The 1,153,433-nt window shown below is 36.1% G+C and overlaps 13 protein-coding genes, 2 long non-coding RNA genes and 1 pseudogene across 40 annotated transcripts; 12 read left to right on the top strand and 4 right to left on the bottom strand.

Moving 5' to 3' along the window:
- Positions 1–25,340: 25,340 nt before the first annotated feature.
- On the top strand, positions 25,341–29,566 carry LOC148654667 (uncharacterized; annotated as a pseudogene).
- A 13,241-nt stretch (positions 29,567–42,807) lies between these two features.
- On the top strand, positions 42,808–46,417 carry rps16 (ribosomal protein S16). The gene is made up of 6 exons (XM_088647258.1): positions 42,808–42,911; positions 42,998–43,049; positions 43,924–44,025; positions 44,491–44,587; positions 45,541–45,588; positions 46,225–46,417. The coding sequence occupies exons 2-6, from the start codon at positions 43,002–43,004 to the stop codon at positions 46,368–46,370; spliced, it is 441 nt and encodes a 146-aa protein (XP_088503384.1). The 5' UTR covers positions 42,808–42,911; positions 42,998–43,001; the 3' UTR covers positions 46,371–46,417.
- Positions 46,418–49,000: 2,583 nt separating this feature from the next.
- Positions 49,001–126,321, top strand: otogl (otogelin-like). Of its 3 annotated transcripts, XM_088647256.1 has the most exons (58): positions 49,001–49,444; positions 51,810–51,899; positions 52,818–52,860; positions 53,760–53,808; positions 54,792–54,873; positions 55,880–55,972; positions 61,983–62,137; positions 62,912–63,033; positions 64,545–64,750; positions 66,106–66,230; positions 66,927–67,033; positions 70,200–70,306; positions 73,086–73,211; positions 73,724–73,832; positions 74,381–74,427; positions 74,738–74,883; positions 78,102–78,234; positions 80,419–80,596; positions 82,706–82,830; positions 83,049–83,258; positions 84,322–84,487; positions 85,068–85,142; positions 85,612–85,655; positions 86,235–86,406; positions 88,693–88,800; positions 89,765–89,903; positions 91,679–91,813; positions 92,721–92,867; positions 93,729–93,848; positions 94,519–94,635; positions 95,211–95,367; positions 95,815–95,841; positions 96,608–96,775; positions 99,041–99,319; positions 102,837–102,954; positions 103,285–103,364; positions 104,138–105,201; positions 106,048–106,225; positions 108,105–108,247; positions 108,807–108,830; positions 108,917–109,009; positions 109,107–109,296; positions 109,962–110,179; positions 110,910–111,051; positions 111,382–111,567; positions 113,153–113,365; positions 114,384–114,488; positions 115,685–115,792; positions 115,969–116,070; positions 116,247–116,351; positions 116,672–116,712; positions 116,937–117,000; positions 117,463–117,641; positions 117,750–117,854; positions 118,237–118,356; positions 119,349–119,394; positions 125,135–125,214; positions 125,683–126,321. In XM_088647256.1, exons 2-58 carry the CDS (start codon positions 51,824–51,826, stop codon positions 125,881–125,883), a joined length of 7,998 nt encoding a protein of 2,665 aa, XP_088503382.1. In that variant the 5' UTR covers positions 49,001–49,444; positions 51,810–51,823; the 3' UTR covers positions 125,884–126,321. The 3 variants fall into 3 exon arrangements, with proteins under 3 accessions (XP_088503382.1, XP_088503383.1, XP_088503381.1); XM_088647255.1 differs by lacking the exon at positions 49,001–49,444 and having other exon boundaries at positions 51,412–51,899; XM_088647257.1 differs by lacking the exons at positions 49,001–49,444; positions 91,679–91,813 and having other exon boundaries at positions 51,411–51,899.
- A 5,812-nt stretch (positions 126,322–132,133) lies between these two features.
- On the top strand, positions 132,134–220,100 carry LOC148654663 (phosphatidylinositol phosphatase PTPRQ-like). 4 transcript variants are annotated; one of them, XM_088647253.1, is made up of 60 exons: positions 132,134–132,451; positions 133,043–133,129; positions 133,381–133,512; positions 135,681–135,825; positions 136,157–136,414; positions 136,601–136,818; positions 143,566–143,755; positions 144,085–144,381; positions 145,138–145,422; positions 146,015–146,290; positions 146,574–146,834; positions 148,137–148,267; positions 148,366–148,495; positions 148,690–148,843; positions 149,528–149,634; positions 151,174–151,271; positions 154,559–154,724; positions 154,993–155,253; positions 155,882–156,042; positions 156,665–156,776; positions 157,277–157,503; positions 158,228–158,297; positions 158,424–158,623; positions 161,100–161,340; positions 167,222–167,350; positions 171,025–171,171; positions 171,418–171,584; positions 172,032–172,062; positions 172,444–172,551; positions 173,087–173,248; positions 173,373–173,552; positions 173,837–173,944; positions 174,239–174,520; positions 175,416–175,697; positions 183,175–183,462; positions 185,622–185,897; positions 185,985–186,136; positions 186,508–186,649; positions 188,559–188,828; positions 190,319–190,645; positions 192,743–192,861; positions 194,310–194,496; positions 195,217–195,458; positions 196,865–196,931; positions 197,507–197,665; positions 198,368–198,587; positions 199,895–199,968; positions 201,116–201,215; positions 201,868–201,996; positions 206,595–206,639; positions 209,666–209,692; positions 210,620–210,701; positions 213,118–213,208; positions 214,837–214,913; positions 216,527–216,661; positions 216,752–216,877; positions 216,985–217,133; positions 217,788–217,923; positions 218,372–218,495; positions 219,593–220,100. In XM_088647253.1, exons 1-60 carry the CDS (start codon positions 132,410–132,412, stop codon positions 219,628–219,630), a joined length of 9,627 nt encoding a protein of 3,208 aa, XP_088503379.1. In that variant the 5' UTR covers positions 132,134–132,409; the 3' UTR covers positions 219,631–220,100. The 4 variants fall into 4 exon arrangements, with proteins under 4 accessions (XP_088503379.1, XP_088503376.1, XP_088503377.1 ...); XM_088647250.1 differs by having other exon boundaries at positions 172,032–172,551; XM_088647251.1 differs by lacking the exon at positions 206,595–206,639 and having other exon boundaries at positions 172,032–172,551.
- On the top strand, positions 175,706–183,158 carry LOC148654664 (phosphatidylinositol phosphatase PTPRQ-like). Its single transcript, XM_088647254.1, has 5 exons — positions 175,706–178,481; positions 179,113–179,267; positions 179,796–179,938; positions 181,508–181,676; positions 182,380–183,158. The coding sequence occupies exons 1-5, from the start codon at positions 178,429–178,431 to the stop codon at positions 182,616–182,618; spliced, it is 759 nt and encodes a 252-aa protein (XP_088503380.1). The 5' UTR covers positions 175,706–178,428; the 3' UTR covers positions 182,619–183,158.
- A 5,682-nt stretch (positions 220,101–225,782) lies between the features above and the next one.
- myf6 (myogenic factor 6) lies at positions 225,783–227,755 on the top strand. The gene is made up of 3 exons (XM_088647249.1): positions 225,783–226,392; positions 226,638–226,734; positions 227,001–227,755. The coding sequence occupies exons 1-3, from the start codon at positions 225,874–225,876 to the stop codon at positions 227,114–227,116; spliced, it is 732 nt and encodes a 243-aa protein (XP_088503375.1). The 5' UTR covers positions 225,783–225,873; the 3' UTR covers positions 227,117–227,755.
- A 7,739-nt stretch (positions 227,756–235,494) lies between these two features.
- myf5 (myogenic factor 5) lies at positions 235,495–239,071 on the top strand. Its single transcript, XM_088647248.1, has 3 exons — positions 235,495–237,148; positions 238,135–238,210; positions 238,610–239,071. The coding sequence occupies exons 1-3, from the start codon at positions 236,645–236,647 to the stop codon at positions 238,798–238,800; spliced, it is 771 nt and encodes a 256-aa protein (XP_088503374.1). The 5' UTR covers positions 235,495–236,644; the 3' UTR covers positions 238,801–239,071.
- A 25,546-nt stretch (positions 239,072–264,617) lies between these two features.
- On the bottom strand, positions 264,618–327,781 carry lin7a (lin-7 homolog A (C. elegans)). Of its 2 annotated transcripts, none has more exons than XM_088647246.1 (6): positions 327,609–327,781; positions 296,708–296,826; positions 287,954–288,025; positions 280,190–280,399; positions 272,391–272,617; positions 264,618–265,773 (listed from the first exon to the last, which is right to left on the bottom strand). In XM_088647246.1, exons 1-6 carry the CDS (start codon positions 327,682–327,684, stop codon positions 265,749–265,751), a joined length of 729 nt encoding a protein of 242 aa, XP_088503372.1. In that variant the 5' UTR covers positions 327,685–327,781; the 3' UTR covers positions 264,618–265,748. The 2 variants fall into 2 exon arrangements, with proteins under 2 accessions (XP_088503372.1, XP_088503373.1); XM_088647247.1 differs by having other exon boundaries at positions 272,387–272,617; positions 327,609–327,776.
- Positions 327,782–349,982: 22,201 nt separating this feature from the next.
- On the top strand, positions 349,983–448,755 carry acss3 (acyl-CoA synthetase short chain family member 3). 2 transcript variants are annotated; one of them, XM_088647244.1, is made up of 16 exons: positions 349,983–350,632; positions 356,625–356,769; positions 356,847–357,035; positions 358,726–358,860; positions 363,132–363,272; positions 369,957–370,037; positions 370,126–370,221; positions 379,454–379,605; positions 406,128–406,231; positions 430,703–430,798; positions 431,798–431,861; positions 436,537–436,618; positions 438,922–439,044; positions 439,549–439,631; positions 446,552–446,727; positions 447,216–448,755. In XM_088647244.1, exons 1-15 carry the CDS (start codon positions 350,208–350,210, stop codon positions 446,709–446,711), a joined length of 2,076 nt encoding a protein of 691 aa, XP_088503370.1. In that variant the 5' UTR covers positions 349,983–350,207; the 3' UTR covers positions 446,712–446,727; positions 447,216–448,755. The 2 variants fall into 2 exon arrangements, with proteins under 2 accessions (XP_088503370.1, XP_088503369.1); XM_088647243.1 differs by having other exon boundaries at positions 349,985–350,632; positions 439,549–439,648.
- On the top strand, positions 431,869–435,557 carry LOC148654659 (uncharacterized). The gene is made up of 2 exons (XR_015941506.1): positions 431,869–434,034; positions 434,645–435,557. It is a non-coding gene; the product is annotated as an uncharacterized LOC148654659 (long non-coding RNA).
- A 771-nt stretch (positions 448,756–449,526) lies between the features above and the next one.
- On the bottom strand, positions 449,527–757,933 carry ppfia2 (PTPRF interacting protein alpha 2). Of its 16 annotated transcripts, none has more exons than XM_088647226.1 (32): positions 757,641–757,933; positions 735,989–736,243; positions 530,377–530,478; positions 526,237–526,401; positions 523,162–523,236; positions 513,478–513,591; positions 506,811–507,032; positions 506,311–506,457; positions 503,942–504,076; positions 501,959–502,042; positions 501,077–501,208; positions 500,163–500,225; positions 498,663–498,754; positions 496,629–496,770; positions 494,319–494,539; positions 489,748–489,985; positions 485,338–485,367; positions 483,777–483,907; positions 482,790–482,968; positions 479,415–479,508; positions 472,799–472,880; positions 469,418–469,618; positions 464,002–464,064; positions 461,079–461,108; positions 459,952–460,127; positions 459,723–459,820; positions 458,981–459,156; positions 457,305–457,373; positions 454,725–454,884; positions 454,201–454,257; positions 453,452–453,540; positions 449,527–450,917 (listed from the first exon to the last, which is right to left on the bottom strand). In XM_088647226.1, exons 2-31 carry the CDS (start codon positions 736,235–736,237, stop codon positions 453,482–453,484), a joined length of 3,786 nt encoding a protein of 1,261 aa, XP_088503352.1. In that variant the 5' UTR covers positions 736,238–736,243; positions 757,641–757,933; the 3' UTR covers positions 449,527–450,917; positions 453,452–453,481. The 16 variants fall into 16 exon arrangements, with proteins under 16 accessions (XP_088503352.1, XP_088503354.1, XP_088503353.1 ...); XM_088647228.1 differs by having other exon boundaries at positions 461,079–461,105; XM_088647227.1 differs by having other exon boundaries at positions 496,629–496,767.
- Positions 757,934–762,129: 4,196 nt separating this feature from the next.
- LOC148654656 (uncharacterized) lies at positions 762,130–875,172 on the bottom strand. Its single transcript, XM_088647225.1, has 27 exons — positions 875,004–875,172; positions 874,064–874,222; positions 872,944–873,113; positions 868,397–868,507; positions 865,710–865,869; positions 865,242–865,348; positions 847,752–847,879; positions 847,565–847,646; positions 846,940–847,029; positions 843,791–843,917; positions 841,312–841,450; positions 838,133–838,308; positions 836,651–836,718; positions 836,508–836,557; positions 835,619–835,814; positions 828,333–828,443; positions 823,573–823,669; positions 821,380–821,500; positions 806,052–806,115; positions 802,563–802,652; positions 790,682–790,801; positions 788,782–788,996; positions 779,725–779,805; positions 777,878–777,955; positions 773,402–773,565; positions 765,577–765,693; positions 762,130–763,456 (listed from the first exon to the last, which is right to left on the bottom strand). Exons 1-27 carry the CDS (start codon positions 875,017–875,019, stop codon positions 763,362–763,364), a joined length of 3,132 nt encoding a protein of 1,043 aa, XP_088503351.1. The 5' UTR covers positions 875,020–875,172; the 3' UTR covers positions 762,130–763,361.
- Positions 875,173–880,062: 4,890 nt separating this feature from the next.
- Positions 880,063–883,733, bottom strand: ccdc59 (coiled-coil domain containing 59). Its single transcript, XM_088647224.1, has 4 exons — positions 883,475–883,733; positions 882,832–883,135; positions 882,339–882,438; positions 880,063–880,478 (listed from the first exon to the last, which is right to left on the bottom strand). The coding sequence occupies exons 1-4, from the start codon at positions 883,626–883,628 to the stop codon at positions 880,305–880,307; spliced, it is 732 nt and encodes a 243-aa protein (XP_088503350.1). The 5' UTR covers positions 883,629–883,733; the 3' UTR covers positions 880,063–880,304.
- Positions 883,734–883,829: 96 nt separating this feature from the next.
- Positions 883,830–948,514, top strand: mettl25 (methyltransferase like 25). Of its 3 annotated transcripts, none has more exons than XM_088647221.1 (12): positions 883,830–884,175; positions 886,312–886,476; positions 887,206–887,312; positions 887,782–888,408; positions 891,244–891,391; positions 906,616–906,710; positions 907,210–907,239; positions 909,987–910,060; positions 912,158–912,251; positions 914,634–914,708; positions 916,518–916,589; positions 948,101–948,514. In XM_088647221.1, the coding sequence occupies exons 1-12, from the start codon at positions 883,953–883,955 to the stop codon at positions 948,200–948,202; spliced, it is 1,812 nt and encodes a 603-aa protein (XP_088503347.1). In that variant the 5' UTR covers positions 883,830–883,952; the 3' UTR covers positions 948,203–948,514. The 3 variants fall into 3 exon arrangements, with proteins under 3 accessions (XP_088503347.1, XP_088503348.1, XP_088503349.1); XM_088647222.1 differs by lacking the exon at positions 948,101–948,514 and adding an exon at positions 924,276–925,904; XM_088647223.1 differs by lacking the exons at positions 912,158–912,251; positions 914,634–914,708; positions 948,101–948,514.
- A 24,001-nt stretch (positions 948,515–972,515) lies between these two features.
- LOC148654652 (protein O-mannosyl-transferase TMTC2-like) lies at positions 972,516–1,139,811 on the top strand. 2 transcript variants are annotated; one of them, XM_088647218.1, is made up of 12 exons: positions 972,516–972,933; positions 1,044,811–1,045,381; positions 1,081,703–1,082,528; positions 1,088,801–1,088,915; positions 1,090,676–1,090,761; positions 1,092,314–1,092,498; positions 1,095,540–1,095,618; positions 1,098,122–1,098,243; positions 1,105,981–1,106,062; positions 1,111,543–1,111,657; positions 1,122,652–1,122,715; positions 1,135,003–1,139,811. In XM_088647218.1, the coding sequence occupies exons 1-12, from the start codon at positions 972,851–972,853 to the stop codon at positions 1,135,180–1,135,182; spliced, it is 2,508 nt and encodes an 835-aa protein (XP_088503344.1). In that variant the 5' UTR covers positions 972,516–972,850; the 3' UTR covers positions 1,135,183–1,139,811. The 2 variants fall into 2 exon arrangements, with proteins under 2 accessions (XP_088503344.1, XP_088503345.1); XM_088647219.1 differs by lacking the exon at positions 1,135,003–1,139,811 and adding an exon at positions 1,126,478–1,128,064.
- Positions 1,082,795–1,084,070, top strand: LOC148654653 (uncharacterized). Its single transcript, XR_015941505.1, has 2 exons — positions 1,082,795–1,083,640; positions 1,083,687–1,084,070. It is a non-coding gene; the product is annotated as an uncharacterized LOC148654653 (long non-coding RNA).
- Positions 1,139,812–1,153,433: the final 13,622 nt, after the last annotated feature.

Here is a 1,153,433-nt window from a genome sequence, read left to right as displayed (position 1 = left end):
ACTATAGCTCATTACAAGTGTTATTTATTTTATACAGCCTTTCTTGTTCATCTTCATTAAGAGTGCCAATAATATTGGAGGTATGCATGAAAAGGTATGTTCATCCTCTCTATTTGTTCATCTACAAATTTGCACTTAAAGATATAGACCTCACATTCTATATCCTGAATATTGTGCAGTATTAAAAGCTGTGACTGCAAGATCTAGTATGAGTCTTCCAAAAGACCAAACTGTTTCTGTTGTGTTCTGGAATCCAAAATATTCTTCCAATTCAATGTCACACTTTCTCGAGTCCTTCCCTCTGATCTGCCTTTCAGCGCCCAATTTCCCCTTCTCAGCAGATGCCATTAATCAGAGGATGTTCCTGAGCTGCTGACTTTAAGACTCCTCCCAGACACTTTCCATGCCAGGAAATTAAGAGGAAAAGTTCATTAGCCATTACATCTTTCCAAAAGTACAAAGCCTCAAAAATGGGAAAGGCAAGAATGGAATTGTATGTTGTTACAATTTTCCATCATCTATAACGTGGATGTAGAGATCATGAACAGTAATTTACAGGAAAGTTGGAAAGCTGGGGAATTATAAAGCTGAGATATTCCATTTCTGCTAAAGAGCACTGTCTGTCCACTGTCTGTTGTCACAGTACTGTATATCATTTCATTAAGAGTAATTTGTTTTGCTCTCCTGCCAAAATCACATGTTCTTATTTATATGTGTTAATATTTGTACTATTTAATACCTCATAATTGCTGTAATTGCTATGTTTTCCACTTGGGACAGATTATTTACAAAAAGGTGTTATTCAATGAGGCTATTGCGCTGAATTGATTCAATGTATAGACTGTGGTCAGTGCTTAGCATTTCTGCCAATATTAATTACTTTCCATTTGCTTATGTTCAGGATTATAGTTGACACACCAGTTTGATTGACGAGTGTGCATACTTTACTCAAACAAGCCATATGAAGAAATGTCTAGTCTGAAACTCGTCACCGGAGGTTAAAATTATGTGACACCTAAAACATAAAGAAAACCCATCTAAAATGTATCTTTATTCTGGGGTTGAGTTTCTAAAGCATTTCAATGTACTATGGAATCTGCACATATCCAAAATATTGGCAAAAGTAATCTACAAACAAGAGAGTATCCATTCAACTCTCCTTTTTTTCAGTTGGTTTATCTTTGATTGAATATTTCAACAGTACAATGAATCTTTATTGATTGACTGCCATGGGGGAATTCTGGTACAACAACTGCCTTTTAGAAAAACTTTCTAAATGTTAAATACATTGCAGACATAAAGGGAGGATGAAAACACACTAGCACAGGTCATGAATAAATGCAGAAGTCTGACTAATAACAAATGGAAAGCTGGCACTGGGAAGTGCTGATATTTGAGTGTATGAATTAAATTCTTCTGGATGACTTAATAGTTTAAGTCACAGTCTAAATGTCTGAAAAGTGTTTTTCTACATTTTAAGTAAGGCGTATTCTTATCTTGTAAAAATAAAAGTTTTGACAACTTTTAATAGCATATTGCATATTTCATTTGGTGAATTGTTCAAATAAGGCACAAATAGATCAGCATGTCTTTACACAATTTGTGCTGATTAATGAACATTACTGTCATATGAAGACATACTGTACAATAGATGTATCTTACAGAGCAGAAGGTCGTTTCTAAGTAATTATCTTCAATGACTACTGCTCCGAGAAAACACTGTAAGAGAAAAGGTGTGGGAAGCAGTCAATAAATGTGAAAGATAAGAAGTCAGGAAGTCCATAATGTCATGATTGTAGTCCCTCCCCCTTAAGGGCGCTCCGGCTTGTTCACTTTTTAGTTGATTTTGTGCTCCTGGTTCCTGTTCCTGCTTCCCTACAAAAGCCAGACGCTCACTCTGTTCCAGGCTCTGCGTGGGCTTCCTGTACCTGCCGAGCCCAGGACATGGAGCACCTGGACCACGCCCCCCGGGGCACCTTCGTCACGCTCTCCCATCCCCCCCCCGGTTCCTCTATCAGCCCAGTTCCTCGTCTCCTCCCTGTGTGTGTTCACTCCCTTCCGGATTTTGTCCTCTGCATAGGGTCCTGAAAGAACGCTTCGTAACAGATAAGCCTTGTTTTAAAGATAATACTATAAAAAGGAAAAATGAATATTCTCACAACCCGTCACCAGGGTACTGTGCATATTGAGATCAGAGAACAAATGGATATTGGATCTACCCATTGGTAGAGTACAAAACACTTTAGGATAAACAATACCAATAAACTTTGCCATGTCATTTCCTCTTGTTCATCTTTGAAAGGTGTTTCTGAAAGCTTTAATTCAAAAAACCCTATTTGTAATTGTAGACAAGTAATGGTCTAACCAGAATAAAACAACCTAAATGTTTAAATGCCTTAGCATCTATGCAGCCTTACAGTTTTGGAATAACCACATAAGATGGAATGGTCCAGTTTTTCCTCAACAATAAATAATGTAAGAAGGGCTACAGATGAGAAGAGGTCTTAGTTTGAGGATTGCAGGGACTCTGCTTCAGCAACACTGAACAAATTTTTCCAAAAAGCCAGATCTTCCCTGTTTTCAGACCCAAAGGGACACCTTTTTAATTTCTGCTTTTGTCCTCGAGTCCATTTTTCACTCTCAGTCCTATAAGACTCGTTTGGTTTGACCTTTGTCAATATCTTTTAGGATATGAAATGCGTGCAAATTGATTTCTTTTTCACCTTCTTGTGTAAGGCTTTCTATTAACGCCAGGGATTAAAATCTCGCTCACTCATGTTCAAGATGATTCCAGACTAGGAATGACTTTTTGGCAATAAAATTGTAATCGCTGTTATAAATAATTATTATCTTAAGCTAACTCCAATTGATTTCAAATTTAGTATAATTGCTTGTTAGACGTATTCAATTGTTTTACCTCAAAGACTGGATATTGACAGATATAGATGAGATTTTGGCAAGTTTTAGCTTTTTAAAACAAGTGGTAAGGTGAAGGTGCAGAACCAGGTATCGTGCAAGTTTCAGGTGAGACGAGGCCTTAGACAAGGAGATGCGCTCTCATGTTTACTATTCAACTTGGTTCTAGAATCAGTGATAGGGAACATTGATATCAACAGAGGAGGAACATTACTGAATAGATTGGGACAGTGTTTAGCATATGTGGATGACATCGATTTGTTGGGTAGTAACATTTGGACACATAAAGAAAACTTTATTCAGCTGGAAGAAGCATGGCTGGGCTGACCATCAATATGGCGAAGAACAAATACATGGTGATGACCAGGAAGGGCACCATCACCATCGATGCACTGCTCGAAATCCAGGGCTACCAGTTTGAGAAAGTCAGTGCTTTAAATACCTGGGTTCTCTGATCTCCGAGAGAAATGAAAACATCCTGGAAATTAGAGAGAGATGTTTTCTGCAGGAAATCAATGCTACTTTAGTGTGCAGGACCTGATGATGACCAGAAAGACTTTTGTCGAGGAGGGTAAATATCGATGATATATCGAACCGTTATCCACCCTGTGGTTACCTACGCAGCGTAAACATGGGTGCTGACAAACTCCTTAATACGTGGGAGAGAAAGATCCTCTGAAAGATCTACGGGCCAGTCCAGGAAGCAGGAGAGTGGCGAATAAGAACCAACATCGAGCTCTACGAGCTGTATGAGGATCCCTCAATAACCGCTGAGGTAAGAGCGGCACGACTACGCTAGCTTGGGCATCTAGAGCGGACAGACGACACCAGAGGGGTACGGTGAGTCTTCTGTCAAAAGCCGGAAGGAAGGTGGCTTCGGGGGCGTCCCCGCAAGAGATGGATGGACGATGTTGAAGGAGACCTCAGAAAGTTGAGAGTGAGAGGATGGTGAAGACTGGCTCAGGGCCGAGATGCGTGGAAGAGGGTTGTGGAGGAGGCCAGGGCTCTACAAGGGCCATAGCGCCATGGGGTTAGGTTAACATTAACATCTAACTTCCTTTTGTAAGTTGCTTCAAGAGCAGGACCTCCCATCTTGTCTATTTCTGTATGTCCTTCTGTATTTAAAATTTCCAATTCCAATGGTATAAATATCAGCACTGCATTTTGCACAGTGTCTGCATCAATGACAGCATGATGGACAAGGCCAAGCCATGTTTGCTTCTGTTCCATTTCATCCATTCTATTGTTTAGTATTGTATCGTATGTTAATTACATGCTAATTTTAATGACAATGATTGGGATAATGGCAAATCTATAGGCAAATGGTAAGTGCAGAAGATATGAAATATGTACTCTTTTATAACCCCATTTTCAGCTCAGGAGTTTTAAACTGACTATAACGTGTTTTACACCGGTATAAAAAAGTTCTTACTCAGGCTGAAGACTAATCCTGTAGAGCCTGCCACACCATCCAGTGGAAAATTTTAAAGCTATCTAAATCTGTGTTCTATCGTCCCTCTTATTTACAGTGCAACATGGCCAAACAAGGCCCTTTTTTCTGTTGCCATGTATTGCCATCACTCAAGTTTATTATACAGCTGCACCATTACTGAATCCTTTATGACTGCAAAGATAACCAGGATCAAAGGTAGGAATCTACAGTATGTTCTTCTGGTTTCTCTGGAGTCATGCTACCCATGTCTGTGAGGACATCTATTCTGAACAAAGCTGAATGGGCGAGGCTGCTTGTTTTCTCAGTTGTTTGCTGTCCTTTTAGTTCCATTCTCTGAGGGATCAAAGAACCCAAAAACGCAAACCAGTTAAGACAATTGTACCCATGAAATCCCTGCTGTTGGCTGATTTGTAGTAAAGCATTAACTACATCAATTGTACAAAATACCCCCTTACAATACACACCAACTTTTAAAGATAGCTCAGGTGGGTAGCTGCGTCAGCATGCACAGGCTGCAAAGGAACAAGTAATAGGTTTATTCCATGCTGAAAAGAGAAGAAAGAAACACAACGTTTCGACCTCGGAGCCTTCTTCAGTTGTGCCTTCTTCACACACCTAAAGAAGGTTCCACGGCTGAAACGATGTGTTTTCTTTCTTCGCTTTTAAAGATGTGCTTTATATCATATTCTGAACATTGTCCATATATTTCATTCACTTGTTCCTTATCCTGTGTTTTGAGTGATGTGTTGTGTCGTGCTATTGATCCTTGGATTATGATTAGATTCTGTTTTTGCTTTTTACTACTTTCCTTTAAAATTTGTTTTTTGTTTCACACAGCAAGTCCCACAGTACCTAATGATGGCCTTAACTGTTATTAATTCTGCAAACACACAGGCAATCCATGAGATCTGGGTTTGCACGGCAAGAAAGATACTCTGTCTGGCCCAAGCCAGTGGCATCTAGCCAGATGTGAACTGCTGCTCCAAGAATCCTGCCAGCACTTAGCAAATAACACACACCAAGCTTAAACCACACGCTTTGGATTTTCACCATGATGATTAATGATCCATCCCTACGTCCAACCATTTTCTGCTACTTTATCCAATTAATGGTCAAGAGGGAACTGGAGCCCATCCTGGCAACAGTGGGCGCAAGGCAGGACACACCCTGGACGGGATGACATACCATTAGAAGGCATACACAGACACACACACACCAGGGCCATTTTTACCAGATCCCAATTAACCTATCAGTGTGTTGTTGGGCTGTGGAAGGAAACCAGAGCACTGACTGGAAGCCCACTTGAACATGGGATGAACATTCAAACTCCGCTCAAAAAACACATGTTTGGAATTAAACCCAGGGCCCCAGTGCTGCAAGGCAGCAATGCTAACCACTGTGTCACCATGCTGTTTTGATAATTATTTTAGACAAACAGCCATATCACCCTGCAACTCACTTGATGCAATGAAAGTGTTTGTAATACACAGAAGTTGATAGTCCCAAGTAGTCGATGGAGAGGCTAGAAAAAGAAGAGTGGTGGAGGATACGTTGACTTTGAATTTTAGTGAAGGGTGAAATTTGGTGAAATGTACCAGGTATTACTGTCACTGATTGTAGAAGTTGGTACCAGCACTGGCAGTCATCAAGTATTGTTTGTAGAGATAAAAAAGCAAGCCAGTACAGGGGGCAAAAATCTATTCTTGCATTTGGCCGACAAAGATGTTGGTATACCATGGTACTATTTACATACCCATGGCAACTCCACTGACATGTGGGTGGAAAAGGGGGTCAAAATGGTTTGTAGAAATGCATTCAGTGTGAGAACCATTGCAGCTAATCATACAAGGGTATGGGTAGGGGAATCAAGCACTGTGTGTTTTGTAGGTGTGTGCCTGAGGGCTGTGAGATCCTTGTCATGAGGAGTGATGCTACAGAGGGATGTGATGACCATGGTGAAACTTAAACATTCGGGACCCTGAAATTGGAAACTGTCATAAATCTGGTTGGTGTTCTTAACATATGAAGGACACACTTCATAAGGACACACTTCATAAGGCCATCAAGAAAAGCTGGTGGGGCAGGAATGTCTTTATTACTGGTGGAAGTACCCAATTACTGGTGAGCAGTAAGATGGTGGATATAATGTCCTTTTGGTAGTCAGTGAAAGGATCCTGTTGAAGAGGGCAGTATATAGAAGTTTTATTTTGTTGTCTAGAAATGTCAGCGATATAGAAGTCCTTTTGCCACACTACAACAGCACTCCCTTTGTTTACTGCTTTGATGACAATATCATTTCTGTTATGGAATGACTGGCATGTCAGGAGTTCTCCTTTGGTGAGGCTGGACATGTGTTTCCTGAGTGTGGAAAAGGGTTTGGGAGCTTGGTTATTACATTGAATGATTAAGTTGTCCTCTTAAGTACAACAGCCAGCAGGGTGAGTCCAACAACTTTGTCTGGGATTAATGTTGTTAATGATGTCAGTTACTGGGCTGTTGTCAACTGCTGATGAGGGGATTTCATTAGAGAAATGTGCTCTGAGATATCCTGTGGTAAAAAACTTTTTTTGTTTTGCACCACAGGGTACAACGATAAGGAGAAATTATATAGATAGTAGTGCATGATCACAACTAAGTTAGTGGTTATACACTATGCATCAAGAAAAATGTCAGCCATAGTAATCAGATACTAGATATCAAGTGTAAGTAGAGTATCATTTTGATTCTCTTTTAAAGCTTTATAATTTAGTAACAAGCAAGAGCCAAAGAATATGTGCTCTAGATAAGTTCAAACATAGGATTGACACAAAATGTATGGAGCATAGAATTCTTTCACACACCTCGTTCATGCTCAGCTTTATCAAAAGTGTATTAATGAGTTACCATATAGTCTGGCAAAGAAAAAAAAAGAAAGAGTGACAGGCAGTTCACACTTCATAAAGGCACTGTTCTCCCATCTCAGCCCTGTCTATAGCTACAGTGAAGTTAACAGGTCATGTAATACAATGCGTGTTTGAATCACAACTGAACGAATGAAATCTGAGATTCAAGAAAGAAATCAAACAAAACAAAAATAAATCAGCCCTCTGTGAAATTATGATCTTTTCACACTTTGTCTCAGTACAGACAGTCCTACCCAAATTATGTTGCAGTGAGCTTCATTCTAAGAAGGGAGATACGTGTATTTGGCACCTCTTTGGTAGACACAGAGATCTTGATGCCAAAAAGTGCGTGTGTCTGAGCTACCAAGCGCATGATACAATTTCACAGTATCCCCATTGCTCAGGATAATAATAGCATCTTGACCTCCATAACAGTCACATGTGAGCAACTGCCATTACCTTTATTGTAATCTAAATTGGTCCCAATAGAGCCATTTTAGCCTTTTTTAACAAAAACATGGAATCAATCGTCATGAACTTTTAAGGTTAAAATAAGAACATTCCAAAAATCTGCAGTTTATTAAGAAATACTGTACAAGGTCAATGGGTTTATTAAGCCCTGTGTAGCATTGAAAAAGTCCAGTACTGTCTGAGACTGAACTAGTCATCCGAGGTCTGGGAAATGATGCAAACATACACCTTGTACACATTCGGAAGGGAGGCATTCTGCTGAAAGAAGTTGTGGTTAAACTTTGACAGGCCAGGATTGGTTGTCCTGAATCACTTGGCTCTGCTGGCCTCTAACAAAGCAGCCCTTCCAGATTCTGTTTGACTCTCCAGTTCTCACTACCTCTTTGTTGGCTGAACTCAGCGAGTCACCTGTCTCGGTCACAATGCTTGTATAACTCCCTTGCTTGCAAGTCACAACTTTTTTTGCCTCTCGCTTTGTCCCTGATAAGGGCCCTAGCCCTCATCAATGTGAACCCCTTCTCCTATGAGTCATCCAAGCTTTGAACAGAAAATGAGCTCCTATAGACTACGAGCAGAAATACAGGGAGGGTTTAGCAGGTTAACCCTTTACCATGTCTTCAGAAGCAGACATCAGATTCAGCCTTCTACAACAGCAGATCATGGATCTTGCCCACAAATCAAAGAAAAACTCATATAACCAGAAGTGAAACAGTAAGTTAATTTACTGATTAACAACTTAACTTTTTTTAACAGCAAATAGCTCCAGTAATGGGGCGCCACAGTGGTTACATTGCTGTCTTGCAGCACTGAGGCCCAATTCCTATCTGTGGCGGAGTTTGTACTTTCTCCCTGTGCTCATGTGTGTTTCCTGTGGGTGCTCCATTTCCTCCTACAGTCCAAAGACATATTGGTAAGTTAAAAGACTTCTGAGAAAATTGGCGCTGGCGTGAGTGTGTTTGTCTTTGTGTCTGTGCCTGCCCTGTGATGTACTGGTGTACCATCCAGGATGTATTCTGCCTTGTGCCTGTTGCTTGCTGGGATAGTCTCCAGCTTCTCCTCAACCTTTTATTGGATAATTCAAAATGGATGGATGGATAGTTTCACTAAAATCTGGGTCACCATTCCTTCACCCCAGGCCAGTGTTTTTCAAGTCCTTGTCCTGGATTACTCCTGTGTCTTCTGGTCTTCATTCAATTTGAACTTGGTTAGATTGGCTCATCAAACTCTTAAATCAAAAGTGCCAGATGCTGGGCTCCCCCCCCCCCCCCCAACTTCGGTTTCTTTCTTCTGTAACTTGTTTGAACTGGACCAACAGGCCTAAGCAGATACATCAGCAGTATAGTTGTTTTATTTTTTTCAAATTTAACATGATTAAATATGGAAATTATATCTGTATTGTAATTTTACTCAATTTAATGTTTTTCTTTGTTTTTCTGTTACCATGTGCATTGGATTTGGCAGGGTATCAGTACGTTTCTGAATGATACTTGGCTTGGTTCTGCAAAGCATGGACAAGTGGGCACTTCAGCTGCTCCGAGTTAGCGGGCACTGCGTGTCCTTGAATACTTGTCCAGAAGGTACCATATGCATTCTATTGGGTTTATATTAGGGCATAGTGGATCTCAGAACTTTACTTCCTTTGTTTTTCCTATTTCACATGGTTCTCATTTTAGCTGTGTGGCAAGAGGCACTGTTTTCCTGAAATGTATGGGTGGGTAACTATAAACCCCCAAGAAGATGCTTTTGTAAAATAACGCTATAACCAGCTGCATTTTAAATAACTATGAATGGGAAAAATCAGTGTTTTAAACTATGCCCAAAATGCACCCCACACATGACACTGACACCACCAAATTTGACAGCTCTCTGCAAACAAGGCAGAGGGAGGAATTCATTTTCGACATCAATACACATCTATAGGAGCTGAAGATCTGAAAATGGGATTCAATGGAAAACTCTGCTGTCCTCCATTATATCTCAGGATGTTGACTCATTTCCCTATTACAGGAAAATTGTTGTCTTTAATGTTCTGTAGTCAACCACAGCTTTTCTCCTTGCTAAACACCTTTAGTAACCAAGCTTGTGAACCAATTCTCTTACCTGCTGTTTCTGGAACATTTGACAGGCTCTAATAATTGCTGATGCAGAGGAGATCAATTTATCTTTTCAAACTGGAGGGCAGAAGAAAAGTCAAAGATGATACCAAAATCTATAAAGAAATTCAAACCAAGACTAGAAAAAATGCTGACACAGATCCTGTCTGAAAACAGGTAGTTTTTCATAAAAATGTTTAGAAGGGATTTTATGTAAGCATGTGAGTATGTTTAGTCTCTTTCAGTCTCCCGGCTCTTTGCTTCGTGAAGTATTTGGAGGGCCATTTGGCACTCAAAGTCCTACTTGCAGTTGCTATAGTAACAGTGACAACTCTTTCAGCACAGGGGATTCTCTCTGAGAGTGTATTTACCTTTTTATTAGCAACAATAAGTACATCTTCTTTTTTATTTGAAACAGTAAAAACAATCACAGTTACCAACTCACATCAGGTTCTTTTTCCTACATTCTGCTTTGTTTTGTCAATTTTTTGTGCTTTATCTATAACTTGTCATCCATTGGCCATTATTATAATCTTTGTATGGGAATCTTTAATGACATGTAATTATAAGACTAATTATAAATACTGTTTTCAGACTAATCCTTTCTTGCTCTGCAAATGGTTATTTGATAGCCTCTCCATCTTGCTGATTGATGATTCCAACACAAAAACCTATTTTCCTGCAAAAGTTTGAAGGGGGTTGTGTTTTTCCTGACGTGAAATTTATTATCAAGAAGACTTGAAACATTCCGTTATTTAACCTTGTGGACTTTGAAAACGCCATGTTCTTTGGACGTTTCCCCTGCAACACCACATGTCATTTACTGGAGCCAACCTGGCAAATGAGAGACTTTTCGACCTATCTCCCACCATACATAAGCTCCATCTGTTTGTGTTTATTGTGGTTTTTGGGGTGGGGTGTCGAATGACAATGTCAAGATCAAGATGGTGTTTTGAATAAGAGAGATGTTAATACAGTAGATCCAGCCATGGTTTCAAGCAACAATTTGTTGTGATACTGGGCTCAAGAGTCAGTTTGTACATGAGCCTTTTATTGGAGAGTGTTGAAATTTCCTGGCTAAAAAAAGCAGAACTGACTCATAGATACATGATGATTTTAGTAATATTCCGAACTAGGAAATCATAGTTAATACTGGTACTGTACAATGAAAAAAATACTGTGTCAAGTTATTCATCTTTTGCCATTATATTCAGATATTTCAGATGTTATTAGTGGAGCTATCTACATGGTAATATAATTGAAGATAGGTTATAACCTTATTTTGCATTTTAATAAATACATCCGACTTCCCCTTCTAGCAAAATCAGGAAGTTAAAATATGCTATGAGGCTATTCATGTCCTGCAGAATAACACTCCAAAAAGCTGTCATTGAAACCTGTTCACCTATGCAGAACATTGATTCTAATCACACCGGTTGCCAATTTTTGTTTTTGAAATGCAGTCATGCTACCTTTGTATCTTCTTGACGCTTTATACCTATGGAAGCCTGTTTTGAGTCAGAGGTCTTGCCCTTTACACAGGAAGCCTGCAAGCTGAAGCGACAAGTGTCTGCAAGATGAAGCAATTCTCAAAGTTATAAATAGAGATGTCTACTTTCAGTACATTTATTATTGTGTTCACAGTGGCGAAGGAGAAAAGCTGAGCACAATTTCATTATACTGGCATCCTTTTTCTTAAAAGTGTGCAAATGATGGTCAGTTAATGTTAATAATAGTAAAAACAATTATAACAATACCCGGTCTCAAAGGGACACAGAGATATATTAAAGCTAATTCTGTTTAGTTTTGAAAATGGTTCAAGTTAGTTTTGGTTGCTAATAGCTAAGTTTGTTTAGCTAAGTGATCCACGTATAACCATGGGAGAGACATGTGGAGTCACTAATCATTAGAACTCAGATTTATATCGCATTTGAAAAATGAAGCATAATAAGTCAAAATATTGTGTCGTCCTTTTAAAAAATAATAATGGCAGTTAAAGTGAACCAGTGACACAATGAAATGTTGCCCCTTATGAAAACTATGTAGAAAGCAGGACTTCTTTGCTGATATCAGAATATGTTGATGCAGCCATGAACGGTAAAAACACAGAAGCTTATTTCAATCGGCAGATGGAGACAACACTGTCAGATAAAAACATGGTCTCTGTGTGTCTCCATGTTTCCTGTGTGTAGAGGACAGGCTTCATTTTACAACTGAGTACAGAAAAAAACCTAATTGCACAGAAAACCTGTTTTTACTTAATATTATTCTGTTCAGGATGAATATAGACATCAGATCATCCCTGATTAATCATTTTGTTGAAACATCAATTATATTGTTTGTGACATGGCCAAAATCATTACTATACATTACTTATATTACTAAAATATAAGCATAGTACTAAGTAATTTTTGTCTCTCCTGCCCTCCCTCTAGTAAGCATAAAGGAGCATACAGGAACATACTTCAAGATATGGAGACAATTCTCGTGAATGTTACGTCTACCACTGTCACGCACTGTGTTTTTTGCACACTGCTTGTGCTGACTTTTATTTCTTTTGGGTGCGATTTATCTTATTGTTGCTACTGTAGGTCTGTGTATAAGATTGTTGTTTCCTTAATGTCTTTGTATTGGTGTTTACTGTACATACAAATGAGCATTTGTATACATACAAATAAGCATTTAATTGCCATTGTGCATATGACAAATAAAGTGAACTGAATGATATTGCACATTTAAGCTTCTATATTTGTTGAACATTTTATTCAGGTTTTCAGTAAATTATGTTTTAAATTGCTTTAAGAAAAAAAAACTCTCTGTAATCTGTTTAAGAATGGTTTTAAAGTCTGTTTAAGGGAAAGAATGGCAGGTTGTATTATTGATGATATATTTCATTATGATTTTTAAGATGCTGAAGTTCAAGTAGCAAAGCAATCATAAAAGATGGACTGCTAAAATCAAACTAATAAAACTGAACAATTAAAAAGAACTCATTAAACATTAAACTGAAGGGGTGACATTCTGAACCTCATTTCATGTAAATTATCAGGTTTTTATATTACACCTCATACTCTTTGAAACATAATAATTTCATCAAAACAAAAACAGACTTTAAATTATGTACATTTCTAGTAATTGGTTTGAATTATTCTTCTCAATCAGAATTCAATCCTTCTGCAGACACATACAACATGACAGCTATGATCAGCAATAATTAACTTTGAGAACAATATTGTAAGTTGCTTTTATGTGGGAGCACAAGATCTGCAGCAATTCCAAAACATGTCTCTGCCTCAGGCATGTTTACTGTCACTGCGCTATAAATCAGTAATAGTGACTGCATTCAGAAGTCATCCCAGATAAACACTGCACCACTAAGCATCTATAGTATATTGTTTTTGAGTTAGGATTAAAGGTATATTTTTTTAAAAAAGGAATATTTGATCACTTTGTAGTGGCTGTGCTTGGGTGTCTTGAAATTGTTGGTTTCCATAAAGGTCAAGAAGTCATCTTTCCGGTTTTGCATTGTAAAATTAAAGCAACAAAAACAAACAACAAACTCAACCTGCTCCTTATGGTAGAATCCATTCAAGTGAAGGGTAAAACTGCAATACATTGTACAATGCACATGATTATACATTTTGGTCTTCAGTGAAAAGCATCAAGTTTTGAAGATTAATTTGTTGGGAAAAATACCAATAGTAGCAGTGTCAAAAATGTGTATACACTAGAATGGCAATATGCAAAGAATAAAGTTTTTTGGCATTGATTTTTTTTCTCAAAATATTAAGAGTTAGACCTGTACACAAGACATTCTACAGATGATGTCAAAACTTATTTATAATCCTGACATGTTTCAACAAGAGATGTGTTAGTCATGAGTGCAAACCATAGACATCTCCTACACGGCAAAAAATGTAATTTATGGTTTTCCAAAAGAGAAACTGCAGACTGCAGGTGTCTGAATCACTACTGGAAACCAAACCTAATCCACAGGCTCCTGGTTTTTTCAAACTCCAATTCACACTTGCTGCCCTAAATCACCACTAGGATCTCCAAAAGAAGTAATCATGAATTGTGAAAACTTTAATATGGGTAAGAATACTTTTTTGTATACTGCTCTAACCACAGTTTATTTGTTTTAATTTATTTACTTTGTGCAGATTACACCTCCTTCCACGTGTGTTAATATTGCATCTCCTCTAGATAGGCTAGGCTGTCTATTATGTGGAAAAATGAGTACAGTATGTGAGAGAGGCTCTGAATAACAACAGACCATTACAGAGCCAATCTGTCCTGGTGCAGCTTGTTGCTTACGAGTCCATTTCAAAGTGAATCTCGCAGTTGCAAATGAAGAAAGCCAACTGTTTTTATATCTCAATAAAATGTGGTAGTTTTACATACTAATTAAAGTGTCTTACATTCATGGCTTAAAATAAAAATTAAACATTGCAGAAGTGGCATTAAACCGTTTTTTTCTGATTCATAGCATGACATCATAATAACAACGCTAACAGAAGGCGAAAGCTAAAAATAGAAAAGACGTCAACTTACTGGTACATATATGTCCAGAAAATGTGAGCAGCATTCCTAAGATATCTGCAGATGGTTCACAGATTCTGTACTGTGAAAGAACAACAGCCTGCACAGTTTTAAACAGCTCTTGTAAACCATTAGGTTTAGTACTTTATCTATGTTATTGCCCCTGAATCACAATATTGAAGAAAAACTGGTTTAATAATAGGAGCAGCTTAGCTCTGGTTCATCTTATGGATTTATCACCATAAAATGGACTTTCTCTTCAACCCAGGTAGCCTTTTCAGTTTAGTTTGGTTTTCAAAATGTATCTACCACTGTATAATACATCCTCTATGAATGAATTCTGTCTTAGACAATCATAGATTCCCTTGGTTGCTTCAGAATATGGAAACGTAGGCAAAGACAAAAATATTCATCCAATAACAATATGTGGGGGCAATGCGTGACTACAAATTAATTACCAAAAATATTAATTTGTCATTTTGTTAAATGCCTATAGTTTTGCTGAACATTTATGCAAATGCCAGTGAAGGAATGAGTCAACTGACCAATTATGCATAACATTAAAAGGATACCACTGGTCTGTCATTTTTAGAACCAAAACTGAAAGAAAATATATTTTCAAATTATAATTTCCCTTACATGATGTTTCTTCTGATATGAGTGTGTCACATGAAACAGTGCCTTCCAAAAGTATGGGAAAAGTGAAATTCAGAATTGGATTTTTGCTATGAACTAATAATCATTTCTCTTAAAGGAAACAAAACTTGACTTATAAGTACAACTCCCAAGCGGTTTCTTTTTAAATAAAGTCAATTAAATGTTAACACTGATTGTGTGGAACTTCCCTCTTCCAAAGAAGCAACAGCACCAGGAGAATAGGCTGACAGGTGTCTCTTGTTGGTCCAGTGCTTATTATTTGGTAATTATGCACTCACAGAAAACCTGTGGACTTCATTTAAATCTTGCTTTCATTCCAATGTTTAAAAATCTTGCAAACTGAAAATCAAAGTGAAAACAAAGAACTTCCTATTAAAGAAAACCAGACAATTCTGAAACCGAAAGAAAATAAAAAAACCATCAGCAACTTTCAGAATGCGGGGGTAAAGTTTGCAGAAGACCGAGAAAGCCGAATTGGAAAGGCCGCATCACAATATACGAGCCTTTCATCAGCACCTAGAACAGAAAAGCCAGACTGGAGTTTGCCCAAAGGTACAAAGATGAGTCGGGAGAGATAGGTTTTTGGACAGATGAGACCGAGACCAAATTTGAATGATTTTAGCATTTGTTTATATAATCTGCAAAATGATGGAAATTAAGAAAGCAGGCTCTCAAAAGAACACCACCACATCCGTGAAGCATGGTGGAGGTACTGCTAATGTGATCACCTCTGTACCAACTCACTCTTCTTTCTTGATGATGTACAGTAACCAAAAGGCTGGCAGCAGCAGAATTAACTGTGAATATAATTGAACTGAACTAGAAGGTGCAATGCAGAAAAAGTTACATTCACTGTGAAGGTATTTATAGTAGTGTAGACCAAAGGATTCAACCACTCTTTGGAGGGGAACCCAATTTTGCACTCTTTGGTCTCTGCCATTATAGTTTTGAGTGATGATTTCTCCCTGGTATGATATTTTCATTATACAGATCCAGTCAAATAAATGAAGCAAAGTCAAGTAAAATGCATTTAGATTTTGCATGACATTTTTAGAAACCAGACAAGAGCTAGTGACAAAAATCCGTTCTAGATACAGTGCCATTCAATGTTATGCATACCCCTGCTGAAAAAGGAACACAAAAACATCAACTAATGGAATAACTAATGAAAACCAAAGGGTCTGTGGAGTTGTTCATCTATTTTCCCTCTGCATTGTTAGAACCTCATAGTCACTTTTGGAATATTGTATTTCCTTCCAGAGGAGGGGTGTGAATAATTGTGACCATTGTGTTTTCCGGACATAAAATATTTTTTATGGCAAATATGCTTTGCATTTTTATTTTGTTGTAATCAGGAAACAGTATCATCTGTTATTTGATGAAACAATCTGGAGGGCACTGAAATCTTAATATCTTACTGTGTTCCTAAATTGTTGCTTTATGTGACAAATATGACATTTGGGCAGTAAGTATTATTAAAGGTCCAAATCTACTTCACGTGACAGAGAAAAAAAAGAAAGTGGGTACAGCAACAACTGCTTGGGACCCCCAGAAACCTGTTCTCTTCTAGTGAATAGTTTCATTTTACACCATTATGTGCTTACCTGATACGAGGTGGTGAATGTTGATAGTAGATTAAAATGTGTGCATTCCAGTTCAATTTACAATTGAAATCCATTTAACAACTAAAGTGACAATAAATAATGTAAATCCTAAACTATCGAAATCTAACCCTAAAATCCTAGTAATTTTCTAAAAACAAAGAAGTGAGCAAAATAAATTGTGGATTTCTTGTATGACTTATTATCCACCAAAAGGCCTTGACTTGAGAGTCCCAGCTCTCTGCTGTGGCCCTAATGTCACTTTAAAAAAGAACGGCAATGCCAGGCAGATTCAAAGAATGTCACAGACATGGACTGAAATCCGTGTCAGGTCTTGTAGTAGGCCCTATGCGATGCAGTAAGAGCTGGGAAAAACAGGAGGTGTGCTCAAATGAAACACACAGGGGTTTAATAGTGCACAAAATAATAGTAACAATCCGGGGAACAGGGAAGGCAAAGAACGGCATCCAAATCCAAACGGGTCCAAAGGCAGGTCAGGGTACAGTCCGAAAGTACATCAACGAGAAATCCATTCTGGGACGCGACCTGGGTTAAAATCCCCGGAAGGGGGAACACCCGGAGTGACAAGACATGGAGGTCCAAGGGTGACAGGGTGAGATCCTCCAGACCCCGGGCTCAGGAACCGGGAGGTGTCGGGGATGAGGCCTATGCCCTCAGGAGACGGACGTAGGGTTTCCTGGTGCCAGGCGGGCCTCGCGACATCCTTACCCTAATGATGAGCGCCGAGGACTGGAGGAGCTTGTCTTTAAATAATAAAGCTAAGAGGGTACACCTGGGGAGCATAACAATCACAAGGACAATAATGGGAGCAGTGGTGCGCCCTCTAGGGAGGGATGTCGGGCGTGACAAAGAACTGCCCTAATAGACTTTAGTTAAACTCCACTTTAGTTAATTACGACTTAGCTTCAGTGGCTCCATGGTTAGAATGGGAGAAATGGCCTCCTCTCGTTTGTAACCTTTCTTTTTTGTTTGAATTTCGGGAAGAATTGTGGTAAAAATGCAACATTGTGTCACGAAGCGTTCTTTCAGGACCCTATGCAGACAACACAATCCAGGGGGGAGTGAAGAAAACACAGGGAAAAAGGCATGCAAGGGGGCTGGAAGGAAAACAGGGGGCGTGTCCATGGTGTGCTGGTGTTTGAGGGAGGTGTGGCCGAGGCAAACAGTCCAAGGGAGTCCGAGGCAAATCCATGAGTGAAGCAAATGTCCAAGAGCAGGTAATCCATCCTGACAGACAAACAGAGTTAATAGCCGGAGCGGGATCCGGTGGAGGGTCGAGGGAATAAAGGGGGTAATAGGTAACGCTCCCTAATCCCGGACTCAGTAGGTCAGGACCCCGTGATGAAGCCTATGCCGTTGAGTCGCTCCTGGACTCGCCAGAAGGCGGGCTTCTGGAATGTCTGGCTTAAATAGCATGGGGGGCTGGCAGGTGTGGGAGATGAGTATAAAACAAGGAAGACTGGAACGTCCTTAAGAGGAGGGGTTTATGATCGTGACACATTGTCCAAACCAAATTCATTACAAACAAATACATTTTGCAGTGCGTTTTTACATGCGGTGCAGTGTGGGGTGGTGCGGTGGCTCTGTGGCTAAGGATCTGTGCCTGTGGCTGGAAGGTGGCCGGTTCGTATCATGTGGCTGGTGAAAGGAATCCTACTCCATTGGGACCCTGAGCAAGGCCTTTAACCCCAACTGCTCCAGGGGTGCTGTATAGATGGCTGACCTGCGCTCTGACCCCAAGCTTCTCTCCCCGTCTGTGTGTCTCAAGGTGAGCAAGTTGGGGTATGTGAAAAGACAAATCCCTAATACAAGAAACTGTATATGGCCATTAAAGTTATCTTATTATGTGCCACACTATATATCCTTATTATAACTGTTGCAAAAATGCAGTATTAAAATGAAATCAGTGAAGCCAGACACCAGTTAGTGTTTTACTGTAGGCAAAAAGGCACTGCAATCCAAGAAGCAAGGCTCTTCCTGCTGGCCCAGAATACAGTGGTCTCAATGACTCACAGGGAGGACCCTCAATGCTCTATTACCCTGCCAGATCAGCCAGCTCAGATATACCTGGAAAAAAACAATGGAAATGCCCCTTGTGATATATCATCTAGCCTGCAAATCCTGGCTCAACGCCTCCGTTTATCCATGATCATACTTTCAGTGTAATTTTGTAGTCCAAAATAAACCCAGTAATGGAACAGAAATGCAGGGCCTGCAGGAAATTTACAGGTAAATGAGTTTCTGTTCTGATCTCTGATCTCTGTCTGTTCCAGAGTCCCCAGGTTAAAGAAGGTGATGATTTCCCCCAGCTGTCCAGCAATGTGACACACATGGGATCTTCAGGGTCCTAACACAAGGGACTGAAAGGGGATGGGAAAGCTGTGGTTGTGGTGAGAATTTGGGAATTACAATAGAATATTAAAGGAAACCTGATTACCTTTTGATATCACACCTGCCTCATAAACTTATTTATATATGGCCATCCACACTTCAGTATTTAACCCTCCTTGTGAGAAAAGAACACAAGTTTTTTTAATTTATGGTAAATCCTTTAAAATGATGAGGGTACAGTACTCTACATACAGTTCTACATACAGAAGGGTATTTTTTAAACAGTCAAAGGGTTCAAAGAATTCTTGGTTAAGTGGGCTTTAACTATGTAAAAGTGAAACTGTTATGGTTTCCTGTAAAAATGCATGGCTCAGTGCCGAAACACAGTGGACATGGTTCTCCTGACTTATGTATAACCTGCACATGATACTTGTGAAAAAACATTCTTGGAAGAGGGGAGGGTGGGTCACATACAGAAGCAGCACAGAAGTGCATTCTATTTGAATTCCACAAGCTGAGATAGGTGCTGATATTTGTCATATTAATTGTGCATAGCATTTGGGAGACCAAGAAGAACTCAATTTTTTCTTTCCTAGTTATGACAACCTACAGTTTAGCCAATAAGCTTCTGTAAGCACAGCTGTTGCTTTTGCAATATTTCCTTTAATTAAATATGCTATTTTATCCCAGACGTTAAGATAATAACACAAATTGCAGTTACAGTGCCTTGCAAAAGTATTCAGTCCTTTCCTTTGGTGTTTTTTTTTTGTCATTTTAATATTTTTAATATTCAAAACCTGGATGCACAAACTCACGTCTTCTAAGGGTAAGGTACTGTAATTGCCAGCAAAAACCAAAAAAAAAAAATGAAATAGTTGATTGCAGAAGTGTTCAGACTCATGAGCTCAATTTGGAAGCACATTTAGCAGCAATGACGGCTATAAGTGTGTTTGGTTAAGTCTTTACCAACTTTGCACACTGACTTGTTGCAATTATAGACAATTACTTGGTCTATTCAGGTTGCTTGGAGATCTCATATGTACAGCAGTTTTCAAGTCTGACCAGAGATTCACAATAGGAAATAGTCATTCTTATTCTTAAGTCAGCCCAGTATAGCTTTGGCGTTGTGTTTTGAAACATTGTCCTGATGAAAGATTATTTCTGTCCTAGCTTTAGCACTGAAGCAGGTTCCTTTAAGATCTGACAGTACTTTGCTCCCTCTATGTGCCCATCAGTCTTGACAAGCTGCCCAATCCCTGCAGATGAGAAGGATCTACATTATGCTGCCATCACTGTGCTTGACAGTACGGATGGTGTTGACTGAATGATGCATTATGGTAGATTTGCTTCAGATGTCAAGCTTTGCCTTCAGAACAAAGAGCTCCAATTTTGTTTGATCACAAAACCTGTGTTTGCAGTATCACTTATATGATTTGATATGGTTTTTGCATTGTGTTGCGCATCGGTGCGGCATGGCAGAAACACAGGTTGGTTGGGAAGCTTTTGTTCTCAGGTGAATGAGAAACCATCAGTCTAGTACAAATGCCAAGTGGTCCAGCTAACCCCAGGGAAGAAAAAAACAAAATAAGCAGTCAACCCCCTTTCTTGAAGTTGTGCCTTCCTTTTTGTGGACAGCAAGAAAAGTCACAATAATAAAATCAACATATTTCACAGTAATTTACAGCAGCATGTTTAAGTCTAAGATATTATCCATTTGTGCTTTTTATACCCTATTACCTGAAGCCATTATGAAGGTGAAAAATGGTGAGCTTGTGTCTTATACAATAGCCAGAAGAATATGAAACTTCAAACTGGTATAGAGCAAAGGAATGAAATATGATGAAGATAACTAAATCGGGTACCAGAGAAATAAAACACACATACAAGCATTTAGGACCTGACAAAGGGGATTCAAATTAATGCAAATTAAATGGCAACAAGACCGCAGCTTTCAAAGATCAGAATTGAATTGGCTAGCGAGTATGGCAGCCATGTTTTATCTATTGTAACAAACATGCTTGTAATTTATTTCTTCTAATCTTCTATATGTTTTGCCAAGCTGTACGTTGTTAAGCTGCCACATCAGAGTGGAGGCTCAATATGGCAATTCAGGGAGTCTGTACATTTGTGTAACACAAACAGGGGCTATATGATGAATTGCTTTTTTTTGTGCCAGCAGCAGAAAAAGAAAAAAAATGGTGGCTGAACTATTGGGCATTCTCTTTCCCATAAAGGAGTACATGTGCAAAGCCATTCTTGGGTCTTGGAAAGGTAAAGATAGATAGCATCTCTGGAATCCATATACAGATGCATGACTCATCCAAATATTTTCAGTGCCTACCTTTCCCTGACATTTATAAGAGCGCTGCTGAGCCGAAAGTGTTTACAGTAGTCGCTTCAGGAAGGGCCACCTGGGTTGTTTTAATTACTGTCACAGCCATCCTCAAAGCTCAGAAATATGTTTTCATGTGCCTTTAGGTATTTTTATCTTTCGCTGACACCCCTGACTGCCCACACAGCTCACCGCACAGACCCCAAAACAGTCCCCCTGTATTGTGCACAGTCTGAATCATTGTTACAACGAGTCCCTTCCCAGTCCGGCCTGGCACCAGGAGCTGCAATGGCATTGAATGGCATCAGCTGTGGCTGGAGCCAGGTGGCATCTTTCTGCTCCTCTATTTATAGTGCTTTATTCCCGTTAAGGCATACACACCAGGAGCTACAAGCTGCCCTGCCTTTGTTTTGCATCGGAGATCTGCTCCATGTTCTCCCCTCACGCCACTACCCTATCTCCGGTCTAACGAGGAAGAGCAGATCGACTTGGGAGTTAAACCACTGCTGGCCCAGTGGGTTTGAATAAGCAGGAGTGTTTTAAGACCTACTCACTGAAACCAAGAGGTATTGCTTAAGATGTTCGTGAGAGAATAACAGACTGCAAGACCGGAGTAAAGAGGCAGTTATCTATCAAGTGTCGATACCTGGAGCTCCACAGCTGTGAAATAATCATGTGTCCTCAGTCCAGTGGAGGCAAAGATAACATTTCTTTCAAAATTAGTTTGAGACTTTTGCATTTTTATTTATGAAACTTTATATCTATTAAAATGTAAGCAAGGACTGGATAATTCAGGAAACGTGCAGTTACATGCAATTTTGAAAGCTACAAAGTTGAAATTGCTGTTAAGATTTTCTTGTGGAACGTACTGCAATTTTATAAATGATATACGTACATGAGATCAATAGATATTCTCCTTAGAACAAAGGCTGCTCTGAGATTACCCTGTTTGGTCTAGCAAGAACATGTCATATAAAAAACAAAAGAATGATGTTAAAGGTACTAATTTTCTCTGTGAGCGAACTGCCCACTGGATAGAAAATTAATTAGATGGGCAACGTGCCGACAGTAAGCCTGGAGGGGAAATGGAGCCAAAAGACGTTTAAATTGAAAAAGAACAGTATATGTTGGATTTCCTCTCAAACGCTATATAAGACTGATATGTTGTAAGGACTCTCAAGAATTGTACTACACATTGTTAACTAATATCATAAAGGAGCAAGTGGAAACGAGACCTGACTAATCAGCTTCTAAGACTGAAATACTCCTGGAATGTCTTAAGGTGTCAGGACTCACCAAAGACACTTAAGTTTATAAATAGTGATTGATGTACAGTATATGTATATAATGATAAGAAAACAATGTCCATTTGAAATCCAAAGGATTTTCACCTTTTGCTGTATTTTGTAATTAAAGCTTATCCAAAGCTTTTGGACATGTGTGACAGAGAACAGTAGAAATTAAGTACTTCTTGTAATCTGAGTCTTTTGGATTTTAAGAAAATAATATAAAGTTGTGAGGTTTCGTCCTGAGAAATCTGAATAATTGTCACAAACCAAAACAATTGGAACATTAAATATTTTTGACAGGATGTAAGCAGTAGGAATTTACTATGGAAAAACACTGTAGTTAGCTCAGAAGCATTCTTGATCAAATAATTTGACTCAGAAAGAGAGAGCACCAAATAAAATTAAGTGTGATAAAAGTATCATGTTTAATTTGGTTTAGCAAGACTTTCGAAAACCTGGCAATGAGCATGTTTCGTGGAATAGTTTCTTTTGCCCTCTTCAGGCACTTGGCAAATTCTGTACGATAACATTTAGAGAAACAGAATATTTTGACACTTTCCTTGAAATATTGAAGTAGAGTTTATGGCTGTTTTCCAAGGTGAGATGACTGCCTTTGTTTTTTTGTTTTCTACTTGCATTGCACACACAGTTTCTGTATTCATAACTGTCAGGCTCTCGGTACATTTTCCAGACCTTGCAATCCGCCAAATGAAAATGCTCTCAGGTTACTGCTTTGGGTATGGTGTTTCACAGAGGTCTTTGTGGTGTACAGAATTTCTTCCCGCAATATTACAATCTAACTTGTTTCATTAGTAATAAGCTGGTGAAGGGCATTTTGTACTTTAACAACTGAGCAGTAAACCGTATTTACAGGGAAAAGGAAACATCTTGTGGAGAAAAGGCTGAAGTTCACAGATTGCGGTAAATGTCACAAGTAAAACCCTAAACCTGACTAAAATCCTACCATATATGTCTTCTCTGGCAGACTGACTGTTTACACTGAAACACTGAATGGAAACGTATCACCTAGAGCTGTGACCTACCATCCCTAAAGCCACAGTCTTTTACTTGGTTTGGTAACCTGAGCAGGAGAAACTTGTTCCAATTTTACACTGAAGAGGCTGCCTTGCCTTATTAGACTTTGTTTTATTTGACCATGATAGGTTTCATCCTCATTAAACTATTGCTTGTAATTTAGGTTTTTCTTTGTATCTTAGACCTATCATACGTGGGTGCCGTTGCCATGGCAATGTGGAAGCACTCTTTGGGCTGCTTGTGAGCAGAAAAGGCTGCCATATCCCAAGGTGGGTAACTAATGCGGTGTAGCAGTATTAACTGCATCTGGCTTTTTTTAACCGAATCTTGAAGTATCAAGAAACATTATTTGTTTCACTTCGCAAAGTGAAAAGTTCCAATTCAAAAGCTGTTTTGTTTTTTTAAGATAACATGTTCTAACTTAATGAATGAAGTACTTCGTCCGCACTGAACCACTACTCCTTTGTCAGAAAGGGCTGTCAGAAAATACCGTGAGCATGTAAACTCAATGAACTTTTCTTTTGACTTCATGCATTGTTTTAGCGGGGCTTTGTCTTTTTTGTAATGTATGTATCATTACAAAGGCTCCATATGGTATGGAGTTTGGAGTTTGACCCCTGAACATACAGTAAAGAAACCTAATTTAGAATTGACAGAATAAACATTTCTGTATGACTTTGTGTTATTAGTTAATTATTTTGAGATTTTTATTATTTTACATCCTGTTGTTATGGATTACAGACTTCTGCAAAGAGAATTTTAGATGTGGTTTACATACACAATACTGGTTAAACCCACCGTAGATATCCCCGAGGACAGACACGTGGGTTTAATTGTAATGAAACACTGTATGCTAATAGCATGTACTGTAAAGGCAGGACTGGATATTGGACACACAAATGTACTTTCTTTGTATTAAATAAGTACTTAAAACTGTTAGACATTAAAACGGCTCTATTCTTCCATTACAAAGTAAGTAACATTGTGCCATGGCAGCTGTAAATATTGATGTTGACTTTGTGTATGACAGCACATTGCAATAGAATGTGGCCCAGTATTGAACTTGTTGGATATGAGCCCTTCCATTAATTTAGCTATTTTAGCCTACATTCATCTCATTGCAATTCAAAAGCAGCTGTCTACAGAGCCTGCACGCGTGGGTGTTTTGTCTACTGACTTTCATCGACGGTAAATCTAAAATGTATAAGAGACAGGTCTGGTTTAATGTAATTGTATGTCTACCCCCTATTGCTAAATATGTTATATGTTATCCTTGTATATCATGCTTGACATTAATCATAGTCGAGACTGTCATTGCTATTAGGGAAACAAATGAACTGCAAACCTCTGTCTTGGAAAAAAAGGAGAATGTGTATTTTATGTTATTCCTTGTTCTAATTTATTATTCTTAAAACTGCCTTTTAAAGACATGGGGAAGGTAGGGCTAAGTCCTGGAGAGGATGTAGGAAGAAGACATTATTATGTAAAGGAACAAGTAATAGGTTTATTCCATGCTGAAAAAAAAAGAAGAAAGAAAACACAACGTTTCGGCTGTGGAGCGTTCTTCTGTGAGAAAGACAGGGCAGTGGGCAAAGGTAATGTAGCGAGTAATGTAATCTCTTGGTAAAAAAGGTTATTGAATGAGAATGCATTCAGTGTGAGAACCAATTCTGCTACCCACCTGAACTACTACAGCCTACACCCGCTGCGACCCACTATGCCTTCCTCCAAATCGTTTTCTAGATACCTTTTCTTCCTTCCTGGGCCACTTGCCCGCTTCTCTCAATAAACCAGCATTCCGTCTCTTCACAGCTACCTGATTCAAGACCAGGCTTTCTAACCACCTTCTATTCCTTTACAGATGTCGTCGACATAATATCATTCCTAACGGGTTTCACCTGAAATTTAATAGCTTTTCTTTTGACTCTGATACCACCCAGAGTAACACTCAGAGACTTCTAAAACAATTTTCTAGGAAACTAATGCTTTCTACCATTTTCTCTATCAATTTCTACGGCAGACAGCTCCACATCATCTTCCCTTTATAACTAACCTCATTAGATCTCTCAGCTCTAAACTCTACCAGTTTCTCACTACAGAGAAGGACAAAAAACTGAGTCATCTTCTACAGAAGAAAATCATCAACACCCCAAACACTTTCACCAATCCTAACCTTGTTTTCACCATACCTTCTGACCTTTCCCTTTCACAGGATGAGCGATCCCTCCTCAGCAAAGGCCTCAGTTTTGTACCAGTTCACAGGAAGCTGGACATCCCCCAGACCAATGTCGACCTTAGCCGCTTTTACAGCAGGATCCGTCTCAGAGCACATTTTGCTGACGATTCTTCACAGGCAGTTGACAACAATCCGGTTATTGATGCCATTAACAATATTAATCCTAAACAGAGCTGTTGGACTCCCCCCTCTGGCCTTTTTCCACCAGTCGATTATTTCATTTACCAATGCACCAATCATGCTCCCAAGATACTCTCTATACCCAGTAAACACAGGTCCAACCTCACCCAAGTAGAAATTCAGGTGCTCCCATCTCTCCACAACAGAGATGATATCGTCATCAAACCAGCGGACAAAGGAGGCGCTGTTGTGGTGTGGCGTAAGGACCTTTATCCGTAAAAGATGTTTATCTTTGAAGCCTCTATACAACTAACTGACACTTCTGTCTACCTCCCTCTCCAACAGGACCCTACCACTGACTACCAAAAGGAAGTGGTATCTACCATCTCCCTTCTTATCAGCAGTAAGGAGCTCCCCCAGGAGGCGAACCGGCTCATCATTGAACATCTGCAGGTATCTCAATTTTGCCTCCTCCCCAAAATCCACAAACCGGACACCCCTGGACGCCCCATCGTATCAGCATGCAACTGTCTGACTACTTACATCTCAGCCTTTCTTGACAGCCTCATGAGACAGCTCATTGAAGGTCTTCCCTCAAACATCAAGGACACCAACCACGCGCTCCAACTTTGTAATGATTTCCAATTTCAGGGCCCCTAATGCTACATTTTTACCATAGACATCACATCTCTTTACACCGTCATTCCCCATAATGCACAGTGCTTGATCCACCCACCCACACCCTGGTACGCCTTGCAGAATTGGTCCTCACACTGAATGCATTCTCATTCAATAACCTTTTTTACCAACAGGTGAGTGGAGTTGCCATGGGCAAAAGAATGGGACCCAGCTATGCCAATATTTTTGTCGGCTGGGTAGAAGAACACTTCTTCGCTTCCTACACTGGCTATGTCCCTGACCTCTACAAGCGATACATTGATGACAGCGTCAGTTCTGCCACATGCTCCTACGACCAGCTTGAGCGCTTTCTGCATCATTTCACCAACTTCCACCCGTCCCTCAAATATACAGTTAACATATCTTCCACCACTCTTCCGTTTCTAGACATCAACTTCTCCATCAACTACCCCGGACTCTCCATTCGGTTTATTACAAACCCACTGATTCACACAGCTATCTCCTGTATAGCTCATTTCACCCCAAACACACTAAAAACTCTCTCCCTTTTTCACAGTTCCTTCAGCTACGACAATTATGCAGCGATGACATCGACTTTCAGAACCAAGCCCTCGAAATGTACTCCTCTTTCATCAACAGAGGTCACCCCAGCAGTGTTATTGACAGGGCCCTTGCCCGAGCCAAAAACACCCCTCGGAGCATTAACTCAACCAGGAACTCCCGCCGTAACAACCGCATTCCTTTGGTGCTTCCCTACGACCCAAACACACTTCCTATCCCCAGGATTATTAACGACAACTTTTACATCCTACAGGATGATCCCTCCATTGGGGCCCTCTTTTCTGACCGCCCCATCATCTCATATCGCCGACCACCTAATCTGCGTAACCTTCTTGTTCACAGCTCCCTTCACCGCCCTCAGCAACCATCCACACCAGGCACTTTCCCTTGCAACAGAGCTCGCTGTATCACCTGCAAGTACACATCCAACACCACACTCATTCAAGGCCCCTCAGGACAATTCCGGATCACCCAGATGGCATCTTATACCTCTAGCAACCTTATTTACTGTATATCTTGCAGTAAATGCCCAGCCATCTACATTGGAGAAACAGGAAGGAGACTCGGAGACCACTTCAGAGAACATGTTAAGGCTGTGAAGATTCAAGATCTCTCCAAGCCCATTGTTTCCCATTTCACCTCTGACGTCCACTCTAATCTCTCCATCTGTGTTCTCAAAGACAGTTTTCCAAACTCATACATCGGAAAGACTACAGAAACCAAAATTATCCTGTAGCTAGGATCACACCCTCCCCCTTCTCTTAACGACAGACTACTTTTCTTCTAAATTCTCTCTATTCATTGTAGGTTTCATTTCACACCTCTCTTCACCTATCCTGACTTCACACCTCCTGATTGGCCTCTCTTTCTGTGCCCTACTCCCTCCTCTCGCTCCTCCTCTCTTCCAGCTTTTGTTCTCCCCAATTAAATCTGACACTAGTTTATGACAGTAAAAAACAGCATTTTTAAATCACTTATGATGTTCAGTCATACCTGAAATTCAGATGAATAAAATAAGATGTTATGAAAATCACTAAACATGAAAGTAATAGTCCAAAGAATGAAAGTAGTCAAATATCTTTAAATACGTATGGTCACTTCCTAAAGAAAATGTTAAGGAACACCACAAATGGTTATAAAACGTAATTGAAAGTTACTCTGTTATCTATTGTAAAAGTTAGGACTATATTGAAATGTAAGGACTAAAATCCACTTTTTGCATCATTCTGTTGAAATAATACCGTTTTATTGCATAGGCACAGCACAGAGCAGCTGTTAGAGCTCAAGACTCCTGACTGGAAGACTGAGTGCGGTGTCCTTGAGTAAAATAATTTAATCCCTGTTGCTCCAGTCCACCCAGCTGTAAAAATGGCTATCAGTTTTGCTCAGAGTAACTTCCAATGGACCAGCATCCTATCCAGAGGGGAGCTGTGTACTCTCAGACCACTTTGCACTACAAAAACCAGGTGGAGCTCCAGACCTGATGAGTCACTGTTCTGAGGTCCGCCAGAACGTACTAGCTCTAAATGTGAAAATTACTTATCCAGTGCTTTTAAACTGGCACTTTAAAGAAGTAAAAGTCACTTTTGTACATTATTTAGAAAAAAATAACATTCAGTTTTTCAATATTTGTAATACTCATTACATACTACAGACTTCTCTGAAAATCTGACCACATAGCCAGAGTGGACAGCAGGGAAATGAATCAGTGCAGTAGGGGATGATGGGGATTTTCGTTCACTGTTTGTTTTCTTCCTGGGTGGTGGGTAAAAGAGCTAACAGGACAAACAACCCAAAGCCTTAGAGAAAGCTGGTTTTCCACTGTAAAGCTAAAACTTTGACTTTATTTTCCAAATAGGATGACTAATCCAATTATCTGATAAGTAATGTTTTTTTTGTGTGTGATAATGAATAATGAATAAGAAATTACCTAAAAACTGAAAATGGAGTAATTTATAATAATAGCAACGTTTGTTTCTGAAAAACTTGTCATATAATGTTACTTTTTTAATTACTTAAAAAGTTTAATGAAGTGTGTCCAAGACCCATTTATAAGTTGCTTTAAGCATATTGCAGACATACAATATATATATAGTTTTCAGTTGTTTCTTTTTATATTTGTATATTTTTAAATTAATTTCACAGTGGGGTTTTTGTAATTCTTTGTTTTTTTTCCTTTTAGTCGCTATAACATCTTTGATATTGAAATAAAATCTCTTTTCTAATCACTCCTTTTTTTCACACTGAACTACCACTGTTTATACTGTTAAATATGTACAATATGTTAAAAACTGCAACCTGTCATTTAATTTACAACTTCTTTTGTCTTTTTCTTTTTTACAGTGCCAACTGCAACAGGAACATCAAATACGAAGATGGAAGCTTAATCTGCAATACCACTTTTGTACTGGAAATGTGAAGTTGTTTTGGTACATTCGTGAGCCATTCAAACTTTTTTTTCAGATATTCAGATACATTTCCTTTATTTCCAAGGAAATGTATCCATATATCTTGTGTTTTCAGGAACTAAGATGAAAATTTAAGAAATGTATCAGGTTTTATGAGAAGCCTCTGGATCAAACTATGGCTGTGTTCCTCTTTCCTTACAGACAGCTGAGACTGAACAGAGAATGTCTGTGCCAGAAAATTAGGCCAATACATTGCTTTAACCACAGCAGGACTCCTTAAAAGGTGCGGTAGGATGACACAAGGAGTTCTGAAGGCATCTTTTTGTAAAAGAAGGTTTGTAGGCAGTGGAAACTGGTTATCCACTCAAGAAAAATAACTAGCACAACAGTGGTTGTTTACAGAAAGCACGTTCCCTACAGCAGTAGTGTATTATTGGGGCTACAAAGAGTTTCAGAATTGTTCAGTCTTTCCTCTCCATTACCTCTCAGTTACTTCATCAAATCAGTAGTTCCCTTAATTCAAATATAACAGAGTTTGGAATCGGACACTGCTGCCATATAACATGTGAAACATTGAATTTAATGCAGGCATTTATTTAAGAAAAAAACTTTTAAATTGTTTGATAATTATGTGATGATGTAATATATTCCTCAGTATTTCCATACCTGGGTCATTTACTGTTCTTCACACTTTACAGCAGTAGTAGATAGGGGAATATTGAACTGAGTGTTGGCACAGTTGTACCAATAGTGTCAAACTAAACCTATGATACAGTGCTGTTTGGTGAGTAAGCAGTTTGGTACTGTAGGTTTGGCGCTAACTTGATTGATAGAGTAAACGACTGCCTGTCCCTGAGGATAAGAGAGTGTCAAAATCCAAAATCCAAACACCAAACTCTCCTGCACACACACTAGCACACACACGCATCAAAGGAAGGAGGGATATGAAATGATGGATGCTAGGAAAAGGGCACTTGTTATTCATAATGTTACTCAGCTGGGGACTGTAGGGGTTGTCTTTAGCTCTCAAACTTAAAGGCCAGATTCTGGAAAAAAATATTTGAACCTGGTTTAAAAGAGCTTGCTGTTCTGTAATTTTAGGAAACCCTGATTTCTTGTATAGGAATCCGTATGCAAAATAAGTTCTCTCTTGATTAGTGGATGCTTTTTTTGAATTCAGAGATAGATTCCTTTTCGCTTCGGAAGCATCCAGATTTCTAGGAAAAAAGACTTAGCTCTGTGTTGTATTCTGTATTGCTTAGGACCTAGGTTTATCTATCTGCGGGGCCTGTTTAGTACTTAGTACTGGGATAGCAGTCTGGGTTTTTCTGGTTGGTCAGGACATCGGCCTCTGTGATGCCAACTCTCCTGAACACCCCGGACAGAGAGAGGGAGGGACAGGAAGAGAGTGAGACAAGGGGAGGATTTGTTTTATGTTGTATGTTTTATGTTGTGTTTCCTGCTGTTTAGGTTTTAATAAATAATTGTTTATCCCAGTTTACCTCTGATGTATGACTCTTTTTCCAGAGCTATGCCAGAGAACAAAAAAACTCAGGTGCCTCTAAAAGCTTTGAAATATTCTTGGCATTTCTTTAACAATTTGTGGGTTATGATTAGTTGTTTTAATTATTGATTTCCCTGCTTGATATTCTCTAATTTTTTAACCTCTCTATTTGTTACTATATATATGTAATGATATGACCCCAAAAGTTATCAAAATCGTATATGTTGTTACATATTATTTTTGAAGTACTGTATATATATGTATATATTATCAACTGTATACATACATTTTTTGATGAATACATATTTGCCCTTTTAAAAGTAGATTTGCGCAGGCCTAACTTAGGCAGAATTTGGCTCCTAAAACCAAAATCCAGAAATACATTTTTTAGGAAGCCCTTAAGCACTTTGAGATGCTACTTCTAAAGGCTCTATATTAAAGTTGAAAAACTTCAGTAAAAAAAAAACCTTCACACTTTAAATAAAGTGAAAAATAATTTGGCTACTTGAGATTATTTAATTTTACAAAATGCAGACTGGGAATAAAGACGACCACACCGAAGACAGACTTCAGGTCACAGGGTATGCTAATTCTAATAATACTCCTTCTCCTGTCCATGATTAGAATTTTACAAAACATAATAAAAAGATATTGCTGCTTTGGAATCAGTACGAAGAGGAGCAATCAGATGCATTCTGGGATATTAATGTCCTACATGTCAAGGGGGCCGCTCCTGACTCCCATGAAGCGTGTAGTAAAGACCCCATCCGTGACGGTATAATCCAGAAGTGACTGGAAGGACACGGCGAGGAATGGACTGGATGATGAACAGGGGACGGTGTAGACAGTGATCCGGTGCTTGGGGGGGAAAGTCGAGAGTGAACTAGTCCAGGAGGAAGTCCAATAGGGGAAATTCAGGTGCAGTCCGAGGTCCAGGTACCAAACACGGGGGAAAAGGAATCCAGGAACATAGAAGGTTAAAAACATAATGGAGCCAGGCGCTCCGAGCCCCAGGCACAGTGGTCAGGACGCCGTGATGAAGCCTGTGCTCTCGGGCTTCTCCTGAGCCCCGTGATAGACAAGCTTTCGGGAGTCCATCTTCCAAAGCTGAGCACTGAACACCGGAGACGCAAGACTTAAATATTAACAGGTGGAACATGGGACAGGTGCACGTAATGACAAAAAATACAAGGTGGGAGAGCCCTCGAAAGGGGGGATGAACTAAACATTTTTATTTTTAGAGAAGACTATGAGGGGACCTGACACTACTATTCCAAATCCTCAAAGGCATGGACAGAGTCAACACATCAAATTGCTTCAGAATGAGCAGTGAAACTCAAACCAGAGGACATACAGTATGTGGAAAGTACATGGAAAAGCATTTAAAACTGAGAACTAGAGGCACATGTTTACCCAAAGGTTTGGGAGAGTAAGGAACAAGCCATGTGGTTGAAGCCGATCCCTTGACTTCCTTCAGAAAACAACTGGATGAAATCTTTGGTTCAATAAGCTACAGTATGAGCTACCAATTGAACCAGATGGGCTGAATGACCCCCTCTTGTTTGTAACCTTTCCTATGTTCCTGCTACTATGGGAACCTAGCGCATTTAGTTCCAGAAACTGGAAACAACCAGTGGGAACACCCCGAGAATAATGCACAAAGGAACTTCAGAAACGCCAGCCTTCCAAAGCCAGAAACCAGAGGCTGGTTAGAAAGAAACACACTGCTGCCCTGCAGCTGTTTTTTTAGATATTAATGACCAGCTTTGTACCAGCTGCAATCTTTATTATATATAAACGTACAGGTTGTGCAGAATAATATTGCAGAAAAATCCAGGCAAGTAGATTGTGCCTGTTCAGATCAAAGGCGAAAACACTACGACAAAAAAGGAGAAGTTCTTTTCCCCATCAGTGTCCTAGAGTTATTTTTAAAGAAGAGATGGTTATCTGTTCAGGCGTACAGATATATTACTTATCCATGGATTACAGATGCTTCTAAACTTTAGAAAGCACTTCCTGACTAGCGTAAAGGTCGATTAATACTAGTATGGAAAGCCAAAAAACTCAAATTACAAATATATTGTTGTACATTTTCCAACAACTTTGATTAAGTCGCCAAATCTTTTCTGAACATGGAAACACAACTGACAATTGTTTTTGATCAGTGATGATAGCGAGGTGGTGGTGGGATGGTGTGGTGCTTAACATTCACTGTTCTTGCAGCTTGGGTTTGATTCAGGACTGGGGCACTTTCTGTGTGGAGTTTGCATGTTCCCCACATGTTTTCACAAGGTGCTCTGGTTTCCTCTCACCTCCCATAGCAGACTGGAATTTGAAATGTAAATGGTGTGTCTGATGTTTCCCTGTGTGTACAGTATGTGTGCAGAAATGATGCATCATCCCCTAGCCATGTGAGTAGTTCCATGCTGGAACCTTTGCTTTAACAAGAACTGACAGCCTTCTGTTAATGATGGATAATTGTTAAGAAAAGTGATTAAATATCAGTTGTTTTGCCACACCAAAGCGATGTTTGTATTTTGTTTTTAGAATAAGTCGGCTTATTGGAAATCACCAGTTATTTCCGGTTTTATGCCGACCTAATGCAGAATCATTATTTGGTAATGAATTATCAAGTTTTCTTCCTAAACTAGAGAGTGAAGAAAATGAGGACCGCTGCTTTGAAAAGACTCCCGCATTCTCCACCTACTGTATTATACAGATTCAAGCTCTGACACTGCGATCCCACAGTGACTCACAGGAGGGTGAGCATGACTGGTAGACTGAAGAATCTCTCCCTGGCATTTCTGCAAGCTCTCAGGTCCCAGGAGGCACTGTTGAAACAATAAGCTAGAAACAAAAACAGAACACTAGCCCATCCAATGTTTGGCCAGTTGTGCAACACAACTTGGGAAATTCTGGTTATAGCTTGGAAATGGCACAGCTCAGGCTTGAAGCAGAAATGTCGGGGCTACGAGGCACAGCCAACTCTCCTAGGAGATTCACGACCGCGCAGTTTTTTTTAAATAACATATTATACAACGCTAAAAGCGGGGACAGAATAACAGAGTGCAACAAGAGCTTGGGAAGCATAAAAAGTTTTCCAGAGTAGGATGAAACAAATAGAAACATAAAGAGAAATAAACACAGTCAATTTTGTTGCTGGCCAGCGAATGAGAAGAAATAGGGAGCATGCCAAGCCGAATGCAAATAAACCTGAAACCTGATTTGCATACACTGTTCATGGCTAGCAAAGAAAAAAAAGAGAAGAAAGTAAAGAACTCTGCTGCACCATCTAACATGCAGTGAAGTATAAGAGTGAACAGAGCTTGTTTTGATTGCTATGCTTATTTTTAAAGTTATTTTAAATTAAACATTTGATAGTACTGAAAAAAAGTAACACGTAAAGAAAACATGTGAAATGCTTTAGCTAAAGTTAAACAATGCTGTTTGTTTTATGAGTCATAGCACAGGTTTCGTGCTTCATTGTATGGAGGTGCATTTAATGCATCTTACAGGGTTGCATTTACAATATGTGTTTTTTCACAAGAAAAGTTGCAAAGGGGTTTCTAGAGGAAAGCTCAGAAGAATCAAGAAAGTTGATGACATGAGGTCAAAATGAGGATGACAACAACCTTGTATAAATGACTGAAACTTACAGCCTATGAGATTCCAAAATGTATAAACTTTCCATTCCGTTAGTACTATGCCAAACATTTTAAAGAAAGCTCGTCACTGATTTCATTCTAAAGCTTTTACCTCTCGAGCTATCGTAAGCAAAAAATATATGCAGAAGCAAATTACAACCTATTTTTTATTTCACATTTGAAAACCAGCGTATGAACTTAAGATTCAGTATAGAGCATCATTGATATTGGGAAGGCAAAGTCAAAAGTAAGTTTTGCTTTACAGTTATTTGTCATCATTCAGATTAATATGAATAATATGGACATTATTATTTATAGTTTGTTTCTGGGAAATTTAAAACATACATTTAACCATATTAGAACAAAAACGCACTAATTTCGGGTGTCCGTAAGTAAGTATTGAGACACTTTCAATTTAATTTTCAGACTGTGAAAGTCAGTGTTTGGTTGCATATCACTTTTTGGAAATAACAGCATGAAGCCTGAGACCCATGGAGCTTACGCAGTGTTTTGTGTTAACATCTGAGTTGCTTTGCTGAGCCTTTGCTGCAACCACTTTGAACTCTTGCCAGTTTTTAAGGTTCGGCTTTTTTTTCTTCACCATATAAAATGCATACTGAAATGGATAGGATATATTCTATCCTATATAAGGAGATTGACCTGGCCAATCTACTTTTGTTTACGTTTTTTGCTGGTGAACTTGCTTGCGTTGGCTGTGTGTTTTGGGTCAGTGTAATGCAGCACAGTGAAGCACTGCCCGATACATATGGAATCATCCTCTTTTACATAAGAAGACAATGTTTCTAAAACGTTCAGCTAATTAATAATATTAAGTCTAAACTGTGCCCCCTGAGAGCATTTAGACTAGGAAATCTAAAGCGGGGTTTTCACTTTGAAGTCTAATAAAGATAATTAGGCAGTTGTCAAGCTGAAAGAAAATAAAAACCCATTGTGAACCACATCTCAGAAATTGGGCATACCAAAATCAACAATTTGAAATGTACTGAAGAGGAAAGAAGCCGCGGGTGTAATTCAGAATCAGCCACGTGTGACCAACCTGCATCTGATACAGAAAAAAATGATCACACTGGCAAGGGAATACTTGAAACAACTGTCGGGGAAATTGACAACCTCCAGAGTGCAGAAGTGAAGGTAACAAAATCCATAGTTTGCAGTACAGACAGCAGAACTACAAAGACTGTATCACACGATGGAAACCTTTCTACAGCACCGAAATTGTACAGAAATGTCAATTAGAATTGGCTCCGAAGTATAAAGATGAGCCAGTAGAATTCTGGAACAAACTTTTATGGTCAGAAAACACCAAGATAAACCTTTATTGAAGCAAAGGAAAGAGTTAGTGTGGAGAATGAAGGTAGCTGTGGGGGCTCCAAAGACTTCCACCTCATCTGTGAAGCATATGCTATGCATAGTTGCCTCTAGAACTGTTTAATTCCTCTCTTTGGAAGAATGATGGCAGAAGCAGACTTAATTGTAAATTTTACAGACACCTTTTATCTGCTTATGTATTAAAAAAATGCTTCCATAATTATTAGTTGGCTCTTCACCATGTAGCATGACAATGGCCAAAACCTACAGTCGGTACAATCAAGGAGTTCATCAAGAGAAAAAAATGGAAAACATGGAAATGACCATTTATCCAATAATCCAATAATGATTTCAGTTTTCCTACCTTTTTGAAAAGTAAGAATCAGTTTTGTTTTATGTCTTTTAATGACACTGATGTAATTTTACTTATGCCGAACGTTCAAGTTAAGTTAAAGCTACGTTCTAAGTCTATTTTAGCTCTGGGGATAGGTTTAATGCTCAGGACAGCATTAAATGTCTATGAAAATACCTAATACTTATTACTTGCTTGCTTCGTTCCTTCTTTACATAATTTAATACACTTCTGTACTTCTAAGCAGGGTAAAGTATGAAGCACATATTGTGCTTCAAGTTTTACAGCTATGCAAATCCGACTCAAACCCAAGTCATCCGAAGAGTGAGCTAGTTTTTCACAGGCAACGGTCCCATCATGTAACATAATTCTAGTAGAGCCTTAAACAATATTGCTTTGCAATGTTGAATATGAGAAAAAAGGCAACCCAGAAACTGACACAAAAGCAAATGTTATTTATTTTTATATACTGTACCTCTGTATTTAACTTTTAAGGTTAGTGTTAGGATAGGTTGTTAGATGTTGTTTTTAATTATTTTAAAAATGTTAATTATTTGCACTTCGATCTCTGATCAGCTCTTTCTTATTCTTCCTTTAATTTTCTGAATGGTTTGTTTTCATATTCAGTTTTTGGTGAGCAATATTTTTGGTACAGGTGTCATCTGTGACTTGGGTTGCTTTACGTCCTCTCTGTGATATGTCCCAGTAAATTTCCTAGTTGCATATTTCTTTCTCTACCCTGACCTGCTGCGTGTGCATTGTTTCTGTATTATGCTCCGTTATTTAGCTTGAGTAAATCGATGAGCTTTGATATTATGTGCATAGTTTCTCTGTCCAATATTAGACATGTTATGCTGTTCTACTGTTGGCACTTTACTGTGGGCAGGGATGTACCTTTACTTTTGGTGACTATCTTTCTCTCTTATCTTATACAATAGATGGGAACAAAATGACAAAAAATGCAGAAACACCTACAGCATTCCACAGCAGAGGAATGTGAAACTCAGTATTTACCATTCTTCGAAAGAAGCAAGTATTGAAAGGACCAGAAATAAGTAATATTCAGGTGACCCGTCTACCTTCAACACAGTGCAGTTTCATTGGCTCAACTATCCAGGATGTTACGTTACTTTCCCCTTGATGTCTGATACCTGATCCTAGACTGAACTTGAATACATAGTTTATTATTTGCCTTATTCTAGGCTTTGAATTTCTAACAAAGTACCTTGATTTTAAAGTAAAGAGAAGTAGCAAATAGTTGCTTCTAAACTAACAGGGTATATATATATAATGTTTTTGCATACTTCATCCTTGTTACTTCTGTGAAATATTATGTTTTAACATTTTGGTTGTAAGTTTGAAGGATTCCCCTACTTGAAAACATCAGAAGTCATCACAGTGTCCAAAGTCTACTTTTTTACCAATGGTGTATATAATGCTTTTAAAATCTACTTTATTGGAGACAGGCTTATGAACTGAATCGGAAACATTATTTCTTTCCCTTTTAGTTCCCCACTTTCACTGTACTGCAGTGCAAGAACATTTACCAGGACAGGAATGAACGTCTTTATGTGGAAAGAAAGAAGCGTAGCCAAAAAGAAATGATGTATCGTGATTTACATAAGACAGGAAAGCACTCAGAGAAGCTAGTCCAGTATGCACAATTGGAACAAGTAGAATCTTTTTGCTCACATAAGAGAACGAAAGAGAGTCTGCAAAATAGCAGACAGAATCTGTTTACGTTAGTATCCGAACAGTGTGACAGAATGCAGTGTTTCAGAGATACTCTCTGCATTTTCTTTTTTTAATTAAATTAATGCAAGACAAATGGTGTTAAATACTGTGTAGTGGAAAAGGGATGTCTTTGAAGTATGTTAACAGTTTATGGTTCTTCTACAGTATAAAATGAATATAAATATTATACAATATCATCCTACTGTCATCACGGGTTGACTAAGTTCAGAAAATAGATGCTCCTCTGAGGTGCTGAGCTATGGTAGTCATGTCAAAGTTTAATATGATAGGATGCAGTGCAGAAGAGTGTAAGGAATGAAACTCAGGAGGTCCTGTGTTAAGAAGATGAAGAAAATCTTAATTTCTTCATTAGGCTGGGTACTTAAAAAAAACAATGAATAAAGGTCAAATGTGGCCCACTGTATAAATTGATAATATGCAATTGCTATGCCCCCAAAAAGTTTGTCTGGAGTTTAGTTCTTCCAAAAAAAGAGTTATTTGCTTATAGAGACTAATACATTCTTTTGTATCCTTTAAAAACAACTACATCATTCGGTAATATTGCAGGAGACTCGCAAACTCCAAAAGATTCAATGCAAGAAAAAATGCAATTTAATATTTATTTATTAGCCATTATGAGCTTTTCAGTTTGGCATGGCTATGTTCCATATACAACTAAATCACACACATCGAATAACATGCATTTAAACATTCGTACAGTATTTCTCATGATAACTTGGTCGCATACAGACATCTCGCTACTAGGACATGTGATCATATATAGGAACCGGGACTCCATCTTGTGGTTGGCATAAGTAAAACACAAGAAAAAGAAAAAAAAAAGGAACTCCAGGACTTCGTAGCACCATTAGAGTAAAGCAGTATTTGTCCTTACCAGGATGCAATCTACACACATCTTCGTGCCCCATTTCCTTTTCTCTCATAGTACATTGTAAACTTTATAAATGTCCCTCAGTCCGCCCCAGGCTGTGAAAATAATGGTACAATTCAAGTACAGGGAGGACACTTCTTTTACTAAAATTCTGGTGTTGTGGTTTATTTGGGCTCATTTTCTTCCAAATACCACTATACACCCAACACTAAGGGACATAGTAAAATGTACAAACATCTATTTCTCGCAGTTATTTATTATTTTGAGAAATCATACGGTTCTCATAAATTTTGAAGAGTAAATACACTGCAGTAAGGTGCTGCTAGACAAAATCTCTCGGATTGAAATTATTTTCTTTCAAATTTGAAAGTAAGACTAAGGTTCTGTGTAGTCTTCACACTATTCACATAATTGCTTTGTATATAGCGACATCAGAGTGAGCTTCCATTGATATCTTCTACTGCCAGTTTCCGCTAACAAGTCAGAAGAATAAAAAGGGAGACATTTTTGTCAACATTGGCCTGTTTTGGGGCTAAACCTGAATCTTCTGTTTACAACTGCTGTTCTGTTTACAACGGGTGTGCAATAAATGTAAGTGAATTTGCAAGTGATCTATAATTCTGTAATATATATCTATACTTGTGTAATATGCTTGTGGATTGTTCAATATATCTATACTGTGCAATACGTCTTCTTTGGGCACTGTACATTCTGGTTTATTTTGGTATGTTCTGTATTATTACGTTGTACTGTGCTGTGTTGATTGTGCCTGGCTGCTGTTGCACTGCAATTCCCCTCACAGGATTAATAAAGTATGTATCTATCTTGTTTTATCCTTTGCTGTTTTTAGTTTTCACAATTACGGCAAGCAAGAGTTGTAGTCAGATAAAAAATAAACTTCTGTGACACTTTTTGAACACTATTTATATGTAACAGAGTTAAGAAAGTGTGTCATACATTAACCATTAAGACCTTGTAGAGAGCCTTAGAGAAGAAACTGTAAAGGGTGTCTTACCCAAATATGGCAATAAGCAGGGCCAACAGAAATATGTGTAGACACACTTTATTGTTCATCAGTCATTTGAGGAGCAGCTGTGTCTCTTCATTTGCTGCATGTCAGAGAGAACAAGCACTCTCAGGGGCAGGCTGTCTTTGTACTTATCAAGTTCAGGCCAAAACCTCCATGGTTATCCCAGTGTGATGAGTGAAACAAGGTTAAAACAAAGCAGTGCTTAGTGATAGCAACGATCTTAAACAGAAGCACTATCTCTTCATCAAAGACACTCAATTTGTTTTGATGGTAAACATTAGAAAACAGCAGAGTAACATATAAAAATCTGTGCTACGCAACATAGATACCTTTTCATCTTATGTACTACTCATCAATCAGCTTATCTATTACTCATTAAAGACTGTTTACACCACAGTTTCCCAACTCTGGACTTCAGGGTTCAGAATCCCCAGTTTTTCTGATTCTCTTTAAAACATCAGCAGCTGAAAGCTTTGGAGAAGAGATTTAGTGGTCCAGTCAAGCCTTGATTGAATCAATGTACCCCTTATAACTGTTTATAACTCAAGAACACATAGAAAAGTTGCTGGATTCCGGACTCCGAGAGATGATTTGGGGAGTCTGCAGTTTACACCAGGTAAAGGAAGGTACTGAACACCAGAACATAAAAAAGGTTATAAAAGAGTGAAGGCCTTAAGCCCAGCTAGTTTGTTAAAGTGGTAGTAGCTGATCTGTAGCACAGCACCCTGCAACTTGCAACTAGCAACCCACTTAAGCTAAGCAGGTATGAGCCTGGTCAGTACACAGCTGAGAGACCTCCTGGGGAAAAAGAGGTGTTAGTGGGGCCAGTAGTGGATGCTCACCCTGTGGTCTGTGTAGGTCCTAATGCCCCAGTATAGTGACGGGACACTATGCTGTAAAATGGTGCTGTCCTTCAGATGAAATATAAAACTGAGGTCCTCACTGTGGTCATTAACAATACCAGGGAGTTTCTTGAATGAAAAGAGTAGGAGTCTTACCCTGGTGTCCTAGCCAAATTTTCTATTAGCCTTTACCAGTACTGGTCTCCTAATAATCCCCATCTATGAATTGGGTTCTTCACTCTGAAAAAAAGAAGAAAGAAAACACAACGTTTCAGCCGTGGAGCCTTCTTCAGGTGAAGAAGGCTCCACGGCCGAAACCTTGTGTTTTCTTTCTTCTTTTTTTCAGCATGGAATAAACCTATTACTTGTTCCTTTGCAGCCTATGCATGCCGACGCAGCTGCACACCTGAACTACTACAGCCTTCACTCTGTTCTCCTCCCCACTGATAGCTGGTGTGTGGTGAGCGTACTGGCGCACTCTGGCTGCTGTGGCATCATCCAGTTGGGCCTGCCCATTGGTGGTGGTGGAGGGGTGTCCCCATTACCTGTAAAAGGGCTTTGAGTGTAGTGTCCAGAAAAGTAGTATGTAAGTGAAAGGAATTATTATTATTATTATTATTATTATTATTATTATTATTATTATTATTATTATTATTATTATTATTATTGATCCAAGGATCTCATCCTGTCATTTCCGAAACGAAGCTAGGATATTGTCAATAAAATTACTGGGTATTTTGTTCCAGAATCCTATAACACTGTAAAACAGTGCTTCCTTTTCTCAGTTTTAAAAGTAATTTCCCTAGTTTCCTTTCTGCTTCTTCTGGTTCACGTTTTAATGTTGTTCCACGGGCAGTCAGATAGCAAGAAAAGATTGTGCATAGCATTCATATGTTGTATATACAGTACAAAACTCATTTTTGATAAATTAATAACAAGGAAAAGGAACACACCTTCGTGAACACATCGCTCACCGGAAAAGTTGTGATAATACGTACAGTAGATGGTGCTTCTGAAACCCCTGCAATTAGATATACAGTACATTAAGTTACAGAGGGTTCATGGGCATCTGCAAAGTGGGAAACATTTCACTGTCCATGAACGAGGATTATTTAGTTACGAATTTTCTAAAAATACGTATTTTTCTCAGATCCTTGTACTGTACATACAGTAAAACATCTATGCACACTTTTCTACCAGTAATTCTTATTTTGAAGTTATTTAAATATATCTCCACCTAGTGGCAAATATGTTTTCGACTGCATTTTACATGCAATACTCGTATCTCCATTTATGGTACTGTTAGGTTGGTTTTCAGGTAAGGTAGAGTGCGTGATTACGGGTGATTTATGTTTCGAATACTTGATATAATAATGCCAAACCTGTTTTTTTAAATCTTATTTCAAATTGCTATTATTTGAAATAGGTTAGAATACTGCTACCCAGCGAGTAATTGGACAGCACACGAACACAACCATCATTTTCTCACTGCAAGTAGGACTAGACGTTTTAAACAGGCTAAAATGTTGCTTAGGTATAATGTCATCTGGGAATTTTAAAAGATGATTCAGTACACTTAAATTGAGTTTTCCAAGAATTCTATATTTCACTTTTAAAACATTGCATTACATTGTATGAACTCAAATGTTCGCAAAATTAACTGTGGAGGAGTGTAATATGTCTTATAGTGTTAAGTATATTGCTTCGGCTATTATACCACATTTTCATGAAAGCTTATACACAGACCTTTGCACCGTGTTGCCTTTTACAGTTCCATATTTTTATATTCTAAAAAATCTTAAGATTTAGATAACTTCGTCTGTTGTAACAAGGCACAACCTGAAAGGCAGATAAATCCCTTAACGGAAAAAGTCCACAAGTGTCGTACTAATGCCCCCCCTTGCCGTAAAGTAATACGGCAATGTCGCGCTGCAGCCCGTGATGTGTGGGGTGTGAAACCCGCTCGGTCTTTTCCTGCGACTCTGCATCATAACCTGGTATGGCCGATTGAGCGCTCTGTAAAAACATCCCGTTTCTGAGTCTAAATAAGTGAAAAATAACGTTTATGTGTTATTTCTTTTAGGAACATGCCGGCTAAAGGTCCCCTGCAGTCCGTCCAGGTTTTTGGACGTAAAGTGAGTGAAAAAATAGTTTATTCCTTACACGTGTGTAATGAGGATCTCTTCGCTAGGCACCCACACCGATTAAAAATTACTGTTATATTGTACATCAATTAAAAAATCTGCATATTTACTTTATATCAGCTCAAGTGGTATGTGTCGCCAACAACTTGAGCTACGTTATGTTGTTAGAAAACATAGTAATAACGTGAAGTTTGTCTGCGGCCTTGTCATGTTGTAACTAGAAGGGATCGGCTTCTGTGAGCAGCATTGTGTGGCAGATAGTTTACATTTCTGCCACAGTTTGATCCAAAGACGTTTTTTTTTAAAAAAAAAACAAAACATTGGGTTGTATTTTTTTTGTACCTCGGTAATCCGCCGAGTGTGAGCACAGAACCATTAGAAGTATATATCATCGTGGTAGCAAGTCTGGTCATCTACATCGTGTAACAGGTCTGGAATTCATTAGGATTCGGTATTTCATCTTTTGATTAATTCAGGTTTTCGATCTCTACGGTAATCAGAATCTATACCGAAGAGATTTGTAGAATTGGAACCGGATGTTTTAGGAAGGCATCTAATATCCCGTGGATGAGGAGGTTAAAAATTAGCAACCCTGATGTACTGTATCGCTTTTGGTGAAATAACTTAACGGCACATCGGTCACATTGTGGTCGTTTTGTGTAGCACATACCCGGGCCTATTTTGTACAACGTTACTCTATTTTCATTTTAAAGTGTTCTAGGAAGTAATAGGGTTTAAAACAATTACTCAAAATATTATACAATGTGGAAATTGACCCATTTAAATAGCATTTATATAATTCATTTATTAAATGTTTACTTTAGTTTGAAGTAAGTTGTAACGTTCCCCCCCCCCCCCCCAACAGAAAACAGCCACTGCTGTCGCTCACTGTAAGAGGGGTAATGGCCTCATCAAGGTGAATGGCAGACCTCTGGAAATGATCGAGCCAAGGACTCTCCAGTACAAGGTAAGAGTGTTGTTTTAGCACCAGCTGTATTTTGGCCCACTTACAGCTTGTATTGAAGCCTTGGATCATACTGCGTACACGCACCTGGCAGGGAGCTAGCTGTCAAATTTAGTTTCTTTTATCTATGTATGAAGCAGATTTTTATTCTCCCAGTGAACCTGGGCTCATGGGGCATCGTAGAGTAGTAATTCGTGCTCTGGGCCTGTAACTGTAAGGGAGATTGTTCCTGCTCCAGACATAGCTGTATCTTTTGAGCAAGATGCTTTGCTATAACTGCTCTTGTTAACTAAGATATAAAAATGGATACTAGCATTAATAGGAGTTAACCCTGAGTGTTAATTTTTCTCATGTGATTTAAAAAATTATTTTCTAAACATTAGTATTAGTAAATTGGTACTGGAATTACTTGTATTCAAGGTATGGTGAATCCATTGGCATTGTAATGTTAACTGTTTTTCTTTTCAGCTGTTGGAGCCAGTTCTTCTCCTGGGCAAGGAGCGCTTTGCTGGTGTTGATATCAGAGTTCGTGTGAAGGGTGGTGGTCATGTTGCACAGATCTATGGTAATGCAAGCTTGCTTTTTGTTCTTAAAAGTTCAGCATTGCTGTTTGCTTAATTCTGATACATTTGTAATATCACATCTAATTCAAGATGAACGGTGAACTAGCTAAACACCAGAAAATATATTGATTTAGATGTATTGTCTTATGCACTATTTTTTTATTAAGACGTACTTTGTGTTTTGCACTGTTACTTTGTTCCCCAAAGTTCTGTATTGGCAGTATAAATGACGTTTTATGGTTCTGTTACCCGATGCAGTTCAGTGACAATCATTAATGAGACCCTTTTCAGTATTAGCTGGGACTTGTAATTTTAAGGGTCAGGATCCAGTGTTGATTATTGCTGCTTCTGTAGTACCACAGGTTTAAAATGAAGTTACCTGCATGAACAGTAGATTGAATTTGTGGTGGTTGCTTGTCGATATTTGTTGACGCTATTCCTCCTTCATGTAGTCACTAAAGTGAAGTTTATGGAAGAGACCAGGATTCAGAAAGAGTACAACATAGTCCAGCCCACCAGAGATAAAAAATGGATCATGGTGGCTGCCTGTCAGACAAACATACATGACCACCATATAACAACATAACATCACTTTATTAGCCCTAGACAATTTCTTGCATTAGGAATGATCTTTTCGCATACCCCAGCTTGCTGTCCATGAGACACAGAGAGGGAGAGAAGCTTGGGGTCAGAGCGCAGGGTCAGCCATTGTATGGCGCCCCTGGAGCAGCTGGGGTTAAGGGCCTTGCTCAGGGGCCCAATGAGTAGGATTTCTCTGCCGGCCGCCGGATTTGAACCGGCAAACTTCCAGCCACAGGCGCAGATCCTTAGCTACTGTACATATACAGGCAGGAACTTCTAGTTTTTTATTGACTAGCCTTTTGATAAATGTATAGAATTCATGACACTGGATGATTTCATTTTGCTGAAGAATTATTTTCTTTTTCCTTCACAGCCATCCGTCAAGCCATATCCAAATCCCTGGTTGCGTACTACCAGAAGTGTAAGTTTTTCTGTTTTAGCACGGAGTTACCATTACATTCTTTGTAAGTTACAAACTAAAATTCACATTAAGTACATCCCAAGATTCTCAAAATGACCATGTAAAAAACTGCATGTTGGTCAGCAAACATTTGGTAGTTATTTGTATCAGGAAACTAATAGGTTCTTTTCTAAACGTTGCCCACCTAATTCCTTGAATTGGAGTACTTTTTCATTAATTTGGTGGCTTAGATGTTATTTTACTTTGTGCAGATCAGGAATTCTGAGAGAATGCTTTAAATATGGGATTACCCACTGATTTGCCTTTTGGGTTCTGAATTTGTGTTCACGGGCAGATTAATGACATATGTCTCAGTGTTGTCTTCGTCTCTCCTAGTGTTATATAGGGGGTCTAGTGATACTTTCCCATTAACTGGGATTTGGTTCTGAACCAGTGACTATACAAGCCAGTTTTCAATGTTGTGAGTTTTAAGATGTGTGGGGCTTCAGAAATGTTCTGGCTGAAAGGCGTTTCAATTAACGTTAAATTGATGAATGAGAGGACACTTTGTTTAATGCACAGCATTTTGGATATCCCTTTGTGTCCCAGACCTTGAGGTGCCTGACATCTTGTCAACATGGTTCTCTTCTTTTGTAGATGTGGATGAGGCTTCAAAGAAGGAAATCAAGGACATCCTTATCCAGTATGACAGGACCCTGCTAGTTGCTGATCCCCGTCGCTGCGAGTCCAAGAAGTTTGGTGGACCTGGTGCCCGTGCTCGCTACCAGAAGTCCTACCGTTAAACTTTGTGTGTACATTTTCATAAATCAATAAATCTGGATCCAAAACATCTTGCATTCTTTTTATGTAATATTTGTGTCTGTTTGTAATAAAAGAAAAGACCCTTAATTTTAATATTTCGGACTCAAACCAATTTCCTTTTCATTTAAATGCATTTATGAAGTGATTGTCAGTACTGAGGCACAGTGCATAGTATGAAAGTATTTTTGGAAAGAGTGGTGTGTTCAGCTAAATGTGTTCAATACTCATGATGGAAAATGTGTAGATGTTACTTTGATCAAGCAGTTGACCTGATAATGCTGGATGCATAACTAGTAATGGTTGACACCTTTTCAATTAGACTTTCTTAACAGCATGTTGTCAAAGTTAAAATTTGAATTTTAGTGATCCACAGTGTGACATTTTTATTACTGGAATGGTGTTGGGCAGCTTTTGTTTCCCTGGGGGCTCTAAGCAGTCTGAAGACTCAACAGCTTCCCCAAACCACTGATTGAAAATAATATGATTAGCTGGTGTCGTTTGCAGTAATATAAAGAGATTCCTCTGTCTTGGTTTTATAGGCCATGCTTGTTTTTCAACAGCATTTGATCGATTTCAGCAGTTTAGGTACAATGACTTTTTCACTACTGTATAGCTTGGATGAAGCTGAAGTTTAGTTTCTGGCAGCTAGTCAAAAGAAGTGTGGGTGTGAAGGCTCTTGTGCCAGAAACCATTTCATCATTGTTAGACAAATGTTCTTACTTTTAAGGCAGGGACGCCTTGCTAGTACTGCAGAACCCCAGTACAGTTAACCTTATTATCCTAATTCTTAAGTATTTTACTGATCAGTTAAGTGTGCAATTGATTCAGTGAAGAAAACTGGTCAAGAACTTGTCTGTTCTATTTTGTGTTGATGTTATTTGTAAATACTAAGCTATTAATCAGTAAAATAATTACAAATCCTTAGTCATTATTTAGAGGCTCCATATAGTGCCTCATAAGAGTGCACAGATTTTTTAGAATATTTCTTAATCAAAACCCAAATGCTCTAACTACATTAATGGGTAAAATGTAGGTGTGCAAAACCTGCAAATCAAAAATCAAAATACTGATCCAATGAATATTCTGTATCAGTGTTGCACGCTAGCATAGTGAGGCTTTTGCATCCCTGTCTGTTGTATCAATTGATTTCTTTGTGTTTAACTCCATGAAGAAATATGATTTTTTTTGCCAGTTGCTATAACAGTGAGTTTTTCAGAGTGACTGGGATATTGACTCATTTTCCACCCCTCTCAGCCATTGAACTTTGTAGCTATTTAATGTTAGCCTCACAGGTGCATCCCTTACCAGTTTCATCCTGACTTCTTTTGGAGGCACAGCTTGATCTAGGCAGTCCCTGGGTATCTTATAATTCTTAATGACTGACATCACCATGCTTAAAGTGAAAGTATCTGCAATTTTTTTATTACCCTTCTCCTGTTCTGTGCCTTTCTACAACTTTATCCCTAAGCTGCTTTGAAAGCTGCCTGGTCTTCATAGTTGAATCTTTGCTTGAGCTAACTGATGGTGATTACAGAGGTGTATTTATTTTGAAATCATGTGAACCACTATTACTGCACACTGAGGTTAATTCAGTCAGTCATGACCTGTCCATGTTAAGTGCATAGGAACTATTTTATTTTTTATAGCAAAGGCTAGTGAATACTTAACATTTTGTTTATTGATTTTTCTCCAGTTTAGCTGGCATTTAACTCCTTTTGCCCCTAGTAGCGTTCAGTGTGAGCAAGGTTTGCTCACAAATATTCACTTTTCAAAAAGTGGACACCTTATTAGTACTTCAATACAATAATACATATCACCCTGCAGCTCTCAACTGGCTACCTATTGAAGCTAGGCAGGGTTGACTCTGGTCAGTACCTGGATGGGAGACCTCCTGGGAAGCTATGGTTGCTGCTGGAAGTGGTGTTAGTGGGACCAGCAGGGGGCGCCCACCCTTCGGTCTGTGTGGGTCCTAATGCCCTGGTATAGTGGCGGGGACACTATACTGTAGTGGGTGCCGTCTTTCGTTAAACTGAGGTCCTGACTCTCAGTGGTCATTAAAGATCCACGGGCATTTCTTGGTAAGAGCAGGGGGTTATCCCGGTGTCTGGGCCATATCCCCCCTCCTCCATATTGTCTCCATGTATGATTGGCTTGCACTTGTCCTGCGATGTACTGGCGCCCCGTCCAGGGTGTACCCTGTCTTGCGCTTGTTGCTTGCCGGGTAGGCTCCGGCTTCCTGCGACACCGAGCTTTGCAAAATCAGGTTTGGAGACACCTGATCTAAAGTGTTTGCATTGTCCACGAAGTACAGTAGGTAGCCCGTCCCCAGGGAAGCTCTATAAGAAGCGCAGGCCCATTAACTACCACACTGCCTCCTTTCCTGACTCAGTATTAAAAACCCAAGTCAACATTTTTTTATAAAAATATAATCATACGAGATGCGTGGAATGTGAAAGACATTTTTCAGTGTTATTTAATTTTATTATATGTTAAATTTATCTTATTAATTGCCCTTTATTGAATTTGAATGTACGTCTAAGAATATAATGTTTACTTTCACGTTATATTCTAATGGATTTATGAAACACTAAATCAAGTATTTTGGTTACTTCTGACAATTGTGAGCTACAATATCTCGCATTTTTAACATAAATAAAAATAGAAGAAACAGAAATAAACGTAACGACTTGATAGGGATTGTGGGGTCTAAACAGAATTCCAGCTTGCTAGGAGCTATTTTTAAAAGCAGATTCAAAACATGTTGGAATTTCCATCTAGTTCGTGTATCATGTGTAACGTTCCTGTCTTCTGTGATTTTTTTCATAGTAGAATTAAATTGTGTGGTCATTTGGCAGTATTACGACATTGCCATATCAAATTTAGTTGTGTCACTTGAGTGAAGATAAAAATAACCACAGGTAAAATGTGCCTTCCATTGTTGTGACGTCGTACAGAACCCTTGTTATATTTGTCCTCAGACATTAATTAAGATACAGCAAAGTACCCTGCAATGGGCATTTCACAGAACCGAAAACCACGGCATCTTCTACATTCGGTAAGTGCTATATTTGACAACTGCTTCTTAAAAACACGTGTAGTTGGTGATAAAGTGTATTTTGGTTTCTGCTCTTATTGAATTCAGATTAATTTTATGCTCGTCAGTGAAAGAATCTAACTTTATCCTTAATGTTCCTGATAATATAATACCCAGACGTCCAAGACGAATATGTTCTGAGACACAAATGATTTGATCCTCAGACTCATGAGGGCAGTATTTCCAAAGCTTTGCTACCTGTTCATCAGAAACCTGAACCTTTGATTCGAATGCTAACAAATTCAACCTTAGTGTATTTTATTTAGATGTTTTTTTTCCATGCTTAAGTGTCTCTGTGTAAAATTTAAATATTTACAGCTACCAATGACATAATTAGTATATATAATATTGGTATTCTTAAACCCATCATTTTTTGGAAAGCGGTGTTCAACATGCACGTAAGAATATAACATTACTTAGTATATAAGGCGAATCTTATGTGTGGAAAAATACCCTTAAAGCTATCAATGAATTTGCACAATTAAGGCTAACTCAGGCATTGAATACATGTACAGTATTAAATTTTCATGTTTTACTTCCAAAACTATTCAAGCAGTTGCACAGCTTTTTGGAATACCGTTTTAAAATGTTTCCCATGGAGAAAATAGCTTCTGGGAATAAATTATAGATAAATGCTTTTTCTGAAGTTCCAAATTTAAGTTTTCATTTAATTTTGCATGGAGCAGTGATTATGATTCTGCAATCGGACTGGATAGTCGCGGCTTGCAATTCGGGCAGGACTGCTGTTGTAACTTTAAGCAAGAAATTTCACTCATAATTGTTACAGTGAAAATGCCCTGCTTAACAAATGAGCCTTCAGATTGTCATAGTTAAATTAGATTTTTTTTCCCCAGCTGACTTTCATGGTAAAAGGAAAACGATTAAACCTCATCAAAACATAAAATCCGAAAAACAGTTGGACTCACTGAGCCACTTCGTTGGTATGATAGGACTACATTAATGTCTTTAATGATTTTAAATATCACAATGACTAGGAATAAATAATGTACAACACTGCACCAAAAAAACCCCAAAAAACACTTGTGGTTCTTACATCTCCGCGTTTCAACTTAAAAATATTTTTAAAAGATCGTGGGTGTCTCCCTAAGTTCATGTTCTAAAATGTGTCCTTGTGATGTCCGTGATTTATTGTGAAAACGTCGATTGCAAAGCATAAAATGAGCCCCTTAAGCCGTACTGACAATACTTTTTATTTCTATTGATATCGAAGATTAATTTTAATTATTGAAAACAATTAAAATATTGTATCGATACTGTATTGAAATGTGAATTTAGCAATTATTCAAAATGTATTGATTATTTTTATCCACTCTTCTGTGCTTTTATGAATGCATCTCGTGTGACGTTTTCTACTTAATGAGATTGATCTCTGCCTGTTAAATTTATCACCACTGTTATGCTTTCTCGTTTTTATGAGAAGTTAAAGATTTAAGGTGATTTTAACAATAACAACATGACATTTTGATATTTTGAACAACAATATATAATTCAAGCCCTTAACTCACTACTTACATTAGACAGTAATTGGTTTGCCGTGTTCAGTTGCAAAGACAGTAGATCGTAACTCATTAAAAAAAAACTTCACCTTCGAGACAGGAGTTGCAGTGCTTTGTTGAAATTTTACATAAATGTACGGAAAGATATAATGTAATAAGTCCCAATTATATTAAAAAACTAATTTTTGTATTGCAATGTAAAAGTCTGCATATTTTGTATACTATTGTATACTATATAGCTCTCTCACGTTGTCTTTGCATACAACCTTGTGTCATGTATAAAACGACAAGAACAAAAGTGGAAAAGACTTTGACTTTCTTTTGCTGGGGTGTGACTTTTCACACATTATTAGGCATATATGTATTGGAATTAGTTCTTTTGTCCTTTGTCACTTAAAATGCACTTCTATATTCAGATATTTTACCTTTAAGACCAGGATTGGTCGTCTCATTCATAGTTTCATTGTGAAAAAAAGATTGCGTTTTCATTTAGCATGACGCAGCACAATTTTTCAGTTCACAAACACGTTATTTAACCACGAATGCAGCCTGCAAATAAGAACAGATAGACTTTACATGTGTTAAGTGAGGCAGTGTAACTAATCCACCCACAGGTAAACGAGTCACTATGCATTGCTAATGAGAGGGAGAAAAAGTTTTTCATGGAAGATTTGTCAAGTCCTCTGAAGACTGTCGGCGAAAGAGTCTCTGCTGCTGCAGAACAGCTAAACCTGGAACTGCACAACAAAATATTCTGATAAACGAATGTACTAAAATGCCCTCATAATTTTGATTGCTGGTTTCAATAGGACGCAGCCCTGAAATGAACATAAAGAGGAACTTAAAATTAATGATTCCTTGGATCGTAGTATTATTCTGCCAACTGCTTCTTTTTCAAGGTAAGGTATATTTTTTTTTAATTATTGTTCGTTTTCTAAACGTCTTCGCCTAATTGTTGCTTGACCGCATATACATTTGATTTTTGACTAATAAGATGTGAAAAATCCATTACAAGAACAGACGATTTTCATTTTTAATATTTAATTGTAAAGTGTTTTTTTGCCTCTCATTATACTCAAATACAATTTATTTTCTTTAGAAAACTAAGATTTGTAAGAACAAAACTACGCAATATGTTGTAGAATTGAAACTCAGTTTCAATAATTCAGTATAATAATTATTGATTATTATTAAGTTGATGCCTGATCTTTGATTTTATATCAATATCTTTGATATCAGTATTTAAGCATTATTTCACATAAATAAAATATTTCTGTAATTAAGTGGCAATTAGTTATAAGATTAAACTAACGCCGAAAAGTATTCATATTCAATACCATGGACACAAAGCCGTCTGCCGATTCAAATTGAATAATGAAATAAAATTAAAACAACTTTATTATAAAACAAACGTACAGTAATGCCTCCGTATTCTTATGTGTTCAGTATAAAACATTTTACATAAAGCAAAAAAATAAAAATATATGTATAATATTAAAATACTTACCATGCATTTGGCATTTCGTTCTGTATTCCTTTCTGACCCCCTTTGGTCGAAACAAGGCAGATTTAATACACTTGTATTTGTTTGTTGACACTGAATGACATGATTTATTGGTAGAACCTTGAATTGTCAAAGAAATTGCAAACAATGTTTTAAAATAAGTGCGTGTTAAGCTCTCAAGAGACTACATTTTAGTAACGGCAGGATTTTTTTTTCTTCATTTATTTATTGAAAACCATTCCTGTGTTTTAAGAAGTAAAGCACTGCTTCTTGTGCCATGGCTATTAATTTAGGCTGTCTCTATGTTAATCAGGATTTAACTGCCAGTCTACAGATCCAAAAAGTAGAACACAAAGGTAAGTTTATTTGAATTGAACATATTTCCATCATTTTGTACTCTTAATAGATTACCATATTTGTGCAACTTTACTGCATATTTCTTGTATCACATACAATAATTCTAAATGCTACATATGTTAATAAATAATTACTATTGTATAAATTGCAAGTATTATAAAAATATGTGCACTTACAAAAATGTAAGTTTATACCACTATTTAAAGAACCCCATGTACTATCAAAAACATAAATGAGTTGTTTTATAAACATAGTTTTCTTTACTACAGGAATGTGTTCATCCGTAAATTTGTAGAATGTGGGAAAAACTGATAAAGCATCAATTTTACAAAGTTTAAAGTTTGTCACTTGTGTTTTACTGTAAAACTGTTTATTAAGTTGTGGTACCACTTGTTGTATTGGCAAATTATTTGAAAGATAGTATGTTATTTAAACAACTCTGTAGAAGACACAATTCAGAAAAAAATGAATATTATGGAAAGTGGGAGTGGGAACTAATTTGCAGTTCAAGAGCTTTTTAATTAGAATATGACTGATAAAAGTTGTGTATCCTTCCAGGGGTAGGGAGTGTTTTTTAAATCAGCTATACAGTAGTCCCATTTTAGCCTCATCTGTGACTTATTTTATGAACAAATGTAACTGTCCAGACCCTGTTGATCGTAACATCTAGTTCACTGATTTGCTGTGGAACAACATTTTGAAGAGTTCATTGTGTGATCTCTGGTTCAGCTGGAAAATTCTTTTTAAATTTCTTCAGTATCTTTTGAAATCAAAGATCTTCTTAGAGAAGAGGCGGGCATATAGTATGTGTATGATCCATATTGCATGGTAGGTGCCTTAGGTTTCTTAAAAAGCCACCTTGCCCTCGATAATACAAGTTGCTTTTTGTTCCTTCCAGGAAAAAGTTTAATGCACTTCGGCAGAAACGAGATCTCTTCGGAGAAGGGGTAGGTATACCTAAGAGAAAGGAGAAAAAAGGGCACCAAAATATTGAAGCACACCTGATTTTACAAAGAGCTCTTTGTGTGCAGCATACAAATGGCCGAGCTGCTCAAAGGATGGTTCTTGCAGCCAGCTGCCTCATTGCCACTGGTTCCTGGTCAACAGGTGCCTACAGTCATGTTGATCAACTCTCAGATGACAGTTATAGTCTTCGCTCTTGAAAGCTTAAGATGAAGCCTTCCTGAATGGAATCCATGAGAAACGTCTGTGGTACTGCAGTGTTGTCTCCTAGTCATTCCTCCCTTCAGTGCAAAAAAAGACCTCCGTGCTGTTTCAAAGGAGTGGCGTTTTTTTATTTCCAGTTTACATTGACTGCTACGTGCCTCAATGTTGGGTGTTCACAAAGTGTTTTTTTCCTGTTTTGTAGACAGATTTCATTATAAGATATGTCACTGGCTGGTAGTCCATAGCACATGATTAAATGAAAAAAAAACAACTTTCTCTTCAATTGTTTTAAAGGAGCAAATAACAATAACTGTACTAAATAACTGCAACTCTCACTTAAACTCATAACAAAGTTATTAGCATTCCATTTATAGTAATAAGCCAAGTACACATGAGACCAATCTGATATGTCTTTATAACAATGCAAATAACCGCTACTGGGGGTTGTTTCCCGCTGGCTTGCTAGTATTTTATCAATTTATTAATTTTTAATCTTAATTTTATCTCATGATATATGAAATTTCTAAAATTATTTTGCTGTCCTTTTAAACAAAGTGTTCCAAATAAAACATCACAAAAAGCAGAATATTTATCCCCTTTTTCTCTTGTGGAAAAAAAAATGTTTTCTATCTTATTTAGTACAGAACATAGTTGTTTGCTATTATTATTGGAATATAATACAGTATAACAGGTAATATCTTTTGTAAAGTGTTTTTTTTCCTGTGAAATGTCAGTTCCGATTTCTGTCATATTATTATTGCAGACGATAAGGCCACTGCTGTCTGAACCTGCCCGGCAAAGAAGCATCATTCATAACCGGTCTCTGGCTCGCGACGCACCGTCAGGTGTGGTTTTCAACACTCTCTGCTAATCAAGAAATTATTTCATATGTTTGTAAAACCTGAAGAACTTCGTTATGTAAAATATATTTCTCTGTGGCTTTTATTTTTTTCATAATAGTCTGTTAGCTGTGGGCGGTCAATTTATAAGACTAATCCAGCTCCACACCAAGCGACCTCAGGCCTCATCCAATGAGATCACTAATGTATCAGGGATTAGCAGGGAAAATTTTAAAACAAATCTGCTTAAAAAAACAATAGATTTGAGAATCTATATAGCATACTTTTTGTTGTTATTTCATAACATTACAGAAACATTTTACAGAAATACATTAATCAAGAGAACATGTTTTGCAGTCCTCCAGAGAAAACCTGTTCATTAGAAAGAGAGACTCCTTTCGTTTTACAAGTGACACAAAATCAGGAGACAGATTGTGGACTAGAAAGTTAAAAGCATTAATTGCCACTGACTTGCTCTCACCTTTAACAATGACCCTCTTTTTCTAGGTTTTGTGTTTCACTGAGCTCTGAGGTATTTGCTTAGTCTGTGGAGTTATCACTGGAAGCTCATTTGCTTTAACTTTATTGTGTAACAGCAAAAACTGTTTTTGCCATGAACAGAGCTTTTATTTTCTAATTTAATGAAGACTGACTAAACCATTTACCTGTACGTAGGTGGATATAAAGGTTTGAGTGGTATAGTGTATCTCAACTGATGTCATCAGTGACATTTTAATTGCGGGTTTTAGCATACCTGAAGGCATCAGTTCGGTCATCTTAAAAGTCTGACTGTTTGGATAAATTGTTTTCAGGCAAGAGACAGTTGTAATGTGTAAAACATGAAATGCCACGTGGTGTGAAATGAGACATGGTGTATGTGTATTCAAAATGTTGAGAGTAAATTAAGGGTACATTCAAAGACACAATTCGGTTTGTTCTAGAGAAAGTAATGGCTAGGCTCTTGATGGGAGCAAGTGGAGTCTGACAGTCTACTTATTGTACTGCCTTTCAGAATCCTGCAGTTGCCTGAATGGAGGCTGGTGCATGAGTGGTGGTCTTTGCGAATGCAGCCAGTTCCAGGCTCTAGGGGACCGTTGTCAGATCAGTGAGTACCAGTATTCATTTTGTAACAATGAGAGGGATGTACACGAATGCCAAGAACTGCACTTTGTGTAGTACAAAGTCAGCATTTTCCTCTTTGAAAACCGTGCGGTATTTGTTACAATCTTGCCTTGAATTCATTCAGTAGAATAAAAATAAATTTGTGCTGTTGTTAAACGTCTTAGTGATACTAATTATCGTGCAGCCTATTGTACCGAACAAAACAATGTCTGTCCCCATTTCAAAACTTCCTTTTCTCAGAGACAGTAAAGAGTTTATTAAACTGGTTGCATACCTACCCATACTACAGACTGTATTGTCAGTAATTGCGTATTTTTCCTTCAACACAATATGGTAATAATTGCATTGTGGGATTTTGAAAATCAAGTGAAAAATGATGCCGTAGTTTAAAGTGATAATTTTAGATTTGAAACATCCCAATCATGTAGATGAAATCGAGTTTGCAATTAACTTTAAAAGGAAATCCATTACTTGATTTCATGAATAGCTTCAGAAAGCAGCCAAGTACATAATTACTGATCATATCAGCAAGGAGAGCTCCAGAGAGCCGGTGAATATCCAAAGCAATAAACAGAGAACTAATAAAATCTACTTAATGCAGGATAGAATCATTAGATAATTCTGTTGTATTCTCAGATTTTAGGTTATTCCTTTAACTGTAATATAAGTAACAACCTCTTAATATGTATTTAGTGTTAACAATTTCATAGCATTTTAAGATTTATCCTCAGTAAATTGTGTCATCTTAGCCCGTGCGTTTTTCTGAAATGGAAATGGAAATCGTAACATGCTGCTCATCTTCATGAAAGGCCTCATCTTTATTGATGTTTACCATGAGCATTTTCCTTGCATTGCAAGTTTTTCTGCAGTTGTACCATGTTAATACCATAAGTTTGTGTTGCCATAGCCTCCCACATTTTCCAGTGTGCATTGCCATAACACTATATTATTCACCATGCTTTTACTGTGCTTTCACTGTGTTTTTTTCTCCCCATTCTGCTGCCCTGATTTTCACAGTAAACCTTTGTAAGAGTGGTCTTGTGGTAAATTACTTCCTCACAGCAAAAGTGATTGGCTCCTGTATTCTGGCCACCTTTCACATTCAGTCTTTTCAACAGGACTCAGATAATCAGATTGTCTTAGGAAGTATATTCGAAGATTGTTTGTCATCTCAGCACTAAGAACAATCACATCCTTTCTTCAGATCCTTAAGTGCCATTTCCATTAAATGCTAAAAAAATTGTAGATGTGTATTTTGGTCTTGGCATGGCTTGTTATGATAGAGCCAGCATTTTTTAACAGAGACAGCTTTTAGTGTGTTGGCAGAAGAGATTTGTCATTTTGCCGTGCCCACTCTCTCATGAGTACTTATGGTACTGCTTATTCTAGTTGTATTTCTATAGTTTTCATAAGAGCTGGCATGGGCGGCTTGTAAAGAAATTCTTATTATGAGGTCAAACATATTTATTTAATGTATTGTAATACAGTATACTGTATAATTAATGTATACTGTATTGCTCATTCTTTTTTTCCTGTATTTTGTTTCTGGTATTACCTGTGAATATAGGATAAAAAAACCTATTATTTAACAGAAAATACATAGGATTGGTGCTTCCAGAGTTCTTAACAGTTGCTTGTTCAGAGGGTACTAATTGTTGTGTAATCATTCTCCAGGGATGCAATGTCAACCTTCAAGTTTGTTTCTGTCGTCAAACTCAAACCACACAACTTAGTACACCTTGAAACTCTTGAGTTGTTGATTTTTTAAAATATCATGCATTAATAGCAGAGGTAGGTGTCTTATAATTCATAGGTCCGGGGTTCAATTCCATGAGTGTGCGTTGCTGAGTTTTTTTCACAGCACCTTGGATTCCTCCCAATGTTCAAATACATGCTGACCAGGTTAATGCATGCATTTAGTAGGCAAGGGACTGACAAAACAAATAAGGTATAGGTGGCTGGGTGGATCAAGCAGACACCAGACACACTGAGGCAAGCCATGATTTGAAACAAAACACATGTTCAACATTTAAACTACATTTTCATTTTTATTACATTTGCATAGCTATATTTTCAATACAGTGAAAGTGGAATGATAGCCAGACAAACAGAAACTGCTCTGGTAGTCTCTCATACACTACTCCTATCCTCTCCTGCAGTTTCAGCTCATACTCTACTCCTTTCCTCTCTTACAGTTTCAGGTCATACTCTACTCCTTTCCTCTCCTGCAGTTTCAGCTCATAGTCTGCTTCTTTCCTCTCGTACAGTTTCAGCTCATAGTCTGCTTCTTTCCTCTCGTACAGTTTCAGCTCATACTCTGCTCCTTTCCTCTCATACAGTTTCAGCTAATACTCTGCTCCTTTCCTCTCGTACAGTTTCAGCTCATACTCTGCTCCTTTCCTCTCGTACAGTTTCAGCTAATACTCTGCTCCTTTCCTCTCGTACAGTTTCAGCTCATACTCTGCTCCTTTCCTCTCGTACAGTTTCAGCTCATAGTCTGCTCCTTTCCTCTCGTACAGTTTCAGCTCATACTCTGCTCCTTTCCTCTCGTACAGTTTCAGCTCATACTCTACTCCTTTCCTGTCCTACAGTTTCAGCTCATACTCTACTCCTTTCCTCTCCTACAGTTTCAGTTAATACTCTACTCTTTTTCTCCTTAATAAATGTTGTTACTATAATATCTACTTCAAGACCTAGCCAGCAAACCTTATGATCACTGCTATTTCAGTATTGGCTCTCATAACACCTGCTGTACTTTTGTTCAGTCTGAATATTCAGAAAAGTTATGCTATATCATGAACTCATTGTGGCTGACTTGCCACATTGTCTTGTCTTTTTTTACTGAAACTAAATATATGCCAGCATTAAATTCCATCATTTAAAATACAGTGTTTTGGCTTCCTTAATCTTTAAATATTGCAGCAGACAACAAAGGGAGCTTTATCATGTGTATTCTTAGAAAATGAGCAGAGCAGTGCTGGTTTCATTAAATTTGGGTATACCTTACAGATTAAAATGACTTTCAGCCTGATCTGAATAGAGTGTGGCTAAGGTAAAGCTACAAATATTGTATCTCCTTTGCTGAATATAACAGTCCCAGTCAAATAATTACACAAAGGGAGGTGGTTACTACAGGATATCATGAATGCAGAGCGTTGCAAAAGTATTCACTCCCTCCAATGATTTCCAGTTTTGTTAAATTACAAATGATGTACGAGCAAAATATAAAATCCAGGCTATGTATAACAATCTATACAATGCCTGGCAGTTTTTGGCAAAGTTTGAAAGAAATGTATTTACATACTATGTTCAGTCCTTTGACTAACTATTATATAAAATGCCTAGGTATTATACAGTATTAAATACTGAAATTAACTTTGGCAAAGTGTTAGTAAGACAAACAGGCACGTTTTTCATTTTTAATAACAATGTGAATGAAAAAATATATACATAATACTCTTTGTTGTCAACAAATTAGTGAACTATTATTCAGCAGTATATGAAAAAAACTTAAATTAACTGAGACAAAGTATATATTTTTAATATTTCATGACAAAATATGAGTGAAAAATATCGACATAATGGCATGTTTTGCCAAAATATTAATGAGCTGATATTTTAGTCAACTGAATTAAAGAATCAAAATGATTACAAAAGTATGTTTACTTATTGCAGCAAGCAAAACTAGAATGGCATTTGAAACAAAAACATTTCATGGATTGGCCCTTTCTTTTGCACATGCACTTCACACAACCTTGTCCAATCCCCGTATATAGCTGAGTAGCTGCTGATCTGAAAGACATTTCTTTGTCCAAAGGGATTTCCTCTAATCCTAGGAATCCTATCTGATGTTCTGTGAACTGTGATCCTGTATGCAGTTGTTTCTAAACTCCTTGTCTTGCGTGTAGCTGATAAAACCCATCACTCAGGAGCAAGAACAGTGAACTGCTACACTTGACTGAACTGGCAGGAATGGTTTTTCAGATTGTCTTTTCATTTTCTTTGCTTGCTGCTCCAGATTAACCTTGGTATGAACACATAGAAGGCACAAAACATGTGAGCCGTTCCTTCTTTCTCCTCTTCCTCATTAAAATTATAGCCACAGATAACATGAGCATGACGCCCGCTGAGGTGTCGAGCACACACAATAATGAAATCACTTGACGTACTTCTCACAGATGATGCATAGTGTTCTGAGAATTGTTTTTTTTCCGTTGTTGTGCTGGGCTCGGGTTGAGCTTGGGAAACTGTTTCATCCACTGTCTCATCACTGATATTATTCTCTTCTATAAGTCAACAATCTCTTCTAATTCCTCCTCCTATTCCAGATTTTAAAAAAATTCTTGTGGGAGATTCAATGTGTTTTAACACCATTTTATTTTGCAGCCAAAAAGAGCTTCATAAGGTGACCTCTTTTTACCAGCATGGTAGGCACCATTATTCATTAAGTGGACAAAATCTTAGACCTTCAGTCCAATGTCCATTTTATGCATCCTGCATCCTTGTCATGGCCGTATTTTCAATATCTTGATTCACCCTTTTGACACCGCCCTGGCTTTGCTTGTAATGGGGCTTTCTGTGCATAAGTTTCAGTTCAGGTAAGTTATCTTAGTGGCTCAAAGAATACTATTATTCAAAATTCATAAGGTTTTCCAGGTACACTAATGGAATCCATCAGTTTATCTTGATGGGTTTGAAAATCATAAGATTGACTTGACAACATGACAAAATAGGTTGATTGCATAAGTATTCACCCTCCTGAGTCAATACTCAGTGGAAGCACATTTGGCAGCAAGTATGAATCTTTTTGTTTAAGTTAACAACTTTCCAGACCAGGATGGAACATTTTTCACTCTTTCCTCTTTGCACGTTGTCTGGTAATTGACAACAATATTCAGGTCTTGCGGTCTAGACAGATTTTCTATTGGATTCAAGTCAAGACTTTGACTAAGCCACTTATGAACATTTACATTTGCCTTGCTAAGCCAATCCAATATAGCTTTGGCCATGTGCCTTTGGGTCATTGTCCGGCTGAAATGTTTAGGTCTTTAACAGATTGAAGTAGGCTTTTCTCTAGTGTATTTTCCTCCATCCATTTTCCCCTTAATCCTGACAAGCTTCCTTACTGATGAGCAGCAGTGCTACAACATGCTGGCACTACCATGCTTGACAGTAAGGATGATATTGAGTGGGTGATGTGGGTTCTGTGTTGGTTTTGACACAGATGTAAAGCTTTACATTTAGACCAGAAAGTTCCAATTCTGATTTCATCTCACCCTTTTTGTCATTTGTTGGGAACTTTTTTCCAATGTCAGTCATCTGGGCTGCTCATTTTGGAGGGCATTCAAGTTCATCCTGACATTATCTGGGTGACGTGATGTACCTTCCACTTCTATATGATCACCTTCACAGTATTAAAAGGGATGTACTGTGTCTTTGAATTTTTCTATACACTTATCATGATCTGTGCTTTTCTACAACTTTGTCCGTGTTTGTTTTAAAGCTGCTTGGTCTCTCTGGTGGACAATTACATCATATTAAGTTTTGGATTTTTTTTTGCAGTTTTTACAAATAAATTCTTCATAGTTAACTTCACCCATATTCAGTTTGAGAATAGTAGTCTTGATTAAAAATACTCACTTGAAATATTTTTTACACCATTTGTAAATCAATTAAATGAGACTTAAAAGGAAGAAATTTGTATAATTTTACAAGACACTGGAATGAAATGGCAGATTTGATTCTCTTCTGTAGAGTTAAATCCCGTTTTGTTTTTTGCTCCTATTTTTTTAAATCAGAGACATTTGACATCACATACAGTACCTTACATTTTTTAGTAACTGGTAATTGCCATCGCCTGTTAGTATTGACTTTTTCAGTAAATGGTGACATATACAAGAATGCTATTTTCAGTGTTCTCAGCTGCATTACTTTAAAAACGTGCATTGCCAACTTCAGTAAATGTTTTTTTATGTTTTTATTGTTTTTTCCAGTCCCCAACAATGGAGAGGACAGGGATGGCATCTGCAGATCATGGGGACAATACCACTTTGAAACGTTTGATGGCATTTACTATTACTTTCCAGGAAGATGTTCATACATTCTTGCCAAAGACTGCCACACGACAGAACCGCAGTACACGATATGGGTATATCCCTTATAAAGTTGAACATTTTTTGTTTCTAAAAAAAGTAGAATTTTAAAAGCATTAGTAGATTTAATTTATATTTCATATCATTTAAAAAAAATTGCTTGCTGAAGTCTTTTTTGAATATAATGACATTTCATTTTTAACTGAGGTTTAAACATTTGGACAGTTCAAATTGTAAAGCACTGCATTTAATTTTAACACTTAATAAAAGAAGGTACAGTACATGTTTTTTAACGCAGTCAAGCGGGCGTATGCTGAAACTGAACAGATTTACTATGAGGAAATTTTTCCGTGTATTTTGGAAAGAGTCCTTGCTACAAATATTCTGCCTGGGCTTCTTTCACAAGAAAGCGTGAAAGGATTTCTTATTTTTGAGGTGAACAAATTAAAGCTTCTTTATATCCTGTATTACCTACTGATATCTGGATGGAGTATTTCCTTTAAATTTTATTTTTAAAGAATATAATTACATCGGAATTTCATTTAATCTTTAAATTTTGGTTTATACCCTTGCAATTTATTTTTAATAAAGAGATTCTTTTTAGCATTTCCATAATGTTTAATTTAACAGCATAATCGACTAATGCACCTCTAAGGATTACAGCTATGTTATTATCCACATAAATGTTCTGTATATGAAGGATTCAGAATAAGGTGAACCACGCTTGCAGATGTTTTTGAAAGCACATCATTTTAATTTGAGCTGAACTCTAGAAATCCTCTGGGGTCCATGGATAATCCCCGGTAAATTATTTTCTCACTAATTTCCAGGTTCATAACAGCCGGCACTGTGAAGACTCAGTGTACTCCTGTCTCAGATCTCTCAGCCTGTACTTCCCCAACGAGGAGGAGATCCAAATTACCGGCTATGAAGTCAAGAAAGGTGGCATCAGGTGACTGCCAGGGAGAAAAGAAGGAAATGAGGAATCGACAGTTTTAGCAAACTCACAGAGGAGAAGAAAGGAGAAGGGATAAGGGCAGTGGCAAGGGGGTGGAGAAGGCTGTCTTCTCCACTTTTTCATTAAGACAGGATTGCTCAACTCGCATTTCAAAAGTAACGCTATACGTAAAATTACAGGATGAGTTATTTACAGTTCTAACCAAGTTGAAAATTACACAATTCATTTTCCAGTATGGTTAGGCAACCAAATGTTTTTCACACCATTATTGATGATGATGTGCTGAGATCTTTAGTGTTACACACACAGCAAAACTATCAAGTCTCGACTACCTTAATTTAACAATGATCTAATGTTATTCTGTCATAAAAAAACATTTTTATATGTACTGTACATATGCGTCAGTGCTACATATTGATATATATTCTTGTGTATATTAACATGTTTGTTTAATAGTTTGATGCCTCTTAGTATTTTGAACAGGCTCATTAGGTCATGTATGCATGAGCACGGTTTTAAAAGTTCTTTAATTAGCAGACTCAGTATATGCCTGCCAGACCTAGTTTTTACAAAAATAGGTGCAAGATATGGGATTAACCTTCCAGGTATTAAAAATAAACAGATTTATCAGTCTATGGGTATGAACTTACTTCTGTGCACTGAAAAGTGCCAAGATATTTCTTTATGAAAGCAAGCTAACGATCAAATAAGTTGAATTGTGAAGGTGCAGTGACCCATTTTGAAGGAGGTTGAGGATTTCAGTATAACTGTCTGCCCATGGGATTTCTTTGGTCAGTTCATTTTGCTGCGAGTAAGAGGAGTCTCACAATACAGCAGTATTAAAATTCAGCATTCCAAGAGGAAGTGTATACAGGCTTGGGCAAGAGAACAAATTGTATGTTCAAATTCCTCCTTTGACCGTACTTTAGTGAGTGACCCTGTGGGTGTCATTTGATCCCAATACAGAAAGCCAATGTCTTTGCAAATAATTACTGATTTACTCAAAAGACAGGTAAAATATCTCCAGTTATTTCCAAACTCACATCAGGGAGCCTGATGTGGCTTTAGAGGTGCTTGAAATTATAACAGTCACTAATGACTTTCTAATGGTGAAAAAGTATCATGAAGTTTCTTTAATTTACACCTGTTTCCTAGTTTTCTTTGTCATGGCTTCATAAAGTTTATGAAGATTGTCTTGGGTGTTTGTTTGCTCATGAGGGTAATTGTAGTAGTTGAAGTAAAATAATACTAGCGGTATATAGCAAAAGTAGAGGCATACAGTATTTATAGTCAGCTGTATAGATAGCAAATACACACATTAGTGGAGCAATACATGTATGTTACTTACACTCCCAGATTTGTTTTAGAATGGTTTAAATCGCATTACAAGGACTTTAGCAGTGAATTGAAGTGATCTAGTAACAATAAATGTGATTACTATGATTTTTGTGTTACAAACCTGGTAGTGTGGGTGCTTACCCTGTGATGATGTGTGTTTTTGACAGGCTGACATTACCCCAGACCATTCGAAATGTGTTCATTGAGAGACTGGCCGACTACATCCTGGTAAAAAGCACCTTTGGGTTTTCCTTGGCCTGGGATGGGGGCTCTGGAGTGTATATCAAAATGACAGAGGAGCACAAAGGCAGGCCTTGTGGGCTCTGTGGAAACTACAATGATGAGGGAACAGATGATCTCACCACCAGCTACAGTAAGACAAATAGGCCGGCAGTAGTTATCCATTCATTCATCACCAAATTGCATGCGATTATTTCTTTAGTGAGAATTGCTGTTCACCTGATTGAAATCCTGCATTTAAACAGATCATTTCCATTGTCTTTGTTATGTTTGATTGATGGAGGGGAATAGTTTCATCCTAACCCTAGACTTAGGGCTGGGTGATATGGCCAAAAACATTATCACGATAAAAATTTTCATATCAGTCGATATCGATAATTATCACGATAAATGTCAAATAATTCTTTCAAGTTTAATGGCAGATTTTTTCTCCTGAGTGAAAGTTGAAGAAACCAGACAGTTAATTGGTAAATTAAACAACTTTTTATTTTAAGAACACAACAAACACTTGCCAAACAGCAGAAACATTAAACAAATCTGTTAGCTGCCTGGTCTGCAACACGCACGCACACTCGCGCAGTATTTTGTGCACATGCGCATATAATGCACAAAGCATAAACATATATATCAAACATTTATCAAACTTTTGTTAAAATTATATCGAGGAAAATTATATCGCGATAATTATCGTTACTGAATTATCGCCCAGCTCTACCTAGACTTAGTGAAAGTTGAGATTTACAGTTCTTAAAGACATTCAAGATGTTCTTTCTTGAATTAAACAAAACTGTTACAATCAGAAGAGGTAAAACAAAATCATATTAAATATTATAACTTTTGAAAGTCTGGAAAGCAATGGAAATGCATAGTTAAACTGCACAACATTATGGGTTTTGAACAGGAATGAGCATTCATTATTATTATTATTATCAACGCTTGGACGGCACAGTGGGACAGTGGGTAGAATTTCTGCCTTTCAGTGCAGGGGCTCTTGAGTTCTGAGTTCATTTCTGGACCTGGGGTGCTATCTGCGTTGGGTTTGCATGTTCTCCCTGTGTTTGCATGGGTTTTCGCCAAGTGCTCAGGTTTCCTCCCACAGCCCAAATCCATACTGGTCGGTTAATTGTCTGCTGGTAAAATTGGCACTGGTGTACATGCATACGTGTTTGTTTCTGTGCTTGTGCCCTGCGATTGACTGGTGTCCCTTTCAGAGTCTGTCTTGCCTTGTGGGCATCGGTTGTTGGAATAGGCTCCGGGTCCCCTATAGACAATGGATTAATTTCACTCAGAACAGATGAAAGAATGCACAGATGTGAGGGGAATGGTTTCATGGAGATGTGGAAATGAAAAAGGAATGATAATTATTATTATAATTTGAAATAAATACTTTTTAAATGAATTTTCAGCCAGATATTCAGAGCTGAACTTTGTGTCAGAATGATATTTGTTGGGTGATGATTATTCAAAAGAATTAACTTTTTGTCACAGGTGTGCTGACAGAAGACATTGCCCAATTTGGAAATAGCTGGGCTGTGGAACTGCCGCATGACAATCACTGTGAAACCGTTGAAGAAGATTTTCCTAGTCCTTGCAAAAGGGAGTCTGATATGGAAGTAAGCTGTATTGCCTTCAAACCCAATATATTGGCTTTCTCAGTGGTTAAACTGAAATATGCTCAATGAAAGACTTATAGAAAAAAGACATCCCATTCTATTTTGTTTTAAATCTGGAAACTCTGTTTGAATTTATTGCTACTCAGTTTAAGGAGGGCATTTTTGTCTGAAATCTCCATAAACAAATTAGTTTCATTTATTTAGACCTTGTCTACAAAATGAGAACTGTCATTGATTTTATCCTTTATTCTCACTACCAATGCATAATCTTAGAAAAACAAAGTAATGTATTTTAATGTATTTTTTTATTTCTTGATGTAATATCGGGGCTAGCACTGATTATGCCACTGAAGTGCAAAAGATACAGCCATAGATGAAGAACAGTCAGTTTGCAAACAGACTGGTTTGCATGCTGGAACCAATAAAGTCAGTTGGGATGGATCTGAACACAAAAACATTTATACAGTCAAGTAGTATTGAACATCAGTAGTATTCAAGGGCTAAGGGTTCAGAAACCCAATTAATGGCATAACAGTGAGAGTCATCCAACACCTCCTGCAAGTTGCCATGATCATATTTGTAAGGAAACCTTTCAATAATAATGGTTAATCCTAAATAATCATCATCATTATCAATAATGTATAAATCCTTTAATTCTATTATTCAGTACTTGTCTGTTCTCTTGGTTTTGAACAGGATGCTTCTGAGAAGTGCAGTGCCCTCCTGTTTTTCCCCTTCCTCTCCTGTCATGACAACATCGATCCCAACCCCTATGTCGCCAGCTGTGTCAGTGACCTGTGTGTGTAAGTCAACATATTGTTCTTAAGCCTGTTCTTTATGCTTAATATTTGTCCTGCTTAATATTTGCCCCCCCACCTCATCATAGTATTTTTTGAGGGCTATAACTTGTCATAGTAGTAAACTTTAATCTGCTCATTAATTAAAACAACCCATGTCCACCTTGTCACAAATCTGGCTCCACCTCAATGCAGATATTTCCCAGGAGAGCTTTTTCCAATGAAGGGATTATATCTATTGAGGAAAATAATTAAATGGCCTCTTGGGCTGCTTCAAAGCCTGAAATCATAAAGGAATGCTAGTTTGTTGCTGATTGAAACCTTTTCAAAACGTCTGATGGCCGAAGAATGACTGAGAGAACAAAGCATGTGGAATTTGTGCGTAGACGTTTTTGCCATTTATTTAGCCACGTTGGCTATGGTCTGCGTCAAAGGTGTGGCGGCTCACAGCCCTGACAAATGAAAGCAGCCCAGGGCCCTCATCGGCAATGACCTTGGCAGCAATGTGAAGCCTAAATGAAAAGCAGTCAGTTCGTGTGCAAAAAAAAAAAAACACTGCATACTTCTTTGAGTAGGTGGTTCACTCACAGAAGGGAACCATGCAAAGAGAAGTAGAGACAGGTCTTATATCTGCTCAGTGTGCTGTGCCTGCTTTGTGGATATGATCTCAGCTTTTGGTAGTTTCTTAAGCACTAAACTGTATCCCTACAATTATAAACTGACAGATGTAGAATAAAAAATAATACTGATAAACTAGTAAATAATGCAGTACTTAGAGAATATGTGCAGTGTTTTAATCACTAGACTTAAAGGTTATAGAGACTGTCGGTGAAGTTTGTTTAGCACAAGCTCTGAGGCATTTAATAATAATTGCTTGCACTTAGATAGTGCTTTTCTGGACACTCCACTCAAAGTGCTTTGCAGGTAATGGGGATCCCCTCTACCACCACCAATGTGCAGCATGCACCTGGATGATGCGACAGCAACCATAGTGTACCAGTCTGCTCAACACACATCAGCTATTAACGGGGAGGAGAACAGAGTAATGAAGACTGTTAGGCCTGAAAGGCCTGGGGAAAATTTGACCAGGACAGCCCTACTCTTTTCAAGAAACACCCTGGAATTTTTTGTAATAGCCACAGAGAGTCAGGACCTCAGTTTTACATCTCTTCTGAAGGACAGCGCCGTTTTACAGTATAGTGTCCCAGTCACTTTACTGTGGTATTCTGACCCACGCAGACTGCAGGGTGAGCACCACTTACTGTGGTCCCACAGATCCCACTGTGGTCCCATGTTAGTGGGACCACCACTTAGTGGTCCCACTAACATCTCTTCCAGCAGCACCTTAGTTTTCCCAGGAGGTCTCACATCCAGGTATTGACCAGGCTCACACCTGCTTAGCTTCAGTGTGTTACCAGTTGTGAGCTGCAGGGTTATATAGCTGCTGGTACATTTGTAAATGTAGTTCATTTTCTGGTCACATATAATCATGTTAAATGCCAATTTGCTTCATTGCGTTGGTATAATGGTTTGAATAATGGTTTGAATGAGAGGAGGCCATTTGATTCATCTAGTGCATTTGGTAGTTAGTAGCTAATAGATCCAATAATCTTATCAAGTTGTTTCTTGATAGAAACCAGGGTATCAGCTTAAACAACTTGATTGTTTAGCTGGTTCTGTACACTGATAGACTTATTGGTAAAGAAGTGCCACCTGTTATCAGTTTTAAATATACGTCCAAGTACAGTTCTTTTGGTTTGTCAATGTAGGTCATTCCCTTAAGCCCTAAAATGTTGCTGTTCTTTGGACTGATTCCAGAGCAGTAGTGTCTTTCCTACAGTATATTGTGTTGATGAAAATTGTACGCTATTATTACTACTATATTATTACTATTATTGCAACTATTATAGAAACTTTTAGTTGCTTCCCCACATTGCATAGAAGATTTAAACAATGTGTCAGTTATGAACACCTTAGTCTTTTTCATAAACACCTTCTTCTGTCTAAGCATTTCCATTGTATAGTTTATGTTTTTGTTACTTGCATGTAAAACCTTGCACTTGAATGCATTGTGTGTCATTTGCCAGATATTTTCCCATTCTTGGATTGTATTTATTTTTTAATTTTCTTTTCAGCATGCAATACAACTGTGTTTGCTAGTCATTTTAATTTGGCACAAACGTAACTGAACCAAAAATTAGGTCATTGATATTGTTACATCCCAGTGTGTGGTTTGTGTGTTTTTGTTGTTATGTTCCAATCAGACTGCATCTTATTCACTATATAACATGGAGGTTTTCTGAAGGAAGGGCCTTTCGTTTGACTTCGGTCCTGTTTGGTTTTGCTTTGCTTCATTTCGCTTTGGTTATCACTTCGTTTTGCTTTTGCTTCAGCTTTGTTGGTTTGTTGTTTTGCTTTGTGTGTGTGTATTTTCGTATAGCTTCAGCTTTGTTGTTTTGTTGGTTTCTGTTGGTTTCTTTGTACTTTCATTTGTTTGTTTGTGTTTATCCATGTTTTGCCATTACCTTGCCCTAACGTGTTACATGTTCAACCTTTGTGTTCTTTTGTACCCTGTTCCTGTTGATTACTCTCGTTTTCCCTTATTTATATTCCTAGTTCACTTGTGTTTTTGTGTGAACTTTTGTGTATAAGGTTAGTTTAGGTTGTTGGTTACATTCTACACACTTAGTTGATTTTGTATTAGTCACACTAGTTTAGTACGGGTGAGTGCCATTTTGTCTTGTATGGTTTTGGGTAGTCAGTGGAGGTTAGCTAGGGTGTTGAAGAGGCCGAAGACTGTGTGTTTTGGGTTTTCTTTTGTAGTCAGATAAGCTGTCCCTCACTTTCCTAGCCAGCTCCACTTTGTTTTTTTCTTTTCTTTGGCACCACTCTAGTTCCCTTACGCCTGTGTGTTATCGTGTCTTACCAGTCACTTGTTCAACTTAAAATCATCACTTTTGCACCCACCGTTGTCATCACGCTTCCTAGTCCCTCCCCAGAGCCCACCTGCTTCCAAAATAATTATCCTAAATGTTACACCCCTGTACCCCTAGACACTTGGGGTCGTAACAGATATACATTAGGAAGAGCATTGGTACTAGTATAGATCACTTTGTCACACTGCTAAGGACCCCAATTTGAGTATACTAATCTCACAAACTTTTTTTAACAGGTCAGATGATGACGACACATTCTGTCGAGCTCTAACAGAATATGCCAGGGCCTGTTCCCATGTGGGCTATCCTGTGCGCGAATGGAGGGAGAACTTCCCCGCTTGCAGTAAGTAAATCATTCGCCATCCAGTCTGGGAAGACAGTGCTTTATGAACAGAAAGCTTTTCTAATAACTACTTGGTATGAAAAGTAACTTTCAAAGATAATTATTTTGTTGTCCATTGTCTTGCAACTAAAACTAGGGGATGCACATCCTGGCCTGGCAAGTAATAGCTGGTGAGCACTGAGATCAAAACAAAACATGGAGATACTAGCACATTATTTTCTGTGTAAAAAATGTATTTTGAATTGATTTGGTTTGCTAATTGGGTGTCATGGTGGTGCAGTTGTTAGCATTCCTGCCTCACTGTGCTAGGGCTCTGGGTTCTGTTCTGGACTGGTGATGCTGTCTGTGTGATGCTGTTTGTATGTTTGTCTTGTGTTTGCATGGGTTTCCTCTGTGTGCTTTGGTCTTCTCCCATAGTCCAAATATATTTTTTTCTATCAAAATACATTTTATTTCAAAGAAAAACATCTCACAATCAGTACACGTTCTAATAAAATATCAAACTATCATCAAATAAAAAACTTTCCAAATGAGGTGATTGTCCATTATCAATCAGTGCAAGTGGATGATGGAGCTGTGTTTGTGCAATTAAAGAGTCTCTCCAAGCCCTACCACTTGCTTTTGTCCAGGCCATCTGTCCTGGCTCTGAAACTGCAGAGCAGCAGCTCAGGGGACAGGGATTTGCACTTTTGTCCCTGTACAGGGCCCAAAGTCCCTTCCAGCACTCCCTCGCCGTGGAGAAACCCCATTAGGCGATGTCGCACTTCATCCTCCCTCTGAAGTCCGCTCCCCACTCTGTGTTGTGCCTTGTTTGATCAGGGACACCAGCAGCCAAAGCAAGTACTGTGTCCCTTTGTCCAATCTGGTAGGTGCTAGCCCCAGTAGGATGCTCTGGTATCTAAGCACTGTTCTCACTCCCAGGAGTTGCATGGTGTTGTCCATTCTGCCCCACACCGCTTTGACCAATTTCCATCAGCTTTGGTGTCCCGGGGGCAGTGCGGATTCCTGGTGATCGAGTGTCTGTATAGAACCTCTCTGGTCACCAGCCTCTTGTGCACGGCCATCCAGTTAAGGTTCTTTAGTGTGTTGTCTAGTGCTTTCGGCTGCGTCCTTTCCCAGTCTTCTCTGGGAATCCGCAGTCTTTCTCCGGTGACCAGCTGTCCCCTCACCTCCTTGTAAAGCAGGGCTCTGTGGTTGGTGTAGAGCTCTGGCTGTCTAGTGGCCTCGTACCACTGGCTCCACTTGACAGCGTGGGTGAAGGCCTCTGGTCGCCTGTCTGCTTTTGGTCCGGTGTTTGCCCACTGGACCAGGTGCCTCATCGGGAAGGAGAACCACAGCCTGACAAAGTCCTGGTACTTGTGGCTGATGGGCTCCTGCAGCGCCCAGCAGAGGTTGCAGAATAGGATGGTTTCAGGGGGAAATGCGGCACATCTCTTCCCCTTTCCTCGACCGGCTGGCACATCCGGTTTCTTGTGATGTACTCGTACCTGCCTCTCCAGACGAAATTGAAGACCATCCCTTGCAGCGCTAGTCTGAGTCTGGTTGGGAGCGGGTACACCACAGCCAGATCCAAAGATATACCGGTGGGTTAATTGGCTTCTGGGACAATTGGCCCTAGTGCATTTCTGCGTGCATGTGTGTGTCTATGTGTGCAGTGTGATGTGTCCCATCCAGGGTGTATCCTGCTTTGAACCCACTGCTTGCCAGGATAGGCTTCAGTTCCCCGTGACCCTGTATTTAATGAACCAGCAAGACAATGTGTATGGTTTGTTAATTAAAACCACTTCTAATCATGGAATAAATTATTGATTAAACTGTTGATTATTCTGTCTCATTTGGAATACAGCTGATAACTATATTGACAGATCACATCCAAACCTGACTCAAATCTCATCATTCCTCCAGTAATGTCCATTATTATGGATTGGTTGTTTATATTAATTTTCTCTGCTTCTTTGACAAGAGATCGATGTTCTGACAAATATTATCTTAGGGACGTGAATGTTGCCTGAAACCCAGAAACGCAATGCATTTAAGATAAGACAACTTTATTAGTCATATACAATTTCTTTAGTTACGAATTTGTCTTCTCACATTCCCCAGCTTGCTCTCCATGAGACACACAGACAGGGAGAGAAGCTTGGGGTCAGAGCACAGGGTTAGCCATTTATACAGGGCCCCTGGAGCAGTTGGGGTTAAGGGCCTTGCTCAGGGTCCCAACGGAGTAGGATGTCTCTTAGCCACAGTGACTCCACTCCGCTCATTTCAATGAAAAGCAGAAAACATCCAAATCCCAGGTGACGAGGAATGCTCTTCTCTTAAATAAGACAGAGGCCACGTACACAGCACTGATTATGGTGAACATGCAGTTGGAAAATGAACACCCCTAGGCCAGCAATCTTAAATTTCTGTTATTTGCAAGTATTATTTACCTCACCAACCTATCCTGTGAATAAAAATAAACCATGGTACAATGAAAGTCCTTTACTTCAGAGCTGTGTACTTCTGCTGAAATCTATTAGTGCCGTGATCTGAATTTGGCCTGATTCGCTCCAGTCACCTTCTTTGTTATGTGATGTGTTCATCTTAACAGTAATTAGATAAACGTTTGCCTGTGCACTTAAAAAGTATGTTCAGTGTTTTCTTACAAAACCGAGGCGGGGATGCTGGAAATGTTTTGTTAACAAACTGAGCTTCATTTCAGTATGCTACTGCAATACACTATACTATTGGGCCTGAGCATGTGAAATGACAAAGAAATGATCTGTGAATTTTTCAGCGGATGGTTGTGAGGATAGTTTCGTTCACCGAGACTGTATCAGCTGCTGTCCGCCTACCTGCACATTTGAGAAGGAATGCCTGGGAAGCAATCTGCACTGTCTGGATGGCTGTTACTGCCCTGATGGTAATCATATCTCTTATTAACACAGCAATTCATAAATCCAAGTCACAAATATGTAATGTATATACACATTTATTGTGGAATCCATATGTGCTATGATTTGTTTTACATAATTAGGAAGCAGAGGGTTACATACTGTACATATATTTTAGGTGGGTATTTTTCAGTTAGTACCTTCACTCTTTAAAGTTAGTTGATAATTTTAGCTCAACTAAATAGTCTTTGCCTTTATGTGAACCTCAATACAAATGTTCCTACACTGAGAGGTCTTCACTAATACATGGAATTAGTGGTTAGAGTGGAAGCACATTAGATATCCCTAGTATTTGGGTTATATCAGAATTTTATGACTGTTTACAACATCATTGATAATATGTTAATAGTTCGTTTATATTGACAGATATAAAGGAGCATATAAGATATATGATTGCTGTTTAAAAGAAACAGTAAAAGAAACATTATTGATATGGAGAAAACACATACTTATTCCTGGATTTTTAATTGTTTCCTGCCAGGTCTTGTCTTGGAGAATGGGACCTGCATCTCAGTAGCAAATTGCCCCTGTGTGTATCATGGTACTGCTTACCCTCTTGGACATATTTTGGAACAGGGCTGCAGCACATGGTAAGATGGCTCTTGAATGGATCTTGAAGGGATCTTTGCAAAAGCCTTCTTAGAAAAGACCCGTAAAGAATTCATTTGTACTGGAACATTGTAGTCACACAATCACATCTGTATGCTGCAGGGCACTAGGAGAAATATAGAAATTGGACAGGGCTGCAATTTAATGAATCCTTCCAAAACCCCACAAAATTGCGATGGAGAAAAGATATGGCCATATAGGAATGCATTTCTTATTCAATGGGAAAATTATTGATTGTGAATTACTATGTGATTATAATTAGCTAATTATCACATTTGGGGCTGAAATAATACAATAATGCTCAACAAAATATACAGTATTTGCTGAAAAACTAGTCAATAGGAATCTGCTAATCAGGCTGCTGTGCTACAGTAGGAAAGCAAAAAAAATGAACATGTAAAAACATAAGCCTTTTTTTCATACATTTCAGGTGGAAATGGTAGAAACAATCTTTTATGCACACTCATTTTGATTTTAATTGTGATAAATGAGAAATATGGTGTTTTAATCACAAATGTCATGCTTTCAGCGTTTGCAGTGGCGGTGTATGGAACTGCACAGAGAACAATTGCACAGGTAACGAACCTTTATTTCTTTCCAAGTATGTGAATTAATTGGTCCTGTTTTGCGCATAATAAGGTCTCATTATTTTAGAAAACATAAAAGACAAAAAAAGTATTGGCAATCATTGACTAACAGAACCTTTCGTGATTAATCCCAATGAGATTTACTCCCTACAGGCAGAATTGTGAAACAAATGGCAAAAGGCAACTCTCATCTCATGATGCAGTTAATGAATGATCAATCCACTGCAAGCATCTGTTTTTTTTTACGTAGTGTACATATCATAAAAACGTATTACACAGTGTACTGTCTTGTATTGTAGCGGAGTGCTCAGTCACAGGTGACTCTCATGTAACCTCCTTTGATGGGCGGATCTTCATGCTTCACGGTAGCTGTCAGTATGTCCTGGTGAAGAGCTGGAGAACCTCCAAGTTCACTCTGACATTACAGAACATGCCCTGCGGTGAGGTAACACAAACTCATATGATACTATAAGACAAAAAATGTGACTCAGATTCAGACCATTGCAGTTTCAGCTTGTTTGGATCTATTTTATTGTTTCTGAATAATCTATGCTGCTGTAACTAACATTAGTTTATTAGTTTATTGCCAGATGTGAATGTGGTAGAGACTTCCATATGTTATCAGCATTAATAAGCAAATCATGTGGAAAAGACACCCAAATAGACATGTAAGACTAAAAGAAATCTGTGATTTTCTTCAGAAGATGAAAAATAATCATAATTATTGCTTACACTTATATAGCGCTTTTCCTGACTATCCACTTAAAGCGCTTTACAGGTAATGGGGACTCCCCTCCACCACCACCAATGTGCAGCATCCACCTGGATGATGCAACAGCAGCCATAGTGCGCCAGAACGCTCACCACACATCAGCTATCAGTGGGGAGGAGAGCAGAGTAAAGAAGCCAGTTTATACATGGGGGATTATTAGGAGGCCTTGATTGGTAAGGGCCAATGGGAACTTTGGCCAGGATGCCAGTATCAAAATCAAAAAATGATTTTGATACTGGCATTGCAGGCCATCTGATAATTTGTCTGAGGCAGAGGATGTGTTTTTAAATACCAGATGGTGCATAGCCCACAGTGTAACACCAACAAATCAGCCAAACTCATTTGTTAAAATGTTTGCAGACTGGTGAAAACTAGGAACTTTATGTAGAATACTTAACCAAAAGGGAGTGCACACCCTGCAGTCTGTGTGAATCCTAATGCCTTGGTATACTGATTGGGACACTATATAAAATATATAATATAAAATATGTATATAAAACGTGCTGTCCTTCAGATGAGAAGTAAAATCAAGGTCCTGACTCTCCATAGTCATTAAAAATCCCAGGGTGTTTCTCAAAAAGAGTAGGGGCCTTAAACTGGTTTCCTGGCTAAATTTCCCATTGGCCTTTACCAATCATGGCCTCCTAATAATCCCCATCCATGAATTGGCTTCATTACTCTGTTCTCCTCCCCATTGATAGTTGTGTGGTGAGCAGACTGGCACACTTTGGCTGCAATCACATCATCCAGGTGGGGCTGTATATTGGTGGTGGTGGAGGGGAGCCCCCATCACCTGTAAAGTGCGAATTTGTCTTCTCACATTCCCCAGCTTGCTCTCCATGAGACACACAGACAGGGAGAGAAGCTTGGGGTCAGAGCACAGGGTTAGCCATTTATACAGGGCCCCTGGAGCAGTTGGGGTTAAGGGCCTTGCTCAGGGTCCCAACGGAGTAGGATGTCTCTTAGCCACAGTGACTCCACTCCGCTCATTTCAATGAAAAGCAGAAAACATCCAAATCCCAGGTGACGAGGAATGCTCTTCTCTTAAATAAGACAGAGGCCACGTACACAGCACTGATTATGGTGAACATGCAGTTGGAAAATGAACACCCCTAGGCCAGCAATCTTAAATTTCTGTTATTTGCAAGTATTATTTACCTCACCAACCTATCCTGTGAATAAAAATAAACCATGGTACAATGAAAGTCCTTTACTTCAGAGCTGTGTACTTCTGCTGAAATCTATTAGTGCCGTGATCTGAATTTGGCCTGATTCGCTCCAGTCACCTTCTTTGTTATGTGATGTGTTCATCTTAACAGTAATTAGATAAACGTTTGCCTGTGCACTTAAAAAGTATGTTCAGTGTTTTCTTACAAAACCGAGGCGGGGATGCTGGAAATGTTTTGTTAACAAACTGAGCTTATATTATACTGGCTGTATATTGGTGGTGGTGGAGGGGAGCCCCCATCACCTGTAAAGTGCTTTGAGTGGAGTGTCCAGAAAAGTGCTACTGTATATACAGTAAGTGTAAGTGTGAGGAATTATTAGTATCATTAAGAAGCTTGAGCTGCATTGTCATAATAGAACTGCCAAGATAATATTATGTAAAATTGGCACAATAATAAAATATTTTTTGTGAATCAAGGTAGATGAATGGTCATCAACTAAAACCTAAATTATTTTGCAATAAAGAGGAGAAGCAAAACATCTGTGCTTTGTTTGGATGGTTTTGGAAGAATGGAACAAGCTAACCAGCAATGATAGAAAATCCAATACCTACATTTTGTGTATTTAAGAAGAGAGGGGGCAGCACAGTGGTTAGCATTACTGCCTCATAGCACTGGGGCCCCGAGCTCAGTTCCTGTCTCCGTGAAGTGTGTATGTTCTTTCTGTGTTTGTGTGAGTTTCCTCCAGGTACTTTGGCTTACTCCCACAGTCCAAAGACATGCTACTAGGTTAATTGGCTTAGTAGGTTAACTGGGAAAATTGGCCAGTCTGTGCTGGTCCTGCCTCATGTGTGCCGTTATAAAAAAATAGTGGGTTTAAAATAGCAGAGAAACTACAGGTGCCCTAAAGATACAGGGGAAGATATATGCTTGAAATAACAAACTAAAGCAATTTCAGGTCTGTTATTGGTGAAGGTATGAGGAAACTAAAATGGTATTTCAAGTAAGTTTCAAAGTTTGAATGTAAGTAAATCAATCGTCCAATTCAATTTTTATTTACAGATTTCCTACTTTTATAAGTAATATTAAAGTACTTGTTCTACAGTATGTTATGTCAACATTTGTCTTATGAGCTTGGAATTGAAAACTGTATAATCAAGATCACTCATTAATAAGCAACCAGGTTTGTTTTTTATGACTTTCATTTAAACATTTTTTGTCTGGATTATGTAAAATTGTGCAACAATGTAATTGTAGATTTTTTGGAATGAATACAAGCATTTTTTTATGTCTTAACTTTTTTGAAGAATACAGGGTGTGGACATTTAATAATACTAAAGATTTATTCCATGAATAATTCTGTATCTCTTTTGCCTCCAAAATGTGTATTTTAACTGTTTAAGGAAAGGTGAAAGCTTTAATTGAGCCTGAGGTGTATTTAACACTATATAAGATTCTGAACTATCATATATCATGTAAAACTAAGATGTGTTACAAACTCCATGTGATGTAAATGCAGGGAATCAGAGTCAGACTGCTTAGAATGTCATTAATGTCATATACAGTATTTATGGTGTCTTTTAATTTCTGCTGTTTCTTAAAAACTGCTGCTGTTCTGCTGTTTCTTCAAAACTAAAATAGGGGAAGACTTTTCACTTTAAGGAGCAAAAACCTGATAAATGTGATATTTTTCTTTCCTTTCACGCTATTTTGCTTGTTTCGTAGTCTCTGGAATACTCTTGCATACAGTCTATAACACTGGTGGTAGATGAAGATGTGAACAGGCAAGTGACTCTCACCAGAGAAGGCGAGATTCTAGTTGGAGTTAATCAGGCTGCAAACCTGCCCTACTCCGATGGTAAGATACTGCTGTGGCTTCATCCTTTATGGATCACTGTGTCTCCAGTACCCTGCAGTAACTGCAGAAAATGCTGTTAGAGTAATAATAATCTGTTATTCATCACTCTGAGGAAAACACATCATCCTTGAGAGGTCAGAAGTTTAAAATGTGTGATTTTTAAAAAATGAGGTGTTCCAAAAGTAAATACTGTATGCATATTGTACAGTGTATGCTCTCTTCAAGGAGCACCTTCTTCATGTGTTCTGGGAATGTATAGATATTACATTTTACAAATGGGTGTCTGGCTCTCCCCTACTTCTCTCGTTAAGTGATAACTGAAGTCTTGGCCTCATGCGATGGCAGCAACACATTTGCTTGGCTGGTCTCACTGCTGCTGAACAAATGTTGGCACACTATGAAGAGACACCACATTCCCTCAGACATCCCTGGATCCTGCCCCATTTTGATATCTTTTGAATGGAGCTCTCTGCCATGCAGATCCATGGTACCAGGGAGAGATAGCAAAGACTTGGAGTCCTGCTACTGATGTGGTCAAATCCTTATTGCACGGTGCTTCTGTCTTAGCTGTCTGATTCTTGGGCAGGAATGTTATTGTGTAACACTTGGTGTGTTTAACAGTACTGTATATTAGATTGTGCTTTGCTCTTGTTTCGTAAATGACATTAAAAGAGCCCACAATTATGTGGATGCAGACCGATTAATATATAAAAAAAACACAATCGTTTTCTTAAAAGTGAAGAGCATTGAAGTGCTTTTGGATAATGAATTATTTTGGAAAAGAAGTGTTCTTAAAGGAGAAATGTCTTTCTGCTGTATAAGAAAGATCTTCAACCAAGGAGTGCTGTCTGTATTAACATGGTTTTGAAACCTGAATACAAAAAGATACAGAAACAGAAAACAGTTCATAAAATAAATGTAAGCTTGGATCAGTAAGAAGAGACAAAAAATGAAAGAGTTAGAATGCTGCAGAAGAGTAAGTTATTGGGAAAATTTGAGAAATTGCATGTTGTGGCTACAGCTCATGTGGTTTGGGAAAAAAAACTGCAAAAAATGCAAAATAGTCATGTTTATTATGGTAAAAAGCCACAGAAAATGATTGGATAATGTTTTATTTTTGAGAATTGGGGCAACACAGTAGCTTGCAGTTGGTACTGCTACCTCAGAGCTCCAGTACCCCAGGCTTGATTGGCTGAAAGCAGGTAGAGATGTAGGATTACAGCTTATATCTGTGTGGAGGAAGCATGTGATCACTGTGTTTGCCCACCCAATCTTGCCTTGGTAAAATCTATGGACAGTGTTTGGCAAAGATCCCTATAATTCTACATCCCTACCAGTTTTCAGCCATGGATACTTTCTGTGTGTGTACACCATTTCAGAATTTCCCCTTCATTTCCATGATGTTGGGTGTTTTCTGGAAAATCCCCATTGTACAAGTAAAGAGATTAAAATGTCAATTGACTTTGCCACATAGCAAGCAGAATGGATTATTGTTGGACTCAGAAAAAACTGGAACATATCCCAGAAGACCAAAATGACCACAAAAGGTCATTTTTCATTTTTTCTGTGTGATGTCATAACATGAAAAACTGAAGGTGAACCTCCCAGCTTCCCAGTCTCCCTTTCTCTCATTCAGCCTTTGTATTATTTTAACAATTCATTTTGGTGTAATAGTTATAATGATATTTATTAAAACGACACGTGCTGAAAGGAAGATGGCGCAGTGGTTAGCATATCTGCCTAGCAGTGTGAAGGCCCTGGGTTCAATTCCTTTGTGGAGTTTGTATGTTCTCTGTGGGTTTTCTCTGGGTGCTTTTGTTTTCTTCCACAGTCCTAAGACATACTGGGAGGTTAATTGGCTTCTGGGGGAATTGGCCCTGGTGTGAGTGTGTGTCTCTGCCTGCCCTGCAATGCACTGCTGTCCTTTCCAGGGTGTATCCTGCCTTGTGCCTGTTGCTTGTTGGCCGAGCCCCTGGCTCCTCTTTGATCCTGTATTGGATACAGTGTTTAGAAGATGGATTGTTATTGAAAGGACCATCACTCTAGAGATAATCTGTTTTCAACTTTTTAATTAAGAGTTACATGTAGAGGCAGAAAGCAATCAGCCTTTTTGCAGCCGTATTCTGAATCATGATTTTTTATGTAATAACAAAAAAAGACCAATTTGTCTGTTTTCTTGTGCAGATACCATCGAGATACGGAAGTTGACCGCCCTGTTCACACAGCTGAAGACCAGCTTCGGGTTACGGATCCAGTTTGACAGGAGTGGGGGGAGGCTGTACGTGGTGCTTGACAGTAGCTGGAAGGGTGGGACAGTGGGTCTGTGCGGCACCTTCAATGGGAATTTAAGAGATGATTTCCTGTAAGTCCCTTTGCGCTCTGAGCACAGTTTGTGTGGTTTTCATCCTGAGCAACTATAATGTCATTCCAAAAGTGTGAGAACAATGATTGTTTGACATTATTTTGTGTGATCAGTCTACTGCATCAACGATTATGATTTGGTGTTAATCATGGTTTTGAGTTGATGCTTGGAAAGTATGTTCTGTTGGTAAGAAATGACTAATTGCCTTAGCTAATTCTTACCATGAAAATCCTAATTTAGTTAATGGAAAATGTAATAAAGACTCTCTCATAATTCTGCAAAGATAAATATTGTCATTTATCTGGCATGTTAGGCTGAACAGATGTTTTCTGAAATTCCTCAGAATATTTTGTTTTTTACAAAGCAGGTCAATATGTAATAATTATAATAATTGCTTACACTTATATAGAAAATCATAGTCGCCCCCCATAGTTTGAAGCACTTTCTCTTCGCTGTGTGTTATTTGTACAACTTGGTTATCACTGTGTATCAACTGATAAGTGATAAGTGTATTTAAGGTTGATAAGTGTATTTATACAATGTTTGCCACTCAATAGTATGCCTCCATTTTACAGAAACGTGGTACTAGTAAGGTGAGCCTTGTAGTGCAAAAGACAACCTTTTGAACAAATGATTTTAATGATAAGAAACACCTGATGATGAGTCAGTGAGATTTGATTGGTAAATTGATTGATTATCTACATTTTATATTGGCTACTCATACATTGTTTATATTGAGTTGTTGTGAAAAGACTTTGACCAAAGAGAATTATAAATTGCTTAATGACAAACCTATAATATTGATTTTTACAATTCCTCCTAATATTAGTTCATCAGTAGTTGTATTTTTAAAGGACACATTATATCTACTATTTGAAAATGCAACTGGTTGAACTAATGTTTTAGATTAGTAATAAAAAGATACAGGGGCACAAAACTAAGTTGTAGTCCACATATTTTTAAAAGCATTTTTGAAGCATATAACATATTTAAATTGAAACTTGATGAGCTAAATAACTTTGAGGTAAATATTCTGAAAATGGTCTTTGATGTTTTGTGTTTTAAAAGATGCCTCCTTCTAGCAAGAAATTCTAGAGTTTCAATTGCGATTTAAAGCTTTGTGAGTTTCCTGTAGTGTCTCTATTAGTATTGTGACTTTATACTGGAAGTCTTTTCTGTTGTGACTATTATTTATTGCTTTATTTAGTGAAATACATTCAATATTTAAGAGAAGCAATGATCGACTGAAAGTAAAAGAGATATTAAGAAATAGAGCGGAACAAATAAGCTCCAACACCTACATTCTGAAAATGTTAAGCAATTTCTTCATAATCGCATGTAAAATGTTTGAATTGCCAGCAAAAATCATTCTATGATTAATCGTGTTGATTGGAGCAAAATTTAAGCAATGGACAATCCTCCAGATCTAAAAGAGCATTTTGAAAGCTGTAATGAGGAGTCAAAGTGCCTCTTTACTGAATCATCTCCTGGCATGTCTTGGACACTATTCATATCAATGTCTTTGTCATTCTCCTTCAACAGCTCTTCATAAATTCCTCTTGGATTCACATAGTATTTGATTGTCTTAAGAAAATCTGTAGGTCCATCTGGCATTTGCTTTATGTTTTTCCCACCAGTGTATAATACCATACTTATGGCTGAATTCGATCTTGTTCGTAATCCGACTGGTTTTTTAAGTGACTCACATTTGCAGTGGCCAAACACTTAAAAACAATGATAATTTAAACTATATATACAGTATATCTAGTATACTAGATGATTATTATTTCATCCAGAGGTCTTCAGGGTCTGTACTAAATCTCAGCGCACTATTAATGATGAGAATGTGTGAATGTGTGTTTTATGCTTTTTTGAGTGTATTTAAAATAAAAAAAAATCAAGATGTTGTAGAGCTATGCAGCCATGTTACTGAAACTGATGTCCTGATTCTTGAGATCAAATGCCTATTAAGTGTAAAAGCCCCGATTTGTAACTGTCTTATGTTCTAATGTTCTTTAATATTCTTTAATGTTCTTTCACAATACAAGCATTGTCAAATACAGTATGTGAATTGCTGTTAAACATAACTTGTATTTTAAACTGTTTCAGATCACCATCAGGAATGATTGAGGGTACTCCTCAACTTCACATCAATGCATGGAAGGTCTCGTCTGCTTGTACAAGCCCAGTTAATATTCCCATCATTGATCCTTGTGAAATGAACCAGCAAAATGGTACATTTTTAATTGTACTAGGGGAATATGTCTCTTTGGAATAAGTAGTTGCTCTTTCACAGAAGAACTGTTGCCCCCATTTGCTGGAGAAAATAATTTACTGTATATTACAAACATTTTTAATATTGAGTTTATTTGACAGATGTTTTAAGAGAAAGTGGCTTAATGTTAAAATCTTAAGCTCTTAGAAGGCTTTCTAATAGCTGTGTGTGTTGTAGTTTTCTATGCCTCGCAGTGTGACTTCATCAACGAAGACCTGTTCGCCCCATGTCACTCCTACGTCAGTCCCAGCATCTATTTCCAGCAGTGCCGATTCCAAGCCTGCAGATGTGGGAGTAACTGCCTGTGCACTGCTCTTGCACACTACGCGTATGTCTGCGCCAAGCACAAGGTTGTCATCAAATTTAGAGCACACGTCTCTGAATGTGGTAAGTGAAACAGCTGGAAAAAAGGCACAAATTGTGGATTGTGGCTTACCACTTCTGAACCCTTTTTCACAAAGTGAAATAACTAAAAGTGATCTACTGTTTAATTTTGTACTGTTTGTACGTTACTGTTAAACTTTGAGGACACAATCTATATTTCTTAAACTCCTATTAGTTTTTCATCAATTGATTTCATGTTAACCATTGTTCAGGGAAAACTGATTTGGTTTCTAATGAAGAATTCAATGGCTTGTGATCAAACAGCTTTCAAGACTGATGTTTAGCTCCAGCAGTAGCATTCCCACCTTGTAGCCAGAACTCGTCCCTGGTCAATACTGGGAGGGTGGAAATCAAAAGACAACCAGCTTGTTACTGCAGGTGGAGTTGGTGGCACATGAGGTTTTACTATTCGATCTGCTGCAGCAAGATGAACATGTGCAGTAAGAGTTGCTGTCCTGCAGATGAGACGTTTAATTGTTTTCAAGGGTCCCATGACACTTTTCAAAACAGTAGTGGTGTTGTTCTTGGACACCTGGGTAAGCTCTACTCTGATCTTATACAATCTGGCCTCCCTAAACTTACCTGTTAATTCAACTGCTGAAATCTGTCACGTCTGTGTGATCTGTCTGATCTAATGTGTAGGAAGCTGCCGGTGCATTAATGGAGCTTTGAGATTTTTTGTAATGAACAGCATATATTGGGAACTATACAAATACCATTGGTTATTGATTATTATAATAATCTGCTGCCCTGTAGGAGGGACTCAGGTTTTCACTGGTTAGGATGAACTGTCAAAACTGAATCTATTCTTTTAACAGAAGTTTTAATTATATTACTTCCATATCACTGTATATTATTAGTACTTTAGTCTGTTACAGCAATCTGGAGATGTTCAAATGAATAATACTTCATGAAGGGCAATATTTAAAAAGAAAAAGATGGATGCATTCACGACAAGTTGCATAGATATACGCAAGCACCTTTGTTTTTGAACAGTGGACCGTAACTGTTGTTACATTGGGCAAACAGGAATCTCTCTATCTTTGGTGCAATGTTCTGCATGCAGGTATGGTGTGCCTGGGTGGAATGCAGTATCACACCTGCACGTCGACTTGTGGAAAGACATGCCAGTCCCTCTCTAGCGATGACCACTGTGATGAAGACTGCGCAGAGGGCTGCAACTGCTCTGAAGGGGCATACTACGATGACATCCGGCAGCGCTGTGTCACAGTGTAGGCATCTACAGCTTCCACAGAGTCGCCCTCCTCATGTGATATGAACAGTAGTCAATGATGACATCTTTTAAGGGGATGTCACCATGACAGTGGGGCCCAAGGATGTATACTGCTGACAGGAGGCATGTGCTCCGATCAGTGGTTTGTCAAGCATGCTCATTGCTGAAGTAGAGGGTACACTGGTAGGTTTTGTAAAACACTGTTGGATTTAGTTGATAACCCTCTGTTGCAGTGTGTAAAGTTTATTTTTTCATTTGTTTTGTAAGGATCTATGATGACGAGGCCTTTTGAAGACTTTAAAAACGTTAAAAAATGGTTAAAAAAACAATGGAATCAAAAAGAATATGATCATATTATGCCTGTATTTCAATTTTTTTTTCTTCTAACAGCACTTTATGTAAAAACGGTACAGGCATTTACCATTCCTGACAGCATACAGTGTCATGATCATTTTATCTAACCATTTCTTTGGAATAAACGGTGAACAAAATTATTAAAATTACAAAGCAAATTGCATAGCAGTGGAATACGTTTTAATAGAACAGAGCAGAAGCATAATACTTCTTTTTGCTTGCAGTTCCCAATGCCACTGCTACTTCATGGGCTCCGTGTACCAGCCTGGAGAAGTTTCTTTCAGTGCATCCGGCCCCTGGTAATTAATGTTCTTCATGTCTAAAATATGATTTTACTGGCTTCATCCCACCTGTCTAATCTTGAATTGTATTCTATATTATTGAACTTTCTGTCATTGTTTCATAGAGGCATCATATTATTTAATAATTTGAGAATTATTGATGGTTGAGAATACGTTTTCAGCCCATTATTTTAATCACTGAAGTTTAGTATGCTGTGCAAAAGAAAATTGACTCCTAATGTTTACAGACCTAGTTCATTTTCTCATTTTCTTAGAATTGTTATGATGCCATTTACGGTATATGTTAGCACCATGTGTTTCTGGGATGAACTCTGAATTGCCATGTCTCTTACTGGGGATAAGGGATTTTCTAAAAATGGATGGATGGGATAATTGCGATGTCATGTGTTCAATTCTGTTGAGCCTCACACTTGTCTGCAAGATGCTGTAATAGAAAAAAGTAAGCCAGAACTCTTTAAATCAACAGCCTCTGCAGAAATGGCCGGATGGAATGTGCACCTCAAGAACCGGGTAATGTTTTCCCTTAAGTTTTTATTTCGCTATTGTACACATGTACTGTAGCACTATTGTTTTACCCCTGAGAAGTGTTCAGAACCTAAGACTCCATGAATTTGAATCCACCTGACATGACAATGCTAGTATGGCTTTAGGACAACGATAAGAATAAAAATTAATAAATGAATGGCTGTGCATTGATATAAAAATATTACAAATAATGTGGAATATGAGGTGTATTTTAAGATTTATTTGTCCATCTTATAGATTTATTTATTGTTTTGTTAATAGTTGCAAAAGGCAAACAAAAAAGGCACTGATGTCCAAGCAGTATTCTCAACTGTGAGAAAGGGCTGTATAAAGACCTGTGGGTACAGTATAATGAACTGTGAGAAAGGGTTGTATAAAGACCTGTAGGTACAGTATAATGAACTGTGAGAAAGGGTTGTATAAAGACCTGTGGGTACAGTATAAAGACCTGTGGGTACAGTATAAAGAACTGTGAGAACGGTTTGTATAAGGAACTGTGGGTACAGTATAGTGAACTGTGAGAAAGGGTTGTATAAGGTGAATTGAAGGCGCTGGTTGTTGCAGATCCGGAGCCAGGAGAGTGTCCTCCAGGAAAGACATATTTCAACTGCAGGGAGCACCAGCCTGGACAGCCCCGCACTGGCATCGCATGCGAACTGACGTGTCGCAACCTGATGATGAACCTCACCTGCCCGCCCATGACACCCTGTGTGCCAGGCTGCGGGTGTCCACCAGGGTAGGTGCTAGCTATGCAGGCATAGAGCAGTTTCAGTCAGTCGCCAGCTTGATTGCCTGACATGAAGCAGTCACAGTTCTGATGTATTCAGAAATTCAGTGGAAATGAAAAGATAGTCATGCAAATGATGCCAAATGTACTGTAGATGGAATCTGGTTTCTTTAATATAGTGTCCTGATCCTTAAAGGGTTTATGAAAGCATAATACTATTGATCTAACTTTTAAAGGGAATGCAATGCAAATTAAATTTAAATCACAGTCCACAGCACAGGTTGTATACTGTACTTTAGGTTCCAATACTTATTTGTCATGGTTTTATATGCCCTCTCAGCTTAAAAGCTGTGAAGCTGTAGTCATTCTTTATTAAAATTAGTGTCTTTTGTGTTTCATTATAGCCTCCAGGAAATTAATGCTTTGTGAATGCAGGACACTTGTTTAATGTTAAATATTTTTAAATGTGTTTGTGTTGTAGTGTCTTAAGAAAGCAGTCTATAAGCAATCCTTTTTCAAATATTTTTAAATTCTACAATACTTCAATATAATATATATGAAGTATTATCAAAATGTAAGTAGTTTACAGGCATTATAGTGAAATGTTTTCTCTTTCATTTTCTTTTCATTTGATGAGGCATTTTTAAACATTTTAAGAAAATAATGAACAAGTGAAACCTCATTGAATATATAATGCTATTACGCATATATACATACTTACTATGTACCTTAAAAATATTCAGACCCTTCCTAAGCTGTTCCATTTTGTGAAATTACAAAATTATACACATTTATGCCATCTGAAGTTCAATACTAGAATTCTCACACTGAAGACTTCTAGGGGGTAGGTACAGTAAGTTACAGTAAATGTCCACAGAAAATAGAGACAAAATGCATATATTGATGGCATAAGTATTCAGACCTGAAATTTGAAGTGACTTTGTCAGGAATTAGTCTTTTTGGGTCAGTCTCTATTAGCTTTGCACACTGGTCTGGTGTAGGTTTGGCCCATTCTTCTTGGCAGACTAGCTCAACCTCTCTCAAGTTACTTGCTTTCGCTTATGGACAGAAGTTTTCAAGTCTTTCCGCAAATTCTTTATAGGATTCAAGTCAGGGCTTTGACTGGGCCACTCAAGGACATTCACTTCCTTATTCTTATGCGAGTTCAGTGTAGCTTCGGCCTTGTGCTTTGGATTATTGTCCTGCTGAAAGGTGAATTATCACACGAGTTTGAAGTCTTCAGCAGTCTATTTAGTCTGTTTTCATCTAAGATTGGCATGTACTTTTCTCTGTCCTAATAAGCTTTCCAGTCCTGCCTGCTGAGGGGAAGTGTCTTTGTAGTATGAAGCAGCCACCACAATACTGACTGTGGGTGCTGCTTTTTTTGGTTGTGCCAAACATAATGCTTGGAAAGGTCCAGATTGATGAGATGGATTTTCCACTCAGCCTCACAGGTTAACTTTGTAAAGTGACAGGGATATTGATGACCGATGCGTATTTATCCTCTTACTTATTGAACTATAGCTCCTTCCAATTATTGTCGTTAGCCTCACATTGGCAGATATTTCCTTGCCCTACTGCTCAGTGTAAATTGCCAACCTGATACAGGCAGTTTCTGGGTGGTACAATGCACTTTCCATTTCTTGAGTGGACTGTGCTCACAGGGATATTCAGAAGCTCAATATTGTTTGTATCTTTCTCCTGATATGATTTTTTAAACATTATCCCAGACTTGCTATGAAAGGCTCTTAATGGTTGAGTCTTTGTTTGAAATTCACTGCCTGACCAAGGTACTTCATAGAGACAAGTGTCTTTTTAATCCTTGGATCCACTATTATTGCACACAGAGGCCACTCAACTACAGTATGTGGTTTGTTAATGTTATTTTGTGCATTTAAATTAATTGAGGTTTGCCACAACAAATGGTTTGAATCCTTATGCAATGATGATGTTTCCTTTTTTTCTTTCATTTTACCTGTTTACTTTATTCTGTTAGTGTTTAGATTGGAATAGATTGAGTATGGAACAAATATCATGTGTTACTGGGGTAATGAATTTATAATTGCTGATGAGATGGAAAGAAAATAATAGCAAGTTTTACATTGCTGGGCCAGTTTTAACTTAAATCTAAAAATATTGCTCAATTAAGTGTCTCTAAAAATATGTTTGCTGAAAATAATCACTGTACATACAAATTTTGTTTTACAGAGTGGTAAAACTAGTGAGCAAACCGACTTCGTTGAATTAGGTCAGCAGAAATGCCTTTTGTTCTCTGTTGCCTTTTTTTCTTTAAAGGTTGGTGAGGCACAAACAAGAGTGCTATTTTCCAGAAAATTGTCCGTGTGCCTGGCTAGGACAAGAGTATTTACCAGGAGAAATAGTGGCCACACCTTGTTATAAATGGTATGTGCAAACTTACTGTAACAGAAAGTAATGAATAGAAAATAAAAAAATGGATATATATATATATCTGTTTGTCATTAGGTGGACTTCAACTACTAACAAAATTACAAATAGTCATAGTGTTTCTGGAGGAAAGTGTACCCATACTTATTTTCACAATTAGTAGTTAGTAATTTATAGAATAATATCCCTTGCATTAAATTATATTTAACTTGCTTTTATGCATGTGGTTATTGTGAATATGTTCCAGAGAAATAGTTTGTATTTATTGCAGAATATAGCTATATTTTCCTGATTGTAATGAACAAGGAATGACAGAAACAAACCCTGGTATCAGTGAAAAATGAAACTTCAACATGCCTCTTTTGGTATGAACTTTAACATTCCAACTAGACACAATTATTCGATGTTGGCTTTGTTCCTTGCTTTTTGAGTTTGGTGTTTTTCCACATTCAAGTTTGGAGGTCACCTTGAGTCATAGAACTCATCAAGAAAAGACTTGTGACGGAGCACAAGAAATAGTTATCATTCAGTAACTTCATTTTCTGAGCTTCGGTTTTTTTTGTCTATAAAGGCACACTTCTTTTGTTCTTCCCAGGACAATATCATTTTTCCACCACTTAATTTAAAAACTCCTTAGATTCTGTGTGAAATATTATGTGATTGTTGCAAATGTAGTGTATAACATGTCATTTCAGGGTTATGCGATATATATATATATTATATTATAAATATATTTTAATTTCATATTATGTTACCAATATATTTGTGTATGCATTTGTTAAAAAGTAATTTTTAAGAAATCCATACAGAAATGCCCCCAGAATTATATGTAGTCTGATAAAGGTTTTGTTGAAATCTACATTGTTTTTTTATGATGTTTGAAATTTGTTTAAATAAGAGCTGGAATAAGTACAGCAGCTTGTCTCTAACTAAACTGGGAAATTCTTTGTCTTGTTTCCAGTGTTTGCCATCGAGGGTATTTTAACTGCACCTACTATCCCTGCCCATCAGTTTGCACTGTTTACAGTGACCGCCATTACCACACTTTTGATGGGCTGGAATATGATTATGTCAGCGATTGCCAGGTCTATTTAGTGAAGGTAGGCTTTCCTACACAAACAAAATGATGTGTAATTTAAAATCTTTTTACTGTTTTTATCGCTCTGACTTAAAGATTATGGCAGGTGGAATATACATATACTAATAATTTGTTTTGTATTGCACATTTGTGTACCCTATAAAGTTATTTTGTCACATGATAAAACTAAGCTGTACAGAATTGTAGTATTAAACATACAACTAAGTTGTTACCAGTTCTATAGCGTGACGTAGAAGTACTGATGTTCCAGAATATAACATTTTTCTACAGTTAGACATTAACTGCAGTAATTTAATTGTTAATATATTTAGAAAACCCAGATGTCTATAGCTCTTTTCCCATTATTTTAATTTTGCAGAAAACAGGATGTACAATAAAGGGCACATTGTAAGAAAATATGGTGGTTAAGAAATTATTTTTTTCCACTCCTTTATTATTGTTCAGAGATTATTAGTCTATTAGACTATTAGTCTGAAAGCCTGTTTTCTTGGGAAAGTTGGAAAGCAAAACAAAATAACTGAGGTACCTTGTAGTCAAGAGTAACTGGTGGATTCTTGGCACTTGCTTGATTAAACAGTCACACATGCAGCATTCTTAAAGGCATTGTGTGTAAGCATAAGTGAGTTGTGTATTTGTCAGTTTCTTGATGGTTAAAATTAAGTTTTTATTCAGTGCTCTGAATGTAAAGCAAGCAGTCAGGGCATCCAGCACTGTGGTGAGCTCTACACTCTTGATACCTCAAAGCAGTTCTCGGCAGGGTAGATTGAATCACTGGAAAACAGATATGTGCACATTTTCAAAGCCCTAATCTTGGGAAAATCAGAGGCATTTTTAATTAGAACAGGATTGCTGTAATGTAATCCAATGAAATGTCAAATCCATTGGATAAACAGGGCAAAGTCAACATACCAAACAAAGGCGAACTTGTTCCAATCAGTTTGCTGCTTCCTTTATTCCCAGACCTTCGGTGGCACCATAAGAGTGTTTTTAAAGTGCATTTTCAAATATATTATATGTACATTATGAAGAAAAGTCTGGGATGCAATTGAACAGGTGAATTGGTTTTAGCAGAACAACATACATCCATTGCTTTATGGCCGGAGGCTGTTAAATCAATTTATTTTTAAGTAAGCATGTATTCTTTTCATGACAACGGCCCAAGAATAGCCTCTTGTTTCTACTGAATACTTGGCTTTAAAGGCCAGGGGTTCCCAGAAGACCAGACAGATCTGCAGGAATGCCAGTAATCATCACTGATAATATCATTATGCACTAACAAGGCACATGTGACGTTGTACACAGATGACAGAAACAAAACATCACTTAAGACAGTACTGGGAAATTTCAGCTTTAAAGAATGCATCATTAATGCTTCCAAAATCAGTGTATTTTGTTGTAGAATTAATTTCTCTTCAAAAAGTTACAAAATAAATTAAATTGAGTAACTAATTTAATTGGATAATGTTTGTTTAATGTATACAGTACATCAAGCGTATATAGGTAGTGTTTATTGTCCCCATTAAACTGAATTTCTTTAGCTTTTTTTGGGATAGTTGAAACATGTTTCGAAATAAATGTACAATTCTTTCTAGACTATACACATTTCTTGTCTTGCTAGTGTGTTCTATCCAGGGATCTTCATAAAAGGCACTGTATAATTATTTAGTTATTAATTATTATTTTGTCACACCATGTATAATGACTTTTTTAGCTAAAACAGGTGGTATGTCTGACAGTAATTAAGAGTAATATTATTGTCTTCTAAAATGATTCCAGAGTATCAATGGCACAGAAGTCTCCATAACAACTCAAAATAAGGATTGCTATGAAAGCAGAATAATTTGTATGAAATACCTGGTGATTTATGTTGGACTCACAAAGATCTATTTCAGTGACAACTCAGGAAAACCGGTCAGTACCTCTTAAGTGTCATGCACTTGTTAGATGTAGCAATAGATTTAGCAATTTTGAGAAAAGAGGGATAAACCCAAAAAAAGACCTGAATTCTGTTGAAAGGGCTTTCACTGCAAAGTATGCAAGTGTAGACAGTGTATTTTTGTAGTTTGTAGTATATAACAAGTTACAGCTAGACAAACCAAAAGGACAAAAATAAACTTTTAAACTGCTCCGTGCATGAATGTTATTGTTATTTTATAATTAATTAACAATACATGAATCATTTCTACAAATGTGCAGTGTAATATATAGTATTACACTAGATACCACACAATTATATCTTGAGGATGCTGTATTATTAATTTATATGGCACTATCTTCCCATCAATATTGTATTTGACATGGGAAATCAGTTATAAAAATTCAGTGTGGGGGAAATGTGGTCATACTGTAGGTGTGATAACCATTTAACAAAAATACATTGCTGTTCTGGAAATCGTCAAAAATAAAACCAACAGATATACTCCCAGGCTGAAAGAAATGTCTTCCACAAACAGAATGAAAGATCTGAAACTTTTCAGTCTTGAACAGAGAAGAATTCAAGTATTAAAAACCCTCAAAGGCACTGGCAAGGTCACCCTAAAGGACTTCAGAATTAACAGTGAAACACGAACAAAAGGACACTATTGAACACTACAGGAAGGGTCATTTAAAACTGAGAACAGGAGATGCTTTTTTTGTACAAAGAGTTGTAGGAGTCTGAAACAAGGCATTAGATGAAGCAGATGTGCTTGATTTAATCAAACCAAAAATCTCTCAGAAACCTAAATGGGTTTAATGGCCATCTCTCATTTCTATCTTATGTTCATATTTGAGGCCTCTCTCCATCACTTTCTGTATTTTGTGCATGTTTGTGTTACAGAGCTCATCTACTGTAATTGGGAAAGGTTACGAGTTTCAGTTGTGGAAAGCTGGCTACTACTTAGTGGTTCACTTCCCAAAACAGGAGATCACCATCCTGTGGGACAAGAAGACCACAGTACACATTCAGGCAGGACCTCAGTGGAAGGTGAGCATCAACAGCAGCCCTAATTTCTGGTAAAACACTTTATACCTGTACATGTGTGTAGTTAACAAAACTCAGTTCAGTGATTTATGACATCCCGACCGAAAACACAGTCATGCGATCAAAAATTGCCTATGTTTTGTGGGAAACCTAACCCTTTGGATTTGGTATATGTTAGGGTTAAGGTTAAGACTTTCTTTAAAGAATTTGCACAATCATCCACTGCTCTGAGTGGAAAATATCCTTCACTGAATTAATTACTGTCATTAATACTTATAGACTCTCCAATATTAATACATTCCTGGCAATGTTCGGCAAGTATTAATTGCTCTAAGGATGCTGCAGTGGTACAGTGGGAAGCATTACTGCCTCATAGCTCTAGGTCCTTGAGTTCAAATCCTTTGGTGCTGTCTGTGTGGAGTTTGTATGTTCTCCCAACGTTTGGGTTTCCTTCAGGTACTCTGGTTTATTGGATAAGGTAGTTAGAGAATGGATGGATGAATTCTGCTGCATGACCACAAACATATTGCTAGACTGTAGAACATACTGTACATTTTGAAGGGCACCAAATGAATAGTTCTACAAGTTCAGTAGTCATCTTCGTGGGCTTTGTTTAGAGTAAATCTTATCCTTAATAATGGAACAGAAGCAAGTTGAAATGCATTAACCAGAATTTTAAAATGTCCTATATTAGCAAAAAGAAATTTAAAAAAGCTTATTTAGCCAAATAAACTATACTCAGAGTATGCTTTTGTAGCTTCATTATCATATAATTTGGGGCATATCATGTAAAAATTATTATTATTATTATTATTATTATTATTATTATTATTATTGCTACTTACGCTCTATCCTAAACCTTAGGGTCTGCTGACTGGGATGTGTGGTAATTTTGACAAAATAACAGTAAATGACATGACTACATCCAATAACATGGAGGTGAGCAATGCTCAGGCTTTTGGAGACAGCTGGGCCCTTGGACAGGTAATAACCACAATGGACAGAAATACAGTGTATTCTGTGTATGTGTTACAAGGTGATATTAATAAGCTGGGAAACCACACATTTTGGTTTTGCTGTTGGAATAAAAAATAATTAAAAGATGTATTATTATTAATCATGCTTCCATGCAAAGTAGTGTCTTTTACCATGATTATCATAGAGATCAGGTAATACAGGAGTTCAGTTTCTGAGCTGCTCAGTCCAGACAAATTGTGTTCATCTTAAAAATTCTTACAAAAAGGGGCAGTCTATTTTATGTTCTTTAGCTGGCCATCATTGTAACCTGAGTATTTAGTGTTATCATGAGTAAACTGTGAGGTACAGGTAGATCTTGTTCCCTAGACTTCAAATCAACCCACTGATACAAACAACAGGCTTCGCACAGACTCCTAGGGATACCTTTTATTAGATATGAATTTAACAATGTGTTTCTTTTTATGGCCTTACAGTTTAATCAGATTAATTGGGTTTTTTCTCCCCGGAGTGATAACATGTACTTACTTTCTGACATCACTAGATTAAAGTTCTTGCTTGCTCACTTGCTCTTAAGTTTGCTATATGATACCTATAAGAAACTGGATAGCAGGGCTGGAAAGGTGGACTTTCAAAACACGAAATGTAAGAGCTAAATAGTTCATGTTTTTTTTTTCAGTGTGCGAGTGAATTTGTTGTGAAGAGACCATGTGAAGGAGACCTGAGCAGGCAGCCATATGCCAAAAGAGAATGTGCAGTTTTATACAGTGATGTATTTGCAGCCTGTCACAATGTGGTAGGTAGCCTGCTACAGATGTTATATTTCAGAAAATATTTTAGAGTATTTTCTCAAGTATAGGAGCTAAGTAAAATGACATTTTTAAACAGGTTAGACGTACATTCACTTGACCACTAGATGGTAGTATTGCCACAGTTTTTACTTTGTGAATAACTACAAGCTTTAGCCCGTTGAAGTCCTATTGATTGATTGAGCATTCCAACACTTTCCCTTCTGTCAGCTCCCAAAGAAGGCAGAGGATTATGTCAGTTGGTATTAAAATAACATGGGAGAAAAACAGCCTCACTAAAGGTTTCAACACTCTTATTGAGCAAAAAATGAAAACAAACTAATTTTTGTATGCAAGTCTACGTACTAATTTTTATACAAAATTTGCAAAAAGTTAAACAATGTTCTTTTCTACTTATTACAGTTGGACGTGTTCTGTAAATGTAAGAGTTAGGCTAACAAATGGTGGCCAAATTATGGTAATATGATTCTTTAGGTCAAGATCTCAAACTAGTTTGGAAAGCCAAAGATTTGGAACACTGTATTGAGGGTCGACAAGCACAAGTTGATGTTTTGTTTTCCAGGTTGATGTGACATGGTTCTACAAAAACTGCCTGACTGACACCTGTAACTGTAACCGGGGTGGAGACTGTGAGTGTCTGTGCACCAGCATAGCTGCCTATGCTCATAAGTGCTGTCAGCGGGGGGTAGCTGTTCATTGGAGGTCTCCTACTGTGTGCTGTGAGTAGCCTGTCCATAACAAGGCATGTCTGTCCTGTGGCTGCTGTTCTTTGTAAGACAATATACTGTTTCACTGGCAAATTCTGTTCTAACTAACCACATTGATCTGTATATAAAAGAGGGCACCCACAAATACACTTGACTTATTTAGTGAAGTAATTAGGTTGCATTCTGAGTTATATCAGTATTGAAATGAGAAAGTGTTGTTTAAAAGTGCAACTGTGATATCGTGGATGCATTAAGCTGAGTGCTTAATATAAACGGTAGATTTATTGTGATTTATAAAACTGTTCCAATTCATATTTTTCAATAGTGCACAATAACCTGAAGGGCATTTCTAGAGTAGATCACATTGTAATCAATTTGTAATACATCCCTCATGTGTGATGAATGGATTGAATACTCAGCCTTTCTGGATATGTAATTCTCTGATTTATTAATTTGCAGCCTTTGACTGTGAATATTACAACCAAGGTATGTCACAATTATTTGAATTCATTAAAAAATTAAGCTATTATTTGAAATATACACTGTATCTATCAAGTAATATTGAAGTGAATGACAGTTGAAAATCCCCAGTTAACATTAAGTATCTGCATTTGTATAATCTTCTACAATCCAGCAAGTCTCCTAGGTCTCTCAATCAAGTTTTCCAATTGATCTTTGTTGAATAGATAACCTGTGTTAGTGGCAACTAACATCTAAACGTCATCTGCTATCCACATGCCAGGATTTTCCAGTGTGGGAACATATGATGTAATTAGCCTTCTACAGTTAAAAGAATGAGTATACAAGTTTCAGAAATAAAATTGTGCTGTTGTTGCAGATGAATTGCTAACAAGCACAAGGCACACGTTTATTTGTAAAGAGTTAAAAGTAAAAAAAGATATAGTGAGATATAGTGATATAAGGATGTAAGGAACAAAACGTTGTGTTTTCTTTCTTCTCTTTTCAGCATGGAATAAACCTAATATTAAACATGTTTGTTACAGATGTATTCTAAAATGTTTTTAATATTTATTTTCTGCAAGATTAAATTTCCATATTTTAGATGAGAAGTGTCAGCTTCTTTTTATACATTTCTGTTTTTAAATGTTTGTAGGTTTTGCAAAAAGTAGTGAAGTGCTTTTTCTACCACTTTTATATGTGTATTAATATATTTTTTACATTATTAGCCATTTTAAATTTTTTGTGATAAGTGATTCCTCAAATGATTCTCAAAACTGTTCATTGTTTACAGAGCTTGGTGAAGGACCTTATATTTTATTTAATTCTGCATACAATGATACGGTTTTTGGGGCCAACTTGACCAGTGGTGAAGTTTTTCCATTGCCTAAAATAAGTGCTGAAGGCTCAGTTCTGTTTAACTTCATGATAACTGCAGGACTTTATAAGGACAGATTTTCACGCAAGTATAATTTTTTATGAATTTCTTCTTTGTATTCTCAGCAGCTAATTTACTAACATTCAAAGATGCTGTCTGCATTGCAAGATATTACAGATTAACCTAATACCTGTCTCAGTATGTATGGCAGAAGATTCTTTGTTTTTTGGACTGTAGGAACCACATATTTACCCAGCTTTTTAAACCTGTTCTTAAGAGACCCACTGGACATATACAGTAAATATCTATAGCACAACAAATTCTGTTTACACAATGTTTCTGAGCTGTCACATGAAGGTGAAAGTAGTTCCATTAAGCAGTTTTATTTATATTTTTGTATAAGCAATGAGAAGGTGTAAATAGGATCTTGATGAAAGTTATCTTCCATCCATCCATTTTCAATAACTACTTAGGCCAATAGAGGGTCTCAGCGAGTCAGGTCCTCACCCACCCAACAATGCCCTCAAGCCAGGACGCCAATCCCCTTCAGGGTACATACATAGGGGACAGCTTAGAGAACCCAGTTAACCTGCACAGCATGTGTTTGGACTGTGGGAGGAAACTGGAGCACCTGGCGAACACCCATAAGCAGAATGTGCAAAGGCCGTGCAGAAGTCACTCCAGACTGAAATTGAACCCAAGATCTATGAGGCAGCAAAGCTCACTGACGCACATCCATATCCATTTTTTTTCTAAAATTTGAAAAAAAAAATTTGTTCTAAAAGAAAAAAAGAATGGTAATTTGCCGATCTCTTATATAGTTAATTCAAAAGTGCTTTTCTAGTAGTGTCATTTTACTGGGATGACCACTCATTAGTTCTCATTAGTTCATTTTGCAATGCTACTCCTGCATGACTCGTGTCAGGAAAGGCTTTTGTCTGGAACTATGAAATGCTTAAAGAGGCACAAGAAAAACATTGACATAAACTTAAGACTAATTATATTCCTTGTACCTTGTACATTTCCAAGAAACTGCCTTTAGGAAAATTCAGTTTTATTTTTTTTTCCAAGGTTTTTAAGATCAAGGCCTCTGTCTAAACCTAAACAACCTCTCTCTAAATCAGTATGACCCCAGTCAGGTGTCACCTTCCATATCTGTTACTGTGTGGGATCAGTATCAGATATAAAGACAAGTTTTAAATTTCCATGACCCTTCACAGATGGCTGGATAACACTGGACATGTAGAGAATATGCAAGTAGCTCAGCAATTCAGTTTCTGTGCAAGTATTAATTTGATAAAAGAATACCCTCCAACTTTGCACTATAGTTACGTACAGTACATCAGCCACAACAATTCCCTGTGGTAACATTATGCCTCCAAGTGTGGATTAACGTGCCTGACTGCCTCCTCCTGTTACACACGCTGTGTTATTTGGAGTCTTTATCATATTCTAAAACAATTATCACACTGATAAACTGATATGATCGCAAAGGGAAGCCAGTCAAAGTGCTGTTCAGGTATTTTTGTGCCAATGAAACCTTGAAAAACCACCATTACCAACTGTTCAAAAGATGAAGGAACTTTGTCAAAAAGAAAGACAAATGTCATTTATGTTTCCCTGACGTAATAAAACTAAAGTAACATTGCAAGAATGTCTTCCCATATTTGGAACCATTTCAAATATAAATACATTATCCACAGAGTAGTAGTTTAGTATATTACAAAAGTGTAATTACAGTGTTCATTCCTTGGAGTGAGAATGAAATCATGTGATTGAAGGGTTCGTCACAACATGGGTTAAATCACATAAAACATAGTTATATTTATTACACAATATTATAATATATATAATAATATAATTGGATACAGGGTGGCAGTGGTTAGCATTGCTGCCTTGCAGACTGAGAACCTGACTTCTGTTCAGGACCTGGGGTGCTAAATACGTGAAGTTTGTATGGGTTTCCTCCCACAGTCCAAAACAATATGAGTGGGTTAATTGGCTGCTGGTATGTGTGTGTGCCTGTGATTTTGTCTGTATATCTGCCCTGTGATAAACTCTGCTCTTGTCCAGGGTGTACCCAGCCTTGCCTGTTGCTTGCTGGGAAAGGCTCTGGCTCCCCCGTGACCTTGAAGTGGGAGAGGCAATTAGAAAATGGGTGGAGTGACAGTTGGACACTTGAGTAGAGGAATTTATACATGGCGTAAAAGTTTTGTTTTAGGCTGAAGTAAAAATGGAAGTCACATTATAAGACGTTCATCAAATAACTTGGTGAAACATCAGTGTTTAGCTGACAGAAGATTGACACTTGCAGTTTTATTGAGATGTATTGATCATGTCCTCCTGAAGGTCTCCCCATTGTCTCGTTTGAATCTGCCGAGAGACCGAACTACTTCCTGTGCATCTCGGAGAGCAGGACTTTGCGGCTAGAGCAGTGGAGCGCTGGTGAGGAGTTCCGACGGAGAGCCACTTTCTTCCACCACCAAGGCCTGTGGCTCCCAGGCTACAGCTCCTTCGAGCTCTACAGTGAGAAAGGCTTCTTTCTCACTCTCACCCGGACAGAAATAAGAGCAGTGGGCTATGACTATGCTGAGGAGTTCAAACATATTAGCAGCTTTACAGTCGAAGGTAAGCAAGTCTCATTTACTCAATTTCCTTGTACAGTGGTCCAGATATAGGCTTTACAGCACATTAAAGACTTCCTTGTTCTTGATGGCCTTCAGTACCTAACTTAAGACTTTCTGTTCAATTTATTATGAGTATGTTGTTGTATTATTCTTTTGACTGCTTCTTTGCATTTTTGTATGTAGAGTTTATGTAAAGTGCCTTGACAGTGCACTAATGCAAAGGCACTATATAAGAATAAAATTGATTGAAACTGAAATTGTATGAAAGAAAAGAACATGCACAGTTTAGATAACAAGCATTATAATTTTTACACCACGGAATGAGAATTTTGGAAGTTTGTGGTCAGTATAATTTGAATAACTCAATTTCCATCTCAATTAAAAGAATGTAAATGTCTCAATGAGGGCTGTTCTTAATTGTTCTTCACGTTTCATTGAAATGTATGGTGGCTCCTGCTCGATTATTGGCTATCAGTTTTGGGTTAGTCATTTCTTTGACCTCATATGAAGAGAACCGTTTCCCTTATTTTCATTGCAGCTGTTGTTTAGAAGTTAGGATGTGTTGACTGCAATTTACAGAATGATCCTTTTTTTGTCTTTAGCTCTTAATTACACAGATTTCATTAACATGGGGCTCTTGCACAAAAGCCCCTAAATTCGGCATTACTGTACTTTATATCTGCTGTTTGTACTATAGCCTCCAACAGTGCTTTGCAAAAGTATGTATTCAGGCCTTTTTAAGCATTGTCAAATTTAATATTTATTTCAAAACCTGAAAGCTTAAACTGACGTTTTGAATGTCAGAATAAAGCTTAAGAGAAAAAAATTAACAATATCAATTGCATAGGTATCCAGACGCATTAACTTAGTATTTTGGTGGAAACATCTTTGGCAGTAATTACAGATGCATGTTTATTTGGGTAGTTCTCTACCAGATTTGCAGAAGAACTTGTGTTCTTTTTAGCAGGTTTGCTCCATCACTCTAAAGTTTCTTGGGGATCACTTACAGACAGCAGTTTTAGTCTTTACACAGATTCTGAATAAAATCTTAATCAGTGCAGCAGGAGACTTTCAAGGAATCTTAGTGGTGTCACGAATTCGAGTTCTCAGGCCTGTGCCCTCGCTGCTCCCGGCCCAGTTTGTCCCTCACCGCATGGGATTGAACCTGGTCTCTGGGCGTCGCTCAACAGGGGTCCTGCCAGCTGAGCTAAAGAAGACCTTCATCAGCCTGGGGGGCCAAGATCCCTGTTATGCGCAGGGGCGAATTTGTTACAAGTGGGGTCTCTAACCAGATTCCTTATTTTGAAATCTCCTTGTTTTTCATATTTGAATCTTTACTTGAAATTCACTAGCCGATTGAAGGATCTTATAGAGTATTTATTCTGAAATCATCTGATCTACTTTTACTGCACACTCAACAATTGTCTGGGTCGTTAAGGTGGTCTTGTCCACCTGGATTCAATTAGAGTTTGAATACACATGCTATCATGACATTTCAGTTTTTCTTTAATATTAATTATTTCTTCTTTTTTGTTTTTTGAGTGTGTGGAGTAGGTTGCAGTCATGACATTGTTTCAGAATGTCATAATGGAAGTTTCAAAGCAACAAAATGTGAAAACTGTACAAGGTTCTGAATACCTTTGCAGACACTGTATCTCATGTAATGTGACGTTTACCTCACTGTTGTGCAAAAGTACTGAAAAATTGAATGAACAAGTAATTTTAATATAATTATTATTATGGTTATTAAAGAATGCTGGTTTAATTAATCTGGCTGGAATTCCTGCCTTCTAATTTTTCATAAAACAGCTTATCAATCTTAGAAGCTGTCTCTGATCCTCTCAGTTTCTTGCTTTGTTTGGAAAAACCTAAGTTTGTGATGCAGGGAAGCCTATTTCAGTGAATCTGACATTCGGTTTTTCCTGTAGTGCAATGTAGTCTTAGATGAAAATGGAATGAGGAATTATTTTTATTTTTTTTCGAAAATCTTAGCTTGCAAGGGTAAATATTAACCACTTTACTGCACTTGACTCTTGAAAAGTTGAAATCTTGAAAATCTGTGTTGTTTCACATTAGGAAACAACTAAGAAAACTAAACTTTAACTTGAGGTTAACTGGAAATGTACATCTGACCATCATACTGCAGTCCATTTAGATTTGCTGCAGCAGGGGGGCATTTTCTTGATCTAGTCAAGAATAAAACAATTAAACTTGATGTCCTGTAACATTTGTGTGAGATATACGTACAGGCCGTGGCAATGAGCTTTTTGGAAATGAGAAGTCTGCAAAAAGGAACTGGTCAGGCATTGTCCTAAATAATCTAATGCTACTGTGGCATTTTTGGAGATCAGCACCAATGGTCATGCGGGATCTAAAGAGAGGACAGTGAAGTCAGGGTTAAGAAAGAAATATTTGTTTTGGATGAACAGCTTAATCCCTGTCTCTGAACTGGCAGCACTCCATGCTCTGTCAGCTATGAGCTTCATTCCATCTCTCTAAGCTCTACTGCTCTCAGAATGAACTGGGGTGGTGCCAACCATGCCACTGGCACCAGACCCCAATCCAGACATAAGTGCCCTAATCAAGGGCTTCGTTCGCTGGTATTTTAAACCATGAGCGTGACCAATCCAATCATAAGGCAAGAACTCAATTTAAATGAGAAAGCTGCCCACCCAAATTTGTTTTTTTTTTGCTAAGGAACTAGCTAGTCTATATACCTAACATTTCTGTATGGAAAATACTGTTGGTTTTTATAAAGAAGACTCAAATTTATTATTCAGTGTCGCCCTAATGTTGAAACCATTTAAATTGAAAGCGATTAATTTAGCTTTTCTGTTTCTGTAGTAGTACATAGTAAATTGTTACTTAGTAATGTAAATTTACATTCACTGCTTAAAATAATAAATTATTATACTTTATAACATACATTAAATACAATATTTATACTTTACAACTTCTTAACTGAATGTTTAATATATGGAAATCACTAAAAACACATTTACTCAATATTGATGTTTCATCTAAAAATGCTTTTTTCAAGATTGACACTTAGAGCTGTTCCTGGAAAATTTTCCAGATCTTGTATGTTGTATTGAAATATTGGGATTGCTGCTGATGCACAAATCCTGCCATTGGCTTCATAGGTGGTGTCAACATACATATATTCATAGAAAACAACCTCATGAAACTAAGCATAAGAGTCTTCTAACACCATCCTTCATACAAAACCTTTTTAACATGTTAAGAAAACCTTCTAAATGAATCAACCACAGAAACAGTACAAGTATTAACCAAACCAACACTCAGAGAATATGGCAGCAGAAATCGAATACAAAAGTAAGGCAAAATAATGTAAAAATGCTTTGCACATTATAAGGAATAATATGAAAGCTGTGTGCTTTATCGCATTAAAATGACAGCTTTGATTAATGTTTTTAACAGTTTTTAAGGTTTGCAATAACTGCATTTTAAATGTGCTCGGGTATCATGTTATAGATATCTACTCTTTTCTTTTTCAGAGAGCAGTTTTGTTATTCCATACAGGATGATGTGTGAGTGGAAGTACCACCCCTGTGCCAGTCCTTGTGTTAAAACATGCAGTGATACTGATGCTGCCAGTTGCAGTTTTCTTCCCCCGTAAGTAAAACTACCAATATTGAAACTCATTTTTAATATCTCTTTTTGCAAAAATAGAAAGTATTTGTTGTAAGCGGTGTGTAGTGCTATCACTCTGGCCAGTAAGATGTAAGCCAGCTCTTCCATAGATTCAAGTTCTCTATGAGGCAACGTTTAATTAAATTAATGACAAGAATTATACATGTACAGCCAAGCATGTTTAAAATGGCTTAAAATGAGTGTGTAAAAATGTGCAGAAAAAATAAATGCTGGATTACAAAAAAGGCCAAAAATAGACACGGGAGTCAAACTTTGAAAATGTGTTTACAACACTTGTGATTCTTCACACAGGGTAGAAGGCTGCTTTCCACGGTGTCCTAAGAGCATGATCTTTGATGAGGTAACAAGAAGATGTGTGTACCCTGAAGATTGTAAGTATACAATTTTCAGTTTTCTCCACAGAGACAGGCCTTTTCATGTTTTGATTAGCATTGTTATGTAGGCAGTGGGGGATTAACATGGGGTAGATTAAAACCAAAATAAAACAAGTTCCAAGCAGGAAAAAAAAGAAATATACAGTATAAATAGAAGGTCATTCTGTTATCAATGTGACACCCTACTCAGCATGTTGTAACAGGATCTTTGATTGGCAGGTCCAGGAAAGCCGACGCATACAAATACAGCTGTAAGGTTTCAAAAGCTCTTTTTTATTTACGACACAGGGAAAAATACACAGCCACCCAAAAATACAACAAGCAAAACAAAATCTTAGCCACTGACTAGACTCCTTCTGTCCCTATTAGTATTGCCGGGCAGCTAAGCTACTTATTGGCTTCAAAAACAGCTCCTCAACACAAGTCTCTCTCAGACACTCTTCACGAATCACTGTTTCATAGTCCCTTAGTTAGTCTCTCTTTCTGCCTCTGGTGATTTCTTTTTCCCCTGAATAGCAAATCAGACCAACACAGAAGCTCTGCTTCCTGGTTTTTAAATTGTCACCTGACTAACTGCCTTCTCACAAGGTGACAGAGGGCAGCCAAGCTGACTAGACCTCCATCTTTTCTGAACCCACTGCCCTCTCATATCAACCACTGTTGTTATTCTGTTAACATGAAATATAATAATTTTTTGTGTTTCTATACAATAAATGTTTAAAATATTTAAATAATTACATAGGTAATTAATGTTTTTTTTATTTGCGCAGGCATTATTTTACCCCCAACGCCAACCCCTTACATGTTTGTGACAAGATCCAACAGAACTACAGCTGCTTCAGCCACAACATCAGCTGCCACCACTGAGCCAAGCACTCTGGCTAGAACAGACCACCTGACAAATATGACATCATCCACTGAGCACATTGCAACTGACGAACCCACCACTCTGGGCACCATTCCAGTTCCTGCAACTCCTCTGTCGCCGCTGACCACTCTGTCTACTTTGCCACCAGCCCCCAGCACACCGAGTGTTCAGACTTCTGCTCGGACTGAACCCGCTTATACCATTCCTTTCCTTACCACGACTGCTCTCCCAACACTGGCCACTGGACGCACCACAGAAACTACTGAAAAGACCACAGAAGTGACGACAGCTTCTCTGGCACCAGTGACCACAGCCACAAGTCAAGTACTTAGTACTTTGCCAGCTACATCCATGACCACGTTGACAGTCACATATACAACTTCACAGGCCTTATCTACCTTTTCCACTGAAGCACCATCAACAGCTCACCCTGCCCTTAGTGCTGAAGCAACCACAACAAAGATTTTGGGGGCAACTACTACACGTCTGCCATCTCCCTTTACCTATGGAGGCCCTGAGAATGTTACAGAAACCTCTGCTCTTACAAAGGAAGCTTTGACTCCTACCACAATGGCCTTGCCTTCATCCACTGAGCCAAGATCTACTCCTCCTATTATCACAGTGCATCAGATATCTACTGGGGACACAGGATCTACATCAGAGCCTTTGACTCCAACCCTAGTGTCAACTACTGTTCAAACAATACAGACTACCTCAGCTACTTCACCCACTGCCGTAACTGAAACTAAATTACCACTGGCTTCCACAAGCCCTTTGACCACTGCTGAATCCACCCAGTCCCCACTGAACGTTACTGCAGCTGCAGAGACTGAGGCAGCTACTCACGATATTGTGACAACTACACCACCGTTCATGAGCACTGAATACTCAGCTACCTCAGCACCTGACTTAGCCAGCCTTGGGACAGTGATACCTTCAGTGCTGCAGCCAACATCGACATGCACTGTAAGAATCTACTTGATCATACTGTTTGTATGAGTGAAAACAAAGAAGGGGAAAGATACCTGTGTTAGCTGCAGTACACAAGCACCATAATCTGTTTTCCTATACATTTCGGGAACCTTTCTGAGGGAACCCTTGGGTAGTCCTGAAAATTAATTTTTCCCATGTCCCCAATGAGGTGGTCACTCCAGGACAGGAGTTGTAGCACATTAGCAGGAGATTTAGTGTGGGAGCTATTCCTCCCATGTGGTTATACTGAGGGGCTCGGTTTACAGCGCTATCTGACTTGCCCTTCACAGTTACAAAGCAAATATGCCACCTTTTGACATTTCAGAACAAGACTTTCTGCTAGGTCTTAGCGGCTTGACTGTGGTGGTTTTGATCAGCATAGATCAAAAGTCTTTGCTATTAATCTGCATGGCTACTAAGCAGCACTCTGTATGCACAATTCATTATTACTTTGAGCAGTTTGACTACATCTGTTTTAGATCGTAACGAAATAATTACCTGTTGAAAGGTCCTGTAGATTTTGTGACTATAAATCCTCATTGGATAGATATATTACTTCATATATTTCAAGGGAGAAGTCGGGGGAGATAAGGTTGGAATTCTACGAAGCTTAGTCTGTCAATTATGAAAAACAAACCAAAATACAAACCACAATACAGGAAATCAGTCTGCTATGACTATGATACGACAGTTGTGCAACACAGACTGCACAAACAGGAGGCTGATGTTTCAATATACTATACTGTATGCTGATTGAGCTGTATAAATATACAATACATGGATGATAGCTGAATGTAAGACATGTATTTCATGCTGTTGTTTTCTTTTTTCTGACTTCAGCCTCCATATTCTTACCGTGTGGACGAATGCAGTGAATATATCTGTTTCAACGGGCACTTGATGTTCCATAATGCCTCTATGCACTGCCGAAACAATGTATCTCAGCCAAACTGTGGGCTCCTGGGAATGCCAGTTCAGGTCAACAAGGATTACTGCTGCCCTCAGTGGGAATGCCCTTGTAAGAAAATGCTTACTATATATACAGTATATCATACTGGGCTGTGTATACCTGTGCTGTAAAATGTCTTCTTCTGAGCTTCAGTGCCACTGAGCATAAACAATGTTTTTCAGTAAAAATACAATTTGCAATAGTATTTAGACGTTTCCTGTGGTGTCTTATTTGGTGAAATGCCCAAATTATGTAAAAATATTTTGAAACGTAATATTTTATTCAACATCTGAATGCTCAAACTGAAGGCTTCTAAGGGTAAGATAAGTTACAGTAACTGTCAGTACAAACTAAAGAAAAAAATGAAATATGTGGATTGCGTAAGTGTTTAGACTTCTGAACTCGATATTTAGTGGAAGCAACTTTGGCAGCAATTAGAAGCTCAAGTGATTTTAGGAAGGTTTCTACCAGCTGTGCATACTGTCTTGTTGCAACTTTTGGTCATTCTTATTGGCAGATTTGCTCAGGCTCTCTCACCTTGCTTGGGGATGGATTATGGACAGCATTTTAGACTCTTTCCACTGATTCTCAATAGGAGTCAATTCGGGACTCTGACAGGGCCTCTCAAGGAAATTAACATTTTTTATTCTTAAGACACTGCAGTGTTTATTTTTTAATACCAACTCTTCTTGACAGATTTGTTCAAGATTTGTCAAGTTACTTGGGGATCACTTATGGACAACAGTCTTTTCACATCTCAATAGGATTCTTGTCAGGACTTTTGACTAGGCCACTCAAGGATATTGACTTTCTTATTCTCAAGCTGCTTCAATGTAGGCTTTAGTCTTGTGCTTTGGATCACAGTCTTGGGTTTGAAGGTGGTATTCCTCTATAGTTTTCCAGTATTCTGCTCCATCTATGTTCATAGCAAGTCCCTCTGAGGAGAAACAGACTTATAACATAATGCTGCCATCACCAAGCTTGTAGGATTTGTGTTTACTGAGTGATGCACAAGTTGGATATGTAACACTTTGCTTTTAAACCAAAGAGTTTAATTGTTTTCTTATCTGACCACCTTTTACCATACTAATACTTGCGGTATTATATGCTTTTTGCAATTCCATATCAGGCCCTTTTGTGAAGAGACAGCACATAGTTGTTGACCCATGGACCAAAGAGCTTAAGTCACTGGCCAAAGTCACTGTTAGCCTCACAGTGTCACAATTGTCATCCCTCCTCTAGAGGGTGCTCCGACCCTTTTTGTATTTTAGTTTCATTATTATGTTCACCTGCCCCTTGTTCTGTGTGTATTATTTAAACCCCGTTCCTCGGAAACTCTGCACTCAGTTTTGGAAGATGGATGCCACAAGGCTTGCCTATGGATGCCACAAGGCTTGCGGGTACCCCGAGGGCTGGTCTTATTCCCCGGCGTCCTGACCATCTGGGAGGTTTACCCTTGCGTGTTCCTACTTCCTTGTTCCTGTGTTAGTCTCGGATGGATCTCCTGGTAATGGACTTTTGGCTGCTTCCTGGTCTCCCTTTTCGGATTGTTTTGGACTTGTTCGCCTGCGCCACGCCCCCCGAGCACCGGAACACTGCCGACAATGCCCCCCTGTCAGTCATCCCATCCTGACTCTGTCGTGTTTCCCTGTTGCCCTTCTCTAGTCTCTTCCGGATTTTAACGTCTGCATAGGGTCCTAAATACGCACTACATGGGAGTCAGAACCGGCTCCCGTTACACAGTTGCATTCATAGCCAGATACTGTACCTCCTTGTCTGGGGGCTCAGTTTGGAGAGACGGTCTGATCTAAGCAGTGGTTGGGTGCCTTGTTCTTAATGATTGACTTCATCATGTGCAAAGAGATACTAAGGGTTTTTTAAATGTTTTATACTGTTCTCTGTGCCATTATTTAACTATGCTGTACATATATATATTTTTTACTTGCAGGCCGCTGTTCCATCATATCAGATCTTCGTGTCATTACATTTGATGGCAATAATGTTGCCCTTTATGACAATGGGTCTTACATATTGGTTCACCTTCCCAGAGAAAATATTGTGGCTCATATTGAGAAGTGCCCAACCAGTGAGGTAATATTGCTGTTTGTAATAACGACACTCATTAGCATGTTGCTTGATTTATGGTCCTAAAGTCCTGTTTACAAACAATTCTTAAAATTCAAAATGAGGTGCGCAAACACCATGCTTTGTGAAAAATTCATTCAGCCTTAAGTAAGACTATATTCACAAACACAAATACAAAGACAGGGGTAGTTATCATAGAATTAGCACAGCAAAACTCATATTAATAAGAGTTTGGAGACAGCAAAGTGTGGACAGTGGTGCACATGCTTTTCATATGCTGCTCCCCATTCTGATCATAATATTTTATTTGACTCCCCATCCCTCAGTATAAGACTTTAGGACTCAAAGACGTCTGAATTTGGTGAGTCTAGAAATCACTGATTCCTTAGACTCCGTGATATTTTTTGCTCATTCTGTATCATCAAACATACATAGTTGTTACACTGAATAACTACAGTTTACTTCATATCACATATTAAAATAAGAAATATTAAAAATGTCAAGTGTCTTTTCTGTAACATCAGTTGTTTTAATGATTAATTATTATTTCCTTTTTCCATTTCAGAGTGTTAATTATATAAGACGTCCAGTAAGTACATTCTATCATTATTATTATTTTTATGAGTAGTAATAGTAGTAGCAGTGATATAATTATTTTCCTCATTTTCTTCGCAGACACCTACTGGAGGGACATCTGGGCTGTGTTTTAAGAAGCTGAATATAACCACACATTCCTATAAGATTCTCATTAATCGGCTGGACAGAAAGGTGAATAGCTGATGGCCACCCTGCTTAACTCATTTTAGTTTTCATCCTGTTGGGATGTTCCCCATAAAATAACTTGGTTTATTTTTCTTGCTCACAGGTTTCAGTAAACTTCATAAATGCAAGGCTTCCATTCTCACGTCAGAATCTGCACATTGACGACACAGGCACCATGTATTTAATCAACACCCCCGGGGGGGTCAGCATCCAGTGGTACCACAGCACTGGCATCATGGTCCTCCAGTACAGCCCCCCTTTCAACACTACTGGAGGAACTCAGGGCCTGTGTGGTAAGACTGTTTTTAATAAGGGTCATTGCTGATGGACAGTTAAATTGGCTAGATTTCTACATTCACAAGAAGGATATACAAACTTTTCTCCTGGAGGTCAAGATCCTGTCGATATAATGTAAATGAGCCCTGGGCAGCTGGTCCCACTATGCCCTCATACTTGGCTTAATGCTGCTGTTTGGGAAATCCTATTAAGACACGACTCAAGCTTGAAGCCTTGGTAATAGAACTCAACCTGCATTCAGGTAGGGTAAGTGCCTTTATCGACTGAGGCATTTAGGAGGCAGAGCTGGGTAATCCTGGTAAAACAAAGAAAACACAAAAATAATTTAAGAAGTAAGGTGGCCCTCAAAAATTGCTGGAGTAAACAAGTTCTGGTTGTAAAAAATGCTTAATTTTTGCAAGGTTTATTTAGAGTAAAACATTGTGAAATCACAAAATCAGATATACTTAAATGATTCATAATCTTTTGTGACGATTGAGAAGTCATGTTTGTGTATGTTTGTTTTATTCTGTTAACCTCATGGGCATTTTCCTTAGCTCCTAGACGTTCACACATATTCTCCTTTCAAGTTGTTGTGCTTTTTGGGTTTTGCAAGACTGAGGTTGATGAAGTTACAGTATGTAATGATGTGTACTATCACAGTGTTTTTTCTTGTTTTGAGGATGCTGTGATGGAAACCCAGCTGATGACCTGAAGCTTCCTAATGGGACTATCATTCAAAATGTGGAAGATATCCCTGTCTTCTTGTACAGCTGGATGGTCGATACCTCAGAGGAAACAGACTACTTCAGGAGAGTGGGAGATAACTGCACCACTGGCAACTGCACTAAATGCTTCCAGATGTTGAATCAGAATCCTTTCACTGTGTGCCATAAAAAAGTAAATCTGTTTTTTTATCAAGGGGTGTTCAAAATGTTGGAAATGTAGGATAATTTTTCATTTTTAATTACAAGACTTCATTCTATAGTAGATACTGTGAATAGTGTCTTGTTTTCACATATGCTTGTAAAATACTGTATATTTCAGTTTTGATTGTGGTCAAGAATACTGTTTTTTCACCTCTCTACACAGTTTACACATTTGATTAACCTCTGCTTGTTATATGTCTTCAATAAATAGCTAGTTTTATATAGTTTTCAGATTCCTACAATGTATAATTATATTATTATATATAGTATTTTGTTATTTAGTTGAGTTATTTTCATTCCAAAAACTTAAAACCTTAGGACATGTTACAAACATATGAGTAAGATTACCTCTTGATTTACCACATTTCCAACAATTACAGTATCTGTGTTTTGGTATTTACATCTGAAAATCTGAGTAAAATATGCATGTGTTAATTTGAATTCAAAATGAAATCCACTTCTTCTGCCTCTGTACCAGACAGTTAAATTGAAGCCTATATCAGTATTATATTATTGTACAGTCTGTTTCCAAAAAAAATATTCAAAGAATAATTAAGTTCTGAAGCTCAAAATTTCAGTGCAAAATAGATAGGAATATTGATTTCTGCATACCATATGTAGAAATATTAAGTTTTGTTCTCCAAATACAAAATTCATTTCAAATTTAAACTGTGTTATTTTGAATTTTGTGCTATATATAGGTTTCACCAGAGCAGTTTTGTGATAAGATCTGGGCTGGAGATCTTCATTACAAAGATCATGAATGTGATTTCCTCGCTGCTTATGTGGCAATCTGTTACACTCACAACCTCTGTATCAACTGGAGAACACCAGAGTTTTGTCGTGAGTACTATCACAAGAATTCTACCACTAACCAGGAGAGGTTAAAATAAAGGAGTAAATATAAAGTTGTTCAAACAATCTCCAAAGAGCTGGGCCTGACTAGCATTCGTGTAGATATTTTTGTAATTATTGTGCTGGTTTACAGCCTTTAACATTTCATTACTGATAACAATTGAAACAAAGAAACTATTAAGGTATTTTTGTAGCTCTTCATTTAAAGTGCTTAATTACAGTATATTGAAAGTGGGCAAAACAAAGCTTGAATTTTTTAAAATATTGTAGTAAGGACATTGTAGGAATATGACAACATTTTACGTTTACCTCAAATAGCACTGAAGTGTCCTCCAGGAAAGGAGTACCATCCTTGCGTAAGCACCTGTAAGACAAAGACGTGTCAAAACCGAGAATACTACGAGGAATCCACCTGTTCCTATATAAGAGAGGAGTGTGTGTGTAAAAGTGGGACCATCCTTCACCGAGCAGACTCAGCTTTCTGTGTCACAGAGGAACAGTGTGGTGAGTATGTGGTACAGTACTTACATACTGTACAAGTGAAATATCATGACCCATGTTTCTGTTTCAGCTTGACTGCATTATTGAAAGCCTATTGTGGGAAGGATGGTAGGAGAAACAAGGAAGGGATAAGTTAATGCACATAATTTACTTTTTGCTGAATGTTGTAGACATTTTTTTCCATTAAATACTTTATAATATATAATAGTTTAAAAGTCAATAAAGAAAATATTAACAGCCCATCATGCAAATATAGTTTTACATAGGTTAAACCGTAACAAGCTAGCTTAAGACGTATAATAATGACACAGTTATTTTCTGTTTTCTGGACACCACACAGATTAACCAAATGTGAAATAGGCTAAGCTCAGCTGATCCACTTGGTGAGTGAATCTTCAAATGGGTCAGTAGGCTGCAAGTGTTAAATATCCAAATTAAAACTTCCTGAACCTAGAGGATAAAAAGGTCACAGAGTTCAATAACAATGCGCTATAACTAGTGTTCTTCCTTTGAACCAGGGTTGTATGTTCAGGGTAGTGGAGGGCCAGAGAGTCTGTAGGTTTTCTGGGTCTGGTTAACAGAAGCACCTGAAGACTGTGGGGGTCAGGGGGTTAAATTGGTCCAGTCACCCTCTGCATCCGTTTTAGTTCTAAACTGGGTGCCTAAGCTTAGTTCAAATTAAAATGGAATTAAAAATACCAGCCCTCCAGAAAACTGATTTAAATCCAAAACTTTAAATTTTCTTCTGGCTGTTTCACAGTTAAAAATGTGAAACCTATGAAACAAGGTATGCTGCTTTACACTGGTTATCACAGCCACTGGGTACTTTGCCTTATCTAAACCTCATACAAAGTTTACAGGTGACAAAAAATCCGTACTCTTAGAGCCCATTTCTGTCCTGTAGTTTACTAACCGATATATGTATATATTGGTGGGACATTTGTTTTCACCACTTGAATGAGGCATCCACCTATCATTTTAAACAGAATGGAGATGGGTGTAGTATGCAGTAATCACAATTATATTATTATACAATTTTAAATAATCATGAAAAAACAAGAATAACATCCAGTACACAGAGGTAGTGAACAGGTTTTGCTAAATCCAGATCTCACAGAAACTGGATGCTAATTTTATCTTGAAGTTATGTTGTAGTGAAATATACGCCAAATATACTTGAACCTGAAATGTTAACCAAGTTAGTTCACGTAAAGTCACTAGATCATAAACGGACCCTCCAAACTCTGTAACATTAAAGACTTTATCCCTCGTCAACCTCAAGGCTTACAATGGTATTTCATTGCAAATAAAGTATGTTTCTGTGAAGACATTTAATTTAATTTAATTTCAAATCATTTGATTTTATATACAAGGGCTGTGGGAGTGCTCTGCAAGTCTCTACTATCCCCTATTTACCAGGGGATCTAAACTAGACATGTCTCTTCCAGCAGCAATAGCAGTGTTAACTGGCAGACTCACCCGATATCACACATACATGGATTCAGTACTTTGACCTGGTGATATAGAGTTTTAATAGATTTCATTGAAAACTGGAATAGGCTTGTGAATATTGCTGTTTCGCCTCCAGTGTGCACTGACAATGAAGGACGTCCCAGGGCACCGGGTGAGGTGTGGAATGGCTCTAACAAAGGCTGCTGTATGTACAAGTGTATGGAGAACGGGAGCATTATTGCAGTGGAGCCAGACTGCAGTGAAGTGCCCTTGCCCATCTGTGAAAGAGAGGGAGAGTATGTATTAGATGTTATCGAAGAAGGAGCATGCTGTCCAAAGAAAATGTGTGGTAAGTTATTGAAGGTAATGGTATGAGACCAGTGTTAGACAATGTTAGCTAAATTATAGATTTAGATATAGATGTGACCCTCAGATAGCTTGTGAAGGTGTGGTTTGCTAAATCTCCCAGAGCAATTATCTAGAAATAGCAAAAAACATCAGTGCTTAATTTAAATATGTAATATTTTGGATGCCTTTTGAAACTCTTGTTAGTATGTTAGTATTAAGCACCAGCAAACTAGTGGTCCCCACACTGACACTGTTAGCATCTCACTGTTTTTTTATTTTTTTAAATGGTCAGTTGGTGTCTTTCTGAACCCTTCCAGGATTGTAATTCTTAAGTGCTGGTCCTCTCTCAAGTAATACTGCACAAACAATTTACTTGCATTTTACTCTGTTCCACTGACTCACAGCTAACACTAATGATTTATGAACTTGGTTACATCTAGTTTCTTAAGCTGAAGAGTATTCTCAGTATTCTCCCTTCTCAGTCAGTTATAACAAAACAGCTTTTCTCTCTTAATCTTCAACAATCACTAGATCTTCACTAGCAACCATTGCAATTCCAATCAGACTTTCCTAGCTGATCCTCTATAAACAGAACTTGCATCCTTGACAGAGCAGCAGCCAGACTGTTGTTTTCTCATACAGAGTGGGGGCTGTCCTTTACAAGAAAAGGGAGTTTCAGGACTCAACACAGACTGAAACGCTTTTCCTCCTAGCTTGTCTTATAAGGCTCTTAATTAGCTTAGAGGAATGACCAATTACACACTGATTCTATCCCACCAGCTCCCTTCCCTCAGTGGAATTTAACTCCCTCTGAGCACTAATTATTCATTCAGAGCAGCTGTGTCTCATTTAACAGGTTCTCTCAATTAACAGCCGAACACCTTGACATAGTGCCAGTAGATCTGAATATTTTGGATCAACGATATCATAAGAAGAGAAATTAAGAGTTACTTTTTCTTTTAGAAGATGAAAAAGTGATTGATGTGACAGACCAATTCCCCAATTTGTTTTGTTTACAGAGTGCAATTTAACAATCTGTGACAATGAGGTTCCTACCTGTGAAAATGGAAATAAACTTGTGATCGGATACAGCACCATTTCCTGCTGCCCAGAGTACAGATGTGGTAAGCCTTCTGTTGCATAGCTTTATGCTCCAGTTACAACTGAATTATTAGAATACTCCATTAATCATATTTTGGAATAATCATTTCTAACACTATTAATAATTGGTTGAAGGGATAAACTGCTGGACAACAGTTTAGTCAAGAGAACTTTAGATTGTAGACTTTGGCTTAGACTTGGATTTTCAAACCTTGATACTTTGTCTGACAAGTGGGACGGAGGGCAGTATCTTGCCACTCTCACTGGTTGATCAGTCAAGAAATTCAAAATGTTAATTGGTAGAGGCAACATTAAAATCCCTTCTTTGCCATTCACTGGATGTGTTTGCTTATTCATGAATAAATGTGTATCAATTACTCGTTCTGTGGTGTGATGCCACATGTTACAAGTGGAAGTGACCTGACATATATGGTTTGTGTATGCCAATATATGGTTGTATGCAAATGGAAACATGAGCTTTCTACTTGAAGCACTCTTTCCTTGATACTCAAATAGGTACATTTTCATTATGTGTGGATGGAAATACAAAGGAGGCTGTAGGCATAGATGTTAGTATGTAGAGTCAATGGAGTACAGTCAGGCATAGATCCCTGCAAGCCCAGTTCAAAACTAGTGTTAGAGGTAAAGCTAATGTTAGGGCTAAAATTTAGCAAAGGAATCATGACATGGTTTTGTTCTAATAATTATTTGAATGGAAACATATACTATAATCATGCTCGAGTCATTACTTAAACCTCCTAGCACTTAAATCGATCACTCAAGCTCTTCTACTGTAAAATAAGTGTCTTAAAACTGAACTTATCTTTGTTCAGTCAACAACACAGTTTTTGTTTACCTTAGCCAATTTCATCTTCCAATATAATTATGAATAAATGCCTTTAATTGCTATAAAACTTGAAAGTCTCAAAGCATTATCCTGGAATAAGTAATTTTGCAGTTGGTCTGTTTTTGTCTTTTCAGGAAAATAAACAGACATGAAGCCACAACGATTTCAATTACTTTTTTATGCTTGTCTGGCAAATTGATACCATAGAATTTTCATTATTTTCACGTGGTGGATGTCAGTGTATCAAAATGATCAAAATCTTAATAACGGAGTGTATCTAGTATATCTGTATTATTACTTTTTTACAGCTGTTATTTTAGGCATGTCATAAGCGATGTGCTGTTGGCTATAATTAACCTTCTTGTTTAACAGAATGTGATACCATGGCTTGTCCAACTGTGGTCCCCCATGAATGCAGAGAAGACCAATTCCTGGTTGAAGTCAGAGAAGACAAATCCTGTTGCTATTCCTTTCTCTGTGGTAAGTAAAAAGAAGTCCCAATTTAATCACTTAATAAATAAGTAAATGTAAAATTGTTCATTGTTCTGGACTGTTAGTGTGTTAATTTTTATTATATACTAGTTTCAATGTGAGGTTCCACGATCCCAGTCACATTTCTGAAGCCATTCCTGTTAAATATGTCTTATTTCTTACAGTATGCGAGTCCTGCATCGAACCAATTCCCTCATGCAACGATGGCGAAATTCTTGCAGTTGATCTCAATTCCACTCAGCGTTGCTGTCCTCAATATCACTGTGGTAAACCCTTTACCTTCAGATCACTTCCAATTTAATTTTCAAGACTGTTAACTTGAAATAATTATTTAGTCTTGAGTTTTTCCAGAGAAACAAGTTATCAATAAGTTCTGATCTCAATTATGAATTCAGTACATGAAATACAATTGACTTTTACTTCTTCCCTTATTTTCCTTTAGTCTGTGATGTGAATCTGTGTCCAGTAGCTAATATAGAATGCACTCATGGAACTGTTCTGGTGAAGGAGAATGTCCCTGCACAGTGCTGCCCAGAATGGAAATGCGGTATCATTTTGAATTTTATTTTGTAAGAAAATATGGAAAAATAGGGTACTTTTCTAATTATTGAAAGGCACACAAAATGAAAGCTGTGTAGTTTATGGCCAAGGTAAACATTCTGAAGTTGTTTTTGATATATGATCTTAGAATTTATGATTTTATGATAACAAATGACAAATTATATAGTCCTTTTTAGTATTTAATTGCAGTTTTAACTTATGATTTAAAGAACATTTCTGAGGGCTGTTTTTTAATTTAATGAATAACCGTCTCTTTCTTTAAGCTATAAAATATGGTCTTCAGGTCTCGTTGTTTGTTTTTAACAGAATGCAGCTGCCAAAATAGTTCTGTCCCGTTTTGTCAGGTGGTAAGTGCTTGTTTTTCTTTTTTGGGGGGCCTTTCAGCATTAAAAGAAGCAGTCATAATACCAGTTTAACCACTGTGTTATATTAAATTGTATTGTATGAGCACATCACTGTAAAGATTTAAGAAAGTAATAATTAAAAGTGCTGCTTTAAGACTGTCTATATCATCAACGTGCTATGTATTTAAATTAACTTTTGTTTTCTCCCCCCCCTCCATAAAAAACAGGGAGAGATTCAAGTTGAGGATCCTAATTTTACCAGTATCTGTGGCTGCACTCAGTACTTTTGCAGTAAGTTTACATTGCAAGTAAGATCAAGGTTTAGCAGCTGAGCCGTGTTGATCACAGAGGTCACAAACAAAACAGCCACCCCGTCGGCAGGAGGATACATTCTTGCCAGCACAGTGTATTACATTGTGAGACAGCAGTTACTCACTTTGTAATAAACAGAGAGGGATGAAGTGCTATAAATAAATATGTGGTGGAGAGGGAAAGGAGGAAATTGATCAGCCAGGTGTTCAGGCCTCTTGAGTCTCCAGAGTTGACAAATATGTGTTTTTTTCCTCAGAGTTCAATTTTGGATTTAGATTTTGAAAACGCAGGAAAGAGATAGAAAAATCAATTGTTGTTTTGTTGAATTAAGCATAAATCAGACTGAACACACCCAGAAATAAAGAACCGTCTGAACAGAAGATTTGGTACGTGGTCTTATTGAAAGATGAATCAGTTTTGCTGTGTATTTGTTTCTTGCAGAGAAGGCAGATGTGTGCCTGTTTCAGGGAGTCACCGTGCTGAGCCCAGGCCAGTCCATGGTCCAATACTTTGAAGGGGACCTCTGTTACACAGTGCAGTGCTTACAAGCAATAGATATTGCCACGGGTTTCCATGCTATGGACGTGTTCACTGTTAACTGCTCTGAAAAATGCGGCGCTGTATGTTCACATCATTTTACAATTATAGTTTTAAGACTTTGTGCTCTTGATTTTTTGCCCTTACTGTTCTCCAACTACTGTCTTTTCTGACTTTTTCCTTCCTCACAGCACCAGGTTTATGTTCCGTCTTCAGATCCTCACATATGTTGTGGTGGCTGCAAGAATGTTTCCTGCACTTTCGCCAGTGAGAATGGTACAGTTGACATTTACAGGGTAAGATATTTCCCAAAGAAATGTACTGTATATACTGTATATAAAATAACACGCTATAAATAGACAATGCTGTATTGTATATAATGCGTGTTATATTGTATGATTTACTTTATGTCTCTGCCCCTGTTTGCACTTTCATAAAATAAATAAAACTAAAACAAACATGAAATAATTGCTAAGATAAAATTGAACTTTTCAAAGTAATCTCTCATGTTGCCTGTAATGAAATTACAGTATATTTTTCCTTCAAAACAATGTAAAAGTGCCCAGTTGAGTGGAACAAACTTGTTTCTACATTGGTAAAGAAACCACTGAAAAACATTCCTAAAATTAGCAGCAGTTATTCCCCTCTGTAACTCTGTGTTCTTCTTTTGAATTGTAGGTAGGGAGTACATGGGTTTCAAACTGCACTAGATATGACTGTGTGGAGACAGCAGTTGGGGCTGTGGTACTTGGCTCAGGGGTTGTCTGCCCACCTTTCAATGAGTCTGAATGTATACAGGTCTGTACCAAGGCATCAACAGATCATTTGAATTTTGACGGAGCTTCAGTTTTCAAGGTTTTTTTGGACTTAACAATTTCACGGCCCTCTAGCTTGATGATTTGTAATTGCTGTTGTCCTTTGGTTTCTGCTTGAAAAGTATTATTTTGTTTTAATTTGTCACTCCAGTCACTCCTATCCTGTCTTATGTTTTTTCCATTTAATGAAGACCAAGTGGGAGGATTCTAGATACACAGTGTTGAAAAAATATAACTGCTTTCTTATTTTTATCATTAGGAATGTTTTATTTCACAATGTAATGTCTCCTCTTGCCTCCATTTTGATACTACAGTTGTGTATACAAGAAAACAAAATTGGCCAAAAACTTTTGTTTGAGGTGAAATTTTAATAGTGTATCTTGCAGTGCCATCTAGTGTTTAAATATCTTTGAAAGAACTAAACTTTCTAAAAGAAAAACTGCTCATTAGCAGCTGGGAAGGTGTATTGCTTAGCTTTCCTTAACCTTCGGTGAATGATTGAAGAAGACAATAATGCTTTCAGGTTCAATACTTTATTGCCATAACAAGTAGCTGGACTTTGGTTTGGTAACCTCATACAATTAAAAGACATTCAATACAAATATACAGTACAACATAAAGCCAACAACAGATTGCATCCATCCAGCACATCTTCAAATACTATACTCAACGCCCACCAGTAATAAAATAAATAACAGTAAGAACCGATAGAATAACAATGAGCCATGCAAAAATGTCAAAATGAAAGCGCAGAATTCCAGAAGTACTGTAAATCATAATAATGGGCTTTTGTTCTGTCTGTGTTATGTTGTACCTATTATACGTCCCACATAATATTTGCCCGGATACTAGGTCAGAATAAACCAGCTTTTAAAGTGTTAACTGTGACTCCATGTTGAAGTTGGCATGTGTCTTTTTCGTGGCGCTATACTGGCACAATCGTCCTTGATATATCCTCTTATCCTCTTGTTCCAGAATGGGGGCAATGTACAGAGCTACATCGATGGCTGTTGCAAGACCTGTAAGTTACCCAGGACCTTGTGTCCAGCTTGTTTGGCTTCTGGGAATGGAGTGCTGCGTTATAATTAAACTCAGTGGGTGGGAGTTCAAATGAGAACAAAAAAAAAACGCATGTCGCATCCCAATCAAGGGAGGAGTGCAAAAAACACTGACTTGATAAGAACGACATGGCTTATTTGTGGCTGCTGGTGAATGCCTGTTGCAGACTGCTCATGTGATTAGTCTGACCCCCGTTATTCTGGAGTATAACTGTGTAATCATCACCACACGTAAACCATTTCATACTGTAGGTGCTCATTTCAGCTGTATTCCGAGTTTTAAAGACTCTAAACGTCTTCTTTTGGGAAAGAAAAAACATTTGACATGACGCTTGTTCATTTGATGTCTGCTATCTGTTAATATAAATGTCACATATGGAGGATTCTGGTAAAGGAGAGTACAGCTCTACAGTATGACTCTGTAGGTTATAATCAAGTTGTTACGTTCTTTAGGAAGTTCTAATTCATGTTTCTTTTTTAACTATAGTGCAGGGTTATAGGCAAATGTAACAAAACACAGCAAGTATGTCTAATAATTAATACTTTTACATTATTCACAACATCCGCTACCACTCATCAGACAAGTTTTACCCTTAGGTTATCTACTGTCTACTGTATGTTGAGGACATAACCTAGCCCTAAACTGTCTATCTGACTTGTGTATGTTGCATTTCATGCCTGTTAGTCTGGTAAAGGAGATAAAACACCTCAATTTATAACCATTTTACACATCTTACAGATATTGTAACACTTTACCAGGGTCTCAATCATGTTTATTATTAAATGGTTATATCATGTTATTATATAGTTTGAAGCATAAGATTATTATGCAAACATTTTAGACAAATATAAAAAGTGACCTCATTCAAATAAATACATTTAGAAATCTTAAGAATTTTGGGAGGAATGGACAAATAAATGACACCCTGTCTGATGAAATAATGAACTTATAAAGAAAGATTAAGATTCACTTAGAATTGTGAAAAACACAATTAATAGAATCATAATGGACTACAAAGTCCAACTGTAGGGTCATTATCCACTAAAAAATGTCCTGTTTTTGCATTATTTATTATTTTAAATTTTGAATATGTTATATATTATTTAATGAAAATACAATGCACAGTTTTCACTGCTGGAAAAAAAGAACGGTTTGTGTAAACAAATTTTCCTGTTTTAAGTTGAAAAACAAATATAAATAGGCTGATTTTTGAGTCTGTAAATGACTACTTCGTCTTCAAGAATTGGATAAGATATTGAAGTTCAAAATCAAAAGATTAAAACATAGAAAACTCCTTTGAATAAATGCATTTTCATCTATATCAGCATGTTTATATTGAAAGACTGTTATACTTCAGAAAAGGTTTTAGCTGTGGATGCTAGGAATGTTTTGCACTATCTCTGAATCTCTTGCTAACCTGATGTGCTCAAATACGCAATGTTTTAGAGGGGTGCCCCGCAAACTAAAAGCATGTGCTCTTACTGTGAGAATTAAAAATTAAACTTTAAAAACAGAGCCTGAAAACAGCTTCTGCCTTTTGGCATTTTGTGTAAGCAAGAAGCCTTGATTTTAATGCATGCTGGAATGAGCTGATTAATATATTGTGTATCCATAAGTATATAACATGTTTTCTAAAACACTGCTATTCCTGATAATTCTGCCAGGTTCTGGATTGGGTATATTACCATTTACCATTAGCCCAGTAGCCCCAACTGGTAGTACTAATTGTGACACAGGTACTATTACTGTTACTGTATTTTCTCTTTTTTATAATAACAATGCATATTTAAAATGAAGGAATGTAAAATGATTTTATTATGATTTATTATGCCCCGAATTCTAACGCTGACATTAACAACACAGTTTACCACAAAATAGATTTGACAAATTATAATAAAAAAATTATTCAGATGATTCTGTGATTTAAAAATGTAACCCAGATACTTTCTCAGTTACAAAGTTTAAACTCATATAAGTTTTCTCTTGAGTTTAAAACACCTCAGAGAAAGTATTAATTAGTGAAATTTACTGTTAATGCCTTCTAACTATGACTTTACCTCAAGGATCTGAGATATGTCTTGAGCTGGTGTGGTGTTATATTCCTTGAAAGACTAACACACACCTGCATGTACAGTATGTGTGGGGATGTGAAACAGTAAAGGGCCCTCAATATGAAGTATTGTTGTAAATATTTGGTACTCTGGTTTGGAAACTCAAAATTGAGATTACGGCATTGCTCAACAATGAGTAAAATAAAATAACAAAAATGTTTTTGTCACTATCGCTGACCTTCAGGGAAGAGGTACTAAGGAAATTACATTTTGCGATCTTCAAATAATCATATTTTTGCTTTTATTTTGTTGATATGTGTTATTTGGAATGATGGATGTTGTACTCCCTAAAAGATATGGCACAACTAAGCATTTTTTCTTGGAATGACAGATTTAGAATTTACTGCCTTTAAAATATGTAAGATCAACTAATGCTTTGAGTCAAAAAAAAATGTTTTACACCCTAAATGTTTCATTTTTTCACATTGCCCTTTGGAGTCTTTTAAAGATTTAAACATTGCAATTCATTCTTTTAAGAGATAATTAGAAAAGAAAAAGTCGAGCAATAAAAAAGCAAATCGGAAGAGGCACCAAAATCTATCATCACAAGATTGTGAAATTTCTATTTTTCAAAGCACCTGTCTCCATCTAAATGAATACACATTTTAAAAAACAAAAGACACAACAATTTTAGCAGTAACTCTGTTCACTAGAACAATATAAAACATTGGAGATCCCTTTCCATTATTTTCTAAAACCTAGGCATGATATTCTTTACTACTGTAGTGTTCTACAGGTTTTTCTGTTAATAATAATAATAATTGCTTACACTTATATAGCGGTTTTCTGGACACTCCACTCAAACCGCTTTACAGGTAATGGGGACTCCCCTCCACCACCATCAATGTGCAGCATCCACCTGGATGATGCGACGGCAGCCATAGTGCGCCAGAACGCTCACCACCAGCTAAATTACCCAATATTATTCCATTACTTTGGTTAGAGTGTGGCAGAAAAGATCTTGGTGTGTTGTTTGCCCTTCAGTGCCAGTCACATACAGTACTGTACTCTTGTGTCCCCAGCAAGAACTGAAGTGAGAAAATTATCTGAGATCATTTCAAATAATCAAACACATACATCAAAAACGTCCACGCATCAGAGGCTCCCAATGTGTTGCACTGGTAAAACCCTGTCTGACATTACTGTAAAATGGATATACAGTAATTTTAAGTACTGTGGCTCAGAGTGCTGAGTGGCTGTTAATTCGTACCTGTGTTTGTGTGTGCATGTGTAGGGAATAGCCTGGTAGCATGAAGTACAGTGGGGTTTGTGACACCAAGCCACCATAGCAGCTGTAAAGGCCTGTTAAAATCCTCAACAGCTGTGAAGGTAAATAAGTGCTAAGAAAGAACATGATCCCCACTGAGATGAGATGCTTCTTGGTCAGATTTGTGTGATAGCTGGTGTGCCTCAACCACCCCATTTTAAAGAATGTCTTCCACTGTTGGTCTTATACACTCCAATGTATAAAATGTCCTATGGTGACCATTAGTCATGAGAGGACAAAGAGTGAAATTTGGAATAAACCAGGCCCAGTAAATAGGCTTCACTTACAGTATACGATGGTCCATTCTGTAACTCATCTTGTTAGTTCAAATTTTGAATGAGTCAAGAATATAATTTGACAGCAAAACTGTACCTGTGACTAGCTGTCCTCTTTAGAAGGACTCTGTTTACACTGTTTAAACCAAGAAGCAGGGGGCAAGACGTGCTGCTCCAAACATATTAATTCATCATTCATGGACTGGATTATGGATAGTGAAGTCTGGGACAATCAGGACCGCCTCGACCAACCCCAGTAGCAACTGTTCTGTGAACCTTATTGCAATTATTTCAGTGTCCACTAGACTGACCACTACCTTGTCTGTTCAGCTTCACCTTGTGCCTAGAAATATTCAATTCAACCTACAACTCATAGTCAACCTGTGACAGTACTCAGCCATCCACAGACACAGATTGTCCACAGTGCCTGGCCTGATCTACCATCTTGTCCACAATACCTAACACCTGTGAAGAGTCAAACACTGGTTTGACAAGCATGACCAGGAGAGCTAATGAGCCACAAGTACAATACTTTCTTTAAAATGGAAGCATTAATATGTTTCAAAGGAAAAGAAACAGACAGGTACCTGAAGGATGAAATGAGCACCGATAGCATCAAAACTAGATGTTAGGTGGAGAGAAATACAGAAGATCTCACCAATTGGCCCATTCACTCAAGGGCCATTTGTTCTGGGATCCAAAGACAGAGGGGAGCTCATTAAGCATAGAGAGACAATGGCTCCAGGAAAAAAAAAACACTGATTTGCAGTATCTGCCGAATAATCTCTCTACTGTCCGTCAAAGGAAATGTAATTGCTAAAATCTTCCTCAGCAACCTTATCCTTGCTCTCCCTGGTTCTATTGTAATGGGATTCATTTACAGGACAGAAAACTGTTCAATCTCCACCATCTCCATTCCAGAAGCAATTTCAACCTCAGTCGTCAAAGTGCGTAGATGCAGGTTGAGCTTTGCAAGCCTCGATAATGTCACTAGCTGACTGTGACCAGGTTTAACCCCGTGCTGTAGTATTATTGGGTAGGAGAAACCAGGGGTTGGCTGAGATTAAAAGAAATTGGATGGGTACTGGGTAAACTTAATCTAAAAATATATATTTTAGAGAATAAGCCCCACGCTAAAACAGTCTGTTCCTGGTAAACCTGTACCATTTCCAATGAACTATAATATAAGACGAGATCCTGGAATTACTTTTTATATTTTATGTAGCTGCCTATAAATATAGGGTCGTCATCAGTGAGAATGCTACATTAAAGCAATTTAGCTTTAGAAGAACAGACAAATTCTTTAAATGTTCTCAAACGTTCTTGAAAATTACATCAATATTAACTTATTGGAGTCCCTTTCTCAAAATGGCTGAAACTAGAGGAGATGCATCCAGAAAAGCTCTGAGCTTTTGGAGTGTCTTAGACAAGAGTATGTGTCGCACAAGCTACAGAAGGGAGATAAACAACACAAACCATGTACTGTACCCACCAGTCCTGTCAAGCACCACCTGCCAAACCTCTGGCAAGAGTGCAGACTGTAGATCTGGTATAGTGCACGCCAGCCAACTCTGCACTCATAGAACTCCAGTAAAAGCAAGCCTCACTTGGCTTCAATGAAGAGAGACAGACTTACATTCAAAATGTTGTTTTTCATTTAGAAATGGCCTGACATGCATGTTGTGGAACATGGGGGATATACTCTTTCAGTTTCTTGCTGGACAATGCTGGGCAAATGATTTCCGAAATTGGTTATCAATAGGGGCAAATTTAGTGATGGATGAAAAATATGTTCCGTTGACTGAAAATAATTTAAGGGCAGTATATAATAAAGACTGAGTCGTAAGACATTGAATAATCTTTTTTTTTTGTCTATACATTGTGTTATAGTATAGTGCCATGGGTTTTATTTAGATGAATTTATGTTTTTAAGTGAGTTGTGCTAAGATGGTCATGTTCTTTAGGTTCCAGACGTTTTCTTAAGATTTATTTTCCAGCGATAAAAGGTTTTCCTTTTCAGTTAATTCTGTTATTTCTCTGTATTATCAGGTAAAGAGGACGGTAGAGCCTGCAAAAGAGTGACAATCAGAACGACAATCAGGAAAGATGACTGCAGGAGCAGTGCACCGGTGAGCGTTCACACTGTAACATTGACAACGTAGCAATTCTTATAGTCATCAGCAAACACCACAATATTGTAAAATCCTGGGTTCAGTTAGGGTTGTAGGCATTCAGATGAAGGAAAACAGAGCTTTCACTGAACATTACCAAACTTTATTGGGAACCAAAATAAAGAACAGATTAGAAGAAAAAGAAGAAGCATAACTGACACAGCATGAGCATGCATTCTCTTCTCAACCATCCACACCTTGCTTCCCCCTGGGTCAGAAATGAAATAAAACTTCTCTCACGCTACACAAATTACCACAGTAAAAATAACCTACATAATAACATAAAATACAAAATACTGAATATGTTAATTCAAATATGTCTCACAATATGGAGATTTTCAAGGGCTTATTTGTTTGTTAAGGCGATTCACCTTCTTCCCCAATGTGCTCTTGCATTATTTTCATTGCTTCCTTTTTTATTTTCAGATAACTGTATACTCCTGTGATGGGAAATGTCCTTCAGCAACCATTTTCAATTTCAACATAAACAGCCACGCGAGGTTCTGCAAGTGCTGCAGGGAGAGTGGGCTCCAGAATCGCACTGTGCAGCTCTACTGCACTAGAAACAGCACTTTTGTTGACTATGTGTTCCAGGAGCCCATGGATTGTTCTTGTCAGTGGAATTAGTCTTGCAAAACGATTATTTTTTCAGGAGATTGAGAATTGCTGAGGCACTTACTGTTGCTCAGCTCTTATTTTATCTGGGATCAAGTACTACAATGTTACTAATTACACACTTACAGTAGATCTTCAAATATATATATATTTAGCCAGTCACTAAGTTATGGGTAGTATTTTTTTACTCGTAGTAAAATTCTCTAATTTTAAATTGATTTGTTTTGCTAGTATTATCATTGTCAATAATACCGCAGATGCCAAATATTTTTTTAAAATATACTTAATTGCTATTGGGTGTATTTTTAAATGACTTGTAAAAAACTGATCTGCAGCTCTATTCTACAGCCCTATGATATACTGTACTACAATATTACTCTTCCACAATGATGTTTCTGCAATCTTCTATTGGTGTTTCACACATTCTTTCAATAAAAGTCTTCCAATGAAGCTTAATGTATCCTTCTTTTACTTCCTGCTCTGAACAATTCTTTTACATTGTTGGAACTTTTTACTTAGTATTTTGGTATATATAGGCTGTTTTCACAAATATAAACCCACTTTGTTTTTAAAAAAAGCTTTAAAAATTAATGCTTTTGGAATGTTCTTTTATCAACAATATTAATTTCTTTAGACCAAAAGCAAAATTGTCTTAAAAAATGTTCAAATTGTGTGTTTTTAATCGTTTTACTTTTCATTCACCTGTGAATTCATAACAATTTAAATGTCTTTTTCCTGAATTAAAAAATAATGCTTAAATCGATTTCTATCATGTTTGCCAAGGCTCAATGTCCTGCCCCAGTGAAATCAGAAGCAGAGTATATTGTGAATTAAGAGAATGGAAATAAAAGTAAATTCCAATATGCTCTAGTATTGATAATATACTGTAAGTTCTGTGTCATTAAGTCTGCCTTTCTTCCTATGCACCAATATGGACAAAACAAGATTATACTCATGTTTCGGTTACAAACAAAAAAGTAAAAAATGAGAACACTTGCATAGCTGAAGAACATACTTAAGTTCACACTGTAATAGTTCTGACACCTTATAAACATGACCTTAGTATGGTATGGGACAGTCATTATAAACCATTTAGTGTAGCAGCTCATTATCTAATCAGAGCTTAGAATACTAAAGTACTGTGAAAAACACAGCAGAATAAAGACAAACTGGAGTGCTGAGTTAATTAGAAGTACCCAGAAAGTTTTCCCTGCTACACATACAGTAAGTGTTCAAAAGAGCATAATCGGCTCAAGAATGTAAAGACAAGTAAACTCCCCAAAATAAAAACTGACAATAAATAACACAAACAAAACAGGAATTCACATAAACACAATCAGTTACTGTATGTGTTGGGTGCATTTATTAAAAAGATAATAATAATAATTCCTTATACTTATATAGCACTTTTCAGGACACTGCACTCAAAGTGGTTTACAGGTATTGGGGACTCCCCTCCACCACCTAGATGATGCGATGGCACCATGAACTTAGTGTTCAGACAGTACAAACAGCAGATAAATAGAATCTGAGTGTGAGGTGGGGGTGTACTGTAGATCCCCTACATGTACTGTAAAAGTAGTTTGATTAATCTTCAGTTGTATAGGTTTTGCAGGACCAATAATACTTTGTTAAAGTGTTTAACTCACAGGAACAAAAAGCATTTCTGGATAACAACATAAAGAACCCAAATCAGCATAACCCAAAACAACCAGATAAACTCAGAAACAATAATGGGTTAGGTTTCTAGCTTTGCCAATGCATATAACACATTACAAAAACAACATTTTAACTTCTTTTCAAGAGGATAGAGAGGGACCTGCATCAGTGTGCAGGCTCCAAGGCAAGTAGAGGTTACTTCCATGTTGAAGGGTAAAAAGAAAAAAAAATGTTTTTTGTCTGTATGCTGAAGAAGCCTACCTGAATTTCCTTATCTTAGTGGTGTAATATAATATGTGGTTTATATTGATGGTTTTACAATGCGGCTGGATACAGACACGTGGGTGGTGATTGGTCAGAACCCAAGTGCAAGGGACCGGAGACTGGCGGAGACACTTGATGAGATACAACAGATTAGGGATTGTGTGCTGCGGTATGGGGGGAAAATAAAGTGAAAGTTAGTGCTCATAGAAAAATAGAGTACTGTCCAGCAGATCTAATCAGTCCTAGCCAGTCAGTAATGAAAGAGAAAAGGCAAAGATGCAAGTCTGAGAATAAGCTGTTTGTCTGCATCCCAGGCAAAAAAAGCCCGGGATGCTAGCCTTCAGAGAAACTGCCCACCTCAGCCCGTCAATCTTAATAGGGGTGTCGCACTCTTGGCTTCAGAGAGGATTCCTACTGCTGATCTCCCCAAAATGGGGGGTGCTGGATGGCCCTGATGAACTGCATCCCTTAGTAGTATGGGGTGCAAGCAGAAAGACTGACAGACTGGCATGGAGAGAAATTACAAGGGAAAAAAATAAGAAACACTGGCCAGCAGAACAACGATTGACCCACTAGGTCAGCAATTGACAGTCTAGGTAAAGACCAACAACCTACATGAAAAAGAAGATAGATAGATAGATAGATAGATAGATAGATAGATAGATAGATAGATAGATAGATACTTTATTGATCCCGTGAGGGAAATTGCAGTGCAACAGCAGCTTAACACACACAACACAGCCACAGTGTAACGAATTATATACTAATAGTACAATACATACAATACAATACAAGAGTTACTCACAGTCCGGACACACAAGAGGAAACTAGAACAGAACAGTACACAGAAAATCGTATCACACGTATCACAGAAGCCACCACAGATCACCGTTGTGCTGCAATCTGAGGGCTTCACTGAGAGGAGGGGTCTCACCGAATGCCATTGAGGCAGGAAACCCCTGTCAGTGGTTGAAGTGCTTGGAGAGCCCAGAAGCCGGTGATTCAAGGTGCATGCCCCTATGGGGGGTCTCCTCTAAGACCAGGCCAGGCATGTGATGTCAACTTGGTCTTCAGGTTTAATGCTCCAATGGGTGCAGCCAGGTGCTGTTAACACTGAATCCCCAAGAACCTTTTGGACCAACTAGAGCAGATGTCTGCAAGGAGACATTCTCAAGTCCCATCTCATCTTCCAGAGCCCCGGATCAGCAAAGCCATTGGTGGAGTCCCAGTCGGAGACTGAAAGCACAGGAATCCTCAGGGCGTGCAGGCTAATGGGGTATTGCTCTCTCTGCCACGGATCAGATTCCTGCTTCCTGGCTCCCTAGGAAGAAAGGGAAGGGCTCCGCTGGGAGCTGAAGGGTGGCTAAGAAGGAAGGAAAGAATAGAAAAACGAAAAGACAGCCCAAGAAAAGAGGGTGAGAACAAGGAAAGACTGCTCTGAAGAGAAGCCAGAAAGGGGTGGGTATAAGTGCAGTCGAAGAGAAGGTTGGTGTACAGGACACTCTACATTACAGGAATGGGGCTGCTTAGTTGAAGAAAGATGACTGCATGGAGAGAGCCCTGGGGTCCTGGACAATGAAGGCTGTCCCCAAGGTGAGTCAGAACATCGATGAAAAAGAAGATGCCAGCAAACAATAGTCCCAGATTCCATGGCGAAGGCCAGGAGCAGCCATGCAGACTGGAGTGCGGACTGGAGACCTGGAACCGAAGCTGCAGTGCAGAGCAAAGACGGAACTGGAGCTGTAATGTAGAGTGGAGTGAAGATTTGGAGGCGGAGCTCCAGTACAGAGCGAAGACTTGGAACTGGAGCCGCATACAGGCTGTGGTTGTGGTAGACTGCTTGAAGATGTAGTCTGTTTCAGGAGACAAGGGCAAGGGTAGTCAGCTACAAGACCTGGAGTTCAGAAGCCTCGACACTCAGTCCCTCAACCTCCCAGGAAAGGGAGCTGCATGGGTCTGGCATTCCAGAGTGTGATGACTGCCCCTGAAAAGCCACTGAAGCTTCAGCCCGCCTGACTGGAGAATAAGGGCGAGAGTGGTGGCAGTACTGCAACCGGGGAGAACAGTGGAGTCGTGAATGAAGAATGATGACGCGCCGCTAAAGCGGTGCCTTGGCATTAAATAGGGAAATAGAGCAATCGAACAATTGAAATCATAATTGCTCATTAGGGCAGATCATTCCGGTCCGGTCAAAACGCCAAGCCCTGGAAAACTGTGAGCCACTATGAGAATGCGAATGTTTCCCAGGGTAACCACGGGCCGACAGATGCCGCAGGACATGTTGTAATACAGGGTGGCATGAAACCAGAACCTATCCCAGCGGGTAATGGGCACGAGGCAGGGTACACTCTGGACGGGATGCCAGTCCATCACAGGGCAAACGATCAAAAACACAGACACAGTCAGACACTCAGACCTACTGCAGGGCCAGTATGTGTATAAGGAAACCCAACTGAACATGGGGACATACTGTGTAAACTCCAGATTTGGTACCCCACTCCAGAATTGGACCCAGGGACTCAGTGCTGTGAGGAAGCACTTCTAATCACTGCCCCACCATGCCACCCAACTATTCATATTGTAACGCTTACGGCCGACAGGTACTGTGTAAGAGCCGGCTTACCAGAGCGGTGACGTCGCCGCCCTTCCCTGTGATAGCATGACTAAAGCTACTGGGCTGTAGAGAGATCTCTCTTTAGCTCACCGGGCTGGGTCCCTGTTGAGTGACGCGGGAGTCCCGGGTTCGAGCCCCCGACGGTGAGGGGCCGACCTAATGCGGCAAGGGCGCCCGCCTGAGCCCCCGTTGCGTTACAATATGAAGAACCAAAATTCCAATCCCATTTTCCTTTTCAGTTAGACATGGGAAATCCACTTTGCATTCCCTTCTGGAACACTTACAGTAGCTTATACAGTATACAGGGATTTGAGAACTTCTACGGTATTTGTGCTTATATTTGTGCTAGAGAAGACAGCAAACTACTGTATATATGTAAAATATACATTTATATATACCTTACTTACTCAGTTTTCAAAATATCAAAATTATTTGGGGTATTAAATCAAAATAATAAATCCAAACTTATTATGAATAAATATCTTAAAGTTGTTATTATTTTCTGTTATCGCTTTAGGTGCTCTCATATTCTATTGTTTGAAAGTATTGCTGGCAAGTCCATAGCCCACAGCAGGAACTTTGCAAAAGGCAACAGCTGGTTCTTAAAAGTCATCATCCTACACAAACTGACAATTATGCATCTTACTTTCTCGCTGACTTTTGTTTTCAAAAACCTGTAAGAATGCAGCAATGATTCCCTTCCCAGCTCCCCATAACAGAAACGCTGATTCGCGGCAAAAACGAAAACAATCAGCAACATATTTCAATTGATTAATGAGCCCTTGGTTTTAGGAAGCAGAACTAAGAATGCACAGAATTCAAGGCTGTTTGTATAACCTTTAGCGTGTCAATGGGAGTCATTCGCGAAGGGGTTTACTCCAAATGATCAGCACCTAAGAAGAGTGGAGCACCTTTCTAAAAAAAACAATTGAATTTCACATGACTGCTGTGCTCAAAGGCTTTTAAACGGCTTAACTGACGTCAACAGTGCGTTGAAGTAATTAAAATTAATTTATTTGACATATGCATAACATTTAAACAGCAAACAGCGGATTAAGAAAATCGCTAATCTGAATGTGAGGTGCGACTGAGATTTTGGACGGAGATCTTCAATTCTGTATGCTTTGCGGTGTTAAATGATGTTTTACAAGAAGTACTTTAACTTACAAGACAAAATGTTTTCTTGATCACACAACCATTTACTGCGTTAATGATGTATGAATGACTGTCATGGATCCTACGAGATTAAGAAAATTGATGCTACGCTATTGTCTGCGATGTGTGAGAACCAATGTTTTCAATTCATTTGCATGTTAATCGGAAACGTGTAATCAGAATGTTATCAAATACTGCATTTTAATTTGTTTGCATGATATAATCTTAGGATTTAACTTTACTATAATATTCAGTTAAGTTTATTTGTCATATACAATCAGTACAATGAAATGCTTATAATATGAACACAGCATGTGATGGGTATGAGCACAAATGTCTCATATTTGTATACGGAAATTCGTATTGTCTAAAAAAAGTAAAAATTGTTTTAAAAATACATATTTTCAGAAAGAAACATAAACCTTCAGCCAATAAAAGAGGTTAACCTCAATGTTACCCCCTGCACAACGCGTAATATAGCAAAAATTAATAATAACTAGTAGGATAGCCCAAGAGCGAGTGTATCAAACCGCCTTGCCCCCGTTACATTCACAAGCAGCTGGTCAGACACTCCTCCACTTCCCTGCTCTTTGGAGTCCAGTTATGGAGAGGCTGCCTGCTTCAGTCGTCATGACAACCTCCTCTCAGTCCAACAAAGGGAAAAGGCCAGCAATGGCCAGAACAAATTGGGGAGAAGGAAGAGGGGAGAGACCACTTCGAACTGCTGAATGGGAGAAAGACGTGCGAGACAGAAAATCACATGCGCCCACTGCAGCTGTTGGGTTTCTCCAAAATCACTGAACGCCTGTGGGGGAGAGAGCAAAGAAGCGCGCTAAATTCAAAAAAATGAGTTTTACGGGCTCTAAGAAGTTGAGTAAGCCATATCAGGTAACTAGAACGTTTTTACTTTGCACTGTAAGAGTTTCCCCCCCCCCAAATTTTAATGTTACATACAGAAAATGTGCTTTGCTCTTTCAAATGAAGAATTCAGAAGTGCGGTTTTGACACTATGCTGCTGGACGTTCATTCAGTCAGCTTGTTTTATTTGACTAATTTTACGTGCCATTGTTGCTGCGTTAGGGTAAAAACGGTTGGATATTAGAACTGTTATCCTAAGTTTCAGTTTATGTTTGTGGTTTCAAGTTTGTGGCAATAGGTGTGATACTGCAGCAGCACGACGACGTTTCAGAGTTTCAGACACTGGACACGAGCTGGTAAACAACATCAAACATTGCCAAGTCCCATGCGGTTCCACTAAAACTGAGTTTTTCTTAAAGAAACATATAATATTTACAATATCATAGTTTGTATGCGTTATCTATGATTGCAAATTCATGAGATGTCTGTTTTCACCATGCCTTGCTTATCTTTTAAGACACGAGAACTGTGTGGCGCCCTTGTTACTAACCGGTAAAAGACTGAAACATCAGTTTTTATTTTATTAGCATTTGATGATATTTTTTTTTGTTTTTGCTTTAGGACGCATTTGCCCTTGTAGGAATGAAACAAAGCTGCCGCATGGCAAAAGCTGTCCTTCTCTTGCTCGTTTTAGATTATTGTCTGCAGGTAAGAATTTTTGTCCCACTCCAGCTCTTTAATCTTCTCCCTTTGTCTTTCTTCAGACAAAAACAGCATTTTCCGTCACTTTCAGCTTTTAATACTGCGGCAAAAACTTTTAAGTTAAAATTAAAAATTTAAAAATTAAGTTATCTCGGGCTTTTTATTTTCAAAACAATGCAAAAAAAGTCTGTACTGTATGGGGTATATACAGTAAAAGATCTAGGAAAAAAAGAAACTGTTGACTGAATGTGTTTCAGGTTCACAGTCTAACCTGCCTGAAAGAAACCATCTATGCTAACGTGTTTGTGGAATGGAAATGCTTCCCAAGTAAAGAAGATGCAGAATGCTACTCTCTCCGAAACAGTCATATAAAAAACAGCAACCACACGGTGAGAACAACCATTTTCTTGCAAACAGAAGCTCATACAGTTGAAATGAATGGCTTTGTAATTTATTGTTATAATTGTTATTGTCAAGTCAGAAGAAAAGCATTTGCACTCTTCCATAATCTATGCATACCATAATATTGAGTATCGTCAGATTTTAAAAAATGACATCGTCATGCCAATAAAACAATAGTAATAAAATAGACATTATTCCAAATAATAATTATAAAATAAAAAAAAACACTGGATTAAGTTCCAGAATTACAGAATTAATCATTTGCTACCTGTACCTAAATTAAACCAGAGTGTGGATGTTACACTGTCACCCTTTTAGTTGAGATCCAGGTCTATGCCACCATGGTTATGTACAGTATGTTAAATTATGCAGATAGTCCATTTATTTCTGATATACTGTATACCACTTTAATGATGGAAACAGTCTAGGCCAGGGGTTCAAGCTGGATACCAGAAGTGTAGGTATACAGTAGGTGTTGCTGAACCTACCTCAGTTAAAGTTTCCCAGGTGAAAATCAGCTGCTAAATCCATTCATCTTTATTAGAACTATGGCAGAGTTGAAAATATACAGTCACATCTGTAACACATTGCAAAAACTAATGTAATGCACAGATAAAACAGTTACACATTATATTACTGTGATACTAAGTTTGGTTTCTATAATAACGAGCAGATTTGAACAGGTTTTAAATCAAATTTACATTTTTTAAAGCAAATTTATGGGTTTCCTGGTATTCCAAGGAATACTTAAGGAAACATCTCCCCCATTATGTTTCAATATTCAATATGTTGAGGGACGGTGACCAGTATTTGCATCTTTGTTAACTTGGTTTAGTCTTAGTGGTGATGCTGAGGTGTGCAGCTACAGTACACCCAAGAGTTAAGTATAATTTCAGTAAATATTATGTATTAGTCATGTGCTCTTCTCTTTTCAGCATGGAATAAACCTATTACTTGTTCATTTACATTTTTGTCAATCATGCAGAAATGTCCAGTTCAAGAAGCAAGCAAAAACCTTTACATCATTTCTGAGAGCAGATGAACCAGTCACTGTATAACTCTTGCTTTTCTCAATTTTGACTTTATTCATATCAAAGAGAATTTTGATATACTGAAGATGTTTGAGTAGGTAGCTAGTTTATGTCAGTATGTGTAGGCTGCAAAGGAAGAGGTAAAGGTCTATTACTTGCTGAAAGGAAAATAAAAGAGACATTATGTTTTGGTTGTGGAGCCTTCTTCAATTGTGGTATTTTGACATACCAATGTCCTGTACATGGAGTTGATTTTGGGAAGAGACTTGCAACCTGCCTTCTTGCCTGTTAAGGTATTATTGCACTAGATGTTCCAGATTCTGCCAAATACTGTACATCTATCCATCCATTTTCTAACTGCTTTATCCAATACAGGGTCACAGGGGAGAGCCTGTCCTGGTGAGCAATGAGCACAAGGCGGGATACACCCTCAACAGGACACGAGTCCATCGCAGGGCACACATACTGTAGATACAAACACACACGTATTCACACATCAGATGCAATTTTCCCAGAAACCAATTAACTTGGACTATGGGAGGAAACTGGATGATCTGGAGGAATACAGGGAGAAACACAAACTTCAAATAGCACCACATGCCTGGAATTGAACCCAACACCCCAGTGTTGCAAGGCAGCAATGCCTAAAACTCTGCCATCCAGATTCTTTAAAACAAATTTCTGTTACAGCTTATAATGCTTGGATAGAAAAGTGAAATAGTGCCTTTGATCATGTACTGTAAATGCATGCATTACAGAAGTCTCACAAGCTTTCGTTTTCATTTAAAAACATTATTTTATGTAATAACATGTTTATATGTGCTGTAAGTAATTGTGTACAAGCCTGCACAAAAATGAACAACTCCAAGGTTAAGACGAAACTATGGAGTTTTTTTCAATGACTGTGTCCAAAATCCCAGCCAAAAGAGGATAATGTTTTCTGCAAAACCAGCAAGATAAATTTACCTACAGATAATCCTAATATGTGCTGCCCAGTTAATATAATTTATTAAGCCGTTAATAGTGGAGCAATGTTTTCTGCCAGAACACACTATTGTACAGTAACTGTGGTGTTTATTTGAATTATATACTGTACTAACTAACCCTTCTGATTCCTAAAACAGCTTGTGCTGAATAGTTCTGCACTTAATGAATGCATTCCGGATTGCAGAACATATATCAATGAACTCAATGTAAATGAGAAGTACTACATTGATGTGACAGCAGTCAAAAACAAAGACATTCTGGAAACAAGGTCTTTCAGTATTTGTAAGTCGATGTTCAAATTCTTTTATAAAAACTTAGGTGGTATAGTTTGATTAAGGATTGAATGATAAGCACTCTGTATTAAGTATAGTTTGACAGAATCAAACAATTATTAATTACTAATTAAGCATTAGTTTTTAATGCACTAATTAACATTACATGTTGCAGTCAATATATTGAAACACAGTAAACAGAGGTAGAGATGAATGTATTAATATTTTTAAAATTAAAACCATAGTGTACATGTGCCCTGTTCAGAATACTTGTTACTTGCACATTATTTAAATTTTTTTTCATGATTCATCTGCATGAAAGTTTTTTTTTTCTTTTCTAGATACATTTGAAGAATCTATCATTAAAACAGAAACAACAACCACACGTGCTTTCTTCAGGTGGAATCCTCCAGACAGTGAAGTTCAAGTTTCTCTAATGCTCAATACTTTTACATGGCGTGTACCAAAAACTCAAAGCACTTATCAAGTTACTGACTTAAAACCTGGTACACCTCACAATTTTTCTGTGGAATTTAAGACGCAAATCCCAAACATGAATGTGGTAGTGACACAAACACTAAATATTCTTCTTGAAACAGGTAAATAGTGTTGGTTTAATTTAATTTGATTATTTTATTTGCATATAAAGTGCAACTTATAACAACATATTATGTTGTACTTGTGTAAATTATGAAAGAAAAATAACCACTTTAAAATGTAATTAAAAAAAAGAAACCGATAGTGGTAGGACAGTCACATCTTTTTTGCCCGGTTTGTCTTTGCAGCTTTATGCCCCCTAGGTTGGGTGCAGTTTGACAGAAGCTGCTATAAGACTTGGAAAAATGCAAGAAGATGGAGTGATGCTCAGAAGTCCTGTGAATTATCAATGGCAGGTGCTCACCTCGTTGATATTGAAACTGAAGAAGAGTTCCATTTCATATCATCATACCTTAGTACTCTGAATTATATGGTCATGCTTTGGACTGGTCTCAATGACAAACAGGTAAGCTGTAAGAAGCATATTTATATTTTAGCATATTTTATTCAGAAAAATACAAAATTTATAATGTATGTAAATTTAGATTATGCATTTTGATGGTATTCGGAAACATTGCATATCCAAGTTGAATTTTAATTATGTGGAGCTGCTATTAACAACATCAAAAATATTTGACTGTGCTCATGAAAAAACCCCAACATATATTACATATCACCAGCTCCACAACTGATCCATGAGGTTAGAGTATTAAATGTGTTATCTATGAAGAATTTATGGCTAGGCTCTTTGTTTGGTTATATTTACCTATTTCAAGCTATTCTCAATGCTTTTAATCTTTGTATTGAGAACATAATATACATATGGCCTCTTTATTAGTAACTTATTGATCAAAGGATCACAACCAGCTGTTTCTCGAAGGAAGCCAAAGCTTTAGCTTTAACAGTATGGCTTGGTAACTTGTTCCATATTCCCACTTTTCCCTTTGGGTAAAGAAGTGCCTTCTATTCTCAGTTTTAAATGCACTTCCATGTATGTCGTTTCCACTTGTGGTTTCTGGTTTGTGTTTCACTGTTCATTTCGAAGTAGCCAACTTATTGACGTTGCCTCTGTAGATTCTGTAGACTTCTAACAAGTCCCCTCCTTGACTTCTTTGTTCAGGTCTGTAAAGGTTCAGTTCTGTCAGCCTGTCAGTGCAGGAATTCCTTTAAGTCCTAGAATGCATTTTTTTGCTCTTATCTGGACTGATTCCAGACCAGTAATATTTTTTTGGTACATGGTGACAAAAATGCACACCATATGCTAAATGAGGCCTAACTAGTACATTGTATGATCTACACTTTTAACTATATATCCTAACATTCTGTTTGCCTTTTTACTCCCCTAAATTTTCTGGAAGATGTAAGCAATAAGTCAACATATTGTACTGTAAAAGCCCAAGTAGACTTGGTAAACTTTTAAGTAAGTAGCTTAAAAGTAGAGTTACAAATGTAGTAGTAGTAGTAGTAGTAGTAGTAGTAGTAGTAGTAGTAACAAATAAGTAGATTTTTTTAGCTCATTGTTTTCCATTTTGAATCTGTTTTTAATACTGGCATGCAAACCCCTACACCTATCTATGTTAAACATCATTGCCAGATGATGGACCAGTCTAATTTTACCTAAATTTTTTTATGCTTTACATTTGCTGCTTTTACAGTGGTAGTTAGCTAATCCTCCTAATTTGTGTCATCTGCAAACCTGACTAGTGGACCAACTACAGTATACCATAATCTAGATCCTTGATATAAATAAGGACAAGCAGAGGTTTTAGTAGATACCTGTGGTACTACACTAATTACATCACCTCAATATGAACATTTACGCCTTTTCTATTGGAGAAAACTGCAGCACAACACTAATTACATCTCTCCAATTTGAACATTTACTCCTTATCTGTAATCATTATTTCCTATTTATTAACCAATTCCCAATCTATGTGCACACATTTTTCTGAATGTTAAGCACCTTTAATTAGAGAATTGGCAGTGCGGTGGCTCTGTGGCTAAGGATCTGTGCCTGTGGCTGGCTGGCAATCCTACTACATTGGGACCCTGAGCAAGGCCCTTAACCCCAACTGCTCCAGGGATGCTGTATAAATGGCTGACCCAGTGCTCTGACCCCATGCTTCTCTCCCTGTCTGTGTGTCTCATGGAGAGCCAGTTGGGGTATGTGAAAAGACAAATCCTAATGCAAGAAATTGTATATGGCCAATAAAGTGATCTTTTATGGAGAACTTTATCAAAAGCTTTTGGAAAATGTAAATACACCACAACATGCTTTGAATGTGTCCATTACAGCTGTAGCTTAAAGAACTCTTAATTCTGGACAGGCAAGACCTATATTTACTTTTTTTCTAGGATGTTATTTCCATACTGGTGACCCTCTGGTTTAGTTTCAATCATAATATATAATGTAATTGTTTCAATGATTCTACATGCAGTGGAAATGAGATGTATTGGTCTATAATTATCTAGGTCATTTTTGTCACCCTTATTTTGAATGGACACTACAGAAACTATTCTCCAGTCCATGTGTACTATCCCCATTTTGAGGACATGTTTGAAGAGATCTTCTTTATAACACCTCTCTTTTCCTTGAGTACAATTCTCCATAAGGCCCTGAAGATTTATTTAAGTCCATCTAGTACCGGATACACCTTTGCTTCTATGCAAATACTGTTTAATTAGTAACTTCTTTCTGCAGCCTAAGGTATGCTGTCTACTTTTTTCTTAGTGAGCACATGAGTGAAATACTCTTTTAGTACACCTGCCATTTAAATTAGGATTAAATGTACAAGAAACCATGTGGCAGAAAGAAACAATACATTATTGGTATAAATAATTGCAGTTAATTTTGATATTCAATTGACATTCTCAGATTAATCTGCCTTTTCATGTTTAAATGCTGTATTTCTAAATGCAGTATGTCTTGGTTTTTTTTGCTTTTAATAACACTACAGATTGTTAGATTACTTTGAAAATTACTATTCAATGTGGCCCCTCAGATCAGATCTTTTGCTGTTACATTGATTCTAATTACTTAATTAGGGAGCAAGTTGAATCGGAATAGTATAATAGAGCAGATTGGAAGGGTTGCAAGCTAAAGAGCTCTGATTTAGGCTTCTCGTGACAATGGAAAATAATATGTTTTTGATGTTAGCCTAATTACCAAATGTCCTGAGCACATCTTATCGTAATAGGTTAAATATATGGAATTCTAACGAGGGGAGCTGAACTAATTAAGCTCAACTGCCACATCTCATAACTAATCCCGACGTCATTGCCTCAGTTCCCATATATACCACACGTCATCCTCTCCTCTTCCTTGTTCATCTCTTCATCCATCCCATGCTCCATCCCATCACCTTTGCAGCTACCCCTTGGTCACCTTTCCATCAAGCACCTTTCTAGCCTCCCCATTCCATGCGGGTCAAGCCAAAGTTTTCACAATATTCAGTAAACAAATCTACTGTCACACAGTCTTTGGTTGCTGTCATTCCTCATGAATTATTTTTAAAGGTAAATTCCAGTTTTGCAGTCATATTGCCTCTGTTTAAGAAACACTGATAACAACACTCTGTGTTTCTGTGTGACAGTAAAATATATTCACAAATTCTTCTCTGTAAATGATATAGTGTGGGAGTATAGTCCATTTCATAACCATGGTTAATAACTTCATTTCAGTTGTTGCCAAGGGAACAAATTATTTCATGTAGGCCAGTTACTTTAACTTTTGATTCTGAAAAACAAAAACATTTGTATGTGATTTGTCTTTCCCTTTCTAGAAACACAAAATATTGATTGCAAGACTGGAATTACAATACATCACCATAATCAAATACTGTATACTGTAGTTGCAAAGAACACTTGCTTACTCAGTCCTGAAAACAAAACACTGACCTGCCTGAAAATTGTTAATGTTTAACTTGTCAACCACTTAGTGTTTGCAGAATACCATTTTCCTTTGCCCTAAAAATTGATCATCATGCTGTGGGTTTTTAAATTGTGACTGGCAAATGACTTTAATTTTGATTAAATCAAGGGCTTAATCTTTTTACTTAAAATGTATTTGACTGTTTCTTGGAAGTAGACATATTAATCAGTAGATGATAGTAGATGATAATGTGATTAAAAAAGAAGAAAACCTCAAGGCTAAACTGCTAAACTACTTATGGTTTAAAATGGTGTCTCTTTTACTGAGGCTATTTGTCTAAAAAATTCACATTGCCCTTGGAATCCTAAGACTAAATTTTGGACATTTGTAAACCTAACTGTCACATGCAGTTACTTTGCTTTTACCATAAAAGTACACAATGCAATAAGAGTTTTATTTTTGGATGCCATTATTACTGACAGAAAGCTTTTATTTTTATTTATTGTGGGATAGTGGGTGGGTTGATTTTGTCAAGTACAGTATCCTTTTCTCACAGTGCTTTGATTAGATACTTTTTGGCTCAGAAAACACTGAGAGAGTCTTGTGAATCTCAAAGTATAATGTTGTTCCTTCTCCAAAGGGTTCCATGACAAAGTACTAAAGACATTACTGAAAGCTTCCTTTTTTCCTCTGATAGGTTATATTGCCTTTAGGGAGAATTGGGAATACTGTTTTTTCCTGGAAATACTTACAAATGTTAAGAAATCGAGACACTGCTCCAAAGGTTAGAAAAAACAAACTCTAGTAAGAATAAGGTACCTGTGTGAAGCCTGGCTTGCATAGCTAAATCTGATATGTTAAAGAGTCTTTTCTATCCAGCCTTTTAATCTAAAGATAAGAAGAGCATGTATTAAGTTATTGAAAGAGATTGTGGTGAGGTTTCCCTCTTTTTGTCATTTAAAGAGGTAGCACCTGTATTGTACAGCACTGTTTCCATTCCCTGGGGTGAATCTAAAGTTTCATTATTTGGTTATACAGCTGCTAGTTGTGAATTAACAAACCATCAATTTACTTTTGCTAAACATTTAAGTTTTAAATAATAGTTTGGCTTATATGCATATAAAGTTCTGATATTTTGACAAGCGCTGTTAGTTATTTCCCACATCAGTGAGGCAAATTGAATGGTTAACAACCCATTAACATGAGTAGCAAAGGAAAACTTAATTTTTAATTCAATAGTTCTTACAACTAATACTTGATCCATGTCTATGTACATGACGTGCATTGAGCTACTAATATACTGTACAGTTTGTTGGTATACATATATCGGTTGTATTGTCTTGTAATTGAGTATATTTTTCACACTGTTGTGCCGTGTTGTACTGTACAGTATATCAATAATTAAATGTTTGTGCTATGAGCGCTTTGAAAAATTGGAATTGAAAAGTACTCACCATTTGTATTTGTGATTAGTCATCTAAGCTTCAACTATCAGTTTATTGAATACTATACCCATAAGCAGTTTCTGTCAGAATTCATAGACTGTGGCAAAACCTGCAGGTAATTGTAAGTATTTGGAAATACTGGTCCATAGGTTTGAAAGATAAAATAACATTAGAAATCTTTTTAATACACAATGCATAGATTCTCCAATACTACAGTGAATTTTTTTCATGAAAATTTAAATGAAAATGAAAATTTATTGTATTCCATTAACAATTGTTCCATATTCTGCTACTGTCAAGCAAACTTGCTTGAAGTTTTTAAGGTCTGAGGCCCTGCAGTGTTGAAGTGCAATTTGGAATAAATATTAATTTTATTGGCAACATTTGTGAGAGTGTTTTCATGAATGTGAATTAGAAATCATCAAGCAGCTTTACTTTTTTACCTTTACATGTTTTCATGTCAACATATATACATATATAACATCAACCTATACCTCTACAGTCATGGGGTAATAGATGTATTGCTTATTTGGGAAATCTGTAGTTCCTCAAAATTTGTACGGTTAAAATATGTAGTTAGGAGTTAAAGAAAGTTAATGAAATATTGTTACTATTGTATTTTTATGATTGCTGCTGAATACATTCTTCTTGATAGTGGTGTTGGTGTTGTATGGATCTGTTTATTGAACTGAGTTCCACTTACAGCAGTTTTACAATTAGCTTTATACAGTATCTTATACATATCTAATGTCTGGAGTTTGAAAATTCCAGTAATTAAGACACTGATATGAATGCTTATGGTGGAAAATACACTGACACTATTACTACTTATTGTACCTTGTCAAGTTATACTGTATGAGCTTTGTGAGCATATTTTTACCAAAACATAATAACTTTGGATGAGATTATTTTCTGAAGGAATGAGGATTACAGTATGTCAACCCAGTTCCAGAAAAATATTAGGTTTTGGAATTAATCCAAACATTGGTTTCAAGTTCAACCTCTTTGTTGTTTGCAACCAGGAAAAAATATTACTCACAAGTATAAATTAATTCCATGCTATTTTAGTACAGATTCCACCATTTACTAGAAATAACACATTTTAGCCTTGTGTTTCTTCATTTTACATTTTAAAGTGGAATTAATTTAATTTGAACCTTTGTAGGCAACTTATAATAAGATAGCTCCCAGCTCACCTGAATATCTTTTTTAGTCAATTTTATTGTCACCTCAAACTTCTCACTTTTGTTTTTTATTCTGAGAGTACACGTTTATGCTTTTGTGGCATAGAAGGTAGTGTAGCATGACTGTAGGCATTGTGATGATGACCCACATTAAGTTTTAAAAAAGTTTTTCAGTTTTTCATTTGTTCTGCCATATTTTCTATAAATATTTAAACATTTATCAATACAGAATATTTGTCATAGACCTTTGCGTTGTTCCTTGTGTAAGCCTTGTGAACTATATTAGTTTAGTCGGTTTTAAGTAAATTTAATATCCATGCATCCAACAGCCCGGATTCTATTTCAAGAAAAGTTCTATTTCAAGCAAAGGACGAGAGAATACTTAAAAAGTCACATGAGAGACGAGCATCCAATATTAGTGGTAAAAATAGAAGTGAATTAAGATGAGCATAAAAGATAACTTCTTTTCTTCTAAAACATGAGAAGTTTATTTCACTGTGTGTCTTACAGTGAGTTACCTGTGGGTCCATACTTAGATGTGTAGGTACCCTCTTACTGCTCACCCTTCATTACTGTGCCCTGGTGCAGTCTCAAGCAGTCTCACTAGCTATAGCTCCACCGATGGGTAGTACAGTATATATTTTTCAATTTTCCTTGTGAACATGATTGAATTGGGTTACATCTTGTATGCTTGTTCCTGTTGTGTTTTACAGCGAGAAGGAGAGCTTCGCCAGTCTGATGGATCAGTCTCTAATCTGAAGAATGATGTGCCAGAGCCACTTCATATTCTGCCTCCTAATGAGACGGACTGCTTTGCTTTAAAAATGAATGCCACTGGTCCAAACTACTACTACACAGGCTTTTTCTGCTATATTCCACTGCCATATCTTTGCCAGTACACATGTAAATATGAGTCAAGACTTATAGTATAAATAGTTTACATGTTTAAATTATTTTAAAATGTGTGGAACTTTAACTTTTTATTTGCGATAATTATTACATCAATATGTGTTTTAAAACTGTATATAGTGTAGCACTTTTACAGGCTTAGCTCCATCTGAAATTTACACTAAGACGTACTGTAGCTGAATAGATGTTTCCCTCTTCTCAATATGTAAGTTGAAATACTTGCTTTGTATTGTTGAGACCTGTCACACATTGAGAGAATAAGAAGTAAGAGAAATTAAAGAAACTCATTCACAGTCCTTTTGTAACAGAACATATTTTTACAGTTTCCACAGCACCAGCAGATTTTGAATTTGAGGTGGAGGATGTTAAGGAGAAAGAGGCCGGTTTCAAATGGAGCAATCTGGAACACTGGCTGAAGCCAGAAGAGAAGACAAGTTTATTAATTCAGTATGAGGAAGAATTGTCAACAGAGCAGCGGCACACAAGAAGCCTTCCTCTCAATGGCACACGTCTGACCATTTCAGGATTGTCTCCTGGTCATGTCTACCTTTTTTCATTCAAAGTAATGCATCATGGTGGTGCTTCAAGAACCCTTGGCCCCATTCGTAAAGTGCAAACAAGTAAGTTCTACCTGTATATCCAAATATTGAATATTCTGTATATTCTGTATTTTTTTCCAAACAATCCAGTCAGTTTGTTTTTCTGCTTCATGATTTCCGAAAGTGTGTTAAAATTAACAAAATAACTAATTTAGTCAATAATTTCAGTTAGCTTGTCATTTATATATACTATTTATTTATATACAATATGTTTATAAGATATGTATATATATAGCATTTTCCAGATTCTCTTAATGGATTCTTATCCATGTTTTGGTAAAAAAAACACAGATTGCAGATTATACTGTGGTTTACAGACCACCGTAATTTGCTCATAAGGAAATGGTGTTTCACAGTTTAAGGGGACATCATATAGTATTTGCATTAATATATTATCCACATTAATTTAATTGAAATATGTACTGTAAAAGAGAAACACTGCTTGTTTTGTGTAGGGCACTTACAGTAATGTTTACAACAGAAATACTGAGCTTTTTTATAAACTCTTTTGGAATAACAGAGATAACACTATTTTTCTTTCCTGTCATTTTGTCAGCAGTGCACATCATGAGGTTTATTTATTTTTATATGATCTTCACATATACAGTTTGAAACACCAGCTACAGTACACAGTGAAAATGTTGATCTGAAATATGATTTATTAACTGTTTTATTTTCTAATTGAATAGCTAGGTTTGCTACTAAAATGTAGCATTTTCTTCTTTTAATGATTATGAACCTTAAAAGCTACAGTAATTCACATTTCTTTTTTTATAGGACCTAATCCTCCACAAAATATTACAGTAAAGAAAGTAACATCAAAGGAAATACCATTGTATTGGACTGCTCCAGATAACTCCCATAATGCATCATTTGATCATTATTTGATCACCTGTGTGGATGTTGCTACCAGTATGAAAAAGAGCCTTGTTGTTGAAAACTACAAAACATCAGCTATCATAACCAACCTCAAGTCCTTTCACCTCTATAGCATCAACATACAGACTGTGTCAGCATTTGGCTCATTAAGCTGTGTGGATTTACCACTCTTCATAACCACAGGCATGTGATGAATGTGTATTGCGATAAGAATTTTTCACACAAACATTTCTCGTTTCCAGTTACTTTGCTAATTCATTCTTTGCTGTAGAGAAAAAAAATCTCATGTTGATTAGAAACTATTGGTTTTACTTCCAGTTTGCGTAGATAGAAATTTGATGTATTTATCAATAATGTTCATCGTAATCATAAAAGAAGTCAGATAAATTATAAAATTAAAAATAAAATGTTAGACATTTCTTCACACTAAAAAGTCTTAAAGTGGCTTCTTATTTAGAATTACAGTAGGTTGAAGTTAAACAAAGCAGTTGTAGTATATATGTTTTGCAACTTTCCCAGAAATTAGCAAATTACTGCATAACTCAAAGTCGATTTGACCTGAGTTTAGTTAAAGCCTCACCCCACCTGCAAAAGCAAATTTCAAGTATTTCACTTGATTGCTTCATTCTGTGTGTCAGAGAATTATTGGTTTTGGACTTAAAGGTCAGCAGATGGTCTGAGGTCTTAATAAGGTGGTCTTTCAATTATCATATGCAAATATTGATATGGTATGCTGCAGAGTAGAAAAAAGGTAACATTTTGTGCTTTGTTTTAGCTGTCAGCCCCCCTAGCAGGGTTTATATAAACCCAGAAGATGTGGGAGTAGAGAATGTTACAGTGCACTGGGAAGTGGAACAAGAAGAGGATATTGATGAGTATTATGTCCTAGTGAGATCAGTCACTGTTGGAGGTGACACGAAAAGCTACTGGGTAAACAGCTCAAACAGTTTTAAACTTAGCATGCTAAGTCCTGGCATGACGTATGAGATAGGGGTGGCTGCAGTTAAGAGTGGAAACATGAGTGAGATGAAGACTGTCCTACAGACTTTAAGTAAGTTTTCAGTTCCTTCCCTCAAGGCTGGTCAAGCCTTCGTATGCAGAATATTAATTGTGTTACTTGTCAGTTTAAACATTTTGTAGATGTCAGTTAACATAAAGTAATACTGAAAAGACTTGCAGCTGTGTAATGGGAAAATACCTTTTTTGTGTTCACTTGAGGATTGTACAAAACTTGATATTAACAGACTAGCAATATTAGAAAACTACACATCAATTTTAACTGTGCCTCTCTGATTGGTTCCTGCCTTTCTATATAATATATTTTTGTTTTGTAGATCCTGAAAGAGTTCAGATAGTTGTTCCTTATGAACAAAACACACATTCTGTTGTACTTTACATTCAAATGCCACATGCTGGCATATTTGATGGAGTAAATATTACATACAAAGGAGGAAGCCAAAGAAAAATTCTCCCTGACAGTAATGATAAGATAACCATTGAACATCTGACACCTGGAACCAATTATGACTTTTCTGTGTACACAACAAGTGGAAACATGGCCAGTGCAGTCTACCATGTTCCAGACGTAAAAACCTGTAAGTACAGTAGCCACTGTTTTGTTTTTTTCTGGAAAAGGGATATACAGTATGTGCTTTTATAACTGCAACTAACACTAAGTTGGTGTGTAAGATTAACAATTGAATAATGTATTAGCAAAACAATTAGTATAAATGTTATAACAAATAATGGCATTTTAAGAGGAAAACATACAAGACAAATGCTTTTTGCCTTTTAATAATGGAAAATTCCAGTGGTCAATCTGTTACATGGCTTGGTGGAGATAAATAGCTGTCTGCTTCCGTTCCAACAATAATTTATTTTTGTGTAGATTGGTTTATGTAGCTCTTGATTCATCCAAATCCAGTCTTGAGAGGCCAGTTAACATACTTAGAGGTCACATAAGACTTTGTAACATAATTCTTACTCATTTTAAACTATTGTTCCAATATTACAGGGTGGTCCCAAGGGCGTGCTCACACAAAAAATACAAAAGACCACAAAGTGGCCATGAGGCTTTATTTGCAAGCCTTTTCTGGTTTTACAACAAACAACACCACTAAAAAATCCAGAAGGCAGCAGGCGCAATGCGGGGTACACCCTGGACAGGATTTCAGGCCAGACACAGACAGATACATAAACACTCACACCAGGGCCAGTTTTCTCAGAAGCCAGTTAACTTAACAGTACAGTATGTCTTTGGACTGTGGGAGGAAACCAGAGTGCCCTGAGGAATCCCACACAACCATGAGGAGAACAGACAAACTCCACACAGAAACACTAAACAAGAATCATAGATTATACCCATGAGACAGTGTGAGTAAATGCTTAACCAATTAACCAATAATTTAGTCAGTCACCCCAGGAGTGGCTATTGTAAGTAATTTCAGTTTGAATAATGGTGTCTAGTGGCAGTTTACCTGCAACAGTATCCCTTTATTCTGCTGACATGACATGTCATTTGCCATAACATAATATTTGTTAGGGTTAGAAAGTTAGAGATAGGGTTTAGTGTTTGGATTAGAGTTATGGTCATTTTAATTCATTTGGGAAAATAATTAAAAGCGTTATTACAGTGCCTTGTGAAGGTGTGCTTGCTATTTTAAACTGAGATATGATAATACATAATTCAAAAAACAATATTCCTATTTAGTTGGCCTTAATTCTTGAACTCCATAGGGACATGAACACTGCAATATGAAGTGATAATAATAATGTTGACATACTACCCAAATATAGTCACTTGTACTGTATATACTGTATATAAACCAACACATGCATTGAGAGGGTTTACAGATACATCCATTGTTGTAATTATGAATTGATTCTGACTTTTCTAGGTCTGGCTCCACCAACAAATGTCCATGAAGGGAAAGTCTCAGAAAGGTCGATAGATGTTCAGTGGAATAGAGCTGAAGGGAGCTTTCAGCAGTATGAAGTTATATGTATTAACTGTGCTGCCACGTTCACGGCAAGTAAAATTAGTGATGTAAAAAAAACAACATTTACTTTTTTTTTACATGACTGGCAAAACGTTAACCAGATTTATTTTTCTTGGTGTTGTTTAAGGTTAAAAAAATCAAAGATGAAAGAGCCTTGTTTACAAACCTTATTCCTGGACAGATGTATAATTTTTCTATTCGAACTGAGAAGGACAATTTCAAGGACAGCATGCAGGTGCTGCAGCAAATTCAAACAGGTGGGTCCTGCTTCAGGACTCTTTTGAAAAATGAACCAACCCTGACATTTTCAACTCATCCTCTTTTTCAAAATCATATCTATGATAAATGTATATCTGAATTGAAAAGTAACGCCTACTATTACATTTTATTTCTATGTAAATAAAACTGCTATCTTAGAAAATTAGAATCACAACATGTTTTTCTTTTGCAGCACCAAGCCCAGTTGAATTGTTGGACTTCAATAAGAGTTCTAATGCCATATCTGTTAGCTGGTCAGCAGGTCAGCATATATTTGATGGCTTTGTTCTGTCCATAACAAATGGAAGTTTTAATAAAGAAAAAAAGTTCAGTTTTCTTGATCCAAGGTAGGACTTTTCTTTCTGTGTTGAAAATGCAGTGAAAATTAGCCCTTAATGGTGTTCTAACAAGTGTTCTGGAGGAATGAAAACGGCCGGACTAATTAAACTCAGCTGACGCAACCCACAACTCCCGCTGACGTAATCTCTCAAATTCCAATACACCGTATACCACATGTCACTCTCTCCTCTTCCTCGCTTATTTTGCATCCCTCCTCCACCTCACCTCCACCTTTGCAGCTACTCTGTTGGTCACATTTTCACCGAGCTTGGCCCGGGAGGCTGGCCCTCCGCCAAGCAGGTTAAGCCAAGTTTTCACAAACTGCATAAATGATTCTGCTTTCGGACAATCTGCAGTTGCCCTCATTCCTCGTGAAATATTTTTTGCCAGAACTGTACACTCTGTACAAATTTAACATGTTTTCATTATCGAGGTAATGACAGAATGCTCCTATGTAGAAAATGAAGATGTCAGAGTAGTTGACGGGTTAAATTGACTAAATGTAATATTGGTGTTTTAATTTAATTTAAAAACTTCATTATATACATAGTGTACTGTGCATAAATTTAGATAAACATCCAATAAGACATATAGATATATATTGTTTTATAATCTGGTGTATCTTTGTGCTTTCTTTTTAATTATTAAATGTCCTTTTTATAAAAAGAAAATACCTTTTTTTACATTAATAGATATCACCAGTTTAGAGATCTCACTCCTGGAAGCAGCTATAACATTGACATAGTGACCACAAGTGGAACGAAGAGGAGTCTTCCAAATGTTATCCATGTTACAACATGTGAGTTCTCGCAGTATTCATGAAGTGTAATGAGATGTTTTAGCACTAATGAAGTTTTTATCAGCACATTTAAAGGACTGGCTATAATATACTATAACATACTGTAATATACTTGCTTTATTTCTTGTGATCTTTGGATTATGAACTTGTTGATGGTTGTTTTTCCAAAAGGCCAAAGCAGGTGTTCTGTTAAATATAAAGTGTCCTGTATTGTATTTTATATTGTCTGTTTTTTACTAATAATAACCCAGTATATTAGTAAAATCCAAAAGCTACTGACTTGGTGGAAAAACCTAAAAAGAATAACAGAACAAAACTAAAACAGAGGATTTATATGCCAGATGTTTCCATATGATATGAGAGAGCACCTTTCTTTATATTTATTTAAAACTCATCCATGTGTATACCATCGATAGTGGCCTAAACAAGAGAATAACATCATACAGTTAAAATCAGGTATTGCAGTAGATATAAAGCAATGAAAAATAATCACATCAAGAGAAGACAGAACTCAAAATGTCAAAATATCATCCTAGATTAAATACCTACCAATTTAGGTGACTTTGTAATGACAAATGTACAGTATTTCCTTGCACTGAATTGTACCTACCTGTAGCTTTTATTTTTTGAACTGGAATTCATTCAATCTTAAGATGGCTGTTTACATTATTCTCAACACCGAAATATACAATATATTTAATTTATATATTTAATCTATATGGTATATTTAATTGTTAGAAACCAAACTAGAAGAAATGCTAAAAACCTGGATGAGATTTACCATATATAATTTATGTAAATTAAGAAACAGGATAATTCCCCACAGAAAAGTTAAAAGAAAGGGTAAGACACATTTTAGTTATAGGGTCTTTTATTTATTCCATTGTCTAAACATAATTTGATAACTCTTTCTTTTTACGTTTCTGGGTAGAATTTTTTCTTTTTAGTTTACATGCTGACATGCAGTATCCTCAAATGTCTTGAATTTTCTAGTAAACCATTTTAGATTATCTTTCAAATTTTCACCTGGCAACATACACTGCCCTCTGGTGGAAATGGAACAGAAGAGCTTCTTCAACATGTAGTTACAGTATTTTGAAATTATATGACTTCAAAAAATGTACATATGTTTTGTTTTATTAGGACAGAGTAATTATACACAATTAAAAAGTGATAAAATAAAATAATTTAGTAGGTGGTTTGAAAGCAAAGCAATGCGTGCTTTCATCTATATACTGCATTTAAAGGGATAAGTGCTCATTAATATTCATTGCTAGATAAAGGTATTTTCTTGGCCTTTCACTGTAGCATTCTATGGTCTTCTCTTAGTTAATGTTATCTTTTTTCTTCTAGGCCCATTTCACACTACCTGATACTGTATATGAAACTCAAAAGAAAAAGTTTATGTAAGGTGGTTATATAAAAAATAAATTGATTTTGTGGTGCTTTTTAACCTTTTCACCAGTCTATACTGTATGTCATGAATGTGATTAGTTTTAAAAAAGATCCATTGAAATAACAGCTGAGTTTGTATTTTAGATCCAGAACCCCCTGTGGACATACATTTCATTGAGCAAGATGAAAACTCTATATATGTGACTTGGAGTCATCCACGTGGCTATGTTGATGGTTATAAGGTAAATTGTTAAACACTTCAGTGGTGTATTCTAATGTGTATGCTTACTGATAAGAACACATTAATTTTACTGCTTGATAAAGATGTTTCACTCATTACTATCCTTCAAGGCTTTCGGTTGACATAAGATTATAAAAGCTAATATAATGGTTTTTTTTTCATTTAATAGCCATTTTCAGAAACCTTGGGTGCCTAGTACAGCATTAGGATAGTGCACTAGATTTTTTCAGTAATAATATAATATTAAATATTTAATATGATATTAATAATATTAATATAATAATATAATAATAAAAATAATAATATAATAATAATATTAATATAATAATATTTTCACTATCTTCTAAAAATAAGGAGATACATACAGTACCTGTATACTGTATCTAGTTTTTACTTACATACATGAAAGATGGTGAAGAAACTCATCTATTGTTTCTTCACACATCCTAAAACTGAATTAGTGAGAGTTATTTCAAACATTTTGTATGATACAGTATATAATGTCAAGAAAACATTTGTTTATAGGTTGGTATGTATTATATTGTCTATGTCCTTGCCCTAAAATGTAAATACTGTAGATATTAAGTCTTAATAAAATTTGAAGATAATCTGAATAAATGTATAACACAAAGACATAAGATAGATTTGGTATATTTAATTAACAAAATGATCCAGCAATAAATATCCTGATGTGAATAAGTATGTAAACCTTTGGATTCAGTAACCGATGGCACAACTCAATCAGCAATGACTTCAACTGTGACCTTTACAGTTTATGAGTTTTCTGCATCTGTTTCTAGGACTTTTTGCCCATTCTTCCTTGCAGAACTCATGCTTCAAGTCTGAGGGTTAGCTTGCATGAATAGTTCACCTCCTATCCTGCTATAATATTTTAATGGGGTTTAAGCCTGCACTTAAAGAAGAAATATATTTTTTAGCCATTGTGTATATCTGGTTGTTAGTTTAGGTTCATTGTATTGCCTTCTTCACATTTCTTTTGACTCAGCTTCAGCAGATAAATGGATGACCTGACATTTCCGCCAGATTTTAAGACACAATGCCAAACTAAGCATTCTGACAATGATGGCATGCTGTTCAGTTCTTGAAGCAGAATAGTAGCCCCAAATCCTCATACCCCTACCACTATGCTTTAGAGTCAGGATGGAGTTCTTCTGTTGAAAGGATATGTTTGTTTTTTGCCTCACAAAACATTTCTTACTGTGACCAGAAAGTTCAACTTCTGCCTCTGCTGTCCAGAGAATTTTGTTTCAGTTGTCCTGTGGATCATCCAGGAGGTCTTTAGTGAACTTGAAACGGGCAGAAATGATCTTTTTAGAGAACACTGGTTATTTCCTGGTTATCCCATTCCTGTTCAGACTTCATCTAATTGTAGAAGCATGAACACTGACGTTAGCCACAGTAAGGGAAGGATGCAGATCCTTAAATATTACTCTGGAGCTCTTTGTGACTTCCTGGGTGTTTCTTGGGGTAGGTCTTGGGGAGCTTTGGGTTCCTTTTTTCTTCTACTTCATACACCATTGCATTAAAAAAAATATTTGTTAAAACTTTGATTAAACAAAGGTGTCATGGTAAGAAATTTGAATTCACTTAATTCTGTTGGGGGTTCACAAACATTTTCTTGTCTCTGTGGTTTGAATTAATATCCTTCCTTTCTTGATTGCAGCATTCTTCCACCACATGTAAAAATGTTTTATTCTGATTATTTAAGTAATTTTTTTTTTTCTTGGGTTAACAGCTTTGAGAAGAAAACTTTGCAGCTTTTTAAAATGTTTTCATGCAGATATTTTCAAATCAGATATGAAAAAATATATCCATAAATTAATTGCTTGCTATATTCTGGATTCCAAGTATATTTAACATATATGGCTATTTGTTGTTTTTTTTTTTAGTGGAAAATTCCAACAAAGCACATATACTAGGAACTCTAAGATGTATTAAACCTTTTATTTAGAATGATGGGTACAAGTGCCTTATTGTGCTTTTTCATCAATCATGATTTACTTATTTCAAAGTCTATATGTATGGAAGATCTAGAGGTTTATGCACAATTGATTATATATTGGCACTGAAATTAACTGAATTAAGGCAAACATGTCCCACGGGAAACAGCCTGTATTCTTGATCTAACAGTATGCTTTTATTTACAACAAAGTTTGAACTAATATAGTCCTTAATATTATAAAAATGAAAAATGAGCTATTAATGAATAACACTGCTAGAACTCTGCAGAACAGTTCTCAATTTACACCTTCCTGTGTGAATCTGAATGAGTCTTTTATAAAGGAATGAGGCTGCTTGTTAATGTTTCATGACAAAGCATTATTGGATGGGTTGCTTAGCAGAGACAGCTTGCCCAAAAGAGATTGTGTTCCTGATCATTTAAAATTTAATGATCCAGTTGTTACTGGAAAGATCCTGAAAGGCTGAATGATGAAGTACATTTAATGTTCTTTCTGATAAAAAATTATATCCATAGGAATCATACAAATTATGATATAGAATATAGAATATGAGATTTTGTAAACCACAAACTAAAGTACAGTAAGTCTCAGTTTTCTTATCTTTAGTTTTATTACTTTTTGCCCTACTTTCCTCATATGATTTTAGGTGATATAAATATTATATCATTAAGACAAAAAAGTCACTGGGTGAGTCACAGTTGGATATTTAAATGGAATATATAAACATGTGTCTTTATTGCACATACAATTACTTACTATGACATACAGTGATTTTCACACTGTGAAACACAGCAGTGTTGTTCAATTACTGTACTGTACTCAGATGGAGAGGAATTATCCTGTTTTTGGATATAATTTAGTAGGAAGCTCTAAAGCCATCTTTAGTATTTAAGATTGAAATATTTATGATCTATATATTACTTACATAAGCTTACATAATCAATCAATTTAATACATTAGATTATTTCAGCAGTTCAAGAAATAGTGATAATACAAAGTGTTAATGGAAACTGCACTGTGATAAGTAAGGACAGGGACAGTGTTTTAGTTCTCAGTTTAAACCTGACGTTTGCTGAGTCACTATGTGTCACCATCAGGAAGTTATTGCAAACTTCTTGTGCTCAATACACATTTCTATGGGAAATGTAAGATGCAAAGGATATAGAAAACTTAAAAACTAGCTTAACAATTTGCTATGACTGTTTTATTAGTCATGTGTAAGAGAATGTTGTCCGCTTCATATAGCCTACTTTTTGCAATGTGTATCATTAATTAAAACTGCTTTTCTTTGCGTGTCGCCCTGTAGCTCAGCTATGGTTTGTCAGGAAGCAAGGAAACTCTTTATAAAACCACCCTCCGCAACAATACAATTAGAATTAAAGATCTGGCTCCTGGAATTGAGTACTTATTCAAACTCCAGTCTTTAAAAGGATCAGAGACGAGTGCTGCTGTTACCAAAATAGTTACCGCACGTAAGAGTTGATTTTTGTTATTGTTCTTAGGTTGAGGAGAAAATGTTTTTCTCATGTTTTTTATGATTAATTAATACATTTAATGATAGAACTGCAAGTACATTTGGGCTATCTTATGCCTTACATTAAAATATACTTGAATTATTTGAAAATACAAGTATAACATGGTCATTGTATTATTGATTAACAACTGTGATCATTGTATCATTGTTGATTTGATAAGAATGAGGCTCAACATTCCCTTATGTACATATACATCTCTTTCCAGGGCCATCTGGGATATGCTCACTGTCTTTAACATATGTTAACACATCAGCAGCTGGAATAATGTGGAAATCAAGCCCTGGAAAATTTGACTATTACAAGATCAGTATTTCAAACATTTCCTTTATTTATGAATTAAATATCTCAAAAGAGAGCCTAAATTATACAGCCTCAGGCCTATTTCCTGGAAATCTCTACAATATTACAGTGCAGCGAGTCAGATTAGGGATTACTGGGATGGCTGCATTTGTGACGGTAGTGACAGGTGGGTAAAATACACTAAGTACTTTAACTACCATCTGGGCTAAATGGCATTCTCTCATTTGTAACCTTTCTTATGTTGTTTTGTTCTGAAGTGTTTCTTTGAGTTCAAATACAATGAATCAAATCTGTGTTGTGATATATGTATGTTGTGTATGTATATACAGTATATTGTCTATTACAATATGTAATGTAATTTTAATAACTATATGTCATAGAATTTAAGGAAAAACAGAGTCATACAAATTGTAATCATTACAAATATTTGCTTTCTATATAATCAGAAATTAAAGTATTGGTTAAAGGTTAAATTAGTACTTTAAAATACTAATATAATATAATAACTATATTTTCTTCTTCCAGTAGAATTAGTAGTATGTGTAATAAAAATCAAGAAGAAGAGCATGAAAACCCAAATTGATAAATTAGTTTCAGATGACTTTTGTGGTTTACAAACTCTTAAAACTTTCAACCAATTTACCAGGACTTTAGAGGTTCTAATGTGTTTTTGCACTTTATGAGATGTGTGAGTATGATTGAACAAATTAAAAAAGGTTGAATTTTCTGAAATGCTTATCAGATCTTTTTTTGACCAAAACAACTAATATGCAGCTGTTGTCAATGTCTTGAAGAACCCGACAGGCCACAGGATGTGCGAGTTGTTAGTACATCGTCTGACAGATTTTCTCTTCGATGGAGAGCACCCTCTGGGCATGTCGACAGATACCAAGTGGATGTCACCCCTAATGAAGGCACCATTACTGTCACTAACCTCAGTGCTGAGGAGTCACAGGTAATGGCAGGCTTTCCTAAAACAGCTGCTGCCTATACATAGTGCAGCTATAGAGAGGAACTCTTTGTCAACCATGTGATCTATTTGGGAACAGGACCCTCTTTATGTTATTTATTGTCTTACACAGAAAACTTCAATGGCTGTCCCAGGTTTAGAGCTACTGCTAGTACTACAAACATTTTCAGTGGTCTGTTTCTTAACATGTGATCTGCGAAGTGTTGAGTGTAACAAAATAACAAAGGAAGGGCAGTGCTATTGAGTAATAGGGTTCATTATTTATTACTTAGTCCTCTGTCAGGTCTATGTCTAAATGTTTAATGTGATGCATCTTTTTGGAGTTTGGCTGTTACTGAACAGCAGCAAAACCTAGTTGATCATCTTGAAGAGATTAATAATCTATTAAAATGCCTAGTTTTATTGTGCTGCTTATATTTGTTTGGGTGGAATCTGTGTCAGCACAGGTAATGTAACTTTTCATTATCTTTTGTTATACTTCAAGTGAAATTTGAGTTGATTAATGGAGACAATAAAAATGTGTCTTTCAGTGTTTTTGCGGTGAACAGTACTGTATTTTTCTAGGTCTACAGAGTTAGATTAATGCCTTTTATTTTTAAATCCATAGGCTGATGTTTCTAGTGTCACACCTGGGCAGCCCTACACAGTTACTGTCAGTGCAGTTTCTTCATCAGCATACAGTTCACCTGTTAGTAGAATTGTTACAACAAATGAAACGAGTAAGTACTGCATATCCTAATAGCACATAATATAAGGGCTGAATTATTTTTTTATAGAGTTTATGAAGCTTAGATATAAGCCAGTGCGGAATTTATTGTTATGTTTAGATTCTATAGATTATTTAAGCATATGTTTCAGATAAAAGACCTATATTTTTCTAATCTTTAAATGTGTGAAACTTTTGTTAAAAAAGCAGAACATTACAGTGTGTGTCAGAGTTAGTCACACATATCTGAGTGACACAGCAGTTAAAACACTGCTTGGTGTTATGTTCAGAACATCTTGGATGGGCGTATATTCTGTCCAAAATTCTTATCAAGTTCCAGTTATGTCTGTGTTCTTGGAAATCATGCAAAAAGAAGTAATGAAATTACCTCTTTCTTCCCATTTGTAACGATTATGTTTTAATTAAAAGTGACATTTTTAAATAACTGAATAAGGCCTTTCTATAGCTTTACTTATGTAATGTTTACTTAATGTGCTTTAATTATGTTTAAAGCTCCAGGTGCTCCTTTAAATCTTGAAGGAGAGAGGGTTGGCTCAACAGGTATCCTGCTGTCCTGGACAGTACCACCAGAGCCCAATGGAAAAATTCTCTCCTATGCTATTAAGTACAAAGAAGTCTGCCCTTGGCCTGATTCATCGTTTACTCAAGTGCTAACGTACTCTGATATTCCAGAATTTCTTCTCAACACTCTCACCCCTGGATCCACTTACAACATAAAGGTAAAATTGACTGATCAGGAAAAAAATCATGTTTAGATTCAGTATTTACAATAAGTTTGAATAATTATTAAGAACATTAAGTGAGTGCACTTGTAGAACCAACTAGTTGAACAGAGCTAGATAAAGCAACTACAAATGGACCTTTATTTGCAAAGAATTAGCTATAAACCATAGACAGGATTATACATAGAACTTTAGTGAAGGGTTTTTCATAACAGGTACTGGTCTTATCTCATGCTGTTAAGTATTTGCCAACAGCTCCATTTACCCTGATAGTGAAACACATCAGCAGATTTATTTCTGACATAACTAGAAGTTGATCCACATTTCTTTTCTTATAGAAACAACATTACATTGGTAGAATAATATACTACATGAAAATGTCTTTATTCACATTCTACATAGGGTATATCCTCCAGTTCTGTCCCATTTGGAAAGGAATGTACATTATGATTTTTTTTAATAATAATTCATATAGACATCTGTCCACATCCTGGTAGCGTTAACCTTAATCCAGACACTATGAAAAGAGGCTTCACTGTTGAAAGTCTATGGGCTTTACCATGCACAAGATTCCTTTCTGGTATAGAGAAATGTTGCAGTTATACGTTGTAGAAGGTTTGAAGTATGAATTTGCTCTTCTACATATTTGAAAAAGTGAAGTGAGCATGTTAACAATTAGATTTCTTATACTTTTGTTTTCGGGTGATCTGTTTTTCTGCAGGTGGCAGCAGAAAATAGTGCAGGCATTGGAGTTTTTACCAGCTCACTTTACTTCAAAACAGCTGAAAGCCGTATGTATTTCTTTTTAAACAGAACACTTTCTTTTGTTTTGAAAGCTCTTTTGATTTACATCACAAGATGAATTGTTAAACACTCACTTGTGTTTCTATCATGTGTTTTTTTCATTTCTTTTTTAGCTCCTGGCCTTGTTACAAATCTCACTGCTTTTTCATACAATCACTCAACTGTGAAGGTTACCTGGTATCTACCCATACGCACAAATGGACTTATTACTAAATTTTCCATCAAAGTAAAACATGCTCGAAATGGACAAACTGTAAGAAGTTGGGAAGTCAATGCAGAAGACATCATGAAAGGGACTTTACCTCACTGTAATGTAAGTACCTTTGTTTATAAAGTAAAAAACAAATGTATTCACCATATTGCTAAACATGAAGATGTAACATTATCATTGCATAATAAAAATTTAAATTATACATACTGGTAATTTAAGAACTTGTGCAGCAGTGTGAAACTAAATCATGTGAATTGTACATTTTTAATACTATTACAGCATAGAAATGGACCGCATGAGTGGATAAAATGTATTCACATGGTTTAAATCACTATAAACAGTGAGTATATAACTGTCCGGTTATCAGTGATAACAAGAATACACATTTCTGTCTGTAGATTGAATTGTCACATTGTAACCAGAGCAAAGAAACATCATGAGCACCATTCTGATGTAATTTCACAATGGGCCTAAACAAAAAAAATACATGGATCAATGTTTAATAAAGATTACAAACGTAACACGTGCTGTAAAATAAAAAAAACTAAATAATAAAAAAAACCTTTAGAAAAGGTTCCATAAATTCCTTCCCATAACTTACTTCTTGTCTTCTAGGAATGTCCATGTGTTACTGATTTTGTTATTTAGCCAATTTTATTTTTATTTTATATTTATTTTTATTTATTATTTTATTCTAATGGTGAATTCTAGTGGTGAAATTTATTTTGTACAATAAATGATTGCATATCAGAAGTAGATTAGTACCAGGTAAAATGGCTAGGCACTTATTTTTCCATATAAATCTGCAGAACTTCAAAATTCTCCTAAATTTCAAATGCAGGTTAACTTAGCTGATTCTGTCATGCATTGCTTTTCATTAGCAATTTGTGTTTCTTCATGACCAATCTTGAGACATCATTCACATCTTTATCAGTTCACAACTGGAAATCAGTTCAAATTATTTCTTTGAAATGATCATTTTAATCATCTTTAAAGAAATTATAGCTATACATCTTAATGAGTATTAAACAAATGTGTAGTGTCTAAGGCATTAAGCCCTTTTTACTAAATGTATCTCTAAACAAAATAAAGATCAACATTCAGGAAATCAGTGATGCTGTAAAGCAGCACAGTCTTAGACACGTTTAGTGCAGGAGAAACCAGGACACCTCGCACACCACTTCCTTCTGGTTATTCCTTGTGATTGAGAAGTTGTTGAATAATTGGGCTTCGTGATAGTGGGCATCATTACACTGTAAAGGATACCTAGATAGCTGCTGCATATGGTGAAACAGGCTAAAATGTACAGTATAATACAAGTACTGTATCTCCGAGCAGTGAATAAGCTGTCCTCAGAGAAGTGCATGCAGGTCAAGACTCTTGTGAGCAGCACACAGACTGGTTGTGTAGTGTGGTTGCTGGCATATAATGACTTTGGCGTGTCACTTCAGCAGTGATTGAAGTGTGGCCCCTCTTGTGTGTAAAGTGCTTTAAAATTCTTTGGGCTGAAAATCTCTGTTTAAGGAATTATTATTTTCTGCTGCTCATGATAGCTCTTAATACAACTAATAATAATATTAATAAAAAACATGGCACATCATCTCAAGACACTATAAATTTCACACAATTAAAAGCTAGAATATAAAAGTGATTTCCAAACAGTATTGCAAAGTGCTGACTTATTTATAAGATCTGATATTAACAGGGAAATAATTTCAGTCTTGAAATGACAAAATAGACAGCTTGGTCTCTCAGTTTTAGGAGTCTCTTTTTGGGAACAAACAGAATGTCAGCAAAGCACAAACAGTCTATAGAAATATAGGGAGTTAACAGTTCAACCTATTACGAATGTTTGGAAAGATCAGCAGGCATTGCATTAATATAACGGTGTGTGGTGTGCACAGATATGCACATTGAAGATGAAAAAAGACCGATCCACTACACTGTGAACATGAGCCAAGACTCGGTCAAAAATTACCCCAAGATTTCTTATTTGCACAGATTTTGGGAGCATCAGTAGTCAAACTAAGCTTGACATATTTGCAGAGTTGATAAGGAGAGCCAGTCAACACAATTTTGGTCTTGTCACAGGTTAAAGGTTAAATGGTTTTGCTGCATTCATTTTTAACATAATCTAAACACTGTTACAAGTTAAACAGCTCCTTGACAGACACCAATTTAAGTTTTATCGATAGCATAAACATACAGTAAAATCTGATGTGATATATGCGAAGAATATATCATAAGAATATGACCCTGACATAATCAAAACATATAAATACTAAAAGGATATGGACCAAGAATAGATCCTTGCAGAGCACCTGTTGCTCCAGCTTCAATAGCTTCCAGCTTGAACAGCCGGTGTTCTATCGGTTTAGATGTCAGATAGCAGATATCAGGCAAGATTTAAGTCACAACAAAGCAAATCTAATAACAAAAACAAGCTTCTTATCTATCAAGTATCAAAAGCAGCATTAAGGTACAGCAGAACACAAATGGATAAAAATAAATAAGACAATAAATGTTTTGTTTACAAAAGACATTCAAGTCATTTTTATTGTACTTGTATGAATGACAGGATGCGGCTGAAATCCTCTCAAGAAGTACACCCAGCCCCTCTGTGTCCTCTCTGTTGACATCCGCCTCTTCTCCACCGATGACCATATCAGCCATACCTCCTGCATCCTCCTGGGCTAAACCAATCAGCGTGGTGGTGGACCAGCTGAAATCTTACACTGCTTACGTGTTTGAAGTTTCTGCTTTCACCAGTGATGGGGAGGGACAGATTGCAAGTTACATGGTCAGAATGCCAGAATCAGGTAACTTCACAATCATCAATCAAGACATACTGTACATACAACCAAGAAGTAAAATGTAATTTTTCACAGGGATGACTTGGAGAACCAGACATGCTTTAAGGGTTTTATAGGTTGCAGAAAGTAGGCAAGGATTGATGTTTAGGCTGTGGGATTGTCAGGAAGGTCATGCTATTTTCCAGCTATTGTAATTTCAATGAGCAGTGAGTTTAATATGTAAATTGGAAGTGAACTATCCATGAAAAATCAGGGATGAAATGTTATAACATGTTACATAATTGTACTATCAATAATCAAGTTCATTTTTACTCATTTAAAATTCTGAAACTGCTTTATAATAAAAAGAGCACTTCAAGTAATTTATTATTATTAAATATTGAACAGATCATAGAAACATTAAATTTGTTTGTTAGGGGAAATAGAAAGTGAGCCATCTAAAAATTTAAATAAAGGAACTTTCAACAACTACTATTTAAATATAAATAAATGATAATAATAAATATGCAAGAAACATACATACATAAACATTTAAACGTAAACTTTAGCATCCTAATCTTGCTCTCCTTAGAATCCAAGTAGTCACAAAAGCATCATCTTCTAAAGTCATTTTCCAGCATTAATTTGAAACCCAGACTAACAGACAAATAATTTTAATAACACCTCTGCTCTGTGGTTCTAAATCTTACTTCATCAGTCTATTTTTTTACCCTTAAATGAGATAGAAACAGTATTAACCAAATGGGCTAGTTTGGCTAGTGAAGCTGTTAAAGATTTTTAATCCCTCTTTGTGCTCTTGTATATACCTTTTTTGATTTTACAATCGTTATTTAAGAACATCCAATAAGATAAAATGTTTGTAAAAATATATTATATTTAAAATGCTTTTAATTGAAGGATTTCATTAGTATATAGATTACAGTAAGGAATCCTGTCATTTTTACATGCCTAGTTTGAAATGCTTTATTAGTGAGTTTCAGAGCATTGTGTGAGCATATTTGATTCCTTTTTTATTTTGTTGCACTCAATATTGGGAAATATACAAGGCAAAATATCATACCAAGTACAGGCAACAACAGAATATCACTAAGGATTAAAATAATAAAGCACTAAGCAAGTAAATTAAATTATTTCTGCCTTACTAAATACTGTACTACAGTATATGAGCTAGAAGTAATGTAGTTTTAATACTACTATATCTGTTACTTTATTACTTTATTGTTTCATTGATGTTTTCTGTAAAATAGGGGTCTTTTTTCATTTATTCCCAATGTGAAATATATTCCGGTGCATGCACGTATTTATAATATTGCACTTTCTAAAATTACTTGACTTGAACAATCGTGCTAAAGCACAAAATATCCATGATGCCACCGGTTGACATTTAAATGCCAGCCTATGGTGATTAAGCCAAGGAATAAAAAGAACTGGTCAGCTGTGAAGGACAATATCTGACTCTGAGTGAGTGAAATAAGCAGGAAATATCTACCTTATGGGGTGTTCTGTGCATAAACCAGAAACAGGATACCTCTGAGCAGGAATAAAAGTACTTAACCAACACAAAGGAGAAATTCACATAGGATCAACTCATCGAGGCACAAACACTAGGTATGTTGGCAAGCCACAGAGTGTAATATGACTCTGTACTGATATGCTGCTGTGACCCAGCTTGTTGAAGTCTTGCACTATTCATTGCTTGCCTTGGTTAACTGAAGCATATGTCCTACATGTACAGTACTGTACATTTCAATGCGCATTCTGAAGTATACAAAGGACAATTCCTCACATTAAGTCAGATGATTTATGAGTCTTTAGCTGTTGTAGAAATTGGGTCAAATATTTTATTTAGTTTCATATATAAATTGATCTTTCAAGATAGACTTCAAAGAAGAAACTTAGTTCAAAATTGTAGTCCGCAAAGCTGTTATAGTTATATACAGAAAGCATTCAATTTAATTGGTAAAGTATGCCACAAAATCAGTATTAATAGCTCAGTAGTTTACCTGTAGGTTTTTGTTTTTTTAGCTTAACTTTGAAGGTTATCATTATTGTTCCAGAACTTTGTTTTGAAAATTTATGCACAATACACAATTCACTTTAGGAGTCTTAGAGTCTTAGAAAAACAGATGGTGAAATTTGATTACTTAGTTTTGGATTCCCATAATCCTTATATTGACATCTGCTGTTCTCTTTTCCAGAATACCAGTATTAATACTATTGAGTTATTTGGTAACATCTCACAAAAGAGGTTCTTCTACACCCTGGTGTGGTACGTGTAGTCTTCCGGATCCTTATAAGTCCAAAGTAGCTTGCTAAACTCTTCATGAGCCAAGATTTAAAAGACATTCAGATGCACTCATGTGATTTTGTGATTTTTCTGAGAGCCGTCCACAAGCTTATGTCAATATGGTAAAGTAAAAGAGCAAAGGTACTGTTAAAGCTATCTTAGTTCCGATCAAATAATACCAAATATATACAGTAAATCAAATACATAACTAGATAAAATATTTTCTGTTATGTAAGTGCTATAATTTTAAAATATTATTTTAACTAGTTTAACTGTTTGATCTTTAACATCGCATGTCATTTTGCTTTCTGTTTAATATCATTTTGACAACAACATAGATAACATTTTAAACACAAGTATCATAGTTTTAAAATTATTTACTTTCAAGTGTGTGTCAAAGGTTATGAAATTTACCACGTTAGGTACATTAAGACAACACACTACAAAATCTGCATACCTCATTAGAAAAATCACATTTACATCTATTCTACAGTACCTTTTTCTAAAAATAGGAAACATACCTTGAAATTCATAATAAGGACATTAAACATTTTACTAATATGAAGAAAATGAAATGCAATGTCTTTTTCTTGGGTTCAAGATGAAAGTCAAGTGTCTGTTACTTAGAAACAAAAGTTCAGGTAAAGAATGATGATATGTAGTGGATTTGATTTATATTTGACTCCACCGGTTGCAAGGATTTAGAAGCAGGGTATAAAAGTCCTTAAGCAGAGCAAGAGACCAGAAAGTAAGCTCTTCTTACAGGGCTGTACTATTGAGTCTTTTTGAATGAACAAAGCCTTATTGTAAGTGTAGGAAACTTTCTGCATAATGAAAAGTAGACTATTACATTTGGTTTTTCTGAGTATATAACATCAACATAAATTTTTGCCTTATTTGTAGTCTAAATTTTTAGTCTAAATTTAAAACCATAACAATGTGTAAACTATGAAATACTTAATATTATTGTAATATTTTGAGTAGCCTCAGTCAGATGTTCTTCCTAGAAGATTTACCTTGTAAATTTATTGTCAATGAAGCAAATAAAGTAAAATACTGTAGATGTTGAATTGATAGAAAACCTGACAGGAAGTAGATGGAAAATTACAGCATTTGGATTGCACCCACAGATTATAAATCTGACAGCTACTGGCTGTTTATGCACAGAAGAAATGTAAACTAATTTATGAATATTTTTTTCATTCTATTTTTAAGTAGTTTGCAACAAACATTTTAGTAATGATAAAGATAATACTAAGGATGAGACCTTAAAAACTATGTCCCTAATAATTATGATACTGGATATCACATTGGTTAAAGGGCACCTATTCACACAGTTTTCAGACAGTTAATCTGGATTGACATTATGATGTTTAATTTATATGGTTTTAAGAAATTGCAAAAATATTCTTGTATTTTTCTGAGTATGTTTGGGTTGTTTATTTTTACTTCAAGAACTTTACTCTTCCTATTCATTGCTCAAAAATATGTTGAAGTAATCAATCCAGAAAAATCAGCCCAAAAAAATAAAATCACTTAAAAGAGATTCCACATTTATTTCTGTTAGTTTTACTGAAATGAATAAATAATACTCATCTTGTTGATGGCAAATCAAATGAATACGATGATTAACAGCTCAAATTAGCACAACAATTAAGAAACTGAAAAGGCATTGGTTTAAGCATACAAAACATTTCCTTTCAGCTACAGTTAATTTCTCAATATTCTTTGCCAGTCAGATTGGAATTCACATATACAGTACCATTCTACCAAAAACCTGTGATTTTAACAGTTCTCTTTGTTATTATGCAGAGGGAAGATAAAATAAAACACATTAGAAATGTATGTTTTTAGTGTAGGAGAGGAAATATTTCCACACTATGCCCCTGATTCATCTGCTCTTTGACTTTGATGGACAGCACCGTGGCTGTGCTACATATTCATGACCTCTCTGTAGCTAGTGGAGAGGAATTTTTTTCTGCTATGCAAAAGGAAAAGAATGGCATGAATGTTACCACTCACAAGGAGCTCTGGAAATGGATCAAGACCCTTTTAAATTTAGTTTTATGTTTGCTATTGTAACTGTTCTGTGCAGAGAAGGTAAGTAAGCGCACTAGTTTGCCTTCTATGCAGTGCTTACTTTAAGGAGCTCTTTAATGTTTTTATTTTCTGTAGATGAACAGGCCTGCAAGTTCATTTTTGTTTGGCTCATGTCACAGTTGGGTGTATTATGGCTCATGAGTACTGGCCACTCAGTCTTTCTTAATGTGCTTATTCTTTAAAAAATTTTTTCACTAAAACTGCATTGTTAAGATTTTTTTTCAAATAATGTAATGTTAATGTAGAATTTGTTTTCTAAAAAAATGTGTAATTATTTTAAACACTTTACACTTATTTTTGTCCAATATTTAGATAGCATAAAAAGCTACATAAAAAGTTTGAAAGGGGAATCGTAAATGAAAAAGTAATGCAAGCCGATGAGCAATGGAGTTGTTCTACTTTGTGCAGAAGCTACTTAGATATCAGGGAGACACAGTGTGTCTCCAAAGGTTTGCCTGACTACTGCAATCTCTGGATCTCACATCTGTACCACCCATGTGGGATGAACTACACACAAAAGTTAGCAGGATGAGGCCAAGAATGAAAAGCAGCTGTGGGAATACCTGGAATTCCATAAACTTGGAGTACCTTGAAAAAAGTATTTCTTGGGTAGCTAGATTGAATACCTACAATACACAAATATAATTTGGAATAACTAAGCAATAACTGTTTTGGAATTCTTCTTTCATGAAGCCTGTTGAACCTAATAATATCCTTTTAATTTTACTTTAATTCTTAATTGATGATGGTTTCAAACTTTAAACCAGTACATTTTCCCCAGTTAGAAAGAAAATGAAAACTATTAATTATACAGTTGGGTGGCACAGTGGTCAGCCTTGTAGTGCCGAGAACCTGGGTTCAATTCCTAGGATACTATCTGTGTGGAGGTTGTATGCTCTTGATCCCCTTTGGGTTTTTCCTCCCACAGTCCAAAGACATGTTGGCTGGTTAATTGGCTTCTGAAAAAACTGGCCCTGGTGTCAGTGCATACTGTATTTGTGTGTCTGTGCGTCCCATGATAGACCAGTGTCCTGTCTGGTGGGCACATCCCACCTTGTGCCAATTGCTTGTTTTGTTAGGCTCTGGCTCCCCCTGTGACCCTGTACTGGATCAGCAGATCCAGATTTTCACTAACTGGTGGTACCAAAATAAATATAATTAAATGTTTTTATTTTATTTACACTTTTTTAAACACAAATATTTTTTAGGACACTGTATAGATATATACTGTATGTTCTTATAGCTAACAAATACTCAGTCTTTGAGAGTTAATATTACCTTTTATAATATACAGTATGGATACTTAGTACTATGTTCTATTTGAAAGTCCTGTGAAGTATAGTACAATATACAACAGTTTGGCTTGTCATGCTGTATCACTGATACACTACAAAAAAGTGATGCTAACGTTGTTAGGGGGTATTTAAATCCACTTAATATGAACATTTCATTTCATTATTAGAAGTATAATTAATTAAGTTGTAATATTTTTTATTATAGCACCTGAAGACCCACCACAGAATCTCACAGCATGGAATATCACTTCAAAATCTTTCTCAGTGTCTTGGGATGCTCCAACCATTGTAACCGGAAGATTCAGCTATGTAATTGAGCTACATGGACTTTTGGGTGAGTTTAAAGGTTAAGATAAAGTTTAATATGACTTTAGAATGATCGACCATGTAAAAAACTGGACATTTTAATTTGTTTTTCCGACCGTATCAAATATATCAAATGCACATCAAATGCAAAGAAAACTACAAGTTAAACTCAGCTGAAACAAATGGAACTTTTAAGCAGAAGTTTGGGAAGAGGTCAAATTCTAATCTTGCCCATTTTCACTTTCCTATGCATAATTATCTCGCCTCCTATGTAGTGCCACCTATTCACTTCTTTTCACACGTCCCTCCCTGCACCCCAGCTTCACCCTTGCAGCAAAATGTGGAGGGGGGCTCCTGTCTCCCTCATTTTTACAGTCACATTGTCATTCCCTCATCCAGACAATTTATGCCAAATACATTTCCAATAGGTTTTGTGTCTTCGTAAGCCTAGGTAAGGTGCATTCACTTTTTTGTTTTCAAATATGACATACAGTAGTTGAATATAAAGGTTCATTTACATTTAATACATTTGTTTGTTTAGTGATCTGTTATCACTATATTATAATCTGTCAATAGAAATCATTTTCTATTAAAAATAGTACAACTATTATATACTATAATTTAGATTCAACAGGCTTAATACTAGAGTCATAATAATAACTCCTTTTTTAGCCATAACAATAATGACAGCGAATAGAGATAATGTACATTGGATTCTGAGCTTAATTTTGTGGTAGTCATTTCATTTGCAAGTTTTCCTGCCTTAAAGCCTTAAAGAGAACAATAAGAGGAACCCATGTGTCTAACAGCTTTCAGTGTTTTGCAGAACTAAACTGAGATTCTCCAGCCACAATCTTGGACCACATAACAGCCTTGTTACTGTGTAATCACACTCTAAACATTCTAACACATCATGACACTAGCATCTGAGAATGGTGAAGTCTGTGTTTTGTTAGTTTCATAGGCATATAATTATCTGTTTTATTTGTGTAATTGCTGTACAGTTTTTGTTTGTGATCTCACTGCAACGCTTTCATTATTCCACCCCCTAGAGCCTCAGCTTATTTTTCATTTTAGCAGTTGTAGTTTTCATATTGATGTTGAACATACAAATCCATGTCCAACAATTGTGTTGTATCTCAGTTTAAATAGTTTTTTTAAATGTCCTTAATGTGTAGTCATTTTAATTTTCTCTCATTCTTTTCCAAGATGATTCTCGATTAGTATAGTGGTGGTATCCCTGTAAACTGTGACTAAACATAAACTAAACTGACTGACATAAAAAGGATCAAGAGTGATCAAAATGTATTTATTACTGGGTTGTCTTTATTCTTATTTTTAAAGATCATATTGCATTTATTTACACATTAGTTAGTATCTATGTCTTGGTTTTGTTGCTTTCTCTTGCTTTCTGTTATGGAGTCTTCAAACTTTGGCAGCACAGGATCTAACTGGATCATCAATTTATCCACCATTGGCATTATTTTTAGCACCGATTTTCAGATCAACCCAGAATTCAGTCCAGTTTGCTGGTTGGCTCTGTTAATTCATATACAGTGGGGTCTTGACATTCTCTGCACCAATCTCTCACGAATTGCCAGATTCACATATAAACAAGTACACCTCTATATAATTACATAATGTATTGCAGTATTGTTACAAGGCAACTAGGACTTTACTATAGGCTGCACCTGGGGAGGTCAGTTTTCTGTAAAAGCACTCAAAGAGGAGACCAAGGTTGTCTGATCAGACCATCACAGTCACTTGCCACAGTGAGATTGTATGATCTCAGGGTGAGTGAAATCTGTAGGAGGAACTTATAAAAGCTTCACAGCTACATGTACTCTAAAGGAAGTGAAAGTAATTACTTTTCTCATTTAGTAGCAGCCTCGGTCGTTTCTGTGTTTCTGTGTTAGCTTGCTGGTTAGAAAGAAGATGGGCAAGAGTCAGACCAGTCATCAGAATTGACTGGGTGAGGAACTTCCACTGCTACTGGATTCTGGTGGAGTTAAATGTGTGATTAGAAGGGTGACTAACAGGGTAGAAAAGGGAGTGTAGCAGCAGTGCGGTTCCCTAGACTGTTTAACCTCCCATATTTAGGTTGGGTTCATGTGCAGATTCCCTGCTACACTACCATCAAAGGGGTATCTGTTACAAGTATATGGTATGTATGTTTAAAAGACATAAATAACCCTCCTTTATATGATACTTAAAGTACAAATGCATTGGCTTTAAGTAAATAAAAAAACATAGAGCAATTTAAACAACAGTAATCAGAAACTTATAGTAATCACATTCATAACATGAATCCCTCCTCTGCGTCCAACAGATGCCTGCAGTTTCTCTCTCTGCCTCCCAATCTCTGTGATTAGCATGCCCCACTACAGAAAGGTATAAAAAGGGCATTAACATTGTCTGTGAGCCTGTAAGATCATCTGTAGTCTGTCATTCCTACAGTACTGTATGTGGCTGACACAGATCCAGGAGCATTCGTTAGAATGTAAAAACGAGGCAGGGAGTAGGGAGAGACTCACAAACTCGATTCATCACATGGTCCTAGTCTGTTGTGAAGCTAATTTGAAAGATGTGCTTTACAATTTTCTGTTTGGTTTGGGCTCTACTCTTCTTCCATCCAAGACCCCCTTGGCCAGATTATCGCGAATAAAAAAAATTGCAAATGTTAAATTTGCAGTTGTTTCCACTTCATACAGTATTACCTTACGCTTTGCCATTGGATATTGTTGTAATTATGAAGAGATCATGATGAAATTAGTTCCAGTTGAGTAAAATTTCAATAATGGAGTGCAACTAGAGAGGGTGCTCTGTGACATGGCAATTATAATGTCTGCAGTCTAGGAAGGCACTGTTGAGCAAGTCACAATATGTGTCTGTGGCATCAGTATTGTCTATCTTGTTCTTTGATTGCTGCCACCAAGGAAAAATAAATCCTCACCCTTATCTAGTAATTACGAGAAACATATCTCGTAATTATGACTTAGTAATTCTTGCGTACTTTATGTGCTCACGCGATAGCACAATTGTCGTATAATACCTATATCAAGTAGGTAGCTACGTCAGAATTCCGTGCTGAAAAAAAAACACAATGTTTTGGCTGTGAGGGCTTCATTATTATGATTCTGTTCATATTGGCTAAAATTTACAAGATTTCATTATGACTAAATCCCAGTCAAAATCTATACAAAATCTGCAGCGCTGGACACAATCATTAAACCAAAAGTGCCAGCCAAGTTCACCACAACTTCTACATGTGTTCAGTGCACAACGTAACAGGTTGTACATTTGCTGACGTAAGCATTGCTATCTCGTAATTACAAGATAAGGGGGCAATTTTTTTTCCCCTTAGTGGCAGCAATGTGCTTCCGTAATCACAAAACTGTGTCCTGCATCTGAAATGTTGATGTTAATTGTCTATTTATTTGCAACATTTTAAATTTTAACACATACAAGAAAGAATGTCACATCCATTACAGAAGTATTTATTTTTAATTATTTCTTGTGATTGTAATGGTAATTTCACAAACATACACTGAAAATTGACTACCTTTGTAAGAAGGACTGTTAAGAAAAACTTAGTTAATACAAGTAACAGAAAATTATTTTAAAATAAACTAAAGAATGTTTTAAAAGTCAGCAGACAGTATGTATTTGATTATATATGTGCTTATTTGTTTTTCATTTCAGGGTTTATCTTTGAAAACACCACAAGTGATATGAGGTTCTCATATTTTGGACTGACTCCATACACAACATATACAGTGGTTGTCCGTGCAAAATCTGCAGGAGCTTTGGGGCCTCATGCCAACACAACTGTGTTAACTCCAGCTGAAGGTCAGTGTTGGGCTGTCTTTTTTCAGTTATTATCAGTAGTAAAAGTGTTTTCAAGCACGAGATGTTCTCCCCAGGTTTAGTTTAAACTTGAGTGACCCCTTGTGTCCATGAATTTACAAAGATTAGAAATCACCAGTAGATGGCATGAGGAAACAAAGAAAAGTCAAGTACTTTCAAAACTGTTGATGATCCTCTAGTATATTGATTTCTGAATATTTTATTCCCATCATTATTATTTATTTACAGCTCCTAGTGAAGTTATTGGCTTGAAAGCAACAGTCATTGATTCAACATCTGTGAAGCTATCATGGAAAAGCCCACAGCATCCAAATGGATTAATTACCCAATACAAGATTCTTGTTTTAATGAAAGGGCTTCATGTCCAAAGCATCTTTCTTAGAGGAAAAGTGAAGGTATTTCTCAAATATATGTTGCAGTTAGTACCATTTAATAATGATTAGAAACCTCCCTGCTGTAGTTGTGAGCTTATTGAGAAATCAAAGTTAATTATTTCTGATCATTTTTTTAATCTTGACTTGTAATTTTCATTTTGTGAGGTAAGAGTAATCAGTAATTTTCCAAACGTTCACACATACATTTGCATTTATTGCCAGTTGGTTAGGAAAGCATAGTTAAGAGTATTGTTTTGTGATTGTTAACAGAGCCAAATAATTCTTTATGTAAAATAAATACTACTAATCAATTTATTTTATATATTCGCTGATAACAGTAAAAAGTTAGTATTATATTTCTTTACCTTTAACTTTGAATTTGTGAACAATACATTGTGAAAGTAATCAAATACTGTATATTACTTGCTGTGTGCTTTATACTGTATTTATTTTTTGTTTTTGTTTTAGGACTTAAATTACACCACATTAGACAGCGATGGTATGGTAATACAGAATGTTACCTTAGGCAACTCTGATCTTTATGAAGGCACAACTGATTTGATTTCATCAACTTTGTCACCGGTTTCTCCACTTACTTCATCATTTCCTTCATCCGCAAAAATACCGTTTCTCGCAGACAGGCCAAGCACCACCTCTCACACCTCTGAAAGTAGCACAGCATCTTTTGTTACACAAGCTCCATTAACATCATCACTGCCACAGACTTCCTTGCATGCTGGAACTTTGAGGTCATGGTCATCTAATGCTGCTTATTCACTGCCTTACACTGCTACTGACAACACAAAGCCTACTGAAGGAAATGGAGCTACCACAAAGGCGCCCTTGAGTTTCACCTCAACATCTGGATCATTACCCACAGAAACAGCTGCCCCACCAGAGGAGATCTTACGGTTCACTTCCTTCGACTCTAATCCAACACGCCCTCGTGTTTCAGCACGAGCTGCTGTCTTTGCTGATGTTCCAGGAGGTAAATAAGGCTTAGATACGCTGACCAGTCTAGTGCTTGGCAGCTAACAGGTGGAGCTTACCGCATTACATGATGATGTCTTTGGCGCATAGAGCTGCTCTGTGTTGCCAATGTATTTTTACCTTTAGTGACTTTATGACTGTGTAAATGGAGCATGTTGTGGTTATATTGGAAGGATTGAAATATCTTGTTTCCCTTTTTGCTCGTAATATGATCTCTGAAAGCATGTGGTAAACATTTTAATGCAGTGAATGTATTAACACTACTGACAATTTGTGTAAAACAAAAAAAGCTTTTGCTGTTTTTAATATTACTATTTAATTTCTGCAACAAATATGAATTTGAGCTAGAAAGGCAAGTGGCAATCACATTAGTTATGTTTGGTGAAATATAGTCAACTGTCCAATTCAAATTAGTGTTATTTAGATTGTTTCAATGTATCACTAGTTTTGCAGAAGAATAGCTATATTGTCTTGTATGAGAATGTACTGCGAATTACCTTGATGATGAATTACCTTGATTTTGTAATTTACAGTGAAAGTTACAAACATTGAAGTCCCAGATATCTCAGCTGATCAAATCTCATATGTTGTTAAAAACCTCATTCCTTTTACTGAGTACACCTTTAGCGTGTCTGCCTTCACTGCTGTAGGAGAAGGACCACCAACTAAAATATCAGAGAAAACAAGGGAACAAGGTAATCTGTCATTTGAAATTCAAAGATTCACCATTATTTCATAATTTCATAATTTGATCATTTAATTATTCTCAATTAGGTATCTGTCCTGGTTTTCTATCTAATATTATGTCTGTTTTTTTAGTACCAAGTTCTGTACAAAATGTGTATTATCAGAATATAAGTTCGACATCAATTTTGTTGTCCTGGGACCCTCCCCTGAACCCCAATGGCAAAATTATCCATTATACTGTGTATGGGATGGATTTGCTAACAAAGGAAGCTTTTCACAAAATCACAAATCAGACACAAATTATCCTCTCAGGTAAAGATAAATTACTATTTTGCTTATTTACTTTACTTACTATAAATATTACTACTGTATGTTACTATTATGCAAATGTAAATTTAATCATGTTAAGTAGATTGTGAGTATTGTATAAGTCTTGTATAAACTCTCAGGAGTTGTTAATGGTATTCTGTTGTTCTTTTATTCTATTGAATGCATCTACCGTTAGAGTGCTCTTGGCCTGTGATGAGACACCACAGCTTTAACTGTAATGCACTGTACTCTTATGATATAAATTAATAGAAGTCTTTTATATATAGGATTGAAAAAGTACACAGAGTACAAACTGCGTGTAGCTGCATCGACCATTGTGGGAGAAAGCTCCCTTTCTGAGGAAGATGACATCTTTGTTATAACACCTGAGGATGGTAAAGAATAAATCATACACTTCTCTCTTTTGTATGAATACATTTCTGTAGTAGAATTTAACTTAATTAAGTGTCCCTTTAAACTGAAGTACTCCTTCGGTTATAATATTACAAAATGTAACAAAACTCAAGTAGGCCAGTTTCTTTGGGGAATTTTAAAAAAGGAAGGTAAAGTTTAATTACATAAAACCCGTCTATGGTTAAAATTATGTTCAACTGGGAAAAGGTAGAGAATCCTGGAAAAGAGTTGAAACGCCTAACTTTTAAATTCTTTTTAAATCTATTTTGTCACAGAACCAGAGTCACCTCCTACGAACCTTACCGTTATTGAGTTGACTGCTTCCACTGCTATAATCAAATGGTCACCTCCAGAAAAGCCAAATGGAATTATTAAGTATTACCAAGTTTTGTATGAGAATTCTACATCCTGGTTAACAGTGAACAGCTCAACGACAAGTGTCAAGCTTAAAAATTTAAAACCTTTCTCTTTCTATAATGTTTCGGTAAGAGCCTATACCAAATATGGATATGGAAACCAAACATCCACAACCTTAACACTGCTGACTAGTGAAGATGGTACGTTCTTCTTTGTAAATTAGTCTTGAGTGTTTTTCAATGACTATTTAAATACAGTAGATTACATGTATCTTTATAAATCTTGAATAATATCTTCATATAATTTCTGTCCATTTATCTTGTGTCATCACTACTTTCACTGCAGCACAAAAAAGGAAAGTAGGTTAACAGGGAAGAAAGTTTGGATTGCTTTTTTAAGTTTAGAATCACCAATTCTCTTTATCCACAAACACTGAGGTTTGTAACCATCTCTTCTGTGTTTAAGGTCTTGTCTCATGGCTACAAACACCATGATTAGTCAGTCAATAATAATATCTAGGTTTAAACCCCTCAATGCCTAGATCATAGAGCTCAACCTGTCATAAGGTGAGCAATGTTACCGGCTGTGCCACTTAGGACATCGCTGAGACATTTGTTCATTTAGTTGTATAGTTCTACACGTGGAAGAAATTCAAGTACAGTAGGTACTGTAGCTGCATCAGCATGTGTAGGCTGCAAAGGAATGGGTAAAGGAAAAAACAACCACAATGTTTCAGCTGTGGAGCCTTGTTTGAAGCAATGTGTTGATTTTCTTTTTCTTTCAGCATGGAATAAACCTTTACGTGTTCCTTAGTTCTATGAGTGGTTCGAAATACATTTAATTTTGGTCAGATCCTGGGTTCTATGATGAAAATATGTGTACTGTGTAGTTTTTTGTGTAATTACCATATTTATTAAATGTAATGTAAATATATAGTCTTAGTGGAATTTGTTTCAACACATTTTATATGCAGTGTGATTCTAATGATAAAAAGCATATTATTTAAATAATCAATTAACATATGTAAAATAAAGTAATGGTTCCTTTATTTAGGGTCTCAGTTTTGCTTACATTGTTCTTTTCTGCTTCTTTCAGCTCCTGGCAGTCCACCATTTAATTTGACATATGGGAGTATTAGTTCCACCAAGATAACAGTTTCATGGCTATCCCCACTGCATGCCAATGGCATTATACTATCTTACACAGTACAATACTGGAATGCATCCCACTCCCTGAATATCAGCACTAATAGCACTAAAGTCATCATATCCAACCTAAAGAAAAATGCATGGTACTGGATAACTGTGGTGGCTAACACCAAGTTTGGGAGTGGAAACCAGACCAGTGATGTTTTAAATGTGACAACGCTAGAAGATGGTGAGTTGCAGGAAAATATGCAGTTCATTTAAAATTTACAAAAAGTGTTATCCTGTCATTAATGAGCATTCCGACTTTTATTACAAACAAAAATGCCTGTTTTTCAGACAGAATAGGTTTTCACTTAAGGGTTTAATAAATATAAAGGTGGAATGTGTCTTGGGTGGGTGTGTTCTCTGAATTTGTTTTTGCAGTATGTCTAGAATGTGCCATTGAAAGGGATCCTGATGAAGATATTTCTTCAATTTCACCTTAATATTTTGTGAGCAATTGATGAAATAATATTTGATGATCAAGTGTGTTTAGGTGAAAATCTTAATTTGCTGTGTGTGAAATGACATTTCCAAATTGTCAAAGGGTTTATAATTACTTCAGTGGTTTCCAAAGGAGGACATACGGAAAAAGCATGCACTAATATAACATATGTACTTCATTTCCAACCAGTTGCAATGTGTATTTAAGTTGTGTTTCACTTGTTTCTCTGCTTACTCTGTGTTTTCTTCAGCAGTTCTAGAGAAGCCTACCCATAATGCAGTACCTCTTACAACAATACTGACTCCTCTTTGAAAACTTTTTTTTCTCGTGGGTTACCCTGGTGAAAAGGTTATGTTTTAGTGAGTTTATTGGTTGTATTCATCATACTGTACCAATGTGTTCGCCATCTTTACTATTATTGGTGTCCTCCAAAAGTGTATTGTAATAGGGTCCAGACAAGTGGAATGACGGTTAAACAAAAAAGATTCTGTGTCTTTGAGCACCGCAGTGTCAAAACTGGACTGCCATGCTTTCTCATCATATTTATTTAAAAAGAAAAACATTGGCCTTTGCTTTTCAAGAAAGTGAAAAATCACTCTCCTGATTGAAACTGAGATTGAGACTGGTCTGTAAACCCCATTTCATCATTCATTATCAGAATAAGATCTTTATCATAACAAGAACACAAAGTGCTATGTTATTTCACCGTTCACATGATTTGTATTTAAAAAAGTCATACTCACATGCAAAAAAAATTTCTTGCATTTAAGTACTAGTCAGGTTTGTATTCCTGTGTAAAAGCAGATATTTTCCATGTTAGCAAAGTAAATATGCTATAAAATACAGCATTTATAGTGGTATTTTAAATGTTAAACTATTATATTTTAGATTTTTTTACATACTATTTGTATTACATTTTTTAATGAAACCAGTCTGTAATCAGTAACGTATAATACTATAACTCTCTTACAAATTCTAAGGTAACAGTTCAATACATCATTTTGCAATGAATGTAATCTCAGCATATCATTTAACCACTGACTTTTAGAACTTTTCATTTTGCCAAAAAAGAATTTCTAGTGATCTTTGATGGTTACGTTTTCTGCCTCAAACCATCATCTACATATCCACTGACACATTTTCATTAGAGATAATCCAAAAGAACAGGAAATTAAATCATTAGCTTTAAAACACATTTTTCATATTAGGATTTCCTGGAAAATAATTCCTGGCATACTTGGTTTAGATTTCAGTATTGGCAATGTTTTCAAAACAATGTTTTGTCGAGAGATATCTTCCTTGTTATCTTTAACCTTCTGTATTTTATTCTGGTTCTGAATTCTATTTATAACAATTGCAGTCTATTAGTGTAGTATTTTATATTTTTATGATTTTTGAAAATTTTCTCGGATTACTAAATTAAAATGAGGTTGTTCAGTTATTTATGATAGGAAAAAGTCAGTGATTGCACACTTAAAGAAGGTAATATAGTTTAGTATATTTAGATTGTTTATAACTCATATGCAAATGGATTTGAATTCTAGTTGTGATTTTGTTTTTAATGTATACATTATGTTGGGGGTAATTAAAATAATTATGCTGTTGAGGTGGGACAATACCATAATTACTTTCCAGGAACAAAAATGGATCAACAACCATAAGGCACAAGAATGTTCATTAAATATGACATACACAATTCCAGTGATATCCATTAACATCTACAGGGCACTCGAAACTGTACTTACACAAATGTACTGCTCTTTAGGGTGAAAGCAAATTACATACAGTATACTCTATTTATTATGAGATCAAATGGAATACAACCGAAACAATGACATCCCAGACTTTGTGTAGATGTGCTCCTTTTTCTGAATACATCATTAACAAATTCACGTTCTCTGGGAAAAATGTATTTTGGATAGCACAGGCCAATCTGGATGCAGTGGATGTTGGATGCAGTTCACACCCACTTAATTGTGTGGGATACTAAGCTGTTTACAAGACTTCAATGTTCTGCTCAGCAGGGATTGCTGCTCCCTCTAGGCCCATTATTTATTTGCTTCTTTTCTGCTTACCTTTTCCTTTAGCTGTGTGTGAGTCACAAGCATGTTTTTTTTAAGAACTGCAATTTTTTATGGAAAAGGAGTTTGCTTTTCAAAAGCACAAGGATTATAACAGCGGTATGCGAAACGAGTGGGTTCTATTAATTTAGATTACAGTGAAATAAAAATATTTCTTCATAAAAACAGAGCTGATGTCGTCTCTAGAGGGTATCCTGTACTGTGCTTGAATTGTATTTGCTGCTACCTTTTCACAGACTATAATTTTGTATATATTAATGATTTTGTAAGACCACTCATTCACAGGAGATTTTGACCTGTAGAAACTGTATTTCTCATGAGCAACAGTTCCAAGCTCCCCTCCACAATTCCTGACTGTAAAGCAGTTGTCTGATTCTGAAGTCAAGGTGTCTTGGATGCCACCATTACAAGCAAATGGACAAGTGCTGTACTATATGGTTTATGTATGGTAAGACAATCTAATGTTTTCCCAACATTACAATACTGCCTTTTCGAAAATGCTAAATGAAATTTTGATTTTTAATATTGAGACTTTAGTTTTGAAGAGAAACTTTTAAATTCATTGCTCTACTGCTCTAGTAAGAAACCATTTGCAATGTTGTGGGATAGCGTTTGGATAAGATGCCAATGTTTAATATTTCCAGGGTTAACATGACATATCCAATAAAATGTGTGCTCCATTGTTACTTTATGTATATTGTGTTTAATACTTTCTAAATAGAACTTAGAATCTATAATTGAAAGGTTAAATGTTAATGGAAAAACATATGCTGTATTGTTTGAACGTATGTACAGTATAGTAAATACAAAACTTCAATGTTTTAGTTTGTTGTTTTGAGTTGATTTTTGAAAAATATTAAACAATTAAAATGTAAGAGGCATTTTGCCAATGTTGTTTACTTACAGTCCTAACCAGATTTACCCCAATACTTACAGTATTTAAAAACAATGTTGTTAGATTCATTAATAGTAACATAGATGAGATTCAGTCATCATTGTTTTTCATTCATTCGGAATTCCTGAAACATGGTTAACACACGTCTCTTTTAACCTTTTGGAAACCACTGCTGATCTACTAGGAACCAGTCAAGTGAATTCATTATAAATGTGACGGAAACATCAGTGTTATTAAGTGTGGAAAGTGGTAAGGAGTATAATGTTTCTGTAAGCGCCTGGACCAGGCTTGGTGATGGAGGCATTAGAAGTGTAATTACGTTCAAGACTTCTGTCAAAGGTAAGCAAATAAATGGGCATATTACTAGTTAAATTGACCAAAAATGTTTTTGAAATAATAGCTGTTTGCTTCTTGAAACTAAATATAACTATACAGATATTACATGAAGTATTTAATTTGTGTTTTTACCAGAAACTGCAATAGTGTGTAAAGGACACCTTGCAGAAGTTTAATCATACATACTGCATAAACGAACAACTTTCTGCAGTTGAATCTAGACTTTTTTAAATTAAAAAAATGATGTGTATGTATGGCTGAGGGTACAAAAGTAACATTTTTTAGGAATATTTATTAGGATTTATTAGGATTAGGAACAATATTAGGAATATTTGTAGCATCTGTAGTAGCTACAACTAAATGTTCGCACTCACCTATTTCTCAGTCATTTGAGCCTTTTGGTAATTTACTGTTTATTGTAATAACTATAACTGCAATGTTACAGACTTCTCAACATTATTTTGAATTGTGAATCTTTAGTTGTGTTAGTTTATGTAAAATAATATTTAAAATGCATTTTCTATTTTGTAGGCCCAGATGATTCTTCAAGAAACATTTCATATGTTAACATAACGTCCACTTCAATACAAGTGTACTGGAATCCTGCAACATTCGGTGGAATAAGCCAATTCTACACAGTTTATTACAGTAACAGCTCAGGCATTTATAGTCAGGTCAGGCATTTTTAACTATCACATTTTTATTTTATTTTGTTGGTATTGTGACCAAATGTTTCAAATAATTTAAGTGTATCTTATTGATTTGGGTTATCCAAAACTTAACCAAAGCTTTATCTTTGAAAAGTAAATATGTTACAAATGAGGGATGGCTATTCTGTCTATGTTGCTTTTCTGTAATCAAATAATAGAACCATTGTATATTGTTTAATTGGAGCTTATTTAGTTTTCTTCTGTCTTGTCTGAATGGTGTATATAAAGATCATTGTTTTTTGTTTTAACAAACTTAGATGTTAAAACAAACCATGATGTTCTGTTCTTTCTTGAATTGGCATTTTGATTTGAAATACCATTTAACAGCATGCTGCAGCAAGGTTGTTACTAAAAAAGCTTGAGTGACATTCTATACTGTATGTCCACAATATATATGGAAATGAATGCCATTACTTTAGGAGTTCAGAAGAGCTTTGCCACAGCTATATAAAAGATCATTGTTAACAGCTGGAGTGATGCATGTAAGTTATATAAAATAAAGCCATAAAAACATGAATTAAAAAAAATGGGCTTGGTTCAAACAACAGCGCACAAGATTGGAATCCTTTTGTGTTGTTTAATATGAAGTTAAGAACAGGACTGTAAGTTTTTCCGTTGATACAGATACTGGTTCAGGAAGACAAATAAAGCCCTGCAGCAGGAAGGACTTAGTTCCAGCTCTAGAAGGTTGAAACATGAGCCTGGTGTGTTGGGAAAGTGCCCTTTCCTCTGTTCACACCTCGGTTCATTCCTATAACACTAATTACAGAAACAGCAGAGGTGTTTTGTTTGAGTGCATTTTGGTGTTGTTTTCACTAATACACAAACTTACTATCACCAGACTCACTTAAAGGGGATTATTATATCATTAACATTTAGCAAGTTCTCCTGATGTCCCTTTGCCTGATGTGTGTAAATAACAATTGGTTCAGGATGTCAAACATCACAGGACAGTAGCTAACAAACAGATGCTGTGTCAGGTAAAAAAGGAAATGCAGATTAGCCAAGTGACACACCAGTGTTTTTCTTTGAGGGTGTTAATTAGAACCTCTGCAATGCCAAATAAAAAAACAGTCAGAAAAGCAGTTACTGTTCATCAAAGCTATCTGCAGAAGCATGTGGCCCCCTTAACTGTGATTTTATCATATTGCAATCTACACAAGTTAATTCTAGTAATTCCCAAACTTACATATACATAAAAACATAAGAAAGATTATAGACAAATGGACAATGCCCATCTCATCTAACCTAACTGCATATAAAAAGGCTTGTAAGATTGATTTTAAGAATGTAGCAATGTACCAAATAAAAAAGTACAAGTCTAAATGTGTCTTTAAGTTTTAGCTTTATGAGTAGAGTTAATAGGCTTTCCTCCTGTGCGGGGTGTGGTGTATTGACCCTTGTAAGGCTGAGGGTTAAAAAGTCCTGAGACCTATACAGGTATTCATTATTTTAATTTATGCAGATGTTCTTTATTTCCTATTTATTTTTATTGCCTGGTATATGTTCATGCATAATTATTATTTTTTTCAGAACGTTACAGTCTTTGATTCTTATACTGATACTGCAAACTCAACTTATTCCACAATAATTAATGACCTTGTCACATTCAGTCTATACCGTCTATGGATTAGTACAAGTGCTGCCCTTGGAAATGAAAATCTTATGAGTGACATGATATACGTGTACACAGAAGAGGATGGTAGGTATTTACACTGCAACATTCTGAACATATTTGTACTCTTGTGTAGTCTACTCCATTTTTTCTATTTTTATAAATCACATAAAAACTTTAAAACATTCTCAACAATTTTCATTAAAAATTATTTGTCATTATTTGTTTTGTTAAAGGCAAAAATGCAAAAACCTAAATTTACTTTCTAAAATGTATTGGGAAAGGAATAGTAATTCTGTTGGTTTCTCAAAGCAGGAGCCATATTTTTTAACATATAGTAGGCTATAAACATTTTGTTAGCTGAGCTTTGGTCCAGAAATAAAAATGGATATTATAGTGCTGTTTTATTAATTTTGTGTGATGATGTTTTAATCAAATGTTTTACAATATTGTCTTTAAAGTTATCAATTTGCATTGCTTTTGGAGTTATTTTTGTTTTTATTCTGTTCTTCATATTTAACTTAATCTTTACCTCCAGCGTAATAATGAAAATATAAAATTACTAAGATCTATAGTGTTGCTTTTAAAATTAATTTATTGTACTCACTGGGTTTTTATGAGATTTTAGAAAAAAGTGGTAGATGTCACAATGAAACTTTATTTTAATTCTTTACACTCTGCTAAACTCTCTCAAATGAGGAATAATATTTTTACTTTGCCATCTGCTATTATTATGATCTGCTTTGTCTGATGCTATTCTGCCTTGTTAAAGTCTTTTGTTGTGTTCCAGTTCCAGAGGATTTGAAACCTGCCTTTCCTGTTCAGATCATCACATGGGCTCTTCTTTTCTGGCTTCACCCTTTAAAGCCACATGGGCTTATCACTAAGTATAAGCTTCCAGTTGACAGTAGTCAGAGTTTCCATGTTTTCTCTACTGAGATTTCTTCTGTTTTCTACAGTGGAAATGTTTTAGGTTTCTTCAAGTGCAATCATTGTACAATAATTATTTCTTACTCTTCTTATTACTGAACAAAAGAACATACAGTATTATGAAGAAATTGGTTTGTGTAATAAAATCAGTTTGTAACAATAGACATGGTGCAATTCGAAGTGAAACACTTCCAATATGTGAAAATGTGTTTGTGTTTAATGATCCCTGCTGGCAAATAAGAATTGATTAATTAGTGTGATTTTAAAGTGATAAAATGAAGTCAAGTCTGAAAGGGTCAGCTCATTGAAAAAGTGTGGGTTGTCCATGGAATGTTTGAAGAGAGTGTGTGTCATTTGTGCCATTCCATAAAATTCTAGAAATAAGCTAATGTGATGGGTATAAAATACCTTACAGTCCTTGTGCAAGAAGGATGTAATCAAAGTGCTATTTTATAGGTTTTGTTATTTTGTTTTCCTGGTGCTCTTAGATTATCTTGGTAATTACCAACAAGAAAATGGCTTGAAGATGCATTCCACCTTTATGTTAAGCTTTGGGTTATATCCAATTGTATTGTTTTACCGATTGTATAATAGCATCTATTTTGTTTAAACAATTAAAGCAGTTAAGTATTCAATATTATTTTAATATTTGTAGTTCCAGATGGACCCGTTAACAATCTTAATGCCCAAAACATTTCTTCAACGACCATCAGTGTGAGTTGGCTTCCACCAGATTCACCAAACGGCAGAGTGTTTTACATGGTCTCCTTAAGGGAAGCTCAGGCAAACACTCCTACATTAAAACTGACAACCAACAAAACAGTCATACTTTTTGAGAATCTCCAGAAATACACGGACTATATTTTAGAAGTGACGGCAGCAACGGTTGCAGGCTTTTCTGAAAACACTACTACAATAAAATACCTGAGAACCGATGAAGACAGTAAGTGTGTTTTTCATTTGTGCCGTTACGTCCATCAAACTAATTGGTATTTTTTCTGTATTTTATGTGCTGCCTTCACATTGGTTAGATTGTGCTTTCTCCATTAGAATGAAAGGCATCATGCATTTTAAAAATAATAATAATGCAATATATATTTTTTGGAAACACAAATTGTATTTTAATTCCTAATTGTTCATTTTGTGACCCTAACTGTTTAATATGTTGGAATAATATAAGTGCCGATAAGTTCTACAAATGTAAAGCTCTTTGCTTCCTTCTCCTCATTTATACTCTGTATTACCGTTTGGGTACAACAACAAATATTGTGTGATACATGCATCGTAAAAAGAACGAAAGAGGGAGTACAATATATGCAGTGTGGGAATGTTTCTGTCAAGTACGCTGTAGTAAGAAATTGCTGGAAAACTCAACGTCCATCCATCCACTTTCACTAGACTCTAACAAAGTGACCAAGTGTCAGGAAACACCTCAGACTTAACCAGACTTGGTCTACCTGGTGCAGTGTCTCAATGTTAGGGTTATGTGACTCATAGGAACCACCTGAAGGATTGCTTCTAGAGAGGTATATCTGTGACTGCAGGCACAATTGGGTATCATGTAATACCTGGTACCGTGTTTTTGCTGTCAGTGGTAATTTTGTAGCAGATTACTCTTACGAACACTTTTTAGACATACTCTCCACATGTTAAAAATACTTATTCTAACATAAGAGGTGTGTCAAATCTCTGAGTTCAATATATTCAGGAGTAGGTCACATTCTAATCTTGTACTTCCACGCTGTTATGTATAAATACTTGTCAGTTTCTCACAATTCTGTGCACATCTTTCCTAGTGCGCCGCTTTTCAGTTTTCTTGGAGACAAACATCTTATGTACTGTAAGATGTTACCATTGTAAGTTGTCCTACTTCTTCTCAAACAAGGAGCTGTTTAACCTAAAATTAATAGAAAAAAATGTCTTTCTAAACTTGCTGTGCTGTCTATTATTTTCTTCTAGTTACCTGATGTTGTCAACTATCACTGGATTTATGAAAAAATGTGGGCGCTTCTCCCTCTCTCTTCCGCTCTCAATGCTCACTCCACTCTTTCTCCCTTTCTTTCCCCTTTTCTCTCCGTTTCTGGTCAAGGGTCCAGTGGACCACCACTATAACCCCAGGAAATCTTCATTGTTTCATCGCTTCATATTCTTGTCCTGCAGTCCTGCTTTTCTCTGTCTTCCACTGATCTGGTATCCACTCTGCCCCAAGAGTGTGAGCACATAGTGTCAGTCTACACTGGTATAGGGCTCATAATTCGCAGCCCCTCTGTTCCCGGTGCCTGTACCATATTCATGTACCCTGACAGCTATGGTAGCAGACCATTTACTCCCACCCCCTTTGGTGTCAAACTGGTACAATAAGGGTCCTTGAATTTCTCCTCCCTAAGCTTCAACCCACAGACGTAACAGATATTTCTTCTTATTTTAGGGATTCTGTTTGGAATCCTATGTTCCTTTGCTTGTTTCATACAGTATGTGCTTCGTGTTCACTCTATTCAACACCACTGTTCTTCTGAAACACTGCTCATCCACATCTACTTGATCATACAAAGCTCATGCCTGCACCATACAAACTTCTCATTCATTCCAAGCTATGGCACATGTTTTCCAATTGGTTTCTGCTAAACTTGAGCTCCAATAGTTCCTTACTTGAAGAAATCTACAGAACTGTTTTGAGGATCCTTTTGGGTTGTGATAGCTCTGACCTTCAACCACGGCTGTCATTTCTGCAGCCAGGCAAGTTAACGCCCAACACTAAAGGATTAAGTTTCTTATCCCTCAATATTTGTCAGCTCAGTTTGTCATAATTAGAATTTACCTTTACCAATACCATGCAGTTGTTTTTTTAAATGCACCCACAATCATTTCCAGCTGATCTCCAATATCTATAGAAAAGATATTGTTTTTCTGGTGACTAGCGAATGGCAAAGTGACTTTATTGAATTCTTACCCTCTGAGCATCTTACATTACAAATTCCATTATCTTCCTGATAAAAATCACCATTTCTGTTGCACAAATTAATAGGGCAGATTGACAGCTACATACATATTAAATGCCACTATTCTATATGGAATCTCATTCTTATTCTCTTTGTTTTTCAGTACCAGGATCACCACCTTTGATCAGCTCTGCTACAAATCTCTCGTCGTCATCTATTCGGGTTTCCTGGAAACCACCCAATCAACCAAATGGAGTCATATTAAACTACTCCATTGCGCTTGCAGGACCCACTGGACCCAGTATCTCTTTTACTTCTAATACTAGCCTGATTTTGTCTAATCTTACCCCATTCACACCATATAATGTGTCAATTTCTGCTATAAACAAAAGAGGTATTGGCCCTTCAACCTCATTTCTCCTATACACAGATGAAGCAGGTCAGTATGTTGTGAAATTTTTAATAATTAAAAATATCTTTTAGATGACATTTATTAATATTCATGATAATTGTTTTCAAATTACAGAACCATCGTCTCCACCACAAAACCTGATGATATCTAATTATACAGCGAATTCCATGTGGCTAAAGTGGAACCCTAGTCCTGAGCCAAATGGAATTGTGCAGCTCTACACTTTTAAAATATTTGAAAACAAAAGTCAGACCTTATCATATCAGGTATTCAATAAGAATAAATCATTCTCTAATTAATTTGTAGTGGCTTTTATTTTTATTTTTCTTTCCTACACAGTATATATTACAGTGTTTTTTTTATTTTCAAATTTGAAATTTGGAATAGAATATTTTCATGTGTCAGGAATGCACTGTAGGAATATGTAGAATAGGTGGTCTTTAATGGCATTTTTTAAATAAACATGATGTAAGATAATGTAATAGATTTAATAAATGCTTACAATTTTAAATGCTTACATTTTTAAATAAATATAAAGTATATCTATAATGAAATAAGGTTTTAAATGAAATACACACTATGCAAATAGAGGAAGGTTTTCTAATTCTTTGCTTTTTATTTGAATTCTTTTTAATAGAATACATCAGGACGTGTGACAGAAACACAGTTATCTGGATTTAAACCCAATGGCTTCTATGAAATCAGTGTCTCTGCTTTCACAAAAGTAGGAAATGGAAATCTCTTCAGCAATTCTGTTACATTTACAACAAATGAATCAGGTATGTGAATCTTGTGCATAAAACTGACAATGTGAATAAAAACATTTTAGGGGATTTTCTAGCATTGAAAAAAACTTGAGTTAAATAATCAGGTATAAGAAACAAAACATCAGTTCTAAAGAGATTGTAACATACGGTACTTGCGGCATTTTAATAAAAGAGTCAGTGCGTTTTATGAACAGCATAACAATGTTAGTTTGTACTACTTTGGTATTTGAGTGAAGTGACGTCATGAGAGAGAAGAACAGAATGTAATGGATTGAATATTGGGATATGGAATGTTATTTCCAAAAAAATAATGATTTGGAAAGGTCTCATTACAGATAGGCTCTACATTATGTCTCAGGTATTAGGTTAGACCCTATACAAAGTGGAAAGAGCTGGAGGAAACAGGAGACATAGTTTGGGGAAAACACACAGGGGTTTAATAGTGCATCAAAACAACAGTGACAGTTTGTGAACCAGTGAATAGGGGAACAAAGAGAGGCATCCAAGTCCAAACAGGTCCAAAGGAGGGCCAGGGCACAGTCCATGAGTCCGATACCGTGAGATCCATCCTGAGACAACACAAGGTTAAAATCCACAGGAAGGGGGAAAACACGAACATGGGAAGTCCTGGGGTCACGGGGCGAGGTCCTCCAGGCCCTGGGCTCAGAGATCAGAGGATGTCAAGGATGAGGCCTACAGTATGCCCTCAGGCATCCAGCAGTCTGGTGATAGATGGACCTTGTGACATCCGAACCCTAATGCTGAGCCCTGAGCACTGGAGGCACTGGGATTAAATAGGGGGAGACAAACAAGGCACACTGGGAGAACATACAAACAATCACACAGAACTAATGACAAGAGTAGTGGAGCACCCTCTAGAGGAGGGATAACAACCGTGACACGTATCAATTAGATACCTGCGTGGTAGTTCATTTGCCAGGCTCAATGTGACTGAAGTGTGTTGCCGTGGAACAAGCCTAGCCAGCTGAACCAGGGCTAAAAGTAGGCAGTAGCAGTTGTAGGAGTAGGGCAACACCTGGCAAAGCAGCAGCATATTTTCTCCTCATAGCTCAAAGACGGAGGCTTGAGAAGGAGCCTGGAGTTCTGAGTACTACAGGTTTTATCACCAGCAGACAACTGTGTGGTCTCAGTGGAAGAGAATGTGACATTATGTGACAGAAAGAACAACAAACCGGCTGCTGCTATTTCAGGAGAGCAAGTGAAGATGATATTTGTCCCTAGCCAAACAGGATCACCGGTATAGTTATAGTTAAGTGGGCGAGGGTTTTTGAAGATCATACACTTAGGAGGACAGAGAGTAAAGAGTTGAAAGAGCGGAATGAATTAAGTGGTTGTTAGTGTTAAACTGGAGATTGCAATTGGGTGACATAGGGTGAGTTGTATTGAATACTCCAGTACCTGATTGAATTGAGTACAGTGGTTAATGAAGATATGAGTTAAAAAGATTAAGTAAAATCCTGAGAGAAAAAAATAAACAGTAGACTTTACAGAGGGGACCACGAAAACGGTAGCCTGCAGGGGTTCTGCCCACAAGACTTAATGGCAGGTCTCTAAAATGGGGAAACTTAAGTGGCATTTCTGCATTATTATGGTTAATATGTAATATACCACTGATGTTACAGTACCTGAATAGTGTATTTGGTGCTCAACTGGGTATCATTTACCACATAGAACTTGAGAGAAAATGTAAAACAGTATTGTTTGAAATTTGGATTGGCTGGATCACAATTTGTGGTATTTGTAAATGTTATGTAGTTGTTTTAATAGCAGGTTTCTTAATCATTTTAATGTACAGTACCTCTTGGAATTATGAGACCATGTAGAAACAGTAACTGTTAAATTAAACAACACAGATAATGATTTCTGATCTGTATCTGCTTCTTTTTTTGGTTTTCCACAGTTTCAGATGTTGTTCAAAACCTTCATTGTATTGGGACAAACTGGCAGTCGGTCTTTATTGAATGGGAAGCCCCTATTGATCCAAATGGAGTTATCACTCATTATATTATAGAGTTTGGGCATAATGTCCAGGAACTCAAGCCATTTGAACTCAAGCGCACAATTAGAGGGCTACATGCAAACACAACTTATGTCTTTCTTGTCATGGCTGTGAATTCTGCTGGAAAAGGGAAAAACCATTCATGCATTGCCAGGACATTAGAAGAATCAGGTACTACTTTTCTCTCATTTATAGTATTCTTAGATATGCTTTTCTTTCTATTGAAGTATGCTATAAGATGCACATAAGTGATCAAACCTACAACCTACAGTTGTATTTTATAAATTATATTTTAAAATTAGAACAAAGTTGTGTTGATTTGGGCTGTTTACCATTAATTGAGATTGTTACAGGATTTGTAAAATAATGAAAATTATATTGCAGCTCAAATAAAAATGTAGAGATTTGTTCTCAGTTTTTGTTGTATCAGACACTCATATTTGGTATAAAGCTTCAAGTTAATGACCACCTAGTATTAGTCACACTTTTCTAGCCAGCATTGAGTCATTCTCAGTGCATTTATTTCAGACTTGAACTAAAATGAAATTAGTTTCACTACTCACAGTACCAGTCTTTTATTTTCCACAAACATCATTTTTGGTCAAAAGATTAAACTGATGTTTTGCAGAACATGGCCTTAAAGCCATACCAGAGATTATATGAAATAAAATAAGACTGAGTATTTTTACAAGAGGGAGAGTTCTTGATACATGATCCTGCCAGAAGGTCACATGGAGCTGCACATGCCTGGGCTTCCCGCTGTGGGACAACAAGGCTGAGCTCCCGGTGGTCACCACAGCACACTTGGGGCAAAGGGGCCTGTCTGAACTAGAAAGTATTTCTACACATTGGCACAACTGACCTGAAATGGACCAATGCCAATGACATTACTGTTCCCAGTATTTCTATATTATTATATGAAAAAACAATTTCATCATGATGATTAAAATTAGAAGTAGCCAGAACAGAACACTTGGTGAAAAAAAAAGTTTCTGTAGATACTGAAATGGAAAGTCATACCATTAGATTTATTTTCACTCGATTGGAAAAACACAATTTAAACTACAGCCATATTGCTCAGAGTGCATCACCTGAATCACTTTATGTTCCTTATAGCAACATAAACTGCTGTTGACTTTTCCATCGAATATTTTTCAGTTTTGTTTTATTATGCTATAGTTATATTACACTGATTTGAAAACATGGAGATAACTGTGAACTGAAACCTGTGGTTTCCACTGTTTTGTCACACAGAGTATAATAATTACACCTGTAGGCTCCTGTCTAATTCACTTTAACTTTCATAGTTGTGCTGTTTCTAAGCAAGATCCTTAAAATTCATGCTCCAAAAAAAATGCACTCACAAAGATGTGATCTGTTTGGGGTTGTTATAGTATATTTGAGGTTAATATTACAATGTAAGCATCAGGACAAGAAATTTAAGACCATGATCCTGAAATATTTCTCTTGTGTTTCCATGTTGGCTTATCTATCTGTTTATCTAATTTGAAGAAGGTTGTTTGCCTTCTAGTATTAAGTTAAACAGAGAAGCCATGTTTTTATTTTCATTACATTTTAAATATTGAACTGTCTGGAAAGGTATGTTTACTGCTCTTATTCACCACAGATGAACTCCTTCTGTTCTGTTTCCTTTTACTAAGTTCCAAGTGCTCCTCGGAATCTAAATGTCAGTGACATCCAGTCAACAAGTGTGACCTTAAGTTGGTCTCAACCTGACACGATTCCTGGCTACCTGCAAGAGTACCAGATCGTGGTGCAACGTCTGTCCACGTGGTGTAATGATTGGATCACAGCTGAATGTGTCGAAAATGAAGCAATGCACTATACAAATGGCACAGATGAGGTCCTGGAGGTCACAGTATATTCTCTTATGAAATTCAGACGATACAGGTTTCGTGTTGCAGCCCGAACAAATGCTGGTTATGGCAATGCTTCAGAATGGATAACTACAGAAACATTACCAGGGCGTAAGTACAATGTATTACATTGTATGTGCAGTATATAAATGACATTTTCTTAGTTTTCCATTTGTTTATCCCTTACAAAACAGGAAAGCTGTATAAAACATTTTGATATCAGGAATGTATGGGAAGAGAAACTTTAATACAGATAGGGGAAGTGTATTTAAGGTTGAGAACAGGACTCTCTTCCTTACACAAAGAGCTATGGGGGTGTAGAACAAGCTACCCTCCCACATTGTTGAAGCTGATAACCCAGCTTCTTTCAAGAAATTGCTGGATAAGAGATATCACTTATTAGTAACAAGATGAACTAAATATGCTGTGTGGCATATGGAATTCATTTAAAGGTTTATTGGTATAAAAAGCTACTGTGAGAAAAGAAAGCTGAACTCTTTAGAATGTTATCAGCAGTGTGGTTTATGATCAGCAGTGGTTCTCATTTGTAAAAGAGTTTCCATTAGTGAAAAGTCCTGTTTGGGTTTTCAGTGCAGCTATACACAATATGTATGTGTCATTTGGTCTTAAGTGGCAGTCAAGGGGAATGATATCGGACATGTATAATTAAATGGGTAAAAAGCTGATGAAAGGCACAAGATGCAGTCAACTCAAAAGGACTTGACACCCATGTACTCATCTTTCTGCAAGGTGGTTACTTACCAAGAAAGTGGCAGGCGTGACTTTCCTTGTTAATGTGTCTGCCTGCTAGAACTATTGCTTGGAATTGTGTGTGAAATGATGTGTTATCCAGACTCACCTTCCAGCCAAGGCCTTTTAACCACAATCCATGCATCCGGGTACACAGTAAGGAGGAAAGATGACCCTGACCCCTGTAAGACCCACATTCCTGAGGAAGGATGGAAGCATGATAATCGGGAAATGACGGTTATTAGTTACAGAAAATGCATTATTATGGAGGGCTAGAGAAAGGAGCTATGGAGAGGAAGTGTTTGGATTATGTGTGGCTGAGAGAATGAGGACAGGACATTTTTTACTGAGTAAATTGCTGTGATTTATAAGACCCTGCAGTATACTGATACCTTGACAGTACCAAGACTTGACAGCATTTTATTTGAAAATAATCTTAAATCAGTCATTGACAGTCATCAGTAGGCCAAATAAAGTTCAGCAATAAAATTAATTCACCAAAAAATCATAGGCCCAACTTTAATAAGTCTTTAGTGCTTATAGCATAGGCAAGTAAATGTAGGCTGCAGATGTCACTGAATAGATCTGTAAACCTTCCTAAAATACTTTTATCTTCTCCTTGGTTGATTTAATATTAGTATTTTGTTCTCTGGTATTCAGATATTGTTTGATTCATATTTTTTTCATGCTACACGTTTGTGTAGTAAAAAATATTCAAGGATGCTACTTAGTGATGGTCACATTTACTAAAAGAATAATTTATTTTAGAAAACTATAAAACATCCATCAAGTATTCAGTTTTGGTTTAGTAATCTTTTAGCCTGTCAAACTCTTAAAACTCTTAAATCAATTACATTTCAAGGTTATTTTCCTTTTACTGTCTGCAGTATCCATCTTTCATCTATTTGTAGGTCTGTCAGAAAATCATTCTATTTTGCATGTCTGAAACATGCATTTTATTTCAGGATATTTTTACACAAAAGTCTCTGTTTTTCTGTGTAGGAGAAGCATGAACACATTTCAGTAAATGCGTTATTTTAAAGAATTAGTTTAGTACATTGCTTGCAAAAATGCTACAAATTACATTTGGAGAAACAAAAGACAATTAGTTGACTGTTGAATATTTGCAAAGTTCTCAAATCAATACCACAGCTCTTCAATTACACTGCTAGTTCGATGGCAATTAGCATATTCATTTATGTGAAACATTATTTATATCTGTACATTTTTTGCAACATGAAAACATATTTTTCTTTTCAGTCCTTTAGTTTGTACATTGCACTTAAACACTCTCTATATCTTTATCAGTTCTTTGAAAAAAGAATATTATTGTTTTTATACAAAAAGCCCTTTGAATATGTATAGAACCTCACAGCACTGACACCTCAAACTTTAATGACAATTTGTCTGTGAAACTGATTGACATTTTTAGTACGGTATATATACATTTTTTTTCAGATCCCGATGCTGCTCCTGAAAACGTTACTGTGGTAGTTTCTTCCAACAACATGAAAATTAGCTGGGAGGACCCTGAGGTTGTTACAGGACCCACATTTTATCTCATAGACATCACTTCTGTGAGTAAATATTTGGCTTAAGTAATAAACAATAACAATTAAAGTGTCTGTGGGCAATAATTCAGTCACCATTCGTCTTGCACATCTCTGATCTCTGAACATTTGGTAGCAGCATCTTTCAAAATGCTGGAGATGGTTTTCATTTTTTAACTGTATATTTGGAAGCTGCCTTTGCAGTAATAGGAAGTTGTAAATGTTATGACTGCTCATAATTCTTGAGCTTACAAGTCCATATCACCGTGTAAGTTATCCATTTTAAAGGCTTTCTGTAAATGTTTCAATGTCACATTGCCTGTCTTGGAGGTGTGAAAATGAACCATGCTTTTGATTGTCAGTAGAGGAAATTAAGGCCTGTTTAGTGCATCAGAAACTTCAGTCATGGTCAACTCTCAGTTGGGCTGGAGAGACACATCTGTCAGATAGCAACCATGTAACATTATTACACAGCCACAACTTACCTGCTGCTTCAGCAGCTGCATTTAATACAAAACCCATCCAGTGGGAAAACTACTGTGTGACCTTCTGAGAATCTGCACAGAATGACCATTTAAAACTGAAAAAACAGCAAAACTGCAGAGACATACATAAAATAAAAAGAAGCCATCCCAAGAGAAACTGTTTCACAAGAACAGATTTGTTTGGCTCAGAATGAGGTGCATGTCTGGGGCCCTTTTGTGTTCAAGAAAATACTTTATGTTTAATTTAAACAGCTCATTTGTTCATCTCAAATAAGTTTCTAAGAATTTGTCTGCACAAAAATACAGCTGGATAAATACACTAAAACAGTAGCTGTTATGTGGAAGTTCTGTTAATATGGTGTATGGGTTTTATAAAATATTTTAGGAAAATCTAAAACTACCAAAATATATTTTCTAGTGGTGTTCATATTTCCTGAACATAAATTAAAAAAATAAAAAAGTCTATCATATCAAAGATTAAAGAAGTTACTTATGTAACAAATATATACAGTATGTTTATTAATGTTTTGGCCGAGAGAATACCAGTTAGAAGAGACCAGTTAAAAGCAACAAAGAAGAAGTAAAATAAACCAAGGAACACAAAACTGACCCTATTATAAAAAGGACTGATTACAGTTATAATGTAAATAAGTTGTTTTTTTAGTCGTGTACAAACAAAAGGTATGTATTGACCAAATTTCAATGCCACTTAGTCACAATCTATTGTAGAAATTCAACATTTTTGTTGGCTTTATCAATTTCCAAAACAGATTTAGGTTTAAACTCTTTAAGATATAAGCTTTTTTCATTTTTGTCTTTGTTGTTTTGTTCATCACATTTAATAAAAGGAGAAGTAAATTCATTTTAGACTCCAGCTTTCAATCTCACGATTCAACAGATTTTCTGATTTTGGTCTGAGTGCTTTCAATTGTGAATCAACAACGTAAAAAGGTGTTTCATACTTGATAAGTTTGTTTTTTACTGCTATAGGTAGACACTGATGTTTTCAATTACACCTTGGTGAGGAGAAATGAAGAAACGAAGAGTGTTGTGGTATCAAATCTGACAGCATTTACAAGGTACTCTGTAATAGTAACAGCCTTTACTGGAGATGTGAAGGATGCAAGGGTACATGGAAAAGCCAGTAAACCAATATATGTCAGAACACTTGAAGATGGTAAGTCCCCCTTTAATCAGTAACACTCTTTCTGTTTTGCTTCAAATATGAAGCCCCAGTTTTGAAAATTTGTAATCACAACTTTTGCTCCAACAGATCACATCTGAATTATTTTTCACTTTTTCACTTTTGTGAAAAGTTTTTTTTACCAGGAAATGATTAACACAAAGACTTTTAAATTAGTTTTTGAAATTTAAAGGTGAATTCCAGATCTCAATTGAGTAAAACTATACAATTATCTCTCCTATATTTGTAGGTTTTCGTTTTTATTTTATTTTACTTTAATCTGCTATGTTCATTAAATGTTATTACAAGTTTGTATTTTAAAATAACTACCCTTTGCTAGCTCTGCTTTCCAAGAACTTTTCACCATCTGCCTTTGTGTAGGATGGTCAATGTGCAAATCTGAATTAATACTTTTTTGATAGCTGGTATTTAGATTGCTTATTGTTCTCAAATCTGTCTGATATATTGACAGATTGTGTCCATATGACCAAATAATACAAAGGAAAACTTAGGGAAACTGAAAATACTTTACTGGGGAAGAAAAATTGTATGATTCTCACAACAAGCAGTAATAAAATAACAGTAAACATTTCAGAAGAAAAATCTTGAGTTGGGGGACATAGGAGTGATACTGTACATTTTTAAGAGTGTGTTAGTATTGAAAATTTACAGTATTTTTTTTTTACATTCATCCTTTGCGTGTTTTCTTCTCAGAACCTAAGGACCCACCTAAAAATATGACATTTCAAACAATACCGAACAATGTAACCAGAGTTTATGTAACATTTTCACCGCCTGTTGAACCAAATGGAAATATTAGTGCATACTGGGCTAAAGTTTTCAGAGGAGGTACCCTTGACTTTGAAATAAAAAGTCTCCCAATAACTGAAAATGAAAACCATACTTTGACAGCTGTCATAGAGGGATTAAAAGGGGGACATACCTACAGCATCAGAGTGAGTATAAGTAAATCCACATACTTTAACAATTGTGTTTTGGTGACAATTGAGTGATTTGTAGTGCAAACAACTTTAACCTCTAATTATAGCATTTTTACTGTTTTTCATCAAATACATCAAATTAAGTAAGGACATTTTTAACATGGCACTCAAACACTATTTTATGCAAAAGTCAAGCTTTAAGTATTAAAGTCAAGGTTTTATCTTGATATTTTTGTTAGAGGTAATTTTTCATATCTTATTTTATTGGAAAGAAATGGGATTGCTTTTGTGTCAAGATCAAAGACACAAATTCCAGTCCATGAAATGAAAATAATAATTCCTGTATTATATTTCCTTTTTTGTTTTCTAGTATATTACCTTTTATTGTATTACTGTATGTTTTACTCTTCTTCTGCACAGAAGTGGAAAGTGACCAACATTTTTATCCTTGTTTAGTTGTTCCCTTTTTCTTTGCAGTTAATGTTTTTTGTTCTTTTTTTTTGTTTTTTTTGCAATAAACTGCAAATTTAGATAAGCAAAAAATATAACTCAGATCTTGATTACTTTATGTAATAGCACATTAGGACATAAACAGTAGTGCTGTAAATTGTAAATGTGTATTTTAGTTTTATTCAGACTTTTATCCACTTGATGTATTTATGGAGCTGAATTCCAAATTAAATAAAAAAAATAGAATTTGACCTTTAATATCAGATAGAATTTCATTGCTAGCTGGTTATCACCGTTACCACACAGCTCTTGGATCTTGGGTGCAATTCTGGACTGTGTGGAGTCTTCAAGTCCTCCCTGTATCCACATGGGTCTCCTCCAGATGCTCTGGTTCTCCTAAGAAATGCTGCTTAAGCTTGATTGAGTGCATTCATTGGTCTTCACAGGGTTTGACCATGTTGCCGTGAGTCAATTGCATATTGCTTGAAATGTTGTATCATGGTCCCCCGTGACATGCACAGCAGATGGTTCAGTAGTACGATCATAATGAATGCGATAGAAGGACGAAATGCGTAGAGAATATTTGGAGTGACTGCCCAAACTTCCCTTCAGTACTGTGGGGAGTGAGCAAGGGAATTGCTGCTAGGTTGGAGATGGGGATGCATGTAAAGGGAAGTCCTGGGTACGAGAATTATATACTGTACGTAGGTGAGCAGTATAACCCTCTTCCTAAACTTGTTATAAACTCCTTATCTTACAACTAATATTGATTTTAGGACGTATCTTGCCCTTTTTTGCCTCTGCTGTACTAATTTGATGTTATTGTTATTGATTGGTGACTTTTTTCAAATCGTCTATGTTGACCAGTGACAACTGCGGTAAATTAGCCAATTATGCTGTAAAAGAAAGTTTATTGATACTAAACTCTCTAAATATATCATATACATAAACAATATTATTTTATTACCTAGATCTCTGCTGTCAATGGAGCTGGTCCAGGTCCCAGTGCGGAAGTAAAAATTACCATGGATACCTTGGGTAGGATTTTCTTGTAAACAAACACACATTTACGATACTGTATGTACTGAGATGCATTAAAATGCAAAAAATATAGCAACCAGCTTTTACAATCCATTACCATTCATTTAAGCCTCTCATTAATCTAGCCAGTGTACCTTAGGATGGAAAAAATAATTTTAACATTAACATAACACAACAGTTGGAATTCAATAGGAAACAATGATGTCTAATAGCATTGCGTAAAACCGAAGGGAAAGAAAGAACATTTACGGGCTTTTGCTCCAGTGCAAAATATGCTCCACTTTTTCCCTATTCAAATAAAATTGAGACAGAATGCCAAAAGAATATGTAAGTGATAAGTAATCAGCTGGATCTGCACCTTGAAATGTTTAAAAAATACTTCCACCGAATCAAGAGCATTTTTTCTCTTCAGAAGAAATCCTTGAAAAACAAAAAATGTTTCCATGTTGTTTTAAAAATCTGTTGTTAGCATAGTATGTAGAATACGCACAAAATTAGAGAAACATTTTTCCAGAAATGTAGTATCTTGAAGAACAGTTGCAGATTTTAGAACAGTAAATTCTATGTTCTAGCACCACCTGTACCCAGCAGAAAGCCAGTGCCGGCCCTTGACAGAGGTGGAAGTGTCATTACTACATCAAGAACAATTACAATCAGGATGCCTGTCTGTTTCTTTACTGATCATCATGGACCAATTGAGAAAGTACAGGTTATTGTTGCAGAAGCTTCAGGTATGATGTGTATATCCTAGCAATGTAACAGTGTGGTTCATAATATGATACTGTTTATATCATTATTAATTATAACTTGTATTTTTCAATGCATCTTTTTATGCTAGATCAAACTAAGAACAGGCATAATTGTTTTCAACACAATTATTTTTCCTCGCTCATTGGCGAGAGATACAGTTCTACAGTCAGTGCTAACTCTGCTGTAGGCATTGAAGGACATGCAGTGTGAATATGAAGACCATGACTTTCATGGTACATTTGTTCACAGGAAAGCAAGTACAGTCCTCATCTCTCCTGTACTAGTATGAGTGTTACAACAGTTGAGTTGATTTACAGTTCATTGAAAAATCTGTATGTCAGTGGTTGCAAAAGGAAAATAATGTACTGTAATCTAAGATTCAAAATCTAAGGAAAACATACAAACGTAATTTAAGCGCAATCAGTATAATTTCCATTCTTTAACACCAAAATTAATCCTTGGAATAAAAGCCATTTTGTTTTTTTATCTTTTTATCTTGTTTATGATTTAGAAGAGTTTTGGAATCATATAAAATGTTTTTGATGTCTGAAATTGGATTTATTTATTTATGTCTAAAATAGCTTGTACTTACTGAAATATTGTATTAATATGGCATATAAAATCAAACTTTATTTTTTAATACTCTTACGTTTAGTTGTTGTCTTTATTTTTTTGTCCTTTAGTAAGTGATGATAACAATGTAACCACTTGGAAAGAGGCCTTTTTCAATAAACCGAAACCATACTTCACCAGTGAAGGCTTTGGAAACCCTTTGTGCTCTGAAAACACAAGACTGTTTACCGGGGTGGACACTTATGTTATTGGGGCTGAAGATAACTGTTTGTCTATGGAGAAAGACAATAAACTTTGCAATGGTCCTTTAAAGCCTAAAAAACAATATGTGTAAGTATCACTTTTAATAATTTGAAACTAGTAAATACAATTCATATGTGATATCTACAATATCAATAAGAACCATAGATAGAACTTTCCAGTTGGAATTTGGAATTACATTGGTCTACTAGCATTACTTAATCACTAGAAAATTGGCAGGAGTGATTTTAAATAACAATAAATATTCTGTTGTCAGAACGTGTTTCTGTTTTCATCCCTTTCTCTTAGTGAAACCTTCAATTAAAGTATTGGGAAATATGTAAAAATATCACTTTCATAGTCATGGCTGATGCTCACATACGTCAGGTGGAAAACAGCTTTGTAATCTCTTTAACAAAATTATCTGCAAAGTAACTGTGATTGATTCTTCTTGCACATTGTTTGAAAGTTCTTTGCAGGTACAGTAGCATCTTTCCTAGATGATTGGAAGAGAGTTCCAGGTCAACACAAAAACATACACAACAATGTAAATCCTGTTGATAATGGACAGCTTTGCACATGCTCACAACTCAAGGATTAGGCTTTAGCACTGGTCTATAAAATAAATTATACATAATGCCCGTATTCAAAAAAAATATTTAAATCTTTAAAATTTTAAGAAATAAATGGGCTTGGATACCCACATCTCAGTAAAAGCTTATTTTGTATATTGTGTGTGAAGATACTGTTGTATGCACCAATAGACATCAGCAGTGACCAGTGTTGGAGATGCAAATATGAGATTATTTTAATAAGAACCAAGTGAAAAGTGAAAAAATACAATGATGTGGAAAATGAATACAAGTAGGTAAATGATAATAAAAGGGAATTTTCTAATTTATTATTGTTTTACACTTAAATTGCATCCTATAACATGACAAACACATCTAGAGACACTTGGTTACCCAATGCTTGCTTACTAAAATTACAGTGATGTAGTCTGTGTGATTTCTTTGCTGATTTTCGATAAAAGAGAATTCGATTTAATGCATATAACCATAGATGGAACTACTATCATAATCTCATAGTCATGGTAGTGTTTTTCTCTTGCCACACTTTACAAACTATAAAATGTCACAATAAAATTATATTTTTAGCTAAACTGAGTAACATCACTTCCATTAAGCAGTGCTGGGTGTAGCATGTATTCTGTTCTGCCTGTAAGGAGATTAAGCAAGATTTATTTTCAGGATTGTAGGAATAGCCGCCTTTGGATTATAGGTACTTGTCTTTTGGTAACCTCAAAATGATGACATTCAGTGCATTGTGATAATTAAATTATGTAAAAATGTTCAAGAATTATATCAATTAAATAAATATTTTGGAATTATTTTTAGGTTTAAATTCAGAGCGACAAATTCCAAAGGACAATTCACAGATTCTTCTTATTCAGATCCTGTTGTGACTAAAGGTAAAGTATAATACAAGCTACTTATTCTGAAAAGATTTGTCTGTTTTAATAAAAAATGTAATAAATAGGCATCAGTATTTATAACTTGTGAAGTAAGGAATTACAGTATATAAAGAGTATAACAAATACTGTATTACTACATTTCTACATTACTTAGGGTCTAAGTGTGACATCATTCCCTTTTAAATTAGTACATTAAATAAAGTAGCAGTAGGCTGTGTGGATAGAGTTTTCTTGTGCTGAACAGGATCAAAAGCCATGATCATTCACTATTAAACGTGCCTATGTTTACCCTCTGCGCCCTCATTCTGAGAATCCGTATCAATTAAGTGTTTTGGCTGCAGTAAACTTTCTGTGATGTGAAGAGCAGACTTGCCCTTCTCCAGTTTACTTGAAGCACAGTTTGCATTAACATGTTTGTGTAGGGAAGAAGGGCAGGCCTCAAGGGCATTAGTCTTTTTGAATACTTGCTTCTGGCACAAGGTCATTGTGTTTGTTTTTAAACAGAAACCCAGCCTGGACACAGTGTTAACCAACAGGGACTAGTGGACTAATCCTGTTCTTTTCTCTTTTGTTTGATTTGTTCTATTGTCTTTAGTGTTTGTTTATTTACTATTTGTAAATAGTTATTAATTTAAAGTAAAAAAACAATATGTGTATTTTAAATCTGGGTTCTCAGAATTAGCAGTATTAATGATAATTATACCTCCATGATGTACAGTACTTTAAAATCTCCTTTAAATCTAAGATGAAAAGGTTTGATTTGATAAATATATGTATAAACATGCATTAGTGTCTGTTTTTATTGTGTTTTAGAATAGTATATTAAAGCACTACACTCTTTTACCCTTTGTCTGTAAATTGTTTATAAAACAACTCTACAAAATGCATTACGTTCACATAATATGCTTCATAGTACAGTATGTATCATGTGTAAATGTTGATCACTCTATATTGTTCCATTAAAAATGACAGCAAATCGTGTTTAGATGTAAACTTTAGTTTCAGCTCACTGAGAAAATGAGGTTTGGATCCTCCACAACCTTTAAATTACCAAGCTGATACATACTGCACGACTGAAAATCCTTGGTAGATGTTTTTCTTCCATTCTACAAGATGAAAAAAGTTCTTCTTGTTTTCCTTTCAGCTGACCGTTTGTTGAATCGAGATGATCAAATAATCCTCGGTGTGGTTTTGTCCATTGTGTTAGCAGCTTTTCTTGTGCTTGTTATCTATGCTTTTGCAAGGTAAGCTGATATGCTGAGTTTTGTCATTAAACATGTAACATGAACCTCAGCTGTACAGCAGAGCCAAATATTTCCCTTGATATAATGCCGATACTTGATACTGACAATTTCTATAGCCCAATATTTCATAAGGATTATGTGCATGTATATGATTTACATTTTTGTCCTTGAAACTAATTACAGATTTGTATAATGTATCAGATGTTTGTTTTAATGACAAGGTTATATTATGTGATTTTTACTAGTTATTGAGCATGATATGCATGATATAGATTAATGTCAATTGCCATCTGAGATATTGAACCCTACATTTGGGGTTACTTTTGACTTAAAAGTAATTTCTTTCATCTTTCACTGAATGGACCACCACAGCGAAGTGATTCAACACAAACTGACATATAGCAAAATAGAGGACTGTGAGTTTTTTTTCTCTAAAAGTAAACTAAAAAAAAACTAAAGCCTTTCAACCAAATGTACTTATAATACATAAAGTGAAATTGAAGTGTTTAGTGACTTTGGCTTTGCATACTCAAAAACAAATATCTGTTTTGTTTATTTCCAAGAAAATCATTGTGAATGGGATGGTAAATTATCAAAAATTCTTAGTACTTTATTAAGTATCAGGTATTTACTGTTTCTTTTTCCAACAAAGGATCAGGCAAAAGCAGAAAGAAGGAGGAACTTATTCTCCACGGGATGCTGAAATAATTGACACTAAATTCAAGCTTGACCAGCTGATAGCTGTAGCAGACCTGAAAATGAAGGAGGAGAAGTTAAATCGGTGAGTAGGTTTTCTGAGGGTAAAACAGTAGCCCAGACTTTCCCAGCCCTGACCCCTCTGTGACATCTTACCCCCCTTTTTAACCAGTTCTGTATAGCGGGGTTTATTTACTCAGGCTGCTGCACTCCACTTTCAAAGCTGACCCCCTTCCTCCAGTCAGTTCACAGGACCGTACGAGAAAATCCTTCATTTGGAATAATGAGCTTCAGAATAATGAGGGTATGGTTGTCCTACTGTAGCTAGCATTTTTATCGGAAACAGTAGCATATCCACTCCAATATATTACTTTTTCATTCAGAAACTTGACTCCAGTACACTGGATTTCTATAGAAGAGAATAATTGTGTGGCACTCAACTTTTTGATAACAAGACTTGTGATAGAGTGATATTTGCTGGAAAGTAATAATGTTATAATTATGACTAACACTAACACTTTGACATTTATCTGATGAGTCATGGAATCACCGTTTGAAGTTGCGGTATGCTTCAGAGTTTGGTGGTCACATGAATAGAAGGTGGGCATCCTAATGACGGTGTTATGGGCATCAAGGTGTTCCTATACAGGTTGTGTAGAATTCATGACTGGGTTCTGTAAAAAAACATTGAATAACATGTCTTTTCTAGGCAAGTGCTGTTTATTTTATGATATACACAGAAACGTCTGGAGAAATTCACAGGGGTATATGTCAGTACCCATAAATAATGTCTTACCAGAGTTTAGAAATAATGCAATAGATAAATTTAGAGTGATTAAACCTGAAGATTCTTGACATACTAGAGCTTTGCATTGTGGTTTTCCTCTTTTATTCACAGCCATCCTTTGAGAAAAAGAACAGTAGTGTGTACCATAGATGTAACAGAGGGAATAATGTAGCTTATTCATGTCCCACATGCCCCTATTTTTTGCACTTAAATAACCTGGAAAAGAATTAAAACTTTGAAAAGAAATACAGAAGGATAGAGAAGGTATTACAATGTTGAAATATGTTGAAGTATTTTTTCATTCAAACCATAAACAAAACCAATGATTTTCAGTGTTTTATGTTACGGTACTGTGTGTAACTGAAGTGGTAACTGTGTTGCAGTGGCCTGAATTGTAGGGACAACAGAAATAACCTTGGAGGTTTTCAAGTCACAGCCTCTACTGCACTGCATTAGAGCAGTAATACTGTTTTTACAGTTTTTGAAAGACAGAAAAGAAATGGGACTTCAGTACCGTGTCAAAGTATGGGGACCAGTTGCACTGGCAAGATCAAATTAATTTAGCGTCAGATGTGATTGCAGAATTGTAAGATAGAATCACAGATATTGGGAGAAAATATAGTAATGTTTTAAGACTAGCTGTAACTGAGTTCAGTCTTACCATTGGTGAATTTGGGTCATGGCTTGTTTTAAATACATTGGCCTGGGAGCTGTTTGAATAGTATGGTTGCTGCATAAAAGGAAGTTTTCTGGTGACTCTGGATGGGATATTTTCAGACAGGTTGATCACTTGCCATTAGGATAGTTTTGCTGTCCATCAAAAATACATTTAATCAAGCTGCAGTTTCCTTTTTTATGGAAAAATGTGGCAATGGTATGTGTAATGCCCAGCCACTGTCAACAACTCTTGTCAACAACAGTTTTCATCTAGTAGGCTGCTTCATTAAATTTAAATATATTGGTATTGAACATTGCATTAGAATTCAACAGTTTAGGATTTCTAAATGAGTATGGAATGCTATAAAACTTCTGATCTGACTTACACAGGGCATTTTAAAGGAAAACATCAGCTAAGCCACCTCAAATCAATTATTCTAGTTGAAAGAAAATTTACTTTTTATAGAATCATCTTTTAAGTGGAAAAAATGTGAAAGGTAAGGAGAGGTAAAAGAAACATCATATTCAAGTCTGGGTATTCATGAACAGCAGGGCAAGCATAAAACAAGTAGTTATTAAATAAACTGTACATTTAACACAGTATCTGTTTTACTTTGACAGTGACCCCTTAAAAGAGAAAAAGGTTATGGTTAAATACCTGTTACTTTATTTAGAAAGATTATTTGATTTTCATCTGACATGCAAAAAAATGTTTTATCTCTTTACTGTATGTCTTTACAATGTTCTTATTATTTCTTAGGTGATCATTTTTGTCTAGTTAGTAACTAGTTTTCTTCCTTTTGTGTTGCTTTTTCAGTACAGTTTATGGCCTAAAGTATGGGGATGACAGAAAACTCATTGCAGGTTTTCTTGTCATGACTACTGTAGTAGCCTACTGCATCAAGGAACAGTAAACTAAACCCATGCATTTTAGAGTCTATGTTTTTAAAAACAAAGCCTATTATGTGGACCATGACCACTCTTGTGCTAAAACCAGAAAATAAAATCCCATTGTGATACCATTATATAATAAATGGCATGTTCTTAGCATGTGACTTTGTATTATTCTACCAAAACAATTTTGTGACTAAACCTTTGGAACTTCAATGTTCAATTTTTCATATGACTGAAAAGAGGAATTATTTCTCTGGCATCATGTGATATGGATGCCATTATGATAAGCCCTCTCTCGGGACATATAGACTATTGTGGCAATGAATGGTTAGAATGGTAATTAATTTGGGGTTTGAGGCCGAGAATACCATGTGCTAAAATTTCAGTGCCCTGCTGTTGTAAACTGTGGGTGGTATGGAGATAAAGAACAGGCAGTGTTGTTTTGTTTTCCCTTGGTTGTTTTTGTGTCAGTGAGCATCATGGAATACTGTGGTGTGTACAAGCCTGTGCAGGTCTGTGGAACCAGTAGGTTGCCGTTATGTGTCACACAGGCATCAGGGACCACAAGAGGAGCTAAATCAGGGAGGCATCTGCTGCTTTATTGGCAGCCTTGCAACTTGTGTGGCACACATCCACCTGTGCTCACATGTTGTTCAGAGAGTGTCATGTGTTAACTACTGACTGAGGTCAGCCCACTGGCAGCAGGCCTTGGTAGTACATGTTCATTGTCATTAAATGGTGTTACTCATGGAATTTGAAACAAATATCCCTCATTTGCAGAAATCTTTCAGAAATCTCTGTGCAGTGTATGAGCTTTAGTTCCTATTTATTTTTTGGACAGGAATACAATTCAAATATCTATCCTATGATTATATTGTATATTCCATTCATACAAATTAAAGTTTTCAAATGATAATTTGTGTCTTTCATATATATTGTGCAGTATGACTCTTAATTTCCTCCTTAAGTAGCGAACATTATCCTTATATAGATTTTTTTCAAAAATAATATTCAAGTGTCTACTGTCCAACGTTGTTTTAATTAGGAGTTAAAGTTTGCTCTGTACCAAAAACACCATGAACACAGAGCTGCAGTGTTTTTTGTACTGTATGTATTTTATGTACATACTGTTTATGTTTTCCAAGACTGCAGTGATAAAACTGAGCACTATTATATCTGAAGGAGGTGGAATGTCAGCAAAACATGAAAAAGTGAAGAAAATATATATAAACAAATTGATATTCATTGATTATAGACATATTCATCTCTCAAAATGTATAGTTGGTATAAAGATCTTGCAGCATCTGCTGCAGTGGTTCAATTTATATCTCTACAGGCATTGCACATTGGGATGGTAAAAGTACTGCCTATTCTTTCTGGCTCAGTTTGGAATTGCAGCCTCTCACATGTCTGGGTAGAAAGATGCACATTCCATTTCTTAATGATGGACTTCATTGTACCATGTTATGATGACTTATTTCAAAAGCTCCTTGGAATTCATGATTGGTGTGTCATATTATGTGACACATAATTTAGAAGTTTATTCTGAAGTCTTGATTGCACACATGACTTTTTTTTAACTTTCAAATGAATCTTTTGCAGATAAACATATAGAGTTGCTTTAGCAAAGGACTTGATTATTTGTACAATTGAGAATTTTCTAATTTTCTTTGAACATCTAATCTTTTCAAAACTTCAAGCTGTCTCATTTGAAGTAGATTGTGTAAGTTGTAAATATCAAGTCCTGTTTAATAGTGTTATGACTGAAAGCTCGAATGGCAGCTGGAACCTTTGCAGATGTATGATCACTTATGCAAGGCTCTGGATTTGAAAGGTGTCACAGAGGTTATTCTTAAGTTTTAAATGCTTTTGCTACTGCATAATGTGAGACTTTACATAAGATCTGAAGACTAAGCATGATTTAAAAAAAAAAAAGACAGATCTTACCAGTTTATCAGTTTGGATCCCATCAAATTAAAACAGGATAACAAACCTGATTATAAAAAGAAGAATTTTAGCAATAATTTGGCACATTTAACTACAAAGTTTATATACAGTAGCTTTTCTGTTTTAACTGTGCATGCAGCACTTTTTACTTTCACTACTGTAATTATTATTCACATTGAAGGAAAACTAAACCAAGACTATAAAATAACATCATGCAATCTTGTCTGTCTTGCACCTTACTTTGACACATTTGACACGTTTTCTGTTTTCTCTATTAATCAATTTGTGCTTTACCTCTTTTTTTGTTGAGTTTGGATTTTCAAACTGTGCTGCCAATGAAACAAAGCACTGCACTGCTTTCACTGCTTACTAACCAATTGCTGGGTTTATATTTCCAGGTATTCTTCGTTTTTCTTTAGACGGAAGGAAATATTTGTCATCCAGTAAGTTTCCAAAATAGTGCCTGCCATTGATTTGTTTGTGTGTTACTGTGTGTTGATCTAGTGATTTAAGGATTGACATAATTAACCAAAAGTAGCAATCTTTAGATTTACAGCTTGTTGGAAATAAAGGAGTCACTACTTACAGTAGCTTCAGAAATAATAGAAATTGTCATTATATATCCATCAGATCAATTCTTATCAATATATCTCTTTTATATATGCAATTTGATTGGTAACATGGATTTATTTGGAAAATTTGAATAAAGTTCTTTTAATGTGACTTTTTAATTTCCAAATCTGTGTCTGTATCTGCAGAGGTGTTTTGCCATGTAAAGACATTTTTTACTTTTGTAAAACATTTTTAGTTTACTTCAATTTAAGTGAGATTGCTATTTGGCTTCTTTAAATCCAAATCCTAAAGAAATCAATTTAGTAATCTATACAGGAGATAATGACTCAAGGTCAAATGTGCTAATACCTCAAATGATTTCTGGAATACATCAATACTGTAATGCATTGAGAATCCTAGTGTCTTTACTTATTTAAACACCCTTGTATATACATCTGAAAAAAACAAAATTACCTTCCATTGTCTGCATTTTTCCTTTTCATTGAACTTTAATCCTATAACTTATTTTTTATTTAAATTACATTAATTTTAAATATATACGATATAATATGATACACTATATTTTTATTTGATAGTTTTTAGAATGCTAGGTTAAATATTGATTAGTCAGTTTGGGTATGTCATTTTGATATTATTATATCAAAGTTCCCTTCCAAGAGGAAGGAAAATGCAGATAAAAAAATATATGTGCATGGAAGACTCTACAAAAAAAATATCTATATTTAAAAGATGTATAACTGTGTCCTTAAAGAACCAAGCCAGTCATGTTGAATGACTTTTTATTTGTAATTAGTAAGTATGAGTCATCTCCAGCTGGCTATCAATAAAAAGATTCTGAAAAAAAATTGACCATGAACTTACCCACATGTGTCTAAAGATTTTTAAGTAAAACAAATGATCCCAACAACTTCACTACAATAAAAAGTTTAGATCTTTTTCACTTTTGTATTTTATTCAATGTGATGTTGATACATGACTTGCTATTTTTACCCCTCCAAAAATGTTAGAAGATAAACAAATTCCTGTCCAAATGACATTATCAGTAATTATTACAGTTACCAGTTCAAAATGAATGATATTATAGGAATAAACCAAAGCACAAAGTATTTTAATCATTCTGTAGTAAGCAAAAGTCAACTCAGTGCAAGTCCTTGCCTTAATTTTTTCATGATGCAGAAGAGGCATTTTGAAATCAGTGAGACACATTTTAACCTTTTAGAGAACACATTTCAGAATGCCAGCTACTTCTAAAAAATAGTGCTACATGCTTTTGTTTAGAAGACTGTTAGATGTTCTTTAAAATATAAATTATGGATCCAGTTGTGAAGTGAATGCAAAGAGCTATGTATATAGTCAAAAAAGCCTGAGCTGTGTGCTATAAAGAAGGAAAACACATACGTTATATTATTATTAATAATAATATTATGTTATTAATATTATATGATTAATTATTATTATTAATAATAATAATAATCACCCTCTTGTTTACTGTTGTAATGTTAGTGAATGTTAGTCCTTAGTATTGACAACAATTTTACATCAGCCAACTTTACATAAACATTACATAAACCTATATCTGGAGTGTCAAGCAAAAAAATTCTAATATTTCATTTCCACGTCACATTGAATCTTTATTATCAGATGTCAGCAGATGTTTAACTTGAGAATTGAGTTGAGAAAAAGCCTTCTTGAAAGGCCAACTTTAAAAATTCAAGACACTAAAGTACTTTTTGCCTTCAGCATAGTCACTTAACAAAAAATGTTAAAGGGCCCTAGTGCTGAAACCCTATGAAATGCATAGTTCCAAAATTGCATTGCACTGCAAATAATCCTTTGCTTTGAATCTGATCTAGATAATCAGATCTGATCTCGATAGTAAGGTATTCAGATATTTGCTTAATATTAGCATTTTGATTGGTGACATTACTATATCTGTCTAGGGCATTATGTGTTTGAGAGCAGTGCATTTTATGTTGCCATCCAAATTCAAATTGCCCCTAGCAGTTCCCCCATGACTGTAGGACTGTCAACAGAATACATTCCCCTTGGGCAGCAGCATTGGCACTTTGTAGCCAGAGCACATAAGATCTCAGAAGCTAAGCAAGGCTGTCCCTGGTCAGTACTGGGATCGCAGAAATGAAAGGAAAACCCACTTGCTACTTCAAGTGGAATTGGAGGAACAGTAGGCAGTGCTTTTCCCTCTGAGGCAGAATTTCCAAACCAATGTTCCAGTATAGGAAATGGGAACATTGTACTGTAGAAGGTATCATCCTTCTGCAGAGATGTAAATTAATGGTACTGAATGCTTGATTGAATACTAATGATGCCATTGCACCTTTTGAAAAATTAGGAGTTTAAACACAGGGTCTGATAAAAGGGGTTTGAGGTTGTGCAATCTAGCCTTCCTAAACTTCACACTTAATTTAAATGGTAACTTACTCTTAACCTATCCACTTGATCTGTTTATAGTGGGGCTGTTGTACATCACCCAGATAGTTCCTGTTGTACATCACCCAGGTAGTACCACTTCAGTGGTGAATGAAGTGGGGTCCCTTCCTGTACTGTATACAAAGTACTTTTAACTCTCATTAACTAACAGTATGCTGTCGTCTAGTCACCTAAGATGATCAATTCACTATCTTAAGAGTATCTGTAAAATGTTAAAATACCATTGAACTTGATAGTGAAATTAATGGTGTGAGGTAAGAGGATGTTCCTCTTGTATTCATCCTGCTCTCTCTGTGTAGTTTCAGGCTATGAGGTGAATTCAGAATAGTGCACTAACTTGAATTTAACTTGCTTTACAGTTTGAAATACTGTACATGTTAAAAATGCTAATGCCTATTTATGACAATGCTTTTATTTCACTATGCTTTTCTATGACCTTTGTTTTCAGGCTTCTCAGTTATAGAAAGTCACTCAAGTAAGTTGGCTAAAGATTTTACATGTGTGCCTTCTTTATACGTTATTTTTGTTTGGATGTTTAAGTTGGAAAGTGTGACGGTTTTGGGAGTCCATTACTAGGGTCTGCAACCAAGCTCAACATAAATCATAAGGGTGTGACTAATTGCATGGTAACTGGAGAAAGGCCCTCTGTCTCTCTGGGGTGAAACCTCTGTGTCTGTGTTTTAGCTTGGGAAGGAATACAGGGATGTTTAAACTCCTTGGGGTTCTGGAAGCATATCATAATTAAACAGTGAGGTCACTGCTTTATTTTTCTTCTTCTACTCTCCATGTTAAACACCAAACATAGGATGGATTTTGGAGCAGTGGAAACAGATCTCTCATCTTAAAAGATAAAGTGTTACATTTCATAATTTTACCCACCATTATTTCTACTGAAGTATTCAGGCACTGATAAGTTTCTTGACCTTCAGAACAAAGAACCCATTTGTTTCAATCAGATTCCTATCAATACTGTACATGAGAGTGTACAACAATAGTTATTGTGTGTGATTTTTCAGTTTTTCTGAACTGTTAAAAGATTTAGCAATCTTCCCTTTCTCAATTGAATCCCTTCACATGTGCGAGTATGTTGCTATTTTTGAATATTAGTGAAGGCAGTTCACTGTTACATTCCCTGACTCCTTTATTTTGAATTGACTATCCCGAAAACTCAGGTTTAAAATTCAACAGTATTCTGTGTAACTTCATTTTGCTATATTTTAGAACTTTGAAATAGGAAATAATACTTAAACTTGAATACTGTTGTTTTAAAGATGTCTTTAACAAAGCTAGATAATCTTTGGAATGATATGGAAAAGTATTAACTTTGTCTAAAAAACGGAATTAAGAGTGCACCTTGGTCTCAAGACAGCTGATCCAATTTGTTTCTGCTATTTGTTTGTAGACCTGTTAACAAGAAATCATTCCTTCAACACGTTGAGGATCTCTGTGCTAATGACAATGTGAAGTTCCAAGAAGAATTTTCGGTATGTAACCAGCAGTTGTTCCAAGACGATGTTGATACCACATGCCACATGTCAGACCCATTTCACCCATACTAGACCACCGAGAATGCTACCATTAATAATCAATACCCAATTACCAGCCTTACTGTTTGGATAGTAAAGTTACACTGATATTTGTTCTCCACATCATACTACAACCTGTTCTGAATAATTCACAAGTGTGTCAGCAAAGTGGATCCACATGCCACCTCACCATTGTGAGAGTCCACACTGTTTTACTATTGACTGTTTTTCTTGTGGTTTTATATCAAAAACACTGTTTAACTTGATAATTGGTCAAATGTTAACACTTTTTAAAAGTGTACATTATAAGAATATAGAATTTAATACAAATGAATTATTAGTGCATGGATTGTACAATTTTCTTAACAAATGTGAAAAATAAAGTGTAATATAGATTGAAAGGCGAGAGCTTTGACTGTATTGGTCTGTTTTTAAATAGTTTTACACAGATGTTATCATTTTTTTTCATCCTGTAGCTATAATCTCTGTTTTTTCAGTTTACTTACTTTCAAATTAACAATGCCTTTAAATTTAATACTAATATCTTTGATATCTCAAATGAATCATATACTTTATGTTATGTTGTCTCCATTAGGATTAGCAAATGTTAATGAAAGATTTAATCTTTAAAAGCCATTCATATATATAATATGAAATTATGTCATTATAATTTAATGAAATGTGGGAAGACATTATTTTATATGACTTTAAAGCCTTCTTATCTTCAGTGAAAATCTTTAAATTTTATAAAATTGGTATAATATTTCAAAAGCTTTGCACATTAAGCCTCTTTTAAGTTTTTTACTGTATTTTTTACTGGCTGCAGTTTTGTGGCTATCATATTATTTCTTCCTGACCACTTATTTGTTGTTTTAATATTAGAAAGCTATCGTAGCTCACTACACAGAACTAAAGTGTCAGCCATTACACTCCTGGAATCAAACCATCTATCAATCTCCAGTTAGTTTCTTTTGGACTCTTCCATTGAACATTATGGTTTATCTTTCAACAATGCAGGAGCCTGTTGTTTCTGTAATAAATTGATACTTGTATTTAACCAAAAAAAACACAAAGCAAACAGTAAAATAATAGTGCTTTTTGCTGCTTTATTATGCCCTTCTGAATCAATAAGAAATCAGATTTTAATACAGTAGTCTCTCCAGTCCCTGGACCTTAACCCCTCTAAAATACTACATAAAAAACGTAACAAAAAAAGAACAGTTAAAATATTCCTATAGTGAGAGGTGTTAAGAACTGAAAAAAACACAGATGTTTGGTGTTGCACTCCTAAATATTGCATGACAGAATTCCTAGTTTGTTGCTCTGTCATGCAATATTAAAAAGTACTGCATGTACTGTATATCAGCTCATTTTGGGAACATAGAGCAGCTTTTGATGGAAGAATAGTCAGGAAACATATAACAAACATATGTTGTTGCATTTTTTTTTAAATAAAATATATGTGTCAATTTTTGTAGTGCGAATGAATAATTTATATATGAAACGTCCCCTGTCTTGGGTGTGCACAGCAGAAGAATACATTCAATGTTGAGATTAAAAAAATAGATTTCATCTTTTGATTTGCTTATTGTAGTGTACACAATTTATACTTATAGCCTTCAACGTTTAGTGTATATGTTGCATGGTGTCTGAACAAAGTATATAATCTTATTTAGCATATCTGGAATTTTTACCAAGTATACAAAAGTTTGGGCTTAGTACATTTTTTTTTCAGGGGGATCTAACTTGGACAGCACTCACTCACAAAATGTCCATGCAATTTGGCCTAAGCAGTAGTCTGGTTTTAAGAGGCCCAGGACATAATAAGCGTGGAAAGGAGATTACCCTTTCACCTTTAGACTGAAAGAGGGTGGTCCCATTAGGTCAAGGGTAATGGGCATGTACTGGTAAGAGGAGGTTTATTCAAAAAGATGCTCATTACTGCTGGCTGTGTGTAGAATTGACCAGTGGATAAATACAGGGCATCGGTTAATGCAGCTGCCAATCTATCACTGCACTTATAGGAATAAAATCAATCAGGAAAACTAGAATTTGAAAAAGTAATAGTTTTGTTGCATTTTGAGTGTCTGATGTCTCACATCACACTAACCAGTTAAATTACGTACTGTATAAGTAAAGGAAAAAAAAAACATCTTCTCAAGTTTAATTGAACTTTGCAAGAATTACGTTGCTGTATACTAGTGTTATTTCCACCATTTCAACATTGTGATAAAGTTTAATAGGGAGAGAAAGTAATTATTATGCAGCTTGCCTTTTGTAGGTCTTTCAAGAATAAAGTAGATCTGAGAAAAACATTACTGCTGTTAATATCTGATTTCACTCACTGGAATTTTGTTGTTCACATTTGTTTTAGGAACTTCCAAAACTGCTTCTAGATCTTGCAACATCAGATGCTGACCTGCCCTGGAACAGATCCAAGAACCGCTTCACAAACATCAAGCCATGTATGTCCAGCTGAAGTTGCATCAGGTTTACGGTGGGGGGGGAGGTGAAAATCTTTCACTACACTCTCTTTAACAGCTCCAAAGTAAGGCCAACAATCAATACACCACAAACAGCAGATGCAAGAAACAAATCCCTTATATCTATTTTATTTCATTTCAGCTTTGCAGACTGAATATGAAATTGATCACTGTTACTCTCTTCTTTTGCAAATTTGTCAATTCTAATTTGTAAATTAGACTGAGAGGAAATAATTCCAGACTTGTATTAGCCAAATTAGCCATTTATATGCAATAAAAAAGTTTACCAAATACCTTATTCATTTTTTTCCCATCTACAATATACTTGAAAAGTTAGCATCCAAAAACTGTCAAAATATGAGAACAGGTTTATGATTTAAGATAAAATCATAGGAGGCAGAAGACTCTTATTCCTGTTTTCAGTGGTCCTGGTCTTGGTTAATAAGGGAAGACATGCCTTTGTTTTTGTAAGCATTAGCTATGATGTGAGATCAGGGGTGTCTGACATTCCTTTGGTAATGTAACTACATTCTATGATATTAACTTTTTTGAACAGCTGGTGGTGCTGATCCTGGGTTCTTTTTCAGAAACAGATCCTACTACAGCCTGCAGGAACTTTGTTCTTCTCATGTTAATTGAGCTACATTCAAGTTACAAACATAATACTTCACAAACAATCAGCAATCTAGAGGCGCACTCACATCTTGATCTTATTCAAGGACAAAGGTTTTAGCACTAAGGTTAAACCTTGCTGCTTTTTAATTCATTTTAAAAAGAGCCATATAGGGACTCTTCAGAAAACAATTTACATTGCTTATAGATACAAATAAGTAATACTATAAGTATGTTATCAGGATATTTCACTTTAAGCAGTACATCAGTAACATTTGTATTCAAAGAAAAGGATCATAGAAAAATAATTACAGATGTATTAAATCATATGTGAATAATTCAAAATGATCATTTGATAAAGAAATGTAAATGTGCATATGGACAATATTACAATAATGTTTTAACAGATAATAAAATATCACAGTATCCTCAGAAGTAATATGTGTTGTGGCACTAAATGCACACTTATGAGAAAGAAAACCATGCAGCTGCCTTTTGTTTTTCTCTAAAGATTAATGTTCCTTAATGTCTATTTACATCTGGTCACAAAGAGATTAGAAACAAATTGTTAAATAAATTAAAATGATATAAAATGCAGGTTCTAACAATTAAATGAGCAGTTATAAGTTTAAAACATCCTACAGATAGTTTTCTCACTGGTAAGAGCATTAAGGTTACAGTTTTTTTTTACATTTTCACATCAATTTCACACTTGTAAGCATAAAACGTTCCTGTTTATAAATCCTATTTATATTAACTATATTTATTAAACTATGGTGTTTAGGTTAACTTATTTGACATTAATTATTGCACTTTCACATTCCTTAATAAATATTGCATTTGAATTTCTGAAGTCAGTTCTTCAAATCTCATTAAATTACTTTATTTTGTGAAGAATACTGTGAAGAATGTCTTCAAGTGGAACAGAACATAACATAATACATCTCCATGATGTTAGCAGTTTGCACTGTATGAATAATAATTTCACTGTTTCCCAGATAACAACAACAGAGTCAAACTTATGTCTGAGCTCGGTGTACCAGGATCTGATTACATCAATGCCAGTTATGTGTCAGTAAGTATAAACATATTAGTGATGGAGAGATGAGAGAATTTCTCCAAGTTCTGCTGGCAATTTATTGCGACAGTTCTGTAAGCTTGGTAATGCACGGTATGTGACAAAACTCCTCAAAATACACAGTGAAAATAAGAAACTGAGAAAATGAGAGGTCATGAGAGTAAACAATTACTTCAGTCATCATTATTAAAATTCACTGTCTGGGGAGGTTTCATTGAGTTAGTCAGCATTAAATGCCATCATAACTCTTTAAAAACTACACATGTATAGCTATTAATATACTGTAACTGAAAAAGAAAAGGAAGTTTAACAGTTTATAATATCATCTGTTGTACCGCTTTTTGGTCTGAAAAACTAAAAAGTTCTTTAGGAAGAAAAATATGCACGTGACTAGATACCTAGTACTGTTTGTATTTTCCCTGCAGTAGTATCTGTTCTGTAGCATACTAAGATTCACTGGTGGTAAAATTAACTTCACAACTGAGAAGCCTACTGTTTTTTACAAGAATACATGTACAGTAGCTGATAACGTTTTTCTGGCAAATTCTAACAATTTCCAGAATTTTTTCCAAAGTAGATTTAGAACGTTTTTCTATTTAATGCCATAGAATTTGTTGGACACCAAAGAAGAACTTGTATATGGGTTGCTAGAATTGTATATGAGAATGTCTCGTTTGTACAGTGACATAAGCCACCCGAGAAATGTTGCTTGCCATAATGGGTGACAGAGAGGGAGTGGAATGTTCCACTAGAGGTATCTTGTGATTTCTGTGTGGGTTTTTCCATCCCATCTCTGTCATATCTAGAACTATTATTCTGGGTATTGTCATGTGTATTTTTATCTTCTGAAATGTAATCTCCCATCATGATGGAGGACAGTAAAAGTTAGTTTATTAAGAATGTTGTAGAAAGAAGGAAATAAATTGAACAAACAGACCTGGTTTGAAAAGACTTATTAGTGAATTACAATATCATGATTATATACTGTTCATTTAGGAGTTTATATACAGTATGTTTTAATTGATATTTTAGTCCTTTTTATTTTCATTTTCACGAATATAATGATGAATGCATGCTGAAAAGAAATAGAGGAATAAACCTATTGTTCCTTTGCAGCCTATGCACGCTGACGCAGTTACCCACCTGAACTACTATAATGATTAATGACATTATGACATTATCACATACTATATTTCTGGTAAAGACTGAAAAAATTGTTAAATGTATAGTGCATCCAATTTTATTTTTTGCATTACCTCCATCCCCTTACCCTCCAATAGATCAAATATCACTATTAACTTTGTCATTGTAACTGGAGAGGGAGTCCAGTTACATTTCAGTCATATCGAGGGAATGACATGAATTTTCCTGCCGTCAGCCTTCACTTTTGAAATGACCTTTGAAAAAGAATGGCACACTGAGTTACCGTAGATGTTCTTCTAAAGCATAGTATGCATGTGATCTGTTTAGTCAGCATATTTATCTGGCTTTAGGTAAGCAAGCCATAGTTTTTAATGATTAAAGTTAAAAGTTCACACTCTTAAGCCAGAAGTATTAATCCATTGGCTGTATTTACTCTAACTCTGTCCAAATATTTCATTCTGTCATAGGGCTATCTGTGTCCAAATGAGTTCATAGCCACTCAAGGTCCATTACCAGGCACTGTTGCAGATTTCTGGAGAATGATATGGGAGACCAGAACCAGGACTATAGCCATGCTAACACAGTGTTTCGAGAAAGGCAGAGTAAGTCATGGACAAATACTGAAACAAACCCATGACCAATTTGTCTTTCTTCCTCTGTATTTCATAATGGCATTGTGTCTCTTATTCTAGATCAGATGTCATCAGTACTGGCCTGAAGACAATAAGCCAGTTACTGTGTTTGGAGATATTGTCATCACCAAATTGGCAGAGGATGTTCATCCAGACTGGACTATTCGTGTTCTGAAAGTTGAAAGGGTAAATTATTTACCCCCAATTTTTTTAACTTCACCAATAATCTTTTATTACAGTTTTCTCTTCAGCAGTTTTTACTATCCCAGTCTCCCTGCTTCTTTTTTTTCTAGCATGGTGATTACATGGTTGTAAATCACTTCAATTTCACCTCTTGGCCAGAACATGGAGTACCTGAATCTAGCACTGCACTAATCCAATTTGTTAAATTCATTCGCGCTAACAGAGCCCATGATAACACAACTATTGTGGTACATTGCAGGTAAGGCATTCTAAAATATTTCCATAAGTATGTCTAACCTATACTGTTACAGTATTAATCAATTAAAAATGCAGAATTTTTTAGACCATGAAAATGGAAACTATGGTTGCATGCCACTTAAATGTTTAAGTTCTAAAGGCACAAACTTAACAAAAATGTCAGAAAAAAGTGGTGTCACCTCAACTCAAATACACAACACATTATTGGGAAAAAAGTAAGCACTCTGCCCAAAAAACCCTTTCAGGTTAACTGTTTTTAGGCTATTTTAAAAAATAATGATTTTACTCAAAACTATGTAAGGGTGATAATGGAACTAAATATATAAATGTATTAGATTTTACTCTCCTTTCAAATCAAAGTTTTAGATTTCTTCAGATAAAAACGGCACCTTGCTTTCAAAGGAACCATTTGAAAAGAGTTGCTTATTTACAGTAAAATATTAGGATACAATAAACGAACTTTCCACTTCTGATTTTCAAGGTTATACTGTATAAATGTAAATATTAACCAAAAGCAAGTTTATAAAAGTGTGTGAATATATACAGTATAAAATATTAGAAGGTCAAAGGTAAAAAAAAAGTTGAGACTAAATCATGCTGTTTAATAAAGGGTGTTCTAATATATAACATCCTCATTTTTGTGTTTTACTTTTAGTGCTGGAGTTGGAAGAACAGGTGTGTTTATTGCTTTAGATCACCTCATACAGCATGTAAGGGACCATGATTTTGTGGACATTTATGGTCTTGTTGCAGAGCTACGCAGTGAGCGAATGTGTATGGTACAAAACTTGGTAAGAAAAACAGTTTAATGATAATCATCAATAAACCATTCCTTTATTGCTAAACATTCTGTCTCACTATGTTAAGTAACAGTTCCGTTTTAAAGATTGTTCATCTAAATTTAACTTTCTCTGACATATGGTAAAGAATATAGCAAGGGTAACATTGTGTTTATTGTGTCATAAATGTGAGGAAATAAAAAGGTATTTTGTATCATACTGTGTATTGTAAAATGTATAAAGTCTGTGTACAAAATCAGCAAAATAGGAGCACAGCCATTTTTAGTTAAGTGCTTTGATCATTCTGAATGACTTAAAATATCTGTAATTTGAAGAGATGTTGTATGATATTTGTGGATTGGTGTAGTTTAATTTGAGCACTTTTCTGAATTAAAAACTGAATCAAAAAGCACTTTCTAGGATGTAACTTTTACCTTCTTTCCCAATGGATTCTGTACAGGCGCAGTACATGTTTTTGCATCAGTGTACACTTGATCTGCTCTCAAGCAAAGGAAACAGCCAGTCTGTTTGGTTTGTAAATTATTCAGCTCTTGAAAAGATGGACTCTTTGGATGCCATGGAAGGTGACAATTTTTCTTTGAAATATGTACAGTGCATTTTAGAGTTTATTGTATGTGCATACAGTATGCAGTGAATGCTCTTTAAGAATAATCTTATAGTGTACTGGATTTATGATATATTCCCACAACATTAACTGAAATAAACATAGTAAAATACTGGATAACTAATGTAGGAATGTTTTCACAGCATTAATTACGTTTTATAAGGCATAAAACCCTTATACTGTATATGCCTTTTACGTTTCACTTACAAGTTATATGCTAAATATTTTAACCAACAAGCTAGGATTAAGAAGTGCAGTAATAAAGACCTATTATGGTCCTTTTAAAATATGCCCTCAACAATGTGATTTAGGCTAAATCACTTCACTGAATTCTGCTGCTGAACTCATGGCCAGGAAGACATTGCCTGTCCTATTAAAAGTGTGCTTATCAGGCCAATAAAATGAAAACAGAATGTGACTGAATACTTCTGGCAATATAATATATTTTGTTGGAACTAAACCAGACATCTGTTCTGTTATAGAGTTTCTATAAATTAGAAATTCCTTTACCAGTGCTATAATAATACCTGTATTAGGGACATTTTTGAGTCCCTCATTTCCCTTTACCTTTTACTACTGTTTGATGGTATTAGTGCTATAAAAAGAATACAGTAAATCTTTGAAAGAATAATCTCTCAAAGACTGCTACAAGTAAGGTATAAATTTATTGTTTGGGCTCAGTTGTAAATTTATTTAGTTTTTAGTGTTAGTGTGATATAGTTAATAGAAAATAAAAGTAGTTCAACATTTTGACCTGGAAGATCACTGTTCTCTGGAAATACCACCATACGAATTTGGGAAACATTCCTAGTTGATAAACATGCCGTTATGCTACCTTTGTTGTTTCCTTTATTGTTAATCCCTTGTAGTTGCTTAAATTTTGTATTATAGGCTTTACAATTTTCCATAATTGTTGAAGTCTTTGTAAAAGTTAAACTGATCTCATCAAGCATGATCACATTAATTTTCCATCAGCCTTCTACAGTCAGCATGCAGCACAAGATTTCTTCCAATGCAAACTCTTCATATCTCTCTCTCTTCATATTTCTCTTTTAGGTGATGTTGAACTTGAGTGGGAAGAAACTTCAATGTAATTCTGATAATTATTTCATGAGGTTAACTGATTTTCATCAAAGATTATGAAGTTGGGTGGACTTGTTTGGACACTGGGGCCAAAACCTTGTACATAGGCTTTCCCCTGAATTGCTATGCTTACCTCTGTGCCTTTATTTCAAGTCCCACTGTAGATCACAAATGACAATAAGCAATATGAAAATCTTTGCACATGAAGTTGATTGCATTTAAGCAAAATCTTGCACTGATAATTTAAAGTCTCTTTTCTTCTTACTTTAGATAATTGTATTTTTTGTATGATAAATCAAGCCAAACAAGTCTTTGAATCTGGATTTTGTTTTGTGTGTATATGTTGGGTGAATATAACTTGATATGTTTTTTGATGTAAAGATTCTATTTCTTTAGACTAAGTGTTATTTTGGCCTCTGTATTGTTGATGTTTCTTGTGGTTTACTTCCAGTACTGTCACAATAAACCCTATTTAAGTATATGTTCTTTTGCTCTGAATTCTAAGCATTGTGTTTTGTGGCAGAGTATATCATGATCCTTAACAGCTGAAAGTCAACCCTTGACACTGAGGAGATTTATCTAGCACTCCAGAGCACACAGTAGCTCTTCAGAGACTCACGGGAGATTTTAAACCAACCTCTTACTGTCCAAGTTACCTCGACCTTTCCCCTTACTCATGCATTTATGATGTCTTAGAGAAGAAAACATTCCATTCAGTGAATTGCTAAGACACGAGGAACAATTGATGTCGCTTTCCAATAATATTATGTGTGTAATAATTAGAATCCATATGTAATAATAAAGGTTATTTCAAGATACCAGGTTTCACACACCAATTTGTACCTCAACTTGTATAATAGAAGTGGTCATTGCTTTTAATAACATAGTTGAAGAAAATATATTTAACAACTAATTACATTTCACTGATATGGTGCTTATTATACCAAATGTTTAAATTGTTTCATATGCATTATTCATGACTGTAGATATTACATAGATCAAATTAAAATACATAGTAACACAAAACATGCCCTGTAGTGTGAAAAAAAGCTAATTGCCCCTCAAAGAATAAAAATGAAATGATTTATAACCTCTTTTCATAAATATTTGAAAATGCAAGGATTATGCATATATAAGAGTATTTATTTGATAAAATACATATTGTAGCATCAGTCTGTTCTTCACTACTGACTGATATCTCTGGGAATCGAGTGTCTGTGGTTTTAACAGCAATGCTTTTTGAGAATGACCCAAGGCTTAGGGTTTAATGGTGGGTGATGTGTTAGAGTACTGTAGGTTGGACAGTCTCTGTGGAAGATAGGGATTAATGATTTAAAAATGCTTAAAGGATAGCTGTCCAAATATTGCAAAGAGGAACAATTATTATCTACTAAGTTGTTTAACTATATAATTATAAGTTATTTTTGCTCATATTGTAAACATCAGCACAACCCCCTCATACTGGTTTTCAGCAACACACCATAACCATGCTTCACCTCCTTAATATGTCAATGTTGTTTAAAATAATAATTTGAATAGCAGGACAGATTTTGCTTCCATGTATAATTGTTGCTGCTTTTCACTCTCCTACAATAATACAGTGAAAAATATACTGTATACATTATGTTAAAGGGTTTATTTAATGTATTTACCTGTGTGTTTTACTTTCATACATTGTATGTTAAGATCATTGTGTAAAGCAAACTCAGTTTAATGTTTTTTACCCTTAGGTCTTTAATCATGACACATGTAAGAAGCTGTAGAATCTGAATACTTGAAAAGAATAAAATGTGGCATTTGAAGTGTATACAATATGTATAATAATAACAGGTTCAGGTTTAAATGAGTTTATATTATTTTCTTTCTTGATGTGTACTGTATGTATATGCATATATAAACTCACATACGGACACACAGGAAAAAAATATGTAACATTTCCTGATTGTGTTCCTGTCTTAGACAAGTCTAGACATGTTCTGTCATTTTGAAAACATGCTAAATTAGGCGCTGCTCACAACTGGAGTTGTTACAATTAACAAATTAACTTCATTCTTTTTGTTTTACTGTACAGTATATTAGATATTTCAATCTTCTTGGTAACTTTACTTCCCATTCCTGTTCCCTTTACTTCCTTCAGGTCTCATGTTTTTTTATGATTTTGTGATTTAATAATGACATAACTAATCTTTACTTATTAATATTTTTAATAGGTAACCAAATACCTTTCTTCTTAAAATAAATACTTGGGAAGTAAATACTCAATATACTGAAAAAAAAACTTGTCCTATTAGTCTATCAGTGGTAGTAGTTTCTGCATGAATTCAGCAATTACAAATATAATTCAAAGAACTCTTGCCATAACTTAATAGTACAGGACACATATCTTGCCTTTTCAAGTCAGTAAAGATTAACAGACTTTGTCTACGTTTTCACAACACAAGCACATATTGTTGGGCTTCTGTTTAGCTGCACTCCTCCACATTAAGCCAACAGCGGTGGTACAAGAATCCATTTACAAATGGATCCAGTATTCAGAGAGGCCGGACTTATTGGAGAGATTGCATCAAATCCTGTGAAATCCCTTCAGCAGCTGATGCTGCAGAATAGTTCCATTGAAGAAATACAGAAGAGCCCAGTTCTCTTAAACAGGCAGTTGTCAAAAGCCTGTAGTGTTTCAAAATTACAGGCTCAGAAAATTATTAATGGTTCCAACTGGGCAATTTTCATAGAGCGAGGATGGGTCTCAGGGCAATGAGAGGTCACGAGTCGCATAGGGCAATGTTTTATCTATTTGCAAGCCAAGCATGACACTTAGTGCATTTGGCCCAAGCAGATTATTCTGAAATATTTAACATCTCACACAAACACATAAGTAAAACAAGGAAACAGCACATTCATGAAAATGTATTTTTAAGCCTTTATTTAAAATATATTTCCTATGCATTATGGAAACTTTGACATAGTGACATTCAAATATATTTGGAGGCATTAACTTTTAGATATAAGATGGCCTGAGTAAACTTTTTCTCTCCGCTTTTATGAAAATAAAGTCAGGTCAGATTTCCAGTCTTCTGGCCCATTGACACAAATCGTTCCTCTAGTTGTGTACACTGTAACTGTGTGTTGTGTTATCCCTCCTCCGATCCACGGTTTTCTCTGAAAAATACTTGAATGTTTATGCAGAGTTATCCATTTGTCACTACGGGGCCTGACACAGGCATTAGAGCACCTGCTGTTTGAGCCTCTGTTTCACAACCACCCACAGCAAGGTAACTGGAGATTTGAAATGGAATCCTGACATAGCCATTCTCCACTGTTTGCTTTGCAAGGTGGTATGGGCTTTAAACCCAGACTTTGAAATAAATTACTTCAAGAAAATGCTAAGCTAATTGGAGTGTAGGCCTTAGCAAAGTGGATCCATTTATTGCTTAATTAATTGTGATAATATTGTTTGTTAAACGTATTTGTCACCGATGCCTCTTATACATTTATTGAACACTAATCTGAACTAGCAAGAGGCAGAAAGGAAGTTCTAATTACATACAGTGTACATGGCTACAGGGTTGGTGATGTAAGCATTGGCATAATCTAAATCGTAACTACCATCCATCCATTTTCTAACTATCGCTTCCAATTCAGGGCCACAGGGGTGCTGGAGCTCATCTCGGCATGCAGCGTGCGCAGGGTAGTCAGTCCATCACAGGGCACACACAGACACCACCACATTCACACCAGGGCCAGTTTTCCCAGACGCTATTTAACATACAAGTACATTCTTAAACTTTTGGAAGAAACCAGAGCATCCAAAAGAAACCCACGCAAACACAAGGAAAACATGCAAACTTCTCACAGATAGCACCCCAGATCTGGAACTTACCAATGCTAACCACTGCACCTCTGTGCTACCCATCTTAAGTAATATTACATAGAAATAAGGTGCTTAGCAAATGTAAAGGAGGAATAATTTCAAATAGAATTAAATGAATAATATGCTGTATTAAGCTTAATAAACGAATCCATTATTTTATTTAAGAAATAATGCCATTATTTTCATTACTTATGACTGGGATGACATTGCATACAAACAAGGAGATGCAAGGTGCAAGGTCAATATACACAAAAGGGGTGAAAGGAAATGTGCATCATAATTATAAATTAATCTATGAATGCTTTTCAGTAAGAAGCACAACTGAGGTCTCAGGAAATGTTCTCTTTTAACATCCACCCACCTATTTTCATCAACTACTCTGTCCTTGGAGGGTTGTGGTAAGTCAGAGCCTAACCCAGCAGACATAGGGAGCATCCCTGAATAGGATGCCAGTCCATCGCAGTGAGTCACACACAGACATTCCCACAAACATATATGTTTGGAGTAAAATAGGGATCCATATCAATGAAGCTGATACCCTGGCTTGTTTCCTTGGCTGGATGAGATCCTGTATCAATTAAGTACTAACTTCTAAACAGGCTGGACAGACTAAAAGTCTCATCTTATCTGGAACCATTTATTGATCTTAAGACATTAATTAAAGTGGACAGCATCTCTGTGGACTGTGAACATCCATAATAATCAAGACAACTGAAACAAACACACAAGGAACAAGTGAGACAGTGAGAAGCCACCATCCTGCCCTCTATGGTAACAGTCACCAATATGGAGAGGATATCAGCATTAGCTTTTACTTCAATTCCAGTGTCAGACTTGTACATCTACTGTAAGTTAAAATAATCCCAACCAAATGTCATTGTGGCAAAGTTCTAAAAACACTGCAGCTGAGTGGAGAGCATTGTGCCAGGCAGAATTTGTAGACTCCAGTGGACATTGTTGAACTTTCTGTATGATACTGTCATAACCAAAACGAATCATTAACACAATTCTGCTGCAAAATTCGCTTGTGAGATTGGGATTTTTAATGTAGTGATATCTTAGTATCATTTTCTAAAACATACTTAACACATACATGTATTTAATGTGTGTACATCTGTTAAAAGGATATATTGAAATGTCTCTCCTAGTATCACAAAACGTGTCAAAAATGTTAATGTCTTGCCATGAATTTAGAATGCCTAAATCCCAACCTTTCAGGAGCATTTGCATCACTGGATTTTTAACAAAACCAACGAAAAGTGCATTAACAATTAAGTAGAAAATATTTTCATTACCAACAGCAACATTTTTCACTATTTATATTTATTCGATATTTTGCCTTTTTTAATTATCTTTTTTTTCTATAACAAATTACATGAATAAATACTGTACATCACACCACACACACACGGAGAATACCTTTTTGACTCTGAGATACACAGTACATGTATGCGCAGAGGGTATGTCCCCTTTAAAATATATTTGACAGCAGTCACGAGGCCCTGTTTGCGTTTGAAGTTCCACATACTGTACAGTATCGTAAATACAGTCATAAATACTAGCTATGTGTATGTTAGTTTTTATTAATAAATCTTATAGTGCACATTCTGTACAGAGGGCAACAGGTGTATTCTACTTTTCGGGAAACTACATGTTTCCCTTTAAGAATTTGTTTGTGTGTGAAAGTGCTGTATGTTTGTATCACGCCAGAAGATTATATTGTGTTAAATTTATGTGTGTAGGTAACGTGGACAGCAGTAAATCAATCAGTACAGTGAATACACATGAACATGCACTGTACGTATATGAACATATATGTTAATTTGCAAATATTTTTAGTCTCCACAGCTACTTTGTATCATAATCTGAGTTGCTGTTAAATTGTACAAACTTGCATAATCCAGTGGGGTTGCAGTAATATATGTAGATAAATTAAACACTTCATGCTTATAGACCTTCACAATTTACAGTACTTTTAAATTTTAAATACCCCCATCGTCAATTTAAATTCTGGAGCAACAGATAACTCGACAGCAGCCATTGCTTGGTATGTCCCCACAAAGTCCAGTATGCTACCGTTCATCTGTGAAATAAATATTAGGGGCACCTGTCATGTGTTCGAAGTTAAGTTTCACCTTTCATTGAGAGGTGTTAACGTATTTGTTTTTTACGCGACTTATGCTGTATTGGTTATAGTACCCCAAGAGGCTCATTGAAATCAGATTTGGAGTTTGATGCACTGCGACAGCCAAATGGATTGAATTTCACCTGCTATATATAAGCCGTGTGACTTGTGTCATTGGGCTATTTAAATGCTATCGTCGGAGTTGCACTTCTGGTTTACAGCACTTGAGTTGAACACACAGGCCACAAAGGTGAAAGCACCATGATGGATCTTTTTGAGACCAACGCTTATTTTTTCAACGATTTGCGCTATCTCGATGGGGACAGTGGACCCTTGCAGAATTTGGAAATTACCGGAGTGTCTCCTTTGTACCAAGGGAGCGATAGCCCCTTATCTCCAGGACAAGATCAGGTTCCATCCGAGACTGGTTGTGACAGCAGCGGGGAAGAGCATGTCTTAGCACCTCCGGGGCTCCAACCACACTGTGAGGGACAGTGTCTCATCTGGGCTTGCAAGACGTGTAAAAGGAAATCCGCCCCAACAGACCGAAGGAAAGCAGCAACTCTCAGAGAGAGAAGGCGGCTCAAAAAGATCAACGAAGCGTTTGAAGCTTTAAAGAAAAAGACGGTGCCAAACCCAAGTCAGAGACTGCCCAAAGTGGAGATTCTACGCAGTGCAATAAAGTATATTGAGAAACTTCAGGACATTTTACATAATCTGGATCATCAGGAAAAAACGCAAGAAAATGACCCTTTTAACTATAATCTTAAAGAACATCATGTAAGCACTGCAGACCTCTATCTTCATATTTTCTTTTTGCCTTTAGAAAACTGTGATGAATGTAAACATATTTGCCTTTACTTTCCCCCTTGAAGTTAAAATAGATTTTTGCTATGCAATTTTTCTCCTCTTCGCAGTGGGGTGTCAAATGTTATTTTACCATAGTGCGCTTTATGGAGACAAATTGCAAGCAAGGCTGTTGTAAGATGTTTAACAGAAAAATGTTATATATACATTTATTTTAGGTTTCCAGCGTGGAGTCCTATGGAAGAAACACTTGTCATTACAACTGGCAAACAATTTCCGACCATTCTAATTTATCATCTATGAATCAAAGAGAAGGTGGGTGAAGAGCACATACAGAACCTGACTATGGTTTCTATGAAAACCTTAACTGAAAATAACAAAACAGAAAAACATTTAAAAGGCTTAAAATCCATAAGCTTATTTTGTATCTTTATTTATTATATACTGTATTTATGTCAATATAAGAGCTTTTGTGCATGCTACCTAAACGTACAGAATGAAAAATAAAAGTTCACACGTGACAATATTTTAGGTTAACTGAAGTCCAAGAACTGGATGTGTTTTTTTTCCCTTTATGTTAGGATCCGGTATTGAGTCTTCAGCTTCAACCAGTCTCCGTCGTCTCTCTTCCATAGTGGACAGTATATCAAGTGAAGAACGAAAAACAACGTACAGCGAAGATGCCTCTGAAAAATAAGTTTTTTTTTCTGAGGCAAAGCCGCTTTTTCACATTTCCAGTACAGTATTTTCATAAACTTACGAGTATTTCCATTTGCGACGGCAGTGACTTTCGACTCGTGAGTCTGTTAGCCAGCGCTACTGCTTAAACAGAATATCTAAATATTGAAACTTTCATGATAGCTTTTCATTCCCCATATGATTCGTAGTTAAAACCGAATGGTCTTTTTTTCTTAACTTTTTAACGAGAGACTGCTGTAAATATTAATTTATTCATATTTTGTAATTAACAGGTTAAATTATTTTGTATTTTAAAAAATCTCGTATTATCTCTAAATAAAAAAAATACTATCAGTAATTATGTTTGTACATTTTATAGTTCTACTCCTGGTACTTGCCTAATGCATCGACTGAACTAAGTTAATAATGTTTCGAGGTTTAAAATGCAGAGAATATTGTACTGTACAGTATAAAGTTTATAGAGATACCCGAGTATTGCTTAACTTTACAAATACAGTTCAGATTCCATTAAAAACGAATAGTCCGACATTTTATTTCAGGGTAAGATATTTATTGCTTTTTATTGATTTCATTTATCGATTTCATTGTTTGTAGAACTATATAATTAAGATAAAAAATAAACTAACGTCAAGTGAAATACTCTTTGCTTTAGTTTTTATTCTTGGGGGACATTTATGACACCCTTCAATCTATACCCCCTGCCCCACAATTAAAATATTAAACATTACTGCTAAACCAAAACGAACCTCTTCTGTTATTGGGTGTGAGAATTACATCACGACCTATCCTAAAACACTGAGCAATTCTTTTGTTCAATTGTTCACTCGCATGCAAATATTTTATTTTAAACGTTCATCAAAGTTTAGGTTTTTACTAAATATACAAGGAATTGTGCTTAATATATATGCTGCAAGATGTAAGAAGATGTACGATTCAAATTTCATGATTATAAGCAACATTTATTAATAGGCCACATGAATTATAGACACTTTATAATTATGTATTTCAAAATTAATTTTGGGTCAGTTTGTGTTTTTAACTTTAGTTTCTAAACAACAAAAATAAAAGATATTAATTAAAATATATAAAATATATTCGTTTTGACTTAAATTGTATAACTGTATTTAGATTAAAATGGTATTTCTGCTACAATTTGGAGTTCTAATGGGGTCTATTTTAAAAAAGGGTGATCCATAACTTTCCGAAATTAGAGACACATGGAACATCATAGGACAACCAGCACATGATGATCTAATGTATAACCAAATAAAAAAAAACTCTAATCCAATGTCACTTGGATTAGACACAAGTCATTTGAGGGTTGAAACTGATTTGTGCTAAAAAACAATGACACTGGGAATAATTTGAATACTGAAATAATATATGTAATTTAATTTAAGTCATTAAAATCATTTATGCAGTGGCTATTGATTATGGTAGACAGTAAATGCCTCTTTTTTGTCTCATGAAAATAGCATCTGTCAAATACGAATAGGCAGTTTTAGGAAGTCTTGAAACAGTGAATGTCTGCATAGTACCAAGCTACCTGTAGATGTACATTCAAAGTTTATGTTTGTAAATTTAGCTTCATTTTGCAAAATCCCATACAAAGTTACTATATTACAATTGACCAAAATTGTACCACAGAACATTTTTACAAAACATTTTTTTAATGAAATGAGCAGAATTTTGTTTAAATAGCAATTACATTAGCCTTCATTCATTACCCCTACTTCTCATAAAATACAGCCTGATAGATTAATGAATCCATTTTTCTTTTACTCTTTGTTTTTCTCTCTTGCACACAACACACATATCCTTTTTTATATAGCTGCACTTTGTTAATCATTTTGATGGTTACAAGAGTTTCAATTAGCAGTCTGCTTCATGGAATTGGCTACAGCTGACAAGAAGTACTGTACTGCTTTGACGTTTGTTAAAGAAGCTCCCAGCATATCCCAGATTTAAGGCTATTAAAAGACGTAAAATGACACTGTCCCAAAAATAACCTCAGATGCCTCTTTGTACCCACTTGTAATGTGTGTGTAACCCAATTCCCCTGTTACAGTGACTTGCTGCTTAGAGCAATTATAAAAAATAATTCATTTTTGGACAGGTTTAATTAATTTAATGATCAGTTTTGCCGTAGGTGGAACAACAACCCATAAAGAAGTATCTTGATTCCATTCTTTATTATTTAATTTCCCATCATGTCTGCTGCTCTCGTTGAGAATATATAAGATAACTCTGAAGATTCTGAGAACTTGAAGTGGTACAAAATACTTGTGAAAAACAAAAGATGATGAAGATGTTATGTTTTCTTTTCAGGAGATTTAGAAGGTTCAGCAAGAGAGTGGTAAATAGGTTTAGTAAGATTATCCTGGTGTCACATCATTGTTAATGTATCTCTCTCCTTTGGTATGTTCACATGATAAACAAAAGATGGCTCCTACGAAAATCAAAGTGGTGGAGGACAGTTATTCAAATTAACTTTATTATTACGATTTCCTCTTCAGGTTTTACTTACTAGTCAAAAACCATTTGTTCAAATTTTAAACACCAGGTCAAAATATTTCTGCTATTCATGTTGAAATATTTGTTTAAAATGACTGAATGAACATGGAAATAGTTTTTCTTGGGTTTATGCAAACAATTTCCACCACAATTTAGTTTGATTGGCCAATTGTCTTTCCTACGCTTTGCTTCTTTAGCCAGAATTAAAATAATCAGTGGTTCTGTTGTCCTTATTTTCTGTTGCAGCGTCCACACAAGTTATTTGTGACTACATGGCATTTCTAGCCTATCTTGTTCTAAATATTTCATTGACTGTCCTGCCGATGACATATTCAACATCAGGAAAGCTTTCCTGCTGTGAAAGCAAGCCAGCATCTCCTCAGATCTTTGCCTGCGTGTATGTCCGAGCAGACTGACCTGGTCACCTCTTGTCAGCTCTATGCCTCTATATGAGCCACAGCAGCTCTGGCTTCTTGCCATGCGTGCACCATCTGCCTGCTTGAAAAAGAACATAGGCAGGCAGGTAAGAAGCCCTTTTATCAAGTTGACATCACCAAAGTAAAGACTACATCAAGTGCAAAGCTGTCTGTGAGGCATAAGAATGAGGAAGGCTATGAGACATTCAGTGCCTTTGCAAAAGCATGCAGATCCTTGTACGGTCTTCACATTTTGTTACTTTAAAGCTCACAGTCATGACACTTTGAGGTGGCAGTTCAAATTTATAATATTGTAATGCATACGGTCACCATTGGTTGTGAGAGCCGGCTTACCAGCGCGGTGACGTCACCGCCCTTCCCTGTGAATAGCAGGGACCGCAGCCGCCGGTCTGACGGGAGATTTCCCTTTACCTCAAGTGGCTGGGTCCCTGTTGAGTGACACCAGAGGCCAGTGTTTGAGTCCCCGAGGGTGGGGGGCCGACCTGAGGTGGCAGTGGTGAGGGCGCATACCCAGGTGAACCCGAGAGCGCTACAATATACACAATCAGCTACACACATTCAAACCAGAAACGTAAGAAGCAGAAAGAAAGTAGGCAATAAAAAATAGAAATGGACAGCTTTGGCAAACTTAAATTAATTCAGGTGCACAAAGCAACCTGAATGAGCCACACAAATGGTTGGGTGGTCGCTGTCTGCAATAATAGTGGTTCACATGATTTCAGAAGGAATGCACCTATTTTTGTAAGGTCCCTCAGTCAGGTAGCGAATTTCAAGCAAAGGTTTAACAGAGAAGACCAAGGAGCTTACAAAACAACTCGGGCAAAAAGTTGCATAAAGGCATATATTAGGAGAAGTGTATGAAGGCATGATGAAGACCCTTAATATTTCTTTGAGTAACGCAAGGTCAACACTAAATAAGTGAAGGGACAACAGACATTGTGCAAATCAGGTTGTTCCTACAGCTGGTCAAGGAGGAAACTGGTTAGGGATGCTACTGTGAGACCAACATCGATTTTTGAAAACAACTACAGAGGAAAGTTACATTTGAATGACTGAAATGGGAAAAATGATTTACTGTATGAATGAAATCTGGCCTTCTTGGCAGACTGGCAAGAAGGAAGCCAATATTGAAACCCTCCCCCCATCTCAAATCCCATATGGGTTTTGCAATGAATTGTTTATTGTAAGTGACACTGCAAATATGTGGCAAAAGCTGTTGTGGTCAAATGAAACAAAAATAGATCTTTTTGGTCTTAAGTTTTATGTTTATGTTTTTCTGTCAAATTATGCAATGTGTGATATCTGTAAAAAACCCCGACACAGTGTATCAACCAGTCAGCTCCATCCCTACCTACTGTTAAGAATGGCAACATTATGTTATGGGGCTGCTTCTCATCAGCAAGGAACTGGGAAACTTGCAAACTTGAGAGGCAAATGAAGGGAGCCAAGCAATGATCAAAGTACAGGGCTCATAGTTCATTTTGTCTTTCTTGACAGTTGTCCAGTTCCTTATGATTCTAAATTCACATGAAATAAAACGGCCATTTTTTAATTTATAGTAAAAGTACGTATTTTTGGTGCTTAATTAAAATTGGTTTACATTCAAAATGACTAATTATTGAAAAACATTACTTAAATTTTATCTTCACAAATAAAAGCAACAATATTAGTATTGAGTGTAATTTAATAAATGCACATTCCTTAATAATTGTTTCACATCATAATTTGCGTCTTTCAAATGGTATTGACAGGGACAAAAAATTTTATGGAGGTTAACTGCAGGAAGAAATGTGGAATTAAACAGATATCCAAAATAGAAGACATCAATAGTAGTATAGTAGATAGTATTCTTTTATGTTTCAGAACGTATTTCTCATTATATAGAATGTAATGCAATCATATATTGCAAGAAACATTTACTACATAAATTCTTACAGTAGTTGATATCTAAACAAATGTGTTGGACATCTGGGTCTATTCAGAAAAGCAGAAGTTAAAGTCTTTTTAAGGTTTTGTTACAAAGTAAAATTGGTCTGTGGCTATAGAATTATCTTTGTCTGAATATGCAGACAGAGATTACAATATCACAATGACTCATGCACATTATCCTCTTTCTTTTCTAATAGAATGAGATATTTTTCCAAGTTAATTAAAGCCTGATAAATTATAACAGATTGAAAATAGCATACTTCAAAGCGATATGGGTCTTCCTTCTTATTTCTGAGTCACCGTCAGCACTTCATGGAGTGCTTGACTTGAAATCAGATATTATGCAGTATAATGACAATTTAATGAATAATTTTGAAGAATGCTTTATCTCCCATACCCCACTAATGTAACCAGTGCAAATTTTTAAGTTGCTTAGTCTGAGTTGTAGGGCTTTCCATTTATTGCCCTAAATGTGTTTGCAATTTAAGTGTTTGCTTTTGATATTATTAATGATAATCTTTACCTGAGTCTAAATCCCAAGTCAACATGGACTTCTTAACCTTCTCTCAAAAAAACAATAATATTGTCATGAAAAAGCAGGCAGTAATGTAATCCCAGTCTTTTTCCAAGGGATCTGGGTGCGAAGTTATCAGATTTGAACCTAATGAAGGTGATTTTCTACTTTACAGCGATTAAACCGTTGAGCTTTGAGTCACATTTGATAACTCCAGACCCAGACGTTTCTGGTTAAGTTCTGGGCTTCCAGAATTCCACCTGTATTAATTAACTGTTGAGAAGTCATCTATTTATTTTGACTAAACTTAGCTAATTATGATAAGCTTTCATCTCAGTTAGGACATATAATTGTTATGTAAAATGTGTTAATATTTCCTGGGAATGGTATAATAGCTATTTAGATTTCCTTTTGCAGTTTCTTTTGGAACATTGCAATATCATGGAGGTTCTTTATGAAATTCTAGGCCATCCTTGAGGGTGTTTTAAATACCTGTACTTGGTACTGTATATCAGTTGGGATACTGTCATGAAAGAAGAGTCTGATCTATAAAAAGAGCCTTTAATACCCAAAAGTTAAAAAAATCAAACTTGAAAAAGAATCTAAAGAGCAAAAATATTATCAGGACACTTCCTCCCACCAGAGGATACATTGATGTTACATTACTGACAAAACCTGGGAGTTTAGGAAGTGAGACATCAGACATCAGCATTACTCACCTGGTTGGCAGTCTGCCCATGAGGATGAGGCTGACGAGAACTCTCTCTCTTAATGAGGAATGAGCCAGGGAGTAGCTGCAAAGGATGAAAATGTGCAAGACAAAAGCTAAAAGTATGCTTAGAGGTGAGGTATTTGTGTGTAGGAGAGCGGAAGCGGGCAAGATGTAAAATTTGGCCTCCTCTCAGACGTCTGTTTAAGAACACCATTTAGTCTCACTAGAAATATTTGTCCATGTCTTTTAAAGGTGATTATTTAAATAACTCAGCTGATTTAATGTATTTTAGCAAACATTTCTTTTTTTTCCAAGTAGGATAGAAATGTTCCTATCCTCTTCTTAAGTCAAATAATTTCACCGATTTATGGAAGTAAGAGCCTGTGTGGAAAACAAGCCTGATTCCTCTTTGGTATTTGACACCCATGCCTTAAATGAAAGAGATGCCCTAAACGTTGATTTATCGGAATTTCATACAGATCCAGCAATAACACAATTCTCCACAAAGTTTTAGTTGGCAGTGTGGTTCAATTCTGTGCCAGACAAATGGTGTTGCCAATCACTGCTTCTAGGCTTGTGATCTGATCTGAAGCAAAACTTGTCATGAAATACATTATCTCTGTTAACCCTGGAAGTTACAAAAAACTAAACAAAACAAAAATGCAATAGCATCAACAGCAGGGCCTAATGTGAAAGACAATTACATTATGTGAGCAATGTTAGCATACAAGGGTATAGAGACTCCCTTCCAGCTTCTGGAAATCTGCCTCCTACCTTATTCTTAAAGGACACAACTGTGGAACTTGAAGGCTATTGAGCTCCAGCACTGAGCCACTTACAGTGTAGTCTTTACTATTGAAAGGTTTTCGTAAAAATACTTTGTGGAAAAGGGTATAGCTGTTACCTTCTTTAACAGAGTGGGTTATATCCTGAAAGGTACAGTATAATGCTCTTTTGGACATTTCAAAAGCTTTTATAATGTCAGGAAAAGGGGTTTAAAAACAGAATGCGAGCCATGCCGTGATACAGGGATCTGTGAAAGTGGTAATGCAGGCTACATGGGGAGAGTGGATTTTAATACCTCAGAGGCTGAACATTAAAGAGCCCTCCTGCCCCCTACTTAACACAGCCCCTGACCCTTTACAACCCTGGCCTTGCTGTGCTGCAAACAAACTCCTGTGTTCCCAAGAGCTTAAAACAAGCTCTGCTGATTAGACTGCTGGTGTTTATTCTTCTCCCCTGCCTTGGATAAACCAGGAGACTGAGCAGAATGTGGAGACACAGCAGGTTTAGTGCTGAATTTGTTTAGCGGTACTGGCAATTTAATAATATTTTCTACAATTAAAATGGTACTTTCTACTGTAACTCCATAGATTGCTGTATTAACTGCATTTTAAACATTGTAAAAAAGGCTAATGTTAAAAAAGGGGGGGGGGCGGGGTGGGTAAATGTTGTAATATGGAAGGGTAATACCACAGTACCATATGCTTGCTCAATCTTGGGCATCATCAGCAGGAGCTAGCAGCTTTTCTCGTTGTCAGGGCAGTTCACAGTCAATTGCCTTTGATCTCTCTGGCAGCCTCATTGTACAGGCATACCCCAATGTCTTCTTCAGCTGTCTACTATACAAACTCGGCCTGTAATTCAGAGGCAGGTACTACAATGTTTTCTTAGGTGTGCCGAGTTCCCATAGCTGGAAACAGCCAAACGTTTTAACACGTTGTGCGAAATATCCTCTTTGTATCCTTACAGGCTGTCAGCGCAATGCGTGGTAATTATTTGTGCTGACTTAATTGGCAAAGCCACATCAAGTACGATTTGTCTGTCATCTTTATTTCAGACTTGAGCCATGTTTGTTGTCTTAAAATTCAAAAAAAGATGTGCTGCTATATTTTCATTCATGATTAACAAATATGAAATTAATCGCACCAACAGTCCTAACGTCACGCGTTATGTAACATGCTTTATGTTTCAATCATCATATTTGATGACTCTGCTTTCGTTTTCATCCCAATTTTTCAAGTCGCAAAGGTATTTCTTCGCAAAGGTATTCACATGCTGGCTATTTGAATTAGGACAGCTAAATTGTGTTCGTGGGATTTTGTCTGTACGCGCTTTCACATTCTGCACATGTTATAGTCCCACCTTGCGCTGTGTTTCCCTCGTACTGTGGGAGCCGTACTGTAGAGGCCCCGGTTGCGAGTTACCATGAAATAAGAGGCTGTATTATTATTATTATTATTATTATTATTATTATTATTATTATTATTATTATTATTGACAGATATCTAAACTATAATTTAATCCATTTTTTCTGTAACCGATGCTACAATAAATATTTGCATCGTAAAATTGCATTAGTGTTGCTTCATTTCGTAATGCTGGTTCAGCAGGGACATCTGAAAAAAACTATTTGATACAGTATATCCTCGGCCTTATGGTCTTAAAACGATAGTATCAAAGGATGTCACCAAGCTAGCGAAAGCCTTGTAGCAGATTCATTAACAATTTAATGATCACTTGACACTTTCAATGATTCGTAAGACTTTTCAGAGAGCAGTGTGTGAATTTGCCGAGTTTGAAATTTTACACTTTGCATCGCAGCTGGGATACATCTGTAACGGTGCAATTTGTCTCGACCATAAAATTAGCCAAACCCTGGAACACTGAAGACAGCACTGCTTTACCGTTTAGTTTGAAATATCAGGTCGCAACACTTAAATCTTTAATAACAACAAAAGCCGACTTTCCCTTTTCCTGACGATTGCTTTGCATATTTTGCCATAATAATAGTCTGCCTCCAGCCGAAGATGGAAATTATCTTTAAAGACGCAGTCAGATCAAAGCAACTTTGTAAAAAAAAAGACATTCATTAACACGAATTGCTATATTCTCTCCAACCGTTTTTCTTTCATTTGAAATATAGAAAAGAAAATCGGTTGTCTTCAAATTTTATTTAGACCATAACATCCAAGATGCATGGTACACTAAATATTTTTTTTAAAAATAATTTGATTAGGGTCCTTCATTTAAAAATAGTTAACTGATAATGCAAAACGTATTTATACCACACACTGCGCTATGCAAATATATATATATTTGGGGGGACTGGAGAATTATGTTTGATGTTCAGACCTCCAGAACGTGTGAATGCAGATGTGAAAAAACCAACAGGAGCAGAAGTTGCAAAACTGGGAGGGGATTTCCCCCACCCTTCAAGTCAGCAATGGGATATGGTAATTAGAGCTAGCCAATGTGGGCTAGCTACTCCACTGTGAGACATATAAGGAACCCGTTTTGGCAGGGGCTACATCATTTCACTCTGTCACTTGAGAATTGAGAATTTTCCCTTTCCAACGAAAGGTTTCCAAAGCTTCTGTTCCTCAAGGAGCCCGAGAAGTTCAGAATCTCCAACCTACAATGGAAATCTCGGAGAGCTGCCATTTTTCCCCTACGCAGGTCTTTTATGATAACTCTTGCATGTCTTCGCCAGAGGCCTCTGAGTTCGTTGACAGCTTCGACCAAAGGCTGTCTGTTCTGGGGGAGCTTCAAGGCTCGGACGAAGATGAGCATGTGAGAGTCCCCAGCGGCCACCACCAGGCTGGTCACTGCCTGATGTGGGCTTGCAAAGCCTGCAAGAGGAAATCCAGCACAGTGGACCGCAGGAAGGCAGCGACCATGCGGGAGAGGAGGAGGCTGAAAAAGGTGAATCAGGCTTTCGAGACTCTCAGGAGGTGCACGTCAGCCAACCCGAACCAGCGGCTGCCCAAGGTGGAGATCCTGCGCAATGCCATCCAGTATATTGAAAGCCTTCAGGATCTCCTGAGAGAGCATGTGGAGAACTACTGGAGAACTCCAGGTAGCCTGCCTGGAGAGAGCAGCTCAGAACCTGGGAGTCCCACCTCCAACTGCTCGGACGGAATGGTAATTAAGAATTTTCTGCATCTGTCTGTCTAACATCCAGGCTGTTTTGTGTCAGCAAAGATTGGTCAAAGAAAATCTAAACAAATAGATTGTGATGTTGATTTATAGTGTGAAGTCCAATTAAAGATTTTCTCTTTTGTAGGTAGGGAAGGCATCTGTGACTACATTTGCTTTTACCATTATCTTTCTCCAGGCTTTGTTTCTGCCAATAGTGCTCACAGGAGATTTCTCCTGTTGAAGTTCTGTGTTTGATCATAATAGTAGCAGTGACTGTAAAAAATCAGTGAATAACCTAATTTGTTGCAGGAATGCAGAATACCTTTGTTATCTACTGTATCATAATGTAATGAATACCCTGAAAACATTTAACAGCATATTCACCATTCATTAACAGCGTGCCACACACAAGGATTTTAATAGATGGTTTAAATGGATGCAGAGATAATGAGTTTAGCACCACTAGTTGTTTTATAGCCTAATAAACTCTTGAAAAAATGAACTTGCTGAAGTCTGGCAAAGTGTACATGTTGATGCATTCTTTCCTGACTGCATTTTCTATGTTGGTGCCAGGATTTTCTGCAGATTTACCCTGGGAAAGTTTCATCTTGCAAATATCGGTGTAGCTTCCACTGATACAATCAATTCGACATGCCTAATGCGATGCATATCATGGGTGGTGCTTGGCTTTGGCTGTAAGGCTTTTAGGAAAAAGAAATCCTGGGTGCATATACTGTAGCACTTAGAAGAAATTTCTCCCCTTTCCTCCGAACTATACTGTACCATTGACATCAGTGTTGGGTCATTACCAGATACTGTACATGGTCTTATTTCAACAAAATACACACATGAGTGCGTTTTAAATATTTCAAAACTGAACAGCTGAAAAAAAAATCATTTAAAAATCTATGAAAATCCTTTTAGTGTCAACCTCTACAGCCATCTAAAGCTACAGAATGAATGGGCATGTTTCTGGTTTGTTCCCACAGATCGGGTGCAACAGCCCAGCTTGGTCTCGGACGAACAGTGGCCATAGCAACATGTTCACTCAGGAAATACAAAATGGTAAGCCCTCCCACACATTTAGTGTTGTCATTACAGGATAGATTTAAATTGATATAACATGAATTTGTTTTATTTGCATTTGTGGATCATTATATAACAATATTCAGCTAGAAAGAGCTTGTTTTTCATTAGAACTTTGTGTTTTATTAGAAACAGACACCTGGAAAAGCAGATAATACTGGATAACACAAAATAACATCTGATTATTGAATGTGTGGCTTTTTTTGGCAGTATACATAGCTTTCAGGGTTCCATTCTCACTAACTTGAAAAAAGAGAATTTCTGAAAGTTCGTAGATTGCTTTGATAATTCATCTACTTAGAAATGCCAAAGTCTTAAAACTTGTCTCATCAAAAGTGATATTTTACTCAAAGTTTTCTTGTTTTTCTACCCACTCAGTGACCTACAGTGAGAGGGCTCCTATGGTGTCTAGTCTAGAATGCCTGTCAAGTATCGTGGAACGACTTTCTTCGGCTGACCCTTGTGGTCTGGTAACAAGAGATGTATCTGTCCTATCACCATCAAGCCCTGACTCCCAACCCCACACCCCTGGGACCCCTTCAACAAGACCCATTTATCATGTGTTGTGAAGCATCTGTTACCAAACCAGCACATATCCTGATAATATATTCATTATGCTTTCACTGTGTGGTGTGGGTAGTGGCATGTTAAGGAATGCCTATTGCTATGGCTATGTACTGTATATAGGAACTACATACAAAATGTATATAGGTAATGTAAATATACCAGTTACTGTAATCTTTTTATACTTAAAATATATTTAATTGAACAAGCGTTATTAAAAAACACCAAATGCATTTTCATTGTTTTCTAAAATGTTAATAAATCATATTTAAGTCATGCTTGTTTGCTCTTTTAATTTGAAATAATATGGTTCAAGGTGTTTTTTTCCTCTTTCTACTAGCACATTTATTCAACTCACTAGAGGGTGTCTATTTTGTGATGATTGAACTTGGCCAATACAACTGTGACAATGAGACGTTGAGTTCTGAAAAATTGTTGCCGGCACTCCCTCTGAAAACAAAAGGTCACTCTGTCTCACAGGTGGCCACGGAAAGCTGAGTCAGCAGATGGGTGTATCAGTGTGTGAGAGAGCAGGACAGGAAGTGGACTCAGCCAGGGGGGGCGGAGGTGTGTTTGTATATGCGTGAGCTGGGATTTGTTGTTGTGGCAAATGCTGGACATCTTCAACACTTTGGAAAATATTGTTTCAGGCAAATGGTTTGAAGTTGACACTTACTTAAAACAATATTGCGTAGACCTGTACAGATTGAGACAAGTGGTGGGGGGAGAGTCACATCTCCACTTAAATTTAGCACCACAGCTCTGTATTTCTAAAACAATGAATAGGCGGAGATGAAGGATTGGGTGTTAACTGGTGTCCCACAGTATTTTTCATTAGTTTGACTCTTCTCTCTTCTCAACAGCTCATATAATCTTAGAAGACCCCATACTCACTGGCTTATGAAACTGATATTGAAAAATGGTAACATACAATGGCATTTGCAAAGAAAATTAGTAATTATTTGAATTTTGTTGTGAAGATTTGGATACCGAAAGAAAAAAACAGACAAACTTTTAAAATGAAAAGGAAAATGTGTTTATGTACTTTATCGCCAAATTGAATTATAATCAAACTAAAGCTCAATCCAAACTATTTAATTCACCAGAAATGTTTTATGGAAATTCATATCTGTTAACATATACTGTATGTAGAATAGCAACACAAACTGCTTGGCAAGGTCCTCCATTTAGCACAATTCCAGAAAGCTGTCTAAGGTAAAAGATCAGGCAAAAAGTCATTTTAGGAATGATTTATGAGCAATATTACACATTTAACATCCATCCATTTTCAAAGTGCTTCTCCCAATTCAGGGTAATGCGAGAGCTGAAGCCTGTCCCAGCAAGCAACAAGCACAAGACAGGATCCATCCAGGATGAAATGCCAGTCCATCGCAGGGCAAACACAGACACAAGCATGCACACACTCCATGTCCAGACTTGAACCCAGGGCTCTGGTGCTGTGAGGCAATGTTAACCACTGCACCATTAATGCAAATAGAGAGAAAATAGGGGTGAGCCCTCATTCTGAACCATTATTCTCAAAATGCCAAAAACAGGAGCAATGATAGTTCAATAAACTGCATAATTGGAGCTGGAAGAATCTGACCTCATGTAGCCAGTTATGGCTAAATCTGAATGAATTAGGTTGACTGGTTAAATTCCCTAGATGAAGGTGGCGATTCTATTATGCCTGACTGTTCAATAAATCGTACAGTTAAAAAAGCAGCACACAATTCAGGTATTTGAGCTAGTTCTTCCTAATGATGTGAAAGCGATTTACTGAATCTTGGAAACTTGCTACATAATTGTGATGGCTTAATTTTGCCAGACGGTTTTTGTAGATGGTTCTTTTCCACTGATAAATTTGATTTCTTCTGGTTCAGAAAGCCACCTCTTTTCTTATTTTGATTGGATTAGAATAGACCCAATTTATTTTGAGGCTAGGATGTGAACCTCTTCTCCTATGTGTCTTCTTGAAATGAGTCTTGTGTCTATTACTACAGCTCACGTAATGTCTTCATGATTCATTTCCTCTTGATTGTCTATAAACAGTGTAGAAGTTCACTTGTTTCATGCTTAAATGAGTGCAATCAAGTCTGTCAGTCTAAGCTTGACTAAGCTGCTGTCTCTCCTTAACATACTTTGTCTCTTCATAGTAGAACTGTCACAAACTGAAGAACAGTCGTATCGGCCTTACTGAGGAAAACAAAAGCCATAATATATGGAATTAAGATTCAAAGCTATATTTATAAAAGGCAACAGCAGGCAACAGCAGGCTATCCACCTTGTTTCTTTATTCTAGGATCTAGGATCTAGGGGCCAGGACAGAAATTTAAAGTTGCCGTTAAACCAATGAGGTCTTACTGTACATGTTTTCATACTTGAATGTCCTGACTTGATTTACAGTGAACAATATGATAATATAGCAGAAAATTATCTCTGCTAATACTATTTTTATTGCAATAAGTAACCTGTATATTAAAGCTGATTTTTATGTTATTTAATGTTTTGTTGTGACAACTTCCAGATTAAATATTACACACACATCAGCAGTCCAGCATTAGTATTGCTCATTGTCTGTGCAGAGTAATTACACAACAAAATCGAAAGTGTAACAGCGACTCTGCTGTGTACTATTTGTATGTTTTGAGCATCAACAATTTACTCATTACAAGTGCCTTTCTTACTTTTTTAACAACTTGACTGTTATTAATACAGCTTAATTCAGGTAAGAAGATATCAAGTTTGGTAATCTTTTATTCTAATCCTGAAAAACGTAATCACAGCATCTCAGGGTAAAAATACACATTAACAATATAAAGTGTTGTAGTAGCTGATCTATTACATTTACCAATGACTGATTAAATTGTTCCTTATCATTAAATGGAAGTTTAATGAAGTTCAGGAGGGATACCAACAACAAGTCAATTGCACACAGATGCACCTAATCACCATCCTTATGGAAATTAGCTGTATATATTGAACACAAACACCTCCCCTTGTATTTGTCTATAGCATCCCTCCTCCATCCCATCTTCACCTTGCGGCTAACCCTTGGTTCACTCAGTCTGAATGGGGTTCGAGTCTACTCATCCCATAACCAGGAGGCCACCCAATTACCAAGTAGGTTATGCCAAACTGATCTCACCAAATGTTCAAAACATTCACAAAGCATTCATTTCTTAGATGTTGCTCCCAGTAAACTTCATTTTACTCTCATCATTGCTGTAGAGACAGAAATAGACTGTTTTCATTATTGATTTTAAAAGATGTAAGCTGTAATTTGATTTCAGTGTAATATAAACATGAGAAGAAATACTGTGTGATGTCTGGCTGTGTAATCCTAGTCAGTAGTAGGGCAACAAGGAATTCATGTGATGTGTATGTCAAGAATAGATGGGAACTGTGACTTGGTGCTATAAAGGAAACACAACTCAAGAAAAGAAATCATTTTTGATCTAGTCTAAAGACACCCTGCAGCCTCAAATCTCTGAGCTGCATTCATACTGTATCTGTTGTCACAGAAGATTTTAGATACAAGGAGGTTCTCGCTGAAGGAGAGATGAACATTAGCAACATGTCTGCCTCAGTGCTGGTTTCTTTTTGTATTGAGCATAGATTATGCTCCATTGAGGCTTATGTTTCATTATATAATGCTCCAGCCAGTAAAACACAGTTCATTTAAGTCATTTTTCAACTCCAGCAGCGGAGTTCATGATTCATACAGTAAGTCATTCATTCTCAAGAAATGTAAAATATACAGTAAGAATAAGACTTATATGTGTCACCAATAAACAAAATAGTTAATGTGACTTGAAAGGCCCTGTCTGCAATATTATTTGAATGCAGGATGACAAAGAATGCTATTTTGTTTTTCAACACAATCTTTTTGCTTTTTTCACTTAGAATAAATGTGGCTGTGTATTGCCTTAGGGGACTTGAGTTCTCCTATTATTGCTGAGTACTAAGCAGTTGCAGATATACTACAGCCTGGATACATTACTTATATATAGGAAATAGAAACTTCAGGCAATATTTTTTTGTGAATAACTGTGGCATTTAGGTCCGTGTGACTTCACAATCACATTTATTCTCACATCAAGGGAATAAAATTAACTGATTTAATTCACTTTTTGGGGTTATAGATCTCCCCTCCTAAACAAATAAATTGATTGTCATACAGTAGATGTCAATGCCTGCCAAACAAAGATTTAAGTTCTTTAACATTTTACACACTACACAATGAAAGTAACATCATTCTGCCACAAGGTGGCACACAATAATCACCTTGCTTGAATTTTTGGCATATTCTGCGCTTCTGCATTACATTTTACTAAACTATTATTGGAACAAGACTTTGATGGGCCATTAGACTCAGGTCTCTTAATGGTGACTGTTTTTTAGTCAAAGTTTGACATTAAATGCTGGATTGGTAGTTTGCCAGTACCAGGTGGGATTTTTAAAAAATAATCTTAAACTACTTCTAACAAACTTGAAAAAGCACTTTTCATTTGTCAACTAAAAAATTCAAAGAAGGTAGCCAATAAACTTCTTCTATACATTTTCATTAGCCATTTAATCCAAAACCGAGTGGCAGAGAACCAGATCCTCACTCTGCTGGCAATGCAAAGCAAGATAGCATCACAGTGGACAGACACATTGGGAACAATTTGGTGATACACATTAAGATATACTGAATGTCTTTAGCCCATGGCAGGAAACATGACTACCTGTAGAAAATCCCATGAGCACAGGAAGACCTTGCAACCTCCAGATAGAAGGATGTCAACTCAGCTACTGTTCAGTAAATTGTGCGTGGAAGATGATGTTTTCTTTTAAAAAATCTCTTTCAGGAATTGCACAGTGATGTGGCAACTAGCATTATTGTCTTACAGTTCTTGAATTCCTCTGAATTCTTTTGATGCTCTAGTTTTGTCCCAAATTCAAAAGACATGCTGTGTAAGTTGTTTGGCATCTCTAAGTTATTTCTAAATTGTCTTATTGTTTGTGTGCTTAAGCTCCAGTGCTCTATGACCCTGAAGTGGGGTAAGTGGTTATTGAAAACGAACGGATAGAAAAGCCTTCCAGCACAAGTGATGTATATCATGTTGTATCACTTATGACAGCATGTTTTTGCAAGAGAGATGGCACAATGAAGAAAAGCCCATTACAACACAGTTTTCTACAGTGGCTGCGACATTTTATTGAAGGAATAATGTGAAGGAATTATTTAGAGTGGCAGTGCATTAAATGTTGTACATGGTTAGAAAAAAACTGTTTAGATCCATCATTTTATTGAAAAATACAGTAACAATACCCACGACAGTGGAACAGGTGGTGTTCTTGCTGACTAAAATAACACAATTACAATAACAAAGTTGTTTTGCAGAAACTGGCAAAGTTCAGAAATAGGATGTTTGTTTCACCACAGAAATTGTCTCTGTTGTAGTTCGCCTTCTCCTGTTTCTTCTCCCTGCCACTTGTTTCTTCTCAAGCCTTTGCTTGAGCAGAATTTTCCTGTCTGATATCACTACTAATAATGCAAAATGCGAAACAGAATGCTGAAAAACAAACATTTCTTAATATGAGAGAAAAGTCTTCTATTAAAGTAGAAACTCAGTAATACTATTTAAAAAGATGTACTGTAATCACCCATTACTTTAACCTTTACATAGGCCAAATGTCCATTTCCTCTCTCTCCTAAGAAAAACTCTCTCTCCTGCTGAGTACCCTATCTTTGCACTTCTTTCTTTCACCTGGCACTTGCTCTTGCCCAGATGTCAGTTTCTCAGATTCTGTGTTTTTGCTTTTGGACAGAGACAGAACACACCTTTTGCACATTGTTATTCCTTTACGATTCCTCTAAACGGACTCGGCAGTCCAACCACCGTTCACCTCCTCCAAGCAGTCAGAAGTCGATTTTTTTCTGTCCTCCATGAAAAAACAGCTCTTTGATCCCTACTTCTCCTTGCTACAAGTTAAAACAACTGGATCTCCGCAGCCCCTTGTTGCCCTCGCTACCTGAATCTGTCGCCCCCCATGGTAGCTCTCTTTCTTCCTTTTCTGCTTTCCCCTCACATCACTCTCTCCCCCTTCTGCCCCATTTCACGACCAACCCATGACCTCAGGGGATCTCCCCTCCCAAAGAGCAGCATGTCAACCTGTCACTGAATTCACCTCCTAAGGGAATTTGTCTTGCGCATTAAAAGCTCTTAAACATATGACCTATACAACAATAATACGATACAACAACAACTCAATACAAACAGAACTCTTCCAGGACAAAAATGGTTAAAAAATTATAAAATTTATAAAGTATAAAACAATAACAATTAGATACCTATCTGTAAACATTTTTTTCATTATTCAGCAATTGAATGTTTTTTTTTTAATAAAGGAAGTAGGTGCTCTATTAGTCTTTATACAGGGGAATCTGGTACAGTCTACCAGTGGTAGGAGAGTATATTCTGAAAAGAGTGGATGAGGGGGGTCTTTTAAGATTTAATGTATGTCACAATTGTCATCCCTCCTCTTAAGGGCACTCCGACTCTTTCATACTTTACTTTATTACTTGCACCTGCCCCCTGTTTTGTGGGTCATTATTTAAGCCTGGCGCTCTAGCTATTCCTGGCTCAGCATTGGGAGATGGACGGACGGAAGCCCTGCCTACCAGCGGGTCCAGGAGAGACCCAATGGCATAGGCTTCATCACGGCGTCTTGACCATCTGAGACTGAGGTTTGGAGCACCTGGCCTCGTTACCCTCCTTTTATTCCCTGTTCCTGTTCTGGATCCCGTTCCGGATTTTAACCTCGTTTGTCTTGTCATGGATGGATCCCCCGGTTCCTGGAATCCGGACTGCGCACCGGATTTCCCCTTTGGACTGTCTGGATTTGTTTGCCTATGCCACGCCCCCCGAGCACCGGATCACCGCTGTCACGCCCCCCTGTCTTACAACCCGTCCTGATCCTCTACATGTCTTCCCTGTTTTCCTTCTTCCGGATTATACCATCTACATAGGGTCCTGAACTATTCTTCACGGGTGCCTGGACTGGCTCCTGTAAAAATGAACAATATAAATGATACTGTATGTTTCTCCATTAGACGGGTTATTGAGTCCACGGATACGCCAGTAATCTTGCCACCAGGCCTGAACACTTTGTTCAATTTACTTTTGCTTTTCAAGGACAAGGCACCTCACGGGAAGGCTGCTGTTCCTTCAGCCTTAACTTGTCCTTCAGCCAGACAAGTTACGGCAAATAAACTTTCAATCTATTTTGTCTCTGTGTCACATTAATTAGGATTTGGTTGAACTACTGAATTGTAAAATTGAGGAAGACAGTAACACATGATAAAGAGAATTGCATCAATGCATAACCAGTAATTTTATAAGAAACATAGTGTTTGGAAAGGAAAGCCTTGTTTATAAAGTCAGGTTGATTTTTATATTTATCTATGAAGGTCCCCCTTTCCATGGTAAAAAAATCAGGAATCTTTCACAAGACATCATGCTGTAACTAATTACTGAATTTGCTACTAAAGCTATGACCTTTGAATGATGTTACACCTCCACCTTTCCCAATTTTCCTGTTTGCCCAGGATGCTGGCATAGACTAATGTTATATTCATTACCATCGCTCTCTGTTTCAGCAGTTTCAATTATAGCATTACTGCCTGCTAATGCCGTTGTATTTGTATTAAATACCCCTGGCATTTAAATATAAGCACTTAATTATCTGGTTCTTTGGCATTTTTCCCTTGGGTTGTCATTTTGACACTTCTCCCTATCCCTTAGAGATTTTCTTGGGATTTTTGTCATTTTCATTCTAATTGAAAGGTTTTTGAAATTCTTTGAAGATCCTTGCTCCAAGCCGATTGGTGCCCACCCCATTCAGATGTAATCTGTGTCCTCTGTGTAGATAACCTTTGTCATGTAAATGCTTGCAGTTACCAGCGGAGTTGATCAGCCTACCCAACACTCACATGTATTTATTGCTAAAGGACTGCAAAATGTATTACATGTATTAAATTATTTACAGTCCTGCTCAGTTACTGTGCACAAAAGCCTCCTTTTGCACTGGACTGTGTATCACAAAATGTCCAACCTTGACTGTAAAACACACAGTTACAGTAGCTCCACTTCTTTCTCCATTCACAGCAGTCCCAAATGTGAAGAGGCCATCCAGCTTGTTTGGAATTCAGTGGTTAATTGATGGAAGAATGTCATCAACTGTATCTGTTTCTTGAAAAAAGTGCCTCCTGTTCTTGATTTTAAATGCACACCCATGTAGTTTCTATGTGTGTCCTTCTTGGTGTATGTATTCTGTACATAAGGAAGTGAATAAAAATAGCAAGGATACGGTAGCTATATGGTACTATGCACTTTATCCTTTCATTTGCAACAATCACTTAGCCTGATAAAGGTTCATGATGAGCACGAATCTACCCTAGTAGATGATGTGTGCATGGGAGCATACACTTTGGCTGGGACTCTGGTTCATCAAGGAATACACCCACATACATGGATATTCTAATTACAAGAAATGCTTATTAACCTAGACAATCCAGGAATCACAATTCCTGCACATTCAGACAGAACCTGCAGTGCCTTCAGAAAGTATTTAACCCCTTTGTATGTTTTTCACAATTTGTTGCAAACTGAACTAGAAATACATTTACTGTATATCAGATGCTTTGTCACTTATCTACACAAATTACTCTGTAATGTCAAAGTGGAACAAACGTTCTGGAAAATTGTTACATGAAGTATTCACCCTCTTTGATGTCACACTTGATGTTGAGCCCAGATGCTTTGAAATTCCTGGTGAGATCACTCATGAATGTTCACCTGTGATCAGTTCAATTAGCTGACATGATTTCAGAGGAAATACACCTGTCTACATATATAAGGCACCTCAGTTGACACTACATGTCCATGTATACTCTGCTTTGAAGACCTTGTAGCTGTGTGTACAACTCCATGATAGAAATGTTAGGAGCTGCCAGGAGCACAGTCAGGTCCAAATCTGAGCAAATCTTTAAGGAAGAATCCTCAAATCCAGATGTGCAAAGCTGATACATATTCAAGACCTCTTAGAGCTTAAATACAAAGTGTTGACTTGGGGTGAATCATTTAGTAAACAAGATTTTCCATTTTTCATTTAGAATAAATTTTTGTTACACCGCATATTTTTATCCCTTCAAATGTTTCTTATGTTGTGTGAATCATGTGAAAAATAATTTAAATGCATTCGAAATTCTGGTCATAACACGATATTTGCAATCGCCCAGGGGTTCAAATACCTTCTGAAAGCACTGTGCTGTATATGATTATGAGGAAATCTCTAGAGAAAAGCCACCTCAGTCTGGAATGCAACTAAGGACCAAAGATCTGTAAGGCACTAGCACTGTTACTGTACTTCCAATGGTATTGGTGTATGACATAAAATCAAAATACAACCCCTTCAGTCCTGAGAAGCTTCCCAGTCTCTCTCTGGTGTGACACAGCCCCAGAACATACTGTAATACTTGACTGCAGAGATGGTGTGGACTTGGTGATGCACAGTGTTGGGGTTGAGCCAGAAATAACGCTTTTTATTAGCCAAATAAGTTACAACTGTGTTGCATCTTACAAAACTTCTTTCCACATCCTCTGTGTGGGATTTGACATTTCTTTATTTTCAGTAATGGCCTCCTTCTTGCCACCCTGCCTTAAAGGCCATTTAACACCCATTTAACATTGATATTTTCTCTCATCTCAGCCATTGAATTCAATAGCTCTCTCAAAGTCACAGTTGGCTTCATAATAGTATCTTTAACTATTTTCCTCCTTGCCTGGCTGCTCAGTTTGGATGTATAGCCTAAACTAGGCAGTTCCTATTGTAGGTGGTATATTACACTTCCTACTTTTCATTGATTAACTTCACCATGCTTAAATGGATATTCAGTCTCTTTGTAATTTTGCAATACCTTTCTCCTCATTAGTGTCTTTCTACAGTTTCGAAAAATGCTTGTTCTTCATGGTTGAATCTTTCCCTGACATTCACTGCCAGACTGAGGGACCTTGAAGAGAAATCTGTATTTATTCTGAAATCATATGAAGCTCTATTATTGCACACAGACAGAGGCTATTCAACTACAGTAAATGTGTAATTTAAAATCTTATCACATTATTGCATGTTATATATTAATATGTTTCTTGTAAGCTAACTAATACAAGTCATGTAAGTCATGTAACTAATACTGTCATGTAAGAATGTCACTGGCTGTCAGGATGTGGATGTGCCAGACTATACTCCATACACAGGTGTTCAGAAAACATTGCTTCATCGCCCATTGAGACAACTTCCCATTCATGTCTGTTACTGTTTATGACAGACCGCAACCCAAATAACTTGGCTTGAAAGGTTTGAACATATTAAAGACTTAGAACCACTCAGTGGCACACCAAACACCAAAACCCCCATGCTCGGTGAAAAATGAAGAAGGGCTGTCATCTGTCGATAGGAACAATCACAGTTTTAATAAAACATTTATTTCTATACTCTTGTCACACGAGATTTCCTTCCAATGAGACACTATGTTCAATGAAAACCTTACAATGGCATCACTTCACTCTATAAAAAGTATCTACATAGTGTCACGGTCCATGAGAGACTCTATTGGCTCCCTCAAGCTCATGTTAATAAAGTTTATGTGTATAACCCTGGAGGAAGGGGTAGCTCACAGCTGCAGACTTCCGGAGGTTTCCTGACAGTTAAATGGGGTTTTTCCTCCCCCCTTGCTTTGCAGCTTATTCTACATGTGGTACTTTCTCTGTAGACATCCAACCCCTAGAGGGCACTCCACTTCTTTCCTGTTCCTAGTTTCGTGTGATTATACATGTGCCTGCTTTCCTGTTCCTATTTAGTCCCTGCATTTCCAGTGTTCCTCGCTCTAGGGTACACATTAGGGTACGGATGTTGCAAGGCCCGCCTAGCACCAGGTCACCCCACGTTCATGTCCTGAAGGCATAAGCCTCTTTCCCCGACATTGCTTGACCCCTGAGCCCAGGGCAAACCTCTGCGTTTGTCCCATTTTTGCTTCTATGCATAGGGTCTCTACTGCTCTTCTGTTCATTTTCATGGCTGGCCTTTCAGGCGTCCGTGACACATACTGTACAGTAGGACTTGAGATGGAGTGGTACTGTCTTATTATTTGTTGACAACTGACAGCATGTATTTGACAGCATATCAATATAATAAAGTATTAAATAAAATGTAATTTATAACTTGCAATTTGTATTTTGTTTTGTATTTCCGATACTGAGCGTTATGTATTTATAGCATCCAAACATTCTAGTAGATTTGCTTGAAATGGTCTGTATTACTTAAAGTGAGAAAAACACACATTTTATATAGACGTCATGAATTTTCCATCTTTCTTCACCCTTTCAAATATTTCGTGAATGAAATCCAGGTGTTCTTAGTTTTTTCTTGTACAGAGGACGATGCAGACAGTTTGCATGTCCCTAGCTAAGGTTTGCAGCATTCTTTATTTGCCATGATACATTACACTTTGAAATGCACGCTGCTAAAGAATGTACGCCCACGGTGACTGTGACGTGATATTTGGTTTCAAAATAAAGCCAATTAACATGATGATTTTTAGATTTTTGTCTATTTGCTTCGTAAACATTATTGTACAAGTAGATTGAGTATCTTGAACTGGAACATTGCTTGACATTTCTATTAAACTGCATAACCTTGTTTTGAAAATGTATTGCATAAGGAAATCGATATATATCCAGCAATAGACTAGTGTCTCACCCAAGGTGTACTCCTGCCTTGCGCCCTGTCTTTCAAGGATAGGCTTTATGTTGCCTTGACCCCTAACAGGAAAAGGCAGCAATCTGATAATAGAGGGATGCATGTAAATAGATATTTCACAGCAGACCCGCGTTCACATTACTGCCAGCAGAGTTTCCACACAAAGTAATGACATCCGCAAATTCTTTGACATGGTGAAATTATGCTTTAGGCCTCAAAAGGTTTTTGTTATATAGTGTATGTGTCTGAAGACATATCTCACAACAAGGGTTCTGGGAAATTCATGGTTGAACGAGAATGACCACAATAACCTCAATTTCATATCAAAACCTCAAGTTGTCAGCCAATTCAATGAGACGGTAGCTAAGGAATAATGAAATACCATATCAACAACAGGCAATAGATTATTCTAATATATTTTCAGGACCTTTTACCTTACCTGCTTATTCTTATCTTCTGCTCTTAATATCAAAATACTTCACAATGAAGGTTTATCAGCTTGTTCTCTTTTTGCTTTAACAGAGAACAGGGAAAAGTATATTTTCCACAGAACAGTAGTTTTACCTGTAGCAGTTTTATGCAATGAACAATATACTATATACACTGGTGTGGACAAATTTCTGTAGCATCTATATCAAAACATCATACAATGTACTTTTTGTGCAGATGGCTTTCTTTACAAGAGCTGAGAATTATTAAGAAATTAACTTATTTGATTTAAAATATTTTGCTGAATATAATTGGATTTATTTTAAAGGCTGTTGTGTGCTCTTCGAATGTGAAATGTACATGAAAAAGCTCTTCACTTTATTAGAATGTTTTAATCCTTAATTTAAGTGGTGATACAGTACTTAAGTTGAAAAAATATAAAAGAATTACATTATTGCAAATAAAAAAACAACTACCATACTTTATTGGGAAAAAAAAAGGCTTTGAAGAATGGACATTTGAATGAAATTTTAAGTTTAGCTCTCTAAACATTCTCTAGGGGCATAGGTGCCATAGTTATAGCAAAGCTAATGTTTTTTTAAACTTTCTTTTGCTTTCTGTTACTGAATAAATAATTTCCCATCAAGACAATGATGGTTGGCATGAAGAGTCATTGTTTATTATTATTTCTGGATTTAAAAACCAGCAGGAGTGGTCATGACTCATCATTCCAATCTGGTCAGTTCACACACAGTAACTACTAGCATTTACGGTCAAGTGTTCATTAATTCTCGCATCATGGTGCCTTTGTCCTTTCAGAGCACTGTGAAGATGCTGATCTCTATTCATCCATTCCAATCCTTTGTGTGTTTCACTGCAGCTTACCTTCTGCTGGGCAAATTCCTGCCAGCCAGAAAAAGAAAGCCCATAGTATTTTAGTTTATAATATCTACAAGGGTATCTTAAATAAAGGGATGGTCTTATGAATGGCTCCAATGCATATTTCACTGCAAATTTTGAAACGCAGTTGTTTTGTCAGTCTTGGCTATTCCTGCTTATATGGAACAAGTAGTAGGTTTATTCCATGCTGAAAAAAAGAAGAAAGAAAACACAACGTTTCGGCTGTGGGGCCTTCTTCAGGTGTGAAGAAGGCCTGAAGAAGGCCCCACGGCCAAAACGTTGTGTTTTCTTTCTTCTTTTTTTCAGCATGGAATAAACCTATTACTTGTTCCTTTGCAGCCTACGCATGCTAATGCAGCTACCCACCTGAACTACTAATCCTGCTTATGTTACCTTACAGATATTAAAGTTTCCATCTAACCAATTGTAGCGTTCTGTGAATTTACTGGACCAATTTATGCAAACTGCCAACACTGTCATGGCCTATGAGTCAGTAATAGACACAGCTGGTGGCAAACCCCTAGCCCTGTGCTTATCCTCATTACAGGCAGAACTGTGAGTCACTGGAGCAACTCAGTGAAAAAGCAGTTAGAAACCAACAATGCAGTCAATACAACAGATATTATTCTTTATGTTTGCAAAGTTTTTGATCATCTAGATGCTTAACTTCTAAAAATGAGCTCAATGAGTGGCCTGCTTTGGACATAGAAGCACTGGGTTCAAGACAGGAATATTTTTTGGGGGACAAATGAAGCAATGAGATTTACAAGTTGCAATCAGTCTTGATGCAAATGAATGAGTCGGCAAGTGAACGTGTACACCAGTGGTACATGGAGGTCAAATTTATGCTTTGGAAGAGAAAGAAACTGGGAGCAATTTGCTGACATAATCTGAATGTTTAAATTAGTTGTTATCATACTAGGAGTTCTGTGGTCACTTTCCAAATATCTAGAGCAGACTTTGAACGTTGTTTCAGACATCAAGACCAAATTGCATAACTACCTCAAGGGCAACTATCTGGACCAGCCCATGAAGATAAAGTCCACTTAAAAAAGTAAACCTGGATAAAGTCTACAATCTCTTGAAAAGAGACAAGGACAGACAATAAACGTTATGAGGCACTTTGCGTTCAACAATTATGATATTAAATTACTGCTGTTGTTTAACAATTCCTTAGGTATATAAACACTTAAACACACATTTGCATACTGTAATTATTTTGTTATATATAAAAGTTGCACTAAGAAACTCCACTGAGGATGTCCACAAATGACCTGCCAACTGATCACTGATGAGTTCCAGGGCCAGAACCTAGTGTTAACCAGAAACCACCAAGGTATTTCATCTACAGTATATAGATATCTATTATACATATACTATGTCTACTATATACATCTACTATAGCAGTCCAAAGTAATATATTGTTCTATAAAACAAAATTATAGATAAAATGAATTTCCATTTCTCATAGTCTAAAATATTACTTTATATAGATTTCTAAGTGACCACTGTATTGCATTTTTGGTGTCAACAGTACTCCTAAAACCTGTGCCAGTGAGGGCTTTCTGACCTGTAAGAGTAACGTTATTGAGAAAAAGCAAAATGACCATATGGCATAGAAGCAATAGGCACTGCGGGTAGTGTAAACAACATGTAGAATCTTTGCCCTTCTTTTCTTTTATGCCATCACATTTTCTGGCAGCTGATCAGCACTGCAAAATTAATTCAGTTGAACCAACATCCTAAGGGACACTGAGCAACTGTGTGGATCTGATATTTACCAGTAAAGAAACTTGATGTGGGTGGGGCAGTGGTTAGCATTGCTGCCTCTCAAGGCTAGGGCCCTGGGATCAATGCTGCACCTGGGGTGCTGTCAGCAAGGAGTGTGTCTATTTCCCCTGTGTGCATGTGCGTTTCCTCCCACAGTCCAAAGATGTACTGGTAGGTTAATTGGCTTCTGAGAAACCTGGCCTTGGTGCGAGTGTGTGTCTGTGTGTGCTCTGTGATAGACAGGTGTTCCATCTAGGGTGTATCCTGCCTTGTGCCTGTTGCTTGCTGGGTTAGTCTCTGGTGTTCACTATGACCCTGTATTGGAGCAAGTGGTTAGAAAATCAATGTGCTGTATAGAAACTTGAATTTCTTATTTTTAGTCACGATTTTTTTATGTTTCAAATGGATTTGAAACGCTGTTTTATTTTAAAGAAAACCAATAAGTTTAAAGACCGCTCTAACCCAAGGCCTCTACCTACAGTATTTAGTATTCTGCTATGTTATAAATAGCAGTGACCTTCTTCTTTGTGTACACCAATGGCTGCTAGCATATTTATGTACTGTAGGTGTCAGAAAAATGTGACTGCAATTGTTGCAAGCCCTCAGTTCCACATTTCTCTGCCCTTTTTTTATTTCAAGAATTTTTCATTTTTAAAATAAATAGTATGTGACAGTATAATTCCAGGAATAACACCAAATGTTATTCGAGCCACCATAAAGTGAATCCAGGGAACAGGACCAGAAAATGTGGAGCTCCTCATTGTAATTATAGTATATAAACAATGACATTGTTTTTATATTGCTGATAACCATGAATGTATTATACTAATAAGATTGCTAAATTGCCAAATTAGAATGGTTACAAATTAGACAAGACCATTTGATCCATCTATCTTATTTGATAGTCAGTGGTTAATTGATCCAATGTTCTTATTCAGCTGTTTCTTGAAAGAAGCCAGGGTACAGTATCTGCTTCAGCAACATGGCTGAGGAGGTTGTTGCCTCCAAGTCTTGGTATTTAATGCACTTCCACATACTTTCCACTTGCAGCCTCTGGTTCATGTTTCACTGTCCGTTCTGAAGAAAGGATTTTGAATACTTGCATTAGGTTTCTAATACTAGTATGCAATCCCCAAATACTTGTATCAGTTCTCCTCTGAATTTAGGTTAATAACTCTGATAAAAAGTGTGCATAGGTCTGGTATACTGGATGCCACTCATAAAGAGGTATTTATACATCTCACTGCTATGTAATATTAACTTAAATACTCCACTGACAGAATAAAAATCTATATGTAATGAGCATAATTACCAAATTAAAAAACACTTCACTTCATTTTATAATGTTTCCTGTACACTGTTCTTGGAAAAAGTGGGAATGAATATATAAATGTATTTCATAATACAAAACATGAACATGTAGAAAATCTCAGCAGAACAGTCTGCTTAGTTACAGTATGTAGGTAGGTTAATATGTTTTGTTGTCAGAACCTGGCTCATTTAGCTCAGCTTGAAAGTGAACACATTTCAAGCAACTTGTCCTGCATCATTTATTGTTGTTTTAGTTGTTTTAGTATTTTTGACTGAAAATACATCACAACTCTGGGCAAAGATAATAAGATACACTATCTTGCAAAAGTATTTACATCTTCCAGTGATTTTCTACATTGCTGAATTACAGAGGTACAGTATACACATTTGTTTCAAAGTGGTTGCTTTAATCAAGACTTGAATGCTCAAATTGAAAGCACTTCTACTTTTAAGGGAAAAAACATTTAAATATCTGCACAAACCACAAGCAACTTTATTATTTTTAATTATTTTCCCTGATGCATGCCTCCTTTCAATTCTGAGTAACTTTGAAATGTTGATGGGATGGCAAAGATGATTCTGACCAATCTTATTCAAACTAGGTCTTGTCAGACATTAGGTTTAACAAATATGGCCATGTGAGGTAGGGAGAGAGAGCTTTATGAGAAAGCTGTCCTGCAGAATGAGGCACAGTTCACAGGTGTGAGTGACTAATTAGGACTCAGAGTGAATTCCATGACTGGAAAGCAGCAATCAGGACAGACTCTGGGTGTAATTGGTTACTCCTCTAGTCTAATTAAGAGGCCTATAAGAATAGCTTAGAAGAAAGGGATTCAGATTGTATCTAGGCTTCAGTTTGGCAGTAGGGAGAGTGAATGCTTGTTAGTAATAGAGTAGGCTATGTACTATCCTACTGTACTTGTGTTTCTAAAACATTTTGACAGCCAGTCATGCTCCATTCAAAAGTTACATGGGAGTCAGGAATCCAAGCTTCAGTGTTTTATTAAACAAACACCAAGCATGGGACATTAGAATAAGGAGTGTTAAGTCAATGCTTTTGAGTGCAGAAGCATTGTGGATGACGGCAGATCAATATGTTGTCTGCTGACTACTAACTGTGTTCAGTGATAACAAGCCTTCCTGTTACTTCCCATTTCTGTGTTCAAAGTGCAAGTGGTGCTACAGAGTAAATGTTGTCAGTTTAAACACAAATGGCCAGCAGGGGGAGCCAAATTACAAAAACCCTAAAACTGAAGGCAGAATAGGCAGGTTGACAGGCCTATGAGACTCACTGAGCTAGGGATGCTTGAGACAATACATCTTAGTCTGTGTTGATGTGGGTTGCAGGTGCTGGACACAAAGGTTATGTGGTAGTTCATTTGTCAGACTGAGTTTGTGAGAAAAAGGGTTGGACAGTAGAACCAACCTAACTGGACTGACTAGTGGCTTTGGCACCTGGAAGCCTGGCACACCAGTTGGCAAAGTAGCAGTGTACCTTCTCTCCACAGCTGAGAGAGGAGTCTAGATGGCACTGGTTGAGTCCTAAGTATTCTCTAAGCCTTACTGTGGCAGTGTTGGACAGTGTGAGTGGCAACAAACCAGCTGCTGCTGTGAGGGATGTGTGTCAGGGATGAAATGCTGGTTGTGGAAGTGTACCTGGCCAGACAGGATTAGCTGAAGTAGTTAGTAATAGAGAAGAGAGGGAAGAATATCTATAAGAAACTGGGCATCATGGAGCAAACAAGACTGTTATAGTACATGGTGACTAATACGTTGCTGGATGCCTACTGTATATACAGTGTCCTCCAAAATTAAAGCACTTTCTAAAAAAGTACAATGTTTTGTTTTCAGATAATTCTATGCATGTATTTGACCAAATAAGAACAAACATTTTGCATTCAACCTTGTGATTTCAAGCGACTAAGTATTTGGACACCTTCCCATAATAAAAAATTAATGGTGTAAATGCTTGTATGTGATGGCATTTTCTGGAAGTTGTTGTTTTAGCATTTTCCTTGACAATTCTGATCATTTATCATCAGTTGCAGATCTTTTTCTTGGCTAGCCTGGCTCGGCTGATAGGTAGTTATTTTGTTGGTTTCTCTGTGTGTTAGCATATTCTGAATTAATCAGTATGTTTCTGCGATGATTCTGACAGTTTGTTTTTCTCAGTTTCAGAATTGTCTGCTTTATCAATGTTTGTTGGTGCTTATTTTGGTTTTTGAATACAGACTTCAAACACTGAAGTGAAAGTAAGAAGGATGAATAGAATGTTCACACATGTTTTATGAGTGCCTAATTACCCAACAACAAACAGCTGACCAACAAAAGACAGCTGTCAGCCCATTGTCTTAATTCTTCCTCTCTTCAAAAATAGAGGTTCAGCACTGTCACTTTGTTTAATGAACCCAAGAGGGGAGAACGTAATTGATATTAGAGCTTGTTAAAATGGAATTTGTTATTTATCTTTTTATTTTTTTAATGTGAAAATTAGTGGTTTAACTGTCCCTATACTTTTGGAGGGCACTAAGAATTTCATAGTTTTGAAGGATCCAGGAGCCATTTTATCAATTTAAAACTTGTCAGAAGACAGAGTTTCGTTATTGTTTCTGTTATGATTCCCCAGGTTTATTTTCTCAGTGATTTTGTTTCAGGTTTTTAAATACCTGAATATCACCTCATGGCTTTGAGCCAAGTGTCTTCTGTAAGACTAAGACCTGTTTGAATCAAACTTCTAAAGGAAGAATTCCATTGCTCAGTGGCAACAAAGTTGTCTCAGAAAAGAGGCTGTTACACCAGCAGGAGACTTATTAATGTAGTTAAAAAGCCAAAAAATTAATAGAACTGAATTATAAACTTTGCCTTTGGGTTTTCATAGTACATTTCATCGATATCTGGCAGAAGATGTATTTACTGTATGTCATTTGCTTTTGTCTGCAGATTTCAAACCAAATGAAGGGAAGAAGAAATCTGCTGTCCAGTACAATCATGTGTCAAATCTCTTTCAAACCTAAACTTGCATTTTGACAGGTTAATTTTTGTAATGTGCATTTGCTCTGAAATACTTTGATTTTTCTCAAGAACATCCTCAAAAGGTTTAATAGATTTTAAATAAGAGATCATTTTATTTATTGCCCTTTTGAATTATATTGTAGTATTTTTTTAGAAACATAGAACAACAGGGACACGAACTGATTTAAGCACAATATACAGTAAAGAAATGTATATAGATGGAATAACTCTCAAAACACTTGTAATATTCTCATTCTGAATTTCCACATTCATAAAAATGTTCTCATTGTTGTAGCGGCGAGGCTTATTAATAAGGCAGAATTAAGTGTTTCTGAGCTTTCCCAAGTTAGGCCTCATTTCTCTGTTCATCTCTGTGGTGCAGCCACAGAGAAACTATTCATGCAGGCTGATTTAAGATGTTTTCTTTTGATAAGAAACAAGATCCCAAAGGGGGATGCACTTAGCTAAGCCTGGCTATCATGATCAATGGTCATCCATTGGCGCCTATCTGTCTAGGGAGTGCCAGATGGACATCTGGACTGCATTCCTAAGTGTCAGGAGTAAGTGACTCATATCTCACCTTGATCAACCAATCAGGGACTGGTAGGGCCGAGTAACCCACGTGGGACTCTGATGCCCATGGAACTTTCAGCCAATCAACGAGCTGAAGTTCCTCCAGGTAAAAACAGGCAACACAGAGAGTCAGAGAGATTCAGTAAGATTCAGTAAGATTCAGGAGTGGACTTCTGAGACTTTTCTAAAGGGAATTCAAAGGAGAATTCCAGGGCAGGACGGCCCAGGAGCAGAAGGCTCCCAAGGGCAGGACATTCTCGCAGCGCGCCTCCTGACCATCCTGAGACACAGCCCGGACAACCACGGAACGGCCAGTGTGTCCGAGTGCCAGAACTTTCCTTTGTTCTAAGAGTCTAGAGCGGAGGTTGCCAGAGAGTAACCAGAGGATCCACCTGAGGTTAGCACCAGCAGCAGGCCTCGTGAACAGGTCGGAACTGTGGACAGCTGAATCACTATTCAGAACTAGCTCTTCATCAGGAACGAACCGGTCCTCTTCCTGACTTGCTGGGACCCACAGTCATCTTTTCTCCTGTGCACAAACTTTGCTAGTTAAAGCCAACACTAACTAGCCGGTCAGTGAACATCAGCAGCGCACCGTCGCAAACCGCACAGCACAGCCTGGCGCACAGCCAGAGAGCGCGGATTGGACAGCAACAGCCTGCAACTGCTTCTTTGTGCCCGCAGGAGATCTGAATCCCCAAAGATTGGATGAGTATTCAACTTCAATGCATTACAGCTCGAGAATTCAATTGTTATCTGAACCAGTTGATATCAATTTAATTCCTAAGAGTTATGTACTTGTTTTGAGTATCTAATGTAGAAGTTATAACCAAGTTCATTTATGAAACGGTCTAAATGAATGATATACTGAACGTATGTCCTCTTGATATGTGTAACACTTTGTAACTGACTGAATATATACCTTTTGTATTCTGATAACCCTCTCGATAAGATCTGTTAGTTTATATGCATATTCTATGTATTAATAAATGTATCCTCGTGTATTAGCACCTGTGTGTGTGCGTTGTTTGAGTTATGTCGCATGGTTGGATTCTAAAGCCATCAAAAGAATCAACTTTGTGATTTACTGCTACAATTAATAATTGTCTCAGTAAATGCCCAAACCCTACAGAACTGGTGCCTTCAGAGAGCCACTACATTTACATATTTGGCGTCCCTGAACGGCTATGAATCATTACATTGTTAAGTATACAGTGCAGTATATGGGAAAGACCAGGATTAACCAAACACTTTAAAATAAGAATACCAAGATTGTAATGTACTCACATACAGCTAAATAAGATTTCATTTAAAGTACAGTTTATGATATAAATGCTATAAGGGAGCCACAGTGGGTTGGCACTTGGCACTGTGGCCTCATAGCCCTTGGGTTGTGAAACACAGGCTTGGATGCTTTCTGTGTGGAGTCTGCATGTTCTCCCCATATTTACATGGGTTTTGTTGGGGTGCTCCAGTTTCCTCCCACAGTCTTATGATTCATTAGCATCTCTAATTTGTGCCCCATGAGAGTGAATGTGTATGTCTGTGTACCCTATAATGCACTGATATCCCATCAAGGGTGTAGTCCTACCTTGAGAACTGTCAGGTAAGAATAATTCTCTAGGAACTATATTTTTCAAAGGACAATGCTTGTATAGTTTAAGTAATATTAGGACATATTAAAATATACTCCACTATTTGACCTATATACTGTATTTACTAATGAATGCATGTATTTTCTAAGTAATAAAACCTGTCAAATAATACGTTTTACTAAATAGAATTCAACAAAGTCATAATTACAATCCCAGGGATTTGAACAAAAGCACATGAAAAAGTAAGCCATGATACATAGTAGTTTTAGTTTGTGATTATCAAGGACAGAGAGCACTGAACCTTTTCAGCAACTAATCAGAAACCCGGTTAGCACAGTTTTGGAAAGAGTGAAAAGGAGTATGAAATGAATTGTGACACCATAATATTTGGATTAATTTGCACAGGATAAATTAAAGATTGACAACTCTGGCTATGCCAGAGGAACATGTGTGATTGGGTGGATGTTAATTTAGGCAAGGGCTGAAAAAAGAAATTGGATTGTTTCAGTTTTCCATAGACATAAAACATGATTCTTATGTGGTGTGGTTTGGCATTGTAATTTAAGAAATCTAAGAATACAGCAGTAAGCGTTTGTAATCAGGTGACAAGGTGGTAGCACAGGAGTCATGAGAAGTGTCCTTATGCACGCTGGTAGTTGGATCCCTGCTATCAGCTGCAGTGCTGCTGTCCTGAGCCTTCCTGAGGAAACATCTGGAAACCCTCCCATGGGATTTTCTTATTTGTTTAGAAATAACGGGATCCTGAGAGCACTCCTGTCACAACAGACAACCAGTGAAGCCACCAGCGCTAGAAGGGACCGGCAAGACATTACAATAATAGGTAGCTTAGGGATGAAGATGCATATCGGGAAGTTACCTAGTGAGTTTATGGAAAGTATAGTTCCTGTAGTTAATGCAGTGTCTCTTAGCTGTACTAGCTAGTTTCTCCACCTGGTTCAATGTGATTTATGTTAACCTGTGTGTCCAGGTTGGAACCACCTACTAGCAACTGCTGTCTGTTGTTGGGAAGCGTTAAGACAGGGTTACACATTCATACATTTCTAGGATATGTGTCAGGTACTGTATCTTGTATTGCTTTGTTATAAGAATGTATGTTTTCTAAAAATACTTACCTGTATAAAATAAATGATAAAATGTACAGATGGGACTGGACTAATGTCAAAGTAACCTGATGCAGCTAGACACTTAGATATAGTTGATTCGAGAGATGCTGACAATGCCCCAGATGGTAATGTATTTGCATTTAAAGACTGATAAGTATGTGGTCATGTGGGTGAGGCCGTCAGATTATTTTATGAAATGAACAAAAAGGTTTATATTGCAGTGGCAGTGGGGTTGAAACACTGGAAAGTCTGAAAGTTATATATAGTGAGGTGGTGTTACGTGGGCATTAGGATTTGTCTTTCTACTGAACCTTCATTATAAACAGCCTTTAGAAAGTGTCTTCATCCTTGGAAACATTGCCATGCTTGTTCTCAGTAATGAGAAAATACAATATTTAGGTAAAATAACCCAGAAATGCTACAAAGTGAAAGATGTAAATATCAAGCTGTAAGCATCTTCAGGATCACATGACTCAGTTCTGTTTATGGCACAGCAAGTGTTTGCTTGTAAATGGTATTCACTTGTTCACCCAGAACTGTGCATTTGTTTACCAAACCCCATCTATTAAACAAATGCAGAAAGCTGCAATTAAAGCATAGATCTTAGGAATATATTTAGAAAAAAGATGTATTATTGCGAGAACACATAAGCTATTGAGTTATATTTATCATGCTTCTAAAGACAATAGCTAAATCAAAGATTCACTTGACATTTTGCCCCCAAATAAATGACAGTTTAGCTCATGACAAGAACCTTGGTTTTTAATGAGGCATTTCTAACCTCATGTTTTTTCTCACTGCTCCAGCTTGCAGTGTCAAAAGATAAAAACACCTCTTCGTATAGGAGCAAAAGTGAATTTAATTGCTTGTGAAGTACTTCCACGACTTCCAGTTCTTAACCTTAATAGATGGGGGTCAGTGATCCAATTACACTTGTAAAACAAAACTGCGAACACTTAAGAGTAGCTGACTTAAATACACATTATTATATTTTAATACATACTGTACAGCATATCTCTATTTACAAACACATTTAAACAATTGCATAATGCTGAGCAGTGCTTCTTCAAAAATGAAAGTGAGGAAAAAATGGACTAAATAGGTGAGATTAATGTAGCAATATAAAAGGTCATTATACAATGTCTGTGAATCAGACCCCACAGTACATTACAGGGGTATATTATTATAGTATTATTGAAACAGGATTCGTGTTACTGTAGAGAACATATTGTTCCATACCTTTATTTCTAAAAGGTGTTGCAGTTCATATATCCTAATTTTATTTATCATCCATTATATAATAAAAATCAAGCAATTGCATTTTCTATAATTTGCGTACCAAAAACTAAAACTAGTCTTCTTTAGTAGAGTAAACAATATAACTCGTTTTTTCACTGACTTTCAAGATTCCTTAACATTTTTAGCAATCTTCAGTATCATTATTTTCAAGGAATTCTAAAGCTGTTATTTTATTCAGATACAGTATTTTGAAAACTTTTAATTTTGAAAAAAATAATTTTCTTACGTCAGGAATGTAAATGAAATTAATCATTTCCCAGGAAAACTGACCAAGGCATGAGAGCGACTGCTAAGAGAATAAACTCCTCTTTAATATTTGTAATCTTTGAGATGAACTGTACAGTATCTCTTTCACAGATGAACATTAAGTAGTTTTGATGGAGTGATTTTATTGCATACCTTAAAAAGCTTTTTCTATAGATTGGTAGATGGTCAAGAATTATGTGATTCACAACGCTGAAGCTCTCAAATTAAAAGTGATTTTAGTATCAACCAATGTAGTGAATAGATAACAAAATGTAGAAGTGCAGAACTGAGAAGCTATGAGAAACCGGCACATCCCACACGACTGTAATTAAAAAATAAATACTGTAGTGCATACTGTATGTATATTTTATGATGTATTCATTGTAAACAGCATCTATTTGTCTATTGTGTGCTTTACATTTGAGTATTTGCTGTTAGTTTTTCTTACAGAATTTCTAAGAACTATTTCATTGACTTATGATTAAGTGGGTGCACATTTGCTTACCATATGAGATGTTCACAGTCAAGATGTTCCACAGTTTTTCAGTAACAGACTCTAAGAATATACTTCACCTGACACCTCAGCAAAATTGACACACTGTATCATCATATTTCATCTTCTTGATCATTTTCATACCACCCATTTTAGTGCATCTGAAAAGTCAAGTCACAACAACCTCTCACATCAGCAATTCAGCGAAACAGTCAACATCTATGGGCCAGAAGACCACACAAGGGCCCAATGCTCTCCACAGTTTGTGTGAAAAGGAGTAAGTTACACCTCAAGTGGATTATTGTGGAGTGTCCTATTTAGGGAGGTTTTGTGTAGACCATGCCTATGGATGTCAGTGTGTGCAGTGCATATGTGCAGATCAATATGCTAACTATTGTATACAATAGGCCACTTGATATGGAGTTCCAAGAGTGAGAGAGTCTGGGAGCAGTGTTTAGTTCTACAGAATGCCTTCAGTATGGGATCTTACTTATTGCCCTTCCCTTAGGCTCCTCCTACTGTGACAATTTTCTGGCAGGACAAAACACATCCTTATCCTGCTTGTGGAACAATGGTTTTCTTGTGAGACCAGAATGTGACAGTTGTGCCATGGATGCCCTGCTCACCAGACGTGAGACCAAAGAACAGGCACATGCTTTACCAGGGTCTGAGATGAGAATGGGACAGAATCCCACAAGGCAATATCTGCAACAGGGTGCAAAGCATGATGTTGATCAACCCTCTCAAGGATAAGCTTTTTGTCATTTTCCTGATAACTTGTTGCAATTTAAAGTGATCTTTATTTTGATGCTCATTATAAAAACCCACTGTATCAATGTTACTTGTTTATATAAAGTAATATGTGGAACATTTTTTTTCTTCAAAGTTTTCAAGCAATCCAGTTAAAAAACGTTTTGATCTATCCCTTGAACTGTATCCAGCATATAGGACATGAGCTGTGTCTAATTTATCTTCTGAATGCACTTTGCTACAAATAATTTGTAAGCTACAGTATAAGAACTTTATATGTTTTACAGTATGAATATACACATATGTACAGTGTACGTGTTATGTATAAGCTATAAGTAATCGGACTTTAAACAAAAAAAGTCAAAAACTTTAACAAGATGATATTAAGCTTAATGCATAAAGAGTGAATCTCTCAGCCTATTCAAGCTCATTTTATATTTTTAATACATTTATAAATGTGCTTCTTAAATAGGAATGTTGGAATATATTTATATACGTTGAAACACAGAAAAAGCTATAAAAATCTGGCAAGCTTTATTACCTTACTTTTCTACACTAAACTCTCAAAGCATTATTTTATCTTCATAGAACATTCCTCAAAATTTCAACAACAAAAGGTAATGTGGAGCAATGTTTCAAAAAGAAGGGCAATATTTCAACAATGTCATGTTACATATTTTTTCAAATGTTAGAAGTTCTTTTTTTCTTGTTCTGAGCACATTTCATTGATAGGACTGGAAGAATAGACTTTCTAATCTGGAGCAGTCATGGACAAAACCTGACAAACTCTTTGCAAAATGTAACAATTTCACAGATGTGGTGAACAATAAATCAGGCTCATGTGTAATAGCAACAAAAACTGTTAAAAAGAAAATCAGCAATATAAATTACTGCCTATACAAATAAAAGTCACACTTACATTTCTGATTTATAAAACAGATAAACACTTGTATGTCACATGTTCTACAGAGCATATTCTTGTTATTCCATGATATTATAGTTGACTTTTATTGATTAACAAAGCAGTAATCCATATATTTCTTGCTAGATAGAATTAGGTCTGCAGGTTTAGATATAAAATCTAATTTTGTCAATTATACAAACACATGCTACATCATTTAAGAAACAGTTGCATTTATCCACGTTGGAAACAAAATTTAGACACAAGAGGTGACGTCTATTTATATATTTTCAGACATCAACATCAAAAAATGTTCTCAAAAAATAAATACTGTATATATATAAATCCTGGCAAAAACAGTTGTGTTACTTTTAATTAGAAACAGGAACTAAGAAATATCACAACCCTATACAAAATGGAGTATAGTTTGTTGAAAAGGCTGGTAACTCCATCTGTTAAACAGTTCAAATTAATCTTTGAAGTCAAAGCAGGTTATCTGAATTCCCATACTGCTTTGTCTGGCATATACAGTATAATGTATATATATATATTAACGGGTGATTCAAAAAGCACCATTTTAAACATTTTAGGTAAGTGGCATACATTTTCCATTTCACAACTGAAAAACTACGGTTACACAGTAGGTGAATGAAATAGACTCCTACGCAACTATCTTCTAGTTGGTATTTTCACTGAATCTGCTGCTTACGCTGAAGAAACTGCATTATTGGTTGTTGAATGTCTTCTAGGTTTTCTTCTTATGAAAAAAGCTGCAAAGAGAAAATAAAAGACAATCTGAGAGCAACATATTTCTACATGAGATATTTCTATGCCATTAAAATGTCTGCAATATGTAATATTTTCTTTCTTCTCTTTTGTATCATAAATGAAACAAACTAAACTGGCTAATTAAAGAGCAAACAACTCATTTTAAAGCAATTTAAATCTGCTGATGTTTACAGTTTTCAGAACAATATACAGTAGAATCATTACTTGTGTTCTTAACAAAAGTTATTTTATTTTTGTTAAGCTTTATTTTGTTTATCTTTGACTCCATTTTACACTTAATACTTTTGATCCACAAGTTCTAACCTCTACTAAGACTACACTGTAGGAATATTAATATTATGAACTTGTTATGGGGGCATGACTTTAATCAGAATTTTTCAACTCAATCTAGACATATTCTTCAGATGTTTCACTTTTCTCCTCTGTCTTTGAAAGTTTCCATACCTGCGTGAGATTTAAAGAAGAAATGAGAAAAATGTTGTCAAAGATGTACTGAAATTTCATTCTCTGTTATTTTTTCCTACTGCTATACTATTGTTTTTCCTTTAGCACCATATACAGTATAATTGCTCATTCCTGTTCCCGAATAAAGCCTTTAAAAGGTGTTTTTGCTCCTTAAAAATAAAATGTAACATCAGGAGAACAAGGCTAAATACCTAGCTGTTCTCAAAGAAGAATTAAAAAACGTTTCTTCTGTGTTATCTTTATCATTCTGAAAATGAAGAATAAATGCCCACATTAATTTCTATTGATTTCAGAACAGACTAAGCTCTTAGAAGGTCCCATAACTTCAAAGGAAGTGAAGGCTGGTTGATTCATGCACAAGTAGAAATTTGATACATTTTCATTCTGGAGACTAGTTCTTTAATTCTTTAGCTCTTCTTTCATTTCAGTCCTTCTTAAAAAGGTAAAAACATGATAGAAAACTCAAGCCACACGTCATTACTTAACCCACTCTCAAGTGAAGAATACCTTATACACAATGGCCAGACTTTTCAAAAAAGTCTTACTTACTTGCTTACCATAGCTTGATGCTTCATCAGCTGGCTTCCAGTGCAGTGTTTTCTTTAGAAGCAGTAAAGGCCTTTGATTAGCTAGCATGGCCATCAACAATCTTTAGGTTGTACCTAAATATTTTGGCTTTGACCACTCATTTGTCCATATGATCATATGGCATATATTCAGACTGTGTTAGTTATGCTCCTCAAGTTCACTTTCAGCACAAATGTGTTAAGGATACCTATTATCAGCTCTATTGCTTCTCCAATCATTAGAACCAATAGCTGAGGCTATTAGACAGCATGCCAGTCTAATATATTGATATATCGGATTTCCAACATAATACATCACTTTACGCTTTATTTTGCTTCAGTCTCATATTTCCACCTCAGTTCCCAATTTCATGGAATAATGTAATAGCTTTGGAAAATATAGAGCTTCTGGATACAAAATAATGTAGTTGAAATCAGTGTTTATGCCTCTGATCCTGCCACTGGAACGGCTTCTATTCCAACCATGTGCCCGTACAGTCACAAGCCACAAGGTTTCACCTGTTTAAGCATTAATATCTCCTCTAATTTTCATCAAATTCACAAAAAGAATGTCTGTTTCTGAATAAAATCAAAATTGACCCAGTTAGATGATCCTCTTCATGGGTTATAATATATGTACAAGATCTCCATTATAAAAATGAATTCACTACCTTGTGTTATGTTTTATATTTTCCATCTCACTTTCACTACAATACTTAAAAATGACTATAAATTAATTCCATCATACATACAGTAGATCTATCTGGGGGAAAGCAGCTGGGAGTTCAGTTGGCAATCTTACAATGCCCCAGAAGTACCTTATGAGTTTTTAAAATTAATTTTAAATAAAAATATTACATCTGGGCTTTTCAGCTGTAATAATTCATCTAGGACAGGTTTATTCTAAATCATACTAGGCTCGTGGGTCTTAATTAAGCAAGCATTAATTAAACCAATTAGGCACCAGGATCTTTCATTAAATTGCCTCAGTAGCAGGTACTAGAGGACAAGTTTTATCTCCATAGAACTTTTTTTCTCATCTCTAAAACTGCTCTGAGTCATCTTTATATGGGAAACGGTATGATTGTCCAAAACTCCTGCTGCTCAATGCAGCCAAGAGCAACCAGACTGCTTGGCACTATTACAGGTTAGACAAATGTTGTTGTTTTTTTTACAAAATCTGTTTGATATGTCCTTACATTTCCCCTTTTTTGCTTTTCTTTTTTTGCCAGCTGGCTGTTGTCTGTTGTCCTATTAAAACCCAATAAGAATCTGTCCAAAAAGGAAATAACTCAGAGAGTTACACACTTTTCCACAGATATACCCAGACAAAAGTCTGTCTGTCTGTGGATGGAAACTGGAGCAACCAGAGGAAACAGACACAGGGAGAACAAACAAGATCCACACAGATAGCATCCCAGATCCAGAACTGAACCTAGGCTCAAGCGCCTGTGAGGCAGCAATGGTAACCACTGCACCATCGTATTACGTCTTTATATACATCTTTATCTAAATCAGAGGTCTGTAAATGAATGCTAACAAAAATCTTGACTTTTCTAAAGCCACTAAATCATCTGTATCTCTATGGTGTCCTATTATTATACATACTATAAAGACTCATTTTGTCTTTTTAAACCATGGAATGTTAGCTAATTAATTTTCTCTTCAGTTGCACCTGCTGTTGCCACAGAAAAAAATTTTGATTGCAAATAAAATTAAACAAAAAAATGATTTCCACTCCTGGCAAGCCAACATGAAGGACTTGTCATGTTTAATTTTAGGACACGTATGATCTTAATGCAGTACATATTGTGATGAGCTCCCTGGGTGCTAAGTAATATACCTGTACATGTGTCATTTGGCTCATGATGACTTGGCCGTGATTCCTGGTACGATCTCTAGTCACTAATTTTCAGTACAGATCTTTGAATAGTAAAACAGATTTCTTGTTAGTGCTTATAATGTAAATAATGATCCAACACAAGAAACAGACACGAACTGGAATTGCTACTGAGGTGCTCAGAATAATTTGCAAACTTAATAGCTGTGAGATGTAAATAAGTGGAACACTATTGCAGAATTACCAGTTTGTATTGTTGCAGTTTGGGGATGGCTGAATGTTTAAATTTGCCTTTCTTATAAGTAGCAACCCATTCTAAAAAAATAATTCAGGTGGGTAGCTGCATCAGCATGCATAGGTTGCAAAGGAGCAAGTAATAGGTTTATTCCATGCTGAAAAGAGAAGAAAGAAAACACAACGTTTCGGCTGTGGAGCCTTCTTCATAGCTGATTGTGTTTACTTGTTCTTAAAAAAAAAATGGCAGGCTTGAAGAATGCCTACTGTAAATTGTCTTTATTGGATCAGCTCACTGAAGCAGAAACAATGGGTAAATATCCAGGTGACCACACAATCTTCAACTCAAACTAAACTAATTCTGAGTTCAATTAGTAAATCAACAAACATAGAACACACATACAGAAATAAAAGTGAGGATAACAAGCACACACACAGGTACAGAAACAGTAAGACAGGAGAAACCTAGAAAAAGAAGCAATTGCACTGCAAGTCAGTTTCCTCTTTCAGCTCACTAAGAGACCAGAATCTGTCAAGGTAATTTGAACACTTAAAAGGAAGGTACTTTAAGGAAGAGAGTATTTTGACAATATTGATTTCTGGATTTCCTAGTTGTGAAATCCATATGTTCCTATTTAGTTAGAATTCATTTCACAGAGATTTACATAGGTGTGAGAAGCAGCACAGTGTTGCAGAGGTTAGCATCGCAACCTTGTGGGTCTGTTGCTCTAGGTTCAGTTCCTAGGGTACTATCTGCATGGAGTCCAGTATTTCCCTTTACTCTCCATCAGGATCCTAACCTCCTCTTGGTAACTCTCCTTGCTGCAGACGCAAGAGACCTAAGTCTTGCACTCTGCAATGTTCTACAGTCAGTGGGTTACGTAGTTGATAGTGTTTGGCCAGAGGTTGGGATTAGAAATCTGACAATCTCCGACAATCTGACATGATAACCGTCGCCTCCAGCTCTCATACCAGTCTTTCAGTTTTGAGTCTTCCTAAGACTTGTGCAGTACTTGCTGCTCTACAGGTCTTCACCCTGAGGTCGATGACAAGTGTTGTTGGGCTTCACTCTGCTGACAGGCTGGAAAATCAACTCTCCTCCAGTGTTAGCAATTTCTCTGTTTTCTTAATAATAATAACTACTTATGAGTTATTTGTGTTTTATTTTCCTCTTGGATGTACAAATAATCTTGGGCATTTTCTCCACATAAAGAATCACATCTTGGGCAGTAGAAACTATTTTAAATACAACCATAAATCAAACATTTCTTCACTGACATATTAATAAATGTTGTAATGTTTCAAATGTATCTCATCTCTCTACCACAGCATTTTTTTATTTCTGAAGGCAAATTGCGGTAGTATGATTGCATAATCTCAGGTTTTTTAAAGTATTATTAAAGCATTCAATAAGATCTTTTTTGGCATAAATGCAGATGATTGATGGCTAGGTAAGAAAATTATATATTTCTGCTATGATCATGGAGTGTTCATGATAAAAGAGTTTAATATTCCTTTAAGCAGGAGAGAATGGATTCACTCCTCAATGTTCTGTAACAATTCTCTGTACAAATCAATAACCCCCATTTGAATATCTGTACCTACTTTAGAGAACATAAAGATGTTGTAGAGATAAAATCTGAAACAGAGTTATCTCTATAACTACAATAGTTACAACACAACAGTAATGTTTAGGCCAATGGGCCATCTGATTCTCCACTCAATATCTTGCTCTGTTGCATCTCAGGGCTGCAGCCAAACACTCAAGAATATAATTAGACTGCCATTGTAGAAGATGCCTTGAAAACATCTAATTCAGAAGAAGCTGAGATTTGTCATGTTATTCTGTCAATGCTTTACATTTTTTACATCAGTTTGAAAACAAATATGTTCATTCAATTGCTGCTAGCTCTTAATATTTTCTCATAATTTTCCTCCAGTATGACACCTTCATGCTCTTCGTGGGCAACCTACTTCTGCAATCACCCAGTTTCATGTATTTGTCCTTACCTACTGTCTAGACCCACACTCTCCCTTGTAAACGCCATGACATTCCCAAACCCACTCTTTCACGATCTCATTCCTAATCGAACCCATCACATTCTCGCATGCACCAGATTCAACAAAATCTCACTCCGGGACCAATTATCCAACCACATCCCTTTCCCTTCAGTATTTAAAGTTCCCTCACTCACCAACCCACGTTCACTATTGAGAAGCCTCCCGAAGTATTCTCTTGTGCACATTTCAACCTTTTTGACTGATCTCCCGGTTCCTTATCTTTGCTCCTGCCTTTTTTGACCGCACTCCTTGGCTTTAGTTTTTCAGACGATCTTTATTTGATTTCCCTGGCTACTGGACTCATTGCTTCTCCAATCGACCAAACCCCTGGATTACGTGTTTTGGATATTGTTCCTGTGCTATCCCACATTCTGCAGGATTCACGGCTATGCATAAGAATCCTCCCCTTCTACCCATCGGTTCCCTGACACCTACTGGATTACTGTCTTCACCTCTCTGCTCCCTCCCATTCTCAGTCCATTCATTTCAGTCATTTCTTCTTACACCTCCCCAAAACCTGAGCATCTCTGCTCGCCACGCTGATGCTGATGTAGTTGCTCAAGTTCAAGCTCAATTAGTTGTTCGTTCCCTTTTCTCTGCACTAATTTACCTCTTGTAAATGAGGCCCATTAATCTCCTCCATAGGAGAGTTAATGTGGTCAAACTAGATAACTTGGCACGTAAGGATACTTCTAGACATATCTATAAGTAAATGCTACATCATCTTTTGCTCATTGCAATACCTTCTGTATAATATTGATTTATACAGCTACTCATTCCATTACACTATAGAACTAATGCAGTGAATTTTTACAGCTCAGTAGTTTTCAGAAATAAACCAGCCTAGATAAAAGTATACTAATAATATAATAATAATAATACTTTATGAAAAAAAGCACAAACTGTTGCAAATATCTTTTTGAAACACCATTAGCATTGCTGTGTTTGTGTTAGAGCTTGCTATAGACTCACAAGCACTCATAGTTACCTATAAAAATCTGGTGAAAAATAATGGCCTCTGCAATTAAATTAATCTGAAATTCTAGTGTCTTTGAAACTTTGTTTTACAGTCTAATGCCTAAAGAGGTGAGGAGCTAATGCGACGGGTACAGTTCTGTTCAGCTCCTGCCAGGACTCCATCACGGTTGCTCATGGGGTCAGAGCAAACACAGCACTACTTCCTAGATGTCCACTGCACCAAAAGACCAATCATTCTACACCATCTAGTTTTCCAAACAATGCTCAGATAAGTTACACGAATCGTGATTCTAAAGAAGACATTCAAAATGAATGTTCAAATGAGCCCCATCCACTCATACCATGATATGAAGTGCTCGGCCTCACGCTGTCACCTTGCAAGTAAAGGGGGGAAAGGGCTTACCCAAGGGTCTTGCCTTCCTTAGGGGCCAAAGCAATGAAAAGCCTCACCTACGACGTATGGTTCTGCTGGGCCTGTTGCGTCTGCTGCTGCTGCTGCTGCTGCTGCTGCTGTTGTAGCAAGAGCTGCTGCTGCTGTCTGCGCCGGGCCGTCCTCAGCTTCTCAAAGCGGGCCTCCATCTCCTCGAGCACTTTGGGGGTGTACCGCACCACCAGCTTCACAGTGTCCTTTGCAGCCTTCAGGAGCTCCACTGCCTTCTCATGGTGCTCCCCTTCGACACTCTGACATCCCATGAAACAAAAGACACAAAACGCTACAACTTCACTGGCGTCGCTCTGTGTAACCTGGCTGCTACAAGAAGCACAAACAGGTAGCAAGAACAAGAAAGAAAGAACAAACCCGGTACAATTGCTTAGTGAAACACAAATATGTGACCAACAGTCATCTTCAGGAAATGTTCTATTTTACAAAGCTGTAAGGTACCTAAAAAATGCCAAAAGCTGAAAGCGGGTGATTTTGTGCTTTTCATAAGAGTGTTAAAGGGGTGCTGTTAAAAAAATAAAGTCAGATAATTAATTTATAAATGTAAAAAGCAGTATATAATAACACTGACTGATTTATTTCATGTGCTATAAACCCAGTCTGTGGGCACAAGCACTATACAGTAACTTTGAAATCTTTTTGCCCACTTTAAAAAATGTGCTTATTTTTTTCTAACTGCAAATAATCTACGCTAAGTCAAATGTTTATTTCAAATTTACACACTACAATGGATTGCACATTGAATATTTGTATGAGCTCTGTTGTATTTTTTTAAAGCACTTTCCTCTTTTTTAAATAGGGAGGGAACTCATTCTGCTCCAGAGAGATGTACATCACTCATATTGCTGTATATTTTTATAACTTAAAATATAATAAAGCAATTAAGAAAGGTAATTCCTTTTTCCATTTTTTGTGCGATATATGCCAGGGTCCTGTGCAATACATTTATATCTATATTTATATCTATATCTATATTTACATCTATATTTATATTCATATGTGTGATATGATTTTTCTGTGTACTGTTCTGTTCTAGTTTGTTCTTTGTGTGTCCGGACTGTGAGTAACTCTTTTAGTGCACCCCTCACTGTACTGATTGTATTCATTCGTTACACTGTTGCTGTGTTGTCTGTGTTAAGCTGCTGTTGCACTGCAATTTCCCTCACGGGATCAATAAACTATCTATCTAATTCAGGCACATTTGCATCATATTAATTTTATTTCTGATTATCTGTGATTAAAACCCATTGTGCATCTTGATTTAAATCAAGGCTAAAACCATTATGCCAAAGTCCAAGATGACTAGTATAATGACCTTCTGGATCTTGGTTAACCTCCAATAACACAGCTCATTGAGCGGGAATAAAAAGTGATTTAGCAGAGATGTAATGGGAAGAAAATAAAAAAAAATCTTTGAAAATGTCATGTGTATTATTTGAACAAAGGTCCTAAGGGCAAAGGGATATACCTTAGATATGAGATAATTGTTGTCAAACCACATTCCATATAGTATTTGAAAGAGCCATCTTTTGCTGTTCTCAGTTTTATAGGTATTGATTAATTCTTTGATAATACTGTACCCTTTGTATTATATTTCTTAGATTGTACCAGGAAGGAAAAAATAACCTTAATTATTTTTCCTTCTATAAAGTAGTTTTACACGGTCAAAGTTCCAAAACAAATTGATCACTGAATACCCTATGCATTGAGCTACTTCAAATTTCAAAATACAATTATGAAATTATGGAGCAGGCACGAAGGCCAGGGAAGGTGGAGAATGAGGAGTCCCAGCCCAGTGCAGACTTGTGTTCAGGGCATCATCAGCCATGAGGGGGTTTCATTAGGAGAGGGAAAACGAGGATTGGGGAAGGGGGATAGACAAAAATACGGACAGGCTGAGACCTGCGACATGGGTTGGACATTAGATGAAACAAAATGTAGGGGGGAGAGGAAGTGGATGTGGTTGTTCTGGCTTTCCAGGGAGTGGTGATCACATCAGGAGAACTGGAGAAGGGAGGACAGCATAGCAGGTGCAGGGAGCCAGTTGTTTTCTCTTTGAAGAGCTTCTAATTCGTGGGGAGGTGAGAAAGTGACTGCCGTTGTGGTCTGGATGTGGCAAATGGTGGCGAGTTAGAAAGGCAGGCAAGACAGAGGAGTTGAGGAGGTAGAAGACGTATAGGAGTGACAAAGTAAGGTCTGGCAATGCAGAGTGTGAGGAGAGAAATCCGTCTCTAAAAAGACTGGAAAGAAAAAGAAAACACTAAGTGCTAGAAAGATAGGCTCATTCTCACCGGGTGAATATTTACATTTAAGAAAGCAGAACTGTGTGTTTACTATTTCATCTCCTTCAGAACTTGTTTAACATCTCCATTAAGAGCAGTAAGGATTTGTTCCTTCTCCTGCTTCTTTCTCTTCTATCACACATTTCATTAAAGTGAAAAGGTGTATCTAACACAACATCCAACCGTTATATGTTTTCATGTATTTGATAACATAATGTGCCATTATAAAATATACTGACTTAATATCAATTTTAATGCATTTTATTTGCATATTAAAAACTAACGTCTAGTTAATATTTTATTCTACCATATGTTCAGTTATGTAACATATTTTCAGATTGAGCACCAGAAAAAAAATAATACTAATATATTCTATCATTCAAATCTGAAATCAACCACACAGGTAGTGAAACATACCACATTTAAGTACAGAAACTTAATGGTTTCTTCAAACACAAATTAAGAACCTGATTTTAAAGGATGAAATGAAAGCTGTCAGTATAACCCAAATTCTGTTTGAAAGGAAAAAAAGAATTTTGTTTTTCGTTATTCAGCACAATAAAGGAGAGAAAAAACTACAAAAATCTGATCGGGTGTCATTATTCACACAAGGACAAGCAACTTAACTGCAGTGAACTGATAATTAATCAGTTTGAAGGCAGTAAAAAAAAACAGGACAGCACACGTGATAAGACTATAGTAATAGTAATTTTACAACTGAAAAACACAGTCTTTCAGTCTAATTATAAGAAGAGAGTACTATTCTTTTGGTTAACTCAGTTGTTAATGGCATTGTAGCTACTAAGGATTGGTGATGTAGTGGAGAAAAAGGGTAACATGCCACCCACAGTTCAAAAGACATACTAGTAATTTAATTGAGTTCTGGGAAAACTGACTCTGGTGTGAGTATTTTCATGTCTATGTCAGTGTGTAACCAGTGACGGACTGGTGTCCCATCCAGGATGTGTCCTGCTTTGCACCTGTCTGCTTGCTGGTACACTGTAGGGTCTGGCTCCCCTGTGACCCTGTATTGGATAAAGTGGTTACAAAATGGATAGATGGATAAAAACAAAACAGTTTTATGTACCTAACCTCCTAGGGTCAAATTGTGATAGCTTTTGAGAAGTTACAATTGGAGATATATTTGGTTTGCCTTGCTTTTGAAATCTTGTGAGGTAAGTGTATCCCAGTTCTTTTTTGTGTAAGTACAGACTGAACGAGCAAAGCCACTCACACCGATATCACTGTAATCTGGCTGTTGCCTAAAAAAGCGTCACTGTTTCATCAAGAGCTGAGAGCCTTTGCTGACTAAGCCTAACCCTACCTTTGTTGAAAATGTGCCAGTTATGCTACAGTTAATAATATCTTCACATAGAGGTGAAAGTTACTATCAGAGTATAAAGATATGCCCTCTATAAAACACCAGGGAGGCGTTATTCAAAATGTCTACAACCAGACAACAAAAATATTGAATTATTTTTAGAAGAATACATCAATATCTCAATAAAATATATACTAAAGTATATATAACTTCAGGATAATTTCAACTAACCATTATAAACAGTTATAATAATTAATAATTTAAGTAATAAACACAAAAAGGTATGTAAATTATGCTACAATATAGGAAAGTTTCACTTCAAAATATATTTAACATGTCCTGTGCATTCAATCACAATCTGAAGGTGAATGCTGAATTCTAAAATTAATATTGACACCTACAGTACCTGATAAAATCATATAAACATCCTGTTCAACTATCTTTAAACCCTTCATATTACATACTGTGAAGCCATGATGCATGGCCGCCCCATAACAGAAAGAAACAGATACAGCCATATACCCATCATGACCTGTAGGGCAATTTTTCTTTCACTTTCCCTCAATTTACAGGCATTCTGCTCCATGGCCCCCTGTCCGGGGTGTCTAGGACAAGCATATAGTTGCCATGTTCTCTGAGACCTTGGCTTGTGGACCTTCTACTCATACACACCTCTGTCCTTTCGTGATCACTTCGCTGTCTGGACACCCAGGCTCAACAAACCTCACCTCAAGTTCTTTCTCTGTTATGCTAGAAAGTTTTTTTTTCAGAAAGTAGCAGTGGAAGACCCTCGTCCTGGTCGTTCCCTTTTGGCCAGAATCATTCTACTGCCGTCTTTACCTTACCAGCGAGCCAACATGGCGCCTCCCTGTCCCTACCCACCACACAAGAAGCCTTGAACTCCTCTCTCTAATTCACATATGGAGCCTCCAGCTCCTTGATGTACCCCAAAGCCTACTCTGCTCCTCACTCTACTAGCAGTCTCCTTGCTGTTGCAGCCTCCTTGCTCCTAGTTCACACATGAACCCGGGTGTCACACGCATTTCACTCTGAGCTTCCTGCCCCCCTACTGTCACACAATGCTGCTCAACGATGGCTACTGGTATTCTCACTCTCAACCTGTCAAACCTCGGGCATGCAGGTCCACTTCCAGCCACTGACACCACCAGGCTGGGTGTACACACACAACACTTACTACAGTCTCCAGCACCTCACTCTCGCTCTCAGACTTAATACAGTCGCAGTAATGACACACAACCTCACTGACGCCCTAACCTTGTGTCCCAAGCTGTAGACTTGCCGTGCATTTCCCTCGTGCCCAATCAACCCTAACTTTACTCTTAACTTACAGTTTCACCTGGCACATTTTCCCACTCCTTGCCTCGCATTTATAGAATGAGGTTCTCTCCACTACGCCCCTCTCTCTGGACCACTCATTGCCAGAAGCCAGTAGTCCGACAGGACCTTTTCCAATGATGCCCAGACCTTGTTTGTCCCCATGTAGGATTGGCTTGCACCTGCCCTGCGATGGACTGGCCCTCCGTCCAGGGTGAACCCTGCCTTGTGCTCGTTGCTTGCCAAGAAGGCTCCGGCTTCCCGCAACACCGTATGGTATAAAGTGGTTTGGTAAATGACATGACATGTTTCCATTCAAACTATATGACACCATGTTGAATAACAATTGTTGTATTGGGCTCTGGGACAGTGTATTCTGAAAATACTGTATATAAGTACATAACAGTTAAGAGTGGTAGAAATGGATTAGTCAGATGAATATGTCACGAACAGTTCTTTCCGGGCCCTATGCGGACGACGCGATCCAGAATAGTGAAGACACAAGGGGAAAAATATCATGCAGGAGTCGGTCAGGAGACAGGGGGGCGTGTCCATGCAGTGCTAGTGTCCGGGGGGAGTGAATCCAGGGCGAACAATCCAAGGGTAAATCCAGAGGAGGAATCCAAGACGAAAGGTTAAGTCCAAGACCAGGGGATCCATCCGTAGTTAAAACCAGAACCGGGTCGGGACCGGCGGGACAAGGAATCAGGAACATGAAACTAAAACCATAACGGAGCCAGACGCAGCAGGACCCCGGGCTCTCACGACACGGAAATCAATGAGAAGCCAGGACTGAGGTCAGCGTCTGGCTTTTAAAGGGGAACGGGAATAGGGAACAGGTGCAGAGAATGGGAAGGAACGAGGAAGGGCTGGAGCTCCCTTAAGAGGAGGGGTTAGCGATCGTGACAGTACGCCCCTCCTTTCCAGGGCGGCTCCGAAGCCCTAAACAAAAAATAAAAATAAAAAGGATGGAGTCCAGGTACCAATACGCCGTCCGCGGGGCCCGGGTGTTGGCTTCTCATTCTGTCACGAACAGTTCTTTCCGGGCCCTATGCGGACGACGCGATCCAGAATAGTGAAGACACAAGGGAAAAAAATCATGCAGGAGTCGGTCAGGAGACAGGGGGGCGTGTCCATGCAGTGCTAGTGTCCGGGGGGAGTGAATCCAGGGCGAACAATCCAAGGGTAAATCCAGAGGAGGAATCCAAGACGAAAGGTTAAGTCCAAGACCAGGGGATCCATCCGTAGTTAAAACCAGAACCGGGTCGGGACCGGCGGGACAAGGAATCAGGAACATGAAACTAAAACCATAACGGAGCCAGACGCAGCAGGACCCCGGGCTCTCACGACACGGAAATCAATGAGAAGCCAGGAGTGAGGTCAGCGTCTGGCTTTTAAAGGGGAACGGGAATAGGGAACAGGTGCAGAGAATGGGAAGGAACGAGGAAGGGCTGGAGCTCCCTTAAGAGGAGGGGTTAGCGATCGTGACAGAATAATTTATTTTTGAAGCAAGGGTGCAATGATTTTAATAATTATAAACAAGCTTTTTATGCCCCACAATTATTGGTACTTAAATTAAAAGACAAAATTATAACTGCAGTTCATAGCATTATGTACAGTTGAACGGTTGAACTGTACATGTATCTTTTAGTGTGCTGCTCTGTGAGCTGTGATAAATACCATCAAAGAAGTTACAAAATAATTCAATTTTAATGTGCACGATTGTAAGCTTAATGGTTCACAATTATAACAGAATGTAAGGCCAAACAAAGGAACATTCTTTCTCCTTTATAAATGGGAATTACACATCAAATACTTGCTGCGAAAGCCTCGTTAATGAAATATTTACCAATTATATTTTGTGAATGTCAGACATTTTTTACTAAATCCTCTGGGCAGCCTACCATTATTCATTTTGCTAACCCAGAATCACTTTGAAGGAGACATTTAAGTCATGATGGAACATTGTGTGAAAGACAAAAATGAGGCATTCTAAATCTAGATTATTTAATAACTCATATATTTCAAAGGCAGCCATTGATGGTATAGATCCTTGGCAAGGAGAGCAATGTCAAAAGTGCAGATTTCACTTCAGTCAAGTTTATAATAAAACAAATTTAAACTCAAATAAGTCAATTTAATTTTACACTTGGCAAACAGTCCAGCTTTCCAGACTTACTTTGCTCATGTGTTTAACTGTGAGTTTACAGTTCTTTATATCTACAACACATCATTCCAGGTGAAACTGAATTGTGCCTTTATAGAACCATGAAGCCAGTTGAAATCACTACCAGTGTATCTGACTTTGTTACATCCATCATCTCCTTTGTGTCTCGTCACTAATGAATGACTCATGACTCAAATACTCAAACATTTTACAGACCATTGAAAAACAGGACACTTTCCATAAAGATATAAATCATATTGATATATTCTTCTTTGTGTAATGGGGGAAAATATTTTTCTTGGACTACTTTATTAATGCCATTAGTAATTCATTAACTAAAGAAATCAATTTTCAAAGATATTGATTCACTCAATTCATACTGTCCTTATAAATATCGTTTACTGTTAAACTCTAAATGCCTAAATTGATTCGCATTCGGACAACTAAAATATTTACATGAGTTGTAAAAACAGAGTGTCTTTTTCTCCACAGATTAATAATGAATAATCTGTCAGTTTCTAATATGATTTGAAAGGACGTTTAAATATTGAAGCTTTGAATTAAATATTTGTGCAAGGATGTTATGTAGTTTTATAAATCATGAGGTTTTAAATGATTTTAATTGCTGTTCATTTCCTAAATTAATGCTCAGAGGGACAGCAGGAGAAAAGCAGAATACTGGAATACAAGAGTGTAGCAGACCTACCACGCCGTTGACAGACAAGAGCTGATCTCCTCTCTTTAGACCTCCATGTCTCTCTGCCACTCCTCCAGGAATGATGCGCGAGATGTAGATTGGAGAGTTCTGCTCCTTTCCACCCATTACGTTGAAACCCAGGCCTTCCTCTGTCTTAGGCAGCTCAACCACCCGGGGGTGTGAATGACCTTCACTGGCTGCAAATGCAGCTACTGTGGCCTGGGAGGAGGGAATCAGATAATACAAGCCCTTTCATGAAGGAAAATTTGCAAATAAGCAGAGGTGTCCAGGAACAATTATGGGCTAATTACCTGCACTTACATTTCAGAGAATGACATTAACTTATTCACTGGAGGATTTACTGAGAGAGCAAAGATAATTTGTTAAATTCATTTTTTTCCCCTAACTTCCATCTCAGATTAATTTCTCAAAGCTTTACAGATTTCCTTGAAAACACAAGTACCCAAGTGATACTTTTCAGACTTTGGTTCTACCGTAGGTCAAAAAATGTTTCAGAATAAACCATTAGAGTTATACAGTTAGTTACAATAAGACATATTTGTTTGTTGCACTTCTTGGTCTGACCCTACCACATTTGTTTAAATGCATTTATTTATGGCATCTAGGATGGGAATTCAAGTGTCTACAATGCTTGTTGGAAGTGAAACGCTATAGTGACATGTCAGACATTGTAGAGGGAGTTCATAATACTCTGTAGAGTAGGGGGATCTTTTAAACCTTGTTCTGGAGAGTACCAGTTGAGGTATTATACAGTAGGTAGCCTTTCAATAATCAATTTCTAAAGTCCTGAAACAATTCACAGTACATACGATCCTTTAAACAGGTGGTGTGTTCATAAAGTATTTTCGAAATCATGTGGAACAAAAGGGCTGCACAGTGGTGCAGTGGTTAGCATGGCTGCCTCACAGAGCTGGAGTTCTGGGATAACTGGTATGTTCACTGGCTTCTGTGAAAATTGGCCCTAGGTCTGAGTGGGTGTGTCTGTGGTTGTGTCTGTCTGCCCTGTAACTGACTGGCATTCCATCCAGGTTGTACCCCGTCTTGTGCCTGTTATTTGGAGAGATAGGTTCTGGCTTCATCACGGCACTGAATTGAAAGAAGCGGTTACAAAAAGGAATGGGTGAATTTGGAGCAAACATCGTAGTATTAGTCATCATTCAAGGACTAGTTTTCCCATTATTTAAGCATTGCTTGCTTATTTAATCACTTTAACAAGTGTTCCTAGTGTTCAAATAGATACCTCAGGTATTCTAGATGAATTAATGAACTGAGGTCCCCCAGGACCAGGATTGGAGAACCTGCTAGAAAGTCATTAAGCCTAGTAAAAGAAGTCATGCATGTCTTGCTATCTAGTATACAACTGAAAAGATGGGAAATTCCATATGAATACAATGGATATCTACCCATGCTAGATTTTAAGTTATGCTGCATTTTACCTGCATTTAGGTCACAATCACCTCCAAAATGATTGTCACCCTTGATAAAGATGTGCAAAAAAGGCTGAATAAAATAAACAGCACTGTTAGTGAGCTATATTGTAATTTTCCCACATGTGGAATATATTTTAGTTTCTTACATTTTCAATAGAATCAATTAAAATTACACATTTCACAAATTATACATTTATTTCTAAAAAAAGCATCACAATTAAAGGTATTGATACCCCTGGTTTCAGTAATTTGTGCACCCTCCCCTTGCAAGAATAATTTAACTTAGTGTAGCATTTTTCTATACTGTCTTATGAGATCTGAGAACACTTATGATCATATATCTTATTTACAAAACTGGAACAGATTTGTCAAAAGCATTTTACCAAAACATCTGCATTTTTCATATTACTTAAATACAATGTTTTCACTTCACTAAAGCCAGGTGTTCTTTTTCTATCTATTTTGTGATTTGTTTGAAGAAGCTGCAAAGCTTCTCTTCTGACCTTTTTATTTCTTTAAAATGTGAATTACAGTACAAAGCACTTACTCAACTTTCTGGCTATGATGAAAGACAGCTCACTAAGCAATTGGTTAACTGCATTTTTGTTTCAACTCAAATAGGTTGAGTGACCAGGTGCTCCTCATATTAAAGGTCTTATCAACAGTCTTATCAACAGCCAAATCTTGCCAGTTAGAAAGCTGATGTCATTTCTGCTGATGTTATGAGCTTCATAGTTTTGTATAATACTAGATAAAGCATGCTCATGTTTATCACAGGTAGAGGTGTATTTATGACAATTTAGTTTATGAAATTTAAGAGAGCATTTTGCTTTGTCTGTTTGGCTAACAGGTTCATTATCTTCAGGCACAGGTACCAATGCCTTTTCCTGGGACTTATCGCAATGTCTGGGATGAGCACAGACTCCACCCACGTAAACCTTAAGTTACACAGACCAAAAACCATTGTGCATTTGCAACTCCTCCCATAGGAAAAATTAAGTGGACTAGATCCTATAAACACCAGCTCTTTGAGAAAGAAAAACAATTTCCCTCTCAGTAAAGAAAACACAAACCTCCAAACTTGGACATATTACTACAGTATATGAGCAGTAAGAATACAAATGCACATCAATGACTCTTTGGACATACAGTATGTTTTTCACACAGTAAATTCTGAAGAAGATTGGTTTGTTGGTTGCTTGACTAGGACTTGTTTTTTTTTGTCATAATAAAAAATAAACTCTGTCATGTGATTTAAAAAAATGGCAAGTGCTTTGTGATTGCTATTTAAAATTGCCAGAATGAGCTGAATGGTGTGTTTCAAATGACTGAGCATATAAAATGACCCAAGATATCGGTAGAATGTAAACTAGCAGCAGAGCAAGCCTTTCTTACATAGCCTATAAGAAAGAAGGCTGGTGTACAGGAACTGTCCTTAAAAGTGACAAGATTGCTGAAGCATGGTCCTATGAAAGTATCAATGGTTTACAGATAGTGGCTGGCAAATAAAAAAAATCCCATCAGGGATGCACAACTGAGGCTATAAACTGAATCTTGTGAGAAAACAACTCAGCAGTTCTGGTCCTGTGAACAGAACTAGTGGAATCAGTGCAGCAGAGCTGTAATCACTGCTGGTGAACTGACCCATTATAAGGAGTAATTTATTCTTTGTTAAGGCAATATACTATATATGCTTAAAAAGTAAGAATATAAGGGATAAAAAAGACAAGTACAAGAATATGCAGTCTTAGAGGCACATATTTTCTCACTTCAGCAGAGAAACATTAAGAGAATGCCCTGTTAAAGACAAGCATAAAACGAAATACTTGACAGAATAATGAATTCTGGATGGAATTCTCAAGACTATTGAAGCTTAAAGGCAAAATACTATCTTCTTTGATGTGTCTGCAGCTTTAACACATCGCCTTGAGTACCGAAGTATTTATATATAGTTTTGGTCCATGCTAATAAGTTTGTAACAGGTGGCAAAGTTTAATATGCATTAAGAACATAGCACATTTATCATTTTTAAACACTTTCAGGCAAACAGAGGTACTGTACAAGACACTTTAAGGTAGCACAAGCATACCATGGTGATGTACTCTCAATTTTAATGATTAATTCACCTCTTATCTTAATAACATCCATCCCAATTAATCTACCAGTATGTCTTTGGACTTATGGGAGGAACCCCTTACAAACATAGGGAGAACTCCACACAGTTTGAACTCAGGGCCCCAGGGCTGTAGAGCACTCATTCCAACCACTGCAGCACCATGCCACCTGGTTTAATTAGTTCAGGTGGGTAGGTCAGCATGCGTGGCTCCACAGCCGAAACCTTGTGTTTTCTTTCTTCTCTTCAGCATGGAAAAAAAACCTATTACTTGTTCCTTTGCCACCTGGTTAAATGACACCTTTCCTAATAAAGAAAATAAATCTATCTAGTCTGTAATATTTTTTTAACATTTTCATAGTTAATTAAATCTGGTTCCTGTATAAAAATAGGAATAGCATAGCGTTCAGAATAGCATTCAGAAGCTAAAAAATCATAATTTGTTTTGATTTTTTTTACCAAAGGTTTCTGATGAAATGATTCAAGCCTGAATTGTTCAGTGTAGACATTAATTGTATGTGATTACATCACTTTTTTATGTTCAAATACTCCTGCAGCTATTTGAGGGCAGCTGCACAACCTTGAAAGACTTTGAAATGATTAGCAGGCTTATTTGAAATGAAATGTATATTAGTCATCAATTTTCATAAGATAAACTATACATATTCCTGTAATTCACTCTATTCATAATCAGAGCATATTGTATGGTACTCTATATACTGTAAAGCATAGGAATATGGATGTTTAAATGGTTTGGCTTTCTAGAATGAAAAGTAAACCGCGATCTGTACTGCTCCTTAGATAAAACAAATATATTGCAAAGTATAACTTTTATAGCTCCTACAAGTGGTTTTAGACAAGTATGAGCCCAGACAGATCCAAGTTGTGCAGCTTTGGGCATACATGTACAACACATCAGAACACAGCTTGAGGCTAAGGGACATGGTTGAATCACTGATTTCACTGCTCAAACCTCGAGAACAGTGACCATCATCACAGAATCAGAGGCGTACAGTAAGAAGCTTTTTTTATGAAGGGGGTTTATGGTTTTATGAACACGTTTTTATAAAGAAAATTTTAGGAAGTAAGATACTGTTTTGTTGGGTCAAAAAAGAAAACTAATGATCTTTGTTATACATTAATACTTTTTACTTTTGCTGTACAGTATCATAAAAAGCTAATAGCCTAATAAATCATTGGAGTTTCTTTATCATTGTGTGAAGCAGACAATTAATTTGGGCAATGTACAAGTACAGGAGTGTGCATGAGAAATATGCACAGAAAAATCTTTTTTTAATTTAGAATCTGAGATCATAGTTTTAGTGGTGTCCTGCCTGGTTTTATAATCTGTATGTAAATCCTCCAGCCCAAATCATGAGTTTATAATACATAATGTGTTAGTAGCATGTCCATTTACTGGCACTTCAGAGAATGCATGAATTATTGAAATGCTTTTATCATTAACACATATTTTCAACCCAGATCCCAGAATGATTTACATACACTTTTCCTGTTATTGTGTCTCTCAGATGGTCTTTAAAAATATTTTTGAGTTTGGGGAAGGTTTAAAAAACGATTATTGTGCTGCTTTTAGAAAATTATTTGTACTTTATTTGTAGTAATTATTACTGGAAAGGGCTACTGTGAAGTAGAGAGAATTAACTGGAAAAACTCACTGAATGAAAATCTGAATGAGTAATGAATACTCACAGGAAGTGAAATTCCACATAAGGAAAAGAAGCTATCAGCATAGGCTCTGTGTGAAATTAGCCATACCTCTGGGATAATAAAGAGGTTTACAGTATATGAACATCCAGACAACCATTTTCTAAATGCTTTATCCAATACAGGCCATGGCAAGCAATGGACACAAGGCAGGATCCACCCAGGACAGGACACGACTGCCAATTTTCCTAGAAGCCAGTAAATTTAACACCATGCCTTTGGACTTTGGGAGTACTGTGAGGAAACCCATGAGAATGTGTGGAAGAACATACAAACTCCAAGCAGATACCACCCCAGAAACTGAACCCAGGGCTCTAGCGCTGAAAAAGAGCAATGTTAACCACTGCGCCACTGTGCCACCGCTTATATGAACAGTTGGACGGACAATGGTTTTGGTCTGTGTCTCGGCTTCAACCTGCAAGGTGGGAGGGTGAGAGCCATAGAAGGGAGTGCTTACTAGACAATGGATTGGGCTGGCTTACAGGCCGGAGCTTACATAGCGAGGGATATGAGAGAAAACACAATTCAGTTCTGTAATGAGGAGTGTCACAGGTGCTGGAAAGGCATCCAGCTGATAGTTCATTTGTCAGGCTCAATGGGGTTGAAGTGTGCTGCTGACGAAGAAGGCTCGGTAATCTAGTAAGTGTGACGAACACGTGCCATGAAGATGGAGAGTGACGATCTAGTGACTTGTGTGAGAAGAACCAAGCGACCAGAAACTGGGAAGGGAGAGTTACTGTACGGCCTTTCCCAAGAGATAAACAGTGTGAAAAAACTAGCATCCAGGAGGAGATCTCAAAGATAAACACAGGCCACTTAAAATGTGAAACACTGGCAGTGTTGAATTTGAGGTGACATCTGTGCCAGTGGTTGTCAGAGCTACTATGTAAATATTACGTCAAAGGCATTTAATTTGGCAGCAAGCCTCAATTGTGTACTTTTGACTACTAACATATCAATGCCCTCTTACAATAGAGTATTTCATAGAGTACCGATAAACAGTATCTTGTAATATAACTGTTGAGGTACTTTTAATTGTTTGCATAAGAAAGGAAATGTACAAAACATACTTAACAGTAATTACAGACACACTACAACATATTTCAAATCAGATTTTCGACTGTTTACTAGTGCGAATTGGAAATGGGGGTAAATATTCCTTTCTCAGCTGACAGCCATAAGGAATCGCTCTCCCCTGCTCATCCAATACACTATCAAACCACATATAACAGCTTTTTGGCATTTCAAACTTTCAGAAACTTTTTTTGTTTACAGAAAAATGCACCTCACCACTGTTAATCTAAGCCTTTTGCTTTGTGTGTTATTGTGACAGTACAGACACATGCCATAGAGATAAACTGCAGGCTGTTTTACCTTTCAATGTGCAGTAGACAATGTGAATACTATATAATTTGTTTATTCAGTGAAATGCTTTGTGATGTCATTGGTACATCCATTATTAGGTCTCTAAGCTATTTAATGACCATGAATGCTTTATCCTAATCTATTTTTTCTAATTAGTCACAACTTATGCATTGACTGCACAGACTGCCAAGGTGTGCAAAATAGAGAGCCTTAGTACTTCTGTAGTGTGTTCTACACATAATAAATTAGGGTTTAATGAGTTGGGTATAATGTTGAAAGCATTTTTTGGCACGAGCACTCAATTTTTTCATTTTTATTTTTTAAGGGGTGAGTATAGTCAGAACTACATAGTGTAGTATGTTATATTACAGTAGCTCCTATTTTTAATGTGCTCCACAAAAATGATAACCCTGAAACAAAACTGTGCAGAGATGTGTGCAACAGACATCATTTTGATTCTCTTATATTTGTAAAAGCTTGAGATACTGTATTCTGTATTTTAATTAATTAAAAATGAAATCCAGCAGCATTGTACCTATCATGTAATTTCCTTTATACACTTTCTATTTGTCTATCACATTAATATAAGAAAGATAAAAATGTTTGACAGTGAAAAACAGAGAAATTTGTAAATTAATATTTAACAAAAAAAGGACAAGTACTGTACTATATCAACAACAATAAAGCTTCAAACCAACTAGAATAAACACAATTTCACAGTAAATTTTGTGTTTATCTGTTTCCCTTACCTACCGCTTATGGCATCAGATTTAATCATTCTAACATGCATATCCTGATACTAGGATCACATCTAGTATTAAATTTAATTAAAGAAAATCGACATATACTATTATCACACAGTCCTGGAAAAGACAAAACCAAAACTAAAAATGATTACACATCTGTAAGAAACATGCATGATTTAGTAGGCACTCCTTTATTGCTGGGTTTTTTATTTCACAGGCTATTATTGTGCTTATGGTTATTTTACCTGTGGAGCAGCTATACTGGTCTGGGATGTCACTATTTGAGAACACACTTGAAAAAACCTGAAACACACATATGCACAATCAAATATACAACAGACAGCATATCACTTCTGAATTGGAAAGGGCCTACCTTCGCAGTAGCTCGTGCCTGGTATTCTGGGCAGCCATTCACAGTTATAGTTTCATGCATGTACTGATAAACCTTCAAAGAGAAGAAAACAATATGACTTGCAGGCAATGTTCATTCAAATTAAGCCTGCCAGTTAAGTAAAATTTAAGATGTACAGTATTTTCTCACCCTTGCCTCAGAATGTGAACAAGCTCACAATCATAAAATCTCAAATGTCGAGATAGCTGTTAAAATTAGTAATGCCTCCTAGAATGTCTAAATACAGTATAATGTCACTTAGACATGTAACATAAAATGTACAGTAGAAGCATAGAAATATAACAAAATATCACACCCCTGATGAAATAAGAATAATAAACATCAAATAACAGGAGGATTTACAAATTGGATTTACAAAAAGGTTTCTTGCTTAAAATAACGTAAACATTTATACAATAATATTGATAGAACTGCACAGAGCAAAGTCATATTTGTCATTAATATTTTAATCCCAGAAAAAAAGACATCAAATCCCAGTAATCAGAATTTTGTATATCCTCGTATGGCAGAAATTATACAACTCCTGCAATGTTGTATTAGTTCTGGCATTTCGGAGAGAAAATCCTCCATGTAAAATATTCCTCCATGTAAAATTGCTCCTTCAGGTGCTCCATTTTAGGTTAGTGAACTTGAGTTGGGATCGCAAACCTTTAATTGGATTGAGATTTGGAGATTGAGTTGGCCAGTCAAGAACATGTATTTTGTGTGCAGTTTACCACTCCTTTGCCGATGTGGCTGAGCTGAATGCTTTGAATCAATGCCATGCTGGAATGGGCATTTTTGGCCAAGCTTCAGCTTCATGGCAGAAGGAACCAGGAGTCTAGCCAAACTGTCTAGGTTGCACTATTGGACATTGTTTCATGGTCATTTAATTTGGATTACGAATTAATATTTGTTCATTCATAATATATACAGTATATTATGAGTGATATACTACATTATTGGAGCAGTTGTAGCTCAGACGGCAAGGGTAGCCCCTGACCGGAAGGTCCTGGGTTCAATCTCAGGTATGGGCAAGCGATGTACTGTAGCTTGCTCTAATTCCTTCCAGATGGCTCCCAGGTCCACTCAGCCTGCTTTCCAAACGAGTATCTGGGGTTAATCCTTCCGGGGGTAATAGGGTGGCCGGAGTGTGATGCTCACCACATCACCTCCACCTCCAGTGTCGGATGGTCAAGAAAAATGGTGTCCCTTGCCCCCCATTCCTCCATGGGCCTTTATGGCCTGAACAAGGACCTACGTTCTACATTACGATGTATAGTAGAGATCAGCCTGGACTGCTATCTTGGCTTACTGATTAAATGGACTATAGTGGGGAATTCGGGAACTACAGCTTTACATTGACTAAGTAGAAAAACTTTGCTTTTGCAATTGTTCTGTTTGAAAATGCTTTACTATGTTCTGTACTCATGCCTTGATGCCCTGGTTTACCCCTCTCTTTTTGAAGCCAGTAAACTTTTACAGTTCCCTTCCACAGTTGCTAAAGTTGCCACAGTAGCCAAATTTACTATGGCCCTATCACTGAACTGACTTGCTACTGAACCAAGCATACTGTGGACTGTACAGTATTTCTCAAAAAACAGCGGTGAGCGTATGCTGGTTGACTCTTTTTTACTGTTGGAGAGTGAATTGAGGGATAGGATTAAACACATTATATACTGTATATATATATTTTTTAATTTGTGTGACTGACATAATGACTTCAAAATGAAAGTATGACTGTAATTTTGGCCTTTGTGCAGCAGAATGTCATATTACATGCAATAGTTTTGCAAAAGTACAATTTCAGAAACACTTTTTTGCTTAAAGGAACTCAAAAGCCACTTTATATTACTTAGGCCAGTTTATTTTTAATGCTTATTTTTGTAGATGTCAACTAGGATGTTAATCTTAGTAACAGAATAGTGTCTGAGTAAAAACGGTGAAGCCTCACAACTCGTGAAAGGCTGTTTTCATTTCAGGCTTCGTCTCATTTCAGTAGTCAGAGGTTAAAGTTCTTTTATAGGCTTGTGTACGGTTAATTGACATGGCTGCATGGAGCTAGCTCTCACACTGCTTACTGTGTGTTCACACACAGGCCTGTTAGCACTCTGTAGTTTGTGTATCTATTTTTTGCAAACTCATAATTGAGCCCAATGTGCTATATCTCCCTTACTGTTATATCTCCCATATCATTGGCATTGCTATTCACAACTCTAGAGGTAAATGATAAAAATAATTGCAAGACCTTAAATTCACAAAAAGGGTCTAAGAATAGTTTGGCTACAACATTTAATTCACTTAGTATCCCAGAAGAACACAAACAACTTCAATATTCACATATTCTGTTTAATTTGCAAAAGGAAGATACAGGCATTTATCCCTTATTGTTTATGCAAATCACACCTATGGAAATGTCAGTGTCACTTTATTTGTGGGCTCATTAAAAAAATATATCTGGCCATAATTTTTCAATCTAACATAAACATTTCATTTAAAAATACAGAAAAAAAACATAGAAGGAATAAGACATGCTCAAATACTACTGGCTGAAATGCCAAAATATATACAGTTCATATGGATTTTACTGTTTTTCCCTTTTGTGGGGGATACAAGACAAACATATTTTGATAATAACCCAGTGTGTAAATCTATGCTTTACATTTAAATTATTCATATCTGCGTCTGTACTGAATATAATTTCTGCAGCATGTGGAGAAAATTTCCATTTCGATGAAGTATAATCTTTTGTCAGTAATACTATTAACTCTCAAATGTCTTGATCTGTAGTAAGTTATTCTAGTGGCTCTAAATACCTAATGAACTGCTGTCAGTAATTACAGTTTTAGTAATTACAGGACTGGGATTGATTGAAACTACTGAGAAGTGAATTGCTTCTCTAAAAATATAGGTCAAACTGACTGTGCAGTGGGGCCTAATTCTTTTCAACAGACTATAGGCATCATAGGAAATAAACCACATAAAATACACTGATATTTACAATGATTTTGAGCTTCTCCTTTGGTTCAATTTAACACAACTTTTTTAGTCATAAAGAAAACAGTATTGTTTGCAGCAACAATTGTTTTACTTAGCCTCCTATTTGTGTCATACTAGAACATGCTGTATTTTTTAATCATACAGCATTTAGGCAGTCTTAAGTATCATTATCAGTGAAGGAGCAAATAATAGTATCAGATAGCTTATGCTCACATTATATATGACTGTTGACATTTTATATAAGACTATGACTAAAATATATACAAATATAATGAATTACTTAAGTTATGCAAAACATCAAGTAACTTTAATAATAAATGTACTGTTTCATGCCATTATCAGTTTATAATTTGCTTAATTAAACTTAATTGGATGCAAAGACTACTGAAAATCTTACAATGAAGATCTTATTGATACTGTTACAAATTTAAAAACAAACCAAACCATCAATATTCCACTTCAACTAACAATGAATGTATCCTCCACAATCAAAGATAAAAAAATGAAAAATATGAACTAGAATCAGTTCATTTTACTTTTACCTACAGTAACCACCACTATAGTTGTTAATCTTCAATAAATTAAAACAATTACAAGTTTTCTCAAACTACAAGATCTGAATATATACTGATGGAAAAAAGAAACGCAACAATTTCTGGAATGAGTATACTATAGTTAAACAGTAGCTTATGTACCTTCACAAAAAGTTGTCAATTTATTTTAAGCCCTCTCACCAGCAATACAGCCTGTGCAGTGAGGCATTGCAACTTGCCAATCGCACGAAAGCTTGTTAGGTGCACTTTTACCCAACGAAGTCCAGGTGCAACAATGCCTGATCAGGTCACCTTTAAAAAGGCCTCAAAGCTTAGGTCACTGCAAGAAAATGGCCATACAGTCAGTTTTCTGTGCATTCCATAATGCCTCGAATGTCACCAGAAGCAAGGGAGAGGGACATTGGCATGCTGCAGGCAGGCATGTCATGTGCCAGTGTTCCCAGACACTATGGAGTAAGCTGCTCCACTGTGTCCCGACTGCAGAGAAGATTTCAGCAGACCAGCAGGACAGATGACCACCCAAGATCCAGTCGCCCTCGAGTGACCACACCAGAGCAGGACCAACACATCAAACTGGTCCATCTGAGAGATCGTTTCAGATCTGCCACCCGTACAGCTGCTGAAACTGCTGGCAGACACAATGCCCGCATCAGTGACAGGACAGTGACGCTCCATGCTGCTGGCCTTAGAGCAAGGTGACCTGTCAGGCCCTCTCCTCACACCTCCTAGACGTCACACTTGAACAGAGGCTACGATGGATTTGTCAGCAGTGGCATCAGGTCCTCTTTACGGATGAGTTACTCTTCAGCCTGTTCCACGCAGATGGAAGGGCCAGGGTGTGGTGGAGGAGGTGTTGTGTTTCATTTTTCCATCAGTATATATGCAGTAAATATCTGAAATGATGACCCCACAAATACCTGTAAGGAGACTGCTAAGATTTTTGGTTGCTTTTTTTAGATCTTCTTGTTACTACTTTAAGTATGCATGTGGTTAGTTTCTAAGCGTCCTAAAAGCAGACATATTAACACTCATTTCAAGTCCTTTGACCATATGAATGGATTCTCTGACATCCGAACATTAACTTAACCACTTTAAATCTCTAATGTTTGCTTTTATTTAAATTAAATAATTGCGAATCTTTCATTCATTGGCAAGAATGATTTTACCTAAGCAGTTGCTTGTAGTATACAAATTAGCTTAATGACTTACTGAAGTTTTAGCAACACATGTTGTACATTTACACTATCATTGTACATTTACACTATCAATACAAAATATGTGAGGAATTTAAATATGACATTGAAATTACTTAGGAAGATGAATAGAAAATGCTGAAGAAATTGAAAGGAAATAAAAAAGACTTATAAAAACTTTAGGGATGGGCAAACATCTGGCTGATGACATTTAATACTTTTAAAACTCTACTAGAAATATGAGAAGGGAAATGTTAAGCATAAAGAAGCTGCTTATGTAGAAGACTATCATTTTAACTAATGATGTTAAAATCATTTTCATTTTCTAGGCTCTAAGAAGTAATAAAAAGCAAACAGACTTTTAGTATATATACATAAAAGTGTTTAGGATATATACAACAACATTTTAATCAAGGAACTTTAAATTAAGCTGTACAACAGAATAAAGAGAATAATGAAAATGTTAGCTTGGAATCAGTTCAGATAAAAACTGTGTGGACTGAATTTCATGAGTGAATGAAATGGGTCATTTCCTTTGAGGTGAAAAGTGCTGTATAAATGCAAATAATTATTTTAGTTATTATAATTAATCATTAAGTATTCATAATCTGGGTGGCACAGTGACACAGTTGGTACATTGCCGCCTCATAGTGCTGGGGCCCAGTGTTCAATTGTTTGGGTCCTATCTACATGATGTTTGTACATTCTCCACATATTTGAGTGGGTTTCCTCAAAGTGCTCTGGTTTCCTCCCACTGCCCAAGGACATACTGGTAGGTGAATTGTCAAGTTTGTATCTGTGTGTTCTGTGACCCTGAATTGCTTAAAGCAGTTATTGAAAGTGATGGGGATTTATTCATAATCTTCAATGGCCTTGAAATCAATAACATTTTATTTCTTCAGAATGAACAGTGAAACATGTGAAAATAAACTCTGTGTACCATTCAGTGTACCAATATAATACAAATTATGTAAAGCAGCAGTTTGCTGTGTCATAGTTTCTCCACTGAATTGAAACTTTAACAACTTGGCTGTAATTTCACCAAAACACAGGTCTCAATTAGTTTCTTGTCCCACAGTATATTTCTTTCTATTGTTTCTTATAAAATGTCCTTTTGATACAAAGTAGTTTGTCACATTGAAAATTATTTAGATTTTTTTAGGATATGGACAGTGACATTATAGTATTTGTTATTATAGACTCTTTTTAAGATGATCATTTTTACAATATCTCTTCGTTGCAATATAACAGCATTTACCTGCTTTAAAACAGCCTGTCTGTCAAATATTGCTACAGTATATATTTTGCGGCTTCATTATTCACAGAAAATAATATACCCATACTCATGATTATAATACTTCCTCTTATAAACTTGTTGATATCTGTGCAATATTTCTTCACATGTTTCAAAAGCAATAATTCCTATCTATTTAACACGTTTGCTTGCTCACCAGTCCATTAAATAGGCTGATGTAGCTAAGTGAATAAATTAGGTGTGGTTAAATAATATCAGGGTCTGCTGCAGTTGTGTTATACAGTATATGTATTAATAACATTAATGGTTCTGTTTAACCTCTCTGTAATGAATTACTGTCAGAAGTCACATCTTATTCTTTAACTGTTCAGTCCATTCATTTATTATAAGAAACCATCTTAATCCTATTTGGAAATCTGTGTTTTCCAAAACGAATTCAGATAGATTATGCTTACTAGGGGTCTCTGTTCAACCATTTTTAAATACGAAATATGGCTAATATCAATACACTTACTGTACTGTACTTTTGGATACACTTACTGTACTATCCAAAAGCTGAGTTATGTACTCCTTAAGAAGCCAGGGCCCAATATATGTACTTTTTGAGTTGGAAATTGAAAGACACTTTAAGCAGCAGTCAGCAACTGTCCTGAGCCCTAGAGACAGCTGCTGACATCAGACACAGACGGAGAAGTCAAAGCCAGAAAAAAAAAATGTTGCTCTTTATACTGGGATTCCCTTTGATTTGAGTAGAAAGTTTGGATTTACCAACTAGTCATTTGCTTTGAAATCTGAATTATAATAATTTTGAAAATAGCCTAAGCCCGGGCTGTAGTCTTTAGTTGATCTGCATAAAAAACGCTTCAGTACTGAAATGTACTGTACCAGAACAGCTGAGTTACTGAATACCCCATACAGCTTTACAAAGGTCAACAAATGTTGTGTTTTTGCTGAGTTTGAAAGGGGGTGGAGAACAAGTAAAAGGGCAGAGTTATAAATGGTAAGTGATGGCCTAGTGCCAGTGACCCGGGCACATTCCATTTTCCTTAGCAAAATTAAGAAGAACAAGGAGGGGGCTTTTTGTCATATTTGCATAAATGTAATAGCTGTATTGACTGATGAGAAGGAAGAAATCGCTGCAAGAACATTATGGAAAGTTGCTGCACTATGGAGCAGTAAACACACTTGTGATGTAAAGAAAAATTATGCAGATCATATTTGCCTGGTTAAGAGTTTTACTATGAAACCCAATTCAAATCAAATCAAATCAAAGTTTATTTATCAAATGCACAACAAAACAGCGTGCAGCAGTAGTTGCTGGCAATGAAATGTTTTTTTCGTGAGCTCTCAAAAATCACAAGAATCACAAAAATCACAAAATTGAGGTTATGAAAATAAGGTTACACAATAATAGACGTAATAGAAATTGAATAAAACTCAATATGAGTAGAGCTGCTGTGTGTCCATGGTGTATGCAATATATACAAGTAGTGCAGTTATGCTGAATACAGTGAAAACTGTGTGTCCATGTAGCCATTACAGGTGATTTGCTAAAGGAGCTGCAGGTTGGCTATTTAGCAGTCTTATTGCCTGGAGGTAGAAGCTCTTCCATAGTCTGTTGGACTTGGACCGAATGCTTTGGTACCGTTTACCGGACGGTAGGAAGGAAAACAGTTTGTGACTGGGATGACTGGGGTCCTTGAGAATGGACCTGGGCTTCTTCAGACATCTAGCTGAGTAGAATCTAAAGTTAAGAATCCATTATCTTAAAAGCAACATGTTTTCAGCCTTCAGGTTTATGAACTTTAGAGAGCAGTTAATCGTTAACAAGACGCTTACTTTCAAAATACTGTATGTAAAGGTATTATGGCCAGAACCAACTTTCCAAACATTTTTACCTGATTATGTGCATGGAGAGATACCCTGTATACGTTATATCCCTGTGTTAACTTAAAATTGCTTAAGTGATTTTATATAAATTAAACAGAATTGCTGTTTAAATACAGCTTCCTCTGAACATGTTTTGAGCCTGTAGAAGCAAACAGCAATGACATGTGGGTATCGCAGCACGTGAATATGAAATGCAGCTGCTTTAAAGTCCTGCACAGCTATGGTTCCAATAATTACTCTCTTAATAACTGCAATAATTGTAACCTCTAATCACATCCTACACTTTGCACAGCTGTAAAGCATGCCTAGCTTTATGTAGTCCCTTAATCATTACGAATAAAAGCCATCTGCCCAGTGCAAGGTATAAGCCCAAAGCATAATATAACTGGCTCAGTCTCACAGTTGGCTGGCAACCAGTCCTTATTAAGTCCTAGTGGACTGACAACATTTAATTCTGTGTCATACCTAATGATTTATTTTTTCCAATAGCTTTGTATTTTACGTAGCTGACAGAAAAATGGACGTGTTGCTCTGTCACAAAATGTCTGAAAAACGGAAATGTTATCTAGTATATGATAGAAGACTGCATGACACCTGTGAGAATGATTAACTTTACATTTGCCTTTACAGTATTTTCTTTAGCATTCTCGGTTTTACACATTTGTGTGGAGGCCTGAATGAAAAGGCTGAATTTGTTGGTTTCTTATGTTCTGTGTCTTATTCAATATGGAAAAAGACAATGCCTCTGTGCTGCAGAACCTACAGTAAGTGACTCTATCATCTGCACATTCTAACCTTAACATTAAGCCCCTAGTAACATAATGATAGAAGCACATTGACATACCTCTCTGATTGCAGTACAGAACTCACTCTGGAGCACTTTCTTTAGTGACTGCAATTTAGAAACTGGTAAATCCCCAGACTCCTGCAGCTTCTCCAGAAGTTCAATTGCTCTGGCCACATCTAAATGGACAGAAGAATAATAAAGAACATCAATAGGATACATTATTAGAATGTCTTCATGGTGGTGAAAACAAATCAATACGGAGGGTGATGGAATTGGATTAGTTATGCCTGAGGCATAGAATACTATTATTCTGTGATTGAATTTGACCGTGGTAAGCATGAGAATGGGATAAATATGAGAAAATATTGGACGAAGGCAATGCCACAATAGAAGATAAAATCACCTTAGGATTACGAGATGTTATATTTATAAAGTATTGAATTCTACCTTTACATTTGTTTAACTCTTTAATAAAAGTTATTTGGGGAATAACTTTCACAAATACAGTAGCAATCACAATGTTTGTAATTTCTGCAATTCATAGCCATGCTTTTCCTTGTTACACTCCTATCTGCTTTATCTGCCATGTACAATATATACTGTACAAACAAACTATTAACACCATGATACTACATTAGTACCTACGTGAACAAGCTAAATTTTGTTATTATTATTGTTAATTATTTAATTATTAGTAGGCAAATCCTACCAGGTTATTAACACTCTTTTCTAAACCTATTAGGACAAAGATTTTAACCAATGTAGCTTCTAAAGTTTTGGAAGATGTTTGGACATTCAAAAGGACATTCCAGCTGAGTTTAAACTAAATGTAAAAATAGTATATAATCCTTTACTAACACTGGACTGACTTGAGACTTTTGTCCCGACTGCCCACAGTCAGAATCCAACCATACGCAAACAACCCTGCATTAATCCTTATCAGACCTCAGCCCTTTCCATTTCCAAACGCCATCGCATTCATTTATAAACCAACCAGACCTCTCCTTCCTCACCACAGCCTCATATTCCAAAATTACTTAAGCCTTCATCACTTTGACCTCAATGCTCAGTATTGGTTTTCACCTAGCGAAGCTACCCTTCTCTCTTGAGTTCTCCTTGTGACTTACCTGACTCCTGAATTGGCTTCCCAACCTGCGAACCTGTCTTTGACCACGGCATTTGAACTATGATTCGGATAAGTACACTCGGACTTTCTTATAACTCTTCTTGCAGTTTGCATAGCTATCAGTCACCGCATAGGGTCCCATCTGGCTAAAACTGTAATAACCTGCTATGACAAAATATGGAATTTTAAAATGCAAGATGTTGGATATTCAATCATTCAATATACTACTAACAGAAATGAGCCAATGAATGAGTAATTGAATAAAGCAAAGTAATATAAACTTGAATGTTACTTAATGAAAAGGATAACTACCACAGATCCCCTTCACATGATTAGAAAATGTCAGTCTCAGAGTACAGATTTTTGTTTGTACATGTAATGCCTAACAATAGGAGAAAATTATATGGGGTAAATATCCAAGCCTTGTGTTTTTTACAGGCACCAAAACTTATTCAGGTCAGATTTCAACAGATGCCAAAGGTATTAAAAAATTAGCCAAAGCAGGAAAACACGGTAATTTCTATTTGTCTTAAACAAGCTGATTGAAAAAGTGAGAAATGTTAAATGTACAGTATAATACAATATGCATAGGGTTTCTTGATACAATTCTCTGAATATTAAACCTGCACTTCAGCTCAGTATGAAGTTAACTCAGTAATAAACTCAGCATGTAGCCAAAACTATATTTGGACAACTACCTGACATTTTTCTATTAAAAGTCAATTTCAGCGCTACTTACTGTATTAAAGCTGCACTCTGAGAATATTAAACATGTAACCCACTGTGCTGAAGGACCATTCTACAGCTATGATACAGACACAATTGTTTTGTTATTTGTAAAGGAATTCAGAGCCTTCCAATAGTTAAGTATATCTTGAAAATCTTGAAAAGTATGTCTTTGTCATTTATGGCACTGAAGATGGAAAATGCTGACACCAAACTCTATTTTCGGCATGAATTCCCAGCACAGAAAATCCTCTACTTGTTGTGCCTTGAAGGTGATGTCTCTTAAAATCATAATGACCTAGCCAAACATGGCTCTCAAGTCATTTACAGTATGTGACTTGCAATATCCTTAATTCACTGAGCATTTCTCACATGATTTTAATATGTGGAAAAATTGATTCCAGAAGCATGTATCGTTTCTTATGGTAAGAAAAATGGATGTTTCCACTCCGCCTTCAATTGCTTTTTTAGTTTCCACATTTTGATGAATTGATGATCTCTGTGTGTCACTCTGGCTGCAGAGGGTGCTCCTTCTCTGTCCTGTCTCTTGTTTCCGGTGCTTTGCTGTCTTTCCGGTATCTCTCTCTCTCTCTCTGGGGATATATATTTCCGGGTCTTTCATTCTGCCTTGGCTCAGCATTGATGTTCGGATGTCCTGAAACCCGCCTAGCACCAGGTCGCCCCACGTCCACTTCGTGAGGGCATAGGTTTCTATACGACATTCCCTGAACAGCTGAGCCCGGGCTAACCCCCATCTCGCCGCTATGCATAGGGTCTTTTCGCTCTCCTGCCATTCCACGGTTAGTCCTTTCCGACATCTGTGACACAGTGTAGAGAAGAGAATGCTGTCCGGAGCAGTTTATAGCTGGTTGCAGTTCTCTGTAAATGTACTTCCCCCAAACCATACAATGGTACTTTCAATATCAGCGAAAACCGTTTTTTTGGGTAGCATTTATATTTGTGCTTAGTATCTTCATGTTCAAATCTCTCATAACAGATATCAAGTTATTTCAAATTACTTTTTGTAGTCAAGTTTCAATTTAAATTGACTATTTTGACTTAAATCCCGGCTCTAGTTTCCAGGAATTCCGCACAGTGTAAATATGATGTATGAGTTTATCGTACAAGCAATTTTAGACGCACAAAGCAATAGAAAGCCAGTACGTAGCAAATATGTTGTTTCTTTTTCCCTTTTTGTAAATAATTAAATCTTACCACTCATAGTCACATTCACACTGTGTAATACACAAGATCTCTGTGAGAACAGTGTCAAATCTCCATACTGTAGGCTGTAAACTAAAAAAAATGTAAACTATAGTGTTAATGATGCTAATGTTACGATAGAAGTTACAGCATTTTTCTTCTCCCTTTTGTCATTATGTATTAATTATTATTACCGTGCATCTTGTGTTCCTTTCTTTCCCTATTAGCAAAAATAAAACTGCCTGGTCCTTATCACTGATATTGTTATTGTTGCAGATAATACAGATATAGCTTTTCATCACTGTCCTCCAAAGAATTGTCCTTCCAAAACAACTGTGTTGGTTAGCAATGTTTTTTTCATAATTGCAGACTCTTAATTATTGTCTTAGCTCACTGTGGTTTAGGCATGCATCTCCTTAATTGGCAGATGAGGGTCAGCTCACAACAATGTCTCTTCTCTCTTTGCTCAAGCTCATTATTGCCTGAATTAACTCATTTGAATCACATCCTCAGTAAGAACACAGTCTATTAGGAACTTCACATTGAGATAGCAGCATAAATGCATAAATTTGGTGGGATAGTGAACATTAGACTAAAAAAGTCTGGAAAAGATTATGTAAAAAATATAAAAAAGCCAATTCATATTTCACATTACAAATTGTCAATATGGTTGCCCATAAACTCACTAAGAAGTACACTAAAGGAAATCTTTATTGTGGAAAAACTCTCTCAGATACAAAGATGGTTGTTCTTTAAACAAACTACCAACTAATGCCATGATGCCCTTTATTTATATACGAGACCTAAATACACACATGAAAATGTGCAATTCCTAAACAATTAATAATTCATCTCTAATGTAGTAATAGATTTCTTTAATGGCTTCTAGTGGCAAGTCACCATTGTCTGTTTTTCCTAGCTTGCCATACTGATTAATAACATTTGTATAAAAATGAACTGTTAGATCTAACACAGTATAATATCAACATCAACATGATAACTGGTTGTAAGGTATCTCATCAGAATGTGACATACCTACTGTATAAAGGTCTATATAACTGTAGGCAATAATATCATTGGAGTGTTTTAAATGTGTGGTGAGCGCTTTGAAAATTAAGGGAAATAAAGACAAGACCAATACAAATCAAGCTTTATCTAAAGAAGAATCAATAAATTGCAACCTCACATTTACTTGATTGCAGATTTATGAAACTGGTATTGTTTACAACAGAATAGGTTGAGAAAGAAAACCCAAACTATACAAAACCAAACCATCCAATTTTATATGTAGTAGGTGCTAGTCCAGTAGGTAAGTAACAATACTGTCAGTAAAGGAAACTAATGTCTTCAAGAATACTATGATACACATTAATACAAAATAGTCTCAATAGGTATGAAGCTGCTTGTCAAAATTTGCATTATGTGTAGTCTTTGGATTCCTCTCCTCAGTAAAGACTGAATTTATGTGCTATGTTGGGCTGAGAACGGCCAAGTTCTACTGGAATGGCATCTTTAATGTAATATAGATAATTCATACTGAGGAATTTCAAATCAGTTTGAATTTTCATAGATCTCTTCTCTTACTAACAGTACCAGTTTACTACTTCAAACCTCTCTCCAGGATGTTACCTAGAGTACTGAATGAAATGAGTGAAGTTTTTTTAATGTACGAGTTTCCTTCCTAGAAACTATAGTGTCGATCACATATTAAAAAAAAACTCTTCAGTGATATCACCATCAATCCGTACCATACTGTATATAGGATTTGTGGTAATCATCACCTTTTGATAGGTTTCCTGACAAAAGTGACATTAGACCTGGTGACCAGGTCTAGTGCATGTGATCTCATTACTCCTATCCTGGAGTCCTTGCACGGCTTCCTGTCAAGTTTCATGTCGACTTCAAAATCCTTATGCTCAACTATACGGCTCTGCATGGCTTGGCACCTCAGTACCTGTCTGATCTATTATCACCCTACTCCTCATTTCGCAACCTTCGCTCCTCTAATTCTGGTCTCCTAACTGTCCCCCAAGCCCGTCTACATTGTATGGGTGACAGGGCCTTCTCCTGTTATGCCCCTAAGCTCTGGAACTCTCTCACCAAAGCTATCAGAAAATCACCTTCTCTAAACTCCTTCAAATCCAGACACAAAACCTTTACTTAACTGGTTCCATTCTTTACCCCTCAGCTCCTACTGTACTTAGTACCACCATCTACTGTCTCCTCTGCGTATTGTCATCGTGTTTATCATGTTTATTTTTAATTATTGTTGTTGCTGTTGTCATTCTGTAAAGCGCTTTGAGAAGCTTTTAAAGGTGCGACATAAAATAGTTTATTATTTTACAACTGTATGTCAATATTATACTACAGCATATTAGTTAACATTTCAATTTCAGAAAAGAACACTAATAAGGCTTTATTTAGATTAATATCCCAAATTAATCTTTTTCCATAATTATTTCCAGTAATATATATATATTGTGTAATCCTTTTTTTAACATCTAGACTACAAAATATATAAAAAACAAACATTAGTGGTATTGATGGATACATTAGTGATATATTGATAGTGAAACACATTTTGAAGTGTCAAACCAGACACACCAGTGCTGCTTCTGTACTGTAAATAAAAGGACACATCAGCTGACTTGATTGTATCCAATTAACGGTACATTCAAGGTCTTCGTAAACTAGTGTTTAGAATGAAGGTTTCAACTTTTCATTTAATAACGGAGAAGCTTTTGTGACTGTGACTCTGGCATTCAGTTTAGCAACAATTAGTAAGTATGATAAACGATGCATGCATCCTTTCTGTGAAGTAAATGAAGCAGCCTTTAAGTCTGACACCTTTTAATTGTGATAATGGAACCAAAATAATCTTGTCTTAACACTGTCACAGTCTAGAGACAATGCACCTCTCTTCAATATTTCAAAATAAAAGACTAATGGATAAAATAACATTGAATTATGAAAATAGGTCAATGCGATTATTATTGTTATTATTATTATTTGCAAAATAAAAGTTGTATTGCATAGATCTCCAAATATTTTTTCCATGTCTATTTCTTTAATGGGCTTTCTTCATGTGTTACTTGTTGCTTGTTAGACTCCTATAGTATGTTTCTGTTTTCTATTTGTGCCAATTTAAATAAGCCATACATTATGTAAACTGCATTCAAAAGCAAAACATCTCCATTGCAATTTTATTTAGGCTTTTATCTTTCATTCTGAGCACATCGCCAAGCTATTATTTTAAACTCTACATAATATCTCAGCACATGGTACACTACATTACCATGTTTCATAAGAATGTCAGACAGGGTCTAAACCTTTGCTCAGATAGAGCTACTGCATTGTTTTGTTTTTAATAGCAGCAAATTGAACTTGTTCACTCCAAAGGAACTTGTCTATGTTTTGTAATGTTGCCTGGTTGCACTATATATTGAAGCTGAGATACTGTAGTTATAATGAAACCCAGAGGCACCCTCGCAGAAACATTTTTAAATAATGCAGAAGTTATGAAAGGTTTGGTAATGAGAAAAAAATCAATTGTAGCGGCAAATAGAAGTATTCAAGCAAAAGTACCTTACTTTTAATTAATACTACATTCGTTTTAATATCTTCTTAAGTGACAGTTAAAAGTGGTTCATGAATGAGCAAAGGCAAAATCGACCGTATGCTAAAAATAATCCTGGGCTGGCAAGTCTAAACACAGTCCAGTCAAAGGGAAATGGTTTATGTCAATACCATCTTTCATTTAAATCTTTTTACAAGTTTTGCGTTTTATTTTCAAAAATACAAAAGTGAATTTCATTGCTTATTTTATACATTCCCAGTGGAAATCAAACAATTCATACAGTATGTTATTTTGCACAAATAATCAATTAAGAATTATAGGTGACAGGCTGGGAAAACACTTAAATCAGTTCTTGATTTAAACGCCTGTATTGAGGTTACACAATTATAATGTCATAGCATTATTTGAACAATAATTCATAATCTTCTTAATTTAAAACTAATGCTTAATCTGGTCAATCTGAAACAAAATTCAGTTTATACAGGTGGATGACACAGTTAAATTAAAACAGACCAGGCATATGTTTTGATAATGGTTTCTTTATTTATAGAGAAACAGCAATTATCATATAGCACTGATTAAAAAAGGATGGGTATTAAACCAATCTATAATGGTTTGTCCCCAAACAGCATGAAATTATAATGTGACTGATAGATGCAGTTTGTGAGAGAGGCTGTGAATATTATTATAATAGAAGAACATTTTCGGGAGTTTGTATTGATTAATAATCCCATTGTGTGAAGAAATAAAGATTGATTTAGTTTGAAAGAGGAATTTGTCATATGTCATAATGCTTTAATATTTTTCATTCCTAATCAGCCAGAAACTTGCATTTATTTTACAGAGTAATACAAATATTTTCACTTGATTGAATATGTAGAATAACTTGGCAACTAATAAACGGGAAATTCATTGCACAAGTTCCTAAGATAAATTGTGCTCTTTGGATTCTGGACTGAATATTTGAAAACTCATTTTAGCAGGTCTATTTTTGGCTTTTGTATAATTTCTGAATAATTGTGAATAAAAGGTATCAACCAAAACAGCTAGATTTTTGGCCAAACAAATTAAAATTATTGTTTATGAAGTGGCATTCACAAAGCCAGTGGAATTTCATCCACTCAAATCATAGAGATTCATATATTCTATATTTTTTGTTTCCTCAAGGCTGATTATCATTATAATGCTGTACTGCTGAGCATTATTATGTTATTTTTTGGTTCCTTTTATAATTGTGTTATCATTGAAATCCCCCTGTGGTATGCAGTTAATCATTACTGCTGTCTTGTTGATTACACAGATGTTCATTAAATAACTCGACTGTCCACATAAGTAGAATACTGTGCCACACTCCCTCAGCAGCTTTAAGAAAATAACCACAAAGCTTGCACTTCTTTCACAGGTTGGTTTGAATTCCTTAAACTCTTAAATATATTCCAAAATGTAGTATTTCACTCCTTAATTAAGAATTAAAGTCCTTTAGAGTCTGCCATTGCTGAATCCAAAAAAACAACTGATTAACAATCCTCCCTTATCAGTTATTCACCTTTTTGTAATGTATCATGTAATAGAAGACTGCAAGGCACATGTCTTTGACATCATTACAAAGTATTAAAATATTTTACTTTTTTGAATTGGCTCTGTCATTTCCTCTACATGAGTGACATGGTGGTGCAGTGGTTAGCATTGCTGCCTTGCAGCACTGGGGCCCTGGGTTCAATTGTGCATGGAGTTTGTACACACTCCCTTTCTTCAGATGGATCTCTTCTGTTTGCCCCAGATTCCTCCCACACTCAACATTCAACAGTGTAGCATAGTGTTTCTCCATTCTCACAAGAGCACTTTGAGCATCCCATCTTTGTACTCCTGCCCTTCAAATGAGCAAAAACATACAGTTCGAAAGTTACAGTTCAAAAATATGCTTGTAGGTTAATTGACCCTGGTGTGAGTATATGCGTGTCTGTGTGTGTCCTGTGATGGACTGGTGACCTATTGTGTACCTTGCCTTCCACCCATTGCTTGCTGGGATAGGCTCCAGCGCCCCCGCGACCCTGAATTGGTAGAAGCAGGCAGAAAATGGATGGATGTTCTCTGCACATGTCTCTTACTTCTGTATCCTCTATCAGCCTTTCTGAAGTGTTAAGATTGGGAGTTTATACCCCTAGGTAAAGTCATTATGAGAACCATAAGCAACTTAGAACATCTGGACTTAATTATTTAGTTAAGCTTCTGTGAATTTAATGTTTGATGTCAAATGACTGAAAGCAATCAACAAAAAGTACTTGTTTGACTGAGATGCACAAATTGTTATAAGAAACGTTATGCTTGTTCAGATCAATGGATTTCAGGGCATCGTAGGTTCAGGATTATTATGAAGAACCAAAACATACAGTACTAAGTCTTTGAAATTTTGTGCATGGATGAATCATGTACTGAATTATCACTGAAGAGCCAATCTATGTATGTATATACAGTAATGTATATACACTTCAGTTCTACTGTATAGCTCATTATGTTGCTCTGTGATGCTTTCTTAAAAACTTACTTGTTTAGCATTTGATGTCCACATACTACCACAATGTTTGTAGTTTTGTTTCTGAACAATATACTTTGTACTATAAAAACAATATACTTTGTACTGTAAAATGAGTATGGACCCACACTCTTTTTGATAGTACTGTATGTGGCCTTTCTTATTTAAGTGCTATATCAGCTATTTCACGATGACAATAATATATTTAAGCTTCAATGTCTGTAATTATCTCATCTTTAGTAACTTGTAATGTTCGTATCATTATATGCATTGCAATGTCATGTTTAATGTTGGTAGAAGTTAAAAATGATATTTTGAAAATATTGAAAAGGTCAATAATGAGTAGGTAATAAAGTACGTTGTGAACACTGTATACCATATTGGAATAGGTAGAGGTTAATGAAAAATAGAAAGAAAGACAAAACACAACAGGTGAAATATGTTTCTATTTTTGCTTTTTCATTTACAACCTGCATGCTGACAAAGTTCCCCATTCAAAACTATGTATTATATTACAGCTCCTTAGGCTTATGTAACAGTGAAAAGCAAATAAGCAGTAAGACAGTGATAATACAATAAGACAGTACATTTCCCATCTTGAAGGAGCTAGTGAGAATTATAGGCCAAAGCTATTTTAAAAGAGCTCAGGTGGTCGTTCTCTATACAGCACTTTAAGATGGCAAAAGCAATTCAGTTGAAAGTGGAAATCCTCAAGCAAAAGCTGATAAAGCTAGAAATACAGCTACTGACAACATTTATGTGCTTCTGACTCACTGCTGACAAAATGAAGCTAGTTCTGACATTGACTACAAAGGTTTGCCTCAACGAATAGCAGGACATACCGCACTGACACATGGTAAGACAAATATTGGACGTGACATGCCTACTCTAAAAAAACAACTGCCAATTTCATCTAGTTATTTTTCTAATAAAAGAGAGAGCTTTTTATAGGGAATATTATAGTGGTGATGATGTGTCCTCTTTAAATCTAGTTGTTTTCTTAGATATAATTTGACTGCATTTCCAGCTCTGCAGGATGCTCTTAAAATAATTCAATATAGTAGCTGTTAGATTTTATATTCTGACTCTGGCAATCAATGTCAATGGGTTTTTGAAAAGCTTCTGTGATATTGAATATTAACACGTGTGTCACAGCATAAAAAACAAATAGAAAATGATTATTAAAAGAAGACAATAAAAGTATGCAATTGTTTTTTTCCATAAAATAAGATACCCACCTCTTTAAACAATTTGTGAATAACACTAAAACCGAATCAATAAATTTTCAGCAACAGGCTGAAGCATCTTTGAAGATCGTCTTCGTAATTCACATGTAAAGCTAGATGACAAGTATGTTGCAAATATAAAGTAAAATCTTTCCATATTAAGGTTTTGTGGCTTTTTAATGATATCTGTATACTAAAAATAATAGAAAAGAAAACGCTTAAACAATTCTTTACATACATATAAGGGAAATGCAAGGGAAAAGAGCATATTATTAAACAGATGGCCACAAGACTCAATTATACATGTTTCCTTCTGAAGACATTTATACAAATCTGAAAAGAACATGCAAAAAAAAACAAAATTGGGTTGGAAAAAACTCATGAACAATTAATTAAATTATGTGCAACCAGAATCAAAGTATTAGGCCAAGAGGAGAAGAATGCCACCAAATCTAATCATTTTAACATAATTTTGAAACACTGGAATTGGGGCAAATACAACAGACCAAGTTCATACAAAAAAGGTACTAATGATGTTCTGAAGATAAGAAATAGTATCTGACCACACTGAAACAGCTCTTGCACTAGCAAAATGTAATATATCCATAATTCTTAATATTATTTCATAAAATTAATGTAAATACTTGCAAACCTAAGGGCATTTCATTCTCCATCTAAACTCTTAAAATCATTTTTGGCAAAAAGACCCCATTACTGAAGATTGATGATAACTTGGGAGTCATCACTGAGAAGGTACTTTTGAGAACATCGCGAAATAGTCATAACAGTCACATCTGAAGGCTCCCTCATTACCTATACAAAAGAGCTCTATCACAGGATATTTGTAAAATGTGTAGCTGAGGGTACAAGCTTAGTCCTTCAAGATCAGAGAAGGCTGAGAGCAATTTTCATCTAGAATCACTAGTATGGTGTTTAAAAAAAAGGGTTTTTTTTAGAAGAAGGGAGAGCATTGCCTCAAACAATATTTCAATGGGATAAACATCCAGCTTATCTACTTGCAAATCCTATATAAAGGTAATTAATTTTAGACAAGAGAAAAAAGATATATTACAAAAAAACCAGACCTCTTGTAGCTGCTGAATGGTGTCAAACAGTATATGCTGGAACTCTATATGCACGAAGAGCTGAGTGAAGTCTGAGATACTGTACTGTACATAAAATAGGAAAACCATTGAGAACAAGCTTCCCTCAGATCCTGACATTTGTGCAGGCGGTATTCATCAAAGATAGCACCACTAGTATGAACATTTCCTGTAGACACAAATATTGTATGTACACAAGACTTAGACTCTGTAAGAGTTAATTACTTCCGTCTTAAGAGATTTTGAGGGTCAGAAAAATACTTTTCTTTCCTTCAAATGTCAGGAGAGCTTGCAATTATTAGGCCTATTCAAAAGGAGACAGAACAGAAGATCCAGGAATATATTTGGCTTTATTAGGCTTAATTGGGCATACTCCAACTATATCCTGAACACCCTCAACTAAAACGTCCAATATTAAAAATAATCAAAAGCTTTTGAAGCTCTGTAAGGTCATCAGACAGACCTTTGTTCGCTTAGTGAATCCATAGCAGGATTATTTTTTTCTAGATAATCTAGTAGAAGTGAGATAGGGATGGGTGCTACTGCCTCACTGACAGGTTCAGTTTTGGACTGGGGTGCCTTCTTTTGTGAAGTTACCCTGTCACAATATGCAACACTTCTAAAATGGTTCTAAAACGGATGCATTGCATCCTGTATTTCCGGAATAGGCTCCAATTTGCAGTGAACCTTACTAATAATAAGGGACTTTCTCACAATAGGAAGATGGATGATATGGGGATCATGGAAAATAAGAAATTAATGTTCAATTAAATTTTTTTTAATTGAAATTAATATTATTAATTTTTATAGGAAAAACCTTGAGACAGAGGTTCTAATGGAATGCAAAACGTTTGGACAATAAGAGTTGACTGCCTTCTTCATTATCTCATGCATAAACTATACTAATTACATTTCAGGAAGTGTCATTGTAATATTAATGTAGTTAGAGACACCTGAAGAAGGCTCCACGGCTGAAACGTTGTGTTCTCTTTCTTCTTTTTTTCAGCATGGAATAAACCTATTACTTGTTCCTTTGCAGCCTACGCATGCTGACGCAGCTACCCACCTGAACTACATATTACTGTATACTGCAATAATCCATGATTCTATACCGACAAAATCAAAAATCAATCCTTTCTGTGTCGACTCCTGAGCCACAAAACATGCCATCCATTGTAGCAACTGTGGGTAGACAAAAATCATTCTTATGATCATATTTCAATGATTGCAAATCACCATACTAATGGCTACGTGCAATACAAGTCAAAAGTATTTCAGTGATACGTATGGTTACAGTACTTTATTCACACTGTTCTAACAAAAAATAAATATGCAATGAGTTCACAACTTGTCTGTATCATCCAGGGATGTCCACAGAACTGAAAAACCCCCTGCATGACGAGAAATGTTCTTGCACAGTTTGGACTTCAAAGCAGAGGTTCAACAGTGTTGCAAATATATCCAAAAGTTTCAATGTGTCAAGCTGCAGCCAAGTGCGGCACATCAGGGCAATGGGGAATGGTCTCTCTCACTGGAATAACATTTCAAGTCTGCTCATCTATAACCTTCAAACAGCAGAGCGGGAAGTCTTAGAACTAATTGACACTTCAATTACATTTACTGTAGTATAAAAAAATAACCCTTAGGCAGGCCAAAGAGTTCTGGAATGTTTATGCCAGCTTGAAACTCATACCGGGACAATCCATTTTATGTTTCCTGTCCTAAGGTTATTTATTACTAATGATTCTCTGGCTGTACTCATCTTTATTTGAGATGCAATAACAAATTAGATGATGAGATGGCATCCATCTTTATACAATTTGAGCTGTGTCGAACAGTTTCACAAGTTATGTACAATACGTTTTTCTAATGCTGACTCCACTGAACAAGATTACTTCTATGTCTGGCAGTATAACTGAATTAAACTTCATTTACTTTAACTAGATACATGCGTAAAGGATAAGACACACATTTCTGGTGAAATGTACTGACTCTGCACGAACAATGCTGGTGTAAAATTAAATTTACTGTGGCTCACAGAGAGGTGTGCATTACCAAATTAGGATGTATGTTATGTATTGGTTTTGTTCTTGACAGCAGGAGATTTAATCTGTTTTTCATTTCCTTAAAACACAAGTAGAGAAAGCATATGAAAACTGAGACTGAATGTAGAAGAGGAATGATGAAAATGTCCTACATTACTTTGAACAGACTATTCTGTGAATTCGGGATATGGAGCTACAGTAAAGTTAAAGCATTGGACAGGAAGAACCCAATAAGTAAAACAGGATCCTTCCAGCTTGCGGGTGCTTTACAGCTTACATAATATCATGTTGAAAACATTGCAAACTTAGCAGCAGGTGTTGTACAGTATAACCTCCTTGATCAATAATTAATACAATACTGGCAGCATAAACCTAGTCATCATGCTGTAGTGGGATGTTAAGCCACTCTTCCTGTGAAGCTGCAGGCAGATGTTGAACGCTGGTCAGTCCTGCTCTGTTTATGGCATTTGTTATGTCCATCAGCAACGGTAAACGACCTTTTGCTAAACCAACCACAGCTATGGGTAATTCCAGCAAGCGCCAGCGCACTGATCAATTATCCAATCACGACACCACACTAATTACCAAACCCTCCACTTCCCAGGATATTTAAACCCTCATTTCCCTCAGGTCTGTGCTCGGTATAAGGCTCTATCCCTGGAGCTCCTATCTCGCCATTGTTATAGAGACATTCTCTTTTGGATTGTTACTCAGGTCTTTGAAATATCTTCCTTCGTCCCTCGACTCCGACTACAGCTTTGCGATTTGGATATCTAGCCTTCGACCTCCTCTGACGGAAACCCTGGTCTTCGCCATTGAACCTTCGTGCCTTGACTCTGACTTCAGCCCAGCAATTTGGAAAAGTAGCCAACAATCTCCTGAAAACCTTCAGAACAATGCACAGGGTCCTTCCTTTACCAAACACAGTGTCCATTACAGCTTTGTTGACTTGGTAAGACAGATGTTCCACACACTTGTGTTAGGAGAGAAATCCAGACATGACAAGACCTCAACATCGTTTTTCTTATGTCTTGTTTTTAGTCATAGCACAGTATGGTCTTGCATGTTATACATTATTGTCTTTAACCTAGTCTGTCATCAGCTAGATAGCATTCATCAGTGTGTAAAACACTCTACCACCCTTAGTGCTGCCAGCTCAGATGTTCTCTGGCTCACAGGCAATAACAATTACGTCTTAACACGTTAACCCTGAACTGCCTCAGAGCATGCAGGTCATCCACATGAGTCTCTTCTTTCAAGAGTTTCTTGTACTGGAGCCACTGCAGTCTGAAAATAATTATGCAGATAAGGCATCACTGGACAGGCTGCTGATTGTTGAAAAACAACATTCTCTTGGCATGGTCTCTCTCAAACAGACTGCTTTCCATCATATCAATAGCAACCTACTGTGACAATGGTGATCCTCATTAGTCAAATGGGTCATAGTAGTATTTCTGTTATTCTTGTAACTCATGTCTTTTGAATGGCAGATTGGCAAAATATACAGATTCTTGATTCAGTCATTTTGGTCTTTTCAATTGAACTCAATCCTAAGCTCCTATAATTTTGATAAAATCCTATTATTCAGGTCAGAATTTCATTTTTCCAAAAAAAGAGTACTAATCAGCAGTACAATCAACAGGTCTACTATTTTAGTAAGACTTCCAGTTTAAAATGTAAACAAAATTATGTACTGGTATATGTCCAATGAGCTACTAAAATACAAAAAATGCCCCATTTAGTTTTCACTGTGCATACTGTAGGTTTATTTGATGGTTTTGCCAATATAAATCAGTTTCTACGGTACTAAAATATTCATCCTGAACTAAGCACCCTCACAGGGACTCACATTTTATCAAGAACCTAGCCTTTGGTTCTACTACATTAATGAAAATGCCATTAGATATTTCAGCCCTGATTGTTCATTACTTAGATACCCAATTTCCAGTGAATGTTTCTATTGAATATCAAAGTCAAAAAGAGCAAGGTATTTTTCTGCATTTATTAATATATTTCATTGCTATCTATAAAGTACTGGACTTTAACACTGATTTATTTTGCGTTGTCAAAATATATACAATGATTATTATGACATGTCTGTAGTTATTATCATTTTACCTGTTTATATTTTTATTTTAATTTAGCAAATTAACTACAAATTACTCACAAAATGTACAGTATGTGAGAAATCATATATGACATTATTTAACTTTCCTTCATTAAATATACTTTTCCTTCATTGTTATATATTGTTATATATTTGATTATTGCATTATGCAAAGTGTTAATCAGCATTAGTTATATAAATGAAGAACATTAAATAACTTAAAAAAAAGATTTTCAACACTCAACTGTTTTGATTTCTCACTGTAAAATCAAAATGTTGTGCTTTTAGATTTTCTGATATTGCTTTTTCCATGCTTGACGTTCTTTATGAAACTCAACAAAATCAATTGTTTTACTCCTGTGGCGCTCCACTTAGAATTTTTGTCAAAAAGAGCTCATCGCCAGGCACAATTCCAATAAATTAAGTCTGACAGAAATCAAACCAGAGAGGACCCAGACACCACGTTCCAAGTTTAGTCATGTGATCTACCATCCTGGCATGGAGTGCCACTGGCAAGAACTGTGCCTTCAATATTAATTACTTGCTGACTATGAGCATAATACATTTTTATTCCCCCCTCAGCTACTTTACAGTATCTTTAAGATTTACCACATTTCTAATGTATTCAATTAGACTTCAAGTATTCTCTTCAGCATGATGATAATTCTGAGATAAATCATGATAACATGGCAACGCACCTATCAGACAGCATGCAGCAGATGCTACAACCCTAGAGCTCACTGAACACCAACGACTCACAAAGCACGAGGCAGCTCATTTTTTAACTACACTAATTATATACCTGAAGAATGATGCATTGTTCTTTATCATCATTGCAACAGAATTGGATGTTGATTATTTTGTGCAAAAGGTAAATGTTCCTTTTTTACCTGATTACAAATGTAATAATGTTGTATTTTGTATTAATAAATCCTTGTTCAAACATTGTTAAAAAAAATCAAAAACCACAATCATTATCATCTCTGTATTTTACAAAACATCTTCAATATTAAACATCCCAAAGCACTGTATGTAAAAATAGGAAACAACAGCAAAAGCGTATAAAATGTAAAAGAAAAAAGTATTAAATACTGTACAGCTGCAAGCAGTAACCATAGGAAGCCAAGGTAACATACCTTTTCATGGGGAACTAAGCTATTAGACATGGCATGAACAGCTTCCTCTACTGTACCTTTTGTAGTCCAGAATAACCAAGTTCTTACTCTATAGGCATTGTATAGGTATGAGAAGATTTTCCATATGACCTTTAGGAAAGGCAATTTTTACTAGAGAATATGAGGATTCCTAAAATAAGAAGGTAAAAGGATTTTGATTGTGACCTTCAGGAAAAATCAGAGGTCACAGGGATGAGCTCTTCATTTGCTAGAGCACTTACTGTTCCTATTAGTGTTATAAGAAACTTGAACTTGAAACCATGTTCATATGTATCCTTATTGTGGTTTTAAAAGCAAAATTTTAATATGAGTAGTATGATACTTCAAAGGTCTTACCAGATCATCTGACCAATCAGATTTAGGTGTAGACTGTAACTATTTCATTTTGATTATCACATGCCTGATGGTATTCTACTCTCTTTTTAAGCAAACAAGATGTGCTATTGAAAAGCTGTCATCAAAGCTCTACTAGCAGTTCCTTAAGACAGAAATAATATCAATTGGCTGAAAAATTGTTAAAGTAGTGCCCAGACATAGAAAAGATGGCAATATTGAACCAAGCAATAATTGACAATAATTAGAACTAATCTAGATGTAAATGGGCACTTAGGGAATAAACATCATAATATTAGAAAAGGTAGATCTAGCTTAGCTTGAAATGTTGGGAGTCCTTTGAACAAGCAACTACAGTAATGAGAACACAGGGCAGATAAAGTTCTTTGTAAAATTTTCATAATTAATCAATTTCAAAGATTGCAGGCCAGCTTTCAAAAATATTGTGTGTGTTTGATTGAGAACTGGCAATTGGATATAAAACAGTAAAGATAAGCAGTCAATGCATTTATTTGGGTGATGTAATCTGTATCAGGACCATTGCTCTTTCTGATTTTTACCAATTAACTCAGTTTACACCTGGCAGCTGACACGAACAAGTGCAAGGTGTTACAGGCAGGTTGAAAATTAGATATAAAATAAATTGAGAAAGTTCAAACATTGAGTTTGCAACAGCTAGTTATGCAAGACTTAAGCGTTTATGTGGAAACATCACTCACATCTTCTATAAGACAATGGGGAGAAGCAATAAGAAATGCAAATACCATGTTTGGGTAAACTAATTCCTCATTTTAAAAATGGTTCCAGGTACAATTAAAGTTTTTCACTACAAATAAATCTTGCACTAATCCATGTACTCTATATTACCAGCCCAGACTATCATCCCCTCACACAGCAAGCCGAACACAGTCATGTTTGAATTTTATTTTTTGTTGTGTATTGTAGCATACTCAGAGGGCAGCTATGTTTGTGACATTTTCCTCAAAAAATGTTGCCCTCCATTACGCCTTATGAGAGCTCATCAACATCACCTGCTAGCTCTACAAGTAAGAAGTCTAGACAGTCTGTAAGTCTTGATACAAAAGCAAGACACTGTGAAAAGAAATTAAAAAGGTCATACTTTACAAATATAGCACAAAGCCTCAATCTTTTACCTTCGATTGGTCATAGCATTATCAACCATATCAACAAAATAAACAATAAAAATAAATACAGTACACAGGCATTGCATTGCAATTAACATCAGTGGAAGACACAACGACAAAGCATATGTACACAGTTTGTTACAGAAGAACAAACACACGAATGTATACTAACTATTGTAAATACTGTAGTTATACAGTGTTTTGCAAAATAATTCTGACCTTTGTACAGTTTTCACATTTTGTTGTTTTAAAGTGTGAAATCATGACACCTTGAGGCGCCAATATTTTTTATACACTGCTTACTCCACACATTCAAAGACAAAAATAAACTGAAAAAATAGATAATTAAAATGAAAGGCAAATAAAAAGTCACGATTGCATAGCTATTCCAACTTATTGCTGTAGCAAACCTAAGCTAAAGGAGGAGCACAAAATTCACCCATTTAGTAGAATAGTCTCTGTGTGCAATCATAGTGGTTCACATGATTTTAGAATAATTACACATGTATCTATAAGGTTCTACAGCAAGGTAGTGAATTTCAAGCACAGACTCAACTAAGAAATCCAATGAGCTTCCAAAACAACTCAGGGATGAAGTTGAATAAAGGCACAGATCGGGAGAATGGTGTAAAAAATCCGTAATATCCCTTTGACCACGGTGAAGTTGATCATTTAGAAGTGGAAGGTACCCAAACAGTATTTAGATCAGGTTGTCTCTCTAAACTGAGAAGTTGGGCAAGAAGAAACATAGTTAGGGAAGCCACTGTGAGGGGTTTAGAAGAGGTTCAAATTGCCTATGGTCCAGCAATATCTCGGTTATGCCACAAAGCGGATTTGTACAGTACATAATTGAAAAAAAAACATTTCACTACCTGCATGGGGTTTGCTACAAAGGACCGAAAGTTATACTGCAAACATATCAGTCAACACCATCCTTACCACTAAGGTTGGTGGCGGCACCATTATCCTATAGTTTTGATTGTCATCATATAGAACATGTCAACATAGATGGAGAAAAGTACTGGCAATTCTTAGAAGAAAACCTCCTTCAGACCTATAACTGGGACAAAAATTCACCTTTAGGGACAATAATCCAAAACACAAAGGAGACCTACAATGGTGTCGCTTAAGAATAAAAAAAAGGAAATGTCCTTGAGAGCCCCAGTCCTGACTTGAATCCAATTGAGAGTCAGTAGAAAGATATAAAAACTGCCCTCAAGCAATGTGTGAAAGCCTGAGCTAATTTGCACCACGCCAGGGTGCAAAGCAGGCTAAAACATTTGAAACATCATTAGAGGCTGCAACTGCTGCCAAAGGTGCTTGCACCAAATATTGAGTTTACAGGTCTGAATAATTTTGTAGGAAAATGCATGAATACTATACTGTATACCTTCCTTTACTGTTGTTAATATACAGTGTGTATTATACAAGCTCAATGTATCTATAATCATTAGCTTTAGTTGATTAATGGGAAATTATTTTTTGTAATGAAAAACAAGCAATACTTCCTTTTCAGAAAAAAGGAGTGTTGATGTATAGCGCAGCACATTGGCCCTGAAGAAAGGCAGGTGGTTCTGGGAGGGACAACCTTGGGTAGAATCTCGGCATGTCATATGAGAATATAAAGCTTCACTGAAGAATATTCGTGTCGAACAGGCTGCAGGTGTGTAGCCACTCTCGAGGTGTACAAACGAGTGCGTGGAAGAGTAAGTCTCACATAGGAAGACCTGACCAAACTCTGAACCAGTGGGAATGAAGAGAGACCCTGCTAGAATTAAATACTGTATGTGACCAAGCTCAGAAAACATGCCAAAGGAGGGAGGAGGGAGTAAGCACTACTTGAGAAATATGTACTAAAAATGAACAATAAAAAACTGAATAACAATAAGGAGCACACAGAGAGAATTGTTATCAGTAGGAGAACACCGGACTAACAAAAAAAGTGAAGTGAGAAAAGAGAAACTGATCTCAATCAAACTCCAAATGGAGCGGGGATAGAGGAACAAAGGAACAGCTCTCTCCTCTGAAAGACGAAGAAAGAGATCTCCATTCCTGTGGGATTGTGTGCATCTTTGAAACAGTGGCTGAGAGAAATAGAGAGGAAAAAGTCTCTGGATGGCATGACTGCCACCAAATAAAACGGGGATCACAAGCATACACTCCTGTCTCACTCCTATCTATTGATATCTAGGGATGGAGAAGCATCCCTAGCAGAAATGTTGGAGCTGCGGGATTACTGAAGAAATTCCATCCACAGCTGACCTAAAACATCACATAATACTCATATGTGGAGAATCGTATGTTGCAGGAGCAACAAAGTTACAAGACATTGTGGAGTGAACTTGCTACAATAGTTAAGAGTCCACTTTAAATGAAAACTTTAAATGAAAATGTTATTCACAGTTTTGGTCATCAGATTAAAAAAAAGTGAACTCAATACAGTATAACAGTACATTTTCAGGCTTAAAGGAATATCCTATCCTGTCAGCATAAAAAAACTGAACCTTCTTGGATTGAACAGAGAAACTACAGACTTGATTTGGTATTCAATATCTATTCAATACAGACAAAGTTAATCAATGGACCTCTTTAGAATCAACAGTGAAACACAAACCAATAAACACAAGTGGAAACTACAGGGAAGTGCATGTAAAGCTGAGATCAAGAGGCACATTTTTACACAAAGTGTCTAGAACATAATACAGGGTGTCTAGAGACCTTCTTATAATAAATGGCTGGATAGGATACTCACATTAATTAGCTACTAGCAACCTAACAAGCTAAAAATGTCATTTGTAATATTCTTATATTCCTACACAATTTTGCTCTAGATGTACTGTATATTGCAACATAGGCAATGATCTTTACATTAATCACACCTGAAATTTGAGTGGATCACAGCAGCTACCTGTATGTTTTTTTAATGTGCCAACCTGTTTAGAACAATCTTGAAAGGATACCTGCCTTAGTTTACCTATAGCACCAGATTTAATTCCAGTCAGTTTTGTGTATTCAAAGAAAATATAATTTGAATGGTTTTGACACATCCAACTTGGCAGCGAGGCCATACAACTAATTCACCTGTCTTGACTTACACTAAATTTTGAACTGGAGGTTTATTCATATAAGTTCTGTTTGATTTTGGGAATAGATCATTTTAAATCAGTAAGTTAAGAAAATAGAAAGGGATAAAAAAATATTTAAAATAAATACTGCTCCCTCCCCCCCACACACAAGTACATTTATGTGAAAGATATACCTAAGTGACAGGAGTTATTTAGGCACTGACAAGGCACATGAGTCCTTTATTCTCTGGCACATTTCTGGTGAAAGTAAAAAATGAGAGACAAATATTTATTAATAACACAATTTAAGCAACACAAAAATGTTCATCTGAAATCCTATATAATGCACAACAAGGCCAAAACAAGGAATAACCTTCATCCTACAAAAAAAACAGAATACAACCCAGAGCTAAATCTGCCTTCCTATAACTCCAAATGCCCAAAAGTGAATGGGGATTTAATGTTCCTCCCCATTCTAAAGACAAATATCCAATTAGGAAAGAACTTCTTTAGCCTGGGGATTTCACAACAAAAGAAATAATAATTTCCTAAAATAAAGGATGGCAAGCTCTCTTAAGCAAGACTCAAACTTCTTAACTTTAATTAACTTTCAAGTTAATTTCTTAGCTTGAAAAGCCTCTACTTCCAAAGGTATTTCTGTTTACAAGAAGATATAAATTGTTATTCAGAATAACACAACTGGAATACAACAATATGTAAAATCTCATTTTCCTAGAAGATGTACTATAATTTGTCTTCTTATAACCTAATTAACTTGGAAAATATTATTTAGAGCATTATATCTCTAAAATTAATCAGACTTCAATTTTGTTGCAGAGGAAAGTCTAAAACATTTTGAATGAAAGGGCATTTTCCAAACCGATCAGGAACTGAGCAGAAAAAAGATTGAATAGACCTCCAGGGATCAGCACTGCAACAGAAACCTTCATCTTGAATTATTCTATGAACAAAGACTTAATCTATGAAATGTAACGTCTTCACTAAGCTTCTACACGATTGACCTGTTTGAGTAGAGATTTAAGTATTGATCACTGAATGTCTTGGCCACATTTTATTGTACTGGGTCACTTCTCTAGACGTCCTTTCCTTTTTTTGTCAATCTCATAAATGTTAGTACAGTCTCTTTCTTTGAACACAGAACTTAAAAACTACTGTGTACTGGATGGAGTTTGGCACACAATAGGAAACAGAATTTCAGTATAAATATTAGAAATAAATTAATGTTATTATTTGCAAGCAAAAAATATTAAAATATTGTTTTACAATTGCAAAGTGAAATACATTATGTGAAGAGAGGCATTAAAAGGCAGCACATGTCATTGGATCCATATGCATTTGTTGTCTTTTTAATGCAATAGGAAGGGTTTACAGATTGTAGTGCTACCCTTTGCTTCCTGTAAATCACAAATTACTGAAGTTCAGTCATAGCATAGAACTTGCAAAAGTGAGTCATAGCAAAATGACTAGGACACTTTTGGACATGGTTGGGGGTGGCCAATGTGTGACACAGTTTTCACTGGTTTGCACTGTTTTTGGTGAGATGGTGAGAACAGTCTATGAAAGTTTACAATATATTACTAATGGAGAAGTTTACTAATGTAATACTAATATTACTAATGGAGAAAAGGTTACAGTTTCAAACACTGAGACTGCAGCTCTCGTGTTTGCAGTATGGAAATGCACATATCCTTTACAGATACCTGTAGTATAAGTCAAAACACTGACTATCTGTGAAGTATAACATATAACATATAATTTAAAATGAAGAAGACTAAAAAGTAAAAGAACACCAATTTATACGTCAATGGATCCAGAAATACAATCTGAGTAACTTAGTGATAAATGTTAACAAGTTCAAGTGTTTAACTGAAGCAATAAAAGTCAGTGGGGAACGTTGGAAAGAAAAATGTTTGTTCTTTTGAAGTTGTACTGTCCAGTGGAAACAACAAATTAGCTCATGCGCTTACATCTGAAGTAAAGAAGGTACATAAAACATTAATGAAATCTGCATGGTCTGTACAGTACAGTATATTATGTTAAACTTTAATTGGATATTAATCTAGCTATGAATTCAAAGAATGACAGTTTTTATACCTGTCTCTTTTACACAAAATCCAATATTTTGCAAGTATTATTTGTGAGAAACAGACTTAATACTAGTGGTCTGAAGCACTAAAAAGTTCAGACAATAAAAAGGGTGACAAATGGGTTAATTCTGCCTTCTGAGACTGTGCTATTTCCTCACACCACAGTATATTACTACTTCCCAGGGGAAATTAATGAACATATGGCCACAAACAAAAGAGATATACAAGGTTATCCTATGAGTGTTTTAGTATTTTTGGAAACATTGTGTTTCCAGTTTAATAAAAAATTGGATTATATTATGGAGAATTGATCAGAAATGTGGAGAAATTAGCAGTATGGAAAATGTTGTTGTCCAGGATGATCTCTCCTACAACAAGCAAGGAACATTCTAACACTGTATACTTATATACTTATGCATTTTTTATGCCTTAATTATTGTGAATACCTGTTTTCCTTTTAAAAATATTTAAAATGTAAATCTTACTCCACTGGGAATCAAATCTTGTTCAACATCATAAACACATAGAACATGTAAAACATACATTATAGGACAGGTAATCATTGCAAAGTTTTTAAAATATTGACTAACTGTACACTTTGATGATGCAATATGTATATGCAACTACATAGTGAATAACAAGAGAACATAAGAAAGGCCGCAAAACTAAGCGGGCCTTTTGGCCAGTCTAGTGTTTTTGGTAGTGTGGCGGAGCACCTGTTTCTCTGAGGGATTGTGGTTCTTTAAGACGTCTGGAGAGTGTTATGATTTAGAGGATCAATATTGTATTTTTTTTTAAAGTTAGAAGAGGCTCTTGGTTAGGGGTATTAGATCATGGTTAGATCAAACGTCTAGTTACGATTTGTTATTTGGGAAGTAGTGCAGGACTGCAGATGGTTTAACCTCAACTTATTTGGTTAAAAGGGTTTGCCAGTTTATGGTCTCTAGGTGTGGGTTATTACAGAAGGGAAACTGGATAGGGAGAATGCCGGTAAAGCTGGAATTCCCATGGGTTGGGAATGCACAGTGCATGGCTGGTAATGTCATCTAAACAGTAAACAGAGGTACTGGACACACTTAACCATGACATGTGTATAATGTACAGGTATCAATGTAGCACACTTTTAACACATTTTCAAACCACTGATTGTCAATAACATGCTAAAAAAGTAAAACATTATTAATTAGCCATTTCAAATACCAAAGACATACTATCATACCTGCTTTTTAGAAACTCTAGAATTTCTGCTCTACAGATTGCATGATATCACATTATACTATACTGGATAAGTAACAGTACTCAGTATTTTGAACATGCTACAGAAGTGAAGTCATCTCCATTAAAACCTAGGCAAGCCTCTGCACAAGAAAAACAAGAAGACTTCAGCTTTTGTCAAAGGACAATTCACTTCTGCCTAGCGAATGGTGCTAAGTCCACCCATATGGCAGGGGTAGAGCAGAGGTACTGTATAATCATTACATGTAAAGATCAGGGTCACCACACGGATGAAAATATGTTTTAAGGATGAAGTCTCATCTTTTTTATTGATTTCATAAAATCATTTACTAGTACAGCTGAAAGCATCACACAATTTAATAACAATGAGTTTCGTCTGAAGCGTTTGCCCAGCTGCATGACATGATCAAAAGGGAGTTTATGGTGGGGTTAATTTAAAATTCATGGTAAATCATTAGAGGCTTCAACAGACAAGAACATAGGATAAAAACATAGGTACAAAGAGTGAAAAGGGGAGAAGGAAATGAAAGAGATACTGTAGAAATAGAGCAGGGACATCAGCACCCTCTTCTTCCTCTAGGTTTGTGCCATGCGAGAGGACCTTGTTCTGACCAGTTCATATTTAATTTTTTTATAGAGAGCCTGTCCTATTTATTTTAGGAAATTTTGAATTTCTTTAATGTTTGTTGGTTAGTTTAGTGATAGATTTTTAGAATATATAGGTAGATTCCCATCCACATCCATGTTGTAGGAAGTGAAATGCAGTGCTAGGTCACATTTAGAATGCAGGTTTTAGCTCTCTTGTTGGCCTGTCAAGGAGCTGCATAGGATTTCAACTTACAGGGCTAGCATTCAGGAATTCTGGGTCTGTAGAACATACAGCAGGTCTCTGGGGTGCATGGTTTTAGATATAGAATAATGTTTAATGTTCTGTGTTGTATAGATTGTGAATTCTTAATAAATATTTGTCTGTGAAAATTTTTTATTGTTTTTTTTTACCAGAGCTATGCCAGAGGATAAAGAACTCATTACTAGTAATGGAGCTGAGGAGGTCACAGTGCATGTTACCCACTCTTTAGCCACTCTTTAACCTTTTAATATGTGCTGCTACAGTAGATTCCTTTTCTTCATGATTAGTCGTAGGTGTTTGTGTTTGATGGAAGTTTTCGTGGTCCAAATGACTGGAAGCACCTGAGTTTCACTACCCAGATTCACATCCTCTTCATGTGATGAATTGTCTGGTGCATCCAGCTCATTTTACACAGGCTTAGCATGAACATTTTCTATCATTATATATCATTAGTTGCAACCACATCAGTAGGACGAATCACACCTGCCTGCAGCTCAGGACGTTCTTTGTTTCTGGTTTGATTTCACACATTTGCAAATTCACAATTAAGCTACACTAGTGTTTTTCTACATGCTTGTCTGTGCTGCTCTTATGCCCCCAATAGTTTTTAATGCTGCAATCTACACTGGCAGCTTGCACAATATATCAGTAGCACAGCAAATCATGATGGTCTATATCCATTATTTTATGCTTCAAGTCTATCTTCACATTTTTTACATTGTAAACCTGCATGTTAAATTGTTAGTATCACAGGGAGATGTGGCTGCAGTGTTCTAAAATTGTCTAAAATTGAAAAGAAGGAGCTGAGTACAGAAAATACAGTATTTTCCTTGGGTTTTGAAGAGACAGGGATTTTAGACATTGCTAGGGGGGAATTATATGGGTGAGGGGAGAAACATGGTTATATGTTCCTATGGTTACATTTAACCACCACCAGATGATCACACTATGAGGAGCCAGATGAGAAAGGGAAGAATTTAGGGAGAACTACAGTTTGCTCTGCCTAATGTACAGTATACTCCATGTTTAAGAGTTACAATTCTTCCTGGAGGTTGCAGAGGGGGTATGTATAAATTACATGAGAATCTAGAAACTATGAGATGGGAGTGGTGCCTGTGACCACTAGGTAAGGTAGAAGAAATCCTTTCATGTTTAGACAAATAAGGAAACTGCTTCGACTAAGTCTTGAGAAAAGTATCAGCAAACCTGACTGCTGCTGTTTAGGGGGCTCTGGGATTAGCTATCGAGAATTGTCCCTGGTCAAACAAGATCAGCGAGGCCGGATTAGGTTAAACAATCGGTTATATTACATGTTAAAGTTACAAATGAGAATGTGGCAAGATTACAGATCAGGGCAGAGTTTTATCTCTCCCAGAAGCGTTTGGTTTAATGGCTCACATATCCTGGAGCTGGTTTGGGCCTCAAGGCTTGTAGACCCCATGGCTGGCCGTGGGGAGGGAGAATGCATCTACAGTATAAGGCATAAATCTACTGGTTATAAATGAGGCGGTTGCAAGGAATCCTTGTGGGGAGGGGGTTGCTAAGGAACCCCGTGGTGCCTAAATCCACTGGTTATAAGAGAGTTGGTACACAAGGAGCACTCCTGGGATGTGGAGCTGAGAAAGGAATAACTTCTGGAAGGACGCCTGGGGAAAGGAAACCCTGTCTCAGTGCAAGAACTGAGAAATTGCCCCAGAAGGGGAAATGCAGTTATTAATAATCCCTGCAGGGATTATGAAGAGAGAAACTGGAATTTGTGTTAAGAAGAAATACGTTCAGTGTGATGGAGAACTGAAGTTCCCCTGGTAACCATTGAACATCAAAGAGTTATCAAAGATATCACGGCTCTGTCTAGAGTATGGGGAACTATGGGTTACAGTGTACCAGAGGAGTGAAGACCACGCAAGAAATAATCTAACCACAGGCCAGGTAAATCACTACAATATACAATCTGCATAGTTGGGAAACCAATAGTTGCAGGTAGAGAGTGACAGGAGGAAGGCTGACGATGTCTTGGGTGGTGGACCTGCTACCTAGGGTTCCTAATCAACAGAATCACCTCCTGCTCTTGGTTTTAAATGTACATCCACACAGTTTCCACTTGTATCCTCTTCATGATTCATTGGTCATTCTGAAGAAGTTCACTGGGCTGACTTTGTCAATGTCTTTGAGGAGTCTGAACATTTTAATCAGGTTCCCTTGTAGTCTTGTCTGTTCAAGACTAGAAAGCTCGTTCTGTGTGTCAATGTGGCACACAGACCCAGGATGCTTCAGGTTGCTCTTCTCTGGACTGATTCCTGTGCCACAATAACATTTCTATAACACGGTGCCCAAACCTGTATACGATATTCTAAACAAAACCTTTTTAGTGCACGGTAAAATTAAACCTAAAATCTCTTGATTTAAAATGCAAACCATTTATATGATATCCTAACATTTTATTTGCTTTTTTATTAATTTTGTAAAAGAAACATAATCTAGAAACAAGCTTAGTACACTAAGATCTCAGCATTCACAAGAGCGTGGTGAACAGAACCATCACAGTAGCCAAATCCACATACAACCCAGTCCACCACACACCAATTATACCATTGTATAATGTACATATGTAAACAAGTAACCCTCCTTTTTATGATAATTAAAGTATTCATGCATTCGCTTTAAGTTAATTACAATAACATGAATCAACTTAAACAAACAGCTGTAATCACAAACTTATATCAGCTAAGACAAACAATATGAATCCCTCTGTGGCCAGAGGAAGCCTTCACTGCATTACCCCACTGTAATAAAAAGGGCTGTAAAACAGTCAGTGAGCCTGGAAAGTTATCTCCAGCCTGTCTTTGCCCATGCTGCCGACACGGAACCGGAAGTGATCGTTACAATAAGAAAAAACAAGACGACACTGAGGCGCAGATTTTGGGTAGTGGGTACTTGAGCAGAGGGTGGGAGAGGCTCACTCAATAGATTCATCTTGCTATCCTATTCTCTTTTGAAATTTGCAGTTAACGATCTTTGGCTTGGTTTCATCCTGCTCCACTCTTCTTTCATCCAAGACTCTGCTGGCCAGACGGCCAGATCAGATCTTAAATCAGCATATTTACAAAATCACGAAAGTTGGATTCAAATGGCAAGACTCTACTGTATTTTCTATGTTGTATATACTGTATAGTTTCTGTCTTTATTCCTGCATGTACAGTAATACAGTATTCAGAATTTCATCATCCCAAGTCACCCCAGCTTCAGCATTCACCACTTTACATTTATCTTTACTCTCTGTTTTCTATTAAGCACACACATTTCACACAATTAATCTTTCTTGAGTTACTTTATCAAATCCTTAATGAACCATACCATATGCCCTCTGTGGGTCTAGTGCTGTTGTTGCTTCTTAATGTAACTCTTAACAAGTTAGTTAAGTAAGACCAATAGCTGGAAAACCATATACTGAAGGTGATCCTCTGATTAAACTCTCTAATTTAGGTCTCATGTAACCTAACCTAATATCTCTGTGTTATGACCAGATTACTACTGAGTTTGACTTATGAATAAAAACACACTACTTCCTGAAACTGGGTTTTTTTACTGCTTATTTTGCTACAATAGTAACAGATGGACACTCATATTAAATGTCAGTCATAAAGCATGTTTATAAAACCTGGTCAAAATCATATATTATATAACTCAATGAGACACAGATCTGTTTATTATTAGACATGCAGCCCTGTTTTATTATGTATGAGAGCAATGTTTTCAAAATGTATATCATTAACAGTTGTATTTCTGCTAACAAGTGTATTTGAGAGCTTTGAAGAAGAGACAGAATTTATGTTCAAAAATGGTTTTCTATTATATTGACCAATACAAGAGGTGATTAAAGGGCTCATAGCTCAGATCAGTGATGAGGGACCACCCCCAAATCTCTCAGTATATACAGTTTAACAAACACATGACATGCAGGACCGTTGTTGCTCAGAAACAAAGTAGGAGTAATGCGTTTTGAGAACACAAGAGCATCCAAAACAATCTCACAGGGTTCCCATCCTTCCTGTATGGTAATTTTGTTCATTTGAACCCAGGATGCTGTGTTGCTGTATGTCCTGTCTCAAGAGGCCAATGATCATTACAGTATACAGTACATAGTCACTGGTTCCTTTAACATGACTGGAATACTGAAGTACAGTATCTCTTTTTGCTCTTTATAATACTCAGCTACATGATGACTGACATACTTTCCTTTACTTTATCTCATCAGTTAGCTTCTTTACAAATTGGTGTCAATGTGGCATGCTTCTGTGTAGTTGTGCGAATTGAATTTTTATTTGACAGTGATTTTGTACAGAAATATAAAACATGAGTTAATATCAGTAAACAGCAACTGTAACTATAGCAAGCTACAGTACTAAAAAAAATCAGAGCTAAGCTGTGGTAAATAATGCGTTAATACAGTATCATTAAACAGCAAGAACTATAACAAAATTAGCTAAATTATAATTCATTTTAATGACTACCTAGAAAATTGAGAGAATATCGTAAGCATGTACATTTCTTCATAATTTGTATGCCGTCATACATCTGGCTCCATCGTTTAACCTACTGTATAACGTTGCGCTTAATGCAATCGTGTATGACAGGCAATAGCTCCTACAGAGAATGTCAAATGACAAAAACGCTGGCGGTGTTATCTAAATGAGCTGTCCGTGTAAGACTGGACAAGCAGATCTTCGTGATTCTAATTATAGTATTTATGTACAGTATGCCCACAGTCGAATTCTATCCTAGTCTTTCACATGTACTTTGTAGGCAAGTGACATGTTTTATCTTGATAAGTGAAGAGCCTGCCGTGCGACTAAGAGCTTCCTTATGTCATGAGTAAATTCAGGAAATTCATCCAACAGTTGTCGTGTGTTTCGACCAATTCTACAACCACATAAAAGTTATCCCATTTTATATTAACGAGCGCGACTATTTCAGCAGTTTGTCTCAAATGGCGACTTTGACTGCTACGTTACGATCAATGCATTTGCTATAATTTATCAACCAAAAAAAATGTCTCGTATTAAAATGCAGTATTAGTTGATGTTTTATTTCTTCGGATAATCACGGTAAAATATTTGGAACATTTTAGAGAGTACAGAGAAAGGGATCCAACTGCCTTCAGTTTTCTTTACTCATCGTTAAAATGCAGTTGCATTTAAATCGTACAGCGCGCATCATTTCCACTTGATACATTTTTCTGAGAATCTTCGTGAAAACATAAGTAGAGGGGGGGGAAAGCAAAGCGATATACGGTATTTGGGTATATGATGAATCATTTGTCTCCCTTGCCTTTCCATGAAGTTTGTCTCAGATAAATATCCAGAAGCAGCAACAATATGCATAAATTGGTCCCAAGCTTACCTCTGTCCAAAGTGAGCGGTTGGACCACTGTCGCCATGTCTGCTGCTGTTGGAGATAAAGTGACTAGCTGCAGCATCAGAAGCAACTCCACGAAAGCGAGCGAGTGAGAGAAGCGAGCCAGTCAATGGGAGTGGCTGGAAGACTCAGGGTTTACAGGATTACCTTTTCAGTCCTAGGTCGTTCCGAAGCTGTGTGCATTTCGCAAAAAAAAAAAAAGATTCCTGAGCATTAGTCGTAGCATCTGTTTTTTTCTGCCGACTGGTTTGTGTATAGTGTTAGGAAGGATATGTAACTTTTTGCAACACTGAAGAAAGCAGCCAAATTAAATAAATAGTAAACATGATAATTTACTAAAAATTCACAATGCTTTTACAGTGACCTGTATTCATGAAAGGCTCTCCGACAATTTGCTACAACAAACACGTTTTAAATAATGATTAGTATGTAAATGTAAGTTCAAATGCATTTTTGACGTGATTTAATTTACGAACGTTGTAGATGTATAAATAATTCTTTATTAACGTTCAATTATAGCCTTCTAAATTATGGCAGTACAGCATTAGCGGAAAATGCTGGTTGAATACATGGCAGTATATTATTAACTGTTATTTTTTTATTATAGAAATTACAGTATGTTACATCCAGTGTTACTGACATTCAGAAATTGGACTGTATGTATGCATAATTAAATATGCATGTAGATAAATAAATATATAAGTGACTACAGGACAGGACAAGTAAAATGGAATACGTTGTGACATAAACAAAAAGATCTTTACATTAAAGTCAAGACTTTAACGTACGTTTTTATTACTTTTAGATTCTTGTAAATATTTTTGAAAACAATTGTTAAACATTGAACGTGCTGCTTATTTTGCCTTTCCTGGGTTTTAAACTGCATATTGAATAATGTGTTTTTCTTGTTACGGTATCTAAAGAAACAACCCTCTGAGTAGCAGAGTGAAGTGGAGGTTAGTACTACTGTACTGGCTCATAGTTCTTTAGCCCAGGGCTCATGTTTAGTCTGGGGTACCTTCTTCGTAGACTTTGCATGGTGTGGGTTTTCTCTGGGTGCTCTTCCTTTCTCCCATCTTCCAAAGACATGCAGGCTATGGTACATGGTCTACATGGTGTGTGTATGCAATGTGGCCGGCATCCTGTCCAGGGTACAGTTCCTCCTTTGCTCCCTTAGCTTCAAGGATGGGATCTGAGTTTCTACAGGCATTATTCTTGCCTTTAGCAAGAATAAACATCTTTCTCATAAAAGATGAATGTGTTGTAATAGAAGCTCCAAATACTAGATTGTAACTCATGATAACAAAAGTGTTAGGGGTGCAGCTGGCGTCAATTAACCCTTAATATCTAATTTCCATTCCGCACCCCTTCCTTCACTATTTAAACCCTCCGTTCACTCCGAATCATCGCTTGGTATTAGGAATCTAATTAGGAATCGGAGCTTGCATCATCCTCAACCCTTGAGATCCAATCTCTCTCTCCCGGACCTCCATTACGAAAGCTCTTCTAGCCTTGGACCTCTCGACAAATCTTTCGTCTCGCCCCTCTCGGATTTGTTTGGCTTGATACTCTCCCTATATCTCTATCCAGATTTGGCCTCACCTGGAACTAATGGCTACTCTGCTGCCTCACCCCTCTCAGACTCGTAAGCCTTCGTCCTCTCTTGGAGACCTGCACAAGGATTCTTAAAAACTTGCCACAACAAATTTAGGATTTGATGTATGTTTTTTGTAAAAATAACAGAGCTGGTTTGTTACACAGAAACACAGGGGCTCTGCTTTCAAGGTATAGATTAAAGTTCTGCCTCTAAGACTTGATTCACAGGCTAACAGGGAAGCACAGTGGGATCTCTGTGCTGGTGCTGCACTAGGCTCAAGAAAGAGCACTACTGATGACAGGTAGATTAATTTCAGGTCACAGGCAATGCAATGTTTTATAAAGATAACAGATCACAGGCCATTATGAACATTTGTGGAGCACTGGGTTCTTATATTAAAACAATGTTGATAAAAATATTCCTCTCTTTTCACCATTAACAGTTTAGTTTGCCAGGGCATTATTCACTTCTGATTGTAAAGCAAGTTTACAGAATATTTCATTGTTATTTGATAACCAGCTTTACTTTTTTTCTTTGTTACTCATATTTTCTATATGTATTGCTCATTTTCTTATCTTTTGGGTTACCTAAAGAAGTGAAAACGCATATACATGTAGGAGCATTTCCTTACATGAGATAACAAGGCCTCTCGCAGTTGAAAACTAATTACATCAGGACAGTCATTTTTGATGAGCAGCAACATGGTGTCCAACTATGCAATTGACATGTATTTGCTCCATTGAAGATATTAATTGGAAACAAGAGGTAAATGAAAATTGCTATCAAGAGCTAAGGAATTCAACATTTCCCATGATACCATGCACAATGTAATCCATTGGCAGCTGTGTTGCTGCAAAGTATTAATCTGCTGCATACTTGCGCATCTCCCCAATGATCATGTTCATCCTGCATGGGGATCTTTCTGCTGCATTGGACCCATTGCCTGTTCCTTCAGCACACTGTTATAGCACATGAAGCATGGGTGCACTGGACATTGAATCAACCACCTCACTGCCCTGATCTGGCCACCCAGTGCTGTTTTTTTCTCTTTAGTCCCTTATAGAACCACATGTACAACATGCAGTTTATAACTGACAGCAAAAAGAAGTATGCAGTATATATTTCCTGAAACCTCAGATGTATATTTGGGATTTTCATTACACTGGGTACAATGCTTTGGTGTCACAGTGCAACACTTGACTGTGGAAAACTAATGTGTTTCATGGCTTTATTATTGCTTATACAGTAAGTGTATGCATGTATTTCTACAATATACTGCATGTAATAGGGTGTTTCTGTAAATAAGTTAGCATTTATTCAGTATGTATGAATAAATGCTAACTTATTTATAGAAACACCCTATTACATGCAGTATATTGTAGAAATACATGCATACATATTGAGACATTTGTGCTGTGCTTGACTGAAATACACTCACTACTTGATATATTGGATTCATCTGATATGAGAAGCTTATTTTGATAATAGGAAAAAAAAGTGTTTTGTATACATTCAGGACTCATCTTTCTTCATCTGGTGTTTAAGTGGTTTTACACAATAGCCTTGTGCTCTTTCTTTTCCTAGATCTGTGTGGTTCATATTGTACATTTACAATACATAAAAAACATACTTAAAAATGCAATACCTTTGGATATGGTAGTCGTAATGATAAGAGAATGTGTATGTTTCTGGTCTACAGCAGCTGACACTATTTTGAAGGCATTTTTCCCATAGTAAGACATTATATTGCTAAATCCTTTAACTTTATTTTCTATTCTCTGATTCCTTTTGATCAGGAGTGTCAGTATGCAGTGGGAACTTAAATATATACAGTATTACTATATATATATACATCACTATTTTGATTTAAACCCCAGCCTTTGATCAGCCTTTGCAATCTACTTCTGTTACAAAACCCATATCAAATAAAAAGTAAAAGTATCACATATTGCTTCAAAATGCAATGGAGCTACTTCTCTGTTTTCAGACTGCGTAATACATCGTGTTAGCTTTGATGTTAGTACTACAATCAATCTCTATAATTGGTATTGATTTTTTTATGGTAAGAAAATAATCTGGAACGTTTGTAGAAAATCATTATACTGTATGTCAGGACAGTTTAAAGAAAATGAAGTCTCTCTCACTTGCCATAAATTTCTGGCCTCTCACTCTCAAGTTTGTGATATTAAACAAAGCAAGCATAGTAGATCTGGAAAAGGGAAATTCTAATTGATTCCAGCAATTTTACAGAAATGGTAAAATACTTACTGAGAAATGTTAAACATTTTTAAACCCCACGCACATTCTAAGACTCAATCGAACACTTATAAGTGTAAACTTTCCATCTTGCTGAAATTCATCAGAACACTGTAAATAGTCATTTTTATGGTACTCCACTTATTCTTATTTACATTAATTATATTTTAAACGATGCTTGTTCTGCTAACTAAGAAGTAAAACAGAAAATCCTTACACAAGTAATAAACAAACTCTGAAACTTTTAGTTCATTTATTTAACAAATAAAATAATTGATAAAAAACATAACGATGGAAACATCACAAACCCATATCTATCCAAGAAATTGCATACTGCATATTAATTCATGTGCCTGCAAAACAGGGCATTAGCTGTTCTTGCAAGAACTAGAAAACCAAATCCATTATCATCAGATTTGTATTATATTGTTAATTAAAGTATTCGTTATTGCCATCCTTCACTTTTGCAGAAGCCAACACTGTTTTTTTTCCATGGATGTGCATCCAGTTAACAGCTGATACAACATTGTCGACATTGAAGAATTAAGAGATGGGTTATTCTAGCTGAATGACTAACAGCAAATGGTTGTCTGTAATGAGTTAGAGAAACTGCTTAGAGTCTGCGATAAAGAGGACATGAGGAGATTAGGTATTTGTGGCCATATGGGATGATGTCCTGGCATTTATAAAACATCAGAGCAACATTTTGTGCTATTTGCATTTGATATTATACAAGTATGCTCATAGTATAATAATTAAATTGGTTTCTCAGTCAAAATGTTTTTAAATTATACCACTCTTGTGACAGTAGGAGAAATTTGCAATATTGCCAACTGCAATATTGTAGATATGTTGTAACAAATGAGCAAATATTAGGAATTAAAGTATTGGTTATGGGCAAAATGACTTGGTCATCGCCCAGTCCACCTGGGCTTTGTCATTATCCACTATGGTAAAGCACAAGTGGCCGAGCACCACCAGGGCTGAGATGACATCTGGGCTAATCCTTGGCTTTCCTCTGGGACTTCATGTATTCAGTGTAGCCAGGGGTGCACTTCTCCTCCAAACATTGTAGATACTCCTGAAAGTCACATTGGAATAGTTCTAGGATATCATTTCTGGAGTTTACACCTTGTCAAATAAATACCAGCAGCCATATCACCCTGCAGCTCTCAACTAGCAACCCACTGAGGCTACGCAGGTGTGAGCCTGGTCAGCACGTGGTGTGGGAGGCCTCCTGGGAAAAACTTAACTTGCTGCTGGAAGAGGTGTTAGTGGGGCCAGTAGGGGGCGCTCCATCTGCAGTTTGTGTGGGTCCTAATGCCCCAGTATAGTGGCGGGGACACTATACTGTAAAAAGGCCCCATCCTTCGGATGAGACGTAAATCCAAGATTCTGACGCCCAGGGCATTTCTCAATAAAAGAGTAGGGGTGTTACCCCTGTGTCCTGGCCAAATTTCCCATTGTGTAAGTGTTAGGAATTATTAAATAGGATTAAATAAGACGTGTATCCCATATTTGGGTGTGTCATTAGAGTGAATGAACAGGTCCTCATTCTATGTGCATAGAAGTAGAAGGTTTGTAGGGATGAAGTTGAGATGCTTAATAGTGTGATTTATATTTGAGGGAAGATTTAAAATAGGGAAATAAAAGGTGATTTAATTGAAAACTGGTGATAGAGACAGATGTTGGAGACTAGTCCACAAATATTAAGTGCCACAACATTTGGGAAGGTTTTGAATCGGTCTTGGGAAATGTAGTTGTCAATTGGTACCCGTTGATCTGTGGAATTATCAACAAGGGTAAAGCCTGTCCTACTCCTGTTCACATTCCTGACTCAGAGTACAGATATTATCTTGTCTTTTTGCCAAGCATATAGCCACGGGTTGAGTTGGGAACTTCATTCGCAAAGGTGTGAACGGATGGAAAAAAGTCTTCCATTATTCCAAATGTATGTATTTGAAGGCAAAACATTCTACTGTGCTTGTTTGAAATTTTCTGAGCACTTCTAATTTTACAAGTGCTTTCTTGAGCACTTGTAAAATTATAATACTGTTAGTTTTTATATCTTTTATATCTAGTTCCTCTAGTTCTAGTTTTATCTAGTTAAATATCTTGTCCCTTGATATTATTATTTTCTGCAACCATTTTTATGTCTTGTTTCCAAGAAATACAGCACATATATTATATCATGATTTCAAAATATTTCTCTTTCAAAGCTTTTTCAGGAGAAATCAGGTTGGAACGCCCCTATGCAACTATTCATTTTATAGACATTCTTAGTAATGAGTAATGTATAGACCTACAGTATATATAGGCAGTTAAACGCTGCCTGATCATAATTCTCAATGTGATGGGGTTCTGAAACCTTGCACAGGATTCATGCTAATTCCTAAAAATAAATAGTTTAATTAAGGGTTCAATAAACTTAATTAAATAAAGGGCTCTTCTGAAATGAAAACCAGAAGACATTGGCAATCCAGGATCTGGACTGGGAACACTGCTCTAAGCAATTGGATCCGTCCATCTACAGTATCGGTGATTCATTGTATCATTCAGTCCCTAGTGGTCACAAGGTAAAATAAATCCAGAACAGAACAAATAAATTCTGATTTCAATTATAATCAAAACAGGTACAAGAAAATATTTACTGTTGAGCTGTCTTTTTGGATTTCAACATAGATTTTTTTATGTACAAGGAACTATGCCCTATATTTTGTATATGCCTTTGTTAAATATATGATTTACTTATTCAAGGACTGAATAAGAAGAGGAGAAGGAGGGATACCTTATTTCTCTTTATAAAGTAGGTGTATGGGAATATATTTTTCACATTGAATGTAAGAATGTATGAAGTAGCAAAAATGATGAATACTGACGAATATCTTGATGTATTATTTTATCGATACACCATATTTACAGTATGCACATTTTGTGCTATATATCAGTTTGCTTTCTAACTTGGCTATGAAAATGTTTTTATTTCACAGGGATAGCTTTCCTGAAAAATAAAACAGTTTTGAAAGGGAAGATTGCTTTCTGTGAGTGCAATCCATGTGAATGAGGTTTTCAATTTCACAACCTGCAAGGTTGTTATGGAAGACTTAGCAGAACTAAGTGTGAGATCTCAGGAATTGGTCTTACAGTATGGCTGCACTGTTTTCTGGTTTCACATGAAAAATCAGAAGCGCTGTAAAAGAAAAATGCTCTGGCCATTAAGGTTTAAGGCTGTCCATCTTTGTTGCAGGTAGGCATCCTTTACTTGAGGCTACATAGTCAGAAATTAAGTTGTTGATAGCTTCTTTTAAGATAATACACAATAGTCACATATTATATGAAATATTATAATCAAAGAAACTGCTGTTTTATTTTATCTTCTATTGCATTGATCTTCTGTTGCATCCTTGATACAGATGTCATGAAGCATCACATTCTTATCTTTGTATCATGGTATCAGTATAAAGTCTAATACAAAGTCACAATTGTGAATATACATACAGTACATTTTTAATTACCACTTAGCCAAAGAAGAGCTAGAGCCTAGCCTGTCAGACAACTGATGCAAGACAGGATTCACCCTGGATGTGACTCTAGTCCATTGCAGAAAACACACACAAAGGATAATTTAAAGACACCAAATAACCTAGACAATATGTCTTTGGACAGTGGAAGGAAACTGGAGCACCTGGTAAAAACAAACACTACTATGGGGGGTCAAGCAAATATCACAGAGAACACACTCCAGGCAGGATCCTAGCCCACAACACCAGAGCAGTGAGGTGGCAGCACTAACAAACTATGCTTCAATATCATGTCTATGAAAAAAAAAACATTGAAATGATTGCATTCTAGTATTTGTCTGGAACACCTTTTCTTCTAGTTCAAGTATCTATTTAAGCATTGAAAGGTCACTTAAAATTCCATTCACCTTTTCAGAAGAAAGATACATTTGTTAATACAATATATAATGTTACTGTATGCAATATTTAAGTATGCCGGTGAAATATATATTGAGGCAGACGCAGTACAAAATAAAAACAGACCCCTCGTGTGTCACATTTGTTGTTTCCAGACTAATTTAAAAGTATATTTGCAGGTGAGCAGAGGAAGGTGTAATTTCTGGTTTAAATCTTGTGCATATTTTCTGTAAAGAATGATGCCTCAGGAGATAAGTGTGCTTTGGCTTGTTTTGAAAGAAACAAATTGAGGTTTTCCAAATGCTCTACAGAAGCAATATGTTCTGGGGTGGATTAATTGCTCAGATTGAGTGTTTTGAAGTGTTGGTGATCACAGCTTACGAGACAACTTTTTCACGCAGAGCCATGTAGGTTTGGATTTTTTTTCCCCTTAATAATAAAAACCTTCATTTAAAAACTGCATTTTGTGTTTACTTGTGTTATGTTTGTCTAATACTTCAATTTGTTTGATGATCTGAAACATTTCAGTGTGACAAACATGCAAAAAAAAAAAGAAATCAGGAAGGGGGCAAACACTTTTTCACACCACTGCACAAGTATGGTTTTATCAAAGAAGAGGACAGATTCTGTAATTTTCGTTATTTGTGCTGGATTTCAACAGAATGTTTACACTAAATAATAATGCTGTACACTTATAACCCCACTGCTCCACTCCATTCTAAAATTTACTCTGTCACATCTCCTTTTATGTTTATCCTTTTAAGAATTATTTTCATGCAGATTATTAAAAAGGCAAAAAATAACTGAAGGGGGAAAAATAGCATTTATAGCTCTCCAGATCCACACACAGAATTGAAAGTTCATGTCATGTTTATATGTTTTCAGGCCAGTGCACATTTTATGCATTGATTAGGATTGAAACGAATAATTGAAAGCTGGAATACTATAAATTGTTTGGGTGTGTGTTGTGAACTGTGTATTAAATAAATAAAGGAACAGCTAGGCAAAAAGTCATTAAGTAAGTAAGACAGGCTTGTAATGAACAACTGAGGAGTAATTACAATGTTCAGCAGAATGTTTACAAGTATTCTACATAGTTATCCTTAATACCTCTAAGACACATACAGTAGCACTGTACTCTGCTTGGTTACATACTGTACCTGTACGAACATATTGTAAGGAGATAACAACATATTTAGAAGATCAACATTAGAAATAGAATAAAAGAGAGAATGTCTTTTCAGACAACTAGCTCATTTGGTTCCTATGAGGTAAGAAAAGTGAGGATCTCATCAATGAATTTTTCAAAGGTTAACAAGGTATAAACCTCACAGATATGGTTTGATTGCTTCTCTAACTTTCTACAACCATCTAAATAAAAATTACTTATTGTGATTGCACACCTTTATCACCTTGGAACCTTTAGTAAGTGGTGTTGTTGGACCAGTAGGTCGCATTCTACCCTCTAGATAAGACTTTCCAGAAAAACAAAGCCTATGCTGGCAGGAGTCACTGTACTGTAGGAGGCGCTGTCCTTCAAATTAGATGTTAAAAATCAAGCTCCAGACTACTGGGTCATCAAAGAGTCTATATCACTGTTCTTAAGAGTAGGTGTACTAACTCTAGTGTCCAGGCTGATTACTACTTCATTACAACTGGTCAAGTAATTTCTCCACGCTCCACCTGCTCTGTGTGAGGCTGTTCGTGCATAATAACTGCACATAATCAATTGCACTTCAGTAGTGGATGAAGTTGATCCTCTCTTGTAAGTGAAGCCCTTTGGGATCCTATGAAATGGAAAGCATTATAAAAAAGTAATATTATGTCTTTGAGGTGATGTATCATTAGTGATTCTTAAGAAGTCTCTTTTGTTGAATTTGTCAGTACTTGAATCGAGTCCTCTCATAGCTCTTCTCTGTTGTAGAATAAAAATGTTCACTTCTTTTAACTGGTGAGTGTAGGACATTATTGAATTGTGCAAATGTACAGTACATGATCACTCCTTTTTGGTTAGGGTAAATAAGAGGGAAATTGATAAAAACCTGTAATTTGTATAACTGTTAAATCGTTGACATGGTAATGAATTCAATTATATGATTAAGCTGTTGGTTAAATCAAAGACATGGACTGACATTTTCAGACTGCATTATCGTATACCCTTTGCTAGAGTTAGAACTAAATTCTTTCTTAAACTTACAAAATTGCATATAATTGAATTTGCAAAATTTCAAATCTTGTTGTGGACTGGGATTAATAATACACTACAGTAGGTTTAGAAATGATAAATATGAAAATATGAGAATTTCTTAACAACAGTAGTGTTATATGTGTATGAGCAAATGGAAATAAGAAACATATAGTGATAATAGAAATAGTTTTTTTGGGAATAGTTTGTGACTATGTGAAAAAAGGCAAATATGTTTATTCTTTCATACTGAAACAAGTGCCAAGAGTTGGAAATAGAAATTGTGGAAAGATTTAATATCTGCCACACTTTTTTATTGGTTCCTAAAATAAATGCAACACTGGGATAAATATATTCATATCAAACAAGGATGCCAAAAAATACAGATTAAAGCATCATGATATGTTTTCAGAATGACACATGGCACACTGTCAAAACAAACACATTTCAAAGTTGGCATCAGGTAGAAACTCCCTAAGCAGAGCACTGACACAGTCCTGGTGGCACTGATGCATAGACCTGATCAGCCTGAGGACAAAGTGCTGTGGAAAATGTCACTATTTCTATGCTTCTGGAGAATGTTGACCAGTCGCTTTTGACTTGTGCAATACAACAGTCAAAATAGCACTCTCCACAAAGTCTCCAAAAGCATTGTTTGTCATAATTTCTATCAAGGGCAGAGCAACCTTCATTGGTGAATAAAACACTATGAAACATTCTAAAAGAAACAGCAAATTCACACTGTCAAATCCTCAACGAATTAAGGTGCACATAATTACTTCAACAAGCCACACTATTAGCTGAGTGGCCTCTGTGTTCATAAATAGTGGCCTGTGAAATAAGAAAAAAGCATGCAAAGGGGCTGGAAAGAAAACAGAGGGCATATCCAAGGTGCGCTAGTGTTTAGGGGGGTGTGTCTAAGGCAAACAAGCACAAGGGAGTCCATAGCAAATCCAAGAAGATCCAATGACCAAAACCGGGAGATCCATCCAGACACAGAGTTAAAAGCCGGAGCGGGATCCGGCGAAGGTTTGGGGGAATAAAAGGGGGGTAACAGGAGCAGACGCTCCAGTCCCAGACCCAGATGGTCAGGACGCCGTTGTGAAGCCGATGCCATCAAGTCGCTCCTGGACTCGCGGATAGGCAGGCTTCCGGGCGCCTATCTTCCAAAACTGAGCCCAATTTGACAGGAACATCTGCCTTATATAGGTCAGGGGGCAGGAACTGGAGGCAGGTGCAGTAGATAAGTACAAAACTAGGAAGGGCTGGAGCATCCTTCAGAGGAGGGGTTTACGAGCATGACAGCATGGTAAGGTGGAAAACTCATCTCATATCCTGCACGGGATTTGAAACAAAGCACCCGAGTGATATTCATGTGGCAATGTGAGAAAGGGTGTTGTGGTCAGATAAGACCATCTTGGAACTTTTTGGTCTAAGTGCAAAGTATTAGGTTTGAAGCAGACCCAACACAGCACATCTCACATTGAGCAGCAACCCCACAGTCAAGCATGATGGAGGCAATATTATTTTATAATTATTCTTCCCCAATGCAGAGACTGGAATGTTTGCTAAGACTGAAGGAAAAAGAGATGGGGAAATGCATAAGCAAATACTAGGGTAAAATATGTTTCAGTCAGCTAAAGAATTAAAACTGGAGCAAAATTAGAACAAGACACTGATCCAAAGATACACTGGAGTGGCTTCAGAATATAAAACAGAATGTTCTTGAGTGGCACATTCAGAATCTTCAGAAGGAAAGACTTGAAAACTGCTGCAATGTGAGAGAGCTTGAGCAAATCTGTAAAACTGGTGAAATCTGAACAAAAACCAATGTATAAATGTGTTAAAGACAGCCATAATGGCTACCACAGTTGCACAGTTCAGAGGTTTGACTACTTACACAATTAACATATTAATTTCTTCTCTTTAGTTTTTGTTGCCATTTGCTATAACTTTCTTATCCTTAGAAGTCTTCAATTTGAGTATTCGGTTTTTGAATAAAATATTAAGTGTGAAAAATGTGTACACATCATTTTGTCATTTCCCCAAGTGGAACACCATAGGAAGGGGTTGAATACTCTTTCAAGGCACTCTAAATAACATCATGCGTGTGTCCAATGAGCTACTGATGTAAAATCTCGACTGTTATATTTTCATTGTGCCTCATGTTAAATTGTGAAACAGAATGCCCTAGATGTGAATTTGAGCAATAAACAATATTTAAATTCCCTCTAAAGCTGAAATGTCAGGGATCTAAGGAAAGTAGGTGATTTCTGTATTAGAGCCACCACAGCTCATTGTTCTAGACCTTACTTGGCAATTAACATACAGTATAACAGGGAGCATATGACTCCCCCACTGGATGTGACACCACTCCATTGCAGAGCCTACCCCATTTAAAACAGCTGGGTGACTGGAGCAATCGAGGCAAAATCACTCAAGTTACAACAGCAGTATTTGCAGCAGAGACCAGAGAGACCACATCCTACTACTCATGAGTGCAGAGATTTACTGTATCTGCTACACTATGCTGGCCCCATCACAAAGGCAGATACAAGAATGAAAATTATGGTAGCATTAAAAAGTTGATCTATGACCATGGCATACATTCATGGCAAATGTAACCTTGGTTCCAACAAAGGTAGACATCTGTGAACTGGATATACCCTGAGCACTCCCATTAAAACTGGAATGAAGTAGCTGTTTCACCTGACCCTTTCAATTTGTGAAGTGTTTATTGATTTGTTTCTGTTCCATGCGATGAACTTCTTCATTCTGCAGTGAATGTCCTCTCATGGTCTCAACAATTCTTACTTTTCTAATGCTTCCACACATAAATCATGGTGAAATATTTCATGTTGAGTAAAAAACCTATAAGCAGAACAGAATTCACATTAATTTGCTACTCAGGGAAAGGTGGTGGGGGGAGATTAACTTAGTGTATATCAACTAGGCTAAAATTTAAGCGTATAGTTGCTTGAATTTAGTAGTTTTCAAATAGTGTCAAAAACAAAAACACACTCTCTTCTTCTATACACTATATGCCATTGCAAAAATGTTAAATGCTGAATGTTTAATCAAGAAATTAATACACAAAAAGAAAATATTTCCTATATGTTTGCTATTTGATATATGAATATTCCTGTGTTTCCACATGAGGTACACATTTTAATTATAATAAGCAAGTTCAATGTATCTTAGAAATATCAATTCAATATACCTATATACCACTGTATTGTATACCACTGTTAGGCAGTCAGTTAAAAAAATTGATTCAAGCAAAAGTGAGTGTAAAAATATATGGGTTCCTTGAAACATAACAGTTCGTAATCAGTAACTAATTTCAAGATTTCTTCTTTCTTAAAATAGCATAGAAAGATAAATTGCCTCTCAGTAATCCTTATGAGATTATGTTTCACAGTCACAGCTGTTTGACTTTATATAGTATATTATCTTCACAATTCTCCCTGCAGGGAACAGAACCATTAAATGTATATTTTGTCAATCAAAATGACAATATAATAACCGATATGTGTGTCCTATGCAGTTTCAGATTATATAGTATTCTGCAGGAATTGAGAATCATTTAAAGTTATCCTCATTAAGTGCTGGAATGGCCTCATTTCTAAACCTTCAGTACCGGCCACACAGATGCAAAACAGGCATGCTTTTGCTTTGTACTTTTCGACCAAAGAAGGCTAAGCAAGCAAAATATAGACTTATTTTAGATCTAATATACTGTACACCCTGTGCTCTGGTTTCCTTCTACTGTCCAAAGACACACTTGTGGGTTAATTGGAAAGCTGGCCCTGGTGTGAGTATGTGTATGTCTGTTTGTGTCTGTGTCCATCCTGTCATGGACTGGAGTTATACCCAGGGTGTATTCTGCCTTGTGCCCATTGCTTGCCAGAATAGGCTCCAGCTCCCCCACTATCCTGTATTGGATAAAGCAGTTAGAAAATGGATTGACTAAGACTAAGAATTCACTCTAAAGCTTCAGAAGTCTATCATGCCTGCAAAAAGAGTTTTTGTTGCCTTGTGTTCAGGTCTATATTTGTGTCAGATCACAAGTACAGAGGAATAAATGATGTGTCTATTGGATCCCCATTTTAATGTCCCTTGTGTCAAAAGACTGGCTGTCACTGTTACTGTTGCTTGCAGGAGGATGGAAATGTACTATCCTGTATAAAGTAGCCAGTCTAGAAAACTAGTTTCATTTTGTTGTACAGAAAGGAATACATCATGAAGTACTGTAGTTCTTCAATACATGCTGTACGTTATTTAGAAAGCTACAAATCCAACATAGCTGACATCATGGATTAGACGTTTTTGATGCCAAAACTAAGGTTTAAGAAATAAATAACAAGGAACCTGGGCACAGATGTTTTCTATGTACAACTGCTGTAGTCTGACTGCAGGGTGTTTGATTAAGTTCATACAGCTTCATTGGGAGAGCCTAATTTACTGGATAAGTTGCCTTCTTGGCCATTTTTCACTTATCACTACTATGATTATGGACCATTTTTTTAGTCATTAGTCAGATAAACATCATGTTGTTCCAGGCATAAACAGGTTATACAGCACTTTAGCTGATTAAAGACTTGAGTTCATTACAGGCATTTTGATCTTATATCCAAATCCTACAACCAAAATATATAGTCATTATCTAATTTCCCCAGGCACTGCAGAATTATTGTCAATTATCTTTAAATACTTCTGGCCTTCATTGCAGATCATCCAGCTTCATCAGTTTAGCAAGATCAGCAGAATATTGAATTCTATTTTACTTAGGGAGGTTTATGTGTCTTCTGAAGTGATCTTTTTCAACCCTTCATGGTCTCGAACAAGTCACAGATTTCTCAAACAAAAGAAGCTTATCGGTTCATGAGTAAGATAATGTTAACTTACATTTTATTGAACTTTTTCCACAACGTGGTTCTGTTATCTGGTATTTATTATTTAATGGAAGGAATATTACTACTAATAACAAATTAGACAGCATGAAAATACTAATTTTTAATACATTTTACAAAGCAAAAAGAAAACATCTTTTGTCCTTAACATCATGGTATTTGAGAATTGTGTTGTGAAATAAATGTTAATTTACAATAAATTTAAAAGTAAAAAACATGACTGTGTAAAATGTATAGCTTTTAAAGGTCGGGCCAAGATTTTTCTAAAAACTGTTATATTCTTTTACTTTTGGGCTGAGCTCTCTATTTTGTTTTAAATACTCTGAGAAAAATATTTTTCCCACTACTGACTGCATTGTATTGTCTTTTTAGTATTTTACCATTATTTTACATGTGTATTTTTAGTATTTTATCTTTATTTATAATAAGGAACAAATAATAGGTTTATTCCATGCTGAAAAGACAAGAAAGAAAACACAATGTTTCAGCTCCATGGCCAAAATGTTATGTTTTCTTTCTCCTCTTTTCAGCATGGAATAAACCTATTACTTGTTCCTTTGCAGCCTACGCAGCTACCCACCTGAATTATTTTATAATATATTTATACATGGAATAAAGTATTTTATTTTTGACACCTTATCTTTGTGTCTATTCTTCTAAGTGACAGACTGTTCTTTCACACCATATCTTTATTCCAACATAAAAGATTTAATTGAACTGTTAATTTTTAACCAGATAAATGTTTACTTTTCTGGGTAGGACTTTTCTCCATTACAGACTTGGCTTTTTTGACAAACTGAATCTTAGACACATTACATTGAAAGAATGCCAAGACACTGTTTTCAGAAACTTGCTGCCACAAGGAATTGTATTACATAGTTTTATTGTACCTCCACCTTTGTATCTTGTGCTAAACAAAAGCACTCACTCATGATTGCTGTTTACAGTGTGGTGAAAAAGTACACCCCCTTAAGATTTTATGTACTTCATACTGTATGTAGACATACTGTATTTGAACTACTGTACTACTCACTAGGTCCTAATAGTAGATTAACCTCATTTGACAATCAACATGCAAATGTTCTACTTTGTGATTATTTTGAAAAAATCAAAATCAATCTAAATCATATATTTGTGTAAAAAGGAAGTGCTAATTGAAATTAGTTCTACCATTTCAATTAAGAGGGTATGTAGAATCAGGTGTACCTAAACATGTGCAAATGATTAGGTAATCATCAGGAAGTAATTCCACCTGTATATAAAAAAATGAAACTTTGTCAGTTTGGTCTTAAGCACTCACGTTTGTGGTAACACATCATGTTCAGATCAAAAGAAATCTGTGACAGTCTTAGAGAAAGAATTGTTACTGCTTATCAGTTACAAAGCCATTCCCAGACAATATGATGCCTATCATTCCACAGTTAGAAAGATAATCTACAGAGACAATTCAAGACTGTTACCAATTTACCCATCGGATATATGATGCTCCTGAAAATCTAAGAGATCCCCAAAGTTGCATCTAGGGACCTACAGGTCTCTCTCACTCTGGTAAATGTTAGAGCTCATGAGTCCACCTTCAGGAAAAGATTGAATAAGAATGGCTTTCACGGAAGGAATGATAGGAGGAAACCCCTGTTCTCCTTGAGAACAAAAACGCAGCTTAAGCACTTGAATGAAAACCAAGACTTATTGAACAACGTGCTTTGGATAGATAAATCAAAAGTGGAGCTGTATGGCGATGATGCAAAACACCATGTTTGGAAAAAACCAAACACTGCCTTTGACCATAAGAACCTAATACCAACCACCGAGTCCGGTGGTGAAAGGATGATGTTTTGGTCCCACTTTGCTGCCTTTGGACCTGGATGCCTTTGTATCATTCAAGTCAAAGTCTAGGCCTAAATCCCACAGAGATGATGTGGGAGGACCTAAAGAGGGCTGTACACACAAGAAAGCCTTTAAACATCACAGAGATGGCGCAACTCTATAAGAAAGAGTGGGCTAGAATTCCTCCCAGGCGATGTGAGACAGATCAGCTATTACAGGAAACATTTAATTCAAGTTCCTGCTTCTAACAGGGGTGCCACAAGTTACTGGAGCGCACTTACATTAATTGTCACACAAAGATACTGAATTTGTAACATAAATAATGACAAAGTAGATTTTTTGTGTTATTTGTTGAATAAAGTTGGTATTACCTACTGGATCATTAGCACTTGATGAGGACTTGGTAAAGATCAAATATGTCTAAATAAGTTAAACCATAAAATCATAAGGGGGTGTACTTACTTTTTCACCACACGTATACAGTATAAGCTACAGTACATCCATCAAAGTCCTTTGACACCGAACCCTTCAGAGTATTCCCTTACTAATAAATGCTAGCAGAGTCTTGATATTTATTTTATTATAATCATTTAAAGGCTGTAAATTGAATGAATTCACATTTCAGATATCCATGAATCATGCATGTTGGGATTCTAAAGTAATGAACTGGGCTGTAAAGCTTTTGGCATAGTACAAACGTAGTTTCCAAAAAAACTCCATTTTGTTTGAAAAACCTATACTGTATATACTGTGGTCCAAATGAGGTATTCATTTTTAAACAGAAAAGGCCTTAAACAAGAAGTGCTCTTGAGAGTAATTTCAAAAGGTGTGATATCCATCTTAAATTTCATGAAAATGTACCTTTTGGAATTAAGGCGTTTTTTTTTTTATTCTTATATTACTTCCTAGTAGCCTTGTGCCTGTAAACTTTCACTTTCAGAAAATGAGAGCAAAATGTGTTTGGGAACAAAAAAAGCTTTGAAATTCACCCCATAGTCAAGTCCCAAGTGAAATGTTTGAATTACGCTTGTCAGAATGTAGCCACTCTTGCATTATAACAAATGATAATTGTAGCCAGCAGCATATATTGAAGGAGAAAACCATTTAATATCAGAGTGTAGGATTCAATACCAGCTAGTGAAAGAATGAATTGCTAGGGACAGGATACAGTATGTGTTTCTGCTTCCTACAGAAAACACCCTAGAGCTCCTTTTAATGGAAAGGCAGGATTTGCGTATTGACCCCATTGATTACTGGGAAGGTTCCACTTGTAAGAACTCAGGCATTATGATGAAGTTGTGTGTCATTTGTTTTAGGCACAGTTGCTGTAAATTCACACTGACACAAAAGGAAAGCAAAAAAAATGTTGGTTATAGCAGTATCAAATAAACCGAATTTAAAAGAATAATGTTAGGTTAATAAATCACAATAGCATTAGAGAAACAAAAATAATATTTTGACCTAATACTAAATTGCTGTGTGTAAGATATGGCCACACAAGTCTCTCTAAGCATCTGCAACCTAGAGAGATTTGCCTGTACAAATTCAATATGAAGTACAATAAAAACCTGTACTTCATATTGAATCCTGTGTAATCAGGAGAACTACTATTTCACAACATGAAGAGGAGCAGTGAGAAAAAGGAAGACAAAAACTTAACTTCAGAACTAAGTGTCACAGTCTTTATCTTTTAATGTTGTTGATGACTGATGCACATTTGGCCCACCCACTATAGTTTGTTCGATTGCTTAGAAGAAGCCAGGGTTTCCATTTAACAATTGGGCTGGGTATCTTGTTCAAGCCCCCCAAAGCAAAAACATGTCTCCTGTTCTCAGTTTTAAATAAACAGCCAGCAGCCATATCACCCTGCAACTCACAACTAGCAACCCACTGAAGCTCTGCAGGTGTGAGCCTGGTCAGTACCTGGATGGGAGACCTCCTGGGAAAAACTAAGGTTGCTGCTGGAAGAGGTGTTAATGGGGCCAGCAGGGTGTGCTCACCCTGCGGTCCATGTGGGTCCCAATGATAGATAGATACTTTATTGATCCCGTGAGGGAAATTGCAGTGCAACAGCAGCTTTACACAGACAACACAGCCACAGTGTAATGAATGAATACAATCAGTACAGTGAGGGGTGCACTAAAAGAGTTACTCACAGTCCGGACACACAAAGAACAAACTAGAACAGAACAGTACGCAGAAAAGCCCCCAGTATAGTGATGGGGACACTATACTGTAAACAGGTGCTGTCCTTCTGATGAGACGTAAAACCAAGGTCCTGACTCTCTGTGGTCATTAAAAATCCCAGGGTGTTTCTCGCAAATAGGGGTGTAACCCTGGCGTCCTGGCCAAATTTCCCATTGGCCCTTACCAATCATGGCCTCCTAATAATCCCCATCTATGAATTGGCTTCATTACTCTGCTCTCCTCCCCACTAATAGCTGATGTGTGGTGAGCGTTCTGGTGCACTATGGCTGCCATCGCATAGGTGGATGCTGCACATTGATGGTGGTGGAGTGGAGTCCCCATTACCTGTAAAGCGCTTTGAGTGGAGTGTCCAGAAAAGTGCTATATAAGTGTAAGCAATTATTATTATTATTATTATTATTATTATTATTATTATTATTATTATTATTATTATTATTATTATTATAGATGCATCAAAAAGTGGAGATGTATGGCAATGATGCAAAACATCATGTTTGGTAAAACCAAACACTGCCTGTGACCATAAGAACCTAATACCTACCACCGATTCTGGTGGTGAAGGGATGGTGTTTTGGTCCTGATTTGCTGCCTTTGGACCTGGATGCCTTTGTATCATTGAGTCTTCTATATTATTATCTGTGTATTTCCCACTTGTTTGTGTTTCACTGTTGATTGTGAAGAAGACTTTTGGATTGAGTTGAGCAAATCCTTTGAGGTTTTGGAATACTTTAATTAGGTCTGATTATATGTCTGTTCAAGACTATAAATGACAGTTCTTTTAGGCTGCATGAAACAACAATATAATTGGCATCATTCTTCCTTGTCATATTTCCTGCTCTCTTTGTCAGGATTGGGAAGTGTTTTCTGATCCAGATGTGTGTGCAATGTTAATCTGCTCTCTGTGTAACCAACCCCTAGTCAAAATTATGATTTGTTTTCCCAAAAGATCAAAGATGTGTAACAATGGATTTAATTAACATGACACCTAATATAAATATACTGGTAGGCTTGAATTATATAAGAATATAAAGTGAGTGCGTGAATGTACAGGCAAGAATGTAGAATATAAATAAAATAAGCCTTAAAACAGATAAAACGCAATTGCATTTTAAATTGCATCAAATTTATTGTTTTGCTGCTAAATCCTGGGACAGAATATAAGATTAGTTACTGTTGTTTTACTGTTATGTATTTTGGCCTTAAAGTTTAACTGCAATAATCTAAGACTAGGTTAAGATATACTGCAGCGCTGATATGGTTTAATGAGTTAGTTGGAACTGAAACAGAACTTGATAACAGGGAACTGAGGTTTCTGTTTGCTTCCTGCTGTAAGAAGAGTGATACATGTATATATATAATTTGAGCATTGCCTTTCAGAAAATGTGGACAAGAACACAACTTTACTCCTTCTAAATTTAGAAGCAGCTATTGTTACAATGTCTTTTTACATGTTAGTGAAAACAAATGCATCCTGTTTTATGCTTTGCTTAATTAAAAATCCAAATTATTGAATAAATGAAGAATACGGTTTCTCTCTTGGCTTTCAGAATACAAGATTATTAATTTATCAGTAAAAATTCTATCCAAAAAAATTTCCAGTGAGCTACAATTATCCTCTTTCCCTCGGACATGTTATGACACTATGACTTGTAGGAAGGTTAAATGTAAAGAGCATTTTAAATTATTACAGAGCCATAGAAGCCAGCATAAATGCCCGAAGTACAGATGAATGGCTATTGACAGGTACGGTGCTATGCACAGTACCTGGCAAAAGAAAGTTAATGGACAGTTTTTCTATTGTGAACTTAAGGCATTATTTTAAAATGTGAAACAGAGTGCTTACAGTCTTAATATTTCTACATTTTTTGTGTAAAGTGTTAAGTTTCCATTATTATTATTTATCCATTTTTGGAATATGAACAACTTTGCATTGTTACAATTTACATGTGTAACCATAGTGAAGGTCTCCTTTTAGATATTTAAATTGAAGCTTAACCTCCTCTCAAGCCTTCAAACTTTTGATTAATGTAATTAGTTATGTGATAACATCAATTAAAACTGTAAATTCGATTAAGATTCGTGAATGTATTGTTCTAATGAAGCAAGGTATATTTCGCATAAATTTTCTTGGATAAAAGCAACATGAAACTGCCAGTAGTACTTTTTCGTAATGTTTGCTCAGTATTTGAATCCCACATTAGAGTTGTTTTAGACTCAAAATAACAGCTGTTTTTTCAATGATACATATAAGAATTATAGCAGTCATCTCATATGTATATTCAGTATAATGCTATAAATGCTGTCCTATTTACGATTAAACTAACGAAAACTTCACGTCTTATATTTTTAATTTCATGTGCATTTCCTTACTTTGAAAGTTTTGTTTCTTCAAAGCAACAATGTACGGAAAACACACAATTGTGCAAAATAATACAATGCTAAAAAAACATTTGTCTTGTGTGAGATCACATTCACCCGTCCCTTGATACTGTATTTCTATTATTTTGGAGATTTTTTACATACAGTGGTGTGAAAAAGTGTTTGCCCCCTTCCTGATTTCTTTTTTTTTTGCATGTTTGTCACACTGAAATGTTTCAGATCAAACAAATTTAAATATTAGACAAAGATAACACAAGTAAACACAAAATGCAGTTTTTAAATGAAGGTTTTTATTATTAAGGGGAAAAAAATCCAAACCTACATGGCCCTGTGTGAAAAAGTGATTGCCCCCCCCTGTTAAAACATAAATCAACTGTGGTTTATCACATCTTTGGAAAGCTGAGTTCAATTTCTCTAGCCACACCCAGGCCTGATTACTGCCACACCTGTTCTCAATCAAGAAATCACTTAAATAGGATCTGCCTGATAAAGTGAAGTAGACCAAAAGATCCTCAAAAGCTAGACATCATGCTGTGATCCAAAGAAATTCAGGAACAAATGAGAAACAGAGTAATTGAGATTTATCAGTCTGGAAAAGGTTATAAAGCCATTTCTAAAGCTTTGGGACTCCAGCGAACCACAGTGAGAGCCATTATCCACAAATGGCGAAAACATGGAACAGTGGTAAACCTTCCCAGGAGTGGCCGGCTGACCAAAATTACCCCAAGAGCGCAGCGACGACTCATCCAAGAGGTCACAAAAAAAACAACAGCAACATAACATAACCCAAGGGTGGCCCAACCAGTTATTAGGTTTAGGGGGCAATCACTTTTTCACACAGGGCCATGTAGGTTTGGATTTTTTTTCCCTTAATTATAAAAACCTTCATTTAAAATCTGCATTTTGTGTTTACTTGTGTTATCTTTGTCTAATATTTCAATTTGTTTGATGATCTGAAACATTTCAGTGTGACAAACATGCAAAAAAATAAGAAATCAGGAAGGGGGCAGACACTTTCTCACACCACTGTAAGGTTTAGCTTGATTTCATTTCCAGTTCATAGGTCAGCTGGAAGAGTATCAGGTTCTCAAAACCAACCTTAAGTGTGTGCCAATTGTCTCCTCCTACTTCCATAACGTCTAAGGATAACACTTTCGGAAAGCTTGTCCAGATCTTTGCAGTTTTGGGATTTCGTAACGCAATTACGTAATTTGCTGTACGCGATTTGCAAGTAGATGCATATGATTACGGAGCGCTGACAAGTTGTAACTCAGCTGAATACATACAGTATATGCAGAAAAGATGCGCTTTTTGCAGTCAAGCATTTTCAATCATTTGTTTGTGAATAACAGAACAGTAACTAAAGCCAAACGTGGGACACATTTTATTCCTTTTAAAAGATCTAAAGGGTTATGTAATGAAAATAGTTTAGGTAGGAAAAGCACGATTTCGCGATCTGTCTTCAGGAGTACCTGGAAAGTAACAACACACGCTGACAGCAGCTTTTCAAGAACTTCGCCCGGACTGTTGCAGTATAAAGTAACCACTCGAAGTACACACAATGCAACAGGTTCGAATCGTCGTTTTGACAACACAGTTTATGATGAAGCCTTCAGAACTTCTCTCCGTGATCCTGCAAACTTTTGGGCTAACGCGGCACAGCGCATAACCTGGTTCAAACCATGGAGCAATATGCTGGATTATTCTAACCCTCCATTTCCAAAATGGTAAGGAATATTTAGCCACTTCAGAGCTACTGTACATCAGCTTCGCGGCCGTTTCGCTGGTCGCTTGGGGATACAATGTATCTTGGAGGTGCAGAATTTTATATCACAGTTTGAGTAAGTAAACACCAATGCATGCTGAGGTTAAACAAATATACCTTATGTGTATGTCAGTTGCGACTGTCGTATGCATTCTTATTGCGAAATGCGAGGTTAAGTTACTGTAGGTATAAAGTATATGTATAAAAATAAAAACGTTAAATAAGAATGTTCTTTTAATATAATTATTTATATCATGCACAAATTATGATTTGATGATCTCATCGTGGCAAAGTCTAATTTTTTTACCTAATTTCCCTTTTTGAACAAGGCATTTTGTAAAAAGAGCAACTTGTACCGTATTTCGTGGAAGGAAAAAAACAAATGTGTTGCACAATGAGCCACCTATAGAATTACTTCCCAAAAGTGCTCTAAAAGCAAGGGTTTACATCTGAAAACGAGCTCAGGCTTTTTCTCCCAGACATTACTGAAGCTGAGTAACTTTAATCTGATCAGTCCTTCATAAACCGGTTGTGCAAAGATTCGGTGTAATACAGAACACACAATGATGAATAGCACTTCTTTGTCACACTCTATTTGTATCTTTTGATTGCTATTGTTTACCTTAGTTGATATTTTATTATGTTAATATTTACCTTAGTTGATATTTTTATTACGTTATTATTTACCTTAGTTTATATTTTATTTTACTTTTCAAATCTCCATAGTTTAATTTCATTACTTACACTGTTTGCAACTAATAGTAAGTCTGTTATTGCCCATATGAGTGTAAAAAGTTATTTAAAGGATTAGACGTCTTTTAGTTAATTGAACAAACAGCCAAATCTATTCTATTATATCTGCTTGAAGAACAGAGCGAATATTAATCTTCTGAATAGCATGCATATCTTTTCAGATGATTATGCTGAACCTGGGCCAGCTACTCAACATCACTTCAGTAAACTTTCCATAACACACAAACAATTATAAAAAATATAGTTGAACATGTTACCCATGCATGGAAATCTGGACTGGTGATAAAAGAGTTTAAAATTTGACTATTAAAACCTGATGATGATGATGATTATTATTCAGATACAATATTTTAGTGGTGTCAAAAATATGTTTTCAGGGGAGTTTTTACAGTTCTAATATAAATACAGTATATAAGAAAGGTTAAAAACGAGATGAGGTAATGGGACTCATCAAGCCTGGTTGGTAGTTAATAGCTAACTGACCCAAAATGTCATCCAACTGTTTCTAGGAAGAAGACAAGGTTTTGGCTTTGGAAATATAGCTGGATAGCTGGTAACATACGCTCACATACCCTCCGTGTTACGATGTGCCTCCTTTTCTTGGTTTTAAGTGCTCTTCTGTGTAGTTTTCACTCGTGTCTTCTGGTTTGTGATTCACTGTTCATTCTGAAGAACTCCACTGGGTTGACTTTGTCAATATTATTGAGAAATTTGAATGCATGTTTCAGGTCTCCTCATAGGCTTATCTGCTCCAGGCTAAAAGGATTCAGCTACTTTAGGCTGTCAGCATAGGATAATCTTTAAGTCCTAGAATGTTTTGGGTTTTTCTTTCTTGAACTGATTTCAGAGTAACCATGTGTTTTTTATAACATGGCACCATGTGCCATCATATGAGCAAGAATCTGTATTGGTAGCATAATTTGATGCCATCATTTTAATTATGTGGTTTCAACAAATAATAATAGTTACCACCAAATCACAGTTGCCATGAAAGATAAAATACATAAAATGAGAATACTTACTAAATTCAATGTGATGGATAAGCACTGAACAAAGATACTTGATCTATGGTGTGATATTGGACAGCTGAATGTACGTATTGGGCAATACGTTTCTGTTTTTTGGAGACAAATCTGGAGTCTTACTCAGATAAATGGTAGAGAATGAAGTGCTTTTAAGAAGAGGTTGATTTACAAGATCTGGGAAGTCATTCTTTATGAGTACTTTTTTAGATACTTAATGAAATTTTAAGTTTTAGGTACTTTTCCTAGCACTTGTTCAGATTGTCACTGTAAACATCTGACTTTAAGTCACTATTGGTTCTGCATTTGAGTTCAATATACTGCTCTGTGATTTTGCTGTTGAAGTTAAGGGCCGTGCTGTTAAATGAATTGCAAATCCAGTCATAATTTTCAGTGTCAGGAGGAAAATACTTATTGAAAGTGGTTTGGAGTCTAAGGATGTTGAACATTATATCACTGTGTTCCTTCACTGTACTATTATTCTTGATATTTTCTCTGAGGAAGGTGTTCAGGGTGGGAAAGCAACGTAGATGACTGTTTCTATACTTGAGGTGCAGAATTCAAGTTTTCCTTTTGTGCCTTTGAATTTGTCATTAGCACAGAAAAAATATTGCGTTCATGCCATGAGAGCCCAAATCATTCATTTCAGTAAATATGCGAAGTATGCAAAAGTTTTCAGCTACATCATATCATTATATTATACCTACCCCCAACAACACAAAAACTCGCAATGAAGTAGAGCAAAAAAAAAACAGGTAACAACAACAAAAAAGCAGCACTAAAAAAAATCCAAGTACCATTATCATTGTGCGGGCCATCTAAATACGAAACTAATTATATTCATGTAAGAATGAGAATATGATATTTTTGGCCCTTCATCAACACTACAGTAATAAATTAACACCCACTGTGGCTATTTACAAAGATTAGTGTTTCTCTAGTGGCATGCCAAGTGTATCTGGAACCCTTTCTTAAGATGGCCTGCAGCAATGATGCAGTCTACAGGACAAATCAAATATGTGGGTCTCAAAAAACACTTCAGTTTTTACTTGAACAATATTACAGCACATTACCTCAGTTCAAACAGTGTAAACCGTGTGTAAAGGTAATGGAGTATGGAAGCTTACACAAAAGCAAATTTTAATTAACTTCACTGACAGGCAGAGAGTGGACAAAAGCTTAAGACACTGCAATGCCTGCTTTTGTATGTTTGTTGCTTCATCAAGTTGAATACAAAAGCTGTACCAAATTTTTAATTCTATTTTAATTATGTCATTAAGGATTTAGCATATTCTCATGTACCATTCAGTGTTATGTTAAATAAGGAAAGCAGGAATGTTAATATCTTACATGAAGCTTTTCCTTCTGCTTAGCCATTACACCTCAATGGCATAGAACAAGTCACTATATTTGGATTCAATTTCTTTACATAAAAAAGTACAAAACTTTGCACTGCAAGCCACTTGAGCAGATTTTATTTTGCACATTTCACAACAACATTACTTTGTCATGTTTCAAACTGCACTACTACGCAGTGCTTGAAGTTGAATGGTGTAGTGTGGTGCTCGAGGTTACAGGTTGCTCAGCATTTTGCATTTTAGTCTTCCTTTGTACAAGTGCTACCAATTGTTTTTTTTTACGTTACTGGGATTCCCATCAGTGGTTAAACCTGCTAATTGCAATAACTTCAAATATCGGGGGAAAACAATGTTGTGATTCAAGTTAACGGTATTCATTTTCTTTTAAAAATGCCTGCTACCAATCAATGCTAACAGTATTTCTAAAATAACAAATAAAATCCTATGGAAATACTTGTTTCACAAGCTATGGAATCATATCTCATTTTACCCATGAGACATTACATTCTCCATTTGCATAAATCCCGATCTTGGAGATTTCAAAGTACCTAATTATCTCAGATACAGAGGGCTTCACTGTATATTCTTCCATTTTCTTACTGCATTATTCAATACAAGATTGCAAAGGAAGCCAGAACCTAACTCGGCAAGCAAGGGGCACAAGACAGGCTACACCCTGGATACGATGTCAATCCATTGCATCCAGACACATACACAAACACACACCAGGGGCTGCTTTCCCAGAAGCCAATTAATCTGCCAGTACAGCATGTCTTTATATGACTGTAGGAGGAAACACCTGAAGAGAACCCATGTGAATACAGGGAGAACATAGAAACTCCACACTGAACCTAGAGCCCCATAGCTGCAAGGCAGCAATGCTAAATATTGTGCCACCATATACATATACAAGTCCAAAAATCCCTAATCCCTCATCCATTTTATATGCAAATCCCTCATTTTGCATTTTACCTCATGCATCCATTCTCCACCCCATCTTCACCTATGGAGCTACCCCTCTGTACAGGGGTCCCAGCTCCCTCATGCTATGGCTAGAGGACTGGGCTTTGGCCATGCAGTTTCTCAATGTACCTAAATACTGAATAAACATCCTGAATCACAGCTAATTCTTGGATATAATTATTCCCCGTGAGCTATAAAATGGACGAAAAAGAGCAATACCAGTTTTTCCTTCGCTGCCTCCTACCTTCTCCCATCCGTCCTCCTAGGAAATAGCCTAGTAAATCATTCCCTACCAACCCTCCAACAGAGCATCCCAAGAAACCCCATCAGACAGGATTATTTTAAGGGTGCAAAGGTACTGTCTGTGGGGCTATGACTAAACGCCTATCCCCACTAAGGGGAGGGGGAGGGGGGGTCAACAAGGTTTTTGATAGCATCTTCTGCCAAAGCCCAGCAGAGGACAGTCTCCCAGTTTTATGCAACCTAATGAAAGGAGAAAGTCTACTGACCCTAGAGAATGGAATGTGAATCTTAGCAGTGCAGTTTAGGGAAATGTTCAGTGAAAACTGAAACCTATCATTTGAATGCCACTTAATGCCTAATAAAACTACATCTGTGTTTTAGAAAACACTTGAAAATCATTAGAGTGATGTTTACAATTGTGACAATGGTGCATCTTCAACTTTTGACAAACAGTTTTGGCTCTCTGCCTGTTACAGTGATCACTAATTAAGTCATTTTCACAACATTTCACAACATTTTGAACTCCTTTTAAACATGAAACAATCCTTAATATGAAATGCAACAATTGTTGAAACAAATGACAAGAAATTAGGGAAGACTTAATCAATACCTTTGAACAGTTTATCTTTGATCAATAGATCTAAATTAACTTTAGTTAAGGTAGGACCTTCAGAGAAAATCCTCTAATTGTAAATATATTAAAAACCAGGTGACGCAGTTGCAGTGAGTGATTGAATGCTTTAGGATGTTATTAATTGTATCATAATATTGTTGTGTTCTAAAAGGGCTTCATTTGGTTGGGTATTGTCCTTTACAATAACTTTTTTGGTGCTTCTTTGTTGCACTTTCAAGTTTGAATCATGTAGTTTTCAAAAGTTTTATTATATTAAAGACCAAACTGAAACTCATTTCAGATCACAATAAAATTATAGTTTTGAAATGAAGTTTTCAGCACCCTTTGGGTGGTTATGTGGAACTGGAAACAACATTAGATGATTAGGGAAAGACCTAACCTAGAGGCCAAGGATTACTGATTATGTTGACTGAAGCTTGGATTAAAACAATTCTTTCGCCAAATGAGTACAGTGCATATAAATGGTGGTTTTTATATTGACAATAATTTAGCCCCAATGGAATCCAATCATCATGTACTATGTTTGTAATTTACTTTTGGTGGGAGGGTGAAGATTTTGATTTAATCTGGGTATTTATGAACTTGAAATTGCTTTCAGACTTCTGTTATTGCTATTAAGTAGTAGTAGTCAGAACTGGGTGAAAGCAATATGTGTTTGTGCTGATTGTTTTCTGAATGAGACTTTCAAAGGCACTGACTTAGGTTATTCACTTGTAATGTATTCATTGCAAACAAATATACGAAACCATTTCAGCTCGTAAGAAAGTAATACATACTGAGGTTTCAGGTATTATATGTAACTTAGTCATTTTAACTTGATTGCGTAGTTGTATTTGGATTTAATAAATAAGAAAGTAAATGCATAAACATTTGTTCAAATCATTTTAACTTATGCTAAGAAGTGTATTTAGAACAGCAAACAGTATTGTAAAAACAGTAATCCTAGCTGTAGTTCATTAACGTCATGTTTATTATTTTCAGGTTTGTCGGTGGAAAGCTGAATATTTGCTATAATGCTATTGATCGTCATTGTGAAAGTGGACGGGGGGACCAGACTGCTATCATTTATGATAGTCCGGTTACAGGATCAAAACAATTCTTCACCTACAGTGAGGTGCTGAAAGAGGTGAGAATAAATAAATGTGTCAATAAATTTCATATCCCACTGCTTCTTAAATAAGAGCCGTTTGTGTTTCTTCCCAGGTCTCCAGATTAGCCGGAGTTCTGGCGAAGAATGGGGTGAAGAAAGGTGACCTTGTTGTCATATACATGCCCATGATTCCCCAGGCCATGTTCGCCATGCTGGCCTGTGCCAGGATAGGAGCCACGCACAGTCTGATATTTGGTGGATTTGCATCGAAGGAGCTGTCTGTTCGTGTTGACCATGCCAAGGTGAAGTGTTTTGCTTTCTGACAGAGGTGGACCAAATGGCCTCCAAGCGTACTTAACCTTCCTTATGTTCTTCTCACTTTTTCAGACAAGTGTTTGTGGGTGTCTGCCTCTAGCTACCAGGGATATTGTTGAAGCGGTTCTTTGGGATCCTTTAAAAATTTACTATAAAGAACATAAACAAATGATAGCTGTGCTTTGGATATAAATTGTAGTTTAAAGAAGACTTAGCCACTTGTTCTGAATTTTCACACTGCTTTTGGTGTTTACTTAAAACAGTAGGTATTGTAAATGTGGGGCATGTGAAGTTATAATGCTATTATTCACTCCAATGTATTATTTTTATGGATAGTTATTGAAGTCATAATACCAGTTGGAGTGTTATATCTGCATTTTATTTCTAACTTTGCAGCAAGAAAAATCGATTTCACTAGAGTATAACATTTTTGTCTGGGATTAAAGCAAGGCACTGAGGATATTGGCATATCATGGTTTTCTGCAGGTACCATAAGGGTGTTAATTCATTTTAAAACCCTCATGTCTAGAGTTATTTTCTACTGCTTACACTGCGGATGCTTACAGTATTGCAGCAAGACCCACATAATATGCAGGTTTGAGGGGTTACGGATGTTTTTACGGATGTTTTCTTTAGTGTTAGAGTTATATTGATTGTCTGTAAGTATCTGGTAGATCTTGAAAAAATAACAGCACTGAAATGAAGACAAGGTGCTCTTAGCACCAGTCAAGGTTGTGGAATAGCAGTAGATATGAAAGACTGCTAGAGAAGCACCTATGCAGACTGCCTGAAATATAAGCATTTGTCTCATTACTGCGCAGTAAAAAATATACATAGGAGTTATCGTTCCTGTTAACAATCCTGTGGATGGTACTGTAAATATGGATAGAACGCACTTGAACAGAGTGTTAAATGGGCCTCGCAAACAGTAGATTAAGAGCTCTCCATTTTCTATATTTCAATGTCTACCTTCATAACCTGAAAAAAACATTTGGAGAACATTTGCCTTAATTTTTCAATATGGCCACTCATATCCCCTGTTGATTAACTGTTAACTGTTGATTAATTATGTTTAATCCATTTTGGAATATACTTGTTTACCTACAAATAAAGGTTTAAATAAATGTCCCTTACTGTGACAGGTGGACTGTTAAAACAGTGTAAAGGTATCTCATATTAGGATGTACTGAAGAGATTGTTTGAAAAGGGAAGGAAAAATAATCATTGAAATGTACACATTGCTCTGAGCCGTTCTTTTACATGGTCAGTACCTTAAGGTGGAAATTTGTATTGCAAGTACTGAAGCCTTATGAATCTTGCAGGGTTTGTTAAATTAATGCCATATCAAGTGTGACTTATTATGGTATATTATGAGTGCGAAATAGAGTAATGTGCTCCATGTCTTTGTGAAGTTCATAAAATGCTGTGGAGTGTACTGTAAATGCATAGCAAGTTTAAAAAATATTCAGAAGTAAATTATTTTACAAAATGAAAACTAATCTAGCAGAATAAATTAGTTTTGCATAGCTCCCCTTATTTGTGACCTGAAACTAGGCTAAAGGACTGTTGTTGATGATAACAAACAAGATGTTTTAAATGAAAAATACCACAAAAAGTACTTACCGTGAAAGTAACATTTGACTCGATATATTATGTGCCACTTACACTTTATTGCAGCCTAAAATGGTGGTAACAGCCTCCTTTGGCATCGAACCTGGGAGAAGAGTGGAATATATCCCTCTGGTTGAGAAAGCACTGGAACTTGGCAAACACAAGCCTGAGAAAGTCCTGATATATAATCGTCCCAACATGGTAAGACCTATTGAATTATTTACCTTGGTATGAATTTTTTTTTTCATTTCAATGGTTAAAATATTCAGAGTGCAGGACAAAAACCTTTACTTTAATGACTTTTGAAATTGCAGCTTTTGAAATTGATCGATAGCCTGTTGCTCAGTTCCAACCTGTTGCTTTCGAATGATTCCTGTTCCATATTGGATGTATTGAATGTACTACATCTTGAATGCTATCTAAAGATAGCTTTATTCTCAAATAGTTAGTCATTACTGTCTAGCTTTATGCACAGAAGAATTTTCAACAGTTTCCAGCCTGACATTAATCCTTACTGCAGATAGTCCAGTGTTTTGCTTTATGTAGGAATCTCTCAATGTGGATTATGTAGTAAAATGCAAAGCAGTCACTACAGAATAATTGGAAATATGTGAACTAGCTAATCAGTTTTATATTAGTACATTGTATTTTAGAAAATTGAGGCATATTAAGTGCTTTCTAATTAAGTGAGACATTCTCAAGAAAGGCTTAACATTAACATCATTCTCAGGTTTTGTGTATTACTGAAAACTCCCATGAATTAGGCAGCAATATATTTGAAGTGATACATTAAGATATATTAATGTACAGTTGCAAGAAAATGTTTGGAATGACCTACAGTAATTTCTTTGTTAATTACTCATAAAAATTTGGTCTGATCTTCAACAAAGTCACAATAATAGACAAACACAATCTGCTTAAACAGATAACACAAAAACAATTGTTTTACTTCTTGTCAGTACTGAACATATTGTTTTAACATTTACTGTCTAGGTTGGAAAAAGTATGTAAACCTCTAGGCTAATGACTTCTCCAAAAGCTAATTGGAGTCAGATGTTCCATTCAATGAGATGAGATGGGAGGTGTTGGTTGGAGGTGCCCTGCCCTATAAAAAGGCACACAAAGGTTGGTTACTGACAGAGTCTGCTCTTCTCAAGAAAGAGTTCATGTGAACCATGCCCCAATCAAAAGAAATATCAGAGGACCTTAGAAGAAGAATTGTAGAGATGCATAAAGCTGGAAAAGCCTACAAAAGCATTTCTAAAGACTTTTACTAGATTTAAAGGGTGTTCATCAATCCACAGCAAGACAAATTGTCTACAAATGGAGAAAATTCAGAACTGTTGCTACTCTCCCTAGGAGTGGGAATCCTGCAAAAATCACGGCAAGAGCGCAGCGTGCAATGCTGTAGGAGATGAAAAAGAACCCTAGGGCAACAGCAAAGCACCTGCAGAAATCTCTTGAACTTGCCAAAGTCTCTGTTCATGTGTCCACTATAAGAAAAACACAAGAATGGTGTTAATTGAAGGACACCATTGAGGAAACCACTGCTCTCCAAAACGTTTGCAAAAGACCACCTGGATGTTCCACAATGCTTCTGGGACAATGTTCTGTGGACGGATGAGACAAAAGTTGAATGCTCAGGCAGAAAAGCGCAACGCTGTTTGGAGAAAAATAAAGCACTACATACCAAACACCAAAACCTCATCCCAACCGTGAAGCATGGTGGAGGGAGCAACATGGTTTTGGGCTGCTTTGCTGCCTCAGGGCCTGGACAGCTTGCTATCATAGAGGGAACAATGAATTCAAAATTGTATCAATACATTTTTCAGGAGAGTGTCAGGGTAGCGGTCCATCACCTGAAGCTTAATAGAAGTTGGGGTGATGCAACAAGACAATGGCCTGAAACACAGGAGTAAATCAACAACAGAATGGCTTAAACAGAATTTTCTGTTTGGCCATGTTTTCTGGAATGGCCAAGTCAGAGTCCAGACCTCAACCCAAGTGAGATGCTGTGGCATGAACTGAAGAGAGTTGTTCACACAAGAAATCCCAGAAATATCACTAAACTGAAGCAGTTTTGAAAGGAGGAATGGTCTAAAATTCCTCCTAACCGTTGTGCAAGTCTCATCAGCAGCTACAGGAAACATGTGGTGGAGGTTATTGCTGCTAAAGGAGGTTCTACCAGTTACTAAATACAAGGGGTGACATACTTTTTCCAACCAAGACTGAATGTTTAAACGATGTGTTCAGTACTGAAGTACAATTGTTTGTGCGTTATTAGTTTAAGCAAATTGTGTTTGTCTATTATTTTTATGAGTAATTAATGCAGAAATCCAGGTCATTCCAAAGGGTTTACATGCTTTTTCTTGCAACTGTATTTAAAGTGATACACTATGCTAAATACTATTCACATTTAGTGTGTTTTCCACAATAAATCTCAATGTCATTTTCATACCTTGCATATTATAAAGCTCCTGAATCTTTCATATAATATGAGAACAAGTGTTAGTTTAGGCCTTCTGTTATACTTTTCCTTGATTGTTTTACGTTTTAGTGCGTTAAGCTTCAATAAACACATTGAGATGTACCACAAATACTATTGTGGCACAATTCTTACTGAATGAAGCATTAACTATGTGGTGTTTGCAGATCCCATGCAACTGTTTCATGAAGGGCACCAGTATGCTTCAACAGTCTAACTGGGTAGCTTGTTCTAGACACAACAGAAGAGATGTCCCACAGTATTACCCTTTTTGCTGTATCCTGAATTGAGATCACATCTGTCTGGCTTCAGCAAAGAGCCAGCTTTAGCAAAATAACCGTTTGTTACTGGAAAGGGAAGGGGGGAGGCAGATAGTGTAATATTAACAAAGAACATCTGCACTAATCCTTTTGAAGAGAAAACTTACTAAAGGATTGTGTGAGTCTAGAACAAGCTAAAAACTCGATTTCCTTTCAGAAACAACTGGACACAATCCTTTATTCAGTCACCTACTAACAGCCAAATGACTGAACTTTTCCAATGGCCTTTTGTAACATTTCTATATTTTTAATGCAGAGCGGGCAGAGAAGATCATACTTGACTAGACAGAAAAGTTGTCAATCCACTCAAACAAAAAGTGTGAATCTCTGCTTTGTTTAAAGTATTTCATATTGCACAGAAAGACTCTCACAAATATACCATACAAATGTCATCGCCATTCTGTGAAGCTGGCTCAAGGCCAGACTGAGTTCAGCCTGACATCTGTATTCACTGGTCAATTTCATTGCAAGCCAGTAGGCAATTAAACTGAGTAATGCATTGTAATTCCAATCCATTTGGGTGATCTACTAGCTGGCCTCATGCTAAGAGAGAGAAAATCATTCCAAAACTGCAATGCAAAATATACAGTAGCTTTACTCTTCTCAGACTCTGACCTTCTTCCATCTGTTTCTGCCATTTGAATTGTTAACACATTCTATTCCATTTTTGCATCTTAAGAAAAAAATATAACTTACTAAGATAAAAAAGCTATTACAATTTAACTTAAATTCAAGTGTCTGCATCAGGCCTTAAATGCAGTGCTGCCAAAAGCTGCGAGATACTATCTTGTGCTGATGTCCGCTTTGTTTTATGTTTAGTATTATATCTGTTGAGGGTGCTCATGTAAATATGGCAATACTCTACATATTCATTTATCTTGTGACTGGAAATATTTTTGCTTTCACAATAACATGCAGCAAAGACAAAAGGACAATGTCCTGGGTAACCATGGAAACTAACAGAAAATGTTTAATTTTTCTTCCTTCTTTTTGAATTTTGTGCTATATTTCATTGCTGACAGTTTTCAAGGGTTTTTAAAAACCTTGGAAGCTGCAGTTGTTTCTTTAATGGAAATCTGAGAAAACTGTGACCAAAAGCTTTAAAGATATGAGATGGAAAACACTCTTTGTAATCCATTACCTGGATCTGAGGATATTCACCCCATTTGCTGCAGGAAAATTCAATTAATAAATGAATTAACTAATAGGTTCTATGAGATGAAAAATATCTAGAAAGTATCTTCAGCTGGAATTGTTTCTGGAAGTGGCTATAGTTCTTAAAGCACAACAGATAAAGGGTTAGGAATGAAGAGAAAATGCATTAATTAGATATGCTTAATTGCCAACTACAAGTTTGTGATTTGTTAAGAGGCAACAAATTCATACACTTCACCTCAGAAAGTTCCTCACGTTCTATAATGTCCTCTGCTAAATGAAGTGTACTGTATAGAATGCCATACAATTTTAAGACATTTAAGCTGTGACCTAATACACTTTTGGTATCACTAATGAGATACTAGAGCATGTGCTGTGGATTGCTTTCAGTTTTGTCCGCTTGATGACAGAATAAAAGAGAAAAATCATATTAAAAATGCATGCACCTTTGATTTAACTGGGGCATGTTCAGATAATGCAAGCTGAAAAACACCATCACTTTTGTCGTACAGGAGACTGTTTCCATGGCGCCTGATATCAGCCTCAATTGGGATGAAGAGATGGCTGCTGCTAACCCTCATGACTGTGTGCCCGTCTCCTCTGATCACCCACTTTATATTCTCTATACCTCAGGAACCACCGGGACGCCAAAGGTACTTTACAACACTTGGACTCAGTCAGTGCTTCAGGATGTTATTTACCACGAAACAAAGTGTATTAATTAGTGACAATGAGAAAAATGGGGCTTGTTTTCTGGTGACAAGAGCCAAAACAAAACATTTTAAAGGTAGAAATTTCTTTCAGCAGAGATTTTGTCTTAATGCCTTACTGAATGGCAACACAGAAACTTTGATAACACCCTTAAATATTGTCATTGTGCCGATTTCTGTTAAATCTAGTAAAATGACTGGGTTTTGCAGAACAAAAGAGGTATCATATTCTGATATTGCATCCAAATAAGCAAAAGCTGTAGCCATGAGAAGAACTTTGGGCAGATTATGAGTAATTAATTTTAAAGACACTTTATAAAAAAAGTACTGGGAGTAAGTAGGGCTCTTCTGCAATTAAATTTCAAAATAATTTAATTAAATAACAGATAAAATAAGTTAAATATAACTCATATAACTCAGACCTGTAACCACTTTTAAAGGTTTCAGATGCTACATTTTGTATCACCTACTTCTCTCTAGACTGGCTTGTCTCGTCAACAATAATAAAGGCTAGATGAAATGTAATCAAAAGAGCACAGAAGTCAAGGCACTGTAACCGAGAGGACACATTCACATTTTTGGAGCCCAAAAATAGACTTTGTACATACGTTGCCTGTAATTTGTCAGAGTCAGAACCAGGACTGTCACCTCCAAGGACCCTAAAAATTCTTTCTCACAAACTCTTTACTCTTTAAACTGTAACTTCTCCAAATTTACAAGTCCCACAGTCAGATGGACAATGCTCTTTTTCCTTCTTGTGCAGGGGCAGTGGCAGAGGATCAGCTTTCTTCCTCAGATAACAGATGTTGACTAACCCTGGAAGTCTACACTTCCTGATTTTATAAAATCACACAATAAATTATCTTCTAATTGTTAATGACCTTCCCCCCTAATTTTCCACCACTTTTCTGGAGAATTTAGTTCAGACAAAGACTTCCATTATGTCTAAGCCTGCATTAATTGATTCTATGAAAGTGGCAGGTGACAATGAGATAAAGTATGTGAAGTTACTGTAGCAGTTACAGTACACGTTATAGTTAGATGTTCATCATACACTGACTCCGTAATTTATACATTGCTATATGTTTACTTCCCATCTGGTTTTCTGACTCATACTGTCTGTTCTCAAACCTCATTCTGGAATAAAAAATAAAAGTAGTAAAAAATAAAAAAGTAAGTAGTTGATAAACTACTTCAGCTTCACCATAAAGGTTTACATCACGTAATAAAACGTCTAGGTGTCTTTTTGGGTTTGACCAGTTCAGTGAGTAAGTATTGATAACACATAATTGCCTGAGTTTATGTTTTTCAATTATACTGTTGAATTAGTGTCTTTCTCGTTCTTATCTGCTAAGCTATTTGCATGTGATAGACACTTTTCAGTTTGATTCACACAGAAGATAGAAGCTCCCAGGAAAACCTCACATAGGATTATCCAAATTTTCATTGGCATAAAGTATTTGTATCAATGTAGTGTTTAATACTTATGTTTCTGTCAGTTTCAATAGAAATTCTTTTGAGTGATTTCAAAATCTTCAAAGCCTTATAACCTACAGTATTAACATTTTTCAGAACCCAGAAGATCTTCATACTGTTGATCGTGTGAGTTCAGTTATTTTTCTTAGGCATAATAATTAATTTCATATCAATTTAGAATAAAGTTGTATGTTACACTTATCCTAACAGGGGATTTAATCAAGGCTAGGCTTTTTTGTGATATTATTTTGGAGTCTATAATTGTTTTTGTTCCAAAAATATATGACGTTAACCACAAATTGTGTATCAGCTAATTTTGCTTGCTGTTTTAAAATTTTGGAATCTTTATTTTAAACTCAGTTTTGTATATTTGTTTCACATGTCACATGTCTCTCACTATTGACACTACAAACCCAGTATACACTGTGCAATACATGCCTAGGGGTGATTGTCCAGTGGTGAGCTCCTTCATGGTGGAAGTTAATCACTTAGTTTATTTAGTGGTCCAGATGCCCGCACAAGCAATTTTTGTTTAAATCATTTTAATGCTGCAATAACTAAAATTGAGTCCTCAGAATGAATATTCTTTTTTATTTCCATTCATAAAACAATTCTCCTGAAAGACCAATAGAACTGCAGACTATCAGTAACATATTGGCATATAGTCAGTATGATCATGTCTCACAACTGAGTGGTATTTATATGAATATGGATTGGATAATGAATGAAAAAAAGCCAGTTATGTTACCATTGCACGAACTTGTTCATTCATTATCCAATGCAGAATAATCACAGTACCAATCGTGTTCCAGCACCTCCATTAATATTAATTTACAGGAGCAAAGAACTGTATTGTTCCCTTTTGGATACAGCTATGTAGAACAGCAAATATCAAACAAGTGTATGTATAAAATTGAGTGCGTACAGCAGGACAATCCCGTCTTGAGAATGCTGTTTTCTGAATACCAGAATATTTTCTTTTTATCAAGCAAGGCTGAAAAACTACAGTTTATTTTAATTATGAAAGCAAATAGCTAAAGGGCACCATCCACCATGTTTAAAACCTGAAACAGATCAAATTAATCCTATTATTAAGTCAATTACAGGTTCAGTTGTGTAACTAGGAGTCATAACAATCAGAACAAAAACCAGCAGGTGTTTAGGCCTCCGGGATCAGGAACTGTGTCTAGAGAAGTATTTGCGAAATTTGTAATTAGTGGTCGGATTTGTGATTTATTTTAAATTAGGAGTTAAAAGTAATGTACATTAAGCAAACATTTATAATTTAATGAATTATTCCAATATGTTGACACCATTGTAATTGAAAAGAAAAGATGTTCTTCACTTTCCAGATGCAGCTTTTTCTTAACATATTCAGATGTTTCCCCTTAATTTAAAATTCAACTGTATCTTGCTGTAGCTTAAATGTTTTAAATATTTTAAATAATATCTATATTTTTAATCATTAAATATAAAATAATTTAAATAGATTATTTTAAATTATTTTTTTCAGATTGTTCATTTATTTATTAACTATATAACTAGCCTTTTTCATTATGCCCGATATTGCTGACTGATTTAACCCTGATGTATATCTTGTATTTCATTAATAGACACAAGCACCGTAAAATAGCAGTCATTCCATTTTATGTGAGAAGAATGACTTTCCTTGTGGATACATGCATTAATTTTGTAGCTTTACCTCTGTATTAATCTCTGCTACGGAAATTTCATTCTCTATATATTAAAGGTGCTTTTGTGATTAAGACAGTGAATTTCTGGCATGTCAGTGTGAAAAGCCATTATGAAAGCCAATGACAGGAAATAAGAAATTATACGTGTGATGAAACACTATAATCAATAAGTGGAGTTGAAGCATGATCTCTTATGGTACGCCTCCTTTACAGTAACTTATCTGATTAAAGGGGAGGTTGATGGCTGGAGCCTTGTGAATACATAAATTATAAATAAATGGTTTGTTTCATCATTATCTTTGGTTGAGATGCAAGGCAAGTATCGCTGGGGTGTCTTCCATTAGAATTTTTAATGCCTTTATTCTAAACTGCTCCACAATATGTTTTTGACTCAGCAATCAATGAATACTTACAGACATTATGTGAAATGTAATTTCACTTCTGCAGATCATTTGTTCTGCGCCAATCTATTTAAATGATTTAAAACAAGTGTAACCTTTGTCTTTATTCTATTTCCTGTCTCGTTTAGTCTGTGTATACAATTAATAAACGTCACAGGAGATTAACGTGTTGTTTGAAGATGATCTGCATTTATATTACTTCCATTTGTCATGCTTATGGGTCTGCTTTAACAAATGGCATCAGAGACATCAACCTCTTCCTTTTTCCAATGAAATAAATACTCAGGCTTAGACAATTTCAGAGAAATAACAGTAGAATATGGGTATCTTTGAGTCTTCATTTACTGGCACACTATTTTTAAACTCAAAACTGTAATAGTTCTCTGTACTCTACAGTACCTTGAAATACCTTCCCATGATATTTTTGCATGATGGTCAAAGTCGACTGAGATCAAAATCATGTGTGATCAGAATTAAGGCTAAAACTTCTCATACCTGTGTACAGGAAATAATGAAAAAATGCAGAAGACAAATTAACTTTGTGCTTCAAGAAGCAAAGAGCTCATTAAGATTAGCTATAATCTTAATTATAATTAATTATAATTAATTCTAAGAGACTTCTAACAGATGTTAAAGGCGAACTGCAGTCCTAATTTCTCAGACCAGTTCTTAAATCTCAGTAACAAAGGAAATTGACATTATAGAAAAAAATTGTGTACTATAAATCGTCATGTTGTCGCAAACTTGCTTTCAAGTTCTCCGTAGTCTCCGTAATGAATAATGTAATTAGATGTATGAGCGAATAAGTACAGGCTGTGCAGCAGGCATTTCACTGCAGAAATGTTCCAACATGAACTGTATGCAGAGTGAACAAGTAAGTAATATTTTTCGGCAAACCTGTCTCGAAATTGAAAATATTTCTATTGGATTTAAAGAGATGTATTCACAAGCCTGCTTCTTTACAGTCTCACAGGGCACCATACATTATTGGAAGTTATTGCCTCATTCTGAAACACATTCTTGGAAATGTTGTATTTTTTGTGATGTAAATTGGAGGTTTTACAAGTTGCTGTGTACACTTTACTTTTATTATGGCTTGAAATGCATCATCAGTCCTGATTCTTCCTAACCCTGAAATATAAAAATAGCATTACAGTTCCCCTTTAAAGATCACTGATCACTTTCACTATTCCTTTTGCATTCTCTATAAATTTACGAAAGCTAGATGCAAGATAGCTGTCTTGGAATTTTTTGAGACATTGATTTATACAGTATATGATCATAAAATTGATTAGTCATAACAGGAGGGTACCTTCCCATATCTTCTGCACAAGACTGGAAGAAGGTGTCATTGTTGGCCACCAGTCAATGGTCTTACTTTAGGAACATGTACAGTAAACCACTACCACTGAGTAATATAAGCTATGCTAAAAATAAAGTGTTTTGTATATTAACAGCAGGAAAGTCTGCTTTTTCAGTTTCTTAGGCTCATACTATTTTAACGTAAAGCCCTTTATACCTCCACTCAGATCTTTCCCATCACCCACTTCAAAGCTATCCAATTCCATTTCTAGATTACTTGCTGCCTTTTCACAACCTCTTATGGACAACTGCACTGTTATCCTTATTTACTTTGCTTTGCAGACTGATTATAACACCTTTCCAAATGCCCCCCCACCCCCACTCCCAAAATAAGTTTTGTGTAGGAAAAATAAACTAAACTAAAAACGAAAATACCTAAGATGACATTTGGATGTATAAGAAGACTAATATTTTACATTGGGGCGCAATTAGGAAGAAGTTAATAGTGGAGGATGTAGAGCTTAGAAACGGAATCCCCTGTTAATATTGTTTCTTTAAGCATTAGTATATGACTCCGTATTAAAGTGAAATCACTCATATCAGAGGTGCTGGGAAGGTGGAATACTATGGGATACTATGGATCTTTGGAATAATATGCTAGTGAAAATGTTACAAGAGATACAGTGCCTGTTTTATTCCTGGAGGTGGATTTGCTATGTGAAGCCCTTATTATACAGTAGGTCCTACCTCTACATCTGAGATGTCTGTTTGTTGAAAGAGTGAGAATGAGTTTTGCCGATTCAGGCCTTCTTTTCAAAATGTTCAGGCACAGTTTGTGAGAGGTATAAAAAAGTGTATCACAGAAAAGGGAATGCAAGGAATTAACCTTTGGAACTTGAAACGGTTTCCTTTTCCTCTTTGTGTTTATGGGCATTTAGGTTTTTATCATTTTTAAACTAATAACAAACAGTATGTGGCAGGCAGCAAAAGAAATACCATTTGCTTTCAATACATTTATAACATCAGACTTGGATGTAAAACTAAGTTTATTCCTCAATATATGGATATGTATTTGTTTTTTACACAATTGTGGAAGTTATGTAAATAAATAATCTGATTTTAAAATATCAACATACAATACAATGAGCTGCTCAAGGTCCTTTATTTAAAATAGAAGTAGGAATACAACATAAAATTTCATACATATTACAATAATAGGGATTTAAAAATAAATTGTGTGTTTCTGTAGAATAAATAAATTTAAATTCTTGTTGTTGCTGACATGAACTGTACCAGACATATTTCAGTAGGGTCATAAATTCATTGTAATAATACAGATACTGTACATCTGTATTAGGAGTCTGTTTCCTTGACCTGAATAATAATAAAAAAATCATACTTTATATATAATGGTAAATTTTGAGCACAGCTGCAAATGTAAAGAATATACAAAGGAAACAGAACTGAAATATACTGTACTTAGTTCTGTAATTTATTCTCCGTTCCTTTCCAGGATAGTTTTTTGGGAAAAAAATAAATCTGTATGTATCTACTTTGTAAATAAATAATGTCGTACTGTACGTCACACTGTAGTCTCTTAATCAATTCAAGGCATGATATACTGCTCACTATAAAAAGTATGATATTTTGTTTGCAATTAATCATTAAGCCCTTCTTGTTATTTATAGACTCTTTTTATTTCATGTGTAATGAATTATAAACTAAAACAAATACAATTTCTTTTCTCTCTCTAGGGAGTGGTCAGAGATACTGGAGGTTGTGCTGTAATGTTAAATTGGACAATGGCAAGCGTGTATGGTCTCAGTCCTGGAGAGGTATCCCTATTTCTAGCTGCGTTTAATCTTTTCTTTAAATTAAAGGATTTTTCATCATTGTGTGACATATGTGATCTTTTATGTTCAGGTGTGGTGGGCAGCATCTGATCTAGGCTGGGTGGTTGGTCACTCCTATATCTGTTATGGACCATTACTCCATGGCAACACCACAGTTCTCTATGAGGTAAGTTACTGCAAATAAATAAGTACCGCTCAGAAATATTCCAATACTTAATGCCCTGAAGGCCTTTAGTAAATGGCCTTCAAGCAGTAAGTATTTCATCGTGAAAGGCATTTATTCTGAGTGAGTAAAAGTACTTAAAACAGGTCTGTATGTGGATCTTGCCTTGTACAGTATATACTGTATAACACACCATTTAGTAGGTCGGAGCCTTTCATCTCACAGACCTTCTATTCCTCTCCAGTCTAACTTCAACCAGCCCATCAGTAATAACCATAACAACTAAAATGTTTACATAAAAGGAGTACAGTATATTGGATTGTCACAAATGGCTCATCAATCACTATGGTAAAGACTGTGATTCTAGAAAAAAACAAATATATTATAACTCAATTATTTAAATATCTAGAATCTAATATTTGTGTTCTGAGTTTGGGCTCTTCAGATGCTTCAAATGACCCACAATTGACCATGAGTAAAGGTCGGCTTACAGTATATTCCAGCATTTGATTCTGGTCAAGTATTAATATAATTAACAAGAAACAATTTTGGGGTGTATAATAGATCAAACAGAAAATCTGCTGTTGTCGAGTTCAGAACACATCAATGACTGTTCACCATAGCCAAATAATTGTTATGTGTCGTCTTGACTATATATCAATGAAGATATCTTCAACTGTATCCATAGAAACAGAAATCACAGATATGTTTCAAGTGAAAATGCCAGTATTATTTATATGGCCAATGAATTGCTTTGTTCATTCCTGATTTTTGTAAAGCTGTAAGCTTTAAAAAGAAAAATACTTTTCTCACAGGGAGATTTTAGTTATGTCTTAGCTATCCAATGCATTGTAGGTGTTTAATTCCAAAGTACAGTTCATTTTTTGTTGTGCTTATTTCTGTATAAATGTGTTGTATGCTAACTAGCGGCATACAAATAAAAAAAAACCAGTAGAGGTACCAACCTGTTTAAAACTGCTCTTCTTTTTGCCTTTAGAACACTATGTACAAGGTCTCAGAAACTGTAACTCAGAAAGGTTGTTGCGTTTTCGTCTCAGTTGTGTTCTATTAAAATCTCTCCCCCTTGCTCTCACCATATAAATAGATGTTTGTTTATTGCGTAGAAGTGTTCTCTAATTTTACACATTCTGCCCTAGACAGTGACAAATTGATGTATGGATTCATTGGTAACTAGAGATTTCAAAGCCTTGCCTATTTTCATTCATTTTTTGTAATACAGGAAAACTCTAACATTCTCGTTCTTGAATCAAATTGCCTTCACGCTTTACTTGACTTCATATTTATTAGTCATGCAACCCTTTGGGTGGTGATGTAAATGTTCCTGCATAACAAATAACTGCAGAAATTGGTGGTATGTTTGCTGAAGCTAAACATGGCCTATCTGTCTAGATCATATTTCTGTTTCTGGTATAAACAATGTGTCATGTATCAGTCATCTGCCACTTAAAAATATGAAGTTTTACAAAATCAGATTTCAGTGCTTTCTTATAAAATCCTTGTTTCATTTTAAAGGCTGGCTTCTAGATACAGTTTCATCTCATTACCTTGAATGCTCTCATTCACATCTGGAAACACATGCATAAATGGTCTTTCATGTTTGTTTGGGCTTTGAACTTACAATGGTTGTATTTTGGGCAAGGACTATAATTTGTGGAGAGCTTTTGGAAGGAAATTTGACACCTCTTTCACAAGACCTTTTTTTCAGATATCAAAGTTCACAGTCAACCTCCTTTGGTGTACAAAAGTTACTGGTAACGTCCAGACTGTCTCTTAAACTCAACATCCTTTTAATCCTAGTGGACATTATTCCAGATGATATCACAATAACCAGACTGTGACAGCCACTGTCAGTTCAAAAAGCCACAGCTTCAGAATGTTGGTGGTTTGATGTGCTACATCTGTGGATGGTTGTTTGTAAACAGCCCTGACTCCACTGGAGAGACTGGGGTCCTCTCACACAGACTGTAGAGAGAGAAGGAAAAGCTGCTTCTTTTTGCTTTGTGTCTTGGCGGAGAATTTTCCCAACCCACCTCATGTGTTGTTGTGTGTGTGCTCTCCAGGGACGTAACAGAGGCAGGGCAGCTGGGTAGCTGGTCCCAACATCACTGGGGTGCAGGGAAGTGGGTTTGTGTGTGGCTGCAGCGCATGTGTTGCTGTCAGCCTGTAAATTCTTTGGAGGCATAAAAGATACAAATAGAATTAGTCCCTGACATCCACCGGGGCTCTGAGGAAGAACACGGTGATTGCAGATGTTCTGCAGCAGAGGCTTCTGGGTGCGATCTCCAGAAATGCATGTGAGTGTGGAAAAAGAGCATGGCAGTATGGATGACGTGGCAGTGCAGTGCCTGGGATGTTGTCAGCCTTTGAGTGCTGTGGAGGCATAAATAGACATGGCTGGAAGGGGCCCATGCTGTCCACTGTGGCTCTGAGAGAGCCCAGTAATCCCAGATTGTAAGGGAACCAGTAAAGGTTTATTCAATGCTGAAAAGAAAAGAGACAAAATGTTTCGGCTGTAGAGTCTTCTTCAGGTGCCTGAAGAAGGGACTCTCTATGTCTCTTTTCTTCTCAACATTAATTCTTCTCAACATACTAATTATTGTCAGCCAGCAGCCACATCACCCTGCAACTCACAACTGGCAACCCACTGAAGTTAAGCAGGTGTGAGCCTGGTCAGTACCTGGATGGGAGACCTCCTGGGAAAAACTAAGGTTGCTGCTGGAAGAGGTGTTAGTGGGGCCAGCAGGGGGCGCTCACCCTGCAGTCCATGTGGGTCCTAATGCCCCAGCATAGTGACGGGGACACTATACTGTAAACAGGCGCCATCCTTCAAATGAGACGTAAAACCGAGGCCCTGACTCTCTGTGGTCATTAAAAATCCTAGGGCGTTTCTCGAAAAGAGTAGGGGTGTAACCCTGGTGTAAGCCTTGGAAGTGAAAAATGAAGTAAAAGTGTAGTGAGTTGTAGGTACATAAAGATCATGTACAGACAGGCCCACAACGAGCTCAGCCAGTGGGTTGGGTCCCGTTCTGGTATACAGACATGAATTGAACACGTTGTTTCTATAGAAGATTATCGCCCTCTGGATTTGTACTGCTGTCTCATACACACATTAAAATTACCATTTCTATTTGGTATAAATATACATGAAGCACTAAGTGCTAAATAGCCTCTTGATAACAGGATGTAAGTTTTATAATCCAGGGTATCTGGTATGACATCTCCTTACCAGGCTCCTTGTACACTACGAACCCTATTGTACACCTGTGTTAACCCAGAGCCTTGTTGTTTTCTTTTTAAATGGAAATACTTTGCCTGTTTCTCCAATGCACAGTAGGTTGAGGAGATCATGCAGTTCTGGAAACATTACAACTAAAAAGTGCACTGCATGTGTTATGTCACTTTTTATAGTTGGAAGGTTTTTCTCTCTTTACTGCAATAATCTCCTTTTGCTCCTGTTTTTGTTCTTGCTTATTTAAATGTCATCCACTATTAATCAAGATATTATTTTTTATAATAATACAACTCAATTTTTAAACATAATATTTCAATCCATGGATTGTGAGCACAGGCTGTCCTTTTTTGTAGGTAAATATGATTTGTGGAGCTCTCAGTTTCTGTGCTACAGTAATGGAGAAACCTAGTGTATATAGCATGACACTGGCATGATTAGTTTGAATTTGGTAAGCTACATTATTTTAAGATTAGCTCTATCCATTTTAGAAAATAAGATGTAAAATGCCATTTAAAAGCAAACACTGCCATAATTGTCAAGATACCAAAACATAAAAAATCGGTGAGCACAGTTTGAAAGAAAAACACATTCTTCAGACTCTTTCAGTTTACAAGTATAAAAATAGTAAACCAGGAAATTGTTAAAACCTCATTCACTTGGTACAAGAATTCATCACATTAGCAAGTGGTCTGAGAATCTATATATGTATGTTGATGAAATTGAGTTCTGTTCAAAATTTTCCTTTTTATACAGGATATTTTATTTCTCTAAAGCCTTCTGATTGTTTAACAGGGTATTGGGAGCTCCTATATAATTTCAAATTCTCACACTCTCATCTTTTTAATCCTGTATGCATCTACCATGTCAGTGTTTGTCAGAAACAATGCAAATTTGTGCATTTTTCCGTGAGTAAGATATTATTAAGGACTGGGTTTAATCTTTGAGTCTTGACTCTTTTGGCAATATAAATATTTATATAACAAGCTAGAAAAACTGAGTGCAGTTCAGTAATTGTCACTGCTGAGATATTCTGCCATTTCTTTTTTCTCCTTTATTAAATCAGTTATTTTATTCATTCCCTTCTAGCTTTTTAGTTAAATTAAAATTTTAACACCGCTTTGAGTTTTAATAGATCTTGTCCAAAGGTAACTCCATTTTTATCAGACCTTTAAATTTGATTGATTACTTTTGTTGATGACCTCTGGATTTAACCTAAATGCATGTGCATTTATGTGCATGCATAATTACTGTACAAAACAAGCGTTATTTAGAACCCATCATTGATTATATGCACATATAAACATGGAACCCTTCATTTTTGTCATTAAACGAAAATAAAAATCTATCAAAGACTGTGTAGAAATGCTGTAAAATAAAAAAAATATATGTGGTGTCAGAAGACACATAATGTGGTTGTTGTTATCATAACACATAGTCATCCAGAGAAAGGGTAGTTCCAGTGTTTGGATTTGCTTTATCTGATGTTCCTTTGAATGAAATACAGAAACAAAATCTCTTTCTTATCACCTACAAGACACAATTGAAGCAATTCACATTTTAATTATTGTTGATTTTAGAACTATTCTCTTGTAGGCTGCTGTGAACTGTTTCCTGTTTTCATTTGTCTGGGAATATAGCAGATAAGGTAAAGACGCTGCAGCTATACAAAATAACCCAGAAGTCTGTGTGCATTGGCCAGATAACTTCGTCCTCTATGTCTGAACATACAATAAGATGTTTTCCCTTCAATAAGCTGCCTTTTGTAGAGTTAATTTAAGTGTGAATGAATGATCAAAAGTGCCGCGTGTTCATTGCATAGATGTACTAAATAGTCACTTCATCAGATGAAAATCAGCTGCTTTGTTTTTTTTTGTAAATTACAACACTGTGTGATCTTTTTACCTTTCACTATTTCTGTCACTTTACTACTTAACTTTTACTTTACTTTGTTCTTACCACTTTACTTCTTTTGTGTCCATCCGTTATCAGGAATTTTTTTTTTGGAGCCTATCTCAGAAGCACAAAAAGGGAGGACTACAGTCTGGAAGAATGACTGTACTCTCAGGGAGCACAGAAGAGAGTGTTACACATTTGAGACACTTGTTTCATTTGTGTGTCCTTAGTTTTAATTCCCCTTCCCAGAGGAATAGAACCACACTATAGACAAACTCTTTTCTCTTTTACCCATCTACTGAAAGCTCAATTCGCTACCCAATACAAAAGAAATTAGAAAAATGGTATTTGACAGTTTGACAGCCGGCAGAGGAATCCTACTCCGTTGGGCTCTTGAGCAAGGCCCTTAACCTCAACTGCTCCAGGGGCGCTGTACAATGGCAGACCCTGCACTCTGACCCCAGGCTTCTATCCCTGTCTGTGTGTCTCATGGAGAGCAAGTATGCAAAAGGATGAATTCCTTATACAAGAAATTGTATATGCTAATAAGGTGACCTTATCTTTTATCGCTTTTAGTAAATGGGTACAGACTTCAGGTTCAAAGAATTTATAAATCTGAAAATGCATCTTCTCAAGAATTTAAAATAAGATCATTGCATTCTGAGTGCTGGTATAAGAATTACTAGTTGTTCATGTTCAGGTTGGCAGTCTCAATGAGTAACACTTTGAACATTCTGTTTCCAGGCACTTAGAGTTGTGTGCCTAGAGTGGCATTAAGAATTCTGAATCACACAAAGGACCCTGCTGTATTTTATTAGTTTGAAAGCTGCAATTTTAAACACCACCATCCAGAGAGCTGTAACCTCTTTCACATTTAAAGTTTTTTTTCTTCTTTTAATTTTGCATGAGGAAACTAATCTTCATTACAGGGAAATCTGGTAATGAACAAAACTTTAACAAACTGTGATTTTTAAACGTGGAATTCATTATGGGAAATAATACACAAAGGCATGGTCAGCTGATATATTGCCTTCACTGTTTATATGATTTGTAATATATTCAGTTTATTTCTTCTGTTGTTCTGTTTTGTACAGTTTTAATTGTGCTTTACGGCATTCATTTATCTTGTAAGAGAAACTATGTGTACAGTATATAGCAGCATTTTTCAACCAGTGTGGCATGACATGGTGTGCATTCAGACAATAAAGGGCGTTCTGTGGCATTTAGGAAAAGTCACATATGAAGAAAAAAAAATTGTTTGTATATTGATTTTAAGGAATAACCTAAGTGTGATATTGACCACGCAGTATATACGCATGAGACAGAGACCATGCTCTAACTTGTACATGATGGGATCATGTGTGAGAAGTTTTTTAAGTTTGACAGACAAACTAAAAACTGAGAATGACTAGGAGTAGGTGAGCAACAGCTCACTATCATCAGTTCCTGCCAGGATAAGGGAACTGTGAATTTTGAAGCAAACTCAGACTTAAAATGTGCTTGAGCTGGTGACATGGTGATATGATGTGGGATGGAAAGCTGGTTTTCATAGATCCCTCATCAATTATTTTGCCATACAGTTCTTGTTTCCACTGGGATATCTCAGTATTTGCACCTTCGGTGGCTAAGGATCTGTGCCTGTGGCTGGAAGGTTGCCGGTTTGAATCCCGCGTTCGGCAGAGGAATCGTACTACTCCGTTGGGCCCCCGAGCAAGGCCCTTAACCCCAACTGCTCCAGGGGCGCCATATATATGGCTGACCCTGCGCTCTAATCCCAGGCTTCTCTCCCTCTCTGTGTGTCTCATGGAGAGCAAGTTGGGGTATGTGAAAAGACATATTCCTAATACAAGAAATTGTATATGGCCAATAAAGTGATCTGATCTTATGATGGTTTAACCTGATTTTATCAACTTCTTTGTCTTATTTATTTGTCATGTGTGATAATCACCTTATCTAATTGAAGATTAAAATGGTTGTGTTTTCATGCTTCTGTGCTTCCTTTTCACTTGTGCTGTGGGGCTGGTGGCAGTGTCTATTTTTGCCTCTACAAGATATTACAAGCCCTGTCACCCTGAGGGGTATCCGTTCATCTCATTAGTTCAAAGCAGTATGTGCCGCTACAATAAAGAAACATGAACTTACAGTAGCTGTGCCATTTCATATTTCAAGTTTATAAAGTGTTTTGAAAAAGTATTCATACCCATCCTATAGTATCCAATTTTGTTAAATTACCAAATGTTGCATACACTTTTTTCAAACGTAATATTTTATTCAAAACCTGAATGCTCAGACCAACGGCTTTTAAGGCTATGATGTGCTACAGCAAATGTTAGCAAAAAACAAAGACAAAAATGAATTATGTTGATTGCTTTAGACCCATGAACTCAATATTCTGTGAAAGCACCTTTGACAGCAATTACACATGCAAGTCATTGGGGATAAGTCTCTGTCAAGTTTTCACACTGACTTGATGCATTTTTACCCATTTTTACCAGTTTTCAAGCCTTTCCGCAGATTCTCAGTTGGATTCGGGTTAGGATGTTCAAGGACATTCACGTGTGTATTCTTAAAGCACTCCAATGTTGGTTTGGCCTTCTGTTTTGGATTATTGTCTCGCTGAAGGGTGAATTTCACCTCACTTAAGTTCTTGAAAGTCCAGAATATTTCCCTGTAGTATTTGCCTGTACGTTGCTTTCTCCTTTTTTAAAATTCCTAACAAGATTTAATCCTAAAAAACACACAAGTGTGTTCTAAGGAAAACCATTGCTCCTGCCACCATGCTTACCTGTAGTGATGATGTTGACTGGAAATTTTGCTATGATGGGTCTGTACCAAATGGAATGCTTAGTATTTAGATCAGAAGGTCCCAGTTTTGTCTGATTTGACTGCAGCTACTATGGGGATTTTATAGCAGGATTATTGAGGTGCTGTGTTGCAAACTTCACGCAGGATATGAGATGGGTTTTCCATTCTGCCATGCATTCCAGCTTTGTGGAGTGACAGGAATGTGGTTTGACTGTTGCATTTTCTCCCATCTTATTGAAATCCCAGAGATCTTACATAGATGTTGTTGGACCCACAGTCACATCCATTACTTGATCTAGGCAGTGTCTGGAGGGTATAATGCACCTTTCATTTCTTGATGATTTGGTAGACTGTGTTCACAGGGATATTCAGTGACTTTGATATTTTTGTACTCTTCTCTTGAGCTGAGCTTTTCAGTCACTTTATCCCTGACTTGCTTTGAAATCTCCTTAGTATTCGTGGTTGAGTCTTTATTTGAAATTCACTGCATGACGAAGAAACTTCACAGAGACAGGTGTTTTCATTCTGAAATCATCATAGTCACAGATAGAGGCCACTAAACCAACTGACTGTGTGGCTTATTAAGGTAATTTTGTGCACCTCATTTCTTTTTGGCACAGAAAAGTTAATAATTATGCAGTCATGAATTTTTCATTTTTCCTTCATATTATCTATTATTTCTTCCTTTTGTTTTATGTTTTGAATATGTTCAGTAGGTTGTGTGTTTAACAATATTCATTTCTACTTTGACATTTAATAATGCAAGCTTCAGGTATAAAGTAACACAATATGCAAACTATGCAAGGGTCTCAGTACATTGCAAGACACTGTACATCATTCATATTAACATTGATGAAGAAGGCATTGTAGATGTTTTTCTCCTTCTTCTAAGACTATAGATCCATTTTTAGCCTCTGTATAGTATATATGATATGGCATATCTCAGCTCAGTTCTAGATGAGTAATGAATACTATTTGTTTAAACAGGCATTTTGAATTCTTATGTCTTTTTTCACGGTGATCATATATTGCATTGAATTACAGCCTTGAATTAAAAATCTTTTCTAGGAAAACTACTAAACAGATCTTGGGCATTACATCAACTTTGACTTATTATCACATGTTTGTATTGGTTCTTGGAGAGCTAATTGGAAAGAAGAATAAAATACTAATTTTCGTGTGCCCATAGCAATCTTTTCCACTTAGTATGGTGTTTGAAAATATGACCTGAGTGAAGCATTTTGCAAGCCATGTTTTCCAAGTTTAATTGCATACTCTCCATAGGGAAAGCCTGTGGGGACCCCAGATGCTGCAGCATATTTCCGTTTGATATCTGAACACGGAGTGACAGCCATGTTCACTGCTCCCACTGCAATAAGAGCTATCCGCCAGCAAGATCCCCAGGCATCCTTAGGGAGACAGTACCCACTAACAAGGTAAGCTTGCAGTTTGTCTGCATTGAATTACAAATGCAGCTTCAGCCCTTTGGAAAAAAAATACTGGGATTTCATTTGTCTATCAGAACTGTCTTTAGTGACCTTACCACAGCAGGCTTCTTATTCTTTTTATGGATGAATTGGAACGTTTATCTGGTCTATTTGATACTATTTTGCTAATTTAGTAGCTTATTGTTCCTATAATCTCATTCGGATGTTTAGTAAAAGAAACCAGGTTATTGGCTTCAACAACAAGGCTGGGTAGCTAAACAACCATTTGCTTAAAGAATCCTTTGTTTTCTGTACTTAGTTTCAAATGCACTTCCACATAATTTCCACTTAGTGTTTGTGTTTCACTGTTGATTCTAAAGTCCACTGGGTTGACTTAGTTAGTACTTTAATCAATACTTGAGAATTTTGAATACTAGGATCAGGTCCCCTGATAGCCGTCTCTGATCGAGTAAACACAATCAATTGTTTAACCTGTCAGTGTAGGACCTTCATCTTAGCATCTAGATGTATTATTTCCCATGTTGTAATCATAAATGTTTTTGTGTCATGCTTGTGATTAACTCTCACAGTGATTCACGTTAAGATATCAATGGGGAAAAATCTTAAAACCAAAACTTTACTTTATCGGCAGTGTATTATGTCACTTCAAAAGAAACCAGTTATTGTTAAAATGTTATTTATACAATTTGAATCAAGAAAATTATACGAGTTCCATATCGGTTTGTTTACAACATTAACCTATGATCTCTGTAATACTGTAGGTAGAAAGTACTGGAAAGTGTATATTGAATAAGTTTGGAGAAAAACAATTACACTTACGGATTGAGTGATTATGTTTTGCTTAAAAACACATTTAAGTTTGATTTTAATTAGAAAAAACAGCGTGGAAAAAGAGAAACTATCTCCATAAATCTTGAAGGCGATGAGGCAAGGAGTGTTTAAAATATATGTCCTCTTCCAAGTAAGGCATGTGAGTAAGGACAGTGGTAATCTTAATGCAAAGTGTGATGTCATGGTACTTTGACTATGGGGGTGGGGAGCGGTTCCTTCTAATTTGATGCTACTTTTTTTAAGTGTAGTATTCTGTGTTAACATTACTGCTTTGTAAATTACAATCAACGCTTAATATCATTTGCAGAGGAAGCTTCAGGCTTTCTGTTCTGATTGAACATACACCAACAGGATATCTCCGAAGCAATTTCCTACCTCTAAATGGGTTTATGTTTCAGCTGCAAATGATGCAAACCAAGAAAATTGATGGTAATTGAATAAAACTATTAGAGCAATTGGAGAAACATTGTTAATAAAGAACAGTTACATGATTTTTTAACCCTTCTTTATAGGTTTGATCCATTATCCTAAACCAGTCCATAACCTCAGGAACACCCTTTCTGTTATCTGTTGTTGCCTATTTTTTGCTAACTATATAATCTAGTTATCTCTCCTGAATAAGGACACTTTTTTCCATGTAGGCCGAATGGCTTAGTGACAGACTAAGTGTTTTAACAGTAATTTTGTATTCATTAAGCAACATCCCAGAGCTTATTTATATTTTAATATATTAAGAATTAATACAACCTCAAAACTTTAGAAAACAAAACTCTTTTGTTTCTTTGATATCTTGTAATATACAAATATGGGTCAGTAACATGCTCACGTTAATCTTAAGTAACAATGTCTTTTGACATATAATTTTAAAAATAGTTTTATGAAACTGGTATTCTCTTTTTGTATTGTAATGTATGTAAGGTGACCAAGTTCTGCATGTATTTTTTCTAAGTGCCAATGCAAAAAGTTCGACTTCATGAATGAAGAAAACAGTTTTAATAGCCATTTTAAAGGTTTCTTCAATTAAAGTTTGGAAGATTATTTTCCTGAGACAGATCTGCAAGTCTGAATTTAAAGAAAAAAATACCTTTTACAGTTTGTTAAAATAGCTTCTAATAATAATCTAGGTAAAGACAGTTACAGACAGTACTGCAGTGATCATTTGGACAAGCAATCCAAAAATGACATACAGTAAAATGAGATTTTGCATTTGCTTTTGACTTTTATTATCTAAATGTAAAACAATGTACTGCATTTTATATTTAATGCATTTTAACAAAACTACAATACAAAGCTATTAAAATTACATACAAGCCAGGGTTATAAGCAACAGATAAGTACAGTAAATTAGTAAATAGAATCTCATTAATCCAGGCCACTAATTTTCCTATTGAATTACACTAAACCAGTGACAAATTATCATCCTTTATTTCTAAACAAAGAAGATTCTATGAGACACTGAATCAAGCAATTTTAATATAGCCAAGAAAATGCTAAAAATAGTAGAAAGCTACAGGAGACAAGTTTTTTCAAATGTTGACAGAACTAGTTGGTTTCATTAAAACTACAGCAGCACAGTAGAGAATTCCTAGAAGTATTAGTAGGGAATTAAAACTATTATAAAACTATGATCCTACTTAGAACTATACAGTATATACACCAGAAAATTATATATAAAGATGGGGATTTGTGAGAATTACTTCGTAAGCGAACAGTTCAGTGCAGTGTTGAATACAGATGTCTAAGCACATTATAAGTACATTCAAACTTGTATGACACAGAGAAGGTGACTTTAGTCCTCGACCCCTTCTGCAGCACAAGACTCAGTTTTAGTACTTGTAAGTTCTGTATTTATGAACAGGCTGAAGAAAATAAATCTGATGAATTTGTACCAGGCTTACACAAATAGGCTTAATAATCCAGCTGGCATTAAAGGTTTGTTAAGTGAAGAATTGAATGGTTTCAAAAAGAGAAACAAACGATCCAAAGGAAGTTGAGAAATGTATACTGAAAATGAAAAAACATCTTATCTCATATGTCTGTCCTACGATGATTACTAGTGTTTAGCTTTTTAAGGTTTGGAAAACTTCAAATTGAGGAGCTATATCACCCTGCAGCTCATAACTGGCAACCCACTGAAGCTAAGCAGGTGTGAACCTGGCCAGTACCTGGATGGGAGACCTCCTGGGAATGCTAAGGTTTCTCCTTGAAGAGGTATGTAGAGAAAACCGGTTCAGGGACGCCAAATATGTAATCATAGTGGCTCTCTGAAGGCACCAGTTCTGTAGGGTTTGGGCATTTACTGAGACAATTATTAATTGTAGCAGTAAATCACAAAGTTGATTCTTTTGGTGGCTTTAGAATCCAACCATGCGATATAACTCAAACAACGCACACACACAGGTACTAATACACGAGGATACATTTATTAATACATAGAATATGCATATAAACCTAACAGATCTTATCGAGAGGGTTATCAGAATACAAAAGATATATATTCAATCAGTTACAAAGTGTTACACATCAAGAGGAAATACGTTCAGTATATCATTCATTAAGACCGTTTCGTAAAGTGAACTTGGTTACAACTTCTACATTAGATACTCAAACAAGTACATAACTCTTAGGAATTAAATTGATATCAACTGGTTTGGATAACAATTGAATTCTCGAGCTGTAATGCATTGAAGTTGAATACTCATCCAATCTCTGGGGATTCAGATCTCCTGCGGGCACAAAGAAACAGTTGCAGGCTGTTGCCGTCTAATCCGCGCTCTCTGGCTCCGTGCCAGGCTGTGCTGACGGTGCGCTGCTGATGCTCACTGACCGGCTAGTTGGTGTTGTTTAACTAGCAAAGTTTGTGCACAGGAGAAAAGATGACTGTGGGTCCCAGCAAGTCAGGAAGAGGATCGGTTCGTTCCTGATGAAGAGCTAGTTCTGAATAGTGATTCAGCTGTCCACAGTTCCGACCTGTTCACGAGGCCTGCTGCTGGTTACTCTCTGGCAACCTCCACTCTAGACTCTTAGAACAAAGGAAAGTTCTGGCACTCGGACACACTGGCCGTTCCGTGGTTGTCCGGGCTGAGTCTCAGGATGGTCAGGAGGCGCGCTGCGAGGATGTCCTGCCCTTGGGAGCCTTCTGCTCCTGGGCCGTCCTGCCCTGGAATTCTCACAGAATCTTGTTGAATCTGAATCTGAATCTCCCAGGCTCTCTGTGTTGCCTGTTTTTACCTGGAGGAACTTTAGCTCATTGATTGGTTGAAAGTTCCATGGGCATCAGAGTCCCACGTGGGTTACTCGGCCCTACCAGTCCCTGATTGGTTGATCAAGGTGAGATATGAGTCACTTACTCCTGACACTTAGTAATGCAGTCCAGATGTCCAACTCGCACTCCCTAGACAGATAGGCGCCAATGGGTGACCATTGATCATGATAGCCAGGCTTAGCTAAGTGCATCCCCCTTTGGGAGCTGTCCTTGGACCTTAAATCACCTTGCATGAATGGTTTCTCTGTGGCTGCACCACAGAGATGAACAGAGAAATGAGGCCTAATTTGGGAAAGCTCAGAAACACTTAATTCTGCATTATTATTAAGCCTCACCGCTACATATCCCCCCTTTTTGAAGGCCACGAGGTCCCGAGGCATTGTTGCCTTCAAAACAAAACAGAGTTAAGTGATGTCCCTTGCCATTAGAACATTAACCTTAAATGTCCACATTACTCCTCGAGAATTCATACTGGAACCAGCATTGGATACAAACAGGATGAATAACATCTGGAGTATGTATAAACACGGTAGGAGACATTATCTAAGTCTAGGAATTACACATCAGGAAGTTCACTGTCAATATCTGATACCTCTGTAGTAGATATTTGGGAAGAAGTAACTTCCTTTCTTTTGGCATGCTACCTTTGACTCATTCATGCTACCCAGAGTACATCTTGATGTGAGACTACATCATTCAGAGTACACTGTCAGTCATGATCCAGCTACCTGGCAGTAGTGTTACAATAACAACAGTACCTGTTCCCAGCCCTCCGATAAACCACAACACCTGTGTTGGGTATCTGCTAGGGTGGTTTGGAGGTTTGTTCCATTAAAGCAAACTAACTACCTGTACCTCTTCAGGGCTTACTGTTTCTTGGATTTCTATCCAATTCAATAGTGTGGCACCTGAAGGCATCCAAGACCTCAAGTTTGGTCTTATATCGTCTGGTTCCAGACCGTACAGTGTTAAGTTACCATGCTGTACTATGGCCTCCTCGGGAACTTACAGGAAAACTGTTTGATTAAGTAGCTGCATTGCGGTAGCTGTATCATGCCCGTCACAAGTCATAGTGTCAGTTAAATGTGGTGTGCTGACCAGCCATTTACTTCCCACCTGCTCTTCATGGGGTCCATTAACCTCCCTCTGCTCGTTAGTAGCTTTACACCCTTCAATGGTGAATCGTTTAGACACACCCAATGGATAGCTTTGGTAGCCATACCCATCTCAAGACTTGGAACCGAATTCAATCTTGGATTGCCTTCTGGGTGAGCTATGAGCGATGGGGTTAATGTCACACACTCCTCTACTGAGAAGAGTGGAATCAAGTGGGTTGGGATTTGTGCCATGGCTAGACTGGCCACAGTGGCACTAAACTCCCTTAACAGGTCTTGTGTCAACATTCTGGCCTGTTGCACACAAGCATAAACCCACTGTATAACACCAACAATCATGTCCACTGTTTGGGGAATAAGGTTTAACCCTGTTGCATAGGAAGTTGCCTTTAGGGTTTTCCCTAAGCTTTCCAACTTTTGCTGCTGTTGATACAGTCTGTCACTACCCTCTGGCATCTCTGACACCTGCCTTCTTGGGGCAGTCAGGGTGAGAGTGCCAGTAGCACACAAACCTACCAGAAATAGCAAATGCACAACAGTGGTGGCAGCAATCAGTCCTCCCAAAAGTCTTTTCGGGTGGCTGATCCCAGTCATCTCCTTCTGAGTGACTGTTGCCTTTCTAAGCTGGCGCAGCATGTACATGGTGTCTTTCTCAGTATGCCCTGTGGCATCTTGGGCACCAACATCCTGGAAATCTGGGGAGATCTGACGCAGCGGCTGATGCTGCTCCTCCGTTTCCAGGGCATCTGCTTTTTCGATTTGTTCATGCCTGTGCTCTAGGAACCCTGCAGGGGGCGGTGCAGCGGTGGAGCATGCCTGACCCTCGGCTGAGTGGTCATCTGGAGCACCTGAGTGATCTGGGATTGTTATCCTATTCTCACTGTTCAGGTCCACCCTGCACACTTCCTGATTGAGGAATCCCTCTATCGGCATGTTTACAATCGTTCGCTGGGGGTAGGTGTAGGACACCTGCTCGCTCCCCCCTTCCCTCGCTAGGGGTTCAGGGAGCTGCCCCAGCACTGGGATAGCTAGTTCACTGTCTTTGAACTTACTATCACTCACCAGGCCCATGTCAGTGCAGGCTGGGGTTCTGACACCCCTCTTTGCGATGTCCTGCACTGGCAGGCGGGTGGCTTGACCATCCAGCTCCAGTCTGGGTGAACCACTGTTGGTCAGACTCAGACTGACAGACTGAGCTGGTGGCTGTAAGAAAACCGTCTCGGCTTTCATTCCCTGTCCCTTCTGGGGGACTGGGTGTGTTGGCAACCCTGCCGTTGAGGCAGGAACAATCAGGTCAGTCTCACTCACTACCTGGTAGTTGTGAGAAATAATGTTACCTGACTGCAGGTTCCCTGGGTCAAAGCAGAGGGAATCGGCATCTGGGATCAGGTGTGTCCACAGCGCAGTAGTCTCAGCGTCGAGCTGGACCTCCTGTCTAACCTGTGAATGTTGCACCAGGGGCACCTGGCGGTGGCCCTGCGACAGCTGCTCGAGCAGATTCTCACTAATAGAGGACCTCTCAGGGCTAAGGGTGAGGGCTTCATCACCAACCTGCTCTCCTGCCATCTGGATCCCTTCCACCACTGCAGGGTGGTGGTCCTGACCCCTCTTGGGTGCCAGGGTGCACAGGGAAAGCTCCTTTTCATCGCCAGGTGGGGAGATCTGCTCCTCTTTAGGGACGTAAAAGGTGTGTGCTTTACCTGGTGGATCAGGCGGCTGCTTGGAGCACCGCTCCTGTGGCATGGAGGCTGTTGGGACCTCAGCCGGGACACGACTTCCCTGTATATCTGGGGAACAAGGAAATATTTTTATTTCTTGTCCAGAGGGAACAGAAGGAATCTTCACATAGGCTTCTGTGTTCGGTGGGCACTGTGTGAGCACAGTCTGCCTCTTGGCCCCCCTTTCCCTCTGTACAGAAGGCTTAGGAGCCTTGACCTGTTTCCACACCTTGCCTTTCTGGTGATCCACCAAAGGTTCCTCTCTGAGTCGCATGCCCTTTTCTTTTTCTACCCGTTTGAGCTTGCCGTGTGACATCAAACACCTTTCAACCTCAGTGTCAATCAGTGTCTCACTGGGTAAGACATCTCCCATGGCAGCCTTGAAGTAAAAGCTTCTTGCTTTTCCTCTGCGTTTTACTGCCTGCTCTGTGACTTCAGGGGTGGAGTCAGCACTCACTTGGGAGTGGCTGACCTTATCCAGGCAGGAACCATTCCGCTCAATCAGATAGACTGAGGGAGGGAGAGGGGGCGGGTCTCCGCCTCCTCCAGTGGAGAGTATCAGCTCATTCACGCTTCCGGCAGCCTTGGGGAACGGTTGTCCCTGTCCTAATAAAGCTTGTTCAAGCCTGGCCAGGCGGGCGGCTACTGAATCCTTTTGTTCAGCCTTTTCTAGCCCTTTCCCTCCCCCGGTGTTCTCATGGCACTTAGGACGCTGGGTGCGGTCCTGTGTGAGTGCTTTGGAACGGGGCTTAGCCAGCTCAGGAGCCTGTGCTCCTTCGAGCAGGGGGGAATTAACCCTGCTGGCTCTGACGGCGAACGCAGTCGCTTTAGCAACTTTTTGCTCAGAGCGACTTTGGACATCATACTCCCAGGCTTTCTGCACGAATCTCTTGATATCAGTCATTTCCATGGTCTGTGCATCTGTATGCATTAAGATCATCTTTCTGACTGACAGGTGGAGATTCGCAATGAATAAACCCTTGAAATGTGTGTTCTCTTCGCAACCCTCATCATTTCGCCCTGCAAAATAAGTTCGTCTAAGTCTCTCGTAATATTCGCGAGGGGACTCTGCTCTCTCGTGCTTAATGTTAAGAGCGGCGGCTATCGCGGCAGTTGGGTCAATAAACGCACTGTATTCTTCGATAAGTGCTTGACATAGCTGCTCAAAGTCATTACAGACTTTCTTCATCTGCCTAGCCATCCACTCATGTACAGCTCTGCTGGTAGTTTTCCTGACCAGAAACACTTTCTCCTGTTCTGTGGCGTTTGGCAGGTACTGCAGGGTATACCTGAGGTCTTGAATATAACTCTCGATATTATTCTCTGACACTGCGGGGTCAAATCTCTCTATGTCCTTCGCTAGCTCTCTCAGAGAATGGAGATTTACTCTCCTAGCTTCTCCGCTGACGGAGATATGGAAGAGATCGTGGTCAGACCTGTCGCTGCTAGAGAGAGTGCTTAATAGCGACTCGAATTCAGACCTTTTAGCAACCATCGTTAAACTTAAAGAGTATTACTTTTAAGTACGAAATTACAGTTTTACCACAGAAAACCACAAGATCAAGTATGCAATCAACCCGGTAGATCGCAAAAGATCACAAAACAATCAAGCACTGCTTAAAGAGCAAGGGGAACTTTTTTTCCTTTCGGCTTTCAGCACACTGTATTGTCGTGTATGAAACCCGCGGCGTTTTATATTGAATTATTCCGCTTGGTTGACTCATTTCAGTCTTGCCACGCCCACCCAGGGACGCCAAAATAAATGTAGAGAAAACCGGTTCAGGGACGCCAAATATGTAATCATAGTGGCTCTCTGAAGGCACCAGTTCTGTAGGGTTTGGGCATTTACTGAGACAATTATTAATTGTAGCAGTAAATCACAAAGTTGATTCTTTTGGTGGCTTTAGAATCCAACCATGCGATATAACTCAAACAACGCACACACACAGGTACTAATACACGAGGATACATTTATTAATACATAGAATATGCATATAAACCTAACAGATCTTATCGAGAGGGTTATCAGAATACAAAAGATATATATTCAATCAGTTACAAAGTGTTACACATCAAGAGGAAATACGTTCAGTATATCATTCATTAAGACCGTTTCGTAAAGTGAACTTGGTTACAACTTCTACATTAGATACTCAAACAAGTACATAACTCTTAGGAATTAAATTGATATCAACTGGTTTGGATAACAATTGAATTCTCGAGCTGTAATGCATTGAAGTTGAATACTCATCCAATCTCTGGGGATTCAGATCTCCTGCGGGCACAAAGAAACAGTTGCAGGCTGTTGCCGTCTAATCCGCGCTCTCTGGCTCCGTGCCAGGCTGTGCTGACGGTGCGCTGCTGATGCTCACTGACCGGCTAGTTGGTGTTGTTTAACTAGCAAAGTTTGTGCACAGGAGAAAAGATGACTGTGGGTCCCAGCAAGTCAGGAAGAGGATCGGTTCGTTCCTGATGAAGAGCTAGTTCTGAATAGTGATTCAGCTGTCCACAGTTCCGACCTGTTCACGAGGCCTGCTGCTGGTTACTCTCTGGCAACCTCCACTCTAGACTCTTAGAACAAAGGAAAGTTCTGGCACTCGGACACACTGGCCGTTCCGTGGTTGTCCGGGCTGAGTCTCAGGATGGTCAGGAGGCGCGCTGCGAGGATGTCCTGCCCTTGGGAGCCTTCTGCTCCTGGGCCGTCCTGCCCTGGAATTCTCACAGAATCTTGTTGAATCTGAATCTGAATCTCCCAGGCTCTCTGTGTTGCCTGTTTTTACCTGGAGGAACTTTAGCTCATTGATTGGTTGAAAGTTCCATGGGCATCAGAGTCCCACGTGGGTTACTCGGCCCTACCAGTCCCTGATTGGTTGATCAAGGTGAGATATGAGTCACTTACTCCTGACACTTAGTAATGCAGTCCAGATGTCCAACTCGCACTCCCTAGACAGATAGGCGCCAATGGGTGACCATTGATCATGATAGCCAGGCTTAGCTAAGTGCATCCCCCTTTGGGAGCTGTCCTTGGACCTTAAATCACCTTGCATGAATGGTTTCTCTGTGGCTGCACCACAGAGATGAACAGAGAAATGAGGCCTAATTTGGGAAAGCTCAGAAACACTTAATTCTGCATTATTATTAAGCCTCACCGCTACAGGTGTTAGTGGGCTAGTAGGGGATTCTGCTGTCTATGTGGGCCCTTATGCCCCAGTATGGTGATGGGGACACTATACTGTTAAAAATGGGCGCCAACCTTCGGATGAGTTTTAAAACCAAGGTTGATTTTCTATGATCATTTAAAATTCAAGGGTGTTTCTTGAAAAGAGTAGGGTATTAACCCCAGTGTCCTGGACCTATTTACCTCTTACAACCTCCTAATAATCCCCATCTATGAATGGCTTCATTACTCTGTTCTCCTCCACCCTGATAGCTGATGTGTGGTGAACGTGTATTGAAGTACAGGTGCAGGTATATTGAAGAAAGTGCCAAGGTGATGATCTGCTGAGAGCTAAAGCACAAAATCAAATGAAGTAGAATAAGCATACAAACATACTGTAAACAGTTCCTATTGCGATTGTCTCTGTGAAACAAAGTGATATGTTTTGGGTGAATCTGAAGGATGTCTTGGCTACCAGAAATTTAGAAATGTGAATATTATAGAGTACTTTGCATAGAAGACTGGGTTAAAGTTTTCCAGGGACAGATGCTAACAGCTACATGAAATATTGCTGCAAAAAAACATTTGTATTTTGTAATACAGGCCTAAAGAGAGTGCAGTGATTACTGAATTGGAACATGCCAATACCTGTGTTCATACAAATCTTTTTTTTTTTTGCAATTGCAGTATAGTTGAAATGTTATATGAAAAGGAAACATAAGGATCATAAATATATGTTTATTGAAAATGCCTGTCTCTATATTAACTTGAAAACCTTCCAGGCATACTTGGTACATAACATGATTGCTTCTCTGTTATTGCTGCTTCTCTGTTATTGCAAGATAACATAATTAACAGTGTTATACTCTGTATTGTAAGTTTGGATCTTTAGTAAAAGTGTTGAAGTGTACAAATACATTTCTATGGATTCTCCTTTCAGAAATTAATTAATTCTGAAATTTTGATTAAATATACATTTTTGAGTATGTACATGTGCAAATATTAATCTAATTATATACTGTAGAGTAGCCTAAAGAATAGCCAAATTCACATTTAACCAAGTCTACCCCTAAACCTTTGCATAATGTAACTAGTATTTATGGGTAAAAGACATTAATAACCCCCCCTTATATGATAAGTATCAATGCAATGGCTTAAAGTTAATTTAAATAAAAATGATCAACTAAAAGAAGCAGTAGCAATGACAACCTTATAGTAATCAATTAAAATAAACAACATGAATCCCTCCTCGGCGGCGAGCCTGCACTTTCTCTCTGCCTACATGAATAGCGTACCCTAGGGTAACGAAACGTGCAATAAAACCGTCAGAGAGCCTGTAAAGTCACCTCCAGCCTGTCTCTCCCCCTGATACTGACACAGATCCCAGAGTGTTCATTGCAATAGAAAAACAAGACCGCACTGAGATGCGAATGCTGGGTTGTAGATATTTGGGTGGATGGCAGGTATAGAGGCTCCCTCATTAGCCTGAGACATCTCATGATCTCAGCCACCGTTTTGTAAGGTGCGGCTTACAACATTCGGCTCGGACTCATTCCGCTCTGCTCTTCTTTCATTCAAGACCCCGTTGAACAGAATGAATCTCGAATGAGCACATTTGCGAAAATAAAATGTGCAGATGCCGAGACCCTACTTTACAGCAAAGCTCTGGTATTTGTGAGGGTTTGGTACCTTAAACTTTGTGCAAATGGCAAATTTGCAAATGCTGGACTTAATACCTTATGGGTTAAATACTGTAGGCCCTGGGTCCACAGCTTGGGAAACAAGCATTTCCATAGTAATATTTTTTTTATAACTGTAACTATTTCAGAAGCAGTGGTAGTAATTATTGGTAGAAAAAAAATGAAAAACGAGTACATGAAAGAATTGTTTTCCCCATATAATTCAAGTTATTTGTAAACAAATGAAATCACTGTTATGATATTACAACTTACCCTATGTTAGAGTTTATTTTTTTATTCTCAGTAGAGTGCATTTTGTTTACTTTTACATCTTGTTTTATTACTATTATAAATGAAGCAAAACTCTAGTAATAGAGTTTGTTACAGCACAGTAAAAACAGACAAGAAAGTAAATTAAGTGTACACACTTCCTTGCTCCCATGGTTTGTCTCATTCTCTTTTAATTTCTTTTTTATCCTTTTCTGTGAGGCACGTGAGCACTGAGACTATGATAACGTAGGGGACTGCTATTTTCGCTGTTTAATGATTCTTTAAATTTGCAGCACAACACATGCAGGCGTTACTCTCATAAAACATGTCCACACAACCTATATCTAACAGCTTCCTGATAAAACTGAATAACTAAAGCATAACCCATGGTGTACTTCTGCATAAACATGGTGACTCTGTTAACCAAGCTGTGTCTTCACTACTGAGACCCATAAAGGTTGGGTAAAGTAGATCCATGAGATGAAGATGTGCAAGTACTGTAGGTGCCCACATTTACTCTCCTACTGCACAACCAGCAAATAGGTACATCTGGTCCACAAAGATGGAAAAATTGCAAATATACAACTTGCAAATACTAAAACTGAATCTTGTGTTGCAGAAGGGGTCCAGGATTCTCTGTGTCATTAAAGTCTAAATGTACCCATAATGTGCTTAGACATCTGTATTCGACATCATATTTTCTTAACTGCCTGTCACATTTTTAGAGATTCCGTTTTTTATTTGGTTCGTTACTCTGAAGTGTTTTTTAAACCTGTCATTTAGCCTAGCTGTTTTAGACTTCAAGCAATCTAGGAGAAGTCCTTTTTTTTGTAATTCCAGTGTTCTATGCGAATACCCATTTCACAGTATCTCTCTGCTGCACATTTCCCTTGTGGGACACCACAGTGAGCAGCTGCTAGTATGTTCTTTCTGTAAACAGGAAGCACTTCACGTGTTGTGCATTATACACACAAGAATGCACAGAACACACTTTCAACAAACAAGGGAGAACAGTGAGTGACTTTCTTCTGTATTACTTCTCTATGCGGATGACCCAATGCTATAAAGGAAGCACTGTTTCATGAAAATGTGTCATTATAGATGCTCTTTTGTGATGTGGCACGAGGGGCTTTTTTCTTATTTTTGTCACTGCTTAATGAAACAAGAGGACATTTCTCCCTGTTTTTCATGGCAGCTGTTTTTTTTAAACCTTTATTGGTTTTAGGTTTCAAGCAGAAAAATCATAGAATCATACAAAAAAGCATCCTATAGGATCTGACGTACAGAAACGGTATAACAGTAGGAATTAGGGTAAATAATGAAATTTGTCTTTTAATATGATAACTCTAGAGTCTGTCTGGACCACAGATTATGGTTTTCTTAATGAGCAAAATAAAATAAAATAAAAGACAAAGTTCATAAACTGCACAGAAATTGGCTATACTAAAATCAACAATTTGGAATATACTGTATTAAAAAAGAAATCATATCTATAATTGCCAATTCACCAAGCCCGGGTTGGCCAAAAGAAACAGCAGCAGTTGATCACAAAAATTATCAAAGTTGTCAAGAAAACTGTGAACTAAACTAAAACAACTGTCAGTGAAATCACCCACAGCCTCCGGAGTGCAGAAGCGAACGTATCAAAATATCAAAAAGACAGCAGAATCACAATGCAGACACATGAGATGAGATGTAAACCAAGAACAGAAAAGCCAGATTAAAATTGGCTCAAAAGCACAAACAAGTCAATATTCATAACTTAAAATACAATAAAGATCTGCTGGGCATTAATCAAGCACTTCATGCAAGAAAAGAAGAATGCTCTGTGGCTAAGGATCTGCACCTGTGGCTGGAAGGTTGCCGGTTCGTATCCCGCGCCCAGCAGAGGAATCCTTCTCCGTTGGGCCCCTGAGCAAGGCCCTTAACCCCAACTGCTCCAGGGGCGCTGTATAAATGGCTGTCCCTGCGCTCTGACCCCAAGCTTCTCTCCGTCTGTGTGTCTCATGGAGAGCAAGTTGGGGTATGCGAAAAGACAAATTCCTAATACAAGAAATTGTATACGGCCAATAAAGTGATCTCATTTTATCTTACATACTTTATCTTTTTTTGGCTCCATCTTCTACAGGATGACTTGCTATGAGGCATATTTGTTGTCGACAGATCTTTAATTCCACCTTATCCTCTGGAGATGATGGGTCAATGTAGATGGTGGTGTACCTTGAACAGAGCAAGCACAAAAGGGCTGAGATGTACCTTGACGCTGTGGAATTATTTGAATGTTTTTTTGTGTCCGACAAAAATGAAAATTGTCTTGTGTTTACGTCCCCAATATGGCTCAGTCTAGGGATGAATGGGGACTAATATATAAGCCAGGGTTTAATGGACAGAAATACACAAACATAAATAACACTTATTACACTATTCTACAACCTAATACCCTCTAAACCTGTCTCCCGCGAAAGGGGTGGCAAAGCCAAAGGAAAGTCTTCCGCAAGCTAACTGTCTACTCTAAACTAAGCTGTAACGGAAAACTAAAAAAAAACATGGATGCCACAACAATCCCAACCCTACACCACAGCTAAGAAAACAAATATGATATGTGTCGCGTTTTTGCCGTTCCTTCTTCTTACACCTCTTTTCAGAGGCTCTCAGGACATCCCGTAATGGCATATAAAACCGAACCGCTCTCTTCAACCAATTCAGAGAGAGACACAATTTAGGGACATGCCCACCTCCAAAAATGGACTCCCGCACAGGAGGGGAGTAAAAAAACAAAACAGAATGTAACACTTGGCTCTAAGAAACTATAGATAAAATATTCATTTTTATAGCTGCACAGCTTTTGAAAGATCAGCAAAATGAATTGCATTGCTTGTAAAATGGGATTACATGTATTTGATTGTTTTTTTTTCACATTTAATAAACATGCTTCTGCCCTTGACAAGATAAAGTGACCTCCTGCACTACATGCTGACACAGGTGCTCCATTTTTCACAGGCAAAATGCTGTGAATATAATAGACTGCAACACCTCTCTACAAAACATCATAATCTTTGTACCTTTCTCATGAGATGAGAAAAAGAAAACTTTTTTAACACTGCCTGAGATAGCTGAGATGAAATGATTCTATTAACTTTTTTATTTGCTTTTATAACACAGCAAGAGTGAGTGTGTTACTATGCAGTATTAATCAGCTACAGACCTTTTATTTGTTTATTTGTTTTCTTCAAGATTCAAGGTACATAATTTAGAACAGCAAAATGTGCATAACAAACCTACAGTACATGAGCAAATATATGGATCAGTTTGCCTTGAAATGAATGGGTGTTCATTCATGTAAATAGGGATTACAAAGATGTTAATCGGGGTTAAAATACATTGACTATAACATCTAATATTGTTAACCTGTTAATTTAAATAAATATCATAGTCAATATTCATATTATCATAAGTAAGTAAAAATTAAGTTATTGTTAAAAATAAATGTATCAAAGGTGTGTGGAATAATATTTTAATTCTCAAGATGTATAATGCAAATTTATACTCATCCAAAGCAATATGTTATCAGAAATTTTCAACGCCTGCAGAGTCTGGCTGCATTGATCACACCTGTCCCATCCTCTTCTGCTGGTTCAGTTTGATCTGAACTGAGTGAGACATAGATAAGGAGAAACTGTTTGCTCAAGGTGTAGCTGCTACAACTGAATATACAATGTTCAGGATTTTCAATAAAACTCCAACTGCATTGACCTTATTGATCAAACTAAATTACAGTTAGCCTGCTAGTCACAAGATTTCTCTTGTTGCAAAGTCATGATCAGAATTCTGATTATGTATGTATTGGTACGAGCCTGGTATCCTGCAAAAGGTTTGTTTTCATGTTTGGACAATAGTGGTCGCAGTCAAATGGTTGGCATTCATGCCTGGTTGCCAGGTTTCAAGTGAGAGAAAACAAGCAAACTTCTATAGTTATGAAATACATTTGAATTTTTGAAATCATAGTTGGTGATTTGTTGGGATTTTATCACTTGGAGTGTTCTTTCTCTCCCCCCCATGTTCCTTGCTGGTTATGGACAAAGAGACACTGAATTTTAGGACCATGTTGCTTATCAGATAGCACATGTAGAAACCTTTCCTTAAGATTTAATGCAGAGGTGACTGCGTGATTAAACTGTATAAGAACTGTAGGATCCTAGATGATAGTAAACTTGGATTAAAAAATAGGTCTTGCTTAACTATCTTGTCAGCAACAGTAATAGAGACAAAGAGCATATATTGTGGTGTATCTACTGTATATTTTCAGAAGGTTTTTGATAAAGTTCCTTGTAAAACATTAATTTGCAAATTACAGGCAGTAGATATTATTATTTGATAAATATAGGAAATGTGTGAAATTGGGGTGATGTAATTAGTGGAGTATTACCAAATCTTCCTAATTTGTATCTGTCATCTAGATTCTTGTATGGTATACTAAAATACTCAGGTTTGCAGATAGCGCTGAAACAGGAGTTTTACAAAACACTAAAAGCAGCAAATTAAATTCCCCCCCAAATTAGATTAAATTCAAGAATGAGCAAACACCTGACATGTAATGCAGACAATTGTAGATTATTATAGGCATATGAAGGTTGCAAAAAACAAACTTTAAATATAAAACACGAAACACTAAACTTGAAGAGGCAATTTATGAAAAAAAACAGCTGTTTACTGTATGGTGATACATGGTAAATCAATAAAAAAAACAAAATGTTAGGATATATAGTAAAAAAGCATAATGTTTTAAAAATATATGCTTGTTATTATTACTTGATCATACATGTGCATCTTTCCTCCTGACCCTGAGGCAGAGCATGTGTGCAGTCTATCATGTCTGCTGGCAGTCATATCAAAGACGGTGTGTGCTGCATGATAACCAATTGCAGCTCCTTACTCACTCCCCTGCTAATCTCTGTAGATACCATGAGATAGTTGGCAGCCAAAACACTGACTGCAGACAAGGAGGCAGTGGCAGTGGTGGAGCCCCATCTGTGAATCTGATTTTCTTGCCTCACTGGGTGAGACCTTGAAACTTGGATTAGGAGACACACTGAAGGTGAAGTCAGGAAGACGGAGGGAAAAAAAGCTTCTTTAGTCCACCTACTGATAATAAAGCCTTCAAGAGTTCATTATAAAATAATCTGGGGCAAAAAGCAAATTATTGAACTATTGAAAAAATCCTTTTATTTTGGTATAAATCTCATTCTTTTTAAGTTGTGCCTTAAAACAAAAGATGGTTTATTGATTTATCATATAATAAAATTATTAATAAACACAAGGGTAAATATCTTTTTTTTAAATGTGAAATCTCAGACATTGCCTTCTCCAAAAAGCTCCACACAAAATATTCTCCCAAATATGGATAGTCATTAGGTTAAACGTAAGACTAGGTTAGTCACTCATTAATAATAAGGTTTATCATTAATGTGGGTGTTTAAAAAAAGATTAATAACTTGATATAATGAACATGCATATTTGAGTTTGCGACATAGAATAATGTTTCTTTCTCAATGTACTCCGAGCATAGGCTTAATGTTTCTATTTGCCATAATGTTTAAATCCAAATTCTGAAATCTGTCAAAATGAGAAAACTGGTTCAATCTAAATCTGTTTCTTGATTTAAAAGAAGTAGGGTCTTGATAGTGCTTCATTTGTCAAATACAATGCCTATGGAAAGTTTACATACTCTTCCTAAAAGTTTATATCACATTTTATATCCTAACAGCCTGAAATCAAGACACATTAGTTTTTTACCTTAGTTTATACATTATAACACACAACCACCAAAAAGGTGGACAAAAATGTTCAAACATTCTGCAAGGTAATTACAGGTGGAAAACCTAGAAAAATAGGTTGGATAAGTGTATTTTTAAATTGCCTTTGGTATAACCAATTGCTTTCCACATCACACAACAACTTAACTAGCCTCCACCTGTGTTCAACTGTAGCAATTCTGTGAATTTCAAAAACAATTCAGCTGTTCCTGTAGGTCTCTGCTGGGTAGTGCATCCTAAAATGAAGAGTCAAAATCTGGGTAACAAGGACCTTTGGGATAAAATTGCAAAAAGGCAGAGAGAAGGAGATGGATATAAAAATATTTCAAAGGCCATAAATATCCCTTGGAACATTGTCAAAGCCAAAATCATTTTTAAAAAGTGGAAGGCACATGGAACTACAAAGACTTTTCTAAGATCATGTTGTTCTCAAATATGGATGACTGAGTTAGGCATAAACTGATCAAAGAGGCCACTAAGAATCTAATAACATCTTTGAAGGACTTGCAGGCAAAGATTGGTCAGTGTCTACATCTCACAACAATACCCCAAACTCTCCACAAGACTGGGCTGTATTGAAGAACGGCAAGAAGAAAGCCAAAACTAAAAAAATACCACTTCGAATCTTATTTAAGGTGGAGATTCAGAAGGTATGGGGAAAAATGTTTTGTGGTCTGATGATCCTGAAATCAGGCTAGATTTTTTTGGGGGCCTAAATGCAAAACATTTTCTGGTGAAAACTCAGTACTTTACATCACCCACAGAATGCTTGTAAAACATGGACAGAGGCAGCATTCTGTTAAGGGAGTGATTCTCTACAGCAGGGACTGGGACAGTAGTCAGAATAGAAGGGGAACTGGACAAAGCAAAAATAAAATGGATTCTTGAGGAAAACCTGCTACCTTCTGTAAGGAAGCTAAATTAAGGATGGGAGTTTACCTTCCAACTTCACAACAACCCTAAGCACACAGCCAAAGCAACAGCGAAGTTGCTAAAGAGGAAAAAGGTCCAATCCAAGCCAGGAATGGGCAAACATTGCCAAATCTATGTGTGGTATGTTGTTGGAAATTCTTAATCAGAGGAGCAGGACACAGTCTTGTGCAGATTCAGTTTTATTGAGCTTAATAAGGACAGCAATCCATGCAGGGTCTGCCCCACAGAACAGACAAACTGCAAGGATTTCCCAGCTTTTACAAGAAGGTCAGAAAGAAGTTTGTCTCAAAATCTGAGTGCTGGTCCTGTTCTTTGATATGTAATTACTTCTTGTCCTGCTCTAGGTTCTGTCTTTTGATATGCAGCAGACATTGATCTGCGTTATCCTGTTCATGGTATGTTTGTGGGTGTTGGTCCTGTCTTTTGTTATGTAGCATTACGCTGGAGCTGCTAAAGCAAGTCAGCTTTATTGCATCTTAGCATAACATTTGTTAAAGGCTAAATTAACAGACCCCAGCAACATCTTCCACAGTGTGATTTAGTAATAATATTGCAATGCTGGATATGCAATAGGTGTTAAAGAGCTACAGTATTTAAAACAGAATTATAGCTGCAATTAAAGCAAAAGGCGTGTCCTCCAAGTACTAATGCATAGGTATACACTTATCCAAGCCATTTTTCTAGGTTTTCATTTATAATGACTACAGAATGTCTGAGCATTTCACTTTTCATTTGGAGGTTATTACAATGTATAAATAAAGGTAAAATCAAAAGGCACTGTATATAATCATGACCGCTATTAATAATAATTTACATAGCTAATGTTTCTATCTTAAGCAACAGTCCATGAAAATTTGGCTCTGCTTCGGATGCATGGTTTTGCTGGAGAAACGTGGGTGTGAAGAAGGGCCAGTGCATACCCTTTTCACATGACTTATGCTGGGGTCTATCATAATCTTTGGTGGCCCACCTATTTTGGTTTTTGGAAAAGTCACATTCTTTGTAATTTTTTATTTAGGTATAGTTATGGTAAATGACTTCATGTATTTATTAGTTGTGTGTTTGCCTCACCTGTTGTGGATCCACTGTCTATCGTTTGTTCCACTGTGTTGTGTCAGGGTTAAAGGGGTCTGACTCCTGGATTAAATGAAGGCCTCCTGTCCATCAGCTGGAATTTAAGAGTATTTAACCTGGCACTCATAGTGTAGCAACTCTTTGTTTTGTCTTTGTCTCCATGTGGTTTACATATTGTACCTGGTGTGTGTTTACAATGTACAGTATGTAAGTTGTTTATATTGTACTAGGTTGTGATTACAAGGCTGGTGTTTACTAACTCTTTTGAGATTGATAGTGGGAACTTTGCTGAAAGGATTGCAGTTTTCTCCTTTTGCCTCATGTTTTCTTAATTTTTTTCTACATGACCACATATTTAAACAAACACCTTTTGCACATTTTACTGTTTTTTTTTCGTGGCATTTGTGACTATCCCTGGATTTCCTCTCAAGTGGTTTTGTCACAGTGAGTAAAGTAACTTCCTCAAGGAGACAGCTGTAATGTAATGTCTGGGATTTGAACATGCAACCCTCTGGTCATTAAATATGCCCTTGAGTGGTCGAACTAGTGGTGGGAGTGCTGTTTTATAGTTCTATAGCTCTGACAATGTTAGTTTAAGACTAGGAATGTTAGTAGTTGACAGTAACTGGTTTTCACCAAGAGGAAAGACGGGGCCTCATGACTTTTGGTTTTTTTCATTACCAAGCTTTAAAACAATTAATGATTATGAATTGTGTGGATACATAACACAAAATAATAAGCAATTTCATATGTTGCAAAACATAGGTTATGACAGGAGGTACTGTTTTTTTTAGTGGAGCCCTTGCTTCAGTTCCAGAACTTGGGGTGCTATCTGTATGGAGTTTGTATGTTCTCCCCGTGTTCGCATGGGTTTCCTCTGGGTACTTCGGTTACCTCCCACAGTCCAAAAACATACTGGTAGGTTAATTGGCATCTGGGAAAACTGGTCCCAGTGTGTGTGTCTTTGTGACTGTGTGTCTGAACTGAGACACACTCCAGACACACTGGACTGGCATTCCATCCATGGTGTTCTCAATCTTGTGCTCGTTGATTGCCAGGATATACTCTGGCTCCTCTGCAACCCTGTATTAGAGGAAGAGGTTAGAAAATGGATGGTTGAATCGATGTTTTCATGTTTCATTTGGCAACTAAATTCACAAAGTACTAATACTGCAGACTTGTAATTTACTTGTTTATGAGAATACACAGAATTTTCCATTCAATTTTAAACTGCTTTGATTGTGTTTTTGGTACATAATTCATTTGTAGGTTTATCCTGGAATGGTTATTGAAGGTTTTATTTAGTGTCTGTTGTCCAGCTGATATCTTGTGCGCAGACACAGGCATTCTGAATCTGCTAAGCTAAAATATAATTAAAATTCATAAAATGTAGTCTTTTATTTATAGTTCTTATGTCTGTGGCCCATTCTGTTATAGTACTTGGGCCATTGTTGTGCAAATGAGATTCTAATCCATCTCACAGCAGTGCATTGTTTGAGTCTCTCAAGGTTAATGGTGATTTTCATTGTTCCTGATCAAAGGTGGTCTCATTATATTCTTCCACCTTTTCTCCCAAGAAGGAAAATCGAAGGTGTACTATCAAAAGCATAAACATGCATCTGGTGCACTATATCTCATTTAAAATTCAACAAGGGCATAATGAGGCAAAGCCAATTATACGTCAGATGCCTGTTTGAGGAAAATAAATCATGTTAACTTGCAAATATGAGGTTTTGAAATGCAGAATTGAGAAGCTAAGAGAAATTGGCAAAACAGAAACATGCGGAATTATTTAAAAAAATGAAACACTGTAGTAGCAGCATGGTGGTGCTTTGGTTAACATTGTTGCTCATGCTGGGGCCCTGGGGTCAATTCTGAACATGGGTGCTATCTGTGGGGAGTTTATATTTTCTCCCTGTGTTCACATGGGTTTTCTCAGGGTGCGCTGTGGGTTCCTCCCACAGTCCAAAGGCATGCTAGTAGGTTAATCGGCTTCTCGTAGGGAAAACTGGCCCTGGTGTGAGTGTGTGTGTGTTTGTGTCTGTGTACCCTGTGATGGACTGGTATCCCATCCAGGGTGTACCCTGTCTTGCCCCCAGTTGCTTGGCGGCATAGGGTCCAGCACACTCCGTGACCCTGTATTGGAAAAAGCAGTTTGAAAATGGATGGCTGGAAATACTATAGTTAGTACAGAGGTATTTACTGGAGGCATTGCATATACTGTATAGTTCTTGAATTTGTTTATATTCAGTACATGTATTATAGTGAGCAGGAAAAGAAGCTTATAATTGTGTATACATGCTTTTAGGAAAATAAAATACACCCATTCTGGATATTGATTACATGTTTTGGTGCCTGTGCAGTCACAGTATATGATCTATATATCCAAATACATATACTCCGACCACAACACTGTGCTTCTCAGGCCGATCTACCAGCCGCTGTTCAAGAGGCTCAAACTGGAGACAAGAACAGTAAAAGCCTGGGACTCGGAGAGCACTGAACGGCTTCGGGATTGCTTTGACTGCACACGATGGGACGTGTTTAAAAACACATCAAAGGACAGTCACGAACTCGCTGTTGTGGTATCAGATTATATTTCTCTCTGCGTCGACTCCATCATCCCTACCAAAAAACATTTAGGCTTTTCCCAATAACAATCCCCGGGTAACAAAAAGCCTTAATCATGTCCTCCTAAAAAAGAAACAAGCTTTTTCTCAAGAGGACATCCAGCTCAGGAAGGAAGTGCAGAGAGAGGTGAAAAGGGAGATCAGGAAAGCTAAGGAACAGTATAGGGTAAAAATAGAGAACACCATGACAACAGGTGACACCAGGATGACATGGCAGGGCATTAAAAGCATGGCCAATATCCCTCAGAAGCGTAGTGGCAGCACTGTACCTCTGTTAAATGGTATGGACGGGCAACAGCTGACCAATGATCTGAATGTGTTTTATACCTGCTTTGAGTTGAAATCTACAACCACCTCAGCTCACAGTGCTATTATCCCTGTATCAGGAGAGGGTTTCTTTAAAATTGACACAGCAGAGGTACGTAGATGTTTTAGGAAAATCAATATTAGGAAAAGTGCAGGTCCAGATAATGTGTGTGGTAGGGTCCTACAATCTTGAGTAGATCAGCTTTGTGATATTTTTAGTTTTCTATTCCAGATGTCCTTAAACTTACAGATCATTCCCTCTCTGTGGAAGAAATAGTAATAATAATAATAATAATAATAATAATAATTGCTTACACTTATATAGCGCTTTTCTGGCACTAATGGGGACAGGTAATGGGGACTCCCCTCCACCACTGTGCAGCATCCACCTGGATGATGCGATGGAAGGCATGGTGCACCAGAACGCTCACCACACATCAGCTATTAGTGGGGAGGAGAGTAGAGTAATGAAGCCAATTCATAGATGGGGATTATTAGGAGGCTATGATTGGTAAGGGCCCATTGGAAATTTAGCCAGGAAACCAGTTTAAGGCCCCTACTCTTTTTGAGAAACACCCTGGGATTTTTAATGACCACAGAGAGGTTTTACATCTCATCTGAAGGACGGCGCCTGTTTACTGTAAAGTGTCCCCGTCACTGTACTGGGGCATTAGGACCCACACAGACCGCAGGGTGAGCGCCCCCTGCTGGCCCCACTAACACCTCATCCAGCAGCAACCTTAGTTTTTCCCAGGAGGTCTCCAATCCAGGTACTGTCCAGGCTCACACCTGCTTAGCTTCAGTGGGTTGCCAGTTGTGAGTTGCAGGGTGATATGGCTGCTGGCAGATCCATCTTTATTCCTATTCCTAAAACTGCCAAGCCGAATGGCCTTAACAGTATCCCTCACATCTCTCCCTATGAAAACTCTTGAGAGAATAACGAAACAACACATCACAAAGAGCACACAAGCCCTCATCCACCCCCTGCAGTTTGCATATAGGGAAAGGAGGGGAGTAGACGATGTAGTTCACACATGGTTAAATCTGGTCTATCAACATCTGGACCAGGGACCTTTGTAAGTATTTTATTTGACTTCTCTTTTCAACACAATACAACCACTGTTGCTTGCACAGAAAATCTCAAAGTACTTCAATCGGAATGAGAACTTGATAGGGTGGGTGCTAGACTTCCTAACTAACAGGTCTCAACAGGTCAAATTGACATTCACTACACATCAATTGGATCACCACAGGGCTGTGTCTTGTCCCCTCTGCTGTACATTTTGTACACTAATGATTGCATAAGCAAACACACAGATAGACATCTCCCTCAGTTTGCTGATGACACAGCCCTGGTCAGTTTATTAAAGGACACAGAATACCGTCATGGGCCCATTCTAAATGATTTTACTAACTGGTGCAACGAGTTCTCCCTAAAGTTAAATGTCTCAAAAACAAAGGAACTGGTTATTGATTTTAGGAAAAATACCACACCCCCTCAACCCACTACAGTTGATGGTCAGCCTATTGAAATTGTCGATGACTATAAGTACTTGGGACTGGTCATTGACAAAAACCTAAAATGGGACAAATGTTGTGACACTATCTATAAAAAAGGCCAACAGAGACTCTTCTTTCTTAGAAAACTCAGCTACTTTAAGGTAGATAAAACAATCCTTACACTTTTCTATAAATTATTAATTGAAAGTGCAGTAACATACTTCTTCACTTATTGGTTTGGCAACATAAGTACCAGTAATTGTATTAGGCTGGGTAAATTAGTGAATATAAGTGGCAAAATAATCAGGAATAATCAAATCAACTTAAGCATCCTTTACAAACAGAGGATGACTAAGAAAGCCAAAAGCATCATGGAGTGTGTGTCTCACCCCCTCCATTGTGAATTCACACTTCTCCCATCTGGGAGACGCATCTGTGCCCCCAGGTGTAAAACCAACAGACTCTTTTATTCCCACTGCAATTACGCTCTTAAACAATGCAAAGTAACTACCTTGTCTCTTGTTTCTTTTCTCCTGTAACACTACTGTATTCTCTTCCATTTCGATGATGTGTATTTGTCATTGTGTTGTGTTTGACTGTGCCGTAAAACATATTTCCCCTAGGGGACAATAAAGCTTGAATTGAATATACACAAAAGCTTTATACAAGTCATTCTGAATTCCCATGTCAAAGTTGCTGGCAAACTAGACACGTGGATAAATGAAGAAAGACACCAGCAGCACATATTCGATTGACTGACACACTCTTGAAAACTTGTATGCAGCTTGTATGTGTAGAGAATCTAACACGGTGTGTGTATATGTTTTGTCTTACTAATCTGTACATTGTATTATCCAGTGTTCTGTGTTTTAATTTAGATTAAATTGATCATTGACTGACCATGATACACTTACGTGACTTAGTTGCATAAGCACTGATCACCTAATTAGTGAGAGAGTTGTATTTATTGGCCAAAGCTGATGGCGTGATTTAAGATGTTGAATGTCAAGCCTGGTGAAAATCATGAAAGTCTTACACAGAAAGGAATGAATATACCCAACGTATCAGGAGAACAATGCCTCTGTGCCACTGATATGTTGGAGGACAGACTAAATCACTGTAGGTGGACTCACCAGCACTGGAAGGAAATTCTCTTGAACAAATTTTATACAGTATATCGATGAAGTGTATGGACTTCACTTGCTGCACTTCACTTGAGCTCATCTTGACATGACAACATTGCACCAGGAAAATCAATATTTTCATGATGCTCATGTAACAGTGACTTTCATGTGAAGATGAGAATGTGACAATAATGCCATAGATACCTTAAACGCCAGACCTGAGCCCCACTGCACCTTTATGAGATGAGTTGGGACTGTGTATGCCCAATGTATGTATGTAACCATGTATGTTGGGACTATGGGATCTTCTAGAAGATTGTGGATAATTCCACAAGACAGCGCCTGCATCCTGGAGCAAAACATGTTGCATATGTACAACCTGTTTTTTGTCCGGTGGTGTCTTCAAATGCCATTAACCTATGACTTCTACTGTCAAAACGCGATTGATCATCTCCATTGGTGACAAGGGTTAATCAGACGAATGACTTAAGCTATGTTATGTCAGGTGGATGATCAGTATAGAAATTTGTGTTCAATTCCTAAAGCACATCATCCTTGAAATCTGGTGTTTTATAACAGAATAAATTCATTTTGGGCCTAAATACTTATACTTCAATTTATGGAAATCAGTAAGGGATGGAACATGTTTTTCATTTTTGAGTCTTTTGAATAAAATATAGATTTTTTTCCCTTTGTTTCTCTATGAGGTTGTGACAGTTTTTATACATAATTTTATCATTTGAGTATCAGATTTGAATCTATGTTAGTGTGGCTGTGGAGAAAATGGTGCATAGTGTGACCTCCCAGCCTAGTATGTCAATTCAGCATAGAGAGGGACGGCAGACACCATAGAAATTGCAGTCTGTATGTAATCTCTAAAATTTCACCGAGTGTATTTTCTTAGGTTGGAGAAGCATACTGTATGATAAAACCAAGGTTAATAGCAATAGTCTTCCAATATGAAACAAAAAAGACTGCATTATATTTTGAAGTACCGTAACTCATATTTATAAAGCGTACTGTACATGTGCTGTAATACAACATTGTAAACGATTGCATAATCTGTTTCTAATATCATATTGGTCTCTGTCTCAGAATGCGAACTCTGTTTGTTGCTGGTGAACGCTGTGATGTGGAGACTTTGGATTGGGCTAAGAAGATATTCAAGGTGCCTGTCCTGGATCACTGGTGGCAGACTGGTAGGTGCATAGTGCTCTGTATACTTTCAAACATACAGTGCCTTGCGAAAGTATTCGGCCCCCTTGAACTTTTCAACCTTTTGCCACATTTCAGGCTTCAAACATAAAGATATAAATTTTTTATTTTATGTGAAGAATCACCAACAAGTGGGACACAATTGTGAAGTGGAACGAAATCTATTGGATTTTTGAAACTTTTTTAACTAATAAAAAAATGAAGTGGGGCGTGCAAAATTATTCGGCCCCCTTGCGTTAATACTTTGTAGAGCCACCTTTTGCTGCAATTACAGCTGCAAGTCGCTTGGGGTATGTCTCTATCAGTTTTGCACATCGAGAGACTGAAATTCTTGCCCATTCTTCCTTGCAAAACAGCTCGAGCTCAGTGAGGTTGGATGGAGAGCGTTTGTGAACAGCAGTTTTCAGCTCTTTCCACAGATTCTCGATTGGATTCAGGTCTGGACTTTGACTTGGCCATTCAAACACCTGGATACGTTTATTTGTGAACCATTCCTTTGTAGATTGTGCTGTATGTTTGGGATCATTGTCTTGTTGGAAGATAAATCTCCGTCCCAGTTTCAGGTCTTTTGCAGACTCCAACAGGTTTTCATCCAGAATGGTCCTGTATTTGGCTGCATCCATCTTCCCCTCAATTTTAACCATCTTCCCTGTCCCTGCTGAAGAAAAGCAGGCCCAAACCATGATGCTGCCACCACCATGTTTGACAGTGGGGATGGTGTGTTGAGGGTGATGAGCTGTGTTGCTTTTACGCCAAACATATCGTTTTGCATTGTGGCCAAAAAGTTCGATTTTGGTTTCATCTGACCAGAGCACCTTCTTCCACATGTTTGGGGTGTCTCCCAGGTGGCTTGTGGCAAACTTTAGACGAGACTTTTTATGGATATCTTTGAGAAATGGCTTTCTTCTTGCCACTCTTCCATAAAGGCCAGATTTGTGCAGTGTAAGACTGATTGTTGTCCTATGGACAGACTCTCCCACCTCAGCTGTAGTTCTCTGCAGTTCATCCAGAGTGATCATGGGCCTCTTGGCTGCATCTCTGATCAGTCTTCTCCTTGTCTGAGCTGAAAGTTTAGAGGGACGGCCAGGTCTTGGTAGATTTGCAGTGGTCTGATACTCCTTCCATTTCAAGATGATCGCTTGCACAGTGCTCCTTGGGATGTTTGAAGCTTGGGAAATCTTTTTGTATCCAAATCCGGCTTTAAACTTCTCCACAACAGTATTACGGACCTGCCTGGTGTGTTCCTTGGTCTTCATGATGCTCTCTGCGCTTTCAACAGAACCTTGAGACTATCACAGAGCAGGTGCATTTATACAGAGACTTGATTACACACAGGTGGATTCTATTTATCACCATCAGTCATTTAGGACAACATTGGATCATTCAGAGATCCTCGCTGAACTTCTGGAGTGAGTTTGCTGCACTGAAAGTAAAGGGGCCGAATAATTTTGCACGCCCCACTTTTCATTTTTTTATTAGTTAAAAAAGTTTCAAAAATCCAATAGATTTCGTTCCACTTCACAATTGTGTCCCACTTGTTGGTGATTCTTCACATAAAATAAAAAATTTATATCTTTATGTTTGAAGCCTGAAATGTGGCAAAAGGTTGAAAAGTTCAAGGGGGCCGAATACTTTCGCAAGGCACTGTATGTATAAGCACTTAAGCTGCTGAATATTACGCCTGGTGGAAAACAAGTAAAACCTAACCCGATAGGAACCAGTCTCCCCCACTTATCAATGTAAGTGTCAGAATTGTATACCAAAGTCTCTTTCATTCTGACTCCTTTACATTTAGGCTATTATTAATATTTTGTTTGGCAAGTCTAAGGAAAATTAGCTTTAAAATTGAGAAAAGAAAGCACTTCCCTCAAAGGGTTGTGGGATAGTCATAAATTAGAATTATGTCAGAAATGTCCAGGGACTGTTGGCAGCTGTTGGTCTGGTGTTTCTGGCTTTTCTCTGATGCCTGAAATGTCTACAATATCTTCTTAAGACTGGGCATCTTTCCATAACCCATTTCACTCCCCCAGAGAGCTGTAATCCTGCCTTAAGTAGATGGTAAATATGATAAAAATGTAGCTTTTGCATAAATACAGAGTACTAGGAATTGCAAATTAAAATCTTGGATTATTTTGAAAACTGTACACAGTCAAAACATGGCGTCTTAATATTTACAGCCTGAATCAGCTCATTAGGAAAAGTCTGTCCTCTTGAACTTTGTTTTGAAAGATTACATTTTTATGGCATTGTGCAAATGTCCTAATTTCTGTACTCACATCCATTAAAAATATTATCTGTGTAGTACAATAATTAATTGCTTGAATTTTGCATGTACCTGCCATAAACGGTAAAGAAAACTTATTTGGAAGGGTTTAATACTTCATGCTTATAATGCATATGTAGTAAGTTGGCCTTTTCAAGTGAAATACTGTGAAAACATGACAATTTGACCATGGTGTATAACTTTTCCTGGATAGTGACAGTACTGTACGTACCAGAGAGCATAACCAGTGTCCACACCATAGAAACTGGAATTATTGAGACATAGTCTTTTTTGAAGAAAATTGTCCGTTTGTAAAATAAAAGTCCAGGGGCATCTTAAAGAACCCTTGATAGATTTTTTTCTTTTGTTGGAAGTCAGAAGTGTCACTGTAAAAGACTGAAATAATTTCTGAGTTAATTCTCCCACACCCAGTCATGCAGCATCTGAAGCTATAGATAATTCTGTATTCGTTCTGTGAAAAAGACCTTGGTTGTTTGAAAAATGTCAGTTCAGGGTTAAGAGTTGTTGTGGAAATACAATCACTGAACTTGCATCAAATAACGATTTAACAGGTGTATCAGCAAAACCAAATTGTTAACACATACAATATGCTTTCTTTTTATTTCAAAGTGAAGCAGTTAATTTATTACAAAGCAAAAATTGTAAATTCTATCTTTAAAACAACTGCAAATTGTTGTTCACATTTTGAGACTTTTTAGGATTATGTTTTCTTTGTTTTTCATTAACTACTATTGTTACAGTATATGTAAAATCCCAGAAATATTTATAGCACTCTCTCTCCCTAATCACCGCTGCTCTGTGGGCAGTGTGGGTGGACATTTGTTGAAGCAGCAGGTGGAAGTTCTTCATGGGATTTTGCATGTGTGTAATTAATGCAGAACCTAACTAACCTGGCATACAGTTTTAATGTTTTTAAGCCCTGACAGTAAACCTTTACAATATAGAGCCAAATGTGTAAAAATGTAAAGCCATATTTGAAATTTGAAAATCATATGCCATAAGTATCGAAATAAGCCTGATAAATACTGGGGGATATAACAAAAGAGCAAAACGATTACAAACAAAGCTTTAGTTGGATGGTAGTGCTTGACCTAAAGTATAACGGTTTATGATGACCTGACTTTGCTCAGTGTCAAATATAAAATCAAGAGTGTGTTGAAAATGCTGCAGTCCAGACATGCATTTTAGTCACATGCTTTGAAAATGTGGAGTAGCTATCTTTCAGCCTTCTTTTAGACTTGCACTACATATAGAAAAGCACAAGTCTCCAAATTCTAGATTTATCAACAGCAGTAAACCAGTAGGTTCTGTATCTTTTATCCGGCAAAGTATATTTTCAGTGCCACAATATTTTAGAAGTTTAAAAAACGGTCAACATTATGAATAAGAAAAAATGATTTGAATGTACTGTATCCAAGTTTGTCCAGGCTACAACCATGGACTTATACAATATGAACATAGATTGCCTTTTTTATTTTTAAGGAATAAAAGGTGCTCCAAATTTATTCATACCTGAAATACAGTATGACCAATGAGTTATGGACTAGGTATTATCGAAAAGTTGCTGCACATTCTGAAAATGCTAAACAGTAGTTCACAAATGGAAATGTGGGTCTGAGAGAACAATCCCCTCTCTGAGTGCCACAACCTTAAAGCACACAATAGGGGAGTAGGGTTTCCAGCATCCAAATTACTGTACCAACCATGTGTAACAGTTTGACCCTTCTGCTTTCTGCAGCTAAATTCTGATGAAAATGATAGCTCTAGGTCAGCACAGTGGTGCAGTGGTTAGCATCACTGCCTCACAGCGCTGGGGCCCTGGGTTTAATTCTAGACCTAGAGTTCTATCAAAGTGTTCTCCCCGTTTTCATGTGGGTTTCCTGTGGGTGGTGATCTTTCCATAGTCCACAGATATACCGATAGCCCGGTGTCAGTGTGTGTGCCCTGTGAGGGACTGGCAAACCATCCAGGGTTTATCCTGCCTTGTTCCCTTGTGCCCATTACTTGCCAGGATAAGCTCTGGATCCCCCACGACCTTGTATTACTGTAGATGAAGAAGTTAGAAAATGGAGGGATGGATGACTGCTCCGTGCAAAGCTATTAAAACTACAATATGTCATGACAGGACATTCAACTCTATTACAGTATATAATATTTCCTTGTCCCTGTCTCATCAACAGGATAGATCGTCTGGAGGGCACTGTATTTCCATTCCCTAGCCAGTGTTGAAAAGGGCAGTAGTACAAGTACAACAGGACCAGTTTCTTTAAAGTTCTTACAAATAGTAAAAGAGAAATATAAGTGAGGTCATTATTTAGACTTCATTCTCATCTTGGAACTTTCCAAACTGGAGTACACAGGTTACATCCCTAGTCAGGCTTCAGGAATGCTGCCATATGTATTTCAGGAAGAAATAATATTACATGCAGGCATGCCACAGAGCTCCAGATCTACCAGATTCTCCATGACTAATCATGTTGATTTGTTCCGCTTGGACACAGTAGTTTGAACAATTCTCTGCTGGGAGCTTCTATTTCTACATAAAGAAAAAGGAGCTGTCGCTCGGCTGTAGGCCAACATAGGAACACCAGCCTGGCCAATAATGAACAGCTCTAGCAGCTTAAGTCAGGAAAAGGTTGAAGAAGCACTCAACCTTATTATGAAGAGAGGTTTTGGGAGTGGGTTAGACATTTCTGGAAGGACTCAGAAAATTGTACAAGCAACCTGCTCACGTTTGTTATTTAAAAGACAGTGTCTGAGAGCATGGTCTTGAGTAATCAGCATGATTACTCTTTGTTTTACCTAAATGTTTGGGAATGGAAAAGCTTGTTTTTCTTGTGTTGAGCTATTTCTGTTTACCTGAAAATACCACCCAGATTGATGGCCATCTGTAATATAAAGTAGTTTTACAGTAATGTGTGCACCTACTTTATTATGAGACTATAATGCTGCAGAGAAATACATACAGTTTACATATTATGAATAGTTCTCTAGAAATAATAAAAATACAAAATCAGAATCTGAAAACAGATGTATGGGATGTTATATAGGCTTTTCTCTACTGTAGAGTATTAAATGATCCTTTAGTAATTTTGCACTTTGACATTTAATGTGTTTTAGTCTGAGTACAGAGAACCGCCTTGTTTGCAGAGGTGCTATAAAATATGTTTTAACATGTTTTGCTGTTGGAAATTTTCAGCAAAGCCCTTATTCTGACTCTGCTTTGTAAACATCTCAATCATGATTTCATTTCATTCTGAGATGGTTGATATGCTGACATTAGAACTGTTTGTTTCTGTCAATCATTCTTTTTGAGAGAGTACATCTTAACTTTGAATTTTTTTTAAGAAAAAAGACAAGACTCATGGTGCATTAGAGTATAAAAAAATCACAAATGAACAGCATGTCCTAGATCTGCCTTTTATTTTTCATAACCAACTTTGTGAATTGGATTTTTTGTGATATTACAATATTGAGGTGCCCTCAGAACATCTCTGCAGGCCTGTCTGTGATTCTGTGATCTTGGAATCCCATTTATAAGTCAGTGGTCTTTGAATTGGTAAGAGGGATTTCAATGTGCTTCAGGTATACTTTGCCTTTTAAAGTACATCATTCTCTTTTGAGTCTTCCATGTCAGTCCTCCCTTCACTGTGTTTTCATTATTGTATTTTATGACATTTAAATCCAGTTGTTTGAAATTATTCTGCCACTGAAAAGCTCTTGCATGCTCAAGGCAGAGAACTCATGCAGTCCTTGATGGAGGAAATATACATGGAAAAAAGCCAAAAGATTTGCTTACAGCTAAAGAATGAGATGACCCCAAGGTCAGGGATAACAGCTTCTAGCCCTGATGGGTCAAATTCCATAAATTCTCTAAAGGAATAAAAAAGTACTATAAGTATTTTTCAATTAGCAACTGATTAGGATCTAAACAGCAAAAGTGGATGATTAGACTTTGTCTGTACTCAAATCGTTAGTTCAATCAAGCAATTAAGATCCATAATGTAAATCGCCTGCAGTCCCTGGGAATCAGAACTGTCCATCCCTGCTGTAAGTGGTAATTAGGTGTGGGTGGATGACAGACTAATAATACAGGGTTAGGTTTTACATAAAGACTCTTTGTTACCTGAAAAAAAAACCAGTAAATGTGTTTGGGATACATGCAGTTTTTAATGTTTCGGGTAAAAATGAAGGAATCAATTGTAATGTTTAACACTAAATTCCGTTTTATTTAAGAGAATGATTGTGGTTTTAAGGACTGTAACATTTTTGCTCGGTTGATTGGTAGCAGGGCACATTATGAAACTTACTTACATGCAAGGTACAGCATGTAATGTCTTTCCAGATGATTACCAATAGAGACAATACACATTGAATAGAAAGAACTGGGTCAGACAGAGGTGAAATCCAGCATTAAAATTAAAGCCTGTGAGTGCCTCTCTGTATGAACAGAGGGATCTCAGTATACGGTTAGAGCACCTTTTATGACTTTTGATGTCATTTGATTTGCATAGGCTCTCAGTTTAATGCCCTTGATGAGCCCAGCTTGGCAATTTTAGCACTTATACTATGTAATAGAATAGAGAACGTCTAGTCTATTCATTGGAGGAAGAAGTCCCCCTGTTTTTAAAAAAGATATTTATTTTGAAGATTTCTTTATCAGCTACGTACGTTCCTGAAAAGATGAGCTGTAAACCTACAATAGGAGGTTTAATGCTCCTGTACAGTTAAGCAGTTTTAAAAATTATATTTGTTATTCCAGTAATGCACAGTGGTAGATGGTCACAAGTATTATTAAGCCATTTCATCTACAGTATGCATCCCATATAACAAGACCAATGAAATTTTATGTCACTAGCATCAGCAACATAGGTCATATTATATACTGTATATATATTAAAACCAATAGTACAAAAACAGTTTCCCATTTTCTTCTTTATGAAACTTTAAGTAATCCATGTGATTAAACCAATTCTGCGTGTATATATTTATTTCCAAGTCTCCTTTGTTTGAAAGATCGGGGAAATGAAACTCTTCTGTATATCCCTGAATCCTCTATGAGGAATACTCCTTCTGTGGTTAATAGGATAATGTTTACAATATTGTAAATGTAGCACATGCAGAAAACATTGAACAAATGTTAATTAAATTAAAATATGTTTTATTAATTAAATCATGCCTTCAGCTTTGTAACAGGAAGGAAAAAATAGCTGTCGGGATTCATATTGAGATGAACTTGCGTTTAGGATGAAGAGAAATTTAAATTAGGTTTCAGTACTCATTTAAAAAGAAACATTTCATGGTAACAGCAGAGATATGTGAAAGGGAGACATTCAGGTCTTTTATACAAGTCATACATTATGAATTTAATGTCTTTTTCTTTTTCTTTGTCATGTGATTTTTCTTATATACTAATGCACAATATAAACAGTGCAATCTAAGTTTATATCAGTAAGTAACTGGTCACATACATAATGTAATTTACAATTTAAATAGCGAGCAGATAGGTTTGTTGAAGTTTTGATTATTTGATTTGAGACAATAACTAAAGCTATATTTCCTTGATGTTTAAACTGACATAAAACTGCCAAAATGCCAAAACTAGATTAAAATATTTTCCACGTACCAATTATGTCCCAACTTGTTGAATTGCAAATAATCATCTCCTTTTTTAACGTCACTCATTTCAATCAAAATTTGACTGAACAATTTTGAGAAGTTAAATGGCAAATGCATAGATTTGATTGTTATTGAGTTTACTCAATACATTGGTAATGAAGATTACCAAACTATTATTGGCATGATTAAACACTGTGAAAGAATTTGCCCAGGGTCTTAAATATTCTGCTTCAACAATTGACAGACTAGTTCAAAGAATCCCGGATACTGCTTCTATCAGGAACAGTCCTGTCAAGCAGGGGGTCACCACACCAACAGAAGATGGTCACATCTGTCTACTATAGTTGTAAAATTGTTTTCAAACTGTAATAGCTACAGGAGGAGACATTCCAGGAAATAATAACCAGTGCGTCAACAGAATGACTTTGGTTCACGTTGTGCATGAATGTAATCTACATGCTTGGATAGGGCCAGGGGCCCCCTCAGTGTACAACACAACTTTTTTTTAATCAGCGTGTTCAAATGAGTGAAACATTCACTGTAATGGCTCTTTCTGTTGCTGTTGGGAATTATCCTAATGTAAGCCTATTCAAAAAGTGACCAATCATAATCAAGTGTGGTATATAACATTTCTGAAATGCAGAAAAAAGGGAGCTAAGCGATCCCATACCAGAGGTACGCCAAATCAAGTTATTGTAATAATGCTTAATACGCCTAATAATGTAATAATTTAATTTGCTTTTGAGTCTGTCAAATCCGTGTAACTGGTGAATGTTAGACAGGCCAGATTTTCAAAATAGACACGTAGACTGCTTGAGGTGTTTTAATGGAAGTTAGCAGATTAACGTTTCCCACAATTCCACAATCCTAAAAATTGATGCTTCCCAGCCAAACGAAAACATGAAAGTGAATATACAGTACAAAAGACGATTACATGTAAACATTACACGTACGGTAAGTGACATAAATCACATTGTTTTCCTTGTGGTTTCCCTTGTATTTCATTAAATGGGGTGATTGTGAAAGCTTGTAGCCCTTCAGATTGCAGTCGCTCTCTCAGTGACAGTGGCTGGAGCAGACAGGAGCTTTTCGAAGCTCTAGTTATTTAAAATATACCTGTGGTCAAAAATATAGGCAAATAATTTTATGAAAAAAACTAATCTGCTCAGCCTTACTGATCTCATTCCTGTTGTTGTGGAGTGCACTTTCTTTTACTTTTTTTGCTTTATTTTATATTGTTTTCTACAATTCTTTTTCTACATAGGTTTCAGTGCATTACTTTGCAAGTTATTATTTGCTGGAATTTTGAAGTAACACTGGTCCTGCTTTTCATTATTAATGTTCCTATATACAGTATTACTTTCAATGTTAAAATACATTATCTTTGTAATATGTGTGCTTCATGTTCTTGTTTATAAGTTATTTATTATGTGTTCTTCAATGCTGGTTAATTAATAGATTAATAAAAAAAATTGTCTAGCTAATTAATTCATTTATTTTATTGTTCTAATTAGTAAGATAAGGTTGTGTTGGGAGCTGATAATAATAGTGTATGTTCAAATCGTGATCCTGAGGGGCCCCTTTCCAAGATCTTGCCCAGGGTCCCCAAAAAGCTAGGGCTGACCCTGTGGTCGGAGACCATTCAGAGGTAAAATGTTGATAGCTGAGAGCTGAAACTGGTGTTTTCTGTGGGCCAGAGAACATCTGAGATTACAATAGGAAGAGTAGTGCATTTTTACCCTTGACAGACTTGACAAAGGACAATACAGGTAGAGATGTTGTGGCGAGCATTATGTGATTAGTGTATGTGTCAAGCCACCTGGAGGCTTTATCCTGACTTGAGTCCAGAAGAACATCTGTGGCATCCACTCACCATTGCCCTCATCAAGAGACAGCCATGACTGGCCAGCTGTAGCCATTTGTCCAGAGACTGATCAGGTTTATTCATCAACACAGCAAGGAGTGAGGTAATGTTTAGGGAGGTCATAGCTAATACTATTTATTATTCATTTTCACAGAGCCACATTTTATACTGAAAAAGATTAAATTCTTTCACCTCTCATCAAAATGCAGTTTTTATTATGTTAAGCATCTCTGTTTTAAATATTTGATTAAGTCCATCAGGCCTGAGGATTATGTTTCTTTTGTGCATGGGTATTGTTACAAATGGTAGGAAGGAAGTTCCTTTTTTCAGGCTATAAAGGCCCATTGGGGAATGGGGGGCAAGGGCCACCATTTTTCTTTGACCATCCACACTGGCCTATTACCCCCAAAAGGATTAACCCCCGTTTCTTACTTAGAAAGCAGGCTGAGTGGACCTGGGAGCCGTCTGGAAGGAATTAGAGCAAGCTAAATCACTTACCCCTACCTGGGATTGGGTAACCGCCGGGGGTAACCCCGGCGTCCTGGCCAAATTTCCCATTGGCCCTTACCAGTCATGGCCTCCTAATAATCCCCATCTATAAAAAATTGGCTTCATTACTCTGCTCTCCTCCCCACTGATAGCTGATGTGTGGTGAGCGTTCTGGCGCACTATGGCTGCCGTCGCATCATCCAGGTGGATGCTGCACATAGGTGGTGGTGGAGGGGAGTCCCCATTAACTGTAAAGCGCTTTGAGTGGAGTGTCCAGAAAAGCGCTATATAAGTGTAAGCAATTATTATTATTATTATTATTATTATTATTATTATTATTGAACCCAGGACCTTCTAGTCAGGAGCTAGATGCCCTAGCCATCTGAGCTACCACAGCTCCTGTTACAGGGGGGTTAAAAATTGGTGAAAATTTGGACTTGATCAAGTGGTTTAGTCAATAAGAGAAATAATTATTCATAACTCTGACTTTCTAGCAATATACTGTAACTGAGTGGTTGGTGTAATTAGAGGCACATGAAGTCTTTGTGAGAGCAGTAATAATCCAGACACACTTGGTTGCATAAATACTTTTTACAATGAGAAGCCACAAACTACACTCCATACAAAAAAAAAAAACATACAACACACAATTTACTCTATGTACAGTATTTACGAGAGGCCTAACATTCTGGTCACCCAGAAAACCCCAGACTGCTACTAAGCATTAAAACTCTTAATGCCTACAGAGGCCACATAAGAGATAAGCCGCAAAATAAATGGAAGCCTATATCCCTTTCCATAAAAATGCCCCCTAAGCAGGAAAGACATTTCTAACTGAAGTGTCTTTTACGCAGGAAACCCAAGTTTCCTGAAAATACAGAATAGCATGTTTTCTAGCAAGGTTCTAATAGCTTCAATTAGATTTGGTTTGGATGATCATGAAGTAGGGGCTCTCGCCTGGCACATGCTTGTTCCACCTCCTCCAGACTCTTCGCTCCTTCCTTTTCTTCTACTGTATCTTGTTCCTTCCTCTCTTTGTGCTCGTAATGTGGTCTTATATATTGTGTGTGTCTGTACTGCTCCTTGACAATCATTAACCCACAACATACCTAGGTATACTAAGGTAAACATTATAATTGTTTCTGCTCAAGTGATTCCCCAGACCTCAGGACACGTCCTCTCTGCTTTGAAGCTAGAAGTTCACCTAACGCTACGAAATATATTTAAGAAAAAAGTCAGTACTTTAACTCCTAAGAAAATCACTTTATATAATTAGTCCAGGAAACTACAGGCACTTAAGTAAAAAAGCAAGGCTCCCAACTGACATGTACAGTGCCTTGCGAAAGTATTCGGCCCCCTTGAACTTTTCAACCTTTTGCCACATTTCAGGCTTCAAACATAAAGATATAAATTTTTTATTTTATGTGAAGAATCACCAACAAGTGGGACACAATTGTGAAGTGGAACGAAATCTATTGGATTTTTGAAACTTTTTGAACTAATAAAAAAATGAAAAGTGGGGCGTGCAAAATTATTCGGCCCCCTTGCGTTAATACTTTGTAGAGCCACCTTTTGCTGCGATTACAGCTGCAAGTCGCTTGGGGTATGTCTCTATCAGTTTTGCACATCGAGAGACTGAAATTCTTGCCCATTCTTCCTTGCAAAACAGCTCGAGCTCAGTGAGGTTGGATGGAGAGCGTTTGTGAACAGCAGTTTTCAGCTCTTTCCACAGATTCTCGATTGGATTCAGGTCTGGACTTTGACTTGGCCATTCAAACACCTGGATACGTTTATTTGTGAACCATTCCTTTGTAGATTTTGCTGTATGTTTGGGATCATTGTCTTGTTGGAAGGTAAATCTCCGTCCCAGTTTCAGGTCTTTTGCAGACTCCAACAGGTTTTCATCCAGAATGGTCCTGTATTTGGCTGCATCCATCTTCCCCTCAATTTTAACCATCTTCCCTGTCCCTGCTGAAGAAAAGCAGGCCCAAACCATGATGCTGCCACCACCATGTTTGACAGTGGGGATGGTGTGTTGAGGGTGATGAGCTGTGTTGCTTTTACGCCAAACATATCGTTTTGCATTGTGGCCAAAAAGTTCGATTTTGGTTTCATCTGACCAGAGCACCTTCTTCCACATGTTTGGGGTGTCTCCCAGGTGGCTTGTGGCAAACTTTAGACGAGACTTTTAATGGATATCTTTGAGAAATGGCTTTCTTCTTGCCACTCTTCCATAAAGGCCAGATTTGTGCAGTGTAAGACTGATTGTTGTCCTATGGACAGACTCTCCCACCTCAGCTGTAGTTCTCTGCAGTTCATCCAGAGTGATCATGGGCCTCTTGGCTGCATCTCTGATCAGTCTTCTCCTTGTCTGAGCTGAAAGTTTAGAGGGACGGCCAGGTCTTGGTAGATTTGCAGTGGTCTGATACTCCTTCCATTTCAAGATGATCGCTTGCACAGTGCTCCTTGGGATGTTTGAAGCTTGGGAAATCTTTTTGTATCCAAATCCAGCTTTAAACTTCTCCACAACAGTATTACGGACCTGCCTGGTGTGTTCCTTGGTCTTCATGATGCTCTCTGCGCTTTCAACAGAACCTTGAGACTATCACAGAGCAGGTGCATTTATACAGAGACTTGATTACACACAGGTGGATTCTATTTATCACCATCAGTCATTTAGGACAACATTGGATCATTCAGAGATCCTCGCTGAACTTCTGGAGTGAGTTTGCTGCACTGAAAGTTAAGGGGCCGAATAATTTTGCACGCCCCACTTTTCATTTTTTTATTAGTTCAAAAAGTTTCAAAAATCCAATAGATTTCGTTCCACTTCACAATTGTGTCCCACTTGTTGGTGATTCTTCACATAAAATAAAAAAATTATATCTTTATGTTTGAAGCCTGAAATGTGGCAAAAGGTTGAAAAGTTCAAGGGGGCCGAATACTTTCGCAAGGCACTGTAGCTTCTCTTTAATAATGCTTCTTTAAATTAGCTTTTGAGGGGTTTCTGTACTGCTCAGTGGTGGATGTTGTAAATGCATCTATTTGCATATATTGGTCTGTATTCCTTGTTTCTATTATTAACTTGTGTTTATATATTTTAATGTTACATTGATGTAGTATATAAAAGATTTAAAAGATTGTAAACAACATAAAGATTTGTTTTTGCCATGATGAACTGGTTTATTCTCAGGCCACCATTAATGTACTGTAATACTTTTTCTTGAAGTGTGTTTTCTGCCTAAATAAAATATTTTTTTCTGAACTTACTGTAGTGAATTGATAAAAATATAGTATTGAAGTTTTATCTTCAAAACATACAGTATGCCTTGGCTGTTATCCAAACACAAACCACAAGCTATGAGGTTATATTCTTAAACTGTGTTTTTGAGAACTTAGTTCCTCTTTCGTTAATTTGTAAACACTTTCTAAACAGATCAGCTTTAGCCTGTAGTGTTTTTTATTTATTTAAACTAACCAGTTAAAAGTATGACCCTGATCAATTAGACACACACCTTGGAACATATTGCAAATATAAGAAGCAGGTCTCTTGCATCAGTTTTCAGTTTATAAACAGGTTTGTATTCTGCTTTCCTGGAATCAGTTATTGGACTGGGGCAACGTCTGTGTATCTTCCCATGTTTGCATAGGTTTCCCCTGGGTGCTGCAGTTGTCTTTCACCTTCCAAAGACAAGTGCCAGTGTTAATTGATGTTTTTAAAATAGTTGTGTTCTTGCATCTGTGTTTCGGGATAGGCTAGGGGTTCTCAAGATCACTATGAAATTAAGCATTATTATTTGTACCTTTCTGACAACAGGAGCACATAGTAATAATTGAAATTTGGAAAACCAAAAACCATTGATTAAAAAAACATCTCTCTCTAGGAACATGCTGGAAAGTTGAAAAGAGAACCAAAGTGCTTTGGCTGCTGAGCCTTTAAGATCTGTGGAATTAACTTTTCATTGTTCCTTTGCAGCCAACACACTCTGACACAGCCCCCCCACTCAGTCCTACAAGTATCTATTATGTGCACTGAAATATTGCTCGGATGTGAAATTAATTTTGGGCTTCACTGAAATCTGCTTTTAATTTTCTATGCTACACAAGCATAATCTGCTTTCCTATCAAGGTAAAAATTACAATAGTTTGATTAGTATGCATGATTGTAGATCTGCAGAAGTGTCCTAGATGTTTCTTAGTTATGCAATTCAAAATGTCTTTTTTTTGCTTTTCTGAGGATTTGCGATAGCGTACAAGTCCATTTGGGCACGTATTAAGTGAATCTGGTTTTATGCAGCTCTGGACTATGTTACTTTTAAATGGTAATGATTTGCAATGCTGTTTTCATCAAGGGTTTTATATACAGTATAATGTGCTGTACATATGTTGATGTTTATGGTCCATATGATCTTGCTACTCCTGTCCTTAAGTATGCCATGGAATTTATTGCTGCATCACCATGATCCTTGTAAAAATGATTATATTAGTAATTATATTAATAACTGCTGACATAAAATTACAAAGTGTTCAGTAAATGAGACATCTCTCCTAATTCATGTGGGAATGGAAGCTGTGTAACAGACTTCAGTGAATATTATTCTCTTATTAATTTAGTTTCTGCAAAAGACTTAGTACTGTTTGTAGTGTTTCTTTACATTGTTGCTTGGATGTGACGTTGAGTTTGAGCTTAATTGAAATCAACGCTTAACTTTCAGGGATGCAAAAGAATAGTCTGTTTTCTTATTAAGGTAAAAAAAATTGTAATGTAAAGTCCTGTGAACTTGCAAGTCTTGGTAAAAAGTCTATCTTATATACTGTATCATATTATTGAATTAAATAAAATGTCCAACATATTTTTTAGACGTAGGCCTAATTTTTTATTACTTTAGAAAATATTTCTATCCTGTAGTTGTCAGGAATATAATTCTATAATTTCTTACCAGTTTATTGAATCTCCCAAAGATTCTGGCTTTAAGTGCTTCCAATTTAATAAAGTAGTTTTTATGTGCTTCATTTCTTTTTAAATCTGCATCACCCTTAAAATGGTAAATCTGTTTTGCTATCTCCATTCAACTTGAGTATCAAACTAAGCCAAATATATTATATTTGTGTATGTTTTAAGCTGAGTGTTGGGTTGGAAATAACCATGACCCCTTATCTGCTTAAATACCAACACTCATTTACCACTGAGAATGGATTAAAAAGAAAAGAAATGGACGAACTGTTTTGAAGCCTGCTGGTAATCTGTGAGCTATTTTAGGATGAACTCTAGGGTGAAAAATGATGAAGGTTGCTGATGTCATTCTGGTTACCCAGCAACCACTATTTTTCTAGTTCGGAGCTTCCATGCTCACAAATAGTATAAACTTACTGATTTTGTTGATAAGTGGAATAGAGAGGTTTTTTCGTTCTGGCCTGTGGAAACAATCCCTTACTATCTTTTATTTGAAGCTATGCTAGGGAATTATGCTGAAAGCTGATAGTCTTTAGTTCATGAAGATTGTGAAGCACAACACATTTCATAACCAAGTAAAGGACGCTGTGTCATTAGCAGAACATATTTCTTATTCATTTAACGTATTTAATTATTTGCAATTATTTGACTGATAAAAATAAAAAATACAATATTTGGACAGTCTCAATCCTCTTACAGTATGCCAGGCAGGCTGAGCAGCAAATAATGCATTTAATTAAAAATAAATATATTCTGAACAATGAGCAAAGGCTGTTGAGGAAACTCAAATGCAGTCTTATGCTCTGAACCAGTGTAATGTGAAAATATTGTAATATTGTCTGACTTAGCTTTGGATTTATGCAATTTATCTGAAGATTGCTACAGTGTACAAGTCCATTTGGGGATTAATTTAGTGTTTCTGTGTTTATACAGCTGTGGACTCTGTACTCTGTGATTTTTAAATGCTAATGCTCTGCAGTGCTCTTTTCAGCAAGAGATTTATATATACTGCTGTTGATGATTCCTCAAAACTACAAATGCCAGGTTGAATTTATTTATGTATTACCTTGATTTTGTAAAAATAAAAGCTGTGGACATTATCACTAATGCTATTTTTACACATTATTGTGCTTATGTCATGCTTTTTGTAAAGAAAAAAAGCATAATTTAGCAACTTATATTCCCTAGATATGGCACCTAATTAGAATATCCATTGTTGCTTAGCCAGAATGAATGAAAGGAATGAAAAAATAAAGACATCACAATGCAAACAACTGGGTTTTGTGTGGTGATAGGAACTAGCACAGCCTCACTGATAACACTCAGACAGAATTGTCTTGCTAGGAGTGGGGTGATTTTACATTGTGAATGGATGATCTCTGACATCCTCCTGCCCAACTCCTGTAGCATGTGACCAATTAAAGTACTCTGCCTGAGAGCTTCTATTTACTGCTGGCTTTCAGCAATACTGGGCTTTGGGAATCTCAGACTAAAGCAAACACTGACTACCACAATTAATCTGTCATGAAGTCACAAATTCTAAAATCAAATGTCAGTTCATACTGTACTATATGGTAGACAACTGTTGCCTCAAAACCTTTTAATGTAAGCATTAGAAAATGCAATTTGTAAAAGGAAAATTACTTTTTGAAATTACTATTGATCTTTAATAATTATTAGGAGCATTATTCATTTTCAACTTGAATGAACCTGAGTTCAGATTCCATAAATCACTCAAATTTAAATGCTACCAGATACTGTGCAGAAGACAACAGTCTTGCAGACATTCAGGCAATGTGGATCCTTCAGAAAAGAAGAATACAGATTACCTCTGTATTCCTATAGAGTCTCTGCCAGTGACTAATGCTATTGCTCAAATACTCCAGTACACTTGCATTACCTGTACTCCTACTTATCATTGTCACATTCATAAACCTACAAAAGCTCTCTTGTAAACTGGATTCAGTGGTGGTCTACTGAAAAGGGATATAAACACATGGCTGGAAGGTTACCAAATTTAACTTAGCCCTGCTGTCGGTTTCTATTAATTGTGTTTATCAAGACTAGCAATTGCTGTGCAACGCTGTTTATATCCATATACTGTATCTACTATATCTACTGTAAAGATCTACCCATTTGTAAGAGAACAAGACTTAAAATCATATTTCTCTGTTGTTTTTTTTAAGTGCCTTGCAAAAGTATTCAGACCCTTACACAGTTTTCACATTGTTGGTTTAAAGCTTGCAGTCATGGCAATTTGAAGTATCAGTTAATAGTTAATAGATACACAATGTACTCCACACACTCAAACCAAAAAAATGAAAGAATACATATATCATGATTGCAAAAGTATTCAAACCTTTTGCTATGGCACACCTAAATTACTTTAGGTACATAATATATTAAGAAGCCACATGATTAGTTGAATGGATTTTGGTGCAATAATACTCATCCACATGACTGCAGGATAAATGCAACTGTCTGAAATTCAAGCAAAGATTTAACCATGAAGACCGATGAGCTTTCAAAACAGTTCAGTTGTAAAGTCTAATAAAACACAGATCATGGTAATGGTATAGAAAAATTTCAGATCCTTTAGATTAAGAAGTGGAAGACACACAAACACACATATACACACACACACTACATACTGTACATCACGTTGTCCATTCATAGTGAGCAGCTGAGCATGGAGGACACTGGTTAGAGGTACCACCATGAAGATAACTCTAACTTCGAAAGAGCTACAGTTAAGTACCTGAGATGGGAGAAAACATCCAGAATGTGTCTCAAAACTAGCCTGTATGTGACGACTCACATTGTTCTCTTTAAAATCCTACTACGCGCACTTGAAACATCACAGCAATCGACTGAGCTCCCTCTCAACCAGTCAGATCATCAGTTCCCATAGTTACTAGATTGTGGTGGAAGTCAGTACCACCTGAGCGTAGTTATATCATTCACTTGTTAACATCACAGTATTTAAGACCAGCCTTAGCAATATTTCTTCACTTAGTTTTAGTCCTTGTCACTAGTCTTGGATTCCTGCTCCATTGTGCCTGTTAGTGGGCTTGTTTTCTCTGACTTTGATCTTGTGTTGCCCCTGTACTTAAAATCATAACCTCCAGTGATTTCAGTCCCCGTTTCACTATTCAGTCTCTTCATTTTCCTACTGGTATCTCAGGAACATCTTCTCGGTTTGGACCTGGTTTGTAACAACTATGGCTTTGGACAGTCCTTAACCGATTGTTTGCTAAATTCTCTAAATCGCGTCACTTAGCCTGGTGAAGGTGTAAGCAGCATGCTTACAGTGGCAGGAAGGAAACCTTAACTAAAAGCAAACTCTCAATTCTGCCTGGAGTTTGCAAAAAACACTGAGTGATCCTGCAAACGTGTGACAAAAAGTGAAGTGGTCACATTCGTTAAACAAACGTGTTGTCTAAATGGCAAGGTGCAGAACCAACAAAGCATACCTCTTGAGTCAACACCATCCCTACAGTCCAGCATCATGCTATGGGGATGTGCCTCCTCAGCAGAGTCAGGAAAGTTTGGTGGGATTGAAGAAAAAATAGAGGGAACAATGTACAGACAATTTCTAAAGGAAAACCTGTTTTAGTCTGCTCAGGACTTAAACACTGGGAGAAAATTCACCTTTCAGCAAGACAGTGATCCAAAGCTGCTATCCAAAAGCAATCACCAAACAACATGACAGAGATTAAGCAAATCTGCCAAGCAGAATGATCACAAATTGCCCCCAAATCAGTGTGCTCACTTCGTTAAGACTTAGCCAAAATATTTTGTGGCTGTAATTGCTGCCAAAGGTGTACATATTGCATTTATGCATCTGACTGCTTATACTTCTTAGTTTTGTTCTGATATTGACTTTAACTTATCTTTAACTAACCCTTAGAATTCTTGAGTTGGAGCAATCTGGTTTTGAATAAAATATTAAAAAACGTGCATGCATCCTTTTGAAATTTCACAAAATAGAACACCATACGAAAGGTATGGATACCTCTTCAAGGCACTGTACATCTCTATTTCTGCTGTGTTTGAGATTGATTCATTACTTTGTGTATCCATCTACAGCTAACTGCCAAAATAAAGGAAACACAAAAATACAATGAACTGGGTGTTTGGCCAGACCAGCTTCAATGCGCTTAGCATAAAGTTAAGTGGACCTAAACTATGTCAGGAAAATGCACCACACTCCATAACAGAGCCAACAGAACCTTTCACTGTGGGAAACAAGCACTTGAGCCTGTAGGCGTCTTTTGGCACGCTCCACATGTGTACTCATCCACTTGGTGAGAACAGGATAAAGAATAACCATATGAAATTTTTCCACTGCCCTGTAGACCACTGTCTGTGGTCTTTGCACAAAGTTATGCTTTAAAATTGATGCATTTGGATATGCTTTAAAGAATAAATATTTAAATAATAAATATAATAAGTTACATGCCTTGAATAAAATGTATGACATTCTGCATTATTTCCTCATTCCCCTAACTATCATTAAAAAGAAAATTGAGTTTTACCTTCTATTGTAAGTTTATCACACTGTCAGTTTTCCTACATTATACAATATATTCACAATCAGAAATGCGTTTCCAAATTGTGTTCTGATTAGAAACCAATGGAATATTTTTTTTTTATAAATGGGTTGATATTTATGACAGAACATCCAGAATATAGTATACTGCTATACTGCATATGCTCTTCCTCATGCAATGCTTATGTTGTATAAGGTTTACAAATTGTCATCCACTGTAATTTGCTGTTCACTCAATAGTAGAAACTCAGCTTCAGAAATTCCAACACAATAACATTTTCAAACCTGCTTTATTTCAAAATATTTTACCCCATTTGTTTACGTTATGTCTGTGTAGGAATGATTATGTCTCCAAATTAGTTTGACAAGGGAAACAGTATGCATTGTAAGCAAAACTGAAGAAATTCTGCTATTTCGAATACTTGTTCTGTGTTGTGATTCTCAGTGTGGTATTTGTATTTGACACGTATATACTGACTTTTTACAACACTCATTCATTTCAATCTATCCTTAGCCTCCTGTATTTTGGAATTTCTTTCAACATAATGTATGGAGCAAAATCACCCAAAATTGTACTTAGCACATACTAGCAAGGAAAAGGTCAATTTTTGCACTTATATAAAATATAAAAGATCCTTTTGACTTAAACTCAATGGCACTTCTGAATTCAAGCCCAGCAGTTTAAGAAAGAAAACCCCTGAAGAAGGCTCCATGGCCGAAACGTTGTGTTTTCTTTCTTCTCTTTTCAGCAAGGAATAAACCTATTACTTGTTCCTTAATTCCATTTAGGTTCACTTTAATTCTATTTTTTGAAACTTTAAATGCCTATTTTGTTCTTTGATATTCAGTGGTTAATTGTATTTAGTTTAAATGTATTTATTTTAATTACAAATAAGCAATACAGCCGTACTCTCCCTTACCTTGTATATGTTGTATTATTTCTGCTGTACTTGTATAGTCCATGTTATGCAGGAAAGTGGACTGCAAAACCTGCTCTTGGTTTGGTCCTGAGAAACGTGCTATACTGTTATTGTATCAAAATAGTAGACCGTTTAGACTGAGCAGTGTGAATGTTCATCAGCTACTAAATACACATGTTGAAAAACATTTTCAAGTGCAAAAAGATTTAGGAGTTCTGAAGGCAAAATTAAGTGAACACTCTTTCTTAATTGAATAGCTGTCTTGAGAGAATTGAGAGAATTCTGAATTTTACAGGCTTTGATTGAGTTCTCAGTTTGACAGGCTTTTTTTGTACCTGCCATGTAAATCTCCTTTCTTCTCAAAATGGCACTTTTCATGAGGTACATGTATTATATTTGTGTGTGTATTATGTGAAATGTTGAATGGCTGTACTAAATATTATTTTCAAACCTCCAAACTAAAACAAATATTGGGTAGTTGTAGACCTACAGTACATTGTGGCTCTTTTTTTTGTTCCATGTGTAAATCATTTATAGCATTGCGATTGACATTTGTCTTTCACAAGTAAAAGAGTGTCTCCTCATTTGCATGTAAGTACAATTGTGCAAGAGTATAATGGAAATCATCTTGTCATACATTTTATTTAGTGTGAAAACCTGATTTCAGAAACTTGTTTTTGTGAAGTTTATTTTGTAAATCTTTAGAACTTGGTATTCATATTAAATATACATACAAACTGTTTGGAAGTCATTAGAATGTTTTTGAAAGTCACCTTAAAACACCCCTTGACAAATTCGCACGTGCTGAATTCAGGTAATACTGTAAACAAATTTAGATACACTAAATGATTACTATATCTAAATGCTATTAGTAGATTTAAGTGATTATTTTCAGAGTCTATTATCCCATGCATGAGCTGTTATTTTGTGGAGTCTCCCTTGTGGGGTTTAATCATTATTCTGACAAACAAATTAAATTGTAAATTTTCAATTACTTCACTGCATATCATTTTATCTTCAGTTTACAATTAGGATTAAATCTTCAAGTTCAAACAATGTGGTTTTCTGGTTTCATATTTTCTGTAGTATTTTCCATGAGCTAAGATTTTATCTCTTCTTACACAATCTATCCAGATTGGTAGCTGTCTGGGTATCACCTGCGTATTCTGAAACAACTATAAAATGTGAGTAGGGTTAATACTTTGTGGTGTTGCTTGTCTAGTTCTGTGTACCACATGCACATTTTACACAATCATTTCTGATCTGGACCAAATGTACAGTAAGTGTAGCATTTACTGTGGCTCAAAATGTCATCATCAACGATCAAAAGTTCCTCTTAGGAAAGTGGTACAGCTCTTGATCACATATTACAGGTGCATTTGATTCTGGAAAGGTAAACACTCAAAGCACAACAGACATGCATTGGTTCTGTCCTTCTGGTTGGAGTAAATTAGAAACAGCATTAGATACTGTAGGTGAGTAAGCAGTACTGTACAAATACCCTACAAATTCGTACAATACTGTACAAATACCCTATTTCTAACAAAACAGTGGATTTTCAAGATGAAGAAGCTCTATAAGTGATTATATGATTGTTTTTAACATTTTCTGAGCATTGCTGTCATAAAAAGGCTGTTATCCTCAAAGATAAAATAATTCAGTAGTTTTACTTTATTTAATCTTACACGGAAAACAGTAAAATAAAAAAAGTAAAATAAATTGATTCCTAAGAGCTATGATAATCCTGAATTAAAATGGAAGAGATCATCTCTTTTTTCCCTGTTAGGAGCTGGAAAGATTAAATTGAGATTTAAAAATCAGAAACAGGTCAAGCATAATCTGGCTGCACTGGAAACTGACATCCAATGTACAGACATAGGTGCCTGTGATGTGTTACATTTCAGTAATCCTTGGCCTTAAATAAAGGGACTAGATTTTCTTTATATATTATTAACATGCCAGTGATTTTCAGATGTGTTTTGAAAGGCATGAGTTAGGTGATTTTTACTGCCAAAGTCACGAGTTTAATTGCTGACTTTGCTTAAAATGTTTATAGCCATTAAGTTGTTGCATTTTAATTACTAACATGAATAGATTTGCTAATTAGAAAATAACTTTAAACTTTCTTTGAAAAACCTAACAGCTTGATTTAAATATGTTGTACTTCAACAATTTTCATGCTGCTTTTTATAGCAGTGCAACTTTTTCTCTGAGTTCTTTCTAGAACTGGATGGATGAGATATTTGCATCAATTAGCAACTAACTAGCAATAAACCAGATGACCCAAATAGTTTTTGGTTACTCATTTGTAACCTTTCTTATGTACTTTTGTACAGTACTGTACTTTTAAATTCTATATAATTGTTTTAAAAGCTGTAGGGTCTGCCTGAAGGAACTTATCTGTTCAGACCCAGTGTCTGATGTGTATGTTAAGGCCTGTGACCAGTTGTCTGTCTTGGTCTTGGTTGGCTAGAGCTGGTTGAAAGATCATGTATTTGATGTGTAACAGTGACTTACAGTATATTGCTAATCTAGTGCTATAGAGACTGAAGGTAGGGGCTGGAGTGGTGAATGTTTTGGTTCATCGAGATAGATATCAGTCCAATTCACAATGATTTTCAGATTCCTAATTAGGATTTTGCAGTCCAAAAAAATGTACTGAAGTATTGGAAATGAACAGCAAACTGTAAATTGAGATTTTGACTGGGTCAATTAACAAATAATGGTGAATCTCTTTATTTTCAAGGGGAACAACTATTAGAGAAATTGTTAGCTGTTGGATAAGTTGGAACTCCTTAAAGAGCTGTGAATTTCTTGCTTTGAAAATGGTGCTTGGGGTCCATAGCTGAAAGTCGCCTCTGAGACTTTAGACTTCTTCAGTTTCCTTCAACATGGCACATTTGGTTAAAACTTCTTCTGTGTGTGTTAATGGAATTCAAGAATAAAAGAAAGAACTCATAGCTTAATACAGAAAATTCCACCTAAATTACTGTATCTTCTAATTCCACTGGAGAAAAAGAAAAATAATTAAGAAATGTTACAAACAAAAGGAGGCTGTTTAGCCAGTCTAGTTCATCTGGTAGGTAATAGCTAATTGATCTCATCCAGAGCTTTCTTGAAAGAAGCCTTGGTGTCAACATCATCAAAATGGCTGGGCAGCTTTTTCCATGTTCCATTGCTTGTTTTGGGGTTTTAGAAATTTCAGAATTTCATCACCTGTTACCACAATTTGCTTACATACTGAATGCACCTAATAGTAACTGCATAATGCAGAAGATTTTTTATAATTGCACGCAGTAATCTTAAAATATGAACCCTGGCCACTAGATTTTCTGTTTTTTCAGCGGGAGACACAAAGTTCAGTTTGTTCATCTGAGATGCAAGCCCTGATGATCACTAAGTACACAGTCTTTGAGTGCCAGACAGCAGCCCCCTCACCAGTCCTCTTCAAGGACATTCCTCATACTACTTGTTATTGGTCTCATAGGTCACATGGGAAAAGTCAGTGATACAAACCCCCCAAAAAAAGAAAATATATATTTTTTTATTTGATCCTCTGAAGTTTAACGTGAAGCAGATTTTTTTGTCTCATACTGTAGCTTTTCAGATCACATTAGTGCTGCATAAGCATTATTGTTTTTAGGTAGTATTTAACTGACAATGTAAACTTTTCAGCTTTAAAGTTATTTTCTTTTCGATTTTCAGGCCTTCTTTTTTTAGGGTGTGCAACGTTCTTTCCTTACATGTATCTTTTTATTTTTCTCATTGATTAGAAAGTGGATCTCCTATAACTGCCTCCTGCATTGGTCTGGGAAACTCATCAACACCCCCTGCAGGTCAAGCTGGAAAGGCTGTCCCTGGATACAACGGTATGTATATAGCTGATTCGTCCACTTCACTAATACAAGAAAAAAATATTTTCTTTTACAAAGGACAAAGGGGACAGTTAAAATTTGGGTAATATAAAAAAATGCTATTCAATGTTATTGAATTTGGAGGATTTCTGAATGTAATGGAAAATACTACATAATGTTAATTACAAGCAGAGGACATAAAGATAAATTATTTCACAATTAAATCCACTGTCTAACTGCTTCGTCCAGTTCAGGGCTGTGGGAGCCTGTCTTGGCAAGCAATGGGCACAAGTACAGTAATGGGCACAAGGCTGGGTCATGTATCAATTTTGACTGGGATGCCAGTCCATTGCAGGGCACACACAGACAGACACAGACATGCACACACTCACACCAGGGGCAGTTTTCCCAAAAGCCACTTAACCTACTAGTATATCTTTGGACTGTGCGAAGAAACCCACACAAACACAGGGAGAACATAGGAACTCCACGCAGATAGCACCCTAGGAATTTAACCCAGGCTGCTAGTTTCGCGAGACAGCAATGTTAACTACAGCACCACCATGCCACCCATGCATGTTTCTAGCATGTATTTGTTAATTCACAAGATTTGTATAAATTAAATAACATTTTTTAAACAAAATTAATAGTTATTTTTATACCAGTATCTGTTCCTATAGATTTAAATGAACATATAAAATGTGTGGTTTATGTCCTCATTATTTTAGTTATCTGTGTAAAATATACATGTTTTTGTTGTATTTTTTAATCTATACTTTCTGGTACACAAATCTTCTCTTTTTCACTTAAGGTCCCACATTATTTTTTTTAACTTTAATATTTATATCTCTTTTGAAAATATACTTATTTCTTAACTTATTACTAGACATATAGGCAGATGTTTGAGGGCATTTACTGATAGTTTACACATTATTTAAATTTAATTTTGTCCCTCACACAACTGTTCTATTGTACATTCAGGACTAACTAAACTTCTTTTGAATTATTTTTCAGTCATGGTGGTCGATGACAACATGCAGGAAGTTAAACCAAGAACTTTAGGAAACATTGTGGTAAAGTAAGAACGACCTTTTCATCTGTTGCAGCAATTGTTGTGCTCTTTTAAATTGCACACCTCACATAATTTCAGGTGAATTTAAATGCAAAGGTTTTATATTGTCCATTCAGGATGTGAAATTTCACTCTTGGGATTTAGAAAGAAGTTACATTTTATATGCCTTCTGTTAAAAAAAAGAATTCTGTTCACATTTTCTTTTTCTCTCTTACTCTTATCTCACAAATTGCAAATTGTAATTTCGTCTCTTTGAAATTTGCATACTAGTTCATTTTATTGAGACCAATACAAAGTCACTTTTAACAACTAAAATGTAGCACTGTAGTGGTGTTACGGACACATCTTAGTCTAGAGTGAGGTACAGGTGGTGGCCAAATAGAAACATCAATATAAAATCATTTAACAGGGAGTTGACTGTGCATGGTCTATATGGCCTGTAGGCAAAGTCCTATGGGGTCATCTAGTTATTGCCAGTATCTGGAATTATGTAGGAGATACTTGGTGACATTCTTCCAATAGAAATTCAATCAAATCACACCTGTTGATAGAGATGGAAGAAGCTGTCTCGAGCATTGTTCTAGAGTTTCCAATAAATGCTTGATTGGGTTTAGTGACTGGTGACTAAGAAAAGCCATGACATATGGAAAACATCAGTGATACCTCATGTTTACTAATTGGGAGACCCCATGTGCTCCGTGGATGAGGGTACTGTCATCCTGGAGTAAACACATTCCAGGAGGAAAGAAATGCTGCAGCATGGAGTGAAAATTATCTTCCATGTACTAAGTAGAAATTAGCATTGGCCTTGACTTCTATGCACCTCAACCATGACAGGAAAATGCACCCTCCCCGACATTATGGAACCACCAGAAACTCTCAATGTTGAAACTAAGCACTCAGTTCTTTTGGTTGGTACACTGGTCACTATGTAAAGGATGATCCATCTGACCACATCACAGTTCTTCACTGCTTGGTGGTCAATTGCCTCTGCTCTTTGCACCGCTGGACTCACGAATGTCATTGCCAGATGTGATAAGTAAGTTGTGTACTGCAACCTGACCATGGTAATCTGCTCTGTGGAGTTCTCAGCAGACTCTTTTTGATTAAATTGGCTGGTTGTACCCCAGGTTTGCAGTCAGATGATTAGCCGTTGCTTGCCTGTGTAGCCTTGCACTTTGAATTATCGCACAATTCTGTTATATGTCGTTTTAATTCCACTTGGCCAATGATGTCTTTACCTCAGATTTCTGTGCTTACGTCATTTTGGACACATGAATCATGAGGACGTTGGGCTGTCTTGGTCACTGAAGCTCCTGCCAAATCACGCCACTTGTCATCCCACTTTCACTAAAGCCACTGAAGTCTCTCTTATCTCTCTTTTAGCCATGCTATCCAGAATTTATTATAATGTGATAATGTGATTTGCTTAGTTAATGCAGGTGCCACTATACAAGTATGTGTTGAAGTCCTTGCTTTCAATATACCTGGGGTACCTCATTTACCCAGGTGTATTTTTTGTCCACTACCTGTACATGTATTAAGATTACATTCCTGCACTTTTAAGGACTTTTATATGCCCTAACAAGATAATTTTTCAGCATACCCTTGTAATGCTGGAATGTTTTGATAAAATATGCTACCATGAGCAGGGATTCATAGATGACAGTAATAGTCATCTGTTACATCATAACAGTTCCAGTGTAAGAGGAACTTAGTTTTATGTCTTTAATTATTAAGGTCTACTAATTGGTTTGTTTTTAGTAGTTCCTCTGTATTAACACAACTATAGCTATAAAATGTCAGATTTATTTATGGGTACAGAATCTTGTAAAGAGAGTGAGTGGTTGATGCAATACAAAATGCTTAGACTTACTTTAAATAGACTGTTTTTTTTATTTGGTACACTACTTGCTGACTGAGACTTTAATTAATTTACAGCAAATGCTATTTTAATCCTTCAATTGCCCTAGATTCTGCTACAGCAACTGATGGAACTCATGGAACTGGGGTCTGACATCATTATTGTTTTTTAAAAATACTTGGTTTCTTAGCTAAACAGACTGTTCTCTCTATGCTTTCTTCCAGTTCATTTGGTGTCATCTTAATGTAAGCTCTGCAATGGCAATTGTGAACTGCTTGTCTTTGAAAACATGTCCTTTTATTTACAGAATGAGAGGTATTTTTGCAGCTCATCATGTTTGTGCTTGTTGGTTCTTGCATAAATTAATTATAATTGGATATGCAATTACATATTATATTCATGTTAAGCGGTCCTTTATTACTTTCTATTAAAGCATAACACGTGACCTGAATTTAGGACTACAATAAAAACAATGGTATAATAAATGGTACAAAAATAATGGTAGTAATAACAGAAGCAACGTCAGTTACTATGTTTCCTACACACTTGTATCGGGGGTAAGATTTAGTTTTAAGCATCCTTAAAGAAGACATTTAAGCAGTATGAAATTAGAAATAACAACAAATTGAATTAAGGAGGTATACTGTACATTTCAAGTTTATCTTTACCTTATTAAAACGTAGTATTAGGAACACATTACAAAATCAATACGGCATTTTAAGGTGAATTTAGTATGTTGTTGCTTGTTTAATCACCATGAGAATGTGTCGGTTCTACTGCTTAAGCTTTAATGAAGGTACAATGACTTTCACCTTTACCCTTTCAGTTTCCCTGTATCACAAATCGCTGTACTTTGAAATATAAGGACTGATTCCAAACGAAAGTAGGCCATTTGGTTCATCTAGCTCATTTTGTTTTTTTGCAGTAACTAATTGATCCAGTGATCTTATCCTGCCATTTCTTGAAGGAATCCAGGGTATCAGCTTCAGCAACAAGTCTGGATAGTGTGGCTCAATACTACCACCACTCTGTGTGTTTCCTTATGTTTTGAATGCACTTTCCTGCTTCCACTTGTGTTGTTTTTGACTTGGCTTTGTTTACACTGTAAAAGCCTGTTTGCATGTGTGTACTGTACTTCATGTGAGTTTTGGAACTGGAATTTATGCAGCTTCTTATAATCATGTATTTGCTCGAGATGTTTTCTATTGCTTTATTATTAAGCACAACCCTCTCTAGATTATCATATGTCTTTCTAGACCTCCTTTCTAGATATTGTAAATATGATTTTACACGAACCTTTTCAAACTTTGTCTCAGGTGAAAAAACATGAAACGAAACTTTATGACCACACAGTAGTTTGCTGTTTATTACCTCACAATAGTCAAGTGATTGATTTATTCAGAATCCTTTTTATTCAGAACTATTCAATGATTATGCTTCATTTTCTAGTATTAACACTGTTGTAATGCATACTAATGGTCAAGAACAAGTGCATTTGGTTTGCTCAGTACTCTAATAACTTGAATTGCATCACTGTGATACTAAGTTTCGATTTTTGAACAATGGCCAAAGTATCTGTTTTCTATAGACAGCTCTTATTCATTTTACATTGACTTTTTCAGTTTTCATTCACTAATTATTTGTAATGCTAAGAATTTGGAATGACAAAAATAGCTTAAATAGTCCATTTTGGAATTTGTTATTGAGGCATTGTATACATCCATTCATACATACAATTAGAAAGAATTGTGTGTGTGTTTGTGTGAATATTTTCTGGTAATACTTTATATAGAATTTATGGACATAAATAGATTGAATATTTGGTGCAAGCAAACAAATGTGCCCATTTCTTCATTTTTGGAACTTTATTGTGCTCTTCTTAAATGAATCAAATAAAATTTAAATAGTCAAATTGGTGTTATGTTAACTAAATGTTTCACTTACTCCTATCAGAAAAACAATCAATTTTAAATTGTCTTGTATAGGATGAAATCATCTCTGTGGAACATTTTTTCACATTTAAAATCAATTGAAATTAAATAGGATTCCAAAAACACCTTTTGACCTATTATATAGAATTTTAAAGCCTCTGACTTTTACATTAAGCTTTTTTTTCTAAAAAGTTGACAACTTCTTGTGTTTCAGATCTTATCCAGCTGGAATTGTGAAACATTTCCTGAAAAAAATGTGCATTGAATAAATGCCATTTTGTTATGAAAGTGAGGCTAAAGTACCTTTCATATTCACAGTATTTGGTATTTTTTGTTGGAAGATTATTTTTTTTAATTCTGGAAATATATTATTTTTAGTTCAGTTTTCTATTTATTAATGCTATAGTAATTTGTAGAAAGAAAAGTTGCAGAAACTGTAACAAAAACACGCCTCTCAGTACTAGCTAGAGTATACAGTTGCTCAGTATCTATGCAGTGTACTCAGAGAAAACAGCTATTTAACAGTGAGGAAACCTGAGGTCAGTTCAAACAGCATAGAGATGATTTCCTAGAATGCTCTTGTGCTTTGAAACATTGTTGTGTTAAATGTACAGGAAATTATATCTTTGTCTTATGTTGTGACATGTTTTTTAAAATTTAAAAAGAAAACCTTAAAATGAAAAATTGCAGAGATCATCTACACATTTAATGGAGAATAAATTAGACTAAAGATGTGATTAATAATAACATTGTGATGTGATTAAAATATTTATTTTGTGCAGTGCTTAAATATTACCACCACCACATTAATAATAATAATAATAATAATAATAATAATAATAATAATAATAATAATAATAATAATTTCTCAAATCTTGTTATATAGGCTTCCTTTGCCTCCAGGATCAGCATCCACACTCTGGCAGAATGATGACCTGTTTGTACAACTCTACTTCACAAGGTTCCCTGTAAGTTAGCCAGTTCTTCTCTACATTATTGTCACTGCTCTTTCAATAACTGCAGAGAGTGTGTGTTTACCAGGAAAGGTTCTTACATATTTTTTCCTTTGCAATAAAACGGCAAAATGCGTTGTTTCCTACGAGTGGTATATTCATACCCTATTCAGAACAGTGCTGCTAGAATGCACAGAGAGCTGTTTCAGGAATGCACATATCCCGATAACACAATACAGTGTTACAGTACCTAAACTAAAGGCATAAACAAAGCATTCCTTAAAATAGACAGTTGTGTTACCACCTTCTATTTGTTAAGGCAGCAGTTAAATAATATTTTCTAAGTCACAGTTTTGCATACCAGCCTCCTTCAAGTTCTGCATTAATCTGGCTGGAGTAGTAGGCTCTTTTGTTTTAAGTCCTTTGGGATCTGGCATGAACACAGCTAATAAATGCAAAAATTGTAAATAAAAAATATATGCACTTCTGTGCAAATTTTGTAGAGGAAAATGCTGGTAGTGCTATTTGCCACTTTTTAGTATTAGCTATTAGACCTGCTGCCTCTAACCTTCTTTGTTGTTATAGAAACAGACAAGCAATAAAAGTACTGACTTTTGTGGATCTTACGGAAAATTCTGGTATTTTTCACCAAAATTTAGTCTGAATATATTTCTTAAGATGTGCCATGTTGGGAAATGAAAATGGAGTACAGTATCATTATTGTGAGTGCCAAGTTTCAATGGGGCTGGGAAAAACACAATAAAGTGATCCTTGTCTTACCTCTCATTTGAAGCTGGTCGAGACTGGGTCTATGCCTGGAGGAATGTGCCTGATAAATTAAACCTTGGTTTATACAGTACTTACATTCTTTTGGGATTTGATTTTGTGCTTTGAACTGGCATGAGAAGATAAGAGCCTATCTTGATAACACGCAGTCTTACAGAAATCTACATTTGCCTTTGACTTTCCCTCTAGAATATACTGAAATGTCAAAGAGAAAGGCTAGAAATATGTGTTGTTTATTTCATAGTGGAGTATGAACTGTGAAATATAACAATTAATGTTTACAAAAGATGTATGTTGTCTATTGGCCTTCCTTCGGGGAACAATGCCTATGGTTTCATATCAGCTGTACTCACAAACATATAAGATGCAAAAGTTGGATTTCTGTTGGCTGTACAGTGACTCAAAAGTAGGTCAGCTGCTTCACGGATAAAGATCACCATCTAGTGGTGTGAATCCTCAGGATGCAGTACTAGTGATGGATTTTTGTGTGTATAAATACAACTTTTGCTAATGTTTCCATTACACAACAGAATTTTAATTCTCTATTTAATGTTAAAAATACAGTTAACCTTTTCACATTAGTTGAGCAAAATTCATGCCAAACAGGGTAACATTGTCTCTTACATTTCCACATGTACTTACAGTAGGTTTTAGACTATGCATTATTGGGAAGCAGAACATGGAATGACTACAGTGATTTATATTTAGCAGTATTTTCAATGCCTTTAGATTCTTGGTTTTATGCTCTAGATTACGGAAAGGCAGAGGAACTGCTAATGGTTCAGTGCAGGGGCAATGGCAGCATCCACACCATGGGGAAACAAAGTTGGGTTTAACAAAGCACAGTGCCCTCTTTCTTAAGAGTTTTGTTCAGGTTGTTCTATGTAGGGTCATGTGTGCCTTTTTCGATTTGCAGCAGGGAAAAGTTGTTTTCTTCTCTCTAACTTTTATCAACTTTTACTAGTGTAATCTTTTCTTGGTTTACACTATAAAAAGTTGTGACTCTTGTTAACTATCCCCATCAAAACTGTTCACATCTACAGGGATGTCTCTCTTCTTTTTTTCTTTTTAGCTTTATCTGTCTCTTTTTAAGCAAGTGTCAGCAGTTTTTGCCTTTACTGTTTTTAGAAATAATAAAACTAAGTTCTTTTGAAACTGCTTCTACATCATCAGCACAACCCATAGCAGATGACTGCAAAGACAAAATTACTACTAATAAAACTAAATTATTTAGAAAATATAATATAGTACAAGTTCAGGTGGGTATCTGCGTCAGCATGCGTAGGCTGCAAAGGAACAAGTAATAGGTTTATTCCATGCTGAAAAAAAGAAGAAAGAAAACAATGTTTCCGCCGTGGGGCCTTCTTCAGGCCTTCTTACACCTGAAGAAGGCTCCACGCCCGAAACATTGTTTTCTTTCTTCTTTTTTTCAGCATGGAATAAACCTATTACTTGTTCCTAATATAGTACAATCTCATTAATAAATGTCTCAAAGTGACAGAAATGGGTGTTGTGATTTTGCTCTTTACCAGGGTTACTATGACACAATGGATGCTGGCTTCATGGATGAAGAACGATTCTTGTATATCATGTCAAGATCTGATGATGTAATCAATGTTGCTGGCCACAGACTATCCACAGGGGCTCTAGAGGAGGTAAGAAAGAATCTTAGATGCTGGAGCTGTTAACCTGAAATATAGCTGATTACTGTAAGTGCTAAAAAATGAAAATACGATAAGTCTATTAGAATGTGAAAATGCATTTTTACCTACAGTATATTTGCATGTGGATTTTTGGAGTTTAAAAAACTCAGTTGTGCTGTAGCTGCTGTACCTGGTTAATGAGTTTGATTTAAGAGGTTCTGAGACTAATTGTACATGTATCATGTTTAAATGTGTACGATGTTGAAAGATGTTATTCTGAGGTAGAGATATACAAGTGTAATGCTAATTTACACAGAATAGGAAATTATGGTAGTAAAACATGCTGTAAATTCTTTAAAGTCCAGTAAAGCGCTGAAGAAAACAACAGGTCTTTTTTAGTTGTACTAGCATCATTTTGTCTTCATTTTATGTGATTGTACTTTTATTGCAGAGTACTCCATCATTTAATGAAAGATCAGTTAGTTATGAGAATTTACTGATGCACCTATTTTCCAGGCTGTCCTACAACACTCTGCTGTGGTGGACTGCGCTGTAGTTGGACTTGAGGACTCTTTGAAAGGCCATGTACCCCTTGCCTTGTGTGTTTTAAGGAATGGTAATATATCTTAGTTCAAGTAGGTAGCTGTGTGAGCATGCGAAGGCTGCAAAGGAACAAGTAAAGGTTTATTCCATGCTGTTACGTCCCAGTGTGTGGTCTGTGTGTAGTCTGTGTGTGCTTTTGTTGTTATGTTCCACACTGCTGACTTTGATTGTTCTCCCTCCCCCATTGGCCCACCATTACACCACTGTTTCCGTATGACTTCATCATCGATCAGCTTCTCACCCAATCGAATCGGAGTGCATCTTATTCAGTATGTAACATGGAGGTTTTCAGGAAGGAGAGGCCTTTCGTTTGACTTTGGTCCCGCTCGGCTTTGGTTATTGCTTCGCTTTTGATTTGTTGGTTTGTTGTTTTGCTTTGTGTGTTGTGTGTGTGTGTGTGTTTCTGTTAGTCTCTTTGTACTTTCGTTTGTTTAGGTTATCCTTATTTTGCCATTACCTTGCCCAAAAGTGTTATTGTATCAACCTCTGTGTTGTTTTGTACCCTGTTACTTGTCTACTTTTGTTTGTATTTGTAGTTCACTTGTGTATTTGTGTGAACTTCTGTGCATAGAGTTAGTTTAGGTTGTTGGGTACATTTTTCACACACGTAGTTGATTCTTGTATTAGTCACACTAGTTTAGTACGAGTGAGTGCCGTTTGTCTTGTATGGTTTTAGGTAGTCAGTAGAGGTTAGCTAGGGTGTTGAAGACGCCGAAGACCGTGTGTTTCGGGTTTTCTTTTGTAGTCAGATTAGCTTTCCCTCACTTTCCTAGCCAGCTCCACTTTGTTTCTTTTCTTTTCTTTGGCACCACTCTAGTTCCCTTACCCTGTGTGTTATTGTGTCTTACTTCATACCAGTCACTTATTCAACTTAAAATCATCACTTTTGCACCGACCCTTGTTATCATGCTTCCTAGTCCCTCACCAGAACACACCTTCTTCCAAAAATTATCCTAAATGTTACATCCCTTTACCCCTAGACACTTGGGGTCATAACATATGCTGAAAAGAGAAGAAAGGAAACACCAAATTTCATCTGTGGAGCCTTTTTCGGGTGTGAAGAAGACTCCACAGCCTTCTTCTACACCCGAAGGAGGCTCCACAGCCGAAACATTGTGTTTTCTTTCTTCTCTTTTCAGCATGGAATAAACCTTTACCTGTTCCTTTGTAATATATCTGAATTTTGTTGCATGCTTTACTTCAGGTTACAGAGCTCCTTTGAGTGACCATTGATTATGATAAACTGATAAACATAACAAGATTATGGCTTAAATGGTAATATTTCTATATTTACTACCCCTCAGTAGTATGACCTCATTGTTTGTGCCCTTTCAATCCAATTTTGTTCAGTTTGCAAATTATCATATCGGCGTTTAAGTTTATTTTAGAAAAGTTTAAAAGAGTATGTGCAAATTCCTGGAGAAATCAAAAGAGTTCTGTTGATCATCTATCAACAAACTCCTGGGTGTCCCCTTGGTTGGTTTATGAACATATAAAATTATTTTCTGTATTTAGTAAATTTGAATATAAATTTTAGAATGTCTTTTGGAAATTGGAATTTGGAATTTTGGAAGTGCATACTGTACATCTAAAATATTGTGCCTTTACCAAATGAAGCATACATAGCTGACTCAGGTACAGATGCAGCCATTCAAAATGCGCGGGCGATACTGCATTATGTTCCGGTACGCTGTACGCAGTCTACCGCAAGTTACCGGTAAATACCGCGAGTTACCGGTAAATACCACTAGTTACCGTAAATTCTCCTATAATACGACAAGCAAAATAATAGTATCCGGAATTTCAGCAAGGTGGAGCAAATAAAGCTCAACCTCTCATGTTTGAGCTGTCGCCATCAAAGTCTTTAATGAAGATATTACTAATAGTATTAATAATGAATGACCTTGGACAAGCTGTAAGTGTAAACTCAAAGTATTGCCCTGGTCAACATTCTTTTTTTCATTGACCGTCTTTGTAAAAGTAACACCACAGCATTTCGCAATCACGCATTTGTTTCCAATCATGCAAAGTACAGTAATTTTTGAGAATCGATTCACCATGCCTTTCACATGCTCATCAAAGAGATTGATTTAGGAACATAAACATATTACCGTATGAAAACTGTACTGTATACAGTATGTATATGTATATTTAATGTCTTAACTGTGCCTGTTTAAGTATTGAATATTCATATGGAATTTTACCACTGAAGGGAAATCTTAGTGCCTGAGCATAAAAAGAATAGGAGCATACTGCAACGCGTGTGAAGGCCATAAACGATATTAATTTTGGAACATAAACATACAGTATATGGCTGGTCTCGGTACTTTAAAGAAAACATACACGAAACATGGTTTCATTATGACCAGAATCAGTCTTGAGATATTTTTAACTTGATTTACAGTATTTGAGAGGTATGTCTTAACACCGATACTACGTAAATACTGCTCACGTATATGTTTCTAGGTTTATATTATGCATTTCATACGGTCAAATTACTTTTGAGCAACTAATAAGAAGCGCGAAACGGTATGCCCAGGGTGTTTTAGTTTTGTTTTGTGCTGGGACTCTGCTTTAACAATGTCACCGTGGATTGATTAGAGATATCAAGTACATACAAGTCATTTTTTAAATGTTGTAGTTCGTCTTGTAAAAATGTTACGAGTACATCATCTGTCAACAATTACACAGGTTCTGTTTCCATATTGTGGATTTTGGTTACGTAATATTATTTTCTAGATTTCACGTTGTGAATATATGATTTGGGCAAACAGAGCCGCAAAGAAGTACATTATGGGTTGTTGTTTTTTTTTTGCAGTTTTATCTAGAACAAGCGATGCTTAAACCTTTGTCTGATTCTTGTGAAACTTTCCACACGACAGTTACAGTACCTAGGAGTTGACTTCAGTGATGTCACTGATGGGATGTTTCTAAAAATCCATCCTCTGTAAAACGTCTTCTCTAGTTGTCCTGCAAATGTATTAGCTAATGAAGCTGTGTGTTCTGAGCCTGGATCTCTACATTTCTGTATGAACCAGCTTATGACCACGGCAAAAGGAACCCTTCTTTCATTTGAAGACAATGAACATACTTTAGCCCTGAATGAATTAATAGCAAACATGGTTTACATAAAAGCCCTTTTAGCCTTTGTCACTAATGAAACAAAGGTCACTAGCCTTTGTCACTAATGAAACCACTAAATAAAGACATAAATATAAAAATCTTAAGATTTTTAAAATACATGACTTTGCTAAAATTTATTTGAAAATAAAAACGATTACAAACGCCAGGGGAGAGAGAGAACAGGGGAGGGATGTTGGTTTTGCATAAGGGGCGGGGCTATGGAAATGAGGTCTGTTTGGGAATGTGGAGTTACATGTTCTGGCTGTTTGTGAATTATCGTTGTTGAGTATGGAGTGTTGAGGTATTGATTTTGTGTAATGCTTTATGTTGAAAATTGAGGTGGATTTTGTTTATGATAAAGAGGATAAACTGGGATGGGAGGAGGGTTTGGTGCATAAGGGGCGGGATTATGATAATTGGAGGAATTTGCGAGAGTATAATGGTTTGATATATTTGATTTTGTATTGTGGTCGTTATCTATGTTTTTGGTTGGTATTATGTTTATATGGTTGTTTTTGTTGGTTGGTTGTTATTATGGTTATTAATAATACGATCTATAGTTGAAATCTGAGCCTAAATAAAAAGAAAAATCAAGTGATTAGGTTTATGAGCAATCTAATTACTTATTCGTTTAAAACGCTATATAAAATAAAGTTTATTATTAATTTGCTGGACAGAGCGGTGAACATTATTATACATAAGACAAAGATAACGATCCTGATCAGTTTAGAAATCTGTGTACGCTGTAAGGTTTTTACTTCTTAAACTTTTAAAATACACGTTTCGAATAGAAAGAAATCCTCTTCCTGGTAATGTCGCATGAAGAGAGAGGTGAAACAGCCCTACACAGCCCTGTCGCAGTACACGAATATAATCATATCGTTATTAAATTCTTTAGATACGCGATTCCATATTATATAAGCAGAAAAGCTTAAAACTAACACTTTTTCACACGCTATTTCACGTTAGTTAAATTTAATTTATTTATATATTATATATTTATATCTCTGACCAAGGGAAACATCTCATTTTTTCAAAGAAATGTTTGTTTGTTGATTGTTATCAAAAATGACTTAGAATCGATCATGTTGTGATATTTTGAAATATAAAAGTCAATTGATTGTCCATAATATCGCTATTCTATTTTTTCGAAGAAATGTTTGTTAAAAGAAAAGTCCAGCACCAGCTGGATTTGAACACACAACCCGTGAGTTGGTAGTCGGGCACGTATACCAGTAGGCTACAAGGGAAGTCGCATGAAGAGGGAGGCGAAACAGCCCTACACAGCCCTGTCGCAGTACATGAATATAATCATATTGTTATTAAATTCTTTAGATATGCGATTCCATATTATATTCCCTATTAATCAAATTCTAAAAGTATGCTTGTTGACTCCGGTATCTCTTTAGTTAAAGACTTCGATGCTTAAAATGTTTAGGGAGAAATGGAATACTGGTGTGTATTTTTTACTTTAAAGTACCAAGATCAGCCATATACTGTATGTTTAAGTTCCAAAATGAATATCGTTTATTGCCTTCACACGCTTTGCAGTATGCTCCTATTCTTTTTATGTCCAGGCACTAAGATTTCCCTTCAGTGGTAAAATTCCATATAAATATTAAATACTACAACGGGCACAGTAAAGACGTTTACTGTAAATCTTTCTACGACAGACCAACGGACCACGAGTGCCCCTGTCGGTCAACCAATCATGTACCGCGGTACCCCGCGTCATCTTGCGTCACGATGCGCGACGCCTTAGCCAATTACCTCCGGTACGTGTCTGTACCGCGCACTTTGAATGGCTGCATCTGTATGTCTTCTAATAAATATAGGTTTTATATACAGTATATAGTATATACAGCATATACTGTATCTCATATAGTATACTTTGCCTAGCCAAATTCTTTCCCTTCCAATGATGTTTTATTTTGTTGAATGAAACACGATGTACACGTTTTTATTATATTTATATTACAAACATGAATGCTCAGACTAAACAATTCTATGGCTTGAAGATGTTAAATATCAGCAAAATTGCAAAGAAAAATCAAACCCTAAAACACGTTGATTGCATAAGTATTCACCTCCTATGCTATGGCAAGCATAAATTAGTTCAGGTAAATAATATTACTTTGACATGTCACATAATTTGTTGAATGGCTACTCTATGGAATATTGATTCACATGATTTCAGAATAAAAACACCTGTTTCTGCCAGGTCTCTCAGTGAGGTAGTGAATTTAAAGCAAGAATTCCATCATTAAGACCGAGGAACTTTCAAAACAACACAAAAAGGCGAAGGAGAAGGTTAAATAATTTCAAAGACACTAAGTGTCTTTTTGGGTATAGATAAATACTTCATGGAACATGTACCATAGAGTACCATACAGTGAAGCATAGTAGTGGAAGCATTATTATATGTCTGCTCTTTATCATCAGGGACTGGGAATCCTGTCAAGTCAACTGAGGGGAAGATGATGAAGCAAAGTACAGGCAGATCTTAGATGGCAACTTGCTTCATTCAGCTAAAGACCTAAAACTGGAATGCAAATTCAACTTAGAGCAGTTAGAGCTATACTGGAATCCTGATTTAAATCTCTTTGAAACTCTATGCTAAGAACTGAAAATTGCCTTGATCCACAACCAACATGACAAAGCTTAAACAAGTTTGCAAAGAAAAATGGACAAATAATTCATCTATAGAATTGCTAGACTTCTCCAAAAAGAAAGTGTTCAGCACAAAGAAGCTGACCTCAACAGACCCAGTCTTCTGGGTGTTTGAGTATACAGCACTGCAGCTGGAGCAGTGAGCTATACTGCCACGAAGAACAGCTGCTACAACAACAGTACTCACCTCTGAATGAACTTCCTTCCTAATTAGAGGGAACACAGGAGCAATGTCCGATAAGAAGAGGTCCATGGATATTTGTCATTTTCTTCAGAAAGCATTTTAAATATAGTCCCTCCCTCTAATACCTCTGTAATGTGAATAAGAGAGGCCTATAACTACACCATTGCACTGAATTGATGAAGTATAGCTCACCAGGTACTATGCACCTGAATTATGTTATTTTGTTTGAAATGAATACTTGTGTATAATAATGCTGTTTCTATATAATTCATCAGCTCAAAATTGACATGGTCTGAAGAAGAAACACTGGTGAAGCTGATCAGTCTTATTAAAGCTGTGAAATATACTGCAAGAACACTATTTAACACAAATACTATATCCTATGTAGTGCATGCTAGTTATATGTATATACTATTATTATACAAGTAATGTACAGTAATTTACACTTCACAATCTCTAAGTAGCAGACACAGGGTGTTAATACTTTAATATACAGTTCTGTAGTTATGCCATGCAGAATACACATTTTCATTCTGGGTCTTCAGTTAGCATACAGTATGTCCTATTGATCTAAACTACATTTTAGGATTAATGAATTCAATGTTCCATGTTATATGTAGAATAAGATGGAGCTGTGAAATACATGTAATATAGTTACACATACATTACAAAATGTATTACCCTTATTTTATTTTTAAAACAGACACTTTTGATTTTGTTTTTTTTCTTCTAATGCTGTCATTCTGGATGCATATTGCACATTAACACAACTACCTATACGTCCCTTAGATATTGAGATGCACTATATATAGCAGAGTATGAAGAGTATGGAAACTGTGGAACAAGATTTTCTGCAGTTGTTTAAGAGGTTCTATTGCCATTTCCAACACCACTATCTTTTGCAGAGAGAAGTACCATTTTTCTCTGTATTTGTCCTAGATCTGCAGACAAAAGAAGAAGACGTTGTGGAAGAGATAGTCAGACTGGTTCGGGAAAGCATCGGTCCTGTAGCTGCATTCAGGAAGGTGGTCTTTGTGAACAGGTTACCAAAGACACGCTCTGGAAAGATTCCACGTTCCACTCTTGCGGCACTTGTTAGCAGAAAAGCCTACAAGGTAGTTGAGAGTTTCTAGAATTCGGAAGAAGACCGACCTTGTTACCTTCATAGTTTTATCTGTCTTCCTTGTTTGTGTTTGTTTCTTGCGGATATTTGAAAAAAAATAATTTTAAATTTCAGAGCTTGCAGACAATATGCATTAGTATATGATGCTTCTTATTTATCCAACTCTGTAATTACTTATCTTTAGACATTTTATGAATATTTTACAGTCTTTACCTATTTGTATGTGATTTAAACTATGGATAATTATTCACTAAGACCATTTTAATGGATTATTAATGGCAGAAGAGTAACTGAACTGTATATCTGATGAAACCAGTCTTAAAAGAATATGAAAGATCACACATTCATTTTTTTTAATTTGGCTTTACTGTATGTGACGTTTTAAGTATATTTAAAAATTAATCTGGCCTTAGTTTGAGATGGAATAAATATGGGGATCTGAAAAATAAAGGTTAGATTTTTTTGTTTTTGTTTTCTCAGATATCTCCTACCATTGAAGACCCTGTTGTGTTCAAGGAAATTGAAGACATCCTTAAAAAGGATCTCTGAAAGTTATATCTGTATACAGTATCTGAACACCTGTATATCAGAAAGCTTTGCAGTTGGTGAGTGCTTCGAGAAAACACTTGTGTAGATTCTGAAATCAAAATTTTCTTTTTTGTATGAGAAATTACCATAGACTCATTTTGAGTACAATTTTTGTGTACAATTTGTTATATTACAAAACAAGAATGTTATGTTTATTAATGTGGTATAGCATGTTCTTCTGCTCATCTACATACTTTTAGGCTAGGCAGCTTTTGACATATTTTTGCTGAGCACAAAATAATGTAATAAAACACCAGCATTATTATCTAGAAGGGTGATATTGGTTTGCTTATTTTAACATGATTATCTAAAACATGAGTTTTTTAAATTTAATAAGACCTTCACATTTAAAGATAATAATAGATAATAAAACTGCTCATTAAGATAGGTAAATTATTTTTCAGAAAATGACAGTTTAATGAACCCTGTCCTCTATTTTAGAAATGTATATGTAATACTGGAGTACATTAAGTAATTCCAAGCATCTTTAATTTTACAATTAACACAGAAAAAGTAGTTGATTAAAACATGCTTAATTTAAATGGACTGCAGAGCTAGCTTAATTAACTTTGAAAAGATTGTTGTAGTATATTATTTACAGAAGAAATGTAAATGTCCAAAAGTACCAAGTGTAGGACCAAGTAAAAATTGCTGTTTGTGTTGTATTATGACTGTAATCATGTGGTAAGAAAGCTAAACAAAAGCACAATAGTTAAGAAAACACTTACATTCTTTTTGTACTGTTGATGGACTCATACAGTTGTCCCTGTACTCTCCAGGTGCCGTCTTTATAAAAACCTATTATATAAAATAATTGAAAGTGTCTGAGCCTGTGTGGGTAACACACACACACGCTTAGATCACTGTAAACTGATGTAAGTCTACAGATGATTGAAATGCAGTCACTTAAACTTGTTTGCACACTTTTTGTAAAAAAGAAATAATCATCATATAAATTAGTAAACAGAAAACATTTTAATGCTGTGAAAATGTGTATACACATTAGAATAAAACCACATAATTCTGTTGATGAAAATGACACATACAGTATGTTGTTATCTACTCCTACAAATGTTCCAAAGATAAGTTTATTTCCTTCTTAAGTAGACATGCCACTAATAGAAACCACTACTCTAGATATTTAAAGAGTGCTTCATTAATGCAGTGTGAATCTCTTACTGTGAATTTGAGCTAACCACACATCAAAGCGATGTTGCAGGGCATCATAAATGTTTAATGTTTTATGATAGATCTGTCAGCAAGTGGAATTTAAAATCAGTGATACAAAAAGGTATTTTGTTTTAACCTTGCCTCACAGGTTTTTTTATTGTTTGTTTTTGTGCTTTTCATGTTACCTTTTCTGATGAAAATGTTTTCCATTGAGGTGAAATATCAATAAAGATCAAATTGATGGAAAATGACGTTAACAGAAGACATTCAGACTCATCTAGCAAGCAAAATATTTAGATATACATGTAGCTGTTACAATTTAACTTTGTACAATAGCTATACTGCTGTGCGTACCGCATGTGGAAAATAAGTGGCCTTTAATCAGTTTTTAAATAATCATCAGGGGAAGGACTGTAAATCAGATTTTGTACAGGAACTTTGTTTTATTTTGAATTACTGCCTCTAAGCTACTCATTTTTTTAGTTAACTTCACACCAAAATTGAACTAGCATAAGGGATTTAGAATTCTCAGCAAGTGCTGCAAGGATAATTACTTAGCGAAGCATTAAAAATCAGTTTCCCTTGACAGATTTCTCTTGAGATACTGTATGCTGTACACTAACAAAGACAATAGTTAACATACAGTGTACCAGAAAAAAACCCTAATTTGAAAAAATAAACAGAAAAATACCTTACATACTATGCAAATGTATTTTATATATTTGATGTATATCGTTCAGACTGTACATTATATATTTTGCTGACAGATAGGGTGATAAAAGAAGTGAAGTGAAGTGAAGTGAGAAAAGTCCAAACATCTTAATGAATTTCACATAAATGTTTAAATGTTTCACATTTTCCAGGAAGATCCTCCTTAAATTATATTTTATTCCTAAATCACTGTAGTTTTGTTTCTATATCTGTGGTGAAAGTAGTCCATAACTGCTTTATCTTCTGATGTGTAATGTAATTCACATATAATGTACTTTGAGGCAAATAACTGCTGGATTGTGCAGAAAAAAAGTACAGTTGACACTATTTGACAGTATTTTATTGACAATGTAAATTTGTTAGATCACCATTTATTTTTGACCGAAAAACAGTCAATAATAAATAAAAATGGACACAAAGTAAAACAAATAAGATTTTCTGTACGTGCAAAGAAAAAAAAACATTGACAAAAAATCAAGAACAAACTACTTGTAGAAATAACTAAAAGACAGGTGTTTTGCTAAGATAAAGCAGCAATGAGTTAGCAACTATGGAAAGGAAAGATTCCAAAAGATCACTCTGAAAACTCATACAGAAACAGAGTAAACAGTCATAGCAACACTAAATAAAGTCACAACAAGCAATAGGTATTTTTTTCTTTAAATTCCTCTTGACTATTACATTTGATATATTCTGTACACACTACAATTTTAGCTCTGTCTTTCAGTTATTTCATTCGATAAAGTGATTTCAGCAGTAGAAGTTGACAGAAAAAAAGACAGCTCAGCTGAAAGCATGAAGATTCAAAGGGTAACGGTGATCCTATTTTATTTAGCCTTTTATTTAATTGTAACATAGTGAAACATTAATGAAAAAGTCCTGTATCAATCTACTGAATCTTACTGTTAAAAAATGAAATTCCATCAAGTGCTTCAGAAAAAAAAATATCTTGGTCCATAGCTAAAGGTGCAAATATTAAGTGTACATTGCTAGATGGAGGGACTAAAAATCACAGTGCTTTGCTGTGTGTTTCCTGGAAATCCTACTTTCCAGTAAAGATTTGTTTCCTTCTGGTTAAAGTTAGCAACAACTCACAGGACTGTACACTACATGGAGGCAGGTTTCACAGCTGAAGATAATGCAGTGCTATGACTGGTATCAAACCAGCTTTAAAAGCTATTTTTCTTCAAGGTGCTATCACTGCTAAATTTGGAAACCTGACCACTATGAAAAACATGACTTGTAAAAATGGTTTAATGAAAAAAAGGTACAAACAGCAGCATCTTTAAACATGGAAATGACATCAGGGTATTCTCACAAACCCCATGTATATATAATTTATATATATAAAAACTGCCATATTTATATTCATTTACAAAGACCCTACATATTTCCTGTAAAGAAATACATACACAGTACATAATATCAACTAGTATGTTACAAGAAAACGGTAGAAACTGCAACAATATGACAGGTCTGTAAGTATCTTTGTAGCACCTTACAGTATGTTGGTGCCCAGTTACATGGACTTGGCTATTAACTGCTGAAAGGACAGTTTAACTTTTTGTCCTGTAGATGGCCCTAGTTTATTTTTTTAGTGTTTCCTGGCAGTGCATCTAGTTTTTTTCAGATGACGATCTTCAAAGTAGGGAGACTTCAAGGAGCCTCATCGAGCAGAAGAGAAGGATCCAGACACCACTGACATGGAGAAACCTACCATAGAAAAATAAGGTTTTGGATTTAAAAACTGGCTAATTCTTTTCCAGAGGTTTCTTATCTATAAAGGTAATGAGCTCTTTTAGTTAGTCTTCCCAATGATAAGTTATCAGAATTTTTGTCACTTAACCTCCTTTTCAGTCTGTTTTTCCCAAAATTTGATTGGCAGTTAAACACATGAAATATTTTCTAATTACAAACAAGGGTATGTTGCTTTTAACCTAATATCTCAGTTGCACGATGTTTCCCCTTATCAATCCCTCCAGCATAGTTTACAGCTGATCACTAACTCCATAGCCTATTCAACTCACATTTCAGTTCTGTACTTTACTGCAGGGTAAAAATAAAAGAAGATCCTATTTTAGACCCAAAAGACAAAGAATAGGTTTTGCTAAATTGGGATCTAGAAAAGATACAATGTCTTTTATGGAGAGGAATTACAGTATATGTTGTTTGCTAACAAACACCAAAACAATGGAATAGTGGAACAATGGAACAATGTTATTCCAATCCAGACATCAGTATTGGTCACCTTTTAAGAGCTGTTAGACAGATACAAGACAGGACTTGCTTAACTAGCAAATGTCTTCACCATAACGTACATGCAGCAATGTAAAAAATGGCTAAGTTCACAAATGGATTAAAGATATCTAATTAACCAGGAAATTCAATTAGAGGGATAAAGTAGCCTTTTCAATTCAGAGCTCAGTTGAAGAATAAATGACCAGACATCGGTTCTCCGGTACTAGGATTGGAAACCACTGATTTATACAAACCCTGAAACTAGTCAATACGTTGAGAGGTGTTTAAAATACAACACATTCAGTTGGCTCCAGTACTCATTCATTGTGCTTATGTACATCTAAGTATACAGTAGAATTAAATCTGATTATTTTTTCTTTTTCTTTGAGCAAACCAAAGATGTCATTTGAAGGAAAATGTAAGGTGCTGGGGGACTCTTTCATCCCTTGAGAAACGGAGCTTTAAAATTCCACGACCTATAGGCATGATTTCTATCCCCTCAGTTCTTTGCATTGCATCAGCTTCATTGTTCTCACCAGCCAGTGGCAGCTGTGTGTGGTGAGTAACATGCCTTGGGACCTGAGATTAAAAAAGATTACATTCATTTTGCTCATACTGTAACATTTTGGAAACGCACTGATATGAGCTGTCAGAAAAAAAAAACAGACATGTCTTTGACTTACAGGCAGGGCTCATAGAAAATTGAATCCCTGCTTTTTATTGCAATTTCCACAGAATGGTAACCCACACAAAAAACTGTGCACTGTTTGCAGATTTCCTTATTTTTGACATTCCATATTTCACCATTAAGGCTAAAAATGTTCCTATCTAGTAACTAAACTGCAGCGCAAAAAAATAAATAAATTCTTATTTCTAAACAGTTTTGAAACAGTTTTCATCTGTTTCATACTGAAAATACTCCCTGAATTTTCATTGAAAACAAACTGATCGACTGATACATCTTTCACCCTCAAACCAGTTTGTTTTCCTTTATATGTCGTTTGCTGTGGCTCAGATGCAGCACGTGATCATGTCACTTACCAGAACCATTTTCCCAATACCTAGGGCTTACTGGAGCATGAAGATGTATCTTTTTTTTTTAATCTTAGGGGAACCTACATTTTCTAGCAAGGGAAACCACTGTAGAAAGTGGAATATTAATTTGAATAGAACATTTCTGGCTAAACTGTCAATGTCAATTATATTTTGGAATGACACCTGAGTTTGTGTTTGCCACCTTAGTCAACCAGGGATGAGATTATTGACTTCATCATGGAAGAATCCTGTTGTATTCCTCCTGCAAAATGCTACAGTAGATACTGGCCATACATAGTGGCCCAGCTCCGTATTAAGTGAGAGTGAAGTGGTATTTCCATTTTCTTTGTCCACTTCCTGTACGTATACATGTGTGTGTCAAGTGTTTTCAACTTAATAACATGAATGTAGACAACACAAAGCATGATTATTCAAAGCAGAATCACTTTTTTAAATCATATTTTAAAGCTTTAAAAGTAAACTTTACATACTGCGATTGCAAAACAACTAACGCTTCCACTGTCTTTGGCTTTAGAAATTTATCTAAATTTATTGTTGCAAAAGAAGAACCATGTACAGTACTTTCTGAAAGGACTGCCAAGGCCTCTAAAGGTGTCAAAATACACTCCAGTTTCCAGCACTTTCTTCATATGCACATGACAGCAAACTACATTTTTTAGATTTGTTAATTATTTTTTTTGCAAATATCTACTGTATGTTGTTTTTACTCTAATTTCTGAATTTAATAGTATATTAAAAAAATTAATTTAAAATAAAATAGAACATATGTACCAGAAAATGTTATTAATTGACTTATTAACCCCCCCATCTTCCATTTTGGATAACGGTTTATGAACTGTATATCTGCAATTGTTTAGGTTTAGGTATAATGTCTTATGAAGAATAATTTCCAAATTGTTTGGCTTCTGTTTAATGATACTGGCCCTCCCCCCCCACACCCAGTCTTTACTTACAACTCAGAGCCATTTTTTTCTGTTAGCACCTCAGCAGGAGTATGTCCGCACAGTTGAACTGTCTAGCCGCTGCACTGCTGATGAGGCAACTGCAAAATGCAAAATGGCTTTAATCCACTGTTATCTGTGACACACCCCATGGACGGAAACTGGGAAAAGGACAGCTGAATGTGGGTAGGGTACATATATACAGTACAACATAACATGATTAGGCAAAATGTCATCCATGTTCTCACTCCAGCCAGAGGAAGTCATAGATTCTGAGAGGGAGAGTGAAGGATCATTCTGAAATTTTTAAGCCATGAATGAGGGGTCAATTTTGAAGTTATTAAAACATGAATCATGGTTTGAAGCTAATCTTTATTTGTGGGGAATCACAAGAAAGGGTACAAGAGAGTGATAAAATGCAGTAGTTTAAAGGACATGGGGATTCACTGAAAACATGTCTTAGCTAGGACCAAGTAGTCCACCTTAGGTTGTTTAGAGAGGTTTGAAGAAACACAAATCCCAAATTTTCCTTTTCCACGTTTACTGTGAACAGCTCTTTGTGAGATTACCATTTCAAGAGCTTACATCAACGATCCCCTATGGACACTTCAACAAGACAGTCTCAGCTCACAGGGCACAAAAAGGACAGATGAGAATATGAAGGCTGATGTCGGAAAAATCTCTGCAGAGACCAAGGGGGCAGAGGTCAGAGGATCACTGAGCTGGAAAGACAGCCCTGGTACTGTGTAGGTATACCTGACCTTGACACCAGTCCATTAACAAGTCTTCAGGACTGTCATCCAACACCTCAAAGAGAACTATAATGCAGCACCAAACCAAAACAGAACAACAAAAACAGAGTCAGAATGCCCTAGCACGATGTACAGATGCTAATCTGAAATCCAGACTCAAAATTGTCAACTATAATCTCTTCGAGCTCACTAAAGGAAATGTTAACTGGTATCATTTTCTTTTCTTTGTTTCAGTTTTCAGGTGACACTGTAGAATAAAAATTGTTTCACAAATCAGTATTGTCATGTAAGCTTTATGCATTACTATATGTTTGCATGATGTCTACATACAATGTTAAGAATGTGTCTTGTAAAGTCGGTAGTTTTCTTTTTTCTCTGTACTATTTGTTTTTTGTAAGTATTATAGTGAACGTTTTTTGTATTGGATTCGGAGCACTAAGGGTTCTTGATCAGTCAGAACAACTTACAGCTGAATACTGAAATTGAACCGCTGTGCATGCTACAACTCAGATGTCAACGCTAACTCCCCTCACCTTCTGATGCCATCTTGCGTGACTGTCCTGATGTGGTGGTCAGGCGGAAACCAGCAGGCAGAGTTTCAGATGATCCGGGCATCATGCTAATTCCATGGACTTCCCGTGGAGGAAACTGTCTTCTCCAAGAAGGTCCTCGTCTAAAGTTCTTGTCATCGCACTGTAGGTGAGAGTCAGAAGTGATATACACATCTCTCCTACATAGTTTCTTTGTTAGAGTCACTGTGTTTGATATACGACTGAGGAAAAAAAAAAAAAGTTTCTAAAATAGCTGTGTCAATCCATAGAGCACATTCTCATTATTACTGAATCTTAGATTTGATTAATTCTGGTGCTGCAAAGAGTGTTACTAAGTAGCAGGTTTTTGGTTATATAAAAACCTAGATGAATACTATGAGTGCTATTTGTGGTTGAAAATATGGCAGTTTATGCTATTCAGTGTAGGTGGGCTGTACTGCAATTTACTTTAGATGTCCTGTAATATGTTGCATTTCCTGATCCTTTTGCATAATTTGTATTTTAAACTCTAAATGGTTTGCTCAGATAACTTTGTTGCATCCTGCCTTCTGCCTTACAGTTTCATTTATCACAATATTTCTATTTATTTTTTCAGCCTACAGTCAGTTGTTCTTGTACTTGCAGATTATAAAAATCTCTGCTATTTTTAACATCCTCTGGTTTCATGTCATATATAACCAGTGTTCATCTGAACTCCAGTCTCATATCTTTCCTGTTAAACCTATAAAGGTTTGCGATGAAAGGAGGCTATTCAGTAATCTGCACATTTGGTAGCTTTTGGTATGTCATTGACCCAGACTATCAGCTTCAACATCATGACTGGGTAACTTGATGTGGTAACCTTCTACTTTCTCTCTGGTCTTCCACCAGATCTGTGAAATTGTCTTGAACTAGACATCGTTTCCACCTATTCTATTTCTCACTTTCTAGACTCTCTAGCCTTCAGCAAAAACCAGGATTTCCTCAAATAATGCAGCCACACCAGCTACCTTTTCTTCATTCTATGTCACTACACCTTGACCTTCTGGACAATGTACTGATGGTAGATTTCTGCTGTCCCCTTCCTGATGTACAATATTTCTGTTGCCCCTGCTTGCTCAACTTTCTATGAGAATCTCATTGTTGAGTTTCAAACTGGGAAAAAGTTCTCACCCACTGCATCAATGGCTCACTGCTTCCTGTCATTTACCATATCTGCCCTTCCATCATAGAGATGACACTGTCAGTCACACTTGCCCAATCTCTCTCCCTTGTACCCATCCTGGCCTTCATCTTGCCCATCTCTCTGGTGCCCACTGACTTTAATTTGTAGTTCATAAAGATCTCATGTACGAATTTGTTCCAATTAGTACATATTAATATTATTTTAAGTTGTCCCATTCATTTACTTTAAGAATGTTGTACAATGTAAAGAAGCACTTCATTCTGTTAATTTGAGTACTTTTATTGATGATATGGATGATAAACATTATTATATTTTATTAGCTTGTATTATGTAAGGTGCCTTTGATAAAGAAATTTACTACATTAATGGGAAAAAAAACTGTACTGTACATATATTACATTAAATATATTACTGTGATTCTATAGGGCCATCAGACTTTCTCAAGAAAAAGTATTTCAAATAGGAAAATATGATTGTGCTCTTGTGAAAAATGCTAAATCTGGAGGGCTCATAAATACATCATTAATACATATAAGACACTTTAAGGTACTTTTCTGAATGAAACACATACAATGCAAATATGGGTGTATATATGTTTCAAACAGTGTCACCAGACATCAGTAGTGCTTTTAACAGGAAAGCATCAATGTTTTAGAAAAATAAAACCGTAAAAACCTGTGCCAGTGTATACTTATATATTAGGTAGATTGTAGGTAAGTGGGTACGTTTAAACTCCATCCTAGAAAACTAGTATATAAGGAAACACTGAAAGTTCTAGTTTTACTTTGTTTGGACTTGATACATACAATCTTAAGACAACTCTAAAAAAATCCTTAGGTTGTTCCTCTAAATAGCACCAAAAGACAAATAAAACAATTTTCTAATGAACTTTTCCACAGCAGCCCAATATCTCTGTGTGTAATGGACCATGAAGGTATTACTTAGCACAGGTTGGCAGTATACTGTTTAACTGTAAAACAATAAACATCTTAAAGCAATATCCTTGTGTTTCTAGCATTATTTGCGTGCATAATGAAATATAAAATATGTGCATTTGTGCTGTGATGTACCAGATACCACATCTCTACTTTGATTTCTTCAGTATTACTTTTCAAAAGTTCTCCAAGACCAAGGGGATATATACAGTAAAACAATAATATTCATCCGTCATTGCAGGTAGTATAGGGGTCTAAAATGCCCTCAGGAAGAAGTAAACGGTTATTCCATGCTGAAAAGAGAAGAAAGGAAACAACGTTTTGGCTGCGGAGCCTTCTTCAGGTGTGTGTTTTTCAGCATGGAATAAACCTTTACTTGTTCCTTTACAGCCAATGCATGCTGACGCAGCTACAGTACTTGAACTTGAACCATTTTGTGAGGATTAATCCAATAATACTTACTTCATCAAGTCTTCTATCTGTCCCTAAAGCCAGTAGATTGTTGTACTCCCTCTCAAGGATTTGTCGTGCCTGGATTGCCAAGATAAAAGGAAAATGAATAAGACCGTGCTTAAGTTTTTAAAAACTTTTTCATCTGGAATAGGCTATTTAAAATCAGAATTAATTCCAAGAATCCATGAATTCGGGAATATATGTATAATATACTCAGAACCCAACAGAACTTAATTTAAGACAGGATTTTATGTAAACTAAGTGCGGATTTCGGCACTCATAAACTCAAAACTCAAATATGGTCATTCTTATCTGGACTAAATAAACTTTAAGGTTTGTGGTTGCATATTAGTGTTAAAATGCTGGAGAGTCAAGAAAGCTTTCTGAAATACACAGTAATCAGTGATCATAGGATCATTTATTTAGCATAACATAACTTCTTGTCATTTTTATAGGTTTGCTCATGTGAACAGGGTTTTTAGAACTATAGTCTCCCATTAAAATCTAAACTAACCATCATTAGAGCTTCACTAAGATGGCTGTTTCCTATAATACAGTGAAATTTAAAGTACAACTGAAATTGGCAATATGTTGATAGCTGGTTGTGTACAACAGACCAGCTGATGGGGGAATCCAAGTGTTATACCAGGGGTGGAAATGTTTAATCATTTGAAAACCTAGAACCCCACTTGCTGTCATTTCTGCAGACAGATCCTGATAGGGCAACATTGCAACAGGAACAATGCACATCCCGTTTATTTAACAACAGCTTTTTTGAGAGGTCCCAAAGGGATGGGACCTCAATCCTCAGACATGAGCCCCATTGAATCGAGTTCCTCAATTTGCTGTGGGATGAACTGAGAAAATGTGCAACATCTAGGATTCTTAAGACCAGCAAACAGGCATGTCCTTATCCAGGCTCTGTGAAAGAATCCCATAACACAGCAATGTTGTGTGACATGAAGTTTTACAAAGTGTGTGTCACCGATGTACAGAGATTATTGCTTCAAACAATGTTCACACATGCAACTAGCCTCTGACCTTCATAGTAGACTCCCTGATGATGATAAGTGTTATAATGAATTTATTTGTCATATCTGCTTAATTACGTTAGTGTACTTGATACAAAAACCTAAATATATAAATATTAAAAAAATCACGTTCTGAATATGACCCAGTCATAACTGACAAGTTCCTCATCATACATTAATGTTTAAATGTTTATTTAAGTCCTCCTTTCTAAGATGGTCTTAAGCAAAAATTACAGGCATCCCCAGTCATAGAAGGAAGGAAGAATTTAGTGAGCTGCCATAAAATGGTGGGTTTGTAACTTCTGACTGCAAGCCATTTTATCTGGGCTTTATTCTGCCTTTATTCTGAACTGTGTTCAGTAAAAAAAACAAAATCAAATTGATTTGACAAGGATTATTATAACTAAAATTTGAAAAGTCAAAGGACACCATGGTTGCCCTGTTGGCAACTGATTGTATCAAACTGAGGGATACAAGCATGAAAGGATGCTTGTGACTAATTCAAATCTACAGGCAAACAAGAAGAAATAATCTTTTTAACCATCACAGATATTAAAAACAACAAACAGTTTTTCAGTCCTATATTATTAGCACAGAGATATGAAAAATGGCCACAGTTACAAGTTTTCTATCTAAATGGTAGTAACCATTTACCTGAGTGTTTTGGTTTGGGATCTGTAGTAACAGTGCTAGACTGCTGTAGTCGAAATTGTCGTCCAAAGCTATAAGGGACCCATGAATGCCACTCTCAAGCAAAGTGTTTGCATAATCCCTCAGCCCGATGCTCTGTACCCAGCGGATCACACGGTCGTTGCTCCACACTAAAACATCTGTGAATGAGGCGTCAAAGATTTTCATTTTAATTACCATTCAGTTTATATGGTTTATGCTGTATTTACTGGCTTGAAGGTAAAGAGCCAAAAAAACAACATGAGCGCACTATGTTTTTATGATATTGTAGCCTATGGTCAAGACTTGTTTATGGACTAGCAATGGAAAAGATATGTAGTTTTCTACAGTACATGTCTTCTAAGAAATGTGAGATCTGACACCTAGTCAATAATGAGCAATCAACTAAGTGCCAGCTATTCTGACCTCAAAATGATATGCACGTTTCGAGAATTAGAGGTTTATTTGGTGATAACTAAAGGATATTCTTAACTATTATTTATACTACTTACTGTATTGTTTCTAAGACCAAATCTGATAGGGTTACTTCAAGTGATGCATATAAAATTTGTAGATTTCTTTTGTAAGCATGACATTATTAAAACTAAAAAAACGGACACTATTATAATACTGTATATATAGATTAGAAAATCAATAGAATTGTAAAAGAAATAAAACAAGGTAAAAAAAAAATATCAGGTCACAAAAAGTTAAACTCTAAGAGCACCTTTCATCTCATGCTGACTCTGCTCTCTTCTTCTTTCCAGTTCTTTCCTATCATAGTTCAGCCTCTTCAAGCACATAATCCCATACTGCAGACTAGTCCTGTTAAATCAGTAATAAAATTCAGGTGTCGGAAATGATGAGCATTGAATAGACATTAAAACGTCAATGTCTAGAAAATCGACAGCAACAAAACCAGGAATCAAAACTACAGTCTGAAAACACTGAGCTACCTGTGGAAACTGTCAACCATTTTTAGATGCACTCTCAAATCCTTCTTGTTTAGATGGTCCAGCATTCTGGCATCCACCAGGCATTCCATGAAGTAGCTGCGATACTGAGGTAATCCTAAACTTGGTAGCCACTCGTTGCCTATCCACTCATGGTTCATGTCACCATAGGCTAGTGTCTGCAAAAGAATGGTACATAATAGTATTCAGTTTCCAGTTATAACATCAGATTCTCTGCAGGAGAAGGGTGGGGACTATTGTCTCCTATTGGTCATTCAGTGAATACACTATTTCCTACAGTTCTACTGAGCTAACTCATTAAAATGAAAAACATCTAATTCAAAACTACTACTAATGGCATTCTATATCTATCTGTCTATCTATTTTGCCTCTGACCTTGGTATAATCCCATACACGACTTGGGCATAAAGGCAGGGGCACCTCAATCTTCTGTTTTCGGTCTGCCTTACCTTTCCCTGGAATCCTCTCCAAGACAAAGAAGGGGAAAAAATTAACTAAAATTAACTAAAAATGCCACAGTGATGTAAAGTTACATTAGTGTATTGGTATTTAAGTAGCAATCTCATCAAGTTCCAGCAAGAGATAGATGATTGGCATAAAGGTTCTAAAAGTGTTTCCTGACAGAGAAATGAAAGTACAGTTTTCCAGTTCAGTCTCATCTATTTGATTGTGAAGTTGAACTGACAACTTTTATTGAAAGGACTGAGAATAGCATACCATGGAACTACTATCAGCATATTTAAAACTACTGTAATCAATTCACAGATTTAAGTCTGACACCTTGCACATGTGTATCATAACTGGCATATTATATTCGATTTAAGAAACTAACATATAAATTCAACTTTTTTAAAGCAGTGTTTTTTAAAGACATCACATGAATAGGGTACTAAATCAACTCTTTGAAAACAAAACATACTACAAAATAAAATGGCGGCGGGCATGGACGCAGCGGCTTCATTCACTGTACTATGCACCTGTGTAAGTATAATGACAATAAAGTTGAATTGAATTGAATTGAAAGTGCCTAACATTTAAGGAAGAAATTACTTTCTTCAGAAGAAAGAAAAAAATAAAAAGGAAATAGCAAAATGTTTGAGGTACATTACCTGAGCCCAGCTTCCCTCCTCTGACTCCTTCTATGTTAGCATTTGAAAAAAAACATTACAGGTGAAGATACAAAGAGAAAAAAATAAGAATAGTTAATAACTACCATCAGCTCAGTCACTTTCCAAATTAATGTTAACACCTCATGAACTCAAATATTACCCTAATATTTCTGCATCTTTTCAGAAGCCTTATAGTTCATATTACATGGCATTTCATTAAAAAAAACATTGTTATTTCAAATATCTAACTTTTTATCTCATTTGGTCTAATGAAGATTTGCATTATCCCCTTTTTTTCTGCTGCACTTCTAAAGTCATTGTGGAACACAATGGATCTTTATAAGGTTAATTTCTAAATAAACAACATCCCCTCTTGTGATCACTAGACAATTCACTTTTGAAAGCTCCATTACTAATGTTCTGGTTTAATATATTACCAAAAATGTGTTGTGAACTTCAGCACTGATAGAAAAGACATTATAGAGGTTCATTTTTTTCATTTTTGTTCTCTAGTACTGTCGAGAAAGCAATGGAATTCTCTCCATTGATGGACCATTGCTGAAACATATTTGCTTTGCATTCTAGAGGTTTTTGAGAATATCAGTTTGTATAATTATATTTCTCATTCTGCTTATGATGGCAATACATTCTTCCTTTTACCCCTTACTACTTAAAAAAAATAAAATAAAATAAGATAGGTTATTAGTATCACGCTCCTGTATATATCATAAAACATTAAATGCTTGTATTGAACAGTCTAGAAATATGAATGAGGAATAAATGACCTCATTGTACTCACACTGTAATAGAAATGATTAATTTTACATACAAGTGATGTAGCCTATCCTGGCAAGCAATGGCAAAAGGTGATTGAACCTGGACTGGACGCCGGTCTCACACAGACACGAAACACACTCACGTTAAGGACAATTAACCTACAGTACCAGTATGTCTTAGGACTGTGTTAGGAAACTAGAGTACCTGAAAGAAACCCATGCGAACACAGGGAGAACATACACACTCCACACAGGTAGCACCCCAGGCAGCAACACACATCACTGCACCAACATGCCACTTTACAACACACCCTTATCTATTTTAATGTTTTCAATAGATTCTGAAGACACAGCTATGTTTTATAGTTTGTATTTGGGAAAACACTTACCTGTTGATTTGAAAAGTACAGTGTATGGGCTCAACACTGTAGGTTTTCTTATCTCAATATACGTATACCTGGATAAATGTCCTATTATAAAGAAGCTCAGGAGACATAACCAGCTGTTGAAATTAGGAATACAATGTATGGCTTTTAAGAATACAATGTAATTTCGCTCATTTTGACTGCAGTGTTTGCTTTATGAAATAAATACTTTTCCTCTTATAGTATTCCAGATGCTGGTAGACTTTATTCCATAGCTCATGCAGACTGCAATGGCCTCACATACAGTAGCTACACCAACACAGAACCCAACATACTCTTTTAATATGAAAATACTGGTCTTTGTTTGGCAGAGGATCAGTTAAGAATTCCAGCTTCAATCTGGAATTAATATGATCCCTGTATGCAACATCTTAAGCCTGTCTTACAGTTTTCAAAACGAATTGAATGAGCATGTATGCCAACATGAACCATAACTACATAATGCCACTGTTCGGGCAAACTCTGTACAGGCTAAATGGAAGAACATCCTTGATCCATACACGATTTGAGTAAAACATTACCTATGCTTAATATATTTTTCAAAGATGTTTATTTTTGGTTTAACAGAATAACTGGGGGGGAGGAATGTCTTATACAGTAATTCAAGAATAATGTTTTTTTCAGCACAAAAACATTGTCCAGAATATATGTACTGTATACTATGTACACTGTATGTGCACTAGATATATTTTAAACAATTGCAATTAACACAGTCAATGAAAATTAATTTTATAATAAATATATAAACTGTATTTCGTAAATGTGTCTTTAGTAAATATACTGTACTATACAGCAACACCCATCGTATGTGCTTATCTCTGTACCATTTGCCCTAACCTATAGGGAACTATTAATATTCATGCCTTTTAGATCTATTTAAGGGTATGTTGTACAAAATATGCCATTTTTTGTTTAATATTTTTGCATTTTACTGTGTCTATTACTGTGGGTAAAGCCCGGTATTTTTGATTTTACAGACAAAATTCCCCTTTAACATATTTTTTCCATTTAATCCAAAGTATGTTAAAGTGAAATCCATTAAACCAAGGGTTTACTGTAATTGCTTCTTAACCTTTTAAAGTGCATTCTAAGATTTAAGACTTTGAGGGCCTCATTCTAAAATATTAGGTAAATATATGCAAAAGATGTATGCAGAGGCCTGGTAATAACCATTACAACCCATACAAAGAAGGTCTCCTATGTGTGCTGTGTGGCAGTCTCTTACAGGAAATATCAGCTCAGTAGATCCAACTTTTGTCCATGCAAATGTGCACACACATTATTTAGGTACACCTTATAGTCATAGATTTTTTTATGAATGTTTCCAATATTTCATAACAAGGCCCTTATTTTTGATTTACGCATTTATAATCACATTAGAACCTTTTGTGAATGAGGCTCTAAGAACAAGAGCATGATGATAATTGCTGGATTTGAAAACTCAACCTGTTTGTAAAATTGTAAGGTTCATGTTGTACTCACTAGCACTTGGTAGAAGTGTCCAAATGCAGTGATTGGTTATAAACTAGGATCACTTTGAACACACCCCCACCAAATGTTTGTCATGATGCTGAAGGAATCATGGAAGAAGACAGGATTTCCCACACTGACTTATTATGACCACAGGACAGCACCAGCAGTAACAAAGAATGCATGCAGAGCAGGATGGAACAATACCAGACCTCAATGAAAGCAGGGAGAGTAGAATGACAATTCACTAACCGTTTTCGTGGGAGCTGTTAGGTTTTCCATTTCCTCGTGGGTCACCCAGACATTGCCTGAAGGCTAGTTGGAGAGCCCACAAGAGACAGCAGCAATCCACAGGAGGCAAGCAGTGTTAAAGAAGAAAGGCAGCACCACTGTAAGCCAACAGTGTTATAGCATCACTGTCAGCAAATTCAGCATTCTTGCCCTAATAGGACATGTAAGTTAATCAACTTTAAAGAACAGATTTCAGTGGCAATGTTTGACTAATGTGTTATGTACATTTAGACATTTACATACTGTTCTATGATATTAAGTTTAACTATTATTTAAAACATTAAAAATTAGCCAGTTTTTTCACATGACACATATCCATAGGAACAGTAAAGGAACTGAGAAAACTCAAGGAAGAAACAGGTGAGTAATTATTAATAAAAGCTTCCAGACAAATACACAAGATTTTAGAGGATTAGGAAATCTGTGCTTTCTCCATGGTACAAGTGTCAGTATATTATTTTATTGAGATCTGATGTGCAACAATAGCTTTCAGTACTGTGGCTTGAAGCAAAGAGACATACAACATTTGTTTTAGACATCAGAAGTAATTTCTTGTAAGAGTCTGTACTGATATGGTTATGATTTGAGAAACCAGGACCCAATATTTTAACTCCTGTCCTAAAACTGGCATTAATTGAATAGATTGTACCCTTTGAATCTCACACTTTTGAAACATCATCAATGCATGCATGCAGATTTTGATAAAATCAGAAGTAAAATCAGATTTTGATAACATCAGAAGTAATTGCTTGTAAGAGTCTGTAGTGATACTGTTGTGATTTGAGAAACCAATCTAATTTTAAAATATAAAAATTAAACTAAATGCTTTGTTACATGTTGCATGTAAAGCATTTTGGAAGCATACTTTCACAGGGAAAAAGACGGGTGTGTATGGCAGATAGGTAAGTAGATTTAAAAAAATATATTTAATTCATACATATTTTTCTGTGTGTTCCCTTTAGTGACTGTTACAAAAGAATGTCATTTGATCATATTTTGTTTCTTCTTTTGTTTTTGGGGAGGTTCACAGGTGCATGGGCTGCCGATGAGTCTCAGTGGAGAACAAGAAAAGAGCTTCCCTTGTCCACTGTTCATTTTTTGTCTCATAAGCAGTTTCCCTGAGACCAAAGGGTCAATTGAGTTCAAATCAAAACTTGGCAGCAGCCAGACATGGAGGTAAGAGACAGATGATCGTCACAGTGGGGCGTTTTATGGTGTTGGAATTGCACTGACAAAGTCCACTGCTCCCTTTTAAAATATTCATTTGCTCTCTCTCTCAGCCAGTTCTAAAAGTCACATCATTACTGGCAGAGCTCACTTTAACACCATGTCTTCATCACAGCGAGAAGGGGTCACGACTGAGCAAGAGGTGAGAAAAGCTAATGTTCAGCCAAGGACGTCTGACAGTGTGGCACAGTACTTTTCTTTTATTTCACAAACGGAAAATAATCAGCCAAAAGCTTATTTTATATTTTTGAAGACCTTGCTGAAAGGCAAGTATTTTACTTAGCAGAATCTCATCAATAGCAGTTAACCGTTAACTGTTGTCATTTGCTTCAAAAATAGAAATAACCAAAAAATAAAAAAAACAAAATTAATTACCAAAGAAATAACTTATTTTTTTACTATATAATATAGAAGAACTGAAAGATCTTTTTTCGACAGGACCTTATATAGCCTTGTTTTTTAAAAACTAAAATGCACACATATTGTAAACCTCAGACCACAGATAAAACAATTACATTCAGCTCCCTTTTTTCCCCTTTGGCAATAAAAAATACAAAAAGTTTAAACCAGGAACATAAAATTCCATCTATTGTATATATCTATACATTACATATTCATTTTATTATATATCATTTTTAATATTAATTATTGCAAAAATGCAGAATAAAATATGGAAATGAACCAAGTTTACTTTAAACCCTTCTTAATACAGACTTGTTGACACGAATTTCTAAAAATAACACAAAATGTACACAGCACCTAAGCATTGCAAATCAGTGATCAATGATAATAATAGGACATTAGTAACTCCTTTTGCATTATATATATATACTGTTTATGCTGCTTCAGTACATTTCACTTTTGCTGTGCTAACAAAAAATAAAATTAATTTGGAGGTAACTGCAATGACTTTGCAGGGACGTTATTATCAATGACACCAACGCCTCATGGGAGAACCATAAATAAAGAAGTTCAGGGAAAGGTGATAAATAACCAATTATTTTAATTGAGCTACATTATCTGTTTTGAATATATGCCGGATATATTCTCTTATGAAGCTCTTCTCAGAAGCTGAAGCATCACAACAGATTGTGATCTTTCAATAGTTATATAAATCATGAACAATACCCTTTAGCATAAAAAACTTTGTGACTTGACATTAAAGGCTTTTACACCAGCTTTTCAAATAGTTTGTGTAATTATTATGTTTTTGCTGGTAACATGGCAAAAATATCCAGATGAACACTATACCTCCAACCCACAAGTGAAATACTGTAACATCATCTGATCACCTGCCTTACAGTAATTTAAAATGTAATTGTAAACGTAAATATAAAGAAAAATATGCACATTTGTAGTTCAAACAGAAATAATATTTAACAAAAAGATAAAAGGTACTGAATATGGAGAGGAAACAAAAGAAAAAAATCATCTTTTGTGTTGAAGTTCTCTACAGCAGTCTTATAATGTACTTTTGATCACAAACTACATTAAATCTTCTGCCCCACCAAGAGCTTTTTGTTCTGAAGAGAATGTGGAACCTATGTCTTTACTTTGAAAAACCAAACCTCACAATAAAAGAGAATTTCTTTATGGGATTTCACTGCCTAGTGTGTACTGCAATATACTATATATAATGATTCTAAAACTCTACTACTCTGTGGAAATCAAGGTTAATTCTGATTATTTGATATACTATTGGGTGGCAAAGTGACAAAGTGAGTAGTGCTGAGGCTCTTGGTTCGATTTCTCGGGGTGCTAATCTGTGTGGACTTTGTATGTTCTTCTCGTATTCATGTGGGTTTTCTCTGGGTGTTCTGGTTTCCTCTCACAGTCCAAAGATATAGTGGTATTATGTTCATTAGCTTCTGGGAAAACCAGCCCTGGTGGGAGTGTGTGCATGTTTGTGTCTTTGTGTGCCCTGCAATGGACTGGTGTTCCATCCAGGGTGTAGCCTGCCTTGCTCCCATTGCTTATTGGGAAAGGCTCAGGCTCCCCTGTAGCCTTGTATTGGATAAAGCACTTAGAAAATGTTTGGATGGATGATATACTATTCACCTCCCCTTTATTTCAATATATACAATATTTAATCTTAACATGTAGAATATATTTTTACAAAAATAATAAAGCATCAAAATGTGAGTGAGTCTAAAATTAGTTGTATAAAAAGAATTAAGCTTTTAGTTAGTCTTCTTTGCTTAAGAGATAGGAAGGAGTAGCAGTAGGGAAATTGCCTTTGCTCTTGAAAGTGCACTTAGTGCCACCTGTAGGTAATAAATATCTCCATGACAACACTAGAAAACCACGATCATTGCCTTTCAATGATCTTAAAGTAATATGACACAAGAAGATAACAACAGGATGAAGAAGATGTGTCTTTAATACCAGCTTCAGTTTGGTATAATACATCTTAAGAGGTTCTCTTTTGGATTTTCCAATTTCTTAATCCTTATCTTACATACTGTAGATAAAAAAGCAAAGCCTATTTTCAATAAAGTGTTTGTCCTCTTAGAAGAATTCTAATGCATCATGCCTAACTTCCTCTGCTGCCAGATGATAAAAGTATGAAATATCAAATATGCCTTGTGGTCTTAGCTACCCCTCACAAATATTGCTTATTGATGATGTTTGGCTTTTCTTAAATTTACAGCAAAATACCTGTCAGAAAACGGAGGAATGAGAAGTAATCCATTTATAGCTTCTTTAACTGCCTGTTTTCCTGAATGATGTTGATGACCTGCCTAAACACTGACTCAAATAAGTCTGTGAAAAACCTCACGTTTGGATCTGAAGGAGGCTCAAGGGTTGCAACACACCTTCATCAACAGTTTCTTTTATCCAATACAGGGTTGTGGGGGAACCAAAGCTTATCCTGGCAAGCAATGAGCACAAGGCAGGATACATCCTGGATGGGATGCCAGTCCATTGCAGGGCACACACAGGTACAGTATGCACACACTCACACAGGGGCCAATTTTTTCCCCAAACCCAGTTAACCTACTATCATGTATTTGGACTGTGGGAGGAAACTGGAGCACCCAGTGGAAACCTACACAAACTTGGGGAGAACATACAAACTCCACACATAGAGCACCCCAGGAACTGAACCCAGGGCCCTAGCAATGTGAGGCGGCAATTCTAACTACTGTGCCACTATGCCACCCAACCCCTAATATCCTCAGTGTAAATTGTTTGAATTAATCTCTTTATCATTATGGAAGTCCTTGGTTCCTTCCATACAGTAAGTAAGCACAGTTAATTCAAGCAAAAATAGCAAGAAAAACATACTTTATTTTTTAAAATACATATAAAATGTCTTATTTAAGCTCCCAAACAGCACAGACATCGCATAGTATCTGAATGACCAGTGACACAAGAGATTGTTTGAATTACAAAAAAATATTTGTCACATTGTTTAACTCTAACCTTGATTCAATGCAGGATGAGAAATGTTAAACATCCTTTTTACTAGTAATTAATTGTATTAGTTTAGTTTTTAGCTTTTTGTGTAACAAGAATATATTATGTTATGAAACACAAACTTTTCTCTAAATTAAAACTGCTGTGTACTACTGAAGTAGCATCAAAACGTTAACAGGAATCCTAAACTGCTGTCACAAAGATACCCTTACAATAGCAAAAGGAACATTACCAGCAGTATATTAAGTAAGAATGAATGAATTCTGATATTAAGAATACTGGTAACAGTAATACATTGTGAGTGTACTGGAAAAAAAAAATAACACAAAGATAAAAACAATTTCTAGAGTTGTATTGTTATCTAACTCTTGAGATAAAAATAGGTTTCCCATTGTACTCTTTAGAGGTCACATGGACAGCTCTTCCAAATTAAGTAGCCAGTATTCATTTTTGAACTTAAAAATATTCAATTTAAAGGTTTAGACTAAAACTGCAGCAATCATAGGTCCACTGAGAATCTCTGACCAAATTCTCTACTCTGAGACTATGCCAGTATTCTGAGCCTTTATTCATAACCCGGCTGCCAACAAACACTTACAGTAAGTACTTCACGATCAGAACACATACAGTATTTGCAAAGGACTGTACTAGAGTGTAGCGACTGATTACCTTGTGTTAGAAACCAAAACCTTTCACCTAATGTTGACTTAAAGGCTAAGGAGTGACTCACTGTTCTGGAGGTGGGTGGCGCCGAAGGGCTGGTAAGTGACACCATTTCCTGGATGGCCAGGCGCAGCTTGAGGCGGTGCAGGGGGTTGCTGATGCCAATCTCTCTCTGAATCTCGGTGTCAGATAGAGCGGACATGATGGCACCACTCTTCACGTTGGCTCTGCAGGCTGCCACGTACCAAGCTGGCATTCCGAGCCAGAGCTGGACACACAAGCCAGAAGCAAAACAGGAGTTAGCAGAAGAACAGTGATGGGATCATATGGCAGATTGAACTCACCTGTAAGTGCATGATGTAGAACAGTATCTGATAAATGTAGTGTAGTTTAAATAGAATCATGCATGTAGCACCAAGAGACATTTCAGGTCTTATGAGCTTCAAGCTCTTATCCATACTTTGCAGATGATACAAAAAAGTAATGTGTGATATTATGCAACTTAAAATATCCTGTGCAGAATATTTTCAGCTATTGCCAGGAGCCATATCACCCTGCAGCTCACAACTGGCAACCAACTGAAGCTAAGAAGGTCAGTACCTGGATGGGAGACCTCCTGGGAAAAACCTAGGTTGCTGCCTGAAGAGGTGTTAGTGGGGCCAGCAGGGGGCGATGTGTGGGTCCTTATGCCCCAGTACAGTAATGGGGACACTATACTGTAAAAAGGCGCCGTCCTTCGGATGAGACGTAAAACCGAGGTCCTGACTCTCTGTGGTCATTAAAAATCCCAGGGCATTTCTCGAAAAGAGAAGTAGTATAACCCCAGCCAAATTTCCCATTGGCCTTTACCAATCATGGCTTTCTAATAATCCCCATCTATAAATTGGCTTTATTACTCTGTTCTCCTCCCCACTGATAGCTGATGTGTGGTGACCCTTCTGGCGCACTATGGCTGCTGTCACGTCATCCAGGTTGGGCTGCACATTGTTGGTGGTGAAGGAGAGTCCCCATTACCTGTAAAGTGCTTTTAGTGGAGTGTCCAGATAAGTGCTTTATAAGTGTAAGCAATTATTATTATTTTCAAGTGTACAGTAAAACGTCAATATTCACAAGTTCAATATTTACTTTTTAGCCTTTTTGGTACAAAATTATTTTGTGATCACTTTTTTCTGCATTCGCGAACCAAAATAAAATTCATGATCTACTCAGCGCGAGTGTACTGTAAATGCAGCAGTCACCCATTTGCACACCTTCATCACATAGATCTGCTTCACACAGCCTGCATTGGTCTCTGTAGCAAAGGCATAGCTTGCTTAGCAAACATTTAGTATATTTATGTAGAAGTACAGCATGGGGTATGTTTTATTCAGTTAACACTTTTCAGTTCAACTGTTTATTCAGCTAACAGTTTTCTAAAATAGTTAACAGTTATAACAAAAATATTAATACAGAAATGTTTGTTTTGTGAACCATAACCCGTAAAATATAAGTCCCCCATTCATAAATTTGCCATTTACAAAGGTTTCTAGTGTAGTTCTCTCACTTGCCTAATCACCTTCATTTATAATAAGTAGATCCAACAGGCTGTACAGATTAAATGGACTTCTCACAATTCATCAACTGGTTATAATCAATACAATGTTCATTTCATCCTAATATTTCATGTCAGCATCCTAGAACCTAGAACATTAATCTCTTTAATAAATCCATTGATGCCTGTAAACCACATACATCTGTACTTTCTTGTCATGAAGATGGGATATTTTACATGAATAACGAACTACAGGACCAGACACATTTGAATGCAGTGACATAGTTTCAGAATTTCAGAAAAATAAATAGGAGATGGTGTTAATATGTGATGTACTGTATTTAAAATGAATGTGAGTTCATCATTCTAACAGACACATTTGTCGTTTTAATGGCATGATTTCACTACTATCCTTTCGTTATATATAAAGCAGGACTATTGCATTCCAGTAAAGTTTAAAATGTCATTGACCACCCTAGACAAACCACCAGGTGTCAGTCTTGTTTAGCATTAAAATTGGCTTGGCAAAAAAAAGATGCTGTAGGTTTTCTGAAACAGTTGTACAGCTGGTTTGGCTAAACTCACAGCTCTGTAACTGCCAAACAGCAGCTGTACAATGTGCCATATTTTAAAGGAAAAAGTTGATGCTAAGCTATTTATTTCATAAAACATGCTTAGCTATCAAGCATTGCATTAGATGGTATGCTAGCATTTCAAGTTTTGAAGAGGTAAGCATACATTAAAAATTACATTTGAAAACAAAAATAAAACTTATGCCTTATTGTAGACTTTCTGTAAAATTTAAAAAAGACAGATTTCTTTCTCTATAAAATGAGTAAGCCTGTTTGGTGCTTTTTGCACACTAAATGTACTATACCTTAATTTCATACAGTATAGTGTATTTGACTAAATTTGTTAATTTGTTCTGTTGATTATCAAGATTTGCTGTATACACGACTTTCAGATGGTGCCATTAATTGACTGAAAGATGGCAGTTTGATCGGTGGAAACTTCTTGTGGGTTTGCTTCTGATCACTAAGACACACAGTTGCCACAAGACCCAATGACACATTTCGACAGCCCTTGTGCATCATTCTAATCAGGGACACTTCTAGGAGATGAGTCCATTTAAGGGCCCCAGGGACTATACACAGTCCTGTGTACTGCTAGAGTACAATATTGTGCTTTGGACATATCTATCTAATGCTTTTTCTTGTTTGTGAAAGATGCTAGACATACTGTACAAATATTAAATGTTTGTGAAACTCTGTCAAAGACAGCGGTATAGATGCATTTCAGTGGGATGTTTTAACCATATTTTTTATGTTTTTTCTAGATGACAGATCATTTACATCATAACTGTCAATACTTTTATTAATACTAACATTAAAACATTGTGCTGATTATACATTTTTTGGATGTTGCAGCACACAGACGGCCCTGATACTGAGGCAACATAATTACAAGTTTAAATATTTTATCAACTCTGAGGACATTTTCTTTCTATGAGTACAGTTCAAATACTGAAAACGATTATTTTAATGAAAATGACATTCCACAATTCTTCTTAACTATTAATGTCCATGAATAGGTTTGAATTAACACATCTGACCTTAAAATTCTCCGCAAAACGAGAGATGGTATTTACCTTGGAAAACTCTGTGACAAATAATATGATTGAACTCAAGATAGAAATGTAATATAGAAATGTAATATTGTACGAGAGAGGCAGAGTTAAATTTCGCTTATGCAAAATTGCTCATTTTGTTTTAGGAAAAGCAATGAAACAACTTTTTAAAGTTGAACGTTTTTTTAAAAAAGAATGAAATATATCCTTTGACTCCCATGACATCTTAAGGTTTAAATTACTCAAAGTCATGCAGTCTCTTTTCTGTTGTCTGTCACACAAGCACTTACTTCCAGCCAAGCCACAACTGTCGGACCATCCCACTGTGCAAAGGGCAAACCCTTCCTGCGGGCCTCCTCTAGAAGTTCATGCCTGTAGAGCAAAACAGATTCTTCACTCTTTTCATTAAGATCCCCACACCACTGAATGTAAACGCCTTAAAAATTATTTGCAGCTTTTCATTTATGGTTCATAACTTGTAACTGAAAGCAGGACATTAATCTTTATCTTGTGACAGGACAGAAAAAATACAGTACCTTTGAAGGGGACAACTGATAATTGTTATGTTATTATTTTCTAAAGTACATACATGGAAATCACCTGCAATTCTACATATAATATCACTTTATGGAGACAGTGATGATGCAGTTCAACACCACCAACATACTGTATGTCATATGGCTAAATTTGTTGCATATTTTGAACTACACACTTCTAGCATTAAGATGGGAAATACACAATTAAAAATGCCCTCTAGTTTGAATTATAGCTTTTATATACAGTAGTAATGTGCATCCTTTTACGTGTACAAAATCATGTTAAGTAGTGAAATATGTATTTACTCGTAGCTTTTAAAATAGAAAATGTTTCATGGAATAAGCTTTCTTTTTGATGGCCCTGTTACTGAGGCAACATAATTACAAGTTTAAATATTTGATCAACTCTGAGGACATTTTCTTTCTATGACTACAGTTAAAAATACTGAAAAATATTATTTTAATGAAAATGACATTCCACAGTACAGATTTTTTAAAACTGTTATCTTCCAATTTTCCACAATATTCAGAAATCGGTAACTAACATTGGTAGTGGATAGTTCCAGGTGATTAAACATGAAGTGTTCCAAGTAATGAGAAGTACAGTATAATATTTTTTAGGTGCACAGGCATTAGGCTTTGGACTCTTCATGGAAAAGTAAATTGGACTTCATCAGAGAAAACAGATAAATGTCTTCTTCCATTCTTCTTGAATGTTGAAAATGTATCATTCAACGCGTTTTCTCATGTTTTAAGAACCATTCCTATAAAGGCATGCTTAAAAAATTAGATTGGATTTTCCCTTATTTTACAAAAAGAGCAAACGGTCAGCCTTACTATTGCAATCCTACAAATAATCTAAGCAGGCTATATATAAAAAGGCATGAAAAAAACTAGTGTTCAGAACACTGAAAAAACACTTGGCAGGAAGACTGTTTACCAGAAACTGATATATGTGTCAACTGACCATTCGCTACCTCATATTCTACATTCCTCAGGATCGTCAGATAATGAGAGTATAGTTAATTCTACTATAACACAAGCTTCCATAAGGCAAACTGGCTGTAACAAGACTGATTTATTAGGGAATGTATTTTCCATAATGCAGGTGCATGTTGGCTACAACGTGACTCAAGTATTCTGGAACCATTGACATGTATACAGTAAAATCAGCTGCCTGGCAGTCTCTGCATAGCAACACACACTTGGGATGCTGGCGTATTCTCTCCATGCATTGGTGTCAGTTTTCATCCAACTTGCATATGCATCACAGCTGTGTATCTGTGCTCAGCTACTATATTTGTATTCTTTGAAAACACTGATATACAGTCAGTATTGTTCTTACAATGAGTGCCAAGGGTATGACGCATTCTACTAGTGCGTGAGGTGCAAGTGAAAAGAAAAAGACAGCTATTAGTCTGGGAAACAAAAGTAATGTTATAGAGCCATATAAGAGAAATAAAAGAACCAATGATATGATTCGCACTAATGGGCTTATTAGTGTTTATTGTTAAAAAAGTTTCTTAGGAAAAACATTGTCTCGCCCTCCTCCACTGCAGAATTTCTCATCGCTATATAAATAGTGATTCATATTATGCCTTATGATATCTGTTTTTTCACTGTTTTCACATATTATGTCGAAGCAATACATTCAAACTTACAGTATAATATGACCAATAGAAATAATGCCTTCATATTTGTGTATCCAAACTCTCTAACCCCGAATCTTTAATTGTCATTGAGCCAATGGTTTCTATAATGTGGACAAACTGTACAGGAAAAACTGTACAGACTTCCTGATACAATACATATTACAGTACATTAACAATGACTCTCTAATGTATCAAATATATTTTGGACACAAGACAAGTTTATTGCTTGAATGCTTAAACTTGAGTTTGCAATACAGAAATGTACCTGTATATGAAGTAAAAAAATAATTGAAATGTTATCATATTAAATGAGATACTGTAGGTTTCTCTAAATTATATTTTTAAAGGCAAAAGGACAGAATACTTTAAATGAGAGTCTCTAACCCTGGTCCTGGAGAGCTCAATTTCAGTTTGTCATTAGAATAGGTCATCCCAAATCTGTCACGGACGTCCAAAGGGACTAACCGTGGGGAGCAGGAGAGCGGAAAAAGACCCATATGCGTAGCGGCGAGACGGGAAAAAGGCCCGGGCTCATTAGTGCAAAGAGTTCAGGAATGCCGTATAGAAACCTATGCCCTCAGGGAGCGGACGTGGGGCGCCCTGGTGCTAGGCGGGTCTCAGGACATCCGAACATCAATGCTGAGCGAGGACAGAGTGCAAGACCCGGAAATATATAGCCCAAGGGAAAGAGAGGGACAGGAAGGAAAGCAGACCGGAAACTAGGGACAGGACAGAGAAGGAGCGCCCTCTGGCTGCAGAAGGCGTGACAGTACCCCCCCCTTCATGGGCGGCTCCCGACGCCCAAACAAATAAATAAGCTGCACAGCACTGGGGGGAGGAAAAACCTCATTTAACTGAAAGGAAACCTCCGGGAATCCACGGCTGAGAGCTACCCCTTCCTCCGGGGTAAAAACCTTTATTGGGTGGAGGAAGGGGGGGTAGAGAAGAGCTCTGGAGACTAAAACAAAAAAGTACACAAGCACAAACACAACAGACAAAAACCTGGGAAAGACCAGGGAGACAAACCACACAAAACAGGTAGGAACCAAAGTTCCGAGACACAGAGAGCAGGGGGGACCAAAAAGGAGGGGAAACCAGGAAGAAAAAAAATCAAAACAAAGGCAAAAAACAAGAAAAAAAACACAAAAACCCCGGGGAAAAATACCGCAGACTGGGCAAATGGCACGTTCACATTCTAACACTGATATCGGAGTGGACAACCTGAGGAAAGCCAGACCGAAGTCCGCTCACAGACACAGATGCCCGGAGTGATATCCAGCAAAAGAATGGAGGAACGGCAAATGGGCACGTTCGCATACTAACGCTGATATCGGAGTGGACAACCTGAGGAAAGCCAGACCGAAGCCCGCTCACAGACACAGATGCCCGGAGTGATATCCAGCGAAAGGCATGGAGGAACGGCAGAAAGCTTACCATTCTATCACTGATATCGGAGAGAGCCAGACCAGGAAGAGCCAGGCAAGAGAACCCGCTCCAGACACAGAAGCTCGGAGTGATATCCAGTAATAAGAATAGGCAAGCCAGCTCAACATTCAATCACTGATATCGGAGTGATCTACCCGAGGAAAGCCAGGTACAGGACCCGCTCACAGGCACGGAAGATCGGAGTGATATCCAGTGATTAGAATAGAGGAACTGAAAAAAAAAAACAGCCCAGAGAACAAGAAAAAAAAAACTGCGGCAAGACAAAAAAAAAACGCCGCTCGCGGGGTCAGTAGGTGGCTCAGCATTCTGTCACGGACGTCCAAAGGGACTAACCGTGGGGAGCAGGAGAGCGGAAAAAGACCCATATGCGTAGCGGCGAGACGGGAAAAAGGCCCGGGCTCATTAGTGCAAAGAGTTCAGGAATGCCGTATAGATACCTATGCCCTCAGGGAGCGGACGTGGGGCGCCCTGGTGCTAGGCGGGTCTCAGGACATCCGAACATCAATGCTGAGCCAGGACAGAGTGCAAGACCCGGAAATATATAGCCCAAGGGAAAGAGAGGGACAGGAAGGACAGCAGACCGGAAACTAGGGACAGGACAGAGAAGGAGCGCCCTCTGGCTGCAGAAGGCGTGACAAAATCACTTTTCTAAGATGAGGTATACAGTATTTGTACATTATTGTTCAAGTAAGGCAACGTCATTCCTTGAGAAACAGAGGGTTTTTGGCTTCTCATTTTAAAATAATAATTGTTTTAACTGATCACAGTTAAATTTTCCAAAGTGTTTAATAGTTACTGTACTTATAAAACCTGGTAGACAGGAGTTCTTCTGAAGCAGGGTTGGAAACATATGCTTTAAACAATTGCCCTGAAAATATTCTATACTGTACAGTATGTGTATAAAATACTGCTTTAGTTTATGATCTTAAGGACACTTTTAACAAGGGTAGAACTTCAGAGCAGAGACATCTTTCTATGTTATCACATAAGCAAAGTTATGTACTACAGTATAAGATGTATTCAATAAAAAAGTTTTAATATACTTTACTATATTCTGTATTTTATATTAAATTAACATTGCTGTCCCAAACCTTATAGTTTGAGTTGTGAAGAGAATTCTAGAATATGAAAAAGACAATAAGAAAAAATGAGGTTAAAAATATCCATAATCAAATATGTTCAATAATTTATATTAATTATGTGTACTTCTAGTTTGTGTTATCATTTTTCATATTTATGTTAGAGTTATCACTATATCACTGTTTTTAGAGACAATGAATCTCACTAAAAACATTTTTTATATAGTACAAGGAGGACAGAGCTTAAGTGTCTTACAGTATATTAAAAATGATGGAAGGTGTATTGTTTGAAATGCTTCAATGAATACTTGAACATATCAGACAAGAAAATCCACATTTTCAGGAAACCCTTCAAATTCACCTTTGACTTTCAGAATGTACTTTTATTTTTTAATAGTTATCTATTATTATTTTAGCTTACTATACAAATGTCAGACCTGCCTTCTCACATTATTTAATACAGTATGCCTTGGAAAGAGTCCTTTAGCTAATAATATTTCATTTGTAACGGGGAAGGAAGAAAAACAAAAGTTATGACAATAACAAGTAAACAGTCACAAGATCCAACAGCCCATAACCAGACATCTGGTTATTTCTTTAGCAGTGACAGACACAAGAACTCTAAGAAAACCAAACAAAGCACACACGTTGAAAAAGGGGAGACATTGTTCAAGAAAGGCAGGCTCGTAGATGGGGTTGAACTATCAAAACAAGAACTGAATCCAAAACGTCCTTCTCCAGCAATGTTTGCACCCTTTACTGAGTAAGAACTCTGAAGAAATGACACCCATTCACTGTAAGTTAAATGAAAGAGGGGGGGGGGGATATAAACAGTTATTAAATATGGCAGCTGCTCCTGCATCGTTTTGGTAACGACAGACATCAAACTTGAAAGAAAAAGAAAGATAAAGGAAACAAACAAAAGGTGACAAGCACATACAGCAGACAGAGAACAACATAGTGCCGACAATGAAGATGTCCAGCAGCCTCAGTGATCGCAACTTACCCTGATGTACTTTTTTTTTCATGTGATGAGAAGAGATTGATGGGAAACAAAAGCACACAAATATTAATGAGCATGTACATGTATGCTGTCAGCACTCACTCAGAAGCAAAAGCAGGCAGGTGATATTCACGGACGGAGGGTACAAAGGGCACTTTGCAAGAACACTTCAGAGGGTGCAAAGTAGGTAGGAAGAGGGATGGGGGCCTTAGTTTGGTATCAGCATCCCAGATAGAAACACTCTGGCAAACATGCACACATTCACACACGTAACCCAGCACTGTAAAGAGAGATTATTAATGCTGGCGTCCACAGAAATCAAGGCTGTTATAAGTTAGAGTGATGCAAGGGATACCTTATACCTATAGGAAATAAGCAGGGAAATAAACATAAATACACATTTTATTCTTAGTTTTTTGTGCTTTGAAATGCATACCATGCAGGATGAAAAAAAAGTAGAAAATTGAGATTGGAGATCTTAAAAGAGTTTTGCTGTTCCTGAGTATCATCCTTTGGATAACAAAAGGAATTGGGTGCTTTAATCCAGGTATAACAAAGCAAGCTGTAAAGGTCACTCGTTAAAAAGAGAAAAGTAAAAACCAGAGGTCGTCACTCATAAATGAAACACTGCACATGGACTTGGCAAGCAAAAACACAGAGATGGCACTTAACATGTCAGGGAGGTATTTTCATATTCTCTGACAAAATGTCAAGATGCATGATGGCCAAAATTCTGAAGAATTCTAAATGAGTTTATCAAGAGTCCAAAAAATGGTTACACTACACAAAACACATATGTAATTAGCAAAGGAAAAAGTCTGTCAAAATCTTAGTTATTCATGTAAAACCTAATGTTCTTGTTTTAGAAATTGTCAGTGCTACTCAATCTTTGCTTTCCTTAAAGCGATTAACTTCACAGTGGCCCCCAGTTATTATCAAAATTTTGGATGCGACAGTATCAACAGGATGGTATTACGAAATACAGGTACACTGAACATTTTCTGTAGTATGTACTGTATAGGGCTTCCTATTAAACAGCATTTTCTGTGTGATTAGAGTTTTTGGAATGAAAAAGAACCCAGCTACCCATAAGCTACTGAAATAGAGATGTTTCCTGTGTTTTCATTTCATTTTATAACCTAATAGTTATCATTACATATTTCAGGAGACATGCCAGCTACAGTACTTACTTCTTTTTTAACCTTCTGTCTTTTTCTGCTTGAGTCCCAAGCTTTCCTAATCCAAGGGAATCCTGGCCACCAAGTTCTGAATCAGACATACTTCCTGTCAAGAAAAAAAGGAGCAAATAGCAAAACTTTTAATTTCACACAGACGTATGCATATAGAGATATGTCATTTTGGTAAATTTAGAAATGATTCCCTGCAAACTACTTTTCCACTGTAAGAATAAAAATAGGCCTTATTAATGTGTTTCTGAATACACGTATTTACTTTAGTATCAATCATGTAAATGTATTTCAGATGAAATACATGTTAGCCACCAGAAAAAAAAAGTATTTCTGCATTTTCTACATATGGAAGAAGTATAACAAGCAATGTCTGAACTTATAGGTTTTTTGTCTTAAAAAGCCACTTAAATTCAAATTGCAGTCTCTTGACAAACAGGGGGAGAAACTATATTACTATAGTCAATTACTGACCGTAGTATTATAGTATAGTACGCTACTCCATTCCAAATAAAAGTAGAATTGATTTTATCCTGATAAAGTCCTTCTTCAAAGAAACATGTTAATGTTACAGTAGAAATGAAAGCCTGTTTAAGAAATTCTAAAATATCTTAAGTAAACCACTAGAAAACTGAAACACCAAATAGCAAGAGCAGATAGTAGTATTTTAGCTTGGGCTAAGTGGATGTTTTTAGAAATAAAATTAGAGAAAATAACACATTACCTAACATATGTTTGTAAATTTTATTCAAGCATGCATTGTAGCACATATTGTCTATATATAAATCCATCAGGCTTCCTTTATGTTCTTTTTATTTGCATAATTTTGTTCTTCACAGGACTGAAGGATCAGAGATCCGTACACTGACATTAATGCATTAGCATTCTTCTGAAGCTCTTCGAGTTGAAGCAATAGCATCCTGGGATTATATGGCAGAGTGTTAATGAGCAACACCCCTAAAGAATCTTATATATCAAGGTTATCTGCCAGGTTTAATGTAAATCTTTCCTTTTGTTCAGTTCACACAGGAATACAGCTAAGATTTGTGGCTCAGCTTGTCACAAAGCAGTCTAAAAAATGATGTTTTACATTGCTGTAGATTATTATTAATAGTATATCTTTCATCAAATAAAGAAAAATAACTAGCTAAAAATACAAATTGTTTTACATGTGAAGTTATGTACCCTGCACTTATCCTACAGTATATCTTAAATAGTTTATACAGTATTTGTGCTGCATCCTTTTTTTCATGGAGTGCATCAATTGAAAATTCAATTTCAAACGTTATCTTACAAACACACCAACTTATCTATCTCTGAAAGCTAAAAGACTATTTTAAAATGACATGATTGTGATATAAGAGGTAATATATGGATTACAGTTAGAAATCCTACGGTATCTTACTCCAGATAAGACAAATGAGTATTATGACCCTCTCCTTTTTTGAAATGGTATTTTAAGTGAGTTACCTACAATGTCATGCATTAGCTGTGAGCTGGGAGACTGCTATTTCTCAGAATGGGAAAGTTGTGTTACCATTAGAAACTACACACTATTATTCGCCTTTTAAAACTATGTTGGACATCACATTTCTATATCATATATAAATAGTTTGCTTTAACATGACAAATTTAAATTGTAGGGTATTTAAAATTATTTTTAAATAAGTTGTGATGGGAGTGATTCAGCAAAGATATTCTAGAGAGCCATATGAAAGTGCAGATAATGCAGCATTATCTGCTGTAGTTAAAACTGGCTATAAAACGTATTCACCTCCCTTTGGATTTTTCCATATTTTAATGTGTCAAAATATGCAATCATAATCATATTTGTTTTGCCACTGATCAATACAAAACACTATAATCTCAAACTCTACAAATCCTCCTAAACGAAATAATAATCAAAAAAAGAAAATAAATGATTGCATACAGTATGTATTCACCACCAATGCTATAACACATCTAAATAGGCTCTGGTGCAACCAATAGTCTTTCAAAGTCAATAAGGATAGTACCTATAATACCTAGTAATACTGAGACATGCCTGAGAAGCAAACATTCCATATCCCAGAGCAGAACTTGAGACACAGTATTTCTCTATATCAACTGGAGGAGTGTTAGATTTAGTTTAATGTGATTGAGTAAGGGCTGACTCAGGGAGAAAGCTCATGAAGGACAAAGCCATGGTATGCCAAAGCGTGGTGGTATAGGGATACCTGAGCTGAGGAATCCACAAGTAAAGGGTTTTGGAAACCTAAACAGGGTAATGGTCAGGTGGAGAAAAATTGGTTCTAAAGAAACATTCCCTCCTTAGTAACATTACTGTACTCTGTGTTCTCCTGGGAGGGAAAAAACCATAACAACTCAGAATCTCAGAGATTAACTGACTTACATCTATGATACAGCTCTCAAATGGAGGAATTATAAGGTATAATGAGAAGCTGAAAATCCAGTCCACAGTCTTCACGCTACAGTCTCTCCAGATTTGTGTAATGACAGAAACATGGGATATTATTCAGTCTCATTCCAGAATTGCAATGATCCTAAATTTGGTAACAGAAAAGCCAAAAGGCACTGGTCTCGCAGTGTGAAAAATGGTGCTGACACAGTGACAAACAGCCACTCTGTTACACTTTTCTTTAACCTATTATAAATTCTTCAGAAATGTGGACTAATTTAGGGAGGGCACAAGTGGAAACTATGTGGAAGTGCATTTAAAACCGAGAACAGGAGGCACTTCTTTACTTAAAGGGTTTAGGAAGTATGGAACAAGCTACCCAGCTAAGTTGCTGAAGTTGATACCCTGGTTTCTTTTAAGAAACGTCTGGATCAGATCCTTAGATCAATTAACCACTAACTACCAGATGCGCAAGTTGAGCTGAGTGACCTTATCTGTAACCATTCTTATGTTCTCAGGAGCTTTTCAGTGGCTTTAATGGTCCCTGGACAATCATTAGCCTTTGTAAAGGTGAGGAATAAATTACACAAGATAAGGCACCTTACTGAATATGAATTATAGCGATTCTGTTTTAACTGGGTAAATTCTGTTTGATGGATGTGTTTTACTAAATTTATTTTTTTGTATACTTTAGCATTATTTTTGCCAATTTTGAATTGTTTTATTTAATTCATTTTTTTGTTGTTGTTGTATGGCATACCAGTGGGTCTTTGTATTTTACTACCACATTTTTAATTGATCAACTTTTGATGATTCTTTGAAATATATTTCAGGTTTTTCTGTAAACCTATTCATTCTTTAAACTAACATCAAGAAAGTGACTAATCATTTCAAATTCACTTTGCTTTCAATAGATACCTCCTCAAAACCATTATTAACAAAATGAAAAGCATGTATTTCTCCGAGGTAGGTACACCCACCTTGTCCTGGCCCCCCAAGCTCTTTGCCGAGCTGTCCCAGCCTGCCCTTCTCCTTTTTTCCAAACAAACGTCCTATTGAAGATTTGATTCCTTTTTTCTTTGGAGCTTTGTGAAGTGAATCCTGGCTGCTGGTGACACTGCTGAGAGCACCGGTTTCTGCCTCCAAAGTTGCTGATAAACTGTAAAAACAGAGCACGACTGAATAGCTACTGTACCACTTTAATGCATTTTCTTAGTTCTCTTATTAAAAGCCAATGAAAACAAATTCACAACTTCACGTGGAGCTGCATACTTTTGAAACCTTGTTATTTTGTATTCAAGCAAAAAGAAAATAACTTGGTGCATTAATCAATTAGTTTGCAATTGTACTTTTAATGTTGTAGTGTCATTCCCTCCAAATTCATCAAGACGGTTAGTGTTCTTAATTCTTTATATCAACATGACTGGACTCATATTTACCAGCTAACATGCTGCTTACAGTACGTACAATTTTAGTAATCAGCTAATACTTCTAAACAAAAAGTTCAGACTAGAGCAAAACGTGTTCCATGGGAAAACAAATCTCTCAGCAGTAAAGTGCTAAGGGTATTTCTCTCACAGTAAAGTTGCAATATTTACAAATCTGTCAGACTGCATGTTTCCACTAAGATGATTATGGTAGCCCATGTTACTGCTGCTCAGGCATGTATTGTGTGCATGTCAGTAATAGTGTGACACCTCTAGAGTGTTACTGAGGTAATGCTTACCTTACAATGATGTATTCAGTTTGGAGTGTGAGACTGTACCCTTTGAAACTTTATAGATCCATCTATCCATCCCTCAATTCCGCAAACAACACAGCAATACAGAATATAAAATCGAAGAGAAAACTGACATGCCAGTTTTCGTGTTCAAACATATCTATTGGGTAGCAATTTGATCTTTAACAGAAAGCAAAGCAACACCACATGCAAAGTAGTTACAAGCAAGATTCTTTAAACCCCTTACCCTCTGGCGTCATTGTGGTAAGATGATGGCAGAGTGTGTGTCATTCGCACCTGTCGGGGTGTGGGAGGTGGTGAAGTTTCACATTTTATAGTAGCCTTGTCTTCACGACCATCTTCATCAACTGCTGCAATCTGAAGGATGAAACACGGTTTTTGTTTGGCTAAATCCCTTCTGAAATAATAATAATAATAATAATAATAATAATAATAATAATAATAATAATAATAATAATAATAATTTTATTTTATAACTTTATATATAAAATAAATAAATAACTTTATTTTATATAGCACCTTTAAAGGTGGCCTCTCAAAGCGCTTTACAGAATGACAACAACAACAATAAAAAAAATACACAAGATAAACACAATGAGAATACACAGAGGAGACAGTAGATGGTGGTACTAAATACAGTAGGAGCAGAGGGGTAAAGAACAGAACCAGTTAAGTAAAGGCTGTTCTAAAGAAGAAGGTTTTGAGTCTGGATTTGAAGGAGTTTAGAGAACGTGACTCTCTGATATCCTTGGGGAGAGAGTTCCAGAGCTTAGGGGCATAACAGGAGAAGGCCCTGTCACCCATAGAATGTAGATGGGCTTGGAAGACAGTTAGGAGACCAGAATTAGAAGAGCAAAGGTTGCGAGGTGGGGAGTAGGACAATCATAGCTCAGACAGGTACTGAGGTGTCAAGCCATGCAGAGCCTCATAGGTGAGCATGATGTAGAAACCTGACAGGAAGCCAGTTCAAGGACTCCAGGATAGGTGTAATGTGATCACTTGCACTAGACCTGGTCAGGATTCTGGCTGCCGAATTTGGGACATACTGCAGTTTGTTCAGTGTGTATTTAAATAGCCCAGCGAGTACAGCATTACAATAGTCAATTCGGGAGAAGACAAATGTGTTGATCAACTTTTCAGCTACAGTTAGTTATAACATAGAGCGTAGTGTCTGAGCAGTTTCCATATTTCTTCAATTTCTTTTTAACCTGCCCTTCAAAAGACATATTGTTTTGCAGCCTGGTACTGTATGTCATTAGATATTGAAGAGGTGAAAAGGATAAAAATAATGAAGAACACAAGTCATAAATTAAAATAAATGGTTAAGAGGGTGAACATTCATGAATCTAGTTTATAGTAAAAATGTTACAAGATGATTCAAGATGTTTTGGTCAAATCATTATCAAAACCAGGTCTGAGGTGCCCATGACAGTCAATAAAGCAGCAAGAATTTACATATTTTCAAAAAACATTCTGGTAGTAAGAAGTAGTAAAGACTCTAGGAAGGTATAACTCACAGCTGCAAACACATATACAGTAAATGGAAGGCCATAAATAATGTTATTTAATATTATATATTTTAACTAAAGTAATATATGTAAAAAACTAGCCATCACTCATATTTCTCATTAGATAAAATACTAGTTAAAATGAACCTGCTATTTTTGAATTGCAAAGGAAATATATATTAGCTATATACAGTACAGAAGTAAAATGCTATATTTATGATATCAATATATCGGAATACATGAAAGTGTACAATTGAATTGTAAATTTAAAAATGGTACCTTTCTTCTGTGCTTCCTTAAATCACTTGGCTGCAATGCAGAAGCAGGAAGAGACAGATAAAAGAAGAAAAAATAGAAACTATTAATCATGGGAAGATATTATAAAAAAGATATTCCTCTTAAAAATACTAAGCCTATAGTAATATAACTATTAGGCCTTTCTAGCCTTAACAAAGGGTAATCAATGAAGCCATGGAGGTCTTCAATAAGGAGGAACAGAGACTGTCATGGCATTTTAATTTTACACAGTACCGTTCAAACAAAACAGTCAAAAGGCATACTGTATACTTGAACACATTAGTACGATGAGATACAAAGAGTCCAGTGTAGTTCAGTGAAGATTTGAAAAGAGCTTTATTTTGAAAAAAAAGGGGACCTCACGGAGATCAGACTGACAGAGTGATTTTCTTCCTGTCTGATCTGCTCACTGTTATTCACGAGCATCTTTTATATTTTTAAATCATCTATTTGTATCCTAAATGGCATTGGAAAAGCTGGTACTCTAGGATCAATATACTTAGAGTTCACCTTTTGATCCTTCTTACAGACTTCTATATGCTGTATGTGAGACAACAGCATTCATACTCAGCCTATTTGTCAGATTCTTTGTGAAAAATAAAAGGTGTCTATACAGCATGTCCTTCACACAAGACAATTCTTCACAGAGAGCAAATCTTACACACAGAGAAAGTCCAACAAGTGGTATCCCATCCCATTTACTGCCAATGAGTTGAACGTGCAGTGCATGGCAAAAGTTTCCAGACTCTTGCACAGTTTTCACGTTTTTTTTGCTTTGACACTTACAGTTATGACAATTCGATGATCGGGTTATTAAGTATTCAAACTGTTTACTCTGGTGAACCTAAAACAATTTAGGTGCCCCAAATTACCACATAATAAGAAAATATAATGAAAATAAGCCACATAATTAGTTGGGTGCCCTCTGTCTGTCTGGCCTCTGTCTCTGTCTGTCCATATGATTTGAGAATAAATAAGCCTGTCTGAATTTCAAGCAAAGATTCAATCATGAAGACCTAGACACTTTTAAAACAGCTCAGGGATAAAGGCACACATCAGAAAAGAGCATAAAACATTTAAAAAACACTGAATATTTCTGTGAACTCAAATCATAAAAAGATTTGTACAAAAGTACCTAAGTGATACTGCAAATATGGCTAAAGGTTTTGTGTTTAGACAATTCTAAATTGTAACTTTGTAAAACAAAGCATTGCATTTACGCAGACCCAACATAGTCCATCACTCAGTAAACACCATCCCTACTGTCAAGCACATTGTTGTCAGCATCGTGTTAATAGTTGTGTTTCTTATGAACAAGAATTGGAAGCTTGTCTAGATGGAGAAAAATACTGGCAGATACTACTTCAGACATACTGTAAAACTGGAAGAAAAATTCACCTTTCAATGACCCAAAGCACCAGGCCAAAGCTACACTGAAGTGGCTTAAAAATAAGGCAATAAATGACCTTCAGTGGCAAAAGTCCTGACTTAAATTCTGTTAAGAATATGTGAAAAGACTTGGGCGTAGATGATCCTCAAGCAACATGAGAAATTTTGAGCAAATCTTCCAAGAAGAATGGGCAACAATTGCACCAAACTTGTGTGCAGAGTTGATAAAGTTTTAGTCAAAAAGACTTGTGACTGTAATTCCTGCATATTTAGTGCTTAAATCCAATATTGAGTTAATGGATTTGAAAACTTATGCAACCAACATCTATTTTGTAATGGTTTTATGCAATATAGGGTCACAGGGGAGCCAGAGAGTAAGTTTTCCCAGACGCCAATTAACCTACAGTAGCAGCATGTATTTGGACTGTGGAAGAAACTCTGAGCACCCAGGGAAGCCCATGTGAACAGGGAGAGAACATTTAAACTCCACGTACAGTATATAGCATCCCAGGACCTCAGCACTACAAAGCTAATCTTGGTACCACTGTGCTTCCCTGCAATCAACATATTTCATTTTTTTTCTTTATTTTTGCTGTCAGTTTCAGCAACTTATACAGTTACTGCATTCAGGATTTGAATAAAATATTACTGTAAGTTTAATCAATGTGCATGCATAATTTTGTCATTTCACAAAATGGAACACCACAGGAAGTATTTGAAAAAACGGTATATAGTGTTAATAAGGAAAAATAGTAGCCAAACTGCCAGTGAAATATTCTTGATACTAATGCATGTATCATGTTTCATTGGTTGTGTTACTGTGGATTTAGATATTGTTAGCACAAGCAAATTAAAATTCTTAGTGAAAAAACAGACATTTACAGTACTAAAGCTGGAGGTCATAGAACTGTCAGAAACTAGGAGGTACCAGGCAACTGAATAACCCATTCTTCTGAACACATTAATTTGCACTGCTGTTCATGTAGCAAGAAAAACAGCAAGGGAATTAGGTTCTATAATTGTAACTGGTTACATATGAAGCCCTAACTTTCTTGAAGGATAAATGAATTCAAATAAAGAAGCCATGCTTTATTTGTTCAGCTTTTGCTGCAATTCCACAGGAGTTTGTTCACTGATATTTACTTTTCTTAAATTCCCCTTCTAGTTGCTTCAGTCTCATTACCAACTTTCTCTGAGCATTTTTCAGACTTTGAAAACATTATAGAACAATTTCCCTTTGATGCTTTCTGTCAACAAAGTGAAAAACAGATTTTTTTACTTTTAACAGTGTTAAATGGAAATACAATTCTTCTTCAAATACCCCTTAACATAAAACCATCAAAATATCAGCACTGTTTTAAAGCATTAAAGCAAACCCAGGAAGTCAGGTATTCAGTGTGAAATTATATTAATTTGTTTCAAATAAAATATATATATATATACACATTTACTTCTGTACACATTAAAAAATGGTTATTCAACTTCAGAAGTCAGTTTTAAATTCTTGCAACATGAATCAATTCAATTTACAAACCTGCACATTAGTCCAAGGTTTGGAAACATTTGAGAAAGACAGAAAGTACGTTCTAAACAAACTACAAAAACAGACGACAGTTTATATATTCATTTTCCCGAATAAACTCAAACAAGAATCAGTGTTATTGGATTTATGATGTTTGAGTAAAACAGAATCAAAGTAAGAATTCCCTTTTTGAATGTTGATATTTTAGTTATGTAAATATGTACCACTGCTCTTTTTTCAGCAAAAGCTCAAGAGGAATCAATAAATATTTCAGCCATGCATTTATATCACCATATAATAAGGAAGAAAAAGGCTTAGGGAAGGTCAGTTTTATCTCAGCTTCTCTCAACAAAGAACATTAATGATTCAGTATGAATTGTTTCACTAAACTCCATTAATCATCACTAAGGGACATAACCCTTTCACCTCTCTAAAAACATGTCAATATGTGCTTTGGGCAATTGTCTATTATCAGAGTCAATTACTCTAAATGTGAATTTGTTCTTTTCACATTGTGGTTTAGTTCCTATTTATACTACACTTATGATTCACATCTCAACAAAAAAAGTAAAATAAAGTATCTGATACACTACATTTAATTACTTTATCAGCTAATGTATAATTAACACTTAGAGAGCATTCCATAAATTCATTAAAAAGTTAACAAGTGTTCATAATGGAAGTCTTGGTACTATTTTTTTTTAGCCAAGAACATTATCATTAAATTAATACAATTTTAGCGTACGTACAGTAAGTACAAAACATTCTTGTATTATTTGACTTTTAATTAAAAGTAATTTTAATTACGTTATATAAAAATTGCCTCATTTATATTATATTTCAAGAGTCGAAATGTGGTGCTTCATCTTTGAAATAATGAATATTCTATTTAATTTTCCTTAATTAAAAATGCATTTCAATAATGACACTGAACTGTAAAGGCAGTCCTGTATTTACCTCAGTACTCCATCCAAGCTTGTGGACTGCTGAAACTTCATGAAAAAAATAACTGCATAAAAGTTACTTTGTTCAGTGAAAATTATATTTTCTATTCCATCCATCCATGTTAAAATATGTTTAACTGGATTTGTTGCTATATATTACCTAAAAAACAACTTCAAATAATAATTATAAAACTAAAGACTGTACTAAGTATTTGTTAATATAATCATAAATCTGATTTTTTTTCATATCGATTGAAACCTCTTGTGAAAAGGTTTTTCATCTTTGATTCCTCGGTTGATCAAACTTTTAATATACTGTATAATCTATACCTACAGTAATTATGTCAACCATTCATACATAATACACATGGAGTATATCTGGTTAGGTATAGTCAATATACAGTACACACTCAAACTATTTATCCTTTGTGTACTGTATACCTGCATATTGTACACAAAAAGCTCCTTTATGTCAGAAATGTTTATTTTTGCTTTTTGATTTTTATAAGGTGTTTCTTCAGGCAGCACATTACATACCAGAGTCATGACCCCCATGCGATCCATTTCTCGGGCAGGACTGCGAGGTGTCAGTTTGGGTGTTGAGTGACCACTTGGAGGTGAGGAACTTGCCAAGGAAGATGCAGTTGCTGAGCCGGTAATTGATGTCCCAGGGTGAACACGAGCTAAATTCAGCCCTTCCAAACTGACGCTGGCTACCCGGTTTTCAATCTCTTCTGCACGCAGCTCTGTTGACTCTTTCTCTTCCTGAATTAGCCTGAGAACAGACAGTAATTGTTTCTAAAAAAACATCCAAATAATTGTCTCCATTGATTTAATGCATAATCACATTTTTGTACATGTCTTCTTCCCATCTCAGTTTTAGTGAAGAAACCAATATTTGAAAGGTCCATGAGGTTCAACATACAGTAAACTCCTTCACGTATTTGGAAACCTAAAGCAACTAAAAAAAATCAATGAGTAAAAAAATTAAGTCTTGGCTATAACGCAAGTTTGAATCCTGCATGCACCTCTCACCCAGGAACCTGAGTGACCTTAAGTGTTAACGTACAAGAACTTAAGGACTGTTATATTGTAGCGCCACGCAGGGCGCTTTGGTCATGCGCACGCAAGGCGGGCTGAGAACAGCGCCGGGGGGGCGGGACTACGGGACTGTATATAGTGGGACGGAGGCTGGGAGACAGTCTCTCCCTTCGTGTGTGTGTGAGTGTGTGTTAGTCTACTGTTGGTGCAGCGCTGCAACCCCTGTCCCTGTGTGTGTACCTTTCCCCGGTTTGAGTTAATAAATGTGTTGTTCAACCCCATTCCCTGAGTCCTACGCCTGCTCAATTCCGTACTGAAGTCCACGATCGTTACAATTAAAAGTGAATTTATATGTAAGTGCCCAGGATTACTTTATTACATTACTAAAGCTTTGTCGGGGGATGGTGAGCACCATATTTTTTGTTTAACCATATTTACATTTCATTATTATATTACATGACTTAATTTAATTTTGTATCATAGTGTTGTTGACCTAATCATTTTGCTTTAGGCTGTGTGTCACTGCATATCAGTTTGTCACCTGTCCGAAAAATCCTCAGAACTGGAAGGAGTTTACTGTATATAGCAGCGTAGTTTGCACCCTATATACAGGTAGTGAACACAAAAAGTAAAATACCTGGTTAAATGAGAGACACCAAGAATATTGAAAACAAGGGCTTCCAAACAGGTGTGGCTCATACGTTAAAGAAGAAAATAATATTCCAGCTTGCTTAGGGTTATGTATCAAAATGCTGGGCAGACCCTGGCTGCCAACTCCAGATCAATTAACTACAAATTTCATCTTGAATTGGCATTCAACTTGAACGGACTTGAATGGACAATTTAATAAAAAATCATCTGCTGAGAACAGAGCTGGATACCACAATTGGGTTGCAGTTCACAAACCACTCATCATACCGCACAATGCACTTTACAAGTCTATTGGTTCACAGAGTAAATATAGTAGACCACTAAGGGTGGGAAAAAATGATATGGTCAGATGAATCATCCTTCACAATGCACTCAAAACAATGAATGTGTGATGCCAACCTAAAGAACTCTGCTGCACTGTTGTATAATGTTGTGCAGTGTGTTTTCCTGATGTGCTTAAGGTGCACTCATTCTCATAGAAGGCAAGGTCAATGCTAATCTTAATGGTACTGAGTGACTACTGTACTGTATGTTCACCCTTTGTTACATTTAATCCTCATGAATGGCAATGTCCCATTCACAAAGCATGTGTGGCTTGGTGACCATAATAATGATACTATTCATCTGCCTTGACCTTCTCAGTCATCAGATCTGAATCCAATTGAGCATTTCAGGGCAGCATTTATGGGATGCCTTCAACCAGGTGTGAGTTGATTGACTTTCTTATGGATGAACGGTGTCCATAGTCCTCCTACAGAATTCAAGAATCAAGTATGCTAAGGTGCAAAAAGGCCATACTAGCTGCACAAGATAGCCCAAGTTCTGTTATGTGACTTTACATTGGCATTCCTGCTTTTTTGTCCATAATCTATACATATCTTTGGTTTAATTGTAGGTTATACCATTTATCAATGCTCTATTCAGTAATGAACTATGTATAACATTTTCAACCTCTTTTTTAACATGAAAATAAAGATGAAAATATGAGCATATTTGGAATCACAAATCAGTAGGTCACACACTAATTTATAATTTTCACTACAAAATGAAACTTTTTCCTAGTCAAACAAATCAAAATTTTCATAATTCCCATTTACAGTCCTTTTACTGTCTCATAATGACTGTTTAACTATTTGTCTTTGTTTCTTGTAAACGTCAAGAGTCTACATAATAAAGCTACAATGTATGCCTAATTGATTTTCCAACATAGTATGAAAGAAGCAATGTTGTACATTGGCATTTAAAAGTGAACAATATCCTTTTTTTGATCTCATCTCTATGAGAACCCTTAGGCATTGCAGTACTGTTTAGCAGAGGTTTATTTAAATGATTGATTTGATTAAGGGTGGATTTATTCATACTCAAAAAGAATTTTAACTTGAACTCTTCTCATCATTTCTACTTAGTTTTATCCACAGTTGCATTGGAAACAGCTTAGGAGACCCAAAGGGCTGTCTAATTAAATGTATAGTAGAAGGAAGAAAAGGGTAAGAAGCTACAGTAGGTCATTTCTCACAACCACACAGGAGATACAGTATTCTTTCTAATGAACTGAAAACGAAATCCCATAGGCTCAATAAAGGAACCTGTTTTTGGTGTTATAATAGTCTAACTCAGAAAATGGCTATATGTAGTGAAAATTTTGTTTTCTATGGACTCCAATTGGATATAAAGTAATCATAAACAAATATACATAATTGCAAGAATATACACACACTTTCCAGCGCTGTTTCTAATATAAAATTGTATAAGCATATGCCAGAACAGTTGTCTAATTGCATCTCCTGGAACATGTTGGCATCAAAGCAGTAGTTAAATTGGATACTGTATTTGGAGAACTTCTCACAGATGTACAAGTCAATAAAGAGAGCATGTTTTGCACGATGAAACAGAGAATCTGGCAACCTTGGAGACCAATCCCATTAAATACTTTCTTCATCGACATTGTCTATAGAGACGTAGGGAAGGATGTAGTCTTCCGCATGTAGAAAATCATTATGATCCCTGATGGTAACAGGAAGTGGCCTAATAAAGGGATCCAAGATCTAATTTTTAGTCCTTTTAACAGTAAACCCACTACTAAAGTGTGGAGAGCATTACCATAACTAAGCCTTCAATTTATTGACCATACAGTTAAATGATGCTAGTATGCTTGGGAGTGCATGTCATGCATGTTTTGCCTAAAACATCTACATTTAAATTACAATGTCCTCATTTAAGTATTTTATCAAAGCATATATTAACATACAGTTGCTTATTATAGGCTCATTATAGGCTTTTATCAAAGCATACAATACTGTACATCAAGATACTGTACAGTACAGTTGCTACTGCAGAGTTGCTATAGTGACATTTTTAGTACTTACTTTCTTACAGCCTATGAGCATTTTACATTACATTTCAGAACTGTTTTAAAATATAATACCTAAATATTGTGATATAGGGATACCTGTTCTAAATTTGATGAAGCATTCTATCAAATGGTAGATAGGATTGTGTCATGAGTAACATTATTTGACAAGGTGTCCCAATATCCCAACTTGGATATTATCCTGTTTATAGGCTTTAAATAACAAAAAACATACTATCTTCATGCCATGTTGATTTTGTTTGTGGAATACACACTGTAGGATTCTAGAGAATGATGCAGTTTTATTCTTTATTCCATCATCATATAATTAAGTATATTTTGGGTTAAGGGTCAATACATAGAATTAAAAAGAAGACCACAATCTTGACCACTCCTCTAACTTATGCTTTTAGCTTCAAGTGAAACTTCAATCTTTGTCTAGAAGACTGATTAATTTCATGAAAAGACCTATGCTCTTGTCTTCTATTATAGCTATTCAGCATGAGAATATTTATTCAGCTGTACAGAATTTCAAATTTTCACAGAAAGCTCTTTGATTGCACTATTTAATAGAACAGTCCCCAGTCAATAAACTGTGAATATGTGAACCAGTATAACCTGGTAAAGATGTACTGCTAATTAAAGAGTCTCAGTTTAATTGAATTTGATTTTTCGCAGAATCTGAAGGCACAAATTGTAATTATCTGACCAGGTGGCATTAGCAGAAAAGCACAAAAAACAAAGACAAATTAGCCCTGTTTGATTCTTTTAACTGCTATGAGTCACCAGTGAACATTTAAATCTCAAAATAATGGCTTGGCTTGAAGGCTAGTATAATGGCACTTTTAAGTAAAATTACTATACAGCATGTGGGGGGATTTAATCTGGAATTTAGCTCAAATAAGTATAGGTAACTAATGTTGCTGAAGGAATAACAATTTCTACAAAGTGTAACAATACAATTTTCCACTTATAATGCTGTATTGAGTTTTGACTTAAGTAATACTGAACAATCTCGATACCCATATATAGTAACTGCACAGATGTTGTGTGTGGAGGAGCTAACCTGATCTCTTTGTTGATGGCGTCTAGCTGTTCTTGCAGCATCATGGCCAAGGTCTGGGCATCAGAGTGGCCGCCAGGTGAAAGGAGGTCCATAGAGCTAAAGATCGTTTCTCTGTCGTCATCATCAATGTCAGACATTTCAGTGTCGCTCTCAAAGTGGTGGCTGCCAAGGACATTGATTGGCTGAGAACGGGCCCACTCGTGTTCCCCCAGCGACTTGGCCTGGAAGAGAACGATGATTTGTTTCCTTTTTAAAGCTGATTTGTACACCAATATACTCTAATAATTCAAGCTCCGAAAAACAAAGAAATGTTTACTTTACACATAAAAATATGTTTTAATGTTGCAAGGTTCTTAACCGTCCAAGGATGTTTACATGAACATCCATGTTTCATGTTTTTTTTCCAATTAACTGGTTTTAAACTAAGCAGAGTTTGAAATGAAGCATCAAATTTAAAAGTCATCATCTCAGTTTTTACATTTAGAGTTTTCTTTTTTGTATTTCATTATTACTGTAAATGCAATGAGTCAACAAAATTTTTAGGGATATTACCTGGGTTAAAAGTCTCTTTGACTTTGCTTGCTAAACAATACCAACTGAATAGGGCATTTTACCTAGTTTGATGGCAGAGAAAAAATGTTTCCTGTCACTTTTTTATTCAATTGTAAATATAAATTAAGGGCAGGTGCTAGCATTGATTCCTCACAGGGCTGGGGTGCTGGGTTCAATTCCTTGGGTGCCATCTACAGTATGCAGAGTTTGTACATTCTCCCCATATTCATGTGGGTTTCCTCTGGGTGTTGTGGTTTCCTCCCACAGTCCAAAAACATACTGGTTAGGTGAATTAGCTTCTGGAAAAATTGGCCTGGATACGAGTGGGAGCGTGTCTGTGTCTGTGTCAGTCTGTCCAGGGTGTCTGGCACCTGTTGTTTGACAAGATAGGCTCTGGTTCCACAGTAAAACTCTGAACTGGAATAGGAGGTTAGAATGGATGGGTGTAAATTAAGACGGCACAAAAGCATTTGCCTTTTATATAAATATTTTTCCTTCTGGACTATGTTATTTCCATTCAAATTCACATGCAGATAAGCAGTGCTGTCTGAGTACATACATACTCTAAATTTCCCACCACCAGCTGAAGCAAAGGATACTGGCAGACTTACTGTTTGAAACTGGTATCAGATTTACGGTCTTCATCTTTATGTTTACTAATGTGGATTATGTTAATATCAACAGCTACAATTTAACCACTGTGTAGTTAAGTGAGTTACTTTTATGGTTTTGCACATCTATGGGGGGAAGGTAAGTTCCATGTATGGATACAAACTCATATTCAAACAGGCAGGCAGTAGGATGCACAGACTTTCAAATGAATATCGTACTGCAATGCTCAAAGTCCAGGTGAATATTTTCATGTCAGAAATCATGCAAAATAAAGGGGTACTAAATTAATCCCCATTTTCTAAATATTTCCCTCCTGTATCATAACAAAATTGTAGTTATATACTGTATTGTAACGCATACGGCCAACATTGCAGGTTGTGCGAGCCAGCTTACCAGCGCAGTGACGTCACCGCCCTTCCCTGTAATTAGCAGGGACCACAGCCATCAGGCTGAGGGGAGATTTCCCTTTAGCTCAACTGGCTGGGTCCCTGTTGAGTGACACCGGAGGCCCAGGTTCGAGTCCCCATCGGTGGGGGGCCGACCTGAGGCAGCAGTGGCGAGGGTGCATACCCATGTGAACCCGAGAGCGCTACATTGGTGTCAGAGTGGGATGTAATAGCCCTTCGCCGAGGACGACGAATTAAGCGGGGGAGAGTGTAACGCATACGGCCACCATTGGTTGTGAGAGCCGGCTTACCAGCGCGGTGACGTCACTACCCTTCCCTGTGAATAGCAGGGACCACAGCCACTGGGCTGAGGGGAGATTTTCTTTTAGCTCAAGTTGCTGGGTCCCTGATGAGTAACGCTGGAGGCCCGGGTTCGAGCCCCCGACGGTGGGGGGGCCGACCTGAGGCGGCAGCGGCGAGGGTGCATATCCACGTGAACCCCGGAGCATTACAATATTATAATTATACAGTAGTTACCATGTACAATGCGTTTTTACCTGTAAAAGTAGAGCAAAATACTATAGTTTGTTTACATCAAAAAGTAGCATTGAATTATATATATCTGCATATTGTATATGTGAAAGTGAGAATGTGTGAAACAAATAAAGAGAAGAGTACATACTGTATGATTATGCTAACATTGAAACTGCCTGTGGAAGAACAGCGCACTAGAACAGAGTGCAGACATTCAAGAGCCCACCTTTTGTTCATCTCTCCGTATACCCATTCGCCCTCTCCTTGGCCTCCTTATGACTTTGGCAGACCTGTAGTGATCAGACTGTGTGTCTGCAAGGGAACCCATGGAGTATCTCAGCTCTGTTGATGCGTCCAAATGAGACCTGCTGAACATTACTCAGGATTAATACAAGAACATTGTATTTGATAGCTTTTAGACACATTATTAGTATTATTATCAATAATTAACTTTGGAGCACAGAACTTTTTGTCTTGACTTAAAGTTCTATATCAAATCTGAAGAAAGGATTTGGCTACCTGCACATTAAAGCACCATAAAAACATCTTGAAACCTCTCTCAACAATATACCAAACTGTATAAATCTCTGAAAAGAAGATGGAAGAGTCTGCTCATGCATTACTCATGCAAAGAGGAAGCATGTCTGTTACACTGGATGATGTTTTTAAAGTGCAGAAGACTAAGTGAACAGAAGTAAAAAAAAAACACAAGCTAACATATTGTAAAAAAATGCAGTAACAATACTGAATAAAACTATATAAAAACACCCATAACAGATAAATCATACTTAAACGCTTGCTGCACATGCAGTACTGTAGCAAATGAAGGCCTCTTACTGTCAGTGTTTTTCTCACACTGTGCATCAAGTGATTTAGGCAGGACACATTCATTACGATTACAGTATATGTTGGAAGATGGTGTTATGATATATGCTGGCTCTGAAAGTTAATCATGGGTTTTTATGTGCTCACTAGAAAAAAAATAGAAAATCTCCACTCATGTTCAGCAGAAGACAAATGAATCAAGAAAAAACAGTGACCAAGGTCACAAAGAAAACTAATTGCTAGGAGCTGACTGTTGATAAGGAGAGCAAGAATAAGCAATGATACACATATTTAGCATAACAGAATATTTATATTAATGACCTTTTATAAGCATAGCAGAACAATATGATAGTCAATTATATACTCACCTGTGATCATCAGATGAAAACAAAATGTTTAGGTATATTTATGTACTGAGATACCATTACTCATTTCTACTCTATAAATGGTTGCCACTGTGCTTTTGATATTATCTGTGAATAAACCATGTTTTAATGACATGGACAGATTCCTCAGCCATCTACAGAATGCATTTGTGATTTTTCACTGTCAAATTTTTAAAGAACCTCACAGGTGACAAATTACTTTTTGGCAAGAAAACCATCTATTATAAATAAAGGGAAGCTGCATGTGGTTAATGTTTTTAACCATGATATCCTAAAGAACAGATATTAAAGCTAGTGAAACACACTCCAGTAATTTGTACTTTCAATTTCCTCAGTTGAACATTTTATTCAGTACTGTTCTTTGTACGCGATCTGTTCAATACTGTTCTTTGTACACTTTGAGTGACCATTAGAATAACAATGCAACATTAATTTTACTGTCTCTAATGAAAGTGAAAGACTAAGGTCAGCCTCCCTTCTTTTCGAAAGGTATTTAACTAGTAGAGAGATCCACCCCTTTCTAACAAAGGCTTATAGAATGTTTATGAACACAGTGTCATCCTTCAACAGAACATTAGAATCTCAAGTTAATAATACTGTCTGTATGTGTGCCTCACTTATAAGATAACTTAATTGGCCATATACAATTTATTGTATAAGGAATTTGTCTTTTCGCATACCCCAACTTGCTCTCCATGAGACACACAGACAGGGAGAGAAACTTCGGGTCAGAGCACAGGGTCAGCCATTTATATGGCGCCCCTGGAGCAGTTAGGGTTAAGGGCCTTGCTCAGGGGCCCAACAGAGCACGATTCCTCTGCCGGCCACAGAATACGAACCGGCGCAGATCCTTAGCCGCAGAGTCACTGCCCTGCCCAGTATCGTACTATTCTAGAAAATTTTGTTCCATTCAGCTTGAGGATTTTGAGCTGTAGGGTAAAACTCACAGCTCTCTGTTCTTTCAACCCATAGTACAGTACTCTAATGTACTGTAATTTGCACTTTATACTGTATGTGTTTTACACTATATTAGAATTCCTTCTATGTACCTGGATAAGGCAGGTTCTGTTAGTGGCCCAGCTCTCATCTTAAATGCTTCAAGTTCACATCTCAGCTTTTCTATATCCTCAGCAAGACGGTCCTTAAAAAAACAGAGGGATGAACACAAGTCATAATTCTGAAAGCAACAAGTGATACCTGGAGGTTGTCACGACTCACACTCCTCCTCACAAACGCCATGGCATTCCCAGACCCTCTCTTTCTCGCTTTCATTCCCACTGAACCCACCACATTCCCCCTGTGCACCAGATGCCACAGATTCTCACTCCTGAACCAATTTCCTAATCACGTCTCTCTCCCTTCAGTATTTAAACCTCTCTCACTCTCCAAACCATGCTCACCATTGAGAAGCGTCCTGTAGGGTTTTTCTAGTGCGCGTTTTGACCTTCTCGACTGATTTCCCGGATCTAAACTCCTTCCTTTCTGACCTCGCCTTTCGGATATCGTTTTTGGATTGTTTTTCTCGGATTTCTCTGGTAACCAGATTCGTTGCTTCTCCTACTGACCTAGCCTCTGGATTACGTGTCTCGGATATTTACCCAGCGCTACTCTGCATTCTGCAGGGTTCACGGCATAGAATCCTCCTATTCAACCTATTGGTTCCTGACATCTTTCTCTTATCCCTGAATTACTAAAATCTTCACATCTTTTAACAAAGTCCATTGTGTGGGTTTTGTGAGAAAACAAATTTGTATCCTTGACCATTAATATTTAACATAAAATTACTAAGAGACAATAAAACACATAACAGAGAAGGAGTGAAATCCTAACTAAAAATGCCACTGAATTTCACAGTGGCTAAACTTCCCTTCACTTCACATTCACTTGATTTGGGGTTGACGCAATTGATTTCTATGCTTTGTGGCTCAAATTATCAGATTTTTCATGTTTAATCTAAACAATACGGCAGTTATGTCATAACTTTACAATAAGTGAACCTCTGGTTTATTTCTCATTGTTGAATGTCTACAGTATTTACAATGAAGCATGAACGAGTACAGTGGATAGCACAAGTAGGCACTACATGAAATGCATTGAAAACACAAAACAGGAAGCACTTCTTTATGCAAGTGAAGTGGTCTCTTGGAGTATGGAAAGAGCTACCCAGCCATGTTGCCAAAGCTTAAATTTACTTTCACAGCTCAATAAGATCTTCAGATTAATTTGTTACTAAATACCAAATGGGCTAGATGGGTTAAATGGCCTCATCTTGTTCGTAGTCTTTCTTATGTTTTTAAATGCCCACATTCACTGTGACTTTGGTAGTGATCATGCCTATGTTATATATATATATCTTTGCTCACAAATTAAAAAAAACTGTACTGCATTCAGTCCCTTATATAATATATACCCATAAACAATGCATTTTGTTGATATAAAATCTACCAAATCACTTCACAAAAACATGTTAACATGTTATATTCCTATCATTAATGTGTTTTTTTAAAAAATAGAAGAAATATTTTAATTATATGGTTCTGGTGACCTACTTTTTCTTGGAGTGACTCCTCAAGCTGTTTTCGAAAATTTTCAGAATCCTGTATTAGAACATTCTGTGAAGAGAGTGATTAAAAAAAAATAATTTATGGCATAATCTCTGGTACAGAAATTGTAGACAAACTTGTCTTTACCTTTTACAGCAGTTATTTTTAAAAGTACATACAACACAATCAATGACCAAGAACACTACTGTAGGAACTCAATATCTGAGGTGAATATAAAATAGCTTAAAAATATAAGAATAAACTTTTAAATCATCTGTCATATTAGGAGATCAGTTTATAAACTACTGTCAGTCATTGTCAGAAATGTCATTTTGATGTTCATGTCTCATTTCTCTAAGAGAATAATGTACAATAAACCACAGACACAAAGAAGAATTAATGTTTTTTAACACTTTCATACAACTCAAAAACTGAAGGGAGACTTCTAATAGCACACAGTTAAATAAAAATAGTTTTGCTTTCATAACTGCTCCATGTTGTGCTTTAAATTTCAAACTATACTGTATATCAGATATCTAATATCAGATGTATTTTAAACATTGTGCAATAAGACTATGGTTAGCTGTGTTTAAATGTACAACTTGGTCAAATATTATTCTCTAGCTTTAAATGAAAATACAGCTTCCTATATAATTATGGATATTCTTTTGTAGAAGGATAGCATTCGCAGTCCAAATGTAAATTGATGTAAAAAGTGCTTAACAGAGTATATAAAACTATACCAAAGTTATGAAGACTCTATAGAATCGGTAATAATTGATACTTACTGTATTTTACAGACAGATACAATTAATTGAGAGATATTGTTGCCTGCAGGCTACAATACTAAAGTCCAAAATGCCACAATGTTGTTGGAGTTTTAAATAAATGTATAAAATATGTACTTTCCCCCTTGTTACCTTTTCTTCTAAAGCAGCCATTCTCTCTTTCAGATGGAGCTGAAGGCGTTCGTTTGATTCAGTAAGAAGTCTATCAACAGTGTCAGAAAGCCTCTTGTTGTGTTCCTCATTCATTTTCTCTCTTTGCCTGGCCTGCATAATTAACAGAGATCAATGCAAGCCTTACAATTTAACCAAGAAAATCAGAAAAACCTTGTTAATCCACTATAATAATGCATACTAAAATACTAAAATAATTATGACAATGAAGGACAAAAAAAGAGCTCTAAGAAACCAGCAAAGCACACATTCTAATCTGATCAATTTGATTTGCATTGCCATGTACAGTAAATAAACATTCCACATGCTACCTTCAACAACGGAAGATTTATACAAGCACAATAGTTCTATAGTCCAGGATGATTCTTTGCATCATTTTTTTCAACTGTCTACATATTTCCAAAAAAGTCACAGTCTATTTACCTATGGTTGGAAAATTTTAAAAAATATTTTCAAAATATGTCTGAAACATTTTTGCTTACATGATTTTATGCAAAATAAAATCAAAAAGTTTGCCAGGCTGGTGGATCTGAACACAGGTTATTAAGATCTCCGCACACTTTTACTAAGCAAAGGCTCATCTTAGAGTTGCACAACTCTTTATCCTGTGATGGAAACAAAAGCTGAGTACTATACTGTACATGACACTATAGCTTATCTAAAGTTCACTTAATTTCAGGCACCAGCTGTAATCAGACAGCTGCCAGCCTGGGTCGTTACAGCCCACATGCAGTGCCCACTCTCTTCACCACACCAAGAGCCAGCCTACAGTACTTGCTGGTTCTGTGGCTGTGTGCTTTACGTCATATTTGTTACATTACATGGCGTTTCAAGGCCACTCACCCTCTGCAGTTCTTGATTCTTTTCCTCCAGCTGCCCCTCCAAATGGCGCATGCGTTCCTCAATGCTTCCATGCCTCTCTTCTGCCTACAGCAAACAAGAGAGAGAACACTTCACATTTAAACCGCAAAGACAGGGAAATGTCACAGAGGTAGGACAAAGACAGACAAGCCGAGCTACTACTTTCTGCAAACTTAAGTTCGAAAAAAAAAAGAAAAAAGAATAACAACTAAAAGTAAAGCATAAGGAAAGAAAGGTCATTCAAACAGGCAGCTGAACAGCACTGCTTGATATGTGTCAGCTCGAGAGGCCTGTTTATGACATAGCATCAGCAACTCGGTCTATGAGCAACGAAAACAGCCAAATGTAGCATGCAGCTTCCATACAGTTTGAACGTAAACTTGCCTTCTTTTGACATAGAAAAAAGCTCTTTAAAGCGCTAAATTTCACAATGGTTGGCTACAACAGAAACAAAAATCTGATGGATTCTAATTAGCAATAGAAAGTAAAGTCCTGTAGGACTACCTTCCTAAGTATGGAGTTCATTTCTTGGAGTTTAGCTTCCATAACATATTGATAATCATCTGATGAGGTAGAAGAGCTTGGATCGGACTAACAGCCCGAGGGAAAGGAGAGGGACAAATCGAAGAATCAGAACTCAAGACATACACATACACACACCCAATTATAGCACAGAATGACAAAAGAAGAGGTAAACATGGCATTTATGTTAAGAACTCATCAAAAAGCATAATTTGTAATGCATATCACAGGCTAAGAAGGTGTTAGATATGAAGATTATTGACGATATGCAGAAGCTTCACTTTAAATGGTGTGGAAAGTCAGTGTTAGTGTGGTCTAGCCAGTAACAATGTCGCATGGAATAGCAAAATAAAAATTAAAAATGGGCTTTTTGTTACAATATTATATGATGATTATACAGTACAGTACATTTCACAAAAGACACTAGAAAAGGTTAGACAACACTTTGATAAAATTCTGGCAAATTTAAATGAAAACAGAAAGCTGAAATTTATCCTCACCGAATTTGAATAATGTGATAGGTATTTTAAGTTTAAGTCCTGATTTTTTTTCTGATAATAACATTGTGCTGGTGTTATTGCTGTTACTAATTTGTATCAAATGTTGCTTTGCACATCATTTCTATCTTAATTTAATAAGAGACTTGTTTTTAAATGAACATTTGCAGATTATTCTATGAAGTTAAATTTTATCCTATAATTCCTGTAGTCAACAACTCCCTAAATATCAGGTACACTGTATCCTGAGTCTCAGATTTCCTAGAACTTCTGAACTCAGGAAAACTGAGGATTGCTCACATGTACCTGAAGTCACCAGCCTCCCTTTGAGTGGTGTTTCTAGTTGATTAATCCAAACTAGCTAATGACTCAAACAATGCCATATGCCTGTTTTTCAGTTATGCCAATGTTTATCCCTATTTCCACTTCCAGTTAAGATTACCTCACGTCTAAACCTTGTCATCCACAATTTTAAATCTATTTTTTCAAGACCAGGTCCAAATGCTAATGGTTGTCTTACACTGCAGATGATTTTAGGAAAGCTAATATTGAAATTGATGAATGCCAGAATGGTAACTTATTTTGAAAACTTCATTTTTACCTCTGGGATGCTGAATACAGAAAATAAGGCCAATACATTTCTTTGATTAATCAGTACCCATCTGCTTTTGCACATTTTGTTACATTATTTTACCTTAATATGCAGAAATCCAAATTTCCATTCAAAATATTTTATTACAGAGAAGCAGCACCGTTTGTTGTTTTTTTTCTCTGGCGTCTGATGTGATCCTATGTGAGAAAGACCAGCAATGAAATCTGATGCAGACAGTGCCGTTTGAAATTTTCTGCCTTCGGCACAGGGAGATAAAGATCACCACTGTTAATCTTCCGTTAGTCCCTGCTCTTTGCAATGCATGTGCAGCGCTGTCGTCTCTGACGTTGTTACCTTTGTCAGGGCTGCTATCCGCTGGGCAAGCTCAGCCTCCACCTCTGGGAGAGTCTCCGCCTTCCTCATGGTCTGCTGTAGCTTCTGTTCTGCAAGCTCCAAACGCTCCTGCAGCTGCCTGTTCTTCTCCTCCATCTAGAGACAGTCGAGGAGTTCCAGACAACACAAAATTAATCCCTAATTATCCAACTCTGTTGAAAGGAAGTAGGCGAACACTCAGACTGTCTATAAAGCACTAAGGAAGCCCACAGGTCTGGCATTGTGTTAATTTACAACATCCTCTACAAGAGGGTTCTTCCAATGGAATAGACCAGCTCTAAGTCAACTACTTGGGGGAGAAGAGTAATGATGTACTCTGAGAAAGCACATAAACACATATCAGGTACTGTAGTTCATGTGCTGAGCACAATACAGAGCATTTCCTAATCTCCACCTTATTGCTTTCTTTCTCAGTTTATTTTGGGTTTTGGATTGATCATTTCACAAAACACTACTTTCCTTTTTTAGAAATAAGGAATTTCATACCTCACAGACCATTAGTGGACCGTTGTGTGTTTTATATTCTGTACATAAAGATTTGCCAATAGCCCTGTGCTGATTGTTGGGCAGAGAAAAATCAATGCCTGCTTTGGAGCAGCACTTTCAGCTGCTAATAAGTGCTCTAATCAGAAGACTGACCACAGCTTTGTCAGTCTTGTGCTATTTAAATTCATGCTGTTCCATTTTGAATAGCTGCTTGAGAATACTGAAATAGCAACAGATGCTCAAGTCTCTACTGCACTGATTCTGGCACAGAAAATGCCCAATTACTATCTGATTAATTAAGGGACCTTAAGTGAAATGTAGACCTGGGGCTTTATCCTGGAGTTGCGTATTAAAGGGCCTATTAAAGACTATCAATCGGAAAACAGAACTCAGGCCAGTGGAGAGAATACAGTACTAGTTCCTATAGTCCCCGGTTTCCTCACCTTGAAACTTCAGCCTCCAGTGATCAAAATAAAAGCTTTTGGCATCCAAAATATGGCAATAAGATCAAGATATCCAATAGTGAGCTAGAGTGAAAAATTAATCAACACTAGACCTTTCCAGAAGCAATGCTATGGCATGTATGTTTTTTATCCAAACAGTCTGACATAAGCCTATTTCACAAAATTAAAAGATTATTTCCAGGGGACCTCCACTGCTCCAAAAAAAAAAAACAGACAAGAATTTGATTAAATGCAAGAATGACTAAGTACGGAATGGTGCCATAAGGTTCAGAATATTCTAGGCCTAATCATCAAGAAGAACATCACTTTCAAGGAATGGTTTTGCCAAAGTTTATTGGAAAACATCTTCTAAGATGGGTCTGGTTCAAGCTTACTAAGTGTTAACAAAACAAAACAAAAACTGCAAAACAGGACTACATTCCACAACTTTTCTAAACAACAGAATTGATTGACTAGGCCTTTTCAGTTTTTTTTCTGCATTCTCAAGATAACCTTCTTTATTTTTTACTCTTTGTTTTTCAAAACCCACAAAGCTGTCAAAATGTTTACTTTTAGAGAAAGTATTTTGCATTAAAAACTGAAACTGTTCCAAGATTGTGTGGGAGTCTCATTACATAATTGTTGGAATAACTGTTTACTGTAGAGGCACCAGGAGTAACCCTGTGGAATAAATGTATTCAATATTGTTGCAAATAGTTAAAAGTTTCAGCATGTTGTATACTTTGATTTAATAAAATAAACATCCCTCCCACACTAACCACATCAATAAGAAGGTGAAGGAACATGTTCAGACTATTACCTAGGTACCGAATATAAGGTCAATATGACATTGAGTAAGTAAAGTAATGATGTTCTAGAAACGAAAGGTTTATTACTGTAAATTGTACATGTAAATTGCAAAACACTATATTTTTATTAGACTGTCCACTATATTAAAATAATGTATATTTAACGTGGTCAGGCTTTGCATTTTGAAACCTTAAAAACTAGGAACCAAATTGTAACATGGAGTTTTGAGATACAGTATAAGACTGAATTGCCACACGGCACCATACCTTGTAAAACTAAGATATTATGTATATTTTACTGTTCATATTCTATATTATTTAATTAGTAAATAATAAACTTTAAAAAATATATACTGTATTCTGAACTGCACTGCATTCTCAGTCCCGAACACATAAAATATTAATTTTGTGAGCGCATTTCAGCCATTTTAGAGGACTGTCTTTTGATCAAGTGTGATTCTTTTTTTTATCTGCAATCCAGAGTGTAAGGTACTGTGTGTTCCTAGCAGGACGGAAAGAGAAAGAAGAGCTGACTGGGTTAGTCTTGAGTAATCTGAAGCAGACCCCAGACATTGAATAGTAGGCTTCAAACCTGCCGCAGGAAGGCCTCCTTGTTGGCCAGTTCATTCTCTAGCTTGTCGCTGATGTCATGCAGTGAGGTGGACTCTCTTTGAGCACTGAGGTAACGCTTTTCCAGGGTGGTGATGCGCTCCTCCATGTCGTCCTTCTGGCACATGGCCTGTGTACAACAAAACATTTTCCCTATTCATCAACTTCATGCTTATTTAAACACTCAAGAGCACAACCCTATTTAAAAATTCTTAGTTGGTTGTGGGAGAAGTTACAAATAATGAAAAGCTCAATATAAACAAGAAATAATAAAGGTTATATAGATGAATTGCATAAATTCACACACATGTATATACTGTACTGTATAGTAGCACAGGTGCAGTATGTCTGATAGAGGCACTTTGAACTATGGTTTTGCTCCAGTCAGGATCTTCCTATCAAGAATATAAAGTAAATGAGACATAGTTACAAACTGATACTCAAGAAAGGTATTTGGGGATGTAACTGGGGCTGATGCATCACCTCTTTGATGTCTCTCTGGTATCTCTGGCTCATCTCCTCAGACTTGATAAGGTCCTTCCTGGCGGTATCCAGCTCCTGCTCCACCTCGGAGACGCGGGAGGACAGGGAGGACATGCGCTCCTTCATCTGAGCCAGCTCGTAGTTCTGCTTCTCCAACAGCTCCTGCAGCTCCACCACCTGGCTGGCCTCATCAGTCGAGTCGATGGAGCCGTTGGACATCCGCTGCTCCGAGAAAGACAGGCAGGTTTGTAAGAAAAGACAGGCCACTCCAGCACAAGTTCCTTCAGGGCCACCACTTGCCTTGAGAGGGCACCTCGGAGCTGGGACACTATTCTCTTTGGAATAACATAAGGAAAAAACATATTTGTCATAGATTTATTCACGTTCAACATCATGACAAAAAAAAACAACTTACAATGTTACTTCTAAACACCTTGTAATTCCAAGTCATGTTTTGACTGATCTCATGGTACAGATTAAACTACAAGCTCCTGAATCCCAGTGAGTACACAATGAACAACAGAACACAATGTACAGGTATACTTTTTTCAACTCTGTATCATCTTCTTTGCTTGATCTTTAATTAATTTAATGTAACCCAGCAGTGCAGTGTAAAATAACTTGACAAATAAGATACACTTACCAAAACAAGATCAGACAATCTAGGTAAAAAAACATTTTTATAGAATTATTACAGTGCAATATACATATATCTGTACTTACATACATGACCTGATACTAGACTTTGGTGTTACAGTGTAACAGTGTACAGTACATTATGGGCCTTTGTGTTATTTTGATACTGTTCATAATTTATCAAATTAACACTATATGGAGCAACAAAACATAGTTTTAATGTAAAGAGCCAAACTGTAAAGAGCTTTTACAGAACAGTTGCATGGAAAATGGGCTCCTAGTGTACGTAATGAATCTGTTCCGGTTATATCACTTTTTACAGAATATCCTCACATCAGGGGTTAGCTTTTGGTGTTTTAAGTCTGTGGTTGTTTGGATTCAGGAAATGAAGCAGCTTGGACATTTGCCTGATAAGGAAAATCAAATCTGGGGTCTGATCGCATACATACCATAACATTAGAATTAAACACAGATTTAATCCAATGGGAATTCTCTGCTTTTTCTTTCAAAATACCATCTCATTTAGATTATCCTTAATTATCCTAATCAGATCTAATCATTTGGGTGATTAACCTGTTCCATAATAACAGATCACAAAGGGGCAAGACAAATTTTTCATGGCACTTTGTTTCATCATTATTGAAATATGCTTCTTATTTCCTGCTACTTACTTTCTCTATTCAAATACAGTAAGAAGTGTTCCTTGCTAAACCCAGAGTAAATCAAAAGTATTACTTACACCATCCACCGCAATTCTGCTTTTATACTGTTCTGATAATAACTTTAGGAATTTGTTGCACTTATACAGTAATTGAGCGTCTTTTGACTACAAATTCAGATGTACAATTCAGAACTGATTCAAATTATTTCAAATTGTACTAGTTTAGTCCAACACAAAACTGTTGGGACAGTTAAAAAGCTATTTAAAAATGGTTATTATTTTTTTAAAATAACTAAATTCAATCCAATTTACTCTGTGCAAGGACATAATTTGGTGTGAAAAGAGATTACATTTACAACTTCACAAGCTTTAGTGATTGATTTTATATGTCTGCCAATAAGGTTAAGGGTAATGATTTTGTGATTTGAAGGGTCTCCTGTGTGAAAAAAGTACAACGCCAGATGCCCAAGATCTAATTTTAAAAATTGTGCATGTACTGTACAGTATTACACTTCTAGCACCTTCTGACAAGCAGATAACAGACCGTGGGCCTGCAAAAATGAACATCATATATATGCTTTAAAAAACAACTATATCAGTCCCTAATACAATGCAACAATTAAGGACTGGTATGAAAGCCTTTTAAGAAATATATTAAAAATAAAAAATAAATAAACTGAATATAAAACCAGCAATTTCAACTGGACAATATAGCAAAATTTGTCTCACTGGTAGAGAGATACTTTTGCACTACTGGGAACCAGAACTTCAGAAACAATATAGTTGTAAGCTAAAAGAAACTTTATAGAAGGTCTCACAAACAAGCAAAACAAAAGCTTTAAATACCAGCCACAATAGAAAAAAACATAGCAGACAGACACTGAAGCAGCAATAAAGTTCTGTGATCGCCCAAACTGAGGGGCAGTGTCACTTGCTTATTAGCCAAGATTGTTAAAGTGCTGAGAATAATTAATTTAGAGGTAGAAGCAGCAGACTGATGTGCCTCATTTACAGTATACACACACCACTTAGACCTGCAGACGAGTACAGGCTGGCCCACGGGAAGCCTGGGCCAACCTCATTGCCAATCCAGCAAGATGTACCGTGCATCAAATAGATCCGCACAAAAGACATCTGGCACAAAGCACAGAGCACAATACCTGGTAGGCAAAATTAGACTCCAATTCAACAGAAAGTGATCAACCAGCTTGGAAAATGAATAATGTTATTAGGTTTTAAGATTTCTGTAGGTCCTGTAAAATAATACCTTGGTTTTGTCATTGTCTTCAAGCCTTGGCCATCAAGGAAACGTTAGAAAATCTATTTCTAGGCCTAAGGAATTTTTAAAGAATTAGAAAGTGAATGTCTCTGTGTGGCCAGGCAAAGCCCTGACTTCAATCAAACTGAGAATCTGTGGAGGCTTGGAAATTGCTATCTGTAAGTGATTACCAAACAGCTTCAGAGATCTTGAGCAAATCTGCCAATCCGGTATGTAAAGTTGGTAGAGACTTACTCAAAAAGACTAGCAGCTATAACTGCTGTCAGTGGTGCATCCAACATTAAATCTCAAGCAGTCCCAATTTCTCAGACCGGATACTAAATCTCAATAATAAATTTATTTCAGATACTGAACCAAAAGTTGTGCTCAAAGAATTTGCCATTCATACCATAATTACCCACAAAAAGTAACCAATGAAAAGAGGATGCAGTCATAGGGTGATATCAGTGCTTGATAGAAAAATAGAAAAAAAAAACTATGTTAAGATATGTATTACTGTACATATGGTTTAACGAGTAAGAGGAATATTTCTAATGGATTCAAAGAGGTGTATTCACAAGCCTGCTTGTTTACAATGTAATAGAGCTGCTTCACTTCAGCGGATGTTTTGTTGCCTCGTTCTGACAATGACGGCAATATGGTGCTGCTGCACATAAATGGAAATGTCAGCTATTTTGTGATGTAAATTGGAGGTTTTACACATTGCCATGTGCAGTACATTTTACTTTCATTGTGGTTTGAACTGCACTCATCAATCCTGATTCTTTCTAACTCCAAAACATAAAAAATAGTGTTGCAGTTCCCCTTTAAGTTCACAGTCTGAATATGTATGGAAGCAACATACTTTTAAGCTGGTGTAAAGCTTTTTCCATTTAAAAAAAATATTAATTTTTATTTTAAACTGTTTAAAGTGCTTAAAACTTTCTTACACTTACGTTTAAGTGCAAGCATCACAGCTGGTGGGGAGAACTCATTGCAGTGCAAGCTGTTTTGCTGTAAACGTCATTCTGTTCTTGCTAAAAATGGATACTGAGAAAGAGAAAGCCTGACTTTCCTGAAGGAAGTTAGGACCTTGTCTTAATGTCACATCCAATGTAGAGTATTTCAAAGGCCACAAACCTTATAAATCATACTATGGCATGAAGTGAATCACAGCCCACAGGAAATATGCCTCCTTCTGGGTATAACAGCACTTCTAATTTGAATCATGAACTCTAGTCAGTCTCCCAGTATCCTGTATTACTTCTTTTTTGTACTTGCATTTTTAAAGTACCTGGGCATAAATTTACTCCAGTTGTAAGCTACATACTGTAACATTGTATAATTTCTATTTTTTATATTTACTTCTGCATTTGTTTCAATAAGAAAACACCAACAATACTCACCAAGAATAATGTTAACATCATTGCCATATAAATCACTTCCACGAATGCCTATTTCCAGTTTCTTTTCTTTAATACGTTTTTACATCCTGTCTGTAATTTCAGTCTTATAATTATACTTTTTTTCCCTTAACGAACGTAAGCTGATGGGCTTTATTAATCTAAATAAATGAATCCTTCCATAACAATTTTACTACTTTCAAATCACAAATGTACTGGATGAAAATGAATCAAATCAAAAAAGTTTCAATTTGAAGATACCATTTAGCATAACTGAGACAGAAAATGTCATTTAGAGAGAATGGGCAGTGCTATGGGAATGTACTGTACACACATTATATAAACAAGGAAAGGTTAATTTCATGGTGAAAAGGTTGTGAAAACAGGAGAAGTAATCTAATTAACCAATCTAGTCCGACTAGAGTTTGGGTTACTGTTAGAAAATGGAAAAGGCTTAGAATTTCCTTAGGTTTGAGAGGAGAAGTGGATTTGCTATCCCCTACGTTTAAAAAGAAAAAGTATGGTTAACTTTCTCAGAAGATTTAAATTGGTAGGGAGATGTGCAGTATACTATCACTTAAGGTCAGGATTTAGGAAGACAGACTCTTGGCTAGCTCTCCCATTATTACAATTACAGTACAACTACAGGGGACCCACTTATGCAAAGCAGGTTATGGACCAAGTCAGGGTGGGATAATAATTGGCAGTCTGGTAAAACTGGCATCTGCCTCAGTTTCACAATTCCCTGCTCTTTATTAGTCACAACTTGTTATTTTACAGAAAATAGGATGTAGGGACTGTGTAACAGTGTGTTCATGTGTATATGTAGGGGATCCAAAGCCAAGGCTTAGGGAGACCAGCTGCAGTCATGTAAGAGACGAAAATATATATGACATACTGTTCTACTGACATAACTGTAACATTTTTTTATTTTGAATTGCCCATTAATTTTCTATTCACCTGATTTGGAATAGGTGATAAATAGTTTGGTTTTACAGCTGCAACACATGTATGGCTACAAAAAAGATTGAGACAAGCAGACATCCTCCTCCTGTATACCCTACTGGACAAAGGCATTAATCATTTTACATGTTGCAAGCCCTACAACATCCTGCTGAAGAATCTGCACTAATTGGAAGCGCAGTATATCACTCACATCATTGCAAGTCTGCAGGTGCATGGTAAGTCACAAGTGTTGGTGCCTAAGAGATCCCAGGCAGATCAATCTCAACCATATAAATTATATATTGCCATATGGGCAATTCTAGTCACAGTTAGCTATTACATGACCTAGACACTACCTGAAATCATCAGGAACTACACCCTAAGCAAGCATATTTGCTAATTTAGCCACTTGAAAACCCTAAACAAATATCAGTTACTGATTTATGAGGCTCCAAGTCCAAGATCAGAAGACCAGCACATTGTAATTCTATTTTTCTTGAAACATGTTCTAATCATAGGCCTCACAATGGTTAGTATTGCTGCCTCGCAGCACTGGGGCCCTGTATTCAAATTCAGACATGGAGTGCTACCTGTGTGGAGATCGTGTGTTCTCCCCATGTTTGTCTGGGTTTCCTCTGAGTGATCCAGTTTCTTCCCACAGTCCAAAAACCTAATTGCAAATAACATTTTCAAACCCCTCCAATCTGGCTTCCAGCAAATTCACAGCACAGAAAGTGCCCTGGTCAAAGTCACTAATGATCTTCTGATAGCTTCTGATTCTGGTTATCTTTATATCCTCATTCTTCTTCATCTCAGTGCTGCTCTCGACACTGTTAACCATGATATCTTACTTTCTCCTTTTGTGATTGTGATTGGAGGTTCTGACACTGTTCTTAAATGGTTCAAGTTTTACTTCACTGATCTCTGTCACTTTGTCTCTCTTGGTTGATTTAGGTCTGAAATTGGACTCGTTAAGTCTGGTGTTCCTCAGGGCTCAATACTGGGTGCCCTACTTTTAAACATTTACATGTTTCAACTTGGTCAGCTTTTAAAGTCACAGGGCATCAACTATCACTTCTATGCTAATGACACCCAAATCTACATCCATACCAAACTTGACACTGATGTGGCTGTCTCTATTCTCTCTAATTGCATCTCCGACATAAAAACATGGATGACTCAAAATTTCCTTCATCTAAATTGTGACAAGACCAAAGTCATGCTTATTGGCAGCCCCATCAACTTTGTAAAGCCAGTGCTATAACCCTATCTGTGGATGGTACTGTACGTGAACTTCAGTCTAAATTGAAAAACTTGGGGGTGATATTTGAATCAGGTATGACATTCGACCCACATGTGCAACATATTATCAAAACATCATTCTTTCACCTCAGAAATATGGTTAGACTACATCCTATGTGTCAGGTTTCATGTTGACTTCAAAATCCTCATGCTCACCTATACGTTTCTGCATGGCTTGGCACCTCATTACCTGTCTGAGCTACTATCGTCCTACTCCCCCCTTGCAATCTTCGAACTTCTAATTCTGGTCTACTACCTGTCTCAAGCCCATCTACACTCAAAGGGTGACAGGAACTTCTCCTGTTATGTCCCAAACCTTTGGAAATCTATCCATAAGGAGTCGGAGTCACCTTCCCTAAACCATGCTCCTCCATGACCTTGAATTTAAAGAAGCAGTTAGGAAATGGATGGATAAATAAATCATCTCTGAAATTTCTTTAAATTATCAGAATGAAAACATACCTTTCCATGGACTTTTTGTCCAGCTTCAGCTCCTTCAAGCAGCTCAGCTTCAGATCCGTCTCCAGATGCTACTTTCCTCTGAATGTGTGCATTCTGCTCACGTAAAGCTACAATCTGGAATGAATAATATGACACATAATTGAATGCCTTTATGCAAAGCAATGCTCAAGTGAACCTGGTCTCCAACAAAAATTTTTATAGAATTATAAATTTAGTTTTTAATTTAATATGAGCTCCATTTTATGCAACTGTTGGAACATATTTAACAAGAATCTCTATCTAAGTGAGAAAACTGAAGAAACTTTTTCTGTTCACCTCTCATGACCATGAGACATTTTGGTATTTATTGGCTTTACATTTTTGCTATGCAACTAATACTTTTTTTCACTTTTTTGAATTTCCTGGAGATTTCAATTTGAGAATAGTTATATAATAAACATATTTTTAATTTATTTGGTTATCGGTGTCCTGAATAAAAACAACTGTAATGTTCTTAAATATAAGAAAAAATAATTCAGAAATCAGTCATGATGTTAAAGTTGATACTCTGGCTTTCAATCACTGGATCTGATGTTCAGATTACTCACCAACTAATAACCAAATGAGCTGTGTGTGTTGAATGGCCAGTTATCATTTGTAACCTTTCTTATTCTTATGTGATATTACTAGTAAAATCATGTAATAATTATTTTCACTAATTTAAATACGTATTCATGTTTTAATACATATTGTACATCTGATCAAAAACAGTGTACAGTACAGTATATCTTTCAGCCCAGCTAACCCATTTGGTAGTGGTGGTGTTTTCTAAATGTTTTTGCTACAAATGCTGAAACGTAAAATGTATTTTGACTAACACTTTTATCCAAAGTAACTTACATTGCACCCACTTTCCAGAGAAATCTGAGTAAAGCAGCTTGTTCAAGAGTAAAACTGCAGTGCCCTATCTGGGATCTTAAGCCAGACATTTTGGAGACTGAGTGGTGCCTCAAATCATAAACTCTCTAAAGAAAATCACTGCAGTCAAACTGAGCACACAGGGACAGATGGAAAATGCTTACTGCAGGTATACTATTGTGACAGATGATGAAAGCAGAAGCTGGTATCTGCTTAGAGTGGAAAGCCAATAGCCTCAAGTACCATCCACTATATAACTTCTAAAATTGATGACTGAAATTTATGGGTCACGTTTTTTTTTAAATTGCTAAGTGCCATAGTATACAAGCAGCTTTTACAAGCACCTACACAATAAAACTGCACTTTGCTGAGCTATCACACCTTCCTTGTTAAAGATACAGCACCACTTACTACATTTTTACTACTACATACTATATATTCAAATAAACACATACAACAAAGGTACACTACAGCAGTGGCATTACCACATTCTAGGTTAATCCAACCAGATCTCTAAAGCTGAGCAATGCTGAGTCTGTTTCGTACCAAGATCAAAGATATCTAAGGAAAAATTGATTACTGCTGCTGAAATCTTTTGCTTGTGTGATATGTAGAGCATCCTGGAAAGACTGCAAAAGACAAAGTACTGTGCAGTATATCTGTGATTACTGCCACCCTAAAAGAAAGGGTAAAGACATTGGAAAATAAACTGAAGGCATTTAAAGGGCTCCAAGAGTGATAAACTGACAAAAAAAACTGACAAAACCAATATTCAAGAAAGTGTGCACCTTGGATTGTCAGGGAGGTAAACTGTAGTAACAGACTGTAGTGGACTGAGATCAATTTCACCTTCTCTTCCAAATAATACCATTAAACATCCGGTCACCATACAACTTTATCCCACTACAGCCTCGGACTCAGATTGGTAAGACATATTGATTGTTAAGAATAAAAAAAAGACAAGTCGTGATTGTTGGATACTCCACTCTCCAGAACATTGCAATTGAGATTTTGTAGCAAAGACCATGAGGCGATATCAGTTGGCTGTCTCACTGGAGCTAAGGTGATTGATATAGTCCTGAGAGTTACTGTAACAGGCTCCTAGCTACAGCAGGCGACTGTCATATTACTGTACATGTGGGTACAAATGACATTGGATTAGACACCGCATCAAACAAATTTGTGGTGTTTAAGGTTAATTTTGAAAGTGTACAGGTTGAGTCCAAAGCAAATGTTTTCCGGAAGAAATTTCTGATATTTGAAAAAATGAGACACACTTTTTAGAGAAGTAAAATGGGATAGGATATATACAGTATATACAGTATGCAATCTGCGGGACATGGATGGCAAAAGTTAAAATAGCTTCTTTTTGAAGCACAGAACAAATCAAAAGACAAAAAACAGTATCCCAAATTATTCAACAAATTAATTAGGTAAATAAAGAGAAAAAAGATAACTTCAGGTTCAGGTCTTTTAAAATATTGGTGTTGGAAATTACATCTCTTTTTATCTTTTTATCTCTTTATGACTACAGTGTATTGCTAACCTTCGTAATTTGGAATCATATGACACCTTGACTAATTTACTAGTTTCTATATACTAAATTAAAGATCACAAAAATTAGGAAGAGTAATGCAAAGTACTGAGTGCTGTGGAATCAATTAAGTATATCAACCCAGGTCATGTAAAAATCATACTCTTAGACCAATGAGCCACATACTGTACAAGCAGTGTACATTTGTGACTAATATTTTGATATATTCACTTGTATTTTTTTAGTTATATGTTTTGTTCATTCAAAGCATTTGTAAGATGTTTAAATTATGTCCTAGGGGAAATTATTACTTTTTAGTAGGAAATCTCATTTTCTTATTATAGTTTTTTTTAAATAAGCCCTGTTTAAAGGTTCTCTACATAATAATACACTGTAAAGTACTGTATGTGTTCATAGGTAAAGAGACCTACCACTTTAGTTTGAACCTGCAATAAGAATTTTGAATATATATATACTGTATTTTTCTACAAAGTCAAACAGTAACTGAAGTTTAAATAAAATGTATGCAATGACATACTTTAGATATATTGAATATTGTATGGCACAGATAAGCTAGAATTAGTAATATTGAGAGTCAGGCATTTCAAATTGTTTCCTGTTGAACACTTGTGAAAACTGAAAAAACTTCTCTTTTATTGCTGTGTACAATACTCAAACCCATCCACACAAAACTCTCTTGTTCATAAACACAGTCTTGCACTTTTTTATTGAGCTGGGGAACTCTCTCACGTTGCTCTGTGTCCCTCTGTTCCTACCCTTCCCTCATAAAACAATAACACTGCTCAGAAGCGGTGTTGTTAAAATTACCAGCCCAACATGATAAATAGCCCAATAAAGCCAAAAGAGAATAATTTTTGCATAGAATCCTCTCGCACAATTTAGTAATGTGTAGCAGTGCCCCAGTTGTATATCAGTCAAATTGTACACAGGAGTATAAATCACATTAGTCCTCAGCAAAGACAACCGCAATCTGTTTACTTTATATAACGTCTGATCTTACCTACAAGGAAAGGCTGTAATCCTACTACATAGGACTACCTGAAGAGGTAAAAATCTGTTAGTTTTATTCTCAATTATTAGTGTGTAGGATCTTAGCTTTGTGCGTGTATTTTAAAAAGATACTTCCACCTACGACAACAGCAATTCATTTTATCTTTGGTACTGTTAACCCACAAAATAAGCTATTGTTTCAGTCTCTCAAATCATTCTTAAGCCTAGTGCAATGTACCTCTTCAACAAATTATCTTTTTAGTTTTAAATTGTATTTTCACAAATACCCTGGGTTATACAGAAGTAACTATACTCATACTGTATGTACTTCTCATGATACAGTCTTTCTGTAGTAACTGTGTAATTTTAAGTTTGCAAATCTGAAACTTGATTGTTACTCTCTAGTGTGTAGCAGAATACCATTTATGAAACCATTTACAGCAAAGCACAGGTTGTCTGTGGGACATTGTCCCAGAGTTAAAGAGCAATATTCAAGCTACAGCTAATGGGACAAACACAATGGCCCAAAGGTAGTGGACATTTTTTTGTGTGAGAAATGTACATTTACAGTAATGTCTTGCCATGCACAATATAAAAACGGTCACTGACAGACACAAAAAATCTGTTCAAGATGTCTGCAAAGGGGAAGACAATACTACCTGAAAGCTGTACCTGCCATCTGTACCATTTACATAATAGCCCAATTTCAGAAAATCAAACTGCACATAAGATTGTTGGTATCTGTCAAGCATTTGAAATTCATAATAACTATGCATTACAACAGCAATATTGTACATTTATGGATTATATTCTTTGGGATATTTGCCAAGCATATTGTGCATAGCATAACCCATAAAGATAATAAGAAATGACACATTTAAAACATGTGCAAAGGAATCATAAAGGCAGAAACAAACAAAATACTCTTCTTAGAAAACACCAATATGACTTTTGAACTTTTGTTATCTGTACAGTTTCATACCATAAATTACAGTTCTAGTGTCATCTCCGCTGTAGTGCTGGATAGAGGCTTCTTTTATTCTGGGCATTATTTTCCTTGGAATCAAGACAATTTTTGCAATGCCAATACTTTATCTTGAATATATTGATTGTGAGTAATAGCTTCACAGCATGCCCTGGGAAGTGTGAACTTACAGTAGTGTTAAATTCAAATTCCATAATACTGTAGCTAATAAAAACAAAGCTTGCTGCCTTTTACTTGGGTGCCAGCTACTGACGATGAGCAGGAGGTCGAGAATGTCTCCAAGAGATATTTTTTTATAGTGGACTGAAAAGAAATGCTGGAACATTGAGTGGCAAAATTGATTCAACAAAGCAAAAAGAAGCAAAAAGGCTTAGGCAAAAGTCCCATCCTACACACAAGTCGTGAGCACAATAATAATAATAATAATTAATAATTGCTTACACTTACAGTATATAGCGCGTTTCTGGACACTCCACTCAAAGCGCTTTACAGGTAATGGGGACTCCCCTCGACCACCACCAATGTGCAGCATCCACCTAGATGATGCAACGACCGCCATAGTGTGCCAGAACACTCACCACACATCAGCTATCAGGCGGGAGAGGAGCAGAGTAATGAAGCCAATTCATAGATGAGGATTATTAGGAGGCCATGATTGGTAAGGGCCAGTGGGAAATTTGGCCAGGACGTCAGGGTTACACCCCTACTCTTTTTGAGAAACGCCCTGGGATTTTTAATGACCACAGAAAGTCAGGACCTCAGTGTTATGTCTTATCCGAAGGACGACGCCTGTTTACACTATAGTGTCCCTGTCACTTTACTGGTGCATTAGGACCCACATGGACCGCAGGGTGAGTGCCTTTTGCTGGCCCCACTAACGTCTTCCAGCAGCAACCTTAGTTTTTCCCAGGAGATCTCCCATCAAGGTACTGACCAGGCTTACACCTGCTTAGCTTCAGTGAGTTGAATCAAACATGATTAAACAATGATAGTTTGCATCAGAACTTTCCCTAAAAAGTCCCAATTTGGCAATTTACAAATAAGTGCATCAACAGTACAGTGAATCTGCTGTTATTCAAAAATGTTTGTACATGATACTGTGATGAGGTCAAAAATAATGTTCATTTAAAGATTTACAAACTCCCTAACTAAGTTCATATTTATCCTTTTTTTGGTCCCTGGAAGCATCTTTTACATAACACAAATCACTCCATAATTTGTGTTTGGTCTTCAGCCAGGTCCATGTTATTCATGCTTCTGAAGTTTTTTAGGCAACAGAAATGTGGGATTTTTAATGGGTATCTGAAGGTGGTACATTTTGGCATATGGCATGGAAATGCGCCACATATAAACTTCCAGAATGGACAAATCTCACTGTCCAGCAGCTATTCTTAGGGGCTTTCAAGTTCTAGTTCCAGATCCAGCAACTATTCTTTCAGGTTCTTTCATGTGAAACAATTGGTGATATTTTAAAAATAGGTATTGTAGAACTTGGACCATGATGTACTGTAGCACTGCTACATGCACCAGTAGCCATTATGAATCAGCAGTCCCTTAAAATAGTGGATTAGGTAGAACACTGACAAATTACTTAATCTACTAAATAGATGGGAAATACCTGTATAAGGAGGGAATACTGTGAAAGCCAAAAGCAGAAATACAGTAAACCAGTACTCCTGGGTAACATACTTTTTTAGACATTGCCATAGTCTTTAATGACAAAATAGTAAGGCTTGTCATATCCTCGTCATGTCAGTTTGTTACATCCTGGTTACTGTACTGGGGCATTGGATGAAACTCCAGTCTAGGTGAACCTACAGCAGCAATCTGCAATTCCTTAAAGATCTTCAATCCAAGTATTAACCAGGCACACCTTTGGTTAGTTTCTGGGTTTTAACAAGATCAGGGTACAAGGTTGTAACTGCTTAAAAATGCTGTAAAAATTGTTACTGAGATAAAACATTGATTTTTTTCACTGAATACATCATTTGAAAGGTGAAATATTATTACTAAATGAATGTCAGATTAAAATTTCAGTAGCCCCCCAAAAAGATTACATGATTTCCTCAATATTCACTGTAAATAATGAGTTCCACTGCAACTGTCTCTTTTCTCTCTTCTGTTTTTTAATTCCAAACCAAGCAAACAGTTTCAATAGAAGTATTTAAAAAAGTTGTTTTATTCTGGTTCAAAAAGCTGGACATTTTTCCAGTTTTCTTCCCTTGATAATGATGCAAGGAAACCTCTGCTTGGGTTTTACCCTTCAATCACAGAAAATATTAAGCAGTTGTGACAGTAATTTCACAAGCCAATAGCTACCATTCACATTCCTTTCAGAAAGCAAAGGAACTGCATCATGTGTCATGTTCCAGGAGGCTTCAAGCAGTGTTGAGACTGTGGTCCAATGGGCACTATGAATTTCAGTTGAACTAGTTGAATCATTTTAAAGCATTTTTCTGATTCCTGGGTATATAAAAATATCACATTTTCAGTAAAGTGCCCCCCTACAGAACCTAAAGACTCAGGGTGTATTTTAGCAATCTTTCTCAGACCTACCTACTTATTTTAACAGAGCTTAAATGTTCCTTTTTCTAGAAAGCCTTGATCTTCTAGTGATTAAGGTCTGATTCTTTTTCCTTTGCTACTTTTCAGAACCTAGTCACAGATTAAACATGCTGAGCTTTACTGCCCTCCCTCACTAGCAGTGTGAATTCAGGTAGAGATTACTGTAGTTCTTTGATCAGGCACTACCAGTGTACGCCTCATTTCTTCATTTTTAAAATGCATTTCCATTTTTTGAAATGACGTCCGAAAACAATTGCAGTTATTTGAAGACACAAAAGAAAGCCACAATGTAAGTAACAGAATCTGTCCATGATGTGCATAATTGGCAAAAGCTAACACTAAAACAATGCACTGACTTTAAAGTTTCAGCTTTAAAAGAAATATGCAATATTTAGATTGGTCATCATAAAAATATATCTTTAATTATATATGAAAATCATTATAACAATTACAAAATATTTCATATAACTCTAATAGATTTGCTTTATAAAATGCTACTTCACATAGTCAAAGTACAACATAATTTTGCAATATGTCACAATACTGTATTTGAGAATATATTCTATGACAAACCATAAAATGAGGACAAATTAGCTTACAATCAGAGTACTTCAATCTAGATGAATTTTTGAAGAAAAAATGAAACAGGCAGGTGAAGTAAGAGTCTCTGTAAAATTAAACTGTACAAGACTGCATAACTGATGTAAAACATCAATACCAATTCATATTTTCTCATTCAGGATGCTTAGCAGGCATACTGTACAAAATTAATGTAAAGAACTGTCTGAGGTGGTATCACATTGCTACTGTAGGTGAGGAGAAGAAACAAATAGGGGGTATGGCAAAAATCAGAACAGACAACAGCATTTTTTTTACCATGCTATTAAAACTCTAAGGATGGCAGAAGGGTCTGGTGAAATTAGCCAGAAAGAGTATATCACATTCTTTAACTTATTAAGATTTGGCTGTATCCACATTTGCAACAAGCATACCATTTACTTCCATATACAATCAGGGGAACAGCACTAAACATCTTAGAAATTATGTCTCACTTATGCACTGTCAATACTCCCATTTGTATTTACATCACAAATACAAAAAACAATACTATGTGGGTTGTAACATAAAATGTGCAGTATGTTATGGTACTCTGATTTACAGCATACTTTCTTCTACCTGTGTGGGACTCTAAAAAAATGAGCCCAAATGTAAAATTTTACTGGTCAGAACTCGTGACATGGGGTGACAATTTCCAACAAAGATTTTGAAAATTATAGCTGAAGGTTTCATTTTCAACTTGACAAGAGAAGTTCTCAAGTTAGTTGCCATTTTTAACTGACCCGATCTCTTGTTTGGAATAGAAATTTAGCAGTGCTCACAACATGAGAACATAAGAAAGGTTACAAGCAAGGAAAGACCAGTCTATCTAGTCTGTTTGGTAGTTAGTAGTTAATTAATCCAAGGATCTCACCCAGCTTTTTCTTAAAAGATTCCCAATTATAGGGTTCACAACATGGCTGAGTAGCTTGTGCCATATCCCAAAAATCCTTTGGGATAAGAAGTACCTCCTGTTCTTGGTTTCAAATGCACCTCCACATACAGTATATACAGTAGTATATGGTTGACAGTTTTGAATTTAAAAAGAATAATTAACAACAAGAAACACCCATGTCATATCTGAATGAATTCAAAATGTCAAATAATTTTAACTTCATTTTGTCTAAGATGCAAGCAATGAGGCAAGTAAGATGTTGGCATTTAGGAAATGCAAAACTATTAATCATTAGTAATGTTTTATGTACACGATTATGGAAGCTACATTCCTATATCACACAAAATCATCTGAAAAGAGAAAAAGCTGAATCTCTTTAATCAATGGCAAGAACCCCATAAATATAATAAGCCCAGTTTGAAAGGTTAATTCAAGACTAAAAATTCTGAAGTCAAACAATTAGCAGGAATTGTTCATATCTGCTGTATGCAGCATTTACATAACTAAATACCACCAAGAAAGTCTTCAGCCAAGTGAAATACAGAAAATCCAATGTTCACACAATACGTTCAATAACTTGTTGGATTGTTAACATTTAATTGAAATGTACTAAATTAAACTGAAAATGTTTTGTGCAAACCTATTACTGTCAGACTGTCAGTATATACTCTAACAATCCTGAAAATGTTTTACCTGTTTTCCTGTCATTGTTAAATTTCATTTACCAGTTTCCACTCTGTAAACAAATATATTATTCCACCAGCAGGAACATGCCAGTCAAACAGGAATACAGTATATATGCCCCTTAAAGCCCTGATTAAACAGTATGCAAGACTAAAATTAAATCAAAACTAAATTTAGTAAAATTAGAACTTAAACATTGGTTCATCACACAGGTTCTTCAGACTCTACGTATGATTCTGATGGTTTCACAGGTTAAATAGTAAAATATATTGAAAGAAGTAATGCTACTACTTGTGCTGAATTGCTAAGTAAAGCATAATAAAATCTTTCAGTCTGTCATTCTCTTCCAGTGCCAACAATTAGATTTTTGCACAAGGTTCTGCCATTTTAAAAATCTTAGGCTGACTGGTACTTTGATGGAACCTATTCCAAAAAAAAAATAAATGCCTCTAAATAAAATTCATCCTTGTTTGGCATTTGCAGTAGGGGAGGTTGGAGAAAATGATGTATTCTTACCTCCTGGTTAGCAGCAGCAAGTTCCTCTTCCAAGGCTGAGACCCTTTCCAAAGACACCCTCAGTCTTTCCCTAACCTAAAAAGAAATAACATTTGTTTAACAAATAATCTTTTGTAACAAAAATTTAATTAAATCCCTTTTAACAGTTAAAAAGTAAAAGCTTTTCACGGAACCCACTAGATGACAGAATCATATTTTTAAAGATTTGGTAAGGTGTTTTTAACTCTTATCTAAAAACGAAAATAAACTCACGGAGCTAAATGGAAAAGAAAGATAAAATGTCCCAGTATTTTGCTAAATTATTTTCTGCATGCCTTTATCAGAACCATTCAAACCTATTTCTGAAAAATAACCATATGAAACATATTTAAAAATATGGATAGTTGTTCATTTCAGTCTTGTCTATTGAAGCAACTGAAATAAAAACCATCAATAATACTGTATACTGTATGTGTCGTGACTAAAGTAATGCATTCTCCATATAAACACATGCTGTAGAAGAAGCATTCCAAAAGTCATTCAATCACATACTATTGGCCATAACAATAGTGTCGGTCATATAAATCATTAAGGCAGCATTCAGACTTAATCCATGTCTAGTTTCATGTTCTTGTCTCAGTCTGTGGATGACTAATGTTATTGAACAATAGAATTTGCAAAACTTGATCAAAGCTTGGTCAAACAATGTTTGGTGCAAGGAAAGGTGCACTGCAAGGTACTGCAGGGATCCAATCTTTTCTAGAGCGAGGAGAAGCTGCCCCTCATCACTCCCCTTTATAAAATAAAGGGATCTTAAGCTTGGCAGATTAGCAATCAAAGATGATGCCAGGCCAGGACAACCCTTACTCCAATCCAGAAAAGATTATGATATCAAAGCACTGACTTAATGTTGCACAATCTGGAAGCAGTGATACCACTATCACTAAATTTCTTGTTGTGTCACAAAAAATGCTATTTAATTGCGTCTACAAAATCTCATCTTGTAAGATTCCCATCAGAGAGTAGAGCCCAAAAGAATTCCAGGTACTCTTTCACAGGACCTGTGGAGTTTGTTTTTGTCAGATTTCTGGTGACAGGTGATGGGTTCACCTTTGGAACACTAAAACCCGGACTAAATTAATGCGATTGATTAGTTTCCACCTCCATGAATTTCTGGTACTTGTTCTCTGCTGTCTATATTATAACTAGCACCTTCAGGGATGCAGATGGTATATTAAAAAATGGATTACATCCCACTCAACGCTGCCATCAGTAGTTAATATTGTGTCTGTTCCATAAATCCAACTGCAAATAATTTCGTGGGATATCGACACAAGGTCTTCTGCGACTGTATGGCAATGTCCATATGCAATTCACAAGGCCGGGATTGCGAACTTTGCCGTTTGCCAGTGTGTGAGATTTAGAAGTTCAATTATTCACACTACAATCCAGACTTAGAACCAAGTTATTTTATTTCTCTATGTCCGAAGTCTGCATTGTGTGGCACACTGTTTCCAAACAATAATTCCTTGCTGACAAGTGATTAAAAGGGAAGTCAGCAGATTTTTCTGATCAGTGAACTGCTAGTCTGAAGAGAGGAGTGGAGCGGTGGCTCTGTGGCTAAGGATCTGCACCTGTGACTGGAAGGTTGCCGGTTCAAATCCCATGGCCGGCAGAGGAATCCTACTCCGTTGGGCCCCTGAGCAAGGCCCTTAACCCCAGCTGCTCCAGGGGTGCCGTATAATGGCTGACCCTGCGCTCTGGCCCCAAGCTTCTCTCCCTGTCTGTGTCTCATGGAGAAAAGCTGGGGTATGCGAAAAGACGAATTCCTAATGCAAGAAATTGGGCTAATAAAGAATCATTATCATTAAAATAAGATTTATGTTAAGTAAAGCCATGGAAAAATGTACCTGACTTGTAAAACTTCATGAATGCCCCTTGTGTGTACTGTATACCATGTACAGTGTGTGTGTGTAAACTGTATATGTGTGTTTAGACATTACTTATAGAGTATATACAGATCTAATAGGGAAATAAAGAAAAAGTGTCTATTCAATACAAATTACACATTATAGCTTAATATATTTTAACAAACTCAAACATTTACCTAAAACAATATTATACTGTCATCCTATGTGTACAATGGCACTAACAGACATCCCACCTAAAAGTATCCAAGGCTTATTTGAGTACAGGTATTTTAGAGCTTTAAATATTCTGTAAATCTTATGGCTCTTGGGAAATAAATCTTACAAGACAAGAGCACAAAGATCAGTGTTTCAGTTAATGTCAGCTGCTCCTAATAAAAAGGTTGCAGCCCAACTTTACTGTCACACACTCCCTTTCTAAGTGATCTTCTATGGGTTTGATGCATGGATAATGCCAAAGGACACAAGGTTGCCTCTGTACAGGAGAAAGTCCAATGGCATTAAAACCAGCCAAAGCAAATCTTAGCAAGAGTCTAAGTAGACAGGTTGAAGCATAACAGAACATCTATCACCTTAGACTTGTGGAGGTGAACTACCCCACAGGTTTATGAGAGTACGTGTTATATACAGTAATATGCTCCCACTTTCTAAGTTCTATTGTTTCTTAAAGGCAAAATGTTCAATTATTTAAATACTTATTTATAGATATATTACAAAATAGACAACCAAACCATCTTACCAACAAAAACATTTATGTATGTACAAGTTTCTCCACTATGTGTTTATTATATATTCCTCAAAATATAATTATTTAACAAGTATTGGGTACTTAACAAATTAATAAATCAATGCAAAGGAAAGCTTAGAGGACTTTTTGCTCTGACTGTGAATATACTGTATGATTATGCACTATAGTGTAGGTGAAACTATCCGTGATAAAAATCAACTATTGGTCATTACATTTTTGGAAAACTGGAATACAATAACAACAAGTCTGGTTTCTCTTTTTTCCTTTACTGGTAATCTGAAAAGCAATGCTGACTACAAAACCACAACATTTCTTTTCAGGGCTCGACACCGCTGCTTGCATGTTTACCAAAATAATACAGAATATTCTGTGCATATAGTATCAGTGCTTGTGTCTGACACATTTCATGCCTCATCTTACCTTCTCATCTAGAGCCTTGTGATGTTCAAAAAGTGATTTGAGAGCTTTGAGAACCTCTACCTCGCTGGAAACCCCTGAAGGTGACTGTGCTTGCCGCTTCACAACTGTCATCCGCAGTGATCGCTCGTGTCTGGAGACAAGGCACTCTAAATGTTCCAAGAGCAGCTATTAAAGTAAGAACACAAATGTATCATCATCATCAGCATCACTACATTACCCAAAAAAAACTTTCTTTAGTAAGCAGTAAATTAAGTGTTTCCAATTAAAGAAAAGAACAATGTAACATTCTGTGAATGTCAATGAAGGCTTCTATTTCTGTGTTAGATGTGTGCAATATAAGATGTCCTATTCATAATATCAAAACGAAAAATCAAAACTATTGTGCTTAATTATGTAGAACAGGAAGGTAATTATACAGAAAAGTAAACACACTTTCATATAGATAGATACTTTATTGTCCAGTACTGTGGAAATTTGTCTTTGGCTTCTCTCATAAAAGTACAAAACACACAAGCAAAACATAAAAGCCACATAGAATCACATAAAGTACATGAAATCACATCAACGGAACGTAATATATAAGGAAATGAATATATATATATCAATATAGTTTCTATTGGGCATTACAGTGTGGAACCCTGTTGATGTGGCAAAAGTTTGGCAGCGCAGCCAAGGTAATCTCTTTAGTCAGTAAAGACATTAATATATTGATGACTGCTGCTACATTGTCACATATTCACCTTCAGGGACAGTGTCATCATTCAGGGACATTGTCATTATTATAGCTAGTTACTTATTTTAACTCAGATGGACAGTAATACAAATACTGTAGCACCATCTACACCCTAATGAAATCACAAGCATGTCATCACTTCCAGACTTTCTGTAAAATTTGAGGAGGAAAATGTCATCTTACAGTCTGGAGGCCACAAGTAACGAGCACATGCAAATACATGTACAGTGCATCAGGGTAAACCTACTGAACATTTTATTGCCAATAATGAACAAAATACTGTTTATATTAAAGCAGCCTGTTTTGCACTGCCACTTGAGGGATCCCATTTCTGATGAGCTTGAACCAGCACAGTGAATGAGCACTTATTCTCATCGAGCCATACACAAACCACAGAAAATTAAAACAAATATATTGTGATATAAAAAACAAGGTAAATGAATACAGTAAGTACTGTATGTAGCTAAAAAGGTATACCACTAAAAAGCAGAGGAAATTCACAGTATAGACACAGCAAATTCATCAATATCAAAGGGTCATTTTATTCTTTCTCAGGATAATGAATCTCTAGATCTCATTTTTTTAAAACAGCTCATGCTCCCTAAAAGAGAAAGAGGAGAATCCATATACAGAGATATGTCTGCTGGGATTGGTTATTGTTTTAACCTTGTACTTTGTTCCCAAAAATGAAAATGGTCTTCTAAAGCTGTGATATTTCCATTATGCAGTTGGTGTCAAACTACACACACTGAAGAATTCCCCTCTCCTACAAAACCCAAGATGTTGCTCTGTGGGAAGCATTTTTAGTCTTTTAAAATAATGGTTTTGAACAAAATCCCCACGGAAACACTGACCTTTTCCTTTCTTCTTTTGTTTTAAACTGAAGCTGTGTTCTTTTTTCCCAAGTTGATAATAAATACCTTTACTCTGCCAGCCAAGCAAAACAAACTAGAGTACTGTGCTGCAAAACAAGAGATGCTTTGTTTTTTGTAATTTAATTTCACCTTTATCAAGGGGTTCTGTTAAGGACAGAACAACATTGATATTACAGAGGAATATAAGTCATATTTTTGTAATAATATTAGGCTGTGTACAGTTAAGTGTTACTTTTAAAGCCTCTCTGTCCTTGTGATCTAACCATGTAAGCTGAACAAAAACCTACAGTACATCATAGTCCCTTTGCTAGCTATATCTCGTAACTTCACTCTTGCTTGGACAAAACAGAAGTCCTGACTTCTATGCAAATTCACTTCTTTGAAAAAAACAATAGGTGTGTTAGCTGTTAAAACAAAGGCTTTGTCTATGTGGATGGATACCTAGGGCTCAGATTGTATCACAAAAACAAAAAAAGGAAAATTAAAGCATGAAAATCAGAACAACATACAAAAACTTTGATTTTTATGATGTGTCAAGATACAATGGAAAATGAAAAACAGTGAAGAATTTATACAGTACATAGCCCAATCTGTAACACACTCCTGGCACCCCCACATAAATGAAACTAGTGTCCACAAAGCACCCCAAAAATTAACTGAGATGCAAAAACATCTTTGGCATTTTAGGATTGTTGGTAGATGCTCCTGGAAGTTTCAATTTTAGAAAATTATCTTAAATTACAGAAAATTGTAATATATTAAGAAAGAGAGATGCTTTTGCAGTTAGTTAAAGATCTTTAAATTCAGTAGTTACTGGTTCATTAACCAAATCTAGCAAATGCAGCAAAGCACATTAAAGCAAATAGCATTCACAGAAGTACTGTAGATCGTCACTTCAATTATGGTTGTAATACTAATGTTAACTAACTCATCACACAATCCCATATTTGCCAGGATCATTTACAAAAAATAGTCTATTGCGAGAATTAATTCTTAACTTTGTACAGTAACCTAATCAACATGTATTATCCAAAAAACACGAGTCAGCAATGGTATGGCTTCTACAGTAGGTCAGAAACTGATGTGTCTTTCGAAAAATATAATAATACTAGAAAACCACAAGTTTTCATCATTTGCTGGAAATAAGAAAAATCATTCTGTCTTTACTGATTTAATATACTTAGTGGAGCAGTTCTGCATGGTAGCACATTCTTTTTATGGCTTTTTAATGAAATTACATTGTGACTGTGGCACAGATCTGTGCAGATTTGAAAAGCTGCTGAAGGAGAATGACTGTGGCTTTGAACCAATAGTGTTTCATTTATGCTAAGAGTGATCTTATGAATAGATTATTTTATTAATATTGTGTTTATTAATCATGTATATAAACATGTGTATAGTTCTAACATCTACAAACACTTGAATAATTCTCTACAAAAATAAAGCAACAGTTCTACATTCATCTCATTTAATTTCTTTCTCTGTTATACAGTATCATTTGGAAAACAAAATGTTTCCCTAGAATCTATCTCTAAAGTCAGACACCCTGACTTCTACAACAGGTGTAGTAGTCTCGAAGCTGTGTGAATCTGACCCTTATTTTTCTGAGCTAGGTGCAGGTTTTGTGCCTTTTTTGGGTTGAGTACGTGATTTTGTAATACATTCAATACGCAATGATGTTATTACATTGTGCAGAGTATTAGAAAAAGCATGAGATTTGAAAATTGACATTTTGTAATTTATGAAAAACAATGTAGCTTTAAACCGCGATGAACCTGGACAGGACACCAGCTAGGATGAACATTTTCTTCCAGAATTTTTTGTTCTGCATCTTCCTCTTCTGAGATCTACTGTATGTCTTTAGACAGCAGACAAATTGACAGGGCTGATCAAGGAAGGCCTCTGTGTCCTTGATCAGATCATAATAAAAACATCAGCCTTTTAAAGCCTTTTTCCTCTGTAGACTGACATTAGTGTAACTCAACAGCAAGACCTTTTAAAATTGTAGATTTTAGTGTAACCCTACTGGGGCAGGACTGAGAGCTGCCACATCTAATACAGTACTTAATGAGATGGACTGGAGCATCCTAGAGAAAACTGACTGACTGGAATGAAAATACAAATACATGGCCGTGCTCTCAGTGTTAAGTCATTGAGTCAATGAGCCTACCCTGGGACTTGCCTCTAGCCACACAAGCAGCTGCCCGGGTAGATACGTTAATAAAAGCATAAGAGCACAATGATAAAAATGGAGCATTTGAGCTACTCCCCTAAATAAACAGAGTTTGGACTGCTGCCTTTTTCCGTCCTGTATGTCCTTATCCCATCATACTCATTATAAATGTATATGCACAATATTAGGACTGTGGGAGAGGGTCATATTATGTAGACAGATGCAGTCTACAGTTTTTATTGGAATCTTATGTTCTACACAAAAATACAATGATACTTCTGTTAGTATTGCAATTGACATGACACGAATGAGCTGCTTTTTTCTTTTGTAACTTTCAACAGGAAGGCTTTGTTACTTACTCTGGTGTTGTTTCTTTCAGCTTTCAGTTCTGAAATTTCCTCTTCTTTTTCCAGTAGTTGCTCCCTACATGCATTTAACTCCTTTGTCAATGCAGCAAACTCCTATTGAAGATAAAAAAGCAAAGTAAGTTTCCAAACCAAAACACAGTAAATCTGAATAGTTACAGTATAATTCAGTGGGCTTTTGTTGAAGTCTGCTAGGGATTTTATCTACCACACAGAAAAAATGGTAATTTACATATAAATTATAAAAATAGAAGCTTGTGAAGCTATGCACTTCAGATATGCAAATCAACAATCCTATCTTATTGAAGAACAATGGATAGCAGCCTTCTGTGTTTGACTTGGAAACATACTGAGGAGGTGAGATTTTCATGTTAATTTCATTTCATTAAGGTAATCAAACTGCATAAAAAGTGTTTTTAATAACACTTTATAAAAAAAGGTGTCTTCTTATGCTAATATGGAATATATGGTGTAATATGCTTGAGAAAAATTATGAATGCATGCTTATTTCATGTATTTCACCTATTTCAATAGGTATTCATACAGCTTTATATTGTGATGCCATGTGGGGTGTTGTTCTTGAAGGACAGTACTTTCCCTGAAATGTTTAATGACAGTTTTGCCTATACTAAAATGGCCACAAAAGAATGCCATTACTCATGACAGCATCAGTTGACAATTGCTGGAGCAGTAAAAAGCTGCATACTAACCTACATAAATTGAATACTGAGCCACTGATGGCATCAGATGTTGTGGAAGAAGTGCAGGATGAGAGAAGGCTGCCGCATGCTAGACCCTGTGTATTGATATAGCATTGCATCGACCTGAGGCTGAAAGGAATATACAAACTATGATAAGAATTGAGAATAAAGGAAAGGCAACCCTAACTGTGGCAAGACCTGAGACTGGAAAGAGAGAAAGTAAACAATGGGAAGACCTTAGACCGAGGACAAAAAATAAGCTACAGAAGAGTGAAGACCAAGGAGCAAATGGAATGGAATACAAACCCTGCTAATGTTATACAGACCGTAAGTGAGGACATTTTTCTTTTTTTTTTGTTAAAACAGTGTTTTCAACAAAAAATAAACATACCGGTGGCAGAATACCTGCCTCTGGTATTTAGTTAGTTATTCAAATATTAGTTAAAAATGCAATATTTTGAGATAAAAACAAAAACTCATTTAGTTTATCATTTTATTTTTCCCTTTATTTTGTGATTCAAATAAAACATGGTTAACTGCCAAACAGCTTCCAGGTGTGTCTGTAAGCTGGGACCCGTATATGTTTTACGCACACATGATGACTGTGACCCCTGCAGCATCACAGAATATAATTACAGTAAGATTACGGGCAAGTTATACAGAAACATGTTAACAGGTTTTCCTTTTTAACATTTAGAATCACCAACAGTTTTATTATATCCCTGCTCTCAGTGACAATCCTTGTACCCATATACAGTAGGTTGAATGTGGAGACATACTCCTCTGTCCCACACACTCAATAAGGCTTTAATGTTTTGACATGCAGTATTATAAGCTCCCAAGCAGCATACAAGAGCTTCAGAACCAATCAGAGATGTGGCACATCTTTACTTGATGTCACAGCAAGCCTACAGGCACCTGATACATCACAAGTTAATATTTTGCTAGAAAGCACTGGGGTGACTAGTCTCACCTGTACTCTTGGTGGTACTGAGCTAAATGTTACTCACTAACTAATGACATGACTCAGGCTAGAACCCATGATTCAATGATGATTCACATTTTTCCTGATAAGGTCTTGTTTTTCACATAAGACCATATAGTCCTCAACACTAGGGTTTCCCAACATTGCCGTTGTTCCAGCTCTGAATTCCTACAACTGTTCACCAATGAAATACATCTTGTCTGCTTATGAAGTTTTAACTCTTTTAGACGTTTGTTTCTTGAAATAGTAAATTGTCGATATTGATAACTGACAATAATTTACACCGGGTGCTTTCTTTATTCACCTGACCACTACATATGGTGAAATATTTCAATTTAAAGAAGATACCAATGTCTATGTATAAAAGTAGAAACTCTAAAGCATGTTTAATAACAACTAATACAAGTATTTCAGGCATTATTACAATTCAAAATCAAATGTGTTGTGATGCCCAAACCCAGTTCTTCAATCATAACAACCATGCGTAAAGTTGTTGATGCGTCACAAGCATGAACCATGCAAAATGTTCACAATCACAACAGTATTCCTGAACCAGAACATATTGGTATATAGACTACAAAATGTCATCGTGAATAACAAGTTGCAAAATAAAGAATGAATCCTCCATCTCTTTACTACCTAATAGATGCATTCTGTATTATTGAACCCCTTGATGTGTTTAGACATCTGTTGGTTACAAGGATTTTGACTTGGTGTAGATGAGAATTTACTAATTTAGACACCTACAGGCTCCTGTGAAAACAAATCCTCCTCCTTGTATATGCACATAACTTTCATTTAGATCTAAATGTGTAGGAATGTCTATAAAAAAACAGTAATTATTAGACTTGGAAACACTAAGTAATTTGTTGAGGCATGCTGCAGTGCAAGTTAAAAGAAGTGGGGAGAGTGAGGAGTCTAGCAAAGTCCTGTAGCACCCAAACAAAACCCACAAAAAACACAGAGAGAACATGCTAACTCCACACAGAAAACAACCCTGGTCAGGAATTGAACCCAGGTCCCCAGCACTATGAGGTAGCAATGCTTATTACTGCACCACTGTGCCACTCTGTTCCCAAGTCTCTGGTTTATTTTTCCAGTCGTGACAAGTATACTGTAGGTCACTCTCAAGAAACAACACAGGGAAAAAGCTGTATTCCAGACTAATAACTAATTGACACAATTACAAGTTAAATCAACAGTAATAATAGATTTCTAGCTGAAGATGAACTACTTATTAAATGCAGATTTCTCATCTAATTAACTTCTGTCTCTTCCAGACTTGTACTGTCACAGAAATATCAGTTCAACATTCAGGGCCTCTCTCTTAGCTGAGAAAATGAAGGGAATACTGTGCTCATTTTGTGTTTCACTGTGGCTCATTATACAGAGATCCAGCATATGACAGTTTTGCACTTGCACTCTGAACACAATTTCTTCAAATTATCCGTCTCCTAGAAATAACACCAATGTCTAACCAATCTCAAAATGATAAGCGTCCAATGCAGAAATATCTACTGAATGGTAAAGTCAAAACCATTAAACTTAATTTAAGATTGACATAATTCTATTCAAAACCATGTAGCATTCAGCTTTTTTGTCTGGGAGGTTTATAACTCAAAATGGTTAAGTGTAGAAGCTCAGAATATATCAACATTAACAGCTATCTACAGTAAGATGAACTCCATTGGAAAACTGCAACTGCCAGAAATGCTGTTTTTTACAATGTCTATTGAATATCCTTGAAATTATATGGGAAAGTCATACTATGGCAAGTTAAAGCTACAGTACTATGGCAAAAGTAATAGCTACTATGGCAAGTAAAATAATAACATAAGGGATATATGAGAAGAAAAGAAATAAAAAGCATAGAATTGTTTGTATTGTTATTTATTTATGTTTTGTCTTGTGAAACAAATGAGATCAACATCTAATGTGTGTACTACAGTATGTACTGTACCGGTAGTTTGTGTATTGTGCACAGTAATTAAACATGTTCTGCAATGGAGTTACTGCTTATCAAAGATGACAGACTGGAATGACTTGCTTCAAGATCAGAATGCAGCTGAATCATGTTTCACTGCAGTATAACAATGAAATTATTGCACATATTTCTATCCATTCCATTTATGACGTTTGTATAACCACTGCATTAATCATATGATTACACTTTAAACTACTGTCTGTTCACATTGGTACAGCATTTACCTGTGTAAAAAGGCAAGGGAGTTTATGGTATTCCCACATATGCTCTTACACTAAAGCAAACTGCAGGTCTTTAAATTCAGTCAAATTTCACTGCGGTTTTAAACACTACTGCTTTTTTCACACTACATTATTTTGTGTTCTAGGCAGATTTGGTGTCACACCATGAAGTTACCCTTTGTAACTAAAGGTCACTTTTAGAGAAGAGCGTCTTTACCTCCAAGACTTGATAATGACTCATGATTTTCTCTGTCCCTTTCATATTACTGACATCATATGTTTTTTTGTCACGTCTAAAAATAATCATTACACCCATCAATAAGCCTTTCATCAACCACTGACTGTACACATAACAGTATCTCTGATCATTCTTTCAAACAATTCTTCATGGTTATGTAATCACATCAGGAATATGACCTCTCTTCTTCATTCTGCCTCTCTGAAGTCCAGTAGCTTGGAGAACACTGTCATCCAGAATTACCATTTGTTACACCATCTTTTTTGAAGGCAAGGGCTACTTGATTCCTTGAAGGCAAACTTATCTGCAGAACTAACATCTTTTGACAGGTATAACTGCATAGTCAGACTGTCCACAGTACCAAATTAATGGTACAACAATGTGGCTTATGCATCTATTGTTATTCCTAACATATTTTGCATTAATTGGGGCAAAGCAAAAAATAAAAATTGAATTCAGAGAGAATATATGCTTTTACTAAAAGAAAAATTGGCTAACGTGTTTGAAAAACCTATACAGGTAATATAAGATTAGGAAGCTTTTTATCAAATTAAATTCTGTTTGAGACTTAAAGTTCTTTTAAAGCATCTATTTACTGTCCACAACTTGTGTGAGAAAAGATATGGAGGTATGTGAAGTGAATGAGGAAGATGTGCTCGACAGAGACAAGTGGAGAAGAGCAACCAAAGCAGCTGACCCCAGGACAGTCTGGGACTAAGGCTGTGAAGAAGAAGCAGAAGAAGAAGAAGAAGAAGAAGAAGAAGAAGAAGAAGATTTACTGTCCACAACTTCACGAATCTGACGTTTCAGAGTGAATGTTACCACAAAGGCAGCATCAAGCAATATTGTAGAGCTGTTCACAGTAAAAATAATATTTTCTAACATTATCCTAGGAGAATAGGGAGCAAGTGGTAAGTATATTCACATAGGATGATCATATTAGGACAAGATGTTAATTATCTCCATTCTTATAACCGAGGAGCTTTAAAGTTGATTTATTTACATCAATTTCTTCAGGAAAATGGCGCTTAATCTAATAATTGGACAAAATAATACAGTAAGAAGAGAAGAAAAAAGTATTTTATGTGGAAAGAGAGGCTAATGCATGGTAATACATGCACAGCTATGATTATTAAACGGGACACTCCTCAGGATTTCAGTGGAGGTTGGCTGTCTCTACCCCTGGGGCTATAAGCTAAGTCTTAATTTGTTTATCTCCCATTGTGCCTAAACAGCTTTGCCAGATTCCAGCCCTATCCTGGCCTTTAATTAACACCTCTTAACAAAAAAAGAAGAACTGAAAACTCCAGACTAATTTATCACACGCTTTGCTTTGCAAAGTATAAGCTTTTTAAATCTACGTTTGTACATTTATGATTCTAGTTTAAAAATATTTGCTGTTTTTTTCTGTTCTCTGTTTAAATTAAATTATAATCTATAAACTAATCACTTGTTCTAGTTCCGACATTATGCATTTGTGATCCATTCGCTTTATATTGTATTCTTTTCATCTTTATATGTACTGAAATAATAAATATGAGCTCTTATAAAGTCTAGACCTTGCCCATGTCTAAAGAAGTAAAAATACTCAAGTCAACCTTCTGCTTAATCATTTTAATAATTAAATTTAATTCATATGTTGGAGCCTTTGCCAACAAAGAAACTATGTGCATTATTGACCATCGGATTGTCTTCCATTCAGGATGGCTATTCCTTCAAATGAAATATTAAATGAATTTATAACCAGTAAGTCTCTTATCCCTGGTGAGGGCTGAAGCAATAAATATTCAATTTAAATCAATTAAAATGACTGGAGAAAGACCCTTTCTCATTCTGCGTATCTGAATAAAACTGTCAAACAGAGCTGACAGTTACATGAATCAGCTTCTGTGATATCTATTGAGACATAAGTTAATGCCGCCACGCTGCAACTGCCATCGAAGATGCACGCACAAGTGATAATTGATTGCCTCTGCTTCACTTCAAAAGACCTTTGCCATCTGTTGTGTTTACTGCAATAAAGCTATGCTGACTGGGGAACGACATCAGTGGCAGCCACATCCAGGCAGTTCTCTGCACAGGCCTGTCAGCAAGTCACTCCTTGTGCAGCAGGAAGCACTGCCTGATTTCACACAGTACTGACAGCCAGCGCTGCAGTCGTGTTCAACAAGATGTTATATGTTAATTAAAGAGCGTTATTAATACATTGCTGCTGATTTGGGAGAGTTTTCTGAGGCAGCTACTTCTACTAAAAAGCTGCATCTGCAGTACAGTACTGTATATCAAAAACAAGCCCAAACAAATCTTTTGGTAAAAATCTGCTCTTAAAAGAAGTAAAAATCTTAAAAATACTTATTGTGGAAACACATAGTGCACAAGTTGTTGCTTCTAGAAAGCATCATAACTGCAGTACTTTTATTACCTTTATGACCTGTTTTATATTATTATAATTTATATTGTTCACAAAAGGTACCACTTCAAACATTTTTGAAGCAACAGAAGGAAACCCTCCTTGCTGATTTTCATAGATATTTCATAGTAGTTTGATGTATATAAAAATACAGGTATGGCAATCTAAAGGGGTTGTGTTATGGAAAATAAAATCTAAAATAAATTATTACAGTCAACTGAACATAATGCAAAATCAATAACAGTGGAAAACATGCTCAGGGGGAAAGCAACAACAAACAAGAAAGAAAGAGCTTTAATATAGAATTGTTCACATTCCATAATGCTTCTTGTCTTCTTTCACAATTTTAGATTTTTTTTATTTATTTTTAAATGCCAATTCTGTGGTTGATCCCCAGTTTGCTCCTTTGTTACCTGTATAACCTGAAATGGCATACAGAAACTTGGACTGGAACTCTAGTACCATATGTTTAGTCTGGGAGATTTTTCATTTAAAAAAAACTACAGTTTCTTTTAAGTGTATAAACTTCATACTCTGAACCTCAGTGCACCACAAACCCTACATGATTAAGAAAGCATTTTGTGAACTGTCATGTGAGCTCCTTTCTTCTCATTAGTCAATTAAATATGAAAAACAATATGTTCTTAAAGTGCTTGGTTTAACAATAATAGATTAGGAATACTTTCCGTTTTGTTCAGGTGAGGTGCTTCAGAGATTTATAAATGTACGTGTATCGAAAGCTTTACAATATCCACAGCGCCTCAGCTGAAAGGAAGCCAGCATAACGAGCAAACAGCATTCTGTACAGATGGCTCTGTCTATTTAAGTCGGTCTGCCATCCGGCACCATATTCTCACTGTCCTGCAAATAAAATGCCACTGAGACTACAATGCAATGCTGACTATTTGCAAGAGTTATGAGTTATTCATATTACTAAACCTTAATCTGAATATTTCATTCCCTATGAGTGTCACAGCAATTCTAACATGTTTTCATTAAGAATAAGGATTTCTCAAGATTTTTGTTAATCACATTTTTTGTTTAATCAGATAAGTCAGTTCTACACTTACAGTATTTTCCTGGCCAAAAGGATGAAGCCATTTTTGTGTAGAGAACAAAAGCAATAAGTAAAGAAAATGTTTTTCAATAAAATGTATACAACATAACTACATAAAAGAACATGTTTATTTAAAAATAAAATCTGAAAATACCCTCAGATTCAAAGGTGGATAGTTTCAGCTCACTCTGCAGATGGTTCCAGTCAATAGCAGTGGAAAATCAAAAGAAACAAACAGTAGTTGCTCTAGGAATTAGATATACTTCATCTTAAACTGTAATATACTGTAGCACATTATTCAACCAAATGCCTAGTTATTTATACAGTATACTGTGAGCCGCTCTTACTTTTTCTTACTTAAAATAAAACTTATGTGATCATAACTAAAGGAGCATTTCTTTTCCCTGAATAGCATATGTTGGTTTTTATAAGGGTTTAGCAGCAAATGGCAGCATAGAGGCAGGCATAAGAGTTGCTAATTATCTGAACAGTATTTTTAAATGCAATAAATAAGAGAGTAAGATCCAGAATAGAAGCCTGTGGGAATCCCTTAGTAAATGAATGTGGTTGCAAAAAATATGACAGTATATATATAGTTTCATAAATACTACTGAAACCACAAGAGAGTTTATATTGAGATGTGACAGACGCCACCCGTACATAATGTAGCTCCAGAGATCTGATCACAGAAAAAACCCACAATGTTAATTCTGGGCAGGAGGATTCATTTCAGAGATAATGGCACTCTATCCAACAAAAAGACTCTGTACTGTAGCAGTTTCCCCAGACTGTTACCAAAAATCCAGCCTCCACTTAGTTCTATGAAGCCTTTTTATATACTCAAACATTCCACTAATTTACCTTTTTTTTCCATGTAAGAATGTAGAATAATTACCAATAACCTAATCAATTAACTAATGACCACCTGGCACTACATTTTTGAAAATTATATTTTCAAATGATAGATCCTCTAGAGGCAGAATGGATGCTTTTATAGTGCCTTCCAAGACAGGCCTGATACACAAGAACTACACCATATAATAATTACAAAATAATTTATTTACTGTACAAAATGCTTTGGACAAATAAAAACATGTATATGAGTCTCATTTTTTTAGAAAGCTATTATGATTTAATTGAAAATATGCTTAGGTTACTGAAACACATCCATGCCCAGAACAAAACACAGACCAAACCTTCAGATAAAATATAAAATCTAGGTATGGCAAGGTGCATATACTTTCTGACTAATCATTCCTTTTGAAAAGAGACAGAATGTAGATCGCCCTCAAATCATCTGGGATTTCATTTGTTTTAAATAGGTGATAGTTAGTAGGTCAAGGGAGCAAATATTAAATGAGCACTAAGTTTTAAAAAATGCAGATGATACATTTTACCCTGGTCTCCAGAAACTGTCTAGATGGGCCAAATGGCCTACTTTTGTTTGTATCTAGTGGAAGGTGTTATAAAGGAAACAACCATACTGTATAAAATAAGGCTCTACTTAAAGAACAGGGACAAGAAAAGGCTTTGAAAGCTAACAATTAGATACAATCCCTTTTCTCTTTAACTTTCATATTTGTGCAGCTTTTACCAAAGAAAAGCTCAAGGGTCAAGACTGTTCTGATAGTGTGATAGAAGAAAAAAAGGTTCCTTTCAAAGTAATTCTTTTTACATTTTTATTGTTATCATTCGATTACTGAAAAAGCATGTCAACCGGGCATTTTGCCCTACTTATCTCCATGGAAACCTGGTACAACACTCAACTACAATACATATGAGCAGCTCTTGTGAGTTTGGAATTGAACGGAAATGCTGTAAGAGCGTAACTGCAAAGGTAATGGAAAAACACTGTCAAAGGCTTCACATTAATCAAATACCTTTATGTCCTGTGCAATCTCTAATGTTTGATGAGAGTATTCCTGACTAACTTAAACATTACTCAGCATGTCAGTATTAAAGCAATTAAGTGTTTAGAAACAACTGGCTACAAACAGTAGTGGATTCTAGTGGGTTATACGACATGGCCTACTTTCCATGAAGTGCTTGATACCATAACGTCTACTCAACATCTACCTCTCCAACCCCAATATTATGAGATCCAGCCTTGTTTGCTTCTGATGTTGATTTCGACTTCTGTCTTATATATTTAAGAAGTGATAAAGGTGGATGAGTGGATTTGAAAAAAAGCTTTCAGCATCTAGTACCAAGATAAACAGGTTATTGAAATTGGTTGGATGCATTATTGTGTTCTTTTGCTATACTGTATTCTTAGAACAGGCAATCAATAGAATAAAAAGTGCATGTAAGCTGAACCTGTAATGTTATACCTCAAGCTGGCTGAGATGCGTGCTACCAGATGAAGGTAGGCATCAGTTGGCAAAGGCGTTCTAGGTTTGGGAAAGAAAGGCAATCTTTGTATTTTGCCAGGTGCAATGGTATCTGTAGATGTCCCATAAAATGATTACAAGGGCCTTGTTTCTTCTGTGCTAAAATGCAGATTGTAATCGTGAGTTGAACGTCTTAGTGCTCAAAGGGATATTCAGTGCTTTTTCACATTTTTATTGTTCTCTCAATCTATGGTTTTCTACAACTTTATGTGTGAGTTTTTTTTTATGTCCTTGGTCTTCATGGTTGAATCCTTGCTTGAAATTCACAACCTGTCTGGGAGACTTTACAGAGATAGCTACTATATATATATATTTATTCTCTAAATTATCTGAACCATATTTACTCCACACAGAGGACACTCAACTACTTGCATGACTTAAGGAAATTTTGTGCACCTAATTGAAATCAATTTTGCCACATCAACCATGAGTTTTCTATTTTTTCTAATGCTTACAGTACATACTTCTTTTGTTTTTTTTTTGTTTTGAATGTCTGGAATAGATTGTGTATATAACAAATATTAAAGTAACTGTTTCATCCCTAACCTGTTTCCTCCTAACACAGCAGTTGCCAATTCTAAGACAGATGGCACAGTATAAAACAGTTAAAAATTCCAGAAATGAAATATATTTTTAAAAACATAACTGAAGGAACATTTACTTTATTATTACTATTACTACTACTAGCAATATAATTGATGGCATGGTTACCTGTTACCATTTTAAGCATAAAAGGTACTCAACCAATTCATAATTATTCACTGCAGCTCACTTCCATAAGTCAACAGGTAAACTCTACCACTGAAAAGTATTCAGACCCTTGCGCAGTTTTCACATTTGAATTCTTTAAAGCTTGTAGTCATGACACTTTGAAGAAGCAATTAAAAGATGTACAGAGTTCAGTGGCTGAGAAGTGAAAAAAATGTGCATTGGTCAACAATCCGAGTCACTCCCCAAAGCCGGCCTAGAGTGGAAAACCTAAATCCCCCAATTCCGCATGGATATTGCAAGAAAGCATCTAAATGAAACTAGTCAGAAAATGATAGTGGTCAAACAAAACAAAACTGGAATTTTTTGGTCTAAATGCAAAACACTACATCAGACACAAACCCAACGTAATATATCATTCAGTCAGCACTATCCCTACAGTCAGGCAATTTGGTGGCAACATTATGTTATAGTTCTGCTTTTTACAGTATCTGCAGGGACTGGGACATTTGTCAAGGCTGAGGGGAACCAAAAGGGGAGCTAAGTATCGGCAAATCTTAGAGGAAAAGCAAACTGTGCAAACTTGTCTGCAAGGTGAGTAGAGAATTACCCAAAGAGACTTGTACCTTTAATCTCTGCCAAAGTTTGCCCTGCAACTCACAACTGGCAACCCACTGAAGCTAAGCAGGTGTGAGCCTGGTCAGTACCTAGATGGGAGACCTCCTGGGAAAAACTAAGGTTGCTGCTGGAAGAGGTGTTAGTGGGGCCAGCAGGGGGCGCTCACCCTGTGGTCCACGTGGGTCCTAATGCCCCAGTATAGTGATGGGGACACTATACTGTAAACAGGTGCCGTCCTTCGGATGAGACGTAAAACCGAGGTCCTGACTCTCTGTGGTCATTAAAAATCCCAGGGCGTTTCTCGAAAAGAGTAGGGGTATAACCCCGACGTCCTGGCCAAATTTCCCATTGGCCCTAACCAATCATGGCCTCCTAATCATCCCCATCTATGAATTGGCTTCATTACTCTGCTCTCCTCCCCACTGATAGCTGATGTGTGGTGAGCGTTCTGGCGCACTATGGCTGCCGTCGCATCATCCAGGTGGATGCTGCACATTGGTGGTGGTGGAGGGGAGACCCCATTACCTGTAAAGCGCTTTGAGTGGAGTGTCCAGAAAAGCGCTATATAAGTGTAAGCAATTATTATTAATTATTATTATTATTAAGTTTTCACCAAATATTATGGTCTGAATACTTACAGTATACATTCAACATACTGGATTTCATTTTTTATCTCTTTAGGCTTTGCTGACATTTACTGTAACATATCTTACCATTTGACGTCTTCAGCAACCAGGTTTTAAACAAAATGTTAAGTTTAAGAAATTGCATGTGAATTGTTTTTGCCATTTCACAAACTGGGAAACCATAAGACGGATCTGAATACATCCGCACAGCACTGAAATAGCAGTCTTTAGGTATTCTGGCAAAGGTCATGTTCTGCTTTTAATATGAACAGATTACTATAGATACTAATCCATGCCATCGGTGTATCTAATATAAAACACACTCTCAGAATCCAAAGAAGCTCAAATACATTTTTACATAAAACAAGCATCAAGTAACCTATAAATTTCTAAATCTGATACAGGCCTCTAGCTGAACTAAGAAAAGGCACCCTTTTACAAGACACATGAATCATTATACATCAGCCATCTGGTATCACAGATGTAACCAAAGGCTATGCACTTTACTGTATTTAAAAAAAAAAGCCAGTGCAGAGACAATACTGACATTGTGAAAGGACAGCTTTAGGAGTTTTACAATTTTGAAATATTTAGATCACAGTATTAACTTCAATCAAAGTCCTCATTAAAATCAATAAGGTTTTTTAAACTTTTAATAATAGTTATGTTTGTCAAAACAGATTTAAACAAATTTCATTCTTCTTGGTCCCACAAATGAGAACCTTTGGCCAATCAGAATGATACATAAAAAATATAAAGTTGCAAATGGTAACAAGTCACACTGTATATCTTACAAACCTTAAAGACAAACTAAGCTGCATTTTCACAGCAGCTATCCTCCACAGCACATACACTACACTAACACATTGTTAATATTTTGCAGCTCAACATATGTTTTAAGAAAAAGCCTTCATTCTTCATTCTATCATTTTTATAATTAAAATAACCAGTGAACTTTTATTTGTTCAGAATAATCTTAAGACCAATTAATTAACCATGTTTAAGTGGACATTTATAATAAACGAAGAATTAAACCATGAGGATTAGAGCTCATTTTTGGAAAGTGAATTAAGCTAATGCTTTTAATTTTAATGGCTTAATGGAATCTGTTCAGCAGGTGAGAATATATTAGGAAAATTAAAATGTATTTTTACATCATGGTTTATGGATATGCTGTGTTCCCGTTTTGTCCAACAAACAGGTATGTATTATATTTAATAGATAAAGATTTCATTATCTGCCAAATTGCAGATACAGTAGGGTCACGATATTTGCAACAGTTCAGGGCAGAGAACTGCTGTGAATAAGCAAATTCACATATAGTATAACCAAGTCCACTGCTATACTGTTGCACAATGTACTATAGTGTATATGTTTAAAAGACATAAGTATCGCTTCCTTATATGATCAATAAAGAGCTAATGAATTGCCTTTAAGTTAATTAAAGTAACATCGATCGACTAAAACACACAAGAGTAATCACAAATGTAATCAGCTAAAATAAAAAAAACATGAATAGACTTTCTCTGCCTCATTGAATAGCACGCCCCACTCTAATGAAGAGAGTAGTAACAGTGTCGGTGAGCCTGTGAAGTAATCTCAAACCTGTCATTCCCCACACCGCCGACACAAATAGGAGCGTCCGTTACAATACAAAATCAAGCCCACTTTGAGATCTGGACACTGAGTAGTGGTAATTGGGCAGGGGGCAGGGAGAGAATCAATCACTAGTTAGATTCCTCTCGCGAGCCTAGTCTATTGCACACCTGACTGAAAGTTGCACTAAACCTGCTTGTTTTCATCCCACTCTGCTCTTCCCTCACTCAATTATTTTCATAAATAATTATGAAAAGGTATAGATAGGTATTTTTATGCTTTTTTAGGAAAAAAATAAACATAATAGTGCATAGGGAGTATTAAGTTTTCATATAGGAGATTTGCTTTGTACTGCCCTTGGTATTATGTTGAACAACATCACATTATGCTGCTGAACATCATTTGTTAAGTGTACTTTCAGAAATCAAGACACACCTGAAACAATGTGTTGTGGGGCACTTTTGAGTCTATATCTAGAGACAGAAAATGCAGAGACTATCCAGAGACAGAAAATGGTATTCAAATGCACAATGATACTATAGATGTCACACTCATGAAATCTGGTGTCGTATGGATAAATTCAAATCTTCAAGGTTCAAGGCTACAGGTTCACCATACTCCATTATATTCTTAATAAAAAGTCTAACTTTTAAAATATATAATATTAATTATATATTAATACATTGTTGGTCAGAACATCAGATTTACAATACAATTCTGTGATGTAACTTTATCAAATGTTCCCCTTTGAAATATCTTAAGGCTAATAGTTGTAATGTAACCTGAACCCCGAAGATTTCCCAAGCTAATCAATGCTTTTCTTGGTCAATACTAGGTTGGGAGACCTCCAAGTGTTGCTGAACTGGTAAATACTGTAGGTGGCACTCTTCCCTTAGGACCAGAATTTCCAAACTAATGCTCCAGAAATGTGACTAGGCATACTGGTCGGAAAGAGGTGTTGTCCTTCAGATAAGACCTTACATTGACATCCTGACTACTTACTGCAGGTATTAAGTGAACACATGACACTTTTTGAAAGAGCAGTAGTGTGAACCTTGGTATTCTGGTTTCTGATTTTAAACCTTCTCTGGGTTTATATACAGTAATCTGGCCTACCTAAATTTCCTCATTAATTCAATCGTTGAAGTAATTTTGCACTAATCAGTCAGATCTTTTGTCCACTGCAACTGCTAGTGCAAAATGGCTGGCATGAATCACCAAAGTGGGTTCTGCAATTCCGTGGTGGATAAAATGGGTTCCTGCAATGGAGCAGCTGTTTCTCTAAGCCGTCTGTGATGGCTTGCACTGTGGGTGTGTGGCTTAGAGTCAAGCTAGACAGAGAAAGAGTGCAGACATTTGTACTAGACAAATATGATCTACTGCAACTGTATTCAATCATTTCTGTCTATACTGCAAATAGAACACAGGTCTAATTGACTGATTGTAAAGTAAAACTAGTTTTAGAGTTTCATTTAGACCATGGAAAATGTTGTATTTCCTATAGCATTAAAGATAAAAACAAGTTTCTCTTCCAAAGGTACTGTAAAAGAAGGAAAAGCACAGTTTCCTTTTACACGTGGTTAAGGTTAATGAACTGGTGAGATTTTTCAATAAAAATATACAAAAGTACACATATTATAAACAAATATATATGCACTTTAATACAAGGTGTTTATAAAGTCTTGCAATCACCTTTGTGATGATTATTTCTGTAATTTAAGAATTTATTTGGAAATATTTGGGTACAAATATGCAATTGTCACTATATGAATGTAATTGGAAAAATACATTCTGCAAGTGATGTTACCTTTCTGTTAGGTCAACTTTTTACAGTATGTGTACACGTCTGTTTGATTATGGCTTCACAATATGCTATGATGCTGCAAACAGCTGAAAAAAGCATTTCTCCCTCTGTGCTTGTGAGAGGGTCCACAGGTGAGAGATCAGGTAATACTATAGGTCATTAAAGGGACTGAACACAAGTGCAAACAGGGCAAAACATGGGCAAAGAAACTGAGTGAGGGAGCCAGGATGTGGGTTTTTCACTTCCAATAATCCAAAGACCCTGCTAGAGGTATTTTACTTTGTTAAAGATGTTACAGTACATTAAGGACCTGGCTTTTAGTCATTAAAAATTCCTAGGTACTGTGCATGAGAGTAGGAGTGTTACTCCAGTGTCCTGGCTAAATTCCATTTTTGACTTGCACCATCAGTCCACCTAACCTTCCTTTCTTAATTCAACCAATGAAGTAACTGAAGTAATTTCTCACATCTCTGCTTGATTTGCTGAATAAGGGGGCTGCTAGTGCATAATGGCTGCCGCATATTAACGAGGTGGTGATGTAATTAAGTGATGTGAAAGTGTTCTACTGTATAAGGCCATATAAATGCAAGACATAATTATCCATTACTCTAAATATAGAAGTGAACAGAATCATTTATTGCCAGATGTATTTATGATAATTTGTAAAAATACAAATACTATTAAAAATAATTTGTCCTAATCTATCCATTAATCTAATCCTAACAGTTTTACTTCAAATAGAACATGCTAACATACATTACATTAACATACATTACTGGGAGTTTAAAGACTTAAAAACATGCTTCCACTGTCGGTGTCTTTATTTAAAGTGCACAGTTGCTAACTGTTAGGCTGGTGTCTGACTTCAGCTGGTGTCTGCTAGGGGTTTAATGGAATGGCACAACAAAGAGCACAGGTCAGGCTCCACTGTCAGAAAAAGAATGGAGCAGACATTCCAATTGTCTTTTAATCAAATATAAACACAGCTCAGCTCAATTATAGAGCCCAATATTATGATGCACAGAGCATTAAGTAACTCTCAGTCAATTCATCAATTTTGATTGAAAAACTGAAATAAGATGCACAAATAATTTGATTTGAATACCCCTTACTAGGAGCTGCATTTTAATAGGAGCTGTCTTTTTTATATTCCTTTTTACGGTGTTTTTTCTTTCCCTTTTTATGTACAATTCAAATTAGTTCAGTCTATGCTGCAACATTTCAAAAATAAAGAAAAAATACAGGAATATAAGTTTCACAGTGCCCGTGAACTAAACATTTAGACTTTCATATATTTAAAAAAAATATTAGTACAATTACATTATTCTTTAGATTATTCTATTCAATCTGTATTAAATTCATTATAGTAGAATTTTTACCTTTTCATAGCACAATATTTCATATTTAACTTTATTGCATACTACAAGCTCTTTTCAAGTTTGTAGTATATCAAGATCAGTTAAAAATGTTTTGAATTCATAGTTCCTTCTTGACAAGATCAAATTGAAATTTTTGGGCTGGAAACTGGTTTGTTTCTTTATTGAGGAGGTAGTCACTGAGGGCACAAAATGGGGAAGTTTTCCATAGCAAGGATATACAGTATCAGACCAATCCTCATGAAAGCCCAAATACTGCAGATTTGCCATCACCTTTTGGTTCTATTCCCCAAATCATGCAGTCATTGCTTCCACCTGAAGTTAATTCTATTCTATACTCCAACCCACTCATCGCCTTTTCTCTCGATTCACTTAAAGCATTTTCTGTAAGGCATGTTGCCACCTGGATCTTCTGTTTGCCAGTCTCTGAGATGAGAAACAAGACAATAATTACATTGGACACAGTTGTCTGGCCTAGACAATCTACAATACCATCCTTACTTTGTAAACACTGCATGTTGTACTGAAAAAAAAGTGATGTACGATCTCTTTAGGGCATTAAAGTTTCCAATTTCAGCTTTGTTCTGCTACAAGAAGTTGCATAGTATCCACTCAGCTTTTGGTGTCTCTGATTACTCCACAGCTTAAAAACACCTCTAGCAAAACCAACCACTCATGACCAACCACTGGATACAGGAATCTTATTATAACCATATTTTGTATCAAAATGAGAAGGCAATCAGAAAACTTAAGTACTTGTCCATATCAATAATGTCTATAAGGGCTATAAACTCAACACTGTACTAGAAGCAGCACACCACACAAGAAATAATTTGCTGGGGAAAACATTGACTCACCAGCTATAGTTTCTCAGCCTATAAAGTATAAGAAATAGGAGTTAACTTCAGTTTCTATCCCTGCAGTTGTTTTAATAATAAATGTGAATAACATACTGTAATTGTCACAAAAGCATATTATCATACCTAATATTAAATAAATTAGACATAAATATCAGATACTCTATATAATCATCTTACAGCATTACTTAGAAATAGCAAACACAAATTAAACATTGCACTGGATAGAGTGATGAGGGTTTTAAAACATAAAACCTAACAAGTTATTTTTCAGAAAAGCATGACTACAGTAGATGCTTGTAAGATGTGTTTAAAATATAACATTATTAATGCAATGTGTTTCATCTTTCATAGACTTTGTATATGCTCCTTAAGCTTTATATGGCATAAAAAACTTCACGATGTGTTTCTGTTTTCCTTGAACTCATAAATGAATATTAAATAAGTTGTACAGTGAAAATATTATTACAGAATATGTAATCAGCAATAGAATGGAAAATATCCTTATCTCTGACTAAATAGATGCCTGAATGCCAGCTAAAATCAGATGTTTTGAAAAAGAGCTCACAATACCTACAGTATATGTTGGTTGTCTACATCCACAACAAGTTAATGCTCCCCCAAATAAAAGGTTATTTTTGAATGACTGGTTGTCCCTTTAATTTATTAAGCATTAATGAAAATAAAAAGGACACAGGAATACTGTACAATGTCTTAATAATGTTTACAATGTGTAAATGTACCCCATGTGGTTCATTCAGTGCCAGTGTGTACTATATTATCCTTACAGCATATGGCACACAGAACTGTTTCAACTTTATTTCTTTTACGTTATGTTTTCTAGAAACTTAACTGTAGCTAAGCCATTTGCAAGATCCCACATTCTAGTTAAATCATGAGTACCTAGGGAACACAATACCATTTATGGATAGCATTCTGTACCCATAGCTTATCACCATCTGTTTCTAAACTTGTATCACATTTAATTGACAGCTTAATCTAACTCCCTATTCACCCTATATTTTTTTTTCTGCTGAGAGTATCTTGTTTAGTTCATTTCGATCTTTTGCAGTCGAGGAAACTGGTTTACTTCACCCAGTCTGGACCATCTCACACCTGCTGGCTTTACTAAACAGTTATCAATGGCATTTACTGTAGATACTTAGAGTGTTCTGCAAAGTTACACTACTGTAGCAGTGCCAAATCTGAAACAATCAACAGACAGCTTGTAAAATAGTTCTTTGAATATGTACAACAACAACATCATTAAATACATATTTAATACATAAACACATAAAACATAATTAAATACAATTTGTTATTTTTAATGAACAGCCACTTTCAAATATAAAATACAATGATTTTTCATCTGTCAATTTATAATGTTTTCTTTTCAACTCATAAATATATATGTATAAAGCAAAAAGATACAACCCTTAAAAACATTTAATGTAGTGGGATCTCCTGAAACTCATATTCCCATGTGCCCAAGTCTTTCCTTAGCTCTCCTCTTGATCCCTGAAGCTCAAGAGAACTGGGGCTCAACTTCAGCCACCTTAGCTTTTCCATAACAATCATTTGGACAATAACAACCCTAACCCAGAAAAGAAAGAAGGCCAGGTTTGGATCCCCTGCAAGGCAATCAGCACATCAGAAATACAAAATAGAGGTGCATGTTGGAACACAACATTACCAGGGATGCCTTCTCAACAATCAGTAAATGGCACCGTTACAATCATCAGCTTCACCCTTGCTGCCCAACAGATCTCAGCAAGGGCTCTCTTCCTCCCCTGAGGACTGAATAAAATTGACAATCCTACTGCTGTCCAATCAGTATAAGTAGAAAAAAAAATCCAAAGTATCAAAGTGCGTGACTGCATTCACTCCATAGAAGTCAGCAGAGTGTGCATTCCGGTTAGGAACAATCGTGCTATTTGACAAAGTAAAATGCGTCCTCTTTCACACATCTTGATTAATAATAAACACATTGTGATAAAAGAATGTAGAGTTCAGAAATCAGCTTCTGTATTTAATGAGATTGTCTTAGTTGATTGGTTCAGTCTTAAAAGTTTATCAAAGTACATTTTGTTTTCTATTGCTCAGTGAAGCAGAATGTAGAGTAAGAATTTTGTCAACTTGATTTGTCAACTCTGCAAGTATTTATTACAATGCATTACAAACTCATCTTTCAATCTTTCAATTGCTCATGTCTAACTTTAAATTATTTTATCAAACTTAAAAAATATACATATACAGTAAATATTGTGAAATAATGATGTAATTTTACCTGCTTGGATTGCTGTATACATGGAGAAATAGTGATCTTTAACCAGAACAAAATGCAAGTATTGTTTTCTAAAGGATATACCCTGTTTTAAGATAAATTGTACTATATTACCATACAATACACCTGGAGTTAAAAAGATCCCTCTTTTAAATTATGTTCAATTAATGTATGAATAGTTAGACTAATATGTAAGTTTAGAAAAATTATAAAAATCACCAATATGGTAGTTTCCAAATCACTTTCCAATACCTTAACATAATAAATCCACAATATTCGTTTTCTGTGATATTTTACTTAATTTTCTAACCTTTAGATCGAGTTCTCAGGAGATGTGAGCAGCAGTCTTGGTAGAGAATCGGTAACTATAAGCCATGAAATTTAACAGCTAAAGTCCAGTGTGGAACCCAGTCTATTACATCTGAAACCTGGAATACAGAATCCAGTGAAGTGCAACCACCGAAGTCTAAGATGAGCTCATTTTGTGCACTAACAGCCCATGACTGGGCATATCAAATACAGTTCAAAAGTCCTCAAAAAGTGAGTCCACTTTACCCCCCTGCCCTTTACTCCAGCTGCCATCAAAAGGATTAGGTGAAATCAGCAAGCTTTAAGGGCACAAGGAGAGATTTATGAAGACCTCTGCCTTGTGAGATAGGTAAAGGCTGTGCTGCTAGAATCCCTGCAGGCAGAAATAAAACTTGGATTAGAAAATTACAGAGTGACAATTTACCACCCTTCATCCTTTCTAATAAGTAATTCTTATCTACTAACATGAGCAATAAAGGCTGCCAGACAAGTTCCAATGTCTGAAGAAGGTAAAATATAGTTGTCTCTTTTTAGTACCAGTAGCATAAGCATCTACAGCCTCTTCTGGGAAAAAGAGGTGTGGGTGTCATGTAGCTGCCTGTTCTGTTGTGTTACAACCTCTAGGACAGCTGCTGAGTGAACACTTTAGACTGGTGATCCCCTCTGATTTTACATGTGGGAAAAAGTTTTCTTAACTTTAAATGGGGCCTATGATGATAGTGGTAAAGGAAAAAGAAGACATTACACATAAGCATTAACATATAACAAGAGAGTTGAAAAGAGAATGCTATTTGGATGTTGTTGATGCCCTAAAAATGAACATATGAGCAAGTCAAAAGTATACAAGAGAAAGTCAAACACCAGTAAGGCGAACGTATATATCACATATAATGTTTGGAGAAAATTAATTTAAAATTTAGAATAAAACATGTTTTTAGCCTTAGGATAACTTCAATATGCTCTGTATTGAGTCAGTATTGGAGAAAATCAGTAACAGCAAGATCATACTCAAATAATGCACAAAGGACTGATGTCGATTGTTACATTTCTTGTATGATGTTGTCTTCAGTTTTCAAGGAAGACAGTATCAAAAGTTTTTCCTCTAATTTGATATAATATAGATAGATATGCTCCAGATATCCTTAATACATCCCATGCACTGTGTCCAAAGGATATATTAATGGATAATTAATAATATTAATAATAAATTAATAATAATTAATTTAGAGCTAAATTAAATGTAGTGGCAAGAATTGTAAAATGCTTACGAAGGATAATTGTAGACAGCACTGCAAAGGAGACAAACCTTTTTTTTTTAAATGCCAAAGGCTTGTAATTTTGATTCAGTAATGGAGAGCTACAAACGTATACAATGTGACAGCAGTGTAACACATTAAAACAAAATTACTGACTGCAAGAATCATGTGTTTATCATAATTCAACTGTGGATAACTGGATGTGGATTGGGGGAAAAGTGGAATTGAAAAAGCAAACAAATGACAGTCGTCTGAAATAATGAAAAATGCATATCTTGGAACATCAGTAGAAATCTCTTCACCTTGAAGCAATCAAAATGAAAGCATAGTTCCGCTTGTCTGGGGAGAGGTGCTACAGACTGAGGCTATGATTTGATACTGTCACCTCACGGAAGTACCCTCCATTGGACCTCATCTTTTTTATTCTCCACTTTAAGTCACAAATGGATGATGGAAAAGAGTCTGAAGTGAATTATCTCACATAAATTCATCTAGCAATTCCCAAGAGTTTTACTTAGTGCCGTCAAACCTATTTCACTGTCAGTTACATGGCTGCTTTTGGCAAGTGAATGTATGACTGCAGCAGCGCTGGCTGTTTTATTATTAGGTGTTGACTTCCTTAGGATATCCTAACCCTTTATCAAAAAGAACTTTCTCCCATTAAATTTCTCCCCCTTCTGTCATATGAAGTGTTGAAAACTTTATATTTGGGCGTTTTAGGAATCATCAGCCCTCTCAGCAACACTCAGCTGTCGAAAACCACTTGTACTTTTCTACTGATGTCATGGTTCTATATATACTGTATGGTACATGTCTGACAGCTAATAAATACCGTAACTGAGCATCTTTTGTTTTTTATTGTATGAAAACTACAGTACATGCATCTATCCTTAAAAGAATGTATCTTTTGCAAAAAAACAATGATGATAGAGTAACACATACTTCATCATTATCATCCACTTATTTGTGTATGTATGAGTGTCCATATTCATTTGACCTAACTAATTCTTTACCACTGCAAATAAAAATAAAGACCATGTAAAGAATAGTTCAGATACAGTATGGTATTCCCATGACATTTAACATTTATTCACTTTGAAACTAAAAATGTAATGGTGTACTGTATATCTGATGTTTTATGGATTGCAAGTGCAATTTCACTCTCTATAGTTTCAGTTTATTTACAAGTCTTAGAATGCAGCAGGTTGACTATGTAATGTAGCATTACATAATTAACAAAGAACTGATGAGAGCATTTTTTTCAGAAATAACGTATTTAAAACATTTTTTTAAACATTCAGCTACTTTTTCTTTGAATAAAACCCTATTTAAACCTTCATGGAATATTAGATCTAGTATCTATCAATCAAGGTTTATTTATCAATGCATGAACAGTACAGCATACAGCGGTGTTGTCCGCAATGAAATGCTTTGTACGCGAGCTCGTTAAGAGGGATAGAAGAGTAGAAGGACAGGAATTTATAGGGATTAGATTAACAAAAAAAAATTGCATACAATAAATCACACAATTGCAATTTACAATACAATATCTAGAGTGAAGCAGTACAAAACCTGAAATTCTACCAATGCAATTTGAATGTGTATTGGACCGTAGTCATTTGAAAGATCATTGATTTAAAAATAAGGCCATGACTCTCTTGGTTTATTTTTTTCCACTATTCAGAAAGGTCAGTATCTCTCTGTAATTAAACAAGGATTTTCTCTAGTATTACCCACGTACACATTTCTATATCATCTCTATCTTTGATTTAACGATGAATCAAACTAACAAGAAATAGCTCTGCTCAGCAAAAATAGTGCAGAGGTTTCAAGTTCTACATAAGAGAAAAGGTCATGGCACAGAACCACCATGTGTGAAGTAAGCACAGGGAAGTGATAATACACGAGCTGATAACACACGCAGCCTACCACCTCAATGCATAAAAAACTACAGTTACACTCCAAATAGAAATTGCAACTTAATAGAGTTAATAATGCGACTACTTGAGCAGCCAGGTGCTTAGAAGCTGTCATGCTCAAAATCGCTGGTGGAGTTCAGGGATCCGTTATCCTGAAGCTCAAAAATGGAAGCTCAATTCATTGATGGTTTCACACATTGAAGAGAGGACATGATGCACAAATTCTTAAAAGCCTGTTACCTTCCCCACAGCAAAACCATAATCGATTCCTTTCTAAAAACAGCACTTTTCTGACAGAAAACCATTGCTGAGAACTGATCTGTGATATTCTCTCTGCTTTGTCTATGGAATATGATTACATATTACATACTGTATAGTGATAAAAGTGAAATAGTCCACAATTCATCTGCAATCAAGTTACCTCTACATAAACGACGCTTTTGTAATTAAATAATTACTTGAAAATGTGGTACCTCAACTATCTACATATACTGTACCTTACATAGAGAATATTTTTCCCTTAAGAAAAGTCTTCGTTCTTCAATCTCTCTACTGTACCTTATCATTTGATTTAATGTCTATTCTAGACTCTAACGTACAGAATTCAATTTTTGTTTGCAGAATATATTGCATCAATAAGTACCCCCCTGACCTCTTGATTCCTTTCATCTTCTGTGTGCCTCTTTTTTAAATGAGGTGTGGTTCTCCTTGGTAACAAACCTGTTTGTGTATTCTTCTCATCTGTGGAACACTCTGTCTCAGACTGGAAAGTTTAAAAGGCTGCTGAAAATCCATTTTTTCAACTTTATTAGGTTCTGGATGATTGGTCAGAATGATGTATTTTCTTATTGCATTTCACTGTGGAATGTGCTTTTAAAACAATTTTAAAATAAAAAATATATCTGTTTACTGATATGAGAAAGATATGATTGAAAATAATAAATGTACGTAAACTAAAACTAAAATATTATTTTGCACCACAAAGGCTCGGCTGAAAGAAAAAAAGTGTTATGTCTATTAAACTCCATCACATACAGAGAAACTGTAAGACTATGCTGGATTTGTTTCTTTTTTAAGTCACTGTTTCTTTTAATATTCTTAGACTTAAAAAAAACATATGACATAATAATTAAGCTGGCAAATAAAATAATAAACAACAGAAACACATACAGGGTATTAATCTAAAGTGCAGACTGACTCCTCTAGCCAGGAAGTTACCATTTCAAATCTGGGACATGTCATTAGTGTAAGCAGGGCATCCAAAGTAGTCCTGTATAATTTGCTTCTAGGGTTTCAAGGGGCAGGAGGCTTGTATATCCTTAGCCATACAACAGCCAGGGGACTGTGAGATTGCAGTTGTTTTTGGTGAAAGGTATCTTTTCTCCCTTTAATACCTTGGCTCTGGCAACAAAGACATGGGAAGCTTGACTGGGTGCATAGTGAATGATATGCCTTTGTCAAGCTCAGTTGATTAAGAACTGGCAGCATCAAACTGAGGGCATGAAAAAAACAGGGACTCAAATAACAACGTTATGGAAAGTTGAAAAGCACGCCTTTGTGAGGACTACTTGGACCTCTTTTTGTTAAGAGCCATCTATAGTATGTGTTTATTAATGTAAATTAACATAAAGATTCCAGAAATAGGATCACAGAGAACAGTAATATGTGCAATGGCATGTACTGTACATTGGTAATGCAGAACTTATTTACAGTATGCTGATATTGATTTGGGAAACAATTGTTACTCAAAGAGCTATAATTATTCAAATCAATGTCATCACTGAACTGGTGTCAATTCAAATTTGCTATTGCCACTTTTTTAATTGCTTTTTCAGACAGCTACACATTGGACTGAATAAAGTTTTATTTCTGTTTTTCTGAAAAGCATATAGCATGCAATGATTGATGCATTATTCATTATACTGTATATCAACAAATAATCTTTTTTTGGGGGACCACTGTCTTGTTACAAATCACAGTAGCATTTAATAACCTGTAGAAATTGCAGTTTGTATAAAATCACAATAGAACGAATGAAGTTAGCGATGTGGATAACTATAAAAAAATATTATTAATAAAGTAATAATAATAAAATATTTTAACAAGCAACAAAAATGACACATTCTCTGGGAAGGGAATGCAAACCTAAAAAAAAATCCATATTACTGGAGTTTCTGTGCTGCGATTTTTAGAGACATGAAACCAATTGGCTTTCTATGAGTTTGTTTCAACACAAAACTTTAATTATCGTGCTCATAATTAATTCCCTTTTCATTCAGATCTCCTAACTCAGTTGTCTCACTTACTCAGAACTGTGCATGTAATTAAGTAAATTTAGTAAAAATAAGCAATATAAACTTAACCATATGACATTTACCCATATGAAAGGGATAAAGTAAGTTTTTGATGCATAAACATAATATGGGTGGCTCTGGGGTTGAGTTAGATTCTGATCTGCTTTATCTTTTTGTGTGGCGCTTGTGCATTCTCCCTTGTTCATATAAGTTTTCTCCTGGTCGGTTTCCCGCCACATCCCATATACAGTACACACTGGAAGTGTATTATAATAAAGTTACAATAAAATTATAATAATTATAATTATCTGTAAGTGATTATAATAACGTTTCCCTCGTTCCTTTGTTATGTGGTGGACAGGCATCCCATCCAGGTTAACAGCAGTCATGTTCTCTTAGCAAGGTTGTGCCCTTTGCTCCCAGAATAGACTCTGGACTAGAGTGAACCTCACCACATAAGCTACTTTGTGATTATGTGAGGACAACATAATATTTTAACTAATATAATATGTCAGGCTAAATGGTAAAATTCTGTCTCATGATACCTTGGAACATCCACTGCAGTTTCTGATATTTACAGTAGCAAGAAAACAACCAGCCAACATATAATTTTGCTTGTTTTACTAACTACAAAGATAAATCATTCAGAGATGAACTTCTGTTTCATCCAGATATCACCAATGTCATCATCTCCCACAAAACGTGTTAATGGATTAGAAGGCAATGCGATGGACACATGTCTGTACTGTGTTTCCACCACAATGATCTGGATTATTAATGCTTTAATATCTTCATATTCAAGTTTTAATTGAGATGTTGGATGGGAATATGTTTCTTAATTATTGTTTCTTTACAGTAGAGTAACCATCTCAGAAGGCTGTGATGAATATACCAGTTATTTTTGTTCGTGTTTTTATAGTTTTAGTTGGAACAAAGGTTTATGAGCAGCGAAGTTTGTGTAATTGAAGGTTTCAGTGTGTGCACATGTGTTAATGTTAGAGGGCTCCTAAAAGACTGTGTCAGCGTTCCTTGTGATGTTGGATGAAGAATTGGCAGGCTACAGAAAAACCACAATGACAGGGTACAGTGCCTCTTTCCCAGAGCAGCACAAGCATAATCTGTTACTCTGTTTTAAAACGTAATCTACAGAATTGTTTCAGTATCAAAATTAATTTAGAATTTTCAAGCAAAAAATATTAATCTCTTGCCCTCTGGGCATGGTGCTCATGCTCAAATATTATGTGCAATAATCTGACACAAAGGAGCCAGGCAGCTATGAGTCAGAGGTGACAAAATAAAACAGTCTAGGAAGCTGAGATTTCCCAACTCACACAGAGCTACTGGCTGGCATTTAGGGCATTAAGTTAACCATTTATACTAAACTCCTTGATCCTGAAATTGATAAATATAATTCCTAGCTTTCATTCATATGTACATAACTTTAACTGCTAAAGATGATTCAAAGAATCGTATTTAGTAAAGTGCAGCAGCACTATGTTATCTGGTACTGCAGTTCCATCTTTCATATGAATAAACAAAATAAAATTGATTTTTTTGTACTGTACGTGTACACATACCGCTACATTTTGTGCACGAAAATCCATAATGTTGTAGTCACGTGATGTTTTTCACTTTTCAACATACAGTATCACTAACATTTATCTTGAGATGGAGCTGGTACAGCACATAACATATTAATGAAACTGAAAAATACAGTATGTTGCCAAGACAAATAAAAGCTTGGAGGACAAGTATTAAATAATTATTAACACAATACAAACCCAAATTCAATATTAAAATCACACAAACATATGTGTGTTAAGTTCTTACAGAGGACATAAAGCTTATCTGAAAATGTCATACAATCTATACTCTACATTAAATGGAACTCAATGACAGTTGCAAATAAACAAACAAGTTGTCTCATAAAACTCTGGAATTCAAATTTCTCCTTGGACAGTAAAATACTTAGAAATTAAAAATAATTATTGTCTTTTTAATGTTTTAACTCATTGCTTCAAATCAAGGTAAATATATTAATATATACTGTACAGATGCAAATTACACAAGCTTTTTTAATGAGGAAGCTTTTTTCCATATTTTGTTGCATAAGCAATAATAACCCTGAATCACAAAAAATCTAGACCCCCGCCTCCTCCGCAAAAAAATAGAATTAAATTTCTGCCAAACTGAACACAGTTTGAAGGTGTTTTTACTATTTGTTTCTTAAACTTTCTTCTATGGGACTATTCACCAACAGAATGTTTCCCATTACATTGCATAGTAAAGGTGCCATCTTTGAAGTGTACCTTGTCTCATTATTTTGGACTCCATGTTAATCAATCAGCAGTATTATGTGTTGTCTATCAAAATACTCTGACTTTGTCAAGAAACTCCCCCCTTAAATTAAATGCCTGGACATTTTGCCACAGTTTTAATAAGGGGAAATAAGGATGTGTTGGCATTTATGGTTGTTCCTTCTTCAATTTTAAAGCTTCAAACTCCAAAACCTCTACAGTTTTTATCTGTATTCATATATATAAATATTTACACAATGTATGTATACAGTGTATATTATATTTACACAATGTATGTGCATAAACACTGTTTTTCTGTCTCATCTGGTGCCTGTTTCACTAAATGTAAAAGCTAGCCATTTTATTAAACCATTTGACTCATTTTCCTATTATGTTGTCAATTTAATAAATTCCTATACAATATTTAACTCCACAAAACCAGGTGCACAATAAAATATGCTGCTTCTTTTTAGTTTCTTAAATTCTGCATTCAGTTTAATATGAATAATATGCACACTGCAATTATACTTTAATTATTGCAGTCAATCACCATTGAAGAAGCGCCAACTGTCATTTGCAAAGGAATGTTTTTATAATCTTACTAATGACCTTTTTGCTACATTCTTCCTATTTTCAAATTCATTGTATTACCCAAAGAGCCCCAGGTCCCTTAAAAGATATTCATGACATCCAGAAAAAAAACAAAACAACTATAAATGTTATAAATGTAAAAATGATGCTGGAACCAGGGATTGTATTTATGAATAAAACCTCTCAGGAGGTATTGGACATATTTTAAACAAGCCAAAGTGTTACTGCCGATAGCCTTAAGGATGCTGTGGGATAAACTGGTTGCTATGAGCTACTAGACTTCCAAATCATATCACTGAAACAAACAAGCTGAAGCTATAGAGAAACAACATATTGTTAATATAAAAATGTTAAGTATGTCTCCAGATAGCAGTGCAGGTTTAGCTACTGAACATGTTGAAAAAGGACTATAGAAATGGATGAGATGACTATTATACTGTAACTGTAAAGGAACAAGTAATAGGTTTATTCCATGCTGAAAAGAGAAGACAGAAAACACAACATTTCGGCTGTGAAACCTTCTTCAGGTGTGGCCTACCCCCCTGAACTATTATAACTGTATTTTAAAACAGCAAGTGGAAAAATAAGGAAAACAGTAGGCACTGGGAAAGCTGTAAGTTGAATGGTTTTGGTCCAATGTACGTTTTGCTTAAGCATCTGAAAGACACTGAGAATGACGTAATTTGCAAACATGTATTTAAAATGGCAACCATACAGTACTTATGTAATCAATTGCAGAGTGAGTGTGCTTTGGATGTCTCTGATTACTTAGTGTGATCATAATAAAGACAAAAGGTATTCAGCGAGAAGCTGGAGAAAAGATAATGTTACCTCTGAACTCATATCCACTGATTAACGATAACCTGCCAGGTTTGAGTCAATGCTGAAAGGTGAGAGATCACGGTTGACATTATTTTAAAGCGTGATTAGTAGTTCTCCTTAGTAACAGCCTTTATTGCAGCTTTTGTGCACCATTCTTATCTGCATTTTCAGCTTGTTTCTCTGTAGACCTAGGTTAGTATAATAGCTCATCCATGATTTCGAAAGCTTTTTAAAATGTTTTTTCTTCACATTAAGTACATTTTGGAGGTCTTGCATTTGTGGTATAATGGGTATCATCATCACATTAGTGTCACAGTGAAATCTACAGTAACACAAGACCAGTTTGGGAGCACTCTGTAAAGACGTATCTGCTGCTTCATCTTTTGGTTTTAACACAGTAAACTAGCCAATAAAACTTTTCACTTTGCAAGGTTAAAATGGTTTTGCGGTGTAATAATAGAAAAGCAATCTCTGTCTTAAATGGTTTTGTGTATGGGTGTTTCCCTTGAAATGTTCTTTGAAATGGGAAAGAAAGCACACCCACAGATATTTTGTATCATGCTTCCCTTAGGCTCATTTCCAACATAATCACTTTGGTGTTCCTTTTTTATGTACACTAAGTATTTTTTTAATGTTGTTAAAGATATTAGGAGGGAGTTCTCACAGAGAGCAAACTAAACAGGCCTCTTAGGGTTTCAAGCGAAGACAAATGTTCATTTGTAAGGATAAAAGAGAAGCAGCAGGATTCCAATACAGAGCCTCTAAGAATAGTTCAAGTTCAAAAATAGAAGCATTTAATTATCAGGAATTACAAGGGCAACCCTTCTCTGCTAAGTAGAAGTTTGAATGGTCAATTCTCTACAGTAGACACTGCTAGTATATCTTACAGCAAGGTATTATACCCTGATTTCTCCATTTAACCAAGCTACGGTATACAGAGGCATACCAGCAATACCAAGAGCAGTGGAAAAATGGCCTAGGACGGAGCCATGTACTCTCACGTCATTTAAAGCTACATAGGCCAGGATAAGCTCTGAACGTATTATTTGCTAGGCGTATTTTCAAGCATGTACCAAGTACTACATTTAGAATAATAATAAAAACCATGGCAATGTGCTTACACAAAACACTATGAATTAAATATTACCCAGTTGACATGGGCTGACAATGTTGTTTCACAAAATTATGTACAGCTAGTACAAAGTAAACCAGCCAGATTTCACAGAAGCCAGCTGATATTCAGCAAACCCAAATGAAGAGTGGGGCATACAATACCTTGAAGTATATCTGTAGTTTCTCTTTAACATTCATTCCCAAATGGCTTGGCCCTTTCATATAACCTAGCAGTCAACCAGTTAAGTCTTGTGTAACACCTGATGTAATACTTCGCAAACCATCAGATATCTTACCCATGCACTTCAGCATGCAGCAAGGGAAATTCATAACTTTAGAAAGGGATTCTCTGTATAAAGTGCTAAATGAATAGTGCTCACATTAAATGGTGATGAAGCTTTTTATTTTAGTGGCGAGTTCTCGGGATGTTTAGACAACAAAGGATAGCAGAGATTCGCTGGCTCTGGACATGGTATAGAGTTAAAAGCCAGAAACCCATTAACTTAGAGCAATAACAAACAATCAGCAGTAACCTACTGGAGGTCACTGCAATGAGACTAGTTAGACGAGACTAACTAGACAAGATCCCATCCAAGTAGTTCAAGTTGCCAGATGCTAAGACACCCACACTGTACTATTATATACACCTGACACCTGAAGAAGGCTCGACAGCTGAAATGTTGTGTTTTCTTTCTTCTCTTTTCAGCATGGAATAAAACTATTACTATTATATACTTTAGCAATCTACATGCCTGTCCCCACGACCTCTCCCTCTTTTCCCCAAGGCTCACCCATTCTTGTCGTTTTCCTTCTATAAAACCAGGGGACAATCTCTGTCCCTGCCTCCGAGCCCAGAGGACATCTGCTTTCTCTCTCTGCCTTCCTAGCCTCAGCTGCTCTGTGACTCGAACACCCCATTGAAATGAAAAGGGCAATAAAACTGTCATTGAAAATGTAAGTCGCCTCTGCCCTGTCTTTTCTAACGCCACTGCCGAAATGGGAGTGTTCGTTGCAATGCATACAGTACAATATATACAGTAATACACGCTATTGACAATACCTTAAATTTTGCAGAGAAGCACCTCTCCCACACATCTTGTAGGTTGCTTTTGTTTTTTGTCCAATTTTACGTAGGACAAGTGTGCAATAATACCAATAAGCAGAATGTCATCAAATGGGAATTTCTAGACAATTTTCACAGAAAATAAGGTTTTCACAGAAGCCAGATGATTGCAATGATAACAATATACAGGAATATAGTAATTAGTATTAGTGCAGCATCAACATTAAAATATCTCAGGGAAAAAAACAAGTAAATATGAAACTGGAACAGCCTTGTATTTTATACTTCAAGTGTCTTATTTTCTCTTCCATTTCACCTTTTTACACTAATGCTAATTACATATTTTTTGAAAACATGAAGAAAGCTGAAAGTACATCTCAGAAACTGATGACTCCTAGGAAAATAAAATCTCAAGTAGGAGGGACATTATATCGTTATTTCATGCATGACCTCCTTTCTAACCCAGATCAAGCACTGGGTTCTACAATGTACTGTATAACAAACTATATCAAAAAGGTGCTATAGCAGTAAATAAATTATTGCCTCTATTCCATAGAATCACGGCCTTAAATTTACAAGCTTTTTCACAGATGTACAGTAAATGGCTTGAGGAAGCAAAAGGAAAACATCCAAGGTGGCTTTATTATTCACTATTTAGATTCTGCTAAAATAACCCTTTTAGCATGCCACTATATGTTAATATATTAAAGGTCTCCAAAACACAGGAAAAGTCCCTTAAAGTATGGATAGGAACTACATCACATCACACTATTCACAGCAACAGGGAACAAAGAATATCTTTGAAATGTCTGTTTTAATGAAAGAAGAAAGTGCTGAGAGAGACACATGCTGGCACGTTATTATTGCTCATTTCTTTTTCCATTGCAAACAATTCTTCTTCCCCTTAACACTTGTCCTCACTTTCAGGTGATGCCCATTTATAATCCAAAGCAGCAGCCTAACAAGAGTAGTTTCCATGCTCGTCTTGTCTTTAGAGGGCTGTACGGGAGATGAACAGTTAGTGCTAGCTGTGCGTGACAGTAGAAAGGGATGCAGTCTTTTTTTAAAAAATCACCTTTGCTCATTAGGAAATTTCAGGGCATCCTTTCATCAGAAATGATAGCCTACATGGGTTGGAAATTACTTGTTTCCCCTTTTGCAATTCATTAACTTTCTTCTTAAGTACATTTGTCTTAAACACCATATCCCAGTTCTCAGTGAATCATGCCCAAACTTCTAAGCAAAGTGAAAATGTTGAAAAGTTGTACGTAAATGCTACAGCCTAAAATAAGTGGTTGATTTGATTAAATCTTGTACTCCTTAAATTAAACAATTTTTTCACATTAGCTGTTGCTTGCTTAAGCTCAATGTCAACATTCATCTTAATTCTTTCTTACAATATTGTGCTATTTTCTCTCTGCCCGATTATTCCCAGCACTACAGAACAGCATATTGATTCATTGTTCAAAAGGCAGCATACAGGCAGACTGTAGTTGCTGCTAATGTGATTGGTACGAGCAGTGAGTGTACACGACAGATGTACTAGAAATATGAAGGAGCAGATGTTTCTCATCTTATCTGTTCTCTGTCTGCCTACACATGCACAATTTCATTCTGAAATACTGTATTATGCAGTGATAGTTTGTCCAGAAGGACAATCTTGAAACCTCTATATTAAGCACAAACAAATTTCCAGCAGCTGATATTACAGTATTGCCTGCTAGTTATAAAGTACTGCCTACAAGGTATAAATTCATAACTGCATCTTTCCTGAGATGAAAATTGATATTTAATGTGATGGTATGATGAAACTTCTTAAGATACTTGCTTTGCTGTTGCTGTTTTCATTGGGCTGCCTGGCTCTCACAACATTGGTTTGAAATATAGCCGAGAATTCTTCTTAATTTTAAAGGGCAACCAGTTCCAACCCATGAATGCACTGTATGCCAAACTTCCTCAAGTTATTCTGAAATCTGCACAGAATTTGGATTATAAACATAAACGTGCAGTAGGAGGGGCAGATCGAAACAGAAGCTTTGACAGAGAAAGGATGATCCCTCCATGCCACTATGAATCTGTCTGTATGGTTATTGAAAGGCAACTTGAACTGACTACACACTAACATGCAGTTCTTGCACTCATTTTGCAAAGTCTGTGTATTTGTGTTTACAACATGGCTAGATGAGACTAAAAAGGATGACAAATTTAAGCCTGAGTGTTTTTTTAAGCACTTCATCAGCTGGACAGAAACAAAGTATCCACAGGTAAACATTATGGTGAAGGGGTCTGTCTGAAGAAACATAACCATTGGTGCCAAATATTATCATCTGTAAGATTACTGTATGTACGGAATATGCTTGAAAGTGAACTGCTACAGTAAGTGTCTCTCTACAGCTTTTTATAATGATTGGTTACATCCATCCTAAAACTAATGTGCAAAGTATTGTGATGTTGTCTATTGTGTATTGTGATGTTACACAGAAACTGCATGCTGCCTCCCCAGACATTACTTAAGCTCATTTTCAAGATTTTTATAGTTGTACATTAAAAAAAGACTTTGTAAATATTATCTATACCGTACATGACCTGACGCAGATGAACAAAATTATTGATTGTTGCCATGGGACCAAATGTGGAAAGCCTACTCATCCCTCCACCAGACCTCCACAGGGTAACACTGATTTCAATACAGTACTTCTCATGTCAATCTATCATACTCTGTTCAAGAAAAACAAGATCTGTCTGGGCCAAAGAAAGCACAGAATGCCTACAGGGTTTTTTCGACTGCACGCAATAGGATATGTTTATAGACAGATCCAAGGATATTCATGAACTTGCTGATGTACTATCAGTTTACATTTCTTTCTGTGTTTTATTTCTACTAAAAGCTTTTAGGTTTTTCCCAATAACAAACTCTGGGTAACCAAGAGTGTCAAAGAAGTTCTCCTTATAAAGAAACATGATTTTTTTCCTCAAGGTGACACAGAGCTCAGGAGGATAATGCAAAAAAGTGGTGAAAAGGGAGATCAAGAAAGCTCAGGATTAAAAGGGACAAAACAGGTCAGGGACAAAACAGTCTACCGTAGTTACAGGTGATACCAAGACAGCATGATCCAGGATGGTGATCCAGGAGAAGTGTAGTGTACTGTATACCAGATCCCCACTTTGACCCTTTGAGACCTGTTTGTTAATAAGTCTATAACCCATTTTATCAATTTACTGTTTAATCTGATTTTTTTTTTTGAATTTCTGCTCTAGCAAGAGTGGTTGTATTGTATTATTGTATTGAAAGCAGATGAAAAAACAAAAAATAAGATTCTTACAAATTGCTTTGCTTGGCCAAGCTGTTAATAGACCATTTTTAGCAATGTGAGTATTGAGTCATCTATTCCCCTCCTTCCTCTGTTAGCAAATGCTAGGGGGTCAGTAAGATTCTGTGTGTTTTTTGTAATGTTGTTTCACTATTATCTCTATACTTTTCACTGGGAGATATTTGAGAGCAACTGGCCTGTAGCTATTAAGTTCACTTGGCCTGACTGTTTTCGGAATGGAAATAATAATAATAGATTTCTTCTTCAGAGAGGGGATGTTTTGTAAGTTTATGGGCATCTGAAAAAGCAAACTCAAAATGTCACAAAGCTGATCTGCACAAGAGTGCATAATCTGGACCTGTGCACTTTCTTATCTTTCCTAAGGTCTACACACCTCAATCTGAATTAACGTTTTGGATCCTGGGAGAATAGTGCTGTTAACCAATGTGGTTGTGGATTTTGATTCAATATGGGTATGAAACATTTAAATTATTAGCCAGTTGTTGCCCATCCATGATAGTTAACACAGGATTAGCATAACCTTTCTGAGACATACTGGCCATGGATTAAATGCTCTAATAAAATAAACTTAAAAGCCCTCTAAAACCGGAGGGTTCTTAAGAAGGTGAAGAGCATCATTCTCTCTATTGTGAAATCATATTACTTTCATCTCGGAGACACCTCTGTGTTCCCAGGTATATCTGTATATCTGTAATAGGCTCAGGAAATCTTTCATCCCGTCTGCAATCTCGCTCTCAAACAATGTAAAATAATTCTCTTGTATCCTGTTACACTGTTGCACTGTATTCTTAGCTGGTGATGTTTTGTCTGTTTCTTTTGTATTGTTGTATTGCACTGTGCCATAAAACAAATTTTCCCCAGAGGATAATAAAGCTTGAATTGAATTGAACTGCTGCTTGCCTCAGTGGGATACTTGGGCTTGTTTCTGAGAAACAATCAGATCAGGACAGGGTAGGATGGGTGAGAGGCTGACAAGCAGAGTAGCATTCAAAGTTGCTTTAAGTTTATTCTTGGTCTTTGATTTTGTGACAGTCACAATTGAAAACCCTGACTCACACAGATCTGCGGCAGTAAAAGGCAAAGAACTTGATTGCACGCTCTGACAGAGAGCAATATTCCTCGGCAGTCCAAATTCAAAATGAAGCAAAATAATATTTTGTGATCTAAAGCTTCAGACTGCTGTCAGATGATAGTTCAATCAGCTGAGTTTCCAGCCCAGTGGGTAAGCCCATGTCTTCAACTGCAGAATCCACTGAGAATGGGTCCAAAACCAAAGGTATCCTGGGTTGCTGAAAGAAGTAGTTTCTTCATTGATTTGTCAGCTGAGTCAAATGGTGGGACACAACTTTGGAGATGTTGATGTGAGAAGAATATTCCAAAATCTTATTTGAGTGTGGGAATTTCCATTAGTCACTCTTGCACATCTTATTCCATAGTGTGAGGTTCTTCTAAAATCCTTCATTTTTCCAAAACCAAAAAGAAACTGTTGTTTCTTCCTTGGATGTGAATGTACGGTTTGTTCATTTGATCTAATACAGTATATCTGATAAGTAGATACTCACTGTCAAAGGAATGCTATGCCAGGAGGGATTTTAGCTAATCAAGAAAGGTGAACACTTCCTTGCTCCGTTGAAAGAGGTTATTACATACCTGCCCACAGGAAATCTATCTTACTTTATTGTGATACTCAATTTACACGTCCTCCCCCCATTCTCTCACAATTTGGCACAATATGTCCATAACTAACCATAGTGTATGTAAAGCCACATCAATTAAGTAATATAGATACTGTAGCTCTGGTAAAATCTTAAGAAAAACCTTTGATGACACTGCTGTTATCCCAAAATTTCCCCCATAAAAGCATTAAAAACAAAGTTTGTTGGATGTTAAAAATGGTAGCCGAGCAAAGGATGGAACTAATTGCATGCCATTAATATACATAAACTTCAAACCCTACACTGCATTAATTCTGACTTTGTGGTGCTTTATACTGTAAGCTGTGATTTAAATTCCAACTGTTATTATAAAAAAGTGAGCATTAAAATTGGTTTAAATGTTAACAAAAGCCTAAAATGGAAAAACAGACACATAATAACATGATAATCATGGCTATTCAGCAAACCATCTACTAAAAACTCATTGCAACCCAAAGAATATTTAAAATCTCTTACCATTTATAATGCATATACAATATGAGATGTCACCTGACAATGTTCACTACCGGATGTGAATATTAATTAAAAATACTGTCTTCTTTTAAGGCTAGATGATAAAGAACAAAGGAATTGTACACAGATCTCTGCCATCCAATACAGGAAGACTGCATAATATATGATTCCACACAGACTTGCCAGTTATAATTAAACTCCAAATACTTTCCATTATATAGACACATTTTCACTGCATCCAAATTCTCCAGTTGATTTGGTCTTTTTATTTTCTCTACAAACTGCAAAAGTGCAGTGCTACAGAAGAAACCGAAAGTACATTTGTTCATTAGCTCCACAGTTGTACGCTGTTTAAATACAGTATATACAAATATACAGTATAAGTATTAATTAAATTTACCTTTAAAGACACAGTGATTATTTTATTAATACACTACATTTAGTCTAAATGTACCTTATATAAAGAAAAAAGAAATTTCAAAATAATAGGGCACTCAAAAAAGCTTTTCTTTCAATGTTGGTCATTAACAACTCTTCTTCAGATATTACTAAAACATCTAATTAAAGAACATTGAATACATGGCATTTAATCTAGGGATGTATTATTTATCATTCTTAAATATCAGCAAGTAACTCTGTCACTATATGTTAAATATGATGTGCAACGATGCTTTTGAACAAAATATTTTAACAACGGCACCTTAACAGTACAATGTAATCAAAATATTTATTTGTTGATAAATTTGCTAAATTAAAAGGTTATTATCTTATAAGCACTATAAGATTAGAAGTACACTGAAAGTGGAGTATGAACCAAGTAGAATTTTTTTATCCATACATTACAAATAAAAATATAAAGTACAATATTTAAGGCAGTTAAAATAATAAAGTAACTTCACAATTCACTGTGCTTTTTATAATTAATCTAGTATGTTAATCTTCAAAAATTGTGTTCAAATGGCAATTTAGTTCATGGAATTTTTGTACTCTTCAAAAATATCTGATGGCAAGAAAAAATTACTTTATCATTCTATGGAAAGCTTGTGTACAGAATAATCTGAAATGTCTCTAAGAAACTTGTTCACATCACTGAGATATTTCGACATTTTCTTCAGTACTTCACAATGCTGACTTCAGATGTATCTGAAAGTGTGACTGACTTCAGCATTATGTCCTTCAGTCTCCAAACCGACTAATAGCTTCAAGTGATGATGTGATATATTGATGTGAAAAATGAGATGATGACACTGCTCAGGATTCCTTGATGAGTTATTAGATAGTACGAAGATAACTCAAGGTGAACAAGAAATGAATTTTGCCATCTACTTGTTGTTCAGGCAGGAATCATATTAGATAAGATATCTTTCAATCCATAAAGGACTACTGTATAATCGATGAGGGAACTGGAATGTTCTTAAGAAGAAAAAATGCAAGTAGACAAAATCCTCTTGAACTTCATAAAGTTCTTGTGGCAAATGCCCTATTGATAGTGCCAGAAATGACATTCACAGCAAATTGAGATGAAGTGAAATATACAGTATGTGTGCAGGACAAACAATTTTCTCCTGAACTACCTCAATTAATTTTCACAAGAATACTAAATTTAAGCAGCAGTGTTTGAAGCCCAAACCACACCAAAATAATTAAGATTCTAAGACATGTGCATGCAAATAAACATAGATTTGCTTCACTAATCCTAAAAAGAAATCAGATTTAAAATTAATTGCAGTTTTACTATTTTATAAATCTAGATTTTAACCAGAACTGCAAAGGCAAACAACCTCAGAATAAAAAAATGATAATTTTCTGTCCCTTTCAGAAGTTCTAATTAGTATAATTAATTCTCTGGAAGACTAATTAAATGTTGATTCGTCTCATATTGTATTATCATATCTTCTTTGAGACCAATTTAATTACTCACTATTCTGCTTGTATAACACAATGATTTTTCTACGGATCTGTCACCTTTGCTTTGTATTGCACTATTTAAATTCTCTCAGCAACTATAGTTGCAATGTCATGCTTATACAAACCTAAACAACTTACAGAAAATGCATCTTTTTCACCTTAAATTGTTCAATTTGATGTTTTAGTATGGCTTTTGAAAAATAAAGTTCTTGCGCTTTCATTGCTCTAACTGAAACATACTGTAAACATAACAGCTCTGAAACTGAAACATAACAGCTACAGTGTTGTTCTAGCATACTGTTTGATGTATTAGGAAGGGACAGTGATAATGCTGTTCTCCGAAAGAGAGATTAAATGTTGATCTTGACTGAGAAGTCAGGTTAAAGAGGAAAGAGCACTTTGAGAACTCGTTAACATAGTGGACACACACTTCTTATACAGTAGGTGACAGCATTGGAACCTTCTGTTAAGATTGGATCTATCTCAACTAATTAGTTAACCGCCCTTATACAGTAGTAGCAAGGCAGTAGGGGAGGATGAGATTTTTAACAAACTGGACAATGTTGTGGTCTCGTGGTTATTGTTGCATGGAAGGGATGTGTAGTACCACCATACTGGCAAAATGGGGAAGTGATTTTCAGGAAGAGGATAATAAGACATAGACTAGTAATGGAGTGTTAGTGGTTTGGAGTCTTCAAGGAGGCACTTGCTGAGTGTGACTTCTAATGTACACTCAAATGTTTTTCTGCTGAATGTGAAGTGGCTGGGATAAGAATCAATACGCCCCAATCGAAATTGTTCTCTGGCAGAAACACAGTAGATTGCTTTCTCCAGGTGAGGGGAAAACAGCTGTCCTTATTGGAGGAGTTCAAAGTACCTTGTAGAACATTGTTCACAAGTGATAGAAGGTAGAAGGATGAGGTCAGCAGGTACTGTACATTAGGCAGTGTCTGTAGTGTTGCAAGAATTGTTCCAGTTCACTGGACAATTTACATCCCCTTCCACACCTACAGTGACTGGATATTGGCTGAAAAGACACGATCACAGGTACAAGAGATAAAAATTAGGTTTCTTTGTAGGGCTGTTGGACATAGTCTCCATGAGGCATTCAGGCATTCAGACTTTCAGCAATTTGGGAGATCCTTGGAGAATAGTCAGTAATCTCCTTTTTAACTTGAACCATTTGTTCAGGCAGTTGTAAAAAAATGCCCTTGAGAAACGTGCTGTTGGAGCTCTAAAATGTATGCCCCACTAGGTGGAGACCTTGAAACTATATCTCCTTGTTGGCCTGGGAATACTTTGGAATGTCCCAGGAGGAGCTAGAATGTGTTGCAGAGGAAAAAGAAGTCTCAATCTGTGTCCTTGACAAGTTGTTAGCGTTTACTTTGCTGACCACCACAAGCAGACTAAAAACTGTTACATAGCTGGATGGATAGTTATCAAGAATTAAGTTTTAAACAGTAGAAATTCTATTGTTTTTGTCACAATTTTTTTTACTTTAGGTACCAACCATATCACCCTGCAACCACAACTGGCAAACCTCTGAAGCTAAGCAGGTGTGAGCTTGGTCAGTACCTGGATGGGAGACCTTCTGGGAAAAAGGTGGCTGCTCGAAGAGGTATTAGAGGGGCCAGTAGTGGGTGCTCATCCTGTGCTCTGTGTGGGTCATAATGCCCCCAGTATAGTGACGGGGACACTATACTGTAAAAAGGTCCTGTAAAACCAAGGTTCTGACTCACTGTGGTGCTTCATGAAAACAGTTGGGGTGTAACCTCGGTGTCCAGGCCAAATTTGCCATTGGCCTTAACCAATCATGACCCCCTAATAATCCCCATCTATGAAGTGGCTTCATCGCTCTGTTCTCCTCCCCACTAATAGCTGATGTGTGGTGACCGTACTATGCAGATTATGGCTGCTGTTGCATCATCCAGGTGGATACTGCACATTGGTGGTGGTGGAGGGGAGTCCCCATTACCTGTAAAGCGCTTTGAGTGGAGTGTCCACAAAAAGCGCTATATAAGTGTAAGCAATTATTATATAAATTATTATAGTTTATTATAATTTATTATAGAATATAAATAATAATTTACTATTAAATATAAAAGAACAATTTATTAAAGACTATAATCTTTGAAATAATTATAATTCTGATTTTATTAGAAAACTTAGACTAGCATAACATTTGTGTATTCTTTCATCACAAACTATGATAAAAATTAGCATCTCTGTCTACTGTACTTCAGCTGTATGTTTTGTCAAAAGAAATAGAAATGCTTGTCATATGAGACCCGCCTTTTGTGCAAATAACCTGTTCATCATACAACTCATTCATTTCAAATACATTTTTATTTTATATGATGTCTCAAGACACAGCACTGCTTAAGTCGTAATTTGAAATCACATACTGTACAACAGGCGCCTGATGCTTCCCGTAAAGGTTAATAATTAAAAAGTTGCTAGCAGACTGTAAAAACCATAGTAATGCACCATAACAAACTGTCAGCTGTTGTAATATGTACATTATAGTTCAAGTGAGTAGCTGTGTCAGCATGCATAGGCTGCAAAGGAACAGGTAAAGATTTGTTCCATGCTGAAAAGAGTGGAAAAGAAACAATGCTTCAGCTGTGGAGCCTTCCTTGGGTGTGACACCCAAAGAAGCCTTCTTGACACCCGAAGAAGGCTCCACAGCCGAAACATTGTGTTTTTTTTCTTCTCTTTTCAGCATGGAATAAACCTTTACTGGTTTAATATGTACATTAGGATACATCTGAAAAGACTGCTATCACTGAGAATTTCTGAAGACATTTATGATCAAGAGTAAGTAAAAATTAACTCTAAATGGTTCTGTATGTACAGTAACTGTAACACCAAACAGAAGCAAGATTTTTTTTTAACTCAGACTTAAATCTTAAGTGAGTCCTCATTATTAGTTGCAGTGTAGAACCTGAATAGCAATGTATTTAAAAAAACTATAGATTGTTATAGGTAAGGCTATAGGTATTATACAGTACTTGTATGTAAAGTTCAACGAGGCTGGCCTGCAACACCAGGATGTTGTCACTGCAGACATTCCAGTTTAAATCCTTCCTTAGGTGTATGCTTGAACCTGAGCATTATGTCATATTAAATGTTCTGAAATCCTCTCTTCAGGTAACTTGGCTTCAGCTCTAAAATGTTCACCATGCACTATAAAACTCAGCATTCATTTTTCCCCTGTAAATTGCATCTCAGTATTACACAATGCCTTCTGACAGCTAATCTACATAACAGCTTAGGGGATATGCCTATGCTACTTAGAAAGCATGATATGCTAATGGTCCTGCATTAACTCGACAGGGAATCCTTTGTACAAGAGCTCCTATTTATAACTCTTAGAAGTTCTCATTTGGTTGTCATTAAAGCTATTGCTATATTCTTTAGATAAAATTTTAATTAAAAGAATATTTATTATACCTAAAAAAACAAATGGATCTTATTATTTCAAAATGAGATACTGAATTGAAAACTAGTGAACTGATAGATTGATTAAGATAAGTTTAACGTAGAGAAAACCTTCAAAGCAAGTTTCTTTTTTCTATTCTTTTTGAATACTTAACAGAAAAAAAATTAAATAAAACTTCTACCTCAAATTACTTTAAGGATCAAATAAGAGTCATATTGAGATTGATTCTGAGAGAACATTTATCAAAATAAAAACTGAAAAATACTGTTCTCAGGATAAAAAAAAACGTATTTTCAAAATGTATAATTGGCTGTCATTGTTTATCGACTTTTCTGTCATAAAAAGTGCACTCCAGGGCACAGTGCAGGACTAAATGGTGGGGTTTTCAATTAGTCATCTGGAAGGAAAATCTTTCAAGTCAAAGCTTTACGTTCAGCACATATTCATCAAATAAAACTAAAGAAGTTTGTCAGCTTTCCATCTAACAAAGAAGGAAGCAGTAAACACAGTATGTAAAACCTAATATGGATTTTCATCTTTCCAAAAAGGTAAATCACTTAACAGAAAATGCACCTTTTTTCTTCCTAAACTGTTCAATTTGTACATCAGTTCTAGCATGGCCTTTGAAAAATAAAGTTTCTGTCCTTTAATGGCTCTGCATGGAAATGCGAAGCAGTAGCTAAGGTGTTATTAAATCTTTATGATATACTGTACTTTATCTTCATAACAGAGGAACATGTTTCAATTTACTGCCTTCAATTTCGTGTCAATCAAAAAGATTCAAGTAAAACATCAATCCATAAAGATAAGAAAATTGCACCAATCTTGGTCAGCTAAAGGAAAAATAGTTCTTTTTTCATATTAAAACATATCATGCCATCACGTTGAGATATGAAAAGGGTTGGATAGGGTTAGATATGTTTTTAATTGTGGAACATTATTATAAACTTACCCTTTCCTAAAATAGAATGGAACATATTTATTTACTATTGAGAATTTGAAACACAAATATAAAAATGAGCATGAATCCAACTAATCCAGTATGTGTCTTGGAGACACTGAACAAGGTACAGTACATCTACAGTATGTTATACTCAACCATTTTTATTTAATAAGATTGAAATTAGCAGGTTTTGCTAAAGGTTTTGTAAGTGTAAGTATCACATCATGAAATAAATAGTTAAAATGTTTGTGTTTTCATTTAAATTAAGTTAATTTGTTCCCAGGATATCTTTTCTGATGGCAGTATTGGTTTCCAGTACTTTCTTTTTGAATATGTAGATACCTGATGGCACACTGACATCACCACCTATCAAGTAACCATGGAAACAGATTCCTGTCATACAGTATGCATTCAGCCTTCGCATATGCTTGCTGCTCTAATGTTCAAGAAACTCATTTCTATAATCTGCATGTTTTAGAGGTGGAAAACTAGTTGTTAGTACAAAGTAGTATGTTTCCTTGTAGCTCTTGAGTCATGGGTTCAAAACTCCAGGTTGCCATAACCCTTGCCAAGAATCAACAGCTTTATGATAATGGATGAATGACCATGTATGGCCAGTGTATTTACGTAAATTCAAACATTATACGTTTTTTTCCACTGTCTTTATTACTGCTTTGGGGTGGTACAGAGAAACAATGATACATGTTTAAGGTTTGCATAAGGAATATATCACACAAACACAAATGTGAGAAGACAATACTTTTATTTTTCTCATGACATTCAACAGATTATAAACTTAGTATATTGACAGTATTGCTTCCCAGGAGACGTAATAAAAACATGAACTGCAGAATAGATTAAGTAAAAAAATGAAAGATGATCCGGGAAGATCATAGTGAGATTGCAAGTCGTGGAAAGAGTTAAGAACATCCCCACCAAAAAATGGATTGATAAATGGTACTTAGCAATTTATGAATATGGAAAACAGAAGAACAAACATGCAATAGTATGATTTTGTGCCTGTTTGTACTAAATTATATCTTATAATTACATGTACAGTATGACAGATCTACAATAAAAGTGTTTAACAGGAACACTGCTGTATATCAAATGTTGAAGCCTACAGTGTATATACACAGACTGGATTTCCTTTAAGTAGACATCAACAAACCAACCAGAAAATACTTGCAAAGATCCCACAGACCTTTCACGCAGCAGAACTTTATGTGCAGTTACTCTCCTTTCCATATAAGAAACTAGAATTACTAGTATGCAATCTTTATTAATATCATAATATTGGAGTATAAAATAGGAGAAATAGGAATCATAGAACATTTTTATAATGCAGATCAAAGTCTGAAGAGAATTAATTTTCAAAAAATGAAATAATGGCTCTAGGGGAGTCAACTCCTAGGGGAGTTGGTTTATGTATAAAAAGGGGCTAAACATTTCAGAAGCAAGGTGCCCTTAAAGTAAACCAGTCTGAGCATGGCATACTAATTTGCTTCACCAGGCACCAGCCAGTGTTATAGCACCTGAACATATAGCTTTGCATCACAGCAAATCAAAGAGATGGGGCAATGGCCCACAAAATCTGTAATATTTGTTTTGTTTTGTTTTTCAATGAAAGGGATATAACATCAATATCAGCATCCCTTGGAAATGAACCTTTCTGAAAGCTAATATGTATCACTTGTCATATACAGTAACAATCAAGAAGGATGAGCCTCCTTTGTTGCTCAACAGGTAAAAGGTACAAAAAGGAAAGAGCAGTTCCAAAATCACTAAACAGTATTGACTATATGAACTCAAAGGGGTTCAACAGATCAATTACTGAAATCAGTTACAAGATATTGTAAATGAGAAATGAACTGGCAGAAAAGAAGACAAAAGACACATAATTAATAACCTTGGATTCTTTCCCCAAGTTCTTAATGGTGGGATCTCTGCCACTGTATAACTCCCCTAATAAAGACTGTATGAAGAAAGTGTTCTTACAAAAAACCTTCGGTGTTATCAAGCTCATCTGCTTATTGAAGGTACTGTTCTCCAGTTCATGCCCAAGCCAATCCTGGGGCTGCACAGAGAATAGCATGCAACAACAGTCAAGTCCTCTTGCATCCATGCTAGGCAACAGGTGCACACACACCTCACACTGATAGCAGAGGGGAGACTCGGGAACAAGGGGGTCTATTTACAACAAAGTCCTGTCTTGGGGTTCTGTGACTATTAAATTTTGTCTTGCACTACACAGCAGATCAGGGTCAATTAGAGAGACTACTGTATGTAATGTGTCATACAAAATATCTTGATGCACCAATCCTGGATGGAAGTCAGGGGTTACTGGCCATTTATGAATGGGGAAACATTCAGACACTCAAATGCACTAAAGAGCGTATTAAAGGAAACACCCTGTTTCAGACTGAAGTTTAGAGTTTGATTAGTTGAAGTGTCATGACCCAAGAACTCATATTTAATAGATTACTTTCTGTAATAATTTATAATGTCAAGTAAATAACTAAACTGTCCACTTGCCATTTGTGTGTATATTGTGGAATGTGCCACCTGTAGATGAATGTTGTGGACACTCATACATGAAAACACCACACTCTTAATACACTACAAAACAGCCATACACAAGTATAGTATGAATCAAATTATTCCTCTGATGATAAGACTACACTAGATTTAAAAACATACTGTACACTAACTGCCACCACTTACAGTAGGTCTAATGACCGTATTCTAAATTTCACTCTAGACATTGAATGACAGCTACTGTGCACCTTGTTTATAGACTCACATTTCACAGTCACATGTAAACATAGGCAGCAATTAACAATTATGGGTTACAAACTGCTTAGAAAGAGTTTTTGCACCAGCTGTTTTTGACAGCTTTTCCTTTGGGCGCTCCAACATTATTGCTACCTTCTTTCTTAACTCAACAGGGGCAACCCATTCATTGAACAGCTTTCATTCGTAGTCAAAGTATGATTGCCTCAAATTTATTTACAGTATATGTTATTTCTATTCCAAAGTATTTCTACACAAATTTTTTAGTGTATCCATAGAAATTTCAAAAAGGCATGAAGTGTCTAAGCACACCATTGCAAGTACCTGTCTTCCGATACATATAAAACTTTAGTCTGTAAGGTACACTATGTACAGTAGGCGTCTAGTTTAAGAACTGAAATGTTTAATTTGTGTTAGGATATAGGGACACTTTATTTTGTTCTATCAAATGTCAAAACATCTTAAGAAACAGCCAGAGTCTCCTCAATGGTCAAATTATAACATAGCCAAAGTTTAGAATGAAATTAACTTTACCTCAAGTGTGGGATGGGGTTTCTAAGGTGAATATTTATATATAAGATTTTTTCAATCAGTACTTCAGAAGTATAATTCATATTGTTTAATAATACTGATTTAACAATAATGCCTCTTTTAGGTTTACTGGACACTCTTCCATCCTACCAAGTGGGAGTTATAATTTCTAAAATAAGTGTGAATTTGTGTGTGTGAGTGTTAATTCTTATTACAGCAACTTCCAGATGTGTATACATTTAATATAGTATTTAAGATTTGCTTGAAGTTAAATATTTCTGTTATGCAACTACACAATGTAAAAAAAAAATATAATCATACCTAAGCAATGGAGGAGAAAGTCTTCTTTCTCCCTCATGGGTAGTCGCATTCATTATAGGCTGTAACTAATTATTTAACTTGAAGCACCTAATTTGTTTGTTTCCATGGAGACCGAGACATCATAAGCTAAAAATGAAGTGCTAAATTTCAGTCTACAGTTGAAAGCTAATAAACTCAAATACTTCAAAAATTCACCTCAGGTTTTTAGATAAGTACTAGATGAAATAAAGTTAGAAATTTGGGAAGAGGCATCATTTTATTCAATTCCAAGTTTACCTTTTACTATAAAATGTAAATATTTGTGTCAAAATATAAATTCAGGTTCCCAAGGAAATTGATCAATCCATGTTATGTTCAATATCAGCTTGAACAGAAGCATGCAAACTGAATTAAACAAACTTTATATACCACAAGATGCTCCTCTGTTCAATTTGGAGGTATCTGCACATACAGTGGGTATATCTCAAAGGTATCTGCATGAATTAGGATTTGGTGATACAGTATCCCATTATGTAAAGGTGATGCCAGATCAATATGTAAAGTCTTGGGTACAGAATGTTCAGCATTATAGTGCAAAATGTTTAAGGAAATATGTTAAGTTTGATGTTACTATAACACACACAATGCACAGCTCCTGAGATGTGGACACGTTTCAGTAATTACATTGATTCTTAAAGTTGTCATTAATGGCACAAAATTCAGTATTTATCATGTATAAATTTAACCTACAAAATGAGAAAATGAAGTGAGATTCTATAAAAGAATACATCTTTCTCCAATATACAGGTGCCTATCATCCACACAGCTAGGAAATTGAGCAGTCCAGTGATGCAGTACAGCCATTATTGTTTTAGAGATGCTTGATGACTGTAATAGGACACATCTGAGGTCCTATTGACATCTACAACAATGGCCAAATCCACTAGAAGCTACACCTGAGGTTGCCCCTCTAAAACTGACAATTGCGTACAATCGGAGATTACACATGGTTGACCATGTCTTATTTGATAATGGTGGCAACTAGCAGCACAGCTACTGTAGATGCCAGTGATGGTTAATGTACAGTACATGTGATTAAGTAATGGTTAATCCTTAATGTCCTTAGTGGCACAATATTGTAATGTTCCTGCCTTTAACCTAAACAGACATGCTCCCCCTCTTCAATGCCAAGCCATAGTTCTATGGTTCTACTGCAAATGTAAACTGGTAAACATGTATATTTCATGTGTACAAACTTCACTTGTTTGCTGTGCATGTAAATCGATAAATGCACAGATCTGACCATGTACTTATCATCAAAGTTTTTGTTGGTTTGGATTTGCCAGTGAAGTCATCTCAAGTACAAAAGGGCAACATGCATTCATCAAGGTTCATACATAATAACATAGTCTAACAGAATAGATTAAGGATTTTTATTATAATTAGGACAGAGAATTAGTTCCATCTTTAAAACTTTATGTTTTGGTAAAAGCAGAGTGAATCTTTCTACCATATACATTTTAAGTGGTAAACTTTCATAAATGTTAAAGAATTTAGAAGAAAAGCATTTAAGGTTGTTCAGGAAAAGGCTGACAAAGTTCCTTGAAATTACAGGAATTAGATTTAATAATGTAAGAATTGTACTTTTACAGTAGTTTCACTCTCAATTCAGCTGCAGCCATACTGTATTGTTTGTGTTAGAATGTCAACTCTCTTCCTCTTACACGTGTATTTTTATTCATCATAGAAACCTCTAATCTAGAGTCATTAATCACCCAGCTTTACCAACATGTTTGAAGAAAGTTCCTGACTAGTTTTTAGTTATCTATTGTTAGTAAAAGCAGCAGGATCAAGAGGTCATCAGTGCTTCTATCTGCCTTTATTATAAACAACTGTTTCTGAGTGATTACCTCTTTTGAACTAGCAGTTGCATTCATGCATTATTAAAACCACCCTTCCGTCAAGTAGTTCTTTCAAAGGGCAAATGTGATTTCGAAACCTCTGCATTGGTACTTCAGTACAATAGCCCAAATGAAGTTGACAAGCTCAGCTTGACAAAAGATCTTCTCCACTACTGGCCTGCCAAAGCAGAGAATCAGGCAGAGTATATGAAGTTTGTCAATGCAGTTCATTATGACTCATCTTCAATATCAAATGCTTTGCCATTTTGTAATTTGATTGATCACACAGCCATATCATTCCCTCAATGTCTCAGTGTTTCCAATCTTTCACAAACCTATCATGCATGTACTGTATGCATATACTGTCATAGACAAATAACAAAGATGGCACCAAATAATTAAATGCGCACAAATGCACTTTTCTGTACTCATTCATCGGGGACAGCAATAGACTTTCTAAAGTTACAGAGAATTTAATTTTTCCTTTTACTGTATAAGCAAGCTTTAATTCTTATAAGGCAAACCATCCCTTTGCATTTAAATTAATAGTTATTACAAGATAGATTTTTTTTTAATTTGCTCCCACATATTGCTGTTTGGCTCTGATCAAAGAAAAGTACAGCTTAAATTATAATAAGTGGAGGCATTAACCATAGCTGCTGCTAAAAAAAGAAAACAGCTGACTAATCTGAACATTTGTGACTGTCCTCTTAAATAAACATCATATAAAATATGTAAAGAAAATCCCCAATAACAGATTTTTCTTCAGCACTAAACAATTCATTTAATTGCACTGACAAGACTTCTAGCTTGTAAAATGTTATGTTGATTGTGCTTAGTCAAATTACCAAAAACATTCTTTTAAAATAATCACCTCTGAAATTGAAAAGACATTTGGTATTATTGCTCTTTGTACTAAAAATAAAAATATAGGAAATGGGAGAAATAACACCAATAGTTTAATGTTCCAAATGACTTTCCCCTTGTAATGGACACCACACTGTTATGACAAACTAATTCCATTTTATTTGGGTAGCTACAGTACGTAAACCACAGTAATAAATGGGCCTAGTTGTTTGACTTAAGCCTACTGCTATTCCTCCATAGTTCGATTGAGCAATCACAAAGCAAAGGAAAATGAATGAAGCTAAATTTTCCAGGTCACCCCTTCCCCTGTGTTCAGAATGCCCATTCAAAAGACACAGAATGGCAGGCTACAACACATTTACATCCACAGGGGTTTTCAGCTAGACTTTGTTCTTCTTAAGCTTTTGATATAACATACATGTGGGTTATTGTCTTTGTCTCTCAGACAGATGGGCTATTAAAATAAGTAAGGGAAATATTTGAACCAATTAATCTATAAAATGCATCTTAACAGAGAATATAGAGTAATAGTATTACTAATACTGTTTATAAATTCCACAATTTGTTGTCAATTTAGGCAGCACAGTGGCAAGCATTGTTGCCTTGAAGCACTGAGGCCCTGGGTCAATTTGTGATCTGGGGTGCTATCTAGGTGGAGTATGTACTGTATGTTCTCTCAGTGTTAGTGTGGGTTTCCTCTGAGGGCTCTAGTTTCTTCCCACAGTCCAAAGACATGTGTCTGTGTGTGTGCCCTACAATGAACTAGACCTTGTCTGCGATGCATCCTGCCTTGCATCCACTGCTTGCTGGAATAGTCTCTGGATGCCCCAGAACTCTGAACTGGATGAAGCAGTTAGAAAACGGACAAAGGGATCCATGTTTTCATTTTGTAACTTAAATTTCACTGGTAACAAGTATACTGTTATGCAAAAGAAACAACTAAGAGCTAATACATGGAATTGAGTACTTTAAATTATTTAACCTTACAAGATGATAGAATACGTCAGAAACACATAAAAGAATCGTGGTAATTTTTTAGCATGAAGCATGACATACTGCCAAAAAGAAAACATCATAAAGTTGACCGCCCTGAGCATTAGCACAATCCTGAAGGACTGGATGCATACTGTAGGTCCGAAAAGCTTTTGCATAGACCTATCTGCCAAAGGTTGGTCAGTCATAGTTATCTTCTGTTGAAGGCAATGGCAATTGGTTCCAAATATGCTCAACAGATTCAGGTCAGGATAAAAAAAAACACACCTGTTATGGAAAAGACCTCTGTCTTCTTAAATTGAAGTCACTGTAATCCTAACACAATGGGATCTTGTGGTGTCTGATAATGGACACTTCCGGATTGGCCTGCAGGGATGGAAAAAACTGCCGGTTGAAGGACTCAGTCCATGTATGTCAACGAATGCATCAAAGCGTCTTATTTCTACCATCTCACTAATTGGCTTGAACAGTCAGCGTTACGCTCACCATGATATCTCTACACCCATTGTTTTCTGTTAGGGCTGTCAAGGGCAAAGCAGGATTCAATGGTGAATAAGGCACTCCACTACTTTGCCACCACCTCAGATGTTCTCTGTTCCAGAGAAAATAGCTATTTAATCTCAGATCTCAGGTGTTAACACTTTACCACTGGACAACCTCCAAGCATGTAGATCATTTTCATACAGTACATGAAAATGAGCTGCCTGACTCCTGGGGTCATGTGGAATAACAACGCCTGATGTTTATTGAGTGTTTAGTCATCAAAGGATTTGGCTTAACATGCTTTTGTACCCCCATCCAGAGTGAGGAGATAACAAAGAAGTAGCTGCAAAAGTGGAGATGGGATCCAAAAGACACATGCAAAAGAGAAAGGAGTTACAAACTGTATGTACAAAGTTTTTTTTATTTAGGAAATGATATCAGGAAAGATTAACTACTGTATACCTGGGTGCTGGCATATTTTTTTAACTCAATTCCTGTAAACTCTACTTCATCCTGTAATTTCTCACGCTGTAGCTACTGCAATCTAAAAATAATTGCACGGATGAATCAGACAGACTTTACTGGCTGGATTGGTGTTTTGGGGTTGGTTTCCCGATTTCTTTGGACTGTGCCAGTCGATGAAGTAAAACCCCTCATTGTCCCAACCTCTTCTGACAGACATCAGGCATCACTATAACATTATCATCTCTTGTGTTCATTAAAATTATAGCTTTTTAAATTGCTATTTGTTTAGGGTTTAGGAATGGGAATAACCCACTGCAATCTGATTAGCAAAATCTTGGCAGTTCATTATTTGTGGAACTGATGAAGACACTGATGAAGTGCTGATGAAGACAAAACAAAACAATGGAAAAAAAACAGTAACATCCAGCTCATTCTTCACACTGATAACCAGTGGTTGTCATGTGGACACACCTTACAATGAGTATCTGAGTTGCACAAAGAAATAGAGGGACACTTGAATGAATACAAACTGTACCAACAGGAAAGCATCCAAAGACCAACTTTATTTTTGCAAAACTTGCATATTTGGTTAATATATTCAGCCTCCTGAAAGATCTGAACATCTTGTTGCTGTGCAATACTATCTGATAACAATCTCATACTAAGTGTTGAAGTCAAGGTTCAGAAAGAACCTCTATAGAAGTGTGGCACACTTAGTTGAATACAGGAATTACCTAAACATTTCAGCTGTTCATATAATTCCTCATTAATTCTGAGGACGGCCTAACCCAAATCAAAGCAGTTTTGAAGTGTAACCTCACTGCTTTTGATACACAATTTAATACCTGCTTCAGGGACAGAGGGGGTGACAAGAATCGGAGGATCTGTCTACCTTTCTGTGAAGATATTCTGCCAAATTTAAAATTCAGCTTCTACTGTAAGTGCAAGATCAACTCACCCTTTGATGGTTGTCTGAAGGTTAAAGGGATTATTAAGATTTGACAGGAGAAGCAATAATGCTATAAAGAAGCAATATTACATCGATTTACCACAATTTACGCCTACAAAACTGGATTCTCTTGCTTGACTGCCATAAAAACAAAATACAGATTACAGCAGTGGCCAGACCATAATATGCACGTCTCTTTATCCACCATTGTTTTTGCAGTAATGAACTGCTGGCAACATTCAATACCTCTTAGTAGTGTAGTAACAGACAAATAAGTACTAGAACCCGAGATGAAGTTTGAGTAACTGAGTTTATTGCATGCAAGGAACAACAAGACTAAAGTATTGTTCGAAATATAGGTACAAAACCTCCAGTTTATATAGCAAATTTCACCCACTTCTGATGCAAATTGTTACCATAGTAATGGGGGGCCCCCTATGTTTGGACATTCCTAAGACGTTGAACACTTTTGATGGTCTGTTTTATCTTTCCATAGGGGGGGTCTTTATCTTGCACTTGGAATTTCATATAAATTAACTCCCATCCTTGCCATAACTCAAAGGCGCCTAAACATGGAATTTCTTGTGTTACAAGAAGTTTTTGTGCAGAAAGAAATCACTTAACCCCCTTTTCACATCTTATATCTTTCTTCAGTAGATAAGATCTATAAAGAGTCAAAACTCTTATACAGTACAGTATGTATAAACACGGATATTAGACATAAAGTGATGTGAACAAATGCATGTCTGTGGAGAAAATGAAACTACAAAGACAGCCACTCCCAACCTTAAAAACAGTTGCAGACTATTAGACTGTCTACAGTGTATGTATTATAAAAACCGACCAAATAAGGGGACAATGGCAAACCTATGATGAAAAGAGGAAGGAGGGGCGTAAAAAGAGATATTAACACAAGTGAGTTATAGCAGTCATCACATCGGTCAGCATCTTCCATAGACTGCAAAGGTTATCTGTTGCCTAGGGGTTAAGAATTTTTTACATGTCAATTAAACGAAAGTTAACAAGTGATAATCTAACTTAATGTGACAACATGATTTAACAGCAAAACAATTTAATTGCCAGTTATGTGTTAACAGAAACCACCACCCACGACCCTGCCATTTCAATTAACTGAGAAGCCACTTCCATCAATGTTGTAGACTACAAGCTTTCAAAAGTCAGAACTTACCATACCTTTACAAATTGATTAAATTCCATTTGCTTTCACCTCTAAGTACTGCATACAATTATAATTTACTGAAAACACTGTTAATAATGTACATTAATGGTATTATGTTTATATCAAAACAAATATACTTTTAGAAATTGCCATACTGCCATTTGAAAATTATGGCTTAATTTGTAAGGCTTCACTAATATTTTTCCTCAAATTTCCAAAAACTAAGGTCCCAGTAAGATAAGTGCAGCATTATGTACAGAAGAAACCAACAGTTTGGAAGGAGTATCAGAAATCCTTTCTTTTTTTAGAAATGACCAAGGGTTTCATTATGTCAAGCAGTATCCTGTAAAATACTCATGGATAAATAATTATCAGCACTGCAAAACAAAAATTCAAATTAAATCTGATATGATTAAAGAAATCGGATATGATTTATTTTTTTGTGTAAAAAGAAATGCTTAAGTTTTTTTCACTGCACGTCTCTTCCCTTCTACTATAAATATCTCAAAGAAATACCATGTTTTGTGCTTTACTTGAGTGCCTTGAAAAGTATTCGGAACAATACAGTACATACACATTTTTAACTGTAAATGTCAAAAAAGATAAAAAATGAAATATGTTTACTGTATTACTATTTGTTGGAATAACCTTTGGCAATAATTACAGTTCCAAGTCTTTTTGGGAAAGTCTACCAACTTTGCATCCTAGCTTGGTGCAACTGTTGCCCATCCTTTTTGGTAGATTTGCTCAGGCTCTCTTACAGTATATGGCTTGGGGATGGATTATGGACAGCAGTTTTCAAGTCTTTCCACAGATTCTCAATAGGATTCAAGCAGGACCTTGACTTGGCCATTCAAGGACATTTGCTTTCTGAATCCACTCCAGTTTAGCTTTGACACTATGCTCATGTGGCCTTATCATTGTGAAAGGTGACATTTTCTTCCAATTTTAGAAGCAGGTTTTACTGTATGATTTGCCTGTACTTTCCTCAATCCATTCTCCCCTTCAGTCTTGACAGTCTTTGCATTAAGACCACAATGTTCCAGTGTTGCTCCCTTTTCCTCCCACAGAACAAAGACATACTGGTAGGTTAATTGGTTTCTGGGAAAACTAGGCCTGGTGTGTGTGTGTGTTTGTGTCCTGCGATGGACTGGCATCCCATCAATGGCATACCCTGTTTTGTGCCCCTTGCTTGCCAAGAGAAAAGATCTCCTGTCACGAAATACCATATTGGATAAAACAGTAAGAAAATGGATGGAAGGATATGTGTTCCAATTATGTCTTGTCTGACTATGACTTCCAGAATCACTTAAATGCTTTCTTGCAAAATCCAGGTATGATTTCAGCTGTTTTTTTCAGTAATTGCTTCCTTGTTGACACTGTCATAAAGGCCAGCTTTAATTTGTGGACATTTTTTCCCCATCTAAGTAATTAAACTCGGTGTTTATAAAGTCTCTCCCATAGTGGCATCCCTAGCCATTTCGTTCCTTCTCTGCCTGCTCACTTTGGAGGGACTGTCTAGGCAGAATACAAAACCTTCCACATCTTAATGATTGAGATTTCCCACACTCAAAGGGACTGTGTCTTTGGATTTTTTATAACCTAATTTAATTTAGGTTTGCCATAGCAAAAGGTTTGATTACAGTATTTATGCTATAATGACATTTTTCATGCCAACAGCCATATCACCCTGCAGCTCTCAACTGGCTACCCACTGAAGCTCAGCAGGGTTGAGCCTAGTCAGTACCGGATGGTTGCTGCTGGAAGTTGTGTTAATGGGACCGGGGGGGGCACCCACCCTACAGTCTGTGTGTGTCCTAATGCCCTGGTATAGTGGTAGGGACACTATACTGTAGTGGGTGCCGTCTTTCAGATTAGTCATTAAACCGAGGTCCTGACTCTCAGTGGTCATTAAAAATCCCCGGGATTTTCTCAATGAGAGTAGGGAGTTATACCAGTGTCTGGGCCAAATTTCCCCCCTCAGCTTTTACCATGGCCTCCAAATTGTCCTCGTGTATGACTGGCTTGCACTTGCCCTGCGATGGACTGGCATCCCGTCCAGGGTGAACCCTGTCTTGTGCTCGTTGCTTGCTGGGTAGGCTCCGGCTTCCCACGATCCCGTACGGTATAAAGTGGTTTGGCAAATGACATGACATGACTTTTTCAATTTTTCTCACAAAACCATGTTTAATCAGTTAATAGATATCAGCTGCCTGAAGGCAAGAGAGCAGATACTCTCTGTTTATCGTCCATAGAAAGAAAAAGAGCTGACAATGGATTGATGAGTTCCTGGTGAGTGTTGTGGGTTTTGTGAACATTTTGTGAAATGTAAAGAGTCTCAGAGAGAAAGTGGCTATTTTGTATTAAAGAATCTGAGAGACTTTCTTTGGAGGTCTGTATACAGGGTAGCTGTTCAAACCATGATAGAGAGGGAACTTCATGAAAAAGTAGTTAGTAGAAAAGCTTAGGCTTTTGTTTTGGTTGGTTGGTTGTTGTATTTTCAGTTATATTCCCCACACTTAAAATTAAAAGAAGTGTTTTGAACCTTACAGTTGAGCATTGTGTGTTTTTTGGACAGAACTAATGTTTTTTAAAGATCCAGTTACTACCTACCCACAAGGTCACAATATGAATATATTTAAATATAATTAATTAATTGTATAATTTCATAAATTTAAAACAGACTTCCACTGGGTCAGAAAATGAAGCACTTGTCTTCTTACCTGTGTCCTTAACACAATCTCTGGTTAGAATCAGATCTTAGCCCTGAAAGTGTATTCATGTTCTGTTTTAATCTGCTCAGGAAAATCCAAATCACAAAACAACTAAGTGATCAAGTCTTAATCTCCATGATAAAGTAAGCTTGAAAAAATCTGAAAGCCCCTCAACAGCTCAAAAAACAATCTCAATTATTTCCTTTTTATGATAATACCTGAACTGACCTTGGGTAAATGCCTTTTTTTTCTCAATTCAATCCTTTTTCTGATTTATTCTTAAGATTTGCATAAACACTGACATTTATTCAGTTGTAAAATGTGAAAAAATATTAACATGAATTGCTGGTTATGGACAAGTGTTTGAGATAACAAGTATAGTTTCTGTACACTTCAGTGGTACTGAAATGGCTGAAGGGTGATGTCTACAAATACAGTACGTGATAATTTGAAAAGTTCACAGCAAAGGTATGTAAAAAGCGGAGGATAAATAAAATTAATGGACTAAGAAGGGTTTAACTGTGAAAATATACAACAGTACTGTATGTGCAGTTTCTGCAAAATACTGCCAAGCTCTGAAACAGTATGATTAAGGATCAAAAAGGAGAAACCATAACTAATTTCATTATAATAGCTGAAACTAAGGGAGTCAGACACAAAGGACAGTAGAAAGCTAGAGATGAAAAATAAGTGTTTAATTTCTGCAATGACTGAACAATTATATTTTCTCTGCGACAATTCCCGCTTACATGTAACCAATCATACTATTGATTTTACAATGAGGAAAAAAACACCTGTATACCTCCAGTATAATGTTTTCAGAAAATCTAGCAATTTTGGCTTTCTTGAGAGGGGGCTCCAATAAATGCAAAAGAACAACCAACTGAAGTCCATTTTCTATTGTGATAAGAATTTGTTTGCCAGACAGCAGCTGGACACAATAATTTGATTTGTTTCCTAAGAAGAAAATTTCAAATTGCATTTTGAAAGTTTTAATGTTGCAGGGTAGGAGATGTTAGTACAGGCGAGAAAGATTGGGGATTGTTAGGAACTAATTTGTATACTAAAGTGTCACAGGAAAAGCTGAAAAGGTGATAACTGTAGGCAGGAAGGCTGATAGCGTGTAAGCAGCTACAGTATACTGTAGCACATCTGAAAAGGAACATCTTTCCACATCATACATTGTATATTCTACATATAATACTTAAAAAATTAGTTTAAACCACGAACCTACAGCTTGTGTGACATGAGGAGCATTCTGCAGAAAGCCAGACTACCTCTGTGGTAAGACACTAAAGAAAAAACAAAAGGAACTCAAAGTGTATCAAGAGATCGAAGAACTGGAAAAATTGACATTCTGGGAGACATTCTGGGAAGACTGCACCCTGGATTGTCAGAGAAAGTACCTGCAGGGAAAGACTGATCTTAGATGGTGAAAGGAAACAAATTTTACTCACCAATCAATACCTCCCAGCATCACATCACTGAACAAATATGCCCCACTAAAAGACCTAATCAGATGAATCAGATGTGAGATCAAAGCCAGGACACTTCCACTGTTAACATGAAATCTCATACTTCTTGACAATATCTACTACCAGTATTACTAAAAAAAGAGTGATGTTTGTTGGAGACTCTGTTTTCTGAAATTTCTGAACATATGTCCAAGAAACTGTGAGATTAACAAGTAACAACAATTATGGATACACACAGAGCATGAAGTTAATCATATTAATTCTCAAATTACAGGCAGTAGGCTTGCATGTGTTTGGAATGACAATTGGTTAATACATGGAAAACAGAATAAAGATAAGGGATGAAAGTTCATTATCTTGAGGTGATCTAATCAGCGGATTACCACAGGAATCTGAATGAGGACCACTGATCATTCTAATTTCTGTCTATGATCTAGATTTTGTTACATTTAGTAAACTAGTCAAGTTTTCAGATGATAGCAAATTAGTAAGATTAGGAAACACCATTGAAGAAGCGTATGAAATTCAAAAGGATTGAAATAAAATTCAAGATAAGGCAAACACTTGAAAGATTACATTTATTGGAGTCAAGTGCAGTGTTTTACTTGCAGGTAGTAAAAATATGAATGATAAATACAAAATGTAAAACACTGAGGTAGGATAGGCTACTAAATCTTAAAGACAATGAGGGGACTCAATAAAAAAAGCAAACAAAATGTTATGACATTTAGTCAAAAGTGTAAAATTCAAATCAAGGAATGCTATGTTAAAACTGAATAATGCCCTGCTAAGACCTCATTTAGAACATCTTATATAATTTTGATCACTACATCTAAAAACATACAGTATACAGTACAAAAGATACTGCTGATCTCGAATAAGTCCAGAGAAGAGCACCCAGATGCATTTCAGAATTTAAAGATAAAGAACTGAAATGTTTTAATCCTGAACAGAGAAAATCCAGAGGATTCAAGTGGAAACTACTGTATGTTGAAGTGCAATTCAAACTGAGAAAAGGAGGCTCTTCTTTATGCACATATTTGTAGTACTACAGAAAAAGCTGTCAATATCCTGGTTTTCGTCAAGGAAGCTGGATGAAGTCATTGGATCAATAAACTACTAACTACCAAATGGGCTACATAGGATGAATAGCCTCCATTTGTTTCCAACCATTCTTATGTTCTTATATTCTGAGTTACCCAGGTCTTTATGTTGTGATAGCTGCAGGCTAAGCCTGTGGGGTAAAAGCCGCAAAAATACAATTTAAACCTGCAATTTTGTCTGCCAAAAAAATTGTGTTAAATGTGAGTATTTTCTCTGTGCTGATTTGCCCTAAACCAGTAAAAAGCTGACAACACAGACTAAATACCCTCATAAATAAAAACGTGTGTGAAAATGCGTGGCAATTCTAGCCTATAAATTAGACAAGCTCTTAGGAAAGTACTTAAAATCAGCGTACATTTGCATATATTCTAGGAGTCCCCTAAACCAAGACTTTTCTGGACAGATTTACTTGGGGCACTGTAGAATATCTTATAAAGGGTAAATTACTTTCAATTTGAGGTTTTATATCTTGGCAAGCTGGATTTTCACTTGAGGGGGTACTGATGAATATCTGTTTGAAAATCTTTTATTTGCAGTTAAAAAGAGGACTGGATAACAAGAAAGTGGCTTCCTCCAGATATGCCAACAATTAATAACTGGACTAAGATAATTAATTAAATCTATATAATGGAAAAACTAACATTTCAACGTATGCATCTTCCTTATTTTAAATGTACATAATTTGGTAAGAACTAAGTTAAATAATTGTAAAATATTAAGGGAACAGATAAGAATTAACAGATAAGATAACTTCAGTCTCACGTACGATGTCTATTTGCAAATCCGTATTGTAAAAGAATGGTGTTGTAATGAAAAAATATTTAAAAAAAATAAAAAAGTGTAATATGAATAAAACAAACATACAATTTATGTACATTTAATTGGACCAGATACAGTTTATATCAATATATTTAGATTTTAGTTTTAAAATATTCCCTCTGAGGCTGTCACTACATCTAAAAGGGAACTACACCATATTAGTCAATAAAGAACATCTCAGGACAGGACTACCTGATTTCAAATCAAATGCTTCTTCACATAATCAAAGTACAAAGACAAATCTGGAGAAGTACCACACATACCACAGAACAAAAATATGACATTCTCATTATTTCTAAGAATATAAATTCTAATTATTTTTGTAATTTGTAATTTACATTTTTCAGTGTATTATTTAACTAATACTGTAGTCTAATACCAAATATAAATTTCTCATATTTTTTTCCAGACTGGTTATGAGAATGCCCTGGGGCTTAAGGATACAGAAGACTTAAATAAATTCTCAGAGGAAATTTATCTGATATGTAATTTTCTAGCTATAATCTCTTACATTATGAGCATGAGAATGATCATGTCCCGAAAGTTTTACACTGGGGTGAGTTTGCAAAAAATTAAGCCTAATTTAGTATAATTAAATTCAGTTGATAAAACTACTTTAATATGCAGATTAATTCTATTCTGGGAAGATTTTTAAATTCACTCAAAGTGTCAATCATGAATGTTACATCATAGACAATATGAGATCAATGTCATTTGGAGTAGCTCAAGTGAAGATTTTATTGGCTCTGAAAACTTGTATTTTCGATTACTCAAGAAAGTTCTTCCCCTTGAATTAATGATGTAGTGATGTAAAAGCATTTCTGTGTCTCATTTTCTGGGAATGCCTATTTTCCCCTGAACAATAAAAATGAAAGAAAATAGGATAGGGTAACATTTAAATTTGCTAAGTGTATTTGGAATTTCACACAATTTAGTGAGAAGAGGTCTCTGAAACACATTTCACAAGAGACAATGAACTCATCATCAGGTTTCACAGATTACGACTCAAGCACTGGGACCTTGTTTGCTAAACTTCCGGCAAGCTCATCATGATGTAATAGCATTCTAGCGGGATCACACGTGTCTCCATACCACTCCTGTAACAAAGACTTTCTTGCAAGATACAAAAGTGACATTTATACCATGTATTGCTTTAATACCAGATTTGAGCTTAATTGAACAGAGAGAACATGAGGCAGCTATAGCTCATAGACCATTACGCAAGCAAATGATTTCAGGACCAATAAGAAGAATGGGAAAGAATTCTACCAGACAGCATCTGTAACCTGGCAAAGAGCATGTGTGACAGATGTACAGTTTGTATTTTGTCCAACTGTAGCCATATACTACTAGTCACTACTGTAATTTTCATAGTAGACCCCCTGTTGATGACAAATGTTAATCAGCACAATTAATTTACCATGGCCATCCCTTAAATGTTCATGCATCTGCTACAAAAAAAATATTATTTTCCTGATAACAACTTTGTGGATTCTTTGCAGTTGTAAGTGATAACTTGTATGTTTCTTATGGTGCTCAGCATATTTCAATTTAAGATTTCAGTTTTGGATACATAAACTGGATAAAATGGGAAAATTATAAAACTTATAGTATTTTGATTAAACGATATGTCTCTGGCTAGGACCCCAAACTGTGTCTCAAACTTTAGTGAGAGTCAATTGACACCTACAGTACAACTCCTTGACCCAGTGATTAAATAGTGAAAAATGAAAAATGACAGCCTTTTATGCTTGCATCTTAGTGCATGACTAATCAACAAAAGCTAATAATAGTTCCATACAATTCTTGTTTTCTCTTGGAAGTGTTTATTTCTATCAATTCTAATGGCATTGAAAGAAGAAATCTATTCCCTTCATCTATAGGAAATATAGCAATGAAAACAGATTTTGAAGTCAAACGTTTCTTTGATATACTGTACAGTACAGTAGGAGATGCATTATTATTTATTTGCACATTTAAAATAACATGGGAAGTAATCCTAAAAAAGGATATAATTATAATAATTAAGATTAAAAGCAACAGCAAAAATTGGCAAAGGCAAGAACACTTTACTACCACTTTACAGAATGTTAACAGACATACGTACTGTATCCCTCAGTGTATGAAGGTATTGTGTTCCTATAAAACTTCATAATGTCTTGCATAAGGAAAGTCCCATTCATTTACAAAAAAAAGCTTCCAATTTGTTTCAGAGTCTTAAAAATCGCACAATATTACTCATTGCTACCTCAAAAGGTATTGATTCCAAAAATAAAATCACATTCCATTGTTTAGAATAGTTAATTAGCCCACTTAATGTACTTAGTCTAGTAGTCAACAAGACAAAATACCTAAAAATTAACTGTTCTACACAGCACAGCTAAGTTCATAGCAATTCAAATGACTTTCAGCCACTTTACAAATTTTCTTTCACTATTTATCACATTTTACAGCCAGTGGGAATGTTTTCTTTATTTCTCCACCTGAAGCACTGGCAACATGTTTTGCTGACATGATATTAAAAATAAATAGGATATTCACATATAAATCTCACTATGTAAGACTGACCAAACAGTAAAAACTTTGGTTATAGCAAAAAAAAATCTTCATACAGTTAAAGACAAACAATAAAATAAAATTCATATAACATTAAACAATCATAACCACCATTAAATCCAAATTTTTAAAAAGTAGTTTTAAAACTCCAAAAGCATCTTTTGTATCCAGCTTTTTTAAGAATAATTCAATTTTTTTTCTACAGATGAACTTTCTAATATTCTGTGCCAGTACTCTGTATTTCCTTTGTCAACTTTAAAGTTTTGCCCCATGAATATTGAAAACACCAACATGTCATACAGTAAAAGACACCTCTATCTCTCAGTTTTTGTTGTCACCTCTCAGTTGTATATTTGAAGCCTTCGATGGATTAATTATTTACCTGATAAGAAGTTACTGGTATTAAAGTTCTAGCTTTGAAATTATAAACCACACAGCACGCTGAAATCTTCATTTCTGGACATAAGGTAAACAGATACAGCCATGTAGAATGCATGCCAAATTCACATCAGCAGAAAGCATACTATGGTATACTACAGTCCTGTCTGGCTTACCACTTTCAGCCCTTCAAAGCTCAAAACAGATCGATAGGTGGCACTTGTGGCTTTAGATGTTACAGAAACGGTAGCTTCATTTAACTGTTTTTTTTAGTCTAATTATTGTATTTCTTGATTACAATATATGTTTATGTTTTATACAAACATTTTAAATGCATAGCCTAGCTACCATTTTAAAATGTAACATGGCTGTACAGTAGTTCAGGAAGGTAGCTGCGTCAGCATGCGTAGGCTCCAAAGGAACAAGTAAAAGGGTTTATTCCATGCTGGAAAGAGAAGAAAGAAAACACAATGCTTCGGCTGTGGAGCCTTCTTCAGGTGTGAGGTACAGAACAATAGTACTGTACAGTAGTTTGTTTTGTGAAAAGGGGATGACATGAAAGGAGCCTGGATTAGACTTCAAGTTTTTACTGTGACTGGTTTCACTGAAATTCTCAGAAAACAAGGAATTTCATGGAGTGACTATAAACTAATCAAAACAACTGACATTGTTAATATTGCAATTTGCCTTTATATTGTTGAAGTATGCACTGACTGAAACATTTTAAATGTAAATATTTGCATTTAGATTAAGGCAGTCTGCAAGGACAGTGGCAATAGGATATTTATGGATTTTACTTCTTTAACTCAATAACCTTTCTCTTACTCATTTTGACATTACTCCATCTGATAGTGTACAGTATGTGGGATGTTGGGAAATTTAGTTTTTTGTCTAGGTACTGTATTTAGCACTTGCTGCTACCAAAAACTGAAAAAGATGTACTGCAATTGCAGAGGTGATTCACACTATTGTGCATCACCATTTGTAATGGGGAAGAACATTTTTTATTCAAATTCAACATTCTCCATATCTTCAATGCATTTTATGGAATGAACTGGGTTTTAAAAAACAGCAAATTGGTGTTATTAAATATGGTCTGCAGCATACACACACTCTCATACAAAGGAACAAAAGCTATCAGGAAGAAAAGTTTAGTTTTTATTGATGGAGAGGTCCTGGACAAACTAGACACTCTGATCAAAAATTACCCTTCTCTACCTGGGGAAAGTTCATTGTAATTCCCGCAGTTAGCCTACATCTACTGTACTGTAGGAACAATGGACAAGGTCCAGGAAACTAGCGCTGGGTTCATTTGTATCTGAAAAAACAGAAACTTGTAGAGAAAGACAAAGGGAAAATGCCTTGGACTGGTAACAGATTTAAAGACTTACAGTAGGAATCTGAATGTTAGAAAGTAATTTTAAATTAAATGTAAACATCACTGTTTTTAATAACCATGTTTCCATAGAGCTTGAGGAACACCCCACTCTGTAAACATATGGCTTTAAGAAAACAAATACTACAACTTTGGTAAATTTCATTATATAAAACAGGCAGATATGTTGTTGCCTCGCAATGTGTTTGTACTTTGAAATAAGGGCGATCACCAGTTAGTGGAATACTCATTGTCTCATAAATTGACCACGGCTGGATCTGGTGGTAAATTAATTACTGTATATGTTCAATGGGTGTTTACCTGGTTTCATGGTACAAAATATTTGTTGGTAATTGGCACAAAATGTTTCAAGTGCTCCAATGCAGATTGTTGCCCTTGTACTGCTTGCCTGTGCTCAAAATCCAGCATTTCTCACTGTGTTTGGGCTTATCACATCTGTGTCTGGTTAATGCTTATTTCATTTGATTTAATAATTTGTAAAACAATAAAACAATTTAATTAAACACAATATCCAATCAAAGTCATTTATAATAAAAAAACATAAAGACTGTGATGATAAAAAGCATGTTTATGTTATTACTGTGAAAATCGGGGCTCACAAGCATTTTTTCAAAGATGAACCTCTGTAGTTTACGTACATTCACATGTAAAACCACATGAAAGCTCATTCTACAAAAAAACACTTCCCCATATCCTTTTTCGCCCCTCTGGGCATAAGCATTGTCAATAAAATTCATCCCTTTTATTCCCAATGCATATTTATATGAATGTAACCATAAGACTTGCCATTTTAACCTTAAACAGTTCACATTAGGACATATTTTCTTAAAAAAACATTTAATTAAAATGTTAAAAAACTATTCTAATGATTTATACAAAATAAATATGCAATTCAAAAAACTTGTATCAGCTACAATGAAACTTACAGTAGGTAAAAAAGTAATTTAAATAACTACTCAAAAGTTTTATTTTAATCTGGTCTCTTTTTTATGTTAATGTTTTAAAAACTATATATTTTAAATCCACTATGTATTTTTTATAATTGAAATAAAAAATAAAATGATATGATAATAATTACTTAGACTTACTGTATATAGCGCTTTTCTGGACACTCCATTTAAAGCACTTTACAGGTAATGTGGATGTCCCCCTACTTCCAACGTAAAGCCCCACCTGGATGATGCGACACCAGCCATAGTGAACCAGTACACTCACCCCACATCAGCTATCAGTGGGGAGGAGACCAGAGTGATGAAGCCAATTCATTAATGGGGATTATTAGAAGGACATGATAAGTAAGGCCAATTGAAAATTGACCGCCGGGGTAAACACCCCTACTCTTTTCAAGAAACACCCTGAAATGTTCCCGTCACTATACTGGGGCATTAGGACCCACACAGACTGCATTAGGCCCCACTGGTCCAACTAACATCTCTTCCAGCAGCAATCTTAGTTTTTCCCAGGAGGTTTCCTATCCAGGTACTGACCAGGCTCATACTGTGACTGCTTTGTTGCAGGGTGACACAGCTGCTGGCAATTTATATGTTTTCTAAATACTATTTATACACAATTAATAACAATTATATATACTGTATGTAATTAAAAAAACAAAACAGTTCTATTATTGTTATTCAGCATTGCGACATATCCCATCTGAAGTTGTAGTAGCAACGTGGTAACAACATCTTGTATTAACAATGTAATCATTGTATTTAATGAACCTGTTTGTCACTAATACTGTAAAGATTTGTCTGAGAACCGCATACAGCTTCAGTACTTTAAGGATTCACTGCGCCACCTTGCAGTTGTAAAAAGTAGTGCAGTTTTGCATCAGAGTATTAGTCTGTGACACCGGAGTATACTGACATCCACCTCGCACATTCTAGATGTCTGCATATGTAATTCAGCAACAATTACTAGCAGTTCAGTTATAAAGTTTCATTTTAGTAATTGAGAGCTAAATGGAAGAAGACATTTCCCTTGTGTGACCTAATTACAATGCTCATACTGTGCAAGTGCTAGAGGCACATGAAAAAAAGAACAGAATTTTTCAGTGACCCTTTTAGAAAAAGGGGAGAAGTGTATAATGTTTATAAATAAAAGTGTTTTTCTTGTGTTTGTGGGCTCTCTTTTAGATTTTCTTAAGCTACATATAGTTTTATACCTCAATAAAACAAAAGCAACCATAAACTACAAAGTACTTTTCTGAATGCATAGTTATATAATATTATTACATAACCTTTTGCTAAGTAACAGACCCAGGAAAGCTGATTTAGGAGCATCCTGTCACTTTTGTATTGAAATTTGAGGATTCCAATAGCCTGAACCTTTATAAATTATACAGTATAAGCTTTTATATGTTTCTGAAGGTAAATATCACTGATTCCAAATATCCAGTGCTTAGAAACAGTAATCATTCTGTTTTCTTTGTTCCAGGCTGTGTTTGCTACATTAACTTAAATAGTAATCCTTTAATTCATCATATCTACCCTCCAGAATCATTTCAGGAGTTTATGTTGTATACAGTATCACAGGAAAAGAATCAGCTGATAATATTGAAATCAGATTGGCACAAAGATGACTAGGGGCATACAAAAACTGGACTCTGTGCTGTCTCAGCATGGTGCCATTATGTTTTGAAAATTCAATGTACTGCAGAATAAACTCTCTATTCCTATTAAAGCTCTGGCCACACTCTCAGTCATGCGTGCCGAAAGAGTTATATTTCTAAGTGTTGTCCATTACCAACATTTGTGTTGTTTTGTGTGAGGGGACAGAAGCGTAAACATGCAGAACACAACATAACCCCATTAAATTGTTCATTCATATGTCTAAATTCAAAGCTCATGATTCACAAATTAGATTTTTTTTACCATTTCGTAAAACATGGTATATCTCAGAGTTCTTCTTAAAATCCCTTACAAATTTGATCAATTGCAGAGTAAATATACTGTACAGTACAGTACTGTAGTTCTGTTAGAACCACAGGATAGCTGGCCCAGAGCAGAGTATTGTGCTGGTGTCAATCAGCTATGCTCTGTAAACTCTTTTCCCTAACAATTCCCATCTCTGTCATTGTGGCATTTCAGTCATAGCCTTAATCAAACTGTGTACTGTATGTTTTAATAAAAAATAAGCCCTTTGGGGTTGTAGGGAAACCGAATTATATCTTACACTGGTACAAATGCTCAAATGTCTGATGAATTATCTACAGTATACAAGTTATTTACTGTATGTGCAGTTTCTTCAATAGCCCAGACTAGTCCTTACATATTTGAACAAAGTCTATCAGCAATACTGTTGAAATCTCTGTCTCTTTAAATGATCAATGGAAGCTTTCATCAACATTCCATTTATTTTACAGAAAAAAATATGTTCAGAAGCAGGCAGAAAATAATACCCCAAATTTTTAAAGATGAATTAAAATTCTGTTCAAAATAAAAAAAAAACATGGGTTCCAGCCAATGTTTTTTCCCCAAATTTCAGGGAACACTGTGATTTCGTCAAGGATGTTTAAATAAATTAAAAATGTATCATGAACATCTGAGAGTCTTCTCCTTTGGTATTGATAAAACAGGCTTATCTTATAACAAAATGCTCACCACCTGCCATCGTTTTGTGTTCTGACTGAATGTGTAACTTTCTGATACAAATCCATTATGTTTGGCCTTCTCTAGCTGAATATGTAGTTGGATCTTGTTACTGAAAAATTATACCATATTCTATAACCAACCCAACACTTTCAAAGTGAAGACTTGACATTGAGTCTGAAGCTGAGGGTAGGATGTCTCAAACATGTGGCTAGAAATGCTATTAATATGTTGTTTTTAAGAGTGTGGCTTAATGTGTTCCAAAGATATTCAGGGAGCAAAAGCAAGTCTACCATGCAGAATTCCATTACTTGTGTTCCATTTTTTAACTAGATTCTCATTTCATAAGCAAATATCAAATTGTTTTAAGTTTTACAGTTTATACTGTGAGTGATTAATGTTGGTCAACAGATAATGAGACGCATCAGCAGGTCAGGATATAACAACAAAATTCTGAGCATATACAGTAATTAGTGAGGAAGTCGATTATAAAGAAATGCCGTGCCAAGCACCAATCCAGATAACACAATGCATTCCTGTACATTGGAACTCAGGATAATAAAGATGCAGTCAATGGGTAAACTGCTAATTAATGAACATTGTGCTTCTTTTGATGTACAAAAATAAACCCTACAAGAGGATTTAAAGGTCTCCTAAACAACAGAACTTGCCAAGAATTACCACATTGGCCAGGTGGGTTGGTGCCAGCAAGGATCAAATTCTGTTTCTTTGCATGTAACTCTGCTTAGTGAGCCCCCTGTTGTCTTCTTGCTGTAAAGGTCGGGATAAATAAATCTGTTTATATAGTTGGCAGTGTCTTATTCATATTATCTGATGGCCCACTAAAGTTTTGCCAGTTTCACCAGACTGGATATGGCATTATGAAAAAAATATATTAATGAAGGTATAATTTCACAATTTGCGACGTAAAACCTGTTCAATTCAAGTGTGTATTAAATAAAAACCGTGAGGTGCCACATTGTTAAACAGTGCACTAGGTTTTCAAAAACATAAGTCCATCCTGCAGTTGTATTCTTAGGGACACATTCCCAATTTTTTATTAGTCTTTCCAATATTAAACGTAATGGTAGTTTAATACACTTATGGCACAAAATGGATTCAGTTCTAAGAATTAAATGGTTTTTGTCTTACAAAATGTCCACATTAATGTGGTAAATCAGTAATGTACAGTAATCTGCCTTGTAATTAAAAATCACATTATAAAGTGTAAGATATTAGTGGGATACAAATTTGGATTGTAGTACAATGCATTTCCTCTACAATACCAATAGTTTGGGCAGACTTATGAAAACTGCATTATGGAAGTTTGAAATATAGGATTAAAGAAAAGTCCAAAACATCTTATTTAAGTTTTCTTCTGAGGAAAACAGGATTCTTTTAGAATAATGTTTCAACATTGTTTTGTAATACATAGTGTTAGTGTCTTTCAGTAAACCATTATTCACAAAGGAAGGTGTAATAATGTCATAATCATATCTTTGATACAATGAGACACAAAATTTAGCAGAGTGCCTCTAACATATTATGTCTAATCATTATATATACTTTATGTATACATTATTTTAGACTTTTGTGTTATTTTGAAAGTACTGTATGTCAATATACTTAAATAGTGCCAAATAACAGGAATTTAAAGGTGTAGAGAACAGTGATTTTTCTAACGGAGCATTTCACAGCTTGCAAAATTATATCTAGGAAAAAATGCAGTCCTATATCTTCCCCAGAAGTACACAACAACAATAAATTATTCATTACATTGGAGCAATAACTCTGGAGATCCATTATGAAAAGAAGTGGGAGAACCACTAAAGGCAGGAATCCCTTAGATTATTATACCCAAACCAAATGATGGCAGTACCCAATTTGTTGATTGGTCCTCCTTTCTAAGAAAAGACAACTTGAATTGATAAGTGACACAACCCAAACCACAGACTGCCAACTTATTCTAAAATTATAACATAAAACTTACAATAGGCCATCATCAGTAAATAATCTTGAATATCACAGAAAGGAAATGAAATTAAACTGAACGAATGAAAACAATTCTTCTTTGGCAGTAATACTAATACTAATACATACAGTAATACTATAGTACTAATAATAAGTGCATAATACTATAGCTCACCATTAACTAATATTTTATATACTGTAAGTCTGGTTGATTTTTTAAAGCTAAAAGTTTAGTTATGCTGAGTAATATCTTAAAACATTCAGTAATGTAGTCATAATATACTCATTCAGTAATGAGCAGCAAGGAATTCAAGAAGACCAGGCCTGTGGAATTTCAATAACCATTTAAAAGGTAGGTTTCATATAAACATTTTCTTTTAAGCATTCTTTATCACATTCTTTAAGATAACTGAACATGGAAAAAGCAAAATAACTTAATATTTAAAAACAAGAAACACTATTGCTATATTTGAATGAATGATGTTGTAGGGGAGCTTGACAAAATTATTAGTTTTTACCCCAAAACCTTATTAAAGCTTACCACATAACAATAATTATCACAGAACCAAATACCCTACAGCTTACACATATAGATGATGGGATTTATATGAGAAAAGTGGGATGTGAGTATGAGAAATGAAAGGGAAATGCAAAGGAAAGATCTGTCTGATGAATGTGTTGCCACAGATGAAATTAAACACATGGGTTTGGGCCCCTGTAGAATAGGTTGGGAGACAAGGCAGACTGAATTCCTCAAACTGTGAGAATGCAGCTGAGTCATATGCCAGTTTCATAATACAAAATCATTAATCTAATTGTACCCATACCAATTGGACTGCTGAGAACCACTGAAAGTCTTGTAAGGCATATAAAGCATCTATTCATGGAGAAAAATGATTCTATTGCCACATATCAACTACTGAATAACTAGATTCAGACACAAAATTAAGTAGTGCCTTTCCCTATACCATCAAAGTACTGTGTATGTCCTGTAACAGAATAAGTATATCTACCTGACCTACTGCTCTATTAGATGTAGACCTTTAAATATTAATATTTGGAAAGATTTAGGCCTTTAAATATGAACATTTTAAAAGATAAATATCCAAACATGAATTAATATATTTTATCTCAAAGAATTACCAGAGTACTGAGAGGGTTTAAAAAACAGATTGAACAGTTTGTTAGACAATGATACAGTATCTCTTAATCACAACAAATGTCAAAATGCTGTGACATGTGCTGTAATACCTAAGCACTAAAAACAGTAGCTTTCATTCCCTTTTCATTAATTTTTTATGTCCAGAATAAAAATATTTCCTTTTTGATTTAATGAAGAAATATATAAAACTAATAATGTCAAGATTTACCTGTCACAAAAAAAAAACTCAATAAGAATAAGAATTGGAAGTCTGATCACAGTTTACCTAGGGGGAAAACAAAGGTTATAATACTTTAAAGACAGAGTAATAGCAGTTCGTCTGTAAATTTGCCTTTGCAGAGATTGAATAACTTATTCTTCTTTTCTTTTGACTTTAATCACAATGGTACTAGAAGACAACTGTAGTTTAAATTTGAAGAGTCTCCTTCATACATTAATTAATTCAGAAAAACATATACAGTAGTCCTTTGCAAGGATTCTGATTTGTAGCAGAAAGGAAGTCATCAGTAACCGTTAATGAATACAGTAAATTGTTTAATTTCAGGTGAGTTCTGTTCACATAAAGTTCTGAAAATATGCTACAGTATGTTCTTTAAAACTGCATAAATATATTACACTAATATGTCAGTATATTGTTGCATACATTACACATACTGTACAAAAATTCTGTTACATCCAAATCCAACTGATGTGTATTACGCTCTTTTGGGCTACTAATACAAAATTTCAAACTTTGCATTAAATTGGATCAAAGTATAACGTAAAGGACAGTACCTGCTTGTTGTTGGCTACTTGTCTTACTTTGAATTAAATAATTTGACTTGGGAAGGCAGACATTCTACCACTTTATTGTTTAGAAATTTAAATTTGAAAACATGTCACTGAAAAAAGAATGGAAAATAATCTGTTCACATGGATATGTATTCCTTATATAAGAGGAAAACAATAGTGACAATAGTGCAGTGAACAGGAGATGGCATACTATACACTATATCATTGTAGTTGACTTTAAAGATTCACTTCTTCCTGTAGATGTTTTCTGTCTTTCAAAAAACACCGAAAAGGCCCTCATCCAAAATATGTTGTGTCTAGGATAATATCAGTAGGAAACTTTAATATATGAAAAAAAACAAGCCATTCAGTGATCTCTCAGCAGTCCACTCCATAGACTTTATCTCTTTTTTTTATATTATTAAATATTAAGTGGGGTGAAATCATCATATCATCTACCACACCTGATTTGAGCCCCAACCTCAATCTAAAAAGTGCCCTTCAAAACAACACAAACTAGACCTTTTTTGCAGCTGTCATCTTGTACCATCAGGGCAGTCCTCTGTTATCTATCCCTTCTGAACGGAGCAGTGAAAAAAAATGTAGAGAAAAGTAACATAATACAACATAAACATGCAACAAAAATAGCATCAAATGACTTTTATCATGTATAAATGGAAGAAAAAGTTTATGAAGAAATGGACAATGAACATTTATATGCTGTATTCCATCAGTTAATGTACAGTATAGTATATTTTAAGGTATTTTTATTGATATCATCATAAAACTTAAAGTGTTACTGTACAAATGTGAAGAAAATATGCATGTATATACACTTTATATTTTCATACAACAAAACAAATCATGATTCAAACACATTCACTGTAAAAAGATGAGCAATATGAGCTTTGAGACAAATCAAGGGAACAAAACAAATAAATACTGTACTGTATATACTACAAACTCAAAAAGAACACCATATTCCACAAAATGTAGATTAATGGAATACTGTATAATTATAAATAATGTGCCTTTAAAATAAACCTTAAAGGTTTCATTAAAGTAAAACTAAATTTATAGGGGAGCAAAAAGTCTCACCATACAACTAATATGTTTACTTACACAGTGCATATTTCAAATGGATAACTAAAACTTATTTAAAAAATATTTAATGACCAAGCCGTTATGTTTGCAAAAATCATATAGCAGAATCATTAAGGAATTTAAATTTTTTAAAGGTGAACTTACGGATGGTAAAATTATAGAATTAAGGAGGTTTCCAATAAAATTCAAATACAAAAAGCATAAGGTCCTTTCACCATCTTGTTAAGCAAAGCAAAAAATATAAAGACTCATCATTTCACTTCAGTCAGAGAATTCTGGGCATTATACTATATGGCATGTGTCTTGTTTCATTCTGTGGAACAGCTCGGTAAGAGTCCCAGACTTGACAGCACAAAAAATATTTATTAACAAGAAATAAACATAACTACAGTATACAACAAACAGATGATGACCCAACAGCTCTATATCTATCCAACGGGATATTTACAGATCTGGGAGTTCCAGTTCCATCCTTCTATTGACATAGACATTCCCAAAATTATATCCTTATAATCTGAATACAATAAAAACCTTAAAAGGCTACATGCACATCCTAACAGACAAAATGAATCTCCACCCAGGACTAAAACATCCCCCTCTAATAGGATGCTCATGAATTAGTGGTAACCAATTTCCCTATTCTAACAATACAGTACATGACTAAAAATAAGAGATATTTTTAGCATGCACATTCCAGAATAAAAGAAATCAGAATATCCAAATAAATAATACAGGAAGCTCTCTTATATAAAACATCTCAGAGTCTGGTACGTTTTCAATTTTAAGATTATCAAGATAGAATTTGTTTTCAAGTCTGTTTCAAAATAAGAGTTCTCTCACGGCACAAGTTTCCAATAAGATAATAATGATGGATGATAATGATAATGTCTGTTCTTCTCCCTGTCCTTTCTTTTTGTCCTGTTCTGAAAACTACTTTGTTCCACAGTCCAGTCCTATAGAGACTAGCTCAATGACCTCACTATGAATGCCTGGATCACTGTTGAATATTTATGCTTTAATATTGTTGACTTAAGGATTTACATTGAAGTTAATTAACGTGAGAAAATCATTAGATTCCTTTGATCATCTGTATCTCGGCCTATGCAGCTATGTGAATACAGCAAAACAATACCCATTGATCCAAACCTACTGAATAAGGTAACTTTGCTGGAAACTCCAGATGTTTCTGACCTTTCTGAAACTCAGATGTCACCCAGCCACAATAGATAAATAATAAATATTTTAAACTATTATATTGGTGCACCCATCCATTATCTCTAAACCACTTATTCTTGAATGTCAAGGCAAGCCAGAATCTATCCAGTCCAGCTGGACGGGACTAACGACAAACAAATGCTCCCATACTGGATTGGAGACCAGTCTATTATACCTATGTAGAAAGAGACAATTTTGAAGAGCTTAATATTTTGAATAGTCAAGCAAACCTAACCTCCTGCTTTCAGGCAGCAGGAGAAAACTGAACACCTAGAGGAAATTCACAAAAACCTTGGGGAAATGTGCAACTGACAGGTAAAGTAGGAACTGAATGCAGAAACCTACAGCAGAGCAGTGCTCTCATGTCACCATGCCACTATAAATTGTTCTGGTTCATATACTGTATTATGTTTTATTATTGCAAAAATGTTTCTTTGAGCTGCCCTACATTGCAATTTGGTACATAATGCTTTTGGTTTACTGATCGTTTTGAAACTAAGTAAGTTTGGATGAAGGTAAATGGGTTGATGGTAATAGAAAACAGGTAATCCACAAAAATCCTTAAAGAGGAACTTGTTACTATACAATATATTTTTAGAATTATTGTCATAAAAATTCCAGTACACTGAGTTTTCATTGAGCAAACCTGTCAGTAAACTTTCAGTAAATCATTTTAAAAACTATTAATAAAAAACTATTGCAGTCACAAATAATACACACTGACAGAGGGAAAGGTATATGTATGCCTGAAAATTGTGCAATACTTACCTTGAAGTACCCCCTGATCTGGATTATGGGCTATGAGATACTGTAGGACATTTGTAAAATAGATAACTAACAATTTCAGTTAAACGACATAATTACTGTCATGCAAAACAGATCTACAGAGAATATACTGGTGCTGTATAATGCATGAAAGACTTAATAGGAAATTGTTTCACAGACATTCCTAGTAATGACACAAAATGTTCATCTTGCTGTATAAATACCTATAGTAAGCAAAGGAAGCCCTAATTTCAGCAGAGAAGCCTTTATGTGAAGTCATCTCTGTGGTGTTCATACTGTAAATGGTTGCTCATTCGACTGAACAGTTTTTGGGATCATTTTTCCATTCATTCATATACTGTAGGGGTATCTGTAATAGTAAGGTTTCTCAGCTCAGAATGGCACATGAAAAGGTGAAAAAAGGTGAAAAGCTGTTATTTGGAAGGCAATAAAAATATCATCCATACTTAAGAGCTTCAATAAAATACAGCTGTATTGGCCCCTCTGAGCCTTACTTGATGTACTTCTCTAGGAAATATTCACAAGTCCAGTCCATTTTCATGCTATAAAAAGGAAAGCACTCTCTGCATTTAAAAAACAAGTCACTGAATGTTCATCTGATGACATGTTAGCTCTTACTGGCCCAGAGTATTGATCAGAACAGAACAGCAGCAGCTGATGCTAATTAATTTGTTCAATTAATGGGTCTTCACAAATCTTGAGAGCATTGCTTTTGCAAGGGAGCTTCTACAATGTTTTCCATGTTTTTTGTAAAATAGTTGGAGGCAGGGATAAAAGAAGCATTGCCCAAGAAAGCAAAAACATTCTAAAAGAAATACAGTATGTAAAAAATAAGAAATAGAAAAAAGAAAAAATAATTAATAACAGTAATAGGAAAAAAAACGAATAATGGTACTATTATTGTGCTTTCAAATCACACTATTTCACTGCTATTTTAAGAAATAACAGTTCAACACTTTGCTGAAAATCCTTAATGGCTGTTGCCAAGAAAAGATTACTTTGTAAGGCCCCTTTCAAAAGGAAACTTTTTGAAACAATTTGTATTTTCAGAACAAAATACAAATTATCAGTCTTAGAGTAATACTACACTACGCAGCCACTCAGTAATGTCACTCTAAATGTGTTTGACCCTGCTTTTTTTCACAAATGTCTGTTTCCTCATCTAAGCTTGCCTGTGTAGCGCAATCCATTTACAAAGGCAACAGTACTCAGTATGTAAACTACACAAATATTAAAATGCATATGGAACATACACCAAAGGCAAGGTCAAAAATCATTTCTTAAATGTTAGAAAAATATAAATAAAATGATAAACAATGTAAACAACAGCTTCCTGTAATGCTGTTGTCAGGAGCATATTTTTTTGTTAGGGGAAGTGGTAAGTCAATATTTATGTTTTGCATTCACATCAAAACAAATCTCCAGAGATTCAAACATGGCTCAACTATCAAAGGCGCCCAAGTGCAGGTAGAGCTCTATAATCCTAGTCATCTACTGTAGTCATGTCACTAGCTGACTTTGATGAGGATTCCCCAAGTTGTGGTGCACAGATAGCCTAATGGCGCCGTCCTTCGGATGAGACGTTAAACCGAGGTCCTGACTCTCTGTGGTCATTAAAAATCCCAGGGCATTTCTCGAAAAGAGTATGGGTGTAACCCCGTCATCCTGGACAAATTTCACATTGGCCCTTACCAATCATGGCCTCCTAATAATGCTCCTCTATGAATTGGCTTAATTACTCTGCTCTCCTCCCCACTGATCGCTGATGTGTGGTGAGCGTTCTGGCGCAATATGGCTGACGTCGCATCATCCAGGTGGATGCTGCACATTGGTGGTGGTAGAGTGTCCAGAAAAGCACTATATAAGTTTAAGCAATTATTATTATTATTATTAATGCCACCAAGGGTTGGGACTGATTAGTTGGCTAGGGCTCTCTCCTTTCACAGCAACAAAGAGACTCCAGTGTCTTCCCAAGTGCTTGCAGGCTAGCAGTGCAATACAATGAGGATTATGAGTCACTTCCAGTTGGTACTGAATCTCTGGCGTGGAACTTTGCTTCCTGTGATGTGTCAGAATTTGAGTGATTTGAAGATAGGCAAGTTGGAGTAGTCTGCTTATATAGTCTTGAGCTGAGCCACACAGTTTGCGATTCCAAACTGGGTGGGTGCACAGCAAAAAAATAATTAGGAATTCCAAATGTATACTAAAAAAGAAAAAAAGGATATACTGCACTCCATGACACAGAAAGTGTTTATGTTAATGTGCACACTATTTAAATCAGAAATAATGTGGGAAAACATAGGCAAATACATTCAACTGAACAATGTAGTGAACTGGGAACTTATTGTACATTAAAAACACATTACAAACTGGAATCATGCTGCATTAAAACACATTATAACAAATACTGCATATACAGTATATCGATAGTTTAACACTGGCTACCAACCTGAATATACTGTATGATTACAAACAGGCAAACAATGCCTCATACACATGGCATAAAGCCAATGGACTACTTTAAGCTCAGCAATGAAACAAAATTCCCTCCAAAAAACTGAAATTTTGCTATGCATAACTCTACAGTTGAATAAAAGCACACAAATGAGAGAAGGTGATTCAGATACTCTAGTTTATTTAGATTTTAGTAGATATTTAATCTGAGCATCATTCAATTATTTCCTGAAGGGGGGATATTATCTCATATTATCAACAATATGGCTGGGCACCTTGTGGTAAATTCCCCAAACCCTTTGTGTAAATAATTGTTCTAGTTTTAAATTCAATTTCAAGTGGTTTCCATTTTTGTCCCCTCATTCGTATTCCAATGCTAATTCTGAAGATGTCCATTGCATTCATTGTCTTTGAGGACTCTAACACAAATATTTAGTTCTCCAATTCAGATAGAGTTGGGCATTTCTTTGAGCCTGAGTGCACTTGGTTGCTCATCTCTGGACTGATTCTAGAGCAACAATATTTATTTTGCATTGTGATAAGCAAAACTATACATAATATTTCATCAGTCACACTAGTTTATGTTACAATTTTAACATTACATCATTTAATTTAAATTCTAAATGTTATCTGTTAACATTCTCCTTTTTAATCGTCTCCCCACACAGCCTAGAAGATGATAAGTATATCCCAACAAACACTTTCATATTTCGAAAACAGATACAGTAGGAAGCTTATTCACAGTGTTTCCCATTTCTTAATTATATTTTATGTTTCTGCTACCTGTATATAACATTCTGCATTTGGTATTTGCCCAGTCTTGAATTTTATCTATGCCTTTGTAAATTCCCTTTACAAAGCTTTTTAAGTGTTTGCCAATCCTCCTATTTTGATATCATCTGTGAACAGTTAATTATGTCAGAATCTATATCACTGGTACAAAATTAGAAAGAGCAGTCGTCCTGAAAACATATCTATGTATTATGCCACTAATTGCATCATCCTTACTAGAACATACTGTATATCTGTTCTCTATCCATCAACCAGTTCCTAATCCAAATGAATGCATTTTGACTGCCTTAAGAAAAAGTTAATAAATTTTTCATGAAAAAAGTTATCAAAAGTCTACATATACCAAAACCCATTCTTTTCTTGTATCCATTACAACTGTTGCTTGTTCAAGGAATTTAAACAGGTTAGTTAAACTAGATCTACCTTTTATAATTACATAGAGATTATCCTCTAAATCTTGTTTCCATAAAAATCTCATTTAATTCTAAGTAGGTACAGTAATAATTAGTGCATTCAGAAGTGTAAATAGGAGGTACTGTACTAATATACAAATAAGGGTCAGGAGTGTTGGGAAGTAACTACACAGCTATCAGATCAGATCACTTAGATCAGATTTGGGGTGAGGTTGCAGGGTGAGAATGCACAACAGCAGCAGGGTGAGAAGTTTTTTTTCATTAAAAAATACCAAACAAATGAGAACTCTACCACTGCTGAAAGCCTTTCATATATTCTTAAAATAAACAACTATTATTGTAATCACCCAAACACTTCTCTGTAATGCGTTGTATAAAAACAGTATAATAGAAGAATTATCAAATTACAGATAGGTATGTTGCTTTTATCAAGATGGTAATGTAGAATAATTTATAGTATAAGGAAAAAAAATGAACACGATGCAACAGCTTTCAAGTTGCAACACTTCATATAGTATGCTATATTTACTGCATACCTGTGTAACACCACCTTAAAAAATAAAAAGTGCACCCATAAAAACAAAGAAACTGCCCATGATTCATTCTACCTTGTGAGTAAATATTTACAGAAACCATTAACTGAAAAAAATCTACATTCAGAACAAGAAAACAAATTTAATAGTCATGATATTTCACCCATTACCACAGATCTTGTAGCAGATAGCTTCAAACTTCGCCAACTTGAGAGAGTCATTGCACAAGTTCTTGCCCTTTCAAATGGATGTATGCAGAAATTAATCACAAAGCTGTTAATAACAACAGCATCCCAGCTGCAAAGAATATCTCTGTATGCCATGTCAAGTATTAAACAACAGAACAAAAGAGCACTGATAAGACATATTCGAAAAAACCCTCACCAGAGCTTGTCAGACGTACAGTAACTTAAGTACCAGGGCATAATGCAAATATAGTAGTGTGTTCTACAGAAGCTTGGAAAACTTATGGCACTATGGCACTATGGAGCGGTAGCTCTGTGGCTAAGGATCTGTGCCTGTGGCTGGAAGGCTGCTGGTTCAGATCCCGTGCATTTGAATGAAGAGCAACCCCTTCTTTTCCAGCATTTGATTTTCTTTGTGTACAGGAGCCATTTATTCTATACAGTACATACATTGTGGTATTCTTGTTTCTCAAGGCTAGACAACCTAAGTAGCACTAGTGAAGATGTGACCAATCTCTCACAATGTTATTTTGAAACATTCAGACCTGCATAGAGCATCTTTGCGATCTTACAAAGATTGTTTCTCAACTGGAATCAGAATATACTTTAAACTACATATTTGGCACAATATAACTTCTTGAAAGTCAATCTGAATCCTTAAACAATAATTCATATTTAAAAAAACAAACTACAGCGTGGTGCTAAAGTATTCAGACCTTTCCTTTGGTGAGCCATTTTGTGAAATTACAAAATGATGTGCATACATTTTTTTTTATCTTAATATTTTATTGACAACCTGAATGCTCAGATTGAAGACTTCTTAGGCTAAAATACAGTATGTTATAGTAAATGTCAGAAAAAAAGAAATACAAAATATCCCAAGACCTCAATATGTGGTGGAAGCAACTTACAATTACAGCTACAAGTCCTTTTGGGTAGGGCTCTATAAACTTTGCATAATTATTTGGTTCACTTTTAGGCCATTCTTCTTGGTATCTTTGCTCATGCTCTCAAGCTGTTTGGGGACTGCTTTTGACAGCAATTTTCAAGTATTTGAACATATTCCCAATACAATTCAAGACACGACTTTAACTAGGCAACTCAAGCACATTCACTTTCTTAAGCCACTCTAATGTTGCTTAGGCCTTGCAGTGTGGGTCACTGTTCGGTGAATTTTCTACCCATTTTTTAAATCTCTAGTTTTGTAGTATCTCTGCTCTAAATTGCTATATCAACTTTTCTTTCAATACTAACAAGCTTTCCAGTACCTGCTGAGGAGAAGCATCCTCATAACGTAATGCTGCACACATCATGCTTGACAGCAGTTAAGTTTTTTTTCAGTTTCAGGATATTATTGACAAATAGACCCTTCTAATAGACATATCTCATTTTTCGTCACTGAACTTTGTAACTCTTTCAAAGTCATAGTTTGCCTCACAATGGCATCCCTTAGTTTTCTCCTTGACTGAATGTTCAGTCTGGAGACATTCTGGTAGACTGATCTAGGGAGTATCTGGGTGCCTTACACTTCTTTGTGATCAACTTTACCATGCTCAAAAAGATATTAAAGGTCATTGAAATGTTTTTCTACTCTTCTCCTCAACTTTATCCCTGAATGATCCTTGGTCTTAAAGGTTGAATCTTTTCAATCAATGTATTTTATGACTAGGGACTAGATAGATGTACTTATTTTAAAATCATGTAAACCACTACCATTCCTCACAAAAGTCAGTAAAATAATTTAACTGCTTATTAAGGTAATTCTGTGCATTGAACTTTAGGTTTGCCATAGCAAATGGTATGAATGCTAGGCATTTTTCTTTTACATTAATTATTTATTTAATGCTTTCCTTTTTATTTAAATTTGTGGAGAAAGCTGAGTACATACTGTAACAAAAATCTAGTTTAGAAAAATAAAAATGGCCATTTCTTAAAGCAGACAGTGTCTGTGTCCTACAGATAACCAAAACACTTTCACAAAACACTTGTTTGCTTGTTTTGTTACACCCCTGTGACCACAGCAACCAGGTCAAACACCTCCCGGTGCCGTGACAACACGTTCAAGGTAGCTGTCCATGCCACCCACCCCCACTTAACTGTAATAATCCCATTGGCACCAGCCCTGTCCTGTCCTCAGTCACACACTCTGTCAATGGGCTTTCACTCTTAGGGTAGTGAATGCTTCTTAACCAAACCAGCCTGTCTGAAAGATATCCTGCAATCTGCCTGAAACTATTAGACCCTTCTGATTCCACATCTGAGCCAGGACCTGACCACCAGCCGGCTCCCTGCCTGCTTTCTGTTTGCTGCACAGCTGCTGACGGTGTATACAGCAATCTCTCTGATCTGCCTAGCTGTGCAGCCTTTCCTGTGCTCTGCCTGGCTGTGCAGCACATGCTCTGCTCTGCCTGTCTGCCCAGCCCATCTTCAGCCTCGGCTGTCTGCTTGCTTTCACCTAGCGGTTGGTTCCCTCGGCCTGTATCACAGCTATGGCCTTCCAGAAGTCAGAGCAGCACCGTAACACAACTGTTGTTAAATATCTGGCAAGATGAATTTCCCCGATATTTCTTCTTTGCTGATATTAAATCAACGATATGCAAACAAGCTTAGCTGTCATAATAATAATGTAATTCAACAGTAAAAGTCTCCTACCTATTTATATTAATATTTAAAAGATCTATGAAATATTAAAACCATGCCATCTTATAAAATATTTAAGAGCACATAAAAGAGACCAGTACAGAATTGGTAAGGAAGATGCGTGAAGCAGAGCACAGATTATATTTGGTGATTTTAGAGGTAGTACACATGAGCACATGGGCAAGTGTGAAGCAAATGAAAAACTGCATACTGTAAATACTGCTGAGTATAGCAATGGTTTTCACTGAACACTGTCCTGCCATCACATTATCATAGGCTATTTCCTTTTTCCTCATAAACAGGATGTTAATCATCTACAGTATATACAGTTGATAATCAGCATAGTGATAAGCTGTAAAAGAAAGCTTTAACAGGGCAACAGTCAAGATTTTATTAGTTTCCTGGTATAATCTAAGAATATTTTAAAAGAAAATTTGAGAAAAGTCTTGCTACATAACTTAAAAGAGTCAGTTTTTCACAAGAAGACTGTAGACAGTATTGTGTTTTTTATATTCATTAAATGGCCATACTGTACATGGCTGAGGTAGATTATTGTTAGTGTGCCTGTTTATACACCTGCCAGGTATTCGTCTAGTCTTAGAATTAGTGTTGTCTTAGTAGTTTCAATATTGTTAGAATACTGTGCACTGTACAATCTAGTGTAGTCAAGTATTCAAAGTCCTCACAGGCATTCACAAAGTCAATCCAATGGACTGTTTGTAAGACAAAAGTGAAAATATGAAATGGAGGACACAATTGGAAAAGGAGGCACTATTATTTCTGACCACCTGGGAGAAAGACTGTGTGAGATGCTGAATGGTTCACCTCATTGGTGTTTGGAACAGGAAGTCTGTGTAATGCGAGTTTCAGTTTGGAAGAGGTTTTTTTAAGCCAATGGGCAGCTTAGCTACTTGGTGATATTGAGAGAAGGGGTCCTGAAGAGGTCAGGCAGTTAGTTTTTTTTTAGTGGAGCATTCCTTCTCCATTTCCCTGAACTAATTAAAGAGCACTTGTATTGTACCTTCTGGCTGCCACTCATGACTGTTTACCTGGGACCAGTTCATAAAAAAAGATCAATTGCTATGCCACTCAAGACCCTGGGGACATCACACTACTAACCTAGTGAGCTAGATGGACCAAATGTCCTCCTTTTACTTGGAACCTGAAATACACCAAAACATGTTCACTATAAGTGAACATGTCCATGTCCATTCTTTAACCATCAAACAGCATGCTACTAGCTATGCAAAACTGGTATAATAGCTGGGAATCACCACTTGCTAAAACACTAAGGGCAGAATGGATTTCAGTGTTGAGGCTTCACAATCACGTACAGTATATCACCACAGAGAAAATTCTGTGCAATCCATATCACCTTTGCTTAATTTAGTATTCTAATACGCTAACTACACTAGGGATAGGTTACTACAGTACTGTGAGTATAGCAGTGATTTGCTGTTCTCTGCAAGAAAAGGAATAGCTGCAATCACCACGGCAACAGGGCCCAATGTTCTGTGTCTGTCCCGCAAGGCTTCCAGCTGAAGCCAAGTGGAAGGACCTTTTCTTACATAGTTTGTGTCTTCTGTCAACATAGATTAGGAAAGGTTAGTTCACACACAGTGAAACAAACATAATTCAGGCATGTGCTTTCTATCATTAATATAATGCTAAATGAGAGCTTAAATAAACGTGCTTTATAGTCCCAAAAAGGAATTATTGTATTAGGCTTTTAAGGATGTCTAACTACCTAAAGCTATCACTAATTTACTGAAACCATTTGTTGCGGAAAAAGAGAGTAACTACAGAATTAGTTGTATTTAAAATTAATGTGAGCCAGAATAAAACAAAAATCAAGAGTGTAAAATAACAAGATGCAATGTAAAACTTCCATTATGGATATGTCTTCTGACTAAGACAAAAAAAGTCACCAAATACTTTTAGTCCAAATGCTTTTCTAATGATCTGGCGATTACAAAAATAATCAAAATTAAATGTTAATGAAATAATAATTATATCTAGGATTTTTTTAGATTCTGTATCAAAAATATGTATTTTCATAGACCCATAAAGTGATTACAGTTTACATTAAGGGACTGTAATCTTTTTTAAATGAAATTACAATCTAGACAAATTATCAAGAAAAAGTCAACAAAGAAACAAACTATCAACAGATATTTATAATAAGTCCCATTCTACAAATTTGATAAATAATACTAGTAACAAATACAATAATATCTCAAATTCACAAAAGACAATCTTCTGTGGCCATGAATTATGATTCTGTGAAGAAATTAAATTATGAGCACATTCAACAATTATATTTTTATGTGATATATTTATATTCTATTTTTTAGATGATAGCAGTACATTCATACCAGAGTGACTTGGAATCTTGCTATAATATGGTTGATATTATTTGTCTTTTTTCTGAATACCTGGAGATTCATATTAGAAAATTAATTTTAAAGTCATATGTTTCTTATAAAACAAAATATACATATGACAGGGCCCTTAACATGCATTTCTGGGTACATGAACTCAAATTAAATCAAATCTCCAACTCAGCAGATTCAGCATTCAATGGATCATTTTAGAGGTCATAAACAGAGATCTTTTTGACAAACAAAAACACATCATTAAGTACTGGGTTTATAAAATATATTGAAAATGCTTTGAAGGTTTGATTTATCTCACACTCCTGTGGGAATTTAGCTGAGACTGACCAGTCCCAAGGTCAAGACCATGGTTTTGCGAGATAGACTTGAAGATAATCTACAATCATCTCAGATGTCATGGATCTTAATTGCACACGCACATGGCACAGTACATAACAGTTCTGGAGATCACATATTCTAGGACTGTTGATTAGCCCTATTGATTTTTCATACCTTGAAGAGCATTTTCATCTTGATAGTCATTTTTATTGGCATTTTCAAAATATAATGTAAAATGAGTTCTAGTGGATTTGCATTTCATGTCATTCCTCTGTCCCATGGTTTTGCCCAGACATAGAGTGTAAATAAAAACATGCATATTACTTTACACAAGTATGCACATTAAAGATATTTATGCTCTGATAAACCTGCTCTTAAGAAAGTTGAGTAGCAGTACAAGATAATACTTAAAACATGTATCCATCTGCAATTTAATTGGAGACGTATAATTTTCTTCTTGTATTTTGCCTACACCAGTCCAATAAAATGGAGGAATATAACTCCATAAGCAACACAGGAAATATACAGGAGTACCAACATAAAAGTACAGAACCCATTTCTTGCCAACTGTGATCATAACACAACTAGAATGTCAGTGAAACTGTTGTTGTGAAACTAATACCTCACATAATCTCTACAGTACATCATCCAAATGCCATTTCGATATAAGTAGTAATTCTGACTCTTAGCCTAAAAAGTTCACAAAAATATGACAATATTGAAATCTATTGCTAATTTCAAATAAACACAAACGTTTTCTTCAAACATATCATTTAGCTTGAATTTGAAATATAATTGCCCAAGGTCAAAACAGACTGACAGTTTAACAAAGACCTGCAGAACATAGAGTGTTGGGTCAACTGTTAACAGACAGCTAGATGAGTTTTTTATACCTTCAAAGCTTATAAACTGTAATCCATTCAATTTATTCTTACTCCAGTGCTTACAATTAATCTTTAAAATAAGAATTAAAATCTTCAATATAAATATCTCAAAGCCCTAATCTGATGTGTTATAATCTGAAGTGAAACTGCATTCTTGTGTCAAAAGAAATAAATCAACATTACTGTACATGTGCATGTAAATTACACTGATGTGAAGACTTTTTTTTGCAAGATGAAGTGCACTTTCACACACAGTTACTGCTAGTACTCAAAAGCCAGTCCCCTAGACAGCTGACAACATTTGTTGTAATGACAACACAAATCAATAATAAACATTAACAGGTACACCACAGGAGGTGGGATTGTTACCGCCACTAGCCTACTTGAATCCACTAGGCATCAGAAAAATACAAGAACGGAAAATATGAACCAGTGAATCATGGAATATCTTTGAAACCGCCACGACACCAGAACATTCAAAACCTACCACCTACTGTACATGGCTCAAACCAAGAAGGCCTTTCCAGACCTTGGTGATCGTCAGTTTTATAATATATTTTTTTATAAGAAAATGCATAATGACCTACAAATTGTAAACAAAATTAAAAATATAACTGCAGACTCATTGAAACATCCACTCCACTTCTATGACATTCCCAAAAAAAGAAGGTTCATCACAAAATTGTGGCAAAACAATGCAATGGACACACCACTAATTACTTTATTACTTTATTAAAAATAAAGAGCAGACATTGTTAAAAGCACAGAGTTTAAATTGAGGGATATGAAGCAAAGATTATATAATGTACTAGTAAGGCGTCATTTAGAATATTGTGTGTAATTTAAGGCATTGTTTTCCAAAATATTGTTGCTCAGTCCAGAATAAAAGCAGACAGAGTTAAACAATGGCCTACACTGACAGGCTAAAAGAAATAAACAAATATTGGTGATTAAGAGTTTGTTAAGAGAAGTAAGTGAAAGTAGCAGAAGCACATGGCGCCATACATACATGGGTTCATACACAAATACAGGAATTAATACATTAAAATGAATAATTATGTAAACTGATAACTCTACAAGATACTTGGCCAGGTAAGGAAAGACCTGATGTCTTTCAATGTACTGTATGAGAACCAGCACCAAACCCAATCTAGTAGCTGACCGCTCAAGATGAACTATGCTCCAAAATATAATTAGCTAGCAATGTAACCTAGCCCTAATAGCTTCAATCCAGACTTTAAGGATCATTTTCTTTGCAGCCATTAAACACACCTATAAAATTTTATATCACATTAAAACGATTCAATGAGTCATCATTAAGAAAAAATATACAGGGATCAGGTCACAAGTGAAGCCTGTAATAAAACCGATCGCAAGACTGAAACCATTTTAGTCTTAAACAGAGAAGACTATGAAGGGACTTGATTCAAGTAATTAAAACCCACAAAGACAATGACAAAGTTAATTTAATGGACTTTGAATCATCAGTGAAACATAAGTGGTATGTACAGGAAAGTACATTTGAGACTGAGAACAGGAGGTACTTTTTACTCAAAGGCTTGTGAAAGCCTGGAACAAAATATTCTGGCTTCTTTCAGGAAACAGCTGGATACCAATACTTGGATACCAATAGCTGGATACCAGAATAAAATTAGCTATGAGCAATCAGCTGGGCTAGATGGACTGAATAGCTTCCCTTTGTTAGAAACTTTCCTTATTTTCTTATGTGTTTCATACTCAAAGGTGACCACCAAGTCATGGGAGTACCTTTACATGCAACAGACTGAGGAAACACTGTTCCACTACACTATAGTGGTAGCTGGCTAATTGTTCACTCTTTAACAATTTCACTTACAGCTTTAAACACAGGTAGAGAGGTAGGATATCTACAGTATCTATCAAAAGTTGGTTCTCCAAACAGACCACTTAAAGTTCTGAGATTTCTAATTATGATAGACAAAAAAAGGGAGTAAAGAGTTACATAATTCACAAAGCCACTTACTGGGTGTTTTTTAATGGAATTTCTCTGAAAAGAATTTAAAATGGAAATATCTCAATGCAAAATCCCTTAAACCTGTTGAATTTAGAAACTATTTTTCAATGGGCAAGCTGGCACTTGCTTCCTCCATAATTCCCTACTGTGATGCTCAACAACTTTAAATTATTAAATTAATTACTTTCATTATTGTACCAGCTGCAATGACACATAAAACAAATATTAAATTATTCCAATGGCTAATTAATTGTTTAAATACATTATAGCTTGATATTATCTGTCCATTCAAAGTCTCAAATGTAAACCCTTGCTGTATTCAAGTAGTTCATATCTAAATGGGTCTGAATCTCGGCACAGCATAAGGGTCATAACATAAAAGTTAAATGCAGCTATCATGACATAGTGACAGAGGAAAAAAATGCCTTTAGTGTTACCTTTAGTGTTTGCATACTTCTGGTCTAGAAATGCCCAGGTGAATATGTTATTTTTGCAATCCAGGTATGTCCATTTATTCCAATCATAAGAACACTATTGTTTCTCTTCTAGGGTTTGGTGTTGCCTTCCAAAAGTTCAAAATATATCCTTCAGTTTTTCAGTTGGATTTAAATCTTAAGTGATCAGACTAAAGCACATTTACCTAATGCTTCCAGTGGGTCTGTTGGTTAGATAAAAAAAAATAAGCTTAAATATTTCTGGGAGCAACATGTGGTCAACTGAACAAAATGAGGAATGGAATTGTTTTTCGTGGAGTCTTCCATAACAGTACTGGCACATATCCTAGAAAGTCTAAGCACAGACTGGGATTTTTTAGGATGAAATAGACCTATGCACATGACAAAAACCTCAATTCTCCACCTGTCCTGTATTCTCCCTGTATTTACTTGACGGCATCTTGTGAGAAAATAAACATTCGCTCTAGTCCAGTTGTTTTCAGTCCTGATCCCAGAACACCCCTGTGTCTACAAGATTATGTTCTAACTGGGCCCCTAATCATCAGTGGTAACTGATCTGCTTGCTTGTTTAGGCTTTGTTCTGCACTCTCCCTAGTTCAACCAGCATCACTACTGGTAGGCACTTTGGCAGCAGAAGAGGACTGGACTATCCAAGTCAGCTGTCTGTTTTTTTTTTCTATGAGGGAAAATATTTCTGCATAATTAAAATACTTCTGATGAAGGTGGAAGGTTGTGTACTTTTGTCCAACTGAGCAATCTTGCTTTTATAAAATATACTGGGTTTTTAATGTTTAATGATTAACATGCTGTAATACACAGTTTAAAATTATTAAAAGTCTAAAGAGTATACAACTTAAATTCTTAATTGGAAAAAGATTGTCCCTCAGCAGTGACCAGGATTCGAAACCGGGTGTTTTCTGGCAATAGCCCAAATGCTATGCGGGAGAGGTTAAGCTTTATTAGCTCCACCTGGCGGTTTTACAAGGTGATTCCGAATACTATCATCATAACTTGCAGTATGATGCAGTATGATGCAGTATGATGCGTTATTATGCAGTATTATGCAGTATTATGCAGTATTATGCGTCGTGATGCGCCACGCCCACCGTGATTTGACACAACGTACTTTGTGCATTTTGAATGGCTGGATCTGTAACTCACACAATTTTCTGTTACAATTTCTCAGTTCTGTTACAATTCTGTTACTATCCATCACTAAAGTCAGAATTAAAAATAACCTCAAAGTTGTAGGCAACTAATTTGACTATAATATGTATATTAGCATACTGAACATGTGAAGATGGAGTCATCTTTGATCTCTAAAAATGCTCTATTCTTAGTGAATGCTGTATTCACTAAGATACTGCACGTGCTTTAACATGAAGTCCTATAATGTTTAACACACACTGTACTGTATGTCTCAAGCATAAAGGTATGTAAAAAATGTCTATGTCCAAGTATACAGAATCAGTTATTTTCCTTTGGAAGTGTTTTTACAATACAAATCACAATTCTTAGAGTAAATGGCTGTAACCTATTTTTAACCCTGAAACTACTTATGCTTAGTGGCCTTATCTCTACCTCCCCTGCCTATAAAACAAACAGATAAATGTCAGGACTAATGTCTCACGTTCCTCATTTGTTTTCATATGGTATACTGCTTTGGCACATTTGTTTTTGCAGGAATGCACTTTTGAATGATTTAGAAATATTTAAAAATGTTTGCAGTGTCAGTAGCCAGAGAACTCTTTTGGCCTTGTCAAATTGGATGACACATTATTGAAAGCTATTTCCAGTGTGTTGTCCTTGTAATGTAAAGACATTTCATTGCCAGCAACTACTACTGCACGCTGTATTGTTGTGCATTTGATATATGAACTTTGATTTGATTTGAAACCTTAATTTGAAAGGGCCTAAATCCATTTTGAAGAAGACAGAAATAGTGTGTTAACAGTTTCATGCCAATAATAAACTGGGCTGTTGATTCCTGGTGTGTTCCCAGGATGATGCCTAGATGTTAATTTTGGTGGTAAAATGTGGCATTTATGTCCTGTTGCCTCACTCTTTTTACGTCTAATTGTTTAGGTCTATTTTTTCTCTCCCTTCTGAATTGTTGCCTGTCTCAACAGATCATCCTGAACTCTTGTTTGCCAGAACATACACATATTCAATTCAATATATATTCAACTACATATATTCAGTTACTTTAATCTGGCTATTCTTTAAATGTGAAGACCAGAAATATTTACTACATTTTCCAAGACCTTCCCTGTAATGTATAAAGTATAGTACTGTGCAGAATTCAGTAATACATGACTATTCACCTACATCAAAAATGATGAAATAATAATACTGAAAAAAAAATTCAAACCAAAAAAACCCCTAATCCATCAGAATAATAATCTTGTGTGGGCGTATAATCTGCTTTCCCTGTTATTTCTAATTTCTGATTTCCTTCCCTCCCTTTGTCTCTAGATATATACACAAAATAGATTATTTTTAATAATTCTGATATCACTCTCTTTATCTCAAGTCCATGGTAAGCCTAAACCCACTCTACACATTTACTCCTTCCACATTTCCACTCTGATCTCTATAAGAAATCAGGACCAAACAGAGGAATCATATCTGAATGCAATTAATGTTTCAGGCCAAAATAAAAACTAGAACCAACAATACACAAAAAACAAAACATCATTTTCACTTCATATAAATCTTTTCAAAATAAGGACGGGCTCAGGATGAACTAATTAAGTCTTCTATCTCCATAAGAAAACTTCTAGATCCTTTATTTTGACAATTGTTATGAGTGAGTGGGAGAAAATGAGTCTAAGAAAAAAACAGTTACACACTCCTACATTATTCACTAATTAGCACACATCTCTTGCTCTCGTTGATATCACTGCTTGAAGTAGAAATTAAAAACTCCCACTATTTTTTTTTAATTTCAAACCAGCATGTGGTAAACTACTTCAGTTAGAATACACTGCAAACATCAGCACAAATATAGTACTGAAGCAGTACTATCTAATACCTACTCTTATGGATGTATTATAGTCCATTAGGCAAGCATTTTCATTAAGTTGTTAACCTCCTAATGCCTTATCCTTCTGGGGAAAGTAAGAGACCTTTAACAAATAAAAACCTTAACTATGAAGCATAAAAGCAAATTATGAGAAACTAGTCTCCACCAAACATCTTTAAGGTCTTATTGTTTTTGAACATTTGCTCTTTTTCAGAAATGATATTCTGTACCACATTTTCTAAAAAATCTGTGTCTAAACAAAGAAATCTTAACTGCTCAAAGACTTACACTAATAAACAATTTACCAATAACTGAATAGCTCTAAGATTTTAATTAACAAACATAAGAATATAAGGATTACAAATGAGAAAAGGCCATTCTGCCCATCTAACTTGCTTGGTACTGTAGTTGGTAGCTAATTGATCCATGGATCTAATGCAGCCATATCTTAAAAAGAAGCTCAAGTACTGACTTAAAAGGAACTGCAGCCCCAGTTTCTCAAACTGGTTATTACATTTCAGTAAAAAAATAAATTCATAATATAGAAAAAAGTTACAAATTTCAAATAAAGCTCAAAATCATGAACTTTGTCAAAGTACTGTAAATCACCATGTTGTCTCAAATCCTTGATCTCGTAATGGGCGAGAGCAAGAGTTCCCACGAATTGTGATGTGATGCTGCCCTTCCTGCTCACTAGTCACTGTACTGACTAATGTACAGTATGTGATGAACAAGTGAATAAGTGCAGGTTGTGTAGCAGACATTTCACCACAGAAAGTTTCTAATGTGATCTGTGTGCAGTTAACAAGTAAGTTCCATTTTAACAATCTTGAAATCAAGAGCAATATTTATATTGAATTAAAGAGATGTATTCACAAGCCTGCTTGTTTACAATGTAACAGGGCTGCTTCATGTTGTAGTCTTTTCAATGCTCGGTAACTTCAACCTGTCAGTGTTGGATATTCCCTGTCTCCCCAGAAAGTATATAATTGCTGTTCTTTGGACTGATTCCAGAGCAGCAATGTCTTTTTTTTTAATGTGATGACCAAAACTATACACAATATTCTAAAAGAAGCCTTAAATTCTATGTTTTAAGTATATAACCTACCATTTTGTTTGCTTTTTAAAAAGCCTCCCCACATTGTCTAGACGTACAGTACATTATGTGTCAACACATACTTCTAAGTAGCCCTTTTCAACTCAGTACTTCCATTTTTTTATAGTTTATGTTTTAGTTCCTGCATGGAAGATCCTGCATTTGTTTACACTAAATGTCATATGACAGCTGCTTGCTCAATCTTGAATTTTAACTAAATCTTTTCTGAATTTAATTTCACGTAGTAAACACTTCTACAGTGTTTACTAACCCTCCTACTTTGGTATTATCTGCATACTTGACTAGTTTATGAAGTAAGTCACCAATATACTTTAGATCAATGATATACTTTAAGAAAAGCAGTGATCCTAGTACAGACCCCTGGGGTACTAAACTAAATCATCCCTGTTTGAGTATCTACTCCTTATATCTACTCCGTTTCATATTTACCAATTCTAAATCCAAACTCTAATGTTACCCTGATTACATACCTCTTACAATTTGAAAATTAAGCATTTATGATGACACCATATCATACGCTCTGTGTGTGTCCATTAAAAATCTAACAAGTTAGTTAAGATAGACCAACATTTTCTAAAGCCATGCTGACTATTCCCTGGGATATTATTTCCAGTTCTAACTTTTTTTTTCCATAACCTTACACACAATAGAGGCCACACTTCTAGGTCTATAGTTTCTTGATTCAGTTTTCTCACCCTTCTTATGGATGGGCATTACATTAGCAATTTCCAATCCATGGACACCAATCCTGAGCAATCATTTCATAGCTACTGCAAACATTAATGAAAAGACCAGAATGACACTCAGGATTACTTGGCAAGAAGAATGGGACTGCATACACTGCATTTCTAAAATGATTTACATGTGAAGAAAAAAAGGAAAGCTCTTGATGTTATTTCTACTATTGTTGTCACCAAGAAAAAAAAAGAGATTACAAACTATAGATCACAGAAAATAAAGTATTATGCTCAAACAATTTCATTGTGATTAAATATGCAGTTTGTCTTGGAACAGTTCTTAACTGGCAACCTTTGCAGTGCGAGAAAGGAAATATTCTCGTTCATCAATAAATAACACTAGTCATAATTCTTGTTTTAACACAGTAAACATTCAGATATAATCTGTTTGTCTACAAGTACTGTATTTGTATTCTGATGTCTTCATAGATACCTTTTCAATTATTTGAAAGCTTCCTTTGATGTAAAATAAATATGCATCTGCATGTGTTCACTAACACTTTGATTAAAGTTTAATAGTACATTGTACCATATATGACAGACATTTTACTGTTTTGTGGTTACTGGTTGATGGAATAGCCATAAAGGTAAATGTAGAGAAAGATCACTGCACTGCGATAGTCGCTCTATTAATTGAACAAGGCAGAATTTTACTACCACTGCATTATTAAATAATACCAGAGGCTATGCCTAGGGAAGGATGAGTGAAATAAAGAGGAGGCAATATATTTCTTCCACAGTCTCATTCCCAAAGGCAATAAGCAAATGGAGGAAAGATCACAGGAGTTACAGCATGTACTTAAAAGTGTTTTTTTTATATTACAAAATGAGAATGTTACAATAGCCATGTTATTAATGGTACGTCTTTACACTTCAACAAAATACAAATACATCAACAACTACTTGTAATAAAACGTATATATAAAATACATAATATATAATTGGACTTTGTTATATTGACTTAAGTATAACCATGGTAAAATACAGTGCTTTGCACACATTTTATACATTCTACACTGTTCTGCATTTTTCTTTATTTACTAACCAGTTTAATCCAATGTTGATCTGTTACTGAAATTTCAGCCCTTGTTATTTTCAGTTAGAAATTCATAAAGTTAGATTTGTATTTTGAAGGACAAAATGTAACCTTTTAGACCAACAAATTGTGTTAATGATGATGAACACCTGATTATACGTCAACTAAATTCGGTTAGTAAATGTGAAGGACTGTCTGTGACAACAGTGTATAATAGTTATTCATTTTACCTTGCTCTGATCACAGGTTTTCAAAGATTCAGATCTATCTGAATTAGACGTCACTGAAACTGAGCTGTATTAACAAAAGTTATAAACAAATAAAACTCCTGGTAGCTTTGAATAAAGTGTTGATACCCATAACATTCAGATACTAACTCATGACTGTGTTTTAAATATTCTACACAGCAGCATACATTATTAAAATGTTGATTTTCACTAGAATTAGAAACCACAATATTACCATTATGGGAGTGGTCTTGAAATTTTCATACAACCATAATATGAGATATTAAAACAGTGAAGAAGCAGACAAGTATCAAATTCAGTTATATATTCATAGTAAGAAACAGAAAATATAGTATTTTAAAGATAGAATAATGTTGTATAGAGTAAACATGCTCTTTGGAGTAATAAGCACTGTATGTGTATTGCATGTGCAGAAAAATCTTTTACTGATCTTTTTTAACCTTGCACTTACAATGAACCTCCTACTATCCTGAAGCAGCCACAGTATACAAGATAATTTCTATTAACTCTGTAGTTAGGTACATCATGTGAAAGAGGGCATGTGAATCTGATAAAATATATTAGATTTACTCTATTTAATTGTGGTGATTTGTATTTCACTGAGAGCATGATTGATGATTTGAAGTATATCGAAGGTAATAAAATATAAATAAAAGGTTAAATCTGAAGTATTCATAACAAAAATCAGTAATAGTTGCACCATTGCCGTTCCCTACAATTACTATAGAAGAATTATTAATTTATTTTATGTCTAGGAACACTGATACTCTTTAGGTTATGTCTTACATGTTTCTAAGTAGACATACACTCATTGATATACAATATCAGAAAGAGTCACTGTATCTTTCCAGAATCATGAAGAAAATTTTATTTTATTTAAAAAGAAAATAAATAATTACTACATATAATGAAGAGCAACACAGAAGCAAATACCTTCACATGATCATGTCTGTCAGTATTAACTTCTTAAAGGAAAAAACAAGTAAAGTGGTTAATTCAAGTGCTCATGAATAAACTTACATTTATTGCTCTGCAATATCCATTTTTATTAAAATGATGTTTAATGCACTTTAATGTTATTTAGAAATAAACGTATTACTGTATATACTAAAATTGATACATCTTTTATATACTGCTCTAAAAAAGTACTAGTACTACACTTTGAAGTCTCAAACTGGGATTTTCACTTTGAACTATAATTTCACAGGAAAAAACTCATAAGTATTCCTGAGTTTTTTCTTTTCAATAAAATTGATTCCAGTCTACAAATCTGAATCAATTAAACAAGCTTATAGTGTTGAACCTCCCTATTTTAAAAGAGCAAAAATATTGTGACAGCTGGCTGATATGCATCTCTTTTTGGTCAAGTATTCCTAGTTGGTTAAGTAGGTACTCATACTGTAAAAGATTAATTGAACCAATCAACCTGTTTTTTTGGCTTCAGTGTTTGGAGTCTTTAATCAAAATGACTTTTGGAAACCAAAGACCTTTCTTTTAAAGAAAAACAGGCAATTCTGAGGCAGAAAGAAAATAAAATCTCAAGCAGATCCTTAGCATACAAATCGGGCAAACCATACTAAAGAAGAAATAAATTATCAAACCTGTAAAGGAAAAACTTTCCTTTTCACTTTCTCAGTGAAATTACTAATAACCTACAGAGTGCTGAGGTGATAGTGTAGGTATCCAGAGTTCACAGAGGATAGCAGAAATATACTGTAAAGTCTACACTGCATAACTGGTCAGCACTGAGCCAGGAGATCTTTGGTACAATGTTTTATGGGCAGATGAGACAAAGATAAACCTTTCTCAAAGTGATTGAAAGGTTTAAGTGTGGTGAATGAAATGGCATGCATGTCTGTCTCTGGAACTGGCTCATTCATCTTTATGGAAGAAGTAACTGATAATGGCACTATGGAAGCCCGTTTCCGCCAGGGAGTAAAAAACAAACACGCCGTGGTATCTCAGAATTGCGACTCGAGCCAATGCAATGAGGCACGAACTAGGGTGGGAGCGGCGAGGGCACAAGCCCTAGAACCCGAATCCGTTACAATAACAAAAGGACAGACAATGAAATGTGGGCTATTTCGAAGTCCCAAATGTGAGATAAAAAGTCGCAATTGCGAGATATAAAGTCGGAATTCTGAGTTACTAAGTCGCAATTCTGAGATGCTAAGTCGCAATTCTGAGATGCTAAGTCGCAATTCTGAGATACCATAGCGCGTTTTTTTTACTCCCTGGCGGAAACGGGCTTCCATAGATGATATCAGCTTGAAAGCAGAATTTTGAAGTTTACTAAAATTGTTTGTTTGCTTTTGTTGAAGGAAGTGCTTCTTTACCTTAACTACTGTAGCAGTGCTCCAATGACCGAAAACTTTCAACCTAAGCAAATGCAACAGGATAAAAAAGTAAAAAATCCAAACTGGCCAAGATAATTTCCAGATTTAAATACAACCGAGAATGTCATTTTACATGCTTAAATCAAAAATCAGAGCACGACTCAAAGTCATTGCAAAAATGGTTTTACGAAGCATCTCAAACAACTACTCAAAGAGATTGATAAGCTCAGTAGTTCATGACTTCATGCTGTTATTGTCTCAATATTATATGCAACCAAATACTGCCTTTTACATTTTGAAGTGCACTTACTGAATGTCCCAATACTCAGTTATGTTTTTATTCTTAAATAATCAAATGTATGCATAGACTTATACAAAATAAATTAGATTATTTTGTACTTCTCATTCATATTACTCTCATGATCAATTACTTTAATATAAAGCAAAAATATTTTTGTCTTTGCTTTAACTATACTTTTGAAGGGCATAGTAAACTGTGCCTGTTGCCTGCCTTCAGGACCTTGGATAGCTCCCTCCCTTTGAAAGGTAAAGATCCTACTCCTCATCACTGTCATAGTGAGTTTATTTTGTTGTTACAAGCACACATCATAAAACACATCAATACAGTTACTTTAACATGAAATCTTGGGTGTACAATACGTACAAAATATTCATGTATATATTAGTTTGTGCCCAAGGCCCTCAGAAATTACTTAATCAACACATGCCCTGGAAGAGTCAATTGGTAATCACTGCACAACACTTAAGAACTGCATAAAATCTCACTTTAGAAACAACGTATTGATAATATGTTATCCAAAACCTTTCCTTTCTAAATATGTAAATACAGGACACACCTGTAATTATAAGAAAACACATTTTCTTCAACAAAAATAAATATAGAACATAATTACTTTATATGCAAGAATTTTAAATAAAAAGTACTTTTTTTACTGAATTTTCCTCAATATTGCCATTTTAATTTTGCATTTAATTTGTAACAAGAGTATTTAACATTCAATTATTTCCAAAGGTTTTAATAAATAATGAAGCAAAGGCATTTCTTCAATCAGGAATTTTCTTGCCAACTCATCTATTGCTAAATATACTGAAAAAAGAAGACAAGCTGACAACAATGATAACGGTAGATTAAAACTGACACATGATGGATAAAACTCTGAAGCTTGTGGACTCTAAACTAGATCATGCAAATTGCCTTGTCATCACAGCACTACAATATTGAAAATAAAAATTAAGACCAGCTTACAAGGAAACCTAAAGGAAGAAAGCATTCCACCAATCTATCCAACACGAGAACAATTAATCATCACAATTCACAGGTTCCGAATACCGTGTAACCCATTCTGACCCAGACTTAAAAACGCAAGCAGAAATCTCACATCATGTTAAACTACTGTGCCATAGCCTTTTAGCAGCCAAGAAGTTCAGACAATATGCAGTGAATCAAAATAATGTTTATTATTGTCATGTACAGTATCTGTCCACATTTTATTAAAAGCAAATAAAAACAACTTTGTTTTCTTAACAATCCACATCACATATCAGCCGTGATATCCTTTAAGACTGTGGTGTTTACTAAAACTATTAACTTTCCAGGAAAATCCCTAGGAATAACCATTCTGACCCATCTAGCACTTATAAATGCACCCTTAAACAAATCCAGAGAAACAAAATGCAGTTGATTCAGATATCACAGTGGAAAGGCCTGACTAATAAACCAGAACTCTTCACACTGCATAGATCTGAACCACAGTGCATTGCACCAGCCTAAGCAACAAACACAAGGGTCTGACCCACTAGCAATAACAGTGTTCATATCATATGGCAAGTTCATAATGTATAAGAGAAATATCTTTTTGATATTGAGTTGTATGCATCAGCCTGAGATGCCCATCCCCCTCTCTTGATCTGATTTGATCACAGACGTAATCTCAGAAAAAAAGAGAGAAATAAACAACACAGCTGGGATGCCTGCCTGTAAGAAGATCAAAATCTGTCAGAGTCTAGTGTCCCTTGCCTACGTTTCTCTCTCCACTTTCAGGTGCAAGATTTATCAGACTATGTTTGGAAATTACGACTGAGAGTGGGTGGGTCATTACGAGGTCTACAGAAAAACATGCGTGAAATATGGGTGAAATCCCAACTAAGAGCATAGCTTGGTATTTGGTAAAGCGACAGAACTGAGCTCCTGAATTCCAAAGCTCATCCCTAATCAGCATGGAATATATCAAACTGGGTCAAACTGTAGTCCCCATCTGCCCAATGGCAGATTTTAATGCTTGAAGGCTGATTAGTAAGATGAAAAAATATATAGGCCACCCTTATAAATACAGAAGTCTACATACTAAGACAAAATGATTTACTAAAGACAAAGTAGGAATATATTTTATATTAATTATTTCCTAATATTTGTTTCATAATTTCAAATTAAAAAGAAAAATGGCAGCCTTCAATTCTCTTTTTTCTCTTTTCAATCTAACAGTATTTTAAATAGCCTCTTGTTCATTCCTTTTACTCTGGCTCCAGTCTATTTGCCATCTGGATAGAATAAAGCAGAAATTAATGTACAGTAAATGGCAGCTGAATATTTGACATACAGTATCATTGTAGACAGCTGCATTTGTTCCATTAAAATAAAGGCAAGCAATGGCTGGAGATAAAAAAGACAACCTGACTAAAATATTTTGCAAAAATAAACTAAACATCAGTTATGCTATAGCTTAAAATCATCTATTTATTTTCTGTTGAGAAACTAGGAGTCTTCATATATAACCGCCAAACCTTTAATCATTTGTACAACAAGGACACAATGGATATGTTCTGAATCTCAACATCCTATGTTATAAAAGTTTATGGCACAGAAATTCCACTAAGAGTACTATAAAATTTGTATTCACTATTGCATGACAACAGGACCTTAGTAAGCAGCATATAATAATCGTAAATAGCTCAATTCTGTCTCAGTTTTAATACACACAAAAAGAATCCCTGAAAATGCAGTGTGCAATAATATGGAGTCATAAATTTGATAAATAAATTCTAAAAATAAATATAATTTATGATTACAGAATGTGTAATTATGACACTGTCATAATTCATAATGATAAAAAAAATGCTGAGGTTGATCTAGAAGGAAACATCAGCGCAAACTGCCATGCACAGATAATTTGGAGTCAACAATAATCACCCGAGTTTCGGATGAGACGTTAAACTGGGGTCCTGACTCCCAGTGGTCATTATAGATCCACGGTCATTTCTTGATAAGAGTAGGGGGTTATCCCGGTGTCCAGGCTATATTTCCCCCACCGTGGCCTCCAAATTGTCCCCTTGTAGGATTGGCTTGCACCTGCCCTGCGATGGACTGGCACCCTGCCCAGGGTGTACCCTGCCTTGCGCTCGTTGTTTGCCGACACCATATGGTATAAAGCGGTTTAGCAAATAATAGTAATAATAATAATAATAATAATAATAATAATAATAATAATAATAACTTTAATTATCATAATTACTTACACTTATATAGCGCTTTTCTGGACACTCCACTCAAAGCGCTTTACAGGTAATGGAGACTCCCCTCCACCACCACCAAATGATATGACATGACAATAATCACAATACTCCAAATATATCTAGCCCTTAAGTGTGCTTTATGTTTTGCTGGTATACCAACATTATGTATGCTAACTATAATGTTCTCCCCGGCAGCTGCTTCGCTGGCTAAGCCAGCAGTGTTATCACAGCTGGTTACGTCATCACCTTCTGGCATCCCCACACTGGTTGCCATGGAAACAGTTCACCTGGAAACCTTGAGCACCTGGGAATGGTTTACCCTCGCACCCCAGCCAGGTGTGGTTTCCAGTAAAGACTTGGATCTGACAGGGCTCGGGCTCCATCTTTGTGTTGTGACACTGAGCCCTTCGAGCTTGGTTTCTGTATTTCCCTAGATTGCTCCACTATTACACTCGAATCTCTCGGATTCCCTATGGCTTGGTATTCTCATGTGTCTCAGATTCCCTAAAGCTTGGTATTCTCTTGGTTCTGATCTCTATGACCACTGGATTAATCCGCTCGGTACAGCCATGTAGCAGCGTATCCGTTTGTCTGCGTGATTGCCCGGCTTCCTGTACAACGATGGCTGTTGGCCTCCTGTTCTCCATCTGAGCGCATGTTCTCTGGCTCACCCAATCTCAATGCGTAGCTCTGAAACCTGGACCCCACCAGCGCGCTGGTGTGCTGGTTGGTCGCGCATACGGGTGAGTGTAGTACAGTCATTGGCTAAGGAGCCTGACTTGGCTGCCCTTCGCCCAGCAATTGGGCTCTTGTCCCTGGATCGTGCTCCAAGTCAAACCTCAGTAGCACGATATCATACTAACAGATCATAATTTTCTTAGAAACAGGCAAACCATGGTATTAGAAAAGTTTCCCACCGATGGACAAAAGCAAATTATAAAGTACACGTTTAAAGTCATTCCCATGGATACATTTATATTCCAAAGCTTTAAACTTGCAGAAGAGTGTCTTTTGATGCCAAAAATGGATTCAGCATCATCATGAATTTCATCATACTGGATCATGTGGTCAAAAAAACATCATGAACATTAAATTGAGTCTAGAAAATGGAGTTTTACATTGACAATTGGCTTTAAGTCTTAAGAAGATATTGCTTATGAAAGATAGATAAAGCTACCAACTATGAAAAAGTCTGCACACTAGATGTAATGACAAACATAACATAATCGTCATTATATCATCCTTTCTTCTCTAAAAATGACATTAATGATTCTTTATGGGTGGTGGCAATAAAAGAATAATTGTAGTTCAATTTAAAAGCAAATACCACCTTCAGGGAATAGCTTGTTTTTTACAGAATTCAGTAATAATGTTGTTATTTTTAAATAATATATGTGCATGAATATAAAATACATTGTAGCATATAGCTTCTGTACTAGCTGGATAACAAACTAATAATTAATTGAAAAGGTGTTAGCGCACCTCTGGTTTAATGGCCTTTGCATATTAATATATATATATATTTCGAAGATGCAAAGAATGCTGAAGGGATCAAAGTCATAATAGAGTTCCCGAACAGCATGTCATCACTCCAGTGAATGAAGGAGCACTATCTGCATTCTCAAGAGGAATTACGGAAATCACTACAACCGGGGGAGCGTTGATTTCCCAGCATATAAGAAGAGTAAAAGCCACAGAACAATTATCAACAACCGGATGAAGAACGGTAAAGTGTGTGACACAAGTTTTAGGAAGACAAAAAACTGTAAAACGGTATGAGAGCTAGAAATGACAGCTATCGTGTCATATTGTCAGACTGTTAGAAAAATCACAGTAAAATTTATTTTAAAAAGTTTAATCCCAATCTCTGGCCAAAAGGTATCTGCAGCATAACCCTCCAGTTTTATTAGGATTTAGATAGATCTCTTGCATTTGAAGCAAGAAGAGTTACCAAGAGTAGGTTAGGAGGCTAATGGAGAGAAAGAGGAAAACACTAAGTACAGTAGATGGAACCCAAACTGGTTAACAAACCTGGCAGTCTAAGTCCAAGTCTAATGAGTAGGTCCTTCAAATAGACACCACCCTCAATAAGGATCTGTTACTGCCTTTATTTCTGAGAGGAAAAGTAAATGTTTGTTGGGCAAAAAAATACTGTATTGAAAAAAAACATACAGTGTCATATCTGCTTGAAAACACAAAAATTATTGCACCATAGGGAAGAAATTATTTTAGAGAAATCACTTTAGGGAATTTAGTAAGGGAATTTACCATTACACTATAGAAAAAGGTGGCTTCTTTGACCAAGTTATTACCTGTATACAGCAGTAAGATTGCACCTCGACTTTGGTAAGGTGTTGGCATTTTGGTTTTATCAGCCTTAAACACTATATTATTAACAGCAGTGGCATTCCAAGCACCCCAATAAAACATATAATTTAATTATTGTTCTCAGATGTACTGTAGATGCTGGTATGGATTCAAACAAAAAGTTACACTTTTAATGAGATAGCCCAGGTTGTCATCCATCTTGCCTGTCAGCTCTATATGCAACTGTGCCTTACCTCCTCCCTAGGCAAGCTTCGGCTTTAATTGCTTTGATCAAGTGTTCACCAGGGAACAGGCTATGAGAATACTTGTGATGATTACAAGCAGTTCAACAAAAGACAGCTGCTTAAATTAGAGAATCGTGTCCAATCGTAGCAAGTGAGATCCGTAGAGGCGGTGAAACTGCTAGATATATTTTAAGTGCTGATTCAAGGCAACACAACTTGATTTGAGCTACCTACTGTACTGCTCCTTTCTGTGATAAATAAGGATTTGTCTTATGATTTTCCTCAGACAAAAGAGGCGGTGTATCAGTGTCCAAAGAAATCCCATACAACAACTGTGCAAAACGTTTTATTGGAAATCTGAGAATACGCATGAATGTAACTGTAAAGGCCGGATAGAGACAGAGAAAATATTAATTTTCAAAAAATCCAGAAAATGGTGGAAAAACACAACTAGACATACTGAAAATAATTGGTTTTCTTCTATAGTTTCCTCTAATACTGAATAGAAGATGTGGGACAGTTCTAAATTAAAAAAATAAATAAACTAGATTAGAAAAGTGTAGACCATATCCAAAACTACAGATATTAACTTCACATCATTGTTAATTAAGACAGAATGTTCACAATAATGCAACATGCAAGAGTGAATATGGGAGTTAAAGGTCAATGAAGTCATTAGATTTGTGAACATATAATAGGTTTATTCCATGCTGAAAAAAAGAAGAAAGAAAACGCAACGTTTCGGCTGTGGAGCCTTCTTCAGGTGTGAGAAAGACAAAGCAGTAAGCAAAGGTAATGTAGCGGACCACTCTAAGCTCTCCGTCTGTGTTCTCAAAGATGGTTTTCCGAACTCATACATCAGAAAGACTACAGAAACCAAAATTATCCTGCAATTAGGATCACACCTTCCCCCTTCTCTTAAAGGTAGACTACTTTTCTTCAAAATTTTCTCCATTCATTGAAGGTTTCATTTCACACCTCTCCACACCTATTCTGACTTCACACCTCTTGATTGGCCTCTCTTTCTGTCCCCTGCTCCCGCCTCTCGCTCCTCCTCTCTCCCAGCCTTTGTTCTCCCGCTACATTACCTTTGCTTACTGCCTTGTCTTTCTCACACCTGAAGAAGGCTCCAAGGCCGAAACGTTGTGTTTTCTTTCTTCTTTTTTTCAGTATGGAATAAACCTATTACTTGTTCCTTGGCAGCCTACGCATGCTGACGCAGCTACCCACCTGAACTATTAGATTTGTGAGCACAGTGCAAGCTTCGAGTTGTTTCAAAAACATTCCAGATTTCACCCTGGAATGTGATACTTCAATTTCCACTGGAGCTGCAAATCCCATTGGTGCCAAGAGTGTTATTGGCATTGTGTGATTGCACCTAACTGAGATGCCATCAGAAGACACTGGTGCAGACAACGACATTTCATCAAATAAATACAGAGATTTACAATGCGGACAAGTAAACAAGCCACAAAGGACAAACAAATCTTGTACAAATGAGTGAGAAACCTTATTTGAAATTTTAAAATAATGGGTAGCAATAACAAATCTATTACAACCCCCTACCTAGTTTTGATGTTATAGCAGTTGGTTTTAAAATAGAAATTTCAGCTGAAACCAGGCAGCTCTTATTTTCAATTCAATATACTTGTCATATAACTTATAAAAAAGGCATTTTTAGCCGACATCTCTAAATTCCCCTTTATCCAAAAGGAGCTAAAATGTCTGAGCCCTTAATAAGGCCTTATGTATTCACGAGTATTCACATCATTCGCCTCATTTAACTATTTGCTAGGCTCACTCCATAATTCGTCAGAAATCTTCCCTCATCTGGTACGTAGAACCCATAGATTCAAACCCATTTATCAAAGTTGTGTCTTTTTTACCATTTAAATGTCTTGCATACCCTGCATAGTTAACCGCAAGATCAAAACTGTTCCAATCCATCCACCTTGAATTTAATCCCAAGCTCTGTGATTAATCAGGTTAGTGCATCTTTGCCAGTGTTACTTGTTCACAGCCTATTAGCTGGCTCAGACTCCATTTGATTGCTATTATTTGTTAATGCATGCAGAACACCAAATCTAAATCAATGACTTCAATCTAAAGCAATGAAGTTAATTTAAGTTCAAACACTGCCTGTATTTAATATATTTAAAGTGTTGAGCTATAGATGTCTAATTAACAATAATAAACTAAGGAAAAAAGACTGAAAATAAATCCCGCTGCTTGCCTTAAGCTCATCTTATTTCATTATTCATAACTTTAATATGTGCTTTTGACAGTAGTTAAGACAAAATACAAAAACTACTACTACAGAATTACAGAGAAATTCAATATAATCTGTGCATAGTATATGAAAAGAACATTTCATTTAGACAGCATGCTAATTTTAACATCAATACAGGCTTTTCAGCGTATGAGATATATCGCTTTTCCTGGATCGGATAAAACCCTCTATCCCTACAGTGGGGATTCAACGTCTTTGAATTTAGTCATTTGGTTTAACTTTGATAATACTGAAGGTCTCTTGTATTTTCCTGTCTGGCATCATAGCACATGCATTTCCTCTTCTCATTAATAAGGCAACCAGGCATTTGGTCTCGCAAACATGAAATCAATTTTAAACTATGATACTGTATATTCAGAATGACAAACGGGACATATGTCCTATTATATTAACTGTACAATAAAATACAATAAAACTGTAACAAATAAAAATATTGTTAAATGACAGCATACTGCACAGTGTCCCCCATAAATATTGGGACAGAAAATACTATTTTTGCTTTACAGTCAAGCAATTTCTATTAAAGATCATGAGATTTCCACACAAAAAACAATGTTTTATTTTTCGTTAATTTCATACATCCATGTGTATATTTGATCATACTTTGTCTTCAACACAGTGATTTCAAGTGATCATACGCATTGGAGCACATTCACTAAGTAAAGTTCAGCATGTTGCCTCATATCCCTTTGAGGCAATATTAGCCACTAAAGCTATCAACTATTGAGCTCACGGAAATCAATATACTCTGAGATGCTCTGCTTAACCTTTGTTGCAGTCTGTTCTTTGAGCTTTCTGAATTCAGTGTTTCTATTGCATGTAACATCGATGCTCAGTTGTATTTATATCTGAAGACTGACTCGGCCAGTTTAGATTTCCTCTTTTGTTTTGTTTTTTCTCCTGATGAATTCTTTGGGTGCATAGCCTGATTTCTTTATGTTACTGTCATGCTGCATGGTGAAGCACTACCCCATAAGTATGGAAGCATTTTCTTCCACAAACTAAATATTTCCTTAAACTTCAGAATGCATTCTGCTGCTGCCAAGATTAGTTATATTGTCAATAAACAGCCATTTCCAGAGGCGGCCATGCATGTCCAGGCCAGGCTTCACAAATAAAGTGGTATTCTTCGGAGCATCTGCAGTTTCTTTCTCCATACTTTAACCTTTCCTTTACTTTGATGAAGGTGAAAATTAATGTAAAATAGATCCAGTATTACGATTACTGGAATTAAATATTACATTCCAGTATTACAATTACAAGAGAATAATTCGGGATACCCTAAACATCTTGAGATATAATTTAGAAACAATTGATAAGAGGAAAAAAGTGTAAAAATATCGAATATTTCTTTTATGCGAGCATTCACTAAAGAAGATAGTGAAAACATGACTCAGGTTGAAATAGAAAAGTGCTTACAAAAGTGTTACAAAGATTCACTTTGAAATAAATAAATAAATCTCTAGGGCCAGATGTCATTATTCCAATAAATGAGGGATGCTATTTATAATCCATTGGCTAGGATCTTTCAATGGGCATGTAAGGCATGAATTGTGTTCAGTGATTGTAGAATTGCAAATGTTGTACATATCCACAAAAGAAGGGAAAAAAACTCCAGATCAGTAAGCTGATGCTCTCTTTTGTATGCATAGTTATAGAGAGGTTGATTAGAGTGAAACTGGAAAACTTTTATATGGTAATAAACTCATTAGGGATAGTCAGCATGAGTTAAGAAAAGGCACTGTTAAATTTGTTCAACTACTTTGAACAAGCAACCGCAGCAACAGATGAAAGCAGTGTATGATATGGTATATTTTGATTTCCAGAAGGCATTCAATTAAGGTTCTGAGGTAAAAAGTTATTGGAATTGAAGGGTGCTATTTCGGGGATCTTTATTTAGGCAGTTCTAGGCAAAACAGACATACGCATGCAGCTGTAAGGTGAAAAAAAAGTGTTCTTTGATGAATTAGTCAGGCGGGCTACAATCTTGTCTGAATCTCCAGTCCTGTAAATAATATATAAATAATTGAGAACTGGTTAGAACATACAAAATAGTGGTAATTAGGGAAGAAACTTTAAAATCGCTGTGATGTAATAATTAAAGTGGGGATCTATATCAAACTTGCTTCCTAATTAATATTAATCATCTTAAATCTGCCATAGTTAGTAAAGATGTGACATAAAAATAGAAGGGATGGCAAACACCATGAAAATAGTGAAGGAAGTACAAACAGGCTGACACATTCAAGTATTGGCAGACAGGTGGGAAATAAAATGTAATGTTAACAAGTGTTAAGTAGTAGATTCAGATATTAAAATGTGCTCTATAAAACTAGTCACTGAAAAAAGCAATGAGTAATTTATGTGGATTTATTTACCCACCAGACAATGTGGAGGAATGATAAAAAAGGCCAATAAAATGCTAGAATAGCTAAAGGCATGTATACAATTTAATTCAAAGCAATTTTAAGGTTGGAGAATTTATAGTAATAGTTAGGCCTTACTAAGAAAACCATGTTCAATACTGGTCACTGTACTACGAAAAGAGCATTGCAGCTCTAAGGTTAAAGAAATAATTCCAGGTCTAAACAGAATATTAAATATACATACAGCACATTAAACAGCAGAGATTAAAAAGAACATGATAAAAAAAGAGACAAAATCTAGAAAGGTACTGACAAATTCAGCCCAATGGATTACTTTATGATCAACCCTGAAATAAGAACAACAGGGCATAACTGAAAGTTAAAAGTCTGAACTTGTGTAAATATACTTAGGAAGAATAATGTACTTTTTTCAGATTTATATTTTAGATTATGTATTTTTAGAGTAAACAGTGAAACATGAACCAGTGGACATAAATGGAAACTATTTGAAAATGCATTTTAAACTGAGGATAGGATGTGCTTTTCAGAAAACGTTGTGGGAGTATAGAACAACCTACCCATCCATGTTGCTGAATACTCTGGCATCTTTCAAGACACAGCTAGATGAAACTTCCTACTGACTACCGTATCAAACAAGCTAGATGGGCAAAATCCTCTCCTTTGTAATTCTTCTTATGTTTTTAAGGACAGGAGGCACTTTTTTACAAGTTATTGAAAGCCTGTTCTTCCAGAACCTTCAAGAAATTACTAGATATAGACCCTACTAGCAATACACGAAGCAGGACAGGTAGAAAAGCTTTTTCTCATTTTAATATTTGTATTTCCATAAGCACATTTGATTACTTTGGCAATAATAACAAAAATGAAATACGGAAACTGTAATGTAATATATATTTTTTTTTACTGAGAACTTCTTAAAGCATCTTTAAATCTGATGTCCTCTTACAAGACTGAAATGCATTACTGCAGCCAATTGCAAAGGCATAACCAGACACAAAATTTTAAAACCCATAACATTTTACTAACGAATATGCTTCACTGTAAACACTGTAAGTCATGTAATTGATAAGGATGTCTATTAATTATATAAACACATTTATAAGATAATAAGAATAATAATGTTTGCTTAGAAGTTTAAAAAAATCATAATAAGCAAGACATATTATTTAATCTTTACAAATATTTATTACACTATATGTACACACATACAGTATAGTGTACTCACATGACGTGAGAGTCATTAAAAAGGCATTTAATCACTCTAAGTGTGACAAAGCAAAGTCATTGTCAGCCATTGGTTATATAACAAACTGTATGTAACTTTTAGTGCCTCACCTGTGAAATACTTTTACATATCAATTAACAATAAAACCATTTATAAAAAATCCATATTGCATTATTTTTGCTTAATGAATTTTAAAAATCAGATATATTACCTACTAAAAAGTTTGTCAGCTCCTTAATGGATTTTGGAAAAGTAATATTCTAATGCCAAAACAAGGCTTTATCAGCTCTGGGTGTGGAATTTGATTAAACTGAATTTCAGAGAAGCAGTGCCAATGTATCACAATCAAATTCCTAAATATCTGTCAAAATAGCAGCTTTAGAAACAGACCAAAAAGTAGTTCAAGTACAGCAGGTAGCTGCGTCAGCATGCATAGGCTGCAAAGGAACAAGTAAAGGTTTATTCCATGCTGAAAAGAGAAGAAAAAAAACAATGTTTCGGGGGTGGGGTGTTCTTCTGGTGTGTCAACCGAAATGTTGTTTCTTTTCTTCTCTTTTCAGCAAGGGATAAACCTTTACTTGTTCCTTTGCAGACCAAATAATATTCCAGTGTAAAAAACAACTTGCCACAAGGTTCTGTCATGTTTAAAATTCTGACAGTCCTTTAGGCCTTCATCAGGGAATCATACCATTTGAGTTCCCCTCCAGCTAAGAAGTTATTTCCCATTGATAAAAAATAAACATGCTCTAATATTCACTCCCAGGCATTTTATTGTTTCTTAGTGTATTAGCCACTCCTACTGTATTATTTTACTTATGTTGTCCTTGAAGCCACATAGTGTAAACAGTTACATTCCATGTAGAATTTGTAGAACAGCAGAGGAGATCTTTCTTTGTGATATATTTTGGAAGAGTTAGACAAAGTCCAAAATAACTCTGTATTTTTTGAGCAAACAGTAACCATGGCAATATGCCTATATACTGGGGTGAACTTTAAATTACATTTTTATCAAATTTATTATGAATTTGATTATTAAATGGCAATGACCACTTAATACAATGTTAAGTACAGTAAGTAACATGCTTGGCAGAATTTTAAATGACCATTTAATATCTGAGAGGACGGAAGTGAAATCCAACAATTAAACAAATAGCAGTAATCCAATCGGTGTACAGTACTTGCATACAGTACCCCCATTTCATTTATGACTTAATGCTTCACCAACATGGAGTTTTCAGCAACATAGCATAAGCTGTGGATTATGAATTTTATATTTTAAAGTAATATGCAACAACATTCTCCTACTCCAAAGAGAATTGTATTTTTTGTTGACGGTACAGCTATGAACTTCACACATTAAAACAGAATTCACACTTCATGCATAAAGAGAAGACAAATTCCTCCTTTAAACCATCTGCTTCATCATAACATTGTTCAGTCACTTTACAACCAGCACACAGACAAACACAGTACAAGGGCAAAGAAAAGTGCACTAGCCCCTTTAAACATGACCAGGACATGTAGACGTTTTAAAATTACTGTGCAACAGCAGTCAGTTTATGCACCTAGTAAAGCACCAGGACTGTTTTTTGACAGCTTTCTGCTTGACTATCATGTGACATGGAAATAAAACAGTCAAACTGACACTGTACTGTTGAAAGGCAAGTGTGATATGTATGCTGTTAAGGCATTCTCTTTCTGTAAGAGTCACATTTACTTATGTAGAAAATACATCAGCAAGAGAGTTAACAGCATACAGTACAGTGTTATTGTGCTCTTTTAAATACTGCACTTACTTCAAATAGACATTCAACATAAAACCATAATGATTTTTAAGTGTTTCCTATATTCCTAAATTAAGTACAGAATCATAACAATTATCCAACAAATTGTAGGTGAATTGTAGATGTATTATCTACAGTACCTCATACAGAATATCAAGGATCTGTTTAAAGCAATCATTTAAATTAATACTAAACAAGTGTAAAGGGAGCAGCATTCATGCCATGGATTTGACTTGTGAAGCTGCAGATTTCAATAATTTATTTAATGACAAGAATTAAAAATGAACTATTTTTTTTGTCTCCGTATTATAGCAATTACATGAGGTAGTGAACTGTTAATATCTTGCCTTTTTTAAATACCGCAGGGACCTGACTCCTTGGCGCTAACGCTCCAATGCACATTTTGTGGTCTCTGTAATGGATACTGCACAAAGTTGTATCGGTGAACTTAAACACAAAGTACTAGTATGCATAAATAATGATTGCACTTTAACTTCATAAAGGGCTGATTATAAAATGACAATAATTAAAAACACTGCAAAGCAAATAGGTAAACAATTACCATAAGCTTGAAAAACAGAATTAAGCCAAAACAACACACCATAATCAAATGCAAACATAGTACTAATGAACAAAACTGGAAAACGTAACACCAAAATGTAAGCATTATGTATTCTGAATTTTAAAACTGTAAATAGGATAATATTGCTAATCTGTTTCAACTACTGCAACATTTGTAAATATGACTTTTTCGTGCTTCGTTCTGAATCAAGTGTACTAATACTAAGATGACATCCCAAGGAGATTTTCATCCCAGGTAAACGTAGCGACTTTTGGCATCAACATAAACACAGCTTTTCTATGTACTGTAGCTCTCAGTGGTTAGTCTCTGTCTTCTGAAAAACTTGCAACGAGAGTCTCTCTTTAAGCCCCAATAAAAAATAAACTATTTAGCCTCTTGTTCCACTTTTAATGCGAATGTATTTTGCACCGAAGCTTTGAAAGCAATCATTATATTTAAAATGAACTATGTTAATAAGCCCAATATGAAATATTGACCTCAAGGAAATCAATTTGTAAATGAAAAGGATACTTGCCTGGAATGTATAATACCGTGTCCCATTGGGCGGGTGTACCTTTGGGGAGTTGGTCCCCGTGTTCATATCTGAAAAAATCATATCTCCTTCGAAGCAATCCAAACGTAGACAGACGTAAAAGCAGGGCTTACTGGTGTTAAATCCTTCTTTTGCATTCAACAGGACGTGGGTTACAGTGAACTCAGATCTGCCCCATCCGACGCTAAGTGCCGCAACACTTTCAGCACAGTGCGCCTACCCACATCAGTGGGCTGAAGTCAAAGGCTAAAATGGCAGTTACCTTCAGAATTCACGTAAAGAACCATACGAAAAGTAAAATCGCAAAAGCAGCTCCCCAGCCTAAGCTAAAGATAGACTGAGTGCAAAGTCGGTGAAATGCACACAGCCCATGAGTGTTTAAGCGCAAACACTGACACTGTCAGTGCCTTGGACCAGCCCATCTGTTCCCCGCGGTAATCACCTCCCTCTTCCACAGCCGTGCACAGTGATTATGCTGAGCATCACAGCCCGGCTAACCAATAATACGGAGCTTTTTTTTTCCAGAAGGCGAACACTGTGGACAGGGAACCTCTTCTGCTGAATAGATACCGCAAGTGTGTGATGTTCATTCTCTGGGATTGTTTTCAAGAATACTAGAGTTTGGCTACCTACAGTATTAAACTACATAGTATACAGCTGTTTTTATTTTATGTGTTGGATTTTTAATTACAGAGTAGATGAAGAACCCAAATACAAAATACCAGTAGCAGTAAAAGCGCCGGAAGTAGTAATGATAATATTTTTTATAATTATAACGTCATTAACTTAATGCATAATAATGGCTGTAAGGGGTACTGTATGTACTGCAAATGCCAGCAGTCATCTGGAGCATTGTTTAATAAGATGCTAATATGCAGATTGTGTTAATGGCATTATCTATTGATGAAATGTTGATAAAGCATAGCTCAATAATTGTTTGTTACAAAGTGGACTGATTATTACTAGATGACTAAATTGGAAAACTGGAGGAAAAAAATAAAATGTGGTGAACTCCTGTGAAAAATCCCAGACGTTTAATTTCAAGTGCAATAAACACACCTCTTCTGGGTTAACAAATTGCACTCCAGATTAAACTGGTAAGCATAAACTCCAAAGAGCTTTATGTAAAGACAAAAGCAGCTACAGCAAATATAGCTATAGTACATGATATGTATACATTTCTTAATTAACAAATAATTCCATTCATATTGCAGTAACGTAATAGCTAACAAGAGCACAAATGTTTCAGCATACCACACCATCTTCAGCAAAAGAATCAGCAATTAATATGATGAGCACAGTTCTCACTATGAAGCCTACTGTAAATTTAGTCTCAAAACACATCAAGTTGCCTATCTGAACAGTGATACATGTTCACTAAACCAAGGAAAAAGTCCACAGAGATCTGTACTTCCCTTTCCCCCACCCCCTTCATATTCATATTCCAGTCCCAAAAAAATCAAGCAGCCGAAGGATATTACTCAAAACACCTCTGGGAACAGGAAAATTATGATTGAACACATGTTTTCACAGACTTCTCAATGGAATCAATAGTGATTATGACTGAATAAAATATATTGAGCACCTAAGCAAAATACAAGCACTCTGTCATCTTTCTTTTCCCAATTTCCAAATAAGGATAATATCCAAGCTACCAACAGCAATAAAATTAATGCTGTATCTAATCCCTGGATGTTTAAACAAGTCATAATGCAGTAATGAACACTATAAACAATTCAGCATTCTAACAAGAAAACAATTTGCCTCTGCAGATTTTTTTTTTTTGCCACACAGATGCGCTTTCCAGAAATGGATTGTGGATATTATCACAGATCATTTGGAAAGGACTCAAAGAGTGAAAGATGAACTCTGCATCTTCCTGTGTAATTCAAATATTCTCCAAGCTATTTTTAAATTGATCTTGTTATTATTTTGCATAAACTACACTAGAATGCAGCGCTATTAGTACACATACTGTACTATTGTTTTATGAAACTGTTCTTGTAAAATGAAAAATGTTTTGACTCTCGGTGTGATCTGACATGTTACTCCAGCAGTATCCAGCAAACCACAAGAAAGGGACAACAGAGATGTTAACCGGTGGAGATTAATACGTGCACAAAACACTTACTGTACTGTTATGTGGAAAAAAGAAAAATGTTCTAGTGAGCACTAAATAAATATACCTGAAAAATGAAAACTGTGCCCTAATAAAACAATCTATTTGTGCCATTACTGAAGAAAATTGTCTGGACCTTTGCAAAAGCTCAGCCTGATATAATGATTTCACTGGATCCACACCAGCGCACTTCCTTGTTACTGCTCAAAGGCAGACAGCCTTTGAGGGGACAAAGAATTTGATATCAAGCAGAGTAACAACAGCTACAGTATTCACCTCTAACCAGGAGACTACAATAAGGTTATTGCATTTCAGCAGGGTAAGCATCTTGGTCTGTAAGGTAATAATAAGCCATACTTTTTCACAGAATTCTACACATGTTTTTTACATTGATTTTGGGTAGTTCTTTAACTGTCAGGCGACTGTCTAGAGCTCCCGAACTTGATTAGCTTCCCAACTTCAAAAGCTGACTTATGCCTTTCCCATACTTGAAGAAACCTTTCTTTTATTCCGACTTAAGGTCACAGTCTTGTCTTACCAGTTAATAACCTGGATAATATCTTACCTTTTCACTATCACCAACAACTGAAATTCTTCAAAGCAAGATTATATGCCATTATGGAAGTTAAATAAAAAGTATGTGTTGACTTATTTTGGGATTTACAACAGCAAACCTCTCAAGGTAGAAATGTGCCTTACTGATGGAACCAATGCTCAGAGCTGACAGCAGTTAATGTCTTCAACCCTGAGGCATTCAGTGAGATCAGAGCTTCCACACACAGGCTTCTTGCCTGGGTTGCCAAATTGGCCACGTCAGTCTCATCTGTGAGGATAAGAGGAGGAGAGATGTAGGGGCACTGATCATTAACACTCAAGTCTGTTAGATGTACTGTGCATAGTGACAGCTCCTTCAAAGGTTTACAACCTGTAGTAATGGACAACAAATTAGTGTCATTAAAAAAAACTTAGTTTTTTTCTTTGTGTTTTTTTTTTCACATGTATATTTACTGTATCTAAATATAGATATTTTAAAATTCACATCTTACACATATGGTCATAGCTTCTTTCATGATTTTTTCCTCACTGAATCTTTCCTTCAAATAACCCTGAATTTCTTCTTGGTTTTGGATTCCTTGGTCTACTTTTATTAAGTACTAATAAAAGTATACCATAAGTAGTCAGTGCACAAAGTAATCTGTGCTACTTCTGTGTGCTAACAGATATATGGTAGTGAGAAGAGTTCCAACACTTTATCAAGCAGAGTGTATGTCTACATTACACTTGATGTAAAAACTGTTTATATTTCCCCTGTAAACAATGGCAGACAATTTATAAGAATAAAAAAAAGTGTGTAGCTGAACAACCAAATTTTTACCAAGTTATGGACAGCAAGACAAGAGGAACGTTTCCAACAGTTCAATTAACCTCAACAAACATTCATACTGTATGTTATGAATAGTTCACTGATTCATAGTACAGTATTTTATGACTCAGGAAACTACTGTAGGTAAAGAAAATGTCCCAACTAATTCCATGTCTAAAATTAATATTTTAAAAGTGAAATAATGTCAGTTCACTGTAAGTCACTTGGCTTTCTTAAGTGCACAATGCTATCACCAATTATTTTAGTGATATTTTTAGATTTTTTGTAATTTTCTTGTGCAAATATTGTTTCATTTGTATGCGTGTACTACAGTTAAAGGGGTAATGGTACATTATTTGATTTGAAATTAAACTATATTTAAATTATGATCTGCCAACAGACAAATTATTATTTTCTTTTTTATTTTCCCATTTTGTTTCGTGCAAGGAGCATGCATTGATGTGCCTTGTAGGATGATACAGTATATTTCTTTTGCAAAGGAGCATGACATTGTCAATATAGAGCAGATATTAACAGTACTGCGTAAGACTACCTGTACTGTACATCTTCCTTTAGTCATTACAACAGCCATGGTTAGAGGCTGATGTTTTGCCATATTGCCTTTATAGTTTTTAAGGTTTGCTGATGCCAGCAATTAAAGATGTGCACTACTCCTCCTTAAATCTTCACTATAGGTTTATTACATCTGGCAAATATCTAACAAAATATTTTTAACAAATTAAAATCTCAGAAATATAGAAATTGCTCTTCTTTAGTACATCACCTGACACTTCTGGCTCATTTGAGACAGGGATGCAACTTGTGAAACAAGAGTAATCCTTTAGCATATCTGGAATCTTGTGTTTTATCATCATGAATCATTTCTTCATTTGCACTCTTATCTTAATCACACAGAATATACAGTGGTGCCTGGAGGCAAACGGGTCTTATGTTTTATTGACAGGACATCTGAGATTGGAATGGGATTGTAATTATATAGAACTTCAAGAGGGCTGCTGGGACAAGACTGACAGAGCTCTAATTCTTTTTTAATTGTTGGGAAATTCTTGTGTTCTAGTTCTGGTTATAGAACGTTTCTCTTTCCCCATTTCTGTATGCTAGAAGTGGCCCGGCCCTCTTCAAAAGGTCATCCATCCATTTTAAGAAACTTTCTAAGGTCTGAGGTAAGTTGGAGTATAAGCTAGTGGTGTCACGCCCTCTGCAGCCAGAGGGCACTCCCACTCTGTCCTGTCACAAGTTTCCTGTGCTTTGCTGTCCTTCCAGTGTCTCTCTCTCTGGGGCTATATATTTTGGGTCACTCATTCCCCTTAGCTCAGCTTTGAGGTTCGGATGTCCTGAGACCCGCCTAGCACCAGGTCGCCTCACGTCCGCAGCCTGAGGGCATTGGTTTCTATACGGCATTTCCTGAACAGCTGAGCCCGGGCTAACCCCTGTCCCGCCGCTACACATAGGGTCTTTTTTCGCTCTCCTGCCATTCCGTGGTTTGTCCCTCCCAACATCGGTGACAAGTGGTGCAATTTCCCAATCTCAAATCAAATTAATTAGTGCTGCATTAAGAGAAAAAAAATGATGAACACAAATTAAGGAAAAGAACTAATCAAGAATGGTGTATATCATATTAGTAGTAACTTGCTGGAATAGGATCTGGCTCCCCCGGCCCTGAGTCGAAAGAAACGGTTAGAAAATGGATGGCTGGATATTATTAGTGACCCTGTTTTTATATAGATATGTACAAAGGTTGGAGGTAACTTCTCTGTTTGTCCACTATGTCCAACTTCCTAAATTCAAACCGTCATATAATTTATTTGCAAACATTTACAGTTATAATTTAGATGTTAGAAATCAAAAGTAAAGCTTGTATCTTTCTCCATATAATCATTTCATCAAGCATGAAACTGTCAATTTATCCATACCACATACCACTCGGATTCTATTCAGGAGTTGTGCACAAAATCCCAAAGGATATACAGCTGAAAAATATGTAAGATATCCTGCAAGATTCCCTCATAGAATTTGTGCAGGATATTTCTGTAAGAGATGCGAGTGCATCTCAGTCCATGAACATGAATAAACTGCATTTGAGATGGGAATTTAGAGATGCCAACTTGATATAACATACTGTATTACCTGAACTGAAGAGAAAACTGAAGCTTTTGGGGCACAATCCTTATGGACACAGGAAGAATAAGCAAACTGCACATGGAAGGCACCCCAGTTTAGAATACAACCCAGGGCCCATAAGCTACCAGACAAGAGCACTAACCACCACTCTGCAACTCTCTCCCCCTTCCCCCAACATGCACAAACACTAAAGAATCTATTTAATAAATGCTACATATGTTTTTGGATTTTTAACTAAATGAAGTAGAAGTGACTACAGTAGATTCTAATAATATAAATTAGCCTTGTATTTAACACCCTGTTATCTAAACTGTATTAAATGACCTATGATTCTTGAAAAAGGACAGCAAACTTTGTTTCTACAATACTTTTCATATCAGCTTATTGACAGCACACATAGATTGCAAGTACTGTTTTAATAGACTAGTTTTCTACAATGGAAAGTTAATCCATTATTTGGAGATCTAGATATATTGAATCATTTATCCCTAATCATTTGCATGAATCAGGCAGTATGTGACAAAATACAACAGCTGAACTGTCCCTGATTATTCCTAATGAACCTGATACCATATGGTCATACACTTCTAACATCATGTGTGGGAATTTGTTGCAGCCCAGAGTCCCATTAGTGAAAGTCTTGATCCAGCAAATATACCTGGACTAGAGGGGTTGTTTCACCCTTGTTGGAAGATACTGTATGTCAGTGTCACCACTTTTCGAAGTGAAATATTTCTCCATCCACCTTGTTGCATCTACTGTATAACAATAGTGGAGCTGTGACAGAGGACAATCGCCACCTCAGGATGATCCTTTGGACCACATGAACACACTCTCAAAACCAATGGTTCCAAACTCTGGTCCCGATGACCCACGCTCCTGTAGGTTTTCATTCTATCCCATCTTAATTAGATAAGTGCAACCTTAATTGACCTAAGAAGTTACTCCATGGGAATATTTGCATTTTGTTTCTAGTCACAAGTTTGAGATTTTGTTTCACTCACAAAATACAATGGTAAAAGAGGAGGGAACGAACAGTTCAAATTAATCTGATCGTTATTAAGTCAATGAAGGGTTTGATTGTGTAACTGAGGGTTCAGCTGGAACCAGGACTGGGAACCACTGCTCTACACAGTAGCTGTCTGGTGGTAAAAAATCTTCAATCATAGACTTCATTACAGTGGTTTTATTAAGGGGTAAAAGAAAACAAATATCAAAGACTCCCTTAGGCGGAAAACACAATAATAAACTTAAGACCTGCAGACAAAAATATTCCACCTTAAACACACACCATCTATCAACCACTATTGTCCTGGCCAAATAAAGAAGGTGAAGCCCAAACCCACACAGAAACAGAAACAGCAGAAGGCAAGGTTAAAGTGATGTCGCCTGTCAAAAAAAAAGGTACACCCAACATGCAGTTCTCTATTTGCTCAATAAGTTTATAACAACAGCATAAAAAATACTGCAGCTATTTCACAAAAATAAAGCATGATGGCTTTTCACTTACTTCTATGAAGACATTCATATTTTTCCTCTTCTCTTTAACCACGTGACTTACTGTATAACCACTCATAAAATAAATAAAAAAAACACAAGGTACAGGTTCAGTGAGACCAATGGTGGTTCAGTAGCCAAGATTTCTCCAGAAACTGGAGAAGGAGTTTGGACGTATGTGCCGGGACAGGCACCTTTCAAACTAGATCTGTGATGTCTTCAATGAGGGTTTCTGTGCTTCAGTAGAAGAACAGAACCATGGAAAGAGCTTGATATGCAAGTGTAATGTAGTAACATCACCACAGGCACTTGCTTCATGTACAGGAAACTCAGGCTCGGCCAAGATGCAAATTGAATCCTTGTCAATGGTCTTTGCCCATGAATCAGGCCCACAGGCCAAACAGAGTCCTGTGCCCTGGAGTATGCAAATGAGGTTATAGAAGTGAAAAGAGAAAGGGGAAAAACAGGCATCACAAAAATATCCAAACATTTTGGAATAAAGTAATAAAGTGGAAATCAAATGTTGGATTTCAGTGTAAATAATGTAAAACATCTAACAAAAGGATGGCATGATACACCCAGAAGACATTTACATAAAAACTGTTGTACACTTGATAATTTGGTAAAAAATTGGGTATTAAGCAATCAATTAGCTGTGAGTCTGAGTCAGAACATAACTCAATAACGCTGAAAAAATATGCATTTCCCTATATTGTGTCTTTGATCGTACGAACAGCAAAATGCATTCTTTAAAAGGAGTTTCATTTGATAAGACCAGTGCATTTCAGTGACTGACATTTCACATAGGCTGTTATAATCTTATGTAATGACATGTCATTCAAAATCTGAAATAATTTTAGGAAATGGAAATGGGCAATTGTGACAACTGATGTATTTCCAAATTCCTCTCAGTCTTCTGGGGGAATATGTCCAAAACTCTGGAATGAATGCCATGTTTCGTCTTAACAAGTGCCTAGGGACTGTCTGACACATTCAGCACAGATGGGATCTCTGATTTACATGTCCTCTGAGACAGAGAACCTCCGGTAGCATAAAAAACTCAACAGACAAACCCAACCCAGGGACACTGACAAATGGAGAGAATCCAGGCTATCCCCAAGAAGAGGTTGATCTTAATTTGACTAATCCAAGAAAAAGCTTGTTTTCTAACTGGCCTCCATCTCTATCAAGCGTTTATTTGATTCCCGATTCTCTTTATATTTTTAAAAATGTGTAAAAATAGTACGGTGATTATTATTAGTAATAGTATTAGACAAGTAAAAGGGTGACACAGTGGCACAGTGGTTAGCATTGCTGCCTTATGACCATGGAGCCCTCCTAGGGTGCTACAGTATCTGTGTGGAGTTTGTATGTTCTCCCCAGGTGTTTGCATGTGTTTTCCCCAGGTACTCTGATTTCCTCCCACAGTCCAGAAAAAACACTCATAGATTAATTGGCTTCTGGGAAAATTGGCTTTAGGTGTCAGTGTGCGCATGTACCCTAACTTGTTGCTGTTGCTTACCATGACCCTGAATAGGAAGAAGCCATTAGAAAATGGATAGATGGAGAAAACCAGTTAGAATAACGTATGCCTGGAGGGGCTTAAAAATAAGAAAATTACCACTTAAATCACTTAAATTGAAACTAAAACAACCACAAAACATAAATTATAACTGGAGGTACTGTATGCACCAAAATATGGAATATTACAGATCTTCAATACCCTTAATCCATTTTTTTAAGAATGCAAATTACAACTAAATATCACTGTTAAAAAGAGCTAAGAGGATCACACACATAACACCCTTGAATAAATCTAGGAGAAAAGCACAATTTGTTTTTCTATTCAACAAATGGCTTTGACTGCTTTTATTATGCACCAGCAAAGGAATTTTAAAGCGAACAAAAATGCATCTGCTTTTGGAACCATTTGAAAATAAGAAATGCATTCATTAAAAATGTCAGTGGCAGAATTTTTTTTCTTGCAATACACACTTTTTACAGAGTGGTAAATGTAAAGAGAGACCTCTTTTTATTAAAAGCAATAATTTGTGCTTTTTTGCCTACTTAGGACAAAGAAATAGTCCTGGCATACATGTATGAAGTAGATCTTAAACTATAGTCATTCATTGTTTATTACCCACTGTTTAGTAATTACTGTACCTAAAATCAGTGTTCCTCTGATTAAGTTAAATTTATAGAGACCGTTCTTTCTATCAAACAATTTTTGAATAAAATAAGGATATATACATTTCTAAAGAACTGAAGTTGTTTATTTGCAGACAGTATACAGGTTTCTTTTTGATTAATTCATTTCCACATCCTGGCAGAATGTGGAGGCACAGAACTGATTAATGTTAAGGACTGTCTAGGTGTCTGTAACCTTTTCTGGTCACCATATTATAAAAAAGGATATTACAGCAGTGGAAAAAGATAACCAGAAAGATACCAAGTCTGGATATATACTGTAGCTGAACTTTTTCACTGGAAGAAAAAAACTACTCTGACGTTGGTTATGCTTGTTTCCATACTCCCTAGAACCTTACAGTACTATTGACTACAATTACAGTACGAGACTATGTGTCAGGGTGGTCTAAATGTAAATTGAATGCAGATAATTTTGATACTAAGAGCAGGAGGCACTTTACATAAAGTTTATTATCGTTCTTTTGAAGACATTGTCAAGACATGTTGTTCATGCTAAGCTACAGTTATCATCCAAAAACGTTTTTATGGGGTTCTAGGAACATAACACTAGTGATAATCTTGTAATCTTGATGGACTGAAAGCAATTGTTTGATTATTTTATCTTTGTATTCTCTACTATAATGACAATATCAGCAAAACCTATTAAACTACTCTCAAAGTATATACAGTATTCAGTGATTTACTTTAGTTTTTTAAGTTCTGGAGCTCACTGTATATTGAGTCATTAGCCTGGGATAACATTACAGTACTACTGATATAATACACACACTCTTCCAACCTGCACCTGTAAATGCACCCTTCACTTATAGACACCTTTGCTACATATAGGGAGTGTTTAAGAATAGCTTTCTCTTTTTATTTTTTGCTTTTGAGTATGAGTGTGCATAATGATGGATTTTTTTGGATTGGATTTTTTTTTGCAATGGATTTTTTAGTCCATTCAACAGGACTAAATACACAAAGTATTGAATTCATATGGGAAAGAAGACAAAAGTATTTAACCTCCAGTACACACTCTTTACTTAACTCACCACTAGCTTTGCAAAGCAACATGGATTTTTTCATAAACTGCAAAATGTTTTAGCTGGGCACTTTGGAAGACCACCTAATTTTATTTAATTCTTCCATCAAGTGCGAACACAAATTCTTTGCTTGTAAATTGCTTTGGTTCAAAGAATAGATTTTTGTTTAAAGACAGTGTTTGAGCATAAAAATGTGCTAATCTCTTTAAGAGGACATGTGTGAATCAGATGCCAAGTAACCACCATGTTCGATACAAGTAATAGGCTTCCTAAACAGACTGTAGTCTTGCTACAAAGCATGACTAATGTGGTAATTAAACTGGAAAGAAGAGCGATTCATGTTGCTTTGTGCATGCTTGTTAGGGGCAGATAAGGCTTCACACACTGAAATTCTCCATTAATGCCAGAAGAAGCGGGCACTTTCTCTGTTACTCACATAAAGCTATCAGAAAAGATAATTTCATATGGGCAACTAAAAAAAAACATACATTCACCCAAAAGTACTAAAGTTTGTCATTAGATGTAATGACCTGCGGCTATCTTTAATTAATCAGTTTAATTCATAAAAACTACACATCTAAAACTATATTTAGATAGGAAAATAAGAATATACAGTAAGACAGTCAAGGGTTGGGCATTTAGCTCACTTGGTTGCTCACAGCTAATTGACTTGAAGATCATACTCAATCGATTCTCATATGAAGCCATAGAATTAGCCACAAAAACAAGAATCGGTCACCTTAACCAAACTCATGCAACATTCTGAACAAAAACGTGTCTCCTAATTTTACTTTTGTATATAGTAAAGAGCTAATTGTGGAAATACAGTGCAGGTCAAATCAGATATAATTCATTCACTGTAACAGTGAAAATCTAAATGAAAATGGGACTGCTATAATTGGATATGATAGTACTGCATGGATATGACAGTATTGTTAGTACTAACTTTCTTTCTACATATCATTTAATGTATTCCTACTCACTTTAATGTATTAACTTATTACCTAATTTATTGACTTTAATAATAAGTCTGGAACAAACTCTCGTACATATTCTTATGTAGGATTTAATGATAGTGCTGTTTCAATGATGAGAAGCACTCAATTATTTCTGACCTGCTTAATTTTTGTTTTGGCCACACAGTTTTGTCCGTGATTGCCCTTAAAATAATCTTCTACAGACCAACTCCAGGCAAGAGCTACAAATTAAAAACAAACTGTAAAAGTTCATAAACATTTACTGTATAAGCAAAAACATAAAAGTAAATAGCACTTCCAAATTAAATCAATTTCCTGCAGTTTTCTTTTGTTGTTGTTGTTGCTTCAAGATTTCCATGGGATAATCCTTTGTAATTGTTGAGATTGAAATTGTTATGACTCTATTACCAAATAATATATTCTGTTTCCTTCCATTATACAACACTGCTGACATTCAACATTAGAACTCAGTTTCATTTAGATGATGATAGCACTGTTAGTGCACAGGGCAGAAAGGGATATCCAGGAGGGAACAGCAGCCTGAAACACAGTAGTTGATCTAGCTGATAAAAGTTAATGTGGTCCAAGTATTAATTTAAAAGCACCATTAGAAGTTCCATTATCTTTGTGGATTACAAACAAAAACACTAATTTGTACAAATAAAATTAGAAAATTAGAATTAGAAAGTTTTACATAAAAAATAGAGTTTGCAAATGTGGAATTATACATTTTACAGTCTTTAACTGAACCATAGAATACAGTGCCACATTAAAATTAATTATGTTTCATTACATCTGTGATATAACATCCACTGAAATAATCTGCCTGTGGTTCTCCCAAGATGGCAATTGAAATCAGGGTTCAAGGAACTTAACACTAAGAGCACTTTAATTCTTTTTTACAGGCAAGATAAATGTTTGAGTGAATCTGTCCACCCTTGTTATAACAAGTCAAATTTAAGATAAGCATTAAACATAGCTAAAAGGATAAACAAAGACATAACTGGAGAAGACAAATATTGAATATTGATATATTTATGCATGGAAATTCATTGTGCTTCTCTGAAAAAAGTCTTGAGACAATTTATTTACAGTACTTTTTAATTTCTTTTTCGAGCTTGGAGATATATTGTACTATTCAAGTTATACACGCATACTGTCACAGTTTATATGCTGAAAATTAAATGTCAAAATTCAATATTGTGCCAAAAATAAACTGACTTATTTCTGCTGCTGCTGTCACATAAAAGCTGGTGCAGAAACCTCAAACCTTCCCCAGATGTGAAACCTGTCCTGAAAAATTATCACTATGAACTAGGACTATGAAAGCATTACATTATCTCTTTTAATTGGCATTATTCTAAAAGAATATCTATCTGTTATAACACAATAAATATTAGGACTAAAAATTGACTCATGCTTCTGAAACTTTTATAGAACATTTTAAATAGTCAAGTCAATTGTTGTCATATTGCCAGCTGTAATGTCCTAGCTTTAACGGAGATACTGTATGAACATTACTAAATTAATCATTTGAAAAAAAAAATGTTTTACAGGCACCTGTATGACAGGGTCTCTGATCATTAAGAGCTTTGACAGAAAATGTGAAAAACCTAAACAAATGTTCTTTGCTTTCATATGGGAGAAAATTCAAACTCCCTCAGTACCTCAATATTCAGGATAACAATGTGTCAGTTTCTCATTCCTTGATTCAGCATGTACTTAAATTATTATTTATTAATGATTTGGATCAATAAGGACCTTATTCCCTAACTTATTTTAATAGATTAGATTGTGAGAGGATCTGTTATTACATTCTTAATGCCAAAACAATTCTAGATAAATACATCAACAAATTTTATTGTAGACAATAAAAGTGATTAATTACTTTTACAAGTTTGTTGATGCTGTGTAGTAAACATTACTTATTCCCAGTACCTTTCAAAAGTAATCAGATCCTTGCACAATATATTGCTTTAAGTCTTGCAGTTAAGACAGTAGATAATACAAAAGAGGGAAAAGTTTGCATAAGTATCCCATTTTTTTTTCTTTGGCAAAACTAAATTTAGCCCACAATTCGTTGAGTGGTCTCTCTCTGTGCACAGTAATAATAGATCACATGATTTCACAATTAATGCACCTTTATCTGTAAGGTCCCTAAATCTGGTTGTGAATGTCTAGCAAAGAGGTAGCCACTTAAACCAAGAATCTGTCAGAGATAAGGCAGGAGATCAGTAGAAATCCATAAAAAAACATTTAAAAAAACACCAATATCTTTCTTGACCATGGTAAAGTTGGTCATTCAGAAGTAGAAAGCACCCAGATACTGCCTAGATGTTGCTGTCCCTACAACTGATCAGCTGGGCAATGACTAAAATGTTTATGGATGTCACTGTGGGCATTCCTATATTGTATAGCTGTGAATAAACTACACAAAGGGGACTGGTATGGAAATAAAAAACAAAACAAAATTAGCTTACGGTTTACATGTGACAAAAGGTTTTGTGGTCAGATAAGACAATATTTATACTTTTTGGTCTAAATCTAAAGCGTAATATCTGATACAAAGATAATATTGTACTGTATATCACTGTCAACATGATCCTTACAGTCAAGTATGGTAGTGGCAGCATCACAAGTGGCTATGGCGATACATGTCCTCAGCATGGCCTGTAAAGGTTGTCAGGACTGAAAAATGGAAGGAGCAAAGTACAGGCACACACTAGAAATAAAACCTTTAGTCTGCTAAAGACTTAAAACTGGGCTGAGAATTCACTTTTCATCAGGACAATGATTCAAAGCTACACCAGAGTGGTGTAAAAAAACTGAATGTCCTGACTTGAATTCTATTGACAATCTTAGGAATGAACTTAAAAACGTATGTCCATAAGCAATCCCAAGCAACTTGACAGAGCATGAGAAAATCTATCAAGATGAATTGGCAAAAATTATACCAGGCTTATAGACCAAATTGGTATCCAAAAAGACCTGCGGCTGTTTTTGCAGCCAAAGGTACTTGCATGAAATGCTGATTTGATGGATCTGAATACATACACATTAAACAATCTCTCTTTAGCTTTTGCTTACATTTATTGTAACTTATTTTACTTTTAGAGGTCTTCCGTTTGAGCATTCAGGTTTTAGAAAAAATAAGTTTAAAAAATGTGTATCATTTTGTATTTACACAAAACAAGATCACAGGAAGGATTCTAACTTGAATTTACTCAGTTCAGACATACAGTACTTGACATTGAAACAGCATCTGATTCACTAAGAAGCATCAGTGTTCAATGCACAGTGCTTAAAAAAATACAATTGATAGTTGTGAGTTTCAGAAACAATGAAACTAAACAATGAAACATAATCAGATCTCCTCCAGGTGAATTTACTCTCTAATTATCCAAGCCACTTCTGGACTATTCAAAGTCCTCACGCCCGCTTCTATGGCGAGCAGTTGTTGTGTTTTCTGTCCCGCTCTGCTCGCCCATTTCCTGGCTCCGTTCTGGTTTTAGTTTTTCCTTGTCCTGCCTGTTTTTATCCATTTCCTTCTGTTTTTGGTCAGACCCTGCTTCTGTTTTCAGTTGTTTGTTCTGAACCTGGCCCCGATTCCCACGTTTTGTTCTGTACCTGATCCTAATTTTCTGCAGTCTGTTTAGCCCCAGAGGATTTTTGTTTCTGGGCTCAGACTGGATCTGCCTCCGACTGCCGTGCTGTTTGCAGTGTTCTTGCAGACTTCGAGAGTAGAGTGGGAAAGGTCTACCTCACCCGTCCTTAGCAGATGTCTCCCTGTGAGGTCTCCCGGGCTTCTGCTCCTAATTGCACCTAGAAGCCTCGGTCTGAGAGTGATCCTGGGAGACCGTGCTGACAGCATGCACCTTGGCTGGTCTCTGAGGAGACCCCCCCTATTTGGCATGTGCCTCTGAATTCCCATCTATGAATTGGCTTCATTACTCTGTTCTTCTCCCCACTGATAGCTGATGTGTGGTGAGCGTTCTGGCGCACTATGGCTACCGTAGCATCATCCAGGTGGATGCTGCACTTTGGTGATGGTGGAGGAGAGTCCCCATTACCTGTAAAGCACTTTGAATGGAGTGTCTAGAAAACCGCTATATACAGTAAGTGTAAGCAATTATTAATTATTATTATTAACTCCTGTACCCCCTGACTGGACCGTTGTATGGGTTTTCCTGCCTCACCTGCTTGGTGATACCCCTCCCCTCAGTAAAGCCCCTTGGGATATGCGCAGGGAGAACCCGAGGAGACTCTTTTCTGTGGGTTGTTCGGCTTGCTTCCCTGGCTACTTGGTGTGCTGCCTCCCAGATCTGTGCAGCCCCCTCCTGCTGAAGGCTCGGTGGCCGGTTCTGTCCCAGAGCCAAGGACCCCAGATTCTGTTCAGCAGGTTCAGATGAGCAGTATCGTAGGGGCTGTCACCTTGCTGGGCCACCGGGGAAGCTGACGGCTGACTACTCCTGGACCAACGCGCTACACTTGTTTTCTCACCTCTCTCTCTGGTCAGCTTGCGCTTGGGCTCTAAGCATCACTCTCATGTGGAAGTTTTCCTCCTCCTCATAACAATTAAACAGTATGGTGTTTTTGGAGTGTTTCTCAGTAATTTCAAGCAAGTTTTCATTTAGAATTTTATACTTCACTGTATGTTAAATATGAAATATTAATAATAAAAGTAGCAATAACATTAATGAAACAGCATAGTGTAGAGCAAATGTGACACCCAGGGCCTGTTTCATAAAACAAAATTACTCAGTCAGCTGGATACATAATAAATAGGTTATTGTATAGTCTGTTGTGACCATTATGTGTTATTTTTAGGTTTATTTGCCTTCTAAAATAAGATGTACTACTAAAAGTTTTAGTACTGTTCTATGTAACTATTGTTACTTTCATTAACTGGTGGCACCTATGGAAACTTATTAGTGCCACAGAGAAAAACATATTTTGGGTGTTTAAATGAGAATATTGATGCATTTTTAAAGGATAACATTGCATTAAAACAAGATACTTATGCGTTGATATGAAATGATATTGTGTTAAAATGGGATATTTAATTGTGAACAATATTGAGTACTGTATTAATATTTGTGATATACTGTATATGCAATACTATTGTCCAATGCATTGACTTTAACAACAGAAGAATATTGCCAAACTCCTCTTTGTGTAAAATAATTAATTTAAAGGAACATGTGTACTGTCTTTTGTAGACAAGAAGTAAAACACCCTGTCAGTGAGCATTCCTGGGTTAAATGCGAGTCATATTCTCCACTTCTGTGAAAAACAGAAATTATTCCAAATGGTTATTTTTTATATGAAACTGCAGAAAAATGTACTGGAAATACGTTTTTGCCTAATCTTTAAAGGTGAACAGAGTACATTTTCTTCTTCTTCTTCGTCTTCTTCTTCTTCTTCTTCGTCTTCTTCTTCTTCTTCGTCTTCGTCTTCGTCTTCGTCTTCTTCTTCGTCTTCTTCTTCTTCTTCGTCCCAGACTGTCCTGGGGTCAGCTGCTTTGGTTGCTCTTCTCCACTTGTCTCTGTCGAGCACATCTTCCTCACTCACTTCACATACCTCCATACAGTATCTTTTCTCACACAATCTATCCATCTCTTTCTAGGCCTGCCTCTTCCTCTGTTACCTTCCACCTCAAATTCCATTACCCTCTTTGTTACTTCCTCAACATCCCTCCTCATGATATGTCCATACCACCGTAACCTCGCCTCTCGCATCTTCTCAACCACATCCCCACCCTACATCGTCTACGGATTTCTTCATTTCTGATCTTATCCTTCATTGAAATCTGCAGAATCCATCTCAACATCCTCATTTCAGTTCTTCTCATCAAGTTCTCTTCCCTCTTTCCAACTGCCAAGCATTCAGCTCCATATAGTAGTACAGGTCTAATCACAGTCTTGTACATTTTGCACTTTAATTTTCTAGGAATTTTCCTGTCACAGATGATTCCAGTTATTTCTCTCCACTTGTTCCATCCAGCTTTCACTCTTTGTTTTACTGCCTCCAGTGTTTCTCCTCCCTTTACCAGTTTTGATCCAAGGTATTTAAAGCCATCAACTTGTTTCAGTTTTCCTCCATTTGTCTCCTCAACATTGGTCATTGTATCTCCTCTTCTCTCCATTACCATTATTTCAGATTTTTCTGCAATCATTTTCAGTCCACCCTTTTCCAGACTCCTCTGCCATTTGAACACTTTCTCCTGTAGTTCTACTTCTGAATCTGCCATCAGTGCCACATCATCAGCAAAGATGAGTTCCCAAGGCACTTCTGTTCTTACCTCCTCTGTCAGTGTGTCAATAATGTTTATGAAAAGGAAAGGACTTAGTGCTGATCCTTGGTGTACTCCAACTGTGATTTCAAACTCTTTTGTCTCTCCCCGTTGTGTTATCATCTTCGTAGTTGCATCTCTATAGGTTGCTTGAACTAACTTCACCATGCTTCCTGGTACTCCTTTCTTCTTCAAGCACCAATACACCACCTCTCTGGGCACACGGTCATATGCCTTCTCCAAGTCCAGAAAGGCAACATACAGCTTTTTCCCTTTCTCTAGTGTCTTCTCCTGTTACTGTCTCATCACAAAAATGGCATCTGTTGTGCTTATCCCCGCTGAGAATCCAAATTGTGAGTTGTGGATCCTGACTATCTTCCGGAGTCTCTTGTCCAGAATATTTTCCAGGATTTTCAATCCATGTTCCAGAAGTTTTATTCCTCTATAGTTTTTACACTCCATTGGGTCTCCTTTCTCCTTGTAGATGGTAACCATACTGCTTTTTGTCCATTCTTCTGGAATTCTCTCTTCCTTTGCAATATTGTTTAGCAATCTCATCAGCCACTGAATCCCCTCTTCATCGAGGTTCTTAAAGTGTTCTGCTGCTATTCCTGATGGTCCAGTCGCTTTGCCCACTTTCATCTCTTTGATAGCTTCTGTCACTTCCTTTACTGAAATTTCTTGGATTGGTCCACACACTACGTCTGCCTCCACTAGGTTCTCCCTCTCATTTTCTACATTTAACAGATTTTTGAAGTACTCCAGCCATCTTTGCTTGATCTGTTCTTCTTTAATCAAGACTCTGCCTTCTCCATCCTTGATTACTGCCACCCGGATAATATCTTTTTTATGTCTCGCTCTATGTTTAGCAATCTTGTAGATTTGGTCCTCTCCTTCCTTTGTTTCAAGTTTCTCATGCTTAGGGAGTACCTGATATGGAACAATGAAGAAACATGCTCCCTCAATTGCATGCACCTCTGGGTGCACCATAATACAGTACTGTTGTTATACAGCTGCTTCAGCATTAGAAAGAAGACAAGGGAGAATTAAGTAATATTTTGATAATGTCATTAATTGATATTTGGATTTTCCCCATGTGTGGAGAATTATTTCAGACAGAAAATCAGAAAAGCTAAGAGGTTAAAATGCTATCAAATTATGATGAAAACACACTGCAATTGCCCTACTCGGTCAGATCACATCATTCATAGATTTTTAAGCATTCATAATTCCTTATGGTCTTTTATGTCTGAGCCAGAAAGGTCCAGTTTCTACATCACACTTTTCTTACTAAAAGTACAAATGCAACAGTTAGTGTTCTTTTCTGTTTTCAGAGAGATGTACACTTATGGGGAGGATTTAGGGGCCGTGATTCCTTTCACCTATCTTGGTGAGATTCAACTGTCAATAACAAATTCCTCTGACAAAGCGATAAATAGGAAACCTACCATGGTTTTCTAGTACAATTTAAATCATTCTTAGCCCACACACTTCCAGGAAAAGAAGGCTATTTCACATACAGCACACATTTGATGCTTATTAAAGGCAACAGCCATGTATTCTGCTATTTTCAAAGAACCAAGCAATCCATCAGTCAGAATGCCAGTCACTTTCATTCACAGTCCCATGATGTGACATCAAAGCCATGTTAGCTGTAATCCAGATCGTGGTTGTTATGGGATGTGACACTCAGAGTCAATTGAATGTGGAGACTGCTGTACCTTTCAAGGATAAAGTTAGTATAACTAGGAGGTTGGCATGTTCAAAACATTAAAATAACCTTGTGCTTTTGAAGCAAGACAATTTGGAGTTTACATTACTTAGTTTGCTATATTTATTTTCAGAGACAGAGTTAAAGTTTTTACAGTTTTACCATATGTCTGGTTGTGGCAGGGCCATCTGTTTGTCATTTTAGCAGTCTCTTAGTAAACACTCATGGAGTTTTAACCTACAGACATTCTTGAGACATCACTGGGCATTGTACAATTGGCCTTTGTAATGCAGTATATACTACTCTGTTTATACTACCCTGTTTATTTTTTACATACTATGTTATTAGTTTGTACTAGGGCAGAGGGAAGACTCTTTTAGAGAATTCAGTAAGTATTTGTAATAAAGTAAATAGTTCTTTACTTTCATATGTAAAACTGATCTATAAGTGTTTTTATTCTAAAAATAATACTCAAGAACACCTGAAAGTGACAAAAGTATGTTAACACATCATTCACTTTTTCAACCTAAATGAATTACTTTCTTTTTTTAAAGAAATTGAAACGAAAACAATATGTTTATATACAGTGTAATATATGTATATAGTATAGATGAAGTGGGATTTTGGAGTGTCTCTGGATGACACATTGGTATGACCCTGCTGTGAAAATATTTTGTTTTTAGTGATTTCAGTCAAGAACACTTCGAGAGCACTAAATAAAGAAAATACATTTTAGAAAGCCATCATTATTATTAAAAATGAAATATTAGAGGACGTTAACAGAAGCATTTGGGGTCCAAACGAATAAAATGTTGAGACAAGTGAACTGTAAAAGGCAGTCCCCAAAGGGATAGATAGATCAGAGAGTGCTGCATCAGCACCAAACGACAGCTGCAAAATAACAGTTGAAACACTGACTCAAAAAGAAAGCAAGAGAACAAACTAGACTAGCATTTTCTCTGACAGTCTTTGCACCTTGGAAACCCAAGGTGGGTAAGTTTAACTTTTTAAATTGTTACTATAGAGACTATATTATTACCTATTACTGTTTCAGGTAGTCTTCAGGCAAGTATCGTTTGGGAAGCTTTCAAATATTTATCAACAACAACTGAAAGGCTGAGCAAAGTGCAATATTATTTTTGTACACCTTATACAGTATCTGAGTTTGAAAGTACTGGGTAAAAATAATCATTGTCACTCTCCCTATAATTTTTATCCAGCCTAAAGAAATAGTTGTTGGCTGTACAGGAACAAGAATTTGCATCCTCTGTTCAGTTTGTTTTATTTTATTTTTTTGTTTTTACTTATTTAGACAAATAAGATAATTAGTCAAATCATAGGAATCAGGACAGGCAACTTTTGAAGAGACAATGTCACTCCTTTTTGTTAAGATGAAACTCCAGTTGCTTTCTTTTTATTAAACTGTATTAAAAAAACGTTTAAAATTCTTTCAGAAAATGGACAGACAAAACACTAAATAATTTCATTTTAAGAATAAAAAGTCTTAGAAAAAAGATAGGATTTCAAGAGAACACAAGATCTACATATTTCATTATTTTACTAAATGTATCATGGCCAAAGGGGCAGATAAAAGATCTCAAAAACCTTCTCAATATTTTTATCCAGCAAAGGGCTTCAACCTTCACTTGAGATTAACACAATTTTAGTCCTCTTTCAATAACCTGCACGTTAATGTGCTACAGAGAGTCCTCACCCTCTTTCCTCTTCTACTGTCTGAACTGGGCTTTTCTGTCTAGTATCAGGAATGTATCAGATCGATTCTTATATTTATTTGAAGATATCACCACCACACTGTTTTAAGAACGTTAAATTTGTAATGAAAATGCAATGGGCTCTACAGTACCTTAAAAATGCTAGGGCTCCTTTTTAAAAGAACACTCTGAAATGTTGCAACTTAATTACTAATTAAAAAGTGTTTTTAGCATTTTGGTTTTTGTGTACTGGATCCTCATGTGTCACTATAAAAGTAAAATGGCTTTGGCATTGGTTTTCTGAAGGTGATCATGATTCATTTGAAAATGCCATCCAGAATCTACAAAGTATTAATCATTATTTTTATTTCTTAAAAAAGCTTTTGTGGTGTCAGTAGTATTTATAAAATTATTACTGGCAAGCTGCACTTAAAGCTTTTTTTTTTGCATAGTTTAGCAAGGTTAATTTAGCTGATACTTTATGCAAATGCAGCATATTTAAACTACTGTGTATAAACAAAAAATTCAGACTTTCTTCATTAAAAATTCTTGCCCATGCATTTTTAACCCCACTTCAATCAAGGCATTTGAAGCATTTAATGGTGTAAGCTGTTTTCGGATTCAGCAGTCACCTTCTCATCTGATTTGCTTCCAGGTGTCCGTAATATCCTCCTGTCCTCTCAATTACTTACAAAGTCAAATGTCTACAAGATCATTTCTTCTTTGTCCCTTGAGATAAGTTTCCTAATGGCACTGATAGAAGCCATACAATTGCAGTCCAATTACTAAGTACTGAACGCACTGCATCAGTGTGTCTTTCCTTACAAAATTTCTAGATTTAAACCATCTTGGAGAATGAACAACTGCAAATGTAGCTATATTTTTGTTTCTCTTACGCTACTTGTGTTGAATAATTTCAAAATTCTGTATCGCACAAATTTAAAAATGTCAATATTTCTCTAAATAAATAATTGGTGTCTAGTGTAACAGAACTGAGTGAGCCACACTATTAGACTTATTTTTATAGGTATGCTGTATTTGCAGTATAAAGTATGGACACATATATTTTGCTATAAATTGTACTTACTTTACTATTTAAAGATTTGTATTATTTTTAATTTTATAACCTGGAGAAAATGACGAATTGTCATACAAAAACTCCAGTTATCACAAATATTCCTAATTTTATGCTTTAACTTGTACATTTGACTATAGAGAATATACAGCAATAATTTATTGTACACCATTTAATACAGAGGTAATTTGTACCTGAGAAATTTCAGACATACATCCTAAAGATAAAGTTTTTTAGGTGACAGTACAGGTACTGTATGAACAGTACAGATATTTAACATAAATAATGGGATAAGATCCATGAAGTGTCATTGCAAATGAAAGGAGGTGAAGATACAGTATCACAATATCTGCACTGGAATATTCATCTCTTTTCACTTTTTTGTCATTAGATGACAAAACCTGAAGTACAAGCGTTATTCATTATCTTGCTGTTGACATAGTTTTAAAAATACTACTGTATAATTACATCTGTGTTTTCTGTGCAGCTTGTACTTATAACTAAAATAGTTAAAGCCATCTACTAGCTCAGCACAGTTTATTAACTGTTTTATAGCTGTGATTTATTGGCTGATTACTTCCAATCTATTACATGAAGCAGGACCATTTCATTCAGCAGCTAACTAGCATTAACAGCTAGTCCCCGAAATGTCAGTGAACGACCTCTTGAAAAGTAATGGACTTTTAATAGAGCAGCGCTAAGGCAGAAGAAAATGTCTATAAGGAATTGATGACTTGAGTTCAGAACCCTGGACAGGTCCCAGTATGAAACTGCTGAAACCGTAAAGCTTTGATATCGTATCGTATTTCCTGGAAAAGATATAATCTTGCAAACAAGTCCTAAATCCTTTTCCTTTTAGATAAACAAGCAGTGATAGCTAGTCAATACATCCCATGTCCACCCTGCTCATAAGAAACCCAGTTCAACTGCTTATTTTTGTGGTGGTATTTAGTGCTAGCATGATAGATGACTAAGGCAAATCACTTTGACTATATGTTACGCAATGAGAGCAAGCCTTGCAACTTTCCAGCAGCCAGTGACACAGTGGTGTCAATGTGACATACACAGTGTGAATAAAGCTAAATATCTATTACTATAGATCTATTATTGTGCTCATTTCATAAGAAAGCAGTGCAGTCCATAAACCATGCAAGTACAAAAATCTTTGTTCCAATCAGCCTTGTTCCTGTCAGCCTCTTAGACCAGATTCTGAAATTTGTTGGATTTCCTGTATAAAAAAATCCCTAGGATAAAAACGGCCTCTCCTGGTTAGTAGATACATTTTTAGAATAGGGTGATTTATTCTGCAGTATCCCAATTTATATACTGTATATACTACTGTATATATAGAGATTGATCTTTTCACCAAAGCTGTACCGGAAAACAAAGAATTTAGGTCCCTGTGATTAAACCAACCTCTGATGTATATTTTTGGGAATATTTTACAACTTGGGGGGGTTATGATTGTTTTATGATTGGTCTATTTCTGGCAATTCTCTCCATTGTAACTCCCTATTTGTTACATTATCATGTTTCACTACTGTTCAGTTTGTGTATTAGATCTATAGACTAATTAGAATTAGATTACTTTTATTTTGAATATCACTCAAACTCAGATCATGATTCAGTTATTGTCTTTCTTTTTAAACCAATTAAAACAGCTTACAAATATATAACACAAAAAACATAATACATTTTAATATATCAGTATTTGAGAAGCAAGCATAAAATAATCAGATGTTTCCACCTCAAAATAAAAAGAAAATATAAAATGTGTCCACCTCAACCTAATAATTGCAAATCAAGCAACATACTATATATAAGATGCCACTTTTTTTGTGTGAAAATGCTTTTTATGTCATTATCAGATGAGAAACCATCTATGCAAGGGTTATGTCCTGACACTGCACCTTCACTTATTTTAATATACTGCCACCTAGTTGAAAATAGTGGTAAAACTCTTAGCCTATTCTTAATCAGGCCTTTCCTGCTCCTATGGTCTCACATATTTAAACTAATAAAAAAGTATTAAAATGTAATATTATATTTAATATTGTTTAATACTTATTTAATAGTATAACAATATTAAAATTACAGCTAATAAAATGTGTAGATTTCAATTAAAGGTTTTGGCATTCTACAATTCCGAAGCACAATACAATAAAGAAATAATTTTTAGATTATTAGTCCAAAATTGTGGGTCTGCAAAAATGAAAAACAAGATGACATTTTTACTTTCAGTTTCATATTCGGGAAGCCTTGATGCAGAGTATGGTTAGGTGTGTTAAAATGGTAAACGTATCTTAAAAAAAAGCAGATTTATGAGAAGGCTGAGAACACATTACTGAATATATGTAAACTGATTTTCTTTTTTTTTAGGGCTAAGACCATAAAGTCACATTGAAAATAAATAAATTGTTCTGCAGTTAACTTATTTTATAGTTTCAGATTGCACTCTACCTACAACTGGAAGATCCATCTCTTTAACAATTATCCAGTATTATCCAGCAGCCATATCACCCTGCAACTCACAACTGGCAACCCACTGAAGCTAAGCAGGTGTGAGCCTGGTCAGTACCTGGATGGGAGACCTCCTGGGAAAAACTAAGGTTGCTGCTGGAAGAGGTGTTAGTGGGGCCAGCAGGGGGTGCTCACCCTGTGGTCCATGTGGGTCCTAATGCCCCAGTATAGTGATGGGGACACTATACTGTAAACAGGCGCCGTCCTTCGGATGAGACGTAAAACCGAGGTCCTGACTCTCTGTGGTCATTAAAAATCCCAGGGCGCTTCTCGAAAAGAGTAGGGGTGTAACCCCGGTGTCCTGGCCAAATTTCCAATTGGCCCTTACCAATCATGGCCTCCTAATACTCCCCCTCTATGAATTGGCTACATTACTCTGCTCTCCTCCCCACTGATAGCTGATGTGTGGTGAGCGTTCTGGCGCACTATGGCTGCCGTCGCATCATCCAGGTGGATGCTGCACATTGGTGGTGGTGGAGGGGAGTCCCCATTACCTGTAAAGCGCTTTGAGTGGAGTGTCCAGAAAAGCGCTATATAAGTGTAAGCAATTATTATTATTATTACTATCACATTCCCAGTTATCTTCAGGACACCACAGTCTCTGTCTGAAAAAAAAAACTAAATTCCCAGTATTGGCACAGAAACAAAGCTAAACATATTTTCATCCATAAGGTCTGAGTCAAAGAACAATTATATTAATCTTTTAAACTTACTAATTTTAAGTTAATTGTAACCACACGATGGTTAATTCCCTTGTTAAATGTTAACAGAAATTTGACAAAAGCTTGAAAAGTTTACAATAGCTTAAAGTTGACAGGAGCTAAACAGTTAACAGCAGTGTTATGTAGACTGAAATTAGTCAAATCACTGGAAGTCTTAAGAGTTTATCACTGAAATAATAAGTTACAGTACATGTAGTCATATTTCTGTCTAAATGTGATAAAACCTTTATGAGAACACCACTTACATTGGTATAAAACAACAGTGGGACAACTGAGCACCAATTACTGTCACCAATAAATACTGTGCTCCACAGAAGTGATTAATGAAACATTTAAGACCATTTAATTTCATCCAAATTCCAAAGCATTGCCTTTTAACCAGATCAAATTTACAGCACGAAACTTAAACTACAGTATGTAAAGACAGTAATGGGCATTGGTTTACGGTGGTGGTCAAACAAACAAGGCAATTTTTAACATATCCAGAGCTCTGAATTGTATTGCGTACATGGAGATGATGACAATATTGAGTAAAATATAATAAAAGTACATGTTTTACTATTAAATATTCAATTAAAATTTCAGATACTGTCCATACAAGAGCGTGGTTGAAAATTATGTTAACTACCCACATGGATCACCTTTTTCACTAGACAAAGCAGTTTCTTTTAAAAGCAAAGAAACTTCCAAATTTTAGCATTTTGATTGTGCTGTTTTGTGCTGGTTTTCCTACTAAAGGCACTCTGAACTACTTAATTGTAGTAGTGATTAGAAACTCATTTCAATTTCCTCTTCTTTTAGGTACTGTTTTTAAACAGTGATTTTCAGATTCTCAATATTTCCAAAAAAACTGCATTAGTAAATTGGGATCCTCATTTTGGGGGCTGAAATTATTACAAATTCTAGAATTAGAATTAGAATGAAAGCTGACAGGTTCCGAAAGCTTTCTGAAGTGGCACTACACCTGACATCACCATACTGTAAATACTATCACTAATGAGTATTACTATTGTGTTTAAAACTTAAACCTTGACCCTCTAACCTAAAGCTAGCATACAATATATTTGAAATCAGAGCTGAGCAAATTTGGCTCCTCCAATGAATGTCCATTGGTCCATTTAATATGTTAATTATTCAAATGATCAGTGTTTAGTCAGCTGTTGGAAATGAATGATATAATTGCTAATTTGGTAACTTCAACCAGAAGAATGGAAAGTACTATCCCCACTTGTCTGCCCCTCCACTGGACATGTAAATCTGAACACTAGACAAAATCCAGTCACTACCCCCGATCCAGTAACAAACCTAATTCTCAACAGTCCTTAAGAGAAATGTTGCCCCACTTCCTACTGTACGCTTAGCCTTTCTAATCTTATTCTAAAACTAAAAAAAAGAATATCCAAGAAAAGTGATCCAATTTTACTTCCGTCCCTATCTATACCTTAAGGTTATTTTCAGCTAGCCCATGTCCAGAATGACTTGTCAGGATTGACGTTTCTGAATATTTCATGGGAGTAGCTAATGTCAGATGTACAGTATAATACCAGACTCTTACCTTACTGTATGAATTTCACTAATTATTTTACCATGATTTTTACCATTTCTTAAATACCCAGTAGTAGTTATAACGACCTATTCTATGATTTTTTAGATGCAATGATGTAGGAAGTAGGACAAAATGAAGGATTAAGAAACAGTGTACAGTATGAGAAAAAAAAAATGAACCCCTGGTTTACTTAGTACACGTAAGGGCCTAATTAGAATGAGGTGGCTAAATTATTAGGTAACAAGTAAACAAAGACTATTGAGAGGAAACATCTAACTGAAGTTAGTACTACTAACTGCTCAAGGTGGTGTCACTAATTACTAATTAGTTTGTATATTCTTGCAGGTTTCTTCTAAGTCCAAAGACATTCTGGCAGGTTAATTGGCATCTGGGAAAACTGGCACTGGTGTGCGCATGTTAGTGTCTGTGGGTGCCTTGTCCAGGATGTATCCTGCCTTGCACTCACTGCTTGCCAGAATAGGCTCTGGCTCCCCTGCAACCCTGTACAGGATAAAATGGTTAGAAAATTTCAAAAAAGATATCAAAAGTAAAAAAAACTGTTACACAGATAAAGAAGTGCACTGCTGTATAGCTTTCTTTCAAAACTGTAATTTGTACAATAACAAAAAACTTCCAAAAAATATTTTCATACAGTATTATCCATATACTGTATGTTAACAATTAAAACTTTAAGAAATTAATTAAAATGTGGAATAGTAGGCTAGTAAACATTTAATAGTAAGATTAAGTGTCTAAATATTTTTCTTTTGAAAATATTGTTTGCTCATTTTGTCTTTAATCTCAAAAGTATTATAATTATGACTTCTCATGCCGAGGAAATGCTGCAATAAACATTTCCAACACAAGATGGTAGTATCATACAATAAAGTGGAGCAGCATAGCCTTAATAAGTGATATGTTAAAATTTGCTTTCATAAAATTGAAATAAACTGTCATGGACAATAATATTGTCAAATTAAACAAAGTGGTTTTCTCAAGATATAGTTCTCTTATATAATAAAAGTGCATTTCTAAATAAAAAAAATATAAATTGTGTCTTGATGGCTTCGAAAATTGTTAATATACAGTATGTCTCAGTTTTTAAACTAGACACAGTATCTGACTCATCTGCAGTCCATTAATATAACAGCTTGTCCAAAATAACTTTTTAGTCACTTGACATACACAACATATGTTTATATTGTAGTTTTTGCACAAAATAAAACACCAAAATAAATTCATATACCAAAATATATCTGCCATGAATTCATACAATGCTTATTAAGGCCTGGAGTGATATTTAACATTTTACCAAAACATGCTACACCTGCTACTGAGGGTGTAGTATGTTTGAGGAATATATCATACAAATCGCTAAAGCAAAAAAACCAAACAAATCACTTTGGAAGCCATTTTGGTTTCATCACTCACAATTGTATACAGTATATAGTACAAGTGCATTACACAATTGCTTTGAACTGTTAAATGTTCCAGCATTTTTTTATGATGTCTGTTGTGAGGTGGAAGCTGTTAATACAAAAAAATAAGTACATGTAAGTCTGTGACAGAACTGGCTTTAAAATGAGCATGGACTGTTGGTCTGAGGAACAGAATGTTCTAGGGAAGCAATAAAAGCAACATGGGTCACTTCCAATGATTTTACTGAAGGTTGCACAATGTCACTGGCTGAAAGCAGACCAAGCTTCTAGGGACCATAATTGAGAACAGCAGGTACAGAGTACGATCAATGCATGTGAGCAGTAATGCCATCTTCAACACACTCTGAGAGAGCCATAGGGATTGGGGTCACTGTGTCTTTTTTTCATTCAGTTCCCATCTCAGGGCTACATCTTACTGCTGTATATCCCTGAAATGTAACTTGTGTTCATCTTTCAGGATTGGAAGTGAAGTCATGAGTCATTGCAGGTAATGGCTCATGAAATAGCAGTCAATACAGCAGTTCAGTCCACCTACTACTCCATTAATTATGCTGATTTTCTGAGTCATCTGCACAGCAAATATACATATACTTTTCATAATATACTGCAGAAACAAACTCTGTCTTTCATTGAGTGAATCTTTGCAATCAAGAATCCTTAAATTACTTCTCATTCATGGCATTTGTATTATTTTAATGACACACATAACACAAACATGACAGAATCCTTGTTTCTAAAACACACAGTTTGTATCTGCAGTAAATACATTTTTCTCATTGACTTGTACAGTATGTTAATAAATAAATACATTATGAGTGATTCAATATCTTTTTGTAAAAGAAAGGTAGGGTCCCATAAATCTGTTGTTTAATTATAAAGCTCCTGTTTGGCATCTATTAACCATATGAATGGTATCTATAAATCATATAAAAATAAATTAAACAACAGAGAATGGAACAGAGAAAACAAAGTAAAGCTCCTGAATCAGATGCCCTTTTCTGTGCCAAAATATCTGTTGCACACTCATTCAGGACAATTGATTTTAACTAAAGTTAATAAATCTCTAAACTTAAGGCATTCCTTCAACTCCAAAACAACTTTATGTGCAGCGCCTTCAAAACTGTGTTGTACAGTTATCAGAGCTAATACATTGTATACAATGTAAACCAAATGTAATGCAAACCTCCATTGGCAAGTCGGGTCAAACTCATTAGCTTCTTCTCAAGATTAGGTTGAAATATCATCAGAATTTTCAGAATCGCCCTCAATGAACCACAGTGGGTGCAGTGTGTTAGGTCATGGTATGAAGTCAAAGTTGTCTCTCTGACACATTGTTCAGAGCATGCTATCAGTTGAAAATGGATCTTTCTGGATGACAGGATTAAATGAATCCATTACTTCTTAGTTCTGCTTACTCACAGTTTGATCTCAGAGATAAGTAATATTCTGTTTGGCAATGACAAATCAGACAGTTGAAATACAAAAGAAGACAAGACAATCAAAATACACTGTTTTTATACGTAGGAATACAGAAAAGGGCATATTAACAGTTTCATCAGCAAATTGCAGTTAAAATGCCCAATAGCATAAATGCCATAAATGACATTACAAATATCATTTTACAGTACTTATTGTATAGTTTTTTTTTTAATTGACAAAATATAAACTATATTATTACAATCTAGTAAGGCCCAGGAACTCTGACTTGTAATCTTGTCTCTTGGTTCTTCATATTCCTCAAATTTGCCAAGTGCATTTCTCTGTTCTCCTAGCCTATTTGTCTTGAGCACTGTGTTCATGGCAAAAGCATTAAATTATTGACTCAGTTCCTTTTTATCATGGCACAAGCGCCAGTTACTGTATTTACACCAATGGTGCCATGATTGGAAATCATTGAGAAATATATGGTTATGCTACCAGAAACGACTCCAACAGCTCACAGTGCCCTGCCTGGATATTTCCAATGTTTATTTTTATTAAATGTCTTTGCCATTTGAGTTCTCCTCTTGGGCTAGCTTTGGAGCTCTGCAGGAGTACCCTTAAGGTTTTGAAAAGGTTGTAGCAGTAGCAAGTATTATTTCATTAAGAAAATGCCAAATCTAACAAACCAATGAGAATGAACGTGGTTCTGAGAATGTATTATTTTTCTTCCGTCAAGATTTAGTCCTAGTAGATAATTTATTAAATATTATATGACACTTAAGTAAAGCTCAGTGGAGAAAAGTGACCTTTATTTGCAAGCTTGGACTGAAAGACCTGACTCCAGAATTGTATTTACATAAAGGACTAAATGAATAAAGTAATGATTTCCTATTGCTAATGGGAAGATAAGCCTGTGATGCTTGTCTGAATTATGCAGGTCAGAGGTGGCGAAGTATTTTTAATCCAAAGCCCGATTGCATATTGATCTTGATTTGTCAAGGCAGATGTTTATCAGGTGCTGAGGTGTAAAGATTAAAGTAGGACTTCAGTGATGATTTGTTACTAGGTCAAGCTCTGTTGCTCTTTCAAAGAGATCTGATAGTCAAAATGTAAGTTCAGACTGTTACAGTAATGTCACCGTCATGGAATCTCAAAAGCCCTGTATTAAGAGGACATCTCTTCGTGTATTGGGTTTAAAGCTGTATGGATTAGATGCAAAGAGGTGCCTGAGATTCCTTAAAGTGGCAGTTCAGTCCTGAAATCTACGTACATGTGCATACTGATAATTTTAATCTTGATTGGTAAATAGCAGTACACAGGCTGGATTTTACAGAGCTGCAATGCTGGGCTAGCTCCAAAGTGCCAGTCCAAAGAGGAAATTAGCCAGGACACTGGGGATAACACCCTGGCTTTTTCAAAAGGTGTGATGAGATGACTCATGACCAAGCAGACAAGAGCTCAGTTTAATGTCTTATTTGAAAAAAGGCACCTTCAAGGGTGTAGGGTCTTCTGTCAGGAGTTGGTGCTTTGGAAATTCTGGTCCAGAGGGAAGTGTATTACCTACTGGCCCACCAAAACCATTTACAGCAGCAAAATATTTTTTCTTAGAGGTCTTCCATCCATACAGGTGGAAGTGTGACGTATTCCCTATGAAACAGGTGTCCAGCCATCTTTCAGGATCTGCACGAAACAACGCAATAGCAAGAAGTCACACGGTTGACTCCTGAAATGGCCAAAGGGGTCATGTTTCCATGTGGTGTTGGAAATGTATTGTATCTGCAGGTGATACAGCAGCAAAAAGTGTCTGGTGTGGATGGTAGCTGTGGATGGTAAAGAGAACTATGAATAAATAAAATAATATGAACAAAAAGTATGTAAGATTAAAATATATGAGATGATGAGTGAGTTTAGAAGCCTTTTTCTACAAAAAAAGATGTTGTAGATTTTCAATCACTAACGTAATCTACAGGTGTTGAGTAACAGCTACAGAACAACTTCTGGGATAAGACAGGAAATTGCCCACACCACAGTCAGCATAGCTTACTGTGGTGAGCTAAAGAACACATGTCCCAGTAGCACTCTACAATATCCTCCTGGAGTCTGACACAGGCACTGGCTTATTCTATAGAACTGGTAAAATTAAAGCCTTCCAGAAAAACTGCTGTTCATCATATCAAACCTTTTGTTCAAACATGTACAATATATCTGTTTGACTGTCTGGTATAGGGCTTGGAGAAAGCTCATTAAGGATGTCAATATTAATAAAGCAGTCATCAAAAAGCTAAATAAAATACATCCAGTCCATCTAAAAAAGATAACTCTCTCTTATTGCATAGGAACGACTAACAAAAGAATAAAATCTTATGCAGGAGGTGTCCACACACAACAAAAGAACAAGTTAATTCCATGCTGAAAGGTAGAAAGAAGAAAGAAAAACCATAATGTTCAGCTGTTAAGTCTTCTTTCTGGGTGGAAAGGTCTCTACAATATAGTTTACAAGATTGAAATATCCTTAAGAGTTACTTATGTATGGTATTTGGAAGCTTGAGATGATGTCAATTTACAAGGAGACTCAATAAATGAAGAAATAACAGTGCGCTGGGAATAGATTAATGAACTGTTATCGGTGATAGAATTTAGTGTGAAATTCCTTGTCACAAAATTGCATAAGCTACCAAATGTATTTAAAAGGTGACTAGTGTTAAAATCAATGAATACCATTCAGTCTTATCTAGTCCAAGTTCACATCAGCATGTTAAGTTCCCAAGCTGTAATGTTCAAAGCATGTCAATTCGCTTTCTGCCTGACAAGCCTTAAAATATTCAAGAATACCTCACTTCCTACTTAAATAATGCCAATAAATATAAAGTATAACCGAAAAACTGTGACAAATTCTCATATTAGCTTCACATTTGAAGGCGTTTCTCAAAGAGTGTCAAACAGACACATTTCCATTTTTTTTCTTAGGGGAAATACAATTACAGTTCAATTAAAAGAATTAAATGCTCTAATAGTGTTTTGTATCCTTGGTTCCAGAGTTGGACAGAATTGGAACAATGAATCATGGTGGATCAGGTCTACTTTTTATGCTATAGACACTACCAAGATGGCATTTTCCTAGCCATTAGTGATGAATCCAACATACTATTTAAAACAGACTTATTACATATTAATAAGTCTGTTTTATACAGTATTTTTTTGTTTTAAGCAACCATCCAGGGAACATCCTACAGTATTAGCCACATGGAAAGCAACACCCTGGACAAAATTTAGACTGCAATTTTGTGCAATTTTTAAATGCTAATTTACCTGGAGAATGTCTTTGGGCTGTGGGAGGAAACCAAATGACCCTGAGAAAATCCATGTGGATACAGGAAGAACATGCAAAACTCATAATGAAAGTGCCCCATTCTAGAATCAAGCCCAGGCCACCAGTGCTGTGAGGCTGCAATGATAACTGCCAAGCCACGTATGTTTTAAAAGTGCATGCTGCAGTTGATTTTTTTAAATCAGTTGATCAAAGTGAATCAGCTCACTGAGTCACTTTCAACAGAAGTCTGGAATTAGGTTATTAGCATTGGAGTGAATTTTATTCTTAAACATACATTTACCTCTTGAGGTTGAAAGACCGTTTTGTACAATGACTATACTCAGGATAACAACCAAAGGGACCTATGCTATGGCCTATTGAATACTACACTTCCTTCCAAATATGAAAACCTTCACTATGAATCTTCATGAAACTTTAAAATCCACAATGGTCCCTTATTTACCGTCATTAATTTTTACAGTAGCTTTGCTATTGCTTTATATACAATTAATAAATGTGTAGTGGTTGACTCTGGTTTCCTGTACTGTAGATTGCTTTACACTGCCTCCCTTATACTCTCCAATCAGGCACTGTGGAGTTCGATGCATAGGCTAAATGACAGGTGATTCTATCAGGTGATATATCTTGTCATATGTCAGGGTCTGGTTCTCTCTGCCTGGTAAAGATGTTGTACTAGTAAGCTAGATTTACTAACAACTGGTAATTCTTAATTGAGGGGATTTAAATTGATTGGTGACTCCAGATTAAATAGATCTATACTGTATGTACTGTATGTCATGTTTGCAGTATATTTCTGAAAACTAAGCGGTTTGAAATGTATTTTTCATCTGTTTCTTAGCAACAATCCAGGAACAAAACTGTTTTTCACATCTATAACAACCTAACCATACCCAGTACATGTGTATTTGTAAATATATGTACAGTAATTAATATTACAGTAATAAACATATTCTGATGTCTAGGGACTTCAGTGTCACATTGAACAAAACTATACCCGTACCTACTGAATTGTAGAATCCACTTATTCTGCCTACACAACTATTAAGACAGCATCTGTTAAAATAAATATACTTATTTATTTAGACCCTCATTTGTGCATGATTATATCAGCGTACATAAGGGAAAATCTTTTTTCTTACCTGAATCCCCACACCAAGAAAAGAATCCCAAATGTCACCGCACAAAGAGAAAAAGAGAAAAAATAAACTATCACAACAAAGCTAATCATTTCTGTGAAAAAAAAACATGCCAAATTCCAAAGGTCAAAACACCACAACAAGATTTTCAAATTCACATATCCAAGGATATAAAAACAAACATTAAAACATTTTTCACAGGATCAGTGTAATCTGGGTCAGTGATCCAAGATGTTGGAACCGATAACAGGCTAATTCATAAACATAGAATGAGTTCTTTAAACATGCTTTAGAATTTATAAAATAAAGGACAACAAAAAAAAACTGGAACATTTCATTAAAAAAACAGCTGTAGGGAAACTGGTTAAGAGCCTGAAACCCCAACCAAGAACACTCTACTAGTCAAAGGGCAAAATGCATTAAAACCAAATAACACTGGGGAATATCACTGGGAAAATTAGTGCTTCTCTAGTTTTGAGATTATCATACTTCATTAATAAAACCAAAATGAACCATTTCATTTATTTCAAATACCAGTACATACGTAAACCAGAATGTAAACAATAATCAAGCTTGCTGCCATGAAAACATGATCTGGGTCTTTACACAATCTATATACCAATTAATAAAACAATTATGACTGGAGTGGAAGGAGGGGCAGAAGATTCACGGGGACAGCTGGCCAGGAAGTTGCCATCCTCCTCAGCCAGATGGAATTTGTGCGCAGATTTTATGGTGTGGTTACATATCCCACCCACCAGTCCACACACAGTCAGGAAATCTGTAGAATTCTGAAAGAAATAGCCAGCATCTTTCTTCAGTGTTTTGCTGATAGAATCAAAGGTCAGCATTTTTGTTGCCTGACAACTTTCATTATTTTGTTCAAATGCGCAAACCTCAAGAAACTGCACACAGAGGGAACTGGAGGTCATTTTACTTTATACCTGATATTGTATAAAACATAATTTTGATGAGGATGAAGATTGTCTAAAACTATATTGACAACTAAGAATTTTCTGAAACATTTTAAAACGGCAATTCATTAGAACTAAACAGAGAAACCTTTTTAAGGACAAAACCTTTGCTTGGAGCAAGTTCTGTCAACATGGGCACACACCACGCATGAACCTTTTCATTATGACATCCTCTGAAGTCATCACATGACTCTTACCAGAATCAAACTACTGTATCTGAGTCATTCACTGCCTTAAAACAAGAAACATTTACATCTTGCAAAATGGCAGTAAGTACATGACCTTTAAATACATGATTATTCATTATAAGAAATATTTCTTTTGCACTAAAAAATGAAGTGCTTCAAAATACTCTTATCTGAAAGCGAATAATATTATATTCATTATTAACAGACCCAATGCTCATTCAGATTTAAGTATAAATGTAAAAATGGTCTGGAGATTTTGACAATGTAATTAATATAAAGGAATAAATGATAAAACAGTAAGTTGCAGAGACTGTCACAAGTTTATCAACTTCCAAATGCTCTCATATTGTCACACTCGTAAACCCCTCCTGCTAAAGACGCTCCAGCCCTTCCTTGTCTTCTACTGATCCCCTGCACCTGCCTTCGGTTCCTGTCCCCCGTCCTTTAAAAGCCAGGCGTTCCTGCCAATCTGGGCTCAGCTTTGGAAGATGGACGCCCGGAGGCCTGCCTATCCGCGAGTCCAGGAGCGATTTGACAGCACAGGCTTCATCCCGGCATCCTGGCCTTCTGAGTCCGGGATTAGGGAGCGTCTGGTCCCATGACCCCCCTTTTATTCCCCCGTCCCTCCGCCGGATCCCGCTCCGGCTTTTAACTTTGTGCGTCTTCGTCAGGATGGATCACCCGGTCTTGGACTATTGCCTCTCATGGATTTGCCTCGGACACCTTTGGACTGTTTGCCTCGGCCACACCTCCCCCGAACACCAGTGCACAATAGACACGCCCCCCTGTTTTCCTTCCAGCCCCTTCCATGTCTTTTCCCCCCGTGTTTTCCTCACTCCTCACCGGATTGTGTTGTCCGCATAGGATCCTGAAAGAACGCTTCGTTACACATATCAGTTCATTGGTGTGTTCTAAAATACAAAGTAATTGCAACCCTCTAGCTCCAAGTTTAGTTTTTTGGCTTTGTAAAAGTCATGTGTGCAGTCTTTATCATTTTTGATAGTGACTTTTATTTTCCCAGGTCTTCTTCCTATGCAAAGAAAACCTGTGAGGAGACATTGGATTTGTAATTACTTGACTGGATTAAAGACTGGACTTTGGACCTTGTTATCTGAATCTACTACTGCATCAGCAAAATCACCCTACAGTATGTACAGTACACTGTTGAACAGGTGATTTGCCTTTTAAAATGCATCTTTCTTCTTCTATTTTATAAGAGTAATGTATTTTTACATCAGGTTGGCAGATTGTCTTGCAAGTGAAGACTTGTAAAACCAAGTATCTTCTTTCAGTACTTCTCTCTAGAAACAGATTTCTCATTCAAGCTGATGTAACTGAGGCCCAGCAACTGAAATGTCATGCTAGCAGGTCATGATTAAAAGCTAAGAGCTTAGTCCGAGGCTGACTGAACAAGCGTAGAGGAGATTGTGAATTTGTGTTTTTACATCAAACTGCACCAAGCCCTTATATGGTTGACTGATCAGGAGAGCAGGCCTTCAGGAAAGAAAATAGTATAAACGTTAATCCTAAAAACTGCCTAGTCATATTCCAATACACTTCCATATCACATTATTTCAAGTTCATATTTGTGTGATCCAATAGGGGTTACCCTAAATGTAATTTTGATATAGTAAATATAGTGATTTAAAAAGACCTTTAGTAAAATATGATAATGCTCAATATCATTTGGTGTTTGTGCATGATGTTTTTAAATGCTAAAAATTCTTAAGTTTAGTAAAATAAAACTATTTGTGTATTTCATAATTCTAAAATGAAATGATAGAATATACAAATTCTCACTGGTATAGCAAAAATACTAGATATAAAACCACTTTTACTTTATGTTTTTCCTTCAAAAACGAATTCTACATATGCTATTGTCAATACCTATAAATCGATGTGACTGCATCACTGACTTGTAGGGCATTGTAAACATTGCTATCATAAACTGGATTTCTGGATTTAACCCAGAATATTGAGTCATAGTGATATTTTTATTTCTGTGTGAAAGTTGAACACAAATGAAAAAAAATGGGAGATTTAGATTGTATTGCTTCATAGAAAAGAATGAAGTACGGTAGAAGCATATTGTCAATAATACACACAATACTGTGACCTCAATAGATCAAGGACACTGACTCATTTTTTATAGATGCATCTACAACTCACAAAGAGTAACTGCATCCTGCCAATTACCGTAAGAGTTCACCTTGAAAATGTATAGACAGCAGCAATAATAGCAAGTTCAGTAATAGAATTATCAGAAGGAATGCTGACAACAAGAGAAAAAGAATGTTTCCTTTTAACTGTGCTGTTTTGTCTCTTGTCTAAAGTTTAGGTTACCAAAAACATTCTTAACGTATCTACCAAGGGACAGAGAACTGAAAAATAGAAGGTGTAACATGTGTAATCCTAACAAAATACTAAATACAGTAAACATATGGAAACACTGGCCTAAGTATGAAATTAGGGGCTAAGGTACTCTGTCTAGATTTAGAATTTGAAACTAAAATAAAATAGACATTCCTAGCTTCTTAATCATTCGGTTTCGCAAGCTAAATTAGGTTCCTTTAAATAGCTCATAATATAGACTTGGGTTAAATATTTTAAATACTGGACAACATTTAGATACTGTGTCTGATATTCCAAAACTGAATCCGAAAAGGATTTCTGTTGGGGATTACGTTAAGTCCTATAGTCCAGACATTGGGGGGGGGGATCTTGGTTTATGACAATAGAAAATGGCGATTGGAACTGCCCAGGCCATAGTGCTCAAATCAGTCCTTAAGAAAAAGGCTGAGCCATTTGAGGGTATGATGGCACTGAGCTGATACTGTATAAAATAAAATCTAAACACAGAGTCATTTCTTTTGCTCTGGTGGTGTGATCTTAAGGACTGAAAAAAGTCACATTAGCTGTTGAAGCATAATACTTTGAATGCTGAGCCTGCAGTCTTGATCACATATCTTTCAAAAAGAACAATTACTGTGTTTGGGGTTCTATTAAACATGTTGCTACATTCTTTGCACTCTCTTTAGATTTTAAATCAGATATTAACTGTGACAAGCAGCTACTATTGTGATTTTGTGCAGTCAGCTATTTGCTGAAGCTACACTTATATTATTATACATCAGTAAGCTAACACTCAGAATTACTGGCTTCTTCTGCAAAAGGGCAAAAACAATGCACTTCACAGTCTACCAAAACAACCATCATTTACTATCTGAATTCTGTGTGGGTGCTTTAAGATAAGTAGCATATGATTACAACCATAAAATCAAATCACAATTACTATAATTGGAATTGCCAATGATACAAAGGAATTGGATTCTAAAAGCAGTAATTCAGGCCACAAGAGTACACACGGTCAACATACAGGAGATTTTAAGTGTACTGTTATATTGAGTGCTGATTCTTTACATAGTAATTACAGCCTCAGTCACCAAGTGTCCACAGATGCTACACATCTGCCCTTCAATGAGATAACCACATATAGATAAAATAGTTATAAGTTAATTTGTCCCTATGGCGGAAGATATAGTGTTGGATCCAGCACAATACTTAATGTTATATTTATTGGTATTATATTACAAAACATATGACAACTCACATACAGTATTTCTGTGGTGAAATGTCTGCTGCAAAACCCATACTTATTCAATCATCCATTGGCATTACTTTACTCATTACAGTGACTAGTGAACAGTAAGAGCCACTTCACATCACAATTCTCGCACACTATCGAGAACATGGTGACTATACAGTACTTTAACAAGGTTTTTGAGTTTAATTCAGAATTTGTAACATTTTGCAATTCCATAAATTATTAATTCTGTTACAGAGATTTAACTACCAGTCTGGGAAATTGGGACTGCAGTTCGCTTTTAAAGAAGTATGGTACAGGACTTGTTTGGAACATACAGTACAAAAAAATGAACAAAAACTTAAAAGACAAATGTTAAGAAGCTAACAAATGATTTATGAATACCCTATTTTGGGGTGAGATATTACAGGTCAGGAGTGCACAATTCATTTTTCATGCAGGCCAATTCCAGATAAAATAACCAGACCTACAGTTACAAACTGCCAATGACCTCTGATCCCTCTCCAAATCCTTCTTACCCCTGCAGTCTCATTTAACATTTACAGTAGGCTTCAGCAGTAGATGACAATACAAAAATCTGAGTGTGTCATACATTACCTTTTCCAATGCAAGTGGAGAAAATGTAAAAAAATGCTAAAATTAAAATAAATACCTGTATAATGGAACTTGGACAGTGGAAGATATTGCACTGATTCTTTGACACCAGCTACTTGATATTGGGTTTCAGTAAAGCAATGGGAACTCTGAGCACTGGAGGCAGGTTATCATCAATGTGTCCTGTTCTCAGGGGAGACTTGTTCAGTTTAATCAGAGAGAACACTTCCTCACATACTGTACGTAAGAGCTTTCAGCATGGACACTAATTTCAGTGCTTCTTTACAGGTTTTGAGAAACTGCTGGTGTCCAGTGACAGGTAAAGTCCCAAGAGGAACACCTGTTGTGGATCTTTGAGTACACTTGCTTGACAACTGCCTCAGGGCCTCCTGGCATGTTGAAGAAGTTGTCAAACAGCCTTTCTTGAGCTGACTTATGAACATACCAGCTTCATTTCAATTCCTCTGACCACGTCAAACATCACACAGATGACTTTGTTGCTCCCCTGCAACTTAAGTTTAGGTCATTCAGTGTCATTATGTCTGTCAAAAATGCCAGATCTGCAATCCAGTCACTATGTGCTATGACAAATGTGTCCCTTGCATTCTAAAAGATTATTTCACTTCCCAGAGCAAACAATTGTCTCAACATACTTCAACTGTTCAACCACTGTATTTCTGCATGACACTGCTGCTCTCCGGAAAAAAACGGAATCCTCAGAGGTTAAGATATTACATTTGAATGAAGTTATGGATACAACAAAGCGATATTTTTTCCACACATAACATCTCCAGTTGGATTATGCAGTGATTGTGCTTCAACATTGCTGTCTGATCATGCCCAAATTGTTTCTTTAAACACCAGTGAAGCTACTGACTCTCCACTCATGGCTGGTACACAGTCTGTTGTCACAGCACACAATTTGGATTATTGCAAATTTACCGTAATCACTCTTATTTATCTTCACATTTCAGTTTAAAAGAAAGATTAAAGACAATAATCCCTATTTCTACAGTATATAGTGCCTTTCAATCTAAAGGATCCCTGTGCCTTACAAATAAGGAGTGGGGCACAAAAATGCAAGGATTAGGCAGTGGTATCATCACCCAACGTACTAAATGAACCTCAGAAAACTTCCAATTTCATGTATACAGATGCAGGCATTCAAAGTGCGCGGCACAGACACGTACTGGAGGTAATTGGCTACGGCATCATGACGCGCGATGACGCAAACTACCGCGGTACGTGATTGGTTGACCAATCGTTGGTCGGTTGTAGAAAGATTTAAATGTCTTTACTGTGCCCGTTTTAGTTTTGAATATTTATATGGAATTTTACCACTGAAGGGAAATCTTAGTAGCTGAGCATAAAAAGAATAGGAGCATACTGTAATGTGTGTGAAGGCCATAAACGATATTAATTTTGGAACATAAACATACAGTATATGGCTGGTCTCGGTACTTTAAAGAAAAAATACACACCGGTATTCCATTTCTCCCTAAACATTTTAAGCATCGAAGTCGTTAACTAACGTGATACCGGAGTCAACAAGCATACTTTTAGAATTTGATTAAAAGGGAATATAATATGGAATCGCGTATCTAAAGAAATGAATAACGATATAATTATATTAATGTACCGCAACACAAGAATAGTCCATGCTGTACATTGTCTGTTGATAATGTTTCTGTAGGGCTTTTTCAACACTCCTTATGAGACCTTGCCAGTGGTGCTGTATGTTAGGTTCCTGACTCACACATTATACGTTGGGTGTTCGAATCCAGCCGGAGCCATTACTTTTTTTTTAACAAACATTTCTTTGAAAAAATAAAACTTTTCCCTGGGTCAGAGATTAAATAAAACTTCACTCGCACCAAACAAATTTATATTTCTAAATATCACAACATGATCGAATTTAAGTCATTTTAATAACAATGAATAGTCACCTATGCGTTACAATATAAACATTTATATTGATTTAAATCACGTTTTGATTTAAATCGCAAACGCGTGTTTAAATATATGTGTTTTCTTATTCACAATCAGACAAATGCAACATAAATTTATATCTTTGTCTTATAAGTATCCTAATAAACTTTCAGCATAGCTTTCTCCCCTTTTAGATTTATTTTTCTTGGGATCTTGGGATCAAACGTGGAAAGAGAAGATTGTAATCGTTTTTATTTTTTAAATACATTTTAGAAAAGTGTAATTTATACTAAAAAGCTGTACACCACTTGCTATTAAGATACATATTGTAATAATTTCAGGTTCGGATAGGACGGACACAAGAACTCAGACTTGCGGAGTTAAAGCAAGTTAAAGCCTTGATTTTATATATCACCTTTAAATATATGTGTTTTTTGATTCACAATCAGACAAATGCAACATAAATTGATATCTTTGTCTACTAAGTATCTTAATAAACTTTCAGCATAGCTTTCTCCCAGTTTAGATTTATTTTTCTTGGGATCAAACGTGGAAAGATTAGATTGTAATCGTTTTTATTTTTTAAATACATTTTAGAAAAGCGTAATCTATACTAAAAAGATGTACATCACCTGCTATAAAGATACATATTGTAATACTTTCGGGTTCGGATAGGACGGACACAAGAACTCAGACTTGCGGAGTTAAAGCAAGTTAAAGCCTTGATTTTATATATCACCTTTAAAAGTGGCATCTCAAAGCAATACAGTAGATGTAAAAACAGTTAAAAGGACCACAGATGTTTTATCTTTGGTTTTGTATTAAACTTATTATACGATAGTCAGATTTAATGTATATTTGAACAATGAAAATATATTTTTACAAGATGCGGGGGAAAGTGCAACAACTTATTACAGTGCTAAATTCAATATTATTGATTACTAATAGTTTATGCTTACACCTAACTTTCTTAATTAGATGTATTTAAAACAGTGAACTACTGTAAGTGTAACATAACATTCAGAAATACAATCGAGAATAGTTTTGTGGTGTTTGTATAGATGAAACGTTCCTAAAATGTATAAGGTAACAAAATTAAAGACTAATCTTTCCATTTGTATGTAATCGGAAAATACAATAAGTTTCTCTTTTGTCTAAGGATGGTATCAAAAGGTAATCTAAGTGGTGAGAAAGCTGTGCTTAATGATAATTAAGGGACTTAAAAGTAAAAAGAGATGCTTCATATTGCTTGACTAATTTTAAAAACTAAGTTATAAATGCAGACGCTCTCTCTGTGCCGCGCCGGGTCTAAATATCAAAATATACATTTGCACTGGGCAGAGACCGAAGAGCGCCCGGCTGGGGTGCGCAGGGAAGAGCAGGACAGGAGTGAAAGTGGTCAGGGCGGGGTTTAGGAAGGCCGCTGACCAGTGCGGCTGTCCCACAGTGAAGCAGGCGTACAGTCTGGGGAGGTATCCGTTTTCCTTGTAAATAGTTCCCTGCTTCTGCACCCCTGGGTCTTACTCTCTCTCTCTTTTCTCTCTCTCTCTCGGGCCAATGTAAATAATAATGTTAATTATGCCACTGTAAACGTCGTATTTACAATTTGTTGATAATACAAATGTTAAGTTCTCTTAAGCTTTGTGATAGTTGACCCAGGCAGCAAAAGATCAGCTGCACTGGTAAGATGCGACACCGAAGCTATGATTAATAACCTTTTAAATCTGAAGGGAGATCTAAAGGGATCCCCCCCCACACACACACAATAGAAGCAGGAAGCAGAAGCAGGGACCGTTGTCAGAAGGGAAGAAGGTGACTATTCATTGTTATCAAAAATGACTTAAATTCAATCATGTTGTGATATTTAGAAATATAAAAGTCAATTAATTGTCCATAATATTGCTATTCTATTTTTTCAAAGAATTGTTTGTTAAAAGAAAAGTCGCAGTGCCGGCTAGATTTGAACACACAACCTGTAGGTTAGTAATCAGGCACTTAGACCAGTGGGCTACTGGGGAAGCCACATGTAGAGAGAGGTGAAACAGCTGTACACAGCCCATTCGCAGTACACAAATATAATCATATCGTTATTAATTTCTTTAGATACGCGATTCCATATTATATTAGCAGAAAAGCTTAAAACTACCACTTTTTTACACGCTATTTCACGTTAGTTAAATACTTCGATGCTTAAAATGTGTAGGGAGAAATGGAATACTGGTGTTTATTTTTTCTTTAAAGTACCGATTCCTGGAATCTGACTAGCTGACATCCTTCTGAAGTGGTTCCATAATATCTGGTATACGGAAAAGAAAGCGTACATAAAAAAGCTTGGATTCTCATGTATCTGTTACACGCATCTTTAAATACAGTCTTTGATGTGCTCTTGAGGATCCTTGTGATATTTTGAGCTCTGGTTGAATGATAAGTGTCGCAGTTTAAATAATTTTCGTAGTTAGAAATTATGAAACCCTCTGATAAAAGCAAGGGAGTTTTTATGTCCGTTGCAGTAAAAGAAAATGCCTGACAAAGTAGGGCTTGGACAGATTCCATGTGCTTGTACAAATGTGTTAAAGAAATTAGCAAAAAAAGTCATTCCTTTATCGTATTGGCTAGCTAATGTCCTGTCCTCGTTAGTTAGATCAACGAAACACTGTGGTGTTTGTCAAAGAAAAAACTAAAAGTATTTTCGTTTAAAATGATGGTTAGAAAGAATGTGGACCACCGTAATACTTTGAGTTTACAGCTTGTCCAAAGTCATTCATTATTAATACTATTAGTAATATCTTCAGTAAAGGCTTTGATGCATTAAATATTTCTGCATAATTAAAATATTTCTGATAAAGGTAGGTTGTGTTCTTTTGTCCAACTGAGCAATCTTGCTTTAATAAAATATACCAAATTTTTAATGACTGATGATTAACATGCTGTAATACACAGTTTAAATTTAAAAGCTCACATGCTATACATGAGAGGTTAAGCTTTATTGGCTCCTCCTGGCGGTTTTACAAGGATTTCCGGATACTTTTTGGCATGACGTCAAATGACGCGATATACCGCGTGATACTGCGTTTTCATGCGACGCCCACTGCGGTATACCGCAAAATACCCCCACGCGTTTTGAATGGCTGCATCCATAGATACAGTATATACAAGAAACGTGTTTACTTTTGTAGAGAAATAAGTGGTTATAGCTTGAGGCTTGATGACATTTAGGGCTTCTTTTGTAGACAAAGATCAGCTATATTCCTACACTTGTTTACCTGCAATAACATTAGGATGTGAAACCAATGGCTGGTGTTCAGAACAAATACAATTTGCTATGAGAAATACAGTATACAGCATTCATTTTTATGCAAACATTATTCCTTATTTATTGCTATGGAGTTAAATATTAAACTTTAAAAAGTGATAGAAAGGTCTGGCTCAAACTGTCTTATGAACTGTTTCCTGCAGAGAGAAATGTTTAAAATGTCCCCAAGAGTCTCACCTACCTATTAGGTGTAATCTGGATTCATCAGCAAAAATACCGTTCTACCAGAAACACATGGATAAAGGGTAACCTGGACCTTAGAGTATATATTTAAACTCACTTACATTTTGAGTAAAAAATTCTCAATTGGAATGTGTTCTGGAAAGGTTACTGACATGAATGAAATTACCGTTGAAATGACAAAGCATTGTCTCGTGACACTTTCAATGGTTTGGACTTCACATTGTGCTTTGGGGTACATCAAATAAGATGACAAAACACACTGAGTAAGTTTCTTAAAGCTCAGACATTTTTAACCCAGCCTTATCAAATGCCAAATGTTGTGTGTGTTTCAGTCTGCTTTATTTCAGAGAAGTGGTGTGCCATACCGTACTAAATAATGACCATTCAATGCTATGTGAAAGCAAATGCATGTAAGGGTTTCACCTGGAAATTCATTGAATTAAATTGAAATAAAATATGCTTGAAGGAAAAACCTGAGCACAAACTAAACATGAATGCTCATATACTAGGTTTTCAAGTGCATTGCATGCACACCATTTCTTAAATAATCCAGTGGTAAGTAAAATTATGTGAGACATGAAGATTTCTAAAAAAAGATTGTAAAGAAAAAAAAATTAGAAATTACAAATCCAGACTTTTTGGATGATGGATGCAAAACACATGAGCAGAATAATCAAAACCCTGTAACTCTCCCCTTATTATCAGAGAGAGAATTATATGATCTTATAATTCTGGCATTTACGGTGCTTCATCCAGATGGACCAGTGGGGTCAAATACATACATTTCCCAATTTTAATTAGTGCATGTTTGCAGAAGCTTCACAGATTTTAAATGTCCCTAGTCATTTGGCAGTGGCTTTTATGGTGTGCAGGACCTGCCAAAAAGATCAAGATGGTAACATGTGGTAGTGACAGGTGCTTTCTTTGTGGAACCAACAAAGTGGTTATTTTGCTGTCATTTTGGTCCCCATACTACTGCATTTTATCCAGCATGAATGCTACATATAGCAGTCGCCCAATATATTCAGCAAGCAAAAGCGGTTGTAAAAAAAAAACAGGTATACTTTAGGATGTGACTTAGATTTAAAGAGTATTGAATTTATCAATAGCATAACTCCAAATTTACCCTGTAAATATGTTTAATATAAATGCTTTGCATTGGTTAGCATTGCTGCCTCAGATCACTGGGGCTCTGGGTTCAATTCCAAACATGGGCTGCTATTTATATGGAGTTTGTATCTTCTCCCTGTTGTCCTGTGGGGTTTCTCCGGGTGCTCCGGTTTCCTCCCACAGTCCAAAGACATACTGTACTGGTAGAGTAATTGGCTTCTGGGAAAATAGGCTCTGGTTTGAGTGTGTACATGTCTGTGTGTACTCTTCGATGGACTCGCATCGCAACCAAGATATATACTGCCTTATGCCAGTTTCTTTCTACGATAGGCTCTGGCTCACTTGCAACTGTATATTGAACAAACCAGTTAGAAAATAGATGAATGGATATCTACTGTAAATTGTAAAGACCTTTACCTTCTGTAAGTCATCTTGGTTATCACTGAGTATGAAAAAAGAACACAGAAGCCAAATACTTAGTATTATTTAATCATGGGGAAAATCTGAAAATATCTGATGATTTAAGATAAAACTAACAAACCTCAGAAACGTGATAGCTATAAAACCATAAGACATCCTAGTTTGTCTGTAATCTCCATAATAAATGGATTTCTTATAATAAAACCATATAAAATCCAAGGATAAAGTTTCTACCCAACCAATCGGAGGACGTAAGAAAGCTTAACCCAAGTCTGTGGTCAGAGAATTGGTGTATGTAATCAACACACAATCAAGGGCAGCAATTAGGAATTTCTAAAATATTTTGACATCATTGAGATACCATGTTTCCAAGAACACCATGGTCAAGGTTGACCTCATGAACCTGGTTCAATAGCAACACAAAAAAAGGCATTTGTCAATTATTAGACACCCTAGTAGACATGTATTTTATTATTTTGTTCTGATTCTAAATATAGAACAAATGGATGTATCTTGGTTTCTGCTGAAAGACTGCTAAAGGTAAAGGTTGATGTCACAGAAATGTCTTACTTTTTGTAAGACAACTACACATAAAACAGTGCTAGGAACTCAGTAAATCAATACAGTTCACTATGTTAAAGTGCATACGGATCTGAAATAAAATTATACTGACCACTTTCCATTGTGGTACGTCTTTTAATATACGCAAAGGTATAGACCGGAATAGTAAAGCCTTAATTCAAACAACAATAAGACCAACTGTCTGCAAGAAAGTATTACACTTGGTGAAATGACTACTTTTAGAAGTACTATATAAAATAGTGTATTATTCCATTTAAAAAGTTTACATTATAAAGCCAAACATACAGTAATTCCTTTACATAATAAAATCAATATTATTAGTTCATGCTAGTTTCACCCAATCTTTTTGGAGTTACTAAAGAAACATTTGATGTCACCATGTACAGTAGGTAGGACAACAAAGATGGCAATATCCCCTGGAATAAAAATGAGGTTCTCTGGGTTACTGACATTGAGCATGGTACAAAAATGTCAAGAGGAAATTCTTTAATACTGTCAGACATTCAAAATGTTTTAAATTAAACACAGAAATGATAGTCTTTTCAATTGCCATCGGTACAAAAAGCACTACCCAGATAAAACTCAAAAAGTAGTTCAGGTGGGTAGTTGTGTCAGCATGCGTAGGCTGCAAAGGAACAAGTAATAGGTTTACTCCATGTTGAAAAGAGAAAAATGGAAACAACGTTTAGGCTGTGGAGCCTTCTTCGGGTTCCCTTACACCCGAAAAGGCTGTACAGTCGAAATGTTGTGTTTCCTTTTTTCTCTTTTCAGCATGGAATAAACCTTTTACTTGTTCCTAAAACGCGTAAAGCCTTACAAGCAAAGACAGAAAGAGACAAAAACCAACAGCTATGGAAGATTATATATTTTACAGTGATCAATATAGAAGAAAAGATCATGAGAATAATGAATTTATTTTAAATGGGGTTAAAAGCTGTAATGGAGTTCTACTAGCTCTTTCAATAAATGACATGTTATAAGCATTAATAACCTTTTGTTGCATCATTGGCTACAAGGCCTTTTAACTTTAAAAGAACCACACCCCTTTTCAGTAAAAGAAAGCTTATTTGCAGTAAAACCACCACCGAAAAACGTTTTACAGCTTGCCCCAAATCCAATAAGCTGACCTAAATTGTTTATTGACACTATAATTGAGGGAACACAATTTATACTTTACTTCTAGGAAGAAGCAAGTATTTAGTTACAAATTAAAATTATTTTAAAACAACAGAGATGGAAAACGTTTGAAAAGGACAAAGTCCGTCCTCAATTTAACTACTGTATAAAACTACTGTTTTAACGGGAATATGCTATTTCTGCAAAGTCTGAATCATAGCTGTCCAGGGAAACATAAATATAACAGATCTGGAATTCAGTAGAGTCCATAAATTCCCTCTCTAATGTAATCTTTTCTGGGTTTTAGGTGCATCTGCTATTTTGTATAGTACCAAAACAAAACCAGTGATGAGCACTGAGTTGTTAAAAGCTCATCGTTAAAAGCCTTGATGTTAGTGTTGCACCATTTTTACCACACTATAGTTGTATCTCTCTCCATTTAGAGCATCCATATTTTGCCCCATTGAGAAAGGAATATGGTCCCTCAACGTGCAAATAAGCTTTTAATAACACAAACTACTGAAGGATTATGCATGACATGAATAAAAACTAATCTGAGCACTCCACTACACAGACATATTACAAAACAAGATATTGCGTTCTCGATATATGTTCAGTAATTCAGTGACAGGTGCCTGTGCTGGACTTATTAAAATTCTACCACAGGAACATCATATACATTTCCAAAGGACTTTAAAAAAATTCGGAAAGTATGGAGTATACTGTAGATTAAACAAGAGGCAAACATTGTGTTTGCTACCAAACCCAAATGCTGCTTGACAAGATCAACACCAGCACAGCATTACTGGCTCAGTTCCCAATGTTTTAATAAGCTTCCGTAGTTTTGTAATTGAAGTTGTTTTTTTTTTTCATAAAAATCAGTCACCTGTACTTCATTCTTAATGTGAAACAATTAGTTCTCTAAAATGTATTTTCATCTGATAGTTGCAGTTACTACATTAGAAGTACTGCACAGTAAGAATTTGACCTTACAGCAGCATTCCAGGCTGCCACTATCCAGGCCTCAGCAGGATGGGTCTAATTGGTAGAGAACTTTATGTAAATAAAATCATGTTAGGCCAGCATCCAAAGATGGTGGCAGCCCAGTGAACCAAATCCATTTCTGTTGGTGTGAGAGGCCAAGAGATTAGTTATCACTTAATGGGAGTACTTGATGACCTTGAGGGCAGCATAGCACAGTAGGCTATAGGTCTGGGGGGGTTTAGGTTCAAGGCCCCACAGTAGACACTGTACCCAGATTGCTCCAGCTTGTGGGCATCCCATTCTTTGTGGGGGGTAGCTTGATGACTATAGAAGGATGATTGCTCAATGAAATTTCTTAATCTGTTACATTTAAATTCGTATTCTAAACAGTGACAGTTACTAAAGGGTTGTATGAATCCTATAACAGAATAACATATACAGCACCTGTACAGAGGAAGCTAAACTGCGACCTATTTAATGAAACTGGACCTGTCAGCCGAGGCTGAAAAGGGTTTTTTACTCATCCATTAAGACTTTGTTGAGGCAAGTGGACTTTTGTGGTTACATAATAGCCTCTTATAAAGGTATTATACAGTACATAGAAACTAAAAGTTATTTTTTAGAATAACAATGTGCTTCTTTTCATTTTACAAACATGTGCTGTGGTTTAAAGATGATTCAATGTTTGTTGGTATAAAAACGCAGAGACAAAAACCAACAGCTATGGAAGATTAGATATTTTACAGTGATCAATATTGAAGAAAAGATCATGAGAATAATTATTTTATTTATTTTAATTGGGGTTAAAAGCCATAATGGAGTTCTACTAGCTCTTTCAATAAATGACATGTTATAAGCACTAATAACCTTTTGTTGCATCATTGGCTACAAGGCCTATCCGTAGAGTCATTTTCTTTTTTCCTGCACCCAACCTCCTCTGTACAATATCAATATTTCCACAAGATTGTAAAGTTTCTTCCAGGAATTGGCAGAAACACAATAAAATTTACAACAGAAATTAGTCCATGTAAAGTCAAGAAACACATTGAAGAGTCTTTTGAAAAACTAGGGTGGTACAGGAATATGCATTTGAACTATTATTTTCAGCATATTATTTCTTTCAAGTCAGTTGAGAAATGAATTAGTAAAAGTGTTGTTGAATAATAAAGCTTTATAGCTTTAAAATGGACTGTGTCAGACTTTTAGAGGAACAGAAATTATTGTTCCCTGGCTGCATCCTAATCATACTGTACATCTTGTCTAGTTCTCCACCCCATACTATGGTAACTGGAGAAGAGGACTGATTCCAGACAAAATTAGAAAGTCACGTGGAAAATGTGACCAGACACCTTGTAATTACTACCAGGACAAATAGATCACATCCTAGGTAAAAAGGTAATGCAGAGTTCCATGCCATACTAAAGGTGCTTAAAGCTGATTGAAGTCTGAGATAAATGAAATACTGTAGGAAAACCTGTGAAGTGATTAGGCTGTTAAAAATTTAACCAGGGGTTTGAATATTTCTTGTAAACCATAGTGTGTAAGTAAAGTGATGTAAGCCTGCCACTAACAAAATGTTATTCTAAATAAGCAAGAGGTTATTAAGATTCAGAAGGCTACCAATCAAGCTATTGAAATTCCTCCAAATTTCCACAGAGTTTTTAATTTTTGGACATGTTAGGAGGGTGGCAGTACTGGGAAAAAAGGAATCTAAACGGACTCTAAAACTTCCTCAATTGGGAAGTCATGTTGCCATTGTCCCTGAATCCAACTCTCATATGAAAAGCCTTACAGTCATATTTTGAATTTCAGACAGCTAGGCTTTGGATCTATGAAGCACTTTGACAAGGCCATTTGACAAGCATGCCTCCATAACTGCCCTGTTTGGAGACAAATACTACACACAGCTATCCTACACACTTGAAATTCGCATTCAGTCTTACTAAAAGACATTTACATAGCGGAGAAAGAAAGAAAGTCACTTACTGTAAGAAAACTAGAAAATTTAGCAATCTGTGCATCCCAGCTGTATCAACTAAAAGTTATTTTCAGAGTAGTGGAATTATAGTTAACAGACTGCGCTGTAACCATTTACCCATACAGTACATGTCTAAATGCTGGTCAATTTTAAATAAAAACGCACAATGTGTAAATTGACTATACAAAAGTTCACAAAAGTTTTCTTATTACATTTGTGCTCCTAGTATTTTCAATCAAAAACCCTTTATCTTCTGGACACAACTTCTACAGGTATCGATAACCTGAAATCCATCTACTCCTAGCGTTGTCAAATAAAGGTTCTCCACCTTACAGACTGACTCTTGTTATTATGGAGCAAACATTTTGTTGTGATTTGTTAAAAATAATGCATGTTTACAGGAGATACTAAATAAGAAAACATTAAGTTCCACTGTGATTCCCTGGTTTTCATTTTCATATTTAACTACTAATGTTCCTTGTGTATTGCATTCTTTCAAAAGATTGGTGCAAAATCTTTGAATAGTGAAAACTTTAAAATTCAAACACCTCTATTTATTACCAAACAATTAATTTTAGGTTATCTAAAATACCTAATAATTTGAAATTCCAAACCACTAGAAGAGACATCATCAGAGAAAGTATTCAAAAATATTGTAGACAAGGTGTACTGCATTTTGTGTTCAGATTAAAAGTGAAAGCAACACAACAGTTTACAATAAAACAAGGATTCAGTGACCTTCTTATAAAAGATTAAGGTAAACATCAGGATTGTTGTTCATTTCTAAAAACTCTTCAGAGCCTCAGAAAGAGTCAGAATGATTAATTAAAGAAGGCCTCATTTAGAAGTAAAAAAAGAGTTAGAGTAAAACTCAAGAGTTTAATACAAGTGTTTTCTGGAACCAGGTCAAAGGCGTAAAGAACTAGGACAGGATCAGAGAGTTATTGCTGGAAATCTTTGTCAATGTACTCCTTCAAATAAGGAATAACAAAAAAAGTCATTACAAGAGTGTCTACATGAAAAATGAATCATTCACATCATTGTTTCTCAGTTCTAAAAAACATATAAATTAGTGTCATGTACAAAAGTCTGGAAGCATTAGAAACAAGAGTAAGGGACTTGGACATAATGAAGGAAAAAGTGTCTAAACCTGGATTAAAAATCAAATTAAACTCTGTACCTACAATAAGGGCATAGCTGGACAATTCTTATAGACTAAGCCCTACATACTGTAGTTCAAAAAAGTGATTCAAATTTTCTGATTACATAGAGAGATGAGAATTAATAAGTGCACTTTAATATTGTTAGTGAGAAGCTGTGACAGCATGTAAGTTCCAAAAGGAACAGGTAGTGGTAAATTTAGCAGTGAATAAGAAAGAAATAAAAAGCCAATTTTGGCTGTGGAAAGAAAATATAAACTGAGAATAGCTGGGTAACAGGGAATAGTGAGATGGAAATTGGAAAGACAAAGTCCATATTATGTAATTTTGTCATCGAAAGAGACACCCCTGACACGATATTTACAGAGCCCTCCACTCTGCTAAAATCAGCCCATTCAAATCAGCTGTAGGAGTAATAACCACAGCCAGAACCACATTCTACATCCTTTCCCTCAGCATCCTATCTATTCCTAGGGCTGTCAAATAAAGGTTCTCCATCTTACAGACTGACTCATCAACCAGAAGCTTTTAGTTCCAGACACTTACAATCATCCCACCAATTAATATATTCAAGCTTCCCATACATTGTTCCCATTATTTTCCAATGCCATTATCCAGACCACTTTTTGCTGCAATATGAGCAGATGTAGCACCATACATATCCAGAAATACTCTTCCACATGGTCCCACGGGCACTGTGCTTTTTCTAGCAACCTCAATTAATGCACTTCTTGCAGAACATATTCTGCCATTAACATCAGTGAGGATCGACAAATACGTCTCCAGAGTGATAGTCCACCATTTTACTTGTCCTTTTATGTTAAAATATTACTAAAATTATGAAACCTACTAACAGGTAATACATCTTCTTTATCCGGTAAAGATAAGAGGAAGCCAGAGCCTAACCAGGCAAGCAATGGGCGCTCAAACAGATAATAATACAGTGTAAAATCATTAACCTAGAACTGTAAACACTGTTCGTTACAATCAAGATTTAATAAACATACAATTTTTGTAAACTTTATGTGCCTTACAACTATATCATCCAATTCATTAATTACCTTTGTTTCTGAAATCCATAATTTCCATTTTATGGCACATACTGTACCATCGTCAAATATAAGAATTTTAAGCTTAATTTTAAATCTAATCTCATTCTTTTTTAGTCCTTACTTACCTCTCTGTGTCCTTCACAGGGATTCAAAGACCTTCCTGCAGTATGCAAGCAAAGCATCAGAGGCCAAAATCTAAATCCTTAGACTGGGTTCAAACAGTGTGCTGGACCTAACAGTAGATGATCATAATAACTTATTTAATTCATAGATCACAGTTTTTCACATTTCACCTTCATCTTAACCACCTGCCATTTTTACCATTCCTTTCTTTGCTTTCACTGCCCCTCCTCTCATCTTCTTTTTTTCTGCCATCCCCTTTCTATAAACCTAAGGAAGACTCCACATCTGAAAATAAATTTATTTTACTTTCCTTAATCTTTGTTTATTCTTTAAATACTGTTAAGTGTTGCCAATTGACCTTCAGTATCAATGATAAAACCATTGACAGTAATAATTCTCCTCCTATCAACAATTACAAGCATCACCTTTGTCTGCAAAAATAATTCATAATTTATTAAATTTTATGAAAATAATTTATTTTCAATGTGTTGAGTTCAAGATGTGCACATCCAAGGATGTAACATTATAAGTTTCTATCAGGGGACATTTAAAATGAACTGACATGGTTTTCTGGAACAATTAAAAGCTGGAACAGTAAATTGGAAAAGTGCTTTTATGTCTACTAGGAATTGGACAAAACAAAAAGCAATATTTGCACACAGATTCAAAGTATGTAATGCACCATTTAATGGACAAAACAGCAAAACATGCATAACAAACCAAAACGAGTTATATTATGCTGTACTGTACATATGTGAAGAAATTTGCCTTGATAAAAAATGGTTGATCACTTACTCAGGGATTGCAAAGATACTAGTAATAGTAGGATTAAAATTATTTAACTATTACCCTTGTTATTGTAAATTAGATACCATATCAGTGTAATGGTGGTGATTTGTCAGAACCCAAGTGCAAGAGACTGGAGAATGAAAAATGAAAGACGATAATGAGAATGAACTACTGGCCAGTAGAGCTAATCAGCTCAGGCCTGTCAGTAATACGGAGAAACATCATTCCCAGGAGGAGCCAGAATAACTGCATCCCTGGAGAAAAGAAAGGCTGTTGAATACAGCCCGTTGGAAAAGGGGAGTCTTATGGAAAAGACCCGGATAGCGAGACACCTGAAAAGGGATCCGAACGGGCTTGGAAAGGTAGCCCTCAAGAGTGCCAAGGTGCAGATTGGCAAACTCAAGGGTCGACGCGATGAGCTGTGAAAATAGAAAGTGAAGAAAAAAGGTGGTGCTGGCTGGAGCGCAGAGCAAAGACTGGAAGCCGGGATGCTGCCCAACAAAATCCACCCGTTAGAAAACAAGAGTCTCGTGTACCGGCAGAACGGAATTGCGAGCTTCCTGGAAAAGGAGCCAGACGGCTAGAAGGACAGACTGGCCACAGAGGCTGGTGCGCCCAGCGATGCTGGAGCTGAAAACTCCTGCACAGAGCAAGGGCAGGAAAAATAAAAGGAGGCCCAAGTATAGAGAAAACCCGAAAAGCAACCTTTCTGCCAATATAGAGAGGCTCAAGTATGGAGAAAAGTGGGATTGAGTGTTGCAACTCCTTCACTTGAGATGTCAATATTATTATGATGTCCTGGTTTGTGTTAAAGGTCAGGTCATGCTGCATATCAGAGCATTCCAAAAGAACTGAATCAAAAGAGCTAAGCTGTGCAAGGGTTGATGTTAACATCAAACAGATAACATATATTCAAATGGAAAAAGACAGAAGAGAAAAATGAAATCAGCCCCACAGTAATATAACAGAAGCTGCTAATTACTTAAATATGCATTACAAAATGTACCCCAAAACATCTATTTCTGAAGCAGCAGCATTATCGCCACACTATCATATCACCCTCTAAGAAGCATAAACAAAAATATTTTCCACAAAATGAACTCCCTGATAAGGTACAGTATGTAGCCTGGAAGTCCGCCAGTTCGGAGCTTCAAACAAAGATGTAAACTTACTCACAGGCCCATAATAATGCACTTCAGACAGCCAGTCCCACAGCAGCAATGTTATAGCATAAAAACAAGAAGTGTTTGCATGATAAAAACATCTCAAGAAATGGACCCGAAGAAGAAAGAAGAAACAGAAGAGTACATAAATGTCCCCAGAACAACAATTGATTTTTATTTTTCTGAGTTAGATCATCTGCTATGCAAATACATCCAAGAATACACTCTAACATCAGGATTATAATATGAATATACTGTATGTAATAATGTAATAATTTAGAATACATTATATATACTGTATTATATACCGCATTCTGTAGATACAGAACTGACAAGTTAAAAATCCATTACCTAACATTAAAGCAGTAGGTGCATCATTGTAAACTCCACACTACTGCACAGTGATACAGTTGTAGCGGCAAGGCTTATTAAAATACAGGAATTAAGTTTTCTGCTCCCTTGCCAGTGAGGCCCCATCGCTCTCTTCAACTCTGTGGCTGCATGCAGCTATTCATGCAGGCTGATTTAAAGATCTGGCTTTCATGATCAATGGTCATCCATTGGCGCCTATCTGTCTAGGGAGTGCCAGATGGACATCTGGACTGCATTCCTAGGTGTCAGGGGTAAGTGACTCATATCTCACCTTGATCAACCAATCAGGAACTGGTAGGGCTGAGCAACCCACGTGGGTCTCTGATGCCCATGAAACTTTCAGCCAATGAACGAGCTGAAGTTCCTCCAGGTAAAAACAGGCAACACAGAGGGCCTGAAAAGGAGAATTCCAGGGGTGCAAGACAAATCCAGGGCCGGACAGCCAAGGAGCAGGTAGGCTCCCAAGGGCAGGACATTCTCGCAGCCTGACCACCTTGAGACTCAGCCCGGACAACCACGGAACGGCCAGTGTGTCCGAGTGCCAGAACTTTGCTTTGTTCTAAGAGTCGAGAGCGGAGGTTGCCACGAGTAACCAAAGGATCCACCTGAGGTTAGCACCAGCAGCAAGCCTCGTGAACAGGTCAGAACTGTGGACAGCTGAATCAGTATTCAGAACTAGCGCTTCATCAGGAACGAACCGGTCTTCTTCCTGACCTGCTTGGACCCACAGTCATCTTTTCTCCTGTGCACAAACTTTGCTAGTTAAAGCCAACACTAACTAGCCGGTCTTCAGAGAGCAGTGCATCGCAGGAACTTCTCTCAGCGCACCGTCGCAAGCCGCACAGCATGGCCTGGCACCGAGCCAGAGAGCGCGGATTGGACAGCAACAAGCCTGCAACTGTTTCTTTGTGCCCGCAGGAGATCTGAATCCCCAGAGATTGGATGAGTATTCAACTTACTGCATTACAGCTCGAGAATTCAATTGTTACCCCAACCAGTTGATATCAATTTAATTCCTAAGAGTTATGTACTTGTTTCGAGTATCTAGTGTAGAAGTTGTAACCAAGTTCATTTATGAAACGGTCTAAATGAATGATATACTGAACGTATGTCCTCTTGATATGTGTAACTCTTTGTGACTAAATGAATATATATATTTTGTATTCTGATAACGCTCTCGATAAGATCTGTTTACATGCACATTCTATGTATTATTAAATGTATCCTCGTGTATTAGTACCTGTGTGTGTGTTGTTTGAGTTATATCGCATGGTTGGATTCTAAGGCCATCAAAAGAATCAATTTTGTGATTTACTGCTACAATTAATAATTGTCCCAGTAAATGCCAAACCCCTACAGAACTGGTGCCTTGTGAGAGCACACTACACAGTATATCTACATATGGTGTGTCCAACAGACAGGACTGGTTGCAATGGATGATCTTCATATTTGCTGGGTAAAGCATGAAACTTCAAATCTTTCAAGCTAGCACTGATTTCTGCAGTGGGGGTGAAATATTTGATGTATATTAAAGTAAGAGCAGAATAATTAATAATATAATAATAATAAACTTTATTTTATATAGCGCCTTTAAAGGTGGCTTCTCAAAGCGCTTTACAGGATGACAATAACAATAAATAAGAAGAAAACAACAATAAATAAGAAGAATACACAAGATAAGACACAATTACAATTACAACAATACAACAATAACAATAGAGGAGACCGTGGAAGGTGGTACTAAGAAGAGCAGAGGGGTGAAGAATGGAACCAGTTAAGTAAAGGCTTTTCTGAAGAAGAAGGTTTTGAGTCTGGATTTGAAGGAGTTTAGAGAAGGTGACTGTCCTTGGGCAAAGAGTTCCAGAGCTTGGGGGCATAACAGGAGAAGGCCCTGTCACCCATACAATGTAGACGGGCTTGGGGGACAGTAAGGAGGGCAGAATTTGAAGAGCGGAGGTTGCGAGGTGGGGAGTAGGGCGATAATAATTCAGACAGGTACTGAGGTGCCAAGCCATGTAGAGCCTTATAGGTGAGCATGAGGATTTTAAAGTCTACGCGGAATTTGACCGGAAGCCAGTGCAAGGACTCCAGGATAGGAGTAATGTGAACACTTGCACTAGACCTGGTCAGGATTCTGGCTGCTGAATTTTGGACATACAGTACTGCAGTTTTTTCAGAGTAGATTTAGATACCCCAGCGAGTAGAGCATTGCAGTAGTCAATTCGAGAGAATACAAATATGTTGATCAGCTTTTCAGCCACAGTTAATGATAGCATAGGGCGTAGTCTTGTGATATTTCTAAGGTGAAAAAAAAGATTTTTTGACAGTATGCTGCACATGTGGGTCGAATGTTAAGCCAGAATCGAATATAACCCCAACGTTTTTCAATTTTGATTGAAGCTCAAATACAGAGCCATCTACAGATAGGATTACAGGACTGGCTTTACAAAGTTGATGGGGGGTACCAATAAGCATTACTTCAGTCTTGTCGCAGTTAAGATGAAGGAAGTTTTGAGTCATCCAAATGTTTATGTCAGAGATGCAATTAGATAGAATAGAGACAGCCACATCAGTGTCAGGTTTGGTATGGATGTATATTTGAGTATCGTCAGCGTAAAAATGAAAGCTGAGGCCATGTGATCTTAAAAGCTGACCAAGTGGGAACATGTAAATGCTGAAGAGCAAGGGGCCCAGTATTGAGCCCTGGGGGACACCAGACTTGACAAGACCAATTTCAGACCTGTACCCATTGAGAGAGACAAAGTGACAGCGATCAGTGAGGTTAGATTTAAACCATTTGAGGGCAGTGTCAGAAACTCCAAACACAGTCTCGAGACAAGAAAGTAAGATTTTATGGTCAACGGTGTCAAAGGCAGCACTGAGGTCAAGAAGGATGAGTATGGAAAGAGAACCAGAATCAGAAGTTATTAGGAGATCGTTGGTGACTTTGACCAGGGCAGTTTCTGTGCTGTGAAGCTGACGGAAGCCAGATTGGAGGGGTTTGAAAAGATTGTTTGTCATGAGGTGGTTATGTAACTGAAGTGTGACAGCACGTTCTAGAATTTTAGAGAGAAAGGGTAAGTTGGAGATGGGACGAAAGTTGTTAAGATTGTTGAGAGCCATTTTAGGCTTTTTTGGCACAGGGGTAATGGCAGCAGTTTTGAGGACCGTTGGTACAATGCCAGTGCTCATGGATTCATGTATAATATTGAGGACAATGGGACAGAGAGAAGAGAAACAGGACTGGAATAAAGTGGTGGGAATGGGATCTAAAATAGATGTGATGGGTTTCATGCGCGTAACTAGTTTGTTTAGGGATGCTGAGTCAAGAAGAGAGAAGCTGGAGAGACGGGAACCAGAGAAGTTGGATGAGGAGGGAGGAGGTATGGAAATGATATGCGTAGTGGTGAGAATGTGATGCCGGATGTTGTCAATCTTAGAACTAAAGAAATCTAAGACTGTGTTGCAAAGTTGTGATGAGGCAGACAATGTGGTAGAACAGTTTGGCTTGAGCAGTCTGTTGATGGTGGAGAAAATATGTCTGGGGTTGTTTTGGTGATTTTCAATGATGTGAGAGAAGTAGGTGGATCTAGCAGACTCTATAGTAACCTTATAATCAGAAGTAATCTCTCCAGGCCTGATAATGTACATTTAGGCCGGAAATTAAGGTAGACCCAGGCTGAATTTCCATCATGTCAAGGTCCAAAGACAAGCTGATGATCAGTACTGTATATTAAAAGAGTTTTATTGTCCCCCTTTGCACCCTCTCATAGACCAACATGACAAGTTAGATTAGCAGCTTCTAACCTTTAATTTTGTCAGATGGAATTTAAGCAGGGAAATATATTTCTCTGCCTTTCTGCTGTTCTGGTGCTACACCATTTGGAACATGTACAGTACATGTACATGTCGGCTTACATTGTCAACAGCTACAATCCTCTCCTCCAACTGCTGAAGACGAGACTGGATGATTCCCTGAGTGGTACAAGCAGCTTTAAGATCGGTAAAGAGATGGTTTTCAGAGTCCCTGAGACAACAATAAAATCCCTCGAGTTGAATAGGATTGAGTAAAGCTGTGCATTAAGTGATGGCTGAGGCAACACTACCTAGTAAAATGCATGATCTGAAAGGGAGGCCTCTGAGGTAAAGTACTGTTTACAAGACTTTCCTTCCCTTCTTTTGTTTTTCTGGGGGATGTCCACCTGTCCATGGACACTGAATCATGCTTCTCCGGGAACTTGAAATTGAATGGCATGGCAAGTACAGTGCTATGCCACCATCTTCCACAGAAACCACCTTCATCCATTCATCCATTTTCTATCCGCTTCTTCCAATTCAGAGTTTGTAGGAGCCAGAGTTCGATGAGATACCTGTCCCTGAACATGGGGAGAATATACAAACTCCACTCACCCCAAGAAGCGCTGGGAGGCAGCAATTCCCTAACACTGCGCCACCTTCATTGATCCATAAAACAACAACAAATACCATTTTAGTAGTATTCCAGCAGAAAAATCATGCTCTTCCAATAATACAGTGATGAACTGGTTTGTAGTCCGCACGCTTACTTCTGTACTACAACAGCATAGCAAGACCAAGGACTGATTGTGCATTAGCAAAAGGTCTGATTCACCAATATAATCTGTGGCACTATTTTCAATCCCCTTGGATTTTAGTAAAGTGAGGCTCCTATTAGGCAGAAGATGCCACATGTGTGGGTGGTGACAGTGAGGTAGCAGTGAAGTAATATGATTATAAAACATAGGGACTCACTGGACTCGCAAAGTATGACACTGAATACGGCATTAGTAGAGATTAGAATACACAACTGAAAAAAAATGTGAAATAGAAAATGACTTAAAAAAAATAAATCTCTTGGGATTACCATCGTATCACATTTCATAAGGGAACCAAAATGATAACAGGGTCAGGAAGATAATTTTAATTTAAGACAGAAAGTTCTGTGCAGCTCCAATTTACATTCTGTACAAACCCTTGAAAACTAAATTGTAGGATATCCTACTTTTGGTCTAGTTCAAATACTCACAAAAAATACAAGCTTTGTATCAGAATATATTGGAATTACCCAAACTAGATAGCCTAAATACAATATCTGTCTTGTTTTTGTTTCTTTTAAATTTAATCCATAAATTGGTAAAACAAAAATACACATTCCACACTATAACTGACCTATCATGTAGGAACCTATCAGGAAGGAAGATGCTGAAACCTATTCGTTTTCTTTGAGATTCATTTCTTAAACATTTCATTTGAGACCAAATGAAATTAATCCTTTTACAAGACACAAGGTGTGACACAAAAAGTACAGTCCACAGCCAGTTGGCTGAGTAAAAGAGTTTAATAAAGCTGAATGTAGAAGTTTGCAAAAAACAAGCTTTAGAACATCACTATATAACGTTATACTAAATGCAGAAATAAGCAGTAACAAGAATAAAATTATGTTTTTGAACAACTTATGTTTTGGATCTGTGACTTCCTTTATCAGGAAATAAAATGTATGAAGTGTACAGGATATCGCAGTTATCGCTTTTATAAATCAACCCCCAAGAGCCCGAATGTTATAGCCTGTAGGAGGTGCTGGTGCCTTGCTGTCATTGATGTCCTGTACAAGATGGCCATAGACGATATTACATCTTCCATTTTCACCACCCATGTAAGGCTATAGGGACATAAAATATAATGGCTTGAATAACTGAAATGTATATAGTGTTTAAGCTTAATAAATTTTTGATTTACTTAGTTTATCTTATACAGTACCTCTCCCCACTTTGCACTCTACACACAGTTTCTATTGCGGGGCATATCTGTTCAGATAGATACTTTATAATGCACTTCTGTGGAAATTTGTCTTTGGCTTCTCCTAAAAAAAGTACAAAACACACAAGTAAAACATAAAAATCTCATTAAATCACATAAACAAACAGCAGTGTGTAATGCATAAATAAAAAGGTAGTGGAGGGACTACATTTACATACATTGATCGAGCCATTTTATTGCACAGGGACAAAGGACATCTTATAAACGTTTTTATTTGTAAAATGTATGTGGTACATACTGTACCTATTCAGCCTAATCATATCAGCCACTCACATTTAACATGTAATGCATGAATATACAAGGTTAAAATGATTACAAAAACTGTTGCAGGACATTTCTTTAAAGTCCATCTATAGCCATATCCTAACAAAAAATGTATACTTATTACATCTATACAGTACATATACAGTATATGTATTCAGCTGCGCAGAGCAGATTTTCTGTATTTTTTTATATACAGTGTATACACTTAATCATAGAATGACCTACATGTGCATGCTGTCCTGTCACAGCCTTTAAAACAGGGTAACATCACTCTAAATTAGGATTCTAGCATGGAAGGCTTCTTTTAATTTCATATTCAGGCACAGTGTAAATCACTTTCTTCAACAGTTTTTTTTGCACAGCAACCAAATATACTTTAACTCCTGATAAATCCAACTTTATATTACTAATTTAAATACAATCTTTGTTAAATTATTTTAGACTTTATTGATATTTACAGGATTTGTTGTTTTATACAATGACAAGATTCAGTTTATCTTGAGAACCAAACTACATTTTTCTAATTCTAGTTCTTGGGATTTCCAAATATATAGTAAGGATCACACCATTTTTGTAAAGCAAAAAGACATTTGTAACTTAATGCATTCTCTGAAATGAATACTTTTACTAATGCATTCTAAGATATAAATAGCACTGAGATAATCAAAAAGACATAACTTGATATTCGTTGTTTCAATATTAATAAGACACTGGCACAATATGTGCCAGACCCTGTGACAAATTAAATTAAAATCAGAGCAATCAAATACATTATACAGTGACTCTCACGATGTGAACAAAGTTACAATGAAAAGAACATGGGCTTGCTTGGTTGTCTGTAGTGTATTGATGAAATGATTACACTTGTTGGAAATTTACATGAAATTGGTTTTGGTTAGGCAGCTTGTTCCAGGCACCCACAACCCTTTATTTACGAGAAGAGAAGTGTCTCCTGTTGCCTGACCTAAATACACTTCATCATACTGTAGCTTCGAGATTGCCCTCATGTTTTTGTTTTGCTGTTGAACATAAAGTGACACACTAGTTTTGTCAGTACCTCTCAGGATTTTTAATACTTGCATCAAGTCCCTTATTTGCCTCATCTATTAAAGACTATTTTTGTATCAGTGCATGAAAGCCCCTTTAGACTTGCAATTACTGGTCTCTGGTTGCTCTTAAACTTTCGAGAGTAGCAATATTATTTTCACGGTGCAACGACCCATACCATTGGTCTCATGTTTTTATAAACCAAGTTCTATGGAGGAAAACTCCCGGATTATTATACTTATTATACTTCTAGAAGTTTCTGTCATTATTATGTTTCCTCTGTACACTGAATGCATTCCAGTGACAATTGGCACTAAAATGATCAGCACTTGTATTGACAGATTCTTAACAAGTACTTGCAAAATTCACATCATAAACTGGTACACAATATTAGGGAAATGGAAATGTTTAATTTAAACACAACAAAAATGAACTTTACCAGACAAAAGGCATTCAATAAAGAAAAATATGTATCCCAAACTTCTGGTAAGGCAAAATACAACTTTAGAAACACTGTGATCTCTCAGAACATTCTTGAATATGTTACATAAGCATGTTAAATATACAGTACATGTATCATGTCTGCACAAGTACCTATAGATGAATCTATGAATGTGTGTGGTATGCTAATATTCTGTAATTGCTGAGTGAACTTTTAGAACTCCTACAATTATTTCCTTATCGTTATTTACAAATTACAAATAAAAACTTAAAGCAAGTTTATATATTCAAGATTAATGAGCAAGTTACTGTACAAGCACACAAAACCAACATTTGCACCAACAAAAGGAAAAAGCTCTTTGACAAATGTTCTACGCTGATAGCTGCCTTACATACAATTCAGGAATGAAAGGCACAGTATTTCACAAACCTTTTGCTGGAAAAGTCTGTCCATAATAAGCACTGTCATGGGTGCACACAGAACAGACTATTACATGAATCACATGCTTAGCTAGGAAACATGAAACACCATCACATGCTGGATGGCCACAAAGCTTGTTTTGTATGAAAAAAAGATCAACACTGTGATTACTAAAGACCTGAGTTCAAAAGACAGAAAGGCAACACAGATAGATCTACAAATAGTACTGTATATAATTTTAGAAACTAACTGCTTGAATTTATCAGAGTATGCAATGCCTGTATAATCCAATTTTTGCTACATTTTGATTAGAGATTAAAAAAATACCAATTGAAAAAAAGAAATGGAAAATGCTAAAATATCAATTTGAACTTGTTCTTTCCAGTATGCCTTAGCTCTGTTTAATAAGGGTCTGTAGTAGGTTGTACTTTTGAAAGATTTATGCATACATCTGAAAATGCATCTGTCTGAAGAATAAAGCATGTTGCCAAGTAATATTATTATCATTCATCATTTCAGGTTTGGCCACCACTGTAAGTGTCTGTGCAGAACTTCTGGAATTGTTCTTGCTGAGACAATGCGAGTTAGCTAAGAAAAGATTAAGCTATCAATATTACTTCTGATTCTATTGGACAGTCATCTGACATTCAGTGTCTCTAATTATTTCAATTTGGAGAAGGTTTAATCAAAAATATTTGCAGTTAGTAAGGCAGAACAATCAATAAATACCAAGAGAATGCTTTAGTGTAAATGTGGTGTTGAATCTGTATGTGGCAGGGTTTTATGTACCAATATTCTGGTGCAATGGTTGATAACCTTGATCCTTCAAAAGCTTATTACCCTGTGTAGGAGAGTTAAATTGCTCCCAGAGAACAGTATAATGGGTACAAAGGCTATGAAAACGAGGTAACAAAGGATCTTATGTCAGTACATTGCCTGATGGACTTTCTTTATGGCTTTTCACTACTGTACATGTGAAATTCTATAATTCAGCAGACACAATGCAGTGAAACTTCAATGTATTTAACACATTATAGAATAATCTAAAATAATCTGAAAGATATTATATTTTAGCATTTAAAAAAATATTTCCCTTGCAAAAATATACAGTAGGTTGTAACAAGATAAGAAGTGCACTTCTGTGCCAATGGTCTTGAATTGCACTAGAGTATATAAGGAACATTACTAAGGTCAGATGAACCATAAAATAGGTACATTGTCCAGTGTACTATCCTAGTACATATAATACTATAGAAATAAAGAGTACGCTCTAAGTTTTGAAAATGCTGCAGTCGTCAGCTGTACATTGTGAACAATAAAATAATTAGCATATACAGTACATATTAATAGAAAGACTCCTTTTAAAAAAAGGTCAAATTGATTTTCTGTGTAAAGGTTAAAAGTAAAAGTTCTGACGACATGTACTCAGTTTATATCCAAAGCCTGGTTATATTATGCACAGTACTACAGTAGGTCTTTTTAGAAAGAAACTAAATTTCCTAAAATACAACTTTTTAAATGCAAAAATTCTGAATGGGAGATGGAGCCTAGAAACGGATCAGTCTAAAGAGCTCCAGAGAAAAAATGAGCAGCTGTGAACTGTGGGTGGTTAGGCCTTGTTTTTTTCAAATAGCTAAGGCTATAATTATTGCTAAACAGAAACAGAAAGATTCAGTAGGAAATCACGCTAGTATCTGGCATAAAGTTTAACCAACTATGCTTTATTCAGTCAAGTAATACCATGCAATCTACTTTAGTCTAGACACTAAAATAATCAAATAACACAGGCAATCATTAATGGATGTCTCTAAACAAAATCAAACACATAAATGAATTAGTTGAGCTTCTTGAAAAACAATCTCATTTTCTAACTTATTATGTTTCTGCCGCCATGCACACACATCAGTATTTGGAATAGGAATATATAGATATGCACCAGTCAAAAAAGCACTGATTTTCAAGAGAAGGAGTCTTAATTTACAAGGCATATGTTTGCAAATTCTCATGTCTTTTTGCAAATGTCAGTGCTCATTTGTGGTTTATTTGTGAATCTGCAAATGCATGCCTACAGTATATTGTGGTTGCAAGCACTGTCTATATTGCACCACTGACTTAATCTTCTGATCCACAGCTATAGAAAGTGATTGACACATATACCTTAACCCTCAAGGTTAGAGCACCCATTGTATTGAATTATAGGATGTAGGATATATTTTTTACAGTAGCTGTGGCCACATCAGACAACATTATCAGCTTTTCTCCCTCTACTGGCCAATATAAATCTATATTTGTTTTAGGATGACCTAACAATGGTATCACTTACTATAGCATTGTATTACTGGAAAACATTAACTTCAAAATTCAAAGACCACTCATAAAAGAATATAATATGGATCAAATATGGAAATTGTGGAATTTTGTACATTAACAAAGATATCCTATGTTTTTTTTTTAAAAGCACACCTACAGTACAGTGCAGAGATTTGTAAATAACAAAGATTGGTCTGTTATCTTGTACAGTAATTAGATCTACGTTTAATTTTAATCTAAATTCTTAATACTATACATACTGTAGATAACCAGATTAAACATTTAACATAAAGACATAAGAAATACCTGAATTATTTAAGAAAATTATGCAGCAGTAAGAAACTCTATATGACTGACTGGTGAGACCTCCTTGAGCAACAGTGACTGCAGCTAGATATTTCCTATAACCATTTCAGCCATTTTTTTTTCCTACAGAGCTGCTTCAAGTTGGTGAGTTTCCTTTGAAGGTTTTGTCACAATATTTCAATAGACTTGTATGGACTATAAATTTGCCTAAAATGCAAAATATCTTCTCCTCTAGCTATTCTATTGTAGATCTGATTATACAGTGTATTTAGGACAATTGCATGACCCTTCTGGCTCAGCTTCAGCTGGATGTCCTATCCTCCAAAACAATTAGCTGATACAATACCAAAATTATGGTTCTGTCAATGATGAAATGTCAACGAAGTCCTGACCCATTGTGCTCGTAGAATTATTGATATGGAAGATGATGTCAAAAGTATGCTGATAGAACAGGTTAAGATGAGCAGATGCTTTTCACTGCAATTAGATGAGTCTGTAGATGTCGTTGATTTGGCCAATTTGCTCGTTTACCTTAGATGGGAGTTTGAGGACTTTCTGTTCTGTAAGCTGCTACTGTACCAACAAGAACTACAGGAGAGCACATATTCAGCTTCTGAATGAATTTATCAACGAGAATGGCATCGACTGGAAAAAATGCGTCGGAGTTTGTACAGACAGTACTAGAGCAATGACAAGCCGACATAGTGGTGTAGTTGCCCGAATTAGAGAGGTTGCTCCAGATATAAAGTGGACACACTGCTGTTTCCACCGCGAGGCCTTGGCAGTCAAGAAAATGCCTGAGGACTTAAAATCTGTGTTAGACTCAAAGTTGTGAATTGTATCAAGGCTTGACCAATGAATTCAAGTCTGTTCGGTGTGCTTTGTAATGTGGCTGGTAACATTAGCTTACCTGGATGATATATTCTTGAATGAGCTGAATATGGGACTCCAGGGGCTCTCTTTAACAATTTTTGACATGTCTGACAAGAGCACTGCTATGAAGAAAAAGCTGCACCTTTTTGTTAATAAAATCAATGCAAGTGATTGCTTTCCCAACTTTGGAGAACTATCTGCATACATTTGTTTGTGATGTGATTGCAGTGCACCTCTGCTCATTGGAAGAACAGTTCTCAGGGTATTTTCCAGTCGAGGCTACACCAGAGTGGATCAGGAAGCCCTTTACCGTTGATGTCGTAGGAATACCCAAGGATCTGACCTGTACTGAACAAGAGAAGTTCCTTGAGTTATCATCTGATACAACTTTGATGTCAGAATTGAAACAACAGTCACTGTTGTATTTCTGGATCCAAAGACAGAGTGAATACCCAGCCCTCTCGTTAAAGGCTGTGCAGTTTTTGATGCCTTTTGCTACTACCTACTGTACCATTGTGAGAAAGGCTTCTCTGCTCTCACTGCAATCAAGACAAAGTACTGCAACAAAATGGATGCTGAGCTAGATCTGCGTTTGAAGCTCACTGCCCTCATCCTTGACATTGCAAGGCTTTGCTCAACTAAATAGGCTCACTCCTCACACTGATATGGTAAGTGCTCAGTACTATTATTATATGTGTGTGTGCGTGCACGCTTATGTTCGTAATTGAGATTTTCTGTGGTTCCTATGAAAAGATTACTATTACTGTAGGTGGTACTTAGATGCTTTGATTTGATCAGGGGTGGTACTTGGTCCAAACAGTTTGAAAACCACTGGTCTAGACAACCTACTAGGTGCTCATTTGCAAGTGGCTATCAGGGGCATTGTGTTTTTTTTTAGAGTGCAATGGTTGCTGAGATTGAATGGTTTTGTATTTTCCTAGATGGTTTGACCAGGTTCCTCTTTGGGAAATCCTAACAGGACAACTGGTCCTGGGTAGAGTAACCACAGTTTTGAATACTTTCCTGTTGCTAGCTATTTGTGTGTCAGTGGATGGATGGAGCTAAGAGTGCTAAGAAATGGTTTTGTAATCTTCTCCAAAATGATGAGCATTGAGGTTCTCTTTGATCAGGGTATTACTGTTTTTATTGATCTGTACCTTGGTAAACATCCAAGGTCAAGAACAACTTTAAATACTACTTGCAATAAATATGTATAAACAAATATAAATAAAAGACATATGTAGTATTTAAATAAGTAGTAAATCCAATTTAACCAGCTAACTGTGCACAATTAAAAAACATTTTTATTTACAGTAACAACCTGGAAAGTACCCATTTACATAGAAGACATTTTAGCAAATGCCTGAATACAATTATTTTATAAAATTAATAGAATTATGTCAATTACTAAATAAATGTTAGTGAATTAAGCATCTGAGAATGTTGTTTGGTGATTTTTTACAACTCATATATATATATGTATATGTATGTTTGTATATTTCCAGATCAACAAACATTTTTTTACAAAGCTGTTTTCAATATTGAGTACTTTTTAAAAGCTTTCAGTTTATTACACTTGCTGTGAAAGATCTGTGTTAATTTCCCTTTGAAACATTCAAATATAGTAGCAACTGGGAAATCAGGAATTTCAGAATTTGAATTACAGATTAGCCTATGAATTAATGTCTAATTCAAGCCAAACATAAGGTGGCATCACATATGGGATATTTTACGTAAACAGATATATTTTAAATAATTGGGTATCACCAGGAAACAACTGCAAGTGATATGTAACACTGTATTGAAATATTGTATTTATATTTTTTTTTATAAATGTACATTAAGCAGTTCTTAACAGATCTAACTGTAAGAGATACAGAACATACAGTATTTACAAGCAATATCACGAGGATTTTTATCAATACCAATATTTCAAACTGTGTTTACCTCACTGTCTTTAGACAAGACTAGTCCTGTTTTCGAAACAATTCTAACATTTTACAAGAGTTTTTGGTTGTACCTTAGAATATTCTTATTTAATAATATTCTGGGGAACAGGGGATGGCACTGGGAAGTACTATGAACCAGTGTGCACTTACATAAAACTCAAATGGCTTACTTTACAGTCAAAAAGTGATACATTTTCACAAATACAATGATGTTGTGTATTTTATCTACAGTATAGAGGTCTATAGTGCCTAGTATGTAGAAGCCACATATAATGTGGCTGCAACTCATGTACAAATTACTGCATTTGGGCTTCTGACTTTGTGATACATTGAAGTCTTGTGTTTTTTATTGCATTGTACATATGCAGGTAGTTTTGTCAAGATGTTCCCAAATTCCCTGAATCATATGTTTAACCTGGGAGAGCAAAAACAACACACTTATCACATTCAGTGATTAAGCTTCACCACCATGTTGATAAAGGCACTATTTGTTGGCAGATGCCACTAAGGCCACTACATTCCACAAAAAAACATATATGCATATTTTGAGCTTCATGATACAGAAAACAGAAAAATAAAAATCCAAGCTGACCTTAAAAAAAACTGAGTAATAATTTTAATTACATTTTAAATTTGATCATGCTCTAGACATATTTTCATTTTTTAATACTAATAAGATCATTAAGTTATGTAGACTGGAAACAAAAACATCTGTATGCTGTTGACTTTAGTGGTGCTACACAAGGAACAATAGCTGGAAAATAATAATTAGTATTTGCGTGGAAACAGTTTGTCATTACAATATCCATCTTGTAAGCAGCCTTTTTTTAATGTTCACATTGTTGACTTGTTTTTTCCTCTGTGCAAACCAAGATATACATCAGCAGCAACAATAGTGATTAACTCCACAGGGTGAATGAAGTAGGGCAGAAAAAATACACTGGAAGCCTGTCTTGGCATGGATAATCATCTGACTGCATGACTAATACCATTAACAAACAGCACTTTCTAAATACCTTAAGACAGACATAGGAGTGCTTAAAGAAATGAAGTTAATGCTGAAATCTGGATCACTTACGCAGCTTCTTTCCTGCATTTATGCTTCACACTTACTATATTCAACAAACATAACAATTCACCACAGTTTAATGTACAACTAAGAAACTCTAAAAAAATGTAAAATAAAAAAATAAAATAAACTTCTTAATAATCTATAGTCACAATACAGTATATGTCCTTTACTCACTAAACGTGGATCTACCAAACACTGAAATGAACACTCATAGTGTTATCATGCTTAAAAAAATACTCTTTTTGAGAATAACTCTTTTATGATCCCAAATCTTAACAGACTCCACAGTCTACTCATCTGTGACTCGAACAATAAACTAACAAATTAAGGTGTAGTGCATAATTCATTAGAACAACCTTGAACAATGATTAATTAGGATGTCACTGCTATTATCTAAATCATTTATAACTATACATAAAAATACTTGGAGAAAGACATTAGCCTTTCAGGCACATTCAGATATAATTAAGATTAATTTCTTTTTATGTATTGCTTTCAGCTGCATGTGCTGAATCACATACTGTATTATAGTGATAACAGTAGCTAATTATGCAGGTCCAGCATTATCCTGTATATAATGTAACTTGTCTTTCACTAAGGAATTCAAAGCTACTACCAAGATTTATAGGAACCCATATTTCTCTGGTATCCTCAAATCCATTCTTGCAATTTATTTCAAATAGGTTTTATGAGATACTGTAGGTGTAATAATGCCAAAGAAAAGCAATAGATTTGTTATGCCTGCTTGTACTTAACAGCAGGATCTGATGTGTTCTTTAACAAACTGGAGTAGGTTGTATAAAATGACAAACTAACAAAAAAAAGAAAAGGAAAGAAAAATAATGTGGCTGAAAAACATGATGAATGGCTGACACATTTTCATCATCTTACACTCTTTTAAAGGTCTCAAGTTGTAGATTCTCAGGGTAACCTACAAGCTTCTTCCATGCTAGAAATTTGCACAAATACAAACACTTGTTTTGTTTTCCCTTCTGCAGAGGTCTAATTGGGTATATTTCAGGCAACACGTGTGAGTGAGGGACACTCTGAAACTCAGAATCCCATTTGAACATTTAAAAACAAAAAGCAAATTAAAAATGTGCCCAAAAATGAAAACTGAAATCAATTAGCCTGTGATTAATAAACTGTGTGGATCAAAACCCAGAAGACATTGTGGTCCCCCAGGACTAGGGGTAAAAACCGATTACAGTATATAGAAGACAGATTCTGAACCTTTTTCACTTAATAGAAATTCTATTCAGTTTCCGCAGTCTGAATTCTGTCAAATGTAGAAGTCTAAGTGTTTTCTTCTCATTTGATTAAATATTGGTTTTGACATACAATGAGTCAAGAAAGTCCAAATAGAAATTCACATCTAGAAAGGCACACACTCAAACTATTCTCTTCCCTACTTTCATTTTAATGTTCCTGTAGTCTAGTGCGCATCACTTAATGACAGGTAATTGCTGACTCTGACATCTGCCGTTCCAAGTAGCAGTTTGCTCCCATTTCCAACACTAAATGGACCAAATGCGCGAGAGCTGTCTGCACTGCTGTGAGCATATGCTCTGGTGCAGTGGGAGAGGAGGGGACTGCCAGTTTCTTTGTCTACAAACGCTGGATCGAATACAGAAGATATGGGCTGAAGGCCCAATTGTCTGGAGTCTCTGCCTGCCAAAATCAATATTTTGTTTTGTCAAGAAAAAACCCCCATAAAATGCAGTGTATGATATTTTTAGAAACTGTTCAAGATACAAGACATGTTCAAGATACTGCTCACAGAAATACACATCTGGTAAAATGTTTAGAATCTGCTTTTCATGATACACAAAATAATGCAGTCACTGTCCCAGCAGCCACAAAAAAATGTCACTGTGCTGCTATCAATTTTCTAAATAAGAAAATATATTTTTTTAAATGTGTTTTCTGTGAAAAACAATAAAATATCAAGAGGTATTTGGCTGTTATACATAAGTATTTATTCTAAACAGGGGCTAATTCAGTTACTAATTAATAATTCTTTCATTCATCTTCTGCTTCTTCTTTGTAGTAGTATTAGCAGTAGTATTATTATATGAAAAACAGATAAAACAACCTGATTCTTATTCCAAAAGACAGAAAATAACTAAAAAGGCTTGATGGTTTTAAAGGGCGAGTAGTGAAATATATTTGTAGAGCAAGAAGTGTATATGTACAATAGCTGCCCGTCACTATAGCCAATACTGTTCCTATAATGATTCTTTTTAGGTTTCACAACCTGGCAAATCTTTAACATTAATGTTAGAAGGTAGTGCTCTAAATTTAAGGATTTCTGCTTTAATGTTTACATCAGAAAAGTGTTATTGAGATGACTGTCTGATAAATATTGATCATTATTATTGATCAACTGGTCTGATAGAAGGGTTCCATGTACAGTATCAAGGAGCTCCATGTTCCCTAACATTTCATTTTTCCAACTGCTGTAGAGATTCTATAGAAAGAGACAATTCTATCATGTTGAAGTATAAGGCAGAGTATCGCCACAACACAATCTAACGTACCCATTCAGTAGATTATTAAATCAATCTTCAGAAGAAAGAAAATAGTAATTAGTAAGTGTGGATTCAGAAGCAAGACTGAATATGCATTTTAAAACATACCTGTATTATTGCACCACATTCATGGAAAGGTCTAGAAAAAATTGAATAATAACTAAAACAAACTCGTGCTAATAAAGATATACAGCTTGACCAGTGTCTCCTGAAATCATTATCTACCTCTCGCTCTTTTAATAATACATACTGTACATACACTGAAATAGAGACTGAAATCGAAGCTCAGGTATTAAAGAGCGTGTGTGTTTTGGAACCATCATTACGGAAAATATGAGTTAACAGCTTGTGATGCCTCCTTCTGCTTATACATGTACAGTATATAACATGCCTACACAAAGTTTGGATTAAAACTGAATTCTCATGCTTGTCACTGCAGCCCATTCTTGAGACATAATGTGATTCAGTAAGACCTGATTAGTGGGTTTATTGGGATTAATCAAGGATAACCCACACGCTCTAATAGTAATTGGTCAGGCCATGAAAGATAAGTCATTCCATGATGCTCTTTCCATTATTGTTCTACACAGGTAATGTAAGATGGGACTGTTTTCATTAAAACTACTGCTTTCTTTGGATAGATGATCAACGGCACAGAAACAATTTTAAGAGGTGCGATTGAATTTTTAATAAATATTTTATTTTTGTGTGGTTCCTAGATGTTTCTACAAATGTGAACAATGTAAAATGACTATAATTTTTTCAAAAATCATGTTATGAGGGACATTTTTTATCAATAATAATACCAATAATACCAAATGAAACTGAATTAAAAATAAAGGGTGTCTTTACACAGCATGTCTCTATTTTCATTTTTGTAACAAAAATGCATACAGGGTGTCTCCTGACAAAAGATCAGATCTGTTAAAGAAGACACAAGACAAAACTCATTTCATAATAATATAGGTTTTTCAGTAATCTTCTGAGTGAGCTATTCCTTATTAATTATTGATGAGAGTACCAACATATGAACAATCGAGCTCCTCTGCATAACAATTAGTTTCTACAGGGAGTTACAACATACTCTATAGACAGTGATGTAGATGATGCGGATGTAAACATAGCCAAGCTTTTTCCACTGTCATGGATGCTCAAACATAGAGTATACTGTATGCAGCCAGTTATTAAAGCATTCTGTACATTATTTGTCATTCTTTCTATTTAGTTGCAGCAATTTAGAGTTTATAGTTTGTGATTCCAACCACTGGTTTGTTCATAGCACTAATAAAACAGGAAACAGGAATAAAGATAACTAATGTTCTGGGAAACTTCCAAACTACCATTAGGTAGCTCTCGATTTAAATCTGTATGTGTGAATTTTAATCAATTGGTAGGACTGATGCTTCACTTAATCCTGGCCAACTCTCAGGTACAATGTTCATTGAGTAACCTTCCAATGGTGCTTGCAAGGCTAAGGTTGTGCCTTGACATCTTACTGTTAATAAGCAGCAGAAAGCTAAGCAAAAGTTGCTGCACAGATCTGAAATTAAACTAATCTGTATAGTTGAGTTAATTGATTGGATTGCATTGTATGTAATGCATTGTAGGTAATAATAAAAACATTAACTTTTACCCTTTCTTACCTGAGATTTGTGGAAAGCTCCAGTCAGACTAATTCATGGTATGCTTTTAAACTTGTAATGTTGCTTTAAAAACTGATTGCACATTCAATATTTTTTATGTCATTTCACAGTAGGGGAGGGGCATATATACCTGTAACATTCCTAAAACAGATTAATGCCAGAGTTCAGGTTTAATAACACGGGTTTATACTTTTTTAAACACCAGATAACATCAGCTTTAATGGGTTCCTGGGTAGGGACAACATTAGCATTAATTTATTGCTTAACTTGGGACTAACAGTTTATTTTGTTATCTCCACAATGTGGTGTCTGCATATGGACTCCAAAATATATACAAGAAAGCAGGTTAAATTGTTTGCCCAGCAACCGACAGGTGCATTGCTAGATGAAAATACTAACCATGGCCAAACTGCAAAAAGATCTGATGCTGTTTATTCCTAGGAAGCAGTAGCATGTGGCACTTTGACAACATTTTCTGGCCATTCTCAACAAAAATTTAGAACACACCACTGACTGTAATTATTTAATACTTTTATTAATTTCTTTGACAAACCTAACTTTAGAAACCCAACAGAAATATGATCTACGCACATATCAGATGTAGGTAAGGCCAAAATCCCTCATTTCGCATAGATTTTTGGACATAGACATTTAATAGACCTTTGTGTTCTCCTAACCCAAGCTTTTGTTGCGACTTGATCCACAGTCCACAAAAGTGCATTTTGATCACAAAAACTAATCATTGCCCCTTTCTTGCTAATTTTTACATTGTGGGTAAAGTACTTCTCAAGCTAGACATAATAAGTGGTTCACAAAAATTTAATGAAAATCAAGTAGAATATTTTTTTTTATTATGTAAATGCATACGGTGCTCTGGATCGAAGTGACTTGTGAGAGACTGGAACAAACTATGCAGCTTTGCTGAGGCTGATAACAAGTCTTCTTGTCAGATACCATCCAGATGAGACCTACAGGTCAATCTGGTACTAGCATCCAATCAAAGTATAAAACCTTGAAGTTTGTTTGCAGTGTTCTTACGACTTCATTATACCACTGATACAGTGAGGACAGTTAATCAATGCCAAAAATGTAAACTTTCAGTAGGTAATATTAAAGTAGTCAAATGAATAAGACCAGACACAGCATAAAGACAGCATAAGACATACCAGCAGCCATATCACCCTGCAACTCACAACTGGCAACCCACTGAAGCTAAGCAGGTGTGAGCCTGGTCAGTACCTGGATGGGAGACCTCCTGGGAAAAACTAAGGTTGCTGCTGGAAGAGGTGTTAGTGGGGCCAGCAGGGGGCGCTCACCCTGCGGTCCATGTGGGTCCTAATGCCCCAGTATAGTGACGGGGACACTATACTGTAAACAGGCACCGTCCTTCGGATGAGACGTAAAACCGAGGTCCTGACTCTCTGTGGTCATTAAAAATCCCAGGGCGCTTCTCGAAAAGAGTAGGGGTGTAACCCCGGTGTCCTGGCCAAATTTCCAATTGGCCCTTACTAATCATGGCCTCCTAATAATCCCCCTCTATGAATTGGCTACATTACTCTGCTCTCCTCCCCACTGATAGCTGATGTGTGGTGAGCGTTCTGGCGCACTATGGCTGCCGTCGCATCATCCAGGTGGATGCTGCACATTGGTGGTGGTCCCCATTACCTGTAAAGCGCTTTGAGTGGAGTGTCCAGAAAAGCGCTATATAAGTGTAAGCAATTATTATTATTATTATTATAAACATTTACAGCTGTGCACAACTACTAAAAGGAACATTCCAATTTTGTTGCCTTGGTGCTTAGTAATTTTTACTTACTATACTGCCAGAAAATGGCAAAAGTAAAATACTGTATATTAACTACAGATGTATCTAGCTAAAATACAAAATTAAAGTAGGGCAGAGGCAGAAGAAATTATAATACCATTAAATATACAGTATACATCACTTCTATATCTCACTCCATCACAAAAAACAATTTGCCCTTTTTAGAAATGTCAAAGTGTAGGTATAACTGTTTTCTTTCAATACTCACCATACTGCTTACTTACTTTGTATCACTGTGGTACCCTTAGTTTGAAATATTCTGGCAGAATGTAATATTATTTATGCAATATTCCAAGTGTGTTCTTAAGATATGTTGAATCATTCAATTTCCTGTATTTCATCTAATGCAAGTTAATGCTATATAATCTGGAGAGGTTCACAAGTGGAGAAATTACAACTGTTCAATTAGAAAGAAGAATCACACACATGCAAAAAAAAAATCAAAAATGTCCCAAGCTCTTGAGTACTTTAAATGCTAGACTAAAAATGACCTAAAATGAACAGTGTATACAGTAGGTTGTTTCAAATAAGACACCCATGACTAATTTAAAATAAAATGATAACTTAATTGTAAGGTTTGTATTGCGGCAGTAAAGGATATGAAAATGATTTTGCCTTCTAAAGTTTTTAGGCCTTTAACATTTTTAGGGTTTTACAAAAAATGACAAAACAGAGAGAACTGCAGCACATGTTACTCAGATAGTACCAGGTGGCAATATCTTTAATACAAGTAGATGAACAGTGAATGACAGGTATTTTAAAAGCAGGAGTTTAAAATCAGAAGAAATTTTACATTACAGTTCTGCTGTACATTAGTATACATGCTGCTATGCCAATAAATTATCTGATACAAGCCAGTGGCTTTTTGGCAGCTTTTGAGAGCTACTCAGGCCCAGAACAACTTCAGTATTAGCAGATGTTAATACCATGTTATAATGCAGTCATTGAACATTTCAGCAATGAGTACCTTATTAAAAGATATGAAGACTTAAAAAAAACAGCAAAAATAGATAATCCTGCTAAGTTAGATTGTAATTACAGTACATATTTTCAGCATTGCACTAGAGTAGAAACATCCGTATCCTGACCTCAATGTAGAATGTCACCATGTGAGGCTTCAGTGGGCTGTGATTGTCACTCCAATCATTGTCACGGTTTATAGAATGTACAGAAGAAGGTTAAGATGTCACATGCCAATGACAGCCCTCACAGAGTGAGCAAAGCTCTGCTTGAAGGCTTCTAGGACTGACAATAACGAAAGACCGCTGCTCCATTGTGCCTTTGTTCAAGAGCTCCGGACTGCAAGGCTGGACTGCCGACTTGTTCGGAATTTCCAAACTGTTTCTGACACTAAGCAATTTCCAGTAATTTAATTTTTCATCTGTACATGAACTGTATGAGTGTATTTTATTTGGAGCCTCCTCTTTTATTAGTAATAGAACACAAAGAGTTATGTAGAATATTGTAGTAAGTTACAAATAGGTCATTGTTGAAATAATATATGCATTGTTATGAATGAGGTGTTGAATCAATGGTAACAAACTCTGCTACCTCTGCTGAAATGTGAATGCTTTTCATCACATACTGTATTCATATTTGATAACTTTACACTCCTAAGGGAAAGTATCAAAAGCTTTTTTCAGTCTCTAAGTAATTAGTTACTTTATTGATCATCATACTCCTTTAAACATTTCACTGTAACTATGATATTAGACAAGATAATTTGACAAACTGATCATAAAAAAGCTTTGTGTATCAGAAATATCAACATAAAGGTCTAGTTTGAGACATCTCAGTTTGCCATCTCATTTTCAGTGGTGCAGAAGAATGCCTGAACAGTAAGGCAATTATATAGAAGGTCTAAGTCACGCTTACAACTACTGTATATAAGAAAATGAACAGCCACTAAAGTAAATTGCACGGTTAAGCTACATAAAACCCTGGGTCTGGAGTTAGTATCAACTACTACAGTACCTTACAAAGAGACGATTCTATCACTGACATGTCTTAAATTTATTTTTACTTGGATATCAATCAGGTGTGTTGCAACTTTTCTCTTTACATTAATCACCAGCTTAATAATTCCTGCTACTGTTCTTACATATACAGTAAATGAAAGCAAGAGAAACCTTTAAAATTAGAATTTTTAATCTTAGAAATATTATTAGAAAGCAATTGCCAACATTCTCTGACATAGTTTTAAATATTATTTTGTTAACAGAACAAAGTAAATCAGCAGAATATGATGAGGGTGTGAAATATAAAGAGTGCAGATTATCTGAAATATTTTAATATATGTGGTTGTGGACAGAAATGTGTAAATTATAGGTACATTTCTTATCTGTGGCAAATAAGGGTTCATAATAAGAAGAAGCAAAGAAAATAGGCAGCTGCATCAGCATGCACAGGCTGTAAAGGAACAACTCAAGGTTTATTCCATGCAGAAAAGAAAAGAGACATTTCAGCTGTGGAACCTTCTTCAGGTGTTTATGAAGAAGGCTGAAGAAAAGTTCACAGCCGAAACGTTGTCTCTTTTCTTTTGAGCATGGAAGAAGCCTTGATTTGTTCCACATTTAATATTAAACTCACTAAAATACTGTTCCTGACACTTTACACAAGATTATGGCACAAAACATACAAAATAGTTAGCATTTCTAGATATAAACCTTGTCCAGATGTGGATAATGACATTGATGAAAAATGCATCTCAAACTACTGAAATCTAAAAAAAATTGTTTTAACACAGTATTCAGAAGTAGCCAACAAACTGCAAGTCTGACTTTAATGTAAAAAAAAAACATTGATAACAGCAATTACTTCACATTAACTGACACAACTTTGTATGTAACTTACAATATTCTGACAGTAGAATACAGTATGTGTTGATTTTGTTGCACCATAAAAATAGAAAATGAAAACTGGTTGTTTCCAAGACCTTGCCTTAATAATATGAACACACCCGAAGGTCAGGTTCCCTTTGTGGTAGATTTAAATGACATTGTAAAAGTACATTTTACTTGTACAGTGAAACAGTCCAAACTCAAACGAAAAAGTGCATTGCCATATGTAATTTTAAAACAATATACAAGTAGTAATGTAGTAAGTAGTAAGTAGTAACATTTCATTGCCAGCAACTACTGCTGCATGCTGTATTGTTGTGCATTTGATAAATAAACTTTGATTTGATTTAATGAAACAAAATACACTAGTGACTAAATGTGCCGATTCACAATATTGAGAAGATCAATCGTCTAACACAAAGGCATTCTAATGTTCCCAATTGTGTCAGTTAATTGCCCTTTAGTAATTAATTATTTTACCAGGTGCAGTTTATTTAATAGAACGTGTTTCTCAAGACAGCTTATGAGCCAATGCAGCTATACATTTTATTTTATCCACTTTTCAAGTGATAATTTTACAAAGCTCTGGACTTTGATGAAGCCTGCCAAGGCTGCCTTGTCTCAAGTGGTACCTAAGACAAAAGATTTTAAACTAGGTTTACAATTGATAGATTTACCGCAGGATTGTTTTAACCAAGACCTGAGTTTTTGTCAGAAATTGAGGGAATGGTCATCCCAGTGTGACATTCTAGTATTAAGTGTTCATCCTACAGATTTTTTAACATTTTTTTACAGATTTTGTATAATGCATTACTTAGAAATTATTTTGAAAATTCTTTACCCTTCATTTAGCACCTATATTTTAGAGAGCACATTTAGTTTGTTTGAGAATGCATGTTCCCTCTTTACCATTTAAAGTGTTATGTGTCTTTATATCAGGGAGAATTCTTTTTTCTAGTGTTGTACTGTAAAAGGCAGGGCTCACAGTACTGTAAATGTAGCAGGGCTCAGTGCACTGAGAGGGTTACAGAAGTGATGTCAACCCCCTCTGAAACCTAGATGGTGTAAAACTCTAATGCTGCAGAAGACCTTATCTTGTGATGCTGAGGAATTCCCCACTGGCTATGGAGTGGTGCTGTGTGGCTCTAGTCCTGCTATTGACTTTGATCAAATCCTGGCAGGGGCAGAGTAGGGCCAAACTAGTCAGTGCTGTCATGTAGAATTCTCACATTGTAGTGGACCTGGGCTTTTGGCGTGGCAGAGTTATCTATTGCATATGGAGTGGCGCTTATGATATGCTCAGCATTCCTTACTACAGTATAATTGTTAAAGTTTAGAACTTGTTTGCATAGCAAGCTGGTGTCTGGACCTGCATGATAATTTACATTAATTTTAGACTTCTAAGTTTGTAAATTATAACCACCTAAAACATTACACAATTGTTCGGATGCTTTTTTGTTGAATAGCCTTTTTGAATCTGCTTTTTGTAATACTGTAATACTGTATACACTCTGATTCTGCAAAGAACTGACTTCTTTTGAAATTCTCCTAAGAGACTCTTTACCTCTGTGAAGTGAAATCATAAATATCTTACACAGTATCTACTTCATCTCGATTCTTAGGGCCATGGCACTTCCCTGCACTAACCTCTTTAAAGCTCTCTGTTTAAAAATAGTGAGCAATTATCTGCAGTTTTATTCCAGATTTTCACATCTCCCTTGCCCTATTATCTTATGTTATGAAAGCTGTCAGCTGAGAGGAATGTAAGCTCAGTCACAAGGCATAATAGTTTTAGAGGAGTAATTTAGGGAAAAACTCAAATGTAGCTAATATGGAAATGAAAGAAAAAACTGTCAACTAGCGATTTACCTTTTTTCTAATAAAATTCACTGGTGACCACATAAGACTGAGCCTACGTAAAGTATATACATTTACATACATGCTAGGTGTACAGTACAGAAATACTTTCTACTTTATCTTCAAATAGATAAAAATTAAGGATTTAACTCTCAGATCCTTTACAATAAATGAGCAAACATAAAAGTACAAAATACAAGCATCCTCCCTGAAGAAACTATATATACAGTAAAGATAAAAAATACATTTATCATTCTATTTAGATAAATTATCACAATCAAATTCATAAGACTGACATTTTTTAGTAAATGCATAGTGGAGAAAGGAAAACTTTAAGTACAGATGTCTTTTTCCCAGTTTACTAAGTACACATCTATATTGATTTTCCTAAAAAAATATTTAAAACAACCAAAGTGAACAAAAACAGACAGTGTTATGACTAGCGCTTCAAGATATATTTCTGCCAAACAAATAATCTCTAATCTGAATCACAATCACAGGACATTTATTTGTCTATACAGCTCCAAAATCAATACACTATTAACATTTCCATTTAAATCATTTTAATAAATTGTATTTTAATACAATTAATTTACATTCAAGAACAAGTATCACGCTCCACAGGTCTATAGTACATAGTTTTGATAAAGCTGTTCCACGTTTATGAACAAATATTCTGCATTATTATAGTTAGGCAAGAATTGGGATTATAGAGTGCATACCTTAGTCCTTAGTCCCTTATCTGCACTGTGAGCCTCACAGTTTAGTTGGAATTGAATAAAGGAGTGATGTGGCTCTTATAGAGAATACTGTAAGTTTCACAGGGACCTGGTAAACCCAGGATAATCTTACCACTTTACGCTCACTCAGAACTGCCAGTGCTTGATTTGAATACAGCTACTCTTATTACGCTTAAACAGGCAAAGTCTTGAATATTGGATCGCCAGCATGTCAATCCCAAAACAAATTCGTAGCTTGCCATCTGTCAATGAGAATCATTAAGCTTTGAACAAACGTGCATTTAAAACACTCACTGTAACTGACACTTGCATTCAAAATAATGTTTTTTATAAACCATACTGTATATAAAGTTTATGGAAATAATTTATATTTATTGTGTAATCTAAGATGTGAGAGTTGCAGTTGTAAAAAAGGGTCAAGAGGCACATTTCAACAACAATCAATGAGTTCCAGAGGGAAGCAGCCTGCACTCAAAAATGTAAGTGAACAGAAAGCTGTATTGTTTATTCTATACTGAACTAGTAAAGAAATGTAATAAGGTAACAGAGGCATCATTTTAATTTGGTTACTTTTTAACCAATAACAAAGCTACTCTTTACAGACAACAACATTGTGAAGGGCACAATGACATTTATGACCAAATATTTTGAGATTTCAAACACCTGTTTGTAGTGGTTTTGATGGGTTTACTGAGACAATTATTAATTGTAGCAGTAATCACGAGGTTGTTCGTCGGGGCTTTTAGAAAATCAATCGTCAGAACAACTAACAACGCACACACACGGGTTCAATACACGGGATACATTTATTAATATAACTGTGCAACAAACATATACTAGTCTGCCTGGATACGAGCGGCAGACCTTACGGTGAGGGTTATCAATATACAAGGTATATAATCTTGAAGAGATGCAAACACAAAGAGATACACAACAGAGAATATATGTCAATATATATCGTTCGGTTACCAAATCGCTAATCAGTGTTATTACCCACTGTTACTCTAAACTCGGAAGTAAATACATTACTCATGAATTAAATTGATAACAACTTGTGTGGAGGTACAATTGAATTCTCGAGACGCAATGTAGAACATGGGGTTTACTTATCCACTGTGTTTGGATTTGGAGTTTCCCGGCACGAACACCAAACTAGCTGACAGGCTCTGTTGCAGCCTCTGTTGCAGCGGTTGTCCAATGGGCGTTGTGACGGCGTCCTCTGGCTACCGGCCAACCAGTCGAGGTGCAGCTCGGAGTAGGACGGGCGGAGGAATCTGACTGCGGCGCGCAGGGCAGTCGTTGCTCCGAGGGGATCTACCAGCAGTCCGGCTGGCTAGTAGAAAGTCTCTATGCACAGAGTGTGACCGCGAGTCCTCACAAGTCACTCTTTTGCCTGGGAAGAAACGGGTTCGTTCCCGGTCCAGCGCTGCTTCTGAATAAGCTATTCAGGTTGTCGACGAGGGTCCAACTGTAGGCTGCCGTTGATCAAGCGGAGCATTCACGTTGGTAGAATTCTGAGTACGTACGGGTTCCTCGGCCTCGCGCTTAGAACAAAGTCCAAGTCCTTTTGCAGACAACAGCAGTTGTCACGTGATTGTCTCTGAGGATGCGCGAAAATGGCCAAGGAGAGCCCAGAACTGAGCTTGCGCTCCCTTTTTGATCAAGACCCAGATGTGTGCTGATTGGTTGAGAGTTTGGCGGGCATTGTAGACCCACGTGGTATTACCACGCCCTGCCAGTCCCTGATTGGTTGGTCAAGGTGAGATATGAGTCACTTAGTCCTGACACTTAGGAATGCAATCCAGATGTCCAACTCACACTCCCTAGACAGATAGGCGCCAATGGCTGACCATTGATCATGATAGCCAGGCTTAGCTTATCACAAGAAAACATCTTAAATCAGCTTGCATGAATTCTTTCTCTGTGGCTGCACCACAGAGATGGAGGGTGAGATGGGGCCTCTTTTAGGAGCATACCAACGCTTAATTCTGTCTTATTAACAAGCATTGCCGCTACATATCCCCCCTTTTTGAAGGTCACGAGGTCCTGAGGCGTTGTTGCCTTCAAAACAAAAACAGAGTTAAGTGATGTCTGTTGTACCCCGGTGGATTCTACCACCCAATATTCACATTACCTCTGGAGAATTTGTACAGGAAATAGTGTTGGAAAGAACATTGCGTATACCTGCTCAGTTATAAGGTACATAGAAATGAGGCATCGGGCGTCATCATTAGCCCTAGACCTTAAACTTCCGGCAGTTCACTATCAGTATCGGATAGCTCTGCAGCAGGCAGACGCTTGGGCGTGGTTACCTGATTTCGGTGATAAACCATTGCTCCCTTTGTCTCATTCAAACTACCCCGCAAGGCTTTGATACAAGAGAACAGCATCCAACACATTACCCCAGCCATGATCCAGCTACCCAGCAGCAGTGTCAAGATGACCACGTTCACTGTTCCTAGCGCCCCAGAGGATCCACAACGACTGTGCTTGGGACCTACCAGTGTAGTTTTTAAGTTTGTGTCGTTGAGAACAAATTCGACTACCTGTACACCCTCAAGACTTACTGTCTCTTGGACTCTCTCATCCAAGTCAACGCTGTGTCCTCTGAAAGCGTCCACAATCTCGAGTCCCGTTTCATACAGTTCTGACTCCAGGTGATACAGTGCTAAATCGTTGAGATGCACTATAGCTCCTTCAGGAACTTGTAGAAAAACTGTTTGGTTGGGTAGCTGCACTTCGGTAGCTGTATCATGTCTGTCATAGGTTATTGTAACCGTTAACTGTGGTGTGCTGACCAGCCATTTCTTTCCCACCTGCTCAACCCGGGGTTCGTTAACCTCACGTTTGCTCGTCACTGTGGCTTTACACTTTTCAGTGGCAGCCCCCTTTCTGATACCACACAACCTCTGAGTTGTGTCCCTAAGGAATGGCTTACTTGGGCATACCCAGTGGATATCCTTGGTTGATATACACAGTTCCAGGTTTGGAACAAGGTACAAATTCGGATCATCCTCCTGGTAAGCTACGAGCGGTGGGGTGGTCAACTTCACATGCATGTCCCCCCTCCAGAAGCCAACGTTCAATATAGACTTGAGTCTATAGATATCCTTGCTACTCACGATGGGAAGGTTCAACAGGAAACCTATTTCCTTGGCTTCGGGGTTGACATGTATGGGAATGGCACTGCCTAGACTGTATGCAAGATGTACTTGCAATGGCTGCACCATCTCGGAAGTGGTTGACTTCAGTACTTCTTCTACTAAGGACAGTGGAACCAAGTAGGTTGGAATCTGTCCCATGGCTAGGCTAGTTACTGTGGCACTAAGCTCCCTAAGCAGATCCTGCATCAGCATTCTGACCTGTTGCACATAAGCATAGTCCCACTGTAACACGTCGACAATCCTGCCCACGGTGTGGAGGGTGTTATTTAACAGTGCTGCATGAAGGTTTACTGCTAAAATTGTGCCCTGTAAGGTTTTCCCTAGGCTTTCCAGCCGCTGCTGCTGTTGATACAGCTTGTCATAAATTTCTGGCATTTCCTTACGTAACCCAGACACCTGCTCTGAAAGAGGTTGACGCACTGGGTCAGCGATATGCTGATACATTTGCCCAATTGCTGGGTCCTGTTTCTGCATTTCCGCAAGATCGGTGTTAAAACCCTGTGACCCAAGCACTACAGATTGAGGGTCAGCTCCGACATCCTGTCTAGCCCTGCTTCGGGTGACCGCCTTGACCTCAGCCACGGTTTCTGTGGGTAGCCATTCCTGCTGGAACTGCCAGGGATCACCCTCTAAGGCGCCAGATTTGGCCAGCCGGTCGGCCTCATCATTCCCGTCTTTGTCGGGTCCCTTCACCTGGGAGTGTCCCTTCACCTTCCTCCAGTAAACCATCATTCCAGCCTCGGTCGTGAGCTTGTCACTGGCCAGGAACAACTCTTTGTTCTTTACTTCCTTGCCCCGGGCATTTTTCATGCCGTTACCCTTCCAATACGGAAGATGGGACACGAAGCTATGTCGGGCGTAGTTCGAGTCACTACAGATGACAAACTGTTTAAGGCCATTTGTCAGGGCCTGCTGGAGGGTGATCAGCACCCCAGCTACTTCCGCATACTGACTAGTCTTTGGTCCTAGCTTATAGCGGGTCGGCCCACAGGGAGTATTGTCTTGCCAGACTACACCTACCCCTGCTAGCACCTGCTGTTCGTGGCGAAAAGAGCAACCGTCAACATAGGCCATGGGTAAGCCCTGGCCCACGTTCTCATCGTAGTACCGATGATTGTTCGGTAGCTCAGCAGCGGGAATCATTTCTGGAGCTTCCATGTCAGTGTCACAGCCGTGACACACTTGGCCCAAAGCCAGGCCCTGTCCCAGGTACATTTTCTTGCTCTGTGCATAACGTACCTCTATCTCATAGCCTTGTAGGGCCATCATCCATGCCACAATCCTGCTACTTGACACCCTGCCTGCTTTCAGTCTCTGGCTATGCAGGAATGTCACAGGTTGGTGGCAGGTTTCGATGATGATCTTTTGTCCCCCAACATAACTACGGAAGTGTTCTACCGACCAGACCGTAGACAACAGGGCCTTCTCGCAGTCCAAGAACTTTTGCTCCACTGGGGTCAGGGCTCGACTGGCATACGCCACCACCCTTCGCTCTTGGTCATATTCCTGACTCAGAGCAGCCCCAAGGCAGTGCTCTGAGAACCCTGCTTCAAGGTAGAAGACCTTATTTTTGTCAGGGTAGGCCAAGCACGGTGCACTACCGAGTTTGCGCTTCAGCTCCATCACAGCCTGTTCTGGGGAAGGTCCCCACTCAAAGGGCACGTCTTTCTGCAACGGCTTGTGGAGGGGCCTTGCTATTTCAGCGTAATCCTCAATGAACTGCCGGGAATAATTACATACTCCCAGAAAGCTGCGCAGTTCAGACAGGTTAGTGGGCGACTTCATATTCTGGATAGCTTGGACTCTGCTGGACTGTGGCTGTATGCCTTGGGCTCCAACCAACAGTCCCACGTACTCCACTTGGGTCCTACACCACTGTCCCTTAGCCAGAGACAGTTTGGCCCCTGCACGGGAGAGCTGGGTCAACACATGCCTGATCTCGGCCATGTGTTCTTCCCAGGTCTGACTCCGCATCAGAATATCGTCCACATAGACCAGGTTGCCCCTGGCGGCTGCATCACTCATGGCTTTGTGCAGAAATATGTTGAACTCCGCTGGGGAGTTGGAATACCCAAAGGGGCATCGATTCCAGGTGAACTGCCTGTTTCCGAAGGAAAAGGCCAGTTTGTACTGGTCTGTCGGTTCTACCTTAAGGGTCCAGAACCCATTGGCCACACCCACTGTGGTGAAATATTTCGCTGTTGTCACCTTGGCTAACTCCTGATCTAGGTAGATCATTGGCCATCGTGACAAAGGAACCTGTTTATTCAGCTGCCGGTAGTCAATGGTCAGACGCCACTTACCATTGGGTTTCAGCACCGGCCACAGTGGGGAGTTATAAGTGGAGTTACACTCCCTTATGATCTGACGCTCTAGTAGAGCATCCAACGTCTGCTTTATGGACTCGTATGCCGTGAGGGGAATGCGATACTGCCTGACATAGGTTGGGCGGGCGCCAGGGGCTGTGGGAATGCGCACTGTGTGCAAATCCGTCACCCCGCAGTCATAGGCATCCCGTGCAAACACCTCCTGGAAATCCTGGAAGATCTGACGCAGCTGCTGACGCTGGCTTTCCGTTTCCAGGGCATCTGCTTTACCAACCTGTTCCTGTACCTGCTCTAGGAACCCCGCTTTTGACGGCATGGCGGTATCCCGGGTCGCACTCTTAGCTGAGTGGTCCGTCGGAACACCTGCGTGTACTGTGTACACAACCATCTCATCCTTATCGCTAAGGTCCACTCTGCACACCTCCTGGTTGCAGAATCCCTCTATTGGCATAATTGCGATCATCCGCCGGGGGTAGGTGTAGTACACCTGCTCGTTTCCCCCCTCCCTGGCCAAGGGACCAGGGAGCTGCCCCAGTACTGGGATGGCCAGTTCGAAATCATAGAAACCATTGTCAATTACCAGTCCCATGTCAGTGCGAGCAGGGATTTTGACATCTTGTTTTGCTATGTTCTGCACCAACAGGCAGGTGGCTCGGCCATTCCGTTCCAGTCTGGGGGTACCACAGACTGCTAGGTTCAGTCTGATAAACTGAGCTGATGGTTGGAAGAAAACCATCTCAGCATCCATTCTCTGTCCCTTCTTCAGGACAAGGCGTACCGGAAACCCTGCTGTTGATGCAGGAACGATCAGGTCCGATTCATTTACAACCTGGCAGGCCTGAGGAATCGTCTGACCTGACCGAATGTTCTCGGGGTCGCCGCTTAGAGAGTGGGCATCTGGGTTCACCCGTGTCCACAGCACACTGTTTACTGTGTCCAGCTGGGCGCCCAGTCGAACCAAGAGGTCTGCACCAATACAGACCGAATTGGTCAGCTGAGGTGCTACCTGGAAGTAGTGAGCAAACTTCCTTTTTCCGATGGAGATGGAAGCTACACAACTTCCTTTGCTCCAAATGGACCTATGAGGTGGGGGTGCCCACCACAGAACCTGTGACTGCGTCACCAGGGTCACCTGACGGCTTCGCGACAGGTCCTTGAACAGACCTTCACTGATTATGGACTTCTCAGAGCTGAGGCTGAGAATTACATCATCAACCTGCACTTCTGCCACCTGGACCCCTCCCACCACCATGGGGTGGTAGTCCTGGTCCCCCTGAGGTACCAGGGCGCACAGAAAGGACTCCCATTCATTACCGGACAGGGAGATCCACTCTTCTTCAGGGATGAAAAAGGGGTGTGCTTTACCTGGCGGGTCAAGCAGCTGCTCGGAGCACTGCTCCTGTAGTTGGGAGACCGTGGGAGTGCTGGCCTGGGCAGGACTTCCCTGTAGTTTTGGAAAGCAAGAAGAGACATTTATTTCTCGTCCAGAGGAACCAGGTGGAACCTCCAACTCAGCTATAGTGTTCAGTGGGCACTGTGTGGTCACAGCATAACCACTGAACCCCCCTTTTTGCTGTACGACAGGCTTAGGGTTTTTGACCTGAGCCCACAATTTTCCACGCTGGCAGTCCACCAGAGGCTCCAGCCTGTCAAGCAGGTCTTGGCCAATGAGTAGTGGCTCTGTTTTAAACCTAGAGATGTAAACAGGATGCACCACATTCATTGGCCCGAACCTAAGTGCCACCCACACTCGGTGTGTGATCCTGGCATGATCCTGGGTATAGCTGGAAATATCTATCTTACACGGTTCTACCTTAAGTCTGATGCCTTTTCCTTTCGCTACTCGTTTGAGCTCGCTGAGTAGATCGGCTGACATCAAGCTAATTTCAGCCCCAGTGTCAATCAGTGCTTCCCAATCTAAGACGTTTTCAAGAGAAACCTTGATATAAATACGCCTTGCTTTGCCTTTCTGGCTGAGATTCCCTAAGAATTGTTGGAAGCCTGCCTTTCCTTTGACTTCAGGGGCGGGGTCAGCGCCCAACTCAGAGTCACAGCCTTCTTTCAGGCAGGAACCCTCCCACCCAATCAGATAGACTGAGGGAGGGGTTTGGGGTGGATCCCCGCCTCCTCCAGTGAGAAGGGGCGTGGTCCCCCTAAGCTCATTCACGCTTCCGGCATTCGGTGCGGAAGGTTTACCCTGTCCTGGTCTCTCAAGCAGGGCTTGTTCAAGCCGGGCCAGGCGGGCTGCAGTCGACTCCCTTCGTCCAGCCTTATAATAGGCTCTGCCTGAGCCCTTGCCTTCCCCGTAGCGCTCACGGCGGCTCTGACGCTTAGTGCGGTCCTGCCTGCCTATTTTGCGCCGGGGCTTATAGGGCTCAGGAACCTCAGCTCCCTCGAGCTGAGGCGAGTCGTCAACCCTGCTGGCTTTAGTGGCGAACACGGCCGTTTTAGCAGGTTTTCGCTCTGAGGAAGCAGAGACTTCAGCTCCCCAGGCTTTTTGAGCCAACCTTCTAATGTCAGCCATTTTCATCGCTTTTGCATCTGTGTGCATCACAATCATTTTCCTGACTGAGGGATGCAGATTAGCAATGAATAAACCTTTGAAATTCACGTTCTCTTCGCAACCCTCTTCATTCCGCCCTGCAAAATAAGTGCGCCTAAGCCTCTCATAATAGTCGCGAGGGGCTTCAGCTTTTTCGTGCTTAATATGGTGCGCAGCGGCCACGGCAGCTATGGGATCGATAAAAGCCGAAAATTCTCCGATCATTGCCTGACACAGCTCCTCAAAGCTATTACAGACCTCCGGTCCTTGTCTGGACATCCAATCGTGTACCGCTCGGCTAGTAGTTTTCCTTACTAACAAAGCCTTTTCCTGTTCGGACGCTCCGGGCATAAACTGCAAAGTATGTCTCAGCTCATCGATGTAGGTTTCCACATTATTCCCTGACACTGACGGGTCAAACCTTTCTACATCTTTGGCTAACTGCCTCAGGGAGTGGAGATTAATTTTTACGGTTTCTCCGCGGGCAGGGGGACGGCCGTGATCAGGAGCAGGGGGTCTCTGCCTGAATTGCATCGCCCTTGCGTCTCGCGCAGGACTCGGCGATCTCCCCCATGCCGATCCGACCACAGACCCTGGCCGGGAGAAACCTCCTCCCGGCGCGCTGGGTGAGCGCTCCGGGCTGCTAGGTGGGCTGGCATGCAAGTGGGATCTAGCCTGTTTTGCTTCCAGTACAAAAGCATCTAACTCCTTTTGCCTTTCCTGGCTGAGCTCATTTAAACTCTCAATTTCTTTTTCTTTTTCTTTCAAGCTCGCTTCCAGGTCTCTCCTAGCTACCTCAGCCGCAGTTTCTCTAGCAGACAGGTCATCTAATTTACCTAAAACTTCCCTGAGTCTGTCTTCACTTTCCTCATTTTTCACTCTCTTTTCTCTGATTATATCCAGCAACTCAACTCGCTCCGCCTTATATCTTTCTAGCTTTCCCTGAAGCTTTTGAAACTTTGTCAGCTCGGACAAAGACAGTTCCAGCTGTTTAGCTAGATTTAAGGCGAAACTCGATAGGACCTGAACTGCGTTCACGGACCCTCCTGTGTTAAGCTGGTTCGCTACTTTAGCTACTAAATCTACTTGCAGCTTCTCAATATCATCAAAGTTCAACTTTTCGATACCGCTCCAGTAACCAGGATTGTCGTCGCTAGAAATAGTACTTATAAGCGACTCCACTTCAGACATTTTAGCAGCCATTGTCATTACGTCAGAGAAACTTTAAGAGTATTACTTTTTTTTCCTTTTGCTAAAATACAGTATGGAATTTAAACACCCGAGCAGATGGATTTCCAATCAGCACACGTTACACTAAACGCTAGAAAACAGGGGGATTTCTTTGCGCAGTTATCAGCACACCCGGTATTCGCGTATAGAAGCCGCGGTGCTGTGCTGAACTTGAACTCACAGCAATATCAGTTATTCTGTGCGATTGATTCTCATTTCATTCTTAACTCCGCCCACCCAGGGACGCCATTAAATGTAGTGGTTTTGATGGGTTTACTGAGACAATTATTAATTGTAGCAGTAATCACGAGGTTGTTCGTCGGGGCTTTTAGAAAATCAATCGTCAGAACAACTAACAACGCACACACACGGGTTCAATACACGGGATACATTTATTAATATAACTGTGCAACAAACATATACTAGTCTGCCTGGATACGAGCGGCAGACCTTACGGTGAGGGTTATCAATATACAAGGTATATAATCTTGAAGAGATGCAAACACAAAGAGATACACAACAGAGAATATATGTCAATATATATCGTTCGGTTACCAAATCGCTAATCAGTGTTATTACCCACTGTTACTCTAAACTCGGAAGTAAATACATTACTCATGAATTAAATTGATAACAACTTGTGTGGAGGTACAATTGAATTCTCGAGACGCAATGTAGAACATGGGGTTTACTTATCCACTGTGTTTGGATTTGGAGTTTCCCGGCACGAACACCAAACCAGCTGACAGGCTCTGTTGCAGCCTCTGTTGCAGCGGTTGTCCAATGGGCGTTGTGACGGCGTCCTCTGGCTACCGGCCAACCAGTCGAGGTGCAGCTCGGAGTAGGACGGGCGGAGGAATCTGACTGCGGCGCGCAGGGCAGTCGTTGCTCCGAGGGGATCTACCAGCAGTCCGGCTGGCTAGTAGAAAGTCTCTATGCACAGAGTGTGACCGCGAGTCCTCACAAGTCACTCTTTTGCCTGGGAAGAAACGGGTTCGTTCCCGGTCCAGCGCTGCTTCTGAATAAGCTATTCAGGTTGTCGACGAGGGTCCAACTGTAGGCTGCCGTTGATCAAGCGGAGCATTCACGTTGGTAGAATTCTGAGTACGTACAGGTTCCTCGGCCTCGCGCTTAGAACAAAGTCCAAGTCCTTTTGCAGACAACAGCAGTTGTCACGTGATTGTCTCTGAGGATGCGCGAAAATGGCCAAGGAGAGCCCAGAACTGAGCTTGCGCTCCCTTTTTGATCAAGACCCAGATGTGTGCTGATTGGTTGAGAGTTTGGCGGGCATTGTAGACCCACGTGGTATTACCACGCCCTGCCAGTCCCTGATTGGTTGGTCAAGGTGAGATATGAGTCACTTAGTCCTGACACTTAGGAATGCAATCCAGATGTCCAACTCGCACTCCCTAGACAGATAGGCGCCAATGGCTGACCATTGATCATGATAGCCAGGCTTAGCTAAGTGCATCCCCCTTTGGGAGCTGGTTTCTTATCACAAGAAAACATCTTAAATCAGCTTGCATGAATTCTTTCTCTGTGGCTGCACCACAGAGATGGAGGGTGAGATGGGGCCTCTTTTAGGAGCATACCAACGCTTAATTCTGTCTTATTAACAAGCATTGCCGCTACATGTTCTTCATTTCCAAGTACAGTTGATCAACTTGGAAGAGAATAAGCATTATCTGTTAACAAGATGAAATGTTTAGTGAGGGATTTAACACAGGTAAGTGGCTTTCGGTGTGATTAATCAGCTGACTCATGTGACACAGCTCAGTTAGCTGTTTATTTAAATGGTGTTTGAAGGCTTCACCACTAAAAAGAAATTCTTGAAATTATTTACTTGAAAGCCACAACCAGTGGGTTTGATATACAAGTATTACAGATAGCCAAGTATTATTTCATCAAAAAGAATGACAATTGGAAAGTTAGTATCAATAATAAATGATAAATGATGGTGCACCAGCACTGCTGGTTTCATTGCAAATTGCTAAGCAGACCCCAATTTACTTTGTTTCTTGAAATACCACTGTATCTTTCACCAAGAGGCAAAGTAATGGAGTTTAATCATCCTTTAATGCACTTCATTCCAGCTGTTAATTTGGCTTCTGCAAAAGTGTTACAACTCTGTGAGTTTGAATCACTCCTCAATGTATTGTTATCCAAGTATAGTTATTTTGTGCTACACAGTGAAGTCCATTGGCTTGGGAAAGGAACTGTCCTACATCAAAGTTTCTCGTATTTCAGAAATAAGAGGATTATTTTTTCATTGAGGATAGACACAAATGCATTACCCAAACACCAGACATCGTATGGCTGCTTGACTTTCGAAAAAAAATATTGAACGGCCTAAGATATGTATTGCAAGGGAAACGGCAAAGATAAGCACAAACATGAACAGAGCAATGAAGGCTTTCAAATCGAAATTTAACCTGTGAGTACAGAAAATGCAGAAGAGAAAAAAGCATTTTTGATATAAAATTGGAGTTACTGAACTAGAACAAACACTACTTAATTGATATACAAGCTTATTTATGTCTTTCCTCTACTAATGTGGATAAGCAAAAAGAAAGATCAAGAAAACGCTTGGTTAGATAATTAATCTTAGAGATAGAGGCATTCACCAAATTATATCAGAAGTTTTTTCCAAGATTACCTACAGGTTAATACAAATATGTGCATTACATGAGTGAAATATTAAGAACAGAAAATAAGGGATTGTTGAAGTCTGGCACAAGATCCCTATCCAATTAGGGAAACTGACTCAAGGTTATCATATAAAAAACACCTTGATTTATTATTACATCATTAAGGTACAGGCAATCAAATGAGCAAGATGGGCTCTCATTCACTGTACTGACTGAACTACCCTAGAATCCTGTAAAGAATTAAATACCTTATGGTGCACTGTCTTCGGCATTTCCTTTTTCAATACTTACCGTAGCTTATCTATATGATGTACACTTAAAGATTAAAACAATGAGCTAGAACAGGAATATTGCTTATCAATGTCTGTCCACTAGTACCACACAAAATGAAACTATATCTGGTGGACACCAGATAGTAGTAACACTCCACCAGCAGTTGGAACATACATTCTTAGGTATATTCAATTTTAAAGTATATCCCCAACATCCTGTCCTGTTCCACATCCTGGTAGGTGATATCTACAACTCTTTCCCAAGTCAAGAGAAAAGAGTGGAATAAAAGCAAGGGAGGAATGTGAAATAATGTTAAAAAAGGGCAGTTTTCTCTCCTACCTGAGGCAGTGCAGAGTTGAGCTGGCGCTGAAGGGAGTCCCGGTCGTAGATGACATCCTGCAAGTGCTGCTGCGCCAATCCCAGGCTCTCCTGTGTCTCTCGGAGTGTGTCCAGCAGCCGGTCACGCTCGTCCAGCATATTCACCATCAGCTGCTCAAAATGGGAGTCCGAGTCGGAGCCGCTGCTCTGAGAGCCCCTCTGACTAATGGGGGTGTCTTCGTTAATGGTCGGCATCACTTCACACATCATTTCTCACTGTGAAAAGATCAAGTCACAAGGATGCGGTACGCTGTTAAACAGATCATTCCATTTCCTAACTGCTTTATCTAATACAGGGTCCCGGGGGAGCTGGAGCTTGTCCTGGCAAGCAATGGGTGCAAGGCTGGGAAGGACACCTATCCATTGCAGGACAAACACATAGAAACTCACACCCAGGCTAATTTTTCTAGAAGCCAGTAAACCTACCAGTATTTCTTTAGACTGTGGGAGGAAACCAGAGCACCCGGAGGAAAGACTACGCAAACATGGGGCCAACTACCAACTATGCACAGTTTGCACCCAAGGTCCAGAACTGTATCCGGGGCCTCAGTGCTGCAAGGCAGCAATCCTAACCACTGTGCCACCCATCCCAGTATGTCTTTCTACAAATATTACACCACATGTTCCTCTAGAATCACACAAGTGTAAAAGCTTTCCAGTGTCCTGTTCTGTGCACAGAGTGAATTCCAGTGATAAATCACAAATGGAGGTCTACTGGTTTGCAAGTATTCAAGTCGGCATGGACTGATAGCCTGCAACAATATAAGAAACCCCTATATAGAGTTCGTTCAGCTTACTACTCTGAACTTATAGAAAGCAATAAAAAATAACCCTTGCTACCTATTTAAGACAATAGCAAATCTAACAAATAAGACCGACTCTATAGCACCATCTAACTTTAGTAGTGATGATTTCATGAACTTCTTTAACGATAAAATTAACACCATCAGACTTCAAACACAATTAAATAGGCTGCAAAGAAGTCTAGTACAGAAACAATATGAGCACCTCTTTAGTATTTTTCAATTAGTTAATGAATAAAAACTCAATAAATTCTTAAGACAAAGTAAACCACCTGTCCGCTAGATCCTATCCCCACCCAGCTAGTCAAAGATTTCCTCAAAGTACTGGCAGGACCTATAATTAGTATAATGAACACGTCCCTTGCATCAGGCGTTGTACCTGATCAATTTAAGGTAGCTGTTGTTAGACCTCACCTTAAGAAGCCAAATTTGGATCCACAAGTTCTTAACAAAAACGTCCCATTTCTATCTAAAATTCTTGAGAGAATAGTTGTTGCCCAACTTCAATCATATCTGGATTCAAATAATATACTTGAGAAATTTCAGTCTGGTGACCGCCCAGGCCACAGCACTGAAACTGCATTAACAAGAGTCGTAAATGATATTCTGTTAGCTACTGACACGGAGAATGCAACAGTGCTTGTGCTTCTACATCTTAGTGCTGTCTTTGACACGGTTGACCACTCTGTTTTGTTACACAGGCTTGAGTTTGAGGTTGGCTTATCTGGAACCATCCTTAAGTGGTTTACTTAATTTTTAAGTAATCGTTTTCATTATGTTCAAATATCTAATAATTGTACTGCTTCGTCAATGTCACCAGTTCAATTTGGGGTACCACAGGGATCAGTGCTGGGACCAATATTGTTCTCTCTCTACATGCTGCAGCTAGGTAGGATAATACAGAAACATAATATTAACTTTCATTCATATGCTGATGACACTCAAATATACATTTCATTTACATCAAACGACAACTCTTCTATTATCACTTTAGTTAACTGCATTAATAAATTAAAGACTTGGATGTGTGAAAACTCTTTGTTACTCAACTCTGATAAAACTGAGGTTCTGTTGTTTGGAGGCAACAATACTGATAGGACTACTATAACTTCAGCACTTAACTCAGTGGATTTAAAAATTTGCCTCAAAGACTTAGCATGTAACCTAGGACTCATATTAGACACAAGGGTCTCATTTAATGCTCTCATGTTAAAAGAGTACCTAAAACATGCTTCCTATAGTTAAGAAATATTGCAAAACTAAGGCAGTTTCTCTCCACTCAAGACACAGAGAAATTAATACATGCTCTTGTATACAGCAGGTTAGACTACTGCAATGCCCTACTATCAGGGAGCACCCACCACTCTTTCAAAACCTTACAGCGAATTCAGAATGCAGCAGCTAGAATTGCTACTAGGAGCAGAAAGTATGACCATATAACCCCCATACTTAGCTCTCTTCACTGACTTCCTGTCAGGTACAGGAAATCAAAATCCTTCTACTTACTTACAAGGCTCTCAGAGGTCAGGCACCTGTCTATCTAATGGAACTGATTAATGTTTACCATCCAAGTTCCCTGCTTAGATCACAGAATGCAGGTCTTCTTCATATTCCATGAATTAAAAAAATAACAGTTGGCGGTAAAGCCTTTAGTTACAGGGCCCCTAGCTTATGGAACAGTCTCCCAGGTATCTACTCCCAGGTAGATACATCTGTTCAGACCAAACTATCCTATTCTCCTCGCCACATATCCGGATGGCACCCGGGCTGGGTACCATCTGAGTTGGATGCTGCATCATTGCCATGGATCCAAGAGGGACATCGTGGATATAGCTATCGTTTAGGAGGAATTTACTGGTCTACAGAGATCTGCATGGAGTACTAACACACAGAAGACATGATGGATGGATGGATTAATACCGTCATTATTTCCTTTTTTTAATTATATAATGTTTTATATAATTATATATTATATATATGGAACAAGTAATAGGTTTATTCCATGCTGGAAAAAAAGAAGAAAGAAAACACAACGTTTCGGCCGTGGGGCCTTCTTCAGGTGTGTGATATATATATATATTTTAATTATATAGTGTTTTTTAAATTTAATTATACAATAATTTTTAATGATAAAAAATAATTGAACTGAATTAAATAAATCAATGAAAAAATATCTTTAGAAAGATATCAAGATAATGATAAATACAAGGATTGAAAATGCTTAAAATTAGATGCAATGCCCCTTACCTTTTTACTTACGGAGATATGGAATACTAGAATATTTTTTCTCCTCAAAATCTGACACGGCTGGACAACAGTATAATTTCCATTAATTAAACTGTAACAACGGGCAATCACAGAGCGAAAGAGGCTACCTTGCTGTAATGAAAATTGTGCCTTTCCCATGTTTAGAAGTTCTTTCCTGTCCTTTTAAAACCCACAGCATTCAGATAAACAGCTCAGAGGAAGATAGCAGTTGAAGTGTAATGAAGACGTGCACAGGCTTATGTCCCTTAGATGTGTGCAAGAATAAGCTGCTTCCCTGAGGTAAGAAAGAAGAAATACATTGATTTCTTCGTACACACTCTTTCACATTGCCCTTTAATTTTTACCATGGATTTTGTTCATGCATGAAAAAGAAAGATCTACGTGTAATGCTTTTGTAACTTTGAGGGGAAGTGTGTCTTTTGTTTGGGAGGATTTTTTTCCTTATATAAGAGGTCACAATTATTATTCACAAGTAGAAATTAAGGGAATTCAGTACAGCAAATAATACTAAGTAATATTAAGTAAATTTGTTTTTGGTTTATTCATTTACCCTCTTTACGCATTGAACAATTTAATACAAACAAAGGAATATATGTTTAACTCTTGTTTTATTTCAATAAACAAGACTAAATGTCCACAGAAAATGGCAGGTAATGCATCCTAAAAGTGGCCTTGTTGCTTTTTTTTTTCAGTTATGGAGACCAAACTCAAAAGCACCAAATCAGAGATGAAAGACAGTATTATGAGTGAGAATACAAATCACAGTGAATCTTGGAGATAAGTGCCAAATTGATTTTTTAAAATATAATAATGATAAAATATTTTCTTCTTGTGTGAAAATATACACATTTTTTTTACATTATCTCAGATCCAAGTTGTAGTCCAGGTTTTCACTCTCCAAGACTGTACAGCCCTATGCTCTCTGTCTTGTCTCTTTCCCTTTATTCCATTCTTGACTATTTCTACTGTACATCTTTCTAACCTCTTTCTTTATTACTAACCCAATAAAACTGGACTATTGCCATGTACTAGGAAACGAACTGAAGCTCACTTTCAGTACATCCTTGTTGATCCATAAAATTTACCTATGAATCTAGTTGTTCTGCTCTCATTTTCTATTCCACATTATTTGAACAATGATGAAATCCAAGTTACCTTCTCAGAAGAAAGTAAACAAATATACTGAACTTTTCAAACGTTTGGAAAGACGTACTATATAATCAAAATAGGAACAATATTGTTCATTCGTCTCTCTGAACAGATAACCATTTTTCTTTTTTCCAAGATACTACAGATAGTGATGTCAAATGTGTCCTTTCATAGAAAATCTGTACAAGTGGGAAGAGTAACATACAGTATACTGTTTTTAATCCTTCACCTTAAATCTGCCAATAAATAATCTTAGTCATCACTCAATTTTAGCCATTTTTAAACTGCTTTAGTACAGTTTCGGACTGTGAAAACTATGGGGTCTAGTTGAGATCCTACTTGAAAATCACACCTGCCAGCTTAATTCTAGCTATGGTCATGGTTGACTTCCAACATTTTAATGACCCTCTTCATTCAGTAATTCCCATTCATTTGATATTTGATATTTACATTCTACACCTATAGCACCATTCATTAAGCCATCAGAAAAAAAAGGTTAAATCATGGATGTTCAACTCGGATTGATGTGGTAATATACTGATAAGATACACTTATTAGATAAAAAACACTTTACTTAAAAATGAGAACTACTTTATCCACCACTGACATGCTGTACTCACCTACAGTATGTGACATGCAGCAGCCACCTGACCCCTGTCCCATCTCAACACCACAGCACAGAAGGACAGGTGAAATAACCATTTGAATTAAGGGTGAACTTTAGGTACACCAGGTTGTTGAAGCCCAGAGTGGAATTAGACATGATACCATGTATTATTGTTATTAACCCTCAGTCTAATGAACAGCACCATGGGATTGTTTTCAACAATGTGGTTCATTCCTCAGATTAATCACCCATCTGAAGTACAGATCCTACAGCACAGTATCCTTTGTCACTGTAGGAGGGAGTTTTTGCAGAAATTTGGTCCACAGGGAAAAATGCCATCTACAGTTTCCCCAACACAACATTTTGCAGTAAACTGGTTGTCCTTGGAGATCCTAGTAAACACTAGCCCTAGTTTTGCTTATCCTCTGAGACTGAAGAAATCAAGCTCCGAGGTGGTAATACTGTAATCGCACATTTTTTTTTCTGAACAAATTCTATGTTTCACTGATTGTTGTGTACATTTATCATTAGAACTTCTTTGAGTTTCCCATACAGAATCAAAATTATTGACATTCTTCCTTTTTAAGAGCAAAAAATGCAAAACGTGCTACAGCTCTCTCGCATCAAAATGAGACCTCCACATACTGTGTACTGGAATTGTCCTGTTTTCCAACCAAACTTTCATGCTGGTTTTATAAATATCAGCCTTCTGCATGAGCACATGCATGACATCAGCATAGGAACAAGAAAACATTTTCACCTTGTTTTTTGCTGCAGGTACATTATCTCTGAGTTAATTCCCTAATTTATAAAACCTCTTAGTAAGTGAGAATTTCAAATTCATCATCATTCTTGAATGCTAAATTCCTCATTATGACAAAACATTTATTACAATCAAGATAGTCATATATTTGACTTATGCATTGTTCTGACAGCAAATTTGTCAAGTCTTTCCTAAATCATATCTTAAAAAGTGCCACTAAATATCTTTCATATTAGATAGGTCAATTAAACAACCATAAATTCAAATTAGAGATGAATAATATTGTGAGCACTGCAGAGAATTAACTGATATCTAGGGAGATTCTTAAAGCCCTGCAAACAAATGGAATTTCACACATAAGGTAGTAGTGAATTTACAGTAAGCAAAATGTATCTATACAGTATTAATCACATGAATACTATAATACAAATGGGTTATAATTTTAAACAGTAGACTTCCTTATGCGCACGTAACACACATTTAATGAGAATGGGAGATTTAGGATGAAGACAGTTACTAATTTGGTATTATGATGTTATCTTCAGATGTTCAAATGTAAAAGTGTTTTGGTGTGGAATGTAGCCTATTAAACATCAAGTACCTCTTTTTCTTAGTCATTTAGGCCTGAAAGACACTTCATAAAATATGCTGCCAAGTTCTTAATAGCATGAGACTAATGGGCACAAAACGCTTGATAATGATGACACTAAAAGCAGTGACCATTAGCACTTCAATACAGTGAAACTGTAAAAAGAGCTGTACATTCATGATTATCTTAATTACATGTACGGCACCTTGTGTTGACAGTACATGTTCTAAGGTTTGGACTGGAACTCTAGCACGTTACATATGTTTATACAGTGCCTTGCAAACAATTCTAATCCTCCCTATGCTGTCTGAATATGTGAAATTACAAAATGATACCTACACATTTTTTAAACATAACATTTCACTCAAAATCTAGATACTCAAACTGAAGACTTTGAGTTTCAGTTCAAGGGTAAGTAAAAGTAAAATTTGAAATATGTTGATTGCGTATGTATTCAGACCCATTAACTCAGTATTTGGTGGAAGCACACTCGGCAGCAATAAAAGTTAAATTAATAAAATTAAAGTCTTTTTGTGTAGGTCCCTGATGTGGTCCATTCTTTATGGCACATTTGTTCAATTTCCCTCAGGATGCTTGAGGATCGCTTATGCACAGCAATTTTCAGGTCCTTCCACAGATTCTCAAAAAGATTAGCTTGCCGATACTGTAGGTTAATTTTCTTAACAGTTTTTGGTCTTTAGCAGACTGAAGCACGTTTTCCTCTACAAATTGCCTGTACTTTGCTCCATCCATTTTCACCTTTGGCTTGACACAGCAATGAAAAGCAGTCACATAGCATGGTGCCTCCACCATGCTTAACAATAGGTTTGAGGATGAATGAGTGATGTGCTGTGTTCTTTGGACTAAATGTAGCATTTTGAATTGTGTCTTTTTTCAACCATACAGGCCTTTGAACTCCAGCTTTTTTAAAGTCACTGTTGGTCTCACAATGCCATCTCTTAACTGTTTTCCTCCTTGCCCAGTGTGGAGGCATCCTGGTCTAGGTAGTGCTTAGTAGTACTCTAAACCTTCCACTTCTTAATGACTGACATCTCTTTCTTAAAAGGGATAGTACGTGTCTTTTAATATTTTTATAACTTTCTCTTAATTTGTGCTTTTCAGCTTAAGTCCTGGGTTGTACTGAAGGCTCCTCAGTCTTCAAGATTGATTTTTTGCTTGAAATTCACTATCTGACTGACCAATCTTACAAAGGTCGATGTATTTATTCTGCAATCATGCGAACCACTATCACTGCTCACAGAGGCCACTCAGTTGTGTGGCTTGCTATGGTTATCTTATGTACCTAAATTAAATTCGCCACAGCAAAAGGCTTGAATACTTACAGTATGAAATTATGACTTTTCCAGTTTTGTTCATATTACCTATTAACTTCTTTCTTTTTATTTCTTGTAATGAAGGGGTAGAGTAGGTTAAATATATAACATCATTTTAAAAAATTAAAGTCATGACTGCAATTTAAAGGCATGTAAAGAAAGGGTCTGAGTACTTTCGCATGGAACTGTATATAAGTGGATTGTTGGTCTGTATAAAGATTAAAACTGTAGCCTTAATCATTTCACATTGAAATATTTGAGATTTTAATGGGTGTCAATGCACTTTTAAAAACAGTGGCAATTAGGAGACGCAAAATCCATTGATTTAACACTATAGCAGCATTGACTTCAACTGACATCGACACATATATTTTTACTAATGTGAGTGTTATGTATGAGTAAAGCACAATTGTGTTTTCAAAGTGTCAGGTGGTCAAGCAAAATGATGTCTTCCTATGTCAAACAGAATTCACTGATGTGCTAAAAACATGGATAAAGGGTGATGACTAGTTGTATGTCAATAAAAGCTAACTGAAGTGTGATATAAAACATCCCACAGTTACAGCAATACATTTTTAAGATTATTTTTAAACTTAAATGTAAGTTTTAGATACAGTCTAATTAAAATATAATACTTTGTTACCCACTTCGGTTGGCTATTGAAATAGCTGTTTAACAGTCTCTGGTTTTAATCTGGCAAAACACTGCATATGCAGACTAGTTATTTTCCCCACCAAAGATAATCATTTTCTTAAACAATTTGTGATACTATCATAGTAATGTAGGAATGCCAGATCCCAGCATCTCCAGTTGTGCAATATATCTTTGTAACCTACTGCATGATACAGTATAGCAACTCCCTGTTTTAAAAAATATACTGTTGTATTCATATAGCATTTCAATAGAAATTGAATGTGGAGCATTAGTATTACTATTATCTTCATAAGGATATTTTTTTTTTTGTGAAGAGCAGAAATGTATACAGCAATCCAGATATGATTCACCTATGGCATTTTTTGTCTTGTATTCTATGCTTTTGGATATGTATCCGAGACCATATTTACCTCTTTGATTACTTCTGTACTATGCCTAGATGCTGATAGTGAAGAACATAGCACAGCTTCTAAATCTCTCTCCCACCGTGCACTTTCTCATTATTTTTTTACCAATGGCATATTTATGCCTTACATTCTTCGTACAAATATCCTGAACTTGCTACATTATATTTGACAGGTACATTGCCCACCAAATGTATTAGGACAGCAAAGTCAAAACTGTAATTTTTGCTTTACACTCAAGCAATTTATATTTGTGATTATGAAATCAATATGATTGACAAGTACAATATATGTTTTATTTGGGGGTAATTCCCTGTACACATTTGATCAAATCAGAACAAAAATACTCTGTGTTCAGGTTTTAAATAACCCTATGTTTTAGGATTTTAATTGAATTTCAGAGACTAAAAATCAGTATTTTGTTGCATATTCTTTTGTGGCCATGATAAATGTTTGTGGTCTTCAAACCTCTAAGCTCAAGAAAATGTTTTGCTTTAACATGCTTTGCCAAGCCTTTGCTACAGCCCCTTTGACATCCTGCCTATTACTGGAGTATATAGTCTTATTTTTTTTATTTCAGCAAACTTAATGTAAAATGCATGCTCAAATGGTTTTAAATCTTGGAAATTCTTGGTTGCACTGGCCATACAGTATGTTGTGGATCATTGTCATGCTTAAAGGTGAAGCACTTCTCAATAACTATGGAGGCATTTTACATAAGTAGGTAAAATAAATCTGTTAACTTCATTGAGAGGTGGCCATGCATGCCAAGGGACTGACATTACCTTTACCATGTTTCATGAATGAGGTGGTGTTCTTTGGAGCAACTTTCTTTCCACACTGCAACCTTTACCAAAGTTATAGAAACATTAATCTTGATATCATCTGTCTATAAAGCATTATTCCCAAACTTCTGAGAAAAGTACAATCTGTTTTTTTTTCTGTTCTTGGTGCTGATGAGTGGTTGATAAGTTGTGGATTTTGCAATTTTGTAATTTTGCGATCTTAATCTTCAGTGAATTGTGAGTTTGATATCTTCACCCTTATACACAGGAGTATGTTCATGATTTTGCTGACAATTGTTTTAAGATTTTCCTTGACAACCCTGAGAATTTGTTGACTCAACTTTTGTAGATGGTTTCTTTAGTACATTCCAATTTGTTGATTTAGCTACACTATACCCATTTTTTGTGATAGTTTTTATTATCTTCTAAAGTGTTGTTTTCATCCATACTACTGAGTACATACTCCAAACACTTAGATAAAAAAAGAGCTTAGTAGTATGTGCACAGCTCTTTTATGATTGCCTGCTTACCCAACTAGAGACATCTGTCAGCCAATTGCACCTATCCTTTTGCTTCTTCAAAATAAAGAGGTTCAACACTATCAATTCTATTGAGCCAAGGTTAACTAAACAGACATTATTAAAACTAGTTATTGTGAGTTATAGTTTATTTTGGGGAAATCATTAGAGTTTATAGTGTTATAGTGTCACAGTTTAAACCCACACTGTAGCAATACTTTTGGAGGGCAATGTACAGTATCTTATCTTTTCTGAATTGACCATGCTTTGTTATCTTTATTGTATTAAAGATGTTAATTGCTCCCCCAGCATCCCCCATATAATCTACAAATCATATGTGAGTGTGTATCAGTTTCTCAAAATGATCCAGGTACTGAAAGCAAATAAATTTAGGTTGTATATACAAGTTCCAAAATCAAATTATGTGGTGTTCTAATTCTTATGTTATCAGAACCTGTCCACCTTATTATTACCCTCACAGTCAGTTTTGAATTTACATGCAGCATCAGTAATTCCCTAGGAATTCCCTAGGCTGAGAAGTGTGATCCCTCTGTAGTTGTAACACACCCTCTGGTCGCCCTTTGGACCACCACTGCAGGGACAAATAGCAAAAATTATATTTCTCCATAGGGCTGCTGGGCTGATTCTCTATGACAGGGTGAGAATCGAGGCAATCAGGCAGGACCTTAAAATGGAGTCATAGCCGAGGCAGTTGAGATGGCTCGAGCATCTGGTATGGATGCCCACCACAGTGCCTCCTGCTGGAGCTGTACCAGGTACAGCCCACTGGAAAGCGACCCTTTTGCAAACCCAAAACTCAGTGGAGGGATTATATCTCTCAGGTGCTTGGTAATGCCTGGGAGTCTCTTGAGGAAGAGCTGGAGACTGTTGCTGGGGAAAGGGAAGTGTGGTCTGCTCTGCTCAACCTGTTATTATTGTCTCTCTCAGCAGGAATAAGCGGTAAGAAAATGAGATGTACTGAGATGAGATTGGTTGGGGAAAGTTTTATAATGCTGCTGATCGGGCCTTTGTTAGATTATTTTAGTAGTTTATTTCAGAGGGTACACTGTGTAGTGTATTACTTCACTTAGAATTAAGAGTTATTGAAGATTTCTAATAATCTTTGTGTGCCTGAACCAAACAGCCTGTTTCCTGTCTCCTACCTGCTGACTTCTTTACCAATCACTAACTGTATTTTCCCCACATAAAAAGTGGTTCCTCTAACTTTGTACCTCCTCTCTCCACTGAACCAGCTTGGCTGACTGACTGACAACAGAACCACATGCCTGCCACAGTTGTCTGAACTTTGGGACTTAAACTTTTAACCCAAGGGCCAAGTTAGGCAGTGAACCCATACACAAAGACAGAATTGTGCCCGAGGTTTAGCCTGTAGCATGACCTTGAGACCAGCTACAGTAGTTATCACCATGTGTTTGGTTGATCAACAGAGAAATACGGTTGGACTTTTCATTGACATGCCTGAATATAGCATTATTCAGCATTAGCCACTACACCAGGAACAAACCGAGTTTGTCTCCATTTTGTCTTACTTGCCTTACTTAATAATAATAATAATAATTGCTTACACTTATATAGCGCTTTTCTGGACACTCCCCTCAAAGCGCTTTACAGGTAATGGGGACTCCCCTCCACCACCACCAATGTGCAGCATCCACCTGGAAGATGCGACGGCAGCCATAGTGCGCCAGAACGCTCACCACACATCAGCTATCAGTGGGGAGGAGAGCAGATGCCAATTCATAGAAGGGGATTATTAGGAGGCCATGATTGGTAAGGGCCAATTGGAAATTTGACCAGGACACCGGGGTTACACCCCTACTCTTTTCGAGAAGCACCCTGGGATTTTTAATGACCACAGAGAGTCAGGACCTCGGTTTTACGTCTCATCCGAAGGACGGCGCCTGTTTACAGTATAGTGTCCCCATCACTATACTGGGGCATTAGGACACACATGGACCACAGGGTGAGCGCCCCCTGCTGGCCCCACTAACACCTCTTCTAAAAACTAAGCAACCTTAGTTTTTCCCAGGAGGTCTCCCATCCAGGTACTGACCAGGCTCACACCTGCTTAGCTTCAGTGGGTTGCCAGTTGTGAGTTGCAGGGTGATATGGCTGCTGGCTACTTATCTTACTTGCCCTAACTGAGCAGTCACCACCCTGTGCACAGACTTTGTCCCAGTTTCATTGGCATGCCTGAATATAGCATTATTCAGCATTAGCCGCTACACCAAGAGCAAACCGAGTTTGTCCCCATTTTGTCTTACTTGCCCCAACTGAGCAGTCACCACCCTGTGCACAGAGCTTGTCCCAGTTCAGCTCAACATTAACCCAGACAATCCATTTGAGAGAATCGACTGTAGAGAGACAGCAGCATCTCTCTCTTCCTGATACCTCGAGCTACTTAAGGACTGGAGTGGCACCAAGCCAGAAGAGCACAGATTGGACAGTACTGCAACTGACCCAATCAGGTGTTCCCCATCTTTCTTTACGAATTCACAGTTGTGGATGAATATAATTCACCTTCTCAAGAATGAAATTGTTATATTAATACGTTATGATGAATTTAATTACTTGAAGCAGCAGTAATTACTTAGGAGTGCCTGAATATTGATTATGTAAATGAGACTGATTAGGAAGTTAGTGTAATTAACGGTATTCTAACAGTAGTATCCTTATTTTTATGTATCTTTCCTGTATCTGCTTTATATTAGGATTTTTTTATGTACATATTATTTTTATGTATCAATTAATGTATCCTATGTGTTTTAAATCCTTGTGAAGACTCCTAATATGCCGATTGATTCCTAAAAACCAAAGTAAACTCATGCAATCTACTGCTATAACTAAACATTGTGCCAGAAAAGTCATTCAAACTACAACTGTGTATTAGTGTAAACACTGTGTTTTTTTGTTGTGTCATAATGTTGTAATTTCTTTAAACAATAAAAAATATATCCACAAAAATGTTTCTGGAATACCTTCAAAGTAGGAGATATTTCTCAAATAACTTCTGTAACCAAGGAAGCTATTGTTGAACTCATAGTTACATTCACAGTTCTTAAACTAATACCGTTAACATATGCTATGTTGATGTTATGAATAAGTACCAACATAAAGTATGTTAATACCAAAATTTACTTTCCATTAAGAGGTTACATTTAAAGAGAGCAACCTTCTTGATAAAAGTAAAACAGGAAATGGAAAAGTGTAATTTTAAAAGTCATTACAAAAACTGTGTGCACTCTATGAAGTCATTACAAAAACTGAATAAAGCTTCAACACTTACTAAAGTTACTAAAGGGACAATTTATTATATCAAAACTTAGTAGGTGTAATTCTATTGACAGTACAGTTAATATTCAGAGAAATGGGATTCCTGCATAAATCACAATGACAACTTGACTGCCACAGTATTCACAAAATTCAGATCACTACTGTCTCTGGTAATGGCTATCTTGTAACTTTTAATGCCTATAATGTTTCATCCCCTTCTTAGTGAAATGCACCACATAACACCATAACTTATCTACAAAATTGTTTTGCCAATTGACTTTTTTTGTAGTTCACCTGCAGTTTAGTGACATTGTTTACAGCAAGTGTGCAGGGATTTGCTTGGAAACTTTCAAAACTACTTCCAATTTTCTACTTTTTATTAGGTTTTATTATTTCTGGAAAAAATGGTCCTGGTATGAGTGTGTGTGTTTGTGTCTGGCATCCCATCCAGGGCGTATCCTGCCTTGTGCCCGTTGCTTTTTTTTAAGTCTTAAAATCAAATTTATTTTAAACTCTGTTCCTTATTCACTTTTTTTCAGGTCAAATTGAAATTCTGTATACACATTTGAAAGGGCCATTTTTGTTATGCTTTTTACTTTAATAATTTAAAGGTGAAATTCAGAAACTAAACAACTGGAAAAAAGGGACATTTTTTTCAATGCAGTCAATGTGATTAGCTTTTTACAGTCACATTGCCCCTTTTAAGGAATACAAATGACAACATTTAATCTCCTAAAAATAAGTTAGACTGATCTTCTTATTCCTTTACTCGAAGAAGTTAGTTTTCATTTAGGAGCCATGAATATCAAGCTTCTTTCCACCAAAAACTACTTCCAAGTATTATTCCAATTTTTAAAAGGAGAAATTCAAAGATATTTAAACTTAATCCATAACAACATCATAATATAGATTTCATTTACCCAATTATTAAACCAATTATGATCAGACATGTCTACAGGAAAACATGGTTTTAGCAGTATTATGTTACAGGGTAACTTCTCTTCATCAGGTTCAAGTTTGTCAAGACTGAAGGGAGAATGGATGAAGCAGACACATTTTAGAGGAAAACCTGATTCAATCTGCTAAAGATCTAATACTTGGATGCAAATTCATCTTTCAGCAGAAAAATTACAGAAGGCATATGGTCAAAACTACAATGGAATGGCTTAACATGCACAAAATAAGAAAGCAGTCGAAAATCTGTGTCATGATTTGAAAATTGCTCTCCATCAAATACACCTAACCAACTTGACAGAGCATGAGCAAGTCTGAAGAAAGAAAGGGGAAAAACTGCAGCACGCAGAGACACTTATCTGAAAAGACTTGCAGCTGTAATTGTTAGCAAAGGAACTTTTGGAAAGTATTGCCTCAGGAGTTGAATACTCATGCAATCAACACAATTTAGTTTTTAATATTTTCTTTGCAGTTTTTGCTGACATTTCAGTGATGAACCTGTTCAGTTTGAGTAATGCATTTTTATGAAAAATTCACTTTACAAATTTTGAATTCAACAAAATGGGACAACATTGAAAGGGGATGGATATTTTTGCAAAGCCCTGTAATTTATCTTTTTCTGTGTTGTTATAGGTGCGTTTTATATTAGAACCTCTAATATGCAACATTTTTCATCCAAATTGTCTATTGAAGGGAAACAGTCTGCTCTATGCAAACAATATTATTAATTTATTTAATTGACACATTTATCCAAAATAATTTATATCTGCACCCATTTATACAGTTGAGTACTTTGCTCGAACAATCTGAGTGAAGTACTGCAGTCAAAGGTACAACAGCAGTGTCTCACAATTTTCCAGTTACAAGTCCAGAAGCCTAAAAACTGTTCCATATGACAGCCTGTAATGTTACATGTATATTATGGGAACTTTGCTCACAACAACATTAATCCCGTTGACTTTTGGTTTTGGGATATTTGGACTATAAACACAGTGTGTGCTGAGGAGCAAGTGAGTCCATGATAATAGCTATAATGTAAGAAAATGATTACAGTCACCAGAGAATGGAGTTGTGTGTTGAAGGATGGTGAACTGACAAATAAATTGGTCTGGTGTAGAACAGTATCAGAGCTATCAAATTAAAATTCAACAATTAGCCCCTGAAATAATCATTTTCCTTGAAGCCATTCCAGAGGTACCCTGCAGAGTAATAATAATAATAATAATTGCTTACACTTATATAGCGCTTTTCTGGACACTCCACTCAAAGCGCTTTACAGGTAATGGGGACTCCCCTCCACCACCACCAATGTGTAGCATCCACCTGGATGATGCGACGGCAGCCATAGTGCGCCAGAACGCTCACCACACATCAGCTATCAGTGGGGAGGAGAGCAGAGTAATGTAGCCAAGAGTAGTATACTCCTGCAATCTACTTACCTATTTTAGAGCATGAGTTTGCTAAATGCCTATAAAATATTTAGGGCAGCACAGGGGCACAGTTCTTAGCTCTGCTGAAGCACAGCATTGGGGCCCTGGGTTCAATACCAGACCTGGGGTGCTATCTGCTTGGAGTTTTTATGTTTTCCCTGTGTGCTGGGTGCTCTGGTTTCCTCCCACAGTTCACCGTCATACTGGAAGGTTAATTGTCTTCTGAGAAAATTAGCCCTGGTATGAGTTTATGCACGTTTGTAACTGTGATGGACTGTTATACCATCCAGGGTCTATGGATGGATAGACCTATGCAATACTGTTGTGGAAAGTGGCCTTCAGCTGATTGCCTTATTCTGAAGTTTCGCAACACTGGATATTTTTTTAATTACAGTATCTACATAGCCGTCCTTGAGCCATGAGGCAAGAAGATACAGAAGATCAAATGAACAGTACTAATAGTTAAATCAGGCTATGTTACTTCAACCTTAAGTCACTAAATTGTCCATATTATAACATCAATATTTAACAATGAGCACACCATTACAAGACCTTCACGGGATTAGTCAGGGGACAAAATAAGTTTCAGTACAAGACAAATAAAGGAACAGACAGAGTGGAAAGGAACAACAGGCATTATCATCACAAGAAGACTGTACTGTGATTTTACCTCTACGCTGTCCGGGTAGCCTAAACCATAAAAAAGCTGAAGATTTAAATAGAAAATTTGTAGCTTTATTATTAAAATGGGTTGCTGTTTTGTTTATTTTTGGAAATGCTCATTTCTTTCACTGTGGAATAAGCATGCTAACAACATCTCTCCTACTGTACGTTAGTGATGGCTTGTGTAGAATGCGGAAATTATTTCCCATTAATTTGCAAGCAGCTTTTTTTAGGGAGAGAGAGATTTAGTCCTGGCTAAGAACCTTTTTATTTATTACTGTAGGATGTGGGTTCTCTCTTTGCCTTGTAAGGCGTTTAGTGTGTAGATCAGGGGTTGACAACCTACAGCAAGCGTGTCATTGTAGACATGCAAAGGGATTTTTAATGGCACATGCAATGAAATCGGCACGTGCAATACAATTCTATAAAACCACTAAGAAATCAAGTTAAAAAACAATTAAAACTATGCTTTACTGTTCTGCAATTCATGCTACCCCATGAATGCTCTTTGGTGTAGAAAAAATATTCACTTGATAATTTACTGCACCCCTGCTATGGTCAGAAACCAGAAATGCTTCATAAAAAGATCATTGCAGCTCGCAATGGCCACCTCATGGTATATTTACATTGTATTCTTCATAAGGAAAATCTCTGTGCCAAGATTCTGAATTATGACCTTAATAATATGATGACTACAGTGGTGAAAATAGTACATTTTATTGTTGCCCAGTGTGCCTTGACTCACAAGGCAGTTCAAATTCTGTTACTAGCCTAAGATTGGAGAACTCAGCAAGGGGAAGGATCACAATAAATGATAAGGGTGCATATTAATATAATAATATCTAAAATTAACACATTTTAATATTTAATTTTTTTAAATCACAATGTATGTAGGGCAACTATTGACACTAACACAAATTTGTAAAAATAAATGCAATGAGCTAACTCTTGGCATGCCCCTTCTGAAAGGCTGTCGACCCTACGGTCTAGATTACAAGGGTAGAATGCAGATCTTTCTATGCCTGTAGAAGTCAGAACTTTGGTTATTCACTGCCCTATAAATACTGTACGTGTTCACAGTGTAATTGTAGTATGTTATGTAATGTTTTGTGTTGTATATCTGCGTTAATACGTTAATAATTATTTGTGCAGTCTTGGTTTCAACCTAGTGATTGCATGTCAAGTAATATTTGGTATTCACTAGATTAAGGAGGAACATTCTTCATCTTTTACAGCAAACAGAGCAAGCCAATATCAGGGCCTAGATTTTGTACATGACTGGATAATTTATTTAATAATTTTACCAACCCCTGTAATGCACCAATTTGTGGCTGCTGTTTTTTACTGCCCTTAATTTAGTCTACAATACAGTACTTTAGAAATGTCATCCATTTCATGTGATCGGACATCCAAACGTGATGGGTAGAAAAGGCAAATGTTGAGTTTGTGCATGTGAAACATGTGATCATGTGAAACATGTAAAACATGTGACCATGTGAGTTGCATTATTCAATACAGCTTCTGAATTCATAATCTAGCAAGACCATTTAGCCTCCATGGTCACTGAATTTTGTTTGTTTGTAAGCTTAGTCACAAGAATGAACTTGGAAACAACCCACTACTATGACATGATTTGCCATAAAAACCATTCCATGTGCCACTTTACTGACAAAATCAATACGGATCCAAGATAAATAAAATGTGCTACACTGTATATAAAATAAATATAATGACAGAAATCTTGTGTTTAGCACCTGGAAAAGATCCTTTGGAAAAGTACAAGTATTGAACAATCCAATATGGGAATCTAATTCTCTTAACACCCTTGACTATAAAATTCCTATAGCACAAAATCCACAGTTACATCACTGATTAATAAATTAATTAAGGAACCAAAACAGGTTACTTAAGCTTTCTGTTTTGTATACGTAGAATGTGCACTAACTGGCAGATGTGCGTCTTTTACTCTTTATCCAAAGCTCATTCTTCTGTTTTTCAGAAAGAATAATCTGTCACAAAAATTGTTTTGAACAGTTGCAATGTTTGAGGAAAATGAACAGAGTGCACTTTTTTTCCACAATATTTTCATCATTTTGTATTTTTAAGGGAATTCAAAATATAATTTCTCTTTCTTAGTGTTCTCAGTATTTGAAGTGCAAAGTCAAATTTGCAGTGCATATTACACAGAAATAAGGAAGTGGAAAAATAAGATTTGACAAAAATCTTTCAACTTGAAATTGAAAAAAACGAAAGCAAGTGTGTATAAATCATATTGTGATCCCAAGCCAAACAACTGATATTTTTGCGTTCTCAAAAATATAATTAGTTTTTAATTATTTGTACGTCTCTACCAAATACACGTGAAAACTGCATTTTTAAAAATGCTAACAGACTGAAAAACAAGCCAGGCTCTCATACTTTAGTTGCTAATTTGCAAGGCAATCAAAGACATAAAAAATACTGTAGATGCATTAAAAAATACATTCACTTGTACAGTTATAAAAATATCTTTGCAGTATAGTGACTGAGAGGGTCTTGTGGAAGGAGAAATTTAGGTTTCATCATAATAAGCACATAATTGATATTGGGTGAATGGAAAGTCTAAACAATAGTAATAGTAAACCACCCTTATATTTGGAGTGCCTTAACTACCTTTATCGCAAGGCAGCACAGTCGTGTAATCCATCAATCGATGAAGATTTAATAAAACACACATAAACAGATTGCATTAAACCAAGCTCAGATCTCATTTGCACTGACCCAGAAGGGTCAGTGAGATATTATTTAAAAAGGCACACCTGCATACATTCTCTTCTGCTTTCACCAAAAACAGACATACATACTATAGCCAATAAAAACACATACTCACATAACACAAACATGTACAGAGAGACATATAGATCCCTACCATAAAAAAGCACTCTTGACAATTAAGTACTGGAACTGTGCAACAGTATCATGTCTTGCAGCAATGTAGATGTTGAGAGGGTTTCATAAAATGCTAATATACGTCAACACATTATAGTCTAAATGGGCATGAAGAGACTGGAAACTATTGCTGAAAAAAAGGAAAAAGGAAGAAGCAAAGATTTCTGAGTAGACATGGGTCTGAGACTGCTTTTTGTGTTGATGTGTATTATAATGCTCTTGAACAAAATGTAACCCCTAATCAAATCATCACTGAGTCCAGAGTTTTATCCTCCAATTCTTCTATTGTCATCAGTATAATAAACCATAACAAAATCACAGCAGCCATATCACCCTGCAACTCACAACTGGCAACCCACTGAAGCTAAGCAGGTGTGAGCCTGGTCAGTACCTGGATGGGAGACCTCCTGGGAAAAACTAAGGTTGCTGCTGGAAGAGGTGTTAGTGGGGCCAGCAGGGGGCGCTCACCCTGTGGTCCATGTGGGTCCTAATGCCCCAGTATAGTGATGGGGACACTATACTGTAAACAGGCGCCGTCCTTCGGATGAGACGTAAAACCGAGGTCCTGACTCTCTGTGGTCATTAAAAATCCCAGGGCTCTTCTCGAAAAGAGTAGGGGTGTACCCCGGTGTCCTGGCCAAATTTCCAATTGGCCCTTACTAATCATGGCCTCCTAATAATCCCCCTCTATCAATTGGCTTCATTACTCTGCTCTCCTCCCCACTGATAGCTGATGTGTGGTGAGCGTTCTGGCGCACTATGGCTGCCGTCACATCATCCAGGTGGATGCTGCACATTGGTGGTGGTGGAGGGGAGTCCCCATTACCTGTAAAGCGCTTTGAGTGGAGTGTCCAGAAAAGCGCTATATAAGTGTAAGCAATTATTATTATTATTAAAATCAAACATACAGCACTGGGCAAAACATAAAATTGAACAACAATCTACGAATAGGACCACCTTTCATAATAGAACTTTGATTCCTCTGCTCTTGTCATGTGAAAAATTCCTTCCCAGGAGCAATAGTGTTCAACACACATTTAATGCTCTACAATGGTATCATTGCCTACAATTATACTGTATAGATCCTGAGGCGGTGTGGCTTTTCTGATGCGTTGCCTGACAACCAGTGACATTGTAGCATATTAATATAATACTATTGTAATTAATATTTCATTTTTATAGAAAAGCAATTAATCGATAATACAGAATTTGTATGGTATATCCACTTTTTTTCCAGATTTAATATCAAGTGTACATGAAAGAAGCCATGAATAAATAAAATATTTTACATTTTAATACTACATTATGCATTTTTCCCTGTTGTTAGACTTGACCTAATATTGTTGTATGCATTTTATTTTCACAGAATTCTAAACCACAAAGTCTATTCTAATTTAATATTTAAGGAAAGTGTAATTACACCAACAGGAATTGTGCTTGTATTTATCTACTTGGCGTTATAATAAAATTGCCAGATTTACAAAAATCACTTTACTGTGCCTTAAATTGCTATAAAATCTATGTATTTTCGGCAATTGTCACTTCTGATTCTGAGCGCTGTATAGGTACAGCAAAGCCAACACCTGTTACAACTCAAACAGCTTTCACCTAAAACATAAAGTATTTGAAAACTGTTCTGTTTTTTTATTATTATTCAGGGCAAGTGTTGGTAAACTACAATTATTTTGTATCTTTCTGCCTGATTTAAAAAAAAATGCTTTCAGGGTTCCTTCTCTGATAATGTGCCTTCCTGACATACCTGTTAAGTTACAAAAATCCTTTTAAAACTGCGAAACGTGTAATTTATTTTTTTTCTTGGAAGTCATTTTGGACACAATTTAATGTGAATGCTCTAATTATTCAGCTTCACACAGGCACGCGCACACGTGCGTACTACAGTACGTATGGTTGTGCATATATAGCTTGAACATTCATTTCACACAAGCGCGATTAATCATCAGCTAAGAATAACGAAAAACAGGAGTGGTAAAAGGTTGATATGAATGCTAATTGATTGCTTGTTTTCTAATGTACACACATCACGTTCACGTTATATCAGTTATTGAAGTAGTAACATCTCTCAAGCTGCGATGCTAATTAAAGGAAAATCCTTGGCCATTGTCTCAGCTGCATTACATCATTATTCCCACCCTTCCCTTTAACTCTTCATCTCTGTCATTTTAACGGTATCACCATTTAATGTTTTCTTTTCACATTAATACATATCGACACACATCACAGAGAAAAAAAAAATGTTTATCCGTCAAATGTGCATTCTCGTAAGCATCGCCCATTCATTCACTACCTTGCACATCTGTAAGAAGTTTCCTTACCACTGTGCAAGCGGTCTTACTGATCACCTTGGAGATACCTTGCATGGGAAGGGTTTCAGAAATAAAGACTGGGTTGTGTGGAGGAAAATCAAACGAAATATTTCACTGTTTTGAAAATACTATTCACTCATACTTACAATGTATTCTTCAACGTCCGCTCCCTCAATAGATCAATGACAACCGCAGTCTCCGTGAGCTAATGGAATCACACAGTTGCCCACTCCAGGATCATTTGTACCCAATCCAGCAAGAAACCTTCACTAGAAATTCGCAACGATGTAAAAGACAATAATCTGTGGATACGCAAACTCGAAATCCACATCTGGCATTTTTAAAAACTTAATAATGACAAGCTTATCGATGCCATTTTATCAAAAAATGTCCATTGCTAAAAAAATGGCATGTTACAATTTCTGCTTTAGGAAGCAGAGCTGGGTATAGACCATTGTTTGTGCCGAAGGAGGGGAGATGGATCTTAAAGTTGCAGCCGTGAATTTTGTGAAGCATCGGGAAAACGTATTGCATTTTATAAAATAAAGTCTTGCACATTAAAAAATTAGCTTTTATTATTTGCCATTAAGGTTTTGTATGCCTCACTCGCAGTTATGTATCACATGTGCAGTTGATTAAGAGATGTACAAATATTAGACAGCATGTACACCAGATGTGGTATTTCTGACTGGCAGGATTCGCATAGTATATCTGGTGATTGATTTTGTTTTATTTATACTTTCTATATAGTGATTTAGTCAATGCAATGTTATAGCAGAAACGAAACGTGGATTTTCCAGTATTATATTGCTATATTATCAATGATAGAAGGGCGTAATGTCAGTATACAGTTTTATAGTATTTCATACTTCATCATCTGAACACCGGCATTCATAAAAATTCCGATTAAAATACCTGCCCACCTATCTTTCCTGTCCTCCCCCGTTGAAACAATGGTTTCCACCAGTCTCTAAATAAATTCTGAAGTAATCACGTCTGCTCTCCCAATTAGGTTTAGATTTCCCTTGATATGTGGTGGTTTTACTATACAGCGCTTTTGATTCCGCATTGGTGAAATGTTTGCACTAGGAAAAAAAAGCCAAAGAGTATGAACTAAGCATCATTTGGGAACTTTAACAGTACCTCATCTCATACGGTTACTCCCTATTGACACTTGGCTGCGACCAGGTGTTGAATAATTGGGTTAATGGTGATGCAGAGAGCTCTGAGTAGAGCATCAGGATGCTAAGGACGGACGTCACACCTTGAGACCAAGCTGATTTCGTATAGGGCGTCACCACGGCTGTGCTTTCAGTACTCAATAGACAGGGTTGTGGGTCGAGTACAATAACTTGCAAATCTTTGTGATTAAGAAACAACAGTTTCTAAAGAATTATTATTAAAACACAGTATTCTACATACTGTAATAAAGGTATGTATGGATTAAATTGAAATTTATTCTGACCGTTTTGAATCCTAATTTAAAGCACACTGAAGTGTTTCCGTTTTCCCTTTTAAAGTGAATGAAAAAAATAGATCAGAGATATACTGTATTGTGAGTTTATGGTTGCGTTATTTCTAATGTATTGTATATACAGTAGGTCTAACGTTGTCGTTTATTTTCCTAAGGGCTGTCTCCACTAAGTCTCCTTTTTATGTAATTTTTATTGCCAGTAATTAATATTTTATTTACGATTTTCTTCCAGACTGAACAAAAAAAAATCCAAACTACATCATGTAACGTGCACATTGAAAATAATATAGTATATTAAAATCGAACAAATTATATATTGAATATATCTACTGTAAATATGATATATTAATACAATAATGTTAAACTACTGTATAATCATATTAACATGTGTTCCCCAGTAATGCACAATCCAAAATCAGAAAAGAGTTCACCATATTAAAGCCCACTGTATTTAGAGTTGGAAATGAAAGTTGAAGAAGCTTGAATGGCGTCCTGTAACTTGATTTTATTCTTCAACAAAAGCATGCACATGCACATCTTCCAAGAATGCATTTCACATACACAGTATTTTAACCAGCCCTATCACATACTGTATACAGTAGGTATACTTCTTTTAATTTAGAATTTTACTAATGTGCGGCTAAATGCACAATTTCTAACAAAAGAAGTATTATAGCAATCATAAATTGTGGTGCACATACTGTACTCAGGCTCTACTTTTTTCTTAGAAAAGTTTATATCCCCACTACCTAATCCTTTAGAAGTTCCTGGCATGCTTATCTCCCCAATGCAGGATTCTGTCTCCAAATGTCTATAATATGCATCTTTACTATGCAAATACACATATCTTAAATGTATGACATACCAAAGGACCAGAATAACCATCACCGTGCTGTGTTTCCATTTACAGCCTTTCCAATTGATCAAAGTTCTGTCAGCTTTATTTTACTTCTTGGCAGTTTAGGAGGTTATTTAATTTGAATGTTTTTTTCCTCATTACACCAGTACAGTGTGTCAAGTGTAAATTAAATACTTCCTCTCCAATTCAGATTTACTGCATGATTTTAAATAATAAAAATAAAGGGCTATGAATTGCCTCAAATAACATTTTTATAATACAACAACGAAGCAGATTATCTAGTCAGAGGTTAACAGAATTAATTTATCCAGTAAGCATAGCAGGTGCACATTCATCTGAATCTGTATCTGACAAACATGTAGTTTATTTTATTTTATTTAGAAAATAGGGTAATTCAATTAAAATTCAGTTACCAGTTCAGCTGCAGTTGTTAGACTATATCAAAATGTCATAAAGATTAAAATGAAAACAACCATTTTATAGGGCATGTCTCCATTATGTGCAAAACAAGAAAAAGCCTTATTTCAGGATTGTAAAAGCTGAAGCACTGCTTTTAGCACACCCCAGAGAAAAATGAAGGACTGAGACTTCTCAATTACCTCTCTTAACCTATCAACAACACAGGTCTGAAAAACTTATCCTTGAAGTAACCTCTGAGGTTACGTCCTTCAGAAAAGAATGACTTGATTGGCTCATTTGAGTAGTTTAAAAAAGTATGATACTGATTAATTCACATGTGCCTTAATATAAGCGATACAATGCAATTCTGTCAGATACTGTATTTCCAACTCTTAAGGTTCCCAGTTAAATCAAAATGTGAGATACCTGTTCAGAAACCAGTCTCTTTTTTTAAATTGTGAGAATGAGGCCACAAGTTACTTGAGGAAGGCCTTAAAATCAATAGTGAGACATTAAATCGAAGGAATCAAAGCTGTTGGATGCAATTTATTTGCTGTTATCTGTAAATGACATTTTTGCTCAGTAAAACAGGGACTCATTCTTTAAAGGATGTACTTCATCCTGCTGGTAATTTTTGCATTCACATTGGTAAGGGAAATTCACCACGATTTCAGTTTGCATCACTATTTCTCTTATTATTACAGATATTTCAAGACTAGCTTAAAGCATTTATTTCACAGTGGCTTAACTCTAACACAGACAGAAATCTGCTACAAGACACATCAGAAACTTAGATTTATGCATTAACAATTTGGCCAGTAACAATAGCGTAACAATAGCGGGTGGCATGGTGGTGCAGTCCTTAGCATTGCAGCCTCAATTCTGGACCTAGAGTGCTGTCCGTGTGGAGTTTATATATACTCCCCTTGTTCATGGTTTTTTTTTGCTGGTGCTCCAGTTTACTCCCCCAGTCCAAAAACATACTGGTGGGTTAACTGGATTTTGGAAAATAGGCCCGAGTATGTGCATGTTTGTGTCTGTGTGTGCCCTGTGATGTACTGAATTCCCGTCTAGGGTATATCTTACTTGCTGGGATAGGCCCCAGCTCCCTGTAGCCCTGTGTTGCATAAAGCTGTTAAAACATGGATGGATGAAAATAACAATAAAGGGAAATAAGAAATCTAGTGGCAACCATAATTTCCTTGGGATGCTCTCTGGCTCTTTTCTCTGCTGAAAGCACTATTATTTTTCGTTTTAATAGATTACATTGATTAAGGCATCCCCAATAGGTTACAATACCTGGAGAGAAAACGCATTACTATGATGGTTTATATAGCGTGCAGTATTGTTTCTAATCATTATTTTTATACTGGTCCTGATGTGTTTGTTTGCATATACAGTAGTTCCAAATATATTTTCAGGGATTTTTCAGCATGATATTTCCCTAGTGATATTCTCACAAGAAATACTGCAGTACAAAACAAGCAACAAAAAAGATTTAAAGAATATCATCAATTAAACTGTTTCCATATCTAGTCTATTATTTTGTTAGTGCATTTGCTCCCAAATGAACAGTGTCAAGTATAATGTAAATAAGAACATTATTATCTACTGTTAGATATTGACAGTGCTGCAATACTGTACTTTATATCAATTGATTATAGACAAGAAAATAATGGTGCAATATAATGTAATAATACCTACCTACAGACAATTAGAAGAATGTATTTACACTATCTTGCAAATATATCCACCCCCTTGTAATGGTGGATATACTGTACAGTAGAAGAGCAAATGATGTCCACACATTTTTAAATGAATGTTTTTTTTAATCAAAACACGATTGCTTAAATTCAACACTTTTATTAGTGAAAAAGAAAAATGCAAAATTAAACAATCAATTTTGAGTCAATATTTGGTGGAAGCACCTTTGGCAGCAATTAGAGCTGTGAGTCTTTTTGAATACGAATCTTTCCGCTTTCTACATCGTGCAATTTTAATCCATTCTTCTTTGCAAAACCCTTGCTCTTTGCACAACTGTGGTTATGTAGAATTGATGGAACGCAAGTTTTAAATTCTGAAATGTGTCTTTTCTTTTGGATTTAATCCTTGACTAGGCCATTCAAGGACATTCACTTTCTACTTGTTAAGCTATTTGTCCTTGTGCTTTGAGTCATTTTCATGCTGAAAGATGAAATGTTCCAAGTTTTAGGTCTTTAGCAAAGTGAAGCAGGTTTGCCTCCTCACATTTCCCTGCATGTTGCTCCAAATCCCCCCCACCCAGTGATGTCAGGTCTCCCAATCTCTGCTGATAAATTCCAGCCCCATAACATAATGCTGCCATCACCATGCTTGACAGTAGGGATGGTGCTGACTGAGTGATGCTTATCAGATGTAAATCTTTGCATTTACATTAGAAACTTCCAATTTTGTCTCATCAGACAACAAAACCTTTTTGCCACATGTTTACAATATCACTTACTGGAAGTGTTCTGCAAACACCATGTGGTTTTTGAGATACAACTACCACTCTGCTGAACAGCACAGCTTTATGTAGTGACCAGGATAATCTATGAGTGGAATTTTATAAATGTATAATTTGTATTACAGATACAATTTCTTTTTAGATTTTGCTGCCTAAAGTGCTCAGTATTACTTTGAGTGTCCACACTCAGACCAGATGGGATGATACTGTACATTTGAATGCAGTAACAGAAACCATTTACACAGTATATTTAAAAGGATACATATTTCTACATTCTGCAACAAATTGATATTATTTTCAAATAGACAGCAATGATCATTTCCTTCAGTTTACTCCATATAATTAATTATTTTTTACTTTTACAGGTCAATGTAATTATGTCTGTATGATTAGTTTTATACAGTATGTCTTTTTTAGGTACTGAAGCATTGAAATCTTTTGGACGCTTTCTTGATAAGGAACTGGAAAAATGATTTGCTTAAATATTTTGTTTCATGACCACACAGAATCTTAAAAAGCTGCTTGACTGAAATCTGTTACAGTCTGATTGCTCTGATCTCTTGTCCATCTTCTGGTGTAACAGAATCAGCTGTTAGACAAAGTAGCTGGGGCTGTGATTTGACCCAGCAGGTAGGCACCTGGGAGGCCTTTTAATTGATCCAGAAACTGCGTGGCTTTGACTCCTCCAGGTTTAACTTTCTGCTGATGCCTCTTACAAGTGAGCGGGTTTGCTTAAGGTCATATGCTGCAAAAATCAATGAATTATTTATTATTCACAAAATATATCTGAAGCAAAATATTGAAATGTTTGCCAAAACTACAAGTATCCATTATGAGGGATAGTAGATTTATTTTATTATGAGACTAGATTTAACACTATTAATGGTAACTGATTTGCATCTCAATACAAATACTAATTTTGCAATACATTTTTCTACTGAAATGCTACTATTGAAACTGAAACATTGCCATCAAAAATGTTAATGCAGTGAATTAACCTGAATACTGAAGGTTTCACGTATTATAGCCCCTTTACAGCATATCACAGTGCTCAAGGTAGACCTCCAACTGTTTTCAACATAAAAGCTTCAACCCATATGTGCTGTGGAAATGTTCATATTTCAGGGAACGTAGGTTATGGACATAACTCCATGTTCTTTAAATGGCAAGATATAACCAACAAGAAGGAATATGTGTTCTAAAGCTGTCATTAAAGAAACTACCAAGTAGTTCAGAAATTCCCTATTTCTATTCAGAAACTCTGCACTGGAACCTGGTGGTCTGGGACTGAACTCCTCAAGGTTTAGATGGGGTACAGGTCTTAAAATGCTGGATGGTCAGAGAGACAACATTTCCAAGATCTTTGAGCTGAAGACAGGCTACTGTGGGTCAACCATATTCAGGTTACAAAACATGTGTTACTATGCCATGGCTTCAAAGAGCTGTCAGATGGCCTCAGAAACATTGTTACAGGGCATCAGAGCCTGAGTACCACCCTTAGTAAAATAGAGTCACTATGGAGAACAGAAGCAGCAGCAGTACTTCCCTCTTCTTCTAGGGATGGAGAACTGCGCTGAACATGAGGAGAACCTGGATGTGGCGAATAAGCTAAACCTACTGCCAAGTTAATTTTGTGAGGGAAACACTGTGCTCAGGGGACACAGAGAAGATCGGGTGGAATGCTGGTGTGTCCCAGGGTGTCACAGAGTGGGGAGACATCAAAACACTGAATTCTAGCCTCATATGTACATTCTTACATTGTAGTGTTGTTTTTATAGTTAACCTGCTGAGCCTAGGTGGCAACAATATGTTAATGTCCAAAAGTACCGTATCTGTCCTGACAGTGGTAAGCAAAGCATAATGTTTGAGTACAGGCCCTACACTAATATAGCACCACAGGAAACCTATACAGTACATATATATTATATATATATAAACATACAAACATACGTTTAAACGTTTAAAAGTAAATACATAAAACAGTGAAGGACCTAGAAGTAAAGGAGAAATTGGCAGGCACACATATCATATTCAGAGTGCCACACCTGTTTAATAAAAGAAGGAAGATTTGCTAACAAGGAGACAGAACAGAATTCTTTAAAGAAAAAAAGTAAAACTATTTTTTGTTTATTGTCTAATGGTTCTCAGATTGTTTTTTATCATTTTCAAGATGATCAGTTTGATCCAGCTTTTCAAAGCTTCGGTGCACTTAATGTATTCTAAAACAGAACAAGGTTCCTGTATACAACATACTTGTATAAATGTATATAATAATGTATACATTTCTCAAACATTTTTTTGTGTCTGTATTATACAAAACACATTTCATAGTGAGCTCTAATCCAGAGTATACTGTAAGTTGTACAAAATGGCAAATTTCTAACATTGAATAAAACTGTCTTAATGTCTGTCTTTTAAAGCAGAAACTGGCATTCAATAGTAGGTCATTAGTTACATTGTATAGCTACAGGATGTTGTAAATTAATTTCACAAAAAATATATTAATATTATCCTAACGTTTTATTCTACATAATAAAGATAAAAAAAAGTACAGTATCTGTCTTTTTTTCTCCAAATGATGCATAATTCATTTGAAGACATAAACAACGTATGTTATTAAGATAAGAGTTAATGTTTTGTTCTAAAATGTCATGTAATGTCTGGATCAGAACAGTGAACATATGGAAATATCATCCATCAGTGAATTGTATGCACCAGTTGCTTACAGTACATCATAGTTATGCTTTTAGCTTACTTCTTCTCTTTTTTCTCCCTTTTTATGCTATACAGTAAGATGCGTTTTTCTTGAACCATCCTATAATACTGCAGTTTCTTTTACTGTATATTACTGTATTGGTACAGTACCTTTTAATAGTGCGTTTATTTCTTCTGTAAACAATCCACTCTTGATCCATTCATCATAATTATGAATGTAGTCGAATGCAGTAAGTCCTTGATTATTTCTGTGCATTACATCTGATCCTGCGGAACAAATACAGTAGTTTTTATCAGGAGTATTAAACCCAAAGCAATCCTGAGTGCTGGTGAAGTTAGTTTTCTTAAAGACACATGGAGAACAGGCTCAGGTATGTTATAATGAGGGAAAACATTACAGTTTGAACAGTACTTCTGGTAACATTCTTTGAAAAGGAAATTTTATAAACTTAGACTCCAGAAAATAACACTGTAAACATCCTATTAAATGAAAATTGATTGTATTTGATTATTCAATGGCCATTGGTTAAGACTTATGAAAGAGCATTCCAGGAACTTAAAAGCATGACACCTCATTTTCAGCTTGTAGGTGAATCTGAATTATTTTTTACAGTTATCAAATTCTTGTATTATAAGGACATGATGACAATCATTATTCAGCTAGTGTAATAGTAGTGTAGTGCATTTGGCACTGATCTTGTTCTGAATGATAACATCACCCTCGTGGAACCTGGATGGTGTTGAATTCACCCATGGCAAGAGGCCTGGCCTTTTGGTATAGGAAATTCCCCACTGTCTCGGGAGTAGTGCTGTGTGGCTTTGAAGCCATGGATGCCTGCTGGCTTTCATGATCAAATTCCAATGAGGAACAGAACTACAATCATAACTACAATCATAAATCACTAGTTTTTTTTTAAAAAAGTTGAAATTTGAATACAAAAAATGTCTCATACAAAGGTGAGGTTTAAAAATCCCATATAAAATACACAGCAAATAATAAGAGAATCAAACTTACTGAAATTTCAGAACAGACTCATAAAGTTTTGATATATATCAAATAGGTAAACAATCATAGGAAGAAGCATTTGACGCAATTCATTTTAACTATGTGAGAAAGGTCAATGTGTTAAAAAATTGCATATAGTCATTATCTATTCTTTCCTCCCTTAGGGTATGCAAATGATCAGATTCTAATTTCACTCCCGTGAATGCTAATTACATATGAAAATTTTGAGAATTTTAGAAAAGAATTAAAGTTAGGGTCTTCAAAAGCAGTAACCAATGTACTGCACATTACTGTTTGAGAATTTTTACAAAGAGCTCTAAAACCCAGTTCTTAATCACCACAGGGTTTTCTAGATCTAATTCTAACTGAAGTTACTTAATTAAGTTAATTAATCAAAAAATCATATATAAACACTTTTGTTTGCATATATCTGCATAGGTGTCTGGCTACAACTTTAAATACATGATGCAGCTACTGTAACTGGTGACATCAGTTCTTTTTGGATAACTACTGTAGGTATTCTGCTCTGCCTAAATACACTCCCATTGATCAAATCGAATTGATCAAAATAAGTGTGCACAGTCTTTTTTAATGTCTCATTATATATTAAAACATATATTGTAGTAGTAGCTCTGATTCTGGAAAAACTAAAAAGCTGTTAAAATAACAATATTTAAGATTCACTCTGACCAAAAAGAGCTTACTATGAAGTCGCATTATTAATGAGAAATGTCCAAACTCCAAACTAGAAACAGTGAAACATCATCATAAAAAATGACACCATTTTGCCAAATCAGGTTCCTCCTCTTGCAACCTTTGTTTAGAGAAATACTGTACATGTGGTAGAGGGCATGGGCTGATAGGTGTACATTGATTTAACTGTGAGACCACTGTCCATACCTGCTGTATTTTTTTAGTATTTTGTTCATTAAAGTTTTCAATTTTGTGGAAGAACACTAAGAATGCAACACTGTAACACCAACACAACCCCACTCTATCCCATGTGTCCTCATGTCCTATCACGCAAAATTAATTTCCTCCTCCCTTCACCTCCTGTGGGCGGCAAAATCATCCCCTCAGCACAAACCAACCTACAGCAGAGTCCAAAGAATCTGAATGAACTAAAAGAAAAAGCTGATGGTAAATTGAATGGTACATTGAAGTTCCAGCCTCTATCTCTTAAGACTGCACAGTCCCTTTCTCCGACCCCATGGAAACACCTACTGTATTTTCTCTCTGCACAAAATATCAAGTCCATTTACATGCTAATTAGGGCAATTCAGACAACAAACACTCCAGGACACTAAATTAAGATTTGACATAAGCTTCAAAAATTAAAACTCAAAGGTCAGAACAAAAAATGCAATACAGTTGTGGAAGAATCAAAGCAGAACAAGAAATGTAGTAAATACAACCAGAGTTTGATTTCTGTATACAACTATATTGTCATATACATTTTCTATATTATTTTTATATTACATTTTCTGGACACGATTTTCTGTATTGTAGTTCTGTCACTCAGTCCACCACAAAAAAAACAAAAACTGTTCCCATTCAAAGAATTCTAACTGACAGAAGACAGGGCAGGATAACTCCCTCCTGTAACACTGTGGAGAACAAAAAGAGATACTAAAACCTCCGGTAACTCCCACGACACAAAAACACTAATCACCATCTATAGCTCCAACAAAAAGCTAGACGGCGATCAACATATCACAAACTGGGCCCTTATCTATCACAGACAAGTAGGATCTCCCTAAATGTCCAGAGTAGGAATGGATTCCATGTGGGACAGATCAGAGAAAAGGGCCTTGCTTGTCAATTGTCTGGGTCCCACACTTTTCAAACATGACAGAAACGACTCTGATGGAGACTCAAACAAGAATTTATCTCCTCCATGTGAGACCCCTGTGCACTACAGGATATACAGTACAAAACATCCTCTCCCTATGCAGTCTGTTGGACTTTCCAGATCCAAATGCTACTGTGGAGCCTCCATGCAGTTACACCCTTTTCTTTTTAACATAGGCATGCCTTAACTGCATGAAACACAGACAGTTTTTCCATAGTTCTAGTGTGAGAACTGAAAAACCTGTTCTCACATCACTTTGTTGAACTGATTCAGAGCCTTATACAAACAACATAGTTAAAATCATGCTGTTTTTGGCTGATTCAGAGCCTTATACAAACAACATTGTTAAAATCATGCTGTGTTGGGCTGATTGAGAGCCTTATACAAACAACATTGTTAAAATCATGTTGCAGATAGTATTGCTACCAAACACCACTCCATGACTGGTGCCAACTTCTATTGTGTTGTTAATTGTTCAAAACACCTTTCATGAGATATAGTGCAAAAAGATCAAGCCACTTTCTTTTTCAAGGCCAACAGGGTTAAGCAAGGCAGTAAAAGATTAATGAATGCAGAATGGAAAGTAATTCTGGTTCGGCAGCCAGATTCCTGACCAGGTCTAGTGCATGTAATCACATTACTCCTATCCTGGAGTCCTTGCACTGGCTCCCTGTCAAGTTAAATGTCGACTTCATGCTCACCTATAAGGCTCTTCATGGCTTGGCAGCACAGTACTTGTCTGAGCTACAATCGTCCTACTCTCCACCTTGCAACCTTTGCTCTTCTAATTCTGATCTCCTATATTTCCCCCAAGCCCGTCTACACTCTATGAGTGTTATGCCCCAAAATTCTGGAACTCTATCCTAAAATCTAGACTTCTTTAGAACAGCCTTTACTTAACTGGTTCTGTTCTTTACCCCTCTACTCCTACTGTATTCCGTATCCCCATCTAGTGTCTCCTCTCATTGTATATTCATATTTTGCAAATCTTCTGTATTTTTTATCATTGTTGTAGTTCTGTAGAGCACTTTGAAAAGCAACCTTTAAATGCGCTATATAGTTAATCATTGTGGGGAAGGAGCTTCATGAATTGTAGCCATTTCACTGTCTGAATAACATAATTTTCTTCTCTGTATCAGTTTTTAGATCACTCCAATGCTTAGTTTGTTTCTAAATTGCTTATACGACTTATTTGTCGTTCATGGTGCTTAATTTTACACAGAGTTTAATTTTAGATTTTGTTATGCATAGCCACTCTCAGTATTGTTCTTTTTTGGAAGAATATTGAAATGTACAGTAACAAATTGTTTTGGCTTTACTCAGCACGTGAATATGCCAGATTATTAGATAAAGGACAGATAGTTATCATCTGCGGTCTGCCTGTATGTGATCAGCAAATCTTTCAGCAAGGCACTGTGGGCCATGGATCCATTTGTTTTTACCTTGTTATTTACTTACACACTATTAAACACTATTTTTACTTCTCCTGTTAGAGTCTTCTGTCATTCTTCTGTCATTCCCCTCAGCCAACTAGTCTTGATGACTCCATTAAACTTCATACAGTATTTACACACCTGGTGGCATTTTAGATTTAATTCTTCATTTTAGATCTGGTTTACACATCATTTATGTTATTACAATAACCCACTTTGCTCCATGGAATTTCGGATGTGTAAACTTGAACACAGATAGACAGACACGGATCTATCTCTTAGTTTGCCTTAAGTATCACAAATTTTCTCTACACTGATTGGAACAAAGTTTGAGATTTTTAGAATGGTAATTGAAGTAGTGAAAAGTAATCCAGTGCAACTGATTACCTTAGCTTTTTCAATCTAAAATTGATGACATTAGAAGTCAAATTTATCTTTAATTTCCACTTTCAAGAAATACACTCTTATAGTATCAAACACTTTTTCATTAAGCAGTTTCATGCAATCTTTCCTCAGTACACCATGATCACAATACATCACAATACATCATACCATAATAGATTAGAGAGTGTTGTTATTAGTGGAAATGCTTCTTGCATAAATCTTTACTTATCTTTAAACATTTACTGTATAATTTGTGTATACCATTGTATTGGCAAAATCAAGCAAGATAATCCAGTCCAGTTAATTTAATAATCCAACTAATTAAGAAATTATGAGCTCAACTAGAACAAAGTAAAGCAGAAAAGTACCTCACGTTACTTGCATTCATGATATGGAAGAGTCATGCCTTGGACGTAAGAGAATATCGTAAGCACAAATATTAAATTCAATGGAAAAAAATGGCAATGGCAAAACATTTTTACAAAATAAGTAAAATGGTTCAAACATTAGAAAAAATAAGTAAAGATATGCATTTATACAATTATACTTTACTCAAATGTGGTATATGTGTGTGATTAACCTAAACTGAAACAATATGATAATGAATAATATATATACTTGTTTTCATTTGCATGATTTCTGAAAAAACCTTTAAAGTTAAATTAGCCATATTCAAAAGTCTCTCAACGGTATTATTGCTGCCTGACAAATAGTTTGAAACCTAGTCTTCATTAATAACTTGAATAAATAAAAAAAGAATGACAGTACAATAATAGATTTCTGAGCAAACATGTAGAAGCTGTACTACATTAGTTATATCTCATGAGCAGTCTTCATCTTTTTTAACTGAGTCTTTCTTTTTTGGATACATCACAGTACTGTAAATTGGCTCATTTGATCATGAGATGAGATTTACTTAGCTGAAGGCAGGGGTATTCCAATGTGCTGCAGGGTGAAAAGAGTGCCGGAACCCAGATACATTTTTTTATCTAATCTTTTTATCATCATACATAAGGAGGTAAAATTATTTTTTATGGTCTCTAATGCTAATCTAGTTCCTTTCCAATAGCAGTGGTACTTGAGTCATAAACAAAGACCATAAACAATGAATACAGAGTGTTTTTGCAAAACTGTAGTGAGACATACTGACAAACAATGTACTAAAAGAATACAGCAAAAAAAGGAAAAAAATTGATTGCTGAATTTAATTAATCATTAGTATTCTAAAGGCTGCAACATTTCAATTAAATTTACATCTCTTTTGACAGTAACTGTTTTATACTGTAAATGACTGGTTATGAGAGGAACCTTAATCTCTATAGTAATTAATATTCACTTCATTCATAATATGGTGTTTATGCCAATAATTGTATACTACTATGCATTGAAGATGCAATACCTACCTGGTGCTGTTGATCATCTAGAATAGGAACATTAAACTACTTTCCTGGTGGGCTGAACAGTCATTTACATGTTGACCCACCCAACCCCAATTTAATTCATTAGTGTTGTAATCTAATTGTAATGAAAATGTAAAACTTTCTTTAACTGAGAAGGTTTTGTAACTAGTGGACCATGAATGAAATGTGTCTTTAAAACCATCAGTTTTTAGAAACCTTGGAACCTTTCTGGATACATTTCAATAACTGAATCAGACATTTTTACATTTTGTGACTTAAAAGAGTTATTATTCCGTGGTCTATAATTCCATATAAAACATGCATTTTCTAAGTTTAGAATTGGTTAAATTGATTAGACTAATTTATCATGTGTGTTTTCTTTCTGTCTCTAGTTTAATTTCCTAGAACCCTAAAGGCTGGAATGAGCCAACAAGCACAAGAGATGCCATTAAATTATATAAGGAACAAGTAATAGGTTTAATCCGTGCTGAAAAAAATAAGAAAGAGAACACAACGTTTCGGCCGTGGAGCATTCTTCAAGTGTGTTCTCTTTCTTCTTTTTTTCAGCATGGAATAAACCTATTACTTGTTCCTTTGCAGCCTACGCATGCTGACGCAGCTACCCACCTGAACCATTAAATTATATTCTTAGTCCAACAACAAAACCACACATTAGTTTTTCTCAGTATTCAAAACTAACACACACAATAACAACTAACAAATTCAGACTATATTTAGACTGCTAAAAACATAATTTTGATTGATATGTATTTTTAGTAGAGTAATTCCAGGGAGAAAAAAAGTAGACCTGTAATTAGGGGGAATTCTCTACCTGTAGCTGATACTGTGACTAATAATAACAGAGTAATTATGCAAAAATATGATTACAGGACACAGAATCATGTGAAAGAATTTCTCAAGGAAACCTTCTGTACACTTGCTAAATAGCAAATACAGTACATAAGCTAACATAAGCTGAGTAAACACAAACATAAACATTAAACATTTCAACATTTGTAATTGTTAAAAAAACATTGATTTTTTGTCTTACTTTTTCATCACTTGTGATTTAACTATCAAACCTTAATTTAATTAGTTTTCTGTTGATTATGGCACATTCCTGAATAAATTATGCATCTTGTCATACAGCATGATGTAAGGATGTCCTACCCCCTTATTAAACTTCTGTAAAACAAACTATGCAAACTTATACAAACCATGAATTATTTAGAATTGATTTATTGACTGCAGAGCAAAATCTTAAATGCACTCATTGCTCATTTCACCAATAACCATTCCTTGTTTAGTATTATGTACAGTTCTGTTAAAATGGACGGTTGTACTATACACAACTATGTATAGTTGTACTATGTATAACTTTGCCTTAATGCTGAAAGACCATACAAACAGCATTTAAAATTATCAGTTGATGACTAAACTAAATTAACAAACCAAATTGCAATTTTTGGATTATCAAGTAAATTTTGTCATTGAAATTTATATCGACATTTATATTAATAAACTGTATAAAACGTAATATATCAGAATACACAGTTATAAAACAAATTAAGATCAATCTTTATCAACGGACTCTTGTTTTTTTTATTTCAGCTGAGTTTTGAGTAACTTGTTTGGATTAATTCCTTTCTTAATTAGTATGATTTAACATGCTTTCCAGATTTGCTCATTGACCTTTTAAGACTATTTTTAAAACCGGTGGGAGTGTGATTCTCTAGGACTACAGCTACTGAACTCTGACACAGATAACAAGAGGCCATTTATAAAAGATATATTTTCACGTTAGAGGAACCATACCTATAGTATAATCTGACCTTCGCATATCCTTAGAAGTATCTGTCCTTCACTGGTTTAGTACTAAATATGAAATGCAGTACTCTACCATTCTTCAGGAGGAAATTGGCTCCATGAAGATTGTCCACACACACTGCGCAGAACAGAGGAGTGCAGAGCTCATCATTGAGTTTGTTAACCTCAGCTCCATGGTCCAGTAGTGATGCTAACAGCTCGTTCAAAACAGGCCGGAGTGCACAGAGATGTAATGCACTGTGAGGAACAGCAGACACATGATTAATCACTGTTTTACATTCAAACTTTGATTCCAGCATTTGGCATTATTCTGTCACTAGTGTACCTTGTCTCTTCCACGTAGCGTTGTTTTCTATGCAGTCAGCCATGAAGGAGGCAGTGCTGTGTGCATGCAGACACTCACTGGGCTCAACAAAACAACCTTGTGAAACTTTATTGTGTGATTTATTACTTGCAAAGAGGCCAATTAATATCTTCTATAAGCCTCTTTTTATTTCCAAGGCCACATTCATGTTTTTTGCATTATTTAATCATTTCAATGTTCCTAGTTTTTCATAAGAAAATCCTTGCTCTCCATTTGTACTTTATAATTCAGCAAATTGCTAACTGTTTCTCTCATATACTCCAGTAATTTCATCTCCTTATAACTGTTTTTCATTACATTACGTTATCATCAAACATTCAGTTTTAAGGGAAGTAGAGCATGTAATACTCACACAACATTCTTATATTTACACACAGTCTGTTTTAAAATATGATATCCTTGAGCTTGTCAGCTTCAGATTGTTCTTTTTTTTGTCATTGTTATTCAGTGGTAAACACAGAGTACATTAAGAAAAAAAAAGGAGGTAAAGGAGGTAAAAAAACTCATTTTGAAAAAACAGCCTTGTTGCACAAACTATATGGGAATTTGGAACCCACTAACTCATTTCGGAGAATTACCTTTAGCTGTAGTCTGTTTGAGCTGACATTCAGTGAGAATTGAATTTCAGGAAAAAAATGTTTATTTACCACAGTCTCCCAGATCTCTGAATTATTTAATTAGGGTGAGAGCCCTTTGAAGTTTCTTAACTGTAATTCTCCCTTTATTATCTAATTGAACATATCCACACTGTCATCAGGTGCCATACAACCTACTTGAAGAGTTGATGCATTCCTTTTACGTTGAACAGTAGATAAAGAGAGAAAAATGTAATAATTGCATTCATGAAAAGATGTTGCCTTCAGTAACTAAATGTAGACTGACATTGTTTTTGTAAAGTTTGCTCAACATACTGTAACAGGAGCTGCTTTTCCACTCTAAAAATTGTCTGTCCATTTTAAAGGTTATTATATATACAGTATATAAAAACGTTTTATTTTGTATAAATGACATAAATTAAATCTTAGACTGATTAAGCTTAATTAAATAAAAGGTAAAAAAGGAAAATAATATTTCCAAGAATTCTGATTGATACCAAAATACCAACGTAGGTTGAAAATGGTGATCTCAACTAAGCTTTGACAGAATAAGAGGAAGGCAATTCTAGTCTTTGAGAGCCAAGCTTTTTTCTGCTTTTCATTCTGCTTGCACTTCAAAGACATAATTGACAGAAATAAGTGGATAAGAAGCCAAATCATTTGTGTTAATCAGGTGTTAATTTAAAGGGTACTTCTCCAACCTGCAGGAGCCTGGCACTGAAGGACCTGGATTGACTATCTCTGAACTAATTATCTTAATCACTGACAACAGGAAGTCACTTGGATATCTTGTTTTCATGCAAATACTTAATCTGAATTAGAAATTCCTGAATTAACCATTTTTTTCAGATTGTGAATAATTTGGATTCTAAGGAACATGGTGAAATTTAGAGTTTTGAGTTTTGAGTTTTTAGTCATTCCTATGTTACATTTTCCCATTGAACAATATATACACCCATCCTTTTTCTACCTGCTTTATTCAGTACAAGGCCAAGTGGGAGTCAGACTTTATCCAGCAAGCAACAGGTGGAAGGGGAGATACACCCCTCGGATGGGATGCTAAACCATCACAGGGCACACACAGACACAGAAATGCACACACTCACACTAAAGCCAATGTCTTCCAGAATGTCCTATAGTGTGGTGACCAAAATGGTACACAATATTCTAAATGAGACTTTACTAGTGCACTAGTGGATGCAGTTTCAACATATCATCTCTTGTTTATCACCAGTCGACTTGGCACACGAATCCGAGAATTCAGAAACATTTAAACTGGAATGAGGATTATAGGAGAAAAATGGAAGAGGGGAAACACCAAAGCTAATTGAAAAGGAAATTATATGGCAAATAAAGACCAAGGGGGAACTAAAGAGAAAAAAATAATTACAGTAAGTGCTTATACCTAAATTCTAGGAGTATTAGACACAAATTACATGAGATAGTAGATAGTAACTATGACATAACCAGGATGTTATTGGAATCACAGAAATCTGGCTTACCAATATTGACGTAGAGGAGTGTAACATTAGTGAATACACTCTGTTGCCACAATAAATGTATTAAAAAGATCACTCAGGTTCAAGAACCTAAGCTGCTGTACAAGAATCAAGAATCTCTGAATCTTTGTGGGTCAGACTAATAAAAAAGCATTTCAAATGTATAGTGTTAGGAGCATGCTTTAGGCCACCAAATGCAGATGTTGAAGCAGTAGACATAGATAATGACAGCTTTCTTACCCAATTTGCCAGATAGCTTATTCGAGAAAATGCTTGTATAGATCTTTTCTTTCAAAACAATCAGGACAGAGTAAAGCGAACGGCGAACCATTAGGAGAAATTGCATGCCTTGAGTGTATTTTGAAACTGCACAGGCTGAATCGAAAACAGAAGTTTCCAGTTTCCAGGAAGCAGACTTTTAAAGACTGAGTGACAGTTTAAGAAAAGTAAAATAGGATAGGACAGATATGAAATCAGTGAAAAACAGATGGCAGCTTTCTAGATTCTATTTAAAGCACAGAACAAATTTGTTCCAAAAGTGAATGAAAAGCTGAAAACCTGTATCCAACAAATCAATCAGAAAGATATAAGGGAAAAAAAGGTACTAGTTAAAGAAATATAGTATAATATAATGAAAACACAGGTAAAAAAAAGGATATCAAGAAGGCCAAGCAATATATTTAAAGTTAATATTGCAATGGGGATTAAAATAAATAACAAGTTCTTTCAGTTACACAACAGCAAAAGTACCATCAAGGATGAAGTAAAATATATCCAGAATAAAAATGGTATCCTTCCAGACAATGAAAGAGAAGTGGCTCATGTACTAAACAAGTAGTTCACTCAAGTATTCACTAAGGAAGATGTCAATGACATGCCTCAATAAATCCCTAGGATTTAATAGTATCTTATCTAATATACTCAATAGAAATGTGAGATCTTATTCAGAAGCTATTGAGCCAGCTTTAAGAACAATAACTTAAGACAGAGATAAGACACAGAGACTGTAGAATTACTAATATAAAACCCATCCATAAAAAGAGTAAGAAAATTGAACCAAATAATTACAAAATGTTAAGTCTGACTTCTATTACATATACTGTACCCTACAGTAATTAAAATTATTATAATAAATAAACTAGAGGATCACCTATGAAAATAATATTCATTGAAAAAGTCGGCATGGATTTAGAAATCGTAAATCTTGCCTGTCCAGCCTGTTACGAGTTCTTTGAACAAAAGTAATGGATACACATAGGGGATATGATAGAATTTTCCATAAGTGATTAATTCTCAATTTGCAGGTGGTAAGCATTCAGAAAAAAACACAAGTAATTTAGATTTAGAAATTGTTATTACATAGTAATAGTAACATAGTAATGTAATGAAATTAAAACAGGAAAATAACTTACATTACATTGCAGTTTCAGATTACCTGACCTGTTGTCAGGAAAGGAGTTAAAGCTCAGACTTAAAATCACAGTCAGGATGGTAACAATGTGATGTTCAACTTGCAGGACTCCAATCAGAAGTTAATTAAAAAGACAGACTGCTGTGGTGTAGTTGTGGCCTCTCACACTCTGCAGATCACCACATGAAGCTAATGGTTTACAAACAGGATAAACCCTGGAGAGTCTACTTTATTACATCGCCGTCTTTCAAAACTTGACCTTCACACAGTTTGAGTTCTAGGCACATATAAGAGCCCTAGTTTAAAAATGCCACTTCTATTCAGGGATAAATGTGTCTGTGCCAAATATAATAAAGAAGCTGGAAAATTAACAGATGGGCATATGTAAAGAGAATTTAGCTTTGATATTTTGTTCTGTTTTAGAAGATAAAGAATCACACAATTCATCCTGTAAAAGACATGCTTTTGTCTGAATATTTGTGTTCCATGGAGCCATGAGTATATACAGTACTTGCAAGTGTATACTGTATAATGTTTTTGCTGGTCTTTACAAAAAGGATATGAATAGTTACTATACAGATGCTTTTTGCACCAATTTCCTAAAACAGCCATTAACACTTTTAAATTTTTTCAATGACAGTACAGTATAATACAGTGATAAAGCATGCACGTACTGTACCTGTCTCCTCCTGTATACACAGCATTGACTTCAACTCCACTTTTAATGAGGAACTCCAGACATCTGACTTTCTCATTACTAAAATACAAAAATAAATACTTTTATTAAAAGAAAAGACGACAATTTTAAACATGTTTTTCCTATATCAAGAAAAGATGTTGCTTAAAACATAAAAATACAACATGGTATACAATGAATCTAAAACAAATCTGAAAGTTAGTCTGCTGTTGGTCATACTGAATATTGTCTTTTTTTTGGTGAGCAAGTAAGTGTGTGAGAAAATGACCACCTGCCTAGCATGATTTCTTATGCTTATTGATCACAGTTTTGTTAAGATCAGCATTGTCCTCAATGGAGACCAATACTTTACTTTAGAATTCAGTTTTGGCCTAAAACGTAGATACAGGACAAAGTTTCAAGCAAACTATTGTGACACTCCGATATGAACCAACAGCTCCAAGGAATACAGTAAAATATTTTAGGAGACATATAGTACAGTAATAGCCTCATGAAAGTTTTTGCAATAGCTTTCATCTTTTAGCGAAAGGCTGTAAACCAACTAATCAAAATGAAATTCTCAAAGTCATATAAAACTTCTATACATAAAATTACAGCATAAACATTATTATTAAAGTTTAGACAGAGTATACTGTATAGCTTCTTTAAAGAAGCACATGGTTTCTGTCAGAAGCCACATATCAATATGCATAAAGAAAGATGCAGAAGGTGATGTTTATCTGTCCCACTTTTCATTTATTGTGTCACTTTCAAGCACTTTTGATAACAGTATATTTTTACAAAACATAAAATTAGACTATTTTCTGGGTAAAGGAACCTAAACCGGTTGTGTTGTTAATATCCATTCATTAATTTCCCATATATTCCCTCCAGCATATCATGGGTCTGCCCCGGGCTCTCTTCCAACTCGGCTGTGCCCAGTACAACCCCACCAGGAGCCACCAGGTGGGAATTCTCACCAGATGCCCAAACCACTTCAACTGGCTCCTCTCCATACAGAGAAGCAGTGACTCTATTCCAGGATCCTCTTGGATTGCTGATCTCCACACTGTCATGGAGAGTAACCCCAGCAGCCCAATGGTGAAACCTTTCTTACCTTGTACCCGTGATCTCTTTCTTCTGGTCACTATCCATAGCTTGTGACTGTCACGGATGTCTGAAGGGACAAACCGTGGAATGGCAGGAGAGCGAAAAAGGCCCCTATGCCTAGCGGCGAGACAGGGGTTAGCCCGGGCTCAGCTCTTCAGGAAATGCCGTATAGAAACTTATGCCCTCAGGTAGAGGACGTGGGGCAACTTGGTGCTAGGCAGGTTTCAGGACATCCAAACCTCAATGCTGAGCGAGGAGCAGAGCAGAAGCAGGAAGTAAATAGGCTACACAACAAGACACACCAGAAAGACATAAATAATCACAGGGAACTAGGAACAGGAGAGAAGCAGAGAACCCTCTAGGTGTACTGGGCGTGACAGTACCCCCCCTTTAAGGGCGGCTCCTGACACCCAAAAAAAGAGCTGCACAGCACTGGGGGGAGGAAAAACCTCATTTGACTGAAAGGAAACCTCTGGGAGTCCACGGCTGAGAGCTACCCCCTACTCTGGGGTAAAAAACCTTTATTGAGTAGAGAAAGGGAGGGCTTTGAACAAGCAAAAAGTCACGAACAACGAAAATAAACCCGGACGGAACAGGGGAACAAATAACACATAAGGGCATGGAAGCCAGACCAGGAGGCATGGGAGCCTGGGACAGAGACAGCAGCAGGAAAACTACATTAGAAGTTTATAAAAAAAACCTTCCTCCTCACAATTCCCAACCCAATTACTGATGCATACATGGCAATCTCCTCCTGAAGCAATCCGTGCAGCAATTCTTCTTGCTCTGCAGGTTTGAAAGTAAAGCTCTTTGCAGCAAGCCTGAAATAGCAGAGAGGGAAGAGAGAGATAACAATGATATATTAGCTTAACTCTCCAGCTCCTGCAGCATTATTCAGTTGAGATTTTAATGGGCTGCAGCCATGTTTTCAAACGATTTACAGAACTTCTAACAATGCATGTGCTTACCTACCTTCTTTGTTTTATTTTGATTTGCATAATCATTCATGAAAGGCTCCAAGCCTTCAACAATCTTATCTGTCACTTGACAATACTGAAAAAGAATAAGCAACATCCAAAGGCAACTCACCCTCCTCCCACCAAACAAACACGAAAATTATAGGATTGTATAGGATGTTTGAATCTAAATCCTTATGAACACCTGCAAAATGAACTTCAGGGAAGATTTTTCAGGTAAAACAAAGGATCCCTGACACATGAAGAATAGTAGCTTCTTAGCACTGAAAGGAATGTCCAGAATATGCTCTTGGTGTCAAAGTCAAACTAAATAAAAACAAAATAAACAGAAAAAAATGTAACAGACAATGTCCAGTATTAAACAGAGACAATTCTATAAAACGTCATCATTTTTTCCCTGCAGTAAGTTAACCTTTAAAAAATCATTAAGCCATAAGCATTTTCTTTAAATATGATAACCATTTTGCTTTTCAGATTATGTTTGACGCATACAATACATACAAGCTATTTATTTTAGCATTTTTTTATAAACCAGTGCATTTTTCATAGTTTTACCAAGCAGTATTTCCAAGGTTGGTCCTGAAAGGTTTTTGTTGCTATGCAACCACCAAGTTGTGCTATTTTTTAATAGTCAGTTTTTAATGAAGAACAAGAAAAACATTTAGAAACACTAGACAATAGTCTTATCACTTCTCATGCTTCACACGTAGAGTGCATGCACCATGAACTTGCCAATCAATAAAAAGTCATCTCAGATGACCTGACAACAGCTGAATAAATGCAATTATATTTTAAGGGATAGCATATACATATATTTATTTACAAACTGCTTGCTGTACTTGCTATTTTACAGTCCACCTACAACATTGATTCACACTTTTCAATTGAAAGTAACTGGTTCCAGGACAAATAACTACTCATCCTGCAGAAGTTTGAAACATTACTCATGTATTAAAAAATGCAACAATTAAAGATAAGATAAGATCACTTGATTGGCCATATACAATTTCTTGTATTAGAAATTTGTCTTTTCGCATACCCCAACTTGCTCTCCATGAGACACACAGACAGGGAGAGAAGCTTGGGATCAGAGCGCAGAGTCAGTCATTTAAATTAAAGTGTTACATCAAATATCATTATGAATATACATATATAATGTTATTTACATTTTAAATAGTGATTACACAGGTTTACAGATTTTTTTGTAATATCATTACTTAGAATAATAACATACGCAACTCAAATTAATTCATGTAATTATTTGAGTTGAGAAGAAAATGCCAAAATGCAATGAATAAGAATCTCTCTCTATATACTGTATATACACTACATATATTCAATAGATATAATTTAATTCAATCTGGAATAGTGAAAGACATGACCATACCCATTTAAGTAATTAAGATTGCCTCGATACTATCAACATTGTTGATGGTGGTCTGTCTTTGAGAGAAATAGCCTGGGGAATTAAATTTTCTGCTTCAACAATCATCCAACTAGTTAAAATTGGGAAATTAGCTCAACGAGAGACAGGCAGCATCCTGGAAAAAAAGGTCACCAAACCAGTCCAAGACCAGTACAGTACATCTGTCTGATCCATTTAGCAAGCTACACAAGACGTTTTAGGAAATTCTAGGAATAAATAACCAACACACCATCAGAATGAGTGCAGCACACAGTCTGCTTGACAATAGTCTGCATATTTAGAGACCACTCAGTTGTGACATGTTGACAGCTAAGAGAGAAAATCAGCATCTTCTATTGTCCAGAGAACATTGCGGTGGTGGCAGAGAGAATACTAGAGTATTTTATGCACTGAAGAATTCCATTTTTTTCTCTTGACAGATCTGAGAAATATGGTGTGAGCAGACAAGTTTAGCATTATGCTTAGGAAGTGATAACTGTTGGGTGGGGGTGGAGTTGAAATGTATTGATGAATGGAGGACTATCCTTTAATACAAGAACTTCTTTGCTGCAGTTCGAAGATGACTTTAGTGCTGAGCAATTCATTGATAAACACATTTCCCATTTTTACAAGCAAAAAATCTGGAATTCTAGAATTATTAAGGCCAATACAGCATCACACAGTGCTAGGACTACAATGGCATGACTTCAAGAGAACAATTCTGAGCTCTCACTGTGACTAGCTTTTAACCATGACTTCAGTCCAACAGAATATCTGTGATACCGACTTGTCAATGACATAAAAAAATGAGCACTTCAAGTCTTTGGCAGCTGCTGCTGTAAAGGAAGGCTAACATCCTACTACAGTATATCCAGAGGTGGATCAGGTCAGTGCTTTAAAATTGTCAAGATGTATTAATGCTCAGAGAGGTTAAAAATGATCCTTTGATTTATACTTTATTTATTTTTTTATTTCTGCTTATAATGTTTCATTAACTCAGACTTGAATGTTGCCTTTATTTTGAGCATCAATATATATATACTGATGGAAAAAAGAAACGTAACACCTCCTCCTCCACATTCTAGCCCTCCCATCTGCAACAAACAGGGTGAAGAGTGACTCATCCCTGAAGAGGACCAGATGCCACAGCTGTCAAATCTATCGTAGCCTCAGTCTGGCCCAAGCCAGTCGGGTGTGACGTATAGGAGGTGTGAGCAGAGGGCCTCTGACAGGTCACCTTGCTTGAAGACCAGCAGCATGGAGCCTCACTGTCCTGTCACTGATAACGGCATTGTGTCTGCTGGGAGTCTCAACAGCAGTACGGGTGGCAGATCTGAAACAATCTCTTAGATGGACCAGTCTGATGTTTCGGTTCTGCTCTGATGTGGTCATTCGAGGGTGACCGGATCTTGGACTGTCATTACGCTGGGCAAACGTCCCGAGATCGAATTCTTCCGCGACGGGGGTACCTTTAAAGCGGAGACGACGGCACCGAAAATTTTTGGCGCGCCCTCTCTTTAAAGCCCTGGCCAAATACGAAGACAGCACGTACAGTTATAATTCAAACGGAATTAAAAACTACACATCCCAGTTACCATGGTGGTGCTTGTGATCATTGCGTTTAACCAACGAAACAGGGCGAAAAATCAGTCACATGACTTTGGGGCAGAGTTTCGAAAGCTTAACCTATCAGCAACAAAGCGAAATTTACACGATAGGCTACCTCAAACTGTCAGTTACACGACTGTGTATGTCGCTTAAGCCACTCCTATTTGGCATTTTAGTTATGGAGGCGAGAAGACGCCCCCCCCCCCCTCTCTGGGTGTCTGATTTGCCGCCATGTTTAACCGTCCGTGTCCGAATCGCAGTAGCTACGCGTACGAAATAAAGTTCATCCCAGCTACAAAACATATATATTTTTGTGGTAAGAGGGCGCAAAACATCAGTATTTACTGCTATTAATTACTGTACGATTTATAGTTGAAATCTGAGCCTAGATATAAAGTTAGATATAAAGTTAAAATCTCGACAAAGCAATGTAGGAAATACAGAGAAAAGAAATCCTTTCTGACATCTAAAATCAGTTTCGATCAAGGTCTCTAAAACGAACAAGAAAAAGAGATCAATAATAACAGTTGTAGGACAAGAAACAAAAGATAATGAAAACTTCTTTAGGCTAAAACTCAAGTTCATTCTACAAATTAAGGCAAATGAAAATTCAGGATGTTAAAGTGCTAGAGGTGTAAAAAATACAAAAATGCACATGAGTAAAAAGTTTTAGAAATGGAGCAGGTGTTGCTTTGAAATAAGCAAACAGAAAAAAAGCCATGACTAAAGTGCAGAAGAGGGATGCAGGAACACTTGCTTAGATATACAAAAAAAATCACAAAAAGGTGTATGTTACAAAAGAACATGCAAACATGTTCATCATGTACATCAATTTCCCTTCACGATCAATAAAGTCTTATCTATAAACATGAAACAGAGTGAGGAATCAGAAAATTAGCATGCATAAAAAACAGCAATTCTGTCAATAAGCCCTAAATGAATTAATAGAAACCATGGTTTCATGGAGGGCTTCTCAGATAGTTGGGCATTCAGGTAGATTGCCAGGTGAAAGGATTTGTAAACATACTTTGTTAAAGCAAGTCAGTTTTTTCTGCAACACATAAAAGACATTTTTCCAAGAAAGTTTAGCCTTTGTCACTAATGAAACCACTAAATATAGAAATCTTAAGATTTTGTTATTCAATGTTGGTAGCAGGATGAACTGTGCTAAGTGTATATTTTGTCGCAGCGCTGCTGCAAGATGTTAACAGTGAAAAAAGGTATTTAGAAATGAGTTATTTCAAGAAGAAAATGTTCAGAATAATTGCAAATCTAGCAGGATAGAGAAAGCACAGAAAACAGGCAGTTAGATTGATCAGATTAGTATGAAAAGTTATTTAGCAAAGGGAATGAGAAGAGTGACAAACTAGTATGCTTTAGATCTTTTTATCTGGACCAGGGAAAACTGATCATGTTTCTCTATAACAATAATAAAAAACTTTATTTTATATATCACCTTTAAAAGTGGCATCTCAAAGCAATACAGTAGATATAAAAACAGATAAAAGGACCACAGATTACAAAGTAAATACATATAAGAAAGACAAGCAGTTAGAGGTGCTACCAAAATTAGAAAATGAAGCAGATACAGACACTAAGTCTTCTGAAAAGAAAGGTTCTGAGGTTAGATTTAAATGCACTCAGGGTACGTGACTGATATCACTGGGAATACAAATTGAGAGCTCTGGGGTGCAGCTAGAGAAGACCCTGTCACCCACAGAATGTAGATGTTCTTGAGGACAGCTAGAAGACCAGTCAGACGGACAAAGGTGGGGAGTAGACAGATAATAAGCCATATACTGTAGGTACTGAATGAGGATGAGGATTTTGAAGTTGACTCGAAACCTGATAGGTAACCAATGCAAGGACTTGAAAACAGGTGTAATGCATCCCTGATAGGATTCTCGCTGTCATATTCTGAACATATTGAAGATTGCTCAGTGTGGATTTAATTTCCCCAGTGAACAGGATGTGCATTTATTAATTCTAGAAAAAAAAGCCTTTCTTGATTTCTCTAGTTCTTAGTTTATCTAGTTCCCTTTAAAATAAACTATTATTCCACAATGCAGAGTATTACATGGACAGTATTTACACATTATATTTGTGATTTAAAGAAATGAACACAAGCAGCTTTTCGAGATTTAAGTGTTGGCTGAGTTATTGCAGGATAAAAAACTAGAGATGTTGGTAAGAAGATAATTTTGGGATAGCTGAGGAATACACTGATAACAAGAACACTTCCTAATGGGGTTAGGCATACTTTTGATGAAGATGATGAAGTTAACAGACTGTATGTTTACATAGATACTGAAATGAGGATTGTATTTTAGATTTTGTGTAGTTGCTAGCATTGAACTGTGTGTTGGATGCACATGAATTGAAGGAATGGGCAAACATCGCTGATGCGGATCCACAGAGCCAGCATATTAAGATGTTTATAATTAGAGGCAATTTGTTTAAATAACTAGGTATGGATACTGATGTGCAAGAGAGGTGGAAAGGCTGTTTACTTAAGCCAGCACTATAAAATATTTTATTCTCAGTGAGATGCTGCCATTTCATAGTGGGTTTCTAACACTGTGTATAGTTCAATCCACACAGTGCCTTTACTTCCATCCATTTCTAATCTCTTTATCCAGTACAGAGGATTTGGAGCCTATCCCAGTAAGCAACGGACACAAGGCAGAATACACCCTGGACATAGCGCCAGTCCATCACAGGACAGACAGACACAAACACACACACACCAGGGCCAGTTTTCCCATAAACCAATTAACTTACCAGTATGTTTTGGAGTGCGAGAGGGAGTCATATCACACATATGGAGAAAAACCATGTAACCCAGAGAGAACATGCAAACCCCACACACACAGGATGGGACCTGGGACCCCAGTGCTCCAAGATAGCAATGCTAACCACTTTGCCACCATTATAAATGGATGGATATCTTAGTTATCTTTCTAGTTCACAGGTTTGCATGCAAAATTTAATTTTGAAAGCCACTGAGACATCAGGTACTACTGTTGTATTTATGAAAAAGAAACAAAACAAAAAGCATACTAACAACTGTGCCATCCTACTCTTTAGTTAATACAATTTATTATTTATAAACAGTTAACATTGTTAGCAAAATTTTTTGAATTATATTTAACCCTATTTTTTCTTTAGTTTTGTATTTAACTTATTATATGATAGTCAGATTTAATGTATATTTGAACAATGAAAATATATTTTTACAAGATGCGGGGGAAAGTGCAACAAATTATTACAGTGCTAAATTTAATATTGATTGCTAATAGTTTATGCTAACACCTAACTTTCTTAATTAGATGTATTTAAAACAGTGAACTAAGTGTAACATACCATTCAGAAATACAATCGAGAATAGTTTTGTGGTGTTTGTATGGATGAAACGTTTCTAAAATGTATAACGTAACAAAATTAAAGACGATTAAAATCTGTAATCTTTCCACTTGTAATGTCATTAGACAGAACAAGAAGTTTCTGCTTTGTCTAAGGATGGTATCAAAAAGTAGTCTAAGTGGTGAGAAAGCTGTGCTTAATGATAATTAAGTGACTTAAAAGTAAAAAGAGATGGTTCATATTGCTTGATTAATTTTAAAAACTAAGTTATAAATGCAGACGCGATCGCTGCCATAAGTGCTCCAGGCAGTAGAACGTTCGTTCTGTACTGCTGAGCTCCGCGCCTCCTCCCTCTCTCGGTGCCGCGCCCCTCTCTGACGGAGCGCAGTGGGCGGTACGCTATTTTCAGAGCCTCTGATTGGGAAAAAAAGACCTGCTGATCAGTTTCACACACCAGGAAGAGAAAAGAATGGGATTTTTTCTCTTCGAAACGTGTGTTGTCTTTATGAAATTCGTGTATTTTAAACGTTTAATTAAGAAGTAAAAACCTTACAGCGTACACAAAGATTCTGAGCTGATCACGAGGAAGAAAAATCACCCATTTTTCGCGCATAAAAAGTGGTTTTTACCTCTCGAAACCTGTTTTTATATGTTTTAAAGTCGTGCAATGTCTAAGTTAAGCAGGAACACATCATTATATCTCATTATTTATTTATTTTTTTTTTAATTTAAAAATCGTTTGCCCAGCCTACACTGTCATCTGTCCTGCTGGTCTGCTGAACCTTCTCTGCAGTCGGGACACAGTGGAGCGGTTTACTCCATAGTGTCTGGGAACGCTGGCACATGACATGCCTGCCTGCAGCATGCCAATGGCCCTCTCCCTTGCTTCTGGTGACATTCGAGGCATTATGGAATACACAGAAATCTGACTAAGCGTGGCCTTTTTCTTGCAGTGACCTAAGCTTTGAATTAAGGCCTTTTTAAAGGTGACCTGATCAGGCATTGTTCCACCTGGACCTCGTTGGGTAAAAGTGCACCTACAGTAACAAACTTTCGTATGATTGGCAAGTTGCAGTGCCTCACTGCACAAGCTGTGCATAACTATAACTATAGTATTCTCATCCCAGAAAATGTTGTGTTCCTTTTTTTCCCATCAGTATATACAGTATACAGTGCTGTTTGTAGACAAAGATGTGCAACATAAAAGTGATCCAAAGTAGTCAGCATAGCACAGCAGATACAGTGGTATATCCTATCATTCCCAGATACTGCAAAAAAACAATGAGCATATTGCTGTTCTTCAGCATGCAGTGTAGAAGTTTGACAAAAGTGGCATTAAAAGAGGTATGGCCCTTGTCATTGTTATACACCTCTGACATATAAAAGTCAGACAAACTCAAGGGTTTATCATCAGTTGTTGAAGGATGAAAAAAAATAGGAAGCAACTGAACAGCTGCCCTAATCTCATGCAGAATTACATTAACTGCTGATAATTATGTGGTCTCATCCCCACCTTTCTGGAACAATCCACACAAACGTAGATCTGGTTAGTGGGAGAATGTCAAGGAAAACCAGGTCTCCACTGCAAGTGGTGCTAATCAACCAGTACGTGTCCTACCGTCTGGACCAGAAATGAAAAAAAAAGCCAAAACTAGACTAGGCAAAATTGTGCTGTAGTAGGTACCGTTCTTCAGATTAAATGATAACAAGATTCTGACTACTTGTTCACTAAAGATCCCTTTTCAAAAGAATAGGGGTGTTAACCTTAATATAACACCAAAATCCTACGCTGGGCTTATACTGTATAAGCTGCACTTTCTGACGCTCTGCCTTAATTCCTTTGTTGAAGTCATTACTCACTTCTCTAAGAGATCTGCTGTTGGCACATCATACCGTATAGTATAATGGTAAATAATATCTGCTGTGCATCAGGAGGGTGTTGCACTTGGTGAGTGATGTGGGGCCCCTACCATATGTAACACACATTGTGAACTGTTGGGACAAAAAGCACTACATAAAAGTAATATATACCCTAATTGAATGTTATTTATAAATTAATGATCATCATTATTGTAATCTAGTGCAATTGTTCCTGCAATTTGATGTAGCTGTAATTTTGCTGTAAGTAAGCTGACCCACAAGATAGGGGCTCCTTTAATATGTTGTTAAGGCAGCATGCAATAGCTCTGAAAATATCAAAATATTTTAACATTAGAGAATGGCTTTTTTAGACAGCCCTAGCATCTTTGTATTTCACTATTATTTTAAAAAATATTAAGATTTCATAATGAATTCCACTGTATTTCTCAGTAGAGTTTTTTTTTAAATGATACCTCTTTATATTTTGAAGCAAAGCAATTTCCTTGCAGTTATCTGCAGACATACACCTACGCAGCAATGAGAGGTGAGTGTCATCCTTATTAAGGATTAAAAAAGTACCTTACCATTCCGCACATTGTAAGTGGCCATTTGCAACTGACAGGTACAGAAGGCTTGGGGAGTTCCTTCTCTTGGTATGCACGATATTCCTTTGGAATTGTCCATCACTACCAAACTGCATTAGAAGCTTAATCACATCCGTTCTGCCTTGGATTGCAGCACAGTGGATAGGAAGCAAACCTTTCTTGTTTGGCTTTGGTGGTTTAGTTGTGTGAGAAAGCTAAACAAAAAGTAAATCACAATCAGAAGTAGTTTGATGAGAATTTCTCTTTACCAGAGCCATCAGATCAGGTCATAACTGCTAAGTGGGTTCAGTCAAACATACTAATTATGGTTTTGACCAATTGGTCACTAAAGATCCCATGACACTTTTTTTTTAAGAATAGAGGTGTTGACCTCTTTGTCCTGGCTAAGTCCCCCTTTGGTTTTGAACACTCTGGCCTTCCTAAATTTCACCCTTAATTCAAATGGTGAAGCCTATACAACACCACATAGCTTAAAATACTAGCAGTTTAGAATTTGATTTTTGTTTAGGTAGCCTGAAAGTCAAGTCATTTCTATGGATGAATATCAGCATTTCCACTTTTTACTGAGCAGAAATATAATTTGGTTTCCCTTTCATGTACTCCCTACTTTCTTTTTAAAACTGAGAAGCATACTGCATTTTACCACAAACTTTAACATTTATACTCTTCAACAATGGATATGTACTGTAGGCATTATGGAAAATCTTTCTGTAGCTCTTCAAGTAAAATGTCTACAGTGTATTATATTTGAAGTTATGTTTGTTCATTTCAGTTTCATGTTTTTATGTATCTTGAGACATGAAGAGAAGTTGTAAAATGTAAGGAACATAACATATAGAAAACTATTTAAGTTTAGTTTAAAAAACACAGAACAGCTGAGGCCTAAATGTGTCTTTATATTTTGCAAGTAATGTACATAAATCCATTGTGCATAAAAAAAACATGCAAAAAGTGAGCATAGTTGTACAAGAAAAGACCCTTATTAGCGCTAAAACCAACAGATCACACACTAAGCATGTGAGAGATACCAGAACCAAACAAGTAAATTAAAACCAGGATTGAATTAGGATAGTTTTAAGGGACATTATTATTTTTATTAACAGAAAAACATATTGTGATAATGAATACAGTATTGACAGATATTTCTGAAAATGTATAGAAACCTAAAGTGAGATGTAAGGTGACTTAATTAGATTGAATGCATTTCTCAGTTGAACTGCAGGCATCGAAATAAATAATAAAATTAAGTTATCTCTGAATAGTACATATCCTGGATTTGTATATTACAGTTGCAAGAAATTGCAGGAAAGATTTCTACTCTTTGACGACTACAACTGAATTCTTAATCAATCCATCACATGACTTGGGTCTGTTTTGTGATAAAATTTCTACCGGAAAGTAGTTTCAGAGAACATACTGTACAGTACAGTACACGTGAGAGCATACCTGGGGCTCTCCAAACTGCATAGCTCTGTAAATACAGTGGAACCACTCAATGAGCCATTTGTTTGACTGTATTGTTTGACCCTGTCATTGAGAAATGGTATTCTGGGAAAATTGTATACAATGTGGAATGGTTATAATCCACATTGGTACAGTATGAAGTCCAACACACAATACAATATGAACAACTTATCTTTTTTTGTTGTTGTTGACTAGTTGTTATCTGAAGTATGGGTGGACGACCTTTTTGAAATTTGGAAAAATGAAACACCTCTATATGTCTGGCTGTATTATAAAATGGACTCTTGAAAATTGATTTCACTTATGCATGACATTATTCTGCACTTGGACAGAAGGACAGATTGATCAAGTCAATTTCTTATCACACTGACTAAAATAAAGTTGAGTTTCCTCAGAATTACTTGCAATAGCTTACCAGAAGTCTTACACAATCCAACTTAGTGTCCTTGCCTGGTTCCCCATAGCATACAACATGTATTGGAGTATTACCATCATCATCTTTTCTGTTTATGTCAGCTCCCCGATCTATCAGAAACTGAAAGAAAGTCAGATTGTCTTTATTTTCAGAGTTAGAGTAACATAAAATGTATATATAACCTCTATAACATACAGTATTTATATGTGTAGTAACATTAATATAGCTCTACTTGTACAGTTTATTTGCTTGCTACTCTCCATTATTAAGTGCTATAAGAAGCTTCTGCATTTTGTTTTCAATTTGACTTAAGTAATTCAAGAGAAAAAACAGGGAAAAAAAGCAACAGCACACACAAAATAAGCATTGATATTCCAAACATCTTCTTTCTTTCTCAGACCTTCTTGATTTAAGGCACACTCAATTGGTCTTGAAAATGAAGAGCTGAAGAACAGTAAAGGCCTTTCTACTGTATTTGAATTTAAGTTCTATATTAGAAGAACATCTGCCCAGAAATGAATAACATTTTTCTTATTAGTTTGCAATTAAAAAAAACAAGCTAAACAAAAGCTTGCTCAGGATTTTGGCTTTTGGTCTATTAGAAGATCAAATGGGCTTTGCTGGTACAGTAGAGTTTGGTAAATGTACGAATTGAAACACTAACCCATCACAACCTCTTCAGAAATCTAACATAACTTTAGTTTGATACCATTTTGCCAAAAACTTACAATACCCTTTACTAAACCCAACATAATTAAATGCAACAATCAGTGCCTCCCAATTTTAGCTGTTCACAAAATAACAATATTGATCTTGTGGTAGAAATACATGGGATACGTGGGAGGTCATGACCTTGACAAACTGGGATTTTAGATTTCAGTTTCACCCATATGGTGAAGTAATAACATCAGTGATCTGTGATCTCACTAGGTGAGCTGATTTTGTGTGTTTCTTAGGAATCTAATAAAATTAGTCTTCTGTTTGTGTACCTAGGAAGGTCAAGTTCAGCCTTTGCTGCAATCAATCGACACTTCCAGGGTGCTTGAACACAGTAGAAGTAAAGGCAAGTTTGTAAATCCAAACTACATCTGACTGAGCTTTGGACGTCTTCAATGGCTGCTTTCTAATTGCTTCTCGTGAGGATAATGTGAGAGAAAATGCCATGTTTAACATTTACTGTATATCCCTGGGTACAAGACTTTTGGAAAGCAGTCCCATCATCAGCAACTTATGCAATGTGGCTGTCATAGTATGCACAACAATGGCTGAGCATCTGTAATTTGAAAGGTGAGTGCAAATATCACCATCCCTCACTGTTTGAGATATTATAGCAAATTAACTTGCAATATCTCAGATATTTTATTTTGTGTGTGCTGTTGCTTTTTTTCCATCTTTTTTCTCTTGAATTACTTAAGTCAAATTGAAAACAAAATGCAGAAGCTTCTTATAGCACTTAATAATGGAGAGTAGCAAGCAAATAAACTGTACAAGTAGAGCCAGGCATCAGAATCAGAGCATAAAATAGTGCTTACCATGAGCGAATTGCACAGTATATGACCATTTATCTCCTGAGACAACAGTTGCTCACCCTGTAGATAGTATGTTTATCCTGCATTGGCCATATCAGTCACCTTCAGGTTCATGGAAGACAATCATTCTCAACCACAAGTGATAGCAAATGAATAACTGAGTGGAAAGCACAGCTAGCAACTATTGCTAGCAAATGCCAAATGTAACATCCTGAGATGTCCAGTTATCAAAAGGCTCCTAACACACCTTCTGCTGGGAAACAATCTCAATATGTGCAAGTTTAAATGCTTTATTAGTAAATTATGCTTATTGCTACATTAGTAAAAATTATTTAAAGTTCAGGTTAGAATAATTTAAAGCTTAAAGTTGCATAATATGCTCTCTGGTTGCAAAAATATTCAATTTTTTCTAAACTAAACCTGTCGGTTACTGAATCTCATATTTTACATCTCTACTCACATGTGATCCTTTTATTGCTGTTTAAGTTTGTTCTTTTTCCTGCTGAATTCTGTCATGAGTTTCTGATGTTGACAAAATGCATAATCATGCTGGGAGTAATGTTTTTTAAATAGATCCATCATATCTGTCAGAAGAAATGTTACTAAGTAGCAGATGTAGTTTCTAAAGACAATTAAATGAGTAATGTTTTATCAGGATATTACAGCCTAAGGAAAAATGCTGACATATTCCAAAGTGGGAAGAGGTTTTATAGCAAAGAGAGATGAAACATTGATTAAGTACAACAGATGGAGGTTGTCTGTTAACACTGCTGTTTCACAGCTCTTGGCTCATTTCAGTTACAGGCCAAGGCAGCTTCTATGTTCTAGTTGTATGTTCTTGCTGTGCTTGCATGGATTTTCTCTGGGTGCTCTGTTTCCTCCCAACTGGCAAGGGTAATGTCTGCTTCTAAATTGTGACAGCATGCATATTTGTGTTTATTATCTGCAATGGATTGACATCCTTCCCAGGGTGAAGTCTCGGCCTGTGTTTGCCGGGTTAAGCTCTGTCTCACTCCCTCCATAAAATAAAACAGGTACCGAAATAGACCTAAATACCTAATTGCACATCTTACAAGTGGACAGTAACGTGGCTGTGGAAATTTCATTTATAATATATAAGGATACATTAAATTATGCTGACAAGATTAATTGGTGTCTCTAAATTAGCCCTGTTTGCATGTGTATGCCCTATGCCTGTGTCTGTCTGGTTAGACACCACGTTTTTTGCAACACTCTATAGAATGAAACAGCTTTGGACAATTGATGAAAGGATACCGGAAGATTTAAATCAGTGCTTTATAGTCTGTACCTAGTGATGTACATGTACAGTATGTGGTCAAAAGAAAATGAGCAGTTAATGTTTTGTTAGTTTTATAGTAAAGAATAAAGACTGTTTTCAGGCCTGTTCCAGGAAAATGTGACATTATAATGGAATCAGTATTCACTGATGTTTTAGTTTGAACATTTTCACGTGCTCCATCTTTCTAAGTAAAAACAATTAGTTGTGATCCCTTCTTTCATTCTAGATCTATATTTATATTCCCAAAGTAATATTTGATAAGCTCATCTTGGCAAAATAATTAAAAAATAAGAAATATTTTTTAATTATTGTTAGGTTGTTCAAACAATAGGTAACTTTTATCTGCAACATATGAATGCTGGTAATGTTTTATAAACTGTTATAAACACGGCAATTGGAACTGTGTCAATATAGTATCTTTCAAGTATCCAGTAATGCAGTTTTGGAAATTCATATAATTTATAATATATGAGGATTAAGACATTGACTAGGTTAACTTATGTTTCTAAATTGTCAGTATAAATATTGTACATGTACAATATAAATATGGATTGTATAAATATTCAGAACACAAGTTTAGTCAATAACATCATGAACAAATATGTGCATAAAGTTTGTTTTCTATGAAAATAAAAAGTTAAAAACATTAGCTATAACAAAATCATGCATATTATACAATTCAACAACGTCACATTGAACAATACAATATTCTGAGCATAAGTAAAATACAAAGGGACTGAAATTATTTGTGACTGTGTACTTAAAGTTGAATATATCTCACATGACACAATACACTTTATCTCATCATTAGGATAATAAAGGTACAGAATTAATCTAATCTTTTGTTTAAATGTTATAGAGTTGGATATATTAGGCCTTAGCCTGCTGTGAATCCAGAAAGGAAAAATGATAAATAATTGAAGAAAAGCCATAGCAGGGTACACAACGTCCTTTGAGACTGGATAGGATTGTGAACAGGCCGACCACACTGATACCAGAAAACATGAGTATCAGCAGATTTGCACCAGTTTGTATTGTGCACATGTAAGGCTACAAGAGTTTAATTTGACTGTGGTTTGTATTTTAAAATTCTCTCTTAAGCGATCCAGTCACTTACTGTAATAACAACAATATAGAAGAGCAGTTATATACTGTACTTAAAACTGTGTAAAGGCAGGGGGTCTTTGTCTCTGTTCAAGCATTAAGAGACTGTTTGCAAGACTTTACATGGGGAACTCTGTTACCTCCCACTTACTAAACTTACTAAGCTAATTTGTGTCTCTAAATTTGTCAAAATGCAAAATACTTATGCTCAGCAATGAACTAACATGCTGTCTAGGGTGAAGTTTCAGTTCCTTTTTCTCAAAGCGACCAAGCGTCTAGAGATAGACAAGCTATTTACAGCATATGAGGGAAAATAAACTCTTTGAAATTACATAGTTTTGACAGAAATTACATCTTTTATCCTCTCTTTTCAAGAAAATCTTCTCATTAAAATATTTAATAATCTGAAACTAACCTTGAAACGGTGAAATCTTGGAGATTATGACTTTACTTGTAAGTGTTGAAGCAATCGGGTACAACACATTTTTATTATTCATTTTCCTCTCTGTAAGTTGAATACAAAATACTGTATAGTGCATCATTGAGAAGGTGTCATCCACTTTATTCCAGCAGCCACATCACCCTGCAACTCACAACTGGCAGCCCACTGAAGCTCAGCAGGTGTGAGCTTGGCCAATACTTGGAAGGGAGACCTCTTGGGAAAAACTAAGGTTGCTGCTGGAAGAGGTGTTAGTGGGGCCAGCAGAGGGCGCTCACCCTGCAGTCTGTGTGGGGCCTAATACTCCAGTATAGTGCCGGGGACACTAAATAACCACTGTCCTTCAGATAAGACTTAAAACCGAGGTCCTAACTGTTACAGTTGCCAGGAAAGTAAAGGGAAATCCTGTGCAGAATGTAATGCCGAGTCCAAAAAACAATCCTAATTCGTAAACCAGAAATACGTAAATCCGAGTTTCCGAAAACCAGTAGATAAGGGAACCGAGCCAAACATGCAATCCAGAAAACTTAGGTCACAAGGAGAAAGACTAGTCGAAACCAGGAAAACAACAGAAAAATAAAGTACACCAAGTATATGGAAGGACAGCTTCCAAAATACTGAGCAGGGATTGAAGAAACCGGACTTCCTGAAACAGTGAAGTGCAGGGTTATGTGGTGACGATACTGGACAGCTGAGTGGCCAGGTGCTAAGAGGAGATCTATGCTTTCTTAAGGGGATAGTGTGTGATTTAACACTTACTCTTTTAAAAAATCCCAGGGCCTTGACTAATCATGACCTCCCAGTAATCCTTATCTATGAATTGGCTTCATCACTTTGTTCTCCTCCCGACTGATAGCTGGTGAGCGTACTGGCGCACTATGGCTGCCAGAGCATCATCCAGGTGGATGCTGCACATTGGTGGTGGAGGGGAGTCCCCATTACCTGTAAAGCGCTTTGATTGGAGTGTATAGACAAGCGCTATATAAGTGTAAGCAACTAATAATAATTATTTATTCTGACTATGGTTGCCACATTATAATTATATTTTTGTCTTCCTTATCTGCCTTAAAATGTGTACTTAGAATTGGTCAAATATGGCCCATTTGAATTAAATCAAAGACAACTAATAATGATTAGTTGACACCTGAAGAAGGCTCCACGGCCGAAACGTTGTGTTCTCTTTCTTCTTTTTTTCAGCATGGAATAAACCTATTACTTGTTCCTTTGCAGCCTACGCATGCTGACGCAGCTACCCACCTGAACTAATAATGATGACACACAAACTTTTCTACCTATACATTCATTCAGAATTTTAAAAAATATATAATCTTTATACTGTCACATTAGGACAAGGACATCACTATCTTTCGTATTGTAAAGATAATTATTCTGTCTAGAGATGAATTTGCTGGGATACATTTTTTTTTATCAAAAGAGATGATTAAGGATAATTTTTTGGGATGTGTAATAGTTCAGAAAAGATAGCAGTTCCACACTGGTGTAGCGGCGAGGCTTATTAATAAGAAAGAATTAAGTGTTCTGAGCTTTCCCAAATGAAGCCTCATCTCTCTGTTCATCTCTGTGGTGCAATCACAGAGAAACTATTCATTCAGGCTGATTTAAGGTTTCCTTTGATAAGGGACAGCTCCCAAAGGGGGATGCACTTAGCTAAGCCTGGCTATCATGATCAATGGTCATCCATTGGCGCCTATCTGTCTAGGGAGTGCCAGATGGACATCTGGACTGCATTCTTAAGTGTCAGGAGTAAGTGACTCATATCTCACCTTGATCAACCAATCAGGAACTGGTAGGGCCGAGTAACCCACGTGGGACTCTGATGCCCATGGAACTTTCAGCCAATCAACGAGCTGAAGTTCCTCCAGGTAAAAACAGGCAACACAGAGAGCCTGTGAGATTTCAGTAGGATTCTGTGGACTTTTCTAAAGGGAATTCAAAGGAGAATTCCAGGGCAGGAAGGCCCAGGAGCAGAAGGCTCCCAAGGGCAGGACATTCTCGCAGCGCGCCTCCTGACCATCCTTAGACTCAGCCCGGACAACCACGGAATGGCCAGTGTGTCCAAGTGCCAGAACTTTCCTTTGTTCTAAGAGTCTAGAGTGGAGGTTGCCAGAGAGTAACCAGCAGCAGGCCTCGTGAACAGGTCGGAACTGTGGACAGCTGAATCAGTATTCAGAACTAGCGCTTCACCAGGAACGAACCGGTCCTCTTCCTGACTTGCTGGGACCTACAGTCATCTTTTCTCCTGTGCACAAACTTTGCTAGTTAAAGCCAACACTAACAAGCCGGTCAGTGAGCATCAGCAGCGCACCGTCGCAAGCCGCACAGCACAGCCTGGCACCGAGCCAGAGAGCGCGGATTGGACAGCAACAGCCTGCAACTGTTTCTTTGTGCCCGCAGGAGATCTGAATCCCCAAAGATTGGATGAGTTTTCAAATTCAATGCATTACAGCTCGAGAATTCAATTGTTATCCCAACCAGTTGATATCAATTTAATTCCTAAGAGTTATGTACTTGTTTTGAGTATCTAATGTAGAAGTTATAACCAAGTTCAATTACGAAAAAATGAATGATATACTGAATGTATGTCCTCTTGATATGTAACTCTTTGTGACTAAATGAATATATATCTTTTGTATTCTGATAACCCTCTCGATAAGATCTGTTAGTTTTACATGCATATTCTATGTATTAATAAATGTATCCTCGTGTATTAGTACCTGTTTGTGTGCGTTGTTTGAGTTATATTGCATGGTTGGATTCTAAAGCCATCAAAAGAATCAATTTTGTGATTTACTGCTACAATTAATAATTGTCCCAGTAAATGCCCAAACCCTACAGAACTGGTGCCTTCAGAGAGCACACTACACTGGGGAATGACATGTCATCCTCAGTCACCTGATTAATTGGTGGAAGACAATTGGTCGGATAACATTAAAAAGCCAGGAAGCAGAAACTTTCACTGGGTTGCTTATCTCTGCTGGTTAGAAACAGGAGAAGGGAGCAAGGTGTTGATTGACCAATGAGCTCATGAATATTGTTCTTGGTGAGACTTCCAAAAAGAACTTGGAAGAGTTTCTTTTTGAAAAGACACTTTTATTTTGTGAAGCCAGTATACAGCTTAGCTCTCTGGCTGTGCTTTAGAAAAGAAAATCTAAAGCTCAGACAGATATACAGTAGATGTTTTTATCTTTTTTTTTCCTGAAAGTGCGAGGAGAGCTTGAATCTTCTTAATCTGTGCTGAAGTGGAACGTTTTTGTGCACAAAGGTCCCTAAGCAACTCTGCCCGAGGCAGGGGTTTTTCACAGATGGAATAAGGAACAGAATCTAGAAACTCACAAAATGACAGGAGGTAGACTTTTTCTTTTTAGGCATGGGGAAAACATGGGGATTGTGCCCTCCCTGAACTCTTTTTTGTGGAGAGTAACTGGATGGATTTACATATTTCTTAGTTTCATTTTTTAAGTATTGGATTGAAAACCATTTAAAAATGTCATCTAGCTCTGGCTATATGTTGGGGACAGCCTAAAGCAGGGCAACAGATCCTGACCTAAACAGGAGGTAACACATACTATCTGGGTTAGGGTCAGTTTATCAGTGTAAAACTGCTCAGAAAATATACAAAAGAAAACTATGGGGATTATTGCATTGTCAGGACACTTATTACCTCACAAACAGAAAAGGACAAACTGTTGCATTACACTACAGCAAGTGTAATGCAAGGAGCAAGGTAATGTTTAAGATCCTGGAAGCTAGACAATATACTGTATGGACCCAGGACTGCCAGATGTACAAGCAGGTTTTAGGAGAGACAGAGGCACCAGAGATCAAATTGTTAACATCTGCTGGATATTGGCGAAAGCAAGGGAGTTCTGCTTTATCAATTACTCCAAAGCATTTGACTGTGTGGACCATAATAAACTGTGGCAAGTTCTTAAAGAAATGGGGATACCGGTGCACCTTGTTTGTCTATTGAGGAATATGTATGAAGACAGTGAAAACCGAATATGGAGAAACCGACTGGTTTAAGATTGCAAAAGGAGTGCGACAAGGCTGTATATTGTCACCCTATTTGTTCAATTTATATGCTGAATAAATTATGCGAATTGCCGGGTTAGATGAATCAGATGCTGGAAGCAAAATTGTTGGGAGAAAAATTAACAACCTGAGATATGGGGATGATGCCACTCTGATGGCCAAAAGTGAGGAGAAGTTGAAGAGTCTGTTGATGAAGGTAAAAGAAAAAAGGGCAAAAGCTGGCCTGCTGCTTAACATAAATAAACGAAGATTATATCAATGGGCCATATTAATCCTTTGCAAACAGATGGAGAAGAAGTGGAGGTAGTGACAGGTTTTATTTTCTTGGGCTCAAGGATCTCAGCAGATGGTGATTGTAGTCATGAAATAAAAAGAAGCTTGCTTCTTGGGAGGAAAGCTATGGTAAATCTGGGTAAGATATTAAAGTGCAAAGATATTACAACAAAGATCTGTATAGTGAAAGCTATGGTCTTCCCTGTAGTAACATATGGATGTAAGTAAGGCTGTACATCAGAAAATCAATGCTTTTGAACTGTGGAGTTGGAGAAAATTAATGAGAGTTCCTTGGAATGCACGAAGATCAAATCAGTCAGTACTCAAGGGAATAAACAGATTGTTCATTGGAAGGATTGATAGTAAAACTAAAACTCAAATACTTTGGCCACATACTGTAATGTGAAGACAGGATTCACTGGAAAAGACTCAGATGTTGGGAAAGATTGAAGGGATAAGAAGGGGGTGGCAGAGGTTAAGATGGATAGATAGTATAACTGAAGTATTGAATATGAATTTGCAAGATCTCAGAGAAGCAGTTGTTGATAGACAGGCCTGGTATGCTAAAGTCCATGAGGTCATGGATAGTTGGACTTGACTAAATGACTAAACTAAACACACAGCATTACACTGTCAGGTTATACAGTATGAACATCCAAGAAGCAAGCATTTTGCAAAGGATGCAAAGGATAATTGTAATGGTAGAAGTTAAAGTGAGTGTTTTAGCGGCAAAGAAACAAATAGCAGTAAATTCCATAATGAAAAGCAAATGGAATTAAGAAAAAAACTGTTTTTATAGCAGAGCGTTCTTAAGCAAAGGTTGAAAAACCTTGGGGTTATATTCGATTCTGGCTTAACATTCGACCCACATGTACAGCATATTGTCAAAACATCTTTTTTTCACCTTAGAAATATCGCAAGACTACGCCCTATGCTATCATTAACTGTGGCTGAAAAGCTGATCAACATATTTGTATTCTCTCGAATTGACTACTGCAATGCTCTGCTCCCTGGGGTATCTAAATCTACTCTGAACAAGCTGCAGTATGTCCAAAACTCAGCAGCCAGAATCCTGACCAGATCTAGTGCAAGTGTTCACATTACTCCTATCCTGGAGTCCTTGCACTGGCTTCCGGTCAAATTCCGCGTAGACTTTAAAATCCTCATGCTCACCTACAAGGCTTTACATGGCTTGGCACCTCAATACCTGTCCGAACTTTTATCGCCCTACTCCCCACCTCGCAACCTCCGCTCTTCAAATTCTGCCCTCCTTACTGTCCCACAAGCCCGTCTACATTGTATGGGCGACAGGGCCTTCTCCTGCTATGCCCCCAAGCTCTGGAACTCCTTGCCCAAGGATATTAGAGAGTCACCTTCTCTAAACTCCTTCAAATCCAGACTCAAAACCCTCCTTTTCAGAAAAGCCTTTACTTAACTGGTTCCATTCTTCACCCCTCTGCTCTTCTTAATACCATCTTTCACGGTCTCCTCTATTGTTATTGTTGTATTGTTGTAATTATAATTGTGTCCTGTCTTGTGAAATTTTCTTATTTATTGTTGTAGTCTTCTTATTTATTGTTATTGTCATCCTGTAAAGCGCTTTGAGAAGCCACCTTTAAAGGCGCTATATAAAATAAAGTTTATTATTATTATTATTATTATTATTATTATTAAGCTTATGGGTGGAAGTCAAGAAAAGAGCAGGGATATGAAGCAAGGGAGTGGGTATGAAGGACAAAGAAAAGAATGTGAGGCTATGTAAGCAAATATTTAAATAGTACTACGGAGATGCAAATCTAGGTGCGGAAAACAGAACGCTGTAAATGATGGAAGAAATTTGGAGAAATGTGATCATGGTGAACGATAAGATGATCATGGCTGGGAGAAGTACATAAAATGGGGAGCTCTTATCGTCCCTGAAATGGACATTTTTTAAGTTTTCTTTCTGTGTCTCCACTGTAAATGTCATTGTGCATTTTGCAACAGATGCAATAATAGGCAACTTAAACAGTATACAAGTAACTCAAAGACAATGAACTTCGATAGGAATACCAGATTCCAAGGTAAAATAGATAATGCTGCTCATAATCATATTTTTTTGTCTCAATGTTAATAAAAAATGTATATTAATATAGCAATTTAAGCCTTTTTATCTAAGGTTTTAGTAATAGTGAATGCAAATCATTTATTGTGTTTTGAAATGTTCAAATTATATTATATGTTAAACTTTAGAAGTTTAGGAAAATATGGTTAAGAAGTCCATATAAAAGGCACTGTACCAATGTCATACATTACATTATAAGGGCATATTTAGATACACTGGTCTTGGTACAAATCGCTGTGAAGAGATGGAATGCTGGTTTAGTATAAGAGGGGGGCAAGTAGCCCAGGGTGGAAGAGAAGGAAATCTAGAAAAAGATTTAAAGGAAGGCATAGTGAGTCGCAGCAGAAGTAGGCTGAAGTTGTTCAGGTGGGTAGCTGAGTCAGGATGCATAGGCTGCAAAGGATAGTAGGCTGCAAAGTAATAGGTTTATTCCATGTTGAAAAGAGAAGAAAGGAAACACAATGTTTCGGCATTACATTATAATTGTCACAGGAGCAGGGTCAGACTCCCGTGAAATGCGTTGTTAAAGACCCTATGCATGACGGTATAATCCGGAAGTGTCTGGAGAATGACATCAGGGAAGGCACAGCGAAGTAAGGTCGGGATGACAGACAGGGGGCAGTGACTGAGGTGATCCGGTGCATGGGGGGAGCGCTGGCTAACGAGTTCAAAGGAAGTCAAAAGGGGTAGTTAAGGCACAGTCCAATATCCAGATGCCCGGAGATCCATCCGAGAAGCAAGCGGTTAAAAACAGGAACAGGGAAGTGGGACCAGGAACACGAAAAGTTAAGAGCATAACGGGGCAAGGTGCTCCAAGCCCCGGACTCAGAGGTCAGGACGCTATGATGAAGCCTGTGCTCAGTGGTAGGTGGGCTTCCACGTGTCCGTCGTCCAAAGCTAAGCCCAGAACTACAGAGACAATGGACTTAAATAAGGAAAAGGGGATAAGACACACCTGAGACTAATGAAACTATGAACAATACGAAAAGGTAGGAGCAGGGCGTCTAGAGGAGGGATGACAAACTTAACAATTATGGCATATTTAGATACATATAAATATAATATCAAAAAGACATTACCTGTATTGTTTCTGCATCTCTAGATCTGTGTAAAGGGGTGGCTCCCTTATAGTCCAGTAAATTCACATCTACTTGCAATGCCAGAAGAACCTGAAATGTACATTGATATATTTATATAACTCTTACGTTATTTTAATCATAATTTGTGTACAAGTAGACTACTTATAAGTATAGAAATGTTTACAGCCATCATGTTAATTGAATGTCAGAAATCCAACCTGTACTGTACATCATCCCACCTGCCTTGGAACTAAGATTTTAGGTAAAACTGGCAATTTAATCTAAAAGTAATTGTATTGTAAACCAACATTTCTTTGATCTATAGTTTAAATGTAAGCACATTGTAAGAAAGAACTTTGCTTTGTGTATGATAATGTAAATAATATTTAATAGATTAAGACTCTCAAACAACTTTGCAATAGGGAATTCAATCTAAAGCACAGAGTACAGGCAGAAATGGCTTACAAAAAAAAAGAGACAACTTTTTTTAAACTGTGTATGTTCCAGAAAAACATGTTCCATATTTGCATTGGAAAATGGGCCACAGTTTGTGTCTGGAGTGTTTGAGTCTTTCTTGGCTGACCGAGGTATTCGACATATTCGCTCTGTTTCTACAACCCAAAGGCGAACGGGGGTGTGGAATGCCTAAACCAGACTCTCAAAAATGGCATCAGAGCCCACCTGTCCGAGGGCTGATCCTTCTCAGCAGTGCCCCTCTGCACTCTCCTCCACTACAGGGCCACACAACATGCCACGACTGGCAGCTCACCAGCCTTCCTCATGCTCGGCCGTAAGCTACAAATGCCCCTGGACAGGCTCTGTGTGTACCCAGCTCCAACCCCTCTGGCGTGTACCCACAGCAAGGTGGCCGAACACCAGCGTCACATGAAATGGCGACACGGGTGCTGTCAGGGTTAAGGCCTGGGATCGCTATCAAGGATTGAGTCTTTTTGGTCTCCTTTACAGGTCATAGAGCAGCTTGGTCCCTCCACCTGCTGCATCTCTGATGGGTCCCGATGGCACGCCAGCCACCTCTGCAGAGTGACAGCGCCTACACACCCTGACATGGAGGCCGAGGCTGCCCCTGCTGGACTTCCAGGAGAGGTCGACATCCCGGTGGAGCCGTCTGTTCCTGTGGTGGAACAACCCATAGCTCCTTCTCCACGACCAGCCAGGGTCCGGACCAGACCAGCCTGACTTAATGACTTTATTACTGATTTTTGATTGCTTTTATGGTGCTTGGTGGCTCTACTTCCAGCAGTGCTTTTCACTGTCTGGGAGAACTGTGTTTGTTTCATTTTCTGAAGGGGGGGAGGGAAATGTTGTGTCACGCACAGCGTCCATTTGGGGTTTACGGCGCTGCTGCGGTTTGGGTTTGGGGGTTACTGCTTTACGGTACTTACGTGCCTTGGCGGGTTTTTGCCATTCTGTGTCAGTTACGAGATATGCACAATAAAGAGTAGACATCTCTAAAATCTGTCTGCCTCAGTCCCTGGTCTTCCGCAGTGTAACATACACTATGTTTCCTTATAATTTTAGAGAAAATGCTTTTATTTATTTACCCTATTAAAATGTCTACTGCCTGTGATATGATAGCACACATCTTCCTATATTAATAATGGATAATCCATCAGACAGGAGCAGAATTTCTGTTCCATAACATTTTTGCTCAGTTAAAATGTAACGTTTTAGAAAAAGGATTACTGAACATGAAGCTTTTGATCATGCAAAAACTACAACTTGAATAATGTCTTTCAACTCTCTGACAGCATTTAATAAATGCTCTTCATATTCTTGGCATAAGTAGTTCAAATAGGTAGCTGCGTCAACATGCATAGGCTGCAAAGGAACAAGTGATAGGTTTATTCCATGCTGAAAAGAGAAGAAAGGAAACAATGTTTCAGCTGTGGAGCCTTTGACACCCGAAGAAGGCTCCACAGTTGAAACGTTGTGTTTCCTTTCTTCTGTTTTCAGCATGGAATAAATCTTTACTTCTTCCGATATTATAAACATATTGCACTTCCCAATATGTACAAAATAAGGAATACAGGGTAATAACCATTAGTTTTACATTATTACTCCATTCAATTTGGAGAAAATACTGCAAGAGTATAACAAAATAACACAATACATATATTTGTATTGTAACTCTTGGAACTCTGGAATTAATACCATACCTAGAAAACTTTTTCACATTATCAAAGTTAATATTGTGTATTCTAGTTTTATTTGCAATCTAGATTGCACTAGAATGCCCCCTGGCTGGGCTGTCAGTATTTGGATTGTGATTTGTCTCACAAACGGTATGCCTGTATATACTGATACATAAAAATAACACTTATTTCCTAAAGGGACTAATGGATTTAATCAAATTCAAAACATTACAATGAAAAATGTGAACTAAAACATAAAACGGTATTTATTAGTTAAATCTGACACAATGTCAAAAAGGAAAACATTGCAAAGTTAGTATTAGGAGTCACCACCCTAAATTAACACAGTCCAAGTTTGCTGAGACCTAATTAGCTTCTGGAATTACTGTGGTGGAATGTTGTGCCACATATTCTGTGGCTCAATGGTCTCCTGTGTTAGTATAGATGAGATGATCCCAAATATGATCTATTAGAGTTTACAGAAATAGCTGGCAACAGCAAGAATTCTGCATTGTTTTTTTTTCCTTTTAAGTAGGGACATTGCATTCTTAATAGGAATGGAAAAAAAGATTGCCTCAAGGACTTGTAAATAACAATAATGTATCCAAGAACTACTGTATAATGTGGTCTTTAATTGGTACAAAAGGTTCAGATAGATTTCTCCCTTCATCATAACACTTCAACCCTTCCCCTAAATGATGTCTCCACATGTCTCCCATCAAGTCTGTCAGGGGCAAAACAGCATCCAATCAAAAAATAACTCTCCACCACTTTTTCTGCCACCACTGCAGAAATTACCGCAGAAGTTCTCTAGTTAACTAAAGATGGCATTTTGATCTCTGGGTTGTCAATGGGTTACCTTTGCTAGTAATCTTGTGGGTTTCCTCTGGGTGCTCTAGTTTTCTCCCCCAGTAAAAAGACATGCTGGGCATGTCTTTAAATATGAAATTTCTTATCTCAAATTGGATTACACCACATTAATTTTACTCTTATTAGGTCTTACAAGTGTAATGTTGTTATATCTTAACTGTGCTTTTCTTGCTGTTATGTCCTTCAAGGTGTTACCACAATGCAAATACGGTATATGCATAATACCTAAACACCATCATGTTTTTCAGATTTGTATTAATTATTGCAAATAGGACTTTGCCCTGCGCAATGCTATATTACGGTACAATAAATATATATATTAAAGAAAGAAACATTATCCAATCTGTAATTCTTTATGTTATTTGATTGTTGTTTATTGGTCCTATATTATCAGAGATATGAATGAGGAGGCACTCTCTGCAGTATACAGTCTATATATATATATCATTGGAATCTGAATACTTACATCAATGAGATTCCTGTCGCCAAAATAAGCTGCTGTGTGTAACACAGTACTTCCATTTATACACCTGTCAGAAAAAAGAAACACTATCTTCATCTATACAAGACATTCTGACTCTTATTTCTTGTTGTACTATAGTTTACGTTTTTACTCCAGAACACTATCCTGGAGGTACACATTTGTTCATGATAAGGACGTACAATTTACTTTTTTCTTTAGACTTTCTCTTATGTTCAGAAAGCTGAAGTACCACATGACACTTGAAATAGCATGTGTACAAAACACTTACAATGAACAATCTAAATAAGAAAGGAATTGTGTAATTTTCTGACAGTACTTCCACTGTTCTTTAGACCACTACTTTCAATATATTCTGCACGAGGATATGTATTTGTTCTGTTGATGTACAAGGCTGTAACCCTAGAAATACAGGCATCTACTGTATAACGGATCTCATTTGCGATTGGTGTTGTTTTGCAGTTCTACTATTTATACAGTACTGAAGTTATTCATTTTAATACGAGTGGTTCTCAACCCAAGGAATCTACTATTTCTTCTGTGTTTTTTTTTCTTAAAGTTCTTAATCACAGGATAAGTGATTTCCACATTTTATCTGGGACACATTTTTTAATTTGTTTTCAGTTTTAGAAGATCAAATGGGATTCTGAGTTTCAGAACCTTCTTCAGTCAGGTCTAAATGAGCAAGATGATCAATTATAGTAATCAGTCTATCAACAAAATCACTACAAACACAGTGGTCCCCCAGGACTGGATTAGGAACCATTGATATATATATAATCCTTATATTATATTAACATTAATATCACAGCTACAACTAAATTGTAAGTATCTATCATAATTAATAATTATATTGTCAACAGGAAACAGTATGTTCTTAGTATCTATTCTATGGTTGACGGAAGTTGTTGAAAATAACAGAACATAGTAAACATGAGCATAGAAACAAAAACTCAGTGTTTGAAAGCAGCACTTAGGAAGCAATTTTGGCTTCAATAAAACCAGTCTGCAACATTTCTTCTTTCAAGGTCAGGTTGTCATAAAAAAATAAAAAGACAGAATAGTAAAGAGCAGCTGAATATATCTGGCATGTTGCTATATCACTTCTGCCCTACTTTTGGCAAGGTTGCTTTCAATCCATTGAATATATAGATATCAGAATTAGCACACTCGTGTACTTTGCTTCATGATTCAAAGCCCATAGACCCCCATTAACAACACGCTAATGGGAGTACTTGCTACAGATCACTTACTGTACATCAATTTAACTGTTAAGGTTTTTTTTATTATCTTGATTCCTAATGTAAGACTTGGCAATGCTAATTGTAACAGTATTAAATTGTAAGTACTTATAGTATGCAGGTACATGTTGCCTAGAAGATTTATCAAAAAAGAAATACACTGGACATCTTTTTTTCAGTTTTGAACTGTATAATATTATAATAGCATCAACTTTTATTTTTAAATAATCAGGGTACACAGTCCTCCGTTTTGTAATAGAAAATAGCAAATAATGCTTTAAGTAAAGCCCACTTTACTTGGGCTCTGTGATTGAAATATTAATCACATTCAACCTAATTGAAATATCTAAATATTGAAGCTACTATAAGTGTAGTAGTGAAATGAAAAAGGATCAGAACAGTATTTTATGGAGATATTCCTGGAAAGGTATATATATATATTTCCTTCAACAGAAGAAAATAGCTGTCAAACAGATAAAGACATAATTGTTATGAAAAATTCCATATTATTTTTCATGTAGCTGGCTTCAAAATAGGTTCAGACATAATATGTAGAGAACAATATTAAGAGGAACAACATCTGGTTTGGGCAGTGGGAGAATAGTATTGCCAATATCAGTGTTTGGGCTTTTCTCTGCTTAAGAATAATATAGAAGAAATGCAAGATTTATACTGTACTTAGTGTATAGGAGAATACTGAGTTCCGATAGTGTGAATGACCTACTCTTATAATGATCGTCCATTTTCATCTGTTATATTTTCTCATCTGCCATTGTAGTTCAGACGGCAAGGACATCTAGCTCCTAACTGAAAGATCCAGGGTTCAGTCCCAGTTAGGGGCAAGTGATGTAGCTTGCTCTAACTCTTCCAGAGGGCTCCCAGGTCCACTCACCCTGCTTCCCAAATGATTACTGAGGGTTAATCTATTTGGGGGTAATATGCTGACCGGAGCATGATGCTGACCACATCACCTCCATCTCTAGTGTTGAATGGTTGAGAAAAATCCTGGCCCTTGCCCCCCCATTCCCCCATGGGCCTTTATGGCCTGAAAAAGGGACCTAACCTACCTACCAACCAACCATAAAGGGAATGAAAATATACAGTATAGAAGAAACCAAGTACAACAATTCTTATAATACAGCGAGATCAGAAATTACTCCATCAATAATACAGCATCTCTATAGTGAGGCAATATACATTTCTAGGTTTCCTTCCCATTTCTACTATATTTGGTATCATGAAGAAAATGATTATTCACAAGATATATATTTTAAAAATCTATTTAGTCTTCTACTAATCTATTAACTCCCATTAGTGACATCAATTTCAAGCAAATGGTTTCCTACAACAATCTCAGGTTACAAAGCACACTGTGTAAAGGTTATTTACAATTACTTTTAAAAAATGTCTGGTAAATTGAATTTGTCAGTTAATCTCAGAAGAAATATAATGCAACATTATGTCTTTTACAGATACCGCTTTCTAAGGGAAGCAGGTTCTTTAAACTGAGATTTGCTTTGCTCTTTCTTTTCATTTCATAGACAAATGGTGCCTCTTGTGAGTGGGTGTTGAGGGAAATGAGGTTGCCTGCTGAGCATCGTCAAACAGTTCTGGAAAATAATCGGTGCTTCTCCCCTGGGTGTTTTATTTCTCTTTGCCTTCACAGAATTCATCACAGAAACTAGAGGCTGTGTATCTGAGCTTCATTCAGAAAAGAAGCCAAGCTTTTTTTTTATCTCTTTAAACATCAAAGAAATATATATCTGTGAGAACTTGTCTTTCTTCCATAATATCTTTATCCACCATAATAAATACAGAAATAATTATATTCATGCTGAATAATGTCATATACTTACTTGATATACAGTATAAGCACATTCTGTATCTGATACTACATTGCATGTCTTTGATGAAAAAATCAAATCAAACCATGACTCAACATTGAACCTTTTTCAGAAAATATTAAAACAATGCTCACAATGTTCAACATATTTACTAGCTACACAGAAGTGTAAACACAGATGTTTACACTTTATTTCTTCTTAATTTATTTCTTCAGGTCTTCAGTCACTCTCGGCAGACCTACAGTGTTGCCATATTTTCAGTAACCTCTGGCCATGTTAAACTTTTAACACTTAGGAAAATACATTCATGAGAGATATTCATTCAAAAAATGGGCTGAGAGCGGGTGAGCAAGTATTCACAAGTATTCCTCATTCCTCTGGCTAAAACAAAGGTCAACAAGCCACGCAACAGACAGCCCAGTACATTGCACAGCTGACTGGCAGTTATTTAATAATCAAAAATACAATAATGTTGTTCAATTCTACTGAGACAATTAAGAGAAAGTAAGGTTGAAGCACGCTACTAAAATACTGTAAGCAAGCAGGTAAAAGACCAGCTTTCACAATACAATTATTTGAAGAATGATATTCATATTGTAGCCAAGTCCTGATCTTAGCAAAGGACTCTGATTTTAGAGGGGTCAATAAAAAAATAAAATGAAGGCTCCTCTGGAAGGACACCTGTTGCCTTGAGTCCTAGACTCAGCAGGTAGGTGACAGTTCCCCAGGGTGGGCACAAGTAACAACAAATACTCTTGGAAGAATATAACTTCTGGCAGGTCCTCACCTCTGTTATGCTAGCTTCCATAAGGTGAAGGGAAACCAAGTACCCACTCCCAGAATGTGCATACTCTGGACTAGGGGTCCTAGACCTTGGGATATTTTAATAAATTGTCCAGCACAAAAACAACCCAGTATGAATTCTCAATATCTTCATTTATTAAAAATGAGTGAAAAGGAAAAGTATAATATTGTCATTTATCAGCCATTTTTTTTTGATAAATAACAAATGTTAAGAACATGCATCCTCTTTCTTATGTCACTTCTTGAGCAAGCTTTGCAAAAGTCGGACAGTGCCCTAATCCAGGATCACTTACAGTGCATTGCAAAGATTTACATCAAGAAGCATAGCAAGATGCTTTTACTATCATCCCTGAACAGCACGGCTACTTACTGGCAGCAAGCACATAATAGATCCAGACCCGCCCAAATATGAGGTGTCATTTGTTCATAGCTGCAGATATGTAAGACACCTCTAAGATGGTCACAGAAAACATTAATGTTAACAATGTAATTTGCACCTCAATACTGCTTACGTCCCTGGATTGTAGAAGGGGGGGGGGGTGTTGTCCCTTTTCTGTATCTCATTTGATGATAGTAGAGCATGTATACTGTACATACTGTAGGAGAAATCACAAAAAGGTTTGCTTCTCATCCACATTGTTTCGATGGTGGGATGGTAATAGAGTGGGGAGCCAATCATGGCAACATTAAGAGCCAGAACGTTGCTGTTTGTAGTAATATCACTGCAATTCACCCTTCAGATGAGACGTAAAACCCAGGTCCTGACTCTCTGTGGTCATTAAAAATCCCAGGGTGTTTCTTGAAAAGAGTAGGGGTGTAACCCTGGCGTCCTGGCCAAATTTTCAATTGGCCCTTATCATCATGGCATCCTAATAATCCCCATCCATACATTGGCTACATCACTCTGTTCTCCTCCCCACTGATAGCTGATGTGTGGTGAGTGTACTGGCGCACTATGGCTGCCGTCGTATCATCCACATGGGGGCTGCACATTGGTGGTGGTGGAGGGGAGTCCCCATTACCTGTATAGCACTTTGAGTGGAGTGTCCAGAAAAGCATGTTAAGCAATTATTATTATTATTGATAACCATATTATGAGACCGCTGCTCAATCCATTGTTACAGCAATACTGCTATTATCATTAACCCATTAATCTCATGACATAAGAATGCTCATCTACACATAGAGTCATTCATTTTCTTTTTTCAAACCTGGATCAAAGTCATGCAGTTTTATTTAAATAGGGAGGAGCCCAGCTGTCATCTGTCATGATCTTAAAGACTGACAGCTGAGTCCTCTCAGTAAGTGATTAGGCTGACTGTCAAAAATGTGGATGCATCATTTTATAAATTTATTAAACTGGTTTAAGGACACTGACACAAAAATTTGTGGAATAATATCACTTCTACTAATGTTTATACAGATAAAACCAGATTTGGATGCCTTATATTAATCTCTATCTAAATATGTGAAAACATCCCCCGTCGATTCTCTTGTATTTCTAAAGTCATTTAGATTAAAGCTATAAATACAGTATACTACTACTCCATAGAAATGGAAAATAAAAAATTAAATTTATTGGAATATAACTATGAAAAATGATTGCCGATGTACCTATTAATGCAAATCGTCTTTTGAATACAATTTCTGCCGAGGAAATAAAACTAAACAAAGACTAAAAGAAAAATGTAGCTTTGAAAGAAATGTTAGAAATCCGAATAATAAAACGTTATGGATGTATAATCTATGGTCTGATACACATTAAATAATGTAGTATAATTCTGGTGAATCACAAAAGTCAAACTCTTTGAAATATATCTAATAGATGAAGATTTCGGTCATTTCTGGGGACATATCAATGGCTGGACATTGTTACATACTAAAGAAAATACACTATCATTAGGAAAGAACTCTTGTACTTTAATATTAATGAATGTGTGTTATGCAAAAGAGGATATAAATAGAAATAAAATACTAACATGCCACCATTGTGGGCTATACATATATACAGTATTATGAACAAAAGGGAAACTATTTAAAATAAAGCAAAATTAAAATTAACAAAATTACTTTCAGCATTTGAAGTGTCATCTGACACAGAATATATTGTAATGCCCTCGTCCGGTGGTGAGGAGGAAGCTCATCTAAGCACTCATAGTACCGTGGAGCAGGCTGGGATTTGTAGCCGGGGAGAGTCTGAGGGTCGGCACGATGACCACCAGCTGACCCTGCATATGTAAATAGTGTCATAGCAGTTTTAGTGTCCGGTGTAGCTATATAAGTGTGTAGCCTGTTGTTAAGGAGGACGCCCCTAACGATGTGTACAGTACGTGTTCCATCAGTCTCCTCATGTGGTATATATCCTGTGATTGGTTTTTGTGTTCTTGGTCAGAAGAATAAAAGCTGTCGCTTGGTTCACTTATCGTGTCTCCACTAGTCCTTTGTCCTGAAAGAACCTGTATACGCTACAATACATTGACACAATAATATTTTACGTGACATTGAAAAATCACAACATGAACACAGTTTAAATGAAAAAATACAGTAAACTTATTTTAGCAGAATTTCAGCTAATACTTACTGTACGCATACAGAACATAGACTGGCCTCTGAATCACAAAACTAAAAAAATGCATAACGAACTCTCCTTAACAATGAGTGACTTGCTTTTCCTGGCCTGTTGTCACAGCTAATCCACCCAATTCAGAAACCCTTGTTTGCATGTCCTGTGACCACATTCTGGTTTCTTATTTCCTTTCTAATTAAAATATTCATGCACTGAGATACTGTAAGCCTGTGAATTAACATAATTTTATAGACCTAACAAAAATAACTGTTTAAGCAATCATTGTTCAGATTTCGAAACAATCTATGACACATAACTAAAGACATTAATTGCACCTATGGAAATGCAATGTTCCAACAGATATGCAAAATGTTATCTGACTGTATCTGGATCTGACTGTATAGGGATCTTTTATATGCTGACAATTCTATGATATGTTCAATACAGTTGAAACACAATTAGACATTCCTGGTGAAACTGGTAAAAATAAAGTGCATACCAATTATCAGAACCACATTAATTTTTGTATTTCACCATGCTATAACATACAATAGGAGTGTAATCCCAGCATCCTGGCTAAATTTTACCAATCATGGTCCCCTAGAATGCCCGTCTATCAATTAACTTCATTACTCTGTTCACCTTCCGACTGAAAGCTTATGTGTGGTGAGCATATTGTGCACACTTTGGCTGCCGTCCCATTCAGGTTGGTGCTATGTGTTGGTGGTGATGAAGGAAAATCCCCTATACCTTTAGAGCGCTTCTTTAAAGTTCTGAAAAGCAGTTTTAGTGGTGTTTTATTCTTACCAGTATACGGAAACTGCCTGGAACTTACCCATCTTATCTTATATCAAACTTCTGTTAACTAAAAAATTTAAACAAAGGTGGAATCAATATGGCTTTGGAAACAGATTCAAGATGTGAATGTTAGAAAGTAATGTTAATTAACTGTAAGTAACTACAGTACTGTATATGGAAGCTGACCTTAAACTACTTTTTAAACAAAGTTGATAACTTTATAAGCAGCTTTCAAAGAAAAACATTCCCCTCAACCGTATATGCTCAGTTAACAAAGTTCAATTTCCAATAATTATGAACTACAGTAATTCTGAAAAAGTAGCTCAATGTTCTAGGGTATGAAACATGCTTGAATGACATTTGATCTTGGATGTAAAGGGATAATAGCCACACCCACACAAAATGCCCAAAATCTACAGTATTTGTTGAAATCTAACTATATTAGGTTAGATGTAATATTTGGGAGTGAACTATTTCTTTTTAAAACATAATTCTATAGTGTTTTGCCAGTGTATCCTCTGAAAATGAATATTCTTATGAGAACAAAATATTTTTTTTTGCATAAAATGTATTTTTTTTTCTCTACAAAAATGAACTTTTTACCCAGTTACATTATTGGAATGCATATTAGAAACATCACAAGGACATCTTCCTCTCACCTCTGTAATGCTGTTCGTTTAAGATGTAACACTGTAATTCTAATACAGTACATGCCTTTATTTTATCAAGGCTATAATTCCAGACTAAATGAAGTATTTTCAAAAGGTGCTAAATAAGTAAACTTCAGTATGCTCAGAATATAGTAGCCTGTGTACTAATTGCCATTACTCTGTAGTAACTCCTATTCCGGCTGTGACATATGGAGTATGTGACATACATTAAAGTTCCTCTTCTGATAAATAAAGACGGAGTAATCTAGTTTAGTTCCATATTATCCTTTGGACTAAATGCATTAGTACTGTATAGCCCAGTTCTTAACCTTAGATCTGCTCATTCTGGATTCTTTCTCAGTCAAGACCAGGATCCCCACAATGGATGACAAAGCCTTTTTATGTGTAGCACCATGCCTGTGGAAATCCTGTGGAATTATTATTACTGCAATATTTGCTTTCATTTTGATGATAAATGTTAACAGAAAGACAGCAGAATTTGATGCAAGTGGTTTCTGACACCACAGGCAGAATAGCTTTTCAATACTGTCTAGTGCTGAAATTTTTATTTCAGCTCTTGGAGTTTCAGTGGCAATCATTTTAGTTTCTCATAAGCTGTTTGGCAATGTAGCAGTAGTCAATGTTTTTACAAGTCTACACATATAGCTTTGAGCCATTTCATTAGTTACAGCTTATTCATGCTATCAAGAATAGCACGGAATAAGCATTCTAATCACATCCCATTATACTCAAATTCAGTATGGTACATCCAAGTCATGTAAAACAGTATTAAAAGTATTCCTATACTGTACATGTTGCCAGCATAATCCATAATGGATGAAAGCATCTTGAATTCCGTCTACTGCTAAACCACATCTTCTTAAAAAATCTCATATATTGAGAAATATTAGTATTACAATTAACATTACAATTGCAAGTTTTGAAATAAGCAAAAAACACTCCTATTGATAATGTCTGTTATATTCTTTTTTCACTCCTATGTGAAGAATTCAAAGAAGAATTGACTGAAAAATCTGTAGTTTCTGATTAAAGAGAATAGAATATACATGTCTTCAAGATTGCTTCTTCTGAATGCCAAATATAACTTAACTGCAAAATTACAGGTCAAAATGGAATATACAGTAGAATATGAGTTATTCCAGCATAAATCACATTTTAAAGGCTACTGTGCCAAGATACTGGAGTGTCAGAATTAATGTAATCATGAAATCAGGCAAATGCTTATGTTATACAAAGGCCTAGTAATGAAATTGAAAGATAGCATAGCAAGAAGGGAGACTGGAAGGAATCAATTCTCCAGATTGACTATTTTGCATTGCAATATTTCTATAGCAGATTTAATGCATGAATGTTCAGTGTTATTTGCGTCTGTTTTTCAGGTGCAACAACATCTATTTTAGTTTTTTAGTCAAGTGATTCATTTGCAGATATCTAGTGATTGAGTTATCATCTGTTCTTTCATGTTGTCAGCCATTGCAGCACTGCGAGTGAGCACAACTGCTATTTCAGTTTTAACAGATGCACTTCCTTATCCAGTGGATGCTGTAGCAAATCAGACACATTTAGCCAGTTCAAGAAAATAAATTCATTTCAGAAGATTAAATGGACTTTCCAGTTGCACAAGCATGCTGGCACTTTAACCAGTAACAAGGATTTTTTATACATACGATGTTGTGCTGACCAATACAAGTTAAATTTCAGAGAATAGCTGTGGTTTCATTGGAAAAAAATTGTTGAGAACTATGCCAAAGATTTCTGTTGCTGTGCTAAGCTAATTATCACACTGAGGCGTTCATGCCTGATTATCAAAACAATAAGATTAAAATGAAGTGAATGACAGAGAAATATTTAATAACTTTATTAAAAATATTCATAAAGTTAGTGATACATGGCTTAATACATAACTCAAAATGTTGATTCTCGAGAAGGCAACCTCCAATTTGTTGGTGTTGTGAAATGCATGATACATTAAAACAGACTGTAAGGATTAGTCTGATATCTTACCACAGGAGTTCTATAGGGTTTTTTTTTTCTTAAATTAGACAGATTTACAATGATTATAAATTATGTAACTAAAAAATTACGGGGTGAACTGTGTCAGTTGTATTACAATAACCGAACATGAACAAAACAGCAAATAAAAACAAGAAGTTTGTCTCCATTAAAAGAGCTTTAAAGAATAGAATATCACCCGTGTCTGCGTTCTGATGCTTTCTCAGCGGCTATTTTTTCACACTTATTTAAGCCAGTAAATGGAGAACTTTAAACACTTCAGAAAAGTCTGTAGTGAGCATTTACGATAATAAGAAAATCAAACATTTAAAATGTATTCATATTATTTTTTTCTTTTTGCTACATAGAGGCATTTGAAGCTGTGATCAGCAACAGTACAGCTGTGTGTGTCTTGAAAGACCTGATTTAAGGCTTAGTGGTAATCTTGTCTGTCAAGAAACCTGGAAGAATGCCAGTACTAAACAACTGCTTAAATTTTTAAACGGATGGAAAATCACTGCCAGTTTTAAAAGCATAAGAATTATCCAGTCCTCCAACCGTATGGTGATTGTATGGAAATTAATTTTAAAAAAGCCCATTAATGCCTGCCTCTTTGTTGAAGCTTAAAACAAAAACTTTGTCAGGCACAATGTTAACAGGTTTCTGGGTTAGGGGATTCATATAATGTGATTTTGTGTGTATTTAATGAAATGGCATTTTTAAACTCGAGACAATGTTTATGCACGCTTGTTAGGTCACCTTTTTATACATTATTCTGTTTAGTTTTAAAATAGAATGCTATACATAATTTTAGATTATTTAGAATGTCAGAAACAGTCATTTCCTTTATCTTGTGGTTATGGGTATTGTAACATTTTAAAAAGCAAATAAAAAACTGCCACCTTAAAAAATGTTCCCGTAAAGCCTTGCTATTGTATTTTAATAGTGAGCAATTTCTTGTATGATATGAAGTTGCATCAGGAGAATTTCAAAATATCAACAAAATATGAAAATAGCAAGCTTCACATTTATAGCCTCCAATATTTTTACTTGCAAATCATTGTGGTTGCCTGGAAATCTCCCATTAAAAACTACAGATGTTATTATAAATTCACCATTACCCAAAGAAAAATAAAATGAGATATCATCTATAAAGAATAAGACATCAAGTAGTAAATAATACAAACTGTGCAGCACCAATGGATATTTGCATTAATTATCTTAGAAAATAATTTCTAATCTGACAGAGAGAGAGCTAACATTTCCAATCTGTATTGCCACTATATAGATATAGTGCATGTTAATATATATACCACAAATAAAACTATTACTATAGCGTATTTTTTCTATTTATTTTGAAGGATCTATTTAATGTACTCAGAAAAGACTTTTGTACATTTTTCTGTTATCTGATAATCTGTTATCGAAAACTTACTGTTCTGTTTGTTGTGAATGCATGTATGAGTGTACTGTATATTCACAGCATAGCAAGATGACTACAGATTCTGCCTTGATTTCTGCTGTTTTATAAGAAATCAGCTAAAAATGTACTTTTTGCAAAGCAAAAATCCACATTAAAAATAATATGGATTGATTTTTCATATGAATTCATTAATACTAAAATAAATGTATATCTTTACTGTTTGTATTACTTTGCAATATATAATTGTAATTTGTTTCCCAGAGAGTACTAAACCAAATGCTTGGGTTATATCTCCTAATCAAGTGCTGTGGACAAATACAGCAAGTGTGAGTCAGTGTGTTTTGAATTCCACAATTCTGTGTAAATATGAAATACTTCTTTATCTTGTTCCCATTCTGTAGACCAATTGATATCTATTCCTTTTGATTCTGATACTACAACCCCTTTTTTCTCTACCAAGGACCTCAGCCTTATTCTTGACCCTTCTCTCTCCTTTCCTTATCACATTCCCACCCTGGCCCTCTCCTGCTGTTTCTTCCTGAGAAGTGCCTTCGATATTCACCCCTTCATCACCTACTTGTCTACACAACTTCTAGTTCAGTCTCCAGCCTGGAGTACTGCAACTACTGTATCTTGTGGCAGACTTTAGTCAGTACTATTCACACTCTCCATCTCATTCAGAACTCTGCTGCTCACCTGGTCTCATTGCTCTCATGCCTGGCTTTTACCCCAGTCCATCTATTGGTTCTCTACAGCTGCGTGTATCATTACCACTCTAACCTAGGCTTATCCTGCCATGACAGGCATATCCGACTCAACAAGTAAATTAGCAGTTAGCATTATACTTTTCATTGCCATAAATAATGCATTTTTAATTGTTCTTAGGTTCCTAAATGTTTGCCATGATGTTTTTTTCTCTTTTGGTTTGTGCCCGTCAATCAAGCGAAGATCATAATTATTCTTATCAGTTTCTCAGTATACAAAAGTGTTCAAAAAGTGCAAAAACACTTTTTCTGTTGCCTAACACCATAAATAGCCTGTCTAGCACTGCCTATAGTCAATGCAAGAGTAATAATAGTGTATATGTTATTATTTTCCTTATTTTTTAAATTTATTTTACATTTTTGGAAGGTGCAGAAAACAATTTCAGGTCTTCACAAAAATGAATGCAGATTTTTTTATATTTGTTCAGTCACCCTCAAATTTTATCTAAGGTAGTAGACCTTTTTTAACTGCACAATTGACATTATCTTAATTTATGTTCTGTGTTGCACAGACTTACTGTTCTGTTTGTTTTGGCATCTATTTACTTTTGACTGCTGAATATGAAAGATTTTTTTGTATTTTGTGCATGCATATATGGATATTTTGTAAGCTATACTGGATAAGACTGCCTGCTAGATTAATAATAAACAAGATACAGATTGCATAAACCCAGACATCATCATTTTTCTGCATTGAAGGAGTTGTACTTAGATTGAAGATAGTTTATTTAGTCAATACGTTTTTGTGAAGGACTACAGTATCTGTGGCAAACCAAGCATGCACAAAATGAAGCTAGGGCATTTCCTGTTTTTTTTTTCCCAAGTACTTTTCACTTTACTACATTTAATTTTGACATCTTAAAAAGGTACTGTGTGATTAACAGCCTTCCATTAAGAACCTCTTTTTGTAAATGACAGATAGGCTTTTAGAAGATAAAAGCACAGAACTGCTGAATAATAAGTAGGTGTCAGTAATAGTCTCACCTATAGGCTGCTATAGTGGCATAGTGCCAATAGACTATCAGGAAGCAATCAAAACCTTTCATCTAGAGTAGTTAACAACAACTAAAGACTACACAACTTGTTTTGTTTTATTTTCTGTCCTTTTTACTTCATGAAACCCAACTACAATAATTGTGAACAGGAAAATAAGAAACATTTATTCATTGGGGATTTAAAACTCAATATCCTTATGATTATCTTGTTTAATCATTCAGTGCTCAATGGCTCATCTCTATGGAGGTGCTTCATATTCATGAAGTATAAGCCTAGATATTACTGCCATTTTCACTGAAATTCTGCCATAAATTCCTTGTTCAATTTTCTCATACACTGAAGACAACTTCTAATGGCTTTAATCTGTTGTCAATAAGTTAGAAAGACTTGTAACTACTAGACGCATCTCAGCCATCTCTACATATTGTTAATCATATTTCTAGTTATTTTACATTTAATATAATTTGGATTAATATTAATAGATTTTTTGCAAAAATATATGATTAAATAGTTTGTATTATTGCAGCATATGAAAAAAATGTTTTCATTATTTAATTTAAATGCAAATAAAAATAACAAATTACTAAACTTAATTAAACTGCTGAAACAGTTTCTCATCTAACTCTGCACTCCAGTTTTTGGAAAACATCTCCCTTTTAATTACTGATTTCTGATTTAATTACTGAAGTTTTCTAAGTTCAAACATGTCTTGCCTGCCAAACTCTTTTAAACTGGTTTTTAAAATCTTAAGAACAGTTATGAATTTATTTTTTTATGGGGACAATGTTTATACTTACGTTACATCATATACTTTGAAATTAATATCTACAAAAAATATATTATTTATATGTTTACCAGTCTGTGGGTAAATCGGAAACAATAAAAAATATTCTTTATGTCTTTTAATTCTGATGTTGCATTTAATGGATGCATATCAAGAAAATAACTAATTTGATTATATTTTTTAATCACTCTGGAATATCCTTTCTCATTCCTTAATGATGGGTTAGCTAAATTGTATCATTTGTAATATAACCACATATCTTTTCAAAATTGCACACAAACAGGAAAGCTGAATGAGGCATTAGATTATCTTAAAAAAAAAACAAAGTATAAGACAATTTACAAAGCAACAAATAAGTCTGTTATATATAAAAGTTCTATTCAATCACTGACGCTCAGAATGAGCTCTCAGCAGGGATCTAGATGTATCATTTCTTGGGAATAATGAGGGGCTTGAAGGGAAGGGTTCCTACTGAGGAGATGAGAAATGAAAGCTGAACTGTCCCATGACAGCACATGGATCTGACCTCAGCACCCCCCTGGTCTCTATTGCCCTTCTTCCTACCAGCAGGTATCACTGAAAAGCAGTAATGTTCTGATGGGAAGATGGGGGTCATGAAAAGGATAATACAAAATTGGAGTCTGGTGTATTTCCCTCTCTTTACTATGGTTATTCTGCTGACAAATTATTTGACTTCAGTTGGTTTATTTTTCATACCATCAATAATCTATTATGTACTGAAGGTTAGCTTCAACCACCAACATATATACTGTACTTACAGTATATGACATTTGTCTGGATTTCACCATTTTATTGTATAGATTAAAAAAAATAAGGGGTTTTGCCCATCTCTAGTTGTTGTTAATTTACTTAAAATGTACTCATTTTGGGCTTAAATAACCCTGGAATTTTCTGTTCTTACAGCGCTTTGTGAACTGAAGGCTAATGTGAACTGAATAAGATCATTGTTCTACAAATATTTAACAGAAAATTATAGGGAGTGAGATATTTCAATTATTTTTGCCTGCAGGATGACTGTCTAATGCAGAATATTTAAATGTACTTAAAAGAAGCATTAACAGGAGATACCTAATCAATATTCTAAGAGATTTGCAGCTGTGTAGAAAAGCTAATGCATTAATTGAAGACCAGAGTAAAAATATAAAGCTGACGCATAAAAAGAGTAACTTGAAGAGAATATGAAAGAAAATAAGAATAAAGCTAGATTTCTGGTGAATCTAAAAAAAAACAATTGTGAAGAAACTGCTTTGTATATGATCAGTGTTTTCCATTGCAAGCCTGTACATGACAATTTATTATAAAATAAAACATTATATATATATTATTTATTTTCTCATCCATTATCGAACATAACCAGCTTTCTGATTACAGGTGGCTGGATTAAGCATTTACAGTATACAGTACTTTACCTGCTTCTTAAACTGGCCATAACCGAATTCCCTTCCATGGTCTTCTGGGCAATATTATATAGAATACTTGTATTGCCTTTCATAATAGCTGGAATGGCAGAAGACCAAAATTTTGCATAACCTAGAAAACAGTAAAAAGAGTTTGTTTTTAATTGGCTGTATCTCATTACCGAAGGGTATACAGAAGAACAAGTACTGCACTGCTACTTCTTACAGAAAATCTAGCTGCACCAATCTGTACAGTAACAGTTACTGCTACTGTACGTAAATGTCTTGTCTGTTTGTGCTTACTGAACTCTTAATCAGTGAAGAGGGACCTGAACTTGAATCTCCTACAGCTAGGCCTCAACTAAACAGTGTTTTGTGGTCATCTTTCCTCTCGAAAAATTAATATAATGTAAAGAGTTTTGTCATTTTACTTTTGTAATTGAGGGTTCCGTAATTTAGCTTTCTCTGGAGCATCATAATAAAACAGACAGCACAGTGGTGCAGTAGTTAGCATTGCTGTCTTCCAGTGCTGAAACCCTGGGATCAATTCTGGATCTGGGAAGTGCTATCTGCATGGAGTTTGTATGTTATTCCAGTATTCACATGGGTTTCTACCAGATGTTCTGGTGTCCTTCCACAGTCCACAGGCTTCTGGGAAAATTGAACCTAGGCGTTAGTTTGTGCATGTCTTTGTTTGAGTGTCTACACTGCAACAGACTGACAACCATCCAGGGTGTACCCTAGGTTGTGGCCATTACTTGCTGGGATAGGTTCCAGCTCCACACCACAACCCATGACAATGGAAAACAGTTAGAAAACTGATGGATGGACCATGATACAACACAACTGTATGCACTGTGTCACAATGTCTATATAAATACATAAGTGCTAAGACACAGACGCAAACAAAATGTTGGCTATGAGAAATATGCTCTACAATCACATTGTACAAAGCACTACAGATCAAAGAATTCTTCAGACTGCTCTCTGTTGTAGGTTCTCATCAGAATTTAAAAAAATGAGCAGCTATAATCAGTTCAATGGGATGCATCCACTTCTAATATAACAATGGTCTCAGGACCACCATAGCAGTCTCTGATCATTCATTTGTGATCATAAGCTTGTGGGCAGTTGGTCTACAATAAATTCCATCTTCAAGGAATTGACCACATACAGTATACTTGTATGTATGGTCGTTGATGTCCTGTATATTCAGTTTTGGTAAATACAGTACATGAGGTGTGGACATTCATTTAATAACAACCATTGTAATATTGCCAGTTCTGATTCATTTTCTAAAACAGAATTGACTGGAAGAGGCTGCACATTGTGTTCATTTAACCTTGAACTGCCAAGCACACACTCTGCATAGCATCTGACCTTCTATACATCCCATTGCCAGGATGCATACAGTATATGAATACTGTATACCTTTCCTTTGTGCTTTTACAAATGCTCTTCTATAGCAATCTAAACTTTGCACTCATTGTAGGGTTAAGGTTAGACATCACATTCCAAATGTTTTTCTACATTATTGCTTCGTATCCATCCATCCATTCATTTCTAACCATTTTATCAATTCAGAGTCACAGGGAAGTCGGAGCCTGTCCCGGCAAGCAAACAGGAGTAAGGCGGGATACAGCCTGGATGAGACACCAGTCCGTGACAAGGAACACATAGCACTAGAATGTATCTGGATGGTGGCCATTTCATTGTCATCAATACTCTGGTTTCTTTGAAGAAGAAAAGTCAAACATTCTAGATAGGTCAAATGGACTTGCTTTGTAGTCTTTTATATGTTCTTATGTTTTATTACAAACATGTTCTACTTACATTTAATTGGGAAATACATCTTTGCATACATGGTAACTCACTTTGGATAAGAATTTTACCAAGCCAACAAGTAAATAAATAATAACAGCAACAAAAATAAGACAAAATTATCGTATCTTTATGGGTTTATGTCTAATTTTGACACAAGTTATGTTGTAACATAAGTAATAAAATAAAGATCATCTGCATTTCAGTTCAGTTTAAAGATGTAAATTGAGATTTTAAAATCAATCTAGTTACTAAATTAATTTCCAATTGGGTGTAATCCACTACTTAAGAGGTACTGTGAATATTTGCTTGAATAACAATAAATCAATCTTCACAAATATTTATTGACTCTCACACATTATAATAAATGAGAAATATATTTACCTAATAAGACTTTGAGCTGTTTACTGTAAAATCCTTCAGAAATCCCTTGACTTTGGAAGACATCTATATGTATTTCACATCCCCATTCAATTAGAAGCTAGGAAAGTAAGTAGGAAAGAAGATACATCAGCTAAGAAAACACGTAAAAAGAAAAGCACTTTGGATTTGCACAGTTAGATTCACAGAACTATAGGCTTTATTAATCAATGGCACAGACCAAGTCTTTAAGAAGACCTGTAGCCCGTTACATGATCAGAAGTGTGAAATGAATATGGAGACACGTTTAGGGATGAAAAAAGGTTATGAACAAAAAAAAAATTCTTGAGTTTGACATAATACCACTCTAAAATCTTTAACAAGTGACTTCATATAAGTTTTGATTACTCGTCACTAACTATTAGCAAAGGACCAAGGCGGGAATGAAGTTAATTTAGCCCAGGGCAGGTGTTTGCCAGCTTCCTGCTCACGTGAGTTATTCTTAAAACCTACGGTAGGTGAGCCTAGAAAATGTCCTGCGTAAAAGAACGTGCTGAGTAGGAGGTTGATGACATAATGGAAGACCACTTTAGACATGGAGAATCATAATGTTGTGGTATTGTTTCTTGTTTCGTTGGGACTGCATTTCTGAATATATCCTTTTTAATTAACACTTAGGTCTGCCTGGACATTTTTGATTACAACAGAGATTGTCCCCGGGATGCATTCTGTCTTCATCAACATTGCTGAATTCCATCTTCTTTCTCTAAATCTTGCTGGATGTTGTTTTACCATTATGATGGAAACATGCTTAATAAAATAAGCTGGGACATCAAGCACAGCTTTGCTGTGTCTCCAAACAAGATTCAGTTGTGATGATGTACAGTATGTTGTAGTTTCCAACGTGGCCTGGTTATTTCCAAATTGTGGAACCCTGATAAAGAGGTGTCCAATTTCATGAAAGTACTTTGTGGAAGGGAGCAACTGGGTGAATGGCTATCGGCTTTACTGCCATTACTTAGGAATTCACTGAACTGTTTGTTTTCATTCTCCGTCCCTGTTTTTTTTATACTTTGTGAAATTCTAAGTTCAAAACAAAAACAAAGTTTGTTTGTTTTGGACAAGAGCAAAGATTAGTGAGGATTTTCGTTTGTTAAACATAGCTTATTGCCTGTTGATAAAATTCTAAACTAACAAATAATTGACAAAATCTTACCACCTTACGAATCTCAGATGTATATATTCTTTATACCGCACCTAAAAAAGCATAAAGTGATAACCATCTAAAGCAGAAAGCCACCATGTGTAAGGGGTGGTCAGAGACACATGGAACTTGTTGCTCCTATTCATTTATATATCCCTATTGTATATAATACTGTACGTACACAATGCAAAGCAAAATAAAATTGGTAAAAATGGTAAAATTGAGCTGCAGAGTGATAACTGTCCGAAGTCTTAGGCAGGACTAGGGCAGGCTCTTGAGGTTTACCGGAGTAGCTCTGAAAGAGAATGGCTGCGTGTAATGATGGAGAGAAATTAAAGTGTCTGAAGGAACAGTGTCTGAAGATATTGAGAAGAAAACAGGCTTCTATGTCTTGGCTAGAGAAAGCAAATAATCGTTAGTTAGCTGTGGGAGCACTGATCAGAGGAGAAAGCTGTGAAATAGGCAGCTTAATGAGCTGATTGAGAACTTGATTGATTGCCTGACCAAAATATTGTCAGACGAATTGAGAGGTGTCCCAATCTCCTGCGCACAGGGTTTGAAGAAGGTTGTGAACTTCTGAGAATGTCCGTGCTACTCCTGGCAACAGCAGGACACAACTCATGTTGTGGGCATGAGATATAAAAAATAATAATGATGATGATGATTCCTTACACTTATATAGCGCTTTTCTGGAAACTCCACTCAAAGCTATTTACAGGTAATGGGGATTCCCCTCCACCACCACCAATGTGCAGCATCTGCCTGGATGATGTAATGGCAGCCATAGTGCACCAGAATGCTCACCACACATCAGCTATCAGTTGAGAGGAGAACAGAGTGATGAAGCGAGTTCATAGATGGGGATTATTAGGAGGCTGTGATTGGTAAAGGCCAATGGGAAATTTAGCCAGTATGCTGGGGTAACACTCCTAATTTTCTCGAGAAGCACCCTGGGAATTTTAATGACTACAGAGAGTCAGGACCTCAGCTTTAAGTCTCATCTGGAGGACAGTGCCTTGATTACAGTATAGTGTCCCCGTGGGTGTAGGACTCACACAGACCACAGGGTGAGTGTCCTCTACTGGCCCCAATAATACCACTTCCAGTAGCAACCTTAGTTTTTCCAAGGAGGTGTCCTATCTAGGTACTGGCCAGGCTCACACCTGCTGAGCTTTAATGGGTTATCAGTTGTGAGTTGCAGGGTGATATGGCTCCTGGCTCAAATATAGTAAGTAGTATTGTGAAAGTTTCCATATATATAAGGCTAATGGATTTTGTTTTACTGAAGATATGTTTAAAAAGTATAACCTCCTGAAATTCAAACATTCAGCTTTAATCTGAAGGCTGGAAATTTTTTATATAGTTTCCTTCATCAACACAAGGCCATGGAAAGAAAGAAAGAAAGTGGATAATCACAGTAGCATGTGTAATATTATTAATTTGATTGCTTTGTTCAGGTTACTCAGCAACACAGTAACACAAAAGACATGAATGGTTTTGTAAAAATGAAAAGTGGATGAGAAAGAAATACACTTACCAGAATTACTGTAGGAATTAAAAAAACAAACAAAAATGCATTCTGCAGTTACAATTTTGTATATGTTAACTTACTGTTTCAACTTTCAAACCATGAAGATAAACTGTTTGGAGATTTCTTAATGAAGACATTAATACTTTAAAATATAAGCAAACAGTAGCCAAGACATGAATAATGTCAAGAGAAAAAGAAAATGAGGAAGTGATCCTCATGTGTTTAGTTACTATGCATTTCCTTGCATCTTTTTCACTACAGGATTACTGACATGCAAATATAAACTTGGTACTCATATCTGAACAAGACAAATATAACAGTTTTTTTTTCTTTGCTTAAAATTATTATATTTATTTTCTGCATATTGTATGTCTTAAACAACAGCAGATTATTTTTAAAATGCAATTATAAAGTTACTTTTACTTCCCTGAACTTTTGCACAGTATTCCATTTGCATCATCTATTTATTGGGGAAAAACAGTGAAACATTAAATCTGTAGTATATAAAATGTAAATTTCTACTGCCTATTTTTATTTCTTGAACACCTACTTCTATCATGAATAATACCTAATAATAATAGTGCTTCAATTCTTGCTATACTGTAATACTGTATCCAAAAACTTGGATGTAAGCTTTGTAAGAAAAAATAACATCTCATTATAACATTTCTATAGAGAAGCAATGAAACTTCTAGAATTGGAAATAAAAAAATAAGTATCTGAAGAAATAAAAACTATGTCAGATAGACAATTGACAGCACTTCATGTACTATATTTGCTTGTCATTCTACCACATTATTAATGCTAAGGAAGCTAAAAAGCTTAGTAGTACTTATACTCTTGCACCATTACATTTCAGATTAAAAGAACTGTAGAGCTCAAACTTATTTTCCATTGCATTAAAAAAGAAACGTATCAATACCTTCAAAGTCCTTTTTTAATTTAATGATATTTGTGTATCTTATCATTTTATTGAAGTGGCTGTATTTTAGTTTCATTTAGAAGCATTACATAAAAGTTGTGTTCTGTATTTTTAAAATGAAGGATTTATCTTTTAAGACAGATATGGGTGACATCAGCTTTGAGTGAACAAGATTTATTGTATTGTACAACATTATTCTTCATAAACATGTTAATCCACATGCCTCAAAACTTTTCTTGTTTTCTGAAACTTTCTGTTGCCATTAACAACAGTATGGATTAAGATGTTGGTACCTCATTCGCTAAAGGATGGCAATATGCTCTGCACGTGGTCAGTTATTTTACTGCTTCTTGAGTACTCCTCCAGTATTACCTGACTACAGCACTACTAGCCTAACAAGTGGACCAATTCCTTTTTCCTTATTCAATTCTCGTACATGTAAGAAAAAAGATCATCAGTTAATAGGCACTAATAGTCAATAGTCACCATATTACTGTATATTACTATTTACAGGGGCGGCATGGTTATCATTCATAGGTACAGTATCTAATTCCAGTGTTCCAGTGCTGACACTGACATCTGAGTGGCGTTTGTCTGTTCTTCCTGTGTTCGCACGGTTTTCCTTTGGGTGCTCCAGATTTCTCCCACAGTCCAAAGTCATACTGGTAGATTAACTGGCTTCTGGGAACATTGACCTTAATGTGAGTGTGTTAATGTGTGTGTGCCCTGTGTTGGACAGCGTTTCGTCCAGGATGCATCCTGTCTTCTACCCCTTGCTTGCCGGGATAGGCTCCGGCTCCCCCGTGAACCTGTATTGGATAAAGCGGTAGGAAAATGGAGAGATCCTATTTACTGCCCAATTCCCAATTCTCTGGTGTACTTTTGTCTGCAAACCCTGTACTGCTTCCTGTACAGCAACAATATATAAATCATACATTTAAATGCTTAATGTGCATATCCCTATCTTAGTGAATACTGGAGGAGATGCTTCATTTTTGCACAGACTGTGGCTTAACCATTCAATGCAGTCATGATGGCATTTACTGTTAACCGCAGATCTGTTCTTTTCAGAATCTTACACCGCAAGAACAATGAACATTAAAAAGTAATGTGGGCCAATATCTCACCATGCACACAGAGCGGTGTTGGCCAGCAGCAGCAAGGAAGAATGGTGTACATCCACTTATATTCTTCAGATCTGCAGAGGCACCACTCTCCAACAGAAGAAGAATGGTTTCCTTTCCAATATGAAGAAGGGACATAAAAACAGAAGAAAGGTTACAAACCAAAGCAAGTCAAATCTTCCCATCTAGGGTGGTAGGGTCCAGCAGCTACTTTTTATAAGATTGTCAATGTAGGACATGCCTTTAAGCCCCGACATAGATCTGATTACTCTTTTCATGTTGTTATAATCTGCTTTCTTGAAATTATAATCCTATGAATTGGACTCTACCTCTACATTGTTTATGGAAAGTGGATGGTTAAGTAGCAAACCTGCCCAAGACCATGACATCAGAAAAAAATAACTCAACAATCAATCCGTAAGAAAAAACTCCTTTCAAAACATTAATGAATGATAAATCAATGTTCATATATAATGTCACACATTTGGATGTGATGAGCTACAACAGATATGATGGTATCAAATTCAATAGGCTATTACGCTTTTCATAGAATGATCAAAATTTAATATCAAACATCTCTGTGATCTTATTGATCACAGACCCCAAATTCTAGGAAAGTTTAAATAGGCTTTGAAAACATGAAAAGCCTTCCCCCAAGGTTATATATGAGCTTTTACTGTAAGTCATATAGGAGCTGCCTATTTGTGTCTTGCACAAAGGCCCTCTAATAGCTTTTCTGAAATGTGGTGAAATGGTAATTGTTTAAACCATATAGTTCTGAAAAATATGGTGTAAAAGTTTCCTTATGAAATGAGAAATGGTTATCACTAGCACCAATCTGGTAAGTGGGTGATTAGACCCTAACTGGTCATAGTTTAACCTTTGCAGTCACACCAGGTATTAATTCCAGTTTTGTTTTTTTCAAGTCTGGGTTGGAAATACAAAATATAGTTTAATACAAATCACTGTTTATAGTATACACCTCTATCAAACTCAGTTTTCTCCCACAGTCCAAAGACATACAGGTTAACTGGTGTCAATGATTCCCCAGATGAGCATGTAAATACATGCATGTGTTGTCCTCTATGATTGGAGTTTTGTTCACTATATACTACCATTTTGTGCCCTGTACATGCTGTGTTAGGCTAAAGAAAAAGTGATTAAAAAAGATAGATGGATGGGTGAATGATATTGATTAATTTTATATACTGCATGTCAAAGTTATTTCATCATGTTATTTGCATCAAAGTGTGATATACAGTAAAAACATTCCTCCTTTTAGAGGTTTAAGGAAATTCTATTGTGTGCTTAACATTTGTTCTCATTTGTCCTTGATTTAACAGAGGTGAGCAATTAGTACTTATATGCTGCTTTTTCATCTCAAGCTTTCTACAGCAACATCTCTTTATTTTGTAAATCTTTAGGTAGATCCTGCTAAGCCAGGAAGATTGCAATTAAAGTTTAGTTTGTAAAGTGGGAGTATGGTTCATTCTCAATCATAAAGTGGCAGAACTGTCCGAATCTGAACAAACTAGGAAACAAGACATGTAAAAATCTGAGAATTGGCATAAAGCTGATGGTTCTTCTAAATGTGATGCTGTCAAGTCAGGGGAGAGAGGCAACCCAGAGTAAAGGGTGGACTACCATACAGCCTTAAAATACAGCGTACAACTAAAATATGGAGGCAGTGAAAGTAGATTTTTAGTATGGACTCTAAAAACAATAATAATCCATCCATTTGTATCTAATTTAGGGTTGCTGGGGAGCAGGAACCTATTCCAGCAAACTACAGGAGCAAGTATACACCCTGAACATGGTGCCAGTACATTGTAGGGCACACATAGACACTAACATGCACACACTCCCACAAGTACTAAATTTTCCTGAAGTCAATTAACCTACCAGTATGTACTTGGACAATGGGAGGAAACCAGAGCACCAGGAGCAAACCCACATGAACACCAGGAGAACCTACTGTACAACCTCTATGCAAATAGTATCCCATGAATTGATCCCAGAGTCCCAGTGCTGTGCAATTCTAATAATAACAATTATTATTATTATTAGTAGCAGTATTATTGTACAAGTAGCAGTAGCATCAGTATTGTTGTAGTAGTAGCAGTAGCATATACCAGTAATTATTAATTCACCAAACATTTTATTTTAAATAAAGTAAATTCTAATTATTTTATTCCAAAGCCGAAAAAGTATTGAGTCAACTGACATGTGTCATGTGTTTACTACTGGATTGTTAGGAACAAATAAAATATGTGTGAACATTTTATCAGTCTGTCTTGCTTTAGCTTCATTGTGTTTGTTATCTGTAGTTGAAAGTCAAAATGATACCCCAAAAACTTTGTTAGATAATTTTGAAGAAGAAACCTTGAAGCTCAGTCTCAGACAAAACCAAAATACAAAATTTGGATACTAAAACTAATGTTTTTACTGAAGAAGACAAAAACCGCAAGTACAATTGTTAATCTGCCAGGACTGGGTCAAGAAAATACATCTGATTTAATGACATCAAACCTTAAAAATACTTAGTAGTCAGTAGAACCAGCAACAGCTTCCAGGGTATAGTGCATAACAACATATAAGCAACTTAAAAAGTCAAAGGTCATTATTCATCATCTTGCGATCCACCAATTGGGGATCTCGTGAGTGAGTAAGATGGATCAACGTCCATTGAGTATGAACTTTATTATTATTCACATCATAGTTTTTGAGTTTTGATTCTCAATTTACAGTTACAATTCCTGGTTGTTACAGCAAATTAGAACACCCATCTCCTACACTTAACAGACTCTGTTAAGTTACAGTCAGGGTCAAACTGAAGACAAGAGCAATCCATAGAGGCTATCTAGCTTTTTACAAGGACCTGAGATAACGTGAAGGAAAGGAAGGATCTGAGAAGCCAGTAAATGGAGAGGTGGCTGAAGGGAACAACCTTTCAGAACTCAAACAATACCAGCATCCAAATAAAGGCTGGCAGCTAAGAACTTGAATTTCATTAGCATTAAGACAGGAAAGGTTCAGTGAACAAGGGACGTTATTTTGTATTAGCACATCTGCTCAGTATATAAGATGACAAGTTAGCAAACCACATGGAAAACTGACATTTTCTCCACAAAGGCAAAACACATTCAGAATGTCCCGATTTAGGCGGTAAAGAATGTTATACTGAATGCCATTATTTAATGTAATCAATAATTTAATTAACAAAAGAAATTAGTGAAGACAATTTATTTGCTTCCTGGAACAATTCTGATGTATCAAATGCTACCCAGTCATGTACAGTATACTGTAGAAGTACTGTACATGACAAGGTGAATGAGGTGTAAGTATATGCCATTAACCTCCCCAAATTTGAGACATTAATTGTCAACATGTCACAGGGAAGACAACCACATACAGTACCAGAGATTCAACAATGATTTGGAGGAGAGGTACATCCCTCACCAAGAAGGAGGTACAGTACCATATCTGCAAGTGCACAGAAGGTAATAGGGATCATTATGTTTGCACAGAGCCCTGGCCAACTATTCCCACCCTACCATCAATAAGGGCTCAGCCTGTTGTGTGTTGCCATATTGGGAATCCTGGTTACAGCTGGCTAGAGACATGACCTAGGCTTGAGACTGGGATCATGGGGCTCAACTTGTTTTTGGGCAAGTGCCTTTTCCAGTTGAGCCCCTTGTGAGGCACCAACTGGGAGGCCCCTACAAATAAAGTGTTGGGGGGGGTGCTGATACGATGGAGCTACATGATGCATCCGGTACACAATGCAAAACTGAATCATCAAGCACTTGTTGAGCTGTTTTGAGATACTGTTGAAAATCCATTAGCCTGGGATTGGAATTCCTTTAAAGTTATAGGAACTCTGCACACCTTTGAGGACCCCAAACACCATATTTCTATGAAATATTTGTGCACACCTATGTGATTCTGAATATTCTGCAAATCAAAACCTGGAAGATTGGATTTTGCATGAATGAAATTAAAAAGACTGTTAATAACAGTATACTGTCAAATAAGAAGTTCTGTGAGTTGAGGATGCCACTGTGTAACGGAGCAGCTGTTTCTTTTTGCACATCAGGTGTGCAGCTTAGAGACCAGTCAGAGAGAGAAAAAAGTGCAGGCATTCACACAAGGCAGGAAGAGAGTTAGATCTGTTACAGCTGTGTTCTCTCATTTTCTCCAAATATACAAAACAAACATAGGTCCAATCATCTAATTGTCTAGTTGTGGAAGACTAGTTTTAGGGTTACTGTTAGAGTAGGGAAAAAAAACATTTCCCATAGGTCCTAAGTGTGATCCAGGTAGCTCTCCTTTTGGTTAAACAGTAGAGCACCCTCCTCTTTCCTGTATGGGTTAGGTTATGCCAGTACCTATGTTGATGATCTTCTACCACTGCACCACTGAGAGCGTCCTTACAAACGGGATCACCGAGTGGTATGGCAAAACACCTCTTTTTGAGAGAGAGAAAGGCACTGCAGAGAGTGGTGAATGTGGCCCAGAAGATCATTGGCTATAGTCTCACAGAGATTAAACAGCTCTTAAACATGAGGACCGCTGCCGTGGTAGATTTCTGGCCATCACAGAGGACAGTCACCACCCCGGGCATGAGCTCTTCACCCCACTGCCCTCAGGCAAGGGGTGTACGGACACTTCCCACCAGATTCTTCAATAGCTTCTACCCACAAGCAGTGCGATTGGCGAACACATTTGGCCATGCCCCTCGGACACACCAACACCTTCTACCTCATTGTAATTTTATTTATTGCAGTCATTGTTTACATGCCTACATTGTTTACATTCAGACTGTTTACTTGTACACTGTCTAGTGTTTGTTTGTATATTGTCTTGGTGCACTGTCTGCACTTTGTGTTTACACTTTCTTTTAACAATCGAGAGACTTCCTGTAAGTAAGAACTCCATTGCACCAGTACATGTACCGGTTTCATATGGCAAGAAAGTTAAAGTTCAAGGTTAAAAGGAGGAAGCACAGCACTGCTCTCCTCTCATTTCAGGTTAGGTTTACAGGGGATTCCGGTGAGGCACAAACAGGTATGGACCAAGTTAGGGTAGGAAGATTTACATCAGGGTTGATTCAGCCTCAGGTCTGGTTTCAAAACTCCTCGCTGTTTATAGTAGCATGTTTGGTTAGCTTATAGTGAGCAAGGACAATATAACAGGCACTTTAAATGTACTGGTCCTCCAAGGCTACACTACCAGTTTAGTGTACACCCTGGCACACACTGCCATTCTAAAAAATAAAATCAAACAAAACTGCATTGTCAATCCAAAAAATAAATATATGTATAATATATGATAACATATATTTTAAATTGTAAGACACAATAATACAAACAAAATGTTAACTGCAGTGTACAATTCTGTAACATATGCCTTATTGTTACATCTGCCAATGTATACGTTTAAAGACCATTTTCAGCTTTAAAAAGAATAATGACCTACCCAAAGAACGTGTCTCTAATATGTCAGTTACTTCACAAACTGAACATCCAAGGGATGTTTAATGACAGTTATAGAATAATATGTACAGAAGGATTGATGAATAGATCTAGTTTACATATTGTATGATATAATGTTATTTTTATTTTTATTTTGCTTGCTTTTAGCTTGTGTGAGTTATGTTAATATTTTAGGTTTTCCAGCATAAAATAATCACCACACACCACAGCCCTCACAGTTCTCGGTCTCCTTGGAAACCAGGTACATGTGCATGAGGAGTCACCTCCACGGGCTGTCCAGATCTGCTGGGGCCAATTGTCCCAACCACCTGATGGGTGCTAATCCCATCAAGCTCAGCATATATAAAGCCAAACTTCCACTGAACTGGTGCTGTGTCATTGAGGTACCTCCAGACCTGGATAATACTCTGAGCATTACTAAACAAAGTCTCAAAAGGACTGTCAGTTTGAATCCTTCCCGAGAATTTGTCTGTCTGTCTGTCTTGAACTCACTCTGCCTGCCTGCACTTGCCAGCCAAGCACCGGACCAGTGGCCAGGATCCAAAGCCATCCTGCCTGGATGAGCCTAGAGACAGTAACTACTATCATGGATCAATCCCATCTGCTACTGCTGTCTGTCCTGCCTCAGCAATCTCCGTCAGTCTCGGCTTTCCATCCTGCTTCAGCCATGTCTGTCAGCTCTCGTCTGTCGCTGGGCCTTCACTGGGCTCTGGCTAATGGCTTCTTTAGCCAGTCAGCAAGACACAGTTTTCTCCATTGTTGCCTTCAGTGTTTCAAACATTTTTTTCCCCATTTAAAAATAAGAGACATCGCCATCAAAACATTCCATCTGCCACACTGAAGCAGGAATTACGTCGTCCTTGCCTAAAATAATAATTTCTCTCTGCAAAGGTTTATAGAGCCCTTTCTATAAAATACACATTGACTTCTCACACACTGTGAGATACGTATATTAGTAGTATAATCAGATGATTAGCAAATAGGCAGAATTTAAATTTGTAGAATGCTGTTCTCTGCATGCCATAACTGTTAGGCTGCTCTAATTCCATCTTAACGATGTTTTACTAAAGAGTCGCTGATGCCACAGAATGCTAACAGCACAGTGTTAGAAGTGCTGAATTGACTAATTCATAGGATTTGTGTACTACAGTAATAACATACAAATTCAACACATTAGTGCCATGATGTACAGTATCAATACAACTAAATAGCTGAGGGTGTAGGTATTTTGCTACATGTTAATATCACAGTTACATCTAGTATGTCATGCTCTTCATAACTTGCATGTTTGGACTGTACTTCCTTGAGCTTATATCTATCCCCTACTTAAAGAGAACTATTCACTATTAAGTGAGTAGCATTTTCCAGGCCAAAGTTCTACAGTTCATGGACAATTTTGTATGACTACGGATTCTGCAATGGGCATGATGCATTAGAATGTCTGTCTACATTGAAAGGTGTAGATTTTACAATAACAGTATGACACTATGGAAATAGCTTGGAGCATAACATTTTCATACATTTGACAATATTTTCTGTGCATCGTAGACTGGTATTTGTAGATCTATATTTTTGGAACTTTTTTTGTAGTTTCCATCTTTAACATACAGTATATATACTACAGTTCTAGTTATAAACTCTACTGAATTTTGTTAAATATAGAAATAGCTGAAAACGTATCAAATATGATTGTTCATTATTGTTCGGCAGCTAGTGATTGTTTTTAGCTTTATCCCACAAGCAAACCCCAATAAAGAAGGAATCACAAAGTTGGGAAAATTTTGTGCAACTTACAAAATGCCCGTTCTTGCTTGCCAAATGAAGAGCTGCATTTCCATTGGAAGGGTCTTGGGAGTTAATGACTTCAGGATAAGTTTTCCTAAGGAACAGGATCACATTTCTCACTGCATCGTAGTCTTTGGATTTCAGAAATTTGAACAGGACCAGTCGCCAATGGTTTACACCTCTAGGAAACACTTGGTAGAGAAGGCTGCAATCAAAAATGTCTTATTACTCAACCTGATTAGGAGTGATCGTCTCACTAAAATAAGTAACATGACAATAAACTGTAGGAGAGGAGAAAATATAACAAAGATTAAAAAAAAATATTTAAAGCACAATACAAAGTTAATCTTATTTGAAAATCTATAAAGGGGGAAAAGTGCACAAATATGAACAGCAATGGGTGCATTTCTGCACTCCTGAGGCACTTGGTGTAACACGGACAGCATTTTATACAAATGTAAAAAATAACAGGTCCAATCTGATATTCCTGGATTACAGTAGCTTTTCATTAAAGCCATTTTAGCATTACAACTTTTCTCAGGGATCAAGTTTGACAAGTTTGACAGCATTTTAATAGAGGAAGTCAAATAATTATTCTACATTACAAAACCTTCATTTATGATACAGTATGTAGGTAATTGTCACGTTGCGCTGTGATCAAAGGTGACATAAAGTGGCATTCTGTATCTTTATAAACACCAAAAATGAAGAATTGTAAAAGTAAATGGCTGGAATATGTGCATATTATTCTGAACACTGTCACAGACATGTACACTCCCACACTCAGACACCCACTCTCCAGCACCCACACAATTGCAAACACTGCCAGCTTGTTACCAGGGAAATTTTTAAACTTTTTTTTAAATAACGGAATTTGACTGACATGCTAAATACTTACACTGTGTTTCTTTTCAAGATTTTGTTCTTGGAATGTATTTCAAGAAATATCTGGTGAAACATGAAATACAGAATTCAGACTTGAAATGTTAAAATATCATATACTAATGAATATTTATTCAATATTTATTTAATGGTACATACCTTATAGAGGTGACTGGGCTTGGAACTGGTATAAATTCCATTACTTTGACAAAGATTTATCTCCTTTCCTTAAAAAACAATTATGGATTTTTAAAAGTTATACAGTATTTATAAATTAACCAATCCATTTTCTTCTGGAAATGTAAAATTTCAGTCATTACAATTATACTGCTACAAACTGTGACTGAAACAAAGAATGACAAAATAAATAAAAGAATGCCAAAACATTAAATCTCCTTGTTATAACACAAATGCTTAAAAATGAATAGGAATTTATCTTCCTGTTCTAAAAATGCATCACTAAACTAGTAGAGAATGTTTCTGTTTTGTACTATATTGTGGAATTTTATTGTGAGAACTCCACAATAAAGGAAATAAAACTAAAACAAATAAGACAGGGAGCTCATTTTATTACAAAGGTTCAAATGACGTTATCAGAAGTAATCTCCAAAACCAATAAGAACAAGGTCCTCTCCCTCAACATGCGGAAGATGAGGGGGGTGATGCTGTTCTTTCTGTCTGTCTCTCTTTGGTTTCCCTGTCTTCCTTTTCTTTTTTCCTCACTGTCACTCTTTGGTTTCTCTCTCTTCATTCTATTCCTCCCTCTCTTCCTGTCCTCAGTGTTTTTATGGGTTTTTTTCTGTGCTGAAATTTCTAATGATATATATAAATGAAACCAATTGTCTGAATAAGGCCTTGAGTACTGCAATAATATGAGATTGGCAAACATAGATTTTATTTTCCCCTCATTCCCTGACAATACTCTCCAAATGATGATATTGATGGTAAAGTGTAATAAAACAATTGTGTATCCTGTTTTTAAGGTTTCCTGGTGAAATGGAACACATGGAATTATAATTCCGGTTTTCAGCAGCAATAGAAATTCCAATCCTTGAATGGAATGGTCAGTTAATCCATAGTCAATTGGTCATCAAACCCATTGTGAATCCTCTAAAATAACTTGGTATTTAAATTTATTTCACAATACCAGCAGACAGCCATATGTCTTGTGAATCAACGCTACAAGAAATAAATATTGGACTCTGGATTCTGACATTTTTGTTGTTGGGGTAATATATTCAATAGTAAACGTACTTAATATGAGTTTATTGAGTAATAAAAACACACACAAAAAGTTCCCTACCATTTTATCCAATAAAAGCATGCATCAAATCAACATTATACATTTTAGTTTTTTGTGCTGTTATTGATCATAGCATAAATCAGATTTGTTAACAAACTGAAATACATGAGACAGCAAAAATGGCATTTACAAAAACTTCAAAGATACTGTTAAACAAATGATTTTCCCCTTATAAGAGGACTTGTGCTTTTCACAAGCCTAGAAGATAATTTATCTAATAATTTATTCCGCAGGCCTTGTAAAAGATAGTGAGAGTAATCTATGTCCAGTTTTACCATACACGCCTGGCTTCAGAATCTATGCCTCAAACAATCAAAACTCAAAAATGAAAAGGTTACCATGTCGTTGGGATCTTGAGGTATCGACAATGAATTCCCCTGTCTCCTTATTCTGAAGTATGGCTCTCCGATTCCTGGGAACAGTATCATTTTCTCGTGCCAGATGAAAGGCAGTCCCTGCAGTTAGACTCAGATTAATTGCAAGAGTCTGGCAAACATTGGCAAGAGTTGCGTTCCTAGAGTGGTGTGGAAAAAAAACAATCACTATTTTAAACAATTACAAGTTTAATGGGAAATAAATAATTTAAATTATTAATTAATTAATTAATTAATTAATTAATTAATAAGAGATCGTGAATGCAACCTTACAAAACAGCAGTGAATGCTTAAACATAATTTTTCTGCTGCATGATCTATAGTACTTGTTATCACATTCTACTTGCAGAACAACCTCTTTACATATACTATAACGTTATCAAAAACATGTCTCAATTTTGAGACTTTAATAAGGACAAAAAGAAAACAAAGGCCAAGTGATATATTCTATATAATAAAATCACAGATGAAGCATAGAAATAAGTAGAGGAGAGCAGGCTGCAGAGTCCAAAAGAGACATGTGATTCGCCTTATCCAAATGTTTCATGAAACTCAGATATAAATTCTGAAATTTTATGAGGGAACGTGAGAGAGACCAACATCTTACACATTATAGAGTAAACAATATAACTAAAACTAAACTCCTTGGGACTAGCAATACTGTTACTGTATGTTATTAAATCAAATGAAACAAAATTACTTATTTGTCGTTTTGCTGTTTATGCGGATCATTTGCATAAATATCTGCAGAATGTACACTTCATTAAAATATTTTGCATATTCTATTTTTTGTTGCATAATTCTGCATTTTCTCTGCTTAAATTGTTTGTCTGACTAATAAATTTGGATATATCTCAAAGCTGATTGCGTGGAAATTTAACAGTGAACTAAATGAGATCTGAGGCCCACTGGTGAAAGATGATGTAATAAAGCCTACAACTGTTTCTTCTCTGTTCCTACAACTCTGTTCATCACTTCATATTTTCAGAAGAAAAACAATGAGATGGCCAAAAAACAAACAAACAAACAAACAAACAAACAAACAAACAAAGGAGTAACAGTTCGAGATTTATAAAAAAAAGACACAGAAAAGGAAACAGTACAAAAGAAAATAAGAAAACCTGAAAAATATTCAAAGAAATCTTCATTTCTGGAAACTATATAACATAGAGAATTGCAACAATGGACAGAATACAGAATACTTCAGATAAAGGACATTGTAGTACCTGAAAGAGTGGAGAGACCAAAGGGAGTTCTAAGTCTATGTAGACTGACAGAAACTGAAAGAGCAGAAGCTTTTGTACATGGAACAAAGAGCACTGAAGAGATCAGCTCAAGAGAGGCAGACAGAGCCAAAGTTTTATTTTGTGTAGAACTGGGAAACGTGGCAACAGTGAGTGTAGTATTATGTCCACAGAATTCCACTTGTTTAAATACAGTAAAGTGTTGTGGGCATGTGAAATGAGCTGCCAGGTCTCAGTGTGAATATTAGTCACTGGGGCACACAGGAATAGCATTCATGCGTTTCTTGGATTATAAAGTGTTCTTATGGCTAAAATAGTGATTTATAGTTCAAACAGGCTCGAGGCACATTGAGACTTAAAGTATCATGATGTTATTTAGAGGTATAAATGCACCTGTGTTTAATTACCAGTCATTAATGGAACCTTGACTAATGCTTCTAGATTGTAATTAAATTCCATAAATTGATGCCATTTGCTACTCACTACAAAACATTATTTCAAAAATTTAAATTTAAATTCTAATTTAATGTGACAATGTTCTTAGAGTTTTCTTCCTTACAGACAAACCAGACCCAGACATTAAAGTGACCTGATATTGCCAACCCAGATTCTAAATTACAGTAATTAGAGCTCAGAAGATTAGATTAATTAGTAGGTAAACATACTCTGCATCACAGAAGAGAAATGCCAGCTACAGTACATCATAGACCTGGAGTTATTTATAGGGGAAAGATTACACTTGTGCAATGTGCAAAGATCGTAGAATAAAACAATAAAACTGTCAGTGTCTTTAGAAATAATGGTTTGACCACCTTCATTTCACATTATAAAATTGTCAACCATAAAACCATAATTCACATTTTCATGAAAAAATGGTAAGGAAGGCTCTGTCCAAGATGAATGATGGCATACATTGAGGAATGTGAGATACAAATCCAGATCTTCGCTAAATTATGAGGACCGTGTCACAATCCTACTGCAGATTAATTTAACTAGGAAAAAAATCCTTATATCACATAAGATATTTCATTAAAAAAGGAAAAAACACCTTATTTAATTTATGTCTTATATACTTTTATGCTGTAAGCATTAATGTTTTCAAGATGTACAAAATGAGCAATGTAATAAAATATTGCTTCCTTTCTTGCTTGAAAGTAAATGCCATAAATTCACCAGGTAGCTCCCATTATATACTTGTATTTATTGTTTCCAAGGGACCTATGCACAGTAATACAATGAAGCATTTCAAGACATCCAGACATGATATGCAATCTGCACTTGTTTTTGCCAATAGCTAATTTCCGTATAGCATTCCTTGTCGGCAGCAACATTTAGCAAGAAACTACAAAAATATGAAGAGAATTTATTATTTTGGCATCTTGTTTTTGTGGTAATAATCAAATACATTCCCTGTAAAAAAACTCCAAGTAATTATGCATAATACACTTCTCTTTAATGGCAGAAGACACACAACATTTTTATTAGGAACTGATCATTTATTATGTATAAAAGTACATTGTGCATACACTTCAAAACTCTGTTCAAATGCCTTTGTGATTTGTCCTCATCATCTAGATGAAATCTGATATACACCTTTAACAACTACCATTAGCACAGGGAATCAAATTCACCTCTTTTCTTATGCACACAAAAAATGCTATCTTCAAAGTAGAGGACTTTATGAACAAATGAGTTTGAAAGTGTTTTGAATGGCTGAATACATTTTAAAATCATTCTAACAGCATGTTTAACTGTATTTGAACCACAGTTTCATACAGGGCATGATTTAATGATGGTTTTCATAGTCAGTTAAACATATCCAGGGAAGAGTTAAAAGTTAAAAGATTAATTAAAAGTTCAATGCAAAGAGCAAAAGCACCAACAATGTTTACATCTTACCTTGGGACTGTCACAGTTTCAAAATGTGTTCTCATATTGTTTCGGATGCACTTCCACATCTTTTTCTGAACCTTTTCAGCATGCGCTGCCCACATCTGACATTCTTCCACATCATAAAAGTTATGGAGTCTCTCATTTTCTAATAACAATAATGCACGTATCAAGAAATAACAATTCCCATATTGACAGCTGCTTTATAGTACACTCTGGACATTCTGAAATTCTGGATAAGTACTCACATTTGACCTCCAATATATTTTGAAAAAATGTAATTAATTTAGTACATTTTTAGAGTATGCTTCACCAATGCAGTTTGTTTTGTCTTTTAAATTGTATATTTACAGAAGAATTTTACAACTATAGGTCATACTGATGATTTACAGATAGTGATCCCAAACAGTTTTAGCTTTCACTGTTTGATCTTGAATCTGTGCTCATATCCATCCATCTTCTAAAAGCTTAGTCTAATTCCGTGTGGTGCAAAGCAGTACATCCTGGTCCTACTTTTTGCACCCATACATCCTGGATGGGTCGACACTTTTAAGTCCCTTTAAATACCTTTCAATGTACACTGCCTCCATCTAAATTGTGGGAAAGGAGTGTTGCATTGCTTCTTTTAAATCTGTCTTTTGAAAAAAAATCCTTAAAAGATGTATTTTATAGCAAGATTTTAGTCTTAATGGAATGTGATGAAATATCCTGGGTTTGTCATTTTCATCAGTTAAAATATGGCTTAAATGGCTCTTTATTTCACCTGTGATAATACAATACCTGCCAAAAGTGCTGTGAAGTTTAAACAGATTTTCACAATTTAAAATTTCTGAATGTAAAAATTTCTCATGAATGAAATGACTTGTAAATTGAATTCCTTAGTGTTTCACTTTTAATAAAGTCAATTAACTTATATAGGTGTCTCTTGTTGGTCACATTTTTGTTGATGTTTAATTAGATCATAAAAGTACTGTGAACATTTTACCCAATTTTACCTCAGTATCTGGGGTCTGTAAATGAAAGTCAAACATTCAACGAAAAACGAAAAGCAATTTCAAATTCAAAAGATAATAAAAACTGAATCAGAATCATAGAAATTGTGAAATATGGAAAATATAGGAGATAAACTAGACAGGTATAATTGTCAGCCAGCTGAGTTTGGGTCTGCCATGAAAACATCTGCATTTGATAATAGTTGTTTTAGCATTTTCCTTTACGACTGTCATATTTTTTTCTGTCACCTACAATTTCCAGAATGTTGGGGTGAAGACATCAAAATTCACAGTTCACACTGAAGATTGAGACTCTGAAATTATAAAGTCTACACCAAAATAAATTAATCCTTTAACTGCACCATGAACAGAAATGCCAGATCACAATTCGATTGGAAGTACAAAGATGAGCAAGAAGAACTTTGGAACAAGAGTTTATGGACAGCTGATCCCTTAACAATCCTTTACTGGTGAAGGAAAGGTTAAACTGTGGAGAAAAAGGAATCCAACATGTTGCAAGGAACACCACTTCATGGTGGAGGTAATTTTATGGACTAGAAATGCATGGCTACCGCAGAAACTGGTTCCTAATTTATTATTGAAAATGTAACTAAGAATGCCATTTATAGAGGTTAACAGAAACATTTTGTTTGCTTAAGTATGTATACCATATATTTACAGTATAATTTACATGGGTATCAAATACACAAACTGTACCCAAACCATAAGTAAAATATAGACAGGAAAAAAAGTTCAGTCCCTAAAATGTTATTTTAGTCACAAGCTGACTAAACAAGTTAAACACTATAAGGTATAAGGAAAGGATTCAGAACTCAAGTTGTACATCAACTGAATTAATTCTGTGTCCTTCAAACCTATGGAGAGGATAGCTTGGCATCCTTTCCAAGGCACTAAACACTAACTTTAATTAGAATATATGGAATACTGTGTCACAGATAAATAATGACACGTGGCATGAGTATGAAATACCTCACAGGCAAAGCACTGACCACAGAGATGCATCAGAAAAACAATAAAATAGGTCAGGACTGTCAAGCAAAATCTGTCGCACTCCAGTGCATCAAGTGCAACACTGCAGTTTTTCATTTCAGCATCTCAAGGCTTATTTTCTGTACTTAGCCAAGATGGTGATACACAACTTGTAAAGCAATGTAAATGTAGAAATATAGAAATTATCAGCTTCGGGTAATGGTAGAAAAGCTAATAAGATGTTATTAATTTGTTCATTTGGGAAGTACATCCTCTTTTAGTTTCTCAGCAGTTGTAAACTGCTGTGCTTTGGGGTTTAATCTGGTGCTTAAAAGAAAAGGTATTGCATAGTGTATACTGTATGTATAATACATCAATGCATTCAAGACAATGGAATCTGTAGTTTTTTGGAGCAACCAGGAAAAATAATTCACAATGAATTTAATTTAAATGTGATTGGTCCTTTAATGTCAAAAAACATATTATAAAGAAGACAATAATCCTACCTTTTTGCAATTCTAATAGCTTCAGCTGTAATTCACTTTTCTGCTGAAATTGGCCCAGCTCCAATATCTCTGGTGGAAAGGTTTGCAAATTGGAATTTATCACAGCTATCTGGGACTTTAGGTTTTTCTACAAAGAAAAAAAACAAACTGGATGTTTTCTCCTGCTACACAACCAGAAGACACAAGCTGCAACTATGGAGAAGTGTTTTTAAAATGGGGAACGCGGTGCACTTTTTTACACACAGGATCGTTTCAGCCTGTAATGTTGTTGACGCAAATGCGGCAATACTGGGATATTTCTAGGTTTAACCAGTGGAGTTCTTCTGAATAAATAGTTATACGTGTAACTGAGAAGTGGGGGTACTTCATTATGAATTAGGCTTGTAAGAGTTTGGAACAAGCTTCCCAGCCAAGTTTCTGAAGCTCATATCCAGGTTTATTTCAAGAAACAGCTTCATGTCATCCTTGAATCAATTAGCTACTCCTAACTGCCAAATGGGTTTGATGGGCCAAATGGCATCGCAGTATTTCATGTTTTCATTTTCAGAGTGTTGGTGTTGGGTTTCCAGCTTATAAACAAATGTCTAAAAAAAGCAAGGTCCAAAGTATTTTCAAGAACAGAAAAATTCCAAGCCTACTGTAGTTAACTTTTGTGAAAACTAACCAATTTAAGCTGTGTTCCTGAACTGTTGATTGATGCTTAATCACTTACCCAGAACTTAATTAACCAAGGTAAACGAAACTATTCCTTTCTTATTCCTTGATCAATGTGTCTCACACCCAACACAACTAAGTAAACACCATACAGTAGTACGATTCTTGTTCTGAAGCTCAGTGAACTTCATATGTTTGCCCTAACCAGGTGTTAACTATTGTATTTAGATTTTTAAAGACACTTCAATAGGCACTTCCAAAGCACCATAACATTATATAAGGAGTGTAGCTGTGTTCTTCCCCTATTGGCCTTAGATTGTGAAGAGCACAGTGCTACACCCTAGACCGCACCTAACTCCTGCTGAGCCATAAAAGTGGTTCTTCTGCCACAGCAGAATTCTACACTGTCTGGGTATCAAGAGGCCGATGTCATTTCTATAAAATGCTCATTTGTATAAACCCCTGTTACATATTGTCACACAAACACCTCCTGTGTGGGGAGCGTTGGCTGTAGGATGTGTTGTTCACAGAGAGAAAAATAAACACAATGGCAAGTCAGCCATGAAACAAACCAAAAGGCCAGTTTTATTGAAGTGTATGCAGCTGGTCACACAAACACAAACTGTGTCTCTTCACCAGGTATCAAAAAATAAATAAATAAAGGAACAATCTTTATAATTTCCACTCACACCTTGCTCTTATTTCTATACTCCTAACTCACTACAACAAACTCTTGACTCCCAACATACCCTAGTGCTCACAACACCCTTTAAATAGGATTTGGGCTATACCATCAAGGATACAATAGGTGTAAAACATAAAATTCACAAGACTAACAACACATAGTACAGTAGTCCGGACTACTTGGACACACAAATACATGAAACCCTTAACAATACATGGGACAGACATTCATTAGATCTTCTATACCTGGTTGCCATTTTTAGCAATACCATTAGGCTCTGATAACCTCCCCTCTCAGCATTCCAGCAATGATATGTTCTGCTAGCTAAGTTTCAGGCATATTACCAGTCTTCTATCTGTTTGCCACCTTTTGACCTTTCTGACGACCCCTTCAAACAAATAGGCACTGGCTTCTCCGCAGGCTGAGAAACAAACAGGGTAAATTGGTGAGAACTGACACACTCTGGTGTTTTAGAAAAAAATAAGTTCTGTTAACTGCTGCCATCCCTGTCCTAGCATGTTCCATTTGTCACAGTGACTGACAGCTCTGTCACTCATACACAGATGCAGCCATCTTGTGGGCGGAGCGGTGGCTCTGTGGCTAAGGATCTGCACCTGTGACTGGAAGGTTGCCGGTTCAAATCCCGCGGCTGGCAGAGGAATCCTACTCCATTGGGCCCCTGAGCAAGGCCCTTAACCCTAACTGCTCTAGGGGCACCGTACAATGGCTGACCCTGCGCTCTGACCCCAAGCTTCTCTCCCTGTCTGTGTGTCTGTGTCTCCATGGAGAAAAGCTGGGATATGCGAAAAGATGAATTCCTAATGCAAGAAATTGTATAGGGCTAATAAAGAAACAGTATTATTATTATTAGAATGTGTGAGGTGTCTATAGGCTTGCTATAGTAGGCACCACAGTGTACAGAGGCTCCTTGTCCTTTCCCCAAGGGTCAGAAGCAGGACTGCAGTATTCTGTAACACTGCCAGGTGGCATAGTGAGGACCTAAACTTCCCAACCACTGTGCCACTGCACTGGTGTGCTTTCAGTTCAGTTCAGTACTGTATGTGTGCAAAAAAAAAAAAAAAATTTAAAATGTATTATTTAAGAAATATAAAACTAATAATAATAATAATTAATAATAATAATTGCTTACACTTATATAGCGCTTTTCTGGACACTTCACCCAAAGCGCTTTACAGGTAATGGGGACTCCCTTCCACCACCACCAATGTGCAGCATCCACCTGGATGATGCGACGGCAGCCATAGTGCGCCAGAACGCTCACCACACATCAGCTATCAGTGGGGAGGAGAGCAGAGTAATGTAGCCAATTCATAGAGGGGGATTATTAAGAGGGCATGATTAGTAAGGGCCAATTGGAAATTTTGGCCAGGACACCGGGGTTACACCCCTACTAATAAATACCTCTCAAAGAAGCTTAATGAATTTAACACTTTTCAGTGTTTATTTTCACAATAGGAGAATGCTTAAACATACACTGTACACTATATACAGAAGGGAATGCTTTTATGTACAGTGCTTGTGTATGTATATAGTATTTACTATACAATATGTGATCTATTACAATGACTTGCTTTTTAAAGGCATTTGGCAGTGCAGAATCCAACAGAATAGGATGTAGCCTTCATAGGAAGAATTGTTTCTGTTTTGTGGAAACAATATTTTTCAGACATTATTCATTATTTGTTTTGTGTCTAGGTTTCTCCAGCTTTTACCAAAACCTTTGCTCTCTTAACTGGTATTGAGAGAAAAGTGATTGAGAGAAAGTCATAGAGTGTATGTGAATACTTACAACAGCTTGTTGTACTGCTTGGTACTGTTTATATTTGTATCCAGCCATGAAAATGCAGCACATATAGGCACAGACAGCAGCAGAATCAGCCTTGAAAATACGGACAAAAATTAAAACCTTCAAAGCTATAATAAGTCTTTCACTTAGATGCACTTTTACTAAAGCTTTCAAGTGTGTAATAGGTACTTTTGTAGGTTTAAAAAAATCTGAAAGGCCTCAATAGGAAAAGCTTTGACCTGTGTCCAGCATTTTCTCCCTATGCTCATACACCAACATAAAAACCTTGACTCTAAATGCAAGAAACTTAAAGAAGGTTGGAAAGGTGAATGCAGGAAATAAGATGGAACAGAGAAAAATCAATGTATAAGAGAGTGAACAAGACTAATGACTTGGTATAAGCATACAGTATATGCTGCCTGCAAATTTCAGTGACTTATAATGTTTTCCATACTTTTCCTTATTTAAGAAAAAACTCAATTGAGAAAGAAATAGAAACAAAATATACTTTACCTGGGAATATTCAATATTCTGTATAGCATCATTGTGTAAAACAATTCTCTGAACAGCAAAATACAGTATTCAAGTACTGTATAACTGAGGATTGTAGCTAAAAATGCTGCATTACCTGTGACAGCCCCTCTGATGTGAATGAAGCAGACACCTTCAATAGATCCTCCATAGTTTTTAGTGCCAGGTTAACTGTCCACCTTTAAATGCAGAATTTGTTCCAAAAAGACTGATAGTATAAAAAATAAATAATAAATTGATGAAAAGAGCTTTCACAGAAGAAATTCCAGTCTCGTTTTCCTTACCTGTCATTCAGAAGAACTTCAGTCGTGAATGTGCCAGGTAGAAAAGAGTTCACCAGGGAACACATTATGTGGCCATCAATCAGATCCTTCAAACTATTTACTTTTAGTTTTTTTCCAGATTCAGCCATCTATAACAAAAGAACATGCAATGTGAGAAACCGACAGTCAACCACAAGTGAACATACTCAATTCATTATTATAATGTGACAGTCACATGGGAACTGTCCTGGTTCACTGAAGTAAGCATGAGCCAGAGCCCACAGTTTTAGTTTTTTTACTGCCCAATATTACAGCCTTTATTAGCTTCCAAACCAAAATAACCTTTTTGTATTCCCTTTTCTTTTCTCCTTTCTTGTGTCACACTTTTTTTACAAAAAGTCAATGTGAGAATTCTCATATTCCAAAACTATCCAACACAACCAGGTGAACAATTTACTGTACATGCAGGAACTGTAAACAAAGTCCAATTAAGTCTCAAAGACTGCCTTCCAGGTGTAATTACAAGTTGCAAAGGCCACCTGCCACAAATAATGAAATTTAACGCACTGTAAAGCATTGTGGCATCCAAAAAATAATAAGACACAATACAAGAAAAATGCTACAGGTACTCATGTTAATGAAAACTAAACTATACTGTAAGTCTTAACTTACAATAGCTAATTGGCTACAAACAGAATGTTATTTGCAGTTTAAAATAGTAAGCACATGAGTTTGTTGGTTGAATACTCAGAGTCTTTGGAATAATTAAATGCTCAAGTAATGTTATTTTATCAACATTATATGCTCAGTGTTTTTTATTTGCTATGAGTTTAACTGTCAAAATGAGCTGTTTAAGATTTTGTACTGTTATTCAAAACATAATTTAAGCAATGGAAGAACTCTAAAAAATACTGCATAATCAACAGACGCACAAAATCAGCAAGGGAATTTAAGTGGAGAGCAGATTATTTACATCCAACAGAATTTTGAAATCATACCAAAGGTATGATGCCAAGAGTTAGACTACCTACCCACAGGAGTTTTTTATCCAACTGCATTTTACTTTGAGCCAGGACTGAACTACCATGTTTCAATCTTTCATTTGCTGCTTGTACGCAGGCAGATAATTATCAGAATATCGAACAAGGGAGACTTCATCCACAGCTCTATTAATGTTTTCTTTAATTTTATGTTAGTTTGCTGCTTGTATCATGTCAGTAATTAAAAGTTCTAATTTCCAACAGCTCTAAAACACGATTTAACAGGCATAAATAAAGAAACATAATTTTTGCATTTTTTTCTGTCTCAATGAAACAGACAGACTTTATGTGACTTAAGAGGAGTCAATGATAGCTAATTGCATTTTAAGCAGAGGTATTGTAAAATGAACATTAAAAACATAAATCACTAAAAATTGTATTATCTAAGTGTTGGGCCTGTTGTGATAATTTATGGTTAGTATGGACCACTTGAAGTACATTTAAATCCAATCTGGTCAGCAAGAGCAAATCACTTTGTCCCACATGATTTGTACTAATTGTGGGTGGACTGGTCCCTATATTGGTCCCTTCTGGCTTCTCTTGGGCACTGTTCACATCACATTCTGAGGTTTTACATCTAAAGCCTTTGCCTTTCTTGCTCCACAACCCTAAAACATTCCTTTTTGATTCTTGTGATACTTTTTTGGGGAAATACTGTAAAATATTTGGGTGTAAAATCATTTCTTTGTACCAAATTTCCCCGAAGCACAAAATCTAATAATTACTATACCACTTCCGTAATGCTGCTTAGCATCCACGTTGTATATGAAGTTTTAATACTCAGCGAACCTGACTTGTAGACACTGTGCAAGGCTAAACTTTTCACATTTTGAAAGCATATTACAGTAATATAAAGACACTGTATTACCCATTTAGCAATGCATTTTAATACATGGATAAATAATAGTCCTGAAATGTTCATGCTTGTAATTTAAATATTTTCCCTGCAAAAACCCAACATTTTTCTCCCCTTACACTAACTGTAATAGTCTGCTTTTCATTCATCTATCACTAAGATTGTGTGGAGGTTAAGGCCAAGATCTTATATTGCAAACACTTCTCTGTAGAGAACGCCTGATTTATACAGTACAAAACATAAATTTACCCAGGCAGACTGTGCAAATGTAAATATCACAGAGCCAATCTGTGAAACCCTTTAGCTCTAAAATCTCAAATGTATTCACCAAATTAATCTGCAGACAATTTATGCAGTAAAGTACAAGCTGCTGCTAAAATCCAGTAAAAACTGTAGTAATGTTCTGCAACACATGCTTGAAAAAGGATACTGAGGTTTCAAAACTCTTAATTTGTAAGAGCAGATTGTGCTCCAGACTTTTGTGTCAATTTTGTGGTTGGGATGTCAGAACATTTACATATCCATTCTCATGCATGTAATGTGATGCTTAAAAAAAGCAATCCATTGCAATCCTTTTTGCAACATTTTGCAACCATAAAAAAATGGCTACAAAAATGACTAAAGATGACAGAATAAAAATTCCACTGTAGGAACAGTTAAAAATATCCCCGACTTGGCTGTCAGTGACCCCAGCTGCAAGATACTAGGCTTGATACTAGGCAAGATACTAAGCTACAGTAGCCCCAGGCTTCCCCAAATCAACAGCTCTGCAAAGACCTGCTCTTGATTAGTTGCCAGCTGTTGGCTTGGCAGCTGCATGCGATTGTCTTTTACCAATCTATGCTCGGAGCACTTGGGTCCCTGATCAGCAAAGCAGACATTCAAACTCATGAATTGCTCTGAGTGACAACTTATCTAGTCAAGCATCTAGCTAACATGTCATTTTGTAACCTTTTATATTCTACTAGAACAGCACAATTCTGAAAACCTATTCAGTAGATTGGAAGTGAAAATGTTTTATAAGCTACAGTACATGACTGTCTTACCAACTAATCTACAATTCAACAATCTACTGTGTGGAGTTAATGTTACATCAATTCTAAATTGGTATTCTAGTTTAATAACCTTGCATACATACGTAAGTGTATTAGCATGTGTATGTACTGTACGTATTTTAACAGTACTGTAGTATTATGAAAACAATAATACAGCCTATACACTACTGTACAGTATACAAAATCAAATTTAATATAGATTAAATTTAATAATAAAACACAGGGAACACAGCAGATGCATAGCTCTCATCTATAGCCTTCTCTCTGCCTCTGAATGCATAATTCGAAGATTCATTCTTGCCATACTGTACATATGTGCCAAACTGGACACCGTCATCCTACCCCTTAACTTATTCAAAAAGGCTATAGAAATCTCCACAGCCGAAAGGTTCTGTCTCTTTTCTTTTCAGCTCCAAATCAAGTACTTTTCTTGATTTGTGTACTTGTTTCTTTCCCCTTCATACTTGTTTTCAGTTTATGAGCAATACTGAGGGCAACACCATACAATAAGAAAACACCAGCATGCAATGGGATCGCTAAGCATAGCTCAGGTGTGTTGCACGCCAGATTTGAATTTGTGAAACATCACAAATTTGATTTTTAATTTATTTTTTTGTCGCTAACCACATGTACACAAATTTCCATAAAAATATTTCATGTACTGTATATCATTGATAAGCTCTTTATGAATCGCTTGGTCAGACCAAGTGAAGAGCTGATCAGTTCATTTGAAATTTGGAGTGTCCCTGTCAATTAGCCTCTGTATCATTGCAAAAATAATATAATATTAAGCATTATTAACCTATTAAAGAGAAATGCCTGCATCACAGGGAAATGTAACACTTCATACAGGAAGAAATCCTAATGATGAAAACAAGAAAAACTAAGATCTGAATTCACAAATTGAATACAATGAATTCTGATGATGTATGTCCACACAACCAAAGCCATTAAAGATGAAAAAATATATTCAACTTACAGATTAAATGAATTACTACATGTCCTTCAAGACAAAATGTAACATTAAATCAAACACATTAAGGATAACAAGGCATAATTTAAGGAGGACAGAAGAAGATGGCAAATGAACCACAAAGGATTGTGGAAGCATAGAACTAGAAACTTAGCCATACTTTGTTGATAATATATTGCCTTCTTTTAAGAAATAGCTGAATAAGATCCTCAGATCAATTAATTACTAAACACTTCCATCCAGCAAAGATGGGTGACGAATATTTGGAATTATATTGTTTTAACAGGTTTGACCAAAAGAGATAATCTTGGGATTGAAACTGTATTCTTAGATAAAAAAGTAGTGTAAGAGTTCAGTAGGCCTAGAATGGAGTGGTGAATATCCTGCCACCCTCAGTCACTTTATCATTTGGTAGAAGGCAATGAGGTTGGTGATGATTTAAAAAAAACAGGAAGCTAAGGCACAACGTTTGCATCTGCTGTCTGTGAACAGAGGGAAGATCCACTGTGCTGCATGGCAGCACTGGCAGAAGAAACAGAGAAACTCAAGAGAAAGACTTGAGTTTAGAAGCTGGTTAGCAGTTTAGATGCTTGGCTACTTACAGCAAGGGACACTTCAGAAGTCGAGTTAGTAACTCAAGGAAGAGTGTAGCCTTTTTGTTTATGTGTACAGTATGTGGTATGGATTACTTTGATTAAACTGGGTATATCACAGTGAGATATTGTAACTGATCCACCATGAAACACCAAATATTTGGATCAGTTTTTGAAAATGTGCGGCAGTTTTAAAATGCCGTTATGTTGAGGACTCAAAATTCAAGAAAACATTTGACTGCATATGCAATGCAGCTGTTCTAAATGCCTCAGGAAAAAAACATTGGGATATTTATGTTGATATAATTATATGAAATGACATAAGAATGCTGCATTTGAAATAAGGCTACTCAGTGGCAGAGAGAACACAGAATTGAGAGAGGTGTTTTCCTAACGGGAAATCCAGTAGTGTTTAAGCATCTATCTGCTGGTGACCAGTGCCTTCCATTTCAAAAAGTCATTTTGAAGTTAACCAATGAGCAATTTAGACCAGTTTCTATTAATAAATAAATATCCAGAACACTAGAAACAATTTGCCATTTTCTACTGGAACCAGCTGCAATTTCCACTGGAGTTGCCAAGGAGGGTTTCCCACAAACTGTTAACAGTGACATTGGAAGAAATTTCAAAACACCTGGTTTGGAACATACTGGGCTATAGATTAATGGAAATTATTTAAAAGATTTATGATTTTCTGCAGGAGTGAAATGAATGAAAATAACCAAATTTGCATTCCAGAAAAGAAAAGTACTTTTGTACCTCAAAAGGAAAACCCTCAGTCGATATGCAATCATATGTATGCACCAACAATTCTCAAAATTCTGAAGTAGATGAAGATGCTTACAGTATTTACACCTTTCTTTCATCACAAAAGCTATTCATTTTGAAACAGACTATTCATTCTAACAGCTGTTTTCCATTGACCTTTATCATGTCTCAAGAACCCAGTCAAGCACATCCTGTTCTCAAGCCCTCTGTTCATTCCCTCTTTTGTTCCTTCCTACTGTATCTTCTGTTTACCTCATTCTCCCAATTAGTAACGGACTTTTTCAGTCATTGTCAGTGCACTTAACTTTTGTGAGTCAAGGCGTAGTGTTCAGACTGCTTGGTCCACTGTATTCAAAACAAAGTAATAATAAAATGGGTGGCATATTGGCCACTGCAGAGCTGGATCCCTGGAAATCGAACCATCCTGTTAGATGCATGAAGGTTACAGTATATGTTCTTCCCATGTTCAAATGAGTTTTTGACGGGAGCTCCTGTTTCCTCTCACAGGCCAAATACACACTTTAGGTTAATTGGCTTCTGGGAAATGTAGTCCTTGTGTGACTGTGCAAGTTTGTGTCTTTATGTGGCCTGCAATGGATGCACATCCTATAAATCCATCCTAACTTGCGCCTGTTGCTTGCCAGGACAGACTCTAGCTGCCCCACAACCCAGTATTGGATAAAACTGGTTATGGCAAAATGTGATGAATTCAGCATTGTACTTTTTGTAAAAGTTTGGTAGTTTCACTGAGTGGTATCACATGTACCTGAAGTGATGTGGAAAACAAAATAGACACCATTCAGTTAATTAATTTCTTACTTCTCCACATGAGGTACTCTGTAGTGTAGCTGCTGGTACAGTATAGTATGGATTTTATCCAGGTTGATGCTGCACTTCAGTGGTAGATTATGTAGATTCCCAATATTGTGATTCACATTTGGATCCTTTGACATGAAAAAATCATACAAATTCAAGATTATCGAAATTAAAACAATCACATAATTTCAACAACTGATTAATTTTGTTTTGCTCAGATCTGAATATGCTGGTTCATATTTTATATTGAAGACAATATTTTACAGCTCTACTGTAAGTAATAGTAAATGAGAATTGTATAACTAGGTTATTTATAGATTCCCAGCATTCAAGGGTAGACAAACCATACTTATCTATGTCCAAAACCTCCTTCTATATAACCCACTCATCACCACCACTAAGTCGGGTTCGGCCATAGTTTGCATGATCCTTAAGGAGTACCTTACTTTCTGTGGCATATTATATTTCTAAATATCTAGGAGGTTTAAACATCCTTTGTTCCTATCCAATGGTAACTTCACCTTTTTAATTTTACGAGATTTCCTCAATACTCTGAGACCTTCTTTCAAAAATTTACTGAATAACAAACTTTCCCAAATAAAAAGTAGTGGAATGGCTCCAATAAGTAAAATCCTTGGATCTTTTCTTTTCTGAAATTTACTGGACATGTTTGTCAGAAGAAATTCCCTCTATCTGTGGTCTAAATAGGCTTATTTTAACAACCAGTTAGGATGCCATATTCGTATATGGTTTCAGTTGGATCTTATTAAGAATACTAATGCATGCTTGGGAAAAATACTGAGACTAGCTGGGATAGTGAGTTTCCCTATAAAGGTCCCTCCTGCAATCAGGAGTTCAACACTTGACCAGTTGAGCAAATCCTGACTTTTGCTGTTTATAAAATAATGCTATAATATATACTTTGAGCCTAGTCAATACTTCTCTAATGCTCTAAAAGTCATATGCAGATACAATTTGGTTAATTGATTTTTATGTAGAGAAACTGCAGGCATGGGAAACAGGAACCCCTGAGAATTACCTATGATTTGCATTAATTTTCTCGTATTACGTGCTTTTTGCCCATGTTTTGGTAAATCTAGTTTAATCTCTGCATATTAAATTTAATAGCAATGAGCCCAACCTTTTTATTAATATCTTACTACTATATGTATATAAATAAACGTAATAATGGAATAGACTTTTAACTTTCATCCAAAGAGCTTTTATTTAGTATTAATAAAATAATTATTGAAGAATGCATTCCCCTTTCTTTCGTGCCTATATATATTTTATATACCAATAATTTGTGAAACACTTTATGATCCATCTTCTTCAGGTGTCTTGGCAATGTATGGATTGCCTTAACCACCTCTATATAAAATATTTTATATTCAAGTGTTTGTCATTTTCTCATAATTTAGAAAGGTTTCTTTGTGAATAAAATAAATTATCCACATCAGTCATAGAGAGTTATTTCACGTTTATAAACAGCACCCCAACCTCACAATTTGAATTAAAATTATTTAGATGTTTCATTAAAATTGTAGGAATTTTTAAAGCCTTTTCTCATTGGATAATACATCTGGGTGTTAGTAAGCGTGTGTATTTTTACTTTCTTTGAGCAATTTCAATAGGATACAAACCACAATTTACAAATGACTTTATATGCATCCCTTAACAGTAAATAAGCAAACCAACACCATATCTACTCTCTATATAATTTTTTTTTCTGTTGCAGCATGTTCTGCAAACACTAGATTTAATTACATTTTTTATTAGAGTTATTTACTTCCCAGCTGGAATGTTTAATGTTCCAGATACAGTGAGAGAAATAAACTGCAACTGGAGAGTGATATGAATAAATCAGATTCTCATCTCTTCCTCTATAGAACATTATGTGTAACCAAGAGTTACCAATAAAACTTAAAATCATGTTATTTATAATTGATCTTCAAACATCATATATTTTAGGTTCTTACATAAAATACCTGTTAGATCCTTTGAAAGTTTTATATTTGAGGGACAAGCCCTATTTGAGCAAAGACTGAACAGCATCACAATCTCTTAAAAGCTCTTAGTTGCATTTCCAGAGTAGCTTGGAAAGAGATTGGCTGTGTATTGTGAAGGGAGAGAAATGATACAGGCAGACAGGAAAAAGACAGTGATTGGAGAACTAAGAAAGCTGGGCGAAGGCTGTCTGAAAAAGAGCTAAAGTCCAGCGGAGAAAAAAGCTCCCTGGTAAGCAACAGCGGAAAAAACTGGAACAGAAGCACTTCAGGAAAAAAATAGGAAAAACCAGCCAGAGATAAATAAAGGAAGCACTTCAGAAAGCTAGTGTTAGTAGCAGGGATGAAGGCAGTGTCAGTACTCTAACACAGTAGAAGAAACAGGCATCTACTGTAGGTATCAATTAGAGAAAGTGGATTAGTCGCTTCAGTATCTCAATGTCAGAGCACTGATCAGTGGAGAAAGGTGTCTTAATAGCCAGGCTAATGAGCTGATTAAGAACTTATTTGACTGCCTGATTGAAAGGGTGTTGGTCGTATTGACAGGCATCCCGACTTTGTGCACATGGATTCAAAGGAAGGCTAGTGTGAAGTATCAGCCATATGATCCCGCAGCCGGCAGAGGAATCCTACTCAGTTGGGCTCCTGGAGAACAAGCTGGGGTATGCGAAAAGATAATTCCTAATGCAAGAAATTGTAAAGGGTTAATAAAGTAATGTTATATATATGATACAACATTCATGTTAATTTTACAGGTCAGGTAAATTCAGGATGTAACAGCTCTATTTTTAACTACTAATGAATGATATAAGCAGTTGTACAATTAAAAAAACAAGAACAACAGCAACAGAAAAAAAAACTAGACACAGTGTTTGCTATACAGAAGCTCCTTATCATAGTGTTTTTATTTTTATATTAATAGATATTAAAATAAATGGAGAGTACTTGTGAGCAGTGCAGTACTTGTTCTTCTGTATACCCTTCGGTAATGAGATACAGCCAATTAAAAACAAACTCTTTTTACTGTTTTCTAGGTTATGCAAAATTTTGGTCTTCTGCCATTCCAGCTATTATGAAAGGCAATACAAGTATTCTATATAATATTGCCCAGAAGACCATGGAAGGGAATTCGGTTATGGCCAGTTTAAGAAGCAGGTAAAGTACTGTATACTGTAAATGCTTAATCCAGCCACCTGTAATCAGAAAGCTGGTTATGTTCGATAATGGATGAGAAAATAAATAATATACAGTGCCTTGCGAAAGTATTCGGCCCCCTTGAACTTTTCAACCTTTTGCCACATTTCAGGCTTCAAACATAAAGATATCAATTTTTTATTTTATGTGAAGAATCACCAACAAGTGGGACACAATTGTGAAGTGGAACGAAATCTATTGGATTTTTGAAACTTTTTTAACTAATAAAAAAATGAAAAGTGGGGCGTGCAAAATTATTCGGCCCCCTTGCGTTAATACTTTGTAGAGCCACCTTTTGCTGCGATTACACCTGCAAGTCGCTTGGGGTATGTCTCTATCAGTTTTGCACATCGAGAGACTGAAATTCTTGCCCATTCTTCCTTGCAAAACAGCTCGAGCTCAGTGAGGTTGGATGGAGAGCGTTTGTGAACAGCAGTTTTCAGCTCTTTCCACAGATTCTGGATTCAGGTCTGGACTTTGACTTGGCCATTCAAACACCTGGATACGTTTATTTGTGAACCATTCCTTTGTAGATTTTGCTGTATGTTTGGGATCATTGTCTTGTTGGAAGATAAATCTCTGTCCCAGTTTCAGGTCTTTTGCAGACTCCAACAGGTTTTCATCCAGAATGGTCCTGTATTTGGCTGCATCCATCTTCCCCTCAATTTTAACCATCTTCCCTGTCCCTGCTGAAGAAAAGCAGGCCCAAACCATGATGCTGCCACCACCATGTTTGACAGTGGGGATGGTGTGTTGAGGGTGATGAGCTGTGTTGCTTTTACGCCAAACATATCGTTTTGCATTGTGGCCAAAAAGTTCGATTTTGGTTTCATCTGACCAGAGCACCTTCTTCCACATGTTTGGGGTGTCTCCCAGGTGGCTTGTGGCAAACTTTAGACGAGACTTTTTATGGATATCTTTGAGAAATGGCTTTCTTCTTGCCACCCTTCCATAAAGGCCAGATTTGTGCAGTGTAAGACTGATTGTTGTCCTATGGACAGACTCTCCCACCTCAGCTGTAGTTCTTTGCAGTTCATCCAGAGTGATCATGGCTCTTGGCCTCTTGGCTGCATCTCTGATCAGTCTTCTCCTTGTCTGAGCTGAAAGTTTAGAGGGACGGCCAGGTCTTGGTAGATTTGCAGTGGTCTGATACTCCTTCCATTTCAAGATGATCGCTTGCACAGTGCTCCTTGGGATGTTTGAAGCTTGGGAAATCTTTTTGTATCCAAATCCGGCTTTAAACTTCTCCACAACAGTATTACGGACCTGCCTGGTGTGTTCCTTGGTCTTCATGATGCTCTCTGCGCTTTCAACAGAACCTTGAGACTATCACAGAGCAGGTGCATTTATACAGAGACTTGATTACACACAGGTGGATTCTATTTATCACCATCAGTCATTTAGGACAACACTGGATCATTCAGAGATCCTCGCTGAACTTCTGGAGTGAGTTTGCTGCACTGAAAGTAAAGGGGCCGAATAATTTTGCACGCCCCACTTTTCATTTTTTTATTAGTTAAAAAAGTTTCAAAAATCCAATAGATTTCGTTCCACTTCACAATTGTGTCCCACTTGTTGGTGATTCTTCACATAAAATAAAAAATTTATATCTTTATGTTTGAAGCCTGAAATGTGGCAAAAGGTTGAAAAGTTCAAGGGGGCCGAATACTTTCGCAAGGCACTGTACAATTACAGTATTATTAATGCCATAAACCATTTCTAGTCTAATAATGAACTTCTCTCTCAATCATGTGAAAGAGAAAAACACCAAAAAGTGCAACAAAAATATGTATATTTATATTTAGTAACATAAATGATTATCAATGAGCAGTGATTTTCACCTAAAAGTAGGGAGTGCAGATTGCAAAAAAGTAGCAGGATACAGTAATATGGCTCTTTAAACAAAAGTCAAGAACTGTACCATCCTGTGACAGACCATATTAATCTTCAGTGCAGGAGTACTGTATGTAACAACAAACCATACATTTCCAACAGCTTCTCTAGACTGCAAGCCAAATGCATTAACCACCAAACACTGTGGGTCCTTTGTATATCAAACATTACAATAATTACACCCCTTTGAGAATGTGATTCTAACCCCCTTACCAATCATCTAATTAATAACCTAGGGCATCTATAAATAACACCATTTTAACAGCCTCTAGTGGCTGGACAATTGTTAGATAGTCCCCTCAAAGACTGGACTGCCACATATTTTTTCACTTTTTATTTCTTCACTTGTCATATGTAGATCAATTTGTAGGTTTCATTGTAGCTGACCCAGCTCACATAAAGGAAGTAAAATAAAGTTAATTACACTGGCTCAATATGCCTTATTTTTTCACAATTTGTCTCCGTATAATTTCAAGATAATTAGGTGACTTGGTGGATTTCCATTGGAAGGTTTCACACTCCAAGCCCTTTCAGACATCAGGTTTCAAGGTATTCTTTCAAATTCTTAATTTAATCTCTTGGTATGTTTAAAAATTTCTTAGAACTTCAATAGTGAATGTCATACTACTGCATGTATCCTTTCCATGCCTTTAATTAAGCAAATCACACATTAATTCGCCCTTATTCACTGACTATCCAAGTCATCTATTTTCCTCTATTCAGACAAGTTATTCTTTACATTGCTTTGGATTACTAACAAGGACAGCAGTTTGTCTTCTAAATCCAACCTACTGTACTGTATATCTGCATTCAGCTTCTGTACCAGCTGTATTAATGTTGTTCTGGATCTGTGTCATTGTTTCTTGTAGAGAATGTGGACTTTAGTCCAGGACATTTTGTTTCTGAAAGAGATTGCTCATGTTTTTGTCACCACCTTGTCATGGGCTAGCTAGTGACAACTATGGACACAGTATAGCAGAAACAATAACTGATATTTTATTGTAATGTAAACTATACTTGAATGTCATCAAAGATTCACATTTATCCTTATATCACCATCAATATTGTGGGTATATATCCAGATCTGTCCAAATGTATGACAGAATTAGCTATCCTTTTTCTGATATATTAAATAAGTCCAAATATTTTGACAGTAAATGTAATTTACTTGTGATTCTTCTAGATTTTTTATATAATGCACCCTTATATGGTTTAAAAACTATATAAACTTTTATTAAAAAAAGCTTTTTTAAACCTCAGGATCTACAGTAGTCTAATATGCTCTATCATGAAAAAGAAAATGTAACCAACAGAGGAAGGGACATACCCACTCAGGGATTGCTGGCAGAGTTCATCCACATAACCCTGACTTTGTCACTCTCCAAGTTTAAGGTACACACTACAATAGTATTTTCATATATTTCTTAAATGAAAATAAAGTCTTGGTCAGCATGATGTAACAGGGATTAGTGCTGCTTTACAGCTCATCTTTTGTGGGTATAATGTGTTTCATATAACATGAAATTCACCAGTTAAATGAAACTATAGGCATAATGGTTCATGGCTACATAAAGACCATATAAGGCATTAATTAGTTTTACTCATGCTCTGAAAGATGGCATCTGCTATCAGACAATACAATATACTTATGTTCTGACATTGGTTTTTGATTTGCAGGGTGAAAGAATTGAGTGCTGCCTAGTATACTTTTTTTCTGAGACATGATTGCATATGATCTTTTTGTTTTTAAAGTTTTATTACTTAATTTCAATAAATACTGAATTTTATTCTAAAAAATTATCACATGACTACATCTTTATGGGCAATCATGTTAACAATCAATTAAAGTAGGAAGTAGACCAGAATGGCTCTCTACATTGTGCATTAGCTGTACACAGACTGATGTTTAGAAAGCCAAAACACACTATGTAATCTAATAACACCGAAAATAGTATTTTGAAAGCCTCTGAGATCCTTATAATAAAATACAACATTAATCTTATGTGAAAGTTTCACTGTAAAAATCACATACAGAAAATAAAATCTACACCCCTTTGAGGTTTTGTTGCAAGATTAGATTATAGATCTATCTTATGAATTCTATTTTATTTAATTCATAGTAGCGCAGTGAAAGAAACTGTAGATGCCACACTGTCTTGTAAAAATATTCAGACTATTGCACATTTTTCATGTTTTATTGATATAAGGCTTGCAGTCATGTCACCTTGAAGTACAAATTAATGTGTTATACACAAGCTACTCCAAACATTCAAACATACTATTATAAAATATTAATATAAATAATATAAAAAACATAAATAGATCATGAATATGTAATAAAATGGAAAAGATGTGATTCCATATGTATTCAAACCCTTTAATGTGCAAACCTAAATTAACGTAGAAGCAAAAAATCTCCTTCTTGACCCAAACAATTAGTTTAGTAGCCTTTATTTACTGCATGTACAATAATAGCAATTCACGTGATTTGACAATAAATACACCCATCTCTATAAGTTTCTTCAATCAGATAGTGAATACAACCAAGATTCTGAGCTTTTTAAACAACTATATAAAGCCAGATCAGCAGAAGGATATAAAAACCTTTCAACATAAAAACCTTAATATTTTATCTGGTGAAACATAACATTAAGAAGTGGAAGGCACCAGACACTGCCTGGGTTGGGCTGTCGCTCCAACTACCTACAGTACAATACATGCTATGATCTATGTGTATATTAGTCCTGATGTAATTAACATCTTTTTAATTCCTGAGTGAACTATCAGCTTGCTATTATTGGCTTGCTATTCATGATTTGGTATTATATTAATAAATGTTATACTGTATTTGCACATCCAAGTGGAGTTAGCTACAGTACTGCTTGTTATTCTGTCCAGTTGAATCCTTCTCATTCTAATTGGTAAGTAATTCAAAACCCTGATATCACAATACTAAACTGTAAAATTGTGCCATTCATCAGCAAGAAGGTTTTGGTAACCACTCACTTGTAATAAAAATAAATAAATTAAATAATTTGAAGAAGCAAATTAATAAAAATGAAAAACCTATAACTATAAACCTAACTATAAAAACCTGAAAAATAAAACCTGTAACAATACTTTTACCATACTTTGTTAAGTAACAGTGTAGTAAAACCTATATTATTAGTGGTGATTATACATAATGACTGTTATCCCAGACTGAGCATACAAGTCTTATACTGTATTTCACAATTAGGTTTTATTAGAGTGCATGCATCTAAACATCTGGACCAGTCAGTATGTCACCCATAGAACAAAGTCCATTGAAACACACATGACTATGGGAAGAAGAAGAGAACAGCCATTTGCTCATCATGTATCATATGAGAGAAAGTTCTTCAGTATTAGGTCTGTAGAAAACAGATTGTGCCTGGTTTGCTTTCATATTATGGAGCCTTTCACTTTACATATGCCCTCAATCATTCCTTCTCTATGTACAGTACAGGTCCTCTATGTGCCCAGTTCTCAGACAGCACAAAGGAACATGTTCACAATATCATCCGTCCGTCAGATGAGACAGAGCTTTGTTTACTTAGTGTTCAACTAAGTCCTGAACTTGCTGCTGAATTACCCTGCCATCTTGATCCAATCTTTACTCACTATTTAGTAGATTGTCTCCTGTTCGTTTTTTCTGCTGGTTTATTCAATGTCCCTACCTTTCCAGTCATCTGTAAAATTCTTCGTTCAGATACTTCCAATCCCAGCTTCTTACTCATGGCTGATACCTCTCAGAATGTTCCTCTAAGAGCATTAACTGCCTGTGTCCCAACTTGTATTTTGCTACCTTTGCTAACATTGATCACACCATTTCCCTCATTAAGACAGCAGGATCAGGTGCCTGGCTTTCCAAAGCCAACATCTTAAGCAACTTCAAAACCATGTGCCTTTAATCAAATCTTTAGCATATCTTCAGTATATAGTGGCAGGGTAAATTTTACATTTCAGTTCACTTAACCAGCAGCCCAAACATTTTCAACATCTCATCTGAGCCCGTTGCTGGATTCTGCCGAATAATTAGAAGCTTTCCTTTCTTCTTTATCTCCTTGATGATTTCCCTACAATAGATTTTCCTAAATCACCCCCTGCCGGTGCCTTGCCCACCCTGATCTCTGTTTTTCCAAAACTTGATCTTGCTAAGGAAAAGACTGTTGGGGCCTCTACAAGCTTAGATTTCTCCTGGGAATCCTTCTCAGCTTTGAAGAGTTTCCTGCCTCCTTGTCTTGCAACAAGCTTCATTTGTATCTCTCCACCTACTTGTCAGCTGTTGTACTAAAATAGGTCTATTGTCCTTTGTGGGACACCTCAACTATGCCAACTATTTTTAAAATATTTGTTACATACAACTTTTACTCCCTACATCAGTCCTTGTGAACCTCCGTATGAATTACCTCCAGATCGTAACTGAATTCACTTTCAATTCCAGGACATTATAACACCATCTGGATTTTACTCTGAACACTTTTGTGGCTATTCATTGCAAATAGGGGCAGTCACAATACATTCCTAATTATCTAATCAATTTACACAATGTTTTTTAGAGGTATACCACACATGCATCAAACCCAATACTGATATCCTCAAAAGTATTTTTTAAGTACCTAACAGCCTAGCAAAAGCCTTAGGCTAGGTCCTGGTGTTTTATTTTCTAAATTCTGCATTGGTGTTTGGGGTCCTGCTTGTCTGAGGCTAACCAAAACTGACGTTATGCCAAAACTCTTTATTCCTACAATAAACTTTTGAATAGATATAAAACATTTCTGATTGGTTGTTATTTCTTGTGAAGATGAGTTTGTAAAGCTTTTCACAAGAGAAAGTGATTTGCACCTCATTGTAGAGGTACACATTTGCACACGTCCTAAAGCTTTGGTAAGTACAGTATGCATGACTTGAGTAGCAAAATATCTTGCTCTCTGCTGAGATAAAGAAAGATACTCTATATGGTGAAGTTTCTCACTTTCACATGAATCCACTGAATGACTACATCTAAACTGAAAATTAGCCTTACTTTTTTGATGTACTATAGAAAATTGGCCTTGTATAAATAAAGTATACCATATATCAGTATTTACTAAACTTAACAAAAGATCTTAAGCTCCTCCCCTTCCTTTGGACAGTATTGCTTCAATTGTTTTTGATGTACTGAGTATTCTGTTTTAGAGATTTTAATGGTAATTAGCAGCAAGATTATACAAGATGATTTCTGAGGCTAATATCTCTGCTAACTATACTTAAATTTACAGTATATTGCTGGGGTAAGGAATGTAAAGGATATTTTCTGATTTAAATGATTGCATAACAAGGTGTTTAATATAGTGCATATTCAGCATGTTTTGTGGTCAACCCCTTTTCATGTTCATATAGCTTATAAAGCGAATGTAATTGTACTTCGTTATCTTTGTTTGGATAGATGAGTCGCAGGGTTAGATCCACATGATCCAGACTTGGCCTGGAATCAAGCCTGCAGCACATAGTGAAGGATTTTATGTCCTGCCAACTTACTGAGTCTTTCAGCATCCTGCTATTTTTACACCTGCCTCCAGCAGTTGAAAGCAGCAGAACAGAAGGTATATTCCTTCGTCCCTTAATTTGTTTTCATCACAGACATTACGGTGCTAGATACTACATCTCATTACACAACAAAACATCTAAAAAAAAGGTTGGTGATTAATTCTATTGGGACACTGTAGATGGCTCATGAGAGTGATATAGATGTGGCTATTGTGCATAAAGCAATTTGTCACACACATAACAGAGGGAATCAGTTTATAAGATGTAAAAAAGAGACAATAGCAATTTATTGACTATTTTGGACTCTTTATCACTAATTTACAAATCCACGTTTCTTTGTCTGTTTTTAAAATTATGTTTTTCTATCTTTTTTATAAGGATGAATTAATTTTGAAAGCTTATGTAATGCAATTTAAAAAAAAACAAAAATGGGGCATATTGCTTGACTGAAGTATTACTATGACAAATGCATGGGAAATATTACAATATATTCTACAAAATAGTAGAATAATAAGCTAAAAAAGCAATTAAAGAAAATATTATTTTGCATATGATTAGATGAAAACAGGTTACGCACTATTATTATTGAAGTAATACAGTACATTACAGGTATAATGTGGCATATTAAAAGACTAGTATTAATATTAATCCTTTAAAATCGCAAAAAAAAATGCATAGAAACAACCCTCATAACATCCAGCATGTTCTTAGAGAAAGAACGATTAGAATATATACAAATGTTTCACGAACAACAGACTCTGGATTACCTGCAAATGTGTGTTTACCATATCCAGAATGCACTGATCTGGTGAGGGATAAGATTTCCAGCTTCGTAAAAGTAACTTGCTGTTGTACGTTTCTGGTAGATCTTGGCCTAGAAGAGACAAAGTTTAAATTAAAATGTTTTGTTTATTTTCTCAGCTCTACATAAAGGTGTTTTGTTCTGCATAACATAATAAATATTATAAATGAGATGAAGGAATTCAGCTAGTTTAGCATTGTTTTTTAACTTGTCAAAATAAGTGTAGAATATATATATTTAAAAATTGCTGATATCTGATATAATTGTAAGCAGGGTACACCTGCTTCATTATGCAAACTTTAAAAGACATATGCAACTGTTTCTGAGCCACTACACTTCATTACATACATCAGAGAATCCACTCTTGGAGTCTAAAATGTTATCATGAGCTAGATTGCTGAAAGAGGTGGGTTCAAAGCTGCCGTAAAATTACCTGGAGAAGGTTCTATTTCCACCTGCTGAGCTGGATCATAACGGTGCAAGAAGCCAGACTCTTCAAGGGACTTAGAAATGTCTGGCTCTCCATGGATTGGCTGTGCCACACCAAGTGAAGAATCTGGCTTTATTCCAGTAGCTGGTGCCTCTGGAGTCCACTGTTAGAAAGTTAGAATTCAAAATGTAGATGACAAGATAAAATACAAATATAAAAACATAAGGAAACAAATATGGAACTGGAAACATGTACAAATATTTACTCAGGGTGTTAAACATTTATAGTACTCAGTCTTTGTTTTAAACACTGATCATTTATTCATGAAGACAAATTTCCAGGAATCGGTCAATAAGTCCTGTCAGAATGGGGATAGGAGTTTCTCTTTGTCCTTCCAAGGTCTCTAGCAAACTAACATCTGCATGAATACATTACTGCAATGAAAAATGTTTTGAGTGGTATAAAAAGAATACAAACCAATTGTTAAAAACTTCATATTTTCAATTCCCGTTCCCCTTCTCCAAAAAGTAAATGAAAAGTTCATTATTCAGTGACACTTTCTAAATACTGTACTTTATGTACACCCCAGCTTTCTTTCTAAATATAGAGAAAGCCTTTAATATTCAGATAGACATTGTAGCCTCCTCCACACCATGCACAAGCTTAGACCCGCACAAAAGGAAAGAGGAAATCTTATTCTTAAAAATGTTAAACTAAAAACCAAAATTCAGTTATCCTGATGTCTGAGACATACTGCATCAATGACAGCATAAGCATCAGAGGAACAGAAATAACAGTCACACTTAATCAATGTAATATGCTTTGTGGATGAGCATCTTCTGACATATATATAATCACACAAGTTTAAAGTAAAGAGTAGTTAAACATTTACACAAGGGTAACAAAAAATAGAAACATCATGTATACAAAAACAGTAGAAAAAACAGAACTAAATATAGGTTTATAGTAAATAATGCTTGTATTCTTCCTGTGCTTTTACAATTACTATAGTATAAACCAACCTCAGGTGCTACGCGGAGGTGAGTGAAGGCAGGGAATTCTCTGGTAGAACTAACTTTATCACAGCACACCAGACATTGAAATGTTGTTTCCTTAGACATACACCTATAACCTTAACCTTGTAGTTGGTTTTAAGCCTGGAGGCCTCTGAGTTGAAAACTTCAGTTTAATTTCAAAACCTCTGCATGTGTTCTGGATGTCTGTAGAGGAAAGTATTTATTATTTTAAAAAATGTTATTGTGCCTTATGGTGGACTGTTGTATTTAAAGTAAGGTGATTGTGATTGTTAAATTAGGTCTGCCTAGTCATGGAGAACTATGGTATTAATGATATCTATGCATGAAGCTTTCACTTTAATCAGAAAACGTAAAACACATTAACAAACATGTTTTTAATATACAGGTACCATATATAAATATTTTCAAGAGGGCTTATCATGTGTTCTTATTTAAATATTTAACACCTGAAGGACTGCAAAAACTAATGACATTTTTACATTACGTATGAATAAGAAATGTTCATATTCCTACATATGAATAAGAAATATTAGAATACTGAATGCAGTATTAATTATTAAACATTTCAACAGCAAGTATGAAGACAAATCAAAAAAGGCTTATCAAAGTCCAATGATGCCTATGCTTAAGCCAGACCCAATTTTTAAAAAATGTTTTTAATGTAATTATCTTGTTTTCATTTATTAATTCACAAATTGCACCTACATAAACATGTCTGGCAAACCTACTGTATACTACGACTTTAGAAAATACAGTATCTTTTTGTTGTTAAAAAAATACAACTACTGTATACCAAAACTCTAGTTATGTCAATCACTTCTAGTCAACTGCTAAACCAGCAATAAGTCACTGAAGAAGCAACTGATATACTGTATTGAGCAAACTGATAAACACAGGATGTACTATAAAAATTCTATCTGTTTATTAAATGACTCACACCTATCCACCCCTCTCATCAGCCAAGGGGTTGGCTCACAGTATCCCTAAGGATAACTCAGTGCTTGTAGTAGTGGCTTCTATTGCCTTGTGTTTAACTGTATTCAAATCACAATTTGTAAACCAAAATGTTTGAATGTTATCCCTAACAGGGTCATACTAAGTAAAGTGTATCTTAACCTTTATAGCTTTGGGATGAGTACTCGGTCCACATGTTCCGTGTTCAATATACCCTATATGCACCTTTGAATTGTTTGCAGGAAAACATGGTTTTGGGATTAAGGGTCACGTTCCTCATCCTGTCATAAATGTTATCTATAAAAACTACTTTTGAAAAAGACAAAAAAAAATGTCAGTTTTAGGTATTCATATACCCTGTTAATACATAATTAAAATTAGTAGAAACAATGTGACAGAACTTAACAGCCCTTTTTAATTTCAGGAATTTGGTCTGAAAATACTACAAGGCCTTTTTCACAGACACATATACAGATAATGGGAATTATTTGATTTTTGAATCCTAAATTGTTTAGGCAGACTGACCTAAAATATTTCTTGCCATTTAAGGTCATCACACTTTCCACTTGAATATAAATCTCGGAAGGGTAGAGAGGGACTGATCTGAAATGTACATTTATAATGTGCAAATGATTAGGCTTATTCTAGTTAATATGAAAAAAGGGAATTTAATATTGTGTCTGTAGATTTACATTTTACCTTGAAGGGAACTGCACACAGCAGTTTGTCATCAGCAAGCAGTGGCTGGCGAGAATACTCCCAGATGAACCAGATGTCATGTGTGATCAACTTCCACAGTAAGTCAAACACCTAGGAAACAAATCAAGAACACCCTCAAAGCATAGACTATAGTGTAATTTCCAATGAAACAAGACCATTCTAGCTTTTCATTTAAACATTTTTCTAGTTTCAGACACCACTTTAGCACTTGCACAGAATAATAATAATTACACTTTTATACTGTAGCGCTTACTGAATGCTCCACTCAAAGTGCTCTACAGGTAATGGGGACACCCATCCACCACCACCAATGTGCAGCCCCACCTGGATGATGTGACGGCAGTCATAGTGCACCAGGACACTCACCACACACCAGCTATCAGTGGGGAGGAGAACAGAGTGATGAAGCCAATTCATAGATGGGGATTATTAGGAGGCCATAATTGGTAAAGGCCGATGGGAAATTTGGCCAGGACGCTGGGGTTACACCACTACTGTTTTCAAGAAACACCCCGGGATTATGTCCACAGAGAGTCAGGACCTTGGTTTTACGTCTCAAGGATGGCACCTTTTTACAGTATGGTGTCCCATCACTATACTGGGGCATTAAGACCCACACAGACCACAGGGTGAGCGACGTATGCTGGACCCACTAATACCTCTTCCACCAGCAACCTTAATTCTTAATTGTTTTCCAATAGTACTGACCAGGCTCACACCTGCTTAGCTGGTTTACTGCCAGTTGTGAGTTGCAGGGTGATATGGCTGCTGGCAACATAATCCAGCAGTTTACTTTAATTCATACACAGAAGCAAAAAAAAATTGTTATACAAATCGGAAGCTCACAAACTTTTTATATGGACTGATTTCTCAGTACTTAAGCAACGTAAATATGTAAATTTGTGCTGTATAGTTAAGTCCACTACACACATGCTATACAGTAGTTGTACTGTACTTTCATTAGTTAAGCAAGAACTACACTTTATTAATCAATGCTGACTAGAATTTACATCTAAATATTGTTTCTACTGTATAAATACAATAAAAGCATACAATAAAATTAAGATTTATTGGCCTATAATCAAGGGAGCCATTGACACAGTGATTAGCATTGTTGCCTTGCAGCGCTGGGAACCTTGGTTTAGTTCGTAGCGTGGTATCTGTGTGGAGTTTTCATTTGTATGTTTTCCCCATGTTTCTGTGGGTTTCTTCTGGGTGCTCCAGTTTCCACCCACAGTCCAAAGACATACTGGTAGGTTAATTGATTTCTGGAAAAATTCGTCCCTGTGTGAGTGTGTGCATGTTTGCATCTGTGCATGCCCTGTGATGGACTGACTTTTCTCATCTATGGTATCCTGTCCTGTGCCCAATGCTTGCTGGGATAGGCTCCAGCTCCCCCACAATCCTGTATTTGATAAAGTGGTCAGAAAATGAATGAATGGATGGAGTGGTACTACTACCAAAATACTTCTGCCTCTTCTGTACCAATACAAAACTTGTACAAACACTGCCTAAGACTAGATGTTAATTTCTTCCCCACTTAGTCTCATTTAGCACATTAGCCATTTCCTTTTCATTGTCTAGAAGTTCCCCCTGATTTTTTAGGATATGGTACATATCACTTCATCCTTTACTGTTAATATAATCTGGACCTTTCTAATATGTTTTACCAATGCAATTCACTGTACTCTCTTTTTCTTTAACTGGACCCTGTTGGTGTTAAATAATTTTATTTATTAAAGTATTTTCTTTTATATTTCTCCTAATCAATTTGTTAAACCATTAAGGATATTATTTTTAAAGTTTCAGCTCTACTCACTCTTGTGATAAATCTTTTTTCTGTACTTCAAACACAGTTGTTTTAAACTGTTTCCATCCTTTCTCCACCAATTTAATTTTACTTTTCCTTTGTCTCATTCCTTCAAAATTTGCTTTCTTGAAATTTCAAACTTTCGAACCAAACCGGAACTTGATACTACTTCGTCTTGATTGGAATTTAATTGTATATACGGTGCAGTACATTGAGACTTAACTTCAAAGATATGTGAAAACATGAGACTTGCTCCCCAGCCATGTTATCAAAGTCAATAGCCTGTCTTCTGCATGAGTTCACATTAGATTTTCAGATCAATTAGTTATTAGCCACCGAATGTGCTAGATAGACCAACTGGCCTGTCCTAATTTCCATCCTTTCTTGAGCTCTTATGTAAATGGTTACTTTATCAGCAGTAGTTCCTAAACAGAGCTACATTTTAGGGGAAGTAGTTTATAGCTTTAACCACAGTAGCTACTGTACATTTTCAAAGCTGATTCTCCAACAAGTCATTATTTTTCTGTTTTTCAAGAATTTTATAGTTTTTGGTTTGAGTGATTTAATGAACTTTCTCATTTCTGTTACATTGGCAGCAGCACATAAAGAGGATATCATACATAATGAAATAGAATTCAATGTATAAAAAAGTAATCAGATGTGACCACATGACAACATTGATTAATCTCCTCTGTTTAGATTTTATAAAGTTATTTTAGGAGTAATCCATTTCTCCAATCTCCTTTATACAGTATATCATTGCCTAAAATATTGTCATATGTAATCAGATACAAACTTACAAATACAGTACTTCATTGAACAAATGAAATGCTCTTCATCCTACAGTACAAAAATAAATGAATTAAAGAATTACCTGTAAATTGTAGCCTTAATTTTCAGCTTTGTAAATAAAATAGCTTCATTTATTTTTGGCATGTTATGATTTGAAGTCTCAACCAGCTCTATCAAAACATTGTTTAACAGCATAGATTTTTTGGAAGAAAATTATTATAATAATATTATCTCATTTAAGATTTAAATGTAACATACAAGCATTCTCAAACATTTAGAGTTTGTATTTCAAGATTAGAAAAACACTGATTATGAGGGGGAAGCTAGTGAAATTAAAACAAATGTTTTCTTTTTAATTTAAATTTTTGTAATCTAGTACAATAGTCCCTCTGTATGTTTTGCAATATGATGTAATTCCTCAGCTAAACAGATTTATGAACAATATTGCATGTGTTTATTTTTGCTGCCTTTGAAGAGTTTTGGATCATCTTGTTTTTGAGCAAGATGTCCCTGGGATTTAACTACAGCGCCCAGGGATATTTTCTAGATATCTACAGAAATCTATGCTTAATTGGATAGATAAAAAACACTAAATTCCTGCAACAGACACTCAGCGTCATTTGCTTTCCAATGGTGATGATAAAGATTAGAAGGATTAATATTGGAATTAATAGTGATATTCTAAAACAGTTAAAATCCTAGCATAATTTATATGCCAATATTTGTTTTGGTGCTGTTAGTTTTGCTTTTTCTATGAATGAATCTCTCATCCGTGCTGGTGTGTAATGCAGCATTTGTTGAGAGCAACCAGGGGTCCCAGCATCTGATTGAACTAAAACAGAATATACCGCGCAGTCACTTGCCACTAGCGCCAGTCTCAGCTGCATCGAATATCTATTTTTAACTGAGTAACCATAGAGAGCACAAACTTGTTTTTTTACAATTTGTGGTTATAGAAGGGCAGATCACTTGGGATTGATCTTCTCAACACAACAACCTTGACTGAAAACTCAGGCTGGGCTCAGCCAAGCAAGTCTCATTGCCACTATTCTCTGATCAAGCTAAGGATAAAAAACTCTTTATACAGCAGGACTGGAGAAACTTTGTTCTGTTTCATCACCTTCACTAGCAAGTAATTTGTGCTTGTGTTGTGGAGCGCACACATACTCCTAAGGTCATGGAAAAATAAAAATATGCATTTTTTCCACTCGGGTGTAAATACGCATAATAGGGGTGGGAACTTTGTTTTTGTTGCTGTGGGTGGCCAACATTTCTTTTGTGGATGAGAAGAACACTTCTAGAGGGGAGAGTTACCAAACTTCTTTGTTCAGTAGAGCAATGTTTTTCATTACCTAGAGAGAGGGAGCGTAGCATATGGGAAACAATATTTGAGGGGTTCTGGAAGTGTCCTAGAGAGAAACATCTTAAAGCAACAGGTAAAGGAAAGAGATGCAATGTTTAGGCTGTGGAGTCTTCTTCAGGTGTAGAAGGCTGAAACGTTGTCTCTTTTCTTTTCAGCATGGAATAAACCTCTATGTGTTCGTTTGCAGCCAACACATGCTGAAGCAGCCCCCTACTTCAACAACGATTTAAGCTGTGCCTCAGTCCCACCGGTGTCCCACTGGCACCAGGTATAAGACATCAGAAGTGACTACATGCCCTTCTCTCTAGAATGTCATGAATTTTAAAATTACCTAAATATTTTTTAATGCATATTATTGTCATTAAAGTTGATTCCTGTTAATTCCCTATTGCAATTTCCCCAAAGGCATTATAATTAGACTAAAATCATTAGTAAAATCAGTTATTCATATCGAACATACAGTTTCTCATGCAAACTGAGAGTGAACACATTAAGTGCTACATTAAGGCCCCAGATCCCAGATATAGTGGTGACTACCTCTGGTTTATTTTCTGTACATACATGTTTGGGTTTTTTTGTGGTAGCTATTGCATAGCAGTTGATGATGTCATGTTCAGGGACGACTCCTGCCTTCTTGAGCTCATCCACAAACCACTCCACTCTGGTAATGACCTGCTGTTGGGTGAGTCCATCCATGCTTTGCATCCTTCTTACTGTTTTCCCAGTATAACCTATAGAACATAGGCAGTTAGTTCTATTTAGTGACACAATACTCTTTTAATCATTTCTTTATAAATATGTAAAGTGGATTTCCTTTTATTTTCTTTTTAATGTCATCCTGTAAGTTTGGTTTTACGTTATACAACAGAACAAACTTGATTATACTATAAACCTTAGAAATACAAAAAAATAAAAATAAAAAGGCCATCTGTGGCAATAAAATATTGAACACAGAATCACTGAATTATGTAAGTTTTATATACTGTATATTTCCTTTATATATATATCACGTATGTACACAATTAATTATACTATAAGACTAAAGCAAATGTCAAAAATAACAGATAAAGTGGGAATGTGACAAACTACTGACAAATGTTACATGAACATAGATTACTGTGCACTGCCACCTAGCCACAGTGTAATGCATTCTCTTTTCAGTGACCATGAACTGAAAATGAATCAACTGAAGATAATTTTATTCATTATCGATTATTTCCCTGTGCATGCATTTTGATATTATCAATTATCCTGCCAAGAATAGTCATGTGAGAAATACCTGATCATAACCATGGAGATCATGTTTTCATTGAGCATTTAACTTTCTTAGGTTATGAAATAAAGTGTTAAAATGACAAAAACCCCAAAATGTATATTATAAATTCAGTGCTATATTTCGTAGTACTTGCACAATGTAGTACAATATATCCATATCGTTTATACTATGCATTATAGTAGTTTAAACATTATACATTAGTGAGATAACACATTTTACCTTTGACGTAAATCACTTATTGTTAATTAAAACGTTACAATAGTATTTAATCTTAAATAGATGACTAATCATATATGAAGGAAACAAGCACACAAACTGCAGTACAATCCTGTTAATCTAAAACATTTCAATCGAAGCAATAAAAAAGTTGTTTTTAATGCTTTTATGAAGAATACAAGAACTTACTTTCTAAAAGAGCTTTCAAATTTGTGTCAGTGAAGAGATCTTTAACCACATTGTTGACATGGTGGCCAGATTCCATCAGACGTATATTAGCCCATGAAGTAAATCCATTTATTTTAGATAGGAAAGCCATCTGAGCGTTTTTTTTGCTAACAGAATTATCTGGAAAAACACAAATTCAGTTTTATGGGTAATTTATTTTAAGGTACATTTATTACAAGGGTGCAAGAGTTTGAAAAAGTGGGGGGAAAAAAACAGAAAAGGCATAATTTAACATCATTATACGCCCTTAAAAATCTACAGATAGGAAAAGATGTAATATTAATAATTAGATAACAGTTTTCCTGGATGTTTATATCCTGTTTTATTAGTGCAAAATCCTGCAGTCCAGGTTGTAACTTTGAAGGATTTACAAATATGCAGATGCATTAATCTAGAGAACCAGCATAAAGTATGAAACTTGAAAGATTCATGACAGGCATTTTGAAGATATTTTGACGTTTATTTTTACCTGAAAATTTACACCAAAAGCAACAGATGGATATGCAATACTCATTTATTCATATTTTCAGAAAAAAACAGAGTATATATTCTAAAAAAAATAAAAATAAATGAAAGACCTCAAGCTCAGTACAACATATCCTATAATTTATTCTAACAGGATTTTCAAATTACATCAGTACAGATGTAAGCTTTTTAACAGTAGGTTAACTATCTTCCACCTTCAGAAGGTGCTGGTCTGTACCGTAAATATTATTACATTTACTTACATTCAACTTAAAAAAGTATCAAGCTGTGTAGCTGAATATCTCCATGCCTTGGGGATTTACCATCTGCAGCAAAAGTCATGTTGTTACCTAGTTACACTGTTGTAAATATCAAAGGTTCTTTTATATATAACGATACTTCCTTTCAAACATACTGTATCACATTGCATACTTACCAATGTCCCCTCCCATTAAAGAAGTGATATCATCTCAACTTTTGTTTCCCTCCTAATGCAAGATTCCTGTGTTTTCCTAAGCACAGCACCATTTTGTTTGTTGTCTCCATAGCAACTTCTTTTCTGCAGACTGCTTGGTGCAAAACAGCTTACAACATTTTTCATGCACTGTCCATAAACATGACCTGTGTTTTTGTTCTCCAGAAAGGCAGAATTATTCTAATTCCTATAATGACCTATAGTCATACTTTCTGTGTCCTTATCCGAGGCTGGAAAGTACATTTGTAGAGTCTTGTTTCACAAGCTATTTTGCTGGGAAATAGCATGGACAGGTGTTAGAAGTTTAAAATATTTCAATTGAAAATAATTTTCAATTTCATTAATGCAGCATTGACAATAGGGAAAAAAACCTGCCAAACCTAAAATGACTTACAATGTTATACAATACTGATTTTTTTGTCCAAAAATAAAAAAGTCAACTTAGACATTGTTATGCATAACCGTAGCAGTAAAGATATTATTTAGAAATATTGTGCAGTCACTGAGCATTCTAATCACCCTCAATTCAATGCAGGCAAAGGAGAGCCACGAAGTGGGCAGACAGTGGACACTTATACTAAACTCAAGTCTTTCTTTGTAACGACTTGAGGTAAAGACACCCAAATATAATATCATAAGCTCAGAAGTGAATTGTCAAGCTAGACTAGCTCAGCATTTTAGAGCCTTGGCCATCATAAGGCTACCTAACTCTAACAATGATGATCTTGCTATGTTAGCAGCTGCCATTTTTTACAAACTAGATTGCAGTTGTTTTGGTATTCTCCTCGAAATACAGTAACATATCAGCCAATTGAAATCTGAAGAGACCTTCAGAAAAGGGGTCTATTTTATTTTTAGAAATATTAGTTTCCTTCTCGAGACATACATCAGACAAAGTATTTTTTTTTTGTTTTGATGTACTTACTTGTTATAGGAAAAAACATTCCCTTCAGTTTAGTAGTAAAACTATTTTCTTTTTCCAGGATTGGGCATTTAATAAGAATGCAGAGCAGGTGTTGATCTACTGTAGTTGGATTCCCTCTACTGCACAACAATATACAGTTACAGACATAAGCACTCTCAGTTCTAGCACTGTTATTTTTCTAAGGTATAATAATAATAATAATAATAATAATAATAATAATTGCTTACACTTATATAGCGCTTTTCTGGACACTCCACTCAAAGCGCTTTACAGGTAATGGGGACTCCCCTCCACCACCACCAATGTGCAGCATCCACCTGGATGATGCGACGGCAGCCATAGTGCGCCAGAACGCTCACCACACATCAGCTATCAGTGGGGAGGAGAGCAGAGTAATGTAGCCAATTCATAGAGGGGGATTATTAGGAGGCCATGATTGGTAAGGGCCAATTGGAAATTTGGCCAGGACGCCGGGGTTACACCCCTACTCTTTTCGAGAAGCGCCCTGGGATTTTTAATGACCACAGAGAGTCAGGACCTCGGTTTTACGTCTCATCCGAAGGACGGCGCCTGTTTACAGTATAGTGTCCCCATCACTATACTGGGGCATTAGGACCCACATGGACCACAGGGTGAGTGCCCCCTGCTGGCCCCACTAACACCTCTTCCAGCAGCAACCTTTGCCAAAAAGTAGTTTGGCAAACTTATTAAACTTAATAATCCAAGCAAGCAGGATTTAGTTTAATTCTTTAAATAAAGGGGGTTGGAGTTCTAATTTCTACACCTCTACAGATATCTGCAGAACTAAACATTTACTCTTAATCTTAGTCTTAAAAAGTTAATTCCCTAGAAAGTGTCTAGGAGCTGGGCTCTGTTCAATACCTATAAAAGATTGACTGAGGAGTACATATATAAAATGTGCTGCACAATATATTTTAAAATAGTATTTTAGGAATATAGAGAGAAGAAATTCTTCCGCAAGTGTTGTACTTCCATTTATACTTCTATGCCATTTTACTTAGAGTCTGAGGCATATACAGCATGTGACTGTATAGCACTTCCTTTCATTTGGGTCATAACATGCTATGGCTGTTGTCAACTATCATCCCAGTTCTTTTCATTTTCAACTTTTGATAAAAAAAACAGAGAGACCTAATGAAAAAGTCATGTTGTAATAGTTTTGTTTTTAGTTGAATGTGCTCATATATCAGATGAAAATCGTATTTGTACAGTCAGGTACAGATAACAGTGTGCCTAAATCTCAAGGTTTCCTTTATAAAAGCCACTTCCTGTAGCCAAGGAAACATGCTGACTCAAGAACACTATTGATCCATAACCCTGCTCAAATGGAATATTCTCACAGTATCATGAGCACAAACAGCACGGGAAGATGACAATTAATTCAAAGGTCATAAGCCTCAGTATATGAGAGTTCTTCCACTGCAAGCACCAGAAATATAATGTTACAAAAAACATTTGTATATGTTCTGAAAACCAAAATTTATTGATATAGAAACAAGACTGAGGGATTTGCAAAGAATTGAAAATTTTAAAAAAGAATCACTATTTGTTAACAACATTGAAACCTAAATTGCCTATATTGTGACTAGTTTAATCTCAGTTGCCAAAGAACAGAAAAACAAAAAATGATTTTTGCACAAATGTTGAATTTAAAACCAGCTGCATTGTACTCTTACCAGAATAGAAAATATAAGGATGACTTGTTTTCTCTTCACCACAAAAGAAAAAACACAGATCAGTCTATAATTCAGTACTTGTTCACAAATATGTTCATTTCCCAACTTTTTTAGCAAATCTGTAGACTGAGATTTTGTTTCTGTTGTTTCACAGATTGAAAATATACATTCACAGATGTAAAACATACAACTTGGAACCCAGGTGTACAGAAACAAAGGTAATGTCTTTACTATTTCTAAGTGTAATTGATCTCTGCCCCAATACTCTCATTTATTTTTTACCCTCAACAGAAGGGTAGATTATTCAAATGTTTAAAGTGACAGCAGCAAATGGTCTTCTGACCTGGTGCATCACCATTCAACAAAACACAATGTCTTCATAGCCCAGGATATTTTTAGGTGTCTTACAATCATGAATCAGCATTTCATTGGCTATTGATCACAGTTTTGTAGAGCATATACAGAATAGCCACAATAGTCAGCTGAAACTGACTATTGAAACTTTGTGGTTCTGCCATTGCATTGATAGAATCTTGGTCTCAACATTCACGTTAACCTACAGTGCTGCCTTCAGAAGGTATCCATTCCCTTTAGATTTTTTTCCACAATTTGTTATGTAGCAAACTGAAATAGACATTTTAAGAGCTTTTTTTGGTTACAGATCTATAACAGTAAGGCATTATTATGTTTCCCATAGCGACATGTTTTGGATTGGTTTTGGTGTGAAGGCTGTTCAGATCTGGTCACTTTTAATTGATTACCTACCTTGTTTCAACTCTTTTGCCCTTCGCTGCAATTGAGAACAATGAGGGACAGCTTTCCCAAACACAACAACGATTTCTTGGAATGCATTTACTCTTCCCTGCACACAAATTGCACATAAAATGTGTTGGCCACATTCTGCTTAAATATTGAAAAGTCCTTCATTCAAAGATATCAGAAAGAATAGAAAAGCATTCATTATACACAGTCAAGAACGCATATTATAAGGAGGACTGATATTGGCACAGCTATATTTAGGAAGGCACAGACAGGTTACAGGAAAACAACATTATGATCATGGAAACACGCATGTAATGTAGTTTTAGCTGCCTCAAGACAGAAGCTTATAAATGCCACATTAATCAACAGACTATAATTTGACTATTTTGTTAAATAATCATTTACTTACAGTAGAATTAGAGCTTTTAAGGGGTAATCTGTTGTAGCTAGTTTTTAACTGAACTTTCTAGCTAGTTTTTCAGAGTATGTCGTTATTTTCATAGTATAGAATACCTACTTTAGGTAAACTTTCTGTAGCGTGATACATCTATTCTTTGGCACTGACAGTAAACAGCTTCATGGCAGTTTTTCATACTTTGTCTTTCTGATCCACAACCAGCGTAAGGCCTTGTACCTTACGTTCATGCAAAACGCTCTGTCACGGCTTGTTTTACTCTGGTGATCTGTAGGAACAATACACCCTGTACAAAACATCAATCTGCCAATTTAATGACATGTTCCTTTTGAGTATTTCTCACATCTCTCCTTCACAGTTTTCTCCTCAACGTAAATGACATCACCATCATTTCCTTCATGCATTGATGTATGCTTCTTACAATTCTCTGCTTAGTTACAACAGATCCTATTGGCCAAGCAAAAAAATGGATGCAGAAAATGTTTTTTCATAAGGAAAGAGAATTCATTTTGCTCATATCTTATACATATATTGGATTTTTCAGGAATTCCCAAACATCTCTAAAAATCGTGTAATTTGTAACATTTAAACAGTCACAGTCTTAGGATGTGAAATGACCCGTTTTTAAATGAATTTAGATAAGAAGAGAAGGAAGGCTACCTCACTGATCTTTGTGATTATTGTGACCTGGGTTATTTCTGATACCCCACTTAACACGATTGGGCTTACTCATTTCCTGAACATGTTTACAATAATTTTGTAAGAATTATTGCAATTATTGTAAATGGTGATCTTGAAAAAAACTTGCAAAACTTATATACTGTAGCTTTAAATATTATTTAATAAATGCTAAAATATTGCTAGAATATAATATATAGAGTTAGAACAACAATAATAATAATTCAGGACTTGTTGTAGTGTATGTAAAGATAACCATTTTTAGGTAGCTTTTTATAGACAAGCACTTATGCTGTAAGCCTTTTTACTTTTGCTCCACTGTGAATGAGAATCACATACTAAACACCAAATGCAACACAATATACCTTAAACATTAACATCTACTGCTCCACTTCACTTTGCTATTCTGTCTTCTGCCAAGTAAAAGGCTCAGACATTACTTTCATACCACTAAAAGCCAAAATAGCTGAAAGAAAAAAAAATCTCAGTTCTTCAAAGTAGATCAAGAGATCAGAATTTGCATGGCAAATATGAGGCCAACCATTGTACAATACATTGGTTTTCTTTTTAATTCTGCATTTTTAGTTATGAAGATATTATATACAAAAGAATATAATATGGTACAAATTTCACTGATGATATTTCCTTCAAGTGTTATGTTATATTTTTGCAAAAGGAATTAAACCAAGAAAAGGTTAAATGACAGGCTCATATTTATCCCATTTTCCCTAAAAGTTCACAAAGCACACTGCATCAATTTAGTTTGTCCAAATTTTAATCCCAAATTATTTGCTCTCCTTGACATTGTCCTGAATTTTCTGAAGCAAGTAATCCATCTGTAAATTTAAGTTTGGCTGGCCTTTTTTAGTCTTCTTTCTTAATATCTGGTAAGTCTCAATTTTCTTTTGTCGGTAAATCCTTAGAGCTTCTTCTCTTTGTTGTTTGTTCTTCTCTGCTTCCTGTAAGGCCAAAAAGAGCGAGAAAACCAATACAGATTATACACCTGTCATCAGACACAATTATATCACTTCCTGCCTCTGTAATTAGTATTTTTCCCATAGTCTTTATCACATCTCCCAGTGTTATAGAATTGGTGAGGCAACATCAACCTTGAGAATTTAAGTTACGACATCCACAAGCAACAACAAATGATTAGGCAACTAGGCAATAGTACAGGTGGCACAGCTGGTAGATTCTGAAGACATGTAATGTCCAGCTGACACCTTATAGTTCCTTGGAACTTCAGGAGGAACTTTAGTCCCTAAGCCATTTTTACAGATAGCAGCACCGAGTTCACTGTGCCCAAGCCATGAGACAATGAAAATAGAGGTCTCTCACAATCCTCTCATTATCCCCATGAAACATGCTCAAGCTATCGGTGATTAGTATCATATTTAGGAATTCCTTGCAGATTGCAAACTGGACAATTTTAAAACAGGTTCCACCTTTTAAAAGATACAAAATGATCACAAGTATAAGAAAGCAGGCAATGACGTAGAAAATTCCAGACATATGTCAGAAAGTGAGACAGCTATTCGTTAAAGAAATGTTCTTAAATTCAGATGTTTTTTTTCTGCATGGTATGATTAAGATAATCTCATCTCTCTAATTAAATTCATCCATCCAACCATTTTCTAATCACTTTATCCAATTCAGAGTTGTGGGGCAGCTGGAGCCTACCCCAAAAAGAAATGGGCACAAGGCAGGATCGTCCCTGAAAGGGATGCCAGACCATTGCAGGGCACACACAGAAATAAACACAAACTCACAACAGGGCCAAGTTTTCCAGAAGCCAATTAACCTACCAGCATGTCTTTGGACTATGGGTGGAAACTGGAGCACCCAGGGGAAACTCACATGAATAAGGGAAGAACATATAAACTCAAAGCAGGGAGTACACTCTGAATAGAACCCAGGCCACTAACAAAATAACCAAAATGATATGTACAGTGGCTTCTAGAAATATTTAGACCCTTGCAGTTTAAATATTTTGTTGCTTTAAAGCTTGCAGTCCTGACAATTATATAATTATGTTTTACTTTTCACTGCTACTCTGCATTTGGCATGACTTTTGTCTTAACTGAATTTGAAAATATTTTCACCTAGAACTAAAGAACATAACAGAAAACTCATCTATTGAAAAGTGTAACACAACACAGTTAACCTTAATGCAAATTAAATGATAAATAGTGGTGTATTATAAAAGTTACATAAAATATCAGTCTGCTGTTTGTAGGAGCTAAAAACTGAGACATGTCTTGTCTTCTTAATTACACATATATATGACGTCAGCTATACACTATAATTTCGGTCCTTACTGAAATCTCTCACAAGAGCCACAAGAAACCTTACTAGTTATCATCTGTACTAAGACGAACAGTATAGATGCATTGATGGTATGATGAACAAGAGCATCATGCTGCACCACAGAACAGTGTAAAATTAGCTGCAATTTAGCCCCAAAATTATTAAACAAATATTCTCTATCCTATGACTTAGTGTGTTCTTATTTGTGCTTCTCTTTGTACTAGTGTGGTGACAGTGCTTGTTGATATGAGGGCTAACCGGGAAATGTTTGTACAGGAGTATGATGATACTAGCAAACAAATATTCTGTCTGTACAGAAATGCATTCTCAACACTTAGAAGGATAAAATGACAACATCCAACATGTAAACTACAAACCAAATACACTACAAAAATGTACCAGAATAGATCCTCTTAGTCCATTTGTTCCAGAATATCTGTACTAGTATCAGTACATGTAATGATCATTGACATCATGGACAAATCATTACTCCACCCCCAAGAAGTCCTTACCGCTCTCTTTTTAGCACGTTTAGCCTGGATCATTTCATACTCTTCTTTTGTTTTTTGATAGGAGGTCTTCTTTTTTAATTTCTTTGGATTCAAACTATTTCTAAAAGGAGAAAAGAAGGAAATGAAAACACATTCTGAGCTACACAATTAATTATTCTTAGAAGACCTAGGTAGATACAACACCTGGAAAAGAGTGAATGTGAAAGCAAAAAAAATTGCTATACATTATAATAGCATAAAGACAGTATTTATGTTTAAATATAATAAAGACCGGCCATTTATTCATAAAGTGTACAAATTATTTTTTTCCAGCTCACAGAAAATACTGGAAATCAATTGATCGGTCACCGTCATTTGGAAAAATGCATCCAGTGTAACCATGAAGTTAACATGTAACTTTAAACCACCTTTGAATGCAGCTCAAAACAACATTTCATGAGAACTCACTCTTTCAGGCTGCTAGAGGAACAGGACATAGTAAAAAAAAAAGTACCTTTTTGATTCTTCGGGTTGAGTTCGGTCAGAAAAAGAATCTGAAGCACTAATATTAACGGTGCTCGGGTCAACTACAGACCCCTCATCCTCCGTCAACCTCTGTTCGGGAATTAATTTCTTTTTCCTTTCCTTTGCTTCCTTTTGAAGGGCCTCTTCCTCCGCCAAGTACAAGTGTTTCAGGTGGTCCGGGTAGCTTTCTGAATACTGCACTTCGCGCTGCGACTCATGTTTTCTTTCCTTACGGAGTAGTTTTTTATATTCATATTGGACTTTCTGTTTTCTTCTGAACGCAAAACCTTGTCCTGAGAAGAGGGGGAACCAACACAAACTGACATCTCTTTTTGACTACATCTAGTCCTTGTACACTACTTTATTATTTTCATACACCCGTGATATATAAAATCTGAAACAAAAACCTGGATTTCTGTATAGAAATAGTATGCAACACGACAGAAACGTGAATGGCTATACATCACTCAACTATTAAAAAGAAACGAGATTTTATTATAAATTGGTTAATACCCATATAAAATAACTTTCATTTTGTCACGCAAATTCTGCTTAAATATATAACGAAAAGCTGTAAAGTCTGTAAACCACAGAATGATAAATTGTAAGATATCTTGCATATTTTTACTTACCTTCTCTCACACTGCCTTCAAAAACCTTTGATTTGTCTGCGACCCATTTTCGTTTTTTTATAAAACCAGGGGAATGCCCATGTGATTTGATTGGATGGGTTTTATGGAAATTGGCTTTTCTTTTTTCATTCTTTACATCAATCACAGATGCCATTATTCAGTTTACTGCTTTATTAATCTACTGTACTTTTGTTACCCACGTTTATTCACAGACAACGCTACTTCTTGTCGCATATTAAATACGTCACAAGACGTATTTAGACATTAATCAGCAAGTTAGAGCAATCGTACAATGACCGTATCCATGCTTGTTGTGGCAAAACAAAATGTCTCCGAAGATCAGACGTGATCTGGTGAACAACCAGCATGTCTTTCTAGTAGGGTCGTTTGAATCTATTCATTTGCATCGATTTTTCATGCCTGGTAAGCAGAGGACTGGTAATACACGGAGTATTTTTACGTTGTAGTTGCATTTATAATGTCTTCGTTTTTAGTAGATGATATACCTCTTGAAGCAATATGGAGTAAATTAGACGCAGTTAAAGAATTCCTCACCATTTCGCTTAAAATAGCAAATGCCCACACTGTAGACTTTTACACTCGAGGTGTTTGGTCTGAATTCATAGCTGTTCCTCCTGAGAGGGTGCTTTCTGTGATGAGCAACAGCCATGAGAGGGCGCCACTGGATGAGCGATTCCAAGGTAGGATGGGTAAATATAATCAGTACAAGTGTGCAGCTATCACTTGGGGTTTTTATAATGCCAAGTGCAAATCCTAGTTAAACGAAATAACAGTTAAGTAATGTGTTTTTTTTTTTTAATGAACAGCTATATAGACCCAGAATGCTGTCCTCTAGTAGCGTTTTAAAAAAATATATATTTCGAAAATCAAAAGTGACAATTGGACACGTAGAGGTTAAATCCACACGGAAGATACGTGCTCCTTCTTTATACTTTTAAGATGGATTAATTTCCACTTGTTCCTTTGTAGCCCACTGGCTCAGTTTCCCACTCGAATTAATTTTTCAACAACTTTTGTTGTACTGGAAAGAATTATTGGAAAATTATACAAATTGCAGTTAAGAGGATTTATATATTGAGACTGCAGGTTCATGAACAGGGATTGTTATAGTCTCCATTCCAAGTCTCTAAAGTTATCAGTGTTAGAAGTTTTTAGCACAATACCATTTATAATAAAAACAGAGTCTGAATCAGTTTTAATTTTAGCTTGTTTTAAATTCTGAATAATCTCAGAATTGTATAGTGGTCTTGTAACTTTTTTCTTAGTTATGTTTGCAGTGTTTCTGCAAAATATCAACAGGAATTCTGTGTAAAGTTACATTACAGCCTACACAATCTTCTATGCAGCATTTAACAGTGCACATTGACTGCCTTATATAAAGGTTTGCCCATCACTGGAACCATGTAACAGTCAGCCTTTAGTCTTTAATTGTCATCCATGATTTGGGATTTCATTTTTGGAAAATACATCTTTAAAATTAAATTGATTTAAAAAATGTTTTAATGATAATTTTCTTTCTATCATTAGGGCAGTTTGTGAAGCTGTTTTCTTTTACAAGGTCGGTGGTCCTTTAAAATGTTTCTGAAAATATTTGGCACCTGGAAATAAAATTTCAGATTTTTCTAATCTACGAATGATTTGAGTTGGAAGCTGCGAGAGAACAGATTTTGTGTCTGGATTATGCTAAGTAAAAAGGCTCGTCAAAAAGTAAATGCTCTTTACCTATGAAACTTTTGACATAAAGTCTTTTAACTCCTGATGTGGTTTTATCAGGAAAAGCAGTATACAGTATAATGGAATTTTGGATTTTGTGTAAGTCATGATTGTGAGCGTGGAGGGATCTCAGATGGCCAGTTTAAATATAAGGTTTCTTTACTGATTGCAAAATGGTGCTTCATACAATGTTAAGAGTCATAGCCGTGTTTCAAGTAGGCCAGTAAAACTCTGTGTTTTGGTATATTTTGCTCCTTTCTTGTAATGATAACAGATCATGGTAAATTTACTCCTGTTTCCATCCATCCACTTTCTAACCACTTCGCCCAATTCAGTGTCTTGGGGGAGCTGGAGCCTATCGCAGCAAGCAACAGGTACAATACAGGAAACACGCTGGACTTGATGGCATTCCTTTGCAGGGCACACATAGATACAAGCACAGGCATGCACATACTCACACCAGGGCCAATTTTCTTGGAAGCCACTTAAGCCACTTGTGTTTTTGGACTGTGGGAGGAGACTGGAGAACACGGAGGAAACCCACACAAACAGATAGAAGATAGCACCCTAGATCCAGAACTGAACCCAGGGCCCCAACACTGTTCTTTATTTTCATTCTGATTTTTTGTTTTATTTTAAGCAAGCAGCACATTGTATAAGAGATTATTTTGCAGATCCATTTTTATAGGTCTTAGCCTAACATTGTGCTATTGAATGTAGCTTATTCACGTTTCCGCAGGTCTTTCCTCCCAGCGGCTGTCAGGGTTTATAGCGCTGCCCTAGGCTAGGACTGTTAGCCTTTCATTTGCTCGTCTATGGACAGCATGTTCCTCCATTGTACTTTTTTTGGACACTCAATCTTTATATACCTGTGCACATTTGGCACATATTTTATTGTTTTTACAGTGACTATGATCGTATTTTGCACACACCTATGTATTTATTTTTATTTTATATTTATTTTGTATTACTGTACGTATTCTACTTTTTTGTCTATTTTGCTTGTCTTGGGCTGAACTGCTGTAACACATCGATTTCCCTCTGGGATCAATAAAGTCTTATCTATTTATCAATCAAAAATGTTTTTCTGTTGCTTCAAACAGGAAGGGGCCAGCCAGATTTTGGTTTCAGCGAGGACAGAAAGCATTTGGTGGATGTAGCAAGATTTCTTCATGCCGCAAAAGCTTATTCCCTACCAAACCTACTAGTGTGCACATCGCTGAATGATCTGATGCAGATGCTGAACGAAGAGGATGTCATGAGCAAAGGTAGACAAGGAAGAAAACTGGAATGTTCACATATCTTTCATTTTTTACAGGCTTGCTGTTCTTGACAAAGCGCCATAATAGCCTTGATTAATCTGTTCCGGTTGAAATAGTTAATTTGATCTAGAGTTTGCAGACGTATTATTTGCTTTATAATTAAGGTTCTGTTCCTGGCCAGTTTCTACCCTCACGATCAAGAGTTTGACACTATAATATCCTGCATGTTTTTAAGGTTTTATTGCAACCAAACCACTAACAAAAAATCAGCATCATCACCTGTTTCCTTGTTTGATTTTTCTTTTTTGCACCGCTTCACATTTTGGAGTTGTGGAATATTTTAGAAATATATAAATGTTTCACACTGCAGTACTAAGTTCTCATGATGTCAAGCTTCTCAAGCTTGTCACTCATAATACTTACACAGTCCTAGTGAAAACACTGGTCTCCTGGCTGAAGCAAAATTAGCTGCTAATGAAAATATAAGAAAATTATCAAAGGATGGTGATCGTTTTTATTTTGTAGTTTGTAAGCAAAAAGAAATGTGACTTTTTGTACCAGGCATAAGAACAATTCTTATTGTACACGCTACCTTTCATCTTTATTTTATTTGGTCACCATCGAAATAATTAAATTCCAGAATAGTTTTAAAATTCTTGCAGTTTAAATATTTTGAGCTTTTAACTTCACTTTATGCCAGCTACATTTCACAAAAATGTTGAACTTTATATTTAGATGAGATCCTGAACACAGATGAGTTTATGAATTCGAAGAAATCACATGAAGTTCAGGTCATGTCAGAGGTGATTGCGGGATTAGCCAAGTATTGTCATGTTTGTCAGGTAAGTAATTCCAATATTTTGGCATTGTGGAATAACAGCATTCATACTAGAACATAAATATTATTCAATACATATCATGTAGCATTAAAAGTACTTTTGGTGAGTCAGAGTGTTGTTTTCAATAGATACATTTTCTTAGTTATAACCCTTTGTTGGTTCCCATATCTCTTCAGCTAAGTAAGTTGTACCCTGGATAAACTAATAATTACATAAAGGTACACCGTTTGTATTAGTACTAAAACACTCCTATTGCTACAAGTTAAAATACATTTAGGGTGCATGGTTTTCAAATCAGAGTCTTTTGAAAACCTTACAATTCACTATTTCCTTGTAAATAGTCTGAAATGCGAAACATTTAATGTCTTTTAGACTTTCTGCGGGTGTTGAAAAATGTCTTGTCAACAGCTTCTTATTGAGTCTCAGCACAGCAATGTTTTAATTTTTCTTGCTCTCTTTTCTCTTGTATTAGGTGATAGATATTGGATCTGGCAAAGGGTACTTGTGCTCTTTTCTGTCTATGCAGTATGGCCTTAAGGTTTATGGGATAGACTCATCAAATACCAACACCCATGGAGCCCAGGAGAGGAACAGGAAACTGAAAAAGTATTCCAAAACCTACCAAAGGCACAGCAGAACAAGTCCCCAGAGACAAGTATCAAAGAGAGAAGAGAAAAAACAGACACAGGAAGAGAATGACAGTACCAGTAACCCCAGATTGAAAAACAACAAAGAAATGGAAGAACTGACATCACTCTTGGAAATGGCTACTTTGGACAAGCCTGCTACCTCATTCAAGCCCTCTGAGGGAGTTTTGAAGGATGAAACTGAGACGAATGCAGACACGCTATTCGATACAATAAACCCGGAATATCTAGAATCTGCCAATTCATTTCTTAGTGTCCTTTCACCTGAAATAGTGGAGTTGCCTTCTCCACGGATACCTCCCAGTGAATTGAGCAACGATGAGAAAGAGAGGAGGAAACATGAAAATGTAAAAAAGAAGGCCAAGAGTAGGAGTGACTACAGCCTTTACTCACCACTGACTTCCTTCGTTACTGCGGAAACAGAACTGCGGGAGATTATAGAAGACATGGAGGTTGTTTATGTGCATTTACTATATTTTTTGCATTACTTGATGTTGTTTTGTAGTCATACATCATTTTTTATGCTACTTCAGTCTTAACTCAGAGCTAATTCTGTTCACTTTTCCATGGATGACACGCACACAGCAGCAGGTCTGTCTTTTTTTCTTCTGTTCTGTGGTTTCAGTTATTATAAGAGTACGCCAGTAGGATTATCTACTTAATTGCTGGCAGTCCATCCATCTATTTTTTTATCTGCTCTATGTAGTATCTGTTGTTGAGGGAGAGTAAGAGCCTATCCCAGCAAGCAACAGACGCAATGCGGGATACACCCCTGGCAGGACACAAGTCTATCGCAGGACACAAGTCTATCGCAGGACACATGCATAGACACAAACATGCACACGCTTACACCAGGGTCAATTTTTCCAGAAACCACTTAACCTACCAGTATTTCTTTGAGCTCTGGGAGGAAACCAGAGCACACATGAACACGGGGAGAACATACAAACTCCACACCCCAGGTAGAACCCCAGGAATGAAACCCAGCGCTTGGAGGCAGCAGTGCTAACCATCATTTGCTGATAATTTATTATGCAAATGTTTAACTGAGTGAAATACGGTACTTAACATACTAATGGAAACAGTAGAAAGGATATGAAATGCATAAAAAAGTGAATTCAGTCGCTTGTATAAATAACGTAGACTTTAGGACAGTCATGTGCTCCTGTAGTACATTGTTATAGTACATTACAGTCTGTCATTCAAGAAATCAGAAAGTGCCACATTGGCTAAACGGCTGTAGAAATATTGATAGTGGTAATTTATATGAATGTATAACAATTGAACAAGTAAAGTTTTATTCCATGCTGAAAAGAGAAGAAAAGAAAAAAAAGGCTGTGGAGCCTTCTTCCTTTACTAATTACCATCTGTCCAGCTACTGAATATTAAATTAACTTGAAGTTTTGTACTCCTTTTGGACACTGACACAGTTAAACCACTGTGTTTTTGCAGTGGTGTTATGTAGGTAAAAAATGACGAGCCATTTCTGTCTTATCTTTGCTCCAATTTACAGTAAATCCACACGTATCTTTGGCTTGTGTTCCCTTTGTTGCTAGATTATCAAAGGTGCATCTGTGTTTTATAAACTCTCTCTCACAATCCTCTAAACTATGTTACCTAATGTATCACACTGGGTTTCTTTTACCCTGAAATAGTGCCTCTTAATGCCTTTTCTGCAGTACCGCTCATTAAATACAGATATAGTTTCTGGAATTGGAGATTTTCAATTGTATATAATAATTTTGTTTATATTTTAAATAGTATAATCTCATTTTTATGTGGAGAACTAGGACTACATGTAGGTTGTTTAATGAAAAGTAGAATGGTGCACAATTAACTTACCCCTCATTTCACACAGCTTAAATATTCTGTTATGCAGATCAACCAAGACAGGATCTTTTAATTTATGTTACCTTTCTTAAACCTGTCTTCGGAGTATAATTAAAATAACTCAACATGATAACTAAACTTATCTTTTTGAATTAATACATATAAAGGTCAAATCAGTATGAAAAATAAAATACTATTCTAACTTCTTTTTTCCTACTAGAACATCTTTTAGTGTCACAACATGTAGTAACTTACAAGGAACTGAAGGTGGCAGGCTTTTACCATTGAAAGTGATCATGAGCACTGAATTCTGTCCAGGCATTTTAACCTCATCCTCACAAAAAGCAGTGCAAACCAATTTGTGTGTGTGTGGAGAGGAGCAGATTCTTTTCAGACTAATGCTTTTAACACATTATTAATTGAACAGTAATTGAATAATTAATAGAATCTTAATATAAATCTAATAAATCTTTTCATAGCCATATAATTACAAGACAAAATAAAGTTACTTCTGGATTTTTCTGTAGTAGCCTATTATCTCTGTGCACAAATGTTACATCTAACAGCTTTCTAAATTCAAATTGAATTCTGTTAGAATATCCACTACAAAAGACATGTAGGTTAGAACCCACTTCATTCAGCATTAAAGTAAAGTATATGGCTGATGTGTGGCAGCAATTATGCACCAGAAGCCTTACTACACAGCATGCAAGTCATGAGTGGATGATATGTTCTTTCACTTTTTTTTCTTATGACAGTATGCCACACATGTGATTAATCATGAAACAGCGAGTTTGCATTAATATCTGTTGTAATGATTTTGCTTTTCTAGGTTTCTATGCCTCTGTTATTTTAGTTTATATTCTTTTCACTATATAAACACCAGATTTTGGCATGATATTCCACGTTAACATTTGGGCAACTACCAATCTCCCTTCCAGCCACATATTTCATTTGTCCTTTGTATTACATGCAGTATGTTAGTCTTTTGCGCAAGATGGCAAGAGAAAGCACTCACTAATCACCTTAGTAGTAGGTGATCGTATTTCACCGCAATGGCACAGAGCCTAAGATTAACCACAAAGCTAAAGGATCTGTGGTACTGTATTAGAGTATTGTTTCTAGTTGGAAATATGTAGTTTTGTGGCTTTCCCACTTTATTTTCTGTTCTGGCTGGTCTGATCTGATTTGAAAAAAAAAGATCCAGATTTTTCACTGCCTGTGCTACCATTAATCTGTAAAACTAACAATAAAAATAACATCAGTTCCTAATGAAAACTTCCATCAGCCTTGCTGAGTTATAATCTGTTATATAGTTTAAAGTTTTAGCCTGTCACAAAGACAAGCATATCAGTTGTTCACTGTATAGTAAATACAAATGTATATAACTAGCACTTATTTCTCATATGGATACTGATATCAAAGTTAATATTCTAATACTTTTTTTTTTCCTATAGGATTCTGTAATGGTCGGTCTACATACATGTGGTGATCTTGCTCCAAGCATGCTGAGAATGTTTGTGTCCAAGTCTGAGCTGAAGGCTGTGTGTAGTGTGGGGTGCTGCTATCACCTCTTATCTGAAGAGTTTGATTGTGCAAGACAAGGTAATTACATGCTCTTTTTTTTTGTTCAAGACTTGAATGTAACCAAATGCTGGATTCTCTGTTGCTGTGCATACCACATTGCTGTTTCTGGAAGCACAGTTAGGGGTTAAGTAAGATTAAATATTTGAATTTTAGGTTAATTCATTGGACAGAGTAATTAAGTAGAACTCTGAGTTTTTTGCTTATTGTAGTATTTTTGTTAGATGTAAGTGCAGAACAGATCCCTTTTACTTCTTTGAGGGGAAAATGTACATAATTACATTTCAGCAATGAATATTCCCACAAGACCTAACCTTTTCATACATATGGTTTGCATTGCACAGCGCATTGCAGCTGTAGTCAGTCTTTAACTTAAGTTTCAGAAATCACAAAATAGTCCTTTTTTCAACTGCAATTTACAATTTAAAAAGCTAAACACTGTCTCTGTATAAAGTGCTGTGCTTTTCTATTTATTAATCATGTGCTGTAAGAGAAAATCAGTGTACAAACAAAAGAAGAACACAGTCTCTTATTTCACTTAATATATTTTACACATTTAAAGTTTTAGGGAATGCTTCATAGGAAAAAGGGACAGATTAACATCTGTATATGATAAACAAGTACAGTTCGATTTTGTCAGATGCTAAGGCACACCAACTGCAAAGTTAGAACATTTCTAATTATCGTTTATCTTGAAAAATACATCAAGTGAACACGACATTGAAAATGTTATCGCTGACTCATGCATGGTTTATTTCAGGTCCTCTTTGTTAGCCTTCCTCCCATGCTAGGTTATCACTGAATTGCACACATTGAGTTGTCCTCACAGATAGTACAACATGAGGGGTCTAGGGGAGAGATTGTGTCCGTGTTTGGAAACAGAATTATTGTGGCTATGTGAAGTATTATGCATGGTGTGTGACAGGATTTGGCCCAGTGTCTCTCTCCAGATAGAAAGTAGGAAGATAATAGGAAATCTGTTTAACACATATAGATTCATACAGTGCATATTATATATACATTTAACTGATAATATTTTGGCTGCATCAACATTTCATCATTTATTTGCATGTTTCTGACAAGAACATTTTAATCTCATATTTAGTATTTGTCATTCCAGTTGGTAATCACCTATATTAGAAGTCAGTACATGGAGAGGCTTAGCAGGCATACAAATGGCACTGCGTACAATGGATCTGATGAATATATTGCATACTGCTTAATGATGCTGTCTCATCATATTTGTTTTACTTATGAATGTCAAGATTCTGAGGTTCTGAGAGTCCTACTGATGACATTTCTTATGGAATAGTCCAAACAACATTCACGCATGAACATTGCTTCATGGGACAACATTATGTGTGTGAAACATTCTGTTGAATTCATGAACACCAGTATCATTTTGTTGATGTTATGTATGATAGTCATGGATACTGTATTCACGCCGAGAGCATGTCATTCATAACCTGTCAGAGAATTCACACAGGCAGTGTGTCATTGATTGAGAAGTAAACATCTTTATTCTGTTGCAGTTGTTGTCACAATTGTTAATTTTGCAATGTCTCATACAATGCCTTGTGAACCATCAGTCCTCACATTTAGGGGTAGACTTTAGATATCTGCTCTGAGTAAATCAGTGCATTTCCAGTTCAACATGACTGAGCCTATTGTGAAATTTTCAGTTCTACAGCTGTATGCCCCTGGGTTCTTCCAGTCTGGAACATTCCTCACACATTATCAAATCAAAGGAAATGTTCTTCAGATTCACTCGTAAGATATACAGTACACATGTTTCTGTGTGCATTGAATATACCAAGATTTTTTGACGACTTTGTGTTATTATCACCCTCTTAAAATATATTGACAAAGATGGAAATCTAAATTGCAACTATTTAACATCCTTGGAAAACTTTGGGAAGTTTCTTCTGACTTAAACAGTCAAACAATATTAAAGAAAAAAGAAGTCATATGGAGTTTGACAGTTCTACTAATGACACCCTTGGCAAATCGAGTACACTTTTTTATCCTTTGACTAATTTACTCTCAAGTTCTCTTTACAAATATCAAGAGAAAGTGAAAACCTAAAACATTATGTTTAGAGTTGATTTTAAAGACTTGCAGTTTTGATATTGATGTTGCTTATTGAAATTCAAAAGAGATTTGAAAACCCATTATGATCAAATTTAAGATTGTTTCAATCTAAGATTTCCATTTTCACATTCTAATTTATTTTTGCCTCTCTAGCTGAAACGTAACAAAGCTGAAACTAAACACTTCTTATTCCATAGACTGGTTTTTGTAGTTCTTCCTTAAGTACAACACAAGCGTGGTGTGCCTGGCTCTGTCTTCATTGTTCCAGTCTCACACTGAACATATCACCATAAACATTAAACTAAAGCTGGACATTTTAAAAAGGGGCCTAAAGTATTTCATGTTCAATGCCAGGCAAATTCTTGTTAGCTCGGCATTTCTTTCCTATTTTGGATTGAAGTAACTCTACATTATCACAACGTGTGCCAACTATTTGCTGGCCAGACTTGATGCACTGCAATATAATGATATAACTGTGTGCTAAATTGTGATCCAAGAAGAAAAATCAAAGTGGGAAGTGCATCATACAGTATGGCCTACAACAGAAGGGAAAACCATTAGTATATATTTTAGTACGGGGGGGTATGTTAGTGCAGCCAATGAATGTTAGCTTTTTGCTAAAGATGGGATACACTGGCATGTCATGTACTATACAGCCAGTTCTGCCCTTGATTCCTTATGTTAAAACAAGCCTGTGACACCAAAAGGTGATCAAGCTGGAAAATACAGAATGGGTGAGATCAGAGTTTTTCCACTCCTGAAAAAATAAAATCAATCATTGTCCACTTCTTTTTTTAATGTACTCATATTTTGTTCAAGCTACCTAATATGAAACAAAAAAAGTGTTCATTTTCTGCCGTACTATTTTTTATAGTTGTGTCTTATTAATGCAGTACACTTTTTTTGACTCATTACTGGTACATTGAAAATAACTATTTCTGTTTGTCAAAACAGAAACAAATGTGGAATTGTAATTGCTACTGATTAGAAGATCCATCACTGCAAAATGAATTTAGTCAAAGCTTTTGGATTCCATCAAATATTCCACTCTGCTAAATAGTCCATTCCAACAAATTGATTCAGTTTAGATGTGCTTACAGTTTATTTCCAATCTGGCCTGTTTAAAGCCCCTATTTATTTAATTGGTGAAACAGTTTCTCATCTCTCAACCTTCAGTGGTAGATGTGGTGTTGCAGCATATGTACTGTTTTACTGAAAATATCAATATAAAAGATAATGTATGTAAAAGATATTTTATTATTTATTACCAACTGAATTGGTAATGGCAATGAAGTTAGGAATGACGAAACGGGGACTGTAATATTGAGTACCTCTGTAACAGTGCCATTACATATGCCAATGGATGTTCTTGACAGAGCAAAAATATTTCAAATACAAGCACTGTTAGTGAAATGTGTTATTGTACGTTAGATGCCTTTATTTAATTTTTATTTGACCTCTACAAGAGGTATATCATATTCTCATGCTGGATTATCCCACTGACACTGGCTATTGCAGATTCTGTTTGCAAGTCTCACTGTTCCTCTTTTCTTGTTCATCATGGACAGAAGTCTGAATATCTTGATAGATTGTATGTAAAAATGAAATCCCAATCTCAATATAATTTTAGGGGAAAAGCAATAAATAGTTGATTTATTTATTGAATTGATCATGTGCCAGTTCAAATATTCCGTTTCATGTCACCATTTCACAGAGACTATATATGTTATTATAATTGTTTTTTTTTCTTTTACTTCTTACCCATAGCAAGTGAGCTATGTTTCATGGTTGACATAGAAGCAAAAATATGTGGCCCACAGTAGTTGGTATGTCTGGAATATTTGTTAGGACTCTTTCTCACAAAAAGCAGAAAGAATACCAGAAATAAGCATCTCTGTATATCTAGTATCACTTAATTTTAATTGATATTTAAGATCAAACCTCAGGCCATTGAGGTTTTTAGTAATGCAATTGTCCAAGGGTAACTGTCCAGTGTGCTTAAAATTTGAAAATAATATTAAATCTGAACAGATTTAAGATGAGCAATTATTTTATCCTCCTGACATGTCATGCCCGTGTAACAATATCTTTATCTTCACCTTTTCTAATGGTAAAATCCAGAAAGTAGGCTTTTAACGAAAGTTATAGAAATGCAGTTTTTTTTATTGCATTGCTGTAGCTTAAACATGCAAACAACAAAAAATGGCATATCTGCATAATACATATTATAGACTATGAGCAGCATTATCTCTGGTAAAGTATGTTTTTTAAAATGCCTGTTTTGTAAAATGTTAAACATGGTACTAGCTGATTTGAACTGACCGTTCTCTTGTTTTGGTCAGCAATTTGAAAAAATGTTCCTGTTCCTAAAGGTATTGTTGTCTAACACAGCAGGTGTTAAACATAAGTTAATCTGAGTGCCCTCCTCATTGGCCTGGCGCATGGAATTATCACTGTGCTCAATAACCTTCTTAATATCCCATACAACAGCTGTAGTAATTATTCTGTTCCCATTTTGTGTTGTGTATACCCATTCTTTTTTCAACAGTATTTTTCAATTTTAAAGTTATTTTGTACTGACAAGCCACTTCAAAATGAATAATTCTCCCCTCATTTCTTCTCCCCTCTATAAATCAGTGGAGATCAGCTCTGTTCACAAGTGTGTAGGGGTTTGCCTCAACGTTGGCTATTTTTCTACATGCTTACCTTTTAACCTTTGCAATTTACTGCCCGAAAGACTTTGACACAGCTCTTCTCATGGTATTTTTGTAAAAAAAATTAAAAGTTTACAGAAATATCTGATCTTGGTCATTTGCAGTGTTTTGAAATCAATCAAATAGAAGAATAATATATTTTAAAAATGTGGTTAAAAGATTAAAACAAATTCTGAAAACTGTGAAAATTAAGATATAAAAAACTATTTTACATTAGTACAGTATACAGTACGCACCTACTATAGGGGAATAAAGAAATTAAAGACAATGATTTCATTTAAAATGCTTTTTAAATCCAAACAAAGTGTTTTAAATTACACAGTAAATGCTTGCAAACATAGATTATTTTTTTAAATGCATTCTTTTGGATTTTGCATATTAATGTCACTGTCTTTATAATAAACACAATAATTGCATAATCTAGTACAGTTCCATCAAAGAGACTGCAACCTATCATACAGTGTGCTGTACTTTACTGAGTGTGGTAACATGCATTGTTCTCAGAACTTTTATTTACACTGTACATTTACATTCTATATGTTATAAAATTACATTACATTAATATATATTTACAGATTCTGCAATTAACTTCTTTTACAATGCTTGCAATACTTGAAAACTTATCATCGCAGTTTCATTTTTATACAATAAGATTTGCTTGATAGATTTTCAAACCTAAAAATGGTGAGGCAGAAAACTGCAGAACTTTTTGATGCCTAAATGGCTTCATAATGCACTACTAGTGCCTACATAGGTCATATGCATTGCATTGTTTTCTACTGTACTGCTCTTGTCTGCAAACAAAAGCAGTTAAATGGAATGGCACATTTCAAAGAACTAAAGCAAGATTTGGAATGTTTTCTTTTGTTAAGATGTTATTTTCCAGAGACTGGATAGATAAATATTCCTCTGAGTTAAAAAAATGTCTGAAATTAAAACCATGTAATTCCAAATCAGCTTTGGTATGTATTGCAGGGATTGAAAATGTTTGATTCAGACATCATTAGAACTTCACATTGAGCATTACAGACATCATCAATAGTGCAGTTCCTCTCTTGATGTGACATTTTACCTTTCATGAAGCCTTCATATTACAAAATGTTTTATTTTCTAACTCTTTGTATACAAATGGCTGCTGGGAGCAAAGTTCAGGATACCATACATATATTATTGTGATGGGAAATAAACGGTTTGTGACTTAACTCACCTTTAAATCTAAAAGCCTTAAAATATTTACAAATGTGGTTTGTAATTTTTCCCCTTTTCATTATCTCACACTCACAGCACAGTAACATCTATGGTGAGCTGAAACACTTTGAACGTGGCATGCACTCTGTTAGGAGTATCGAATAAAATCCATTCTGTAAAGCAAAAACAAAAATAATGTAAAATAAAAGATTTGCATAGGAAGAGTATTCTGATCTATTAATACAGTTTGACTTCAGCCATGCTGTAGGATGTGTTAAAATTGTTGCACCACCAGAGTTCTCTGTTATACTGTCAGTGTTAAAGTGAATGTGAGGGAGTGCCAGATAGTTTAGCTGCAGGTTTTCAGGCTGCATTACCAAGATGGAATAAATCAATGAGATCTGTTGATAGTCTTGACAGTGGAAAACCTCAGTCCAGATTCGTGCTGTAGGAGCTACTTAAATTGCGCCACTGCAAACAGAATCAGCCTACTGTACTGCATGCTCCTGATCTGGAATCAATTCAGTTCAAGCCTAGTTTATTAGATTCTCTTCCTCTCAGCTGCTTGTAACCAAACGAGCAAGATGGGACAAATAGTTCCCCTCAATTGTAACCCATATTACATTTTTTATGAGAAGTAAGCAAGTTTGAAAGATAAGCAGTTCTGTAAATCAGAAAACACTAGTCCAAATGAAAGGTGGAAGGTGGTGGTGTTATGTAATATAGATTAAGACTGACTGGCCCGAATTCTACCGAAGCACTGGAGATATACAATTTTGTAGCTATTACTGGGTTAAGAGTATTTTTCTTTGCATTCGGGTGAATTTTGCAAATACTGATGTTCGAGATTATTTAGTTATGTAGAGTTATCTAGGAAAAATAAATGCATCATGAGCACTCACTGAGATTACCCCCTGACCCTTAATTTCGGGTTTGTACTATCATAGAGTTTATGATTATTATTTTTGTGAAACTTCAATTCAAACACCAACAAACAACATAAAGTCAAATGTTATGAAGAACACATATCTTTGACCCGACAAAAACTGAAATTGCTATTCAATAATGAATAAGTTGACTCCATTGACTTCTTGCCACCTTCCCAGCATGAAGCAAGTGTACAGTTGACCCTAACTGAGGCCATTTTTATATATACAGTAATTTTAAAATGGAATAAGGGAATATCTTTCTTTAAAAAAAATAAATATAAACGTATATCTGTAATCTGTTTCTACCTTTTTGTATTATTTGACATAAAACAATAAACGTTGTTCCTTCAGGTTGAGTAGCAAGTGATCAGAATTTTATTCTTTGTTATCCTTAAATTTGTTTCTGATAGGTCAGTATAGTTTCTCAAGTTTGTTAAAGTTGCTAATGAAGTGATTCATCTTCAGTCTTTAACAAACAAAGTGCAATCACAGCCATAGATTTATGCAGGATTTTTAACTGGAAACACTTAAAGTGAAAAGCTGGGCTGACTTTCTGCCTATGTATAGGAGTAGCTCAATGACTTTTCCAAGATGTTAAGCCAATATAAATAGTTTATTGAGTCTCTTGGATCATCGCATAATATACCCTGTGGACTCATGCAATAACCAGGAAAGGTTTCATTTCTCCATTCTAAATTAATTGAAATACATATACTAAGTAAGAATTCCTGGAGTCCAAAGTTCATTCAGTATGTGACATTTTAAATGAAGTATGTGTCTGTAGTCATTCTAATCATTTTTTTTTAAAGGACTTTCTGTTGTTCTAAATGGATGATTGTGACATCACAAGATATGTATTAAAAATATGTATTTTCCGGATGTATACCTACAGTATATGCTAGTTTTACTAACTTTTTTGTTTCTTAAAAAAAGAGAATCAGAGTGCACATCTTTACTTATGGATATTTTGCCATATCATGTGCTGCATGACTGCTTTCCTGGGCTGAAAACAGATTTCTTTTGATTAAGTCATTAATCATTTGATTTAAAAAAGAATACTCTACAAGGAGTAACATTTGTTTTTTTATTTACCAGGCCTGGGCTGCCCCATGAGGAGTTTCACATTTATTCAGACACTGTAGTTTGTTACAAGCACAGGCTCCAGCCACAGCTTTCATTCTGTGTTAACAAATACCAAGGCACAAATCCCTATCGGGACTTAAATATCAAAACACTACAGGCCAAGTTCATTAAAAGGCTTTCCTCATATCCTTTTTAGTATTATAGTATCCTTTCTGTTTGGTTAAAAACATATTCATGAAATGTAAAGGATAATTGGGCTACTGTACTTGCTGCCAGTAGGCACAGTTACTGCTTCCTCTAGTAGCTTTTGTAGGCCACCGCAGGCCTGATTTGAAAATACTCTAAATCCTGAGCTTTTGTCAAGATGAAATGGATAATTAAGAAATTGTTTCAAAATCCAAGGCTCTTTTTTGTTGATAAGTGGGTGTGTTTTTTCTTTACTGGTGGAAACATTTATTATTAAAATAAAAGTAACTGCTGTTCACAAAATAAGTAAAACGACAAAAAGTCTACTGATAATAAACTTAACAGAAGAAAAATATCTAATTAATAATGTATACGTACAATTACATGACAGGCATCTTATGATTAATTTATAGACTGTTACTTTGCTTTGCTTTTTTTTGGGCCATGCTGAATTATATGTCTTATTAAACAATGAGGGGTTGAGCAAAACCCCTTGAGGGAAGCATTGAGAAAAAAGAAAAGCTTCCTGAAATGCTTTCATGTACATGAAAGATATTCCTATTCTGTCATAAAAGGGTCAAGTTAATGGACATTCTACTACGACTGCTTTGTTTAATTCTTTCTGGTTGATTTCAATTAGAGGCATTGTTCACCTGTACATATTATGTTCATTTTATCCAAACTAATGTTTTTAAAACCAATCTGAAAGTGTCTTCCCACACAAATGAGCCTTCCCTGTTTCTGCTGTCCTTTGTATTACATGCTGTGGCATAGAGAGTATCTATGCAACTGTCTGGTCTATTGTACTTCACTTCTCAGTTATGAAATCATCAGTTCTGACTCAGGAATGCAGGATCTACTGTCCTGGAACAGACAGATACAGTGTTGGTTTTTCATTTTTATTTCACACTTCATTACATTAACATGCATACCAGGTATTTTCTAGACATAGCCTAAACACAAGAAATCATGAGGAGTTATCAGACAGACAAATCTAACATGGTTTATTTAAAAGTTAAGGTCCAGCAGCAGAAAGTTTTATTTCAGGGATCTTGAGATTCTGGCAATTAAAAATCAGGTAAAGTAGATAAAAAAAGAAAAACTAAGTGTTTTTTTTTATTGAAATCAGACAAGCCGTGTAGTGCGCTTTATAGTATGAGCCTGCCTTTCTGATCCATTCCTTCGACCACAGAATGTATTTATAGCATTTCATAAAGCGCTCGTATAATCCACCTTGGAAAGTGCTGACACTGATGAGCTGTGTTTAGGCCAGGGCACCAGGCTCATTTCATCTGGGTGGCTTACCCACTGACCACTAATAAAAGTGTGGCCCTCTGGAAAAGCTCCATTTTCCCTCTCTCCCACCAAGCTGCTTTACTATTGTCAACCAACAGTCCTAGCCAGAGCTTTTGAATCAGGTTGAAGGTTCACAATATCACATTACTTTGCCTCCTCATTCAACTTTTGGCTGCTTTCCCAAACCCAGTCTTGGCCAGATGATTAAGTCTGTGTGTAGATGGACTTCTTGGCCTGTGCTTCAACAATTACCTCACTCAAGACAGCTGGAGCTGATCTCCCTTCCAGTCATGGAGTGTCGCAGTTTTCGGCAAACAGCAGGTTGCACTGTCTCGCATCTGCGTCTTGATTTCTGCTTTCTAGTGGGCACACTGGAAGTCTACCGCAAGCCTAATGTTTTGTGCAGAAATCAATCAATTATTTTGCCGTATAGCACCTCCACAAAAAATGTTTTTCTTTCAATGTATGTAAAATCATCTGCAGTCAAGTAGAGTTAATTAATATTACATTTATCAATATGGTTTTGAAAGCATTACATTTCTTTATTGTGTAGTGTGATGGAATACAGTTTTAATGCAGAATGTTTTATAAAGGTCCATGGTCAGTATATTCAATATATGTTAAATTATGAGGAGAAAAGTGCAGTCTCATCCTGCAAGATTGTGGTTGAAGGTTTTGCATTTCCATGTAATGACCCAAGATACAAAACGTGAAAGAACAACACCTTAGAAGTCCTTCAAATATTTTCTCTGTATTCTGTGCTGGGTAAGAAGAGGAATCTTTATTGACAGATAAATTGCAGAGGAACACAGGTTTGTTTAGTCAGTTTGAATCTCCTGGACAGTTTTGGCATGGGTTGGATTTGTGCCTGTGAGAGGTCAGTAGATTATACCTCAGGGAAACAGACACTGATTAAAGGGCCTTTGGAGGCTCAGAATGTAATTGCTTTTTTCTGCTTCTCTGACTTGGTACCTAAAAATGCCTACCACGTCTTTCCTTGATCATCAGTTGTACATCTACAGTACTTAAGAAGTTTGTTGGTCCTCTTTTGTTTCTGTTCAAAAAGTTGTGTTTCCATTTAAAATTCAAAATGACCAAATTCATTGCATGCCATTAGAGATAGAGAAGTCTGATTGCAAAAGACATTTTTAGTGAAAAAATTACAGTCTTCTGGCTGAATATTATTTCAAGGTGGTTACTAAGGCAGTAGGTTTGAAATAAGCATCATTTACAATGATCTAATAAAGGTGTGGCTAAAACCCAATGAGTAGCCATTCATTGTTAATTATCAAGATAGAAAACATATTCAACAACATATTGTGAACCAATAAACGTATGTGATTCCCCATATAAGTTATTAGTGTGTATGCTCTTTTCCACATTTATGACTTTTTTTGTTCTCACATGATAAACTGACATTTTAATGATGTGCAGAACAGCTTTCCCTTTTTGTAATATTTCTCAGATGTCTGTTGATACTTTGGTCTTTCCATTGTATTGATCTTGATACATAGCGTGATCTATTGGTTCTGTCAGACAAGTTACATGGACCTTTGAAATGGACAGTCCCTCCCTGCACTCTGATGAATTAAAGCATGTAACCATTGGTTTTGTTCACACTGTAAGGTGCTCCTGCATTGCAGTAGCAGTGTTTACTACTTACCAGATCACTTTGACAAGAGCTGTAAATTCACATTTTTGTCCAGAAGGCGATATTACATTTTGTTGAATTGTTTTAGTCACTAAGACTATCTGCGAGCATCTAAACTAAATTGAGATGAGAATGTGATGAGAACCATATCCCTAGTTTGGTTTGAGAAACATGTTTTTTATCAGCTAGCTAGCATTGGTTTTACAGACCTCAATGTTGTGTTCAAAATATGGATTTTGTAGAATAAACTTACCATTCGAAAAACACAGGGAAAAATCAAATTATGTTTTGTGGAAGTTGTGTGGCCCCAAAGGCTGATTTAGTGCCAGACATGCAACCATTGTTTTGGTTTAAAAACTAAGAATTGGTTTAGCTGCAGAACAGGTGTAGATTGGGGAATGTCAATGTGATCTTTCCTCCAGTGCACTTTCACCATGCCTCACACAGTGAGTGGGGGCTTCTATTTTGACCAGGACTGTACAGAAACATCCTAGAGATCAAATTGGTGGAAGAATTACTGTATGTTTTACAAAGGATCATTCAGTGTGGGATGCAGATTAAATCAAACTTTAATTTATTTTGGCGTTGGTAAAGAGAGAAAAGAAATAAAATATGGGATTTTTAAGGGATCCCAGATTGAAGCTTTTATTGAATCTTAGCCTCAGCTGACAGCAGAATAGTGGCTAGGACTGTGATAAGCCTATCAAAGGTTTAAAACATAGGTTAAAAGATACTATGTTATTTTCTTGTAGCTCCATAAAACATTTAGCTGACAATGTAACATTGTTTTTGGATAATTGTTCTCCTTTATGTATTATTATTTATATTTATTATTCATATTGCCTTATATTGAAAACCCTCCATAGATAAGGATTTTTTAAATGTTAAGTATATATTTTTTCATAACTCTCTACTATAACTGCAATATTTTCTTGTGGAAAATATAAACTACATACATGTACTGTATTGTAGTATGAAGTAGCCTTACACTGAATTGTTTAACAATTGTGGGTCTGCTTTCTTACCAATTCTTTGTGGTTTGCTTCCTTCTTGTCCTGTTATAAACTAAATATATGTACTGTAACTTTTGAAACAATAATGAAGTACGAGCCATAAGTGATAAATTATCCATGCAATATTTAGTTTCATGTCCTGGGTTTGTCATTCTTAGTTTTTCAGATGATTTGAAATTATTTTATGATGTTCCGTTACTTAAGTGTCTTTTGGAAATGAATAGATATTTTTGAATTGTTTCTTTTCACCAAAACATTTTACATCCAAATGTGTCACACATTTTAATAACATAACTATATGCTAGTGTGTCCATTTTCACCTGACATTTTTTTCAATTTAAACCTCGTTATATAAGCTTATAACTAGATAACTAGAGACATTTTAAGTATTTGCAGTTGTTTTAAGTATTTGAGCTGTCCTTTACATATGCTGAAACATTTTAAAATATTTCAGATTATGAGACCAAAACAGTTTCAAAGACTATTATATTGTTTTTACAAAAATAACATGTGCTTCACTTTGCTGTTCAAAATTGAATTTGTATGGCTAGTTTGCTTTTTATCTGACCTTGTTCCAGTTACATTTCTAATACATAGAACAATTGGTCTCTTGGAACTGTTTATTAATTTTTATCAATTTTGTAGAAATCTTTTATGCTTTTGTTAGTTTTGAAATGATTAACAGAAAAGCTTTCAAAGGATGTTGAGTGGAATCGGGGCCTCAGCTGACAGCAAAATAGTGGCAACAACTGTGATAAGCCCATCGAAGGTTTAAAACATAGGTCAAAAGAAACTATGTTATTAACTTGTAGTTATGTTATTATCTTGTTATTATCATATTACACTATGTTATTATCTTGAATTTTATAATGAGGTAAAACTCAAGTATTCAAAATTCCTTCACTATAATGACTTGGTATGCTCATTTCATAGTTTATTAGAAATATTGATGCCTATCTGAATCAATATTTAAGTGCAGGTAATTCCTCCTTAAATCTAAAATATTTATGTGAATTGACATAATTGTTCATGTATGTAATATATTGATATTTCAATGCTGCACATTATGATAAAATATGTTTTATAATAAAATAAAACATTTTATATATTTGTTCGTCTGGCCCTTACATACACTGAAATATTTTAAAAGTGTAAATTATATTTTCAACCATTCTGATAAATTATGTGAAACAAGCTAATGAAACTATTTGAGTGTGATGAGATGTTGCGATAGGCCTGTTGAAAATGTTAGCTCACTTTCCCTTCTTGTATCTTCATTACTCCTGAACTCCAGAGTATGAAATAGCAGAAAGTGAGACAGCTCACAGGTGTAAGAAATCTGTGCTTGGTACCCAAGATGGAAAGCTTCTAGTATCCAGTGTCACTGATCTTGGTTACAGTATGACTTACTGTAATCAAGCTACGTGACTAAAGCTTCTACAACAACCTCCTGGATATTGGTCAGATATGGAGTTTTAACAATGAATCCCTGATTTCCCCCATTTAGCAGTGGTAGGGTATGTGGATGCGAGAACATTCATGAAGGTGGTTGAAAGGGACCTAGTGTACATAATTTCAGCACATTTAATTAATGTGACAATTAATGGAACAATTAATTAATGACAATTTCAAGTGTCAAGATATCATTGTTGATAATCTCACAGGAGAGTGTTATGCTGACTTCACTGTCAACTGTGCCCCATCTTTTGTTACATCAAAAGCTAATGTCAATGTACAGAGGTTTTTGGCAGATACATACATAACAAACTATTGCTATTTAATGCTGTTGATCTGTTGCTATACAAAATGGAAGATCCACATGGGGTGCAATCCCTGTGTAAGTCAATGCTGTGAATATTTGCCTGTTCATGATTGGTTTAATGGGGGACACACTAGGTGTCACATATTTACCTGAAAGCATCATTGTGGGCCCATACCACACATGAGTACTGCACTTTATTGTGAGAAACATGGTTTCAAAATATGAAATGGTATCAGAACCGAAACTGAATTATCTTGATTTTATCTTCAATTCAAAGATGTTAGATGTTTTTAAACCATTTCTATAAGCTCTTTTTTTAGATTAATTTGGAATTTTTCTTTAAAATTGACCAATCCCAGAATGCAATCACTTTTATTATTTGAATGCCTCTTTATAAAAACACATAAATTGTTTTTTAACAAAATTCTTAAACATATTTGACACTAATTTAGGCTTTGGAAACATTTTCAGGATATTATAGGAAACCTAGCTGCTATTGCAGCATATAGTGATGACAGTTATATTTGTGCATTGTCGTCCTTCAACTTAATTTGTTCCTCATATGAAATTCATTAATGTTTTACTTTCATATTAATGTTCTTGCCAGTCTTTGATTTGAATTCATGTTTTTGTATCCAACTGAGCACTTTTAAGATAATTAAAAACAAGTGGAATTTATTATGATACTGGATCAAAGTAATTGTAGTGTAAAAGCCTGCCAATATACTCTAATTTATTGGAACTTTGGATTTGAATTACAAATTAATGTGTAATTTTTTCAAACAATAGTTATGCATCTGTAGTGACAGCTCTATTAAGATTAAATGATTTTACCCAGTTTCTAGCAATATCTCATCAGATCTATGCATTTCTGCAAATAAGGGTTTTGTCTTGACTGAAAAAGAAACCACAAAGGAAAATCAGGTGCTACTGAGAATCATGATGTTATTAGAAAACCTAAGGCAGCCTGATTAAATGTCCTTTGATGTTTTATTCAACATGTAACTCAATTTTCTTGTGAATATTCATTATCTTGGAAGTTCAGCGAATTAGCCTTCCTGGGCTTAACTGTTTTAAGACAATTTGATAAATATTAGGATCACCACATAAAATTCACAAAGATGTGACTGTCTGGAAACATAGAACATGTAAGCTCCACTGTAATGTGTTCTGATTATTTCAGTTGTTGAAACATTTGATCATCTGTACTGTTATGCTTTCTGAGATCTGTGATGCAGTACACATTTGTCATGAAAAGTCAATATTATAAATCTTACCTAGTCTGGACGAGTAAAATTGTCTTCTGCTTGAACTTTTTTCTTATATCACCAGAAAATCCAGACACTGTGTGGGGATTCCCTTTGAGCCAGTACATGAGACAGCGAGGCTGGTACTGCGGCAGGAACGCAAGAATGTCTGCATGTCTAGTAAGCTTGGTTCAATATATTTTCTAATACATTCGTTGTAAAGACTGAAATTTAGAACTTTAAACCTATTGATGTCTGTTTCTGAAGATTTGTGAAGATTTAAAACATAACTTTTTATAGTTTTAGATCCTTTGTCTCTACTATGAAGTCTTTTGTCTCCATGAATGTCTGAGAAATATTAACGTCATTTACAGTCATTTACATTTTTTATAGTCAGAAAAAAGAACTGCTTCAAGCCAGGCGCAACATTTGAGTATGGAACAAAAAGGCATTAGAGTTTGGAGATATGAAATATGTATATATTTATATTCCTGCTATCTTCCTGTTTTTTTTTTAATGGAAGACAATTGGTCAGGTAACAGGGTGTCGGTCTGACCTACAATTCTCTTACACATTTAGTTAGATCTTTAACAGTTTTTTATGCCTAACTGCATATAACTGCAGTGTGTATATCTATCAACAATCAAATGCTGAACTTGCCGTTTCATTCTCTTTTAAGGCACTAGAAAGAGTTGCTGTTGGCCAAGGGGTAAGTCTCAATGCTTACTCTTAAACATTTTATTTAAATAAAAGATTTGTCTGCTTTTACATAAGAAAAAGAAGAACTTTCAGTGAACCTGCACAGAAAATATTTGAAATTGTTGCCTTGTCTTCGTGGCTTCCACTGGTTCACATTGCTGATAATGTGGTATACAACAGGCCACAGTGAAAGCACTGTTATTAGAGAAAACAACCGCCAGGCATTCAAAAACAAGACACAGTAGGGTAGATGTTTAAGCTTAAAATTGAATAAGTTTGGTTATTTGCTTTTCTGAGGAACATCCATAGTTCATTCCTGAATTTCAATATAAATAAAAGGCTATTGTGAGAAGGATTTGAAAATATGCGTGGTTAATCAAAAATAGTTTTTGAAAGTTAATCAAAAATATTGTTTACTACTTATCATGTTCCTTTTGAATTTAACAACAGAGAAAGTTTTATCAGAGCACAGGAATCATTTAATGAGTTCAAAGTTATTGGAAATGGTAGGAAATCCTGTTCCCTTACAATTTAAAAATTTGGAACACAGCAAGCTGAAACCCAGCAGAGACATGAACAGTTGTCTGTCTGACACTTTAATAACTCTTATCACTATTGAAGTGAAAGCTGCAGCATACAGTCCAGTTTGCATCTGTTTGATCTCACCTGATGACGAGCTTCAACTGAAACATTCCCAATATCTCTTTGATTACTTTCCTCTGTAAGAAGGTTGGTGTTCTAGATGCAATACTGTACATCCATAGAGGTCAGTATAATGAGCCAAGAACAAATCAGTTTCAACACATTACTTTATTACAATTATCTTTATTATTTTATGTTTAATGCTTTTTTATAAATAAATAAATAAATAAATAAATAAATAAGAGTGTCTTGCTCTTGGTTTCAGTAAAGCTCAGTCATTATACAGTGAAATATCTGTGAATTATTCAAATAAACTGATAGAAAATGAATTGAAATGTGTATTACATTTTTATATTTATTTATAAAAGGAGTACGAATTTCTACTTAGAACTGGTGTTACATCACGAAATGAAAAATGTGATCGGTAAGCTTGAACCAAGATTAAAAAAAAACATTTAAAGAGGGCTTATTGTGTACCTTTCCTGAATATTGAAATATTTAAATGATCTACTGTACAAACCATGAATATTTTGAAACAAATACAAAATCTCTATATTGCCATGATCATATGCTCAAGTGAAACCATACAGAAATGTAAAAGAAAATTGTTTGCTTTTCTACAGAAAAAGTAATAAAAAATATTATGGTTTCCAGATTAGTCAGGGTCTGGTCTGGGCAGGCCTTTGTTTTGTTGCCTTTCAATTGGGATGGGTAAGGTCTGGAATAAATATAAGATATTGACAAGATTCCAATTTTATTATACTGTTATTGGCAGTTTGCACTACAGCGTACAAAAAGTACTTAAACAGCTCTTGTAAAATAAATGACCGCATAATAAAATGTATAAGAATATAGTAAGGGCAGCATTGTGGTACAGTAGTTAGCATTGCTGCCTTCAGCACAGGGGCCCAGGTTTCAATTCTGGACCTGGGGTGATATCTTTATGGAGTTTGTGTGTTCTCCCCATGTTCGCATGGGTTTCCTCTGGGTGATCTGGTTTAATTCCACAGTTCAAAAGACATTCTGTTAGGTTGTTTGGCTTCTGCAGAAAATTGGCCCTGGTGTGAGTGTTTGTGTACAGTATGTGCCCTGCTATGGGTTTGCATCCTGTCCAGAGTGTACACTCCTTTGCACCCATTGCTTGCAGGGCTAGGCTACGGCTTCCCCACAGTTCTGTGTTTTCCATAAACACTTTAGCCTTAGTAAACCATTTAAATGATCATTTGAGATAAAATGCAGTTGTTTCCATTGGGAACCAGGTCCTTAGTTGCTTTCTTCTAATATTCCAAAACATATTTCTTGCCACTTTTGCAGCTTTTGGCAGCATGTAATATAATTTGTATCTCTAATTTGTAAACTAATTTAAAAAAGTTTAGACTGAAGATTTCACAAAGTAGAATCAAACAAACAGTCCCGCGGAATTAATCTCACATATATTTTACAAAGGAGAGGTGTGGTTTTAGGTACTTGACCTTCTAACAAAAATGTGCCACATTATAGTAAGGTACCAAAAATTATTATTTACTACCTATATTACAGTATGTCCAGTTATGAATGGATCCATCGTGAAACAAAATGATGAATTAAGTTTTGCTCTGCTTCCATCAATGTCATTGAAGATTGGAGAGAAACATTCAGAATGTGTTCTTCTCAGTCTTTTAATTTATTGGGGGTGTTTTAGTATAGTGACCATAATGTAATGATACTTACAAATGTTTAAAACATGAAATTCCCATTGGCTAATGGAACATAACATTTCCTTTGACTTAACAAAAATTTTTTTTGAAACCATTCTGATATTGTCTGTGCTTTTTTTGTTGTCATCTATACTGGTGTACTTTTAAAAGCTGTAGGGGACGTCCTATACATAATATGTTAAGTGAATTTTAGAATTAGTAGTTAGGAAGTGGGTCTTGGGTAACAGACATACATAAAGATGTATAACTTGGGTACTTATATTCCCTGGACATTTGTCATAGTCAGAACAACCTGTCAATGTTGAGATTATCCTCACAGTAGTATAAGCTCCCTTGCTAAACGTATCACGGAGAGGCAGACAGAGAAGCTTTTTGTGTGATTTAGTTTCTTATACCTCATCTGTATTTTCTTTTTCAGCTTCCCATTGAATCTCTGTTCTATAGAGCGGTCCTTCATGTCATTTTGCGGGACCATTATGGTGCAATAAAAAGGTAAGGCAGGCTTACATAATAATTTAAGGGCAAGAACAGGCAGAAATCAGAAACAGAACTTATATATGCTGCATGGGCTCAAACGTAATTATGTCAGAAGTGCTGGGTTTTTCTGTCTGTGTAGACGTAAGCTATCCCTCATTGAGTTGCTTCATTTAAATTTCCATCTAATTTCACAGAAACATAAAATACATTCTAGTATGATTAATGTCATAGTATTTTAGCTGAAAAGCAACAAGTAAAGGTTTTTTCAATGCTGAAAAGAAAAGAGACACAATGTTCCAGCTGTGGTGCCTTCTTCAGGTGTCTGCTTGAAGTTACTGCTTGAACTTCATAATATTTTAGCTATGTGAATGTAAGCTCTCCTGGTTTATTGAATTCTACATATAAATGCTACACTTATTTGTTTCTATCCATGTCTCTTTTTCAAATCAGTATTAAGTGGTAAACAGCGCTTTGGATAGGAAGTGACAAGTTTTTGGGAACAAACTTTTGTTGACCATTCCAATATTTCATTAAGTAAACCTTGCGCAATAAGAGATTCAAATGTACATTGTTATTTTAAATCCAAAAATGCTTTAAGCTTTCAAAATAATAGTCCCAAGTGATATTTTCTTACAAATGAGTTGGATTTGTTTCCAACAGCCCATGATGAATGCTGTTAAAAGAGATAATACAAATCATGTTGACTGAAAAATATGAATCAGTTGTCCTTCTCCTTGAGTAAAGAATCTGCTGACCACATGTGGCATGGAATACGTTGGTCTATACCTGTCTTCGAAAACCTGTTTTGCATTTTATTTTGCTTCTCAATAGCACTTTCAGGTTTCTTAGTTGCATCCTTCATGCCAAATCCTGCGCTACTATTACCTGTAAATATCTTCCTGGATAAAGTGAAATATTGAATTGTGAAATTGCTGAACCACATTTATTAAAAGCTTGGGAACAGGAGATATTGTGGTTAAGCTTTCGCCAGCACTTTTTTCTTTGGTTTTCTTTTGTTTAAAGTTTAGTCTTTTTAACATATCACTTTCAGGCATCAAATAAAAAGCCTGCAAAGATTACTTTGTACAGGTAAGCACACATGGAAATAATAATTGTGAATTAAACCCTAAAACTGTCCATGGTTCTGACATTTTGATAGCCATAACTCTTGAGCTTTTGCAGACTTGCAATCAATTTTGAATAACTCTCTGTACGCTATTAATTTATTGTGCCTTGTTAGGTGTGCATACACATTAGTGCTTTAAAGCTCATATATATTCTATTTGTAGAAAAGTAAAAGAAGACTATGATCAACATAGTACTGTATCAGTTTAAATATATCCATTTGTAATTCACAAGGATTAGAACTTAAATAGTTCCCCATGTGTCTATTGCAAAAAATGTCAGAAATGCATATATTTCTAAAATAATGGTAAAAGGATGTCATGGAAGATTGCAATGATTTATAGGGAGTGTTGCTTTTTTAAAGCTTTGGCAGTTTCTTGGCCAGGGCTCAGCAGTGTTTGGTATAAATCTTGACTAGCACAAAAGCTATACTTGAAAAGCAGATTGTGCATGAAATGCTGCACACATTTAGAAAAAAAAAGATTAAAAAGAGGGGACTGATAAAACTATCACCACATCATGAGGATACAGACATTCTTCTGGAATTTAATTAGATAGCACCTGTATGGCACCACACAAGGATTGCTATATATTGGATTTAGCAAATAATTTTGAATTAACACATAATTAATAAATTATGTAGATACAAATTCAGTTTTATTTTATGTATATTTTGAAGCAAAGACAATGCCAATAAATTCTGACATTGTCAAGACATCAAATGCGGCACTAAAACAATCATCCAAGTATTGTATTTGACATGAGGAAACACACGGTTAAAAAGGTATTTAGTAAGCGAGGGAAGAAAAATAAGTTATAAATTCCCCTTCCCAAGTTCTGCTTTCTTCCAAACATTTGACTGTAGGTAAGATTCTTGACCATTAGTTATGACTCAGTGCAAGGTAAGATGATTTTAGCATATAATATTTTATCTTTAGGTTTTTAAGGTAATGGCCCAACTAAACTGAGGTGTATTTGTATTGGCAGTGAAAAACGTGTTGGGAATGTGTACTCTAAAGCCACCTCTTTTGTGGATTATATCAAGAAAGCCCTGAAGAAGCTTGATCTTGATGAGTCAAAGGTCAGTATTTAAAGTAGTTTTCAGTATGCAAAGGTTTAAGTGAATATGAATACTGTATTTTGCTTTATCAGGTTATTTGAAGGAAGCACCCCTAAGATCCAGTGACTGAGCTAAGGCATCTTGTAAAGTAGGTTCATTCTAGTTACACATGTTCAGACCATATACTGTTTATCTCACACAGTAACTGAAGTCTTGAGATCCTGTATTAGCTGTTTATTTAAATTAACAAAAGGCTCTTTCTAGAAAAGAAAGATTGAAAAAATGTTACCTTTACACAGAATAGTAGAAATCATTCCAGGCTTTACACTGAATATACGCAACAGAATTGAATAGTAAACGTTGTGTTAAGGCACTGAACATCAAAGTATATTCTTCTATAGAAGTTACTGTATTTGCCAAACAGAAACTTTATTTATAAATCTATCATACAGGTAATTTCTGAGATTCACCCAACATATGTACTGCAATCGTCATTTTCAAATAAGAAACTGTTGAGAAAGAAAAGTGGTGAAGCGTGAAGTGTCACAAACTCCTCGACCTGCATGCACAAAGTGTAGCACAAAACCAGTGGATCAGAGCCAAATACCTCCATAATTGCCTTCACACAATAGCCACAGTAAAACCGTCATCATGCGTTGTTTTTTAGTATCTGAATAGTATTACACAAAGTTAGGTGCCTTTGGTTGTCCTGTACATGTAATGAAAGTTATTTTAATTTTTCATCAATTAACTAAGTACATCAGCATGTTTATCAATATTACCTAAGACTTGTTTTAATTATTTAATCACTTGAATAAGTAGGTTAAATTACCTTTGACCTCAAAACAATGATCCCTAAAACTCTGAAGTCTGAATTCATTCTAGATAAATCTGTGAGTTTTCATAAACCTATAATTAGCTTTGGTTGAAGCACTGCCAGTTTTAACACATCTGTCAACAACAAAATTAAAATAAAAGGGGAAAGAATGTATTTATATAACATCAAATGACCTATAAGTTCTTTCCACCTACTTCAGTAGAAAGTCAGTCTTCAACAGATTTTCTTTACATATACATTTAATTAGGAAAGAAGGCATGTGATATACAGAAACATTAATCAAATTTTATCTAAAAATTTGTAAGAAAATTATTTTATACTGAAGAGAATACGGACATTTTAATAAAATCTTAACAGTATTGGGTGACCAGGAAAATCTATAGATAAAAAATCAGAAAACATTTGATATAAAAAGTATATTATTACATATTACAGTAATGTTTAGTGTTATATTAGTATATTATATAGTATATTATTATGTACTTTTTATATAATGAAAGAATGTGGACTGTAGTAGATGGGAGATTCTAAAAAATATAGGCTGATCTTAGAGTATCTACAACCTAGTTGTCAGATGCTGGATAATATAAATTAACAGATTTGTAAAATATCATTCTGCAGTTTGTTGATTGTTTTTTTCTTCTTAACCTAACCTGTCAGACATAGGTTGCAAGGCAGTTGACTACCTGGATGGATGCCAGTCCATTGTAAGACACACAAACATTGTAACACACACTTGCACAGCATATCTATGAGAGGAACCAGAGCACCTGGAGAAAATAACGGCCACAGCAAACTCCACACAGAAGGTGCCCCAGGCTAGAATCATACCCTTAACCCACGAGATGTGTGGCAACAACTTGTCTGTTTTGTTTTATTAAATGCCCCAGGTTATTTAAAGAACCTAAAATACTGTATTTCTAAAAAAGGACCCACAGAATGTATCCACAAATTAAAAAAAATCACATTTAAATTGTGTGTTTTGGGTACCCTTTGGAGAGCTTCCAGATATCCTAGTTACCCTACTCGATTGTAAATTGAATATGCTTTATCTTATGTTTTTAATATCAAACATGTTTCTTTTGGCCTGTCACATTTCCATACACAAAATAAGCCTACAATTTGATGTGTCACAATACTTCATTGTAGACCTGTATGAATAAACATCCCAATAACAGTTTTAAACAAAACCTTTTTACTTATTGTACACCTGTCAGTTTTGACTGATACAGTATGTTGATTTATTTTAACACTTCAAAATCAGTCTCAGTTCCTACATAAAATACAATTAAAAGGCAGCTGCGGTGTGTCTTGGAACTCAACAGAATAGCGTTGTGTGGTCACTGGTATTTCACTTCAGTATTATCAAACAAATGAGCAATGCTTTTTCATGGCTGGTACTAATTCATTGGAATTAAGAGCAAGGGTTAGCAGGTGTGGGTTAATACATTTATGTTTTTTTGTAAATGGGCAGATTTTCAACTTTGTTTTTTGAAAAGGTTATCAAAGGTTAATCTCTTGTGATTTTCAGGACAACATTGTTTTTATTATTTTGAATCTTACAGCTGTCAGATAGCCTTATTCAGGATTATTATGAGACCTTTAAACCAAGAATGAAAGAGATGGAGGCATTCAACATGGTAAGTTCTTATTTCTCTTCTAAGCATGATCAGTTTTATTGTCCTTTAACATTGACCCTTAAACAGTGATGTCAGTTATTGGGGTTTTCAAGAATGTTCCTGAGAATGAAAAATGTAAATGTATCAATGGTGACAGATACCAAACATCTGTGGCACAGGGAACAGCATTATCTCTGTAAACTACAGAACTAAAGCTATTCTGTTCTTAAAGCTATCTGTGTAAAACAACATGTAAGATGTGGTGAGGCCACCTGCATGGCTCAAACAGTAAAAGTAAAAGTGCAATTTTACCTCTGCAATTGCATACTGGGTTTGACCCTGGGTCATGTCAATTGGTGGTGGTGACAAGGATTTCCCAAGAAACACTATACAATTAGCCAAGGGTGGGAATAGATGGCCAGCGCTTTCAGCTCACACTGCAACACCTGTGGCCTCCTGAGCAGTGCCAACAGTGTGGGATATGCCTCTCCTCCAAGCAGCTTTGGAACCCTGGTATGGAGTTGTGTTGCCTGACATTAAAAAAAAAACAACATGTGGTCACAGATGAGTCTTCCTACTCTTCCTCTTTCTCTACTATGTCAGGTTGAGGAGTTCATAGATGTGAGCTGAGATGTGAAAAACACACAATTAATCCCAAAACGAGGGTAGTTATATCATAAAAAAACTGGTTGTTCTATTAATAGTTTCATGTGGTTTAAAAATGACTTCCAAGCATTTTATGCATGGGTTAGGTGTATAATAATTTGAACCATGAAATATTTGCTTCATATAAGCTGATTTTGCCTTCAGTTCTTTATACCCATATTTCACCTTCAGCTGTGTAAACTGAAAAGGCATGTCATACTGTTTTCAGGGACAAGAGTTGGTTTCTCTCTCCTTCAGTACCAAAGCCTCTGCTGGTTTGTGTTATTGTTAAGTGTAAAGCCTAGAGATTAATGGTGAAGAGTGATAGGTGCTCCTTTAGTCAGTCGAGTTGGAGGCATGGGAAGCCAAAATTAGATCCTGTGTGTGAGAGTTCCCTGCTGTTCTTTCGGACAATCTAGCACGAAAGACCTTAAAATAAAAAAAGTACATTTAGCATGTGTTGGCAAAGCCTTTCTTAAGTCCCAGACATTAGTGGAAATATCTTTTTTGGTACCTAAATTCAAATTTTAATAGAAAATTATGAAACATTACTTCTCAGAGGATTTTATCATTTTAAGTTTAATTAGCCACTTCTTAAATTATCATACTGTATTGCAAAGATGATATAGTGCAGCTAGGACTAAAATCTTCATTATTTGTACAAAAAATCAGCAAAAAAAACTAAATTGGAAGATTTTTTCCAGAAGAGTGTCTGTGCAAATAAGTGCTTCGAAATAAATTTCTTCAAACAAATAAGTAACAGGGACCTTTTTTACAATGATCTATGGTATAATAAAGCTCAGTTTTTGTTTGTATTGGTTTGTTTGTCTTAACACTGTAATGGAAATTAATTGGATTAATAATGTTTTCAAGAAGACATTTCTTTGCAAGTTAGAATTAATGCAGAAAACCCCATATTCATAATTCTAATACTTCATGATAAATTAATTCTAAATAAGGCAAAACAAATAGGAATTAATATGGGTGGGATAGGGAATGAATACTCGCTCTACTTCATGTGTATTGAACGTACAGAGAGAATGTGATAGGAAATCATGTATTACTTCATGTATAATGACACTGGCATTCCACTTCTATTGGCAAAGAAATGGAGCGCAACATGGCATACCTCACTAACAGATCAATTTTCCCTCTTAAGTTACTCTGCCTTCTTGTGTTTTGTAGTTAAAGGTGGCCTTGGCTCCCTGCATTGAAGGACTGATTCTCCTGGATCGTCTGTGCTATCTGAAAGAGCAGGTAAATCACTAACTGTATGTATTACAGTATAATGGCTGCGTGTATTACATTGAACTGTAGAAACTAAGAACTGTCGCCAGTTTTCTAAATGATTAGGAATTTAATCATCCTCCACTAGCATAGATCATATTTTTTCTCCAGTCATGTACTGATTTCAGCTCAGTGTTACAACATATGTGCTGCAGATGTTGGATTCCAATTAGCCAAACCACAGCACAAAACTTCTTGTTTCTCTAATTCTTTCATAATTACAAGTGTCTGTAATTTTAAAGCTGGTTCATAATCCATGCACACATATTACTTTTTCTACAGTTTTCACAGACATATTGAGAATCACTTTGTTTCAGAAATAATTGTATGCTCAATAACACTGTTCAACAGACTATCAGACAGTCTAATTGCAAATGTATGTTCTGGATAATTAGACAGAAATTAGGATTGTGTCCCCTACTGTACAACACTTAATAACAGTTTCGTCTGTATGTACAATGACCTCAATGAGAATTTATGTAATTTTAATTTGTCAATTTTTATGGAATATTTGCAACAGTTTTCCATTTTTAGGATACTCTAATGTTTTAGAAGCTGGTAAACTGCCTTAAGTGTTAGTGTCTTATATGATTCAATATTGGTTGTATTTGGCCCTATATCTGTACAAACGTAAGAAACCAGAACTCTACATTTAAAGCACCCTTTACTTACTATTTATAATTGAAACAAAAAGACTTGGACTTAATGTTTGAAAATCATTGTGTCCATGAGCGCTTAGGAGTTTTATCAGTCATTCTGATCTGGTCTTTAAGAGCCACAATCCAACAAGCTTCTTTTTAAATTTACCCTCTGCAGAATGGGGATGGAAAAAGAGAACTTCACACAGGAACAAAAGTAAAAAAATACAGTGTGTTTCTTTTCTTTTGGATCTGACCACTCATACTGGGCAGTGGCTGGAAAGTCTTTTGAATAGATACACCCATTTAAGTGACACATCATCAATCTGTTTTTGTGATGCGTAGTAATTCCAACTTCTATCTGAGCTGGATAGTGAGGTCCTTACTTTTTTTAAATAAAAAGCAGTCCATCTTAAAAAACGGTGAGTGCTGTTAATACAGATAAAGCTCGGCAGAGTTATTATTTTTAAAGCTGACATATATCAGCTATGGTTTGCTTATCAAACTTTTATTTTTAAAAGGTGTTCATTCAAAGTCCTGGTTTCTTTATACTCATCTTTCTGGACAAAGTGTATTGTCATGTCATGAGATAAAATCAGTTTGTGTCACAGGAATTACATATCAGTTTTCAACATTGTGTACAGTAAATCAACACTGATAACACTTTGAATCTGTGTAATCTGATTATGTAAACAAAAAAGCATAATGTATATTGAGATAAAGCATATAAAAAGCCATAAAATAGAAGTTATTGAAAACTGAGTTATTACATAATCCTGCGGTGAACTGAAATTTTGTTTAATGTAAACCCATCCACCAGCTTTGGGATATATGTCCCATGGTATATTTTCAATCAGTTATTGTATCCCACATATTGTGCTAATGTGAAAAAACAAATTGTAAACCAAATCAAAAATAGTGAGTTAACCCAGATCATAGAAGATCTCCTAACTATTATGAATTTTAGGTCAACAGTGGTAAGCAGGGGAAATTTATTTTTCATGGAAAGCAAAACTTGTAAGCCCAATCCATTGATTTTATTGTTGCTGTTTTTTTAATTAACAGTTTAATTAAAGCATAGGTTAAAATAATCATTTTCTATTAGTTCCAAATTTATGTTTACAGTTTTTGACTAGCCATTCTGAGGTATACAGTATATTGTCCCCCAAATCAGCAGTAAACGTACTGAATTCTAAGATATGTGTACTAATAACTGTATTAAGCAACAGTTTTTGACTTGTTGACAACCATTTCTTGTTCTGAAAATTTTAATTATGAAGCATGTTGCCAACTGTGAGGCCATTAGATTGGAAAAGAAGACATTTGATGACAGTTTGAAATACTTGAAAACAAAAAGCTTATAAATCAAATGCTTTTTTTCTCCAAATCATTTCCAGTAAAATACAATGTTGTTAGAATCATGGTTCCATAGAATAAGACAACACAACATTGCTAGATTTGTCATGCTTTTTTCCACTTAGTTTTTTTCATGTTCATCATGTTGAAAGATTGTTAAATGTTAAACAGGCTTGATGAAAGATACGCAAGTTGAATTTGTTCATTGAAATAGGAGCAGGCTCTTTGAGAGTTTGAAGTTACCATTTACGCAGTAGAGGTTTTGTGGGTACTTGGGGTTTTGCCATTTTGTGAAATGAGACTTGGGCTGTATCCAGCTAAATTCTGTTTTGGGTGGTACATTGAATGAACATCTGTGGTCTAAGAGAAGCCGTGAGTCTTCCTGATTACTGTACTTACATGAAATCAGGCTTAGACGTGGTATTAGAAATGTAAATTCTATCAGAATCTCCCTGACATACTAGATAACACTCATGAGTGTAGACACAACAGTTATTGTAAAAGCTGCATAGAATAAAAATGAAAATCTTTGAACTATGGGTCCAGTCCACACCATCTCGTGGTTTTTTTTCAAGAGTACTTTTGTATGCATGTGCATAAAAAATGTTTTGTTTTCGAAGAAACTTTCCTGATCTGTCACTTTGTTTCACCACACAAATGGAAACATCTTGAGTTAGTTAAGAAGAGATTGTTTAACAAGCAGGGTGAATGTATTTCAGTTTCCTTTTCTATGAAGCAGTTGGGACAATAAAGGAAAGAGATGATCAAAGGAAAGAAAGGACAATTACTGCCTTGTCTTTCTCACACCTGAAGAAGGCTCCACGGCCGGAACGTTGTTTTCTTTCTTCTTTTTTTCAACATGGCATAAACCTATTACTTGTTCCTTTGCAGCCTACACATGCTGACACACCTACCCACCTGAAGAAATGATCATGTTGGATATTTACTTAGAAAATCTTAAATTCTTAGGCTATTGCACTTATTGAAACATTTGGTTAAAGTACAGATCTAAGAAAATTCAAAATCCTAGTTTTTAATCTTTTAAACACCAAATGGCAGTCTGTTGGAAAAAAAAAACTTAGCAGTGCCGAGACATTTTGTGAACTCCTTAGGATTTTCAGATTTCACATATTTAAAACTTCAAATGTTATTAGATCTTTGTAATAGATATTACTATCTATTAATATATAAAGATATTTTACCAGGTGAAACAAATGATACAAAACATAACATTCTTTCAACATTTATTGTATCATTCAATATATTTGTATGACAAAGTATGTGAACCTTTAGGTTCAGTAACTGGTGGCACACCCATGAGCAGCAGTGACTGCAAATAAACATTTCTTGTGCCTGTTGATCAGACTTCTACATCAATTTTGAGGAATTTTGGCCCCTTTCACCTCATAGAATGCCTTTAACTCGGTAACATTTGAAAGCTATGTTAATTTCACAGCTCACATCAGGTCCTGCCACAACATTTCAATGAGGTTTAGGTCCAGACTTTGACTAGGCCATTGCAAAACATCAGTTCTCCTGTAGCCATTCTTTTGCAGGTCTTGTATGTTTGGATTCATTGTTTTGCTGCAAACCTAACTTTAGGTTTGGTTTTTGACAAAGATAACTTTTCTCATCAAGGGAAGGAGTTCTACCTTTTACTTGTCCATCCAGAGAACATTGTTCTAGAAGCCCTGAAGATCATCAATGTGCTCTGTGGCGATCTTCAGACGAGCAGCAATGTTCTTTTTGGAGAGCAGTTCTTGACCACCATTCTTGTTCAGTCATTTTCTGATAGCTGAGTCACGAACAGTCACATTAGCCCAGGCGAGAGTGGCAGCCAGTTCCTTGGATGCTGCTCTTGGGTTCTTTGTAATTTTTTTTGCTGATTTCCCTTTTAGTCTTGGAGAGATTTTGATAGGACAAAAAGCTCCTGGGTAGAGATACTGTGATCTTGAACTTTCTCCATTCGTGGGCTGTCTGACAGTGGAATGGTGTACAGTAGCCCCAAAGTCTTAGAAACCCTTTTCAGTTTGATGTGCATCAATAACTATTTCTCAGGTAGTCCAATATTTCCTTTTATCCTAGGATAACTTGTTTCCACACAGCTGTGTGGTGAAGACCACACTTACATTTTTTTATCTTTATATAGGGTAGGGATCAGCCACCCAAAATCAAACTAATTATTTAAACACCAATCATTCAATTAATTGAGTTAATGAAATTATGGGTTCACTTACTTTTCACATTCTCTGTATCTTAATTCTTATTTTTTTTAATTCATATTTATCTTTATGGTTCACAAACTTTTTCTTAGCACAGTATATATGAATTCTTGTTTGAGCACGTGTTGACAGGAATATTATCACTTTGTCCACTGGTCTCAGCAGAACTTAATAGCTAAACAAGACTGGGCTTAGTCAGCACTGGGATGGCAGCCCTTTAAAGAAAACTGGGTTGCTCCTGTAAGTTGTTTTGGTGGATGAGTTGGTATGCTCTTCCCTCTGGGCTAGAATTTCAAAATCAGTGGCCTAGTTACTAGGCCATACTAGTAGCATCCTACTCTAGGTTACTCTAGGTTTGAACAATCTGTCCTATCTATATCTGACCCATGTATTACAAGAACATCACTTAGGATACTTTTTAGTATCTAAGTAACTAAGTTTCTTTTAGGTCAGAAGGGAAATATGAAATATTACAGAGAAATTCTGACATTACAGGTTGAAATGTATTTTGTTTTGTTTTTTTTTCATGAGGAAAATATTCAAATGGAATTGTGTACCTAACCTTTTATTACTTTCTTGCTTACTATTTGTGTGTTCAATATGTTTTAAATAAAGAAACAAATAAAGGTTTATTCCGTGCTGAAAAGAGAAGAAAAGAAACATTTTGGCTGTGGAGCCTTCCTTAGGTGTCGGAATGTTTTTATGTAGTTTACTTACAGAACAAAAACAAAATTGCAGCAGTATAACATGAACACAGTGTGATTTTTATGGTTATTTCTGATTTGATAGTGATGAAAAGAAGGAAGGGTGTATTGTATAGCATTTTGCAAAAACCTAGTAGCATTATGACTTCTGCCCTCTTCATAGAAAAAAAATGCCAGGATTAGAAGCAGAATGAATTGTTCCACTATGTTTAATGAATTTCAATCATTCACATTATGGCATTTACATTAGCCAGTATTTTCAAATGTAGCTCATGTTTCTTCCTAATCAAGGTATTTTTAAAGTACTTTGTAGTCAAAGGTCAAACACTTATATTCCTATTGAGAAGTACAACATGGATATTTACCATCACTTAAAGTATTCCAAAGTAATTTACATTTTCATTTTTAGTGATTTTAGTATATAACTATTTCCACATGTTTTATCTCAATGTAATATATTCTACCAAAGCACCCTGAAAAGTGAGAAAGGGGGCTAAATTGACTAATGTCATGTATTCAAACATTCTAGCTGTAACTCAAACCTAAAACATTAATGTGTCTTTTAAAGGACCTAAAGTTCAGTTATAAGTTAGACAAAATCACACAAAAAATCTTAAAAGGCCACCAATGTGCTTGAGAAAACATTTGGATTCAATTTTACAAAATAAAATATAAATAGCTGATATTTTACTAAGAGCTTATGAAGTACATTATGGAATTTTTTGAGAATATCTGAGTAAACTACATTTCCTCAAGTACTGTTTGTCTTCGGCATTGTTGCCATTGAGAGGTCAATTGTATTAAACCCACTGTCACAACTGGTACTTACTGTCACCGCATAGCATGTTTGTGGCCAGAACTGAACAGACAGAGAGGCAACGCTGCTATCTTTTATCCCTGGGTGGTGGGCATGTGTAGGAGGAAAGCTAAAGTAATGTCTGTTATTATGAAATCTGTGTATAAAGAGTGTCCTAAGCTCCCCATCATGAACAGATTTTAGAGATATGCTCATATAAATAGTTTATAGACATTAGTATAATATTCCCACGCCAGAGCTCATGATAACAGAAGCAAGAAGCTTGTCACCTTAGGTTGGGATGCACATTCCAATTGATGGGTGTACTCTTAAAGGTCAATAAAGGTTAACGTGGAAATATGTATTTTTCTAGGCAAACGTTTGCCTCAGGACTTAATCTGTGGCAAAAGCAACACTGGCAGGACAATAAAAGAAGTCAAATGAACTCTTAAATATCTGCTTTCATTTTGATGTATGTGACACACTTTGTGGTTGATTACAATCTACCTGATTTATGTGCTGTATTTTCTTTCCCACTTATTGGACATGAAATTGCTTTGAACTTGAAGGGGAAAAAATAATTTGTTTTTTCCCTTGAGAAATCGGCTTACTTCTCATTGCCTGTGAACAGCAGTTGATACTTGTGTTTCTCCATTCACATACAAAGGTCGGTACATACGAGCAAATCTTCATCACTAATCTTAAATATGTCTTGCTCTATACTGTAAATGATCCCCATCTTACTCAACACAAAATATGTAATATTGGAAAACTAAATCAGAATCTTAAAGTTCATATTTATGAGGGGTTTAGCAGATTTAACACAGAATGAGATCTCTTCATTTAAGAGAAAAAAACATTTCCTGAAAGAAATGTCCTGATTTCCTTCATATTGATGTTCTATATATTTCTTCTAAACGTAACGTAAATATGTAGCCAAAGTAGTGGTGAAGTATACTAATTAAATGAGATTGTTTGAATAGATTGAATAATACCACAGATACTGTAACTGACTGATTTTTGGCAATAATGAACCCATGCTGAAGAATGAAAACAATCTCGATTAAAAAGCACTAAAGGATTGTTAAACATAGGTAACTACATACCTTAGATTTTGTATAATTATTTTAAACCACAAAAAAATGAAAAAGCTCAATGTTTTTCTAATTGAAAGGAATACTGGAGACATAAGAGAAACATAGCTTCTTAGTTTTGCCTGCTGATGAACAAGATTACCAGTCTTCATAAACATGGATGGGAACCAGCATCATCCAAACATCTGAGTTTAGGTTTAGTCAGGGGAAGATGGCGCAACACTAAGCCACGTAATCAAAAAACAACAACTAAAAATGTATGTTTCTTGTAATGTAACCTTAAGTGCCTCTTGATTTTTGAGCTTATGTTTGTTTACTGATCTGCAAACAAACAGATGCAGTATGTCTGAGGTCTTACAACATTCAAAGATTTGTTCATTAGAAACCTTAACTGAAATTCACAGAAAACTGGAAAAATAAATCTTCCTGTTTGTGTCGCACTTTAAATGAAGCACCCTAAACCAAAATTGTTATTCTTTTAATCTTAATGGGAAAAATAGAGTTGCAGAAATACAAATGTGATATGTGATATTTTATTTGAAACACACTAAAGCAAATATTTTTTAGGATTTAACCATTTTAAAATGTCTTTTAAAATAGGTTTGCATTTAAATTATATAATTAAATAATGAAAATGTTCTTCATTATGCACATTATTTATGCTTTCTACTTCCATGATCTTTGAACCAGTTGATATAACTAAATCACACACTATTGCAGTTGTATTCTAGTTGTCTAGCTTTAACTGCAATTGAAATAAATTTAAAAAAAATGGAGGAGGAAATTTATGAAAGCACGTCTTGCTCAGGAACTGGAAAGAAACAATATTTGTTTTCTTTCTTTCAGGATAACGTGTCATTTTCTGCATTGGTGCAGCTGTTTGACCCACTGATGTCACCAAGATGCTTTGGAGTCATAGGTATCAAAAGACGTTAGTCAAAAGGATTTTTTTTTTCTTTTATGTTTTTGAGGTGAATCAAAAATATGGTATTGTGATTTTTCTGTTCTTTTCCTGCTATGAAAAAAAAAAACATTTAAATGTATTTCAAGACATTTGAATTCAGTATAATTTTCACGGTGATATATTGTATTCTCTGGAGATTTTTAGGGTTTAAGATGCAAATGACATTCCAAAGAATACCCAAACCGATAATATAACATAAATCTTTCATCTCTTAAAAGTGTGATTTATTACTGAAATCCTCATGTGTACACTACCCGTTTTTTTCAGTGGAGAATTTTGAATGACAAGGTAAAAGAAAACAGAAAATAGTTTTCATACAGAAGAGAAAACATTGTAGTCAGTTCATTATGTGATTTGAAAAGAAATACGGATGAGTGAATTCTGAAGGTTTATTGATCAGTTTTTTTCTCTAATTCTTTATTCAGTTCCAAATAGCATCTGCTTTTGCCTTTGTAGGATCTTGACAGATGCTTGCTCCTGTGCTATAGAAAAAGAAAATTTGCTTTTGTTATCTTTTCAAGTAAAACCTGTTTTGTTGTACGTCTTGTAATGGAATGCATTTTTGTAAAAGCCAGGAAGACAGGAAACTAAATCTAAAGTTAAAAATTATATCTATTATATCTAAATCTAAATTACAATTCTAAGAGTACAATTTGCAGTATGGTATGCAGTTTTTCACTTCTTTTCATTTTTAAAATTAGTCTGGCTTGTATGTAAATATTTGGTGAATAAACAGTAACAGTGTCTTAGTCTTCACTGTCTGTTAAGTCTTAACTAGCAATTTTAATTGCTACAAATCTAATAATCTTACATTGCCTCGTTGAGATCTTGAACTAAAGGTGATTCACTTCTGCTTGAACTGTTTTCATTATTCTATGTTCCTACTCATAATGTGAAACAAAATGACTTCACAAAACATATTTGCAGGTTGACCTTTAAAGCTTTTTGTTTCAACGGAAACAAAAACTTCCCTCCCATTTTGTACTTGTAAACTTGTAAATGTAAAGGTACAAATCTTAATCCATACAACACAGCTATCGGGAACAGTAATAAAATGACTTATGTTAATAAACAACTAGTAGTAGCTAGACCATGGAAATTTAAACCAGCACAAAATAGCTTTAGTGTTTGCCATGTTATACTTTAGAAATGTGGGAAAACTGTAACTGTTGTCAACATTGTATGTTACAAAAAGGGAAGAAAAACATGTATCACAGTCAGATGTTTTTGTTTTGTTAAAGTAAATCAAAACTGTATGCCATATAATAAAATGGTGTTATTATTTTTGTGTAATATATATAATGTTGACACTTTTTATATCTAGCTTTCTACAAAATAATTGTGAGGTCTGTGAAATAATGGATGAATGCATATGTCAAAACATGTACAGTTTGTGTTAAGGATCCACTAATACCAGATACTTTTTGATCCTAGACCACTTAGAAATGCAGTGCATTTTAATTACTGTTATGTATGAGTGCAATAAACTACAGTTTTCATTCTTTAAAAAATTCAGTGCATGATTTGCATTCTTCTGGAAGAATTACTATACAGTAAATTGAATATCTGTGATGAAAATGGTGTACAGCAGGTGTAGAGTGTAGAGATCTACAAATCCCAAACAGAAGAGCTATGAAGAGGTGCTTTAAAGTGTTGAGATAATGTGTGCTGCCGCTGTTCTCTAGCACCTGGTAACACTATGAAGTGATAAGTGTCCTTACAGGAGCAAGAAAAAACATAGGGAGAGAATGGAGAATGAACAGGAGATGGGCGTTGAAAAATGCAAAACTGTGCCAATGATTATGATATAAATGGCACATTTGAAAAATGTTTATTGGCACTGTCTAAAACATCGCTGAAAGTACATATTTAACCTACATACAAATGAAACCTATCATTTACTTTAAAATGCTACGCTTTTAAAATAAACATTGCAGAGTCTTTCCCAAACATGGATTATCATTGAAGTCACGTTTGGAGCTTGCATTGTGCCCTGAAGTCATGACAGCAGCAGTTGGAATCTGGAGTATGTCACTAGCCGACTGTACCTAGAAGTTTCCAAGCATCGAATGGAGGAATGCCACTAGACTTCAGTAGGCTTGAGTCATCCAGTGTTAATTTGGCTTCCTGTGCCAGAGCAGCCTCTCCTGTGATGTGCCAGGAGCCTGTGAATCTGTTCTCCAAAGTCTGTTCTCCAAACAATGCAAACTCTGCAATGTCCTATGTGAGGCTTTGAGTCTAAATAAGAAGGATATGACTCTCACAGCCCATATTTGAACGACCTAAATAGATAGATACTTTATTGTCCATTGCTATGGAAATTTGTCTTTCGCTTCTCCCATAGAAGTACAAATCACACAAGCAAAACATAAAATCACATGAAATTACAACTACAGTATATAATACATAAATAAATTGATAAATAAATGGGTAGTAGGGGGGACTACGTTTACATACATTCATTGAGCAGTTTTATTGCAGAGGGGACAAACTACAAACTACTTCTTATAAATCCCCTTGCAGTGAGTTATATTCATAAACAATTGTATTTTCCAATTGGGGTGGGTATTAAAAGAAAACCAAACGGATTAAATAAAAATCAAAGTCTACATATGAATTTTTTTATGTTTAGAAAATATTCATTTGAAAAAATAAGCTATTTTGTTTTCATAATCCAATGGTTCTCCACTCTGGACCTGGAGGACCCCTGTGATTTTTGGGTCTGGCCCAAATGAGCTTTTAATTACTGAGGCTTACTGATGCCTTTAATTCAACATCTTGTTTTATTTGACCTTTTTAATTCATTTCTGCAATTATTCATTTGTGTTCTACATGATGTGGTATAATGGTCTCCATCCATTCTCTCCTCTTGCCTATTAAGTGGTTGCAGCCTTAGTTCTGTCCAAACAGCTCATAGTTGGTGACCAACTATGATGTCTAGACTCAGGGGGAAATTACACTATCAATAATATTGTACTTTTTTGTGTTTATTTTACAACATTATCTCCCTTTAAAAAGCAATTAGCAGTCTTTGTGTCCTCACTTAATCCACTAAAAGTAATTCATTTGCCTCTGATGTAGGATATTTCTATCATTATTAACCACAGTTATTTAAAAACTAGTAATGAAAAGAATATTGGAGGGATGTCTTTATCAACAGATGATAAAAATGCCACATACACATACTGTATATTGGTAAATTCAACATAAAATGCAAGTTAAAAGGACTATGATTAGTTATCCACATCACCGGTAAACTGTGCTCAAGGGATTAATGGGGCTTGCTTTATTTTTAATGAGGATATTTTTTATTATTTAGTGAAACAGATTCGGCAAACCGTAAGTTTAAAAGTGCAGTATGTGACAACAAACACAAAAGCTCAACACAACTAAGCATTCCCAAAGAAGAGTGACTGTGACTGTGTTCCGTAGATTTCCAATTATTTACATTCCACACATCTGACTGAGGTTATAGAACCCAGAAATTTGTTCAGAGTTCAAAGTAATTACTAAATATTTTATTTGTTTTAAAGACAATAGCCCTCCAGGACCAACCAGTATTAGACAGCTCTGTTTTAAAAGCTAGAAAAGTCAGTGACAGATCAATTAGCCTACAGTATGTGATTAAATGTGAGATGTATGAAAAAATAGATGATACAGATATCCTAGAGAAGTAGTACTAATTATCAAAAATCTTGAATAATATATCAATTTTCCATTTTTTGCCTTAGTATATACTGTATTGAGGTCCTTATTTTTCATGTTGTTTTCAATACAATTATGCAAAATATCTCCACAAATCTTTAAACAACCAGTGTGTACTTTTACTTAATACCACTGTCTGTCCTTTTTGGAATGGTGTGGTTTGTGCATGACTAATTAAAATATTTTTGAAAATAATATATATATATATTTAACCAGTGTGACAAACCTAATCTCCTTACATAATTGTAGCAGGCTGCACTTGGATGTTTTCATTTAGTGTTTCAGTGTTTTCCTGAAGTTTGTCTTCCTTTTCTGTCTCCTAATTACAGTATGTCCTTTATTCATAAGTCCCTGCATTTTTCTCAGACTGTGCCTAAAAGGTAAGTTGCATCAGTACACTATCTCTTTACATACGATTCTCACTAACTGGCTTTCCTATGCCCTCTGTCCTGGGTGTGGGACATACTGTCTCTCTGACACTTCCTTCTAGTCCTGAGTTAATCCATGTATCATAATGTAGGACAGGTGAGTGTTATCAGGGGGTGTTAACAATGTTAAGAGCTACTGCAAATACAACAGCTTAAAAAGGAGTGTGCAATGTATATCTTATAAATCTACATTAAAGGTGGTAATAGTTAATAACCTGATTGTAGTTCACTTAATCCATTTTCACTAATCACCTAGTCAAATAAATGGTCATGGTAAACCGGAGCCTTACCTGGCAAACAATGAGCAAGACAAGACACATCCTGGATAGGATGCCAGTTGAGAGTAGTTAATTTTATTTTTCTTAACTTTACTGAAAATGTAACTTATCAAAATGTGTGTTTCACTGTTCAGCATAGAGAATTCTGATGGGTTAACTTTGTCAATGCCTTTGAGGATCTGATGAAAGTGACAAGTTAAATTTCTTTGATATCCAATCAAAATTATTTTGGATAACATAAACAAGTATGACAAGACAATTTCATATTTTCTATTTAAGTGCCTGATTGGTTTAATTGTGGCTCTTGGTAAACATTTTTGTTCAAATTTAGTTTTTCAACAAATTAGGAAACCAGTCTTAGACTACACTTGATTTGACCTAGTAGCAGAAATCACACTGTGCTACTGTAAGCGTTATTTAGTATTGTACTTTGCAGTATTTTAAAATTACAGTTTTTATCTTTATCTTTCATTTATAAATCACTTATTTAAATATTAAGAGGAATTTTGTTAGCTTCTTTGAAAACATAAAAGTTCATATTTAACATGATTTAGTTGTATAACTATATTTTACCTATTCTAATGGTTTTGGTCTTTACATAAAATTGCATATTATAAATATCCCAAAAAATCAGATCCTACTGTACATTTCAAATCCTCTTCACGTAGGCAGGAAAAACATCCCAAAGGGTCTCATTGCCTGAGCTCCTGCTTTCATTCAATGGCATGTTCAAAACAATGACTAAATTGTCTGCCATCGAAAGGATTTAACTGGCATATAAATTACAGTCTTTAAAAGCTACTGTTTTCATAAATAGAAGCCTTTATTGGATTGAGGGATAAATTCCCATTCAACCACCCATAAATAAAACACACTGTAGACCTCTGTATACATTTAGGAGACCACATCAGATTTATGAGAGATTTGTTTTAGGATTTTTTTATATTTCTACATGGAAATGAAATACTTGGGTACAGTGTTGAGAAAAGTTTGTGATGCCGCAATACAATCATGGAAATCACAGTTTCACAGTGTTTTTCTTGTATAACCAAAAGAGTTTAAATTCGATGTTGTTTGAGATGCATTGTTGTTAGAAGAAAAAAAAGAATAATTAAAAAGCAGTGTATGTGAAATAAGAGAGCCCTTTGGTTACTTTGCACAATTACGGGGATAATTAGAATCGTGGTTAAATAATTGGATAGTTAACAAGGAAAGAATCTGGGCAGCTCTGTTCTCTATTAGGGCAAGCAACTTTGTCAGTTTGGTATTCATCATACAACTTAGTGTAAGCATGCCATGTCATTATTAAAAGAGATTTCAGAGGACCTCGGAAAAAGAGCAGTTAATGCTCATCAGACTGGAGAGGGTTATGAAGCCATTCCTAATATAAATGGGGCTCCATCCTTCCACTGTCAGACAGTGTACGAATGGAAAATATTCAAGACCATGATGACGCTATCTCTGGGTGTTCATCCTGCCAAGATCTCCCCAAGAGCAACCCAAAAAATAATCCATGAAGTCACAAAGAACCCCAGAGTAACCTCTAAGCATCTGCAGACCTCACTAATTGCAGTTAATGTTAGTGTTCATTCCTCAGCCATCAGGAAAAGACTAAATTGGGATGGTTTTCATGGGAGGATAGCCAGGAAAACAAAAAGCATTGCTTTCTTAAAAAAACATTGCCACAAATCGCAAGTTCACCAAAAGGCACCTGAATAACATACAATTAACATACAAGCAGATAATGCAACATAATGGCTAAAGAAGAAGTTTTGCATTTTGCATTGGCCAAGTCAAAGTCTTGACCTAAACCTCATAGAAATGTGTAACACCTTGGGAGTGGGTGGAGCCGCAGTGAGCAACGGTAAAAAGTCAACGCCCCTAACTGAGGGTGTAAGGTTAGCAGGAACCGAAAATAACACAAAAAAGGGTGAAGAATTAACCAAAAAAGAAGGTGTGCCGCATATCAAGGCTGGGCTTACCCTATTCAACAGGGTCCAGCCTGGGAAAAAGAAGAACCGCTAGCACAGCAGTGGCCAGACTGGACATTAACAGGGTCCTGTCTGGAAAAGCAAGGTGCGCAAGGCCAAAAACAAAATAAAAACTGAGTGTGCAAAAAAGGTCTGTCTGCCCCGGTGAAGATACGTGACGGGCCAGGCAAAAAGAAAAAAATAACGACGGCCTTATGGGGGTACAATCTTCTCCAGGACTGCCGGTGAAAATAATCCTCACCTTCCGGGGGTTGCCCTGCTCATCCCTTTGGGGCATGTCCAGTGTGCCTTTATAGAGCCCTCACAGCTGTGGCTCATCCTCTAACAGCCTGAACAGCTGTGACTACAAAGCCAAGGCATAGCCCTTCATCCAGGGCTCCAACTCCACACTGGAGACACCCCAACGTAATGCCGCAAATGTTATTGCAGGACCTTGACCAAACTGTTCATACAAGATAACCCCCTAGATTATTTCACACACAGAATTTGGCAGTACTGTAGAGAAATGTCTCAAAGGATTACGTTTTTTTGTCTGAGCATGTCAGCGTGTGTATTGTGCTTAAATAAAACTTTCTGTTGATCATGTGGGACCCGCTATAAAGAATATTTCTTGTGGAGATAAGTGGCTTTGTACTTTAAACATTTTGATTGCTGCAGTAGCGTTGAACCTCTGTCCATCTTCCTCTTTTGTGTCTACACCAACTCTCTTTGTTTACCATTCTTCAATGGGTTTGATATGTCTGTTGTTTTATAGTGTTAATACTCCAGATTCAAAACGTAGTTATTTGTTGTCATGTTATTTATTTTAAAATCCTTCTATTTAAAAACGATTTCCCAAGATTAGCAGGTTTTTTTTCATCTTTGTAACTACACCCTTTCATCTTGTTTTGAACCAGTACTCCTTATTAATCTCGTACTATTAATTTTTTTCAAGCACAATAAGACAACTCATACCTTTCCATGTCTGATCCTAAATATTAATCCGATTAATATTTTGGAAATGTGTCAAAGTTCATTTTTCCCAAAAGCCTAATTAGAATTGTACCAGATCTTTACACTGTTTCTCTATTAACATAATTATCATTTTTTTAAACAGGAATCATGATTTATTCTGTTTGCTTGCCTGCCAATATGAATACTTTAAGAATTGACATCTACTATATTTATTTTGTCCCAACTGAGAAAGGTCTCCCACTATAAAATCGTACTCATTTTGGGAGGGGGGGTATTTTTCCTGTCACTGTGTTCAGCTCGTAAATGGTTATGACCAATGTCTTTCATTTTCTCAGTCATGCTGGGAAAAAATACAGCCCCTCAGCTATAGATTTGGATCATATATTTTAAGTTCACTCAACAAAAAGAAAGCTCACTTGGGTGTCTTTCAGAAGCTTAATGGCTGGGGAAAGTGTTTCATGATAAAGTATTAATGTTAATAAAAGGCTGAGGGGAGTCTCAGGGCCCTTACAAAACCATACTGTGTTTTATATAGAATAAAAGTGGACAAAAAAAATAGAAAAATCAAATGTTATGAAAGAAGGTTCTGTTGGTTATTTTTTATTAAAACACAGCAGTGAAGTTAATCCGACATAACAGCAGGCAAGTCAACGTCTTCAGAAATCTAAGCTGTTTGAATACACGTAGGAGTTGACTTTCTGTTCAAAATAATAAGAATTCTTTAGGCTCATCGCAACAGGGCCCTGAAGATTCAAAAGTTTACCACAGCTGGTTTTGCATTTACTGTTAGTGATGTTCAATCCCACATCACCTTGCCTCTCTTCATACAGTGCACACATCATTCCGGACTGAAAAGTGTTCAATCACACAATTGAAGAAAAAGTCAATTCCAGAACAGCATTTTAACAGGCCACCTTTATAATGGCTCTGGAATACCTGGTAAACTGATTTTAAGGTGATTTCTTTCTTTTCCACTGATGTTTGAATTTAATGTTCCATGAACACAACAGCTGCAACATTTTATTCAGTAAACTTTAAAAGCAAAGTTGTAAATCTTGCATTGCATTCATAAGCTGGACTGGAGATGCAATCACCTCTACCATATGGTCAAGTGAAAAAAAAACTGGACACATTTTAAAATACCAAAATTATTCTCCTTCCTTTCCTAATAGCAGACGTCATGGAATAGTATGCTTTGAAGACTGTCAGGACACTTGATCACGGCTGTCTCCTGGGGGCACGTGGACCATCCTAAAATTCTTGGCAGAGATACAACAGAAATTAGAGATGGCTTTGTTTTAATTCCTTACTTTTATCAAAACAAACCAGTGAGGCTTTTCCTGTCATTTTCACTGTTCAACAAGATGATGTACATCTTCCAGAAGGTCTGCACATGTATGTTTTCCTAGCAGATCCCATAAACACTTTACCAGCCATTGTCCTGATCTGCATGTGTGGTTACATAATTTTCTGGTTTCCAAGATGAAAAGATTGTTATTAAATTTGACACACGCTGCTTATTTTTGTCAATTCATAACATTATCTTCTCCTTCCACATGCAGTACCATTGATTTTCTATATTCCAGATAAGGAAATTAAATTACTGTTTGAAGACTATAAAAGAGATATAAAACTCAAACGTACTGCTATGTAAAATGCATCAACATGATGTGACACTTCATTATATGAAGGACTGAATTATATCAGAATTACATTCTTATGTTGTTTAGAAATGAAGCTATAAATAAAAAAATATTTTAACAGTATGAATGATTAATAAAGTAATTTAAATTTATATACGCAGAACATAAGAGAACTTTCATAGAAAACTCAGAGCTTAAAAAGATAAATGGCACATATACTGTATAATATATACTGTACAGTGCATATATAACACTACTATATTGTATTTAATACTACTAAATTAATTATGCTAAAACAGTTCCAATTCTTAATGAGAATTAACTAGTCTCACATGCTACACATGCATCCATCCAACAAGTAAACCTAGCATTGTTTTATCATAATTCCTGCCACATACTGTACCCACTCTCACACTTATTTAGCACTGCCTACCCTGGAACCTGCAAATCATTATTAATAATGCACTGCCTGATATCTGCAAAAGAAGCATCTATTTTTAATGTATGTTTTTATTCTAAATTTTAAAGCCATGTTCATGATTATTTTCTTTTTTCATTAGTCACACCAACATAATAATAATACAATTTATTTTACATAGCACCTCTGAAAGTATCTTCTCAAAACACTTTACAGGAAAAGTTAAAAAAGTAACAAAGATAGGAGATAAGAAAATTAGCATAAAGAAACACAAGGAATTATAATTGCAGTGGAAGGTGCAAGGAGCAGACAGAGATACCAATTACAGTACATAAAAGCCTTTCTGAAAAAGAAGGTTTTGAGTCTGGATTTGAATGCACTCAGGGAAGGCGACTTTCTGATATCCTGAGAGGTAGAATTCCAGAGATTTATTGTATAATGATAGAAGACCCTGTCACCCATGGAGTGTAAGCAAGCTTGGGAGACAACAGAAGACCGGAATCAACTGTACAAAGATTGCGAGGTGGAGAGTAGGAAGATAATATGTCAGTAGGAAGATACTATGAATACTAAGCCAGCCATGCATAGCCTTAAAGGTGAGCATGAGGATTTTGAAGTAGACATGAAACCTGATAAGAAGCCAGTGCAAGGACTCCATGACAGGAGTAACGTAATCACAATCACACAACCTGGTCAGGATTCTGGCTGGTGAATTCTGGACATACTGAAGTTTGTTTAGTGTGGATTTAGATACCAAGTGAGTAGGGCATTACAGTAATCAATTCTGGAAAAGACAAATGTATTGACTAGCTTTTCAGCTACAGTCAGAGAAAACATAAGACGTAGTCTGACAATATTTCTGAGACGAAAGACAAGTCGTTTTTGCACTGCCTTTAAACAGTTGATAGGAGGTGCAGAGAAGCCTGACTTCAGTCTTGTTGCAGTTGAAATGAAGGAAATTTTGAGTCATTCGGGATTTTATGTCACAGAAGTAAATGCAATTAGAGAACAGAGAGCAGAAACATTCTGTATTTGATATTGCACTGTAGATCTTATTGCAATAGCTTAAGATAGTTTGTTATTTTGCTTTATTACACTATGGTTCTCAGTTACCTAATGAAGCTGTCATACAACAGACTGCAATTATTTTATGTACGTTTCCATTGTTGACAACATACAACATACAGGTACTGTATACAGGTATGTCAAATCTTGAAAGAAGTACGAGACAGTAAACATTTGTGGAAGATATTCAATATGCCACTCTGTGTAATACATAATACTGTATGCCCATATGTTTAAATGAACCTTTTCTCTAGATGATTCAACTCCTGTGGGGAAATAATGAAAGAGGTAAAAAGAACAAAGTCTAGTTGATGCTGAGACCTTTTATTTAAGTCAATTAGGTAATGAAAATTACTGCCTTGGAATACATTGTACATTAAAATGCATTAAGAAATGCCAAGTCCCAGATCGCTACATTCTTTGCACTTTATTTCAACACATTAATTCATCCCCATAGCATTAGACATGTATTCTGTAATCATAACTCTGTTTTCATTAGACTGCGATATTTTCCATCCATCCATTTTCGGAATGCTGCTTTTCCTGTTAAAGAGTGCAATCATTTGAAATGGGGAACATTTTGATTTCATGTCTATGCCAGCAGATGTTCTGAAGGAATAGGGGCATGATCCCAGTGTCTGTAACCTGCAGAAAACCTGTGAATAGTATGTTTTGACTTGCAGCCAGAACCTGCACCTGTGTTTTCCTTTACAAGATGTAAGATAAATGAACTTCTGCATTAAATAAATGGTTTGAAATGTATAATAAAGTGGATACTTTTAATTTCATTTTCCTGTCACATGGAATCCTGCAGAATTTCATAGGTGATTATTTGAAAGCTACAATTGATTTTCAATATACTGTATATACATTATATTATACATAATAATTAAATGTTTTGCACTTTGTACACTTTTGTTTTGTACTTTTATAAAGTGAGTGGAATGAATAAGTTGGGTAACAACATTCAAGACATTTTGATCAGTCTCTGTTAGTTAATAATCAGACTGAAGATTGTCACCTGGAGATTATGCATCAATACACAAGAAGAACTATTTACAGAATTGAAACATTGACATAAAGGGGTCACATTCACTATTCTTTAATTTTTACTTACATTTCAGTTTTTACATTTATTGTTAATTTGGCGATTGTTATTCATGGCTACTGACAGTTACTGTGGGTTATTTCATTACATAAGTTACATTTCATGTGTCTGCATGGATGGAAGAGGTCTGAATTAAACATATGGCTTTTATTTGAATGAGTGAGATAAGATAAATTTGTGTTTAGTATTTGAATCAGGCTTGGCCCCCACAGACAATCAGTACATGAGTCTAGATGCATAGAGATATGTTCTGGCAATGATTATTCCAACAATAAAAAGAGTTTATTTTTTTGCATTTCCTTAGATTACAGTATTTCGCCATTGTACTGTCCATTGGTTTTATACATACTGTAGATACCGACCACTTTTTAGGATGTAATATAAGTGTATATTCCCAAAGATAGTCAAGTATAATTTTTTTAAAATAAAGTAATTAAATATTTACTTCTGAATGGGCTGGGCTGTATCTGTCCTACAATATCAGTAAGAAGTTAATGAAATCCCACTTCCTTTAATAGAATCCTTTCAGTAGTTGCTCTGCTGTCTTTTCCCAAATCTACTTTACATACAGTACATTTTGCAACAGAGCATTCTGTTGCTAATTCTAAGACTATGGAATGTGCTGTCTAGGTCAATAAGAGACTCTGGGTCCGTGGGTGTGCTTAAAATAAGACTCAAAGCACCAGTGCTGTACTGTGACAGTTTTGAAAGCAATTATTGGACTCCTGCTGCAATTTTACTGTAATGTATTTTTTCTGTCTCTGTGACTCTGTCACATAGCCTCATGAAAGCCACTATGTAAAATGGCTAAACTGGGAAATGTATAGTAGAGCAACATGTCATGTCTCCTCACCTGGGTTCTGTGTTGTCTTTTATCTCTCGTTGGATGAATAGTTTAGACTGGTATTTATCTTTGTCTCTGTAACTTATCGGTAAGGTAGTTCACATTTTTTGTAAATTCTTTTAACAGCACCTTAACTTAAAAGTCAACTTAGAGAAAGCTTTATTACCCAGACATTTCAAAAGAAGACATACATACTGTACAGCAGTGCACATTGTCGAATCCTGTGGAATCATGGATGCATTCCAAAAAAATACATTTTTTCTAAATGAAAATGTATTTAAGAACATAGAAAACTTTGCAAACGAGGAGACCATTCACCCTTTTTTACTCATTTGGTAGTCTAACAGCTAATACATTTTTATCCAGCCATTTCTTAAGTGAATTTCTTAATATTTCCTATTCTCCACCCTATAAAAAATGATTTTTAGTTTCCAACTATGTCCCATTTACAGTATGTAATTAAATATCACAATATTGGGTGTTCAAGACTTAAGATACTTAGATCTGTTAAACTGTTTGTATATGCCCTGAGTTCAAGAATCATTCTTCTTGTTATGCTTTGAACACTTTCTAAGTCTGAAAGAATGTTACATGGTATAGTGACCACAGTGTGTTAAGAAATTAACACTATATTCTAAGCAAAGTCCTAGTAATGAATTTAGTGTATTAAGCACAACTTCCCTGAATTTAAATTCTGCACTTTGTGCTTCTGAAATGACAATTGATCTACATATTTTTTTCTAATTCACCTTGCAACTTTCTTTAATTCATCTTGCAGCTATAATTTGCAAACCTTTCCGTAAGACTGAGTTGTTTATATCTTCCTACAAAGCCCCCCATTTTATTAATTGGTGTTACATCAGATATTTTCCAGATTGTCATTCTGACCCAAACCTCTGCTGTAAAAATGTACAATTAAATCTGTTTCACAATGCTATTTGAACATACAGTACGTCTACAGTAAGTAACAAAAGCAACAGTTTGAAGTTATTTTTAATTTGTACTTGCATCTTGTTTATTTTATCTCGTCAATCATAATGATTTATGAAGGAAACAAAAAAAAATCCAGACTTCCTGGAAATATACTGTAGTTACTTTCCTGAAAGAAAAGCCTGAAAGTGTTTTAATTCAGTAAAAAAGACCTTTGATGAAGTCTATTGTATGACTTTAAAAACTTATATCATGTTTCATATGTGTTTTAGTATGGGCTAATATGAATCAATATTGAATATTCTTTAATGGCAATATATAGTAAATACTTCCTGTACCATCACTTTTTTGTTTTCAGAGCAATGGGTCAGCAGAGGGCGACATTTAACTGGGACTGGGAAGCTTCCTACCATGCAATTAACAAGAAAAAAAAAGATAATTAATTTGACTACAACATCTTGGGGTTTTAGCCTTCCACATACTGGGGCTATGATGTATGGGTGGAGTATTAACAACTGAGCCAAGATGCCACTTCTAAGAGCAGAAGCAACACAAATAAATCAGGCTTGATGAAATTAAGCACTTCAAGATGTTTTGAAATTCGTGTAAAACAAACACATCTAAGAAAATAGCCAAAGCGCTCCTTCCTTTGTCATTTCCTGTTGTTTTGTCCCAGCGGTTTTTACACACACAATTGCAATGTGTCCTCGTGGGTACTCAAGGCAATAAACAAACACTACAGTTTCCTGACTTTGCATCTCATCGGAAAAGAACACAGTAAAAGGATGGTCTTGAATATATTCATGGGACTAAAATAGATTGCTTTGATGGGAAACATGATATTGTCCTAAATCCTCATTTGAAACATGCAACTGGCAAGCAGACGTGAATGGAAAAACTGTAGAGGGAAACAAGGGAAAATTAAGCCTTCGTAGCCTTAAAAATTTTAACTTTTCACACACTTTGTTACCTTGTAAAAAGTTTCCATTTTAGAAGCCAAATAATGACAGCATTTTGGCCTTCTATCTACATGCAACTGCTGAGTTATGACCCAAAAAACAAATTTCATTTGAATAGTTATTTTTATTTACGCACTCTCGCTGTTAGTCTGGATTACAGCCTAGCAACCGATTATTAAACCCGTTCATCTTTATAATTTGGCTTCTCCAGCACACACATAGTTTGTTGGGTAATAGACATATTAGAAACAGCTTTAAAAAAAAAAGTTTTATCACAAAACAGGAAAAAAAGATAAGATTTTTTAAATCACGTGACTACGTTTATCTAATGCTAGGAGCCAGAAGCAGCTGTATTTTATATACTGTATGTTTAAATGAGTGAAAGGACAGGATTAGTAGAGAGGGAGATACAGTTTGGGGACAGAAGCAGTTGTGTCCGCTTAGCCAGGCTCCATTTTAGCCTCCCTACCCCTGAGGATTGCAGGAAAAATCCCTAGTTAGTCACATTTGTTTATTATAATGGTTGGTTGCATTTCACTACTGCAAGCTGTACCCATGGTATGTAACCAATCAGGGTAACCCCCCTGAGAGACTGAAAGTGTGTCAGATACATTAAAAAACACATATGCATGAACTCTGCTGACACACACACACACACACACACACACACACACCTTAATTCTAATAATGACAGTGTGTCATCTTGGTTTTCCACATTTTAAATGGTTTGCCTTGGTCTTTCGGATGCCCACTAGGATATTAGCTCCCTTTCACATTGCTCCCCACTCAGGGGCTCCTTTTCACTTGATTCTACCCAAGAGTTACTGCTTCTTTTCTTTAAATTCTGTCCTGGCAATTCTTACTCTTCACTGCTCAATAGGTTTTAAAATCATAAGCGTGCTGTAGTCCTCCTCCTTTGACATGTTTTATATCACTCTGCTCTAACAATGATAGAAACATACCATTATTTTTGTGCACTCTACCATTTGTAGTACCTATTTTTGAGTATTATACCATATGTTTTTATATGGCAATGTTTTATCTTGTTGCTTGTGTCCTGCCCAGGGACTACAGATGTAAGTTAACTTGTTAGCTAACTCTGGTGCACCTTAAGAGCTACTGTATGCACTGTCCCTATTCAATAAACTAAACACTATTCACTAACACAACCAGCTACTGTAATGTTCCATTAGACTAATTACACATCACCCAAAAGCAGTCTTCACTAAAATTAATCACTTTAAGCACCAGAGACTTCATTAATACTCTCCCCAACTAAACTGGTTTAAGAGAAGGGTCTGTGACCAAACATAGGCAGCAGCCAGTCTGTCTTCTAAATCATATCACACGATCACAGGTGAAGCCACACTGCTACCTGGCCAAGCCCCACACCTCTAGGTGTGAACACTTCCACTCAGGTCTATTTTAACTGGTGATTCTCATTACTCAACAGTACACTTCAGCCCTACTGAACCTGCCAAAGTTACTCAGCCCCCCTTTCTAGCACTTGTGACACCTTTATGTACAGCCAAAGCTATGTCTCGAGCTTCTGTAGCATGCAGAGTCTCAGAGGCCTGTAAACCAGCCTGATTCATTGCCATTAAGAACTCCCATTCACACTCCTTTCTTCAAGATTGGAGCCTTGACAAAAACAAAAATGCCTTTCTTCCTAACTTCTCTTATAAGCTTCTTAATGAGACCAGAGGCGTGGCTAATTCCACACAGAGCCTATCGTGACAGCCACTTGCCTTCACATGGAAAATCACTTCCCTCTGAGTACTAATTACTCATTCAGACCAGCTGTGCCTCAGAATTCAAGTTTTCACACTACTTGACCTGAGATTGGAATCAAGATGTTGGCCTTTTCACAAGACCACCTCTCACTACCTCACATTCTGTTACAGTTACATTAATATTCTGCAAGGGGAATGAATGTTAATGACACTGATAAAGAGAAAACAAAACTTCAACTGTTACCAACAAGAAATCTTAATAAGGCATATGTTGCTTTAAAATTAAGTAGACAGGCATAAACAAATGTCATGGATATGATCTTTAAATCTAGAAATCTCTCCAAAATACTTGAAATAATATAGGATTCATTAAAGAAGAATCTGTTGAAAACCAAGTCTAAAATGTAAAAACATAGCTAAATACAATTATGGATCCCACTATGACTATTCAAATCAAATGAATTATGAGATATAAAACAAATTTAAATTTAGGATGTGTTGTGTTGTGTCTCATCTGTCAACACTCTTGGGTTTTGTGGTAAAGTCAACTGTTATTGCATGTCTTCAGCTTGTTTGACTCATTAATATCATTACATGGTAGTTTGTGTAAAATGTTACTGGCACGTACAGTAGGAGCTTTCACGCATTAAACATATTCTCAGAGTCCCAGCACGGCCGCGTCTCACAAAAATTCCTTACCCAGACACTACAGGTATAGCTAGTTGAAAAGGGTTCTGTAAGGTCACTGCATATCAAAGAGCTCCTCTAACCCCTTAAGCACTAAACTAAACCAACAGAGAATAGGAATTAGGCTTTGAAAATATATTTTTAATAACTGGCTAGAGCGCTTTACTGTGAAAAACTGAAAAATGTGATGGAACTGAAAAATGACTTTCAGTTGCGATCTGTTTATAATAAACTTTAATTCTTTAAACACACACTTTTTAAAAATCACAAGCCACATAAATGTGATTACTTTATAGAAAATATTAAGTATTCTAAGATACTTAATTGAGGATTTAGCTGAAAGTGGCTAATCTTACTAAGTTTTCAAAAAATAACTTTTAACCCATTTAGTTGTACAGATTTCCTATGGATTTTTTTATGTTTAATTTGATGTTTCACATTTTAATGGAGGAGTTGGATTTGTAATTTTGAGGTTTTAAGTCAATTGCCTTAAAAAACTGATTGTAAACATACAGTATATCGGCAAATGTGAAAATAGGGCTTTAAACACAACATTTTTTGCCTTGTGAATGTGTTTTAGAAACAAAGAACTGGGTTTAAAATACAGAGGGACACATTATCTTCATTATGTACTGCCAAATCCCAGAAAACAGGATGCTATACAGTATCTTGGAAAAGCTATTAAGAAAGTCATAGTTTCTGGCATCAGCTTTTCACAAAAACTCTTGAATACTATTTGATGTCTTCCATCTGAAAATAATCACTGGCCATCATGTATTCATTGTCAGTATTCAAACATGATAAAAAAGTGCTTTGTGTTACATAGAAAGATGAATGGAGCATTTTTTACATGTGAATGCCATCGAAGATTACATCAATCAGTCAAATGAACTCAATGATCAATTTATTGTCATATAAACAAATCATTTTAGATTTACTCTATAAAAAATGATGTGTGAATAATGCTCTAACTGCAAATGTTTCTCTACATGTGTACTGTATGTCCCCAGTGACCATCTTTCACTTCTAACTGCCCATCCCCACCTGTCATCCCTCCTCTAGAGGGCGCTCCGACCCTTTCGTGTTTTAGTTTCATTAACACGTACACCTGTCCCTGGATTCACCTTTATTTAAACCCGGTGCTCTGGAAGCTAGGGGCTCTGCATTGGAAGACGGACACCCAGAGGCCCACCTAGCATCAAGTCACCCTATAGCTTAAATGCATAGGCTTCCAATCGGCGTCCTGACCAAGCTGAGTCTGGTGCTCGGAGTTTAATTTCCTTGTTCCATGTCCCTGTTCCTGTTTTTAATTGTTCTGTCTTGGATGGATTCCCTGGTTTGCGATTTTGGACTGCGCCCCAGATTTCCTCCATTGGACTGTTCCCTGTACTTGTTTTCCTGCGCTCCCCCCTTGCACCTGATCACTGTTGGCACCACCCCCTGTTTGCCATCCTTTCCTAACTGTGTTTTCCCCGCAGCCCTTTTCCAGTCACTTCCAGATCATACAGTCTGCACAAGGTCCTAAACTGACTACTACATTTCCTTTCCACACCCATAAATATTCCTACCCTGGAATCTGACCAATCCTTGCACCCCAACCCCTTTTGCATTTGTTTTCTTTCAGATGGCCTTTCTCATTTTTTCCTGGGACTCGTCATCCTCCCATCCTTTTCAACTACAGTACATGTAGCAACCTGCAATCAGCATTATCCAACCCCATCCCTTTGGACACTCTTCTACTCAAAGACGTTAAGCAGCTATTCATGACTGGTTTAATCTCTGACACCCCGTTGTAATAACACTGTAATAACTGATTCAGTATTGTCATATGAAGATTTTTTTGGAAAAAGCATCTTATCATCAACTTCACAGCTCTCCATAATTCCTCACTGCCAACATTAATAGCTAAATCCCTAGTTCAGATGCACTACTCAACTGTCGACCATACTATTAATCAGATCTGCTTTACATTTAAGGCAATACTTTATTATAGCAACAAACAATTTCAATGTACTGCAGGTACTATAGTTGAGATCTTCACTATTACATACCCAGAGTTTCTTTAAGGGCTTTCTAATTTCACATTTTCCAAAGTAGTTATTTAAATTTATTTTTGACACATTCAAATATTCATTTAACATTCTATACATATCAAAGAAAATATCCTTAAAAGTGAAATCCAAGATAACATTTTAAGAAAATTAGGATAAATTAATGCATTCATGTCTACTTATTTACTGAATAATGTAATATACCCATTATAGTATTACAAGAAATGCATAACTCTAACCTGTACTATTAAGACAACCAAAGAAAAAAATACAAAATGAGTAACAACTTCTTTTTAAAAAAAAACAGGATCAAGTAAATGAAAATGAATATAACAGTTTGCTAACACCAGTAAAAGGGGATATTTGAAAGGCCAAGAGAGGAATAGAAATTAATTCTGTAATGGAAGCAAAAATATATAATAAAACCAATCTGTATTACAAAAGCACTGTAACGTAAGAAAATGTCTCTAGCATAATAATGAAAAATATCTAAGCACTCAAATGGAAATAAATGATGCATTAAATGAATATTTCACTCAGGTATTTAGCAGAGAAAAAAGTCAATAATGTGCTTAAGATGTAGTTCATAAGAATATAAGAAAGGATAATAATGAGATCCAAGTATCTCTTTCAGCTGTTTCTTGAATGAAGCCAAAGTATCAGCTTTAGCCTCATGGTGTGGTAGCTTGTAATATACTCCCACATCATTTTGGGTAGAGAAGTGCCTCCTATCTCCTTTTTTAAATGCACTTCTCTGTAGGTTCCACTTGTGTTCTCGGGTCCTTGTTTCACTATTCATTTTGAAGAAGTACTCTGGATTTGACTTTTTAATGCTTTTGAGAATTTTAAATACTTATATTATGTATCCTTGTAGTCTTCTTTTTTCAAGACTAATAAAGTTCAGTTCTTTCAGCCTGTCAGTGGATATTCCTTGAAGTCCTGGTATGCTTCTGGTTGTTCTTCTCTGGAATGTTTCCATAACAACAATATAATTTTTTGTAACATGTTGACCAAACTTCTCATTCTTTTCACTATGTTGCCTAACGTTCTGTTTGCCTTTTGTACTGCTCCCACACATTGTCTGGAAGATGTAAGCAATATGTAAACAGGATCATAGACATCCAAGTGTTTTTAATAAGTAGTGTCCTCTACCTCAGGTACCAAAAAAAAAACTATTGACATAAAACAGGAAATGCTGAGGAAATCACCTATGAAAAGATTCTGGTGATTTAGTCATATTTTGCATGACTAAAAGAATATGACAAACTGGAGACTGGAAGCACAATAATGTAAATTCCTGTGTTGTGAGAATGAGAGTCTCTTAAATGTGCTAAAATGTCTCTCCATTTCTTTATTGTTTAACCTTAACTATGAGCTAATAGAACCGAAAGTCTGCATCTGGATTCTTCAATATAAGAAAATATAAGAAAATTGAGTGCTTTCTCCTATTAAAGGCCTGAACTCAAACTATTCTAATTAACACAGGTCATCCTGGAGTCGTGATCAGGCTTTTATTTTCTTTCAGTATCAGAGAAAGTCCTGTCAAGGTCCCTTTTATCTGTTTAAAAGTATCTTCTAACTGATTTGGTTCAAACTAAGACTAAAGAGACAAACTGGTTTAGTGTTCATTCTCCATATGTTCTGTTCACATTCAGGTTAAGAAACAAAGTCCTTAGGGTGCAAGGCACTTTCCAACAAGTGTATTCTCTTCATTTTTTTCAAGCAGTAATCCTGTTTTTCACAGTTCATCACAGTTACACAAAAAATAAGAGTCTAATAATAGTCATCACTGAAACATGAATTCAAATCTCAATATGTATTGAAATTTAAGAGTAGAAAATCAGATTTGTTTTTCTTATATGTAATGAATATTATGAAATACAAGGCATAGATTTAATTTAGCCTGATGTCAGTTGGACCTTTTAAATACAGTCTCAGTCTGTTAGAGGACAAATTAATACCTGGTATTTCTAACCTCAAAAAAGTCTCATACATTCATATAGATCTATTCATTGGATGAGTCCAATGCATTCTGTGTGCATTTAAAATAAGATAAATTTCTTTATTGGTCCTTTATCAAAAGCAGTAAAATAGACATACAGTATGGGGTTCATATTAAAAACATGTCAGGTTTCACATTTCATTGTACATTCTGGACAGCGTTTCATTAAACAATTTTGCAACTGAGTAACCTTATGTTTCATCTTATCATTTCTTTCATTAGTGTTTTGTATCTTTACCTGATTGGAATATGAAAATTTTCCATCTGCTTTCCAGATAGATCGAATTATTATACTTATGCTTACAAATAAGCTAAATTTATGTTTTGAAGGTGACACCAAGCTTCTAAAAAACATTGATACATTTTACCATTTGTATGTATCTGTTCTTTTTCTCTCACTAATTTGAAACAATATCACGTGTAGCAAATGAAAACTATCCATACAGGTAAGAAAAAAACATTCAGTAATTTGAGTGTTTTGCACATTTTCTAGAATTTCTATGACAGTTTTTTTTTATTTCACATAATTGCTGAATTACAAGAAGCATCAGGGTCTTTCACATCCATAATTATAATTGCACTCACAATATATATTTTTTGTAAACTAAAAAAGTACAGCCTGTGATTGCTTTATGGTTGGTCAAGTAATATCTCTATTCTTTAGGATGGTTCCTAAGTGGTTGACTGACTCCTAATGCTTATATACTCAGTAAATATATGTTAAAGTGACTTAATATACTGTACGTTTTTACACGTTTTGTTTTCTGGTGGAGATTGTGTCTTTTTAATGTGTGGATTTTAAGTTTCATAAGGTTTTTATAGCTGTTGTAACATGCTCAAACAAATATTCCAAGTTAAAAATCACCAAATATCTAGAACACTGTAAGATGACAAAGAGAGTACCAGGTGCCATGAATTTCTCTAAAGTCAGACTCAAAGAATAATGTTTGTTATTACTACTAATACTGCTTATCATACACTTTCCTAATAAGCTTTATTTTCAAAGTGTCTTATGGGAACAGTGTTGCATTGGGATGTCTTCTTTTTAGTCTTAGCCATATAAGATGAAGTGAGAGCAGCACAGGAGGTGAATATCACTAACAAAGCTATGTCTGTTGTTTGCAATCTTAATGCCAGGCAGTCTGTTGACCCATTTTTGAGGACAAGCCAGTAGAAATTGGAATATCAAAGCCATTTGCTTTCAGGCACTTTTGAGTGTAAACAATGCCAATTGGGCCAGATGGCTTTAAGTTTAGCTGAGGATATGTGCCACAGAAAGGAGAGCTTAGCTGTAACAAAGCAATATTTCCACAAGAGAACATAACAAAGGTGGTGAATGAACTTTCAAAGAAAATTCTGAAAGGAAACAGTCAAAAACCACAGAGTCTGGGGCATGCTCTTGACTCCAACAGTTGATGAGGGATGTGGATACAGACATTCCAAATGTTTGACAGACTTTTAGTGATCACAGAGGAAGGATACTGATTCAACCACACAAAAAATGCTGTTACAGTACATAGCTTGATTATGTAAATTATTTTGAGTGGGTTTATGCCTTAGTTCAAAAGGACAGAACATGGACTATAATAACTGATTTTGTCATTCGTGGGAAGTATGCTTCTACTCCAGCAATATTAAATCCTACTAACTTTTCTTTTCTGGTTTCAGAGATAAAAGTAAATCAGAAATTTACGTAAACCACAAATTTCCTGCAAAATGTCTGAGTTAAAAAACAAAGGAAAATAAACAGGTATTTTTTTAAAGCAGTGCTCAAAGAATCCCCAGATTTTAACGATCTGTCAAATAAAAGGTTCACTTTGTATATTAAATCAGCATACACGTTGTGACTTTAACATTGTTTACACAGGCCATAATCCTCATAGACTAAAAGGAGATACTAAAATCCAATGTGTACACTAGTTTTCTTTTTGCAGGCATTTAAAGTAATATTGTTAAAAAATAACAATAGAGTGAGACAAAAATATGTGACTATTAACCGATAATAAAGAATAATCTTTACTTATTCAACAAGGCATGCATTCCAGATGAACAGGAAAGAGAGGTGGCATACACTACCAATAAGAAACGTAATTATGCAAAATTGAAGGCTGATTTTAGAGAATAAAAATAATCTTATCTGATTATTTTATTAAGTTAAAATGTAATTATGGTTTTGTGTATTTCAACCATATCTGAGGTCTCCCAAGCTACAGTAGTTAGCAAATGTAGGTGTTTTTCTTGTTGTTTTTACCTTTTAGCTAGACAAATCTGATCTCACTACCTTGTTTGGAGTTAACCTTGACCTTGTTTTTGAATGTTGGATAATTGTGCAGGTGTTAGCACTGAGGCAGGAAATGCAAATCATTTGCACTTTATGGATGACAAGATACTTACCTCTTGGCCTGATTTAGTTAAATGAAATACTGTGGTGTTATCAGAGTGTCACATGCTGAGAGTCTGTTTATTTTACATAAAATAACATATTAAGCAAAAAGAAAGCCTCAGGATTCCACTGAAATTGACAACCTATGTTTTTCCTTGTTGCACTTCATAATAAACGTTCTTGAAGTATATATTCAATGGAACAAGTAAAGGTTTATTCCATGCTGAAATGGGAAGAAAAGAAACACGATGTTTTCAGCTGTGGAGCCTTCTTTGGGTGTGATGGCTTAATTTCTCATACATTTAAGAATGATGTTTTGTGCCCCTATTCCATCAATCCATTTTCTAACCACATTTTGCAATAAAGGCTTGTGGGGGAGGCGGTACCTGTCCTGGTAAGCAACTGGTGCAAGGTTTTGTGAACTCTGGATGGGATGCCAGCCCATTGCAGGGCACATACTGTACAAACACTCAAACTGGGGCCAATTTTCCCAGAAGCCTGTTACCCTATCTGTATGTCTTTGGACAGGGGGAGGAAACTGGAGCACCCAGAGGAAATCCATGTGAACACGGGGAAGAACAAAAAAACTCTGGACAGGCAGCATCGCAAGAATTGAAACCAGGGCCCTGACATTGCAAGTCAGCAACGCTCACAACTGTGCCACCATGCTGCCACTCTGCTCATCTTCAGCCATTTATATTTACTGAAAAAACATTATTATTGCAATATTCCAATTTCGATTACCAATCCAAAGACAGATAATGAAGGAAGTTTAATGACCCGATCATGTATGATATAGATCGTAATTTTTATCTTCTCATTCAATCTTTCATTATTTACTTCTGAATCATCATGGTTAAATCGTTAAACAAAACAACAATTTTCACCTTATAACATTCTTCAAACCCAAACTAAGGAAAACTAAGCTTTTTATACATTTTCTATGTCTATAAGTCGGTTATTTAAAGATGACATTCCAAAAATTTGAATTGTTATTGGGTTTAAAACTAAACCCCAAATAGACTTAATTTATTCATTTTTACCATTTAACAAACATATTGAATATTTACTATGTTCTGGTGTTTTTTATAATACTATTTAGAATGTTGGAAGTCCATTTATCATTTTTACATACAGTACTGTTATTTTTATATATTAATACAAAATGGATCATAAGAATTAAACTATAGGAAAATGGATGGATGTATCATAACTAGATTATTAGATTATTAACTAGATAGTATTCTGTAGTGTATTTTCATATATTGATTTACTATATCTATAGACAAATTACCTATTCCAATTTTTAGAAATGAAGATGCTTGTAAATATATCTATCAGTATTAAACCTAAAGACAAACTTTGCAACATATATTCCTGTTTTATTGTTTTATTGTTTGATTTTTAAGAGTTTCATTTCAAGAGTTTAAAGGTATAGATCAATTATCACACAGCAATTCAGATAAATGTAATGTAAAACATCAGAAAAGAATATAAAATGATTGAAATCCTGTAAGCCACATATAATTGGTGTATATAATGAAACACACTATGAGGGTGTTGACAAGTACTGTATGTGGTATTCAGAAAACTTTTCTTAACTTTAGAGAGCACCTACAGTAACTTCTGTGGAGATTTTTCATCCATGTGACGATGGAGGATCTCCTTTTACACAGGAAAAGGAGTACTATCAAAGACACAATAGAGAGGAAAGTTCCAAAGACTGAAGGACAGGGATAATTGTTGAGAGAGAATAAAGACAATTCTCAATCTATGCTATGTTTTTTCTGGTCAGTGGTGTCTACAGTATGTCTGATGTTATGACTCCTGATGTCCAACAGTGCCGTTCAATTTAAATTTCACCTGTATTATCCCCTGGGAGAAATTTGTTGTGGGTCAACAAATCAATAAAACAAAAATAGACAAGTATCACCTCCAAAGAATACAGTAAAACTGTGTTAGGGGGAGATAAGAGAGTTTTAATGACCACAGAGAGTCATGGCCTTGGTTTTACATCTCATCTAAAGGATGGCACCTTTTTACAGTGTAGTGTCCCCATCAGTATCCTGGGGCATTAGGACCCACACAAACCACAGGTTGAACGCCCCTTACTGCCCCTCTAATACCTCTTTCAGCAGGAACCTTAGTTTATCCCAGAAGGTCTCCTGTCCAGGTACTGACCAGGCTCTCACATCTGCTTAGCTTCAATGGGTTGTCAGTTGTGAATTGCTGGTTGATATGGTTGCTGTCTAATTGTGCAGATAATTGTGCAGATAAGGATAAAAAAAACCTCAAGCATCTTTTACAGAAAAAAACATCTCTTTTCAGCAAAAGCTTCAGTTTTATACCAGTGTCCAAGATGGTGGACATCCTCCGAGCGCATGTTGACTTTAACGACTTTTAGCACAGGATCCGGCTCCGAGCACATTTTGCTGATGACACCTCTTCACCGGCAGCTGATACCAACCTGGTTATCGATAACATTAACAAATGTAATCATAAACAGAGCTGTTGGACTCCCCCCTCTGTCCGTTTTCCATCAGTAGATTATTTCATCAGCTCCCAAGACCCTTTCCATATCCAGGAAACACAGGTCTAATCTCACCCATAGAGAAATTCAGTTGCTCTAATCTCTACGCAATAATGACAATATTGTCATCAAAGCAGTGGACAAAGGCAGCGCTGTTGTGGTCTGGCCAAAAGACCTATACAGTATATCAATGAAGCCTCCAGACCATTTACCATCACCTCCACCTATTGCCTACTTCCATGGGATCCTCCCACTAACTACCAAAAGGGAGTGGTATTCACCATCTCTCTTCTCATCAGCAATAGGGAACTCCCATAGGAGGCAGTCTCATCGTTGAACATCCTCAGATATCTCAATTGTATTTCTTTTCAAAAATCCACAAACCTGACACCCCGGGGCACCCCATTGTCTCAGTATGCAACAGGCTTGTTTCCTTCTAATCCTCTCTATTCATTTGCAGGCTTTGATTTCACACTTCTCTTCACCTCTGTTGACTTTAGACCATTTGATGTTGATACAGCTTCACTGCTCCTCCTGCCTCGTCTCAACATCCATCTTTTGTTCTCCTTTGCTTTATCAACTGCCGGTTTTCCTCACTCCCTCACAACTAAAAAAGGCTCCACAGCCAAAATGTTGTGTCTCTTTTTTTTCAGCATGGAATAAACCTTTATTTCTTCCTTTGCAGCCTACTGTACACATACTGAAGCCTACTTGAACTTTTTGTGCCACTACTTAAGAAGACCAAGGTAACTTGTTTGAACAATTACCGTCTAGTGGCACTCACTTTGCTGTTCATGAATGTCTGGAAAGCCAAGTATTTTTCATACATTTTTCATTACCATAAACAACACAGTTTTTAATCATTTGTCAAAGTATCTCAAATGCAATGTCCAATATCCTCTAAATACAAAAGTTTGTTTTCAAAACAGTAAAAATATTTGATAATGAAGAGATAATCACATAATGCTGACCAGAATATTCAGCATATTTCACAATAGGGCAATAAAGGACTTATTATTTCTTATTTTTTTTCATTTTGTGGAAGGCAAAGAAAACCATTCCAGGTCCTGGCTTTATAAAAGTCAGTGCAGAATTCTTTATATTTGTTCAATCACTTTCAAATTATTATCCAAGGTAGTAGACATACTTATTAGAAAAGACCTGAAATATGAAATGTATATCCTAGGTGTGCTACAACTTATTTCTTTCTAATATGTGTACTGTCATATAAAAATCGAGTTTCAGACTTGATATCCAAGGGGTCCCTTTGAGTTCAACACACTATCTAGGCCTGTACTGTATATACTGTAGCTTCCAAGATAATTCAAGATATTAAAGGATACATCCATTCCAGGAGGACAATGACCTTGGGGTCCATTTGAGGAAACAACAATAATGGTAACAGTAACAGTAGGTACTGTATAAGTCTTACTTTCAAGTCATCGTAAATGTATTCCGTTCAATGCTTAGAGTAGACAAAAAAACATGTACAGTACATGTTTCTGCAGTTTTACATGAAGAATAACATACTTTTGGAAAGCCATGTCATTTTTACATGTCACAGAAATGGCGAAAACTACACATGTCTAATCCGGGAATGCTCACTGACACAGTGTTCTACTTTATGAATGCAGAAGACAGTACACTTGCTCCTTTTGAGATTTGTTTTTTCAAAAAGAGGTGTGTGGCAATATTTTACTGTTGTTAAAGTCAATGTTATTTTGCATGGGACAATGTTATTGCATATGTAAGAAAAATACAAGACACAAATAAAATATCAGAATTGAAAGAAAGAAAAAATCAAAGCGCAGAACTATTTGTGAAATGATTATTCACATTTCAGTAGTTTGGTTAGATACTAATTGTGATGAGATATGTAGAGTACTGTATTGTACATCTGGCATAGCTCGCCCTGGCTGAGGGAATTTTGGCAGCTTCGAAGAGCGATGAGGCTGCCCAGATATCTAAACGCAAGCAAGTGGAAGCGCTAGATTAGGATCCAACCTTCTTCCTGAATTATTATTATAACTTTGTTATAATTCCAGTTCAGTAGTCCAGTTAGATCATAATAAAGACGAGAGTGACTAGATATCCAGAGTATATTTGGCATAGCTCACCTGGCTGAGGGAATTTTGGCAGCCTTGGCAAAGAATCCACAATAAACACAGATGCAGAATTCAAAATGCTGAACTAAGAGCCAGTCAGTTCAGCTGCTGAATCACTGGACTTAAGCTGATTTTTTTAGATGAAATACAATTATATAATAATAATTTTAGCATATAAGAAATGACAGAATGAGTAAGAAGTAGGTTTGCACTTGTATTGGCAAGCAAGTTTGGATGTGCGATGCATGCATGATTAGGCACTATCCTGTGGGTGCCAGAACATGTGTTGGCGAACAGGTGGAATAGGAACCACTTGCTGATGTGTGCAGGTGAGCAGGATGTTATTTTCTTGGATTTTCAATTTCATCGGAGAAGATTAATGTGGAATGCAGAAGAGCACTGACGCTTGCAGAATTTAACTAGATTGGAACAATTTTTTTAACTGAAATCCCCAAAGGGTAGAATTTTTAGCAAGAAATTTGGTTAAAGATATGGGAAGGGAAGGAGGCCAGTACTGATTAACAGTTGGACCTCAGCAAAGGCAGGGTGAAAGGTACAGTATAGGGAACTCATTGCTGTAGCTGTATAGGCCCATGTGCTAGGGACAGAGTGGACATGCAAGAGGAATCCCGGGTCCAGTGCAAACTGCGTCCATGAGGTCACACTCAGGGGGTGAAGTGGGACTCCTGTGGTGCACAGAGAAATGATGATGGGGTAGGCAAAGAGACAAAACAACATTTATAGACTGGGGCTGTAAAGGTGGAAGGTTGGACATTTGACCACAAAGAAAAAGAAACAAGAAACAAAGAGCATCTGTTTGACAGAAAAATGTGGATCGAATGACAAAGTAGGAAGAGAGTGAAGGGAGGAAAAATTGCCACAGGCTGGGAGATTTTGCAGGTTTGATGACATCAGGAGACCTGAAAAATAAAGACAGTAGGTATGTGGGGACCAGAGCTCCTGTCTTTGAGTGAAGTATTGAGGCTGAAGAGGTGAGAAGGATATCAGTCCTGGATGAGTGCAGTAAAGGTAAGGTCTTGGGAATGCTGAATGCGGGATACATCTGCTTGAGACAGGGTGAAATCCAGAATGTTCATATGAAAGAAACAAGCTACGGGAAGTCCAGTAAGACTTCACTGCAAGTGACCTGAAGTATGAGATTAGGATCGAAACTTCCTTTATTCGTTAGTATAAATTAGTTTTTATAATGAATTTGATAATTCCATTAATTACCCTGCAGCTCTCAACTGGCTACCCACTGAAGCTAAGCAGGGTCGGGTCAGGACCTGGATGGGAGACCTCCTAGGAAGCTATGGTTGCTGCTGAAAGTGCACCAGCAAGGGGCACCCGCCCTGTGGTCTCTGTGGGACACTATACCGTAGTGGGCACCATCTTTCAGATGAGACGTTAAACTGAGGTCCTGACTCTCAGTGGTCATTAAAGATCCCCGGGCATTTCTCAATAAGAGTAGGGAGTTATCCTGGTGTCTGGGCCAAATTCCCCCCCCGCCTTTACCGTGGCCTCCAAATTGTATGATTGGCTTGCACTTGCCCTGCAATGGACTGGTGCCCTGCCCAGGGTGTATCCTGCCTTGCGCTCATTGCTTGCCGGGTAGGCTCTGGCTTCCCGCAACACCGTATGGCATAAAGCGGTTTGGCAAATGACATGACATTACTTCAGTTCCCCACAGAATGAAGACTGGTCAAATGTAGTTGTTTTTGTCGGGAAGAAGGAACAACAGGGTCTGCATGTGTGACATGCACATGCAGGTTTGACATGCACGTTCAAGCTAACGATACCAACAACAGCTGTTCAAAGGCAGAATCTTGTAATCTACCTTGCAACTTCTGATTGTGGTCTTGGCAAACACCTCTGGGAGACCACAATCCAATGCTGAAAATTGAGGTCTATGCTGACAATCTGCCACATTGTTTCTCTCATACAGTATGTGTCTAATTGACACATACTAACCTCAACTGTTTTTACCGCAGGATCCATCTCAGAGCACATTTTGCTGACAATTCCACTTCACAGGCAGCAACAACAACAATCCGATTATTGATGTCATTAACAATATTAATCATAGAGCTGTTGGACTCCCCCCTCTGACTATTTTCCATCAGTTGATTATTTCATTAACCAGTGCACCAATCAAGCTCCCAAGACACTCTTTATACCCAGTAAACACAGGTCCAACCTCACCCTAGGAAAAATTCAGGTGCTCCAGTCTCTCCGTAACAGAGATGATATTGTCATCAAACCAGCAGACAAAGGAGGTGTTGTTGTGATGTGGCGTAAGGACCTATATATCTTTGAAGCCTCTAGACAACTAACCGACACGTCTGCCTACCTCCCTCTCTAACAGGACCCTACCACTGACTACCGAAAGGAAGTGGTATCCACCATCTCCCTTCTTATCAGCAGTAAGGAGCTCCCCCAGGAGGCGAACCGGCTCATCATTGAACATCCGCAGGTATCTCAATTTTCCTCTTCCCCAAAATCCACAAACCGGACACCCCTGGATGCCCCATCGTATCAGCATGCAACTGTCTGACTACTTACATCTCAGCCTTTCTTGACAGCCTCATGAGACCGTTCGTTGAAGGTCTTCCCTCATATATCAATAACACCAACCACACGCTCCAATTTTCTAATGATTTCCAATTACAGGGCACCGAATGCTACATTTTTACCATGGATATCACATCTCTTTACACCGTTATTCCCCATAATTACGGCCTTACAGCCCTCAAGCACACGCTGGACAAATGCACAGTGCTTGATCCACCCACCCACACCCTGGTATACCTTGCAGAATTGGTTCTCAAACTGAATGTATTCTCATTCAAAAACCTTTTTTACCAACAGGTTAGTGGAGTTGCCATGGGCACCAGAATGGGACCCAGCTATGCCAATGTTTTTGTTGGCTGGGTAGAAGAACACTTCTTCACTTCCTACACTTGCTATGTCCCTCACCTCTACAAGCGATACATTGATGACTGCGTCCATGCCGCCACATGCTCAAACGACCAGCTTGAGCACTTTCTGCATCATTTCACCAACTTCCACCCGTCCCTCAAATATACAGTTAACATATCTTCCACTATTCTTCCATTTCTAGACATCAACTTCTCTATTAACTACCCCCTACTCTCTGCTTCGGTCTATTACAAACCCACAGATTCACACAGCTATCTCCTGTATAGGTCATTCCACCCCAAACACACTAAAAACTCTCTCCCTTTTTCACAGTTCCTTCAGCTACGACGATTATGCAGCGATGACATCAATTTCCAGAACCAAGCCCTCAAAATGTATTCCTTTTTCATCAACAGAGGATTCCCCAGCAGTTATTGACAGGGCCCTTGCCCGAGCCAAAAACACCCCTCGGTGTGTTGATCAACTCAATCAGGAACTCCCGCCGTAACAACCGCATTCCTTTGGTGCTTCCCTGCCACCCCAACACACTTCCTATCCCCAGGACTACTATTAACGACAACTTTTCTATCCTACAGGATGATCCCTCCATTGGGGCCCTCTTTTCTGACTGCCCCATCATCTCATATCACTGACCACCTAATCTGCGTAACTCTCTTTTTCATAGCTCCCTTGACCGCCCTCAGCAACCATCCACACCAGGCACTTTCCCTTGCAACAGAGCTCGCTGTATCACCTGCAAGTACATATCTAACACCACACTCATTCAAGGCCCCTCAGGACAATTCTGGATCACCCAGATGGCATCTTGGGCCTCCAGCAACCTTATTTACTGTATCTCTTGCAGTAAATGCCCAGCCATCTACATTGGAGCAACAGGAAGGAGACTTGGAGACCGCTTCAGAGAACATGTTAGGGCTGTGAAGATTCAAGATCTCTCCAAGCCCATTGTTTCTCATTTCACCTCTGATGGCCACGATCACACTAATCTCTCCGTTTGTGTTCTCAAAGACGGTTTTCCGAACTCATACATCAGAAAGACCACAGAAACCAAAATTATCCTGCAGCTAGGATCACACCTTCACCCTTCTCTTAACAACAGACTAGTTTTCTTCTAAATTCTCTCTATTCATTGTAGGTTTCATTCCACACCTCTCTTCACCTATTCTGACTTCACACCTCCTGATTGGCATCTCTTTCTGTCCCCTGCTCAGCCTCTTGCTCCTCCTCTCTCCCAGCTTTTGTTCTCCCGCTACTTTACCTTTGCTTACTGCCCTGTCTTTCTCACACCTGAAGAAGGCTCCACGCCCAAAATGTTGTGTTTTCTTTCTTCTCTTTTCAACATGGAATAAACCTATTACTTGTTCCTTTGGAGCTTACGCTTGCTGATGCAGCTACCCACCCGAACTACATGTATCTAATTGTACTCATTACATGTTGAGCAATTTCTAAGTCCTTGACCTCTGGCTGCATATTGGACAGGATAGTGTGTCCCATCGCTGTTGTTAGCAAGCATCTCCCCAAGTGTGACTGAAGTGTATACAGTATGTGCAAGTATCTCAGGCTACAGTGATCTGGTTATGATGATCCTGGCCCTTTATACAATATTCCATTTTGCACACTTGCAAAGTGTGAACCAGTATTCTTGCACTCCTTGGAGTTAGGCCATCCTTAAGCCTTCAAGGTTTCATCTAGCACTGTGTGCTGCACTGTCTGAAGCAGACGTTGATCTTTGATGTTCAGATAATCTTTTTGGTTGACTTGCTATGTGTCGAGCATGTCTTAATGAATGTCGCAGACTGATTGCTGAGTGTGTTCCCACAATTTGCAAAGTTAACTGAACCTTCTCTGCTTAGTGTATCACTGACATACAGTACGTTTAGGGATCAGGCTTGAAAGATAAAGTCCAAGTTGTAATTTTGCAGAGTCATTAGCATGCTTTGTAGTTGAGTGCTCACAGGAGGACCTTCTTAAGAATGATCTTTCAAACACAACTAACCTTCTTGCATAACAAGCCGAATTTTACTGGGAATCTGAACAGTGACTAGTTTTGTAATGCCACAGTATTTTAGCATGGGTTTTTTCTGGGTAAGGCATCTAATTTCTAACATGACAGCATTGTGCTTAGGAAGATAGGGAGGCTCATAGTCTAGTAGTCTCAGCAGTGGCTCACAAATGTCTGATAGGTGGAGCAGGAACTTGACCATGTAAATGACAAACTGATGAATCACTACACAGATTTCATATACTGTACTTTGGGTGTGGCATTTCCTTTGGGTATCGCCCTGACCTTATCTTGCAGGTGTCAATCTCCATGGCAACCAGCCATATTTGTACATGGAGTCGGACACCTCCTGGTGCTGTGGGAACTTGACAGGGAAGTCTTTCCGTGCCACCTGCCCTCACTTAACAGATAATTATCTCACCAGCTCCAGGTTGCTTAAATTGTACCTTGTCCATGGTTAGATGCATTGTCATTGAGCTTCCTACTGACTTAGAGAAGTGCTCCTTGCACTAACCAGTCCATCAGACTGATAAGAAATCTGTCCAACTACCCAAGCTCCATTTCAAATGCACAGCCAGCCGGATCTCCATCTGCCCCCAAATGCCTGACAACAACCAACCAGACCTGTGGGACTGTGCAGTTTTCCTTTTCTCCAGACATGCTTGGAGGCACAGCTTCCCTGTTCTTCTCTGCTTCCCCTGTCCTGTTCAGCCCAGCAACACACTGCATGCCCTTTATTGTCTTCTGTCAGCCAGAACAGAACACATCCCTAACTCTCGCCTCTCTGCTTGCCTTCACCAGGACCAAGCAAGTGGCCTCCTCAGCCTGTCATACAGATGTAGCACTTTCCAGCTCAGTGCCGCCTCATTAACTTTCTTATTATTAAATATTGCAGCTTTACTATCCCTAACGGTAGACATGCAGGAAATGTTAAGCTATCAAAAGTTGTTTTTTTATGTTTCAGTTGGGAAGAATGAACAACACTTAGACTCACTGCATATAACAAACCATGTACGTGCAAGCAAAAATAATAAAATTGAACAATAAACCACCATGAAGTATACTGAGTTTGCAATAACAGAACTTGTCAGTAGATGGAGTAACTGCAACACCTGTAATAGAAGTCTTACACAGGTACAGCACTACCATTCCCTTTCTTTGCATTAATCTTTTTCAGAATGTATTACATTAAACTAAATTTAAAAGGAACCTGAATTCCATGTTAACTACATTTTAACCTATGGTGTAACGTTTACTAGTATATGATTGTGTTCTTTTAAGGTAAGTTTGTGGCTCAAATTAAGCCTTATTTTCATTTGTAGTTATGTCTAAAGCTGAGAGGGTTTGATTAACCATTAATTTGGCTTAATTTAGTAAGTTTGAAATTTAATTGTCTTTATTAAAAGAATTTAGGTTAAATACAGGGTTAGGGAAACTCTGGTTTAGCACACAGTATGAAGAATACTCTTGAATAGGGTCATTAATTATAATAATTTGAAAGATTTGACGAAAATAACTTGATCTCCATCTTAATTGTATTTTAACTTGTGATGTGAGTTTTGTGACAGTTTGACCGGGTAAGACTCAAAACAAATCTTCATTTGTAGTTACAAAACAAAGGATTAGAACAGAATAAAGTAATTTCTTGTTATGGTTGCACTTTTACAAGTCTAAATTAAGAGTGTTGGACTAATTGAGTAAGTTTTTCCTCAAACTATTGTGATGCCATCCAGGGTGTGAGATCGCTGAGGAGCAGAGTTTCTAAATAGAGATGCTGTGTTGTTATGCAACCATAGATGAAGGCAATCTGCAGTCTGATATGAACACTGTGGGAGGTCCTATAAGGACAGGTTGGATATTTCCCTGCTAGAAGAACATACCAGGCTGTCAGTCCTGAAGTAGCCTTAGCTGAGAGAGGTAGTGTAGGCCTGAGTAATTGGCCTGGTACAGCGGGGCAAGGTAGAAGAGCTAGTCAAGTGGGTGTGATCAGAGTGTATATATGCAGCTGTCTGGCTACTCATGCTGAGGGATGGGACTGAGAATGACCTACCGAAGCAGAAAAAGAAAGAAGTTATTGTTGTACAGTATATGGCTGGAGAGCATGCTCTTAGCCTGTTAGTGAACAGGCTAAGAGAGCCAGGGCATAAGACACTCTTGATTTATACACCCAAGTTGAAAACTATGTGCTGTGAGCAAGCATTTAAGTAACAACCGCTTTAGTTAAAACACAACACAGCAAACGACAAAGGCTTTAGTTCTAATCTTGTGTGGTGATGGAGGAGAGCAACAGTTCCAGGTGGGAATTGGAAGTGTAATGAGAATAATGTGCTATTGTGTGAATAAGGGACTGGTGAAAGCAGATTTCTCAGAGCAGATTGTGGATTTAGAGAAATGCACAGTATTTAAAGAGACATGTTCTGAAGGCGGAGAGGGGACAGGGCTGTTGGTGTGTGTGGGTGAAATATCTTCCCCCCTGAAAGGGCAGTGAGAACAACAAAAGTGCCGGAAGGGACTTTGAGAACTAAAGTTGATAGTCTGTTCCAAAAGGAGAAAGAACTGGGTTGTCTGTGTGAATTAATGTCTGCTAAGGCAGTGGGTTCTTAAGTACAGTGTGTGAAAGTTGATTAACTGTTGATTAACTGAAAGTTGAGTTGATTTGAAGTGAATAAGTTGTTACAAAACTCACTATTGAATGCTACAGGCTCAGCATGCATTTGCAGCTCTAATAGTGACACATGATGACATCTTCCTCCATGAGATACAGGCCTATAGTATTGTAATGCAATTTTAGTTCAATATTACCATACATTTCCCCATGACTGATGCTTAAAATGATTTCATGGTGACAATATTTTCTTAGTAATACGTTGCCACTACATTCTGGAACCTGGAACTTCCCTGGTAATCTAGTGTTCCACTTAGTAAGGTATTGAATTGCTTAGTCTCAGAGGTATAAAGTAAATACTAGTAGAAATACTTTGTTACACTATTCAAGTCACAAGTCATTGATTCTTACTTCACTATATTGGCCAGAAGCTTCTCCTTTGCTCATTCCTTCATTATAATGACATTTGCATGAGTCAGGATTCTCATGAGGTAAAGCAGAGCCACATACATTAAGTATCTGCTTGTTACAGTGACATTCTATTCTGTTGCCCAACAAGACACAGTTTTCATTTTTAAAATTGCTCTTCAGCAAACACAACAACGTACCCAAAAATAAGACGACAATACAATATAGTGTGTGCGTGTCACATCAAAAATGGCAAAGCACAAAGCAGACCATCCATTACCTTACTTCAAATATCTATTTGAATTGAAATAAGCTCAAGGAGTCTCTGAGCACCTTACATGCTTTCTTTTGCTTACCGATGTCAGTGGAAGTGCAAGTGTGCATTTTTTTTCTTCAGCTGTTTTATTTACAAATAACAATATTTTGAAAAACAATCCAAACTGTGGGGAACAGACTTAGAGTACATATACTGTATTAGACCTACGTGTACATGGTTAAATTATCCTTTTTATGTTGAATTGTTCTCAAACCTACTCACAAGATAATAGCTATTACTTTGATATTAATATATATTCAATACTATTTTAATAACTTCATAATATATAAACATATCAATAAGGAGGAGTTAAGATTATGCTATAATACCAATGTGTCCATGAGCTTTTTACACCATAAACAGAACAATGCATGAAAATGCATTGTACCCATAAGATAATACAGCAACAGTTAAAAAATGTGATTGTTCCAGGACTGTTGCAAACTGTGTAAGACCTTTCCTAAATTGGTGTTGCTACTTAAATTACCACTTGTGGGATCATAATACTAAATGATAAATTTATTTCTAAACCCACATTCTAAGAAATAACTATTCTAACATTACTGGAAGCCAGGAGGCAAAAATGAAGATCAGCTTTTAACTAGTGGCAATTCTGTCAATGGCATCTGAATAATATGTCATTTCCTTTAGTAAGGTTGGTAAGATACAATCAGGTATGTTTTTTTCTAGTTTTTGACTCTTGAGACAAATTTGTTGTTTGCTTCAGGCAGAATATCTGTAAACTGTTGCTACTAACTTTCCTGTGATCCCGTCTATGCCCTACCATTCTACTTATGTCTACTGTATGTTATGTCTCATGCCTATAAAGTCAGCTTTCATGAAATTGTAAACTTTAATATGGACTCAGCCTTATAACATGATTATGCATTATGTCAAAATACTGCACTAACCTGGGGAGTGCAGCAGCTGAAGGATGAGAGAGTGAAACCAATAGCTGGGCTCAGAGTAAGCAAGAAGTAGGCAAAAGAGATACTGAAAGCACTGCGCTGACAGCTGGATGAAGTAGCAAAATTCGCAGTTTGTGGTCAAGGGAAGATCCAGAAATCGTGGTCAAAGAAGAAGCAATGGTCTTAGCCAGAAATATTGGATATTTATACAAGCTGTTTTTTATACAAGTATAAAAGCTGAAGGGAAATCCAAGAACATGGTTAAGGTACATGTACAAGAGAAGGTTGAAACACATGTTCTTGAAGCAAGCAAATAAACTAGGGTTGCAAGCAAAGCTTGGGAGTGCTCAAGAGAGAGGAAGGCAGTGTTAGGGAACTCAGGGCAATAAACTGGATGACTGAGCACTGAGCAGAGAAAGAGGCAAGGCTTAAATACTTGTAAGGTTGTAAGTACATATTGATTAATTAGAGGCATGGGCACTGACAATTACCCATACTGTACCTCATACGGATACCTTTGATAGCCGATTCAGCCAACATGGTGATGTGGATAGATACTGTGGTGGCATGAGAGTGCAAGCTAAAATTTGCATCAATATCACAGTAACCCCTTCAGTGGGTGACCTCCAAGGAGGATCACTCTTCAGCCCCAGACCCTCTCCAGTCTTCCAGGTACTGCAGGCTGTGTGGAGGTGCTGGCACCCTTTTTAAAATGAGATTCTGCAGTCACAGGGGAAGAGGTTAAATTGGCTCCTGTACGAGTGTGCCTTAGCAATGAGACATGGAAGGCTGAGGAGATAGATGAAAGTGTTTATTCATTCTGTGATGCGGTAGGCTCTGATAAATTGTGGAGCCAGATTCAGGGAAGGGAGTTTCAGGTGAAGGTGTTTGGTCAACAACCAAACAAGGGTTGCCCAGGCCTCAGGCCTCAGAAGTGGAGAGAGTTGTTGTATCTGGGTGGCCTTTAGGAGATTCTCTAGAACCCATGCCAGGTCCTGCAGAGTTCTGTCAGCAGCAGGAGCATCCGTGGTTTTCTTGGACAGCTAGAGGAGTGGAGGTTGGAACCCATAACGGCACTGGTAGGGTGACATACCTGTGAAGATATTAAGGAATATGTTCCTAGACAATTTGGCTCTGGGCAATAAACATTCCTGATCGTCCTGAAACTCTGACACTTGGCACTTCAGGCAGGTTTCCAGGTCCCGGTTCACACATTGTCTGTCCATTGGTTTTCCAGGTGATATCCTGAGGAAATAATAACTTGGATTCCTAGGGATTTAAAGAAGGTTGTACCAGAACCTGGAGATAAATTGAGAACCATGGTCCGAGGTGATCTTCATGGGTAAAGCCATGGAGCCCCAAAATTTCTTTTGTCAAAGATATCTGCCATTTGAAGTTCTTACAGCAGCCTTAGTCGCAGGATAAAGCTGTTGGCCTTGAAAAACTTGTTAGTGTAACGGTTCTTGGGGTTTCCGCCATTGCCACTCCTGTCCTGCCAGTTCGTCCCTCACTCCCCTGGCATGAACCCGGGTCTCTGGCATCACGCAACAGGGAACTTGCCAGCTGAGCTATTGGAGAACTCCCTCAGCCCAGGTGACTGAGATCCCTGTTATACACAGGGGCATATTCGTTACATCAGTCATGATGAGAATCACAGAACAGCCATTGGAGTGGGGACCAGTGATAAAGTCTGCTGACATGGAGTCCCACGGATGCCTTGGAATGGAAAGAACCTGAAGGAGGCCTACCAGAGGTGTTCTTGGGTCCTTAGTCTTATCACAGGTGGAACAGGACGCCATGAAATCCTAATGTCTGCCTGATCAGAAATATTCACCAGATATGATTTCAAACCAACCGAGCTGACCCGCTAGCCTGGAACTGACCCGCTAGCAGAATTTCTTGGGAACTGACAATGGGATGAATTGTTTGTCCTGGGGAGTGTCAACAGGAGCAGGTTCAGAGGCCAGTACTGCTGAAATCTTGGATGAAGCAAGTGTAGTAATTGGTAAATCCCATGAAGCAACGTGCGTGCTTCTGCATGGTCATAGCAGCCAGTCCTTAACCCCCACTACCTTGCAAGGGTCCATCTGGAGGCCAGCAGAGGATTTTTGGTACCCCAGAAAAGGTACAGTACCTCCTGCTGGTGGAATCCACACTTTTCCAGTTTAGTGAAAAGGTGATATTGTTGGAGTTGCTGTAGCACCTGCTTGATGTGAGGATGGAGACAAAACAAGCCTCACACAAGTGAAGGCTCCTTTCTAATTCTGCGGGCCTGTTTGCTGGCACTCTTGCTCTCTCACTGTAGTGTATATACACTGATGCAATATTTTTAGTCCTCTGTGTTTTATTCGTATTTTTGTTAAATTAATCCATTTCCCAGTAAAATTCCGTAGTCAACCAAAACGTATCCCTTATGCAGTCCAGATTTTCCATCATTTTAATTCCAAAACCCAATTCTTTATTTTGTTTCTACACCGCACCTACTCCACTTGTTGCACATCAACACATCATGCTTCTGCCTTGTTGGCTTCCGCCCAGAAGACTCCGTCCGGGTATAACTTATCTGGTCTCTGATGTGGCTCACCATTTTCCTATTAGATGATTGGGGATAGTGCATATCCTGTCGGCGGGTCACCTGACATCCCCTAGCAGCCGTCTTACAGGGTTTATGTTTATGTCAAAGATCTTCAGGATGTTATTTGAAAAATACCTATTGTCAATGACCAGACATCAGATGACCTTACAAGGGGGTACTGAAGAGACTGAAGGACATAATGAGATATTTGTAGTACCTCAAGCTTGTGTTGAATGCTGTCTTCCATTTGTCTACCTTCCATATTCGTACCAGGTTATAGGCACCCCTCAGTTCAATTTTTGAGAAAATCTTGACCTGGCTTGCCTTCTCCAAGAGTGAGATCAACCAGAGGGGTACTAGTTCTTTATGACCTTATTGAGCCCCTGAGCAAAGGCACAAAGAGCTGATTTTTTTTGCACAAAGAAAAACCAGACACTAACAGGTGAGGCAGACGGTCAGATGTTTTCCTGTGATATTGTCTTTCATTGCTTTGGAAACAGGGGGTGACAGGAGTACAGGCAACCTCTTGAGAGAAAAGTGTCCCTGGAAGGAGGTCTACTGGAGAAATGTAAGTTTGGAGGCAACGTCTGAGCATTGACCTTTGGTGAAGTTCTAATACTCCACTGGTAGGTGAGAGGTGTCAACATCAGAGTCAGAAAGCAGGCAAGAAGCAGTAAGATCCTGACAGTTTTAGGTAGGAATACAAACACAGGTGCAGCAAAATTGAAATTTGCTCTCAATGTTAATAATGAAATACACTAAAATTACAGTACATTATCTCGGCCTTGCACTAGGTACAATCTGAAACTGTTAACTGTTAAACATCCAAATTTTCTGGATGTTTATTGCGGATGTCCTTTGGCAGATAGTGGTGCAAAGGACAGCCGATTTTGCCGTTTTCCAAATTTTCTGGAGGTTGCAGATAAAATCTGGTACAGATGGCACCTGGATCTCTGGAAGGGTATCCGGGAAGAGAGAGGGTTGGTAGCCAAGAGATCAGTGAAATGGAGACATACCAGTAGCAGAGGTGGAGAGGGAATTGTGGGCATGTTCCGCCCAGAGGATTAGGGAAACCCAGTTGTCCTGCATGGTAGAGATGTAAGCTCTGGGAAAAGTCTGAAGTTCTTGATTAGTACTGTACGTTCAGTTTGTACATTAGCTTGAGGGTGGCATGCGAAGGTCAAGGAAACGAGGGCTCCAAGAGCTTTGCAGAAGGCATGCCAGAACTTGGAAACGATTTAACTGCCGATGAACATAAGCATAAAATAGAGTATGATATTATTAAAATAAAAGAATAGTCATATAGTTTCTTACACCTCAATCCTAATATTACAAAACAATATCAATATGACAGGCAGTCAATGTAATGATGATGGCAATAAATGGCTTTTTTTATTTAGATCTTAGATTTAATTATCGTTAGCTGTTATGGTGAAATGCAAGCTTTTTAGATTGGATTTCATACTTCATCTCATATGTTGATCAGATCTCACTTACAGATACAGACATGTTAATTGTACAGTAATCTGTAATCATTACAAGTAATCTTGTAATCTTCTAGGCATTATAACTACACACTACATTTTTGTACTCTAATGTCAGAAAGCAAGAAAGGTTATCATCCTTTATGTTTTGTAAATGTGAAATATAACTGCACATTATTTGTGCTTGTCTTGTGCTACTTTATGAATTGAAAATCCATACTGTATATACAGTATATAATACAGTAAATATCTTACAGATTGTAGATGGGAGGTTTAACGAAAGACAGGAAATATCTAGGAATTAACAAATTATTTTATATGTAATGTGGACATATTTATATTGGAGAAATATCACATGTGCCACCATTATACTCAAGTTATTGACTTTAGAAGGAATAAAAGTAATATATTTTTTAGAAAATTGTAAGTTAAAACAAGGCACTTCATGCACAATGTTACTTAACTGAAAACACATTAGTCATGGCCCACATATGAAAATATTGTCAAATATGCTACAATTCCTAATGTACGCATTATTGTATATTTAGTCTAAGAATGATAATCTAGGCTAAATTGTTAACTTTACATACAGTATGTAATGCTTTTGTCTGCATTTGGTTTTGAATTTAAATATATAACATTATTGTATCCAAAGCTTTGCTTTCTTGATGTAACAGGCAGCTAAACAGCTAACCCAGAAATGGAATTAGAGCAAAAGTAAATTTGTAGGAAAGCAGAAACCTGTACTATATTGCAGAATAGCTTGCCCCAAGGGTAACAAGTAAATACTAAATAGTAAATGACCCAGAACGGAACCCTACGGGACATGACTCAAAACAGTCTCAGTCGCTGATAAAAAATCACCAACTGTCACAAACAATCATACTGTAAAAGTGTCAAGAAAGTTCCTGTTTCAAATCTAGTTAAACAAGTATAATAGCTTACTGTACTGTGAACAGCTATAGGTATATACAATAGATGTCCATACATGTCAGTAGCTCATGGGCTCTGCAAGGGAATGCAAGGGAATAAAAAAACAGACTGAAATGAATTGTATGAATCCTTTTACGCTTAATGTTGCTGCAACTGAAAAATCTGCTTGTATTCTGAGTTATTAGAAAAGGCAGATTGGAGCTCAAACTGTAGTTACTCAAAATACCAGGATCCAATTCACTATACAGTATTTCTTTAAAACATGAATAATTGGAAATCCCAAGGCTCTACCAGTGAAGACACTCGGTTTGTGTGCAGGTCTATGGATCAGATATTGTGAGCTTGAGCCTGAGCCATGGGATTGTGACTGGGATTCTGCAAACAGCAGCAACACACAATTACTGTAGCAGAATACCGTCAAGGCAGGGTTGCTCCATTGGTTCTTGTGCGTCACAGCAACTTCTGTGACTTCCAAGAGACTCAGGGGCTTTCCATTATGTTAGAGAGACACAACACTCCTCTGGCTCTCCCTTTAGTGCAGTGCCCTGTAGCACTGGAGCTCTCAGCATGTAAAAAAAGATGAATGACTCTGAAACGTGGAGAGCTTGGAAGGATTTGTATATCCAAGTGATATCAATTCTCATTCCCCTGTTGCAGGTATAGAAGTTGTTCAAGTTGACTAGGGGTATAATAAAAAAATAAAAAAAACATAAAAATGTTTGGGTAACTATAGCATGTTCACAAGCAGAAAGTACTTCTCCATTCAGGAGGTTATTTGTAAGAATAATAAAAAAGGGGCTAATAGGAAAGAATATGAATGTAGAATTGGCACAAGGGCTTAGTTTCTAAAAACTTGATTTAAAGCCAAAAGAGGAGGGATTTTAATGTAATCACATCTGGTAAGACAAAAAAAAAGTCCCTTTTCTCATAGCTAACATTGCTTAGGTTAACAGCTTAACATCAATATAGAGTTTCTACACAATTAGAGCTAATAATAATCTTCAATGCACTTTTCTTATCTTAAAAGATTATTTAAATTTTTCCTCTTTAAATTAACTCTTAGGAAAAATAAAATATGCCTCTCTGTAACATGATACATACAGTATTCAGTCTTTAGATAGAAAAATGCAGATGTTCCATTATGCTTTAACTGAAGATATCAGATTTCACAGAACACAGTTTTTCACAGTTAGATCTGCAATAAAGGTACTGTACAGTACATGCAATATAACGTCTTTATGATAACTGTGTTTCTTTGGTGTAAATAGTGGTGATGCTAAAATAGCTTCAGAGAACCCCTCTAACTAATCTAAATTCGGGTTCCTGAATTTGATTTAATAACTGGGCTTATACACGGATAGAGTCAGATAGACAGTTACTTTATATTAAGTACCTTTAGGCCAATAAAATGGACGGGACACAGGCCTACTATATGCCCTTGACTGTGTTTAGTCAGACAGACAAAACATTATTTTTAGAATAAAATCTTAAACAGTTAAGAAACTAAACGGTTAATTGACAGATTTTCATGATTGATAAGTAAAAGCTACCTAAACCAAGACTGTAAAAGATAAACCACAGTAGAAAGAGGAACTCAGGGTTTACAGGGTTTCTAACTTGCCAGCAAGACGTCCAGAATCCAGTCTTCATATCCTGTCTTGTCATATTTGGTTTTACTACATAGCTGTAAATTTTATATTTCAGAAAACAGACATAAATTGAGCACACAAACAAAAAACATTGCATGTATGTATACCATATAATTTCACATTACATCTGTTTATTTTTAATCCACACTGTATACCTTTATATTACTGTACAGTATATACAGTATAATATATATATATTATATATTTGTAAATATACCTGTTATTAAGGATTTGACTGTGTAGTACATTTTTAATTTATAAACAAAGTTACTATTATGCACTCTATTCTGTAACTAGCTTTTGTAGGATTTTATAATATTATTATACGTACATGGATATTGTTTGGACATACCTTTTTCTATTTTTGAAGCATACTTCCAGAAAATAATACATGCCTTCATAAATAGCTTTATTTCAGAGAAACACTTAATATCAATTAGATATTAATATTAAACCATTTGATACATATAGGTATTAATATCTAAATGTAAATGAGTCTTAGTATTAATCCATTTTGTAAACTTCAGATTTACGTTGCACTTGGGTCAGCCCTTTTGATATATTTAATTAATTCCTGATAGGGATTACATCATAGTGTCCTGCTGTTCTCTGAATGAACACATTGACATGCTTTTGGGTTGAAGAGGGCCTTGCGATAGAAATAAATTTGCATCAGATATGTGTGGGGCTACTACTGTATATACTGGTCTCTTTATTTGGGCAAAATAAGAGATCACACTTACACTTTTTCTTTCCTCAATAACCATATTTCTAAAAACAATCATTCCACAGTTTAACAAAAATCTCAAAGGGATTTTTTTTGTTCTATGCATTTAAAAGCCCGGGTTTTAAGTGACATAAATGCACATACTGTGCATTTCCACTGAGAAAAAAAACTTTTTTCACTTGTTGTAGACTTTGAAGTTTTACTTCAAAGTCCCCAAGCCTGTAGCATATAGTAGAACAAGAACAAGAAAAGTTTGTTCACATTAGCTAGTTAACTCTTTTCTTATGTATAAGACTCTTGCAGCTGCTTATGATATATGCCCTCTGGTGGACTAATTGAATGTTATTCTCAAAGTTTTCATGTCAAGTGAAACATCATATATTTAAATTTAGCTGTATAAAATTAGTTTACATGGGCATACACATTACAGTACAAAAATGACGAATTTCCTTTATTTCTACAAAAAGTAAAACAGGAGGGATAGTTACTTTCTGCAAATTTATTCACAAGCAATACCTAAATACCTACTGTCAGATTTCACTTTCTCATGATTTAGGTCTCCCACAATGAGCAACCTATAAAGAAGTATTCATAGAATAAAAGAAATCCTAAGTATTTTAAACATCCTTTCCTTCCTGTGGTTAGTGCACATTATTAAAAAGTAACTAAACAGCTCTTTAGAAACAGACAATGCAAGTTATTGTCCAGACAAAACTTATTTTGATATATTATAATTGATATATTATTTACATAATCCAGTGAAAGATGTTAAAGGAAATTAACATGAGAACTGGTACAACAAAATATGTCCATCTTGGTTTTGCTAAAATATGTTGGCAAACCTGCTAGGTGTTAGGTAGCTAATTTCCATATTTGAGTAACAATGGCTCACAACGGCCAGATCATTTTTGGTTTCCATGGTGTGAAGCAAACAGAGAGCATGTGACTCCCCTCCTAGTTGGAGGCCTTGAGCAATTGGGGAAAAGTTCCATGTTCGAGGTATAACAGCAGAGTCTGCAGCAGGGGCTTGAACCCACCATATCCCAGTTCTGAGTCAAGAGACTTATCCACAATGCTCTGCTGCCCTCCAGCCTTGATAGAAAAAATAAAATCACGCTTTCTTCTCAATTGTACATTAATTCTTTCATTTCACCTTAGGCTGTTTGGGTTTTCTAATACACATCGAATAAAATAATTAGACCTTTCAATAATTCTATCCTGTTATTACATTTGCTTGTCAAACTACTGCTGGGAGCAAATTACAGGTCTCTATAGCATTCTGTTTATAGTGTATTGTCATGCTCTTCAAGATGTTTGCTATACGTTAATTTAACTGCTTATTCACTGAAGGCCATCCCTAGTGCAACATTTTATACTCAGTTCATAATGTTTGAAAGCAGTTGTTCAGAGGTCAATTATATCACTTTGTAATTCCTTATGTATATTTCACACGGTTTCAATGAAGAAAATGTTAAATGTAGTTAAATGTATATTTTTAAAGTGCACAACTCTTTTAAAAAAAACAACTTTAAAGATAAGATTTTGGCATTAGGCATAAATGAGAGCTGGTGTCAAAACCTAAATATACTGTGTTATGGTTTCTCCAAATCTCCCAGCACATTAAACACTTTGTGTCTCTAAAAACTATCCACTAGATATTCTCTCATTAGATTGACCATTTCATAAAACATTCAATTACATTTTCTTGCATTAAATGGTTTTGATCATAATCATAATTGTAAAACTTCATGAAGACTATTTCAAAATCAATTTTATTTTTTTCTTTTCTACTTTTTATACATACCAATTTGGTATATTCATTTTTTATTCACTGTAACACAAGGAAGCAGCCCTATTGTATTCATGGGCAAAAGACAATTACATATACTGTATATATAATTTATATATTCTATATTCTGTAGATAAAGGATATATACAGCTTTAGGCTAACTCCTTTTTCACACTTTGAAAAACATGAACAAAAATGAGGTAGCAGGTGCACAGCAAGTAAAAGATATTGCCAGACAATTCCCTGTATTTCATCATTCCCAACCTCCAAGGCTACCAGTACACCGTTTTGTGCAGTCTGCGGGCTGTACAGTCATGCTTTACTCCCGGGTTTTCGATCTGAAGCCACATCTAGACATATCTTGAAGGCTAACTCACAGTTGTAAATTAATTCAAAGAGGTCATTAATGTCCTATGTTTCTCTTCAGACCAGGTTTTATTTTAAATTCAATTCGGATTGTAATAGTTGAGGTTCTTTTATCCAAAGCAGCTTACAATTGTTTGTTCTCAGACAGCTGACCAATTTACTGAAGCAATCTGAGATAAGTACTTTCCTCAAGGAAGTAGCAGTACAGTAGTGCCCCACCTGGGATTTGAATTCACAGCTTTCCAGTTATGAGTCCAAAGGCCTCATCTCTCCTTTTCACTGTTGCACATTGAATACTGCATGCTGGCACGCTATGCCACTTTATCCTGTTACTCTTAGTTTCATTGTGTTTTGCACGTCCAGCCTTGGTGAAGGTGTGAAAGTACAGTATGTTTTCCTCAGAAACAGAAAAAGAAATGAAATCCAGTTCAGAGATGTGTTTTTTTCTTAAATTAATATAGTATTATTTTCATGTACATTAGCAGTTTTAATCAAGAAGGTCCAGTCAAGAAAATAAAAAATATACAGTAGATATATATTATTAAGGATTTATAAAACTGCATGGCACACGTTTACATGTGTGCCTCTTCATATAACTTCAATTAAATTTGTTTATAAAGTATAATTTACTGTACTTTATTCAGTACATAGCAGCCTTTCATTTGAAATATTTGCGAATTTGTACTATTGGGTTAGGGTTTAAATGATCTTTGGATCAAAAAGCTACTATTAAACAGGATGGATGGACCAAATGGCCTTCTCCCGTTCGTAACAGCTCTGTTTTTCTTCAGTCTTTTTGGAGAGTATTGCAATATTTGGAGACTTCTTTGAAATAATTTGAATATAAATTATGTAAATTAAATCATAGGGAAATTGAAATTGAATCGTTTATAGTATTGATAACACTGTCAGCAGCAGATTAAAAGTCACTCATACTTTTAATATTTTTAATCCTGTTTTTCAGTCACATACTGACGCCTTACTGTGCGCCTTTTCTTTCTGCAGATTGTTATTTTGTTGTCAAGAACATAAGTGTTTCACCCTACAGTCACTTTTATCATTTATCGTTTATCATTTCGAAACAGCATGCGAGTGATGAGAAAGGTTAGCGATGTATATCATTTATATAAAGTATATAAGGGAGATAAAATGATCACAATAAATCGTTCTTGTTAAGATTTTTATCTTTATCTATTAATTTTCTTATGTTATTAAAGCTATATGGTCATAGTGAAAGCTTTCTGTAAAAGATCTCCTGTGGGTTTTAGATATAAACATGCACTTTCAGTGTTGGGGATAAATAATTATTACGTTTTACTAACTGGCGATATCACTGTATTGGCTTTTATGATATTTTAAATGACTTCAAGACCCCCAATTTATTGGTATTTAATCTTATAGTTATTTTTTTATTTCAATAAATATTTCTTTAGTAATATTTTGTGCCCTAAATTGTACTGAGTAGCTGAGATAAATTCATACATGACCTCACATTCAAAAACGAAAGAAAAAAAAAACCTTTCAAATATACCCCCCTCCCTTGCAGTGTAACATTCGAGACGTAGAATGGAGGAGTGGCTACGCGCAGGCGCGCTCAGACCTTTAACCACACGCGGCTCACTTTGCTTTAGGCACAGCGGCTACAGTGCAAGAAACCCGGAGCACAGTAGAGCAAGCTTTACAAATGCAGTCAGCAGGGCTGTAAAAATAAGAGGTCTTACGCTGTCTTGTGTCGGATCAACGCTAACCTCTATAAACTCAAAATGGGTTAGAGGGAGGATGCCTGGATTATGTTCTTGCTCCAATTCGCAAGGATGGGGAATTGGAATTTTTGTTTTTGCGGCGATACATTAACAAAGAAGAAAGAAGATAGAGGCGTGCATTGATTTATTTTCTTTCTTTATTTCCTTTTTCTGTTTTTTTTCATCTTTTTTTAAAGAAATGATTGCAGAGTTGGTGTGCAGCGCTGTGGCTGTGGTCCTGTATTTGAACACCCTCAGCGCTGATTTCTGTTACGATGACAGGTAGGTTTATTGCAGTGATCAACCTGTCCTCATATTTGTCTGGTCATAGTTTTATCTAAAAATCCGAAACGCTTTGGTTGTATAAATAGGTGTAAAGTTTTTATAGGGATAAGTCTGAATAGTAGAATAATTGTATGCAAGTCTTATAAGTATGGGTTCTGTTTAAGTGCAGTATACCCGTGAATTTAAAAAGATAAGCAGTGCTTTGGACCACTTAAGGAATCGTTTTGATTTGTTTTTGTTCTTGTCCAATATACCAAGTTTTGAAACGTTTAATGATTAAACGTCCAATTGTTTTATTTGGGTTTTATAGCTTTCAAGTATTAGAAAGTGCGACAATAATTTCGCAGACATGATAGTACTGGTCATCGATAGCTGTATATGATGTACTGTAGGGACAGAGGTTGTTGCGTCGTATTAAGAAGTTCCAAAAGTCCACAAAAAAATGCGGCTTTAAGTGTTTGGAAGAATTACTTTGACCTTATATGCATACAGCGTACCTAGCGTTTTTCTTTTAATAATTAATTATTCAAGATGCACCGGGAATAATACTGTGTATTGAATTAAATTTACTTGTAAACACAACACATAAAACATACAGTCAAAAGGGTGATGACAGCCTCTCTTTGTTGTCCGAGAAACTGGCACGACAACTCTGAAATGCCACTGCGGAGACTGGTGCTCATTTGTGAGCTCCTCTGTACCATTGTAAGCCCATGATAAAATGCACCGGTCTACCCGTTGGAATTAGACAGCACATTCAGAATGATGCCCTTTTCCAGTAAATTTCTTTGATAACATTTAAAGCAAATGCTTTCATTAAAATGTGCTGCATTTAAAGACGTTTACATGACTTGATAAATCTTGGACTGCTGTACTGCAAAAATAATGCAAAAAGTGATGCTTCAGTTTGACAGGGTTTCATCAGTGTCTCCGCAGTGAGGAAAATGAATAGATCCCTTAGGTTTTTTTTTCTTCATAATTCACTATACAATATTGGCTTTATTTATGAGGGAACTCTTTGATTAGATAAGTTATGTTTAGTGTGGGGATGAAAGAACTTTTGAGTTTGTCTCTTGCCAGCATTAATCTAAAGGACTTTAATCTCTTTATAAGGATTTTAGGATTTACATCTAATAAGTACTTCTCTTCATCACCTAAAAAGAGCATTTACAGTATTGCAGTGTTAATTTACTTTTTATTCCTTGAATGCTCGTAAAAATATAAAGTTGAATAAAGTATTTGACCTTGATACAGAAGGTGCAAGAAGAACTACCATAAAATCCCTTAGGTCAGTTGGTGGCATTCGTAAATCATTGCTGTCCTCTGTAGTTACTGTAATTCACATGCTAATTTAATGTCGAATTTGTTACATTTTATACATAAGTCATAATTCTTTTACTTTAAATGGAACATATACTGCACTAGGACGTTACTGAATGTTTTTTATTACCTTTAAAACAACAGGTACCTTTTTTTAGTGAAGTCTCTCAGTTTGCCCACAAAAAAGGGATGATGGTTAACTTCTGATAAACATTGCAAGCCCCAGTGAAGTCTTTGATTACAGATATAAAGTATAATAAAATTACTCCAGAAAAAAAGAAAAATGCTATTGCAGTCTAGTATTTATTAAATGCATGAAGATGCCTTTGTGACCAGGGGAATTTGACACAAAGAGGTTTGTATATATTTTAAATGTTATTTATGATAATTGATTCACTTGCTGTATTCTACATGTTGTGGTTGCACTGAGGCTCTGGAGTACAATTGTAGATGTTAAATATTTTAGGATATTCAGCTGAAAAGATTTATCAGTTTTGTAAGTTATTTAGAGGTGTTATACACTTGAGATAACTTAATGCAGGTCTTATCACCTCTGGCAAATACTGTAGTCAACTTTAGTTTTTGTGGTAAAGCGTGTTCTTTTAAGCAATCAAATTCTTATTAATTCAAATAAGAGTCAATCAAGAAATTGCTCAAGAATTAGTTGTAACTTAAGCCTTGCAGAACAAAACACATAAATACATTAAAAAGTAGTGCCAGGTAACTCTTTTATTTTCTCCTGTAGATCATTTTGAATGTGCGTAGGTCTGACTTACTGTAATATTGAGTTTAGTTTGTAGTTTTAGTTGAGCAGGGTTTAAGGGTTCCCTTTGAAACATCATCCTCTGGACTCACTGGTGAGGATCAGCTTCTCTGTATATAATTTAGAACTTTGTGTAGTTTTCAGAGGAGGTAGGCTTTGATGTTCAAACACTGCCGTTGATCCTTCCTGAAAAGATAAATTTGATGGTTATAGCTGCATTATTGGGAGGAGAGCCATTATGGCAGGAGACTGGCACAGTTTTTTTTTCTGTTTGTCAAATTGCAGTCTGGATCAAATGAATGTTTGTGTACATTTTAATTCCACATCAAATAAAAGTAAGGAAAAGGTTAGCAAAGTAAATACACCATACAGAATTGTCCTAACACTATTGGAGTTGGTATAGTGTATTGGTGAAATTTGTACTTGCATTGATTGCATACATAAAAAAATGTGTTAGTATTTGCCATAATATAGAATTGTAAATCATACATTTTTGCCATAGGAATAACATGATTTTGTACAAATCAAGTGCTGTTTTGGAATAGTCTAAGTCTCTTTGCCACCTACTGTGGCAATACTCAGTTTCTATGAAATTGAAGCCCGATTTTTCGGCTGATGGTAAAATAGAACAGAGGTGACTTAAGCAACATAACGTAACAATGGCATAACTTGATAAGTATTTAATTTAGCTGTGAAAGAACAACCATTACTTGACTGGTGATGGAAGTGAGAAGTAAACACAAAAACATCCATATTTTCTGAACGGTCTATTTAAAGATCATATAATTTTAAACAAAATATAGCAGAAATATGTCGTTTAATAATGTTTGAGAAAATTACATTTTGTTGTCAATAGTCCGCAACTGAAAGGCATTATTACTGTATTTCCGTGAATCTTTTATTTTGTGTTGTTTGGAACATGGCTTTCTTAAATCAAAGTTTACATTTAGTATTAGGGTCTATTAATTGATATTTAAAATATAAATTAGGGACTTAATGTCTGTCCATTTAAACTGATATAAAGAGGGAATTCATTTAATATGATGTACCAACATTGCTGCAAAATATTCTTGCCTTTTATTTTTTTAAAGTTTTGTTCATTTTGCTCATTATATGCTGCCCATAAAATTGTATGTAATTATACTGACCATGTACAATTAATATTGTAAAGGTACCTCCATTATATGGACAAAATGGTAATCAAATTGTTAAATTGTTAACTCAGATTTTTTATCTTCTAAAAATAATCCACATGGTAAAACTTGCATATTCTGACTCGGGATTAGCCTGACCTTTTCTTTCCTTTTCCGTGTTCTAATTTTTTTGTCATGCACTTGGAAGTATATTACTATTTTTGACTGACATCATCTTACACTTTCAGGTTAGTTAACAAGGAAAACTGACTTAAGTGACTAAAGGGTGTTTCAGCTGAGGATAGATGCAGATAATTCATGGTTATGGAGAATTTATCAGATAATATTACAGAGAAATAAAGGTTGGACGGTTTTAAAATAATTCACTTGTGTATAATAACAATAATACCTGATATCTTTTCTGTCATGTATATACTGCAGTATCAGTGTCTCTAAATTAACCTGCAAATATAGCATGTTTTTTTTTCTTACAAATGCATCTGAATGTCTTATTGCAATTCCAATACTTCTCATTGTCGCAAACGGCATATTCTTTTTTCTAGATCAGCTTATAACATTTATTGATTTTTGAAAAAAGGACAGAATTGCATTTAGTGGGACTGCATAAGCTGGATAATTTAAACTGTGGTGGAGAGCAAGGTCCTTTAACTTGTTTTAACTGTAAGTCTAATTTATTTAAATTTTTAAGGCATTCAGTATGCTTTAAATACTGGTTTATAAAGGTTTATGCATTTTTTTAACAGTATTCCATGGGCTTGTATTGTGCCAGTGTAGAATGTTTGGAGACTTTGATTTCAGTTTAAACTACATACATGTATATGTTCTTCACCATCTATATCTATTATATTCAAATTAAAATTGAGACAAAAAAGTGTTTATCTAAACAACGAGGCATTAATCATAATTTTTAATTGAAATATCTTTGCAATACTAAGACATAAAATGTTTCACAGGATTTGTTGGGGGAAATTGACATCCATTTCTCATGTTGTCATCTAGATGGCATTTTTGATGGCATTACAACTGTAGCACAAAGTATGTGCGTTTTTTAATGAATGGTTGATTCGGTTTTACAAAAGTGTAATACTGCACTCACTGTGGCACAGGAAGTCTTGCAAGGAGTTCAAAATGTCTCAGTGTTTTTTGAGGAGTGACCTTTCCAAATGGCTGGACAGATGCTTGTATTCTCTGTCCTTCACTGGGGCCAAGTGCATAAGCTCAGACAGCTGCTCTTCAGCTGAAGTGCCAAGTTACACCCTTTAGCACCATTTTGACCTCTTGACATTGTAAGTGAAAAACAGGTTGGATTAAACATAGTTATGAGGAGATTTGTTTTGAAATGTTCATTGATTAGCTTCATGCCTTAATAAAATCACCCATGGCATGACTGAGACTGAGCAGGTGTTTTGTAACGAAAATGAGCGCTTCAGAGTTCAGAAATCAAGAATACTTGGAGGTTTATCAAAAACTTACACTGAGTCTTAAAAGCTTTTCAAACGATTCTACAGAACAGATTTATGTAGCTTAACATGATATTAAGTAAACACTATCATAATGAATATATAGGTAGAAAAGCTGCATTATTTATTTTTGTGCAAAACAAAAACCCACATGTTTTATTTCCATATTACTATATCAATATTCTTTGCAGAACGTTATACTGTGCTTTGTAAATTAAGACGTATCTTGATTAAAACGTCATTAAAGATTTTTAAAACAAAAAAACAGCCTGTCTTGCTAATGATTTAACCTTGAAATCTTTGTGTAAAGCATGGCCAGCAGCTGTAAAGAAACCACAATAAGCGTATGGATTAAGACTCAATTGCTCTGAGGTTTCTTGCCACTACAAAGAGATTTCTAAGTAGAAACATTTGGAAGAGACATATATTCAGGTGTATTTATTTTCTCAAATGAAGAGATCTCTTTATCCTTCTGAATGTGTCAATTTGTTAATATAAATAATTACCATTGCTCAGGTTTTATACATGTTTCTAGTAAAATATGTGTGAGTTCATATAAAACATTTCAGGAAAGAGTTACAAATGAGATCTATGGTGTATTTTAAATAATAGTATACTATACCAGTAGTTCAATATGTTTATTTTCCCACAGATGTGAGACTGTAAAAAAGAAACATTCTGAAATACAAAGCAACACTTCAGACATTTTATAGGGTCAACCAGTAATAGTTCTGCTAAACTATATAACTAAATCTCACATTGGGATTTCATCAGTTAACTTGATGTTGCAGTGTACGATGGACATGGTTTAATTCACAGAGGCCTCACAAAAAAATCAGACATACTTAGTTATTTACAGGTCCTCTTCTCTGTTATGCAGGTTGGTTCTGGTACAGATCAGGACAATGGTATAAAAACCTTTCAAAGACCTTTAATATCTCTTTTTATGAGTAATGTAACTATATGCGATGCATAGTATCTTGGAACAGTACCCAGACACAGTTTAGATCAGGCTGTTCCTTCAAACCGAGCAGTTGGATAAGGAAGATCTGGATATGGATGCCACTGTGAGGTGAAAGGCAACTTTGAAAGAGTTACAGAGTTCCGTGGCTGAGATAGGAAAAAAATGTCCATGAGTTGGAATAATATCTACGATTGGGGCTTGTATGATTGTGAAAACTAAATCACACTTCTGTAGAGTGCAACAAATCACTTAACTGATAGTGTGAACACACAGGGCAAAACTGAAACTTTTTGGTCCAAATGCAAAGAGTTACATCTGACACAAATCACTCAACACTATCCCTCCTGTCAAGCAAAGTAAAGGCAGCATAATTTTATAGTTCTGCTTCTTATTAGCAGGGGCTGAGAAGTTTGTCAAGTTTGTCAAGACTGATGGGAACACAGTTGAGGTAAAGTAAATTCTTGGTGGAAAACCTGCTTCAGACCTAAAACTGGTACAAACATCCACCTTCCAGCAGGACAGAGATTCAAAACTCAAGTAAAAAGCTATACTGGAATGACTTAAGAATAAGAAAGTAAATGTCCTTGAGTGGCCCAGTCTAAGTCCTGAACTGAATCCTATTGAGAATCTGTAAAGGTCTTGAAAACTGCTGTCCAGATGCCACCTGAAGCAACATACTATAAGACTGATTGTGCAAGACTGCCACATCGACTAGGCAGAAACCACACCATTGTCCAAAGATGCTACAGACTTACCCAGAAAGACTAGTCAAAATTTGAATTTCAAGGCTTTTTTGTTGATTGGTCTTGGTTCATAAATAAAATGAATGTTTGTCTGAGTTTACCCATGAACTCCATTACTCCATGTGACAATGTTGCCCAATACTGTATATTTTGGCTGTAATCCAAGGTGGAGTGGGTATGCATAGGACATGGTGGCTGTGAGAATTGGGGTTAGGATTGAAATGATCATACGGAATTATCATAGGGGTTTCAATCAGTGTTTTTTCCAATATGTGAAATTGTATTGGAAAAAAGAAACACCCTAAACTCAGACAGCAATATGTACTTTTCAGTAGTGTTAAAAAGCCTGTAAAGTTGCATATGTGTTTATGATCTGAAAAGATACACAGTGACATTTTCGAAGCCATTTGCAATTATGGGTGTACACCAGGCTGGAAATACATATTATTTATTAAGTGGGTTTGTCATGCATTAACTTGTCTAAAAAGGGTTTTGAATGATGAATAAGGTTGGTTTATTTATGCTTTTTCATGATTTATGGTCTGTGGTTCAGTTTAAAACAAAACTCTTGGGGAAACAAAATCACTATCCTTCTTTTAAATTCAGACATGCAATATCTGTATTATCTTTTTCATTGCATTCTGTTGTGACCAAGAGATTGCTACCCCAACAAATACACAGTATCACGAAAATGTGGATTTCAGTTTAAGGGAGTTCTTTTTATTTAGGGTTACTTTAATTATAAGCTTGAACTTCACTTTAAAGATCCTCTTTGATGCGTGGTACTCTTTACTAGTAATTGCGATAATGTATATCTTCATATTCAGTTATGGGAACAGTCTTTGGGATCTCTAAAAATGCCCTTTTTTATATAAAGAAAAGTTAGCAATTATTTTTTCAAATTACTTTAGTACTGATTTCAGTACCATATAGCTGTTTGTATGCATAAGATGTACAGTATAATGGTGTAAATTAACTTTAACTTTAAATAATGACAAATTTAAATAAAATAAAGTGAATAAAATAGTTACATTGGCATTTAATTTTATTGGGGAACACCGGTTTGGTCACCTTGTTTGCCATTTGATATGGGGTCAGTATAGGTTAGATGTTTTCTGTGTTCAGAGCCAGGAGTAATAACCCAGTTTCTGAGCACCCTATGTTGGTATCTCAGACCCTGTAATTAGATATTTGTGTGAGTGATTGCAGACCTTGAAAAGCCACAAAAGGGCTCTACTGTAATCTTGTCCTTGATGACACGAGCCTTCTAGAGATTTGGTATAACAAGCTGGTGTGTTTAAAGAGACTAATGTTTTTTTTTATTATTTGGCTTGTATGAGAAACAAAAAAGTAAAAACAACTCCATCACGATGGAGAAATCTTGATTTCCCAAGTTCTATTTTAGACTTGCATTATTTTCAGTGCTTGTATCATGTCCCTTTATAATCTCCTCTGTTCTAGACAAAAAGGGTTCTGTTCTTTGAGCATTTCAGTATAGGACATTTTCTTAAAGCCTAGAATGTATCTGGATGTTCTCCTCTGAACTTATTCCAAAGTAGTTATATCTTTCTAGAACGTGGCGACCAAAATTGCACACGAAGTACTAAATGAGGCTTCACTAGTACATTATACACCTTTAACACAACATGCCTTGATTTGCTTTTAACTATAAATCCTATAGTTTTTTATTGCTTCCCCTTGTAGACACATTAATTTATGCATCAGCATAAATAACAGTCTTGTTCATACTGGAAGTAAAAGTTTTCACAGTAAAATCAGTTCTGTTAATAATTTAATATGGCATGTTGCAAGTTGTATGGCACAGGATAATCTAAATTTAGATATAATGACAGTATATTAGATGCAATACATAATGGGTACCTTAAAATGAATAAAACTTTAAAGAATGCCATTAGTTAGCTGCGACCAACCAAAGCCCAGATGGCGTCTAGACTACCATCTTAACCATCTTAAGATGGAGAAACACATAAAGTTTTTATGCATTCTGTCTGTGGCCTTAAAGGTGGTTTGCATTGCCTTAGGAAGTCCCCTATGTGGGACTAGATCAAGAGGTCTGTGGTTCTGACTTTTGAAGGCTTTGATTACTTGGGGCTGCCAGTATCAGAGGTAGGAAATTGGATAGGCATGGCTCGTTCTATGCCTGTTGGAAGAAAATTGCTTCTTTGATTGCTAGGCAGATGAGCGTCATTTCTGATGAGTTGTGGGAATAGGAAGAAGCATTTATGGTGGCAGTGCTAATCGGTTGCCCACCGTTTCATGGAAAGGTTTGTTGTGAGTTGTAGACAGTTGTGCAGCACTCACAAATTGACCTGGCTAAGATACATTCTAATCATTTGGTTGGCAATCAGTGAGATCAGAAATGGGCCATGTGTGCTGTGGGCGTGGGTTTATGTGGGTTTATGCAGCTTTAGGAGAAGACATTAGGGATTAACTTTGCTGGATTTTAAAATGAATGTTGGCAGTAGTCGTTTGTAATTATTTTTTCCCTTGACTTATCTTGAAATTAATGCTGGCAGATGACTAAAACCTTTTTTTTCCTTTTTATCTCATTTGATAAAAAAAATTGTTTTGTTTTTCTAGTGCATGTGTAGAACAGTATCCCTGGTAGTTGGCAAGTTTTTTTTGTCATTAAACGGGTTTAATTGTGATTTTTACTGAACATTTGGAGCCAAGAAATCAACCGTCTATGAAGTTTAGGATATAGGTTTGAAGACCCTTTACACTGAAACTGACATATAAGACCTTTTTTACATCTAGCGCTAAACTTAGTATGTAGTATTTTATTCAGTTTTATTTACTCCGTATAGTAATACTGTAATGGGTCTAGACAAAAGGACTGTTTCAGATGGATAATGTTCTTTGATGGATTTAATCCTGTGTCCAGTCCTTGCTCCAAATTCTCTCTTGATATTAATGGGATTAACAGTGGCATGCATTAACAAGCCAGTGTAAGCCGAGTCCTGATCCATTAGAAACAAAAACTCTCTTGTAAAAAATATTGGACAAGGATGCTATAGTCCAGTACTAAATAGCTAGCCTTATTTTCTGTTCTCTTGATCCTTTATCACAAACTCTTTGAGCATTTGATTAAATAAAGACATTAGCTGCCCGTGGTTTTGCCTTTGTCCATTGTAAAGGGCTATGTGGTCTGATGATTTTTTCCGATCTTATGAAAGCTTGTATTTATGTATTGATGGAAAATAAGACACAGTGACCATAGTTGTAAAGGCAAGTGGTTTAGAAAACAAAAAGAGCTCCAGTATTCAGGGGGAAGGATGCAGTGCCGTTATGTACCAAGTTGTCAAAGGCCATCCAATCACTCTTTGTGACCTTATGAGCTTGAATTGACCAAAGTAATAAATGAGCATTCAGCTCATAGCAAGAGAAGGCTACAGTGTTTTCTTTATTCATTGAAGGTCATGTCATCTTCCTTTCCATGTGAAGACTGTTGAGTAGATTGATGGATGGATAGACCAAGGTCACCTAAAATGACATGATAATGCTTCGCTGTTTTTCAGTGGAAAATATATGGTACTTTATAGCATACATCTTTTGTATGTTGTATAATGTACTTTATATTAAATAATAAGATACGGTTGTCCACTTTTCTTTGATTTATAATTTACTGGTGTCATTATATATTGGACATTAATAAATTTGTTTTAATTTTACAATTGACTAAAGGGCTTTTTGTCTTCATATAAGATAGTTTACTTTTAGTCCAGTGGTTTCAGACTACAGAATAAACTTTCTAAAGGCTATTTGTTTATACCTGCACATTCAAGAACATGTAAAGCAATTATAGGATTGAGAGATGTGTTTCTGCTAATATGAGGAGGTAAAATCTTTAGTCTTAGGATCCTGTCTTGTCATTTTATTTTTAATGTTCCATATTTTATAATTTCATTTCTAATTTTTATAACTGATTTAGTACTTTCATATATGCATATAATTTACTGATTTAGCACTGGCCTTTCATAATAGAATTGAAATAAGAGTCTATCATTAAAGCTCAGAGTACTTCATTTGTGTATTTATAGGTACCATTATTGTGACAGAGCTCCAAGCAAATGCTTCTGTTTTGTTAAGCACTGGGTGTGGATATATGTTTTTGGTAACACAAAACAGTAAGTTTCAGTATATTTAGTGAAAGAATTAAGTAATCCAAAATGTAAGTTTAGCTCTCTGGCTTAACAGTAAACTTCATACAACTTTAAAGTTGGAATATATTGTTGAGAAGGGTTTTTCCTTTATTTGTATGAATTTCATATAGTATCAGGAATATATGCTTTCTTTTGCTTTCTTACTTTTTAAAATATTGCTTCTTAAATATTTGAAAACCCTTGGACTTTACTGTTGACATTATTAAACAAAAATAAGGTTTTAAGCAGCAACCTTTTATTGGTTGTATCACAAATATTAATTCCTTTAGGTATACACGTGGACCAGTATTTGTTAAAAAATAGGGAATAAGGGACAACGTTTGCATGCAGAACTATTAGTCGTCACAAAGTGCCTTTTAAAATAATACATGGCACTGTCACAGAAGATGGTCCCAGAGTCCTGCTTTGCAGTTTATTCATCACTTATGACCTTTTGCATTCATCAGAAACGCAGCCCATACTTAGACATGGGGACCAAAATCATATGCAGTGTGTTGCATTCAGAAGCGGATAAAGAAAACCAACAGTGTATCTGACCCCAAAGTTAACATCAGATTACTATATTTAAAAGTGCAAGCATTGGGTATGTACTCCAGGGCAATAATATGTACTCTCTGGAGTTTTGCAGTGTGTGGTTGTGTGAGATTTGAAGGAAATGAAGCCAGAGATGGTTTTAAGTTAAGTCATTTCTACTGGAATAAGTTTCTTCCGTGGTCTTTGCTGGCTGCCTCATGCCAGTAAATCACAAGTAGTCTTTATGTACTATATGTTGAAAGGTATTGTGAGGTCTAGCTGTGTTGCAGATAAATGAAAGATCTGTACTTTTCTGTTTTCTTTATAATGTCAATGACTTCCTGGCCCCATAAAAATGATTTCTGGCAGATGTTTGACAGTAAATAATAATAAAAAATTCTGTGTGAAATAGTTTGTCTCTATTTCAGCATTATTGTCGTAAAAAGAATATGAACCGGACCTTTTCAACTGAGGGATTTAGTTAAAGTAGTTTTGGGTTTCTGTAAGTGTACTGTAGCTGCCAGCTTACTCTTTTTCAAGGTCTTATTCCAGTGGAAACTTGGTTAGGTATGTTACCATGTTTTCCCAGTAGAACATTTTTATAATATATATGTTTTTATTTTCCCCACAATTGAGCTTGATATGTATTGTGTATTGCCAGAGCTTTTACCAGACATGCTTTGTCATACATATGATTTGGGTATAAAGCTCTACTGTAAGTGCCAAAAGACACAACTAAATATTAATCTGGTGTATTAACTTTCATGGTATTTTTTGACAAATCAGAGGTTGGAAAGAGAGAATACTATTCTTGTAACATGAAACTCAGTCAAAACCTCTGACATAGTCATTAATTCATTTAAAGCATAGGAATACTCATCACTGGTCTTTAGAACTTTGTTCCTCCCTTGTGGAATAAAGCCTACAACTATGCTAGTTTCTTTACATTGCTGCACATTGTGATATATCTGAGATGCATTAAGAACACATTTACACCTGCCTTATTGAGCCTCAAATCAACTGGTTTTACTTTCAGAATGCCTTGATGATATTAACTGCTGTTAAGATTCTAGTTGAATAAAAATAGATGAGTGCACCCAGGAGTCCTCTGTCCTTCTTTGATAAGTATTCTCATGCTGTTTGTGTCTTATCTTCTTAGTGAAAAAAAGACGTAGTAAAAGGCAGTCACATTGCTTTGCAATGTTACTTGTATGGTTCATATCAGCAATTTAAGTTTAATAAATTGCAGTTATTCATGCAGTGACTCTTAAGAATCTTCTTAACTAGGTGAAATACTAATGTTAGGTAATTGTTACAAATTGGCAATTAAGTAAAATAGAAAATAGTGCTGGATAAACATTTATTAAAGTAAATAATTAAAATCCCCAGTTGTCAAAGATTTGCCAAAAATATATCTGAGCAGTTGGTATAATTTTAAGGCACCTGCATTTTTTTAATTCTCTGCCACAGCTCTGTTGAGGTTCTAATAAATCAGAGGCAAATTAGGATAAAGAAGTATTTATTAACAGTAAAACAAACTAAATAACAAACAACACAACACTCAGGTTACAGTGTTTACAAAACAATTCTCAGAGGCCTATGTGCTAACGTTCCCTGAAAACCCAGACAGCAGTATTATTCACAAAATGCACATACTGTAGACCTTTTTTCAAAAGGTAAAACAATATGACCCAGAGCTAAAGCTCTCTTCCTATAAATTCAGAAGCTCCAACGTGAATAGCGGTCTATCTCCTAATTGTAAAAATGCATCACAGACCTGGAGTGATTGTTTTTAGGCCATGGATTCCTCATAAAGGAAATCATAGTTTCCTAAAATAAGAGGACAGTGTTCAAATACTTAGCTAGAATCTGGTCTTTAAAATGGATCTGAAGAATCCTCTCACCTGGCATGCTTCGTCTTTCTCCCTCTGTTCCCCTCCTTGCTTTTGTTCTTCCTCTCCCTCCTCCTTCTTTCTCTCTGGTTTCTTTCTTATCCTGTCTTTCTGTGTGTTGAATATTTACTCTTATGATTAACTAAGTAATTCCCCAGAAAATCCCTCTTATTGATGTCTCTCAGGCCACCTACAGCCCTGAGAAGTGCAAACATTCACTTTTATGATCATTGTAACATTGTAAAGGTTAATTTACAATGGACTAGCATCCTGTCCAGGGCATACCCTGCCTTGTGCCCATTGCTTGCAGCGATAGGCTCTGTCTCCCCAGCAACCCTGTAATGGATAGGGCGGAAAAAAATAAGTTGATGGTAATTCCATCTTGAAAAGTGGAAGAAATCATATGGAGCTTTCCTCAGGAGTAAGTGCTGTTTTGTCAATCCTTTTTTTTATTTCTTGCATGTTTGGGAGAGTTTCTGTTTAGATAAAAAATAGATTATAGATAGAAAGCAAATGAAGGATGACTTGATGACTGTTCGGATTGGATTGATGTAGCCTAATTGATGATGTATCACATGGGTCTGTACCAGAACTAGTAGCTCTTCCTAATTTACACGATATCAATTATTTAGATTTTATAATACTGTATTTATAGTAGGAAACTAGTCACGTTTGTATATAATACCGATACCAAAATACGGGGATTAGCAACCAGTACAGAGACACCAGCAAATGAAAGTTGAAAAGATTTAAATAAAATCAAGACCTGGAAATATCCATTGTTTAATTTAAAATAAATGCTATGCAGGTAATAAAAAATAAACTGTAAATACAAAATGGAAAATGTTGAGATTGACAAGACTACTTATGAAAAAGATGTGTTTATGTCAAGACATTGTTTACAGCTAGAAAATATGGTGAACCATTAAAAAAGGCAGTAAAATGTTGGGATATATAGTGAAAAACAGAATTTAAATCAACGCATCTGACATTAAATTGTAACATGCACTAGTAAGAGAACATTTAGAATACTATGTATAATTTTGATGACCACAATCCAAAAAAAGGTATTGCTACTCTAGAGTCAGTCCGGAGAAGAGCAATCTGACACATTCCGGAGCTTAAAGAAATATCGTACACTGACAAGATAAAAGAACCTTTTAGTCATGAACATGGAGGTCTAAGAGGGTACATGAATCCCCCAAAAAACTCAGTAGTCAACTCAGTATACATCATCTGGATTCACAGTAAAACACAAACCAGATAACATGGATAGAAACGACAGGCATGTACATTTTAAACTGGAAAGAGGAGGCACTTCCTTATAAACAGGGTCGTGGGTATGTGGAACAAGCTACCCACCCATGTTATTTATGCTGATACTGTGGCTAGATGAGATCATTGATACAATAACAGTAACTACTAACAAACAGCCAAAATGGGGTGGTTGGCCTTCTCACTTGTAGCTTTTCTTCTGTTTCTATAACAGTATAATTTCTTTGCTTTTTCTATAGTTGGTAAGATGAGGCAAATGCTGTATAATACCCATCTACTGGAGAACTGAGCCAAAATAAAAATAATTAACTGAACATTAAAGAGACAGAGAACAGGCATTTCGTGCAGACATAAGTAATGTTATTCGTGGCGCTAAAGAGTATTTTTTTATGAAACCCGATCTAACCTTAAACCTCCAAACATTTGGGTCCTACTGTGCATGGAGTGACATGAAACTTTTAACTTTTTTATGGACTACTGTTTTTTTAATAGCAAAGAGTCCTGAAAGGGTTTGTAAAAGTACAGCGTACATTAATAATAAAAAGGAGTTATACTTCTTGGAATCTGCATGACTCTGCATTCTAGAAATCTGCAATGCTAGATGTGCTGGGGGAAATTGAATTGAAAGACTGGGATCTCCATGTGTGCACAGGGAGGAGGTGACTAATGCCTGGCATCCAGATTCCTTTGGCCCCCGTTAGGATTGCAAGTCAGAGACCTTTGGCTCTGTCGGAAAAACTACTAACAAGGCTTGTGAATATCGCATTTTTTAAACCATAGTGGATAAGTGGATATGATTTTCTTCTCTTTGTTCCTGTTGTGTTCATGTTCATCCTGCATGTGTATTTCTTTTACAGGATCTGTTTCCCTTTTAGAACCTCATTTGGAATGAACAAAAATCCCATTACAAAGATCACACTGCAACTCTGCAAAGACCTGAGAGATTGATTTGGGATATGGCAATTGTTCTCTGTAGCCTAGTTGTCTGTTTCCTAGTTGGGGGTGCAGATACAACTCGAGTGAGAACCAGTGGATGCACACAAGCTCTCAATGATGTTGGCACCTGGCCATCGGTTTCTGAGCTCTGGGCGGGGGTTTTGCTGGGTAGGCTCGACTTTTTGTGATCCCTGCTCTGCCAATTCTGTGACCCAGATGGTTGCTCCTGCCAAATTTGGACTCATTCTGATCACTGGACTAAAACTTTGGATACAATTCTGGAGGCTCCCTTGTTATTTTTTACCTTTGTTTCCTTAAAAGATATATACATTATAATGAGTTCCTAAGGGTTCCTGAGCTGGCTATTGCAAGTTTGCTTGCTGTCTATGTGCTAAAATGTGATGATTCTGGTACCTTAGTCATTCTTTAAAAAAAAAAATCAGTATTATTGCTTCACTTTGAAAAGCCTAGTTGGCTTTCTGTGTGGCTTCTGTGAAAGACTGAGATTGAAAATTTCTCACCTCTTGTTAACAGTTGCCATTAGCACAAGAATTCCTACAACAAATTGCCATTAAGCTTCAAGAACCTCTCTTGCTTTTTCACCGGGGCTTAATTAGTTGTACATTCTTGTGTTACTAATGAGAAATGTTTGTCACTCTCTTTGATTGATGACTTTAAATGTTCCGGCAAAATCCTTGTGTAAAGAGCCTTCATTGTGAAGGTGGTCTGAGGAGATCAGTGGTTAATTGGTGGCCTTCTGTTTAATAGCTGTGGTCCTATATAGGCAGCTATTGTCCTAACTCATGCATGTAGCACATTTTTTAGCTTTGAACAACTTAAAATCATTAAAATTATTTTTCCTTTGCTCTGATACAGAAGTCTGTCAAAGTCAGTTTTTTATATGCATTCCTTGTATTGTAGCAACTAATCCAATTTGAATGCATCCCAATGTAAAGCTAGAGGTCAATGAAGCATCCATTCGTACAGAAACTGATTGCTAAGCATAAAGAAACTCTGCAGTTTGGATGTAATTTAAGTTACACGTTTCCAAATGTACTCCTGTCAAGCCATTTGTATTTGTATTATTTTTTTTGTTGGCTAAGCTCTTAAGATCTTGAAAGGCCTAAGTACTGTATATTCAGAAGGTCAAAAACGAATCTTTCACCAGTCAATAGCATTCCTTGATATAAAGAAAACGAGATCAATTCAGTCACTAACATCAGCACCATAGGTCATACTCAAAAATATTTATTCTAAACATTTAGTTACACTAATGCATTAAGTATGTTATTGACTATTACAATAGCGTGGTTGCTTTCTGTACTAAAAACTGCATTGAATTTGTCTAAAATTCTCATCATTCATACATTTGACTGCCCACTGAGGAACAGAAACTTCTGAGACATCTGCATTTCTTTGCAGTAAAACACGTCTGTGAACATACTAGAAGCTGTCATTCAGAATGTAACATCCCAGGAGGATGGAGCTGAGACTGGCCTTCCTGATTGGAGGCAAAATTAATTTGTGCATAAACATGAGCCATCTGAGAGACAAAAGATCTGCAGTGTTTCAGAGCCACGCTGTGTCATTCACCTCAGCTCTGCACTTTCACAAGCCATAGATGATGTCTCTGAATATTCAGATAAATGTTTTTTTTTCTGTTCATATTCTTATAGACGAGATGGCAGTTGGAATACTCAGTGGTTGTCTGCAGGATTAGATTCTAATTATGTGGGAACGGCAGAGGATAATAAAAGAGGGCACCGTTTCAGGACTCCACATGAATTCAGACAATAATGTCCAATACCACTTTTCATCATTCACTCAGCCTAGAGGTAGACTGATTTCTGATTCCGGAATGTGATTGAAAGGGAACAAAGATATCTTTAAAAGTATCGTTAAATTTCTTTTTTGGGTGTTCAGCAAAGGCTTTTGGTAAAACATACCCATTGGAAAAGGATATATATCCAGTGAAATTGTGACATGGGACATCATTTTGTGAAGTGTTGCTCTAGCAGTGGCAAGGGGTTTGATTCCACATTGGTGAAGTATGCATGCTCATCACGTGTTCACAGGTGTTTTCTTTGGGTTGCTCTGGTTTCCTTCTATCAGCCAAAGACATTCTGATGAGGTTATTTGGTATCTCCGGCTGACACTGTGTGTCTCACAAATGAAAGAGAAAAATAAATTACCTTCCAAGCAGCTCTGTAGGAAAAGCCCAGTTCCTGTTTGTATGAGGGGGGGGGGTCCTACAAAAGGGGCTCACGTAGGTAGAAGGCTAGTTACTGTTTATGCCTATAAGCGCAGCCAGGATCACTTCATACCTTCATACCTATTAGGTTGAGTGGGAGGAACAGTAATCTAAATATGTCCAGAAAAGCAGATATTATTATTGTCTGTCATGTTTGTGTATGCGTATCTGTGTGTCCAAGTAGTCCGGAGCACAATGTTATGCGATACAGGTATAAGTTTTGTCTTTTGTGTTTTTATTTGCTAGTAATGGTACACTATGTCCTAAAACATACTGTATATAAGAGGTTGGAAAGGATGTTGGAGTAAGGTCTTAGATATGTTGGAGAGAACAAGTTGAGAAAGTGCTTGTAAGAAAGTGGTGATTTACCACAAAGGTTATTGAATTTTTTGTATTGTGACAATGTTGCAAGGTGACAATACCCCGCAGTTTGTCCTTTTTATTAAAATTTTGTACTTTCCCCTCTGGGGCGGGGGAACACAGAGGTTGTTTGGGATGCTGGTTGAGAAAGCAACCCTCAATAAACCTGGACTTCTTCTTTTTAAAGTACTGTCTTTTTGTCTTCTCCGGGAGCTACACATCCTCTGGCTAACGCTACCCACACAAGAGGAGTTGTATGGCATTTGGTGCAGTGGGATGGCAAGTAGCAGGCCTACCAGGTCCAAGAAGGTGCAGCAGATGGACTCCGCCAGTGATGCTTCTGTGTATGGAGCAGAAGTGATCTCAGAGCTCCAAAAATCACACACCAATGAAAGCCCAAACTTTGGATTGTTCTGGTATTTCTAGGGAACTATTGATGCTATTTTTCCCAATCATACCATGCAAAAGTATGTTGCATGTTTAATTTTCCAGCCACACTTTGGATTATTTCTTAATTATGGGAAGGTGTTTTGTGCAACCCAGTAATTTCATGATTACACAAAAAGGAGTGATTTTTTTTTCTTATTCTGTTAAATTGTGCATGCCCAGAATAATTAAGGCTCCGCTCAAAATTGTATATATTAAACAATAATCTGAATAGAAATCAATGAATATGTATTACTTCTAACTGACGTAGAAGGTTATTTTGCTGCTGAATTGAGACTTGTCTGTCTTTTACAATTTTTTTCATTTTAATTTGTATTTTTTGCTTTTGATGGATCCTGATGTATCCTTATATTCCTATAGATAGCATTTGCAAGTACAGCAGATTCCTTTCAGAATAGTGGGATGGACACCTGGGAATGGTAACCCGATTTCTCACAGACATTTCAAATCCTTTTTGCCCACACAAACTTTTTACTGGACTTGACCACAGACGACCTAGCTGTTCCCTTTCTTGCTTTGAATCCATCCTAAAGTGGTAATATTTGAAATGATTGATCTAGGAATCAGCCCACCTTTTTGCTATTTCAGTCTACTAGAATCTGAACATTCTTTATAGTTGCCGCTTCTTTGTTCTTGTGAGATAAACATTGCACCCTGCTGTTTAATGTTAGAATATTAATAAAGCTGATCTGCACTTTCTTTCAAAGCCAGAGCTAAGAGAAAGGAATTCTGTGCTAGATATGGGAAAAACAGAAATGTGAAGTGTGAAATAAATAATGAACAGCAATAATATAAAACTGAATAGATTAATGATTTAGATGCATAGGATATAGCTCAATACTCTTGTCTATTGTTAAATATAAACAAGGTTGCAGCAATGCAGTAGAATTTGCATGATGAATAAATGCATATATATTAGAATATTTCTAGTAAAGGAGCTGTCGTGGTGTACAAATCATGAAGTTTTGATTTCATCATGGCATAAGTTTAGAGTGTTGGTACATGATGGAGAACAAAGCAATTTCATGTAGTTGCATGTTTTTCCCTTGTGTAGAGGCTCATATTCCATAACACATCTGTGTTGTGATATCTTATCATCAGTTCATGATTTAATCACTTTTTAATCTAGGGACATAGCAGCAAAGAGATGCAGACTCAAAAACTTTTAAGCTACATTAATACTGTTAATATAGTAAAAATCTATTTTTATCTATTTTTTTTGTGTGACCCTTCTATGAGTAATATTTAATTAGAAATCCCCACATTACTTGTTCGGAAGAGATTTATCCTATTATTTAATTAAGTTGGAGGAGCAAATTGTTTAACGTTAGAGATATTGAATACTGCCAATAAATGTGCCCATGAACATAAATGGAAATGATGGTTTAAGTTTTATTTATTAGATTGATCCTGTATAATCTTAGTTATTTTAATTATCTTATTTTATATTCTTAAAATTGTATCTGTAAATATTAATGATGTACTTATTTGACACTTAACCAGAGGTTGTTTTATGAAAGAGCAGATTTGCTTTATCCCAGAACCTAAACTTAAATCTTTATTCCTCATTATATAAATGCACAGCCTATCTTGTTAACTCAAATTAATAGTTTACAGCTGCATACAGTTTGTAATGTGACATTTAAAGTAACAATATACAAGAAGTTTAAAACTACTGCATGGTTTCTGATATCACTATTAAGACAAATACAGTATCATGCCCAACCTTTCTTTTAAACAGCCAGTTTTTGATTTATAACGGAAAAGATCTGGTGAAATAACAGTTTGTCTTGAAATCCATACCAACTGTGATTGTTATGGCTTTCATTGAGTATTTTTGCAGTTTCTCTTTCAGGAATAACTGTCATTGTTTAATATCACTTGCTAAGCCCCATTTACACCCCTTTAATCATCAGCTGGAATTGAATGTCTTTTGTGTGGGATTGACTGCAGTGAACAGGGCTACATATGCTTCTATAAATGTAATTCAATATGTGGAGACTTTTTTTCATGCTTAGCAGAATTACTGGTATATTGGAAATATTACTTTTTTGGAAAAGATGCAGCAGTTTGCTTAATAAAAAACATATTACATGTGGTTTTGAAATGCCCAGTAGTATGCAGATATCTAGGATACATTGTCATAAATATTTCTTTATTTAGCTTCATGCTTCAAGGGACTGACCAGCACTAACTTCATTGGACTTGAAACACAGTGTATTGGCATCAGTTTCTTGAAGACAAAAGTATGACTTACTTTTCCTCTTCCGAAGCTGGGCAAATATTAAACAAACTCCACGGAGGCTTTAATTATTTACAGATTTGTCAGACTTACAGGACTTTGTGGGCTGTCTTATGTAACTGTCAGCAGATTCACAAAGGGATAAAGCAGGTTTTGGGGAACTGTAATAAATTCTTCATTAGGGTTAAAGCTTTCAGAATAAAACTTTGAAATTCATGGAGCTCTTTTGCTTGACGTCTCATTGACATGTTATGTTCATGTTTATATCATTGAATTTAGAAAACAAGCACAGTACCACAACATTTTTAAACTATTCACTATTGAAAATGTAGGTTATTACATTAATTAATTAATGTCTACAAAATAATGTAAAATACACAATGTAAGACATCATTTTTGTTATATCGCTTTTTTGATGTATTATAGCAATTCCCTGATTTAAGATGTCTGTAACTCATGGAATAGTGAAACATTTGTGCTGGATGCTAAACGTGATTATGATGAATTTCCAAATGTATATAGATTTCTGTGGGTGAAGGCGGGTGCAATGAGATACTCAGAATGATTTGGGTTCAGTAAAATTGTAACCAAACAACTGTTCAGATTGCATTGCAGTCGTCAATATGTTTTTGTGTGCAGACGATTTTGAGGACCTTCTTGTTTGATTTTGGAAAAACATGTTTCAGTTTGGACAGCATAGTGTTGTGGTAGTGAATGCAGATACCTCATAATTCTTGGCTTCTGGTTTTGATTCTGGCCTTCTGTTTGTACAGTATGTTCTTCCTATCTTCATGATGGCTTTTTCTAGGAGGCTGGTTTCTTCCCTCAATCAAACTAGGTTAAGCTGTGTCAGTGAATTGTCTGAATGGTTGTGTGGGTGTCCTGTGAGGGAGTGCTAAATGTCCTAAAATAGTGTTGTCCAACCTTGCTCCCCATTCTTCTGGGACAGGCTCTGGGTTGCCATGACCATTAGAAAGGAGAAGCAGCTTTCTGATAGTGATAGGGTATGGATTGATGTTTCAGCATTTGTTGAACCTATAACTTGAATGACTTACTGCACATTTAGTATTTCATTGATCAATTTAAATAATTTGAAAAAAAAAGTTTGGATGTTTTCCGCTTGTTCATATTGGTGTCCTCAAAAATGCTCTGGTTTCTTCCCACAGTCCAGAGACATACTGGTAGGTTCATTAGCTTCTGGGAAAACTGGCTCTGGTGTGAGTGTGCGCATGTTTGTGACTGAGCACCGGGACCCTGAATTGGATGAAACAATAAGAAAATGGATGGATAAACTGTCCTGAAGTCAGTTCTGGGTAGATTCATGTAGCAAGGAAAATACAATTTTAGCTTACTTTTGCCTGCTCCAGTGAAGGACAGTGGTTGCTGTTGGTTACAGATGTTTTGAATTCTGGTATTCAGCTCTTTTTACGTCTTCAGTTTGTTCATGCCTTTCCAACTATTGTAGAACTTAAGATTCACCTGAGGTACAGTTTTTTTTTAAAGAATTGTAGTTGAATTTGAATTGAATTCAAATACTGGTATAGTGATTGCCAAAAAATGAATTTGAAAAGTTATTAATGCAATACATGCAATAATAATTATTGATTGGTTTGTTGATTGATTACATGTGTGTCTGAGACACTTAAAACCTTCATAGAATGTACTATGGTTATAATATTTTATTGATTTAATGATAGAGAGAGATAATGCAGTCATTGCAGTCTGTGCATTCAACCATGTACAGTATGTATTTTACCCTTTAATGCAAATAAAATGAAATTGTAATGTATTTTTCTTAGCAGACATCTTTACTGACTTTCTTTGGTAATGTAGAGTTTACAAATTTACAATAAAAAAGCAAAACAATAAATGACTTGACCACACCCTTCCTGTTATCCTAAGCCTTTATTACATTCATGTGACTCTTTAGTAACTAAAACAGCATTAATGTTGTCTTGGCCTTGTGGTGCCACGGGGGTAATTGATACCACATTGGGAGTGGTCAGGATCCCATTCACCCCTGTCACACCCCTTTATAGCCTCTTTTGGGTTCCTTTTCTTCCTCTTACACGCATTCTCCTCCGAGAGTGGTGAGCACACTGACCCCCTTATCAGGGTAACAGGATACATGACTCCATATTCCGTTTCTTCTGGGCCCTATGCCTTCAGAGTCTCAGGTTCACCAAGTTCATCCAGTTGTCCTCACTGCTAGGAACCTCCTGCTCCCAGACCCCAACACAGACTTCCTGCTCCTACTCCATTAGGTCACCATTTCACACTCAACCAGTGCCCCGGACTCCCAGGTCTGCCTCCAGGCTTGACATCCTCTCCCGACGCCACAAGGTTGGGTTACACAGACACACACTACGTACATCACCGAGTCTCTTCTGCACTACACACAATGCCGAGACCCAACACACTGTCCCTCTCTACCACACACACACAACCTTTTTGGCATCTCACTCTCACACTCTTAGGTTGTGAACACACACAGCTGCCAGCGCACCTCACATCATGCCCAGGTATCACTGTGTTATATCTACGCAGCTGACAGTGCACCTCACTGTGCCCAGCCAGCCATCTCCCAGAGGGTGCAGCTAGATAGACCCCACACGCTTCCCCGATTCCAATGTATTGCCAGGGGAAGGGTCCCTCTACCACACAACCCACTCTGGTCCACACACACACACTAACTCACTAATCAAATCCCAACTCACTCATACAGCGGACACTGACAGCCCTGCTCTCACACCCTAGCAGGACGCTGTCCCTTTAAATCTTTCTATGATCTCTTAAAGCTCCGTTTCTTCTATCAGTCCCTTCCCAGACTGATGTTCTCACTCTCTTCCTTGCAGGCTATTTCTTTCACAATCCCCTCTGGAATTGTCATTCTTCACCCACTCATGGGGTTTCTGCAGCGGCTGCTCAAATCTTTGTTCACTTATACGGTGGCACACTCTCCTAACATCGCCCTATCCGGTAGCGTCTTACACCCGCTACTGTAATGCTTTAGCCCAGCTCTCTCACAGCAGAGCCTCCGCATTCGGAAGAGCTAGTCTCCTGCATCACCACTGCAGCCACAACAAGACTGAAGTCCTGCTGAATCTTCCCCTCTCCCAGAACTATTCAGGCTAGTTTTAAACCACCCCCACACCTGCTGTTTATTCCACTTATTCACGTCAGGTGTGGTTTCCAAGGCAATGTGTCTCCCTTAATCCGGGGCTCCGCCCCTCACACCAGACACTCCCTGCATTGCACCACAGCCTTATCTATAAGGTATCAAAATTACTGTAGATCATCTGGTCTTTTGGATTTATGGGGATTTCAATCAAAAGTGCTAGAGAAAAAAAACAGACACCCTAATGATGAACGTTAACTCCATTAAGATCAATTTGATTTAACAAATGTAAATTTAGAACCAGCACTGCCTTCCAGAATACTAGTAGTTTATATTCATCAGTAAGATGAGGGATCATCAATATTTGTCCATATGACATAATTGTTTATTGAAAATCCATCCATTTCGGATTTGAAAGAAGTCCTTCTGTCAGTTCTTTGCAATCTCTAGCCCTCAATAAAAAGAAGATAGCATCGGGTTTGATGTAAAATGTGTCCGTCTTACAGAAATGGTTATTTTGTTTAAAGTGTTTATTTGCTCTGTTTTTTGGCTCTTTTTTTTCTGTGCTTTCCTGCAGTGCCTGCAAAGTAGTTAGTTTGAAAAATATATATTTGCATGCAGGGGTCTGCTGCATAGACACATCAGGCTCCAAATTAACATCCATATGTATTCATCAACGTAGAACTCAATTGATGCTTGTTGCTTCAGTTCTGTAAAGAGCTACATATAAAGCATTACTGTATTGGATGGCTTTAAAGAATTTGTGTTAATGGACATATTGATACCCTTAAAAGTGATGCCAGAAAAAAATATTTTGTTAGTATTGGTGCCTCGCAGTACTGGGGCCATGGGACTCACTTCCTTGGGTGCTTTCTGCTTGGGGTTTGTTTTTTTATCCCCGTGTTCACTTTCCTCAGGGTTCCCTCAGGGTGCTTGAGTTTCGTCCCACAGTCCAGAGACATACTGTTAGGTTAATTGGTTCTGTAAAAATTGGAACTGGTATGATTGAGTGCATGTTTGTGTCTGTGTGCCCCATGATAGACTGGCATCCCATCCAGGGTGTATACTGCCTTGCGCTTATTGATGGCGGGACAGGCTCTGGCTCGCCTTGTGACCCAGTATTGGATAAGTGGGTTAGAAGATGGATGGATAGATTTTCTATCTTCTTAACTACCCCATTAGCTTGTTTTGTCTACTATTACACCTATTATTTTTCTTCACTCTTTATGTAACAATATCATTCATTGTGAGATAAGGTTATATTAGCTACAAAGAAAAAATCTGTGCAATTTCTTCATTTTTAACTTCTATTCAAATTATATGTTTTTTGTCATCCTAGATATTATCATTTTAAATGCATTTCAAGTGCACATTGTACATACAATCCTTATGAGTACAGCAGAAATTAAAACATGAATTATTGTATTGATTGAAATACCACTATTGTGCCAGAAAACATTTTATTTATTGTTTCTTCATAAATCTGTATTAATTTTAACTGATATCACTTTAAACTGAAGTATAATTAATTACTGTACAAGCTCTGTTATGAGTGTGTGTAAGGAGATGTAGAAAGATGTTAAAAAGGAATTTTAAACAAGGTTTGTACGTTAGTCTAAGAAGTGGGTCTAGAATAACTTCAGACTGCTCCACTACATTTGCATGCCAACCCAGATCAGTAGTCAGCCTTGTTGCTGACTGTGAAGAATCTAGAGTGGTCTCCATAGTCCTCTTGAGCAAGAAGTACATTACTGTTGAGGTAATTATACACCAAGGCTACCCTGAAGCATCGATAACATAAACAGCTGTTCAGGGCATCAGATAGTTTGGGACTTGGTGTACGTTTTTAACGGGCAGGGGCAGGAGAGTAGATCAACAGTGATGATTGGGTATATTTTCTGCAAGATTTGGTTGTCTTCATTCCTGAAGGTGGAGTTGAGCCCACTGTTATAGAATTATTTGGGTGGGAAATTGCAGATTGAAAAATAAGGAAAACTTTAGAGATGTACCCTAAGTGAAGCCTCCCCCCCCATTTGGCATATACAGTAGCTTCTTAATTACAGGATCTGTGATATTATGTTCTGCTTTTTAAAATGCAGCCCGTCAATTCTAACTATACCACATGCTTGACAGCTCTGCCCACTGAAGCTCTTTGGATGCCAACAGCCAGGCTGCAGTCCACTTACTATACATGGATTTCCATTCATGACACCATGTCACATGTGCAAGCTATTTAACTGCTGTTTGTTTTTTTTGTGAAAATTCAGAAACTAATTCCATTATTCAACAAAAATATTTTTGATGCTTGTACTTATTTTTTGTTTAATCTGCATGATGCAAGTTATACTGTATGTAAAGTAAAAACATAATTGAGCTTTCTGTTATTTTTTGGGTTAAATAAAAAAACTCTTTTTCAGCACATCATTGAGAGACCAGAGTTTTCACAGCCACTTCTTTACGGTCTCCTTGCGAACCTTGATTTTTGATATCATGTTAGTTTAACCAGTTTTGTCCTATTATATATAAATATATTATTATAAAGTCTGGGCATTCATCTGCAGAATACTTTCATTATCCTTTTCTGTAAATATAGATTGAACACAGCATTTCTCTATGGAACATTTTCAATGAAGCATAAGAATGAATGACGTTTTTAACAGCAATTAAATGATGTTAAAATTGTATGGAACAAATAAGAGATAGGGTTAAATGAAGGCTATTTTGATTACAATTAGTTTTTTAATTGTAGCAGTTCCCACATAAGATATTATTGTGGTGATTGTGACGTCTTCAACCACAGAGGATCTGCATGTCATTCCGTTTATTTAAGTGAAGCCAGGATCAGTTCAAGCACAAATGCTCATTGCCACTACAGAGACACAGTATACATTTTCCCAAGATTCAAAAGCAGTGCGTTCTATTTTGTCTTATTATAAGACTGTAAATAGCAGCTAACCCAATTTTGGATTGAATTGCTGTGACATGAATATTTATTACACGTGTATGAAGTATGAGCTACCTCTTAAAATCTGAATTATGTATTTGTATGGTGGAAATAAATTAAAAAGGGTGAGGTTATGCCCCTGCCTCTGGAATAACTGACTGTTGGAGTGCTGTTGGCTGTCAAGAACCAAGGGCATCTTACTTATTTGCATTAAAGGGGAACTACAATGCTATTTTTATATTTTGGGGTTAAAAACAATCAGCATTGATGAGTGCATTTCAAACCACAATAAAAGTAAAGTATACACAGTAACTTGTAAAACCTCCAGTTTACATCACAAAATAGATTAAATATCCAGATAGACGCAATTCAGAATCAGGTACCAAAACTTCCAGTGACGTGAAGCAGCCTTATTACATTGTAAAGAAGCAGGCTTGTGAAGACATCTCTTTAATCCAAGAGAAATATTGCTCTCAACTTAGAGACAGTTTTGCCAACAAATACTACTTGTTAACACTGCATGCAGATCACTTTGGAACATTTTTGCGATGGAATGCCTGCTGCTCAACCTTAACTTATTCGCTCATACATCACATTACATTACATTAGTCTTTACAGTGATTAGTAAGCAGGAAGGACTGCATCACATCGCAGTTCTTGGGATGCAGCCAGACCAGGGGTTTGTGACAACATGGCGATTTACAGTGCTTTCACAATGTTAACGATTTTCTGCTTAATTCAGAATTTGTTTTTTATTTTTTCATGTACTGTCAATGAATTCATTTTGTTACCAGGATTTAGGGTTCTCATTTAAGCTGGCCCAAAGATTTTGCTTTGTAATTGTCAGATAGATCCTGTTAAACATCCTCAACATACATAAAACTCTAAGTAACTTTCCTTTGCAAAGAAGTGAATGCAAAGTGCATTTCTATCATAAACTCATTTTTAAGGACAAACGGGAGCCTACTAAAGTGGCTGATTTGGTCAAATAAATCTCTGCTCAGTTGGGGAAGTTAAATGTTACATAGCAACACAATTGCAGGAAAAAAATAAATATTTAAATATTTCCATGTATTGTATCCAGTGCTGCTTTTGGAAATTATTCAGTTTTGTTTTGCACACTTCAGTCATGCTTATAGGTGTTGAGTACTATCAGTAGAACATCCAGCATCATTTCATTTGTGATTCTTATTAAGGAGTTCATTTCTAGAAGACCTCCACCTGGCATTTCATTGTAGAGTGTGTAAAGATTGAGCATAACCCACCTTGAATTCTATAAAACACATTTTGCTGATAACTAAGCATTCTGTTTCCATTTTTATTGTCTTTATCTTGACGCCTTATCTTGATGAGCACATAGAAAACTCGACATAAACACCCAAATTAACTGCATGAGCAGCTTCCTTCACCCATGTTATGAATAGTGTATGTTCCTCCATTCTGCAATAACGATATCACTTGTCATTTTTAAATTTCATTTACCAGTAATCTTGTTGCTCTCTGCCTATTTGTTGTCACCAGTTTGGCAGCTACACCGGAATCTATATCAGTTTGTCATTTTTAAATCTTTCAGAACTTACAGTGGCTTGCAAAAAGATTCCCACCACTTTCAAATCTGTAATGATCACACTTAACACTGGTGTATGTGAAAGACAGAATATTTGCAATTTCTGCAAACAAAAGAGTTTAAAATGTACAGAGTACGTATTCAGCCTCTGTCCGTCCTTGATGAAAGTCCCCTTCCCAGCTTTTAATGTTGTATTATTGGATAGGCTTCTATCCTGGGTAGTGCAGTTTCTGCCCATTCTTTCTTACAAAAGTGCTCTGATTCTGACAGGTTCTCTAGAGACTGTTGATGGACTGCAATCTTTCACGTTTTATCATTAAGTTTTGGTAAGATGCATACACGGACTTTGAATTGGCCTCTTATGGACATTTACCTTCTTCTTGTCAAAACATTTTTAATATTCTTGGGTAAATTTGAAAGGTTCTCCTCTATGATTCACCTGTACTTTGTGTCCCCTATTTTCCTCAGTTCTTATGGACTTTCTGGTTTATGCGGATGAGAAGCATACTGACAGCATGATACTGCCATAACCCTACTTGACAGCATGGTTAATATTGACACTATTGTGATCTATTGTGTTAGGCTTGCACTACAAAACTCTTTGCATTTGGCCCAAGATAGTTACCTCATCTGATGATAAAGCCCTCTGACATGTGATTTCAGCATCTTTTACATGCTTTGTCATAAAGCCTTTTTTAGTAATGGCTTCTTTTCATCACTCGCCCATAGAGGCTAGCTCTGTGTGTGGACAAGGATATTGTTGCTGAATAAACACCAGCTTCCAACTTGGACATACAAGTTTGCACATCTTTTTAAGTCAAGGTTAGCTTGAAGGTGGCATCCCTAACCTGTCTCCTGCTGGCATATCTGCTTGGTTTGTAAGGTCTGACTTGTATGAGTAGTGTCTTGGTGGCATGACACTTCTTAATGATGATCAGTGACTTTAAAACTTTCTTGTAACCTTTGTTTCATCTGTGCTTCTCTACTGATTTATCCTTGACTTGTTTCAAAAGCGTAGTCTTCACAGTTGGTTTGTCATATCACTATGTGAGCTATGGCTTGAAATTCAATATGTAACTGAAGGAACATACAAACAGGTCATGTTAGACCTCTTTGATTACACACAGACTGAGACCATTGCATTAATTTTTAGATATTTCAAAACAATGTTTTGCACATTAAGTGATTTTTGTTGTGTTGCTCAGCGAAGGGTTGAATACTTGTTTATCTGATAATCATCTAATCTTTTGTGATTTTTTTAGCTTTATCAGTTTATAGTAGACTGTATATTATAGATATAAATTCCAATTTGGAAGTGTCAAATCTGCAAGCTCACACTATCAGTATAAGCGAGTATGTGATACACTGCTGTAGAGTGAATGTTTTAAATTTGAATTTAAGATGAGTAAATAATAGGTTCTGTATCATTTAGGATTACTGGTAGAAAACATACTTTTAATTCTGCATTGATTCAGGTTACTACAAGCAAGCATGTTCCTGCTCTTTCATTAGAAACACTGTGAAACATGAGTTTTAGATTAGGTTACAGTGGTTCCTACCCTCATTAAAGATTGGAAAGAAGCACTTACAGTGTTCATCACTGAAGGTGGGTTAGTGATAGTTGATAATCACTGTTAATGACTGGTACAGCAGTGCAGTAAGTATCATTTACTTATAATCACGCATCGTGACAGGAGTAAAGGTTTCTGTAATTGCAGAGTCTGCTGTGTACAGGTTAAAATGTCCTCCTCAGTAATGAAGATAACAGAAGTGTTAGTTGTTTTAGTAGTGCCATTAATGTATGAAGAAATCTAATTTCGCTGGGTGGAAATTTCCAGTTATCACTCTTGATAAAATGTAAAAGGCATTTACTGCATCCCATTTAGATACTGGATGTAAGTACAGACTCCAGTAATTCTGCAGCTCATTAATGGCAGTTGAATAGTACGCTGCAGGACTGTCTCCGTACATCAGCTCACTTAATGGGAGTAGGCTTCAATGAATAACCAAAATAGATAGCAAAATGAAAGTTATTCATGAAGTTGCCAATTTAGTTGTGAAATTAATACAGTGAATATTTGAATTATTTAAAAAAAACTCTATGCCTCTCACTGCATTCATAGACTATCCTCCATTTTCAACTTTCTTGTCTTTGTAAGTATTGTAGCTTTTCTTTTGTCTTAAGTATACTCCAAATTAACTGTAACTGTAACGTTATGGTTCAGCATTTGACTTTGTGGTTTTTAATACCAGCAATATATCATATTAATTGACCTTCTTACAGCATTGCTCCCCAAATATGTACTTATTAATATGGTATTCAGAAAATAACTTTTAATACCACATGGAGGAGAATTCAGTCTTGTTCAAATAATTTCAAAGACTTATTATACTACACTAGTATTAATAAATAAAAAAAAAACATTGGGACTTTATACTTATATTCTCTTCTGGTAATGATCCCTGTAAAAACAACATGAAAGCTGGTCACAAATATGCATGTAAACTATAACATCCTCTTTATGTTTGCTACAGTATTTGATCCACAGTCCATTAAATCCCTTAAAACTTGTAAAATCACTGACTTTTACAGAACAGTCATCTAGCTTGGATTGGCTTCTGCTTAAATATTTCTAAAGGATACGGTGTGAGTGGCTGGGAAGAAATGCTAACAAGAGAACCTTTATTTTCCTTCAGTGTCCTGCCAGCATGTCTCAGTGGTGGATGTTTCCATGCAGGGTTAGCTAAGATAAGTGGTATACAAAATACACGTTGTATATTATAGTGCTAACATGGGGGTCTCTTATCAGTTTCAGCTCACGAAAACAGGTAGACACAGCAATCTAGGTTAAGGCATGGGACATTTGCTAGTGCAGAAATTGTAGAATCAAACATTCTTATTTTCTGTCTCAAGCCTCCTTTACAAACTTTACAGGGCAGTGCTCACGAACATTTAAACAGATTAAAGTAACAAAAAAAGATCTGTCCAGTATAAATTGTTAATGTTAACAAGGCAACATTGAACAATGAAATGACAATAAAAATAAGTCTTCAAGTCTCCTGGCATTGGGTTCTTTAACAATTTACATGTTCGCTTCCTTATCAGGCTGCAATGAATACTACCAGCAGTATTTGCTACAGTGTAAACCAAATCACTGTAAATTACGTTCATCGTGATTAGTTAACACAAGTCTTTCATTAGAAGATTCCACTTTCAAATGCAGTGTGTAACATAGGGTACTTATATTAACTTTGTAAGTGGATATTAGTTGTTTGAAATCCACTATAAATTAGGATGTGGACGACATGGAATGAAAAATTAACGACTTGATGATGGAAAAAATAGTGAAAAAGCTGCCCCCTTCTTAGTCTTGTTCATGGAGAAACTGAAGTAAATTGTGCTTCTTCATAGTAAATTCAAAAGAAACAGGACAATAGACCTTGATGACAAATAAACTGTCTTTTTGTATGCAAGAACATTTGAACACCTTAGCACATTGATAATGACTAATTGTGTACTTAGTAGATATGTAATTAATTTTGAAATAAAGACCCATTCTAAAGCGTTTATCCAAGGTGACTGAGAGTATGGTATAATGTAAGTTACATGTGCTGTAAAATGTGTTAAATAATTTTTAGTATAGCAATTCAGGTTATACTAATATTAATCATTGAATATATTGATACTGTACCTAAGCCTACTAGTAGATTGACCATTACTTTATGGTGGTATTCTAAGCTGGAGTAGTAGGTGTATATGGTAAAGTTCAGTCACAGTAAATATATCTATACTGTACATTTTATGGCATGTTCAAAATGTTTTTTTGCATTGACTTGAAATAATTCTGTCAGACTGCCTCTATTAGAAAGGAATTTCATAAATGGGGGCAGCAATGGCAACAGGCTTTACCTACATCTGAGTATTTTTGGTATGTAGTGTCTTGCGAAAGTATTTAGACTGTTTTGTAATATTGCAAAATAATGGACACATTTTTTAAGGTTAATGTTGTATTCTGAGTGCTGAATGTTCACACGGGAAACTTCTAAGAGTAAGTTTAGTTACAATAAATGTCGGCAAAAATAAAGAGAAATATGGTCATTGCATGAGTATTCAGACCCCTGAGCTCTGTATTTGGTAGAAGCACTTTTGGCAGCAATTTTATAACTCTGGCAGCTCTTTTGAGATATAGCAGCTTTGCACACTAGTTTTGTGATTATTTTTGCTCAATCTTATTTCATGATTTAAAACATAAAAGCATTAAATTAAAGTTGTAAAACTGGAGTTTTAAGAATGAAGGTTGAAGTAGTAATATGGCTGTATTTTAGATGCCTGTTTGAGTGTAGCTGTTTATTAATTGTTTTAAACATAATTAATCTAAAAATAGCCTTACCTTTTTGGTACTCTTCTTCAACTTGTCACTAGACTCCACTATAGTTCAAGTTTATGACCTTTGTTTTTGTCACTCTTAAACCGTGGAGGGTGATGTGTTGTTAACTTGAGAACTAAGTCAGAGCAAATGTTGAAGAACTATAAAGAGAAGCAGGTAACTGAAAAGTATGTAAAATACATGTTTAAGGAAGTTTCTTATTTTACCTAAGTCAATAAACATATATTCTGAGAAAGCATGAAGAAATGTGCGGGAATAAAATTGTAAAAACTTTTCATTTTTTGCAGTGGTTGTTCTGAAACTGACATTGTAACTGTACTACCAGCTGCTTTTTCTCAATTTGTGATTAACATAAGTCTGTTTTCTTGCCATAAACCTTATTAGACATTGCAATTCTGCCTTCAGTAGCATGTATTGAAATCTTTCTTGACTGCCATTGTCTGTGGAAAGTGGGTTTGATTTATTTTTCAGCTGATCAAATATACTTAATTTGGCCTTTTTGTGGTTCATGAAAGGGACATTTTTGTATGTGTGCATTAAAAAAAAACTATGCTGTATATCTTAAAGCTCACTTTTCCACTGTTCTGTAATAGATTGGTGTCTGAGCAGTCTGTAGTTGCTCCAGTGACACCTCTCTTTCTAGGCACCATTTTCGAGTGATGTTTGAAATCAAGGGGGAGTATAATAGAATACTCATTTGCTTTTTAAATGTGTTTCAGTTAATCTGTCATACGATTCAAATATTTTTATTAAATTAGTGAGGTAAAGAATGTTCGCAAATACCACCCTTCCTCTTCAGTTTTATTTTTTTTTAGAAATGCTGACATTACTATGGAGAAAACCGAGAAAAATGTTACTGTACTAAGCACATTATAGATTCCTACTTCTGTTATTACTGCAGATGGTTACAGGCTGCTTGTGATATTCTTTAAAGCATATTAATATGAGGGTCGTATTTTAAACGAATTTTCATGGCATAAATTGCTGATCTTGTTCTCAACCACTTTCACTTTGTTGTTCACTATTTCTTTTCTTGTTTTGTGGACTATTGTTTTTTTAAACTACTTTTTTAGCTAAATCAAGGAGAATGAAAGATCAGTAGGCCGTTGGGGGAGGGGAGAAGATGTCTGTCTTCTAAGAAAATATTACAATTTTACGTTTATAGAATACTCTGCTTTTTACATTCACAGATCTTATTAACCTAATTAATAGATGTGGCAGATTCTTTTAAGTCTTGTTTGAGAAAGTGCTGCATTACTATAAGCCAGGAAAAAAAACTGCACATGGTCTGAACAGAGACCTTTTCCTCATTATGAAGGATGTTTGGGCTTCCACACTTCAATGAATCACATCAGCTTTTTTCATTTATGTTTCTCTCTGTTCATGCATATGTGTTTTATAAATCCTAAATTGTTTTCCATAGAATGAGTTCTGACTGTCTTTTCTAATTTCAGGTTTACTCATTTTTTGGTTGTTGTGCCACATGCAGTGTATTTTATATCCTGTATGTATAATTTACATATACTTTAAAATGCTCATAATTCAATTCAAATATGCAGAATCTGTAGGTTTACTAAAACACATGAAGTGGTGAAAAATTACTTTTGTATTATGAGCTTTATCATAGCCTATAGTCTAATGTTCAAACAGGTGGTTACATATGATACAGTAGCAATAGAACATTGTAAATTGGGTGGGTTTGCAATTATTGTTTGATGAGTCTACATCAACAAAGCAAAACAAAAATAGACAGAGGCAGGCACAGCTAATCATTTGTCAATATTCAAACGAAATTAGCACTAATTATCGCATCTCCTGTAATAAGCAATGTAATCAAGGTTTAAATATTTACTTGAAGCAAATAGCATAGATGTGCTGAAATATATTAAGTACTCTGACACCACAAGTCCTTGCTGTAATTTTTAGATTGTTCTTATTTGTTTACAAGTAAATGTCACACACATAAATCAGAGTTGGCATGAATCTCGTCACAACCAAATGGGGAGAAATGCCTGTGCAGGTGTAGTGATCAGATATTGCATTGTCTGCAGTGATTCTCAATTAATCATCAAGACTCTGTTTCTAGTCTTGGAAACGTTCCAACATGATGCCTGTTTGATCATTGTCTACAGGACTTAATGTGTGGGATTAAATCTGCCCACAAAAAAAAATCACATAAAAAACCAAAAGATCTGTGAAGGCAATCAAGGAAAGATATGGTAAATAACCAAGCATTAATTTTATATACAGTATATATATTTGACTTGTAGGTCAAGAACTGAAATCATTTTTCAGATTCATCAAAGCCTGAAGATTAAAGTGGCTTATAATTAGCATCTTTTATTTCTTCCTTTTCTTTCAGGAAGCAGTATTTAATTAAGTGTGTTAGTGAATTAAGGATGAACATTTTTCCACTTGCTTAGGCAGGGCATTGAACCTGACCATTCCTTCTCCTAGTTTGGGTATGATGTGGTACCTATTACACCTAATGGAATTAATGGCTTGGGCTTTTAAAAGCACTTGAGCTTACTTAAGGGGATTATTTCTATATATAAATCAGGGTCCTTTGATAGCTTACTATTAACAGTTCTTCCGGTGAAAATCAGTCAGTGGAATACTTTGTGACTGAAATGGACATTTTGTAATGTCCTGTAAGATAAATTGCAGCATTTGCTGTAAAAAATGAATAAGTCTGTTCTGCAACCTCCGCTTTAATCAGAATGGGTTGATGCTTTGATGGTGTTTATTTTAACACCTAATTGCTAATTAAACATTTAGTCGATGCTTCAAACACATTATATTTAGTTTTGAAATATTTTTGAGCCATTTAGATTCGCAACATTTCTATCTTGAATCTAGTTTTCAGTTCACTTTACTCTCTTTTCATCCTAAAGTGGGCAGCACAGTTGCTCAGCGGTTAGCATTGCTGCCTCACAGCACTAGGGCCCTGGGTTCTGGACCTGAGGCGCTTGCTGTCTGTGGGGAGATTGTATTTTGCTTAGTGTTTGTATGGTTTCCTCCGGGTGCTCCCATTTCTCTGCCACAGTTTAAAGACATACTGGTAAGTTAATTGGCTTCTGGGAAAATCGGCCCTGGTGTGAGTTTGTGCCTGTTTGTGTCTTTGTGTGCCCTGCGATGGACTGACATCTTACCCAGGTTGTATCCCACTTTGTGCCCATCGCTTGCTGGGATAGGCTTTGGCTCCCCTGTGACCGTGTATAGGATAAAGCAGCTAGAAAATGAATGGATGGATCCTAAAGCAAGGTATAGTATCATATGAAATTAGGGCAGTTTACTCAGTCAACAGGAGTTGAAATGCATTTATATAGTCCGTTAAAGTGCAAGTCTTTTGAAACCCCTAATTTTAACTACCAACTAATTTGGTAACAGTCTATTCATGGTGATTCTAAACGTATTAAAAGCATTGTAAATATTGGCTCATTGTAGCTGTTAGGAAAGTTATTCTTATTCTCAGTATTATTAAATGTTATGGTTATTGTTTGTCAATGATTCCTCTTCTGAGTTAATATTAATACTCATTCATATGCAAAGTACCAGTATTTATACCTGAGACCCAGTTCAATTCCAGCAGTGCAGCAGTTTTCCTTTTTCTGTTCCACATATTATCAGACATTTTAATTTTAAGGAACAAGTAATAGGTTTATTCCATGCTGAAAAAAAGAAGAAAGAGAACACAACGATTCGTCCGTGGAGCCTTCTTCAGGTGTGAGAGAGACAGGGCAGTAGGCGAAGGTAAAGTAGCGGGAGAACAAAGGTTGGGAGGGGAGAGGAGTGAGAGGTGGGAGCAGGGGACAGAAAGAGAGGCCAATCAAGAGGTGTGAGAAGTCAGAAGTCAGAATGGGTGCAGAGAGGTGTGAAATGAAACTTCCAATGAATGGAGAAAATTTAAAAGAACAGTAGTCTGTCGTTAAGAGAAGGGAGAATGTGTGATCCTAGCTGCAGAATAATTTTGGTTTTGGTGGTCTTTCTGATGTATGAGTTTGGAAAACCGTCTTTGAGAACACAGACGGAGAGATTAGAGTGGTCATGGCCGTCAGAGGTGGATTTAAACGTCAGAGGTAAAATTAAACTGTATTTTAATTTTAATACCCCTTATTTTAATGAAGTTAAAGTAGTGTCAATCTTTTAGGGCTTGACTGCTGTTCTGATGTGCTATGTTAGGTAATTATCGTGACACACACATTATCCTGTTTTATAATAATAATAATTGATTAAACTTATATAGCGCTTTTCTGGACACTCCACTCAAAGAGCTTTACAGGTAATGGGGACTCCCCTCTTCCGCCACCAATGTGCAGCATCCACCTGGATGATGCGACGGCAGCCATAGTACACCAGATGCATTAAGCCATCATCACACTTCAGCGATCAGTGGGGAGGAGAGCAGTGTAATGAAGCCAATTCATAGATGGGGATTATTAGGAGGCCATTATTGGTAAGGGCCAATGGGAATTTTGGCCAGGACGCCGGGGTTACACCCCTGCTCTTTTCGAGAAACGCCCTGGGATTTTTAATGAACACAGAGAGTCAGGACCTCGGTTTTACGTCTCATCCGAAGGATGGCGCCAGTATAAAAAAGTGCTGGCCCCACTAACACCTCTTCCAGTAGCAACCTTAGTTTCTTTTTCCCAGGAGGTCTCCCATTCAGTACTGACCATGCTCACACCTGCTTAGCTTCAGTGGGCTGCCAGTTGTGAGTTGCTGGTATAGATCATATATATTTAAATTCAGTATCACTAATAGGCTTCATACTGTATTTGTATGTGATGTAGATGTAAATGTAGAAAACCATGTTTCACGTATATTGCCATGGATCAGTGGTTTCATTAAAAATAACTTAGTAAAAGCATTTGACAATGGAAGTATTTAGGAATTGGATATGTGTGACTGAATATATGCAAAGAATTAATATGTCAAGAATGTTTTGAAGACCTGGCAAAGAGAATAACCTTGTTGTCTTCAAATCCATAAATAAGAGCGATCAGCCTACAAAAAGCAGAGGCAATTTACAGTAACTCGATTCTCATTTCTGTGATGTCGAACATTCAATGTCTGTAGAAATAATACGAAAGATTAAAGACCTTGTGACATTGTGGAGCCTTGATTCTGTGCTGTTCAGTGATAACTTGGCCAATCCCCTGTCTTCTTTACTTCATTCTTGTCTGTCCAATCTACTAATGATTGTATTTAATTAATTTTTGGAAACTTGTATTTGTATTATAGTTATGGCTTGGTTTGATATACCGCTAAACAGCCTTAGTAGTTTATTTTTTTCTGGTGTTCACAGTTTTTAAAGCACATTTCAGTTTTTAATGTTTACTACAAGATTTAAAAAAGTGTTTAAGTGCAGACGTTTTGGTTTGTGATTTTATTTTTGTAGTTCAAAGCCATACCAAAAAAAATGGCTTCCAACTCACAGCTGGCTTTATTGCACCTGTGCCATATTATTTATTTATTTAAAATATCATTAGTGCAAAAATGTGCATTCATTATTTATATTGGTAGTGAACCAAACTGAAGTGAGTCATTAAAGAGGCTTTAAAGGACATTTGATTAAAGAAAGGGCACAAAGTTATTCTCTTATGGTACACCATATAAATGTGCCAATCACAGCAGTGGGAACTGACAGAAATTTGGCATAGATGGTATTTTTGGCTTTAAAAATATAACAATTACCTCAGTTCCTTAGGGAGATGGGCTTGAGGTTTTGTTGTGATGTGCTGTTGGTTGCAGTTTACTTTCCTTCTGATGAGTCGGTTGTGCTTTACACTGCGAACCGTGTCAGAGATGACAGAAAATGGGGATTATCGCATGGATCTGCTGCTCAGCTAGATGCAAATCTTAACCGTAACAACTGTAATTTGGAACAGCTTGTTGGCAGATGAAAGCTAGATCACTGATCTAACTATAACAGGTTTTGTGGGTTGTTTTATAAACCTGAGGTATGCATAATGAAGAAAGCCCAGCAGCTATTCCAGAAATGAAACAGTGATTGGTCAGAAGAGCTGTATCTTTGAATAAGCTCTGCAACTAAACCTTTCAAGTATATGTCCTTCTTAGAAATACAAAACAAAAAGGTTTGAAAGTATAATGTTTTTGTTTTTTGGCAGTAAATTGAGCTTTAGTATGTGAAAATAGAAAAGTCATAAAAATGTAGCTGCAAAAGCATCAGATAATTGGCATTTGCAGGAGGTGTAAGGGTATGCTTTTGAGGTTCTTGCTCAATGGATTTAAGCTTTGTTGTCCTCTTCTTCAAAGCCATTTACATACAACTGTAATAGCTTATTTTTATGAGTTTGCTTCTGTAATTTCCGTGAAGAGCAATCACAGTTTACCACACACAGATTCCGGCAACATGAGTCTTTGTTTTTCAATAGTTTTATAGTTTAAACTAATCTCCCCAGCCATGTCTTTTAATCATTTTGGAGCCACCAACTCCAGACGAGTGGATATTTCCACAGACTTTTACTGAACAGATGGAGTCTTGACGGGAAGGGGATTTTTTATCATCATCGCGGCCAGTTATTGCTTCCCTGCACACAGCTATCTCTTGGAAATGATTGGATTATTCTTGGTGTCTACCCCGCCTAGGTTCCTTCTGTTATGATTGATTTCTTTCTTGCTTGATGGGCAGGTTTTATTTTCATTTTCAGAATATATGAATAAATGAATATAATGGATTTTTTTGCAATGATCCAAAAAAAGTAGCGGAAAACAACTTCAGAAAACCTAAAAATCCATTGATACTCTCCAAGTGATGCGTAGGCTGCAAAGGAACAAGTAAAGGTTTATTTCATGCAGAAAAGAAACAAGACACAACGTATATGATGTCTTCTTTAATAATAGCAAATAATGATACGTTATTTTGGAGTCGGCAGAGTTGCTTTCAGTATTCCATATAACTAGAAAATTTAAATGTACATGTCAGTTACAGAAGAAGTTACAGAAGTGTCTGTTGCAGTACCACTTCCTAGACAAGATTCTCCCAAATCACATGGACTAGCACTCAAATTTAAAATAAATTGCTTTTCTTTTTTGTCTGGCTAGCTACTGGCAAGAACCTGAATTTTTTCTTTACCTTCTTCCTGAACTACAGCATCAGAACCTTTGGAAGAGAGAGTGTCTTGGAAAATGCTTTGTTTCAGTTTTCTGGTCTTGAAAATTGATACAGGCTAGAGTACGAAACTAAACTAAACTTTCCTCACCTGTTTGGGATGATTTAGTCTGAAACATGCACAGCTGGCATCCACTGCCAGTATTCAATTCTGTATCAATGAAATTAAAATGTTCTTTCAAAAATTCAGTCTTTCTTGATTGCTTTGGTTTCAGTTGTACTTTTGTTTACTGTGTTCAATGTTTATGGCAGCGGAATTTAAAATATTTTCTGTAGTGTTATATGTTGTCTTAGCAACTAGGCTTTCTGGGAGTTATTTTTAATTGGTATCAGATATGCTTAATTACAGTTGATGTGGAAGAATTCAAGAGTATGCATTGCTGTGCTTGCACTCCGTACTCACACGTGTTTGTGTTGGTGCTTGTGGTTTGTGAAAATTATTCTTAGATGGGAGGTTTGTTTGTTTTGCCCTTGAGTCCTTTATGTTGTTTAGCACCAAAGAAAGTGAATTAATGCCACATTTTTTTATCGCTTCAAAGGCCTCTTATTTTTTTACAGTATATTATTTTGGAAGTGTGCTTTGCAATCTAAAATTGCATTTTTGGAAATTGAAAGTACAAGCATGGTGTTCTTAATGATATTATTGGGGAAGTAGCCTAAATGTCATACCTGCATTTAAATGTCTCTACTATGCATCTCAACTCTTTCAGCACAGTAAAAGCTAGTTTGTTTTAATTTAGATGAACTCTATTTGTATGTAGTAGTTGCCTTAATAGTGTATGTAGTAGTTGTAGTAGCAAAAAAAACCATAAAGTATTTTTAAATTTACCATTTAAATTAAATTGAAAAATCAAGGTTAAAGCTTCCTTTCATTGTGTGAGTTTGCAAAGCATTTGTTTTATAGTGTTTCTGTAGGTTTTATATTTTCTCTCGTAATCTTTTTACAGTTGTCCAGATCTGCTAGTAAAAGTGTTTTTTTTCTGTGATAATGCCACAACCAAGTTAGTTCCAAGTTGCAGCACTGCTGGACTAAAAGCACAGCATAATAAAGCTATTAATTGTTACCAGTAGTTGGCTGTTTAGTTTGCAGTACTTGTGAATGACGGAGTCGCATGAAAATCCGTTTCCTGCTAACACTGGCTTTTATCCAAAAAGTCAGGCTTTGTGAATTTACCCTTGGATTTTTATTACATCGGTACATTTTTGAGGTTTCTTGTCCTTGCCAGCTTACTGCTACTGTGATAGCATTTTCTAACAACAAGAAATGTAATGCTGGTAAATGGAGAGTAAATATAGATTTGAAGCCCATATTTCACAGCTACTCCAAAATAACTTTGGAAACAGCATGGTTAGCCACAGCATGCCATTGTATTTACAATGTACAGATTTTAGCACTTAACTTGGGAGTTTGGATTTCTTTGTCAATCAAAACATTGAAATTGCATATCTTTATTTTCCAAAGCTTCAGAGAATGTTCTGCCCTGAAAGGCTGAAGAACTAAACCCTTTTTAGTCTTAGACAAGACCTGATACAAATATTCAGTATTCTCAAAGGCATTTATGAAGTCAAACCAGTGGACTTTTTAAAAATAATGAACCAAACCAGAGGACACAAGCAGAAATGATGTAGAAATGCATTAAACACATCAGAAAGCATTTCTTAACCCAAAGCGTTATGTGGGAATATGGAACAAGCTACCCATCCGTGTTGTTGGAGTTGATGCCCTTTAAATATTGCTATACAGTGTAGGTGCCAACTACTATATGTAGGTGTGTCAAGCGCCGCCAATATTTTGATTATATTGTTGTTATGTATCAGAAGTTCGTGGTTGCTGTGTCAGCATGCGTAGGCTGCAATGGAACAGGTAAAGGTTTATTCCATGCTGAAGGGAAAAGACACGACGTATCAACTGTGGAGTGAACAAAAAGAATCTACATTTCTGAGAAATGAATACATTAATAATTCAGAAAACCAGCTCTACAAAGCATGTGCACTTAGTCTTCTGATCATAAAGAACTTGATTGTTGTCTTCTGATCGTAAAGAAAACAATCTTTCCATGGGCTTGATGGTTGCAAAGAAGTCAGCTCCAGCACTGGAACAAAACATAAGAAAGGTCAGATGTTTCAGCAAAGGAGAAAATCAACATTCATATGATTATTTTGTAATGATGAGAATAGAATGGCTTTGTGTTAGAATTTAAGGTGTTAGTAATATTTTGCTCAAAAACACAATCTCTATTCATAGCATAGATTTCACAGATGCCGTGTAGAGAGAATTGGAAAGTATGAGCAATCTAACTGTCATTGTTTGCAGCGTAATAATGTGTATAATGCTAATTGGGGCTAACAAAAACTGAATGCATTTTAATGCCTTATATTGAAGGTGATTGTTTCACTGGACATAAAATAACTTTAGTAGGGGTACAGAAATTCTTTTGAATTTTGAGAAATAGTCATCACCTATGAACATTGCATTATAGGATTTTTTTTCCTTCACATTCCAACAGAACAGCAAGAACAGTAGAAATCAATATCATGAATAACTGACTCCCAACTGAAAAGGCCTTTCTCAAAGATCGTGAAGAAGGATGGCCATTGCGACATTTTATTTTATTAAAAAAAATTCAAGCCACACATAGCCTATCTAATGTGTGTGGTTGTTTTTCAAAAACCGTATTTAGACTTTCTTAACTAATGTAAATTAAAAATTGTTAACTTGTGGGTGTTCATGGTTGTAATAGTTTGGCCATCTCCGCCATGTGTTTCTCGGATGCTTCAAGAATGATTCATCCTCGTTATGGTTAAAAAAAAATCTGGTGTTTCAACCTAAACACAAAATAAACCAGATGCAGTTCAAAGCTGTTTTTGAAGTAACAGCCACTTCATGAATTGGTACTCTGCTTTTTTTAAATGTAATTGCTTTATACTTTCTTTGTGCTGCTGATACTGACCAAATCTCATGTAAGTCCATTTCTTATTGAATAACATGTTAGCAGTTCGGAATGGAATTTTAGATGAAGAAAGTGCGGTCTTCTCAAATTGGTGGGTTTTAGTATTTTGTTGGCTAGACTGCAGTGTCTTGCAGGGTTTAATCTATCCGCAGTCTATCCCATTTTTTAAAGTTGCTTAAGATAACTTTCAGAATGATTTTAACATGGTACATCAGAGAAATAACAAATTCAAATAGAAATTTGTGAATATCTGAATTCTAAGATATTAGATCTCACAAATGAAAACATAAAAAACCAAATGTTAATATAACTGTACTGTGCGTTTTTATTTATATTGTATTACAAGTTATTTACAAATCTCATAAACATATTCTATAATTTGTAACCTGATAACAGTACAAAAACCCAGATTGAAATCTGGAATAGAATGATGTATCCTGAAGGATTCCATTGAATAGCCCTAGATTTAAACAGTCCGTTACAGGATAAAATGATACTTGCGTTCTACTACAAACAAGATAAAAGTAACTTTTTCTGTCTGTGAACTATATAGTGTGTATTGTACAATTAAAAGGGAAGTTAAAGTTTTGTAACAGCAGTTAATTTTCATTGTAGTCACCATAGTGACTATTTTGATCTTTTGTTGACAATAAGTGTAATTTTAGTTCTATCCACCATTATTATAATGATTATTTATCATTATTATATTCAGGGGCCCCTCTCTACTTTGCTTCCATTTTTTAAATGGGCCTCAATTACACCTTTCTTAAAAACAAACCCAAACTTTATCCCTCATACATATATTACCCTGTCTCTCTCTTTCCTTTCTCTCCAAACATTGAAGAGGGTGATATGCTGGCAACTCTCAGCGTTCCTCCTGCAGAACTCGCTCCTTGATCGTCTTCAGTCTGGCTTTCTCTCTATACTCTTCATGTATACAAATCTTCCCTCTGTTATAGCTTCAGTTCCTCTAGAAGCTGCCTCCCTGTCTTAATCCTCCTTGATCTCTTTGCTGCTTTTTACATAGTGAAACACCCTGTTCTCCTGTCAGCCCGGTGACTGTCATTTGTCATTTACTGTTCATTTGTGGTTTTTCTACCTTGCTCAGCACACATACTATGTCTCCTGGCTGACATGATCTGTGCTTCTTACTTTTTACTTTTCTGTCCTAGGTTCTGTCCTATGTCCCCTACTGTTCTCTCTGCATGTTCTTTATCTGGTTCCTCTCTTATAATGCCATGGCATTTTGTATTTTTTACCAATAATATTTTTTTTTTTCAAATTTTAACTGGTTTCATAGCTATTTCCTCTCAGATGATCTCCCATCTTCTTAAACACAACCTCATCATCTCCTCCTTTTTCATCTTTCACTTCTTCCAACCTCTGGGGAGCTTTCCATCTCTTTTCTGTCTGGATTCCACCACCACCCTGTCACCTTCCTCTTCTGCCAAGAACCTCAGTGTCACTCGTATCCCCCCTCCTAATCCCATCATGACTTTTCTCTGGCACATTCCTGCAGCTTCTTCTGCTCTAACAGTTGGGGATTCAAACATCTTAGCCAAGTGTCCCGACAACGTCCTATCCGGGACCCAGTATTCTCCCACCTTTTATAACTCCCTATTGGCACGTCCTCCTTCCCAGCCCCTTCCATCCACTGCATTTCATCCAGAATTCTTCGTCTCCCCCCCCCTCACTCTTCATATGGTGCTCCACTACTGCAGTCCTTTCACTGACTCCCTGTTGCTGTGTCTGATTCAAAACCCTTGTTTTCGCCTACTGTTGTCTTTAGCATTTTTTCCTGCCTATTTTCAATATACTGTCTCTGTGACTTCTGATCTTTTTCACTCCTTATTTTCCAATTGGACTTTCTGCACAGTTTTTCCACTTTTCCATTCTTCTGATTGCAGAGCCCATTCATTCTGTAACCTTCCTCCTCAGAGGAGGGGTAAAAAAACACAAAGAAATCAGAACCATTCACTCCAAACTACTTTTCTGTGCAGACTCAGAAATCATCTGTATAAACAGAATACTGTATGTGATCTCTCAATTCTTAACTGTATCCTTCAATACCTCTTACACTGTGTTGTACTAATCTTTTTAATTTTTAAGCTGGTGAAGTAACTTGTAAATGCACTTATTCAATGTAAAAATGCCATACATTGTTTACATTGTTTTACATCTAGCACTGTATCCACAACAATTTGTATACTGTGTTCATTGTTAGTATTTCTGCAGGAATGCCAGCTTGTAACCAAATCTTGGCATATCTCAGAAGCTAAGCAAAGTTGGGCCTGGTCAATAATGGAATGGAAAACATTTAAGGAGGTTTCTGACAAGTGGTGTTACTGTACTAGTAGTAGCTTCCTTGCGGGGCAATATGTTACACTGATCACGGAATCTTAATTCTGTGCTGTAGAAGGTGCTGTCCTTTGGATGAGATGTGAAACTTAGTTCTTGACTTGATGGTCATTAAAGATGACAGTATATGAGGCAGAGGCGTTTAACCAGATAAATTCACCCCTGGCACAAACCAGCCACATGGGTGCTGCACTTCAGTGGTGGATGAAGTGAGTACCTTTGTATACATAAGGCACTTTAGGATCCTTTGAAATGAAAAGTGTAAAATTATAATCTTTTTAAAATTTTGTTTTGTGCATTACTTGTAGATACTTGTCTAATGTGTCTTAGCCTTGTTGTTAATTATTTTAATTTTACTTTATTGCACCTACATAGATGTTCTTTGTACTTCCACAAGTACATATTTTAATGTTTAACACAACTGGGGTTTCCAGGTTATTTGACTAATTCTTTTATCTTGTTTCTTAAGAAACTTGGTCTTGCCATACAGTTGACAGGCATGACAAATCCCTTTCCCATTGTGGGCCTCAAATTCTTAGGTTTCTTATAATGATATACAGTACTGTCTTATAATGATATACAGTAGGAATCATATAAGATTGCAGTTGGACCTTATTCATGTATGGGATCCTGTAGTATTTTACAGGACTTTGTAGGATCCTCTGCAAAGTTTCTACCAGGGATACTAATAAAAATGAATTATCCTCAGGTTAAGGTCAATGTTGATGCAACACAGTGGAATAATATGCTTATTTTTTTACAGAGAAAAGTGTTGGAAACATCAGCTTTCAAATGGCAGCATTTCCCCCAACATATATTTTCATCAACAGGTTTGAAACTGATAATAGAGCTGTCATGCACGTACTGAAAAGGAAATGTTGACTGGTATAATTTTTGTCATTGTTACATCGCTTTGTGTTAAATTTATCCTGAGTTCCATTGTCTGAGAAGCCCAAACTAGAAAAAAAAGTGTGCTTTATAGCTCTTTGATGTATCCTGCTAAATAATTCATTAATTGATTATTGCCAGAAAAATGCATTCTATGTTGGTGAAATTGCCTCCAGCCTAGCCTTTCACGCATCTGACTTTAAATAGCAATCTGATTTGAAAGGCTTTGAATAATTTCGATGTCAGCTGGGTTTATGGGTCAGTGTGCCACAGCCACATACTGTATAATCTGGTTCTGTGTTCTTTTGGGAGGGGTCGTGATGTCTCGTCTAAATATTAAGTGGTTGTCAGCTTCCTTTCAAATACCTTAAGTTCATGTGCGGTATAAATCATTTCAGTCAACATTTGACCTAGATTTCCTTCTTCCCTGTCATAAAAGGATTAAAATTCAGAAAATAGAATCTAAGCCTAGAGAAAGAGCTGTAACTGGTTGTTAAGTCACTTTGTTTTCCATACAGACTGAATCAGTTTTTTCCCTGAATGATATTTTGATTACCTGAATGTATCTCTTTGATAATTGTATTTGTTTTGGGGAGAATTCTTCCAGCTGGTAAAAATATTACAGTAAACTGTATCTTCTATGCCCCTTTGTATTGTAAATATAACTGGGCTTGTTTCCCCCCACCTACCAAGGATGTGCTGGCTATGTCAATTGGAATCTTTGAATTATGCTTGTGTGCAGCTGCTCGACAGTGGACTGGTATTTCATCCAGGCTGAAGTCTTTCTTTGCACCTTATGCTTCAGGAATAGACTTCCTATTGCTGCAACCTGTGCCAGGAATCAGTAGTTTTCTGATGATTGATGGATACGAATTTTTTATTTAAACTCGATAAATTGAATTAATCTGAAGATACTATGCATTGCTAGTGTGTATTTTGAATAGCAAGAGTGCAGGATGAATATTTTATAAATACCAGTTTTTAAAAACGTTTTTTTGATACTGCACAGTACATATCAACAGGCGGTTGTAAAAGTTTCGGCTGATTGTAAACCTAAAATATTATAATGCATTGAGAAGACAATACCGGCAAATTTGTACTTGGAAATGAATTTTGAGAAAGAAATTGAGAAGCAGTTATAGTAATTATTTGAACAGGTTTTCCTGTTTAAAGATTTTCCCACAAATGTGTAATTATTGTCCTTTAACTGATAGTGATTAAAAAAAAATATGGATGTACCCTCATCTTCTTGACCAGTCCGAATTTGAACAATTGTATTTGCTGAAGTGGTGTGCCTGTGTTTCATCGCGTCTGACCTCAGTCCCATACTGCTGACCTTTTCTTTTATTTTGGGGGCAGGCCAGGTTTAGGCTTGTCTTATGCTAATCCCCTTTTCTGTTAATGCTGTTAAACTAATGTTTTGTTTCTGAAAAATCATGAGAGCAACTATGCAACTATGGTGGTCCACTTTAGAATATGAAAAGGGAGAGAATATTTAATTTAATCTATTTTTGCAATATAGGGTTGTAATTTGAGTTGAAGAAGGAAAAGAAAATATAAAGGCATTTCAATTTTATGGGGAATTAAGCCCATACATTTGTTTAGGTACATCATTAATAACAAAGATTAAAACGTCCACTGATCGTATTTGTAATTAACTGGTCAGTCACTGAAGAAATTGAGCAGTCAGTTAGAATTTTCATAACATTGATTTTCCTTTGCTCTTTTATCTAATGGGAATGCATATGACTTAGCACCATGGCGACTAATTACAAAACCAATGTCAGGTGTTTTTGTGTAACATGGCGGCATCACATTCAGACACCATATGGTTCATCTGGGTGGTCATTTAACCACAGAGTTGCACAACATTAGCTTTACTGGGCTGTGTTCCTGCCAGCTATCCTTTTAAAATTCAGATTTTCAAAGAATACCTTTCTGCCCATTCAGATTTTAACGGGGAACATATTTTCCCTCAATTTTACAGGGCTTCCTCCTTCTTATGTACATATACACTCATTTAGTTTAATATAAAAATCTGCTTTACTAGAAGAAAAGCCTGCTTTTTGAACTGTCCAGATGTCAAATACAGAACTTCCATTCTTAGCTTTCACAATTTTACATCTGTTCCCTCTTTGTTTTAGAGAAATTATAGGGTATCTGCAGCTTTGTGCAGATTTTTTTCCACAAATTTGGAGTAAGGACTGCATAAAATGCCTTTCAAAGCCATTCATTCACAATAGAACCATTATATATTTAGGAATCCCTAGTGTTTTTTTGTGTCCCACTGTTTCGTGTTGAGTGACAATTGTTCAACTCACATAGTGTGCCTTATATAATGTTCTTATCATGCATTTACATTTACTTGGATTTTATTTCAGCAGTCAGAATAGAATTTGAATTTGCTCCACCACCAGGAAACAACAACAAAAAAATAAATGAGCAAAAGCAATATAAAGAAAGCATGAAATCTGGGATGTTACTTTATTCCAGGCAGAATAACAAGGTAAACAAAAGCTGCACTTCTTTCGCAACACAGCCTGGAGTATCCACACTTTTTCATTTGGGTAGCAGAATCATGCACTTGCTGTTTATTATCTATCACAATATATTTTTATTAGTATGTATTATTACACATGAATCTGAAATTGTGATTCTCTTTATTCATTATGTCAATGTTTTACATGTGAGTGATGTAACCAAAATTAAGAGACAGTATAAACTCCTTTAAATGGTTATTATGTGTAGGCATTGAGGTGGTGGGAGGATACTACTAATCTGAAATCCTATTTTTGTACATACTAGCAGACCAAAAGCCATTGTACAGCTCACACATCCAGCAGAGGTTATCATTTATGCTGATCAGCAGCTCACACTTAAGAGTTCCTGATAGAAGGGACACTGTGTGCTTGTTAACCCAGATTTCATTGTGCAGCCATACAGTATGTACACTGCAAAAGGGGATCTTGGCAGTCCCTTTACTCTTTTAGAAAGGAGTAATGATGTTGACCCTTATTCCTTTGGTGAATGTGAATTGAAGAATGTGAGGTTGCCCACTTTAGTGCATTCTCTGGAGACTCGCGTGCACAGTGGAAGAGCTTTTAAAATCCATTTGTATGTTTTCTGCAATTATATTAAAGTTTTATTTATTGTATTAACATTTTAAAGATGGCAGATATGTCAACTTAAGTGAAATATAAATCAAACATAAATTTCAATAGCTGGTTAAATACTATTCTGGGTCTTCAACAACTAGCTTGTCTGTGAGGACTGAGAATGTTTAGGTTATTGGAAAAATGTCCATTGGAAATCGCCACCCCCTCGATATTGAGTAAGGACAACATCACAGATTCTTTAAACATGTACAGATATCAGATCTCCTCCCCCTTATCTGTTAACTGTGCCCCTAAGAATGATAACGGCTTTGCAGATGATGTTGACTTTCATACTTGCTCCCTGTATGCTATAGCAAAGCTTTAAGACATGTCTGATCATTAAGCATCTGCTATTGAAGAATTTCCGATTTTAAATAACACTTAACGTTTTCTATTCCACTTTCCTGATTTTTCAGTTGTTCATTTTTTTTCTTTTTCAATTTCAAGTTAATTTAGTATGTCTGATTGATAATTTATGGTGCATTTCAGGATGTTTATTATTATTGCTGTTGTTGTATAGGCTATTCATTTATGTTGAAGAAGTGTGTGTGTTCAAGATTAGCTAAATAGTTTTTAATTTTAGGCGATTTGTTATTATTAATTTAACGAGGTGACTTAGGGATTTTGATCTGTCACTGCATGTCATTAGCAAACGCTTTTTACTCATATAGAGTGATCGTGAATGAAGACCCCCATACAGGGCAGTAGCAGAAACAAAGGTGCCACTTTTCTCTTCCAGTGCTTACTTGCACATCATGTTAAAGCTTTTCTTTCCTTCTGTGCCTTTTATTCCAGTCAGGGCCCGGGAGTGGGAAGTTCCCATTCTCCTAAAGAGGTTGTGCTTCTGCTCTGCTTGCTGGGGTGTGCTAATTGACCACACATGGCTCTGTCTCAGTGGTTTCACATCAGTGTGCGTATGACAAGGGCTGGGCTCTTGTCCTCTTGGTCTTTGCTGGCTCTTCTGCAGAACCACAGCTCTTTGTGTCTCGTATTCACAGATCCTGGCTGTGAAATTGCACTACTCCTATTGTGCTCAACGCGGGGGGTCACCCGGCCTGTCTCCACCCTCATCTGTACCCTCTACCTACAATCTGTCACTGCAAATATCTGAAAAATGTGATGTCTGCCCTTTCTTTTGTTCATTTATTTTACTCAAAAGCGAGATTGCAAAAAAAGCAAGTGTATTGAGTTATCAAAGCGTCTGCTTGCATTTTGTGCATTGTAATGCTTTAAAAATACAAGTAAAACCTGTATACGAGAGGTTATGCCATTTGAATTTTTTAGAGCAAAGAAATTCCTAATCTGAATAATTTATCAATCTTCAGGAAAGCCTTTAGGAAAAAAAAACCTTTTCATAATTTAATGTGACAGTATCTTAGAACTGGTTTAATTAGTATCTTTGTAAAGTTATCTAAAAATTATAGTTACATTATATGCAAAATCAGAAATGCCTATGATCTCTGATACAAATTTAATACATTCTTAAATTCTATGATGTGCTGATGCTAAAATGTTTTGTTTTGATGGAAGTGGTAAATAGTGGTAAATGGTGTAAAAATATTGAGACTGGCTGTTTATTTATAAGACCATTAGATCACAGGGCTGTAAATCATGCCCCATATTTTACTAAAAAAGCAAATCAACAAGGTTGAGCTGATAAAGATCAGTGCCAACTGCTTTGATTTTGGGTTTAGCTTGTCATTATCTCCGCTATCGTAGCATGCAGAGTTATGTTTTTGCCATATAAAGAGTGAAAAAAGAGTGGGAAGCCTCATGAACCACGTCTTCTGTTTTGTAACATAATATACACCCCTAGCTCTTTATTTTAGTATGGAATACAGTGCTCCTATAAATCTATATACTGTATATGTATATGAAATGATTATTGTGAGGCTGTACCCATAAAAAAAGAAAAGTTGTTCGATGCGACATCCAAATGTGGCATTTTTTATAAAGATACAGACTAGATTTATAAAGCTCTGCTCCTGGGTTGTCAGTAATGGCATTCTGTTGAATTGATAGAGAATACCCTGTGCTTTTCCAGAAAAGTGAACTTTTCAGTTGAGCTAGTTCAGGTTTGCTTAAATGCGTTTTTAATTAACTGTATGGTGGGCAGTAGGGTGGAACAGTGGCACAGTTGTTAGAATTACTGCCTCACAGGGCTTGGGCCCTGGGTTCAAATCCAGACCTGAGGTGCTGTCTGCATGGAGTTTGTATGTTCTCCCAGTGTTCACATGGGTTTCCTCTGGGTTATCAGGTCTCCTCCCATAGTCCAAAGACCTACAGATTGGTTAACTGGCTTTTGGGAATGTATGTGTGTCCTGCTATGGACTGATGTCACGTCCTGGGTGTATCATGCCTGTGTCCATTTTTTGGCTCCCCTGTATTGAACGAAGGAGTTAGAAAATGGAAGGATGTGTTAACTGTATGGAAAACTGAAGGACAGATCAGATCCTTTTGTATTTGTATTTGTTGCAGTATCTACACTGTACATTTGTCACATGAGATGTATTCATCCTGCAGATCTAGTTACATAGCTGATGTTTAAAACGTAAAACTTACATACTTCCATTCACAAATATTGTAGCAGAGATGTACATTTTTGTCTTATTCATGTACAGAGTTTACATACTGTAAAGCAGTGGTTCTAAAACTTTTTGGACCAAGTACCACCCTTGATCAAACCAAAGCATCCAAGTACTACCTAAAAGTCATCTTCTCATAGGAACCCCAGAAATTCTCAATGACCAACATGAGCGTGCGTGCGCGCACACACTCACATACACATATAATAAGTATTATAATAATAAACTTTATTTGATATAGCGGCTTTAAAGGTGGCTTCTCAAAGCGCTTTACAGAAAAAAAACAGGAACAACAACTAAAAATAAACAATAAAAAAGCACCATTTCAGTGAGAGGGGTGAGCCTGTTTAGTCGAGCAAAGCAGATGTGAATTCATTTTTTGAGCCTTGATACGATTCACAAGAGTCTAACAGATTTTAAATTGTCAGGCATTTTCTTGATGGCAAAGGTCTCGCGGTGGATGTTGCAATGCGTCCATTCATTTCTGGAGCACCCTCTCTAATTCGTGCAACTACACTGCTGTGTCGGCTTGTCATCGCTCTAGCACCGTCTGTACAAACTCCGACGCATTTTATCCAGTCTGCCATTCTCTTCGATAAATTCATTCAGAAGCTGAAACATGTGCTCTCCTGTAGTTCCTGTGGGTAGCGGCTTACGGAACAGAAAGTACTCATGGGACGTACCTTCAAACTCGTATCTAATGAAAACGACCAAATTGGCCAAATCGACAAAAGACTTATCTAATTGCAGTGAAAAGCATCTGCTCATCTTAACGCGCTCTATCAGCGTACTTTTAATATCATCCGCCATTTCAATAATTCTATAAGTGACTGTGTCTTTCAGAGGGGGCAGCAGGTCGAGCTGTTTAGCAGCTTTTTATTCACACATAATACTCGTCAGCTCTTTTGCCAACGGTAAATAATGTTCTTCAAAAATAGTGTGGGGCTTACCTGCTTTAGCAATCCGCAAGCTTGCATTTTTCCCCATTTCTGTTTCAGGAGGCTGTCTCAGAAGTTAAAAGAAGTTTTTATTTAATACGCATGGGAGCGAAACACAGAGACGCTCGGTGCATTTTTCTCAAATTAACCTAGAACAGTTCTTAAATATTTTTCTGTTATTGATCACGCTTTCCTGTGCTCACAAGATTGCCAGAGTTCGTAGCACACATTTCTAAGCATTCCTGTTTTTACAACATTGGTTTTGTTCCAAAATCATGCACATTCTCCTATCTCCCTATTTGCTGGAGATAGCTTTTTTTAAATACAATTTGTCACTTCGTAGCACACATTCCTATAGAGTGGTATAGAATTACATTGTAGCTCTGTGTCCACTCAAGTATTAGCGCGCTGTATTGTAGTACTAGGCTGCGTATTCGACACGTATTAAAATAGAAAATATGAAAACCGGTCCCGATTTTTCAGCGCACACAACAAAGATCCAGGGTCATATGGCGTACCAGCTGGCGGCGCTCTGCGTACCACTCCTGGTACATGTACCACAGTTTGAGAACCACTGCTGTAAAGAATTCTGTGTAGTCACATTTATCTTTTTTAAAATCTACAGTGAAGTAATCCTAGTTGTATTTGATATGTTTCAAGGATTACTCCTGAACTTGATATACCAATAGTGACTTATGCTTTTACAGCAAAATCCTGAATGACTTGGCTTGTGCATGACACAACCAATAAAGGTGCTTATTTCACACAGGTGTTGAGCTTTGTGACACTGATTTTGTAAGTTTGAGCCTGGGCTATTTCACTAGCTAACTATGGCAGGAACTTTTTAAGCAATGGCAAAGACCTGGCAAAGATAGCTGTAGGTGGGACTGGGATTAATGGCTGGGATTACTTTTCCAGTGATGACTGTGTTTGTTCCCAACTCTCCTGTAAAACTCCATGATTTTTGGAAAGTGCCAAGAAAATAATGTCTAGAGAGGGTTGGGTTGGGTTGCTCTTGTGAATGTGAATTGAAACATAGAAATGATTGGTAATTCCAGATTGGTGAGCGTAACATATATAATGCAAAAAATGGTCTATATATCCTGAATTATAGTTTCTCCAAGGATTTGGGATTCCTAATTACTCTCACTTAGATGCACAAAAAGATCAGTAAATTCTCTCAAGTCTCTTCTGCTTGTGAATATGGTGCCCTTGGCATATGGACCCCCTGTTGCTCTGTTACTAATCAGGAAATATACTTTGTGAGAACATCAAAGGATTAGGTTTGACAATGGGAAATGCTGATTTCCTGGTGCTGCTTGAGCAAACCTCCTTTGTAGAAGAAGCTTCTCCCAAAAAATCTTATTTGCCTTGCGTTCTCTAACATGTTAACATCATGGTTATTTATTCCAAGAAGGCTCTTTGATATCAGCAGGTAGCAACTCAAGATGAAGAATCTCTTTGCATAGTACAGCAAGTAGGTTAATCAAGGAACATCATATTTGAAAGAACTGATTGATCTCTTCAGGCCTTCGCTTCATGGACAAGAAGTAATGTGTGAGAATTATTCAAACAAAACTCTTATCTTTGCCTCCCATTTTGAATTTTTAATGGATTTCACTTGTGTACATATTTTGCTGTTATGTATTTAGGTTAGGTTAAGTAAGAATTTTGCTTTCCATTGTTAATTGATTTTGTGAAGAGATTGGGCTTTTTTCAAAGTACTAAACTTGTCCCAAATAAATATTATTCAAATCGCACCAAAGAATAAGAACATATTTTGGATTGACAGAGAATAGTACATAACTCAACAATGTTTGGAAGACTTTCAATATGTTAGGGCAAGTTTTTCTATAAAATATAATAAACACACTGTAGTGTCACAGCTCAGAAAACAGATACAAGCACTACTGGGTCACTGCTGAATTGTTGTACCTCTGTAGTTTGTTGTTCAGAGAGTTTGGCTGGTGAACATCGTCTCCTGGGGCTGGTTGTACTAATGGGATCTAATCCTGAATCCAGGCTGCAATCTTAATTGGAGGTGGGCTGCATTGTGTTAAAGGGATCAGTCCTCAGAGTAACCTCGGTTCTGGGTTGAAGTCTGGCCATGCTGTAGCACGGCATCATAGCTTAATCCTCCTTTTTAGAACTGCAGTTTATTAACTTCATTTTAGACATGCCTAAAACCATATTAAACTTTTTTGGGTTCCACTATGGTTACAAAACATACTAGTGTTGCATGCATTTTCTTTATTTAGCTCTGAGATAAAATATGGTACAGCAAAGTACAGTAAGTTAGTCTTCTAAAACAATTGAATGTGAGTTGTTTCTGTGTATTTTTAAACAGTTAAACTTTAAAACATGTCAGGGGAATTCTGTGACCGCTCAAAGCATCCTTAATGTAGAGCACTGCTATACTGTATAAAAATATCTCAGAAACAAATCCAGGCATTGTCAGCATTTCAGTTGATTTGAACTGATCATTGCTGTGTGATTTTGTTGTTTCTCTTTGGGGATTCCTTCTTGGTTCACTCTTGCTACTGTATAAAAACACAGAAGCTGTTGGTAGAAGGATATTGATCCAGAACAAGTGTGCCCTTTTGATGTTTCTTCTTTAGTCTTAAATGTGATTTTTTACAGTATGAGAAGAGTTATACTGTTATTTGAAATAACATCCTTTACTTGCAGTTTTCTATAGTGGTCTAAATAAATGTTAACTTTGTTTACAGAGTTTAGATTATTAAAGGGCATTTTCCACGAGCAAACAAATGTCTGTTACTATTTTTTAATGTTGAATCAACATTTTTATTTTTGGAATAATCAGTTGTGAATTAGTGAGTTCCAGTCCTATGATATTACACCAGGAAATTTGGTTTTTAATCCAGAAATCTTCAAAATAATCATGCACAGTCAACATCCTCTGTGTTTCAGGACGCAAGGCTGGAGTGTCAGATATGTTGAATAGATTTTGCTAGTAACACTGCAGACTCATAGGTTTCCCGGGGGTTGTGTTGAACAGCAAGCTGAGAAAACCTTGGTCGCCTTGAAATCTATAGAACATAACTGGACCCCATCTAACTGGATGCCAATGCTTGGGGCATCCCTGGTTATACTGGTTGGGATTTCCGTGATTTCTGTGTCATTTCAGACAGCCTTTAACATTATAATATGTTTTTATGCATGTGTGCAGTATGGCTGGGATGTCTATGATATAAAGAAGTTTTATTTTAAAAAAGTTTATTTTTTATTTTCAACTGTCCCTTTATACTATAAGTCTTATGTGTGTTTCATAAATATTAATGGAACCCATTGTCTATTTTGTAGTAGTTCAGGTGGGTAGCTGCGTCAGCATGCATAGGCTGCAAAGGAACAAGTAATAGGTTTATTCCATGCTGAAAAAAAGAAGAAAACACAACGTTTCGGCCGTGGAGCCTTAGAAGGCTCTACGGCCAAAATGTTGTGTTCTTTCTTCTTTTTTTCATGGAATAAACCTATTACTTGTCTATATTGTAGGACAGCTATCTTAAACGTGTTTATTTATGTATGTATTTATTGATTTTATGCAAATGTTTATATATTTGTATAAGCAAAGGGATTTAAGTGCAGTATTTTAATTTGCAATTATAAAACTTTTTTGTTGTCTTTAATGAGGAAAATCAGTGCAGTAAATCAGTGCATTTTTGTTGCTTTTGTTTTTCATTCACACGAGAAGGTTTTGCAAATCATAAACATTTCTAATTGTTTATGATGAGAAGGAAATACAAATATCCCTTTTGATGATTCTGCATGAATGTGAATTGGGGCCATGTGGAAGACAAAAGTCTGAAAAACTAGTTTAAGTGGTTTGCTGAGGTTTTGGTTATGTTAATGAGAGTAGGATCACGGCACGCAAGACCAGCAGTAGCTTTAAATAGGATTTTTGTTAGTGATCAACTTCTGTCTTTACATTGATATGATGGCCTGGGTTATGCCTTATACTACACCTGTCTTACTTAAGGCTCTTGTAGCGCTATGTAGAACCACAGTGTTCTAGGTGGTAAGTGTTAGATTTGCTGTAGTTTGTGAAAGTGTTTGCCAACAATCAATCATAGGCTAACAAACAGTGAATTTAAAATTGCACTTTATTTGAAGGAAGTGAGTGGTAAAACATAAGAATGTGTAACTGATTGAAGTCATGCCCAGTTAAAAATGGCAAAACTCTCGGCAGTACAGTTATCACAGTTGTGCCTGGCTGATCTGTAATTTGGGTTTTTTCCCCCTTTTCCTAATTTCATACCCTATTAACATACTCTGAAGTAAATGAAAATGTCTACAGCTGTTACTGCTTTGTTTATTTTGCAAATCACAGCTTGTCATTTACTCTGATTATTTGAGAATAAACAATGAATTAGAATTTGGTTTATCTGATTAAAAAAAGGAAGTTGTACTTGGTTTGCTGTGATATGGTATAAAACACTGAAACTCACAGCCTTAAGACGGCATTGCACTATGTGTGCAGCCAATCGGCTCTGTGGTCAGGGGTCTTAAACATATGCCTTCAATTAAGTTCTACTCCCCTAATGGGAAACTAATAAGGTCTTTGGTTGTATGGAAGACATCTGTTGATCTAATCCTGTCATGATTGTATCACATCTCTGACAACCCAGGGCAAAATGTTTGGCTGGAAGTTAAATTGTCCTAAATGTAATAAACTAGTAAATAAATGTCAACACGCTTTTTTACATTTTATGTAACTTTATTTTAAGAAATAATTTGGGAAATTAAGTGAGGCTAACCTTTTCAGTGTAGAGTGTACAAGCACAAGTAGACAGGTTAAAAAAAACAACCTAGGTTTTGCATAATGCAAATTTGCACTTCTACATGTTGCCATTTACCTCATAATAATGAAAGTAATGGTTTGACAAGATCATTGAATAACACTTAAGCAACAGTGTCTGTATTTCAAAATATATACATATAAACTATGTAGTTCATGGTGATTAATCAAAACAATCTGATTTTACCTTTGGTTTTTCGTGGTGTGATTGAAAGTCATGACAACTTGTTATGAAGATCTGCTGTTACTTGAGTATTATTTCCTTAATTTTTGTGAATTGTGTTCTCATGAACAGCACTAGTAAAGTAGTTTTAGATTTTGTTTTAAATTCATAATACTTTTTCTGCTAGCCCTTATGTAGTTAGTTCCACAATGCAGAACCTTACTCTAAAGTGTACTAACAGCAAATGCAGCAAATGTCTGACCAAAAAGTTTGAACTTTGTTCCTTATATCATAACAAAACTGCAATGTGAATGTAAAATAATTCATTCAGTCCCCATTAAATTCATAATTTAATTAACCATCAAAGATAATCTCCGTTAACCCCAGAGATAAAAAATCTTATTGACTTATAGACTTATTGGTCTTACTACAGTATACCATGGAAGCAAATGACACATACAGTTGTAGACTTTAAAGGATGTGCTGCCATTTGATCCCTGGCCTCAAAGAAAGTGACTGTTTCAAAGCTCTTTCTGACATTCATATGAATTATACATTCTATATATCTATATAGTATCAAGAAAAAGCCTGTTAGAAGTGATGTGGTTTGGAATTCATATTGAGCTTTACACAGAGTTCATCTAGCAGTATAATTTGAATTGATTTCTTATTGTGAATCCTTGTTTGATAAATTGCACAATGTGAACTGCTTCGGTTAATTTTAATAACCACTTTAATAACTGTTATCCTGATATGATAAAGGCTTCAAGCTGTAAAACAATGTCATAAAATTATCTAAACAAAAGGTACCTTAGTTTTATTTTTCACCGAATAACAAGTTTTTTATGTTTAGTTTTTCCTACAGAAAAAAAACTCTACAAAAGATTTTTCAAATATCTCATGCAAAGAGGAGTTCAAAAACAAGTTAATGAAATCACTTTGAACTTTTAAGTAGTTACGTGTTTCATCAGCTACGATATCCATTACAGATATAATTCTTTTAATAAACAATACATGGCTTAATTTTAAAGTCTTAATTTTTCTGAGTCTTCTTTTAATTTAGCATAATTGTACAATATATTTGTAAGAACAGCTTTGATAGAATGTAGTTATGATTAAACTATCAGCTCTCAATATTAGAAAGCTAATTGAAAGCTGAGCTACAAGAGACCTACAGTGTAAGTATATTTTAACTGTTTAAGTAGTGGGGCTAATTCTGTATATGATGATTGCAGTGCTATGCTTTGACTTTACCTGTGTTTGCAAGAAGCTGAGCTTAATCCTGTTTTAAAAATTATTTTGTATTCCTTCAAGCTAGAGATGCTCATGGCCAAATAGACCATGCAGCTGATAGTGGGATGCCATTGATGGGCTATGTTTGTTTGTAACATCTTGCATCTAGGATGGTGAGCAACAGTGTGCATACTTAGTTCAGTCTCCAAAATGCCAACAGCACAAATACATTGTTCTCTTGAAAAACGGGGGTTTTATATCTTCAGTTTCATCAAACATGTAATATTCTGCAGGTTCAATCGTGGCCTCATCTGTGCCAAATCATCTCTTGCTAATGAAATATATTACTAATGCAAGAATCAATGTAACTTGAGTGCCTTACGGATGGTCAGTCATGAATGATCAGTTGATTGAAATGAATGAAATTAGGCCAAAAACATTTAATAAGTATCCAAAATCCATATAAATGATTTTTCTAAAAACATACATACATAAAGTGAAACTAAATTGATACTCAGATAACAAACTTTAGCAATTAATCTCTAGCAATTAATCTTTTTAAAGAAATATACAATCAAAAATATGTACTGTATTAATGTGCAATTTGTGATTTGATAAGGAATAAAAAAGTAGTTCCATTAATCATGAGTATTTCCAGGCTCATGAGTATGGTTAGCACCTTTTATTGTAGTTCTGAACTTCTGATCAGCTCTGTTCTGTGATCTGAAGTTCAAGGAGGAATATTGGCAACCCTCCAGGTTGTTCTTTGCTTTCAGCTGAAATGTTTTAACTTTATTACCTGCTTTTATCCTCCAAGTGTTTCTTGTTTGCTACCAGATAGTCTTTTTTTGTCTTTGTTGTTCCACGTGTCTGTGTTGTTATTGAAGCTGTTTGTCATTTCTGTATATATTTTTTTGTCTTTGTTGTTCCACGTGTCTGTGTTGTTATCGAGGTTGTTTGTCATTTCTGTATTTCCACACTTTTTCGTGAATAAACATTAACTCACCCTTTGCAAAGTAATAGAAAATAATGTTTTTTCACTTTGTTGCAATACTGTGGTAGTTTAGCTGCAGTGAATCCAGACAGTTTTGCCTAAAATTAAGTGGATTCAAATTTCAATACGTGGAATTGATGAAACACTTTGGTATATATAAACATTGATTTCGTTTCCATTAATGCAATTCTTTTTAAAAGTTGTATAATGTTGGAAATCTAATATTTGTTTTAAGAAGACTGTATTGTGTACTACAACCATGTTCATTTGACAGAATCTAAAGCGTGTCTTGACATGCAGCGGCTTGCAGACTCTTGTTATATCAAAGGTTTAAATGTCAATTGAGGAAAGCCCCCTCCCCCAAATCTTTTAAAGAAGAGGGTCAAGACTAGTAACCTGAAGTATTCCTCTGTGCCTGAGCACTGGATTCTCTTGGGATGCACCAGAGGTACAGCAGGGAGACCTGTTGACCCTGTTTTACACAAACCACTTGATTTGAGAGCAAATTACATGTCACATCATTCATTCAAGTGTCTTGAATGCAAATGATGACAGATTTATGCAGTGTAGTAATCAGTCAGAATATCATCCTGTCTGTGTTTCAGATGTGGGTCTTGTCATTGGTAATGTTAATATTTATATGGAGGTTAAGGAGAAAGCAGCAGATCATGATCACTATATCACACCTGAGACATACAGAATATGACTGTGTATATCATGTGTGGCGATGTATTATTCTAAATGTGAACTTTCTCTATCATGACATTGTTTAAATCTAAAAGTGCAAAAATATTTTGGGGTCCCTTTTTAGCCAATGTAGAGATCGATTTGAATGGAATTTAGAAAAGTAAATAATAAAAAGAGAAGGAGAATCAATGTGACGTCATATAAGCAGAAGACATGTTACAAATAAATGAGAGCAGGCTATTCAGCCCATGTAGCTTATTTGGTTGCTAGTAGATAATTGAGCTGAGGCTCTTAACCAGCTGCTTCTTGAAAGAATTCAGGGTAGTTAGTTACCAACCTCTCATGAAAAAATGTACCTCCCGTTTTGAGTTACTGTCTCCCTATAGTCTCATCCTGTATCCTCTAGATAGTAGTTCAATGTTGATTCTTAAGAAATGCAGCAGGTGGAATCAGTGTTTTTTTAGGACTTTGAATACTTTAATAAGGTTTCCTTGTAGTGTTCTCTGTTGAAGACTAAAGCGATTCAGTTGTTTAGTTCAGTGTAGCCTGTCAGTGGTAGGGTGTGCGTTTAAGCTGCGGTACTACTGAAGTAGCAATTTTTTTTTATAATCATGGAGACTAAAATTTTACATTTCTTAATGCATTATCAGAAGGCTAAATTATTCCCAGTAAGGGTCATGGTGACTCTGCACCTATGCCTGAGCACAGGGTCCAAAGCAGGACTGCACTCAGGAAGGGACACCAGTCCAACAAGGGGACATTTTAGAGACACTAATTAACCTAGCCAGCATGTCTTCTGATGTTAGGAGGAAGCTGGAGCACCTTGGGGAGAATAGGCAGACTTAAACATTAAAGGCATTCCATTCCATAATCAAAACCTACATCAAGTACAATCAAGTCCTATAAAACCTGTACGACTAACAGGTTTAGCCACCAGGTCTATGCAGTGCAAACCACAATTCCATTCTGCCTCAATTAGAATTTATATAATAATCTAAATGAGGTCTTACTATTGAAGATTTATTTACATTTTGCACATTCTGTTTGCATTTTGTATTGTAGCTCAGGTGGGTAGCTTTCAGACCTGAAGATGGCTCCACGGCTGAAATTTTGTGTTTTCTTTATTCTCTTTTCAGCATGCAATTAACCTATTTTGTATTGTATCCACACATTGAGTATAATTTGTCAAAATGCACACTTAAGTCATTTTAGGTATCTTCTTCAAACTAAGTGATTACTTTTTTATAATTATGGCTTGTTTCTTTCATTTGTTTAACACTCAGTTCTTACCTTATTAATTGCCATTTGCTGGGTATTTTCTCATTTCTTTAAAACTCTTTGGATTTCTCATATAGCTTATATAATGTTTGTTAATCCTCCTGAATTGGAATCACTTGCAAATTTGCCTGGCTGACTAACTATACCAGACTCCATATCATTGGTGGAATTTAGTAGCCCTAATAAAGACCCCTGTGGTTATCCACATATTGCATCACCCCAGTCTTAGCATTCATGCTTGATATGCATTCACCTTATTTTACCCATTAACCAGTTTTCATTTCAAAAACATACTCTGATCCATAAACATGCAATTTAAGAATGAATCTTTTGTTTTTCAAAACTTGCTGAAAATCTAAATATCCCATATAATGTGCTGTTTGTATATATGTTATGAGGTCACACCAGTGTCTCCAGAAATGTAAGGATAAAAGTGTGTCTTTTTAAAAGAAAATAATATTTGTGTCATTTCAAGAAGGTACAGAAGCAACGCTGACTGACGTTTGGAACCTTTGAATTGTAATCTCACTTTCCTGTTGCAGGTGAGGTATTTAATTGTACCCTGGGTCTTGAGGTACCCTGACAGGGGAAGCATTAACTAGACAAACCATTTGTCAGTCTTAGCCCATAAACCGTATGGCAGTGCAAAGGATGCACTACAGATTTGCTCTGAGGAGAATGCCAGACACCACATAGCTTTTAGGAAGGCAGTAACATTATCATATCCTATTCTAATTATCCTGAAATAAAGACTAGATCATGATTCTTTTGGGACTCTTCTGAGCTTTGAGTTAAAGTTAATACAGAGTTTGCCGCTTTGGATGGATTTAGTTTGTCAGATGAAGATCTGCCTTGGGTTTGCTAATTTCCTGTAGCATACAATAAAGGGCTTTTATGTATGTATTTTCCTTGAGTATATGCACTATTTCAGTACTGAACACATCAATTCTAGAACTGACTTACATTGCCATATTGAATGCACACAGCAGTGGAGCACAAGGAACCATAGTTACAGTATCATACAGGAGGTCCTTGGTGGACGTTTTTCAGTGGAATTTAATCAGGTCAGATATCTTGGCTTCAGCTGTGTTATTTTGCCCCTGCAATCAGGTGGGTCTGAGATCTGTTTTTAATTTGGTGAGACATCACTTGGCTAATTTTGTTTTCAGATTGGAGATGAATATTGTATGACTGAAGTAGAAAAACTCGTCAATGATGGGAAATGCATTCATTAAAAGTTGTCTGTGCTCATTTTTGTTCTTATTGCATTCACGTCGTGGACAAGAGCCCAAGAAAAGGACTATGATTGAATGATGGGGGTTCACATGTCAATCAAACAGTGTGGTAATCTGGCATGATTTCAGGAGAGAAAGCCCTCAGTTAAGAACAAACTCAACCTTGTAGCAAGAGGTTAGCTGTCAATTGAGCTAATGAACAATGCACTGAAGCTTTATCCTCCCATTTTAGAAATCTCACAAAATGCAACATGTTTCTGTGTATTTGAAATATTTGGTAAATGTCATCTAATAAATCCTAGAGATGTGTCCTCTTCAGCTTCACTTTCCTTCCCGTTTCTAACCCTGACATTAAGAGTTTGTGAAAATGTCATATCTGCCAAAGTTAATTACTTTTTGTGTTATTCTTAGTGGGAATTAAATCCAGTAGATTAGATCGGAGTGAAGCAGTGCTTACTTTGTCTTTTAAGTGTGTTGGCAGTTGGCTTAAGGTACATTGAATAATGTTCCAAATTAAGTCTGCTGTACATGTTTAGGTACTTATGCTCTTCATACTATTAATATTTGAGCATTGATAAAGTAAAAGAACTTCTATATTTGTATGTGAGCAATAAGGTTAACAGCAAAATGTTATATATGTGGCATCATGGTGACAGAATCACAATCAAAACTGAATTCAGTCTTCATCTTCTCCTCCCAGGCAAAAACATGCTTGTTTTAACCAAACATTGTGCATTTGTTTTGTAGCCAAAGCTTTCATATGTTGTTCACTGATGCTCTCTCTACTCGAGAAACCATTAAAAACAAGGATTTTTTTTTATGTGGGGGGTTTCAAATAAAAGGAACCTCTTTTTTTCTGATACTCTTTCTGGAAAATTCAAGATTACAAATTTATATAGATTGTACTGATACAGAAATGTATTTAGATTACTTTGTAGTGGTCTGGTTTTATTGTAAAGCACACACCTTCATGTTTTAACAATACACAATGTCTGGTGGCATTTGCTGAAGTACAGTAGGTTATGTACAGCCCAGTGTCCACTAGTGCTGTGACGCTGCATGCTCCTGGACTGAAAGCTGTTCATTCAGGATGGAATTCCAAATGTGAACTGAATATTGGATAACCTTCCAGATTTATATATACAGTATATATATTTTTTTTATGTGTATACTGGAATATTTTAACATTAAGATGGGTTGTTAATAAACAGTTTATATGTTTTCTTTTAAAAGTTGGAAACAAAGACTTTAATGTGTTTATTTGTGCTACTGCTATGGAACTGAAAGGAGTGTAGCCATAAACAGAAAAATGATAATGTGGGTAGAGGAACAGGCTGGATTTTCGTTTTACTTGCGCTCAGTTGTGTGTCAGTCTAATAAGCACACTTCTATTAACTGTTTCCTTTTTTGCTCCCTAGTTAGATAAAAAGGGTTCATAAAAAAGGTCTTGTTAAAACATGGGCTGAACTGGCATTTCCAACATTGATGTTGGTTTTTGTATGCCTTTTTTCACAGTGCTTCAAGTAGGAATTGCATAATTTCGGCCAGGAGGTCCTTGTTGTTTCCCAGGATTGTTTTTTTTTAAGAGGAAATAACACATTTTCTCAGACTGCTTTCTTTTCTTAGATATGAGTGTTGTCCCTGTGAAAGGAAACTGAAATATTTCTGATCTTTTGATTTGTGAGATATTTTACATCCTTTGATGATGTGAATTATAGTTCTTACATTGTGATTCATACAGGGTGGTATCATACATTCATCAGTAGTCCTTTTATTTAGTGGAATTTGAAATAGCACAATAACATTACATAGTGCAGTTAAGTGATTTTTGCTTTTGCTCTATGTTGTAATCCAGCAAGGGGGAGAAATGCACTGGGCTTGAACCTATTTTGGTCTTGTTGCCTTTCCTTCCTTCTCACAGAAGAAGATACAGATTTTCCTTTGATACTTAGTTCCAGGAAAAAACAGGATGAAATAAGGCACAAGGAAGTGAAAAGTTACCGGTTCCATAAGAAAGCAAAAGCGATAAACCTGCAGCTTAAAAGCAGAGCTTTGTTGAGAAGGCAGTACCTGGAAGAATGAAGTTAATTCTAAATCTGTCTGCGAAGGAAGTCTTGTGTTGGTTCCTTTCCAAGCTTCCTTTGCCTTTAGAATGCGATATTTCAACACCTTCTTCGGAAATGTTTGTACAGTTAAAAGACAAAGGAGAGCTCCCTTCTTTCACTTAATGAAGTAGTAATTTCCTTCTTATAGAAGCTGAAAAAGTAACTTTTCCATTGTATTGTTTTTGAAAAAATGTCAGCTGTACGTGTGTAAGATAATCAGACTTTATATGAAAAAAAAACGAGGAAAATACTGTTTTAATTGACTTGTTGGTATACGGTATACTCTATGTTGGTATACATGTAGTCTTGACCAGATAATTTCAAGGTTTTGGAACAAATTCCTAATATACTGAAGTTGTACTTTTAAATCCTGAAGCTGAGTAAAAAATTATTATACAATCACATTTGTCTTTTTACTAAGGTAAATACTATATATTATAGTGCCATATGTGGTGATATTGATTATTAATTTGTTCTTGTTCCAATACTGAGTGTTTTTCAAACCTTATCAGGCAATTTCTGTTTGTACTACATGTAGTTCAGTATATTCTATAGGTCCACAAATCAATGTGGGCATTTACAGTATGCTAAATCTAAAACCTTAAATTAAGTCATTCTGAAATTAAGTATCTTAGCTTAATACCACCTTCCTAAAATTCTGCTTTCATTCAGTTGCTTAAGTAATTTCTCATTTTGCCACCTGAACCGTTGAGTACTGGGATTACTGACACGTAAGGCGCCCTCATGCTTTCCAGGTGGGTGCTGTCCTTTAGAGGTGGACAAAGTGGGTTTCTTCCCTAGAGCTTCGATATCCTTTGGGATTACAGTATGTATGTAATGTTATATAAATGTAAGGAATTCTTAGTGTATAGAAAATAAGTAGCTGGGTAAATAGAATATATTGCACTGGGGTGAAAGCATGAATATGCACACACATACAATCATCAAAAAAGGAACATTGCTTATCAGTTTAAAAAAAACACAAAATAGTTCCAAAAGACTCCAAAATGCTCCAACAAATTTAAATATTAAATATGTGTGCTTCAGTTTTGATGATCTTTGTATTACACATTTAGAATGTATTAACTGGACATTGAGCTAGCCTCAGTATTCCTTCTTGTTTATCTAACTTTTTTCCCCTCTTTTTACATTTGTAATATTTTTAATTATAATGTCCCCTCCAAGAATACCAGTGTGAAATAAAACAGTTCTCTTAAATCTTTTTGTGCATGCATATTATTTACATTTGTTACCTCTGTATTTCTGTTATCTCTGGACAAACTTATTTTACTTAGTCTGAAAAACATTGATAATGACTGTTAAAGTACTGTTGCCTAAAATTATTTCCTGTTTATGTATAAATCCTGCTTGACCAGCATAAGGGATAAATTCATACATAAGCCTTTGGGCATTTCCTTTGACAGGAATTTACACTGTATAAATAAATGGTGCTGTTTTTACATATTAGATACTGATTAAAAATGTTCAACATAGCTGCCTGATGTTAGAAGAGATGTAGGCTTATGTGCTTAAAATTGTCAGTATGCGTCTTTACAGCTCTTTTTATCATTACCCTGCTCAGCGGAAATTAAGATCAAGTGACTGGAACAACTACTTCACTGTTTTTCCCATTCTTTCGAGTATTGCATGTTAGCTGCTTCTCATATTCATTAGGGAAAAGCTTGTCCCTCAGCAAATCCTAATTAAAGTAATTTTCTTAGGCTGTCTGATTAGAGTACAAATAAGATATTGTTTGATCACAGTTTCCCTTATAACAGTGACCTAAGAAATTCTGGTAATTTTATCTTTATGAAAGTATCTTCTGTTCAGGAGCTTTGTGTTGTTCTGTTGCTGAGTTTTCTCTGTGTCAACTATGGTCACCATTTTCCAAACTTACATTTCTGTCAGTCACCGGCATGATCATGATACATAGCTTTGGTGAAAAGGAACTAGAATCAGCCTGCCATTGTAGATGATGCTGTATTAATCAAAGTTTACTTAGCTGTAGGATTCACTTCATGTTCTTTCTATTAAGTTTCTGTTATGTTTAAGTAAATTAGATATGGCAATTTGTACAACAGAATTTCTACAAAAAGTAATGAAAATCCTCCTTTGAGATTAAAGACAGTTACAAATAAATATTTTTTAGAACCATTGTTATTGAAAATGAAAAATATTATTTCTGTCTCCAGGATGTGTTTTTAGACTACTGGTTTGTGTTCTGATCCTATTCCTCAGGCTCTTCCCTTCATTTCTCTTTTTAAAGGGTTATTTATCCGGTGTTCTGACTGAGTGGTGAAAGACGTGAGGTGAAATTTGTGTGGAGTTTGTGCTGTATGTTCACTCTGTGTTCGTATGGGTTGCGTGGATTAAGGTGCTCCGGTTTTCTCCCACAGTCCAAAAACATACTGGTAGGTTAATTGGCTTCTCTTGGAAAATTGCATTAGTGTGAGTGCCTGCATATTTGTGTCTGTGTGTTCCCTGCAATGGACAGCTGTCCCGTCCAGGGTGTATCCGGCCTTGCGCTCATTGCTTGCTGGGATAGGTTCTGGCTCCCCAATGATCCTGAATTAGATGCTACGGTTAGAAAACGGATGGATAATTATCAGTGGGTGACGCAGTGGTGTGGCAGTTAGAGCAGATCCTGTGTCCTCAGTTTGATTCAAGACTTGGTGCCTTTTGTGTGGAGTTTGTATGTTTGCCCTGTGTACATGCACTTTTTCTCCAGCTTCTCCAATTTGTTCCCACCTTCCAAAGAAATGCTGGCTGTGTGTCCTTGTGTTTGCCCCGCAATTAACTGTTGTCCTATCTGGGGTATCTGCTCGGGTGTCTGCTGGGTTTGCAGCAATATCCTGTAGGACAAATCTTGGGTAATACTATGGATAATGGATGGTCCTTCACAAACATCGGGCAATCGGACATTGTTGTTAACAAACATTAATTGGTGGACATCCTTTTTAAACGGAAAATGCTTCTTTAAAAGGTTATAATGAAGAAATGGTTATATTTTTATAGTGGCACACTGTGCTTTATTGTTTCATATGAGACTGCTCCTTTTGCTTTCCTTAAATCTGTTGAGGTGAACCTCAGATTTGCAAGTCTTTTCAGCCTCATTTCCACTCTTTGAATTCCTGTCTTCTTCTGAGCTACTTTATGTTATTTGAATATTGTTTTTATACCATTTCTGAAATTTTGACACACCATGAAATGTAAATGCTGAGATGATGCTTTCCCCAGTACATTCTTGAAAAAGGATAAGGTGGTGAAAAAATGTTTCTCTATGTAAAGTATGAAGAGCAGCATTATATGGGCTGGTCAGGATATATGACTGATTTGCTTGTTTTTGTTTGTTTCATGTAGTAAAACAAACAGAGGGAAAAAGAACAACATTTGTAGCATGATAAATCCAAAACATCCGTCTTCACATGTAAAAAATGTAAATGCCAATGTAAATATACTGTATAATGTCTACATTGGATGTTTAATATTATTTGGATTTTTTTGGTCTTAGTTATACATTGTAATTGGTAGTATTATCATTTTATTCTCTGATTAGCTCATTATTATCTGATTAGGTGCACAGGTTTATTGGTAGTTATGAACAGATGAAACCACTGTGTTAGTTCAAAGTTCTAAGGTTCTAATTGTTAGCTTTTTAATCTTCTTACTCAATATAAATATGAGTTGTATATTTTAGTGTACTGTATAGGTGTTTTTCATTTACAGTAAATTACAAATTTTAAACATCTCAGTGTTTTAAATAAAATATATATATTGAAAATGGTAACTTTTTTAAATGACAAGCTATAGATTGCTGTTCACAAATGTATATTTTTGTTATGTACAAACTGATTTTTTGGGACTATAATTTCACTTCATAAATGATGGAATCTACATTGATTTTGGTCATTTAGAAACCAATCATGTTTTCATTGTAAAAATGTTCTAAGTGTTAATTTCATTGACCATATAGCCTACCTCTTATTAAAGAATTATGTCTTATTTCATGCTATACAGCATACTGAAAAAACTTCTGACAGAGTGAGGTGGTTGGTTCTGTGTGGTGCTAGATAAATCTGATCTGGCAATGCCAGTTAGAATCGTTGTTTTTTCTTGTTAGCAGTCACTGGATACAGCAGTCCTTCAGGAGACACAGAAATGTGGTTTCAAGAGGAATGTACGTTGGACAGGAAAGGTTTGCAACATAGACATGCTATGCCAGCTGTCCAAAAAGGAGCCGCTAACCACAGTAACAAAATCTTCCACTCCAGTAGCTATTCCTAATATTGAATTCAGCTGTTGTAATAAGGGGCTGAGTGTGAACCAAAGGATTAATGAATTGTTGGTGCTCTGTGAATAGGCAGGCTCTCGGTCATTAGGCATGCGATAATGCAAATATGTTAATTCCATGACAAATACTAAGCTGCTACTGTAGTTGGAATAGATTCATTTGGACTGGCATTGACTGCGGGATTAGCAGGCCATACTGCAATCTCAGTTTTTCTTTCTTATGAAGTTGTGAAAACTGCTAAAAAGTGGCTAAGAAGTTCAAAACCTGTGAATCATTCTACTCTAGTGAAGAAAATCTTTGTTAGCAGCAGTAACATTTCTTTATCATCATTAGTTAAAAGGTGTTTAAAGGAAGGCAGTCTATGCTTTGATTTTCCCCCTGAAAATAAGCAAGAAACTAGAAAGACAAGTTGGTGTACTTGCTTTCCAGGGAAATTCATCTCTACGTAAGAGTCTCACCTTAAAGAACAATCATGCAAAGACCTAGAGAACAACAGGACCATTGCTAGGTATTATCTCTGGGCAAGACCATTATTTTTAAATGTAATTGTTTCTTGGTGTTCACCGTTTATTCTGTGTAAAATCCCCCAAACCCCTGAAAACCGTACATCTCTTGTACACAACCTGCATACCACAAACAGAATAAATTTCAATAGAGGATTGCCCCATATCTTAATTTCTTCATATTTCAGTGCTCTGCATTATTTGCATAATTTATTTTTCCAGTTTCTGTGTGCTGTGGGAAGACATAAGCCTGAGTTAACATTGATAATTTAATAACACTTTAGTTTAGGGGCTGCCAATGATACCTTACAAATGTATATTCATTAGCAATTTGTCAATTTAAACATGTACAGTATAGTATTTTTATTAACCATGTTATTAGTTATTGCGAAATCAGTTGCTTCTTGGTTATTAGTGATGTATTGATGCTTTTGTAATGCTAAAAGTAATGAATAGGAGTAATTTGCAGCCATTACAGTATTATAGGTTTTTAAGAACATAGGCAGACTTCAGCTGTTTCTGGGAAAATGAGGACTTTTGCTAGAAATATTAAAAGCATATTCCCTTATTTTTATCTGTTGTTATGGATTGGATTGTTACGTTGGATTTACAGAAATTGAACAGATTCTTAATACTGTAGGTATGCATAGTCTTGGAAAGTAATTAGCTTTTTTACCCTTGCATTTTCCTTTCCTTTTGTAATCCCTTTCATAAACATCTTTATCTGCTTTGTTTTCCTTTACTATATGCACTCCAGTACTAAAGACTGAGCAAGGGACATTCTGTTATTTGAGCATGAAATGATTGATGTGGATTAACTTGCTTTTAATATTGAGCTGTACACAGTTCATTATGGAGCATAGATGTGATTTTTTGCTTTCTACCGTATGTTAGCATTTCGTTAAAAGTGTGGTATTATCTAAACCAGAAATGGATTTAGATAATTTTTACGATTTCAAAATGTAAAAAATGAATGCTGTTTGAGGAACACCAAGTTGATCACAAGCTTTAATGCCGTTCAAAAGAGTGATGTTGATGATATAGTGAAGACATAATGATAAAGTGAAGAAACAGGATAAAGTGCAGATGTATAATGATGTAGAAGAGTGAGTTCAAGAGTGCAGTAAATGATACAGATCTTTCTTTCTGTTTAGATGATTTTGTAAAATAAACACCTACTTGTAAAAGTTCTGGAACACTCATTATATTGTGTTTCAGTGTTGTAAATACTATCAAGAAAAATGTAATTTGACACAACGACACAGTATTGTCTTTTCTATGTTGGAAAACCGCCATTTAAGTATTCTTGTAAAAAGATCACTAACCTAAAGCCTTAAACTGCAATTTGGTTGCTGATAACCTTTTGTTTGATCTGCAGGAAGAGAGCCTCTGTTCAGAGCACTAAATAGAGAAGAGTTAGTTACTTAGCTAACTAAAGTATCTAAGTCTAAGCCTGAACTTAAGTACCTAAGAAATCAAGTCCAGAAAAACAAAGTTTTAATGTAGATATGTTGATTAATAAAAATGTTGTAGGTAGCTGTACAACATGACTGTAAACTAAATATAATCTTATGTATTATGTAATATAATAATAAACAATATAAATATTGTTGCTTGTTTATCGCACCATCTAGATTGTTATCTTGTTTTTTTTGCATAACAGCTTTGGCCTGATTGTAATGTTGTCAATATGTTTTTTTTTTATTGACTCTTTCATTCTTTTCTTTAAAAAAACGGGATAAGCATAATATGTATCATTTTTTTAAATGTAGCAACTAATATATTATAATACATGTGTATTATTAAAAAAATTGAAATATTGAAAATAACTAATAACTACCAGGGAGTTGGTAAAAACAAATGCTGCTAGTACTCTTCAGCATTCTTCATAGATGCGCATATGCCTAAAACACTTACATCACTGAAAGTTAATGGACCTCCATTCCAGTGAAATAATTAGTAGTGGTATTATTATGGTTGTTGTTTTTTAAAAAATTTAGCTAAACAAAACATTTTTTTTGTTTCTGCGTCTTTTCAGCCGTGCTATCAAAACCAATCAGGACCTTCTTCCGGAAACTCCCTGGACCCACATCTTCTATGACGACTTCTGGGGAACTTTGCTCTCTCACAGCGGCAGCCACAAGTCCTACCGTCCACTCTGCACTCTCTCTTTCCGCCTTAACCATGCTCTAGGGGGGCTGGACCCGTGGGGTTACCACCTGGTCAACATCATCCTGCACTGTGCTGTCACAGGCCTCTTCACCACCCTCTCCCGTCTGCTGCTTGGTGGCGGCTACTGGACATTGATAGCAGGCCTGCTCTTCGCATCTCACCCCGTGCACACAGAAGCTGTGGCAGGGATTGTGGGTAGGGCAGATGTGGGTGCTGCTCTGTTTTTCCTTCTCTCTCTGCTCTGCTATATGCGCCACTGTTCCCTAAGGAGACACTCTGGCTGCTGCTGGCACTGGCTGCTGGGCAGCCTTGTGTGTGCAGCCTGCAGCATGCTGTGGAAAGAACAGGGGGTGACGGTCTTGGCTGTGTCAGCGGTTTATGACGTCTTTGTCTTTCACCGACTCAAATTGCATCAGGTCATTTCTCTTATATACAAGGTAAGCAGTTTCATGTCCTGTCTGTTCTGCGTGTTTTTCTTCTTTAAATCTTCGGCAAACAGGGCATGGACTATTTTACATGCATATGGAATTTATGGGAATGATAGTTTACTATGCACTGTTGGTCTTCCATGCAACTCCAAAAAGCCATTCTGAATAATTTATACATTACTATGCATATTTAGATAATATCTTTATGTGGTTTAGTTTAGAATAACCTAAATATCATGTACTGTATATATGCCTGCAATGAGTGCACTCCAAAGTAGTAGTGTAGTAAAAATTTGTCATATTTCCCAGTGTCAGGTGTCTCCAGCAGAGTCTGTATGATGCCCAGGACTTGACTACTAAATATGGACGAGTTCATCGCTGTTTTGTGTTTTGTCACATTTTGTATTATCTCACTGATACAGTTTGTGGGTATCACAAAACACTCAGTTAAGTACGGCACAGTTCAGCTCCCCCACTTTGAAGAGGCTCAGAACCCAGTGCAGTTTATATTGTACCCTCAAAAATAAAAATGCGAGCCTGCTCTGAGATGCAGCTGTCATGCCCACTGCTGATATAGTATATTGACTCCTTGTGTCTACCAAAATCACCATTCTTCAGCTTTCAGCACTGTAATTTATCTTTAGCTGCATGCTAAAAGCACTCTGTAAAATGCATTTCTTCATCTTATCATTCTTTCATCAGTTTAGGGCCATCTGCTGTGAGAAACAATAAACGATAGCTGACGTCTGTATTGAAAGGTCTTCATTAAGATAAATTAGCCTTTCATCCCATATCCTACAGTAGACTGTTTTACCTTTGATTTAACATAAAGTAAGATGAGCAAAGAAATCCATCATCTTGGACAGTGTAGAAAGCAGAAAGCTTATTTGTGATTAAGAATGTCTTCACTTCAGGATTGAAACCACTGTGCACAGAAAGTACTTTTCATTGAGAGGGAAATCTTGAAGTGAATTAGTTAGTTTATTATATAGCATTCATTAGTATAAATTAATCATTTGTATTTTTAATTTTTAATGTTACTTACAGTACATGAAGTAAGCTTTGGATGCATCCATTTTAGGGACAAAAAGACACACGGCTGTGAAAATGTACAAAAGTACAATGAAATCCCGAAATTCCATTTACGTTCAGTTTTTGCCAAATGAACACTGAACACTTCTGCAAAAAACTGGACCAAGAGGACTTAACCAATCAGTTGCTGTGCACATCTCATTGTAAAAATATAAGCTTCTGCCTGTCAGATTCGATCATACTACTGCCATGATATAAGCCTTTTCTGCAATTTTGTCCTCTGGAGTATTGCCCATCCATTGATAATGGCAGACAGTGCTTTTAATAGGCTGTCATTCTCTTCTCGGGTGAAAGGCGGTGGATTTCAGGAGGAGGGTGTGGAGTAGGTATTACTGTTGGCAGATTTGATTTGCAGATTTAAAGCACATAATTGGAATTCTGTCTCACAGACTGACCTTTCTATTAGTCCCTGCTATCTTCACAAATGTGAAAAGGCTGGTTTACCTGTTTGCTGGAGGTGAGATTAAAATTAATTCATTTTGGAAAAACATAAATGACATTTGTTCATGCTCCTTCATTAATATTACAAGCTTGAGTAGATTTATATGTATATATTTCAAAGCAAGACTACAGCTGCCCTTTGAAGGCAGCTTTTTTATTTGATAACAGGCCTAGTTAAGATGTTCTAGGTTCCTGTAGCCCTTTATATAAAAAGTGCTATTTCATAGTTCTAACTGCCCTTGACCTTTCTGTCCACTTACTGTATGTTCTCTCATTCTTTTCCACTGTTGATTCTTGAGAATATCATCTCAATAGAGTTCTCTAATTCCAGAAAGGAACTGATTACTTAAATTCTCTTTAAACTCTTCTCTTTTCAAGACTAAAGTATTTTAACATTTGAAATAAGCTTTAAGAGCATTATTTTGCTTATTATACTTTATTGTTACTTGTACAAAGATACTTTTTTTATATCTTTATGTCCTATACTGTAATTATGTTATACAGGTTTGATTGGGGAGCTGCATCAGTATGTGATGGCAGCAAAGGTGCAAGTAAAGGTTAAGTCCACACTGAAAAGTAGAATCAGAATAAAATGAGAGTAACAGGGTAACTTTACATTTCACATTACCTTACGTTCTCACCCTCGCCACTGGAGAAGACTCAACAGTCAAAACATAGTTTATTAATTCTAATTTTCAATGTGGAATGTAACTTTACTGGCTTATGTTTTTATACAGCAGACTTCGGATAACAGCAAATAAATACAGTTTGAATACATGATCCCATCTATAGGTTGTTTTTGATTACCACAGATGACTGTAGTTAAAGTAGACCTATTTATTTCAGGTTACCATGAACCATGAATTACAGTAGCATTGCACTCACTACAAACCAAACATAATTAAATGATGTGAGACACTTGCAGATATTTTAAGTCATGCTTTAGGGACAATTTTGCCAGGGGTGGCACAGAATACATTGTAGCTTTTCCAGTTAAACATATCTTTAGAGCTGATATAAAAGGACTGTGAATGTTTCTTTTTCGCAAAAGAAGTGTGCAGGGGAGTATGACATAGAGCATAATCAGCATGCACTGGCATAGTCTTACAAAATATTGTACAGTGTATGTACAGTATTGAAAAAACATACAGTTTATATGCTACAGTATGTACTGTAAATAGCTATGTATATCGCAAAGCTTTATATAGTACAGGTACTGTAATGAGAATTTGGTGGCACAGACCACTGTTACAAAAGTAACAAAAGTAAATGACACCCTCCCCCCATAGTAGAGTTTGTTACTGTCTAGGTGATGTGATGCTGGCTTTGCTCTATGCTTGTGATTTACCATGTTCAAATCCTGACAGTGGTAGAGCCTAGATGCACAAGTCACATTGGTGCTGCCATTCAGATCAAACTGGCTGATCGACGGCAAATCACTAAGGTTGCTGCAGAAACGAAGGAGTTTGTAACAGGGCTCAGTGGTACTGAGCATGTTGCTGAAATGAAATCAGCCTCTTGAATACCTACAGCAGAAGACCTGGTGCTTTGGTTGAGTGGAGTGTGCCATTGTCTAGAGATTATGACATTGTGCTCTGACTCTCCTGCAACTGTGATTCAGTCCTGGCAGGGGCAGAGCAGAGCTGCACTCATCACATGAGTTTAAGATTAGCACAAAGCTAAAAAAGAACCATAATGAGAGCGGTCTAATTAGCATGTCTGGGTGATTCCACCCAGAATAAACGTCCGCACACTTTACTTAGGTATAAAATGGGAAGTTATGCTAATTAGTTTGTGATTATAGATAAATTACCAAGTTGCTGAAGAAAAGCTGTACCAAATGCTAAATTATAACATTTCCTTTTTGACTTCAGAAAAGTAAAATCCTCTATTAAAAAAATCATTTTTTACATGAGATACGTTACTTTTAATTTATACTCAACACTGTGCTGTCATTTTAGTTTTCGTGTATTTTATTTCTTTTGTTAGGTTTTAAATTTTGTTAGGTTTTAAATAATAATAACGATTTTGTTACTTATGTTTTCTTTGTTCTCTTTGATTTAGTCTTTGGAAGATTCTTTGAAAGACATTTTGCGATATGTCTACAAAGAAGGCTATTACAGATGTAGATATCGGCATTTCTAAAGGCATGCCTTTATTGATATGCCTCTAAACAGGTATGATCCAACATTGTTCTTGCCAGCAGTGTTTTAGCATAGGATTGTGCAATACCCACAAACTAATAAATGAAATAGTCTCTAGTGACTCCTTCATTAACTCTTCCAGAATCATTAATCATAAACTGATGACACTATGCTCAATTACAAAAGAATCAGTCACTCTTTTGAGGGGTTGAGTGGCTCAGCTGGTCTGTGTATGTCAATTTGATACCTGGAAGCAGAAACTGGTGTAGCTTTTCAATCAGTAAAGTTATATGTTTGATGATCACATTTTTATTTTTGTTCCAAGATCTTTCCTTTTATGCATTTTAACACCTGTTTTATCCTTAGAGGATCATGGTAACCTAGCAATCACAAGACTATACATTAATCCAGTGCATCACAAGGCACGTAAACGTGCATTCTTGCATAGTGGTGGGCAAAATAGAGATGATGATTAATGTCAGCTGCATGTGTATGTATTTCTATTGTTAGTATGATACTTTCCCATTGTATAACTACTGTGTGAATTGTTATCTGTTTGTATTCTTTTTCTATTCTATCCTTTTGGGAAGGTATATGAAAGTACAGTCTGTCATGGCTACACATGGTTTAATTGTTTTCAGTATGGTGCAGCCTTAAGATGCCATATCCCTGATAGGGATTGTCTGGAACTCTAATGCACACATAAACTAAGGGCTGTTTATGATTGTTTGTTGTGTCTCATTAAGCATTCTTTGTCATCAGTGTAAAGCTGGAAGACATTTTTATATCAGTCTTGGCTTATTCCTGTCAAAAAACTATTTTTGACATCTGCTACATGGATACACTAGGCCAAATAGCTTTAATCAAGGATTGTTACAAGTAAATATGTATCAACATTTTTAGTTGTGTATTTATCATATTGTTTATGTAGAATATGCCACAAGAGCCAGCATGCATTCATTTCAGTGAAGGAATTCCTCCAGGGATTAGTAAGGGTTCAGGGTATGAAATGTTTAGTGATACAGTCTTCACCCTTCTGTCTTTTTCCCCATATGCATACAGATGTACTGGGATTATCGTGCCAGTTCTCTGCCAAATCAGATTGGCACACAGATGGAAATAGAACCATAAGTAAAGTTTTATGTGTTTTATATTCATTTGAAAAGCTATTGCTGTTAGGAAATAATTATATTATGATGGGCAGTGGAGGAAAAAAAAACAGGTTTGATGGTAAAACTCTTTGTTTATTTTTATTTTACTCTGTACTGTTTTCTTAATGCCAGGTATTTTAATTTAAATATGCAAACATAAAAAAGGAAAAAAACTGAATCTGCCTTAAATGCATGCTCATAGAAAATCAATAATGATTTTAAACCCCTTATGATGATTAGGTTAGTGTCAATACAGCTTTATTCAGATGGTCTGGTCGGCGCCTTTATTTATGTTCTTCACAGCTACTCAAGAAACAGGTTTTTGCCTTTGGCCTATTTGTGGTGGTTTTGCCTGACAGCTTTATGGGGCCTGCCTCTCCTTTCAGAAACTTCAGCTTGAGGCACTGCTGCTCTATGCATGTTTCACTCTGCAGTAGCTGAAGCAAATACCATACAAACCACCTCACACTTTCAGTTTCAGCTGACCTGCAGTATGCCTCTTGCTCTAATTTAAGACAGAATGGTTAATAGAAAAGTAATTTATTCAGTGCTGGACATTTTTATCATTTAATTACTACTGAATGATAAACATTATTCTATTCTACATCTTTTTTTGAGGCAGAAATATATATATATATATTATATTATATATTTTACTGGTATTCTGGTGCAAATGTTTTCTTTCAGTCAGAAACAGTAGCTTCTCCTAGTTTTTACATATGGTGTTTTCTGATACACTCTGCATTGACAGCAAGTACGTTTTATAATGCCTTGTTCAGAGCATGGTTTGTAAAGCCTGTTATTGAGAAATGTACAGCGTACTGTAGCTACAGCGAATGTTAAGATGCAGTGGTAAAAGCCTGCTGCTGACCTGACATTTTTCAATTTTAACTGGGAAGTAATGCTGCATATTTTTGCTGTCCTTTACAGTGACATAATTAAAGTTACGTTTTCTTTTTTATTTGAGTTGCTTTGGTAGCTGTGCCCATTTTTACAATGAAGGCTGTGCATCCTCATATCACTCAAATCACAATCATGTGGATGAATTCACTTGTATTTTGTCACTAGTGACTTTTTTCATTTCTAGAACCAATGCCTCTAGATATAATATTAATTGTTTATGTATATTTGTATTAAGCATGACACCAACAGAACCTATTACTTTAACTTTTACTTTAGGTTATTACAGAACCTATAACACAGATATTAAAATAATCTTAAATATTATTTTTTAAATAGTATCCCTTTGTAACTTGTCATATTGACACCTTTTCTCCTATTACTATTCTTTTATGTCTGATTTTTTAGACAATTAATTAGGAAAAAATACTGTAGTGTTTCATTTTAATTTTTTCATATCCGTGTAGTCAATATTTTGCAAAGCCTCCTTCAGGAGGGATTACTCTGACAAAATTTTTCCTGTGGAGAGCTCTCTGGTATTGACACTTCTGAGGGGGCGTTTTTGACCATTCCTTCAAGCAGAAATCCACTACATTCTTCAGATTTTTTTTATTGTGAACTGTCTTGTTGAGTCTCAGCCACAAGTGTTTGATTGAATTGATTTCTGAAAATGTAGATGTCCAGTGGAGGACAATTATTTTATATTTACTTAACCGTTCCTTTGTCAGCCATACTCTTCAGTATTAGATTGTGTATGAAATTTTAAAGTGCAGTGTCATATTTAAAACTTACAGGCAATTGGATGAATACCTTAGTATCTTTAAATATTTTTTGTTTAATGTGGTGCTACAGTATAGCAGGGATATGGAAATATCCGTTGAGGGAAATACAACTGAGCTCTCCCCTACTTCTTGGATTTTGTATTACAGAATTCCAGTAAAGCACAAAGTTAAAGCAGGGAAAAGCTGAAGGTTGAAGACTGTGAATCTGTCTTTATCATTCTAGGAGAATATAATATAGGCTCATGGTGAAAGCTGAAGTTTTTTTTTTGACTGAGCTTTTAAAAACAGAAAAGCTCTTTCAGTTGTCAGGGCCATAAATCATCCAATGAGCAAACATCCTTGAAAAAGAAAGTCCTCAGCTGGTGAGTTGATACTGATTTCAGTGACAAGTCAGGAACTGTGGTGAAAAAATCCTGCACGCATTGTTGGATTTAAAACAGATGCAGAACAAGAGTCTGTATTTAAGAGGCTTCTCATACATGTGACATTCACCTCATGATCTGCTAAATACCAATAGTGAGCAGTTTTTATAAAAAAAATAAAGTTAATTTATATTTCTGTTGCCTGGGGGCGTCAGTGTCAACTCTGATCGTGAATTAGTTGGCTTTAAATTTAACTGTGTTTATACACTAGTTTAACACATTCCGAGCAGTAGTGGGTTAACTAGTAGCTTCAGTCCAGCAACTTTTGGCAGCTTCTAATACCAGATCTGTTATTAGAGGATTTTTGTAACAGGCCAGAAAGAGCTGTCTAATGCTGTAGTGCCAGTTTCGACAGACAGGAGAATTTGACAATCAAAGCCACAGAACTGTTTCCAATTAACTTTGGTACCCCAACACATTTATGTGCATTTTCTTTTCCCTAGTCATTCTTTTGTAATATTAGATTAATGCTTCTGCTAATCTGAAATATCTGTTTTAAAAAACGAAGGTGTTTTTTTTATATAACACACTTAAATAAATATGTAAAGCAGCCATAACATAGTCAAAGATTACTCTTGAAGGTAGGTATTTAATTTTTACAATTTCACTTTAACTGGAGTTGAGTTGAGTTCAGTAAAGATTTGTGCTAACACGTTGTAATCTTTAAAATTGGATTCCATCTACATTTTTCTTCAAGGCACAAATTAATTGATATCTACATTAAACACCCATATCACCCTGCAACTCACAACTGGCAACCCACTGAAGCTCAGCAGGTGTGATCCTGGTCAGTACCTGGATGGGAGACCTCCTGGGGAAAAACTGAGGTTGCTGCTAGAATAGGTGTTAGTGGGGCCAGTAGGGGGTGTTCACCTTGCGGTCTGTGTGGGTCCTAATGCCCCAGTACAGTGACGGGGACACTATACTGTAAAAAAGATGCTGTCCTTCGGATGTAAAACCAAAGTCTAGACTCTGTGGTCATTAAAAATCCCCGGACGTTTCTTGAAAAGAGTAGGGGTGTTACCCCGGCATCCTGGCCAAATTTCCCATTGGCTTTACCAATCATGGCCTCCTAATAATACCCAGCTATTAACTGGCTTAATCACACTGTTCTCCTCCTCCTGGTGAGTGTACTCGTGCACTATGGCTGCTGTCGCATTATCCAGGTGGATGCTGTACATTGGTGGTGGTGGAGGGGATCCCTATTAACTGTAAAGCACTTTGAGTGGAGTGTCCAGAAAAGCACTATATGAGTGTAAGCAATTCTTGTTAACTCAAGTTACACAGCTACAGCTGTTTATTAAAACTGACTTTTTGTGTTCAGCTAACTTTGATGTCCTTGCATAGCAATGTGCTCCATAAGAAACCATACAGATTTACATCTTGATGTGTGTAATAAATTAAACTGATTAATCCATAGTCAGAACAAAACCATTGCTTAATATTAATGGCTGATAGAAATATTTATTATGTTAAAGATCTAACATTATAAATATTGTATTGAGTAAAACAGCTTATCTTCAAAAAGCAACATAGACCAAATACTGTATGCAAAAATAAGCAGAACAATATACACTTGAGTTTATCTTAAAACCATGATTTAATTTGGATGTATTTTTTTTCTGTATGAGCTGAATTTACAATATATATCTGTGAAGTTTTAAATAAGTATACAGGCCATCCCCAACAAAATGCTTTATCTTTATAAAAAATTGCCAAGTGCTTGTAAGTTTGTGCACTAAAATTCCAGTGAGTTTATTGTGACGTAAAACGAGGTTTATGGGGTAATTTTCTGTGTGGTTCAGGTTAATAGGCTAATTCTCAATAACAAATCCTGAAGTCACATACAATTAACACACCTATCTTGGCAGGCATACTAGTGCTTAAAATATGAGCTGAAAGATGTTTTCTGTTTAATGATTTGCAATAAAATGTTTATTCCCAGCTGAGCATTTGGCTTTTGCAGACTTTTTCCATAACAGTCACAAAACCAAACTGTTTTGTTTTTTGTGTAATGAAGTAAATATTGGACAACAAAATGGGGACACTTGCCAGTATATATTTTTTGTTTAATGAAAAAGGAAGATATTTATCCTCTCTAGCTATTTGTAGAATTTTGGGGGGAAAAGCTCATTAAACAGATTTCACGGTTTCAAATTGTTCTCTAATTTTGTTTCTAGAAGAATAATGTATTATCCATTGTAATCAATTATTACATTCATGTTATGTTTTCAAGCAATATGTTTATTAGAACATAAAATAAAGCTTTGACTCTTAAGATTCTATTTGCATTGCATTTAAAGCAAGTGTGGTATTTAATCTCTCACTTGTCAGTGTTAGAAGACATGGTTCTTCTCAGGCCCACAGTCCCACAATATACATTTACAGTTTAGTCTTCCATTTCTAACTATGTTTAACAGTGTCATGGTGTTAACATTCATCCTCAGGAAACTATATATAAAAAATAGACTATATATACTGTATATAAACAATAATAAATAGACATGTTTGGATTTATAGCAAAAATACTTGCTAATATTTTTTTAGTTTACAATGTTTATATGAGCATTTTAATTGTTTTTTATGACAAACAACATGAAAGGGAACAAAATTGTATGCCATTTTCATATATGTTTAGAAAAAAACATGTATTTTCAAATACATTTATTACTGGTTTATGTTGCTTTTTAAACAGGTTATTGCTTTCTTCGCTCAGTTCAACTAAAAACATGCCAGAATTATGGATATACATACAAAATATTTTCCTTATCGGTTCAGGATTTATCCCTTTTAAAAATACTTTGGCTATAATTAAATGATTAAATGAACTTAACTCTAATTTACCAGGGGTTATAAATCAGGTGTTATTTAATTGTAAATATGGTTCTCGTTGGCAGAATAAGTACAGAAGGCTATCGATGGCAATGCTGCAGAAATTATAAGGACACATCTCTAGTTAATATTTTGTAAATAATGTACATAATAAAAAAATGAAAATGTAGAAAGCAGGAGGAAACATGGCAAAGTAGTTAATGTAAATATTAAAACACCATTCTGCAATAGCATTCAAGTTCATGAGTGAACTCAGTAAAAGAGGTTTGTCTTATGTACTGTAGGTGATTTCAAATTACGTTAAACTGGAAAAAACTCAACCATTACCATAATAATAATAATAATAATTGCTTACACTTATAAAGCGCTTTTCTGGACACTCCACTCAAAGCGCTTTACAGGTAATGGGAACTCCCCTCCACCACCACCAATGTGCAGCATCCACCACCATAGTGACAGCAGCCAGAAAAAGAACAGGTCTCCACCACGAGCACTTTCAAGGTGGAAAGAAAAACAAAATAAGCTTTCTGATCTAAAGATAAATAATGACAGAGAGCTCATCTGGAATACACTAATTTTGTAAGAATATGACAGGGCAAATGTGAATGAAGATTTCTCAATGAACAATCTAAACATAGAATGTAATACTTGCAGATAATTCATGACTTACTGTACATGAAACAAAGTTATGTCAATTCCTCAGACACCATGAAATAAAGTTTCCAACATGGGGATTGACAGTATGAGCTAGTTACTGTACGTGTGTAAAACATACCATGCAGTCCTGCTGTTTTATGAAGGATACATAGTTTTCTGTTTACAGTGTATTGCTGTTGTGTGCGATTTCTCAAAGATTGCAAAAGTATTGTGTTAATAAATACTAAGCATCAGCGCAGCAGCTTTAAAGTACAGATTCTAAATAATTGAACTTTATTTCTGTGAAAATGCCGTGTGGCACTGAGGTGATTTGATATCTTTTATTTTGAGGGAGGTATTATCAAAAAAAGATCTGTGTCAAAATGCAACTTAATGCATACCAGGTTTCTTCGTTATATACCGACCTTTTTTAGACTTATTAGATTAGTATCAGTGGAATCTTTATGTTGTTATTTTAGTCATAGAATGATACTATGCAGTACAAATCACTTTGTGCACAACCGTTTTATATGACCTGTAATGAGCAATGATTTTTTATCACATATCCTTCCAATTTGTAATTTGTTGGCTCAATACTCGGCTTTCTGGCAATGACTCCTATATGACAATGAGGGTCTGTAGGGAACCTTAGCCATGTCCTCACTTTTCACTGTTGTGGGCACCATGGCAACCTTTTCATTGGCCACTTACAGCCTGTGATTTGCGGCTGCCCATCTACGCCAATTTACATTGTGGTGTTTTTGCTGATCTGTGTGTCTGGGCCTTTTTTTCTTCAAGCCTGTTGTTTTGCTGCTCCAGGGAGACTGTCACTCAAAGATTCTAATCCACATCACAAAGCATGCTACTGTAACTCCAAGAACATAGACCTGAGCTTCCCAGGGTCTTGTGCAAACTTGTGTTCTGAAACCTAATTCAAAACCATCACCCATAACTTGTAAACCATAAGATTTCAGAACAGAGTACAGAGATAATAAGCAAAACCTTTAAACATGATCACACACCAACAAATAACACACCCTCCACAATAACCTTCAGCAGAAACCATCAGATAACCATTAGCCTGGAACAGCAAATCATGCAATCAGAATCGTATAGCAAATTCTATAACTCATCACTTGGTACGTTATAACAACCAGGTGTTTACTCTCTACTATTTAACCAGGATTTCTTCTTTAGTGTAACCCCCCTCCAGAAATATTGATAACCACCTTTCCCCTCACTCTCACCACCTGCTCTTGTCTTCAGGTGACTGAACACCAGAAGTGCTTCCAGAAACCACTTCCATGCAGTACGAGGGTTTAGACATTGCAGGGTTCCTGCACATGCAGCCCATGGGTGTACACTCAAGAGAACCTCCACAACTGCCTCTACACATATAGTTGAAGTGTCCTCTTCCACAGTCACCATGGGGTCTGGAAGCCCTTACAATGCAAATCCCTTTTGGGATTTGTAAACTGAAACAGTCTCTTTTAAGGAAGAGAAAACTGCCCTTACAATCCAAATCCCTTTTGGGATTTGTGAACTGAAACAGTCCCTTTTAAGGAAGAGAAAACTCACCCTGCCTGTCTCCCTTAATCGTAACCTAACCTTTAACCAGGAATAACCATACTTAACCTTAACTAGATTGACTGCAAGTAGCAGCAGTGTAACCTAGTAGCAGTTAAGAAGGCTTCCAGCCCAGAGCTTCTAATGCTTACTAACCGCAGGGAAAGATTCCACCTTCCCCAGTCTTCCCTTTCCATATTGGAGCCAACCAACTCCTCCGAAACTGTTCTCCTGGTGGTACATGAACCTTTATCTGGCTAACCTTCAGTAACTTACAGACAACTGTTCAATTTCAGCTGCAAGATCTAACCAGAGACTGATGTTAAAACGGGCGATCTCACTCTGTGTGTGATCTTCTCCTTCTGTCTCAGCCTATTTAAAGAGACCACATAATGAGCAATAGCTGCAGGGTGATGTGCTGTTCACATGCCGCTATGTAACAATGCTCTGTGCAGCTCCATGGGCAAAGGTGTGTACTTGACCTCCATGCACACATTTGCCCCAATCTCTCCATTGAACCCTTTTAAACAGCTGGTTAACTCTTGCAAGGTTCTCTAAATGTCTCAACCAACCATTCTCCCTCATGTCAACTGCTCTGTTACAGTAGTCATTCATTTTTTGTCTCATGTTATTCCCTTACAAGAATTAGTGCCAATTGAAGGTACTGTGATGTCACTGCAAATCAGCTGGTAGAGAGGATGTCACAGGAGCTGCTGTGCTTTAAGAAAGTAGAAGAATCAATACATTGTCTGAGCTCGGACTATTTATCGGCACCCAGGCAAGTTTATTGTGCGTTAAGCCACTAGGGATACATAGCCTATTTTTATAATATATATATAATTTTCCCTTCTGTTATTTGAGACCTGTAATGTTAATCCTTACTCTAAATATCTTTTGCTGTGTTTTGTCAATGTAAACTGTGTCATAAATACAACAGGTTTTCAAGACAATGCAGTTCATCTTATCAGATTCATAAACTGGAGCAGGTATAAAACTATTCTGTCAGATATGATAAGCCAAATTCTGGAGATTTTGATATGATTTTCTTCTACTTCCCAAAGTAGTTTGTGCTTGATTACAGACAGTTAAGGGACATCAACAGTTACTAAATGGAATGAAAACATTCCTTTTTTAGGTGATAGATTAACCCTTCAGTACATTTATGTTTAGGTTGTTGTTACCACTGTGGAGGTATTACAGTTTTCTGTGAGTCTTGGCCTCTTCTTTTTTTTTAAAAAATGTGTCATGCCTGCCATACCACAACATGCTCCTGGCACGGGTATAGTTCTTTCACGCATAAGTTGACATGACATTCCAAACAAAAAGACTTTAGTTTTAAATGCTGTGGATCTCCAGTCACAGGCTTATGTCTATTTTTTGAACAAAGAGAAAAATAGTGAAATGTTTGTTTTGATGCTCAGTTTATTTTCAGCTCTTTTTTCATGCATCATTTAATATAAAGTATAACCTGTGTGTGATGTAGAACTGTATATTGTCTTCTGTGCTTCTGTACTCAATATTTGTGTACTCATTTGTGTAACATTGTGTGCACAATAATAGTCTATGTGAATGTATCACCAAATGATTCCTAGTCCTAGTGTTGTGATGTGTTTTGCTCCAGATAACTCTTTTTGTGAGTAGCGGATAACTGTTGCAAAGTCATTTTTGGCTTATGCTTGTGGGAAATAACTGCTATAAACATATTAAAAGCACTGGGTTTCCTGTTTTGGTTTGGCTTTAGTTCCCAGATCTGATAAGATGGTGTTAAATTGAAATGAAAATTCATAAACTTGGCTTAGTCTACTTGAATGAGTTCAGTATTTTTCTGATGCACAAAAAAGTTATTAAAGATAAATGCATAAGCATTTTACAGTATTAATACATGGCAGTCGTAGACTAAAACTTTCTTTAATTTGTAATGCATAGGATTAATCTATTTTACGTGATTACAATAAATTATATTTTAATTTGTTCATGACTGACCACACAGATGAAAGTTAGCTCCATTGTCAGAAATATGACTGTAAATGTACAAGGCCTCCGTATTATTGAAAAATAAACTAAAAACAAATGTAATGGACCAAAAGACTAAAACTACAAGTGATAGGCTGATGCAGTGCCATGAAAAATATATGCAGCATATGTTGTCTCCACAGTTTTGTATTGGATATAGCTAGTTACCCACAACTGTGCAAGCAGCATTTATCAAAACAGGAGACATCAATTGCTCGGCTCAGTTCTCCCCTGTAGAAGCAATCTGACCCTTAACCATTTGTTTTAGAAGTGCCCCAGTGTGACAGGGGTTTGTTGGTGTAACAAGGGCTTTAGACTTGATTCCATTGTGTTCACATTATGTTCTGCTCACTGGCCATTCTCAGTGTTGTGCAGTATCAATTTGTTTTGATCAGATATTTATTTTAAAAACAAAAGAAAGTGACAAAGTGAAAAAAAACACAGAGATACAGAACATACCAAAACAGTTTACATTCTGCACAACTTTGCCAGTTCTTGCAGTCATATAAAATATTAGATAAAAGCAAATTAATAAAGATATGTTATTTATATGACTTTCACACATGCCCTCTAGTACACCTTAACTGAGCTGTACATTTGAATTTATACAGAGAAGCACAAGAATATAACAATACATAACATTTTTAATTGGAAAACAATTTCATGATTTATACTACCACCAAATATGGAATTTCCAGTTTTGGAACACTTATATCTACAGTACGGTGCTGTATCAATTCTTCACTACTGCTTTTGGATACCTAGTTACTGCTGACTGGTGATAAGGTTCTGGCCCAAAAGGTGACATTTGTGCTATAGTCCTTGACCCTGCTCTTTGAATGAACGCCTTAATAGATGAGCCACTGATTAGTCCATTTATTTAAAACATATAAAGGTACAGTAAGTCAAGGTTTGTTAGGACTCAACTACCTTATTGTCGTAGTAGCTTCTTAATTGTTGCACATGGATGGCTTTGTTTTGTTTCTGCTTATGTTATTTGCTTTGCTACTGTTCATTCAAAAATAGCAAATTCATGAATCTGCCACAGCAGTGATATGCTTGTTTTGTACATAACTAGATCACTTCTTCTTTGATAAGCAAGCAAAATATGGAGCAGGTAAGAAACACAGTAAACTGAAACATAAATTATTACTCTTTCAACAATAAGCCTTGAACAATTTGGTTTTTAATTTAGATTATTTAATAACAGATAAACTGTGGATTTGTCGTCTACTGGTACTGAATCCGTCAGATATTTGAATAACACTATTCTTTCCATTTCTGGTACTGGTTTATATTTTTTTTGCTTTTGTTGCATGCATCTATGATTTACAAGAAAATTATATTCCAGTTTATGTTATGCTTCACTTTGCAGGAGACTATTCATAATGCAATAACCGGTGTGCATGATTTCTTGCGGAATGAAATCTTCAAGACAAAGCTTTGTATTTGTCAGTAACATGAATTCTGATGGCTACATAAAGATCTGACATGTCCTTGCTCTGTGATATGTTACTGTAAAGCCTCTCAGTACCCAGATGGCTCCTGTATGCTCTGCTTGTTTGGTAATAGCTGCTGTCATCGAGTGATAAACTGTACACTGTGGAGTTACTGAACACTTGTGCTCTCACACCTGTTTCTGAGTTAATTTTGAATACAGCTTCATATTGGAGTTAATGTATTTTTAAACAAACTTTGTGTTCCTAACCACTTCTGCATTAGCTACATTTACAGCAAAGAGGCCGCAGCCACAGTAGTGTAAGCAATACCTGCTTTGATTGAAAGTGTTTATGTGTTTATTCTCTTATTTTGTGTTGTTGGGTTGTTTTATCCTAGGTGGCTTTTTCCTATATCTGCTTCTTCTTATAGTTCTCTAAATAAATCATTTAGTGGCCACCTTACACCTTACATTCTTAAAAGTTTGCTTTCCAAAAGAAGTGAAAATGAAGAGAAAGACCTCCTTCTATTTTTGCAATACTTCATTTTTAACGGTGGTTTAGGTAATGATAATCTGCTTCAGAGTTTCCTACACACTTTACTGTTGTAAAACAATGCAAGTTATACAGTATACCAATAAAGATTTAAACAAGATAAACAAGAAATATTTTGATTTCTTGTTTAGATTCTTATTCTGTCTCTCTTTCCTGGGCTAATGGAAAATAGTTAGAGGTGACCAAGGCCCTAGTCTACTTTATATCACTGTTAAAAGTAAGTGCTTGTGGCCTGACTGAGACCTTCACCAGCTCTGCCAAATGCAATAATTCTTTAGCATTACATTTGCAAAACAGAGCAAGGGTTCTTAAGGAAATAGTACTTTAATTTATTTATGCAATATTAATATAAAAATATGTGCAATATTTGTTGGTAGGTAGGTGAGTATGAATTTATTTTAACATCCCTCCCTTTTTTGGGAGTGTAATCGTGTTTAAAATGCATACAGACATATAAAGCAATTGCTTAGTTTTGCTTTCTAAGTTACATTTGAAAAAAGGAAGTGATACATAAATATAATTCCACAGAGTTGTCAAGCATGCAGTAAATACAGATACTGTGGTTTGAATGTCTGCTAGTGTAAACAGAAATCCTTTTTTATTCCTTGACCCTGTAACACTTGGCCTTAAGGCCCTTTCTTGAAGAGCTGCCTGTATTAGCTAAGAATCAGTGTCAGTGCAGTACAAAAGGGTTTTAAGTTGGACAAACATTTTCTAGTGTCTTTAAACATTAACATTTACAGTACTTACATTTTATAGGATCACAGTGTTGTCAGTGCAGAGTAATGTTGATGGGGAAAAGCAGACTTAGTGTTATTAATTTGTTTTTTTTCCCTTATTTCTTTCAATTGAATAGTACCATTCATTAACGTTTAAGTAAGGAAATGCTCTGAATATTAATAATAATTCTGCAGCTAGAGTTGCAAGCTTTTTTGACAACTTAAAGCAAATTTTATTTCAATGTTTTTTCTTCATTGTTATTGTTTGCTAAAAATGTCCTTATCCATAATGATTTAGAATTCATATTGACATTTACATAACTATTAAATACAAGAAGTAAATCAATGTGCGAGCAAACCAACTATGAAATGAATTATCATTGTAAAGAAAGAGAAAGAGACATTTATGTGAAGGTTAAATATTTGCTGATTCTGGAATCTTGATCTTGGACATCAGAGAAGGCCTATGATTAATGATCATTTAAGGCAAGCATTCCCATTTCAGAAATATTAAAAGGGAGGTAAACTGCTGCAAGGCACACCATACAGATTTTTTTTATTTCAGCACTGAAATAAAGCTCACCTGGATCAGATAATGATCTGTTGTGCATAGGCTGAAATGTGCTCAACAACTAACACATAGCTTATAAAGCTTGACATCCCTGCAGTCAATGACATTTCAAAAATTGAGTCCATCTGGATTTCTATACTCTACATTGACTGACTTTGATGAGTTTATGTAAGTGATTCTTACCTCACAAAGCTTTCTTTAGATCAAGAATTTTAAACTTTATAAGGGGCCGTTAATTGTAGTTTTAATTTACTCATCTTCTAACTCACTATGGGACCAACACCTTTTTAGAACCAATACAAAAAGAAAGATTCAGTAAGTGCTCTGGTGTATTTTCATAAAAAATCAAAATTAATGTATAGACAAGTAAGAACTCATCCGTATTTACATCCTAAAAGAGCAACTTCTCCTCCTCATCAGCCCTCGGTATGAGTCATTACACATACATTTCTGTCACCTGATTGCCTTCTTATTCTGCTTTTTTTAAATGCATTTATTTCAAAAGAAAGAGATTCATGTGAAGCCTACACACACAAAATTCAAGCACTTTATTCATGTTACCATGTATATTAATGTATGTCACTTTTCAAGCCATTACTGTACTGCTTCAGAACTGATATAGCGAATGGAACAGACATGGATAATGGCCGAAGCCATCTTGTGAGGTCATTCCCTCTATTGTCTCTGTACAGGTGCATTTTACTTGATTTGCAATCAATGAGAACACTTTATGGACAGAGAATTAATACATTATAAATTAAGAATGCCTCAGTTTATGTTTTATTCTTTGTATATATGGCAACTTCAGCAGTAACTTACTGTAAAAGGTCGCTTCCAGTATCCAGTACAAGCTATTATTAAAAAGGAGGTTACAAAGTATACTAAATATATTCTTTCTTTTGGATATCTTGTTATATTATTTTAAATATATTTTTTCATATCTTACAACAAATTATATTTTTTGGCTGCTGTTTTGTTTTTCTGTTTCATGTATTATATTGATTACAATCTCTGCTAAAACCAGGAAATATTTAAAAAATGTAGTGGAGAGTACAAGACAAGTTGAGACACGTATTTTTTTATTTGATAGTTTACTTCCTTATCTTTCTTTCTTCTCAGTGTTTTGACTTGTTTTCATAAACAAATCATTCAAATCATTTTTAATGGAGCAAATATTACAATAAGACAAATTAGACTTGGCACAAAAGCTTTGTATGTCATCATTGTCTAATGTGTCACCCCAGAGTTTCATGTGTTGTCACAGACTTTGCTCATTTCCATATTTTGACACATTGCAATGATTAACACTATAGCCCAGGGGTAGTTAACCTGGGCACCTGGATTCCATGCCATTGCAAATCTTTGTTCCAGCCCGTCCTTTAATATCAAGGTGATCCTTAGTACCTGGGTTAATTAAGCAATCAATTCACTACTTAACTTATTGCAGGGTCAAAGTCCTGCAATAGCATTGAATCCACATTCCAAGGTTGACTACCCCTGCTTCACCACCTCTAAGATGGTAAAACACAAAGGAGAAGAGAGCTTGACAAAAGGAAAACCTTCCTCAAACTGTATTAGAAATGTTTTGAATGCTTTTATCTTTTTGAAAGAACATTTATTTTTTGGAGATTGTTAATTTATTTTGCATATGCTGTATAGTATTGAAACATAATGTATATTTATAGTTCCAGTAGGTAGCTGCGTCAGCATGCGAAGGATCCAAAGGAACAGGTAACAGGTTTATTCCGTGCTGAAAAAGAAAAGAAACGAAACACAACATTTTGGCTGTGGATTCACACCTGAAGAAGGCTCCACAGCCAAAACGTTTTTCCTTTCTTTTCTTTTCAGCATGGAATAAACCCATTACCTGTTTCTTTACAACATATACAGACATATTTCATTTCCAAGAACTTCTATGGTAAAGATGCATTTGCTGAAAGTATTTGGGTTCTACGAGGATATGTGCAACATTCGTTTTTTACTCTGATTAAAAAAAGGTCCTCCTTCTTGCTGTTGATTGTTTGGACTCTCAGTAATTTCTTAAATACTAGTTTGATGGATTCCTTCACAAGCCACATAGTCCTTCTCAGAACAATGGATTTAATTTACAAGATCCAAAAACAAATTATGAATGCCAACCCCAGAACCTTGTGCCAGAACATCTGGAACATTTATCAGTCTATAATGCTTTCCACTCACATTTAATTGAGTGTTGTGTATAAGAGCCAGTGATAAGTTATCTTGCTCTGATTAAGCAAGATGGGTACAGATGTCTAAAGATGGATGCCTGAGAATATTTTCAAGTACATGGAAAAGGTAATTAAATCTAGAAAGAAAAACAGGTGTATTTATTTTTTATCTCTTGACCTAATTCCCCTTTTCCACAGCAGCACAGTTTTTTTGTTTGTTTCATCTTCATTTCTTTGTTCCTTAACCTGTAATATGAAATGGTACAGGGTTGAGTAATAGTGGATGTGCTGTACTGTACCTCTTCAAGGCTTAAGCAAAACAACTGCATTATGATTTTCTTTAGTACACAAACTCTCCTTTAGTCCCTATGGCGATGTTGTTTGAAGATGAATTATGTCATCAGGTTCACTTGTTTTCTTTTAAAAAATATATATGACAGTTTGACCTAATTATGTAGGAGAGATTTGGAAGCCTTATCTAGATTTCCAATTATTGTATAGGAAAAATGCATAAATTCTGACCACAACTCATACAGAAACTGGAAAGCCTGGTTGTGAAACTGAATAAGATGAGAAACTAAAAATTACTAAAGGTTAGTTAGCTGTAAACCTTTTGATTCTTGTTGTTGTTGTGTATTTGAAGGATTGGCAACTAGTGTTTGTGATTTAAAGAGGCCATATTGACTGTCAGTCAATCTATGTATAGTATTTAACCTACCTGGAGATTACCAATTCACCTCCATGAAGGGAACAAAAAATCTTAAGTATCTTTGGTTATGCAAGGGCTTGATAAATTACGGGCTTTTAGATATTCAACTGTCATTATAATTTTGCCATATTTTTCTTCATATTTTCAAAGTAGTTTAAGGGGCATCTAGCTTCAACAGAATTATTTCATTCAATAATTTTTGTACTGAGCATCTATAATTAATGAGGGACAGGAACAATACTTATTGGTCATTTGTATTAATGATGTAGTGTGGTGAATGCTTTCATTTTATGTTCAATAGTGAAAGTAGCTCTCATTAATTCTCAATCAAGGCATTCAGCTGTGAAATGATGTTGCAAATTGTAATTTTCCACTCTTCCCTGTCAGTAGCTGAAAACTATATCTGTATAACGGTTCCAGATATGGAAAGGCCATAGATTATCAAGAATCCATTATCATGTGGCTCCATAAACACCTCCGTGTATAATAATGGAGATGTCACTGAATACGATTTAGTAGGGTCCTCCAAATAAAAAAAAAATCCTCAAATAAAGTAACACTACCGTAAAACATCTCACTCTTCCTGAGCTCACAATATGCAAGCAGAAATGTCTCAGAAATGCCAAATGCCAGATGCTACCAAGGAAAATCTGTTTGTGTAAAAGTGATGATAATATTGATAACAACGACCGTGTTGATAATAGTGGTAAAAGTGGTACAAATAGCTGAAAATATCCTGGCATAGGTATGTCAAAGATAAAAAATTTCTGAAATTGTAAAAATCAGTCTAAGATTATGCGGGCAGTAAAAATATGAATATGAGTGATGCTTTAGGCTGAACTAAGCAAGGGCAGGTATATCAGCCCCTTTCATGGATTTCAAGGACGGTAAGCCCATGGACCAAAGGAGCGACTATGGAATCCTGCTGAGTCTCCAGAGGTTTTTGCTTATGCTGTTTGAGGCATTTTCTCAGGAAGTTAGGACCTCCTGATCTTAATTTAATAACTTGCACATAGGCTTTTGTCATAGAGCTTTCATTCCAGCAAGTCCCATGTATGTCAGTAAAATATGCAAATCAGTCAATGAATAACAGTTTGAATGTTCAGTATTTTTTTCAGACGTTTACTGGAATGCCTTCAGATCCATCCCATATTGTTTTTGCAGAAACATATTGTGCTAAAACACAATAAAAGAAAGTCTGCATGCCTAATCCAAACACTTTGGATTAGCCATGCCTTTTTAAATATAATTTTAAGTAATATTTGCTGGTATTGACAGCTTGGTGACAGAATCAGAATAAGATTCAGATGGATGCTCCCACCATATATTTTCCTTGGGAATCTAAATGTGATTACAGTAATCCCATATATGCAGGATCTTATCATTTGAGTTTACCTAAATGAGAGCTGATCTCTGCAAAGGGCAACAGTGGTTCAGACAATATTGCCAGTGGGAAACTGGGCACATATGAACATTTTCAATTGAAGGTATGTGGCATTTAAGAATCATGTCAAATAAACATCAAATGGCACAACTTTTTACCCCAGAGCTGTTATGAAATGACAGCCATTTTCAACAGAATTTGAAACAGACTGCATTTAACAGAATGCACAAGTTATTTCATAATACAAAAATAAGACCATGTAATTTAATAAATCTTAGTTTATAAAAGTAGATTTAAAAGATTAGTAAACTTGTAGATGTTTAATTTAGTAAATACGTTTAATAAGAAGTCTCATAACTTATCATAGTTTTATCTGTTGTCAGACATGCCACTTTACATATTACTTTTTATATTGGGTAAATATGTCATTTGCCAAAAAATGAAATCTGGTGCAGAATCTTTCTCATTATTTAATTGCAAAGCAAGAAAAAATATTGTGTCGTCAATGTGTACATTTACTGACTGCTGCTGCATATCATTTCCTATAAAATACCTTTTTTAATTTGTAGTAATTTAGCCTTGGATACATTTTAAATACATTTGCTTAAGTAATAAAGCTTAATTAAGAACTTCAGAAGAAGAAAAGCCTTCTGAATAACACAGAAACTGGACAGGGGCATTCCTATATCATTCCCAGTTAAGTGAAAAAGCATACCAGCTGATGAATTTTATTACTATTTTGAAAGTCATGTATTGTCTATCAACATATTATGTATTTCATCTAGATATCATTACAGAATCTTTTGTAATATTCAGGACTTTAATCCTCATAGAGTAAAGCCAGTATTAAACATAAATGTAAACTGCTTCTAAGAAGAACATATTAGCATATTCAAATTTCTCTTTGCACAATGGATCATTTTCGTGCTTGTTTCTACCAGATCAACAGCAGTGATATTTGTTGAGAAAAGTTTATGCTTGTGTAGGACATTGTTTTTAGTTCACATTTATTTATTTATACTGTACCTTGCATTCTTTATACCATTTACCAAAGATTGTGAGCTTGTGTTTTGGATTGAATTGTAGTTGGTCTTTGATGGTGACTTGAAGAAATATTTAAAAAATCCCTGAACCTCAGTTACTCACTACACTTTGGCTCCACACCACTTGAAGTAATTGAAAAGTGTGGCTTAATAAAGAGTAGGTTATTGTGGTTTCTTCAGCTGTGTAATGTAAGTCACAGATACAATTTAATTATCATGTTACATTTCAAGGAATTACATTTATAAGAAATAAAGGGTGGAAAACAAATGTACATGTATATACAGTTGCAAGAAAAAGTTTGTGAACCCTTTGGAATTACTTGGATTTCTACATTAATTACTTATAAAAATGTGGTCTGATCTTCAACTAAGTCACAATAATAGACAAACACAATCTGCTTAAACTAATAACACACATCGTTTAAACATTCACAGTTGGTAAAACGTACGTGAACCTCTAGGCTAACTTCTCCAAAAGCTAATTTGAGTCAGGTGTTCCAATCAATGAGATGAGGTTAGAGGTGTGGGTTGGAGTTGCCCTGCCCTATAAAAGAGGCACACAAATGATGGTTACCAACAGAGTCTACTCTTCTCAAGAAAGAGTTCATGTGAACGATGCCCTAATCAAAAAAAAAAATATCAGAGGATCTTAGAAGAAGAATTGTATAGATGCATAAAGTTGGAAAATGCTGCAAAACCATTTCTAAAGACCTGGGTGTTCATCAATCCACAGTAAGACAAATTGTCTACAAATGAAAGAAATTCAGTACTATTGCTATTTTCCCTGCAAAGATCACGGCAAGAGCGCAGCGTGCAATGCTGAAGGAGGTGAAAAAGAACCCTAGGGTAACAGCAAAGGACCTGCAGAAATCTCTTTAACTTGCCAAAGTCTTTGTTCATGTCTATAAGAAAAACACTGAACAAGAATGGTGTTAATTGAAGGACAACACGGAGGGAACCACTGCTCTCCAAGCAAAAACATTGCTGCATGGCTCAAGTTTGCAAAAGAAAACCTGGATGTTCCACAGTGCTTCCGGGTCAGTGTTCCCTAGACGGATGAGACAATAGTTAAACTCTTTGACAGAAACGTGCAACGCTGTGTTTGGAGGAATCCCACAAGGAATCCCAGAAATATCGATGAACTGAAACAGTTTTGTAAGGAGAAATGGTCTAAAATTCCTCCTAACCGTTGTGCAAGTCTCATCAGCAGCAACAGGAAACGTTTGGTGGAGGTTATTGCTGCTAAAGGAGGTTCTACCAGTTACTAAATACAAGGGTTCACATACATTTTTTCCAGCCTGGACCGTGAATGTTTAAACAATGTTCATTATTGTCAAGAAGAAGTACAATTGTTTGTGTGTTATTAGTTTAAGCAGATTGTGTTTGTCTGTTATTGTGACTTAGTTGAAGATCAGACCACAATGTTATGAGTAATTAATGCAGAAATCCAGGTAATTCCAAAGAATTCACATAACCTTTTCTTGCTACTGGAATGAAGTGTTCTAGCTGTTGCAGTTTTCTCAGAAAGTCTCCCATACCTAGCATTTATTTTTGTGACACTAAATTTCAATTTAAGGGCATGATACTTAGGATATTTAAGTATCCAACACATTTTTACTTCTTCCAAATATTTTTTTCACTGCATGCCTTATTAAATTTTTTTAACAAATATAATTCTCCACCCATAAGTATGTTCTTGGACATTTCAGATTAACAAAACAAACTAATTATATGCAGAGTCATGCACAAGGATGGTTGTGTTTCAAGAAACCTAGATGCTTAATACAGACGTGGCTTCAGGGCCTGTCATATTCAGGGTCGTTGTAAGTCTTTCAATTTAGTACATGCTGTCAAGCATTAAAGGAACAATGTACAGTACCAATTATCAAAGCAATGCCTGAGGAATCTAAGGAAGTATATTGAAAATGACTGCTCTGCAAAATCTGTTGGCTTCAATTGGTAATGCCCTCCATTCAGAGATGAGCGACAGATATTAGGAATTATGTTTTGCATATATATTGAATCTTGTATTGAATCATATATATCTTGCAAATGTGGAACAGAATTATCAGCTACAATACCTTAGAAAAAGGACATATCACCATTTTAAAAGGTTAAACAGCTATGTTTTTATACCTTCTTGAAAGTTGAGTGAATGTTTTTGGTCATGTTGTTTGAGATAATGCAGGCCTTTTTCAGACTAGTTAAAAGTAATGTGGCAGCTAAGTCTGGATGTGTCTTAATCTGTGCATGCTTTTTAGTAAGCAACCAAAACCCATTGTGATTTAATTTTTGAATTTGTTTTATTTTTATTAGGAGAAGATCTGTGTGATCTTTTTATTGTGGATTTTTCATAGCAATATATGTATACTGTATATTATAAAGGAATATATAATTGAGGCCACAGAGTGGTTGTTTTTTTAATTCAATTGTAATTGAAAGGTAATTATTTCAGAAATGTCAATACTTCATTAATCTTTACTGAGGTACACCAATCAAAGACAAAGTATTGTTTTTTAAGTGCTGCAAATCAGTTTGCTTAATGTAGTTGTATTTTATTAGAAGAGAAAAAGTTACACTGCACTGTGTTTTTTTTCCTGTAGGTTGTAGGGTGGTGCAGTGTTTGCATCATACTTTATTAAATACAGAATGAATCAATAGCCCACTAAATTATTCACTAATTGAACTGTTATGCTCAAAACCGCTTTCATTTCTTTATTTCTAGTTTTCCTTCTCTCATATCGAGAAGAAAAAGATTCAAACTATAAGAAAATAATTCCCGCAATAGGTCTATTTTGCATTTCATTTCTAAGGATGTTTTATTCACAAGCTTGCCTCGTAAAGACTAAATTGTTTCAGTGCTAAACTGATTTAGATGGTAAAGAACCTCCTGGCTCCCACTGGGAAGTGTTAAACCCCTTATTTTAAGTTAAACAGGATTATAGATTAAGCTTGAATTCCAGAGCTTTAAGAATAATGAAATAGGGGCAATAACAGACCCCTTGCAGTTTCTGGAATTGAACTTTTTTGTGTGGTTTATAGTCATTTAAACTTGAAGTATCTTGGAAAGAAACAGATGGTTACCTCCCTATTACTAAGTGGCTAAGATTGATTCTGTCACCATGTTGTCACCAGGATGTTGATCTTTTTTTATATGCATTTATATCAAAAGATTCTTAATTGATAGACCTTTTTGTCAGTTTCTTTCTCACAAGATCAGTACACTGGACCATTGATTACAGTAAATTTAGAGTTTTTACAAAAGTTGGTCTCAGAATGAATGTAAGATGCTAACTTGATTGTTGGCTTTTTATCATTTGTGCTGTGGTTTATCTGTACAGATACAGACCCAGAATACAAAGTGCACTGTGCATTGAATGCAGTAGCCTAAAACAGCAGTATTTCCACGTTGAAGACTGATCTTGTCATATATTGGTAGTTACACAATGTTGGACCTGGTGTATACTGGAATGAGAGACCTATAATGAAAATTGGATTAACCATTAAGTGGACCTGTAGGTGTCAGTCTTCCTCCTGGCCTATAATTTAAATTCCAATTCCCACGTCTGGTAGCTGTGGATATTCTGCTGCAGGGGTTATTGTCTTTCAGATGAGAATTTAAACTGAAGTTGTGTCTTCCTAAGTCATTTAAAGACCCCACTGCAGTGTCCAGTGTAGAGCAGGAGTATTACTACAGTGTCTTGATTAAGCTCAACTTTTGTCATGTACTGTACAGTCTGACTTCTCTGAATTTCCCCTTTATTTCAATAATTTAACACTTCACCAACTGGTGTGAAAAAAGTGCTATACAGTTTTGTATATAATTATTATAATTCATGATTTTATTTGTGACAAACAATAGTTTGCAAACCGGCTTAGTAGTTTTATCAAGAAGACAGTCTTAAGTGTTAATATTGTCTTCTTGGATACATATGAGCCAGAAGTGTAAGTGACATATTTGTTTTTTCCCATGCCAGATATACCAAGTGAAGTGGCAGAGTGTCTTCCTTTTAACTTGATGGAAGCTATTATATTCTGAAAAGGGATCTTTATCAAAATGTCAGTGTTTAGAATGCCAGGCCAAGAACCTGTTCTGTTGTCTTTTCCTGCAAGTCTTTAAAACTGCTAGGGTTCCTCCTTGTGCTATTTATGAAATTGTCCTTAAAGGATTGTGTTGTTCTTCTTACATCTCTAATATAATAATGTCTAATTCTACAATATACATATTTATGAGAAAATGTTCATAAACTACATTTTTCATTGCCCATTTGTCCTTCAAACTAGGAATGTCTGATTATAAGACCCTTCTGACTACTTCATTAACTACCTGCCAACGGTGGTTTTCATAATCTTGAAACCTTGTTCTGTGTTCTGACACAGAATTCAGATGTCAAAACAAATAATAGTTATTCAGGCCTGAGTTGAGACTGCACAGTGGATGAATCAACGGTTCAAATTCACACTAACAAATAGCATTCCTTTGAAGTCCTTGCCTTGTGAACTAGCACATGGCTTGCAGCAGAAAACCATGTGAAAATGCCCCCTGACATTTTGTTTACACATGGCTTTTTGCATCAGCCAGGCTAGCATATCATCATAATATTGACCAGTGATTCTAATCAATGAGCAGTATTGCTTTTGAATCCCAGAAGATAATGGCAATCATCTTAACAATACAGGCTAAAATGTGCAGCTTTTTAGTAGTGAAAATATGGAGAGATCACGTTAAACGTTTGTCTTTGGGTCCCAGAAGTAACCATATGGACTCACAGACCACTATTATCCTGTGACCAGCTCTCTTATCATGTGGTTAGATTAGATTTTAGGGCACCCATCTATCAGAAACTTATGATATGCATCTTGGATAATAGTTTCAGTGCAACAAAATTCAAGCACTTTATTAAATTCTGTAACAACAAGACGTTATTTCTGGACTGTTCAGGTCTAACTTGTCTGTGTATGATATTTGTGCATTAACTTAATGTCATTAAAAAGTTAACATTTAAAGTCACAGTAAGAACGTTACAGTGCGTTGTAAGCTTAATTTTTAGTCATAGAGCTGTAACCTGATGCCCAGAGGTCTGCAGTTTTATATTAGACTTCACATAACTAAAGGAACAAATAAAGGTTTATGCCACGCTGAAAAGAGAAGAAAAGAAACAATGTTTTGGCTGTGGAGCCTTCTTTGGGTGTAAGCTACACACCTACACACCTGCTCACACCCAAAGAAAAGGCACCACAGCCGAAACGTTGTTCCTTTTCTTCTCTTTTCGGCATGGAATAAACCTTACTTGAAGTACTTCACATAACTAAGGTACCAGAATTTGGAATACAGTGAAATAAAAACATTGTGTACGTGCATGAAAATGGGATTGCAATAGTACAAAGTTATCCAACAGCAATCCTTTATCTGGAATCACAGTATATTGTTTGTTTTACCTTAAACTGTTTATATAAACTGTTCATATTTTGCTGCCATTGCTTTTAAATTTTGCCTTTAAATATACGTTGCCTTACAAAAGTTTTCAGACCCTTATGGCATCTGATTTTGTAAAATTGCAAAATAATGCATACACATTTTTAAATTTAATATTTTCAAAACCTGAATGCTTAAACTGAAGACTTGTAAGCAAAAGCTAATGAGAAAAAAATTGACATAGTTCAGGTGGGTAGCTGCGTCAAAAAAAGAAGGCGGCTCCATGGCCGAAACGTTGTGTTTTCTTTCTTCTTTTTTTCAGCATGGAATAAACCTATTAAAAATTGACATATGTTGATTGCATAGGTATTCAGACCTGTGAATTTAAAATTTGGTGACAGCATCATGGTAAATCTCTATCAACTTTGCACACTGGTTTGGACAATTTTTGCACGTTCTTGGCAGATTAGCTCAAGGTCTCTCGTGTTGCTCTCGTGTTGTAGGGATCACTTATGGACAGCTCTTTTCAAGTCTTTCCACAGATTCTCAATAGGATTCAAGTCAGGACATTGACGGGCCTTTCAAGGATTTTTACTTGCTTATTCTTAAGCCACTCCAGTGTAGCTTTTACCTTGTGCTTTAGATCATTGTCCTGCTGATATGTGACGTTTTGTCCCAGTTTAAGGTCAGAAGCAGGATTTTCTTTAACATTTGCCAATTCTTTTCTCTATCTACTGTATATTCTTGTCAGTCTTGACAAGTTTCCCAGTCTTTGCTAATGAGAAGCAGAACTATAACAAAATGTTGTCACCACCATACTTTTTGCCAGTTTTAGCAATATTATGTACACGCTTTGTTGCAAACCCTGAGTGGGATTTGATATTTTTTTCAGTGCATTACATGTTCCCTTTGTGAACTGACTCGTGGACATTTTCTCTGATTTCATCCACTAAACTCAGTGTTACACTGTCACTATTGGCTTCGTGGCAGCATCCCTAAGCAATTTCTTCCTTGCTTGGTTGCTCGGTTTGGTGGGATAGCCTGATGTAAGCAGTGTCTAGGTGCCTTCCTCTTCTTATTGCTAGATGTCACCGTGTTAATAGAGATATCAAGGATTGGATTTTGAAATAAGTTTTACACCCTTCTCTTGATCCTTGTCTTTATACAACTTTTGTTGTTTTGAACGTTCCTTGGTCTTCAAAGTTGAATGTTTGTTTGAAATTCACTGCCTGACTGAGGTCCTTATGGATACAGTGCATACATACAGTGCAACATCTTTGAACACATATGCCATCATGCCTTTTCCAGTTTTGTTTAATATTTTTATCTTCTAATGTTTTTGTTTTTTGCTTTGTGTGTGGAGTAAGTAGTGTATGTAACAAATATTATTTCAAAATGACATGCCTACGTGCTTTTAAGCAACCAAGTACGAAGGCTATAAAAGGGTCTGAATACTTTTGCCAGGTAATGTACAGTATATGCTTTTTGTGTGAATGCCAAATAAATAACACCTGTAATCACTGTAATGTGTTTTTTATTAATTTGTTTGTCTGACATTTTTATTTATTTTAGTTTTTCAAACTATTATATTTTGAAATTGAATTTGAAACCACAACCTACCAGTAACTGTATATATCCAGAACTCTAACCTCTATTCAATGCTACTGCCTTTATTAGAACCTATGATTGTCTTTAAAAGTCTCTAATAGCCTCAAAGAGTCATTGTATAGCCAATTATTTTATATATATTTTTATATAAAGGTGGTCATCTTTACTGTTACAGTAATTACAGTATTTGCAATATTTTTTGTAAAATACCATGGGCTATTACTGTATACTGCGAGCTTTAAGTTCATTTGAAGTTCATCTGTCAAAAATTGGTAGAAGATTGGATTCAGGCAATACTTAGAAGTCAGAAGTAAAGTATCTTTCCAGATAATTTAGTTCTGGTAAAAAGAATAGCTACCTTATTGAGTTTATTGTGTGTACTGTATGTTTATATCACTTAAGGCTAAAACATTTCATTATATTTCCCTTAAGCTACATTTAGGTTTGTTTTGTAAAAATCAGAAGAAAATTAAATCATAGCTTACATGCCCAATTTCATTGGATTGTATTGATAACATACTAAATGTTTTATAATACATGAAAGCGGTTCAACCTGAAAGGTTTTGTGAAAATGGTAGTTTAAACTTCTAAAGCAAATATCCTCTCACTGCTAAGTTTTATTCAAGGAATAAACTCATTTATACCAACAATCTTTGCTGTCTGTTATGTAACAACTGTTGAAAAAATAATACCGCCGGACATCTGAAGAAGACTCCACAGCGGAAAGGTTGTCTCTTTTCTGTTCAGCATGGAATAAACCTTTGCCTGTTCCTTTACAGCCTACACATGCTGATACAGCTACTTACTTTAACTTCTTCCAAAACAAATAGTCAAATGTCTTGTCAAAACATCTGTATAAAGCTTTAAATCAAATTTTGAGAAAAATGACTTAAAGCTTTCCTACTAACTAGGCTATTCAAATATGAACAAAGGCTAACCTATGTAATTCTTAAAGTCAGCATTTATTTTCACCTGTGAATTTTGTTTTTTGAGACACTGGATTGTTTTGTCGAAATATCAGTAAAATAATAACTCTTTTCAGAACAAGATTTGTCCTTTAGTAACAGTTTCTACTATCTACAATCTGACAAGGTTTTGGAACACTGAGGGTCAAGCTTTCTAGCAAAAATAGCATCAGCTAAGTTTGACTTTGAACTTTCTGCACTCCGTTGCCAGTATTGAAGCTGCTCATTGTTGTAGTTTCTTATCGTCTCAGCTTGAGGATGATGAAAATTGCCTTTATTACACAATTTCCATTAAAAAAATTGTTCTTACAGTTTACTGTGATAACCTACTGGTAGTTAGTTGTAGCAATTTAACTTATTTTCTTTTTCTTCTTAATTAGCTGATGTTTTTCTGTACCTTGGTGTGACATTAACTGTTAGGAGCTACTGTATCTGTTCTGGTTAATGACCTAAATATGTTGACCTAGTTTTCACAGCATACTATTTCTGAAAATGCATTGAGAAATGAGTTCAGAGAACTGAACAGCTGTATTTTTATAAAAATTTGGTTGATCATATTAATTAGAGTCGGACATTGTGCTACTGAAGATTCATGTGACCAGAATTGTTTTTAGAATTAATCTAAGGCTTACACAACAAAGGAATAAGCAGTCCTGTTGTGTGCAGTTTTACATATCATAAGGCCAGTATCAGATGAAACTAAAAATGTTATACTTTCATTGTAATTTAATGTATTTTTAGAAAATAAACCAAGCTTAGTGTTTAGAATGTAATAAACATATTCAATTCAACAATTCATAGCTTTTAAAGTATATCAACACCTTATTTTCAAATACTTCAAGATAATGTACAGTATATAGTTTTACATTTAGTAAAAGTTAAGAGGATTATACCTTATTTATTTTAAATGCTGCACAATAGTGTTCTTGATTTTTTGAGTCTCAGATTTATCTGAAACACTGAGCATTTTCTATCATTTTCTGGTCAGCAGACATAAGCTTTTATTTTGTGGTTCTGTCTATCCCCTTGGAAAGTGACCAAAACTGACAGAATTCCCTGTGTGTTTTGTCCAATTTAATATAGGCCAGTGGCCTGCGTTCCAGCAGCTAATGCTTTCTCCAGCAGCTTCTAACCTGAATGTTCAATTAAAAGGGAAATTCATATTGAGAAAGCCCCCCCAGAATTGATTTGATTCTATAATGCTGCAGCTACTCTACAAACCTTGTAGAAGTTAGATTTGTCTGGAATACTTACTATATATTTCTCATCTACTAGAATCATACCATTCCTGAAACCTAAATGTTTAGTTTTTTTTTATTTCTTTTGCAATCTTCGTAGTGTGCTGCTTGCGCAGCTGTTTCCTTTATTCACTTTTATTGCTCTCTGTAGGGAAGTGACCGCGCAGTTTGGACAGTTGTTCTTTAATTAGTAAGTAATGGGAATAGGGAGTGAACCAAAGACCTGGTGGTTTCTAAGCAACTTAAATTAACCCACAGACAAGGAGGGCAACTCCTAATCCAGAAGAATGACAGATTGGTGTTCTTTATTGTAACAGCTTTAGCTGGACACTGTCATGCTCCCTTTTGCTCAATGGGCTAAATTTCTCAAGATTGGCAGGTCCGTTTGAGCAAGGTTTGTTAGCAAATAAAAAAGATTCTTTACAAGGCATAACGTAATGGTGGTATCCGTAGGACATCCATTTTTCTGAATGTATCATTTTTGTGCTGGGTTAATATTAATCACATTACTTAGGCCCATTCAACACATTTCCTCATTTAGATTAAGAATCTCTTAATGTGCTTAATTACGTAGAAACGTGTTTTTCACAACCGGACCATGCTATATGATGCTGCGTCAAAGGGGCATACCATTTAATATGGTTGTCTATAATCTGCTTTTTTATTATGAAAAGCATATGATGTTTTGCTTTTCAAAGTTCTAGCTCTGTGGCTGATAAAAACGCATTCAAGTGAATCTAAATCCACTGATTGTGAACAGGATTTGCAAAGAGTCTTGCCTCTCATTTATTAAGACAAATGCCGCTTCCTGCATCCCAGTATAATGTTCTCATCCCACACACTGTTCTCACTCAGTCGTTTTGTCTAGAAATGCTACAGCACTTGTCTTCTGCAACATCTTATTTAAAGATGCCACAGAGGACAGTGTTTACTGCCTCATTCCGTTGACATAAGACATCTCATTTTCCATGGGGTCTTGACAATGTAATGAAACACAGCAAGGCACAGAAGACAAATAACAAGGAGCTCTCCGAGGGATGAAGTAACTAAACCAGAGATCAAGTACAAAACCCTCATGAAATCAAATCAAACAAGGTATGAATAGCAGGCAATGGAGTTGCTGAAAATAACATTGTTATTTAGTCTTTTTTATTGTTAAAAAGATTATTTAGTACAGTACTTCTTTTCTCCCTTTGTTTCCCCATCTTGAATACAAAAAAAATATAGTTTCAGCTAAAGCGTGCATAAACTAAAGTGGCACAGTGTGTGGCTGAAACTATAAGTAGATTAATCTTGATATTGTTTAGATGAATAGTTTTTCTTGTGGGTACTGCGACATGGTTGCTCTAACCCTTTTACCCTTTAGAAACCCAGAACAAAAAGACACCATTTTTCTTCAGGGAAAAAATACAGCTGCTACCACAATAGCACAGAGATGTCAAGGTATCTTTGTATCATTGTAAAGCTGTCAGTTGTTTTAATTCTGAATTGATTAGGAGCTTGTAATTTGGTTGAAGCTTGATGATGTCACTTGTAATGTGATGTTGTTTCTTTCTTCAATGTTTAACTGGAATTTTTTTTCTTAGAGATTATAAGACATGTCTGTGACTTGAAAGTAAAACCATTTATTTAATTTTTTCAAAAAACATTTGTTTATTTTTTCAGCTTTCTGCCTCTGGAAATATTAGTGTATGTTTAGAAGTGTTCTTCTTTTCTTTTACTTAAGTGAAAGCTACCCTGAAAGTTGTAAGCATTTGTACTGTTTTGTAAACTTAGATCTAGACACGTAATGTTTTAATATACTGTAATAGTTGTATTTTCCAACATAGCATTCCTTGTAAAAGATAACATCCAGATATCACACTGCAGCGATACAAGAAAAAAAAATCAATATCATCTGTAGCTGGTGGAGTGCTATATTTTGAATGGTGATTCCGTTGTATTTAGAATGGAAACCATGCTTGTGTGTAACAGCAGCATCGTAAAATTTCATAAAGGTCTGAGACGAGCACCACCTGAGGAGGGTGTGCTACATGAAAGGTGGCACGGTGCTCTGAGTTTATAAATAATGTCTGTATAAAGATCTGGAAAATTAATGGAAGGCTGACAATAATATTTTCGGTTGTCTGCTCATCTTTTTCCAGAATGTCTGTTGCACATGTCATGAATTATACCCTTTTCCTTGCATTTTGGATTATATATTTTTCTGTACTGTAGCTAGTGCCCAGTCTGTGTTTGTGTTTTCACAGACCAAGTACCAAGAATTTTAACACTTGCCCACAGTGGCTGGCATAGTCTTTGACTTGCTTGTTAAAACTGGAGTTTTGCTTCTGAAGCTGGGATTGGACTGGACTGTGCCATACAGGTTTATGAAGAAAAGACTCCTTCTTTCTTCTAAATGTAGCATCCCTTGGACCTTCCTGGTAACAGCATCCTGTTAGTATTTTAGGATATTTTAATATTCTGTTAGAATAGTGTAATATTCTGTAAGGGAGCACGTAAATAGAACAGTACAGTATTATTTTATTTTGTAGATCATGTTATAGTGTTGTTTACAGTGAGTGTTATTTTTTTCCTGTCTAAAATACCAAAAAAAAACTCTTTGTATCTCATTTAACTGACATTTTTTTCAGTCCTTAGACTATGAATAATCACAGAAAATAACCTATATTTCCATATGTGTAGAATCTTTTTTCTGAAATACTGTTTTGGAAAGAGAGGATACTATTTTTTTCTAGATAACAGTAAAAGTGAGTGATATTACTGTTCCTGGTTATATTCTCTAGGCTTCATTATTTTTATGAAAATCGAATTTGTTTTTGAGTGCCATTAAATGGGTACATGTTCACTCTGTTTGACACTGATCACTCTATGAGCTTCTCACAGTATTCATGTTTAAGGATTTCTACCTTCATTGTTTTCACAACCACAAATGTGAACTAAGTAACAGACGTAATCATGCTCTTTGGTGGGAATTTGCTTATTTTATGTTTCATTCTACTTCACTTTTGCATTTAGAATAAATGTGAGCAGTTTCACTTGGGCTAAATGGGTAATATATTTTAGTTTTTTTTTATTTTCCTTTGCAGTTTTTACTGACATTTAACTTCTTTCATGCATAAACTTGTTCAGTCTGAGCATTCATGTTTTGTTTAAAAAATATCCACCCATTCATTTTCTAAACAATTTTATTCAGTACTAGGTTGGGGGTGGAGCCGAGCCTAGCCTGGCAAGCAACAGTCTCAAGGTTGATACACCCAGGATGGGATGCCAGTCTTCCAAAGGACACACACAGACAGTGACATGAACTCACTCACACCAGGGCCACATTTACAGAAACAATCAACCTACCAGTTTGTCGTCTTTGAACTGTGGGAGGAAACCGGAGCACCCGGAGGAAACCCACACGAACATGGGGAGAACATGCAAACTCCATGCAGATGCATCTCAAGAATTGAACTTAGGTGTTCCAGCACTGCATGGCAGTAATGTTAATCACTGTGCCACCATACCCCCCTTATTAAAAATATACACATTAAAAATGTATATACATCATTTATAACTAAACAAAATGGAAGATCATTAGAATGGGACGAAGACTTTTGAAATACACTCTACAGTTATAGTAGTTACTCCTGTGCTCCTCTTGCGATACTAATGTGAAAATACTATTTTGGACATATACATTCTGAAGTGTGAAATGTTTAAACTCTCTATTAATACATCAAAACCATTTCCATGCAGCACATAAGTATGTGTTTAATATCAAAGCTGTCCTATGATTGATATGCACTTTTATTAGCCTTCTTTTGTTTTTATCTATGATGGTGAAGCAGCCCAGATGTCCTAACATATCAGTATTTTACACCAAAAAAAGGAACTATAATTGAATCTTTTTCACTGAGGATCTGAGGAATAGCCTTTTGAAAATAAGCATGCATACAACAAACTGCAGTGTTCTTATGTCAACTACTGTACACCCATCCACCCAACAAAAAAGAAAAAAGAGTGAGGAGACCCGTCCCTAAGACCATGAAAGTGTCCTTGGCTTCTATAAATGATGTACAGTATATAGCACCATATATAGCCATAGCCTTCTGCAGTAAAAAATGTTGCCTAGAAAGCATTGTATTGATATTGTCTTAAATATGAGTTAATCTTAAAATGCTTTTCATTCTAAACCAGACTTGGTACTGTAAAACAAAGCTTAGATAGTTCAACTTTTCTTTACATAATGTAAGAATTGTATTATAAGAAATACATTTTCATAGTATTTAGAAAATTCTTTCCTGACATCATAAGAGTTTTAAATCTCTGAGTAAACATACAGTAGAGACTGTCACAGGGAATAGTGCTGCCTTGTCCAGAAACACCCATGACACTAGTTCTTTCACTCCAAGCACGACAGACCATGGAGAAAGTTACATTATCATTTTTTATTAGAACACATTATCCATTATTTTTTTTCCATTTTTTTTTAAATTTCCAAATCTAATAAGTGTTTTTTTTGTCTTACAGAAAAAGAATACCTCTCTCTTTCTGAGTGTGAGTTTGCTTGCCACCTGGGGTGCCACCTTACTAGCGGCCCGCTTCTACTGGATGGGGAACAAGCCACCCAACTTCTCAAATTCTGACAACCCAGCAGCTGACTCAGACAGCCTTTGGACACGGACTCTGACCTTCTTTTACCTACCTGCCGCCAATGTATGGCTGTTCCTGTGCCCGGATACCCTTAGCTTTGATTGGTCCATGGATGCCCTGCCTTTGCTCAGGACCCTTGGTGACTGGAGGAACCTTCACACTGTTGCCTTTTACATTGGATTACTGCTCTTAGCTTGGTTCGGTCTCCGGAATCAAACAAAGGTTAAGGAGACCAATGGTAAAGCATACGTGATGAATGGGAAGCCTAATACAAATGGACATAGTTGTCATTCAGAAGCAGAGCACTCAAACGAGGAGTTTAGTCCCCAGAAAAGCGCTGAGAATGGCATAAAAAACCACTACATCCCAAGGACATCACTGCCCAGCACAGAAAACATAGTGGTGTTCTCTTTAGGGCTGTTGTCATTGCCCTTTCTGCCTGCCACTAATCTTTTTTTCTACGTGGGTTTTGTAATAGCAGAGCGTGTACTCTATATACCAAGCATGGGCTTTTGTCTGTTGGTAACTGTGGGAATGAGGACCCTTTATGTCAGATTAAGGAGAAAATTCCTGAGGAGTCTTTTGTTATATTGTAGTGCCATTTTGATCATTCTATATGGGATTAAGACTGTGCTGAGGAACCAGGACTGGCAGAACGAGGAGATGTTATATAAGTCAGGGATAAATGTGAACCCAGCAAAAGGTAAATCCTTCTTCACCAGTCAAGCAGCATGTTACAGGATATCGTGTGATGATGAATGATGAATTGAAGGAATTGGAGTAATGGTTGCAGAAACCTCGTTATTTACAAAAAAAAATGCAAAAGTCAAGGAAAATGTTTTTTAAATGTTTTAATATGAAGCATTGTATCATGTCTAAACATAATTTTGTTTTCATAATATGGCTTAGGGAGGCAAATTGGTTGAAAAACTAAGTCAGTAACCAGTATCTTTTATTGAAACCACTGAAATCACTGAAATCACAACTGTTAACTATCCAAGACCTGTATGCATGTACGGTATATTGAAGATCTTTATGGTATGATCTTGCAGTATTGCTCTACTGTGAGTAGAGTTGGTTTTTCCATCCCTTACTTTGAGCATTAATCTTGCACAACCTCCATCCGTTTTAGAAAAGCGGGTCACATACATATTTGGTCTACCTTACAATGTTTCAAAATATAGCCTGGATTATTTGGCCTTACTGTATGTCAAAACCTATAAAGAGTTATCATCCTCTTGTGTCCAAACTAAATTTCCTTGTTTCCATCAGCTGCTTTTCCTTAGAATTTTTTTATGTATTTTCCATATCCCACTTCATTTCTACCTTGAATGAGTTTTATCTTGATCATAGTTACAGTTGTAGTTTATGTTATGTGTTTTTTCATGCAATTCTCCATTTCAATCTTTATATGGACAAGATTTCTAAACCGTCTTAAATTACAAAGCTTATGCCCAGTCTTGAAAGTTTTGCTCTTGAAGAAAATCCTGCCAAGGCTTATGTGTCCTACAAATTAGAAAAATTATAATTTGTAGGACTCAAAAAAAGAAGAATTCTAATTTGTCTTGGGGGCTATGTTTACTTTATATTCTCATAGAAGAACATTTGCATTGCTACTTTTCACCTCTAAAATTGCTATTATTACTTTCATAATGAACATAAACCAAGATCCTTTTAGTTAATAGCATTTCCTGCAATCTACTTGAGGGCTTACTCTAACTTTAAACAGGAAAGAGTCTCTCTCAAACTGGCTATTTGTATACGGAACTAGGACTCAGTTGAAGTAATTCATGGTTTATTTGCCAGCATATTTTTGTTTATAAAATTTCATGCGCAGTTTGGAAATAAGTTGTACAGATAGTCTGAGTGAGAGTACAGTATGCTTCACTTTAAAGTTAGAGTTAGAGTACTTTTTATAACTTAATATTATACTGTATATCTGTAGTACCTTGTATTTTTAATGAGGAAACCAGTAGATGTTCAGGATGACACAGTTAATCAAGGGATAGGAGTGAAGATGAACAATTCCCCAGGCTTTCTATATGTGTTCTTTGTTACAATTAGAAACAAATTACAGAGAAACCAACATGTTTAATAATCAATGTCTTAGTTTCCATATTAATTAGTTAGCTGCCAAGACATTTAGAAAACTTCATTATCAAATGTAAACATTTGGCAGTACTCTGTGTCTTACTTACCAGAAGATCATTACTACTAATAAAATAAAAATCTATATAAAATCACAGGGAAGTCTAGAGATCTGTGCATTTGAGCACATTTTAAAGGTAGTTGCCTGTTGCAAAATTCCATAGCAACTGCGATTGCATTCAACAAAAGGTCTGTCTTACACTACGGTTTGGGGTATTATCAAATGTCTTGTACAGTACATCACATCCTAGGCTTTCAGTTACATCCACCTGGAAAGTGGAATACATCCTGCTCAAATGGTCAGTGCAGTCGAATAACATAAGAAATTAGTGATAGTTACAAAGATTCGCTGTCCGTTGATAATTCTGCAGACAGGGAGGGTTCTGTAAAATTGCAGTGTAAAATGGCAGGTCAGAAGCATATATACTATACCAACTAGTTTTAACTAAGAGACAGTCTCACTTTAAAATTTAACATACTTTAGTATCAGCTGTAATTCCTCTAGAGTTGCTTTAAATTTACAGTTTAAAGTAGAATTAACTGTGTATGGTCACATGCCTCCAGTTCACTTACTGATTAGATTAATACATTTAAAAAATAACTTAGAGGTACTATAAATGTTGGAAATAGAGGTGGCACCCTTCTATGATATTGCTGCAGTATGTTGCTAAATACAGATCATTGTATGAGTTTGCATTCAGTCTGCTTGAACAAAAAATATGCTGCCCTGTCCAATTTATATTCACTGTAATATCGTCATTTACAGTATATTAACAACATAGTTTTAGCTCTCAGTCTGTTCTTGTACAGTTGTGTTCTTTTATGAAGACTTCTGAAATCCATCAATACATAGGTAATTTGCATTAGAGTTTACTTAGCAATCGTGCTTGGTTCATTCAGGCAACTTGCCACGTGTTCACAAAGAAGTGAACTAGCATTCGCTTGAATGGTGGTCACATCTCAGTTGGAGCAGTTTTTTGTTTCCACCAGGGAATGTGAAAGCAGTAGTGTTGAATTTTACAAACCAACAGAAGCAGAATAGATGGGTGCAGGTAATGTGTGACTGGGCTTAATATTTTACCATACATTTTAAACTAAAACAGAAATATAAACATTGTTCATTCCCAATTCCACAGCTAATTCATAGGGTTGACTTTCTAGTGTTAATGCTATCAGAGAGATGGCGATGGAAAATGAAACCTTAAAGTTCAATCTGTTAATTTAATCATCTGCTTATGCCAGCAGTTATATCTCCCTGCAGCTCGCAACTGGCAACCCCCTGAAGCTAAGCATGTGTGAACCAGGTGTGCAAGTACCTGAATGGGAGACCTCCTGGGAAAGCTAAGGTTGCTCCTTGAAGAGGTGTTAGTGGGACCATTAGGGGGACCATTTTTAAAAAAAATCAGTTTTCCTTTCAGAAAAGCAACAGTAAAGACAAATACCATCTGTTTACCCTGGTAGACCAGCTGAGCTATTACAAGTTTCTTTGGTTGCCTGTCATGTTTTGTAGCATGAGAAGACTTAATGCGGACTGATTGCTCTATTGTTAAAGGATCCTTAAGTTTTTTTTAATTTTTCGACATTTGACTTGAGAATCAATAATAATGTAATGTAGTAGTAGTAATGTTAAAGTAGTAGATTTTCACTGATAGAAGTACTTCAGAAATATAGCATTGTTGCTTTATGAAAAAAAGCATAACATACTGAGCATCAAAAGAAGTTTATTACTTATAATTGAGACTTTTCTTAGCAATACTTATATAAAAGGTGTACTGACATTCTGTTAAATAGGTAAGTAAATTCATTATGCTGATTATCATTTGTGAAAACAGTTTATTAGCGCGGTGTTATTGTGAAAGTCATAATTATGTAATGTGGCCACTGCTGGAAGCTAAACAAGCTGTTAATCTGTGGCACACAGGTTGCAGGTGCTATCTTGTTAGATTTTGTCCCATTTTGCTCTTAGAATCTGAGCAAATTCACAGTTGTATGAGCCCTAGATGCTATGTGTTAACCCATCTTATTCCAGAAATGTTCAGGGGGGCTTGAGTCTAGCTGAAGTCTAGTAGGGCATCCACAGCATAACTGTCAAATTGTCATCATGCAAGAAAGCTTTTAATGACATACTCCACCCTCACCCAGAGAGGCCTAGGGGTCTGCACACACAAACCTCATGATGGTCACAAGGAGAAAAGTCCAGGAAGCTGTATTGTATGTTATTATTTGTAGGTCCTTTTCAAGTTCTTACCGCAATAGCTTAAAAAAAACACTTACACTAGCTCTGTGCACAATCTTATTACACCCATGTGAGTGTGAAATTCTCAGCTCTTTACCAACTATGTAATAATTGGCACACACTGTGGCTATTTTCAGAGATTAATGCCCATTAGAAGCCTCTAGTGACAGGTCGACTGTAACTGTCACACCATTGTTACAGCATGAGGACATGTCTTAGAATGGTTTCTCTTGTTCTCCTGTTCAAAGGAGCTCACCGGAATGACAAGAGGTCCCAGGACTGCCATGTAGTCAAGTTGCGATTAATAACTACAACTGGAGTTCTGTGACTACTATACACTCCTGCCCAGACCATCACACTTGGACATCTCGATTAAATGTTCTTTTGTACACATGAAAAAGCAGATTGTTCTGCACATCTGACATCCATGTGTGTGCTCTGCACATAACCCTGATTCGTCTCTGTAGATGACTCCTGGCAAATCTAGCTGTGGTGACTTAGTCCAGCTTTCAACATACCAATTGCACAAAAGCGTTATTTTCACATTCAAATACTCAAAATAGTGCCAAAAATAGATTATAATCTAAAATCTATTTACTTTATTTTCTTTAAAATATACGTTTATTAATAGAGTGACGTTTCTTTTGATACTTAGTGTGGATGTGGAGTAACTTCAATAAATAAATGCTGCCAAGCAGGATTTAAAACATAATGGAAAATTAATGAAATAATGCAACTCCTTTCCAAAAACATGACGAGGTAAATTTGTTGACCTGTTTCTTGGAAGATGAGGATAATCAATCAGATTCACCTAAATACTTGTGGTAATGTTATTTGTAACTGTGCAGCTATGCTGGTATAAATCATTTGTAGTGCTCTTGTGTTTTCATAAACACAAGCTAATGGTTCAACCCTTGGATTCAAGAAAGGTCATGTTGTTAACAGAGAATACCACTGATATAGATTGTCTCAGAACTATTCACATGAAACCAAAATGTCCACCATAAGATTTATTGTTGAAACAGGAGGTATTTGGTATATCTGTTTTTTCAATTAACTTTATTTGCCCGGCACAGTACTTCTTATTGATTAACATGTTTTCATATATTCACATAAAATGCCTTTAGAAGCTTCCATAAAACATTTTACATTCATTTTATCATTTAAGGGCTGGTGTATTGAAATCAGGCCTTTCTATAATAAAACAATTAACTTCAATTGAAGGGGAAACGTTTGTGCTGCTTTCTAAGTCACAGTGAGCCATTTACTTGAAGACAAAAGAGTTGTCCAAAATTAAATTGTAGGTTTAGTCCATTTTACATCATGCTTAAACTTTAAAATGTTCCCTAGTTCTCTGACATTTTATTAATACCTGTACAATGCTGCTCTTATCTCCTCTAAATCACATTTAGTGGTCTGTAGAGCTAGAGAGAAGAACATTGAGTTGCATCACATCTTACAGCTTGTTTTTCTGTTGGAAAAACACTTGTCTATTGTTAACAAAGAGCACCGTATTCATTGACAGGATTTACGTCAGCAAAGTTACGAAACCATCTTCATTGTCATGAAACAAGCCATATAAATGCATTTAGCCTAACTCTGTGTTCTCAAAATATCCTCTGGGGAACACTTCTATCTTCTAATAAATCTTTTAAAGACCCTTGTGCAGTAATGTTTATATTTTATACATGTATGGAATAGGATAATTAGTGGTTTTGAGTTAAAAAATAATTATAAGACTTTATCCTGAATTTTGTATCTCTGCACAGCAGATACATTAAGTCTTTCTATAATATAGTATACGTACATAAATCATTGTAGTTCCCTGACATTTAGAAATGGATTATACTTATTGCAGATTAAAGCACATATGATACACTACCCATTCCCCCACCTGAAAATTAATGGGTCATAGCTGCCAGTTGTTTGGACTTAAATAGTTGATGAAAGAATGAGGTCAAAGGTCTATATATATATAAAACCACAATCTGTGATTAAAAGCATATACCAGTTTAAGATGTTCCACCAGCTGGGATTGACATCTGTTTAAGATTTATTAATTGCTCCTTTTAATCTTAAATGAAATGAGAAATTAATAAATACAATCAGTAAAGCCACAGAGATATATTCGTATATGTATTTATATAGATTTGTATATAATTATGATTTAGATACTTGTCATAAAACAAAAAGGGAAAGATTGCATCGTCTTTTTGTTCTACCAAGTGTCCATATAAAATGAAACTATGTTCCAAATGAATTGATATCCATATGTCGCCAGCTTTCAAAAATGTTGTCCGCCTGGATTTATAGTATTTGTCAACACAGCAGCGCTCATGTACATTAGAGTAAGTGACAAAACTAGGCTTTCAGGCATTCAGCATTAGGCAGAGAACTGAAGTGGATTTAGAGCCTATTTGCTATAAACAGGGCTCAACTGAAATAGCTGTTTGTTGCTTTCCTTAGAACTCCAGTAATGTTACTGTGCTTCGAATCTGCCATCTATTAGAATTTTTTTATTTGAAATGTCCTTTCGTCTGCATTGAGATCCCAGAATCCAGGCTGAATAATGTTTTTTGTCTTCCTGTCAGCATGGGGTAACCTTGGGAATGTCCTCAAGAACCAGGGCAAGATGGCAGAGGCTGAAAAGGCCTATAGAAACGCCTTGTACTACCGCAGAAACATGGCTGATATGCTGTATAATCTGTAAGTATGCATGACTCACCTCTGTTTTTTTCCTACATGCTGTACTGAATGCCACAATTGATCCATAGATGCTTTGAAACAATGCAATTGTTTTGTTGTCTCCCCCCCACAGGCCTTTTTTATGTCACAGTGTTTTCATTAATCATGTTCTCTAAACTCTGAGGAGGACAGCGGCTTTTATAAAATTGGGGCTCCTCTTATGCTTACATTAACCCCAAGTGTCATGGATGCTATCCTGCATACATAAATGCAGTGTTTATGCCTGAAAAGTACATTAGATTAAGTTGTTTCTCTTTCTAAAGGTAAAAAAGAGTATACTTATGCTGTTTAACAACTTATTTTTTAAAAAAGTCTGATTGTTATTTAAAATATATATTAAGGAGATATACATGTATATTCCAGTGCAGAAAATCAAAATTAACTCATAAGTATAAATAATTTTTAAAATTATTTTTCCTATGCGTATTTGAGCTGTTTCTTCCCTTAATTTATGATTTTGTGCTAACTTTATTTAAAGGCAAATAATATATCAGATTAATCTGACACCTATTTGGTATGCATTATGCGTCATGGAGTGTCATTTTTAACACTGTGAATCATTAGACTTTAATTTTCAGGGCTCCTGTTGTAGTTTTTAAAGTTCATGACCTGCTTTATATTGTATAAACTTTAAATTTTGTTCTCCATTTAAAAAACAAATCTGTAAAGGTAAATAGTGACAAAACTGCTTTGTTAGCATAGAAGATTCCAGGGAGTTTCAATTAACTAAAGATGTTTTACATTTAAATTAAGTTGTCACTTGCAATGGTGTCAATATACTTGATGGTAATTGGCACCATGGCTGGTGGAAATTAAATCATTCTGAGAGAAAGGCAACAAAATCCTTCATTGAAAGGTTTAGTAGTAGAACATATATAATATCAGACTTTGTGGCTAATTTTGAGATGTAGTTGAATAAAGTGAAATGAGAAATGGAAAAAAAATGTTTTATTCTAAAGTTCTATGTGTAAATAAAACAAAGCATTTTGATTTTTTCCTGAAAAGATACTGGAAAAAATAAGAAAAGAAAAAGTACATCATACAGAAACTGTCTGCTTGGTACAATATATTAATGGTAAAAGACCTGAGCTTCTTGTTGTATTAAGTCATGACACCAGAAACAACCAAACTGTTATTTGAATTCAAAAGTATGGTGTTTTTTTTATGTTTCCAGTGTTCAACAATGTCACATACATAATTCTGTTTGTAAGGACAGTATTTTAAATTGTATTCTAAAGCTTGTTTTATTCTGGGGCTGAATGCATGACTCCCAGAAATGCAGGAAACAAGCAGTTGTACTGTATGTCAGCTGGGCTGAACAGAGAATATTAGTGTACTGGTTCCAGCACCTGACAGCAGATTTGCACACATGACATGCTAATGGGATCAGGCACATTCCATTGTATATTCTATTAAATAAAAACTGTGTATTTTATTCATTTTTGTCATGGATTTCTAGTAGTCAGCTGAAGATCCCATATTTTAACTGAATACTTATATTCAAGACAACATGGGACCAACAGTGCTCCATTCTGCTAACCTTGAAAGGTGTTCTATTATTATTGTTTTATTCTTTTTGATTTTTTTTATCTTTATTCTTGACTGTTTTTTTTATTATTATTTTGACCATCTGCACAAGAGAAAGATTTGACTCAGGTCCTGACTTTCATTGTTGCCTTTGAGTTTGCACTGAACATATACTGTACCAATGTGTCTTTCAGAGGTTTGCTGCTACAAGAAAACAACAAGTTCTCTGAAGCACTATACTACTATAAGATGGCAATTAGTAGCAGGCCTACATTAGCATGTAAGTAAGCCTTCTTTTATATTGATAGCCTCATGCATGTATGACTATACATGTATACTGTATTTATCCAAATTAAAGTTAAGTAAAAGAGGAAATGGAAAGGAGCCTGGGCACATTACTGAATTAATGATTAGCTCAATTTAGGATTTGTTTTAAAGCCCCATTAAAACCAGCAGATTAGTTCCCTACTTAATTTCATTTATTATAAATCCTAGTCTCCTTTTAAGTCATTCTCACTTCCTGACTTTAATTGGTTCCTCTTCACCTTCAGCACTGCTGAAGTTATTTCATGCTATTTTAGCCCATAATCAGCATCACTCAGCTGTCAATGAAATTAAATTGTATTATACCATCAGCTGTGAAGAGGACATTCATGTACAAGTACCTGTGTCGCTCATGTATTTAAGTGTTCTCCATTGTTTTATCAGTCAATTCACAGTAGTTAGCCACAAAGTACACTCTGCTTTTTGTGACCCATATTTCTACACATGCAAAATATCTTAACAAAGAAATGGCACCGGCTTCCTCACAGACCAGATTCTCATTGACTGCTTGAGTTGCAGTTAGAAGGGAGCTTTGAGTATTAGCACAGCTGTTCATTGATGATAATTTTACTTTGTGAAAGAAAACTATTTAGAGAGCTTTCAAACAACTTAATTCCAGTTATTCTCATACTGGTGTCCAATTTACCATTGAAAAGTATTTGAACTGTTAAGTACATTTTTAAAACCACATATAGTTTCTAAAACATTTTAAAAAGTTTTTTATTCTTGATGATCTGCTTCTAAGTACTACCTCATTTGTGCTAAAAAACAGAAACAGGGTCATTGACAGCTCTTGGTGGAGACAATGAAAAAGATTGAATATTGGATTTTTTTAATGACTTTGGCTCTCGGGATTAGTTGGCATGGATGCTTATTTACAGCATGTATTGGTGGGGATACAACTACTGCAAAATTAGGTTTTCAAATTATAAATTAAAATATACCTTACCAGCAGTTTGTGAATGAAATGTTCTTCATTAATCTGTATTTTCATGAATATTCTCTTTGCAACAATATGCTTTTATTTGCTAATTTATTTTGGCTAAAAAGTTCCTACAGAATGTAAATGTAAAACCCCACTTAGAAGATATTAAAAAAGGCACTAGCTGGGTAATTACTTATTTCTGAGTGTCATTTCAGGTTAGAACTGATTTACCTTATGTGTTTCACTACTGTAAAGCTCATCTGAAGGCTGAAATAATTGCCTTCAGATGAGCAATTATTCTCAAAAGCTGATCCTTTTGTATTTCCTAAGCTATGAATGTGAAAAATAATTGTGTATAGTGTGCTGGACATTATTTGAGCAATATAGCAACCCAGGATAATTCTGCCTGTAGTCTGATCATCTTGAGACATGTCGTTACACTGTAAATTCAACAAGTGCCTTTGCACCATGTGGCTGGTGTGGTGTTTTATTCTATAGGTGCAAACAGTTTGTTCTAAAAGAGGCATTTGTAAGCCTCAAATGTTTAACATGATAAATAATTATGTGACTTTGTTGCACACAGCTGCATACTTGAATACAGGGATCATCTTGATGAACCAGGGAAAGCTGGATGAAGCCAAGCGGACGTTCTTGACTTGTGCGGATATTCCTGATGAAAACCTGAAAGATCCTCATGCACATAAAAGCTCAGTGACCAGCTGTCTCTACAACCTCGGGAAACTCCTGCATGAGCAAGGACAGCACGAGGTACGCAGAATGTGCTTGAAAGCTTTTCACAGGTCCACGCTAGGTCTGGGCTTCAAAAGGAGCTCTTGCCTAATGTCGGCAAAAGCTGATCCTTTTGAATTTCCTAAGCTATTAAGATGATGACAATACAGTTAGAATGATCATTATCTTCTCTTCATCCTCCTGACCAAGTGTGACTGAAGCTGAAAAGAGTAATTCTAGGTAGTTCATAATTTGATGCTATTTCATTAGATAGCATTCAATTTGATTATATGTATGAGAGACCCTGTCTGCTACAGTTAAGGGGAGTACCATCTCATTAAACATATGGTCCCATATATGTGAGCTTTCTTTTCCAGACAAGGCTCTTTAAATTAAATTCTTAAGCATACAATGGATTTTATTCAATTTGTTCTATTAAATAGCCTTAGTAATTTTCAGGTTTCTAACTGTAGACCTCTAAAATAAGATCAAACAGTTACAATATAGCCCCAAAGCAATATAGTTTTGACTGTGTCGGCAACAACACTCCAAAGATCCACCCCCTGGTATGAATTCTAGAAGCTGAAAATTCTGTGTATGTGTTTAAATTGTAACACAGTTTAGACCTGTTCCTTACAAATCCATCAAATGTTTAAGAGCAGGTCTGTATGAAAAAAAAAATAATTTCCAAATAAAATGTAAAGAACCATAGTTGTTGATTATATTCTTAGTGCTTAAGATAACAAATCATAGCAAGCCATGAAAAAGTGCACATACTGTTACTTGTTTCCTTTACAGTCTGTTTAAAGTAACTGTAGATAACTTAACAAGTTAATTAACATACATTGACAGTGATATTTAAAAAAATAAATATCCATTCTCCTTTCACATTTGCAATTGCTTTACATCTAATATGTAACTAGATATGTGGGCTGTATAGATAAATGCAGTGCCTTACCAAAGAATTTATTTTTGAAGTAGCACTTAATATTTGTTATTTATATATATAAAAAAAACAAGTATAAAAGATGTAAGTAGATAATGAATTTAAAAGAAAAAAGGAAAAGTTATCAGTGCACACATATCCAGAACCTTTGCTGTGCCAAGCCTTAATGAGTTTTGGAACACAAAATGACCTCCTGTTTGTGTGGAATAATAGTGATTAACAAGATTTTAAAATAAATACACCCGTCTCTTTACAGTCCCACAGTCGTATAATTAAATCAATCATTAAGACATGGAGGGCACCCATCAGAATGTCCCCTCTAAAACTGAACAACCAGGCAAGGAGAAAACTGGTTAGAGATAGATGACTTTCAAAGAGTTAAAGAGTTCAGTAGCTGAGATAGGAGAAAATGCCCATGGGTTTACAATATTGCTATCACTCCACAAACAGGAGACTGAAAAAAAAAACCCATCTCAGATCCCATATGAGTTTTGCAACAAAGCACCTAAGTCAGTGGTTCTTACTCTTTACTGCAGTCTGCACCCCTTTGGTTATCAAAATATGTTCTTGCACACCTTTGCAAAAATTATTGAAGCAGGTCAGCTCTATAAACTTAAAATATATCATATCTATAAATGGAAGGGACATATATACATACATAATATATATATATATATTAATTGCACAGTAAAATTAAGAACACATTAGAAATTACACACAAAGTTTTTAATAGCTAGGCTTGTTGGAACAAAGTAGTTGTACAGTACATACGAGCCTGGGCTTAATTTGTATTATTACAAATTATCTGGCTTGCACACCCAGGGCATCTCACACCCCAGGTTAAGAACCTAAATCACTGTTCAGACGTTTGGCAAAAGGTTTTATAGTAACACAAAACATAATTGTAAGTTTGTAGTCTAAATGCAAAGGATTACATCTGATGCAGACCCAACACAGTGCATCACTCAGTCCACATCACCCTTACTGTCAAGGACGTTGGTGGCAGCAGTATGTTATAGTCCTGGTTCTCATTAGCAGGGATTGGAAATCACATTGACCTTTTAACATGAGAATGAGCCAAAGCTCAAAGCCAAAGCTATGTTGGAGTGGCTTAAAAATAAGAAAATTAATGTTCTTGAGTGGCCCAGTCAAATCCTGATTTGAATCGTGTTGAGAATGTGTGGAAAGGCTTAAAAACTGCAGTCTGTAAATGATCCCCAAGCAGCTTGACAGAGCATGAGCACATCTCTAGCAAAGACTTGAGGCAGTAATTGTGCTTCCACCCACTATTAAGTTCATGGCTTTGAATACTTATGCAATCATAATTCATTTTTTTTCTCTTTAGTTTTCCTCATATTTATCTTAGCTTCAGACATTTTCAGTCTGAGCATTCAGGATTTGAATAAACTATTAATTAAAAAAAGTGTATGCATTATTTTGTAATTTCACAAAATGGGACACCATAGAAACAGTCTGAATATTACATATATACACTACATAGAATTCACACCATTTCTGCACTTTTCTCTTATGTTTACACATTGTGTTGTGTGTTTTCTCTTTTACTTCCTATGTTCTTGTTTCTAAATGTAACAATCCTTTTTTTATAGACTGCTTCGGTAAGTCTGATTCTAAAATATTCTCCTTGTTTTTCCCTCTTTAAAAAACATTGGCAAGCTAGTAATGGCATTATGTCATCATCAAAATCATTTCATTAGGAAATTTTAATGTGTGCAGACCTTAGACTTTACATAACATGTGTACTGGATATTTGATTTCATTGGTATTCAAAGTAACAATTAAAAACTGATTACAAAAGATTCCTTTCAAGTGAGTACCTTACCTTGTAAAGGAAATCTGTGTGAAAACATACAACCTAAAAATAACCAATTTTTAAAAAAGGAATGTAAAATTAAAACATTCCCTACAGACACTGTATTTTAATAGAATAGGAAAACTTGCTTTGACTTAATGCACTGAAAAACAGTATATGCACTGATGTGCTGCAATATTTTCTGTCAAGTATTGACACTTTAAGCCAGACATAAGCAGAGAAAATATTTGGAGATGGAAGCTGTGAGATTTTTTTTAAATAACAAATATATACATTATTTATCTCCTGTTTTATTTTTAGGAAGCTCTTTCAGTGTATAAAGAAGCAATACAAAAAATGCCAAGACAGTTTGCACCTCAGAGCCTGTACAACATGATAGGTAAGTATTTCCATTGCTAGATGAGCTATTGCCAGTGATGTTCAAGGTGTTGGAAATACCATTCCATTTTCTTTGAAAAACTATGTGGAAAGAAATAACACTAAAGTGACAGAATTGCATTATACTCTTCAGTTTCATGGTAATAGTGAAATGTAACTAACCTTAGAATGTCATAGCATTTATTGCTAAAATGTTCTCTTATTTTTATATCAGATGGCTGATAGCCATTAGACAAAACTCATTAGAAAGATGGAAATCTAAAAATCAAGATAATGCCTTGAGTTATTGATTTTTTTAAATTATGCATTCATGCATGCTTAGCATAACTTGCTTCCTGCTGTGATTATATATTTTTCATTGTAATATAGCTATATGAAAATACAGTACTTGACAATTATTCTTATGTAATGAAAAACATACATGTGACCTTGTTTCTATGTGCATTCATGCTTATTCATGATAGTTTAAGCTTAACAGGTTTTGTATCATTTTTTGTCAAGTGGAGCTAAATATAGCTCACATAACTCTTCTTTTATGTACTGTATATAGTCTACATTTAAACCCTAGCATCAGTGCATCTAAAATTTGATAGAAGTATTCTGGAATTTATTATGTAAATGCTCACCACCTGAAAATCCACGAATAGACAGTGAGTGCAAGACAGCTTTCTTCATGACAATTTGCAAACCCTCTGAATTTTGTTGTTTTCAGTTTTTGGTTCATGCTCCTGAAGGTAGTGAGCTCAGTAAACAATAAGCACCAAATTGTACTATGAAAAACTATGATGTCTCTGGTAAAGAAAGAGTTTTAGAGTTTGTCGAATTGTCTTTGCAGCATCCAGTCCGCCCACTTCTGTCTTCAATGTCCCTAATTTTACACCACTAATAGGTAAAAGTGAGGTGAAACATGAATCTTGGAGCAAGTTCAAGTGAAGGTTAACTGTAAGAAACCTTTTTGTATCACCACACTAATTACATTAAAAACGTTGTTCTAGGTGGATTTTAAATTAAGGAACCATATTATCAAGTTCTTGTAATAATATATTTTGAGGCTCAAAATGAGTGTGTATTTTTTCAGGTGGCAGAGGGCTCGGAGTGGTGAACATAGTGTTGTCTTATGGTTTGTGTTTAAACTCATCATCAGTATTGTATCACTATATCAGTCTTGCACATCAAATGTACTGTACCTGAGGTCAGCCACATCTCAGCTCTGTATTCGAGTTCTCTAGAGATGTTTTACCAATCCCTGTTTATCTGAGCTGCCCTGTCTACATTCTGCACCTGGGTGTGTGTTTTTATTTTTCATAAGAAATAAAATGCCTTCACTGGGAGGTCCTATTATGAGTTACAGTTATTTTATTGGGAGCAAAAGTAAAATAAAACTTTATTAGGCCAGTATACTAACCTTGAGAAATACAAAATGAATTGGTCAACTTAACATTTGCCAAACACAAATGTACTAGGATTTTGTAGTGCTTTATGAAGTTCAGAAAATGTTTTAAAAAGTAAAGCTCTTTTGCATGGCAAATAAGGGCCTTGACATGAAAAGTGATTTTTTTATTTTTATATCTTGTTATTATTGATGTTAGGCTTGCATGTTTCTAGTATCCATGTTAGTATCTAAGTATTTCCAAAAAAGCTGTTTAGCTTCACTCTGTTAACTGTTATTACTTGTATTTCCTCCATGTCCTACAAATGTCCATTTTTGTTAATTCTAACCCTTTATCTTAAACATTCACCATTGTTCTGTTTTTTGTTAAGTTTACTTGGCTGTCTCTGTCAATCAGGAAACCATATACTGGTAGCACGAATGGCTTTGAATCTTTGCTTGGAAAACTAACCTTCTTATTATGTGTGCTTCCAGCTTAATTCAGCATAATATAGTGCAGCTTTGAATAATTCTCTGCCTGCCATACAACTAAGAGGAATTATTTGCAAAATAATTCCTGTTAAGGCAAAAAATCCAAATATCTCATAATGTTCCGTCATCACAATAATGATGCTTCATTAAATAGTTTCATATTTTCAACGTTTATTTGAGAGTGTAGTACAGTATTTCAGTTTCAACCAAACTTTTCAGTTCAAACCGAATATACTGTAGCTACTTTATTAGGTGTTTTTGAGAGGTAATTTAATGAGGAAGACAGATTTTGGGAAGTGTGTAAGTATATCTATCGGTCTTTTTACTTTATTTGAGTATAATCGCTTCAGTTCATTGTTATGCAAATTTTCATTTATTAGAAGTGCCTTAAATATTGCTAGAGGCAAACTATGTTGGCCATTTGCTGTATAGCTCATTTTAATAACTCCAAAGTCAGGTTCCTGCCAGTTTCCTGCTGCTCTTGCAAAATCCTCGTTTGCTACTGAGTATCATATTTCAAAGTCATCCTGGAATATAGCAGTTTTTTTGGAGGAATTCCTTCTTCTGTCACTAAACATGTCGGTAAAACAGTGGAAAGATGTGTGCTTCCCTAACCTCTGACATGACCTGCACTCTACCATAGGAGAGGCCTACATGAGACTGAACAAACTGACGGAAGCTGAGCACTGGTACCGGGAGTCTTTGCGAGCCAAGCCTGATCACATTCCTGCTCATCTCACATATGGGAAACTGCTGGCTCTTACAGTAAGCCCCTTTCTAATCTACTGAAATCAACAGTAACCTGTGTTCTGCCCTTGGTATATCTTCTGGTAGTTTTTGTTTTTGAGGTCATTGCATAGTTAAGTCAATACATCCTCAATTAAAAGTACATTTAGATAACATTGAATTTCACAAGGTGCCCTTTAGTCAGAAGATTCTAGAGTGATTGTATCTTTTTCTCCAAGCTGTTCAGTACCTTTTGTATCACTTTCTGTGCTATAATAATAGTCATTTGAATATATTTGATATACCCTGCTTGAACATGTCTTCTGTCTTAATGAATTTCACAACTGAAATTGCTGATATTTCCCTTCTTTATGGAACATTTCACATTCTTCAGTGTATAGTCTTGCTGTCTTTCATACTGTATCTACTGTGTCTCTGTCTTGTGTCATTTCAGCTTTTGGATTAAACAGTGTCTCGAGAGTTACCGGTAACTTTAAGGATTATTAAAAAGGAGTAGGGGGATAGAAGATTTGCCAATTAAAAAAATGGCAGATCGCATAGAGAATGTGCATTTTAAAGTTCAAGATCAGAGCAGCTTGTGGAGTACATAGTGTAAATTGATAGATATGTTGCAGACTAGTGACGTGAAGGTATTCATTGGTGCTTAGGTTTGTCAGCACTAATAAATACTATTTTATTGTTGATGTCAGGAGATGTCTGGAAAAGCTTAATGAAGGACTTGGAAAGTATAATTTCATCATTTCCAAACTTAACTTCCGAGAAAATGTCAAGAGTTTTCCTGTTCATGTCTCCACTGACTGCAACTGTCCTTGTTTTTTGGGGATTTTTTTTCTTTTTGGGATGAAGTTGTAGTCCCATTTTTTTTTTCCAAATTCAGTTAAACTACATTTTAAGTAAGATTTGAATTTAGGTCATTGCTGTATGTTCATGATGAAATGGATGGGTAGATAGCCATTTGGCTTCTTGAAATGGAATTGTACAGTTAAGAAGTATAGCATTTTTATTACATACAGTATCTGGAGCTCTAGATGTTTTGGTTCAATGCATGTAAGAATAATTTGGCAATCAGTGGAATCCCGTTAAATTTAAAGGCTTTTCTGATGCACAGCCTTACCTTGGATGTTGAAATGGTGAAAGCCTGAGTAATTGATGGAAAATTGACTTGTGTTGCAGACTCCACAGTAATGCCTGACATGCTTTCAGACATTAGTATTTTAGGGAAAGGCTGTTTTTTTCTGCTTCATGTCCTTTAGAGTGGATTTGAGTACAAATGACCTCTGTTTGTTTTGGGTGAGTTGTCTTGGATTGCCCAAAGCTCCTAAATTATTGATTTTTGTTACTTTTCAGAGGTTGTTACAATAGATCTGTTCTTATGCAGAGCAGATGTTGCTACCTCAAGCATAATGCTGGCAGCTCATCTAAAGTGGCCCTGTTTGTAAAGTTTTTAAAGACAAGAGCCTTGTATAATGCCTTGATTGCCATTTTCATAGAGAATTAATTAAAAGAAAACATTTCTAAAATGTACTAGGATCAAAGGCTATGCTTTCCAATGTGTAATGTATGGGACATTTGTTTCAGATTGTTTTATAATGGCTTTAGTGCTCAATTTCTTTGTTAGAGGGTAATAAAGGGTTGTATTACGTCATCATCAGGAAGCATGACGTTTTAAATCATGGCTGTACAAGTCACAGGCTCAGTGTTATTTTTTTTTTTACTTTAAAGGCGCACAGTTTTAATAGGTTTTAACTGCAAAGAGATATTAGTACTATAAACCAGTGGACTACTTAATCATTTCCAGTGACTGTTTAAGTTTTTGATATATGTTATAATTATTTTTGCACAGGTTGGATTAAAAGTGCAGTATCCTGTTTATGAGATAGCTTTAAAAAACTAGATCATTTTGTTGCTGAAAATAAGAATCTCCCAATTATTTTTTTAAATTTTTCTAGAGAACATTGAATGTCCAGATTTAATAACAGCTAACAACTCTCAGTAGAATTAAAATTTGCAGGCCACATACTTTTGAACTGTATATTGTTTCCATATTTTACTAAAATAGGAAAAGTGTCAGATTGAATAATCTGTTGAAAGTGGATGAATCTGTAACTTTAAAGAACAGTGGAAGTAAAACACCCGGGAGAAACTGGTGTTTAAATAGAAATAAATTCTGGTGCATCTCAGCTCTAACGCAGTGAGTTACTGCCTTTCTTCAGCTGCCTGGCTTTTGTTTTCTAATCACATTCTTCATTCCTTTCAGCACATAAAGGGATATTTAAATGTACAGCAATCTGTTAAATCCAGTCAGAATTCATAATGGTGATGCTTCAAAGATAAGCGCAAAGCACAGTTCAGTGGGGCCAGGAAAATGTTCACTAGAAAGTCCGAATATTGATCTGATTGATTAATCCAATTGCATTTTTTTTATTCTAACCAACAATATAAGGTCCTTTGCATAAAATAAGCCATATGGCTTGTACAAGTCCTTTATATGAATATATCAATATATATGACATAGGAAATTAAGAAACAGCACATACAGTAACTACTTGTCCATAAGAAAGCAAGAATAAAACTAAAAACAGAAATGTTATTCTATAAGTATTAGGGTAGGGAGGACTAAGGCAGCATTATTTTGACCTGCATTATGTTTGCTGCCCCTCTCCAAGTTACCTGAACGCTAAAACTGAGAAATATGAAATTGCGTGCCAAGACACTGCTAGCTGCAGGCTGTTGGATTCTAGTTTTTTTTTGTATTTGTTTATGTATGTTTGAGCTGTCTGTTCCACTGCCCATATATTTGCCTCTGTAATAATGAAAGACACCCATATGACAGCACATCTACTTACAGCTGACTTTTGTTACATTTGATGAAAAATAACAAGTGAACTGCAACCCCTGTGGCGTGTCAGCTTTGTGCACTCCAGTACTGGAAGTTCAGATCCTAGTGGGGGGGGGTGATGAGAATGTGTCCTATTTCCGAGAGTGAGGGCATCTCTCTCTAGAAGCAGGAGAGTGTTGCATTTACACCCTAAGGGTGAAAAATGAACCTGCTGATTTTCTGTTCACAAAATAAACTACACTAGGTTTTATTCGCAAGCAGTGAACATGATACAGCTAGCCTAATTTTAGCGGAAGTTTTAGTTCTCGACATTGAGTATCCCAGGTGTGCAAGACGGAAAGAATCAAGGACACTGTTTTTCATAATGACATTTTCGTACACCATATATACTGTACATTTGACAAAGTTAGGGTAATGCTAAAAGCATTCATATTCAGGTAAAATGATAAAATAGACAAAATAATTACGACAATAAATAATTCTAACAATGATCACTAATTCATTATAATGCTTTAATTAAGTATTGTAAAAATATTGTGCAGCACGGTGGCACAGTCGTTAGCATTGCTGTCTTGCAGCACTGAATCCCTGAGTTTAGTTCTAGACCTGGGATGTGATCTGTGTGGAGTTTGTATGTTCTCCCTGTGTTGCATGAACTTCTTCTCCAGTTTCCTCCCACAGTCCAAAACCATACTGGTAGTGTAATTGGTTTCTGGGAAATTCTGCCCTATTGTGAGTGTGTGCATGTCTGTGTCTGAAATAATTATTAAATGTACACAAGTTATATATGATACTTTTTGTTTTTTTAATTTTCTATTTTATATCCATCCAGTTTGGTATAGCTAATTGCTGACCTGCTTGGCTTACTATTGCAACCTTCATATTGATCGGGGAAATGGACAACCTATTAACACTCTCCAGTCCATTCACAGCTCAGAGGTGACAGTCTGAGAGCTTCTCAGGGCCTCGTGTGAGAGTTAGCTTCAGCTCTAGGAGTGCTGTATCACTTATTGATGGCACTACTGACTTGTACATGCTTAGCAGGTCCCAGAAGTTTCTGATGTGTTAAAAGTCAATTGGATGCTATCTGACTGAAGCTCTGGTTACACTCAACCAATTATGCTTTAAATCTTGTGGAGTTATAAAGCTGTATTAATCAAATTTTAAGTGGCATTAATTTTACCACCTTTTCAAATAGAAAATACAGGCATAAAAACTATTTAAATAGTATGCTGAAGGAATTGTGCATTTGTGCTCCTCCAAACCTTTTTTTTCTCACAATAAGTGTTAATTTAGTACGATGGTAAAAGTTTTATGAATGTGGCCCACAGTCAGCTAATGAAATAGCCAAATCTTAGCACATTTTCTACTGTTTGTGCTACTCTGGAGTCCTTTGGCTCTTCAGTTTTATTTCTTTAACAATCAAATTAATTTTTAAAAGGGAAAATGCAATGCAGAATAATAAAAAATATACAGTAAATTATATCAAACTGTAGTTAAGAGTGCATTAGGTCATTAAGTATGTTAAGTACTTGTAGTGACGCATTCTGAGACATCACACCCATTGCAGTGTTCCTGGACACACAAAAAGTGTGTGTACAAACACCATAGCTTAATATTGTGATGCATAATGTTGATTAGATCAGTGCTTGAACTGATTTGCCACACACTGCCAAGCTGGGTGCCTCGTTTCAGTGCTAAATGAAGTAGATCTCTATGTGATACATATGTACTGTATATAGGAACCTACCACATCCACAATAATATAACAAGACAAACAATACTTATCATTAAGTATTTAAGATGCATTTTAAAGGGTTTTCATAATTAAGGAATATAGTTTGTCTTTTCTGTTGCATTTATGTCTGGGGATCTATTTTTGTTTTTGTCGATGCTAGTGGAAAACAGAATCTGACTAGTCTTGTGCAGCCAGCTTTTGACCTAATTTCCAGATGGCTGGATTAAGTCCATCCATCTCGATAACTGCTTAATCCAAAACAGGGTCACAGTAACCCGACAGATAATGGTCCCAAGACAGGGTACACCCTGTATAGGATGCCAGTCTGTTCTCACTCACAAATATCTAAGAGGGGAAATTTAGAGAAGCCATTTAACCTAGACAGCATATCTTTAGACTGTAGAAGGCAATGGAGAATCTGAAAAAAAAAACACAAGGTCGAGGATAGAACATGCAAACTCTACACAAAATAAAAAAGCTGCCAGAATCACATGTGTGACATGAGGGCAGTGAGGCAATGCCAGCTGTAACCACTGTGCCACCCAAGATAAGCATAGAATAAAATTACACCTATTAGAAAAAGACCACAAATATTAGACTAAGTCACAAAGACATGTAGAATATGAAATTATTGACATTAAAACATTAATAATAAATTGCTAAAATATCTGCATCAGAAATCTAGTTAAAAAGTATAGGGAAAGAGTTTCTGAAACAAGATGTAGAACTTAGTATTTTAGAGGAGAGAAGAAAATAAAAAATAAAATTCCAAGTTCCAATTCCAGATATTTGCACATTTCTAGTGCATTTAGCTCATGTCTTTATGCAAGGTAGTAGACATTTGAAGTTATTACTAAACTGTGGCAGTGCAAAAGTTACAAACATTAGCATAAAACAGTGTAATACTAAAATTTGGAGATGGATCGTAGGATCTCATGCAAACTGTACATTAACAGACTTTAGTTCTTTAGAGATGGTAGTTTTGAGAAATGTCTAATACTGGAAATACCTTGAAAATCACATCGGTCAGCATATTTGTTGAATAGGATCCCAGTGTTATGATCCATGTAAGACAGCAGAGTTCTCTGCCTATATTTCTCTGTTTTTCTTGCATAGCTGCATACAGTGCAGCTCTTTAACATAAATCATATGGTTCTAGTTGATTACACAACTTGTCTTCTGACTTTTTGGGATGTTATACTGTAGAGAAATTTATGTTTTTATACGACTAGTCTATTTCCCATGCCCAGTCTGTATGCATTAGAGCTTTTGGAAATTTCAGTTCGGTTTAGAAACATTTTACATTTTCCTTTTAAAATAGTTTTAATTAAAGCTCTCAGTTCCTTTAAACTGAGTGACAATAGGAAAATTATTTTTCTTTTATTTTATATTTTATTTCATATAGGAAAATATACTGAGGGAATATTAGATACTATTAATCGATTGCCAAGTCAGAAGTCATGCAGTTTGTTTGAGATGCTTTTAATTATAGGTAGAAAGGAAGGCACCAAAGATGGAAAACGTTTCAGAAAAAAAAGAAGAAACTGTAAAACCTTTGCTAAGATAAATATTGAAGACAAATTGCAGTCTATGACATACACGTTCTTTGGTCAGCTGTTTCACATTTTATATCCACTGTTCAGTTTGTCTGCTGTGACCAGGCAAAGAAAATTCCAATTAGCAATCTTTTATTAATTGCCAGGAGGTGAGTGATGACTTTGGTATATTTGCAAATGCAAAATAATTAAATTTAATAATATTTCACACTCAGGTGTTTAAGCCCTTCTTTTCCAAGGCTTCCTTATTTTCGCCGCTCATGAGGTGAATCCTAAATTCAAGGAGAATTTCAAAACTCAGCTTAATTTAGCTTTAGAATCCCGTTAAAGGACTGGCAAGTCAGATCTTGTTTTTCGGTATTGTAGGAAAGGCTGTGTAGTAAGAGTGGGAGTGTCTCTACAAAACAGCTGTGTGCTCCTACTTCATTGTTCTTTTTTGGGTTTTTCCTCTACAATCAAAACTCGTTAAAATTCCAGTGTTGTGAGAGCATGAAAATGTTGCTTTAAATTGTTAGCACTGACATTATTGGCGTGCACTTTTCTTGGAACATTTTTTGAAAATGAAGGAACATTTGTTGTGAGTACTAGAAAAATAATCCTTTAGCCCTAGTTAAGGGAGGTGTTTTACTTTTTGCTAAAACTCTTTTTTTTAGGCAGACGTTTTCAAAACAAACCAATAAAAAACAACACGAAACAAAGTTTGTTTAGTTTTTTTTTTCTTAATAATTTATACCAAACTGAAAGCCTGGTTAACCACATATCCTTTACATCTGCTTTACAAATCAGGTAAGCCTAGCTAGATGTACCTAACACACTGCACTGACTGAAGATTTGTGATGTTTTCTTCTGATTGAAGGCTTTTTGAGATTAATTATCAAGACTTACATTTACATCACATACATCACATGCTGTACATTTGGTTGTGATGTTTGGATTTTTTTGGGGGTTGTTGTGAATATCAAGAGTAAAAATGTATGTTCTTGCTTCTCTGAAACGTTGGTAAGAAAGCTTAATAAGATATAGCTGCCTAGTTAATGTACTTTTTAACAATATATATTGATTTGGTGAAAGTCATTCTTTTAGGGCAGAAGGGCATCTTCTGTTTAAATGTAATGAACGTATTAAAAGCTGAAATAAAGGAAGGTTAAAATTAGCCTTAAAGAAATCTTACCTGCACTTTTTATAGCTCAGTGGCATTTATACCGCCCCAGATATGAATCCACATCATGTGGTAACTTTGTTAAGCAACACAGAACAATCCCAATTCAGGGACACACAGCAAATTACAAAAGTGTTAAAATGTTCTCATGAATGCTGTGCCTCACTCATTCGTCTTTCCTCCTTGTACAAAGTGCTTGATTTTGAGATTAGTTAGATAACCTCCTTAGAATGAATTGGAAATCCTTTCTTTTGTGCATGTGTCTGCTGGGCACAACGGCCAAAACTCCACAAACTGTTACCATTTAGGCCACATGTTACATTTTTAGGATTATGATTTATGCTTTAAAAATACACGAAATCATGAAGGGAGAGGAAATGTGACCTCTTAAATCATGGTACGGCAAATTAAGCCTTAGAGAAAGCTCTTTAAAAGCCTAAAATAATCCTCTTTTCCTTTCCAGGGACAGAAGCTTGAGGCAGAGAGGTACTTTTTGAAGGCAATTCAGCTAGATCCCACAAAAGGAAATTGCTATATGCATTATGGTAAGTAGCTGATATGATTAAAATAAGCATTTTCTTCACTTCAGGGTTATAATGTTTTAAAACACACATATGTTGAATTACTGTATCTTGATCTGTTTTTTTTTTCCAGAATCTTAGGTATTGTGTAAGTTTGTCTTCAGTATTTTTTTTTAATGAAATGTTGCAAACAGTACTGGCTATGGGGTTATGGAGAAATAGAACTAGCCAAATTTAATATGCAGAATATTAAATTCTCATTTGTGAAATGCAATGATGCACCCATTCTTTTTTTGCTTCTTAAGTCTGTGCTCAAATAGATATTTTGTGTCCCAGCCTAGAATACAGAGGTTATTTTTAAACTTTTAAAGTTTAGGCATTCAAATTGGGAGATATACTGTAGTTGTAGAAATGGATCCCAAATTATTTCTCGTGTTCACCTACATTTTTGTTTAAAAGTTTGTATTTATACACATTAGAAGACTCTTAATTACTTATAATTATTCATTTCAGTATGTGCCATAAACAATTGTCTTACCATGGTATTAGGAGAGGTTGTGACATTGCTGTACAAGATAAAAAAACTATTGTTTTCCCTTTTCACAGTCTTTTTTATATAGGGGTATCTGACATGAATGCACCATATCATTCATACTACATAAGATGTTTGAGCTTTAACATTTAACATGTATTTTCACAAGTGTGTTAAGAAATAATGAAACGATGCCACTGTCAAAACATGCAGAATGAAACAAACCCTTTATAAAGTTTATTTTAAAGAGTAATAGACAATTAGACAAGTGCTTAGTGCATGCTTAATTCTTGGTTATCCAATAGGGAAACAAAATAAGTAAGTATCCTGAAAGTCCCAAATTCTGAAAGTCTAGTCCTCATATTTTATATTTTGAAGGATTAACCCTATGTGAGCTATATGAATGCATTACTGATATAAGTAATTCACATTATGGAGATAGCTGTCCCTTATCTGAATGTATTTCAGGACTTTAAGGCTGTTTCAGGTGTTGTTCATTTGTTTTCTAGTTTTCTAGAATTTTCATAGTACTGTATGTGAAGTCAGCAACTTTAAAGTTATGTGTAATTAATTTTTAATCAACCAGTAGGAATTATACAATTAATTCGTTTTACATGCTACATCATTATTATAATCTATGCACATATTGAATATGTAAAATTGGAAAAAATGCTAATTACAAACTGCAAAGTAGAGATACTGAAGTAAGGGTTTATTTTGCCTAAAATAGAAGGAGCTGTCTAATTAAGGCAAAATAAACCCTTGGCACAAAAAAACTTTTTTAAAAACTGTCATATACTGCTAAGTATTCAAATTGCTTTTAAGGATTTTCAGTCTTCTTGAAGTTTTATAAAATCTTAAATTCACCCTTCATTACAGTCCCAGTTTAATTTAACAAAAGAAAATGTCATAGTTTAAATAGAATTCTATAGTTTTAACATTGAACTATATAGTCATATATAGAATAGTTCTATATATAATAGAATAGCTATAAATAATTATGTAGTTATCTGTAGTTAAAAATAGAATTTTATGGTTTTAACAGAACAGAGAATTTTAAAGTTTAAAAGATGATCTGAAGAGACATTTCTGAGCAAATAAATATTTTCATGATTTATATTTGCTCTTCAAACTACAGCACTCTGTCTCTGAAAGCATTTTGTATTATGTATTATTTCACCTCAGATTTCTTTATCAAATGTCCTTTGAGGTTTTACATTAGAAGAAAAGATAGAACATCTTCAAAATAACTGTGAATACTCACTATGCAGTACCTTTGTGTATTGACCAGTACTTTTTACATTATACATACACTTTGACTGCTCATGAAACAGCTCTAACAGAAAAGGTTAGCAGACAAATGGCAGACCAACTGTCAATATTACAGCAATTTGGAATGTTAAAAAAACAACAACAGCACAAGGCATCTTTCCACTCGCGACACTACAGGGGATTCTTTTTAACCACTTAAAAAGTGGTACAGTTTTCATTACATACTGTAATGCATGTCAGTGTTTGCTCACAAAATAGTGATTACAGTATGTAGTTCCATGATATCAGACATGCTGAACATCCTAAAAGTCTGCTAAAGACTAGACAGGTAGGATGAAATTTGCTGTAGTTGATCGGTGCTCATGTTCTTAAAAATAAAACATTTCCGTGATCTCTGCAGCCTATTGTGATCATTTACAGTTTCTTGTTTTAAACCAGTCTCAGGTTTGGAGTTTGGCAGCTACAGAGCTGTCTTTGGATCTGGACACTTCCAGGCCAGGAGTTTAGCACTGTCCCAGAGCTCTGTTTTCAGAAGTTAGTTTATTTTGACAAGCTACCTTATCATACCTTTCTTACATGTCTGCTGGACCCATTCCAGGTTAGTGCAGCAGTGCTGGCTGACCTTTTCCTGTAACTCAATTCATCTGATGAACCATTGGGTTTGTTAAGAAGAAATGTGTGTCTTTAAAGCGACAGGGAAAGTGAAAAGCCCCTAAGAGATTAAGGGTTGAAGACAAGCTTCTTCCAGGAATTGTTCCCATTACCACTTTGCCAGATGCAGTCAGTTCCTAACTTGTCATAATACCCTTCTCTTTTAATCAAAGAACAAATACAACATCACTGTAAATATCAGAGCATAAACCCAAAAATCCCTGTATTCTAGCATTGTTATAATCCAGAGACCACTCTTGTAAAGTTGATAGACAAGTGGAGTCTTCTAAAGACATATATATATATAACTTGTATATATATATAATGGACTGCATAAAGTTTTTTTTTCCCAGAGTATATTTATATTATTTACACATTTGTGTGCATAAAATAGTTCATTTAAAATGTGTCATAACATAGTTAAATTAATTGTCATGAGCACTGCTTCTTTTTGTTATGAAGATAATTTGACATTAGTTTTAAATGCATTCGTTTGCTTTCAATATTATTATAAATGTTAATTAAATATGTATAAAATATTATATTAAAATGTGATATTCTATGATTAATTTTGAATAGTGTAAAGTGGTTCCGTAGTACTCTCATACCCATTTGGCTCATACCATGTCTTCCTGGATCTCTAAAAATTTTGAAAGATTTTAAGAATGATGATCCTTAGCAGTGTATACATGTATTTGCTAGCAAGTATACCAAAATTACAAATATTTCTATGATTTTACTCACATACGTCTTGTCCTGCACTACCTCAGCTGGTATAAAAATAAATACTTTTTGGAGAGCTTTAGAAAAAAGTAATAACTTGTTCTCCTGAATATAACAGTGTTGACATATTAAAATTTAATATCCCCCCTTTTGTGCAGCCCTGGCATGAGATGCTGTTTTTCTCAATGCTACTGCCAAGGCACACTTCTTCAGTAACTTTTTTTTATTTTATTGAAATTGAAAAATGAAATGTGAATATAAACAAGGCTGTAAACGCGAAAATTTACAAGCTAATGATTATTGATTTATGAAGCAAATTGGTTTAGACCAGTTATCTTCACTCCTGGTTCTGGAGAGCCGCGTAATCTTCTGGTTTTCATTCTATATGAGCTCTTAATAACTTAATTGAATGAATTATTGACTTAATTGGTCAGACTTATAACTATTACCAAGTTTTTAGTCGTGTATGAGTTGCCGGTAAAATCTGTAGTTCTTTGTACCACTGGTTTAGGCTAGAGTACATACAGTATATAAGAAGCTACCAGAAGAAGTAAATGTAATATTCCAAACCTAAGAGTGCCCAATTTAAAATAACTATATATAGCATGCTATCAAGATTATTTAGAATATTATTTGTAATATACTAAATCCATATACAGTATTACATTATTATAAATAATACTAAACATGATTAGATTTATTCCAGAATTTCTCAGTATTGATCTAAATTTTTTAGGATGCATTTAATCTTTGTTATTAACAAGAAAAAGTAAGATGTAAATAAAGTAGACGTTTTAAGTCCTGCTCAAGGATTGAAGTGAGACTGAACACAATATTCTTGAGCCATTTTTCTTTCTTTGTTTAGCTCTAGTTTGTGTCAACCATCATTTGCATTTAAGACATGTGCCTCCCATAACACGTTTTAAAGTAGAGAGAATGTGCACAATAACATATCATTCCCACCCTCGCTCAGCATCTGGACAGTGAAGAGCATGCTCTCAGTGGGTGGAAGGGATGCTTTAACTTTCCTTTACAAGATGTTCCAAGAGATATTTGTAGAGAAACTTTCTTGCCTGCTTTCAGATCATTCAAAATTCTTTTTTCTAATGTGAAAAAATTCCCAAGCAAATCAATGTGTGAACTTAAAAGTAATAGATTTTTTATTGAAAAGTAATACATATGTATTGCTTTTTCTTTATTTCGTGTAAGGTAATTAAATAGTCAATGTTTTTTTATTAATATAAAATCATTTTATTTTTTGTTCTTGTTTTTTTGTGATTAAAATTCTATATGGGTTATTGATATTTATTTTTGTACCTTAAAATTTCAGTCATGTAGATGTACAGCATTTCTTTAGCTCCTTCATAATGGAAGGAATTTCAGCATCTCATGTGCCACAAATGCTATTATTTCTAACCGATTTTTTAGTGAAGTGTCTCTATAATCTCTTTGAAAACTATATTACAAGATCTTTTTGATTTTGTCACAAAGTGATTAGGTTGTTCTTGAAAGCAGTTGAAAGGGAAATTAGGATTGTTTTATTGTATTATACTGCTACCTAATATTAGACAAATAGTACAGTATGTGTCTATTAGTGCCCAAAGAACTGTATTTGTGACAAATTGACTGTTTTTGCTCTTTTTTTGTGCATTTTAAAACTTTGAATAAAAATAATACTTCTATCATCAAGGTCATTCTTTCTTTAAGATTAATAGAAAGATGCACCTGAGCTGTATTCCAAATTCCTTTTTTTCAGAAAGAATATCTAAATTAGCTTTAGAGCTTTACAGGGTGAGAACTGAAACTTAAATGTTAATCAAAATTTTTATGTTTTATTCTGTGACATCACAAAAATATTTTAACAGCCTTTTACTACAGTATGTTTCGAAGTTGTTTACTGGTTTCACCTCAGGGTTCTAAGGCTAAATACTGTACAGTAGAAAAGGGAACCAGAACTAGCAGGGAGTGTATTTAAGTGTAACTTTCTGCTGTGGGACTTTGGCATTCATACACTTGTTTGAGGTTAGCTGTATTGGGAAGGTGTGAGGTTGTACAGTTAAAATGTGTGCAATAGTAAAGATCAGAAAACACCAGACATGGAAAAATATGATTATCATAATCCTTCAGCTCAGAAAAAACTGCCTGATGGCCAATATTAAAGGGCACTTTGTTTCTTATGTTTCAGCAAATTGTGTTGTGGTTCCCAGCTTTAAAGCAGGTCATTGACTCCCCCAGCCAAAGGAAATATTTCCAGCTCATAACTGTCTCTGTACACTACCGTCTGAGCTCTAAAACATCTCTTTTTTTTATTTCTTGTGACCCACAGGTCAGTTTTTGTTGGAAGAATCCCGCTTGCTTGAAGCAGCTGAAATGGCAGAGAAGGCTGCACAGCTTGACAGCACCGAGTTTGATGTGGTCTTTAACGCAGCCCATATGCTCAGGTTGGTTTGTAGTATTACTACAGCATTCCTTTCTAGAAGGAAAAGGACATGGTAAGGTAGTGAGTTTACTACAGGCCTTCACTCACCGTTTCTAAACAGTTAACAGTGTAATTTTATCAACAGCACACACTTCAATTTATGTCTGATTAGAATACATTTTCCTGTTTTAATGGAGCAAGCTTGTGAATGAGTTTTCACACACTGCCGTTACTGCCTTATTCATAAAAAGTTAGTTTCTGACATAAGAAGTAAGTTCACTTCTGAGTCAGCACTGCTTGTATTGCCTCAAGGTGTTATATTGTGGAAATGTGTACATTGCACAATGCCGACTGATGTCACACTGCCTAATGGAATTTTGAACACTTATGGTAATCACAAAAGAGCTGTATTCTGCTGAATTGAATTTCAACAGTGTTTTGACCCTGAAATATGTTTGATAATTGACTCAAACTTTAATATCAAAGCCTAGGAAGAAGCATCAGAATGCAATTTTTATCATTCATGTTTCCTTTGATTTTATTCCTTATTAATTCTAGAGTTCTCTTTTGAGATTAGGAGATTGCACTCAGTGTTATTCTCGAATTGCATATCTTTAATATTGTAGTAACTTGTACACAATATTCCCCTTTTGAAAACACACGTAAAATGGGAACATTTTTTAGCTATTCCAACTCACTAGATAAGCTTTTCTCCACTGCAGTCCCTGGTGGCCCAGATTGATATTATATAATATGATATTATATAAAGAGGTATATAAAGGGTAAAAACATACATGTGTCTACTTTAATCTCAGCACTGTCTAATAAAGGGTCTTTAAGAGATGTCAGCCAAACTTTTAACATATCAAAAAAGAGAGCTGGTTAAAACAAAAACCTGGTTTGCTTGAGAAAGTGTATAATGATCTTATTAAAAAATACTTGTGGGTGATTGGTTTAACAACTCAACAACATAAGTAAAACAAAACTAGTGTTTGTAGAAATACATAAGTGATATTTGTGTACAGAATTTCAAACTCAAGTGGAATTCCTACCAGTACCAGAAAAAACAACAACATTTCCATCTGGTCACCATAGTATTCAGCTTCTAAGACCCTTTAAATCTAGATCAAACACGTTTCCAAAAAATGTGCAGTACTTCTGTGTTTCATACTTCTGTCACAGGTGAGGGATTTTAATTTAAGTTAGATGAACTAGTGTTTTTTATCCGGAACTGAGTAATGCTGGATTTTTTTTCTTCCAGTCAGTACCAATGTACAGTCCAGCTGTCAAATTCCAGTCCCTTAGACTTTCTTGACCTGTACATCTTGTTCAAGTCTTGGTAAACACACTGGATCACTTTTCTCTCTGACCTGTTTCTAATCTGAAACAAAAAATGAAAGAGCCAACAAGATAGCACAAGTTTTTTAAGCCTTTTTAAGCAAGTATCCTTGCCATGCAAGTCCTTCTTTGTACTCTCTGTCTGCCAAGTTAGGCTGTGGTGCACCCATCTAAGTATTCTACGGTGAAAAATGAAAGTAAAACACAATGATAAAACCCACATTTAGAGAAAAAGGTGGTACCTGTAAAAGGCCCCAAAAGCAGAAGCAAATTATTTCATTACTTCAAGTTTTGGGAAGGTGATCTGATTCTGTTGTCTGTGGGTTTTTTTTAATTTCTAAAAAATTAGTCATTCAATATTAATGTAACTAATGCCTTAATTTGGCCTGCAGTGCCAAAGAGATATGGAAGACTTTAACATTCCACTCTCCTTTGATAAAAATGTAAGGAGTTTTATCCCAAAATGACCCTAAGGCTGTCTGTTACAATCTCAGAAGGAAATTCTGTCCGCTGTGTTGGCATGAACACCCATTAGTTTATAGCTAATGTTTTTTATGTGTTTGTCTTGGAAGAAGATGATGAAAATCTCTCCAGTATGGCTGTGAGTGAACTAAAGTAGAGCAGCAGGGGGGGTTCAGATGTTAGAACTTTTATTGATATCAAGGGCTGCCCTTTTGACAAGTTTTCTTCCTCACTATCAATTTTCAAATCTACTTAAAGCAATCAGCAAGTTATTCACAGCCTCATACATGACATACATGAAGGTTTGTGTGTAAATCAGCCATATATTTTAATTTTACAGCACAGGAAAAAAACTATTTGTCAATACCTTAAAAATGAAATAACCCTCCTACTTATTACAGTGTCTTAAGCCTTCCCACTAAAGGTAGCTCTTTATAATTTGTTCTGTCATTTTGCAGTTGTAAAACTTGTAAGATGTGCTTTTTTGACACATGGAACAAGTAATAGGTTTATCCTATGCTGAAAAGAGAAGAAAGAAAAAACAGCGTTTCGGCTGTGGGGCCTTCTTCGGGTGTGAGAAAGACATGGACAGACAGCCCTGACGCATAAATGCTGACGCAGCTACCCACCTGAACTTCTTTGTCACATTACTACTATAAGTTAGTGTGGTGACAATTCTCTTATTTCATTTTTTGTGTTTCATAATATTAATTGTATGGAACAGAAAAATGATAAAATTGCCATGTATTACACATCCCTACATAGGGGTTCCATATAACATGTTGATGAGTGCTTTCCACTTGTGTGTAGCTTATGGAAAATTGTAACTTTTGTTTTAATCGGTAGACATTCTGAGTAGACCTGTAAGCTTTATTTTTGGACAATTTTAATCCTGTCCTTACTAGCAATAAAAACAGAGGCATTAATAAAATTACTGACATAATTTATTTGATTCCTTAGATTATTTAAATATGCGATTTAGAATTCTAGAAATGAATATAACTATTGATGTATATGCTCTGCTTTTTGTGTTGCCATGCAGGAAATGGTCTATACTGACTCATACTAAATTGCTTTACAAGAAGAAGGATTAAAATTTCTGAGAAAATTAATACACTATTTAAAACATTCAGAAACAAAAAGACAAATCCAAATGATTTACATTTCATTTGCATTTTATTTGAATGTTTGTTGTGGAGAAAAATAGGAGAAGGAAAGTGGAACTCAAATATAGTTTGAAATAAAGTGTTAATCTTCCAGATTTGTTTCATGAAAGTGCATAATAAAGTGCTAGAAATAAACAACGTGATCATTTAGGATTAACTATCAAAGATTCTTTAAAAAGCGAAATTTTACATATTTTTTCTTAAACTAGTTAAAGCTTAGTGTCCTCCAAGACATTTTAAAAGACAGCTGTGTGGGGTACATAATATATTAGTTAGAGATCACCAACAAAACTCAAGATATGGGTATTAAAAGCTGCATCTGCTTAAAGCAGTTGAATAAATCCATAGCAAATCATTAAGCATTTGCAAAGAGGTTTGTCACACATTTTGAATAAGAAATCCACTGTACTAATCTTAGAGAGGAAATGTCCTGCAGCTTGCAAACCATGATACAAATCACATTCAGAGCAAGTAAAGATTACAATAAAATAAAAAGATTGAAAGAGTCATGCAATGGCACTGAAGAAGGAAGCATAAGAAGGAACTGTAGATCTTATGTATTATGTAGATCTGTATGTATGACATTTAATGTATCTATTATCATAATATAGATTATTCTTCCCACAGTGAAATGCGGGACTATATTTTGTCAGTTATCTGTATCTGTAGGAGGGGTTACAGAATGTTTAGTTATGATTGTTATTAGTGGTGAAAATAGTCAAAGGTGAAATCTTAAAGGTGAAGGCTGGAATGGTGTTCCATGTCGACACAGCAGCTGCAGCTCATGCTAAATACATTAAAATGATTGCACTAAATATTTCTGACAGTATTGGAATCACTTTTCTAATAAAAGTCAAAATTCTGTCACACACTGCGCAGCTCCTTGCTATCATATTTGAAATAGAAACAAAAAAAGAAGTAAGAAAGGCTGGTTGCTTTACTGATTTATGCTGGTGCCATCACTCAGCCTGGAAGGGCTTTTATTCAGATCTCTTTCTAATTTATCTCTACTCCCTTTTCCAGGAGTAGAAAATGGAAAAATGGAAATTCTGACCAAGCTCTGCAGCAATTTTTTATTTTTATTTTTTTTTCCTGTAACGCAAAGTCTTATAAAGGCCACAGTGTTACTCGGTACTGAGCACCTTTTTCTTGCAAGCCAGCACAGGGTTCTCTGTTGGTTGGTTTCTCTGTACAACCAAATCCACTGCTAAATAAAGAGGCTGGTTAGCTTTGAAAACAAGGGGAGTGTGGGGTGATGTCTCATGCTTTAAACAGCAGTGGATTATATTGCCGATTGAATAAAATTATATTGCCATGGTTTAAACGTTATGTATTTTTCTGTTAATAATAATAAATAATAATAATAAATTAATAAGATGTTGTGTAGGGTTACTTTACTAGAATATTCTGTACATTTATGTATTTACTTTCAAATTTACAGTACTTATATTATAAGATTTCTATTTTTGAGAGTACTGCATATACCACAAGTAAGAGTTTGTGAAGTGAGGCTATTGTAACTAATACCAAAGTAAAAAAATAAACAAAACCCTAAATCTTTGGAAATGCATAATACAAAAGAACTTAAATGATTACTTTTTTTAATGATGTATGTGTGTGGTATAGATAAGACTTTATTGATCCCGAAGGGAAATTGATGTATACATTATGTATTGGAAGAAAAGTAAAGAAAATCTGACATACTATGGAACTTCTCTTAATATTCATTATTGCTAATAACAATTATCATTAAAATGTTATATTACAGTGTTGCCCAGGCAAGAAAGCCCTTGCTCCTGCTGTAATAATAAAAATAATTATTGTGCATACAGTATATGAAAACATATAAATCTCTATGTATATTTCTTGCATGTTAAACTGGTGTATTATTTTACTTTATAGCAAGTAAAAAGAGTATGGTAAAATCAAAATATTTTTCATGTTAGACATATGGATTATATAAACAAGTTAGAAAGGTTACAAAAATGAGGAGGCCATATAAATAATCATTTTTTGCATGTAACAGCAATAATGAAATAAAATAATAAAAAATAGGAAGCTGACCCTGCAGATTCCCTGTGTTGAATGGCTTGTAGCACCCTGTGAACTGTTATCCACCTTGGAAAATTATATAAATGATTTGAGAAGGTGTTTCAGCTTTCATTCTAATAATGTGCAATTTGATAAGGTTGTGGGCAATGGGAGCAGTGATCAGTGAACTTCCCAGATGGAATCGTTTGTGCCCCGTTCCTCCTTGGCCCGACAGGAAATCAGGAAGTTCTTGTAGACTTAAGAAATTCTGCTGGTTACCATGTCATACTTAGCAATTATTTAATAGACGTGAGGGATACAGAGATCGAACGGTACTCCTTCCAACCCTGTCAGTAATAATACAAGCGCGTATGATTTGTCCTGACAGACCACTGAAAATATGTATAGGTTTATAACAGTTTATTGCACACAAAAAAAATTCTGAATTAGGAAACTTAATCTGCAATGAAAATCTGTATGCACCTCTAATATTTTTATTTAAATTCTAGGCATCTTTAGAAATTCTTAATAATTAACATTTTGCGTGCTATGTTTGGTTTAAAAAAGTTTAAAAAGGGAAGGTTAATGTTTAAAATAGTTTTAACTTACCTTAGGGAGTTAAGCCGAATTGCCTAGATTGTAGTTTTATTCCTGTTACAAAGTATTTAAACTTTATATAAATGTGCCAGATGCCCACTTTTGTAAAACGCATGGCATATTCATTAAACAATAGAGGTATGTTTTGTTACTTAATATTTGATGTAATGGTTGTTGAGAAATTAGAAAAACGTTCTTCAACTTAAACTAGGCTATGCTGTATTAGCATGAGTATAAATTTCAGTTTAAAGGCAGCAAAGCTACTATTACACTGACAAAAGGGGGTAAATGTGCACAATTATTTCAAGTTAAACTGTGCTATAACATTATGTATATACTTGTTTCTCTGTGTACAAGCTTTTGATTATGGTGCTAATTTATAGACAACCTAAACATTTACTTGTTGTTCATAATTTGCTAATGTGTTATCTGAAATGTCTAAAATTAATGCTGAGAAATTTCAATATACCTATTGATTCCCATCACTTCCTGCTCGTGACTGAATTCTTTGTACATTCAAATTATATTAGCCTTTCCCAGACAGTCTATACCCCCATTCACAAAAGGGTGCATGTTCTAGATTTAGTTACACTAGAGGTTCACCAGTGTCAAACTTTCTGACTTATGATTGTGTCTCTCACCAGATTGCCTTTCAGTTCAATATAGAATACCCTCATTCAATATCAGCTCCCAAACAATAAATTAAGTTTCATAATTTGAGGATAGTTGACTTTGCTACAATAGGTTCACTCATACAATAGTACCTGTTTTGTGGGTTTTTTTCAGCTATAATCTGGCTCCTGTGATCTTTGTTCCACTAGCTGTACAGTTCAACTACAGTATGCTCTGTGAAGGCAGCTTTATATAGGTTTGAACAACATTCAGTGACCTTGCTCTATCTGTTCCAAGCTTGGAAACAGCAGTTGTAAGAATATTTCGTTGCTTCTGCCAGATCCACTTACTTCTCCATTCTTATGAAGATCAGCCTTGACAACCCAAGTTATTTGTTCCCCATTATTAGCCTGTTGCTAGAGCCAGAGGTGTGTGGAGTTCTCAGCAGCAGTGTAAAGTAGTGCTTATGAGATAAAATCCTTGATGAGATGCTACTGTACACTCGACCAAAGCACTTTATTCAGATTTAAACTATACATGCTATGCAGAATAAATAAACAGTACAGTAGTCACTTATCCAATGAGGGGCCCATGTTCTTCCAATGTAGCATGTTAGGCAAATCCGTATTGGAAAAACTTAAGACCTTGGCCAATACAGTAAATAGGGAAATGCGGACGTGCATCTATTAATACCTACTGTATATACTGTACATATAGTTCTACAAACAAAATAGATAGATAATACTTTATTAATCCCGTAGGAAAATTGATGAATGGTCCTGAATGGACCTGCATAAATTGAGCTCTGTGTGAAATTAAAATAAATTAATATATGTACTGACTGAATAAGCATAAACATTTACAACATTTGGTATATAAAAATCATTAAATGCTTACACTTGCATGGTAAAGATGAAGGGTATTGATGATGATACACTTGGAAGCTCAGGATGTAATTGTATCAGGCCATTTCACTCATTTCTGTTAATGGAATAACCTTCCAAGGTTTTTTTGGTCACTAGCACTTTCAATTGCGTTGCGTTTTAATTCCATGTTGCTTTAAAGGTCTTAAACAAAACAAAAAGCCAGTCATGACTTTACTGAACTGCTTACAGTAACAGCTTACACGAGACAGAGAAAATGGTGTGTGGTGGTGCAGGTGTATTGGAGAGATTATTCAAATATTTAAGAGCAAGCATTACCATGGATTTTGTCATAGCTGTGATAGCTGTACATGGTCAAATATTTCTCATATTTATTCCTACTCATTTGTTTTTGTGTAGAAGCATGACCATGTTGGATAAGGGTTTCCTATATTCAAATTCTCATTGAAAATTAGAATGTGTCCTCTATTGATTCTATACTAAAATAATTTGTTACAGACCTGATATATATTACACAGATTTGAAATAAACAGTGTAACAATGTAGTTGGAACATTCTGTGAATGTGTTGTGAGGAAGACAAACATTTGAGAGAAAGCAGTGTTTTAGTTTTAGAAGAACTGGGCAATTTCTAAGGCTTTTTAAAATCCTGCATGATTTCTGGTATACCAATTAACTTTAAGTGAAACAACTCACATTTTAATTAGTCTAGCTGACATTACATGTTTCCTAACTCAAGTACTCACTGACTTGATTTGATTTTTAAGCATAAATAGGACTGTATTTAGTATTTACTGTAGTTTTTTTGTGTGCCTATGCATTCTTTAAGGCTCTCAATGTCAAATGGGAGTCTTAAGTGTACTTTCGGGTATCTAATGGAAGATGCTTAATAAGGCCAAAGTTCAAACACTGCTCTTCTGGCTTCTTCGCTTTTAACATTACTACGTTGCCATCCAGAGCCAAAAATCATTGACTTCGTCCTTGAGTCATTTAAAGCAAAACTCTGTGCAAAAACAAAATTGCTACCATCAGTAAGAAGCAGCTGTAAGTTGTTAAACCCTTCCAGTTTTATGAACGTTTTCATCAGAGAAATAGTTTTGTGCTTTAGTGGGAAGTTATATACGGTATATTTCAGAACTGTGCCTATGGTTTTCCAACTTTTTGATATTAAGTAGAATTATGATGCATAGGGAGAAAACTATTTATTAATAGGAAAATAATGGATAAGAAGTCCAGAGATCAGAGATTTCCAGAGTGTTGCTCTTTAAAACCTAAAAGTAGGTTACAAATGGATTACAAATCTAAAAGAAAAACTCTATAAGTTTTGATTTTTCATACTGATAACTAATTTCAGAACATCATATAATGACAATATTTTCACATGATGCGTTGTTATACTTCAAATACTGTTCAAAAGCAGACATTACAGCATTAGACGTGTGTGAATATGTAGAAATATCTATAGAACTGCTCCAGTTTTCTCTGGTTGAAAGAGCATGTGTGCCTGTCATACAAGAGATAAGGGATTATTAATGCACAACCTGTTTATATTGGATGAAGCCTCTATATTTCTACACAGTGGCTCCTGGTGAGGAGGAGCAGGTCATTAAAATGTATTTGTGAAAATTTCCCTTACATCAGTTATAACAGGATATAACCCAATGGCAACTTGTTAACTCTTCAGATTAAATTTCCTTTTCTCAATGTGGAATTAGAATGTATATTTACATTAGCAACCTTCAGAAATGTTCTAATGTTCTAATAATCTGAAATATACAGTATAGACTATCCTTGCATAAAAAGTACTAATACTTTTGCTGATTGTATGTGTTTATTACATAGTGTTCTATCTTGGAGATAACTAAGAATTCTAATTTTAATTTATAGGCATGTAATGTACATTTAGCAGTTCAGTCTGTCATGAAGAGAATAGTGGCAACAGATACATAATGGTATTACATTTTGTTTATTTTAATTGCACAACATAATCAATAAGACGTTAATGAACTGGAACCCTTAATCAGTTACTGCTCTTAAAATGCACCAATATTCCCATTTATCACGTACTGATACTGAGAATACTGTATGTTCTTAAAAGTAAAGGAAAAAGACAGATTCTGAATATGGACAGTTTCCTGCCTGTGTTACAGCAATTAATGCCTGACTGTTTAAATATTTTTTAATGAGACAATATACAGAAATCAGTTTAACTTTGTTGTAATCCTCGTGAACAAGCCTCATACTGAATATACATTTTTATTTCAATCTTGAAAAATGAAAAATTTTATTGGCTTATTAACCCTGCTTAAGCCTTGTTAAGAGTTTCAGAAACTTTTTTTTTATTTTTCATTTTGATTTATAATTTAATAAAATGTTTTTTTATATATGATAAGTGAAATAAATGTGATTCTAATAAATAATTTAAAACAGGTGAAATTCTTAAACAAGTTCACTGCATCTTTAATCAAAAGATTTTTTTTCCTATTCGACTTGTTTTTACCTTAATGGTCTGTAGTACTTTTTTTCTTTTTTAATGACTTCATGAGTTATATGCTTAGTACTTAACACATGCAGATTAATTATCAGAAAGCATGGTAAATTCTTATTGAAGTAGCATACACTGATTATAATAATGTGGTTATATGTTTATGCATTAGAACAAAATATAATGTAATTGAACTCAGATTTTGATCAAAAATATAAATAAGTCAATCCATTATGACAGTTTACACAAGGATTCATATAATGAAATTCTGAATTGTTCCATGAAAAACTTGGAGAAACCATCTATTGAACTGGTGTGATAATAACGTAATGTGCTCTTCATTTCCTGGGAGAGCTGCTGAAGTAAGTTTTCGATACATTGTATGGTTTCATACTCTTGTCGTGTCTCATGCAGCTCTTAATTTAAGAAAAAAGTGTATGTGCTGGTTGTAGTGGGGGTAATGAGAGAGTTCCCAGTCCCTAAATGTTTTGATTATAAAATTTAAATGGACTTCATATATGTGCTGTCATCCCTTCAGTCCATGTTTATCTAACCATTTTGTTCATTTAATTATTTACAACAGCAAGAAGTTTTTTTTTAGTCAATTTAAAATTCAGCAGGCCATTTTGGGCTTTGTGGTTTGCTAAATAAAGACATTGACTGATGATATGATGGTTGTCCATCATGTCCGATGATGATGGTGGTACTTTGTGCAGATCATCTGTTTGGAAGATGAGCTGCACGAAGAAACCTGTGAGGGAGAGCTTTTTGAAGTGGGAAAGAGGTTGCACTGGGGCAGTCCCACTCCCTCGACCTCTGAAGCCTGGGTCCCATGGTATGAGTAGTCGTCACAACTGGAGACTTCCTTGGTCGCATTGGATGGCCATGAAGCCTTTCTGTGCCTTGTCATGCCCTTCGCTTTCCATGGAGTGTTGCAACAGTATAGTGTCCCCGTCACTATACTGGGACATTAAGACCCACACAGACCACAGGGTGAGCACCCCTTCCTGGCCCCACTAACACCTCTTCCAGCAGCAACCTTAGTTTTTCCCAGGAGATCTCTCATCCAGGTACTTTCCAGGCTCACAGTGCTCAGCTGCAGTGGGTTGCCAGTTGTGAGCTATAGGGTGATATGGCTGCTGGCAAAGACGTTGACTATGTATAGGTTCACATGTAGCACGTTCAGGTCAACAGTCAAAACTTTACAAATGTGAAAATAACCAGACAGTGTAAGGATGTACAGTACATAAGCCAGAGTATTTCATTAATGATATTGACCCGCCATCGTGGTCTTCCCTATACTGTGTGCTTTTTGTAAAGCAACTTCCTTTCCCAAGCAAGTTAAAAAGACGAAAGGCAGAGTTGTATTGTGTTGTTATCTGGTTGTATCCTTATATGGAAACACATTTTTTTCATGTAATGTTGTTTTCTTCCTTTTACAGACAAGCTAGTCTCAATGAAGCAGCTGAGAAGTATTATCGACTAGCGGCAGGCCTGAGACCCAATGTAAGTACCAGGCTAATAACCCCTATTACTCAAGCTGATGAATTCCCAGCAATTGCAGACTGGGTGGCACATTCATTACCCATTTGTACAATTTAGCCTTGAATTTTTGTCAATGACATGCATTGTCACCTCAATTGACACGTTTAAGTACTGTAATGGCAGTCTTCAAAGGAACCCAGTTTTGTTTTCAGATCATCAATCACAAGCTTAAAAGAAGGGCATAAAATCAGTTTTAGTGAGAACAATGTTTAAACAACTTATAATAATGACTTATACTCTTGGAACTTTGTTTTGATGTTTAGTGATACTTATGCTTGATTCTGGAGCTTTATTACTGGAGCTAAGGAAATTTGGACTATATCTTGCTAATATCTTGAGCAAGATAGAGATCTGGAGATCTAGGCATGCGCATTTCAGGAATACAATCATTTTTCACTTTGCAATCAATATAAGCTTAATGAATCTCATAAGCTCATTTCAGCCTGTCTGTTTTCAGAAACTGTTGCTTATTAGCCTGTAATGAGAATGTCTCTTGATCATGAAAAAGAGTTTTATTAATGATGCATTATTTAGTATTTTAGTAAGATTTGTAGTTGGGAGCGGTCTTTCGGAAAATGTGTGTGTGTGTGTGGGGGGGGGGGGAGGGGTGTCAAGAGCACAAAATCCCCACCAAATCATACATTTTAAAATATGTTTAAAAATTCATCCAAATTCTATGGACATTTAGAATGCAAAATATGATACAGTAGATCATATACATCAAATTATGATAAAGAAAGTTACCATTGTGTGTATTCTATAGCATATTTACCATAATTTAAGTTTATAAATGCAAATGTTGCTATATTAAGTTATAATTAGGACGGTAGTATTTTTCAAACTGAAATAACAAGTACTGTTATCATAAATACATCCATTAATTTAAAAGTTAATTCATTCTACAGTTTGCTCTTGCTTGAGGAATGATTGCATTACTGTATATTACTGTATATACTGTATATAACTGAATGCAGTTTTTCAAATATACCCAGCACTGCCTGACTGTGCATTGTGGGAAAGAGAGAGGTGCAGAATGGTAGTGTAGATTTTGGACAAATGCCCAGATTCCTGAGATGGAAAAGAAAAGCAAAATCATAGTGCACTTGATACAGTGTTTACACTTGTGACAAAGCATCTAATTAATCATCCAAATATTATCTGGAATTTTTTTAATAAAATGAGAAGCTGATTTCTCTCCAATAATTGGTGCTGTTATTCGTGAGAAATTCCATCATTTATGACTGGGATTCCACACGCTGAAAGTGTTACCCTTTACCTAGGGGAGAGGTCCAAAGGAATACTATCCAAGACAAAACGTTTATATACTAAGAGGCACTAAGAATGCAGAAAAGGCTGTTGAATTTTTTAGAATATTCTTAGAATATTTTCTTGATTTCCTAGAATGAGTGTGTCAGATGAAAACAACAAAAACATAATTGTAAGAAACTATGATATGAAAGGCACATTTTTTCAAGACATGCAGTTCCGCAAAGGTTCTATTAAGTGAAAACAAGTGATAATTACTGATGTTATTTAACATAAGTGTAATTTTGACTAGGACATTTAAAATGATTGATGAAGAAGTTATTGAGGCAGCTACCAATCACTTGAAATTGGTATTTTTTTAATTTACATTTACATTAAATGACATCAGCTATCATTTTAATATGGTAAACAATTAATCTGTGTTATTTACTATAGTTTGTTCTTAGCCTTTTAAAACAGTTCAGCAAATTTAAACCTGCTATATTTTAGATAGCTATTTAGAGTAAAATATCTTCCTATAATGTATTGTGCTCTTTAAGCATGTTCAGTTTTCAGTACTTGATGAGCTTAGTGCAATGAATCACTGTATAACCTTAAAATCAATATTGGATTTTACTACAAGTAACTATAGCTAATTAGACAAGTGAGAATAAACAGATGTGAAATTACCTTCTCTAACATGAGTTCACTGTTTTCATCCAGTAGAGAATTGTTGAAGTACTATTGTGTGTCTGCATTTTTTCTTTTTGTTGTGCTTCACCACTTCAGTAATTAACAAGAAAGGCTTCATTGTTTGAGATTTTCCAGTTGCTCATTATTCACATACATCAAAAGAAAGCACTTTAACTTGAATGACCTATTTTATGTCACTTGCCATAAGCTCAAAAAATTGTTTAAATTGAACAGTGGTTTCCATTTTTTTTTCATGGACTAAGAGCATCTGCTCTTCATTTCTTTATTTAGGTAAAGCCTAATACACTAATGCACAGTTAGGTGTTGTATTGTTATTGTTCAAAGGGATTTATTTTATCTGCCACATGTTTATTTTTTTTAACTTCTTTTATTCATTTTGTCCCTTTACAAATTTTATATAGTGACCTACAATATAGAAAGGGCTACCTTACCCAGTCTATTTAATGTGTTCTCTTGTTCTATAAATATTCACTGTAGTTGACTTCCACTTCCTTTGGAAGTAGAGCATTTTTGTTGAACACGTCAGTTCACTTCAACTGGAAACTGGCGTTCTCTTTAGATCTAAGGCTGAAATGCTTCCCTCCCACTTTTCCTGTAAATAATCAGAACAAAGTCAGATAAAATACTTTTTTTCCTTTCTTAGGTTTCCATTTCTGAATGGCATATGTATTATTTATAATTGCTAAAAAGTTAGGCTTTTTCCTTGCTTTTTATTTACTTTGTCATCAGATGGTTTTGTAGCTTGACATTGCCCCCCCACACACACACACTTTGTCCTCTTTCACTTTTAAGTAGCTGTTTCGTTAGACCCATCAAATGTACTCCACATCTGGTGGTAGTCTCATTACAACATGCGGATGGTGAAAGAAGGCAGGCTCTTAAAAGCTTTCCCTTAACAACATTTACATAGAAGCCAGCAGATTCCCTTGTTTTGGATTTACAACCTCATAATGAATCTGTGCTTTTGCAAAAATGATTTTAATTTGGAAATTATTCTCTTAAATCTGTGGCAGTGATCAGTGCTGCTCTAGCTGCACGTGAGATTGTAGGCAGAGAGAGGGGTGCTTGTCCTTTCCTTTCCTCAGCATACTGTCAGATCCAGCTGTTTTCATTTGAAAACTTCAAAAAGCTGGTTTGATTAAATTGTCCCCTTAAAAAACACACTCACTCATTGAATAGTGGCTGAGAACTTTACCCCTTTGGTAAAACAAATAAACCCCACTCCTGCTGGCTTAACCAAGATAAATGTAGGCAAATTTGTGTCTGAACCGTATGTACAGTACATAACCTTTGGAGCAGCTTAGCGAGGGACAGTGCACTAGGGAAAATAGACTCAAAATCTTAAGCTATTGAAGCTGTTGAGAAATGTTCTCCCTGATCATCAGCTCCTGCAAAATGAAGAACCTTTTAAATGTTGACCACGTATATTGCTTTGACAGTTATTAGCTCCAGATCATCCTAGTGGATTGGAAACACATGTGGTTTCATGATTTGTTAGTACTGTATTGCAGTGGTGATTTTCTGCAACTAGCCTTATAAATGGCCAGTGCTTTACACAGGTTGAGGATCAGACTAGGGACACAGAATATAGATAGAAAAGTCCTTTGATGTCCTTCTTACTTAAAGCACAAGCATAACAACATGAGAAAGATTACAAAAAAGAGGAATCCATTTGGTTGTCATTTTTGTGGAAGTACACTTTAAATATAGATTGTTGTGGCTCCGAGTATACCATGATAGCTGTTTAACCTCCATTTTCTGCAGAAAGTCCCAGCTGTCTCTGTGTGAGAAGACCTGCACCAATAGGTTTGAACCTTTGAACCATTGAAGTTTCATCAGTGCTATGAACTGCTTCTGACAACATCTCCCAGATTGCAGCAATATTTGTTTTAGATACACATACTGTACACATTGGGTCACCGTGTCCTTGGCAAAATGCAGCCCCTTCCACAAACTGGTCCTGTGCAAAGTATTTGGCCAGTTAATTACCTGTCAAGCAAGAGTTTTCTAGTTAGATCTGACATGTTAAAATCAACAAGAACTAAACAGGAGATGATTGGATGAGACAAGAGATGTATTCAGTTGTAGACTATCACTGCCTGGTTGAAAAGATCTGACTAGGAAGTTTTTCTTGTTGTTTTTTTTTCCCTTGAACCCAATGATTTTTTTTCTGTGACCCCTAACCTCTTAGAAAGACCCATTAAGATTTTTTTTTGCCCCGTAGCATCTTAAAATAGGTGTTAGTATACAATGATTCCTGTCACGTATCTCCTTCAAATCATATGCTACAGCTTTCTAAGATCTTCGCTATACTGTGATTAAAACCATTCTCCTACCATAGATTGCCTTGTACAGTGTATATTGCACTGATACCACTTACATTTCGTTTAGATGCTTTGGCAAGTCATACTGTATATGAATAGTGTAGCCTCCTGTGGGAAGAAATTAAGAGTACTCTAACCTTTCTATGTATTGTATAAGCATTATGACATAAACAGATGGTGTGTGATTAAATCAGGAACTATGGGTGAAAATTATTTATACCTCCAAAGAAAAAAATAAAGAGAAATAACTTTGTGACTTTCTACAGACTCTATGCGTCATGCTGTTTGTTTTCATATGAATAATTGTAATAATTGATTTTTTATAGCCCTTTTAAATGGTTTAATGCCTTTATGTAATAATTGTACTAAACTTACATAAATCATATACGTACATAATTTATAGTTTCTGGTGTAGGCTTTTTTATTTAATTTTAACCAGCACGTTTCCCATTAGTCCAGGTATACTTTTTTCATGTTTCATACTATCTTCTTTCACATTCTTTCTTGTATCATATACAGTATACCATATATATCAGGGGTGTGTAGTGGTTGTTAATGATAATGTGAAATATTTCAAACATTATAATCTCCAATAAATTTGCAGTTATGGAGAAAATTTCCTTAATTTGCTTTCAGGGTGCAGAGTTTCTATGTATGTAAGTAAAATTCACTGTATTTTGTCTAACTGTAGGGTTCTACAGTATATGCAGTCCAGTGTTGTAAGATGTGCAGGTTGAAAGCTTACATGTTGGCATGTACTGTATAATGGCATCTGTGGAGAATTTCTGAGTCTTAAGCAGTAATTTTCCATATTTTCCTCATAGTGGTTTACAGAAAAATGCAGACATCCCTCTGTTTTATTGTCATGTTTAAAATGCTTTTTTGTGCTACCTTATTGCTTACTACTGTGAAACAAAGTGGAAGTTAAACAAAGTCCTCCTTACTCTTTAATACATTCCTGTGTTTTTTACTGCTGTTGTGTGACTCCCTGCAACTGCTAATAAAGATACTTTATGGTGGCTGAAAATATATGCTACATTGAATGAAGCTTACCATTCTGTAAGACTGCAGGTCTGTTGGACAATCACATCTTTAAAAATGCAAATGTGGTTCAAAGTGCATGTTTCAGTGTTTAAAAGACACGGTTATTTTCTTTTGCAATCAAAAATATTTGCCATTACATTTTAACTGTCCTTAAAAGATTCACCATCCTCTCATATGTCTGACATTAACATTGACCCTTTGAGCCACCATTTAGCATTTCTTATATGTGTATTTTTTAAAATACAATAAATAAAAGTTTTACTTTTATACCAAATGGTTTTTTGAAGGCCTTGCTAAATATTGGTTGGTTCTGTTTCCTTAGAGGGTTTAATATTGCATAGAATATGCACTACACAGGTGTCCTAATACAGTTACAAATTGAAATCTGAAAACAAATTTAAGTACCAGTTAGAAACAGCCTGAGGGAGATATTTCAGTATTAAAACACTGTAACATTATACAGATGCAGCCATTCAAAATGCGCGGGCGATACCGCATTATTTTTCGGTGCGCTGTACGCAGTCTACCGCGAGTTACCGGTAAATACCGCTAGTTACCGTAAATTCTCCTATAATACCGCAAGCAAAATAATAGTATCAGGAATTTCTGCAAGGTGGAGCTAATAAAGCTCAACCTCTCATGTTTGAGCTGTCACCATCAAAGTCTTTATGTATTGCCCTGGTCCACATTCTTTTTTTCATTGACCGTCTTTGTAAAAGTAACACCACAGCATTTCACAATCACGCATTTGTTTCCAATCATGCAAAGTACAGTAATTTTTGAGAATCGATTCACCATGCCTTTCACATGCTAATACAAGAGATTGATTTAGGAACATAAACATATTACCATATGCAAACTCTACTGTATACAGTATGTATATGTATATTTAATGTCTTAACTGTGCCCGTTTAAGTATTGAATATTTATATGGAATTTTACCACTGAAGGGAAATCTTAGTGCCTGAGCATAAAAAGAATAGGAGCATACTGTAACGCGTGTGAAGGTATTAATTGATATTGATATAAGTGATATTAATTTTGGAACTTAAACATACAGTATATGGCTGATCTCGGTACTTTAAAGAAAACATACACACCAGTATTCCATTTCTCCCTAAACATTTTAAGCATCGAAGTCTTTAACTAACGTGATACCGGAGTCAACAAGCATACTTTTAGAATTTGATTAAAAGGGAATATAATATGGAATCGCGTATCTAAAGAAATTAATAACGATATAATTATATTCATGTTGCAAAAAAACTGCAACGGACATAAAAACTCCCTTGCTTTTAACAGAGCATTCCATAATTTCTAACTACGAAAATTATTTAAACTGCAACACTTATCATTCAACCAGAGCTCGAAATATCACAAGGATCCTCTAGAGCACAGCAAAGACTGTATTAAAAGAATCGCGTATCTAAAGAAATTATAGATATAATTATATTCGTGTACTGCGACAGGGCTGTGTAGGGCTGTTTCACCTCTCTCTTCATGTGACTCTATTCAAAAGCCATTTAGCAAAGAGTGGATGAGAAGAGTGACAAACTAGTATACAGTACTTTAGATCTTTTTTTCTGAACCGGGGAAAATCTGATCATGTTTCTCTATAACAATAATAAAAAACATTGCCACACCCGGACCGTTAAACCAACGCATTAGCACGTCAAAGCCCATTGAGGAGCCGGGCGCAATAACTGTTTTGTCCCTTGATTTACTGATCTGCATTAATTACAGAAATCGAGTTCCTGCTCTTTGCAGACGACCTGGTCCTGCTGTCGCCCACAAAACAGAGGCTGCGGCAGAACCTGGCACTGCTGGAGCAGCACTGTCAGACCTGAGCGCTGACAGTCAATCTGGACAAGACCAGAGTTATGGTTTTCCAGAAAAAAAGCCAGACCTCCATTAGTCTTCCTGAAATCGTCAGATTCTGAACGAATAAAAGCATCTTATTAAAAACACGTTTGCGTTTGTTTGGGAGCTATATTATGTGTTTTTCATATGTAAGATATAATGATGTGTTCCCGCTTACACATCGCACGACTTTAAAAGCTAGAAAAACAGGTTTCGATTCACATTATCTGGTGAGCCTTGTTTTGTCAAAGGACAGCACAAAAAAAACAGACATTGTGTGGTACAGAACGGAGCTCAGTCAATTCAAACAAGTTCAGCGCTGATTCAGTTTAAAAAAAACTGCGACGGACATAAAAACTCCCTTGCTTTTAACAGAGCGTTTCATAATTGCCAACTACGAAATTTATTTAAACTGCGACACTTATCATTCAACCAGAGCTCGAAATATCACAAGGATCCTCTAGAGCACAGCAAAGACTGTATTAAAAGTATACTAGTGACAAACTAGTATACTTTAGATATTTTTTTCTGAACCGGGGAAAATCTGATCATGTTTCTCTATAACAATAATAAAAACATTATTTTACATATCACCTTTATGTGATATCACCTTAAGGACAGCACATACAAGGGTTAATTGCACAATGGACCGCGCAAAGAAATTTAATATAGTCTTCTTTAGGTGTGAGGGCAGGAGTGGATCGCAGAAGGCATAATCAGCAAATTAGGAAAACAAAGAACAGGACAGGTGAGACGTTTATCCAGAGAGCGAGTGATCAGAAAAAGGAACAGCTGTTACACCCAGGTTTTAGCTCTCTCTCTGCTAAATGAATAAAAGCATTTTATTAAAAACGCGTTTGCGTTTGTCTGGGTATTTACTTTGTAATCTGTGGTTTACATCTACTGTATTGCTTTGAGATTCCAGATTCCCTGGTTCAGAAAAAAGACGATTAAAATCTGTAATCTTATTAAATAAGGAGTCTTATTTTCCCGTCTGTCCTGGCTTTCTCGCTCGACCTCCCCTCCCCCCTCTCTCCCTCAATTCAATTCAATTCAAGGTGCTTTATTAGCATGACAGATGGGTACAATCGGTGTTGGGTATTTACTTTGCTTTGAGATTCCACTTTTAAAGGTGATATATAAAATCAAGGCTTTAACTTGCTTTAACTCCGCAATGTATTTAAAAAATAAAAACGATTACAATCTAATCTTTCCACGTTTGATCCCAAGATCCCAAGAAAAATAAATCTAAACGGGGAGAAAGCTATGCTGAAAGTTTATTAAGATACTTAGAAGACAAAGATATCAATTTATGTTGCATGTGTCTGATTGTGAATCAAAAAACACATATATTTAAACCCGTGTTTGCGATTTAAATCAATATAAATGTTTATATTGTAACGCATAGGTGACTATTCATTGTTATTAAAATGACTTAAATTCAATCATGTTGTGATATTTAGAAATATAAATTTGTTTGGTGCGAGTGAGGTTTTATTTAATCTCTGACCAAGGGAAACGTTTCATTTTTTCAAAGAAATGTTTGTTAAAAAAAGTCATGGTTCCACAGTGGGATTCGATCACAGACTGTGTGACATGGGAGTCAGGAACCTAACCCACAGCGCCACCGGCAAGGTCACATGCAGAGTGCTGAAAAAGCACTACAGAAACATTATCAACAGACAATGTACAGCGTGTACTATTCTTGTGTTGCGGTACATTAATATAATTATATCGTTATTAATTTCTATAGATACGCGATTCCATATTATATTCCCTTTTAATCAAATTCTAAAAGTATGCTTGTTGACTCCGGTATCACGTTAGTTAAAGACTTCGATGCTTAAAATGTTTAGGGAGAAATGGAATACTGGTGTGTATGTTTTCTTTAAAGTACCGAGACCAGCCATATACTGTATGTTTAAGTTCCAAAATTAATATCGTTTATGGCCTTCACACGCGTTACAGTATGCTCCTATTCTTTTTATGCTCAGGTACTAAGATTTCCCTTCAGTGGTAAAATTCCATATAAATATTCAATACTACAACGGGCACAGTAAAGACGTTTACTGTAAATCTTTCTACGACAGACCAACGGACCACAAGTGCCCCTGTCGGTCAACCAATCACGTACCGCGGTACCGCGCGTCATCATGTGTCACAATGCGCAACGCCGTAGCCAATTACCTCCGGTACGTGTGTGTACCGCGCACTTTGAATGGCTGCATCTGTAAGTGCATTCATTGTAAGAAGGTACATGAACATAGTAAACTGAGAATCGTAAAAGTGCTTGACTTCTCACTCTTATGCACAAAAGGAGAACCGTGCAAGGTTGAAACATATCACATGGATGGCAGTATTATATGCGGGGGGCTCCTTCTGTATGTGTATGATTGAGTAGAGAGTACTGCAGTATTCACCATACATTTATCAAGTCGTCTAAATCCTGTAGTGTTTTAATTTGTCGGTCTTTAAATGGACTTTGCTTATACCAGAAATGTAGTATAACATTGCTTCTATTTTGATGGAAGACAGCTTGAATGTTGGCTGTTTTCTAGGATGTATCGTAATTTTCCCCAGTGGCATCAGCAGGAAAAAACATCAGGACACATCTCCAACTTCAAAGATCCTTTTGATATCTGCTGTTACAAAGGGGGAGAGAGGCTCTAAAATGCATGTTGACACATTGGCCACAAATTGCAATTTCTATTTTCTTTGCAGTGTTACAGATTTGATGCAGTAACTTTACAAATAAACACTATGTATTTTAAATAAATTCTAGAGCATATTCTTGAGATTTAAGCTTTCTCTTTTTGATCTGTATTAACTAAGTGTATGGTAAAACAGAATATTTGTTAACATTGCAACTCTGAAAGCAAAAGGTCACATTTGTCAAGGTTTTTGTAGCCCACAGAGGTTTATTTTAATTATCTGACCTGTGGCATAACTGTCTTCTATGCCAACCTTGAGTTACTCTGTTACTCTCCTTTTTAAGCATTAGATCACACTTTGCTCTGCATTATTGTCCCAGTCGATGTAAAAGGTCTAGCAGTAGCTAGAGATTATTACTGCCACCCTGTAACATTCTTAAAAGCACCACAGACCACAGATTTGTTCATCTTGTTTAATGTAGTTTTAGTTATGCCAAAAATGCGTATAGGACCCCATCACTCCTCAGGCAGGAAATGAACAACTGCAAGATGTCAGACTGCTAAAGAGCTTAATTAAACTCAGGTTTGGTATTTGATTGGTACCGTAGGTCTTTTTTTATAAAATAATGATTCTGTTACACAGTAATTACTGACCCCAATTGTCTTTTGAAAATTAGTTTTCCCATTTTCTGGACACTCTCATAAAAATCTATTTCAGATTCATTCATTCCCAGAATCCTAAATTCTATATTTGACCTTTTTTAAATGCTAAAATATTAATGCACCAAATTAAAGTGAAATTACATTATGCATTGCTATTAATTTCTTTGAAGGTAGATGTTATTTTAATCATATTAGTCAGTTAATCAAGTTTCAAATCCCCTAAGAGATCTAAAAATATATCCTGGCAAGAACAGGCAAGATGAACATCAGTGGTATGGGAGTGGTGTTGTATTGGCTTAGTAACACCTCTTCATAACATAGTGTGACACATATTTATACCTCAGTGAAACAGGTAGTCATGGATGACCACTTAAGAGTTCCTTAAAGACTCAGGTGTGCTTAAAAAAGATTAAATATGAATGAAAATATATGTCAGATAGATTTTGTTGATAAGAGTTTCTAGGAGTGCCAATAATTGTGACACGTGTTTTTGAGAAAGATTTTGATTTTTTTATCAGGATTTTCTTTCTTTGAATAATTTTACCTCACTGATTTCTCTCGTATTTTCAGTGTAAAATCAAGCTGATAAACAACAAAGACTGTTTTTCAGAGCCTATTTTGCTCCATCTTTACCAAGGGTGTCAATAATTCTGGAGGTCACTGTATCTCATATTTTAAAATGTAAGTGTAGCAACTGGAACCACTGTACCTTTAAAGTTGGCAGTAACTTCCAACCCTGAAAGTGATATTACAAGTAACAGCTTGACTGATTGGTATGCTTCCATGGTCAGGGCTAAGATTTATTGGGTTTTTTTCCATTAATTTCTGTTGAATTCGATGGTACTGGAAAGGTAGAGTCCCGTTTCTGTAGAATCAAAATCAACTTAACTTTCTTTTAAACTGAATTTGAGACAGAGAAAAAAAACATTTTCATCAAGGTTATATCCATGGATCTTGTTCATTAAATTCTTTTAACACGTTTGCTTTTCTATAAAGCCTTTAACTTTAATATTTTAAACATTCTTTTTCTTATTTTTGGAAAACTGTTTTAATGCAAAAGGGGGCCTATTCAAAATGCTTTAAGAATTAAAATAAAATGTTTTTTTAATATTCATTTATATTTTAAATTGAGTCTGCATGAATAATCTGACTAACAACATTTTCTATGTGAAAATAAGCATGGATAGTGAGATATTTGCAGTTGCCTAAAATATAAAAAGAACATCAACATTTAAAAAAAATAATTAAGACATTTGTGTTATATATCTCTAGATATGTTTCACTATCTGAACAAACAGAAATATTTTTTCTCTTTTCTTATTAACTATTGTAGAACAGTTCTAGTTTTTAGCTTTCTCTAGAAATATTTCTGCTTTACCATTAATTATTTATGTACAATAAATAATATATATGTACAATAAGAGTATTTCAACCAATGTTTTCTCTTACTAGCATTGTATTTTTAAATATTTACAGCTACCTTTAAAAAATGACAATTTTATTTTGGAGTAGCACTCTTTATAAATTCTCTTTTGAGGAGAGGCTTCTCTAAAAAAATATTTATACATATATATCAATAGTTAATATGACAAATGCCATTTTTGAAATCCAAAGAAAATGTTTTTCTTTGTTGTTAAATGGCCTAACAATGAATTGTTAATGAACAATTCTGGCTAACTGATGAATTGCTTTGCTTCTGACTTTAGCGTTAATATTTGTTGCTAATTCTATAACTGTTTTCTTGTAGTACCCAGCTGCCTTGATGAACCTTGGGGCGATACTCCATCTCAATGGAAAGCTACAGGAGGCAGAAGCCAATTACCTCCGGGCTCTTCAACTCAAACCCGATGACATCATTACACAGTCCAACCTTCGGAAACTGTGGAACATAATGGAGAAACAAGGCCTGAAAACTTTGGGCACATGATATTTGTACCTGAACATGAACCACAGGGAAACTAGTGAAGAATTAAACACATGCACAAATAAAACTGTCATCTACATCAGTGAATTAAATCTGGTATTTGAACCATACAAGGTGTCAAAATGTTGCTTAAAATGAGTGTCTTCAAGACATGCTGTAACTGTGGGGGGCCTTAAAAAGGTTTTTAGAACTGTCAAAAACTAGCAAGAAGCCCTCCCTGAGTTTAACCTCAGCACTTAACTTGAAGGGGGACATAGCTGCATACTTGAAGTCTTGTGGTGAAGTTGATATTAATTAGTAATTGATGCTTAGCTCTCTTGAGGCATTATTTGTCCTGAGGCCATGTAAGTTGGTAAAACAATGAGCTCAAATTAAAACCCAGGAGTGCAATGGTGAAATTTAGGTCTGTTTGTAATTTCCTAGAATTCTAGCTAATCTGAAAAGCTATAGTTTCATAAATACAACTAAGTACTTGTTGGCCTGGTGCTGTTCTCAAAGAAACATAGCCAGTGGTCAAAACATCCTGTCTTTTGTAAGGTAACCTTGAGAACTAGTTGAACTGTATGCCACCAAATACCAAGCCCATTAGATTTCTGCTAAAACCCTATTGGAGATTGCTGCATTCGCTTTTTAAAGCACCTTTATTTAATGGTAACTAATGGACAAAAGTTGAACAAAGTTTGAAATTGAAAATTCCAAAGCTTTAATAAAAACTAAATAAAATAATTAAAAAAATGTTAAGATCCACTTTCAGTGCTGTTCAGCATTTTTTTTAATGAGGCACATTCATCTGTAGCACCCCTTTCATTAAAAATAATTTAAATTGCTATTATAGTCTTATATTAATTGGGGCTTCTGTTACTAAAACATTTTATGTTATTGGAAATCTGCTCTTTCAAGGGTTTTGATAATACTTTTGAATTGAGATTTGACAATGCTATAGAATACTGATACTTTTTTCAGATAATTTTCTAAAGATTTACACATCCCACAGTATTTTCTAATGATTGTATGTCTTAAAGTTTAGAAGGAATGATTCCATTCTTTAGAGCGTTTTACCTCATTGTCTAGTTCATTGAATATTTAATTGAAATATATTTAATAACAAAATAATTCTAAGAATACACTTGCCATTAAACAATTTTCTGTTCCTTCACATTATCATGTATTCCACAGATAATGGATTTCAGTTCTAAATGTAATGGTTTAAAGCAAGCAAGCTTGTACTGTACAATGTTGTTGGAATTAGAACATATCACTCATTTATGCTGTTTATGCAAGTAACAAGGGAAGTGATCAGTTGCCTTTCAAAATACACTGGGAAAGTGTTGACAGCAATGCAAATTTCCTTTGCTTATTGGATAAACACAGATTTTTGTAATGTACCAGAAGCCCTAATTATAATAAATCATAACAGTCTAAATGAGTATCTGATTATTTTTAAATAAATGGCTGTTAATTTGAATGCCTTCAACATAGAAAATGTGTTTCTCTGCAAAGAACCATCAGGGTTAATGCTATTAAACTCAATAGTTTGATTTTTGTTAAATTTGTAACAGCAAATTCTGGCAAAGTATCATTGTGGCGTGGATGAAATGTCACAAATAAATGAACAAAAGTTAAATAAAATTTAAATTTAAAGGGCTACTGACCATTGTATCATAAATATTTTAAGTATTAACACCAATCACTCATCAGATTTTCAAAATCCTGAAGTGTTCCTTTCTTTATCGTATTCCAGACAGCATTATTAATGATTTAAAAAAAATAAAATCTGTGACATATTAAGAGTTCAAAATGCTTCAGCTTCTGATGTCTTTTTAAGACGTGATTTTCAATGTCTTAATAAGACGTTTTACCAAAATAAAACGTCCACCAAAATAACCCTCTGTCTCACTACATGTAATAGAATTTGCTAGTAATATATTTGTCAGAAAAGAGTAATTATAACTGTAATAAATATATTCCACAACCTGACTTGAGCAAACAAAATGATTATCTCCAGATGTCAAGCATTTTTATTTTTTGTAATTATTTAGCAAACAAACAAAATTGAAAAATAATAATACAAAAAATGAAATGGAATGATTTGTGTTAAGGTTTATTTATTTAACATTGATTCGCCTTTAACATACTGTGAACAACTGATTTTGCTGTCTTTTACGTAGACTGTGTAAATGACATCTTTGGATTGGTTGGAAATCTGTCCTATTTAATGGGCTTCTTGGCAAAAACGTCTGTTTTGGTAAACGGAAATTTAGCCCTTTTCAAAGATGCCCACTAAAAATGTTTGCTGAAACAAACTAGTCAGTTTTTAATTAATTAGTGAGGAGAAAGAAACATCCAAAGCTCCACTTATATTTATTTTCATGTGTGAACAGTAGGGCATGACATCTGTTCAGCTTGGCAAAGAGCCTGATGACAATTTTACACAATTCAGTCTCATATAAGATGAACCAAGAAATGTACTTATATAGGAAGTCACTTCAGTTTGTGTATTGCCTTTTTATAGGAAAGTGCTATGATTTAAAAGGGAATTGTAGAAAACATAACCTAAGATATTGACTCCCACTATCATTTGCCATGAGAGCTGCAAATATATTCCTATAGGTGTATTGAGCTGAAAGGTCAGCCATTCACATTAGGATATAATATTATCATAGATTAAAACTTGATGAGAGTAGAGTCTAAAGCCATGAGTGATTACAATTCCTAACCAAATAGCTGTACAACTGTTGCACTCCTCTAATGATGCACAACCATAGAATTATTTTATATATATAAGGGATTATTCAAATGTATATTGTTTTGTTGTTATTGTTATTTCATTGTATTCAGATGTATAAATAAACTTTAATATATAATAGGCTGCATTATTTCAATGCTGAAAATTGTTGAAGTTTGCAAGTAAAATACAACTGCAGAGTTGCCAATGGCAAACATACAAGTGGACTTCTTAACTCATTTATTATTCAGACTAACTGTTTCATCCTTTTACTTACTGTTTCTGATTCTGTGTCTCAAAATATAAGATGTATTACATATACTGTAAGTAATTGTCTGGATGTCATAATTTGGCCAATTGGAGCAGCCAATATGTTCTAACTGCAAGTATTGATCTTCAAGTGTCAGTTAAATAAAGCAAAACATAAGAGGTCTATAAAGGTGCATAAACCTGCAATGGTACAGTGATGTTTAGGTATTTATAAGAGACAGTTTTAGTGATTGTTTTAAAAACTTATTTTAAATGTCATTTGTGGTTTTTGAACTTCTTGTCATCCCATGTGGTTGTTAGCTGACTAGCTGGCACTGTTACACATTTCTTTTTTCACAAACTGAAAATGTAAACATGACTGTGGCAAGGTGGCATGGCAGTTAGCGCTACTGTCTCATAGCTTCTGGGGACTTGGGTCCGATTTGGGACACGGTTGCCTTTCGTGTGGTTCTCTCCATGTTTGCCTAAGTTTTTACCTGGTGCTCCAGTTTGCTTATATCATCCAAAGACATACTGTCTAGGTTAACGGATGTCTCTAAATTGTTCACGTGTGCGTGTGCCCTGCAATGGGCTGGCATCATGTTCAGGGTGTGGGCCCTCAATGCCCCCTGTGATTCTGAGGGTGTAGCCCCAACCTTTCCTGAGAATGAACAGTTTCCTGATAGTGGATGGAAAACATAACTTTCATTTATGTGTGTGTAAACCTTTTCTTTGAGTACAGTACTAAAATAGTAGTTTTATTAAGATAGTAAGTACTTCACTAGATACTAATGGATTTTACAGACCACCATGTAACAGAGACTTATATGTACTGTTGGCTTCAGTTGAAATAAAAAAAAAAATGATGCCCTAACCCAAACATCACCAATGTACCTGTGGATGTATAGCATTTTTTATTTGATATATTCCTTGTAAGTCAGAGTCAGGTCTCTGTCCTTCCATGGCAAAACCAAAATATTCAATTTTTACATTATCGACACAAGTGTATTCCATTATTAGACCGTTATAGCTAAATGCTGGTTTGGCTTTGATTATTGTGCAGGAAAAAATGCAGCTTTTATGTGTTCATTCTGTTTTGTTTATGTTATTAAAAACAGGTTCAAGAACAGAAAATTGCTGTATGATTACTGATCTGTCCAGATCAATAGAAGAGTCCTTGGTGGTTCTGTAATTTTCTGTTTTGATCAAAGCAATGGTCACGTGTTACATGTGGCTGTAGTAAATGGTTGAGTCTGTGTCAACACTGTGTTATAGTAGCAATGATAGCTGGGTCTGTCACAGAGTGAAATATTTAACCTACAGTAGCTTCTGCTGTGGGACACCCATGGCATTGCTTAGATAACTTGCTAATTCTTCTTTTAGAGAAATAATTTTAAAAAATGTTAAGCATTTCAATATATGTCTCTGCTCAGGGATTTCAAATGGTGGGTTATTGAAGACAGTGTTTATGCAGCACATGGAGAGTTTACTAAATTTAAAGTTTTATTTTTTGAGAATTGTTGTATTTGTATAAATTATCAAGATTTGTAGCCTTTCCTTTTGTAATATAAAGCAAATAATTGCGTGCCAGTTTAGGCTTTCCCAAATGTTTTCCGTTGTTTCTTTTTTTCCACAATAAAGTAATGGTAAAATGCTTTCATGCTGAGACTAAGAGTATTTATTATGATAAAAGTAGTACTGTATGTACCGTATGATAAGAACATTGCACACCTATGTTTCCAAAGTGGAAATGCCACAGTGAATACAGAATGAAAGTAAAAAAAAATTAATGAAATCATCAACTACAATGCAGATTTTTTTGTAATGTTTTTAAAATCCTTACTTCTATTTTGTGTTCTATAACACTATTACAATAACGCTAAGTATTATTTTCCCTTCATTGACTTTTTTCTTTTTCTTATTCCACTTATTTCTACTTGCAATGTGTGCTGGTACACATTAGTAATGATGGCCTGCCACTGTCAACAGTAACATTAACTTTATTATGAATGAGATAAAAAATATACTTTGGTTTTTGGAAGCAACCAGCACAATGGCGCAGTGGTTAGCATTGCTGCCTTGCAGCACTGGGGTCCAGGTTTGAATTTGCCCTCTGTGTGGAGCTTGTATGTTCTCCTTGAGTTTTGCATGGGTTTCCTGCAGGTAGTTTAATTGGCTTCTGGGAAAATTGGCCCAGGTGTGTACAGTATGTGGTTGTGTGTGGGCCCTGCGATGTAGTTGCATCTCAAGATGTATCCATACATCCTGGTATGTGTTTTAAACACTAAACAGTAAAAGAGTTCAAGATTGCAGTAAACTCACTGCTCCTTTACAAATTTTGATGTCAAACTGTTCATTCTGTATAAATCACTCTACCTATATCAATGCTATTTTCACAGAATATTAATTGCAAGCAAAAAATGAAGTCCACTCTGTTATCTCTGTAATACAGTCGGTAATTTTAAAACCCAAACAGAACTCTGAACATAGGACTGACTTTATTACTGTGGTTATCGTAATGAGTTTCTGTAATTAAAATCCCCATCATTTTGAACTACATAAAGTAGAATAAACCATATAGATATTCCTGTAAAATACTTTCATTTCAAGATTTCTGAGGAGCCAACATTTCTAAAAATCCAACACCTACCCATGAGAGATCAAAAAAGCTTGTAGGTAGGTGGAAATTCCAGAAAAAGACTTAAAATACAGATAAATACAAAAATGATTTAATATCGGCTCTCCTTTTTCTTTAGTCTGACTTTTCACAATATTCCAAGAGTGATTTTTCCTTGGTTCTATGTTTGGAAAAGATTAAAATATTGTGAAAGCTGATTTAGTTACATTTATAGATAAGTATATCTGTGTATACCTCATCTTTTTATTAGATATCAGGAAGAAGGGTGGAGTCCAAACAACTGCTTGAAATGTCAAATAATGGAGCACTTCAGCTTTAAATATAACAAAAATAAAACCAAGATTAATTGCTTGATTTCCATTATCAAGGTGACTTTCAAAACATTTGGTGTGGTGTAAAATATCATAGTGAAGTGCAGAACCAATTAAAAAACTGCATTCTCATTGGAAAAAAAATTAACAATTTTCTTTCTCTTTATTACTGTATTATCTTGCTAAAGTTGTTAAATTACATGTCAGAAAATAGCGAACACATTTGTGCCCTAAGCGAAGAAAAGTTTGAATATTGCCCTGAGGCTGTGTTTTTAATGAGCAGAATGTCTCAGCAAAATGAATGACACATACCAAAAGCTAACTATGATAAATGTGCATTATAGCTCTGCACTGCCCTCATGTTTGTACTAAGCACTGCATTATTACTTTTACCACGCTTCATTATGTATGACTCATTTTTGTGCTGCATTTACTGTGGTGTACCACATTAAAAGCCACTTGCCGCATATGTTTTATGAAGTGAGGTGGGTAAAAATAAATATTTCTATTTTGTCAAGGTCTTCAAAACACTGAACTAATGAATAATTACAAACCCTTTTTGCTACATTTTTACCTGTACATTAAATTTGTTTCTAAGGAAACACACCTTGTCATAAGCAGAGGACATATGCCCTATGGTTTACAAGAAATTGTTTTTGTATCCTTTTATCTGTTTTCCATTACAGAAACAGAATTAACTTTTAAAGGTTTTTCCAGAGACTAGTAAAATACAATCATTAAGTTGATAGTTAACCCCAATCTGTTTCACTTTAATGCATGCAGTGTTTTGGATGAACATTTCTGTTAGAAAGAAGTTGGTTAACTCAAGTGCTGCTTATTATGCTGTATTTCCATGTGATCTTGCTACAATTTTAGAAAAAGGGCCCTTAAGAAAACTGTTGTCACATATTTGTGTACTGTATGTTCTTTTTTGTTTAAAATAATTCAAAGATGTGGGAACAAATCTTTCCCTATCAACTTCCAAACACCCCAGTCCTCACCTATAAAGAGATACAAACCAACACATATTTTTCTTTCATCCATTCTACAGACTTAGACAAAGAATGTACTGTAGTGCTTCTCTTTGTCAGTTGTGATCTCAATATATTTTTCTAACCTGATAACCCAGCCATTTCTCTTTAAATTAAGAATATTCCTATCTAATAACCAGTCAACCAAAATAGCTCCAGTACGTTAATTGTGGGGTATGTGCAAATACAATGCATTATTTGAACCAAAGATTTGACACAAATGGAAGCCATTGTGTGCTTAAGGCCACTTAAGGAGACTTAAGGTCAGAACTGATAACATCTTAATTGTGTGCAGAGAGCAGTTTGCATGACAACAGATAAGAAGAAACTGTTACATGTTTTTCATTGCACAAAGGAACATATTCCAAGATTGCTCCGCCACATTAGAAGTACAGATCCCAGTCAGTACGGCCTCAGAGCCTGTACTACTCAGAAACACAAGAAAAAAGATGTATAGAAGGTGATAGAGATTCCAGGATCCCAGGATCACTGTAAGTGAAAAAAATGTATGAAAGACCCAGAGGCAACAATCTACAACAGACAAGCTCCTATCTTAAGTAGTTAAAGCCCCAACTGTTCTTATTCGTGTGGGGATAAACATTCATACAAATGCCATGTTTTCCATAGCAATAAAAAAAAATCAAGAACCTTGGTAACAAACTGTAGAGTAGCACCAAACAATTGGATTTCTCAGGAATCCTACAGTATGTATACTATGCACAGATGAACACCTCCAAATGTTAATCCTTTAATGCAAGACATTGCTGAGAGCATGTTGTGTTAAAAGGCTTTGGCTTTCTACGCCACTGGATACTATTTTGTGGCACAGGCTCTCTGCACACATTTAATGGACTACATGTGAACAAGATGAACTCCAGCCAGCTTGAGGGAAGGATCGTCAAAGAAATTTAAAATCCTATAAGCAACAGTAGAGAGGGGCGGAATCCAAAGAAACAGGGGTACCTATTAAAGAAACCTCTATGGAAAGACAAAATTAAAGGATCAGCAAGAGGTACCAGCTAATGCACTAATATCTGATTTTGATGATTTGCTATTGGAATCACTGGACCATGTCTAATGAGACTGATAGTGGATAATAGAATATTAGCGGATATTCAGTACAACAATCCAAAGAGGCAGAAAAGATGGAAGGGGTGTTAGTTCAACAGTGTACATCAAAGGGAGTATTCCGGCATAGTAATTTAAGGCTAGATCAATCAAGGGCCTCAAAATCTGTGTTGTTTAGACTTGTAGGTAATAATGTCTGGTGTGTTTTCCTATTCGACAAACTTAGATTACTTATTAAAATGCAGTATTTGTTAAGAAAATCAGGAATGTCTGTGTAAAGGAAGTGGTTATTGTGGAATATGTTACTTTTCCTCACATTTATTGGTGAAATCATTAGGGATGTCAGCAACTGACACTAAAATGATTACCATGATTTACAATTGAACATATGAATACAGAATGCAAGGACAGTTCACATGAAGGGAAGCCAAACAGCCCAACCTGCCAATTTGGTAGTAGTTAACTGAGCCAAGGGTTAATCCAGTAAAATCTCGAAAATAGCCTGGGCATTGACTTCAACAAATGGCTGGGTTCAAACTCCCACAGCTCCCACCTCCCAATTTTTTAGGTAAAGAAATGCAGGCTTTTCTAATTTGTGAGCATATTTCTATACAGTTGTCACCTAGCTTGTGTTTCACTGTTCATTTTAAAAAGCATCCACTGGATTCAGTTTGTCAATATATTTGATGATTTTTAAAACTTAAGTCCCCTTGTGTTAGCCATTTTTTTAATCCCTAGAATGTATAATTCAGGTGTATCTATATTTTTTTATTATGTGCAAATTGTACACTATATTCTAAATCAGGAATTACATTTTTAACATAACATCCCTTTATTTAAATTTTACACTTCTGAAAGCATAACATTTTGTTTGCATTTTTTATTGCATCCCACCATGGTGTCTAGTAGATGAACAGTAAATACTCTGTAAGTACAAACAACTAAGTCTTTTTTTGTAGGTAGCCTATTCTTTCTCAACAGTTTGCACATTTTATTTATGTTTTTATTACCTGCATGAAAAACTCTATCCAGTGCTATCTTACCCAGAGTGTTTATAAGTTTTTCAAATACTCAGAATAAGCATAATAGAATTGTGAGAACCATCAGGCAGCTGTTCTCAAATATGTTTTGAAGTATATTTTGAAACTGTGGGAAGGGTTCAAAAAAAACTTCAAAAGTTCAGGAAGGCAGACTGAGACAGAGTTTAAGATAAATAAAACAAGGTAGAATAGAAATGGAATTAGCAGAGATTTCATGGTATCATATTCTAAAAATATTTTTCAACGGATTTAGCCCTAGAACAAATTAAGAGATAAAATACAGTAATGGTTAAAATACATTTATAGAAATTTAAGGAGAAATAAAACACTTTAATGATTAATAAACAACCAATTAAAGAAACAGAGTGCATGCACAGGTAAAAAGAGATATAACCCAAAAGATAGAGATATAAAAAAATATTTCAACTGAAGCTAAACTTAATAATTTTTGTAATTAATTTTTATGACAGTGAATCAACTTGGAGAAAATAATGAAAAACATGTTAAAGAGAATGATTTACTTAAGTATTCAACAAGGCAGAAAAGCTGCCATCAAGCCCCGGGCCGTAAAAGACAAAGTTCAATATTAAATCATATTAGCATACAAAAAACAGAAGAGTTACAGGTACTAGGCACACTTAATTAAATCTCCAGGGCCTGGTCATACTGTATTCTACCAATTGCAGAAGCACGAACAAACCTTGTTATTGAACAAACCTCCTACAACTATCAGTGAAGAAATGAATATCCATTGGAAATTAATAATATAACACCCTCCAATTAAAAGGACAACGCAATTAAAGCAATTGTAGACCAATAAATATTATTTCTGTTACTGTACATTCAAGGTTATGGAAATGATAATAAGAACTCAATAAGAATCATATCATATCATATAATATCTGTATGATAATGTAATACCAAGGGACAGTACGCATGGATGTAAACACCACCATGTGCTTCACTAACTTATACTGTGAACAATCAAAAGCAGTAATGATTATAAACAGAGGAATTATATATATAATAAGGAATATTTAGAATTTAAGAATCCTAGAATGTACGTCCTCACAGACATTCAATATAATACATACTGTAGGTAAATGCTCAAAATGGCGTGTTGACATTACAAGAGTACAGCATAAATCTGTATTAGGGCTCACACTCTTCCTAATTCAAATAGATTCATCTGGTACTGTTAGTAAATTAGTCAAGGAAGTTTAGCAAACACTGCAGCAGCAGAAAAGAACATTCCAAACAAATCAAGACTGGGCTGATAATATTCAATGTAGAAAAGTGAAAAGAATTACAAGCAGGCAGCAAAAACACTATGGACAGGAAAAACACTGAGCTTTAAGGAGCGAACTATGACAAAACTGGTGTCAATGATGACACAGATTTTTCAGATTCAGGACAGTGTGGGAAAGCAATAAAAATAATCACAGTTTTAGAAAATTAAAAAAGTATACAATATAATTAATATGCTGTAAAGGGATGTTATGTTAAATCTGTATAATGCACTAGTAAGGCCACAATCTTCCCTGGACAGATTCCAGAGAAGAGTGACCAGAAACATTTATTAGTTTAAAGGAATGACATACTGAAATCGGCTACAAAAACTGAATCTGTCTTGCCTTGAACAGAGGAGAGTTTGACAAAGCCAACCCTTTCAACATCTTCAGAATTTACACTGGAACATGAATAAGAAGGCACAAAAGGAACCAAAAGGAAGCACAACTAAAGCTGGAGGTACGTTTTACACAAAGATGGTAGGAGTATGGAACAAATTCCCCAGTTATGTTTTTGAAGCAAACATTCTGGCTTTTTTCAGGAAACATCTAGATGTTATTTCTGGATCAATACATTAGATAGGCCATTGATGGTAGCCTTTCTTATAGTCTGATGTATGCCTAAGAGTTTGAACTACAGTGTACAAAAGAGAAAAATAATATAAAAGTTTTTATGTAAAATATTTGTCCCTGGATATTTAGGGAAAAACATCTCTTTTTTCAGCTGCAATGAAATACAAATAGTTCAGTACACATGACATTAAATTCTGTGAATAATATTCTGATGAGGTCAGAATAGAATATTTATTCCAAGAGATTCCAAAACTTTCCCTTAATTTGCAAAAGTACTATATTTGTTACATTGAATTAATCCCACAGCTAAGGATGTCTTTTGCAGCACACTTAATGCTACTGAAGTGTCAGGCAACTGTAAATGTTGTTGTAATAATGTTCAACAAAACAGTCAGTTAATTGTCTCTTATGTTCTCCAAAGTACTGTTTATTTGGTGCATTTCTTGCAAGTGGTGGTCCTTCTATTAAAAAAACATCCAAGATTAATTATCTATCATACCATAACAATGCTAGTGGAGATGTAACTGTCAGGACAGTAACAGAAAATCCAGTTTTTGTGTTGTGCACATGGTTAAGTTATAAAAACATTTGTCTAACATTGCTTTGGAAACAAGAACTTCCATTATGCAGAAAGAAATGCAAACATATGTTCATGTCACTGGTCAAAGTTAGCTGTATCATGCTAATGAGCTCTAGTAATGTCAAAACAAGTGTTAATGGCTGACAGCTTTGACTTTATACAGTGTGTTCACCAAAACAGAATGAAAAGTTGTTAGTTCTCATATTGCTGTGTAGTTAATATTCATAGCAACAACATTATCTTGTTAGATAAACAAACTATCCAAAAAAGTCTCATCTAATCATTATTTTTAGCATTTACAAACATTAAAAAACTATTCACATTTATCTACCTATATGTAGTACTACACAATAATGATATAAAATGTATGTTAGCATGAATGTATGACCTCAGTATCTTTTTCTACAGCCGTCAATGCGTCGTTACAGTCAGTATGTATTTTACGTGTAACATATTTTACAGAAAATATGCAATATAAAAGAACATTAAACAAGCCACTGAAAACATTGTTTTTGTTTTCAGATTTTTCTATTCTTAATATGAATACAGTTTATATTGCCAAAATATATGAAGAAATTATTACAGTGATTTCATTATTCTACAATAAATTTTGTTAAAGATAAAAGAGGTCCTGAAGCACACAAATAATTGTACATTTATTACACATTGAGTGGACCACATAATAGGTATAGGCATATTGTATATACCCTAGTTAAAGTACATTTTGGTCTAATTCTTAACAACACATGGAAGTCAGGTTTTGAGGGTTGCACTGCATGTTATAGATTTCTAAACCCTTTTAAAGTTTCAAAAGTCCACTTCTAAAATAGCTTTTAATTGAAAGCCACAGCTTTTATCATCATGGAGCTAAAAGAAATCGTAAATATTCCCAGATGTAAGGGCAAAAAATACCTACATCTGGCAGGCTTTTTTTAAACTTCCCTCCGTCTACCACCCAGTACAAATGTGCAGAAACACTAGAGTTAAGTACACGTAATATGTCCAAAACATATTCCTGTAAATCTGTTTTCTGTGGTGAAAAAGGTGCTGAGGTGTCTTATTTAGGTCCTTTCACACATGATGATTGATCTTTTGTTCTCTGTTGGCAAAGACAGAAAAGAGCAGTGACTGTAAAAAAGTTGCCAGATGCTTCAAAGATTTCACTTATTGAATCCTTCCATTAGTTTTCATCAGGTATGGAGCTCAATCCACAACACTTCCAGAATTATATTGCCTAGGATCACTCATTCTCAGCTGAGAATGTGACATCTGACTATTTTTAAAGAACAGAATTATCCTACACACCCCATGTTACTTTCTGCATGATCTTGTGACTTAGCTTTTAGTATCAGCTTTTAAATACAGCTTTAGAGTTTAAAATGATTCTTCTTTGTGATGGTTTCCAATTCTTCAAAACATATAATCTTGGGAAACCAAATCTTTCCCAGTGTATTTCTTAGATCACATTTATAGTCTGTGACTTCCTATATCTATCCTTCTCTGTTGTGTTACTTAATAAAGAGCCTAGCTTACATTGTCAATGTCCTAAGAGGAACAGTCAAAATGTAAACAAAGTTCAGATATAATTATATAACATATTATATGACTCATATCATCATCCAGTATCATCCAGTATACCAAGCTAATCATAATGTTGACAACTGAATCAGCTCCAGGAACTTCTTGATGATCTTTATTATGAGAGCTCCTTTACCTTTGGTAGAAAGCACAACGTGTCCCTTGATTTAATTGCCCATAACCTTTCAACAGTGCATTAATTGAATTCTTCTGCCTCATCTTCTAATGTGTGTCTTGCAGTAGAATTTGAATTTGGAATTGTTGCCCTCTGCCAGACTGTCATTCTTCATCTAGCTCCTTCCTGCTTTTGATGTCCATTTTTCAGCACGCAGCACTTCTTTTGATGCTGTCTTTGAAATTATCCAGATCTCTCAAAAATGTTACTAAATTGTTGCACATATTTTTCTAATCTTCCAGAAAATATGTTTATCATTCTCATGTTGCACATTTCAGGCTTACCTATTATCCATTATTGTAGTAGATTAATATACCGTAGTTCATAGTCATTTCTAAGATGAAACACCACCCAGTTTATCACTCATTCAAACCTATTTTTGTTGTCTCCTTAGAATCCCATTGCCAACTAACAGCAGGTGCAATCTGTAAAATGTTCACTGGACAAACATGTTATGGCTGTGTTAGTTTTGTTTGGGGATTCAGAAGTAATTAATTAAGAAGGTAGTACTTATGCAATCCTCAGAAAAAGGCTAGGGAAAACTGTTTTCCTGGGATACAGAATAGCGTTTTTCTCCCACAACTTGTGCTGCTAACCAGTTAGAAAGATTCTGTGCTTTGTCTTTTCATTACATTGGCACTCTTGGAATGTAATGAAAATCTGATTCCATTGCTGCAGTGATACCATGTCTGATTCCAGTCTAATTCCTATCTGATTCTATTGATAGTGTAAATAGCAGAAATTGAACATTTTTTTAATCTTGAACATATCCATCCATTATCAAAAAGCTGATTTCTGGTAATGGTTGTGACGAATCAGAGCCTATCCTACAATTACTGTATACTGTAGGGCACAAGACAGGATTACAGCAAAATGGAAGTCCAGTCATCATTTACAAATGGACACAAATCAATCAAAACCTCAGAAGCATAACCAGGATTCTAGAACTGTGAGGCAGCGGTGTAAATGCATATGTGTTTCCCGAGATATACACAATGTTTTTTCTAAAACATCCCTATAGGGCTTAGACATGGCTGGTCCTAAGGCTACGCTTGTATTCGTTTTAACCACCCAAAAACACTTTTTATGCCTGGTGACATCCACTATGGCATTTTTCTGGTTGTTTACTTTAATAAAGTCCCTCCATTAATAGTTTCAGCGTGTTAAATACACTTAAATTTGTTTACCTTCAAACAGTTTGCAGAAAAAAAAAACAATGACTGATTTATGTTTGTTTAGACACACACATTCTTAAGTCACTCCATGGGCTTTACAAGATTTCAAAGTTCACCTCAGCAAAATGTTTGATGGAATTAAAAAATTGTTTTACCTCTTCACCATTCAATTTTTGAAGGTGGACCTGAGTGCAAACAGAAGCCACCTTAGGGAATCTTTTTTTCTTCTAAATTTAGAGTCCTTGCACTGCTTTGCATTGAATTTTAATTTGATTTTTTGGGGGTTTATCTGTACAAAAGGTTTTCATTACAGTTTCTCACTGGTGGGTATGCTTTAATTGGACAGAATAGATTTTTTTTTTCCTTTTACGCATACTGCTACATTTGCAGCCATTCAAAATGCACGGTACAACCCATACCGCGCGAAATTACCCACAGTTCACAGCATTGTACTGCCGTACATGATTGGGTGGCCAACATGACTGACAGGGGCACTCGTGGTGCATTGTATTGGTTGTTATTGAAATTATTTAATCATTTAATCATTTAATTTACTGTGCATGTTTTAATCAATGTAATATTGAATATTTATAAGGAATTTTATAACTAAAGGGAAATTTTAGTAGCTGAACATAAAAATAAGAGGTGCATAATGCGTCTGATGGTCATAAACAATATTAATTTAGGAACATAAACATATTATGTAAACTGTATATGACTGGTATTTAAATAAAAAATACACACCAGTATTCCACTTTCTTCATAAACATTTTAAGCATCAAAGTCTTTCATTCGGTTACATACTGTGGTTATTTTGGAAAAGTTTTTATGGACATTAAGTTTATATACTTCATAAAAAGTTATAATGTTTTAACATTTCCTATGAATATTTGCGCTCGTTATCGCAGTAAAAAATTGCATCCTTTTTAGAACTTGAGTAATAGGGAATATAAAATGGAATCGCCTATCTAAAGAAATTAATAACGATATAATTATATTCATATAGCTCAAATTATCACAGTAGTACACTTTCTTTGTACAGTAAATGTCTGTATCAGTTTAACTCATTTACCCATCATTACGTGTATGGTATAATGGCTTAGGCGTGTGCCTTGCATTGTCAGTAAAGTCACTAAGGACTTGTGAGAAAAAGTGGTCGGACCCTATGCGGTGCTGAGAGAGTACTGTAGGTGTTCCAAAATCCCAGGAGCAAAAGGCAGTATACGAGGTCAGGGTAGGCAGGCTGGGTCGGGTTTCCGGAGAGTCTGGTCGAGAGTAAACAAATCCAAAACATGCTAAGCAGAAACAAAGTCGAAGCTGGAGACAGAGCTGGGTTGGGTATGCAGACGTCAGGTCAGAAAGGTAAGCAAATCCAATAGCCGCTAGACAGAAACGAAGACGAAGCCGAAGACAAAACAGGGTCGGAATCCAGAAGTCAGGTCAGTAAGGTCAGTCTTTGCGCAAGAGAAAGGCTAAAGTCGATCTCAACAGTGAGCGAGGACTGAGAGGAGTGAGAGGGTATAAATAGGGAAAAAGGGCGTGAGCAATGCTAATAACTTAACTAGGGCGCAGGTGTTGACGCCGAGAGGTGCACCCGGGAATACGGTTCGTGACATGCATGCTGGAGGTCCGGGGTTTGAACCCAGCTGTCACCATGAGATTTATTTTAATCAATAAACATTTCATTGAAAGACTAAAATACCAAATATTATGGACACTATATTGAAATTTTTTATATTTCTAAATATCACAACATGTTCAAAGCTAAGTGATTTATTAATAACAACAAATAATTTCAAACTGCTACTGTACTGCCACTACAGTATAGTTTATGGGAAATACATTTATTTGTCCTGCATCAAAGTTTAACTCGTTCAGAGCGCCCTACATTACAATCTCAAAGCATTTCATTTTGTCTATTGCTACAATATCGACAGCAATGTAGTTAAAAGGAACATGTCAAAATGTTTCCAAAATAAACACAAGTGAACGAGTTGAGGGATTTGATAATAATAGAGAAATCATAACAATGACCCCGTGTTGTTAATCATGCATACCCAACTGTACTGTAATCCACTTTCTTTGTAAACACGCTTTATTTTTAATTTGACTCATTCACGCATATTGAATTGTGAGAGACTGATAGATGGAGACAAGATGGAGGTTATTTTTTTATATTAATCGAAAACTACATTTCCCAGAATGCAGTGGGAAATAATGAGCCACCCTCAGTCACATGACCAGCTGATGTACTGCATCAGAGAGAATGACTGAAGGATTAGCCCATTAAGAGCGAGTTTTTTTAAACAACCTGACGGGAAGGAAAAGTACCCACGGTCATTTTTTAACTGACAAAGTTAACACAAACTCTACTTAACAGAGCTGTTTGTAAGAGCAAGGTGACTTTCTGTTATCTAAACCATTTTTTACAGCTTGTAAAGTAACGCAATGTTTGAGTTATTTTTTATTTAATATTTAAAAATAAATATAAGGCAAACAGCAATCAAATGTCCTGTTTTTTTCTTAACACTCATTTTTCAATACTGTAGTTTGAGTCTTTGTGTAAGCTGTAAGTTCTTTTTACTTCTTAATTAAACACTTAAATTTTGTAAACGCAACACGCATTCTGTACAGAAATAAAATCATGTTTTCTACAGGTGTTAAGCAGATTAGCAGGTTGCTGACAAAATAGCGCACCATCCACTAACCGTCCACCACTGCCCAGTGAGATAACTTTAATATAAATAAGATCTAGTACCTGGTGCAGTTTTTTTTTAACTTATTTTGAATTAATCGAATCTCAGGTGTGAGTTCATAAAGCCAGAATTACTATCCCTATGTCTGCGAAACACCTGATCATCTACTGTAAAGCTTTCAGTGCTTTGTTTGTGCACATTCCAATTGCAACAGGGGCAGGGTATGTGGGGAAAGGTTTTGGCTGGAATTGAATTAGGGATCTGTATTATTCACACCTGAAACATTGTTTTCTATGAAAGCATTTTCTTCCCTCTTTAGCTGATCTTTTGCTGCCTACGCATGCTTACACAGCTCCCTACATTAATTATCATTCTTGACTGAGAAAGATTTAGAGAACTTAACATTTTTATTTTCAAAAAATTCTAAATATGACTTTTTTTTAGAAATTCCACCAGAGCCAACAACATTGTCCTCTTCTTGTCCTAATTTCTAGTTTAGCAGGATTTGCGCAATAAGCACATTGTTTAATGGGGATGACATTACCCACGTCTATATCACTGTACAACACAGGTTTGAGTCGGAGTGTCTGTTAATAAAACAGAGCGCCTTCCAATACATATAACTACTACATGATTTCTTTATCCGTTTCAGCTAAATGGAATTAAATCAGTCACAATCTCGGAGTGCATATTGTAAAAATAACCCTTCTTCCCTCTTTTGTTTAACTTAAAGAATTTCGTGGAGAAATCCTTACTCACAATACCATCACTTAATTTATCCAGATACACAAATTCACGCTAGTGCCAACAAAAAGCTATAATAGTGGACTATTTTTATGTATTCACTATATAAGAAACAAACCGAAAAAATACTTTGATTTCGCTTTGATCCATTGGGTGCAGTGCTTTGTCCATTACAACTACAAGGACAATAAAAGTTTTTTTTTTAAAAAACAGATATCAAAATGTTTCTGAAATGTCCACCTGTGATATTTTAGCCGCTTAGTTACACGATTCCATATTCATATAACATCAGGTGATGATCACTACAACATTTATCTTTTTACAATAACAGCAAGCAGTGTTCTTACTACATATTCTTAGAAAAGGATAAAATGTTATAACT

This window comes from Lepisosteus platostomus, chromosome 9 (genome assembly GCF_059453375.1).
Source record: "Lepisosteus platostomus isolate fLepPlt1 chromosome 9, fLepPlt1.hap1, whole genome shotgun sequence".
NCBI classification, from domain to species: Eukaryota; Metazoa; Chordata; class Actinopteri; order Semionotiformes; family Lepisosteidae; genus Lepisosteus; species Lepisosteus platostomus.
The sequence above is the reverse complement of the archived record's forward strand: the minus strand, read 5'-3'. Positions and strand labels throughout refer to the sequence as shown.

Bases quoted from the DNA above. Each gene is read 5' to 3' on its own strand.
- rps16 (XM_088647258.1), top strand. From the start codon at position 43,002: ATGCCGGCTAAAGGTCCCCTGCAGTCCGTCCAGGTTTTTGGACGTAAA. The intron at 44,588-45,540 runs GTAATGCAAGCT...TTTCCTTCACAG, and splicing joins TCATGTTGCACAGATCTATG to CCATCCGTCAAGCCATATCC. The intron at 45,589-46,224 runs GTAAGTTTTTCT...CTTCTTTTGTAG, and splicing joins GGTTGCGTACTACCAGAAGT to ATGTGGATGAGGCTTCAAAG.
- otogl (XM_088647256.1), top strand. From the start codon at position 51,824: ATGAACATAAAGAGGAACTTAAAATTAATGATTCCTTGGATCGTAGTA. The intron at 66,231-66,926 runs GTAAGCTGTATT...GGTTTTGAACAG, and splicing joins AAAGGGAGTCTGATATGGAA to GATGCTTCTGAGAAGTGCAG. The intron at 111,568-113,152 runs GTGAGTATGTGG...TTTCGCCTCCAG, and splicing joins TGTCACAGAGGAACAGTGTG to TGTGCACTGACAATGAAGGA.
- LOC148654663 (XM_088647250.1), top strand. From the start codon at position 132,410: ATGAGTTTTACGGGCTCTAAGAAGTTGAGTAAGCCATATCAG. The intron at 158,298-158,423 runs GTATGTATTTCT...TTTCTTTTTTAG, and splicing joins CTTCAAAACAGCTGAAAGCC to CTCCTGGCCTTGTTACAAAT. The intron at 213,209-214,836 runs GTATGTCCAGCT...ACTGTTTCCCAG, and splicing joins CTTCACAAACATCAAGCCAT to ATAACAACAACAGAGTCAAA.
- LOC148654664 (XM_088647254.1), top strand. From the start codon at position 178,429: ATGCCACCATTACAAGCAAATGGACAAGTGCTGTACTATATGGTTTAT. The intron at 179,268-179,795 runs GTAAGCAAATAA...TCTATTTTGTAG, and splicing joins GTTCAAGACTTCTGTCAAAG to GCCCAGATGATTCTTCAAGA. The intron at 179,939-181,507 runs GTCAGGCATTTT...TATTTTTTTCAG, and splicing joins GCTCAGGCATTTATAGTCAG to AACGTTACAGTCTTTGATTC.
- myf6 (XM_088647249.1), top strand. From the start codon at position 225,874: ATGATGGATCTTTTTGAGACCAACGCTTATTTTTTCAACGATTTGCGC. The intron at 226,393-226,637 runs GTAAGCACTGCA...CATTTATTTTAG, and splicing joins ATAATCTTAAAGAACATCAT to GTTTCCAGCGTGGAGTCCTA. The intron at 226,735-227,000 runs GTGGGTGAAGAG...CCTTTATGTTAG, and splicing joins ATCTATGAATCAAAGAGAAG to GATCCGGTATTGAGTCTTCA.
- myf5 (XM_088647248.1), top strand. From the start codon at position 236,645: ATGGAAATCTCGGAGAGCTGCCATTTTTCCCCTACGCAGGTCTTTTAT. The intron at 237,149-238,134 runs GTAATTAAGAAT...TTGTTCCCACAG, and splicing joins CCAACTGCTCGGACGGAATG to ATCGGGTGCAACAGCCCAGC. The intron at 238,211-238,609 runs GTAAGCCCTCCC...CTACCCACTCAG, and splicing joins CACTCAGGAAATACAAAATG to TGACCTACAGTGAGAGGGCT.
- lin7a (XM_088647246.1), bottom strand. From the start codon at position 327,684: ATGCTGCAGCTAGTCACTTTATCTCCAACAGCAGCAGACATGGCGACA. The intron at 296,827-327,608 runs GTAAGCTTGGGA...CTGTCCATTTAG, and splicing joins ACCGCTCACTTTGGACAGAG to ATGTGGCCAGAGCAATTGAA. The intron at 265,774-272,390 runs GTAGGTGAGGCT...TTCTCTTTGCAG, and splicing joins GCCCAGCAGAACCATACGTC to CTTTTTTCATAAGAAGAAAA.
- acss3 (XM_088647243.1), top strand. From the start codon at position 350,208: ATGCGCTTTTTGCAGTCAAGCATTTTCAATCATTTGTTTGTGAATAAC. The intron at 356,770-356,846 runs GTGAGAATAAAT...GTTTCTTCCCAG, and splicing joins ACAGTGAGGTGCTGAAAGAG to GTCTCCAGATTAGCCGGAGT. The intron at 406,232-430,702 runs GTAGGTGCATAG...CTCATTGATTAG, and splicing joins GGATCACTGGTGGCAGACTG to AAAGTGGATCTCCTATAACT.
- ppfia2 (XM_088647226.1), bottom strand. From the start codon at position 736,237: ATGATGTGTGAAGTGATGCCGACCATTAACGAAGACACCCCCATTAGT. The intron at 502,043-503,941 runs GTAACAACGTCA...TGTTTGCTGTAG, and splicing joins GGATAGCAGCCCTGACAAAG to GCAGAAGAGAGGCATGGAAG. The intron at 454,885-457,304 runs GTAAGTATTATT...TCTCACCTACAG, and splicing joins CAGATAGAAGACTTGATGAA to TGCGATGACAAGAACTTTAG.
- LOC148654656 (XM_088647225.1), bottom strand. The intron at 843,918-846,939 runs GTAAGTATTCAC...TTTTCTTTGTAG, and splicing joins AAGCAGTACAACAAGCTGTT to AAAAACCTAAAGTCCCAGAT. The intron at 838,309-841,311 runs GTAAGATGTAAA...ACACCACTCTAG, and splicing joins GAAACTGTGACAGTCCCAAG to GAACGCAACTCTTGCCAATG.
- ccdc59 (XM_088647224.1), bottom strand. From the start codon at position 883,628: ATGGCATCTGTGATTGATGTAAAGAATGAAAAAAGAAAAGCCAATTTC. The intron at 883,136-883,474 runs GTAAGTAAAAAT...CCCTCTTCTCAG, and splicing joins TGAAGGCAGTGTGAGAGAAG to GACAAGGTTTTGCGTTCAGA. The intron at 882,439-882,831 runs GTACTTTTTTTT...TTCTCCTTTTAG, and splicing joins CAACCCGAAGAATCAAAAAG to AAATAGTTTGAATCCAAAGA.
- mettl25 (XM_088647221.1), top strand. From the start codon at position 883,953: ATGTCTTCGTTTTTAGTAGATGATATACCTCTTGAAGCAATATGGAGT. The intron at 884,176-886,311 runs GTAGGATGGGTA...TGCTTCAAACAG, and splicing joins ACTGGATGAGCGATTCCAAG to GAAGGGGCCAGCCAGATTTT. The intron at 906,711-907,209 runs GTAAGCTTGGTT...TTCTCTTTTAAG, and splicing joins CAAGAATGTCTGCATGTCTA to GCACTAGAAAGAGTTGCTGT.
- LOC148654652 (XM_088647218.1), top strand. From the start codon at position 972,851: ATGATTGCAGAGTTGGTGTGCAGCGCTGTGGCTGTGGTCCTGTATTTG. The intron at 1,090,762-1,092,313 runs GTAAGTAAGCCT...TGTTGCACACAG, and splicing joins TAGCAGGCCTACATTAGCAT to CTGCATACTTGAATACAGGG. The intron at 1,098,244-1,105,980 runs GTAAGCCCCTTT...TTTCCTTTCCAG, and splicing joins GGAAACTGCTGGCTCTTACA to GGACAGAAGCTTGAGGCAGA.